At 41.2% G+C, this 1,001,541-nt stretch overlaps 6 protein-coding genes and 2 non-coding genes across 13 annotated transcripts; 3 read left to right on the top strand and 5 right to left on the bottom strand.

The window, feature by feature from the left end:
* Positions 1-154,854: 154,854 nt before the first annotated feature.
* On the bottom strand, positions 154,855-236,658 carry LOC124607474 (proliferation marker protein Ki-67-like). Its single transcript, XM_047139831.1, has 10 exons — positions 236,583-236,658; positions 220,543-220,730; positions 213,365-213,557; positions 205,162-205,223; positions 204,168-204,281; positions 201,761-202,261; positions 200,700-201,678; positions 199,707-199,876; positions 166,127-170,772; positions 154,855-159,018 (listed from the first exon to the last, which is right to left on the bottom strand). The coding sequence occupies exons 2-10, from the start codon at positions 220,714-220,716 to the stop codon at positions 158,943-158,945; spliced, it is 6,915 nt and encodes a 2,304-aa protein (XP_046995787.1). The 5' UTR covers positions 220,717-220,730; positions 236,583-236,658; the 3' UTR covers positions 154,855-158,942.
* A 575-nt stretch (positions 236,659-237,233) lies between these two features.
* Positions 237,234-263,954, top strand: LOC124606638. 3 transcript variants are annotated; one of them, XM_047138633.1, is made up of 4 exons: positions 237,234-237,372; positions 237,477-237,624; positions 237,772-237,838; positions 260,571-263,954. In XM_047138633.1, the coding sequence occupies exons 2-4, from the start codon at positions 237,479-237,481 to the stop codon at positions 262,314-262,316; spliced, it is 1,959 nt and encodes a 652-aa protein (XP_046994589.1). In that variant the 5' UTR covers positions 237,234-237,372; positions 237,477-237,478; the 3' UTR covers positions 262,317-263,954. The 3 variants fall into 3 exon arrangements, with proteins under 3 accessions (XP_046994589.1, XP_046994592.1, XP_046994590.1); XM_047138636.1 differs by lacking the exon at positions 237,477-237,624 and having other exon boundaries at positions 237,323-237,372; XM_047138634.1 differs by lacking the exon at positions 237,477-237,624 and having other exon boundaries at positions 237,339-237,443.
* Positions 263,955-274,207: 10,253 nt separating this feature from the next.
* LOC124606772 (hexosaminidase D-like) lies at positions 274,208-456,486 on the bottom strand. Of its 2 annotated transcripts, XM_047138827.1 has the most exons (8): positions 455,599-456,486; positions 455,314-455,522; positions 399,059-399,133; positions 398,264-398,517; positions 382,126-382,314; positions 378,272-378,504; positions 362,770-363,013; positions 274,208-274,469 (listed from the first exon to the last, which is right to left on the bottom strand). In XM_047138827.1, exons 1-8 carry the CDS (start codon positions 456,286-456,288, stop codon positions 274,453-274,455), a joined length of 1,911 nt encoding a protein of 636 aa, XP_046994783.1. In that variant the 5' UTR covers positions 456,289-456,486; the 3' UTR covers positions 274,208-274,452. The 2 variants fall into 2 exon arrangements, with proteins under 2 accessions (XP_046994783.1, XP_046994784.1); XM_047138828.1 differs by lacking the exon at positions 399,059-399,133.
* Trnat-ugu lies at positions 293,632-293,706 on the bottom strand. The gene has a single exon. It is a non-coding gene; the product is annotated as a tRNA-Thr (tRNA).
* A 208-nt stretch (positions 456,487-456,694) lies between the features above and the next one.
* LOC124606688 (N-acetyl-D-glucosamine kinase) lies at positions 456,695-647,164 on the top strand. 3 transcript variants are annotated; one of them, XM_047138707.1, is made up of 8 exons: positions 456,695-456,876; positions 581,778-581,862; positions 587,416-587,514; positions 590,908-591,049; positions 615,964-616,074; positions 623,744-623,867; positions 643,450-643,624; positions 646,500-647,164. In XM_047138707.1, the coding sequence occupies exons 1-8, from the start codon at positions 456,848-456,850 to the stop codon at positions 646,803-646,805; spliced, it is 1,071 nt and encodes a 356-aa protein (XP_046994663.1). In that variant the 5' UTR covers positions 456,695-456,847; the 3' UTR covers positions 646,806-647,164. The 3 variants fall into 3 exon arrangements, with proteins under 3 accessions (XP_046994663.1, XP_046994665.1, XP_046994664.1); XM_047138709.1 differs by lacking the exon at positions 456,695-456,876 and adding an exon at positions 580,588-580,606; XM_047138708.1 differs by lacking the exon at positions 456,695-456,876 and adding an exon at positions 580,733-580,861.
* On the bottom strand, positions 520,234-520,306 carry Trnar-ucg. Its single transcript has one exon. It is a non-coding gene; the product is annotated as a tRNA-Arg (tRNA).
* A 120,735-nt stretch (positions 647,165-767,899) lies between the features above and the next one.
* On the bottom strand, positions 767,900-819,127 carry LOC124607090 (probable RNA helicase armi). The gene is made up of 7 exons (XM_047139280.1): positions 818,435-819,127; positions 817,164-818,348; positions 793,001-793,511; positions 791,833-792,158; positions 784,762-785,042; positions 772,356-772,598; positions 767,900-769,817 (listed from the first exon to the last, which is right to left on the bottom strand). Exons 1-7 carry the CDS (start codon positions 819,045-819,047, stop codon positions 769,455-769,457), a joined length of 3,522 nt encoding a protein of 1,173 aa, XP_046995236.1. The 5' UTR covers positions 819,048-819,127; the 3' UTR covers positions 767,900-769,454.
* A 311-nt stretch (positions 819,128-819,438) lies between these two features.
* On the top strand, positions 819,439-853,344 carry LOC124605854 (tetratricopeptide repeat protein 1-like). The gene is made up of 5 exons (XM_047137788.1): positions 819,439-819,959; positions 826,819-826,992; positions 841,786-841,971; positions 852,938-852,992; positions 853,076-853,344. The coding sequence occupies exons 1-5, from the start codon at positions 819,612-819,614 to the stop codon at positions 853,198-853,200; spliced, it is 888 nt and encodes a 295-aa protein (XP_046993744.1). The 5' UTR covers positions 819,439-819,611; the 3' UTR covers positions 853,201-853,344.
* The last annotated feature ends 148,197 nt before the right edge of the window (positions 853,345-1,001,541 follow it).

The following is a 1,001,541-nucleotide window of genomic DNA, read 5'->3' as shown; positions in this document are numbered from 1 at the left end:
ATCCTCATTACTCGCGGCATTTCGCAGATTCCCGTGAGAGTTCGAGCCTGGTCTTCATCCACAATGAACAGATTATTGGCCTTACTCGCCATAATTATATATGTCTGAAAGAACAGCATCGCAAACACATTATTTTGGTGAGAACGCCAAATTGATTACGCCGCGCGGGGTAGCCGAGTGGTCAAAGGCGCCTTGTCACAGTTCGTGCGGCTCCACCCGTCGGAGGTTCGAGTCCTCCCTCGGGCATGGGTGTGTGTGTATCGTCCTTAGCGTAAGTTAGTTTAAATTAGATTAAGTAATGTGTAAGTCTAGGGACCGATGACCTCAGCAGTTTGGTCCCATAGGAACTTACCACAAATTTCCAAATTTTCCAAATTGATTACTTCAGTGCAGATGCACACTACGCTCGAAGTGTTATGGGAATCGGTGAAATGCCGCCAGAACAGGGATAATGGGCAAGGGGCAGTACATCAGAAATGTGTGGATAAGTTGTGAATTTGGGTCTGAAGGGAGACGAGCTAGCCAATGGCCTTGTCGCAGTGGTAATGCCGGTCACCGGTTCTTGTTAGATCACCGAAGTTAAGCGCTGTCGATCTTCGTTAGTTAGTTAGTTACTTTCGTGTTCCAGGGATCGATTTACACGATAAATCGTCATAATGTGGAACGAGTCGTTTTACATTCATATTGCAAATTAATTTGTACATCTATTTGTACTCTAAACATCACCACATATTTTGCTCCCCCCCGAAATGAAAACAAGATATACAGATTGAGTTATCAATTCCTACCCAGCGCATATTACAAACACAGAAATTCTTCTACTGAATAGAAGGAGTAGTCAAGGAGAAACTTTTTCGATTTATTTTCAACTTTTACCTTGTTGTCTGTTAGACATTTTATATCACTCGTTAAATGGTCAAAAATTTTTGTTGCAGCGTTGAGTACCCCTTTCTGTGCTAAACACAACCTTAATGTTGAGTAATGAATGTCATTATTTCTTCTAGCGTTGTAATTATGTACCTCATTGTTCCTTCTGAATTGACAGTGACCTAGTAGTTGACTGGGTCACTGTCTGGGTACGCCGAGCGCTCTTGGCAAGCGGGATGCACTCAGCCCTTGTGAGGCAAATTGAAGAGCTACTTGATGGAAAAGTAGCGGCTCTGCACACGAAAACTGACAACGGGCGTGAGAGAAACGGTGGTCAGTTGGTACCGTTTAGCCTTTCGATGCCTGTTCGGACAGTTAGTTAGGGAGGCAGAGAAGAGGTAGTACGTGCAGTTACAATGGCCAGCGTGTCCACATGATGCAGCGGTCAGTGCATCTGCCTAGTAAGCAGAAGCCCCGGGATCTAATCCCGGTCTAGCACAAATTTTCAACTTTCTCCATTGATTTAAATCTATGCGCACTAGCAGCTAATGTCATTAATTCCTTTGAGCCTTGGTTCACAATGACTGCAGGATCAAAAAGTGTGTGTGTTCTTTCGGAAATGTCCGAAATAACAGACACTACATATATAATTCTATTTAATTCTCCGCCCTTTTCATAAACTAAATATCGATTGTTGAGTACTCGATATAAACCTAACTGGTTGCTTCAGGTAGATGGTCTAAATTTTCGTGAAATTAAAGTTGATTCTAATGTAACACCAGGGAAAAAACGCTCCTATCGGAGCACAAAAGAAGGGAATATGCTCCTGCTAAAAGATTCCAACTGAAAAGTGAGGTACCAACTGCCTCATTCTACCTTCCTCAGCGCCTTTAAAACTTTTCCCAAAAATTTTGGGACATGAACATATTCGCTCTCTTTTTAACCTGTAATTCACCCCTCACTCCCACAAGCTTTCCTAACTATAACGAGTTCATTGCTGTACGTCGCTCGTAGACACCCACTCGTTATCATTCAGTCCAGCGCATTCTCATTACCACTTGGTGTCTTCTAACTGTCATTGCCTCCTGTCTCACAGCCACAGTCTCCTTCGTTCTGTCCTACTACTAGTGTATCCTCTCACTGTCATCTCACTGTCACTGTCTCCCTCTTCCTCTCTGTTACTGCTACTATCTCAATCACTCCTTCCCACTGCTGCTTCTCTTTGCACTGTCATTTACCCTCTCTTTCTCGTCGTTATTGTCATAGACTCTATGTCTCATTATGACTGCCTCTCACCCACTTCCACTTTCTCCTTCTCTTTATTCCTATCCCACTAGCACTGTCTCCCTCACACTTTTTCTAGCACTGTTCTGCCACTGTCTACTATGTTCCACTCGCACACTGCCATTCTCTCCTTCGCTCTTTCTACACCACGACCACTGCCTACTATCTTCAGTATTTATTACTTTTGTATCTCATTCGCACTGCAACTTTCCCCTTCTCTCTCAGCATAAAAAAGCGCGAATATGTTCGCGTCGCGTGCCAAAATTTTTGTGCAAATTTTTATAGATAGTGTGGAAGAAGGTAGAATGAGGCAGCTGATATCCCACTGTCCAGTCAGAGTCTCTTAACAGGAGCGTGTTCGCATTTACTGTGCTCCAGTAGGAGCCAATAACCTGTGGTGTAGGGGTATCGTCTCTGACTAGTAATCGGACTGTGGTTCGAACACCGCCCGTATTAAATCTTGAATAAAAATCAGCAACAATGGCGGCCGAAGACTTCCGGCATAAGGAGTCACCCTCGTTCTGCCAACAGCCTTGTCAAAGAGGTCGGAGGAGCGGATTAAGGTTCAGGGCACTCTCTTGTCCTTAGGATGGGAAAATGCCCCTAAAACGTGGAAAAATCAGCAATGATCAACGGCTTGAGGATGCAGATGGCAGTGGAAACCACTGCATTGAAGACACATGATGTGTATCCTCAGGACATGTGGCCTGTAGCTTGAAAAGGTGCCAGATGATATCGCCACTGGCAAAAGATTCCCGATTAGTCCCCCAGTCGGATCTCCGAGAGTTGACTGACAAAGGGAAGGTGACCAAGCGAGAAAGACAGAATAACCAACGAAGCGATAACATTCTACGAGTCGGTGCATGAGATGTCAGAAGTTTGAACGTATTAGGAAAGCTAGAAAATCTGAAAAGGGACATACTAAGGCTCGTTCTAGATATAGCGGGGGTCACTGAAGTGAAATGGAACGAAGACAGAAATTTCTAATCAGATGCGTGTGGAGTAATATCAACAAGAGCAGAAAAGAGTAGCGGGGAGTAGGATTCGTTGTGTATAGGACGGTACGGAAGAGCATGAGTTACTGTGAACAGTTCAGTGATAGGGTTGTTCTGATCAGAATCGAAAGCAAACCAACACCGACAGCGATAACTCAGATATACGAGCGAACGTCGCAAGCAGAAGATGAAATGGTAGAGAAAGTATAAGACGAGGACACTGAACGGATAATTTAGTACACCAAAGGAGATGAAACTCTAATAGCCAGGCGAGATTCGAATGCGGTTGTAGAAGAACAAGAAAACTTTATAGGATAATATAGGCTTGATGGTAAGAATGAGATAGGAGAGAGATTATTTGTGTTTTGCAATAAATTTGGGCTAGTAAAAGCGAATACTCTGTTTAAGAATCACAAGAGGAGGAAGTACACTTGGGAGAGACGGGAAGATTTCAGTTAGGTTAAATCGTGATCAGGAAGAGACTGGATAGGATTGTAAGGCACATTCAGGAACAGATATAGACTCAGATCACAATTTAGTAATGGTGAAGAGCAGACTGAAGTTAAGAGACTAGTCAGTGCGCAACGAAGCGGGATACGGGAATACTAAGAAATGGAGACCCTTGAGGATTTATGAGGCTGTAGGTACTGCGATAATGAATAGCTCAATAGACAGTTCAGTTGAAGAGGAATGGACATCTCTAAAGGGGCATTCGAAGAAGTTGTAGAGAGAAAGATAGGTGCAAGGAAGATAACTGCGAAGAAGCCATGGATAATAAAAGAAATACGACAGCTGATCGACGAAAGAAGGAAGTACAAAAATGTTCAAGGAAATTCAGGAATATAGAAATACAAGACACTTAGGAATGAAATAAATAGGAAGTGCAGGGAAACTAGGGCGAAATGCTGCACGAGAAATGTGAAGAAACTGAAAAAGAAGTGATTGTCGGAATAACTGACTCAGCAAATAGAAAATTCAAAACAAGCTTCGGGGAACGTTAAGAGTGCAAAGAGTATTCCACGGTTAAATTCATAGGAGCGAGCGGATAGGCGGAAATTGTACGTAGAACGCCTATATGAGGGTGAATACTAGACTGGTGATTCGACAGAAGAAGAAACAGGAGTCGACAGCTAAGGGATGAGGGATCCAGTATTAAAATCTGAATTTAAAAGAGCTTTGTAAGACTTGAGATCAAATAAAGCAGAAGGGACAGGTAACATTCAACTGGAATTCCTATAATCATTGGATAAGTGTCAAGGAAACGACTTTTCACGTTGATGTGTAGAATGCATGAGACAAGCGATGTACCATCAGATTTCCAGAAAAAAAAGATCATCAACACAATTCAGAAGATTGCAAGACTGACATGAGCGCGAACTATCGCTGAACCAGCTTAACATCTCATGCATCCAAGCTGCTGATAAGAATAACACACGAAAGGGTGGAAAAAAAATTGAGGATGTGTTAGATGACGGTCAGTTTGGCTTTAGAAAAGGTAAAGGCCACAGACAGGCCGTTTTGACGTTGCGGCTGATAATTAAAGCAAGACTGAATAAAAATCAAGACACATACATAGGATTTGTCTACGTGGAAAAAGTATTCGACAGTAAAATGGTGCAAGGTGTTCGAAAGTCTGAGAAAAATAGGGGTAAGCTATTGGGAAAGACGGATTATGTACAATACTTAGGAGAATTAAGTGGTAAAAATGAGATTGGAAGACCAGCAAGAAGTGCCCAGATTAAAAAGGGCGTACGACACGGATGTAGTACTTCGTCCACACTGTTCAGTCTATACGTCGAAGGAGTAATGACAGAAATAAAAGAAAGATTCAAGAGTGGGATTAAAATCCAAGCTGAAAAGAATATCAGTGATAAGATTCGCTGTTAACATAGCTGTCCTTGGTGAAAGTGAAGAAGAATTATAGGATCTGTTGAATTAAATGAACAGTCTAATGTGTCCTGCATATGGATTGAGAATAAAGCGAAGAAAAACGAAATTTATGAGGCCCGCCGCTGTGGTCGAGCGGTTCTAGGCGCTTCAGTCTGGAACTGCGCGACTGCTACAGTCGCAGGTTCGAATCCTGCCTCGGGCATGGATGTGTGCGATGTCCTTAGGTTAGTTAGGTTTAAATAGTTCTAAGTCTAGGAGACTGATGACCTCAGATGTTAAGTCCCATAGTGCTCAGAGCCATTTGAACCATTTGAGAATAATGAGAAGTAGCGGAAATTAGAACAGCGAGAAACTTAACATCAAAACTAGTGATCAAGAAGTAGATGCAGTTAAAGAATTCTGTTACAAGGCAGCAAAATAACCTACGACAGACGGAGCAAGGAGGCAATTGAAAGCAGTCTAGCGCTGGCAAAGAGACCATTCCTGGCCAAGAGATGTCTACTAGTATCAAACATAGTCCTTAATCTGAGGAAGAAATTTATGAGAATGTACGTTTGGAGCACAGCGTTGTCTGGTAGTGAAATATGGACTATGGGAAAACCGGAACAGAAGAGAATCGAAGCAATTGAGATGTGGTGCTACAGACGAATGCTGAATGCTGGACTGATAACGCAAGGAATGAGGAGGTTCTGCGCAGAATCGGAACGGAAAGCAGTGTTTGGAATACACTGACAAGGAAAAGTGACAAGACGATGAGCGAATGACTTGCATGATACTAGAGGGAGCTGTAGAGGGTAAAACCTGTAGAGGCAGACAGAGATTAGAAGACTGGAATACATTCAGCAAATAATTAAGGATGTGGCTTGCAAGTGTTTCTCTGAGATGCATCAAACCAGTGAGAAGATTGATGACTAAAATGCAAGAAGCATTTTTCCTCTTGTTCCCTTCTTTCCACTGCTAGAGCAGGCCATGTCATACACATGAAAAGAACTTTATGTGTCATTAAAATTTTGATAGTTTGCTTAAATGAAATTGAAATAACGTGCCACAAGGGTGCAGCAGCGACTGGACGCTCGCTGCAGATAAGGATTTTTTCTGCCCGCCCGTTCATACAATGCACGGCCGAACTGGCCGGTACACCAGAGACGGGCCGTGACCGCCAAGCAGCGCGCACGCTTCTGCAACTGTGTTTCTCAATGTAGTCTACAAATACAGTCCACTTTTACCAGTCATGAACGTACTTTAATTTCAATTGCCCTTCCTTTGCAACGAGTGATATGCATTCTTTTGGACTGTGGAAGGAACAAGGCAGCACAGAACTTACCGCGCGTTTTGCGGCTGCCTACAATCACACAACTAATTTAGCACTCAGACCAGATTTTACGTGCAAAAATGTTTGGGATGTACTTCAACACTACAACATGGAGTTCCCACAATCCCCTGATGTAATGGAGACACTTTACGCTATGTTTTTCCGTTCTGCGTCACTTCATACAGTCTGCCTTCGGCAATGCTACAGTGCGGACACGTGCCTGAGTTCCGCCGGGGGCAACGCTTCCCTTGTGTTTGTGTTTATATCGGCCGTTACACGCGCGACGGCTGTACTAGCAAGCCACATGGCGAACGTGGAACGGTTTTTAAGAGACGAGGTAAAGATTCCAGCATCGGACACCGGAGTCATACATTTTTCCATCGTCAGCAGCACAGTGTACGTGAAGATTTTAAACAACGGCACGTGCGAGAAGATCGTCAGGGAGGCAAGTCAAGGACTTCGCTTCTGCCACGTGGATGGCAGCGTATGCACTGTGACCGTCGATCACGCGGGTTTGGGCGTCCGAACAATTACTTTCAGAGCAGCCTTTTGAATTGCCTGTAGTTGCTGTGATAGCCGGCCTGAGTGGCCGAACGGTTCTAGGCGCTACAGTCTGGAACCGCGTGACCGCTACGGTCGCAGGTTCGAATCCTGCCTCGGGCATGGATGTGTGTGATGTCCTTAGGTTAGTTAGGTTTAAGTAGTTCTAAGTTCTAGGGGACTGATGACCTCAGCAGTTAAGTCCCATAGTTATCAGAGCCATTAGAAGCTGTGATAACTACCCTCCGCCCCTGCGGCACGGTTCTCGACCACGTAGCCGACAAATCGACGCACTGCAGGACATGCCCGTCTTGAAGGTGTGCAACAAGTGCGTGTCGTTCTCCGTAGCCATCTGCCGTTCTACCTCCGCATCGGGGGCTGCAGTCACTGCCATGTACGACGGCACGTGCTCGGGATGCGGAAAGGAAGGACATCTTCGCTCGGAATGTATATAGCAAAGGATCGCACAATTACCCTCCACGGACGTGACGCCCCCATCCAGCCCGACTACTCTGCCGGTGACGCATGCAGCGTCTCTTACCGCCTCCAGGATTTCACGAAGCCTGCCGCTTAGCCACACCAGACCGCAACAACCGACACAAAGTGACGGTTTGGACGACACGAAGAGACCAATAGACAGGGGGTCGGCCACAGCAGCCTCTGCTACGACCGGCTTTGCTACCGTGTCAGCACTTGACTTTCTTGTAGTACTGACTGAAGTTTTCGAACGGGGATGGCGAGACTCGTTGCCGTCGTTTGACGCAGAAGGGTATGTTCGCAAGCAACTTTCGCCATGGCGGTGCAGGTGGAGGCGTAGGTCGATACCAGGAAGCAGTGAAAATATCACGCACGAGGATTATGACGTCACACGTGCGGACGACGCTCATCTCCCGATGTCAGCTAACAGTGACAATGACGGACAACCATATACAACGATTACTCCAGCACCTTTCCCCTCTGTGGATACACACGGGTGGAGACAATTTTCTCCCCACCAGCATCGTACAATCACCCCCTCTCAGGGGAAGACCGTATGGACACCGAACACTCTGGTAAGGGGAGACGATGAAAAAAGACGTGTCGGCTAACCCACTGGTTTCGACGTACTCTGTTAGCCCCTGAGGTCGTGCGGTGCAGGGTGACATCACCCATTGACTAAACCCACTTCCTCTCTCAAATATGGTGGATCAAGTTTTAGCGTCCTGTCGCGTCCCAAACGTGGGTTCACCTGGGATTGAGCGACTCAGTTCATAAGAAAAGGCTTAGCTGGTTGGCCGTGATGAGAGGGAGACTTTTGACCTATCTAAGATGTTACAATCTCTGGTGTGAATGGTAAAAGGCTGCGAGGTAATTGAAGTTGTTCTCCAAAATCGTTTAACAATCTGAGATTTATTCAGAAATAAAGCAAGTAAATCCTAACTGCTCTGGCTGAGATGCTTCCACTAAGCGGCCAAGTCTGATAGAAAGACGGTGAATGACAAATACCGTTCCGTCTCGTCTAGCAAATGCGACCCACACGACTAAACTCAATAGTCCGACGGCTACAGCCTATATGCCCGTCAGCTCCTGTTGCTACCTCTGCAACGCACTTTGGCTCTCCTGGTTGCCTGCCTGCAGCACCTCGTGTCGGACTATCCTCAATTTCTCACCAGCGCTCTCCTGCCGATCTCCCTACGATCCTCTGGAACGCCCTGCTCCTGAGTATGGTTCACATTTCCCCTTCAACCCCCCAGCTATTGCCATGACGTAATGTCGAGGGCTACTTGCTTCCGTATTGGCTGTAAATGTTCACTATTCTTCAGTGGTTCTTCAGAGGCTGGGTGGATGGGTAGAGGCACCTCTCTTAATATGGTCACAAATTGCGTCCTAAGCCCTGCATTGCTTCTCATGACGTAGTGCTGTCTCCACTAAAGGCCCCCTCTCTCTCTACCTCTCGTCTCACGCTCTCTCTCTCTCTCTCTAACCAGAAGTGCTGTTTTCTTATTAGCTTTAATTCCAATCCTTATCAAGCACTCCACTGTCAGAAGAACACACAGCCGTCTTTGTGTGTTTATACCTTATAGCTTTTAGTTTGTCATCCAACGCAGCTGCCAATTAGCCTGGGGTCGGCCAGCCTGCTTTCCGGTCCGTGGCCGCTCTCGCCACGCCTAAAGACTTTACTGTCGCCTCTTTTGTTATTAACAGTTGCCTGTTTTGTTACTGATAGTGTATTTCAGACTTGGCTTTACTCATGGATATAACAGACCCCACGACAAGTGTACAGAGAGGTCACAGTCAACACCGCTATGATTCGAAGTATGGTGAAGATTCAGTTACTTCAAGACATGATTCGTGCGTCGGATGTCGACATTTCCCTTTTACAAGAGGTGCATATTGTGACGATTCTACATATCTACAGACACGACTTGTGCATGTCCATTGGGCATCAGGCCGGGTGTGGGGTGGCGATCTACGTCCGAGAGGGACTCCTGGTCATAGACGTAACCATACTCCTACACACACAGGGGACGGCCCTTAAAATTTTCAGAAGGCCAATCGTCAACCTATATGCTCTTTTGGGTATGTCCAGCCGACGACAACGTTCTGTTTTTTACTCCGTGGACTTCGGCCCCCTATTCAATGGTAGTTTCGATTACAGTGTAGTTTGATGCAACTTTAACTGTGTATTGCATCCGAAAGACCAACATACCAGCTACTCATTGTTCCCAGCCCAAAGTACAATGGTAGAAGAACACCGCCTTATTGACGCATGAGAGAGGGCCGCTGTGACGCCCCAGACACACACATGTCTTATAAGCTATTTTGCAAACAAGATAGATCGCCTCTTCATCTGCGACAGCCTCCAGTCCAAAGAGCTTGCTGCGGAAAAATGGCCACTCGCCTTTTGCGATGATTGTGCGCTCATCAGCTCCCTCCTGCTTCCACTGCAGTCAGTCTGGCACAGCCATGGGACATGGAAGCTTGACACCTACCTCCTCCACAATCCAATTTGTCGACATAGCGCCGCAGCAGCGTGGACTTCCTGTGACCACCGCCTTCCCAGGTACCCCTTTACACTGACGTGGTGGCTCAACTGCTCCAAATAAGTGATCACTAGATAGTTGGTCGAATGCGGGAAAGAACCGACTGCGTAGTACTGTGACACAATGAACTATTACCACACCTTGCTACAGGAAGTCCACAAACAAAATCGACCACACGAAATGCACAGGGAACGACAATGCATTAAGACCAAGCTCCTTTTGTTGACACGCTATCACCCTGAGGAAACACGGTCTATTCTCCATACCATGTCCGTCTATCTTCGTCGTCTTCAATACTTTACCTCTGCCCTCCTCAAGAAAGAAGGTAGTCGTGTCAGTACATAGGCGACTATTGTCTTCTCCTATGATGATCGCTATCGACAATTTTACGACGACATGACCGCAGACAATGCTACATCCGAGGATGTTGTCGAACACGTCACACATACTCTCGATGGTAAGGAGCATCACAGTGGACATCACTATGGCTGAAGTGGCAGACGCTATTGACAAAGGCGCGATGAATAAATCGCGAGGCGTCGAGAGGCCCGCCGCTGGCGGGATATAGACACCGTGTTCGCCTCAGAGGGTCGAACCAGTGACCCGCCATGGACTGGAACACTGCTGCCCCATCTGCTGCTGTGTGTAGACGGTGGTGTTACACGTGCCGCCGTCCAGGAGAGATGCCACACTTGAATCCCCTTCGTTAGCAAACCGGCGCCTATTTATACCTGGCTGTACTCCCCTATTTGCTAACGCGCCGCTCCGAATAACGTACTCGTAACACCTAGGTTGCGCCAGTGGGTCCCTTTTGTCTGAAAGCTGCGCCATGCAAACTGCTGCATTTACTCTTTTCAGCGGTTCGAAGGCCCTGTGGCCTCCATTCTACTTTGCAACCGCTGGTCAGTGTAACTTACTGTCAACAGGCCTGTGCCTGGCGGTAACTTGTGCGCTCAGAAATATTTCACTGAATCTAACTTTCCTATCTTAAACGGTGGTGCCGCTACAAAAGTAAGAAATGACATGGAACAACTCAACATCACACGGGAAACAATACAAACAAAACACTCCTTAGGACATCACACAACACCCTTCCTCTTGATGACTGGGTGTTGTGTGATGTCCTTAGGTTAGTTAGGTTTAAGTAGTTCTAAGTTCTATGGGACTGATGACCATAGATGTTAAGTCCCATAGTGCTCAGAGCCATTTGAACCATTTGAACTCCTTAGGAACCTTATCAGAAGAAACAAACTTCAAGAGACCCCCCCCCCCCCCACAACAAACGAACACAATGGACCGAACAGACACAACAAGAACACAGCCAGAGGAAGAAGGAACACTGGGCGAATTGGAAAAAAGAGAAGCCGAAGAGGACACAGGACCTAAAGCGGACCGAAGAACGGAAGCAGAAACACAGCACACGAATGAGGTAAGTGTGGGCAGCATGTAAAGAGAAAACAACAGGGAAATGGACATGAAGTGTAGTGTACATGTGCTCTTCACGTTCATAGCACAAATTATATATATATATATATATATATATATATATATATATATATATATATATATATGTGTGTGTGTGTGTGTGTGTGTGTGTGTGTGTGTGTGTGTGTGTGTGTGTGTGTATGTATATAAGAACCTGGATCTTGGAATATGTCGTAAAATTTTCAACCATTTGCTGTGTATAGCGGTCTTGGAATCCGCAGCTCGGTTTTGGTACCGAATAACCAAGTTTTGGGTGTATTTCTCTATAACGAAGAATTATTTTTGAAAACGAGGTGATGTCACTTCTAAATAAAATTTGCGCAATTTGCTGCTGTTAGGTATCCTGATATCTGCTGCTGAGGGCGAAAAAATTATGAGAAACGCTTTTTTCAGTTTTTGTTAGGAACAGCTGATGAACTAAATGATGCCTTCTTACGTCCCTTGAGACACACAGTAGATAACATCTAACGCAAATATAACCATTCGATTTCCTCTGTTTGCCTAAGCTGAAGGAAATGTGTAATACTCAAACTTTTAGCCTTTACTGTAGGACAGTTACAGTAAGACGATCCTTCTGTTGGGTATACAAGTGGTCCCTAGCCCAAGGGCTATACAGAACACTTTCTTTCTTTCACCAATAGAGCCCCAGAAAAGTCCCGTTCGTATGTGCGGCGTTTTGGGATACATTTCTAGCGCTTGCTGTCCCATGCATACCCATAATAGACACTTTCGGCTGACAAATGAAATTCCTTGAAATTGTTCGTCTCTTTTCATACCGATCTTTCTACTTGTATTTAATGTATTAGTTTCTTCGTGTGATTTAAGTTTTCGACAGTTTCTATGAAAAGCACTCTGAAGTAAGTAAAGTCTCACAGTCGACATACAAGATAAAAATATTTCTATACAAGTAATTCGTTTAATCCGAATGCCCATATATATATTTATATTAATTAGTGAAAACATTGATATAAATACATAAACAACTTTCGTAGTAATATTCAAATACTACCTTTTGAGTACATATTAATCACAATCCCTTTAATTCTGATTTTGACATTTTGTAGTGATTTTCCGTTTTTGCACGATTATAGCCCTTCTATATCCTTGTGGACTAGTTCAATCAATGTATTATAAATCTAACTTGCATACAAACAAAACAGACAATCAATGAATTTTTATGATTTTTATCCACCTAATCTTACCAAAAACTGGCCTAATGTGTCACGGTGAATGGTACAAATGATAATTTTATCCATAAGGCGCATCATAAAGTCGTACTGCATTTTAGGATTGGAGATGCCAATGGTCAGTTTCTGCCACCTAAATAAAAAGGTTTTTTTTTCTCTCTCTCTCCTTAACGCTCATTGGCACCTTTCCTTTGCGCAGTATGAGACGTGTGTTTTAAGTCTATCTGGTAAGTGTAGGTGACTCTAATGGGGGGGGGGGGAGGGTGGAGCTTGGTGTCCGTTTATGTCGGACGACGATGAGAGGTGGAAGAGGCTTAAACCCGGTGCCGACACATAGCCTACTCCTCTCGACAAGCATCGTGGAGGCTAACTTCCCCATCAACAGTGTCACATGCCCTTACTTCACGTGACATTGCTGAAAGGTTTGGAACACTGTCCAGGACAGTGGCACAAAGTATCGTGACCAGGAACTTCAAGATACCATCTTCCTCCACTTCGCTGTGAAGGCAAAGCGAAAACAGCCAAAAGAGCATGGTGGTGTACCTAGGCGATTATCCACGCCCTATTTTGCTTCACATCGGTGATCTGACGAGAGCCGGTGTATGTAGTAGGTAAAGCCATTAGCGTACACTACATAATTCTGGAGAAGTGTTTGGCGTATGCCATAGGAAGGGACGTTATAATAAGAGAAGGAACCTCAGTTGAAAGTGGGTAACTGTAAACAGTTTAAGATGATTAGATTCTATTAAATAGTATGCTGGCAACACTGACTACACCTTATTGAAACAGAACAATACGCCTCTGTTTTGAGCTTAATGATACTAAGCAAATACTATGGAAAGTTATTGTTTGTTTCTCAACGCTCAAACTCATCTCAAACATTGTGTGAAAGCATAGACCTCCATCCTTGGACAAATTAACAACCACAAGAGAAATATAAATATATAAACAGGAGTTGTGAATTTGTATTGTATATGGAGATATCAACACAATGGGAATTAATTTAGTATAGGCGTTGGACTATAACGTACAACCAGGAATTTTAATACCTGTGAAAAAAATGATATCAAAGAAATCAATGAAAGCATTTCATTAATGCAGTCATTGCAATATTTTTCATCTATACTGACAGTTGAAAATTTGCAGCACTCCATAGGAGGAATTTTGGTTTTAATATTATCAGGCATCTGAAATTCATTACTGGATAAAAAAAACCTCCAGACTTCTCCACGCATTGTGGTCATCAGCTGTACATATCGAGGTTGCCCCCAAGTGATTTCTAATGTCATGTTACACCCTTCCTTAAAATTATCGTCTCAGCCGTTTCTTACCTCATGAAATCCAGTAAAGCGCTTTCTTGGTCTCCTAGCCATCCATTAACCTGACCTACCCACCTCAGTTTTTGTTCCACTACAACCATAATTATGTCTTTTATTACAAATCTCATGTACGATCCATTGTTGTTTTCCCGTCTCCCAAATAATTCCCACCACACACCTGTCCATTGCTCACAGAGAGACTTAAAGTCTTGTGTGGTTTCCGCATTAAAAATCTGCATCTCACTGGCTAGCAACCCACCCAAGCTTCACATGGATAGCGCCATATACACTCCTGGAAATGGAAAAAAGAACACATTGACACCGGTGTGTCAGACCCACCATACTTGCTCCGGACACTGCGAGAGGGCTGTACAAGCAATGATCACACGCACGGCACAGCGGACACACCAGGAACCGCGGTGTTGGCCGTCGAATGGCGCTAGCTGCGCAGCATTTGTGCACCGCCGCCGTCAGTGTCAGCCAGTTTGCCGTGGCATACGGAGCTCCATCGCAGTCTTTAACACTGGTAGCATGCCGCGACAGCGTAGACGTGAACCGTATGTGCAGTTGACGGACTTTGAGCGAGGGCGTATAGTGGGCATGCGGGAGGCCGGGTGGACGTACCGCCGAATTGCTCAACACGTGGGGCGTGAGGTCTCCACAGTACATCGATGTTGTCGCCAGTGGTCGGCGGAAGGTGCACGTGCCCGTCGACCTGGGACCGGACCGCAGCGACGCACGGATGCACGCCAAGACCGTAGGATCCTACGCAGTGCCGTAGGGGACCGCACCGCCACTTCCCAGCAAATTAGGGACACTGTTGCTCCTGGGGTATCGGCGAGGACCATTCGCAACCGTCTCCATGAAGCTGGGCTACGGTCCCGCACACCGTTAGGCCGTCTTCCGCTCACGCCCCAACATCGTGCAGCCCGCCTCCAGTGGTGTCGCGACAGGCGTGAATGGAGGGACGAATGGAGACGTGTCGTCTTCAGCGATGAGAGTCGCTTCTGCCTTGGTGCCAATGATGGTCGTATGCGTGTTTGGCGCCGTGCAGGTGAGCGCCACAATCAGGACTGCATACGACCGAGGCACACAGGGCCAACACCCGGCATCATGGTGTGGGGAGCGATCTCCTACACTGGCCGTACACCACTGGTGATCGTCGAGGGGACACTGAATAGTGCACGGTACATCCAAACCGTCATCGAACCCATCGTTCTACCATTCCTAGACCGGCAAGGGAACTTGCTGTTCCAACAGGACAATGCACGTCCGCATGTATCCCGCGCCACCCAACGTGCTCTAGAAGGTGTAAGTCAATTACCCTGGCCAGCAAGATCTCCGGATCTGTCCCCCATTGAGCATGTTTGGGACTGGATGAAGCGTCGTCTCACGCGGTCTGCACGTCCAGCACGAACGCTGGTCCAACTGAGGCGCCAGGTGGAAATGGCATGGCAAGCTGTTCCACAGGACTACATCCAGCATCTCTACGATCGTCTCCATGGGAGAATAGCAGCCTGCATTGCTGCGAAAGGTGGATATACACTGTACTAGTGCCGACATTGTGCATGCTCTGTTGCCTGTGTCTATGTGCCTGTGGTTCTGTCAGTGTGATCATGTGATGTATCTGACCCCAGGAATGTGTCAATAAAGTTTCCCCTTCCTGGGACAATGAATTCACGGTGTTCTTATTTCAATTTCCAGGAGTGTATTTGCAGCCCGATGACTATTCTGTTCTAGTGGTAATTTTGTTTACAGTTTGTAATGATTTAAACTCAGAGAAAAATATAAGGTAACTGAGAATCATGACTTTCGTATAACTTAAACTATTTAAGCAGCACACACCAAGAAAGTTCTCTGGGGGCAAGAATGTTGTTCCCTATTTAATTACCACTTGGAGTGACACCTCTTGGCAATGATGTGAGCTGTGAGCTACCGTGAGGCCTAGTCCGCCTGACTGCAGCGTCAGTTTGGTGTGAGCTGGTACCACTTTCCAGATACCTGACCACAGCAACAGCACAGCACAGTCCATTCAATCCGAACGGTGATCTCGTGAGCTATGGCTACTTGGCAGCCCAGTGCCAGTCCAGGGAAAACGAATTTTCTGTGCGACCTTCTCCTGTATTAATTGTCAGTTGTGGTGAAATCAGCTCAGCCATTTATTAAAAACATGACCCGTTTCAGGCTTTACAACTAGGCCATCTTCAGGGAAAGCACCATCCAGCTGAGGATGATGATACATGAAACATCCGTACTGACCCCAGCTGCAAAACTGCTATGGCATTTTGTGGCGATGATGGGAGTTGCGAGCTACCATGCCACTCGATCTGCCGACTGTAGTACCAGTTCAGGGCAAGCTGCAACCACTTACCAGCTGCCTTACCAGGGTAATATAAACAGCAGCAAAAATTGGTATAACGGGAGCAGCATTCGTTATAAACAGGAAACTAAGGCAGAAAGTAAGGCATTGTGAACGTTCAGTGACAGGGTTCTCAGCAGACTGGACAGCAAACCAACACCAAGAACGATAGTTTAGGTACACGTGCCGACGTCGCAAGCAGAAGATGAAGAGGTACAGAATGTATATGAGGATTTGAGCGGATAATTCAGTATGAAAGGGAGATGAAAATCTGATAATCTTGTGGGACTGGAATGCGGTTGCGGGGGAAGGAGAAGAAGAAAGGGTTACTGGAGAATGTGATCTTGATACTAGGGAGAGGAGAAAGACTAATTGAATCCTGCAATGAAATTCAGATGGTAATAGCAAATTCTCTCTTCAAGAATCATAATAGTAGGAGGTATACTTGGAAAAGACTCGTGAAGATTCCAGCTGGATTAAATCATGATCAGACAGAGGTTTCGAAATCAGATATTGGATTGTAAGGCGTACGCAGGAGCAGATACAGAATCTCATCATAATTTAGTAATGAAGTTTAAGAGAATCGTACGGAAGAATCAGTGGATATTGAAGTATTGTGGAATGATGATACGCGTTTGAATTTCGCTAATGTTGAGGATCATGCTATAACGAACATCACAGTAGGCAGTTCAGTTGAAGAATAGTGGACATCTCTAAAAATGGCAATCACAGATGTTGGACAGTCAGACCTAGATTCAAGGAAGGTAACTTCGAAGAAACCTTGAGTGAAAGATGAAATACTTCAATTGATCGACGAAAGGAGAAAGTACAAAAATATTCAGGGAAAGACAGCAATCAAGATAGATAAATCACTCAGGGATGAAATAAATAGGAAGTGTAGAGCAGCCAAGACGAAATGGCTGAAGGGAAAATGCTAAGAAATCTAAAAAGAAATTGTTGTTGGAAGGACTGAATCAGCAAATAAAAAAGGCAAAACAATCTTCGTTGAAATGAAAAGCAAGGGAGGTAATATTAAGATTGTCTTGGGAACTCCAGTGTTAAATGCAGGAAATGAGTGGATAGGTGGCAAGAGTACACTGAAAACCTACATGAAGGGGAGGACTTGTCTAACGACTACTTGATAGAAAAAAGCTGGAGTCCATAAGGAAGACAACGGTATCCAGCATAAGAGTCAGAATTTAAAAAAGCTTCAGAAGATTTGAGGTCAAATGAAACAGAATGGATAGATAATATTCCATCGGAATTCGTAAAATCATTGGAAGAAATGATAACCAAACAAATATTCATGTTGACGTGTATAATCTATAAGACTGGTGACGTACCTTCAGACTTTCAGAAAAATATCGTTCACACAATTCCCAAGATAGCAAGGGCAGCGCGAAACTGTCGTACGATAAGTTTAACATCTCAAGCATCCAAGCTGCTGACAAGAGTGATATAGAGAAGAATGGAAAAGAAAGTTGAGGATCTGTTCGCTGACGATCAGTTTGGCATTAGGAAAGGTAAAGGTACCCGAGATCAGTTCTGACACTGCACTTGATAATGGAATCCAACCGAAGAATAGTTAAGATACGCTCATGGGATTTGTCGATCTAGAAAAAGCGTTCGACAAGGTGAAATGGTGCAAGATGTTCGAAACTCTGAGAAAAATTAAGATAGATGGATAGAGGAGTGATCTATAATGTGTACAAGAACCAAAAGGGAACAATAAGATTGGAAGATCAAGAACGAGGTGTCCGATTACAAAAGGTTGTAAGAAGAGAGCAGTCTTTCGCCCCTACTGTTCGAAGAAGCAATGACAGAAATAAAAGAAAGGTTCAAGACTGGGACTGGAACTCACAGTGAAAGGTATCAACGGTAAGATGTTTTGATGACATTGCTATCCTGGGGGAAAGCGAAGAAGAACTACGGGATCTTTTGTACGGAATGAACAGTCTAATGAATACAGAATATAGATTGAAAGTTAACCGGTAAAGAGAAAATAATAAATAGCACAAATGATAATAGCGAGAACCTTAACATCAAAATTAGTGGTCACGATGTAGATGAAGTTAAGAAATTCTGCTACCTTGGAATCAAAATAAACCATGACGCACGAAACGAGGAAGACATAAAAAGCAGACCAGCAAAGGCAAGAAGTCTACAAGTATCACACGTTGGCCTTAATTTGAGGAAGAAATTTTTCTGAGAATGTATGTTTAGAGCACAGCGTTGATGGTAGTGAATCACGGACAGTGGAAAAAACGGAACAAAAGAGAATCAATGCATTTGAGATGTGATGCTACAGAAGATTGTTGAAAATTAGGTGAACTGATAAGATAAGGAATCGGCGACTAAGGGGTGTATGGAAAACACTGACAAGGTGAAGGGACAGAATGACATGACATGGCAGCTAGCACTAAATGTGGAAAAATGTAAGTTGATGTGGGTAAGTAGGAAGAACAAACCTGTAATGTTCGGATACAGAATTAGTAACGTCCTGCGTGACGCTGACAAGTCGCTTAAATATCTGGGCGTAACGTTGCAAAGCGATATGAGAGGGAAAGAGCGTGTGAGAAATGTGGGCCGGCCGTTGTGACCGAGCTGTTCTAGGCGCTTCAGTCCGGAACCGCGCTGCTACTGCGGTCGCAGGTTCGAATTCTGCCTCGGGCATGGATGTGTATGATGTCCTTAGGTTAGTTAACTTTAAGTTTCTAAGTCTAGGGGACTGATGATCTCAGATGTTAAGTCCCATAGTACTCAGAGCCATGTGAACCATTTGAGAATTGTGGTAGAGAAGGCGAATGGTCGACTTCGGTTTATTGAGAGAACTTGAGGAAAGAGTGGTTCATCTGTAAAGCAGACCGCAAATAGGACGCTGATGCGACATATTCTTAAGTACTACTCGAGTGTTTGGGATTCGTACCAGGGTCGAATTGAAGGAAGATATCGAAGCAATTCAAAGATGGGCTATTAGATCTGTTACCGGTAGATTTGAACAACACGTGAGTGTTACGGAGATGCTTCGGGAACTCAAATGGGAATTCCTGGAAGGAAGGCGACGTTCTTTTCGAGAAACACTCTTAAGAAAATTTAGAGATCCGGCATTTGAGGCTGACTCCCGAACGATTCAACTGCCGCCAACATACATTATGCGTAAGGACTATGAAGATATGAGAAATTAGAGGTCATACGGAGGTATATAGACAGTCGTTTTTCCTTCGCTCTTTTTGCGAGTGGAACAGGAAAGGAAATGATTAATAGTGGTACAGGGTACCCTACGCCATGCACCGTATGTTGGCTTGGGGAGTATCTATGTAGATGTGATAAGACGTCACAGAAAAACCTCCATAGTACTAGAGGGGACTGTCGAGGGTAAAAGCTGTAGAGAAAGACACAGACTGAAATACATCCAGCAAATAACTGAGGACGCAGGATGCAGCTGATACTATGAAATGAAGTGGTTGAAGCGGAGCTTTAGAAGATTCGAAACATGATGGATTTGTTACTTTGCTGACATCCAAGGCCTAGTCCATATTCGAAGTCACTGAGCTCTCCCGATCGACCCATTCTGCTATTACAACTTCTGCAGTAACAGTACCATACCATCCCGCTTCCCATTTTATTGGCGGGTCCGCTTCACGTGATATATAGTAACTGACTCAGCATTACATAGGATGGGCAAATACTTTTGATTAGATGGTATATTTGGATGCGGCAACTGTTGCCCGCAGATACCGAAGCCCCGTGCACTGCTCGCGAGCGAGTCGGCTGCAGCACGGCAGGTTAGTACAAGTCGTCCTTGACGATCTCTCGGGGAAACAGACGGAGTCTGTCCAGTGGAGCCCCAGCTGTGCCGCATAAAACGCATCGGTAGCCTGCGCGCAGCTACACAGCTTTTCTTTTGTAGATCGAACACTTATATTGTAACACAGTAACCACTTAGCAATTAAAATGCGATACAGCCTTTAATGGAGAAACATGGGTGAAAAATATCACTTCACTGTCTAGGAGATCTCTTCTGGAAGTTTACGTTCAGTCCTCTAAAGCAAATCAAATTCTTATTTCCTCTCCTTTCGACAATGATTACAGCATAGACAACTTTTGGTACTGATGACACAGTCAACTGCGACTATGATTACTCTGTATTCTTTGTTTTCAGCTATTACGGAAAGTATCTACTTGGATTTTACGAGTATCGTTCGCATGACTGACGAAATATTTTCTTGACCGCCGACAACATGCCGGCGGTTATTCAAAAGAAATTTTCGGAATATGTTGATATAAGGAACTCGGTTTGTTACAGTGCAGTTACAATTTGGTTGATTTCTCACCTGCCTTTGTCTCTGCTTCTATATTGCATTAAAAATATCCGCACAACAGTGCAGATGTCGGTGGTGCGTGCTGTGTATTTTGTTTGAAAACGAACTTGTTCCATTCAACCCTGAAACTTGCTAATCATATCTTCATTGCTTGCTCTTTTCCGACTTCTACGATCCTATTCATCATCAAACGTAATTCTTCGTCTTATTCAGCCAGAACTGCCTGATCATTTGCAGACTTATCTTTATCCTTTCTCCTCTTGCTACGATTATACCTCTTGCTTGTTCTAATGCTGTATCTGTTAGTTTCTCAGAATAAATATTGAATAGCGTTGATAATAAACAACACCTTTGTGTAAAATCTCTTCCAATACCCGTTTCATCTTCTTCCTCATCGTTATGTTTAGTATAACTTGTTGTATTATGTAAAGTCCCTTCATGGGTCTTCTGCCCTTTCTGTCTACGCCAACATATCTCAAGGTCTTAAGAAGAGTGCTCCAGTCAATTCTTTCAAACGCCTGTTCTTATTCAGCAAAACAGATGTACACGTCCCATTTAACTTCTCAAATTCTGTGTCTTTTCATCCTCAAATATCCAATAGCACCTCGTATTCCTTTACGTTTCCTGGATTCGAACTGGTACTCCCCAACGTTTTCCTCAAATTTTATTTTTTTTATCTTCTGATTAATAGGCCACACACAGCCTTTGTAATGGAGCACATGAAATCAATTGCCCTGTAAAATACAGCATTTCTTAGAGGATAGAGGAGCGAGAGTAAACGCAAGGGACACCGAGGGGCTACTCCGCATGCCACACACATGAAAAGTTGAAGACGTGTCCATAAAGGCAGTGAAACGACCAGCCTCAAGAATTTTACGATTGTGCATTCGTATCATGCAGACAAACACGATTACAGTACAATTAGTCCATTGTGACATTTTCAGAGGACTACCCGTACAAAACTGCAGTAGCGTAGTAGGTCGGCACATCCACTATCAGTTTTGGACTAGCCGAAACAGAAGTACAGAAAAAACAGGTAAGATCAAATTTCATTTCCCTTATGCGTACTACCAAAGAAATGCAGTGACATCGCGTTACATTTAGAAGAGAGTTCTGTGTTTAGCGATTAGTAGTAGGTCGACTGCATATATTAAGAGAAAAAGATCGTAGGTACAGGCACATGAACTGCAGGAATCTGTAGTGTAGCTGCTTCGGTCTCTATGACCATGCTGATGAGTGCACGCTAATACCTTTGGCAATACAGTGTAGCCTGTGCCCGTTTCTGCAGCGCAGATTCCGATTTGCTTATCAGCTTAACAGTGGAAGGAGTATTTAGAAAGTCTATACAAAGGAGATTTACTTGAGGGAGTACTACAGGAATGGAAGAGGGCATAGATGAAGATGAGAGGGGAGATATGATACCGCAAGAAGAATTTGACCACTGCAACACATAAGTCGAAACAAGGCCCCGAGAGTAGACTACATTTTCGTTAGAACTACTTAATAGCCTTGGGAGAGCCAGTCCTGACAAAACTCTACCATCTGGTGAGCAAGAAGTATGAAAAAGGCGAAATACCCTCTGATATCAAAAACAATATTATAATTCCAAAGAAATCAGATGCTGACAGATGCTAATATTACCGAACTATTAGTTTAATAAGTAATACTAACAAGTATTCGTTACAGAAGAATGGAAAAACTGGTAGAAGCCGACCTCGAGGGAAATCAGTTTGGATTCAAAAGAAATGTAGGAACGTGCGAGGCAATACTGACCCTACGACTTCTCATAGAAGATAGATTAAGGAAAGGCAAACCCACTTTTATAGCATTGGTAGACTTAGACAAAACTTTTGACAATGATGACTGGAATATTCTCTTTCAAATTCCAAAGGTGGCGGGGGTGAAATACGGGGAGTGTAAGGCTATTTACAAGTTGTACAGAAAACAGACGCCAGATATAAGAATCGAGGGGCATGAAAGAGAAACAGTGCTTGAGAAGGGAGTGGGACAGGGTTGTAGCCTATCCCTGACATTATTTAATTTTACATTGAGCAAGCAGCAAAGGAAACATAATAAAAATTCGGTGTACGAATTACAATGCAGGGAGAAGATATAAAAATTTTGAGGTTTGCCGATGACATTGTAGTTCTCTCAGACACAGTAAAGGACTTGGAAGAGCAGTTGAACGGAATTGATAGCGTCCTGAAAGGAGGATATATGGTGTACATCAACAGAACCAAAATAAGGATAATGGAATGCAGTAGAATTAAATCAGGTGATGATGAGGGAATAAGATTAGGAAACGAGACTCTTAAAATGGTAGATGAGTTTTGCAATTTGGGCAGAAAATAATTCATGATGGCCGAAGTAAAGAGGTTATAAAATGTAGACTGACAACGGCAAGAAAAGCGTTTCTGAAGAAGAGAAACTTGATAACATCGAGTATACATTTAAGTATCAGGAAGAAATTTCTGAAATTATTTGTATGGAATGGAGCCATGTATGGAAGTGAAACGTGGGCGATAAACAGTTTAGACAAGAAGAGAATTGGAGGATTGGAAATGTGGTATTACAGAAGAATGCTGGGTGGGTACATCACGTAACTAATGAGAAAGCACTGAACAGAACTGGGGAGCAAAGAAATGTGTCGCACAACCTGAGTAGAAGAAGGGATCGGTTGGTAGGAGATATTCCGAGATATCAAGGGATCATCAACTTAATACTAAAGGGAAGTGGGGGGGGGGGGGGGGGGTAAAAGTCGTAGAGGGAGACGGGGGATTTATACAGTAAGCAGGTTCAGAAGGATATAGGTCGTAGAAGTTACTCGGAGATGAAAAGGCTTGCACAGGATATAATAACTTGGAGATCTGCATCAAACCAGTCTTCGGACTGAAGACGACAACAACAACAAGAAGTAGCTGTTCGCTGCCCAAAAGCTGCAAGGAATCTGTAGTCAGCCCCTAAACAACGATTAGATTGTCTCAAGCCGAACATCAAGTGGTATTTCTACAGTAGTTTGCGCACTTTTGCATATACAAACATAATTTGCACACAACTGTCGTACATCAAGTGGCCTCACTTTTCAGGTGAAAAAAAATTTCCTCTGATTAGACAGTGAACCTGCCTCTTTCAGCGACGAGTAAGAGCGGCTGCCGCCATCGATTCAGACAGTGAATACTCCGTATTTATAGTCTTTTTATGGTTTCAGAAGAGTGATACGACATCACTATATTTATTGTTCTGGTGTGCAAAACAAGTATAATCTGCTATACGAAACTAAACGACATTACGTTGTGTATAAGTTAACCAAATAAATAAACAGATTAGTAGAAACGAAGCTAATAAACACTTTAGATCGAATAAGACGAGGCAAGATGTGACTTATCCACTGGTGCGCAACCTAGAAATAAGTTTCCATTTATCAATCAGTACTGATGAGCCATACACAATGATTGTGAACAGCATTACTGAAATGAATATAACCTATTTCGCTAAACATTTTTTTTTTCATTCTTGAAAATCATTAGGTGCTGAACACAGAAACTAGCTCATTTAGTTACAGGAGCAAATAAACAAGATCTGCACTTCGTACCACAGGAGGCTCACCGCGCTCAGAGTCTCAGACTCGATACGACTACGAAAATCGATATAGTCCCTAACGGTCGAAAGTCTACACGGATACTACATAGGGAAGTCACGGAGAGGTACCACCCCGGTGAACGTAACATCTCCTTTCACTGTGAACAGCCGTTCGTCGCTACTCGTACCAGACGGTTGGCCGACAGCGGTTACCTCAGCAGCCTTTCGCCATAGCGCAGTTTGCTGTTATTTTTAGCTGACGTCTTTATCTCACGCTTCGATATCCACCATTGTCGCTGCCCTTGTCTCCAACGAGCGGGAAGCCCACTTGTAATGTAGTGTGTCGTAGCAAGCCTAGATTTACTTGTGGCGGAGGTCGTGCGGATACTGCAACACATAAAAAATATTAAATCGCTTTATTAAAATTTGAAAAATCTGGAATACTGAACTTGTAAGCAATCCATATCAATAGAATTGTCACCATCTATTGCTACAGCTAACGTACCTGTATCTCCAACGACTAGAACCTCTTTCCAAACCCAACATTACCAGATTATTTATATTATATCCTCAGATTCCACAATTAAAGGATTTCAACACGATTCAGCAAACAGATATCGATATGTACTGACATCCACCGCTTCGATGCCACGCATGATTTGGTTGCATCCTAACAGCGCCTCGAGCAGTTAGCTACTAGTGGAATATTGACGACATAATCGTATGAAAGACTTCTTTATACCATCAATAGCTGATACTAAATAACACTTTATTCTGCTGAGGTTAGCTTCGACACAGTGTCATTATCTAGCAGACGTTAGTTCTCGATGGTATAAACCACGTGCCCATGATTACATTCTACTTTAACTGCGAATATAGCACTGCGGAGTGAAGCGTACTTATGTCGCACCAGAAGCAAGTATTATTTAATAGCATTTTTGATATCATAAGAAATGTTTCACACAACAAATCGAAGCAGCAGAGCTTAATTTAAAGAAGATTTTATGAAATTAGAATTCTGCCGGAAACTGCTTTGATGCTGAGTCTGGCTCCTCGCCCATAAGATGTATATTCATAAGGATTTCATTAATACCTTGAAAGTAAAACAAATGTTACGGGCTTAATTTTTTGTTTGTTTGCAGGTGAATTTCTCCAATCCATGAGCATACTGAAATCCCCGCCCTCCAGTTCTGCCAGAGAAACAAAATTGGGCGGCCGATGTGGCCGAGCGGTTCTAGGCGCTTCAGTCCGAAACCGCGCTACTGCTATAGTCGCAGGTTCGAATCCTGCCTCGGGCATGGATGTGTGTGATGTCCTTGGTTAGTTAGGTTTAAGTAGTTCTAAGTTCTAGGAGACTGATGACCTCAGATGAAGTCCCATAGTGCACAGAGCCATTTGAACCATTTTGAACAAAAGTGATGAGATACCTCCAAATATCGTGTCGGATCGCCTTTTACCCAGCGTACTGCAGCAACTGGAAATGGTGTGGGCTCAACAAGTCGTTGGAAGTCCCCTGCAGAAATATTGACCCGTGCTGCCTCTATAGCAGTCCATAATTGCGAAAGTGTTGCCGGTGCAGCATTTTGAGCGCGAACTACCCTCTCAGTTATATACCATAAATGTTCGATTGGATTCATGTCAGACGCTCTGCATGGCCAAATCATTCGCTCGAATTGTCCAGAATGTTCTTCAAACGAAACACTAACAATTGTGGCCGGTGACATGGCATATTGTCATCCATAAAAATTTTATCGTTGTTTGGGAACATGAAATTCATGAATGGCTGCAAATGGCCTCCAACTAGACGAACATAATGATTTCCAGTGAATGATCATTACAGTTGATTCAGAGGTCCCCGTCCATTCCATGTAAATACAGGCCACACCATTATGGAGCCAACACCAGCCTGCACAGTGCCTTGTTGACAACTTTATACAATACCACTTGATACGAGGTGCATTCAAGTTCTAAAGCCTCCGATTTTTTTTCTAATTAACTACTCACCCGAAATCGATGAAACTGGCGTTCTTCTCGACGTAATTGCCCTGCACACGTACACTTTTTCACAACGCTGACGCCATGATTCCATGGCAGCGGCGAAGGCTTCTTTAGGAGTCTGTTTCGACCACTGGAAAATCACTGAGGCAATAGCTGCACGGCTGGTGAACGTGCGGCCACGGAGAGTGTCTTTCATTGTTGGAAAAAGCCAAAAGTCACTAGGAGCCAGGTCAGGTGAGTAGGGAGCATGACGAATCACTTCAAAGTTGTTATCACGAAGAAACTGTTGCGTAACGTTAGCTCGATGTGCGGGTGCGTTGTCTTGGTGAAACAGCACACGCGCAGCCCTTCCCGGACGTTTTTGTTGCAGTGCAGGAAGGAATTTGTTCTTCAAAACATTTTCGTAGGATGTACCTGTTACCGTAGTGCCCTTTGGAATGCAATAGGTAAGGATTACGCCCTCGCTGTCCCAGAACATGGACACCATCATTTTTTCAGCACTGGTGGCTACCCGAAATTTTTTTGGTGGCGGCGAATCTGTGTGCCTCCTGACTGGCACTTTGTTTCTGGACTGAAAAATGGCATCCACGTCTCATCCATTGTCACAACCGACGAAAAGAAAGTCCCATTCATGCTGTCGTTGCGGGTCAACATTGCTTGGCAACATGCCACACGGGCAGCCATGTGGTCGTCCGTCAGCATTCGTGGCACCCACCTGGATGACACTTTTCGCATTTTCTGGTCGTCATGCAGGATTGTGTCCACAGAACGCACAGAAATGCCAACTCTGGAGGCGATCTGTTCAACAGTCATTCAGCAGTCCCCCAAAACAATTCTCTCCACTTTCTCGATCATGTTGTCAGAGCAGCTTGTGCGAGCCCGAGGTTATTTCGGTTTGTTGTCACACGATGTTCTGCCTTCATTAAACTGTCGCACCCACGAACGCACTTTCGACACATCCGTAGCTCCATCATCACATGTGTCCTTCAACTGTCGATAAATTTCAATTGGTTTCACACCACGCAAATTCAGAAAAAGAATGATTGCACGCTGTTCAAGTAAGGAAAACGTCGCCATTTTAAGTATTTAAAACAGTTCTCATTCTCGCCGCTGGCGGTAAAATTCCATCTGCCGTATGGTGCTGCCATCTCTGGGACGTATTGACAATGAACGCGGCCTCATTTTAAAACAATGCGCATGTTTCTATCTCTTTCCAGTCCAGAGAAAAAAAATCGGATGCCTCAGAACTTGAATGCACCTTGTACAATACAGAGTGATAGTCACATCCCACAGTTCAACTGAGTATAAACATTGATACACACTACTGACTAACAGTTCTATCAGGCCGCAGCCGAATATGGCTAAGACGATGCTGTCGTCGTGGGCGAGACTGGGGTGAGTGGCACTGCTCTGTGAAGTAAGTGAACTTCTGGCAGTGGCAGAGTATGGAAGCTCTTGAGGGTATGTCTACAAAGATGTTTGGCATTCGTTGCTGCATCTGGCAGCAACTGTCTTTAGCTTTTGATACCATTGGGAGGCACCAGCTGTACCCAGGGACCACACTCTTCGAATGATACCACAGATTAGGTGGAATATCGTGCGGTAATTGGTTTCCTGCAAGAATCCATGCTGAGTTGGTGGACGTGTACGACACGAAGGCACCAACATATGATTAAGTGGTTAGGTGACGACGACCCTTTCAGTGTGATCAAACAAGTCTGAATGACGAATAACAAATGGCAGACCATCTCTCTCGAAAACCGACATATTGCAATTGAAGTGACTGTGGAAAAAGTGAAAATTAGTTGTAGATCCGTTTCCGACATCTTTCAGGGCATTCCGAATATGAGAAAGGTCGCCACCCGCAAAATGAGACTGCTCACACTCATTCAAAAAGCACTCCGAACCGAGGACGTGAAGGAAATGTTGGAGGTCTACCAGGCTAGTATAGATAAATTTTAGCCGCCTGTTCACTACGGATTTATTAAAAAGTCCACCAGACAAAGGAACAAAGCAAGCAATAAAAGTATGTGGATTCACTGCAACCGAAAGAGGGGAAGACCCAACCATTTTCGGGTAAGATGGTGGTGATTGTTTTTTTGGAGCTTCCATAGTGTGGTGATAAAAGATTATGCTCGTAAGAGACAAATCATTATAGGAGCATAATACCGAAATTTTCTGGAGAGGTTAAAGGAGACTGTTTATACCAGACATGAACAGCCATTGGTGACCCTCGGGCGTGAATCACGTATGAGTACTTATTTAAGTTACCGGGCCACCTCGTACGTAACGCGACAGCAGCACTCCTAGCGCATAAAGTCAAAACTATAGTGCCCACGATAACGTTAATGGGGTAATGCACCGATGTAAATGATAACCCTTTCCCTACACTCCACATGTTTCGGTAGTACACTTATATTCATCAAGTTTTCAGATATTTATATTTATTTCCGCATAGTGAGCATTGTGTCTTTCCTTACCACGTTTTACAATAGCTGTCTTAAAAACTTCCTTTGCAAAATTCCGTAACACCGTTAGTAAAAAAACAATGTTCACTACACGTAAATAAATGTAAACATCTGATGGTGGAATGCCAGGAATCTTGAAATGTCACTTTGGTAAAATAAACACCTACGAAAGCAACTGGTTGCAGATATTTCATAAATCCATGGGTATTATAAAAATGTATGAACGTGTGCGTACGTGCTTGTGTGTCTGTGTGTGTGTGTGTGTGTGTGTGTGTGTGTGTGTGTGCGTGTGTGTGTTTTCCACATCTCCTTCTCCCACTAGATAGATTTCAACCAAACTTAGTAAACACATACCTTACTGTCTGGCAAAAATCGCTGTGGGAATAAGACAAAGATGCATGAAAAATTGCCACATCGTGCATGACGTTTAAATTTATTATTTCTTCGCAGACAGTATAGATATGAGGTTATAAACACTGACATACGTAAAAAATGCACTATCATGCATGACGTTTTAATACATATATTCCTCACTACTACCTACAGTCGAGTCAATTTAAGAAAATCAGTGATACGTGGCAGTGATTTTGACAAGTTTTAACTACGAAGCGCAAACAGCTGCAGTCGAAAAAAGTAGCGATCTATATGCCATGAAGAGCCTTTGCGATGGAGACGTTTACAAAACCGCTTTATAAGCTCATGAAATAGATGCAACCAAGTGTACAGAAACTGTTCGGGATAGTGTACTTCTTACAACTGTACATTATGGGTATTTCTTTGTTCGAATGGTTCATAATTTGAAAGGTGAGTACATGAAACTGAATTTTTTTTTATATTACACTACGAACGCATTTCGTTTTTTGTTTTCATTTCAAATTTGTGAGTATTTGTGTACGTTCTGCATCTCCTACCATACCTCTGTACCGATTTGAACCAAACTTGGTACACATATCCCTTACTGTCTGGCAACACGTGCTGCTGGGGTAAGAACCACCTGTCTACCATAGTTCAGGAGACATGACGTCATAAACAATGAATTGCATAAGAAACTGCCACATTGTGTATGAGGTTTAGATTTATTAGTTATTTGCTGCCAACTCTATTCGTAACACACTTTGAAGACAGTATTCGCATATGACGCTGAATGTACGTGCACAAATATAGCATTTACTATACATAGTTCAATAGATATGACGTCGTAAACACTGAGATGCGCCGAAAAATGCCTCTTCATACATGAAGTTTTAATACGCACATCAAAAAATGTTTTGCATCACCACAGTTCCCAGAACTCCTGAAGATAGATATTGACTGTCGATATTGTATCACATATACAGTCTCTTTGACTGGTCAGAGATGTCACTAAACCCGCCCAAAGATGTAAACAACCACGCATGAGCAGCGCCTATTAGACGAAGGGGATCCGATAGTCGATCAGTTCCCGTCATTCCACCAGGAAGGAGGTACACGGCTCGTGTTGTCTGTAGTTCAAGCATGCCTATATGGTCAATACTGCGGTTCGATCACGTCCGCATTGTTACTTTGTGCCAGGAAGGGCTCTCAACAAGGGAAGTGTCCAGGCATCTCGAGGTGAACCAAACTGACGTTGTTCGGACATGGAGTAGATACAGAGAGACAGGAACTGCCGATGACTTGCCTCGCTCAGGCTACTACTGCAGTGGATGACCGCTACCTACGGATTATGGCTCGGAGGAACCCTGACAGCAGCGCCACCATGTTGAATAATGCTTTTCGTGCAGCCAAAAGACGTCGTGTTACGACTCAAACTGTGCGCAATAGGTTGCATGTTGCGCTACGTCACGTCCGATGTCCATGGCGAGGTCCATCTTTGCAACCACGACACCATACAGCGCGGTACAGATGGGCCCAACAACATGCGGAATGGACCGCTCAGGATTGGTATTACGTTCTCTTAACTGATGAGTGTCGCATATTCCTTAAACCAGACTGTCAGAGACGTGTTTGGAGGTAACGCGGTCAGACTGAACGCCTTGGACACACTGTCCAGCGAGTGCAGCAAGGTGAAGGTTTCCTGCTGTTTTGGGGTGGCATTATGTGGAGCCGACGTACGCCGCTGGTGGTCATGGAAGGCGCAGTAACGGCTGTACGATACGTAGTAGCAGTAGTAGTAGTAGCTTTATTCATCCGTAGATCTCTTTTTACAAGGATATAGGACATCTCAAAGTATTTGCAAGTTTAGACGAATTTAAAATCAGACTTCTAGTTAAAGATAATCATTAGATTTTCTCCTGGTATAGAATACTCTTTTTACAAATAACTTACTAAATAATGTAATGGCACACTATTCACTCATATCTCACTATCAATCACTGTACACACTATACACACATTGTTTCGTAACACTTCTCTGGGCCATTTTCTGTACCGCAACTTCCCCTTTGCTATAGTGAAAAACTGAGTCAGTATCCCTCTATAGTGAGTGTGATGTTGAACTCAGAAAGAGGAAGAGGTGTTAGTATTGTGCTATGCGTAACTTGGGGGAAAGTATTTATAGAAAAGGAAAAAAACGTAGTGTGAAGGTGTTATGTGGAATGTTGGGTGTTTTATAACCATTATTAATATTTATTTTTATAATATTTTTTTTTACCAAACCCTACTCTGTTTTATCTAAGTAATCATTCATTGTATAATATATATAGCATAACAGGTACTTTTTTGCTGCCTTTTAAAATGAGTGTAATTTTGTTATTTCTTTAATCTCATTTGGTAATTTATTGTACAGTTTTATTCCTTGGTAGAAAAAAACTGTTTTGAGTTTTATGTTTATTTTTTCTTGGTAAATGTAAATTGAGTCTAGATCTTGTTCCATTGTCATGGACAGAGCTGTTTGTGCAAAAATTACCAATATTATTTTTGATGTATACAGCTGACTGGTAATTGTATTCGCATGAAGCAGTTAAAATCACCAGTGTTTTGAACAGATCTTTACAATGATCTCAACTACTATTTTTGGTTATTATTCTTATGACTCTTTTCTGGAGTTTGAAAATTGTGTTCATATTTCGTGCATTTGTTCCCCAAAAAAGAATGCCATAGCTGAGAACAGAGTGTACATATGAATAGTATGTAACCAAAAGACAGTGCATGTTAACACACTGGTAACATACTGTTCGCAGGTACCTTTGTGCGTTCACACCACTTTAACTGAGAATCAATATCCATTCCTAGAAATTTTGCATTTGTTACACAGTCTATAGAGGTGCCATCTGTATTTAATTTAACATTGTCATTTTCCATCTTCAAACTGAAATTCATGGCATTAGTTTTCTTTATGTTCAGTGTCACTTTATTGCTTATTGACCAGTCGTAAACTTCTTTGACAGTTTCATTTGCCTTCTCTGCAAGGAGTTCTCTTGTTTTCTTAGTGACTTTAATATTGCTGTCATCGGCAAAGAGAATTTTTTCACCATGAGTAACACTACTCGGAAAGTCATTGATGTATATCAGGAATAGCATTGGCCCTAATATGCTACGTTGTGGAACCCCATATTAATGTATTTTGGTTCTGATAAGTGTTTTACTAAATGTTTAGATCTATTTGAAGTATGTGTTATGTCTACTCTTTGTACCCTATCTGTTAGGTATAATCGAAACCAGTCATTAGCTACCCCCCTTATTCCTAATGCTTCTAATTTATTTAACAGAATCTTGCGGTCGACTGTATCAAAGGCCTTAGAAAGACCCAAAAATATACCTGTGACACACTCATCTTTGTCAAGATAATCAAGTACAATTTTTGTGAATTCTACTATGGCTGATTCTGTATTTTTGTCACTTCGGAAGCCAAACTGTGATTCGCTTATAAGATTGTACTTATTCAGGTGCTTCATTAATCTTTCGTAATTGCTTCTATTATTTTTGTGGATGGTGACAGCAGGGAAATGGACCGGTAATTTCCAAGTCTTCTGTATTACCTTTCTTAAGCAAAGATACTACACTTGTCTGTTTTAAGTGCTCTGGAAATATCCCTGATGTGAAGAATTCATTTATTATATTTGTTAGGGGGCCTTGTATGATTCTCTACGCATTGTTTCAGTACACTCGTTGATGCTTCATCTAAGCCAACTGACTTTTTGTTTTTTAGGTTTTGAACAGTTATATTGACTTCATTCTCTGTGGTTGGAAGTAGCATCATTGTATTTAGTGCAACATTATTTACCGATGTTATATTTGTTTTGGTGAATGTTTGCTGTAACTTCTCTGCAGTACATGGAAAATATCCGTTTAGATAGTTTGCTAAGTGTTGTGGATCATTTATTACCTTATCCCCCTCCCTTACCAGTAGGTTATTCTGCATTTGTTTCCCTCTCCCCGTTTCCTTTTTTATAACATCCCAGACTGCTCTGCTTTAATTCTCTGCGTTATATATTATTTTGTCATTAAATGACTTTTTTGCAGCAGTCAGCAACTTCCTATAGATCTTCTTGTATCTATGATAGAAATTTAAGGATTCTGGATCATTGCAACTCTTTTTTATGTAACTGAGGTGTTTAAGTGTTTGGGAGGACTTCTTAATACCTGCTGTTATCCATCTGCTTTTGCGAGATGTTGATACAGACTTGCATACTTTTGGAAATGCCTTTTCAAAGTTCAATTTAAATAATATGGAGAGTTTAGAGAATTTCATATTCACATTGGTTTCCTTATACACTTCATCCCAGCTTTGTTTTGCTAGTTTTTCCGAAAAATGTTATATTTTGATTTCTGATAGATGTCGTTCGAAGGCTTGTAGTTTAGGGAATGATTCGATACCTGATTTTACTGTTGTTATTTGACAGAGATGGTCTGATAGTCCGAGATCTTTTACAGCTACATCACATTTACCCCTGTCCATATTTGTGGCCACATGGTCAATTACTGATGCACTCATTGTAGCAATCGTTGTTGCACTATTGACCAATAGGGACATGCCAAAACTTTGAAGGATATTTATGACGGTGCTGCTGGATTCATTTATGATATTAGTGTTGATGCTAATGTCGCCACGCAGAATTATGTTGACCTTTGTATTTTAGACTATATCTAGTACTTGTATTAATTTACTGAAAAAAGTGTCCACATTACCACTGGAAGATCTATACACACACAAAATGATTAATCTCTTAGTGATATCAAGCCCTGTTAATTCAATAGCTGATATTTCAAAGTGTTTGTCTTCACTTACTGTAGTGAGGTCTTGTCTTGATTTGAACTATGTTCCTCTTCTGATATAAATGCATGATCCTCCGCCCCTTGAAGTAGTTCTGCAGTAAGAGTTTCTCCTCTCATACAATGATAATGTTGGATTTCTATCTCTCACCGACAGCCGACAGTGGTGTGCTCAGTAACACAAACTACTGTATAGTTCAAAGATTGGAGCTAAACTTCTAATAGTTGTATTTTATTTCTTATTAATTGCATGTTTTTATGGAGGATTGTTAAGTCTATGAAATGCACAATGGTTTGATTTTCTTTGTGGCATCTGATATGTGTGATATTTGAAGTGTTAAAATCTGTCTTGTGAGTGATTGTTTCAGTATTTTTTAAACTGCTGGAGATTCTCTTTAGGCACGGGAATCTGTTATCTGGATTTATCCTAAAAAACACCTACTTTTCCTACTGATGACAACGGGTATTTGATCATGTGTGCCCCGAGATCCGTCCCCTATACTTTCATGAATCAGCTGTACCAATCTTCCCTTCCCAATCTTGTTTAGGTGTAGGCCATGCCTGGTGAAACCCCATCTGTTGATAGTCCCGACAGGCACCAGAGAAACACGAGCAAATGCCATCCTCTGACCGATAGTGCAACCATATCGGCAGCGTTTTGGCGAGGCAGTAATTCGCGCCCCCATTGTGCACATTTTGTGAATGACTTATTTCAGGATAACGACATCGCTCGACTAGAGTGGCCACCATGTTCTCCAGACATGAACCCTATCGAATATGCCTAGGATAGGTTGAAAAGGGCTGTTTATGGACGACGTGACCCACCAACCACTCTAAGGGGTCTACTCCGAATCGCCGTTGAGGAGTGGGACAATCTGGACCAACAGTGCCTTGATGAACTTGTGGATAGTATGCCACGACGAATACAGGCATGCATCAACGCAAGAGGACCGGTATGTACAGCAATCTGGACCACCATCTCTGAAGACCTGGCTGTATGGTGGTACAGCATGCAATGTGTGGTGTTCATGAGCAATAAAATAGGCGGAAATGATGTTTATGTTGATATGTATTCCTATTTTCTGTACAGGTTCCGGAACTCTCTGAACCATTCGATGCACAACTTTTTTTGATGTGTGTACATTTATTCTTCACTACTAACACACGCGTACCGTCGAGTCAGCTTAACGGAATCCCGACACGTTGCACGCTTTGGACAGCTTTCAACTGCGAAGCAAAGACGGCTGTAGACGAATACAGTCGCCATCTACAGAATTACGAAGAGGCGTTGCCACAGAGGCGTTTACAAAATAGCGTTGTAGACACGCGAAGCAGCGCCGCCCAGTGTACAGAAACAGTCCGGGATACCACACTACAAACACAGTTCATTTTTTTTTTTCGTATCTAATAGAGAATTGGTAAAATGAGTACCCGGTATGATGCCGGGTTTTCAGCTAGTTTATTATAAACTGCCTCGATTTTTCAGTGTTTTTGCAGGTAATTTGCAGTGTTCTAACACGTCGCTCTCTCTACTACAAATTTCTTTCACGTGCCAGATTGAAATCAATGTCGGGAGCATTCAGGTCCGCGGACCGCCGATTGCCCGCACATGGTTTAGACGAAGCGTCTCAGAAAGTTTTCCAAGGGGTATTGTTTCCTCAACAACGCCCCATCTCATTCTGCACCGAAGAGTCACACACGCTGCGTCTTTGCACTATAAAATTTTGCCTAAACTCCCCGTTTTCTCCTGACAAATGCACCCTATGACTTCTTCCTGTTTTCGCGGATGAAGAAACCACTGTGCGGCAGAATTTTCCAGAATTATGACGAAGTGACATTCGAGGTGGAACATTTCCTCAACAGCTAAAATTAGATTTCTACAATCAGGGTTCCCGAGAAAAGATCCCTTGTGGAAAAATATATGTCGCATTGAAGAGCGGATATGAAGATAAGGACTAACACCAGGCTTCAAAACTTCATCGTCACAGCTTGGTATTTTTGGGTTGACAGTTACAACAGTCGTATTGGCCTATTCCAACTCTTTGAATGTTTGTGAATTTGATTCCCTGCCCAGGACGCGCACATGGATTTTTCAAGAGATGTGATATTCTGTATAACCCTCCCTTGCCTTGCCGCAGTAGTAACACCGGTTCCCGTCAGATCACCGAAGTTAAGCGCTGTCTGGCTGGGCTAGCACTTGGATGGGTGACCATCCGATCTGCCGAGAGCTGTTGGCAAGCGGGCTGCACTCAGCCCTTGTGAGGCAAACTGAGAAGATACTTGATTGAGAGTAGCGGCTCCGCTCTCAGAAACTGACATACGGCCGGGAGACTGGTGTGCTGACCACATGCCCCTCCGTATCCGCATCCAGTGACGCCTGTGAGCTGAGGATGACACAGCGACCGGTCTGTACCGTTGGGCCTTCGTGGCACGTTCGGAAGGAGTTTAACTGCCTATAAATATCTCAGCAACTAGTGAAAACGGGAATTTATAGGAGACTCTGCTGGATCGCGTGAAAAACACATAGTAAATAGAAAACAAATGCTGTGAATCATCTAATACAAACATTTAAGTAAAAACAAACGTAGATTTAATTACAGATGAGATCGATATCTTCCTCCTTTTGGAAGACAACTTTCTAGCAAGTCGTTTATGTGGATGGTTTACATAACCTTTGTTTAATCGACACTGAACTGTAGATAGAATGCTGCACTGATTCGTTGAATTTCAGTTAAAGCGACAGTAATTCAATGTATATTCCGAGGCAAGGTCAAGTTGAGTCAGAAGTATCAATGTGACACTTCACAGATACAACATTCCATGAATGATAGACAACACACATCCAAGCTGGCTAGCTGGATATAACGTGAAATTCCATCTATGCCAAGCATTAATCATTAAATAAATGGATTAGATTCATTTCGTAATCTCCTCTGCACCCAGCCCCAGTCTCCGCGCCACGTTCTCTCGTCGTCACGCTCATCCAACAAGCAGTCTGAAGCGGACGTACTATTTCGGCGCTGTCTGTCCGTCAGAACCAGAAAAAAGGATGACGGAAGTGCGTCATGTATGATTTCACGACTCCAGGAGGCGAGTCGCCTACGCCGAGCTTGAATCAGCGGAAAATGATGTTCCGGCGAGCTCTACGTGTCGCGAGCATTTTCCCATAGATGAATTATAATGTCTCATCTCGAAATTTATTTCAAGATCCTAGAGATCTTTGTCACCGTTTTTCGCTCTTTCCATATTCCTTCTGTTGCCTGTACGGCCTTCCCCCCTTTCTCTCTCTCTCTCTCTCTCTCTCTCTCTCTCTCACACACACACACACACATACACACACACATACACACCCGCACACACACTCAGAGAGATAAATTCTATCCTTCCTTTTTTACTTATCCATTTTCCGTCCCCCCCGGGAATGCTCCCGTTGAATTAAATTTATTTTAAGACAAATGTCTAGAAAGTAAATCCGATACTGCCAGCGAAGCGAACAGAGCTGCCCATAGAAACGTGGAAGAATACGCCTATGCAGGCAAAGAGTAATCGTATGCTTGTGCAATTTCACGCACTCTCAGCGCGGTAGGAGAGTAGTAGGGGCTTTAGGACAGCGCTGTTCAAATGTTGGGTATAGGACATGCCAGCAGGTCTGCTAGTAAATACTCTTTTCAGTGGACAACCACAACTGTTGCTAAAGTTTTTCATGATGAATAAATCCACTCCAGTTGTACTTGACAAATCCTTTACTTAGGTAAAATCATACACACGACCTGGGTTTCAAAATGTAAATTCTATCTTCAGGCGGACGTACGCAATGAAACGTCTGAAGATGGAATTTTAATCCTGAAATCCGGTTCGTGTGCACGATTTTACCTACATAAGGGATTTGTCAAGTATAGCTGGAGCGGATTTGATAATCATGAAAAATTACTAGTAAATGTCGAGGTTTGCTATACAACTAAACCTAAAAGTAGCCAATTTATCGAAGGTGGCTCCAACGTGCAGAACAAGACTTTTAGTACTACTATCCCGGCCTACACATACAAATTTGCTTTTACATACCTTAAGTGCGAAAGTCTCACAGGAAAACAAATAAAAAATACCAAATAAAGAAAAGAACTAAATTCCTTTCGTTTTCTACTGTGGACTGCAAATATTTTACTAAGTACTCAAGTCGGAAGCTCATAACCAGTGTTCATGAATGTCCTCCAGGTGCCTCTGTAAATATACAATGGTTCTATCGTGGATAGTAACACCCTTTTACAAACTCACAGACGGTGTCAAATGGTTTTGCAGACACTCACGACACGCTAATGAAGCATCTATGAATGAGGAATATCCGCTCCTACAGCTAGCTGTTTTAGGTGGCCCCTCATATTACATTCCAAAGACTCATAATCGTTGGGGTATGCAGGCCTCGGACTGAACTACCCCTACTAATCCATCTGTTACGGTATATATCATCCAGCGTAAGTCGAACAATGAGACTGAAATGTACTGGAGAGTCATTGAGTATAAACGTCTTGGTTCCTCATATGCTCAAGCGAATTTCGAAGAGTATTCTGAATGTAGTCGTTATAGACAGCACCCGTCAGACATGCTGATTTAGGTCAAAGGGGAGCGAGAGTGATGACGTGCGGAAACGCATACCAAGCAGTCACCTACTGTTCGAGGCGACACATTTCATTACTGCTCGTGGCTAGTCTCAATTGTACCCACGCACAAATATTGGACTTCGGATTTCGCTATTGTAATTTATGCAACAGATCATCCGCAAAAGCTCTCTCGTGATCAGTGATGAGTGAATGATGCAAAACCGAGCGAGGTGGTACAGTGGTTAGACACTGGACTCGCATTCGGGAGGACGACGGTTCAATCCCGTGTCCGGCCATCCTGATTTAGGTTTTCCGTGATTTCCCTAAATCGCTCCAGGCAAATGCCGGGATGGTTCCTTTGAAAGGGCACGGCCGACTTCCTTCCCCATCCTTCCCTAAATCGATGACACCGATGACCTCGCTGTCAGGTCTCCTTCCACAAAACGACCCAACCCAATGATGCAAATACACTCCTGGAAATTGAAATAAGAACACCGTGAATTCATTGTCCCAGGAAGGGGAAACTTTATTGACACATTCCTGGGGTCAGATACATCACATGATCACACTGACAGAACCACAGGCACATAGACACAGGCAACAGAGCATGCACAATGTCGGCACTAGTACAGTGTATATCCACCTTTCGCAGCAATACAGGCTGCTATTCTCCCATGGAGACGATCGTAGAGATGCTGGATGTAGTCCTGTGGAACGGCTTGCCATGCCATTTCCACCTGGCGCCTCAGTTGGACCAGCGTTCATGCTGGACGTGCAGACCGCGTGAGACGACGCTTCATCCAGTCCCAAACATGCTCAATGGGGGACAGATCCGGAGATCTTGCTGGCCAGGGTACTTGACTTACACCTTCTAGAGCACGTTGGGTGGCACGGGATACATGCGGACGTGCATTGTACTGTTGGAACAGCAAGTTCCCTTGCCGGTCTAGGAATGGTAGAACGATGGGTTCGATGACGGTTTGGATGTACCGTGCACTATTCAGTGTCCCCTCGACGATCACCAGTGGTGTACGGCCAGTGTAGGAGATCGCACCCTACACCATGATGCCGGGTGTTGGCCCTGTGTGCCTCGGTGGTATGCAGTCCTGATTGTGGCGTTCACCTTCACGGCGCCAAACACGCATACGACCATCATTGGCACCAAGGCAGAAGCGACTCTCATCGCTGAAGACGACACGTCTCCATTCGTCCCTCCATTCACACCTGTCGCGACACCACTGGAGGCGGGCTGCACGATGTTGGGGCGTGAGCGGAAGACGGCCTAACGGTGTGCGGGACCGTAGCCCAGCTTCATGGAGACGGTTGCGAATGGTCCTCGCCGATACCCTAGGAGCAACAGTGTCCCTAATTTGCTGGGAAGTGGCGGTGCGGTCCCCTACGGCACTGCGTAGGATCCTACGGTCTTGGCGTGCATCCGTGCGTCGCTGCGGTCCGGTCCCAGGTCGACGGGCACGTGCACCTTCCGCCGACCACTGGCGACAACATCGATGTACTGTGGAGACCTCACGCCCCACGTGTTGAGCAATTCGGCGGTACGTCCACCCGGCCTCCCGCATGCCCACTATACGCCCTCGCTCAAAGTCCGTCAACTGCACATACGGTTCACGTCTACGCTGTCGCGGCATGCTACCAGTGTTAAAGACTGCGATGGAGCTCCGTATGCCACGGCAAACTGGCTGACACTGACGGCGGCGGTGCACAAATGCTGCGCAGCTAGCGCCATTCGACGGCCAACACCGCGGTTCCTGGTGTGTCCGCTGTGCCGTGCGTGTGATCATTGCTTGTACAGCCCTCTCGCAGTGTCCGGAGCAAGTATGGTGGGTCTGACACACCGGTGTCAATGTGTTCTTTTTCCCATTTCCAGGAGTGTACATTCAAGATGAACTGAGTACATTAACTGCTGCTACGGCGACTTGTAGTGTGATGATAAATTATTCTTCTTCGACAGCTTCCAGCATGGATTCTTCCTGGTCAGACGCACGGGCGAACCTAGGACTACCGCGATCCACCATTTGTGATGCTACGGACCCTGTCTCAGCAATTAGACGATAAAGTCAAAAAGTTTGGCATTGCCAGATGGGAGACCCCAAGGGTTCAGATGCCAAACCAGGAAAGTTGTCTTTCTTCGCGTACGGTGGAACCTTTTCTTCGTGATGTGTGTCTGTCGTCTCTGAAGCAAATCTGTCCATTGCAGGTGGCCGTGATGAGTGCGTGTAGATTTTAGCATCATGTTTGTGTTGTTGATGGCGATAACAGAGAGAGATAGAGAAAGAGAGAAAGAATAGATGAAACTTGGTGCAGGCACATAGCCCACTCGTCCGAAAACCCACAAGGTGACGGGTTCTTATCCGAAGCACAGGCCCTCACTCCACGAGACATTGCGGAGAGGATCGGAACTTCACACGGTGCACTATCGCAGAGCCTGCCAGTCAGGAACTGCAGTCCACCAACACGCCTCCCCTCGCCGGGCAAACACCGGTGATTTATTTTTTCTTCACCAGCAGAATCGAACAACACGGGTCGAACGCCAGCATACAAGCATGCATTAGTAACTCCGGCTACGTATTTGACTAACGCAATGATACATCGTAAAAAAGGCTGAATGGCTCAGCTGCCATCTGTCTCCAAACGCATTTTGACATAGCTATGTATCGTCGGGTGCATTACCTTTCGCGTATCTCCATACAGAATTCAAATCTGCCAGTTCACGAAATGAATATCCTGTTTCGATTAACAGAGGTTATCACGTAACTCTGACTACGCATGTGAAACGCTGAAGACTAACCTCAAATGCACATAATTATCAAAGAAAAACCTGCCTCCAAAACAAAATACAAATATCGAAGATACAACGAATTCGTCAGCAGTATGAGTTAACGCCGATCATTTCACTGTGCTATCTAAAAAAATGAATTTAGCCATAAATAAAATCAAATGTGATAGTTTACGAAATTAAGTATCGGATTTCAACTCGAAACACATTCAACGTAAGCTTTCGTCTGCAATTCAGAAACGAAGGATTTTCGAATGAATTTTTAAGTGAATATTTCTTCTTGTTTTGGCGTGAGGAATCTGTTCCTAACTTTTACAAAAATTGTTTTTGATGTTTCCTGTACATTCCGCAAGCCCTCTCTGCAGTGGATGAAGGAGGTTATTTCGTACTGGAATTAGTCAGTCTGTTCTTCTGACGATTGAAAGAGAGTACTAGTAGAAACTAATTTATGTGTCCCTCCATACGCACCCTAGTAAAATTTTGAAATTTGTGGTAAGTTCCTATGGGACCAAACTGCTGAGGTCATCGCTCCCTAGGCTTAAACACTACTTAATCTAACTTAAACTAGCTTACGCTAAGAACACCCATCCATGAGGGAGGACTTGAACCTTCGACGGGGCCAGCCGCGTGAACCGTGGCAAGGCGCCCAAGACCACGCAGCTACCCCGCGCGGCTGCACCTTAGTCTCTCATATACATTTCTAATACGAAGTGTAGAATGGACCTAACTAATCGCCCGACACCCTGATTGTACTGCTAGTTTTTTAAACTTTCGCTAAAAGAGTGTCGTCTTTCTTCCGAAGCACCGAGCGAGGTGGTGGCGTGGTTAGACACTGGACTCGCTTTCGGAAGGACGACAGTTCAAAGTCGCGTCTAGCCATCTAAATTTAGATTTTCTGTGATTTCCCTAAACCGCTCCAAACAAACGACGGGAAAATTCCTTTGAAAGGGCACGACTGACTTGCGTTACCATCCTTGACAAAATCCGATCTTGTACTCCGTCTCTAATAACCTCAATGTCGGCGGTACGTTAAACCCAGTCTTTCTTCTTCCCTCCTTCTTCCAAAGATTTTCATGTAAGATTCTTGACCATAAGATTCTTGCAGCGTTTGAATCAGCCAGTAAAAACTACAGCTCCCTTGTGGATGCACTAAAAATTTCAAGAATTCTTCCAAGCAAATGAAGTCATCCATGGACCTCGATACCAAGCATTTAATAAATTCTTCTCACTTGTAGTGAGTGCGGATAATGGACATCACACACCCCTGTGTCTCCTTGATTTACGTGCAAGGTACGTCGTAGTTCTCACCCACCGTAGCCAGGCCAGCGGGAAATTGCGAAAATTCTAACTCTGGATGCTCGGATGAGGATTTTAACTGCCATCCTCCCGAACTCCTAGTCAAGTGTCTTTAGTCTCATTACGTAGTAGCTATATGCCCGTGCTTCGCAACGGAGGTTAAGGGACGGTTCTTGCATGCCGTCGCCTTTTAGCTTGCCGTATCTCAATCGGTAAAAACGAAACCATTATAGAATCAATAAATTAGTTTTTCCTAGTCAAGAAGTCAGAAATAAATAAAACCTATAGAAAGAAGCAAAGCAATTTTGTTAAATTTTTAATATACAGAACGAAATCAGTTTATCCATTTATCCGAGTCAAGGAAGTTCAATCATAATTTGTATTCATGCAGAAACGATAGTGGCGCATAACTCTTGTCACTGACGTAAACTTCCGAAAACCGTTCTCTCACCGACGTAAAAATACTAATAGAGACATCTATTGTTTCTTTGATATATTAGTTAGTTTATTAGTTACATATTCCATTGATCAATCTCACGGTAACCGCTATGATGTGGAACGTGTCAACTGTATGCGTAACGCAGGTATGAATCAAGGTCCATTTTTTAAGCTTAAAATATTTTTATTACCTACCCCATTCCCTTAAATGGCACAAAATGCATATATTATATCTATAGATTTATTTATTCCTAGTCAAGAATTCATCTATGACGTAGAAGGAGTTGTCAAGGAGATATGATATCAGTTTATTTTTGAAACTATTACTGCTGTGTGTCAGACATTTTATTTTATCTGGTAATTTATCGAAAAGTTTTACAGCAGCATATTTTACCCCTTTCTGTGCCAAACATAGGTTAAGTAGACGATAGCGTAAATCTTTCTTTCTTCTGGTTTTATAATCATGTCTGTCACTGTTGTCTTTAAACTGGTTCATGTTGTTGGGAACAAATTTCATTACTGAGTAAATGTACTGTGGGGCTGTTGTAAGAATTCCTTACCTTTTAAACAGATGTCTACAAGATGTGCGACTATGAGCCACTTTCTTTTGAGAAGTGAATACTTTTTGCCAAAGTGTTGAGTTACCCCTAAATATTATTCCGTATGACATCAGAGAGTGAAAGTATGCGAAGTATGTTAGCTTACTAATTTCTGTATCCTCAAAATTGGCAGTTATTCTGATTGCAAAAGTTGCTGAACCTAGTAGCTTTAGGAGATCCAAAATATGAATTTCCCAGTTAAGATTCTCATCTATATGTACGCTCAGAAACTTAGTATGCTCTACAATGGCTACCGATTTCTGTTGATGTGTTATATTTATTGAAGGAACTGTGCTCCTTGCAGTAGAAAAGTGGATGTACTGTGCTTTTTCAAAGTTCAGAGCAAGTCCATTCGCAGAAAACCAATCAATAACCTTCCCAAAGACATTATTTGTATCATTTTCTATTGGAGTTTCTTTTACTGGATTAATAATGATGCTTTTATCATCATCAAACAGAGTCAGTTTAGCTTCTTGTTTCAGATAAGAAGTAAGGCCATTCACATATATCAAGAAAAGAAGGGGACCCATGATCAATACCTGTGGAACACCTAATGTAATTTCACCCCAGTTAGATGAAGTGGTAAACTTCTGTAAATAACTTAAACCATATAAAGAAACTTTTTGCTTCCTGTTCTATAGATATGACAAAAACCACTCATAAGCTGTTCCATTTATACCATAGAATCGTAATTTCTGTAACGTAATGTCATGGCTCACACTATCAAATGCTTTGGATCAGACACAGAAAATTCCTATTGGCGACATTTTACTATTTAAGGGCTGTATTACGTGGGCAGTGAAATTGTATATTGCTGTCTCAGTGAAACAGCATTTTTGAAATCCGAACTGTGACTTACAAAGTGTCCCATTACTGTTGAGATGGCTAACCGCTCTTGAGTACATTAGTTTCTCAACAATTGCTGTGAGCAAGGATACGGGCCGGTAATTATTAATCCCCTTTTTTTGTAGAGAGGCTTGACAATGGCATATTTTAACCTGTCTGGGAAAATACCTTGAGTCAGTGATGCATTACGTATGTGACTCAGAACATCAGCTATAACTGCTCCACATTGTTTCAATATCTTTTTAGAGATGTCATCTACTCCAGCAGAACATTTATTTTTCAAAGATTTAATGATTTTCCTTATTTCACAAGAGGTTGTTAGGTGAAAATTAATCTGACTAAGATTCCTCAAAACAGACTCTTCCAAGTACTGCTTGACTTTTCTTTTGAACTATTCTCACTAATTCTTTTCATCTAGATTTAAGAAATAATTGTTAAATACATTAGCTACTTGTGTGCTGTTGGTTAAGATGGTCTCATTCTCTTTAATAGTAATACTACCTACCCCAATAATTACTTTTCCTGTCTCCCTTCTAACAACATTCCATATTGATTTGATTTCATCGCCTGAGCTGTTGACTTCATCTTTGACATATATATTTCTTGATTTTTTTTACAACTTTTCCCAGTATGTTACAATAATTTTTATAGAGTAAAATGACTTTTGGGTCTTTACTAATTCTTGCTGTCTCATGCAGTTTACTTTTTCTTACTGAAGACACTTTAATACCTGTAGTAATCCAAGTTTTCTTTGAAAACTGTTTGGTGTTACATTTACTGATTTTTTTTGGGCAACGGTGTTCAAAAAGAAATATAAATTTGTCAAGAAATATGTTGCATTTATCATTAGCATTTGGCCCATTATATACACCTCCCCAATTAACATTTCTTAAACTTTGTCTGAAGTGCTCTACAGATATGAGATTGAGCAACTGTACACATTTACTTAACGGTTTCTGAATTTTACACCCTGCTAGGTTTTGTACGTTAATCAATTGCACTTCATGGTCTGATAACCCATTTATCACAGGGGAAGCATGTGTTAGTTTTACATCCTCTTGCTGTACAAATACATTATCTATGACATTGCTATTGTCTTGAGTTGCATGTGAAGGGACATTGATCACGGGTCCTAAGTTATATGTCATTAATAACACTTCCAGTTCACTTTTCCTATCAGAATTGCTTAGAAAGATTACATTGAAATAATCACAGATTAATAACCTCCTCTTTTTGTCTGACAGACAGCATAATAGAGAGTCAAACTTTTTTTATGAATAGCTGACAATCTCCTAATGGAGACCTGTACACTGTTGCTAATATCAATACTACATTATCTAACTATAGTTTACACGTGCAAACTGCAAAGTGCTGATCGATACAAAGTTTGCTTACATCTACAGTTTTTTTTTTATTTATACCCTTGTTTTGTGTAAATGGCAACTCCTCCTCTGTCCATGCTAGATCTGCAAGTGTAAGATGCTAAATTATGTTAATTTATACTGACACTTCCTATCTCCCATTTGTATATGTTCAGACAGACAAAGTATATCAATCTCATTCTTATTTTTGAGATAATCTAAACACACTAATAGCTCATCTACTTAATTTTTTATTCCCGTCACATTTTGATGAAGTAAGTTGATACCACCCTTAACTTTATCCCCTATTTACTGCACATGAAGCTTCTTTCCTTCTATTTTACTTGATAGCTGTCTGTCTGTACTTTGGCTTTAACCTAAAAAACCGGTCTCCATGGTTCCATTAACCACAAGGACCATCCCTTGTGTGAATGTGCTCCGAGCTATGGCTATTGATAAACTACTGATATAGAAGGTGTGATTCAGAAGTTTAAAGACTGGTTCATTTCTGTGTAGGGGAGCCCGCGCGGTCCGGTTCCGGAGGGTGGGGTAAGTAGTGGGGGGTCTCAGGGAACGAACTGACGCTGCGGCAGTTGCCTCTGGAACCCTGAAGAGTGCACATCGCTTGCGGTGTGAGTGCGTGTCGTTGACCTCGGTCGAAAATGGAGCAGCGTTATGCGATTAAGTTTTGTGTGTGAACAAAACCGCCATGGAGACTCTTGGTATGATTCAAGAGGCCTTTACGAAGAAGCTATGTCCCTTGCAAGGGTTTTCATGTGGCACAAACGTTTCAAAGATGGCCGCGGGAATGTTGAAGACGATGACCGCTCTGGGAGGCCATCATCAAGCCGAGCGGATCAAAATGTGGAGAGATTGCGGGAACTTTTAAACAGTGACCGTCGTCTTAGTACTAGATTAATTGCCAATGAACTGGGACTCAGTCAGAGTATGGCATGGAGGATTGTGATGGAGAATTTGATGACGCAAAAAGTGTGTGCCAAACTGGTGCCAAAAGTTTTGTCGGTGGATCAGAAGAAACGGCGCATGACTTTTTGCCAGGAAATTCTCCGACGGTTGAATGTTGATCCGAACCTTCTGGAGAAAGTGGTTAATGGTGATGAGACCTAGGTCTACAAATACGATCCTGATTCGAAGCGTCAAAGCTCAGAATGGCACACTGCTTCCTCGCCGAAGCCCAAGAAAGTTCGCGTGAGCAAGTCGTGTGTGAAGTGCATGCTGATTGTTTTTTTTTATGCTAAAGGAGTGATTCACAAAGAGTTTGTTGCTCGTGGACAGACTGTCACAGGTGACTTTTACGCTGGAGTACTCTGCCACTTGAGGGATCGAGCTCGCCGTGTACGCCCGGCGATCAAGGGCGCCTGGATTCTCCACCACGACAACGCGCCCGCTCACACGTCGCCCGCGCGCCGCCGCCGAAGTTTTGCTAAAGTTCAACGTGACAACACTGCCGCAGCCACCCTACAGCCCCGATTTGGCTCCAAGTGACTTTTTCCTTTTCCCCCAAATCAAGACGGGCCTAAAAGGGAAGGAATAGTGCACCAGTGGCATTAAAAAATAATTTTTAACGCAACTAGTGTGCTATTTCTTCACATCGGTATTCTTCAGAAGCAGCTTCTGAAAATGATGAACCACGATACAAATGACAAGATTGGTCTTTGTTGTGGGTTGAGACGCGTGAGGGGAAATGTTGACGTAATCGGCGCTCGGCGCTGCAACAGAAACTGTAACTTTAGCTTCGTCGTTCGATTCAGCACTACAACTATGAGGTCACTGACGTTGTCGGAAATGACAAAATGGGGAAGTCGACTTGAATCCGATATCTGACAATACCAAGCGACTGACCCATCGGACACCTTTTATTGTGCCACTTACGCGCAGTTACCATTACTAGCAAAGTGGATATCGCCAAGCGTGAACGTGCATCGTTTTCCTTTCAATTCTGGCTCTACGGAGGATAGGCACGCTACTAGCCTTTTGATGTAAAGAATATCTAATAAATAATCAGTACTTAAATATACAGCTCTAAAACTGGCAGTATACTTATAACCTGCAGCCGATGTTTTTATAGGCAGGCACGTCGATAACTTTCCCGTCGATATATAGATATAGTGATACTTTTTTCAATATGTCGAGGGCTTTTAATGATTTTTTAAAATATCGATGTATAGGATTCTCTATATTTTTAAAAATATCAACAGTCGTACTTCAAGCTTATCAGGCCGGTTATGTGATTCGTCAGACTGTCACTTTACTGGTCGAGCACATGGCTGAAAATTGCCACATCCGACTCCAACTACTCAGTTTCGCAGTGGAATAATGAGCCTTCACATCCTGCACCGAAGCTTTCGAGTCTTAACACATTCGAGGCTCGCCTCAGACACACTGAATGCAGTAGCTGTACTGCTGTTTTTAGCACTTTTTCGAAAATCATTGCCTCGTAACTATGAATTCAATAAATGTGTGTAATGCTTCATCTGAAATGGTGAAGCTTGGTTTATTTAATGGCAAAAATCTAATAATGAAATATTAAACTTAGCAGACATGCCAACTGAATCAAGTCTTTATTCGGAAGAAAAATTTGTACACATCGTTCTTAAACATAATATGCCTGAGTGTGGTATGCTGTGAACCTATCAGGCATACAAAGAGCACGTTTAGAACGATTCAGGCACACAAAGAGCTACATCACAATACGGAGACTACTGAGATGTTTCCTTTCCTCACGTTCTTCCCTTCTGTCTCTTATTAGCATAAGAACACGCTTTGTAGACATGTGTTGGCTGTTGTTTATTAATATGTTTTTTTATTAACGGAAATATTTTACAAATGTTCATTCAGGCGTCACAATATTTCAAACTTATTTTCTATTATTTATTACTCACCTGAACATTCAGCCACACAGAAATTTAGATCAATATCAAACTAATGAACTTCACCTCCTGAATTGGGAACTCGGATTTCTTCTGCCAATGTATTGAAGACATCGCTATCATCGAAATTCCCAATGCCAAGGCTATGCAGAACGCGAGCACTGGCCGAACAAAAATGTAGGTAGCAGACGAAATTCATTGCCCCTGCAGAGTGCGGCCTAGAATTTTCATAGAAGTTATGTTATGTGGGCTACATGTCATAGGAGAAATCTCTCACTAGGAACACATACTTGATGGGAGACACTATTTTCTAGGCATCTTTACGTGCTCAGTGTGCGCTCAGAACTGAAAAGAGCGACGTAACGCGATCGATGAGCATACTACAGACTGCCCAACACATCCGTTGAAAGCTCCATCGGATTTTCACTCTGTTTCCATTCTCCGCCCGATTGGACCTTACTTTCCAAACAGCCCTCGTTTTCATGTACGGGGTGTTTCAAAGTCTTTGCCACAAACGTCGAGGAGTGACAGATCACGTCATAGGCAATGACTTTTGTCAGAGACAAAGTGTGTCCTGAGACTTCCTAGTGACGTTAAGCGTCCTTTAGTATTCGCCGGCCCTGGGACGGTGAGATTTCACCGAACTAGGAAGGTCTTCTAACCAGGTGTGCAACCTACTACCTACCCCAGTAATTTGATTGAGCGATTTTCAGCGAAAAACCGGAAGACTGAGCGTATCTAAGCGGAGAAAGATATTTCAGAAGCGAATCGGGCACTTCATTTTGTTCGATCTACCGCCTTTCGCTTGAAACAGGCTACTGGATGACAGGCAACACCCATTTCATACGAACACTGCAGACCGCCTACGCCTCGCCGTCTGTCAGGGGCATAACGATCCATGAAGGTAGTATCGCCAGGAAGCATCAGCGCAGGTTTTGTCTCGAATGAAAGTTATTCCCTATGATGTGAGCTGACACTCTGAAACATCCCATTTTTTCTCGAGGAAATAAATACTGAATTTCTGAAGTGCTTGGACAGCACCTTTCCCTTTCTTTCCATTTTCAGCAATGTGGAGACTTCACCACACAACTTTTATCAAGTACAGCCACTAACAATTTTGGTTTGCTCATTAATAAACTCTGGTATCATTGCTAGTTCTTTAATTCTGTTACTGTTTTTTACTTTCAACGGTCTCTCAAGACCTCACTTCCACAATTCACTTGTCAAACAGAACAGCAGGCGGCACTCACGACACACACGGTTTTTGGCCGACGTCTAAACAAGAATGACTACTCGTGACAGGTGAGGTTTCATACAGGAATAATACGTCACTTGCCTGGAGTAGTCGATTGAGGCAAGAAAGTAGCTAGTGAAAAGGGCTCTCCGTTGATGTAGGCATGGCTCAGTAGCTAAGGCAACGATAATGCGCAAATCACCTATGTTGTCCCAGGACGAACAGTCCTTGGATTAAGTAATTCGTTATTTGGACTTACTTTCCATATGTCTTTTATTGTACCTAGTTTGTTACGTTGTATTTTCAAGTTAACGTTTTTTTTCTTCTCATACTTTATACTGCCTCGCAACTTTACCGCTAGATATTAGACGGAGTTCACTGCGCCCATTGGCGTTACCCCAGTGCGATATTCAAATGCTACTGAACTGTTTTTCTTTTAACGAAGCGTATTACCTTGTGTTTGGTCACATCTAGGATTAATTGCGATTCATTGTACCAAGGGAATAAACCATATTGATTTTCGTATATTTAGTAACAACTTCAACAAAAATTTTGACTTCGTTGAGCACGCTTTGCCGGTTTTCGGTGAGCTATAAATAGTACCCAAAGAAACAGGTATTGTTGTATAAAGTTAACATAAGTAACTATTTTGTATCCTACGATTGTTGTTAATAGAATGATGCAGTACAATTCGTTTGATTTGATCTCACACTGCAATATGAGTATAAAACAGCGCTTATCGACACTGTTTGGTTTCAATTTATACAGCTTTCCAGTTATTTTATGGAAAGTTCTTTCTGAACATTCTCGTGTGCTAAATACAGCACTTTTTTCTTCGACAGGCATTAAATGCCAATAAATAGCGCACACAACAACAAAAAGGAGAATAACATAGTTGCTTCTGTATTTCGGGAGATGCTAAACTTGCACTTATTAACTAAGTAGTGAAATATTTAGCCTTTTGAACATAATCACTAGCATATAAATTTATTTCGTTATCTTGAATCGTTTCGAAAGAATGGGTTTCTCCACTGTTCATGCGACACCGCTTCCTGTGGGCGTATCCGACGTTATCTCTGCTTCTGATGGGCTTTCACCGTCCTCTACAACGTACTACATTCCACCACGTGAACATTCTTCGGAACAATCACTTCTTAAACCAATATTGGCCAATATCTCATGTAATCACATTACAGCGTGCCACAACGTGAAAGTCTCCTAAAAAATTTAGAGACTCAGGATGTGCCGCGCTAGGAATGCTCGTAACGTTGGAGACGCCCAGCAAGCGCTGAACATGACCAATAGGCCAGTATTTTCAGACTCCTATGTCGAGCATGTCGTGTTTCTTGCGGCTGCGTCAAGTCAGCCGTCGAAAACTTGTTCAAATAAGTCGCGCCAGACCTGGGAATATGAAAACCGCCTTTTCATAAAGTCATCCTCTCAAGTGCATCGACATCTTACATCGCGGAACATAACAGCGGTAGAGAGTACGGCATGTCGGTGTTTCAGGAGTGATTTTACATACGTTAAAAGATCACAGAACAGAGAGTTCTGAAGTACAAAAACCATAGAAACACATCCCTTAGACTCAACAGTTTCTGAGATACAGCTATTTGTAACTCATGATTTTCAATGAATGAAAAGTGTGACGGGACGGTGGTAGGAGAAACAGAAAGGTTTGTACCCATCGCTGTCCAGGGCGTCTCCAGACACGTCATCGGCCTGGAATCTCATTGACTGGAAGAGAATTGTCTCCATTGATGAGTACCGCCTCGAATTGAGCCCCGACGACCAGTGAAGACGTGTCTGGAAACACCTCACTATCGCCTGCCATATGACCCGACAAACAGGAGAGATGGTCTGGCGTGTCATTTCTTTTCATAGCAGGACCGCTTTGGTTGTCATCCGCGGAAACCTTACAGGTCAGCAGTATGTCGACGATATTCTACGCCCCCTCATGGTAGGCCCTTCATGGTAGGCAATCCTGAGTTTACGTTTCAGCAAGATAGTGTCAGTCCTCACACGCCGAAGATTTCTATTGCTTGTCTTCCTGCTCGGCAAACCGCACCTTGGCCAGCAAGGTCATCGTATTTCTCCCAAATTGAGAATGTTTGGAGCATTATGGATAGGGCCCTTCAACCACCTCGGGATTTTGACCATCTAACGAGTCAATTGGACACAATTTGGCGCGGTATCCCACAGGAGGACATCCAACAACTCTTTCAATCAATGTCAATCCAAATAACTGCTTGCATAAGGGCCAGAGGTGGACTAACGGTTTACTGACTTGCTCAGTTTTTGAGATCTTTCTCTTGAATAAATCATCCAATCTTTCTGCAACTGTAATCGTTTGTTTGTCTGTTCATGCACAACACATCTACCGATCTCCGTCCCATTCGGATCAGTCCTTTGTGGTGCGGTTTTTTCTTGGTCTTAGAATGTATTTTGCCGTACTCATCCACACATTAAATAAGAGTGCCATCTAAACTGGAGTTTTGAAACATAATACGTGGCCGTGGCACGTTTCTGAGCGAAGAAGCCGCCAGTTTTACCTCCCAAACGAGCAACGCGAGCAGTGAGTGAACCTGTTTCCAAAGTTCTTGACTTCAACAATGCTACGCAGCAACTAACTTACAAAAACATCATAGACGTAGTATGCAGAATTAACAATCGAAAAAATTTGTCGCTGAAGAGAAATCATTAACACCTGTCCAGCGCTGTAAGCGGCGCGTTGTCGGCTAGGTGCAGTGCGTGCAGCTGTGGCATACAGGTGAGGGTCATGAACGCAGTGGTGGCAATGACAGCTGTTCGCATGCGGCCTGGTGGCAGTGGTGGGGGTGAGGATGGCAGTGAAGCATCCTTCTGCTCCACCCGCTGTCCCAGGAGGCCCCAGTTTATATGAAAATCTGAACGAAAGACTAGCCCGCTACCCACTGCGTCACATCAACAGTGCAACTAATTGCTCTATAAACGTATACCGTCATTGTCGCGACAATTGACGCTAATGTCTCTATGGATGTGCATTGTAAGTGAACGACAGCGGGTTTCGGCAAAAAAAAGTAATGAAGAAACGTGCCACGAAGTGGACGCTCGACGAAGTTGTGTACTTAATGAGTTCGTACGAGGGAAGACCAACATTATGGAACGTGCAGATACTATGTCGCATATTTAAAAAATGCAACTCCTGAAAGGCAACAGAACAGCAGCCAGAACGAATACGTTTTCTAGAAAGTACTCAGAGTTCAAAGGAGACGCCACAGGAAGAGTATTGGTTTGGGCTCTGACCAGAAATGTTAGACTCAAGAGGTATCACATGAGCTCATGTGTCGAGACGCGAGGCATGGCAGTGCGTTGACGGTGGCCAAATATGGTCGGTCACGAGGCCTCCCTGGTCTGTACCCTGAAGCGCCAACGTGGAAGGGGCGGCGCGGAAGGGGCGGATGCGGAGTACCCTATGGCAGAATTCAGTGCGTACACTGATCCAGGAGGGACGTCTGCGTAGGATAGACCCTGGGACATGGACATGTATTCGCTCTTGCTCTGTTCGCGCTAATACTTAGCTGCGTACCTCCCACCATGGGATTTTACAATCAGGGTAGTGTACGTTCATTCAAATCATTATACAATTCTTGCTCAGATGAGCAATTAAAGATTGCAGTTATTCAAGTCTTGACTTGTTCGATTATTTCCTGATCGAACTCCACAACACTTTTAAACTTCCAGTTAGCCATCTCCATGTTAGCTGACCGGACAGAATTTCTCCAGTCTCCAACGTCAATGAGCATCTAGACCGCTAGCTGGACGTGACAACTGGACTACAGGAGCTGAGACAGAAACCAAAGTTTGTTGGGTGAAACAGCTACAGTTCGTAACACCTAATTTTCCAGAATATCCACAATTCAAGGAATCAGGCAAAGTAGTTTTATACGTAGATTGATTAACATAGAGAGATAAGTGAAGCTCTGTTTGAAATCAGTCATTTTGGAACTCGGAAAATTGCCATTTAACTTCAAGTAATACAACTGTATCTATAATTTTATACGACGTTCTATTTATTGATTATATTGTCCAAATGGTTCAAATGGCTCTGAGCACTATGGGACTTAACATCTGAGGTCATCAGTCCCCTAGAACTTAGAAATACTTAAACCTAACTAACCTAAGGACATCACACACATCCAAGCCCGAGGCAGGATTCGAACATGCGACCGTAGCGGTCGCGTGGTTCCAGACTGAAGCGCCTAGAACCGCTCGGCCACACCGGCCGGCGATTATATCGTTATACTGAGTGTTGAAGAACAGAACTTCAGGAATTCACGAGTTGTTCCTTAAGTCAATACAAGTAAAAATGTTGAAATAAATGTATGTCCGCAAATACTTCTTTTATCAGATATCCTCCCTATTTGGCTTTTGAACGTCTATGGGTATCTTGATGGAATTGGTGTACTGTTATTTTAATTGTTACTTCACCAAACACTAAAGAGTACGAATATACCTCAGCTGATGCTAAAGATATTCTTGATCTCCATCGCAGTCATTCTCGTAAAACTTCCTTCACAAGCTCTGCAATAAGATTCTTGTGTGCTCCGAAATTAACCCGCCGCCAGACACATTCTCTTATCCAACACGAACAAGGTCGTTTACGTATTTTCTTTGTCACTAAAAGTATTAAAAGGGCAGATGCAGCGCGATGCTCTTTCAGCTCAACCTCTTCTTTCACACACGGAACTACGACAGAAAAATCTCGGAAAGTGATCTATCATCTCTCACAGAGAGTCTCACGCTGCTGTGTGAAAACGCTCTCGCAAGACTCTCAGACATAGAAAGTACTCGAAGCGAACTATCACGCAATAACTATCAGCGAAAATTCGGCCCTAGCGTTAACAATTTAGCGTTTGTCTGTGACCAAAAAACTCTCATTTGTATCCCATGCCTAAGGTTAAATGGATTTGAATCAGCCTCAAGATGGTGACTCTGAGGACAACGCACAGAATAACTGAGGTTAGCAAGTGTAATTAGATTTGTTAAACATTTATCATTTAATGTCATGTTTAATAGTGTGCAAGGATTAGCCATTTGTAAATAATAAGGTTGACTAGTAAACCTGTGGCTTTTCAAGGCCTACACATTAAAGAATTTCAGTTTACGTCATGTACTGTGGCGATAGCGTATTTAATACACATATGCGATGTTCGCCGTACATACTCGTCGCTCATCACTGATCGAGTAGAGAAGGAGATTGTTAAGAAAATCAAGGTTCCAAAGTATTTTTCGATAATTGTTGGTTCTACGCTGGACTTACGGCCACGTGGAGCAATTATCTCTCGGGATTTGGTATGTGTCTCATGAGAATGAAGAGCTCTTCTCCGTAGAACGATATCTTTAATTTATGTCAAACACCTACTCCTATACTACGCAAGCCACTGTACGGCGTGTGGTCACAACGCTTCGGACCTAGCAGCGCATGTGGTTAAAGGACAGCAAATTCTTCAAACCCACACTGAAGACCGCAGAGGACAGTCGTACATCAATACATCGAAAATGTCGGGAAATTACGCGGAACTGCAAGCTATAATTAAGAGAATTAAGTCATTGACTGAATGGATATCGTGTTCCAGGCATGTCCTGAACCTTGACACCAAGAATGCTGCAAATGGTCACTTAACATGCTTGTTTGTGATTTCTATTCTTTTAACAAGGTAAAGAACGAAGAAATTACCGTTCTCAAGAGTAGTCAACAACGACATAGTCATCCCGTCACCATTACGGGCAGCAACAAAATCAGCTCTTACTGCGTTCTCAGAGGACGTTTGCCAATAGCCAACACCAAGACATGAAGCAGTCAGTTTCTCTAATTAACAAGCTAGAGCAGCTGGAAACAGGGGTTATGACTGCTTTTTGCACAGAAATGCTTGAAAGTTTTAAGTCTGTTTCAAAACTCGCCCAGTCTACAATTCTCTAGCTACTGTGACGGGAGCTTGGCCTTCACTTGTATTTTTCCTGCAGTTTTTCAGAAAAAGCGAAAACACTTGAATATATACATTAATTATTCAATTCCAATGCGACATTAATATTTACCTTCATTCTGTAAAAAACAAAGGACAGAGTATGAACATCTTTGAATATATTTTCCCCCACTTCTTTTGACTGATACGACGTCTATGAGAAAGGTGGCATTGAGTTGATTGGCCATGATGAATACCACCATGACGTTACAAGGCGAAACATGCAAATGGCATATTTTCATTACTCTTGGCAAGAAAATAAAACTACCGTCCGACAAGGTAATTAATGGAGGCTAATTTTCCAACTGAATAATTGATAATACAACTAATAATGCGGAGAAACTAATGGAAGCATTCTTTTCAGTTAACAAAAAGTGTGGTTTCCAGTCTAAGCTTACAAAGCTTGATGTAGATGAAACTGGACAACATGTAAGATTTCCTACTCTTACCACGTACCCTCCTCAACTCACAAAAATTATTGTAAATCAAGTGGTCATGATGAACAGGCACTGAAATGAAAGACTGCTCTTTTCAGACTTACTTTATTACAAATCCAACACGTGTATTCCCAGAATTAACATACAAATCAAATAACAAAAAAATAAATACGAAACAAAATACAGGGTGAGAGATGATATTGATGTCTCGCAAAACTATGAAAGGGGAACTGGATTAAGCTAACACGACGCCTCCCTCAAGGTAATAGCAGCAACGCCTTCTGACCATATGTAGGGTACTGACCGAGATTGTGAATCGCTAGCTGAAGGTCAATACGACGTAAGTTGGTTGAAATACGGGGCTGCAGGTGAGATGAACTCGCTGCAGTGAAGACTAAGTTCTCCGACAAAGCTTGCTGATAGGTCCGGGCTGCCGATATGCTCACTACTGAACTGCCCAACGGGTGATGTGTAGACCGGCCGTAGGTGCGCAGTTCCAAAGGCCTCGGCCGGCGTATCCCGGCGCCGAGATGTGCAGAGAATCACGGCTAGCGCGCCGAAAAAAACCAAGACAGTCCTCTGTGGCAGCTCCCCGCCGATTTTCCGAGCGTACAACGTAGCTCGGCCGAATTTTCAGACTGACCTCTACGGTGTTCATCCACCGAATGCCACAAAAATCTCTTCTCTCTTCCATCCTCGACACCAAATCCATTTGGATTCGGCAAATATTGTCCCCTCTAGTGCTCAAGCTGCTCGTGCAAATGGCGTACCTCTAACACCACGCCAAAACTCAAATCTAGACATAGTATTGCAGTATTCCTCTAATGATAAAGTTTGTCGCCAAAATCTACGCTTTCCCTCGCTTAGGACTTGGCGACAGAGAAACGCGCATACATTCCATGATTGCAGTGGACAACGCGCTCCTTCTCAGAGAAAGTAATAAAGCATGGCATCCGTCTGTCAGTACCACGCCCGAGGCTGACAATATGCCTGCAGAATACAGGCCACTGGCCATTGTCCTGCTGAAGACTGGGCTGCTCTCGTGGGCCGACTTTATGGCGAGATGCCACCGCCTGCGCTCACAAGCAAAGTGGTCATGCTATTGTATGAGACTGGATGCTCCCCTGGAGGAGCCTGCGGCTGTTTCTTTGACCTCTGCCGCCCTGGCCACGTCTCCCTGCCGTCCTTGCCGACACAGAAAAATATCTAGTGCCACAACTTTTATTGCTAGTGGCAAATAAACTCTGTTATTGCCTGTCATACCTACAATTACTAGTCTTGATGGTTCACTACGTAGCTGAGATGGCTGCTATGCCATTGCAGGGGCTACATAATTAACAAGGGTGAAATACGGCGTGCTCAGAGGGTCGCTACCTTTCGCTACCTCTCACTGGCAGAAATATTTTTCACTTAGGAAGCGTCACACTCAGATTACAGTATTGTGACACAGAAAAGGGAGAAAATTAAATTTCATAACACGCAGAGAGTGCTTTGTCAATCATCTGATTCTACTAATAGCTAAATATCATACAACCCAGTTACATAAGCAAGGAGATCAATCCACCCATCACTTTCACACTTATCCCCTTAACACACGGGCTGTAGGCCACGTAGGAATCTGCAATGAATTAATTCATGGACCTTCTGCCCACAGTACGTATTTTTAACAGACTTCTTTGTTGACATCAAAATTATCCTGGGAACACAAAGGCTTCGTGCAAGGCAACACTCACTCACTTATTGAGGTCAGTGTTATAATCATTCCAGTACAATAGGACATATTACGTTTACAAAAGTGCTGAACCGTTTTGACAGTGATCTCCCTGAAGAATCCAAATCAGTACAAAATTTGTCCTTGACTGAAGGTCCTTTCATACCAGATACTTTATACAGAGGCACTATCGTAACTTCATTCACCTCACATTCACACACATATAAATATCTTACAATAAACTAACGAAGAATAGGTTGACAAACAGTGCAAAGAATAGTGAATATTACACGTGGACATCATCTGTCACTGTGTCATATCTGAGAAGGAAAGCCGGCCGGTGAGGCCGAGCGGTTCTAGGCGGTACAGTCTGGAACCACGCGACCACTACGGTCGCAGGTTCGAATCCTGCCTCAGGCATGGATGTATGTGATGTCCTTAGGTTGGTTAGGTTTAAGTAGTTCCAAGTTCTACGGGACTGATGACCTCAGAAGTTAAGTCCCATAGTGCTCAGAGCCATTTGAACCGTCTTTTTTTTTTTTTTTTTTTTTTTTTTTTTTTTTTTTTTTTTTTTTGAGAAGGAAACCATAGACGCGACAGGTAAACAACAAGATTTACATATGAGACACCATGGTTACATCCTAATTAATACAGACTATTCGAAAAATTGACACTCGTCGATCGCTGTCACATCAGTGTCCTAGGCATACAACTAAATGTTACAGGCACACTAGATTTTCGTCACTCATTCACATGATACACGACACTTTTTTCGTATTTCACTTACATCCAGCTGTCTTAGAAAGCTGCGCCTGGGTGTGGTGTATAAAGCAGAGTGCAGATCTCACGGGCAGAGGCAGGATTATCTGCGGTTGTACCACTAAGTGTGATTCATTCGTAAGGGGATTCCGGATATCCTTCCTTCAGACGTGGGAGTTAGCTCGACTTGACCGTGTGGCTCTCGGTGCAGGTGGAATGGCACATGACGTCAGTAAGCAGTGAGGCCGACGATTTGAGAGGTAGCACGGAAGGCTCAACATAAGCTCTTTGGCAGTGGTACGACAGAGGGTCTGTTATTTCACTATGACGTCACTGGTCTTGACTGGGAGATTGGCATGTCAACAGCCAGATGACAGTGAGAAGGAATGTCTCTTGCAGGAGCAGATAGCCAGTAGGTGGCTGGAATAGTTCTTGAGGTGTCAGGATACTACATACAATTTGATGGATGTATTGATAGTGGTGATTACAGATGGGTAGTTCGCGAACGAACGGGTGCAAAGGAACGGTTCACCAAGATGAACGAAAGGACCGAGGAACGAATTCCAAGGAACGATCGGTTCATAGTTCACTTCGGTCGCGGCGGTCTGCTTATAGTTCCCGGGAACGAGGAACGATCGGTTCATAGTTCACTTCGGTCGCGGCGGTCTACTTATAGTTCCCGGGAACGAGGAACGATCGGTTCATAGTTCACTAGTTCACTTCGGTCGCGGCGGTCACTTCGGCAATTCTCGTTCCAGCCTCGGTCGCGTGCTCGTCTCAGTCTCGGTCTCCCTCGGCCGCACTCGTCATTCTTCGCATGACCACCTGTCTCAGTTCCACTGCCGACTGCTTCTAGTTAGTTCAGTATCCAGTTGTTCGTTTAGTTCACTGCGCTTGCCCATTTTACATGTCTTCCAAACTGTTCTTGCACTTGGTTCTGGCTATTCAGCATCCACGTCCGGTAATCAAAAAGTATTTTATAGTTACGTAAATTACATAAAAATTACGTTGTGTGTAATAGGTACGTCTTTTCAGGCAACAAAAGGGCATATCAGCTCACTTCATTATATCGATGAACAGCAGAAGACATACAAGGCAAGTTTCTTTTTTTTTTTTTGTTATTCATATATTTTTTGGTTTCATCGACTTGATTTAGCAACTAACTTTCAATAATTTGCTTAATTTTTAGTGTAAGAAAATTCATACAAAACGATTTTCGTGTATCTTTCATATACAAAACATCACATTTAGATTTAGGAAGGCTCTAATTATTTTTAATCTTGATTGTTTCCAATTTGCATTACCTGCTAGTTTGGTTTCTTTGAAAAAAAAAAAAGTGGGTTGTGGGTCATTTTGGCTCAGTAGGAAAAGCGGTGCCTCTCCATTTGAAAAGATATAGATTGCCATAAAATCGTATTTACTTACTATCTCAAAAACATTTGTTCAGAAGGAGCTTTCAAACCAAAAACTTTATTACTGGGAACTTAATTATTATTATTATTGCTGCATTAACTTTAATAATGCAACATAAAAACCTAATTTTTACTAAGCGTGTGACGCAAGTATGATGAGAAAACCACATTTTATTTTATGCTTCCATAAAGTCTCTACTTCGCCTACGAACTCAGAGACAACGTGAAGTATACATGGTATAGGGTGTAAACGATTATTGTTTACAACGTAGCATAGCTATGTAGTGGAAGTCGAAACGATGAATTTTATACAAGACACTTGTGGTCTATTAAGTTGGGATCAGCCACCAACACGGCCGGAGTGGTCGTGGGGTTCTAGGCGCTTCAGTCTGGAACCGCGAGACCGCTACAGTCGCAGGTTCGAATCCTGCCTCGGGCATGGATGTGTGTGATGTCATTAGGTTGGTTAGGTTTAAGTAGTTCTAAGTTCTAGGGGACTGATGACCTCAGAAGTTAAGTCCCATAGTGCTCAGAGCCATTTTTTTCAGCCACCAACAGGTTTACAAGACTACATGAGCTATAGCCCATGCGCGACACGTGAGATTTTCATGTTCTCTTCTCCAGCTCTCTACACATCGTCATCGATTGTTTTGCAATTGTTGCTTGCATTAATATGTTATTTCTTCACTGCCTAATTATTACATGGTTGTCTGTTTGTTGTATCTGCTCGTAACGGGCAACATATCGTCCGTGATTGGCGAGCAGTCTGTACTCGGGACTGGTTTTCCTTGCACCACCCTATATTATTTCCCTGCGATCAGCCACACAACGCTACAGTTGGCTAAACGAAAGGTTCTGCAGAATCACATAAATTACTTCTAAAAGTGTGTAAGAATTCTGTAATGGATAAAAACTCTATAATCTAGGGGGGAGGCAAGTACCCCCTCTTGGTGCCCTCCATCCTTCAGTCACCTGCACTAGTAGTTTTCAGTTTTTCATAAGAACCATATACCAAACACAAATCAACGGTGAACGAGTAAAAATGAACGGTTCCCAAAAGAGAACGTTCAGCAGTGAACTAGATCCCAAGGATGAACGAGTTTGCCCGTCTCTAGTGGTGATCAAAAAGAATATCATTACGGCTGACAGTAAGGTGTTATTTCTCCCCAGGGAGAAAATTGTGTAACACATCTGTGTAACAATCACAGACCTACGTTCCTAGTGTAATGATGTAATGCCATGTCTCTCTTCATCTCAGTCTAACCGCTGTTTCTACAGCGTGCCTTTAGTGGAGAAACTGTCTACATTAGAGCCCTGCCTTGTTGTTGCTCCCCGTTCGCTCTCGTGGTGAAAGGGGTTGACGCGTGTCTCGCCAACCTCACACGTGCCAGTCCATCTCCCACCGTCTTAGCTGTAGATAAAGATCTGCCGGTGAGCCGGTTCGGCACGTGGCTGCAGACGTCCCTCAGTACCGCGGCCAGGTAGTACGGCGGCTGTCCGCCCTTTACGAGGGCCGCTTGATGCAGAGGCCTTTGCGTGCCACCGCACCCGCGCCCTGTGGTATGCGAGCCTCTCTGTGCTCTCCTGGAAACCGGTCGCGTGTTGACTTCTCGTATCACCAATCCCCTGGGCGTCGCCTGGACACATCGTGTGTGTGCAGCATGAGGGATCAGTCTCTTACAACTTGTATCCATAACATAGATGATCACATGTCGAATACTGACAAATAAATTCCTTAAGGGAGAATCAAATACATACTTCCATGATTTAAATTATTCCTAGTTATACACTATAGTATTAAACTGGTGCACAAGTGAAAGATTTACGTCACACAAATAATAATACTACAAGTAAACTGTGACGTGGAAGTAACTGTGTGTGGTGTTAGAGCCCATTAATCGTTTAGTTCTAACTATGCTATCTATTAGCCCAAAATGACTCAGAATGATCCTAGTCTTACATGTCAACAGCCTACCCATCACCACTGAAACATTGTGCCTTCACCATGAATAAAAAATGTAGCTCCTCTGACGATTAAGCATGACAACTTAGCCTAATATGCACAAAATCAACAAAACGTAATACAGTACTGGCCATTAAAATTGCTACACCTCGAAGATGACGTGCTACAGACGCGAAATTTAACCGACAGGAAGAAGATGCTGTGATATGCAAATGATTAGCTTTTCAGAGCATTCACACAAGGTTGGCGCCGGTGGCGAGACCTACAACGTGCTGACATGACGAAAGTTTCCAACCGATTTCTCATACACAAACAGCAGTTGGCGTTGTTGCGATGCCTCGTGTAAGGAGGAGAAATGCGTACCATCACGTTTCCGACTTTGATAAAGGTCGGATTGTAGCCTATCGCGATTGCGGTTTATCGTATCGCGACACTGCTGCTCGCGTTGGTCGAGACCCAATGTCTTTTAGCAGAATATGGAATCGGTGTGTTCAGGAGGGTAATACGGAACGCCGTGCTGGATTCCAACGGCCTCGTATCACTAACAGTCGAGATGACAGGCATCTTATCCGCATGGTTGTAACGGATCGTGCAGCCACGTCTCGATCCCTGAGTCAACAGATGGGGCCGTTTGCAAGACAACAACCATCTGCACGAACAGTTCGATGACGTTTGCAGCAGTATGGACTATCAGCTCGGAGACCATGGCTGCGGTTACCCTTGACGCTGCATCACAGACAGGAGCGCCTGCGATGGTGTACTCAGTGACGAACCTGGGTGCACGAATGGCAAAACGTCATTTTTTCGGATGAATCCAGTTTCTGTTTACAGCATCATGATGGTCGCATTCGTGTTTGGCTACATCGCAGTGAACGCACATTGGAAGCGTGTATTCGTCATCGCCATACTGGCGTATCACCCGGCGTGATGGTATAGGGTGCCATTGGTTACACGTCTCCGTCACCTCTTGTTCGCATTGACGGCACTTTGAACAATGGCCGCTACATCTGAGATGTGTTACGACCCGTGGCTCTACCCTTCATTCGATCCCTGAGAACCCCTACTTTTCAGCAGGATAATGCACGACCGCATGATGCAGGTCCTGTACGGGCCTTTCTGGATACAGAAAATGTTGGACTGCTGCCCTGGCCAGCACATTCTCCAGATCTCTCACCAATTGAAAACGTATGGTCAATGGTGGCCGAGCAACTGGCTACTCTTGATGAACTGTGGTATCGTGTTGAAGCTGCATGGGCAGCTGTACCTGTACACGCCATCCAAGCTCTGTTTGACTCAATGCCCAGGTGTATCAAGGCCGTTATTATGGCCAGAGGTGGTTGTTCTGGGTACTGATTTCTCAGGATCTATGCACTCAAATTGCGTGAAAATGTAATCATATGTCAGTTCTAGTATAATATATTTGTCCAATGAATACCCGTTTATCATCTGCATTTCTTCTTGGTGTAGCAATTTTAATGGCCAGCAGTGTACTAGCTGGGATCCCAATTACACAGGTTTCTCCTCTGTTCGCCAACTCATCGTTATGTTCCTTGGGGATGCCTGGATGATTGGCTTAGTCCTTCTGCGAACAAGATAGGGCACAAAAAAAAATTGTAGACACACACGTCATGCTGTCTCGAAGGCTCTGGTCTACATTCTGTTCCTACCTCTTATCTTTCAGTGCATAGTTACCGACTAAAGCGGATGTATGTTGTGCGTTGAGTTGACTGTACTGAAATTACCTCACTGAAGTGTCCATTTGTCTATAAGTTGACGCCGCGCGGGATTAGCCGAGCGGTCTCAGGCGCTGCTGTCATGGACTGTGCGGCTGGTCCCGACGGAGGTTCCAGTCCTCCCTCGGGCACGGGTGTGTGTGTTTGTCCTTAGGATAATTTAGGTTAAGTAGTGTGTAAGCTTAGGGATTGATGACCTTAGCAGTTAAGCCCCATAATATTTCACACACATATGAACATTCTATAAGTTGACGATTTCCTCATCATAGCTTCCTCCCTTTTTTCTCTAAAACTCACAAAGCTACTTCAACAAAATGCTTCACATTTCTAATTCAATAAGATATAATACACTGATCCGACATTACATGCATTACGGCTTTCATTTGTGCACTACATTAATGCTGCTCCTTCCATGGGAAGCAAACTGCCGTATTCCTCCTCTTGGTCGGCCTATTTCTTCACCCTTCGTTTCGTGGAATCAGAACTAATGGCGCCCTTCACTCAGTGTGTGACAAACGACGTGTATAGCGAGAGAGAGAGAGCGACAGAGCAATTGCCTTGTACACATACTGCGAAGTGTTGGACCTAAACAGTTTGGAATACGGAACGTGGAACAGAGCAACAAATTCCCTCATGTAACACGCAATGTGAGTAGAATGTAACGGTCCAGCTCACTTTCCTGAGTCATCTTTCCAGAAAAGTAACAACAATGACGTCTGATTCTGATTTCTGTGACATGACTGCTTCTGTTCTCTATGCACAATGGACAACCTAGTAAGCCCCAGTTCATAACTACTGTGCTGAATTTAATACACTGGACAAATACGCAATTTATTAATGGCATCTTTACACACGCTCATCCATAATGCTCTAAGAAGAAACCTCAAAAACAAATTTTATGATCCCATACAAGTTTGTTGAACAATAACCTACACTACAACGTACCTTAAAACTACTCAGTCTACCATAACAGCAAAAAATACTATCTAATACCTTCACTCTCTCTCTATGAAATGTTTTATGGGGCTGACATGTTGGACGCCGATTGACTTCCTAGATTTTAATGTTTCAAGTTCAACAGCATTGTTGGTTGGTTGGTTGATTTGGCGGAGGGGACCAAACAGCGAGATCATCGATCCCGTCGGATTAGGGCAGAATGGGGAAGGAAGTCAGTCGTGCCCTTTCAAAGGAACCATCCTTGAATTTGCCTGAAGCGATTTAGGTAAATCACGAAAAACCTAAATTAGGATGGCCGGACGCGGGTTTGAACCGTCGTCCTCCCGAATGCGAGTCCAGTGTGCTAACCGCAGCGTCACCTCGATCGGTACCAGCATTGTGGTGGGCAATTCTTTTGACGCGTACTGGTCCACCGTAGACAGTAAAGGATTTGAGACGCAGATGATTCTGTTTGTAGGAGAGACGAAACATTTTAAGCAAAACTTTTTGTCCAATGAAAAATTCTCATTCTGGAGTTTTCCTGTCAGAGCGTTCTTTCCTTGTTATTCCTGCCATCTTTATCTTGCACAATGCATCCACTACTATCTTTTTGTGCTGCTCTCGGGTGCTTGGAGGGAAGTCAACGATTTCTCGTATCAGGCCCTTAGGCTGACGATTTTTGAGTACAGTAACAAGGGGCATTCATAATATCTTAATAATCTTTCAGGAAGGAATCCCATATCGTGTGCTGTTTTTCGCAAAAAAGTGCTGTTCATTTTTTCTCTGGGACTAATAGTTTGCGCGAAGAGGGCGAGAGAACATTAAAAATCTCGCGCGACGTTCGTGCGCTGTAGCTTAGATAGTTTTTGTAGACCAATATGAGGCTGTTTCCCGACATGACAGACAAGTGTCCTGTATCAAATTGTTCGTCTCAACTTCCTCTACACTACTGTCGAGCTTTGTAAGCAATGGTAGTGTCCGAATACTATTGATAATAAATAACAACGTAAATTCAATGTGTTTTATTGGGAAACCATTCGGAACAGGACATATGTCCACATGACATTTTTCATTCATGATCACTAATACTATCACCCCTAAAAGCTACCTTTCCTTCTGATTCGACCTGTATTTGCTAGAATCACTTTGCCTACTTACCTTAGCGATCATTTCTGATTTACGTAACCACAGCTGTACTTTACAGACACCGTAACATTTTAATGGACATGATAAATCACCGCTTCATTTGTAAGGTTTTTATTTTATAAAGTCAAGACCGGTTCCAAAAGGAACAAAAAACTAGCCTTACAACTGAAGAATGCTCTGCGCTCGCTTGTGGTGGTCGCCTCCGCTATACCCAGTCTCGTGGCTCTCAGGGTCGCAGCACGCGACTAATTGCATCTGAAGATGGGCATTTGTTAGCCCGAAATTGGTCGTGAATAGAAAAAAAGAATGCCTTACATCTGAAGCGGTGATCTTCATGTCAAGTACGATACTCAGTTGCGAATGTTATCCCAACAGGTTTGTTTGTCACCAAAATATTGGTTCAGTACCCGATAGTACATCTACTGTTACCTGTCAAATACGTTTATAGCATTTGTAGACTGAGAGAAAGCTTTTGAGAAGGTTTGCTGGAATTCTCTGTTTGAATTCCGAAGGTAGCAGGGTTAAACTACAGATAGTGAAAGGTTATTTACATTTTGTACAGAAACCAAAGCCCGCATCTCGTGGTCGTGTGGTAGCGTTCTCGCTTCCCATGCCCGGGTTCCCGGGTTCGATTCCCGGAGGGGTTAGGGATTTTCTCTGCCTCGTGATGGCTGGGTGTCGTGTGCTGTCCTTAGGTTAGTTAGGTTTAAGTAGTTCTGAGTTCTAGGGGACTTATGACCGCAGCAGTTGAGTCCCATAGTGCTCAGAGCCATTTGAACCATTTGAACAAAACCAAACAGCAGTTATACGAGTCGAAGGGAATGAAAGGAAATCAGTGGTCTAGAAGGGATTGGGATAAGTTAGTAGCCTACCCCAGATGTTATTCGATCTGCACATTATACAGGCAGTAAAGGAAACGAAGGGTAAATTTGGAAATCGAAGTGAAGTTCATGGAGAGAAAGCAAAAATTTTGAAATTTCGCGATGACATTGTGTTTTTTCAGACATAGCAAAGAACTTAAAAGCAGATGAACGGAATGACAGAGTCTTGGAAGGAGGATATAAGATGAATATGAGTAAAATTCAACCAAGGGGAATGTAATTTAGTCAAATTAAATTAGGTAATGCTGAGGGAGTTAGAAATGAAACGAGACACTAAAAGTAGTAGATGGATTTTGCTATTTGGGCAGTAAAATAACCGGTGATGGCCGAAGTAGAGAGGATATAAAATGTAGACTGGCACAGGCAAGAAAAGCGTTTCTGAAAAAGGAAAATCCGTTAACATCGAAAACAGATTTTAGTGTTAGGAAGTATTTTCTGTAACTAATGAGAAAGTACTGAGCAGAACTGGAGAGCCAAGAAATTTGTGGCCCATCTTGACTAAAAGAAGGGATCAGATGGTAGGACACACTCTGGGACATCAAGGGATCACCAGTTTAGTATTCGAGGGAAGTTTTGGGGGTAAAAATTGAGGAGAGATACCAAGAGATGAATACAGTAAGCAGATTCAGATGATGTAGGTTGCTCTAGTTATTCTGAGATGAAGAGGCTTGCACCGGATAAAGTGGCATGAAGAACTGCATCAAACCAGTCTTCGGACCACTCCACAACAGCAACAACATCGAAAAAATTGAGAAGATATTCTGATACCACAGAATTATCCTCCTCATCCCATAACTGTATAAAAGATTCAATTGCTATTAATACGAGGGCACTACTTTTTATTTGTGTTAATACAAGTACAGAAATACGGCAGTTTAGGGAAGTGCAAAAGGGTACTGAGACAATAGCACAGAAAACGCATTTTGTCAAAAAATGTTACTCAGAACATTTGACATTTCCCCTCGTCATTTGAAAGTGAGCACGTGCGCGTCTGTTCCAGGCCAGTTCAGCTCTGCTTGCAGCAGCTGATAACGAAAGCAGAGAAGCATTTGCACCGACCAAAATAGCCGCTGAAGATTGAGTTCCAGTTGCATCGCACAGAGCTGCTGTCCTACGTCCTGATCAACTACGAACTGTTCAAGCTTGGAGTATTGCAAACTCGAGTATACTCATTTTAATTACTTTGTAGAGAATGTAATTAGATAGCAATTCCCTGATGAATATTTCCGACAAGTTTGATGATCTATGGGCAATTATGATGCAACAAATTTAGCTATGAGAAGCGGATTGATAATACACTGAAGGAAATACAAAGTATTACATTACTAAGGCTCACAAATTTATACTTTGCAAATTTTTAAAATCACCTTAGGCGATTCTAAGATGTTTCTGTATGCTAAGTTCAGAAACGTCTAGAGTTTCTCTCTGTCACGTAAATCTTTTCACAAAGAAATGCTAAAGATTCAGAAAATCCATACTTATCACTTGTACTTAAAAACTTAAAAAAAATTCTGAATTAAAGTGCACCAAACATTATAATCAAGTTTTATGTTCTACAGTACTAATACAAACCTTCGTGGCTCTTCTTTTGCCCCTCAATACTCCATTTCGAAATTTTTCTTTCGTTTATTGCGTGATGCGCTGCGCATTGTCCAACGAAAGTCAACTGTCATGCTGACATCTCGTCGACCATGATGCCTACTTACCGTTTGTTTAATTTGTTGCTGGGACCTTTCTCTCTGATTCTCACTCACTCATATAGATTTTCTGAAGAATAGCTGGCATGGGAGTCAGAGAGAGAAGTGCAGCTTCAAGCTCACAGACGCACACTTTGAAGTTATACAGTACGTTTTTTACACTATTCCTTTAATCAATGCCTTTTTAGCTGCAGAGAAACATATGAACTTCAGTCAAAGGTATCCAAGTTAATCTTTTGATGTGTTTAATTTTATCTTCAGATGTTTCGTCTCTCATTAGTTTCCGACTGTCGGCGCCGACGAAAAGTCTCGGAAACGTATTTGTTACATACTTGTAGATATCACCATCTTTTGGTAGACATTAATAAATTGTTTCATCATTCCAAGTGTTACGTGAAGTGGAAACAGTAATATTTCATTTGGAAGCCATCAGATAATCAGGTAGTACGTTTCTCCCTCCAAAATTAGGCGTACTACTTGGCCATATTTTCTGCTCTTCATTAGCACGACTGTCCCATAGGGAAGTATCTGTATTACAGACCATGAAACAAAACAACTTTATCGAGTGGTGTACCAAAAATTTCGATATCAAAGTGAACCTAAGATGTTGCTACAAATTAATACAGCTATCACTGATGTGAATTACAATGTTGTTGTTGTTGTGGTCTTCAGTCCTGAGACTGGTTTGATGCAGCTCTCCATGCTGCTCTATCCTGTGCAAGCTCCTTCATCTCCCAGTACCTACTACAACCAACTTCCTTCTGAGTCTGCTTAGTGTATTCATCTCTTGGTCTCCCTCTGCGACTTTTACACTTCACGCTGCCCTCCAATACTAAATTGGTGATCCCTTGATGCCTCCGAATATGTCCTACCAAACGATCCCTTCTTCTAATCAAGTTGTGCCACAAATTTCTCTTCTCCCCAATTCTATTCAATACCTCTTCATTATTTATGTGTTCTACCCATCGAATCTTCAGCATTCTCCTGTAGCACCACATTTCGAAAGCTTCTATTCTCTTCTTTTCCAAACTATTTATCGTCCATGTTTCACTTCCATACATGGCTACACTCAATACAAATACTTTCAGAAACGACTTCCTGACACATAAATCTATACTCGATGTTAACAAATTTCTCTTCTTCAGAAATGCTTTCCTTGCCATTGCCAGTCTACATTTTATATCCTCTCTACTTCGACCATCATCAGTTATTTTGCTCCCCAAATAGTAAAACTCCTTTACTACTTTAAGTGTCTCATTTCCTAATCTAATTTCCTCAGCATCACCCGACTTAATTCCACTACATTCCATTATCCTCGTTTTGCTTTTGTTGATGTTCATCTTATATCCTTCTTTCAAGACACTGAATTACAATATACCTTTGTAAATAAGAGAGTCACGATTTGCGTTCTATCTTTTGTCACTTCTCTTACGGTTCTCTCTCTCTTGCAGCAGCTTAGCATGTAAGCATGCTTATAATTACACCTAAGAGTCTTGGTAATGATAATCGTAATTACTACGTTTGACTATGTCTCATTTGACGTCACTGTTGTTACTTTTTGTCACTAATGATATGAAAAAGTTTGTCTGTTTCAGTATAATTGACGCTGGAAGGAGATCAGTTTGGTGACGTGTCGATTTGTGCGCCGACCACGCGCCATTACGTGCAGGTTTGTACACCACAGAAAAGTCGAACGTTTGCAGTCTAAATTCATCATATGAAGTCCCATTCATGTAAGTCAACGCAATACAAATTATCAGTTGCGTTGTATTTAAAACGACCATGCTCCGCCGTCACCAAACTTATCTGCGCGCCATTATCAGTCGGGGCCTGACAAACAGAGAAGCAGGTAATCTAATTAATTTTATCAAACCATTCAGAGTGGAAGTTGTAATACATTGTAGCTACTCTGTTCAACAATGCTTTTCATATTTAATTCCTACGGTGGACATTATGACGCATTCCAGCTTCCAGACGTTTAGGTTTCGGAAAGATGCTACATCAGCAATTTTCTAAATTCTTAAAAATTCAAAAAACTTTTTAGCTACTCTCTCTTTTTTCATCGCGAGAGTTACAGCAGGTAACCCTGCAAAACATCACAGTGCAATACTGACGTTATTATGATGATTAAATAGCTGCATTTTGCATACGTGGCAGATATTCTCAGTCTTTGTCGAAGCTGCACGTGTTTGAACGTTTCATGTACGTTGCCTGATATCATCACCCAGAAACACACCAGAGAAAAACCTTTAGATTTAGGAGTACACACTTGCATTCATTCCAACACGGAAGCAAGCTGCCTCTAAACGTAATCTTGTCATATATGACACAGGCGCTGTAATCATGAAGGCTGCTAGCTGAAGCTGGCATTAGAGGTATACGTCTTAATCGTGGTCTTCTGGGATATTCAGTCGAGTCGTTGCTTCTATTTTGTGCTCAATATTTTGAGGACCGACCCGGTCGTCTTCTTCAGATGCTGCTAGTTTCGCTCTTATGTGTACACAAAACCAGAAGTTCACCATTAATCATTCACGCCGAGCAAATCTAAGAGCTCACAATATATGCCTTCCCATCGCATTCTAGACAGGCTCTAGGATGTAACAAACCAGGGACAGTGCTGCCTAGTCAAGGATCCGTATGTTCTTCAAGGAATCTGTCGTGTGAACAGTAATGTTGGGTCTTGCATTATCCACGTACAGAACAAGACCAATCGCTGAGCGCGCATCTCGTGGTCGTGCGGTAGCGTTCTCGCTTCCCACGCCTGGGTTCCCGGGTTCGATTCCCGGCGGGGTCAGGGATTTTCTCTGCCTCGTGATGGCTGAGTGTTGCGTGATGTCCTTAGGTTAGTTAGGTTTAAGTAGTTCTAAGTTCTAGGGGACTGATGACCATAGATGTTAAGTCCCATAGTGCTCAGAGCCATTTTTGAACCAATCGCTGAACACCACACCCAGTGCTCCATGGTTCTGTATCACGCAAGTCACTGTAGTCTATGGTATTGTGTCAGAGGTAAACGGCGCGTGGCACCTCGACATCTCAACCCAGCTTCCGGTAAAGTGTTCCCGACAGTTCGTGATGCCACCCTGCCTGAAATCTCTCACGGATTTCAACTGTTGGCCTTAGTCTGTTCACCATAACCAGTCGAACAATCTCCAATTGTCCCGTGATCGTGGTGATGCTTTACTGAAATTATATGTGCCTGCTCTTCTTGTCATTCTGTTGTCCTGAGTCCATCTCGTCGCCATCCGTTCTGTATTCAGCGCCCTGCAGCTCATTGTCTGTTCGATCTGTCGATATAATATTCCTATCTCCCTCATGCCAAAGATACGACATTTCTCGAAGTTCGAGATAGTGATAAGCTGCAAGTGCACGTCCTTTGCGAATACGTGTTGCGATCTCCACCTGAAAAGCTCCAGTAATGTCAGACGAATCCAATAATCGTCACGTATTAACAGTTTCGACTACAGGAATGTTTTTTTTTCTGCGCTCAGAATAAACTTGCAAAAGGATTAAATTTTAATCAACATATTCCACATGATTGAGAATACTTGAGGATCACCTTTTTAGCGTTCGATTAAGGTGTTGGTAACGTAATGTAACTATACACAAAACTAAAGTTTAACGTGCGCATTAGCACTGTCGGCAAAGTTTATACTCTCTTAGAATAAACCGTGAGATTCTAGTACCAACTGCAGTGGGACTTTGGTCAAAATGTGTCAGCTGCATTCTGCAACTCATTGACTGTTGGTAATCTGGATTGGACGAACCTTCTCAGTCGTTTATCCGAGGGGAAAAGGACACAGGTCATAAGCTGTATTCTAAATGCTGACGATGAGGTAGTTCACGTCCTGGAAATAGGATTTCGGGCCCCTCCCAGCACCATCTGGTATATAAATAAGACTGCCGACTCTGTTCGAAGCGAATATAATGAACAACATAGCTGCACATGCTCACTGCATAACAGACAAGGAATTAAACAATTATATATCGAAACATATTGTGGTAAATTTGTACATGGTTTCCGAAAAACAAAACATTCGGGGCGGTAATAACTTGTGGTGCGATGTGTATAGGAGTGCCCGTAAAAAAAGTCATATCGTGTCTCTGGTTTGTTTCAAGTAGATGTGTATGTTGTTTGAAGTCGGCGAAAGTTTTGGTACAGTAGTACCTATCCGAGACATAACAAAGAAATAATTAGTGAATTTAAGGACAGACACACGACATTGTTGAAGAGAGTGACAGTCATTAATTTAAAAACTGGTTTCCCGAAATTAGCTGCCCGTGAAGTTATGCGAAAGAAATTGTGACTACACGCATTCAGAATTTTAAAAAATACTAACTCAAAGAATCTTATTGTTCTAAACATATAGCATTTGCAAATGTTTGGATCTGGAAGAGTAATAGGGGCGAAACTTTCATAATTAATCTGATTTTCACAGATTCTGCTTTTTGCGGCGACAGAATTGTAAATCAGCACATCTACCATTTTTGCCCTTTGGATCAATCAAATGAGGCTGCTGAATTTATCCGTAAATTTCCTGAAATTAAGTGACAAAATATTTTAGAACCCATTTAATTTGTTGGAATATCGCTACATGTAGTTTATACAGGGTGTTTCAAAAATGACCGTTATATTTGAAACGGCAATAAAAACTAAACGAGCAGCGATAGAAATACACCGTTTGTTGCAATATGCTTGGGACAACAGTACATTTTCAGGCGGACAAACTTTCGAAATTACAGTAGCTACAATTTTCAACAACAGATGGTGCTGCAAGTGATGTGAAAGATATAGAAGACAACGCAGTCTGTGGGTGCGCCATTCTGTACGTCGTCTTTCTGCTGTAAGCGTGTGCTGTTCACAACGTGCAAGTGTGCTGTAGACAACATGGTTTATTCCTTAGAAGAGAGGATTTTTCTGGTGTTGGAATTCCACCGCCTAGAACACAGTGTTGTTGCAACAAGACGAAGTTTTCAACGGAGGTTTAATGTAACCAAAGGACCGAAAAGCGATACAATAAAGGATCTGTTTGAAAAATTTCAACGGACTGGGAACGTGACAGATGAACGTGCTGGAAAGGTAGGGCGACCGCGTACGGCAACCACAGAGGGCAACGCGCAGCTAGTGCAGCAGGTGATCCAACAGCGGCCTCGGGTTTCTGTTCGCCGTGTTGCAGCTGCGGTCCAAATGACGCCAACGTCCACGTATCGTCTCATGCGCCAGAGTTTACACCTCTATCCATACAAAATTCAAACGCGGCAACTCCTCAGCGCCGCTACCATTGCTGCACGAGAGACATTCGCTAACGATTGGTGCACAGGATTGATGACGGCGGTATGCATGTGGGCAGCATTTGGTTTACTGACGAAGCTTATTTTTACCTGGATGGCTTCATCAATAAACAGAACTGGCGCATATGGAGAACCGAAAAGCCCCATGTTGCAGTCCCATCGTCCCTGCATCCTCAAAAAGTACTGGTCTGGGCCGCCATTTCTTCCAAAGGAATCATTGGCCCATTTTTCAGATCCGAAACGATTACTGCATCACGCTATCTGGACATTCTTCGTTAATTTGTGGCGGTACAAACTGCCTTAGACGACACTGCGGACACCTCGTGGTTTATGCAAGATGGTGCCCGGCCACATAGCACGGCCGACGTCTTTAATTTCCTGAATGAATATTTCGATGATCGTGTGATTGCTTTGGGCTATCCGAAACATACAGGAGGCGGCGTGGATTGGCCTCCCTATTCGCCAGACATGAACCCCTGTGACTTCTATCTGTGGGGACACTTGAAAGACCAGGTGTACCGCCAGAATCCAGAAACAATTGAACAGCTGAAGCAGTACATCTCATCTGCATGTGAAGCCATTCCGCCAGACACGTTGTCAAAGGTTTCGGGTAATTTCATTCAGAGACTACGCCATATTATTGCTACGCATGGTGGATATGTGGAAAATATCGTACTATAGAGTTTCCCAGACCGCAGCGCCATCTGTTGTTGAAAATTGTAACTACTGTAATTTCGAAAGTTTGTCTGCCTGAAAATGTACTGTTGTCCCAAGCATATTGCAACAAACGGTGTATTTCTATCGCTGCTCGTTTAGTTTTTATTGCCGTTTCAAATATACCGGTCATTTTTGAAACACCCTGTATGTAGACAAGCTGTTCTTGTTCCTTTACCCACAATCGAAATAGGATGTTTTTTGCAACAGAACGGCGCACCATTGTATTTCACTTCTGAAGTGCAAAAAGCGTTTAAAAACTGCATAGAATTGTCAAATTCAGGTTCCACGCTTTTGATTTTTTGCTGGCAGTATTTGTAGGACATTATTTACGTCATGAATCAGGTGGAAGATCTTGTTTCGGTCGTGTCCGACATGATAATAGCTAAATGCAACGGAATGCCGCTATTACATGAGTCGTACTGCAAATGAGACCTGCATAACAGTTTACTAACGAAAGTACAAGACCTTATATTCCTCTGCCACTGTATGTACAAATTAAACAGAATCCTTATGTACATTAACAAGTCACTATCACGCCAAATCACGGTTTTTTTTTTCATTTTTCCGGAAGCGGCTGTAGGAGACCACAGGGTTAACTGTGTTAACAGTACTGAAAGCGGCCTCCCTTGGGATTTAAATTCGTACATATGGGACACTGCTTTGTTACTGCGCAAAACGTTAACCAGTTCTTGGTTTTTTTTACATCAAATAAACAACGTGTGTCTGCACTCCTTCGGCTGTCGCTTCTGAAGAGAAAATGAAGCTATCATGGAAATAGTTTGGCTTTCTTTTCATATTCACAACCGTCCATGGATACCGACCTTTGAATATCTGAAGAATATTATTAACGCTATCAATGCACAAGATAGAGGGCATTTGTGCACGTGAACTGTGGGAACTAATCACAACGGAGGGTCAGCTGCGTCGCTTGGTATCATTTGGGGTCATTTTGGCCGTTGTCGTCGCTAAGGGACAAAATTCAAAGATCTGCATACGGTCCGCACAGCTTCATGAAATGAGGGAATATAACACTATTGTGACTATCCCTTCGCCTGTAGGGAATATTAAGCGACCCTACTGCTGCCGTATGGGAGACGTACAATACGTGCTAGCTTCTAAACTCCTTCCTTGCTTCCTTTCGCTTTCATAATCATGTACAATAACACAACACTTAACCTGAAAGCAACTCATCACCCGTCAACCGACGTTGCTACGCAGTCGGTACACTACTCCGAAGAGAGACTGTCAGTACATCCTGCACAAAAATAGGTTAACAGCTTTGTGTTTCGACTTAATGACAAAGCGTACACATGTAGGGTAAATTCTCTTATAACCGGGTAGCTACTGAAAAGCTATGTATCAATGACAATTTTCACTGTTGGGACTTAAAATTTATGTCAGTGAAAGATAAACAAGGCTTGAACAACATGCATGAACTATGAGGACTAAATTTTGATGGTTTAAATAATATTTAATATAACTTAGCCCTGTGCAAAACACGGTTATATCCCATATCTTATGGTAAAAGCAGATTCTCTGTGGGGCTCACTTCTCACAATTTTAATGCTTCATTCGCTCATCTGATTTTATTGTTGACGAGTATGTTTCTTTGCAAAGAAGGCAAGACGTTTCATTCTCATCTTTAGAAGAGCTTCTTGCCTCACACGTCTTCGGCTCTTCTGACTTTGTTATAAACTAGACCCGAAGGCCTTCAACAATTTTTTAACTTACCGGGAAGACGCATCTGTTGCACTGAGTTCATTTTTGTATGGAGACACCATGCTCACGGCCCATTTTCCTCTTCACCTGTTTGATGACGGTGTCTCATAATGAGGAACTAGCTTTACACTCTCCGGTAACACAGTGAATGAAGACAGCGTTTGCACATCAGTCAATGGACCAGGATGTGGTGAAGACGCAGTAACTGACTCTGTTGTGTTCTGGGAATCTGGCATTATTCTTTCTGTTGTATCTAACAGTGTAAATTCCTCTTGGCTAAATGCATTTGAATGGAGCAGGAAAATATCCGTCTGTTTAAACCCATATAGGTCGTTTTACATTGTCGCCGTTGTAGTACATTCATGTCCGAACAAGAGAGCTATTTGGTACTGGGTTGCCACTTTTCCCGGACCAGAGGATGTTAACCAATGTCTGAATTTTCTGAGCATATGGAGCGCTTAATGGTCCCGTCTCAAATGAAAATATACCTACTCAATAAGACATAATTAATCACGTTATTAGTGAGAAAAATAATCAAAAAATTGGCTCAAAATAATAGTAAATTCTACATGTAATTATTAAATTGTATTTATTAAAACGTGTTCACACAAGTAGCGTAAGGTTAAAAGCGTGTACTTCTTATGTCACACATGTAAGTTATACGTAAAGAAGTTATAAGGAAATATCTGGTAGTTCTTGTTTTACCCGGTTTTATCCCCGCTGTACGTTATCTGCAAAATTCCTTCTGCGTAAGAAAGAAGGTGAAGAATCGATGGCATGGCAAGTGTTCATAAAGACTGTTAAAAGTATTATTTATTGTATTACTAGTTTGAACTTGTAATACTGCGATGTGAGTTCCTTATTGAACACAAAATGTCGCAAAGTAAGATACACAACCACAAAAATCTAACACATTATCTTGCTCAACAACAAAGCGTTTAGCCGGCCGCTGTAGCCGAGCGGTTCTAGGCGCTTCAGTCCAGAACCGCGCTGCTGCTACGGTTGCAGGTTCGAATCCTGCCCCCGGCACTGATGTGTGTGATGTCCTTAGGTTAGTTAGGTTTAGGTAGTTCTAAGTTAGGGGACTGATGACAGATGTTAAGTCTCATAGTGCTTAGAGCCATTTGAACCACTTGAACAAAGCGTTTGACACTACCAAGCCTCGTTGCTCTCTCCTGTAGGAGAGTACTCGTAAGAAAAATACTAGGATCTCAAGAAACCTATTCAAAAAAACAAAGTGATGATGTTTGGTTTGTGGGGCGCTTCTTCTTCTTCTGTGTCCGGATGCACCAATTATATCTTCCCTTCCCAGTAATTAGCAACGTAGATTGCTTTTTTAATTGACTTTCAAAATATCATCTTTAGTGCATGTTATAGACATATCTGGGCAGATCAGTAGGTGGTCCAAGTCCTGTATTGCTCCACATTCACACCTATCGCTATCACTGTAACCCCATTTAAATAGGTTTGATTTGCACCCAGTTACTCCAGTGCGCAGCCGGTTTAATGACCTCCAAGTTGTAAAAGGTAGTTGAAATCCAGCAGATCCCTCCTCAAGTAGTTCCATTGTGGAGTGTGGCACCATTTCTTCCCAGAGAGATAGCCGCCTTGCGACGGGCTTGGTGGCGAGCTCTTCAGTAGTTTCCATGAAACTCCTGCGGGATTTCAGCCGGACACGTTGTTTTCGGTGCATGTACATCGGGTGTCGAGGATCATTCTTTTGTTTTGATCTTTCGATCTCGGCGGCTACCTGTCTGCGGATAGTGGGTGGTGCTATGCCTATGATGGGGTAAATGATGCCTGTGGGAGTTGGTCTGAGGCATCCTGTGGCAATACGTACATTTTCGTTTACGGCGACGTCAACTTGCTTAGCGTGGGCAGAGTTCCTCCAAACTGGCGCCGCATATTCCGCAGCTGAGATACTCAGCACCAGACCTGTGGTGCGCAAAACATGTGGTTGAGCTCCCCACGATGAACCTGTTAGCTTCCGCAGTATGTTGTTCCTGGCACAGACCTTTTTTTTTAGTGTTGTGAAAGTGCTGCTTAAAAGTAAGTGCTCTGTCCAATGTTACTCCCAGGTATTTTGGGCTGTTTGTATGTTTCAGCTCTTCCCCTTGCCACATGACTCGGAATTTCCGTTTGGCTTGTTTGCTCCTAAGATGGAAGGCGGATACTTGAGATTTACTGGGGTTTGGTTTGAGATTATTGCCGTCGTAATAGGTAGCAAGTTCTGTTAAGGCTCCTGTGAGATTCTCCTCCACTTGTTCGAAGGTTTTATCCTGTGTGGCCACTGCTGCATCATCAGCATATATGAACATTCGTGTCTGGTGGCTGATGGGAAGATCATTGGTATAGATGTTAAATAATATTGGAGCCAAGACACTGCCCTGTGCAAGTCCATTTTTCTATGTCCTCCATCGGCTGTTTTTAGATTGTAAGGTTACATAGTAGCGTCTGTTCTGTAGCATACATTGCACGAACATAGAAAGGGTGTAGTCCTTAGTGACATTATGCACTTTCTGGGTAAGCAACTTATGGTTAACTGTGTCATATGCAGCACTGAGATCCAGGAATGCGACCCCACTTACTTCTCCCCTCTGATAGCCGTCTTCGATGTACTGTGTGAGATTAACGATTTGGCCACAGCATGATTTTCCTGGTCGGAATCCAGTTTGTTCGTTAATGAGGGCTTTGTCCACATAATCAGCTATGCGTTTGAGGATCATTCGCTCCAGCACTTTAAATAAATGACAAAGCAGTGAGACGGGCCGGAAATTTTTAGCTTCAGCTGGGTCTTTCCCTGGTTTTAGTAACGCAATAACCCGAGCTTTCCTCCACAGTTTAGGAATTTGCATTGTTGTAATACAGTTATTCATTAGCTCTAGGATCCATGCTTGTACTCCCGGTCTAAAATGTTTAATTTGCTCTGATCTCAGATCGTCGAGGCCAGCGGCCTTATTGTTTTTCAAATCTCTCATGGCATCTTGTAGCTCCTGAATGGAGCTAGGAAGCTAATCTCCTCGTTCAATTTTCTTTTAATTTTGCCATTCCTGATCTTCCTTTTAGTTTTTCCGTTCATGAGTAGTTGGTGAGCTATTCGATCAGGTGTAACTTCACTGTAATTTGATTGTGGTTCTGTTGGGTCGTTGTTGAGACTTTTGAGCAGTTTCCATGCCTTCCTACTGCTGTGCTTCGTGTCCGTCTCTTGTAGGAGGTTGCACCACTTTTCCTTTCTCGCTTCAGAGATACCAGACATTAGTACCTCACCTGCCTGGATCGTTTCCTCTGAGAAGGGGTCCTTATTGTACAGTTCTTCATACTTTTTCAGAGCTTCCTTGCTGCTACCATTGAGTCCAGCGATATACTGGGTGCGGCACCCTTTAGGTATGCGCCAACGAGAGATTTTCTTGACAAGGTCTATAAAAGTTTCATATGTTTGTATCTCTGGTTTAATTTCCAGGATCTTCTTATCAAGGTCCTCTGTGAAAAGTTCCCAATGAGCTTTTTTGAAATTGAAGCGTCTCTTGAAGGGCATTACATCTGATTTGATTACTGCAGTAATGCAGCAAGTTATTGCTCTGTGTTGCGATCTTGGAATTGGGTCCTCGATTTGCTTTACAGTTTGCAGGGATACCTTTTCGGAGACAAAGATGTTATCTGGATTATATCCTCGTTTCCATCTTCCGCTGTTAAATGATGCAGGTAACTTTGGGTCATGTATCAATTTCAGTTTAGTCTGGTCTGCCCAGGTCTCCAGCATTTCGCCATCGTCGTTTGTCTCTTTATAACCCCATGCGAGACCGTGACAGTTAAAATCTCCTAGTACAACTTTCATGTTTTTTGAATGGAAATTTCCAGGCTCCGTAAATTTGAACCTCGCACCGGGTGGTTTGTACACGGATGTTACAGTACATGAATGTAGCTCAATAGTTAAAATTTCTATATTTTCTTCGCAGGTCAGAGCACAGGAGCGTACGTCTAGGTTCGGTTTCACAAATATAGCACTTCCGTACCTTTCATGTGGCCTCTCAAGAGCTAATTTCATGCCCTGTATTTTTTGTCTATGGCTAGTTGGTGCTCTGTGTGTTTCTTGTAACACTAAAACATCACAGTTGTTTCGTTTGCACATGTCAGATAATAAAATTTCTTTATTTACAGATAAGCCTTCAATATTGCAGGAAGTTGTCACTAGTGATGGTCTTGATAAAGGCCTTTTTTGAGTCTCTTCGGTGAGTTTGTGGGGCGCTGAACTGCGCTGTCATCAGCGACCGTGCAAAATCCCAGTTTTTTCACACTCCAATTTTTTACGCATCCAATCAAGCCACTGTCACGAATGATGAAATGGTGAAAACAACAGAAACACCCAGTCCCAGAGTAGAGAAAATCCCCAACGCGGCCGGCAATCGAACCCGGGACCCCGTGATCCAGAGGCAGCAACGTTAGCCACTAGACCACGAGCTACCGACCAACAAAACGAAAGTGAGCAACACAGTAGACATTAAGAAGACACGAAAGCACAAAATCCATTTCTGTAATAGGAGTTAGCTCGGCCAGGAAAGGTTAACTTCCATGTTAGCAGACGCCAACAGCGTTTCTGCGCATATGCAGCATACTTGGAAACTTACAACTCCACGCTCGGTTCAATCTATAGATCAGTGACGTCACAGACATACTTGCGACTTGGATGGATTCTGATTTAGACGCAGGCACGAATGGCTCAGATGATGTTGACCAGAACCTCGCTCGTGAAAAACAGGCTTATGGTACGTTTATGCTGCAATCGCGCTGCTGATACAACGATGTTTGCTGGTCGCCGGCCTGCATCTACTTGGATCGCTAGCTGAGTGAATTACACGCATCGGTGAGAAGTGAGAATGATATTCTCTTCATCATGTTACGACATTATAAGACTCGGTACAACATTACTACCGGATTTTTTTTTAAGGAGCCATTGGTACGCCTATTCACTCAGAGGTAACATTTTGTCAGTTTACATCCACATCTACTTCACGAAATACTTCTCACATATGTCGAATTTAGTACCAGTATTTAACCAAAAAACTGTCCATTATGAAGCGACTGTGATGATTTGCATGTCTCGAGAGACAGATAGCTTTGCATTCAAAAACAGCTAAAGGAAATGCCTTGCAAACGTGTCAGGATGGTTTGAGCGTGTATTGACTCGTTGTAGGTAGCTACGACCATCCAGGATCTTCGGCAGGGAAGGAGGTACATAGAGCCAAGTGGACGGTCGCCAGAATGAGAAAACGGTAGCCAATTTATTCGTTTGACTCTCTGCAGCAGTCGAAACGTCGTCTTGCTGTGGTAATGCCCAGCAGTCCAGGCTACCCCTTGATAGAGGTGAATGCTTAGTTTGTCATGCGGTCTCAGGAGGTGACTAGCTCACCGAATGGCAAGCTGAGCAGGTGGCAGCAGTGACGAAGTGAAGTCATCATATTACCGATTGTAAGGCTGCGTCAGCCCAGGCCGGCAGCAGGCATGCACTGACCACAGCCCCCATAGTATGTTGGTCCCACTAGTTGGTGCACATGCATGGCCAGCTAACAGCCTGGGGTCGGCCTCGTGCAGGGAACACATCAGCACAGAGGCGAACGGAGGACTCCAGCACGGGATACAAAGTCAGCATCCCACAGACGCAAATCTACAGTAACAGCATGTGCACACACAGGGCAGGCGGCAGCTCAGCCACAATTAAGGTGCAGGTGTGAACCGTGGACCCCCACGTAGGAGCCCTGAAATCGACTGAAGTCAGCTAACATTTGGCTCCCTGCTGGAAGACTTCAGTTGAGCACCCAGGAGCATGAAGACTAGCCCCGACGGCTAGTGGAGCTGGTGTCTAGTAGCAGGCCTGATGACTCATATCAGATCGATGACTGTTATCGTGTACCTCTTAGTGCTCTGTCCAGCTGATGACAGACACTGCATAGCCTGGGTGGGCGATACTAATAGTCGCTTGACACCATCCAGGAGTGTGAGAACATCGTTTCTGATCATGCAGGTCCTACAAGCGATGCACTGCCAGGTTTGGTTGTGGTGTAATCCAGGTCACCACTGCGAGACTCTGGCTGCTGTACTACGCTGTGTCAACAATGTTCCAGCCTCACAGCAGCAGTAGGGGCTGGATGTGTGGTAACTAATTTCACTCTATGCCTAGGGTGGGGACTTCTGGTATGTCTGTGCGGGTCTTCCATAACTTCTTGCGTCAGAACAAAGTGGCAGCATTCTATTTGATTGGCCATGGGCTATAGCCACAAAGCTGGAGGGTAGTGGCAGAACATGCCTGTCCTCTTTTGAAGACGTGGTCCACAGGAACGCAGTCTGATAGTACTTTTGAATTACTTAACAATACATCTCACATTTTTACATTTCTGTACACTCTATTCAGCTTTTATCTTACACTTCCCTGCCTGAATTACAATGGTCACTGTCTGGTATGCTTAATCAGTAATTACCTGCTAAGGCTGAGCCACCTGGTTGGTACTTGGTGTACAAGGAGTTGAGGAAGATGGGCAGTTTTCCATCATGAACAGCTATTGGCTGCAAGAATGAGAGTCATAATAAAAATTGTACCCGAAGTTGAAATGCCTATCGCCATTACTTTGTGGTGATATTCAGCACAGTATTGTTGCACATGCTGAAGCATTTGCTCCGCACTAATATGTCCTTCTGTGCTGCTATTAACTCGTCCTGAGTTACGGACTTTGTATGGTACTGTTTAGGTAGGGTACGTTTTGGGCAGGTAGGATACCAAAGTCTTGTTAGACCAGCATAGTAGACAATGTGTTATGTTTAAAATTGCAGCTAATGTTATGGTAGCTGGAAGATGAAAAGCTAGCCCAAAAATGTCACAAGTTGTGCTGTTTATCAGTGTGATGCTCCATCTCAGCTCCAACCAATCCATACCCTTAGGCCATTCCTCCCTCCTCCCCCTGCCCCCTCCACCCTGCCCCCTCCCCCTCCCCCTAATTATCCAAGGACCTTGCGATCGACGGGGTGACTTGCGCTCATCAACGATACAGATAGCTGTACCATAGGTACAACCACAACAGCAGAGGGGTATCTGTTGAGAGGCCAGACAAAGGTGATTCCTGAAGAGGGTCATCAGAATCTTCAATAGTTGCAGGGGCAACATGTTGGATGGCTGACTGATCGGCACTGAAACATCAACCAAAATGACCTTGCTGCCCTGGTACTGCGAACGGCTGAAAGCAAGCAGAAACTAAAGCCGTAATTTTTCCCGAGAACATGCACCTCTATTGTATGGTTAAACGATGATGGCATCCTCTTCGGTAAAATATTCCGAAAGTAAAATAGTTCCCTTTCGGATCTCTGGGCAGACAACTAAGGAGGATGTCGTCATCAGGAGAAACAAAACTGGCATTCTACGAACTGGAGCGTGGAATGTTAGATACCTTAATCGGGCAGGTACGTTAAAAAATTTAAAAAGGAAATGGATAGGTTGGAGTTAGATATGGTGGGTATTAGTGAAGCTGGGTGGCAGGAGGAACAGGACCTCTGGTCAGGCGAATACAGGGTTATAAATACATCTACATCTACATTTATACTCCGCAAGCCACCCAACGGTGTGTGGCGGAGGGCACTTTACGTGCCACTGTCATTACCTCCCTTTCCTGTTCCAGTCGCGTATGGTTCGCGGGTAGAACGACTGTCTGAAAGCCTCCGTGCGCTCTCGAATCTCTCTAATTTTACATTCGTGATCTCCTCGGGAGGTATAAGTAGGGCGAAGCAATGTATTCGATACCTCATCCAGGAACGCACCCTCTCGAAACCTGGTGAGCAAGCTACACCGCGATGCAGAACGTCTCTCTTGCAGAGTCTGCCACTTGAGTTTGCTAAACATCTCCGTAACGCTATCACGGTTACCAAATAACCCTGTGACGAAACGCGCCGCTCTTCTTTGGATCTTCTCTATCTCCTCCGTCAACCCGATCTGGTACGGATCCCACACTGATGAGCAATACTCAAGCATAGGTCGAACGAGTGTTTTGAAAGCCACCTCCTTTGTTGATGGACTACATTTTCTGAGGACCCTCCCAATGAATCTCAACCTGGTACCCACCTTACCAACAATTAATTTTATATGATCATTCCACTTCAAATCGTTCCGCACGCATACTGCCAGATATTTTACGGAAGTAACTGCTACTAGTGTTTGTTCCGCTATCATATAATCATACAATAAAGGATCCTTCTTTCTATGTATTCGCAATACATTACATTTGTCTATGTTAAGGGTCAGTTGCCACTCCCTGCACCAAGTGCCTATCCGCTGCAGATCTTCCTGCATTTCGCTACAATTTTCTAATGCTGCAACTTCCCTGTATACTACAGCATCATCCACGAAAAGCCGCATGGAACTTCTGACACTATCTACTAGGTCATTTATATATATTGTGAAAAGCAATGGTCCCATAACACTCCCCTGTAGCACGCCAGAGGTTACTTTAACGTCTGTAGACGTCTCTCCATTTATAACAACATGCTAAAAGCTCTTCAATCCAGCCACACAGCTGGTCTGATGTTCCGTAGGCTCTTACTTTGTTTATCAGGCGACAGTGCGGAACTGTATCGAACGCCTTCCGGAAGTCAAGGAAAATAGCATCTACCTGGGAACCTGTATCTAATATTTTCTGGGTCTCATGAACAAATAAAGCGAGTTGGGTCTCACACGATCGCTGTTTCCGGAATCCATGTTGATTCCTACAGAGTAGATTCTGGGTTTCCAAAAACGACATGATACGCGAGCAAAAAACATGTTCTAAAATTCTACAACAGATCGACGTCAGAGATATATGTCTATAGTTTTGCGCATCTGCTCGACGACCCTTCTTGAAGACTGGGACTACCTGTGCTCTTTTCCAATCATTTGGAACCTTCCGTTCCTCTAGAGACTTGCGGTACACGGCTGTTAGAAGGGGGGCAAGTTCTTCACGTACTCTGTGTAGAATCGAATTGGTATCCCGTCAGGTCCAGTGGACTTTCCTCTGTTGAGTGATTCCAGTTGCTTTTCTATTCCTTGGACACTTATTTCGATGTCAGCCATTTTTTCGTTTGTGCGAGGATTTAGAGAAGGAACTGCAGTGCGGTCTTCCTCTGTGAAACAGCTTTGGAAAAAGGTGTTTAGTATTTCAGCTTTACGCGTGTCATCCTCTCTTTCAATGCCATCATCATCCCGGAGTGTCTGGATATGCTGTTTCGAGCCACTTACTGATTTAACGTAAGACCAGAACTTACTAGGATTTTCTGTCAAGTCGGTAAATAGAATTTTACTTTCGAATTCACTGAACGCTTCACGCATAGCCCTCCTTACGCTAACTTTGACATCGTTTAGCTTCTGTTTGTCTGAGAGGTTTTGGCTGCGTTTAAACTTGGAGTGAAGCTCTCTTTGCTTTCGCAGTAGTTTCCTAACTTCCTTGTTGAACCACGGGGGGGTTTTCCCGTCCCTCACAGTTTTACTCGGCACGTACCTGTCTAAAACGCATTTTACGATTGCCTTGAACTTTTTCCATAAACGCTCAACATTGCCAGTGTCAGAACAGAAATTTTCGTTTTGATCTGCTAGGTAGTCTGAAATCTGCCTTCTATTACTCTTGTTAAACAGATAAACCTTCCTCCCTTTTTTTATATTCCTATTAACTTCCATATTCAGGGATGCTGCAACGGCCTTATGATCACTGATTCCATGTTCTGCACTTACAGAGTCGAAAAGTTCGGGTCTGTTTGTTATCAGTAGGTCCAAGATGTTATCTCCACGAGTCGGTTCTCTGTTTAATTGCTCGAGGTAATTTTCGGATAGTGCACTCAGTATAATGTCACTCGATGCTCTGTCCCTACCACCCGTCCTAAACATCTGAGTGTCCCAGTCTATATCAAGTGAGATAAGGGTAATGCCGGAGTGGGTTTAATAATAGTATTTAAATAGGAACGCGGGTAAGCTAATATGAACAGCATAGTGAACACATTATCAAAACCAAAATAGACACGCCTACCGCATTAGTAGAAGTTTAAATGCCAACTAGCTCCGCAGGTGATGATGAGATTGAAGAAGTGTGTGCTGAGGTAAAAGAAATTATTCAGATAGTTAAAGGAGACGAAAATTTGATTATGATGGGAGACTGGAGGTCGATAGTACGAAAAGGAAGGGAAGGAAAAACAGAAGGTGAATATAATAAATATCGACGTGGTACAGAAAGAAGTACGTTATTCAAAAATAAAACTATTCAGTAAAATTCCAGCTCGCATCAAATCAGTCATTAGGAACCAGACTAAATTTAAAAAAAGAGCAATACTTTATCTTCTGTATAGCTCTTTCTATTCTTTACGGGAATATTTTGACACTGTGTAATACTCTGTGAACTGTGTTTAATTTCAGTTCTCCTAGGTAGCACTGGGACAGCACTTATGGACACTTTCTATATGAATTCAAGTACAAGCCTTTAAATTCGTTTTGTGAGGTTATGTTTGCTTCAATTCTTTAAGCTATCGTCTGAGCCCTTATACTTCAACAGTCATGTATCTGTTTATACTTGATTTAGATTGTAAGCCTTATGACAATTTACATATGATTAATACTGAAATAATCCGAGACGTTCTACGCCCTAGGGATCCACTAGCGTCAAGGACATATGGAACTCGAATATACACACAACGAAAAAGTTTTGCATCACCTCGGTCCTGAGAGTTCCGGAACCTGTACAGAAAATTGGAATAGAGATCAACATAAACATCAATTCTGCACTTTTTATTGCTCATGAAACCCACACATTGCATGTTGTACCACCAAACAGCGACACCCTCAGAGGTTATGGTCCAGATTGCTGTACACACCGGTACCTCTAATACCCAGTAGCACGTCCTCTTGCATTGATACATGCCGGTATTTGTCGTGGCATACTATCCACAAGTTCATCAAGGCACTGTTGGTCCAGGTTATCCCTCTCCCCAACGGCGATTCGGCGTAGATCCCTCAGATTGGTTGGTGGATCACGTTGTCCATAAACAGCCCTTTTCAAACTATCCCAGGCATGTTCGATAGGGTTCATGTCTGCCACTCTAGTCGAGCGATGTTGACATACTGAAGTAAGTCATTCACAAAATGTGAAATGTGCACGATAGGGGAGGGAGGGGGGCGAATTCTCGTCTATGAAGGCGAACGCTTCGCCAGTTTGCTGCCGATATGGTTGCACTGTCGAGCGGAAGATGGCGTTCACGTACCGTACAGCCGTTACGGCGCCTTCCATGACCACCAGCGGCGTACGTCGGCCCAACATAATGCCACCTCAAAACAGCAGGGAACCTTCATCTTGCTGCACCCGCTGGACGGTGTGCCTAAGGTGTTCAGCCTGACCGGGTTGTCTCCAAAATCGTTTCCGACGATTGTCTGGTTGAAGGCATTTGCGACACTCATCGGTGAAGACGTGATGCCACTCCTGAGCGATCCATTTAGCAATTCAGCATGTTGAATGGCCCATCTGTACCACGCTGCATGATGTCGTGCTTGCAAAACGATGGACCTCGCCATGGACGTCGGGAGTGAAGTTGCGCATCATGCAGCTTATTGCGCACAGTTTAAGTCGTAACACGACGTCCTGTGGCTGCACGAAAAGCATTATTCAACATGGTCTCGTTGCTGTTAGGGTTCCTCCGAGCCATAATCCGTAGGCAGCGGTTATCCACTGTAGTAGTAGCCCTTGTGAGGCTTGAGGGTAGTATGTCATCGACTGTTCTTTTGTCTCAGTATCTCCTCCACGTCCGAACAACATCACTTTGGTTCACTCCGAGACGCCTGGACACTTCCCTTGTTAAGAGCCCTTCCTGGCACAGAGTAATGCGGACGCGATCGAACCGCGGTATTCACCGTCTAGGCATGGTAGAATTACAGACAACACGAGCCGTGTACCTCCTTTCTGGTGGAATGACTGGAACTGATCGCCTGTCGGACCCCCTCCTTCTAATAGGAGCTGCTGAAGCATGGTTGTTTACGTTTTTGGCCGGGTTTAGTGACATCTCTGAACAGTCAAAGGGACTGTGTCTGTGATACAATATCCACAGTCAACGTCTGTCTTCATAAGTTCTGGGAACTGGGGTGATGCGAAACTTTTTTTGATGTGTGTAAGTAAGTAATACAAGAGGCGTACTGTTAGGTTTGTTACCAGTCGGTTCGATTACTACGAGAACTTTGCGAAACACCCCTTGAACTTAAATAGAAATTCTTGGCAGACGATCCTTTAGAAGACGTTTAGAGGATCAGCATTTGCGACAGAGTACTGTACTGATTCCAATTCGATGTCTCGTATGTATATACAGTTCACTCGCCAAACACTATAGAATCAAGTGATATAAGGCCTACACTCCTCTGCGATATACCAACGACGCTGTGTAACGACACTTGTAATTCCTCTATGCCACTGTCTGAGCATCCAAGACTGCAAAAAGTTATGTTTTTATGTTGCGATTTCATGTCTTTTATTTACGTTACTGTTAATTCAGTGTTCCTTTCGTGACGGGTTCCTTCGACAACTAGTAATAAGCCTCAAAATGATCTGATAGTATAACACAGCGTCGATGGACACAGTAGTACTCTCTTTGCTGATATTCCAGTGACTGCTGTGAAGGTTTGTAAAACAGCATACTTCTCGATATCCATAAATATCAAGCTGAAATATTTACTAAAAGTCCGAAAGGAGTAGATTTTTTTTTATAATGCACCCACTAATATATGGTCTCACTTTACAGAAGACACTGTGTTTATCAGTTGGACATCGGTTCCCCACATAGCCCAGTGATGGACGCTTTCGGTAAGGATCTCCTCAACGAGGAAGCTCCACTGACGCATGCAACCCGCTGAGTCAATAGCGTGACCTCACACTCAGGTTATGCAGCGTCATAGTCCAGTAGCTACACTCGAGTTTCGTAATATATGTGAGGGGATGTGACTCATGAGAAGCATCACCTCCACAGGAACTCGGATCATCAGCAACAGTTCATTTATTGCAGTTAATGTCGCAGCTAGTTAGTGATCGAACTGAAGAGATGCTACGGTGCGTGTCCCAGGCGGAAGATGATGATTTAAATTGGTACTGTTCTCCAGCTCTAATTTCAAAGAGTTCACTGACAGGTGTGAATAATACTGAACCATCAATTTGTTGTTGGGTCTCGTGGACTAAAGTAAGTGACTGGACACCGAGAGATCGTGGATTTGAATCCCTGTCGAATTACGGAAATTCTCCGTCCGTCTTTAATTTGATCTTCACCTCTTAACGATATAAAGAATCGCCAGGAACGACACGTGCTTCGGATTCCATGTTAAATTGTAGATCCCCTTTCCCCGGATAGACAAGTGGGGGTAGATTAGCCACACGCAAGTTGCCGCAGTGACGGCCAATTCAAAGACTTGCACCAGACTGATAAGCTACACGCAGCCCACAGCGAGGGAAGGTGTAGCCTCTCGCCAACGAAAGCGCAGAATGAGGCCGCAGCTCCAGTTCTGCGAAAGCTATTCAGCTCCTCCCCGGAGGACGCTTCCCGTACTTCTTGAGGTTAACTGGCTGGCTTTTGGTGACATGCAAGAACTTTAGACCACTCCAGTAGCGCACCTTCCCAGCAAGAAATACGCTAAACTTCCTCCCTAGCAGACGTACACAGTACTCTCAATGAAATAACCACGAAGTAGGGGCCAGAAAAACAATATCACATGTGTGTGTGTGTGTGTGTGTGTGTGTGTGTGTGTGTGTGTGTGTGTGTGTGTGTGTGTGTATGTGTGTGTTGGAATTGCCAAAGTACGTCGGAATGCACAATGGGCACGAATGAATGCAGGTGATCAGACACGATACTTAAGTACGTGTCGTCTATCAGAGTCGTATCTAGACGTATCAGGTGTCCCATATCACTCCAACTGCACACGCCCCACACCACTACAGAGCCTCCACCAGTTTGAACAGTCCCCTGCTGACATGCTGGGTTCATGGATTCATGAGGTTGTCTCCATACCCGTACACGTGCATCCGTTCTATATAATTTGAAACGAGATTCGTCCGACCAGGCAACACGTTTCCAGTCATCAACTTTCCAATGTCGGTGTTGATGGGCCCAGACGAGGCGTAAAGCTATGTGACGTGCAGGGTACAAGAGTGGATCTTCAGCTCCGAAAGCCCATATTGATAATGTTTCGTTGAATGGTACTGGAAAATCCCCAATTCATCGCTACCTCGGAGATACTGTGCCCCATCACTCTTGCGCCGACTATAACATCACGTTAAAACTCACTTAAGTCTTTATAACCTGCCGTTGTAGCAGCAGTAATCGATCTAACAACTGCGCCAGACATTTCTTGTCTTACGGGTTTGGAAAATCCACCGGAAAAAACGGAAATTTGGATGGTATCTTTGTATGAAAATGTCAATGAAAGACAGTCGGTTTGACAGTTCTGCTCTCATGTTTGCGTCAAAAAGGTTACTTTCAGTTTGATAGTTCTGCTATTGCAGTTTTTCATAACACCAACAAATTCATCATTGAATATTGATATTTTGCGAAAAAGAATACAATTGGAAGCGAAATGATCGTATCTTCGGTGTGTTGCAAAGACTGAATTGATCTTGGTTCGTATTGATTTTGTGTGCTGCCAACATTCAGTTGGTTTCTATTCGTGATTTACTTCTTTGGTAAAAATGTCACCAGTGAAGCACCGAAATATTGGTCGGTATACTCGCAACGTAGGCCAACTACATGATCGTAGACAAACTGGATAAGAATTATACAATAAACACATTCTGTTAAAAGGGCTTCGAGAAAAAACATGTCAAGCTGTGTTGTGAAAATGTATTGTTATGTGTTCCATTTCGCACTCTTTTTTTAATAGAAAATGGGAAAGTTGTGTTTATGGCCAACTTTATAATCCTACCTGTTCGAAGATTAAAACCATGCGAAATACTGTCATTAAAGCTATTATCCTCACAAATCCAGCTGTTGGAAATGTCTCTTTCGTACCCATTGCACTAGTGATTCCAACCGATTTACCCATTCAATAATACTTCCATTCCCTGTCAAGGTTCCGTTTGCAATAACAATAAATAAGAGCAGGGAGAGGGGGTAGGGGGACGAGATGGACAGAGAGAGTGTGGGATAAGGGATGTACAGGAAGCGGAAAGTAGGTGATGAAGAGAGAGTGTGGTTCAAATGGTTCAAATGGCTCTGAGCACTATGGGACTCAACTGCTGAGGTCATTAGTCCCCTAGAACTTAGAACTATTTAAACCTAACTAACCTAAGGACATCACAAACATCCATGCCCGAGGCAGGATTCGAACCCGCGACCGTAGCGGTCTTGCGGTTCCAGACTGCAGCGCCTTTAACCGCACGGCCACTTCGGCCGGCAGAGAGTGTGGGATAAGAAGGAGGGAGCGTGGAGGAGGAGAGGGTGAGAGAGAGGGGAAAGGAGATTAGCACGTACACTGATCAGCCAAAACGTTATGACCACCGACCTACCATCGATATAAGTCCGTTCAGACGATAGCAGCGTCACTTGGCGAGAAATGACTCCTAGTCAGACATACGCATAATGCATGTCTATCAGTGAGCAGGCCATCCGTGGCGAAACGAAGGTGAAACCACGTCCAAGCGTCGTGAGGTTGGGCGGCCACCATACAGATGTTTCCCAACTGAGGTGAATTTTTGAGCAAGATAATACGCTATGTCATAATGCCAGGAGTGTGATGAAGTGGTTCGGTTCGAGGATCACAGTGTGCTGCCCCCCCCTCCCCCTCCCCCCCCAAAAAAATCACCAAATCTGAACCAGATCGAACACATCTGGGATGCGACAACTTGGCGTCAGAACTCATCGTCCCTCTTCCTGGAATTTACGGAAATTAGGCGACCTGCGTGTGTAGATGTGGTACCAGCTCCCTCCAGCGACCTACCAAGGCCTCACTGCTTCCATGCCACGACGTGTCACCGCTGTTATCCATGCCGAAGACGGATATACCGGCTATTAGGTAGGTGGTCGTAATGATCTGGCTGATCAGTGCACATCAAATCCCCATACATATTTAGCAATTGCAAAGCACTGCCGGGATCGCTAGTTATTAATGAATATTATTATTTGTGCTACAGAGCACACAGTCTAGCATAACTTTAAAAAAGTGGAAATGCCTGGGACGTCTGCCTTGTGAATTGAATACGCACACACATTATCGTCTATGGCTGCTACAGGGGGCTGAGAGCCTGCCATGCCTGGCAGTCACTCTGGGAGACCGCCTGCGCAGTGGGGTGGCTCTTCCATGGAGGTTGTGGCCCTATATAAAGGATCTCCATAATCAAAGCTCCGGTTTCAAAACGCTGTAGAAAGAGAACCACTGCTCAGAATGATGTCATATTTTAAACAGCATATTATGGACGCACAGGGAAACTTCATGGAACAAAAAACAAACGAAAATTTGACCAATATATGTCGCTGTAAGAGTCTTAACATAAATGGGTTCGGCTACAAAGAACAGATGACTCCCAAAACAATGGCTGTCGTTTGAGATCGGCAGTACACCATCTGTACTGTTCAATGTGCACGGCTACAGAGGTTGGGCAATCAACAGTTGTGGCGCTGTTAATTAAGTAAGCCCATCCACCACGGCAAGGTCCAACCACATCAGATGGGAAAAGAAGGTTTTTAACTGCCCTGAGACCAAAAACTGCACAAAAAGCAAAATGACATCGGTTTCTAATTGTTCTTGGGTTAAAAACCGCACAAAAAGCAAAATGACTGATTTCTAATTGTCGTGAGACTGCCGCAAGGCATGTTCAGTATGTTTTTGTACGCCCATCCTTGGGATTAACAGCCTGCGGGACTTTGGCCATTCGCTTACGTAATAAAATGGGAACACCTACAGCCATCGTTCTGATATTAGTTTATTATATTGCAACCAGTTTTAGTGCCTCAGAACACCACTCCAGGCCTTAACTTACGCTGAGATGGTGAACTCCAGTCATTCATATGATCCTATCAGCAGTCTAAGCGATGTTGTCTCTGCAACCATCAACCACTACTACTCAACTACTACTACTTGATAGTTGTTAGTTGCAGACACATCACTTTTACTGAAACTTCCTGACAGGTTAAAATTATTTGCCGGGCCGAGACTCGAACTTGAGACCTTTGCCTTTCGTGGTCAAGTGCTCTACCATCTGAGCTACCCAAGCACGACTCACGATCAGTCCTTACAGCTTCAATTCCGCCAGTACCTCGTCTCCTACCTTCCAAACGAAGCTCTATTGCGAACCTTGCAGAACTAGCACTCCTGGAAGAAAGGATACTGCAGAGACAAGGCTTTGCCACAGCCTGGGAGATGTTTCCAGAATGAAATTTTCACTCTGCAGCGGAGTGTGCGCTGATGTGAAACTTCCTGGCAGTTTAAAACTGTGTTCCGGATCGAGACTCGAACCGGATCCCGAGTACGAGTCTCGGTCTGGCACACAGTTTTAATCTGCCAGGAAGTTTCGTACTAGCGAACATTCCGTCGTAGAGTTAAACTTTCATTCTGGATCACTTTTACTGTATTCTACAGAAGCAAGTTCATAGAGCATGCCACTGATGGGTTTGTGTATATGACTGGAGTTCACCCTCTCCGCGTCACTTAAGGCCTGAAGATGGTGCATTGAGTCACCGAAACTGGTTGCAGTATAATAAAATAAAATCAGAAAAAGAGCTGTAGGTGCTTCATTTTATTGTATGTTCAATATGCTGTCCACCGTTTTCTGCCACAAGTTGAAACTGAGAAACAACATGTTCCACAACAGATCGGTGTGTTTCAGGAGTCACGTGCAGAATGTGTTGTGCAGTGCCTGACCTCAATCCAACTATATTCATAAGTGGAGCACTGAACACATCTTTCAAGTAACCCACAGCCAGAAGTCACACGAATTAAGATCAAGTGGTCTGAACAGCTAGGCTGTAGAAAAATGATGGCTGATAATTCTAGCATGTCCGAAATGCATCTGCAGCAGCCACTTCACTGGGTGTGTAATTTGCGGAGGTGCGCCATCGTGCATAAAAATAATCCTACTCACACATCCACGCTATTTTAAAGTGGGAATGACGTTGGTGCGCGAAAGACTCTCATAGCGTTTACCAGTGACGATACAGGTAACAGGACCCATAGGGCTCGTCTCCTCGAAAACATACAGCCCTATGCTGTCAACCTGTACAACACAGTCACCTTTGCAGAAAGAAGTGATACTAGTTGTTGTGCGTGCGGATTTTCCATTGTCCATCATTTTCTGCAGTTCTGTGTATTACATGTCCTTGGAAATGAGCATCGTCTATCCACAGAATGTTTCATCGCCATTCATTGTCCACTTCTATGACAGGAAGAAATTCCAGAGTGAATGTTTGTCTTGCTGGCAGGTCAGCAGGAAAGAAAACCTTTGTATGGATTACAATGCAGGATGTGTCGTGAGATTTTATGCACTGCGCTCGCCAGCACGCCCAGCGTTCGTGCAGTTCCCCATGCACTGCGTGTTTGCAAACCATCATTCGACCCCTCGTGCTAAGCTTAGGCCACATCCTCGACAGACGTCCTCCCTCTACCACATTCCACTTGAAAAGATCCTGTCTTTACGAATTTTGTAATCGTTCACTCCAGACCCTTAGCAGACATCAGAGTGATGCCTTTTTTCGTACCGTTCAGTGTCTGGCACTTTTTCAGGGCTATTTGTCCACAATCACTCTTCTTGTAAAAGAAACTCACCAGCAGCGTGGAATCCTACATAGAGATAGTCATGTTGGGTATCTTGGGTGCAAACTGAGGAACAACCGAGTGCTGCATGTGGGGGTGCGCATATTCTGACTTCTGACGCTTACAGCGCCATCTATTGGTAAAATTTTCGTTAAATTTTTTGTTCCACGATGTTTCCCTCTGCGTCAATAATATGCTGTTCAAATTTGATGTCATTTTGGGCAGTGGTTCTCTTTTTACAGCGCTTTGTAACATAGTGGAATCATATATATATATATATATATATATATATATATATATATATATATATATATATATATATGGAGCCCATAATTAAAGGTCCAATATATATATATATATATACAGGGTGTTTCAAAAATGACCGGTATATTTGAAACGGCAATAAAAACTAAACGAGCAGCGATAGAAATACACCGTTTGTTGCAATATGCTTGGGACAACAGTACATTTTCAGGCAGACAAACTTTCGAAATTACAGTAGTTACAATTTTCAACAACAGATGGCGCTGCGGTCTGGGAAACTCTATAGTACGATATTTTCCACATATCCACCATGCGAAGCAATGATATGACGTAGTCTCTGAATGAAATTACCCGAAACCTTTGACAACGTGTCTGGCGGAATGGCTTCACATGCAGATGAGATGTACTGCTTCAGCTGTTCAATTGTTTCTGGATTCTGGCGGTACACCTGGTCTTTCAAGTGTCCCCACAGAAAGAAGTCACAGGGGTTCATGTCTGGCGAATAGGGAGGCCAATCCACGCCGCCTCCTGTATGTTTCGGATAGCCCAAAGCAATCACACGATCATCGAAATATTCATTCAGGAAATTAAAGACGTCGGCCGTGCGATGTGGCCGGGCACCATCTTGCATAAACCACGAGGTGTTCGCAGTGCCGTCTAAGGCAGTTTGTACCGCCACAAATTCACGAGGAATGTCCAGATAGCGTGATGCAGTAATCGTTTCGGATTTGAAAAATGGGCCAATGATTCCTTTGGAAGAAATGGCGGCCCAGACCAGTACTTTTTGAGGATGCAGGGATGATGGGACTGCAACATGGGGCTTTTCGGTTCCCCATATGCGCCAGTTCTGTTTATTGACGAAGCCGTCCAGGTAAAAATAAGCTTCGTCAGTAAACCAAATGCTGCCCACATGCATACCGCCGTCATCAATCCTGTGCACTATATCGTTAGCGAATGTCTCTCGTGCAGCAATGGTAGCGGCGCTGAGGGGTTGCCGCGTTTGAATTTTGTATGGATAGAGGTGTAAACTCTGGCGCATGAGACGATACGTGGACGTTGGCGTCATTTGGACCGCAGCTGCAACACAGCGAACAGAAACCCGAGGCCGCTGTTGGATCACCTGCTGCACTAGCTGCACGTTGTCCTCTGTGGTTGCCGTACGAGGTCGCCCTACCTTTCCAGCACGTTCATCCGTCACGTTCCCAGTCCGTTGAAATTTTTCAAACAGATCCTTTATTGTATCGCTTTTCGGTCCTTTGGTTACATTAAACCTCCCTTGAAAACTTCGTCTTGTTGCAACAACACTGTGTTCTAGGCGGTGGAATTCCAACACCAGAAAAATCCTCTGTTCTAAGGAATAAACCATGTTGTCTACAGCACACTTGCACGTTGTGAACAGCACACGCTTACAGCAGAAAGACGACATACAGAATGGCGCACCCACAGACTGCGTTGTCTTCTATATCTTTCACATCACTTGCAGCGCCATCTGTTGTTGAAAATTGTAACTACTGTAATTTCGAAAGTTTGTCCGCCTGAAAATGTACTGTTGTCCCAAGCATATTGCAACAAACGGTGTATTTCTATCGCTGCTCGTTTAGTTTTTATTGCCGTTTCAAATATACCGGTCATTTTTGAAACACCCTGTATATATATATATATATATATATATATATATATATATATATATGAGCAATTGAACGGAATGGACAGTGTCTTGAAAGGAGGGTATAAGATGAACATCAACAAAAGCAAAACGAGGATAATGGAATGTAGTCGAATTAAGTCGGGTGATGCTGAGGAAATTAGATTAGGAAATGAGACGCTTAAAGTAGTAAAGGAGTTTTGCTATTTGGGGAGCAAAATAACTGATGATGATCGAAGTAGAGAGGATATAAAATGTAGACTGGCAATGGCAAGGAAAGCGTTTCTGAAGAAGAGAAATTTGTTAACATCGAGTATTGATTTAAGTGTCAGGAAGTCGTTTCTCAAAGTATTTGTATGGAGTGTAGCCATGTATGGAAGTGAAACATGGACGATAAATAGTTAAGACAAAAAGAGGATAGAAGCCTTTGAAATGTGGTGCTACAGAAGAATGCTGAAAATTAGATGGGCAGATCGCATAACTAATGAGAAGTTATTGAATAGAATCAAGGAGAAGAGGAATTTGTGGCACAACTTGATTAGAAGAAGGGATCGATTGGTAGGACATGTTCTGAGGCATCAAGAGGTCACCAATTTAGTACTGGAGGGCAACGTGGAGGGTAAAAATCGTAGAGGGAGACCAAGAGATGAATACACTAAGTAGATTCAGAAGGAGGTAGGTTGCAGTAGGTACTGGGAGATGAAGAAGCTTGCACAGGATAGAGTAGCATGGAGAGCTGCATCAAACCAGTCTCAGGACTGAAGACCACAACAGAGAGAGAGAAACACGCCTACTTGTCCCAAGTTAGAATGAGGGAAATAGCCCCCTTATCTGCTTAAAAATACCCCCACCCATGCCTCTACACAAGCTGGAGCTCCGTGCGCTATTATTACTTATTTAATCAATCATGTGGAGATGTTTCATTGTTTATTTAAACAATTATGCTGTGTCCTCGCCCACCACAGTGCTAGTGCAGTTCAAGATGATGGATCTAGGCCACCTGTGTGAGTGTGATGGAGATGTTTTCATGAACAATTATGCTGTGGCGTTTTTAATATTTGTTCAAACAATTATGTTCATTCCCTCTGTCTTATTCTCAGAGCACAAGCAGTAGAATGTCTGCAGTGGCTGGCTACACAGGTGACACCAACGCTGAGCTGGGTTCTTGAATGATTTCATAATATGCTAAAAGTTGTATGAACTGTGGACATTTTTGTAAATTGGTACAACAGCTCAAAAACTGTTGTACCTAAGTGACTGATGAGCAGCGTCCTAGGCGACCAGTTGAAGTGTCAACTCCTTCACCTGAAACCCGCATCGTCGGCATTATTATTGAATACAGACGTGTTGTAGGTGAAGATATGGCAAAAATATTTACAATCAGCGTTGTCAAAGTTCGTTACGTTATCAGTAACAACCTCAAGTACAGAAAACAAGTGCAACGACACAAAGAACCAAGACCCAAAGTGTGCTCAGGCTTGAAATAACGCTATGAAACGGAAGGTAGCAGTTTAGATTTTAACTTCTGATGAAGCTTGAGTTCACTGCTTTGAACCAGAGTCCAGGGAGAATGATCAGAAAAGGAAACATTTTATCAACATCAGAAGGGAGACAAAGCGAATCCTAAAGAGCAGAGAAAAGAATATATCTATCCAGTTTGCTACAACAAGTTGAGGCAAAGAGCCAAAACAAAAACTCAAAGCAATTCTTCCAATAGATAAAAAATCGGAAACGTAGATTTCAGAACCCATCTTTTTTCATCAGAGATAAGAATGGCAACATGATAAATGACAAGGAAAGAATTGTATAAAGAGAATACTTCTCAGATTTGTTGAATCCCCAGACCAAGATGAGATATTACCTGCAAACACTACGGAGGAAAGGAAAAATGAAGAAGAATGGGAAATTAGTGAAGAAAACGTGACGATCGCAATCAAAGGACTCAGAAGCAACAAAGCCCCTGGGAAGGACAGAATAACATCAAAATTAATCAAGGAGAGAGGTGAGAGCTTAGATTTAGAGATATGTAAACTGATCCAGTTGATATGGGAGAAGCAGACACTGCCAGAAGAATGGAAATTGGCTATATGCCCAATATACAAGAAGGGAAGCAAAATGGAATGCAGTAACTACAGAGGGATCAGATTGTTGAATGTAACGCATAAGGTGCTGCCCATCATTATCCTCAGAAAATTGCAACCATTCACAGAGAACAGCATACAGGAGTACTGTAGTGGGACGAAATTGAAGCGTCAACCATCCACCAGTGTCAGCCCAGTTTGCAGATGAATATAAGTTTAATTTAGTTTTGTTTATGTATTTTTGTAATATTTGTAATGGTTGTGAAGTGTCTAAAGTTTTGTATTTTTTTTATGTTTCATGTACGGAGAGGGCGGCGCAACGAACGGAGACAGCATCTTCGTTACCGGGACCGGAGAGAAAATTGCTGGCCACTATACGTCGCGGGTCGACAGCCAAAGAGCGACAGAAGATTCTGAAACCGATTTGTTGCGTCGTGCTTCTAATTTGTAATATTTGTACAACAATGACGTCGTAGAGAGTTTAATTTTATTGATACTGTTAGTTTTGTCTTGTCAGGGCTCAGGTTCACGCCTGTAGGCAGGAAGATAATAAACTAGTGGATGCTATTAAAGTTGAAATACGTGTTCCGAGGATTTATTTATGAAGAATTATGTGAATGAATTAATAATATATTTGACAAGATTATTGAATTTTGACAGCGTTCATCGCGACTTTGAATCTCAAAAGTTTATTCAATGTGGTTCTAATATCGATTAAATCAGATAACGTGTATCAATATAATTTCTTAGGAGAAACAAACGACATCTAAAATTGAAAAAGTTTACGAAAACCAATTGGCCCGAGTGACGTAATTCTGTGCATACGACTCAAATGATGTTTTACAGTTTCGTTCAAGAACCATTCTGAGACAATTCAAAAAGAATATAAATAATTTTGAAGTGGGTTGTAACTGACGTAAGTGACGAAGTCTGCTCATGGTCATATGTCAAAAGAAAGTCATTTAAACACTACACCGTGGCGACCTTGGAAACAGGACTTGTGTGCGACTAAGGCACACAGGTACGAAACCATTAAAACATCAAGAGTTCTTCGGAAGTCAACGCGAGTCTTCGTGGAGCCTTCACCAGCCAGCGGCGACTTCACGGGTGTGGGCATCTGACGGAGCGCAGCCAAGCAGTACGGTCACGCAGTTATTCCACGAGAAGGCGCATCTGTTGGGCAGCAGCTGAACGCTGCAAACCCCGACACCCTTTTTCTCCCTAAACTAACAGGCCCAGTACGTCAGCTGCGGGGCGTTCCTCCGGCTGGTATTAGAGGTGTTGCTGAGGGCTTCGCCTGTCTACGGTGGGGCCGGGCGTGGTCGCAGCCAGTGACGTCTCCGGTGTTCGACTCAGCGTCCTGCCGGTTGCGGAAGTGGGGTCGCAGCATCTCAGCGGCTGCATCGACGGCTGTTACTTCTGCAGCCCATAGCAGCACACTGATCACCGAGAACTACAAACTACAGTATTAGTGTCCGGTGAGTCTGTTTCAAGTTGGAAGTGGAGTGTTGTACATAGGGAGTGTGCTTTTACAGGATTGTTGATTACAAGTCTGCGTGTGTAGCTAGTTAATATCCTACAATAATGTCGGGAAGTGAAATGTCAGACGAAGAGCAGTCTATGTCCGATAGGAGCATGAGATCCCTTTTTAGGGCGATCGCTAAATTAAGACAATCTAACGGGGATTTTCTAGCTGAATTAAAACAGTCTAACGAAGAATCTACTGCTAGATTAAAAGACGAACTTAAAGGGGAGCTAGCAAAATCGACAGACAGGTTACAGGAACATCTTAATGAAACCAGTCGAGAATTAAGTGATAAAATAGAGGCTTCTAAAGTTGAAATGCAGGAAAAACTGGTAGGACTTAGTAATAAGATTGCAGATAATTGTAAAAGGTTAGAAGAACATATCCAGGAATCGCGTGAGGAAAAAGCTCGCATGCGAAATGATATTATTGACTTAACCGAGAGACTAGATAATGTCAATATCTTAGTTGTAAATGAAATACAGAAAAATAACGATAAGTTACGAGATGAATTTTCTACGCAAACAGAAACTGTTCGTAGAGAATTATTAGAATCTATTAAAGAGGTCTCTACCAAACCTGTAGAGATTTCTTCAATAGATAATGTAGAATTAGAGACATTAACTCATCAAGTAGAAAAGATCATACTGAAATAGAAAACACGAAATTTTTAATTAATGAAATATGCAGTAACCTTGAGACCTCCAAAGATAATAACATTGACGAAGGTACAGAGCGTTCACATCGTGAACACAGTGAAGAATCGATATTAGCTAACCGTGTATCCAATACAGAAATGAGAATACAGGAAATTACTAAACGGTTATCGGAATTAGATAATAATGAAAACATTTCAAGTAGCAGAAGTAATAACGTAATCAGAGACAACAGTCGCATCGTGTTTGCTAGCTCGGACGACAACAACACAAATAAAGAAATCATGGCAAGCAAATCCGACGCAACTCCGTCTTTGCAATCTAAACAAAATCCAACTATGTCTCTCGCAGAATGTTTGGATGATATAACGACAAATTCAAATGTAGCAAGTCGATTTCCTGTGTTCAAACTAGGAGGCGAACTTCATTCACCCTATAATCTTTATAAAAGCTTTTGAAACTTAGTTATCTCGTAAATGGAGTAATGAAAAACGGATTCAATTTGTAATAGGACATTTAGAAGCAGAAGCTGCGGAATGGGCAGTAGCGCATAGAACTGAATTTAGGGACTGCAATGATTTCGTTAAGCAGTTTAAACAAAATTATTGGTCAAGAGGAAAACAACAACACTTAACTTTAGAGTTGTTAGACCCTCCTCCATATTCTAAACGGTGGGGAGGTTATAGGAATTATTTCGAATGGCATTTAAACCGTGCTAAATTAATTGAAGAACCAATGATTGAAAGTCATCCAATACGAGTCCTAATTAGTGGATTACCGTATTATGTAAAGGAAAGAAAAATGTTATTCTACGAACTGTCCATCCGAACGAGAAAAGGAGATCGTGTATTAGTACGATCTCATCCTAAAAGTTCGAAGATCAATAAGGAATGTAGAAAATTCTTCTTTATCTTTGAAGGTCCATATGTTGTAGATAAGATTGTATATCCCAAAGCGTTACTTCTTACGGAACCTTCATCAGGTGTAATTAAAGAATTATGTAGTGTCGATCAAATGAAACCCTTCATTCCTAAATAAGTTAACATTTAGTATATGTTACATACGGAAGAGCGTTCATAGTTTATTCATGTGAAGTTTTCGTGATAGTTATGTGTTATGAAATAACAGAAAGCTTAAACAAGTGTTCTACAATGATCTACTGGTACTTCAAAAAGAAAAAGATAACCAAAAGGGGATTTACATGGAAGAAATTTTGTTATTAGGTCAGAAGGAATTTTGTATATTTTATATTTACTCGGATAGTAGGAACCAAAGGGGATGGTTAATAATTTTAGGGACCATGGGCGTCCAGAGCTATATGGCTCACGAGAACGTAGCAGAGTGCCTTTAATAGAGATTTGTAATAGTGTTAATCTAGAACACACCAAACGGGGCTCTCTCGCTTGTTTCTCCTAAATAAATTGCCATTACCCAACAGGGTGTCCGAAGGTAAGGAAAGCCGTGCCGAGATTCTAAAGAAAGTTTTGCTTGATTTCTTCTTGACCTCAGGCATAAATAAAGCATTAGGGAAAAGAATGGCGTAAAGTAAATAGTACTATTAGTTATTGTGAGAAACTTATTAGTGATATACATTTTTGGAAAGAATAACTCTAGTAAATGAATAAAACTGAAACTAACCTATCACAATTTGAACGCTCTGTCCTAATGTAACAACGTTAAAGAACGTACTAAATTAGTATTTACTAGCAACTATTAAATGAAAAGGAGTAATCTCCATATGAATTACCATAATAGCACAATTAAGAGTAAATGACAAATAGTCACAACAATATCGTAGTAAAAGGATTAAATCTATCTAAGAGCAAGGACTCTAGAGTACGTAAAATCTGAGGAAAATGTATTAACAGTTAAATATTGTATATAGAAAAAGTTTTATTTTCGGTTAAAACCTGACAAACTGAGCTTGTGGGTGGGGTATGTAGTGGGACGAAATTGAAACGTCAACCATCCACCAGTGTCAGCCCAGTTTGCAGATGAATATAAGTTTAATTTAGTTTTGTTTATGTATTTTTGTAATATTTGTAATGGTTGTGAAGTGTCTAAAGTTTTGTATTTTTTTTATGTTTCATGTACGGAGAGGGCGGCGCAACGAACGGAGACAGCATCTTCGTTGCCGGGACCGGAGAGAAAATTGCTGGCCACTATACGTCGCGGGTCGACAGCCAAAGAGCGACAGAAGATTCTGAAACCGATTTGTTGCGTCGTGCTTCTAAAAATTGAAAATGAATAATTTGTAATGTTTGTACAACAATGACGTCGTAGAGAGTTTAATTTTATTGATACTGTTAGTTTTGTCTTGTCAGGGCTCAGGTTCACGTCTGTAGGCAGGAAGATAATAAACTAGTGGATGCTATTAAAGTTGAAATACGTGTTCCGAGGATTTATTTATGAAGAATTATATGAATGAATTAATAATATATTTGACAAGATTATTGAATTTTGACAGCGTTCATCGCGACTTTGAATCTCAAAAGTTTATTCAATGTGGTTCTAATATCGATTAAATCAGATAACGTGTATCAATATAATTTCTGAGGAGAAACAAACGACATCTAAAATTGAAAAAGTTTACGAAAACCAATTGGCCCGAGTGACGTAATTCTGTGCATACGACTCAAATGATGTTTTACAGTTTCGTTCAAGAACCATTCTGAGACAATTCAAAAAGAATATAAATAATTTTGAAGTGGGTTGTAACTGACGTAGGTGACGAAGTCTGCACATGGTCATATGTCAAAAGAAAATCATTTAAACAAATCTATACGTCGTTACACTACAGTACCAAGCTGGCTTTCGACCAAACCGATCGACAATAGATCACATTTTCACACTAAGACAATTGTTTGAAAACATTGTAAATATGATAAAGATATCTACAGCCTGTTCGTCGATTTTCAATGTGCATAAGACAGCATACATAGGAATAACCTATACAATGCAATGCGTGACTTCAGAATCGCTGAGAAGCTAGGAAGAATGGCGCAAGCTTGTATGGAAGGGTCAAAGGCAGCAATGCGTTTCCAAGGAGCCACATCAGAAACATTTGAGGTTGAGACAGGCCTCAGACAAGGGGATGCTCTCTCATGTGTTCTGTTCAATGTCATCTTAGAGAATGTAATAAATGAGCGTAGGCAACAGGAGTTGGCTGGAATAGAGATGGACGGTAACTTCAATTGTCTCGCACATGCAGATGACATAGTACTACCAAGTGAATCAAAGCATGAGTTGAAAGAAGTGGCCTCCAACCGATTAGTAAGTTCTCTGACGATATTGCAGTGCCTGTGTTGACGGCATATGGAAGTGAAAGTGGACAATTATGCACAGAAGGTAGGGCTCAAAGTGAATCGAGAAAAAACAGAGTTCATGCAATTAGGAAGAAGACAAGAGCAGGGAGAATTTTTTGAGATAGATGGCAAGAGGCTCAAGAGAATACACCAGTTCAGATACTTGGGATCTTGGTTTACCACGGACAACGATATAAAAATGGATATCAAGGAAAGAATAGCAGTGGAAATGAAATGCATGCATTTCCTCAGAGAGACGCTCGGCTCCAAATCGATCTCAGTGAACACTAAGATGAAAATCTACAACACAATGATATGCCCAGCAATAATGTACGGTTCAGAAACATGGAGCATGACTAAGCGAGAAAGGGAAAAGCTATTAATATTTGAAAGAAGAGTAATGAGGAAGATATGGGGACCAGTTTTAGATAAAGGAGAATAGAGGAGAAGGAAAAACGAGGAAATCTACCTTCTGAAGCGACAACCCACTATCCTACAGAAGATAAAGAGCAAAAGAATACAATTGGTGGGCCATGTAGCCCGTGTGCATATGGAAGACAGGCGAAGATGGCATTAGCGGGGAAACCAAACACCAAACGCCGTATTGGGCGACCAAGGCAGCGCTGGATGGACGACCCGGCGAAAGACCTAGCAGCCTCGGGAACTGAAGACACCTGGCTCAAAACAGGAAGGAATGGAGGCAGTTTGTGGAAGCAGCGCGTGGTCTGCAGGGCCTGTGATCGCGGAATATCTATCTGTCGAAAAGATAAAGCTTAGAATAGAAGTACACCCAAGCGCCTGTTCGAAAGAAATTCAGAACGCAAGAAACAGCGGGAAAAGTCATGTTCATCAACTTTTAGGCTGCCCTAGGTGTCGTCTTCCGTGATTATTTGGAAGATGAGCGTACAATCAACTGTGTCTACTACTCAGACATAAAAAAAAGGTAACAATCTGAGAAAAACACGTGGATCTTAAAGAAAAGGTATGATACTGCTGCACGACAATGCTCGCCCTGACACCGCCCAACCAACCCAAGAAATCACTGAAAAAATGGGTTGGGAGATACTGCCTCATCTTCCCTACAATCCAGATTTGGTTCCCTCGGAATGTCATTTGTTTGGTCCACTCAAGGAAGTAATACGTGGAAAAAAGTTCAGCGCCGATGAGGAGGTCAACATCAACTATACTCATATACTATTATGTGACAGCACTAGATTAAGTTTATGAGAATAACAGTGCAAAAAATATAGCTTGCAGACATTTTTGTTTAACAAAATTTTGGACACCTCCATATTTTCCTGTCCTTACTGAGGCTCCATACATGTTTGGTTCCTATTTAGTCAGTGACTCGCCAAACATCAAGGCATTGTATACAATTTCTGACACAAACTGAGCAGTTTTGTCGCTAGAAATATTGTGAAAACCAATAAATCTTTTTATGGGGCCGTCTTTGGTACAAAAGCTGAGGATGATACTTTTTTATGACCTACAAGAAACACCTAGGGCCTCATCTGTTTGTACTCCAACAAACTCACATGACTGTAACTTTTCTTTAATTCTATCATTAATGACATCGGTGACTGATTCAGTTAATTTGTTTTCAATTGTGCTTACTGTTCCTATGAACCCGGAAGTGCTCTGCAAGTGATCTCGAATAAACTGTTCCTGTGTAGACAAAAGTTCCAATAATTCGAGGTAATTCCATTTGTTGCTGTAACTTTCATCTTCAAAGTGTCGTCTGAATGCAAGCTCTTGCTTGCCCAAGAAACAAACAACGTCAAGAAGTCTTTTGATTACTGATCTGTTTTAATTAACACTCACATTATGTTTTAGGGCTAGAAGTATCGCTCCTTCAGAAGCGGAATGTTCAGTTCGTTCTTGATCCAGGAACTGAAAACTCTCTAGATTCTGAAGGCCCCTTCTTGAATTCTGGTGTTCCTCGGCTTTTCTGTCAGAATTTTTTGTCACACAAGAGGCTGACGAGCTGTTTCTTTCAATCCCAGACCCACCAAACAAAATACATGCGTAACAATACAATTTAGGCATGTTTGTTACAGAGCAACCTGTTGCAGTATCGACCGCACTTTAAAGCGCGCGCGCCGTTAGTCACGCCACCGAGTTTCCTACAGCCGCCACCGCAACACGACGGCGCTGCTACGAACGCTTAAGCTGCTGCCAATGATATACAAGCATCCCCTCTCCGGAGCTCCAGCGGCGGCTCTGCTCAAGTTCAAACATCTATACATTGTGCCCGTTTCGTGTGTTTGCCATTTCATAACACATACAGACTTTCATAGCCGTCAGGGATCGTTATCTACGGAATAATCATTGTGCCGAAGACTGGCTGAATTATAAACCTTAGTATGTGTATATATTTCAACATTCAAATCTACTGTTAGCATCTGACGCTGCCATTAGAGCAAACGAAGTTATGTATTACTTTTATTATTTGATATTAGATGTAGAATAAATTAATATTTCAATTCTTTGTCCATGAACCGCATCTTTTCCTCACTCCCGTATCCACTAGAGAGCCGCAAAATGTGCGAACGATGGTACAACACCTGTGCGCCAAGGATACTTTTTATACCAAGAAAATTGAAATTTTCTCTTTTGTTTCCCCATCAGCTAGAGCAGTGTCTAAGCGTGTTGTGAATTCCGTATCTTTATAAGCGTACTTTGTTTCGTAAGTCCAGTTTAAAAATAGTTTGTCATCTAATTCGTGAAATAGACACAAGAGTTCCCTCTGTACAAGTCATAATATAAGGCCAGTTGTGAATTCCTTATCTTCTGTAAGCTACTTTGTTTCGTAAGTCCAGTTCAAAAAAATAGTTTGTCATCTAATTCGTGAAATAAAGACAACAGTTCCCTCTGCACAAGTCATAACATGAGCAGTTCATCACATACAATCAAGAATTATAGTACTAAAACATGTTTTGTTAAACCACAGCTCGCAAAATGATACACAGTCTGACAGTCGAGGCAAGCCTCAATGCTACGCTTCAACGACACACGTGGCTGCTTGCCACCCTACAGCAACCACATGGAAACATGAGGCTATTTCTAGAAGCCTCCAGTGAATCGTTAAACTGGATAGCATGCAAAGCGCAGGGAATTCTCTACTCATAGGTGGATCTAATTAAACTTTAGTAATAAACAATACAAACTTACACTGTTATTAATACATTGCTGTATTCTAACTTGCGAGGTGCCGGGGCTAACAGTGTATTTAACACTAAATTCTTCTAGAATCTTCATATGGAAATGATGCTCTAAGCCCCCCCTTTTCTAACTCCGACTTTTGCTGCTGAACATGGATTAAGAAGAAACGCAAACTGACTGCAATCGACCCTGCAAGTGGAGTAGAAAACAGTTTGGCACCTGCAATAATTTAATTTGATAGAAATTAATTAGATAAAGGAAAGTTTCATTAATGTAGTGAGAAATGAAAGGGTTGCTCTACCGATTAACAGAATGAAAGTTCTGTCCAAAATAACAATTTGATTTATTATGACTAAACTCAAAATAGTAAACAAAACACATGAAACATTTACAATTCATCAAAACTGGATACTCAAATAAATGCTGTGAAGGTGAGGTTGTCCATAAACTAGATTGCGACATTTATGACCAAGTGGTATGTGGAGCCAATTCATTGAAACTCAAATCTTAAGAGAAACACCCAGCCAACCCAACATTAACATCCAAGACAGAACCACGTAAGAAAAGACGGGAACAGGCGCGCTCTGCTGAGCTCTGATTATCATAGAGCAAATTCCCTAAACTGCCGGTGCTGCGGACATACATTACCAAGCTGTCTTCTTAACTGCAAGGACACGATCTGGAGTACTGGAAGCGATGGCTGGTTGCTTCGACGTCCCGTCATGGTGATGATAATGTCGCAAGTATAGCCCGAAACAAATTGTCCTGGTCTGGTTGTTCCAGATTAACGACTTCCTATCAATACAAACGCACCTCTGAGGGAGATGAAGAAGGCTTGCCACACCATCACTGACGATACAGTGATTGATTTTAACAAGCGAAGTCACACAGTAACTCTGATACAGTAAACTTAAGCCAAAACTGCTCAAGACAGACAACATAGGCCGCTTGTACGCAGAACGCTCAATTGCCAACTGTACTCAGAAAGTTATGTTGAAGTCGAAACTTCAGCAACTTCGTCAAACAGTTACAATTAAGTGAAAGTATATTAGACAGGTAATGGAAGGCAGACTGTCCAGAGCAGTGAGAGCCCAGTCTTGTAACCTACCCCGAAGGAAAGGCGAGAGCCGACTCCTTCAGGCCCCTGTGGGCGTGTCGCTCCCACTCTTATGACAACGTTGGCATCTGGAAAGCATCCACTCGACTCCCTCACACCCATCGGCTTAATCCTTTCGAGCTCAGCAGAACCTGCCTGTCACCGGACCACCCGGGTGGCGAGAGATGCTGCGTGGCAAGTCCACGTGTGAAGGAACAGCAACTTTTCACTGCATTCAATTAGAGAGTAAAATCGAATTACTCAGAGTAAGATAGAAATATGAGAGGGGGCTCATGCCACCTCTCAAGCTCTAAGTATCCTTCAACTTTTTGGATAGACTAAAACTTGAAATTTTTCTATTAGCAGTCATTAAAGTTTGCGAAGCTTTGTCTATCAACTATTTGTCATATTTGCATATTTGTCCATATTACCTCTGCTTTTTAGTTCACCAAATCCTAGCATACATGCTGTCTCTTAATTATCGTGACATGGACTTCCATTGGATAGTTGTTGCATATCCTGTAAACAGTACATGCAAAAAATTTTGATAAAACCACTTCATTGTATTACGAAAAGTTAATAAAAAGTCCAGAAGTATGTGCCTTATATCTCAGATTAGCACCTCTCATAATAAAATTAAAACAATTTGGAATATTGGTGAAAGGGAAATATGGCAACGAAGAGCACAGGAAGACTGTATTTCTATCACACTCAATGAAAAGTTTCTTAACAAAAAGTCAGAAGTAGAAAATATTTTAATAATCATTTTTAACTGTTGTAGAGAAAATAGAATCCAGCTATTCATTAGAAAAAGCAAGGCAGTATATGGAAAAGGTAATACCTAAACAATTTAATAAAACTGAAATTCGACCCATCTCTCCTACTGAAATTAGGAAAATAATAAATTCACTCAAAGATAAATGCTCACATGGAATTGATGGCATTTCCAATAGAATACTAAAAGCTTGTTCCCAAGAGACAAATAGGATTCTCGGCCACATATATAGTAGCGCATCGAAACACAGCATTTTTCTGGATAGATTGAAATATGCTATTGTTAAATCATTGTATGAAAAGGGGTTAGGTTTGATGCTAACAACTACCGCCCAACCTCACTTCTGACAGCTGTATCCAAAATTCTTGAAAAAAGTAATGTATTGAAGAGTAGCTTCACATACTTGTAAAAATGAAGTACTAACAAAATGTCAGTTTAGTTTTCAGAAAGATTTTTCAACAAAAAATGCTATATATTCTTTCACTGATCAAATAATCATCCATTGGTTAAAGTGATGTGAAAGGGTTGTATGCAGTAAAATTGCCGGTGGCGGATTATGCAAGGTGTATATTATTTTTGGACAGGGTGAGGCGGTTATAAACGATGTGAAACTGGGAAAGCTAGTAGCAGAACCGCTGAAATTGTATAAGAAACCCGTTGAAATTCTCTCACACCCCGAAAACAGGAAATACCACCAGGTTAATGTGGTGGCCTCTCACAATTTCCTGACGGTGCTCAAACGAAATTCCAGGAAAGCACGGTTTTAGAAGAGAATCATAAAAAAATTATACCCATTATAAAAACGATTATATTACTGGGAATCAAAACATTCCATTAAGATGCCACAGAGGTGACAGTGATTTAAAATCGGAAAGTTCTCCCGAAGAAGGCAATTCAGAGTTTCTCTGAGGTTCCGAGTAGATGGTGGAGATGAGATACTACTCAACCACGTGAAGACATACGCTAAAAAGCTTCCTACGTGAGCAAATCGACGCAAAATGAATTACAGTAATTGAGAGCTGTGGGCAATTAATGACAAATTAGAAGCGAAAATTAAAATACGTAAATATTTTTCTATTATAGATGATGAGATTACAGATGTTTCTATTACTGAGCAACTATCCATTTGTATTCGCTGTTTCGATGTGGATACGAATGAAATCAAAGATGATTTCCTCAAGTTCGTCAACACTGCGGATCTTAGCGCTGAAAACATGGTTCGCAATACACTGGAGATTTGGAACACTGAACCTAGACATTTCACTGTGCCGGGGACAAGCATACTATGGAGGAACCAGTATGAGAGGTAAAATAAAAAGTGACCAGATGTGCATATCCAATATTCAGGGTGTAGCGTTTTATACTCATTGTGCTAGTCACTGACTTGACTTAGCCATCAATACCGCCTGTACTGTACCTGCCATAATGCTGTGGGAGTTAGTCTAGCCGTGGCATTCTTTGTCCGTGAGCCAGCGGGGAGATTGCCTATCTTCATAGAAAAAATTCAGATTCGTTTGCCCACGGAAGAACGAATTACACTAAAAAAATGTGTGAGACAAGATGGAGGGAAAGACATGACGCGATTTTGACATCTTTAGACGTCTTCCCATGCCTCTCTCCAATTTTGGAAAAAAATGACTGAAAAAGGAGACAAACGTGCTAGACCTGCATTTTCGCTGCTCCAAAGCAATAAACTCGTCGGAATTCATAGGGCGCTTTGTCACAGTCGCTGACGTTTTTGAAATACCTCTTCCTTTATCTCGATCGTTATCGTTCATTGAAATTGATATACTTTCGACAATGAAACTTGCCAACACAACCACAAAAAGTTCCCAAAAACAACGCAAAATTAGCGCAGGTAATTTTCAATGAAACTCAAAGCCTAGCGAATGAGACTGGCACCGAAATCACAGTCCGCGTGTTGGCAAATTGTCAACCGACAGACCCATTTTCCAAACACAGTCTGTAGAAGAGTGTTGCCGTCTATCAGTGTTCATGCCTTTCCTCGATCATTTATTAAATGAAAGATTCCCTACAACTCAGCTACAAAGAAGCGGACACCTACAAAAATGCTGTCGGAGAACTTAAGTGATAAATAATTTTCCTGATCATGCTGTTGTAATAGTGGGTAGCATCAACTTGCCAGGAGTAGATTGGGGGTGTCATGCTGTCAGAACTGGTGAAATAGGCAGGGATACCTGTGACATTGTTCTGGATGTCTTGTCCGAAAATTATCTTGAGCAGATAGAGAACCAACTCGTGAGGGTAACGTCTTAGACCTCCTGGCAACAAACAGACCAGAGCTTACCGAATCAGTTAACGTAGAGGAAGGTATCAGTGATCATAAGGCTGTGACAGCATCTATGACGATGGGTCCTACAGGAAATGTTAAGAAAGGTAGGAAGATATATTTGCTCAGCAAGGGTGACAGGATAAAAATTTCAGAATATCTCAGCAGTCAGCATCAAATATTCGGTGAAGAGGGCGAAGACGTGAAGAACAAATGGAAAAAATTCAAATTCATCGTTCAATATTCCCTAGACAAGTATGTTCCGAGTAAGGTTTTAAGAGATGGGAAAGATCCTCCACGGTTTAATAGCCGTGTTAGAAAAGCGCTACGTAAACAAAGAGCACTTCATCTCAGATTCAAGAGAAGTTAAAACCTAGCTGACAAAGAAAAGCTGAACGAAACGAAAATGAGCGTAAGGAGAGCAATGAGAGATGCGTTCAATGATTTGGAAAGTAAGACGTTGTCAACCGACCTGAGTAAAGACATTTTGGTCGTATGTAAAATCAGTAAGTGGGTCAAAATCATCTATTCATTCACTCAGTGACTATTCTGGCACCGAAAAGGAAGATAACAGAGAGAAGGCCGAAAAACTAAAATCGGTCTTGCGAAAAACTGAAATCGGTCTTGCGGAATATTGTAACACAGTTCCTCCTTTAGATCGTCGTACGAATGTCAGATATTGAGATAACCGATGGCGAAATAGAAAAACAGCCACAATCGCTTAGTAGTGGATAGCCGTCAGGGCCGGATGAGATACCTACAAGACTCTACAAAGATTATGCGAAAAAACTTGCTCCCCTTGTAGCAGTAATTTATCGTAGATCATTTGAGCAATGAAGGGCACCTAGTGACTGGAAGAAAGCGCAGGTCATTCCGTTTTTAAGAGGGGCCGCAGGGCAGATTCACATAATTATCGACGTATATCGTTGACGTCAATTTGTTGTAGAATTGTGGAACATGTTTTATGCTCAAGAATTATGACGTTCTTGGAGAATGAAAATCTCCTTTATAAAAATCAAGATGGATTCCGCAAACAGATTTCCTTCGAAACTCAGCTCGCTCTGTTCCTTCATGAAATCCCCAGCTCCATAAACAATGGCGCTCACGCTGATGCCGTGTTCCATGACTTCGGGAAGGCATTTCATACCGTCCCGCACTGCCGTTTAGTGAAAAAATGCGAGCTTATCGAGTATCGGAGCAGATTGGATTCAAGACTTCCTTGCAGACGAAACGCAACACGTTGCTCTTAACGGAATAAAATCAATAGATGTATAGATAATTTCTGGAGTACCCCAAGGAAGTGTGAAAGGACCGTTACTGTTTATGATATATATGAATGATCTAGTAGAAATCGTCGTATGCTCTCTAAGGCTGTTCGCAGATGATTGCGGTTGTCTGTAACAAAGTAGCAACGCCAGAAGATAGTAACGATTTGCAGAATGGCCTCCAGAGAAATGATGAATGGTGCAGGCCAGACAGTTGGTTCAAATGGCTCTGAGCACTATGAGACTTAACATCTGCGGTCATCAGTCCCCTAGAACTTAGAACTACTTAAACCTAACTAACCTAAGGACATCACACACATCCATGCCCGAGGCAGGATTCGAACCTGCGACCGTAGCAGTCGCGCGGTTCCGGACTGAAGCGCCTAGAACCGCATGGCCACACCGGCCGGCCCAGACAGTTGACCCTGAAAGTAAATAAATGTAACTATTGTGCATACATAGCGAAAGAAATCCACTACTGTTTAGCCCGTACACTATTGATGACAAAATGTTCAAATGTGTGTGAAATCTTATGGGACTTAACTGCTAAGGTCATCAGTCCCTAAGCTTACACACTACTTAACCTAATTTATCCTAAGGACAAACACACACACCCACGTCCGAGGGAGGACTCGAACCTCCGCCGGGACCAGCCGCACAGTCCATGACTGCAGCGCTTTAGAGCGCTCGCATTGATGACAAACCGCCGTAAACAGTATCTGCCGTAAAATATCTATGAGTAACTATCCAGAGCGACCTTAAGTGGAATGACCACGTAAAACAGATAGTGGAAAAGATACCAGCCTCAGATTCATAGGAAGAATCTTAAGGAACTGTAACTCATTCACGAAGAAAGTGGCTTATATGGTGCTTGTTCGACCGAATCTTGAGTATTGTTCATCTACTGGGATCCTTACCAGACAGGACTGATAGAAGAGATAGAGAAGATCCAACGACGAGCGGCACGTTTCGTCACGGGATCGTTTAGTCGGCACAACAGCGTTACGGAAGTACTCAACAAATTCCGTTGGCAGACGTTACGAGAGAGGCGTCGTGCATCACAGAGAGATTTGCTATTGAAATTTCGCGAGAGTACTTTCCGGGATGAGTCGGACAACGTATCACTCCCCCCCCCCCCCCTCCCACACACACACATCTCTAGCGTAACGACCATGAGGAGAAAATTCGAGAAATTAGAGCCAATACAGAGGCTTACCGACATTCTTCCCACTCGCTGTTCCCAACAGGGTTGGAGGGCTCAGTTGGTGGTACAAAAAGTACGTCCGCTACACTCCATTAGGCGGCTTGCGGAATATGATATAGATAAAGATGTAGAGCATGCTTTACAAAGTGCTGAAGCATACAAAGACGATCTCCATTGTTTTGTAGCTTTGAAAAGAAGAGCTACAAATTTGTCAGCAGGCGAACGAAAATATCCCAGCGTCTCCAGTAGAGGCCTATAGAAAAGCAACGGTGCAACCAGATACTAATGTCTTGTGTCAGCTGATGTGCACATTTCCTGTAACAGTCACCACTGCCGTGAGATCTTTCTCAGCCTTACGCAAGGACTTAATCAATGGCAGGGGCGGGGGGGGGGGGGGGGGATATCTGGACCCCCTATCACCCAAATGAAATTACACACGACCTAGCTGCCCTGTAGTGAAATTGAAAGATGTTTGGATTTTGTCATACGATGAAAACGGGATACGCGCTATCGATAGTTAACAAGTGCATCGATCAGCTCAGTTCTTACTTGCAGTTGAATTAAATGTAAAATGTGCTGGCGTTTATTGTTTTTACGCTGTGTGGTGTTGTGACACTTTCTAATTGTCTATAAGTTCTGATTCGTACACCAGCGTTACAGTAACTGAAAAATTTGGACATACTACTACAAACATCAAAAAAAGTTTTGCATCACCACGGTACCCAGAACTCCTGAAGATAGACGTTGACTGTCGATATTGTATCACAGACACAGTCCCTTTGACTGTTCAGAGATGTCACTAAACCCACCCAGCCGCGCGGGATTAGACGAGCGGTCTCAGGCGCTGCAGTCATGGACTATGCGGCTGGTTCCGAGGGAGTTTCGAGTCCTCCCTTGGGCATGGGTGTGTGTGTGTTTGTCCTTAGGATAATTTAGGTTAAGTAGTGTGTAAGCTTAGGGACGGATGACCTTAGCAGTTAAGTCCCATAAGATTTCACACACATTTGAACGTTTTGAAACCCGCCCAGAGATGTAAACAACCATGCATGAGCAGCGCCTATTAGACGGATGGGGTCCGACAGCCGATCAGTTCCAGTCATTCCACTAGGAAGAAGGTACACGGCTCGTGTTTGTAGTTCAACCATGCCTAGACGGTCAGTACCGCGGTTCGATCCCGTCCGCCTTGTTACTTTGTGCCACGAAGAGCTCTCAACAAGGGAAGTGTCCAGGCGTCTCGGAGTGAACCAAAGCGATGTTGTTCGGATATGGAGGAAATACAGAGAGACCGGAACTGTCGCTCACATGCCTCGCTCAAGCCGCCCAAGGGCTACTGCTGCAGTAGATGACCGCTACCTACGGATTATGGCTCGGAGAACCCTGACAGCAACGCCATCATGTTGAATAATGCTTTTCGTGCAGCCACAGAACGTCGTGTTACGGCTCAAACTGTGCGCAATAGACTGCATGATGCGCAACTTCACTCCCAGCATCGATGGCGAGGTCCATCGTTTTGCAACCACGGCACCATGCAGCGCAGTACAGTTGGGCCCAACAACATGCCGAATGGACCGCTCAGGATTGTCATCACGTTCTCTTCGCCGATATGCCTTCAACCAGACAATCGTCGGAGACGTGTTTGGAGGCAACCTGGTCAGGATGAACGCCTTAGACACACTGTCCAGCGAGCGCAGCAAGGTAGAGGTTCCCTGCTGTTTTGGGGTGGCACTATGGGGGGCCGACGTATGCCGCTGGTGGTCATGGAATGCGTCGTAACGGCTGTACGATAGGTGAATACCATCCTCCGACCGACAATGCAACCCTATCGGCAGCATATTGGCGAGGCATTCGTCTTCATGGACGAAAATTCGCGTCCCCATCGTGCACATCTTGTGAATGACTTCCTTCAGGATAATGACATCGCTCGACTAGAGTGGCCAGCATGTTCTCCAGACATGAATCCTATCGAACATGTCTGGGAGAAATTGAAAAGGGCTGTTTATGGACGACACGACCCACCAATCACTGTGAGGGATCTACGCTGAATCGCCGTCAGTAGTGGGATAATCTGAAAAAACAGTGCCTTGATGAACTTGTGGATAGTATGCCACGAGGAATACCGGCATGTATCAATGCAATAGGACGTGCTACTGGGTATTAGAGGTACCGGTGTGTACAGCAATCTGGACCACCACCTCTGAAGGTCTCGCTGTATGGTGGTACAACATGCAATGTGTGGGTTTCATGAGCAATAAAAAAGGCGGAAATGATGTTTATGTTGATGTCTATTCCAATTTTCTGTATAGGTTCCGGAACTCCAGGAACCGAAGCGATGCAAAACTTTTTTCGACGTGTGTGGAACAGCACTGCAGTCTTCATTTGGTGACTGGCAGAACCTTCGGGTTGTAATATTTTAGTATTTCACAAGGCAGCGGAGCGCTAAACATCATTAGGAATAACATTAAATTAAAATCAATGTGTCAAAATCGATCTGGATTCGTCTGTGCCGTCCAAAAATCGCGTCGATCAACAAATTATCGCGCGACGGCGATGATTGCACTTCTTTAAAAAAAATTTGCTCAAAATACTATCATTAATGCCCCAAAAGGCAAAGTATAGCACGGGTGAGTAACATTTAATTACGAAAAACCATTTACGATCCGGAATGATGGGGAGGGGTTTGTACGGAATGAAAGGGGTGTATGATGGCAGCACATTGTGTATTTCGTTCGTTACTGAAAGATTTTTTCAGCAGGCTGCTTGAATTCGTCAGAGCCGACTGTGACCTGTATCTGCTCGCCCCCCCCCCCCCCCCCCCCCGACACACACACACGCCCTTACGATCAAAACCTAATTACCTACTTGTAATACTATGATAACCAAGCCTGGAATTCTATGCACTATTAAATCGTAAAATATGCATGTGTCAAAATCATAAATATGGCTGCGAATCAGCAGCTGTATAAATCTGAACAGGTTGGTAAAAAAATCATCCAACCAGTTGTAAACCAAAGGTTTATTGAGCCCTTGACCTAGGTTTCGATGTGTCTAAAAATGTCTTCTTCCGAAGGAGTGGGCCTTGTTACATCACATGGTGATAAATTATATTAGCTGAAGCCGAGCGTCTCTTGCCTTATACGAGGGTAAGTCAATTATTATCCGCAAACTAGCTATAAAATTTGACTGTAATCAAATAGGAAACTTACAAGAACATCATTTTTTGACGTAGTCTCCTTGCGTTTCAACGTACTTGGCCCATCGTTGTACAAGCTTTCTGAAGCCTTCATGAAAGAAGGTTCTCGGTTGAGCTGCGAGCCAGGAATGCACCGCTTTTTCACTGTTTCGTCCGAGGCAAATCGACGGCCCCTTAAAAAATGCCTGTTTGAGTGGACCAAACAAGTGATAGAAAAGGGCAAGATCGGGACTATATGCAGGATGATCCAGTACTTCAAATTTGAGTTTCTGGAGCGTTTCAGCAGTGTGGACAACAGTATGCGGACGGACATTTTCGTGCAACAACACAACACCTTTTGGCAGCTATCCTCGGCGTTTGCTTCAAATTGCAGGCTTTAGTCTGGCAGTAAGCATCTCACTGTAACGTACACTGTTTATTGTTGTGCCCCTTTCCCCATAATGTTCCAGTACTGGACCCTGTGCGTCCCAAAAAACCGAAAGCATCAGTTTTCCTGCGAATAAAGGGTCTTGAACTTATTCTTACACAGAGAATTTGGATGTTTTCATTCCATACTCTGCCGTTCACTCTCCGGTTCGTAATGATGGATCCCTATTTCATCACCAGTGATGATCCTGTCTTAGTCCCCTTCGTTACCATAGCGATCCAAATGTTTTTTGCAGATGTTCAAGCGCGTTTGTTTATGCAACTGTGTGAGTTGTTTTGGGACCCATATTGCACAAACTTAATGAAACCCAAGTCTGTTGTGGATGATTTCGTAGGCAGAACGGTGATTAATTTGCAGACGATGTGCCACTTCGTCAATAGTTAATCGTCTGCCTAAGAGAATCATTTCACGTGAACGCTCAATGGTTTCTTCAAACGGTCGTCCGGCTCCTTCATCGTGCGTAACACTTGTGTGACCATTTCGGAATTTGTCAATCCAATCGTAGACACTCCGCTGTTGCTAAACACTATTCCCGTACTGCACCGAAAGTCTTCGATGAATTTCGGCCCCCTGATACGCCTTCCGACCGCAAACAAACGTGGCACTGCACGTTGCTCTTCTTCGGTGCAAATAGACAGCGGAGCAGCCGTAATTAATAGCACGGTAGCAATAACGAAATTAACCTAGCAGCTTGAAAATTGCAAAGATATAACAACAAATAAACAAAGCATGCGTCATCAACGTAAAACGACAGTACTGCCAAAATAAACAAAAAGATAACTAAATTGCGGATAATAATAGATTTACCCTCGTAAAAAATTGATATAAATACGAGAAACATCACGCGCCATGGCTTAAGACAGCAGCCAGATCACATTCAGCGTACGTCATAATAAATGCACAAACATATTCGCCAACTGGTGAAGTCTCTTGTCAACGCAAAGTTGACTCCTGTTCGACCCAGCAAGCGTAGCACGCAGCGGCAGCGACGCCCACGCCTCGCGCTGGCTCAGGCCAAACTCCCACTCCTTATTTCTGAAAGCTGCAATCTTAAGTAAAGTCTGAAAATGCTTAAATATTTGACATGGAGGCTGTTTTTTTTTACAATCGTATTGACCAACTAGGATCACGTTAACAACTTCAGTTCCTCTTCTTCCTTTGTTGTTGTTTCCTATTTTTCCAGTATTCCCTCATTTTCTCCCCATGAAGTCTCTTCCTTTCTTCTGTCCATATTGTTCCCGATTTTTTATTTCTTCTGCTTTGAAAGCCCTCCAAATTTAGTATTTTGTTTTTAAAACGGTTTCTCTCTGCTATTTCTGATTCTTTGATGTTGTTTCTTTCAAGATCTTTTCTTACTTCTGTAATCCATGCTATTGTCGATTTCTTCTTCCAGAAATATAGGAGTATTTGTTTTGTTAGTCTATTTCCATCCATTCGGTAGATATGTCCAAAAAAGGTTAATCTTCGTTTGGCCATTACTTCAGATATTTTCTCTATATTTTTGTAGATCTCCACATTAGTTCTTATTTTCCAACCATCTGCAGTTTTCATTGCACCCATTATTTTTCTAATAATCCTTCTTTCCAGTACCTCTAGTTTGTCCATCTTACAGTTCATCGTTAGGCATTCAGATCCATATAAACATTCTGGTCGTACCATTGTGGTGTACTGTTTTAGTTTTGTTTTTCTAGATACACATTTCTTGTTGTAAATATTTTTGGTCAAACCATATGCTCTTTCCATTTTGTTAATTCTTACATCTATTGCAGATTTTTCTAGTTCATTCTGTTGTATAGTTTCTCCAAGATATTTAAATTTATTTACTCGCTCTATTTTACCTATTTTTGTTTCTATGTATTTTGGTGCATTTTTTATATTTGTCATAAATTTTGTTTTTTCAGCTGAAATTTTATTATTATTATTATTATTATTACGTAGACAACCACAGATGTAATGCTTAATACATAAAAGTTTCTCATTTCTCACAGTACAGTTCTGTATACAATATTGTAAGTAACAATCGTCAACTTCCCGCTACATCCAGAGAACAAGTACTCTGTCCAGTCTCAGAGTTTATTACGCGAGGTTCTATTCACAGACATTACAGCACATTGTTTATTCTTTGCCTAGATAACTAAAATTCTTTTCCAGTTATTCTCACATAAACAGCGTTTATCTCATTTTCATCGTAACACCAATTAAAAACAATAATCATATGTCACACACAAAGTTCTTCACTGTAATCCGTTCAACATACTACGTTATTAGATATGTCAACCCATGCAGGAACGCTCAATATAATTAGGCAATTCGTTCATGTTTGAACTTCTATAAACTCAGCGAACGAAGCAAGAATTCTGGTTGATAACAACTAACATCACCAGACGTTAATCTGAAGTTTGCTGAAACGTTTATGGAATGTTGACGAACGTTCATCGAAAATGTTTTAGGATTAAATCTGAGTAAGCTCTCCGTTAGAAGATGGAATAGTTTTTCGATGCGACATACGTGTATGCAGTTACATAGAGCTTTGAGATTGAAAAATTCCAGAAGAGACACTGGGTTTGGGTAATCGAGCCAAATTTACAAAGAACTTGGTCGTACGAGCCCACTTAACAGTATGGCGTTGCACCCCTCTGACCTGGATATACGCACTGCTTCGGTTCGGAAGTATGTCATAAAGTCATTGTATCTTCTCACGTGGCAAGCTGTCCCACACCTGTTATAACTGCTGCTTGATATCCTGAGTACTGGAGCATGCAAGCTGGTCACACACGCGTGCTTTCGGAGACAGATGTTGGGATATTGCTGGCCACAGGAGTACCTCAACATTATGAAGACAGTTCATACAGACATGTGTCACATGTGTACAAGCATTGTCCTGTTGAAAAGTGGCACCACAATGCTGTCGCTTGAGAGGATGCAGGATGTTTATGATATGCTATTGTACCATCAGAGTTCCCTTAATCGGAACCAGTCGTGACAAGAAATAATACCTGATGTCTCCCCTCATCATGATACCAGGAATAACACCACTGTGCCTCTGACCAGGTCACTGCCATACCTGTGCTACAAGGCAGCTTATTCCCAAACTGTCATGCAACACACTTCATAATAATGTTACATCCACATCCCCATGGTCAATGTACTCGATCCGTTTACACTGCATCATAAATGCAAACAGTATTCAGCACTACCAGTGACTGCCCAGCTAATTACTTCTTCTCATCCCTTTCTCTTATTACGATAAGACATCTGTCATTTTCTACTGCCTTGAAAGCGTTATAAAAGTTTACTTGAAAGGACCAGGAGGGGCTATAAACGTGTTCAGAGCACAGAACTATATTTTAGAGCGGGTAGTCAATGCAGAATTCACTTCGGCTCATCTCCGCACACCGGGAGGCCGAAGGGCCGGTCTTTGCATCACAAAACTCCATTGTACGACGCCTAGAGAAATCCTTCTGGAAAGATAATCCGTGTAACCAGGTGCAGACGCCAGCACTGGAGGAGCGTAGGATCTGCCATTATTCTGCAGTCTTGACACGAACGAATGTTAGTTTAAAATCCATGCGACAAGCTCACTGACTGGCTTATAGTTACTATTTCTGTAGGACGCACACTTTCCTGTGTGAGCCTGTGTGCACGCCGTTCAATAAGCCAAGGTTAGAAACCTGGCAAGTAGTGAGAGACATTTTCTGCCTTTCTCCCCACAGCAGTACATGATTGGGATTGGTTTATCACAAAAAATCTGCGAGAATAGGAGTTTATCTTATTTATAAAATTATTGTTGTTCGGAACGCGCAATCTCTGCTGCTTGGCTGACAAGGTTCTCATACTGGCAAAAACAACCGAGTTCGAGAAAGTTAAGAAAGACGATCACAGGGAGAGCTCTGCTGTTGGGAGATGGAAAAGTAAAGACTTCTTGCCAGACAACGGATGAGACGAAATTTGCTGTCATATAGTAGAAGAAAGTCTCTATATTAGTACTGAGTACAGAAGGCGAACTGGACTTCCGTTACTGCCAGGATTTTACACCGTATAAGCATTTCTACATCTACATCTACATTTATACTCCGCAAGCCACCCAACGGTGTGTGGCGGAGGGCACTTTACGTGCTACTGTCATTACCTCCCTTTCCTGTTCCAGTCGCGTATGGTTCGCGGGAAGAACGACTGTCTGAAAGCCTCCGTGCGCACTCTAATCTCTCTAATTTTACATTCATGATCTCCTCGGGAGGTACAAGTAGGGGGAAGCAATATATTCGATACCTCATCCAGAAACGCACCCTCTCGAAACCTGGCGAGCAAGCTACACCGCGATGCAGAGCGCCTCTCTTGCAGAGTCTGCCACTTGAGTTTATTAAACATCTCCGTAACGCTATCACGGTTACCAAATAACCCTGTGACGAAACGCGCCGCTCTTCTTTGGATCTTCTCTATCTCCTCCGTCAGACTGATCTGGTACGGATCCCACACTGATGAGCAATACTCAAGCATAGGTCGAACGAGAGTTTTGTAAGCCACCTCCTTTGTTGATGGACTACATTTTCTAAGCACTCTCCCAATGAATCTCAACCTGGTAGCCGCCTTACCAACAATTAATTTTATATGACCATTCCACTTCAAATCGTTCCGCACGCATACTCCGTACAAGACTGGTAAAAATGAACTGCCGATGCAATCACCGACTCGAGGAAGACGCGACGGTAGATAACTTTCATCAGGAGCTAACTGCACAGTTTTAACGTTGCAGCCAGTTAGTTGCTTCCATTGTGTACTTTTGCGATTCTACCGGTGTCCTTACTTGTTTTTCCATGTTCTTTCCATAAACCACTAATCTTTGTTACAGTCATTGGCCAGATCCGTGTCTTAGTTTCACGATTATGTTTTTATTGTGTTCATCCACCTGTCCCATGGTTACATTTCACAACCACATTCCGTTATACATTTACTAAATGTTCACATGCTTATCTTAGCGGGTAATTCATACTTTAATGCTTTATGGTACTAACATATAAACCAAATTGTTACAGTGAACACTTCTGTCTGTTGTAGATGGATGTGCCCTTCGTTGACAAAAAACGTGAGTGGTGTGGTAGCTGTATTTTCATACTTCACTTGGCCTTCCCTATTACTTCTCCTTTAGTAAGCTGTTTCAGTTGCATGACATAGTATTTTTTTTTTTTTTTAATTTTCATGATATTATGAAGAGCTTCCCTTCTCAGTAGGTCACCAGGGACCGATCTTACAGCATCTTAGCAGTATGCTAAGCAGCCCAACTGGCACCCCGCACAGGAATTTGGCCTCTACTGCCCAGAATCAATTTTCGAAATCCTGCAGTTTCCAGATTTATGTAGTCAAATTTTTCATTGATCGAATTTTAACCGGAAAGGTAGAGATGGACAACTTAATAATAAAAGAACGACATTAATTTAAACTACTGGTAAGTTGCTTGCATTTAATTTATTTGTGTTTCTTTACGGGTATGGTTGGTGCGTAAAAGGCCATCGTCGTCCTGATTTTGATCGTTGCAATTTTGGGGGAAAATATTTTATGTGCTTGTGTTTTGTTAGGATTTTATTGTGTATCGTGGCTTGTTGTTTTGGAATTTGCTCATTAGGGGGAAGCGTTGGAATTTTTCTGTCAGTATTTGCTTATACCAAGGTTAACCCATCCTCGTGTATAAAGTTGAGAGAAAATAACTACCATTGACAGGGAAGAGTCGAGTCAATCTGCATCTGTTAACGGCGAACTCAACATGGACATCGAACAAGGCAGTTTGCACAGTTCTGAGATGAAAGAAAGTCGTGGAAGTAACTTGGACTAGTCCTTAACTACAGACAGCAAATCAAACAACATGCAGAATAACATGGAACAATCCGAAACTGAGTTGCTATGTGAAGAGAATGTGACATTCTCACAGGCAGTGGAAGATTCCGTAGCCGCTGGTGATGAGAATGAGACACCATTTTATCTGTGGCCTTCCGTACTTTAGATGGCATTATAAAATAAGCATCTGTATTAAAACACATTTCTCATGCTCTTTGAGATTTGCTATCCATTAGAACATTCTAAACAGGGTACTAGCAGTAATGGGCAGCCCGGGTGGATGACTAGTGGGATAAGGATATCATGTAGAACAAAGCGGGAATTATATCAAAATGTTATAAGGAGTCACAATCAAGCTACAGTATCCCATTACAAACAGTATTGTAAGGTGCTTAAAAACGTTATCAGGAAGGCAAAGAGTATGTGGTATGCAAATAGAATAGCTAATTCACAGGATAAAATTAAAACCATACGGTCAGTTGTAAAGGAAGTGGCTGGTCAGCAGCACAAGTTCGACGATATAAAGTCAATTCGCAGTAAAAATATTTCTGTTACTGATAAATCAGATATACGTACAGCATTTAACAATCATTTTCTGAGCATTGCTGGTGAATTAAATAAAAATTTAGATTCTACAGGAAATCATATAACTTTCTTGGCAAATGCCTTTCCGAGATTGATGTCTGAAATACTCCTCTGTGATACAGACAAGAGGGAGATTGAGTCAAAAATTGAATCACTGAAGACTAAGGACTCTCATGGTTAAGATGGAGTGTCTAGCAGAATATTAAAGTACTGTGCTGCACATTTTAGCCCTGTATTTAGCCATATTTGTAATTTTTCCTTTAGGAGTGGTCAGTTTCCTGAACGATTAAAGTATTCAGTAGTAAAGCCGCTTCATAAAAAGGGAGAAAGGGATAATGTAGATAATTTTAGACCTATTTCTTTCCCATTAGTGTTTGCAAAAGTTATTGAAAGGATAATTGGTCATTTTATATCACACGATTTGCCATCAAATGTACAGTTCGGCTTTAGAAGTCCTCTAACAACTGAAAATGCTATATTCTCTTTTCTCTGTGAGTTACTGGATGGGTTAAACAAAAGGTTTCGAACGCTTGGCATATTTTTTGATTTAACTAAGGCTTCTGATTGTGCTGATCACAAAATATTGCTCCAAAGTTGGACCATTACGGAATACGGGCAGTAACTCACAATTGGTTCACCTCTTACTTTAGCAACAGGCAGCAAAAGGTCATTATTCACAATGTTGATAACAGCTGTGATGTGGGGTCTGAGTGGGGTACTGTCAAGTGGGGGGTGCCCCAGGGATCAGTGTTGGGGCCACTCCTGTTCCTTGTTTATATAATGATATGCCCTCTAGTATTATGGGTAATTCTAAAATATTTCTGTTTGCTTGGTAGTAAAGGATGTTGTGTGCAACATTAGCTCGGTTTCAAATAATGCAGTACATGACCTCAGTTCATAGCTTGTAGAAAATAAACTAACGCTAAATCACAGTAAGACTCAGTTTTTACAGTTTCTAACACACAATTCAACAAAACCTTACGTTTTAATTTCACAGAATGGGCATATGATTAGTGAAACTGAACAGTTCAAATTTCTAGGTGTTCAGATAGATGGTACGCTGTCGTGGAGAGCACACGTTCAGGATCTTGTTCAAAGACTTACTACTGCCATTTTTACTATTCGAACGGTATCAGAAGCGAGTGATCGTTCGACACAAAAATTAGTCTACTATGCTTATTTTCATTCGCTATTGTCGTATGTTATATATATATATTGGGGTAACTCTTCTCATTCTAAAAGCATATTTTTGGCTCAGAAACGGGCGGTTCGGGCAGTGAGTGGTGTTAGTCCACGAACCTCTTGTCGACCTCTGTTCACGAGTCTGGGTATTTTGACATTGGCCTCTCAGAACGTATATTCCTTAATATTAGTTTATTCCCAAGAATAAGCAGCTTTCACTCGGTTAATACTCGGCAGAAATCAAACCTGCATTTGGATCGGACTTGCTTAACTCTTGTGCAAAAAGATGTGCAGTACACTGCTGCATTCATTTTCAATAAGCTGCCACTCGAATTTAAAAATCTTAGCAGTAATCCATGCGCTTTCATACCTAAACTGAAGAGTTTCCTGATGGGTCACTCCTTCTATTCTGTCGAGGAGTTCCTTGAAAAATAAAGCTGACTTTTATTGTATTGCTGATAGCGTTTACTTAAACTTATGGCTGACTTTTTTAAGGTTGATGAACATTTATTTTTAACTGTTATTGCGTTTATATTGTAATTTCATGTACTGACACGTTCCATGACATTGGAGATTTGCTCCTCAATTTGGTCCTACGGATCTTGACGAGTAAATAAATAAGAATGAACTGTGTCATAATCAGTCCACAAAGCACCAAAGAAGAGAAAACAGAAAGATGGATGAGTGACACAAAAAGGCAGAAGATCATAACAGAATTCCTGATGAGCGTTAAAAGAAGACGAAAATTTCAAAAAATTAAACGAGAAAATTGATGTGTGGTTCAATAAGACTGAAAACAATTCAAAAAAATTGGTGATCAGTTTAAGAGGCTACCACAGCAGTCAACAGTTCATTTACATGGGTGTGATGAACAGTTGGGCAAATTAGTTAGAAATATCAGGGAAGAAGTTAAGAAATCTGAAGAGAAGACGAGGGCCAAAGATAAATTAGGGACAGCAACTCAAGCAGTGCAGGGTGCAACCGATGAATTACGAAATTAAATTTATGTCATTAAAGAATGGAAAGACGAAGTCGTGGACGACATATCTCAAGTTAAGAAACAGGTACAGAAACTGATATTACATAATGATGCAAGTTCGGATAGCGTAAACTTAAAAGATCAAGAGGAAATGAAAGCGTTGTTTCAATTTAAAGGCATAAATGCCGACTTGAACCATTGCAATTAGGAAGCACTAGTGAAATTGTTTAGAGACAAACAACATAGTACCGGGTCAGCAAACAGCGCCCAGATCAGATATACATTAATGAGTGAAGAAGATATGTGAAAGGAAGAGGAGGAATTGCCTGAATTAACAGACAGACTTTGCCGTATACGCGGCAGTCCCGTCGCACCACCTGTGAATGAACAATCACCTGTGTCAGTAGGAATGAATTATCAGGACATTGAGGAGGACAAATAAAGAAACATTTTATTTCTGTTCAGAAGTACACACTGTTAGTAAGTACACACTGTTAGTAGTGTAGTAAGAAGAGGACGAGTGCAGTGTGTGTCACTGATAATGTCGTCAATGAGATCATCAATGACGTCATTGATGAGTATAGAATTTCTCCATCCCCACCAACTCCTACATCTGACAAAAATCAATTGTCCTAGGTATAAAATGATAGGAAATTCTAATTTTGGCGGAAAATTAAAAAAAAAGCCCAGTTATGCTAGTATGTTTCCTATAGAAGCAGGGCTGTTGTTTTAATTATAAACTGGCAAGAAAGGCACGATGGTGCATTGTGATGCTGGCTAACTTGGAATACTGGGACAGGCTGACCTGGAATACAAATTGGCGATGAATCATGGCGACTGGGGCATACTGAAGCAGTTCTGTGACGTTACAATCCAGCTCTGACCCGTCAGGCTTTTTTTAACAGTGTAGAATTCCAGCATACTGGCCCAGACTTGAGATACTGGCTCAGTTCTACTATAAGGTACTATTCACTCAGATGGGTATGATCACTGCTTCTCCTAACTCAAGTTTGGGTCTCTCCACTTGTATCTTTATTGAAACAAACACTGGTGAGGGAAGGGACAGGGCTCTCCACCCCCATGCACTGATGCTGCCCCCATCTGTGCCACTCTCATGCCGCTGCCCCCAAGTGTCCACGCCAACCCACCACCCACGCTGGTCTGTAACATGCGGGTAACACAGCAGCCGCCCTGTTTGAGCCACGGCCATAGCCAGGTACCAACCCTGACTTGTTCCCCTAAGTTACACTCCAAACTGTACGCTGTGTAGTATGCACACTTGCCAGGGAGAACTCCCTATTCCTTGACTGCAAAGTTCATTGTCACCAGACCAGTCGAGAAGTCAGCCACCGATCGCTCCACGGTACCTGCAGCTAAGAGCTAAGTTGCCCTCTAGTTGTGCCACAGTGCGGCAGTCTCAGCTCCATTGATAGAGACACCACATGCATGCTACCAATTCGGTAACCTATGAAGCAACGAAGTAAAGTAGTTTCGATTCCCGACACTAGTATGCTGTTGTGACAACACTGCAGCTACAGCCTATGTGACTAGAATTAAAACGATGAGAAACAAGAAGAATGCGGGTACCACACTTGTACCTTAAATGACAGGGAGTCAAAAGTAAAAGTTTACTTACCCCAAATTTAAAGTGATGGGAGAGCTGCTGGCTGTCAAACTATAAAGCACTTATCCTAACTTTAAAATTGAATAGCCTACCCTTTCAGCCTGTATGATCTTCAAACAGTCACAATTATTGTATTTAGCTGGTGGGAAAGGAATAGGAGAGGTATTCACTTGCATCAACACCGCTGCCCTCCTAACACATCATACCAAACGTCAGACAAGTCGTGGATTCAGACTCGCATCAACTGTGCTGCATCTGACTGTGCAGTATCTTGCCATGCCAGGCCAGGTCATCGGGTCACATGCTGCACTGGAGACATCCTCTCAGATTGACAGATCATGTGTAACTCAGCACCAGTATTGCTCGGAGCACACAGCATGATGTCACATAGCCCCCAAATTGACCAGGGCCTGCTTTCATGTGCAAAAGGTACAAATGAACCAGTCAGCACCAGGCCTGTTGTCCACTGTACGCTGTATATTAATGGTCAGCTTCAAATACGAAATACACAGTGTAACTGTGTGAGGTCTGCGGCAGTGGACTCCATCTCTTGGTGAATAGGGATGTGATGCAGAGCTGGCGAGGTGGCAATGGCAGCAGAGTGCAGAGACCATGTAGTCTATTCGAGCTATGGAATGTCAGAACCATTCCATCGCATTCCTCTAACACAACAGGATGTAGTCCTGTTCTAAAATTAGACCAGCAGATTGCATGGTCTTGTATGTATCCAGCGACTAGTACGATTCTGGAGCAGCATGACCCACTTTATGCAGTGAGGATCACAACTCACGCCTTTCACCCAATACAGGCTGTGTGCACCGCCACAACTGGTGTGCTGCATTATAGGAGGAAGTCCATGTCCAGCGCCTGAAATATACTGTACGCAGTCTGCGTGCTTTCTGACATATTCATACTACAAGATTTTACACTTCAGAAAAGTCTAATTTTAGAACAGGACTACATCCTGTTGTGTTAGAGGAATGCGATGGAATGGTTCTGACATTCCATAGCTCGAATAGACTACATGGTCTCTGCACTCTGCTGCCATTGCCACCTCGCCAGCTCTGCATCACATCCCTATTCACCAAGAGATGGAGTCCACTGCCGCAGACCTCACACAGTTACACTGTGTATTTCGTATTTGAAGCTGACCATTAAACACTCCAGCAGATTGCATGGTCTTGTATGTATCCAGCCACTAGTACGATTCTGGAGCAGCATGACCCACTTTATGCAGTGAGGATCACAACTCACGCCTTTCACCCAATACGGGCTGTGTGCATCGCCACAACTGGTGTGCTGCATTATAGGAGGAAGTCCATGTCCAGCGCCTGAAATATACTGAAGAGCCAAAGAAACTGGTACACCTGCCAAATATTGTGTGTTCTGCAAGCATGCAGAAGTGCCGCATCATGACGTGGCATGGTCTCAACAAATGTCTGAAGTAGTGCTGGAGGGAATAGACACCTTGATTGCTGCAGGGCTGTCCATAAATCTGTAAGAGTACGAGGGGGTAGAGATCTCTTCTGAACAGCACGTTGCAAGACATCCCAGATATGCTTAATAATGTTCATGTCTGGGGAGTTTGGTGGCCAGCAGAAGTGTTTAAACTCAGAAGAGTGTTCCTGGAGCCACTCTGTAGCCAATTCTGGATCTGTGGGGTGTCGCATTGTCTGTCGGAATGCATGCTTATGTATGTGTCACTTGTCACTGTCATGTCTAGACGTATTAGGGACCTCATATCACTCCAAGCACACACGCTGCACACCATTACAGAGCCTTCACCAGCTTCAACAGTCCCCTGCTGACATGCAGGGTTCATGGATTCATGAGGCTGTCTCCAAATTCGTACATGTACATCCGCTCAATACAATTTGAAATGAGACTCGTCTGACCAGGCAACATGTTTTCAGTCACAAGCAGTCCAGTGTCACCACTGACATATCCAGATGAGGCGTCAAGTTTTGTGTTGTGCAGTCATCAAAGGTACACGAGTGGGCCATTAGCTCCAAAAGCCCATATCAATGTTGTTTCATTGAATGGTTCGCAGGTTGACTGACACTTGTTGATGGCCCAGCATTGAAATCTGCAGTAATTTGGGGAAAGGTTGCACTTCTGTCACCTTGAACGATTCTCTTCAGTCGTCGTTAGTCCCGTTCTTGCACGATCTTTTTCCAGCCGCAGCGATGTCGGAGATCTGATGTTTTACCGGATTCCTGATATTCACGGTACACTCGTGAATTGGTCGTACGGGAAACTCTCCGCTTCATCGCTACCTTGGAGGTGTTGTGTCCCATCTGTTGAGCGCCGACTATAACTCCACGTTCAAACACACTTAAATCTTGATAACCTGCCATTGCTGCAGCAGTAACTGATCTAACAACTGCGACAGACACTTGTTGTCTTACATAGGTGTTGCCGACCGCAGCGCCATATTCTGTTTGTATACATATCTCTGTATTTGAATACATTTACCTATACCAGTTCCTTTGGAGCGTCAGTGTACTTCAACTACCAAGTTTCTCCTGTACAGAGCTCTAAACATTATGCTTGCAGACTTTGAGGATGAAACTAGTACTTTGTACATCACTTACAACATTTGTTTTGTCTGACACAAATCATTAATAGGTTTCTGAAGGGGTACATCATTCCAATACCACTAGTAAATGTCTGTGATGGCGTTACAGTTACAGCCCTGTGTAACCTAAATTAAAATGCCAGGGAAATGTGAGAGTGCGAGTGTTGCACATTTGCTTCAAACTACGAATTTCGTTCCATAAGTAATGCCCCTCTCCTTCTAAAAAAAAAAGTCATTAAAATATACAGACAAAAGTCCGTGTTGATGCTTCTCATTTGATGTTTGTTCTGTGCGCCGGTGAAGGTTCGAACCATTCTGGCAGATGGCAGAGCCAAAGTACAGCCTCAAAATGGCGTCAACATACGATTCGTTAAAAGCAGCGTGCTATTATTGAATTCCTGTGTGCAGAAAAAGAAACTGTGGTGTACATCCATAAACGTTTGTGTGCAGTGTTTGGCGATGCTGCAGTCGACAGAGTACAATTGGGCAATGGGTAAAGAAAGTTATAGGCTCAAGACGTCCTGTCACACGCTGAATCGTGCGAATGCCATTGTTCGTGTCGACTAGCGCATCACAACTCAACAATTGGCTCTACAGTTGGCGGTCAGCAATGGAAGTGCGTCTGCAAAGATCGAGACTCTCGAATATTCAAAGAGGTGCTCACGATGGGTTCCATGAACGCTCACAGCGGACCACAAGATTTATAGAAAGGCCATTTCATCTGAATGTTTGGAGTGTTTTGAGGCCGACGGAGAGGCATTTCTGTCACAGATCGCTATGGGGACGACAGTTGGTTGCACCACTTCGAGCCCGAAACAAAAAGGCAGTCCATGGAGTGGCATCATCCTCATTCACCACAAAAGAAGAAATTCGAGACAACTCCCTCTGCCAGAAAAGTCATCGCCAGATTGGGCTGGACATCATTCAGTATTTCAGTATCCAGTTTATTTACCATTGACCACTTACAGCGGAATAGGTCTGAACATGAAATATACAATTAACAATAGCTTTACAGTAAAGTTTTTACAATCCAGTTCCACTTATTTTGGGAATATTCTTATATACTAATGACAATGATTATTTCAAAATATTCTGTTATCTTATAAAATGGGTGTTTGAGTAACCAGTCATAAATCTTACATTTGAAAATATTACTGATCAGTCACCGAGCAGATGCTGGAAGTTTATTGAAGAGTTTTAAACTCATTATTTTGTGCGAGTTTGCAGTCTTTGAGAGTCTGTACGTTGGTATGCCGAAGTCCAGTTTGCCTCTGGTGTTGTGGGGCTGTATGATCTCCCTGGTCTCGAACTCATCTAAGTTGTTTTTGACATAAAGCAATGCAGTGTAGATGTATAGATTCACAACAGTTAATATTGTGTGCTTGATGAAGTGGGGGCGGCAGTGTCCCTTGGGCTTAACTTTGCTCATTATTATGATTACATTTTTTTGAATTTTCATAATTTCACTAACAAAGCAAGAATGTCCCCATAACAATATGCTGTAGGAAATGTGTGATTGAAACAGGCCAAAATATACCACCTTTAGATACTCATCAGTGACTACATCTGTCAGTCTCCAGATGAGATAACACAGTCTTGCTATTCTCTTGCAGATATGGCTAATATGTACATCCCAGTTTAATTTTGAATCAATGTGGAATCCTAACAATTTTACTAATTTGCTTTCAACAGCTGTGGCTAAACCCAGAATTAGTTATTGGGTTTTATCAGGATTACATACGAGTTCATTAGAAGAAAACCAATTCATTACTAGTTCTAGTTTTTCCTGTGTTGCCTGATGCAGTTCTGTTGTGTCATGGTGTGTAGTGAACAGTGTTGTGTCATCTGCATAACACACAATTGAATTTGCTCCTAGATGGTACGGTAAGTCATTAATTGCAATGATGAACAGAAAAGGACCTAGGACTGAGCCCTGAGGCACTCCAGTCCGAACTTCCTTCATCGAGGAGCATCTATTTTTATTTGATACAAACTGTCTCCTGTTACTTAAGTATGATTCGATTACATCGAGAGATGGTTTGTGTATGCCATAAAATTCCAGTTTTGCAAGTAGGGCGTTAAATGGTACGCAGTTGAAGGCTTTGCTAAGATCACAAAGTACAGCTAATACCAGATCCTTATTTTCGAATGCAGTTAACACCTGGTTAACAACTTCAGTGAGAGCAGTAGTGGTATTTTTACCATGTTGCCTCTTCCACCCTACAGTCCAGACCTGGCACCCTCAGACTTCCATCTCTTTGGCCTGCTTAAAGATTCTCTACAGGGAACACACTTTCAAGATGAAGGCAGTGTCAGTCATGCAGTGAAAACATAGCTATGCCTAGAGGACAAGAGCTTTTATCAGCAGGGAATACTTTCTCTTCCACAACAATGGGCATGGCCATAGAACGTGATGGAGACTACATAGAAAAATAGGACATGGACAAGATATGTTGATGTATACTGTCACCAAATTCTGACTCTTAACAATAAATATGTTCTGAGAAAAAAATGTGGGGCATACTTATTGAACGACCCTCATATATTGAGGGAAAGGTGGGAAGTTAAATATAATGTTCAGCCCTCAGCAGCGAAATTTGAAACACCAGAGTCTAAATCTGATCACACCAGCGTCTTCTATACTATTCACTTTAGTACACAATAGTGCTCCACCTCATGTCAGCTAGGAAGGGATCGGAACAATTTTTTGAGCGTGTGTGCAGGCGTTCTTTTTGTGAGACGTTATTGAAAACGATAAGATATTAAATTGTTACAATCGACAGCTACCCACAAGTAATGATGTCTCACATTTGCCACGATTATAAACTGACCAATAACATCAACGCAGGAAGCAAGAACACAGCTTGTCCAGCAAACAACCAAACCAAATCATCCAACTTTGTCTTTAAATCAATGAAAATTTTCCCGAAAGAAGTGAATTCCACATCATACCACTACACTTTTGTCTGGACTATACATAAATATTATGACCCTAAAAGGATGTCTATGATTTAATTCGATACCTGTTTGTCGTGCACTTTAAAATTGATCGTAATAGTGTCTTCCTTTACAGACCATGTCATTAGCGATGTTGGTGTGCATGTGTTTGTTGTAGGACGAACTAGGTCAGGATCAGAATCCAGCACAAGTAACGGTAATATGCAGCTCTCAAAAGCGGATATTGTTACTGGATTACAGCGTGTAAGAACCATCCAAGGGCGGTAAAAATATACATCGAAAACGAGAATACCATGCAATGACTGATTCATATCTCACTGAAGGATCTCAATAAAGTATCGTTACTCCATGGTTTGGTAGGTTTTACACAAATTATAATGACATCAAACGTTTCCACTGGATCTACGACGTCAGAATCGAAGAGGGCAATGCAGGAACACTGACCTGGAATACTAGCCCTATGATGCTAGAATCCAAGACTCGGAGTACTGGGACAGGCTCTGTGACGTCAGAATACAAGATGGTGATCGAACATGGCGACCGGAGCCGTACTGGCGCTGTCGTATGACATCAGATCCAAGGCTTCGAATACTGGCACTGGTTCTATGCCATCACAATCCAGCTCGTCGGGCTCTTTATAACACTGTAGAATTCCAGCGTACTAGCCCCTCAGAGGTGTATTGTGGCTGCATATTGCTTCTCCTAACTCTTCAGTTTGCATATCTCGATTTTACATCTTAAACACTGGGGAAAAGGCCCTCTACCCCTTGCCAGTTCGCTTCACCCACCCCAAGTTCGCTTGTGCTATTCTCCGTAAACCCTCCATACCCCCTCCAACATTAAGTTTAAACAGTTTACCCTTCCACACTATGGTATCGGCCACTATCTGGTAGGTTGCACTTTCAGATACACTGCCAGTTACACCACCGTGTTTCCTACAGTCGTCACTATGGAATGAGAACACTGCCAAGAATGACTACACAACTACCATTGAGAGACTGTCATCTCTTCTCCAGAGCTCTAGTAGCAGGTGTACTTAAGTTCAAACATTCATGAACTAAGCCCTATTTTGTGTGTTCGCCAATTGTATAACATGTACAGGATTTCATGTGGGTCACGGGTTGATGTCTACTGAATAAAATTCTATTGAAAAGTGAAAGGTTTATAAATCTCTCGTATCTGTATATGTTTCTACATTCAGATCTACTGTTAGCAACAGACATTGCCACTTCAGCAACAAAGTTATGTATTATTTTTACTATTTGATATTATATATAGAAGAAATAAATATCTGTATTCTCTGTTCATGAACTTCATCTGTTCCTCGCACCTGTACCCACTAAGAACCACACAGCATGCTCAGAAAGACGTAACAGACCGGTGACGAGGATTAGGTAGTGGGAAAGGAGCTGTGGACATCAGAGCTGAAGAATTTTCTTTTTCTTTCTATTGAATTATTTTTTGTGTGTGCATATATTAAGTTAAAACACATAATCTGAAATATTTCAAGTTGCTATATTTAAGGAATCATGGAAAGCCAGGGAAAGCAACATTTAAGTGCTGGGCAGCGTATACCATCTCTTGTAAGGTTTTCGAGTCAACAAAGAACTGCTATCAGCAGTTTCTTGCCTCATACAGGCGCAAGCAGCCCCGCAGCAAAAGGCACCAAGAGATGAAGAAGGAATTCAGCTGCCGCCTCCGCCCCCCCCCCCCCCTCCTAGTTTGTTAAGACGAAGGAAATACGGAAAAAATACGTACTACAGCTGCGTCAACATTTTGACGCCTACAAAATCACAGGAGACTCACGTCACGCATTTTTTTTCATGTGTAGGAGCGAGTGTGCACCTACCACCTCCTAGTGAAATCCTTTCCTCTCAATGAGCTCCAAACCTAGCCCTACGTGGTCATAAATGCAAGACTGCACGAATTTTTTGAGAGTCAAATACACGTTGCTGCTGCACGAACTAATTTTGTGTTGTTGTAGAGACTAGTCCTACAAAGAAGGCGCTGCGGCATTGCAAGGTGAGACTTGACACTGTAAATTCAATTCGGTATTTGGCGCAACTTATCAGAATGAAATGCTTCGCAATGGTCCCGGCGGAGGTTCGAGTCCTCCCTCGGGCATGGGTGTGTGTGTGCGTGTGCGTGCGCGTGTGTGTGTGTGTGTGTGTGTGTGTGTGTCCTTAGGATAATTTAGGTTAAGTAGTGTGTAAGCTTAGGGACTGATGACCTTAGCAGTTAAGTCCCATAAGATTTCACACACATTTGAGCATTTTTTAGCTTCGCAATGGTATCGTTCAGAAACTATCAGATCAGGGATTGAGGGCCGAAATCCTAAAGCATCGCAACCCTAGCCTCAATAAACTGCTTAAAGTTATCAATGAACGCGAAATTCGAGATTTAGCTGAGCAAGATTTCTGTCTACCAGTTATAACTTCACTTGAGGCAAACAATCTGTGCCCCAGCCCCATCCACACCCCTGGCCCCAGCACTCGCTAGTCAGCACCGTGTAAACAAGGCGAGGCACATTATACAGGGCGTTTCAAAAAGAAAGAGCAGATTTCAAACATTTATTTCTCAAAAACTACAAATGATAGAAACACAATTCCAACGGTCCTTCACTCAATATGAGTACCAAATGTTACACAACAAATATCAAAACTGTACCTCAATATGAGCACCATTTGTTACACGACAAATATCAAACCGGTATCTCATTTCTTGCCACACACGACGCAACTGGTCTTTAGTTACCGAATTCACGGCCGCAACAATTCGATGTCGTACCTCTTGAAGAGTAGCGGGCATAGGTGGGACATAAACACAGTCCTTTATGTACCCCCACAAATAAAAATCGCAGGGAGTAAGGTCTGGTGACCTGGGAGGCCACAGACGATGACATTGATCTTGTGCTCCTGCTCTTCCAATCCACCGTCCTGGAATGGTGTTATTTAGGTACCGTCGTACAGGTTCAGAGAAGTGTGGTGGGGCGCCATCTTGCATGAAGATGAAGTGATTTGAATCTTCCTGAAGTTGAGGAAATAGCCAGTTTTCTAACATGTCCAGGTAAATGGTTCCTGTGATAGTTTTCTCCATGAAAAATAAAGGTCCATAAACTTTGTTTACCGAAATTGCACAAAAGACGTTAACCTTTGGTGAGTCTCTTTCATGTTGAATAACGTCCCTCGGAGTTTCACTCGCCCAAATTCGTACGTTATGCCGATTAACTTTACCAGAAATGTGAAACGTTGATTCATCTGAAAAAATTAATCGTTCGGCAAAATTGTCCTCTTCCATGTCCTGTAGAATTGCAGTTGAAAATTCGAACCTTTTGTTGTGGTCGTCAGGACGCAATGCTTGCAATAACTGCAGTTTGTACGGCTTCATGTGCAGACGCTTACTCAGAACGCGCCATACCGTTGTTTTAGACATGTTTAGTTCGTGACTTGCCCGTGTCGTGGATTTTCTAGGGCTCCTTTCGTAAGCTGCACGGACACGCTCGACATTTTCATCCGATGTGCGTGGACGACCCGTGCTTTTTCGCTTGCAGATGCAACCATCTTCTACGAATCTGTGATGCCACTCATAAATTTGCTTATGACGAGGCGGCTGTTTGTTGAATTGACGGCGGAATGCACGTTGCACACCAACAATGGACTCTAACTTTGCAAATTGCAGCACACAAAATGATCGTTCCTGTGGTGTCGTCGCCATTTTCCTACAAACAAGCGCCAGCGCCACTGCGGATTTGCATGGAACTTCTGCGCGGACCATTGAAAAACTTTGAACCTTTCTCTGACAAGAAACGTTTGAATTGTGTTTCTATCATTTGTAGTTTTTGAGAAATAAATGTTTGAAATCTGCTCTTTCTTTTTGAAACGCCCTGTATTATACAGTGCTTGCCGCGCCGTCGCACGGCTAATTACACTGCCCTAACTCCGCACAAAGGGAAGTGACGAGTGGAATGCTATGTCACCCATGGTCGGAAGAACTGTTTCTTCATTCAAGCTGAATACAAACCTTCTCATGACTTGAGACATACAAAACCAGTCTGCCTACAAAGAACTAGATAGCGCTTTTCTGTTTCATGCGGGAATAATGCAAAGCAGGAACGGATGGAAATCAATGTTATTTCATGTTCAGATTCTGAGCCACCTACCGCTCATAAACATGCCAAGCAAAGATGCAGAAGACGTGCGTACGTTTAATGCGAATACTACACACTTCAAAAAGACTCTCCCAATCTCGAAATTCACGAAAGCACTTTAGTGCGCAGGTGGAAACAGAGAACAATTTTTCACAACACGGAATGGACAGTTCTATTCAGACAATACACCTCAAACTGTGGATTACGCTGCAAATTTGTAATCAGTTAGCGCCTTTTAACTGGATACCGGAGCTTCTATCACGTTGCTTAACCCAGATACATATGAAAAAATTTGATAACCATATTTGCAGATATCATATCTGCATCTCACTGCCTGTAACTGCAGCACTATTTCAGTGCTTCGAACACGCCGCTTACGTGCAAAACACAACAACACAACTAAAGAAGTCCCTTTCATCCGCACACGCACGAGCCCAAATATTTTTGGCATGGGTGTATTTGATACGTTTGGATTAGACATACAGGACAACGTACATGCCATTGACACAAAAGAGTCCCATGCTGCAATTCAACAACTCTGACAAGTATCAGCAATTGTTCAATGGTACTCTAGGATGTGCAAAAGATTTTCACGTTCACATTACGCTGAAAGCTAATTTGCAACCCAAACTTTGCCACACATGCCCTATGCCACATGCGTTATGCAACGACCTGGCAAATGAAATTACCCTTAGTCATTATGCGTAAGCCGAACGGGAAGATTTGTCTTTGTGCGGATTTCAAATGCTTTGTAAATTCAATTGCAGTCATTGATTCCTACCCACTCCCATGTATAGAGGAAATTCTGAATCACCTAGCGGGAGGACAGTTCTTCGCAAAAATTGATCTTGCAGAAGCCTATCTTGAACTACCATTGGACAAAGAGACAAAGAAAAATTTTGTTGTGAATACTCACGTCAGCTTGTGTGAATATCAGCACCTACCTTTCCGTGCCTGTGTTGTTTCAAAAATTTCTCGAACAAGTAAAGTGCAAGGTGCCTTCCTGTCTTAATTATCTTGGTGACATAATCGTCACCAGACAAACATCTTAAAAATTGGGATGTCTCTTTCAAGTTTTAACTGAGTTGGGCTTCAAATGTAACTTGCAGAAATGTTCTTTTTCAATACAAAAATTGAACACTAGGACATATCATCGACGCCAGTGGTGCTCGTCCTTCAACAAAACGTTTTCAAACAATTTGGCAATTGCCTACTCCTAAGAATTTCCATGAACTGCAACCTGCTCGTGAAAAATTGACTTACTACATAAAGTTCATTCCTAATGCGGTCCAAATTGCTGTGCCTCTAAGCTGCCTCTGCTAAACACCTTATGCTTGCAGTCAATGCCTCATCTGATGGCATCGGGGTGGTTTTACCTCACAAAATTGGCAAAACATAATGCCCTATCCCATTTGCCTCCAAAACTTTGAACAGTGGCCAGATTAATAACAGTCAGTGTGGCAGAAAATTTTTCCTGGTCACAGAGCAGCCTTTGACTGCACTATTTCATCCGTCGAAACAAGTTCCTGACTACATGGCACAAAAGCTTCAACATTGGTCACTATTATTGTCAAATTACCAACATGAAATTCTGTATCACCCGACAGCACAACAAGCAAATACCGACACATTGTCTCATTTACCTGTCAGCACAGATTCAGCATTCGACGCTTCTTGTTTACATAGACCAAGTAAGGTGACGCAGTGGTTGGCACACTAGACCCGCATTCGGGAGGACAACGGGTCAATCCCAAGTCTGGCCATCCTGATTCAGGTTCTCCGTGATTTCCCTAAATCGCTCCAGGCAAATGCCAGAATGGTTTATTTGAAAGGGCACGACTGTCTTCCTTCCCCATCCTTCCCTAATCCGATGAGACTGATGACCTCGCTGTCTAGTCTACTCCCCCAAACAACCCAACACAACTCTTGTTTACATATTGATTCTTCTGATTCAATAGCACTGGGTTCTTTTCCTATTGATTCATGGCAGATCACACAAGCCATGGAACATGACCAATCATTGTCATTGCCAAAATGTTACATTTGGAAAAGTTGGCCTCTCCCTGAGACAAGTATTCCCAATCCTTGGCGTGAAGATACTTTGTGCACTACAACAGTTTATCTCTCCTGAATGATGTAATTTTACTTCATGCTGCTAACATTCGAACAGACAAGAAAGTTAATCTCTGCCTCATTGCAACAGCAGATGTCAAGTCCACCATGTATATGTTACTGGGGAACAGTTCGCACTAAGCAGCTGGCACACCAACATTGTACATGACTTGGTTTAGATAAGCAAGTAGAATATGTGATGGTACAATGTCATGCTTATGCAGACAATCAGACCACTCCGCACCAATAATCTTTTCCTGGCCACATTCTAATACTAAATGGCAATGCTTCTATATTAACTTTGCTGGCACTTTTGACAAATATATTGGTTGATTATCATCGATGTCTACAGCAAATACCCTTTTGTTATCTCAGTGCATTCCATGAATGCCACTAGCATTATCAAAGCACTCGATTCCGTGTTTTCTTTCAAGGGCTTGCCACAAATAGTTGTTTCTGACAATTGACCTCCTTTTTCTTCCAAGGAATTTGCACAATTTTGCAAACTCAGTGAAATACGGCATGTCAGAACATCACCATTCTCACGACAGTCTAACAATAAGGCCAAACGTTTCTTTCCAATGTTCAAGACGCAAATGTCAAAACTTCGAGCTTAACATTCACGTGAAGATCCCTTTCTGAGTTCGTATCATACTTTTCCTGCTCCTGACATTTCGCTGGTAGAACATTTGCATGGGATACCATCAGACTTTGCTGCATTTGCTTCATCCGTAGTACTCTACCCCAGCTTCAGACTTCACCATGAAGTTTCAACTGAACATCAGAGTTCAATATCGAGTGCACAACAAGCCACATTTATGGGAATCCAGCGTTGTTCTCAGATCAGAGGCAGAGCGCAGTATACTATTGGCCACAGAGCTGGCACGCATCAGCACCACCAAAATCAGTTATGGTTCTGTGAATTCAGTGATCTTGCCATAAACCAAACTGTTTAAAATTTCTTCACTGCATGGCATCCAGCCGCCATGTTGCGGTCATATTCATCCACCGCAGTGCCTCCTCCTGTAGCTGCCTCACCCATAGAATTCTCCACCTGCCCATCTGCGACACAGCTGCTGCCAATGCTGCAAGCCATCTCTTCCATGGGCATCAATGTTGTTCTGGCGTAACCACAAGCGTCGGAACGCCGAAGACGGATGGAAGACCACAGAAGACGGCCAATGGTGCGCGAAATTGGACTGTGCCGCGTCGGGAGCGACATCTGAAAGAAGTAAACATAAGCGCCGCTCCTGCCAGCCTTGGGGCTCCGATCGCCTCAGTGTACAGACATTAGTGGAACATTTTTGCAGAGCGTGCTACAGAACAACTAGTTGCGATCCTTATCAGTTACTTGCCCCGACTTTGCCAATAGCGAGGACTATTACTGTTTGCATGTTACTTGTGACATCTATGTATCTCCAAAGTTAAGTATTGTTAATTGCTTTACAGAAATAAAAATACTAATGTTTTTTTGTTTGAATTGTTGTATAGCATTCCGGGGACGCTGGATTCCTTAGTCACTCTATTAGTCACAAGTGGGCAAGACCCCACAACTGCTGACGAGGTGTTAGAAACAATCCCTGTGCCTGACGGCCACCGACATTTTTGTGGTATTGTGCCAGCGCCTTAATTCTATCTCGTCTTCAATTTGCGGCGTGAGGGGGAGCGCGGGCTCGCTTTGCTTTAATGGGAGACTTTGGCAGTCTTGCACTGATATTTTTGTAAATCCATATCTTTGCCATTTTTTGTTCAATCTCATTGAAATTTTGCACACTTATGTATAGAGATCTAATATGATTTTTTTAATCAGAATTTTTAATAACAATCTAACGCAGTGAGATAATTTTGAATTTTTTATTTCATTATTATTTTAAGGTACACTTTTTCATAATTTCGAGGCAAATTAGGCAAATTTTTTTAATGGTAAAATAATCTACACTAATAGGTGTACAATTAAGTGCAGTAACTTTTAGGTAAATTAATGTATTATTTTCTGTGATATTTTGGATTCGAACATTTTTACAAGCACATTTTTCAATATATTATCAACCACAAAACTGTGTATAATATCTCGATTAAAATTTTGTCCCACTTAAATATTGCTTCAAAGTGAAAGAATAGGTGTGCCAAATTTCATTGCAATCCTTCCAGTAGTTTCTAATATATGTGTTTCTGAAATCAGAAACCTTAAGTTGCAGAAAAATCATTTTAAAGTTTGGATGAAATGTAAAAAACATACCTTAGCTAAAACTGCCCATATCAATATTCCATTTCTTCCTCATCATCCTCTACATCTCTTTTAGCTTCTCTGCTCCTTTGCCTAGCACATTTTTGTATGTTCTGGGTGAAGACTCTGCCTTCACGATTCTTTGCTTATCGATGATCTGCAGTATCTGCTCAGTGAAGACTCCAGGTGTAAAGCCCAACTTACTGAGGATGTGAAGTCTTGCCACATTCCCATCATTAAACACTGCTGCAGCTTCCAAAGAAGAAATCTTCACCACCAAATTGGAAACAAACACAGTCTTTGGACATCTTTTCCAAATAAGGGCATTGAAACTTTCATTTGGGTTCTGTGTTTTCCCATGCAGTCATTTTTCTAGCAGTTCTGGTGAAGCCAGTGCTCTAAAAGTTGGTTTAATGGCCATTGAAACCTCATAAGGAAGGTTATTTTTATGGGTATAAGGTTCTCCACTTTCTTTACTTTTCAAAAATTTGCACCATTCCTTAGAACAGAAGCCATGTTGAGGTGTAGTGTCTGTCGACAAGTAATAAAATCAAATAGCCCATACTGCTTTCCTCATACTGTCCAAGCTTGTGAGGTTACTTCTAATTGCAGCACCATAATAGACTTGCAGGCTGTCAATTCTCTTCTTTGTTAATTTGTTTTTACCTCCCAGTTGCTTCCCATCCTCTAGTAGCTTGCCTTTATTGCCTGCAACAAGTCTTTGGGGTCGTCCACCCATCCTCTTCTGAATATGGCCTAAGCACTCCAGTTTCTCAATAGTGCAATCTTTTCCGTAGGGCTGACTTCAACTACACTTTTGAATGGAAAATGAATTTCATACCTGCAGAACAATATTCAGACATCACCTCTAATTCTTTTCCATTGTCAACACTAATGATTGTTGAAACTCCATGCAGTGAAATATGCCCCCTCTTCATCCAGGAACTGTCAAAGGAAACTGCTATATCATTGGTATTAGTTGCTTCACAATTTTCTTGAATTGCCCCCAGACTGCCATTTTCATGCTCTCTTCACTTCCGCAAATGCACTGAGGAGAGCAGTATTCATTGCAGAAAATTTTAGAGGAGGACCAGGCATGTTCATAATACCACATAAAAGGTTTCCACCATCTCTTCCAATCCCTATACATCTTAGTCCATAAGGAAATCTCATATTGGCTTCATAGATTCTATTACTGACCTTTGATGTCTTGAATGATCTGTCAGCATCACAGTTTCTACACAAAATGTGCAATGTGCAAACTAAATCTTCTCTCTTTCCATCATCAACCAAATCCACATTTCCTCCACAGACAGAGCACTTGCAGGGTTTTCTAAGTGCTTCTTCCACCAATTCCAGATCCACAATTCTGAAACCTGTGTTTCTGTCATGATTTGATCATGATCTGTCACAAGTTTTATTTTAGATGCAATTGGAGACAAGCTAATGTTTGCACCTGCAGGCCTGACCCTAACCTCAATGTCAGTTTTTCGCTTTATATTGGGAATATGGGACTTACTATATTTTTTAAATACTTAACCAGGTCTAGACATTGTAAAAAGGGATCAACAGATTCTACCTTGCACAAAGAATGGCACAATAAATCAAGCATCACTTGAATTCCACTGAACAGCACAAAACTTGTTTACAACACTCCACAGCCTTCTATACCACACTGATTGAACCAGAAAATGGCTCCACAGCCTTCTTTACAACACTGGTGTTACGTATACAAAAAAAATTACAGCCTTCTAAAGCTATATTTTATAGGTTCACAGGTCAAATTCCGCAATAAAATTTTTTCTCCATTTGCTACATTGAAAAGCGAGCTTGGCGCATTACACTGCTTAGGGTTTTAATTTTTTTTATGCCATTTGTAGTTCGAATTTCAAGGAAAAAATTTGGGATAATAATCTCAATTATACACTCCTGGAAATGGAAAAAAGAACACATTGACACCGGTGCGTCAGACCCACCATACTTGCTCCGGACACTGCGAGAGGGCTGTACAAGCAATGATCACACGCACGGCACAGCGGACACACCAGGAACCGCGGTGTTGGCCGTCGAATGGCGCTAGCTGCGCAGCATTTGTGCACCGCCGCCATCAGTGTCAGCCAGTTTGCCGTGGCATACGGAGCTCCATCGCAGTCTCTAACACTGGTAGCATGCCGCGACAGCGTGGACGTGAACCATATGTGCAGTTGACGGACTTTGAGCGAGGGCGTATAGTGGGCATGCGGGAGGCCGGGTGGACTTACCGCCGAATTGCTCAACACGTGGGGCGTGAGGTCTCCACAGTACATCGATGTTGTCGCCAGTGGTCGGCGGAAGGTGCAAGTGCCCGTCGACCTGGGACCGGACCGCAGCGATGCACGGATGCACGCCAAGGCCGTAGGATCCTACGCAGTGCCGTAGGGGACCGCACCGCCACTTCCCAGCCAATTAGGGACACTGTTGCTCCTGGGGTATCGGCGAGGACCATTCCCAACCGTCTCCATGAAGCTGGGCTACGGTCCCGCACACCGTTAGGCCGTCTTCCGCTCACGCCCCAACATCGTGCAGCCCGCCTCCAGTGGTGTCGCGACAGGCGTGAATGGAGGGACGAATGGAGACGTGTCGTCTTCAGCGATGAGAGTCGCTTCTGCCTTGGTGCCAATGATGGTCGTATGCGTGTTTGGCGCCACAATCAGGACTGCATACGACCGAGGCACACAGGGCCAACACCCGGCATCATGGTGTGGGGAGCGATCTCCTACACTGGCCGTACACCACTGGTGATCGTCGAGGGGACACTGAATAGTGCACGGTACATCCAAACCGTCATCGAACCCATCGTTCTACCATTCCTAGACCGGCAAGGGAACTTGCTGTTCCAACAGGACAATGCACGTCCGCATGTATCCCGTGCCACCCAACGTGCTCTAGAAGGTGTAAGTCAACTACCCTGGCCAGCAAGATCTCCGGATCTGTCCCCCATTGAGCATGTTTGGGACTGGATGAAGCGTCGTCTCACGCGGTCTGCACGTCCAGCACGAACGCTGGTCCAACTGAGGCGCCAGGTGGAAATGGCATGGCAAGCCGTTCCACAGGACTACATCCAGCATCTCTACGATCGTCTCCATGGGAGAATAGCAGCCTGCATTGCTGCGAAAGGTGGATATACACTGTACTAGTGCCGACATTGTGCATGCTCTGTTGCCTGTGTCTATGGTTCTGTCAGTGTGATCATGTGATGTATCTGACCCCAGGAATGTGTCAATAAAGTTTCCCCTTCCTGGGACAATGATTTCACGGTGTTCTTATTTCAATTTCCAGGAGTGTATGTACTATCAAATAAGCAAATAAAAATAATTTGTAAATTTTTCATTATTTCTGCCACTGTCTCTCCTTAACAGTATCTTGTCATTTTTGCTAATCATTGTTTACAGGTGGATGTTACAGGCAATTTCCTTGCATTCGTCATTATTTTTGTCTATTTGTTGCACTTGTCTCTTCCAACATGGCCACCAATCCTGTCCCGCCCCTGCTCAGGCGCCGCAGCTGCAAGCATTGGATGCCACACAGCTAATGCAGATGTTTCAGTTTCAGACACAGCAGACTTCTACCCTGCTCAACACAGTGCAGCAGCTACTCGCTAACACAGTGCACACTACAGAACAAGCACCACCTACTACGTCCGCTATACCACCTTTTTGACAATTTTGTTAACAATAAGAAGAATGGTTCGAGTGGTTACAACAGTTTGAGGCACATTTACTCGCCCACAATGTTGCAGGTACTGTCAAACTTCCCTATCTATTATCCACGGTAGGAAGTTGCAGTGTTCAGATTAATTCAAAAACTATTTCCTAATGCCACTCCAAGTGAACTTGGAGTCAACAAACACAGTATCAACAGATATAATTGAGCTCATTCTTAATTTACTTGACAGGCAACAAAAAACTTGTGGGATTTTTATGGACCTATCTAAGGCATTTGATTGTGTGAACCACTCAAATTTAATGATGAAATTATATCAGTATGGAATTAGAGGAAAATGCTATGACATACTTAAATCATACATTACAAATAGGGAACAATGCACAGAAATCAGCCATACTAGTGGGGGAAATATAACAAACTACAGATCAGAATTGCAAACAGTTAAACACGGTGTGCCGTAAGGGTCATTTCTTGGACCAATACTATTTATACTCTATGTAAATGACTTCCCTAGCTATATAAATCAGAAACTTATAATGTATGCTGATGACACAACAATCATTTGCACAGCTGACACAAAGGAGGAGCTTGACAAGGAAGCAAATAAATATGTAACACAAAACAACCTGTTTATGAATCAGTCTAAAACAATGAATGTAGTATTTCAGACCAAGCATAGTGAAAATTGTAATATAAAGACTATTAAAGAAGTAACCAGCACAAACTTTCTAGGAACTATAATAGACAAACATTTGGCATGGGGGGAGCACATAGATGTACTGTGTAAAAAGATAAACAAACAGATCATAATGCATAAAACAGCTAGGACTGTGTGTGGATGATAAAGTCCTCAGATCAATGTATTAGGTACTTGTCTTCCCACATTTGTCTTATTCAGTTGATATATGGGGAAGTGCACAAGCTGGCTACTTAAAAGGAATATTCACAATTCACAAAAAGGCAGTGAGATGCATTGCAAAAATACCACCAAGACAGACCTGTAGGCAAGCTTTTGTACACTATAATATTATAACAGTATATTCACTGTACATATACCAAAGCATAATGGCGGTAAGGTCAAGCAATAAACACCTCCTAAATAAAGATGTACACAAACACGGTACAAGAGGAAATGAAAATTACTACATGATAAACAGAAATCTAAAACTGTCTATGACTGCCCCTGAAGAAGCAGGCAAAAGATTTTTTAATGAACTCCCCAAAATCATGAAAAAAGAAACAGACCTAAAATGTTTTAAAAATCATTTGAAACTATATCTCACAGAGAAATGTATCTCACAGAGAAATGTATCTCACAGAGAAATGTATATACAGTTTGAGTGAATACTAAGATGGTGTTTAAACATGTTATATCATTATTGAAATGTACCTTTAAAATTGTCATTTCTGTATGTTGTTTGGATTTGTGTGTGTATATATAATGTGAAACATGTAGTACCTTTGTATGCTTATAGACTATTTCTGTTTAATTATTTGTTTCATTTATATACAATGAAATCAAGTCTGATGTTAATAGCCTATTGTATGACACACCCAATACTTTCAGCTGGAGTCCATGGGCAAAGAATGAACAAATAAATAAGTACAGTCACTAACAAACTATTATGACCAACAAGTGAATGTGGTAGCAGCTAGGTAGCAATTTTTTTTGAATTGCAAAAAACGGTCACAACAAACGTATAGCGAGTGGGTAACAGATTTGCAGAAGACAAGGAAATGCACATTCAAATGTGCTTGTTCTTTATCTTCAGATATTATGTTGCGTGATGTGTAGCGTACAATGTGCCTGATATCGAAATCAGAGAAAAAATTTTGAAACAGTCCGATCCATCATTTCAGAAGGTAGTGCAAATACTAGATCAGTACGATGCCTTGTCGGCTCATACATTTGATCAGCCACCTGTTTGCCAGGTTGAGTCCCTTAGTTGCGATCGCTCCACTCCGCAACGGCGGCTTGCGCTAGCCAAGCTGAGTGAACAGCTTTCCACGCCGCCTATGCAGTTCGCTAAACAGGTGAACAGAATTAAGTCTTGCCCTCGCTGTTATACATGGCACAAACGCCAATACCGCTCCTCCCGACAAGCTCAATGTTATGCTTGTGGCAGGAAAGGACATCTGGAATCCGTGTGTTTGTAGCGGAAATGAGAATTCGGCCCACTCACAAAAATCTAATCACAAGGCCCATGTCATTAATGCAGTATATTCCAAGTCTGCAACCAGAAAGCGTGCAGTTTCGTCAGTCAAACAAGCTTTTTGTTCATTTAGTTATTTGTGGGAAAAGCGTGAAACTTCAGAACAACAAGGGTGCCTCTGCCATATTGCTAAATCGTCACAAATATGAACTGTTAGGCTTTCTGCGTCTGTCTAAACCTAGCACACAACTAACAGCTTATAATGGACACGACTGTTCCCATTTCGTTACGGGACAAAGTCGCTGTTGAAAAGAATTGCAAGATCACAGAGTTATTGCACCTATCAGCTAGTCAATGGGCTAATCAAACCTTCATGTCGCATTTGCCTCTGTGTTGACTTTAAGTCTACAGTCAACTCCCAAACTGCCTTGATACTTATCAATTGCCACGCTCAGTAGATCTCATGGCCAAATTATGCGCTGGATGCTACTTTTCAAAAATTGACGCATAGCTTCAAATACTGCTTGATGAAGAATCTCAAAAAGTGTATGAAGTAAATACTCATTTGGGTTTGTTCAAATGTTTGCGTTTGCCTTTTGGCAGTGCTTCCGCACACGCCATATTCCAGCGGTATTTAGAACAGCTGACTGCAAAAGCCAAACTGTTCAAACTATTTGGACGATATTGTAGTAGCAGGTCGTACACCTGACGAATATATTGCAGATTTACGTACTTTGTTTCGTGTGTTATCTGATGCAGGACTAAAGTGTGGACTGGACAAAGTGTGATTTTTTAAACCTGAATTGCAGTACTTCGGCCATATCATAACAGCAAGGCTTACATCCTCTTCAGACGCATTTGTTAGCCATACGGGACTCGGAAGTTCCTCGCAATATCACAGAATTGGTCAGTTTTCGGGAAAATTAACTATTACATTCGGTTCATACCGAATGCTGCACAAATCGCAGCTCCATTGCATCGCAAAAATGTCCCCTTTGTTTGGACAGACGAGTGCCAAGTAGCTTCTCAAAAACTTAAAGATGCAGTGCACAGTGTTCGATGCTTAGTTCTCTTGGATCCTGTCAAACCACTTGTATTGCAAGTTGACACTTCCTCTTACGGAATCGGTGCAATACTTTTGTACAGAATTGGTGATAAAGACAGACCTATTGCTTTCGCATCAAAAGAGTTGACCAAAGCTCAGTGTAACTAGTCACAAATTGAAAAAGACAATTTGGCTATTGTGTATAGTGTCACTAAATTTCACCACTATTTGTATAGCAGAAAATTCTACTCAGTAAGGGATCACAAGCCTTTGCATTCTTCGTTTCATCCGACGAAACTAGTTCCTGTACGAGCTGCCCAAAAATTGAAAAGATGGGCTTTGTTGTTCTCAATACCAGTACGAGATTGTGTATCGTCTGACACCTCAACATGGTAATGCGGGCGCACGCACTTTCATGTCTTCCGATTGGCCCTGACACAGACTTCGCACTTCTGCTGCATCTGGTGTGGTGTAACGAGAGGCTATCATTCCTTTTCCAGACCTCAAGTGGTAGGTATACTTAAATTCATTCATGCACTAAGCCCCATTTTGTGTTTGCCAGTTGTATAGCCCATACAGAATTTCCTAGGGGCCAGGGCTTGAAGTCTTCTGAATAGAAATTGTATTGAAAAGTGACAGGTTTATAAATCTCTCATATCTGTACATGTTTCTACATTCAATTCTACTGTTCGCAACAGACACTGCCATTTCAGCAACTAAGTCACGTATTATTTTTACCATTTGATATATGTAGTATAAATATCTGAATTCTCTGTTCATGAGATTCACCTGTTCTTCACTCCCCTACCCACTAAAGAACGACACAGTGTGCAAAGGAAGACATAACACAAAGCAGCTACCGTAAGTTCTAGTTTGCTGGCTGTCAGACTACAGAGCACTCATCCTAATTTTAAAACTGAATAGCCCATTGATGCTATCTGTTTGGTTGTCAAACACCCATCAGTGTCATATGTAGTTGGAGAATATGAAAAGGAGACGTTTTCACTTGCATCTTTATTTAAACACCAGTATATCCATACCATTCCGAACATCAGCGGCATCACAGTGCCATCCCACATCACATATGCCACACCTCACTGCACATGTGTTGGATGCTGATAGTTTTATACATCTTTACACGAAGATGTTAGACACTGACTACACTAAAAGGAGGCATGACCCCGAGGACCACTGGTCAGTATGTCTTAGGATAGAATGGGGCAGAAATGTTTAACAAAACAAAAACTGTGCCAAGATCGCCACACAGCACGCCCTCTATTTAACACCAACCAGAAGTCAGGAATGCTATCCCAACAAATACTTGACAACATAATCAATGAGTAGTTCAATGTATGTCCACAATGCTGACTCTCACCACATTGCAGAGTACGAGTCACACAGATTTACCACGCTTGAACCTTTAAAGTTACTTGACAGAAGTATACATGAAAGTAGTATCTGTTCCCTAATGAACAGTTACTGTTGATGACCATGCAGCTTTCGTTACAATGAAATAATTAAATGGACACCCTAGCTGCAAAGAGGCGTTGATATACTTCGTTGGGGACATGTTGAAAATGTGTGCCCAACTGGGAGTCGGAGCCGGGTTCTCCTGCTTACATGGCAGACGCTCTATCCATCTGAGCCACCGAGGGCACAGACGATAGTGCTCCTGCAGGGACTTATTCCTTGCATGCTCCCCGTGAGACCCACATTCCCAACATGTCCACACCATTACATTCGTAGTGCGCCTAACATGCGCACTATACTCTGTGCCCTCGGTGGCTCAGATGGATAGAGCATCTGCCATGTAAGCAGGAGATCCCGGTCGGGGCACACATTTTCAACATGTCCCCAACGAAGTATATCAACACCTCTTTGCAGCTAGGGTGTCCATTTAATTATCATTTCACGACAAGTATATATTCATCCTCCCATTGTTCCCTATGCAAGTGGAATTGCAAAAGACACTGACTAGCAGTAATATTAGATATTCTTCACAATGTGTTGTATGCAGGCGCACCACACGTCAAGAATATACTAGAGCAAGGCAGAATCAGTCTTCAACACTATACTTAACATACACCAGAAACTGCACATCACACCTCTCATTTTGATGAATTGTGAAGGTGTTTGTACAGGAAAAAGTGCTATAACAGGTCCACAGCAGTGGCAAACTGCTCCCCCAGATTCTAGTTGCACAGTGTGGTCTTCTTGTAACCCCACAGACTGAACAGAGAACAGTGTTACACAGTCTACATCACACAAAAGCATTTGGCATAGGTTTGGCTCTCAAAGATTGAAAAAATACCTAACAGCACCATGAAGCTACAAAGAGCAGCTTAGTAAAATATTCCATTAGTCTTGGAACTTAATAAATTAATCTATAAACCACAACCACCTAGGCTGAAGTCAAATCGCAACATAGCCACAGCAATAGATAGCAGTCCAAGCTGGGAGGAATATAATGTCAATGTTGTGACACTATTTCCAGCAATAGACCTCTTACCAATGCCGTAAGCACCTGACCTACTTACATGTTTGGTGTTCAATGCCAATGATAATGTGTAGAGGTAATTGCAGTCATGGGAAAATTCTAAGGAAATGCAGAAATTCAAAGAATAATAATGGCTACAAAATGACTCAAGGAATCAGATGGCGCGCGCGCGCGCGCACACACACACACACACACACACACACACACACACACACACACACACACAGTCTCAGGCAATTGAGGCCACACTGCAAGTAGTAGCATCGGTGAACGATGGGAGTGGCAACTGGGCGCGTGTGAGGAGGAGGCTGGGATGGGGAGGGATAGTAGGGTAGGTGTGGCAGACAGTGACATGTTGTTGGGAAGCACAAAGATGAGGTGGAAGGAGGGTAGGGCAGTTATGTGCAGACAGAAGGAGCAGAGGTGGGGAGAGGGTGTTAGCAGAAAAAGAGAGAAATAAAAACACTGTGTGTGATGGAGGAATGAGGGCTGTTTAGTGCTGGAATGGGAACAGGAAGGGATTCGATGTGTGACGACAATGACTAACAAAAGGTGGGGGTGGGAGGGAAATGAAGGATGTCATGTTTGGCTGTGCGCTAAGCAACAAGGTGGTCCACTTGTTTCTTGGCCAGTGTTTTGGCGGTCATTCATGTGTACAGATAGCTTGCTGGTTGTCATGCCCACATAGAATGCAGCACAGCAGTTGCAGCTTAGCTTGTAGATCATGACTGGTTTCACAGGTAGCCTTCATTGATGGGATAGGTGATGTTTAAAGACTGGACTGGAGTAGGTAGCAGTGGGAGGATGTACAGATCTTGAATCTAGCTCTATTACAGGGGTAAGAGCCTGGAGGTACGGGGTTGGGAGCAAGTGTTGTGTAGGGATGGACAAGTATATATTGCAGGTTTGGTTGACTGCGGAGTACCACTGTGGGAGGGGAGGGAAGGATAGTGGGCAGGACATTTTTCATTTCATTTCAGGGCAATATGAGAGGTAGTTGAAACCCTGCCGGAGAATGTAATTCAGCTGCTCCAGTCCTGGGTGGTACCGAGTTATGAGGGGAATGCTCCTTTGTGGCCAGGCAGTACAACTTCATGAGGTGGTGGGAGACTGGAAAGATTACGCACAGATTTGTTTTTGTACAAGGTTGGAACAATAATTACAGTTTGTGAAGGCTTCAGCAAGATCCTCAGTCTATTTTGAGGGGGACTGCTCATCACTGCAGATGACGACCATAGAGCGCTAGGCTGTGTGGAAGGGACTTCTTGGTATGGAATGGGGGGCAGCTATGAAAGTTGAGGTAGTATTGGTGGTTAGTAGTTTCGATATGGACGGAGGTAATGGTGTAGCAATCCTCGAGATGAAAGTCAACATCTAGGAAGGTGGCTTGTTGGGTTGAACAGAACCGCGCGAAGCAAATGGAGAAGTAGTTGAAGTTCTGGTGGAATGTGGATAGGGTGTACGCACCCTCCATCCAAATTGAAATTATGTCATCAATGAACCCGAATCAGGTGACGAGTTTAGGATTCTGGGTATTTATGAAGGATTCTTTCAGATGTCCTATGAAAAGGTTGGCATAAGATGGTGCCATGCAGGTGCCCGCAGCTGTGCTGTGGATTTGTTTGTAGGTAATGCCTTCAAAGGAGAAGTAATTAAGGGTGAGGATATAGTTGGTCATCGTGACTAGGAATGAGGTAGTTGGTTTAAAATCTGTCAGGGGTTTGGAAAGGTAGTGTTTAACAGTAGTAAGGCCATGGACATTAGGGATGTTAATGTTGGTCTACAACAGCAGAGATTCTCTCAGTGGGGGCACTGTAACCAGCCACAATGGGACATCCTGGGTGGTTGGGTTTATTGATTTTAGGAAGCATGTAGAAGGTGAGGAGTCGTAGGGGTGAGTAGAGAGATGGACACCAGGGAGAGGTTTTGGGAAGTGCCTATGGATCTGAGGAGTAACTGGAGATCCTGCTGGAATCGGGTCAAGGTTTGTAGGTGGATGTATCTGAGAACTGACAGAGTCCTGCCAGATAACCCTTGTGGTTTAAAACAACAGTGGTGGAGCCTTTATCTGCAGGTAGTATTATAAGATCAGGATCAGTTTTAAGATGGACTGCAGTTTCTTCTGCAGATGTAAGGTTAGGTTGCATGTTTAGGGATTTGGGGAATGATGGTGAGGCAAGGTTCGAGATCAAGGAAGATTAACATGGGGTGATTTCGGGGCAATGGGGGTTGATCACATTTGGATGGAGGAATGAACTGAGTTAGGCAGGGCTCCACATTTGTCTTTGGTTGAGTCTGATTTGTAGGGTTGGTGACAAAAAAAGTGTATCCACTGTAGAGACTGGGAGGTCTTAAACAAGTCCTGCATGATTGAATCTGGAAATGGGGCAAAAAGTGAGGCCTTTGGAAAGGACTGATATTTATGTGGGGCTAAGGCTTCTGGGAGTAAGGTTCATGACTGTGTTTCAGGTCTGTTTAGATTCTAGATTGTGTGGTGGCAAGAGGAGTTTTGGAGGGTGGGATAAATGTAGTTGGCCTGCAAGAAATGGTTTGTTGGCTAAGAAGGGATGTGGGGGAGGTTTGGAGGTGGTTGTAGAGGGGGCAGACAGCAGTACTAGGGAATAGGAAGCAGGGTGGAGAACTTTTTGAGGTGGTGGTGTGCATGTTACTCTAGTTCCTGGAAGGCAAGAGTTTCAATGTGTGTTACGGGTTACAGGAATTTGGGATTGCACAGCAGAAGAATTTTTTGGCTGGAGAGAAGGTACTGCAAGGAGGTTTGGGCTTGGTTGATACAGTACTGCAGGACTGTTGATGAGGGCTAAGGATTGGCACAATCTGAACAGGTGGAGGTCATTACAGAAGGAGGGATGGCAGCTAGAGATAGGTAATTTGGTAGTAAGGCCATTGTGGGGGATTACACCAACCAAGCAACAACGCAGGAACAGTATGCGGGACTGGGTTCTGGCTAGGGATGTCAGTATTATGTAAGTACAGCACACACACACATTAAGATTTTGTTAGAATGTGATTTCAGCTCTTAAAAATTTTTAAGACTACATAGTATTTTCTAAGGAAGCATTTGATACAATACTAGTAACATGCTATCAATGTAACCCCGCAAAATGTACATTTATACAGCTACTGCAATATCACTGTCTATAGACCAACTGCAGAATGATCAAATGTGTTGACCAATGAATTCTTGATTTGGTAATATGCTTATCTGCTCTGCCAGTTATTGAACAAATGGAACATGTTGCAATTAATGACTGATTAAACAGGGTGTCATGAAATCGTTAACACACATCTTAACAAGACAAATTTTAATGAATAAAATAACTATTAAAATTTTTTATTTACACAATTTGTCAGCATCTTCAGATTGCACTACACGTTACTAGTACACACACCAATCAAAAATATGAAGGGGTCAAAGAGACTGTCTTAAGCCACAATTTTTTCAAAATTGAGTTTTTCCATGCAATGACATTTTTAAAAATACCCATATTTTCTCAAAAAAGCTTAGTCTTTTTGCAACAGATGGCAGGAAATGGCAGTGAAGTTTTGTACTTTACCATCTGGTGGTATTTTTAGAAGACAGACTTATCACAGCAAAATGGCAGCTAGCTCAGGAGCATCTGAACCTTGTTCACATATTTAACGAATAGTTGCCAATGAGAGTAGTGGAAACTAATGTGGTCATTTTGATACTGACAGTGATGAATCCTGGCATCCATTGAGCTACAGTTCCAGCTCATAACATTTCTGTATGTACTAGTATTTACTGGTAATCATTGTTGTTCTAATGTTGTTCACACATTTGAATGCGTTTTTTGTGGTAGTGGGAAAATTTTATGGGCATACTTCAAAGACTACTTAATGCTGTAATAATATAGTTTTAATAACACAAATATTTTTCATGAATGCCATTTTAGCAGTATTTTGTGTGCCTTACAACTATCTCAACGAAGTTCTGAGACTATTTTGTTCTTTTTACAGCATGGAATAAGTACTGTGAACGAAGAATCATGTCACAAACCTAAATATTCAGGAAAAGCTAAACACTGAAGTATTTGTTTTGAAAGGGGGGGGGGGGGGGGGGCAGTCAAATCTCAAATTGGTCAGTGGTGTGGGTTTTCAAAATAAGACTGTCCATGGAACCTCTTTCGGAAGTTCGTGTACCTGCTGGACCAAGTGCTACATAAAACTACATGGGAAAGAAGAAAATATTTTTTTATTCTGTTTGGATACAGAAAATTTTAACGCCCAGAATACTTACCTGACAAGTTGCATAAGTATGGTATCAAATGTGAAAGTTTGTTTTATACAGATAAATTGACTAGTATTTTATGAGTAATTTTATTTCATTCTATTTTATCTTTCTTTCATAGCTATTCCAAAAAGGATTACCCACAAAGTGTAATCTACAGTTCTTAAATTTTTAAATAACATTAAGATATATGGAATGAAAGGCATGATTTGCAAGGAAGCTTTCTCAAGGGTTCTTGGGTTACAGAACAGGCAAGAAGATTGAAGAATGTAATGTGTAAATTACGATGGGTTTTACAGTTAAACACTACATGTTCCCACATCCAAACAGTTGATCTAGCATTTGACAAGATTATAGTATGGAGAGATTGCAGTATCCACAACTGTGGATCAGAAAGGGATATGTATTTCTATGGAGTGAGAAAGATAAAGGGGTTCAGATGAAGTTCAGAGCTGCTGGATAAAATATTTGAAGTTAACTAATCCTCTAACAAAACATTTCCACATAATCAGGTAACAGCAAGGAGTAGAGAAAGAATTTGGGCTTTTGTGCTTCGGAAGTCTCTCTCGTTGTTACCAAAAGATTTAAATCTGCCCACCATTACTGTCCTGTGGCAGGGCACACTAGACTCTTTTGCAATTGTGATTGTGTCTGCAATGAAGTTGTGGTAGTAAAATACAATAAAAAATTTCATTCTGACCAAAGTGCCAAATCTAAGACGTCTGGGTGTTGGATAATCTTAAGGCAATCTCTAAACACACCTTACTCACATTCGTAGATCTCATTCATTTCAGTGAAGCTATTCAACCAAAGTGTGGAGCACTGCTATTCTGACAAAGGAGCCCTTGCATCAGTGGATATCCGTATTATGAGGAAAAGAAATGAAGGCTTGCTGAACCATACCCATTTCAGCTGGCAGTAAAATATAGAGAGCCACTTCTGATTATGCAGGAAAAAAATTATGGTGTACTATCTCTCATGGCGTACATATCTGCAGCAAACTAACACTTCTTTCAGTCATCTATTGGAAATAATGTGAACAATTATGAGTTAGAGGAACTCTCTTGATGTAGCTAAGTCACTAAAATAATTTATTAATCCGAAGGACCTTTGCACATATATAAATATGTAAAAATTATATACACTGGTCACTGTTTTTAGTGTAGTTCAAAATAATTCCTTACAAATTCATATTTTGCATTCTACATTCTTTTCTGGGAGATAAAGTAATAAGCCACTACTGACTATATCTTAAGTAAAATGATTCAATATAATTACAATGCATTGAGTCGAGTATTTTACTACACACCTTACTAATAAACTATTATGTACAAAACCAAGAAGATTTCTATTTTGTACTGAACATTTATAGCTGTCCAGGGAACATGGACTGTTGCTGTATATCAAAACTAGTTACATGTGGCTTAAGACTATCTCTCCGATCCCTTCACGTATGTAACTGTGCAAGCAACCAAGTTATTGTGTTTCAAATTTTCTCAAAATTCCTTGCACCTATTTCCACATAAACACAATATGTCTGCACTTTACTTTAAGATGATAGTGAAACTAATGTCTCACTGTGGCAATAAATACCTACAATATTTACACCCTTTTGGATTTTTAAATTTAACAATGCTATATGTAAACTTACAACTACTTTTAAACTCTTGGAAGTAGTGCATCATTAATTCATTAACACTGATTTATGCCGGAGATACAAAACCAATACATTACAATGTTGTTATATAAAAAGACATTGCACCATACAAGACTGTGTGATACACCCAACATTAAACTTAATTACATACTTCAATGAAGTACAGTTTTAAATTGTGTGGTGTGTAAGGACCTTCTCACCCATCCACATTTCTAAAAACACTGCATGTAATATGAAAATGGTATGCAATACTCTGTTCAATCTTCAATTAATACGTTCCCTTTATAAGTGATGATCTGCTGATAAAAGAAATCTAATATCTCTGGTTGACTAAAGAGTTCACATTTCCCAAGAATGGCAAAACCTCTTACAAGATGCCAAATTTGGCTAAAATATTTGTTATGTATAATAATGAACCAGTGAAGATAGATGAAACAAAAACATGGGAATAGGAGCTGGACACACAGCATAGCATATGCCAACTGTAATAGTTAAAATATCTGCCAGTGAAAGTAGCAAAGTTCACACACAATTCTAAACAGAAAAATTTGGAAACATGGAGGAAATATAAATTAATAACAATTAGTTTACACGTGATTACAGTCATTACAAAATGTGAATAAACCAAAGTGGAAAGACAATTAAGTCTTTTATACAATGCTCTACATTATAGAAGAAATTGTGAATAAAACTGAAATACTACTTTTGAATTCTACAATGGTGTGCTTGTAGGACAGGTGACAATAGCAGAACAGTCAGTTTAAATTAGATCTCCAAGACAGCGCCTATTAACAATTAGAGAATATGGTTAAGAAGAAGAAACAGCTACAGTATTTTTAAAAATAAGTGAAAATGGAAGTTCTTATTTCACTTTAAAATATTACAATTCTCTAAATCATCTATGGTTCTTATATATTAAAGTAATATTAAAAAACTTATTACAATTGAACTACTATGCAATATTTAGTTTGGAAAAGGCTATACTCCATGACAAAATATTAGCTGTATTGGTGGGTATCTTCTCTCTAGCTTGCATTCAAAATATATGTTTTGGGTGAGATCTTTAACACTTAAAATTATATTCAAATCCAATAACTTTTCAAATAAAATTTAAAGTCAGCTGAAGTACGCTCGAGGTATTTAGCCTCGACTAATACTTAAAATGGATGACTATTGAGGGTTAATAACACACGACAGTCATTACAAGAGTACAATAATCCATGGGAAGTAAAAATAATACCCCAATGGTCTAGCTCTTATTATTAAAACAAAAATTCCACAATACTAGCTACAACCTACTAATGTATGTACAGTTTGTTATATAACTACATCTGTTACACAGAAATAAACCTATTGTCGTATTTAAAATATAATCTGAATTGACAATTTAAAAAAAAAAAAAAAAAAAAACCACCATAGAGGTTAGGTCACTCATGTATATTTGTACTGGAACAGAAGGCCAAGGAAGGTCACGTGCGACGATTTCTACGTTGTCTTGTTGCTCTAGGTGAGACAACTCTGGGTTCTGAAGAGACATCCAATAATCTGCAACACAACATGCATACATGTTAGTGATGTGAAATTTCTTTTAAAAATACGAATTTTAACATCCACACATACAAAAAATAACTAATGTTGTCACTGTAATAAATCAAATATCTTAAGACAGAAAACACCACGCACTCAGCAATTACTGCCAAATGATTTATCAGATGTTCTTAAATTATTAATCAATCAATTAATTACATAAGTCGCAATATGTCTGACAGCATGAAACCTGTATCATTGAATTTAGGCACATACCTACTGTCTACTGCTGAGATAGATCAATGTAGTTAATTAATTAATATCCTTCAACTGAAACTTGCAATAAAATAATGATGAATTTCAAAATTAATAATTTAGTCATTAATTTGATACCAATTACCTTATGCATTTATTTCACACCAACTATCAAAACTAATAACTAAGATCCTTAAATACCATTTACAGTGGAACCTCGCATAGCAAGCACGTCATTCCGGACTCTCACTCTTAGAGCAAAATACTCGTTAAGTGAAACAATTTATCCCATATAAATTAATGTACAATACAATAATGCATTCCATGCAAAAAAGCCCTAAACGTTCTCTCTTATTGATGCCATTTATTCAAAGAAAATTATACATACAGTATTATGTACTTTATTATTCATGATACGTAAGTAACTCTTACTAGGGAGCTACCTATATATACTTGTTTCTACCAATGCTTCAACACTTGACAAAAAATGCAACACAGCAGTATAGTCATATGAATTTGTTGCGCGTATCACCACTATTTTATTGGGATGATGATTTTCAATGAACGAAGCAACAGAGACCCATGCTTTCAGCATTTTTACTATTGAGCCAGAAGATTCCTGTTTGCTGTTACTGTCTCCTCCTCAGAACTCCTCTCCACAACATCATGCTGTGAGACATACTGCAACTCCATAAGTTCTTCTGTGGTCATTTCTTGGCTGAGATGATCTACAAGCTCATCAATACTGTTATCTCTCAGACCCGTGCTCTTGGCCAAAGACACATAATCTCCTACAGGCTCCACAAGTGCTGACTCAAATGCCTCAGAGTCACATTCGACAACTCACTCCGGCCAAAGCATCTTCCATGCAGAAGTGAGAGTTCTCTTTCTAACCCTTTCCCTTGCCTTTGCAAACATTTTAATGCAGACAAAGACATTTAAGTGATATTTACAAAACTCTCCAAGAGTCAACTCAAAGCATTGCTCGAGAATAAATGAGTGGTGTTTGGAGGCAGAAATTGTGTCTTGATAAATTTATTTTGTCTACAGATTTATTTGCGACTGCTTCCGCCGTTTTTGCTGTAGATGGCATTAGTGGAAAGTAGTGGTACGAGTCATAGGTCGTGTCATACAGTAAGTTTAGGCATTTGAGAACATAATGCAAACAAAATATTAGTTGAATTTTGATTGCATCTTAAAGTTATTCTCGACTGAATATGTCAACTTACAAGCCCAATTCTAGTCATCTGCGGGAGGCTTTAATTTTCTGCTTTGGTATGAAGAAATCTGTGGCTGAGGCTCCTAAGAAGCTGGGTAAGACCTATGATGAGACACCTGTTAGTGACAGAACTTTGCAGAAAATGGTTTCCATTCTTGAAGAACGGCGATTTTGACATTTAAGATCGGCATGGTTGTGAAAGAGAGGAAGCTTTCGATGCTTTGCAACTGACGGGAACAATCACAGGAGATTGTTATCAAAAGCAATTGATGTGTTTGAGCCGAGCACTGAAAGACAAACTACCACAATACAGTGATAAGACATGAAAAGATGGTTTTCCAGCATGATAGTGCATAGCCCCATATCGAAAATCCCATCAAAACATACTTGGAAATAGGAAGTTCTACCCCACCTGCTGTATTCTCCAAATATTCCTCCCCCTGACCGCCACCTTTCTCAATCTATGACACGACCTAGCTGACTAGCACTTACAATCATATGAACAAGTGCAAAATTGGATCAATTCATGCCACCCGCCCCCTCAAAAGATCCCTAGTTTATACACTGCGGGATTAGTATGTTGTCCTTAAGCTGGGAGAAAGCACTGGCCAGCAATTGCAAATACTTTGAATCTTAAATTTTTTGTTGCTTTGCTGTACCTCACAATGCTGTGGATACCAGTTTTTCTGAACTTCTTGAACCACCCACAGCTTCCCTTAAACACTTCTTCGGCTGCTGTTGATTCTGGTGTCTTTGTAACAAGGTCGGCAAAACTTGTTCTCACCTTCTCCCAAATGATGTTCTCGTTAATAGTGTCACCTTGAAATTGCTCTTATTTATCCATACAAGGAGCAACCTTTCGACATCATCCAGAATATAAAACCACTGTTTAGATACTCTTGTCACTCCCTTTGAAGCCTCTACGTCCTTATCTTGTCCTTGTTCTTGGGTATAGTGTTAATAGTTTATGTAGACCGATTGCACATGTGTGCTCAATCAGCAACACTCACACTGCATTTGCATTTTTCAATGATCTTATGTTTCACTTCTAAGGTAATTTTCATTCTCTTATGGTCATCATCTTGTGGCTTTCTCTTCAAGGACATTTCTATGAAGGTTATTAGAATTTTCCCTGTACTAGAAAGGATTTTCTAAGAGGAAGTTTAGAAATATTGCCGTATATTAAGGGCTGTAACTGTGTGAACATCTCATATTTCAAAATTATGATACCATATTTCCATCAATGTGGAGTTACTAGAATAAATTCCAACATTCTAACTTCAGAAGTGTAGAAGTTTAAGCTGTGCCAATAACTGGATTTTGCAAAGCCTGTAACTCTTAATAATTGGCACCAGGTGCCAGCAACTGGCATTTTGCACTGATTAGCTTTCACAGTGAAGTTCATTTTAATCTTGATAAGAATGGGAAATAAATGTATCTGTTTAAACAGCAACTTCAAATGATAACTGTAACCAGTAAATGGCACAGTGCCAACAACTAGAAAATTGTGTGCCAATAACTGGAAAATTATTAATCAATAATGGGCAATGATTTTAACATTTTTCTGCATCTTTTTCTTCATTACATAAGTAAACTGAATGAAATAAGGGTCCTAGGTGAAAAGATTCGTACAGCGAAGAAAGCATTCAGAAAGCACTCCAAGATGAAAAGTAAGACATCTCAGTCAAAGAGTCAAAGCAGTGTCCAGAATGTATGGGATTCCCAGATCAAGAGTAATAAATATACCAAAACATCCCATGGGTAGTGCCTATCCTGAGCACAGAGGAGGAATTTTTTTTTATTTATTTTTTTCATTAAGCAAGTTTTGTTCCTTCTCCTGAGGGGAGAAGGCGGGCTGTTTTAAGGCTTATCTCAGTGCCCTTCATCAGCCAGAGGTTTACATCTTTATTTCATTTATTGTACATAACATTTTTTTTAAGAATATAATAATTCCAATCCCAAAGAAAGCAGGTGTTGACAGATGTGAAAATTACCGAACAATCAGTTTAATAAGCCACAGCTGCAAAGTACTAACACGAATTCTTTACAGACGAATGGAAAAACTAGTAGAAGCCGACCTCGGGGAAGATCAGTTTGGATTCCGTAGAAATACTGGAACACGTGAGGCAATACTGACCTTACGACTTATCTTAGAAGAAAGATTAAGGAAAGGCAAATCTACGTTTCTAGCATTTGTAGACTTAGAGAAAGCTTTTGACAATGTTGACTGGAATACTCTCTTTCAAATTCTAAAGGTGGCAGGGGTAAAATACAGGGAGCGAAAGGCTATTTACAACTTGTACAGAAACCAGATGGCAGTTATAAGAGTTGAGGGACATGAAAGGGAAGCAGTGGTTGGGAAGGGAGTGAGACAGGGTTGTAGCCTCTCCCCGATGTTATTCAGTCTCTATATTGAGCAAGCAGTAAAGGAAACAAAAGAAAAATTTAGAGTAGGTATTAAAATCCATGGAGAAGAAATAAAAACTTTGAGGTTCGCCGATGACATTGTAATTCTGTCAGAGACAGCAAAGGACTTGGAAGAGCAGTTGAACGGAATGGATAGTGTCTTGAAGGGAAGATATAAGATGAACATCAACAAAAGCAAAACGAGGATAATGGAATGTAGTCGAGTTAAGTCGGGTGATGCTGAGGGTATTAGATTAGGAAATGAGACACTTAAAATAGTAAAGGAGTTGTGCTATTTGGGGAGCAAAATAACTGATGATGGACGAAGTAGAGAGGATATAAAATGTAGACTGGCAATGGCAAGGAAAGTGTTTCTGAAGAAGAGAAATTTGTTAACATCGAGTATTGATTTAAGCGTCAGGAAGTTACTTCTGAAAGTATTCGTATGGAGTGTAGCCATGTATGGAAGTGAAACATGGACGGTAAATAGTTTGGACAAGAAGAGAATAGAAGCTTTTCAAATGTGGTGCTACAGAAGAATGCTGAAGATTAGATGGGTAGATCACATAACTAATGAGGAAGTATTGAATAGGATTGGGGAGAAGAGAAGTTTGTGGCACAACTTGACCAGAAGAAGGGATCAGTTGGTAGGACATGTTCTGAGGCATCAAGGGATCACCAATTTAGTATTGGAAGGCAGCGTGGAGGGTAAAAATCATAGGGGGAGACCAAGAGATGAATACACTAAGCAGATTCAGAAGGATGTAGGTTGCGGTAGGTACTGGGAGATGAAGAAGCTTGCACAGGATGTAGTAGCACGGAGAGCTGCATCAAACCGGTCTCAGGACTGAAGACCACAACAACAACAACAACAACAACAACAACAACATATTTTTGGATACATGCTATACATAATATTGTTGTTTTTGTTCATTAACAGATAAATAAGTGATTGATAACATTATATATTAAAATAATTGAAATATAAGTAAAAACAGGTAAGGGATGTATCATTGAGTAATGGTTTACAGCCAATACAGATAAAGCGTGGAATATACCAAGGAGACTCATTAAGACCTTTCTGGTTCTGCCTTGCTCTGAATCCACTATCCAACATGCTAAATAATACAAATTATGGATACAATATTACTGGAACATACCCACACAAAATCACACATTTGCTATACATGGATGATCTAAAACTACTGGCAGCAACAAATCAACAACTCAACCAATTACTACAGATAACAGAAGTATTCAGCAATGATATAAATATGGCTTTTGGAACAGACAAATGTAAGAAAAATAGCATAGTCAAGAGAAAACACACTAAACAAGAAGATTACATATTGGATAACCACAGCGACTGCATAGAAGCGATGGAAAAAACAGATGCCTATAAATATCTAGGATACAGACAAAAAATAGGAATAGATAATACAAATATTAAAGAAGAACTGAAAGAAAAATATAGACAAAGACTAACAAAAATATTGAAAACAGAATTGACAGCAAGAAACAAGACAAAAGCTATAAATACTTATGCTATACCAATACTGACCTACTCATTTGGAGTAGTGAAATGGAGTAACACAGACCTAGAAGCACTCAATACACTTACACGATCACAACGCCACGAATATAGAATACATCACGTACATTCAGCAACTGAAAGATTCACATTAAGCAGAAAGGAAGGAGGAAGGGGATTTATCGACATAAAAAACCTACATTATGGACAGGTAGACAATTTAAGAAAATTCTTTATAGAACGAGCAGAAACTAGCAAAATACACAAAGCAATCACTCATATAAATACATCGGCTACACCACTGCAATTTCATAACCACTTCTACAACCCTTTAGATCACATAACATCAACAGATACGAAGAAAGTAAATTGGAAAAAGAAAACACTACATGGCAAGCACCCGTATCATCTAACACAGCCACACATCGATCAAGACACATCCACCACATGGCTAAGAAAAGGCAATATATACAGTAAGACGGAAGGATTCATGATTGCAATACAGGATCAAACAATAAACACCAGATATTACAGCAAGCATATTATTAAAGATCCCAATACCACAACAGATAAATGCAGACTTTGTAAACAACAAATAGAAACAGTAGATCACATCACAAGCGGATGTACAATACTAGCAAATACAGAATACCCCAGAAGACATTACAATGTAGCAAAAATAATACATCAACAGCTTGCTTTACAACATAAACTTATAAAACAACACGTTCCCACATACAAGTATGCACCACAAAATGTACTGGAGAATGATGAATACAAATTATACTGGAACAGAACCATTATAACAGATAAAACAACACCACATAACAAGCCTGACATCATACTCACCAATAAAAAGAAGAAATTAACACAACTAAACGAAATATCCATACCCAATACAACAAATATACAAAAGAAAACAGGAGAAAAAATTGAAAAATACATCCAACTGGCTGAGGAAGTCGAGGACATGTGGCATCAGGATAAAGTTGACATTATACCAATTATACTATTAACTACAGGAGTCATACCATACAATATCCACCAGTACATCAATGCAATACAGCTACATCCAAACTTGTATATACAACTACAGAAATCCGTAATTATTGATACATGTTAAATTACCCCAAAGTTCCTAAATACAATATAACATATACCGTACAGTTAAAAGGAAGTCACGCTTGATCAAGGTCCGCGTCACTTTCCATTTTTGACCAGACATAACGTCTGAGAAAAGAAAGAAATAATAATAAAGATCGATATAAATTGGGGGAGACAATGACTGGTATAATGTGGATGCTAACTACTGGCAAATTGTGACATTAACTGGTAAAATTTTACATATTTTTAAGTAATTTATTTCATATGGAAAAAATTATAAAACTTTTGTAGTTGTCGTACAATGTTACTTTAGATGCTAGAATGATGTGTGTTAGAATTATACTTCAAGCAAGGTAAGTGTTGAGGATATATAATTTATCCTGCAAATATCATCTTAAAGTGCCAATAAATGTGTGGTTTACCCTAGTTTCTCTAACTTATGACCGCGTTTTCAATTTAACGAGGTGGTGCCACATGACAAATTGTTTAATTCTGAAGACAGTAAGGATATATAACGCTTCATTATTTAAAAAAAGAACACAATTCCACCACAGAGGTAATAATGAAATGGGGGCTACAAATTATATTACCTGCTACTGCCATGCACTCACCTATCAGATTGTGTGTTTTTCTTCTTTCTCGGAGATCTTTCACCAGTCTCCTGAACATGCTTCCTTTTACTCCGTGTACTTCTCTGCTCTGCTTCATCTGTACTTTGCCCATTTCCAAGTTCATTTTTATTTGTCTCTTTCTTGTGCTGCCTCACCCCACGTCTCCTGCTTGAAGTTCTCTCTTCACTAGCTTCATCTGGTTGATCAACAATTTTGGATGCATCACAGACTGTAGCCTGCCTTGTTTTGTGAGTAAGACCATGTAACCGCTTTTCAATGCTGTCGTCTGTGGATTCTGTTTCTGTCTGTGTACTGTTTAGCTCAATCAACTCTGAACGAGAAGATGGCTTCCCTTCTTCCATGTCACCACGAATTCTGACCCTCCGCGACCTCTTAGGTGGAGGACTGTCAATAATAGCTGTATCTTTGCTAGAACCTATTTGTATACTTACAGCTGAAAAACCATTCTCTAGATTTACTGCACGTTTTCTACCTGCTCTTGTACTTTTTACACTGTTCCTCTCTTCAGTTTCACTTTTATCTGATGAAGGTACAGTGGTTGCAGCAAGCCGAGTAACATTTTCTTTTTTTCCACGTAATGTTCTCTTTGAGGAAGCCACGACAGGTACCTCACATGTGCTGTTGTCAGCAAGACCTGTGTCTAACGTGTGAGCAACAGATGTTGCAATGTTTTTATCAAGATTCCTATTTATTTCTGTTCTCTCTCTCATTTCCGCAGTGGAAGAAACTGTTACGGTTCCAGCTTTCCTACCTCTCCTTGGTTTCAGTGGGCTGATAGTATTAGAATCAATGAATACACTGTCACTTACTTTACTTTGTTCCGATTCTGCTATAGCTGTTGTGCCATCTGTTTTATAATCACGGGGGCTTGGAGTTTTGAAAGGTAATTTCAACTCCTCACTCACAGTAGCAGTATGAAATTTTCTTCCCTTTCGGGTTCTGGACTGGCCAGAAATAGTTGAGGGGCTGTATTCCACACTATCTGCATTCACTAATTTTCTCTGGTGACGCTTACCCACTGGTTTGTCACACTCATCTGACAATAACTGGTCGCCAGCTTTTAAACCACCTTTTTTTTCAGATTCCTCATTAACTACCTGCTTTTTAGCTCTACGTGTCCTTGATGAAGGACTGTTACTTGGTGAAGATGCATGTAATACATCTGCAAAAATTACTCTTTTCTGTTGAGGCTTGGGTGACAAAGTATCACTCTCTCTTGATTCTGCACTGTTATTACCACTCAGTGAAGTTACAGCTTTCTTCCTCTGCTGCTTGGAAACATCTCCTCTGTTACCACCACGTATTTTTAGTGAAGCAGTTTCACCGTCATTAACAGACTGCATTTCTTGTTGATTTTGTGTCAATTTGTGGGTTTCTACTTCAGGTTTAAGTTTGCTGCTATGAGACACTGACTTCAGATCTTCATCCTGCTCTTTACTTTTTTCAATATATTTTTTACCCCTTCGAGTTTTAAGTGGAGAAACAGCGACAGTTGAAACAAGCTGACTTGTTTTAATTAAAACATCCTCTTCATGCTTCTGCAACACATCACGAAATTGCTCTAATTCCTCCCCAACTTTTTTATTATTCATGATTTGTTTTCTGCCCCTGCGAGTTCTAGGTGAAGAGGCAGTGTCTAATGAAGCAAGCTTGGTGGGATGAACAAACAAGTCGTTTTGTTCACATACTTCTACAGAAATGTCAGTTTCCACAACAGATTGAGATTTCACCTCTTCACTTGACTTTGAAACTGTAACAGTAACCTTCTTTCCCCTGTGGGTCCTAGGTAGTGATGTACTCTCAGCCGAAGCCTGAAGATTACTATTAATCATTTCCTTAGCGACAGCTTGTTTTCTAGTCCTGCGTGTCTGAGGTACATTCGTAACATTAGGTGATGTGTGCCCAGCACTAGACATAATAAGTAAGTCTCTCTGCTCCAAGTTGTTTGCTGTTTCAGATTTCTGCTGCTTTTCATCTGAGACCATAGTATCTCCACCAGTAACTTGCACTTTACCCCTGCGAGTTCGAGGTGGGTTAGTATTTTTATGGGACTCAGGTTCAACTAACCTTTTCACATCTCCTGCATAAGTGAGATCATTCTGCACAGATTTCTGTTGCCTAGGCGATTGAAGTAATCTTTTCACACCTTCCATACCAGTTAGATCATTTTGCGAAGATTTCTGTTGCCTAGGAGACTGAAGTAACCTTTTCACACCTCTCACATCGGTGAGATCATTCTGTGGGGATTTCTGTTGCCTAGGAGACTGGAGTAGCCTTTTCACACCTCTCACATCGGTGAGATCATTCTGTGGGGATTTCTGTTGCCTAGGAGACTGGAGTAGCCTTTTCACACCTCTCACATCGGTGAGATCATTCTGTGGGGATTTCTGTTGCCTAGGAGACTGGAGTAGCCTTTTCACACCTCTCACATCAGTGAGATCATTCTGTGGAGATTTCTGTTGCCTAGGAGACTGGAGTAACCTTTTCACACCTCTCACATCAGCGAGATCATTTCTTGGAGATTTCTGTTGCCTCGGAGACTGAAGCAATTTTTTCACACCTCTCACATCAGTGAGATCATTCTGTGGAGATTTCTGTTGCCTCGGAGACTGAAGCAATTTTTTCACACCTCTCACATCAGTGAGATCATTCTGTGGAGATTTCTGTTGCCTCGGAGACTGAAGCAATTTTTTCACACCTCTCACATCAGTGAGATCATTCTGTGGAGATTTCTGTCGCCTCGGAGACTGAAGCAATTTTTTCACACCTCTCACATCAGTGAGATCATTCTGTGGTGATTTCTGTTGCCTTGGAGACTGAAGTAATTTTTTCACACCTCTTACATCAGTTAGATCATTTCGTGGTGATTTCTGTTGCCTTGGAGACTGAAGTAATTTTTTCACACCTCTTACATCAGTTAGATCATTTTTGGGAGACATTTGTTTTTTTGAAGATCTGAAAAGCTTTTTCACCCCCCTCACATCTGTAAGATCATTCTGTGGTGATTTCTGACGATGTAATGGAGACCGGAGTAGTCTTTTCACACCTCTTACATCAGTAAGGTCATTTCGTGGTGATTTCTGTGTTCTTGGAGTTTTCAACACCTGTTTTACACCTCTAACATCTGTCAAATCATTCTTTGGCAGTTTCTGCTGCTTTGGAGTTTTTAAAAGCTGTTTTACACCTCTCACATCAGTAAGATCATTTGCAGGAGATCCTTGTTTCTTTGTAGTGTCAAATAGTCTTGTGACACCTGTAACATCTCTTAAATCATTAATTGTAGACTTTCTTTGTCTAACAGAGGGAGACTGCTGTTTAACATATCCTTTGCTGAGCAAAGCATCAGGTAAAGATTTCTTAGATGATCTTAAATCTTTCTTGGCATCTTCAATATCATTTGAGTCAACAATCACTGGCTGCTGAGATATTCTATGAACCCTTCCACTATTTCTGTCAAGCTTTGGCGATGATGCTACTGCTACACCCGGAAGCTGCTCAAGTTTGTTTACAAGAAAGCCACCTGCATCTTTAGAAATAAATGACTCTTCTTGTGTGTTAACTGATACTTTTCTTTTTTTGGACGGTGAGGCCACATCATGCTGATTATACACCTCTTCAGAACTTCTTTTACCTTGTGATTTCCTTGTGGAGTAACGATTTACAGGAAATGACACTGATCTTCGATCACTTTTCCTGCTTGATGACATGGCCAAGGGCTCCGAACCTGTCCAATTGCAGGCATCAGTTGCACTGGTTGCTGCGTTCGTATCATGGTAATGCCATTTACTAGTGTCGATAACTTTATCTGCTACAAGATCTTTGAATATTTTTTGTGCAGAAATGTTTACATTACGTTTAGCTGAATCGCTGTTTATTTGTTTTTTTGAACTGGTGGTATTTAAGGGTGAAACTAGTTTTTCAACTGATATACAGGGAGTAGTGACAGCGTCAAAATCAAACGTACTGCTTGCCTGTGACACAATGCTTGTATTTAATGCTTCCGGACTCTGGTTGGTTACTGACACACACTTTGAAGATTTTCCCATCCTAACCTTCATCTTGGGAGTGCTTGGTGACTGTGAAGGTGTTCTACCTTTCTGCCTTTCTGAAACTCTGACAGGAGTACTTGATACAACAGAACTATTACGAACTCTTTCCAAATTAGTTATTGCAGAAGAATTATCATCAATTTCCATTAGTTCTGTGCGTGTTTCTACTGAAGATGATTTTTTTAATATACTAGTCTTTCGGTTAGGAAGTGTCTCCAACAAATTCGAATCGTTTGGCGAAAGCATGCCACAATTCTCTTCTGTGATATTAGGAATTTTCATAGATTTACGTGTACTTATTCGTCTTGAAGCTGCAAATGCCACCACTTGTGGTGCTGGTGAGAAGCTGACACTTTTCCTGGTGTTCATTTCACGAGATGACTCTTTGACTGAAACTGAAGTTTCAACATCTTTTGTGTCTTCAAACTTAGGAGCTGTGGCTGTAATTTTCTGAGATTCACTTTCTTCCTTAATTTTTTGAATTGTTCTTTTCAAGGCCATACTTTGTTTGCCATGGATTATTATTGTCTCCGGTGAATCAACATGCCCAGTGGAATTTATTCCTTTCACAGAAGCCTGAAACACAAAATGGGAAATATTAAGCAAAACAGGACCTTTTTCAAAGCACCATAGAATTTATTCCAACTGTATCAGAGGGAAGAAAATAAAATTCAACTGCAAGAAACATGACAAATGAAAACAATTAACACTCACAAAAACTATAATGAATGCTATATACATTTTCAGGCAACAAATATCAACCAAAGTGAGCACAGAGCCTAGACTGGACAGAATAATAAACAATTCCGTTCCAAACCGGAAATGAGAGCTATCAAAATCATTAGACAGCTCTAGCTCCAAATGGAGACAAGTGGATGGAAATTGGCAGTGTCCTTTATGAAGTATATAACTTTGCACTTGTCTTAGATTTATGGAAACCACATATAAAAAAAAAAAAAAATAGAATGCCTAACAGGGATTTGGTTTCCACTCCTACCAAACAAATTCAATGCTCTATGATCTGGGAGCAAAATCTTTGGTAATGACAGATTAATAATGTTGTTTCATTGCCTAGCGAGGGACTTCGTTTGAGCACATAGCACTAGTCACTTTGCCGCATTGTTAAACAAACAGGCATGTATGCCTGCAACGTATCAGTAAGTGTCTTAAGTGTAACTGGAGCTGTCATCACCTGTGTAACGATGAACTGTAGTTAATTTCTTATTTATTGTTTATTCACTTGTTTCATTTTAAACCATGTCCAGTGCGACACGTGGTGCAAGCCCAACACACACAGAAATGGAGAACAGAACGCATTCTACACAGTCAGGCTTATAAATTCATGTACTCCGTAAGAGACTACTTTGAAAAAGAAAAGAAAAGAAAAGAAAAGAGAAGAGACCTTATTTCCTGTTACTTACATCAAAATGACTGCAACAGCTTTGAAAGAAATAAAAAATACTGTTGTAATGATAGAGAAAGAACAGCACAATATAGATTTTTATGAGAGTGCCTTATTCCTCTGTTTTTTTTCCTGGTGTTTACAGTCTTCTTGTGCAAGTGATGGCTTCAACAATTTCCAGATACACACAATTTGTCACCTTATATAGATCTATCACACAAGAAGATCAGACAATGGAAAGTCCAGGATGTTATAATGTTATTATACGGGAAGGGACGACCATACATTGTCTACATTGCTATTTTCATTGCATTTAGTGCTCAAAGACATAGGCTTTAGCTATTCAGTTTTTAATAGAACTGAAATATTAATGCAGAGGCCACATGATTTTGCATGTCAGTGCAGGTTCCTGTACAGAATCGTGTGTGACATTTGAAAGTATAGTGTGACTATCTAGATTGATGCCAGCCATTCATTACATACAGACCCTGTAGTGATGAAAGGCCTGAGGGGCGACAGCAGTGTCTATTCAAAAAAGGGCGGGAAAGATACTGTTTTACGTGCAGATACATCCCATTTTTGTGCAAAACTGCTTGTTAACATTTCATTCAAAAAGGACAGGTGACTATCGTGAAGATATGAACAGTGTAGTTTTACAGACTATGTGTTTCAAAACTTAGCTTGTGACAAATCTGATTTAGCTTGTGACAAATCTGATAACATCAGTGATTGTCCCCCCCCATGAACCATGGACCTTGCCCTTGCCGTTGGTGGGGAGGCTTGCGTGCCTCAGCGATACAGATAGCCGTACCGTAGGTGCAACCACAACGGAGGGGTATCTGTTGAGAGGCCAGACAAACGTGTGGTTCCTGAAGAGGGGCAGCAGCCTTTTCAGTAGTTGCAAGGGCAACAGTCTGGATGATTGACTGATCTGGCCTTGTAACAATAACCAAAACGGCCTTGCTGTGCTGGTACTGCGAACGGCTGAAAGCAAGGGGAAACTACAGCCGTAATTTTTCCCGAGGGCATGCAGCTTTACTGTATGATTACATGATGATGGCGTCCTCTCGGGTAAAATAGTCCCCCATTCGGATCTCCGGAGGGGGGGGGGGGGGGGGGGGGGGGGGGGGGGACTACTACTCAGGAGGATGTCGTTATCAGGAGAAAGAAAACTGGCGTTCTACGGATCGGAGCGTGGAATGTCAGATCCCTTAATCGGGCAGGTAGGTTAGAAAATTTAAAAAGGGAAATGGATAGGTTGAAGTTAGATATAGTGGGAATTAGCGAAGTTCGGTGGCAGGAGGAACAAGACTTCTGGTCAGGTGACTACAGGGTTATAAACACAAAATCAAATAGGGGTAATGCAGGAGTAGGTATAATAATGAATAGGAAAATAGGAATGCGGGTAAGCTACTACAAACAGCATAGTGAACGCATTATTGTGGCCAAGATAGATACAAAGCCCACACCTACTACAGTAGTACAAGTTTATATGCCAACTAGCTCTGCAGATGACGAAGAAATTGAAGAAATGCATGATGAAATAAAAGAAATCATTCAAATTGTGAAGGGAGACGAAAATTTAATAGTCATGGGTGACTGGAATTCGAGTGTAGGAAAAGGGAGAGAAGGAAACATAGTAGGTGAATATGGATTGGGGGACAGAAATGTAAGAGGAAGCCGCCTGGTAGAATTTTGCACAGAGCACAACATAATCATAACTAAAACTTGGTTTAAGAATCATGAAAGAAGGTTGTATACATGGAAGAACCCTGGAGATACTAAAAGGTATCAGATAGATTATATAATGGTAAGACAGAGATTTAGGAACCAGGTTTTAAATTGTAAGACATTTCCAGGGGCAGATGTGGACTCTGACCACAATCTATTGGTTACGACCTGTAGATTAAAACTGAAGAAACTGCAAAAAGGTGGGAATTTAAGGAGATGGGACCTGGATAAACTAAAAGAACCAGAGGTTGTACAGAGATTCAGGGAGAGCATAAGGGAGCAATTGACAGGAATGGGGGAAATAAATACAGTAGAAGAAGAATGGGTAGCTTTGAGGGATGAAGTAGTGAAGGCAGCAGAGGATCAAGTAGGTAAAAAGACGAGGGCTAGTAGAAATCCTTGGGTAACAGAAGAAATATTGAATTTAATTGATGAAAGGAGAAAATATAAAAATGCAGTAAGTGAAACAGGCAAAAAGGAATACAAACGTCTCAAAAATGAGATCGACAGGAAGTGCAAAATGGCTAAGCAGGGATGGCTAGAGGACAAATGTAAGGATGTAGAGGCCTATCTCACTAGGGGTAAGATAGATACCGCCTACAGGAAAATTAAAGAGACCTTTGGAGATAAGAGAACGACTTGTATGAATATCAAGAGCTCAGATGGAAACCCAGTTCTAAGCAAAGAAGAGAAAGCAGAAAGGTGGAAGGAGTATATAGAGGGTCTATACAAGGGCGATGTACTTGAGGACAATATTATGGAAATGGAAGAGGATGTAGATGAAGATGAAATGGGAGATACGATACTGCGTGAAGAGTTTGACAGAGCACTGAAAGACCTGAGTCGAAACAAGGCCCCCGGAGTAGACAATATTCCATTGGAACTACTGACAGCCATGGGAGAGCCAGTCCTGACAAAACTCTACCACATGGTGAGCAAGATGTATGAAACAGGTGAAATACCCTCAGACTTCAAGAAGAATATAATAATTCCAATCCCAAAGAAAGCAGGTGTTGACAGATGTGAAAATTACCGAACTATCAGCTTAATAAGTCACAGCTGCAAAATACTAACACGAATTCTTTACAGACGAATGGAAAAACTAGTAGAAGCCAACCTCGGGGAAGATCAGTTTGGATTCCGTAGAAACACTGGAACACGTGAGGCAATGCTCACCTTACGACTTATCTTAGAAGAAAGATTAAGGAAAGGCAAACCTACGTTTCTAGTATTTGTAGACTTAGAGAAAGCTTTTGACAATGTTGACTGGAATACTCTCTTTCAAATTCTAAAGGTGGCAGGGGTAAAATACAGGGAGCGAAAGGCTATTTACAATTTGTACAGAAACCAGATGGCAGTTATAAGAGTCGAGGGACATGAAAGGGAAGCAGTGGTTGGGAAGGGAGTAAGACAGGGTTGTAGCCTCTCCCCGATGTTGTTCAATCGGTATATTGAGCAAGCAGTAAAGGGAACAAAAGAAAAATTCGGATTAGGTATTGAAATTCATGGAGAAGAAATAAAAACTTTGAGGTTCGCCGATGACATTGTAATTCTGTCAGAGACAGCAAAGGACTTGCAAGAGCAGTTGAATGGAATGCACAGTGTCTTGAAAGGAGGATATAAGATGAACATCAACAAAAGCAAAACAAGGATAATGGAATGTAGTCTAATTAAGTCCAGTGATGCTGAGGGAATTAGATTAGGAAATGAGGCACTTAAAGTAGTAAAGGAGTTTTGCTATTTGGGGAGCAAAATAACTGATGATGGTCGAAGTAGAGAGGATATAAAATGTAGGCTGGCAATGGCAAGGAAAGTGTTTCTGAAGAAGAGAAATTTGTTAACATCCAGTATTGATTTAAGTGTCAGGAAGTCATTTCTGAAAGTATTTGTATTGAGTGTAGCCATGTATGGAAGTGAAACATGGACGATAAATAGTTTGGACAAGAAGAGAATAGAAGCTTTCGAAATGTGGTGCTACAGAAGAATGCTGAAGATTAGATGGGTAGATCACATAACTAATGAGGAAGTATTGAATAGGATTGGGGAGAAGAGAAGTTTGTGGCACAACTTGACCAGAAGAAGGGATCGGTTGGTAGGACATGTTCTGAGGCATCAAGGGATCACCAATTTAGTATTGGAGGGCAGCGTGGAGGGTAAAAATCGTAGAGGGAGACCAAGAGATAAATACACTAAGCAGATTCAGAAGGATGTAGGTTGCAGTAGGTACTGGGAGATGAAAAAGCTTGCACAGGATAGAGTAGCATGGAGAGCTGCATCAAGCCAGTCTCAGGACTCAAGACCACAACAACAACAACAACAACAACAACAACAGTGATTGTCATGGACAATGCCCAATATCATTCCACTGTTCTCATTACAAAACCAACTTTGGCAACAAGATGATGATATTCCGTGGTTGAAAACATGAGACGAGGATCTCTGAAGATTTGAATAGGGCTCAATTTTGAGGCACAAAAGGAACTAGGAGTTATTCAAAATAAATGTATTGCCACAAATATAAAAAATTTCCCCCTTTCTAAAGGCTCCGTACATGATCAAACATTCTGTCAAACTTAAGTAAGTTTCCCAAATGTTTGACTGTACACAGTGCTGTTTGATGTGTTTGTCAAGCATAGATCATGTTTGATGTGTTTACAAGAAATTCTGATTGATGGAGACTTTGACCAGATGGCAGATGATGTTTGTGTTGATGGTATGCCACGTACGTTTGGTGAAAAATTTTTTTTCTTATAAGTTATCTCATTGTCCTGTGAGTTCGCATAACTATGGAAACTACAATCAAGGATAAAAATTACGCCCTCGTTAAACACTGGATGAATGTAGTCTGGGTAATTTGCACATTGTTTTAAGCAGAAGCTGGTTTTTCATATACGGGTCATTCCGTGTCAATTCAACCAATTTGAGAAAAAGTTCCAGCTGATAGTCTCAGATTTGGCTGACATTTAGCACACCAATGCTACCGAGTGTGGAACACTCATGTACAATATTTTAACTTCCCTTGCCAATTAGTTCCAGAATTATGGAATGTGAAAGAAGGTGGTGTGAGCCGGAAATTGCAACCCGCATCTGACTATCTTCAGACCCAACTTCAGGTCTAACTTTGGAACTATTCTGCACAGTCCAGTGAAATTTTTACAACCCAGTAACATCCATTTAGAGAACACACACTATGAATCAAAACACAAACAACATATTTCTGAGGGAAAATAAATTCCACAATGTGATTAAAAATGAAATATGTTAAAAAGGTACATATTGTAGGTGCCCTCTATGCCAAATATAATTCACTCAGAAAGGGTATAAATTTTTTTGTGGTAAGCTTAATGTGGCCTGAATACACACAGATCTAATCATGCCCATATCACTCACAAAAACTGAGTTACATGCACACGAAAATACAAAAATTTGAAAAATTACCTGAAAAACATGGAGTTTCTAAGTGTGGTAGCACAAAAGGGACAAGTGATATCCAAGCCAAATTTCAAACACTGCATAAGTAGACCATAATGATACATAAATTTCAGAATGTTATTGCAAGGCATTTGTGTACAGTAGAAGTTGACAGATGTATTCGGTTATGTTTCTTTTAACATGATTTAGCAAGTAATAGTGATGATGCAGACTGCTCGTTTCAGATAAAGCTGCAGCAATTGTTGGGAACCATTAGGTAACAAAGTTAAACAATGGTAGTTTTCAGGGACAGAATGAGTCATTGTTAGGCAGGATCAACAAAGGGAACAAGCAACAATTACAAGTTACTCATGTTTTTAAGATTCTAGTTCAGACTGTTATAACTTTTAAATATCTTACTTGGTATTACTTTTTATAGGCAATATTTTCAAGCAATTTTTTTTAAAATTTGGAATGTAGCAATAATTTTCTCTATCTTACAACTGCCTTATTTCTGGTATTAAAATGGATGTTTTCTACAAATTTTCCACCAGAAATTTAAATACGGAATTTCACTGTTAATGCTGTTTTGGTAAATTTGGAACAAATGTTATAAAGATAATATTAAAATCTTCTCAACTCACTTAAAATGATATAATAATACAATAAATAGCTGAGCTGTTGCCTGAATGCCAGTTAATGTGCCTTGAGCTATTTCAGAATCAAAAGTACAAGCTAAATTATTATTCCCAGTAAACTATAGCCGATGGGCAGACCTAAAAACAGATTCGAACTGAGCCCTCTAATTACAGTCAAGATCACACTGCATTTCCCAGAAATACAATATCTATGTTTAGTTGGCTGTCCAGGATTATCTGAAGTCAATAAAGGCTGTTATCTCTAGCAAGCCCTCAATCCAAATCTCCAGTTCATTTGAATCATATTTATATTTATTTTTCTTTCTTTTAGGTACAGTACTTGATGCTCCACATGTAAGAGCAGCAAAATATATTTTACGAGGATTGTTAAATTTGAATTCCGTAAACTGCCATACACTGACCCTGACAAGGTTTCGATTAACATGTTTACATGGACCAGTACAGTGCTGTATTGCCAGTGTCTGCCTCAAATGTTAAGCGACAAAATAGAAAGAAGGTGGTACGTCTATGTGCAAAAAGTCAGAAGCACTGCAAGCATGCATAAAGCAAAATTGTTCAAAAATGCCGCTAATGAATTTGGTGTTTAAGAGATAAGATTACCCTCTTTTTCTAAGAGGCTCCTTGTGTTAATATTACTTTTAACATTCTTATTCTGACCAAGCAAAGTTACCAATAGTTTTTCTGATCTAAAGTATATCTAATCTACATTTATGACCTATATTACCTGCTTACATTCTGAGAATACAAGAAGAAATAAACAAATACAACTGTTTAAATTAATTTTTATCTTCATTTCCCGCGTGATATCGCTGTTTTTATATTTATCTAGCATAACAGTTTCACCTGATCATTAGAGAGGTGAGAAAAGAGAAGATTTTCATGTGACGATATTCCTTCTCTTGCTTCCAAACGTGTCATCCGTTCGCTGCTGTCACTGGCTGCATATAACCAGCAGGTGACTCACCACCTTACGTTTCTATCATATTCACAGCGAGTGTTGCAACACTGTTACACAAAAATGTTTAAGTACACCACTGGCCCGTATCCACACAATACATTCTCTCAGACACATAATACAGTTTAGTATTTGACCAATTTTTATGTCAATTCAAGTTTACAAGTGGTAAATCTTCATAAGAAGTCAAGGTAGGCAGTACAAATTCCCACTGTTGGCAGTACACCTAACTCTGCTGCTCACTCCTCCCACTCCCAACTTTGTCCCAGTTCTCAGCCAAGCTGATGTCACTGTTTCACCTGCAATCTTCCCGAATTCTTCAAAATAAATCTGCACGTGCACTTAATTCCCAAAGCTTCATTTGTTTCTGAAAGAGAATCCTTGTAGTAACTTATTAACCTCTTAATTAGACAATTTTTTCAAAATTATTTCCAAAGAATAATATTTTTTAATTAATGAGAAACATCTTTTAATGAATTAGATTACATATCGGCATATGAAGACAGTTTTTTAAAGCTCAAAATAATGAGTTAAAAATTTCTTAGAATCACCGATGGCAAAAACCTAAGTTTCTCTAATGCACTGGACTTTGACTACAATATCCTGAAGCTTTAAGTCACTTTTCAGTTTGTGTGTAGCTGTGAAATCTAACCACGTGTTTCAGAACAGTTTCCTGTGAACATAAATCTTGGAGAAGGTGGCCCAGTGCAGCACAGTGGATATATTTATTTCTTACTACTGGCGAGACACTTGTTGCTCCACCGACAAACTGTTGTCATTTTCAGTTCATAATGAAATATCATATTCTTCATTCCCTGAACTGCTAAATTCAATGTCTAACTCAGAATCACTATAATAATCCTTTTTTGAAAGCATTGCTAAACAATATAGGTGAGAGTCAAAGCTCATGTTTTGTCATTGAGTGTCCAAAGCTGCTCACAGTAAAAACAATATCTAGTGGCAACCACCTCAACGAAAACACTACAACCAGGCTACAAATGTAATACCAGATGCTCTCTAATGGCCATCATATAATTATCAGTGGTGAAACAGATGGAACCGCAGTTTTATTTTTTAAAAAGCCTGTTCTTCAGTTGCTCAAGAATACTCAGGACATTCTGTCAAAATAATAAAAATGAGAAAAAGATCCTGATAGGGTCACCAATGCAAAACTGGTCAGTTGCTGAGATTCCAGACAAAGTGTAGTCCCCCAGGCGACTCCCTCCTTGAAAGTATGTGGGTTGCAACAACACAGGGCCTTGGTTATGGCCAGCATTACTTGAACTTACTTGTGACAGCTGCTCCTGCTTTTCTTTCCTATTCGCTTCCTTTGGTCCAGTCTACAGCCTTCCTCCCGTAATGGCACACCACACATTAACCCGCCAAGGGCCACTTGTCGCAGCCAACGTGGATTTTCCATTGCCCCATAGTGCATATTATGCCGCTTCATCGCTAAATACAACACATGCAAAAAATCTGTCATCGTCCCATAATTTCTCTTGTGCCCAGTGGCAGAACTGTACATGATGTTCAAAGTAGTCACCACGCAATTCCTGGTGCATAGAAATATGGTACAGGTGCAATCGATGTTGATGTAGCATTCTCAACACCAACGTTTTTGAGATTCCTGATTCTCGCACAATTTGTCTGCTACTGACGTGCGGACTAGCCACGACAGAAGCTAAAACACCTACTTTGGGCAACACCATTTATTGCAGGTCGTGGTTGACGTTCATATGCGACTGAACACTTCCCGTTTCCTTAAATAGCTTAACTATCCAGCGAATGGTCCAGACATTTGGATGTCTTCGTCCAGGATACCGAGCAACATACATAGCACACGCCCGTTGGGCATTTTGATCACAATAGCCATACATCAACAAGATATCGACCTTTTCCGCAATTGGTAAACGGTACATTTTAACACAGGTAATGTATCACGAAGCAAATACCGTCTGCACTGGTGCCATCTCTCACAAAGCGAAAAAATGGTCCAACTAAAACATTCATATTCCTTCACGTAATACACGAATATGTAATAAAAAAATGGGAGTTTCGATAAAAAAAAAAAAGAGGCTGATATCCATTTGACCTATGGCAATGTCATCTAGTGAGCCAACCATAGTGCCCTTCAAGCTAGACAAGTTTCGTTCTTTGTAGTTTTTTCATTTGACACTTATTTCGTGAGATATTTGGCCCGGTCACGATCAACAGACCACCCTTTATATATGAAGCAGGCAAAAAAGGAATACAAACGCCTCAAAAATGAGATCGACAGAAAGTGCAAAAGGGCTAAACAGGGATGGCTAGATGAAAAATTTAAGGATTTAGAGGTGCATTTCACTAGGGGTAAAGATAGATACTGCCTACAGGAAAATTAAGAGACACCTTTGGAGAAAGGAGAACCAATTGCATGAATATCAAGAGCTCAAATGGAAAACCAGTTTTAAGCAAAGAATATAAAGCAGAAAGGTGGAAGGAGTATACAGAGTGTCTATACAAGGGTGGTGTACTTGAGGGCAATATTATGGAAATGGAAGAGAATGTAGATGAAGATGAAATAAGAGATATGATACTGCGTGAAGAGTTTGACATAGCTCTGAGATTTAAGTCTAAACAAGGCCCCAGGAGTAGACAACATGACATAGCTCTGAGACTTAAGTCTAAACAAGGCCCCAGGAGTAGACAACATTCCATTAGAACTACTGACAGCCTTGGGAGAGCCAAGCCTAACAAAACTCTACAATCTAGTGAGCAAGATGTATCAGACAGGTGAAATACCCTCAGACTTCAAGAAGAATATAATAATTCTAATGCCAAAGGAAGTAGGTGTTGACAGATGTGAAAATTACCAAACTGTCAGTTTAATAAGTCACGGCTGCAAAATACTAACACCAATTCTTTACAGACGAATGGAAAAACTGGTAGAGGCCTGTAATGGATCTGGGAGATGTGTTATTTTCTACCAGATTTGTCGATACCAAATCTAATGAGGGAGGTTGTAAATGTTTTCTTATATTTTTGTCAGAATATTTTTGTGAATTGTAATTTGCCTTATTTAATGCTAATTTGCTTATATGTTCGAGAGTGACAGAATATTGATTAATATTAGTAGATGTGACAAATAATAAAGAGACTGGTTACAAGTGGAAGCTTGTGTTTTGTGTGAAATGTCTTTGACACTGAAGTTGTCTTTGATTGTAGTCAGTCGGCAGTGAACACTTAAGTGTGTGACGGTGGAACAATGTACAGGTCCCTGTTATAATAATTTGCAAGTGACCAGCAAAAATGAGTTATTCTACTACTTTTTTATATAAACATCAAGAAGGAAGCACATTGGGGGAAATGGTATTTGAAGCACCAAAAATGAGGCAAACGCATTGAACCAGGACATTTCCGCAGCCAACGAAACAGCATTATGGAATCATACTTTCACTAGACGACTAAAGCCAACACAAGAAAGTCAAATATCATCTTATAAACATCCACGGAAAAGTGAGTACTATCACGAAATATGCTAAATTCGAGTATATAAAAATAGTGAGCATATTTCAAGCCGACCTCAGGGAAGATCAGTTTGGATTCCGTATAAATGTTGGAACACGTGAGACAATACTGATTCTACGACTTATCTTAGAAAATAGATTAAGGAAAGACAAACCTACGTTTCTAGCACTTGTAGAATTAGAGAAAGCTTTTGACAATGTTGACTGGAATACTCTCTTTCAAATCCTAAAGGTGGCAGGAGTAAAATACAAGGAGCGAAAGGCTATTTACAATTTGTACAGAAACCAGATCGCAGTTATAAGAGTCGAGGGGCATAAAAGGGAAGCAGTGGTTGGGAAAGGAGTGAGACAGGGTTGTAGCCTCTCCCCGATGTTATTCAACCGCTTTATTGAACAAGCAGTAAAGGAAACAAAAGAAAGATGTGGAATTGGAATTAAAATCCTTGGAGAAACAAAAACTTTGAGGTTCGCCGATGACATTGTAATTCTGTCAGAGACAGCAAATGACTTGGAAGAGCAGTTGAACGGAATGGACAGTGTCTTCAAAGGAGGGTATAAGATTGTCAACAGAAGCAAAACAAGGATAATGGAATGTAGTTGAATTAAATCGGTGATGCTGCGGCAATTAGATTAGGAAATGAAACGCTTAAAAGTAGTAAAAGAGTTTTGTTATTTGGGGAGCAAAATAACTGATGATGGTTGAAACAGAAGATATAAAATGTAGACTGGCAATGGCAAGGAAAGTGTTTCTGAAGAAGAGAAATAGATTTAAGTGTCAGGAAGTTGTTTCTGAAAGTATTTGTATGGAATGTAGCCATGTATGGAAGTGAAACATGGACGATAAATAGTTTAGATAAGAAGAGAATAGAAGCTTTCGAAATGTGGTGCTACAGAAGAATGCTTAAGATTAGATGGGTACATCACATAACTAATGAGGATGTATTGAACAGAATTGGAGAGAAGATCTAACTTTGCTATCGAGGTTGTTACGTGAAAACACCAAAACAAAACAAATGGTTTTATCTTCTACAGGACAATTCAGAATATGGCATTTGCAGATAACACAGCCATGCTTGGGAGATATTGTGTATGATGAGAGGTACATAGTTTCAGAACACGAAGCAGCTGCACTCAACTTGGTTATAAGCAAAGAAAAAACTAAATATATGATCAACACGAAAAACAAAAAGTGGAGAGGCATTTACCTATATGAAGTGTCCGAAAGAGTGAATCAGTTTGTGTCCCTCAACCCACAGAAAAACCAACAAAAGGAGATATGAAACTCCAAGTTGTAACGTCAACGATGTAAGGAAAGGATAGATTGCTGCTTATCATAAAGATGATTTGTAAGCAAGCACACCTCACCCACACATGACCACCAACTCTGGCATCTTAGACCAGAAAGCATTCCGATCTGCACTGCCGGAGATGGCGGTCATGTGTGCATGAGGTGTACTTGCTTGTGTGAATGAGTGGTGTGCATTTTTCTCTTTCCAAAAGGCATTGACCAAAAGCTAATGTGTACACCTCTTATTGTGCCTGTCAGCAACTTAACATTTCACCTTTACAGGAAGTAATAATCTATCATTTCCTTACAATTTCAGCTCCAGTGTCTGTGACCATGTCATCATGACTGAAAATTAGTGTGACAAGAGCTTTAGAAGGATACTTAAAAGTGAGATAAGCCCCGTCAGCTTAAAAACTGTGGCTGGCCACAGAAGGATACAGTAAGATGGGTAGTCAGTCAGTACAAGTAAAATAGAGTGAGTAAAGTGGGCCAGGAAATCAGCTTCTAAATTTAGATAAAAGCACAACTTTGCGGATGGAGAAAGCAAGTCGGGGTCACTAGGAGTTCAAGCTTCAGCAAGATTTACTCCGCCACAACCACTGCTGAAACCAAATGTGGAGGTGCATTACACTGTTATAAAATGAACTTTCCCTCAGGAAACATAGGACTTCAGTAGCTGCTAACCCATTGTCCTCAAATATCTGAGGTAATGAGGTAGTCGGTTGGATTGTTATCTCAGATCAGCGAACAGGGGATACTCAGAAAGAATATGGGCAATTGTAAGATGATTACCATAGCTGTATTGAGGGGAGTCATTGACACAAAATTAAGTCTGGTATGGCCAACACACAGTCAGCATCATATGATGGCATATTTTGGAAAGGCCTCAAGAAGTAAGCCCTTCCTTGGTGGTGACAATCTTTTTTAGCTTGTCGAAGGTCGGTTGCCCGCAATTCCATATTACATGTTTCAAAATGTGACGCTGCACTTGTAATCTTAAGTAGCCAGTAACCAGTATTAAGATTGTCTCCTGTGGTTGATTCTTTAGCTTACTTATCAGATAATTCATTTTTCAGAATACCCAGGTGGCTCTCTGTCTAAATGAGTGTTACTGTTGTACCAGAGCTGGGAAGGTCAACTAACAGATGGCTGTTAGAAACTGATTTTTTGGGGGTAACACTGACATATCCCTTGTCATCTGCACATGGTATCACCACAAACAATCAAGTCTCTTGATGAGAGTGCACGAGGGCCTTTAACATGGCAACCAACACTGCACTACATACATTCCATACACTCAGCCAAGAATACTTCTCACACTCCCTCTTGTGTTCAACTGCAAGGCAACCCTGTCATTGACTTTTGCTACACCTGTGTAGATTCATCTCTAATATGCGTAGTTATAGAGAACTGAATGGAACAGTTGTCTGCGAATGGTAAAATTGGCACTTTCCTTAGTACCACAAAAAGAGGCCCACAGTTACATAAAACAGGGGATGCTGCAAGGGAACTCTTAACACACATGAATGGGGCAGTTGGAAGTCCTTGCACTAAGCTTACAATCATACTCCAGCTGGTCTACCTAGTTTTGGACAATTTGTAAACAGTTTGAACTGATGACTTAACAGTGTCAACACAGATGAGTAACAAACTGCCTATTGGCTTCTGTCTCGGGTTCTTCGGCCGACGTTCATCTAATGATTTTTCTGACATTTCGCCAGCACGAGTGGCTGGCATTGTCAAAGCTTCACCCTCCATTGCCGGTGGTGAACTGGAGGCGAGCTTGCGGCCACAGACTATATGTACCTGGCGCGCCAACGTCCGAGGGCTTCTCCGCGGTCATTTCCGGTGCGGTTCTCCTCTTGCTACCTGCGACGGTCGTTCGCTGCAGTACGGGCAGCCAGGATCCGTTTACCTTAAGGCTTTCCTCTTTCTTGATGAAACTGTTCGCGTGTTTTTGGATTTCTACAGCTTCTCTGAACAAGCGCGTGTGATAGTGCTTTTCTACAGCCAGAATTTCCGTGTCGGCGAATTTTATTACGTGGTCAGTCTCATTCAGTGCGTGCTCTGCCACGGCCGATTTCTCCACCTGCCCCAACCTGCAATGTCGCTTATGCTCTTTGATCCTGGTGTTAATTGATCGTCCAGTCATTCCGACAAACTTTTCCGCATGTGCATGGTATACGGTATATTCCCGACATTTCAAGTGGGTCTCTTTTCTCCTTCGCCGATCTAAAACACTCTTTGATCTTCCTTGTCAGTTTGAAAATCGTCTTTACGCCGTGTTTGCGCAATATACGGCCGATTCTGTCCGTCACTCTGGGAATGTATGGCAGAAAGGCCGTACCCGACATTTCTTTTTCTGGTTCCTTACTTCGCCGAGTGTTTGGGTCTGTTACACTTCTAATGTAATTTGTGGAGTACCCATTGCTCCGCAGAACAGTTTCCAGGTGTTGCATTTCTCGTTTGAGGTGTTGAGGCTCACTTATTCGTCCTGCTCTCGTTACAAGCGTACTAATCATGCCTCTTTTCTGGCTCGGGTGGTGGTTTGACAGATTGTGCAGGTATCAGTCCATGTATGTCGGTTTCCGATACACACTGTGTCCCAGGTTTTCGACGTCCCTTGTGACCAGCACATCTAGAAATGGCAGTTTCTTGTCCTTTTCTACTTCCATGGTAAATGTTATGTTGGCATGGAGGCTGTTCAAGTGTCTCAGGAATTCACCGAGCTGTTCTTAACCATGGCTCCACACCTTATGTGTGCAAGTCGCCGAGTCCAGTGCCTGTGCTTCGAATTGTTCCATGTAGAAGTTGGCCACCACTGGACTGAGAGGACTACCCATGTCGACACCTTCCAGCTGTTCGTAGAAATCGCCATTCCACATGAAATAGCTCATGGTGAGACATGCATGGAAGAGCTTTTTGATGTCTTGCGGGAACATGGAACCGATGTGCTCCAGAGCGTCACTGAGTGGCACTTTCGTAAATAACGAAACAACATCAAAACTGACCAGGATGTCGTTTGGCTCAAGTTTCAGTTTCTTCAGCTTCTCAATGAAATGTCCTGAGTCCTTAATGTATGTGTCGGTCTTCCCCACGTGTGGCTGGGGCAGAGGCCAAGTGTTTCGCCAGTTTATACGTTGGTGAGCCAGAAGCGCTAACGATCGGTCTCAGTGGAACGTTGTTCTTATGGATCTTGGGTAATCCATACAGCCGAGGCAGTACGGCTTCTGTGTTGCGCAGGTTTCTCTGTATGTCCGCCAGCAGAGAAGACGCCTTGATTAATCGATTCGTATTCCAAGTGATACGCTGCGTCGGATCTGCGATTTGTTTTCGGTACGTCGTCGGATCTAATAGGTCTTGGATTTTTTGCTCATAATCTTCGGTCTTCATTACGACAGTCGCATTCCCCTTATCGGCAGGCAGTACCAATATACTCTTGTCGGCGTTGAGATTCTTAATGGCTTGTACCTCTTCTTTCTTCAGGTTGCAAACTGGTGGTTTTGCTCGGCGCAGTATCCTGGCTGTTTCAGTGCGTATTTCCTCTGCCCTTTCACAAGGAAGGGTCCCAATGGCTGCTTCGGTGGTGGCAATGATGTCCTCCATAGGAATAGTTCTCGGGATGATAGCGAAATCCCCTCCTTTCTGAAGAACAGACACTTCCTCTTCGGTCAATTGTCGTTCAGTGAGGTTGACCACTGTGTGTGTGACATGTCGGGAACCGCCTTGTCGGTCTGCTTCCGGCATCTTTCAAACTTTATCTTTTGCCGCTCGGTGCAGCGCTCGAGTTCGTTCTGCATGCTCCTGTGAGTGATGCTGTCGATCTTGTCCCAGTCGTCTCGATGCTTTCAGCTACTTAGTTGATAGAAAATGTCCAGAAGTTCCTGATCCGTTCTTGCCATGTCTCTCCGTGTTGTATGTATTCGCTCACGAAGAAAAGCTCGTTCCATTCTGTCGTAGATACGATGTGCTTAGGCGGTGGTGAATATGCGCTTGCATCTCAAGAACTTCGGTGTAGCACATTCATCTCGGCACCGTGACAGGAAGGCGAGAGAGGACATCAGTCGCGCTTTCTTCTTCCGTCGTTGGTCAAGGCGTCGGTACTATCTGCAAATCTCCTCCCCATAGAGGCGTAATACAAAACTGATAAGGCTTTCGTGGCCACTTGTTGACAAACTGCCTATTGGCTTCTGTCTCGGGTTCTTCAGCCGACGTTCATCTAATGATTTTTCTGACGTGATGAGTAAGCATTTGACAGACTGGTCACAGATTGTAAGAGTTTTTGACATCTGATCCTCAGTAGTGGGATGCAAGTTTCCACAAACAGATTGTCTTTAGTGTTCATACAGAAAGCTACAGGTGCCAACCGCATATCACTGTAGTGGACAGCAGAAAACAAAGTACTAATAGTGCTGTAAGCAACATATCCAGTCCAGATGGTATAAAAATCTAAACTTTGTAGACTCACAGAGGAACCATGCTGGCTGTGCACCAGGAGATACTGCTGAGAAATCTGAGGGTATTAACTTTTCTCATGCAATTTACCTTGAGTTGGCATCCACAGAGTAACCACATTATCTTACTGTCAAATAAGAGGCCTAGGAATTTGAAAGTTTCAACAACTTCAAGTAACTGGTTACCAATTTATATTTCTGGGTGGGAGTGCATAGTTCTGAGTCTACACAAATGCACACCCTGCGTTTTCATGGGAAAAAACTAATACTGATGTTTCAAGGTCTGCTGATGTACTTTTGGTATGGGCCAATGATGTTTAGTTTTAACACATGCAAAGATGATCAACATGTGATGATTGTGTGACTGCAGTCACGATACTATTGATTCTGATGGCGAAGAGGGTTACACTCAAAACTGATCCCTGGTTGGTTGGTTGGTGGGATTGAATGGACCAGACTGCTATGGTCATCGGTCCCTTTTTACAAAACTTCAAACACCCACACAGAATAAAAACGAACAATGGAGATAACAGACGATACAGGACAAGACAGACTCAGACAGAGACCAGACAAAAGGAATTAAAATATCATAGTGTGTGACACTGGTTGGCCGATCATAGAGCCAAAAAAGGAAAAGCCAACCACCTAGAAACACTAAAAAAAAAGTCTAAAATCATAGGCCACAGGCCAGAATAAAAGACACACTCAGATTAAGTGATAAAAGCCCCCTGCACAAATAAAACGCAAAACTAAGCCTGCCATGGCAGTGCCATCTGTTAAAAGGGCAGGGAGCGTATCAGGCAGTGCAAACGTCTGCCTAAGCACAGCTAAAAGGGGACAGGCCAACAAAACGTGGTCCACCGTCAAAGCAGATCCGCAGAGAGACATAGAGGTGGGTCCTCACGGTGCAATAAGTGGCTGTGCGTCATCCGGGTGTGCCCAATGTGCAGCTGCAGAAGACAACGGACTCCTTGTGAAAAACCCACAAGGAGGAGCGCCACGCACCAGTAGCCTCCTTGATGGCCCGAAGTTAGTTTGGGGAAGGTAGGGTGCGCTATTCTTCACCCCAGGTGTGAAGTACATTCTGCCGCAAAACTGCCCTGAGGTCACTCTCCAAAAGCCCAATCGATAAGGCTGGTGCACCTATAGCTTGTTTGGCCAGCAAGCATGTCAACACACTCATTGCCTGGGATGCCGACATGACCAGGGGCCCACAAAAAGACCACAGAGCGGCCGCAACAGGCAGGAGTATGGAGGAACTCCTGAATAGCCATCACCAGACAAGGGCGAGGGAAACACTGGTAGATAGCTCGTAAACTGCTCAGGGAGTCGCTATAACGAAGGAATCACCTGAGCAGGAACAGATATACTCTAGGGCACGAGAGGTGGCGACCAGCTCAGCAGTGAAAACGCTGCAGCCAGGCGGCAATGAGTGTTGTTCGTAATGGTCCCCTAGAGTGAGAGCATAACCGACATGACCAGCAACCATCGAACCGTCAGTGTACACAACGCCAGAGCCCTGATACGTGGCAAGGATGGAAAGAAAGTGGCGACCGAAGACCTCAGGAGGGACAGAGTCCTTTGGAGCCCTGTGCCAATTCGAGCCGAAGGCCTGGGCAGGGCACACACCAGGGGGGTGTACGCAGAGGGTCCCAGAAAAGAGGTGGAAGAGGGAAAACCCCAAGCCTGGGGAGAAGCTCTGACGCGAACTGCAATCTTACAACACGACCGGGGCCGGCATTCTGGGAGATGGACGACAGACTGAGGGAACAGGAGATGATAATTGGGATGCCCAGGAAAGCTACAAACGTGTGTAGCGTAAGTGGCCTGTAAACAATGGCGCCGTAACCGCAGTGGAGGGACACCTGCCTCCACAAGTATGCTGCTCACAGGGCAGGTCCGGAAAGCTCCAGTGGCAAGTTGGATCCCGCTGTGAAGTATTGGGTCCAGCACCCACAATGCAGAATGGGATGCTGAACCATAAGCCAGGCTCCCAAAATCCAGACGGGACTGAATCAACACCTCGTAGAGCCATAAGAGGGTAGACCGGTCAGCACCCCAACTGATGTGGCTCAAGCAATGCGGAGCATTAAGATGCCGCCAACACATCTATTTAAGCTGCTGAATATGAGGGAGCCAAGTCAACCAGGCATCAAAAACCACACCCAAAAACCGATGTGTCTCCACCACAGAAGGAGGTTCGCCGTCAAGAAAGCCGTGGCTCAAGGTGAACAGTGCATCGCCGGCAGAAATGCATAACGCAGGACTTGGCAGCAGAAAACTGGAAGCCATGCGCTACAACCCAAGACTGTGCCTTGCGGATAGCGCCCTGCAGCTGATATTCAGCAGCTGCAATGCCAATGGAGCTATAGTACAGGCAGAAGTCGTCAGCATACATGGAAGCTGAGACAGATGTTCCCACCGCTGCAGCGAGCCCATTAATTGCAATTAAAAACAGGCAGACACTTAAGGCGGGAGGAGGGGGGGGGGGGGGGGGGCGGGAAGGCAGGCTTGCACGCGGAAGGTACGACGTGACAGAGAATTTTCTGTATGAAAATCAGCAGCGGACCCCGAAGACCCCAACCACGAAGCATAGAGAGGATGTGATGTCGCCGTGTCATATTGTCATATCGTATGCCTTCCGCATGTCAAAAAGGACGACGACGAGGTGCCGACGGCAGGCAAAGGCCATACGGATGGCAGACTCCAGGCTCACCAGATTATCGGCGGCAGAGTGGCCCCTTACGGAGCCACAGGGCAAGTGGCTAGGGCACTTTGGAATTCCCACTCACTGAACGGAACATCTTAGGACTCAGCGTGGCGCGTGTGAAATGAAAGGCTCCAACGTTCCAACCGCTCTTTAATGGATTACCCATGGGGTAATTCAAGAGGCGGAACTCTGAGCAAAATGTTCTAAACGGTTGGCAATTGCGTCGGGGTCAGTACAAACTGCTCCATTCATTGAAAGCGCAGGGACACTGACGGGTGTCCGATAGCCATAGTCGCCTAATCTTGTCCCAAACCTGCGATGGAGAGGTATGGAGGCCAATGGTGGAGATTTAGCATTCCCAACATTCCTGCCTGTGTTGGCGAATGATGCGGCGGGCCCGCACACAAATCCGTTTAAAGGCGATGAGGTGTGCTAATTAAGGATGTCGCTTGTGACGCTGGAGCGCCCGCCAGCGATCTTTAATCACCTCGGCAATCTCAGGCGACCACCAAGGCACAGTCCTCCGCCGAGGGGACCCAGAAGAACAGGGAATGGCAGATTCTGCGGCAGTAACGATGCCGGTGGTGACCGAGTGAACCACTACACAAAGGGCGTCATGGAAAAGAGGCTGAATAGTGGCAATGGAGGAGAATAAGTCCCAGTTAGCCCTGTTCATAGGCTATCTGCAAGGGCGCCCAGAAGAGTGATGCTGTGGCAGTGACAGAAAGATCGAAAAGTGGTCACTACCACCCAAGCCGTCATGCACACTCCATTGGACAGACGGTACGAGGCTAGGGCTGCAGATCGAAAGGTCGATGGCTGAGTACGTGCCACACGCCACACTGAAATGTGTGAAGGCACCATCATTTAAAAGGGAAAGGTCAAGCTGTGCCAATACGAGGTGCATTCAAGTTCTAAGGCCTCTGATTTTTTTTCTCTGGACTGGAAAGACATAGAAACATGCTCACTGCTTTAAAATGAGGCCGCGTTCATTGTCAATACGTTCCCGAGATGGCAGCATCGTACGGCAGATGGAATTTTACCGTCAGCGGCGAGAATGAGAACTGTTTTAAATACTTAAAATGGCGACGTTTTCCTTACTTGAACAGCGTGCAATCATTCGTTTTCTGAATTTGCGTGGTGTGAAACCAATTGAAATACATCGACAGTTGAAGGAGACATGTGGTGATTGAGTTATGGATGTGTCGAAAGTGCGTTCGTGGGTGCGACAGTTTAATGAAAACAGAACATCGTTTGACAACAAACCGAAACAACCTCTGGCTCGCACAAGCCGGTCTGACGACATGATCAAGAAAGTGGAGAGAATTGTCTTGGGGGATCGCCGAATGACTGTTGAACAGATCGCCTCCAGAGTTGGCATTTCTGTGGGTTCTGTGCATACAATCCTGCATGAAGACCTGAAAATGCGAAAAGTGTCATCCAGGTGAGTGCCACGAATGCTGACGGATGACCACATGGCAGCCCGTGTGGCATGTTGCCAAGCAATGTTGACGCACAACGACAGCATGAATGGGACTTTCTTTTCGTCGGTTGTGACAATGGACGAGACGTGGATGCCATTTCTCAATCCAGAAACAAAGCGCCAGTCAGCTCAATGGAAGCACACAGATTCACCGCCACAAAAAAATTTCGGGTAACCACCAGTGCTGAAAAAATGATGGTGTCCATGTTCTGGGACAGCGAGGGCGTAATCCTTATCCATTGCGTTCCAAAGGGCACTACGGTAACAGGTGCATCCTACGAAAATGTTTTGAAGAAGAAATTACTTCCTGCACTGCAACAAAAACGTCCGGGAAGGGCTGCGCGTGTGCTGTTTCACCAAGACAACGCACCCGCACATCGAGCTAACATTACGCAACAGTTTCTTCGTGATAACAACTTTGAAGTGATTCCTCATGCTTCCTACTCACCTGACCTGGCTACTAGTGACTTTTGGCTTTTTCCAACAATGAAAGACACTCTCCGTGGCCGCACATTCACCAGCCGTGCTGCTATTGCCTCAGCGATTTTCCAGTGATCAAAACAGACTCCTAAAGAAGCCTTCACCGCTGCCATGGAATCATGGCGTCAGCATTGTGAAAAATGTGTACGTCTGCAGGGCGATTACGTCGAGAAGTAACGCCAGTTTCATCGATTTCGGGTGAGTAGTTAATTAGAAAAAAAAAAAAAAAAAAAAAAAAAAAAAAAAAATCGGAGGCCTTAGAACTTGAATGCACCTCGTACATGCTCAACGATACTGCCTCGGCCTGTTGCCATTGTTCCACCCCACATTGGGTTATGGGCGTTGAAGTTGCCCAGTAACAGAAAAGGTTGCGGCAATTGGGCTATCAGCGAAGTCAGGACATGCTGCGGGACATCACCATCCAGTGGAAGATACAGACTGCACACAGTAACAGCCTGTGGTGTCCACACCCAAACAGCGACAGCCTCTAAAGGTGTTTGTAGAGGGACAGACTCGCTGTGAAGGGAGTGAATGATGTAGATGCAGACACCACCATATACCCTTTATTAAGCTGCCCGGTTCCTATAATAACCCTGATAGCCACGGAGGGCGGGGGTTCACATTGCCGGAAACAGTTTTTTGAGGAGCAATGCAGAGGAAAGGGTGAAGGCTGAGAAGTTGTCGGAGCTCAGCAAGATGGTGGAAGAAACCGCTGCAGTTCCACTGGAGGATGACATTGTCCATGGCTGAAAAAGGCGTGAAGGGACTGGGGAGGCATATTACACGGCTGGGTCACTTGTTGCCACCGACTGAGTACCCACCCGAATGGCATCCATTGCGTCCGAGGGCCCGGCGAGATCGAGGTCCTCAGTGGACGCAAGAATCTCCACCTCATCCTCAGACGCAGAGCTTGTAGGTAGCGGTGGAGTACGTGCCACCGCAGGTGTCATGGTCTTGGGGGTCTTCCATTTCACTTTCTCGTGCTGTTCCTTTGGTTGCCCTTGCTGGTAGGGCTTTTTTGAGTCAGTCTCCCGGACCAAAGAGGATCATGAAGCTCGACGACCAGCGACCTGTGGCTTCTTCAGCCACTGGTGGGTGTGTGCTGTGCTGCTGGTAGGAACCTGGGAAGGGAGGGACCCAAGGGATCCCTTCCGAGCGAGAGAAGCTGAATAAGACTGACGCTTCTCCGGCTTAGAAGTGGGGACCGGTGTCCCCGTTGGGTGAGGGGGTGCTGCTCCCGAGGTAGTTGGTGCAGGAGCGACAGAGAGAAATGGCCCCCACCGTCATGGAGGCAGGTGTGGTTCTCTGGCTCTGACAGCTGATGGTATGAGGTGCAGCTATGGAAACTGTAGCAGGAGTGACAGTGACAGCGTAAGATGACGTCATGCGTACTGGATGAAGTCTTTCAAATTTCCGCTTAGCCTCAGTGTAGGTCAGTTGATCCAGGGTCCTGTATTCCATTATTTTCTGTTCCTTCTGTAGAATCTTACAGTCGAATGAGCAAGGGGGGATAGTGCTCTCCGCAGTTGACACAGATGGGAGGTGGGGCACATGGAGTATTAGGATGGGATGGACAACCACAATCGCGACATATGAGGCTGCAAGCACAGTGGGAAGACATATGGCCAAACTTCCACCACTTGAAGCACCGCATCAGGGGAGGGATATATGACTTGACATCACAACGGTAGACCATCACCTTGACCTTCTCAGGTAATGTGTCACCCTCAAAGGCCAAGATGAAGGCACGTAGTAACTTGATGAGCTCTCAGACCCCGGTGGACGCGCCGGACGAAATGGACACCTCATCGCTCTAAGTTGGCGCGCAGCTCGTCATCGGACTGTAAAAGAAGATCTCTGTGGAAAATAATGCCCTGGACCATATTTAAGCTTTTATGGCGGGTGATAGTAACAGAAACATCCCCCAGCTTCGTACAAGCGAGCAAGGCTCATGACTGGGCAGAGGATGCTGTTTTTATCAAGACTGACCCTGACCGCATTTTGGACAAGCCCTCCACCTCCCCAAACTTGTCCTCTAAATTGCCCACAAAGAACTGATGCTTCACGGACACAAAGGATTCCCTGTCAGCTTTGGTACAGATGAGATACTGGGGTGAATACCTTTCTCTGTCATTCATAGCCTTTTGTTCCTCCCATGGTGTGGCCAGGGAGGGGAACGATTTGGGGTCATACACGTTATCTTTAAAGTGAGCCCTCAAATGGTTAGAGACTGCTGGTGGCTGGTCACCAGCAAGAGATGATTTGCCCCACTTCATTGCATGTCATCCACCCTGATGCCACCTACTCTGACCAAGGGCCCTCCCCACGGGTGCCACCCAGCCATAGCAAGGGCTACCTGGCAGGATGGCCATTGCTGGGAGTCCCGATGCCCCAGGGAGATGGGCATCTACTCCTTGGAATACGTGGGGAGTTAACGGCGCCGGCACCAGTAGAGCGATCCGTGTTGTCAGGGGGCTACAACCAACAAGGTGCATGGCGGAAAGATGGAGGTCAAACCTGAGAGGCCGAAACGTTTGAGACTCCTTTTAGTCGCCTCTTACGACAGGCAGGAATATGGCAGGCCTATTCTTACCCCCTTGATCCCTGAGGGACTGCAGTTTCCTGTACATATTGACTGCACAGGGCTGAATCTATCTGCACCCAAAACAGTTGGAGGGATAGGAAATTCTGGGTAAAAATGGATAAGCGGAGTTGGACGCCACACTTGTACAGAGCAGATGAATGTGTGAGTGTCAAGTGGTATCGTATGCCTTCTTAAAAAAAAAAAGAAAGAAAAACAACAATTTGGTGCTGGTGATGCTCGAAAGTTTGCACACTGCTGATTCCGGAATGCCCTAAACCCATTTTGAAATTGGGGCAAATGCCCTCTGGCTTCCCAGCACGAAACTCAGTTGTTGGCTGATTATTCCTCCAAATAATTTACACAGCCCATTTGTCATAGGTTTCACTGTCAAATAGTCTAAATTTAAGGGTCTCTTCCTGGTTTCAGTATAGGAATAACTTCGTTCTTCCTCCATTGTACAATGTGTTAAGTTTAATAGTGGACTGAGTGTTCACCTGAGCTGTTTCCATTTTCTGCACAATATTTCAAAGTCTGACCAGGCTGTCTTCTTCATGTACTGCAAGTTTTGCTAGTATCTGTACTCACTATCTGACATTGACCAGACTGTGAGCTATTGTTGGTCTCATGTGGCTACTTATAGCCAGATTACATTTCCAATGTTCAATGCGCCCTCTGATGCTCTCATTTTACGGAGTACGCACTGAAACATCATAAAACGCTAAGTCCTTCACCATTTTCCATGGATGTGATGGTTGGTGACATTTTAATAAATTGAGTGAAAGACCTGAAGTGTTATTTAAATCTAATCCTTGACCACTGTTTATCAGATTTTCCAATGTCTTTATTTTGATAGCGACAGTGGATGTGAAGACGACAGTGCAAGTCAGGAATCTCAAACTACTATATATACTGCTGAAGGACCAACAATAGCTCAGAGTCTGATTCCAGGCAACAAGTAAACATAAGAGCAAAACATGCAGTTTATGAAGAAGATGGCTGGGTTGGTTGGGAAATATTGTGCAGAAAATGGAAACGACAGTTCCGCTGAACAACCAGAAGGTCACTATTAATCAATCTCACAGAGAAAACATTAGAGAGAACAACGTGTTACACTGTCATTACTAAGGCAGTTAAGCATTTGATTAAGGATTCTGAGAGGTGTATATGTCTATACCTGGCAAACCACTGTGAGGTGCATGGCAGAAGATATGTCCTATTGTACCAGTTATTAGTTTCTTCTCATTCCATTCATGTATAGAGCACAGAAAGACCACAGACCGAATGAATGCCTCTATGCGTACAGTAATTATTCTAATCTTATCTTTATGATCTCCATGCTAGCGACACATAGGGGTTGCAGCAATTCCTAGAGTAATCATTTAAACCCAGTTCTTTAACTTTGTTAATAGACTGTCTCAGGACAGATTACATTGTCAAGAGTCTTCCAGTTCAGTTCCTTCAGGCTTTCTTGACACTATCCCACAGATTAAACAAACCTGTGACCATTTATGCTGCCTTTCTCTGGTTATGTTCAATATCCCCTGTCAGGCCTATCTGGTACAGGTCCCACACACTTGAGCAATATTTGAGAACCAGTCACACGGGCGATTTGTAAGTTATCTCCTTTGTAAATTGATTGCTCCTCCTCAGTATTCTACCATTAAACCGAAGTCTACCACCTGCTTTCCCTATGACTGAACCTATGTGGTCATTCCATTTCATATGCCTACAAAGTGTTACAGCCAGGTATTTTGTGTGTTAGCAATGAACTTGTTGGCAAACAAGGCAGTTTAAAGTCTGAGCAGATTTAAAATACAGGAGGTTGTTCTCAAGGGCTGCCCTCATGCGTTGTCCTTCCACACGTCCCACAAGTAGCCTTATTAATGGAGTGGGAGGAAGAGTGTCTACCTCTGGGATCTAAAGTATCTTATTACAGGAGGAAAATATGGCCCAACATCACTGCTATGAAATACATCATTAACTTTTGCAGGTAAAATATTTCCACTGAAGACTAGGGCAAAAGCTCGTATCTCCCCATTATCCTTCGTTCCTCTCTGAATGTGACAAAAGAAATGGATTCTACTCCACTCTAGGTAATCAAGATTATTTGTTTTTAGTGTCACATCCTGATGGCAGATGACATCTTTAATCCTATTGAGCTTGTTACGAGGAGAGATGGTAATTAGTACATCCCTGATTTTGTCACAGACCTGAAGTACCTGTGATCAGTTAGCATTCAATGTTTTGATAAACAAAGATCCATTCCTCGACTTCTGTATTGTATTAACTTCTCTGAACCAATCCTCCATATTTCCAACGAAAACAGTTGCTGCACTGTTGCAAAAGGTTCTCCAACAGTTCTTCAGCATACAAAGAACTGGGGTGAACTATCCACCTCTGTATCTCCTTGTCTGACTCGTCTCATGGTGTGACGAACAATTGCAGCACCACATGGTTGTAAGCCTTTGCATTAAAGTCTTGCTTTCTATCAACTGACACAGCTGTGTCGGCATGGCCACTGATATGAGTGACTTTGATCAATTTCACTGCCTATCACCTGCCCCAATGCCCCTTACTCCAATTGGATACTCCCCCTCCGTGTGCGCCACACGGGCACTGCAAAGGCAAAAGCAAGGCTAAGGCTACCTGGCATTTTAGTTGTTGCCCGGAGTCCCAGATTGGACAGGCACCTACTCCCTAGCATACATGGCGATGTTACAGCTCTGCCATCAGCTAACTGGTGCAAAGGATCACAGTGTGCAATGGGTAGATTAAGCATCATGTAAGATACTGTTCCTCAAATGGCCCATACTTCTGTAAAATCTATGAAAGTTAAAGATAAACCCTGAAGGAGACTACAAGTAATTATGCCAAAAGATTCAAAGAAAGACTGAAATGAGCAAAAACTGATGGGTGTTCTAACAATGGTCCTGTCAAACATAAAAGCTTCACTAGGTAAGAAGACACCTAGGAATAACCACGGGTCTACACTAGCCCCTGACACTGAAGGGGGTTTACCGTATTTACTCGAATCTAAGCCGCACTCGAATCAAAGCCGCACCTGAAAAATGAGACTCGAAATCAAGGGGAAAAAAAAGTCCTGAATCTAAGCCACACCTGAAATTTGAGACTCGAAATTCAAGGGGAGAGAAAAGTTTTAGGCCGCACCTTCAAATCGAAACAAAGTTGGTCCATTGTAATACGAGACACAATTTAGATTGAATGAAAGACGATACAGCTACAATAGTTTGGTTCGAGTCGTAAGCTTAGCAGTTCAGCTTTACCAGGTAGCCATTGCTATGCGTCAGGCGCTCTGTCCGTATTTATACGGGTACCCTTCCTTTTTCACGTGCTTCGTCTGGTTTGAATCGATTGCTTATTTTGCTTTGATCTGGTAAGTGCCGTTCTCTTTGTTATAGGTGTTTACGTCACTCTAAGCTGAAAATGCATTACTGTACTGCGTCATGCATTGTTTGTCGCATTCTGATAGTGCGTGTTTACGGCCTGTCGCCGCCTGCGGCATGGCTTGCTTTTGTGCGCGCTACCGCCGCTTACGATTAAAAAAAGAGAGGAATTGTCTCATTAGCGAAACAATGGCAAATGACTGCTACTTGTTACTTACACTGCTGCTTTCTTTGATAATGATCAACAAGAACTAAATAATAGACTGCGTATTATAGAACATGTTCTGAACGAGAGTTAGGCGAAAATTTTTCTCCGATTGAAAATCTTTGCGGCCGCTTCTTTAGTAAATCAAATTCTGCCAGAAATTAGTCATTTTAGATTTAAAAATCTAGTCAGTTGCCGTGCTTCATTTCTGACTATCACTATTAGGCGTAAAAATAATACGAATATAAACAGGACACTATACGTATTTTCTACCGCGTTTGCTGTTGTCTCACTCTCGTTTCGTAGTATATTAGGCAGACAGGATTTAAATGAGATAGCAACAACAGGAAAAATACATGGCAAAATGTTTATATTCGTATTATTCTTATGGTGAAGAGAATACTGCATGTGATTCACATTTCATCAGGTTCCTATTAGCAACAGTCTTGCCAGTCGGATTTTCGTAGTACATTGAAATTCTGCTACTTTCGAAGATGAACAATACGTAATTTGTATTTACTTCGTTGGATAATGTATGAAAATGCAGTGGTCGAAACTCGGGGCGGAGAAAAAAAAAGCTCGTCTTCCACCTTTTTTTATTTATTTATTTATTTATTTACTGACGCAGAGGTTTTGGCGCCAGTATTTATCTCGTTGCCTACACAACATGCCTGTGTAGCGCTACATACATTCGACGGCAGAAGTTAGTTGTGGCGGCACCTACCAACATTTTTCAGAACTTCCGCTTGCTTTGCACTCGATTCTAAGCCGCAGGCGGTTTTTTGGATTACAAAAACCGGAAAAAAAGTGCGGCTTGGATTCGAGTAAATACAGTATATGTGGCTCAGAAGCGTGGACAATAATACAAATTAGAAATGCCTTGGACACATGGAAACACAAAGTAGTGTGGAAGATATACGGAGCTGTACGTGATAACAGTGCTTTGTGAATTGGGACTAATGCAGAACTGCATGAACGGGGTGTGTTATATATGCCATCACCCTGTTTACCGAAAAGTGCACTTCCCCCAGAGAGTGAGTAGAGTAGGTACTACCTAGCTTTTGCGGTAGCTGCCCTGCAACGGGCAAGCAATGCCATTCATGTTACTAACAAGGGGTTGGATGACAGGTTTGTTCAGCATATGCGACACCAATATTTTTTTGAAATCTATGATTTAACAATCAAAACTAATTCATGACAAACTGTATACGCAGTCCATATTTTTTTGCTCCACTCACCTTTCTTGGAGTATGAACCTTGGGTTTCTTGGGCACCTTTCTACGTCGACTTATTGGCACTGATGGTAGCTTGGCAACAATGTTCTTCTTCACTGGAGTTTTCTTCACAACTTCTGAAAAGAGCATTCGAGGCTTATGACACTGAAGCAAAGCTGCCATTTTCTTCTTATCTGCAACAATGTACAAGTTCAATGTAGTTCCTAGAGTACATATACAATGTCATAATGGACTGCTGGTTATTTAACGTAACACTCACTCAAAATTATCAAACATCTGATGGAATGTACATTTAGACACAGTCTCAATGACAATGTCTACAGCTTATTTCTCATTGGGTCTAATGTTAATGACAATCATTCCAGCTCTCCGAGTTTATTTCACTAATGCAAAGTAGTATAACTCATTTAATTCTTTGGTAATGCCACTTGTGCAGCTAAAATATTGGATGTCAAATCTCACCATATAGCGGAGATGCTGAGTTGCAGACCAGCATCTCCGCTATAGTGTCAGTAGAGACTTTCCTTGACATAATTGTTGGATGTCAAATCTGTGATACTTGCTAGTGCCCTAGAATTGCAATTTTGATCTGAGAGTCAAGAAAAATTTGATGGACATATAACCATATAACTATTACTAGAACATGTAAGCCCTGAAAACTACACTTAATAACACTACTAGAAACTTCACATACTATTTGGATATCTGGTATTATTAACTGCCATTACCAGTGACAAGGAAACCTAAAATCTATTTTTTTTAATCATATTTCAAATTGACAGGCAAGCTTTCAAACTAAAATGTATTCTATTACAACTATTCACAATCAGTGTTTCTACCCAAATACTGAACTGAGGAGGTAATTTACAGCAATAAGTTGCCATCATACAAAATTCATAAGTTGCAACTGCACACACTTAAGTCGGCATATACAATCCTTACTACTGTAACAAAAAATTTTCAGAAAATTAATAAAAAACAACATACTATACACACCTGGAGTTTTAGGTGATTTAGCTTTTAGCTTATTAGCAGCAATCTCCGAGAGGTCTACATCAGTCAATCTTCGCTTGGCTGCTTTTGCTGACATTGCCCGAAGGGATTTAAGCTTGCGAGGTGTCTTTGACTGTGATATGGGCGTGGAAGAAAGTTTACTTTTCTTAGGCACAATCATTGAAGCTCTTGCTGACCTAGTGTTTATTTTGTCAGTATTTGCTGAAGGAGTAGAGTTTCTACGGCTACGAGAAAACAATTCCTGACTTTCACGAATGTGCGCAAGCAGCAGTCCAGCTGATTTTCTTTTGGGTCTCTCAGCCACAGCAGATGCAGACGATTTCTGCAATTCTTTTAGCTGTGCCACTTCTCCATTGGAGGGCATCTGATCTGACGAGAATAAATCTGGAGACTGTACTATGGTTGCTGAATTATCTGCAGCAGGAACTTTTTGGCTATACCTTTGTGATCTTTTGCCCAACGATTGTACCTGTGAGAAATCTGGAGTCTCCCCTCCAATAAACATCCCACCTGGTGTAGCATTTGCATATTTAACGCTTGAGGACTCTCCTAAGGTGTCCTTCCTATAGGACTTTCTTGGTGAAGAAACTGCAACTGTTTCCTCTGCAGTAGGAGCCTTTTCTAGAGATGGCACACTGTGAGAGAGTCTTCCAATTTGCACTGATTTTCGCGAGCGAGGGGTGACACTGTAAGATATGCTTGACTTCTTTACACGTGATGTTTTTGACACTGGTGTTTCAACTGAATCGGAAACACTATCACGCATATCCGAGTTAAACGTGTGAGGTGTTTCACAAGCTATTGGTTCTGCACCACCAGATTTTCGCGGATTTGGTGTTACTTTCAGCAGCGATTTTTTAACTGAACTTTTAATACTAGTACGGCGGGAGACATTTACTGAGTGCGGCGTCTTGCTATCCAGTACTGCAGGCTGATAAGAATCCTGGGCACCAATTTTAACCTGAAAACAACAACATATATTAGAAGTATCTGCAGCAGGAACTTTTTGCTGTTTGTGACATTTTACAATGCAATGGCTGTACCTGTGAGACACCTGGAGTCTCCCCTCCAAATAACTTCCCATCTGGTGTAGCATTTGCAGATTTAACACTTGACGAAACTCCTAAGGGGTCCTTCCTGTAGGACCTTCTTGGTGAAGAAACTGCAACTGTTTCCTCTGCATTAGGAGTCTTTTTTAAAGATGGCACACTGTGAGAGAGTCTTCCCATTTGCACTGATTTTCGCGAGCGAGGGGTGACACTGTAAGATATACTTGATCTCTTTACACGTGATGTTTTTGACACTGGTGTTTCCACCAAATCAGAAACACTGCCACTCATAACAGATGTAACAGTGTGAGGTGTTTCAAAAGGAATTGGTTGTACAGTAGAGGCACCACCAGATTTTCTTACATGTGGTGTTACTTTTAGCAGTGATTTTTTCACTGAACTTGTAACACTGGTACGGCGGGTGACATTTACTAAGCGCGGAGTCTTGTCATCTGATACTGCAGACTGATCAGAATCCTGGGGACCAAATTTAACCTGAAAATAACAACAGATATTAGAACAATTTTAACAAATTTACAAACTGGATGACATCCTGACTTGGTTTTGAAACATATGAGTGATGTACCTTATTCCCAACAGTAGTGGGCCTTAGCTGATGGCTCTAAGCACTATGGGACTTAACATCTGAGGTCATCAGTCCCCTAGACTCAGAAACTACTTAAACATATCTAACCTAAGGACATCACACACATCCATGCCCGAGGCAGGATTCGAACCTGCGACCGTAGCAGCAGCGCGGTTCCGGACTAAAGCGCCTAGAACCGCTCGGCCACAACGGCTGGCGTGGGCCTTACCCTCTACTTTATTTCACATCATTTCTTAGCTCAAGATAGAAATCTGGGATATAAATTTGTGCGTGCACTCTGCTATTAGAAGAATATCTGCAATACATAGGTTGAAAGTAAATGATGCAAGTACAGATTCCTGTGGAATTCAATTCTTCAGTTCTTCCTCATCCAGGATAACTTTTGAACTACTTATGACACAGGATATTATTTAGGAGCTGACAGAGTTGAAGAGTCTCTCATTCATAGATGGAACCACAAACAAGGGTGGTAGAGTTTAGACTCTCGCTGTGCGCCTGGCATCACGCACTGTCCTACAACCAATAAGTGTTCAGTAGTGTTCTTAGCACACTGCTGTGAAAGTCATAGTGTGAGAAACATGATCATAGCGAAGTATTTAGTGAATTTTTATTCAATTTGTTACGAGTGTTAATGGCTGCCGGTGGTAAGCAAGAGACATAATCTGCAGAAAACTCTCTTCAACTGCGAAGCCCCTTTATGTACATAACCGAACTGGCGCTTTGAAATGGCAACACTGCAAATGGTTCAAATGGCTCTAAGCACTATGGGATTTAACATCTGAGGTCATCAGTCCCCTAGACTTAGAAACTACTTGAACATATCTAACCTAAGGACATCACACACATCCATGCCCAAGGCAGGATTCGAACCTTCGACTGAAGCGCCTACAACAGCTCGGCCAGAATGGCATAAACACTGCAAACCCCATCCATACTTTGACCTGCATGCAGACCATTGCCATTTGTGAATCTGACTGTAGTAATTTTAGGAGACCCTCTTTCCACAGAATACTGGAAGCTGCAGCAGAAACACGAGCACTATGTACGTTCTCAAATCTCTTTAGTACTGTGTTGATGGCAATGTGATAGGGGATTTTACTACTGTGGCAGAGGTGCACGAGTAAAGATCGTTCACCATACTATGATTGAGCACTCAACAATTTAATAATAGCTATGACAGACTTCAATAAAATACCAGAATGCACAATACATTAGCAGAACTAATTCGAAACCTAGCAATAACTACATTATATATATATTCCTCCATTGCTGAATCACATCGTGCTGCACAAATAAGAGAAAAATTGTAAAGACATGACGACATTTCCCTGACCCAACATCAGACACATTCAGACTGAAACCATTAATACTCATATCAGGCACAATGCAGTCCACAAAACTACTTTCCCCGTTAAACAATATACAACTTCAACAACGGAATGTCACAATATTCTGTGAAGGATGGTCACTACTCACCATATAATGGAGATGCTGCGTTGCAGATAGGCACAACAAAAAGACTGTCAGAAAGCGAGGTTTTGGCCACTACGGCCTTCACTGGAAATAGACAAAACACACGCACAAAACCAGTCTCTGACCGCTGAGGCCAGGTTGTGAGCGGGCTGGTTATGAAGGCCTTGTTGGTTGAAAACTCACCTTCTGTCTTTTTCTTGTGCCTATCTGTGACTCAGCATCTCTGAAACATGGTGAATAGTAGCTATACTTTTCATAAGATTGTTAAAATACAACTTAACAGTTACAACAATTAATACACATAAATAGTTCAAAAAATACCAAGGAAGTACTCCGCCTTCCTTCCACCGTCTTAGCAGGATGCCGGGTGCGACTTGACAAGCTGTTCCCTACTGACCTACGTAGTACCCACGTCCTAAGAGACTGTGATGTTTCCTATAAATTAAGAAGCACATAGTTACTACTAAAAAACAAAAAATATGCTGTCTCATTAAACTTAACAGTGATAAGTAATTAACACAGAATCCATTTATTACAAAAACAACAAAGCATAAAGAAATGCTGCACATGTAAAGAAGCATGGGCACAATAAATGGAACCACAATTTTTATACAGTAAAACTTCATCAAGGCAGAACGCGTATAATTTGGAAATCTGCCCAAACTGTAAAAGTATACACCTTTACATGCCAATTGTTTTTGTATAAAGCAAAATATGTCTAATGCGGCAACGGAATGCAAATTTTGAGACTTAATTAATAACTTATAGTATAATGGGGAAAAGAGCTTATACTGTAGTATAATATACACTAGCACACACGCACATATCCATCAACACATACAGACACAAGCAGATATATATATATACAGCAACTCTAAGATGTTGCTTAAAACACTGATTAATTTATTATAACATTGTACTATTACAAAGACAGTTTGTATTAACTGAGAATGACAAAGGACTGAAGCATTGGAATTAAATTTTGGCACTTTCCACTAGCATACATATGCAACATTTTCTTCATAAAATACAAAAAACAAAGCATTGCCTTACAGACTAAAACAACCTAACAAAAAAATGGTTCAAATGGCTCTGAGCACTATGGGACTCAACTGCTGAGGTCATTAGTCCCCTAGAACTTAGAACTAGTTAAACCTAACTAACCTAAGGACATCACAAACATCCATGCCCGAGGCAGGATTCGAACCTGCGACCGTAGTGGTCTTGCGGTTCCAGACTGCAGCGCCTTTAACCGCACGGCCACTTCGGCCGGCAACAACCTAACAACCTAAGCTCATTTTCAATGTGAACTTACCTGTCTTTCTCTGATCTGTGGTGATACAACAGCCACCAGTCGCTTTGAAGATCCCATATCATCTGTGAATAAAACGAGAACAAGCATTACATTATGAAACTAAGTTCATAATTGAGGGAGTGAGTTTTTATGTCAAATAATAACAAATAATAATTTTGGATTATTTAAAAAAATACATGTAGTGTCAAAGTCTAAAGTAATAAGTATAGTACGAGTCTTAGCCAGGGTGGGGGGGACTATTTTTTTCAATCACTGAGAATTTTTGCTGAGCTTTCATCATGATGTTGAATTTTACTTAGGACAAAACTACATATATACTGCTTAGTCACATTCAACTAATTCCTTTCTGACAATCTATTTTGTTACAAAATCCATCTGACTTCAAAAAACACATCATAAACAACCATGCATCCATCACTCCTATATTACATAGTTGGTATCACCCAATCACAATATTATTGCACTTAAGTTTCCTGTGGCCATTACCGGAATTACGCGGTCACATTACTGTAAGTATACCGGAATTACGCGGTCACATTACTGTAAGCATGTACAGTGGTGACAAACATATCACATTGTGAATGATTTCGAGACCGCTATGCTTGCAGTACCAAGGGGTTCAACGTGTCCTCATTAAATAGCACAATAAGCCAACTCAACACAGTCAACTAACAAACTATCGGGAACCGAATGTCCATTCAATAGTATAAGAGAACACTTTTACCTAAGTACCATATTTTCCACATGAAGAGTAGGTTTCCTCCAAATTCATTATTCAAAAAATACAAGGTTGTTTTATACTTTTACACTAAACTATTGCTGCTGATATAATACTAATGTTCTCAGTTCGGAACACAAATATTTGTGGTAACCAAGATTATAAATCTCACTGCTGCTCATATATGTTCAAATTCAACAAATCTTGTCCCCTCTCATTGGTTAGGTAAAACTAGCATCCCCGGTGATGACTTAAAACAGCGATACCATAGAGAAAGTGTAGATAAAAATTAATGTAAACCAATTCCATCTGTTTATTTTATTTCTCCTTGTATTGTTGAAATTTAAGCAGTCAAAGGCCCCAAGTTCAGAACAGATATAATGTTAACTTTATAGGCAGATTTCTTCATCTCAATTGCCTTCATTTTGATAATTTCTCCAGTAATTGGGAAGTCTTCGCTGTGTTTCCCTTGCATGTACTGAACAATCTGCTGCCTTTTCTACTTTGATCCCTCTGAAGTTTGGTATGTAGAACTGCTGTTCTTTAATTTATCCTCCTCCAGACGTTACCTACAAACATTCACTTTTGAGACAGCAATTTTTTTTTCTTCCCTGCTGTGGCCTTTGTTTCATGTATCACCGCTCACTTAAAATTAGTGCAGTATTGGCCGTGTGAACTAGATGGGAACTGCAAACTCAGACTATGTTTTTCAACTGTCATGAGCAATTTGCATCTATTATTTATAGCTACAACTTACAGTTCTTACAGCACAGACAATAAAAGCACACTAAATGACAATATGGTGTCCTCTTAGCCACCTACAGCATAATTGGCAGAAATCTTACAACAGTACTGTAGGGTCGTGGTAGCTTTAAGGGCCCCAAATGTGAGTAATGGAAACTGCAACATATCGGAAACAAACTACTACATATTTTTGACAAGCAGGAGTATGTAGTCACTGCTCACAAGCTGTGCTATTACGTTCCTGCCTAATAACAATTTGTGACAGCATAGCTTTGCTTTTTAGAAGACTGCACGCATATAAATCTGAGACATTAACTTAATTTCTGTGGCCATGAATATGCACGTTTCATTTTAATGAAATGAATCATCTGTGGTCTACAATGAAAGATTTTTACAATCTGGATTGCTTTATACATTAAAAACTGTTTGTTACAAAAGCTGCTGATTTCACTTATGGAATTTTATGTCAGATTTTCACTCACACCAGAAAATGCCATTTGCTTACACTTTTTGAGACACTCCTTTGTTTTTGCACTGTTGATTCCAGCCTACAACCACACTGCTTTGTGGTACTGCACTGTGTTGTGTTTCACATAAAAAGGTATAGTTCTACAAAACAGTGTAGGACTAGGCCAGAATCAACACTGCCAAACAAAGTAATAGCTTGAAAACATGCAAAGCACACTGCATTTCCTGATGTGAGCAAAAATTGGACATAAAATAAACGTCTTTTGTAACCAACTGTTTTCATCATCATGTTGAATTTTACTTGGGACAAAACTACATATATACTGCTTAGTCACATTCAACATCTTCCTTTCTGACAATCCATTTTGTTACAAAAATCCATCTGACTTCAAACACCACATCATGAACAGCCATCACCCCTATTACATAGTTGGTATCACCCGATCACAATATTATTGCACTTAAGTTTCCTGTGGCCATTACTGAAATTACGCGGCGACACTTCACACATTGTAAGTACAGTAGAATGTTTATTATCCAGCCTTTAACTAACCGACTCTTCAGACAATCTGCCCATGTGTCCAACCATCTGTCTGTGCTCCATGCCGAACAGTGCCAGCAGTATCAATTGATTTTACTCATCAAAGCAGGTGTCCTGAGTCATGCTCCTCCCACATGCTCAGCTGACAGACCGCTGTACTGTTAGGCTGTTCTCTTTACTCTACTCTAATCTGCAGTTTTATCTGTATACTTTTTATGTTTATTATTGTATTCCTCTTCATTTTAAAGTTGGAGTGCAGTTTTATACAGTTTACTGACTTGTGATTAAGAAGTATGAGGAATACCGGAAGACTAAAAATGGCTACAAATCTGAAAATGAAATGTTGTGTTCAAAGGTGAGGTACTTACTAAATTAGGAAGAGGTGGTGGTGGTTAGTGTTAAGGTCCCATCGACATTAAGGTCATTAGAGACAACGCAAGAGTGGAATGTGTCAAAGGTTGGGAAGGAGATTGGCCATGCTCTTTCAAAGGAACCATTTCGACATTTGCTTGTGGTAATTTAGGGAAATTATGTATAACTTAAGTCTGAATGACCGGACGTGGGTTTGAAATGTCATCCTCCAGAAAAGTCCAGTGTGTTAACCACTGCACCACCATGCTCTTCCCACTAAATTAGCTTCTGAAATGGATGCTGGAGTGATAACCATAAAAGACTGGAAAAAGAACGAAGAGATCTTTAATTTTTTTTAATTAACTGTAGATGTGAAAATGCTTGAAGAACTAGAAAAGCATTGGGGTGGGGGTGCGGGCGAATCTTGAGCTCTTGGATGACACTGAGTGGGCTTGGTTTTGTTGGGAAATATGTAAAGGAACCCCACTTTCAGGTCCTCTAAACAATAAATAAATAAAATTTTCAATTGAATTGAAAACTGGGAGGTGATGAAGGATGTTCCAAACAAGTGAAGATTGGCTTCACTGGTGGTAAAACTGTCACGGCATTAGGCAAGTTGCTATTTCAGGTGAAAAACTTTCTGCCGATGACGATGCAGGTAGAGCGTTTGTTGAACATTTTGAAAAAATATCTTCAGAAGATAAACTGGTATCTGATCAATCACACAACAGTAACTGAACTATAAAATTCTCCCTCTAAAGTCTCTTGCCTCAAAGAATCAAACAGTCAAAGGCACAGAACTAGCAAAGGAAAGGCCGACCATTGCAACATGCAGCAACACACGTGGTAACCAACAATTGCCCTTGCTTGTAATTGGCGAATCTAAGAAACCAAGACTGTTCAAAAACATAAATACGTCAGCACTTCTTGTTGATTACAAAGCTCTGAGAAGTGCTTGGATGAATGATTTGTTTACAGAATGACTGACCGAGGCATTTTTCTGACACAGCCAGAGATCAAGTCTGAAACCTAAATTCCTAAACACGCTTCGCTGACACAAATGTTGGTACTAACATGAATTGTATTTTTATTAACAATGAAACATGATTTAAAACTTTAAAAGTCATGCTGAGAAGAGAGAAAACATTAAATTCTAATTTTATCTTTACAAGTATCTACAACAACCAACACAATCAAGTTCCTTGAACTGTTAAAACATGAACACTAAACTGCATTCCACGAAAAAGTGGACATACTACATTTAAGTTATCATTGAAGCTAAATCTGAATAATCATCTGTGACCCACATGAAGAAGTCAATATAAAATAAATAACGTCAACTTTGGAGAGGTATTACGTTCGACACAGAAATACAGTGAAAGGTATGTTATGAGGCGTGTTATATAATTTCTTTGAAGTGACTCAGTGATAATATGCCAGACTACAAATCCATAGGTATGAGATTCAATTCTTGGTCAATCTTAAGGGGACCACACCCTGCCTATCTAACCCATGTTAATTTAGGCAAGTATTTGACCCATTTCTGGGGGGGGGGGGGGGGGAGAACTATTTGATGCAGGACCTTAATATTTTTACTGTATGTTACATCATGATAATAGAATAAACTGTACTAAAATCTATTTTATCCATTTTATAGTTTTTAAGAAATACTTTTTTTTAATTTATTAACAAAAAATATTAAGTTTTTCTGCAGACAATATTTTTTGTGAACTTCCTAATGGGGAATATTAATGAATGTAGCACCAGAGGTGGCTTCTTATGTTATGCACAGTCACTGAAAATTTCATTCATTTATCTATGATAGTTTCTGATATAATGGGGCATATGTACTGAAAATTTTAGTTTGCAGGAAATTGACTTCAAACAAAAAACTTTTGAAATTTGTACAGTTAATTAAAACTGTCCTGCTGCATATGATGGCCCACCTTTGGCCTCTAGCAGGTTTTCGAGCTCCTTTTTCACCTTCCTGGATGTTTGTCTTGCTTTCATGGCCATATTAGATGCAGACCTGTCTGCATCGGCTATCCTCCATTTATCACAATGTTGTAGCCCAGTGATCATATTTTCACCAGGATTAATTCTCAGCTTTTTCAGTACCAAACACTTTCTAATATTACCACAATTGAATGTAATAACAGCATCATGAACTCTTAGTTTCATTGTATGCGTGCCTACAAATACGGTTTTAGGAAGGTGGTTCCAAATTGTGCTGTTGAAACATTCATTTGGGTTCTGTGTCTGCCCATGCAGACATTTCCTTAGAAGGTCAGGATGAGCCAAGTCTCTGAAACTAGGTTTAATTGCTGTAATAACAGCAGCAGGAAGAGAACGCTGGTGAGAATAAGATTCTCAAGTTGCCTGAGCCCTATGGTATTTGCACCATGAATTTTCTCCTAATGGACACAATCCATGACATGGCTTATCATCAGTAGAGGACTTACGGAAGAATATGGCCCAAACAGCTCTCTGCATCGCCTCCAGATTTTCTTTATTTTTCCTAATTGCCTGTCCATAGTATACCTGCAAGTTTTCTATTTCAGTTTTAGTTAACTGACCCTGTCTGGTCAACAATTTTCTATCTCCTAATTTTTTTCCTCTCATATCAACAGTTTTCTCAGCCTTGTTCCCAAACGTTTTGGAACATGGCCTACACATTCTATTTTGCTAATAATGGCATCTCCATGTGGCTTAGAGTTCACCACATTGTTGTATGCCTTACTGTCACCATCGCCCAAATATTTGGTGTACCGTATGCCTCTTGTTTCTATGGAGCAATGAAATATTTGTTGTACTCCCTGAACTTCTATACCACCACTTGCTCCTCTAAAATTATCCACAGTTGCAGACTTTACAACGTTTGCAATATTTAGACATTATCTCCACATCTAACACTTTACCTGTGTCTACACTCGTGGCAGTCACTATTCCATTCAGAGAAGTATGTCCTCTTTTCTGCCAACTTCCATCAAGTGCTACTGCACTATCCAAACATCCATCATTTTCTTCCACTGCTTCCCCAGCAGCCAGTTTCATGCTTTCCTCACCTACCTCACATACAGTTTTCTCTAATACTGCAGTCAGTTTTTCAAATTTATTTTGTGGCTGATGTAAGTTCATCATCATTGAACAAAATGTTCTCCCTGCAGCCATGCCCTTGCCAATGGACTGTAAGACTAATCTAGAATTGATTTCATAAGGGCCACTTGCATATGGTTTTGAAGAACTCATAAAAGTAATCACAGCTGAGCATTTACCGCAAATTAAATCCAAAGCAATTTCTAGGCCTTTTCTCTCACTGGCACACTCACAAATTTTCACACACTGTGGCTCACCACACTGTCTACATTGTACAAATTTAGAAATTACATCTGATAATATTCTCAAATTTATAATAATGTTACTGCACCCCTTGTCCCTAACAGTAAATTCATTTAAACTCCCTTGAAATGGTGATAGCTTCTTTGATCATGCACTTGTTGAATCACAATTAGAAACATCATTGCCAGATGACACAACCTCTTGTACAGAAAGCTTTCTAAACTTGTTTCCTCTAAATCGTCGTTTCTTGAAAATGCCTTTATGTTTCGTCATCTTCAATAAACACATCAAAACACATGTAAACAAGCATTGCAAACGCAACTAACAATTACTCGCAATCACACTTTAACAAACCTAACCACGTGTTGTTTACAAACAGCAGAAACAAAAGAATACTGACCGTTGCATTACAACAATAGCCAACACACTCTGAAGTTACGTGCAATATAGGGAATATAAAGATCTAAAATATATGCAGAAAAGTGGGCATAGCACAAACACATGTGGCAGGAAAATGATCTTTAAATGCGCTAATAAACATTTTTTAGCAAAATCCTGTTCAGAGCACTTAAATAAAACCTTTATCTATCGAAATATGATGAAAACCAAAAATCGATTTTTTTTTTTACCTGAATCACAGTGTGGCCCCCTCAATATTTTGATCTGTGAATCATCACTGCCTTTCACCTCTGGCAATTTTTGGTGATATGAAAAAACGCCTAGTTACAACGTAGTTCAGATTCTGGCTAAACTGAAGGTCCTTTATACCTGGCTCGGTCAGTCAGTTCACAAGTTGGAGGAAGGCCAATGCATACCACCTCCAACAGGACTGTGCCTGACAAAGCACTGGTGTTCAAAACAATCTTCAGATTGATGACAATTTTGCTCAGGTATGTTAAAGTGTGGTTCAATGTTTGTGCCCATGCTGAAACTTTCATGTGTTTGATACAAAAGTGAAGCAAAAATCATTTGATACAAAAGTGGAGCAAAAAGCAATAACTAAACCATAAAGATTACTGAAACAAATGTCCTATTCGTTACCTGCTGCAATTAACATCAAAAAATTAACTACAGAAATTTCTGCATGGCTGTGATGACGAACCTGGAGATACTAACTGCACAGTTTTGATTTCTACAATATGAAGTACAAGGTTAAGTATACCGCATTCTTATTTTTTAGGTGAAAAGGCGTCAGTAGTACTGAACTCTTGCCAGGCATGACAGCACATGCCAATTCTACCACTAACAATTTAAGGGAAAGTAAAATTTTATTTGAAATTCAATTAGCATCATTTAACACATACACCTTAGCTTTACAGCTCTCAACACCCATTCAAAATAAAGCAACAGGAGGAAATGCCGGTGATCAAAAAGATGGAAATTTTTAACAGACAAAGCGAAAGTAAAAAATTAATAGACTGTGACAGAAACAGATAATACGTAGATAAAAGATGGAAATTTTTAACAGACAAAGCGAAAGTAAAAAATTAATAGACTGTGACAGAAACAGATAATACGTAGATAAAAGCAGCAAATATAGGACAGTGACACGGGAAGGGAACTAAATGGGATGAATTATGCCTTACTCAGGCTCTAAGTTGGGATATTCAAATGTTCCACTACACTGCCAATCATTTGAGCTGGAGTGCCATGTACCAATTATGATGGTCTTTCCTCAATTCAAAGAAGAGAACACCTTATCTAATGAAGTCTTTGCAATTACTACTTGCGGCTTCTTCTATTCTTAAACTTTTTCAAAACTGCGTACTCAGGAAAGACAAGGTCATGATATCACATCTCTGTGTGTATTTTGAATGGGGTTATAACTTAGCAACATTTGGTATTTCACAATTTGAAAACGAAACTGGGCTCTAATTTGGCAGAAAGCTTTAACTTCACGCAGCCAGGTGTTGGATTATACTTCAAAAGCACCAGTTCCACAAACAATATGTCACAGACAAAATACCTACCACTTACATTCACAACAATTTTTGTAGGGCACTATGACAAATTCAATGCAAAGACTTAACAGAAAGGATTACCTGTCACATTACGTGGCAGCAGTGCCACAGTTGGCTTCATAACAGAAGAAATTTGTGGTAGTTCTTCATATTCCCAACGGAACAAACGGTCAGATACACTGATAGTGTCTCCGTGGTGCAGTATTGCAACTTCAGTAACATCAGTACCATTTAGTTTAGTTGGCATTTGTTTACATAAGTTCTTTAGTGAGCACTGTAAGGAAGAATATTAAGCAATGATCACAACTGAATTTTTCTACTTTAAAATTACAGGATTTCATTCTACAATAACATGTTATTGGGAAAAAAATACATACAACATATAAAAATGGGATAATTATTCACTAGCAGATTTAAAGTGCAAGAGATCTAAAAAAGATCAAAACATGATATGAACACACAACTGGTTCTACAAACATGCAAAATAGAAGCCTCGCAACACTCCACGATACGGATTACCTGAGGATGAAAAACATGTTATTCTACAAGAAATTTCTATTATCAAAAAATAACATTATTTACAACCATGAATAAAAAATCTGCAACAGAATAAAAATAGATGGTAGTAAGTGTCTGATGTAGGTATGTGAAGCAATCTTACTCTTGTGAAAATGAACAGCGTAATACTAAGTCAAACTTCAGCAAAATTAAAGCAATGAGGCAAAGGAACAATACTGAGAAATGAACAGGAAAAAACACAAAACACATTAAGACAATGAAAATTCTCTTTCTATATTCTGTAATTTCAGTTACATGAAGCAGAAAAATTTGACAAAAAATAAGAATAATGGAATTTGCATCCACCTAAATTGTTCTCTACGGGATGCTACCTGTTTATTATGGCAGATATGTCTTGCAAGAAGGTGGGACAAATACCTCAACAGCACAGCTAGCAAGTTATATGGGTGTTTTCAAGTTAACCAATGCAGTGGGTTCACCCAAGATAACACTGACTGTGGAAGGCTACGAACTTTTACAGGTTAACAAAACTGTGTTCAAAAACTCATAGTAACTCATAGTAACTAAAGTCTTTACAAATTATCTAAATATCTTCTGATTTACTACAGCCACTACTATGACTTTCAAAATGAAAATTATGCAATAGGCTGAGTGATGGCTTACAGTGAAAGAACTACACCAATTTATGAAAGGTTTAATTACACTACTGTCCTTTGAGTGGGAAACTGAAATTGAAGGCTAAATACTTTTACACAAATTGATTACCTATCGCACACACACGCACACACACACACACACACACACACACACACAAAACGAGCAGAAAGAATGAAGACAATTACACACTGAAGTACCAAAGAAACTGGTATAAGCATACATATTCTAATACAGAGATATGTAAGCAGGCATAATACAGCACTGCTGCTGGCAACACCTACATAAGACAACAAGTGTCTGGTGTAGTTGTTAGATCAATTACTGCTGCTACAATGGCAATCAAGATTTAAGTTAATTTGAATGTAATTTTATATCAGGTGCATGAGCGATGAAGTGGAGATTTTCCCGTACGACCATTTCACAAGTGTACTGTGAAAATCAGGAATCCGCTATAACATCAAATCTCCGACATCACTGCGGCTGGAAAAAGACCCTGCAGGAATGGGACCATTGACGACTGAAGAGAATCGTTCAACGTGACAGTACATCTCATCTGTACCTGTCAACACCGCATTGATCTGCTGATGACTGGAAACACACTGCCTCGTCACACCAGTCTAATTTCAAAATGTATTGAGCAGATGGAAGTGTAGAGGTATGGAGACAACCTCATGAATCCATGGACCCTGCATGTCAACTGAGGACTGTTCAAGCTGGTGGAGGCTCTGTAATGGTGTGGGGCATGTGCAGTTGGAGTGATATGGGACCCCTAGTATGTCTAGATACGACTGACAGGTAACACATACGTAAGCATCCTGTCTGATCACCTGCATCCATTCGTGTCCATTGTGTATTCAGATGGACTTGAGCAATTCCAGCAGGACAATGCAACACCCTGTGTGTCCTGAATTGCTACAGAGTGGCTCCAGGAACACTCTTCTGAGTTTGAACACTTCCGCTGGCCACCAAACTCCCCAGACATAAACATTATTGAGCATATCTGCGATGCCTTGCAACATGCTGTTGGGAAGAGATCTCCATCCCCTCGTACTCTTATGGAATTATGGACAGCCCTACAGGATTCAAGTTGTCAATTCCCTCTAGCACTACTTCAGACATTAGTCTAGTCCATGCCACATCGTGTTGAGTTCTGCGCACTCACAGGGGTCCTACACGGTATTAGGTAAATGTACCAGTTTCTTTGGCTCTTCAGTGTATATTTTAATGAACAAGTAGTGAAAAATTAGAATATATTATGCATTGTCAGGACGAAGTTTAGGGAGACACTGCCAGAAGAATAATGTAAAACAATCCATGGTACAATTTATTATTTCAAAAACTGAGGCCTACTGACCCAAACCCTCTCACAAGGCTTACTTCTGAGCAGTCTCAATCCGTGTGTTAAAGTGTGTTGAAATTGTTGGGCCATCAGGAGTTGACTCTCTTTGCCAGTATTCATTAATATAAGTATATAAAAGAAACTTGCTTTTGTGCTGCTGCTACTGGCTGGGTATCACCCACTTCTTGTAATAACCTGAGCCATATCGCACAGATGGACTAACAGAAAATATTTTCCAGCATTTATACTGCCTGCTTGCCCCTACATATGAACTTCACTGACTTGCAGTTTAAGAAATGCTACATATATTGTGGATAATTATAGGGAGGGGGGGGGGGGGGAGGGAGGGGGACTTTTGCCCCCTTACATGGTAAAGTCTACAGACTGACCTTTCAGTTAAAGTGATGACCCGAAGAAGCTTCCCTGTTAATTGTCTAAGATATGTATCAATCATTCCACGTGAAATTAAGTAATAAAATAATAAATGTGAACCTTTACGATTTAAAATTTTGTAGTTCGTAGTCATCTTATGCTACCTATCAAAACAAGACAAAATCCAAAATTGAAGATTTTTTGACATTTCGTTTTTAGTTATTAATTTTTAATGTTTGCGAAGTTCACTGATTTTTCCAACATTCCAAAATTTTAAATGGCCATATCTCAAAAAGTGGTTTAAAACGGGGGGAAAGGGACCAAACTGCGAGGTCATCGGTCCCTTGTTCCCAGTAGAACAATTACACAAGGGAAAGAAGACAACAAAGAAGACATTTGGCACAATAAACAGGAGAAATGAAGAACCAGAAGAACGACAGAAGGACAACAAACACTACAGTAGACAAAACAGGACAAGAAAACCACACAGAGGCACAAGAAACAGGGAGAGGACATTAAAAACAAGAAAGAAGATTACCATGGGTGGCTGACCATGAGAATAAAAAAAGAGAAGACAGCCACTCTGCAACACATTAAAACCTCCACCCTAAAAGCCCTAGGGCAGAGGACACTGAGGGACAAAGGACTTGCACTAAAATGGTAAAAGCCACCCTCACCAATAAAACGTAAAACTAAAGCTGCTGTTGAGGCATTGTTGCCCAACACCAAAGGTAGGGTGCTGGGAAAGTTAAAAGTCCAACGCAGAGCAGGTAAAAGTGGGAAGTCCAGCAAGAGGTGGACGACTGTCATTTGGGAGCCACAGAGACACTGAGGTGGGTCCTTGAGACTGTGGAGGTAACCATGTGTGAGCCCCGTACGGACAATGCAGAGTTGACAAAGTACAACTGATTCCTTACGAGAAGACCGCAGGGAAGACTTCCAGACATTTGAAGTCTCCTTAACGACATGCAGTTTGTTGTGCATACAGTTATGCCACTCCGCCTCCCAAAGCCGAAAAACCCTGCGGCATAAGACAGATCGCAGGTATGTTTCAGAGATGGAAATCTCCAGGAGTGGTTTCCGCATAGCCTGTTTGGCCAGCCTGTCAGCAAGTTCATTGCCTGGGACTCCGACGTGTCCTGGGGTCCAGACAAACACCACTAAACAACTGGACCGTTCCAGGGCAGAGATGCACTCCTGGATGTTCGCTACCAAAGGATGGTGAGGGTAGCACTGGTCGATACTTGTAAGCTGCTCAGAGAGTCAGAACAGAGAAGAAACGACTCCCCCAGAACAGGAACAGATATATTAAAGTGCACGAGATACGGCCACAAGGTCTGCAGTGAATACACTGCAGCCAGCAGGCAAGGAATGCTGTTCAATATGGCCTCTGCAGACATAGGCAAAGTCAACATTACCGTCAGCCATTGAGCCGTCGATGTAAACAACTTCAGAGCCCCGGAACAGGCCAAGAATCGAGAGGAAGTGACAGCGGAGAGCGGTGGCATTAACGGAGTCCTTAGGGTGATACAAAAGATCCAGACGAAGCTTTGGAAGTGGTGTACGTAAATGGACCTCAAGTAGAGGGGCAAGGGTAAGGACGACAGTTCTGAGAGAAGGGATAGCACGCAAACCGCGATCATGAGCCCCAACCTGCACCACCGATGCAGGAGATGAAATGCCATGGGTGGGAAAAGGAGACATTAATTCGTATTCTTAGGAGAACTATGAATGTGTGCAACATAACTGGCGAACAGCTGTGCACGTCAGAACTATGGGAGGCACCAACTTGGACACAAAGTATGAAGCGAGAGAAAGCTTTGGATATAAATCGAGAGCACACCCCAGAGACCCCATTCATACAATGTGGCAAGGATATGATGTCACCAGGTCATGTTGTATGCTTTACGTAAGTCAAAAAAGACAGCAACCAGATGTTGGCGTCTGGAAAAAGACTTTTCAGATGGCAGACTCGAGGGACACAAGACCATCAGTGGTAGAGCGACCCTGGCGGAAGCTGCCCTGACATGGAGCCAGTAGGCCACATAACTACAGGACCCAAACCAACCACCGACACACCATACGTTCCACCAGCTTATAAAGAACGTTGGTGAGGCTGATGGGCAGATACCCAACCAAATCAACTGCATTTTTACCGGGTTTTAACACCAGAGTGATGGCAGTCTCCTGCCATTGCGATGCAAAGACGCCATCACGTAAGATCCAGTTGAAGATGACAAGGAGATATAGTTTGGAGTCAGACGAGGGATGTTTAATCATCTGACTGTGGAGCCGATTTGGCCGAGGAGCTGAGTCGGGGTAATGTTCAATGGCACTGAGGAGATCCCTTTCTGTAAATGGAGCATTATAGGGTTCTCTGTGACGTTTGTAGTGAACGAGAGGAATTTCCTTTTCAGCCACTGTTGGCCTCACAATGGAACATTAAATAAACAATGTTATTAGGAATGTAACAGTTCTATTGGGCAAAAAAGTTAGCTGCAGCTAAGGTGGACTCCTCAAAAATTTACTGTAAACTGCTGGTAACTTATGTGACTGTTTAAGGATTTGTAACTTGTCAACAATCAACTAACAGACAAAATCAAATTATCTCATCACACCCATAAACATTAACAAGAGGATCTTGGGAATCTCCCAAATAGAACATGTGCTATAAGCTTTTGCTACAAACAGCCACCTTAGATACTTCACAGCATACTGACATTCCCTTCAGTAGCACAACGTGTACTGTAACACCCCAAGAAACCCAAATAAGAATGTCATGATAATTTAAAGTAGGGAACAGTGTTATCCTAACAGGCACGACAACTTTGACAATAATATAACACCTTAAAGTTCGGTGAACACCAATTTCAATAATTACTGAGAATGTCATGATATAAAGGTAGAAAGAAAGAAAGGTAATTTTTAATTACCTATCAAACATCTCAGTAATAACTGAAAATCAGTCCGACAAAAGTTAAGTCCAACATAATATGTCGATCAGAGATAACATTTATTGTGAAAGGGATTTGTAAACGCATTGAAAAGGAAATTCAATGTGTCTACAATGCTTGATTATGGAAAAGTTAGTCGCTTGCTAGCTATCAAGTCGTGAGAGAGCACCGTTCGTTATAGTACTACAAACAGAACGCTACGAGGTTGTTTCTATTCAAAAAAAAGTACTATTGCGCGACAGAGATGTTCGGACTTTGTTCTCAGTTATTCTGACTTGATAACTTGAACTGAAGCGATATTCTGATAAGTGCACAACGAGTAAATGACCCTTAATTACTGGAGATAATACTGTTGGACTCAACCTTCATCAAAGTGAACAGTGACAACAGAGAATTGACATAGTATCTAAGACTGCAATACCTGAGTAGCCTGAAGTAGGAATCATTAATACGACCACACGAAGATAATACAAATACGCCAATTGTAAAAGTTGTCGTAATTGTCATGATCACCGAACTTTAATGAATCTTAATTGATCTGATCCAGCGGTGTGCGAGAGGTGTGATGATTAAACTAAATGCTACGAAGGAACAATAAAAATTGTTCGTCAATAATGGAAATCTCAAATGTTGGTTCCATCATTAATTGAACTGTGTGATAGTTGATCAAAATTAATTAACTGTGAACATTTTAATTGAAAGAGTGACTTGATGAACACTGAGCATTGAAAGGAGCGTTTTGCCAAAATAATATTACGACGCATGAAAGCGAGATAGCGTTATAGATTATCTCTTGAATTCAGTCGTGCCGTAGTGAACGATTCTACCTAGCAACGTAACAACAACAACTGATACTGAACCACAAATGAATTTTTCCTCACTTCAGTGGTATGAAACAACACCGATGATGAATGATTCACTCAATACTGCAATAACTAACTAACCGGGCATAAGAAATCATAAAACCATAAGACAATTGAAATCAGGAATTCACATCATTGAGAAGACTGTGCGGTCTCGCAAACAGACTTTCATGCATTATGTGAGGAACAATTTTCTTTAGAGATTTTCAGGTGCTGTTCCACATTATCCGACGGGGACAACCATCACTGTGCGTCGTGTCTCCATTCCACCGACCGAGCTGTGGCAGTAGGAGCTCAACATCAACAGTGACATCAAAAAGGGGAACAGGGATGTCACAGTACTTTACTGGTCACTAACTAAGCATTTTCCTTCCATTCTTGTAACAACACACTGTAGTGTCATTAATACAAATGTTAATAGTTCAACGTCCCAAATTAAAAATGATTTTTTAAAATTATTTTGTTTCATTACATGCTGCAGGACCAAATGAATGTGGGCATTTCTGAAACATAAGATTTATGAAATAATTTTAACAAGTATGTGATACTACTTACCTTTCCCCCTTCCTGGCACTGAATTAAACAATGCTCTACAGCAACATCAGCTAAATGAATTCTAATTTCACAATGAAGTCCACTACCAATTAGGCAATCTTCAGTAACTGGGAAACGTGATCCTTCCTTCCCTGATCTTTTGATTACGTTCACATATCCAATAGTTGCAGCCATTGTTTATATAACACCTGTTAAAAATGAAGACAAATCACTATTTGCAGCATACATAACTATACAATACTTCATATCATATTGAATATCAACAATGAAGGAAGACAGATTACTACATACGGTCAATGGGACACGTCAACTTGCAGACAGGCACGATTAATACACACACGCATATAGATTTCACACACTCTACTGCCAACTCCAACATCTCAGGCTGGAATGCTACAACTCATGGGACGCAAACAGCAATTTGGAGGGGATGGGGAAGGGGCAGGGATAGTAGTGTATGGGTGGGGAGAGAGACGAACACTGTCTGGTGGAGTGTTTAGGGACTAGATAGCTAACAGGCCCAGTGTCAGGAAGTTGTGTGGCACAGAGGTGGGGGAAATAAGGAACAGAACAGCAGAGAAGTGCAGAAAGACAGGCAGATGCGTTAGCAGAGGGCTGCAAATAAACAGGGTGGGAGATGATAATGGAGAGGAGATGACACCGCAGAGGGGGTGGGGACAGTTTGGAGTCAGACGAGAGATGTTTAATCATCTGACTGTGGAGCCGATCCGGCCCAGGAGCTGAGTCGGGGCAATGTGCAAGGGCGCTCAGGAGATCCCATTTTATAAATGGGGCATTATAGGGTTCACTGTGACATGTAGTTAACGAGAGAAATTTGCAGAGAGTTATTTCCTGAATGTCTGTATCCTGACAGCCACAGCTTTGAGAGGAGTTTGAAGGGGCACAGGTTCACAACATACCGAGTTCAGGATATAAATAACTCTGCCCGACACTATTATATTCGCCACGGTTCTTGTAATTGCCGTAGCTCAGCCAGGTGGTGGAAAAAGACACCACTATTCCACTGGGGGATGATGTGATCGTGAGACCGGGAAGGCATGAAACACTCAACGAGGTAGTCTATGCCTCAGGGTCATCTGCTGCCACCGACATCTTCTCGACAAGCTATAACCATTGTGTCTGAGGGTCTGGTGAGATCTAGGTCCTCAGCTAACACAAATCTCATCCTCCGAGCTTGTAGGTAGTGGTGGTGTGGGTGCCACCGCAATTCCCGTGGTTTTGGGGGTCTTCTTTCTGGATTTCTCTCGCCGATTCTTGGGTTTCTCTGGCTGGGAGGGTTTCACTGATTCAGTCTCTGGGACTGAGGATGATTGTGAAGCCCTATGACCAACTTCTTTTGGGCACTTCAAGCCACTGGCAGGTGTCATCTTCCCCACTAGCAGAAACCTGGGAAGGGAGTGACCCAAGGGACCCCTTCTTATCGAGAGGAGGCGAAGAAGACTTATGCATCACTGGCTGAGAAGTGGTGTCTTTGTTTCCCCTATGGTTGGGGGGACAGTGCTCCCAAGGTAGGTGGTGCGGGAGCAACAGTGAGGGATATGCTCCCCCACCATCTAGGGGCAGGTGTAGTCTTCCGGCTCTGAGAGCCAACTGGAACTCTCAGAACTAATGGAGCTACAAATGTTCTTGTCGCAGTGGCATAAGAGGTCATAGCCACAGGATGTAGGTCCTCAAATTTCCTCTTGGCCTCAGTGTAGGTCAGTCGGTCCAGGGTCTTTTCTTCCACGATTTTCCTTTCTTGCTGTAAAATCCTGCAGTCTGGTGAGCAAGGGGAATGATGCTCTCCACAGTTGACACAAATGGAAGGCAGGGTACATTGAGTATTGTGATGGGATGAACGTCCACAATCTCAATATGTGATGCTGGAAGTACAGTGGAAAGACATTACAGGAACTTCAGCACTTAAGGCAGAGGATGCTGTTTTTATCAAGACTGACCCTGATTGCATTTTGGACAAGCCCTCCACCTCCCCAAACTTGTCCAAATATTGAGACAAAGGAGTCCCCATCAGCTCTCGTACATACAAGGTACCGGAGTGAATAATGTCCGCTGCCATCCTTAATCTGGGGTTCTTCCCATGGTGTGGCCAGGGAGGGGGACGATTTAGGATCATATTACCTTGCACTGTACTGAGACTTTGAACGCTTAGAAATTGCTGGCGTTTGATCATCAGCAAGCGACGACGTTATACACTTCATCGCGCATCATCCGCCCTGATGCCACCCAGCCGCAGCGAAGGCCATTGCTGGGAGACTCGATGCAGCTGGGCGACAGCCACCTACTCCTTGGCATATGTGGGAGTTAACGGCACAGGCAAAGCAGAGAAATCCCTTGTGCCAGGGGGCTACAACCAAGAGGGTACATAGTGGCTCCACCACAACAGACTGGCTACTGTGCTCGTCAGCACAGAAAACGACACTGCATAGTGGGTGGAGGAAAACACACCCAGGAAGGTGTCCTCGCTCAAGAGATGGAGGATGAGAGGGACTGCAATGCTATGACGAGAAAGTGGGCTAAAGATCTCAATGCACGTGGACACTATGCACCATGTAAGGGACCCTTCCCCAATTGGCTCACTCTTTGGGAAAATTTTGAAAAATGGAGGTCAAACCCTACAGGGGACCATCACATAAAGGCCGAAAGGTGTGGGACTCCTTTTAGTCGCCTCTTACGACAGGCAGGCATACCTCGGGCCTATTCTAACCCCCGCACATGCAGGGGGGGGACCACACAAGTTGAGAGACAATTACAGGAGCGGAGAATCTATTTTAAGGATAATTCCCATCGGTGCAGTTCAAAAAAGCTGGTGGTGGAGGGAAGGATCAAGATGGCTCAGGTAGTGAAGCAGCCATCCAAATGAAGTGTGTTACGTTTTGCTGCATGTTGTGCCATAGGGTGACGCACAGCTTCGCGGTGGCCTTTCATCCCGGCGGACAACTGGTTGGTGGCTACATGAATATAAAAAGCTGTGCAATGATTGCAGCAGAGCTGGCAAATCATATAGCTGCTTTCACAAGTGTCCCAGGCTCTGATGGGATATGATAAACCTATGACAAGACTGGAATAGGACGTGCTGGCTGGGTGAATGGGGCAGGTTTTTCATCTGGGTCTTCCACAAGACATGATTCTTGTCGCAAGGGGTTGGGATTGTGAGTGGCATAGGGATGGACTGAGATGTTGGAGTCGTGTGAGTGATGGAACACCACTTTAGGAGGGATGGGATGTATCTCTGGTAGGATGTCCCTCATTTCAGTTCATAATGACAGGTAATCAAAGCTCTGGCAAAGGATGTGCTTCAATTGTCCCTGTCCGGTATGGTTCTGAGTGACTCAGGGGACACTCCTTTGTGGCTGATTTTTGGGGGTGGTGGGAGGATAGGAATTGTGAGGGGACATGGTACAGGAGATCTGTTTGCAGACTAGTTCAGGGGGATAGTGCCTATCAGTGAATGCCTTGGTTTAGAGACTCAGAATACTGAGCCAGGGAGTTTTTGTCACTGCAGATATGCCGTTCCTGCGTAGCCAGGCTATAAGGGAGGAATATTTTGGTGTGAAAGGCATGGACAGTTGTCAAAATGCAGGTACTGTTGGTGGTTTTAACATGGACAGAGGTGCAGACGGAACCATCAATGAGAAGCAAGTGGCATGCAGGGTTGAGGATGTCCACATGAAGCAAGTGGGAGAGGTGTTGAGGTTGTGAAGCAACAAAGATAGGGTGTCTTGGCACTGGTCGAAATTATGAAGATATCAATGAACCCGAATCAAGCTAGGTGTTTGGTGTTTCGCAAGGCTGGGAATGTCTCTTCTAAATAAAAAGATTGGCATAGGAGGGTGCCATGTGGGTGCCCACATCTGTGCCATGGATTTGTTTATGTATATTCTCTTCAAATGAGAAGTAGTTGTGGGTTAGGATAAAGTCGGTAAAGTACAGGGTGCGCCAAAAAAATGTATACACGCTTTGAACTGTCACAGACAATTTACTTCTCGTTCTACAAAGTTAAATATCTGTGAGAAAGTAATGTTATGTTTCTTCAACAGGTGGCAGCAGTGGCAAGGAAGTAACTGCAATGTGGCGGACTTGCGTTTGAGCTTTGAAGCACGGAAGCAGATAATTAAGGGGTACTGGAAGTTTGAGAAAGTAGCTGCGGTTCGAAGACAGTGGATAACTGAGTATGGTACAGAACCACCTTCAAGGTTAACAATTACACGTTTACGAGACAAATTCAAAATTCATGGAACATTGTGTGATGTGCATAAAGGTTGATCAGTGTGACCTCGTACAGCTACAAGTGCGGTCTTGGAGCTGTTTCAGCGTTTGCCTCAAAAATCTTCAAGGCAAGCGGTACATGAGAGTAATGTAAGTGCTAGTAGTGTGCTACGCATTCTGAAGAAAGGCAAGTTTCATGTGTACATTCCAAGGCTGGTGCAACAGCTTAGTGACAACGATCCAGATCGAAGGTTAGAATTTTATGAATGGGTTCAGGAGATGGTGAGATGTGAACCAGGATTTATGGGTAGCATAATTTGGTCGGATGAAGCCCAATTCAAACTCAATGGAACTGTCAATAGGCACAGTTGTGTGTTCTGGCCTGAAGATAATCCTCACATTACAGTTGAAAAGGCTGTGAATTTGCCTGGTGTAAATGTGTGGTGTGGTTTGTCTGCAAGGGGACTCATTGGGCCTTTCTGCTTTGAAGGTACTGTTACTGGAGAAACGTACCTAACAATGCTTGCTGACTCCATATTCCCTGTCATTCGTGCATTAACGGTAATGATGAGTTTTATTTCCAACAAGATGGCACCCCGCCACACTATCATAGGTACGTACGAGCATACCTGGATCAGAATGTGCCAGGCCAGTGGATAGGACACAGGGGACCAATCTAGTTTCCTGCACGCTCTCCAGATCTCACACCGCTAAATTTCTTCTTATGGGGCACAGTAAAAGATGAGGTGTACAAACGTAAACCACGTAACCTGGACACACTTTGGAATGAGATTTAGGTGGTGTGTGCAGAAATCTCATTGGACACTTTGGTATGATGTACAGAATCAGTGGTGACTCGTACTCGGAAATTTAGTGATTCTGAAGGCCACCAGTTTGAACATTAATCACATTTGCAAAGTCCATTTATTTTTCCAATTGGACTTTAAGCTTTCCATTTCCAGAAATTTAACATTGTAGAATGGTAAATGAATTTTCTATGACGCTTCAAAGTGTGTATACATTTTTTTGACACACCCTGTATACGAGGGATGAGGTAGTGGATTTGGAGTCTGAAGAACATTGAGAAAGATCGTGTTCAATAGTGGCAAGACCATGGGCATGAAGTCTCTTGTTGTTGAAGAAGGTGGGGCCAGCAGGATCAAGGAGGTAAAGGGCTTGGGATGGTGGGGAGTTGGTGACAGAAGTTGGCAGTGTCTTTGACGGACAACTGGTTGGAAGTATTGGTCAATCGAGTGCCGAAATTCTTTCAGTGAGGGCACACTAACGACCCACAATAGGGCGTCTAGGATTGTTTGGTTTGTGGATTTTGGGGAGCATGTAGAGAGGGCGTGTGGGGTGTCAGAGGTTAGGAGGGAAATGGATTCAGGGAAGATGTTCCGGGAAGGGCTTAAGGCTTTAAGCAGGGACTGGAACTTGTGTTGAACTTCTGAGATGGGCTCACTCTGGCCAAGTTTATAGGTGGAGGAGTCAGATAATTGGTGGAGGCCTTCTGCCATGTAGTCACTACAGTTCATAACAGTGGTGGAACCTATGTCTGCAGGTAAGATGATTAGGTTACGATTTGTTTCGAGGTTGTGTATGGCTATTCTTTTTTCGACTGAAAGGTTGGTGTTCTAAGGAATGGACCTGGGGAAGGATGGTGAGGGTAAGTTCGAAGATATTTGATGGTGTAATAGGGCACTTTGTCAAATGTCATCCAATATTTGATCGAATCTAGGGCCTCACTAGATTTGATCAAAGAAGTCGCTTGTCTTCTGTTCAGTGCAATGTGTCATGTTACCACATGGAGCGCTAGCATCGCTGCAGCGTTCTGTCGTCTGTAATGTTTTTATAAACATTGCCGGTAAATACAACTGGTGAGTGCCGACAACAACAAAATTAATAGAGATGTATGAAGCTGATGAGGCGCTTTACAACGTGAGGCACGCTGAATACAAAAATAGATTAAGAAGATTGGAGACCTGACCTGACCTGACCCGACCCGACCCAACGCGACCCTCTCCTGTAGCAAGGAATCTGAGTGTTACAGTGAGCCTGTTTTCTGCAGATGTAGCAGTTCTTAAGTGAATATTGTGCTTTGTGATATGAGGATACACTTCATTGAGCACATACAGAAATGTATGCTCATCCATTCTTAAGTAACTGATGCACGACTTGACATCCTCCACTATAAGCTCACGTAACAAGTTTTGTTGAATGCTTTTATCACGTCGTCGTAAAACCCACAGCTTCACCCAGGTATGTTTCCTTCCCCCCCCCCCCCCCACTTCTCTTCCGCATGTGCACACAGTGCAACTGTGGTACATGCAACTGCTGCAGTTAATAACAAGTAGTTGTTGTCAGCCCATTTTGAACTTTGACGAAAAATATGACAGTGTAATTCCCCTTCGAAGGCTACGTCAAAGATCTTTGTCAAATATATTTGATCACATCTTTGACAAAGAAATTTGATAGTGTAATACCGGCATAAGGTATTTCTAAATGTGACTAACAGATGGCTAGGTAGCGGGAGGATAACAGTTGAATGGTGGCATGAACCGAAAGAGGCAGGGTTCAATGTTGGAATTACGAATGGTTTTGGTTGGAGCAATTGGCGGCAAAGTGCTTCCCCTGCAGGGACTGGGAGAAGGAGAATAGCTCTTTGACACCACCACCACCTTGGACAGTTTCCAGCCTCTGGCCGGGTCTGTATGGAACATATGCCTCTCCATCTTCACCTTGGTCCAGTCTTCTTTCTTCTGGACACATTCCTCTACTCCTTTCAGCCACCGGTCTCTCGGTCTTCCTCTTGGTCTCTTTCCTTCCAGTTTCATCTCGTGTATGCTCCTAATCCTCTTCTCCTCCATTCTCTTATAACGTGTCCATACTATCTCAGCACTGATTTCTCTATCTCCTCCTGCAATGGTTCCACTTTCATTAACTTTCTGATCCTATCATTTCTTAACCTGTCCATCTTTGTCACTCCTATACTGTTTCTCAAGAATTTCATCTCACTAGCTTGTACTCTGATTTTTCTCTCTTCCTTTCATAACCCACGTTTCTGATACGTAGGTCACGATAGGGACATAGTATGACTGGTATACAACCTTTTTACTGATGTGGGGTACATCCTTGCTCGATATCGGGCTCCTGACACTTCCGAAATGCTTCTGCTTTTCTCCCCCACTCATTTATTTCTCTGTCTTTTTTCCACCTTCCTGCATCAGGCTTCTTAGGTACTTTAAACTCTCCATTCTCCTCAATCGTTCCGTACCAATTGTTGTTCACATTGTTCCTCTCTCCTTCTTTCTTGTGATAATTATCTCACTCTTACTTATACTAAATTTCATCCCATATTCTTGTACTGTTCATTCCCATATGTCCAACTGCTCTTGTACTTCCCTCCTCCTCATTCCCCCAAACCATCAGATCATCTGCAAACACCATAGCTTTCATATTCCTTTCACCAATTAACTGTGCTACTGTATTCATTATATCATTCATCAATACAATGAAGAGTAATGGTGAAAGTAGACTTCCCTGCCTCAAGCTATTCTTCTATTCAATCCCAGCTGATCTCTCTCCCCTCACTATAACACAGCTCACACTTCCATGGCACATTTTCCTTATCCTCCAAATCTGTTTTGCTACTGCTCTGTTCTTCAGGGCTTTCCACACTTTGATTCTATGTAAACTATCATAAACTTTTTCAGTGTCCAGGAAGCTAGGTAGTAGATCTATTCCATATTCTCAGTGCTGTTCCTGCAATTGTCTTACAGCAAAAATTAGATCCACTGTGGACCTTCCTGTTCTGAAGCAATGTTGCTCTTCTCTCATTCCTCCTCCCAATTTTGCTCGAATTCGTGCTTCCAAAACTTTCTCAAAAATCTTTGCACAATGACTCATGAATGTTATCCCCCGATAGTTCTTGCACTCTTTTCTATTGCCCTTCTTAAAAGATGGGGACATATCCCCACCTCTCCTGCTGCTCTAACCATCTCTACATTTAGCTCATCCAGACCTGGTGACTTCCTTCCCTTCACCTTCCCCAATGCCTCATCCACTTCTCCCCGTGTAAGGTATTTTTCTATTTGCTGTTCCTCCTCTTTTTTTCTCCTCAGCTTGTTCCTCCTCATCCATGTCTCCATTCATGTTCAGGAGTTCTTCAAAATACTCCTTCCACATATCCTCGAGTTCCTCCTCATTCTCTATATCTTGTCCACTTTTGTTCATCATTCGAGCATAATCTGTTATACCATTCTTCCTCTTGCTTTTAATCATCTCATGTAACACCTTTTTCAAACCTTCACTATCCACTCTTTGACATGGCCAGCATGGTTAAATTTCAGTGCAGGGCTGAAGGTGAGGCCTTTGGATAGGACTATAACTTCTATGGAGCCAAGGGTTTTGGTTTGGTCAACAACAATGTTATGGGAATGTTTTGGCTATGGATTTGGTAGAGGGAGTTCTGGGGGATGTGGCAAGTTGAGAAGGTCAGCTAGGCAGGGTGTAGCTGCTATGAGGGGTGGACAAGGAAGAACACTGTGGCTGCAATAGGGGTTGGACAGTGGTGCCCCAAGGTGGCAGTAGGATGTCAGCAGATGGGATAATTTATGAATATGGTGTCTAGAAAGCTCCTCCAGGTGCTAGAGAGCAAGGGATTCAATTTCAGAGATGTGATGCACAGGGTAGAGATTGCAAGCTAGTAGTATCTTGTGCAAGGAGAAGTGCTTCTGGGATGTCTGTGTCATGGAGATGTGCTTTTGCAGTATCAGGTGTACAAACAAATCTGTGGCACAGCCATGGGCATCCGCATGGCACTCTTATACCAAACTTTTTATGGGCCATCTAAAAAACAGACCTTCTCAGCCTCCCGAAACACCAAACCCCTAATCTGATTCAGGTTCATTGATATCTCGATAATCTAGACCCACAGCCAAGATTCCCTACTTTGTTCCTTCATAACCTCAACACCTTCTCTCCGATACACTTCATGTGGCCCTCCTCAACCCAGCATGCCACTGTCCTAGATGTTGACCTCCTCCTCTCTCCTGGCTCCATCTGTACCTCTGTCTACATTAAACGTACCAACCACCAACAGTACCTCCATTTTGACAACTGTCATACATCTCACATCAAAAAATACCTCCTATACAGCTTGGCCACCTGGAGATGGCATACTTGTAGTGCCAAAAAAACTCCCTTGCTCACTATGCTGAGGGTGTCACCATGGCCTTCACAGACAGGCACTACCCCAGACCTAGCCTGCAAACAGATCTCCTGTACCATTTCCCCCTCACACCCCTAGTCCTCCAACCACCTCAAGAACCAGCCACAAAAGAATGTCCCCTTCACCATCCAGTACCATCCCGGACTGGAACAACAGAACCACATCCTTCACCACAGCTTTTATTACCTATCATCATGCCCCGAAATGGTCATCCTACCAGAGATACTTCCCATCTCTCCTATTTTAAGTGTTCCATCATGCACCCAACGTCCACAACTTCCTAGTCCATCCCTATGCCACTCTCAATCCCAACCCCTTGCCACAAGGATCATAGCCTTGTGGAAGACGCAGGTGCGAAACCTGCCCAATCCACCCACAAAGCACTTCCTACTCCAGTTCTATCACAGATTTATCTTACACATCAGGGGCTGGGTCACCTTCGAAAGCAGCCATGTCATTTACCAGCTATGATGCAATCATTGTGCAGCTTTTTGTATTGGTAGGACTACCAGTCAGCTGTCCACCAAGACCAACGGCCACTGCCAAATGTGGCCAAGAACAAAGTAGAGCACCCTGTGGTGCAACATACAGCTCAGCTGCTTCAATACCTGAATCATCTCTATCCTTCCCTCCACCACCAGCTTTTCTGAAATCTGCATCCTCCACTCCTGTAATTATCCTGGCCTCAACCTACAGTAACATACTGTCCCACATCCTCCACCCAACAGTTTCTACCCTCTCTGTTCTGGTAACATACTGTCCCCACATCCTCCATCCAACAGTTTCCACCCGTCTCTGTCCTATCATCTCTTCACCATTCTCATTCCCCACCCTGTTTATTTGCAGCCATCTGCCAACACATCCGCCCACCTCTCCCTGCTCCTCTCTTTTCTAGTTCCTGTTTTCCCCACCTTTCTGCCCCAAAACTTTCTGACACTGGGCCTGTTGGCTGTCTAGTCCCTGCACATTCCACGGACAGCATTTGTCTCTCTTGCCATCCACACTACTATCTTCCCCATCCCCTCCAGATTGCTGCTTGCATCCCACACGATGTTGCATTCCAGCCTGAGATTCTGGAGTTGGCAGTCATGTGTGCATAAGGTGTGCTTGTTTTTGTGTGTGTGTGTGGGGGGGGGGGGGGGGGGGCGGCACGTGCCGAATGTCTTAATCGTGCCTGTCTGCAACTTTATGGTAAGTAGCAATCTATCCTTTCCAACATTGTAGATATCCCTACCTGCAGTTTCCACTGTTTGATAAAATAGCATCTGGGCCATTCCATGCCAAGTAGTCCAATTTCAAAAAAGGTCCCACATGACTACAATGGATATCCCCAAATTGTGTGTGAATGTTTGCACATTTTACTTTTGTCAATTTAACACTAACAGAGAGGTAGTAATTTGTTTGACCACATAGTGTAGCTCTCAATAGTGCATCCCTGAGTTTTTGGCAACTTAGAGGCATAACATCTCCAGTAATATTTTCTCGAAAGAACCAAAACAGATCATCTTTTATAACATTATGCACTCTCTTAAGTAAAATAAGAAAAACCTATTTCCTAAGCAATTTGCATATGGGTAATTTGATGTGAAGTTAGCCGACGAAATAGACATTCGAAATAAAGGTGAAGTTTAACTTTTTATCTCAGGAAGTATTTGCAAGATAAACCTGAAACTTTGCTCATAATAACTTACCAATACAAGGTCTTCAAATATAAAATTTTGTTCTCCCACTGCTTTCAAATAGTTTATGAACTAGAGGGCAAAAATGAAGATTTTTCTAAAAATGCCAAAAATGGCTATTTTCAGCCCAGTTACAGTCCTCTGCTAGCTCCTTTAAACCATTTTCATTAGAAAGACAATGTTCTAAACCACCTATAAAAATTGTATTTCGTTTTGCAATGCAAGCATTTTACAACTGTTTAGCAGACACTGTGAAAGATAATATAAAAAGTCCTAACGACAAGGAAATTAACTATAGCCATAAAAACTGCAAAGAATCTCTACAATATCCAGCTTTACAATTTCTTTTAATGAAAGGGGACACGAAATAAAATAAAAATAATAGTTTTCTCTTTTTTGGCTCTAATAATTTGAGCTAATCACATTTTAAAATGTAATTTTTTTTTAGTTCTGTCTTATCAAAATTTCAGCATTCTACAGCAAATTAAAGACACAAGTAAAAAATTCAAGTAGTTTGATGCACACTTAAGTTTAGGATCCTAAAAGAGACCTCTTCTAACTTTGACCTCCGACTTACACAAATGTGTCATCAGCTTGCGATCCTGGTTAAAGAAAACCTTATGTTTGGTAACATGTAGTAAAGAAATTCACCCATGCTACTGTTGCACAGCTATTGGACATGGCCCCTATGGCGCTGGGGATGCTGTTTTTCTCACTTTCGAAAGGACCTGTCAGTGGTTAAACCACCACAGACCATACCAACACATTTATACAATTATTCACACGTACAAAAATGTTCTACATTAACCGCAAACTATGCCAACATAATGTACAATATACCTTAAAGCAGAATTCAACAATATAGCTAACACTAGCATTGTAAAATAAAAAATACATAAATAACTTTCTATAACATGAATCCATTTCAAAAAAATGTCAGGAAGATTCCTGTGAGCTTCTCCAAAATTTAAACAATGTGGCAGTGCTGTAAAACCTGTACGCTATTTATATGACGTGTGCTGCAGCTGATATGCAACAATTTTACTACCATGATCTCCACCGCTTTGGTAATGAAAGATAACTGTGAAGTTTACAACCAGTTTGATTCTGTTATAGTAGAGAAACAGAATAGAATATCACATTTAGTTGTGACAAAAGACACATCTTTTTTGAATTTGTAAGTTATCCTGGCTGTCTCATTTGCTAGCCATCAAGGCTTTTGATTGTATTCCCAATAGTAGAGCATAACAAAAGATGTCAGATTTGAGTACCAGCGGAATTTGTGCCCATTTTCAATGCACCTCCATTGTCCCATTCTTTTTGACGACCTTATATGCTCACACTGCAAAACCAGTAATGAATTAATGATCATAAAAAAATATGGTCAGAATCCAAGGTCATGCATGAACCTCTACACTACATGGCACAGAACCACTCACAGTCTTTCTTTATTTGCATGAAGATTTGCTTTACACATCATTCCTGCTGCCCCCATTTATTGTTTGCAGTCTTTTCTGCTAGCCTTTGTGGAACACCATCCTTCAGGAGAATTATTTCCATTTTGAGGCAAAGTCACAGTGTGTGTCGCAATATACATAACTGCTACATGGCATGAATTTGTGTGTGAAAAATTAATGAAACAGCATTACATGCCTAGACAACAGAAGACTGCTGAAAACCACAGCAAAATGTATTAAAGTATAAATACCAAAATTGCAGGAAATTGCTCTGTAGGAGATACAGTGTCACACCCCAATAAGCTACATTAACAATTTCAATAATAAAAAAAACACCCGTTATAGTCACCCATTTCCATGATTCATAGCTAAGCTCTTCAAATTAAGTTGGACGGGGAAAAGCCCTAAAGAGATTTGGTTTTATGAAAAATTATAAAACTTGTCTGCCCACTGTTTTTCAATGATGGCTCCAAAACAGATGACAAATCATAGGCATTAATATTTAATATTGCCTTCCAAAACAGCTTCACAGAGTATTCAATCATAACCACTTCCCTTACAAGGTAATCAGCTTAAGCTGTACAATACATGAAAGAATACAAACTCTTTTGGATTGTGTAAGTGATATGTTAAAGAAATGACATCTAACAATAGAAACTGAAACAACTGAAAGTAATTCTTAACAGCCATATACTGAACTTAGAGCAGCATCCTACATACTTCACTAAGTCAGGGAGAGGGGAATAACTATAAAAATAAAAAGGGGTGAAGGCTCTCCATCAGAGGCGGTGAGGAAGGGAGGGTGACAAATTCTTACTAATTTCAAGTAATCAAAAGAATGTAAACAACAAGCAATAACTTAATGGCCCAAACTCTTCCAACTAAGGACTAGGGAGGTGGTGGTACAGCCACATTATAAAGACATTTTACACAAACACGCCCATTACCTAAACACAATGACCAAAATAAAAAAACATTTCATGTCTTCATTACTTTGAATCTACAGATAATCAGGGCCTTATTTCTTCTGCACATATGTTTTTCACATGATTCTTATTAAGTGGCCAAACAATAAGCAAACATTCACAAAGAAAATTTTGTGGAAGGACACAAAATTTATAAAATGTCAAAATTCTGTAACTTCAAAAGGCACAATTATATAGCTGTTTTAACAAAAATCACTGTCATTGTACCGATAAGCACACATAAAAGCTCTACCTGACACTTCTGTCCACCAGCCTATAGTTAACAGCAATTTCCAAATTTGTAACCATCCTCATTTCAAAATGAAATGCATTAAAATCAACATACAACATGAAATTTGCACATAATTCAATTTCTTTACTGTAGAACTTTAACACACCTACCCACATAACTAAAAAAACATTGATATACCGCACAATGCTCCCTATGACCATGTATCAGACCTGCATAAAATCACGGATCTCTGGTGTACACTCTCAGCCCTGCAAGTGTGAGGCAGGGCTTCTTCCCCCGCCTCTACTCTTCGTTAAGCATTTCTAAGTTCAAATAATACCACGTAAGGGACGAAAATAATGTCAACTCAGACAAAAAATTTTCAATTCACACTACTGTCATCCACAATGTGAAACTGCCCTGCATCCAGAAGAAACCTTGTGGATTTGACCAGCATCAGGCAATCTAGACCACCTGGAACCACATTCGCATGGGCCACGGAAGGCATGTAGACACTCCATAAGTATGGCAAATCTTCACCATCATGTGACCACGTTTTATCACTTTATTCCGAAAGGACAGGAAACTATAGTTGAACCGGCAGAAGTTGATCCTGTCAGCTGCAGTGGGCTGCCAGGCACAGCAGCTTCACAGTTCTAGCTTGACCAATAACGTAACGCGGTTTTGTGAACACCTCTATGACAACACCTCAGTGTGGTCACAGCTCTGTACACAACTACCATTTTCGCCTACAGCTGTTAGCACTTCACACTTTAAAGCTGCCAACAGCACTGTGAACTGTCAGATCTTCGTACGCCATCCCAACTACAGTGTTTTACATCCCACCGGCATCGAGATCATTAGAGACATAGCACAAGCTCTGAATGTTTTCGGCAGTGCCCTTTCAAAGGAATCTTACCAGCATTAGCCTGATGTGACTTATGATAAACACAGTAAACCTATATCTGGATGGCTGGATGCAGATTTGAACTATCATCCTTCCAAATGAGGGTCCTGTGTGCTAACCAAGCTGCATCACTTTGCTCCACATTTTTCAACAGAAATTGGGTTTCTTTATCAACAAGATTAGTACAAAGTAAAATTGGTTATGTTCTTGATAAACTGGAATAAGCAACAGGTCATATAGTACCACACTGAACCCACTTATCAGCAGGCCAAACAGTTCCATGGCATAATATTTATTTACCTACTTTCATTCATCCAAGGCTCATCACACAATGATATTGGAATTTTAATACAAAGAAAGCAATAGCTCAAAATGCATGTATGCTTACGACTATAGAATATGTGTCCAAATCTGGCCTCCATGAAGCAACTATCCCAGATACTACCCCTCATATTAATTTCACACTGTTGTAAACAGCAGATGTGATGCCTCTATGACATCACACAACCCAATAACTCAAACTTTTCCATGCAGGCCTAATTTCATTTCAGTATATTACTTCTTATACCACAAACTTTCCACCAAATAATTATGCGGCCATCCTTTTCCTTATTTGACTGAAGCTCCATGTCAAAAACTTCAGTTAGATATCATTATCTGCTGCAAACTTCAAATAAAACAAAGAACTGACCCAACATTTAATGCGCATAATTGAGAGAGCTGCACACGGAAATCTAATACAATATTTATTAATCACTGTATAACAAAAGTGGAAGTTGGTTAGGGCTAAAATCGATATTAATCTTCTAAGGTGCTGGATTATGTGTTACTGGGAGAACAACGAATACGGATTTCTTGTACAAAAGTTTCTGGTGCATAATACTGTTATCCTTTTAATGAAATAAATGTAGCTTAAACAGGCAAATGAAGTACTTTCTCTCCTTCCCTTTATTTATAAATTAACAGTGGATAATAAATAACATCTTTACTCCAACTTTTAAGCTGGAGTTTTACATTCGAACTCTAGTTTTAACTTAAACTTTTTAAGTTCATGTTTAGTATTTCAAAATTCAGTGCCTTAAGTCCAGCACATCACAAATTCCGAATCTCTTCACAAAAAAAGTCGACTGTATTACGAAAATATTCGTTATGAACTAAATCTAACCTAGCTAAAAATGAGTATTTATTTTCAGATATACTGTAAGCCAAAGCAGACAGTTCTGTATTAAACTGTGCATCGCGCATATTGTCATTAGGGTCCCACAGACCTCCGCAATGTATATATTTATACATACAGATCATTTTCACACACGTCAAAAGAAACAGTTATAAATTACACTTACTTGACAACCGCACAACGTGGTAATTATGGAACTCACATCTCCTTATCCACAAACTAACACAACGATCATAACGACCTAGACAACTTCGAACAAAGTGTACGTTACATTTGAAAACTTAAGCATCTATGTGACTGCGACACAAGAAATAGTACGCAAATACAACTGTGTAATAAAGTTTATATTCTTGCACACTGAAGAGTGAAGTTCATAACTTTGTCTGCAACATGATAAGACTTAAGTTAAGAAAGCTTTTATCCCATAATTAGCAACATTTATGATTACTACAGGACGCGTAGTGTTTTCAAACAACATTTCATTTTGAATACGAGACTTGTGATTGGTTAGATCTTTTCATAACTTTGCGCGGCAACGTAAAGGATATACAGAATACCAACATCCACATTTCTTCGTACTTGAACTAAAAATGTTACAATTAATTTTGTTTCCGAACTTTTGATTTCATCGACAGAATTTCGTCTTATTATTTCGTATTTCTCTGTATATACACAAAATAAACTGAATTCAAACAAAAAATACCAGAAAACAATATGAAAATTGAAATAATGGAAGAGTAATTTTGCTACAAATAAACGAATGTGTCAATATTTATACCCTTATTGAAATTAAAATATGCATTTTAATTGTATTACGGTAAAATATTGACAAAATAGAGCATTCTTCACTGTAAATAAGTATTATTCTACCTCTTCAGGTATATTTTTCATGCATATATTGGTTGTGTGATTGTGAAGTAGACGCCATTCCTGTATCGGAGGAGTAACCGGTTGAAGTATGATTTGTTGATGTAGAATTTGTGATAAATAGTTGATATTTTTTCTATCATCACAAACCAAGGATATGGTAGTTTTCCATTTCATATTTTTGTTGTTTCAGTAATGGGGAAATCGCCGATGGCATATCACGGACATGAGAGAAGCAGGCACCATAACTATTCTCGGAACAGTCAGTCTCGAAATCGGAGACCAGAAAATCAAGGATTCGCGCCAGCGAACTACATTTATACACCAGATCGTTTCCTAAGGTATTAGCGTGCATAGCGAAGACTTCAATCACTACCTATAGCGAAAGTTATGCCTGCTCTCTCATATCCAGTTTCGTGTAAATGTTGTGTGCTTTACTAGATATTTTATTATTGTTTTCAATATGAAGTGTTTACGTTCATTTACAGACAGCTGCCATCGTATCGCAGGGGTAGTCAACAGAGAGGCCCAGGAACAAGCCAGCAATATTTGACGGTAATCTTAGTTGTGACATTTGTATTTTCTGTTAAAAATAAATTTATCTCGAAGCTCATTTTGAATTGCATATAGAAAGAACATGTTGAGTCAGCGTTTATTTTTGATGTACATGAGTAATAATGTGCAGCGTTCTGTTTTCCCTTTTACGTAAACAACTCGGTAAAATTATGCCTCTTAGCACAAAACAAATTGGCAGGCATGAATAATTATTTGTGTTGCACTGCTGTATCATCCCATTGTCTTTACCCACAGGGGTTAGGAAATATATATTCTGATTATTTTGTTTGTTTTTTAGTAAATACTATGAAAAGACAGACAACTGTGATGGAAGTGCCTTTCCTCGAACACTTGTAGTGTATGAGATAAGAATGTTGAATTGAAAGTCTGTTTTATTCTGCTGCATTTGCCAAACAAACTATCAGATACCACCTAATTCAATGAACCAGTTTGTTTGCCCATTTTCCTCACAATCAGTTTCACTCTCCGCTGAAAGTCTTTGTAGGCCTACTACCTATGAACTGTGTTCACTTGGTAATATCATCCACAAGTGGGTTTCAGCATATTGGTGCTATCATCACTGTCTTTTTATTTCATTGAAATTACTGATCAGTAGTTGCTTACATTTTGTAGAACCTTGATTAACTGGCAAAATAGGTTGCCTTAGTTTGTTTTGTGTTCTTGTCAACAGTTATGGTTACAGTTATATAAAATCTTGGTTGTAATGACAGTCTGATCTGTAGCATGGCTGAGGTGAAGGCTAGGTTGAAAGTTGACACTTTGGCTGTGAAGTGACAAAGCCAACAGATGTGAAAGTAGGCAATTTGGTTGTGGTAACAAACTGACCAGTAGTGAAGACTAATTTTTACATTCACTCAGTATGGAATAATGAAACTTTTATCACAGTTCTGACAAGACTTTGAATTACTGTATGAAGGCACTACAAAAGCAAACCTGCTAGTAATTTTCGGTGAAATAAGGATCACCTATTTGTGGCATAGATGAGTTGAAAGATGTTTGCATAAGGCAACTAACATATTAGTTTCTGGGTAATATCCTGTAACTAGTAACCAATGCTGTGTTTGTTGGGCTGCTATTGACAAAGCCTCTAAAATATGTTTGGAAGAAAATAATAGGTTCATTCGAGTCAAAGTGTCACAACCGTATTTAAACTGTCTCTACTGTGCATGTGCAGCTTTGTAATAGTTTCAACTGTCAGAACTATGTGGGTTTACTCGAACTCATATTTAGCATAATTCATTGTCTGATTGCCTGTGGTGTTAGTTGATACCTCTACTATCTTTGCATTTCACAAAAGTTTCTGGATTAAATAATCATTAAGTGTACTGGGTACGTCCCCGCTTCCCCCCCTCCCCCTTTTTTCTGTGCTTGTCAAGTGAAAATATTTACTGAAGTATTTTGTGTGTTGTGCCTCTCTTTCGCTGTATTGTGTTGTCTTTTTTAGGTTAAGGTACCGTACTATGCCTACTACATTCTGCAGAAAAAAAAACCACAGACTGAAATTTCAGAAACAATATGAGTGATGTTTTGCGTGTGTCTTATTTTTTGCATAATGTAGAAGGCAAAGTATCTTATAGCCACAAATAGATGGCTACAGTGCAAGACAGACAGCAGAACACAGAAGCATGAATGCAAATATTTGATCATGATGATTAGAACTTCTCGTAATATGTCAAGCGAATCATGGAAAAAATAAGTGCTGCAGTGTCATTATTGTATTTAAAGAATGAATGACAGTTGCAGGCTTTCCTTAAACATAGATTATGATGAATGAAATTGAGTCAAATTTTTCTGCTTCCCACTTTGGGTCGGCACTTCTTGGAGAACCGGTGATATAAAATGTTGACTGAAGACATTCATAATCATTTCTGACATCACTTTCCTCATCGGCATCCTGTTTTCTTTTATATATTTTGATTACATGCATATTTGATGGAAAAAAAATTGGTCAATTTGTCTCATTGATTTTGATAGCATAAATTTTGTTGCTGATTGACAATACAGTACAGATGATTAGTACCAATGTTAATAAACAACAAGGCAGTAAATGCCCAAACATTACATCTTGAAGAAAAATTATTGTTGGTTTAGTTGGTAGGGAGTGGCCACAATGAGTCCGCTGGTTAAGAATATGATACGCAGCTTAATTTCACTACTATATGTGTAACAGTGTAAGATGTTTATTTATGCTATGCCGCCTCACCTGTAAAGTGGGTCAACTTATTGTGCCCATGACATTTGTAGCAATGAATATTGTATGTGACTCCCAGTTATTGGTGCGTGTGCTTAGATCTCTGTATGGAAGAGACAAATTTATTCATTTTGAAAGTTAAGTTAAAGGACAGTGAGATCCAACCCAACAATTACATTTGTTATTGTCACTGTTGCATTTCGAAATCTTTTCTGTCATCTTATTTTCTCTTTCTGTTTTTGCAAGTAGTTTCACTTTGTATTCACCTTCTCCTTTTTACCGTAATCTACCATACAATTTTATCCCGCCCATATATACTCAATAATACATAACCCACTTCCAAACCACAACAAAAAAAAAAAAAATTATTTATTTAATTTTTTTTCCGCTTTCAACACAACTGCTGCTATAAAATCCACCGTTTCCAGTTCACAAACAGTTCCTTTCACCTATTTAACAGCCATTTCGGCTAGTTCTAATAACTTTCGGTTTATTTCCATTTCCGTTTTTACCACATCACTTATCATTTTTAGCCGCTTCCCACAGGTTTTAACGTCATTATTGCTTTGTCAGACAATTGTTAGCCTCATTTTCATAATCTGCCATCACAAAACCACTCCTTTTAATACATTTACACACAGTTTTTTCGAAATTTTCCCGAATTTCTCCACCCTTTAACGTATTTTGGCGGCAACACAACCAACTAACCTTTGTGCACATCGTTGTCTACCAACCCAAGTTCACCACAGAATCAACATAGCCCAGCTTTTACCAACACTTTTCACCTTTTTTCACACCAGATCTCCAGTTGCTTTCTAGTTCACCTTTATCTCTCCACATATATTTTCATTTTCACTTCAGCCTCATGTTACACTTTCCACCTTCTAATACCATGTCACCCTCACAACACCCCCACAACGACCCCATTAAGTTTTATTTACATTCCTTACGCAAACATGCCTTCGCCGTAGCCAGATTACACTCCCATATTTTATTTTCTCAGGCTTGTCTGACACTTGGCATTACCCCCAAAGGCCTCACACTTGAAGTTCCCATCTCTGGCTGAAACCTTTCTTTCCATCAGTCCCTATACCAGTTCCAAACTGAACAAGCCATTGCCCTCACCCACCTAATCCTTCACCTAAACATCAACTCAGCCAATGAACACACCCGTCAACTCCTATCCTTAATAAAAGTCCTCAATCTTTCCTCTCCCACATCCACACCGGCTATTCAGAGCATCCTCCTACAGGCCAACCGCAAATTAGAGCAGTATGCCACCCTTCACCTCAAAAAACTATCCAATCTCCTGGTTTCCCACCTCCGGAAAGGCAACTCACTCACCCTTCACAACCTTTCCAGCAAACCTCAACCACCTCTCATTGCACACAAACCCAGTCTCTCCCACCTACTCAGTCTCCCACTTCCAGCTCCACTCCCCCCAAAGCCTCAAAATTCCAATCAACACAATCTGGAACCACAACACCCTAATTCAGTAGTTAACCTTTCCTCCAAACATCTCCAAATCCGAAACCTCTGTCCTATCCAAAGGCCTCACCTTCAGCCCCACTCCCAGATTCAACCAAACAGCCCTCGTCAAAGATTTACTGTCCTACACTTGTAGTCTCTGCTGGCAATATCACTTTGCCACAAAGAAAAATGATCCTAATCCTACTCCTAATGATCCAACTCCCCAAGACACTATCCAAATTGAACCCTGCCTGGAACAGTTCCGTCCTCCGTCACAGTGAGACCCACCTCCTCTTCCTCAAAATCACCCTGTCCAAACCTTCCAGGAATTTCTGACTTCCAGCCTTGCCTCTCAGTCATTCTTAAAAAACCTTAATCCTACTCCCAACATCACCATTGCTGAAGCCCAGGTTATCCGTGATCTGAAGGCTGACTGATTCATCGTCATTCTTCCGGCAGACAAGGGTTCCACGACCGTGGTACTTGATCGTCGGGAGTATGTGGCTGAGGGACTGCGTCAGCTTTCAGACAACACTACATACAAAGTTTGCCAAGGTAAACCCCATTCCTGATGTTCAGGCAGAGCTTCAAGGAATCATCAGAACCTTAGGCCTCCTACAAAACCTTTCACCTGACTCCATCAACTTCCTGACCCCACCGACACCCCGCACCCCTACCTTCTACCTTCCTAAAATTCACAAACCCAATCATCCCGGCCGCCCCATTGTAGCTGGTTACCAAACCCCCACAGAACGTATCTCTGCCTACGTAGATCAACACCTTCAACCTATTACATGCAGTCTCCCATCCTTCATCAAAGACACCAACCACTTTCTCGAACGCCTGGAATCCTTACCCAATCTGTTACCCCCAGAAACCATCCTTGTAACCATTGATACCACTTCCTTATACACAAATATTCCGCACGTCCAGGGCCTCGCTGGGATGGAGCACTTCCTTTCACGCCGATCACCTGCCACCCTACCTAAAACCTCTATCCTCATTACCTTAGCCAGCTTCATCCTGACCCACAACTTCTTCACTTTTGAAGGCCAGACATACCAAGAATGAAAGGGAACAGCCATGGGTACCAGGATGGCCCCCTCGTACGCCAACCTATTCATGGGTCGCTTAGAGGAAGCCTTCTTGGTTACCCAGGCCTGCCAACCCAAAGTTTGGTACAGATTTATTGATGACATCTTCATGATCTGGACTCACAGTGAAGAAGAACTCCAGAATTTCCTCTCCAACCTCAACTCTTTTGGTTCCATAAGATTCACCTGGTCCTACTCCAAATCCCATGCCACTTTCCTTGACGTTGACCTCCACCTGTCCAATGGCCAGCTTCACACGTCCGTCCACATCAAACCCACCATCAAACAATAGTACCTCCATTATGACAGCTGCCACCCATTCCACATCAAACGGTCCCTTCCCTACAGCCTAAGTCTTCGTGGCAAACGAATCTGCTCCAGTCCGGAATCCCTGAACCATTACATCAACAACCTGAAAACAGATTTTTCATCCAGCAAATAACCAGAGCCACTTCCTCATCTCCTCAAACCCAGAACCTCCCTCAGAAGAACCCCAAAAGTGCCCCACTTGTGACAGGATACTTTCCGGGACTGGATCAGACTCTGAATGTGGCTCTCCAGCAGGGATACGACTTCCTCAAATCCTGCCCTGAAATGAGATCCATCCTTCATGAAATCCTCCCCACTCCACCAAGTGTGTCTTTCCACCGTCCACCTAACCTTCATAACCTCTTAGTTCATCCCTATGAAATCCCCAAACCACCTCCCCTACCCTCTGGCTCCTACCCTTGTAACCGTCCCCGGTGTAAAACCTGTCCCATGCACCCTCCCACCACCACCTACTCCAGTCCTGTAACCCGGAAGGTGTACACGATCAAAGGCAGAGCCACGTGTGAAAACACCCATGTGATTTACCAACTGACCTGCCTACACTGTGAAGCTTTCTATGTGGGAATGACCAGCAACAAACTGTCCATTCGCATGAATGGACACAGGCAGACAGTGTTTGTTGGTAATGAGGATCACCCTGTGGCTAAACATGCGTTGGTGCACGGCCAGCACATCTTGGCACAGTGTTACACCATCCGCGTTATCTGGATACTTCCCACTAACACCAACCTGTCAGAACTCCGGATATGGGAACTTGCCCTTCAGTATATCCTCTCTTCTCGTTATCCGCCAGGCCTCAATCTCCGCTAATTTCAATTTGCCGCCGCTCATTCTTCACCTGTCTTTCAACAACTTCTTTGCCTCTGTACTTCCACCTCAACTGACATCTCTGCCCAAACTCTTTGCCTTTACATATGTCCGCTTGTGTCTGTGTATGTGCGGATGGATATGTGTGTGAGCGCGCGCGCGAGTGTATACCTGTCCTTTTTTCCCCCTAAGGTAAGTCTTTCCGCTCCCGGGATTGGAATGACTCCTTACCCTCTCCCTTAAAACCCACTCCTTTCGTCTTTCCCTCTCCTTCCCTCTTTCCTGATGAGGCAACAGTTTGTTGCGAAAGCTTGAATTTTGTGTGTTTGTTTGTGTGTCTATCGACCTGCCAGCGCTTTTTTTATATATATATATAATCTGTGTGTGTGTGTGTGTGTGTGTGTGTGTGTGTGTGTGTGTGTGTGTGTGTGTGTGTGTCATTAAGCAATTGTACAGTGTATTAAAAGGAACAGGACATCAGAGACTACTCCAGCAGCATCGGAATTTCATAAACCATACTAAAATGCTTCATTCCGCTCTGATTGCACATTTCTATGTCCAGATGCGCTCTGAAGTACCTGATATTCAGCTGTTCTATGAGATTTTTGTGATACCAATTTTCTTGGAGGTCCAGTACTGTATTCTCATGTTTGGTTCTTTATTATGATATAATGTCATTTGTCCCAGAAAATGGAAAATTTGCACTTGAAATTGAACGAAGCTGAAAGTAGCCAATAGTGCGGAATGAAACACTTTGTTTCAAATAAACTAACTGCCTCAGTGCAAAAATTAATAGAAGCAAATTTCTCTACAAATCTGACAGAAATAGCTTCGTTAAGACATTAATGGTTGATTGCTAATAACGTGGAAATAATATGTTGTTGTGGTCTTCAGTCCTGAGACTGGTTTGATGCAGCTCTCCATGCTACTCTATCCTGTGCAAGCTTCTTCATCTCCCAGTACTTACTGCAACCTACATCCTTCTGAATCTGCTTAGTGTATTCATCTCTTGGTCTCCCTCTTCGATTTTTACCCTCCACGCTGCCCTCCAATGCTAAATTTGTGATCCCTTGATGCCTCAAAACATGTCCTACCAACCGATCCCTTCTTCTAGTCAAGTTGTGCCACAAACTTCTCCTCTCCCCAATCCTATTCAATACCTCCTCATTAGTTACGTGATCTACCCACCTTATCTTCAGCATTCTTCTGTAGCACCACATTTCGAAAGCTTCTATTCTCTTCTTGTCCAAACTGGTTATCATCCATGTTTCACTTCCATACATGGCTACACTCCATACAAATACTTTCAGAAACGACTTCCTGACACTTAAATCTATACTTGATGTTAACAAATTTCTCTTCTTCAGAAACGATTTCCTTGCCATTGCCAGCCTACATTTTATATCCTCTCTACTTCGACCATCATCAGTTATTTTACTCCCTAAATAGCAAAACTCCTTTACTACTTTAAGTGTCTCATTTCCTAATCTAATCCCCTCAGCATCACCCGATTTAATTTGACTACATTCCATTATCCTCGTTTTGCTTTTGTTGATGTTCATCTTATATCCTCCTTTCAAGACACTGTCCATTCCGTTCAACTGCTCTTCCAAGTCCTTTGCTGTCTCTGACAGAATTACAATGTCATCGGCAAACCTCAAAGTTTTTCCTTCTTCTCCATGAATTTTAATACCTACTCCGAATTTTTCTTTTGTTTCCTTTACTGCTTGCTCAATATACAGATTGAGTAACATCGGGGAGAGGCTACAACCCTGTCTCACTCCTTTCCCAACAACTGCTTCCCTTTCATGCCCCTCAACTCTTATAACTGCCATCTGGTTTCTGCACAAATTGTAAATAGCCTTTCGCTCCCTGTATTTTACCCCTGCCACCTTCAGAATTTGAAAGAGAGTGTTCCAGTTAACGTTGTCAAAAGCTTTCTCTAAGTCTACAAATGCTAGAAACGTAGGTTTGCCTTTTCTTAATCTTTCTTCTAAGATGAGTCGTAAGGTTAGTATTGCCTCACGTGTTCCAATATTTCTACGGAATCCAAACTGATCTTCCCCGAGGTCCGCTTCTACCAGTTTTTCCATTCGTCTTTACAAAATTCGCTTTAGTATTTTGCAGCCGTGACTTATTAAACTGATAGTTCGGTAACTTTCACATCTGTCAACACCTGCTTTCTTTGGGATTGGAATTATTATATTCTTCTTGAAGTCTGAGGGTATTTCGCCTGTCTCATACATCTTGCTCACCAGATGGTAGTGTTTTGTCAGGACTGGCTCTCCCAAGGCTGTCAGTAGTTCTAATGGAATGTTGTCTACTTCCGGGGCCTTGTTTCGACTTAGGTCTTTCAGTGCTCTGTCAAACTCTTCACACAGTATCATACCTCCCATTTCATCTTCATCTACCGCCTTTTCTATTTCCGTAATATTGTCCTCAAGAACATCCGCCTTTTCTATTTCCGTAATATTGTCCTCAAGAACATCGCCCCTGTATAGACCCTCTATATACTCCCTCCACCTTTCTGCTTTCCCTTCTTTGCTTAGAATTGGGTTTCCATCTGAGCTCTTGATATTCATGCAAGTGGTTCTCTTTTCTCCAAAGGTCTCTTTAATTTTCCTGTAGGCGTATGTATCTTACCCCTAGGGAGATAAGCCTCTACATCCTTACATTTATCCTCTAGCCATCCCTGCTTAGCCATTTTGCACTTCCTGTCAATCTCATTTTTGAGACATTTGTATTCCTTTTTTACTGCTTCACTTACTGCATTTTTGTATTTTCACAATGAAAAATTGTGCATCTTCATTATTGGGGATCTTTACTTAATGAAATATATTTGAAAGAATAGAACAGACTTCTATTCAAAAAATGAATAAATAAATCTGCCACGAGGGGCTCTGTGCACTAACTGGGTGAAGGCTATAGGTGAGAAAACAATCATTAATGGACAGCTCTGGGGCATTTGCTGTAGCCCAGTTGTGTTGGCCTTGTTCTGAGCAGCATGAGGTTCTTGGCCCAAATGGAATTTGCTAATTTACTAAAAAAAATACCCTGAGGATCTGTTGGACCTCCAGTGAGTTCTCACGTTCAATGTCTTAGACATATCCTTGGGGCTTGTTCATCAGACAATTTTCCTTTGAACCTTTCCTATATTAGGATAGATTAGATGTACTTTTCATTCTGATTGACATGTAGTTAGAAAGAATACACAATAAATATTTGCAGAGAAAAGCAGATACGCTAATTTATGTTCTACAGATCCCGAGTCAGATGGTCCTTGTGGATGTGGAATGGGTCTAAGAGTCTTATATATATTTCCATTTAAAAGGTTATTTATCACACAACATGTAAAAATTTAGCTACTAAAGTTTTTATTTATTTATTTATTTTTAACATCAATATTGTTCTCTTCGGCAATTATACACCAGACTTGGTAGCAGGGCTGAAATCCTTCAGCTGGTAAGATCTTTAACATGTAGGCCACATTCTTTTGAATTTTCTCAAGAGTCTCAAAATAATGTCCTTTTAAAACCTTGTCCAATGTTGGGAAAAGAAAAGTGTCTCAAGGACTCTGATCAGGTGAATAGGGGGGCTGTGGAACAAGTGGAACGCGTTTTGAGGTCAAAAATTCCATGATGGAAGTGGGGCATTGTCATGATGGAGCACTCACTTATCTGCAATGTCCGAACTCACTTGATTTGCCCTTTTCCATAGCCTTTCAAGGACATATTTGTAAAACACTTAGTTGACAGTTTGTCATGAAGGAACAAATTCTTTAAGCACAATATCCACACCATCAAAAATCCAGATCAGCATTGTTTGGATCTGTGATTTGCTCATTTCGAACTTCAATGTTGTCTTGGGCTTGCAAAAAGATTATTTGTGCCAGCGAAAAACTTATGTTCTTGGTAAGGAATGTTCCCCATCCCAATGGGCCTGTTTCAGTTTTTCAAAGGTGACATCCACAGATTCCCCAAGTTTAACACAAAATGTCATTGCCTAACGTTGCTCTAAATTCTGCCATTCCATTTTCGTAAAATACAGCAGAAAAACAGTTTCACTGATGATGCCCTCAAAAATCACGTGATTGCTGTATGGAGCTGAACCTTGACTGAGCACCTGGACAGGAAGAACACACCGGCCAACATAAGTAGAACAACTTAATTCACCATACATTATAGTGAGTGAAGCAAAGAATATTGGTGTGAGTTATTCGCTACATAAACGTTGTGGGGATGATTAGAGAACCAGAGGAGATAAAAATTTCTGTGCTGGCATCATCAATTCAATTGCTGTGATAACTGGCAATGAGGAAGACATTAGTATGTCAATGCATGGTTGCTTAGAAGGAGGGGTAGGATTGAACCAAATTTGGAGAGAAACCAATAGGGTGCCCATTCTGAAGATTCTATAAATCACCATGTTTAACCAGAAGATACAGATTTTGGATAAATAGTTCCAATAACACAAACAGTATACCATTAAAGAATTATAGCAAAAAGACATTGTGAATTTTATATCAAAATGGTTAATGGGAATGCTTTCATTGTGTAATAACATAGTTTTCAATAATATCATCAGTGCGGCAACAAGAAGGATGTTCATTGTGGAAAATTTAACTTTTTATTAAAAGATGTTTTTCTGTACTAACAGCAAAAATAATTGGTTAGTTGTGTATGTACCATATTAATAATTTTTATTTAATCTTAAGTTATTGGATCAAAGCATGTGTTAAGTCCAACACTCTTTATTTAAATTTGAAGAACACAGTTGCAGATTTGTTTCACTTTTTCATGTTTCTAGAAATAAGCTTTAAACACAGCAACATACACTTAGGTGGGAAAAGTCGTAGGCTAGTGATATGCACATATGCAGATGGTGTTAGTGTTGCATTCACAGGGTATAAAAGTACAGTACATTGGCAGAGCTGTAATTTGCAGGACAGATGACTGCAGCAGTTTGGTCCCTTAGGAATTCACACATTTGTAATTTGTACCAAGTGATTCATATGATAAGGTGTTCAACATGATTATCACTGCACAATGGGAACTAACAGACTTTGAACACAGAATGGTAATTTCAGCTAGGTGTGTGAAACATTTCATTTCAGAAATAGTGAGAAAATTCAACATTCCGAGATCCACAGTGTTAAGAGTATGCTGAGAATACCAAATTTCAGGCAGGCAGTGGCCAGTGGCCTTCACTTAATGACCAAGGCAGCAGCACTTGCGTAGAGTTGCCAGTGCTAACAGACAAGCAACAGTGCATGCAATAACCATGGAAATCAATGTGGGGCGTACGATGAATGTATCCATTAGGACAGTGCAGTGAAATTTGGCATTAATGGGCTATGGCAGCAGGTGACAGTATAGTGTATGTTGCTGTGTTTAAAGCTCATTTCTAGAAACATGAATAAGTGAAAGAAATCTGCAGCTGTGTTCTTCAAATTTAAATAAAGAGTGTTGGACTTAACACATGCTTTGATCCAATAACTTAAGATTAAATAAAAATGATTAATATGGTACATACACAACTAACTAATTATTTTTTGCTGTTATTATAGAAAAACATTATCTTTTAATACAAAGTTAAATTTTCCACAATGAACATCCTTCTTGTTGCCAATTGACTTTAATAGTATGTCTTTGCTAACAGCAAGACATCACCTGCAGCACCTCTCTTGGGCTCATGACCTTATTGGTTGGACCTTCGATGACTGGAAAAGTGTGGCCTGGTCAGATGGGTCCCAATTTCAGTTGGTAAGAGCTGATGGTAGGTTTAGAGTGTGGCATAGACCCCACAAAACCAAGTTTTCAACAAGGCACTGTGCAAGCTAGTTGTGGCTCCATACTGCTTAATGTTGTCAGTGATGTAATTTCACAACTTCCCTGGGCCAGGAAACCAAACTTCATTGTAAGAGCTGCATCACATAGCTCCGATGTTGGATTGTTGCCAACACAGAAATTGTAAAGTTGCTGTTGCTTTCTGAAGTAGTGCCAGTAATTTGTGTATTATATATGTTTGTATGGTCTGATGTTGTATGTAAGTTGTTGAAACTTAGAATGTAGCAAAGGTGTATTAAAGATACATTTAACTTGCTGTGGTAGTTAATTTCATCATGTATTTGTAAGCTACTGTGTAGGGTAGGTACAAGTTCAGTAGTGGTTATTGAAGAAAGATACCCCACTTAATTTCAGAAAACTGCATCAACTAGTTTGTACATACCCAAATCAAGCACTATCACTTCCCACCATCTCAGCATTACCAACATCTAATTCTTCACGCTCTCTAGACAATCCAAAGTGCTGCTCAGTCAGTACCACAAAGGAAGTCATCTTCAGTCCCATCACGACTATTGGAAATTCCAGTTTCTTCTTCTTTCTTTCTTCCCCCCTCCCCCTCTCCGCATGACTAGTTCTTCCGATATTGACCGCCAAGCAGCAAACTTCAGTGGTATACACACTGCAAATAGTCTCCTACCACGAGTTGTTTTGTTCAGCATGTGCAGCGTGGTTATAATTATTAAAGTGCAGCTACTTACACACGTCCAGTATGGGCTGGAATTAATGTGAAACCAGTTTCCACTTGGGTGGTGGGGGGGAGGGAGAGTTGTATTTTTTGCCACGGGTGTAAATGTGGTGCTGTGAATGGAAGAAAGTCAAACAAGTGAGAAAGGCATAGTGTTGATTTCATTATTAAATGCTTCTTACACAGTTTGTTCAAAATCAGTGCCGGAGATGTCAATGAGATGCATCTGTAAAATGATGTGATCAAAAGTTTCTCATAACAGTTCCAGTGGAATAGGAGCAACATGTTTCCTTCAGATCAGGTGGAGATTGAAAGTGTCCCTGGTAAACACATTCTTTTAGATATCCCCACAGCCAAAAGACGCATGGATTGAGATCAGGTGATCTTGAAGGCCCTGCATCTGGGAAACCTCTGGAGGCAACACATTTGTGAAAGGTTGCATGAACACTTTTGCAGTCAGCCACTTTGAACGCAATGTTCTATTTAAATTGCCATATATCAAGCTGCATTCAGTTTAAAAATATAAAAAATAACACCCAGTCTGTCATAATTCTATACTTCAAACAATGGAAAATCCAGGATTATGAAAAGAATAGATTGCTACTCACCATGTAGCAGAGTTGCTGATAGGCACAACAGAAAGACTGTTAAACAAGTAAGCTTTCAGCCAGAAAGGACTTTATCAGAATTACACACACACTATTTGTCTGTCTATTATTGACGAAAGCTATAATTGTGGGATTCTTTTTGTTGTGCCTATGTGCAACTTAATATTGTTTCAGTATAATTAACATAACACTACACTCAATTTAAAGAAAGCTCAATAATATACATAAATCTATACAAATTTCTTCTGTGAACAAGAAAAATGAAATTTTTAATATTATTTACAGATATAGTAATTATAATAATTGTGCATTATTTTCTGCCCGATGTATACCATTCTGTATCGCCCGAAAGTGAAATATTCAATTTAGAGATCCCACTTTTGGCATATGCTGTGCTTCAGGCACATTGTGAAATGGATGTGGTAGCAGCTGTAGTATGTCTGGTGTGACCATTTCACACTGTTGTCACTTTCAATCAATGTACCAGCAAGAACATCATTGTCGCTTTCTGAACTGCTGCTACTTTCACTAAAATATTATCATTAACATTTTCCAATAACTCAAGAATTTTTTTGTCGGGACACATTTTTATATAAAAAAATTTGGAAACTGCGAACATTAAAAAATAGCACAGAAATAGTATTAAATAACAAAATGTAAAAAACTATTACGAAGCACAGCACAGTGTCAGCGAATGAACAACACAGTAGCAGAGTTATCAGTCATCGGTATTTCACTGCAGCAACAGTCAAAAGTCTATAACTATTTACGTATGCATAATTCGAAGTGTTAAGCATCAATATTGAGCATGCTAACTACATCTAGAGGCAAATTTTATAAGCTGAGTGATAGTAAACATTGTACCAATGAATCAGCACTGTAACAGTAGGAGCTAATTAGTTACCTTGACGTTCAGTGTGTTAAACACATCTTTCACTGTGCGAGCAATGTGAGGTGATGCCCCACCATGCATGAAAACCGAATTTTCCAAACAGTTGCACCTTTCCAAAGCAGGAATTACATGCTGGACAAGGAGGTCTTGATAACATATAGACTTCACAGTGCACCTAAGAGGCCCTCTGGGTTAATTGTCTTCAAAGAAGAAGGTGTTCATTAATTCACACCCTATAATCACGTACAACGAATGCAATGGCTCTTCATCCACAACAGTGTGTATTCACTGAACCCTGCGGTGTATCTTGCTCACATGTCACCAACTTAGGTCCGTGGGTGAAACTGAAAAGCAAATTCAGAGTGCTGCTGCAGATCATAAGGTTTCAGTTACTGCACCATCTGGATCTTGTATGGGTACCAGCGTAAAGTAAGCCATAAAACTTTCTGTACTTATGCAATGGACAATTCTGATGACATTGCACAAGCACTGTTCGAGAGATGTGCTGCTTGGTCAGTTTCAGCAACAGCAATAGCAACCTCATCAATAACTACACCTTCCTCATCCAGGTGCTACACCAAGTTCGTGTGTTTTTGAATTTCATTATCATCTTTAAACCATTTAATGACATAGGGACTCTACTTAGATCTTTCAGTAGGCTCTACTCACTCAGTACAGCACTATAACAACTATTTTTCACAGAAAACTGTTTCACTAACAGCACAGAGTCTCTCTTCTCAATACGTATACCATTCTTTCACATTATGGCTTGTGAAATGACACTGTGGATGCCACATCTGGTGGCCACAAGTGAAACAAACGTTGTTCCCCCTCCCCCCTCTTCCCCATAAATTGGTTCTACGTTAGCATATCTACCATATTTCACTGCCATGTGATAATTATAGCTGACACTGGACCTCTGTGAGTAGCTGCACATTAATCATAACCATCCAGTAGTTTCTGTGGAATTCAAACTAGGTGTGAATGGTTGATTGATAACGCTTCCAGTGGGTACAACATACTTTTGTACTGGCAGGAATAATCACTAAGTCACTATTTCCTTCCTTCACTTTTTGTTTCTATTGATTGCCAGCTTGTCCACCATCCTTCGTTGGCTATGCCTTTGCCACTCTTGGCTGACCCATGGACACATCCTCCGACATGAGGACCCATGTGATGTCCGCCTGACAGTGGCCCACATCCTACTAGACTGCCCAAATTTGGCTGCTTTGCAGCAATATCTTAACCTGCAAGGCAAGCTACCTCTGGTGCTAGCGGACTACGCCAACGTGACTTGCCAGGTTTTACATTTCACCCTCGAGTGTGGTTTCTACTCACCTCTGTGAGGTTGGACACTTTGGCCACATTGACTGCCTGAGAGATGGGAGAGGCACCAGGGGACCCATGGCAGGCCTTGCTCAGCAGTCTGGTGGGGCCACTACCCATCCCACCTTTTTATTCTCTTCTTCTTTTATGTTTGTCATTTGTAATGTTGTATCTTTCCTAAAATTTTATCGTCTCTGCTGCTCGTTTTCTTGGGGTAACGAACGGTGAGGTGATGCTGGTGGGACGCATCTCCCATGTACCCTGCTGCAGGGGACCTCCAACTGCATTGTGGACAGGGACACTCACCCATCTTTCCCCCCTCTCACTCCCCTCCTATTTTTCCTTGATTTTATTGCTGTCTAATTGTATCTTGCATATAATCATTCTTCCCAGGAATTGCCTTTTGTATCCTCCTTCCGAGGATGAAGAGATTGATCACCTCACACTTTGGTTAGTTGTTGGAATTAAAGGTACCAACCACAAAAACTAACAGAAGCATTGATTTTAAATGAAGAAGAGACCCTGACCACTTACTTTACATTGTTGAAATCCAGTCTAGGACCAGTTCCTGGTATCCACCCACCATTACTGTAATTTTTATTTATGCATACGTGAATACCAGCTGGGAAGCTTTCTCCCTTGGCGACGGTTTTCTGATTAAAAACCGCTAACGGTTGCAATTTTTGTTCCGTTCAAAATAGGATCACCTAATGCTGATGAGGTATCAAACTGTTTTCATAAGCTTGAGACAGTTAATGTGCCATTGTAGTTCTGCAACATGCAGAAAAAAAAATTTCATAGCTTAAATTGCCGAACCCACCCATGTATAACTTCAAATTCCATTGGCAAAATGCTGCTTTATGTACTATTTTGCAACCTTCAGTTTGAGTCGTATCAGTTGTAACAGCATATTCACATTTCTTTTTTTGAACTACAAAATCAAGCAAGTCTCTTCCCAGGTCAGGATATTTGCACTTTTCCCATCAAATTGAACACTTGACTTTTTGAAAAGAGTTTCTCTTCAGTTGCACACACCACAAATAATTATTATCCGCAAACCCACCGTCCCTACACCCTCTACCGAACAGTTTCCCTCGTCCTCTGACCTGTCACCCCGTCCCAATTCACAGTTCTCCATCACTCGGGTGCTCTCTTAGCTCATCAAAGGATTTCTTCTGAAAGTTGGCATAGTTGCCATTCTCTTTTATGTGTGCCTGTCAACAACTCGACACTTCTGCTGTTTGGTGAACTGTGTCCTTTACCCAGTTTATATAAAGCATGTTATCTATTTACCCACAAGAGACACTGCACCTCACCAGCTCTGATATCTGTGTGCCACATTTCAAGCCAGTGCACCTGCCACCCCTCCCTCCTGCATTCCCAATCCTCACACTTGATACCTTCCTCCTCCTGCTTCCTGCCTCTTACCCCATCTACCCACACCATCAGACACAACCCCCATCCTATTCCACCTACCAGAACTGCAATCCCAGCATTCTCTCTCCATCCAGTACAGTGTAGGTGCATGTGGGGAGGGGGAGGGGTGCACTCGTGTACTCTCTTAGCTCATCAAAGGATTTCTTCTGGAAGTTGGCATAATTGCCACTCTCTTTTGTGTGCTGTCAACAACTCAACACTTCTGCTGTTTGGTGAACCACCTCCTTTACTCAGTTTAAATAAAGCATGTTATCCATTTATCCACAAGGGACACTAATTAATTAATAATAAATGAAGCTAACAGTTACCTCTAACTATAACTAGTGTGTTTTTGGTTTTGGGCAGATCATAGAAGTGCATTGAAGTTATTACTGATTTTGTTCTCATTTGAGACAAATGAAATGTAGTAGTTTATCAAACAGTGTTTATTGTATGTGTATTTGTGTTCTTGCTATAGTGTTACAACATTCTTTTTCCTCCTTGTCAAGTTGATTTTGTTATTCAGATAACAGGCAATCACCTGAAAGTTTATCACTCTCTTGCAATATATGGTTAGCTTTAAGAAATGGTCGTCATTTGGAATTCTGCATCTTGGTTGGTTAACACCAGCAGTACTCTTCTGAATCCAATCTATATAAATAAAAAAACAATTGCTGCATGTATGAAAGATCATCACTTGAGAATGGCTTGACAGATTTGGCTTTTTGTGTGTGTTCTTAAATGTCAGGACAAAGTTTTAATGAAAGACAATTTTTGGAAAATCCACCAGAAGAGTCTGAAATTTCGATGGTATTTTAGTATGAAAATCTCAGTGAAAGAAATGTGATGTTCTGTTGAACAGTTCTGCTGTCACATGTTTTCATAACAACAAAATTCTGCATTGACTTGATATTGTGTGAACAAGAATACCATTGAAAGTAATATTGCAATGTGTTATTGGTGGTGATCATATCTTTGGTATGTGGCAAAGATTGAATTGAGATCAGTTCATGATAATTTGGTGTTGTGCAAACATTTAATTGATTTCAGTTCCTGGTTTGTTTCTTTGGAAAAAATGCCACCAGTGGTGCATCAAAATATCAAGTGCCGTATGTGAATGATCGAATCAGTGAGACTGATGAAGAGTGTAGACAGCATTTGGGGGCAAACCGAATAGGAATTTCTCAAACACAGTCCATTATGACGTATACAATAGAGTTTGTTAGAGCTGACGCACAAAATAATTTGGAACATTGTTGCACAGTAATCTGAGCCTATTTGGAGATCCAGTGATTCTGCTGGCCCAAGGTTTTCGCCAAACACTGTCAATCATTCCAAGATCAACAGCTGTTGATGAAATAAACACTTGCTTGAAGTGATTGACTTTGTAGATATATGTAAAAACTCTTCAAGGTAACAACAAATACGCAAGTCGCATAAGTGTTTTCCAAGCAGTTATTAGACATTGGCTGTGGAAAAATTCCGGTCGATGTTTCCATTGGCCACATTTTGTTTCCACAACACTAAAAGAAGAATGTTCCTGAATATTGCTACAAAATCCCTGTTTGGTTGAGTGAATGAGCCATTTTGGCAGCAAAAAATAAGGACATAGACTATTTGATCGTAAAAATTCAGAGCTAAATTGGTGGCCATTGCATTCATTTAATTCAATCCATCCCAGATGAAATCATCAGTTACCCTATTGAATTTGCCAGGAATGCCACCACACACAATAATTTGCAGCTTATGGTCAGCTTAGTAATAATAGCGTTATGCAGTCTGAACCAACTGCAATTATACAATGGAATAAGACTCTCTGTTAAGCGGAGGAGGAGGATATTGGTGTTTAACGTCCCGTCGACAACGAGGTCATTAGAGACGGAGCACAAGCTCGGATTAGGGAAGGATGGGGAAGGAAGTCGGCCATGCCCTTTCAAAGGAACCATCCCGGCATTTGCCTGGAGTGATCTAGGGAAATTACGGAAAACCTAAATCAGGATGGCCAGATGCAGGATTGAACCATCGTCCTCCCGAATATGAGTCCAGTGTGCTAACCACTGCGCCACCTCGCTCGGTGTCCTCTGTTAAGAAGCTGATTAACTAACGTGATAAAAAGCAAACGATAATCATATAAAGTTCAAAGGCAAGGGTCTTCTAATTCCATGAATATTGACTTGCCTTGTTTTCGCAATTACGATTAATAAATCACAAGGCCAGTAGTTGGAAGTGCGTTATTATTAGTTTTCTTTCTAGACAGAAAGACAAAAAATATCACCTAGTGTTGCGATGAATGCATTAAGAACATCAAAAAATTATTGTCAAAACAATGAAATCCTATTTATTTCATTTCAGTGAATTCATGATCATACTGAAAGTGTTCTCTTTCAATTCTACAAATTCAATGAAGGATTCCATTGGATGAATTCCTTCTTGAGTGACTGACTGACTGGAAGCAATGCACAGCCGAAACCATTGGGGATATAGAAATGCTAGTGAGAAACACTTCCTATTCTTGTCCCGAGCGAGTGCAGCTCTACTATATGGTTAAAATATTCCGGAGGTAAAATAGTCCCCATTCGGATCCCTGAGGAGAGGAGAGGGGAGGGGGTGCTACTCCGGAGGACGGTGTTATCAGGAGAAACAAAAGTGGTGGTCTACAATTTGGAGTGTGGTCAGATCCCTTAATCAGACAAATAGGTTAGAAAATTTAAAAATTGGAGTTGATAGATTAAAGTTAGTTAGAGTGGGAATTAGTGAAGTTCAGTGGCAGGAGGAACAGGACTTCTGGTCAGGTGAACACAGGGTTATAAATACAAAATCGAGTAGGTTTAATAATGAAAAAATAATAAAAAATAAAATAAAGTAGGAACACAGATAAGCTACTATGAACAGTTTAGTGAACACATTATTGTAGTCAAGATTGACACAAAGCCCACATCCACCACAGTAGTACAAGGTTGAATACATGAAAGAGACACGGAGACACCAGAAGGCTTCAGATTAAATAATGGTAAGACAGAGATTTCAGAACCAGATGGGGAGATGTGGACTCTGACAACAGTTTATTGGTTATGATTTGCAGATTGAAACTGAAGAAACTGCAAAAAGGTAGGAATTTAAGGAGATGGGACCTGGATAAAAAGAAAAGAACCAGAGGTTGTACAGTTTTAGAGGGAGCATTATGGAACGATTGACGGGAACAGGAGAAACGAATACAGTAGAAGTAGTGTGGGTAGCTTTGTTGACAGATGAAATAGTGAAGGCAGCAGAGGATCAGTTAGGTAAAAAGACGAGGGCTGGTAGGAATCCTTGGCTAACACAAAAGAAACTGAATTTAATGGATGAAAGGAGAAAATAAAAAAAAATGCAGTAAATGAAGCAGGTGAAAGGGAATACAAACGTCTAAAAAATGAGATCGACAGGAAGTGCAAAATGGCTAAGCCGGAATGGCCAGAGGACAAATGTAAGGATGGAGAAGCATAAGTCACTAGGGCACTAGGGGTAAGGTAGGTGCTGCCTGCAAGAAAATTAGAGAGACCTTTGGAGAAAAGGGACCCACCTTTATCAATAGCAAGAGCTTGGATGGAAAATCGGTCCCGAGCAAACAAGGGAAAGCAGTAAGGTGGAAACACTACTTAAATGGTCTATACAAGGGAGATGTACTTCAGGGTAACATTATCAAAATGGAAGGGAATGAAGACAGAGACAAGATGGGAGATATGATGCTGCCTGAAGAATCTGACAAAATACTGAAAGACTTAAGTCAAAACAAGGCCCCAGGAGTAGACAACCTTTCCTTAGAGCTACTGCTTGCCTTGGGAGAGCCAGCCATGACAAAAGTCTTCCATCTGGTGAGCAAGGGTATGAGACAGGCAAAATACCCTCAGACTTCAAGAAGAATATAATAATTTCAGTTCCGAAGAAAGCAGATGCTGGCAGTATGAAAATTACCGAACTATCAGTTAAATAAATCACGGTTGCAAAATACTAACACAGATTCTTTATGTACAAATGGTGAAACTGGTAGAAGCTGATCATGGAGACGAACATTTGGATTCCATAGGAATGTAGGAACACATGAGGCAGTATTGACCCTACAATTTATCTTAGAAGATAGGCTAAGGAAAGTCAAACCTACATTTATAGCAGTTGTCGACTTGGAAAGGCTTTTGAATTTACAATTTGTACAGAAACCGAATGACAGTTTTAAGTCAGGGGATGTTATTCAGTCTGTATATTGAGGAAGCAGTAAGGGAAATTGAAGAAAACTGTGGAGTAGGAATTAAAATTCAGAGAGAAGAAATAAAACCCCTGAGGTTTGCTAGTGACATTGTAATTCTGTCAGATGGCAAAGAACTTAGAAGAGCAGTTGAAAGGAATGGACAGTGTCTTAAAAAGAGAATACAAGATGAACATCAAAAGCAAAACAAAGGTTATGGAATGTAGTCGAATTAAATCAGGTGATGCTGAGGGAATTCGATTAGGAAACGAGACACTTAAAGTAGTAGATGAGTTTTGCTATTTTGGAATCAAAATAACTGATGATGGTTGAAGTAGGGAGGATATGAAACGTGGACTGGCAATGTTAAAGAAAGCATTTAGGAAGAAGAGAAATTTGTTGACATCGAGTATAGATTTTAGGGTAGGAAGTGCTTTCTGACAGTATTTGTATGGAGTGTAGCTGTGTGTGGAAGTGAAACATGGATGATAAACAGGACAAGAAGAGAATAGAAGCTTTTGAAATGTGGCGCTACAGCACAATGCTCAAGATTAGATGGGCAGATCACATAACTAATGAGGAGTACTGAATAGAATTGGGGTAAGAAGAAACTGACTAGAAGAAGGGATCAGTTGGTAGGACTAATTCTGAGGCATCATGGGATCACCAGTTTAGTACTGCAGGGAAGCGTGGGGGTAAAAACCGTTGATGGAGGCAGTAGTTGCTCAAAGATGAAGAGACTTGTGCAGGATAGAGTAGTGCGGGGAGCTGCATCAACCCAGTCTTTGGACCAAAGACAACAACAGTCATTTTTAATACAGAACAGGAAAGCTGTGTTTATGGCTAGCTTTATAAACCTAACTGTTAGTAGATTACGACTGTATGAAAAACTATCAATAAAGCTACTATCCTAACAGATGTAGCAGCTGGAAAGGTCGTTTTCATACCCCACGTGCTAATTATTTCAAGCGCACGCATTCATTTTGAGCTTCTATTCCCATTCAAGGTTTCAATTGTAATAACAGTACATAAGGTCAGGGGGGAGGAATGGATATAAAGAAAAGGAAGGAGATTATGGAAAGAGTGAGAGGGCACAAGAGATGTACAGAGATTGGGAGGAAGACGATAGACAGAGATGAGGGCAGGAGATAGATAGATAGATAGATTTTTTTTGGGGGGGGGGGGGGGAGGGGGGATGGAGATTAGGACATTTATCAATTTCCCATACGTATTTAGCAATTGTGAAGCATTGCTGTGTTCGTTAGTTTATTCCAAATTTATGTAGGAATTCGTGATCTTAACCATTGTAACAATAACCAGAGCTCTGTGTGAATCACCTTTAAGAAACATTGCGCTAGCTAGTTACGTAAATAGAGTAGCAGCGGCAACTGATTTCTGTAAACTGTACATAATGGACATTAGTTACAGTGAAATTAAATATTTTTAGCATACACTAATATTTCGATTCACTTGAACATGTACAACAAATAAACATTACTTTCCTACAGTCATATCTCAAAGTTGTTTGAATACATTATGACTCTTTTGTTTGTGGTGACAAGTAACATTGCCATGTTCTATTATACACGATGGCCTGCACACACAAAACTTACAACATTATGTTAAAATACTTGTTCTGTTTATTTGCATGTTGGAATTCTGACCATATGTTTTTTGCACAGCGACTTGCTTATAAATTAAGATTAGACTTCAACTTCTGCTTTTGGTTTATCTGTACATGTTAGCTGTATTATTGATATTTGACACTAAGGTATACTCTTTTTCATGTTTATACAATTTTATATTTCTTTTTGTTTCTGTACATAGGGTAGGTCATTCCACAACCGACCTTACTCGACAGCCCGTGTTCGCTCTCCATTGATACAGAAAAGACTACCACCACAGAGAAAACGCACAAGAAGAGACATGCACCCACCAGGGGACTCTGAAGCAGCTACAAAAAGCCGTGAACAATCAACAGATGCCATTAAAAATGAAAATGAGCCCAGCTCTGAAGGTCAGCATACGGAGGAAGATCATTCTTCAAATGCAGTTCAGGCCTCAGTTCCACAAACAAGGTCGAGCACCAAAGCCCAACAGAATAAATCTGATGAAAACATAGGTTCAAATAAAGGTGAAGCTGAGGATGGGAAGGGAATGAGTCAGTCCTCAACTCCACAAACACGATCTTCTGCCAAAGTCAGAAGTAAGTCAGAAGAGATGATAGTCCCAGACAAGAGTGAAAATGAGGATGGTGATAATAAAATAATCCGTACTACCAGAGGAAATAGTAAAGTAAGAAATGATGATAAAAGCAGTAGTACAGAAGCAGCCCATCTCACTGAAGAAAGAGTTACTGGCCATAACACCCGATCAGCTACAAAATTGAAGCCTGATGTTAGTGATGAACCTGAACAGCAAGAAGAAGGAGGTAACATATCAAAGACAAGAAAGGTGAAGAAAGATACAAAAACTACAGTGCCAGACACGGAAGGTGACACAGAAAGCGTGAATCGGCAGGAAACTGAGGTTCTTTCTTCGGTTGATACTGTAAAGAAAACACATACCCAGGATCATTTGGAAGATTCTTGCCAGGTAAGTGAGGATTTGACCTCAGATGCTGCTCTAGAAACAGATCAACAGGAAAAAGAAACTGTGAAGTCTGAAGAGTTAGTGACAAGAAATGATAAAGAGGCCTCAACAGTATTGCAAAATGTGAAGCATATTGTAGGCAATAAATCACCCAGATTAATATTGTCACAAATTGATAAGCATCTAGAACCAAGCCCTGAAAAAGGAACAAATACATTTGCAGCATCCAGTGACATTGGTGAAATTAAGGATTCTCCAAGGCGTAGTTCAAGACGAGGTACAAGCAGAGTGAAAATTGATAAGGAAGAGATCCAGCTGCCGTGCAGAACACCACACAGAGATCATTCAAGAACACCAATTCATATTCAGCAACCAGCAGAGCAAAGGGAGACAGGTGACAGCTTTGCAGCTTCAATAAGGTCAATTTCATGCCGTCGATCGATTCGGGACTCTCCCTATGTTTCGAAAATAAATGATTCTTTCCAGAAACAGAGAATTACTAAGCAGCAGGTAACAGTTAAGAAAACTACTAAAGAATATTTATCAGATAGTAAACTTGATGTATCTACTGAGAAAAGTATTGATGTGACCACCGAATCAGATGAATCATATGTCTCAAGAGATAAAATAGGAAAAAGGAAGGCCTCTACTTTAGAAACTGCAGAAAAAGACCAAGATCATAAAAAGAAATGTACTGTAAAATCTGAGCAAAGCTCCTCAGTTATTTCTGCTGTTTCATCTCCATTGCAGTTGTTAACTCAAAAGCCAGAACCTGTGAGTAGCAGTACACCACTGAAGGTGGTGGAATGTTGTGAAACTGTGCATATGGAGCTCTCAGAAGAGAGTATCACTGATGAGAGTGTGGCATATGAAAAAGCACAAGATAATATTTCTGAGCAATCTCTGTCGTTCGAGAAGGGGGCACCTGTCCCAGAACCCGTTTGTGAGCCTGTGTCTCGTAAGTGGTGTTCTATTATGTGAATCGTGGTGTAAAAGTTATCAAGCAAGTGTAGGGAACTTTGATTGCCCTTGATTTCTATGTGATGCCCCTTGGCCTGTAGGGTTCAAACATAAGTTGAAAAGACTGTAGTGCATGACGGAAAACAATTTCTATGTAGACTGTAGTCATCCTTATTGTAAGAATGAAACAAATGGCCAAAGCTTGTAATGTTGAGTAGTTTTTGTAGGAAGAAAACTCCAAGTATATAAGACTAATATTGTAGAAAACCTTTACAACTTTTTATTGTCTTTATCTGTATTCATGTTTTTAAAAGAAAGACATTGGCAAATGTAAAAATCTTTTGTACATGGCTCTTTTTGGAGAATTCAACAAAAGCAGTATTATTGGTACAAGTTATTGGTTTTCATAGTGGTCTTCCAATACTTGTAATAAGAGGCAGATTGCACTATGTCAGTACGAATTTTTGTAAATTGTTAGGTGTGTCTCACATTTTAAGCAATTTAATGCTGACAAAAAATAGTACAACTATCCAGGGAACAATATCTTCCTTTCTTCTTCTTCTTCTTCTTCTTCTTCTAGTATTAGTACTTCAAAGGCTTGTTGATGGAAATGTGCAGTTCTTGTTCCAGGACTCGTTTCTCTTAGGCAACGGGTATATCTAATCACTACTCCCAAGTTACATTTAATCAGTGGTTGTTTCCTAAGTGAATTTTCTAGTGCAAAGCTTTGGTTTTGACAGAATTGTGTGGTATACTGGATTTTTTTTTTTTAAATTGATATGCATGTGTTGCTTGTCACTGGTGGTATTTCAACAACGGTCATCATTTAAAGTGTTTCGTACTTAAAAGTTGCGCCTTGTTTGTAATTGCTAACAGTCGCTGAAACACTTCAAGAATAAATTTGCTATGATGCTGTCGTAGAACACTCCAACTCTAATTGGATCAGTTGTATCTGTTGCTGCCTTATATCCTTGTACACTATGGTCAGTGTGTTCACAAAGTCATTTGGTTTAGTAGTATGCTAATTTAGTATCACTTTTTAAATATTCTTTGCTTTCAATACGCTGTCAATTCTAAATACATCTAGTTTTCATGTCTAGATTTTGTTGTTTTCATAAAGAACTTGATGTTGGTAAATTCATGCGTACACAGATATGTGACTATTTAGTTGATAGAACATAATTCTGCAGTGATTTCTTTAACTTAAGTTTTTGTGTCCAGTAATATAACCATGACTCGGCTGTCTCTCAACCATTCATTAGGAGAGGCATTGGCCCCCTTGCACTCTCAAATTATGTGACATGATGATGCTGTTCCATTTATTGAAATACTCTGTATGCTCATTCCAGACATAGTGTGTTCATGGTAAATATCAGACAGTACAAAATTTCATCAAGTGGTGTTCATTCTTAATGTATATCTATTGCTTTTGTGTGTTTATATATGAACACATGATCATTGTCATATGTTGATTTTAAGATATGATATTGAATTTTATTATCTGTTGAAGTTATTTTTGACTGCCTTTAAAATCTGTAATTCATAAAGTGTTTAATTTTCATTGTTTGATTTTTAATATCTGAGATTATGATGTATTAGAAATAGAGTCCAGTAATTATGTTTATAAAGTTGTAAAATAAACTTATTTTGCAGAGGTAATGCTAATTTTCCTTGTAATTCTCTCTCACCCACTCTTGCCAGAGCTAAGCATTAGCTGGGGGGGGATGTTGATCTAAATTGAAGAGGATTGACCTTGAGGCATCCAGGAGCTATTACACTCCTTAAGCTGAAGAAAACCTGATGGATACATGTCAGTGAGGCAATACACTGATACGTTCTGCGTGGAAGACAGTTATCATTTTCAGGAGATAACAACAATTTGTATAGAAGTTTGGGAAATGAAAGTGCATTTCTAATAAAGCATGCTTCATGATACTTTCAGGAATGTAAACCTGATTCAGCAGCACCTTGACTCTTTTGGAATGAGCCAATAGACTGTCATAAATGAAGGGGTGGCCACAGCAAATAGCATACAAGTTATTTTTTAACATCAGGAAGTATTTTATTTATTTGTGTACATCTGTATTATCTGCTTCAAAATAGTTCCCATTAGAAATTATACACTTGCGTCAGTACATTTTGCATTCCCCAAAACACTACTGGAACTCAATCTTGGGGATAACTTTTAGCTCTTGGCAATGTATTTTTATTTCGTATATGCTGGGGGGGGGGGGGGGGGGCAACCCTTTAAGGTTTCCTTTATTTTTCGAAATTGAAGGAGGTCACATGGAGGCCAGGGGATTATTACATTATTGTTTTTGGCCGAAACTTTGCAAACAAGTTACAGAATGTCAGTAATTAATTGTTTTGCCACAAATGTCTTTGTCTGCACAACTGTTCTGGATGATAATGCAGAACAGTATCAAAAGTTCTGAATTTTGGTTGGCATTAATTGACAGAATGGAAGGATCATTATTTCCATCAAGCCACTGACTGTAGGCCAGTTTTGGAGTTCTTAATACCTTGGCCCATCATGTATCTCCAAATTCTTGGGTCATAGGAAGCTAGAAGGTGAGTCACATATCGAGCCATTGAACTGTTTAGCCATGTGCGCTAACATGCACAAAATGTATGTTTCATGTGACATATTTCGGTGCAGCAAAAGGAACTGTGAAATTATTAACAATGTTTGGGCATAATCAGTCATTGTGTGAATGATTAGTTCATCAATGAACAAAAATAATTTATTAGTTTCAAGTAGTTAATGTATCAGTAACATTCTGTAAATTAATACTTAGTTAAATTATGTACTGTGAACACTTCAATAATTTTCTAAACAAGGTACTTTCATGTATCCTTCAAGTTCAACACTAATATGCCATTGCAGGTTCTCAATATGCATTCCATTTCTTTTAGTTTTGCTTTAATAAAATCTCCCGGCATTTTATTTTTTTCTGAAACTTACTGTCCTACATTATCTGTTCCATCTTGAACTTAAGTTACGAACAGTTTCAGTAAAGAATACCTCTTGTACATATACCAAGTGTGTCCTTCATGTAGTACTGACAGAAACTGTTTGATAGTGGTGTCGTTGTAATCAAGATCTGTTATATCATTTTCTGAATATATTTTAAAATCAAAGCCTTGGCCTGATGCTGGCACACACAGTTTATAAAATTTTATCCTTAATCCTGCCTCCTTGAGGGACAAAATTGTTTATAAGATATGTGCCCATTAAATTTCATTAATTATTCATTGATCACGACGTTCTCTTCCATTATATACACTATTACAATAAAAAAAATTCAAGGTGTGAAGGAACAGGACTGTAGAGATCTACGAAAGGCTGTAGATTTTGTGAAAATCACCCAGAACTGTGGGTCAGGGGAGACTTACTGCCCGGTATGTCTATGCCTTTTCCTAGACCTCTCCCGTCCTTTTCCTTCACCCTTCTGCCTGAAGGAGGAGCCACTGGCTCTGAAAGCTTGCCAATCACAACAGTCTTTTATGAGTGTGTTCTGCCACCGCTTGGCGAGTAGATTCTTTATCTATCCAATTAAATAACAGATGTGACTATGTATTTTTCGACCATGTCAGTCATATTGTTGTTTGTAAAATATAAAAATCTAATAATTGCACAGAGATTTGCAGGGCATAGTTTTCCTGAATATCGGTATTTCTGTGGTGCCTCTTTTAGACCAGTAAATTTGAATTTTTGTTTGTGCTACCTATTGTTATGCATAATGCAAAGTATTTTAAGTTCATTACAACTGACAGGGTCCATGTCCCATCAGTTTCTTTCTTCTATTTTCATTGTTAGTTGTGCTTACTGATTTGTTACTGCAACAACGTAATCCCAAAACACATTGTTGAAAATTACATAAAAAAGTTAACACTCTTGTGCTTCCACCTAAATCATTAAAAAGATGCTCTTATATGAGGCATCCACATGTACTCCCAGATGTTTGGGTGAAGAGACCGAACAGCGAGGTCATCGGTCTCGTTGGATTAGGGAAGGAAGTCGGCCGTGCTCTTGCAGAGGAACTATCCCGGCATTTGCCTGGAGCGATTTAGGGAAATCACGGAAAACCTAAATCAGGATGGCCGGACGCGGGATTGAACCGTCGTCCTCCTGCATTTTTGGTTTGTTATTTATAATGTCTTTGTCGCTGATTAATCTTCTTAGTTGTTTTCACACACGGCTCTCACTCATGGTTGTAGGCAAAGGACTTGACTATTATATGAAACAATCATTGTAATATTATTATTATTATTTATTTTTTTATAGAAACTATTTACTTTTTTTGTTGTTGTGTGCATGCATGCTGTTCCTCACAAAAACCACCAGCTTCTACAGTCCACTAATCTGTAGCGTTTCAACTCACTTCTTTCTTCAGTGTTCGCTCCAGTCAGGCTGCATTATAAGAAGAATTTAGCACTAGGCAACTATATAAGCAACTATTTCTCCCCCTCCAGAAATAGCCTTTACAACTTTACAACACATGCTATGTAGTGCAACCATAAACAACCTTTAAATATGGCTGAGATCACCAACACAAGCTGGGAACATCTACTTCCTGCATTTCTTTGTATAGCATGCGAGTGGGGGGGGGGACTAATGTGGAAGATTCTTTTGGATAAAATATGGTGCAACTTATGAAATCCTCAGAAAAAGAACCCTACAGTGACCAGTGTTATAAAGTCTCTGAAGTCTGTTCACAAAACAATTAGCCTTTAAAAAAGAAGTTGCAGGTTACAGATGCTAAGTCCCTGACTTTATCAAAGTTCTTCATCCTCTATTCACACATTGTTTTCTCTTCATTGTGCTGACCATGAGAGCTTCCCTCAGACTACCATTCAGTGCCCATGTTGAAATGTAGCTTTTTTTCAGTGCTGGTTTTTAATTTTGGACCTAGTAAGACATTGAGCAAGTTCTGCGGAGTACTATGGCTGAGAAAGGACACACATAAAGCTTTTGGCACAAAATTCAGTGTACAGCCACACTGTTATGGTGAGGAACAACAATTTGTCTTGCTATAACAGTGTCTGCCTTGGTGAATTGTCGTGTGCATCCTTTTCTTAAAGCTCACATCAGGGCCAAACTGCATGCGGGCAGCATGATGTGCCGACCAGCACCAGCAGGCTTTGTCTGTCTTAGTTTTGCTCTGTACTTCTCGGAGGTACTTGGTACAGCGCAACACTTCATTTAGCATTGCATTGTGGTACGTTTCAGTTAAGCAGAATCGTGCTGTCAGTGTTGTTTACCTCTTTCTTTTTAAGTATAAAACTAGTTTTCCAATTGCTGTTTGCACAAAAAGAAGCACTCTAGTGATCTGTTATCACAGACCTTTATGAATGGAAATGATAGAAAAGAAGGATAAGATCTCATGTGACATACAAATTTGTTATGGAATGACATTTCAATACCATGCACAGAAAAAATTTAAATATGTAGTTGACAATGAAAGAGCAAAAGATTACAACAATCAACAGACAGGATTCATTGTTCCGTAATAAGGAAGATCTTTGTGCTAAATTTTGAGGCATACAGCTAGTGATGAAATTGTTGGTACAAATAGCAAGTTTTCAGAAGTCACATTCATTATTCCACTGTCAGTTGCAACAGTTTTTGATGGAACTGAATGGAGAGTATGGAGACTATATATTACTGTGAAGTATGTTGATAAGTCAAGAGGCGTGACTGGAACAATTTTTTGATTTAAAACCTGATAGTGATTTTATGAAGGAAATAGGAGAGCAGGAATGAAAAGTGGAACTTCGGGAATCAATTACAGAATTCACGTTTTCAGTGGGCTTGACTGTACACAGTAAGACATTGCAAGGTGAGGAAAATAACTTATTTCTGATTAAGGGGGATTCATTTAAAAAGAAAATGACACTCAAAGTGGCAAATTCAGACAAAACACTTCAGTTCCACAATGGCCACTGGCTTTGAAGAATTCATTGTGGCCTGGAAAGAATTACAAGGATAGTTTTCTAAACATTTTTTGGACACTGCCAATCTTGCATCTGATTTCAAGGCCTTTTCAGTTGAGATGGAATCAATTGAGCTGCAATGGAAATAGTTTCCACATCTCCATAATGATGATTGAAATATTAACATGTATGTGAAAAGCTTTTCTTTATTATGAAACTAAAAATAAGTCATGGTTACATGAAAATGAGTGTGAAAACTTGGAAAATTGTCTGCTTCTGTCAGTACGACAACAATTTGTACCAGATAAAAATTATGTCTTCGACTCGCCGAACATAATTAAAAAATAATGAAAATTTGTTTTGTTTGTGGTATTTGTTGTTGAGAAATATGAAATCAAGATTTATGCTCTGTGACTGCATTGTCATTTAATGCAGCTCTTTCACACTTTTCTCCTCTTCGAGCTCAAACAGCACGTCATGGCTGTGTGGGAAACGTGCCAAATGCTTTACTGTACTTGGCTTACATAATGGCAGTTGGCCCTTTGATCATGAGATACAAATACAAAATGCACAATTCTATAAACATGTTAAACAGCTGGCTATTACTTTGGCACTGGATCAAGATTCCTAATTTCCGAGTGTGAGCAAAAGATGGTTTATCAGTAAGTGCCCCCACATATAATACACGCAATTTGCAATTATGTGGACTGCTAGTTTTCCAAATAGGTCTCTCACATATTGTCTAGAAATCATGATTATAATTTAACATACCCTTTTTTTATTTATTTTTCATTACAGCCATCTATGGGGGATGTTTCGCCTGTACTCCTTCATCCAATGGCTCATTCTAGCACATTCTTCTGCCGAGAATACTCTGTTCTTCCTCGTTTTCTCCTCGAAGAAATCCTTCACCTCCGCGCAACCTTTTTCCTAAAGATCTGCCTGTTCACAATTTCTTCTGCTGTGATTCTGCATTTTTCTAGATCCCATTGCACTACTTTCACCCATGGAACTTGTGTCTTCCTGTTCTCCTGGAAGAGAAGAATCTTGTTGGTGAGCCTCTCTGATTCCATTCTTTTAATGTGTCTTCTTTTCTTCATTTTAGTGGTGATATTTTCAAATCGTTGATGAAGTTCTTGATTTGATCTTAGGCGGAACATAAATTCGTTAGATATTTTTCTGGGCCCAAGAATCTTTCTAAGGACTTTCCTTTCTTTCTTTTCCAAGTCTGAAAGTCCCTTCCTGGCTTTTTGTCTCCAATGCATATAAACATTCGTGTTTGACAACTGTGCTGTAGTGTTGGAATTTGGCCTAGTATGAGAGTGATTTACATTTGTATGTGTTCTGATTCAGTCTGAATGCTATTTCCATTTTTCTTGCCCATTCTTAAATTGCTGCCTTTTCATTGTTGTTTGGAGTCAAAATATCTCCTAGGTACTTGAACTTCTGAAATCTTTTGATGTCGCCATACTTGGTCCTCATCGTCCAGACTGGATCAGTGGCATTTATGTTCATATATTGTGTCTTCTCAAAAGATATTTTCAATTCTGCTTTCACTGCTGTTTCCTTGAGGACTTCAATTTATTTAGTTGAAATTTGCAGATTCTTTGCAAAAAGCACTATATCATCTGCAAGTACGAGGCATTCAAATGTAAGCCCAGACTGTTTGCGGCCTAGCCTGATTCCATTTGGAAAGTTGAACTAACTCGTTCTCCTAAAAATGTAATTTGTGATTGGTTATTTGTTAGTGGTTTGCTGAATAAGCCTTGTTGTCTTATCATCTGTTCCAAATTCTTTCAGCACGTCTATTAACGTGTGTCTATCTACAGAGTCGTACGTCTTTTTGGCATCTGTTCCAAATTCTTTCAGCACGTCTATTAACGTGTGTGTATCTACAGAGTCGTACGTCTTTTTAAAGTCCACAAATGTCATGATCACTTTCTTATCAGCTGCTAGTGTCTTTGTTTTGATTAAGGTTTTGATGGTAAAGATCTGCTCCATACATGATCTTCCTGTCCTAAAGCCAGCTCTTGATATTCACATAGTTGTTGATCTATGTGTTGTTCTATTCTATGTTTGAGAGCAATGGCAAGGATCTTGTATGCTACTAGTAGAAGTGATATTCCTCTGTAATTATTGACATTGGATTTGTCTCCTTTCTTGTGCAATGGGTGGATGAGAGCATTTCTCCAGTCTTCTGGGATCTCTCCCATGAGCCAGATTTTTTGAAAAAGTCTTTCAAGTAATTCCAGGAAATTGTCTCCTGTGTACTTCAAAAGTTCTGCAACAATTGGATCTTTGCCAGACACTTTGTTGTTTTTCAAGCCCCCTGATGACCCCTCATACTTCCTTTTTATCTGGTGGGTTGTAATCAGGAAGTTTGTTTTGTGATTTCTGGAAGGTTAATTTTTCTGGCGGGGGTCACAGTTGAGCAGCTCTTTGAAGTATCTAGCCAAGAGTTCACAATTATGTTTGTTGTTCATAATCAGTTTGTCCTGATCATTTTTTAAACAGATGTTGGGTGGTGAGTAACCCCTAAGTTTTGATTTAAATGCCAGATAGAAGCTTCTGGTGGTGTTCTTCTGGAAATTCTCTTCTAGCTCCTTTAATTGATCTCTTTCAAACCTTTGTTTGGTGTTCCTAAATATTTTTGCTGTCGTCCTACTTTGGGTTTTAAATTCTTTGAAGTTCTGTGAGATAGAATTCCACTTGTTCCAAGCTTCAGAACGTTTCCATTAGGCATCTTCACATTCATCATCCCTCCATGGATGTTTCTTTTTCTTAGCAAGGAAAATTGTTTGTTTCGCTGCTTCCTGAATCTTTTGAGCCATTTTGTCCCACTCTGAGTTTAACGTGGCAAGTTCATGCTGATACCTCATAACTATTTTTTCACTGGTTTTCAGTTCTTCAATTCTGTATTCTGAGGGTTTTCCTTCTCTGATTGCCAGGTATTGGTTTCACTTTGACCCTTGTCAGATAATGGTCGGAATCAAAATTCTTTCCGCACTTTGACATTCATTATTTCCTTCAGGCTGGTGGTCGCTACGTGATCAATCTGAAATTCTACTAACAATCGGATTGGGTAATCTTTTGTACTCATAGACTTTTATCAGAAACTGGCCTTTAAAGTTAAAAGTATAAAACATGATGTTTTCCACTTATGACTGTCGTGTTATTTGACATCCATAAGTGGAAACAACCATGTTTAATGACTGCATGAAGGCTGTAGACCCAACCCGCATTAACTTAGAAGCTAAAAGCTAGCATAGAACCTTTTTTTTTTATGAAGGCATAGTTGTAATAATAGAACATTGTTTTAAATTTTTAGTACCACCTGCAGATGAGGATATTAACCTAACAATGGTTTTAACAATAAATAGTTCTTAAAAAGTGGCTGGTCATTGGAATGGTTTTCCAGGAACCAAATGCTTCACTGTGCAGACTGGATCAATAAACTACTATACCTGTCATGGACGGATTCTCAATGCTGACATCTTAAAAGGCTCCATCTTGGTCCCTAGCAGTTGCTTTACACCTTACTGTTTGGGGGAAATACTAAGACTAAAGTTGCCTCTGAGATGCCAATTACCTCTGCAATATGAGTGATCAAGTGATAGGATTCCCACAGGTTGACAATGTTGGCCTTAGGTATCTCTAAAGAAACATTTAAAAATGTAAGGCTCTGCTCTTAATTCCTTCCATCTTAACATGGTATGTTTCCACAACTAATATCTCTCTCAAAGTCCTGACTCATGGTCGTCCAGCCCAAACCGCTAAGGATAAAAATTTAAGATTTGGAGAGGTGGTTGATCTTACACTGAAGAATGTTTAAGAAGGGAGTGTTCAGAATTCCACTTTTAAGAGGGGTGAAATAGGGGATGATAGGTTTCTTGAAAATATGTCACTATTAAGATTGTTTTGAAGCTAAAACTACAAAGACTGGTATTTGCCTTCTCAGTCTGCAATTAAAAAAACATGCATTTCAACATTTTTGGAAATTCAATCACTAAGGGGGTAAAATAATGGCTGAACGTTTGTTTTTTAATAAATCTTCACTGAAGAACAACTAAAGCATTGTTAGAGGTACACTATTTGATCAAAAGTATCCAGACATGTGGCTGAAAATGACTACAAGTTCAAGGCGCCCTCCATTGGTAATACTGGAATTCAATATACCGATGACAGCTTCCACTCTCGCAGGCATACATTCAGTCAGGTGTTGGAAGGTTTCTTGGGGAATGGCAGCCCATTCTTCACGGAGTGCTATGCTGAGGAGAGGTATCGATGTCGCTCAGTGAGGCCTGGCACCAAGTCGGCATTCCAAAACATCCCAAAGGTGTTCTATAGGATTCAGGTCAGGACTGTGCAGGCCACTCCATTACAGGGATGTTGACACGTAACCACTCCACCACAGGCCGTGCATTATGAACAGGTGCTCGATCATGTTGTAAGATGCAGTTGCCATCCCTGAATTCCTCTTCAACAGTGGGAAACCAGAAGGCACTTAAAACATCAATGCAGGCCTCTGCTGTGATAATGCCATGCAAAACAAGGGGTGCAAGCCCCCTCCATGAAAAACACAACCACACCACTGCCTCCAAATTTTACTGTTGGCACAACACACGCTGGCAGATGTTGTTCACAGGGCATTTTCACCATACCCACAACCTGCCATTGGATTGTCACATTTTGTACCACGATTCATCACTCCACACAACATTTTTCCACTGTTCAATCATCCAATGTTTATGCTCCTTACACCACGCGAGGTGTCGTTTGGCATTTACCGACATGATGTGTTGCTTATGAGCAGCCGCTTGACCATGAAATCCAAGTTCCCTCACCTCCCGCCTAACTGTCAAAACTTGCAGTGGATCCTGATTGCACTTTGGAATTCCTGTGTATTGGTCTGGGTAGATGTCTGCCTATTACACATTACGACCCTCTTCAACTGTCGGTGGTCTCTGTCAGTCAACAGATGAGGACAGCCTGTACGCTTTTGTGCCGTACGTGTCCTTTCACCTTTCCACTCCGCTATCACATCAGAAACAGTGGACCTAGGGATGTTTTGGAGTGTGGAAGTCTTGCGTACAGATGTATGACACAAGTGACACCCTATCACCTGATCATGTTCGAAGTCTGTGAGTTCCTGGGGTGCCCCATTTTGCTCTCTCAAGATGTCTAATGACTACTGAGGTTGCTGATATGGAGTACTTGGCAGTAGGTGGCAGCACAATGCGCCTAATACGAAAAACATGTTTTGGGGATGTCTGGATACTTTTGATCACATAGTGTACATCTATGAAAATTGTTATTTATTTCTGTTAGAAATAAAAAAAAAGAAGTGTTTCAATGTTTTTGGAAATTCAGCACACTATGGAAGTGAAATGGGGGGATGAGAAGGTTTATGAAATTATTATGGAAGCATTTTCAAAGCTAAATCTATGAAAATTTGTTTATGCCTTATCTGTTAGGAATTAAAAAAAATATTTGTTTCACTATTTTTGGAAATTCTATCCCTAAGGGTATGAAAATTTTAGTAAAATATTTTGTTATACTTAAAAAATATTAAGCTAAATCTATGAAAATTGGTATTTCATTTCTCAGGTAGATATAAAGATTTGTATGTTAGGGGATGAAAATTTCTGTCGCCGTAAGAACTCAAGGCATGGTTAACAAAAACCTTGGACTCCTGCTACCAGAACCACTTTTTGGTCAGAAGTACTTTCGGAAAATACCACCCTAATTTGGCCTTAGTGTGAAAAGTTTAGATACTGCAATTTATGAACAACATAAAATTTCCATTAAGGAGAAACAAGAGAAATCTGTACACACAGTACATTCTATGCAAGCGAAGCAGCGAGCGCCAAGCTAGTATGTAATATTTGAGGAAATCTCTCACTCTAAGTAGCCAGCATGTCGAGCTATCATCTAGGCTCCAATAAATTTGTTAACAATAAGAACCAGATTATTGGTTATTTTTTTAATTTTCCTTCCAAGGAGTTCCTTTATTCTTTCCAATTACTGAAGTGTAAACCAAAGATGTTAACAACAACTCTTGCGGAAAATTTGCGTAATACATTGTCGAATGTCAATACATTTTCAGGCTCTGGTATCTTATGAAGCTATACTTATCTTACAGTACACTGTCACCTTTGTACAATAAATCAGTCTTCAAAATATCATCACTTTACCATGCTGGTAAACTGTATCACCTACATCACAAATAGTTGCTTCCTGCAAATAAAATTAAAAGAAAATTACATTTGTCATCTAGAAATTAAGAAAGAAAAAATTAGTTTCTAAATGGTAAACTACCATGAAAGTTCTATTATGTTCCACTGTTATAGAGTTTGGCAGTTTATTTGTGTCCAGCACTAGACTGGTTGCCACAAACTTTTCAATTCCACTAACAGTCATGACAAGATTGTGCATCAAAGACTATACTTGTAATGTGTTTCCACAAGCACAAAGTACTGCCTTTCCTTGACAGCACTCATTTGTAATTTGTATTACTTTTGATGTTTTGCAAAAATAAGCACATAAACTTGTATAAAATAAAATTCCACATAGCAAAAAGACATCACCCAATGAACAACAACATAGCATTTTACACTTCCCTGTGCAGAGATGGTTGACACACACACAAATTTCAAGCTTTCACAACCCAAGGTTGCTTCATCAGGAAAGAGGGAAGGAGAGGGAAAGACGAAAGGATGTGGGTTTTAAGGGAGAGGGTAAGGAGACATTCCAATCTCGGGAGCGGAAAGACTTACCTTAGGGGGAAGAAAGGGACAGGTGTATACACACACACACACACACACACACACACACACACACACACACACACACACACGGGCAGACATATGTAAATACAAAGAGGTTGGGCAGAGATGTCAGTCGAGGTGGAAGTACAGAGGCAAAGATGTTGTTGAATGACAGGTGAGATACGAGGGGCGGCAACTTGAAATTAGCGCTAATTTCAAGTTGCCGCCCCTCGTACCTCGAGTGTATACCTGTCCTTTTTTCCCACCTAAGGTAAGTCTTTCTGCTCCCGGTATTGGAATGACTCCTTACCCTCTCCCTTAAAACCCACATCCTTTCGTCTTTCCCTCTCCCCTCTTTCCTGATGAAGCAACCTTGGGTTGCGGAAGCTTGAAATTTGTGTGTGTGTTTTGTTTATTGTCTCTATCAACATACCAACGCTTTCGTTTGGTAAGTTACAGCATTTGTGTGTGTGTACTGCCACCTTAAAATGTAGTATTTTTATCGGTGATATGCTTCTACAAATTTGGATGCAAAAGATTTTTCATACACATCAAACATTTTTTCAACAGTGTCAGTTATTTTTGTTTTCTCCATCCCTGTATATGTAACCTCTTGGATAATCATTTGTATTACATAGCAACCACAAAAATTCCTAGTGCACATATTTTTGAGTAGGTCATCTTCATCATGTACAGTGAAGTTCTGCATCTCATTAAGATGGTTATGTCAAAATATTGTACTTAAAAATGATCAACCCCATAGATTCTATCATGGAAGCATAAATTACCAATAGAAGTAAAGGCTTAGGACAAAATAAAATAAACACCTGTCATACCCCTTTCTACCTTATGGTGTTTAAGCAGGTCAAGCAGTGGTGAAGAATGTACCTACATCAGTCCGTAACTAACACTGATAAAACTTTATTACGACTGAGCTTTTGGATTCTATGGGAGGCAGGGTTGTTGGGAACCACCTTAATGAAAACTACCACCATTAGTTTGTGTTGAGAGGAGCACCATGTCAACTGTAACAAAAGCCTAGATTGGAGAAATCATAATCAACCCCATAGATTCCATTGTCTGTCAAGCATAAGTGTCCAGAAGGGCTTTGATGCAGAATATCATGTGAGGAAAAGTGAAGCTGAGTCGCACGCAGTGCTTTTTAAATCCATGGTGATTTACGGACAAAACCTCTTCTGTCTCAAGGAATTTTATTATATTGGAACTGAGAATATGCTCATGAATTTTGCAGCAAACCAAACCAGCAGGCTGGTCTACAATTTTCCCATTACAACTTACATCCTTCACTTTTTGTAAGGGTGGAGTACAGCTGGGAGTTGGATTATGTGTACCCCACGACTGCTACAATAGTTGTGAAGTCCTATAAAAACTCTGAAAAGTGACTGTCAGCTGGTAAAGTTACAATAGGCCCAGCAAGCCAGCAGTGGATAATCTCTTTGCTTTCAATAATCAAGCAAGCCTCAGACCAAATCAAATACAAAAGAAAAACTAAATGCTTGAATACTGTTCACTCGCTAATAAGCATTTTCCATCTCTCTTTTTGTTAGGTCTTTCAGACACAGTTGCAGAATTAGAAGCATATTTATATTTGGCTTTTTTCATGTACAGTATTGTGTTTTAAATAATTTTTTGTCCTCTTTCCTGTACAGTTAATAATGGTTAGTAACTTTCTTGTGTGGCAAGTTATGAAACAGGTTATGGCAGGTTACATGTTTTGCATTCGTAACTTGCTTCTTATTACACTTTGTATCAAACTAATTGTGCACCTATGCATTAGCACATGTTTCTTACAAAAACATCTGATGTATGGTTCCCAATAAATAGTACAAGAGTCTCATAACTTTAGCTTCTTTATAAGCTGCTTTTTTTCACGTAAGTTCCAACAAGTTCTGTTACCATAGTTAAATGGAACTCAACTATTTCACTTTGTTATGCTCGGTGATGAGTATGAGAAATTAAAATGCACAGGTTCAGAATGTGAAAAGAAAATTTTCTGTATCATCCTAAAATCCTACACACAGATCTGATACAGCTCAGCTGTATGTCATTAATTTTCTTTAAACGGTCTTTCTGCCAGTTCCTTCTATCTCAAGCTTATCTCAGGAGCTGCAGGCTGGCATCACCCACACTTCTCATGTCCCATGGCTTTGCTGTCGAAAGCACATCAGTTTATTTCACCCGTTACAACAGATAGTACTGCATGCAATGGTTCCACAGTTTTGAAGCCAGGGAAATTGCGTTTTTGTAAGTGTAAATTCATTCAGTGTGTAGGGCAATAGTTGCTCACTGAACATCCATCTACATAGCTCATTAACACATCAGCATCCATGGGTGACCAATCAGGAGGGTAGCTAGTTGTATATCTAGAACTTTCTGCTTCTGTAGTTCACTTCTTCAGTTAGTCTTGCTAGGATGAGTGTGGATGCAAGAGAAGCTGGCTGCAGTTCACGAACAGCTGAATGTCCTTTTGGCTGTGGTCGGTCACCTCCAGGTTGCTGCCTTTGGGTGCAGCAGTAGCAGAGAATGAGAGACATCGCATGTGACACCTCAGTTGTCACGTGTTTTGCCCACAGGCTCTGCTTCCAAGGCACCTCCTAATGCACCCGATGCAATGGATCCACCTCACAGCAGGGTGAATGGTGGGTGGAAAATGTTATGCTCATTATGGAGCCCTTTATGCATATAGCGTAGAGGGCTGGGAATAAAGCCAATGTGCACTCCCGGGGGGCCTTGCCTGTGGCTATCAAGTGTGCAGGGTGCAGTCGCCTGCATGTTGTGGCTCCTGTTGGCACCAACGATGCCTGTCGCATGGGTTCTCTGGCGATCCTCCGTTTGTACAGGTGGCTGGCGGAGCTGGGGAAGACCTAGCCTCATGCGCAGGGTGCAAGCAGACCTCGCAATTTGCAGCGTTGTTCCCAGGGTTGATCGGGGTCCTTTGGTTAGAAGCTGAGTGGAGGGTCTCAGCCAAAGCCTTTGTCAACTTTGTGATGGTCTTGGTTGCAGATTTCTAGACCTGCACTATTGTATGGGATTTGTAGGACTCCTCTTGATAGGTCAGGGGTGCACTGCACAAAGGAAGCAGCTACCCAGGTAGCAGAGTACTTGTGGAGTGAACATGACTTTTTTTTTTTAGACTAGGCACTAGTTTGAAGTGCTCTGATGAACACTCATCAATTGATATGCAGCAAGGGAAGTCAAACTGCATTCAGAAGAAAGGCACTTCGACTGTCACAATTTTATCAGTGAACTGTCGAAATATTCATAATAAAGTTCCAGGAAAGTTCTTGGTCTCAAATTATTCTTGGGACAGAGAGCTGGCTAAAACCCGAAGTGAAAAGCTCTAAGGTATTTAGCAAGTCATGGAACGTATATCGGAAAGACAGATTATAGGCCATAGAAGAAGGAATGTTCATAGCAGTTGACAGAAATATTGTCTCTATTAAGGCCAAAATTGAGTGTGACAGTGAAGTCATCTGGTTGCATATAACAGGGGAAGGTGAAATCAAGCTAATTCTTGTATGCTGTGACAGTTGTAGAGTCATTCAAAGAAAGTCTACGGTCAACAGCGCGTATATGGATTCACTACAGGGGCATTCAGACAGACAGGCGAAATACTTTTGGACACGTTATGAAAATTGTCTTGAGCAGCTGGCTCAGCAGCCCATATGCAATGAAAATATCTTTGACTTTGTTGTTACAAACAGGTCAGACCTTATTGTCAGTGTCAGTATAGAAATGGAGATTAACGATCATGATGCCATAGCAACTATGATTAAAAAAGTTAATAAGTCAGTCAAGAAGGCTAGGAGAGGAGCAGTTATTAGCGTCTCACTTAGGGTACTCGCATCACTTAGTTCCAGTAAGATGGATGTATAGGAATTATAGGCAAAGTTTAAGCAGATTGTAAATCGTGGTCTGGAGAGCTATGTGCTAGTAAGTGGATAAAGGATGGAAAAGACCCACCATGGTTTAATAACGATATCTGGCAGATGCTGAGGAGGCAGATGCTGTTTCAATCTCAGTTCAAAAGAGAATCACAAACGACGACAAGCGAAGGTTACTAGAGAAATGATAACAAGCAAAGGTTAGTAGAGATTTGTTTGTCTGTGAAAAGATCAGTGCGTGAAACATACGACGACAACCACCGTCACTCCATAGCAAAAGATCTGGCAGAGGAAACCCACAAAAATTCTGGTCTTAAGTAAAATCGCTAAGCAGGTCTAAGGCTTCCATTTATTCCCTTATTGACCAGTCTGGTGTGGCAGTTGAAGATAGAAAAACTAAAGCTGAAGTTTTAAATTTCGTGTTCAAGAAATCGCTCACACAGGAGAATCTTACAAACATACTGCCATCGGACAGACTCCCTTATGGACGACATAGTAATAAGCATACCTGGCATAGAGAAACAAGAGAAAGATTTAAAAGCAAAGCTTGCTTGCATTTAACGTGAATCTCTTGCCCAGGACAAAGTCCCAAGCAACTGGAAAAAAGCGCAGTTAACTCCAGTACAGAAAATATCCCTAACTTCTGTTTGCTGGCAGAATCCTTGAACATATTCCCAGTTTGAATTACATAAACTTTCTTGAGACTGAGATGCTTATATCCATATATCAGCACAGTTTCAGAAAGCATCGCTCAGGCGAAACTCAGTTTGCCCTTTTCTCACATGATATATTGAGAACTGTGGATGAAGGGCAACAGGCAAATTCCATATTTCTAGATTTCCAGACAGCATTTGACATGGTGCCCCATTGCTGGCTGTTAACAGAGGTACGATCATATGGAATAAGTTCACAGATATGTGAGTGGCTCAATGTGTTCTCAAATAATAGAACCCACTATGTTGTCCTCGATAGCCAGTGTTCATCAGAGACAAGGATATCATCAGGAGTGCCCCAGGAAGAATGACGGGACCGCTGTTGTTCTCTGTATACATAAATGATTTGGCAGACATGGTGGGCAGCAATATGCAGTTGTTTGCTGATGATGCTGTGGTGTACAGTAAGCTGTCGAAGTTGAGTGACAGTAGGAAGATACAAGACGACTTGGAAAAAATTTCCAGTTGGTGTGATGAATGACAGCTAGCCCTAAATTTGGAAAAATGAAAGTTCAGAATAAGCAGGAAGATCAAACGAGTACTGTTCGAATACAGCATTACTAGTGTCCTGCTTGACACAGTCAAGTCATGTAAATATCTGGGCATAACGTTGCAAAGCAATACGAGATGGAATGAGCATGTGAGACCTGTGTTAGGGAAGACGAATGGTCAGCTTCGGTTTATTGGGAGAATTTTACGAAACAGTGGTTCATCTGTAAAGGAGACCACATATAGGATGCTGGTGTGACCTAGAGTACTGCTCAAGTGTTTGGGATCCCTACCAGGTTGGATTGAAAGAAGACATCAAAGCAATTCAAAGGTGGGCTGCTAGTTTTGCTACGGGCAGGTTCGAACAACACATAAGTGTTAATGGAGATGCTTTGAGAATCTCTGTAGGGAAGGTGAGATTCTTTTTGAGAAACACTATTGAGAAAATTTAGGGAAGCAGCATTTGAAGCTGACTGACGAACATTGCTACTTCTGCCAACACAAACTGTGCATAAGGACAATGAGAATACAAGAAATTAGGGATCACGTGGAGGCATGTGGACAGCTGTTTTTTGCCTCACTGTGAGTATAACAGGAAAGGAAATGACGATTAGTGTTACAGGGTACCCTCCCCACACACCTTACGGTGGCTTGCGGAGTAACTGCATAGGTATTTTCGTAGAAAACTGGAATGTTCAAAAATACAACTCAAAACCAATTATTTCTAACTTTCTGCTTGAACTGCAGGAAGACAAATGCCAATGATGCAATCAAGTTGGTCGAATCCTAAGTATAGCCATTTCATGATCAAGAAGTGACACTTTTCAATTTGTCTTCACACACGCACACGTTGTGGTGGCACTGCAATTTGACTGGGGAGATAGGCTGTGTCAGCTGAGACAAGCAACGGGGTTGTGTGGGTGGGGGATGTGGCAGAGAGCAGGAGGGAGGGTTAGGCAGCAGGGGCACAAGATAGGAATGTTGTGGTGAGCTCATTCTGTCTGCTGTAAGAGTGGAGTTGTGTGCCATACATATTTTTACGGATTAGTCAGTTGAGAGGGGGAGAGAGAACAGAGGAATTTCCACACACCATTTTACATTGGCATGACCTTCAAAGAGCTGGCCACCCATATGAATGGCCACTGCTAAACTGTGGGCAAGAGCGAAGTTGACCACACCAGCAGGGCACACTGCTGAGCACAACATGCTCAGTTTCAATGCCGCTTCACAAATTGTGCCATCAGGTTTCTCCCAACATCAGCGTTTCTGAATCGGATGGGAAATGTACTAGCAATACATCCTTCTATCTCATAATTCTCCTGCCCTCAATCTCCACTAGCACTGCTCCACACTCACCTCTACCGTTGCCCCATAACCATAATTTCACTCATCCTGCATTCACACCCTCCTTCCCGCAATATTGCTCTTCCTCTGTTCCATCTCCCCCTCCCAATCCATTCCTTCATGAAGCGTGCTCCGCACAATTTGTCCTGCTTAGAGCCAGGACAATCTCACCTGTATCACATTCCTATCCCATGTGCCTGTTGCCTGTCCCTCCTATCTGTCGCTCACCTTTCCCCTAACCAGCCCTCCTATTTCCAGAATGCTCTCTTGCCTCTCCCACTCCACCCAACATTACCTCCCACTCTGGTTGAGATCCAGTGCTGAAACAATGTAGAAGCATGAACAAAGATTCCTCCAAAAATTAGCAACAATTTGAGTCTTGTTTATGTGCCCATCAACAACTCAGCACCTTAACTGTTAATCGAGCTGTTATGTTTTCTTCTTAAATTATTTATACACCATTAACTAAACCTGATTTAGGACAAATAGAGATTTTTTTCCCTTTGCAAACATGATGACTTGTTATTTTCTCAGCAAAAGTTAAATGTGTTAAATCCGCAGACACACGAAGAGAACAAAATTCTAGAATAGACAGAAATAAAAAGAAGTCAAAAACATCAACCAGAGACCTGAAAGACAAACGTTCACAAATATTCCAACTAAACATCTAGAACTTAAGATCTGCTGGCTGAAGGGAACATAAATATGGTTGTTTGTGTAAGACTTTAGTAACACACACTTAAACGTGCCCACAGAGGTATTATCAAAAAACTGTCAACATCAGGCTTTGACATCATGCCCATTAACATGCTGCATGTAAGTAGTCGAAGAGATACATTACTGTGTTGCTTGAGGTTTTCCTGATGGACTAGTTGTAGAAATACTTGTTGGAAGTCGTCACGAAGTTCCCACAATATTTCATCAGAATAACTGACCAACATCTTGAGAAGTAGCGACTCTGGTCTCGTAAACTAACAAAACGTCTAGGAGAGCGGTGCGCAGACCACATGCCCCTCCATATCCGCATCCAGTATGCCTGTGTACTGAGGATGACATGGTGGCCTGTCGGTACTGTTGGGACTTCATGACCTGTTCAGGCGGAGTTATTTTTAATTGACCAACATCTGTTGTGATGAACACCATGCTGAAACCACCTGTTTATGACAGTCTGAGTAGGAAATACGTAGGCATAAAGGCACTAAATACAGCGGCCAAATAGTGAAGATTTCCTGCCTGGTAGTGAAGAGGGCAGCTCCGCTACCTGTCTGACAATTAACCAGAAGCTTTAGTTCACATTCATACTGTGCACTGCTGTTACCACTCCAGCACCCTCTGTCGGGAGCCGTATGCTGATATATGCGTCTGTACTGGCGAGTGACCATCTTCACTGCTGTCCGTATAGCTATGTTGCCACCAAGGTTTCATCCCTCATATGACCAATAGTTCCCCCTCTGTGCTCACTGTCTTTAATGTTGCCAGCACTGGGATCCTGTACTATGCGAAGTTGGAAATCCTGTGTGTGTTCACCAGATTTGCCAAGCTGCGTATTTCCACAACTTCCTCAATTATTATGTCTTGGTATGAAAACTTCAGTGAGAGAGTTTTGGTAATTTTGTAGTCATAGTTTATCAGAAAAGCTGTCTGAATCTGACATTCCTCATGCTCTGTTAACCAACATACTAAGCGTGACACTTCATTGCAAAGGATGGTGACAGCTTTTGGCCTGTAATTGTAAGTCTGTGAGTGTAGGTTTATGGAACACAGTGTGACCCAAGATGCCATAATCTTTTCTTCACACCAACATGTCCTTGAACTGTAGTTTGCCATTTTTTCTCCATCTCCACTGTAAATGAGAGGCTTTAGATGATGTAGGGATGCATCCAGCAATGAAATGCTGTGGGGCCAGATTACAAAGGTGTCAACCACATATCACCAAATAAATGTATGTTTTAAATCTGCCGAATGGAGAGAATTTTTTCCTCGAAATCTCCCATGAAACGATAGTCACAGCAGGTGACAAGGGACTATGCACTGCGAAGGCCATCAGTCCATTAAAAGTATTGATCATTGAATAAAAACAGGTTGAGATGAGCACAAGCTTGAATACATCACCAAGTTCCCCATCCAGCCTCTCGCCAATGAGCTACAGCTACTCCTACATTGGTGCCTGAGAGAAAAGTGAGACCACATTAAAACTTGTGAGTATATCTGATGGCACAGGATATAAGTAATTGTGCCATCAAAAGAAGGGGTTCGAGTTGAGTTGGGCAAGTGGTGCTCACATTTCTCTGCCAAAGGGCTCAGATGCGCTGCCAGACGTTTTCTCAAGTTGTGTGTTGGTGTCCCAAAATCACTAGTAATTAGTTGAAGTGGCATACTATCCTTATTAATCTTAGGCAATTTGTACAGTCTGGGAGAAATGGGTGCCTGTTTATGAAGTCTCTTGGTGCCAACATCAGAGATTGTGCTGTTTCTGTGGAGCTCTAAAGTTCTTCACCATATATGGCCTGTAGGCTCCTTACTTAGTGTGTGATAATGCAGAGTGGTCCAGAAGCTGGCTCATCTAGCATAAGTAGAGAATGACAGTTGTGTTACCTTTATCCACCAATAGGCCCACAATGTCAGCTGAGAACTTATACTTGGACCATCAGATATACGAGGGTTGAATGAAAAGTAATGCCTCCACCTTCATTAATTGGGTTTGGATGGGAATATTGTAATAAACGCATAAATAATCCTTAGAATGTGATCTTTAGTTACCAATATTCACTTTTCCACATAATCACCAGCCAATTGGATACAGAATCTCCTTTGGGGTGACACCTTCTGCTGTCAAGAATTCAGTGACTGCACATTGCTTTAATCACCTTGACCAACCATCTGCGCAGGGTTCCATACTTTACACTGTAACAGCACAACTGTCCAATGCTAAGGCTTCCCACCAACTGGAGCTGTAGAGAAGAGGCTACGGAACAAGCCAGTAGTTGCCGCATACCAATGCTGCCAATTGTTGCAAAGTTACGAAGGTGGAGGCATTACTTTTCAGTCAACCGTCGTACTTGAGAGTTTCAACACGGTCTAATTTTTCATTTTTGTGCCACTGCCACTGGAAAGGAAACTTGTTGATTTGTTACAAGTGCATGCTTACCTCAACCTATTATTTATTCAGTGACTAATACTTTGAACAGACTGTTGTTGCAATGGTTACTCCCTTGTCATCCATTTTTATGGAATATTTCAAGGAGAGAGTACTCCAGTGTTAAAATGTGGGTGCTTTTGGTGATATATGGGTAACATATATTCAGTCAGACTCCATGGCACTGCATTGTTCGATATTTCTACAACAACTAAATTCTCTTCATTTTAATATCAAGTTTACAATGGAGATAGAGAAAAATCATGAACTACTGTTCCTGGACACGTTGGTCGGAGAAAGTATGATGTCACCACATGCCACACGGTTTTCCATAAACCTACACACACAGACATACTTACAGGCCTCCACCTATCATCATCCTTCACCATGAAGTGACATGCTTAGAATGTTGGTCCACACAGCAAGAGGCATATTGGATACAGACAACTTAAAGAGTATTCCTACTGGGAGTTTCACTACACCTTACACACTGACACATGCTAAATAATGTGAAGAATTGGAGGAAAGTGAAGAACAAAGATGAATTGTCGTCTTGTGATATGTCAGTGGAGTAAAAAAAAATGGCTCTGAGCACTATGGGACTTAACATCTGAGGTCATCAGTCCCCTAGAACTTAGAACTACTTAAACCTAACTAACCTAAGGAAGACACACACATCCATGCCCTAGGCAGGATTCGCACCTGCGACCGTAGCTGTCACTCGGTTCCAGACTGAAGCGCCTAGAACTGCTCGGCCACTCTGGCCGGCTCAGTGGTGTATCTTTGAAATAGGAAGATTACTGAAGAAATATTAAGTTAAATGCACCATCTGTCCGCCATTCCGTTCTTCTAGGCTCAATGAAAAAATCTTGGTTTAAGGAGGCCTGCTCTCTTTAAGATTCCTCGTAGCTGCAGGAAATCATACAGTGGACAAATGTTTCACACCATAGAAGACAGGTGTATTGAACATCAACAACAATCTCATCTGGACCAGCCAGAGAACTCTGCAGAGACTGCACATTATCTCAATATGGGGCACAATATGGACTACAGAAATACCATAACTCTCTCGGTGATGTCTTTTTAGTAGGACAACATATTTAGACAAGTGGTGGAATGCGCTGCTCAACAGATCTCCTGAACAGACACAGGATCCCAACTTAGCACAGCATGGAATCCAATGCTAGCAATGTTATTAAAAGTCACAGGGAATGATTGGTAATACAAGGGATGAAGCTTAGTTGAGGACATAGTTATTTGTGACAATGGCAAGGATGATCACATACCAGCTTAGATGTGCATGTCAGCATGTGGCTCATGACAAAGGGTGCTGGAATGGCCAACAGTAGTGCACAGTATGAACGATAGCAATTGCACTGAAGCTCTTTGTTCATTGTCCAACAGGTGGCATAGCTGTCCTTCCCACTACCGATCAAGAAATCTTCATTATAAGCCACCAAATATTGTGCCTTCATACCTGCATGTTTTCTACTTCAACTGACATAAATACTAGGCTTCATTCATTGTTCAGCAGTGCGCTCATCACACCTGAAGATGTCCATCAACTGCGCCGATGAAATATTGTGGGTATTTCACAACATCCAACATCGTATCTGTGAACCATTTCTACAAGATCTGTAACTGTTTAATTGTGCTTTTTGTGACGAAATAATGGAAACAGTAACAACTGTAAATTTGCAGTAATCGTTCAGACTTAACTTGACTGAAATGACAACATTAAAAAGATGTAGAAAAAGCAGATGCCAGGATGAGATTCATTGGAAGAATGTAATTTATCTACAAAAGAATTGGCTAATAAAATACTCATTTGACTATCGTTCACTGGTGTAGAACCTTCACAGCATTTAAAACATAAAACTGAACACCTTACAGTAATATTTCATTTAGTTAACCGATTTTTGGCTTAAAAGACAATCACCATTGTGATTAAAGCTACAATACTGGCAAGCAACATTGAGAAAGATATTATGCGCAGAGATGGTGGTGGTTAGTGTTTAACGTCCCGTCGACAACGAGGTCATTAGAGACAGAGCGCAAGCTCGGGTTAGGGAAGGATTGGGAAGGAAATCGGCCGTGCCCTTTCAAAGGAACCATCTCGGCATTCGCCTGAAACGATTTAGGGAAATCACGGAAAACCTAAATCAGGATGGCCGGAGACGGGATTGAACCGTCGTCCTCCCGAATGCGAGTCCAGTGTGTATGCGCAGAGAGGTGCAAAAAAGTAACTTAAAAGTAAATGTAAAGAGAACAAACCAAAACAACATTAGAACTAAACATAAAAAAGAGCATATGGGTGTGCACTATCATGAGGAAGAGGAGGAGGAGGAGGACTACATTCAACTGAAGAGATGATGTTCATGTGGTAATCAACCTAATAATTATATAACAATTTATATTAAATTAACAATCTCAGTAAAATAAATACAACACATAAGTTTAAGAGAGTAGCTTAAAAAGGTGACGCAGAAACAGAGGAAAAGATATCATTGACAATTGTAACAGTAAATACATAAAAATAAGCTGTACATCAGTAAGTATCAAGAGTGCACTTACTACAGGTTCGGAATACATGTAATAAAACTACAGTTCAAGTTGTTTTGTCACCTAAAATACATCGAGAAGGAGAAATATGGGCCGCAAATTATTCCAATTTCCTGAGGAGATATGGATGGAATGAGTAGTTCAGTGAAAGCCATTGGAGACCACAACGTGTTAAAAATATTATGAAACTTCATATATTCCCACTGGGTATAGTGCAAAAGGTCAACCAAAATATTGTCCATAGTTGTGTAACACAGAGAAAAGTCTTCAATTAAGGAGATGCAGTCTTAGACGAAGGATGGATTAAACATCTCAATACTTTGTCAGGTGTGGTCCTGCGGATGTGGTATGCTGTTGCCCTTCTTCTGATCTCTGAACGGACTTGCCCACCAATTGATAGGTGGACATACAGCTTAACGTGGGCTCTGGGCCATGGTGCAACTCAGCATTTTTCACATTAACAAACATTGCAAAATAAGTGACAAGTAACAGATAAAAATCAAAGGACTGGCCAGGGATCAAACCATGACCATTGGATCTTTATACCAATGAGCCACCAGGATCCACTCTGTCACATTAAGTTACATAAATTTTTCAGTAAAGGCGAAACATTTCGGTGGCAATAAAGGGCTTTGAAATTGTGCCCTTCTTTTGTAAACGATGAGAACGGCAAATATGAATTAAAATATGGACAATTCAAAACAGTAAACTCGCATTACTTGTGCATGTTCAACAATTGCTTCCACTTCCCCAAATGCATCTTTAATCTGTTCTGCACAAAATAGCAGTTTCAGAGTAATAAAAGTATCTTTCTTAGCCCTAATACAAACCAAATACAAATACTTCCTCTGTAAGTCTTTTAATTAGCTTTCTTGCTTGCATTAGGATTTATTTTTCCACGCTGCAATTGTCCTGGCTTTTGGGTGAGATTCCTGGCATCTCCCAGCGTCCTGCACGATATGTTTCATGGTGAATCATCAGCCATGGTGTCACACACTCCAACTGGGGGATCTCTTTATGGGCATTACCACACTACAACTGCTACCTTGGCTTGACATGGTAGCCAGTTCCATACTACAGTGGCCCAAATGTGACAGAGACACTGCTTGCGATAAACAAACTGTGCAGTTGCTGCATGGTCAGGGGCTACCACCATGCGAGGACATGAACTCCTCCTCCTTCCACCCCCCCCCCCCCCCCCAACCCCCACCCCTCAGCACCCAGTTGGCTGACTACAAATTGATTTTTTGGGCAATTATGGAAACAATGCTCAAGATGGAACTGTATTTCTATAGGGAAGTAAACCATGTCAGGCATTATTCACTGCATTGTCTAAAACGAAGAGGGGGACCTCATTTACAATTTATGCCAGGGGTAAATATGGGGATAGCCAAAATCAGAGTTCTTTGGGACAGCCAGGTCATCACTGATGTGAGAAGTCCTCGAGTCTGAGACAAAGGATAATAAAAGAAGAGTACTACAGAATGGAGCAGCGGAAGTGCTCCAATGGTTTGGGGCTCCTGCATTTACCACTTGCATGCACACAAAAAAGTTGTGGGACCACTGGGTGTATGACGACTTCATTTTGAATGCATCAGTGGCCTTGGGCAAAGTAACAATTTGTTTAGTTCCTGTGTTTTCAAAGTCACATACCAAACTTTAATCCGCAATTAAGGTGCACTTAATTCCTTTCTATTTTCAGTTGTTGTCTGTTACGGTATTCTCCGCATATCATATACATTTTAGGTACCGGAAGGTTATAATCAAAGTGCAGCTATTCACAGAGGTCCAGTGTGGGCTGTAATTATTGTACAGCAGCAAAAGTTGGTAGATACGCTAATGCATTAATGCGGAACCAATGTGTGCTGGAAAAAATTAGTTCAAACTTTGGCCACCAGGTGCAAATCTGGCACTGTAGGTCATATTAGATTAGATATACTTTTTGTTCCAATTGATCCACAGTGAGGAGATCCTCTGGGATGTGGAACATGTCAAAAAACAAGAACACAAAATAAATATCTAGAAAATAAAAACAGATATGCTAATGTACCTTCCACAGATCCCAAATGAAATTCCCTAGTGGATGTGGAGTAACCATAAAAAAAGATAAAATCTTAAGCATATTACATAAAAAGTATATAAAACTTGTCACCAAATATCAAATGTTCTATATACTTAGGCACATATGATAATTCTTAGGCTATTATAGCCACACAACACCAAATAAAAAAATAAAATACAAACTATTTTTCAGTACTTATTTACAATGATCCCCCCAATGAACCATGGACCTTGCCATTGGTGGGGAGGCTTGCGTGCCTCAACGACACAGATAGCCGTACCGTAGGTGCAACCACAACGGAGGGGTATCTGTTGAGAGGTTGGTTCCTGAAGAGGGGCAGCGGCCTTTTCAGTAGTTGCAGGGGCAACAGCCTGGATGATTGACTGATCTGGTCCTGTAACACTAACCAAAACAGCCTTGCATGTCCTCATATTTTAGGTAAATACTGGTAGGAGAATGCTGAAGATTAGATGGGTAGATCATGTAACTAATGAGGAGGTACTGAACAGAATTGGGGAGAAGAGGAATTTGTGGCACAACTTGACCAGAAGAAGGGATTGGTTGGTAGGATATGTTCTAAGGCACCAAGGGTTCACCAATTTAGTATTGGAGGGCAGTGGGGAGGGTAAAAATAGTATAGGGGGGCAAAGAGATTAATATATTAAACAGATTCAGAAGGACATAGGTTGCAGTAGGTACTTGAAGATGAAAAGGCTTGAGGATAGAGCAGCATGGAGAGCTGCATCAAACCAGTCTCTGGACTGAAGACCACAACAACATACTGGTAGGAAACCTTTTACACATTCTGAACAGCATATAGTGTGTTTCTTCAAGGTTTAGAGACAGAGAATTGGCTAGGAACCATTTACGTATGTCCATGAAATTGAGTTACCATTTATTGCAATGTTTGTGTCATCTGTGAACAAAACAAACTTGGCATCTGATGATGTTGCTGATGAAAGGTCACTGATATATTCAAGAAAAAGTGAGGGGCCCTAAGACGGAACCTTGGGAGACACACCATGTTATTGGTTCCCAGTTGGATAATGCCTGATAGCTTAATACACATCTATCTCCTACTGACACCCTTTCTTTTCTGCCAGAGATCTAGGATTTGAACCATTTTGCAATGTTTCCTATTACACCATAATATTCGAATTTACTTAAAAGTATATTGTGATGTACACAGTCAAATGCTTTTGACAGATCACAAAATATACCAGTAACCTGTAATTTCATGTCTAATGGATTAAGCACATTCTCACTGTATGTGCAGATAAGGCTTATCAATATCGCAACCTTTTAGAAATCCAAATTGTGACTTGGATAATGTTTCATTTGTGGTCAGATATTTAACAAGACGACTGTTTATTATCTTTTCTAAAATTTTTGAGAATGTGGACAAAAGTGAATTTGCACACAAGTTTGATGGTATTTCTTCATCTCCTTTCTTGCACAAAGACTCAACTTCAGCATATTTCAACTACCCAGGAAATGCATCACTGATAAAAAACTGTTTACACAAATGACTTAAAAATTAACTGTGTTGATATATTATCATAGCCACTAGAATTTTATATTTTAACGATACTGTGGTGGACATAACTTTACTGGTGTTTTGAGAGTCATACTCATGTTATTGCAATTATTTGTAGTAATTGGTCTGAGATATTCCATGGCAGAGTCAGCTGAACCTGTCAAAGCAACACTGTACACATCTGTTACCCATGTATCATTTACTCTTAATGCTATGTGCTCTGATTCCACCAGTCTCTTTGTTCACTGTATCCCACATTGTCTTTATTTTGTTATCTGATGTGACTATCTTTTTCTGATAATGCATTTGCTTTGATATCTGTATTACTATCTACAATATTTTGCAGTATGTTTTGTAATGGTCTATTGCATTTACATCAGAGCTGTTTTAGACAGATATAGTTTCCTTTGCGTCTTACAGGATACCTTTATTCCCCGACTAATCCATGGCTTTTTTTATAGACTCTGGTCTAATCTGGGTTAGTTTTGATTGAAAACAGTTTTCAAGTAAGTTAAGGACATCATTAATAAAAGTGTTGTATTTCTCACTCATAGTATGAGCATTGTACACATTACTCTAATTCATGTCTTTGAGTAGTTTCCTAAAACAATCAATTTTTTGCTTGCTGACTACCCTATTTAACTCAGATTTAGTAGATTTTATATCCTGATCAGTATTAACATTTAGCAAAAGGAACTGCATATCATGGTCCGAGAGGCTACTAATTATTGATTTTATAATATAATTTTGTTCATTAAACATTTCCATAAACTTATTATCAATGGCCAATCTTTGAGCCCGTAGCTATTCTAGTTGAAAAGTTAACAGTATGAATTAAGTTGAGTGACAATGCTACTGACTGCAATAAGTTCTTAATGGAAGAGTTTTCCAGGAAATCTACAATAAAATCACTAGCAACCATTAATTCTTTCTTTTTTGGTGTTAAGTCGGCCAACAGAGCATCAAAGTGATTTATGCACATATTAAAACTACATACTGGTATTCTGTACACACTTAATATTATGAGTGATTTATTATGAAATTCTGTTGTACATGCTTCTGTATGCTGCTCAAGGCAAAATTTATGACTGTCTATTTTATTAAATTTATGGCAATTCCTTATGAATGTGGTAACTCCTCTATCCTCCATTTTGGTCATACAAATCCTGCAGCACTTAATACATCTATACCAATCCAATGGTCACATGATGTTCAGACGAGCAGATTATGCCAATTGTGTTGGATGACTCTAAGACTGTTTTTATGACAGAATGTGATCCACACTGTCATTTGACAAGCCATAACGTGAGTGGACAATATGGCTATCAAGAAGAGAGACTATGTGATGTTGGTGAAACTGTTCTCTGTGAATGGCAACAATTACGGTGCTGCATTGAGAGAGTACTGTTGACTGAAAGTCTGAGTAAAGGCCTGATGACATTAAATGGTTTATGGGCGATGATAAAGACATTCAAAAACATGGCTGAGCTTGGTGTGGCACCTGGAAGAGGAAGGTGTCCTATCAAGACTGAGATTGTGCAGCAAATAAAACTTCACGATCCACAGCAACATTCTGAATTTGCTCTTAGGTTTATGGCTGAGCAATATTCTCTGGAGTGAGGCACAATTTACACTACAGGATGCAGTGAATACACAGAACAGCTGCATTTGGGGTACTGTTAAACTGTGTGTTGTGCACAAAGAGCCACTGCATTCGCCATACGTGACTCTGTAATGTACATTCACAAGCACCTTTATTTTTGGCCCGTTCTTCTCTGAAGAGAATACACGTGGAGTCAGGTGTACTGTGACGTCTGCACATTATCAAGACCTTCTTGTACAGCATGTGATTCCTGCTTTGAAATAATGGAACTGCATGGAAGCCACTGTTTTCATGCAAGTTGGGCAACACCTTATGTCACTCACTAAGAGAAAGATCTGCTTAATGCAACCTTCCATGAACGTGTTATCTCCGCAGGTTTTCCAGATACATGGCCTGCAAGATCACCTGTCTCAATCCATGTGACTTTCGGCTCTGGGGATATGCAAAAGGATGCATTTACCAGGGACATGTTCAGTCTCTACCTGATCTGAAGACCAGTATACAGAAACATGTTGCTCAGTTTCCACTGGTACCACTGCATTAATTTTAAGCATCTCGTCGACATCGCCAGTGCTGCCCACATTGGGCAAACTGTATAAGTGGCAGTTAATAATAATATCAACATTACGCCTTTCTCACTTGTTTGACCTTTTCTGCCCGCATCTGTTCTTAATCCATCAGATAAGGAAACATTTCTGTATGTTTTTCTTGGATTTGCAGTGCCAGATTTGCATCTGGTGGCCAAAATTGACTAATTTTTTTTCCTCAGCATAAATCAGTTCTGCATTAACATATTAGAATATCTACCACTTTTCACTGCCGTACGAAAATTACAACCCACACTGGACCTCTGTGAGTATGTATATTGGTATAAAGTTGCAACATGGCATTAACAAGGTGAAACAACTGTTGCAAACTTTTCATATAAATAACTGTCATTAAACCTCTACAAACTATTTTTACTTTCTCAAGCTAAATTTAATGCAGTAAGACTTAGTATAATTAACACAATGCCACTATTTTCAAAAAAAAACATATTTCAGATTCAACGTTTTGTTGACACAGGACCAGCAATCTTTTACCAGCATTCTTTCTTAATTTATCATGAAGTGATTATCAACAAACCCTTCACAGTTGCAGCACATATGTTTAGCAACTACTTTTGAACCAACTGGTTCAGTCTCAACTATGACCTACATTAAGACCAAAATTAGAATTATATTAATACCTTCAGCTGCTAACAGGCATTGTTATATATCAATGGGGACAGGTGAAAATGTGTGCCCCGACCGGGACTCGAACCCGGGATCTCCTGCTTACATGGCAGACGCTCTATCCATCTGAGCCACCGAGGGCATAGAGGATAGCGTGACTGCAGGGACTATCTCACGCACGCCTCCTGTGAGACCCATATTCTCATCTTGTGTGTACACACACTACATTCGTAGTGTCCCACTTGTTGCCAGACTATATACTTATATGGATATGGTGTCTGTTCTTTCTGACATGTGCGAAAGAACAGACACCATACCCATATAAGGATATAGTTCTGGCAACACTGGCCATGACATCCTTCTTCTGTGCGGATGCACACACATTCCCCAAACTCTTATGGGATTTGGTAAGAATGTCTTCCACAAGTAATGAGTGTGTTGAGGTTCAGTTAAATTACTAGAAAGAGAAGCAGAAAGGTTACTAAAAAAAAACTGGCCCTGACCACATAAGGTCATGCATCAATAGATAATAATGCAATAGTGCAGTTCAGTTCAAGTAAAGAATACATAGAAGCTGAGGCAGAGTTAGGATGCAATAGCTGAATTGTACACTTAAAAAAAATGTTGTCAAGATTTAGAGCTCAGTAAAGCACTGATGGGAATTTAATGAAACATGGTTTTTCCGTCTATGTTGGGGGCTGCCTGAAGGGCAAATGACATGTAAAATGATCCTAACAGTATTCTAGAACCATACAAAGGTAACATAAGAACATCAAATACACTGACAGAAAATGAAATCACAACACCAAAAAAGGGTTGTGCAATATACATGAAAGTTGGTAGGCATATTTCTACATCTGAAAAGTTATGTCTGTTCCAATTTTGCACCAGTTGCATAAGAGTGGCACTAGTAGCACAACTACGAGGATACAAATCAGGTTTCCTTAAAATACATTCTGTAATAGTCATGAGCGTTAGTTACCTTTGAGACTGGACATGGCGAGTTGATGTTAATCAAGAATGCCTTTAAGGCAACAAAGACACCATTATCAACACCTCACTGAGTTTGAATGAGGTTGTGTAATAGGGCTATGAGAAACTGGACGTTCCTTTCTGTCATACTGCAGATAGACTTGGCAGGAACATAGTCACTGTACATGATTGCTGGCAGCAGTGGTCACAAGAATGTGTCACAAGAAGACCAGACTCCAGACGGCCAGGTGACACTACCGAGAAGGAAGACCATCACGTTCAGTGTATGGCTCTGTCACATCCTACTAAATCTGCAGCAGGAGCAGCAATCAGCAGCAGCTGGCATCATTGTGACAACAAACTGTTACTAATTTGTTACTTCAAGGATAGCTCCAAGCCAGACGACCTGTAGCATGCATTCCACCAACTCCAAACCTCAGCTATTTGTGACTTCAGTGGTGTCAAGTGAGAGCTCACTCGAGACCAGACTGGTGGTCTGTTGTGTTTCCTGATGAAAGCTGGTTCTGCCTCAGTGCCAGTGATGGCTGGGTGTCGGTTAGAAGGAGAATAGTTGAATGCCTGCAACCAATATTTTCTGTATGTGAGACGCACTGGACCTCCACTTGGAGTTATCGTCTGAGGTGGGATATTGTATGACAGCAGGAGCACTCTCGTGGTTATCCCGTACACCATGACTGCAAATCTGTACGCCAGTCCAGTGATCTGGCCTATTGTGCTGCCATTCACGGTTTCCAGACAGTGTTTTTCAACAGGATAATGATTGTCCACATACCACTGTTGAATTAGTGAAGTTCGGTGGCAGGAGGAACAAGACTTCTGGTCAGGTGAATACAGGGTTATAAATACAAAATCAAATAGGGGTAATGCAGGATTAGGTTTAATAATGAATAAAGAAATAGGAGTGCGGGTAAGCTACTACCAACAGCATAGTGAATGCATTATTGTGGCCAAGATAGACACGAAGCCCATGCCTACTACAGTAGTACAAGTTTATATGCCAACTAGCTCTGCAGATGATGAAGAAATTGATGAAATGTATGATGAGATAAAAGAAATTATTCAGGTAGTGAAGGGAGACGAAAATTTAATAGTCTTGGGTGACTGGAATTTGAGAGTAGGAAAAGGGAGAGAAGGAAATATAGTGGGTGAATATGGATTGGGGGAGAGAAATGAAAGAGGAAGCCGTCTGGTAGAATTTTGCACAGAGCATAACTTAATCATAGCTAACACTTGGTTCAAGAACCATAAAAGAAGGTTGTATACATGGAAGAAGCCTGGAGATACTAGAAGGTATCAGATAGATTATACAATGGTAAGACAGAGATTTAGGAACCAGCTTTTAAATTGTAAGACATTTCCAGGGGCAGATGTGGACACTGACCACAATCTATTGGTTATGAACTGTAGATTAAAACTGAAGAAACTGCAAAAAGGTGGCAATTTAAGAAGATGGGACCTGGATAAACTGACTAAACCAGAGGTTGTACAGAGTTTCAGGGAGAGCATAAGGGAACAATTGAAAGGAATGAGGGAAAGAAAAACAGTAGAAGAAGAATGAGTAGCTTTGAGGGATGAAGTAGTGAAGGCAGCAGAGGATCAAGTAGGTAAAAAGACGAGGGCTAGTAGAAATCCTTTGGTGACAGAAGATATATTGAATTTAATTGATGAAAGGAGAAAATATAAAAATGTAGTAAGTGAAGCAGGCAAAAAGGAATACAGACATCTCAAAAATGAGATCGACAAGAAGTGCAAAATGGCTAAGCAGGGATGGCTAGAGGACAAATGTAAGGATGTAGAGGCTTATCTCACTAGGGGTAAGATAGATACTGCCCACAGGAAAATTAGAGAGACCTTTGGAGAAAAGAGAGCCACTTGTATGAATATCAAGAGCTCAGATGGAAACCCAGTTCTAAGCAAAGAAGGGAAAGCAGAAAGGTGGAAGGAGTATATAGAGGGTCTGTACAAGGGCAATGCACTTGAGGACAATATTATGGAAATGGAAGAGGATGTAGATGAAGATGAAATGGGAGATACGATACTGCATGAAGAGTTTGACAGAGCACTGAAAGACCTGAGTCGAAACAAGGCCCCAGGAGTAGACAACATTCCATTGAAACTACTGACGGCCTTGGGAGAGCCAGTCCTGACAAAACTCTACCATCTGGTGAGCAAGATGTATGAGACAGGTGAAATACTCTCAGACTTCAAGAAAAATATAATAATTCCAATCCCAAAGAAAGCAGGTGCTGACAGATGTGAAAATTACCGAACTATCAGTTTAATAAGTCACAGCTGCAAAATACTAACGCAAATTCTTTACAGACAAATGGAAAAATTGGTAGAAGCCGACCTCCAGGAGGATCAGTTTGGATTCCGCAGAAATGTTGGGAACACGTGAGGCAATACTGACCCTATGACTTATCTTAGAAAATAGATTAAGGAAAGGCAAACCTACATTTCTAGCATTTGTAGACTTAGAGAAAGCTTTTGACAATGCTGACTGGCATACTCTATTTCACATTCTAAAGGTGGCAGGGGTAAAATATAGCGAGCAAAAGGCTATTTACAATTTGTACAGAAACCAGATGGCAGTTATAAGAGTCGAGGGGCATGAAAGGGAAGCAGCGGTTGGCAAGGGAGTGAGACAGGGTTGTAGCTTGTCCCCGATGTTATTCAATCTGTATATTGAGCAAGCAGTAAAGGAAACGAAAGAAAAATTCAGAGTACGTATTAAAGTCCATGGAGAAGAAATAAAAATGTTGAGGTTCGCCGATGACATTGTAATTCTGTCAGAGACAGCAAAGGACTTGGAAGAGCTGTTGAATGGAATGGACAGTGTCTTGAGAGGAGGGTATAAGATGAACATCAACAAAAGCAAAACGAGGATAATGGAATGTAGTCAAATTAAGTCGGGTGATGCTGAGGGAATTAGATTAGGAAATGAGACACTTAAAGTAGTAAAGGAGTTTTGCTATTTGGGGAGCAAAATAACTGATGATGGTCGACGTAGAGAGGATATAAAATGTAGACTGGCAATGGCAAGGAAGGCGTTTCTGAAGAAGAGAAATTTGTTAACATCGAGTAGAGATGTAAGTGTCAGGAAGTCGTTTCTGAAAGTATTTGTATGGAAGTGAAACATGGACGATAAATAGTTTAGACAAGAAGAGAATAGAAGCTTTCGAAATGTGGTGCTACAGAAGAATGCTGAAGATTAGATGGGTAGATCACGTAACTAATGAAGAGGTATTGAATAGAACTGGGAAGAAGAGGAGTTTGTGGCACAATTTGACAAGAAGAAGGGATCGACTGGTAGGACATGTTCTGAGGCATCAAGGGATCACAAATTTAGCATTGGAGGGCAGCGTGGAGGGTAAAAATCGTAGAGGGAGACCAAGAGATGAATACACTAAGCAGATTCAGAAGGATGTAGGTTGCAGTAAGTACTGGGAGATGAAGAAGCTTGCACAGGATAGAGTAGCATGGAGAGCTGCATCAAACCAGTCTCAGGACTGAAGACAACAACAACAACAACAACATACCACTGTTATAACCCCACATGCTCTACAGAATACTGACATGTTGCCTTGGCCACTTTACCACCAGATCCATCTCCAATTGAGCACATATGGGACACCATTGACAATAGCTCCAGTGTTGCCCATGAACAGCATTAACTATATTGACTGACCAAGTTGCACAGGCATGGAACTCCATCCCACGAACTGACGTCCGGCACCTGTACAACACAATGCGAGACATTTGCATGCTCGCATTTGACATTCTGGTGGTTATACCAGTTATCAATGCACCATCATTTCAAATTTGCAATGGCTTATCTTGTGCTTACATTAACCTGTGATCTTGCACAGTTAATCACTTAAATATGTTACCTAGGCAAATGTGTTCCTGAAATTTCATTACTCTAAATTAATTATTTTTTAGTGTTGTGATTTTTTTTCTGTCAGTGTAGATATTCTTTCACTGTAAAGAAATATTGGCTTAGTAAGCAAATACGAAAATGTTTGTTGTTAGTCTCTAGAGCTGAACAAATTTCAAAACATGCTTTGTAAAGGCTTAAAGGTCTGACTCTGGTTGGGTTGCGCCTTTTCTTAAATCCCATTACATAAGTCGCACATTCTTAAGGGCAGATAACTGAGTGTCTATGATGCTCTCTGCTAAGCCACATGAAATAATTCCTGGTGTATGATAATGTTCAGACAATTTCCCCACATAAAAGATTACAATGAGCTGTCCAAGAGGGTCACTTCTGGGAATGACAAACCAGAAAAACACAAGACACAGTTCCAGCATCCACAAAAAATAATAATATGAATATGTTGTGACATAAGAAAACCTATTCAGTCCAGGACTCTAACACTGATTTCCTGCTTTCCAGAAGCAGTCATCTTAACCATCAGTCTATCTGAGCATGCCTAAAGACCTATTCTCACTTTCACTGCCAGTGTTGTTGTCACTTACGTTTTCTGAACACGAACGGCAGAGATTTCCCGTGAGGAATGAGGGTATAGCAACATTACATGGGAAGAAGGTGGGAAAAGGGGGAAAGGGGTTTAGTTGGTGGAGGAGTATGGCTTACCCTGCCGCAAGAGTATATATCAATTGAACTAGATTCACTGAAATGAAATAAATGGATGACGGCAATGATATCAATAAAATGACACAATACCAGCAAAAACAGCCCTGAAATACTTGCACCGCAATAAATATTTTGCAGAAATTCTAATTCAACTGGCACATACCACTTGCAGCAATGTAAGCCACAGTACTCTACCAACTCCATGCCACCTCCACAGTGGTGCTACTCCTACATGTCTCATGGGGAAAACTTTTGACAGTAGTGTCCATAAATTGTACGTGTAAATGTCAACGTCAATAACTATCATAGCAGAACTCTAAGAAATAAAAATAGTCACATGTAAAAACTGTCAGTGACAACCAAAGTTAGTGTCCCGACATTCATGGATGACACAGTTCAGATGTTCCTTTACAAAGAAAAATACTACTGCTGATTAACTCTCTCACTACTGTTAAGATGAGTGATCAGTATTAGCAGCACTGAAAACAGCTTAAATCACAAAAATTAAAAAGATGGCTCAAGGGCCCGATACAGTCCCTGTCAAATTCTACAGTATATAGAATTTGCAGCTGAGTCAGCTCTCATTCTAGCCATAATAACCCACAGATTCAAAATTGGTAGCAATAATTCAACCCAATGGAGTACCAAACCAAAAAGAAACCTGTACTGGTTTGGTCGTCATTCAGGGTAAAAGGACGATGCTGATTTCAGAGGAACCTGAACAGCCATCAACAAGTTGGCTAAAACCAGAAGCAACATAAATATACTAGGTCAGAGAACCGCAAAGCCACGAAATTCTACTAATCAACAGAACATCAGAAATGTTGCTGCCACGAGTGCACGTACCATCTCTGGAAGCGAGAATATCCATAACTGAGGACAGCAGAATTACAGGTAGTTGTCAGAGGAAATTTATCATAAGAACAATGCATTCAGTGAAATGGAACTCAAAGAAATTTCAAAAACTTGTGGAACAGAAGTAAAACAACCTGCAACATCTCCCATCACTGAACAACATGAACATGACAAACCTGGGAATAATGCAGGATGAAGAAGAACAAGAAGTCACTAAAATATGCCTGTGCTACACTGAGTCAAAAACAACAAATATAAAATTATGGCCCATGTTATGTAATGCAGAAAGGAGCTGGCTACCAATTTTATAAACTGTCTGCAGGAAAAAATGGGTTCCACAGATGAAAGACATCAATGCTACACTTGCAACTGTCCAAATAATGGCAGTTGAAGAAATGAACCAGCTTGCTACAGTACAGCCGTAACAGTAACAAAAGACGTGGGTTACTGCATTCAAAACCTGCCAGGAAAGCGACTGTGAAAGCAAAGAAGATAGTTTGACTAACTGAAAATCAGAAGCTTGAGATCTGATGCAAACAACTTGAAAAACCTGAAGAGCATAAACTGAATAACCAGAAGAGCAAAGAGTATCACATAAAATATATTGCCTATTTACAGGACAAATCAAAGCACCAAATAACTACAACAGCCGGGAAAACTGAAAGATATGATGCCAGGACCATTCACTGCAGACAACATCAAACTTTCCAATCCCATCAGAGGTATTTTGACCAGAGACTGAATCAGCTACCAGATACAGACATTGAGAAACCAGAGAAATAAGCAACAACCCAGTTCAGGGAAGCCCTCTGGGTTACTGAAAAAGACAACAACTAAACTCATGTGCAGATACAGGTCTTTGAGAAGAAACTTTCCAACAACAGAATGCAACAACTGGAGATAAAACCTGAAATGGAGAAAAACAAGAAGAAGAATACAATCATGAACTGGGCATCTCTTGTCACCAATCAACTGCACAGCCTCTGGCTCAAATACCTTATCAGTCAGCTTGTGAGAATGGCCAAACTGTATAACAAAATGCTAAGACAGGAAACATCAGTGACTGGTTAACAACTGGAATAAGTATTTAATAAAGCAGAACACAGTTAAAGGGGCAATATTGGGAACTTGCAGGTCAATATCATGTTTGCTGACAGACATCATAGCTGACAGAATTCAGGGCTTTCGGGAAGAATTCCGCATTATACCAGTAAAACATGTAGGTAACAATTGAAGAAGCAGGAGCACAAAAGACCTGATCAACAAAATGATTGCAGGAAACTGCAAAAGCCAGAAAACAAATATAGATATGACCTGGACTGACTACAAAAGAGCCTTTGACTCACTGACACACAGCTGGATCATAAAGTGCATGGAGACCATCAGAATCAGTAGAAACATCAGGAAATTTGCTGAAAATGTGATAGTGCGATGGAAAACAGAACAGTTTATCAGAAAAGAAAGTCACAGACAGTTCAACATTAATAGAGGTTTTTTTCAGGAGGGACTCTACAGAAAATCTGAAACCAAAATCCAGTCTCTGATAAATACAGTGCAAATCTTCAGCTGTAATATCAGCACGGAATTGAGGTTTGAGAGGTGTGCCACACTGGCACTAACGAAGGGCAAGATGTAAGAAAGTGAAGGTATCGAAATACCAAATGGACAAATCATCAAGTGTCACCATTTTGTATCTGAGCATTACAGTGTTGGACATCATGAAGCATTTGCATGTAAAAAGTGTGGTCAGCAAACAGTACACTTAAATCGCCAGAAAAAATTTTAAAAGCTCGCTGAATGGCTAAAATAGCATCAAGGCAATCAATACCTGGGCAGCACTGGTCATCAGGACACAAGTAGAGCTGGAAAATCTGGACAGTAAAACAAGAAAACCTATAACAATTTCACCATACATTCAGGGCCAGAATACTATACTAAGCAAGGCAGATGGTGGAATAAGAGGTGGAATCCAAAATTTTCGTGACTGGTGCTGCCATCTGGAAAGTAGGAGTAGTAGATCTTTGCACCGCTAGGTGGCGAGAGCTGCATATCTGATAAGTCAGTGTGCAGAGTGGCATTCAGCTGGGAGGACGTGTTGCATGTCCATAGTGATTTCTGTAATAGTCTGTGTTTGATGTGTGGTGATTTTACGGTGGATCCACAAACAGAACAGTGCGTGTGTATCAAATTCTGTGCGAAGCTCGGGAAAAGTGCTACGGAGACCCTTTCAATGATACAACAAGTGTTTTGGGGGCAGAGCATGAGCTGCACGTGTGTGTTTGAGTGGAAGCGCTCAGGCTTTCCAAGACCCAAAAAAAGTGAGACAGGTGAGGAGCAAAGTGAAGAGCATGATCGTCGTTTTCTTTGATACCAAGGGAATTGTGCACAAAGAATTTGTCCCACCCAACCAAACAGTGAATTCGTCATACAACTGGGATGTCTTGCAATGGCTCCGTGAAAACGTGCAGTGACGATGGCCCGAACTTTGGCGTCAAGGGAACTGGCTGCTGCATCATGACAACGCACCCTGTCGCACGTCCTTGCTCACCAGGACCTTTTTGGCAAAAAAACATGGCAGTTGTACACCACCCACCATACTCGCCAGATTTGGCATCTTGCGACTTCGCGCTGAAACTCAAGTTGAAAGGCCGCCGGTTTGACACTCTAGAGAGGATTCAAGAAGCATCGCTGGCAGTGACACCCTCAAAGAACAGGACTTCCAGAAAACGTTTGACCAGTGGCAGAAGCACTGGGACCAGAGAGTGTGTGTGTGTGTGTGTGTGTGTGTGTGTGTGTGTGTGTGTGCACGCACGTGCGCGCGTGCGTGCAGATGGGAACTACTTCAAGGCTGATGGTGACCATCAGTCCAAAGGTAAGGTTGTCAACAGGTGGTAGGACCAGTCCCGAAAATTTTGGATAGCACCTCGTAAGAAAAAAATGCATTGGCAGACTACATAGAAGACAGCCAATAATCAATTGTGATTGACGTCAAAACATAAGACTTCTTGAAGTACAGCACATCAAAAATCAATACTGGAAAACTGTACATCAATCCTGGAGACTCGACCTGTGCAATAAAGCAATGGATGGGCAGTTTGTGGATAAGACTGAAGGTAAAATACACAGGAGAGTCTACATTCACGCATGCAACACCTCTATAGGAAGAAGATGCTCTGCAGCTTCAAACAACTGCAGAGCTAATGCACCAGTAAAGCAAAACTTCTGAGCACAATATCTTTCCCATGACAGTGTTGAGATGAGAACACCCTACCACAGTTTCCAGAACTATGACACCCAGTGAAATCAATGAAGACTGACTGGATTTTATAACCAGCAAGTATGACTGTGGTGAGGGAGGACATTCAATTTTCATGGAATGAACTGGACAAGAATGTGCTTATTCTGCTCACATGCCACATGCAAATTGTAAAGGCATTAGCAGCATACACTTGGGAGTGGGTGAAGTGCAGCTCCTATGCAGACAGCAAGGTGCAGGAATTATTCACTGCCACGAAACAGCAGGGCAAATTTGAGAGATTGTTGGGAACTCATATGACTAACATAAGAGCTATTGTAAAATTAAAAGAGAAAGTAATGAATTCATCTACAACTTCAGATCTCATGAAAGGGCTGAATTTTGTGCCTGTCCTGAGGACCATACCGAAGTGGGACATAATTGGTGGTGTGGACAAAGCAATTCAAGGCTGCCAAAGAAAGAAGCAGAGGAGAAACCTGCAAGGTTATCAACAAGTCCGAATTTATGAAAGTAAACTTCTCTGCAGTGGAATGGGGGGGGGGGGGGGTGGCCCTCCCTGATCAGTGAGAGATGACATAAAAAAGGAATGCAATGGTGCTGATGTGCACCAATGACTATCATTATCAAACTGGCTCACAGCTACAGGACCCAGCCTAGAGGCAACTCTAGAATGATCCTATTTTGACAGTTACCAGGAAAACAGTTGCTCTGCTAAAGAGCTCAGATCTACCAGAGGCAATGAAGAAGTGGCTCTAGCCCAGAGTGCCAGCAACACCACTCCTTCATGGACTACCGAATATCCATAAAGGTAGGTGTACCTCTGCAGCTAATGCTAGGCACCATTAATTCAAAAAATTATCTGGCAATGCTTCTAAAATCCTTTGTTGTAACACTGTAGTCATCACGTTAAGAACTCTTCAAATTTCCTGAAAGTATTGAAGGACATTCAACTATAAAGAGATGACGTGCTCTTGAATTTTGACGTTACGTCTCTATTCATGAAAGTATCTCTCCAAGACTCCTTGGCACGTCTCGACACTTCAAGCCCAAATAGTTAAGTTTTATAAACATACGCTGAAATATCCTGTCTCAAGTGCAACACGGAGTTTTATGAACAGAAGGATTAAGTGGCCATGGGATACCCACTGGGGATTGCAAATTTCTACTTGGGACACTTTTAAGGGGTAGCCCTTCAAACCACTCATTACAACCCCAAGCACTTGTTCCACAATACAGATGATACTTTTGTGATATGGAGCATGGCAGACAGTTCTTGGACGAGTTTCTGGACCCCACTTTAATAGAATCCATCAAAACACTGCTTTCACTATGGAAATAGAGCAGAATGGTTGTATCCCTTTCTTGAGCACACTTATAGGGGCGGAGGTAGATGACACACTAGGCTGTTCATTGTACAGGAGGAAGACTCGGAAAGACCTGTACCTGCAGGCAATTATCTGCCACCATCCAACGCAACTGCTGACTGTGCTGACCACCTTAGTACATGGGCTGTGCATCATCTGTAATATAGAAAGCCTCCCAGGCAAACTATACAACCTGAAGGAAGTGTCCCACAAAACTGGGCACAGTGGAGCACAGATTAGTAAGGCATTCAAGAAGAAAAAAGATACAGTAAAGCATGCCACCTGGGCAGTACCCAGACAGCTGTAGCCAGGTGGAGGGGATCATATTGCTAGTATCAACATTACATTATCTGCACTATCTCATTATTTCGCCAGAAGATGATGAATATAAACACTGCAATACTTTAATATTTCCACCTGGCTGGAAACCTTAGAGCTTTCCATCAACAGTATTTGCTTGCAGATCTATATTCACACAGCAGTCAAACTAGATAAAGAAAAGACATGATCTTGGCTGGCCAATGAAACCCTAAAAAAGGAAACAATGACTGATTTTTTTATGCACATACACACACCATCAGAACTAATATTGTGCACTGCTAAGACAAAACATTTTGACCAGTGCATACTGTGGCATTGGATGCTGCTTGGTGGTGTTCTTAGTGCATGACATGGTAGCAAAATTATGTATGTGTAGCAGACACGGACTGAGGATCACTGCAGCAAAGATAAGGGCTGTAAATGATGAAATTTGTTGAGATAATCAAATCTGACAAATGTCAGATTATTATTATGCATAGCCTGTGAATGAGAATCTGGAAACAGTGAAGCTGGTCGTATGGTCATGTGCTACTGTCGTGAAAAATCTGAAACTACCATTAGGCGCTAAATGGTTGGACGTCCATGACTCTTCACAGAATATGGGTTTCGGAGGCTTGTATGATCTGTAAAGTAGGATAGATGGTTATCTGTGGCATCACTGCCAAAAGAACACAATGCTGGTGCATGCACAAGTGTTTCAGAACACACAGTTCATGGTACACTGTTGAACACGGAGCTCCGCAGCAGGCCATCCCTACGTCTTCGCATGTTGGCCTAATGACATCATCAGTTATGATTGCAGTGGGCACAGGACCATTGGATTCGACCATTGATCAATGGAAATGCATTGGATCTTTGGGTGAATCACATTTTTGCTACACTAGATCGACAGTTCTCTCCACAAATGCCGACATCAAGGAGAATGGCGGCTCAAAACGTGCAGCACACCACAGGTGCAGCTTGTTGGGGGCAGTATTACGCAATGTGAGACATTCTCCTGTGCTTGCATGGGACATGTGGTAGTAATCGAAGGCAGGTTGACAGTAGCAAATCAATCTGCATTCCTTCATGCTTGATGTCTTCCTCGACAGCAATGTCATCTTTCAGTAGTATGACTGTCCGTGTCTCAGAGCCGCAACCATGCTGCTGTGAGGAGCATTACAGTGAACTCATGTTGATGTCCCGGATGTCCTATGGAACCCGTCAGAGTTGATATCTGGCATCATCACTGTGTACGCAAACCTGCAGCCCATTATTTACGCAAATTACATGACCTGTGCATAGACTTCTAATGCCACATACCTCCACAAACCTACCAGCAACCTGCCAGATCCCTGATACGCAGAGTCAGTGATGTATTTCATTTCAGAGATAGACAATAAGGTATCAAGCAGGTGGTCGTAATGTTTTGGCTCATTATCATAAGGCCCATAATACAGACATCAGCAGAAGACCTGAAGGGTAGACTCCAGAAAAAGATCAAGGAAACCACATTTTGAGGTGGTAAAAAGATTGCTCAGACTGATTAGAAGCAGAGGCACAATGCTGTGTCACGAATGATCCACTAGAACTAATATAAAAATTACCATCTCCCAGTGGCAACAAGCTAGAGGGGGCACAAGGCAGAAGAAGGTGTCAAAAATGAAAATACCAAACTACTCCATTACTTCTGACTTCAGATAGATCAAATGTTGCAATACAATATTTCGGACATCATTGCCGTAGAGAAAAAAAGGGTAGATCTTTAACACTGCCACCTCAAGTGATAGCAGATTCGATGTGAAACAAGTGGAAAAACTTGCTAGGTACAAGGACTTGAAAACAGAGTTACAGCAACTCTGGAGTAAACCAGTGAAAGTAGTCCCAGTAGTACTTGACATACTTTGAGAGTGCCAACAGATCTTCATGAGTACTTGTAAACCACTGGCATTGATATAATATCCATCTGTCAACTACTGAGATCTGTACAAATTATTTGCCAATAAATCACACAGAATGATGCCCTCTATCTTAACCATAAACAACAATCACATGAATCCCAAATCATACTTTTCCCACAACATCTTGAATGCCAGGGATCAAGGCAATCAGACATATGCTATATTTCTTGATTTGCAAAAAGCATATACCACCAACATTTATTAACAAAGGTATGAACAATGGGATATCAAACAAAATGCTTGACTGACAGAGAGTTTCCTGGTAGGTCATACACAGCTTATTATCTTATACAGACAGTCATCTACAGATGTAGAAGTAATTTCAGGCATGCCCCAGGAATTACTACTGGAACCTTTACTGTTCATGATATATATTAATGATACAGAAAACAACTGTAACCTCAGACAATGTATACAGAGGAATCTGAGCAGTCATTTTTCCAGCACTCCACACATGACTGAAATGAGAAGAAATCTTAATATGTGGTACAGTGCTAAAACCCTCTACCATGCACTTCACAGTGGTTTGCAGAGCATATATATAGATATCACTAACTAAAGAAAAACTTAATGGACAACTATCTGTCTCAGGAAGTGATCAACACATTACCTATGACCTATGTTTGTGTGATTCACATATGGTTAAAAATTACAACACAATCAGTTTGTAAAAGTAAATGAAGAGCATGATCCTAGTACATCCTAGAAGTAGTCCTGCCATAATGTGTGTATCAGCAGCAGCACAAAAGGTAGCATACAACCTTGTCAAATGCAAGCAAAGCCTACAAACTCAAAGTTGTCAATCACCAATTGCCTGTACATGTAAGGAGGTAAAAAATTTTACTTGTTTTACTTTACATGTGACTAGGGCCCTATCAACCAACTATTCAATGAGCCTCTTCCATTTATTTCTGTTGAGTACACTATTTATCCATTTGGTGTCAATCTTCATCCTCGCTGTGTCTCCTGGATGTTATGTCACCATCTAGTTCTGGATCCTCCTCTTCCTCTCGTTCTACCTATCGTCTAGCAGAATGTTATTCTAGGAGTCTACTCTTCATCATTCTTACTATATGGCCACCCCATTTCAACATTTACTTTTTTAGCATTTAAATGAACTTAAATGCTGCTGTTCACAACATACTCTCCACACACATTTTGGCACTTATCACAGCAGCAAACATGCTTTGAAATTCCACCAGAGGATTCTACTGACTGAGACTTCGACAAATTAGACACACCCTCACAATTCCACATTGTCATCAAAGCACTGATTTGTGACCCACGTCTACATTCTTAAGTTTTCCAAAGTCTGACAATACCTCACATAGTTTATTGCTGTGCCATGCTCAAGAAAATCAACAAGAAGCACACCTTTCTGTGGCCAATTCATAAGTCACAATGCTTAGTTGTCTAGTTCGCTCCTCAATGTAAACATTAGTTTGGCCACTTTTAAACCTAATGTACCATTGACACACTCCACCTTCACCTTCAGTGATTATATTGTTTCTGTACACTTCACACAATTGCTGATATCAGCTTATGTCTTTTACCCACAAAAACCTTATTACTGACCGCACTTCACAACTCACAGGACTTTCAATTGGTGCATACATCTGAAAATTTTGTTATGAAATAACAGAAAATGACATGAACTTCACACCGGCGTGGCTATATACAGACTGAATGGACAATTACTCAGACAACAATATAGTCATGCTAGCCCTGCCCATTGTTGCTTCAGGTGAAAACATAATCCAGTTTCTGGATAGCCCTTGTATTTTTGTGGAAACCACATTGGTATTCCCCAATTAGTTCTTTAGTTATGGGAATCAGCCTGTTAATGGGCAAATTGATAAGATTTTATAACAACATCCAGTAAAGCAATTCCTCTGTAGTTATCATACACATGGGAATCATTCTTCTTAAATAGGGGATATATAATTTTGGTTTTCCATTCTGTCTTCCAAGTTGTTTCTATATAGACTGTAGTTCTAATTCCTGTTGTGCTCCTCCATTTTTAATAACTCAGCTCGTATCTGGTCTTTATCATAACCGTTATTATTCTTAAAGTTCTTTATGGCTTAGTGTATTTTATTTACTGATGGGGTGGTGACTTGTAAGAGTATGTCAACTGTATCAGGTTCTTCAGATTACAGCAACTGAGTAGATGTGAAAATTATGTCTTCCATCTTTTCTATATATCACTCTTTGTGGTCCACATAATCTCGTGCTGATCCTTTATCAACTATTCCCTTCCAGTGAATTTATGAAAGAACTGTTTTTCCTATTTTAATACATCTGTCTTTCCCTGTGGTGCTTGAAATCATTCTCTGCTTCTCTTATTATATTGTCATCTCTGATTATGTTGTAGTGGTATTCTCTTTTCTCTTGTCTTAGGGTATGTTGTACTTCAAGGCAGATGTTACAGTATCCTTCCTTCAGGGTAATATTATTTCTTTCTTGAGTCCATAGTTTCCTCGCATTTCTTCTCTCCGGCATTTTTTCTTGGTATGTTATATTAAATTTAATTTTGTTAGGTCATTTTCTTTTTCCAATAACTTTTCAAGTTACTTCTTGAATTCTGTTCTTCAGGAAATGAAATTCATGAGGCAAAAAGTTTCAATCAATCATCTTAAGTAACTACTTGGTACAGTATGCAAAAAGTTTCAGACAATCATCTTAGGTAACTACACAGTATAACTTCTTAAACAACACATATTTTTGAATGTTTGGATGTTTCTCATTGATTGAGCCATCTCAGCTGCACATTTCTTAATTAGATCACATGTTTCAATCATTCAGGATCTTCACCAGATCTAAGTAGATGCTTCAGCAACACATCTTGTCTACTCAGAACGACATATCAGAGTACTCTGGGAGCAGGGAAGGAGTGGAGCAGGGAAGGGGAAAGACAGACAGATGCAATGGCTGAGGGTGGCACATAGTGCGGGTGAGGGGATATGAATAGGGAGGAAGTGATAAGACAGAGAGGGGCAGAAAAATTGATGGGTAGAGGGTGTGGGGACAATATGTTATCATAGGTTAAGGACATGATAGTTTCAGGAGTGGAGAATGTGTTGTAAGGATGACTCCTATCTGCGCCAAAGCTCGTGGTGGAGGGGAGGAACCATATGACCCACACATTGAGATCAAGCATGTTATGTTCAGTTGCATGTTGTGCCATAGGGTGATTCATGTTGCTTTTGGCCATAGTTGGGCAGTGGCCATTCATCCTGGTAGACAGCTGGTTGGTAGTCATACAATATAAAAAGCAGTACAATGATTGCACCAGAGCTGGCAGTTTTGACAGATGGCCCGGGCTCTGAGTTGGATAAGCTTGTGACAGAAATGGAGTACAAAGTGCTGGTGGGTAGACTGGGCAGGTCATGCACTTTTGTCTTCCACAGGCATATGATCCCTGTAGCAAGGAGTTGGGATTAGGAGTGGCATAGCGATGGTATAGTGAATGCTGGGTGGGCAATAGAACACACTTCAAAAGGGATGGAAAGTATCTTGGGTAGGATGTAATCAAAGCCCTGACGAAGCGTGAGGTTCAGTTGTTCCAGTCCATAGTGGTATTGGGTGATGAAGGGGGCACTCCTTTGTAGCTAACCGAGCTAGGTGATGCAGTGGTTAGCACGCTGGACTCTCATTCAGGAGGACAACAGTTCAAAACCGTGTCCGGCCATCCAGATTTAGGTTTTCCATCATTTCCCTAAATCACTCCAGGCAAATGCCAGATTGGTTCCTATGCTTATTTCCTTCCCCATCCTTGACACCATCTGAGCTTATTCTCCATGTCTAATGGCCTCCACATCAATGGGACATTAAAGACATTAAACCCAATCTTCCTCCCTTCCTTCGTAGCTCCTTCCTTCATAGTGGGTTCTGGGATAGGGGGGTGGGGGGCGCGGAATGGGAGATCTGTTCGTGGATTAGGTCTGGGGGATAATGCATGTCTGTGAAGGCCCTGGTGAGACCTTCAGCATACTGGGCAAGAGAGCTCTTGCCACTCCAGATACGTCACATCTTGGTGGCCAGGCTGTATGGGAGGGATTTTTTGGCACGGAAGGGATGGCAGCTGTCAAAATGCAAGTACTGTTGGTGGGTTTAATGTGGACAGAGAGGGGGAGGAGTCATCAGAGAGGAGACAGTCAACATCCAGGAATGTTGCACACTGGGTTGAGGAGGACCAGGTAAAGCAGATGGGCGAGATGGCATTGAAAGTGCAATGAAAGAAGGATAGGGTATCTTGGCCATGAGTACAGATAATGGGCATAATTTCGATGAACCTGAACCAGACCAGGGGTTTGAGCTTTGACAGTCTACAAAGATTTCCTCTAAATGGTCCATAAACAGTTTGGCATAGGAGGGTGCCATGCAGGTGCCCATGACTCTGCCATGGATTTGTTTGTATATCTTACTTTCAAACATTAGTACTGGTAAGATGACCAATCAGGCCTCAACCAGGATGAAAAGCCGCCGCCAGCACCACACTGTGGCCAAGAGCTTGGTTGACCAGTTGACCACCCTGTGGCACAACATGCACATGAACATAACAGACTTTATTTCAACAGCTGCTTTACATTCTGGGCCATCCAGATCCTCCCCTCCACCACCAGCTTTTCTGCACTGCACAAGTGTAGTTGTCCTTACAGCACATTCTCCACTCCAAAAATTATTTGGCCTCATCTACAGTAACCTACTGTCCTCACACCGTCCACCCAACAGTTTCCACACCCGCTCTCCAATCACTCCTCCCTATTCATGTCCTCTCATCGTCCTTGAGTGCCACCCTCTGCCAACACATCTGCCCATCTTTCCCCTTCCCTGCTTCTCTCCTTTTCTGTTCCCCGTTCTCCCTGCCTCCAACACTTGCACCAAAGCTTCCCAACTGCTGCACCTGACAGTCTTATCATGCCTCCATCTAGTCCCTGCACACTATCAGGCAACCCTCTTACCCCCCTCCCCCTCCCATTCCCTCCTATCCCCCTCCCTTCCCCGCCTCACTTCAGTTGCAACTCAACATCACAGTTGCATTCTGGTCTGAGCTGTCGGAGATGCTGGTCATGTGAACTTGAGGTGTGCTTGCCTTTGTGAATGTTTGTCTGTTTTCTTTCCTTTTCTTTTCTCAAGAAGGCTTTGGCGAAAAGCTAAATGTGTAATAGTCTTTCCAATGTGCCCACCTGCAGCTCAATGTGTCATCTTTATGGTGAGCAACAATCTATTTGTTTCCTAATATTGTTGATATTACAACCTGGAGTTTCCATTGTTTAAATACAGTTGATGAATATCTCAAGATGAATATGTCAGCTATGCTGAATGTTTAAGTCATGTTTGTGACTGAGCTAATGCAAGTTTTGTACTAAACACCAACACTTCTGATATTGCAATAATTCTAAGAGGAACAAATCATGTTGCTTGTAACAACAGCCATCATCAAATAAACAATTGGAGTAAACTTTGTACATGGTATCAAAGAAAGTGGTTTGGTTGACTTTCTGTTAGACATGACATTCCAAATTAGTCAAATCTATAAACTGTGTCCAAAATGCATCTGTGTTACAGCCATGGAGAGAAAATTATGCACAACCATGGAGAGAAAATTATGCACTGAGTGGGTTTCACTTGCACAACATTGGCAGAACACACACACACACACACACACACACACACACACACACACACACACACACCTTATTCCATTGACAGTGATGCTTTTGATAAATCACAATCTCCAACAAAGGAAAATTTGCTAATGATCATGGATATGAAGAAAATGATCATGGCATGCACAGCATAGCTCATATTAGTGGCAAAGATAATGGGAACAAATCTGCAGTAAAAAGAATGATACAAGAATATTTCTAAGTCAGAAAATCTGAAGGCAAAATCAATAATCTTAAAACTATTCACACTACAGATGATGGACATTTCACACTACAGAGTATGGTCATAGGCAGAACCAAAATAATTGTAATAATAATCACTGAAATGGGAAACTGAGAAATTTGAAAGGCAGGCTAAACAATATGATGGAGTGACACCAACCCCTGTCCAGCATTCTAAATGTAGATTCAAATTAATTCAGAAAAACTGAAAAAGACTTCGCAATAAGAGAGGTAATCATAAAGTTTAATTATCAATTTGAAAAATATCAAGTTGTGGCCATGAAACTTTGTGAAAGTGTTAATTCTCCTCTACAAATTCACCCATGAATGGGACATATTTTTTCACACAAATAAAGGACTTGACTGAAACCTTGGTTGTAGAGGTCTACATTTTGACTGCTCAGAAAACATTACAGCACAAAAATTATCACATGTCATTCTAGAAATACCTGCTATAAAACAATTTCTTCACCCACTGAAAGAGAAAGAAATCACTGGGTCCCATGTCACGAGAATATGGGGCAAGTCAAAATTCAATTGCCTAAAAAAGTAGCATGTGTAACAGTGTCCTCTGCAGCACAATCTGGGGAATTTTCATGGAGCGGAAACACCCTCTCTGACAAGTTCTCGAGTGCTTTGTCTTTACTGCCTCCTATAACCCTAACAGGAGATTTCAGTAGAATGCTCATGTGATGGCTTGCATAATCTGCTAACAACACACCAGTCCTGAAATGCCTGACATCACCTTGTCCAATGATGGCTGAGTCTTTCCATTTTTTTAGCAGTGGTCAAATCCACATATTTCCACTGCTTGCTTTGCTATTTTATCTTAGAGTCACAGTGATATATCCAGTACTCACCAATGGTGATAAGGGTGATACAGAAGTCACCTCAATCAGCCTGACACAGCTGAAATGTTTCTGCTGCTGCCTCACTTCAGTGGGCTGTTTGAATGGGAGCAATCGGTCGCAGAACATCGAGGGTAACAACATTGTCATGTCCAAAATATCATCCAAAATGTTGAAAACTGATCCATGACTGATATTCACTTTTTCCACTATTGCTTTGATTATAATATACCAGCCTTTGAGCACTAGATCCTTCACTTCTCTAGCAATTCCCAGTTCTTCATAGACGGATGGCCTTCAAGCTTGTTCTTTATCATTCAGACTTGTTTGGTCGCAATTGCAACCACCTGTGCCGCTTGAACACTGTGTCTTATAAAGAAGCACTGTTATCATACACTTCTACTTTCACCAATGAGCATGGATTGTCACAGCATTGTTTCCATTCAAATAGAGAAAATTAATTATTGCAAATATTCCACTTTGTAAATTGCTGTGCTATTTTATTTTGGCTCCTCCAGTGGCCACAGTCTGTGGTGCAAGGGTTTTAATACCAAGACCATAGATAAGATACTAGCAAAAAACAAAACAAAAAATCCTCTATAACTTTATTTTTTGAGTTAATAATTAAAACTTTATGAGTATGCTTTGTAAGCATAATCATCGGTATGCAAACTTCAGGGACTGACAACCCTAATATTTCAGTTAGAAGTGTTACAAACCTATACACAAACATACCAGTATAGTAAACAAAAGAAATCGTAACAAACTTCTAAGATACAGAAAAACCTCCATCACAGGAACCTTATGAAATCCATGATATCCTAAAACTATCTCTAAACCAAAATTATTTTGCATTCAGCCATAAAATTTACACACAAGCTCATGGAGAGGCAATGAGAAACAGCATTGCCAGCACAACAGCAGACTTATGTATCAACACACTGGAAGAAAATTGGCCATTACTTAAGAAAATTATGTATTAACAGAGAGACACTTTAGTACCAATAGATGTAAACAATGAAGACATCCAAACAGTTCATCCAGAACTAAATAAATTGTATCCAGAAATTAAACGCACAATTGAAAGAGAAACAAACAGATTCATAAACTTTCTCTGACTTAAAATCAGCAAAATTAACAACCATCAAATATTTGAAATCTACAGATTAATAAACATAATTAATGCAAGTTCTTATCACCTAAAATTGCAAAAATATGCCTAATTCAACTCAATGATCAATAGAATAATTTAAGTTACCACTCTAACACTTAGCAATACAAATTGAATGTACAATATTCCAATCTATAGCCCAACAAAATAACCTCAACCTGAATATAGTGCACAAACTGTATGAAAAACACATGAACCTAAAAACCACACCATACACAGAGACATAAAATTAACAAAACAAAACCCAACAAAAAGCAACATACATACCAATGATATACTCGGGATAAACATCAAATAAAATAAACCGAATAGTTACAAAAGAACCATAAAACTAGCATTCAGAACCAACAACATTCTTAAGATGAAAATTTGATCTGGAAAAATCAGAAGTTCTGATTTTGCCTAGAAAGGCATACACAAAATCACGTGTGATGACAGTGCTAAATTCTATACAAGTCAAGCAGGACAAAATATCAGCACTACATTTACTGCACACACAAGTAACTGCAACAGCAATCAATAAAGCTTTTACCTGAATCTAAAAAGCCTAAACTACAAAGGAGAATATATCAAAAATGCTGCTCTCATAAGAATTTCACAGAAAAAAATGGTAGACAAATAGAAATTATGTTACTTACAACACCCTAGCAACAGACAGACGACAGTTTACTCACTGATGAAATAAGGACGTCTCTCTGTAACATCTGCAGGTTTACTTGAGGAAAGCACTAAGAAAGAAGCTCTACTACTAATTTAACTAATTGCAGCTTGCCTGGAATAATTCATTATAAAGTGTCATATTGTGATGCGTTCTATGCTGGGGGCCTGGTCAAAAAGAAAAGACTACTACTACTACTACTACTAATACTAATACTACTAAGCTAAGAGCTCTTCTCTCTGAAATGTATTCACAACATTCCACAACTATGCCCAACTGCGCTCACTGAGATCAGTGAACTGATTGCATTGAACAGACCCTACTTCTGTATTCCAGATTTTCTGAAAATCACATCATACAGAGCTATTACCAGTTAGGGTCCTACAGCCCGCAACACAACACTGTCCATGAGGCGAATGGCTGATTACGAAGTGCCAAAAACACAGGAAGGACCCCCTCCCCCAAGAAATATCAAGAGTCTACTGTTATTATATCAATGCAATTTTTTCATTAATAAATGGTGTTTCATCTTGAACTTTTTCACAACCATCAGGTCCCAAAGGATATATACAGGAGCAGAGGATATTTAAAAAGTGAACACATAGTATGGAGAAAATGAAAGAGAGAAAGAGGATGAAAATGATATAGCATAACTTAAAAAAAATAAGTACATGAAAACAAATATTGTTGGATTGTAAGAGAATACTATTTAAAAGGATTAAATTCAGGCAGATAATAAAAATTCAAGTACAAAGTATGAATTTCATAAACACTGCTGTTGGTGTAGACAATCCTGATGAGTCATGTGGTATAAAAAGTGGACCTTCATGATCACTGCCTTGGTAAAATAATAATAAATAAGAAAGGAATCTGGAAGCTAACTATTGGCATAAGCAACATGAGTTTTATGAGGAGTTGGAGCAGCTACTGATGTAATTAGGACTGACTTCACTGAAAATTGATGTGACAGGAATTCAACAAACAAAATAAACAGGGGAGTAAAATATATCTATTGGGAATACACCTATGAATAATCATTTCTTATTTTATGGTGGGAACAGCACTATTTATTTTATGGTGGGAACAGCACTGCAAAGCATAAATTTGGAACAGATTTCATCATCCACAACAAACTACAGTTTGCAGTAAAAACCTGATACTGTCACTGAAATGATAAGCTACAACAAAATTATGAACAAATTCATGAAAACATACATTATAAAAATACAAGAACCAACTGCAGAAAAAGACTTCAACATTACATTTGATACAGTTTCCAACTCACATCCAAAAAATTGTGTCACAAACCTACTGGGTGGTTTAAAGCAAAAATTTGTAAAGAACAATACAGCAGACCTACCCACTAGCAACTACAATTTACATTCAATAACAATGACTGACACTAAAGCTATTAATTTTTTCATTTTCAAAAACTTTGATAATTGAAAGTACATGTTTCTCACATAAAAATATATGCAGAAAGACTTGGATATGTCGAGATGGAAACGTAGTAAATCAAACAGTCCCTGTATTAATTGAAAAAGTCAGAGCAGATTTATAAAAGGCATCAGAAGTATGAGTTGTGCTGATTGTGATTCTGATCATCATCTGATAATGATTCAATTAAAACACAAATATGAATACTTATGTGAGCAATGACTAATGTGAAAGCCATATACAACCATGCTACTGTAACTTGAAAGAAGTAGAAATTACTAAAAATTTACAGAAAAGTTGACACATTCCAGGAGATAACAGGAGCAGCATGACATAAATGAGTATCTGATCACATGTGAACTATAAACAACATGACTATACCAAATACAGTACAAAAATGGAAATCTCTGGATCGAGTAATATGTAATATAAGGAAATGGCCCATATCAGATTGATGTATGTAGCACAGTAACACATAACAGAGAACAGCATTCACACTAGCTTTCAAGCACAAGCTATTGCTCGAAAGCTAGTGTGAACACTGTTTTCTGTTAGGTATTACTGTGCTCTTTGCACTGATCACTGTAGGTGAGTGGTTGCCTTTCCCTTTTTTATGTCATCACAAAATGTTGTATGATAGAAACAAGAAATTCCTGTTGCGATAAGACTTCAAAGATAGGAAAGAAACCAGCAGATAACGTAAAATACACACATCAAAGAAAGCTTTGCATCACCTCGGTTCCGAGAGTTCCAGAACCTGTACAGAAAATTGGAATAGAGCTCAACATAAATATCATTTCCGCCCTTTTTATTGCTCATGAAAACCACACATTGCATGTTGTACCATAATACAGCAAGACCTTCAGAGATGGTGGTCGAGATTACTATACACACCAGTACCTCTAATACCCAGTAGCACATTCTCTTGAATTGATGCATGCCTGTATTCATTGTGGCATACTATCCACAAGTTCATCAAGGCACTGTTGGTCAAAAATTGTCCCACTCCTCAAAGGCGATTCGGCATAGAATTCCTCAGAGTGGTTGATGGGTCACATCGTCCATAAACAGCCCTTTTCAATCTATCCCAGGCATGTTCGATAGGGTTCATATCTGGAGAACATGCTGGCCACTCTAGTTGAGCAATGTCATTATCCTGAAGGAAGTCATTCACAAGATGTGCACTATGGGGGTGCAAATTGTCATCCATGAAGACAAATGCCTCGCCAATATGCTGCTGATATGGTTGCACTATCGGTCGGAGGACGGCATTCACGTATCGTACAGTCGTTGACGGCTCCTTCCATGACCACCAGCGGCATATGTCGGCCACACATAATGCCACCCCAAAACAGCAGGGAACCTCCACCTTGCTGCACTTGCTGAAGTGTGCCTAAGGCGTTCAGTCTGACCAGGCTGCCTTCAAACATGTCTCTGACGATACTCATCAGTGAAGAGAACATGATGCCAATCCTAAGTGGTCCATTTGGCATGGTGTAGGGGCCCCTCTGTACTGTGCTGCATGGTGTCGTGGTTGGAAAGATGGACCTCGCCATGGATGTCGGGAGTGAAGTTGCGCACCATGCAGGCTATTGCACACCGTTTGAGCCATAACATGACGTCCTGTGGCTGCACGAAAAGCAGTATTCAATATAGTGGTGTTGCTGTCAGTGTTCCTCCAAGCCATAATCCATAGGTAGCAGTCATCCATTGCAGTAGTAGGCCTTGGGTGGCCTGAGCAAGGCATGTCATTGACAGTTCCTGTCTCTCTGTAACTCCTCCACATCCGAACAACATCGCTTTGGTTCACTCCGAGATGCCAAGACACTTACCTTGTTGAGAGCCCTTCCTGGCATGTGGTAACAATGTGGACGCGATTGAACCATGATACTGGGAGACTAGGCATGGTTGAACTACAAGCCATGTACCTCCTTCTTGGTAGAATGACTGGAACTGGTCGGCTGTCGGACCCCCTCCATCTAATAGGTGCTGCTCAAGCATAGTTGTTTACATCTTTGGGCGGGTTTAGTGACATCTCTGAACAGTCAAAGAGACTGTGCCAGTGACACAATATCCACAGTCAACATCTATCTGCAGAAGTTCTGGGAACCGGGGTGATGCAAAACATTTTTTGGTGTGTGTATGAAATTAAAATTGAAATGTAAATAAAAATTATTATGTCTTGTCTAATGCTTTAAAGAGCAAAAACGTCTCTAGGTAAAACAAAATATGCATCTCTGTCTCACTTATACAACTAGTTCTTAGATGCTGAGAAGAAAGTTGAGGAAGCTTTCACAATATTTGTGAGGAAAATATTACATTACATTTTTGGAGAAACAGGTATGTCAAATAAAATAAATAAAATAAAAAAAATAGAACTATTAGACCTATTTGAGGAATCTGACATTGTACCATAAATAAAAACTAAAAGAATTAAATCACAGTTTGTGATCACAGGGACATGGATCGGTTAAAATTGTGGTAGAAGAATCCTGAGAAAGAAGACCACCACCAGACCATCTGAGAATAAAAGTTTCAAATAATATCAAAAAGGGGCTGATTAATTTCAAAACAACTATCTAGAACAAGTGCTGCGAAAACCAAAAAGTCTATTCATTCCAACAGGGAGCTTTGTTGTTGTCAATAACTATTTTGACACCTTACATTATTAACACATTCTTATTTCTGTAAAGTTTATGACTACTTTGGTACATCGGAGGATCCTCAAGGAGAAACAAAGGAAAGAAAAGGAAGAAGAAATTTAATCTTGATCATAGACACAATGTGTAGAGCAGCTGGCCTATTTTGAGTATTTCACCTGGAGGAGTCAAGCGAAAGAGATGTTATTTTACAGAGTGAAATCATCATGCACATACTCCTATTTCCAGCTAAGCAAAATATTTACATTTAAATTAATCACATCTAAATTGAGATGGAAAATAATTGAGTTGGATTAATAATATTACAATGTACAAAACTTTTCAATCATTTTAAGTTCTCTGGTAGACAACATATTAGCAATGTCTGCATAAAAACTGCATGTCACAAATAACCTAGTAGATTCAGCCACTGGTAAGTATATAAGGATGGCTTGCTTCAGTTTCTTTTAGTCTCTCATTTCGTTCAGTCTGTTCCTATGGAGACGCTACAGCCCTGTCACAGTCATTTTGAAATTACAGAACAAGACAGTACCATTAGTGGAGCTGATTTCATGGAACAATGCCACCCTCTCTCTGTCAACATGAAAATACTTACACAATTACAAACCTCTACATTTACGTCGCACTGTTTTATGTTGAGCAACTTTCATCAGTCTGGCAACACAGATAATATACACTACAGGCCATTAAAATTGCTACACCAAGAAGAAATGCAGATGATAAACGGGTATTCATTGGTTAAATATATTATACTAGAACTGACATGTGATTACATTTTCACGCAATTTGGGTGCATAGATCCTGAGAAATCAGTACCCTGAGAAATCAGTACCCAGAACAACCACCTCTGGCTGTAATAACAGCCTTGATACGCCTGGGCATTGAGTCAAACAGAGCTTGGATGGCGTGTACAGGTACAGCTGCCCAGCTTCAACAGGATACCACAGTTCATCAAGAGTAGTGACTGGCGTATTGTGATGAGCCAGTTGCTCGGCCACCATCAACCAGACGTTTTCAATTGGTCAGAGATCTGAAGAATGTGCTGGCCAGGGCAGCAGTCCAACATTTTCTGTATCCAGAAAGACCCGTACAGGACCTGCAACATGCGGTCGTGCATTATCCTGCTGAAATGTAGGGTTTCACAGGGATCGAATGAAGGGTAGAGCCACGGGTCGTAACACATCTGAAATGTAATGTCCACTGTTCAAAGTGCCATCAAAGCGAACAAGATGTGACCGAGACGTGTAACCAATGGCACCCCATACCATCATGCCAGGTGATACGCCAGTATGGTGAAGACGAATACACGCTTCCAATGTGCGTTCACTGCGATGTCGCCAAATATGGATGTGACCATCATGATGCAGTAAACAGAACCTGGATTCATCCGAAAAAATGACGTTTTGCCATTCATTCACCCAGGTTTGTCGTTGAGTACACCATCGCAGGCGCTCCTGTCTGTGATGCAGCATCAAGGGTAACCGCAGCCATGGTCTCCAAGCTGATAGTCCATCCTGCTGCAAACGTCGTCGAACTGTTCGTGCAGATAGTTGTTGTCCTGCAAACGTCCCCATCTGTTGACTCAGGGATCCAGACGTGGCTGTACGATCCGTTCAGCCATGCGGATAAGATGCCTGTCATCTCGACTGCTAGTGATACTAGGTGTTGGGATCCAGCAAGGCATTCCGTATTACCCTCCTGAACCCACCTATTCCACATTCTGCTAACAGTCATTGGATCTCAACCAATGCAAGCAGCAATGTCACGATACGATAAACCACAATTGCTGTAGGCTGCAATCCGACCTTTATCAAAGTCAGAAACGTGATGGTACGCATTTCTCCTCCTTACACGAGGCATCACAACAACGTTTCACCAGGCAACGCCGGTCAACTGCTGTTTGTGTATGAGAAATCGGTTGGAAACTTTCCTCATGTCAGCACGTTGCAGGTGTCGCCACCAGCGCCAACCTTGTGTGAATGCTCTGAAAAGCTAATCATTTGCATATCACAGCATCTTCTTTCTGTCGGTTAAATTTCGCATATGTAGTATGTCATCTTCATGGTGTAGCAATTTTGATGGCCAGTAGTGTACATCACCGCAATACCAGATGTAAGGCAAGCCTAGACATCCTGAGACATATACTATTGAAGACAGGTAATTTCCACAAAATAATGATTTAAACTCCCACATTCTACTTGGTCCAAATCCTTTAGTAACTTTAAAGTTAAGGTTTATTGCTGGCTGCTGAAACATTCATTCAAGGAAATGAGAAAATTCTATGATATGAGCAATACTGACATTAGTTTTATAACAACAGAGACAATCAATTATTGACAAAATTATTTAATTGGATGGATAAAAAAATCTACTCACCAAGCAGTGGCAGAACGCACACATAAAATACGGTTGTAATTGGCAAGCTTTCAGAGCCAGTGGCTCCTTCTTAAGGCAGAAGGGTTGAAGGGGAAGGAAGAGGGGTGAAGAAAAGGACTGGAAGAGGTCTAGAAAAAGGGGTAGATTTTGGGAAAGTCACCCAGAACCTCAGGTCAGGGGAGACTTACCATACGGGATGAGAAGGAAATCTACCCCTTTTCCTAAATCTCTCCAGTCCTTTTCCTTCACCCTCTTCCTTCCCCTTCAACCCTTCTGCCTGAAGAAGGAGCCACTGGCTCCGAAAGCTTGCCAAATACAACTGTCTTATGTGTGTGTTCTCCCGCTGCTTGGTGAGTAGATTTTTTTACCTGACATTAGTTTTAAGAATATTTGTGTAAAAGTAGTGTTATTTTTTGTAAGAATCTTACAACAAAAGAAATAATGAAGCCTATTTCATTGCATGTGGTCAACAGCAAATAAAGAATTTAGTATTTTATCCATCCTCAGCGACTGTGGTTGTACATAATTAAAAATCAGCAACCAGTTGCATAAAAGAAATTTCATTTCATTTCCGGCTTCAGACACTTAGTGCCCTTCTTCAGAAGGTTATACATATCGCAAATGATGTGATACGTATAACATTCTGAGGAAGGGCACTAAGTGCCCAAAACCGGTAAAGAAATTAAGTTTCTTTTAAGCAACTGGTTGCTGAGTATTTCATTATAAATAGAGAACTGAATACCTGAACTAGTTTCTCTCTTCAAAATCCACAACTAATCAATTATTGACAGGTGGCTTAGTGTCAGACTACAAATCCAAAGGGTCAGAGCATAATTCTCAATTGGTCCTATAAATGTTTCTGTCACCTACTACTTCTTTCACCTCTGACAATGTCTGTATATGTGAAAAATGCTAAGGAGGATCACAGTTCGAGTTCATGTTGAATTGCTGCAGCATGAACCACCAATCAACATTAGCTTAAGAAATACAAACACTAATGTGATTATAAAATGAATCAGGTCACTAAAAATAGTAACGCACATGATAGTGTTTCTAGTAGTGTTAAAATCTTATTCCAACTGAATAGGATTAACCTTAAGCCTTGAGGCCTATTTCCAGGCAGACTTAAATATGCTGTAAGAACACACATCTCTAAAAGCAGCAGATACACAAACCGACTCCAAAAAGACTTGTTTCACTTTTTCCAATTTTTCCAACAGTTATCTATTATAAAAGACTGACTCATTTTTCTGGACAGAATTTGTTAACTATTTCCAGTTTGGCTTTTGTAAGCAATTTGTTACAGAAAAAACAAACAAGACGTCACAAATATAGTCCTGGCAAAGCTAAACAAGGAAAATTCTCCTGTTAGTGTATTCTGTGATCTTGCACAGGCCTTTGATTGTATAGACCACGTAATTCTACTAAGTTACGGCTTACCGACATTCATCTTGCACTGAAGGTAATGCAGATGGTGCCATCATCAGACTATGTTGCAGGAATTGAACTGACCTCAGACAATGAGTAAATAACAAGTGGGATGCCACAAAAATTGGTACTGGATCTGCTCTCATTCTTAATCTGTACTAATGATTTTCAAGTAAATTTAAATTATTATTCAAAAACTGTAATGTTTGCTGAAGACATTAGCAGACTAATTAAGAGTCAAAACTCAACCTTACTAGAAACAGCTCAGAAGATAACTGAACAGGTCCACAGCAAACAGTTCAAGTCCTAATCTTCCAAAGTCTCACATTATGCAATAGCAGATTAGCAAAAAATACTGGAACTAGATGCAGACATTTAATGGTATACACAACACTGAACAGTGTTTGGAATTCCTTGCAGTTCAGCTGGAGAACAAAACTGAATCGACATATGGAGAGATTAATCAAGATTCTCAGTTCAGCATACTTCGCTCTTAAAAGTGCCTTTCACAGTGTGGATTTAAATTCAATGGTGTGGCTTAGCCTGCATATTTTCAAGCCCTGTTGTCTTAAGGAATTATCTTCTGGCACAATGCAATGAAAGTAAATAAAGTATTTATTTGCCAGAAGTGAGCAGTACAAATACTCTGTGAAGAATATAACTGCACACCTTGCAGAGATCTTGCTAAGGTTCATGGGATTCGTATGCTCACTTCACATTGTACATTTACTCTTTAAGGTTTTTGTTCAGTTCAACTAAACTGTGATATGCACAACCACAATATAACATACAAAAATAATACTGATGTAGACCTCACCTCTTTGTCTACAGTTCAGAATGTAGTTATGAACTCTGATACAAAGGTATCCAACAAGCTCCCATGTAACAAAGCAAAACAATGGGAATTCTTACCACTCAACAAAAAACTAAAACCCTATCTCAATAGAAACAACTACTACACATTTTTTATCTAGATTCACAGATTTAAAATTCTGATTATCTACAAGGCAGATAACGGTGTTCATTGTAAAACTGTATGAATAATAATAGTGTAATGTAAACAGATCTATGTTGTGGCATACGCAGGAAACTATTTCTCTGCAAGTAGTAATGTAATCAAATAAACCTTAAGCTACCAACAGAGGTCATTAATATTTTTGCCAAAGTAGCATTCCATCTATTTACTAAGTTACTTTCAACGGTCACAAGCACAAACAGTATTAGCAGTACAGTTATTTTATTGTTAATACAGTGTACAAATTAAGTTTGTTCTAGCTACGAGTCTTTTGTTAATTTATACTTCAACTGGTTCCACATCCATAAAGGATCTCTTCTGCTTGAGGGTACATATGAAAACCAACAAATGAAGGAATGGTGACAGGTCATTAGTCATCTTCCATGAAATACCTTTGGCTTACTTTTAAAATAAAATTTGCTATTTTGTTCAAGTTTGTTTATAGACCTGTAACAGAGTTTTTAACTTTCATGTTGACAAAGCTTGTATCTGAATTTCTTCCTTGCTCTGTTGCTCTGTAGTAAAACATATGACCTGGGCAGTTTGCTTTTTCCCCTCTCAGTCTTTGTGGGATTACACCTAAATTTCCTAATATCCAATTTACAATTATTTAACTCCTCCCCTACCTCTACTACACTATCTTCAGATCTCAAAGTTCTATGATTTATTGTCTGTAAGTAACGTGTAGTTGAAGCAATCTGGTTTTTAAGATCCATGTTACTGTCTACTAGGAGACCTTAAAGAGACATGATTCAGAAACATAAAAATGGATAATGTAAATAATGAGTTCCAGAAGGAACGTCACTTGAGATATGTAAAGCCATCTGAGGTATCACGAAAAGGCAGATATGGGGAGACTTAAGTGTTTCAATAAAAACTGAAGATTCGTTATACAAATGTAACTTGTAAAATTATTTACAGAATTATAGGATATGGATTCCACCTTTTGCAAACCCACTATTTTTCCTTTTTACCTAAACATGATTCAGCACTCTGTGCCATCATCAGTGGGTTTCTGTAAAAAAACTGTAAAAAATGAAAGCATTTTAGGTTATAACTGATAGCTTGCCTGGATGCCAACAGGAAGTTTGACAGATTGTGAATGGTGATGCTCATGGTTTTCAGTTTTCTGAATAATGTAAAATCATGGGTGTTGTTTGTTTTTCGAATGGTGAGGTCGAGGAAATTTAGAATGTTGTCTATCTCTGTTTATAATGTGAAGTGAATTTTTGGATATAAGTTGTGTATTCCGTTAAGTAACTGTTCTATATATGTGTGTGTACGGTTCATCAATCAAATATATTATGTCATCAACGTAATGGTACTAGTATACGACTGTATTTTTTTGGTCTTGTTATGCGTGTGAAGATCGTATTCTCTAGGTTGTTCATTAGTATGTTAGCTATGAGGCCACTAATTGGTGATCCCGGTGGCACAAAACCTAGGAAGCTTCAAATTTATGCTCCACAAACTGAACAGAACACCCGTAAACAAACAGAATTACACACAGGAGATAAACACAATTAAACAGATAGCAGAGGAAAATGGTTACAAGCCCCATATGATAGAGAAATTAAAACAGCATATTTTTAAACAGAAAAGGAACGAAAGCACAACACACACACAAAACCTTACACTATACAGATCAATACAACATACAAACAATTACCACATGCAAGACGCAACAGTACAACAACACACACACAAAACAAAATGGCACATAATCACTTACAATACCAGAATTGTCCACGGAATATGCAACATATTGAAGAAACAGGGACTTCGTTGTTTACCAACCCAAGTTCACCACAGGATCAACATAGCTCAGCTTTAACCACCACTTTTTCGCCTTTTTTCACACCAGATCTCCAGTTGCTTTCTAGTTCACCTTTATCTCTCCACATATATTTTTATTTTCATTTTTATTTCAGCCTCATGTTACACTTTCCACCGTCTAATACCATGTCACCCTCACAACATCCCCACAACGACCCCATTAAGTTTTATTTACATTCCCTCTGCAAACATGCCTTCGCCCTAGCCAGATTACGCTCCCATATTTTATTTTCTCAGGCTTGTCTGACATTTGGCATTACCCCCAAAGGCCTCACACTTAAAGTTCCCATCTCTGGCTATAACCCTTCATTCCACCAGTCCCTATACCAGTTCCAAACTGAACAATCCATTGCCCTCACCCACCTAATCCTTCACCTACACATCACCTCAGCCAATGAACACACCCGTCAGCTCCTATCCTTAATAAAAGTCCTCAATCTTTCCTCTCCCACATCCACACCGGCTGTTCAGAGCATCCTCCTACAGGCCAACCGCAAATTAGAACAGCATTCCACCCTCCACCTCAAAAAACTATCCAATCTCCTGGTTTCCCACCTCCGGAAAGGCAACTCACTCACCCTTCACAACCTTTCCAGCAAACCTCAACCTCCTCTCATTGAACACAGACCCAGTCTCTCCTGTCTACTCAATCTCCCACTTCCAGCTCCACTCCCCCCAAAGCCTCAAAATTCCAATCAACACAATCTGGAACCACAACACCCTAATTCAGTAGTTAACCTTTCCTCCAAACCTCTCTACCAAATCGAAACCTCTGTCCTATCCAAAGGCCTCACCTTCAGCCCCACTCCCAGATTCAACCAAACAGCCCTCGTCAAAGATTTACTGTCCTACACTCGTAGTCTCTGCTGAAAATATCACTTTGCAACGAAGAAAAATGATCCTAATCCTACTCCTAATGATCCAACTCCCCAAGGCACTATCCAAATTGAACCCTGCCTGGAACAGTTCCGTCCTCCGTCACAGTGGGACCCACCTCCTCTTCCTCAAAATCACCCTCTCCAAACCTTCCAGGAAATTCTCACTTCCAGCCTTGCCTCTCAATCCTTCTTAAAAAACCTTAATCCTATCCCAACATCACCACTGCTGAAGCCCAGGCTATCCGTGATCTGAAGGCTGACCGATCCATCGTCATTCTTCCGGCGGATAACGGTTCCACGACCGTGGTACTTGATCGTCGGGAGTATGAGGCTGAGGGACTGCGTCAGCTTTCAGACAACACTACATACAAAGTTTGCCAAGGTAATCCCATTCCTTATGTCCAGGCAGAGCTTCAAGGAATCCTCACAACCTTAGGCCCCCTACAAAACCTTTCACCTGACTCCATCAACCTCCTGACCCCACCGACACCCCGCACCCCTACCTTCTACCTTCTTCCTAAAATTCACAAACCCAATCATCCCGGCTGCCCCATTGTAGCTGGTTACCAAGCCCCCACAGAACGTATCTCTGCCTACGTAGATCAACACCTTCAACTCATTACATGCAGTCTCCCATCCTTCATCAAAGACATCAACCACTTTCTTGAACGCCTGGAATCCTTACCCAATCTGTTACCCCCAGAAACCATCCTTGTAACCATTGATGCCACTTCCTTATGAACAATTATTCCACACGTCCAGGGCCTCGCTGCGATGGAGCACTTCCTTTCACGCCGATCACCTGCCACCATACCTAAAACCTCTTTCCTCATTACCTTAGCCAGCTTCACCCTGACCCACAACTACTTCACTTTCGAAGGCCAGACATACCAGCAATTAAAGGGAACAGCCGTGGGTACCAGGATGGCCCCCTCTTACGCCAACCTATTTATGGGTCGCTTAGAGGAAGCCTTCTTGGTTACCCAGGCCCGCCAACCCAAAGTTTGGTACAGATTTATTGATGACATCTTCATGATCTGGACTCACAGTGAAGAAGAACTCCAGAATTTCCTCTCCAACCTCAACTCCTTTGGTTCCATCAGATTCACCTGGTCCTACTCCAAATCCCATGCCACTTTCCTTGACGTTGACCTCCATCTGTCCAATGGCCAGCTTCACATGTCCGTCCACATCAAACCCACGAACAAGCAACAGTACCTCCATTATGGCAGTCGCCACCCATTCCATATCAAACGGTCCCTTCCCTACAGCCTAGGTCTTCATGGCAAACGAATCTGCTCCAGTCCGGAATCCCAACAACCTGAAAACAGCTTTCACATCCCGCAACAACCCTCCCGACCTGGTACAGAAGCAAATAACCAGAGCCACTTCCTCATCCCCTCAAACCCAGAACCTCCCACAGAAGAACCCCAAAAGTGCCCCACTTGTGACAGGATACTTTCCGGGACTGGATCAGTCTCTGAATGTGGCTCTCCAGCAGGGATACAACTTCCTCAAATCCTGCCCTGAAATGAGATCCATCCTTCATGAAATCCTCCCCACTCCACCAAAAGTGTCTTTCCGCTGCCCACCTAACCTTCGTAACCTCTTAGTTCATCCCTATGAAATCCCCAAACCACCTTCCCTACCCTCTGGCTCCTACCCTTGTAACCGCCCCCGGTGTAAAACCTGTCCCATGCACCCTCCCACCACCACCTACTCCAGTCCTGTAACCCAGAAGGTGTACACGATCAAAGGCAGAGCCGCGTGTGAAAGCACCCATGTGATTTACCAACTGACCTGCCTAAACTGTGAAGCTTTCTATGAGGGAATGATCAGCAACAAACTGTCCATTCGCATGAATGGACACAGGCAGACAGTGTTTGTTGGTAATGAGGATCACCCAGTGGCTAAACATACCTTGGTGCACGGCCAGCACATCTTGGCACAGTGTTACACCGTCCGGGTTATCTGGATACTCCCCATTAACACCAACCTGTCAGAACTCCGGAGATGGGAACTTGCCCTTCAGTATATCCCCTCTTCTCGTTACCCGCCAGGCCTCAACCTCTGCTAATTTCAAGTAGCCGCCGCTCATACCTCACCTGTCATTCAACAACCTCTTTGCCTTTGTTCTTCCAACTCAACTGACATCTCTGCCCAAACTCTTTGCCTCTACAAATGTGTGCTGTTTGTGTGTCGATCAACCTGCCAGCACTTTGGTTTGGTAAGTCACATCATATATATTAGAGGGATGTAGCGAAGAAGAGAAGATGGACTTCGAAAATGTGTTAGAAAACTATATAGAGAGTGCTAATATAGTGATGGGAGATTTTAATGCTCAGGTAGGCAAAGACAGAAAGGGATTTGAGCAAGTATTGGGATGTTTTGGATGTTGTTGTTGTTGTTGTGGTCTTCAGTTCTGAGACTGGTTGGATGCAGCTCTCCATGCTAATCTATCCTGTGCAAGCTCCTTCATCTCCCAGTACCTACTGCAACCTACATCCTTCTGTATCTGCTTAGTGTATTCATCTCTTGGTCTCCCTCTATGATTTTCACCTTCCACACTGCCCTCCAATGCTAAATTTGTGATCCCTTGATGCTTCAGGACATGTCCTACCAACCGATCCCTTCTTCTAGTCAAGTTGTGCCACAAACTTCTCTTCTCCCCAATCCTATTCAATACCTCCTCATTAGTTACGTGGTCTACCCACCTAATCTTCAACATTCTTCTGTAGCACCACATTTCGAAAGCTTCTATTTTCTTCTTGTCCAAACTATTTATTGTCCATGTTTCACTTCCATACATGGCTACACTCCATACAAATACTTTCAGGAACGACTTCCTAACACTTGAATCTATACTCTATGTTAACAAATTTCTCTTCTTCAGAAATGCTTTCCTTGCCATTGCCAGTCTACATTTTATATCCTCTCTACTTTGACCATCATCAGTTATTTTGCTCCCCAAATAGCAAAACTCCTTTACTAATTTAAGTGTCTCATTTCCTAATCTAATTCCCTCAGCAACACCTGACTTAATTCGACTACATTCCATTATCCTCATTTTGCTTTTGTTGATGTTCATCTTATCCCCTCCTTTCAAGACACTGTCCATTCCATTCATCTGGTCTTCCAAGTCCTTTGCTGTCTCTGACAGAATTACAGTGTCATCAGCGAACCTCAAAGTTTTTATTTCTTCTCCCTGGATTTTAAAACCTACTCCAAATTTTTCTTTTGTTTCCTTTACTGCTTGCTCAATATACAGATTGAATAACATCAGGGAGAGGCTACAACCCTGTCTCACTCCCTTCCCAACCACTGCTTCCCTTTCATGCCCCTCGACTCTTGTAACTTCCATCTGGTTTCTGTACAAATTGTAAATAGCCTTTCACTCCCTGTATTTTACCCCTGCCAGCTTTAGAATTTGAAAGAGAGTATTTCAGTCAACATTTTCAAAAGCTTTCTCTAAGTCTAAGTTTTGGATATGGAGGCAGAAATGAAGAAGGGGAAAGACTCCTGGATTTGTGCCAGAGGAATGGAATGAAAATAGCAAACAGCTGGTTTATGAAGAGAAAAAGTCATGTTATCACCAGATACAGTTGGGATGGAAGAACCAAGAGTGTAATTGATTATATTCTAGTAGATAGGGCATGGGGAGAGAAAGTAACATATGTGAAGGTAATTCCAAGTGTGAGAGCAGATGGAGATCATAGATTACTGGTTGGACAATGGAAAATGAATCAGAGTGTGAAAAATAGAAAACAGAAGAAAGTGATGAGGATACGGGATTGGAAACTGAAGGAGAGTGAATGTGCTGAGAAGTACAGAGAATTAATCACACAAAAATTTTCAGAAGAAGTTTTCTGTGAGGTAGAAAAAGAATGGAGTTTATTCAAAGACACTTTAGTCGAAGCAGCAGAAAAAGTATGTGGCAGAACATCTGGAAAGGAAAAAACAAGACAGACAAGTTGATGGGATGATACCGCAATCCAAGCAGTTAGAAGAAAAAAATGGAGCATGGAGGAAGTGGTGGAAAACTAAAAATGACGAAGACCATAAAAGATATATAGAGGAAAAGAAGAAGTGCAAAGAAATGGTGGGAACAGCAAAGAAATGGTGGGAACAGCAAAGAAAAAGGCATGGGAAGAGTTTACAAAAAAACTTGAAGAAGATGTGAAGAGCAATAAGAAAATGTTCTATAAAATTATGAAAAATAAAAGGAGGACTTCTGAAGTATCAATAAAGATGGAAACAGAGGACGGTAACATTATTGAAGATCCAGGGAATATAAAAGATCTCTAAAAGAACATTTTAAGAAGCTGTTAAACGCTGAGGAGCAGATACATGAGGAAACAACAAATAATGGAGAAATTGAGATAAGTTGGGAAGCAGAATTAGGACAAATTACATGGGAAGAAATGGAAAAAGCTGTGAAGAAGATGAATTGGGGGAGGGGGGGGGGGGGGGAAGCTCCAGGACCTGATGAAGTATCAGTGGACATGATAAGAGCAGCAGGTCCAGTAGGAATGCAGTGGCTGTATAGAGTACTATCAAGCGTGTGGAGAAATAGTACAATACCTGATGACTGGAGAACAGGAGACATTGTTCCCATCTTCAAGAAAGGCAATAAAAGACTTTGTAAAAACTACAGAGGGATAACCCATATGAGTCATACAGCCAAGATTTTTGAAAGAATTTTACTAAATCAAATAAGTGAAAAGACAGAAAAGGAGCTGAGTGAAGAAAAGCATGGGTTTAGGAAAGGAAGAAGCACGATCGACCTGATATTTTCTATCCGTCAATTGATGGAAAAAAGTTGGGAGTATAACATAAGGGTGATAATGGTTTTTATAGACATAGAAAAGGCATATGACTCAGTTGACAGGGAAAGACTCCGGGAAGAAATGTAGTAGATAGATATAGAAGATGGATAGATTAATGTTATAAAGACAATGTACAGAGGACACAATTGTAGAATTAGAACACCATTGGGGAACTCTGAATACTTCGAAATAAGACAAGGACTTAAGCAAGGAAATATTCTATCTCCTGAACTTTTTAATGTTGTGATGGAGGGAATGAATAGGGCAGTTAAAGATATAGTAAAAGGAAAAGACAAAAAGATGATTTTTGCAGATGATATGGCAATATGGGGTGATAAAGAGGTAGATGTACAGTTACGGCTTGATGTGTGGAAGGAAATAATGAAAAGGTATGGATTAAAAATAAATAAAGATAAGAGTGAAGTAATGGTATTTGGAAGAGAGAAAGGAATCAACGGAAATATTAGCTTGAATGGAGAACCCCTCAAAGTGGTAGAAAGTTTCATTATTTAAGGAATGAAATATCTAGGGATGGACGAATAACAAAAAATTAGTAGGAGGTTACAGAAGGGAGGCAATTTCTACCAAACAATAAAATACCTGATTTGGAATAAAGAAGTTCCAGAAAGAGCAAAACTCCTTATGTATAAGAATTATTACATCCCTATTGTCGCCTATGGTGGAGAAACATGGACAATGACAGAAAGGGACTGGAGCAGACTGCAAGCAGGGGAAATGAAATTTCTCAGAGCAGACAAGGGAAAAACAAGAATGGACAGAGTAAGGAATGTAGAGGTTAGATAGGACCTCAAACAAGAAAGTATGAGAGAAGAAATTGAAAGAAAGAGATTAAGATGGAATGGGCATGTTAAGAGGATGCGTGGGCAGAGACTCACCAAAATTATAGAAGAACTAAAGATGGATGAGAAAAGACCTAGAGGGCGCCCAAGAACACGGTGGAAAATGGGAGTGAGAATATCTGTAGAAAGGAGAGGTGTGACCTGTCAGCAAGTGGAGGAAGAAAAGTGGTGGGAGGACCGAGCCAAATGGAGAGGACTCATCAGCACCCAGACCTAGCAGTAGCTGGAGTGGGATTCGGATATAGACAGAATAGAGGGAAACATTCCACGTGAGAAAAAAATATATCTAAAAACACAGATGATGTAATTTACCGAACGAAAGCGTTGGTATGTTGATAGAGACACTAACAAACACAAACACACACACAAAATTCAAGCCTTCGCAACCCATGGTTGCTTCATCAGGAAAGAGGGAAGGAGAGGGAAAGACAAAAGGATGTGGGTTTTAAGGGAGAGGGTAAGGAGTCATTCCAATCCCGGGATTGGAATGACTCCTTACCCTCTCCCTTAAAACCCACATCCTTTTGTCTTTCCCTCTCCTTCCCTCTTTCCTGATGAAGCAACCATGGGTTGCGAAGGCTTGAATTTTGTGTGTGTGTTTGTGTTTGTTAGTGTCTCTATCAACATACCAACGCTTTCGTTTGGTAAGTTACATCATCTTTGTTTATATATATAAAACAAAGATACTGTAACTTACCAAACGAGAAAGAGCTGGTATGTTGATAGACACAATAAAAAAAAAAAAAAAAAAAAAAAACACACACACACACACACACAAACTCACAAATTTCAAGCTTTCGCAACCCAAGGTTGCTTCGCCAGGCAAAGCTTGAAATTTGTGTGTGTGTTTGTGTGTTTTTTATTGTGTCTGTCAATATACCAGTGCTTTAAATAAAAAACTCATCTCTCAATAGTTATGTGGAAGAGGAAGAAATAGTGATCTTGTTTGCCATCCAAGGTCAATTTACAATGATCAGTTACTGTTCTCAGTCTCGACTACTTGAACGAGGTCATAAAAATAAGTGGGGAGCATACAGGTATTTAAGAAAGAAAAAAACTGCCAGTTTATGGACACTAAAACAAAAGTAATTGAAATGAGAAAATTGGGATAGTGTCTGGAGGTGTAGAGATGAGCGCCAAGGAAGCAGGCCCCTCAGATCTATTTACTGCAGTGAGAGATACACCCTCTATGCCAACCAATATTCTCATTAGAGAAAGGTGTCCAATGACTGACAGCAGTACTGTGTCCAATCATTTCAGATGTCTTTCTTATTGGCAGGAAAACTTCCTTCTGTTATGACTTTAAAAAAAGTGGGAGGGGGGAGAGGAGATGAGAGATTTGTAGGAATTAAAAGGGTTAAGTGCTTTAAAGGCTACAAGTATTTGTTGGGTGTACTGATCATCATAGAACTCATTCAGTAACTGTTTCATCATATCCAAGGTACACTGTGTCAATATAGGGATTAATGTCAGGCTGATAACACAAATGTATATATGGGTCCTCTCACTTGTAGGCCAAAATCATGAGTGAGTCTAGTGTTGCTGATTCATAGTGTGTCTAGTACAATGCATTCCTCACGAGAAGGTTAGATGGAAGCCCACTATGCAGTTAGATGAAAGCCCACTACGCAGTAATGATTTGTTTAATCAACAACAATTTGTCAATTTCATATCCCAAACTTTCATTATTAGATGCCTTTGTTGGGATTACAAGTCAGTAACAGGTAGTCCACGACCTACTACATCGCTACTTTTTGGTCAGTTAATCCCTCCTGAAGAGGGGCAGCAGCCTTTTCAGTAGTTGCAGGGGCAACAGTCTGGATGATTGACTGATCTGGCCTTGTAACAGTAACCAAAACGTCCTTGCTGTGCTGGTACTGCGAGAGGCTGAAAGCAAGGGAAACTACAGCCGTAATTTTTCCCAAGGGCATGCAGCTTTACTGTATGGTTAAATGATGATGGCGTACTCTTGGGTAAAATATTCCGGAGGTAAAATAGTCCCCCATTCGGATCTCCGGCCGGGGACTACTCAAGAGGACGTCGTTATCAGGTGAAAGAAAACTGGCATTCTAAGGACTGGAGCTTAGATTGTCAGATCCCTTAATCAGGCAGGTAGGTTAGAAAATTTAAAAAGATGTATGGATAGGTTAAAGTTGGATATAGTGGGAATTAGTGAAGTTCAGTGGTAGGAGGAACAAGACTTCTTGTCAGGTGAATATAGGGTTATAAATAGAAACTCAAATTGGTGTAATGCAGGAGTAGGTTTAATAATGAATAAAAAAATAGGAGTGTGGGTAAGCTACCACAAACAGCATAGTGAACGTATTATTGTGGCCAAGATAGACACGCAGCCCATGCCTACTACAGTAGTACAAGTTTATATGCAGACTAGCTCTGCAGATGACGAAGAAATTGAAGAAATGTATGATGAAATAAAAGAAATTATTCAGGTAGTGAAGGGAGACGAAAATTTAATAGTCATGGGTGACTGGAATTCGACAGTAGGGAAAGGAAGAGAAGGAAACGTAGTAGGTGAATATGGATTGGGAGTAAGAAATGAAAGAGGAAGCCGCCTGGTAGAATTTTGCACAGAGCACAACTTAATCATGGCTAAAAGAAGGTTGTATACATGGAAGAATTCTGGAGATACAGACAAGTATCAGATAGATTATATAATGGTAAGACAGAGATTTAGGAACCAGCTTTTAAATTGTAAGACATTTCCAGGGGCAGATGTGGACACTGACCACAATCTATTGGTTATGAACTGTAGATTAAAACTGAAGAAACTGCAAAAAGGTGGGAATTTAAGGAGATGGGACCTGGATAAACTGACTAAATCAGAGGTTGTACGGAGTTTCATTGAGAGCATTAGGGAACGACTGACAAGAACAGGGGAAAGAAATACAGTAGAAGAAGAATGGGTAGCTTTGAGGGATGAAGTAGTAAAGACAGCAGAGGATCAAGTAGGTAAAAAGACGAGGGCTAGTAGAAATCCTTGGGTGACAAAAGATATATTGAATTTAATTGATGAAAGGAGAAAATATAAAAAATGTAGTAAATGAAGCAGGCAAAAAGGAATACAGACGTCTCAAAACTGAGATCGACAAGAAGTGCAAAATGGCTAAGCAGGGATGGCTAGAGGACAAATGTAAGGATGTAGAGGCTTATCTCACTAGGGGTAAGATAGATACTGCCTACAGGAAAACTAAAGAGACCTTTGGAGAAAAGAGAACCACTTGTATGAATATCAAGAGCTCAGATGGAAACCCAGTTCTACGCAAAGAAGGGAAAGCAGAAAGGTGGAAGGAGTTTATAGAGGGTCTATACAAGGGCGATGTACTTGGGGACATTATTGTGGAGATGGAAGAGTATGTAGATGAAGATGAAATGGGAGATATGATACTGCGTGAAGAGTTTGACAGAGCACTGAAAGACCCGAGTCGAAACAAGGCCCCTGGAGTAGACAACATTCCATTAGAACTACTGACAGCCTTGGGAGAGCCAGACCTGACAAAACTCTACCATCTGGTGAGCAAGATGTATGAGACAGGTGAAATACCCTCAGATTTCAAGAAAAATATAATAATTCCAATCCCAAAGAAAGCAGGTGTTGACAGATGTGAAAATTACTGAACTATCAGTTTAATAAGTCACGGCTGCAAAATACTAATACGAATTCTTTACAGACGAATTGAAAAACCATTAGACGCCGACCTCGGGGAAGATCAGTTTGGATTCTGTAGAAGTATTGGAAAACGTGAGGCAATACGGACCCTACAACTTATCTTAGAAAATACATTAAGGAAAGGTAAACCTACGTTTCTAGCATTTGCAGACTTAGAGAAAGCTTTTGACAATGTTGACTGGAATACTCTCGTTCAAATTCTGGAGGTGGCAGGGGTAAAATACAGGGAGCGAAAGGCTATTTACAATTTGTACAGAAACCAGATGGCAGTTATATGAGTCGAGGGACATGAAAGGGAAGCAGTGGTTGGGAAAGGAGTGAGACAGGGTTGTAGCCTCTCCCTGATGTTATTCAATCTGTATATTGAGCAAGCAGTGAAGGAAACAAAAGAAAAATTTGGAGTAGGTATTAAAATCCATGGAGAAGAAATAAAAACTTTGAGGTTCGCCGATGACATTGTAATTCTGTCAGAGACAGCAAAGGACTTGGAAAAGCAGTTGAATGGAATGGATAGTGTCTTGAAAGGAGAATATAAGATGAACATCAACAAAAGCAAAAAGAGGATAATGAAATGTAGTCGAATTAAGTCAGGTGATGCTGTGGGAATTAGATTAGGAAATGAGACACTTAAAGTAGTAAAGGGGTTTTGCTATTGTGGGGAGCAACATAACTGATGATGGTCGAAGTAGAGAAGATATAAAATGTAGACTTGCAATGGCAAGGAAAGCGTTTCTGAAGATGAGAAATTTGTTAACATCGAGTATAGATTTAAGTGTCAGGAAGTAGCTTCTGAAAGTATTTGTATAGAGTGTATCCATGTATGGAAGTGAAACATGGACGATAAATAGTTTAGACAAGAAGAGAATAGAAGCTTTAGAAATGTGGTGCTACAGAAGAATGCGGAAGATTAGATGGGTAGATCACATAACTATTGAGGAGGTATTGAATAGGATTGGGGAGAAGAGTAGTTTGTGGCACAACTTGACTAGAAGAAGCATCGAGGGATCACCAATTTAGTATTGGAGAGCAGTGTGGAGGGTAAAAATCATAGAGGGAGACCAAGAGTTGAATACACCAAGCAGATTCAGAAGGATGTCGGTTGCAGTAGGTACTGGGAGATGAAGAAGCTTGCACAGGATAGAGTAGCATAGAAAGCTGCATCAAACCAGTCTCAGGATTGAAGACCACAACAACAACAGCCCACAAGCTCATTTCCTGGTGACTTTGAAGTACAGATGAGCATGATAGTAGAGTTTAGATAGATCTTGAATGTTAGAAATCAATATGTGGCACTGGTTAATAATGCGCAGAGATCTCACTGAGCTGTACTGCAATTGAAAGTTCTCAGTTTATTGGGTTCTAACATATTGGAAGGCTTGTGCAACAGCTGTTAACTCTGCAGTGGACATTCAAAAAGCACTTCATAGATACATATATCTTTGCCACTGGTAAACACAAAGGCATAACCAGTTCTGTCAGAAGCTCTAGAACCACCTATCTTGATGGTTTCTGAGTTAAGATATTTGTGTAGGACTGAGAGAAATAGTCATATGTAGACAGTATGGTACGGGTTCTTTGGCAGATGAAACTGATCATGATATTTCTTTGGGTAATCTGTATACCAATAAGAACTCCAAAGGGGTCTGTGTATGCAATCACAGGGGAAACTGCACGTCATTCGTACGTCAGTTCGTCTGTAGCAATGGGACACTTAATTAAGTCTGTACTGCTAATTACAGAAGATATCCGGGTATCAATAACAGTTATGCATGGTTCACAATGAGCTGCTGCCATTTGACTCGTGGTGGAATGCTTGCCTTTGCCAGAAGGCCTTCACAAAGGACTCCAATTGTTAGCATCACACTACTGTGGCAAACAGGATGTAGTAGCCATAAATACAAACATCTCTGGGGTCAGCATGCTATGCACATCCTTAGTCAGAACATGATAATGCTAACAATTTATAGAATGAAACAGAACTGTATAACTGGTTCCCCAGGAAGTGCTACCGAGGAATTTCATAACATTATGTTTTCCTATACATTTTACCTTCAGTTGGTGGATGTATGGTAGCTGTATCAACTTACTGCCGAATATGAGACATAAGAAAAGAATTACTCAGTTCCAATTACAATGATATGATTCAGGATGCAGATGTTAGTCCCCAGTAAATGAAGTGAACTACATTCATTTTTGCAAAGGAGAATTGGATATCATTATTGTGACTACTTAATGACTCCGCGGGACTGCTGTTTGACAGCACTGATTGGTGTGGAGCAGAAATGCAACTGAATGTCCTGTACATAAAGCAATAGAGCATTCAAGAGACCCATGGCAGACACAAAGCCATTGATCGTGATAGCAAATGGTTGGCACTTTTTCCAGGGAACTCTGGTCTCCTGTATGTTGTGGTTACTGAGGGAAGTCCTGAATCAAACAGAAACAGTGGGAGACATAATAAGACCTGAATAAATTTTGATAGACAACCCTCGAATCACCACTCATGGAGTGTAAAAAGGGAGGAGTGGTGTCAGCTAATATTGTACATATTCTGTAAATCAAATAATATGCAATTAAATGTTGATGGTGCATCAAACTGATCTGAGCTGTAGGTCCTAATTATACAAAGTGGTCAGTGGTGGACCAGGAAACATGTCCCTTGTAGTTGAAACACCAGAGAACTCACCAGTTCACCATCTATTCACACAGTTTAGGTCGTGCATTTATCAGACAGATTTGTCTCTAGCTGTCCTGAGTACATGGTGCCTTTCCAAGTTTAAAAGTGGGGATGCCGATAATCTCCTTCTACAAGGAGGGTAATTCCTCTTCTTTCTACAAGATTGAAGATCTCCAGGATGCACCATACACTGTCATTGTTAACATATATGATCATCTGACTACATATTTTGTCATGTCCTGGAGACAGGTCTGGGTACAGTACCAGAGCACTGCACAGTTCCCATTCAATGAATAGATGTTATGTGGTTCCTGGTATTGCATTTGGCCAATGGACTGACTATTCCACAGTGCTTTTCCTGGGACTGGCATGTGGAACACTAATTTCTAGATACGGATTTTCAATGAACTAGAACATAAAGCATTCAACTATGACGGAAAGATTGTTGATAATATGCCATAGGTGAGAATAGAAAAGACTGTTGTAGAGAGCTACTGGCCATAAATGAGGCAAGGTTAGGCCCATATTTGTGGGGCTGAATTGTAATAATTTTAGGCACAATCTCTGTGGAACTACAGTGATTGCTATATCTTGACTGTGAAAAATGGTCTCAATCACATTTACTTGGTAGCAACGTTGTTAGTTATTTCATTCAGTAGACCACAATTAGACAACCTCGAAAAATAAAATGGATCATGTGACATACAGCAACAATGTAACAATGGCATAGCACAATAAAAAAGTAAAAAGGGAACTTGAATGTGTCTTACATTAAAGGCAACAGTTACATCAGCTTCAAGATATTATCGAATGGTATCAGTTACACACAGAATAATGGTCTACTAAGAAAACAGCATTTTATGAAGACTAAGCCACATTCCTCTTTGCCTCGCATGGAATGTAATGTAATTTAGTAATAATAATAATAATAATAATAATAATAATAACAACAAAAGATCAGAAATGCTTTACGCTAAAAGTTAAAGCAAAATGATAAAGTATTACTGGTGTGACATCAAGGAAACTTGTGAAAGTGTCTCATATGTTGCTTACATGACATGTTCAGCCGCAAACATTGTTTATTGTTCATCATGTTGACACCAGACAATAATATAATATCCTTATAACAATACTGACCTACAACAAACAGGCACCAAAATCCAGAGAGATGAAACATGCAAAATTAAACAAGCTCAGCAGTTTAAATATCTCAGTGAAACCATTTAGGAAAGTGGAATCAAAAGAAATGCAATTGAAATTAGATGCTAAAAAAGTGGAAACTGCATACCAACACACTCAAAATTTCGACAACAAGAAATATATTTCCAAGCACACATAACTACGACATCACAAAGCAGTAATTAAACCAGAATCCCTTTATGGATCAGAAACACTAATTCTGAACTAGAAAAAGACACTGAAAACACTTGGAAAATGGTATTTAAAATTTTAAGAAAAATTTCAGACCTAAAACTTGTAGACAAATAATGCTGGCTCAAAGGAAATCTAACAGTACACAAATATCTGCAGTGACATTAGAAAACGCAGGCTAATATTCTATGGAGGCATTAAAAGAATGACCTCATTTACATATACATCTACATGACTACTTTGCAATCACAAGTAAGTGCTTGGCAGACAGTTCATCAAACAACTTCAAGCTATTTCTCTCCATTCTACTCTCTAACAGCAAGCAGGAGAAACAAACACTTACATCTTTCTCTGTCAGCTCTTATTTCTATTATTTTATTGCAATGATCATTTCTCCCTGTGTATGGGGGAACCAACAAAATATTTTCGTATTCGGTGGGAAAAGCTGGGGATTGAAATTTTGTGAAAAGATCTCACCATAACAAAAAACGCAATTGCTTTCATAATTGCCGCCCCAGCTTGTGTATCATATCTGTGATACTGTCTCCCCTATTTTGTGATACTACAAAGTAAGCTGACCTTTTTTTGAACTTTTTTGATGCCTTCCACCAATCCTATCTGATGTGGATCCCACATCGCACAGCAACACTCCAAAAGACGATACACAGACTCACAAAACAAACATTTGCATTCTTTGACAACAGAGTAAAGCCAAAACGAAAACAATGAAGACAATTAAATGGACTGGCAAGCTAAAGCTTATCTGAGATTGGCAGGAATTATGTCACTGCTGTCCAAAATTCTCAAATCTCCAGGTCCAAAATTCACGCATATCTAGATCCAAAATTCATAGATGGAAAGCTGACCAACATGAAAACGGAAGACTGGAACAACATAATATGAAGAGAGAGAGAGAGAGAGAGAGAGAGAGAGAGAGAGAGAGAGAGAGAGAGAGAGAGAGAGAGAGCTCGCAGGATGAGGATGAAAGAAATCTAGGCACAAAGGAAGGCAAATGCCCATTTCTAAGAACTTTGCATAATCCTAATGGGCTCATTCCCAAACAATGATAATACTAATAATAATAATAATAATAATGACAAACTAGTTAACTGAACAAACTGACTTCAGGAATTAACACTTTGATGATTTGCTTGAAGATAAATATATTCAGGTTTTTGCAATTATGGATCACTCGTTTACTTCTTCATCCCCCCCGCCCCTTTGTTTCAATAACTCTGACTATCATAAGTTTTAGTTTTGTACATAGACCATACTTACACTTAATGTAAATTTTTGAGATCACACTGAGAGTCAGAATCTGGAGTAAATTAATACACACTTCATGAAAACAGTGGTGGCACATTGGTCATGGTGCAAGTTTTTTCTGCCATCCATAGGCTTGAGGATCACCTGTCAGTGGTGATATCAATACAGAACTTCCATCTGGAGTGTATCCAATACAATTATATCAGACATGTGAACACTGATCAATTAATTCATTGGTCATGATGCTTATCAAAATCACAGTTGTCCCTACAGAAATTGTAGTGTTCACTCAAGACATCTCCACTCAACTACCATTGATGTACAGTGCCATGGAGATCATGACATTGTACCTTGCCAGCACCAAGAAAGCAAAGATATCTAGCTGACACCACAACGGACAATGACACCATGATGACCACAATATTTATAGATATCTGCACCTCAGTTCAGGTTTAGAATGGCGCACAACAACTAATATGGACATGAATCTTCCTGGAAGATTAAAACTATATGCCGGGCCAGGACTTGAAACTGGGACCATTGCCTTTTGCAGACAACTACTCTACCAATCGAGGTACCTGAATGCAACTCATGACCTGCCATCACAGCTTTACTCCCACTGGCACCTCATCATCTACCTTCCAAACTTCACAGAATTTCTCCCGCGTAACTTGTGAGACTTGCACTCCTGTGGACTGAGACTCCACAGCACTTTTCCAGGGCAACATGTGGGATGCTAATTACTGGATGTGGACTTTGAAAACCTACAACGTAAAATTTTCAGCTATGACAGAAGGGTTGGTAATAATCTCCCCCATGAAGATTCACATGACTACTGTAGATAGCTATTGGCCACAAATGAGGCAAAGTTAAACCTATATTTGCACAGACATTGGAAGTTTAATATCAGCACACATCCCGCTTCAGAGTGAAAATTCATTCTATTAACAATGCTCTCAGGCTCTGGTTAAGCCATGTCTCTGTAATATTCTTTCTTCCTTGAGGGCTAGTCCCACATGTCACACACGAGAATTTCTATGGAGTTTCGAAAGTAGGAGATGCGGTACTGGTGGAAGTAAAGCTATGAGGGCAGGTTACAAGTCATGCTTGGGTAGCTCAGTTGATAGAGCACTTGTCCATTAAAATCAAAGCTCCTGTAATAATCTTTATTACATCTTTGTAACTGTGAATTATTGGTTATCGTAGGACAACTCACCCATAAACCAATGCAGTATATGCTTTAACGAAAGCATGAAAGCCACCTGATGATGAATTGTATAAATTCAAAACTGGTAATGGTATTTTTTCAATAAAGTAACCTAAGACCAATTTGTGGCTGGTTGCTGTACACCATCAACAATTTATTTATAGTACCAGCTGACAATAAATTCATACACTCAATTGATGAATTCTCGAATTTGAGCCACCTGAAAACAATAAAGGGGATGCACAGCAAAAGAAATAAACTAAAGAAAAAACTAAACTCTACCTGAACAGGCCATGAAGGCCCAACAGTACCGACTGGCCGCCATGACATCATCAGCCCACAGGTGTCAATGGATGCTAATATGGAGGGGCATGTGATCAGTAGACTGCTCTCCCAGCCATATGGCAGTTTACAAGACCGGAGCCACTACTTCTCCATCAAGGAGCTCCTCAGTTTGCCTCACAAGGGCTGAGGGCACCCCGCTTGCCAACAGCGCTCGGCGGACTGGATGGTCACCCATCGAAATGCTAGCACAGCCTGACAGTGCTTAACTTCGATGATCTGAGGAGAACCAGTGTTACTGCTACGGTAAGGCCATTGGTAAAAGAAAAATAGATGAGTAAAAATGGAGTGCTTTTGGTTAACTAAATATAGTTTTCACAGCTAAGCTTCTCTTGTGTCTGAAACAAAATTTTATGATCAATGTGTATTACTGGTTTGAGATATAGTAGTGGAGCATCAACTTTCACTGCAAAAAGTATTCAAAAACTGAGGGCTGCTCAATGAGCAATTGAGATCTTTGTGATGATGTGTTTACTAAGAAGACAGGAAACCATATAAATGGAATGGCAGCAAACTGAAGTGGAAGACATAATTATGATTGTAAAAAAAAAAAAAAAATGGATGTTAGACAGATTGAGGAACTACTTTGCTGGATTCAAAGAGATGAGAAAAGCCTAACAAGATAGCATAATGGAAGACTGGTACAAGAGAAAGTTGAATTTTGGAAAATGTGGAGATGACATAAGAAAATAAACAGCAGCAACACTGATGTGTATAGCTGAAGGCATGTTCGGCAAATGCCTTTACCTAGCAAAATGGCTGGTGGATCCACCCTCACAGCATGATAAGTGGCAAGATGGAATGTGTTTACATAACTTGAGGTGGAGGGCAAAGTGGTGGCTGGGCATCTGGCCTCACCTATTCGCCCTTCGAGTGAACAGATGGCTATGTCTTCAGCAGGGTACGTGTACGCACAAGCGAGAAGAGGCTTGTTAGTTACTGGGAGTTTCAACATTAGGTGCATTATGGAGCCACTTAGGAAGATAGCGTACAGACCTGGAAAAAAAGGCAATGTGCACCCAGTATGTCTGCCAGGAGGACCTCATCTGAGGTGTTGAGGCACCCTTGCATGTGGCTATCAAGTGGGCAGGGTGTAGTCGTCTGCAAGTTGTGGCTCACATTGGCACCAACGATGCCTGTCATGTGGGTTCTAAGGCTGTCCTCAGTTCACGGAGACAACTGCTGAAGGCATGGATTCTGGAAGGTCAGAATCTATGGATTCTGGAAGGCTTCTGGCCTCACATGCAGGGTGCAATCAGAGCTTGCAATTTTCAGCATTATTCCCAGAGTTGATTGAGGTTTTTAGGTTTGGAGCTGAGTGGAGCGTCTCAACCAATGGCTTCATCAACTCAATGACTGCCTCTGCTGCAGATTTCTAGACCTGCGGATTCAGGACAGATTTCTAGACCTGCGGATTCAGGTGGGGAATTGTGGAACTCCCCTTGATAGGTCACGGATGCAATAACCAAAAGAAGTTGCTACTCTGGTAACAGAATACCTGTGGAGTGCACATGGTGTTCTTTAGGCTAGGCAGCAGTTTGAGGTATTCCGACGAACACTCACCAGTCGAAACACAGATGTCATATTTATTGCCCTCCAGGAAAGTTCTCTGAGAATATGGAAGAAATCTTGTGAATGTATTTGTGGACATTAAAAAAAGCATATGACAATGTTTCTAGAAACAAGATAGAGGAATATTTGGAAGACCTTTTAGGTGCCAAAGTACCTAACTGATAAAGTCAAGATGCTATACCAAAAGTGTTACACTGTGTCCAGACAGGCAATAGATGATCAGAATGGTTTAAAACTCTCCTGTTTGTAATAGTAATGGACAAGATCATAAAATCTATCAAGAAAATAGACAGCAAAGCAAATGTCCTGGTTTTTGCTGATGATTTGATAGTATAGGGAGAGAGACAAGATGAAGCACAGAAACTTAATGAGTGGAACAAGACATTAAAAAATTTTGGACTAAAAATAAGTAAAACAAAGACAGTAGAAATGACCATCAACAGGTAAGGAACAACCTCAAATATATTTATAGAAGGAGTCAAAGTAGAATCTGTTTCACATTTCAAGTACCTAGGAAGCATGATCCTGAAAGACAACACCATTAAGCATAAAATACTCAGCAGGGCACAGAAAGCATCCAATTTTTACAGTCAAATCAGAAATCTTCTGTTGGATGATAAAATGCCATGAAAAGCAAAAGTGATGATGTACCACACATATTTCATACCAATCCTTATATATGGTTTAGAAACAAGTACCCTACTAAACAAAGACCTCAGCAGAATTCAGGTAAGAGAAATGAGATTCATTAGAACTATGAACCAAACAACTAGAAAGCACAAAATCAGGAATGAGGTGAGTAGAAAAGTAGTTGGTATTGAGGTTCCTGTTACCAGTGTCATAAAGAAACATGGGCTTCAGTTCAATGGGCACATAATGAAATGAACAGCAAAAGACCTGACAAAAGGTACTTCAACCTGAATCTCGTAGGAAGAAGACCACGAGGAAGACAAAGAAAAACTGGATAGAGACTGTAAGATCAGATGTGGAAGAGAAAAGACACTAATGGGGAGCTGTCCTGAAACAGAAGGTGTATGAAGTCAGAAGGAGATGGCAAGCCCTTGCGCACCACATCCGGGAAACTTGAGCTACAAAACAATGATAATGATGATGATGATGAGGAGGAGGAGGAGGAGGAGGAAAGTTCTCACTCTCAAATTATTCTTGGGACTAAGAGCTGGCTAAAACTCAAAGTACACGGCTCTGAGATATTTAGCGATTCATGGAAAGTTTATCAGAAGGGCAGATAAGACACCATAGGAGGGGAAGTGTTCACTGCAGTTGACTAAAATATTGTCTCTATTGAGGTTGAAATTGAGGGGGAGAGTGAAGTTATTTGGTCACATATAATAGGTCTAGGCAAAACCAAGTTAACTGCTGGATTTTTTAGTGGCTACTCGATTCTGCTACGACAGTTCTAGAGTCATTCAAAGAAAGTCAGTGGTCAGTACTGTGATTTTAACCTCCTAGTACAGACTCTGACATCTATGGAGTCTTTACAGGGTGTGCAGACAGACAGTCCTGTGAAGTACTTTTGAACACATTGTCCAAAAACTGTCTTGAGCAGCTAGTTCGGCAGCCTACATGCAATGTAAATATCTTACACCTCATAGCTACAAACATGCCGGACCTCATCAATGGCTACAGTATAGAGTCAGGAATCAGTAATCATGAAGTCATCACAGCAACTATTGATATAGAAGTTAAAAAATTCAGATGAGAAGACTAAGAGAGTGTTTATGCTAGAAATAGCATATATGTTGTTGTTAGCATCTCACTTAGACAAAATTTAGTTCCGGTAGGATGGAATAGAGGAATTAGTAGCAAAGTTTAAACAGATTGTAAACTGGGCTCTGGACAAGAATGTGCTTACTAAGTGGATTAAAAATGGAAAAGACCCACCCTAGTTTAGAAATGAAATTGTGAAAATGCTGAGAAACCAACAGGTTGTACTCTCAGTTCAAAAGAAAATGCACAAACGAGGACAGGCAAAAGTTAGAATAAATTCATGCGTCTGAAAAACATGGACAGACCAAGTGTAGAACAACCACCACTGTCATACCACTTCAGCAAAAGATCAGGCCAAGAACCCACCAAAATTCTGCTCCCATGTAAAATTGCTAAGCAGGTGTAAGGCTTTTGTCTAGTTGCTCACTGACCAGTTTGGTGTGACAGTTGAAGATAGCAAAACAAAAGCCAAAGTTTTAAATTCTGTGTTTAAGAAATCATTCAAACAGAATAATTGTATATACATACCACTGCTTGACCACTGCATAAGAGCACTGTCTGGATTACACAGTAATAAGCATCCCTAACATAGAGAAATAACTGAAAGAACAGTAAACAATTAAGTCAGCAGGCCCAGTTGGAATCCCAATTCAGTTTTACAAAGAGTTCTTTATAGCACTGGCTCCTTATTGAGCTTATATTTATCATGAATCTCTTGCTCAGGGTGAAGTCCCTAGCAGCTGTAAAAAAACTGCAGTCAACACCTGTGTATAAGAAAGGTAAAAGAAGGGGCCCACTAAATTACAGTCCAGTATCCTTAACACCGGTCTGCTGCTGAATTCTAAAACATACTCCGAGTTCGAATATAATAAATTTTCTAAAGCCTGAAAAACTTAGGCCCACAAATCAGCATAATTTTAAAAAGTATCACTCGTGTGAAATCCAGCTTGCCCTTTTCTCACGATATACCGCAAACTATGTATGAAGGGCAACAGGCAGATTCAATATTTCCAGATTTCCAAAAAGTGTTTGACATGGTATGTCACTGCAGATTGTTAAAGTTACAAGCATAAGAAATCTGAATGGCTCAAACACTTCTTAAATAACAGCCTCGACAGCATTTGACAGAGTTCGTCGGAGATTAGGGTACCATCAGGAGCACCTCAGGGAAGGACCACTGTTATAAATGATCTGGCGAATAGGGTGAGCAGAATCACAGTTGTTCACTGATGAAGTTATGGTCTTTGGGAGAGTGTCGAAGATGAGTGACTGTAGGATGATCCAAGACGACTTACACAAAATTTCCATTTGGTGTGCCGAATGGCAACTGGGCTCTCAATATAGAAACATGTAAGTTCATGCAGTTGAATACGAAAAACAAACCCATAGTGTTCAGATACAGCATTAGTACCATTCCGCGTGACACAGTCGCATCCTTTAAATATCTGGGCATAACATTACAAAGCAATATGAAATGGAACAAGCATGTGAGGATTATGGTAGGGAAGGTGAAAGGTTGTCTTATTGCAAAAAAATTTTAGGAATGTGAAGTTCATCTGTAAATGCGGCAGCATACTGGACACTAGTACAACCTATTTTTGAGTACTGCTGGAGTGTTTGGGATCCACACCAGGTCATATCAAAGGAAGACATCTAACCAATTGGTCGGTTGGTTGGTTTGGGGAAGGAGACCAGACAGCGTGGTCATCGGTCTCATCGGATTAGGGAAGGATTGGGAAGGAAGTCGGCCGTGCCCTTTCAGAGGAACCATCCCGGCATTTACCTGGAGCGATTTAGGGAAATCACGGAAAACCTAAATCAGGATGGCCGGATGCAGGATTGAACTATCGTCCTCCCGAATGCGAGTCCAGTGTCTAACCACTGCGCCACCCCACTCGGTATCTAACCAATTCAGAGGCAGGCTGCTAGATTTGTTACCAGTAGGTTTGAACAGCATGCAAGTGTTATGGAGATGCTTTGGAAACTCAAATGGGAATTCCTGGAGGGAAAGCGATATTCTTTTTGAGGAACGCTATTGAGAAAATTTAGGGGACCTTCATTTGAAACTGACTGCAGAACAATCTTACTTCCACCAACATATATTTCGCTTAAGGACCACAAAGATAAGATACGAGAAATTAGGGCTCATAAGGAGGCATGAAGACAGTCTTTTCCCCTTGCTCTATCTACAAGTGGAACAGCAAAGGAAATGACTAGTAGAGGTACACCCCACAATGACTTGCAGAGTATGTATGTAGATATAGAAATAGGACTGGATGTAACGTGGAGCCCTGTGGCCAGTCCTGAGATATTATTTTCCAGTCAGAATAATAATTTAACCTATTTAATGTAATGCTAACTCTCTTCTATCTGTTTGGTATGGCATCCTCATATAAGGACACACTAACAAGGGAACCTCCCCATCGCACCCTCCTCAGATTTAGTTATAAGTTGGCACAGTGGATAGGCCTTGAAAAACCGAACACAGATCAATCGAGAAAACAGGAAGAAGTTGTGTGGAACTATGAAAAAAAATAAGAAAAATATACAATCTGAGTAGTCCATGAGCAAGATAGGCAACATCAAGGATGGTGTGAGCTCAAGAGTGCCGTGCTCCCGTGGTTAGCGTGAGCAGCTGTGGAACAAGAGGTCATTGGTTCAAGTCTTTCCTTGAGTGAAAAGTTTAATTTTTTATTTGCAGACAATTATTATCTGTCCGTCCGTCCACCCGATGCGAGGTAACTGCGCCGTAGTATGGGGACACTACACCTAAACAAACATTTAAACACATGATGTCAGTCGACTACAGCACACGGAAGAGAGAGGAATCGGTTGACCTATGACCTTGCGATCAAATGTTTATGGTTCCCATTGGAGAGGCAGTCCTTTTGTCTACTAATCGCACGGTTTTGCGGTGCGGTCGCAAAACACAGACACTAAACTTATTACAGTGAACAGAGACGTCAATGAACGAACGGAGAAATCATAACTTTGCAAAAATAAAGTTAAATTTTCACTCAAGGGAAGACTTGAATCAAGAACCTCTCGTTCCGCAGCTGCTCATGGTAACCACAGGACCACGGCGCTTCTGAGCTCACACCCTCCTTGATGTTGCCTGTCTTTTGCATGGCCTACTCAGTTTGTATATTTTGCTTATTTTTTTTCATAGTTCCACACAACTTCTTCCTGTTTTCTCAGTTGATCTGTGTTCAGTTTTTCAAGGCCTATCCACTGTGCCAACTTATAACTAAATCTGAAGGGGGTGCGATGGGGAGGTTCCCTTGTAAGTAAATACTTAGTATAAAATTCAGTAAATTTTATCATTTGTGATTGTTGTCATCATATTCTCACAAGCAGACAGTTTATTTGAGAACAGTGTCGGCATATCCTGTCAATCTGTAGTAGCACAAAAAAAAAAAAAAAAAAAAAAAAAAAAAAAAAAAAAAAAAACTGAATGTGCACAATCACATGGTCATTTCTCAGTAATCTTTATAATTCCCATCATGCAGTTAATATCTTCTGAGTTTAGGTAAAAAAGTTTATTTGTGCATAGAAAGGAGCATTCTTGAAGGTAAAAACTAAAAGTGTCTTTCAGAATGAAAGGTAAGTGACTCATTTATAACTTTATACTTGTCTCCAAATGAAGATATTGTGATGGAAGGGTTGTAATAGCATAGAAATTTAGGACATTATTTCGCTGTCTTTTTAGTCATCTTACAGTGATTTCACAATACTCTGAGTCCAAGATAGATGAAGGCCACTTACAGAAGAAGTTATAGAACTACTTAATTCATCTGAAATTGATAATCTATCCGATGATCCTGGCGACAATTTTAAAGAAGAGGAAAATGATGGAGGTATTGTTAGACATTTTATATCATATGGTACATTGTACACTGAGTGGCTTAGATGCAAAACCTGCTAAATGCATGATAAGGGACACTGAGATAATGATGAAACACTAGCCCCATCCAAACAACAATGCACTGGCAGCAAGAATGTTATTGTTGCGTACGAATTTGTTACAGCGCAGCCAACCTATTTAAAGCTGAATAAGAAAAATACCCATTCTAATTGTAACACACTGAACGGTAGCTTTGAATGTCCAGATAAGTTAGTTGATGTCTGTACATGTGCTTTGCATCCACACATGGCAGGGTGACAGACACGCATACTGGGCATTTGGCGCGCTTTGCACCCGAAGACAACATGCATTCAACTGCTTTTGAAACCGAACACAATTTTCGACAGCCATTTTCAATGGTTTATAGCCCGTTTTGCAACCTGAAACATATTCCATTATGTAGGACTGAAAAAATCTATACAGCCGTGTGCCCACCTGAAAATCGACATAAAATGAATTTAGCGGTTTTTTCATCTGGGCTACTCAGATGTAAGTTTTTTTATGAGTTTTTATTTTTGTAATAGTATTTTTTATTATAGGTTCTGGAGACCCCCTTATCATCGAGACGCAAAACCATGATGACAATGAAAAAGACCATCCTGAAATAGATACTGTGCCTGAAACTGATGTGATGGACAGTGTTGATCAGGAGTGGCATCAATTTTGGACAATCAACACCTAAAAGAGATATACGGTGGAGGAAAAAAAGGACTCACTTATATATCTCCTTTTATCGAATGGTACAAATGTTACTCTGAGCCAGTGGATAACTCTGAAAGTCTCTACGAATTTTTAAAAAAATATTTCACTGATGTTCTTATGCAGAAATGTGCGGAATGCACAAATTTTTATGCAGTTTACAAAAGTGTATGTACTTTTGCTCCTATGACAGAAAAAGAAATACTTTAACTTGTAGGGATTCACATACTGATGAGAAATTTGAAATACAACAGGATTACGTATTTGCCAAATAGAGACCCTATGTCAGTTAAACGTTTCCTAAAATTGAGACAGTACTTCCACTGTGTTGACATAACCAGTGATTTTGCTAAAAATGGTTATTTTGGAAAGTCAGACCAACATATAATTCCATAAGAGAATGGTTGCTGAGTTTACCAACATTAGAACATCTTAGTGTCAATGAGCAAATGCTGCCTTTCAAGGGATCATTCTATGTAAAACAGTATACGAAGGGCAAACCAAAACTATGTGGAATAAAAATATTTGCACTTAGTGGAACAAGCGGTCAAATGTTTATTTTATAATATATCAAGGCTTGACGACAGAACTTGATCCAGCAATGTTAAAAATTTTTGGTCTTGGTGCATCAGTAGTGGTGAAATTAGCAGAAAGAATCAATTAAACAAATGTGATTCTCATTTTCGATAATTATCCCCCAAATTACAGTCTCCTGCAATACTTGAGAAATAATACAATGTATGCAATATGTACAGTGCACCAAAATCGCTTCAAGAACACACTATTTTCGAGTGACAAAGACATGAAGAAATGTGGTAGAGGCTCTCCTGAGAAACTGATACGTGAAGATGGAGAAGTTACAGAACAAAAGGGTATGAACAATAAGCCAGTGGTAACGGTGTCGAATTTTGTGGGAATTGGAATTGTGTGTAAAAGATGGATTTTCTGATCACAATTTATCGCACATTCATCACATCGTGAAAGTGGGCACTTCGCATGTTTGCTCATGCAGTTGATACTGCATGTGTAAATGCACGGATTGAGTACAAAAAAAATGCATCAGAATTAGATTTTCCTAAATATAAGACTCTCGATTTGCTTCACTTTTGGACAAGTGTGGCCAAAGTACTGAGAAAAATAGATAAGCCAGCTGCTAGGAAAAGGGGGGGGGGGGTCACACTGGTGAGAGTCCAATGCCATCTCCAACTGCTTCAAAATGAGCCAATGCGGAAGTTCATCTAGAAGCTGATGTTCATTTGGACAATGGTTGGGCATCTTTCGGTGATCAGTGACAAAAAATTATTTGACAGGTGCGAGAAACTGGGTTGCAAAGACAAAACCAAATTTTGAATGGTGGGCTCCATATGGTTCCCAAGTTGTGCAGCAACCGTAAACCATAAAATTACCAAATGTTATTGTGTAAAATGTAACATTCACTTATGTCTGGATAGGAAAAAAATGTTTCTTTGATTATCATTCTTCACAAATGAAAAACAACAGTTTATCTATATAATCATTAGGTAAGCTTTGTGTAATTTATGTATTAGGGAAATAAAATCAAATAAAATACTTTGATTTTTCAACTTTTACTGCATCCACTTGAACACAATGTCCTCATTTGGGGACACTGTTGTATCCCCTCTTGGGGGAGGGGGGGGGGGGGGGGGGGGGGAGGCACCTCACAATATTTTATACATCTGAAAATTCATAATTTAATTCGAACAACTCGATAGCAAAGCCGTGTTTTTTTTTTAAGGGTTAGGCCTTTGCAGGGCACTGTCTGTAATGCTTTACTTCTCAAGTTTGTAAATGAGCATGGTGGTTTACAATCAAATGCCATTATGATGTCACAGAAGATTCCTGACCCCTTACTGCTCATTTCTAATTATGTGCTTATTTTTTCAACAAAACTGATTACTGAATCTGTGGTATTTTTCCACTGCTGAAAACCAGTCTGAACATTTAGGATAGTGGAATATTTTGCAATGAAGTTTTAGATTTGGGTAACAGCAACATTTTCAGATATGACTGGAAAAATTGAGATAGAACAACAATTTCCCTTGACCTCTCCTGATCCCTTTTTGAAAAGTGCTTTAACTTTGGCATATTTCAGTACCTCTAGAGAGGAGCTTTCTTCAAAACATTCATTTATTAGATGAGCTAGTGGGTTTGCAAGCACATTATATACAGCTTTCATAACTTTAGTGGGAATTCCATCCCAATCTGCAGAAGTTTTTATTTTGAATTCTGCAACTGCATTTTCTACATTCTTCATGGAAACTTTTAAAAATTCTGGAAGGTATTCAGAGCTTTCATCAAGGCCAAAGCGTTTTAATCATTTCTCATCAATGAAATCTGTATTTCTATTACATTTTAGTTCTCCGTGCAGTCGCCTTTCCCTTATACAGCAAAGTTTCTGTCCTGGATGATTCACTTTAATTTATTTTTCACTTTATTGCCCGAGGTTCTAGATGGAAATTTTTAATTTAAGAAAACTAGAAATTGATTTAAAAAATTTTCAGGTTTTATTACGATGATCAGAAGTTCATCCTCTCTCTTTTGGCTTATTATTAAACATAAAAAGATTTCTTTTCCAAAGTTTCTTATATGAAGCTTTGTACCTGAAATGCTCCTCTCTGCCTGTGGCAGTTCATTGAACAATGCACAATGATATGAGACACCTAAATCTACACAAAACTTACCCACGTCTTGATAGACCGGTACATGATTAGTAAAAACTTTATTGATAAAGGTTCCTGACTGGCCATTTTCTCCGGCAATTCAAAGAAATTGCCACGAAGAAAAGTAATCCTAATCCTACTCCTAATGATCCAACTCCCCAAGACACTATCCACATTGAAACCTGCCTGGAACAGTTCCATCCTCCATCACAGGAGGACCCACCTCCTCTTCCTCAAAATCACCCTCTCCAAACCTTCCAGGAATTTCTCCCTTCCAGCCTTGCCTCTCCATCTTTCTTGAAAAACCTTAATCCTACTCTCAACATCACCACAGCTGAAGCCCAGGCTATCCATGATCTGAAAGCTAACCTATCCATCGTCATTCTTCTGGCTGACAAGGGTTCCACGACCGTGGTACTTGATCGTCGGGAGTATGTGGCTGAGGGACTGTGTCAGCTTTCAGAAAACACTACATACAAAGTTTGCCAAGGTAATACCATTCCTTATGTCCAGGCAGAGCTTCAAGGAAACCTCAGAACCTTAGGCCCCCTGCAAAACCTTTCACTTGACTCCATCAACCTCCTGACCCCACCAACCTCCTGACCCCACAGCTCTACCTTCTACCTACTTCCTAAAATTCACAAACCCAAACATCCCATCCGCCCCATTGTAGCTGGTTACCAAGCCCCCACAGAACATCTCTCTGCCTACATAGATCAACATCTTCAACCCATTACATGCAGTCTTCCATCCTTCATCGAAGACACCAACCACTTTCTTGAACGCCTGGAATCCTTACCCAATCTGTTACCCCCGGAAACCACCCTTGTAACTATTGATGCCAATTTCCTATACACAAATATCCCACACGTCCAGGGCACCGCTGCGATGGAGCACTTCCTTTCACGCCAATCACCTGCTACCCTACCTAAAACATCTTTCCTCATTACCTTAGCCAGCTTCATCCTAACTCACAACTTCTTCACTTTTGAAAGCCAGACATACCAACAATTAAAAGTAACAGCCATGGATACCAGGATGGCCCCCTCGTACGCCAACCTATTTATAGGTCGCTTAGAGGAAGCCTTCTTGGTTACCCAGGCCTGCCAACCCAAAGTTTGGTACAGATTTATTGATGACATCTTCATGATCTGGATTCACAGTGAAGAAGAACTCCAGAATTTCCTCTCCAACCTCAACTCCTTTGGTTCTATCAGATTCACCTGGTCTACTCCAAATCCTATGCCACTTTCCTCAACATTGACCTCCATCCATCTGTCCAATGGCCAGCTTCACACATCTGTCCACATAAAAACCCACCAACAAGCAACAGTACCTCCATTATGACAGCTGCCACCCATTCCATATCAAAAGGTCCCTTCCCTACACCTTAGGTCTTCGTGGCAAACGAATCTGCTCCAGTCCTGAATCCCTGAACCATTACACCAACAACCTGAAAACAGCTTTCGCATCCCGCAACTACCCTAACGACCTGGCACAGAAACAAATAACCAGAGCCACTTCCCACAGAAGATCCCCAAAAGTGCTCCACTTGTAACAGGATACTTTGCGGGACTGGGTCAGACTGAATGTGGCTCTCCAGCAGGGATATGACTTCCTCAAATCCTGCCCACAAATGAGATCCATCCTTCATGAAATCCTCCCCACTCCACCAAGAGTGTCTTTCTGCTGTCCACCTAACCTTCGTAACCTCTTGGTTCATCCCTATGAAATCCCCAAACCACCTTCCCTACCCTCTGGCTCCTACCGTTGTAACTGCCCCCAGTGTAAAACCTGTCCCATGCACACTCCCACCACCACCTTGTCCAATCCTGTAACCCAGAAGGTGTACACAATCAAAGGCAGAGCCACATGTGAAAGCACCCACGTGATTTACCAACTGACCTGCCTACACTGTGAAGCCTTCTATGTGGGAATGACCAGCAACAAACTGTCCATTCGCATGAATGGACACAGGCAGACAGTGTTTGTTGGTAATGAGGATCACCCTGTGGCTAAACATGCCTTGGTGCATGGCCGGCACATCTTGGCACAGTGTTACACCGTCTGGGTTATCTGGATACTTCCCACTGATACCAACCTATCAGAACTCCGGAGATGGGAACTTGCCCTTCAATATATCCTCTCTTCCTGTTACCCACAAGGCCTCAACCTCCGCTAATTTCAAGTTGCCGCCCCTTGTACATCACTTGTCACTCAACAACATCTTTGCCTCTGTACTTCCGCCTCGACCGACATCTCTGCCCAAACTCTTTGCCTTTACATATGTCTGCTTGTGTCTGTATATGTGCGGATGGATGTGTGTGTGTGTGTGTGTGTGTGTGTGTGTGTGTGTGTGTGTGTGTATATATATATATATCTAAAAAGAAAGATGATGAAACTTACCAAACAAAAGCGCTGGCAGGTCGATAGACACACAAACAGTCGATAGACACACAAACAAACACAAACATACACACAAAATTCTAGCTTTCGCAACCAATGGTTGCCTCGTCAGGAAAGAGGGAAGGAGAAGGAAAGACAAAAGGATATGGGTTTTAAGGGAGAGGGTAAGGAGTCATTCCAATCCCGGGAGCGGAAAGACTTACCTTAGGGGGAAAAAAGGACAGGTATACACTGGCACACACACACATATCCATCCACACATACACAGACACAAGCAGACATGTGTGTGTGTGCGAGTGTATACCTGTCCTTTTTTCCCCCTAAGGTAAGTCTTTCCGCTCCCGGGATTGGAATGACTCCTTACCCTCTCCCTTAAAACCCATATCCTTTTGTCTTTCCTTCTCCTTCCCTCTTTCCTGACGAGGCAACCATTGGTTGCGAAAGCTAGAATTTTGTGTGTATGTTTGTGTTTGTTTGTGTGTCTATCGACTGTTTGTGTGTCTATCGACCTGCCAGCGCTTTTGTTTGGTAAGTTTCATCATCTTTCTTTTTAGATATATTTTTCCCACGTGGAATGTTTCCCTCTATTTTTTTTATATATATATATATATATATATATATATATATATATATATATATATATATACCTGTCCTTTTTTCTCCCTAAGGTAAGTCTTTCCCCTCCCGGGATTGGAATGACTCCTTACCCTCTCCCTTAAAACCCACATCCTTTCGCCTTTCCCTCTCCTTCCCTCTTTCCTGCTGAAGCAACTGTCGGTTGCGAATGCTTGAAATTTGTATGTGTGTGTTTTTATTGTGTCCATCTACCAGCGCTTTCTCATTTGGTAAGTCACAGCATATCTAAAAACAAATATTCTGTAACTTACCAAACGAAAGCGTTGGTACGTTGATAGAAACAATAACAAACACAAACACACACACAAATTTCGAGCTTTTGCAACCCAAGGTCGCTTCATCAGGAATCTTGAAACATACATGGGTAGGCTGATAAATTATATACATATACATATACTTGTAGGAAACGAATAAAATGACCTTCACAAATGCTCCGTGTGGAAAATAACTTCCCCCTCCATATGCATGTGCAGTTTGAATGCATTATTTACATTCATTGTATCTGGAGTAACCGAAGTATGATAAACAGTGTTCTATTATAGAATTTTTAAATGCTGAAAAAGTTACTCTAGTGAGATTGATCATTGTTTAAAGGTTGTTAAATGGTGAGGATGCTTAGGCCAACTGTAAAGCAACGGATAATAAAATTTCGTAGTTGCGAACCTGGAAAAGCCACAATTATTGATGAAACATGCAATGGATGTTCGATCACTTCCACAGATGGTAACCATCACAAACTTGTTGATGATGTTATTCAAAATGAGTGGCAAATCGCTCAAAAGCATGTCACAAACTATACTGGAACATCCAAGGAACATGTCAGTTTCATTACTGAACAATAATGCTCATCCACACACCTCATGTGCAACTGGAGAGCCTCTGCAAGACCTGAAGTCTGACCAATTCCACCAACCCTCCTCACTTCCCCAATCTTGCACCTTTCAATTTTTATTTTTTTCCCTATACTCAAGAGAGACCTTAAGGGTAATCATTACACCCTGGGTGGCAAGGTGAAGGTAGCTTCCAAGTCCTAGATTCAAGAGAAGTCTGAAGAATTTTTCGGTGATGGAATGAAAAAAAATTGTTACATGTTCGGAGAAGTCTTTTAGATTTGTATCACAATGAAGAAGTATAAATGAGTCTCCACATGACTTGTTCTTCTGCAAAAGCTTCTTCCTAACTTGCATTTTCTGATTATGTTCAAAATTTTAATTGTGTACTCAGTGAACCAGTGCTCATTGAACAAATAACTCCAACACATTCTGACAATGGAAAATCCAGGATGGAATGTAACAATATTATGAAAAGGAAAGTTGCCACTCACCATATAGCGGAAATACTGAGTTGCAGATAGACACAACAAGAAGACAAATAAAGCTTTCGCCCAGTATGGCCTTCATCAAAAATAGACCCCACACACACACACACACACACACACACACACGTGCAAAAGTAACACACACGACTGCAGTATCAAGCAACTGTAGGCACACTGTGAGCAGCAGTACCAGTGCACGATGGGAGTGGCGACTGGGTGGAAGTCAGGAGGGGATGGAGGTTAGGAGGAGGCTGGGGTAGGGGGGGGGGGGGGGGGGGGGAGTTGATAGGGTAAGGGTGGCGGACAGTTAAGTGCTACAGGTTAGACGGAGGGTACGGGAGAGATTAGGGGGGGGGGGGGGGGGGGGGAGCGAAAAAGGAGAGAAGTAAAACAAATGGGTGTGCAATTGTGGAATGAAGGCTGCGTAGTGCTGGAATGGGTATTGGGAAGGGGCTATATGGGTGAGGCCAATGACTAATGAAGGTCGAGGCCAGGAGGGTTAGGGAATGTAGGATGTGTTGCAGGAAAAGTTCACACCTACACAATTCAGAAAAGCTAGTGTTGGCGGGAAGGATCCATATAGCACAGGCTGTGAAGCATTCATTGAAATGAGGGACATTGTGTTTGGCAGTGTGTTCAGCAACAGGGTGGTCCACTTGATTCTTGGCCGCAGTTTGTAGGTGGCCATTCAAGCAGACAGACAGCCTGATGGTTGTCATGTCCACATAGAATGCAGCACAGTGGTTGCAGCTTAGCTTGTAGATCACATGACTGGTTTAACAGGTAGCCCTGCCTTTGATGGGATAGGTGATGTATGACTGGACTGGAGTAGGTGGTGGTGGAAGGATTTATGAGACAGGTCTTGCATCTAGGTCTATTACAGGGATATGAGCCATGAGGTAAGGGGTTGGCCACAGGGGTTGTGTAAGGATGGATGAGTATATTGTGAAGGTTCAGTGGACGGCGGAATACCACTGTGGGAGGGATGGGAAGGATAGAAGGCAGGACATTTCTCATTTCAGGGCACGACGAGAGATAGACAAAACCCTGGCAGAGAATGTAATTCAGCTGCTCCAGTCCTGGGTGGTACTGAGTTATGAGGGGAATGCTCTTCTGTGGCCAGACAGTGGGAGACTGGAAAGAGAAGACATGTGAGATTTGTTTCCGTACAAGGTTGGGAAGATAATTAGTCCGTGAAGGCTTCAGTGAGACCCTCGGTATATTTTGAGAGGGACTGCTCATCACCACAGATGCAATGCCCACAAGTGGCTAGGCTGTATGGAAGGGACTCAGTTGTTGAAGTGGAGGTATTGCTGGTAGTTAATGGGTCTGATATGAATGGAGGTACTGACGAAGCCATTTTTGAGGTGGTCAACATCTAGGTTGGCAGCTTGTAGGGTTAGGCTGGCAGCTTGTTGGGTTCAGTAGGAACAGGTGAAGCAAATAGGGGAGAATTTGTTGAGGTTCTGGAGGAATGTGGATAGGGTGTGCTCACCCTCGATCCAGATTGCAAAGATGTCATCAACGAATCTTAACCAGGTGAGGGGTTTAGGATTCTGGGTGTTTAGGAAGGATTGCTCTAGATGGCCCACGAATAGGTTGGCATAGGATGGTGCCATGTGGGTGCCCATAGCTGTACCCCAGATTTGTCTGTAGGTAATGCCTTCAAAGGAGAAGTAATTGTGGGCGAGGACAAAGGCCTTACTGGTCGAAAGCTTTATTTGTGACAGTCTTTTTGTTGTGCCTGTCTGCAACTCAGCTTCTCCACTGTATGGCGAGTGGCAACTTTCCGTTTCATAATATTGACACATTTTGACAGAATATTTCCAATCCATCTATTTTAGAGCTTTTCTTACTTGAAGTATCAGTACTTAAGCCATTTATATTCCAGTGCATAATATATCCTGTTTGACTCTTATCTATAGTCTCTAGCACGTTCCTTTCCAAATAATGGTTTGGCTTTGTCTTTCTTATTGCTGCATGTTTTATCGCCCCATCAGTAGTAACCAGTTTCACTTATTTTTTATAATGTGGCAAGGATCTGAGAGCATTTTCCTAAATTTTTTAGGCCTATCGTATCATGATGTAAATCACCTTTAGGAAGACACTTTGCACCTAGAAATTCTGTTGGGATCAATGTATAGACTCCTAATTTATTGCTTTGTTCTTTAATATTGCCTTTACTTCTATGCACACAGCTGTCACACTCTGACCTCCACACACAATGCCATTGATTATCACTCCAAGTCAAGTAGGTGCTTCTGACCATATGAATTAGATTCTGTGTGTGGTTAAGATTTTCTATAATGGAATATGTTCCCATATGGATAGAAACACCTGTGGGATTCCTGTTACAGCTGTCTGTTGCACTTTCTCTCAAATTTAATATGTAATTGTTGGGTCCTGATTCTTGGTTCAATATCTATTTTGCTGTTTGGTATGACGACATTTTTTTAAACAAGGAGCAACCTATTTTGAAGAATTCACTTTCAGCCTTGAGATGCTTGTTTTTGTCTTTGGTCCACTCACATTTCTTTAGCTCTTTCACAACTTCAGTTTTTCTCTCTCTTCTCTAATGGCAAAACTGAGTTGTTTCACGAGCGATGATTTATATCACTCCATGTATTTGCGGATTTGCATTTGACTACCACCAGAAATTTTTCACAAGCAAGATAGTTTTCACCTTTAAATGCAATTATATCAAAACATGTGAATAATGGAATTAAGAACCAAACATTTTTAATAATATTGGAGATTGATTCAAACATTCAAAATGCAATAAAGGCAGCAGCATATGAAACAGGAAAAGTTGGCATAAAGTTATCAAACAAAAGCACAAGGCACATGTGATGTACCAAACAAACCTTACCCCCAAGCAACTATGACAAGTACAAAAGAATAAGAATTTAATAAAAAAAAGGGGGATGTTAGGATTTCCCATCAACAACATTGTGATTGCTCCATTAACAACATGTGCCACTCCCATAATTTTTTTACAATTTCGCTTATTATACAGACTTACCTAACAGTTATTTGATGTTTATACTTGATACATTATTATGAAAAGGGAAGTTATCTTGTATAGACACCTTTTATTAACCTGACACGTTCCACATAATTACAAATTGTCATATTCATGATCTATGGGACAAGTACTAATCTAATCTAATCATATAGCAGAGATGCTGAGTTGCAGATAGGCACAACAAAAAGACTGTCATTAATAAAGCTTTTGTCCAGTAAGGTCTTCGTCAAAAGCAGACGCTGGACACACACACACACACACACACACACACACACACACACACACACGAGAGTTGCATTTGCATGCGTACGTGTGTGTGTGTGTGTGTGTGTGTGTGTGTGTGTATTTTTGATGATGGCCTTACTAGCCAAAAGCTTTATTTGTGACAGTCTTTTTGTTGTGTCTATCTGCGACTCAGCATTTCCACTGTATGGTGAGTGGCAATTTTCTTTTTCATAATATTGTTACATTCCATCCTGGATTTTCCATTGTTTGATTTATACTTGAACATGGAAGACTACGTTTGATGGGTAAAATAAATGACACCTAGGTGAAAATATTATACATAAAAAACTACACTGCCAAATCAAATCATATCCACATTGTTCATTATGAGGTGGTATTTATCTTACCTAAATTAGATAGGAAGAAGTTTCAAAAATATCTTCAACTGGTAGACAATAGCAGAGAAATGCCATAAAGAAATAGAGAACCTCCTTAGAAAACATCAAGAACTGTCTTGCAGTTCATAAACTAAACATTTTGTTTGGACCCCCTACATAGTCATCACGCAGAGATCACGATCCAATATATCAGGGTTTTTCTGTTTAACAAGTACTTACTTAACAAATGGGGAACTAATTTTCCACAGTTAAAAAGAGGTATTATGCAAATAAATAAGCAAACCGATTCTTACTTTCCTTTCCTTCATATCACTATTAATTTGTAGCAAATATTTTGTTATTTATCTAAACCCTTATTCTTTCAACAAGCAGTTCAACTACCACAGTGGCATTTTAAGAGTACATATTGCAAGACAGGTTCATATATGTTACGCAAAAATGTTCACAATGAACATTTCCATTCAGCAGTTGAATGTACGTGGTGATAGTGAAACTTCCTGACAGACTACACATTAGTGTCTATTCTGCTTGAAACATGGAAAAATGCATAGTCCTGCTGGCTGACAAACAATTAAAACTGCCTGGAATTTTCAAGAGTACATTAATTTTGCTAAGAGAAACTCTTGTTAAGAATATTTATTTGGCAGTACTGTGAATCAAAACACCTGCCCTCTGCCAATTTAAATAGAGCTTACTATAGTAAAATTACCCTCTCCCTCAGAATTTTTTAATAACACCATAACATATTTGAGATATTTGCTAATTTATATACTACGAGCTGATATTACTCATCCATAGTCCTCATGTTTTATCTTTGTAAGGCATTTATATATTTTAGCATGTACTTACTTTGTGAGAGTGATGAAGAATGGCGAACGTCAAGTGGACGACGTGGCCAGTGAGACATATCCAGTAGGCGTTCACGGGCTGAAGACATTGCCACCAGTCTTTGCTGCAAAGGGTTAATGTATGTATCCAGCCACTCAGAAACAGTATGTTCATCATAAATCTCAGAAAGTGCTTTTTGAGCATCACGAGATATATATTTTAATTCTGCCAACATTCGGTCCACCTCTGCTGTTGCATGTTCCACCTGTAGAATAATAATACATCAGATTTTGTTGTTTACAGATGAGTGTGCATGATTTAATCGTCATCAAATGTTTGAGACAGACATTATCAGTGACTGCTGTACATATTTTTAAAATGATAATGGAAAATACTAGATGGTGCTGTACAAAATCAGACAATGGAAAATCCAGGATGGAATGTAACAATATAATGAAAAGGATAGCTGCTACTCGCTATATAGCATCACAGAAAGGCACAACAAAAAGACTGTTGGAAAGTTAGCTTTCGGCCAAAACGGCCTTTGTCAAAAATAGATAAAACACACAAACGCACACGCAAACATAACTCATGCACAGACGACCACAGTCTCTGGCAGCTTGAGCTGCCAGAGAATGTGGTCATGTGTGTGTGTGTGTGTGTGTGTGTGTGTGTGTGTGTGTGTGTGTGATGTATATTTTTCACAAAGGTCCTGTTGGCCAAAAGATAACTTTCTGACAGTCTTTTTGTTGTGCCTTTCTGCGACTCAGCATCTCCGCCATATGGTGAGTAGGGACTATTCTTTTCATTAGATGGTGTTGTACATATTTTTAAAATGGTAATGGAAAATACTAATGGAAGACATTAATAGAATGAGCATAACGAAAACATTGAGAAGGGATAGGTGTGCGAGAGCACCCTTCGATGCATATGTGTGCGAATGCCCCCCCCCCCCCCCCCCTTTCACGCCCCCAAAAATTTCTCTCCCTAAGATGCAATGCTTAAATGTTTAACTTCTTGTTTATCTCTAGGTTTAGACTCATATGGAGACAGTTTAAAGTATTCAGATTCTGAAAATAAGTTATAAAAACCTCGTACTCCTACATACCACTTAATTTTAAGTCTGGAGATCTGTACAAAATTGCAGCAACTGATTCAGAGAACAAGGTTAAATTAAATAAAAATTAGTCAGTCCAAACTCGCATCAGTTAAGACAAATTTAGCATTATTATTACTATTATTCACGTAAGAAAAACCTACATAACTAAATGCAGAATGCACAAAGATGACAATTTCATTTACTATGGCAACAAATAAGTTTAAATCTATATTTATTTCCCCTCCAATCTAAAACAAACTAGTGCAGAATTTTAATTCAAGAACTACATCTACATACATACTTCACAAGACTCCATATGGCGTATGGTGTAAGTTATCTTGCACCACTGCTACTTCCTTTACTGTTCCACTTGCAAAAAGAGTGAGGGCAAAACAACTGTGCACACACTTCCATATGAGACCCAATTTCTCTTATCTTCATGTACTTATGGAAAATGTACACTGTCAGCAGTTGAATCTTTCTGCAGTCGGCTTCAACTTCTGATCCTCTAAACTTTCTCTAAAGTGTTCCATGAAAAGAACTTCTTCTTCTTCTTCTTCTTCTTCTTCTTCTTCCCATTGATTCCCACTTGAATTCAGGGAGCATTATGTAATACATACATGTTGGTCAAACCTAATGGCCTAAAATAACAAATTTAGCAGCCCACTTCTGAACTGTTTTGATGCTTTCCTTTAATCTGACCTGATGAAAAAACCAAACACTACAGCAGTATGCAATAATCTATCACACTAGTGTTCTATATGGAATCTCCTTTACAAATGAACCACACTTTTCTTACATTCTTCCAATAAACCACAGTTGACCATTAGCCTTCCCTACCACAACACTCACATGATTGTTCCATTTCAGAATGATTGGAATGGCTGCACACTCCGGAATACAATTCCGCGGAAGATTGGAATGCACATGAAAAATGCCTTCAGCAACATTTTCAAGTTTTGAAGTCGCCAATCCTAAAGTGTTTTACGACTTTGTTTCTGTCATGGATTTCTCCTTGTGTTTATCACTTTTTGTGTCAGCTAGCTCCTCTTCAGGAACCTGCCAGTCTCTCTTTTGATTAAATGTGTCAGTTGCTTTCTAATCATCATAGAAAATGTACTCATGTTTTGGCTGCTCGCAGGAGGTTCTATCATTTTCAAAAGCAGCCACAATGTCATACAGAACTTGGGCAGCAGAACTTCATGGGCTTAGTCATCATTGCCAGTTTGTTACTGAGGCCAACCAGATCTCATATGCTGAATCAATGGTTCATAATGCTATTAATACGCCTGGCCCCTGATAGTAAAGCTTGTGAGCAGTGCTTTACAATGTGAAAATCCCTCTCTCTCAGAAGTGAACATTCTCAGTCTTTTGAAGTATGTAGGGCAGCAGAAAATCAGATAGAAGCTTCATGAGAAGAGGTAACTGTCATTGCTTCCTTTCCTCCTCAGCTGCCATCAGTTGGCTCAAGAAGGGGAGAGGCGGAGGGAGGGGAAGCAAGGTTGTGGTCATGCAACTGCAGACTCCATGCCACATGGGGCTAAGCAGCAAAAGCAATCAGTGTCAAAACAGCAGCCAGTGCACCTCTCCCATCGTACCCTTAGTTTTTTGTTCAAAATGTGTGAGCTACTTGCCCAAAGCAATGGGTGATATGCAACCATTATAAAAAAGAGACATATTGCATCTGTGTGCAAGTCTCAATCTCCTTCATCAGACATAAGAATGGATGTGAACAGTGTTTCCTGTTGTAAGACTATACAGTGAGCACACATAATAAGACAGTGTGCGCCTCCATGGCTGCACTCATGAGGCCACCGCACATAGTCACAGATGAATACAGGGTTATAAATACAAAATCAAATAGTGGTAATGCAGAAGTAGGTTTAATAATAAATAAAAAAAATAGGAGCGAGGGTAAGCTAGTATGAACAGTATAGTGAATGCATTATTGTAGCCAAGACAGACACGAAGCCCACGCCTACCATAGTAGTACAAGTTTATATGCCAACTTGCTCTGCAAATGATGAAGAGATTGGAGGAATGTATGACGAGATAAAAGAAATTATTCAGATAGTGAAGGGAGACGAAAATTTAATAGTCATGGTAGACTGGAATTCGATAGTAGGAAAAGGAAGAGAAGGAAATGTAGAAGGTGAATGTGGAATGGGGGTAAGGAATGAAAGAGGAAGCTGCCTGGTAGAATTTTGCACAGAGCATAACTTAATCATAGGCAATACTTGGTTCAAGAATCATGAAAGAAGGTTGTATACATGGAAAAGGTCTGGAGACACTGGAAGCTTTCAGATAGATTATATAATGGTAAGACAGAGATTTAGGAACCAGGTTTCAAATTGTAAGACATTTCCAGGGGCAGATGTGCACTCTGATCACAACTAATTGGTTATGAACTGTTGATTAAAACTGAAGAAACTACAAAAAGGTGGGAATTTAAGTAGATGGGAACTGGATAAACTAAAAGAACCAGAGGCTGTAGAGAGTTTCAGAGAGAGCATTAGGGAACGACTGACAAGAATGGGAGAAAGAAGTACAGTAGAAGAAGAATGGGTAACTTTGAGAGACGAAACACTGAAGGCAGCAGAGGATCAAGTAGGTAAAAAGATGAGGGTTGGTAGAAATCCTTGAGTAACAGAAGAGATATAGAATTTAACAGATGAAAGGAGAAAAATATAAGAACGCAGTAAATGAAGCAGGCGAAAAGGAATACAAACGTCTCAAAAATGAGATTGACAGGAAGTGCAAAATGGCTAAGCAGGGATGGCTACAGGACAAATGTGAGGATGTAGATGCATATATCACTAGGGGTAAGATAGATACTGCCTCCAGGAAAATTAAAGAGACCTTTGGAGAAAAGAGAACCACTTGCATGAATATCAAGAGCTCAGATGGAAAACCAGTTCTAAGCAACAAATGGAAAGCAGAAAGATGGAAGGAGTATACAGAGGGTCTATACAAGGGTCATGTACTTGAGGGCAATATTATGGAAATGGAAGAGGACACAGATGAAGATGAAATGGGAGATATAGTACTGTGTGAAGAGTTTGACAGAGCACTGAAAGACCTAAGTCGAAACAAGGCCCCGGGAGTAGACAACATTCCATTAGAACTACTGATAGCCTTGGGAGAGCCAGCTATGACCAAAATCTACCATCTGGTGAGCAAGATGTATGAGACAGGTGAAATACTCTCAGACTTCAAGAAAAATATAATAATTCCAATCCCAAAGAAAGCAGGTGTTGACAGATGTGAAAATTATCAAAGCATCAGTTTAATAAGTCACGGCTGCAAAATACTAACATCAATTCTTTACAGACAAATGGAAAAACTGGTAGAAATGGACCTCGGGGAAGATCAATTTGGATTCTGTAGAAATGTTGGAACACGTGAGGTAATACTGACCCTACGACTTATCTTAGAAAATAGATTAAGGAAACGCAAACCTACGTTTCTAGCATTTGTAGAATTAGAGAAAGCTTTCGACACTGTTGACTGGAATACTCTCTTTCAAATTCTGGAGGTGGCAGGGGTAAAATACAGGGAGCGAAAGGCTATTTACAATTTGTACAGAAACAAGATAGCAGTTGTAGGAGTTGAGGGGCATGAAAGGGAAACAGTGGTTGGGAAGGGAGTAAGACAGGGTTGTAGCCCATCTCTGATGTTATTCAATCTATATATTGAGAAAGCAGTAAACGAAACAAAAGAAAAATTTGGAGTAAGTATTAAAATCCATGGAGAAGAAATAAAAACTTTGAGGTTTGCCAATGACATTGTAATTCTATCAGAGACAGCAAAGGACCTGGAAGAGCAGTTGAATGGAATGGACAATGACTTGAAAGAAGGATGTAAGATTAAATTAACAAAGCAAAATGAGGATAATGGAATGTAGTCGAATTAAGTCAGGTAATGCTGAAGGAATTAGGTTAGAAAATCAGACACTTAAAGTAGTAGATGAGTTTTACAATTTTGGAATCAAAATAACTGACGATGGTCGAAGTAGAGAGGATATAAAATGTATACTGGCAATGGCAAGGAAAGCATTTCTGAGGAAGAGAAATTTGGTAACATTGGGTATAGTTTTAAGTGTCATTGAGTATAGATTTTCTGAAAGTATTTGTATGGAGTGTAGCCATGTATGGAAGTGAAACATGGACAATAAATAGTTTAGACAAGAAGAGAATAGAAGGTTTCGAAATGTGGTGCTACAGAAGAATGCTGAAGATTAGATGGGTAGATCACATAACTACTGATGAGGTATTGAATAGAATTGGGGAGAAGAGGAGTTTGTGGCACAACTTGACTAGAAGAAGGAACTTGACTAGAAGAAGGGATCGGTTGGTAGGACATGTTCTGAGGCATCAAAGAACCACCCATTTAGAACTGGAGGGCTGTGTGGAGGGTGAAAATTGCAGAGGGAGACCAAGAGATGAATACACTAAGCAGATTCAAAAGGATGTAGGTTGCAGTAGGTAGTGGGAGATGATGAAGCTTGCACAGGATATAGTAGCAAGGAGAGCTGCATCAAACCAGTCTCTGGACTGAAGACCGCAACAACAGGTTCCTCAACAGACGAACACTTGTGGAACCTTCCACTTTGTTCACAGTGCTGCAGGCTGCCAGGTTGAAATGTAACTTAGATAATATACAGTTGAAAAAACTGTGATTTGTCCATCTTGTTTCTGAAGTCTCGCATGCTGCCATCACACCTTTACACCAGTATGTCGATGCCATTACGGCTTTGCTGCATCATACCAATGAAAAACATAGCAGGCATTTCTCAGCAAGAATGCATGCATACTACTGTAAATTTCGTCCTGAAGCAGCAGCAGGCAGCAGCTCAGTCACTTCATGCTCTCTTATGTAAAGATGTTCCTTTTCACTGGTCACCCATCTGCAAGTGTGCTTTTATTGTATTAAAGTCAAAATTACATCCAGTACTGTGCTTTGTTACTTTCAGACTGGGCTAATGGCCTGTTTTAGCCACTGACTCCTCCCAGTATGGCCTTGGGGCCATTCTCGCGCACAAACATGCAGATGGTTCTGAATGCCCTATTGTGTATGCTTCCATAACTCTGAATCAGGCCTAATAGTGCTACTTACAGATATAAAAAGAATCCCTTGCTCTTGTGTACACAATCAAAACATTTCACATTTTTATAGTTCTAAATTTCATTTAATCACTGATCACAAACCTCTAGTTTCCCTTGAAATGTTACATGTCGTTTAGGCAAACAACATTTCACATTCCTTGTGTAGTACACGGACAGATGATAATGACAGAATAATATTAAGTAGGGAGTAAGTCACCGAACATATACTGAGCATGGGTGTTTGTTTTTATATGCGTAGACACTAAACGGGAGGTGTAGAATATGAGAGAACGACAAGGTGTGACGAGAAGTAAATGAGTTCACCTACTGTGGGTAGGCCTTCTATGTTTTGGTGCCTTGACCATCAAGGAGCAATAACACTCTCCAATAATGAAACCAAAAGACAAGATTGTTTTGCGACAAATAAAATATATTGTAATCTTCGATTTCAAGTTGCACCTTTGAGGTATATGTCTTATGAAAAGTTGTATTCTACTCTAATTCATGAGTTACTCTAATGATATGTACACCCACTCAAGGAAATATATGTTTGTAAACATAATAGATGAACTTTTTCATGACATGAGTAGAAGTTATCTTCTTTTGCTATAATAACAGCTGCAAAATGTGAAGAAGTCAAGCCTTTCCTCAGCTACACACAGGATTTCAAAGGCACTGACTAGCAGCACCTCTACTTCAAGAGAATCAACTAGCATGATTGGCTTAAAAAAGTAAATATGTCAGATATTACGTTGGGTGACACCACATTTAGTGTTCCGACTCAGCTTCACCTACAAGGTGCAAGCCAGGAGCTCCATAAAGCCCTAAATCAACAAGAACAACAGTTCATTTGGTGACCATGACACAAGGTACAAGAGAATTTGATTACACAGGCACAAAAAAAAAGAGACAGAACTTTTAATAAGACTGTTGTATCAAATTTTAAAATAAACAATTTGGTATTAGTATGTGATTTTCATTATAGCTCAAATTTAAAGAAGGAAATATGCAAATTTTTTCAGCATTGTAGTAGACCTTCTAAATATCTATCATTTTGATTTGCAGCTCCTTGTATTGGCCGTGTTTGCAGTTAAAATTGTTGGATGTGAGGTCCGCCAGTTATGCAGACCTTCTAAAGTACAGAATGTACCACATACAAAAGCAGTATATCCAAGAGAACCTGACACAGGGAAAGATAAAGGATGGTATATATATATTATTAGAAAATTTAAGGCCCCAAAAACGTTCACACCGTTTAGTCCGAGTTATATTGTTTCTATATTTGTAGCTTAGTTTTCTCGAGGACAGTTTCTATCTTCTTTGACTATTCTATTATTTTTTTATTAATATTATACCTTCTACTACCACTTCTTCCAGAAATAGAGCTATTGGCAAAAAAATACAACCCCAATCACCTGCACACATAGCATATAGTGTTTATTCAATGATAATTGCATCAGTACATTTACGAAGATAGCCATGAGCTTAGTTAATAAACTTAATTATAAATTAACATTTCAAGGAATATTTTGAAGGTGTCCAATGTACATTTAGTATACAAAAAGCAAAGAATGAGAACAATTTTAGCCCTATGATCATACGATAGTAATAGAAAGTGGAGGAAATTATAGCAGTATGACACTAGCAGAGAAATGCTTTAACCCACAATATCTCTGCATAAGCTCTGAATACAGTCACCTAAATTTTCTGGAATTCAGAATAAGAAGTTACCGTGGAACTTTGATTTTATGTTCTCTAACTTTACATTGTTTTTTTCCGATTCTGTGTCATAAATTGATACCCCATGTAAAACACCTGTAAGGTCAATGCTAAAAATTGACCGATTTTACATTTCCTCCTGGAAAGTTGTACCTCCATTCTACGTTCTTACTCGACATCTCACTTGACTTTGTCCTGTTTTCTTCCTATTGACATTTGATGTGACTGAACAAGTTATAAGTGGCACAAAAGACAGACAGTTCACACTGTGGGTGGTGGCGAAGTTAAGGGAATATTTTAGGCCATTGCAGAGGAAATGCTGATGTAATCCACGATTAGCGTTGCCAACAAAATTTGCAACATTTAGCATCATCGCACAATTATGATACAACTACTGCTAAGTTGTAGCAGCAATGGAAAAACAGGGCAATCAAGACAAAGTGTTCTGGACTGAGCGAATACGTGATGAACAGGCCCAGCCACCACTTTTTCTTAGGCTACTTATAACTCTGTCTCGCCTTTTGCATGTATTTCCGATGTACTGTATTCAGAAACAATATTAGTTGTCACCCTTTTAAATTCAAACACACTGTCTTGAAGAATATGCTCAGTCAGAATCAAAGAAACACCCTTTCCCAGCTAGTGAGCTCTTATTGGCTGGAGTCTTGTTATGTCACTCAACAGCCAGCACAGCCACCACACCACAAACATTCAAAATTCCTAAAGTGGTGGAGTATAAAGCATAATAGGCACAGAAGCTATAAGTCAAAGTTGGTGTGAGAATTTTATTCTTCTCCTCCTAGGTAACAATTTTACGAACACTCATAATGTCAACCAACATAACCAAATTGCAAATCTGTAAACAAACAAGAAAGAAATCTCAAAATTTTATGTCATATAATACACCTATTAAGGAAAAAAGTGGGTTTTGCCACCAGTAATACTGTAGGGTACATAATTGAAAAGACAGTCACTTTTGTCAATGATGTACAAGTTAACTGAGCCACTTCTCAACATACTACTGTCAGAAATTGTACCTTCAATCATGCAGTTTTGAGAGTTCTTCCATTTTATGTTCACCACAAAAATATAAAAAATTTAGAGCCTACATGTTGAAATAGATTGAAAACTGTGAAATATGGTGAAACCTGCTAGATATATTGAAGGGCAAATATATCCTCTCTTCCCATTACCCACCAGGCCTCAACCTCCACTAATTTCTAGTTGCCGCCACTCATACCTCACCTGTCATTCAACAACATCTTTGCCTCTGTACTTCTGCCTCGACTGACATCTCTGCCCAAACTCTTTGCCTTTACATATGCCTGCTTGTGTCTGTATATGTGCGGATGGATATGTGTGTGTGTGTGTGTGTGTGTGTGTGTGTGTGTGTGTGTGTGCGCGCGCGCGCGCGCGCGCGCGCGCGCGCGCGCGCGCGCGCGCGCGCGCGCGCATGAGTGTATACCTGTCCTTTTTCCCCCCTAAGGTAAGTCTTTCCACTCCAGAGATTGGAATGACTCCTTACCCTCTCCCTTAAAACCCACATCCTTTCGTCTTTCCCTCTCCTTCCCTCTTTCCTGATGAAGCAACCGTGGGTTGCGAAAGCTTGAATTTTGAGTCTACATAATAGAATTTACAACTTACAACAGTAGGATTGCATTGGCGGGTATTTCATGTATGATGACAACAATAGACTAACAGTTTTTTTTTATTTTTTAAGGTTTAAGTAAATGACATGTTAGTCACACCACACATTGCAGGGGAGAAGAGTCCATAGGGGTTGGAAGACAATACAAACTGATGGCATGTTAACATGCATAGCCAAATAAGACACAAAAGCTTAAGAGGTAGCAAGAGCACGAGAAGGGCTCATAACTAGTATTAAACAAGGAGTAAGTCCATGAGGAATAAATTTTAATAACAGGAGTGAAGTGCTAACGTTATGCTGGTGTACTCACAAGAAACAGCTGGAATAGAATCTCCTATATTGTCTAAATCTAGTAATTATAAGAAAGTAAAGGATAAGCTATAAGTATCAGTAAGCAGAAGCAAGATACATAAGCATGAAAAGTATGTGTACGTAGCGATAACCGATCAGAAGAGAGGAGTTAAGATATTTAGATAGAGAGCAACCAGGTAATGTCAGCAGAAAGCCACTATGAGAGAAACTTCTCATTTAGAGTAAGAAAAGATAGAAAAAGGGATCTAGTCACTATGTTAACTGATGAAGTTGAGGTGGGGCATACCCAAATAGCGGATGAGGTGTAGGAGAGGAAAAGGGTAGGGGATCCTTTGGAGGAATGGCCTATATCTTGGTCAGGTGAATCCATGGGAGGAATCACCTGCACCATTTAACGTAGGTGGGAGAGAGGTAAGGTTAGACCGACCGATCGATCGAAGTGATGGTCTATAACTTGATCAGGTGAATCCACTGAGGGAATGACCTGTACCATGTACTTCTTTAGGGAAATAATGGTACACACACATCTATAATGGTGCAGAGGTTTTACACAGTGACTGCTCTTAGAAGGAGTGTAAGTACAGTGAATACAGAAGTATGAATCTGTATAATGACTGGTGGTCATGATATAAAAGTTTGCTCCAAACTAGTTCTATAATCGAATAGACTTACCTGATAGAAAAGACAAAATGGTTGGAACAGTAATGTTCCATGCCTGTTGACTAGAGCCTGTGTTGAGATTTGACTCTAGGGACCAAACAGTAGGTATATACCCAAGAAGCGACTCCTCAGGTAATAAAATATGAGAAAGAGTAGAAGGTAACTAGCTATGTACATATAGAAGATGTAAACAAGAAACACTCAAGTATACTGGCTTGAAGGCAATGCATTGTTAAATAAAAAAAAATAAAAATCATAAGTAAGTTTAAGAAGTTTATTAAAGTTGGATCATAATACATGTATACATTAATGTGATATCTCGCTATATATAGAGACTGGTCATTGGAGGACAATTTCTTGCATCAAGCAAAGTAAATAAGGTGGAGATACGCAAGTAGCTCAACACTGTTTAGCCCAATTTACATGAAATGAAATAACAAAACCAAAAAAAATTATCATTAAAAATTAAGTTTTATTTCCGTTTAAAGAAGGGAAACATATCAAGTGTTATTAAGTAATTAGCTGGTTATAGTTGTACGTTAATGAGAAATCATTTTTTTGAGACTGTGAGAGGTCCCAATACCTTTCCTTTAAGTGGGGGTATGTGAAGTGTTATCTGCCATTTATGTAAACAACATTTCACACTCCGTATGTAGTACAAGGAAAGATGATTGTAAGAGAATAATATCAAGTAGAAACTAAGTTGCAGAACATGTACTGGGCATGGGTGTTTGTTTGCATGTGTGCAGGGATTAAACGGAATGTGCGGCATACGAGAAAATGGCAAGGTGTGACAACAAGTAAACAGCTTCACCTTCTGCAGGTGGAGCCTTTTTCGTTTTGATGTCGCAGCTTCATGGTGGCTTGACCATCAAGGAGCAACCACTCTCTCCAAGAATGAAAACAAAAGACAAGATGGGTGTGTGACAAATCTTTGATGTCGTGTTCAGCCTTCGAGGCATATGTTGTATGAAAAGTTGTGTACTACCCCAATTCACGAGTCACTCTATGATTTACACACCCATTCAAGAAAATATATGTTTGTAAAAGTAGTGGACGTGCTTGTGCTTTTTTGTGATATGAGTAGAAGTTATCTTATTTTGCCTGAATAACAGCTGCAGAATATAAAGAAGTCGAGCCTTTCTTTGGCTACCCATAGGACTTCAGAAGCACTGATTAGCAGGACCTTTACTTCAAAAGAATGAACTATGGAGACCCGATTAAAAAAAGGGTAAATACATCAGATATCGTGTTGGGTGACAGATCTCATCAAGTGTTCCGACTCAGCATCAACTGCAAGGAGCGAGCCAGCAGCTACATAAAACTTAAAACATGGAGGGAAACACTTCACTTCACCCTTTTCCGTCCTTCAGCATCTTTACTGGAAAAAGCAGCCCATCGCTTGCAATACTAGGCTCTGTTTTTGTCACGCTATAGGTGTGAGATTCATTTCCAACCAACAGCACATCATGCTAATGCGGATGCTCTTCCTCGATTACCAAATGGCCCTGATCCAGCATTTGATCAGAATTAACTCTTGTGTTACCATTTAGACATCGAAGCCCAAAACACTGTGGACTGTTTTTCCCTTACCAGTTCCTGGATTTCAGCAGCTGTCATGGCTGATCCTATCTTACGTCAGATTGTTCAATTTCTTCAACACGGCTGGCCAGATAAACAACTGTGTTGAGAATTGGTCCCTTGTGTAGTTATGCTCTCCGTCACTTCTTATCAGTACTTGATGGGGTGTTAGTGATGACTACTGAAGAGTCGGTACTCAAGGTTGTGATCCCATCTGCATTGTGGCAGATGTCATGCACCTTATCTAACCAAACCATTGTGGCGTTTTTTGTACAAAATTGCTGGCCCGCAACCACGTGTTTTGGCTGGGTATTGACAATCTAATCACATGTGTTGTGTCACCCTGTCATAGTGCATCACCCACCAAGCAGCACCACAGGCCACTCTTTCCCCATGGCCTGCCCTCCAGTGCCCCTGGGAATGTATTCAAGCTCATTTTGTGGTTCTCTTCCTTAACTCCTTCTTGTAAGTAGTTGATACTTTCTCAAAATTTCCTTATGTGCTTCACCACCCATCCTCACCCATATTCGCTTGTGAGAGGCAACAACCCACAGTTTGTGTCTCCAGATTTTGAAGATTTTTGTAAAAAAGAGTGGCATCTGGCATGTTATGACCCCTCCCTTTCATCTTCAGTCCCACAGTGAGGTAGACCAGTTGAAAAAAATATATCATTCAATCTTTTCCAGAGGAAGTCCTCAATAGCTTCTTGAGTTCATGTACACTCACTCAAGTCAGGAACGGTAGCCCAGCAGAGCTGCTTCACGGCTACTACTACTACTACTACTACTACTATTACTACTACTAGTTCTACTATTGGAGTTGGGTTGTTTGGGGGGAAGAGACCAAACAGCGAGGTCATCGTCTCATCGGATTAGGGAAGGACGGGGAAGGGAGTCGGCCATGCCCTTTCAGTGGAACCATCCTGGCATTTACCTTGAGTGATTTAGGGAAATCACGGAAAACCTAAATCAGAATGGCCGGACGCAGGATTGAACCGCCGTAGTCCTGAATGCGAGTCCAGTGTGCTAACCACTGCGCCACCTCACTCGGTTTCACGGCCACAAGCCCCATACACTGCTCCATCTGCTCAGGCCAATGCCTGGCCACCTGCTGACACCCACCTCACAGCAGTTCTGTCCAGGCTCTGCTCTATGGGACTGAGGATTTGGCCGGCACCCTAAGTGGATACCAGCGGTTGTCCATCACTGCCGATGACAAGGCCTCTGTGATATGCACACCTCCGATGGCTGGATATCACAACTTTATGACCAGCTCTGCCCATGTGTGACCAACCACAAACCAGAGAACCCTCCGCCCTCACAATTGCTTCCAACATTTTAGACCACATTATCCTGTGATGGCACAAAATCTGCTCTGACAGTCATCCTCTTCCGATAAAGACATGAACATCTTCACAATAAACACTTTTCTCCATGGGGGAAGAAGTTGTGTAACCCTGTAGAGTAAGTGCACTTAATCAAACAGCAAACACCTCAATGACTGGCCTAAAGAGGTTGCACACAGACAGCACACCAAACACTGCACCTTGTGCAAAACAGCCGTATACAAGTTGGCGCTGGGCCCTCAGCCAGACTAATGTTTATGTGACAATTTTGTGCTCAACTATTAGACTGTGCTTCAATGTATTCTTTGGTTAACCCTGTGGTTGTTCTGATTCCTACTTAATGCAGTGTCTTAGTGTTACTCAAATGATGATATTCTTGTGAAACCGACATGTAAGAAATCAAATCAATCATCAATGAAGTCAGCTTATCACTTACAAAAGAACTGAATGAGCCAGCTATTCCTTGCTAACAATCTCGCCAGAGCCTTTACTGACAGAAAAGATTATGTCCGGCTAGTTCAGAAACAAATTCACTGTGCCATTTCTTCCATAACACCAAAACCCTGTCACCACAGCAAAACAGATTTCAACCAGTATTTCCTCTTTCACTGTGGCTGAAACAACACCATTCTATGTCCTAAGGGAAATAACATACTACCAAAAATCCTGCCCTCACCCCTTACAATGGCATTTCTTCATACAACCTGGTTTTGTCTTTCTTGCTTCAATTTCAGCATGCCGCAAGTACGTGGATGACCCTGGTTCACGACTTACATAGTTAACATACGACTGAAAGTTACCCAGCAGCAGATTTTCATATCACTGTCTCTATTTTGGTTATTGTTTTGTTTATTACTTCACTGTTAACACTTTTTTAATTTCATAAGGCTTTCACTTCTTGCTTCCCTTGAATCTAATCTAAGCCACACACATTCAAAGATATTCAGGTGATGTAAAAGTTTTTTGAGCATTTAGCTGTGAATCAACAGGAATTGCCACTGCTAATCAATCAGTAAAACTCACCTCCCAATTACTGAACACGATGCACACCACAATACCAACAACTTCCGCAGCAACTTCAATCCCTGTGCCATTTGAATCTACCATTCCAGCTCAAGTGCCACTGAAATTTGAAGGTGGAAAATGTCACTCCAAAATATCTTCAAAAATGGTTCAAATGGCTCTGAGCACTATGTGACTTAACATCTGAGGTCATCAGTCCCATAGAACTTAGAACTACTTAAACCTAACTAACCTAAAGACATCATACACATCCATGACCGAGGCAGGATTCGAACCTGCGACCGTAGCAGTTGCGTGGTTCCAGACTGTAGCGCCTAGAACCGCTCGGCCACCCCGGCCGGCAGCACATCTTCCATCCATCCCTGACCTAAACTTGATACAGTTTCCTTATCACACATTAGCTAATCACCTTCACACTTCCTTGCTATCATGCATTCATTTCTTGTTTTATTCTGACACTCCCCCCCCTCCCACTCTCTCTCTCTCTCTCTCTCTCTCTCTCTCTCTCTCTCTCTCTCACCCCCCACCCCCCCCCCCCCCCACCTCCACCCACCCACCCACTTACAGTTTACCCACACAGTTGTGTAATTATTTCCAAAGAGTTAACCTACAGTTTGCAACTACTGTGAGTCATTTCCCGCCTCCCAGCCCTCTGCCCCTCCCCGTTGCCTCCATGATTTCTTTTCCCATCACATCCATCAGCCTGGAGACAGTCCAAACAGTCAGTATTGCCAAGGTGAGATGAGGTGAAGTAGGTAGGTACGTAGGTGTAGGTGTAGGTGTAGGTGTAGGTGTAGGTGTGTGTGTGTGTGTGTGTGTGTGTGTGTGTGTGTGTGTGCTGTTGTTGATGAAAAGTAAGCAATGTGGAAACAATTTCCTATAATGAAAGAAAATCTTCTGGCACAAAACAAAGGCAATAAAAGCATAATGTATATCATGCAATGCAACTATCCCACTAGACAATGCACTATGGTGGAAAATTCTCCACTTATAAAGCTAAAAAGAGTCTACATACAGTGCGAGTACTTTACATGTGAGGGGCTTGAAAATCCTTTCTGAATGTTGTACGGTGATAACCATCCCACAGCTGTTGGATCTGAGGCAACTCTTTCCAGATTTTGTTTTAAAGCAAATACACGTTCTGCAACATCCAGAACACCAGATCCAGTGAAACTGCAACGTGACTTGCCAGTACCAGGTTGCATAGGCAGTGGGGGCTCACAATGCAAAGTCTCCATTGCATGCCATGACGGACTTGTCATATCTGAAAGGAAACTGACAATGAAAGATCTGATAATTACACAAGACACTTTTGAGTTAGATGTAACAATACTTCTTAATCTCAAAATAAATCATGCTAATCCGCACTGTCCCAGAAACATTGTTATCCACTTTATGTAATGAAGCCTTATTTCTACAATAACTCCCCAACATAATTTACACACTCGAACACTACTAATTGCTGAAAATGCTACCTCAATAAAGAAAGCCCCATCTAAAATCACTCTCTAAGCTGATCAATTGGTTTGTCTGACAACAAATTACTACTTCTTTAAATTTCAAGTTTTTCCATGAAGTATATTTTAAAGAGCTTGTACATTAACCTTATATAGAAACAGCATAGGTAAAGAAGGAGATAGAAAGTTTCCGAGATATTGCTACAGCTTAGAAATACAGCTTTGGCAGCAGTCATGTGAGTTTAGAGGTGTTCAATGTTCCCAAAAGGTCAAGAATTTCTTTGTGTTTTCCTCCAATTCATGATTTGGGAACAAGCACCCAATTTGAACACACTTGAGATCACTATAGCTCAGAAGAAAGTTCAGTGAAAGAGTGAAGATAACAATAAGGAGCTTGTACAAAATAAACAGTGAAAAAAAGCCTTTTCCTGACTTCTGCACACTAAACTCATCCCTCCACACAAATGTTCTCTGGGATCTGAATCTGAAAACAGTAATTTGCTCAGTCATTGTAGTCTTAGTAGTTAGATACTGAGAGATGAAAGACTGTTGCAGGTCTAAGTGCTGTGGGCTAAATCAGGATTGAGACTGTGTCACAGGGACCTAAAAATCAGGAAAAAAAGGTTGTTTATGCAAGGTCAATTGAATCTTTCATTTTCTATGAATCTTTTATTAGGTACATAATAAAATTTAATAATGTATTATTTATGTTTAAATTCACTTAAGAAAGACTGCATGAAATTCAGTCACTGTTTACTTTCCAACCACCAAATCTCTCTGAATACTTAGTATCGTATTATGGACAAGTTCTACAATGATCAATAGAGCAAATACAAAATAAAAATGAAAAAAAGTCTTCAAGACATGAAAAAATATTTTGGATTCCGTAAAATACATATAATTTTACTACATTACTCCCATGAGCTGTTGAATACGAAACTGTTAGTGATCATAATTTGCAACTTGACCTATGTAACATAATCGCTTCTCAAGGACATGATTTATCATCTCACTCTTCGAACTTCTTCCCTTCAAGCATCAGCCTACAAAAAAGATGTATTTTCCACATGTAATTCCTGGCTGTTACTTGTATTCTACATCCGGACATCCTTTGTGGAAGCTGATGTCACCTTCAGTTGTCTATTTTTGCTCTACTTTGAAGTAAATCCACTTTAAGTCTCTCCCTTCCAATACCCACATCATCATCATCATCATCCTCGTTGTCGTCGTCGTCATCGCCGTCGTCGTCGTCGTCATCATCATCTCTAACATTATATATCTCAAGCATTCCCTTGAAAATTTCCATTAGCCTGTCTAGTTTTAAGTAAGTTTATTGGAATAAGAGAGAACTGTGAAGGTGGTTTGATGAACCTTCTGCGACGCACTTAAACATGATTTCCGTCCAAATGTCTGTGTGTGTGTGCTCCTTTTTCTGATTTCTGAGCTTCAAATGATTCTAAATTTGTCTGTGTTTTATCCAGATATGTATTATTCCTTTATGAAGTATAATTTCACACAAATTTCAAATATTTTATTTGCATTATAATTTCACCTTTAGTAAGCAGTTTTACTTCATATTTTCCTTTAAATGTTGTTGTTTTTGTCTAGCTGACAGAATTTTTAAAACAATATGCACATCTACTCTTAATCAAGATAAAGTTATCTTAATTATTCTGCATAAAGGTGTGGTAGCATGTCTGCTTACACCCCAACCACAGCCACAGAATTTGTATTTGGCACTACCAGTGAGAGATCGAAACAAGAATGCCGGCCTCACTTGCTGCCAGCACTGCTGCCGCCCTAATGGGTCGGGCTGCATATCACCACTGCATCCCTGCTCTTTCTTGCATCTTTCATGGTCATGAAGACCCAACTTGCTGATTAGGACTGTTCTACGATTTTGCTATAATGAACTTTGCCTATTACCAATCTCGACCTGGACTGTTCTTCCTCTGCTTAATGTCCCGTGTATGTGTAATCCTGGTGATAAGTCACTGCAACTACATTTTCCTGTGTAATCTGTTGGTGTAAGAAAAAAAACTGTACATACCACAAAAGGAATACTCGCAGAGACAGAGTATGATATGTACTGATTCGTTTCCTTGTTATATTCTTCAGATGAATTCCATATTTAAAAGTTCTTTGTAGGATATTGATTATTTTTTCTTTAGTACAGTCCTGTTCCCTTTAACCAACTACTTTCAGGACTTTTCTTTAGTTGAGAATTTACTATCCCCTCAGAATTTCAAGTTCATTTTTCAACATTCCTTATTTTGTCAATCTACCACTTCTCAACATTTTTTTTTTTTTTTTTTTTTTTCTTTTATCACCTTTTTCCACCAATGCCTTAATGCTACTCGGTGGTTATGTTTTGTACAGATCCATGCATATGCTTTGCAGTCCATTATACGGTCACAATCTGTACCACCATGATTCAGTCCTTTTCAAATATAGCATTTTCTGTTCCGCTCTGTGAAGAGTGTCAGCTGTAACTTGAGGCACCTTTCACCAAAATTTCAGAGCTTGCTCTCCTATGTCACTTCCTTCTCATAGTCTACATTCTTTGTAATTCTTCCTTTTTCTTCCTCCAGAAATAAAGCATTTCCGTCACCCAAAATTACTGACCTTTCTCAAAACATTCAATAGCCAAGATTGCATAAATATTTCTTTATTTAAAACAACTGGTTTCAACAGACTTTGCTGTCATCTTCAGGTCCTAAAAGCTCTTTTTGTTATGGAACGTGTTCATTTTACACTGGATCTCATGCCAAGTTGCCACATGGATAAAAATCAGTACGTGACAACTTAGTGTGATGTCTAATGTAAAATGAACACATTTCATAACAAAAAGATTTTTTAAGCCCTGAAGATGAGAGCAAAGTCTATCGGAACCAGTTGTTTCAAACAAAAATATTTATGCACTCTTGGCTTTTGAATGTTTTTAGCAAGTAAAACAGATCACTCCTTTGGTCTTCTCAAAATGAGAAAATTCAATCATAATGACGTTTCATATTCTTCCATCTGTTTTATTAGCCATTAGTTCTGCTTATACTTTCTCCATGTGGTTGATCTTGTGAGTTGCACATATGCAAATTATTTTTTTCCCAGCTCTGAACACAATAAGTTCATTACTGCACAACACACAGTGAGTTAGTTTATACACCTATTCAAGTTTGCTAACACACGCCTCTTGCACTACAGCCACAGGACCAGAAGTCTCTTTCTTCTTTGATTTTACTTTTCTGATCATAAAGAACTTCACCTAATCCATGCCTCTTTGAGGATTTTCTAACTTCTATCAGACAAACATCTAACATTCCAAACTCTTATGAACAGAACAGTACTTTAACACATTTTACTCCAGAAAACCATTATTTGGCAATCCCCACTTAGAGACTGAGGTGGAACTACTTTTGTTAGTTACTTACCTTTGTCATTTGATGTAACGTATGTCAAACAGGTTGCTAGTGATGGGAGTCCAGCAGGCAATAGTTCACACAACACAGAAAAATGATCATATCGTTGCCATCCCGTTATCATCAAGCCACGAAATTTGAGTTGTGAAGAATATGTTGTAAATATATCAATCCAGGCACGATGGTTATCCAAATGGTAACCTGACAGAAAGAAAGGTCATCTTAAAGGGATATATAAAGTAAAATAGTTCTTTGATATAATGCAATATACACTTGGAACTCTATTTGAAATAACATTTCACAAACTCTTATTGATTGAAGTTTAATGTATTTTAATGATAAGAAGAACAAACACAGCAGAGCACAGGAAATCAGTATCAACAACCCTCCTCCATATCTCATTCAAGAACGATGCAATGGAAAATGACTGCGTGAACACTTCTGTTTGTGTTCCTAACTCTTCACTTACCCCTCTGCCCTGCACCAAGTATGTAAAGTAGGATCAGACATTAATGTTTTCAGAAATTATAGATCCAAAACAATGGTCTGAATGAGTCTGAACTGAGAGGATGTGTGGAAGGATGTACCAGATATAGCTGATTAACACAGCAGAGAGACAGTGAACATGTAAGGCCACTCTTGCATACCTGGGAAGGTCAGAGGAGTATAATGCTCAGAGAAGACAACTGTGAAGTCACTCATGACAGTGCCACTAAAGCAGAGTTATTAAACATGGTTTTCCGAAACTCCTTCACCAAAGAAGATGAAGTAAATATTCCTGAATTCCAATCATGAACAACTGCCAAGATGAGAAACATAGAAGTAGATATCCTCGGTGTAACAAAGCAGCTTAAATCACTTAATAAAGGCAAGGCCTCCGGTCCAGATTGTGTACTAGTCAGGTTCCTCTCAGAGTATACTGATAAAATAGCTCCATATTTAGCAATTATATACAACCACTCGCTCACAGAAAGATACGTACCTAAAGACTGGAAAATTGCTCAAGTCACACCAATACCCAAAAAGGGAAGTAGGAGTAATCCGCTGAATTACAGGCCTATATCACTAATGTCGATTTGCAGTAGGGTTTTAGAACATATACTGTATTCGAACATTATGAAGTACCTCGAAGAAAACGATTTATTGACATATAGTCAGCAAGGATTCCGAAAATATCGTTCTTGTGAAGCACAACCAGCTCTTTATACTCATGAAGTAATAAGTGCTATCGACAGGAGATGTCAAATTGATTCCATGTTTTTAGATTTCCAGAAGGCTTTCGACACCGTTCCTCACAAGCGTCTTCTAACCAAACTACGTGCCTACGGACTATTGCCTCAGTTGTGCGACTGGATTCATGATTTCCTGTCAGAAAGGTCACAGTTCATAGTAATAGACGGAAAGTCACCGAGGAAAACGGAAGTAATATCTGGCGTCCCCCAAGGAAGTGTTATAGGCCCTCTATTGTTCCTGATCTATATTAACGACGTAGGTGACAATCTGAGTAGCCGTCTTAGATTGTTTGCAGATGATACTGTCATTTAGCATCTTAGAAGTCACCATATGATCAAAACGACTTGCAACATGATTTAGATAAGACATCTGTATAGTGTGGAAAGTGGCAATTGACCCTGAACAAAGAAAAGTGCGAAGCTATTCACATGAGTACTAAAAGAAATCAGCTAAATTTTGATTACGCGATAAGTCACACAAATCTGAGGGCTGTAAATTCAACTAAATACTTAGGGATTACAATTACAAATAACCTAAATTGGAACGATCACATAGATAATATTGTGGGTAGAGCAAAACAAAGACTGTGATTCATTGGCAGAACACTTAGAAGGTGCAATAGGTCTACCGAAGAGACTGCTTACACTACGCTTGTCCGCCCTATTCTGGAGTACTGCTGTGCAGTGTGGGATCCACATCAGGTGGGACTGACGGATGACATCGAAAAAGTACAAAGAAGAGCAGCTCGTTTTGTATTATCACGAAATAGGGGAGATAGTGTCACAGACATGATACGTGAATTGGAGTGACAATAATTAAAACAAAGGCTTTTTCATTGCGACGGGATATTCTCATGAAATTTCAATCATCAGTTTTCTCCTCCAATTGTGAAAACATTCTGTTGGCACCCACCTACATAGGGAGAAATGATCATCATGATAAAATAAGAGAAATCAGGGCTCGCACCAAAAAATTTAAGTGCTCGTTTTTCCCGCGTGCCGTTCGAGAGTGGAACGGTAGAGAGACAGCATAAAGGTGGTTCATTGAACCCTCTGCCACGCACTTTATCGTGAATAGCAGAGTAATCACGTAGATGTAGATGTAGAAGACACAAGAAAAGAAGTTCAAACATGAAAGCCAGTGCTGATGTCCCTCATGGTGTCAAAGAGTTCTATATTGGGGAAGTATGTGAGGGAGATTGAATGGGTCAGGATGATCAACCACTGAGAAAAGTGGATTGTCCAACCACGACTTTTGGCTTGTACAGGAAATGCCACTAGGACAGTGATGCATATGTAAAATCAGTGGATAGAACAAGAAGTCATACAAAATAATGAAACATTACTGGACCTTGCAATCTGACCACTTCATGAGATCTACATCTACATCAACACTTCGCAAGCCACTGTAAGGTGCGTGGCGGAGGGTACCCTGTACCTCTACTTGTCATTTCCTCTCCTGTTCCACTCGCATATAGAGCAAGGGAAAAACAACTGTCTGTACACCTCCATACGAGCCCTAATTCTCGTACCTTATCTTCGTAGCCCTTACGCACAATGTATGACAGCAGGAGCAGAATCGTTCAACGGTCAGCTTCAAATGCCAGTTCTCTAAATTTTCTCAATAGCGTTTCCCAAAAAGAACGCAGCCTTCCCTCCACAGATTTTCATTTGAGTTCCCAAAGCATCTCCATAATACCTGTGTGTTGTTCAAATCTACCAGTCCTCCTCTGAACTGCTTCGATGTCTTCCTTCAATCCGACCTGGTATGGATTCCAAACTCTCAAGAAGTACTCAAGAATAGATCGCATCGGCATCCTATATACAGTCTCCTTTACTGGTGAACCACTCTTTCCTAAAATTCTCCCAATAAACCGAAGTCTACCACATGCCTTCCCTACCACAGTTTTCACACGCTCGACACTACACCCAGATATTTCAATGACTTGACTGTGTGAAGCTGTACAACAGTAATACTGTATCCAAACATTACAGGTTTGTTCTTCCTAATCATCTGCATTATTTTATATTTTTCCATATTTAGGGCTAGCTGCCATTCATCCAAATTTGGTCTAAGTTGTCTTGTATCTTCCTACAGCCACAACTTCAACACCTTACCGTACAACACGGTATCATCACCAAACAACTGCAGACTGCTGCCCACCCTGTCCACCAAATCATTTATGTATACAGAGAACAACAGTGATCCCATCATAGTTCTCTGGGGCACTCCTGACAGTACCCTTGTCTCTGATAAACACTCGCCATCGAGAACAACATACTGGGTTCTATTATTTAAGAAGTCTTCCTGCCACTCACATATCTGTGAACTTATTCCATATACTCATATCTTCTCGTTAACAGTCTGCAATGGGGCACCATGTCAATTGCTTTCTGGAAATCTAAAAATATGGAATCTGCCTGTTGTCTACATCCATAGCTCTCAGTATATAATGTGAGACAAGAGCAAGCTGAGTTTCAATGAGTGATGCTTTCTAAAACCACGCTGATTGATGGGCATAAGCTGCTCTGCGTGAAGAAAATTTATTGTATTCGAACTGAGAATGTATTCAATGATTCTGCAGCAAACAGAAGTTAGGGATATCGGTCTGTAATTCTGTAGGTCTGTTCTTTTACCTTTCGTATATACTGGAATCACCTGCACTTTTTTCCAGTCACTTGGGACTTTGTCCTGGGCTAGAGATTCTTGATAAATGCAACCTAGTAAGGGATCAATGCCATAGAGTACTCTCTGTAAAACCGAACTGGGATTCCATCCAGACCTGGTGATTTATTTGTTTTCAGATCTTTACGTTGCTTCTCTATGACAGGTACGCTTATTTCTATGTCATCCATACAGGAGTCTTCCTGACGGTCAAATGACATTATGTTTGTTCAGTTCTCCTGCATGAATGATTTCTTGAACGTGAAATTTAAAACTGTGACTTCCGTTTTGCTGTCTTCAGTGTCACACCAGACTGTTCAACAAGGGACGGAATGGAAGCCTCAGACCCGCTTAGCGATTTTACTCACAATGAGAATTTTCGCGGGTTCTGTGCCACATTTTTTTGTAAGGTGTGATGGTGGTAGTTGTAGTATGCTTCACGTATAGCTCTTTTCACAGACCCAAGAATCTCTAGTAACCTTTGCTTGTCATCATTTGTGAATCCATTTTGAACCCAAAGTGCAACAGCCTCTGCTTGCTCAGCATCTTACGAATTTCGCTATTAAACCATGGTGGGTCTTTTCCATCCTTTGTCCACTTACCAGGCACATAACTCTCCAGACCATGATTTACAATCTGCTTAAACTTTGCCCATAATTCCTCCACATCCATATTACTGGTACTAAATGATGCCAATTCATTGTATAAGTAATATGTTAATAACTGCTTATCTGCTCTATCTAGCAGAAACACACTCCTAACCTTCTTGATGGATGTTTTAATTTTCGTAGTCATAATTGCTATAATGACATCATGATCATTAATCCTTGTTTCTAAACTAACACTGTCAATAAGGTCCGGCCTATTTGTAGCTACAATTTCAGAAAACATGTTCAAAAGTATTTCGCATGACTGTCTGTACACCCCCCCCCCCCCCCCCTGTTCCTAATCTTTAATTCGCTTTCCAAATTTCCCCTTGGTTTCCTTCACAGCTTGCTCATTGTATAGACTGAATAACATCAAGGATAAGTTACAACCCTGTCTCACTCTCTTTGAACAACTGATTCTCTTTCATGTCCGTCAACACTTATAATTGCAGTCTGGTTTCTGTACAAGCTGCATGTAACTTTTCCCTCCCTTTATTTAACCATGCTTCCTTCAGAATTTCAATACGTGTAGTCCAGTCAACACTGATAAAGCTTTCTCTAAATCTGTAAATCCTGTACACCTTAGGTATGCCTTTCTTAGACCTACCTTCTAAAGTAAGTCATAGGGTCATTATTGCTTTGTGTGCTTCTACACTTCCTCAGAACCCAGACTGACCATCCTTGAAGTCGGCTTCTGTCAGTTTTTCCATTCTTCTGTAAATAATTGATGTCAATATTCTGTTACAATGACTTATTAAACTGATGATTCAGTAATTTTCATGCCTGTCAGGACCCGTTTGCTTTGTAATTGGTATTATTACATTTTTCTTGAAATGTGAGGGCATATCCTCTATCCCATATATATCTTGTAAACCAGGTGGAATAATTTAGTCACCGTTGGCTGTCTCAAGGGTGTCAATACTTCTGAGGGAATGTCACGTACTCCAGATGCATTTTTCAACTTAGGTCTTTCAGCACTCTGTCATATTATTCTCACAGTAACATAGCACAAACTCCATTTTCATGTAATTTCTCTTTTCTTTCTATAATACTGTCTTCATGATCATTGCCCTCATATAGCTCTTCTTTGCTTAGTACTGACTCCCTATCTGAGCACTTTATATTCATATAGGTTCTTCTCATTTCGCCAAAGAGCTTGTAGCTTCTCAGTCTGTCTCCGCGAGCGCGAGTGTACAGTGGCTTATAAACATTCCATGTGACTAGTATTTGTCATTATAGTTACTCTTTAACGTTGGCGGTATAGACAATTCCATGCCTCTCTTGACAGTTAACTGTTCAGCCTTCCACGCTTGTAAGCTATCCTTTATAGACATGTTTTCTGTGGAAATATATGTTCAATTCTACCAGATACCACATATTTGGTGACCCCCAAGGGTAACACAACAACATGACCATATCGTCATCAGCATTCTGCACCACACTGTGACATGAACATTCATTACTTCTGTGTCAGCCACACTCATTCTCGCACGAAAATGGACAATCCGCCAGTCATCACAGGGCCAGCTATGAGCGGCACAATAATTGGGTTACAATCAAATCCCCACCATTCTGGCAACATAACCCAGTGTCGAGATTTGCACAGCCTGAAAGCCAGTTCATCCCTGCACAGATATCAACAGACGAAACAAAGTATGGCCATGTAGTCGCAGCACTAACAGACGACTTAAGCCGCAGAGGTACAAGATATCCTTGCTGCATCATCTAATGCTGAATGGCATGCGTCAATTAAGAATGCGCTAGTGACGCACCTATCACAATCTGAAGCAAAGTGACTAGAAAAGCTATTACAGAATGAAGAGTTCGGCGATTGAACACTGACACAACTTTTGCATACATTGGCAAGCAATACAGTGAGCAACGATGTGCTGCACAGTATTTGGTTGATTACCCTCTGACACTCAAAAAATTCTGACAGTGTTCACAGGTGATTTAAATGCACTAGCGCAAACAGCAGACAGGATCGTCGAGACGTATCCCACAACAACGTGTCAGCACAGACACCATGGCAAGAGGATACATCTGCAATGATACTAGCACCACTCCCGTTGCAATTTTAGAGGAGCTTACCACAAAAGTAGCCGCATGACGAACGAGACACGCATGTCATCAACGGCACCGCCGGTCATCAAGAAGTTGTAACCACTCGCCATCGGCACAAAATTTGTGTTGGTACCACAAGATATTCAGCAACCACGCATGAAAGTATACACCACCATGTAAGTGGAAACATGAAGTGGAAAACGTAGCAGCAACAACTACTCACACTGGTAATGCATGTCGACTTTTTTTTGCCACAGACCGCAACATGAAAGTACAATACCTAATGGACACAGGGGCAGAAGTATCCGTGTACCCAGTAACTCCTGTACTGCAGCTGTGACAATTCTTGTCTGTTTGCCAGTAACAACCCTAAGATTAAAACATACGGTCAGATCACACTGTAGCTTAACCTTGTCCTACCCCATACATTTGAGTGGCACTTCACAGTAGTGGATATGTCACAGTCTATCACAGGAGCTGATTTTTTATACTTTTATGATCTAATACCTGACCTCCGACGCAAGCAGCTGTTCGATTTCACTACACACCTGCATACTCCACGGAAGGTGTGTTGCATCACTCCCATGATGGTATGTACGGTAGCAGTAGATACACGGTACACATGATTCCTAAAAGAATTTCCCAAAATCATACAACAGTCGCCTACCCTCCCACTGGTTAAACACACAACGGTACAGCACATTATGACTATGTCAGGCCTGCCCCATCTCACTCCAAGCCTTGACATTTGTTGCCAAAGAAGTTGCATGTGGTGGAGCAGGAATTCCACAACATACTGTCAATGAGCATTTGCAGAGTTTCAAGTAGCAGTTGGGCAGCCCCAACCCATGTGGTATCAAAGAAGACCATTCCAGATCGGTACCCGGTGCCAAATATAGAAGACTTCTCTGCCAACGTTCATGGTAAGACTATATTTTCTTCTATTGATCTAGTCCGGGCATATCATCAGACCCCGTTGCCATAGAAGATAACCCCAAGACAGCAGTGACAACACCTTTTGGTCAATTCAAGTTCACTAAGATGCCTTTTGGTCTGTGAAACACACCATAGATGTTTCATTGTTTCATGGATGAGATTACTAGGGACTTATATTTCTGTTATGTTTACGTAGATGATATTCTGGTGATGTCTGCATTGGAAGAAAAACATTTACACCATCTGGCTGAGATATTTACTCATTTACGCATAAAAGGCTTAGTAACTTATCCTTCAAAGTGTACTTTTTGAACAAGAGAAGTGCAGTTTCTGGGTTACAAGGTAGACGTGCATAGTATTCTACCACTGAAAAATAAAGTGGAAGCCACAAACAAGTACCCTCACCCCATTACAATCAGAGAGCTATGGCGGTTTTTAGGAGTCATAAATTTTTTAGACAAAGATTTGTATACAATTACACATCGTTAACAGCACTCCTGAATGAATTTCTTAATGGCACACCAAAGCCAAATGACAGGTTTCATTGAACAAACAAAGCAGATGATGCTTTTCAGGCCGTAAAAACAACAATTGCAGAGGCTACATAATTAGCACACTCCACGGCACAGGCTCCACTTGCACTTATGATTGATGCCTTGTATACAGCTGTTGGCACTGTACTGCAACAACAGGTTGAACATTGTTGGCAGCCCATAGCATTCTTCAGACACAAGTTGCCACCTTCGCAGCAATGTTGGGCAACCTATGACCACAAACTGTATGCAGCTTATGCCACACTCAAGAAATTCAGGCATTTACTAGTGGGCCGACAGTTCACTATTTATACAGATGACTTGCTGCTAACATATGCCTTTGCTGTAAAACCAGAGATAGCATCACTGGGGCAAGTATGCCATTTAGATTACATTAGCCAATTCACCACCTGTATTGTTTATATACAAAGGATGCTGAACATACTAGTGGATGCGCTATCATGTGTAGAGGCGGTGAACGCGACAGCAGACACACGCTCAAATGTTGAAGCTGTAACAGCTACCACTGATGTTGGTACTCTCGCACAGACCCAACAATGTGATAATGAGTTACAAGATTTGTTAAAACAACTGGGACGACTGAAGTTACAATGTATCACAATGCCTGAAGCAAATGTTGAATTGTATTGTGACCTGTCTGGAGTGAAAGCACGTCCATTTGCGATGCAACACTTTCGAGCACAAGTAATTGCATCAGTACACAATCTGGCACATATAGGAGTACACGGCACTATTAGATTGGTCAAACAAAGTTTTGTCTGGCCTGGAATGCAGCAGACCACAAAACATTTGTCAAACAACGCATTATGTGTTAGAGGAACAAGAGCACACAGTATGTCAGAGCACCGCTAGGTGCACTTCTGCTGCTGAATCAACGTTTCGAACATGTGCACACTGATATTGTCGGGCACTGATGACCACACAGTTGAGCGCCCCGTAAACCAATCACCACCACCACCACCACCACCACCACATTGATATCATAGGCCCACTCGCAGTCTCAGAAAGCTATAATTATTGTCTTACAGTTGTGGACTGATTTACCAGGTAGCCTGAAGCACTCCCCATGAAGGATAACACAACAGAAACTGTGGCACAGACATTTTTTTGCGGTTATCTCACCCGATTTGGCGTACCACTATGGATTACCATATACCAGGGACAACAATTCGAAGTCTACCTTCTCAGAGTATTAGTTACATTATTAGGCATGAAGCGTATAGACATCACAGCCTATCATCCTGCATCAAATGGTATAGCTGAACACCTGCATCGACAACTGAAAGCAGCTCTGCAATGTCACACATTGCAGAATTGGATGGAAGTACAATCTATGGTGCTCCTCGGACTACGGGCATCTTCAAAAGTGATCTAAAAGCTACAACAGCAGCTAGTGTGCGGGCAAACACTACGTCTGCCAGGAGAATTTTTACACAGACAGTCGTATCAGACTTTGCTGCAAGACTACGAAAGCACATATGCCAGCTTAGACCAATAGCACCCATAAGTCAGGCTGGGAGACATTTGTTTGTGTTCACAAATCTTGAGAACTGCACATACATTTTCTAATGCCATGATGTGATTAGCAGAGGCAGCCACACATTCCAGATTAGAATAAATGGTAGGCCTACCACTGTCGAACTATACCGACTCAAGTCCGCATTTTTTTATGCATTGGACACAGCAGAGACTACAGGAGGCGAGTGAGAAGATAAGAATGTAGCACCAGAAAACGTCCCTGTACCCACAGCCACCATGAGACATTACAGATGCCAGGCACCTCAGAGAAGAAAACAATGCCAAAGATTGGTACCTCACATCCTGCTGGACCCACTGGCTCCAATAACACAATGCCAGGTTTCAAGAAAACAGTGGTAACATGTGTAGGGTGATGAGTGAAGTTTAATCTGTGATATCATTAACACTGGGGAGGGGGGGAGTCACGTAGCATCTCATTCTCACCCCGCAAATGCGTGTATACAGTGGTGTATTAACATTTCATGTGACTAGTATTTGTCATTATAGTTACTCTTTGATGATAGTGATTCAGACAATTCCATGCCTCTCTTTACAGTTAACTGTCAGCCTTCCACGCTTGTAAGCTATCCTGTATAGACGCGTTTTATGTGGAAATAAATGTTCAATTCTACCAGATACCACACACTCTTCAGTTTTCCTGTAGGGAATATGTATCTTTCCCCTCATTAGGCATGCTTCTAAAGCCTTGACTTTGTGCTCTAGCTATTCCTACTTATCCACTGTACAGTTTCTCTCAATGTTATGTTTTAGACATTTGTAGTCCCTTTTTCTTGCTTCATTTGCTGCATTTTTATATTTTCTACTTTGGTGAATTAAATTCAATAACTCATGTGTTACTGAAGGATTTCTATTGGGCCTAATGTTTTTGGCTATCTGATCCTCTGCTGCCTTCACTACTTCATTTCCCAAAGTTATGCAGTCATCTCCTATTGTATTTCTTTTCTCCATTTCCATCAATCATTGCCTAATGCTCTTTATGAAACTCTCAACAACCTTTGGTACTTACATTTAGTCAAGGCCCCATATTCTTCATTTTCTATCTTTCCGCAATTTCTTCAGTTTTAATCTGCAGTTCATAAACAATAAATTATGATCCGAATCCACATCTACCACTGGAAATTTTTTGCAGTTTAAAATCTGAATTGGTAATCTCTGTCTAACTACTACATCACAGAAGAATGCTTTGGCGCATACGCTGACAGCCCGAGCTCACCGGATTAGTGATGCCAACCACACACAACAGAAACTGAACAAGCCCACAACAACATTCCGTACAAATCGATACAACAGAGATATACAATGAACTATGGGTCAGCGAAGACAAAACAGACCTTATGTGAGAGGTGTCAGTAACCGTACAGGCAAGGTTCTGCATCATATAGCAGTCAGATCTGTATTTCAGAGAGGCTAAAAGATCCGAGATTTGTTGAAGCCCACCACGGATCCCGTGAATGCTCTCCACACCACAGGTGTCTATGAACTTCAGAGTGAATGCAGCAAAGTCTATGTTGGTGAAATAGGGAGGCCCATTAGCAATTGCATTTTGGAGCATGAACGTTACGTACAACTGGAGCAGAACAAGAAGTCAGCTGTATCAGAACACCATCACAAATGGCGCCATCCTATCTATTTTCAAGCACCTCACATGCTTGCTGGCACCCATGGATGCAGCAAAAGAAAATAGGAGAGGCAATTGAAATAATTAAACACCCTAACAACTTGAACAGGGAGGATGGCTACAAGTTACCTGCGGCCAGGCTGCCACTGACTACAGCCCAGTGGGACAAGTCTGTTTACCAGCCAGCAGCACCACTCGACCCAGGTTTAGCAGTATAGAAGCAGTTGCGGGAGAACTGCAGTGCAGCCTTAAAGCCTCACTGCAGGAAAACACTACCCCCTGGACACAAGCTGCCAATTTGCTATTGCCTTCCAATCACCAATGAGAACTTGCCTACCAGTCTCTTACCAGGGTGGCACAGGTAACAGACAGCTAATACATCACCTTCTGCCAATCACCTACTACAGCTACCTTCTAATCGGATACCAGGATAGCACAGGCTATAGCATACCATACAGCCACCCCTCCATAACAATCTCTTCAAACTGCCCAATGATATCACAGATATGTGCTGCCAGTAACCACCAAACAGCAGCAAATGACAGTATATATCTGTTTCAGAAGAAGGCCTCCTGGTTGAAAGCTTACGTGTTTAGTAGTCTTTTTGTTGTGCCTGTCTGCAACTCAGCATTTCTGCGATATGATGAGTATCAATCTATCCTTTTCATTATATTGTCATCATTACATCCTGGCTTTTCCATTGTTTAAGTATATAAAGGAAGACATTCACCAGTATACAGTAGTGAACTGCCCTGAAGAGGACTGCAGCAAGTTGGTTGAAATGTTGGCAAATTAGTTGTATTGTAATTTACAGTGACACGGCCCAATACCCAAAATTATATAACCTATTTGTAAACTTCCAGTGCCTTCTGGTCTCCTCCATGTACACATACTCTTCTTTATGATTCTTATACCAAGTGTTAGCAATAATTAAATAATCTCTCTGTTAAATTCTTCCATATAATGATCAGAAACTCACACCAAACAATTTATTTTTGTTCTCCTCAATAAACCAGTAGCATTTGGCCCTTATTATCTGGAAAGCTTTGAAATTATCTGCACTTGGTCAATAGCTGAATCTGTGAGGAGCTGTGTATTTCACTACCTCTTTATTGCAGAGAGTGACATTCCTCCAAGGGGGTCTTTGAAGATAACCTACAGACACTGGAACTGATTTACCAGGAGCTTGGTGGATCAGTGAAATAACATTATCCATCCATTCATGGATACTGTTGTGTACTGCACTGCCACAACTAGTCTGATGGCAGTACCTTCTGCAGGGTGCATGTCCACCAGTTGGAGTCTTTGCAAAATTACAGACACCACCACCTTGTCAACTACACCTGCCAAATTTCATCAGTCTCTTGACAACAGGAAGTAAGAAACATTTAAAAGCAAGCCCAGCTGAAGACAACCTTATTTGGTTTAGTCTAGAATATTAAAATCTCTTGCTTATTCTGACTGACTAGTAACAAATAAAACTTGCAGTGTGTCTGGTCAATTCTTTGATTTATTCTTGCAAATTTTGCATAACATTTGTTCACAATGAACCCATGGCCTACTTCTATTCTGTTCCAATACTGCAGGAATGCTGTGTCAAGTGCTTCATTTGTACTGTTCTTGCATTGTTTTTAACTGTTAAATAAACACTGCAGTTGTGACTGAACTGAACAGCCAGTTAGCTGTAAAGTGTCTAATTACCCTTTAAAATCATGAATTAGCTTCCTTTTGATCACTACTTTATCTGCTTGCCGAATCCAGGTTGCTAAACAAATAACCACTAATGTCACCATTACTAAATTTTTCTCAGCTGTTTCTTTCTGTGGTTGAACTGATTTTCTTGAGTCATGATTCAAGTCTCAAAAACGCATGGCATAATACCAGATCACAAAGGTAACTTGCAACAAAATTTCATTTTACTCAGCAGCAAGCCAATGAGTGTAGTGAATTGAAACGATGAGCCCTCTGTATATATAAAAAGTTGGTCATGTCAAGAAAATCCATTTGACTACTGTGTAACAGCTACAAATTTTAATATTTTATGATATGGAAGATTACATTTATGATCATGTATCCCCATGGAGGTAAGATATCATGGGAAGTTTGAAGCATGGGAGAGTCCAAGACAAGGGAGCTTAACTCATATGTTCTCTCTCTTTTATTACATACAACAGAGAGGTTGGAGGTACCCGAAAATAAAGCAGTTGTTTTGCTCAACCATGTCACAGCAGTTTTTCAACTAGACAGAGCAGACACTATTGGAACATTGCATCCAGCAGACCTGTTGAGATATGGCAAGCACAAACTGTAATCTCATGTCTCTTCATACAACTATCAGTACTGCAGCACTGGCAATGTCTTTGCTAACCACATACAACAGTGTCTTCACACTACTCTGAAGTCAGTCAAGTATAGTACTCCAGGCTGGCCACCAGTGAACATTTTGTTCATTATGGGATCTCTGTTACTCACACCAAGACCAACATACATGCATAGCAGCACCACTAACAGTCACGCACACTACGTGGCTAACAGCATTTTTTCCACACTGTTATAAGAGTCACACATGCACAGATCCCAAAGAGAAGACATGAGGAATCTTGGAAGACTATCACTGACACCTGCACCACAATCATGTTACAAGATGTGACTAGCCAGTGAACCAATGACCAAAGTCAGTTAGTCGAGACTTTGGTTGATGCCTGCACCACAATAATCAGTAACTAGAAGGGACTAGTCAGTGAACCAAGGACAGAATTCAGTTTGCCAAATAACTGTACATACAACAAAGGGAGTCAAGCATTTGCCTTTGCCAGCTCAGCTATGTGTAAAAGTTGCAAATAAAAATGTTTGAATTTTACCCAAGCAAATGTATGTCTTTGTGTTCCTACCTCGTATCCAACCCCTATGACTGCAGACACAACAGTAACAAATTTGGTATTGCTAACAGCTATAAAATTGACAGACTATGGAACAGTACTAAGGGGAAGCCTGTATCAATAACATCAAACACACATAAGAAGTAGTCTTAAAAGCTGCAGCCTAAGCAAACAATCTGGTCGGTGTAAAATTCTCATATTGTCATCCGATGATTTGAAACTGGTTCTCACCAAGTATGGAAATGGTGAATTATCTACTAAATCTATGAAAACCCTTTGAGAAAATTATAGCCAATAGAGAAGCAGCCATTTGTATCATATGCACAGCAAAAGCTTAAGAAATCCATACACAGAGAGAGTAAAAGAGTGAGCACATCAAAGCCATTTGCTAAGTATAATAACTAAGGTTGAGGGAAAAGTTATAAAATGCATGAAAGCATATGGAATCTTCATTTTCTGGTCACTTGTGAAGAAAATTTAGTTCTGAATATATCCAGCTACCACAGCAAGATTACCAACCTAATGGATCCACAAATTTGTGAGGAGTTCGGAAAGGACCTTTCTTTGAACTGCTACACAATTGATAAATAACTCCACAACTGAACTGAGCACTAAGAGAGGGAACTCTTTTTCATTTAAACTGCCACTGAGACAACACAAGTTGCCTAAAATACTTGTTAACACCAACAGGAACTTCAATCTGTTCGCCCAGCTACTCAACCATGATCTCACATTAACCAATCAGACTCTTTGTATAAAGAATTCAGCACATTTCCAACATAAACTAAATATTGCAGTCGGGCAGCCTGAGCATATATTAGAAAGCTTTTGTGCTGTTTTGTCACTTACCATGGTTCCATTTAATTAGGTACTGAAACAATGGAACCTAATTTCCCCTGTGAATACTAAGAGTCTTTTAAATATTGCCTCATGTCCACAGATATCAGATGGTATTATCTGTTTAATGAATATATGGTTTGGGTTGAAATGTGGCCCGTTAAGCTATATGGTGGCAAATGTCTACATGGTCAGTTGTGAACTATCACTAGAACACAAATATCCCATTATATGTAGCCAAGTGTGATCACTGATCGATATCAGTTTCAAATTAAACTTTTCTCCACTATTCCACTTTTGTGAGTAGACTCTCTTAGCTGCATCAAGCTGGAGCACCCAATCAGCCTGATGTAAAAGTTCTGTATAAACACTCAATCAGCGACGTATTCAAAATAGATAGATCCTAAGATGTAAATATTGTAACTACTATAGAACTACTAATTGGATTTTGAAGAATGAAACCCCAAAAAAATTATTTTTCTAAGAACTATGATACTAGCAGCAGAAATTACTAATTTCTATTTGAACAAGCAAAGTTGATACCAGTATCTCAGTAATTAATATAGCTGTGAAAAGAGACTGTAATTTAGTGAGGAACTTTTCTCATTTAATTAGGGGTTAAAACACATTTATGAGATTTTAAATATGTATTTGAACTAAATGACACAAATATATAAATGACATAAACATATAAATGAAATTGGATGTCAATATGATTAAGCACAAACTTTGAGGTGCACTTATAGTACGGGAAACAGTGGGACAGATTGTGTCACTAAAAATTTCAGTAATGCACAAAGACATTACTCAACAATGCGAAATTTTATCTCCCTGTCATTTGCAAATCAGAGAAGGGAGATCACTTCTCAAGCCCTACCTGCACGTCTCACACATTTCTATAAGTCAGATTCTCTTTTCATCTCACTAGGATTGATATAATACAATGGTAAATAAATTCATTATCAAGACAAGGATGCTGTAACAAATGCTATGTAAACAACAGGAGCTTTAGACAAAACTAGATTCACACTGGGCGAATTATGACTCAGCTTTCCTAGACGGTATAATAAGAAACTCGAAGAAATGGTTTGATATCCAGTCTTATATAAGAGGTAAAAATCACACTGTACAAAACCAACCACATATTTCCCTTAAAAAAAATCATAACAGAAAACTTACTAATGTCTGTGAGCAGTTTATCAGGACCAGTAGCTCCTTTGAAGGCACTTGCTATCCACACAGCAGGGAATATTGCACTGTATTTGTCCCACAACTCTGGTGGTAAAGCGGCATTTATATCTGGTGTATATTTCCAAATGACAGGCTCTAACCACCGACCAACACCTGCCCTTCTAAGATCTTCCTCTCTTAGAGAGCGAAATTCATCATCCCACGTCAAAGGAGTCACGCTTGGATACCGAGTCTTCACATATCTAGAAGAAAAACCAATTATATTTACCTCTTACTCCTACCATTTAGGGAAACACATACACACACAAAGCTAAAGTAATAGAAGATTTTAGAAAGAAAATAAAGCACTAGAATATTACAGGAATGAAAGTTACCCTCTCTGTCATCAAGCCAGGATTTTAAGCCTATCTGCACTTTGCAAGTGTCAGTGTAAGTAATGGCTCTGAGCACTATGGGACTTAACATCTGAGGTCATCAGTCCCCTCAGTGTAAGTAATATTATCGAGAGAAGTGTCCCATTTCAATTAACAACAGAACATAACTTCGCTCTTAAAAATACATAGATATGGCTAAATTACTACACTGATAGAAAAATCACACTCACACACACACACACACACACACACACACACACACACACACACACGGGGAAGTGGGAGGGGCAGCCATTTGCGAGGGAAGGAGGAGGAGATTTAATTTTTCTGGAAGGGGGAAGGGTGTGAAAGGAAGATTGTGTCACTGGGAAACATGTAGATGCACATAGCGAAGGTGACAGGCACTTACTTACGAAGGTAAGGGGATACAGTAGTAGAAGTAGTAGTAGTAGTTGTGGTTGTTGTTTCATGCGTCTGTGGATCCCTGTAGCAAAAATACTACACATGTTATGGTGTTACACTTTAAGAACAAACAAATAAAATATAATTCATATATAAGAATTTACATGTTTATAGGTCAAATTTGGAAAAAGTGAGAGAGGGTCAAGTGGAATGTTGGATAAAAGTCTTACGCCTGAAGTAATTTAGGAAAAGCATGGAAAACGTAAATCAGGATGGCCTCACAGAAACTGGGAGCCTCCATCCTTCTGAATACAAGGCCAGAACAGTTAAAACAGGGCAGTTTCACTGTGTTCACACATTACTGTTTTGTAAAGAAGTTATTTAATAAAGCAAAAAAAAAAAAAAAAATAGTGCTAAAATGTCTCTTCATTTCTCACTACAGATCACTGTACAAAGTACACACGCATTGTATCATGATATAACACTTCAAACCCCATCAGCTGATATCAAGGTCACAGCAACTTTATTTGATTTTCATTTTGTGCACCGCATTTCCCATTTACTAGCCTGAAAATTAACTCGGTGTCCCTCCAGAATAGTGAGCTGTTGAGCTCAGAAAGATAAGATGTTAGCATTATACATTGCAGATCTCAGGAGTAAAGTTTGCCAAAAACTGAAGAAAAAAACATTATAATGCAAAAGTGTTGTGTCAAACAACACAGATGTTTTAATATTATTGTTTATTTGTGTTAAATATTTTACCAGTATCAGACAGTTGGGAGAAATATTCAGAAAATAAAAACTGGCCTAGGTGGAGAATCCAGAATAGCAGAATATAATAAATAAAAATTAGGACTAAATATATTCTAGGATGGAAATAATACACAAATATTAGGAAAAGCAACAACACACCTACAGTTGATTGATATGTGGGTTACACACACTAACTAATTCTTAACTGAGATACCAGTCTTTTTCCATGTCAGGTTATATTATGCAGCACACAGTGATGAAAGAAAGTAAGCCATCAAAGGTTAAAATAAGTAGAAAGTTAAATGACTGCCTTGGAGCATTGCCTTTCCCAGTGTCCTCATGACACCAAGCCCACTGCTTTCTTCTTAATCCTTTTGGCCAGTCACTAATATCAATATACAAGGGTGTACTGAAAAGTAATGTTCTGAATGTTTTATTCTGTTCTCAATATCAACTGAGGTATTACATGTCACGCATATTACCCGGTCGACTTTCCTGCGTCACTGGTGCAAATAGCAACCCTTGCTGCTAGAGGGCTCCAAGTTGCAGCATGTAACATGGCAGTGTGTAACTTCGTCGGTGCATGAGAAAACGGAAAGCACAAATTCAAAGATTTTGCCCACACATGGAGCACCCTCTCCTTCAGCAGGACAATGCCAGACCACACGAGTGCTGTGACATCTGCAACAATCTAATGCCTTGCATTCACTGTCACTGCTCTTCCTCCACACAGTTCTGACTTGGCCCCATCTGATTTTCATTCATTTAAAAAACTTGGAGAACATCACAAAGGACTTCACTTCAATAGTGATAAAGTGGTGCAAGCACACGTGAGGTTGCGATTCCATCAACAAACTCACACAATCTATGGCTATTCTATCAACAAACTGGTATCTCATTGGGAGAAGTGTTTGTTGTGACGGTGACTACACTGATAGATAAAGATGTAAACATGAAGACCAAAGATGAAGAATGTTAATAAAGTTTGTTTCATCTAAAAAGCTGTAACAGTTTTCACACAAGAAATTCAGAGGCATTACTTTGAAGGATGCCCTCATATTTAGTGATAAGTTGTAAAAGCAGTCATAAAAGAAGTGTCAGAGACTGAAACCCTACTAGAAAGACGTGGGGCTTGTACAGTACCCAGTGCCTCAAGTTAGCTAAAGCTAGATATTGACAGTACTGAGATCTTTTTGAGTCACATTTAAGCATTCACTGAAAAGAAAAACAGGCCTTGTAGGATGGGATATGGTGTATCTGTAGTGACAGACAAGAATCTTTAACCACTTGGTATAGGAGGTGGTGGTGGTAGTTAGTGTTTAACGTCCCGTCGACAATGAGGTCATTAGAGACGGAGCGCAGGCTCGCGTTAGGGAAGGATTGGGAAGGAAATCGGCCGTGCCCTTTCAAAGGAACCATCCCGGCATTTGCCTGAAACGATTTAGGGAAATCACGGAAAACCTAAATCAGGATGGCCGGAGACGGGATTGAACCGTCGTCCTCCCGAATGCGAGTCCAGTTTGCTAACCACTGCGCCACCTCGCTCAGTGGTCTTGGTACAGGAACTGAGTATATGTGGGCACAACAGTTTGGGCACAAATAACAATTATGAATGGCATAAAAGTTTTAGTTGGGTGCTACTATTGGCCACCAGACTCAGCTGCAGAAGTAACTAATAACATTCCCTAGTATGTATGCTTCCAAGTCATCTATAAATGTTGGAGATCTTAATTACCCACAACTGATTAGGAAAATAACAATTTTAGAAGTGGTTGATAAGACAGAACTTCCTGTGAGACAGTTGTAGAGGCTTTCTCTAGAAAAACTGGTTTAGCCTCCTATACATGATGGAAATACAGAAGACCTAGCACCAACAAACAGACCCATCCTCTTATAGAAAGCTCTCAGACTGGAATCAATCATCACTTTGTAGTTATAGAAACAACTGGTGTCAAGGTACAAAAATATAGAAAAGGAAACGAAAAAGTCAATATGTTCATTAAAATGATGAGGAGAAGATTGTCTCTTTTCTCAGGCAGGGTGTGAAAAAGTTTGATTCCGGCACTGAACACACAGGAACTGTGGTTCAAGTTCAGACAAATAATTGACGAAGTTATAGAAAAGAATGTACATAGCAGAATAACTGAAGATGGCAGAGATACCCTTTGGTATACAGATAACATCAGAAAGCTTCTTAAGAAATATTTCCACCTGCACAATAGATACAAAGCATAAACTATTAGATATGCAACCCTTGATAGCAGAAGGCACTTTATGAAGTCTTCAATAACTACTGCAGCAAACATGTCACCACCAACTACCTCAAACTTCCACAAAATTTTGGTCATATGTTAAGGCTGTCAGTGGCACAGAACAAAAGCAGAAATGTTAAACTAGTGGGGTTGCTGGTAGGGGGAAAGAGATGGAGGGGGCGGTGGGGGGGGGGGGGGGGGGAGTTAATGGACTAAACAGCAAGTACATCAGTTCCTCATTCAAGGAGGGAGGTTACTGAATACCAGGTGAGTACAAAAAGGGCTTCAAAGAGTGCAGGTTGAACGTAGGACAAAGATAGGCCTAGGAACCATAGGTATTATATTAGTGAATTGCTAGCTGTGCTGGGAAAGCACCAGGCCTCTAAGCACTAATATAAAGAATGCAGGCTTTCTCGGCGAATCTCGTTGATAAAATCTTCTTGAGTTGACAGCCGAGTCAATATGTTGTTTTCCAGCAACGTTTCAGCAAGTTTCTTACTTGCCTTCTTCAGGCGAAGTGTCGGGTTCGTGTCTCGTCCAGATCTTTATAGCCACTGGACCATGGGCCTCTCTGCATCCTCGGTGCCGGTCAGGCCAATCAGGCACGAGCGGAATTGGTGCAGAGCCGCGAGCGTCGGGTCCTGGCGTCTCGTCTCGGTGCAGCCTGTTTATTCCATCTGCCGCCACCGACCTGCCTCCATCGGTGCGCTCTCGTCTCATTCTTAATAAATGTTGTGTTCCATGTGCTGCTGAGTTGGAAGCCGCTCTCCTGATTGACCAGGTTATCACTGACCCATATCTCCACTGCCTATTTAATAATACAGTCCCAGAAACCTTTCGCTCTACACAGTCTCTTGGTTCCTTCAAATTGAAACGTGTGTTCTTCACTGGGCTGTGCTCCGCTACACATAGACCTGTACCTCAACACCAATAGCTGCCATCACCCAGCACAACAGAAAGCCATGCTCACTACTCTTGTCCGCAGAGCTCGTGACATATGCAACAAGGACAGTTTATCTACTGAGATTCAGCACCTGAAGAAAACCTTCCAGAAGAATGGATACACCGAAGCGCACATTAGATGTGCTCTTAAGATGGACAAGAAAAAGAAGAAGAAGAAGAAGAAGGAGGAGGAAGACCTTCAGGAAGAAGAAAACAACAAAGGTCTGGCGTTGCTTCCGTATGCAGGGTCGTCCATGGCCAAGATTGCCGGGATACTGGAGAAGAACAAGATAAAAACCATCTTTCATCCTCCAGCAAAAATCAGAACTATGCTGGGCTCAATGAAGGACAACTTGGGTCTAAGAACACCGGATGTCTACAGTATTTCCTGTGAATGTGGGAAACAATATATTGGACAGACACAGCGTTGCATAACACAACGCATCTCTGAACATCTGAGAAGTGTCGGCCTCGGACAAAATGAAAAATCCGGGTAGCGGAGCACAACCTCAGTGAAGAACACACGTTTCCATATGAAGAAACCAAGAGACTGTGTAGAGCGAAAGGTTTCCAGGACTCTATTATTCAAGAGGCAGTGGAGATACGGGGTCTGTGATAACCTGGTCAATCGGGATAGTGGCTTCCAACTCAGCAGCACGTGGAACAAAACATTATCAAGAATGAGATGAGAGCGCACCGATAGAGGCGGGTCAGTGGCGGCGGATGGAATAAACAGGCCGCACTGAGAAAAGGCACCAGGACCCCACTCCCACAGCCCCCCCCCCCCCCACTATGCGTCGCCATGCCAATTACGCTCGTGCCTGATTGGCCCGACCAGTGCCGAGGATGCAGAGAAGCCCGTGGTCCAGCAGCTATAAAGATCCAGACGAGACATGACCCTAACACTTCGCCTGAAGATGGCAAGTAAGAAACTTGCTAAAATGTTGCTGGAAAACAACACGACTCAGCTGTCAACCCGAGAAGATTTTATCATCACTAATATAAAGCACTGCAACTCAAATCATTACCGGTACTGAAAGCTGGCTGAAGCTGGAGGAAAGTTCAGTAACAATTTTTACAAAGGACCTAACAGTTTTCAGAAAAGATAGATTAAATACAATTGGTGGTGATGTGTTTGTTGCTCTTAAAAATAGTTCGTCTCGTAGAAAAATTTTAGCAGACAGTTCCTGGAAGATAGTATGGGTAGCAGTCATATTTGACAATCACAATCAATTAATAATTGGTTCCAACATTTGAAAAAGGAAACCACCTCCTAATATTCTGCAAAATTGTATTTGTTTGGTCATGAACCAGATTTCGGCTTCTTTGACTACCATACGTGACAACTGAATGTCACAAATACAGAGAAATATGATGCGTGACATACGTATTATTAGTACAGAAGATACAAAAAGTGGCAAGAGTGTTTAAATCATAGGAGAACATTAAAAAATGTCACACAGAAATACTTAGGGGGGGGGGGGGTGGGGTTGGGGTTGGGGATGGGATGAAGTTTTTATGTGGAGATACATTTAACAACTGATTAGAAATTAGACGAATTTACAGTTTGAACCTAGAGGGTGTATACGCGGACAAGGAGAAAAAATTCCTGGATTTTTCCCGGATCTCCCAGTTAAAAATAAATTTCTCCCGGGTGAAAATACGCTATTGCCATGTTAAGTGACAGTATACTTTCCCTCGGAACTGTAAAACTTATCCTTTGATAGGATATGATTTTATACAGAAACGTAGAATTTCCCAGCACTTAAGAAAACGATACTCAGGGGGAAAAAAGATATTTCATATGCACGCAACATGTACGCTGCATATTTTCGTATTACTAAAGTATAAATTCGAATTCCATCAACAGGAAAAGTTAATGGTTTAAATTAACATACATAGTGTTGCTACAAGAAAAGCAAAGCAAATCTTTCACATATATTTGTCTCTAAGATTAATAAGCTACAAGAAAAGCTAAGCTTTCACTTATAATGTTTATCTGTTTAGCACATGTTACACTTTAATATACATCACACAAATACGCCAGGAAAATTTTTAATACCGACATAAATCTCTGATCTTCTGGGGTCGAAATTCTTCTAAATAGCTCATCATCAAAGATTTGATTTTTAAAAGAGACCAAACACACTGTGATTTAAGAAATCCATTGTACATTCTCGCAGAGAGTTCATCTTGCATAAAAGGAAATTTACTTTGAAAATAATGCTTTCCTAACAACAATTCGCAATATTTTCCCATGACCTGTTAGAAATAGATTCATTTCAGCATTTGTCTGAGAGCGCCAGATAAAAGACGTCATCGCGCTTGCGTAGCTATGGTGATGTAGGAAGCCCATATGATCGTACGTGTAAAACATTAAAAGAGCTTACATTATGTCATAAAAGAAACAAGACATCAGAGGATACTCCAAGTGTGTCAGAATTTCGTTAACCATACTAAAATGCATAGTTCGCCTTACAGTGCAAATTGGTACATCCAGATTCTCAATGACGTAAGCCTCGATCAGATATGAAGCTTTTCAGTGTGGTTTTCGGGACGTAAATTTTCTTGGAGTACCAGTACTGTATTACTGTATTGGTTCTTTACTATGGCATAATGCCATAAGTGCTAGAAGATGAAAATGTGCACCTGAAATGCAGCGAACAGTTGAAACTAGCCAATAGTGTGGAATAAATTGACTGCCTCAGCAGGAAAGCTTAATAAAAGACAAATTTATTTATCAAACCAAAAAAAATAACTTCATTGTTGTGCAAGGCGATTAATGCTTGACTGTCAGAAAGGTGGAAATAAAATAAAATCTGAAACTAGTAACATAGTTTACTCTTCCAAAATTATGTGAATGTATTTTAATTCACTTGATAGCTCCCAGCCACAGAAATCCGTCTTGTTTTCATTTGACGTGAGAGCAGTAAATGAAAAGGAAACAGAAAAATCACTGAGTGTGAAAACGGATTACGTGGAGACTACCCCCCCCCCCCCCCCCCCAAACTATAACTCAGACTGCTCCGCGCATCAGAACATCAAAAACTAAGAAAAAATACTTTTCAAAAATAAAAGTATGCAGTGAGGTGCCACACATCTTCAAACAACATTGTTATACCGCACGTCACTATATTTCGCTCTGTGGAACTCAAACGTGTATAATTTGTAATGGATGACATGAAACCATTTCCAGATAGCGGAAATTAACATGTCCTGTAGCGCCTCTCCTGCTATCAGTCTGCCAGTTTGACATCCTGCCCACCCCCCACATTTTTTTTGTAAAAAAAAAACCCTCACAATTAATACTGGATAGGATTATTTGTAACCAGGAGAACAAGAACTCTGCAGAAAACTATTAGCTAATAACTTGCTCTTCTGTGTGACATAAAATTAAATATAGGACACCTAAAAGCAGTAGGGACAAGAGACAGGCAAGACATTAGACATTTCTCCAATCCCTAGGTCCTAGTGATTTTTCTCTCTAATCTTGCTACAGCTTTACATGGAGTGCTTTCCTTTCTGCGAAAGGACTATTACCTCATCAAAAATTGTCAAACGTTTTGCTACATGAAAAATGGAAATGGGGTTGTCTAATACTGAAAAAGGTGTTAATAAAAATAGTACCCAAGACTGGCGTGGTTTCTCGATCTGATTACGTCTATTTTGTCACTGTGTACTGGAGAAAAGAAAATAGGCCTTTCTAATATTTCAGCAATTGAAACACACACCAAATAAGCGAGACTGTTTTGGCAATAATGATTATTTTTATAATACATCAGAATATAATTCACGAAGTATCAATACGAAATACCTATTTGGCCTACTACAAGCAAAAAGCTTTACGTTAGGAAATAGTTTTCATTCATATGCTCCAGTTTCTCATGCACGAGATTGAAAAGTAGTAGAACGAAATTTTTGTATATTTTGGAATAGTCATGTTCTTCCATAATTTGTGTGATGTCCCCGTTTCTTCTCCTTCCTCGTTCTAACAAACAGCCTTGTCATCACTAATTCTGTAACTATTCCTACCTCTGTCAAAACTCATTCTCCGGTTAATTTCACTAACCCTGCTACAATCACCAGTTTAGTTATCCAGCGATTATTCTCCGGTTAGGCGCTATTACGTGTCCGTACAATGCGTTTTCCGCGCTACTCTCAGAATGGAACTTAAGCGGCTGCTAGCCGGGGTCAACCAGAGTGACCGAGCAGTTCTAGGCGCTACAGTCTGGAACTGCGCGACCACTACGGTCGCAGGTTCGAATCCTGCCTCGGGCATGGATGTGTGGGATGTTCTTAGGTTAGTTAGGTTTAAGTAGTTCTAAGTTCTACGGGACTGATGACCACAGCAGTTAAGTCCCATAGAGCTCAGAGCCATTTTTTTGCTAGCCGGTAACTACAACTGGCCCTGTCTCATGTAACGATCTGGTCAAAAGATTTCTGTCAAAATTTCACTTTCTTGGATACACCGAGAAGATAATATGTAATCTTTCTTACCTGTTAGTCGTTTATTTCCACTCTGGTAGTCTGAATCTATGGATTTCAGTAGCAATTATAACAAGGCTGAACATTCGCAAACCTAATCAACCACATAAACAAGCAGCACTTGGCATTCACCGGTTCGGCTTTATTCCGCTCAGCTCATATAGCCCCGTCCCGTTTTGTCTGCAGGAAAGTTTATTTCTAGATGTGACGAGGATTCCCTTGGCAGAGACATCATGTACACTATGCACGCATTCAAAAATCAACTTATAATTCATTCAGAATTCAACTTAGAATGTGTTCAAAAACCAGCAGGGGAGCGTTTCAAAATCATATCAATAATCGATAGAACGATGCGCGCTGGATGCTTTATGAAACACGTTCCCCCCCTCCCTCAAGAATATGAATTTGCCCCTCCCCCCAAAATTGCTGCCCGGTTCAGATACCCCGGTTTGCCCTCACTCCCCACTATATCCCGGCCTGTTGCACACGCGTGAATCTGGCAGCTTGGGCACGCCAGTAAAATTTTTCCGGGTATCATGTAGCTGGTTGCTGCTACTGCTGCTTACACAACCAACAGCCACATTTCTGTAGCCAGAAGCGGGAGAAGGTACTACTCATATGCGACTCAACTGCGCGTGTGCATGAGCCCGCTTGTAACTGCTTAAATGAATCTAATGTAAACTGTTGAGACGTCACGCTCATCGGAGGCAATTTGTTGTTATGAAGCATTGCATAGTCTTCTGAAAGCCTTTGACACATTTTGCTGTTGGCAGACGCTTGTAAAAGAGCTATGTTATTTTACATGACACATTTTCTTTGCAATTTCCTTTGTTAGAGTAACGGTTCTTACACTGAAAATTACAAAAATTTAACTGAAAACTAAAACAACGAAAAATTCCCAGATTTTTCCCGGTTTTCTCCCGGATGAAAAAAATCCCGGTTTTTTCCCGGGTCGTATACACCCTGACCTAACATTTCTAATGAAAACTTAATTTAACAAAAGGAAAAAGAAAACTGAGTATGATCATTTAATATTAACCATTCTGTGTAATGTGTTTGTTGATTTCCAGTAGGGTCATTTTTTGCTTTTTTTTAACAGAATGTAAAACTTAACACGTCACTACATATGAACGGTTTTCTGTTAAAAGATGATCGGATATAATACCGTTACATGATATGATGGTGTTTTTTATTTGTTCACTGACTTATCTTATGTGCAAATACAAAATAAATCCTGTAGAATTAACTGACACAATTGAAGCTACTCACATGTATGTAAAACAGGTTTACTTCCAATTTCAAAACAAGTATTAAAGTCAGTCTGATGGCCTAGGTATGTGATAACCTTTTAGTTCTGTATTATCTGAAATGTTCATGAACAATTTCGAGCAAATTTTCTTACAGAAAGAGCCAATTAACTGCAAAATTAAGTACTGGTTCAGATATGTGGATGTGGTGTGTTTGCGGACCAATGGCAGTAGACAATTAGATACATGAATACTACATTTAAACTTGCAACATAAGAAAAATCAGTTTACAATGGAACCGGCAGGCTGTCCTCTACAGATACAGTAATCCCTGCAACTACACAGCTACAAACACGCAGCTTTCCATTTGATGCTGCATTACCTCAAATCTTTTTATATTATCAGAATCAGCCCTTCAAACAGAACTACAAACCACCAACCATGTCACTGACAGCACTGGCTATAATTCTGCCCTGTCTGATAATATACTACGAAAAAATGTCTGCTCGCAAAAATACATGTTCAAAGCCAGTGGTAGGTACAAAACATGGTCAGAAATTGTACTGTTGCTTTCTCTGAAAATTGTTTTGAGCAATTAGTGCAGGAGCTCACGGAAGTGAAAATTGTTTACAAAACCTGCTTGACCTCTTACCAACAAATAATCCCAAATAAATGAGGAGTATGACAAGCGATACAGGGATTAGTGACCACAATATTGTTGTTGCGAGACAATACTGTAACACCCAATCCAACGAAAAATAAGCTCAAAATAAATGTATTTCAAAACCACATAATCATTTGCTTGATGCCTTCCTAAGAGACAGTCTCCATTTCCTCCAAACTAACTAGGAAAATGTAGACCAGATGTGGCTTTAATTCAGAGAAAGAGTATCAATAGCAATTGAGAAGTTTATGCCAAATAAATTAATAAGAAACGGAACTGATCCTCCACAATATACAAAACATGTTGGGACAATTGCAAAAGCAATGAAAAAAGCATGCCAAATTCAAAAGAATGCAAAACCTCTACATTAGGTGAAGTTTTACAGAAATTTGAAATTTAGCATGGATTTCAATGCAAGATGCTTTTCATAGTTTCCACAATGAAACTCTGTCTTGAAATCTGGCAGAAAATCTAAAGATATTCTGGTTGTACATAAAGTACACCAGCGACAAGACAAATGGTACCTTCACTGCACACTAATGGTAATGATGACAGTGCCACTAAACAGGATTCATTAAATATGGTTTTCCAACATTCCTTCATCAAAGAAGGTAAAGTAAATATTCCAAAATTAAAAAAAGAATTGAAGGAAACATGTTTAACTCAGAAGCAGATATCCTTGGTGTAGCAAAGCAACTCAAATCACTTAATAAAGACACATAGTTGATGTAATAGTTCTGTGTTGAACAATCATATACTTGTACAAACAGTTGCTCATCGAAAGATCCATACCTAAAGACTGGAAAGTTACACAGGTCACATCAGTGCTCAAGAACGTAAATAGGAGTAATCTGCTAAATTACAGGCCCATATCACATATCATACAGCAAATGCCAGGCAACATAATTTGAAACAGAAATTTATTTCTCTGTTGAAGAGGTTCAGCGTTACTGGAGACCTTCAAGGCCTTGACAATGACCAACTGGAAATAGGAAAGAAGCTACATGGTGTTTATTTTAAACTGTGTCAATTTTTAAACAATGTCAATATCTACAAATCTCAGCATCTAGCAGTTGCACAGGAAAGGTAATGAATTAGTTTTGGAATATGATTGAGTGTAAAATTGATTAAAATATGAAAATATAAGCTTTTGACTATTTGTAATATACAAAATGAGTCCTGTAATAGAAAGGAATGTTTCACCATGCAGAACTGAAATAAAAGGGTTAGAGCAACTCTGTGTCAAGGCAATATAGTGTAGAAGTGTATGTGCTGTTAACATAAATGGATAATATCATTGTTCTCATGCATGAAATGGCAGTAAATGTGGATTGGACACCATAAGGATATTATTTTCAGCATGCGAATGAACCATGGACCTTGGCGTTGGCGGGGAGGCTTGCGTGCCTCAGCGATACAGATAGCCGTACTGTAGGTGCAACCACAACGGAGGGGTATCTGTTGAGAGACCAGACAAACGTGTGGTTCCTGAAAAGGGGCAGCAGCCTTTTCAGTAGTTGCAGGGGCAACAGTCTGAATAATTGACTGATCTGGCCTTGCTGTGCTGGTACTGCGAACGGCTGAAAGTAAGAGGAAACTACAGCCGTAATTTTTCCCGAGGGCATGCAGCTTTACTGTGTGGTTAAATAATGATGGCATCCTCTTGGGTAAAATATTACAGAGGTAAAATAGCCCCCATTCGGATCTCTGGGTGGGGACTACTCAAGAGAACGTTGTTATCAGGAGAAAGAAAACTAGCATTCTACGGATCGGAGCGTGGAATGTCAGATCCCTTAATCGGGCAGGTAGGTTAGCAAATTTAAAAAGGGAAATGGATAAGTTAAAGTTAGATATAGTGGGAATTAGTGAAGTTCAGTGGTAGGAGGAACAAAACTTCTTGTCAGGTAAATACAGGGTTACAAATACAAAATCAAATTGGGGTAATGCTGGAGTAAGTTTATTAATGAATAAAAAAATAGGAGCGTGAGTAAGCTACTACAAACAGCATAATGAACACATTATTGTGGCCAAGATAGACATGAAGCCCATGTCTATCACAGTAGTACAAGTTTATATGCAGACTAGCTCTGCAGATGACGAAGAGATTGATGAAACGTATGATAAGATAAATGAAATTATTCAGATGGTGAAGGGAGACAAAAATTTAATAGTCACGGGTGACTGGAATTCGATAGTAGGAAAAGGAAGAGAAGGAAATGTAGTAGGTGAATACGGAACGGGGGTAAGAAATGAAAGAGGAAGCCGCCTGGTAGAATTTTGCACAAAGCATAACTTAATCATAGCTAACACTTGGTTCAAGAATCATAAAAGAAGGTTGTGTACATGGAAGAGGTCTGGAGACACTGGAGGTTTTCAGACAGATTATATAATGGTAAGACAGAGATTTAGGAACCAGGTTTTAGATTGTAAGACATTTCCAGTGGCAGATGTGGACTCTGAACAAAATCTATTGGTTATGAACTGTAGATTAAAACAGAAGAAACTGCAAAAAGGTGGGAATTTAAGGAGATGGGAACTGGATAAACTGATAGAACCAAAGGTTGTAGAGAGTTTCAGGGAGAGCATTAGGGAACAACTGACAAGAACGGGGGAAAGAAATACAGGAGAAGAAGAAAATGGGTAGCTTTGAGGGATGAAGTAGTAAAGACAGCAGAGGATCAAGTAGGTAAAAACACGAGGGTTGGCAGACATCCTTGAGGAACAGAAGAGATAATTAATTTAATTGATGAAAGGTGAAAATATAAAAATGCAGTAAATGAGGCAGGCAAAAAGGAATACACAAGTCTCAAAAATGAGATAAACAGTTAGTGCAAAATGGCTAAGCAGGGATGGCTAGAGGACAAATGTAAGGATGTAGAGGCTTATCTCACTAGGGGTAAGATAGATACTGCCTACAGGAAAATTAAAGACACCTTTGGAAAAAAGAGAACCACTTGCATGAATATCAAGAGCTCAGATGGAAAACTAGTTCTAAGCAAAGAAGGGAAAGCAGAAAGGTGGAAGGAGAATATAGAGGGTCTATACAAGGGTGATGTACTTGAGGATAATATTATGGAAACAGAAGAGGATGTAGATGAAGATGAAATGAGAGATATGATACTGCGTGAAGAGTTTGACAGAGCACTGAAAGACCTAAGTCGAAACAAGGCCCTTGGAGTAGATAACATTCCATTAGAACTACTGACAGCCTTGGGAGAGCCAGCTCTGACAAAAGCCTACCATCTGGTGGGCAAGAGGTATGAGACAGGTGAAATACCCTCAGACTTCAAGAAGAATATAATAGTTCCAATCCCAAAGAAAGCAGGTGTTGACACATGTGAAAATTACCAAACTATCAGTTTAATAAGTCACGGCTGCAAAATACTAATGCGAATTCTTTACAGTCAAAGGGAAAAACTGACCTTGGGGAAGATCAATATGGATTCTGTAGAAATATTGGAACGCATGAGGCAATACTGACCCTACGACTTATCTTCAGTTACGGAAAGACAAACCTACGTTTCTAGCATTTGTAGACTTAAAGAAATCTTTTGATAATGTTGACTGGAATACTCTCTTCCAAATTCTGAAGGTGGCAGGGGTAAAATACAGGGAGCAAAAGGCTATTTACAATTTGTATAGAAACCAGATGGCACTTATAAGAGTCGAGGGGCATGAAAGGGAAGCAGTCGTTGGGAAGGGAGTGAGACAGGGTTGTAGCCCATCCCCGATGTTATTCATTCTGTATATTGAGCAAGCAGTAAAGGAAACAAAAGAAAAATTTGGAGTAGGTATTAAAATCCATGGAGAAGATATAAAAACTTTTAGGTTCGCCAATGACACTGTAATTCTGTCAGAGACAGCAAAGGACTTGGAAGACCAGCTGAACAGAATGGACAGTGTCTTGAAAGGAGGATATGAGATGAACATCAACAAAAGCAAAATGAGGATAATGGAATGTAGTCAAATAAAGTTGCGTGATGCTGCGGGAATTAAATTAGGAAATGAGACACTTAAAGAAGTAGATGAGTTTTGCAATTTGGGAAGCAAAATAACTGATGATGGACGAAGTAGAGAGGATATAAAACGTAGACTGACAATGGCAAGGAAAGCGTTTCTAAAGTAGAGAAATTTGTTAACATCAAGTATAGATTAAGTGTCAGGAAATGTTTCCTAAAAGTATTTGTATGGAGTGTAGCCCTGTATGAAACTGAAACATGGACGATAAATAGTTTGGACAAGAAGAGAATAGAAGCTTTAGAAATGTGGTACTACAGAAGAATGCTGAAGATTAGATGGGTAGATCACATAACTAATGAGGAGGTATTGAATAGAATTGGGGAGAAGAGAAATTTGTGGCACAACTTGACTAGAAGAAGGGATCAGTTGATAGGACATGTTCTGAGGCAGCAAGGGATCACCAATTTAGTATTGGAGGGCAACGTGGAGGTTAAAAATTGTAGAGGGAGACCAAGAGATGAATACACTAAGCAAATTCAGAAGAATGTAGGTTGCAGTAGGTACTGGGAGGAGATGAAGCTTGCACAGGATAGAGTAGCACGGGGAGCTGCTTCAAACCAGTCTCTGGACTGAAGACCATAACAACAACAACATCACTGATGTTGATTTGCAGTAAGATTTTGGAACACATGCTCTGTTCAAACATTATGAATTACTTTAAGAATATGATCTATTGACTTGTTGTCAGCACGATTTCGGAAAATGTTGTTCTTGTGCAGCACAACTACCTCTTTATTCTCATGAAGCAACAAGTGCCATTAACAGGGGATCTCAAACTGATTCTGTATTTCTAGATTTCCAGAAGGCTTTTGGTACTATTCCTCACAAGCAAATTCTAATCAAATTGTGTACTTATGGAGTCTTATCTCAGATGGGCAACTGGAGCTGTGGTTTCCTGACGGAATTGTCACAGAGAGCTATCAACTAAAGGAGTAATATCCAGCATTCTCCATGGATTTGTTATAGGCCCTGCGCTGTTCCTGATCTATATAAATGATTAAGGAGACATCCAACATTTTTTGTACATGAAGCACATCATTTACTGTCGTGTAAAGTCATCAGAAGATCAAACCAAATTGAAAAATGATTTAGACAAAGTAATAAAAAGTGTGAGGTCATCCATATAAGTACTAAAAGTAATATGCTAAGTTTTGGTTACACAATAAATCATACAAATCTAAAGGTCATAAATTCAACTAAATTTTAGGGATTACAATTATGAATAACTTAACTTGGAGTGATCATATAGGTAATGTTGTGGGGAAAATGAGTCAAAAACTCCATTTTATATGTTAGAGCTCTCAGAAGAAGCAACAAATTCAGTAATGAGATGGTCTACACAATACACTTGTCTGTCCTCTGCTAAGATATTGCTGTGAGTTATGGGATCCTTACCAGATAGGACTGACTGAGGACAGTAGAAAAGTTCTGAGAAGGGCAGCTCATATTGTATTATTGCAGAATAGGGAAGACAGTGCCACGGATACAATATGCGAGTTGGGTTGGCACTCATTAAAATAAAGATGTTTTCATTACGGCGAGACCGTTCCACAAAATTTCAATCTCCAACTTTTCACCCAAATGCAAAAATGTTTTGTTGGCACCCACCTACATATTGAGAAATGATCATCATAATAAAATAAGAGAAATTAGATCGTGCACGAAAAGATTTAAGTGTTTGTTTTTCCATCATGCTGTTCGAGAGCAGAATGATGGAGAATACTTGAAGGTTATTTAATGAACCTCCAGCCTGGCACTTCAGTACAAGTTGTAGAGTAGTGTAAATGTAGCCGCAGATAGTCCATCAGGAGTTAGCGACATCAGTCAGAAACTTGACTGAATTTTGGCAGTATGGTAAAATGGAGGCACTGAAAGCAACATTGATGTCAGAGATGAAAAGTAATTTAAAGGTAGGTAAAAGTACGTGGGATGGACCGATCTGCAGGTCAGGAAGTAGGTGAGGGCTCCCCAAGGACTCATTTGCAGTGAGAGGTATCTCCGCCACATCTGACACCTCTCGTGGGGTACAATGCCTCTCTTCTAATGTCTGCTACTGGAGTTTGTTGAGCATCCTGTAACACCCTGACACCAACTAAACAAACCAGTGATGAAATGTGTCACTTCCTGTTGGATCTTCTCTACCTTTTCTATCAGTCCTACTTGGTAAGCGTGCCACATTGATGAACAATAACCCAGAATCAGTTGAACGACCACCGTATGAGCCACTTCCTTCATGGATGAGTTGCATTTCCTTAGAAGAATTCAGAAGTCCATGATTAGCATAGAGAATGAGAAGGAGAGGGCATTCCACCAGTATGTGAGGTAAGGTCTGTATGAATCCAAAACCACTATGTGGGGATGGCTATTACACAAGATAAAACTATGGGTTATCTGGTGCGACTTATGCAGAGGCATCGTAGAACAATGGATTCCTTCTGGGAGGAGTGGAAGGGGAAGCTCATGCAGCCATAGTCTCCTCGGCAGTGTGGAGTTTATTACAGAGAGCAGTAGCCCTCCAGATGTTGTTCCATCTCCAAGAGACTACATGCCTTAACTGCAAATGCAATTCTGTACCTGGAATCATCAAAGTGAATTTTGCACACATAACTGCTTTGGGCACAATTAAAGTCAGAAGAAGATTGTGAGTAGTAGATATCACAGGGTGACAAAGTATTATCAATCAACAGCCTGGAGAATGCTCATTGAGTCACTACACATTAAAATTTGGTTGAGAGAGGTCTGTTAAGTATAATATAGGGCTCTGTTAATGGCCATCAGCTCCACCATAAATACACTACATGTTCCTCGCAGCAAATGTTGTTCCTGACAGACATGAAATGTAAAAGTGTATCCCATCCTATCCATGGTTTTAGTACTATCAGACTAAATGCCAACAGCATACTGAGACTACTGAAGAACTAAAAGGGTTGTGGGAGCTACTGACACTTTTGGTCCATGGAATATATCTGTCGTAATTTGTCGTATGGGCACTAACCAAGGAAGAGTGGGCGGCAGAGCATCTCTCAGCAAATTCCAAATGGGGAGGTCTAGTGTAAGGTGGTCAATGCCTCTTGTATGAAAAAAGAATTCAATAAGTGATTTTGTATGGTAGTTGCATAAGTGAGTAAGAGTTGGTATCGACAGAACTAAACATGTAAGATTACTCCTTCAGCAAGGACACTGCCTATAGAACTAGTCTGGAAGGCACCAATACTGGGTCCAATACATTCAAAGCCAAAGGTGCCACTGACCCAAAAACCTAGTAACAATAGTCCAGTCAGGAAAAGACCAAGGAGTAGCGTGATCTACACTACAAGAGATTTGGGCAATGAGACAGAGAGCATTAAGCTCTCACATTCAGTTAGTCTTAAGTTGACAAATAAGGGGCAACCATGTAAGCTTTTTATCAAACAGGAGTAAAAAAAAAAAATCGGGACTATGCAACAATATCCAAGCACTAGGTAACCAAGTAGAGTTCTGGGTCAAGGTGAACCATAGGGGGGAGGGGTTCGTTGCAAACCCAAACAGGAAAAAGGGAAGGAAAGTTGTCAGATTAAAAATGGTCATCTCAACATACGTCAATGCACTGCCCAGAGGTAAATAAACATTACAAATGGGGATCACTGGGGTCATTCGCACTTACACTGCTATTGCTTCCAGTGTGGTACAGAGAGGTACCCACTCACTGACAACGTCTCTGTGAACCCACGCACATGCACCACGCACACAAACGCGCGCACGCACGCACACCACCACCACCACCACCACCACCACCACCACCACCACCACCACGTGCTCTCAAGGGGCAGTATGAATCCGATCAAAGGCATGGTATTCTTGAAGGGCTGGAGAATGGTCACCAGGAAAATGCGTTTCTTGGAGGCGGCAGATTGCAGAACAGGAGAGCATTAACAGTTGTAATTCTGCAGGTGAAAGTAATATCCACTGCAGTTCCATTGAATGATCACATTAAGAGCATCCTGGTTAGATATGAAGGGCCAAAGGGACTGTCAAACATCAGGATCACTGCCCGTCACTTGTGGGGCTGGAACAACATCTAGGAACAGAGTTTCTGAATCCAATAGCTCAATGGCTTGGGGGAATCAGGAGTCTCTGAAGTCATCAGATTTCTTCTTTTTCTCTCGAACTGCTTTAGAGGATCGGAACTCTTACAAGGGCTTATTTGCTGTACAGGCAGGAACTGAAGAGACATAGGAAGCCCTGTGATTCATAGTCTGTGGTGCATCCAGCTATTGGCTGAAGTTGGGGGTCACTGGTCTGCAGATTTCCACAGAGAAAGTTCTCTAAAGGGAGCCCTGCCACCAGCAAGATGCCATAGGAGGATGACACTTCTCCAGCTGAGTGCATGGATTCAATGTTGCAAAAGATAATGCTACAGGAACTACAAGACGGGAGTTTGTATGTCCCCCATGGGACAATTTACTTGTGACTATCCCAAGTCAAGGGGATGCAGAAAATAAGTGCTGGCAATGACCAGGCCATGGGAGTGGCAAAACATGATTCAATTGGATGTGATAAAAGCAGTAGTACTTTTTCAGGCTTCAAAATAAGAGAGGCAATCGAAGACCTTAAGTTCCTCGATTTTATATTCATTAATAGAGTAGCACACTTTGGGGGCAGAAGAGGATGATTGTCCGCAACTGACATAGAATGGTGGTTGCTCAGATGGTGACTTTTCATGAAATGGCCGAACGCAGTATCCACAACTTTAATTGTTTGTGCAGTAGGAAGACATATGCCCAAAGGGATGACATTTATAGCACCACATCTTGGACTGGAAAATACAGCTCCAAATCACTTCCTCACAAAAGTGAGAACGAAGACTGACTAAGATTTCAAACTTGTTGTCTGATGGGTCACAATGTACATGACATACAAACCTCTTACTTCTCCAAGTTTTCACATCGAAAAATTAAAACTTTTACCACATTCAGACTTTGATGGTGTGTTATGGTAACAGGTGTGTCATGAGTTGTGCTTTTTTTGTGGATTCACAGTTTTAATTCAGAAAGAACCATTTTGTAATTTAATGGAGGAAGAGATTACTCAAGACCTATTTTGGATACTGTTGTGTCGAGGCCTTGCACCTACTCAACCAGCAACCAATGACACAGATGTGTTATGTGGGCATGAACCTTGCAGTGGACAGCTCTTCTGATGACAGATATGGGATTTGCACACTACGTCTGGCTACCAGGCAGTAACCCAGGCACAGCTAGAGGCCACTGGCTCCATGGGCCTTTTCTCCTCCATGGGCCTTATCATCGAAAATAACATCTGCCATATTCTGGTGCTCGGGGTGCATGTAGGCCAGCGCTTGGACTACACTGAAGCAGTTCATTCTGATTAATTTTCCTGGGCCATATGCTGATTGCAAAAGCATTCCCACAATCAGGATTTCCCTCTAAGTCATCACTACGATAATGGTGATGGCACCATCCACATCGACCTTTGCTTCCAGAAGCTGCCATTAACGGACCCACACCATTTGTGGCCTCTACACTATAGAGACATGGCCTTCGACCCCATGACCAGCAACTGGACTTTGTTTTTGGATTGTCAATATGCTGGACTATAATTTTTGCATGTCCCTTTCTGACTTTGTGGCATGCTTAGTGTATGGACATTGGCCTTTGTAGCTTTCAATTTACTGTGGCATTTTCAGGCCTTCTGCCTTCAGATATTATTATCATTCTTTCAGTATTCAAGAAGTGACTTGTTCTCAGTTGTTGTGTTCCAAACTAGCTCCCATTGGAGAAGACCGTTTAACAGTGATACGATAAACTTCACATTCATTTTACACCTTGGTATTTTTCCTGTGCCACCTTTGGGGGACTTACTAGTTCGCAACGAGGTATTATTTTGCAAGTCATTGTCTCATGTCTGTGCTCTGACCCAGGTAGACAATGTTTTGGCACATATTCTTCCACTTGCAAGTATGCTTATTGTCACATTGCTTCAAGCGTGATGGAACCAGTGGATGTTTCTGCCCAGGTGGTGCTACTGCTCCAGCAGATGCAACACACCCACGAGTTCCTGACCGAGCGGTTGGTAACCATCTCCATGTCTCTTCTGGAGCTCTCCAGGGTTGACTCCAGGATCAAGAGCTTCCAGATGGTGTCCCCATTGTTCCAGCAGTTCGACAAGAACATCGAGCCGTGGGTGAACTACACTGTGTGCATGAGACACTTCTTAGCCCATGGCATCACAAGTGATATGCACTAGTGCATCTTCTTTCTGATATATGCGGACCCAGATGTTTACTGCCATCTGCAACAACTTAACCAGAAGTGGAAGCCCAAAAGTTGAAATCCAGCTTGGTAGATTACTGTTGACTGTGAAGTGCATGTGGCAGCTGTGTGGCAGAAGTTTTTTTTTTTTAAATTCCAGGAACCTAAAGGGCAGTTTTACCACAAATGGATCATCCACCTCCAGGATTGATATCACATCTGCTGTTTACAGTGTATTAACCCTCAGTGCATTTTGTGTCTTCCTCGATCTGGGACATGATTCTTGTACATGCTCCCAATGAAGGACTGTACATGGATCTCCTTAAATTGAAGGACCCTTCTTTTAGAAACATGTTTCCCCATTACCAGAGTTTTTGAACAGTCCCTAAGATCATCAGCCACCCTGTGGGACTTATCACAAGTGTTTGCCACCCCATCAACATGTCGCATTCAGCTCCAGGTCATTCCCATACAACCAGGTTGGATTCACACAGTGCAGGCAAAGACTCAGTGGCCAGACAGTTCCCTTCCTGAAGTCAGTGTTTTATTAGTCACCAGAGACACCAGTCTCACTATGGGTGCGCCAAGTGGACCTCTTGTGGAAAATGCAGAAGTGTGAAAAGCAGCTATCAAAATGAATGCCAATGGTGTACGTATGGACCCCTCAGGTGCTGGGGTGAACAACAGGGTGGATCTGTTGCTGGACATTCCTACATTCAATCCGTCCTTCCCCACTCAGAGTTACCTCTACTGCTCCCAGCAGCTATCAATAATGTGCCTATCGAGCTGAAGACATGGGGTCCACCATGACCGTTATACATTGGCAGTCTTACTATTTTGTTTGATCCCCTCCCCACCAAACCTTTTGAAACTCTGCTGTGCAGCTACAGCAATGTCATCATTAAACACAATGGCCAATTTACAGTGCAAGTTACAGTACCATTCAACCACCCTCACAGCCAGAATTTTGGTTGTTGACACTCCCAGGCCATCAGTCTTGGTCCTGGATCTGTTGAACACTCTTGGCTTACAGAGACACACAACTCCGCATCCTCCCCCCCCCTTCCCCCCCTCCACCAAACATCATATCACTGGGCGCCATCCCCTACCTAAAAGACCTCTTTTCCAACTTTAGCTCAGTGTTCACACAACCCTCCACAAGTTTCAAAGATTTCAAGGCACATGTGGCTCTTCTCCCATCAGCAACACTGAAGTTTTTCAAAGCCAGAAATGTTCCCTGTGCACTGAGAGAACTTTGGCTGGAGTTTCTGCAGTTGAAGAATGAGGGTATTCTCACTCCCATTCCCAACAGCCAATGGACCACCCCAACATCATCATAGAAAAACCAAATGGCACACTGCTCATCCGTGGGGAGTTCAAGGCAACCATTAATGCCCAAACTGTCACAGACACTTCTCCTATTCCCAAGATAGAGGACACAATGACCCGCCCCGCAGGCGGCAAAGTGTTTGCCAGACTGACCTCTGTGGTACATATCTTCGCCTTCTGTTGGCCAAGGATTCCAAATGCTTCTTGGTGATCAATGCTCCTTTTGGACTGTTTCAGTATAACAGTCTTCTGTTTGGCATTTGCTCTGGCAATTTTCCAGCACTAGCACAAGTACCTCACCCACAGCATGCCAGCCACACCAAACTATTTAGACAACATTCTCATAGGAGGCAGGAACACACAGGACTTGACTAACAAGCTGCATGCACTGTTCATGGTCCTCCAACAGGCCAACCTCAAATTTAATAAAGACAAGTGCTATTCACCAAGTAAAATATTTGGTTCACATCTTTAGTGCATCAGCCATCTGCCCTACCCAACAGTATACTGAGGCAGTACAAAAACTTTCAGCCCCCATCAACACCAGCCAGCTGAAATCAGTGTTGGGTTAGCTCAATTATTATCATAAATTTACTCTGCATGCAGCATCCATTGCAGAATGATTACACCACCTCCTGCACAAAAATGTTCACTGGATGCCAGCATGTGATAAAGCCTTCTAAGTCTTTAAACAGACCCTCCTCTGCCCCACTTAAAACACAGTGTACAACCACATCAAGTTCTTAATTTTGGCAGCTGATGCATTGGACTATGGGTTGGGGGCAGTCCTTTCACGTGTGATTGATGGGGAGGAGCAACGAATTGCATTTGTGTCTAAGACATTCTGCTGCACAGCACACCTACAGTCTGATACCCCACACCTACAGTCTGATACAAAAAGAAGCCCTAGAAAATACATTTGGTCCAAAAAAAGTTTTCGACTATGTCTAAGATTGCCATTTCATACTTTTCACAGACCAAAAGCCCTTACTCCACCCCTTCAAAGCGTCAGCAAATATATCGAACAAAAGAGTGTCGCCTTCAGTGATGGGCTCTGACTTTCAGTACCATTCAAAAATCTGAAATGCTAATGCTGACCACCTCTCGCCTCTGCATTTGACACAGATCCCTAAGTCTTCTTCCACCTAAACATTGCCGCCGAGGTAGCCTTGGCCAGCCTTACAACGTATGCCAAACTCGTCATACGCCACACCCTCGAGGACCCAGTGCTCCAAGAGGTACTCCACTTGGTACAACACAGTTGAAAGCAGCTGCAACATCCAGAGCTCCAGGCCTACTGGTGCTGCTGGATCAGACACTCCACCCTCAACGATGTGCTTCTGCTCCAGGATGACAACAGCCAGCCATGATCCCAGCAGTCCTCCTGCAATGCATCTTTTACCTCTTGCACATCGGGCACTAGCCTGTTGTGCCCATCAAGTTCCTGTCCTGCCAACATGACCACTGACACAGCACGGATGCAGTGATCACCCACATGGTTACTTCTTGCCCCACCTGCCAAAGCAAGCAGGCCACCTCATCTACATTGTTTTTCCTTGGCCAAATACTTCTGCCCACTGGTCGCAGCTACATCTGGATTTCATGGATCCCTTCCTGGCGTACTCCTGACTAATCGTCACACAAGCTGGCAGTGACTTCTCTCACTTGTCTACCACATGAACAGAGCATTCAAACACTGCCTGGCATTTTCTCAACTGAAGGGCTCTCAAAAATTATCATCACTGATAACAGCCCTCAATTTGCCTCCATGGAATTCTCTGCTCTCTGTGGTACAGTGCTGATACATATTGCATCCTTCCACCCTGGTTCTAAGGGTCAAGCCAAATGCCTTTAAATCCCAGCTGTTCAAGCTCTACTATCATCACCCTTTCAATGAGGCCCTTACACTCTCTCTGGCTTCCTATCATTCCACTCCCCAGGACAGGTCAACACAGTAGAAAAACTCCTGGGTGACCACACTCGCTGCAGTTATCTATCTTCCAACTCACCAGCATCTACCCCTTCTCTCAGCAGTCCAGCACCACTATTTATCTCTCCAATCTCTTGTCTTCACCAGAGACCACCAGCATTGGTTCCCTGGGATCGTTTCCTATGTTCTGGTCTGGACTAGGTCTAAGGTGACACTTCAAGATGGCACAGTACGCTCTAAGCACATTTATCAATTGTAGCCTTGCCGTGTTCCTCTACTTAGGTCATCTTTTGTTCCAGAAGGGGGACGGGGAGGGGGGAGGTGTCCCTCCATGAAGCCCGGTCTGGACAATGCTGGCCCATATACCTCCAGCCTGCAGCCAGCTCCCTCGTGAGGGGGCCCTCAGCTACTCCAAACAACGAAGCAGCACCAATGCCAATGAGGGTGGACCTCAGCCCCCAAGCCATGTTGGCTGCCAGTGGGGATGCAACCCCTTCCAAGGATGTCAATATGTGCTACCACCTCTCCTTCCCTTCAGGGGTATGCTATGTCAAGGCCTTGCACCTATTCAGCCAGCAACCAACAACACAGATGAGTTATGCTTGCATGGACTTCACAGGTGACAAATCTTCAGATGACAAACAAGAAGTGCCTGCCCTCCACCTGACCACCAGGTGGCAGCCCAAGTGCCGCCAGGGGTCACTTGTCCTGCAGACCTTCTCTCCTCCACAGGCCACGACTGAAAGTAGTACTTGTACTACCTTGGCACCCAGGCTAAACTCTAGCAGTTCACTCCAGGTGAGTTTCCAGAGCTGAGCTGATTGTGAAAGCATATCCACAATCAGGATCTCACTATGGAGCTGCAGCTATGACACTGATGCCATCCATCCTCTCATGACTAATTTTTGCATGTCCCTTCCAGACTTTGGTCATGGCATGCTTAGTGTATGGGCAATGGACTTTGGAACTTGCATTTTACTGTGACATTTTCAGGCATTCAGGCTTTAAGTCCTATTATTGTTCTCCCAGTATTCAAAAAGTGACTTGTTTTCAATTATTATGTTCCAAACTAACTCCCGTCAGAGAAGAGTGTTACAATAAACTTCACATTAGTTTTATACCTTGTTATTTTTCTTGTGCTGCCTTCAGTGGACATATTAGATATTGTCTAGAAACGACATTGGCTTAGTAAATACAAAGGACCCTCCATCTGTTCAGGTGCAAACCAAAAACTGATGGAAGTTAGATTCTGCAGTTCATTTGATTTTGCTTGCCTCCAAGGGTGTGGCCAAGGAAGGAATGTTTCTGGGGTAATAATGACACACAGTGAAGCATTCAACCGTGCTTGAAGATACTGTCGGACTCTCACAATCACCAACTGTTAAGTTTGGTCTTTCTACTGCACAAAATATATGTCATATGTCACCTGCTCCAAATTAGGGCCCTCTCCAAGTGTGCCACTCAGAGCAATGACCATCTGTCTCTGTGGTCATTACCCAGAGTTTTGATGTCCCCAAAGGAACAGGCACCTAATCCTTGGGATGCATAGGGAGGTGACAGCTCAGATATCAATAGTGTGTTCCCTGCATAGTCATAAGGTTATCACCATATGACTCCCCACATGGACTGCCTACCATTCTGAGTATTGGGTGATCTTCCCTGGGAGGACCGCACTTCTGTGAAAACCTTTGCAAAAATGTATGACAAATCTGGATGTGGTGTTGACGAAAATAATTCATGCAGGATAAACAAAGTGAGAATAGCCATGATCAGTGTCCAGCAAACAAGATAGCTTACAAACAGGAAACTATCCTAAAGACCAAGTCTGAGAAAGGATATAAACAGAGGATATGGGTGCAGCACTGGAAAGGAAAAGGTACTGTAGCGGTTTGGGGCATCTTGCTCACCAAACATGTAGTCTTAAAAGTTATAAGCCCCATAGGGTTTTAATAAAGTTCTCAGCTTTGATGATATCTTCATTTTCTGTTCCCCATTGCAGTTCTTTGGAATCTACACTAGAGTACAAAACTTAAGGGCAAAAGTAATTTTCACGTGATGTGTCACTCCCTAGTGACATAGCTTAATGAAACTTGGTCCATACATATACAGAACTGCTACAGTACAGTATAGTAGGTAATGGAAAAAAAATGGAATGAGACAATCAGAAACAACACTTATATTCAACAACAATGACACTATAGTCTCCATGATACACTATGGGCCCTGAACATTACAAAAGGTGGGAGACAGTTCTTTGTAGGGTTCGTGATCACCATGGGTGGCAATACTTGTTCTGCAGATCCTTCCATGCTGGACACAAAGTTGGTAAAGAGTTCTTGTGCTAGGGCATTCCATTCCTCCAGTAGCGTGGTTGACAAGTGCTGGATAGTCATTGGTGCTCGTGGGCGTGCTGCAATACATTTCTCCAATGCACAACTCATGTGCCCGATGGGATTTAAGACAAGAGAACACGCAGGCCATTTCATGTGCCCAATATCCTCTCATTCCAGAAGTTCCCCCAACTGCATTGTTCAACACAGTTGCACACTGTCAGCTGTAAAAATGAAGCCAGAACTGGACGCACTCCGAAAAAGATGCACATGGGGAAGGAGTACAGCGGTCCAGTACTGCTGACTGCTGAGAGTACTGTATTCAAAGATTTGGAGGTCATTATACCCATACAGCATTATGCCTCCCTACACCATAACAAGTGGAGCAGCAAAATTATCATTAATTTTTGAGAACATGTCTTGTGGCTAAAAAAAAAACTTTAAAAATTGATAAAAACCAGTCCACAACAAAATATTTATTTGCAACTGTACCTTTTCTTGCAGTCAAGACTGTTTTTAATCCATTTAAAAAATGATTTTAGTCAACAATGGGCGTATTATGCGCTCTTACCTCTCGCCAAATGAAGGTATGTCCAGCATTTCTGAACATGATTCATTTAATGCTCCAGGTATTATGGTCTGAGGAGTTATAATGTTGAATGGGTGTACTGACCTCCAAATCTTCATGACCACATGGAAATGTGCAGGTGAAGATCTCTTGGAATGAGAGGATATTCAGCAAATGGACTTGCCTGCTCATTCCCTCGCCTTAAATCCCATTGAATATTTATGGGGTGCATTGAGGAGATGTACTGCAGCACACCCACATGTACCAACGACCATCCAGCAGTTTTCAACCATGCTAGTGGATGAATTGAGATGCACAACCACAGTAACTCCTTATCAACATTGTGGCCAGCATGGGAGCTTGCTGCAGAGCAAGCATTGCCATCCATGATGATCATACACCCTATTAAGAACTGTGTACCACCTTTTGTGTAATTATTGCCTTTGTAAAGAAGTGTCATTTCTGTTTGTCTCATTGCATATTTCTTTCATTTTCCTTCCATGCTATACTGTGGCAGTCCTTTCTATGTATGATCCATGTTCCATCAAGCTATTTTACTTGGTAATGATACATCACGTAAAAGTCACTTTTGTCATTAAGTTTTGCACACCAGTGCATATACGTATCCTGGCAGGTGACAAGTCCCCTACAGTAATTTAACACTGTGCAGCAGCCTACTGTTGACATGTTCTCCAAGTAATTTAGCTATCAAATGCTTGCCTACTTCAATATATTTCATTGTCTCGACCAGGAGTGTACATATTTACATTGTCCTGCATGTTCTTCTACAGCTTTATTTATGTAGAAAGGTGACATCATCTCAAATGAACCTACCACATGTTTAATAACAAAAGCATTGTCCACGGCAGGACATGGTCAGTTACAATAAGTGTTTGCACTTATAATTACAAACATCTCAGGTGGACTAACCACACTACAAATCTTCGTTGTCTGGGTACTAATAGTGCTCAATCAACCACCTGAACTGTTGTGAATATTTGAATCAGATATAGGTTTCATGCACATCTCACGAGCAACTACAGAAATGAGAATCCACCCAGATAGAATCCTGCTGACTTGGATACACTTTACACAACTGAGGTGTGGCTAGTTTCCCAAAAGTTGCCCATTAATGTATGTTCTACCTCAACAGCCACCCATCTTGTCAACATACAGCCCACCTTGAGAGTGCAGTGTTTGTGCTGTGGTGTTTACGGAAACCGGATTGAAATTTGTCATATAGGCTGAATTCATGCAGGTGTTCAGTGATTTGATCATGAACAATATATTCCAGTGCTTTGGAAACAGCAGGCAGTATGCTAATTTCTTGGTAGTCACTAGGCAGTTGCGGGTTTTCGAACTTAGGGATGGGTCTAATTATGCTTCTTTTCCATGCAGTGGGGTATATTCCATTCGCGAGGGAAAAATTAAATATGTCAGTTAAGACAGGTACTAAGATATCGGCAACATTCTTAATCATGGTTGTACTGATACTTTCATTGCCTATCGCATCAGAAGAGATTCTCATTATTGCTTTTCTTGCTGTATATATTGTTGTGTGTTTTAGATGGAAGTTATCCAGTTAGGGGATTCTTGTGGATGGTAATTATCAGCCGTATGGGTATTCAGAGGTGCAGACAAGAAATCATTTAATTCGTTAGCTGAGACATGAAAAGCAGTTTCCGATTTTCACTTTCCGACCCCCAAGCTACGGAGATTCTTCCATAGAGTCATGGATGTCAGATCGCTGCATACAAGGGAGAGAGCGTCCCTGATTTTAGCACTGCGAATGCATTGTTTCACTCTGTTCTGTAGCTTTCTACACTCCTGGAAATTGAAATAAGAACACCGTGAATTCATTGTCCCAGGAAGGGGAAACTTTATTGACACATTACTGGGGTCAGATACATCACATGATCACACTGACAGAACCACAGGCACATAGACACAGGCAACAGAGCATGCACAATGTCGGCACTAGTACAGTGTATATCCACCTTTCGCAGCAATGCAGGCTGCTATTCTCCCATGGAGACGATCGTAGAGATGCTGGGTGTAGTCCTGTGGAACGACTTGCCATGCCATTTCCACCTGGCGCCTCAGTTGGACCAGCGTTCGTGCTGGACGTGCAGACCGCGTGAGACGACGCTTCATCCAGTCCCAAACATGCTCAATGGGGGACAGATCCGGAGATCTTGCTGGCCAGGGTAGTTGACTTACACCTTCTAGAGCACGTTGGGTGGCACGGGATACATGCGGACGTGCATTGTCCTGTTGGAACAGCAAGTTCCCTTGCCGGTCTAGGAATGGTAGAACGATGGGTTCGATGACGGTTTGGATGTACCGTGCACTATTCAGTGTCCCCTCGACGATCACCAGTGGTGTACGGCCAGTGTAGGAGATCGCTCCCCACACCATGATGCCGGGTGTTGGCCCTGTGTGCCTCGGTCGTATGCAGTCCTGATTGTGGCGCTCACCTGCACAGCGCCAAACACGCATACCACCATCATTGGCACCAAGGCAGAAGCGACTCTCATCGCTGAAGACGACACGTCTCCATTCGTCCCTCCATTCACGCCTGTCGTGACACCACTGGAGGCGGGCTGCACGATGTTGGGGCATGAGCGGAAGACGGCCTAACGGTGTGCGGGACCGTAGCCCAGCTTCATGGAGACGGTTGCGAATGGTCCTCGCCGATACCCCAGGAGCAACAGTGTCCCTAATTTGCTGGGAAGTGGCGGTGCGGTCCCCTATGGCACTGCGTAGGATCCTACGGTCTTGGCGTGCATCCGTGCGTCGCTGCGGTCCGGTCCCAGGTCGACGGGCACGTGCACCTTCCGCTGACCACTGGCGACAACATCGATGTACTGTGGAGACCTCACGCCCCACGTGTTGAGCAATTCGGCGGTACGTCCACCCGGCCTCCCGCATGCCCACTATACGCCCTCGCTCAAAGTCCGTCAACTGCACATACGGTTCACATCCACGCTGTCGCGGCATGCTACCAGTGTTAAAGACTGCGATGGAGCTCCGTATGCCACGGCAAACTGGCTGACACTGACGGCGGCGGTGCACAAATCCTGCGCAGCTAGCGCCATTCGACGGCCAACACCGCAGTTCCTGGTGTGTCCGCTGTGCCGTGCGTGTGAGTCAATGTGTTCTTTTTTCCATTTCCAGGAGTGTATATTCTTCAAAATGCTCGGGTTTCGGATCTGCCTTGAAACGCCTGTGGGCAGCATCCCTATTATTCATCATTTGACGTAAATCAACTGTCAGCCATGGAGTAGGAGATTTTCTTACATGGGTCGTGCGTACAGGTGAATTTTTGTCATAGAGGGCAGTGAGTTTACTACCAAGTTCATTAATTTTGCCATTGATTGTAGGTTCTCTGATTATTTGATGCCATGAGATTTCTGAGCAATCAGCTGTTAGGGCATCAAGATCAATACATTTTATGTTCCTACAGGTTATGTAACGCGATTTGATATTTGGGGGCTGCAGAGAGTAGGCCAGGAATATTACAGCATGTGCTAAGAGGCCTGGGCCGAGGTTTGACCAACAGCTCTTACTTTGTCAGTCTGTTTCGTTGCGATTAGGTCTATAAGAGTATGACTGTGCGCCGTATGGTGTGTAGGTTGTAATGGAAGAATGCTCATGCTATTGTAACTAAACAATCTTCTTAGGTTTATTGCGGAGGGACTGTCTCTTAGCAGGTCTATGTTCAAGTCACCCATTACAATGACATGTTCGTATTGACAATGAAGTGAACGTAATTCCGATTGAAAGGAATTCGTTGAGCTTATTTTTGGCAGCTTGTACATGATGCCAGTCAAGAACTTCCAACTTTGTATATTTATTTCAGTGAACATGAATTCAGCCTCTTTTTCTACAGCAGGGTTTGACATACATAAGACTTCCACTTTGAGATCTGTTCGTATATACGCGCCGACCCCGCCACCTCACTTTTTTGATCTGTCTGCCCTAAGAAATGTGTATCCTGGTAGATGAATAGATGCAGAGGATATGTGTGGTTTTAATCACGTTTCAGATAAGAGGATTATGTGGTAGTTTAGTTGGTTGAAGAGGAGTCTAAGTTCTTCGTAATGTGCAGAGAGAGACTGGATGTTTCACTGCGCTACTAAAAGCTCTGACGCATTCTGCTGAGCAGCCTGGAGTAAAGATTTTGTGCACCCTGTTTGTGACTCCGTGAGTGCAGAAAGAAAGGTGATCACAAGAGATTTCCTGAGGTTGCAGGGGTATAGAAAATGGAGTAGTGGTATTCAGTGCAAGGAGAATATGACCAAAACAGTGACTGTTGTGTGTCACTGTGTATCTTCTGTCGTACGAGATGAAATGTAATTAGTGTATTTGAAACAGCCTAGGGAGGAAATAAGGAAAAGGGGAGTGATTTAAAAGGCCGATGCTGCCAGCAGAGAGAAGAAAGCTATCATAGGAAGCTAGAATTAAATTGAAATTTACTTAAGTGATACCGATTGTGATTTTTGTTATGAACAATTGAAACTGAAGAGAGGGGTGATTAATGAACTAAAGGAAAGACTAATAATTGCAATGGTGCTATCACAGAATGGAAGAGAATAAACTAAGCAAATAAAAATAGACTGGGACCAGGCAATATCAATCTGGAGTGTCTGAAATATGGTGGTGACAAAATTGTGAAACTGATAACACAGCTCTTCAACAAAATGATACATGGAGATTCAATACCCAACAAAATGAAGCTAGGTTACATTAATACAATATTTAAGAAAGGGGATCGCAAAATTTGTTCAAACTATCGAGGAATTTGTGTTACAAACACATTAATGAGAATTTTTGCGAAAGTAATTAAAAACAAACTGGAAAAAAATTTTAGAACCCAAGAAGAACAATGTGGATTCACGGCTGGGAGATCATGTGTAGACCATATTTTCACATTACGACAGATTTTGGAGAAACATAGGGAAAAATCAAAAAGTATAGGATTAATTTTCATAGATCTAGAAAAAGTGTATGATACTGTTCCAAGAAAATTACTTTGGAGAGCACTACATGTGGCAAACATAAACCCTTCCTTGATTAAAATAATACAACAGATGTATAAAGATAACATTTACCAAGTGAAAGTTGGTAATAAACTTTCACAGAAATTTAGAACAAGCAAAGGCCTTTTACAGGGCTGTCCCATGTCACCATCATTATTTAAAATCTATATAGATATAATAGAACATGGTCTCGTAAATGTAATAGTATGGGATTAGAAATAAGAGATGGAGTTTACCTACATCATTTACTATTTACTGATGATCAAGTAGTCGTAGCACAAGATGGGGAGGATGCTAACTATATGTGCAATCAACTAGCAGTAGCATACAAAACTTGGGGTTTGAAGATTAATTACCAAAAAACAGAATACTTGACTAATGATTCAGATGAGCTATACATTGAAGGAAAGAAAATCAAAAAGATAAACACTTTCTGTTATTTGGGATCCATTTTAGAAATCGAGGGAAAATCAGACTCAGAAATCAATAAAAGAATTAGTAGCGGATGGAGGGTCATTGGGATGCTTAACTCAGTCTTATGGAGCAGGAATGTAATGAGCAGAACTAAAAAATTAATATACAAATCCATATTAGAGAGTGTGGTTCTGTATGAAATGGAGACCTGGACAATTAACAAGAAGCACATTAAAAAATTACAAGCTCTAGAGATGGACTTTTGGAGATCGGCAAGAATCTCCAGGAAAGAAAAGATAAGGAACACCGAAGTAATAAGGAGAATGGAAATAAAAGAAAGAATATATATGACGTAATGGATAGGAAGAAATTACAGTGGTACGGGCATGTACGACGAATGGAGGAAGCCAGAATACCAAAATTGATACTGGAGTGGGAACCGGAGGGGAGAAGAAGAAGAGGACGACCTATGACCACCTGGCTCCAAAATGTACAGCACACAATGAGGAGAATGGGCGCAGAGGAAGAGGACACGCAAGATCGAAACACCTGGAGAAATATTTTGAGAGTATAGTTTAAGAACGTTTATTGTTTGTATTGTCATTTCCAGGTAAATTATTATGTTGGAGATAAGCCTCTGTAATGAGGAAAAGCTCAAAATAATAAAAAAATAAAAATAGTATTAGCAGTAACTAAAATTAAGTAAACGTTAGAGCTATAGGTACAAATAATAATACAAAGTTAATACAATTACAAAAACAGTTAGTTGAAGGTAAAATATGTGGATAATTAAAAAGTTAATACAATTACAAGACAGTATATCTGAGTATAGGGGATGTTACAATTTGCAAAGTTATAACCCAGAGCCTGTGAATGAGTATCTCAAAATTGGTGAAGTTCTTTGAATGTTCACAGGCTACTTTCATGAGCATATACGGAAGGGTAAGAGGGAAGTGAAACTACCACTAGGCACTAAATGGTTGGACATCCTTGGCTCTTCACAGAACAGGTTGTTTGGAGGCTTGTCTGTTCTGTAAAGTACGATAGATGGTGATCTGTGGCCCCTCTGTCAAACCAGCACAGTGCTGGTGCAAGCACAAATCTTTTGGAGCACATTGTTCATCAAAGCTGTTGAACATGGATCTCAGCGACACGCCACCCCTAAGTGTTCACATGCTGACCCAATGACATCATCAATTATAATTGCAGTGGGCACAGGACCATTGGGATTTGACTGTCGATCAATGAAAACATTTCGGATCTTCGGGTAAATCACATTTTTGCTACATTAGGTTGATGGTTGCCTCACAAATGCAGTCATTGAGGCAAACAGTGGCTTGAAACGTGCAGCACGCCATGGATGCAGGCTGGTGGGAGCAATATTATGCTATGGGAGACACTCTCCTGCACTTGCATGTGGCCTGTGGTGGTAATCTAAGACACGCTAACAGCTGCGAACCACGTGCATCCCTTCATATTGAAGTCTTCCCTGATGGTAATGTCATCATTCAGCAGTATAATTGTGTGTGTCTCAGTGCCAGACTTGTGCTACAGTGGTTTGAGGAGCATTATAATGAACTCACATTACTGTCGCTATCGGGTGCCATCACCGTGTAACCAAGTCAGTGGCTCATTATTTACACAAATTACATGACCTGTGTGTAGACATCTAATGCCACATATCTCCACAAACCAACCAACAAACTGTGAGAGTCCTGATATGCACAATCAGTGACTTATTTCATTCCAAAGATGGACAAATAAGCTATTAAGCAAGAGGTCATAATGTTTTGGCTCATCAGTGTATGTAATGAAGCAACTGTAAGTAAAATCCAAAATTTTAAGTTTTCACTAGAAAGTAGAAGTTTACAGGTACCCTATCAATTATCTACATTGGTTATTAATCAGTTCATCTCTTGAAGTAAAAGTGTCTCCTGTTCAAGTATTTGAATCACACTGGAACGAGAGGCACAATTAATTATAATACATTTTTCCAAATGTTCCGTCACCACGCACAGTCTTCCATTTGAAATATGTTTTTACTGATAGAGAGAGATCACTCAACTTTGGAAGAAGTCAACGGTGCATATTTATACAGAGGGATTGCGCTAGGAATAATAATCTCAGGGGTTGTTCTACAATTTTGCCGTTGAATAAGTGAGACAAAATCATAAGATTTGAGTATCCTAGTACTTATTCAGTACAGATTTCTGTTTACTGGAAACTACATACCCATTTCAGCTGGTACAACACTGACCTTCCAAACTGCATCCATTCCCATAGCCTCTTGGAGAGGCATACTTGAAATCTCCAAATTCCTTATACTCTCAGGAAGCCAGCTGGAGTTAGTTATGATGTATGAAACTGAACTGAGCACTTTAGAACTGTTGAATGCTGGACAAGGATTCACTCAAAGACCCTATAGGATCAGAAGAGACGTTCTCCATCACTAAATTCACAACTTCAGAAAATAACAGCTTCAATCCCTATTACCCAACTTGTTATTACTGGTTCCAGAGGCAGAGGTACGTCAGGTAGCTGCTGCTTGCAGCATTTTACATGATAAGGATATTTCAAGAAAAACTTTTTTGTTGCTGATATTGGTGTATTTACTTCTGGGAATTTATGTCTAATTATCTCTGCCAGTTGTTGCAATGCATGAGCTGTACATGTAACATGCACTAAGTTTGGATAAAATACATTAAGTGCTTTCCCTCTTTTCAACATGTGTGGAGCTGCATCTATGTACATCAACAGGACCCTCTCTTCTTTTATGTCATCTGGCCATAGTATCTTAAGTCTATCATTAATCAATCTAGCAACTGTTTAACTATTTGCTGCCCTCAAAGGTTTATTATAAACTATACAAAGTTCAGACCCAGACTAGCCCACACTTAGATCAGCAATGAAATGGCTTACAGTATCCATTGTCTCATCAGCAGAAAATCCATATAGGTGATATGCCAATGTTATCCCTGATTTTTTCCTATCCTGATATGTCAATGTAGCAACATTCCAGGTAATTCTTCCTGAGAGAGGACTCATCAGGAAAGTTGCAGCTGTATTATTTCTGTATGAAATGATTAAATTTAGATATCTGAAGTTTGTTCCCAAGTATTAGTCAATCACAATATCATTGCACCTGAGAGTGAGGGTGCTTCGGTTGGCTTATCATAAGTTTGTATTGTGATACTTCACAAGTACATGTCGAATCACTTGATGCTATATGCACAACTGTCCAGAAAGCATTCAGTGGGTTGCATTTTCTGCAGTCATCGTATGTTACCAATAATTGCCATGGGAGACAAAGTGCAATAATCTTGTGATAGGGTGGTACGTTCTCTGCAACCAATGCAAAACACATTTCTTTGTAAAACTCACAATTAGATGATGTAGGCTGTTCCTGCAATGTGTATGTAGAACCTGTTTCTTTGAAGAAAATTCATTGTTTATTCCTAATACACAGATACTTTGTAAATGTTGTTCAATTTGAGATTTCACATACATCATATACATTTATCACAAGTTCGGTCGAGAACTATTTTACCATCAGGGGTTAAAGCACAGTTAAAAGAAACCGATGATGACAACCAGTGACGACAACAAGATGCAACTGGTTCCATGGTTAACTTAAATGTAACTGACTGTTACACATTGTGAAGCATTTGAGAGCTGTTGTCTGCTCTGAGTGTTACAGGATTGACAACAGTATGAGAAACTTAATACTACAACAATTTTTTTGCTTTCTTGCTATGTAACGAAAATGTATAATAATTCAGCAATAACATTAAAATATGTAAAATTATGAAGCACAGAGTGTGAAATACGTATTATACCTCAACATATGTAATCTAAAACTTCTAAATAAGGGTCCTTTCAGTGTAATTCATTGACACTTTAGTTTTCCTTGAAATTGCATATAAAGGAACAGAATATGTGATTATGTAAAATCCAGAGTATAGTAATCACATGTCATCCTCTTGTAGTAACCTGTTTATGGACCACAAATACAAATCCATTCCGATCTACTAAACACCAGAAGTCTCTTGTTTAGTTCAGGCTCATTGAAGACTTGTTCATGATAAGAACCTACGGCAAGAATAATTCTGTTCTTCCTCATTAGTTACTCCGGTGTACACTTCACATGTACTTTACTACATAATAAAGTGCCTTCCTGGCCTTCCATCTCTCATATGAATGCATTACAACTAGCACCAAATGGCAGTACACTTCTGTGGGAAGCAGGATTTATCCAAAAGTGCAGGTAACCTTGGATAAGCCTTTACAGACAGGCAATTTATTGCCCATCTAGTCCAGAAAGGGCTCCCACCCAGTTTTTTTCCTATACCAAAAAAACTAATTTGACATAACTGCACCAGCCATTGAATAAATATCACCCAAGTGTACATCTTAACCACATTCTTCACCAGGGCTTCAACAACAAGCCCTGGGACGAGGGACATCCTTTCTAAAACCCTGGCCTCATCCCCCAAAGCCATCAGCCACACAGTTTATGTAATAACTGGGCCATCATTGTCAAGCATTCAGCCAACTGACACCTGAACAAGGCCTGTCCCATACAACCTTCAACCATCTCCAACTGCAGTCAAATCATGTATTTCCTTTCAAAACAATGAAAGGCTGCAGATGAAAGCAGCCAACTACCTAACCGTTTACTTGCAGGGCTGGCCACCAGCAAACTGTTGCTTACTGCGAACTCCACCACGTAGTTGCCGAACATACTGTGAAACACAGCATCAGTGTATTCAACAGCTGCCTCAACACCTGACACACTTGTATCCTACAGCAGCAGCACCTCTGATTGTCACTGGTAGGAACCGTCCTTCCAACAGAGCACTTTTTCTCACAATGCTCCTGTCCTAAAGTACTCCTGCTCCCATCCTTGGCTGCCCCTTTTCCTCTCTTAGTCTTCTCCCTTTCCTGTTCTGTCATTTCCCCACTTATCTTACAGTGCTCCAACCTTGTATTTGTAAGTGTAAGTGTAAGAGAGAGAGAGAGAGAGAGAGAGAGAGAGAGAGAGAGAGAGAGTGTGTGTGTGTGTGTGTGTGTGTGTGTGTGTGTGTGTGTGTGTGTGTGTGTGTTTTTAATATCACATTGTATGCTTCACGGTCGGGAACTTCAACACTTATTACTGTGTCCTGAAGTCAGAAATATACATTCCACCCTTTCTGAAGTGGTAGGAGTCACCCACCAGCCTATGCAACATCCTAATTTATTCCAGTGTCCTTCCTGCTCATATGGTGGAAGATTCAGTTGCGAGAGCTGTTCCATGCATGTGTGCTCCATCTTGCATTCCAACACTATCAGTATTTTCTACCTCGTCAAAGGAAGGCTAACTTGTGGAAGCAGTTTCATTGTATACCACCTTTTTTGTAACCACTATGCATTTTCCACATGGATATTACTGTCAACAAACAATCTTTTATAAATCCTCATTGCCAGTTTTGTAAAGACCTCGTAGCTACTGCTGCGGAGGCAAAGTTGCCACTGTTGTTATGGTAGGCTGAGTTTGATAGTACGTGAAATGGCTTCAGGTGCAGTACACCGCTACACTATTTCTCCCTGTCATTATTACACAGCTATGCCCCAGGTTCAGGTAACAGGATAGGAGCATGAAGGTTCTACAACACTCCAACAAATTAGTAAGTCACACAAATGAGTTAAAAGGTTTATTTATCTTTGTAACTTGTTGAGTAATAAAGTCAGTAACATTGCTTGTAATATACCACGAAAAAAAAAGGCCCTCAATGGCTAAGCGCAAATAATCATAGGTAAACTTCACAGTACATAGGAAATGCAATTTGCAATGTCTGTTCACTTCTAAGAGTTCATTAAAAGACGTCCCCTGTCTAAGGGGATGATGATCTGTAACCAGGTTCATGAGAGTTGCTCTTCTATCCCCCAAGTAGGCTTCTGTCTGCTGTCGTCCGGTCATTGGCGGATTGTACTTGGCCAGCAATTGGCCGAGATGAAGTCAATATCTTCATCCTCAGCACTGCCTGTGGCACTGGTGGAACTCGTGTAAGTGGCAAGTCTCTATGGCACTGGCACCAGCTCGCATCTTTGTGCCTGAGATGCTTTTGTCCTGGCTGTGTCTTGTTTGGACAACACAGCACAATCCTTGTAAGTGCCAAATTGTGGCTAAAGCTAAGTAGACACTCAGTTGCATAGTATGTTGCACAATATAATATGACAGCCTTCAACAGCTACTTCACAACCCACACAATCTGGATTCTCCTTCGCAACATCTCTTCTAAATTCTGTGAGAACTCACCCCACAGCATATTCTTTGCTCCTACAACCCCTTTCCCACCATGTCTCCTAATTCCCTTCCATCTGCTGCTACCTCCACACTCTTTACCACATCTTTCTAATCAACTGCTTTCACACTAGCCTTAAACTACCCCTCTTTAACTCTCCATTCCATCCTCACTTTCCCATTGTATCCTTCCCTACCCATTCATATTTTTCGTGTACCCCAGGTTCTCCATCTTCCTCCTGTACTTCCTCCCTCCCCTCAATGTTTCTTCTCGTGTGGTCCTGTCCTGAACTCAGCACAAGTGCTCACCTTTCCCAGTACACAACTTTATGCATTACATCATTTCCTAGCCCCTTTCCCACCATACATCTACTGCAATTTCAGGAGGCTATAGAGAGTGTGTGAGTGAGTGAGTGTGTGTGTGTGTGGGGGGGGGGGGGGGGGGGGAGTGGTGGTGGTGGTGGTGGTGGTGGTGGTGATTATTTATCTTTGTATACACTCCTAGGACAAAAGAATTAGGCATACCAGAGTGCACGCACAGATGAATCATTAAGCTTTCACAGACAGTGCAAAAATTGAGACGAATACTCAACCACACATGCACTGCCTCTACATGAGCATGAGGCAGCAACAATCAGTGAGACATTCATTTTTCAAGCAACCACTGTATGTAAACATGTGTAAATGTAAGAACATGACAGCATGGCAAAATGTGGCAATCGTTTTTGGCCATGTCCATTGCTAGATGGTGTATGAAGTTGCTGGATTTCTTTGTGGTTTGCACCAGACTGTTAAATGTGTCTACAAGCAGTGGTGTAAGACATGTGGCCATGAAACACATCGTCAGAACTGTGGTCAGAAAAAGATCCTGACTCAGATAGACAACAGACGCATTCCACACCTTATGAATCAAAATCACTTCCAAACACAACAGGAACTGTTGCAGGTAGTGAATAAAGGTCCATCTAAACCAGTTTTGGAGAGAACACTGCGAAACAAAATGCGTGCAATGGACATTCGGAGTTGGGTACCTCACACCATCACACAAAGCTGCACGTCTTTGTTGGTCTAAACAATAAAGCATTGGGACAGTAGCCCATCAGAGATAAGAACAGCAACATTCATTGTGCTAGAAGAGTGTGTGACTGGTTTTCTCAACACTCCCCCACCCTATTAGATCTTGACTTTCCTGCAAAATCACCAGATTTGAAACACAGAAAATCTGCAGGAGATGTTGGAACAGCAGGTAAAACGCTGGCATAAGCACCCCTGCAATTTGATTGAATTATGTGATCATATCCTCAGCGAGTGGTTTAGCCTGGATGCAACATACATGCACAATCTTATGGACTCGGTTCCTAACTGAATCCTGTGGTTATCAAGTCCAGGAGCAGAATTACTCAGTATTAAATGATGCTTGGAATGATTTCTCTAGGGATGAATTTTTCGTCCAGAGCTTCATATTACCAAATTAATGATTCCTTGAAGCCTCAGGATGTGTCCTGCCAACTTGTCCCTTCTTTTAGTCAAGTTGTGCCTTAAATTTCTTTTCTCCACAAATTGATTCTGTACCTGCTCATCAGCTATCCAATCCACCCACCAAATCTCCACATTCTTCTGTAGCACCAAATTTTAAAAGCTTCTATTCTCTGCTTGTTTGAACTACTTATCATCCACATTTCACTTCCATAAAAGGATAAACTCCAGATAAATACTTTCAGGAAAGACTTCCTAACTCTTAAAATGGAGTCTCTCTTTTCCAGAAATGCTTGTCTTGCTATTGCATTTTACACCCACCCCACTGTAATCACTGTCATTTATTTTGTGATCCAAACAACTCATCTAGTACTTTTCGTGACTCATTCCTTAATCTTAGACATTCTTCCCAAGTCTTTTACCATCTCTGACAGAATTACAATGTCATCAGCAAAAATCAGTTTTTACTTCTTTTCCTTGAACTGTAATTCTCTTTCTCAATTTTTTCTTGTCTTGCTCAGTGCTCAGATTGAAAAACATTGAGGATAGGCTACAAACCTGTTTCCCTCCATTTTCTACTACTGCTTCCCTTTCATGTCCTCCAACCATTATGACTGCAGTCTGATTTCTGTACAAGTTCTAAATGTCCTTCTCCTCCTTGTATTTTATTCCTAGTATCTTCAGAATCTCAACACTGTCAAAAATTTTCCAGTTCTACAAATGTTATACATGAAGTGACAAAAATCACAAAATACCTCTTAATATCATGTCAGATCCCCTTTTACCCAGCATAGTGCAGCATCTCAACTTGGCATGAACTCAACAAGTCGTTTGTAGTCCCGTTTAGCAATATTGAGCCATGTTGCCTCTTAGCCATACATAATTGTGAAAGCATTGCCAGTGCAGGATTTTGTGCATGAATTGACCTCTCAATTATGTCCCATAAATGTTCAATGGGATTCATGTTGGGTGATCTGGGTGGCCAAATCATTTGCTCCAACTGTCCAGATGTTTCTTCAAACCAATCATGAACAATTGTGGCCTGGTGACAGGGCGCACTGGCATCCATAAAAATTCCATTATTGTTTGGAACATGAAACCCAGGAATGGCTGCAAATGGTCTCCAAGTAGCTGAACATAACCATTTCCAGTCAATGACCAGTTCAGCTGGGTCAGTGGACCCAGTCCATTCCATGTAAACACAGCCCACGCCATTATGGAGCCACCACCAGCTTGCACACTGTCTTGTTGATAACTTGGATCCTTGGCTTCATGGGATCTGCGCCACACACTAAACCTACACCACCAGCTTTTACTAACTGAAATCAGGTCTCATCTGACAAGGCCACGCATTTCCAGTCATCTAGGATCCAACTGAAATGGTCGCAAGCCCAGAGAGGCACTGCAGGCAATGGAGGCAATAAGAGTGCTGTTAGCAAAGGCATTCCCATTAGTTGTCTGCTGCCATAGTCCAATAATACCTAAATTTCACTGTTCTGTCCTAACAGATAGGTTTGCAGTATGTCCCGTATTGATTTCAGCTGTTATTTCTTGCAGTGTTTGTTGTATGTTAGGATTGACAGCTGTATGCAAACTCTCAGTTATTAAGTAAAGGCTGTGAGCTACTTCATTGTCTGTGGTGAAAGGGAATGCCTGAAATTTTGTATTCTTGGCACTCTCTTTACACGGTGTATATTGGAGTACTGAATTCCCTAACAACTTCCAAAATGGATTGTCCTATGCATCTAGCTCCAACTACCATTCCGTATTTGAAGTCCATTAATTCCAGTCGTGCGGCCATAATCACATCAGTACCTTTTCACATGAGTCACCTGAGAACAAATAGCACCTCTGCCAATGCACTGCCCTTTTATAACTAGGGTACATGATACTACCGCCATCTGTGTATGTGCATATCGTTATCCCATGACTTGCCAACTCCGTGTAAGCATATGTTTGTAATGAACTGATGAACCTGCAGTTTAGTCCCTTTCACCCCAAATCAACCAACCATATGTTTGTCTTTCTTCGAACTACCTTGCACAATAAGTCATAGGGTCAATATTGCTTTGTGTGGTACTACATTTCTCGAGAGCCCAGAGTGATCTTCCCAGAAGTCAGCTTCTACCAGTTTTTACATTCTTCCGTAAATAATTCATGTCAGAATTTTGCAGCCATTACTTATGAAACCGCTGATTCGGTAATATTCACACCTTTCATCACATGAACTCTTTAGAATTAGAATTATTACATTCTTCTTTAAGTCTGTGGGTATTTCACGTCTCTCATATCTTGCATACCAGGAGGAATAGTTTTGTTGTGGATGGCTCTCCCAAGGGGTTTAGTAACTCTGAAGGAATGTCACCAACTCAAATTCTTCTCACAGTTACAGTCATAATCAAGCAAACAAGAGCTGCACTGCTATGGTCAGCATACTAAACACCCAATAAAGATAAGGATCTGGCTAGATTTGAAGATTTAGCTAAGGTGACAATTACAGCTTGGAAGAGAAAGCTAAATGACAAATCAGAGACTCTGTTAGTAAATGCAGCAAGTAAAAGCAAGTGTGATTTTCATGAAAACAAAGTTGACTGGTGACTCTTGCACAGCCAGCTGTCAAATCAGTTGTACTGGGAGGGACACACCCTAGCTTCTGACATCCAAGAACGACCAACTGTGGTCAACTGATTTCCTCCATTGTTTTAAGAGTTTTCTAGCTTTTCAGTTGTGAAACATTCAGCTATGTTCTGTACCCATTTGGCTTTGACAGTGCTACAGGGACGAATGAGAGCAGTGGCAGTTTTTTCAACAGGTGAACATCAGGTATGTCAAATATCTCAGTATTGAAACTCTGGAGATCAAACTTACATGTAGTGGTTCAAGAAAATGTCACAAGTGCAAAGGTTAAAATTAAATGACTTTGTCAATGTGATCATTATAAAATAAGTTGTATACATTTTGCAAGACACACTAAATGAAACATATGCCAATTAGCTGCACTCAATGTAGGTTCCTTTCTACTTGAAATTAAAGCCCTTATAAGACAGTCAATGTGTGAACCAGGCAACTTCCACTGTCATACTGCAGCAAAAGATCTTGCTGAGAACTCGAGGAAATTCTGCTCCTATGTAAAATCAATAAGTGAATCAAAGAATTCCATCAAATCACTCATCAAGCAGTCTGGGGTGGCAGTAGAAGACAGCAAGAGGAAAGCTTAAGTTTTAAATTCCACATTTTTAAGAAATCACTAACACAGGAGGATCATACAGACATATCATTGTTCGACCATCGAACAGACTCTCATATGGCAGCCATGGAAATAAGCATCCTTGGATTTGAGAAGCAACTGAAAGAGTTGAAAACAAAATAAGTTGTCAGGTTCAGATGGAATCCCAATTTGGTTTATAAAGAGTGCTCTTCAGCATTGCCCCTTACTTAGCTTGCATTTATTGTGAATCTCTCTCCCAGAGTAAAGTCCCAAGTGACTGGAATACAACGGGTAAAAAAACAGACCCACAAAATCACAGACCAATTTCGTTAATGTCAGTTTTCTGCAGAGTTCTGGAGTATATTCTAAGTTCAAATATATTAAAGTTCTTTGAGAAAGAAAATCTTCTGTCCAAAAATCAGCATGGATTTAAAAACATTGCTTGCATGAAACTCAGCTTTCTCTATTCTCACATGACATCCTGCGAACCATGGATGAGGGACAACAGGTGGATTCCATATTCCTAGATTTCCTGAATGTAATTTGACACCTTGCCCCATTGCAGACTGTTGATGAATGTCACAGCATATGGAATGGGTTTCCAGATACATGAGTGGCTCTAAGACTTTTAGAGACAGAACCCAGTAATTTGTCCTCAGAGATAAGGGTGTCATCAGGAGTGCCCCTGGGAAGTGTGATAGGACCACTTGTTCTGTATATTATCGTTTGCTAGTTCTCACAGGAAGACATCAAACCAACCAGTTACACATGTCATCCTGGAATAGCATACAACGTCTGTAGATTTCATTTGTTTGCTAATATCTTCTGGACACTATCTTCACCTATAAATTTACCTTATAGAGCTGGTCCTGCCTTCCAATCCCAGCTAAAAATCTACTTTACTGTACTTGTCCCCAAAGATTTCTTGAATTAGCTGGAAAAAGAGCTTACACCTCTCCTCAAACAAAATAAAGCATTCATAATCAGAGTTCCATCATTTCAATCATATATCATCAAATTAACCATTAACACAATAAACTTTACAATGAGCCGCAGGCTCAATAGATAAAGTCCATTAATTTATGTATTACATGACATTCATTGCTAATGCAGGTCTCTGGTATTTCTTGGTGGTCCACCATAACACCTTCCATCAGCAGCTGCATGAGATAAGACATTCACCACAGCATGCGACAACTTTCGTTCACCGCTCTCACCCAGGGGCGGGAGATGCAACTTCCATTCACCGCTCATGCCCAGGGGCGGGAGACGCAACTCTTGCGCATATTCTTGGCTCTACATAAATAGAAGCCTAGCAACAGTGTTATGCTCCACTCTAATTCAATTTACTTAAAATAATAGTTTTTCTCTCCACACTCATGTCAATATCTTCCATTTCTCGAAAAGCCTAAAAGGGTACCATGCCATTTCCTAACGAAATGTCATGTTACACTGCAATATATATAAACAATCTGACAGGTAAGGTGAGCAGCAATCTGCAACTGGTGGCTAACGATGCTGGTAGTGTATGAGAAAGTGTTTTCATTAAGTGACTGCAGGAGGATACAAGATGATTTGGAATTTCTGTTTGATGTGATGAATAATAGCTTGCTCTAAATGTCAAACTATTTATGTTAATACAGATGAGTAGGAAAAACATTCCAGTAGTTCAAATAGAGTATTAATGGTGTGCTGCTTGACATAGTCATGTTAATTAAATATCTAGGCATAACGTTGCAAACTGATATGAAATGGAAGAAGCTTATGAGGTCAGTAGCAGATAAGGTGAATGGTCCACTTCTGTTAACTGGTAGAATTCTGGGAAAGTGTAGCTCATTTATAAAGGAAATTGCATACAGAACACTAGTATTATCCACCCTTGAGTACGTTGAGTGTTTGGGATCACCACCAGCTTGGATTCAGAGGCATGCTGTTACATTTATTACCTGTAGGTTTGATCAACATGCGAGTATTACGCAGATGCTTTGTGAACTTAAATGGGAATCTCTGTATGGAAGAAGACATTCTTTTTGCGAAATACTATTGAGAAAATTTAGAGAACTGTTCTTTGTGAGAATGACTAGAAAAGGTATACGGTATCCTCCACCATCCACTATCTGGTGGCTTGCAGAGTATGTATGTACATGCATCTAGAATCATTCAACTCTAATTTAGTCCCTGGGCTTCAACACATTTTGAACAGGGAAATGACTTGCCATATACAGATAGGTGTGCAAATGATGAATCAAATGTGAATACCAGATATACCTATTTAATTGGATAGATAAAAAAATCTACTCACCAAGCGGCGGCAGAACACACATATAAAAGACAGTTGTGATTGGCAAGCTTTCTGAGCCAGTGGCTCCTTCTTCAGGCAGAAGGATTGAAGGGGAAGGCAGAAGGGTGAAGGGAAAGGACTGGAGAGGTCTAGGAAAAGGGGTAGATTTTGGGAAAGTCCCCCAGAACCGCAGGTCAGGGGAGACTTTCTGTACAGGATGAGAAGGAAAGACTGATTGTTGGGGACTGTATCTGACAAGATTTGAAAACCTGAGAGCTTAAAGATGGAAGACAGGGTAATAAGCAAGACAGAGATTGCTACTAAAACAATGTGCACGAGTTAATAACAGGGAGAAGCTAAGTGCCTTGTACGTAACAGAGGCGGGAGGGGGCAGTTAAAAATAGACAGGAAAGACAGTGAAAGATGTAGAAAACTAAAATGGAGTGAAGCAAAGAGTATTTACAATGAAGAAAAGCTGAAACGGGAGAAATTAACGTAAATTAATGCCAGGTGGGTGGTGAGAACCAAGGACATCTTGTAGTGCTAGTTCGCACCTGCAGAGTTCTTGTTGTAGTGGTAGTTCCCCCTGCAGGGTTCTGAGAAACTGTTGTCTGGGGGAAGAATCCAGATGGTGCATGTGGTGAAACAATTGCTGAGGTGACGAATGCCATGATGTGGAACATGCTCTGCAACAGGGTATTGCGAGCTGCCCGTATATGCCCTCTGCCTATGACCATTCATCCTAATTGATAATTTGGTGGTAGTCATGCCGATGAAGTCTGAACAGTGTTTACATAATACCTGGTATATGACAAGAGTCGTTTTGCAGGTGTCTCTCCCTTTGATAGTATATGTTTTGCCAGTTACAGGGCTATTATAGGTGGTGGTAGGAGGGTGCGTAGGACAAATCTTGCAGCAGGGATGGTCACAGGGGTAGGAGCCATAAGGTAGGGAGATGGGTGCAGAAGGTGATAGGGTCTGACAAGAATATTGCAGAGATTGGGAGGCAACAGAAAGCTATTGTAGGTGTGGTGGGCAAAATTTCAGACAGAATGGATCTCATTTCAGGGCACGATTTTAGGAAGTCATGGCTCTGTCGAAGTAGCTGATTAGCATGTTGCAAACCAGGATAATACTGAGTCACCAATGGTGTGCTCCAAACCTGTTTTGTGGAGAGATCAGCAGTACCAGGATTGGATGTGATGGCCCAGGAAATCTGCTTTTTAACTAGGCTGGTGGGGTAATTATGTGCATTGAGGGCTGAGGTGAGAATAGTGGTGAATTGGTGTGAAGAGTCTGCACCTGAACAAGTATGTTTGCCTCAGATGCCAAGGCTGTATGGGAAGGAACGTTTGACATGGAAAGGATGGCAACTGTCAAAGTGTAAGTACTGTTGTTTATTGGTAGGTTTAATGTGGTCAGAAGAGTGTAGCTGACCTTCGGTGAGGAAGAAATCAACATCAAGAAAGTGGCAGGGGATTCAGATAAGACCATGTAAAATATAATTGGGAGAAGGTATTTAGAGATTCCAGAAATTTTAGCAGGTCAGTCTCACCATGAGTCCAGATGGTAAAGAAGTTGTCAATGTATCTAAACCCAACCGGGGGCTGAAGACTTATGGATCCCATAAAAATCCTTTCCAAGTGACCCATGAAAAGATTGGCATAGGAAGGAGCCATCCTGGTTCCCATAGCCGTGCCCCTGATCTGTTTGTATGTCTGCCCCTCAAAGGAGCAGTATTTATTGGTAAGTATAAAGTTGATTGAGGTGAGTAGAAAAGATGTCATACGTCTTGGAATCAGATGGGAGGTGACTGGGGAAATGTTCAGCAGCAGACAGACCAAGTATGTGGGGGATGTTGGAACAGAGGGCAATGGCATCAATGGTGACAAGCAAGGTGTGTGGAGGGAGTGGGACAAGGTCGAATTTCAGGCCATCTAGGAAATGGTTGGTATTTTTAATGTAGGAGGGGAGTTTTTGTACTATGGGCTGCAGGTGTTGATAAACTAAGGCAGATATACAGGGGGTGTCAAAAAAATGTACACACACTTTGAACTGTCATAGACAATTTATTTCCCGTTCTATTATGGCAGATGTAAGTTTGAGCTTTGAAGCATGGAAGCAGATAATTAAGTGGTACTGGAAGTTTGAGAATGTAGCTGCGGTTTGAAGACAGAGGAGAAGTGAGTATGGTACAGAACCACCTTCAAGTTTAACAATTACACGTTTATGAGACAAATTCAAAATTTATGGAACTGTGTGTGATGTGCATAAAGGTCGATCAGTGCATACAGGTCATACAGCTACAAGTGATGATTCCACAACTGCGGTCTTGGAACTGTTTCAGCGTTCGCCTCAAAAATCTTCAAGGTAAGTGGCACGTGAGAGTAATGTAAGTGCTAGTAGTGTGCTACACATTCTGAAGAAAGGCAAGTTTTGTGTGTACATTCCAAGGCTGGTGCAACAGCTGAGTGACGACAATCCAGATCGAAGGTTAGAATTTTGTGAATGGGTTCAGGAGATGGTGAGACGTGAACCGGGATTTATGGGTATCATAATTTGGTCGGATGAAGCCCAATTCAAACTCAATGGAACTGTCAATAGGCACAATTGTGTGTACTGGGCTAAAGATAATCCTCACATTACAGTTGAAAAGGCTGTGAATTTGCCTGGTGTAAATGTGTGGTGTGGTTTGGTTTGTCTGCAAGGGGACAAGGGGACTCATTGGGCTTTTCTGCTTTGAAGGTACTGTTACTGTTACTGCTTGCTGATTCTATATTCCCTGCCATTCATGCATTATACGGTAATGATGAGTTTTATTTCCAACACGATGGCACCCCACCACACTATCATAGGGACGTACGAGCATACCTGGATCACAATGTGCCAGGCAAATGGATAGGACACAGGGGACCAATGGAGTTTCCTGCACATTCTCCAGACCTCACGCTGTTGGATTTCTTCTTATGGGGCACAGTAAAAGATGAAGTGTACAAACATAAACCACGTAACCTGGACACACTTTGGAATGAGATTCAGGCGGTGTGCGCAGAAATCTCATTGGACACTTTGGTACAATGTACGGAATCAGTGGTGACTCATACTCAGAAATGTATTGATGCAGAAGGCCACCAGTTTGAACATTAATCACATTTGCAAAGTACATTTATTTTTCCAATTGGACTTTTAAGCTTTCCATTTCCAGAAATTTAACATTGTAGAACAGGAAATAAATTTTCTATGACGCTTCAAAGTGTGTATACAATTCTTTGACACACCCTGTAGATTAAGGAAACGCATACCTACGTTTCTAGCATTTGTAAACTAAGAGAAAGCTTTTGACAATGTTGACTGGAATACTCTCTTTCAAATTCTGAAGGTGGCAGGGTAAAATACAGGGAGCGAAAGGCTATTTACAATTTGTATAGAAACCAGATGGCAGTTATAAGAGTCGAGGGGCATGAAAGGGAAGCAGTGGTTGGGAAGGGAGTGAGACAGGGTTGTAGCCTCTCCCTGATGTTATTCAATCTGTATATTGCACAACGAAAAAGCTTTCAAAGTAGACATTCCGTTTGAAAAGCTACAAATCAAACAAGAACCAGAATTCTGGCCAGAAAACATAAAAGTACGTCGATTTCATTTCCCAAGACGATGAATGAAAGAGGGAGCAGAGCTCAACTAAACTAAGAAGAAAACCAGAAGAGCAAGAAATAAAAGCAGTCTTGTGGAATACAGAGGGAGTAAAAAGTGCTCTTAACCTAGCACCAACAGACATTCTGCAAAACTCGGATCTTGCAATTCTAACAGAAACCTTCCTGATACACAGCTAGCAACATAAAGATTTCTATAATTATCACCTAATGGCAAAGAAGGGAGAAAGAGGACGACCCATGGGAGGAATATCTATCCTACTGAAACCCTGGATGACACCCACCAAAAAAATCATAAAACAAGAAAATAGTATGCTAGTAGAAGCAGCAAACATAAATATAATTGCAGCCTATTTTAAACTGCTCACAAATGCTGCAGAAATAATTGACAAAATAGTCACACTCATCAAACAATGCGACAGCAAACTCACCATTATTGCAGGCGATCTCAACTTCAGTATACACACAGAAAACTATAAAACAAAACTAGTCATTGAAACCCTAGAAGAAGATGGTTTCACCCTACTTAACGATAGACAGATACCTACATACATATGCCACAATGGGAAAAGCACCATTGATATCGCATTAACAAGAGGATAAATAGAAGGAAGTATTCAACCAATATGGCATGACTCCTATACGAAAGCATATTCAAATGAAGATAAAAATAAATATCGTCACGTCACCGCCAGCAAGAAAGACCCAACAAATCACACAAAGAAAAACTGATATAGAAAAATTAACAAACCAGCAACAACAATTGACACAAATAGAAACTTTCATAGAGGAAGGAGACCTTGAAAAAGCAACAGACCAAATAGAAGACCACCTAAAAAATTCAGTGACACAAACAATCCCCAAAACAAGCATGGCAAAAAGATGGTTCGATGCTGAATGCTACTGCAAAAGGAACACTGTTCTAAGAACGCTCCACAAACTAAGATACCAGCATGATGAGGAAACATACAAACTGGACGCAGAAGAGAGGAGAACCTACAAAAAAACTAATAGACGAGAAAAAAAAAATAATACATAGAAAGAGAGGCAAAAAGAGAAGCGGATGAAGCAGAGAAAGACCCATACGTAGCAGCAAGACCAAGAAAAATGGCTCATACACCAAATATAGACCTGAAGGAATGGGAAGACCACTTCAGTAAGATACTGAACAAACGAGGAATCAAAACACCCCCAAAGAAAGAGAAACAACATCAAACTACGGAAAAAGTCAATATATGGGAATCCCTAATGAAGAAGACATGGAAGAAGTAATAAAAGCACTGAAGAACAAGAAAGCAGCAGGACCTGATAATATATATAATGAACATATAAAAGATGCAAAAGAGGCCCTCCAACACATATGGACCAAACTATTTAACAAATGCCTGGAACTTGGAAGAATTCCGACACAATGGAGACACTCGACAATAAGAGTTCTCTACAAAGGTAGAGGAGACCCAAACAAGTACAGAGGCATAGCCCTGGAAAATACTCAATTCAAGATGTTTTCAAAGATAATAACACAAAAAATCCAAGCCTCTCTGGACAGTCATCTCCCAGAATGACAAATGGGTTTCAGATCTGGAAGATCAACACTTACGGCAGTCCGGCTTCTTCTAAACAACATCGACGAAGCACTACAAAAGAAACAAATGTTCTATACAGTATTCATAGACTTTACCAAAGCCTTTGACCTATTGGAAAGAGATCTCATAGTCCGAAAACTGGAAAACACAATGGGAGAATATAGCGTATGGGCAAGAATAATCAAGTCAATCCTCGAATACAACTTAATCACAATATCAGACAACCTCTCTTTTTTTAACCCCATTCTGCAATCGAATGGAATCTTACAGGGTGACCCAATGAGCCCTTTGCTGTACATTCTTGCCACTGAAGAAGTACTCCGAACTGGAGAAAATGAAGAAGATGTGTATGTACATGCATACGCTGACGACATAGCCATAGGTTCAACAGATATACAGAAGCTGCAGAGAATCATTGAAAAAATAGACAGATGGTGCAGTGAACACAAACTACACATAAACATAACAAAGACAGAAATGGTAATTTTCAGAAAAGGAGGCAAAACACCCAAGAATGCGGAAATCAGCATCAGAGGACAAAAAATAAAAATCTCATCAGACTTTAAATACCTACGAGTGAACTTGCAACCAACTGCCAAATGCTTCACAAAACATAGAACAGAACGTGCAGCCCAAGCAATATTAGCAGTACAGGACATCAAATACATCCGCCTACTCAGCCTAGAAACAGCCATGAAATTATTCAACACAAAAATGTTGCCAATCCTGGCCTATGGGATGGAAGTCATATGGGACTACCTGACAGAAAAAAAATCTAGAAACACTAGAAAAGGTAAAATCGACCTATCTAAAAAGAGCATTAGGTCTCTCAAAGACAACAAGATCTAGACTAGTGTACCTGCTAGCGAGAGAGACATTCCTAATTGAAGTCATCAGACTTCGATATATGATGCCACATACCAGGGCTTCCAGAAAGCAACTGAAGATCATGGAGGACAAACAAGAAAAAATATGGCCGGAGTTCTATCGCACCGAAGCAATGACAAACCGCTCATGGACAGCACCAAACTTCGAACAGCGACATGTCGTAAGTAGACTTTCTATTCACGGCTTTCATCATCTAATCTGCAAAAACAAAACTTATCATGACCCAATCACAACATGTGTATGTGAACTGTGTAACGAAGCCTGTGAAGGATATCACATAGAACTGTGCAGTAAAAGAGTGAAATCTATAAATGAATATGCAAAAATGTAAAATGTTAAGCAAAGTAACTGTATACGGCTATTTGGCTGCAATTTTACTAAATAAATATATTGAGCAAGCAGTAAAGGAAACGAAAGAAAAATTTGGAGTAGGAATTAAAATCGATGGAGAAGAAATAAAAACTTTGAGGTTTGCCAATGACATTGTAATTCTGTCAGAGACAGCAAAGGACCTGGAAGAGCAGCTGAATGGAATGGACAGTGTCTTGAAAGGAGGATATAAGATGAACATCAACAAAAGCAAAACGAGGATAATGGAATGTAGTCGAATTAAATCGGGTGATGCTGAGGGAATTAGATTAGGAAATGAGACGCTTAAAGTAGTAAAGGAGTTTTGCTATTTGGGGAGTAAAATAACTGATGATGGTCGAAGTAGAGAGGATATAAAATGTAGACTGACAATGGCAAGGAAAGCGTTTCTAAAGTAGAGAAATTTGTTAACATCAAGTATAGATTAAGTGTCAGGAAATGTTTCCTAAAAGTATTTGTATGGAGTGTAGCCATGTATGAAACTGAAACATGGACGATAAATAGTTTGGACAAGAAGAGAATAGAAGCTTTAGAAATGTGGTACTACAGAAGAATGCTGAAGATTAGATGGGTAGATCACATAACTAATGAGGAGGTATTGAATAGAATTGCAGAGAAGAGAAATTTGTGGCACAACTTGACCAGAAGAAGGGATCAGTTGGTACGGCATATTCTGAGGCATCAAGGGATCACCAATTTAGTATTGGAGGGCAGCGTGGAGGATAAAAATTGTAGAGGGAGACCAAGAGAAGAATACACTAAACAGATTCAGAAGGATGTAGGTTGCAGTAGGTACTGGGAGATGAAGAAGCTTGCACAGGATAGAGTAGCATGGAGAGCTGCATCAAACCAGTCTCTGGACTGAAGACAACAACAACAACAACAACAACAACAACAAAAGTTAAGTGTCCAGTCCCTAGCAAATGAGACAGGAACAGAAAATCAAAAGCTGATATGCTTAACTCCATTTTCGAATGTTCCTTTACAAAGCAAACACCCAGGAGCATTGGCCCAATTTAACCCTCATACCATTGAAAAGATTAATGAAACAATTATTAGTGCCAGTGATGTTGAAAAATAGCCAAAATCGTTTAAACTGAGCAAACATCTAGGCTCCAATAGAACGATATCAGATTCTATACTGAATTTGTGGAGTTAGCCCCTCTTCTCACTATAATTTATCTTAGATCCCTCTAACAAAAAACCACGCCCAATTCTTGGAAAAGGGCACAGGTCACACCTGTCTACAAGAAGGGTAGTGGAAGTGATCCACAAAACTACCGTCCAACATCCCTGACATCGATTTGTTGCAGAATCTTACAACATATTCTGGGCTCAAACACAATGAAGAATCGAACAGAATGACCTTCTCAATGCCAACCAGCACGGATTTCAAAAACATTCATCATGTGAAACCCAACTTGCATTTCCTTCACATGACATTCTGAAAGCTTTGGATGAAGGCAACCAGGTAGATGCAGTATTTCTTGATTTCCGAAAAGCATTTGACTCAGTATTGCACGTAAGCTTATTGTCAAAAGCACGATAACATGGGGCATCAAGTGAAATTTGTGACTGGATTGAGGATGTTTTGGAAGGGAGGACACAGTATGTTATCTTGAATGGAGAGTCATCGTCAGATGTAGAATTAACTTCGGGTGTACCTCAGAGAAGTGTGTTGGAACCCTTGTCATTCATGTTGTATATTTATGACCTTGCAGACAGTATTAATAGTAACTCAGACTTCTGCAGATGCTGCAATTATTTGTAATGAAATACTACCTGAAAGAAGCTGCATAAATAGCCAGTCAGATCTTGGTAAGATTTCAAAGTGGTGCGGAGATTGGCAACTTGCTTTAAATTTTGCACTTCACAAAACGAAAAAATTTAGTATCCGACGACTGCAACATCAGTGAGTCACTATTGGAATAGGCTCATACAAATACCTCGGTGTAAGACTGTAGGAATATGAAATGGAATGATCACATAGGTGCAGTCATAGGTAAAGCAGGTGGTAGACTTCGGTTTACTGGTAGAATACTGGGGAAGTTCAATCAATCTACAGAGGAGATTGCTTACAAAATCACTCATGTGACCAGTTCTAGAATATAGCTGAAGTGTGTGGGACCCTTAAACAGTAGGAATAACAGGGGATATTGAATGTACACAGAGAAGGGCAGCATGAGTGGTCACAAGTTTGTTTAATACATGGGAGAGTGTCACAGAGATACTGAAGGAACTGAACTGGAAGACTCTTGAAGATAGACATAAACTACATCAAGAAAGTCTATTAACAAAGTTTCAAGAACCACTTTTAAACGATTACTCTAGAAAAACACTACAACCCACTACATATTGCTCGCATAGGGATTATGAGGATAAGATTAGAATAATTACTGCATGCACAGAGGCATTCAAACAGTCATTCTTCCGTGCGCCTTATGTGAATGGAACAGGAAGAAAGCCTAATAACTGGTAAAATGGGACACACCCTTTGCTATGCACCTAATGGTGGCTTGCAGAGTATAGACGTAGATCTATAGCATAGCCCAAGATCTAGATTAGATTGAAATGTGATACAACGAAAAACCAGCCAAAGTTTTAAATTTCACTTTTTTTAATTCCATTACTTCATAATACATATACATTTTTGACATGGTTTTTGCACTTTCAGAAATACCATTTTCACTATTTGTTAGGATGATTTGAAAATGGGTGCTGGTCCAAAACTAGTCATCAAGAGAATAAAAAAAATTGCAACTTTTGCTGGTTTTTCAATGTAATGGTTAACAGAAGTTGGTGATCAACAATTATTCCAGCATGTTGGAAGTTTGTGGAATGTGATAGTTTGGTTGTGAGTTGGCAAGCCGAAGAATTTGATGTACTGCTCTGTAATGCAGCCAAAGGTCTAGTTCAACAAGTAATTCGAATTATTCCACATCCCTCAAATCTTTCCTTCATGACTGGATTATAGAACACACTATGTGGTGGTTCGAGAAAAAGAAGGAAAAAAAAAAAAACTAACATTGTCACTCTGTAAAGTGTAGAAAGGTGAGAAGTATTAGCATAATTGAAGATGTGAGGGTGGGTCATGACTCATTTAAAATAATATCAACCACGAAAAGAAAGGTTCCAGGGTTGAATGTCAGTTCAGCATACAGGTTTAATCTGCCACTAAGTTTCAGAGATAGAATACTCCCAGCATTCTCAGATTTCTACAAATGACTGGATAGTTCAAGGCACGAATAAAAAACAAACAGCTAATAATGAAAATTATGGCATTCCAGAAGTAAATTCATGGTATGATGAAAAAATGAGCCTAGACGTGACAAGACAATATAAATTATCAATGAAAGTTGGAGGGAAAGTAATAGAAAAGTAACTTCTTAAATCATTTACAGAAAGTCTGCAGGGGAAAATTTTACCTGTTTTACTTTAGAAGAAACAAATGAACAGGAGCAGCTATTAACCTATCAGCCTCCCAAACATAATGCACACAATATTCACTAATATTAAAAAGGGCCCACACAACAGTTTGTAGCGGGAGAGAGGGTGGGTCCATAAAAAGTTTCAGTTCCAACCACGTTAAAAAAAATACCTTGGTAATACCAACTTGTTAATCATATTCTTGAAGGAAAAACACCTGACTACACTATATTTTTTCCTCTCCCTGAGACCTACAGTTGTGTGGGGAGGGGGGGGAGGCTCTTGACCCCTGGGTATGGGCACGCTATTACTAATAATATCCCTTCCAACCATTTTACAATGGTTTTACACAGATATTAGACAGCCAGAAAGACTTCTTTGGTTTATAAAGTTTCCAACATTAAAAGATACTATTTCTGATACACTGGATTGTGAAATTCAAATTTATTGACCCAAATTCACTCACAGTACTGCTAGTTGTGTGTTAAACAAATTAAAACAACAGGGCTGAGAGCTGGGTAGACTGTTATTTTCAGTTAAATAAGTCATTGGGATATGGATGCCTCTGGTCTGCTCTCTCTTGATTTGTACATGCATGATGTGATTTGTACATGCATGATGTCACACATACTATATAATCACTTCGCACGTCAAAGGTAACATCCCATATTGGTAGTACACACCCCGGTCATCTAATTTCTTCTCTTTGAATGAGTCAATAGCATAAACGTAAATTTCAAGTACAATGGTTTTCAATGAAGATTCAAAGAGGCAGAGAATAAAACTAAAAATCAATATTCAGTAAATAGTGCCCTTTCACATAATGATTAGTCAAATTACTACATAGTAGAACTAGTCAACATATACTTACTTTGCTAGGCGAATGACATGATTCAAGAACAGCTCTGACTTTGTTGGAACGTGCTGCATCATACTGGTGCTGCAGCTGTTACATTCTCCAAGATAGTAGACTTCATCACAACCAATATGAAGATACTCTGCATCAGGGTGCAGCGCTAAGATTTCATCAATCATCGATGTCAGCAAGGGAAATGTATCATTGTGACAAGAACAGATTACCTAAAATTACACACGACTTTTTTTAGCTTATGTTTAAAATACATGTACAAATAACCCACGAGTTATTATGATGTACCTGTGGATATCTCTGAACTTCCCGTAAATATGAAAATTTCTCAAGTTTTAGGATGAATTCCATATGTCCAAAAGTTTGAATTAATGGTATTACTTTCAGTTCGTTTTCTTTTGCTATCTCTAATATCTTCTGCACATCTGATTTTGTATATGCATTGTATGCTGCGACGTCTTTCAACAGATGCCCACTGTATGGAAACATGTCTTCATACTCTATCAGAAGACCAGTCGCTCCCAAATCACGTAAGATTTTAAATAATTCACTAAAATAGGTAACTTTTGGCGGTGCACCTTTTAAATCTAAATGAATATAACGGTATCCAGGGAAAAGCTTTTTGTTTGACTTACGTACATTTCTTGAATCACTTTTCTCAGAGAGATAATCATCAGCTCCTGGAGCCATCATTCTCCTTCCAATCTTATCTTCATCAATCATATTTTTGTGAATACCATTAAAATGATACAGGTCGTTAGCCCTGCGTCTAACGTCCTCTACCTTCTGTACCAAAGCCGAAGCATCATTTTGCTGTATGGGTTCATTTATATAATGTAAGCTGTATCCTTCGTCATCTTTCAGTCTCTGAGAATCATGCAGAGTGTCCGCCAATGATATTTTATATAAAATCAGTAAGGTAACTAACATAAGCAACGTTGCGACCATAAGTTGAGTCTTACCCTTTAGTCTAAGCATTTCCACGGTCAACTACCTCAACCTCCCACTCGCCTGTAAGAACACTCGCCCTCTCATTTAGTAATTCGGTGACTTAACATAGCAAAAAAAAACATTTACACACGGATAATAACAGTCCCAAAAGAATTATGACATGTTTTCTTTAGGATCTACTGCCAAACAACCACTTAGCTTACAACTGTTATCAGCAGACGAAAATGGCGCATTTCATCTGTCAACTGTTCTGTGAATTTCGGTCCACCTTTCAGTGAGTGAAACATAAAATGTTCACTCACCTTAAAGATTCAGAAAAATTGTGTAAAGAATGAATTTGCTAATAAATTTTAATAAACTCTTCGGCCGTTCTACAACTATATGCAAACTGCTTCATCAAGTTCATGCAGGTTCTACGCTATGGTTGATGTGGTAACCCTGTATATTATCACATTGGATATAAGTAACAGCTGTTTACGTCAACAATAACGTTTACTGTAGCTCGTGTGGCAACGATAGTATCTAGCGGGCTGAACGAAGAGCGCGGATGACAGACTGCTAGTTTGGACCTATGAAATAAGACGAAATGGATGTGATACTTGGAGGAATAGAAGGGTAAGTGATGAAACTTCCACATCCACACTTTCCGTTTCAATACTGCCGCAAAAAAAATAGAATTTGCTGCACCCCATGTGCTTCACTTTACTCTTTCTGGTAAATTTTAGACCGCTGTACCTTGCATTTGTATTATATGCATCGTGTCTTAAGTTTCCTGTACCTTTTATGTAGTCAATCACAGCAGCCGTCATTCAATATGTTCGTGGTTACATGCGAGGAAGGATTTGAAACCACGGCATCTGTTCAGAAAGGCGTTCGCAAATCGGTCGTTAAATGATAAATTTGGTTGTTGACTCTACTGCTCAATGTTTGAATAGTATCCTCCTACAGTTGTGCATATTTTTCCATATTGTTATGTAGCCTACTTAAGGATATATGTAACACTGGGAGATATAAGTTGACATTATGATGCGAGCTTTTCTAGCAGTTATTATGTATGCAGTATGCTTGTGTGTGCAACTTACTCGTAATATTTATTCTGTCTAAGTCAAGCAGAAATACTTGGGTGTTTTGGCTGGCTATGGCAAAAGAATGTAATTACTCTACACTAGCCTGTCGCAGTGTAATGTTCCACGATTAAGAGGCGTGGGGAATAAAGTTATTTGATACGCGAGAACTTTCGTAATCGATCTTGTCGTTACAGTCCTTTCCTGGCTGATTTTTTTGTGTTAGATATTGCCTTCTTAGCCATATGAGAAGTAGTAAGTAATAATGGACGCCATTCATCATAGTCTTGCAGCATTTCGATAGTACTAATATTAATTAAACACTGCATACTTACTACTTATCATTCTGAAATTGTCAAAAATCGAACCATATGAATTTAAGACCACTGTCAAACAGCGCTCACGACTTCGTCGCTTATGACACTTGGAGGCAGACAACTTCAACTGCAGAGCATTTTGCTTGTGCAGAGCATTTTGGCCGTTGACTGATGGTAGGTAGATAGTTCACAGAAAGCAGTATTACACGTAAAACGATATAAAGAACCCCATTAAATGTGCAGCATTTCGCACAACCATCGACTCCAGGAGACTTAGCAGATGTAAACAATTGTGGATATCGTATGCGAACGAAGTAATGTTCGCTAAACCCCAGCTTTTCGAAACACCGATCTCCTCTGATGAAAAAAAGCAATTTATCAGCCCGCCTTAGCTGCTTCTTACGATAGCCCTTAAATATAACGACTGATTGAGCTGTTGCAGGCGCACTGCTGTTGTCTCCTGACAACTTGTGATCTATGAATGAATTTAAAAGATTTAATCATACAATCGTTTAGTTTTTAACATCTGGACAGATGAGCTGTCTCGAAAATGCATTGAACATAATGATTATGTTCGTAACTGTTGCTCAGCAGCTGCGGTGTGCGTTCTTTTCACAAAATAAAATCCAGTCGTCAGCTGCGCGTATAATTTTACATCCAACTTCAGCAGATTAATCTGTCATTTTAATAGGATGAGCATTATCTTGTGTATAACCAGAAGTCCGTTACGTTTATTGTAGGTCCTAGACGCGTCAGTTTTGTAGCACTTTATTTTCATGCTGACTTTATGTGATAATATGGTACTAAATGTTTTCAGATTATTCTTTAATGGCAGTTCTAATAATGACCCTAGCCAAATAACGAGTGAACGCACTATGCCAGTAAGAACCACCTTAAGGACTGTGCTTTTTTTCTGTATTACTTTCTCTTATTCGGCAATATTTGTTTCTATCATTCAGAGGAAAGCAACGAAAACAAACATGTGTAACAAGACAGGAATTGTCGCGACTGAGAAGAAACACTTATAGGTCAATGGCATTACTGAATGTCCATTCTGTTCGCAACTTATTGCATAAATTCGATGCGCTTAAAGCGCTGCAAAGTCGCAGTACCTTAATCTTTACCATTTTGTTGATAATGAAGATACTTTGTTGATTTTTGGAAGTGGACAAGGAGCAGGTAAGAGTCGGATCAATACTATAATAATAATAATAATAATAATAATAATAATAATAATAATAATAGTATGAGGACCGATGTGTCTTAAAAAAAGTTTGTTGCGATCTACATATACGTACATCCTCTGTAAGCTACCAAACGTTGCTTGCCGGAGGGTATTATGTATCACTGCTAATCATTCCCGTCCTTGTCTCACCTGCTATTGCTGCGAGAGAAAAACTGCTGTCCGTGTACGTCCATACCAGCTCTGATTTTTTTTTTATCTTGTACCCGCAGTCATTGCGCGAGATGTATGTCGGTGGCGGTATAATCGTCCTGCAGTCTGTCGTAAATGTCAGTTTTCTGAACTTTCTCAATAGTGTTTCGCGAATAGAAAGTCCTCTTTATTCCACGGATTCCCTTTTATTTTGACGGAACATTTCCGTAGTACTGACGTGTTGATCGAAGCTACCGGTAACAAATCCAGCAGCACGCCTCTGAATTGCCACGGTGTCTTCCTTTAATCCAACCTGGCGGGGATCCCAAACATTCGAGCAGTACTTACTTCAGGAATGTATCGCACGAGTGTTCTATACTCGGTCTTCTTTATACAATATCCGGTCACATTAATGTCACCATCTTGCAGAACCGTTGCTAGACGTTCAGGAAGAGAGTCAGTTAGATTCTGGACGATACCATCAGAGATGTGGACCCATGCCGATTACAGTGCCGTGGCCAGCTGCGCTAGTTGTCTCGGTTGAGGATCCATGACGCGTAAAGCCCGGTCGAGGAAGTTCCACATATTCTGGATTGGATTTAAATCCGGGGAGTCTGGTGCCCACTATGTATGGAAATAGTCCTATAGAATAATTAAATAGTATTATAACAAAAAGTAGATGAAGATGAATGTTGGGAGTACGATAAAATCACCCTGGCGCTCCTCGAACCACGCACGTATGCTGCGAAATGACACTTTGCATTGTCCTGCTGGAAGATGCCATCGTGCCGAGGAAAAACAAACTGCATGTGGGATTGAACTTGGTCCCCAAGGAAATATGCATACTCGTATTGGTCCATTGTGCCTTCAAGAATGACGAAATTACACAGGGAATGCCACGAAAAAATTGCTCAGACCATAACTTTCCTACATGATTGCAGGGTGTTTGGTTTCATACGCTTCACGCCGTACACGCCAACGGCCATTTGCTCGTTGGAGCATAAAACGTGAGTCATCTGAAAAAGTCACCTGCCGCCCAGTTGCGGTACTATCGTGCAAGTTCCAACCTTCATCGCCAATGACGGCGGTCAGCATGGGTAGATGAACCAGCCTTCTGCTGCAAAGGCCCATACGCAGCAGCCTTCGCCGTACGGTTGTCGAGGAGATCCTGTTGGTAGGCCCGTGGTTCATTTGGGATGTCAGTTGCTCAACAGTTGCACGTCCATCCGCCCGTGCACATCTCCAATAGCCGTCATTCACGCCTGTCATCAATAGCCCTCGGTGCATCACACTTGTCTCGGCGCCGAGTTTGGATAGCACCATTTTGCCATGCACGGTGTACTTTAACCACGGTGGCACGTGAACGGTTTACAAACTTAGCCGTTTCGGAAATGCTTCCACCCTTGGCGCAAAAGCCAATGATTATCCCCTTTTGGACGTCAGATAAATCGCTGCTCTGCAGCATTACAACGACTGCACTGCCCTCCTCCCTCCCCTTCCCCCTCCCTCGCTCCCTCATGCTTTATATACCTTCCACTGCTAGTGCTGCCACCTGCCTTCTGTGAGCAGTTATTGCACGTTTAATCGGACATTGGCGATAGTCACATTAATGTTACTAGACTGTGTAGGTGAGCTATACTTCCCTAGAATTCTCCGAATAAAATGCCTTTGCTGCAACCGACCGTACGCGCCTGCTCCATATCTACATCTACATTCATACTCCGCAAGCCACCGAACGATGTGTGGCGGAGGGCATTTTACGTGCCGCTGTCATTGCCTCCCTTTCCTGTTCCAGTCGCGTATGGTTCGCGGGAAGAACGACTGCCGGAAAGCCTCCGTGCGCGCTCGAATCTCTCTAATTTTATATTCGTGATCTCCTCGGGAGGTATAAATAGGGGAAGCAATATATTCGATACCTCATCCAGAAACGCGCCCTCTCGAAACCTGGACAGCTAGCTACACAGCGATGCAGAGCGCCTCTCTTGCAGAGTCTGCCACTTGAGTTTGCTAAACATCTCCGTAACGCTATCACGCTTACCAAATAACCCTGTGACGAAACGCGCCGCTCTTCTTTGGATCTTTCTATCTCCCCTGTCAACCCGACCTGGTACGGATCCCACACTGATGAGCAATACTCAAGTATAGGTCGAACGAGTGTTTTGTAAGCCACCTCCTTTGTTGATGGACTACATTTTCTAAGGACTCTCCCAATGAACCTCAACCTGGCACCCGCCTTACCAACAATTAATTTTATATGATCATTCCACTTCAAATCGTTCCGTACGCATACTCCCAGATATTTTACAGAAGTAACTGCTACCAGTGTTTGTTCCGCTATCATATAATCATACAATAAAGGATCCTTCTTTCTATGTATTCGCAATACATTACATTTGTCTATGTTAAGGGACAGTTGCCACTCCCTGCACCAAGTGCCTATCTGCTGCAGATCTTCCTGCATTTCACTGCAATTTTCTAATGCTGCAACTTCTCTGTATACTACAGTATCATCCGCGAAAAGCCGCATGGAACGTTCGACGCGCTCCCATAACACTCCCCTGTGGCACGCTTTGCTACGTTACGCCTAGATATGTAATAGACGTCATTGTGTCAAGCAGCGTACCACTCATACTGTGAGTATTCGATAGCTATATTTTCTACAAAAAGTTGCGACTTGTTTGTTAGAACGAAACTTGCAGTATGTATGAAATGACATAGGACGTGCGAAACCAATTCGCGCTTTTCTCGTATGATATCCTGGAAGCCATGGATCAAGACAATCAGATAAAGGCGGTATTTCCTCATTTCCAAAATGAATGTGACTCAGTACAACACCAAAAATTACAAACGAAAGTACAGTCACGTCGGACGTCAAACAAAATTTGTGTTGGATTGAAGATATCTCGTTAAAGAGGACACAACATGGTTTCTTGGATGGAGAGATGGAGAGACAGCGACAGATGTAGTAGTAGTTTCAGATGTGACCCAGGGAAGTATGTTGGGACGCTTGATGTTTATGTTGTGTGTTAATGGACTGGCAAACAACATTATTAGTAACCTCAGACGTCTTGCAGATAATACAGTACCTCAAATTCAGTAATGTCGGAAGAAAGCTGCACAAACGTTCAGTCATATCTTCATAAAATTTCAAAGTTGTGCAAAGACTGGAAACTTGCTTAAAATGAACAGAAATGTAAAGCTGTCCAAGTCACAAAACCGGAAACTGTACATCATATATGTGTACACATTCAATGTGTCACCATTGAAAACAGTCTATTAATACAAATACTTGGATATTGTTGGGATATGAAGTGGAATAATCACATAAGATCTGTCTTAGATAAAGTAAGTGGTTGACATTACGTTACATTAGTTGTATTCCATGGGTCCCATCAGAGAGTGGCCTCGTATATGTGGAAATAAGTTGAAGGTGTACCTTTAATTTAATGCATTGTAGTGGAACGCCATTACACTTCTGCATTACAGTGCTAATTGTTACTAAATTATACTAAACATTAAATTTAGGGTTTCCGATAAAGATAGTCTTCAATAGAGTAGGAGTTGCCAACAAACGTTCATTAATTTAGTCTTATACACCACTACATTTTGTACATGACTTAATATTCTCTGGTAGGCTGTTGGATACATAATGTGAACCCATGTATCAGACTCCTTTCTCTAGTTTCAATTACTTGGTTAGATGCGTATTTCATAGATCGTTTGAATGATTCTTTCATCAAAATGATTTGGAATGAGTCAGTTTACAAGATATGTAAACTTGATTAGTGTTAACATTAATTAACACATCATTATTTTTTTTCTACTCACGCAACTACACTTAAAAACTAGTTTAATTTTTGTTTACGGGTTATCAGTTTTTAAATAGAAACTCGTCCACGTACAACCTGTCAGCAAATGATGAAAGATTTTTGCTGCTGCATACTGAACTGAGCCACTGACGGCTTTGATAATGGGCAATGAAGGTCAATTTTCCCTCTAGGTTTGTAGGTATGGATCTCACTGTTCTCCTAAAAAATTGTAATGGATTATTTATGACGAAATTCATTACTGAATCTATGTATTGTGATGGCGCTGTTAAAATGTCTAGCTGCCTGTAGATGTAACGTCCATGGGTGAACACCACATATTATTCTTACTGCTTGCTTTTGCCCAAATAATAATTCTTTCCGAGTGGTGAGCTATCCCAGAAAATTTTTCTGTAAGACATTATTGAGTGCAAATATGCAAAATGTGTCAGAAGGTTCATCGTTTGTTTCCAAGATTAGCAATTACACAAAGAGAAAAGTAGCAGAACTTAACTGTTTGAGAAGTTTAGTAGTATGCTTCTTGCAATTCAAGTTGACAGAAGTATGTACACCCAAAAATTTGGAGCATTCTACTCTATTTGTTGTTCAGGACTGAATATAGTGAGTTTTTTGAAAGTTTAGGGGTAGTCCATTTTCTACGGAAGACATCATTTACAATATCTTCTGTTGGTTTCTTTCTAAAGGGATTTATTACAACACTCATATCGTCTGCAAAAGGTACCAATTACCAATTCTCCTTGTTGAATGTTAAGTGGAAGGTCACTCACATATATGAAAAATAGGAGTGGACCCAAAATTGAACCCTCTGGACTCCCTTTGTGATTTCTCTGCATTCACTAAACTTTTCTGCCTTCCAATTGTGTTTGACTCATTCAGCACAAGTTTTCGTATTCTGTTTATCAAGTATGATTCAGACAAGCTGTGTATAAATTCAATAAAACTTCTTTTCTGAGAGAGTAATGTGATCTGTGCAATTAAATGCCTCGCAGAGATCACAAAAAATTCCTACTGTCGATACTTTGTTATTTAAAGCTTGTACTGTTTCACGAATAAGAGGCATATAAATGAAATTTTGTCGGTTGGGGCAGTTGCCTGGAAGAGAGAGAAAATCAGGACATTCTCCCCTTGAAAGTTAAGGGGGGGGAGGGGGGGCCATCAGAAGCTATTTGACACTGGATTGATACTTAAAAACTCAAAAAAGTGCAGTATTTTAGACAAAAAAGTTTTAAATTTAGTGATACATGTAGTATTCATAGCATTTTCTAAATAGGTTCATTTATATAACAGTTATCATGAAACTACAAACTCTATAAGTCTTTGTCCACACACAGCTGCTAACCAAATACTTTTAAAATTGTAGTTTTAATTTGTTGACAGTTACTTTTTCGCCGGTTTAAATATAATCTGTTAAGTATTTAATAGACATTTAAATATTTTTCAATTTTTTTTACTTTCAGTACAATTTACAACGATACTTATTTTGAAACAAACATAGTAAGAATAAAAATTCAGTGTCCACATCAATTGTATTAGCAATTATAGACTAATAGCTTCAAAAAAGGACAATGATATAATGAGAATGATATTCCACAATCACAGTAACTTGGAAGCTTAGTTAATGTGCATAAAACAGCAGTTTTTAATGTAATATTGTATTTGTTTCACACAACTAATGGTTAAAATGTGACATAGAAGACCTTTTTACAAAAAATTATCATTTATATTGTTCATTTTAGGTATCTTCTCTCACAGTGTGTGATTGAGCACACTTCATGCCTATTATCATCTGATATGCACTTTTTTCAGTTTTTAAATTGTAAAGGCAATCTAAGTATGTGAATGCTAGCTACTCGATCTTTTGGCATCACAGAAGAACAACTGGCTTTATACATTGAAGCACCAAAGAAACTGTACGTATTCAAATACACAGACGTGTGTAACCAGGCAGGATAGGACGCTGCGGTCGGCAACACATATATGACAAAACAAGCGTCTGGCGCAGTTCTTAGATCGGTTATTGCTGCTGCAATGACAGGTTAACAAGATTTAAGTGATTTTGAACGTGGTGTTGTAGTCGGCGATCGAGCGATGGGACACAGCACCTCCTAGGTAGCGATGAAGTGGGGATTTTCCCGTACGACCATTTCACGAGTACACCATGAATATCAGCAGTCCCGTAAAACATCAAATCTCCGACATCGCTGCGGACGGAAAAAGATCCAACAAGAACGGGGCCAACAACGACTGAAGAGAATCGTTCAACGTAACAGAACCGCAGCCCTTCCGTAAATTGCTGCAGATTTCGGTGCTGGGTCATCAACAAATGCCAGTGTGCGAACCATTCAACGAAACATCATCGAAATGGGCTTTCGGAGCCGAAGGCGCATGTGTGTACCCTTGATGACTACACGACACAAAGCATTACGCCTCGCGTGGGCCCGTCAAAACTGACATTGGACTGTTATAACTGGAAACATGTTGCTCGGTCGGACGAGTCTCATTTCAAATTGTATCGAGCGAGTGGAAGTGTACAGATATGGGGACAACCTCATGAATCCATGGACCCTGCATGTCAGCAGGGGCTGTTCAAGCTGGTCGAGGCTCTGTAATGGTGTGATTTCGACAAAATGTGGTTCATTCAAGACGGAGCTCGACCCCATCGGAGCAGGAGTGTGTTTGATGTCCTGGAGGAGCACTTCGGGGACCCCATTCTGGCTCTAGTGTACCCAGAGGCCACTGGCATGGGCCTCGATTGGCCGCCATATTCTCGGAATCTGAGTACATGCGACTCCTTTTTTCTGGGGCTACAAGGTGTACAGAAGTAACCCCAAAACCATTGCTGAGCGGAAAACAGCCATTCAGAAGGCCATCGACTGCATCGATGCTCCGGCACTTCAGCGTATCGTGCAGAATTTCGCTATTCGTCTGCGCCACATCATCGCCAATGATGGCAGGCATGTCGAACATGTCATAACATAGATCCGAATATCCGTAGTGTCGTTTACATGTTAAATAAATTGTGTGCACGCCGTAGTTTGTAACTAATTTACTTTTTTTCATATAGCTCAATAATCATCACCCTGAAAATAGGAATTATAGGGTCGACTAAGGAAAAAAATATTAGTAAGTCAGTGAGTTTACTTGGAACGATCATATAGACAATGCTGTGAGGAAAACAAACCAAAAACTGCATTTTACTGGCAGAACACTTAAAAGACGTAATCGGTCTAGTAACAAGACTGTTTACACTATGCTTGTCGTCTGCTATGGTATTGCTGTGCGGTGTAGAGTAATTACTAGGCAAGCTTGACGGAGGACATCGAAAAAGTACAAAGAAGGGCAGCTCGTAATTATTATTGCGAAATACTGGAAAGACTGTCTCGGACATGATACACTAATTGGGGTGGCAATCATTAAAACAAAGGTGTTCTTCTTTGCAGCGAGATCTTTTCAGGAAATTTCAATCAAAAACTTTCTCCTCTAGATGCGAAAATATGTTATTGACGCCGACCTACGTAGGGAGAAATGATCATCGTAATAAAATAAGAGAAATCAGAGCTCGTATGGAAATAATTACACGTACATTTTTTTTTCCAATGCGCTGTTGGAAAGTGGATTGGTAGAGAAATATTCTGAAGGTGGTTCGATGGATCTTCTGCCAAGCACTTAAGTGTGATTTACTGGGTAATCATATAAATGTACGTCATTCCTTACCTTTAGGAAAGAAGATTTCTATTTTGCGAGGCATTAAAAGTTACATAGGATGAGTCCCGACATGTTACCCTATGAATTGGAGTTGTCAGACGAGTACCTATTTGCTAGCTCCCTCTTCACAAACAGATTGTGCTTGAGCTACACCAACTATTAAAATTGCCTAGCTATGCAATTTTGTGTAATACAAGCGTTGTTAGTAGTATATTGTATTATTTCGCAAGGAACAACGATGTGAGGCTGCAAAAACAGAAGTGCGCCACTTTTCCCCCTTTATTTTAAGTTTTTCGGGCGGTACTGTGCTCATACCAATCCAGAAGTTGTATACCGTCAGATGCTAATATTGTTATTAAATTGTGAGAAAGGGAGGAGATTTTGAGAGTTTTAGAAGGAGCATTAGACAATAATTGACTTAAACAGGGAAAAGGAATACAGCAGAAGACTGATGGGTAGCTTCGAAAGACGGAATTGTGAAGGCATCAAAAGATCGAATAGGCAAACAGACATGGCACTATTGAAACATTTGGATAGCACACGCGATAATGAATTTAACAGACGAAAGGGGAAAATATAGAAATACAAAAAATGGAGCAGGCAATGGGGAATATACACCGAGGCGACAAATGTTATTGTGTGCCTTCTAATATCGTGTCGGACCTCCTTTTGCCCGCTTTAGTGTAGGAGCTTGACGTGGCATGAACTCAAGTCCTTCGAAGTCCCCTACGGAAATATTGAGCCATGCTGCCTCCATAGCCGTCTATAACTGCGAAAGTGTTGCTGGTGCAGGATTTTGTGCACGAACTGACCTCTCGATTATGCACCATAAATATTCAATGAAATTCAAGTCGAGCGATCTGAGTGGCCAAATCATTCGTTCGAATTCTCCAGCACGTTCTTCAAACCAGTCGCAAGCGACTGTGGACCGTCATCCATAACAATTCCATCGTTGTTTGGGAAGATTAAGTCCATGAATGACTGAAAATGGTCTTTAAACATCCGAACATAACCATTCTCAGTCAATGATCGATTCAGTTGGACCAGAGGACCAAATCCATTCCATGTTACCACAGCCGACCCCATTATGGAGCCACCACCAACTTGCACAGTGCCTTTTTTACAACTTGGGCCCATTGGTTTGTGGGATGCGCATCGCACTCGAACCCTACCATCAGTTTTTACCAACCGGTAACGGGACTCGTCTGACCAGGCCATGCTTTTCCAGTCGTCTACGGTCCAGCCGTATGATCACGAGCCCAGGACAAGCGCTGCAGGCGATGTCGTGTTCTTAGCAAAGGCACTCGCGTCTGTCTTCTGGTGCCATAGCCCATTAACGCCAACAGATACGTCCGTCGGACGTCCCACACTGATTTCTGCGGTTATTTAACGCAGTTTTGCTTGTCTCTTAGCACTGGAAACTCTACGACCAAACGCCGCTGCTCTCGGTCATTAAGTGAAGGCCATCGGCCAATGCGTTGTCTGTGGTAACAGGTAATGCCTGAAATTTGGTATTCTCGGCACACTCCTGATACTGTAGATCTCGGAATGTTGAATCCCCTGGCGATTACCGAAATGGAATGTCCCATGCGTCCAGCTCCCACTACCATTCCACGTTCAAAGTGTGCAAATTCCGCCGTGCAGCCATATCTTTTCAAACGGATCACCTGAGTAAAAATGACAGCTCAGCTAATGCACTGCCCTTTAATACCTCGTTTTCGCGATGATACCGCCATCTGTATATGTGCATATGGCTATCCAATGACTTTTGTCACCTCAGTGTAAGGAAACAACACGCCCTTGCTCTTCCTCTGAAGCCTCCATTTCTGTGTTTTCAATACTACAGTGCAGTGGATGGCGGGCGCTCTATCGTCGCGTAGGTGTGTGCCCATGTCCCTCTAGCGACCGTTATAGGTACCACACATTTTTCCACAGGCAATGGCACTGCGGTCGCTTTAGCGCCTTTCATTTTACAACCTTCGTTTCGTTTTGGATGGACTGATACAACTTGTACAGAATACCCAGGCAACAGTTATAAGAAGTTTTTCTTCAGGCGATTGTCAGCAGCGGATATGTTATAGGAAACTCATGGCACTTGGCTGCATTAGAACAATTTATTAATTTCCTACCGATTTCGGTCAACGCACGTCATCTGACACCTGGATCAGCGTTAAAAAACAGAAATGATTACAAAACCTCAGTGTACGAAACGTCATAAAGACACGAAAATACAAAACGTAACTTACGAAAATTAGCCAGTTTAAGTTACATGTCGATCATGTTGCACCATAATATCGCATTAGCTGTCAGGGTCATGAACAGTAGTACAATAGAACAGTAATTTTCCATCAGCATCATGCAGACACATTAGGAAGCTGGACATATGTATTCTGGACATAGCATGAGCAGCCAAAGTACTTGTAGCCCCAAAGACAACACTACAAAGATGTGCACTCGATGTAAATCATCACACACAAAGATAATTTTAAGTTAAAAAAAAAGAAACATAATTACAACTATTACAGTGCAGCCATAAGCACAAAATCACAAGCATCATTCATCGGGTTTTTGTACAATTAATGTATATGCACGTCACAATGTAGTATCTGTTTAATAGGCATTACATGACGATAATGTAATCTGTGACAAAAAAACTTTAAACGATAATTAGGGGAACGGCGGGCCAGTGGGTAGTTTGGGCCAGTTGGTATTTCCGATATTCACTACTAGGTAGCAGCACGATACACAGTGTAATCTTTGCCGCCAGCGCCATTTCGACATGTGCTGATAGTTTGTTTGATTCCCAGCGTCGAATCATCTATGAGTGATTATTGTTTGTTTGTACTCCTACAAGTTGTTGCCTCGAATATTTTTTAACATCACGCTGCATCATTACGGGTAAGAATATACTTACGAAACTAGAGCTGTTATTGAGTTTACTCTATTAATATAAGACCGTGACAATGGCATTTCGTTCACTCTAACAATGTTTTGCTTACTACCATGTGTTCATAGCTGTGTGAGTCGGGTAGTATGGGCCATGCTGCATTTGGGTGATATGGGCCACGGAACCCATTTCCTTTTTTTTAGGATACTATGCTAACATTTAATGAAAAAACGCTCAGCTTGCTTCCCAGGCAGAATGTACAATCACTTCTGAAGGGACCACCACTTCCTCCAATGCACTACACACAAGTGAAAATTCTGGTTCTGCAAGTGTTTTAAAAGAGGTGTCGCCTTTGCCCTCCTGCAGCGGAAAGAGGTTGACATGTCGGAAAAGAAAGGCAGAGAGAAGCGAAATATTGACATCAACTCCAATAAAAAATATGCTGACAGACAAGAAAAATTCAGAAGAGTAAAAGGAAAAAGCACAACAGAAGAGCGGGCCTGAGTGGCGTACGGTTCTAGGCGCTACAGTCTGGAGCCGAGCGACCGCTACGGTCGCAGGTTCGAATCCTGCCTCGGGCATGGATGTGTGTGATGTCCTTAGGTTAGTTAGGTTTAATTAGTTCTAAGTTCTAGGCGACTGATGACCTCAGAATTTAAGTCGCATAGTGCTCAGAGCCATTTGAACCACAACAGAAGAAGAGACAAATGAAATTTTCAAAACAAGAACAAACGATGATCAATAATAAGAAGAAAAATGAACAGATTAAAATTTTTCGTAATGACAGTCCTACACCAAGCATTTCTCAAGATGATGTAGATGTAAAATGTATTGTGTGTGGTGAATGCTGAGTAAAACTGGATTCAGTGCAACAAGTATGAAGGGTGGGCACATGAGCTCTGTGCGAATAATATGTGTATAGTATTCAACAATAAAACTTTTATTCAAAGCAATGTTTTTAATTTATGTACATAATCATATTGGTGTGGCCCATGCTACCCGACAAATTTTAAAATGCCCAAAATGCAAGATTAATTCGAAATACACTTTGTGTTACGTTCCCTTCATATATTGCTAAAGATATTTTTATCACGTAGAGGAAATAAGCTGAAAATATGTTTTTTTCGCTCGTAACTGAGTTAAGCTAAAAATATATTTTGTAATTTACATGTTTCCTTAAATGGCCCATAATACCCGCCGTTCCCCTAAAAGGAAACTGCCGAATTCCGGGTACAATGCATAATTCAGTATATAACATGTCCCAACAGACAGGGACTCGGGAACAAATTATTGTTATTAAGGTTTCCAGTATACTACTGAGAAACTACGTCATCATGGATATAAGAAAAACTAGATAGTTTGAGATTTTGCGTACTGTCCAATCTCTTTCTAAATTAGTAGAGTTTTTTTGTAAGTAATCAGCGAGACAGTTTTCCTATGTTGTTATTCAAATCTCTTTGTTGCCGCGCGGGATAGGCCGAGCGGTCTACGGCGCTGCAGTCATGGACTGTGCGGCTAGTCCCGGCGGAGGTTCGAGTCCTCCCTCGGGCATGGGTGTGTGTGTGTTTGTCCTTAGGATAGTTTAGGTTAATTAGTGTGTAAGCTTAGGGACTGATGACCTTAGCAGTTAAGTCCCATAAGATTTCAACACATTTGATTTGATTTGATTTCTCTTTGTTATTCTGACCAGGTCTTTAACGAGTTATAGAAGAGAGACTGCATTTACATTTATAATATTTGAGTGAAAGTGAAACTGGGAGAGATCGAGACTAATTTTAACTGTATTTTATGTCATCTTTCGTTTTAAACAGAGATTAGACGTTGCCCCTAGGGAAATAAATGTCTTTCATCCCTGTTGCTTTGAACATACCGAGTAAAGAAATGCGCTGTTCAAACCATCCTGCTGGACATGAGTGTTTTACTCTTCTGCGTTGTCGCACGAGAAATGTATTTATTGCTTATTGTATTTTTGCTCTTGCTACGAACATCAACAGTTGATTGATTTGTTAACGAATTATTTCTACAGTTGAAACTTCCTGGCAGATCAAAACTGTGTGCGGAACTGGGACTCGAATCTGGCGTTCCACGGCCAAGTGCTCTACCAACTAAGCTCACAACCAGCTCTCACAGGAGTTTGTAGTTATGCCAGTTTCATTTCTGCTAACCCTTCCGTACTTTTGTCTTTCTTCAGTTTGAAACTTCAGTTCCCTCTCAAGCTTTATTCTGTGCTCATTAGACTCTTGATTCCATTCAGCAGGTCCTATGATCCTTTACCACTTCCGCTGAGACCGAGCGAGGTGGCGCAGTGGTTAGACACTGGACTCGCATTCGGGAGGACGACGGTTCAATCCCGCGTCCGGCCATCCTGATTTAGGTTTTCCGTGATTTCCCTAAATCATTCCAGGCAAATGGCGGGATGGTTCCTCTGAAAGGGCACGGCCGACTTCCTTCCCTAATCCGATGAGACCGATGACCACGCTGTCTGGTCTCCTTCCCCAAACAACCAACCAACCAACTTCCGCTGAGGATAGTAAAGTCATCAGCGAATCTTATCACTGATATCCTTTCACAAAAGATTTTGATGCCACTCCTGATTATTTTCGTCGTTGCCTGTTCGATGTATAGATCGAACAGTAGGGGCGAAAAGCTGCAACCCTGTCTTACATACTGTTTAATCCTAGCACTTCGTTCATGATCTTCCATTCTTTTGTATGGTTATTAGCTATTTAACATGTTTTTATTTTACCCGTCTTACCGTTATCTTACACTTATTTTTCTGAAAACTTCGAACATGTTCCACAATTTTACTTTGTCGAACGCTTTTTCAAGACGACAAATCCGTTTTAATCTGTATGCTCGTATTAATAAAATTCATCGTATGTTCCACATCTCCACCAAAACCACTGAATAGATTTCAACTAAACTTGTCACAAATATCACTTTTCTATATAACACCCCTGTGGCAGAGAGTGGGGGTGAAAAAGGGTCACGCAAAAGCGTAGGTCAGGAACACCTGCAATAATGGCATGCATACACGGGCGAAGCCGCGGGTAAAAAGACTGGTTTTTCTTAACCCCCGTACTTCAAGTATCAAACACAACGTCTGAACTACCTCTCTGATACCTTTACATGTCTCAGAAGTCTGCAACTCTTAAATAATTATAGGTGTATTAAAAATAATGCCCCGGATACACTCCAGAAAAACGATGGAATATTCGATCCTCCGGGAAAACTTCAAGAAACACTAGCAATGTTGCTTACTGGATAATACAGAGTAATCTAAAAGTTAACTCAGGCAAGTATTAGTGAAAAGTGTTTCGACGATAACCTCAGTAATGTATTATATAGGCTTCTGAAAATCACCATATCCTTTGCAATAGTTTTGACAACTGTTACAAGGCAGTTAATCTTTTTCAAAATTAAACTCAATCAAGTGATTCTTAAATTAGTAACAGTTTCATCAGAAGTAATCATGAATATTATTTAAAATTATTAAAGTAATTCTTAAATTAGCAACAGTTTCATCAAAAGTAACCATGAATATCATGTAAGTGTCACTTTACTAGATTACTGACTATACCTTGCTCGTCTGCAGCAACTCAAGGCTGTAGCAAGGTCACGAAAGTTTAACAGACACGTATTGCCACTCGAGAGGTAAGAGTTAAAAATGCGGGAAAGTGCGCATAGGACTAATGCACCGACGATTCTGTAGAACCCTACTTATATGGGGATATGAAATGGAATGATCACAAAGGTTCAGTCGTGGTTAAAGCAGGTGGTAGACCTCGGTTTATTGGTAGATTACTGGGGAAGTGCAATCAGTGTACAAAAGAGATTGGTTACATATCACTCATGCGACCCATCCTAGAATATTGCTGAAGTGTGTGGGACCCGTACCATATAGGACTAACGGGAGATATTGAACGTAGACAGAGAAGGACAGCACGAATGGTCACAGGTTTGTTTAATCCGTGGGAGTGTGTCATAAAGATATTGAACGAACTGAAATGGAAGACTGTTGAAGACAGACGTAAACTGTCCCGAGAAAGTCTTTTAACAAAGTTTCAAGAACTAGCTTTAATTGATTGTTCTAGGGATATGCTACAACCCCATACGTATCGCACACACAGGGATCGAGAGGATAAGATTCTGATGCACAGTGGCATTCAATCTTTCTTCCCACGCTTCGTACGTGAATAGAAGAGGAAAACACCCTAATAACTGGTACAATGGGACGTATCCTCTTCCATGCACATCACGTTGCTTTGCAGAGTATAGATGTAGATGTATATAGATAGTTCATCCATACCGGGAATCGAGAATTTCGACGATTTTTGACTGCTATCGATTCGATACTGGCAGGATATCAAAATATGACATAAATTTCAGAATCTTTTGATCGCATTGACGTAGAAGCTTAAATTTTTTGCACTGCTAGAGGCCGTCAATTTTAGTTGGTGACATAAATTTCACCTTTATACGTCCAGTCGAATCACACGACAAAAAAACACTACTCGTATAATGTAATGACAAACTAAAAATATGCGGATTTATTCTTTTACTTGTGTTATATAACCTCGATTCTTGCCAAATATCATGATTCTTGGTGAAAGTGATGAACCCTATGGGTTTTGATGCATGATTTTGCGAGTATCAAAATATGTGACATAAATGGCCATATCTTTTGAGGGGATTGACTTTGAACCTTAGCGTTTCGACACCGCCAAGGGGCCATATGTCACTAAATTTCAGCTTGAGACATCCACCAGTTCCTGAGAAAAAGGAGACCTAACAGACGAACGGACAGATAGATAACTTTTTTTCGTTTGCTTGTGCCGTTTTTCCCGCGTATACGGAGGGCCGGCATGGTTAATCGAATGTGGCAATGTTAGTTGAAGGGGTGGCCGGATGCCCTTCCTGCCGCCACCCCGTACCTCCCGGGAAGGAATAGGTGTACCCCAACCGTCTGTGACTAGTGTAACCCATGGAATAGTGCGAAAGTGTTCAGATGTCTGTGAGCCGTGTAACTGAGGCAGGACGTGGGGACCAGCCCGATATTCACCTAGGGGGATGTGGAAAACCGATCCGAAGCCGGCGCGCCTACCCGAGTCCAGGAAGCAGCGGGTTAGCGCGCTCGGCTAACCTGGCGGGTGACGGACAGTCAGATAACAAATGACAAAAAATATATTTTCGTGTATTATAAACACAAATTAGCAAATATCGGATGTTTTGCTTCACTTTTACTGTTACACAGTGCTTCATGCCTAATTTCACGATTCTATGACAACGGGAAGTATCGTATAGTTTTTGGTGAGTGAGTTTGCGAGTATCAAAATATGACATAAATGGACGTGTCTTTTGATTGAATTGAAGTAGAAACTTAATATTTGTTACTGCGCCAACATAGTTACAAGGGTCGTTCAGTTAGTAATGGTACACTTTTTTTTTTTTTTTTGGAAACTGGTTATTTTTATTCAGAATTCTAATACATCATATTATTCCCCACTCTTTTGGCTACAAAAACTCCAATTTAGAACATTATCTCCGTTCAATGTGGCGGCCTTACGCCATCTTGCTGGGAGTGCCTGTATGCCCGCATTGTAATACTCTACTGGTCGACGTCGGAGCCAACGTCTTGCTGCATCAATAACCTCCCCATCAGCCACGTACTGACCGCCCCGGTAGCTGAGTGGTCAGCGCGACAGAATGTCATTCCTAAGGGGCCGCCGGCACGGTAGCTCAGCGTGTTCGGTCAGAGGGTTAGCTGCCCTCTGTAACAAAAAAAACTGAGTCAACGGCTCAACACTGAACTTGAACGGGTGTCCTGCGACATCCGCACCGAGCAAATACAACGAACAAAATCGAACAAAAAAAGTGAGAGAAAAAGGGCCCGGGTTCGATTCCCGGCTGGGCCGGACATTTTCTCCGCTCAGGGACTGGGTGTTGTGTTGTCCTAATCATCATCATTTCATCCTCATCGACGCACAAGTCGCCAAAGTGGCGTCAAATCGAAAGACTTGCACCCGACAAACGGTCTACCCGACGGCAGGCCCTAGTCACACGAAATCCACGTACTGCTTCTCGCGGAGAGCATCCTTAATTCGGCCAAACAGATGGAAATCAGAAGATGGGAGATCCGGTCTGTAAGGTGGATGAGGAAGAACAGTCCAGTGAAGTTCTGTGATCTGCTCTTGGGTGGGCAGACTTTTGTGAGACCTTGCTTTGTCACGGAGAAGGGGAAGTTAGTTCGCATCTTTGTAGCGACGAACACGCTGAAGTCACTTCGTCAGTTTCCTGAGGACAGCACAATAAACTTTATAAAGTTGATAGTTGCACTATCAGAAGACCGTGGCTATGACTTAACCGGCTGCGGGTGCAGATTTGAACTTCTTCTTCGGAAGAGCGGTGGTGTGGCGCCACTCCATAGATTGCCTTTTTGTTTCCGGCTCGAAGTGATGAACCCTGTTTCATCGCCTGTGACGATGTGCGACAAAAAATTGTCGGGACAAAAAATTGTCACCATCACGCGCAAGGAATTCCGCAGAGGTCTTCTGCTAGGCGGCGAGGAACCCAACGGGCACATATCTTTGAGTACCCCAACTGGTGGACGATTGTGTCAGCACTACCAACAGAGCTTCCAGTTGAGCAGTGAGGTGTTTGATTCTGATCCTTCGATCACCTCAAATGAGAGTGTCCACACGTTATAACATTGCAGGAGTCTGAGCTCTGTACGGCCGACCGGCACGCGGGAGGGCAGACGAGTTTGCGCAACCTTGCTGCGATAATGACAGATCTTCGCTCAACGACTCATCGTGCTTTTGTTCACTGCCAGGTCTCTGTAGATATATTGAAGTGCCTCTGAATATCAATAATGCTCTGGTTTTCCGCCAAAAGAAAATCAGTGACTGCTCTCCGCTTTGATCGCACCATCGTTACAGACGCCATTTTGAAGACTACGCATAGTGCCTATAACGAGAATATTTCATTATATCACACAACAAATGCCACATTTTTTCAACCGAAGATGGCCGAGAAAAAATTTTCACCCCCCTGTGTAATTAGGTGCTTCACGGGAGACTCTGTTTAGTTTGATAGACTTTTAACCAGACGATAATTTTGCCCGTGATAGCATTCACAGAATTCGCGAATGTCTCGAGTGTTGCGTAAGAATGACATTCTTACGTTATAATCCATTGCAAGACATGAGCGATAAGAAAGGAGTGTGGGAATCGTAAGACGAAAGCCCGAAAGACTGTCTACGACGACTCAGAAGCCCGTATCTGGAGTACTTGTGACATGCCTGCTAAGTGGCAGATAAGACGCAGTCAAGTGCCTGTGGTGCGTTCGAAAGACGCGGTTAAGGTACGGCGTTGGCAGGAATACGTTCCTTTCGACCACCAAAATTTGATCAGTCTACCACAAAACTCGTCAAACTATTTTTCCGGCCGTACAAAAACAACCTTAGAGATCGTTGGCTCTAAATAGCTTTCTTTCCAACACTAAGCAAATGACAAATGGTCTCGTTTGAATAAATATTGTGTAGGTTTTTTAATTATTCCGTACATTTCAGCCTTTGCGTTTTATCGAGCGAGACGTTCGAATGTTAAGACGCTGGGCTCGCATTCTCAAATCTCCATTCGGCCATCCGGATTTATGTTCTCCGAGGTTTCCTTTTGGAGCGAATGGCGGGATGGTTCCTGTGAAAACGAGTCTGTCGATTACATTCTCCATTATTACCAAATCCGAGCTGTTGCTCCGTTTCTAACAATCATGTCTCTCCCTCTCTCTCTTCGCGTTTTCCACAGGAACATTTTTATTCGTTACAGAATTCTCATACACTCCTAAAAGTGTTTTTCCATGATTCCGCTAAACCTCTCGTTTAGTCAATTTTAGCATTACGTGTCTGATCACAGATAATACTTGGCTTTATCACCTATAAAATTTAATTCTTGCGGTCTGACACGTCCTGAAACTGACCGACTCAGTTGTATAAAAAATAGCAATTTTAGAGTCTTGTCTCCCTTCCCACTTACCTGGACAAATTTCTGCAGACGTCAATGAAACACAGTATGGAAAAAAAATTAAGATTACCCAAAGCAAACAACAATATGCCCTGCCGGAATTCCTGTTACATTTTACATTTAATATTTATTGGGAATGATCCCATGCGAACAGTCCCGCATGGCTTGGAAAGAACACAAGCTACCCCTGTCTACTAAAGGGGTAAAAAAACGAATTCATTCAATTTCAGTATCTCCAAATTCCATCTGTCGCAACGTCGTGAGGCAATTCTTAAGCTCTTCCATTATGACGTTCCTGGAGGAAAACAGTTCAAGAGAAAACATTGGTGTGAAACACAGACAACTTTATTCACACAGAGTATATTGTAGATTGTAGATGACACAAATGAACCGTTATATTCCGTCCACATTCTCAACTAGTAACCAGTATCTTTTATACATCTTTCACTCACTACTCCATTCAGTTGGACGAGATGCAGTGGAACAAATTTTGATCATTTCAGTCAAGTATCCTGCTTGGCAAGGAGTGGAACAGAGATCAGAAATATTTTGGAGGGTATTTCCAGTTACAGCTTTCGCCGAATGACCGTACGTCATACGAAGTACATTAAAAATATACGATTAGTACAAAAAAATTGAGTGGAAGAATCTAGTGCGTCAGCGAGAACGAAGGTAATATCGGGCGTGCCCCAAGGAAGCGCAATATGAAATGCCATGCCATGAAGCAAGTCGTAACCAGAGGTTTCAGCGAGCCCAAAGAGATCAGACGTATACATTCTGGCGGATTCGGATAAATTTGGGCATCGTCGTTGATAAGTGAAGCGAGGGAACGCCATATGAAACTTCCTGGCGGATTAAAACCCGTCCTCACAACTTGACTGCGGATCGTGAGTTGTGCTTGCGTAACAAACTCGGTGGAGCATTTGCCCGCGAAAGGCACAGGTCCCGAGTTCGAGTAACGGTCCTGCACGGGTTTTAATCTGCCAGAAAGTCTCATATCAGCGCACACTCTGCTGGAGAGTGGAAATTTCATTTTGGAGTGACATATTGTTTCATTGACTTGACTATCTAATTTGTTGCGAATTGTCATTACTTTCACCTGTTGTATATGAGTGTACTATTGAAAATAATTTGTTTATTGCAAGACAAATTACAAAAAATGTCATCGACAAAATGAAGAACGCCCGTTGATCAATATATTTTCATTTACACGGTGGCATAAATAAGACTGCCGTTTGATTTGTTGTGCCAAGTTCGAATTTCTTGTGGAAGAGAAGGAAAAAAAAACAAAAAACAAAGAGGTAAGCACCAAAGCCTTAGCTAGTCATCTATTCTTCTGTTTTAAATTGTTTTATTAGACTATCCAACAAGGTGCTTGTCCGCAGATATGATGATGACTAATATCGTTAAGGCGGCCCCTATTTGTTGAATGCTCATAACAATTAAAAATGTTTGGGATGTGCGGAGGTTTTTGTGAATACAGAAAATACCTTACGTACGTTAAACCTAATAAAATATTTTGTGTCCAGCAGGAACACTAACTATGAAAAATCCATGTAAAGTCCAAGCGTGTAATACACTGAAGAGCCAAAGAAACTGGTACACTTGCCTAATATCGTATAGGGCCCCCGCGAGCACGCATAAGTGCCCCAACGCGACGTGGCATGGGCTCTACTAATGCGTGAAGTAGTGCTGGAGGCAATTGACACCATGAATCCAGCAGGGCTGTACATAAATCCATAAGAGTACGAGGGGGTGGAGATGTCTTCTGAACAGCACATTGCAAGGCATCCCAGATATGCTCAATAATGTTCTATCTGGGGAGTTACTGGAGCCATTCTGTAGCAATTCTGGACATGCATTGTCCTGCTGGAATTGCTCAAGTCTGTCGGAATGTACAATGGACATGAATGGATGCAGGTGATGAGACAGGATGCTTACATACGTGTCACCTGCCAGAGTCGCATCTAGACGTATCAAGGGTCCCATGTCACTTCACCTGCACACACCCCACACCATTACAGAGCCTCCACCAGCATGAACTGTCCCCTGCTGACATGCAGGGTCTCTGCATTCATGAGGTTATGTCCATACCCGTACACGTCCATCCGCTAGATACAATTTTAAACGTACATCGTCCTACCAGGCAACATGTTTCCAGTCATCAACTGTCCACTGTCGGTGTTGATGGGCACAGGTGAGGCGTAAAACTTTTTGTCGTGCAATCATCAAGGGCACACGAATGGGCTGTCGGCTCCAAAAGCCCAATGGATGATGTTTCGTTGAATGGTTCCCACGCTCTGCCGCGTTCTTGCAGGATCTTTTTCCGGTCGCAGCGATGTCGGAGATTTGATGTTTTACCGGATTCCTGATATTCACGGAACACTCGTGAAATGGTCGTACGAGGGAAATCGCCTCTTCATCTCTACCTCGGAGATGCTGTGTCGCATCGCTCGTGTGCCGACTATAATACCACGTTCAAATCCTCATAGCCGGCCGGAGTGGCCGTGCGGTTCTAGGCGCTACAAGCTTGAGCCGAGCGACCGCTACAGTCGCAGGTTCGAATCCTGCCTCGGGCATGGATGTGTGTGATGTCCTTAGGTTAGTTAGGTTTAATTAGTTCTAAGTTCTAGGCGACTGATGACCTCAGAAGTTAAGTCGCATAGTGCTCAGAGCCATTTGAACCAAACACACATAAATCTTGATAACCTGCCATTGTAGCAGCAGTAACCGTTCTAACAACTACGCCAGACACTTGTTTTATACTGTATAGGCGTTGCCGACCGCAGCGTAGTATTCTGCCTTTTTACATATCTCTGTATTTGAATACGCATGCCTATACCAGTTTCTTTGGCGCTCAGTGTAAAACTACAGGCGCTGCAGTGCCTACACCGAGTTTTGCCTTCCCCAGTACAAGTTCGTCTTCAGCATCGACAGAAAAGCAATTGGCTGTGTCAGAGCAGTTTGAAAGGAAATTTCTTTGAGGTATAAACGACGCAAAAACAAAAAAAGTCATTATTTAATAGCAGGAATGATTGCACTAGACAACGAGCCATTATCCGTTGTCACAGCTCATTTGATGTCTGCTGAATTCCATTCCAGTTGGAACATTTGAGTTCTTGCTATGAGATCTTTTTCTAGGTTCTCACAGTGAAGAAAATATATCAAGGAAGCTTAATACTATATCAGATCGCTGGGAAGCAACATACATACTCATTCACGACAGTGGCGCCAACATGCTGAAAAGTATTAGAGTGGCCATGATTCTGCTGGATGTTTCATTCGCCCTTAACGCACTTCAGTTATGCCAGCATAGCTCATGGAAAAACCGTTGGCGACTCAAAAGCAGCCGACTTTACCGGAGCGTCAGTTGGTGCACGATATCAACACGAGGTGTAATTCCACCTTTTATATGGTAGAGCACCTGTTAGGGAAAAAAAAAAAAAAAAACGGGCTATGTCGTTGTATGTGGGTGATCGCGATACGCTTACTAATCTGACGTCCCATCAGTAGTATTTGATGCAGCACTGCGTGAAGCTATTGAAGCCCTTTCAAGAAAAAAAAAGTTCTGGTCTCTCCTGCATATCCGAAGTAATGCCACATGTTGCGGCATTAAATAAATATATAGATACGGATGAGAGAGCACAAAGAACCTATGACCACACATGAGTCCCGTTAAAAGCTAAATGAGAAAATCGTTTCAAGAACTTTAATGAAGGTCCAAATTACTTAATGACATCCTTTCTAGACTCGAGATTCAAGACTATTTGGGAATTGCTGACGCAGAAAGAGCTCGATGGAAGACATTATTCGAATTTTGCGAAGGATCTTCCTTGCAGTAGCAGTTCATCTCCCGTGCCTGCCACAAGAGTGGTAGAGGAGGCGCGAGACTGAATCAGCTGTGACACGTTAAGCTCACGACACGTTTTGGGTTTTCTTTAACGGGATAACAAATGAAAATAATACTGTTCAGTGTGACGGTCAAAAAATGACTGGACTGGAAGCGAGTATGAATATTGTTTGAAGATAGTTAGAATGGATCGCAATCGGGATCCTTATGTTTGGTGGTTCGTTAATGTGACACAGTACGCAAAGTTTGCCAGAATTTACCTTTCAGCGCGATTGAGGTTTATGGTATCGCTACATTGCTGCTCGCGTTGGCCGAGATCCAATGACTGTTAGCACAATATGGAATCGGTGGGTTCAGGAGGGTAATACGGAACGCCGTGCTGGATCCCAACGGCCTCGTATCACTAGCAGTCGAGATGACAGGCATCTTATCCGAATGGCTGTAACGGATCGTACAGCCACGTCTCGACCCCTGAGTCAACAGATGGGGACGTTTATAAGACAACAACCATCTGCACGGACAGTTCGGCGACGTTTGCAGCAGCGTGGATTATCAGCTCGGAGACCATGGCTGCGGTTACCCTTGACGCTGCATCACAGACAGGAGCGCCTGCGATGGTGTACTCAACGACGCATCTGGGGGCACGAAAGGCAAAACGTCATTTTTTCGGATGAATCCAGGTTCTGTTTACAGAATCATGATGGTCGCATCCGTGTTTGGCGTCATCGCGGTGAACGCACATTGGAAGCGTGTATTCGTCATCGGCATACTGGCGTATCACCCGGCGTGATGGTGTGGGGTGCCATTGGTTACACGTCTCGGTCACCTCTTGTTCGCATTGACGGCAATTTGAACAGTGGACGTTACATTTCAGATGTGTTACGACCCGTGGCTCTACCCTTCATGTGATCCCTGCGAAACCCAATATTTCAGCAGGATAATGCACGATCACATGTTACAGGTCCTGTACGGGCCTTTCTGGATACTGAAAATGTTCGACTGCTGCCCTGGCCAGCACATTCTCCAGATCTCTCACCAATTGAAACGTCTGGTCAATGGTGGCCGAACAACTGGCTCGTCACAATACGCCAGTCACTACTCTTGATGAACTGTGGTATCGTGCTGAAGCTGCATGGGCAGCTATACCTGTACATGCCATCCAAGCTCTGCTTGACTCAATGCCCAGTCGTATCAAGGCCGTTATTACGGCTAGAGGTGGTTGTTCTGGGCACTGATTTCTCAGGATCCATGCACCCAAATTGCGTGAAGATGTAATCGCATGTCATTTCTAGTATAATATATGTGTCCAATGAATACCCGTTTATCATCTGCATTTCATCTTGGTGTAGCAATTTTAATGGCCAGTAATATATATACAGGGTGAGCACAAAGTCTTGCTCCAATTATAAAAATTTATAACAGAATAACCGTTTGACGGAACAAGTTACATTTGATGCCGTTGCGTAGGTTAGTGTTACTAGTTTGCTTTTTTTTTTCTTGGGCCTCTTACGTTAGTAAACCTCAACGTGTGCTTCCTTGATCGCTCGGAGAACGTCGAGACAGTATTCCGGTTCCCGGCAGGTGTTTCGTAACATGACTTCTGTCACAGTACCCACAACAGCTTGTATCCTAGCCTTCAGTTCGTCGACGTCAGCAACTGGTGTGACGAAGACTCTGTCCTTGATATAGCTCCAGAAAAAAAAGCCAAGGGGCTTAATGTCTGAAGAGGGGAGTAATGTCCGGATCGGTGGATTGGAAGGAACAGTCCAATACCATGGCCACCCCGCTCTCCAGACATTACGCACCTTGCAGTTCAAGCTGCACAGTAGTTACTGCGACGACGTCACTTGTACGCCACGAATAAAATCAGACTCAGAACATAGCCAATCGACGATCATTTCTAGTTAGTTGCCTCTAGTAATGGGAGAAGATGATACGAGGCAAACTAAAACTGTTTAGAGAGTTACACAATCTTACTATCTCTTCTTTTTATATGAATCAAGATCGTCAAAGTGATACGTGATGAAAGAATTAGCAATAAGCAATGGTTCTACGGAACAACAGATTAATTATGCCAGTAAGGAGCGGCAACATCACACGTTTGTTCGACAGTACACAAAATCTTCAAGGGAGTGTGATATCAGGACAATATTGGAACCATCAATGATTCATGCTAAAAGTAGGGTCAAGTTTCTCCGAAACAGATTTCTCTGTTCTAAGGTTTAGCAAAAGGCAGTTTACATCTACTCCGCGGGTCATTGTACATCGTTTTGTGCAGGGTATTTTCCGTACTATGCCATTCACGTACCACTCGAGGTAATTAATGGGTGCCTGTATGCCTGTCTAAGCGTCGTAACCTGATTTATCTTAATCTCATAATCGCCAAAAAAGATATAAGATGACGGCAGCAGAAACGTCACAAAGTCTTCCTCGAACACGAGCTCTCTAAATTTATCCATCAGGCTTTAGCGAGAACAACGCCACCTTTCTTCTGCACAGTCCTAACGAAGCTCCCTGAGAATCTCTGTTACCTTTTTAATGTACAGTGTGTAAAAGATAACTGTTTACAACGTACCACAATGGTGTATGTGAAGTCGAGACGAACAAGTTAGTATAGAACACTTGTGCTCATTCAAACTGGGAAACAGCCTCAAATTTGCCTACAAAAAGCCGTCTAAACTAAAGCACACTCGCGTCGCGCTAGATTTAGGCTAAACTCGTCCTTGAATATAAAAAAACCCTTGACAATACACTTACAAAACGTAGAACTGGCGTTTAGGTTGCCTTTGAAGGCCAATTTTACATTCGAAATGATAATTAAATCTAAATAATTAGGTGGACTGATAAGGTAAGGAATGAGGAGGTTCTACGCAGAATCGGAGAGGAAAGGAATATGTGGAAAACACTGATAAGGAGAAGGGACAGGATGATAGGACATCTGCTAAGACATGAGGGAATGACTTCCATGGTACTAGAGGGAGCTGTAGAGGGCAAAAACTGTAGAGGAAGACAGAGATTGGAATACGTCAAGCAAATAATTGAGGAATTCGTGTCGTGGCGGGCCGCATCAAACCAGTCAGTAGACTGATGACAAAAAAAAAAAAAAAAAAAAATTAAATCAAGGCCCTACGTTGTCGACAGGCGTTGATATACATCAACGTGGACAGTTGAAAATGTGTGTCCTGACCGGGACTCGAACCCGGGATCTCCTGCTTACATGGCAGACGCTCTATCCATCTTTTTTTTGCATTTTGTTCGTTGTTGATCGATGTGTTTGGTCGTTGCGGACGTCACATGACATCCGGTCAAGTTGGTTTTGTTGATCCTTCCACTCAGTTTTTTATTACATAGGCCAACCAGCTCTCTGACCGAACACGCTTAGTTACCGTGCCGGCATCCATTTGAGCCACCGAGGGCACAGAGGATAGTGCGACTGCAGGGACTAGGGTCTTATCCCTTGCACGTTTCCCGTGAGACTCACATTTCCAACTTAATGACCACACACTACATTCTTAGTGCCCCTGCCCATTACACTCATTACTCGCGGCAGACAATCTTACCGAGTCCCGTAAGAGTTCGAACAATACGTGAGCATCCGCACAGAAGGTCAGTGGCCGGTTAGCCTTAACTATATGAAGATGGTATCTGTGCTTTCAGACATGTCCGAAAGAACAGATACCATCTTCATATTCATAGAATTTTACGTTCTTTCCCTGCTTCATTGAAAGCAAGTATGTTACATCAAATTGTTTGTCTCGACTTCCATACACCACTTTGGTACGTTGTTATCGTTTACAGCAAGCATGGCCACCTTTGGTGAGATCCCACGCCAGCAAATTATCCCCCAAAACGCGCATTGTTTGAGAGTATATTCATTTCATGTTCACCTCTCTTCACATGTTTACATTTTGTTTTGGCGTCGTGAAAATTGGTTCTTTACTTACGACGTTTTACAATAGCTCTCTTAAAAATTTATACTGCAAAATTCTGGAACTTCGTTAGTGAGGAAACAGTTTTCACCACACTTAAATATATATAAGCATCAGAAGATGGGATGCCAGACATATTGAAATGTGATCATGGAAAAATAAACGCCTATAAAAGCAATTGGTTGCAGCTAATTCATTAATTCCCTTCCATTTCTCGCTCTCTCTCGCACGAATTTCTTATTCTGGTCAAATTGAAATCAATCGCGGGCCTGTCGCCAGTTGCCCAGCTGTGCTTTACGTACAGTACACCATGAGTGCCCAAGCTTTTCCGAACACTTTGCCAACACTTCTCTCTCTCTCTCTATTTTTTTTTTAACGCTCTGTTAATTTTGAAGGTTAGTGAAATTTTAAAAATGAGAAAAAAACTTGTTTTATTCAATGACTACTTTAGTTTTAAATTATAATTAATAACAGTAATCATAATAAAATTTAAAAAAAATTTGTAACATCAAAATGTCGGAAAAAACGCCATGTTAATAGCTTTTCGAGGAGCACTTATTCACCTCCCGCGGATCACAGTTTGGGAAACCGTGCTGTAGACCATGCAGATGTGCTACAGTCCTAACAAAGCATCTCTGAATTAGTTCAGCGTGCACTGTGCCATGTCTACTATCCACAGCTGAGAAGAAAGCGCAGGACAGGAATGCAGCAGGGAGTTGGCGTTCATTGGGTTCTCTAGATCAGAATAGTATTGCCGTAATTTAAACATTTTCATTAATGAAATTATGTCTACATTGAGATTATGACTGACTTGATGTAGTTCCAGATTAATGTCTTAAGAGTTAAGCACTATCACGAAACCGTGAAAATGAAAAGAGAAACGGTGAATAATCACCGAACGCCACCGTAAATACGACTGCTTACTTACGAACCCGACGTGTTCGCTCTATATAGGAAGGCAGTACTCCGTGCTGTGAATAGCGGAGTAACCGAAAGGTAAACACAAACAGTGCATCCATTGTGAGCGGAGTATTGTCTCTTGGTGCAGAAGCCACGAAGACGCCATTTGGACTCTGTTTGAATACTCAGCCGCCAGGAAGCAGGATAGACACAGACCGATGTCTCAGTATCCTCGTGTAATCTCCTCCCTCCTTCCACCTATTGTCCACATTAAACAATGTCCAGTGCAAGTAATTAATAACCAAAGTCTTTTATGATGATTCGAGAGACTGAAGAGAATCGTTCAACGTGACGGAAGTGCAACCCTTCCGCAAACCACTGCAGATTTCAATGCTGGGTCATCAACAAGTGTCAGCGTGCGAACTATTCAACGAAATATCATAGATATGGGCTTTTGGAGCCGAAACTCACTCGTGTACCCTTGATGACCGTACGACACAAAGTTTTACGCCTCGCCTGGGCCCGTCAACACCGACATTGGACTGTTGATGACTGGAAACATGTTGCCTGGTCAGACGAGTCTTGTATCAAATTGTATCGAGCGGATGGTCGTGTACGGGTATGGAGACAATCTCATGAATCCATGGAACGCGCATGTCAGCAGGGGACTGTTCAAGCTGGTGGAGGCTCTGTAATGGTGTGGGGCGCGTGCAATTGGAGTGATATGGGACCCCTGATACGTCTAGGTACACTATGTGATCAAAAGTATCCTGACCCCCCAAAAACATACGTTTTTAAAATTAGGTGCATTGTCCTGCCACTTACTACCAGGTACTCCATATCAGCGACCTCAGTAGCCACTAGACGTTGTGAGACAGCAGATTGGGGCGCTCCGCGGAATTCACGGACTTCAAACTTGGTCATGTGATTGGGTGTCACTTGTGTCATACGTCTGTACGCGAGATTTTCACCCTGCTAAACATCCCTAGGTTCACTGTTTCCGATGTGATAGTGAGGTGGAACCATGAAGGGACACATACAGCACAAAAGCGTACAGGCCGACCTCGTCTGTTGACTGACAGAGACCGCCGACAGTTGAAGAGGGTCGTAATGTGTACTAGGCAGACACCTATCCAAACACACGAATTACAGAATGCATCAGGATCCACTGCAAATGCTATGACAGTTAGGCGGCATGTGAGAAAACTTGGATTTCATGGTCGAGCGGCTACTCATAAGCCACACTTCAGACCGGTAAATGCCAAACCGTAAACATTGGACGATTGAACAATGGAAAAACGTTGTGTGGAGTGACGAATCACAGTACACAATATGGCGATCGGATGGCAGGGTGTGGGTATGGCGAATGCCCGGTGAACGTCAACTGCCAGCGTGTGTAGTGCCAACGGTAACATTCGGAGGCGCTGGTGTTATGGTATGGTCGTGTTTTTCATGGAGGGGGCCTGCACCCCTTGTTGTTTTGCGTGGCACTATCACAGTACAGGCTTACACTGAAGTTTTAAGCACCTTCTTACTTCTCACTGTGGAAGAACAATTCAGGGATGACGATTGCATCTTTCGACAAGATCGAGCACCTGTTCACAGTGCTTGGCCTCTGGCGGAGTGGTTACACGACAATAACATCTCTGTAATGGACTGGCTTGCACAGAGTCCTGACCTGAATTTTATAGAACACTTCCGGGATGTTTTGGGACGCCGACTTCGTGCGGGCCTCACCGACTGACATCGATACCTCTCCTCAGGGCAGCACTCCGTGGAGAATGGGCTCCCATTCCCCAAGAAACCTTCCAGCACCTTATTGAACGTATGCCTGCGACAGTGGAAACTGTCATCAGGGCTGCGGGTGGGTCAACACCGTACTGAATTCCAGCATTGCCGATGGAGGGCGTCAAGAACTTGTAAGTCATTTTCAGCCAGGTGTACGGATACTTTTGATCACATAGTGTACGAATCTGGCAAGTGACATGTACGTGAGCATCCTGTCTGATCACTTGCATCCATTCATGTCGATTGTACATTCCGACGGACTTGGGCAATTCCATCAGGACAATGCGACACCCCATACATCCAGAATTGCTACAGAGTGAGTTTAAACACTTCTGCTGGCCACCAAACTCTCCAGACATGAACATTATTGAGCATATCTGGGATGCCTTGCAACTTTCTGTTCAGAAGAGGTCTCCACCCGCTCGTACTCTTACGGATTTATGGAACGCTGCGGGGTTCATGGCGTTAATTGCCTACAGCACTACTTTAGATATTATTCGAGTCCATGCCACGTCGTTTTGCGGCACTTCTGCGTGCTCGCGGGTGCACTACACTATATTAGGCAGGTGTTTCTTTGGCTCTTCGCTGTATGTTGTTCATTTACGATATGTACAAAGTTTTGGTTTTACACTGGATTTAGAAGTAATGTAGATATATACATTTGTTTACATGCCTCACATACAGTAATCTAGAAGCGAAAAATTCTGAAATTGAAATCTGCCGTATCCAAATATATCGTTTCTACACAATGACGTTCACTCGTATAGAGACATTACCGTCACCACTCATACCCACAGCCATAGCAGTCTGTTTAGGGAAATAATTTAACGAGATAAAATCTCAAGATAGTCGGGAAGGGCCACCAAGGACATGCATCCTAGTGTAAAGTTTGCTCAGGTGCACATTATCTCGGAAGATAAAGCACAAAGTGCGTATTCGCTTCTCATGCTTTTAAGAGCTTTGTCCTTCCTGAGTCACAGATGACATTACGTCTTTGATGTTTTATTACGCTCATTAGGTCCACGTTTTCTGTAAAAGAACTTGGAACTTCGTGAATATAATATGAAAACGTCGTACGAGGCTTATTGTCGGACATTTTTCTGTGAGCTAGACGTGTTGTTGTTGTAGTTGTTGTTTTTTTTTTTTTCATCCCGAAGACTGGTTTGATGCTGATCCGTCTTGTTCAAGTCTTTTGATATGTGCTCAAGTGCTGCAACCAACATTAATTTCAAGTTTTTTACGGTCATCGACCTTTGACCTCCACCGACAATTTTTTTTTCCCCGAGTCGGCGACAGCACTTTACCTATTATGTATACCGCTACGCTCCCTTCGTCCAGGCTGCATAACTACGAACTAGGAATTTCTGCTACATTTACAGATTTTTCTACGTTTACATTTATATCTACATCTATATCTGCTTCTACACTCCTGGAAATGGAAAAAAGAACACATTGACACCGGTGTGTCAGACCCACCATACTTGCGAGAGGGCTGTACAAGCAATGATCACACGCACGGCACAGCGGACACACCAGGAACCGCGGTGTTGGCCGTCGAATGGCGCTAGCTGCGCAGCATTTGTGCACCGCCGCCGTCAGTGTCAGCCAGTTTGCCGTGGCATACGGAGCTCCATCGCAGTCTTTAACACTGGTAGCATGCCGCGACAGCGTGGACGTGAACCGTATGTGCAGTTGACGGACTTTGAGCGAGGGCGTATAGTGGGCATGCGGGAGGCCGGGTGGACGTACCGCCGAATTGCTCAACACGTGGGGCGTGAGGTCTCCACAGTACATCGATGTTGTCGCCAGTGGTCGGCGGAAGGTGCACGTGCCCATCGACCTGGGACCGGACAGCAGCGACGCACGGATGCACGCCAAGACCGTAGGATCCTACGCAGTGCCGTAGGGGACCGCACCGCCACTTCCCAGCAAATTAGGGACACTGTTGCTCCTGGGGTATCGGCGAGGACCATTCGCAACCGTCTCCATGAAGCTGGGCTACGGTCCCGCACACCGTTAGGCCGTCTTCCGCTCACGCCCCAACATCGTGCAGCCCGCCTCCAGTGGTGTCGCGACAGGCGTGAATGGAGGGACGAATGGAGACGTGTCGTCTTCAGCGATGAGAGTCGCTTCTGCCTTGGTGCCAATGATGGTCGTATGCGTGTTTGGCGCCGTGCAGGTGAGCGCCACAATCAGGACTGCATACGACCGAGGCACACAGGGCCAACACCCGGCATCATGGTGTGGGGAGCGATCTCCTACACTGGCCGTACACCACTGGTGATCGTCGAGGGGACATTGAATAGTGCACGGTACATCCAAACCGTCATCGAACCCATCGTTCTACCATTCCTAGACCGGCAAGGGAACTTGCTGTTCCAACAGGACAATGCACGTCCGCATGTATCCCGTGCCACCCAACGTGCTCTAGAAGGTGTAAGTCAACTACCCTGGCCAGCAAGATCTCCGGATCTGTCCCCCATTGAGCATGTTTGGGACTGGATGAAGCGTCGTCTCACGCGGTCTGCACATCCAGCACGAACGCTGGTCCAACTGAGGCGCCAGGTGGAAATGGCATGGCAAGCCGCTCCACAGGACTACATCCAGCATCTCTACGATCGTCTCCATGGGAGAATAGCAGCCTGCATTGCTGCGAAAGGTGGATATACACTGTACTAGTGCCGACATTGTGCATGCTCTGTTGCCTGTGTCTATGTGCCTGTGGTTCTGTCAGTGTGATCATGTGATGTATCTGACCCCAGGAATGTGTCAATAAAGTTTCGCCTTCCTGGGACAATGAATTCACGGTGTTCTTATTTCAATTTCCAGGAGTGTATATCCCACAAGCCACCTTACAGTGTGTGGTGGAGCGTACTTCGAGTACCACCGTCATTTCCACTCCAATCGCGTACACTCCGCTAATTGAACACTATTGATGAACCCTTGGTATGATTTCGAATTTGTCTAATTTTACTTTCATGAGATTTTCATGACTCATAAAGAAGAGGAATCAGTACTTTGGTTGACCTCTAGGAACGTACGCTCTCGGAAGAATTTTGGGCTGTAAACTTCTCCGCGATGCACAACGCCTCTCTTGTAACGTTTGCCACTGTACTTAGATGAGCGTCTCCGAGACACTTTCGTTGTTACTAAACAAAGTCGCGACGAAACTAGTTGCTTATCTTTGGATCTTCTCTATTCCCTCTATCAACCCTACCTGGTAAGGAGCCCAGAATATGCAGCAATACTCAAATTTCGCTCTAACGAGGATTTTGTAAGCTACCTTCTTCGTGGGTGGTCTAAACTTTAAATCTTCGTACGCACTTGTTGTAAATTTAGGAAAAGTTAAAATTAAAATGTACAGTAAGTGCATATGGTTTGCTAACAACTGAATATTCCTTGCATTTTATGCGTTTTTGAGAGGCTGTGTGTGTGTGTGTGTGTGTGTGTGTGTGTGTGTGTGTGTGTGTGTGTGTGAGAGAGAGAGAGAGAGAGAGAGAGAGAGAGAGAGAGAGAGAGAGAGAGAGAGAGAGAGAGAGAGACACTCCAGAAACCATTTTTTATTAATTTTATCCCCAGAGAAGGCAATAGAAATTATTATAAAAAATGTTTAGCGGTAACAATTTAGGTGGAACAAGAGAAATAATCACTTCAAGCAGCAACGCAATCCACGCGCCCACATTGCATTACATGCGTGAATGCGAACCAGGCTCTGCCCCAAAAGTTCCAAGAATAATGTTTTAAGAGAGCGTCGAAGCCTCCCCCCTCCAACGACCCTGGTGGTGTCCATTTACGCATCACTTTATCCTCAGAAACAAAAAGAAGTCCGGTGGTACGAAGTCAAGGCTGTACGGTCACCTTCGCGGCATTCCAGCAGCTCGCAACACTTCAGCACACGAATTTTCTTCTGTTCATCGGTCAGGACGTCTGAGATCATTTTTGCGTAACATTCCTCATCTCGATTTCGGCATTTTGCAATCCTCGGTTATCATTTTTACGCGCTGGCGTCGATTCTCGTTCAAAACCTTTCGCGCTTCCTTCACATTTTCTTCCCTTTGAGACAAGACAGACGCCCAAAAACGCACACTGCCTTCGATATTTTCTCGCCCCCGCCTCCGGAAGATCTTGTGCCACTCGTAAATTCATGGCTGGGATATGACTTGATCCACACAAAGGCCTCCTGGATCCTACCCACCGCCACGATTTATTTAGTTGAACGTAAAATTTGATTGTGTATCGCTGCTCGATTAACCGAATCTCAACGTGTCACTAAAGCGCCCCATCCGTAAAATACGAGCCTCCACGGAGGCGACTGGCTAAGTCGTATTCGCAGCGTCCCAGCCGAAAATGGCATCGCTAAATCCAGTAAGCGTCATCTGAGAGCACTTCGCAACTATCATGGATGATGGACGCGTCAGTCGTTTCTTGCATGAAACGCTCAGTTAATCTCAATAGCATTATGTTCCAGGGACCGTGTTGGCAGCCTATTCTCTGATTATTCTTTTATTCCCAATCGTGGCTATCAACGTAAGTCCATGTGGACCGCTGGTATCGTGAAGAATTATTTCTTCTCTTCATGAAGCGATGCTGCTAGATATTGAACCACGCAGAAGGACCGTGTCAGAAATTCCCGTCCCGCTATCCAAATACATATATTCTGTATTTTTAATAAATAATGCCAGGATACAACTTTCAACAAAACCCGACCGATTCCTTCCCGCATTCATGTGCAATCCGAAAACGTTTTCACCCTTCCTATGACATCTCAACTGACGAGGAAACAGAAGATTAGGGTTTATCGTTTAACGCGCCGACTTCAACGCGAGACGCACATTGAGCTTTAACTACCAGTATCTTTCTTCTCGGTTTCTTTTCTTAGTTATTTTACAAACAGACGTACCTTTTCATACAATGTAGGCTTTCATAGCCAGTGTTGTCTTCAGTTAAAACTTCCGGGCTGAGAGGCCGTGGTCTATGTATAAAATTTCCTCCTAACGTTTCGTCTGCATCTGCGGGAGACGAAACATTAGGTGGAAATTTTATACATCGACCACGGCCTTTCAGCCCGGAAGTTTTAACTAAAGACGTACCTTTTGTTCCACTGTAATTATTATTACTGATGTCTGGGTAATAACCTCAAAAGAGACCTTACGTTGGTCCAACCCATTCGCATTTTGATGTTGAGATTTTTTTTAGTTGTACTGGATAAAAATTAATGGGTTCCTACTCCTCTCAGATCGCCGTATGTCACGAGCCACTGTCTATTTGTGAAGAAAATTAACTGCTACGACTACAGAATATTAGAAAAAAATAAAAAAGGCCTCTTGTGCGTGCAGTGCTGGATATTTTGTATACACACTATAGGACATCTATAGAGGTAGTCATAAAGACATTCCATTTGTACTCGAGCAGTGTTCAGATCCCTCATACAGTGATCCTGAACTATATTCCCCACAGTCCCTCTAAAATGTCTAAATCATTGTAGGCGAATGCCAGTGTGATATCTGTTTATTTTTCAACAACGCCACGGTCTATTTACTCATTCCTACCTGTTGAGATGAGCGACTGGACAATCTCTAAAGACCTCTAAGGCATACTGAACCCGAAACTTTTATCACCCCGTCGTTTGATTTGTTTTGTTACTGGTCTGCAGTGTCTTTTTTTGTTTTGTTTTTTGTTTTCCTTGTCTAGTGGACGCTCTCAAGATTTACGTGCCAATGCACATTCATTCGCTACAAGTAGGAGCTGTACTTTTTGGACATCTCGCAATAGCTCCAAGCTAGTTGAGGAGTTGCATTCTACAAGCAGGACGAGTTTCAGGACTCTGTTCTGAAAGCTTTAAGTCGATAAGTGGATTGGCAATATTATCCGAAGCGACAGATTCCTTCTAGAGTGCAAAGTGGTATCGAACCATGATGGTAGAGACAACTGAGGAGAGTCAGATTAGTGTTTAACGCCTTTCGAAAATGAGGTGATTAGAGGCGAAGCATAAGCTCGGATTAGGGAAGGATGGGGAAGGAAATCGGCCGTGCCCTTTCAAGGGAACCATACCGGCATTTGCCTGAAGCGATTTAGGGAGATCAAGGAAATAAACCCGGACGCGGGTTTGAACCGTCGTCTTTCCGAATGCGAGTCCAGTTTGCTAACTACGGCGCCGCTTAGCTCGGTAGGGATTAGAAATCATGGTGTTGTTGATGATGATGTTGATGATGATGATGATGATGATGATGACGACGACGAGTTCAGCACTATGTGTACGTTGATATGGCGACCAGGTTGTTTATACCGCAGTTACCGTAGATGTGGTTATCACTACTGGCATTGGGCGAACGTGATGCCCACACATAAAATCATCTTGCCCAAGAGAACTTGTACAAGTGGCTGCTGCCTCTTCATAAGTATCTAGCTGTTATCTGAATTGATCGCCAGGTGCTGCCTCGCAGCTCCATTAATGTTGTTTTCAGACGACGATGTAGGAGCCGCGGGCTCTTGTAGAAGAACGTTGTCTTACGCATTCGACGTGGCTGCACGACCCATCATCCGTGCCGTGCACAACGGTACAAGGACAGACAGTGAACTCCAGCGCAGAAGCCGCGATTCATTGAGGTGCCGTTTCCAGCCGTTAAGTGGGACGCGTTGGCCCACAGCTACGATTAGAGAAGCCTCGTGGCACTGGTGCACCTGCAAAATGACAACCGCCAGCAAATTACTGTGTATAGAGCGACATTTCACGTAGCAATGCGATGCGACATTGTTTCTTCGGGCATTTTGTGCTCGCCACCCCAATAGCTTCTGCCGAGTGTGGAGTTCTAAATTTCCGTTTATGCTGCACACCGTGCAAACGCAGAAACAGGGGATGTTACGGCCTGTGCTGACATCGAAAACTAACGTATTCTAGCCGAGCTCACTCCTATCATAGAAATGGATTTTGTGCTTTCGCATCTTCTTAATTTCTGTTGTATTGTTTGCTTTCTTTTCGTGACAAGTTAAAAAGGATGAACGAGGTTCTGGAATTTTTCCTACTAGTGTTCTCCTACGAGAGACACTAAATATATGGAACCAAGAAAGTATTTACGCTTTACGGCGAAAAAGCCTAAAATGTGCATACTCGCTATCCAGTCACATTAATTTGACCACCTATCAGAAGCCTGAATAACCAACTTTTGAAGCGCGGTCAGCTGCGAGACGTGCAGGAAAAGAGCTCAAAAATGGTTCAAATGGTTCTGAGCGCTATGGGACTTAACATCTGAGATCATCAGTCCTCTAGAACTTAGAATTACTTAAACCTAACTGACCTAAGGACATCACACACATCCATGGCCGAGGCAGGATTCGAATCTGCGACCGTAACCGTCGCGCAGTTCCAGACTGAAGCGCCTAGAACCGCTCGACCACATCGGCCGGCAAGAGAGCTAGTGAGGATCTGGATGGTACCGACAGGGATTTGGAGCCATGTCGACTCCAGTGCCGTGGCCAGATGCCCTAGGTTCCGTGGCTGATTATCCATGGCACGAACGGCCCGATCGAGATGATCCCACAGATTCTCGATTGGGTTTGGTGGCCAGGGAAGTAGGGTAAACACATTCTGGTACTCTATCGAACCACGCACGTACACTGCGAACTGTGTCACACATTGCATTGTTCTGCTGGTGGAGTCAATCGTGCCGAGAAAAAAACGAACTGTATGGATAGAAGCATGCTTATGTTGATGAATTGTGCCTTCCAGAATGATGATATCACCCAGGGAATCCATGAAAATATTCCCCAACACTCCCTAGGCCGTCACGCTCCATTCTCTTGCCTGGAATCTTCCAACTATTGTTGCAGCGTGTTTGCTATCCGGCGTTTCACCCCATACACGCCGACGGACGTGTGTAATATGGAAACGCCACCTGTCGCCACTCTGCGGAAGCTCAGTTGCGGAACTGGTGTGCAAATTCCACCTTTCTTCACCGATGGACAGCAGTCAGCATGGGTGCATGAAGCAGGCGCCTTTCTGCGGAGGCCAAGACACAGCAACGTTCTCTGAACAGTCGTTGAGGAGACACTGTTGGTAGCCCCTTAGTTCATCTGAGCGGTCAGTTACTCAACAGTGTCATGTATGGGCCGTGGTACACAACAATTGCCACTGCGCCAGTTTTGGATAGAGCCATTTTCCAATGCACGGTACACTTCAACCATGGCGGCACGCAAACGGTTTACAAACTTTGCCTTTTCAGAAATGCTTCCACATTTGGCCCGAAAGCCAATGATCGTGTTGTTTTGCACGTCAGATAAATTGCTCGTTTCACTCATTACGACGACGACTACACTGTTTTTCGTGACCCTTTGACACGCTTTATATACCATCCACTGCTAGTGCTGCCACCTGTCGTCTGTGAGTTGTAATTTCACGTTGACGACGAACATAGGCGGTGGTCACATTAACGTGACTGCACCACATATAAGAATGTAAATAAATGAACATGCATTGATAAAAATGATTTTAACAGTGAAAGTTTCAGAAATGTTTGACGAGGAAAAATAATTTCCGATGTTATTTGGCACTTAGCAAGAAAACAAGATATGAAGGATAAAGCAAAAAGGCGATATTTACTGTATTCTAGAGGTTATCTGATGTGTTTAGAAGTACACATTTCCTGGAGCAAATAGATGTAGTGTTCAGAGATATTTGGATTACAGTTTTTCCATTCTTTCAGTTCTCAAGAGAATTTATCACACGACCTTTGACAAAAACAGCCAGCTTGAATTCTGCTTTGATCATTAATAAAATCTATTGTCATTGGTTGTTCCTACATTTTGTTACTATACTGTTACTATATTTTTCGTAAAAAGGATAGTCCGTCTTAATGTCTCTGTCTTTTGATGCCAAACTGCTCACAACGCACGCAATTTTGGCGTTGCCGTGTAGACGGAAACGACCTTTCGTGGCAGACGAGAATTAGTACAAGAATAAAACGCCAGGGGCGCTGTAGTAGACTCACTTGTCTCGAGTAGTCAGTGAAGATAAGAAAAGTCGGTCGTGTAAAAGGGGGCTTCACAAGGGTCGCCGTTCCAATGCGTCGCGCGGGTCTCATTCAGCGCCGCACAGTCGTAGCGGGAAGTCGATTACCGCTACCGCTCCGAGATGTCACGGAAGTGTCCAGGTGAGACAGAAGGGTGAGTTGGATCTCATACAGAAGAACGGTGAGGCGGATCGATATTCGGCGGAACTTGCAACTCCGTCGGCCCCATCGGTCCACCCACGGAAATAGACATTGTCAACGAACATGGACTTGAGCGAGGACTTCATAGATGCCAGCGATACTGAAAGGACCCCTGACGTGCCGCAACGTCCACGATACACTGCGGGAGAGCTGAAGCTCTACTAGACGAAGGCTAATGAGCAGCGCAGCCGATCGAGAATTGTGACGCAACCGGCGAGCCCACAGAAGAACTGGGTGATCACCGTCTCCACCATAGGAGGTAAAAAGGGGGCCGTGAGCAACGCCGGCAATGTTGGCCGTGCAAGGAGGCCTTTGGTGTCAAATCGCAAAGGCGCAAGAACCTTAGGCACAAGCTGTGGCAGCCACTGAGGATGCGGGCAGACAACGGACGACCGTTGGCTAAACGTGCGGTCCGCCCTGCAAATGGAAATGGAAATGAGCGTACGTCATTGTGGGCCGGGAGTCCCCCATTCGGGGAAGTTCGGCCGCCGAGGGCAAGTACTTATCACATTTGACGCCATATTCGGCGACTTGCGCGTCAGAGATGGGGATGAAAGGACGATGAGGACAACACAACACCCAGTCCCTGAGCAGAGAAAATCTCCTGCCTCAGCCGGGAATCGATCCCGGGCCCCTTGGCGTGACATTCCTCCGCGCCGACCACTCAGCTAACGGGGGCGGTCTCCGCCCTGCAAAAATTGCTCCTACAACTACCAGCGATACCGCCAACCGATACCAGCCGCTGGCAGAGACGCAGAGGACTGCTGCGCCGCCATCAGCAGCCCAGCACAGAAGAGACCAGCGCAGGCCGCCCGTGCGCCGCCAAGCTGCCAAATCGCCGGCTACCTCAAGTCGTGGTCGAGGTGAAAGACGGCTACATGTCCTAAAGAACAGGCGCCACGTATCTATTTACGTATCAGTGAGGTACGATTACCAAAGTTCCATACTTTCTGTGAGGATGCACACCAAACCTGATCACTTGTGGAAGTCCGAAATGGTGAGTGAGGGGTTCATGGGTAAGTGACGGTACGCTAATAGTATGTAACAGGCTAGGAATTTGGGTCAGGTAGGAAACATGCTCGTATGGCCGATACAGTGAAAGCGACTGCTCGTGTTAAGTGGGAGATCGTGTCCCAGTCTGGCACAAATTTTGACTCGTTACCGTTGATTCATTTCAGTACCCAAATGCAGCGAACCTAACTGAAAACTTTCGAAAACGAAGGATTTCGCAAGCAACTTTACCAGTGGACGACTGCTGTCTACACAGTCAAGTCGTCGGGGGAAGATCTGGTGCGAGTACAACTCGCCAATAGCGAAATCCTCAGAAATGTGACGAATGAGGCTGCAGGACACTTGCTGACGTTCTACAGTCACACCACAGCCCCCCAGAAGCCGTTTCTGGCTGCGTTCAAAAGTGCCCCAAGATGCGCAGATCCCAAACATATCAAGGAAGCCTCGGATTCGGAGCCCGCTCTGTGACGTGCATTGACTATCCCAGGACGTACAAGTAGTTGCCCCTCTCCTAGTTGTCGCCCCAGACAAGGCAGAGAACAGGTAGCTGTTCCAGGTGACAAGAGCCACAAGAAGCGTTCGCCTCAGAGCTTCCCCTGACAGAGGTGGGGCACGTGGTGCACCACTCCTACTTCCATGATGCATGCGTGAAATGTACTCGCGGACGCGCCAGCTCCTAGTGCTCACTACTGAATTTGCGTCCTCCAACATGCAAGACCACGTTGCGAGGTACCGCGGCTGCGAGGCATTTATGCCGCGGAAGCTCGTATGCTTGGCAAGTCGCAGAAGGAGGATACGGTCAGTCGCTCCGCGCAGCGTCCGTGCCCAGGCGCACAGTCTGCAGAGCAACCAGCCAACAGCAACTCACCGACGCAGGCCAGGGAAGTGGAGACGACCGCCCCCTCCACAGGAGGCAGCGGAGGTCACCTTGTGCGGCGCGCCCGAAAAGCGCGGCAGAACGCCCACGCTGGAAGAGCAACGAGCTGGAGCAGCGCGGACTGGACACCCCACTCTCCCCCGCACCCAGGGGGAAAATTCACTGTCCAGTAGCACATTTACTTTGTTTATTTATTTATTCCATTAGCAATACTGAGTAACCCACTGCCTTGAAACGTAAGGTGGGTCGGATGCTTCTAAATCTATTAGCAAACACTTCTCATTATCACAATCTTATTGGTGTACAGTTGTTAATGCTTTTTTAAAAATAATATCAAGAACATAATATATAAAAATTCTCTAATATTTTAGCGAATTGAATGCTTAAGAATTGTTAAAGTGGTTCTATATAATTTGCTTCCGCCTAGTTGATGAGAATATAATTTGTACAGTGCAAATGTCAAAGAAAAATTTAAAAAAATGCAATACAATGAGTGTGGCGCAAATAAGTTCAGTTTGTAGTGGGTAGAGATATACTATACTTGGATGCGTAATATAGTCTAAGTAGCTTGTTGGTTGATAATATGCCGCGCGGAATTAGCGGAGCGGTAGCCGGCACGGTACCTCAGCGTGTTCGGTCAGACGGTTTAGCTATCCTCTGTAATAAAAAAACTGAGTGAACGGATCAACGAACAACCAGAACAAGCGTCATAGAACGTCCGCCACGAACAAAGTCAACGTACAATGTAGAACAAAATGAGATTAAAAAAGGAAAAAAAAGCGGTCTAAGGCGCTGCAGTCATGGACTGTGCGGCTGGTCCCGGCGGAGGTTCGAGTCCTCCCTCGGGGATGTGTGTGTGTGTTTGTCCTCAGGATAATTTAGGTTAAGTAGTGTGTAACCTTAGGGACCGATGACCTTAGTAGTTAAGTCCCATAAGATTTGGTTCAAATGGCTCTGAGCACTATGGGACTTAACATCTATGGTCATCAGTCCCCTAGAACTTAGAACTACTTAAACCTAACTAACCTAAGGACATCACACAACACCCAGTCATCACGAGGCAGAAAAAATCCCTGACCCCGCCGGGAATCGAACCCGGGAACCCGGGCGTGGGACCCATAAGATTTCACACACATTTGAGCATTTTGGTTGATAATATCCTGTTTCTACCTACTTCAGATGAGAAGGTCTCGATAGAACGTCGACCTGTTCTTATCTGAAATGGTTTGCACTTATGTACGTTTATTGTGTTTTTGTCTATTCGTGTATTACCGGGAGTATTGCAAATCAGGACACTACATGATATTCAGCAGTTGTTTGTTTGTCTTATTGGTGGTAGTTGTGGTGTACTCTATGTGATGCCTTAGATACATAGAGCAGGTGTTTTACAGATTAAATAGTGATTGAGCATTTGATACATGGAATACATGAATTTTAGCTTTACGTGAACAATAGATTTATGGTTGTAAATTTGTTAGTAGAAAAGAACGTAGTTTATTGCTACTTGAATGCATTATTCCTTAGATAACTTAATACATTACATTTTTAGTTTTATACATGCTTTATACAGAAAATACATTTGATACATAAAAGTCATTGATTGTAGCTTTAAATAGAGGATATACTTCTGCATACACATAATAAGTCGAATTACTGCTTGTGTGGTATCGTTCTTTGTTGTATGATTGTTACTGCCTGTTGTGTCGTTTATGACTGTGTCATGGCGTGTAGTGTCATGTGTTGTTGGTTTGGATCCCTTACACGTTGATCCCTTCTGAGTCATATTCACTTTGTTTATTCATTCCTCGGTTTCGGAATCTGTGGTCGTGGTTATGTCCTCCCATGTGGTTTGTTGTGTTGTTTGTGCTTGTCTACGCCTCCCTGAATATGGGTTTTGGCGCTTGTATTCTTCCTGCAGTGGCTTCGATACAGTATCGGCTCCGCTATTTATTCTGTTCCAATCATCGGGATTACGTATTATTCCGGCGATGCCACTGTCGTTCTGTATAGGTCTCACTTGTGCTAGCGTGTTGCTTAGCAGTGTGACATGTTGTGGTGCCCCAGTTTCTCTGTAAATGCATATTTCATGGTTAGTTCGTCCCATGTGGTTCAAGTGTACCGGGTACGGCCCGTGGCCCGTCAGGAAATGGACCATCCCCGGCTTAGGTCGACATGTTTAAGTTGTAATCTTCCGCATACGTCAGGAAAGAACGAGTGTACTCGGCGACCCTTGTCGAGTGCGTACCACTCGCTCTGCCATGTTTCAATTCGCTATTGCTTCATTTGTGTTTCGTTTATAATGTTGGTTCCTGTAATTTCGGTGACTTTATGGAGCTTGTCCCGCTTAAGCCAGTAAACTGCAACTCTATAACATATTGTTATGTCTATAGGGCAGGTTAAAGGCTCCGCTCATTCTGAGGAGTACTCGACGTTGACCTCATCTTGCAATTGTCTCGTTAGTCTGCATGTTCAGTCTGTGGGCCCAAGTAAAGTGGCGCAGCATGCGATGGATTCAAGTATCGCAATGTGGTAGGTCCTTATCTTAATAGGTAATTTGTTCTGAGTTGTGTTGAGTCTTGCTAGTTCGTGCATAATTTTGGAGGCTTTGTCAATCGTCAATTTGATATGATAGTTAAAAGTCTGTTTTTCGTCAAGGTGCAGTCTTAGATAACGTGTGGCTTGCTTCCTCTGCATGTATTGTCTAATTTTAGAATTGGATTCCTCTGTAGTGTCGCTCTGAGCAGTAAATATGCCGTTTTGTAGGGAGATATTTTTAATTTATTTTCTTTGCATCAACTGTTAATTTTCTGAAGCAGTTGCGTGCCTTTTGTCACTGGTGCTGCTCTCGAGTTGGCTGACACCACTACGAGCAGGTCATCTGCGTAAGCCACCACACGTCTTATCCTGCCGTCACGGTCCAGGGTCTTCAGCAAGGGATCGATTGCGATATCGCAAGATATTGGTCCGCAGATCGAGCCCTGTGGACATCCCTTTGTTGTTTTCTTGACAACCTTGCGTGTACCAGCCCTTCACTCCGCACTAGTCGAGGGGACTACTGGAGAGGGAAGCTGATAGCCTCATTTCCCTTAACCTGGCGAAGGACGGCCGTCACAGATTGTCAAAAGCCCCATCTGTGTCGATTATTATGATGGCCACGTATTTGTCTATGATGTTATTTGTAACTGTCAGTGCTTCGTTGGTGTCGTCTTCTATTGATCTACCATCCTTGAAGCCGAACTGATGGGGCGTTAGGGAGAGGAGGCGTCTGTGCGATTGTAAGCGGTCACGCAGGAGCCTTTCCTGTACCTTGGCAAGAGTTCAAAATGGTTCAAATGGCTCTGAGCACTATGGCACTTAACTTCTGAGGTCATCAGTCCCCTAGAACTTAGAACTACTTAAACCTAACTAACCTAAGGTCATCACACACATCAATGCACGAGGCAGGATTCGAACCTGCGACCGTAGCAGTCGCGCGGTTCCGGACTGAAGCGCCTGGAACGGTTCGGCCACACTGGCCGGCGTGGCAAGAGTGTTCTCCATCCTCTGGTCATTGTGGCGTCAGCTTGTTTCAGTGTTGACAGAAATGTCGGTGTCTTAACTCATTCAGTTTCTGTCCTGAATGTTTGTCCCCAGATGTTCTCTATCTGGATTTTGGCGAAATTGTTCTCATTAGTTGTTCTTGGTATTTCTATTTAGCATTACGACACAGGGCGAGTCTTATCTGTCTTTCAGGAGCAGTCTTTGCTTGTTGGCAGTACTTTCTTTTGTCCCATAAATCCTTCCTTAATCTTGCCAATTCTGTCGACCATGGTCGTTTCTCTCCCCACCCAGTTTTTACCCGTGGTATGGATGCTTCCTGTGCTCTTTTTAGGACCTCTGTCAGTGCATGCGTTTTGTAATCTACACTGCCTTCAGCAGTGTACGGTGATGACGCTTCAACAATTTCTCGGACTTTTTGGCAGTGGGATCTTCCTGTGAATAAATGCTTCTGTTCATGGTCCATGTTATGTGTATTGACATATCTATCTGTGGTTATGGCGATTGCATAGTGGTCGCTGTGTGTGGCTCTGTCTAATACCCTGCATGTGTTGACTAGTGGAAGAGGTTTTGAGTTCCTAGAGAAAGGTCTATGTTACTAATTTACGTGAGTAACGGTATTCAGTTTGGGGTCCTTGGCTGTGTCTGGTTGCTATTATTGACTAAACTATTTCTTCCGCGGGTCGGGGTGAAACTATTTGCGGGCCAGTTCCGCCATCTTCTCATCCAAGGTGTACAGGGATGTATGACCAAGCTTGTGTTCTCTTGTTGGTTGTCGTTAAGGTAGTTCACCAGTAAACTGTTAGTTGCCAATCGCTTTATTATTCTGATTAAGCTATAATTGTAGCAGGAACACCAGCTGAGTTGGTAAACAATAATGGAATGTTTTGGTGCAAAAATTTAACCTAGTGTTTGCGTTATGAGGTTTAATGGGCCCCTGGTGCCCACCCCCCCCTCCTCCCCCCCGCTCACTCTCCCGATTGCGTTTCCAAACTCCAATCCGCTATGCTATAACGGGAATGTCATTTCCAAAAATAGCTGTGTAGTGAACTTGGAAGTGAGACAGCCCCGTTGTTGAGTGATGCGATCAAGGACTTCATCGTCTCTAATGACCTCGTCACCGACACGGTGTTAATTCCTAATCTCGCTCCTTTATCATTAGTAAGTCTTGACCGCTGAGACTAATGTTAACATTTCCAGAGCTTTCATTGTCGGCTTTGTGGTGTCTTGACAATTTAACGTGGTTGATATTTACGTGTGATACAACAAGCAGCGAGCACAAAAGGGATGAAAACTAAGTCGTGTATAGAAATTTCTGAATCTGGGCCGGCCGCGGTGGTCTAGCGGTTCTAGGCGCTCAGTCCGGAACCGCGCGACTGCTACGGTCGCAGGTTCGAATCCTGCCTCGGGCATGGGTGTGTGATGTCCTTAGGTTAGTTAGGTTTAAGTAGTTCTAAGTTCTAGGGGACTGATGACCACAGATGTTAAGTCCCATAGTGCTCAGAGCCATTTCTAACTCTGAATTGCAGTGTTCATTTTCTGTTGTTCTGCTTGATATTGCGAGGCCAAACATTTTTTTTCCCTTGTTTTGTTGTTTCTTTTACCTTTAAAATTTAAACGGTCGTTTATTGAAAACGTAATAACGCTGTAAATTTTGAATGTTAAACACTTGTGAGGATGTTTGGATTTGAAGAGCCAGAAATTATTTTTTAGCAAAAAGAATTCACTTCCTTTGCTGTCGCTGCAGCAGTTCATCGATTTCATGGAACAACGGTGCAAGGTTGGTTCCATAGGCGTGACAGAGCGACCGGAAACTGATAAACGTAATCACTCACATGATGTGGAAGTAGTCTAGAATGGGCTACAGCTTCCGGCAAGATTTCGTCATGACTTTTGTCGAAGCTTACTGAAGTTTGGTGAGGTTGGAAGTTGCTCAGTTTTCTCACGTTTCAGCACTAAATGTAAATAACACAGACTGTTATACTAGACGTGTCAGCTTGCTGCACTTTTACAATACCAAAGTAACTGAAACGTTAGCACCAGGAGAAGTGGCACATTCATTAGGGGGGAGGGGGGGGGGCAGGAAATATGCGGTGTTAGAAAACATTACCAATTTTCATTCGTTGGGATATTCTTTATCTGCCCTCCCAGAAAAGAAACCACTAGGGCAGCATGTCGTTTTGATACAAAATTTATTGATTTTTTTGTTGTTTTATGCATTATGAGCTCATGGAAGTTTCGAGAAGCGGGAACCAGCCAAGGAAAACTGCAAAATTGCATTCAGACATCACATGAAATGTTGGGTGGTTGAAAACTTATGTCCTAGTAGTTCCTAGTGAAAACACCTCCTTAAAACAACTGATTATTTACTTTTTGCCAGTTTCTTCATGTATTCTTTGCTTTCTATGATAATAAAAGTTAAATTTATGAAAAATTTTAAAATTATATTCCGCAGTGAAACCGTCTCATTAATACAAATGAGTGTTTACTTTTGTCAATTTCTTCTTGGTTCAAATAGTTCAAATGGCTCTGAGCACTATGGGACTTAACATCTAAGGTCATCAGTTCCCTTGAACTTAGAACTACTTAAACCTAACTAACCTAAGGACATCACACACATCCATGCCCGAGGCAGGATTCGAACCTGCGAGCGCAGCGGTCGCGCGGTTCCAGACTGAAGCGCCTAGAACCGCTCGGTCACAATGGCCGGCAATTTCTTCTTGTTTTTGTTGCTTTACATGATAACAATGGTTAATTTTGTAAAAAAAAAATTAATATTATATATTTTTTCATTTTGTTGGGACTCAAAGGGTTAAGGAGTTTCGTTTCTACCCGCAAGAGTTATGGTTAACCTGTAACGACGCTACTGCGATGCGCTGCTGTCGCACGTGTGTTTACTTTTTGGAAGTTTGTTTCTCTGTTGCTGAAATCGGTGTGTTTGTGTATACTGTTTGTGCTACAGATCTAGGTGTCGTGTACCTCCATTTCAGCAGAATATTCTTTTATGTACACTCCTGGAAATTGAAATAAGAACACCGTGAATTCATTGTCCCAGGAAGGGGAAACTTTATTGACACATTCCTGGGGTCAGATACATCACATGATCACACTGACAGAACCACAGGCACATAGACACAGGCAACAGAGCATGCACAATGTCGGCACTAGTACAGTGTATATCCACCTTTCGCAGCAATGCAGGCTGCTATTCTCCCATGGAGACGATCGTAGAGATGCTGGATGTAGTCCTGTGGAACGGCTTGCCATGCCATTTCCACCTGGCGCCTCAGTTGGACCAGCGTTCGTGCTGGACGTGCAGACCGCGTGAGACGATGCTTCATCCAGTCCCAAACATGCTCAATGGGGGACAGATCCGGAGATCTTGCTGGCCAGGGTAGTTGACTTACACCTTCTAGAGCACGTTGGGTGGCACGGGATACATGCGGACGTGCATTGTCCTGTTGGAACAGCAAGTTCCCTTGCCGGTCTAGGAATGGTAGACCGATGGGTTCGATGACGGTTTGGATGTACCGTGCACTACTCAGTGTCCCCTCGACGATCACCAGTGGTGTACGACCAGTGTAGGAGATCGCTCCCCACACCATGATGCCGGGTGTTGGCCCTGTGTGCCTCGGTCGTATGCAGTCCTGATTGTGGCGCTCACCTGCACGGCGCCAAACACGCATACCACCATCATTGGCACCAAGGCAGAAGCGACTCTCATCGCTGAAGACGACACGTCTCCATTCGTCCCTCCATTCACGCCTGTCGCGACGCCACTGGAGGCGGGCTGCACGATGTTGGGGCGTGAGCGGAAGACGGCCTAACGGTGTGCGGGACAGTAGCCCAGCTTCATGGAGACGGTTGCGAATGGTCCTCGCCGATACCCCAGGAGCAACAGTGTCCCTAATTTGCTGGGAAGTGGCGGTGCGGTCCCCTACGGCACTGCGTAGGATCCTACGGTCTTGGCGTGCATCCGTGCGTCGCTGCGGTCCGGTCCCAGGTCGACGGGCACGTGCACCTTCCGCCGACCACTGGTGACAACATCGATGTACTGTGGAGACCTCACACCCCACGTGTTGAGCAATTCGGCGGTACGTCCACCCGGCCTCCCGCATGCCCACTATACGCCCTCGCTCAAAGTCCGTCAACTGCACATACGGTTCACGTGCACGCTGTCGCGGCATGCTACCAGTGTTAAAGACTGCGATGGAGCTCCGTATGCCACGGCAAACTGGCTGACACTGACGGCGGCGTTGCACAAATGCTGCGCAGCTAGCGCCATTCGACGGCCAACACCGCGGTTCCTGGTGTGTCCGCTGTGCCGTGCGTGTGATCATTGCTTGTACAGCCCTCTCGCAGTGTCCGTAGCAAGTATGGTGGGTCTGACACACCGGTGTCAATGTGTTCTTTTTTCCATTTCCAGGAGTGTATGTAGGTATTAGCAGTCATGTTGATTTTTTGGAAGTGTGTTTTCCTATACCAACAAAGTCCTACACTTCCAACAGTTGACTCTTCCTCGGGCGTTAGCAATTTCTTCCAGACCTTTGTGGAAGTAGGAAGGTTACCCATTTTGAAAGCTGCTGCCTTGTCTTTTTACCACTAGAAATATATTCCAACAAGCAGCCTCTGTTACTGATATTTAAAAACGGGTTTGAGATGTCGCCAAGCCTGAGCTGCTGAAATGGTGTTTATGGGGGCAGACACAAATTCCAACGAGTGATTCAAGAGTTTGATTTGAAATAGTCTGACCAAAACGGTGTTTGTTGGTTTGCAGACATTAAGAGTGGGAGCTCTGAACTGTGGAAATCTTGCCAAATGAGAGCACCTGAAATAGTGAGCCGGCTGGTGTGGCCGTGCGGTTCTAGGCGCTTCAGTCTGGAACCGCGTGACCGCTACGGTCGCAGGTTCGAATCCTGCCTCGGGCATGGATGTGTGTGATGTCCTTAGGTTAGTTAGGTTTAATTAGTTCTAAGTTCTAGGCGACTGATGACCTCAGAAGTTAAGTCGCATAGTGCTCAGAGCCAATTGAAATAGTGATTATCCCTGTCGGGAATAAGGTATTGGGCATTCGCCTTTGTGTCAACTGCATCGTGCAGGGTGCTGGAAGATATGTGACACTCGTGAAAAAAATGCGAGACACATGGATAGATTTGTAACTATGAAAAAAAAATAGCTGGAGCACTCGCTAGTGGCAATAGAAGACAAAGCATATACAACAGTAAGTTTTTAACCAACTAAAACCGTTAAAAAGCAGCTCTTTTGAGGAATTTCTTGGATACAATATTATGTAGTAGAAATGTCCGGTTTTTCTCCAGATGTATTCGGTCAAGATAATGTAGTGAAATCTTGTAGACATATAAATAACAATTTCAACTATGGAACCTGAAAAAATTTGAAATTTTATATTCACTTCTTATAAAAAAAGGTGTGGGTTCCTGTAGTCATGTCCTTGTTCATGAACCACGGGCAATGAGTATGAGTATGAGTGGCTAAGTAAGTGGTCCCGACAGTCGGGATACCAGTTACTTTGGAATAAGGCTGGGCATCTCGGACATATTCTGAGTCGTGGTCACCTTTGTGCTCATACGGCAAAGACTACCAAATCCACCGGTTAGTCCCTCAACCGTTAGGGATAAAACCCAATGGGACTTGGGGCAAGTAAGGCTAGCAACCTGCTTCCCTAGTACTTTAAATATGATGCTGGCAACAATCAGAGCAAAATGCCTCGGACCTTTGGAGGTGACGGAGTCCCACCTCTAACTGACAAACCAGGGACTCCTAAGATACGACTTGGCAAACAAATGGTAATGAGATGGGGAGCTATTAATTTCAATGGGGGCTACTCTGGGAAGAAGGTAGAGCTGGCAGAGGCTGCAAGTAAGATGGGGCTGGACGTTTTAGCTGTTAGTGACATTCGGGTAAGGGGTGAGAAAGAAGAGGAAGTGGGAGAATACAAGGTCTACCTGTCAGGAGTCAAAGCAGGAATAGCACAATGGGGTGTAGGGCTTTACATCAGGAAAGAAATGGAACCCAGCGTAGTTGCAATAAGATATGTAAACGAACGACTGATGTGGATAGATTTGACAGTGTCTAGCAAGAAAATTAGGATTGTGTCAGTATATTCGCATTGTGAAGGGACAGATCAAGATAAGATGGATAGTTTTTATGAGGCACTCAGTGATGTAGTTGTAGAGTAAAGGACAAGGACAGTGTTCTGCTCATGGGTGATTTTAATGCAAGGATTGGAAATCGAACAGAAGGGTATGAAAAGGTTATGGGTAAATTTGGAGAGGATATGGAGGCCAACAGGAACGGGAAACAACTCTTGGATTTCTGTGCCAGTATGGGCTTAGTAATCACAAACTCCTTTTTTAAACATAAGAACATTCACCGGTATACTTGGGAAGGCAAGGGAACCAGATCTGTCATTGACTATATAATAACAGATCAGGAATTCAGGAAGGCTGTGAGGGACACACGTGTATTCAGGGGATTCTTTGATGACACTGATCATTATTTAATCTGCAGTGAAATTGGGATTGTGAGGCCGAAAGTGCAGGAGGTCAGGTCCATATGTAGGAGGATAAGAGTGGAGAAACTTCGGGATAAGGAAATCAGGCACAAGTACATAACAGTGATCTCAGAAAGGTACCAGTTAGTTGAATGTAGTCAATTACAGTCATTGGAAAAGGAATGGACAATGTACAGGGACACAGTACTAGAAGTGGCTACAGAATGTCTTGGAACAGTAGTGTGTAAAGGTAGGATGAAACAAACAGCTTGGTGGAATGACACAGCCAAGGCAGCCTGTAAAAGGAAAAAGATGGCGTATCAAAAATGGCTACATACTAGAACTAAGGTAGACAGAGAAAGTTATGTTGAAGAAAGAAACAAAGCCAAACAGATAATTGCAGCATCCAAGAAGAAATCTTGGGAAGACTTTGGAAACAGGTTGGAGACTTTGGGTCAAGCTGCTGAAAAACCATGCTGCAGTGTAATTAGCAGTCTTCGAAAGGGAGGTAAGAAGGAAATGACAAGTATTTTGGACAGGTCAGGAAAACTGCTGGTGAATCCTGTGGATTCCTTGGGCAGATGGAGGGAATATTTTGAAGAGTTGCTCAATGTAGGTGAAAATACGATCAGTAATGTTTCAGATTTCGAGGTACAATGGGATAGGAATGATGATGGAAATAGGATCACATTTGAGGAAGTGGAGATAATGGTCAATAAAGCAGCTGGGGTGGATGAAATTAAGTCGGAACTCATCAAATACAGTGGAATGTCAGGTCTTAAATGGCTACACAGGATAATTGAATTGGCCTGGGAGTCGGGACAGGTTCCATCAGACTGGATAAAAGCAGTAATCACACCAATCTTTAAACATGGAAACAGAAAAGATTGTAACAACTACAGAGGTATCTCTATAATCAGCGTTGTGGGTAAAATCTTCTCAGGTATTGTTGAAAGGAAAGTGCGAGTATTAGTTGAGGACAAATTGGATGAAAATCAGTGTGGGTTTACGCCTCTTAGAAGTTGTCAGGACCAGATCTTAAGCTTACGGCAAATAATGGGGAAGTGTTATGAGTGGAACAGGGAATTGTATCTATGCTTTATAGATCTAGAAAAATCATATGACCGGGTTCCTAGAAGGAAGTTACTGTCTGTTATACGAGATTATGGAATAGGAGGCAAACTTTTGCAAGCAATTAAAGGTCTTTACATAGATAGTCAGGCAGCAGTTAGAGTTGACGGTAAATTGAGTTCATGGTTCAGAGTAGTTTCAGGGGTAAGACAAGGCTGCAACCTGTCTCCTCTGTTGTTCATATTATTTATGGATCATATGTTGAAAACAATAGACTGGCTGGGTGAGATTAAGATATGTGAACACAAAATAAGCAGTCTTGCATATGCGGACGACTTAGTTGTGATGGCAGATTCGATTGAAAGTTTGCAAAGTAATATTTCAGAGCTAGATCAGAAATGTAAGGACTATGGTATGAAGATTAGCATCTCCAAAATGAAAGTAATGTCAGTGGGAAAGAAATATAAACGGATTGAGTGCCAAATAGGAGGAACAAAGTTAGAACAGGTGGACGGTTTCAAGTACTTGGGATGCATATTCTCACAGGATGGCAACATAGTGAAAGAACTGGAAGCGAGGTGTAGCAAAACTAATGCAGTGTGCGCTCAGCTACGATTTACTCTCTTCTGCAAGAAGGAAGTCAGTACCAAGACTAAGTTATCTGTGCACCGTTCAATCTTTCGACCAACTTTGTTGTATGGGAGCGAAAGCTGGGTGGATCCAGGTTATCATATCAGTAAGGTTGAGGTTACGGATATGAAAGTTGCTAGGATGATTGCAGGTACTAGTAGATGGGAACAATGGCAGGAGGGTGTCCACAATGAGGAAATCAAAGAAAAACTGGGAATGAACTCTATAGATGTAGCAGTCAGGGCGAACAGGCTTAGATGGTGGGGTCATGTTACACGCATGGGAGAAGCAAGGTTACCCAAGAGACTCATGGGTTCAGCAGTAGAGGGTAGGGAAGTCGGGGCAGAGCAAGGAGAAGGTACCTGGATTCGGTTAAGAATGATATTGAAGTAATAGGCTTAACATCAGAAGAGACACCAATGTTAGCACTGAACAGGGGATCATGGAGGAATTTTATAAGGGGGACTATGCTCCAGACTGAACGCTGAAAGGCATAATCAGTCTTAAATGATGATGATGATGATGATAAATAAAACTATAAATGAGCAAAAAATGTCAACTTTTGGACCTTTTGTTCTCTACTTATTTTTCGAAAATATGCAGTTAGAACAACGCATTTGGGCTCCATAATCTGAAATACCTACTTAAAGCCTGGTAGGCATTTCATTAGCGCACAGTAGATTGGCTTTTCACAAATGGCAAACATTGATTGTAAAATAAACTGATGAGCCAAAACATGATGACCAGCTGCTAAACAGTGTGGTGGTCTACCTGCAGAACGCACTACAGCAGCGATTCCGCGTGCCTTGGGTTCGACAAGTACTTGGTTAGTTTCCGGAAATATGAGTACGCACAGGTCACGCAGTTTCCATAAATTACAGCCGTTTGTTTGTGGGCGCGGAGCTGGCGCACGTTAGTGTTCAACCGGGTTCAGGTCAGCCGAATGAACCGTTGCGCACAAAATCAAGCGGCCCGCCAGACGCACTTCAAACGCCTTCGTTTGCTTTCCTAAGACCAAACAAGTGCGCGATACAAAAATTGGGCATGGGTCGGTAGTATGGATTGAACCCGAGCTAAAGGCTGAGCAGTCTCTTCTGCGTTCATCATACCTTCACATAGTGAGCAACTGATCCTAATTGCATCTGGCGAGCAACTTGAACTATCTTGCGCAATGGCCTGAGTAGCTAATTTCATTACTAACTCGGAAACGCCGCAGCATCGAATTTTTTCTTAATAATTGTTCCTCAACACAACCTACGCTGCAACACCCCTACAAGTTTTTCCGATTGTGCCGCGCGGGGTAGCCGCGTGGTCTCAGGCGCCTTACCACGGTTCTCGCGGCTTCCCACGTCAAAGGTTCGAGTCCTCCGTCGGGCATGGGTGTGTGCGTTGTCCTTAGCGTAAGTTAGTTTAAGTTAGATTAAGTAGTTTGTATGCCTAGGGACCGATGATCTCAGCAGTTTGGTCCCATGGGAACTTACCACAAATTAAAAATTACCAATTTTCAAACTGTTTCTTGCAAAATGTATATAGATGTACTAACAGATGTATTGTGCTCGAGAATTTGCGCAGCTGTATAGAAACCATACGAAATAGGACTAACTAGGGATATTGATCGTATAAGGCCATGAATGGCCACAGAAAACCGTCACTGAGACATTGAAAAGCCTGAACTGACAGAAGATAGAAACCAACTATACCATGAAAGCTTGCTTACAAAGGTACGAGAAACAGCGCTCAGACAGAGATATAGAAATATACTATAGCACCTACATTTCGCCACCTTGACGATCCTGAAGACCACATTAGTGTAATGGCAGCACGCACGAAAGCATTTTAACAACCAAACTTTCCGTGGCTCATACACACATGGAACGGCAAGAAACTCTAGTATGTTGTGCAATGAGAAGAACCCTGCGCTATGCACTTCATAGTGGTTTGCTGAGTATATTTGTAGGTGTAGATAGATGTAGACTGTTCAGACAGTGCAAAATGCTGAGCTTAACATCTCACACTTGTGTGTGTGTGTGTGTGTGTGTGTGTGTGTGTGTGTGTGTGTGTGTGTGTTTGTAGAACTACATTAAGAAAGGATATGTATATAGTGTGTACGGTCATCGGGATTGAGAAATGAAAGAAATTGTAACGCAAGCTTTTTTGCAGTATTTAACACGTGCTTTGCAAGAATGTATAATCAAAACAGTACTGTATGCTAGAGATAAACTGAGATTTCGCTGTTTTAAACATAATAGCCTTGTGATGTTAAACAGAATAGCCTTCTCATGGAATATCAGTCTCCACCGGACCATACTGATTTACATTTTCATGGTTTCCGTATAGTACTACAGGCTAATGCTAGGATGGTTCCAACTAATAAACCCACGACCGACTACTCGCCACATTCTTGTCAGATTAGAACATAAAAATGTAGATCTCTCTATGCATGAACAATGTACTTTTATTCTTAAGCTGTAACAGCTCGTCTTGTTCAATATGAAAGTGATCAACGGATGAATAAAACAACTATTGCTGCTATTACTATTACGAAAACGATCTCGGTGAAGTAGTTTACTACCGAACAATACGCCTACCTGCATATACCGCGTACATACACATACAGTAGGAACCATTGATTTTCATCAGGTAAGATGTATAGCACCATACTTCACACACTCCAGAGAAGTGAAAATAATATAATCACAAAACTTACGACTAGTCAGAAAATAGCGATAACAGCTGTAAATTGGCACATTACTATACTTATTTTATTTTACTTTCTGTGTCTAGGCAAGTACATCTAAACACTTTTCCTCCAAAACTCCACAATTCTTCCGCTGCCCAAACAAACTCCGCTGTGTGCACATGAGCATTCACACTGGTCGTCTTCAGAGTAGCCCTACTTAACCATGTTTACTTTGTATTTTGCGACTCCTCTTTTCATTCTATTCAGTGCTCTCCATGCAGTGTACTGTAGTTGCTGTCCTTGTGTGATTTCCTCTTTGGGGTGCAGTTTTGTATTTTGCAGAGGAGTCGAACTCTATTTCACAGACGTACGTTTACGACTTCGACTACGGAGTTGCGTTGTTATCTGATATGAAATAATGTTTTCCTTTGACTGATATCTGTGAACCAGGAATTATGATGACATTTTGACTCTTCTTGGCTCACAGTAACGTGAATAACGTGACGAATGTGTGCATGTCATCTTCTCTGACGTGATGAGGGTACAAGAAGCTTAGGAGCAGAAACGGACTACACGGAAGTGGATCATAGATAAAAGTGCGGTGAACTTGCGTATTAAATCGCATTTGCGTGCTCTCCGTGACCTCATTATCACTACAGATAGAGACAATCTACACAGAAACGAGTTCAAGAAACGTTACTCATAAATGAACAGCAATTTTTGTCACAATAAAAGTTCGACACCTGCCTTTTTCGTTTAATTTGTTGACATTTAGTGCACAAAGAGCTTACAGTTATTCATATGTATACAGCTATAACAGTCCAGCGGCTAAAAAACAATTTATTAATTGTTAATTAAGGGACCAGTCTAATTATGAGTAGCATTTTAATATATTTCCTGATCGATACCATTCAAAAAATGGTTCAAATGGCTCTGAGCACTATAGGACTCAACATCTTAGGTCATCAGTCCCCTAGAACTTAGAACTACTTAAACCTAACTAACCTAAGGACATCACACACATCCATGCTCGAGGCAGGATTCGAACCTGCGACCGTAGCGGCCGCGCGGTTCCAGACTGTAGCGCCTAGAACCGCATGACCACACCGGCCGGCGATCGATACCATTAAACTGAAAGTCGTCGTCCTAGAGCTTAAAACACACACACACATACACACACACACACACACACACACACACACACACACACACACACACACACACACACACACACACACACCACTTTTCGCCATCTCGCATTAGTTCTAACATCAAGTAACCCTTGCGAAAGTGTTATAGAGATTTATAATTACGGGAAGTTACCAGACGATATGAAAATTGATTCAGGCAAAATTATACTGGTCACAACTGACAAACTACGTGTACATACGTACAAACTGCAAACCGTGACTATGGTAACAACCCAATCTTACGCCAGTAACCACTTAGAGATTATTATCGGGACTTATTCCTACAAAATTGTGTCTGAGGAAGGAGAAGAGCACTTGCTACAATTAGCAAATTTGCTGATCGGTAAATCTCAGATGTTATGCGAAAGTGATTTAATGAGTTTGTTAAAGTGTCCAGTATACTATTTATAACAATTTGCGGAAGAATCGTATTTCATTAAGCTCCAAAACATTTCTCGGAAGTACCTGCCACGCTGTGCTTCTTCTACCAACCGGCTTACGCTAAAGAAAATGCCAGTTGGTTATGATACTGCATTCAGAATAAATGTGATTATGTTTAGGAGTTCACTTCCGTCTACAACGAGGTCATTACAAAAGGGCTAACGAATTTATAGACTAACAAGCGTGGAATAGGATATCAGACGGGATCTTTCAAAGACACCTTCCCGGCAGTCACATAGATTGCTGCATGTGGCTAACCCTAATATATAGGACAGTGACATCTTTCATGAAAGACAGAAAAAAGAAAAGAAACCAACTCACTGGCTTACGTTTACTGACTCCAGTGCTGCAAATGAGAAGCTGACCCGTTAGCTCAAGGAAAGAACGCGTGCCGCACTGACTTCAGCTATTAGCAGGTACACACAGGATCGCGTATTTCAGTCTCGCCTTGACCAGTGGACGTGGATTTTAATGTACTTGGTCTTCGTCTATATGATCTTTTGTTTTGTCTTCAGGCGGCGGCTGTACCCAATGCCGGTCTCGTCAGTACAGAGGTACACCGTTATGTTAGCATATCCTGCAGTGGAAACTATTTTTGAAGTGACGCCCTTTCCTTGAGAAATCCGGCAGACAAACAGTTTCAAGGCGAGAGGAGAAGCGACAAACAACCCCGAATGGCTTTTTCTCAAGGTAACGGTGTCCATAAAGAGTGATACTAGAGCAGAAGCAGGCGCTATGAAGACTAATCGCAGTAGCAGTAGTAGAAACAATTGGATCGATAGTTGGCTAACGGATAGGAGGTTCAGTAGTAGTTTTGTAGCGACACTTCTTATTTGTATGGTTTTACTACGTAGGAAGTTGTTATAATTACTACACATAATTAATATTAAACACGAAAACACTTGCTTAATGTTATGTGTTTGGTTACGAACTGATTTTGGGATTCTTGGGCTATCGTCAGGCGACGACTGAATTGCGGGAATAATTACATTTAACGAAAACTGAAAAATACAAAAAGATACGTGGATATCGTTACATCTAATAACGGATGAAAAATAATGTTACATGTAACGATATCTACGTAAACAAACTTTATTCTTCATTTTTAGTGAAATGTAACTATTTCTGCGTGACATAAAAAAGTAATACTTTCCTTTGTAAACAATATACATGCCATCTTTTTTCGTGTCATCAGTATAAGTAATATCAAGCCACCTTAAGGGCAGTCACTGCGCTGCAGGTCAAGCCACTGTCCCATTGAAACCTTGGTTCCGCAAAACCAACAACAGAAGAAGCATCTCCACGAGGCTAAACCATGGGTATTTTCCAAACCATTTGCACAGCCTTGATCATCGTGATGCTCGCCATTGTCAGAGCGGAAATGAAGCAGTTGCTGATGTTACCCGCCTCCTATTTTCTTGCCCCGTTATAAAGGATTCAGCAAGAAGAACTAATGAAGACTTGTTCCAGAAAAATGTAACACTCCCTCTATCCAGCAGTACTATCTTGGGATCAGTAGTAGTTTTCATCTAAGATCTAGTGATAAAATACCAAACAAAACTAATTTATATTTATAGTGCATGTTCATAGTAATAAAAGACAGGTATACTTTCACCGGAAAAAATGTAAAATCAGTGAATGAAAAACTGTGATTGCTTTGTTTATGATTTGTTTGCAATAATTAATCTACACAATCGTTGTTATTATATGATCTGTTCAGTATCTTAATTAATCCTGACATTCTCCATGCGTATTTATTGTAAATGCGTAAATGGAATATGACTGTATTGCGGAAAGGCCGAAACCCCTGTCAAATGATGGTCTCTGTGATTTGATTCATTTAGGAAATCGGCTTAAAGACCATGAACAATCATTTAGCCATAAAAATGGATAGAATGTGAGATACGTTTGAAACAAAAAAGTAATATTGATCAAACTGACCTTGAACTACTGTAAAAAGAGAAGCAACATTGACGTCAGGTTCTTAATTGAATTACACTCATCATCTGGTACCTAGCTCAATATAATGTAGCCTTAAGGGGAACCAGCGACAAGATCGACCATTATCTTAAAAACATTCAAAATGAACTCAAATTTTCTTGCCATCAAAATAAAAAACAACATTGCTAATGTTGTAAAAGAAAGTAAATATTTTTCTGTTATACTTAATTGTACTCCTGATACAAGCCACAGGGAACAGATGAATTTGATTGTTAGGTTTTTAAATTTATCAGAACAACACTTCCTCGACTTTCTGAACGTCACCTCGACAACAAGAGAAAGTTTGACTGAAACCCTTTTATCGAAACTGGATCAAGTAGGACTCTATATTCATGATTGCAGAGGCCAAAGTTACGATGATGGCGCAAATATGATAGGTTATCGAAGTGATGTTCAAGCCAAAACCATGCAATCCAAGAGAATTTTATATGCCATGTGCCAGTCATAGTCTTAATCTTGTGTTAGCAGATGCGGCAAAAGGTACAGCAAAAGCACATTTTTGATGTAATTCAAAGAATATACGTTGTTTTCAGTGCATCCACTGGGAGATAGGAAATCGTATTAACAGTGAAGAAACCTGCAGACGACGGGAAAGTAGGGTGAAGAGTGTCAAAGCTATAAGGTACGAGGGAAGAGAAGTCAGAGATGCCCTTGAGCAGCAGCAATGTTGAACTGAAAACAAAGAGCTAAGCACACTCGCTTCCTGTGAACGAATAAGAAAGCCGAGTTTATTGTGTTGTCATATGGTATGACTTTCTCTTTGCTATTAACGCAACAAGTAAGGCACTTCAAGGAGAAAACATGGACGTGGCAGTAGCAACTAAATCCCTCGAAAGTTCTAGTGAAGTTTATTGAGAATTTCCGTGAAGACTGTTTTGTTAATGCGCAGGTAACAGCTAAAGAGATAGCTGAAAGTTTGTAGGTTGAACCAAAATCTGGAGAAAAGAGAATTGGCAAGAAGACGAAGCAACTGGATTATGAATGAATGTGACGACGTGGTCTGCAGAGATCAACCTACAGAGGAGAAGTACAAAGTCGATTTTTTCTACCCTGTCGTTGACACAGTGTTAAAGAGTTTGAAAGAAAGGTTCGGCCAAGTGGCTAAGTATTCCGGAATATTCGGCTTTTTGTTTTCTCCAGAAAGCTTAAAATACAGACAGGACGAAGAACTGAAAATGCTATGTAAAAACCTTGAGAAAGAGCTATGTGTAAACATAAATGGTGAATGTTCGAAAGACATTGTTGCCTCAGACATTTTGACAGAAATTAAAGTGTTCAGAGAAATGGTGCCCGAGGATGTGAAAACTCCTATGTTAATACTGAAATACTCCAATGACGCTGGAAGCCAATTTCCCGACCGAGACAGTGACTGTCGCCTCAGCTGAAGGGAGCTTACCACGTTCAAAGCTAATGAAGAACCATTTCAGAAGCAGCATCTCGTAAGAACGCCAGTCTTCTCTTGCCATGCTGTAAATAGAGCACGACGTGGTTTCAGAACTGAATTCTGAAGATATTATTGATGAATTTGCTTGTCAAAAAGCAAGGAGATAATGTTTTGTGTAAAGTGTGTAAAGCAGAAAACCTTTAGTGCTTATAACCTGCAACTCATGTAATTTCTTGTAAATATAGAGCACAGTCAAGTGATGAAAACATTTAAGTATATATCCTGAACAACACTTGTGAACCTTGTTCGATTTTGAATATCATTGAATTGGGAGGATTCCCATAGCTTAGTTAGTTTTTATTATTAACATTTTAGTGTTTACCGTTTTCCTGTCACAACAGTAGGTCTGCTGTAGTAAGTCTTTTGATATATTGGTAGTATATCAATGTCGAAACATAGAATTCTTTTGAACATGACGAAGGTGTATAACCTGTTGTGGCAGGGAGGGGGGGGGGGGGGGGGGGGGTGATGCAGGAGAGCCCCGCGCCTGCTAAGGGCGACCCTCGCGGAGGGGGGCTGGAAGGGGGAAGACTGTCCCAGTTTCAGATGTGTGATCGGTTACTGAACCTCTAATTCGGATATTGATGTAGTAGAACACGAGAATGCCTTACCAGACTTTGTCGGTATCTTTTACGACTTTGTTGAATGCCTTTGACGCCATCAGCTATATGATGTAGTTGCTTCCTTATTATATCTACAGCGACTGAAAATATTTGTTTCAAAACTAGGGTTTGCATGCATTTATAAGCTTTTAAAACAATTTTATTTGGAAATATATTTTCCCTGTCATCTGAATCATCGGTGAACTAAATAACCTGGTTAGTAACAGTTTGCTCAAAAACAGCTTCTCGTAAATCTAGGGTGTTCGATAACGTAACGGAGGAAGTGGACATCATGTTCCCTTACGTCCGTGAGACATTCTTTAAGTCTGCACAGACATCGGGAGGACAGACAGGCGATTGACTTACGGTAACAGGTTTAAATTGTTACAAAGTATTTTTGATATCATTTGAACAAAATTTTATGCAGATATTACAATTTGTTCCTTAACAGACACTCTGTGTTTTAGTTAATAAATCAGTAACATTAACTTATTCCCTCTCATTTTCTATTCCAATAGGTACTGTATTTCGTCTTCTTTTACTACTCAAGACCGAAGCCCACAGATATATCCCAAAACTGAATGTCTCGTGTAATTTTCAGATATTCAATAACAGATGATAGAGCATATACAAATAAGTCTAGCACTTTACTAATGTGTTGACCGAGTGCACACAAAGAAGTGTAGCACGTTACAAACGTGATGACTCACACTAGAGAATTATAAAAATATTGAACTATGGGAATCGACGGACACTCGCAGGATGGGTTTTATATCTTGAAAACTTGCTATAAAATGACAGCACGCAAAGTATAGCATATCGCGATGTTAAGGGTGACTACATCTCGCGTATGCTCCATCCGTGCGTGCAACACGAAGAGGTATCATACAAAGTATAACTGCAGGTCTTAAGTCATTTTACGATATGTTTATTGATCAGCAATGCTCAAAATTCATCTTGACACAGCTATTAAAAATTTGTGTTTATCTTATGAGTTTGGTGAATATTTTCTTTATCACAAAACGTAGCCAGCATGTAACTATTTCTTCATGGTGAAAAATTTAGTGGCACTATGCCTACAACATCAGGAAGAAATTAAAATTTTCGACCGTGACAGGACTCGAACCTGCAATCTTCGGATCCGAAGTCCGACGCCTTATCCATTAGGCCACACGGTCGTACAGCGTATTGTCTCCTTATATTCTGTTATCCCTGTATTAACGGTAGGACATGTTAATGAAGTTTTTAATGGAATATTTATTTCTTTTTCTGTTCTCTTTGGTTAGAAGAAAGTAAATCTGCAACGTATTGAACTAGATTGCTCGAGAAATACTCCATTCCGCTACACGGCGGAAGTCACCACTGTTTTGAGATGAAGGATCTGTGTACAATCGCTGTTTTGACGTTCCGCTAGAAAGAAGTAGCTTCATTATATGCTGTAAAAAAAACACATTTTACACGGCATTAGTTGCAAGCGCTTGGCTTCAGAAATTGCTTATATTCTTCATTTCCTTCGGCATCAAAACTTGCGTTTTGAATACTTCTAGTAAGATTTGAGTGGTTTATTGAGTTGTCTTTAAATCCATGCTTGAACAGTTCGTAGCAGTTACTAATTTCTAAGCAGGTACAGAAAAATAGAACTTATGTGGTGAAAGTCCTGTTTCTACGAGGGAACAAGCTACAGATCTTGTTGTCGTGACACTTAATAATACTCAAATTCAGATTTAGACAATGATAAAACTAATGAACTCTTCTGCCAGATCAGCATTAGTTATCAGGTAGCATCTGGAAACTTAAATATCTCCCCCAAAGCTGCAGCAACGTCTACTTAACAAGCGAGTTTCGCCAAACTGTTTGTAGCATGTAGTGGCAAAATATTCTCCTTAATAGTGAAAACATAGTAACTTTCGTACGTAATATTTTAGGCTAACCATACGCCCGGGATTAAGCCCGGACTGTCGTGGTTATAGTGCTGTCTGGCATTGCAAGAAGGTCTGTGGTTTGAGAATTTTATGATTGATGAGTTTTTTTATGATTTTTAAACCTATAATTCGATATCGCATTTTCAAACATTTTCTTACGGCTGTGTCTTTCTCAGCCGAACTTAGAGCAAGCACTGAGGTCTCTGGGAGGTATAGATACCGGTTTCGCCGTAACTTGTCACTTAGGCCGGTATTACACTATCAAATTACTTTGTCAAAGATTTGATCAAAGATGTGATCCAATATTCCATCCAATATATTTGACAAAGATCTTTGACGTAGCGCTACAAGGGGTATTACACTGTCATCAAATTTTTCGTCAAAGTTCAAGATGGCTGACAACAACTTGTTATTAACCGCAGCAGTTCTACGTACTCCAATTGCATTGTGTGCACATGCGGAAAAGAAGGGGGGGGGGGGGGGAAATGGAACCATACATACGAGGTTGACAGTCTTAAAAGTCCTGTGATTACAACTTGATAATAAATTCAGTTGGGAGGAGCACACCACAGAACTGCAGAAACGCCTCAACAAATCTGTATTTGCAATTCGAGTGTTAGAAGACATAGGCAACATAAAAATGAAAAAGCTTGCGTACTTTCATTCCATAATGTCATATGGGATAATATTTTGGGGTAAATCTTGAAGTCAAACAAAAGTTTTCAAGGTCCAAAAGCGTGTAATACGTATTATTTGTGGAGTAAATTCACGGACCTCCTGCAGAAACCTCTTCAAAGAACTGGGTGTACTAACTACTGCCTCTCAGTATATTTACTTCTTAATAAAATTTGTCGTAAATAATATATCTCTTTTTCCAACAAACAACTCAGTTCATACATACAATACCAAGAACAAAAATGATCTGCACAAGGACTTAAAAGCACTTACTTTAGTTCAAAAAGGGGTCCACTACTCGGGAACAGTCATCTTCAATAATTTGCCAGGAAACATAAAAAATTTAGTTAGAAATAAAGATCAGTTTAAAAGGAGCCTGAAAGACTTACTACTGGCCAACTCCTTCTACTCCATTGGCGAAATTTTTAATAGAAATAAATGATGTATTGTATTTATTCATACTATTAGTATTTTTATTTCAGCTTAAAAAAAATCGACATGTTCCACATCCACGAGGATCTCCTCAGCACGGATCTATGGAACAAAAAACTAATCTAATCTGGGTGAAGCCGTGGGTTTTACGACGACACGATAAAAGCATTCAACAAAACTTGTTACGTGAGCTTACAGTGGAAGACGTCAAGTCGTACATCAATTACTTAAGAATGGATGAGCATACATTTCTGTATGTGTTCAATGAAGTGTATCCTCATATCACAAAGCACAATTTTCACTTAATAACTGCTACATCTTCAGAAGACAGGCTCACTATAACACTCCGATTCCTTGCTACAGGAGAGGGTTATGTTAGGTTAGGTTAGGTCAGGTTAGGTCTCCAATCTTCTTAATCTATTTTTGTATTCAGGGTGCCTCACGTTGTAAAGCACCTCATTAGCTTCAGACATCTCTATTAATTCTGTAGATGTCGGCACACACCAATTGTATTTACCGGCAATGGTTATAAAAACACTACAGACGACAGAACGCTGCAGCGATGCTAGCGCTCCGCGTGGTAACATATCGCATTGCAGTGAACAGAAGACAAGCGATTTCTTTGATCAAATATACGGCCTCGGCCTAGATTTGATCAAATATTGGACGACATTTGTCAAAGATCCCTATTACACTATCAAAAATCTTTGACAAAGATATTGGACAAAGAAATTTGATAGTGTAATACCGGCCTTAACGATGTCCGCACACGCAGCGACTGAAAAGCAACGCAACGGGTCGGCGATGTCTGGTTGCAGACTGGCTTGGAACGCAGTTTCGCACACGGCACAACTCTGGTATAAGAAATTGCAGCTGTCGTTTGCGAGTATGGAGGAGAAGTAGTACTGTTTGTTGAACCTGAGGATCTTTTGATTACACAGGACATGTCGAGAACAAATTCGAGCACACTGGAAGATGTGGTCCTCTATTATTATTACTTACGAATGGAAAAAAAAGAAGGAAATTCTAGGTCCATCCATACATTCACAGAAACATAAACTGCAGGCGGTTTGTAGTAGCAAAGGAGCTGCAAAAACAGATTTGAAATTCATTGCTTTTTATAGAATTAGTAAATATTGCTACAATGATCTCGTATAACTCATTTCTCCCGCCATAACACAGCGAAATACGGAAATGAGGGAATGGGTCAATGTAGAAGAACAGATATTAATCACTTTGAGGAAAGAGTTCTGATTTATTTTATATACAAATAATATTTCATTGAAAGTACGTAATGATTACTGTGTTTCCTAAGTCATTTTCTTAACTAACTTTTAAGCTGCGCCGTCAGTAGAATCTTCCTTTGATTGTTGACCAACTACTTGGCGAACTACCGCAGAACTGACTGGCAGCACTATTGTCTTGGTTACTGTTCTCTGTATCTTCGCCTGATTCAGTAGACATTGACGGATTGGGATCCCAAAGACTGCGTAACAGCAATTGGGACAACAGTGGTGGAGTAGTTGCCTGGTTCATGATTTCGTCGATTAGCTGTAATACTCTACGCCTGAATATTTTTATTTGTTGCTCATTCATTTCATCCAGCTCAGCTCAGACAACAGGCTAAGAAGAAATAGTTTCGTATATTCTCTCCTCCGGTTGTTGGGATCAGACTGCTGCGAGTCAATTTCGGCCTTCTTGGCTTTAATAAACTCGATGAAACACTTGCCAATTTCATCAGCTCTAGAACGTCGTTTTATACGCTTTTTTGCTTGTAGACGAGAATCAGATGCCATACGGCAATTTCTGTCAACTTGATAGTGTTTATATTGGCTGCCCTCATTCATTTCATTAGTCGCGGTGTTTGGTAAGGGTGGTAACTGTGCTTCTGCGGGAGGTGTTGGTGTTGACGAGCATGATGGCGATGAATAATGGATATGCTGAGAAGAGATTTCTTTACTGTTTGCGGCATAAAGTACATTTTCTTCGACATGGGGATATCTGGTAAATTTCCAGTGGCAGCAGAGGTTAAGGATTTCACAAATGTTAATACAAACTGCATTGCTCGCATCAAATAATAAGGCCCCTTTGCCTTTGCCCCACTGCCATTTGGGAAGGTTTGAGGTTCCAAACAAAGACCGTAAATTCCTTCATTTCTCTTTGTATCCAGGCACTGAAACAAAAAAGGCCTACCTCTTCAGACCCAAATAGGTAATAAAATGTAGAGAATTGCGAAATAAATTAATAAACTAAAGTTATATATAGTGTTTTACTTACAGGTACTTGGCTACTGGCTGCACATTTGTTGTCACTTTCATTGTACTTTGCACGAGAAGAGACCACCGTTGGATGCGTAGTAGCGGAAAGCACAAAAATATTTTGGGATGTTCTCAAAAAAATGTATATGCTAGTTCGAAAAAGAGAGGAATTTAAGAAGACTGCCGAACGTTTTTGTCATTTATAGAATCTTCCGAACTGTAGTGAAGCACAGGATGGCAAGCATATCCGAAGAGAAACATTGGCGAACAGCAGTTCAACTCGCTTCAGTTACAAATCATACCACTCTGTCGTGCTAATGGGCTGCTGCGACACTGATAGATTATTTACTTAAATCGAGATCGGTTATGCTGGAAGAAACAGCGACGGTGGAATATTTCGCGCATCAGCAATCGCACTGGATAACACATGCAGGCCTTGGTATTCCATCCCCATCGAGATAAATGTGCGATGAGAATAACTCATTTCTCTATTATTTTGTAGCAGATGAAGCGTTCCCCTTATCACGCTACTTAATGACACCATTCTCTAAAAAGTGTCTCGATAATGTGAAAATAATTTTCAATTACCGCTAAAGCAGAGGAAGGAAAACGACTGAATGTGCATTTGGAATGGCTTCAGAGTAGTTCCAAATTTTAAATGGCCCAATACGTTGCAATAATCCTGACAGAGTGTATGATGTTATCAAAACCGTTTGTGTCCTCCACAATTACCTACGCAAACTTGAAGGTGTGAAATGTGCACCAACACACTTGCAAGAAAATCATGAACCCACTAATGATGCTGCAATATTTCAAGCAAATCATAACGTTTCAATTTGTGCTAATTACTAATTATATTAAACAAATTTCTTACTTCATTTCTACATCGCCGTCTCCGACTACACAGACTAGGTCCCAGCTAGATATGACAACCCTGTGCTAAAGAGGCTACATTTTCGTACCACACTGCTTCACATGAACTCGGTTTCAATACATCTGCCTGAACATCTAAACTGCGTTAAGTTATATGACCCAAAATTTTTATCTGACAGAATCAAAATCGAAGCAATTATTGTTATATCTAGTGGAAAATACTACTGGATATGTTCAAAAATGGTTCAAATGGCTCTGAGCACTATGGGACTTCACTTCTAAGGTCATCAGTCCCCTAGAACTTAGAACTACTTAAACCTAACTAACCTAAGAACATCACACACATCCTTGCCCGAGGCAGGATTCGAACCTGCGACCGTAGCGGTCGCGCGGTTCCAGACTGTAGCGCCTAGAACCGCTCGGCCACCTCGGCCGGCAACTGGATAAGTAATTTCAAAAATGTTCCCCGAGTTGGGCAAAAAAATATGGTCAAGCCACATTCATATTACTATCTAGCGTAGTTTTCACTGTACGAGGCGATCTCTTCGCCCTTCGACATTACTCATCAACTCGTTTTTCCGTATTGTTTTTGGAGTCGACTTAAATTTATCCACTGCAAGTTTACAAGAAGTCTGTTTACATAAAAAAAGTCGCCGAGACGGATGAGGCATTACTACGACTAGAAGGAGCATAGGCATCCAAAGAAATTTACCCAAGAGGGGGCAGGTTTCTAAAATTGCCATTGTCGCCATGGATAATATGGTGAGATCGAAGACATGTCGAGTTCCAAATATCAAAGAAGTTACAGGTGTACACTCAGTATTTTTTTGAAGTTAGAATATTTTGATACACTATAGGTAAGCTCATTTTGTGCCATCTTTTTTTGTGTTAATGATCCTAAATTGCATCTATACACAGGGTGTCCTAGAAGTGTTGCGACAAATTTCGAAGGCTTGTAGAGAATATTTTGAGGAACAAATTGTGGGTAGGAACCCGTATCCGGAAAAGTCACCCAACGACGCTACAGAGCATCCAAGTTGCAGGTGCCGGCGCCTGTCCCGAGGTCACCCCTTCGGCAGCAAAAGTGACTTTGAACGCTGAAGGACTGTAAGGGGAAGGTCTAACAATGTTGTTTGTTATTCAGTGGTCGCGATTGATTGCCAAGATCGTCGGTGGAGAAGGAGGAGATAGCAGCTGCGTGCATACCGAAAAACAATGGAGATTTTAAGGGGTTCCAGGAGAAAAATAAACTGCGGATAGAAATACTTGTCCGAAACCGTCATCCACCGAGGCAACAGAGCATCGCATTTTATATTTACAATAAACGACGTATTTTTTAAAGATGTCTAATGCGGTTCCCAGCCTTTGGATGTGTTTTCTAGTAATGATTACCTCCTTGCAGCTGTTCAGATGTTTATTTTGCTTTTCGGCACCGTGGCCTCCACAGGCTGCTATCACCACATCGGCCTGTTAGCAGTATGGCGGATGTACGCACATCATACAAGGTCTTAAGTTTCACTTGCATCGGTTATATACAGCTGGTGTCTACCAAATCCTACAATATGTCCTATGGGGCTACGGCCTGGCTCATTTAGCAGTAATGCTTTGTACTTTTTTGAAAATTATGTTTTGGGCGTACTCAGTACTATTTTATTATGACGACCTACCTATGTGGTTTCACTCTTAACGTGAATAATCTCCCGAATGCTAGCACTCTGTAAATGTCGATAAACTGTACATTATGTAAACATAACCATCGTGAGTATTTCTCATTGCTTTTTGTTGAATACCTACACTATCTAAGATTCTTTATTTCTACAATTTCATAAAATTTCGCACACTGATTAGTATTCCTGGCAGATATACCTGAAGATGCATCTGTGATGTGAAACCGGTAGTTGCGAATAAAGCACCCCCATCCATTACGCGGCGTTTGGAAACATCTCATCATTCTTGACTTTATTGTTACAGTTTTTATGATAATTAAAAGGTTATTGAGTGTTTGTTTTTATTCTTCAATACACCCTTTACAACCTCCCGAAGTTTGTCGCAACGATTCTGAATCACCCTGTATATGGTTAAACTCAGCATATCCAACGAGTCAGGAAATAAAGCTAGAAAATAGTCGCAAAAGTTATCTTTATTCTTATATGGTACCAATAACATCTGATCGACAATGGACAATGAAAATTGAAAATCTATATTTAAAAAACTCAGAACTGAGAGTCTTGTTCGATGTCAGCAAATCTAACCGATAAAAAATACCTGTTGATCAATGTAGAGATTCAGAAAATAGTGAAAACGTCGTTCAACTATTTGCTTGCAAAGTGTAAGTCATGTAAATTTATTTATTGCAGTATGTTCATGCTTTCTGTTTTTTTTTTTTTTTTTTTTTTTTTTTTTTTTTTTTTTTTTTTTTTTTTTTTTTTTTTTTTTTTTTTTACTGTCGACTGATATAATTAAAGCTTGAGCAAGTGTGTTTCGGACGCTAAGTTTTTGAGCTGTTTCTACTAGGCCAGGGTCCCCAACCTATGCAGCGACATGTTCCGCGCAACGTGAATAAGTGCTTCGCGAAAAACTGTTAATTACATTTTATTTCAACGTTTTGACGATACTAATTATTTTAAAAAACTTTGTTATGACTTCTGTGTTATTAATTATGGTTTAAAATTGAAGTAATCATTGAATAAAAAAAATTTTCTAATTTTTTAAAAATTTTCGTAACCTTCAAAATAAACTAAGTGTTCTACGAAAGTTCCAGGATTATCAATGTTTTCCGTTAGAGGAAAAGTTTCGGAACCTCCAAAAATTATATTTAAATTGTCCTGTAAAATTGACATAACAGCCGTAGACTGTACCAAGACTCTCCATGTCTCCCTAATTTAACATTTTATTGTGTGGCCATGACAACTGGATTGCCATATTCGCAACATTACGAGTATGACTGCATGTTGCACACTGTAGAGGTCGATAAGGTGCCTAGGGCAAATATGTTTTTGACCTTGACATTTCACGCTTTTTTTCTCTTTTATAACACAGAAAATGGATTTTATCTTTCGATTATTGGATGTGGTTCATCAGATGAAGCAGAGAAGAGCAGACCTACATAATTAGTTGACCATTTTTTTCGGGGCACACTTCTGCGCCGTATAAGACAGAATTTAGCCTTTGCAACCCGTCATTTGTATAGTTCATCTACGGATAAAAGGTAAAACACTTAGGAGATTAAGATGTGCTACATGAGGAGTGGTTGTCCTTGCGGGTTTTGGGGATGGATGTCGGACAGGTGAGCTGCAGCCATCATTCTGTGCCGTTCTTGAAGTATGAGAGAGTTGAGTGTCGTGTCAATTCACACCGGACTGTGCGTTGGATGTCTGACCAGTTCTTATCTACAATTCGATAAGGGCTTGAAACATGTACGTTTGAAATATGATTGAAGCTACATAACTGACCGTAGTCTGCATCACAACTGTTTGGGGATGGCATGTGAACGTGTATTTTACATTGTCGATTTGCCCTTCACTGGACTTTGATGACTGCGAGAATGTAAATTTAATTTAGCTGCGAGAATGTAAACTGCCAATAACTTTTATCGAAACCAAAACTGCCTGAGTTTACGTAACACAAAAACTCAATCGGATACAACACTATTGACTTGATCAGTTTGAAAATAATGGTCCCTGTGGTTAAAGAATGTTATTCCTGAAACAATAAAATTTACCTTTATCTGCGCAATGGTAACGCTCTGCGCACTGCTCTCTGTTAGTACTTTAAATTGTGTAGTTAGCAAAATCAAATGGCTCCGAGCACTATGGGACTTAACATCTGAGGTCATCAGTCCCCTAGAACTTAGAACTACTTAAACCTAACTAACCTAAGGAAATCACACACATCCATGCCCGAGGCAGGATTCGAATCTGCGACCGTAGCAGCAGCGCGGCTCCGGACTGAACCGGCTGGCTATAGGCCTAGTTAGCAAAGAGCTATTGTGCAAGGCTGTTGCTTAGCATACATGTTTATTAAATCGAATATGACTGTGACAATAACTCCTTGAGAAAAATAGTTAACCAAAAATAACATGGACCTGGGAACTGGTATTGAATTGGGGTAAGTAACAGTATGGCACTAACTTTAAAACTGGTGTTTTGACTCTGTGAAAAGTAATAATACTCACAATGAACACACTCAATAAACTGATTATACATTAACAATTAGCTTTACAAAATCATTGGATGTGAGTGCTGTACATTGTCTCAATCATCACTTACGAAGCCGGCCGAAGTGGCCGTGCGGTTAAAGGCGCTGCAGTCTGGAACCGCAAGACCGCTACGGTCGCAGGTTCGAATCCTGCCTCGGGCATGGATGTTTGTGATGTCCTTAGGTTAGTTAGGTTTAACTAGTTCTAAGTTCTAGGGGACTAATGACCTCAGCAGTCAAGTCCCATAGTGCTCAGAGCCATTTGAACCAATCACTTACGAATATGCGCATCGCATGAGTAAAAAAAACCACTTTCTTTGTCTTAATTATTTCCAACTGCTGTTGAGATTTCTTTTACAGTTAGCAAAATCATAGAATCTTGCAAGTTAAAAGATCAGGGCAGCGCCGAAACACCCCTGCATCAAGGAAACTGCACCAATATTGGTGAACAACGACTCAATCATATGAACCGGTGAGGCGACTATAAAATCTCCAGTATTTCCCTTCGCGCTTGGTATTGGTAAATCTGTTACTTTGTAGAATCATAGACGATCATACTTAGAAATGTGTCAGTATTCTGAAATGAATAATAAGATTGTACCCAAACCCCCTGCCCCCTTGCTTCCCAACTTGCTGACGTCTATGGACGAGAGATCGTGGAAGAAGTTAAAGGGCAGTGCTGGTAGATCAACTCGTAGGAAGGGGCCAACTATCGGGACCAGATCTTCGACACTTACTTCAAGCGTGTTTCTGAATTACGGCAGGTATTTTTTAGTGTACCATTACTAGTGGCTGATTGAGAATCTAACGTCACATATTTAAGATTTCCAGTCGTGAATGGAAGAGGAAGTGGGGCAGATTATAGCGGTTTCAGAAGTACCCTTGTGCCACGCGCCTTAAGGTGACTTGTGAACTGTATATGTCAATGCCACCGTGGAATTCAGCAATTGCGGAAGTCCAAGATACCACGGGGAAGCTGAGCAAGTGTCGGATTAAGATTTAGTAGGCATGAAAGATAGCGCAAGAATGCAGTTCCCATTGAGCAAGCAGTACAGGTAGTTGTGAAGGAAACTCAGGAGATATTTCGAAAGGAAATTATGGTCAGGGAGAGTAAATAAAACCTTTAAGGTCTGTCATGGACACTGTAATTCTGACACAGGCGGTAAAGGACAGCCAAGATTAGTTGTAAGGAATGGATATTTTCTTGAAAAGTTGCTATAAGATGGACGTCAACAGCAGTAAAACAAGGAATGTAGTCGAATTACATGAGGTGATGCTGACAAGATAAGATTGGGAACGGGGACACTGAAAGTATAGGTGAATTTTATTACATAGGCAGCAAAATAAGGGGGCGTGCTCAAAAGTTTTTTAAATAAAGCTTTATAAATAAAAGAAACATTACTAACGTTCTTCGGCTTTGTTCTTCATGTCTTCATGTTTATTCCTCAACACCACCACCCTGGCGATGAACAATTACTCATAACGAGAGACCACTTTGTTGCTACCACCACTGTAGAAAGTTTGACTTTGACGGAGGAACCTCACCTTTGCTGACACCGCTTCATCACTATCAAAGTGAAGTCTTCGAAAGTGTTCTGTAAGTTTCGGAAACAGAGGAATGTCGGAAGGGAGCAAGTCCGAACTGTACGGAGGATGATCAGTAACCGTGATTCCAAGGCGTCCGTCGGATTATTGCAGATTTCGCAGCGCTCGTGTGTGGTCTGGCATTCTCATGCGGAAGTAGAAGGTGCTCCATATCTGGACGAACTCTTCGATTTCGAATCTCGATTATATCACTCTATTTCTCACGTACAGACAAAGATACGGTACACACCGCCATGGTACATTTTACAATTCGGAGCCGTATAACGGCAGAGGACTGCAAGTATGTAGACGTGAAGAATAAAGATGTAGAATGTTAATAACGTTTGTTGTACTTAAGAAGCTTTAAGAGTTTTCACATTAAAAATTCGGAGGCTTGCTTTTCAACAAGCCCTCGTAACTTTCGATAACCAAAGCGGAGAGGATATGAAGTGCAGAGTAGCAATAGAAACAGCAGTGTTTATGAAAAATATAAATATAATATGGCATAAAATAAATTGAAGTGTTCGGAAGTCTTTTTCTGAAGGTACCGTATTTGTCTTTCACGTAGTCTTGTACAGAAAATGAAAGGTGGACGATATACAGTTGATGCATGGAGGGAGTAGAACTTTTTGAAATGTAGTTCTACAGAAGAATGCTGAAAATTGGATTGGTAGATCGGATAGCAAATGAAGGGCTGCTAAACCGAATTTAGGAGGAAAAAAAAAAAGAAATTTATGGCACAGCTTGAAAAAAAAAAAGAAACGAAACCGAGCACATGGTGAGGTAGAAAGGAATCGTCAATTTGGTAATGGAGGGAAGTGTGGAGGGTGAATGTGTTAAGGGGAGACGAAGGTTTAGTTACAGTAAGCATGCTGAAATGGATGTAAGTCGCAGTAATTGTGCAGAGATGAAGAGGTTTGCACGGGATAGACTACCGTGCGTAGCTGAATCAAACCAGTCTTCAGACTGAAGACCACAACGGTAATTCCGCAGAGTTGCGCGCTTTTTGTTTGCTAGCCAGTAGATTATATATAGTGGCTCGCCACGTGAGGTGCAACGCGACACTTCGCAGAACCGAAAGGAAAAGTGCAGCGCCGTTAAACCGGTTGGGCGGCCACAAACAGAGAGCGATAAGGCAAGCTGAGTGCGGACACGTTGTTTCACCTTGGGCAAGCTGAGTGCCGCGGAGCTGCGCGGCTGGTTCTGCGCACGCGCGCGCCCGCTTCATTGAGTGAGAGCGTGGAATGCGGCTCTAGCTGACCTGCCTGGTTACCCGGCCACCACTCGACATACGGAGTGCGCGCTTCCGGCCGTGGAGCTTTTAGCAAACAGCGGCTTCACTGTGGGTCTAGGTCGCTGTCTGATGCTCCACCATCACACAGCCTGTTCTATGGGGTCTAAAGCTGCAGCAGTCCGATCCAGAAACTTTTTTTTCTGGTTCTGTCAGGAGACAGTATCAAACTAAAACCAAACCGAACCGAGGATTCGCGTTTTGTTGTTTCGTTTACTATCTAGACAGTGAAAACTTACGACTCTCATCATAATTTCTGGAGGCCGTCGATGCGACTAACTGTGATTGGTGTAGTCATCATCCGGAATACTCATGTGATGTAACACTACACGCTAAGTTACGTTGTGCAATCCCATTACAACTGCAGCCAACATTTAAAAAGAAACGAGCCGGAGACTGTAAAATAAAAATTGCCGAAGGGATCGTAATTCCACTGGCTGCGGAAGAAGGTGTGGTATCTATACCTCGCCGCTGGAGGAACATGGGCGCACACCCAAATACGAAATAGCAAACACGTGCACGCGTCGCAGTCCACTGCACCGTCATGTTGAAAACGGTGAAATGGAGTCAAAGGGATGTAGTACGCTTTCTGGCACGGAAAGTGTGTGAGAAACGGAGATTCATCAAAGAACGGCACAAGTGTACGAATAGCACCTTATGTCCGTTGCAAAAGTCAAGGAGCGGCACAAGCAATTCAAGGAACGACGGATGTCGTTGGCCGATATCGCAAGATCTTGAACGCCACATCGCATTACCGGTGCCATTGTCCAACAGGTAGACACTGCACTGTGATGGAAAAACATTTTCGTAGTCGCTAACGTATGCGCTCATAGTTCACGATTACCACTGCTTGCGCTGTCTTGCGAGCAGGGGATCATAGCAGCGGCCAGCAGCTCTTGCACTGTATGTAGGAAAGAGGATTTTAGTAGCGAACGACGCTTCACAAAACATAGCGTGAACAATGTTTAAAAAACGTGTCGACCATTAATTCATAATCTGAAAATACTGAGTTTAGGAACTTCTAGCATCTGTATAGTTTTCACCCTTCCTCCACAGCCCTTTTTCTGAAAACACCGCCTTTCAACGAGCGCTGTCAGCTCATCCACTAGTTTCAGTTATCAATTCGAAACAATAAAGTTACCTTTTTTTTACCGATACGTGTCTGCAAGCCTCATAAATAGAGGGTAATTAAAAAGGAAAGATTTCAATTGTTTGTTGTAGGCAAACTATAAAAGATAGAAACACATTGCGCATGTCACTGGATAGAGGAAGGTTCAAAGTTCTGACACAGTTGCGCTGTTGTTTCTTTGTAGCAACGTGGCGACTACATCACAAGAGAAGTGATCTTGCGTCTTGGAATGCGCGAACTCAATGCATTGCTCAAGATCATGTGCGCTTCTCCATCGGTTCAGCAAGAAACCATCTTTGCACAAGCAGATTTATGACTGGCATAAAAAATTCTTGGTAGTTGGTTGCAGATGCAAAGGAAAGAGCACTGTTCGGTCACGCAGGTCTGATGAAAATGTCGAGCGTACCCGAGATGTGTTAACGCGGGGGCCTCGGAAGTCCACAAGACAGGCAGGCAAGGTACTTAAACTTCGTCAGACAACAGTGCGGCGTGTTCTGAAACGACGCCTGCATATAACCATTGCAAGTTGCGGTTACGGCAGCAATTGCGTCCCGGCGACCATAACAGAAAGTACGAATTTTACATTTCGATTCACCAGGATATAGCAGAGGACACTTTATGAACAACTCATGTTTTCGGACGAATCGACACCTTGAGGTGTGGTGTTATCTTAACACCACCACCCCACAACGGTGGAGTGGAAGAGGTGGACAACAAGAATTTGTTTCTCGTTTTTGGCCTCTCTGGTCGCCACATATCAGACATTGCGATTTTTTCTGTGGGGGTATATAGAAGACAGTGTCTGTCCCACCTATGGCTGCTACTCTTCAAGATATAAGAAATCGAATTGTTGTAGCTGTAAATTCAATAAACAGGGGCCTGCGGATTCATGTGTGGAATGAAATGTACTTCAAATGGTTCAAATGGCTCTGAGCACTATGGGACTTAACATCTGAGGTCATCAGTCCCCTACTTCTTAGAACTACTTAAACCTAACTAACCTAAGGACATCACACACATCCATGCCCAAGGCAGGATTCGAACCAGCGACCGTAGCAGCAGCGCGGTTCCGAACTGAAGCGCCTAGAACCGCTCGGCCATAGCGGCCGGCAAATGTACTATGTACTTCGTTTCGATGTATCTCGAGCAACACATGGTGCTCACGTTGAGTGTATCCTCGCGCCATAGCACCGTAGCACGCCGCTACAGCGGCCAAAACAATATGACGCAGCATGTTTGCGAGGTGGAGCATCATGCAGTTATTCGTTTTCTGCAACTGAAAGGGGGTCAACGCTGCAACCGTCTATGCTGAGTTGGTGCAAGACTACGGCAACAAAGTAAAATGGCGTAGTAGTTTTGTGGCGCAGGCCTTCCAATGTGGTCAAACAAGACTGGATGACCATAAACGAAGTGGCAGGGCATGTCAGTGTGAAGAACTAGTAATCGAAAGAAAAATGTAGACCCTGATGCTCTAAGACATGCGCATCTCAATCAAGACGATGGTAGAAAAAATTAATACAGGTCATGGATCAATTTTCATCGTCTTACACGATATTTTGAACAGGGTTACGGTCATCGCAGCAAGAGATACGTTGCAAGGCTGTCAGGTCAATCCAGGTGATGTCCTTACCCACCTAATCGTCATGGACGTGTGCTGGCTGTGTCACTGTGGCCCGAGGCAAAGGAGCAAAGAACGCAGCAGATAGGTATGGACTCACCACCGCCGAAAAAGGCGAACATCCAACAACCATAGGGTATAGTGATGCTAACAAGGGAACCTCCTCATCGCACCCCCCTCAGATTTAGTTATAACTTGGCACAGTGGATAGGCCTTGAAAAACTGAACACAGATCAATCGAGAAAACAGGAAGAAGTTGTGTGGAACTATGAAAAAAATAAGCAAAATATACAAACTGAGTAGTCCATGCGCAAGATACGCAACATCAAGGACGGCGTAGGATCAGGAGCGCCGTGGTCCCGTGGTTAGCGTGAGCAACTGCGGAACGAGCGGTCCTTGGTTCAAGTCTTCCTTCGAGTGAAAAGTGTACTTTCTTTATTTTCGCACAGTTATGATCTGTCCGTTCGTTCATTGACGTCTCTGTTCACTGTAATAAGTTTAGTGTCTGTGTTTTGCGACCGCACCGCAAAACCGTGCGATTAGTAGACGAAAGGACGTGCCTCTCCAATGGGAACCGAAAACATTTGATCGCAAGGTCATAGGTCAACCGATTCCCCCACAGGAAAACACGTCTGATATATTCTATACGACACTGGTGACGGCATGTGCGTCACATGACAGGAATATGTTGTCGACCCACGTAACTTGTACACTTGGCGAATGGGACAAAAAGATTCTTCTACCTTGCTCGATTTAGGTTTTCTTGTGGATGTGATAATCACTCTCAAAAAAGTGATGACAGACAGATAATAATTGTCTGAAAATAAAGAATTAAACTTTTCGCTCGCTGGAAGACTTGAACCAAGGACCTCTCATTCCGCAGCTTCTCACGCTAACCACGGGACCACCGTGCTCCTGTACTTACACGCTCCTTGATGGAGACTATCTTCAACATGGACTACTCAGTTTGTATATTTTGCTTATTTTTTTCATAGTTCCACACAACTTCTTCCTGTTTTCTCGATTGATCTGTGTTCAGTTTTTCAAGGCCTATCCACTGTGCCATCTTATAACTAAATCTGAGGGGGGTGCGATGGGGAGGTTCCCTTGTAAGTGTTCTCTGGAACTGCCACACTTTAAAAGGTCTAATAACCCAGTCCGTGGTTCATGGTCCACAGTCCCATTTTCAGGACGCTTATTTAACAACTTCTGGGAGAGGGGGGGGGGGCGGACAGATTTGATTTTTCAATACTCCATATAATTGCGGACCGAATTTAAAATGCTATCATAATCTACTCAGTAAGAGGTATAATCATATGTTAAGGTTCTACACAGTAAGATAGGTATTGCAGTAAGAAAGTTTGTGCATGTCGCGAGGCAGTGTAACTTAACTGCGTGCAAATTACCCAGATTACATCACACAGTATTTGACAGTGAGCGACTTTCAACAAACTTTAGATGTAATTTCAAACCTTTTCTAAATTTTATCTCGCTTATATGCTTGACATTAGATACACTCTAAGAAAGAAAGAAAGAAAGAAACTGCACTGTACGAAGGAAGTAGCAGAATGGGACGGAAACAGGTAAATGTGATGTACATGTAAAGTAGAACAGATGATTAAAATTTCTGAAAAATTGTATGATTTGTTCAAGAGAAAGACCTTTAGAAATGGAGCAAGTCAATAACACGCTGGTCCCACTCTGACCCGTATACAAGCAGTTATTCAGCTCGGCACTGATTGATAGGTTCGTTGGGTGTCCTCCTAAGGGATGTTGTGCCAAATTCTGTCCAATTGGCGCTTTAGTACCTCAAAATGTCGCACTGATTGTAGGACCCTACCCATAATGCACCAAACGTTATCGATTGTGGAGAGATCCGGCGACCTAGCTATCCAAGATAAAGTTTGGCAAGCACGAAGACAAGCAGCAGAAACTTTCGCCGTGTGCGGTCGGGCATTACAGCTATGGAAAGAAATGACACCCCAGTTCATCACTCCTTCACCCCCAGTATTACGGGCGACAGTCTGGTTGGTACTCCACTGCTGTCCGGGGTGATTGTCGTTGCTCAGTTCAAAGCGGGCATCATCACTGAAGATAATTCTACTCCAGTCAATACGATTCCAGGCCAAAGACATATCTGGAGTCCGTATACGCTCCGGACAGCGGCGGGATACCAGCCTGACTGTCGGCTGCCATACAGCCCGACAGCCAGGAATGATGATCTGGAGTGTCATTTCTTTTCATAGCAGGACCCCTATAGTTGTCACCCGCAGCACTGTTACGGCACACTGGTACATCGACGATATCCTAACGCTCCGTTTTGTTGCCCTTGCTGGCCCGCACACGTCCGACCATCCTCAGGTTTTCTTTTCCCTAAATCGCTTCAGGCACATGCCGGGATGGTTCCTTTGAAAGGGCACGGCCGACTTCTTTCCCCATCCTTCCCTAATCAGATGGGACCGATGACGTCGCTTTTTGGTCCCCTCCCCCAAATCAACCTACCAGCCACACACGTCGAGTGTTTCCACACACGTCGAGTGTTTCTTCTGCTTGTCTTCGTGTTTGACAAAACCTACCTTGGTCAGCCAGGTCGCCGGGTCTCTCCCTAATTGAGAACGTTTGGTGCATTGTGGGCAGGAACCTCAAACCTTCCCTGGACTCTGATGATCAAACGTGCCGACTGGACAGAATTTGGCACGATATCCCTCAGGAGGACATTCAAACTTTATCAATCAATGCCAAACCGAATAAGTGCCTGCATAAGGGCCAGACATGGACCAACACGTTATTGACTTGCTCAGATTGTGAAGCTTTCCTCCTGGACTAAATCACCCAATTTTTCTGAAATTGTAATCATTTGTTTGGCAGTATGTGTACATAATATCAACCGATTTCCGTCAAATTCTGATGATTTCTTCGTGGTGTGACTTTCTTTTTCCTTAGAATTTATTTAACACATTAACTCACTCGTAAAGTAACCAGACGTTTGAAGCCATTGTATACACAAGAGCCTGTTTCTTTAAAAAATCGGGACTTTAGTGGTGTGTCACTAACAATTATGCTCGTAAGGGCCAAACCAGAACAAGAGTATACTAGCCGGCCGAAGTGGCCGTGCGGTTAAAGGCGCTGCAGTCTGTAACCGCAAGACCGCTACGGTCGCAGGTTCGAATCCTGCCTCGGGCATGAATGTTTGTGATGTCCTTAGGTTAGTTAGGTTTAACTAGTTCTAAGTTCTAGGGGACTAATGACCTCAGCAGTTGAGTCCCATAGTGCTCAGAGCCATTTGAACCAAGAGTATACTACCGAAATCTCCTGGCGAGGTTGTAGATGGGTGTCAGGACGACAAAGTGGAGATAGGCTGCGACGTTACGGTTTGGACCCACTATTGCGGTGCTACAGTACTGTGATAACGAGTTTCAGTGTGTTCCTGCACTGCTTATGAAAATATACCAGCAAAAAAAAAAAAAAAATAATTTCGTTTTACATGGTTATAATTACGATTTTATGACTAGCCCTTGTACTAGCGAAGGTTGAGTAATTCTAACCTTTTACAGAAGCCTGCCCAGAATTGTTTTCCGTCAGGCATGCCGTATTTATTTCAGGACAGCCACTTGGCTTCACGAGTCCGATGTAGAAACAGCCAAGATTCACTTTCTGTTTAATTCATGATTGGTCATCTCAGCCCGTTTTCAAATCATCCACACAGACAAATCAGCATTTTCCGACGTAGCATAGAAACCATGTCATATACAAAAAAAGAAACACCGTCCGAAAAGGCCTTTAGAAGGCCCTCATCTTCCGCCCGTAGACGATACCGGATGCGAATACGAAGGGGCATGTGGTCACCACACCGCTCTCCCGGCCGTTGTCAGTTTTCGTGACCGGTACCGCTACTTCTCAGTCAAAAAGTTCCATAATTGGTCTGACAAGGGCTGAGTGGACCCCGCTTGCCAACAGCACTCGGCAGAACCGGACGGTGGCCCATCCAAGTGATAGCCAAGCCCGACATTAGCTCACTTGTAAAATAACCAGAAGTTTGATGCCACTGTACACAAGAGAGTTTCTTTCTTTAAAAACTCGGGGATTTACTGGTGTGTTGCTAACAAATTACGATCAGACGGTGAACGATGTTACCACTTGGCAAGGGCGCTGGCCAAGATTACTCATATAGGTATAACAAAAACAATTTTAACCGGGAGCAGTGACAGAACAAAAATATAACTGTTACTGTTCATGGTTAAACTTGATTTTGTTATACCTATATGTGTAATCTTGACGTGGTTTATACTATATTTCGGAAAATACTGTTTTATCTGTCTGAATGATGTGAAAATAGATTCAGGTAGCCCTAAACTAGTTTTCACTTAAATAAAAATCTATTTTTCTATATCGTTAGTGGACGATTTGGCTGGTTAATTTCGATAACGAACGAGACTGTAGTCTGCTAAATAATCGCGTGACATCCTTTTTTTTTAAAAAAACGCCAAAACACAGTTAAAGTCGGCATACAGGCTTTTAAGGTGTACTGTACTGTTATCACTGATCATGTACCACTTGGTTCCACTCTGGAATGAAGTCTTACACTAAATATGATATGACAAGTCGTCCAATGTATTACTACAGTTTGAAATTAACTGTGTCACAGCCAAAGATGTAATTACAAACACAATCATGACGCAGAAAGCTACAGCTTCATACAAAATCCTGAGAAGTTCAAATGCCACAAACTGACATACAGTGTCACAGAGTATGTAAAATTCATCACTATTCTGAGTATCTCACACGTTTCTCGGAGCTAGTTTAAACAACAATAGTTCTTGTCGGCCAACAATATCTGAACATTTATCACGGTCAGAGGTCACTGCTTATTGTATTAGGTTGGTGCCTAAGTTCGTCGCGTTTTTCCGTAAGTTTAATAAACACAATAGATACACATAACAGAGATTATAGTCAACAGTAATATATTCTCCTTCACTATTTACAATAGTCTGCCAACGCTGAAGTAACTCTCCGATTCCGCAACTGTAGAAATCACGTTATTTTGAGGCAAACAACTCGTCGAGCCAAGTTTGGAGTGCATTCTCAACCGGAAAGGAAGTTCCTTGAAGCTGTGCGATAGAGAGCGGAAAAGATGAAAATCTGAGGGCGCAAGATCAGGTGAATAAGGTGGAAGCGTAATGACTTCCAAACCCAGTTTGTCAGTTTAGCAGAATGTGTGTGTGGGGGGGGGGGGGGGGGGGGCGGCAGGGGCGGGGGAGAGGGGAGGGCGTTACGGGGAGTAGCAACATTTCACGCAGCCTTCATAAATGTCAGCAGTGTAGGTTACACCTCGGGGAAGGAATTCGTATTACACCACACCATTACTGTTCAAGTAAATGCATAACATTATCTTTTATGGACGCGTAAAGGGGTTTGCTCGGGGATTGCCTGCTTTGCTTGGACTCGTTCATTTCAAGTCAACTGTAGCGATACAGAATAGGAATGGTCGATGCTGTTCACAAACTAACTGACGATGAGCAAGCATACATGCACATTTGGACACACGCTGGTTTTGTGAATTTGGCTTAGAGCACGCAGTACTCATACACCCGATTTCTGAACCTTCCCCATTGCAAATGTCGCACGATGGTGGAATGGTCTCATTTGCCAGTTATCGAGTAACTGATGTGGAACATTGTGGATTAATGCATTTAAACGATCTTCATCAAACCCCGAAGATTTCTTGAATGTGGGGAGCCACTAATGTTAAAACGATCCTCCTTAAAACAAGAAATCCATTTTCTTGCCGTGCTCTGACCAATGGCATTATCCCCACACACGGCGCAAAATTTCCGGCTGCCTCAGTTGCTCAAATGGCTCTGAGCACTATGGGACTCAACTTCTGAGGTCATTAGTCCCCTAGAACTTAGAACTACTTAAACCTAACTAACCTAAGGACATCACACACATCCATGCCCGAGGCAGGATTCGAACCTGCGACCATAGCAGTCGCGCGGTTCCGGACTGAGCGCCTAGAACCGCTAGACCACCACGGCCGGCTGCCTCAGTTGCTGTCACCCATCTGCTGTACTCAGACGGAATAATATGTCGGAAATGTTCCGCTGTCTACACTTGGCACTGCAAAATGACAACATGTAAACTCAAATAGCAACTGTGAACTACAAATAAAAAACGACAATCGATAAATAAACGTACAGCAAGCGGAATACCAAAATGCAAAACAAAACCGCTACAAAATTATGCACTAACCTAATAGAATAAACGCGTAAGTGTGCGCAGCTAGAAACAGTTTTTGCCAGTAATGCTAAGCATCGTGATAACTCCCTTGTACGGAACTACTTGTAAATGATACTTAGTAACTCTTATTAGACGTACAGAAACTGTGAAGAACTTTTCGTTGCAGATAGTTTAATTTTGGATATGCAAGTTGGAAACAATGCTCAGAATGTTATACTAGCTTCATGTCATCAACACTCACCCTTCATTCCGTTGCAACTTTGTACTGACAGTAGCGTACCTGAAATCAGCCCGTGATGAAGGTGCTACGCTATGCGACAATGCCTTTCGAATTTGTATTCTCTTGATAGATTCCGCCAAGAAAATTTAAATAAATAATGGAATTTAAACAAAGTTACATCTTACTTTACAATAAATGAGTCTGCTACTGAATAACAGTTACTTAATCGTCCAGTTTCTGTTGTTGTCCTAAGTGACAAACAGCATTAGTGTGACATGCAAGTAAGGTCCTTCGACATTCGTCCATCTTGGCGCTATCCCAGACACTGTTGTCAACATAACCCTTCGGTCGTCCTCTGTGAGATTACGGAAGGCTTTCGATTCCGCCACAGGGCACAGCGGTCGTTAGTGCGTTGACCCCAAAGCATGTTGAAAGCGGCGAGCTAGTGTAGGAGCTCTGTGAATTTTCCGACAGAAGCATAATTCAGTGTGTTACTATTCAGTACACTGGGCACCGGCGTCCACAAGAGGTGATCACCTACCACCCCCATCCCACAGAATCTGGAGCACAGAGTTTCTATTCATTACAGAATCATTGCACACTTCTAGAAGTGAGTGACACTCATCAATTCTCTGCGCTATAATAGTTTTTTGTGTCTTCTATAAAATTTTGTTCTTATGGCATGACAGGTTTTGAAACTGGCTAACGCATTTATATAAAAAAATGGCAATTTTGGAATATTTTGCCCCCCCCCCCCCCCCTCCACGGATAAATTTCTGCGCAAACCCATGATACTAGGTGATCACCAACAACTTGCACCCTTTTATTTGTTGATGAACAGTTCAAGATATCGAAACGCGGCTTTCGTAAAATGATACCTGGCAGAAATGCACGTAGTTTTGTTCTACGGGTAATACCCTTAGCTCTTCTATCGCGCAAGATACTGAAGCAAGGACGTTTTCTTTAATGGAAAATTTTAACAGCATTCGGAGTTGTTGAAAACTTGAGGACTGTGATATAAGACTTCGTAATGTTGGCGTTGAAACTTTTCGTAAAGATATCCGAGAAATGTGCTAACATTGAAAGACAAGGCGGCCGAAATTGATTGTTGCGATCTAAAAACCTTCAGGTACGGCTCTCACGCTAAATTCTGCTGTTTTGTCGAGCCTTTCGTCTGTTTACTTGTTTCCACGGAAACTGTTCAGCTAAACACAAGGACGTACACACGTTTGAAATATAGTGATATAAGCCGCTTCTGGTAAGCTATAAGTTAGTATAATGGGCAGTCATATGAAAACGAGAAAGATAGAAAAATGTAAGTAAACTGTTTTTTATTGCAAAAGAAATCGCCACAGGCCTAACTGTTAATACATTTATACCCGAAAATGTATTCGCAGTTGCGACTATGGACAACCATAAGGTATATAATGGAATGACGACAGCGAAAAGCTGTTCCAGACCGGAACTCGAATCTGTATTTCCCACTCATCGCGAGCGGTCGCAGTATCATTAGGCTATTCGAGCATGATTGCCGTGTATAATGAATTTACGAGTACGGGTTGTAGACACATGGTTGATGACATATGAGAGTTTGGATCAGGCCTTGAGTCGTGCTCGGATAGCCTATTAGTTAAGGGGATCGCTCACGATAAGCTCGATGTCCGGGTTCAAGTCCCGGTCCGGCAAAGATTATCATTTTCATAATTCCTTTATATAGCTGCTGGGTGTCCATATTTGGAACTGCGAATACGTTTTCGTGTAGTTTGTAACGGCTGTAGTCGCTCAGTGCCTGTTCCTTCGAACATGCATGCATGTCCGAAAGAACAATGCATAATAATTCGGAATAACACAGGCATTGCAGTGTAGTCTTTAATACATTCATTCCGAGACTGTCAGTGCCTTCATGGAAAATATTTGTGATTGTACTCAGGCGTCACCTTTTCATCCAAAGCAAATCGATGGCCACAAATGTCTTTCTTTTGGGCTCCAAAAATATGTAAGTCGCATGGGGAGAGATCAGGAACGTAAAGAGGATATGTAAGGGTTTCCCAGGAAACTTCACGATATAGCCATAAAACTGACACGCCAGCTCCGGGAAAGTTATGATGACCCTTCTCTTTGACTGCCCAAGGGCCCGCTGCTCATTGTCTTTCTGGAACACGGCGCTACAACGGTGCGTGGACTCTGCAAGAATTGAAGTGCGCCATCATCATCTCCAAACGCCCATGAATGTTGACGGACGGTATTATACTGTTGCACGATAATACCCGACCACATGTTACCGTGGTTGTTTCGACAGCTTTGCAGAAGTTTCGCTGGGAATCCCTAACACATCATCCATACAGTCTCGATGTCTCTCCATAGTATTTCGATATTTTTGGCGTCCTGAAGGAAGACGTTAATGGCCGTCGATTTGCCTGGGACGATGAGGTGCACGCTTCGGTAGAATCGTGGTTCCGTAGGCAGCAGCATACATTTTTCCTTGAGCGGATTAACCGTCTTATCTTTCAGTTTTAATAGCTATGACGGTTACTAAAATTAGAAGGAAGGTCAGCATTGGCCGTAATTATAATGATTTATTAACAGCAATTATGCTATTAATAAATCATCAAAATCCTTCTAATTTTATTGATTATATGGTCGTTGTGCACACAGCATTCTATGGAGTCGCCAATCAATATGACCATTACGTTTGAAATAATAATTTTTTCCATCTGTCTCTTTTCCATTTGACTGCATTTTTAAATTCCATTTACATCAATCGTAGCTGACCTTGTATCTATAATATATAAAGATGGCTAAGAGGAAATAAACGGGAATGCGGTCTTCCTCGGTAAACTTCGTTGACGAAATCTTCCTGGGTTATGACGAGACTCGGCTGATAACCCGAGAAGATTTCACGAGAGAGGAAATACGTTTTATCTTAGTAGCGTAGGCCTATCTGCCTGCGGCATATAACGACAGAGCCTGTCATAAGAGGCCCACTTGCCTTGCCTCCAACTTTAGCAAGTATCTCTGATATTTTTCCGAACCGTATCACGCCACCGCGCTATGTCACTGTGCTGTACCCCTCTTTATTAGAGTTTCAGAACGCCGTTAAAAGAAGTATATCGCTCAATTTAAGAAATTTAAGAAATCGTATGTGCTTCAATAGCTCGGTTGATATAATAGTTGCGAGTATTACTCGTGTTGCACTGGTGGCCCCACCTCCCGTGACATGACGCGACCTATTCCGCACTGCATAGGGTATCCGGATATTTTTGATCCCTTACCGTATGTCCGTAATCTGTATTTCTCAAGAAACAACTGCCATCCGCATCGATGTTGTCAAAGAAAACTCACGATCTGGAGCTCCATCCCACAGAAATGCGCATGTTACGATGGCCGGGAGGAGTAACAGTAAAAGGCAAAGTATGCAATTAATTAATAAAAGGTAGTTTAAACTCGTCCCCATAGCAACAGAATTGCGTGTCTCTTTCCCTAGTATAATTTGCCGAAAACCTCGTTTCGATATCTTTAACCGTTAATAAAAGAAGAGTTGCAGCTCTTATGTGACTCACCCCTTGTATTCATTTACTTGAAAACAAAAGTATCAACAAGAGCGGGGGCAGCCTTTCGAATGACATAGTACGTCTGATGCGGCACACATGACGAGTGGAGTTGCTTATGTGCGCTTGGATGCAAGCATAACCGCGCCGTAGCTGGTCCAGTCGAATAAAACTTCTCTTACCAAACTCGTCTTCTGTCAAAGTTTCATCTGTGGAATATGTACCGGTTCCTCTCTCACTCCCCTTCTCTCTCGCCGCTCCCCACTCCCACTCTTCCTCTTTCAAAGAACTGAAAGTATCAAAGGAAAGCAGATTTCTGAGACCTTAAACGATCACCTTTACCTGTCTATAATTTGAAACTAGAGAATTTTTCCGTCGGTGCTGAAGAGATGGGCACTGTGCTTGGCGTAATGTACACACGATTTCATTTTGGTATTTTAAGAAAAGAAAAAGTTATCTTGAGGCACACGAAGCAGCCCAAAGCACAGCATATTTCCACATGCACTAGCACTTAAAACGTTTTGCCTGCGCTCATTGTTCTTATTCTTCAAAAAGGCAGTGGTGGTGGTGGTTAGTGTTTAACGTCCCGTCGACAACGAGGTCATTAGAGACGGAGCGCAAGCTCGGGTTAGGGAAGGATTGGGAAGGAAATCGGCCGTGCCCTTTCAAAGGAACCATCCCGGCATTTGCCTGAAACGATCTAGGGAAATCCCGGAAAACCTAAATCAGGATGGCCGGAGACGGGATTGAACAGTCGTCCTCCCGAATGCGAGTCCAGTGTGCTAACCACTGCGCCACCTCGCTCGGTAAAAGGCAGTGCAGTTCATTTGATATCGTCTCTTGAACACTACACACTCACTTACTTCCTAGGTACTGTGTAATTTTTACAGTGTCCGAAACGTTTAGGATCAAATTATACCGGGTATTTAAAAAATCTTCCGTATTTTGAGAGGTATTAACATGGACTGGTACAAGAATAAAATGTCCAATAAACGTGGGCTATAAAATGCGTACCTTATGAGCTATGTGCACCTGTTCGTCTTCATTGCTGTGAAATACTGTACGTGTCGTCTACTGCAAGATCTTTGCTATTACGAACGACCTACAGAATGCAATAAAGAAATAAGGACACATTATTATTGCCACTGATACAGCATGTAATAAACATCTGTCGGTGTCGTTACTGTAAACACTAATCACGGTTCCGGGTGAGTTCAGCGCGTACATAAGTTCCAATAAAACCAGTTTGTGTTTTGGTAAGTTTGTGACATGCTTTTACATTGTTGTTTCAGCTTTGCACTTACCAGCATAATGGAAGGCCATTTTCCACACGGGATGTAGCAGACATAACTTCTGTTATGGTCTGGCAAATGAAAGCAAGCAGGTAGCAATGGAAGCTCTTTTGCTGTTTCACTGTAAGAGAATGTTTTCTCGTTTGTTTACTGCATTCTGTAGGTATTCGTAAATGCAAAGAGTTTGAAGCGAAAGATATGTATTACACAGTAGCGAAGACGAACAACTGCTCATAGCTCTTAAGGTATGCATTTTAGAGCCAATTTTTATTGGACATTTTTTTTCTTGGTTTGGTCCATACTACCACCTCTGAAAATATGGAATGTTTCTTTAACACAGTGTAGAAGCAGAAGAGGAGCCTTCACTGAAAAGTGAGATAAGGAATCAGCGATCGGAAAGATATATTTCGGGTAGTACGGGGTCTTACGTGAACAATCGTGTAGCATGTCTTTCCAAATTGTCAGATTTGTGCATTAACATTAGTAACACTACTTTGGAAAACAATATCCACTCGCCTGTTACGTGCGACGGTGAATTTTTTATATGAAGGGATTATGGAAAATAGAAGGCTGTCATTAATATTCGACCAGCCACTGTTTTCAATAATTTTCGGTATTAACTGACAACGTATCAAAGGTACACGGAAAAGCTCCGGACCAGTAGAGATACAGCTGTTAGAAAAAATGCAGTTTACCAGTTTTTAGAAATAATTCATTTGTTAGCGTCTAAAAGAACCACTGTAAAATACTAATTAACAGTTTTTTGGAGATAATTAATTAGGTCGCGTCTATAAGATCTTAAATATTTTGGCACGTAAAAGCATAACAAAAGTTCCCTTGTACAAACGCCCATTGGGTGTGGTATGATACGGCCTGTTACTCCCGGTTTACTTCTCTGTTTTTGTTCCGTCCTGCTGCATGGTCTACAAGATCCCAATGAGACGCAAGGGGACAAACACAACGTTCGAACAGCGACTAATAGTCACCTTTCACCATGCAAAAATATCGCAGTCACAGAGACGTTCCTAGTTTGCTGCATATACCCACCAGTAAGGTCGGGGTACTATAAGACAATGCGAAGAGAAGAATCACATATATCATAGTATCTGCCATTCAAAGCTAAACGAAAGACAAAGGAGATTAAACATAAGAAATATTATGCATAATCCTCCACTAAGCGCACCCAAAATTACGATTCCAGCTGCTGCAAGAATGTGGTACGCAAATATGTGAAGCAGCTGTCGAAAGGATTGTCAGGAGATGGATATAACCGAAGGGGGCAAAGATAATAAATGAACGGAAGCAGAAGTCTACAGTTAGCAAGGAAGCACGCTGACGAAGGGTCAGAGTGGTACAACGATAGTAGGAATCTGTCTACATTCTGACGAATTTTTTTGAACAGGAGTACATAAAATTGCTGTTTCGGTGTACATTCAAATTTTTCCAAGATAATTATGTGAAGCACACACCATTCCTTGTAAAAGAATGGCTTCTTTATAAGTGTCCTAAAGTTGTTCTTTAACCCCAAAAGAATTTCTGAAACGAATTCGTTAGAAGCGTTAAGAGGACTACAGATCTAATCGAAAGAAGATCTGTAAAAGTAGTTGAAGGAAAGACTGGAAGTAATTCGGTAGAGTAAATAGCAAAAATCGCTGGTAACATACAAGGGCGGTTATAAATCAGTAGAGTACTGAGGTCCATTAGTATTTCTGTGTTCAAAAGCAATTATCTGTGACCGAATATAAAAAACGATATCGTGTTAAGCTATGAAATATTATTAAAGAAAATTATTGCCTTTTATTATGTTACTTAAAAAATTCTATACCATAGTTGCAGTGGTGTCTGGTGAGTATACATTCTGGGTGTTCACAAAATTTTAGATTCATATAAATTTGAGTGTGTGCTGTATAACAGTTATGGTTATCAACAAATTTATATAACTACAGGCACTCCCCCCGTCGGAGGTTCGAGTCCTCCCTCGGGCATGGGTGTGTGTGTTGTCCTTAGCGTAAGTTAGTTTAAGTTATATTAAGTAGTGCATAACCTTAGGGACCGATGACCTCAGCAGTTTGGTGCCATAAGACCTTATCACAAATTACCAATTACAGGGACTGCCAATAATAATAACAGTAATAATAATAATAATATCCATAACTTAGCCGACAAAAGAAAGAATTGGTTTTGTGGAATTTCGTTGTTTTGTACATAACTAAGAACATGTTAGGGCAATAACGAAATAATGTGTAAGTTTTCGCAACTCTTCATTTCGCATTTTTGTGTAAGTGGGAGTTTTCGTGCTTTTTCTTTTTTCTGGGTAAACGTACAAAATCCCTAACAAATGTGTTAGTTCACAGTTTTACTTCCGGGCTAAAAATCAGATATTCTTACGCTGCATCCACACAAGAGCATGTGCTAACTGCACACTTCCTTGTTATATGGTCGCTTGTAGTCATGCTTATTTGATTCACTCTCTCAGTCAAAGGATCAGTTCTCGGAGGCCCTAGTTCCTTTGCGGCTAACTTTTCCTGGTAATATATTTTTCTGTTCCCAGAATGAGATTTCCACTGTGCAGCGGAGTGTGCGCTAATATGAAACTTCCTGGCAGATTAAAGCTGTGTGTAGGACCGAGACTCGAACTCGAGATCTTTGCCTTTAGCGGGCAAGTGCTCTACCGACTGAACTACTCAAGCTTGACTTACGACCCGTCCTCAAAGCTCTACTTTTTCTGTTATCATTGAAAATAGATTCGACATAGTTCATGTTTACACTGCACACGAAAGCCACTCTCGCACAGTAAACACTCCAAACACAAAGTGCCGTTTGTGGAAATGCTTAAACTCAAGGAGTAATGTGTATCAATATGTCCACTTCAATGGAATAGAAATAAGGCACTGAGAACCATAAGGGGCCCAAATCACAGCGCCGTCGATCCCGCATTTAAGTGAATATCGGTGAAACCAGTGACACAGCTTTTTGTGAATGCTCATACACACAATGTGGATCTACGGTACAGATAAAAGATCAACAGATTTTAGAAGCATAAATAAATGATACAGTCTCACAATCGACGGTGATTTCCTTTGGGCCGTATGATTCTCGACGTCTCAGATGGATTACTGTATGATAAAATTCGTAAGTTAATATACTGTAAGTCATTCAGAAATCCACAAAATAGGTTTACTGTCAGTACAACTTTAACATATACTGACGTCCGATCTAATTTTACTATATAGTGTGTGAATTAGCGTATCTGAGGAGTGTGCTATCATCTAGGATTTGTGCAGAGCGAATGGGGATAAAAGTTTGCTGGAGTGTGCTACCACCTGGTGGCACTGGCATAAATGTCTAGTTGAGTGGCACATCGTGACTCTTGCACGTTGTTCATCAAATCCGTATGTATGTGGCCCGTCAAGTTGCGCACGCGCAAAAGCTCCTTAAAACGTGCACAACTGGGGGTGTGCTCACGACACTGATGACAAGTTTCACGGAGTCTAAAGGAGCTGTAGCGGGGTAGATTTAAGTGCCGTATCTTTCAGATTGCAGCGTCCGTGTTACGTTAGCTTTCTTTGTTATTTAGTAGTTGATTATGCAACGGAATGAAGATACTATTTGTAAACTTTTGCCTAAAGTATGATGATGTCGCACTCCCCGAAATCTTGGTTGTGGTGACAAATCGATGTGTAGAATAACCCGAGATCTAGGTTACTTCTAATCGCTAAATGACGCAGACTTGGTTGGTTGCTTGATTCGGGTGCTGGGGACCAAACAGCGAGATCATCGGTCCCATCGGATTATGGAAGCATGAGGAAGCAAGTAGGCCGTGGCCCTTCAAAGGAACCATTCCATGCCGGAAGTGATTTAGGCAACTCATGGAAATCTTGTATCACGATGGCAGGACGAGGGTTTGAACTGTCGTCCTCCCGAATGCGAGTCCGGTGTGCTAACCACTGCACCACCTCGCTCGATGACGCAGCCTTCCTCAGTATGGAAACCACGAGCGATACCTGCGTGAAAAGCCAACACACTTAGCAAAATACATGGAAAAGTAAAGATGGAGGGCCACTAACCAGCTGTGGATAGTTAATGTCTGATGATGACATTAAATTTTAAATGAAATGCAATAATTTCGGTATCAGTCAGTACAGATAATCTCAAATCGCGCTTATTTCCGGGTGTATTGTTTCCAAACAGAGAAGCTTTCCAGTCAGGAGAAACTTACACTTTGTCTTTATGACACTACCAATCTGGAATCCGCTATACACCACGAAGCCTATTAAACGAAAAGAAAACTGATACGGTTTTTGTGAAATGTATTCCTTATCTGACCTACAGATGCTGTCCGGGCACAGTTTTCGCCCATTCAATGCGCCCACGTAGCCAACAGGTCTTCAGACTGGAAGTATAGTTTCTATTTTTGGATTAGTTTCGAAAGCGGCTGCTTCACAAGACGGTAAACTTGGCAGTACGTAACGTTAGCGCTCAGCCTGCGGCGTAGCTCGTGCCAGCCCACTTTCACAGCTTCGCTCAACGGTCAATTGGCGGCGGAAGTGGAATGGAGTGGATTTGGGAGGGGGGAGGGGGGGGGGGCACATTCTCGACGCGTCACACACTACGGTTACTACTCGGGTTTCCCTGCTGGTCCTACAGCGGTGTCAGATTACCCGCTCGCTCGTTCCACGTATGCGCAGCGTCCCGCGACAAACTCCCTGCGTTTACATGCGACACAACTTGCGGGACGCGAAAATCGACTTTCGGAAACCGTTTCACATGTTAAGGCTGGAAGCGATTCTACATCTATTTCTACATCTACCTACCTAAATACTCTGCGCACCACTGCGAGGTGCTTGGCAGAGGGTATGTCCCTTTGTATCGTTTATTAAGGGTTTTTCCCGTTCCATTCACGTATGGGGCGAGGGAAAATGATTGTGTTAGTTGTAATAAATCTAATCTTATCCTCATTGATGCCTATGGGAGCGATATGTAGGGGATTGTACTAGATTCCTAGAATCATCATTTAAAGCCAGTTCTTGAAACTCTGTTAGTAAACTTTCTCGGAATAGTCTGCGCTGATCCCGGCGGAGGTTCGAGTCCTCCCTTGGGCATGGCTGTGTGTGTTTGTCCTTAGGATAATTTAGGTTAAGTAGTGTGTAAGCTTAGGGACTGATGACAGCAGTTAAGTCCCATAAGATTTCACACACATTTGAACATTTTGAATAGTCTGCGTCTACCTTCAAGGAGTCTGACAGTTCACTTCTTTCAACGTCTCAAGTGACACACTCCCGCGGGTAAAACTAACATGTGACCACTCTTGCTGCCCTTCCTTGTACATGTTCAGTATCCCCTGCCAGTCCTATTCCGTACAAGTGCCACGCACTTGAGCAATATTCTAAAATGGGCCATCGAGTGAGTTGTAAGTAATCTCCTTTGCAGACTGATTACATTTGCCTAGTATTCTACCAACAAACGGAAGTCTGCTACCTGCTTTATCCACAATTGAGCCTATGTGATCGTTCCACTTCGTGTCCCAACTAAGCGTTGTTCGCAGTGGCAGCTGTGCGGTAAGCGTGGCGGATTGCTAAGTGAAGGGTCCCGGATTTGATTACCGGCCGGGTTCGTATCGTCACGATTGACACTCCACTGTAGAGATGGCTGTATGGACACGTCCCGAAAGGGAGAAAGTATTTGTATGAGTTTACAGATTTCAACTGTGACTTATGATAGACCTGTCAAATATGACGTCTGGAAAGCAATTGTTCCGGTTTCTGATTTAGACAGCACAACGACTGTTTCTCTTCGATTAAATATTAGAGGTAGACGTTTCATGCTCAGTCTAATATTTATACTTCTTCTTCACTGCACGAAACATCACTTCATCTAGATTAGCTGTAAATTTTTAAAAACAAAACGTAACCTGACGAACCGAGCGCGTTTCAGAAACGGTTTTGTATTACATGGGAGCGAAAATCGGTTTTGGAAGTGGAAACCCAGCAGCAAATATCGCATTTCCATAATCGATACAGGAGTGATTAGTGACCAACCAGGAGCAGTATTGGGAAATTGCTTTGTGAAATTCAGGTTTAGAAGCCTCATATAAACACAGTGAACGTCGAACAACCAGCGCTGTGTCGAGAGGTGGCGAGATAGGCCCTCTGCCAAGGGAACAGACACAAACGGGTCGCAAAAACTGACCGAAATAAAGACACGAAGACGATTTAAGAATTAACTGGGAGAGGTACGTGAATTCTTCTACCCCTAAGTATTCCTGCCTCCTGCTTAGGAGAAGAAGCATTTCCCTCGGTTCGCTGTTTCCACACCGTCATTTCGTTCAATACGGAAACGACGACCACCCAACAGACGTCTGTTGCTGACACAGTTAGTGTGGCAATGCAACTGCGTACTTGGTTCAAACAGTTGCTGCGTGCACTACGTCTGCTTCTTTCAAGAGGCTAAGATTTGTACCTGGTGTCGGAGATTCCTCTTGTCTGTAGTCCTCTTCATCTAGGCTGGTCAACGGCGCTCACTTGGAAGCGGGACTCCTCACTGAAGACAACACTACTACAGTCAATCAGATTCCAGGCCGAAGGCGTGTCTGGAGACGCCCCGGACAGCGGTGGGATATCAACCTGTCACCCGCCATACAGCTCGACTTGCCGTTTCTTTTCATAGCAGGACCCATCTGGGTGTCATCCACGGTACCCTTACAGCATAGCGGTACGTCGGCAATATTCTACGCCCCGTTCTTCAAGACAAGTCATCCTGGGCTTACATTTCTGCCAGATAATGTCCACCCGAGCACGGCGAGAGTCTCTATTGCTTGTCTTCGTGCTTGCGAAACCTTAACCTTGGCCAGCAGGGTCTCCGGATCTCTCCCCAATAGAGAACGTTTGGAGCATTATGGGCAGGGCCCTCCAACCAGCTCGGGATTTTGATAAACTAACGTGTCAGTTGGACAGAATTTGTCGCGATATCTCCCAGGAGGACATCCAACACCTCTGTTAATCAATAACAAGCAGTATAACTGCTTGCATAAAGCCCAGAGGTGGACCAACGAGTTAGTAGCTTGATCAATTTGGGAAGCTCCTTCTCTTGAACAAATAATCCTTTTTTTATTGTAAACATTTGCTTGCACAAGTAAATCACATCTATATTTTCAAAATATATTACTTTCTCTCTCTCATTCAATTGTACCCAGTGATGTTTTATTCAATTTTACATTGACAAGACATTAAAATTTATTCATATTTTTCACACTGAGTACCAATATGACACCAAAGCGAATTTGTTTTTGTTTCTTGAATGTAACATTTATGAAAAGAGAATTATGGCTGTTACACTGAATAGCTCCAATGTATGTTTCTGTGTTACTTCATTAAAATTCTGTGAATATGCCACGTGGAAACTACTAGCGGTCTTTATGACCTGGCTCAGACATTCGTATGTGAGGAAACGCCATACAGTGATCTTTATAAATATTTTCTTACTGTGGAAGCTGATGTGTTTCTTTAGCAGAAGGTTCTTCTTATTTTGGAAGGCGCTCTTCGCCATTGCTATTCGTTTGATTTCATTCAGACGTCTGCTGTTTTATTCCACATTCTAACGGAGATAGCGAAATTCGGTCAGTTGCCACCCACACCCTAGCTCATATTCATCAATGGAGTTTTGCTGTTACTTGTGTCTCGAATGTCGGAAAAAGGGTGCCGAAGCATGTATGCTAACCGACCGAAGGCTTCATATTTTTCTCGATTTCTACTGACTAAGGACGGGCTAGATTGACCGAGCTAGAGGTCATCAAAATGTGTGATAGAATAATAAATGAGAAACAGATCTCAAACATATCACCCTCTTTCCTGTCCTAAAGCGCCATAAATGAAAGCTTTACATCTTATATGCAGCTGATTTCGGAGCCAAATACAGCGGAGCTTGTAACCGAAATAGCTGATTTCAAGCTTCAGGTGAAAGAATTGACAATGAGCACTGAGGAAACTTCCCGTCTATATATTTTGAATGTTTTTTAAAGTATTGGTTAAGAGATACTTATCCAGACGTCGTAATAACTTCGGTGATAATTATGATAATGCCAGTTGCTGCACACAGTTTCAGCAAATTAAAGATGATAAAAAAACTACTTAATGTCGAGTATATGTGAAAACAGGAATGTCAAATTTAGCTATCTAGTCGGTAGAATACGGTAGAGCGGCTAAACTGGACTTCAGTGACAATAATGCTGCTTCGCTCAAAGCAAGGAAATGCAGCGTAAAATTATATAAAAAAAACAATTCCTGTAAGAGGATAATTCCTCAACTTTTAATTATAGGTTTTTCACTTCTGATTATTTTTTCCAATTTATATGCTATTAATAATTTATGAGGAGCAAATAAAATCTGCTCTTTATTATACATTATTCTAAATGCATAGCTGCCGTAGACAATAACATACAGAGTTTGTTTTTCTTTCCATTTCTTAGAAAATTGATGCAGTTTTAATTTCTTTCTACAATGATTCATTTAATTTGTTGTGCGCACTATTTTACATCAACATTTTTCATTTACGTAATATTTTTCAATAATGCTTCATTTTCTTTTAACCTGCTTAGAACAAAATTTGCTAAGCCTGCATAGAAAAAAATTATTGCAGACAGGTAGTTTTAAGGGGGGGGGGGGGGGGGCATACAACAGCCAGCTTTGGCAGCTGTGCTGAGGATGTAACATACCTTTGGCACGGTTCTACGAAGAACATTTCTATTCACATACCTCTAGCCTTCTTTCACAGGAGGCGTAACTCTTCTTGCGAGACATCTAACAATGTGCGAAACCCAACAAATTATGCACCTGAAGTTGAAACAACTCTCGGGAAAACTGTCCGCCTCGATAGCTGAATGGTCAGCAAAGGGCCGGGTTCGACTCCCGGGTGGGTCGGTGATTTTCTCCGCTCAGGGACAGGGTGTTGTGTTGTCTTCATCATCATTTCATCCTCATCCCACGCGCAGGTCTCCCAATGTGGCGTCGAATGTAATAAGACATGCACCAAGGAGACCGGACCTGCCCCGTAAGGGGCCTCCCGGCCAATGACACCAAACGCTCATTTCCATTTTTTTCTGGAAAACTGTTAGTAAATCTGCAGATAATAATACTGTACTCTTCATTATATTTACAATTACTGTCCACCAGCTTATGACCACTCTCAACATGCGTCTGTTCTTCATTCGTGAAGGGCGCCGCACACGAGCGACCAATCGTAGCAAGCGAGACGCAGACATGGTGGCACGAGGCTGTGAAAGTTGTAACTTAGAAGCCAAACGATGCTGATAGCTCGCTTTTCCTCCGAGCTGGAACTTAAGCGCCACGCGAACAGGACGGCGTTTTGCGTCGGCAGGGACGCAAAAGTTATTCGTGTTTCCCCACAAAATGAAACTACAAACACTTGAATTATTCAGTCCCCGCGTGTTGTCTGGGAAGTACATTGTGTGAACGCCGTTTCCTTGTAGTTACTAATAAGTTTTTTTTGTTTGTAATGAATTCAATGAAAAATAAACGTTTTGCACGTCTGTAACATACAACGTCAGCTACATACAACCACAACACAATTTTCAGAGATTCCAGTGAGTTTTATATAACAAATGAAGTGTGGAATCTTATGCAAAACATTATCTTGTTCTGTATTATTTGTTGCATTGGAACTGCTCATCAGTAATGTCATTTAGTGAAAAACCGAGCGACTGAGTGGCAATGCCATTTGTTAGAGTAAGTGCTCTGAGAGGTTCGTAGGCGCGTCAGTGGTGGGCCTGGAGAACTTTGCTGCGAGAACGAATAATTTTCATTGCAGTTCGTAGTTGTTGAATCAAAACCATATCGACGCTGTTCGCTTAGTACTTCCAGCTCTCTGGCGTTTCGGAAAACTCCAGTCTTGGTCTGCGTAATGGGATCTGGCCTATCTTTTTTCACGGTCGTAGCCATAGTTTTGAAGAACATATCTATTTCATCCTCTTGGTCTGGTAGTTTCGACAGCTCTTCCAGACAGGTTTCTACGTAGAATCTGTCTTCTTTGTTCTCATTTAAATATTTGAGAAGCGCATCACTTTCCTTCCTCTTCTTGGTCGGAGGATGTCCGCATATGCTGAAAAAGGTGTTTTCAGTGTCCGTTGAGATTCAGGGGAAAGTAGTTTACACTCAATTGCGTCTGGACAATTGTCATCAACGTATCTGCAGAGGCCATTATTGAGTCCCACCAGCACCTTATTGCAATACTGAATATTTTCAGTGAACGGTTTAACATTTGGGAAAGTGTATATTTCATCTTGCATGCAGTCTAGTAATCTCAGCCTGTCTCAGTAGCTAGTTCTCTCCTTTTTTCAGCAGATCCTGCTATACATATTTCTTCTTCTCTCTGTGTTTTATAGTGATCAAGAGTACTCTTCCACCTCTCTTCGCACTCATGCTGTAGAACGTAGCGTGTAACGCATTAGACTCTTCCAAAACCAGTTAGCCAGGAACGCCTGATGTAAAGCGTTGGCGGACTACACATTGCGCTCTGCCGGAAAGCGCCTTCACTATTTCGTCACTGTTGAGTGGACGACATAGTACGCCGGATGATTACGTATTACGCGGTGCAAAATTCCTGCTCATAGGAAAACCCGGCTTATATCTCGACAAATCGCTGAAATACGGCGTGATCGAAGCAAGTGGACGTACAACGGAATCGCGACCTTTACTTTTTCTTACCGCTGGCTGCTTGTCCGACATTCCGTATGTTGTGCGCCGTTACACTTTCGCGTCAAAGTTAAGGTATCTAGAAAAGTGGTGCTTGCTGGTAAGATTAGGAGACATATGAAACCTTTAATATGTCCAATGTTCTGGAAAGAGTTTTTGTAGATCAGAACAAATAGACCGTTAATAAATATGTGTCCTAAAATTAGAACACACCTAGATGTGAGTAATTCATAAGAGAGGCTCAAAGTGATTTTTATTTGCCGTAAGGCGCTAAACGAACTTTTGCAACATTCTCAACGTTTTAACGTGAACATATTTAGTAAGTACTGGGAGATGAAGAAGCTTGCACAGGATAGAGTAATATGGAGAGCTGCATCAAACCAGTCTCAGGACTGAAGACCACAACAACAATATTCAAAAATGCCACGAAGATTGAGCAACTTTCAGGCACGTTTCATCAGTACTGAATACCTTCAGCTCCATAGGTCAATCAAAAGCGTATTTAAAAGACTAGACTACATCATGGGAAACTAAAAAAAAAACAACGTAAAGTCAAAAAGTGTGTCACAATTGGTATGCAGAAGAACATGTGGCACGGAGTAGACGCCTCCAAATTACAGGAGAGAACATCTGCAGCACTAACTCCGCTCAGAGGGACGTAACATATGGAATGTTTCCGGATCTTCACACTACGGCATGCATAAGAATTTTAGGTACCAAATCAGCACAGTGTGACTCCAATCAGCTGCAATTCTTAGCCGCTGCCAACACATCGAAGGTCTGAAAGAGAAGAGTTTAATGATAAATTTGTTAAAAACATCCTAGAAATAATATTGTTGGTGTTACAAGTCAGCATAGCCATGGAGACAGAACCACCATCGCAGTGCAGTATTATAAAAGACCTATTCGTGGACTCACTTGTCGCATCCAGCAATACTAATTACGAGATTCATTAACAGTATTACACTGTCGAATGCTCGTTCACTAAAGTCGAACAAAGGCAGTCTACTTAGAACTGCTAGGATGTAAAATTTATCCGTGTGTATCATTTAAGAAAAGTGGATTCACCCAGGCGAACGTATCACATTTTTCAGCATGTAGTGTGATGAGGAAAGACCGGAGGAGGGACAGATGCCCCTAGTAGTCTGGTCCCTTCAATCCCACAAACCAACCAACCAAAGACAGGAGGGATGGCTATGGAGACAGCGTGATCTTTATAATGGTATGGAACGTTAAAGCATTGCGATGGATGCCTGTAGGGTTATTCTGTATACTAGTGATGGCCATGTGAATGCGTTATCGATTTATACGACTCCTAAGAAGTTCATAAAAAGAGAACAAATAAGAAAAATAGTTTGTGATGTCGATCATCCAAAAATAATAATCGGGGACATGAAAGCCCATTATACCACTTGGAATTAAACTATGAAGACGGAGTTGGAAGGGAAACTGCAGATGAAATGGATGGATTAGTAGCACTAAACGACGGAACACCAACGGGAATTACCAGACCTGACCAACGAAGCAGCGCTGTAGACGCCAGTTTCGCATCGGCTAATTTTGTGCTACAAGTTACCTCCGAAGTACGAGGGAAGATCGGAAAGTAACGCTCGATAATGTTATTACGAAAAAGTTTAATAGCTAACAAAACAAAAAAAATCGGAAATGAATTTACATCTTTGACCTACTTTTCCGCATATTCACCAAAGTTCTCCCATCGTGGTACCAGTTTCAGTATGCCCTGTTCGTAGAAGTCAGTTTGGTTGGAATGTAGCCATCTGGGGACTGCTGATTTTACGTCCGCGTCTGTCGCAAAGCATTGGCCAGCCACGAATTTCTTCATGGGACCAAACAGATGAAGGTACGACGGTGCAAGATGCGGACTGTATGGTGGATGCTGGAGCACCTCCCATCCAAATTTGACGATTTTCTCAAGAACAGGAGCAGCAACGAGGGGGCAAGCATTGTCATGAAGTAGGCTGACACCGTCAGCACTTAATGTTGCGGCCTTTGTCACGAAGGACACGATGCAACTTCACCAAAGTTTGAATGATGTAAGCTGCAGCATTCACAGTGGTCCCGTGTTCAGCGAAGTATACCATTAACACACTATGCATATCCCAGAACACTGTCATAAGCACTTTCGTAGCAGATGAGTCACTCTGAATTTTTTTCGTACTGGGGAACCAGCATGTTTCCACACCATAGAGGCCTGCTAGGTTTCGGATGTGTAGTGGCACGCCTACGACTCATCACTAGTGACGAGTCTCTTCAGGAAGTGATGCCCTTCTGTGGCGTAACGCGGCCCATGTGGTTGACTGTCAGGTTCTTAGGCAGCCAGCGAGCACTGACTTTACGAAATTTCAACGTGTCATGAACAATATCGTTACAATGCACCACAGGAAATACTGCACTGCTGCGGTAAGGCTCGCAGCTGCTCACGCCGCTCGTTCAAAACTGTGCTGCCTCAGTGGCTGACACTTCGCAGGGTTGCAGCTGTCGTCGTTCACACGGAGCGTGGCGAATCACTAAGGTTCACACGGCCCTCTTGGAACAATGCACACCACCTGGAAACATTGCTACAGTCAGTACAGTCCTCCCCATAAACTCCACGCATGTCCCTGTGAATTTCAGTAGGTTTATGCCTTTTGGCCCACAAATATCGAACTACACTTCGTTGCTCTTCACAAGCTGACAATAACATGTGCTCCATGTTTGTTTAGTAGTCTAAGCTTACATCGCTATAGCTGCAAATGAAAACAAAATACTCTCTGTAGCGCAAACGTCAAACTATATCGTCGTGAAATTTCAACATTCCAGCTGCGATCAGGGGAGAAAAAAAAATTATTGTGCGTTACTTTCCGATCCTCCCTCTTATGGGAAGAACCACTAGGCTCTGACCACCTATCGAGGCTGATAAAATGTCAGAATACTCCCAGTACAGAAATAAGATCCTTCTGTAAAAATTGACTTCGCCACCCTAGTAGTACACACAAGGGTGAGTCAAATGAAAACCTTAAATATTTTTTTAAATATTATTTATTGTGCAGAAGTGGTACAAAGCTGTATCACTTTTCAACATAATCGCCCCCGCGTTCAACTAAAGTCCTCCAGCGCTTACAAAGTGAATAAACTCCTTTAGAAAAAAATTCTTTTGGTAGTTGCGCAACCACTCGTGCACCGAGTGGCGTATCTCTTCATCAGAACGGAACTTCTTTCCTGCCATTGCGTCTGTGAGTGGTCCAAACGTATGGAAATCACTTGGGGGCAAGGTCTGGTGAGTATGATGGATGAGGGACACACTCAAAAGTTGAAGTGGAAGTGAACCCAAGTTTCGTCCCCAGTAACTATTCTTGCAAGGTAGCCATCACCTTCTCGTTCAAAGAGCCGAAGAAGTTCTTCACAAACATCAATACGTCGTTCTCTCATTTCAGGAGTCAGCTGCCGTGGCACCCATCTTGCAGCCACTTTGTGAAACTGGAGCACATCATGCACAATGTGGTGCTCTGACCCATGACTAATCTGTAAACTTGCTGCAATGTCATTCAGTGCCACTCGGCGGTTTTCCTTCACTATGGCTTCAACTGCTGCAGTATTCTGTGGAATCACAACTCGTTGTGCCTGACCTGGACGAGAAGCATCTTCCACTGAAGTCACACTATTTGCGAACTTCCTACTCCATTCGTAGACTTGCTGATGTGGCAAACTTGCATCACCGTACTGAACCTTCATTCGTCGATGAATTTCAATAGGTTTCACACCTTCACTACGCAAAACCGAATAAAAGAACGCTGTTCTTCCCTGGTGCAAGGCGCAAGTGGGTCGGCCATCTTTATACTGATACTGCGACAGTATGTGTGCATCTGCACTATGCTGACATCTATAGGCAATTCTGCATGCTGTTTGTAGCACGCTTACCAACTTACAGGATAACGAAGCGAAATTTCGATTTGTTATTACAAATTTAAGGTTTTCATTTGACTCACCCTCGTAATATTGAAAGGGCAGCCGAAACCTCCGTCCAAGAAAACACGCCCTTCTATACCTTTCCTAGGCCCCTTCCGGTCCGGTGAGACGAAGAAAGTGAAACGGCAGCCGAGAAGAAGAGAGGAGCATTCAAAACTAATAAGCGTCAATCCGTGAAGGGAATATCCTTGATTTAAACTGGATCAGCCAAGGACGAAGGGTGTGTACAAAAATAAGAAGAGGGAATTCTGTACGTAGTAGCCTTTCTACAGAATCCGCCTGAATATCTTTTGTAATAAAATCAAGAGAATAAGACCAATTAATACAGTAACGGGAAACGTACAATCAACGACCAAAGAAGATTTAGAAAGCATTGTAAGCAACCATACCCTAGACGCAGCAGAACATGACAAAGCCGAGCGCAAGGTACACAGTCAGATGCATTATCTGATAAATGGATAGAGCTATAGCCCACAAGAGGACTATGGCGCCGGGACCGGGAATCATTCATTCGCCAATAATCCACTACATGCTAGAGAAGGAACGAATTAATCCAAGGTGCACTGAATGAGAAAATTTTCACTGACAATTTAGCGGCATAACCTTCCTCAAAACAGAATTATACAAATGAAAGACAGAGGGAGAAGTGAACTCGCAGCGGGCAAGACTAATAGTGTGGGCTAATTCAAGCTCCCTGAAGTAGCGTCCTTACTGTATGAACTTTCAACGGGTTTTGAGGGTACGCAAAAGAAGCTCAAGAAGAAACAGTCATTATTTTATAAAATTCACGCTCAGGATTGCTGCTATTAAATACTGAGATGTCAACACCACCAAAAATTATTTAGTATACCATACGACTATTTGGGTGACGGTGCACAGCGGAATAAAGGGATATGAAGAAGCAGATACTCTGGCCAAGGTAGCTGCGTACATGATTTAGTGCAATACAGTAAAGTGACAACTGGCGATCTCCTACACACCATATGGACTAGAACCGGGGCCGAAGGTACGAAAACCATCATCTCTCGTCCTTGCTACCAAAATTGCAGATACAGCAGAAATTTTGTGGTGATAATGGTGTGGTTTCGATTTAACCATGGGAGATTCCAGCAACATCGCTACCTTCTCAAAATGAACGAAGCTTCTTCATGTGAATGCAGCAGTGAGGAAGATATTAACTACATTTTCTTCAGCTGCGACAGAAGATATCGAGAAACTAAGTAATGCAGTGTCTAATGCCATCCGACTACGCATTACCGAGAAATATTCAAACTCTCCTAGCGACAGAAGACGTAAAAGTAAATAGACTTTTAGAAAATGTTATAGCAGGAGGACAAATAAGAATATTGGAAAAGTGACTTCCTACTTTTTTCAGTATAATATACTCGTAGTAAATGAATGAGTATAATTTGTGCTCTCAAATCTTCTTTCATATTAATCAATCTATTTTAATTTTATTAGGTCACTGATTTAATTTCAGGTTAAATGATTGTGACAGTTGTTGTTTTTAACGGTTACATGTTGTTGCACATATAAATGTTGAAAAATCATTCTGAAGCTGGCTCTACGGGTGATGTTAAAAAGTTATTAATAAATTTTTAAAAAGTCTTACAAAATGTTTGAAATGTAAGAAATGTTTATGCTGGTGTGGTACACCACAAGTTTGTTCATAAGGCACGTGACTTTTGTTCGGCTGTTCAACAACGATTCTGTCACATGAAGAACTAATTATACTTTCTGATCCTAATAAAACGGAGGCTCATTAACATAGAACAAGATCAGTAATTATTCCAAGATCGAACTTTACGATACGTTTTATATTTGAGGAGGATGGGGTGCAATCCCTGTTACCCCATTTTGATTTAGATTTACCGTAGTTTCCTCAAATAAAGTGAAGTGAAAGCTAGAATGGTTGCTTAAAGAATACAGGCTCGTCAGTTTTACTCAGTGTTACATTGGGCAACGAGGAGTGAGGACTATTAAATGGAATTTGCTGTGCATATCTGATCGATAGCTTGTGAAAAGCAGACATGCAGAGAACAGTTTTAGTCAACAGTGAAACAGCCTTTTCTGGAGTCTCTTCCGACTCAAGAAACAGTAGACGAAGCATGAACTAAAAGGGGCGCTATTGCAGGAATGGCAGATTGTTGCTAATGTTTGGAGTTAATTTCATAGTCGATGGTTAGCAAATTCAGCTCAAAACCCGTTCATCAGCGCCTGTCAACAGAAATGGAGGATGTGCTAGACGTCTGACTTTTCTCAAAATTGCTGTTTAGTTAACGACCTCGGCTGGAAACTATAAGGACAGTAAAGCTATTCCGTAAGTGATCTGTGTATTTTGTTGGCTGTGTGAGTAGGGGTACCATTACCCCAGACTGAAGTCGCACTTCCCGCCACTTTAGCACAACAAACCGTGCCAAAAACGACTAGATCACGTGTCCTGCGCTGTTATTAGCTGACAGCAGCAAATCGAGCAGCCGCCATCTTGTTTACAGCTTTTCCAAAGCTAATATGCCGTATTTGGTTGTTTTCGTATTTATAATTGTGTATTACGAAAATTCCATTTCCAGTGACACAACGCCTTTAAGATCTCTGCGAAACGCGTATTTGTGGTACAGTTTGTTGTGCTAAAGTGGCGGGAAGCGTGACATCAGTCTATAAAACCTTTAATGTTGGTAACATGGCAAACTATAAACCCAAACGCCTGATTTCAATCCTCATTTTGCATTGGATTTTTTTCTGCCTTCTGCCACTTCTTTCGCCTCTGGCAAAGATTTTTTAATCTGAAAAAAGGCAAACTGCACTGTGATTTCGAGTCAACGTTAATCAGCAAGTCGCCCCCTCCCCGCCCCCTCCCATAACTGGCCTGGACAAGTCAGCTCAAAAGCCACGAGAGTCGCCTCCCGTAGCTTCATGCCACTGTGGTGTTCGTAACAACCTCCTACTGGTTACAGCTTAAGCTCTTCACTATCTGTCTCAAACTACTGTTTTAAAATATCACCAGCTCTCGAATTTCATTCACTTAGTGTTAACGGAGTTTGCGTGGAGTTGTTTCCATTAGCTTCAACGTAGCAAACGGGGATTTTGTTCGTTGGGCAGTCACATGGAATCGCAGGAGCGATGCTGCTGCAAGTTTCAGGTAGGCTGGAAACTCATAAAGGACAACTCTTTATGGTGGTAGCGGGGAAGGAAAGGAGGGTACCGGGAAGAAAGGCGGATCCGTCACCATCCCACAGCTACAATTCGTGTCAGTGACATATCACTCGTTTCACCTGACTGTCAAAGTGAAAGTCACGTACAGCAGGGGAAACGACAACGCATCATCACAGATGAACCCAACTAACTAAACATCAGAAGAAGGCCACTGTAACTATGGCCAAAACATTGGTTTCTTTAGCGCCTTTTCTTTTACAGTGTGATACCGTATCACACCCAGAAATATTTCATGTTAGCTCGCTAACCCTTATTCCGCGATCGAGCACTGATCACCAGACCCGTTCGTCCTCTTTAAACGGTGTCATTGGATGCGGCATGGAGCAGCATCTTGTCAGCCCATCATTTTCCTAGTAGTTGTCAGCTGACCTCTGAAACCGCTACTTCTCAATAGGCCTCACAAGGTTGAATGAATATCGTCTCAGCCCTCCCACCAAGGAAAAAGCACTGCCTCACGAAAAGGTGAAGAAACCACAACGGGAGGAGGAAACGAAATAAATCTTCACGGGCTGCGAGGGTATGTGACGTTATTTCAGCGAGTACAAATCGACTCAAATTTACAAAGGAGCTGGCAGTATGAGACCATTTATCATTATGAGGTCGCATCCCATCTGGCCTAGACGCATGCACTGATTTGGTTGGGAAGGGGTCATCAGGCCGTTGTATCCTCTTCTGAGGCAAGCTTCCCCTTCCCCTCCCTTACACCATTGTAACTGGTCCTTGATATCCTGGATATCGTCGCTGAGATGGAGCTAACGTCCGAGCTGGTCCCACACATCTTCTGTTGAAGACTGATCTGGGGATCTTGTTGGCAACGGCAGTACATCAATATAACGCAGATATTTCAAAGATGCACATGCCAATCATGGACGAGAACTGCCCTGTTGAAAAATAGTACCACTATAGCGTCACATGGAAGGTAACACATCAGGACACAGGATGTCCGTGACGTACCATTGTGACGTCAGAGTTTCCTCCATCACTACCAGCCGTGAGCTAAAACTATGCCTGATAGCTCCCCACACGATGACGCTAGGAGTGACACCGCTGTGCCTCTCCTAAACATTGGACCTATTACCAGGTCGTCGCCATACTCGCTGACGATGGTCATCCGTGGTAGTGCAGAAACGCAGTTCAATGCCGAACACAACGCGATGCCATTCTCAGCCGTCCATGCTTCCCAGTCATGGCACCACTCCAAATGCAGTCGTTTATGTTATGGTGCTTATGGCAGCCTACGTATGAGAGGGTAAGTCCCTAGTTCGGCTGCTGCTAGTCCCGGACCAATGGTTGGGATGACACAGATTGTTGCAGGGAGCCCACTATTTCTTCACCGAAGGCAGGTGCAGATGGAGAAGAGGTTATAATGTACTCGGCGAACAATACAGTTGTGGTGGTCAAAATGGTTTAAATGGCTCTGAGCACTATGGGACTCAACTGCTGAGGTCATTAGTCCCCTAGAACTTAGAACTAGTTAAACCTAACTAACCTAAGGACATTACAAACATCCATGCCCGAGGCAGGATTCGAACCTGTGGTGGTCAGACGTGGTTGGCCGGAACCGTGACAAGTATGCCTGCCCTCATGTTTCCATGCAGCACAACATTGTGCTACTGTCACATCCGAATGCCCCACAAATCTGGGTATTCCACGACTCGACTAACCAGCTAAATAAAGAGCCCCACAAGGTTAGTCTCTGATAAGGCTACCTCATACGAGTGCACAGCATCATCGTGTCCATAACAGTGATTACTTAACATCTATCGCTGTTAACGGTTGTATACCATACCACAGCTGGTAACAACACTACGTGAGAACAACAATGATGCGCTCTTATGGCCGTTATGTCACAGAGAACTGAAACTCCAATCATTTATGTGCCTGCCAATGGTGTGTACAAGTACGAAGTTACACTGTCATCAGACCACATTTTGTGGATGCTTCTCTGTCTTGTCAGGTTGTGTATATGATAGTACTGGTAATCAGATACGGTTCCTTCGCACGGTAGACAGACACAACCGGTTTGGGACGTAATGACCCACCGACTCATGGCAGAGAGATTTTAACTACATTATTTACCACGTCGCAAAAATTTTCGATGTTTTCAGTCTGCATTAAAGACGTTTAATCATGAACAGGTCTGCAGCGTCGAGATCGGTCAGTGTTTTTCATTAAGTGCCTCATTCTCTCAGATGTCTAGCGTCAGCAAGCTCTGCAGTTAATGGAAATAGTGCTGATTATCTACTTATGTCCAGATACTCAATACTCGAATAATGTAGTTTTAGGATGATTGTTTACTAGTCGTTTGGTGGCCGAGCGGTTCTAGGCGCTACAGTCTAGAGCCGCGCGACTGCTACGGTCGCAGGTTCGAATCCTGCCTCGGGCATGGATGTGTGTGATGTCCTTAGGTTAGTTAGGTTTAAGTAGTTCTAAGTTCTAGGGGACTGATGACCTCAGATGTTTAGTCCCATAGTGCTCAGAGCCATTTCAACCATTCTATTAGTCGTATCGTTCATACTCCATTTAATAAAACAGGACTTAATAATGAACCCTTCTTGTTATCCGGCTTGACACGTTCTTAAATCGTCGAGAAAAACAAATTCTGAGAGATTTGATAGCCGAAAGTGCTGTTACGACCCGAGCGGGAGTTGTGTTGTTATCAGGAGGTTGAGCGAAAGCGGGGATAAGTGATCCTGGGAAGCGCTAATCAAGCATTATTCAATTAACAGTAATTAATTGGCGGAGTTTAACAATCACTCAGTCTTCTTGCCGGCGCTGCCTAGTAGCTGCCCCGCTGAGTTCCCATTGCTCGAAAAGTGCGAGTTCGCACATCAGTGCCCGGCGAGGAACTTGGGAGCACAGGTCCTGGCGTTGACTGGTCAGTGCGGCGGCCGTGCGTTTCCGCAGCCCAGCGCGGCAGTGCGCTTCTGTCGGAGCGTCAGCGCTGTAGACGAGTGTAGCTGCTCTTAGGCTCTTTCCCAGAATACTGCAGAACACTGCAGTCGGTTGTCGAGATGGCATAAAGATGGAAGACTCCACAACAACGCAAAAGACAGCCCGAGTGTCGGTCACAGCATGAGGCCGGTTAGGCAGCACTTGTACTGCCCCAGTAGCGGCAACACAGGCGCCCAGCGTCCAAGCTCAACAACTGACCGGGTCTTCATCCACGGAACACCGAACCGTCCGCCATTCTCAGTCAGTCACCACTATGACAGGCGGGACTGAGGCTTGTGGACCAGAAGACCACTCCACTCCAGTCGGCTGTGGCCTTGTAGCAGTGGACTCCAAGTTGGCGGCAGTTTGTGGACACTTGCTGAATTCACCCGCGCATCCTGCAATTTAGCAGATATGGTCTTCCATCGGTATCCGTGATACAGATGGAATGGCCTCAGTCTGAGAATGAACTTGAGGAGGGAGGAGGTTTTAGAGCAGTCGATGATGTGATGCCCCCCACTCTGGTGACCGAATGTGATCTCGTTTTCTGAGCCTGTCAGCGCTCTAGATTGTTCTAATGTTTAACTTCAGGGTTTTAGGTGGTTCCTTCATGCGAAGTTTGCATCTTGAAAGGCGTTCTTATGACATCTCGTGGTGAAGTTACACATCAGCCTCGTTACAGCAGAACATTCTGTCTGCCCTGCACTGTTGTCAAAGTGCTGAAGCAGTTGTTCTTGGCTTCCCTCTCGAATAGTTGGATGAAACGAGTTCCCATGTTGAAATTCCGTTACGACACGGCTGCGTAGCCGCCAGATCCCCCCCCCCCCCTCACCTCATCCTCACCGCTTACCCGCTTAGCGACTTCTCACCCGGTTTCTAACAAAATTTTATTCTTGCACTTTCTGTTCCACTGCGCAATAGTACAAACCTCGCTGTAGTCTTTAACAGTTCTCTTCGATATGAAGGTTGGTTTGAAAAATGGTGTGTTTTACAGCTTATAGCCATACATGGAGGTGTTACACCCCTGTATTCCTCCAACTTTTGAACCACCTTACGCAACCGTTTAGAGGGAGCCCTTCCGTTTGTCGTGTACAGTAGACAACGACTTTTCCACATCTATGAATCACTTCTAGACGCGAAAGAAGCGATACGTGGAAAAAAAAGAAACAATCCTAATGATGAGTCCTATACTTCATTACAGAGCGTAGGGGAGCAACGCGGGAGACCCGCGCCGCCTTACTAGGCAAGGTCCTAGTGGAGGTGGTTTGCCATTGCCTTCCTCCGACCGTAATGGGGATGAATGATGATGATGAGGACGACACAACAACACCCAGTCATCTGGAGGCAGGAAAAATCCCTGACCCCGCCGGGAATCGAACCCGGGACCCCGTGCTCGGGAAGCGAGAACGCTACCGCGAGACCACGAGCTGTGGACAACAATCGTAATAGGACCGGGTGTACAATAGACCTAGAAGCGATTTATAAATCTAAAAAGAGCGAGACACATTGTTATGGAGGATTGGTAGGTAATGCCGTTGTTTATCTACAGTAAATTACTCAATCGTACAGAAAGAACAAATAAGTAGTTGCAGTATTATTTGTCTGTTGTTACACTTTTGTCGAATGCTTCTACAGCTAATTACGAAGTAAGTGTTAAATACACTCCTGGAAATGGAAAAAAGAACACATTGACACCGGTGTGTCAGACCCACCATACTTGCTCTGGACACTGCGAGAGGGCTGTACAATCAATGATCACACGCACGGCACAGCGGACACACCAGGAACCGCGGTGTTGGCCGTCGAATGGCGCTAGCTGCGCAGCATTTGTGCACCGCCGCCGTCAGTGTCAGCCAGTTTGCCGTGGCATACGGAGCTCCATTGCAGTCTTTAACACTGGTAGCATGCCGCGACAGCGTGGACGTGAACCGTATGTGCAGTTGACGGACTTTGAGCGAGGGCGTATAGTGGGCATGCGGGAGGCCGGGTGGACGTACCGCCGAATTGCTCAACACGTGGGGCGTGAGGTCTCCACAGTACATCGATGTTGTCGCCAGTGGTCGGCGGAAGGTGCACGTGCCCGTCGACCTGGGACCGGACCGCAGCGACGCACGGATGCACGCCAAGACCGTAGTATCCTACGCAGTGCCGTAGGGGACCGCACCGCCACTTCCCAGCAAATTAGGGACACTGTTGCTCCTGGGGTATCGGCGAGGACCATTCGCAACCGTCTCCATGAAGCTGGGCTACGGTCCCGCACACCGTTAGGCCGTCTTCCGCTCACGCCCCAACATCGTGCAGTCCGCCTCCAGTGGTGTCGCGACAGGCGTGAATGGAGGGACGAATGGAGACGTGTCGTCTTCAGCGATGAGAGTCGCTTCTGCCTTGGTGCCAATGATGGTCGTATGCGTGTTTGGCGCCGTGCAGGTGAGCGCCACAATCAGGACTGCATACGACCGAGGTACACTGGGCCAACACCCGGCATCATGGTGTGGGGAGCGATCTCCTACACTGGCCGTACACCACTGGTGATCGTCGAGGGGACACTGAATAGTGCACGGTACATCCAAACCGTCATCGAACCCATCGTTCTACCATTCCTAGACCGGCAAGGGAACTTGCTGTTCCAACAGGACAACGCACGTCCGCATGTATCCCGTGCCACCCAACGTGCTCTAGAAGGTGTAAGTCAACTACCCTGGCCAGCAAGATCTCCGGATCTGTCCCCCATTGAGCATGTTTGGGACTGGATGAAGCGTCGTCACACGCGGTCTGCACGTCCAGCACGAACGCTGGTCCAACTGAGGCGCCAGGTGGAAATGGCATGGCAAGCCGTTCCACAGGACTACATCCAGCATCTCTACGATCGTCAACATGTGAGAATAGCAGCCTGCATTGCTGCGAAAGGTGGATATACACTGTACTAGTGCCGACATTGTGCATGCTCTGTTGCCTGTGTCTATGTGCCTGTGGTTCTGTCAGTGTGATCATGTGATGTATCTGACCCCAGGAATGTGTCAATAAAGTTTCCCCTTCTTGGGACAATGAATTCACGGTGTTCTTATTTCAATTTCCAGGAGTGTATATAATCAAACTACTCCCCTGAATACTAGTCCACTGATGACTCCTTTCATCTGTCGTTCCTGGTGTATTCGTGTTCGTATGGTGTCGTTGTATCAGTTGTTTGCATATCCACAGATCACGAAGTTTCGCAGGAAATTCCGTGTATTACACAGTATTACCCTTACACGGTACAATATATTTCGTAATATATTGAGCGAGTGTCAATATTTTCAAAGCTCTTCTGTCACCTTCAATATGTTGCACAAACCGTCAATACTGCTCTCAGTCAGTCAATATGACTGCATAGTATACATTGAGCGCATGGAGCCCCTTTAGCACTGCAACATTAGGCAGGGGCGAATGGTAATACAGGGATATCTGAATGGGTTAAACGGTAAAGCTTGGACGAAAACTTAACCGAAATGTTTTGAAACACTGCATTTTTACGTGGACACTTGAAGTGGCAGTTTTAGGAGGCGCGGGCTTGAAGTGTGAGTGTGCCGCAAAAGACTGATTGTCTGTTTCACTATACATTGTTACGTACTGATAATTTCGTGCGAGAGTACATCAACACACGATTATAACACGAGCTTCGCTAACAAAGTAAAGTAAATAATCCCCCTCGAGAATGCCGTGGCTCAATTTCATAATATTGCACAGGAGACCATAGAGCAGCATATTTAAATAAAACCCCTGAGGCAATTTATAATATGAAAATGTGATTTCTAAGGTAGAATTATCTCGAATGTGTTCTTCAAATGTTCGAATGGACTTTAGTTTGTCAGTGATCTATTATTTCCTCTGCTTTCAAAATACTGCACAATAATATGCACATAATCCTGAACAGTCTTATTTCCAATTAAAAACTGCTGCCGATTAGTTTTCCCCCGAAAAATGGAATAGACAGTGCCACTGTGGGGCCCGTATCATGGTCTACGTGGATTAATCCGGGGTTACGACAAACTGCCTCTAGTTTGTATTAACTATGCCTCCTGCTCACGGATGACACTTGATAGTTTGAGAGAGAAGAGAGTTAGAATGACTGTTTTTAACGCAATGTAATCAAGATCTTTACCAATATGCGCAAAAGCAAGTGCACTATCAAGTTACTCGCCGAAGATCTAATTTTCTGAACTGCATTAAACATTGGCTACGAAGGTAGGTGTAGAGCACACTTGATTTAACGCTCCTCACTGACGTTTATCTACATTTTGCGATAAATGAACACACGCACAACACGTCCTGCCACTTATTGAGATTACAGTATCGTAGAAGGGTGATTTTTCCACCGTGTACAAACTCTAGGGACTGATCGATGAGAGGATACGGAACAAAAAAGATCTAAGGAACTTATTCTAGAAATGCATGTTTTCCATGCCGGAAAAAATGTATTCAATCATACATTGTTACAGAGACTGCGATCTTATATACGCTGCACGATCCAGCCACAGTTACAGTATGTGTTTGAAATGGTTTCCATGTGCCTCAACGCGTGCTTGTATGCGCCGTGGGATGTCCTGCATCACACATTCACGCCGGCCATGCTGCATCCGAGCACTGTCAAAGACAGCATGAATACGCTGCTCCTGTTTCTCCACATCAGAAATTGGCTCTGCATAGATGATACTTGTGAGATGCCCCATAGCCAGAAATTGCACGGGCTGAGATCCGGTGAACGAGCAGGCCATGCAACTGGATCCTCCCGTCCTATTCATCGACCAGGGGAGACACGATTGAAATGCGTCCGGACGTTAACGCCGAAGTGGGGTGGAGCACCATCTTGTATCAGCCGCATAACCCTTCGAATAATCAGTGGCACTTCTTCCAGCAGCGGAGGCAAAGTCACCAGCAAGGAACGCGGATAGTTCCGGCCTGTTAGGCGACATGGAAGGAAGACTGGTCCCAAAATACGGTCGCCATTTATCCCGGCCGACACATTCTGGCTGCACCGATGCTGATGATTCGCTGTCAACATACCATGGGGGTTCTTCATACTATTCCACAGTTGACTGTTACAAAAGTTGAAGATACCACCCCACGTAAAGGTGACCCAATCTGTGAGTAGGATGGATGACACAAATACCGGAATCGTAGTTGCCTTGTGAAGAAACCAGTGACAAAACTGCTCCCGGTGTGGAAAGTCTGTCGCTAGTAAGCCCTGCATGCCCTGTACTGGAAGGCTAACTGCCTGGTACTGACACGGCGGTTGCCTTCCACAGTGTTAATCACATTTTCCTCCAAGTCTGGTGTCCGAACATTTCGGGTACGTCCTTCATGATTTCTGCTTCCTGAAACGACCCTGTGTCAGACAAACGTTGAAACACTTGATTCAACACTGCTGCACTCCGCCCGTTGCCGTTTGCCTTTCCGTAACTAAACATCATGTCGGCAAACCCTCGAATCGAATGCGGAACCACTGTGTACAACGCTTTATCACATCCAGGGGGAAACCAAGCATACTGTAACAGTGGCTGCAAAGTACGGCGCATATTAGACTTGTCTCAGTAACGAAGTATAATTGAATAAATTATCTCTAGCATGGAAACCACGCATTTCCGGACATAAATTCATTAGACCTTTTTTTTGTTACGTATCTCTCATCGATCAATCCCTAGCGTTTGTACACAATGGAAAAAATCGCACTGTATGACTCAAGCCAAGCAAGAGCTCCCGTGCGATAGATAGTTTGTGTGTGTGTGTGTGTGTGTGTGTGTGTGTGTGTGTGTGTGTGTGTGAGTGTGAGAGAGAGAGGGGGGGGGGTACTACACATCACATATTTTGGAACACGAATGGCGACTTGTAAGTAGGTATAAAAAAGTTGCCGTTCCGACCCTGTTAAAAACCAACGTAATACCAACTTTTAAACAATTTTATTGAAAGAAAAACTTTTAACTACACAAATATTTTTTTTCCTTTCCTTAAGAGCTAAGGGAGCGAGGGTGCCCCGCTCCCCCGTTGCCCGCGAGTGTGGGCACCCTTGAAGCCAAGAGATTTGGTGTACATGACCTTGCGTTTTCGTTGTCGAATTGTACTTGCAGTGTGCGTCGCTGATCCGGATTCTCTGTCATGTCTCGTTTAAGTGCAGTAATTTAATTGCAGATTAGATTAGATTAATTATTCATTCCATAGACCCACAAAAGAGGGGATCCTTCTGGGTGTGGAACATGTCAGACAAACACATTACAGAAATGTAATTAGAAAAACTTGAGTTTCATTAATTTTAATGATCCTCAGTCAATAAACAGTAAAATTATGGACATGAATTAAATTTAAACTTGTAATATTTACAGGTTTAATACTTACATCTGCTTTCATTAAATCAATCATTCACACAGCAACTAGTTACTTGGCTATTACAACCAAGTATTGTCAAAAATTAAAGTAAATTATTCATTTCAATGATCCTCAATTAAGAACAGTCAAATTATGTACAAGATTTAAAATTAAACTTCCGCTATTTAAAGACTTAAGACTTACATCTGCTTTCCATACATCCATCATTCACTTGGCTGTTACAACCAAGTATTGTCAAAAATTAAAGTATAATTAATTTTCATTAAAGTGGTCTACTGCACTTGTTGAGAAATTCATGGATGGAATAGGAGTTGGCCACCAAAAATTCTTTTAAATTATGTTTAAATTGTGCCTTGTCTGAAACTAAACTCTTAATGGTTGCTGGTAACTTATTGAAAATATGTGTTGCTGAATGCTGGACTACTTTCTGGGCAAGAGTAAGTGATTTTAAATATCAATGTATATTATTCTTATTCCTAGTATTGATACTGTGTACTAAGCAGTTAGTTGCAGAGTGGCACGATGTCGCACAGGGTTGACCAAACTGCTTGTTTCACCATGCAGTTACACCAAATTGTTCATTGCGATAAATGTGTGTGTGTGTGTGTGTGTGTGTGTGTGTGTGTGTGTGTGTGTGTGTGTGTGCGCGCGTTGAGGGGGGGGTCACGAATGTAAATGCAGGTAGATATCTTTTCTGTCTTATTTAATTTCTACATGCAGTGAACGATCTCAACACGTGTTCCTGAACTACTACAACACAATACTTATACCTCAATTGTTGGGGAGGAACTTCATGTGCCGATCTATTGCCAAATGTTGTCGGCCTTTGTGGCAATTTCTTCTTTGTCCATCGCCTTTCGGGAATGGTCATTAGATGAAACCGAAACTTCCTTCTTAAATGCATGAGGCATGCAATTATGCTTTCCTTATCCACTTCTGTAGACTATTTAATTTTGAAATGTTGGATTTACATGTCAGGACTCATCACCTGACCAAAATGACTAGTTCTCCTTCTCCTGTTGATATTATTTACAATTTCTTCACGTTTCTGACTCTCCCGAGTATTTCGTAGTTTGTAACATAGTCCGAAAATGTCTGAATGTTTGTATGTAGCTCTGTATCTCAAGGGCGTGGAAGTGTTTCATTGGACTCGGTTATTCTTCATGCTTCTTCCCAGTACAAGATATGGCGTTAAAACACCCATAATTTAACTGTCGTTCGAATTAGCGTCGAGCAGAACTGAGAGTTGCCCGCCTTTGCAGGCGCTGACTTGTACAGTGTGTCTGGGAATTGATTACAGATTATTACAGCCAGCGAGCCAGGGCCGTATTTACACGCAGTTTATCAAGAGTGCAGCGTAAATAATAACCCTTAAATTCTTCGTTAAAGGTTGTTCATTCTAATACACCTCTAAAATGCAATATTTGCTGTTAGTTATCTCAAAATTTCCGCAATTAAAGCCAAACCACAGTTTCAGTCCAAGGGTCTATAGCTCCCTAAATACGGAGCAGAATTTCGCAGCACACTCCACAGTTCTACGTCATACAATAAAATATCGTTAAGCACTATTGTCCGATACACGAACGATGGCGGTTCGCGCAGGTCGAGAAATGGACGGGGATTGTATTGTTGCCATTTCCCAGCGACAGTTACGGTGTACGCATACATTTGCTTTGCGCTTGATGTAAGCTTGTATCCTGCAAATAACGCCTCACTTCAGAATGAAATTTTCACTCTGCAGGGGGAGGGGGGGGGGGGGGGGGGTGCGCGCTAATAAGAAATTTCCTGGCAGATTAAAACTGTGTGCCGGACCGAGACTGGAACTCGGGACCTTTCGCGGGCAAGTGCTCTACCATCTAAGCTACCCCAAGCACGACTCACGACCCGTCCTCACGGCTTCAATTCCGCCAGTACCTCTTCTCCTACCTTCCAAACTTCACAGAAGCTCACCTTTGCGTTTTCTTACCTTCATCAATGATCTTCGACTTTGTACAGACACCGATTGTAAATTTACTCTTTTTGCTGATGATACCACTATTCTGCTTGAAACTCCAACCAACAATGACCTAGAAAATAAAGATAATGCTGTACTCGTTGACATCGTACACTGGTTTAAGTGCAATGGACTAACTCCAAATATTGAAAAAACTCAGTTTATGCAATTTCATACATCTCAGCAGGAAAATGAAGTATGCCACTTAAACTGTGGTAATATACTATGCTGTGAATCATCCAGGCTCTTGGGCATTCTAATTTGTGCCAAGTTGAACTGGTCTGTGCATATCCTAGACGTACATAGAAGGGGCCGTGTGGCAACTTATACTCTGCATGTAATCACCCCCATTGGTGACCTGGACATTGTCAAAGCTGCCTACTTTGGTTATTTTCATTCTGTTACGTCATATGGCACAATATTTTGTGGTAACCAGCCCTTAACACAAAAAAGGGTATTTACTGCACAGAACAGAGCTGTGAGAATCATGAGCGGTGTTCATCCAAGGTATTCTTGCAGAAATCTGTTCCGAAAGTTACAAATATTAACAGTCACCTCTCAATACATTTTCTTTGATGATTTTTGTTTCTAATAACCAGTCTCTTTTAAAACTAATAGTGAATGTCATGATCATGATACTACGTCAAAAAATGATTTACATAGGGATTTGAAACATTTAAGTATTGTGCAAAAAGGTGATAATTATTCTGCCACAAAAATTTTCAAATTTTTCTTCAGATATTAAAGATCACATTAATGTTATCTACTTTTAAACGTAAATTAAGAGAATACCTAATGGGAAATTCCTTCTATTCTCTTGATGAGTACCTGCCAATAAAGGTAAATTGTATTGCCATTGGTATTTATATTCATAAAACTTTGTTTTAATGTGCTTTGCTATAACTTCATTGTTTAATTTGGAAAATGTACTATATTTTCCTTTTCAGTAACTGTTTTGTGTTACCTGAGCTATACTTTTGGTTTGTATTTTACTGTCAAGCTTACTCATCATTTTATGGTGCATTTTTGTCATTTTATATACATGTTTTATATCTGTGTTATGTAATCATGACTCATTCCACATCCTTGTGGTTATCACAATACGGATTAATGGAATTTGTAATAAATAAATAAACTATGACAACACTGAACATTTACAGTCTTCAGACACGAGAAAGCCTTCGCCGTGTAGGCCAAAGATAAATGCACTTAGGCGTGTGCTACCCCTAAGAGTATTATCGAACTCACGTATCTCTCCCAGTTATTTCGTAAACCATTTTTTTTTTTTTTTCCGGGTCGGACTGTGCCTATACCTGCGCCATTGGCATGAGCCTATCACATCATCCCTCATTATGGCCGGGGAAACATGGAATTTGGGCTACATGTATGGTGTAAAGGGTATAATTGCAGGTATTTCTAGTGATGACTGAGAACAGTGCACTGAACCACATTTCGTCAGTATGTACTTCATTTGCAGACTAATAATCATAGCTAAACGAATGATACGTTTTTAGGTTGGTCACTACTTTCAAGGACGCGTGGCATAAACAAGCTATTAATATTTATTTTGTCGGGGCAGCTGGTCAGATTCTAAAGTGTGGGTGCGTGGACACAAAATGCATTTTCTGTACTGACAGGCATAGTCCACTTTGTAATGCAGTTTCGATCATGCAGAAAACATAAGGTAGTAAATCATGTGATGTGTTTGTGGGACGACTGTCAGAAGCAGAGAAAAACAAGTAAGGGTACATTACATGTCCTATGCCGCCAATGTTAGATTATCGAATTTTGTGACCCATTATCTTGGAAACTTTTTAAGACACCAACTTACAATTTTCCATAGTAACTGAATACACCATTCTAGATACGGTGAACTAGGATTATTGCTAAAATTGTATTATGGGGCATGTTATCTTTCTTTTTCAAACACTCAATTTTTTGACAGAATTTTGTAAATAAATGAACATAAAAACAAAACAACCCAGGATACGTTAATTATTCTAGTTCCATATGTGTTGAATCTCACACTTGACACGCTGTGAAAATTTCATGCCTCTACCATCAGTACTGTTTTAGAAAACAGGTCATTTATTGCCAAAAATGTAGTTCAGAGGCATTGAGGTCTAAAACTTTTTTTTATTACAAATTCTTACACAGGCTTAACATTTTTGCGCCTTTCGTACACTAGAATTGCCGTGGCTCATAGTCTGTCTTCGTCAGTGTCACAATAGCCCAGTGCTTGCCTCCTCCTTTTCTTTCTTGCTTGTTTTGTCATTTGCTGAGCAGCTAACTCACGTACACGAATCTCATCCAGTTCCCGCAGTCCTTTAGCTGTGTTCTGTCCACATCTTACCCCTAACTTCTCCACATCTTGTCTTTCATAGTTCCCGCCAGTAAAAGTTATTACAGCATCAGACACTGCTAACTTTAGAGTCATAAGGCCAACAAATACATTTTTAGGCACCACACAACATTATTGAAGGACTCATTCACATTCTGGGTCTTCCCATGTAAACACTTCTTTAGTAGCTCAGGATTTTCCAAATCTCTGGAAATAGGTTTGATTGCCTCCATTACTGCCAAAGGAAAAAAAAATGTTTATGTGTAAATTCATGCCCGATGCCAGAAAATTCAGTTTGCCTATATTTACAGCAAGTGTTTGGTGCAGGTGGACACAAAGCATGACATAGCTTTTCATCAGTTGATATTTGATGAACACAGTTCTTTTCAACTTCTCTAAATTGTCACAGTTATCTCTAATAGCCTTCCCATAATATCCCTATAATTCATCAATTACTTTGTCTGTCAGTCTTCCAGCACATTTTATTAACCACCACAAAGACAGCAAGAGATAGTTTCAGAAAGAACTTGTGCAAGGATTTGCAGATCAGTAATAACGTTGCCCACAATATCATTACTTTTACCACTGCCGAGTTATATTCAGGGAAAAGAAGCAAATAGGCTACTGTTGGAAAGGTCGGGCCTACGTCGTACAAAGGTCAGGCTACCATTACTACAAAATGTCTCACATACATTCTAAAGCAAAATATGCATTTTACGTGGTCTAAGCATTTGAAATCAATCCTTTAATCACTTGTATAGTATTGCACAATGCAGGAACATGTTTAAAAAATGAAATCATTTTTTACCCTGACGGCCTAAACTGCAATTATTGACCACACACAGAATGACACATGATTTCAAAGTGAGATGTGGAAACTACAGTGAGACAAATCCACAGGCAATTTAATGGAGGTATGCCACTGTGCACTTCTGTTTCTTTGACATTTCAATAATTGTTCATTTTTATGATATCCAAAAGGTACAATAGCATCCCTTGCTTATTTCCTTATTGCACACGTTTATAGGCTAACGGAGCACACGTATGTCAAGCGTCTTGTAAACGGTAACATTAAAAATGTCGTGCATACGAGTTGAAAGCTGAAAATGTGACGAACAAGAAACAGCACCAGTAAGCGTACAAGCATTGGTTTCGGAATTCCAGCTTCATTTGCTATCGATACAAATATAGTAGATGTGGAATTAAACGGATAACGAAAGCGTGTTTTTCACATAACTTCTTGGTTGTTCGAAATACGTGCATCAAAAAAAAAAAAAAAAAAAAAGAAGGTACATTAACGAGGCCAAATGTATCGTATTACTAGAGCAAATACGCATGTAGCAACAGAAAAACGTTAGAAATTGCCTTCTTGACACGATATTATTCCTGTAAGCACTGTAATTTTTAGTATTTAAAACAGTTGTTGCTTGCACACGCCAGAAATGATGAGCAAGAAACAAACGTAGTCTGCTAAAGTTTAGTGCTACTTAAAACGGCGGCAGGCTCCGCCCACTCTGGCTTCAACACAAAGTACAGTGGAAGTCTATAAGTCTATAGTTGACACTATATATATCGATCGCCCTTCTTTTTTTTTTTTTTTACCTCGATAGTTATCACGTCCTGCAGGTTGAGAATCGATGGCGTACATCATTTGTCGCCAGTGTGTGTGTGTGTGTGTGTGTGTGTGTCAAAAAATTGTTTGGCGAGCTGTGTTCACCCAAGGAGAAAGCAGGAGATGGTTCAACATGCATACACAACACTAAAACAGAATGGGCCACTGCAAACAGGATACAGACTATACGATAAGCTACCTAATAACTTTAAAACAATAAAAGACACTTCACAATTTAAAAAAACTGTTCATAAATATTTATTGCTAGTGTTATAGTATAGATGCATATCTTGAAACATAAAAATTTATTCCCCAATATTAAAAAAAGAATGAATGAATCGTTAAGCAAAAGTTTTATGTAAAAAAATACTGGTTGAATTACTTGTGTTAAATATGTGTTTTCAATGGTAATAATATTAAGCCTTAATCAATGTAAATATTCATGTATGATTTAAAAATTTGTATTGTAAATCACAGTAATTTGTCCAATATCATGTTGTAATCCTTGTACAACAAATAATTAAAAAGACCAATAAAACTGAAATGAAATGAATTGAAATTAAACAACGTTAGTCAACAATATGGAGCCGCTAAATCGCATTAATAACAGAACACTGCAGACCAGAATGGAACAGAATTACAGTGGACCAGTATATACAAATAGAAGTCTTGAGCCGAAATGTTTATCGGAAAAAAATTATTTCCTACGGTAGAATTACAACAAACATTCGAAAATAAATACCGGTGAAATTTTATGTGGGTGTTGTGTTACCTCAAATATTTTGAAACGATTTTGAATGCATAATCATTAACAGCATTATTATGTTAATTTAGAAACTGGTAAGGGCTTATCGCACGCCTCCTTCCCCTTTCTCCCAAATCCCTTGTCACCCGAATTACAGAACTGTTCAACTGTGGGGCCCCTGACAGCGGAGAGTCTGCCTGTGTGTGTGGCAGGTGGATATAATACTGGTGACTTTTTGTGCTCCTTGAATTGTTTGCACACACATTTATCCGCAAATATGAACATTGTAATAGTTGCCTTTCTTTGGGTTAGAACTACGATTGATGTTTTGATTAGTAAGTTAAATTTGCCACTTCAGTTTAAGTTATCAAATATATCCTCGTACCTATTCGACGGAATAGTCGCTGGTCAACAAGAATTGTGAATCATACTGCCCCCATGGAAACGAGAAGGCCAGGTATCCGTGTTTTTCCCTTCTGGACTAATAAGTTTTATCGGTGAGGAAGGGTTTCCGCAGCAGGGAAAAGGTGCACGTGTTGTTTTTCAACGTTATCAGATAATTCTTTATGTTCTACGGTGATGTTTGTTGGGTAGGTTGTAACACGCACCTTAATACCGTTTCATCCCACTGCATTTACTAGCAACACAGAATTCAGGCTGTAAAATGTTAACTCTAACGGCTGGAAATTCCACAATTAATAAAATGTTCCGGGCTGTCCAGTGAGAATTATTGTCGAATAATTTAAAACGATAATGGTAGTATACTGCTCCCAGTTATCCAATATCCATAGTTGCGCAGGCTATCTCTAATTAGGTAGGAGAGCACCAACAGCATGTCATTCACAGGGAATGAAGCAGTTATTATTGAAATGGGCATAATTCTATGCCTGTACACAACTAAAGCATTAAAGGTACGCTAATGCTTAGTATTTCAGTTTTCTGAAATGATGAAGCTGTTCGGAAAGGTTTTGGGCAGTTTTGTCAGCGAATCACTTTTCCTTCAGTGAGAAATTCGGAAAATACTGTGTACCAGGAAGAGACACGTTGTGCAAGGTATGTCCTTTTCGCATTGTTGTGCCACAGGAAGAAAAACATACTCATGGGATGGCATACTTCATGTCCACGTAACAGTATGACTTACAGTATTTCTGTGAATTTCATATGATAGGATGCTATACCTCTTATTTGTTGATTGGACAGTTTTGACAATGTAATGATTATTACCGATAATACAAGTACTCTGCTGGTAGCTTAGTCTCCTATATATCTTCTTAAGGCACAGTGTCTATTTCAGCATCCGTTTGAAGGCTCATTCGTCATATACACACAACCAAGAGTTGCAGCTAGCATTATGGATGGCCTACAGGGTTGTTTGATCATTTCTGTGTTGATAAATTATCTGTTACAATGGCGGGTCTCTCTCTCTCTCTCTCTCTCTCTCTCTCTCTCAGAACTTTTATAGACTGAGAAAAGTTACACAGCTGTTCATTTTATGTTATTTTTCAGGGGAGCTACACATTCAAAGATAGTGCTATATAATGGCCAAGGTGAAAAACTGGCAGAATGCGGTGGGCCAGGGGTCAACCACTGGGTGAGTGTATGAGTTGTTTTATACAAACCTAAAATTTCTTCTCCTGCATTTAATAAATTGAAAGGAGAAAGAACATTCTGATTCTCAAGATAGTCGTTTTTCTTTCCTTGGTCCTGTATCGCTACATACTTTCTCTAGTTGTGCTTATCCGTCATCACACAAAAAGAAAATGCTCATGTTTTCAAATGTCTCCTTTTCATACGTCCTGTATGATAATTTTTGTCGTATGACTGGAGTAGTGTTGTTCATCATTCAACACTTTTTATTGTTAATTACAGTTATGTTGTAACAACTTCAGCCTTCATCTTTATAAAAAAGAAGTGGACATAAGATGAAAGCTCAGCTAAGACATTTTCTACTAACAAGGGAACCTCCCCATCGCACCCCCCTCAGATTTAGTTATAAGTTGGCACAGTGGATAGGCCTTGAAAAACTGAACACAGATCAATTGAGAAAACAGGAAGAAGTTGTGTGGAACAGTGAAAAAATAAGCAAAATATACAAACTAAGTAGTTCATGGAAAGATATGCAATATCAAGGACACTGGGAACGCAGGAGCGCCATGGTCTCGTGGTGACGTGAGCAGCTGCGGAACGAAAGATCCTTGGTTCAAATCTTCCATCGGGAAAAAGTTTAATTTTTTATTTTCAGTTTATGTGACAAACTCTTATGTTTTTATCACTTTTTTGGGAGTGATTATCACATCCACAAGAAAACCTAAATCGGGCAAGGTAGAAGAATCTTTTTACCCATTCGCCAAGTGTACAAGTTAGGTGGGTCGACAACATATTCCTGTCATGTGACGCACATGCCGTGACCAGTGTCGTATAGAATATATCAGATGCGTTTTCCTGTGGAGGAATCGGTTGACCTATGACCTTGCGATCAAATGTTTTCGGTGCCCATTGGAGAGGCACGTCCTTTCGTCTACTAATCGCACGGTTTTGCGATGCGGTCGCAAAACACAGACACTAAACTTATTACAGTGAACAGAGACGTCAATGAACGAACGGACAGATAATAACTATGCAAAAATAAAGAAAGTAAAATTTTCACTCGAGGGAAGACTTGAACCAAGGACCTGTCGTTCTGCAGCTGCTCACGCTAACCACGGGACCAGGGCGCTCCTGAGCTACCGTTCTCCATGATGTTGCCTATCTTACACATGGACTACTCAGTTTGTATATTTTGCTTATTTTTTCACAGTTCCACACAACTTCTTCCTGTTTTGTCAATTGATCTGTGTTCAGTTTATCAAGGCCTATCCACTGTGCCAACTTATAACTAAATCTGAGGGGGGGTGCGATGGGGAGGTTCCCTTGTTAGTAAACTCACTTGCACAATGAAATGGATTTTTCCCTAGTATATATCTGTGTTCTTAAAGATGTTAATTTTATTTATTGTGTTGATACTGTTTGGAAGTCAGCTGATTAGGTACATCCCCATATATGTTACACTTCTCTCATAGCAACTTGTCCTGTGTTGGATTGCTCTCAGTTCCCAACAGTTTCTCATTCCATGTTGATGCAGCTCTTCATTATTCTTAAAATATCTAATGTTTTCCTTAGTGTGTGTCAGTATTTTATGTATATAAGTATTTGTTACTGTTAAAATGTCTAGGCGTTTAAATTTTGGTCTGGTGCTTTTTTGTTGTTTCGCATTTGTCATAATGTGTATAGCACTTTTAAGTATGATGAGTACCGTCTTCATATGTAGTGAGCTTCACCATAGTTCTGTTCGAAATAACAATATTGATTCAAAGTGTGCAAAGTAAAATATTTTGAGAATTCTGCAATACTTACAGTTATTGGCTGACTTCTGTAGTGCATAGCAGCTGAAATTTAATTTACTGTTTATGCTATTGGTGTGCTCTGTGCATGTTTATTTATTATCAACATGGGGACACGCAAATTTAGACATGGTACTTGTTCAAGTTTGTATCCCTCGATTTTTAATACTAACTTAATATCTTGTGGTCAATTGTTTTAAGGCTCATAATGTTTGTCGTTTTGTAACTTATTATCAGTTTATTATTTCTAAACCAGTTTTCTAGTTTGCATAATACACTTTCTGCTTCGTACGTAACTTTGTCTAGATGAATTCCCATACTGAAATGTTTTTATCATCCACAAATAGTATTCATTTTTATTAAGTTTCCTCCAGTAGGTCATTATTATATATATCAAGAACAGCAGTGGCCTAAGACACTGTGGCATGTCTTTCTGGATCATCCCCATGTCTGAGTGGTATTTATTTCTCTCCTCATCTGTTATTTTTACTTTTTGGTATCTGTTCTCTAAGTAGGGTTTTATAAGATTGAATGAATTGCCTCTCACCCCACAGAATTTTAATTTTTCAAGGAGAATGTTGTGATTAACTAGGTCAAAAGCTTTTGATAGATCACAGAATAGTCCAATTATTGATTTCTCCCTGTTTGTAGTACATAGTCAAAAAGTTCTTGTGTTGCTGAGGTAGTGGATATATATGTTTTTGGAACTCATATTTACTTCTGGCTGTGATATTCTGTGATGGGGAAAAGCTTATTAATCTGTTTTACAGAATGTGTTCAAAGATTTTAGGTATTACTGGTGTAATACTAACAGGTCTGCAGTTTTCAGGTTCTGTAGTGTCATTTTTTTTGTACAGTGATAGCCCTAACAATGTTTAAACTATCTGGATAGTCTACCTGTGATTGCTTCATGAATCATCCTGGTCAAGTATTTAATAATGAATTTGGATGAGAATTCAATAATCTTATTTGAGATATTGTGGATGTCATGGGTCTTTGTGTTTTTCAAATTGTTTATGATATTGTTATTTCATCTTCCCTCATCAGATATAGGTATCTAAAATTTCATAGTGGATGTCTTTATTTCATTAAATTATTCATAGCACTTGTTGTTGGAGTTTACATATCCTTTATCAGATTTTTACACACATTTATGTAGTAGCCATTAAATGCTTGGGCTGTAGTTTCTGGGTTTCACTGTAGCGAATTTTCCCATCTGATTTCTTTGGGATTATTATTTTTATATGTTGCCTTTCCTGTTTCTGAATTGATGGTCATCCACTCTGTTTTTGCCTTGTTGTCTGTGTTTATTATGTCCTATTTAATGTCCATTTTCTTTACATATTTTATTACTTTAGTCCAGCTTCTTTTATATTCCTTATAATACCATTTTAAATGCCAGTGGTTAGTTGGAGATGATCTCTCTGCTTGCAGTTGTCTGGTAAAGAAAGTATTTGAGCTGATCGCCCAATTTCCATCTGAAGAAAGAGAACAAGAAGTGTTCTATCACTCCACAGTTCCATAATACACTTTAAATTAGTAATTACCAGAAATTTCTGTGTGGAACATAAACAACGGAAGGACTATTTCTGATTGATTGTCATTACACCTAATAGAAATGAAGAATTCTGAAGTGATGCTGGAGTGGCTAGGGGAAGTAGTAGATTATTAGTTGAGTCACAGATAAGGGAAACATTAGTCAGAAGTATTGAAACATTGCTCTGGGGGTCATAAATTTGACAGATCAGTGAAGGATACAGATTTCAGAGCATGTATTAACAGAGTTGATTTTTCTTCATTATATTGCTAAAATTAGAGCTGCTTTTGATGGCAGGAAGGAAAGAAACGGTAAAGGTAGTTTGTGAGTGTGGTGAACTGAGATCAGATACAAAATAGGCTCAGAAAATTCATTATTTACACTAAAGACATAACAACTCTCCTGTCTTCCTACAATTTCAGTGCAAGTATCTACAAGAAAAACATCACTAAAATGGAACAAAAAGCAAATACAGATTGCAAAAAATCTAAGTTACTGAATTCCAAATCAGGCTGTCATAGATACTCATTAAAATGCTAGCTTATGGAACAAGAGTTTCCTTTTGTGTGGCAAAATAAATGAGGTGGTTGGAAGAAGTATGACTAATCAAGGATAACATAAAAGCTGTACTCAGCTCTACGTCAAGGGAGATGTAGCAGGACAGTATGAAATGATAACCAACACTGGTATGGTTGTAATATGTGAAATTTGAAGCCATGCGCAATTAAAAATGTCAGGTGGATAAATTTGCAAGTCAGAGATAAGTTTAACGTAGAATGTCAACAATGTAGGAAATGACAGATTGCTACTTACCGTAAAGAACACATGTCAGGTTGCAGACAGGCACAATTAAAGCACACTTGCATAAGCTTTCGGCCACAGCCTTCCTCAGTAAAACACACACACGCAACCAAGACACCTCACACACACGTGACCTCCAACTCCAGCATCTTGGGCCAGAATGCAACATCATGTGGGAGGCAAGCAGCAAGTTGGAGGGGGTGGGGAAGGGTAAGGGATAGTAGTGTACAGGTGGAGAGAGAGAGAGAGAGAGAGAGAGAGAGAGAGAGAGAGAGACAAACACTGTCTGGTGGAGTGTGCAGGGACTAGACTGCCAACAGGCACAGTATCAGAAGGTTGTGGGGCAGGGAGGTGGGGGAAAAAGGAGCAAAAAAAGAGAGAAGTGAGGAAAGACAGGTGTGTGCATTGGCATAGGGCTGCAAATAACAGGGTGGGAGATGAGAATGGGGAGGAGATGATAGGACAGGGGGGTTGTGGAAATTGTTGGGTGGAGGATGTGGGGACAGTATGTTACCATAGTTTGAGGCCGGGATAATTATGGGAGGGGAGAATGTGTTGTAAGGATAACTCCCATCTGCAACAGTTCAGAAAAGCTGGTGGTGAAGGGAAGGATCCAGATGGCTCAGATAGTGAAGCAGCCATTGAAATCAAGTGTGTTATGTTCAGCTGCATGTTGTGTCTTGGTGGTCTGATTTGCTCTTGGCCACAGTTTGGCATTGGCCATTTATCTTGGTGGACAGCTGGTTGATAGTCATACAAAAAAAAAAAAAAAATCTGCGTAGTGATTGCAGCAGAGCTGGTAAATGACATGGCGGCTTTCACATGTGATTCAGCAATGGATCTGCCTCTGGGATACGATCCTTGTGGCAAGGGGTTGGGATTGGCATAGGGATGGACTAGTATGTTGTGAAGGTTGGGTGGATGACAGAACACCACTTTAGGAGGGGTAGGAAGTATCTTGGGTAGGATGCCCCTAATTTCAGGCCACAATGATAGGTAATAAAAGGCCTGATGAAGGATGTGGTTCAGTCGTTCCAGTCCGGGGTGGTACTACATGATGAAGGGGACACTCCTTTGTGGCTGGTTCTTGGGGTTGGTGGGAGGATTGGGGGTGTGAGGGGAAATGGTGTGGGAGATCTGTTTTCAGACTAGGTCTAGTGGATAGTGCATGTTTGTAAAGGCCCTGGTGACACCCTCAGCATACTGAGCAAGGAAATTATTGTCACTGCAGACATGCCTTAATTGTGCCTGTCTGCAGCTTGACTTCTCTTCTTGAGTAGCAGTCTGTTTTTTACTGCATTGTTGATATTCCTGCCTGGAAATCCTGTTGGTTTGTTTAACATAGAATGTTTGTGATTACATAAAGAAAGAAATTGTTATTAATTCATGGGCAAATGTCAAATAACACTTGAATGTCTTGTTTCAGCTATTTGGAATGGCAGAGTGTGAGAAGCGTATCAATGGAATGGTAGAAGAAGCAAAGGCAGCTGCAAAACTTCCTATTGATAAACCTTTGGCATCACTGGTAAGATAATATTATCATCTCAATGAAGCTTTACTGAAGGAAAAAGAAAGAACTACTGTGTACCATCTTGTAAGATTTAGAAACTGAAGTCATATTATCGAAGATGCAAAACCTGAATCTTAGAAGTAGCTGTATAGAAACAGAGAACTGGAAGTATGTGTTTCTTATTTGAATCTAAAATATTGCCAGTAATCACCTGATAGTATAAGCAACCAATGAATTAATAAATATGGCAGTAGTTGTTAACATTCTCATTGAGGTATGTTTAATTTAATTAGTTATAACTTTTGCATGTAGCAATCTGGCTGGAGCAATATGTAAAATAAAGGCAACCACTCGCCTATAGTGGATTTATGTGTGGAGAACAGTAACACTTAATAGAAAATGTCATTCACACTCATTTTTGAGTACGATCTGTTTCCCTAACAATAGCACACACACACACACACACACACACACACACACACACACACACACACACACACACACACACACACATCCTGTCTTGCTGAGGCCAAGGGAGTCTGTGTTTGTGTGGGTGTGGGTGTGTGTTTGAATGTTTCTACTATAGCTAGAAAAAGAGTTAGTGCTTTAAAGTTAGTGTGAATGCCTTTTCTTGTTAAGTGGTACTGTGCTCCATGCATTGATCCACTATAGGTGAGTAGTTGCCTTTCCCTTAGTTTACGTTTTGCAAATGTAACATGTATGTTAACGTGGTATGTCACTGCAGTAAATATTAGAAGTCCTGTGACACAGAATTCAGTGAGTGAATACTGACAGTTACATATTAGTAAAACCTGTAACTTTCCATGGGACAGCTTTGCTTCAAGTTTTCGAAGTATGTGGCATCTTGTTGAGCCACATCTGCTCATTAATCTGTGGATTAACAATGAGCTGTCTGAATATCTGTGGAGGAATGGCAACCCGTTCTTCTTGAAGAACTGATACCAGAGTGAAGTGAAGTTGGACACTGAGGTCTGGAGTGAAGTCGGCATTCTAGGCTGTCCCAAAGGTGTTCTGTAGGGTCTACTTTGTGGTCCTGAGCAGGCCAGTCCATGTCCACAAACCATTGCCTCACAGATGCTGTTTTATAATAGTGTGCACTGTCATGCTGATACAGATGATCATCTTTTCTGAAGTGTTCCTTTGTAGTACACAGTACACAATGCTGAAAAGGCATTCATATTCATCTGCATTTAGCATTTTCTTAAGCACAATAAAGGGACCACACACTAACCACAAAAAACACTGCCATACAGTAAAACTGTCTCCTCTGTACTTTACTATTAGCACTATGCTTAATGGCAGGTACATTCTCCAGGAATTCTCCAAACCCTTCCATTGGATTGTCACAGGGTATAGAATGATTCATCAGTCAAAAATCACTCATTTTCAGTCATGCACTGTTCAGTGGCATTGCACTTTACACCATCTTAAGTGTCTCAACAGAAATTTGTGGCTTATGAGAGGCTTCTCAGCATCATTCTCCTTGTAAAATGTAAACTTTCACTGCTAGAGTTGTCACAATTAATAAAATATTCTGGGCTGTTATGCCATGGTCTAAGGGATTTTGCTTCAAAACCTGACATTTCGTTGCCATCTGTGGAGGACATTATCAAGAGGAATCCTAGCTTTGTTGAATGTTAGATTCACGTCCTGGCTTGCTAATGTCTACAGCAAAATTCCACTTGTGCGAGCTTCCGTGCAGTGGCATGGCATCACATGTTTGAATACATGAGCACAACTGGCTGTTGTCTACTGTCGTCATCCGCTTTTACTGTGATCCCTTAGTGGAAGACAGGTACACATCTTCTTCAGCACCGGAATCCAAATTTAATTCAATTTCACGCCCTCCTCCTTCCTAATAAAATTCCTGGGGTGTTTCACAATCTCTATAGCATCTCTGTATAGCCGTTCGTGGTATCCATTTGTGGCTGCCAGTATTTGAGTCCGGTCAAAATGAATGTGATGGTCTCCTGGCTGTAAAGCATGTTGCGTAACAGCTGATCTGTCAAACTCCCCTCTTCTGCAATTGCCCTTGTGCTTGATACAGAATTAAAACATCTCTCCACTGCATTGCTCAAAAATGGTTATTCATTCGCTGAAGTGAAAACAGCATTAAGACCACCAGTTAGAAATCATAGTGATGCTCAAGCCCCAGCAAAATCGAAAGTTTTCCTGCCATTCATTAAGGACGTGACTGACCGCATAGGAAAAATCTTGAGAAAGCGGAACATCGCAGTAATTTACACATCCCCACGGAAGATATAAGATCATCTAAAATTGGCCAAGGATGCTCACCAACTGCTGAAAAAAGCTGGAATGTATAGGATTCTGTGTAGTTGTGGGTATAGGATTCTGTGTAGTTGTGGGGAGGTGTATGTAGGTACCCAAAAAGAACTGTCAAAAAATGAGTCGAAGAGCGAAAGGGCCGTTGCAGAAGAGGGGAGACTGACAGATCAGCTGTTGTGAAACATGCTTTACAGCCAGGAGACCATCACATTCATTTTGACCAGACTCAAGTACTGGCAGCCACAAGCAGATACTACAAATGGCTATACAGAGAGGCCATAGAGATTGGTCAGTAGTGACTACGGTGTGAATCGGATGTTCAATAAAACTGTGATCCCCCCTTGAAAATGTCCTCCGCAGATGGGACGAAATGTCAGGTTTTGAAGTGAAATCCCTTAGACCACAGCATAATAGCCTGGAATATTTTATTAACTGTGTCATTGTTCTCCTTTCACACAGGTACTGTGCTTGTTGGACTGATGTTAGCACATTGGAGCTTGTGAGTGATTCCTTCTTCTGATTTTATGTGATTGTTTACAACTACCCTCCTCAGTGGTCACTGTCAATACATAAGGTCTGCTTGGTCTTGATTTATCTGTGGTTGTTCCTTCACATTTCCACTTGACAGTCACACCACCAACATCACCTTGGGCAGATTTATAATATTTGAAGCGTTCCTGATGGTTCTGTAACGTGACATCCACGTTTGAAGTCATCAACTTCTCCTAACCGGCCCATTCTGCTGTTACTGCTTCTCTGTTGGCAACACAATATTCCCTGCCTTCTTTTTTACTAACAGGTCCTCTTCTTCTTATCTAAGTGACCAGTTATTAAGGTTATAAATTTTAGGTGTTAGATAGTATATGTTTATCACTGCACTTGTTTACACAAAATAAGACAGTATTGACATTGCCTTTTGAGCACTTGCTCTTTCTTTAGCAAATGTGCACACATTCACACACACACAAACATGCAGACATCCAAACTTACACACCCACAGCTGCGGCAGTAGTATTATTTAATGTAATAAACACTGAGAATACAGGATATATTTATTCACAATATCTCTGGAGTTACACTAACAGCATTAATGTTTCATAGGGAATGAGCCTCAGTGGTTGTGAACAAGAGGAGACCAATAAACAGCTGGAAGATGAGCTCCATGAACTATATCCAAATCTCAGCAGCCACTATGTTGTCTGCAGTGACACTGTTGGCTCAATTGCAGCAGCTCATCGCCATGGTAAAAAATAAAGGAATCAAAATTAAATCTTCAGTCCTACGTTTTTTAGCTATAAAATGAGTAGAGAGAAAGAAAAACAGAATTAGCTGTAAGAACTGGTACATATGAACCTGTATGTCCATTGTTTTTGACTGAGAAATACTACACCTTTAGATTAAGTTTATCTTTCTTATTCATATTGTACAAAAAAATTTATTTCCAGCAAAACACTTGGTAAAATGTTTCATTACCACACTGTAATGGGATTTATGACAAATAAAATTATTACACAGCTTCTGTAAACAATCAACATGAATTTTAGAAATAGAGGGAGGATTGAAATTAAATTTAGCACTGTAGCTTTGACACCCCAGCCTGTCAAGACAGCAGTGGAATTTTATTTTTTACCTGTTGTGAATAGATATGTTATATAATCCTTCTGGCAGTACTTGCAATCATTCACATTGGACTCCTGTGTGAAGTCAGTTCAGAGTTTTCCTTGTGGGAATAGGCAAGTAACAATGCAGTAGTTCTTACTTAAGTAGTATGATATGTCATTGATTCTTGAATCTCCATTTCTGAAGTATTGTGGCTCCTTGATTTTCTTACTGACTTGTAGTTCATACTAAGGAACTGTGGCATGGATGGAATATTGATCTAGCTGGTCATGGTCATGAGAAGTGTGCTTTGCATCTGTCAGTTGTGTGTTTCTTTCTGTCATCATAGAATTTATATATTATGATTGCTGGTCTAAGGCCAGCAAGAAATAAGAAGGTGTAGTGTTTGTCTTGATACATACAGTAATGATATATACCACATGGCTGAGTGCTACATCAACTTGCTTTTTATGGGATGATACCATACAGTAACAGCATAGGCAGCTGTAAAGTGCCAAGCCTGATGTACTGAGGGTATCGTCAGTTAATTCTTGTGTGTTCATCTTGCTTCTCATCTTAAGTCAATGTTTCATGAATGTCAGAAACCTGTCCAAGGTTTCTCAAAGTTATTTAGAGCAAAAATTGTGTTCTAGGTCCTCATCATGCCACAATATATATTCAGCAGTTCATATGCTTCACTATTTCACATTTTTCGAAAGAGGAATGTAAAAAAGGATCTTTGATAGGTTAACCTCCAAGAAGTTCTTCATGGTATTTGACAGTTTACCTGGCGTAGATATCATGTTCTGTTCCGCATCCTTGAAATTCCTATCTTGTCCATCTGTGGCAGCATTGTCGTAAAATAAAATAAGGAGCCTTGCCAGTCCATTAATATGGTAGTCATCAGGATATACATTATATAAGAGTATTCTGTGGGCGCTGATGACCTCGCTGTTTAGCGCCCGTAAACCTCAAACACACACACACAAGAGTATTCTGAGTACACTTGCTTTGAGAGTATACCTTCAATATTCAGCACCTATTTTTCTTTCCTTTCATCTCATTTTCTTTGACTTTTTCCATATTTGTTCTCCCCCATTTTCTCTCCACAGAAGACTATCTTAAACCTTACAATTCTGAAGAAAGTCTACAGAGACCAATGTAAGATAAAAATCCTTTTGTCAATTGATGAAGTTTTTACATTTGTTGGTTGTGATTCACTGTATCATAGATTGCAGACACTGCTTCTGTTGATCTGTCTGCCATCTCCAACCACAGAGTACTGATTTAAATTTGGTGGATGTAGGATGAGCTTTTTATTCATAGTTACAGAGCTCATAAGAATCATCTGTTCCACTTCTATCATCGTGGTAATATGCCATGCGAGGGACCCAGATTCAATTACCAGCCAGATTGGAGATTTTCTCCAGTCGAGGACTGGGTGTTGTGTTGTCTTCATCATCATTTCATCTGCATCGACATGCAAGTCGCTGAAGTGGCATAACTAAAATGACGTGCACCTGGTGGCTGAGCTCTGTGCAGATAGGTTTCCTGGCCTAGCCATATGCATTATCATTATCATATGTGTTCAATAAATACAAATATCTCAAGTTCTTGAGCTACATAAATGATTTTTCCTGGGAGACTGAAGATCTTTTCAAAAACCATAATGCTTGCTGATGACAAAGGGCCCAAACGTGGCCATATCAGACACAGCCAGGACAATAATGGAACATGTTTACAACTGGTTAACAGCAAACAGCATAAACCTTAATCTTAAAGAGACTCGTAGTATACAACTCCAAACAGACAAAATTGACATGCAGATACTGGAAGTTGAGATCATTTGGCCCACATTGGATGAGTCTCCATGTCTGAGGTCCCAAGGCATCCAGATGGTTATTAAACTAAGGAGCACCAGCACCCAGATAAGTTAACCAGACAGCTCAATTGTGCCTGCTTTGCACTTAAAAATATCCATTGTTGTGTTAGCCTGCAGATGGGGTTATCAGCATGTATTCACTCAGTACAGTCCTATGGCATAATCAATTGGAGCAGTTCAACTAATGTCATAAAAGTATTTATTGTAAGAGATATTGTATACAGCTGATTATGGAATATCTTGCAGGAACCTAGGGAGACTGACACTTATGCATGGACAGATGAACCCACTGGATAGCTGCATGTGTTAACGTGCCACTTCCCGGATTCAGATTAATGATGAGAGCCAGTGAGCCGGCCAGCCTGCTTATTATTTGTAGGTGTTTTCCCACCCAACTAGTTGAACACCAGGCTGGTATGCATGTCCCACTTCAGTTACACATTTCACAAATATTTTCTAAATGTTCATTTCACATGGGATAACAGTAGACACAGACAGGTGGGGTACACAAATTCCATAATTCCATCCTTGGAGGGGAAGGGGGGGGGGGAGGCAGGAAGGATATCTGTTCACCCTCTATCACTAAGATTACTGTATGAACAAATTAACATGCTGACCCTGTGAATATACAGAATAAAGTCTAAGAAAAATAATAAAAAAATGTATGTGAACAGATGAGTCACAGCATGATGACAACCTGCTTAATAGCATGTTGAACCACATTTGGAATGTAACACAGCAGCAATTCTGCATGACATGAATTCAACAAGTCCTTGGTTGATTTCCTGACATATGCAGTGCTAGATATTTCTGCACAGGTGACACAGTTCCCATAAATTACTGGTCAGTGGTTTGTGGGTGTAGAGCTGATGGCCTCTTGCAATCATGAATCTGGTGGCCAAGATATCAGTGTGAGTTCACTATCATGCTCATCAACCATTGTAGCATGATTATGGCATTATGTCATGGACATTTATCCTGCTGAAAGATGCCTTAGCTGTTAGAGAAGACATAGAAGGCAAAGGGATGCAGGTAGCCCACAACAGTGTCCACGTAATCCACCGTTGTTGTGCTGGTTCAGTTACTACTACAGGTCAATTGAAAGCCAAGGCGAATGTCCCTCACAGCATGCTACTACCACTCACAGCCCTGTCTTGTGGTGATGTGCATGTTTTGAGCATGTGGATATGACACTCAACCTGGTGTAACAAAAATTTTATATGACGTGAAATGTTTCCTTTGGTCCGCACTCCAATCTCAGTGATCCAATGCCACTGCAGATATATTGACTATGTTTTTGGGCCATTGTGCTCTAAAACAATTGTATCTGCACCAGCATTATCCTCTGTCATCAGATCCCCCACAGGTTGCCACTTACCCTGCTTTACAGAATGAGAAAGCCTCTGACTTAAAAGTTCTGTGATGAGGTGCAGATGTCCATCACCTTCTTGCCTACTTGTAGTTTCACAGTCCTTCACCAACATTCCATAGATGCTTACAACAATAGCAGGTGAACAGCTGACAGCTTCTTCTATTGCGAGATGCTTGTTCCCACGCCCTGAGTCATACTATTTGCTCTTTATCGAGGTTGATCATTTCAGTGTATTTCCCCATTTGTGGTCTTCAACATTACTTGAATGATGCCCAATTCCTCTCTGCTATGTACCATAAATGAAATGTATGTGACAACTGGAGACCTCAGTTCATTCTTAGTGTCCATGGTGAATAGTTTTGTGTCTTATTTGTGTATTTATTTGTTCAATAAAGTACAGTCTACCATACTGTCTCATAACTCATTTATATTGTACCCACACCATACTTGACTCCCATAGTGGTGATCCCGAAAATTTATGACAGCCATTGGATGGGTAGATCAGATAACTAATGAGGAGGTACTGAATAGGATTGGGGAGAAGAGGAGTTTGTGGCACAACTTGACCAGAAGAAGGGATCGGTTGGTAGGACATGTTCTGAGGCATCAAGGGATCACCAATTTAGTATTGGAGGGCAGCGTGGAGGGTAAAAATCGTAGGGGGAGACCAAGAGATGAATACACTAAGCAGATTCAGAAGGATGTAGGTTGCAGTAGGTACTGGGAGATGAAGAAGCTTGCACAGGATAGAGTAGCATGGAGAGCTGCATCAAACCAGTCTCAGGACTGAAGACCACAACAACAACAATGTATGAGGTAATTTTCATGCCGACACAGCTATTACACAAGGACAGTGCAACCCTCGTGTAACCATTGTGTGCAGAAATTGCACATCACGCCTATAGTTTCCATTCTGGACAGTGTGTGGTTCTCGCCCGACTCTCCGACCATGTGTAGCGATCAATTCTGCTAGTGATGTGCTGCAATGGTGTACTTTGACTTTTGAAAATAATGCCAAACAGTTGAAAGCAATAAACAGTCTGCCTTGGGACCTTTTAGAGTATGGATACCACACCATGGTTATCTTAGCAGCAGGATTGCAAATTTCCATCCAGCGCCAATACCGGTTATGTGGGATCCAGCAGACCCAATGGAGCACACCCACTGAGCATAGTTGCTAGTGGCTCAGTTCCTCAAGTTCCCTCTGCTATCACAATGTAAGAGGGATGGCGGCAGTGGCTCAGTACACTTGCATTTGGAGCCACTTTGCTACAACACTTTGTTTGTGCTTCTTTCTTGTGACTCGATAGCTGGACTTATTTCGTGTTGCATCATATGTAATGAGTCTTTGTATGTTTGGAGAAATACAAGTTAAGTAAATCTTCTGTTTGTTGTGTTAACTTGTTCATTAATTATTTCTGCGCCTGTCCAGCTTTCCTACGATGACAGTTGCCACACCACTCTGTAGCCCACCTTTCCTTACCGCTGTGTACAGTTTTTAACACAAAATTTTGACCCTGCAAAAATACTTTGCAGCTGCTGAACTGTAATAGTCTGACAGCCTGTATTCGCTTTCATTTACCGTGGACATTGTGTCTTCCATATCACGCATGAATTTGTCCATCCCGTCTTTGCTTCCGTCAGCTGTCTGGATTTCGAACATTGGCACCACACCATGTACAGATGTGGAACATAGTGAGTTTCACCTCGACCCACCTCAAGCCTGGTCGACGATTGTCAACAAACCATTTGTAATGACTGGAATCACAAATGAACGATTACATCGACAACTTTCCACCAAACACTGACAATTCACTCATATCATTGACAACAACACCGATAGCCATGTGCCACAGAATCAGCCTAGCTTGCTTCCTTCCCATCAGCTGCTGAGCTTGACAGACCATGCCTAATTACTTCCGACTCTGACGTCACTGTGCCAAGCCAGAGCAATGACCTTCATGGACATCAACAAACCCCCACTTCTTGCCATCCACGTCGTGCCTGCGCAGGACACTGCAGAGTATGCTGTGCACACACCTGTTCAGCACACTGCCATCTTCAACAATTTCATCTGTTCCGAAGACTTCTAGTCACCTTAATGTTCTGTACAGCAGCAGATCTTCACTCACTCTACCGACAATGACTGCTACCAGATTTCGCATACCAATTACACACATAAACATGATCTTCTCATTGACTTGTACTCTAATGAGTGTTCCACAGAGCTTTCGACTCTGCTGGTCCCACTTCTGAGAGCTGTGTTTCCAACCACACTGCCTGCCTCTTCACCTCAGATGAAACACCTTTTGGCAAACATCAGTTCCAACATCCATCTTCTACTACTTGGTGGCACATCGACAAACACGAAACCTACGGCACTGCAACTACCTGCTGACAGCTCGTTGATTACAGTACATGGATCCATGACCTGGACCCGACAATGGTCACTGTCTCCCCACCTCACATGGACTTTCTCTGTTAAGGACATCATTAAACCAGACCAAGCGATGGATCTTTTATGCCAGTTCTACCTCACGGGCTGCTGCATCCCAGGTCCTTTCACCCTGGCGCCTCCAGCTCTAGTTGGTACATCAGCTATTGAAGACAAAAAACAGGGAGACAAACACATATCCATTGACACACTCATTGAGTGTGCCTTCCTCAGATGACAAGCTCTCGGCAGTTTACAACACTACTCTGACTGCCTTTTGCTGACACACTTTGTACAGAGAACATGTTGCTTCTGAAATACAGGGTGATTCAAAAAGAATACCACAACTTTAAAAATGTGTATTTAATGAAAGAAACATAATATAACCTTCTGTTATACATCATTACAAAGAGTATTTAAAAAGGTTTTTTTCACTCAAAAACAAGTTCAGAGATGTTCAATATGGCCCCCTCCAGACACACGAGCAATATCAACCCGATACTCCAACTCGTTCCACACTCTCTGTAGCATATCAGGCGTAACAGTTTGGATAGCTGCTGTTATTTCTCGTTTCAAATCATCAATGGTGGCTGGGAGAGGTGGCCGAAACACCATATCCTTAACATACTCCCATAAGAAAAAATCGCAGGGGGTAAGATCAGGGCTTCTTGGAGGCCAGTGATGAAGTGCTCTGTCACGGGCTGCCTGGCGGCCGATCCATCGCCTCGGGTAGTTGACGTTCAGGTAGTTACGGACAGATAAGTGCCAATGTGGTGGCGCTCCATCCTGCTGAAATATGAATTGTTGTGCTTCTTGTTCGAGCTGAGGGAACAGCCAATTCTCTAACATCTCCAGATACTGTAGTCCAGTTACAGTAGCACCTTCGAAGAAAAAGGGACCAAAAACTTTATTGGCTGAAATGGCACAGAAAACGTTCACCTTAGGCGAGTCACTTTCATACTGAGTTGTTTCCCGCGGATTCTCAGTGCCCCATATACAGACATTGTGACGGTTGACTTTCCTGTTAGTGTGGAAAGTTGCTTCATCACTAAACACAATCTTTGAAACGAAAGACTCATCTGTTTCCATTTGAGCAAGGATAAAATCACAGAAATCGATTCTTTTAATCATATCAGCTGCAGACAGTGCTTGAACCAATTTCAGACGATAAGGTTTCATAACTAACCTTTTTCGTAGGACTCTCCATACAGTTGATTGTGGAATTTGCAGCTCTCTGCTAGCTCTGCGAGTCGATTTTCCTGGGCTGCGAACAAATGCTTGCTGGATGCGTGCTACATTTTCATCACTCGTTCTCGGCCGTCCAGAACTTTTCCCTTTGCACAAACACCCATTCTCTGTAAACTGTTTATACCAACGTTTAATACACCACCTATCAGGAGGTTTAACACCATACTTCGTTCGAAATGCACGCTGAACAACTGTCGTCGATTCACTTCTGTCGTACTCAATAACACAAAAAGCTTTCTGTTGAGCGGTCGCCATCTTAGCATCAACTGACGCTGACGCCTAGTCAACAGTGCCTCAAGCGAACAAATGTACAACTAAATGAAACTTTATAGCTCCCTTAATTCGCCGACAGATAGTGTTTAGCTCTGCCTTTTGTCGTTGCAGAGTTTTAAATTCCTAAAGTTGTGGTATTCTTTTTGAATCACCCTGTATAATAACAACATTTCCTCTGGTCCCTGCCATGGTGCATGAGCAGCTCATAGCCTTGACACACAGCCGTCATGATGACAAGAGTGGGAGTGCACGGTAGGCCCTGGTCCCACTAACCAGTCGCACCCATCCGAAGTCTGATGCCCATTCATCGTTCCTCCCAGCATCCATGCTGTCACTGACCCTGCACACATGGAGAAGGACACATGACAGTACACCGCACCCGGCTTGCCACCCAACTAGCCTCTCACTGGCATCATCCAGCATGTGCCTCCAGCTGTACAACTCGCTGTTACCACGTCTCTTCTGTGTGACTCCCCACTACACAGCTCAGCTCGCTCTCTGCCAATCTTCACATAACAACACTGACCTCACCACATATGTTCACCTGGTTCCACGTTCAACTATTACACACCTACAATAGTTTGATAAAATGCTTTAGGATGCCATATTCAGGACACATTGGTGGAACTGAACACAACACTACACCTTTTTGACTACATTCAATTGCGCAATTCACCTTCAACTGTCACCAACAACTTTGGTGCCTCTTCACTATAGGAATTCATCACAACGTTGGGATGCTGCAATTGAAACACCACCCACACCGTCTTCAGCAATCATCTGAAACACATTGGTATCCTGCGTTCCTGCCTGCCAACAGCCCCTGCTCTGCCTCAGATGACCTCTGTGGAGACCTTGTCCATCGAAGTTAGTTCCAGCAAATACATTAGCCACTCACATCAGCTGCACTTCCCCGTCAACAAATGCCACCAATTTGATCAAATCAAAGTCTCTCTGGCATGTGACATCAGTAGTCACCAACTCCCCCCCCCCCCCCCCCCCCCCCCCATCTATTCCTCGTACCACTGGTATCGTGTAGAGACACCGGACACTTCCTGTGTCCGCTACAACAATACCATCTGTTCAGCGCTCATGCCATGCTCATTGCAACTTTGAGAAATGGTCCAGTCATGTCTCACAAAAGTACCAGCCCTGACACAATTGGTACATGCATCTGTGCAGCATCACTTCGAGAAGAGGCCCAGTTTTGTCTCGCAAAAATGCCAGCAAGGTATATATATCTGTACCCATCATGTCAACAATCGCAGACCCCACTCTCATTTTACCTTCCATGCTCTGCACACTGAGCACACATTACTGATGTACTATAAGTGGAATATCTGTGACTTGGTAAGAGACTTCAGTTGATTCTTAGCATCGACATGTATGTCCATATTTGTGTCCTGTGCGTGCATTTGTCCAGTAAAGTGTAAGTCTAATGTACCATTTTGTACCTCATTTCTATTGTATCCAAACCATACATGATTTCCACAAAAACATTGTCCACATTTGCTATGTGTGCCTATGTAGAGTTCACAATGTAGTTTTATATTGTGGTATAAAAATTTATAACAGCTTACTGGCAGACATCAGGCAGGGAATTGAAAATCCCCAGATATTAAAAATCAAGGTAGTTAATTAGTTTCACATTCCATGGATCATTTGCAAGTCATTCTACATACACATCTCAAATTAACTTTTAATTATACCTGCTTACTGAGCATTTATAAAGGCATTTTCCAGACGTGAATTAGTAATTCCTATCCACCATATTGTACACATTACAGTAGTAGAAATTCTTCTATGGAAGAGGGAATAGATGTAGTTGTCAAGGAGAATGAATCATGCTACATACACATTGCAAATTTTTAAATGTTGCTAGATGTTGAACATTTATAAATGTGTGTTTTTTCCAGATGTGAGTTAATAATTCCTACCCGTAACATTTTACACATTACAGTAGCAGTAATTCTTCTGTGGAATAAAAGGAGTTGTCAAGAAGAAACTTCTTCAGTTTCTTTTCAAATTTTATTTTACTGTCTGTCAGACAAGTTATATCACTGGGCAAGCTATCAAAAATTTTAGTTGTAGCATTGTGCACACCTTTTTGTGCTAAAGACAACCTAAATTCGGAGTAATGAATGTCATTTTTCCTTCTGGTATTTTAATTATATACTTCACTGTTCCTTTTGAACTGCAGTGGATTATTTATAACAAACCTCATGAGGGAATAAATGCACTGTGATTCAGTAGTCAGAATGTGCAACTCTTTAAACAGATGCCTACAAGATAATCATAGGTCTGCACAACACGTTATTCTTACAGCACTTTTTGAGCAATGAAGATTTTCTTTCTTGAAGATGAGTTACCCAGAACATTAATGAGTGAAAATATGCAAAATCAGCCTACTGACTGGTCTCTCCTCAAGATTTGCAATGATTCTATGTGCAAATGTGGCAGAACTAATTTAATTTTGAAGTTTCTACCTGATTTATTATTTTCTAACCATGTGTTACCCTTATCACTGATGTAGTACTCCTACATGTGCAGAACTGAATATGTTGTGTCTTTTGAAAATTGAAGGTAATAACATTTGTGGAAAAACAGTCAGTGGTACTTTTATAAACATTGTTTACTATTTCTCCTGTTTCTGCTTGGATTAATTATGATACTAGTGTCGTTTGCAAAAAGAACTAATTCTGCTTCTTGTATATTAAGTGAAAGATCAATATGAGGAACCATGGAAGACCTAAAGTGGAGCTTTGGGTACCCAATACATGATTCCTTCCCATTAGTTTAATGTCTCTGGTCTCTAATGGTTGAGTTACTACGTTCAAGTTTCTGCATTCTTTTTGTCAGATATGATATTATCCATTGGTTGGGTTTACCGTAAATTCCAAAAAAACTTAATTTATGTTGGAGAATGTTGTGATTCACACAGTCAAATGCCTTAGATAGGTTACAGAAAATACCAACTGACACTATTTTATTATTTAATGCTTGTAAAATTTGGAGAGTTTACATGCAAATGGCATTCTCAGTAGAAAAACATTCCTGAAATCCAAACTGTGATTTGCTGAAAATATTATTGTTTCTTGGGTGGAATGCTATTCTAGAATACCTTCAAAAAATTTGTAAAATGTGAAACAGGTTGGTAGTTAATGACATCTCTCTCTTACCACCTTTCTTATGGACGGGTTTGACAGTGGCATTTCAGTCTCCCTGGAAAAATGCTTTGAGTTAGTGATGCACTGCATATTTCAGATAAGAGAGGGCTTATTATATGGGAACAAATCTTTAGTATTCCATTGGAAACACCATCAAAACCAGAAGAGTTTTTATTTTTGAGAGAATATTTAATTTTCTTAATTTTGGATGGAGAAGTTGGTGATTCATTCATATGATTGAATTCTGTGGAGTTACTTTTTAAGCATACTGCTGTAATTTTTCTCTTGAACTGTTTGTCCCAATAATTTCTACTACATTTAAAAAATGGTTGTTAAATATACTTGCTGTCTGTGGCTCGTCATTATCCCATTAGCCACTCCTTCTAATTGTAATATCTAAACTCAGGACTTTAAATTCCACATATCCCTTATGATACTAAATTTGGAAATAATATGATTATATATTTGTTCCTATACCCAGCTGACACTGTTAGTCGTTTATACTGGTGGTCTTGTATGTACAATACATTCTACAACCTGTTATCTGTAAACAATGAAACTTTTCCTATTTTCCTGTTTTTGGTTCATTTTAGTCTGACAATCACTATATGCCACGTCATTTAGCATATTACTTACATTTTTTTATGTCCTTGCTTATCTGTTGCATGATCTATTAGAGCACTTATTTCTTTTGCTGTTGTTGTCATTTATTATTGTTGCACAAACACATTTAATATAATTTATTGCAAAGCACAAGGCTTCAGATGCTGTTTCACTTGTTGTTATAGGTATGTGGTGTTTGTTGGCCTGTTGATTTTTGGTTCAAGCTGTTACTAGTTTTAAGAATTTTTAGATAACTTCTTATGTTCTGTGTTATTAGGTGATCATGAAAAATTGTGGGGGAGCTATTACTTTTTATTGGTCTGAGATGTTTTGTGTATCTGGTTCTAAAATTCCTACATGTCTGGCCCACATATACAAATTGACAACAATTACAAATTGCTTAATAGATACCAGATTTGGTACATTTATCAGTGTTGGTGGTTTGCCTTCAAAATCTATTCTGTATTGTGTTGTTAGTTTGATATGCTGTGTTGAGACTTTGCTCTTTTTTGTGTGTTGCCCACCTTGAGTGTAACTTTCTTGTTGTATTTCTTTACCTGCCGTTTGTTGCTTAGTATTTGCTCAATGGTTGTGTGTCACATTGTCTTCGTCTGTGTGAATGTTTCCTGATCATGTGTTGTCTGTTTCTGTATTTTGCAAGAGCTAGATATAAGAGTGGTTGAAAGTGCTAAGTTTCTAGGGATCACCATGGACAGTTGTTTAGGATGGAAAGATCATATTTCCAGTATAAGCAATAAACTTAGCAGTGCTATTTTTGCTCTGAGACAAATTAAGCCACTAATAACCGAAGATGATGTGCGCATGGTGTATTTTTCATACTTCAGTGCTATAATGAGCTATGGTATAGAAACCTGGGGCCACTCGACTGAGGCAATTGTTGTTGTTGTTGTTGTGGTCTTCAGTCCTGAGACTGGTTTGATGCAGCTCTCCATGCTACTCTATCCTGTGCAAGCTTTTTCATCTCCCAGTACCTACTGCAACCTACATCCTTCTGAATCTGCTTAGTGTATTCATCTCTTGGTCTCCCTCTACGATTTTTACCCTCCACGCTGCCCTCCAATACTAAATTGGTGATCCCTTGATGCCTTAGCACATGTCCTACCAACCGATCCCTTCGTCTGGTCAAGTTGTGCCACAAACTTCTCTTCTCCCCAATCCTATTCAATACTTCCTCATTAGTTACGTGATCTACCCATCTAATCTTCAGCATTCTTCTGTAGCACCACATTTCGAAAGCTTCTATTCTCTTCTTGTCCAGACTATTTATCGTCCATGTTTCACTTCCATACATGGCTACACTCCATACAAATTCTTTCAGAAATGACTTCCTGACACTTAAATCTATACTCGATGTTAACAAATTTCTCTTCTTCAGAAACGCTTTCCTTGCCATTGCCAGTCTACATTTTATATCCTCTCTACTTTGACCATCATCAGTTATTTTGCTTCCCAAATAGCAAAACTCCTTTACTACTTTAAGTTTCTCATTTCCTAATCTAATTCCCTCAGCGTCACCCGACTTAATTAGTCTACATTCCATTATCCTTGTTTTGCTTTTGTTGATGTTCATCTTATACCCTCCTTTCAAGACACTGTCCATTCCATTCAACTGCTCTTCCAAGTCCTTTGCTGTCTCTGACAGAATTACAATGTCATCGGCGAACCTCAATGTTTTTTCTTCTCCATGAATTTTAATACCTACTCCGAATTTTTCTTTTGTTTCCTTTACTGCTTGCTCAATGTACAGATTGAACAACATCGGGGAGAGGCTACAACCCTGTCTTACTCCCTTCCGAACCACTGCTTCCCTTTCATGTCCCTCAACTCTTTTAACTGCCATTTGGTTTCTGTACAAATTGTAAATAGCCTTTCGCTCCCTGTATTTTACCCCTGCCACCTTTAGAATTTGAAAGAGAGTATTCCAGTCAACATTGTCAAAAGCTTTCTCTAAGTCTACAAATGCAAGAAACGTAGGTTTGCCTTTCCTTAATCTTTCTTCTAAGATAAGTCGTAAGGTCAGTATTGCCTCACGTGTTCCAGTGTTTCTACGGAATCCAAACTGATCTTCTCTGAGGTCGGCTTCTACTAGTTTTTCCATTCGTCTGTAAAGAATTCGTGTTAGTATTTTACAGCTGTGACTTATTAAACTGATAGTTCGCTGAGGCAATTAAAATATTCAAATTACAAAAGAGAACACTTACAATAATAGGAAACAAAAGAACAAGAGATAGTTGCAAGCCTCGTTTAAAAAAAATATAAGATTCTAATCTTCTACATCTTGTATATATATAAAATTCTGCTCCTTGCTTGGGATCATAAAAATAAACTCAACAAAAATGAAGATGTACACCACCACCACACCAGAAACGCCACGAAATTAAGAATTCTGCAGCATGACACAACTCAATATGAGAGAAACAGTGGTTACTTGGCAGTAAAGTTGTACAACTCTTTACCACCACTCATTACTAATGCCAAATTGAAGGATAAGTTTAAACAGTCAATCAAACAACTGCTATTAGAAACCCCTTTATATTCAATCAGAGAATTTATTTCAAACAAAAATAATTGAAGCAAACAGGCATAGTACACTAAAAGAAAAACGTTCACAGGTATAGAGAAAAAGAAAAAGTAAAATGTGTTAACTTCGTAACAGCATTATTGTATCTAAAGATTTTGTTTTTCTACAGTATTATTGCTGTTAATTTTTTTTTTATAAATATAAACAAAACGGGATCTAGAAATTGTATGTGCTATGTGACTGTATATATAAAATGATGGACCCATAGCACAGAATTATTGCAATTAAATGTTCTGTAATTTGGGTACATAGAACATATATGCCTCATAAAATTTTATAACTATGATGTTAATTTTCAGAAATGGTGTGGCTAAAATGTATTAGTTATCTTAGTAAAACTATAGTTAGAATCAGTAAAAGTTAATGTATTTAATTGGAAAACTGACAAAGCAAATATGTATTTGGACTTACTCCATAGATGTACATCATAAGCTGCTAAATAAATAAATAAATTTCATCTATTGTCAGTGCATCATGTCCATTCTTGTGTACAGGATGTCGTAGTGTTTGTTAATAGGTGTTCTGTTCAGTGTGTGTAGTAGATATTTGAAATTGGCTTGTTTGTGTGTTATAGGGTGATTATATTGATTGATGTGGATAATTGTGCTGGTGGTTGCGGGCTTCCTGAATATCGAGTAGTCATGTTTACTGTTTCTTGTGCATGGTGAAGTCTCAGAAATTAATTCTTTCATCCATTTGTGTCTTGATGGTGAACCTTACTTGTGGATGGATAGTGTTTAAGCTACTATGAGGTTCTTTTATATGAGTGTGTAGTTCATCTGTTAGGCAGATTACATCTGCATAATGGCACCAGTATTTTATTTTGTGAAACTTCCTGGCAGATTAAAACTGTGTGCCTGACCGAGACTCGAACTCGGGACCTTTGCCTTTCGCGGGCAAGTGCTCTACCATCTGAGCTACCGAAGCACGACTCACGCCCGGTCCCCACAGCTTTACTTCTGCCAGTAAAGCTGTGAGGACCAGGCGTGAGTCGTGCTTCGGTAGCTCAGATGGTAGAGCACTTGCCCGCGAAAGGCAAAGGTCCCGAGTTCGAGTCTCGGACGGGCACATAGTTTTAATCTGCCAGGGAGTTTCATATCAGCGCACACTCCGCTGCAGAGTGAAAATTTCATTCTGGATTTTATTTTGTACTGCTTTGGTTTTAAAATTTTGTCAAAGATTTGGTTTTCTGTGTGATTCGTGAATATCTCAGCAAAGAGGCGAGGGATTGTGGATCTCATAGGTAGTCGTTGTTGTTGAGAGTAAAACTTGTTGCTGAAGAAAATAGTTTTGTTTTCTGATGAGCATGATTGTGACTGATATCCCTTATATGTTTGTTGCCAGTGTTGCAGATGTTGTCCCATAATGTTGACAGTCTTCTGTTGGAATGTGTATATACATGGAAATTATTTCAGATGAGATTAATGTGTTTGGTATGTTCCATTTCTTATTTTATCTGTTAGTTCACTTGAGTTCTTTAGGCTTCTGTTTTCTGTGTATTTATATATTGTGTGTAGCAAACGTGTGTAATTGTTTGACTAAACAGTTGGTTGCTGCTTCGGTGAAGTTGAACATAGATCTTTTTAGGATGTCCGGTTTGTGAACTTTAGGTAATGATTTCAGAGTTGGGCTTTGTAATTTTTATGTATCATTCTTTGAGTGTGTGTCTGTGTGAAGATTGTTTCAATGTTTTTCAGAGTTTTCTGCACATTTCCTTGGTATCTGTTTTTTGGATCACTTGTTAGTTCTGTAATGTTGTTACTATGGATGAATTGTAATGTCTTGTCAAAGCATTCTGTCTCTTTCTTGATTCCAACTGTGTTGCCCTTTCAGCCTGCTTTAGCTTTTCACTAGTCGTCTGTTGGTCTTTTCTTTGGTTGTGTTTGTGTTTTACAAGGGACAATCAGAAATGACTTAAAATTGTGTTTCTTTATAAATACCGCTCAAACTATGGGCCATCTCCTAGGACATTGAACTGATTCTAGCCGGCCGAAGTGGCCGTGCAGTTAAAGGCGCTGCAGTCTGGAACCGCAAGACCGCTACGGTCGCAGGTTCGAATCCTGCCTCGGGCATGGATGTTTGTGATGTCCTTAGGTTAGTTAGGTTTAACTAGTTCTAAGTTCTAGGGGACTAATGACCTCAACAGTTGAGTCCCATAGTGCTCAGAGCCATTTGAACCATTTTGAACTGATTCTAGTGTACAATACAGATGCTAGATGGCAGTTGTGAATACCATGTGTAGTGAAAGGATAGTATTTGTTGGCTATTAAGTAGAGAAAGCTATTGACAAGATAGACTACCATAGACAGCATAGTTTTTGTGGAAAGAAAGAGTCAAAACAGCAGCTATTTATACACTTTTAATTGTGGTTTGTGGTCAGGAAGCTCGTGCACGAAAGACTGTTTACAGTTGGATCACTGGGTTCAATAGTGGAAGGAATTTGTATGAAAGAAAGTGAGTACTGATCATCCATCTACATTGCAGTCTCTGGAGAACATTGAGGTTCTGTCAATGGCAGTGTGCACTGTGATGCCCTTACATGACTTGGAGATAGGATTCAGCAAAGATCACAAGGAAAGTGGCCAAAAGAAGCTATCCTCCAGCATGACAATGCATGGCCCTACACCAGCAATGCCGTTGATTTCACTTTTATGCCACACCCATAATATTCACCAAATCTCACTCCCTATTACTATACTTCATTTGATAATATGAAGGACTAGCTGTAAAGTAAGAGGTTTGGCAACCATGAAGAATTAGATGCTGCTGCTGTCCATGAATGGGTGCCTGTTACCCTGAAACAGTGGTTCTACAACACAATAGTGAAGTTGCCAGGAAGGTGGCAGTGGCGTATTGACATAGGTAGTGAATATATTGAAAGATCTCATGTATGTTGACCCATGTTCATTAATAAAGAAGGTATAAGAACCTTCTTCGTCTTCTTCTTCTTCTTCTTCTTCTTGCGTTACGGCCTCTGTAGGACATGGGTTGCCCCTTTGTGGACTGCATTTTGCTCTTCTTCTCCCAGAACCTCTTCATTCTTTCTCTTCTTCTCTCACGCTCTTCTTCCGGGATCTTCAGTGTCCATTTCTCCTGTCAGCTCCACTGGTGACACTCTAATCTTTTCCTGTATTCTTCTCTGTCATTTATCTCCGGCATATTGGTTGGTGTATATTTGTTCCTCCAATTTTCCTTTCCTTCGACCTTGATCCCCAATTCCAAACAGTCCTTCCAAAGTTCAACAACCCAGTTGGTTCCTGTTTTCCCCCTTGTCCTCCCTGTTGTTTCCCACACTCTCTCCATCATTCTATCCATACTCATCGTAACTACGTGTCCAGCAAACTTTACCATTTTGAGTCTGATTTCCCCGGATATTGTTCTCATGTTCCGGTACAATTCTTCCCTAGGTCTTTGCATCCACCTCTCTCCACCTCTTTTGGGACCTAGTATTTTTCTCAGTATTTTTCTCTCTTCTTTTTCTAGTTGTTCTGCCTCATTTCTTCCTAGTGTCATCGTCTCAGCAGCATATAATACTGCATTCCTCACCATTGCCTTGTAGTGGCTTATTTTTGCCTCTGTGGATATATTCTTTTTATTGTATATCTCTCTCATCATGCAGAAGGCTGACCTCATCTTCTTTATCCGCTCTGTTATTCCCTCCTTGCTCCTGTTCCTTCCTCGTATAAAATCAACCAGGTATTTAAATTTGTCCACCATTTGCACAGTGCCTTCCGGTGTTTCCCAGTCTGCTGTGGTATTTAATGTCTTTGTCTTGTTATAGGCGATCCTCAGTCCCACCTTTCTGGCTACCTTACTTAAGTTGTCGAGTTGGGTCTTTGCGTCTTCTTCTATCTCGCTTACTATTGCTATGTCATCTGTAAAGGCTAGGCAGTTCATTTGAGCCCTGTTGTCCTTTTTGCCTACCACATGGGTCTTTGGTATCCCCATTTCCTCGTTTATTGCTCTCCACTGCCTGATCACTTCGTCCAGTACTATGTTGAACAACAATGGTGACAATCCATCTCCCTGTTTAACACCAGTCTTGATCTAAAATTCTTCTGACAGTGCTCCTCTGAATCTCACCCCTGCTTTTGTGTCTGTCAGAATTTCTTTTATGAGTTCTTGTGAAGTTCCATCAAGTCCTCTGTTCTTCAGGATCCTAACGAGAGTCTGTCTGTTGATGGAGTCATATGCCTTTGTGAAGTCCACTAAGGTTATTACTGTCTTTTTGATTTTTAAGGCCCTATGTTCTGTCAGTTGCTTCAGGATAAATATATATTTTATACAACCTCTTCTCTTCCTGAATCCCACTTGGCAGTCGCCAACTGTACTTTCAACCTGTTCTTCTACTCTCTTGAGCAATAGTTTTGACAGCACCTTGTATCCGACCTCTAGTAGTGATATTCCTCTGTAGTTGTTTGCATCTCTCTTGTCCCCCTTCTTATGTATTGGTACTACAATTGCATTCTTCCACCATTCTGGCAACTTCTTTGTTCTCCAGATCTGGTGAATTATGTTGGTCATGTTGTCTATTGCTTTGTCGCCTCCCCACTTTATCATCTCATCTGCTATACAATCTTCTTGAGTTACCTTATTATTCTTTAGATTACTTATGGCATGTGTGACTTCATCCCTGGTTGGAAGGCGTGGCTCTCTCTCTTCTGTGTCAGTCCCCAGCTCCTGCTCTTCTTCAGGTGGTTCACAGTTCAGCAGGTTGTGAAAGGTATAAGAACCTATTACATTAAATCGTTCTTGAACGCTCCTTGTATTTTGTGGTTGTTTTGCTGTCTCTGATTATGTGTTTTTACTTCTTTGGCATCTACTTTTCTGGTCAGATCTGCATTGAATTCAAGTGTGTTCAGTCTTTCCTGTTGCTTTATGATGTGTTCGGTTTCTCTTATGAACTCTTCTATTATTTTGTGGGATGCCACAGTGTTTGTTTTATGTTTAGGACCCTTTTCAAGTGGACTGCTTTCTTGTTCAGATAAATGGGTGTCTGTCTGATTAACCACATGAACGAAAAATAGAAAACGTCTTGTTGTTTGCAGATGATAGGCTGTAAAATGTATGGTAGATATAAAGCTTCCAGCATACACAACTAATAGCATCTTGTATGGGAACAAATAAATAATCATATTATTTCCGCATTTAGTATCCTAGACCAAAATCTTTAAGTGTACTGTAAGCAAAAACATATGCCTGTACTCCATGATGTGTGTACTGTTTGCACCATATTTACCCGATTATAATACTAGGTCTTTTCCCAAATTCGTCACTCAAAAAATACAAGGTCGTATTATATTTGCAGATTAAATTACTGCTGCTGAGGTCAACGTTTTTACGTTGTTTATATAATGGAAGGAAACATTCCACGTGGGAAAAATTATATATAAAAACAAAGATGAGGTGACTTACCGAACAAAAGCGCTGGCAGGTCGATAGACACACAAACAAACACAAACATACACACAAAATTCAAGCTTTCGCAACAAACTGTTGCCTCATCAGGAAAGAGGGAAAGAGAGGGGAAGACGAAAGGAAGTGGGTTTTAAAGGAGAGGGTAAGGAGTCATTCCAATCCCGGGAGCGGAAAGACTTACCTTAGGGGGAAAAAAGGACAGGTATACACTCGCACACACGCACATATCCATCCACACATACAGACACATATATGTCTGCTTGTGTCTGTATGTGTGGATGGATATGTGCGTGTGTGCGAGTGTATACCTGTCCTTTTTTCCCCCTAAGGTAAGTCTTTCCGCTCCCGGGATTGGAATGACTCCTTACCCTCTCCTTTAAAACCCACTTCCTTTCGTCTTCCCCTCTCTTTCCCTCTTTCCTGATGAGGCAACAGTTTGTTGCGAAAGCTTGAATTTTGTGTGTATGTTTGTGTTTGTTTGTGTGTCTATCGACCTGCCAGCGCTTTTTACGTTGTTTCATAGAGTGAACAGAAGTCGCCATACATCTACAGATGAAGCTTTGGCTATTGACATTATGCAGAGATTTATTTTGAAAAATTTGGAAGGGCAAGGGTCAGCAAATGCTATTTGCGCTCAAACAGGGTCAAGATTTCTAGATACGACTAAGTGCTCTGTACAGAATAGATGTTACTCGAACAGTCACGTGACATTTGACTCACATGGTGCTAGTGCAAGGGATGTGCGTGAGAAACTGAACTAGCTACTACAACAGTCTATTGCTCTGCTTAAAATTGGGCAATATTGTGAAACACAGGAAGAAATAGCACTAAACTCTTATCATCTTATAAAATCTTATTTTATCTGAACAGGTTTTCAACAAAAGTTCTCATACTGAGAGACTGTATTGATTTACCAAATTGATGTGCAAGTGATAAATTTGGTCGCTGTTTACATATTAGAATATCAGGTAAAAATGTTACCAGCTTTACTGAGTTTTTACTAGATGATGTGGTGACATTAAGATGAAACAAGAAAGAAAATAAGTCCAGAATGAAATGTTTACAAATTGAATAAATCATATTAAATTGACTCATTGTTGTTGCGAGAATAAATTACAGTGGCAAGACCCATCATGGACATCACTAGATTGCAAGATGAGCAAAAGTACAAATTTTGACTGAACCATGTTTGCAATCATTTATTTATGTATTAGTTTATTTTGAAAAATTAAGATACACATTTATTGATGCAAATGAATGAGCAAGTTGTGTTTGACACTTGATTAATATATGCAAATAAAGAGCCAATATCACTAGAAAGTTTGAGCAACATGCGTGTATGAAGAGCACCAAACATCAGTTCTATCTATTCCAGCATGGCTGCGACACTCAGGCTATTGTGATCCTTCCACCCAGTATCAGTTTTCCTGAACTCTAGAGGTGGGAATTTACTCTCCAACATATTCTCACAACCTGACATACTCCTATATTTCATGCCCCTGTTTCATTATTTCTTGTTATTTATGTATGTTTTTTATTTATTATTTCTTCTTTAATTATTTTCTTTATTGCTTTTTCATCTTTATTCTTCTCCTTGTCCCTCCTCCCTCTCTCTTTAATTGGTTTTTCACCCCTCTCATTTTCTGACTAGTTGTTAATTGTGCTATTAATTTCCTTCCTCTTCCCCTAATTTACCTTTACCTCTCAGTCTGTCCTCATCATTTATGGACTGAAGCTGACACAGTCACTCTTTGACTTCCTCTTTCGATGTCTCCATCATTATCTTTGTCTCCCCTTGTCCTCACAACAGATGGGATCAGTCTCATCCATGGGTCTAAGTCAGGGCATCACAACATAAGTGCTCGCGGAGCAAGCTGTGAGCAGCAAGGCGCGAGCACGGAGCAGCGTGAGCACGCTACCCCCACTACCGGACCAGAGCGGAGAGTGGGGAGAGTCACGTGAGGCACACAACAGCTGCCGCCAGTCAATGTAAATCCGCGGCCACCTGCAGAGATATCACTCACGGATTATTACTGCGACAAATGAAACAAATAAAGGAGAATGTACACGTGCCACACAATTTTATTAGCTTAGTGTATGCCTCTACATTCGTATTAATTTGTGAACTGTTACACAATGAAAGGTGTCACTGAAGTGTGGTATTCTCGGTTATCTTGTACTTTCTGCCCTTTACAATTGCGTCTATGTTCGGAGTAATTGTTCTTGCATTGTAGGCGCAGCATGCAGTTTAAATTTCGATCAGACAACACCTTTCTCAGGCGCGTCTTGTTACATTTCATTGCAGAGAACAGTTGTTCACAAACATTGATATTATTGATATTATTGTAGCCGCCAGTTTGTGCAAACGAGGAAATCTATCCTGAGGGAAATGTCTGTAGAATTCCAAAATGTTTTTCTTGTTCTGAAAGTTGTCTCTGTATTCTCTGTCACACTGCAGGTCAATAATTTCTAGTTGCAGCTCAGGACGAATCTCTTCAATATTCGCTGAATATGGAGAGGAGAACAGATAAAAATCACTGTCTAGTGCTGTCAGATCTTGAAAGTGTTGATCAAATTCTTCCTTAAGGGCAACTAAACTACGTGAATAACGTTCACAGTCTTTGTGAACGTCTTGCATGGATGATAATTTAGGAAAATGGGCTATATTTCCTGTTTCCAGCTGACTCACCCAAAGTGTCAATTTCATTTTAAAAGCTCGTATTCGATCTATGAAATGAGTAATTAGCAGATCTTTACCTTGTAGGGAAATGTTTAAAGCATTCAGATGGCTAGTTAAATCTGCTAAGAAAGTGAGATCACATTTCCATGAAGGCTCTTTCAATTCAGGAACACATGTTATTTATTTCCATGAACATATTATCTCATCTAATAGGCAAAAAAATCGATTTAATAATTCGCTACGACTAAGCCAGCGGACCTCGCTGTAATAAGGCAGGCTTTCTACATCCTCAAGAAAGCATTTAAATTGCCTTATATAATTGGTTGTACGAACAACAACACTCATCACATTTTTTAGAGTGATACTCTTTGCACATAAGTTTTCCTGGTGGATCACACAGTGAATGCCCCTTATGTCATTCGGCATGGTCAATTTTTGCATTTTCTCCTTCATAAGCACAACGAAACCTGATTTTTTTCCCCTGTCATCGCTGGTGCACCGTCTGTAGACACTGAAACTAAAGAATTCCACGACAGTCCTATATTTTCAACACTTTCTTCAACACTACTTAAAATATCACCTCTGGTTGTAGTGTTCCTCATGGCTATTACATTGAGGAGCTCCTCCCTCACCTGAAGATCTCTATTAACACCTCTAATAAATATGCCAAGCTGCGCTGTTCCAGTGATATCAGTACTTTCGTCCAGAGCTAGAGAATACGCCATAAAATCTTTACAGATATTTGCAAGCTGGCTCTGGATGTCGTCTGCCATGTCCTGTATGCGACGCATAATGGTCGTGTTAGATAATGGCACAAACCGAAACTGTTCAACGTGAGATGGACACAAATGTTCCGCTTTAACTACCATTCATTCTTTTATTAAATCGCCATCAGTGAAGGGGCGCAGGGATTTTGCTAAAAGCAAAGCAATTTTGTAACTCACTCTGAGAGCTGCCTCATTTGATTTTTCTTCATCGTCCAGATCTTCTTTGGATAGCTTCCTTTTAAGTTTAATAACTTCCTGTGCACGATCTGGTCCATCACATTATCCACTTCCGTAGTCTTTCGCGTGGTACGACATATAATGTCGCTGCAATTTAAATTTCCTGAAAGAATTCAGCGTTTTGTGTCATACTAAACATTTTGCAACACCTTCTTTTTCTGTAAACAGATACAATTCCTCCCAATGGGGGTTGAACTTCGAAAGCATGGTTGGGGTTACACAACAGCGACTTGACATGATTCTTAACCAGCAAAGCGAGTGTTAGAGCTGATCGTAGTACTTTAAACGTTACACAGTCGGTGCAAATTCAATAGGTACGCTGCGGCCCTATTCAAACGTGCGCGCTCATTTCCCCTCCCTCCCCTCCCTCCCTCCCTACTCCTCCCCCTTGCATCTTCTCACGAGCACGTGCCAGAGCAGACGCGAGTACTCGCGCCCAAAACCTGCCAGTTGTTAAGCCCTGGTCTAAGTGACCTACCTTCCTTTTTAGTATTTGCCACTCTATCCCTCTTTCCTCCGTGGGGATGGAATTAATAGTTTTAAAAGTTTTGTATGTGTGTGTTGTCAGCAGTACTAAAACTTTGGCTCCTAAAGACAAATATTGGCCAGCAATTCTTTGTATCAACTTTATAGACTTCCTAAGTGAATTTTCCTTTTGATATGTTTAGATATTTAATGCCATTGTGCTTAATGTAAATTTACAACATCCTACAAAGTCATCTTTCGCTTTCTATGCTGATGAGATTTTTTTCACAACAGCTGATATTTGCTCGTTTTATGGTTAGTAGCATGCTAAGAATAAAGTTTAAAATCTTGTTACTGATAATGAAAGCTGTGTCGATATACGTGTAGTTTCAATTTTTTTTACTGAGATTTATCTGAATTTAACTACATTTATTATTTGCTGAGAAATAACACATAATCTTTATTGGAGATTTACTATTGTAATTTCTCATGTTTTCTCACCGTGGTGTGGGTTTGGACCCAACAAAATTTTTGATTCCATTTTTTGCATGATGTATCAATAACTGGCCCAGTGTTCTTACTTAAGTGCTGTGATTTTGTATTATTATGTGAACTCTTTGACTGGTCTTGAACCAGTGTGCTTTGAGTCCAGGCAGTGAAATGTCATTCATAAAAATGAAATTGACAATGAAGCTGAGCACCTTAAGGCACACCATTTATGTGTATTATTACTAAACATGTATTAAAAAAACCACTACATAAATCATTTTTGTTATCACATGTGCTTTATAGTTTAATCTTAATTTATTTAACCAAACTGAATCTAATCTAATCTAATCTCACCGGAACTGACAGTGATTATAAATAAACCTTCATTCAGCATGAATTATATCTTCTAATTTCTCTTAAAGAGCCTTCAAAATGTGTTATAACTTTTGAGTTTTTAAAATTATATGTTAATTTGTATGTATTGCTTGCCATTTCTGACAGCATCCTCATTCTGAATATGTTTCTCAATGAAAGAAAGAAAAATTCACAAATGACAGAAATTTTGACTTTTATTCCCATTGTATGTCTTTATTCTGTCAGACTCCACAATATTCTTCACTGCTATGTAAATTGGTATAGTTAAATATTTTGGACTCTTATCTTGAAACCAGTTTCAAACCTTTGGTCAGACCATTTTGTTACAGCCATCCATACATTTCCCATTACACTTTCAAAATGCTGTGAAAGTCGTCAACATAACACCATGATTGAGTCTCCGACTAATGTTTGTGATACATACGTGTTAAATGAATGTACCATCAGCTGGATTTCAAATATTATCAGTAAAAGGAAAATACTTTCTTGTGCTAATGCTTTTCTGTTTATGTTTGCATCAAAAAGTTTCTTTTCATTGTGGTACAGGTGGGATGGTACTGATAGCTGGAACTGGCTCCAATGCTCTTCTCTTGAATCCAGATGGGACTCAGAGCAGATGTGGTGGCTGGGGCAACATGCTGGGTGATGAAGGAAGCGGTGAGGCTTCAGCATCTTTACATATTTTTAGCCATATAGGGTTAATGCTAACAAAAATTCTTATCCTAATGTTGATTACTCAAAGTAAAATTAATATAAATATGCTACTTAATCTCTGTGTATTGTAAGTGAAATGTAATGTCTCTGTCTGTCTCTCTCTCTCTCTCTCTCTCTCTCTCTCTCTCTCTCTGTGTGTGTGTGTGTGTGTGTGTGTGTGTGTGTGTGTGTGTGTGTGTGTGTGTAATGTGCACCTTCCAAACAACATTGAAGACTAAGAAAACAAAATTTCCTCTCTGTTTACTGTTATTAGGGCCTAAAAAATTTTCAGATATCACCCATTTAACAGAAATTTCAAGAGAAGTTCAAATGGAAGATTATCTTGGATTTCAAAATCTGCATGTTTATGCATTCTCTGCAGTAGTGGATATTATGTATTGTTAGTATCTGTCACTAAGTAGGATCATCTACTTTCCAGCTGCCAGAGCAGGGTTAATAGAGAACAAAATTTGTTTTATTTATATTTAATATATACTATTTTAATTTAACCTGTAACAATTCTAAAATTCTTTCATATGAGTAAGAAGAGATAAATGCACAGTTAAAAAAATTTGCTTTAATCCTTGGGTTAGACTACACCCAGTGCACAGGGTATAGCAACAGGATTAAGCAGCGTAGTATTAGTATATTAATATGGCTTGCAGTTTAAGTTTCTAAGAGTTGTTTCATGTAGGTTCTTCTTCTTGGGCTCTTTTCACACTAAGTAATTAATCAATGAAATGAATGAATGAGTAAAAGCTATTCCTTTTTATTAATGTTTCTTACTACATTTAGAAGAAATATTCTAAAAGTATACTGAGTGAGGTAAAGCAGAGGCTAAATCATTGTACTCATTTATACTAGCTAAAAGTAGATTTAAGTTTTGTTATAATGCTCACTGAGGGCCAACAACATCTATTGAACACAAGTAACATCTGTCACAGTAATGTAAAATTGTCAGTTAGTCCACAAACAAAACAGTAATGGTTCTTGGGGGGAATAGTTGATCTGAGCCATCATAGAAATAAATATGGGAGACTTCCAGATTAGTTAATAAAGTCCAAGCACTACTTGGTCAACAAAAGCATGTTTCATAGTCAAAGCTCCATATAGGCTAGCAGTTGTGGAAACTGTAAGTTCATAATTCATAGCACTATACATACTGTAAATAGCCAAGGTGTTCAGAATCCTCAGTTAGAGGCAAGTCACATGGCTGCAATTGAGAAAGATTGCCACAGGGTGGCCATATACTTGCTCTCTAAGGGAGCTCGTGTGACCAGCCTGCAATATTTGCTGTGTTCTCGCAACAGGTGTCCTCACCAGAAATGCATCGATATGTCTGTATCATTAATTTGCACATGTGGTGGGATTAGTAAAGGCTTTTTTCTGGTTTTCTTAAATGTATGTGGTGATGTACCAGTGCCTTAGTGCTGGCAATTGTGCCCCCCCTCTCCCCCCTGTGAAAGGTGGAGCAAGTGGAGGATTTGTGTGTAGAACGGGTGGAATGATGATGCACCACTCTATTTTTTTTCCCTGGACAGTATGAGACACCATCTTGCATGTTTAGATAGTGTAGAAGACAGAAATAGAAGTGCTGTACCAGGTTTGCTCCTTCTGTTAACTGCTCTACCTGTCCTTGTGAACCAAATACAACAGCCTGTGAAGTAGTGTGTCTCACCTCATGGATTGGCCTACTTCACTAGCCATGATATGCAATTCATCTGGCCCTATTCTCATGTTGTCATCGAGCAAAAAACTTTGTGCTTCTTGTGTGTCAAATTGTTTATCTGATCTCCCAAGCTAGGCAAGACAGTGCATTTGCATTAGCTTGTTGGGAGGTGTGCCTATAATAATCTCATATTTTTAATGGCTAAGGAACAGGGGCCGTTGCTGTTGTGTTTGTGCCATTTCCTCTGGGAGCTTTGAGTGTGGGCCGGACAGGGTAATCAGTGGACTGTGATTGGTGATTAGCTGTAACTGTTTCATGCAATAAATTAAATCTAGTGCCTCATTTTTAGTTTGCAAGTAGTTTTAATTGTGCAGTGTGGTATTCTTTGTAATGCTATTAAAGAAATGTGAACTGATTTGTTTCAGCACAGAGGAGTTGAGATTCGAATCATTGTTTATAATCTCAACACAGTGTTTCCAAGCACTGAATGGTTTGCTTTGCAACCTAAGATATATATTCCTGTTGAATGGAAAAAGAACAATGAACATACGTAAAGTCCACAAATGTTAGGAGCTGTAGGTGAAGCTACTACTAAGAATGTTAGTGATCTATATATGTTTTTGGACATAGCTTGCACCATAATTTGAATGCTTAGATTGTTTGCTGCGTAACATCACTCGCCACTATGATGATAAAGACACTGCCACATCCATGTCCACTTGGAACCTTACTTTGTCATTATTGATGTCCAACATTATTAATAACTGCTGGGAGTTTACACACCTGTTGGTGAGCACTGGCCAGATGCTGAGGAGTGGAAAATTGTGGGAAGTGAAATAAAAGGGTCACTATCCTCAGTTCACAATTGACCTGTCATGCTGTTTCTTCCCATGATCACCTTTACCATACTGGACTCGCATTCGGGAGGATGACGGTTCAATCCAGCGTCCGGCCATCTTGATTTAGGTTTTCTGTGATTTCCCTAAATCGCTCCAGGCAAATGCTGGGATGGTTCCTTTGAAAGGGCACGGCCGACATCCTTCCCCATCCTTCCTTAATCTGATGAGATTGATGACCTCGCTGTCTGGTCTCCACCCCCAAACAACCCAACCCAACCTTTACCATATTTGAACTTGATGTTTGCATGATGCTGTGGAACTGCTGTGGACTGTCGCTACTTCTGACCATGTTAATTCATCTCCATTTGCAGAGGATCAAGGGCTGTAGGAGAGCTCAGATCTATGCCAGCTATTTACAAAATGATGTAAACAGTGTACTGTTAACTTCTGTACTTTATGTTCATTTTTTCTCTATATACAACTTCAGGGACACTTTTGGTTGGGCAAACAGACAATTTCAGTGAACATCTTGCTTTGACATTAGCTAACAGTTGAGAATGCTAATAACTATTCATCATTTGTTTTCTCTGTAGACATTCGTGTGCTCCTCTTTTTGCTCCTTGTCTTCCAAGGCACTGCTGTAGCAGTGGAGCATTTTATTTGCCAGCATGCCTTGCTGATATCTGGTGTTGACATTATTTACAGTAAAACAAGGGAATGCACAGTGGAACGTTCTCAGCTTAATAATTACCTAAATATGTTTTCTGCTCTCATTAATATCTTTTGTTGGCCTAAGAGGAGAATTGTGGAGCATGTTACTCCAAAGAATCTCATGTTATACTACGTATGTTCTAACATTGCCACCGAAGAATCCATCCAAACAGCGACCAGATGTCCTCTCTTGTTGCAAGCATTGCACATTGCCTGCAGTATTTGTGGTTACACTCATCGTAACAGTTCAGACATGACTTGCGTGACACATCACTGATTTGTTTGCAATCAAAAGGATCTGTTGACTGTGTTATGGATGAGTAGCACTTAACTGAAGCCGCATCCATTGAATGGCATAAACAGTGTGCTATGTGATCTCTATTTTGAGCACATACCAACACACCACTGTCATGGAAAGCCCACATTCAGAATCTTGTTCAAAGACTTAAAGCTGCCGTTTTTACTGTTCAAACGCTATCTGAAGTAAATGATAATTTGTCATGAAAAGTGGTCTACTTTGCGTCTTTTGATTCACTTGTGACACATGGTATTATATTTTGGGGTAACACTTCCCATTCTCAAAAGATCTCTTTGGCTCAGAAACAAGTGGATTCAGGCAATACGTGGTGTTCAGTTCGCAAACCTTTTGTCAACCCCGTTCATTAGTCTGGGTAACCTGAGATTGGCCTCTCAATATATATATTGGTTTCTTGTTAACAATATCAGTGTATTCCCAAGAATTAGCAGCTTTCATTCAGTTACTAACGAACAGAAAACCAATCTGGATTTGGATCACTTTTATTTGACTCTTGTGCAGAAAGGTATGCAGTGTACTGCTGCATCCATTTTCAATAAGCTACCACAAGAATTTAAAAATATTAGCAGTAATCCGCACACTTTCAAATCAAAATATAGAGTTTCCTCTTGAGTCTCTCCTTCTATTCTGTCAAGGAGTTCCTTGAAAAAATAAGGTGATTCCTGTGTTATATTGTTGATTGACTGTGCTTATATAAACTTATGGCTTGTCTTTTTATTGGGTTCACAAACATTTTATTTTATCTGTTATTACTTTTATGTTGTAATTTTATGTACTGACACATTCCATGACCTTGGAGATTTGTTCCTCAATTTACATACTGTCCACAGGAAAGTTGAAGAGGCCTTTGGAGAAAAGAGAAGCAAATGTATGAATATCAAGAAATCAGATGAAAACCAGTATTGTGCAGTGAAGGGAAAGCAGAAAAGTGAAAGGAATATATACAGGAGCTATACAAGGGAAATGAACTTGAAGGCAGTTTTATAGAAAGGGAAGAGGGAGTAGGTGAATGTGAGATGGGAGATAAAATACTGCGAAAGGAATTTGACAGAGCCCTAATAGACCTAACCCAAAACAAGTATCCTGGAGTAGACAACATTCCCTGAGAACTGATGCCCTTGGAAGAGCCACCCATGACTAAACTATTCCACCTGGTTTGCAGTATATGAGACGGGGGAAATACCCTCACTTCAAGAAAATGTAATAATTCCAGTTTCAAAGAAAGCAAATACTCTCAGGTGTGAATATTACCAAACTATCAGCTTAATAAGTCATTGCAAAATAATCATGCAGATTATGTACAGAAGAATGGCGAAACATTCAGAAAGTTTTAGAAACCTACCTTGGAGAAGACGTGTTTGGGTTCCAGAGAAATCTTGGGACACGTGAGGCAATACTGACCCTGTGACTTACCTTAGATAGAGGTTGAGGAAAGGCAAACCTACATTTATAGCATTTGTAGTTTTGGAGAAAGCTTTGGAAAGTTCTGACTTGAATACACTCTTCAAATTTCTGAAGGTAGCAGAGGTAAAACACAGGGAGCAAAAGTTTATTCACAACTTGCACAGAAATCAGACGGCAGTCATAGGAGTCAAAGAACGTGAAAGGGAAGCATGGTTTAGAAGGGCGTGAGACAGGGTCGTAGCCTATTCCAGTGTTATTCAATCTATCCATTGAGCAGGATGTGAAGGAAAGCAAGCAGAAATTTGGGAAAGGGACTACAGTTCAGGGAGAAGAAATAAATACTTTGACAGACTTACAATGTCATTGGCAAACTGCAAACTCAGCAAAGGAGATGGAAAAGTAGTTGAAGGAAATTGACAGTGTCCTGAAAGGAGAATATAAGAACAACATTTAAAAAAGCCAAAAAAGGGTAATGGAATGTGGTTGAATTAAATCAAGTGATGCTGAGGGAATTAGATTAGGAAATGAAATACTTAAAGTGGTAAGGAGTTGTGTTATTCAAGCAGTAGAATAACTTACGATGGCTGAAGTAGACCAGATATAAAATGTTGAATGGCAATGGCAAGAAAAGTGTTTTTGAAGAAGAGAAATTTGTTAATACCAAATACAAAGCTAAGTGTTAGGATAACTTTTCTGAAGGCATTTGTGTGTAGTGTAGCCTTATATGAAAGTGTAATGTTGACATAAAGCAGTTCAGACAAAAAGAGAATAGAAGATTTTGAAATGTGGTGCTACTGAAGAATGCTTAAGATTAGATGAGAAGATTGAATATGGAATTGGGAAGAACAGAAATTCGTGACACAACTTTAGTCAAAAAAGGGACCAGTTAATAGGATACATGCAGAGATATCAGGGAATTGTCAGTTTTGTATGGAGGGACACAAAGAGACGAGTACAGTAAGCAGCTTCAAATGGATGTGGGTTGCAGTAGTTATTTGGAAATGAAGAGGTTTGCACAGAATAGAGAAGCATGGAGAGCTGTATCATACCAGTCTTTGGACTGGAGACCACAACAATAACAAACATTGAAGGGTTTTTGATTCTAGCTATGTCTCTTCTAACTACTTCACAGTATGTCATTGCTTTATTGTTCTGCAACAGTATGTTTACATTGGAGGATGAACTATCATTTTTTTAATTTGATTTTCTGTCAGGCCCACTTCAGTTGTTTTAGTTTTGGCAGCCAATATTACTGGAATGTGTAGTGAATGTTATTTGTTCATTAATTTCCCTTTCCTTGCCATAAAACGGAAGTGTTATTGTGGAGAGATTTCAGTCAGAACTTCTCAGAATACATCAAGAATGGCAAGGCAGTCTTAATCTGTTCATGCATATCTTGTTTGCTTGTTGCTTTGTTGATTTAATGTCAGTGAAATTTTCTGCCTCTGAAAGTGATCAATTACTGAAAATATTCCACAGTGTAGATAGAGGACACCAACTTACTGAGTGGACAGAAGGCATCTCTGGTTCCAAAAGTTTGAAATTTCACATTTCAAACAATGGAAAATCCAGGATGGAATGTAACACTATTATGAAAAGGAAAATTGCTGCTCACCATACAGTGGGGATGCTGAGTCGCAGATAGGCATAACAAAAAGACTGTCACAAATAAGCTTTCAGCCAGCAAGGCCTTTATATATTTAAAAAAACACACACACACAAACAAAGATGCTGTAACTTACCAAACGAGAAAGCGCTGGTATGTTGATAGAGACAATAAAAAACACACAAACACACACACAAATTTCAAGCTTTCGCAACCCACGGTTGCTTCATCAGGAAAGAGTGAAGGAGAGGGAAACATGAAAGGATGTGGGTTTTAAGGGAGAGGGTAAGGAGTCATTCCAATCCTGGGAACGGAAAGACTTACCTTAGGGGGAAAAAAGGACAGGTACACACTCGCGCGCACGCACGCATATATCCATCCGCACATATACAGACACAGGCAGACATATGTAAATGCAAAGAGGTTGGGCAGAGATGTCAGTCGAGGCGGAAGTACAGAGGGAAAGATGTTGTTAAATGACAGGTGAGGTACGAGTGGCAGCAAACGCAACTCCTTCATACGATTGCAGTCTCTGGGAACTGAAACCACACATTTGTTTGTTGCCATCAGTTGCCATGTGGTAATTGTTGTCTGTGACAAACAGTAGTAGGAAAATAGACATGGAATGAATACCTATTATGTAGGAGGCAGAGGCTAGATTTTAACAGCCAAACACTTAGATTACAGAAGTTATCATTATGTCTGCACATCACAGAGCATGGGACGCTGTTTCCATTTCTGTCTTTAAATCTACCATTCCTTACATTTTCTTCTTGGTTTATCACATGAATATTTTTCCTGTATTTTATTGTGAGAACTTTATTTTATTACCCACTATAGTTGTAAGGGCACTTGCATGCATTACTGTTTGTTAATTTTACTTATTTTACATGCTTTAGTAAGGTTTCTAGTAAGTTAACACCCCTAAAACCACTACAAAACTAACATTTGTAATCTGTAAGGTAGACTTACTTAAGCTGTTACAATGAACTGGAGTCACTAATGAATTTGGCAAAACTGTATCAAAACATCATGCTCTAATGCCCAATAAAGTTTTGCTATAGAATTTTGTCATTGGTGTTTTGCAGCGTTCTGGGTGTCCCACAAAGCTGTGAAAATCTACTTTGATGATGAAGATAATCTTGCTAAGGCACCATATGATACCTCAATAGTTTGGCAGACTATAAAGGACCATTTCCAAGTCAGTAACAGGTAAGGAGCATCCTGATACTGTATAAGAATAGCTTTCAACTTCCTTTGATACTTTTTCTCTTCTCTTATGGTAGAAAAATATATATAATGGCAAGAGGCTGAGTATTGTCTCTTTACTGGGCATAGGTTGCTTCAGCTGTGTATTCTGCAATTATTTGCCAAGTGATGTTGCATATTTACACTGAGGTAACAAAAGGAACAGTGACAAAAAAAATGAGCGTTGTAGTTGTGAAATTGCGCTATATTTTTTGATGATATCCAGATTTTAATTGACAGTAATAATGATTACAAAGAAATTGACTATCTGTATTAAAAACATAATCAAGCAGATTTTCTGTTCATTGTTCCTACTTCTGATTTCAGTCATTATAAGTTATTACGATATTTATGCTGAAACACGTTTCCACTACTGGAAACAGACCAGAATTAACCTGAATTTGGAAAAAAATGATGTACACTGTCAAAGCACTTGAAGGTGGGCCCTCAGCACTTGAAATGCATCATGTAGGAAGTCAGCATTGTGACTGAAGGTCATTGTTATTTACTTCACGAATACTGAATCAAATTGTTTGTTTTTTGAAACTAACAATGTCCGTTCTAGCCTCAAAAGTTTATTCAAACTTTGACTGTTGTTGTTTGGTCTTCAGTGCAAAGATTGGCTTGATGCAGCTCTCTAAGGTAGTCTATGCCTCTTCATTTGTGAATGACTACTGCTATCTACATCTGTTTGAACTTGCTTGCTGTATTCAACCCCTGATTTTCCTCTATAATTTTTACCACCCACACTTCCCTCCATTACCAAACTGATGGTTCATTGACGCCTTAAGATGTGTCTTCTCAGCTGATCCCTTCTTTTACTCAAGTTGTGTCATAAATTTATTTTTTCCCATATTTGATTTAGTACCACTTAATTAATTACTTGATCTACCCATTTCGTCTAAAGAATTTTTTATAGTAGTGCATTTCAAAAGCTTCTATTTGATAATTGTGTGAATTGCTTATTGTTAATGTTTCATTTCTGTACAAGGCTACACTCAAGAAAAATGCCCTTGGAAAAGGCTCCCTCGATTTGATGTTAACAAATTCCCCTTTTTCAGAAACATTTTTCTTATAACAGTCAGTCTGGTTTACATATGCTCTTTACTTCAACCATTTTGCTAACCAAGTAGCAAAACTGGTCTGGTCTACTGCTCTTAGTTTCTATTTCCTGGTCTAATTCCCTCAGCATTGCCTGATTTAGTTTGGCTACATTCTGTTGCCCTTGTGTTACTTTTGTTAATGTTCATCTTGTAACATTTTTAAGACCCTATCCATTCAATTCAATTGCTCTTCCAAGTTCTTTGCTCTCTCTGTGAGAATTATGTCATACGCAAACCTCAGAGTGTTTATTTCTTCTGCCTGAACTTCAATCCCCTTCAAAAATTTCTTCTTTGTTTCCTTTAATACTGAAGAACACGAGGAATAGGTTACAACCCTGTCTCACTCCCTTCTCAACCATGGCTTCCCTTTATGTCCTTTGACTCTTACAGCAACAGTCTCTTATTCCATACAAGTTGTAAATACTTGTAGCTTCCCTACATTTTATCCCTGCTACCTTCAGAATTCCAGTCAGCATTGTGAAAAGTTTTCTCTAAATTTACAAAGCTGTAAACATAAGTTTGCCTTTCATTAAACAACTGGCAATAAAGTTTGACTTTAAGAGGTTACACGTGTTCCATCCTTTCTATACCATTGTATACCCCCCCCCTCTCTCTCTCTCTCTCTCTCTCTCTCTCTCTCTCTCTCTCTCTCTCTTTCAGTGTTTCAGCATCTACAATTTTTTTTGACTTGAGAGTGCAACTTTCTTTGATTTCAGTAGTTGCATAGTTATGGATTATTCCTAAAAAGAGAGAGGTCTTCTCACACATAAAGCTTCTCTTAAGTGTTAACTAGATATTTTTCATGCACCAGCCTGGCTGAATATTACAACCACCAGTACCTAGCCTTTCAGAAACTGGAGGCCCCAACATGACCAGCCAGCATAAGCACCACAGAAAAGGCAAAAACATCCATACCCGGCTATGACAATACCTTGTGTCCAGACTTGCCATGTGACTGCTGCCTTTCTGGCTGCAAAACCCCACACTATGGTTTGCGAAAGTCGAGGCAAGCTTTCATTTTGCTGGAATATCAACAGATTCCACGGAGAGTGCCTTAGTGGTCAGCCAACTGGACCACTATTTCATGCAGAGGTCGTGGACATGATAACGGGACCACATGCAACTACCTCCTATGAAAAACTCGAGGCAGAACTGATTCACAGAATCTCTCAGCACAGGAAGAGTGCATATCCCATGTTTTGACACAGGAAGACATAAACGATCGGAAACCATTTCAGCACCCGTGGCATTTGAGGAGCGAAAGTTGATACTGGCACTGTAACAGACAACCTGCTGTGTACCTTGCGGAGTAGCCGCCTAGCACTGCAAGTCAAGGCTATTATAGTGTCACAGACAGAGATGCCTTTAGGCGCAGTTGCAGACCTGACTGACAAATTACAAATTTCATGACACCGACTGATATCAGTACAATAACAGTGCCATTTAACAATGTATTAGCATCAGTGGTTACACGTGTGAGCTATGAGTCTCTTGCAGCCAAGTTTGATATGTTAACAAAAAAAAATCAGTGAACTGTTGTCTTGTCATGACTCTAGCAGTGGCAGGTGTTTCTGCCGCAAGAGGTCATGTTGCTCTTCTTCAACAAACTCTTTGGCACCTGGTGTAGAACAGCAGTCCACTTCTTGGTATCACAGAAAATTTGGGGATCAGGCGGGGAAGTGCACCTCACCTTGCACTTCGACATTTGGCATAGGTGCATCCAATTGCTAAGCTTAGTCACAGTGCCTGTTCATCGGTGACTGAAAGTTGGGTCAGAAATTCTTAGTGGATACCAGATCAGATTTTTGAATATTTCCATGTACCTTGTTGCATGCCTGTTGACCACTGAGTTTGTTCTGCTTATGTGCGGCAAACAGTTCTTAAATATCAATATAAGATATGCAGCATTTTGAATTAGATGTGGGACTGCATTGTGCCTTCACATGGGGCTTAAAAATTGCTTAAACCACAGAACTGATAAATGGAGCTGACTTCTTGGAATACTACCACCAGCTGTCAGACATGGCAAGTGCAAGACTTGTCGACAGCATCACTGGCGTGACAGCTATGGGTTTCCGGAGCAGGACACTGAGCTTGTCCAAGTGGCAAGTAGTGAGCACACAAATCTACTGTGATAGCTTCCAGCCTTGATGTGACCTCTTGGAGATCGTAAAGAGGTATGTTGTAGCACTGTTCACCATATTAAGACTACCCATGGCTCATATATCTCGTGTAGACCTAGATGATTAGCTTCCAACTGCCTGGCCATTTTGAAGGTAGAATTTGAGTCCATGCTCAAGGAAGGCATCATTCATCCATCATGTAGCCCATGGTCATCTTATCTCCATGTTGTGCCTAAGAAGTGCTGCTCATGGTGCCCATTAGCAACTGTCAAGCACTTAACGCTCAGATAGTGCCTGACCACTATCCGGTACCTGTGTTGTGCGACTGCAGTTACACTTTATGTGGCAGAACTGTGTTCAGAATGTTTAATTAGACGGACCCCTTAATACAAATTCTGGTGGACAAAGAGAACATGCCTAAAACAGCCACCATCACTCCATTTGGTTTATTTGAGAATATTTTTATGACATTCGTCCTATGTAATTCTACAGTCACGACTTAGTACTGCAGGGTCTGTTGTTCTGTTTTGCCTATGTGGACAACAGCCTTGCCTTTTAAGCCACTGGGGAACAGTGCCAACAAAACCTAATCAAAGTCTTTAAATGCTTAGAACAGCATGGAGTGGTTTTGAATAATGCTAAATGTATGTTTGGTGACTTCCAAATTAATTTTCTAGGCCTCTTCAGGCTCAAACCATTTCCAGAAAAAGTAGAAGTCATTCTGAAAATTGCACTGTTAAGGAATAATGCCACATCTTGGACATGGTGAATTTTTACCGTCGCCATTTGCTGCTTTCAGCCATATTACAGGAACTGCTAGCTGGTAATTGCAGCAGTTGCTGGTACAAAAACTAAAGGAAGTTCTCTGATTCAGTGGACAGACATGATGAGCTCTGCCTTCAATGCAGCAAAGCAGAGCATAGTGAATGTCACACTCCTGGCACACCCTCAAATGGATGCATCCCTTGTGTTAGTGGTAAATGTGAGCCAGACTGCTTTCGGTGCAGTCTTGCAACAATTACACAATGACACATGGCAGCCTCTTGCTCTCTAGTTGCATAAGCTGTCACCATCACAGCAAAAATGGAGCATGTATGATGAAAAACCTCTCACTATCTATGAGGCAATCAAGTACTTTTATCCACAGTTAGAAGCCAGAAAGTTCACCAACTTCACAGAACACAAGCCACCCCACAATGCCTTTTGATAAAACAGCAACAAGTCTCAGCACAACAGTGAAACCATTTGGAATTTATTGCCCAGTTCAGTACCAATATCAAGCATATTTTGGGCACTGACAATGTGGTAGCTGATTGTCTTCCAATGTGTTAAGCGCTATTGATTTCGCAGAACTCTCCAAGGCCCAACATACAAACCATGAGCTCCAGAATCTCCTCAATGATGGATCATCAACATTAGAGTTGCAACTAGTTGGTGTTCCTGGTGTGGGTGTTAAGTTAAACTGCGAAATCTCAAATGGAAAGCTTCATCCCTTTTTACCATTTATTTCCCGCAAAAGCGCCTTCAACAGGTTGCATAATTTGTGCTACACTGGCATCAGACCATCATTTCGCCTGGTCTTGAAATAGTGTGTTTGGCCTGGAATGCAAAAAGACCGTTGCAAATGGACTCGTGGTTGTGTCCAGTGTCAGTACAGCAAGGTATCCTGCCACATAGAGGTACCAGTGGGAGACTCCCCTGCCTCAACTTCATGATTTGCCCACATACTCATCAACATTGTTGGCTCACTACCTTGATTGATCACTTCACTCACTGTCCGGAAGCAGTTTCAGTTGACAACATTTCAACAGAAATTCTAGCTTCTGCCATTGTGTCAAGTTGGATATCTCATTTTGCTTGCCCACTACACATCACAACAGACAGCAGCTGCCAATTTTAATCTGATATATTCATCCAACTTATCAAATTCTGTGGCACTCTGTTTCACCATCCACAATTTTCAATTCCTTTGATTTCAGTAGTTACATAGTTACAGATTATTCCTAAAAAAGAGACTGTTCCACTCGCATGTTAAGCTTCTCTTTGGTGCTTCACCTAACTAGATATTTTTCTTTTGTGTTGTGTTGAATAAAGATATTTGTAAACAGCGTGTGCCAGGTAGATTTTGTGTACCAGCCTAATTGACTATTAAGACATACAAAAGTAAGTTGTTGGGACGGTCTGTACCTAGCCTTTCCAAAAATTTTCTCACTTAATTTCTGTGATACATTTTGCTTTCTTATCTTCACCTTACTTCTCGCTGTGTCCTCCTATTACTCTGGATTGAAACTGGCACAATGCTAACCAGTGAACTATCTCTGACTTCCCACAGTCTCTGAAACCTCCCCCTCCACTGTTTCTGCTTGTCCATGCAACTGGTGGATTCTTCATAAACTAGTCTGTGATCTGCTGCTCCTTTGTAGCCTTCCCCAATTTATTCATCAATCCTCCCTGAGAAATGTACTACTTTTACCTTTGTCTGTTGGCAGCACTTAGAATTTGACCTCCGTCAGGTAAGAATCAACCACCTATTCTGTCTCCGTGTAATTTTATAGCTTTCTCAAATTAACTTTGCTTTGTATGTGCATATTCTATGTATCTCTCTGTGTAACTACTTGGCTGTATTTTACTACAAAGTCATGGCTAGTTCCTGTTTATATCCTTGGATGAGTCTGCCTCAAATGGAATTGGGAAATAAAACTCTATCAGAAATTGTGGAGTGGATAGTTGGGACAGCACTTGTGTAAGATTAGAGTTGAAATTGTATGTTTTTTGTTGTGGTCTTCAGTCCAGAGACTGGTTAGATGCAGCTCTCCATGCTAATCTATCCTGTGCAAGCTTCTTCATCTCCCAGTACCTACTGCAACGTACATCCTTCTGAATCTGTTTAGTGTATTCATCTCTTGGTCTCCCTCTACGATTTTTACCCTCCACGCTGCCCTCCAATACTAAATTGGTGATCCCTTGATGCCTCAGAACATGTTCTACCAACCGGTCCCTTCTTCTAGTCAAGTTGTGCCACAAAATTCTCTTCTCCCCAATTCTATTCAGTACCTCCTCATTAGTTATGTGATCTAACCATCTAATCTTCAGCATTCTTCTGTAGCACCACATTTCGAAAACTTCTATTCTCTTTTTGTCTAAACTATTTATCGTCCATGTTTCACTTCCATACATGGCTACACTCCATACAAATACTTTCAGAAACGAGTTCCTGACACTTAAATCTATACTCGATGTTAACAAATTTCTCTTCTTCAGAAACGCTTTCCTTGCCATTGCCAGTCTACATTTTATATCCTCTCTACTTCGACCATCATCAGTTATTTTGCTCCCCAAATATCAAAACTCATTTACTACTTTAAGCATCTCATTTCCTAATCTAATTCCCTCAGCATCACCCAATTTAATTCGACTACATTCCATTATCCTCATTTTGCTTTTGTTGATGTTCATCTTATATCCTCGTTTGAAGACAGTGTCCATTCCGTTCAGCTGCTCTTCCAGATCCTTTGCTGTCTCTGACAGAATTATAATGTCATCGGCAATCTCCAAAGTTTTTATTTCTTCTCCATGGATTTTGATTCTACTCCAAATTTTTCTTTGGTTTCCTTTACTGCTTGCTCAATATACAGATTGAATAAGATCGGAGATAGGCTACAACCCTGTCTCACTCCCTTCCCAACCACTGCTTCCCTTTCATGCCCCTCGATTCTTATTACTGCCATCTGGTTTCTGTGCAAATTGTAAATAGCCTTTCGCTCCCTGTATTTTACTCCTGCCACGTTTAGGATTTGAAAGAGAGTATTCCAGTCAACATTGTCAAAAGCTTTCTCTAAGTCTACAAATGCTAGAAACGTAGGTTTGTCTTTCCTTAATCTATTTTCTAAGATAAGTCGTAGGGTCAGTATTGCCTCATGTGATCCAACATTTCTACAGAATCCAAACTGATCTTCCCCGAGGTTGGCTTCTACCAGTTTTTCCATTCGTCTGTAAAGAATTCGTGTTAGTATTTTGCAGCCGTGGCTTATTAAACTGATCGATCGGTAATTTTCACATATGTCAACACCTGCTTTCTTTGGGATTGGAATTATTATATTCTTCTTGAAATCTGAGGGTATTTCACCTGTCTGATACATCTTGCTCACTAGATTGTAGAGTTTTGTTAGGCTTGGCTCTCCCAAGGCTGTCAGTAGTTCTAATGGAATGTTGTCTACTCCTGGGGCCTTGTTTCGACTTAGGTCTTTCAGTGCTCTGTCAAACTCTTCACGCAGTATCATATCTCCTATTTCATCTTCATCTACATTCTCTTCCATTTCCATAATATTGTCCTCAAGTACATCGCCCTTGTATAGACTCTCTATACAGGGTGTTACAAAAAGGTACGGCCAACTATCAGGAAACATTCCTCACACACAAATAAAGAAAATACATTATGTGGACATGTGTCCGGAAATGCTTAATTTCCATGTTAGAGCTCATTTTAGGTTCGTCAGTATGTATTGTACTTCCTCGATTCACCGCCAGTTGGCCCAGTTGAAGGAAGGTAATATTGACTTCGGTGCTTGTGTTGACATGCGACTCATTGCTCTACAGTACTAGCATCGAGCACATCAGTACGTAGCATCAACAGGTTAGTGTTCATCACGAACGTGGTTTTGCAGTCAGTGCAATGTTTACAAATGCGGAGTTGGCAGATGCCCATTTGATGTATGGATTAGCACAGGGCAATAGCCGTGGCGCGGTACGTTTGTATTGAGACAGATTTCCAGAACGAAGGTGTCCCGACAGGAAGACGTTCGAAGCAATTGATCGGTGTCTTAGGGAGCACAGAACATTCCAGCCTATGACTCGTGACTGGGGAAGACCTAGAATGACGAGGACACCTGCAGTGGACGAGGCAATTCTTTGTACAGTTGACAATAACCCTAATGTTAGCGTCAGAGAAGTTGCTGCTGTACAAGGTAATGTTGACCACGTCACTGTATGGAGAGTGCTACGGGAGAACCAGTTGTTTCCGTACCATGTACAGCATGTGCAGGCACTATCAGCAGCTGATTGGCCTCCACGGGTACACTAATTACAGTGCAAATGTTCTCTTTACGGATGAGGCTTCATTCCAACGTGATCAAATTGTAAATTTTCACAATCAACATGTGTGGGCTGACGAGAATCCGCACGCAATTGTGCAATCACGTCATCAACACAGATTTTCTGTGAACGTTTGGGCAGGCATTGTTGGTGATGTCTTGATTGGGCCCCATGTTCTTCCACCTACGCTCAATGGAACACGTTATCATGATTTCATACGGGATACTCTCCCTGTGCTGCTAGAACATGTGTCTTTACAAGTACGACACAACGTGTGGTTCATGCACGATGGAGCTCCTTCACATTTCAGTCGAAGTGTTCGTACGCTTCTCAACAACAGATTCGGTGACCGATGGATTGGTAGAGGCGGACCAGTTCCATGGCCTCCACGCTCTCCTGACCTCAACCCTCTTGACTTTCATTTATGGGGGCATTTGAAAGCTCTTGTCTACGTAACCCCAGTACCAAATGTAGAGACTCTTCATGCTCGTATTGTGGATGGCTGTGATACAATACGCCATTCTCCAGGGCTGCATCAGCGCATCAGGGATTCCATGCGACGGAGGGTGGATGCATGTATCCTCGCTAACGGGGGACATTTTGAACATTTCTTGTAACAAAGTGTTTGAAGTCATGCTGGTACGTTCTGTTGCTGCGTGTTTCCATTCCATGATTAATGTGATTTGAAGAGAAGTAATGAAATGAGCTCTAACATGGAAAGTAAGCGGTTTCCTGAAAGTTTCGCCGTACCTTTTTGTAACACCCTGTATCCTCCTTCCACCTTTCTGCTTTCCCTTCTTTGTTTAGAACTTGGTTTCCATCTGAGCTCTTGATATTCATGCAAATGGTTCTTTTTTCTCCAAAGGTCTCTTTAATTTTCCTGTAGACAGTATCTACCTTACCCCTAGTGATATGCTCCTCTATGTCCTTACATTTGTCCTCTAGCCATTTCTATTAGCCCCTGTCTTTTCACCTACTTGATCCTCTGCTATTTCATTTCTCGAAGCAACCCATTCTTCTTCTACTGTATTTCTTTCCCCCATTCTTGTCAATCATTCCCTAATGCTCTCCCTGAAGCTCTCTACAACCTCTGGTTCTTTCAGTTTATCCAGGTCCCATCTCCTCAAATTCCCACCTTTTTGCAGTTTCTTCAGTTTTAATCCACACATCATAACCAGTAGATTGTGGTCAGAGTCCACATCTGCCCCTGGAAATGTCTCACAAATTAAAAACTGGTTCCTGAATCTCTATCTTACCATTATATAATCTATCTGAGACCTTCCAGTATCTCCAGGCTTCTTCTATGTATACAATCTTCTTTTATGATTCTTGAACCAAGTGTTAGCTTTGATTAAGCTATACTTTGTGCAAAATTCTACCAGGCAGCTTCCTCTTTAATTCCTTACCCCCATTCCATATTCACCTACTATGTTTCCTTCTCTTCCTTTTCCTACTATCGAGTTCCAGTGACCCATGACTATTAAATTTTTATCTCCCTTCACCATCTGAATAATTTCTTTTATCTCGTCATACATTTCATCAATCTCTTCGTCATCTGCGGAGCTAGTTGGCATACAAACTTGAACTACTATGGTAGGCCACAATAATATGTTCACTATGCTGTTTGTTGTAGCTTACCTCCATTCCTATTTTCCTATTCATTATTAAACCTACTCCTGCATTACCCCTATTTGATTTTGTATTTATAACCCCGTATTCACCTGATCAGAAGTCTTGCTCTTCCTGCCGCCGAACTTCACTAATTCCCACTATATCTAACTTTATCCTATCCATGTCCCTTTTTAAATTTTCTAACCTACCTGCCCAATTAAGGGATCTGACATTCCATGCTCCGATCCATAGAATGCCCATTTTCTTTCTCCTGATAACGACGTCCTCTTGAGTAGTCCCCCCCCTCCCAGAGATCCGGATGGGGGACTGTTTTACCTCCGAAATATTTTACCCAATAGGACGCCTTCATCATTTAACCATACAGTAAAACTGCATGTCCTTGGGAAAAATTACTGCTGTAGTTTCCCTGTACTTTCAGCCGTTCGCAGTACCAGCACAGCAAGGCCAGATCAGTCAATTATCCAGACTGTTTCCCCTGCAACTACTGAAAAGGCTGCTGCCCCTTTTCAGGAACCACATGTTTGTCTGGCCTCTCAACAGATACCCCTCCGTTGTGGTTGCATCCATGGTACGGCTATCTGTATCGCTGAGGCGCGCAAGCCTCCCCACCACGCTGAGGCGCGCAAGCCTCCACACCAATGGCAAGGTCCATGGTTCATGGGGAAATTGTATAAATATCTGAAAATTTATGTAGATTGTCTTTATGTTGAATTTTAGGTCATTATGGTAATGTAAATGTAACTAACACCACTGTGTATACTTAGTCAGCTGTTGACTCATTCACAGGTCATTTTTACAATGAAGTTTATTGTATCACTTTATTACAATGAAAAAGCTAGTTCAAAGTTAGCTAATTCTTACTCACAGTTGTGTAACTACTTAAAAACTTAGCTTTGCAAGTGTCTGTTATTGTTTTTTTTTTTGTACAAATATACTTTCTAAAAAGTTAACTGATAATGTCAAAGCTAATAATACTCTACTGATACAAATCTCATCGTTTCCCTGCCTGCTCACATAACTTACGAGGCACTCTTGCATATGCCCTGCCCCCTTCCCTAGACTCCCACCCCCCTCCCCCCCCCCTCCCTCCCTCACACACTCACACTTTTTGCTAATTTTGGGATCATAACAATCTTGCTACCCCATTTGTCTGCCTGGGAAACTAAGACAGTGCCACAGCGTAATGAATGAGATGTGTAAGGACCTGAAAATGTAGCATCAATTTTTGACAAAATTTGCAGCTTTCTTGGCAAAATTCACATCTAAATTTTTTTGTTTATAAATAATTAGGAGTACAAATTTAAAAGGTTATCACACTACATGCCTGAAGCCAAAGCCCTAGTGCTTTGAATGGACTGAAAGTAAAGGCACTGATTTGGGAACTTTTTGACTGGGATGTTTGCTTTTGCAAAAACGTCAGCAGGCTTTCTGTGAAATGATCTTTACTTGTTTTCTTCTTTTCACTCTATTTATGTTTTCAACAAGTAATAGTTTCTGTTGAGAAGCACACCTTTTTCATGCCTCTGATTTACGGTGCTTCTCAACATTAATTTTCTTTTCCTTCTCAATTTGATAATTACAAAATCTTCAGAGCATTGATTTCGTCCTTTCATGTGTATTCATAGCCGTGTGGCCCATACGTACAACGCTACTGATAGAAATGACACACAATAGGTCTATAGTGCATAGTGCAGAAACTATAAACCGGCAGTTGGCAGTGAAGATAAACAAATTAGAATTTTGACCACCAAAGGACAGAGAAGCGGTACAGGGAAACAAGCTCTCTCACAGGGCAACCAGCCTACACCTGCATTCTGTGTTTATGTGAAAGCAGAATTTGACACATGCCCGTAGGGATCACCTATCACTTCTGGTGTTTTGATTATCGTAAGAGAATTCCATGATGTATCAGCAATAGTTCCTTCACTCATTTCAAAATAAGAAAAGAAAACAATGAGCAACAGACAGCATTCAGTAGCACTACCAAGCAATTACTTTCTGATGTTGGCAGTGGTAGTTTAGGCCTGACCTCTGCTAGTACCTGATGCAACCTCAGCTCAAAACACTTGGTAACTGAAGCTGCCGTGCTGAAATGTCTGCACTGTGGGCTTTCAAAAATAAATTAATGGTGGCCCTCGACTACGTACCCACAGACTCAGAGTTGAAATATTAGAAGTTTTTTGGCTGGTTTCGTTGTCTAGGGTCTGGGATACGTAGTTGCCACATTACAAGCCAAATACTGCTGAGTCTACAGTTTACAATATGAATATACACATGAATCGAATGGTCAAAAGTTCCTATGACTCGGCAATTGCGAATTTTGAATGTAACCTAGAAATTTATAAGTGAAAGACTGCAATTAAATAAAATCTGCAGGTACTATTTATAACGACTTTAAATGATGAGTACGATAGCAGAAGTACCTTTAAGAATGCTATTTATTACTGCAAAACACTTATTGGTGTCAATGGTCCAGCAATTAAATAAAATATTAGTTGAATAACAGGGAAGCAATAGATTCCTACTTCACGTAATTAGTTATGAACAACAACATAGCTCACAAGAAATTCACTTCTAAATGCATACTATGTCTTCACTGCAGAAGCCACGGAAATCTCGCAAGTGCACCAGCCGGCACTACGTAATATTTCTATCTCCAGACATGCGTAAACTGTTCCACACTGTCCAAGTATTTCCTGTAACCATCCTGTTCTGTCCTACTTGTGTCTTTTTTGGTAACGATGTTCCTCCCCCAGTAAATATCAGCCAATTTCTTCATTAATAGTATATATGGGATATAAACAAAGACATAGACAAATAAATATATTTATAAGCATACTGCTGCCATTTTTTCGTGTAACTGTGGAGTACTTATGGCCTGATGCGATCAGTAGTAATCGGCCACTTTGACCTTCAATAACTCGTGTACTATTCAAGTTACATGCATGTAATTCGTACCAATTTAGATTTACACTAATAGCTTTCTAAAGACATGTCGATCGACAAAATCGGATGGAACGTTTAGATTTTGGAAATTTGTATAATTTACAGTCAGATGCTAAACTTTAAACTAATAAAGATTTTGAAAATCTGATTACACCATCAGAATTGTCGTGCAAAGAATGGTAATGTACATGTTTCTTTTTAAGGTATCATGATTCCTCTGGCTATTATTAATTTCTACATGAACTGTTAAATGTCTGCCATTATGGTTTCACAAAGTCCGCCATCTTTGGTACTCCCTGCATACAAATCTCCTTCATCGACACAAAGCACAGTCCTCGATGCAGCGTCAACATGAAATTCCCAGCCACGCAGTCAGCCTGGACCTCACGCTGGGGCTACCCCTCTTGTTCCGGCTAATGTTCGGCACCACGTGGTTACTGACGAGCCCTGGCTTGCCAGAGTGGGCTGTGCGGCCATGCCAACTCCAAATTTAGAATATTTTCAGGGCGCCACAACTCGCCCGTTACCTCACAGCACTGTACCAACTTTTGAACTTTAGCTAGCTGACAAACATACTTGTTTCTTTGACCCAAGATACTGGGTCTCATGGTTGAGTCCTGTGTTGTGTTACATGACGTGTGACCTTTGAACCATGAGGGCAGACTATCAAGTGGATTGATACACCATTGCATTTGTGTGCTTTTTATTTTGCATACATATTCTTACGTGCATTATCTTTAGTAATTGGACTTCACTAGAAGCTTTTCAATATCACTAACCAAAAACTGAGGTATTACCCATAACAAAACTCTGTGTGTCTGTCTGTCTGTGTGTGTGTGTGTGTGTGTGTGTGTGTGTGTGTTGGAAATGTGCAAATACAGATAAGTAGGAAGCACAATCGTATTATGTTCACATAGAGCATTAGTGGTCTACTACTTGAAACAGTCACGTTGATAAAATATCTAGTGTTGCAAAGTGATTCGGAAATGGAATGACAATGTTAAATTGTTTGTAGAGAAGGTGAATAGTGACTTTGGTTCATTGGGAGAATTGTAGGAAAGTAAAATCTATAAAGACCTTGTGCAGAACACAAGTGTGATCCATTCTTGAGTAGTAGTTCACTGTCAGGAATCCCTACCTGGTCAGATTAAGGGAGACAGTGAGACAGTGAAGCAGTGTAGAGGCAAGCTGATAGCTTTGTTACCAGTTACAATCAACTTATGTATATTAACGATGTGCTATGTGAAACTCAAATGTGAAATTCTGGAACGAAGATGATGATCTTCTAGTGGAACACTATCGAGAAAGTTTAGAGAACAAGTATTTGTGACAGACTGCAGAGCAATCCTAATGCCACCAACATCCATCTTATGTAAGGACCCAAAATACAAGACAAGAAAAATCAACACTTCTACAGAAGAATATAAACAGTTGTTTTTCTCTCACTCCATTTGTGAGTGGAAGAAGAAAGGAAATGGCTGGCAGTGGTATGAGTACCCTCCACCGTGCATTGTGTGGTGGCTTTCGGATTGTGTGCCCCTGTTAACCATGGGAATGTATACTGACTACCTTGGCTTATTATGAACATCTACCACGTTTAAAGTGCAGTTTGCCCGAATCCATTTTAGTTGGAACTGAATTTATTTTAAATTTGGACAAATACCACTGTAGCCACAACCTCATAAATTGAAACATATTCAGGAAAAACAACCATATATTTGTGACAACCAACATTCTAAATTTAATTGCTACTTGCTTGATTCATAGCAGTATAAGGTTTATTGGTCCCCACATAACCACAGCCTGATAATTTGTGACATATTCAGAAAAAACTGTCAATTATTTTTGTGACAACAGTGAAGAAGAAAATGGTTTCAAATTGGGGGCTAGAAATTCATTGCGTCTTTTGTCACCTCTCACTGGTAATGTTAAACTATCAGCCATTGGCTATGCGAAACTGATGTCAGTCAGCCTTTGAAGCAGTAGAGAAACACTGCCATGACTGGCGCTGGCCCTGGTCTAGCCTGGATCCAAAAATAGTGATACACCAGATGACTGGCCTAGATAGTAAGCAAACAAGAAAGTGGAGGTAAAAGTTAATGTAAACCATTTCTTTTTTTAATTTTATTTCTCTTTGTATCACAATCAATAAATGGCATAAGTTTAGAATGAATATAATGTTCTCTCAAAGCACCCCCCCCCCCTTTCTCTGAAATAAAAAAATTAAAAAAGTTGTCATCTTTTGTTCAGGTTTGTCTCATTCTTGGGTAAAAACAGTAATATGTAACTGCAGGGCACTAACTGTTACACAGTGATGACAAAAATCTAAATAAATAACATCCTTATGGCATTATCTTTTTCAGTATGTTTCTGTTCACTCCTTCTCATGAAAGTATATTTATCCCTAAAAAGCTGTGTTTGTTGCATATTTACTGGAGTTATCATATGTGTATAAAAAATAAATGATATTAGTCCCTTTCAAACTAAAATTCATCAGATTGTTTTCTTTATGGCCAAAAATTAATTACATATAGACCAATTATAAACATTCTTAAGATTTTCAGCTGTTTTCTTTAATTGTAGTTTTGCTGTTTTTTCTGTGACTACACTGCTGTTGTCTCGAGAAATGTGAATTTTTCCCCACATCTAACTGATGAATATCAACAAAAGTCATACCAAATTATTAAGGTCTTTTGCCACTTTCACATAATGTACGTCTGGATAAAAACAAACATGTTTTACTACTACTGTGATATGTTCAGCTTTTGTTGAATTATTTCTTCTGAAAATATATGATAAGTCTTTTGAATTTGGAATATATGGACACTAGATCTTTGCTAATTTTTACGTTATGTTTTTGTCTATTATATGTTACCTTAAGATTACAGTTTGCTTTTCAGTGCCTGTCTATACATTTCGAGAACATATCTTGAAGAAAAGTAGCATGGTATCTGCAAGCACAGGGATTGGACAGAAACATGGAAACACCACAAGAAATGTACTCTTGAACATGAATACAGATTCTAGCAAAGCCTGTAGGTGGTGCTGTATATTTGACCACGAACGGCACCTGTGCAATGTCCTCAACACATTTCAAATGTGTCATGATCAGAACAGTCTTCTGTGTAGTAGTGAGTGCATTATGTCGGAGCTAATGAATTTTAACATTGGAAAATTGTTGGTATTCATATGGTAAGTGCTTCCATAACTAAGGTAGCTGAAGTGTTCGGTGTTTAAAGAGGCACTGCATCAAAATTTATATCACATACAGTGAAAGCACAAAAACATCATCCACTAAATAAAAATGTAGACAAAAGTACAGGTTGAGTGATCATGGCAGACAGTCTTTGAAGAGGATTGTTACGAAGAATATGATGATGACAGCTGCAAAAGTCACTGCAGAACTCAGTGTCACCTTCTCAGAGCCTGTCAGCACCAAAACAACCAGAAGGGAGCTCTGTAAGCTGGGAGAGCTGGAATTCCCAAACCACTTGTCAGAGGTACAGATGCCTGTAACAGGAAAACATGGTGCTGAAACCATAGAACTGGGACTAGGGAGCAATAAATGAAAGTAATTTGGCCAGATAGTCTTGTTTCACACGATTTCCAACTTCTGGCTGAGTTTACATCTGAAGAATGAAACATGGCAGAGGTTCAGTGATGATTTGGGCAGCCATGTTGTTGTATTCAGTGGGCTTCATGGTTATCCTACAAGCCTGCATTACTGTCATGGATTATGTAACCATTTTAGCTGATCAGGTCCGTCCCATGGAACAGTGTTGATTCCCCAATCTGCTGTTATAGTGGACACGCTCTTCCTCTTACCATAATCATTGCCTGCACCAGGCGAGATGCGTGAGTTTTGTGCTCCCATACAGATACGTGATTTAGACTGTAATAAAAATCAGTTTAATTCAGGAAACTAGTTTAATACATGTATTAGTGTGTTTTTCAAACTTACTATTAAAAGTTTCACTTCTCTTTGTGTATTATTCCAGAAAATGCGAAAGGAACATAAAGTAGAGTTACAATAGTATTCTTGCATATATTGTAGCGCAGTAAAACTTATAGAATCTCATTTAATTGTTCTGTTCCATTCCAGCAAGTTAAGAAAAGTGTATCCCTTTGTTGCTTAACTCTTATTTTGCGAAACACACCGTAAATTTTAAGTTCCAGTATCTGGAAAATTTGCAAGTATGGTAGTAGCTTTGCTTACATACAGTTGCAACTAGGCGTAATTTTTGTAAACGTGTTTTTTTTGTAATCTTAACTTATTGTCACTAAAGTAAGTTTGTTTACATACAACTGAAACTAGACCGAATCTTTTGTAGATGTGTTTCTTGTTTTTCAGTAATTTAATTTGACTTATTCTCGCTAAAGTAAGATTTTTAACGTAAGTGAAAAGTGCCTGACGTGCCGTAGAATTGTTAGCTGTGGGGTTTGGTGTGATGGCTGCAGTAGTTTTTTCCATTGGGATGACTGTAGCGATGTGGGAAATGGGGAAGTGGATCAGACTCATTAGTGGTTCTGTAGGATATGCAGTAGAGATAGAAAAATAGTGGAACAGGAGGGAAAAATTGCTGCCCTTCAGGCACAGTTAGAGGTGGATAGGGAAGATCTGAACAGTTTAAGGAGGGAGAAGGGTAAAGAGAGGTGGGAAGTGGTAACAGGAAGAACAGACCTAGAATTTTGTCAGACAGCTTTGTGGTGAATGTGAAGAATAAGTTTGACCTGTTGCTTCAGTTAGAAACTAATGAGCCTCAGACAGAGGTAGGTGTAGAGAGGGCACAACAAACTTTCAGTAGAAAATTGAATAAGAATGTAGGGAAGTCAGCAAAGAGAAAGAAAGTTTTGTTGCTAGGTAGTTTACATGCCTTCAGCAGTAGGCAATCAGACATCATCTGACTGGGAAGAAATTACATGTGGTATTCCCCAAGGTTCCATACTAGGTCCACTACTTTTTCTTGTGTATATTAATCACCTGTCATCTGTTACATTACCAGATGCCAAGTTTGTCATATTTGCAGATGATGCAAACATTGCAATAAATAGTAAATCAAATTAAATTTAGAAAGGGCAGCTAATCAAATTTTTACTGACACTAATAAGTGGTTCATAGTCAATTCACTGACATTAAACTTTGAAAAGACCCACTATATGCAGTTCAGAACTCCCAAGAGATTTCCTTATAGTGTGTGTATAAAATATGACGACATGGAAATAGGAGAAGTTGAGAGTGTTAAATTATTGGTATTACAACTTAATAAATTCAGTTGGGAGTGCCATACTAACGAACTGCTAAAGCACCTGAACAAGTCTGTGTTTGCAATGCGAATGATGTGAGACATAGGAGATATAAATATTAAAAAACTGGCATATTTTGCTTATTTTCACTCCATTATGTCATATGGTATCATATTTTGGGTAACTCCACAAACCAAGAAAAATTTTTAGAGTACAGAAGCATATAATAAGAGTAATGTGTAGTGTAAATCCAAGAATATCATTTCGGAACCTATTCAAAGAATTGGGCATACTAACCACAGCTTCTCAGTGTATTTATTCCTTAATGAAGTTTGTTGTAAATAATACATCTCTTTTTTCCAACTAACTGCTTAGTACACAGTATCAATACTAGGAATAAGAACAATATACATAAAGATTTAAAATCACTTACTCTTGCCCAGAAAGGAGTCCCGTATTCAGCAACGCATATTTTCAATAAGTTACCAGCAACCATTAGGAGTTTAGTTTCAGACAAGGCACAATTTAAACATAATTTAAAAGAATTTTTGGTGACCAACTCCTTCTGTTTCATCCATGAATTTCACAAGTAGTGCAGTAGACGATTTTAATGAAAATTTATTATACTTTAATAACAATACTTGGTTGTAACAGCCAAGTAACTACCTCCTGTGTGAATAATGGATGTATGGAAAGCAGATGTAAGTCTTAAGTCTGTAAATAGTGGAAGTTTAATTTTAAATCTTGTACATAATTTGACTGTTCTTAACTGAGGATCACTAAAATGAATAATTTACTTTAATTTTTGACAATACTTGGTCGTAATAGCCAGGTAACTAGCTATTGTGTGAATGATGGATTTAATGTAAGCAGATGTAAGTATTAAACCTGTAAATATTAGAAGTTTAATTTTAATTCATGTACATAATTTTACTGTTTATTGACTGAGGATCATTAAAATTAATGAAACTCAAGTTTTTCTAATTACATTTTTGTATACACACACATACACACGGAGCTGGCTAGACTCCAGTGGCACCGTGTAGGGGCGCGTGTTGCCACCACAAAAGCCAAGACCATTGTCAACAAATGCCAAAACTTTATGGAAATGAATCACTTGATAAAAAAGCTGATGTAGAATAATTGAGGGAGGTTTGGTCCATAAATAAGATGTTATCTACAGTTGGCTCATGTTACATGATAGATACTGAATATTTTTTATATTTGTTATTTATTGCACTTAATGAAAAGTTTTTATTTCTGTAGTTTTCACAGGTGTGTGTAGGGAGGGTGAGAGGGGGGGGGGACAGAGAGAGAGAGAGAGAGAGAGAGAGAGAGAGAGGGGGGGGGGGGGGCGCTTGGAAATATATATCACTGATGCTCTCCTTTTTATTTAATTTTTTAAAGATTTGATCTGCTGGAACACTGCTACTCCAAGTTTCATAAACCAAAGTTTGCGGCGCTGTGCAAGAAATTGGCAGAAGAAGCTAAAGCAGGGGATCCATTGTGTCTTTGGCTGTTTGAACAGACAGGTCGTGCTCTTGCCACTATGGTACGAGCACTTGTGCCTGCAGCTCATAAGGTACTCAAGCTAAAATTAATTTTTTGTTTAATTCAGAGATATGTAGCAAATTGATTGTTGGTGTAGAGGACATTTATAGATCTCTTTTTTCAGCATTAGTCCATAAATATTTGAGCCTGTAGTATTTAGTTTCTTATAAGTTACAGTCTGTTACAGATTCACTCCAAAGCAAAGTGCTGTAGTGGCACTGTGTTGTCTAAACTGTGGTGGGACAACATAGAAACCTAGTAAAATACAAGGCATAGTCACTTGAGACCACTTAGTGTGCCACCAACAGTCCATGTGAACAGAAGACTTGGCTGTAATGGTTTTGACGCCACGTCATGTGATACTGAAACACAACTGAAGTGCAGTTAACACATTTGGATGATATCACACAAGACCAGATCATTGGTAGATTAAAGACCAGCAAGAAGTGGGCTGGGAGTTTAATGTTGCTTTTAGTGTCACTACACAGCTGTGGAGACTATTAATATTGCAGCAGAAAACATTCAACAGCAGTATCGGCTAGGTCGACCTACTGTAATCTGACACCTTGGTTGTTATGTTAACTTAAGAGTCCATGCTAATTTATCCTGTGGAAGCCTCTTCATCTCTGAATCCCTATTGCAGTCTACATTGATTTTTAACTCACTCACAGTATTCACCCCTTGGTCTCCCTTTACAACTTTTAGTGACCACAATTCCCTTCATTACTAATCTGGAGATTCCTTTATGGATTACGAGAACAGTTTTCCAGAAGTGCATTTTATTTTATTTTATTTTTTATATTTATTTATTTTTTTCCCCCTATAGCCAGTTCGCATTTTATATGCTCTTTACTTTGATCATGATTAGTTATTTTACTTCCCAAGTGGCAAAATTAATCTATTACTCTTAGTATCTCATTTTCTAAGTCTTATTCGCTTGATATTGCCTGATTTAGTTCGGTTATAGACCATTATCCTTGTTTTACTTTCCTTGAGGTTCATCTTACAATCTCTTTCAAGAAACTATCTATTCCTTTCAACTGCTTTTTGAAGTCCTTTGCTCTCCATTGCAAAATTACATTTTTATTGAATAACCCCAAAGCATTTATTTCTTCTTCCTTCACTTAAATTCCTCTTCCCAAATTTCTCCTTGCTTTCCTCTACTGTTTGCTCAACGTATAAATTGAATAGCATCAGGGACAGGCTACAGACCTGTCTCACTTCCTTCTCAACTTCTGCTTCCCTTTTTATCCTTCAACTCTTACAGCAACAGTGCAGTCTGTTTTTCTGTACAAGTTACAAATAAACTTTGGTTCTTTGTATTTTATCCCTGCTACCTTCAGAATTTCAAAGAGCATAGGAACCTCAGCTGATCTTCCCTGTTATCAACTTCTACTATATTTTCCATTCTTCTGTAAATAATATGCAACAGCATTTTGCAAATAAGACATATTAAACTAACAATTCAGTAAAATCCAGGATGGAATATAACAACATAATGAAAAGGATAGTTGCTATTCACCATATAGCAGACATGCTGAGTTGCAGAAAGGTACAGCAAATAGACTGTCGGAAAGTTAGCTTCCAGCCAACAAGGTCTTTGAGAAAAATAGATCTCTCCCTCACTCACACACACACACACACACACACACACACACACACACACACACACACACACTGATGCAATGTGCACACATGTGGCCACAGTCTCTGGCAGTCTGATTCGAGCTGCCAGAGACTGTGGTCATGTGTGTGTGTGTGTGTGTGTGTGTGTGTGTGTGTGTGTGTGTGATCTATTTTTGACAAAGGCCTTGTTGGCCAAAAGTCAACTTTCCAACAGTCTTTTTGCTGTGCCTTTCAGTGACTTGGCATCTCTGCTATATTGTGAGTAGCAACTATCCTTTTCATTATCCTGATAATTCAGTAATATTCATACTTATCGGCATCTGTCTTAGATAGAATTACTGCATTCTTCTTGAAGTCTGTGGGTATTCCACCTGTCCCACATAATTTGTGGACTAGGAGAATAGTTTTGTCAAACTGGCTACTCCAAGGATCTCAGAAATTGTGAGGGAATGTTGTCTGATCTGAGGGTCTTGTATCGAGTTAGGTTTTCCAGAACTCTGTAAAATTTTTCTTGCAGTATCATGCCTCTCATCTCATCTCATCTACTTCCTCTTTCCTTTCTATAATATTGCCTTAAAGTATAGTAGTGCAGTTCTTGTCTGGGCAGCATCATGTTAGGAAAATGTATGCAAGTGCATTGTTCCCTTCGGGTTATTGTTGTGGCTACAGTGTACGGGAGTGACCTTCTGCAACAGTATGCAAACACTTTTAATTATGTGTATAGAGCTCGGTTCCAAATGATGAGTGATAATGCTCCACAACACAGATCTGCCCTGGTGGACGGCTACCTAAAACATATATCTAGAAAGACCCATTAATTCCCATATCTTAAATCCAAATCAATATATGTGGAACACTTTGACCTGAAGGACACTTTGACCTGAAGGAATATATCTCTAACACAACCAGCATGGACAACTGCTGACCTCCTGTGGGCTTGTGTCCAGCAGTGAGAGATATTATTGTAAATGTTGTTGGACAATGTGTCCGTATGGAGAACTGCTGTGTATCCTGCACTGCCATGGGAGGGTCTCGCACCCCGTATTGATAGTCTCTATTCCACTGGCAGCTGTTGCCACACAAGATGCATGGTCAGTTTTCCTGTATGTCTTGTATCTGTAACACTGTTAATATAACGTTGCCAGGGAACACTTTAGTGCACTCATTATCATTGTGTATGTTATTTCCTAGATGCTTTAAGTTAGGGGGAATGATTATAGAATTTTACAAGTGTACTTACACATAAGAAATAATGGAACCATATGTTTGTTTGTTTGTAGGATCTGTTCTTAGCAGGCAGTGGTTTGCCTGTTGTCTGTGTTGGATCTGTGTGGCTCAGCTGGGACCTGTTGAAGAATGGATTTGTATCGCGTCTGCAAGAACCTCCACAAAATGAGTGTGACCAGCCAGTGTGTGAGCTCTCTCTGCTTAAACTTACCACAAGTATGGCGGTTGGAGCCACATACCTGGCAGCTGATGCTATTGGCATTGACATGCCTAGAGATTATCGTCAGAACTACACAGTTTTTTATCATTACAAACCTCAGCAACGATGTGAATGTGCAGGTTCCTGTAATAAATTATGAGGTGTTGTAGATACTTATTTTAGAAATTTTATTGCAAGTGTACAACATTGTAAGCATCTGGCCAGAATTGTCATGAGAATTTCTTTGCAAAAGTTACCTGTGTTTCATGTACTACAATCATGTGATGCTACAGAGCATCACTTTTCACACTTCTGTGATTCTCACTAGTGCTTGTATTTTATTCTATGCAGATGCTTCTATTTTTATCTCCTCCCTCCTTGTTTAGATGAACTTCGTGTCACTGTATTTTCAGCTATGGAGGACTGTTCCATATTCCACACAAAAGATGAAACTGGGTATTATGTGAGATAATCCACAACAAAATTTCTTTAAGGAATGATAAAATAACGTTTAAAATTGCTTTTAATAAAGATTGATGTTTTTCTATACTGTGGTCTCAAATTCAGATAGATCTTGCTGCAGACAGCCATGTGCAGATATGGTGATTTTCCACTAGCTGATTATTCCTAAAATGTTGTCTGTCAATTATTGGATATACCCATCATCCTTAAAATGATTACTTACTTTTTCTAGCCCACCCGGTTAGCCGAGCGGTCTAACACACGGCTTTCCAGAGTGGTAAGGAGCGCCTGGTCCCCGGCATGAATCCGCCTGGCGGACTTGTGTCGAGGTCCGGTGAGCCAGCCAGTCTGTGGATGGTTTTTAGGCGGTTTTCCATCTGCGTCGGCAAATGCGGGCTGGTTCCCCTTATTCCACCTCAGCTACACTATGTCAGCGATTGCTGCGCAAACAAGTTCTCCACGTACGCATACACCACCATTACTCTACCACGCAAACATAGGGGTTACACTCATCTGGTGTGAGACGTTCCCTGGGGGGGGGGGGGGGGGGGTGTCCACTGGGGGCGAACCACACAATAACCCTGGGTTCAGATTGAGGCGGCGGAGGGGTGAAGTGGAGTGCGGTAGTCGTTATGGACCACTGCAGCTGCGGCAGGGACGGAACCTGTCAGTCGTTTTTTGGTCCCTGGTTACCATACAATATAATACAACACAATAGTTTTTGTACCTAGAGTGACTTAACATCATTGTTGATTACTGCACATCATTTATATTTGCAAGTTGTATGGACATCTTCTTCTTAGATTATTCTGTGTACAACATTTTATTTACACTGTTGCATCGTGGAATCTGAGGATAGTACTCAAGTCATTTTCCTCAGTGTTACCACTGACTCCTCCCACCGCCTCTACTTACTATTACTACTATTCTAAATGCCCAATGCTATGTGTCGTGCTTAACAAATCCAGTGACAAAAAGTATGTGAGCATTCTTGGTGAGACAAGAGTACATGAATTTTCTCTGTTGGTTGTATTGGAATGATGGTGGGTATGTTATTGCACACTGCTCGGAGTGGCCCCTCACAAGTTTACAAGGATGTTCTAAATAGAACACTGGCATTCCAAGATCTAAATCTTACTTTTCAGTACCTCAAAGTGTCTTCCTTTATTAACCCCAAAGTGTAGTACCACTAATCACAGTAACAGTAGGGATGTGAGGGTTCAGGAGGAGTCTTGACAAGTGTTTCCTATCATTTTGCAGCTCAAAGAAAGAATATGAAAAAATTCATTTCTGTATTCTTATTGAGCTTCGTGTCACATTTATGTGGGGAATAAAACCACCAACCAAATATGCTTATAACTCATGACATTTCTAAAACGTAAAGTGGATGAATAAAGGCTGTACTTTTTTGTATGGGTCTAGACTCAGGGAACAAGTCATGGCACTCACCATTGTTAACTAGTGTTTAATTTTTATTACAACTGGTTGAATATTTACCAACTCATTAATGTATAACTTACTGAAACATGCTAGCTGATTTCATTCAGCAATGAAGAAACTTTGAGAATGTATGTCCCACTTTATTTCTGTCAGATGTGAGGCCATTCTTTCTTACAACTCTTGTTACAACTGTTTCCACAGTGTTTGTTCACTTTTCTATTGTACAGCTCTTTAGATAAGAGTCAGCAGAAGTTGGAAGTCTTCAGATGAATAATGTACATGCTTTCCAGTTTGTGAACCTTTGCAGTAACAACCTTAAGAGTTGACTGCTGTTTCATAGTATTGTATTTGAATATTCTGTGGTTTCAATTTAGATGGATAATTTAAGCCTTTGTTACCCTTAGGCACGTTTAATACAATGCATAATTGCTTTGAATGAAGAACAGAACCCAGATAGCATTTCTTAGATTAAGTTGTCAGTATTGCATGCTCCTCTCTTCCCCATGACAATAAGATGGTGATATGGAGTTAATCCTCCCCTCCATCTTATGTGGGCAGGGTTAAAGAAAATGTGAGCAAATGGTACATTTGCATATTAAAGCCAACTACAACATATTATGATTCTACACTGCACTAAATTTGATGTTATGAGAGCCTTGCATGAGTTAAGCTTTGCTGACTGCCTTAAAAGTCAGTTTTTTTTAAATATGGAATTTATTGTGCTCCTTAGATTGCACAATATTTTTGTCTGCTGGTTCTTATGCTCTCTACAGAGTTATAGTTTTTTTAAACTGTAAGCACACGCAAAAACCTGTATTTTTTAACTGTATTGCTTTAAAAAATACTCACAAAAATTGTCAGAAATGCAAAAAATAGACCTCTTTGCAGTACCAAAAGATATTGTCATATTTGCTTTCCAAGAAAGCTTTTAGGGAATTGACAATAGAATAGAAATGTAAATTTTAACATTATATCCATTATACAATAGTCACTTGTGAATTAAATTCTATATGTAAGTGTGTCTGTATTATTATTAATGCCTGAGAAGAGAGAGGCATGGTTTTGTGTGTAGTGGTTCATGACAATGACTTTTGCTGTGAATTTACTTAACTATGTGAGGATGTTGGTGTACATGTGTATTTAAAAAAAATGAAATGTACAGGACTTGTACAAGTTACATTCAGACTGCAGCAGTGAGGAGAAAATGTAAATGCATAAATGTGAGAGAAAATGTAAATGCATAAAAAATAACAATTTTTATGATTGTGAGATATCAGCTATATCTTGTGACTTTAGCATTACAGGGCAGTGTCATTGCCTGATTGCCTGCCAAAAACTCCAGCTTACTTTTGTCAGAGAATATTAATTCACACATCTCAAAGAACAAGATCTATCAGATTGTGTTACAAAATAGATACCCAGAAGATCTGTGCCCTTAGTGGTGACCAACACTGATAGCATTCATAAAAGAAATGAACAGGTGCAGTGAAAACATATTTCATATGTTACAGGTAGAGAAAATTTTCATGGTAACTTTTAACTTGATGAAGAAGAAATAGGACGTGTAACTGTATACCTGATGTGATTGAAAGCTATTAAGGAGAACAAGCATGGGTACTTCTGGCGAAGTGCAATAAAAGGATCCACTCTAAAATGAAATGCTTTGTAAATAATTTACTGGTATTGTTCCTTTATTTCTCTGAATATCTCTTGTACATAGATTTTGTACCATGTATTGCTCATGTATGTTTGGAGAACCTATTAAATATGAGTGCTTTATGTTGGAAGTACAACCAACTTACATTAAACATTCGCCAAATGAATGTGTGATATGAGATTCATTTGACTGGTGTATAGTAATTCCAGTAAAGTACAAATTATTTGTGCCGAGGAAAGCAAATAGCTCTGCTGGTCTACTGTAATTCAAGAACAAAAATAAATAATTTTTTAAAATTAAACTATTCTGCATTTATTAAACTTGCTATTAAAATGGAGCCTCAAGAATCTACGAGGGTATAGTCTGAAACAATTTCACACAGTATTATTAATGCTGTGCATTTTTACAATAGAAACAATAAGAATTTCTAAAGTGTAAGATTAATGAAATTTCCTGATACAAAAGTGACAACTTCAGTAATTAGAAGAGGTTACAGACGTCATATCATACAAATAATTTACCAATTACTTTTGTGAGACACACAAAATTGTTGATTGTGGCTGACTGAACAGAGAATTTGTTTCGAGCACATTGTCTGTTATGCTCCACACATTATCAAAGGAGAAAATTTTTGATCAACATTCATGCAGTCTAGTTTATAGAACACCACACATGGGATAGTACGGAATCCTGTCTCTAGAATCTAGTTTACAAGCAAGACCTCTGCAAATTCATAAATGATTTTTTTAAATTATCGCACTGGGATGGTACAATAGCATCAAATATATTTTTTTTCTAACTCTTTTAACTGTACAGTAAGGTGTGAAGGAAAGGAGAAAATTTTTCTTTTCCTGTCAGAGAGATGGCACTGATATCGATGCCTTTGGTAATTTTTTCCTGTAGTGCTATAACAGTATAAATTCAGTCAACATTGGTGAAGCTTTGCAAGGGTTCTGATTTGTCATTTTTGACAATTAACACTAGAATGCCTGGCGGACATCGCTTCGCCATTTTTTTATTTTGAGAGGCAAATTACTTTGGTGTTTAAAATAGTCTGTCCCTGTGATTTTATGTTTTTTTTTATTTCTTTACAGCAGGTTTAATTTGTCTTAACTGCTTTGCTTTGTAACTCTAAATTTTTAAGTTAATTACACATTTAGCATTGTATCCTAATGGTGGTCAATTGACTGTTTCTTACAGAAAAGCATTTTATCTAAGTTTATTTGGCACTTCAGTTACGTGATGAATTTCTTACAATGTTGCACAGTTTTTGTCCATCTGCTTGCTGCCACTAACAGTTCAACTGGTAACTGTAGTGGATTGCTATCACAGTCATGGCCTTTCTTAAGCTGAACATAAAGTATAGGCTGCTAACACTTAAGTTAGATATGTTGTGAATGGTTTTCCCTATTTCGGAAAAGTTGAAATAAGATTGCAGATACTAGCCTGGGAGAATATATTACCCTACTCATATAACCTTACTTATGAAAGGAGAGACATGTTACTTCAGACAGCTTCTTCACTTCTGCCAAAAAAGCTGAAAATGTGGGATATGAGCATTGTTGGCATTTTGAACAGGAGTAGAAGGGAGGTGCCACTTACTGGGATAAAAGGACAATATATATTCTATTTAAGTGTTATTTACAAGGTTGATGACATTACTCGTACATCTTACCAAGGGAAGACTAAGAAAAATGTGCTTGTTCTTAGTTCTATACAGTACAATGTAACAATCAATGAGGCTGGAGAAAAAGAAACTCCAGAGACAGTTAGTTTTTATAACACCAAATTCACTGTAGATATGGCAGATCAAATGTCACGCAAATATTGCATAACAGCCATGACGAGGTGCTGGCCTGTATGTGTTCTATAACATTATAGATCTGTCTATGATCGATGCCCATACCTTGTATAACTCATTCTGACACCTCCTGATAGTCTTTTCTAATGAAAGCTGTTGCAGAATTAGTGGTGCTAATCAGGAATTCTTGTCCTTGGCAATTCCAGACTCATACATTTTGACTGCTGACAGAGAAGTAGTAAAAGTCAAAGGAAAAACTTCCCATATTGGATTGTGCAAGGACACCAAAACTAGAGAGAACTGTTTTACTTTTTAAAAAATTAGAATGCGGTTCATGTCTAAACCAAAGAATATGCAAAAATTGTGGTTCTGTGAATATAGTTTCCCATATAGATATATCTGGTAAAAAAAATACTTATTTGTTATGGGATGAAACTATAATTAATGAATCGCTAAGCAATTATATAACATCATTTGCCACCTATTGTTATGTGATGTTAAACACAATTACTCAAAATGTAAGCAATTTTATGTACCTCTAATACACTGTCACATTTTTTGTGTGGTGTAACATAAAAATAAAATTTAGCAGGTTCAAATAAAAATGTTCCCACATAATTTATTCAGTTAATTTAGCTGTTTCATGTATTTCAATTGATATCTGTTGTGTCATTATATATAGGCCTTTACTTTTTGATTATACAATAACAATTACATATTGTATTCTCCAACTTAGTGCATTTATAGTGCAGATTACACCATAATACATATTTATTTTGCAGTGTATTGACTTCTTTTTCACAATATGCGACTATTTACCTTGTGTTTGAATTTACATATGTATGTTTATATATAGTTTTTTAACTGAATGATGGTTACTTTTTGTTTTTTCATCTCTCTTGCTTTTCTCACATTTTTGGGTTTTCTTTGTTGTAATTATTAAATTAATTTAAGGAATAAGATGGATTTTTCTCCAGTATTTCTGTAACTGTGTGCTTAAAGATACTGATGTTCTTTATGTGACTGATACTGTTTGGAAGGAATTTGAATAGTATGTTACACTTCTCTCACAGTGACTTGTCCTTTGTTGGGTTACTCTCCGTTTCTAACTGTTTCTTGTTTCAAATTTATGAACCTCTTCATTTTTCTTAAAATTACTAATGTCTTTCATAGTGTGTAATAGCAGTTTAAATTTTGATCTGCAGCTTGTTCATTGTTTCACGCTAAGCATTATGCATGTGGTATAATCCTTTTCTGTATGAGTACTTTCTTCACATTTACTGAACTTCCGTTGAGTGGTCTAAGGCGCTGCAGTCATGGACTGTGCGGCTGATCCCGGCGGACGTTAGAGTCCTCCCTCGGGCATGGGTGTGTGTGTTTGTCCTTAGGATAATTTAGGTTAAATAGTGTGTAAGCTTAGGGACTGATGACCTTAGCAGTTTAAGTCCCATAAGATTTTACACACATTTGAACATTTTTGAACTGAACTTCCCCATAGTTTTATTCCAAATGACATAACTGATTTAAAGTGTGCAAAGTAAAACATTTTGAGGACTCAAATACTTACATTTTTGGCTAACTTCCGTAATGCATAGCAGCCAAAATTTAATTTACTGTTTATACTATTGATCTGCTCTGTCCATCTCAGTTTATCATCAAGATGGAGACCCAGAAATTTTACACAGTCTACTTGTCCAAGTTTGTATTCCTTCATTTTTAATAGTAACTCATTGTCATTTGGTTAACTTCTTTTAAAGCTCATCAGTTTATTTATTTATTATCAAATTACTTATTCTAAACTAGTTTTTTAGTCTGCATAATACACTTCCAACTCCATCTGTAATATCTTCTAGATCCATTTCCTTAATTAAATTGTTTGTGTCATCTGCAAATACTATTGATTTCTGCTGAATGTCATTGGTAGGTTGTTAATAAATGGGGACCCATAATTCCAGTTTGTAAATGCTGTCGAAAGAGAACCACAGCTCACAATGACATCAAATTCAAACAGCATATTATTGACATGGGGCTACATCATAGAACAAAAAAAAAATTAACAAAATTTAACCAATAGGTGGTGTTCAGGATTAAACTAAATATTTATCCTGTGCTTTGCGGGATTTTGGAGATAAACTCTGCAAATAAATGCTAGTCAGATACTTGAATGAAAAATAGTTTTGAGGTTCACTATGTTTTTATTGATGATACTTCATAATAATGTGTCATTAAAGACATGTCAAAATAGTGATCTGTGTAGGTGAGCAGGAACAACATTCTATTGTGCATTCTCACATCAATACTAAAACAAGACTTTTGAAGAAGATGCATATCGTACCAGCTTTTTCTTTTCAAGCCTATCCTAAAAAGGCTTGTTTGATCACTTTCATTATCTTTAGTTGTGCTTAGGCTACTACAATTATTATTTATTATGTATTACCAATTCACTTTATGTTTCATACTTTAGTAGTTTTTGTTTTAATGCTGAAATATTTTCGAAAATGAGTTTTTTCATTAAGATATAGGCCTAATTTCTTGCCCTCATATTCTCAACAGGATCAGATTGTCTGTTTGTCAGTGTTTGTACAGCAGAGATAATGTATACTTTTCCATGTATCTCTTTCATGCACAGGGATACGAGACAAATTTTAAAGCTTATTGCAAAAGAATTTTATTTGTTGAATTATTTTACAAAAAATTGTGAAATGTTGTAGACATTATGAAGTTTTTTAAAACAATGGACTCAATGTTGCACGCAATGTCAAGGTTGTAGAATCTGTTGCCACAACTTTGCTCTGGTGGATAACTTCTTGTCTGTTTCATGGAAATTCTCAACTTGCATTTGGATATTTGTGGGTTTCCTTCCCCACTTGGAAGGCTTCTGTTTTCTAGTTACCATGGTAAATAGATTCACTAGGTGGCCTAAGGCTGTGCCAGTGCTGGATATTTCAACAGTTTCTGTCACTTCAGCCTTGATCTCCACTTGGTTCTCCAGCATTGGCTTTCCTCAAATTATTACCAGGGACAGTGCTATGCACTTTCGAGGAGCTCTTGGGACTACACAGGTGCAAAAAAAAAAAAAAAAAAAAAACTACAAGCTACCATCCCACCAGCAACGGGACGGAAGATGCACACTATCATCCCACCAGCAATGGGAAGGAAGATGAACCGCAACCCGAAAACAGCTTAAGCCTGCCATGTGGAATCCTTGAAGACAGCACAGCTTCTAGCACTCAGCACAGTAATTAAAGAAGACTTAGGGTGTTCTTCAGACCAGTTAGTCTATGGAGAGTAACTAAGATAATGGGCGAATTTTTCTCACCCTCTCCCCCTTCCAATCTGTCAGTCAGGAAATATGCAATATTTTTACACACCCTGCAAACTCATATGCAACTCCTCAAACCTATCAGTCCATCGAAACAAGGAGACGAACCAATTTTCTTCCAGAAAGAGTAGTTCAACGCAATTTTGTATGGATACGAGACGATGATGGTAGACTTCCTCTGGCCTCTCCGTGTATTGTTGTTGTGGTCTTCAATCCGAAGACTGGTTCAATGCAGGTTTCCATGCCACTCTATCCTGTGCAAGCCTCTTCATCTCCGAGTAACTACTGCAACCTACATCCTTTTGAACCAGCTAACTGTATTCATCTCTTGCTCTCCCTCTACGATATTTACTCCCCATGCTTCTCACCAGTACTAAATTGGATCCTTCGATGTCTCAGATTGTGTCCTACCAATGAATCCCTTCTTCAAATTAGCTTGTGCCACAAATTTCCTTTCTCTCCATTTCTGTTCAGTACCTCTTCATTAGTTACGTGATCTACCCATCTGATCTTCAGCATTCTTCTGTAGCACCACATTTCAAAAGCCTCTAGTCTCTTCTTATCTAAACTGTTTATCGTCCATGTTTCACTTCCATACATGGATACATTCCATACAAATATTTTCCAAAAAGACTTCCTAACAAATTTCTCATTTTCAGAAATGCTTTTCTGGACGTTGCCAGTCTACATTTTATATCTTTTCTACTTTGACCATCATCAGTTATTTTGCTGCCCAAATAGCAAAACTCACCTACTACTTTATGTGTCTCATTTTCTAATGTAATTCTCTCAGCAACATATGATTTAATTTGACTACATTCCGTCACCCTCGTTTTGCTTTTATTGATGTTCATCTTACCTCCATATACGGGGCTCTTTAAGATTGTTGACAGGGGTGACAAAACATTTATATTTGGAAAAAAATGGCAAACAAGACAGGGTGTCATTTGACTGACTTAAAGCCAGCATACTCCAAAACAAGTCCGGAGGAACCATTCAGTAAAAGAGCCCAATTGTTATATTCCCCATGACATTTTAGACGAGGACAGAAACATTTATCTCCCTTAACAAACTGAAAAGCCAATTTTGTTTACATGGTCTGGCAGACAAGTACTTCATCAACACCCATGGTCCAAGGGCCCTGGCATTTTTCAATTTCAAACCAGTTGATGGAAGTGACAGACCATGTGAGTTATTATTATTCTTGTGTCAGAAACATAAATAAAACACAGTTTGTAGTATTGTTGACAGATCAACATAATTTATATAATATTTGACCAAAATTTGGCCACTTCCAGTGCATTTTCTGTTACCTGGTAAAGGTCATCTTCTGTGTAGGTGGCTAGACACAGTCAACACTAAAGCATATGTTGAACAGTTTGTTCTTTCCCACAGTCACACTGCGTTTTGTTTTCTTCAATGTCTCCCCATTTTTCCAGGTTAAATTGTGATTGCCCACTCCTGACCTCACGCTACTCAAGTAATTCCAAACTGGCCAGTTCTTATCATGACCAGGGGGTAAAGATTCTGAAAAGCTTTTCCAACCAGGTAGGTGGGATATCTCAGCCCTCCATAGTTGCAGCCTGGCTTCCTCATCAGTGGTAGTTAGTTTCATGGGTTTTCTGAGGAATCTTTTCTCTTTGAAGAGGAGGTGGTGCAATTCCTGCAAGATGATAGAGCCGTTTCTCTGGAGTTGACTTAAAACAACTCAGCCTGTTACAATTCTGCATGTATCATTTAGGGCAATACCCACCTGTTTGGTGTGTGTTGACTTATACCGAACAGGACAGCCATACTCTGCAGTGTAGTAGCATATTGCCATCGCAGAAGTTCGGATGGTTTCAGCTTGACTGCCCCTCTGTGATCCGGCCAATTTTCTAACAAGGGAACCTCCCCATCGCACCCCCCCTCAGATTTAGTTATAAGTTGGCACAGTGGATAGGCCTTGAAAAACTGAACACAGATCGATCGAGAAAACAGGAAGAAGGTGTTTGGAACTATGAAAAAATAAGCAAAATATACAAACTGGGTCATCCATGTGTAATATAGGCAATATTAAGGGCAGTGTGAGATCAGGAGCGCTGTGGTCCCGTGGTTAGTGTGAACAGCTGCGGAACGAGAGGTCTTTAGTTCAAATCCTCCCTCGACCGAAAATTTTAACTTTTTATTTTCAGTTTATGTGACAAACTCTTATGTTTTCATCACTTTTTTTGGAGTGATTATTACATCCACAAGAAAACCTAAATCGGGCAAGGTAGAAGAATCTTTTTACCCATTCGCCAAGTGTACTAGTTAGGTGGGTCGACAACATATTCCTGTCATGTGACGCACATGCTGTCACCAGTGTCGTATAGAATATATCAGACGTGTTTCCCTGTGGAGGAATCGGTTGACCTATGATCTTGCGATCAAATGTTTTCGGTTCCCATTGGAGAGGCACGCCCTTTCGTCAACTAATCGCACGGTTTTGCGGTGCGGTCGCAAAACACAGACACTAAACTTATTACAGTGAACAGAGACGTCAATGAACGAACGGACAGATCATAACTTTGCGAAAATAAAGAAAGCAAAATTTTCAGTCGAGGGCAGATTTGAACTAAAGACCTCTCGGTCCGCAGCTGTTCACGCTAACCATGGGACCACGGCACTCCTCGCCTCATATTGCCCTTAATATTGCCTATCTTACACATGGACGACCCAGTTTGTATATTTTGCTTATTTTTTCATAGTTCCACACAATTTCTTCCTGTTTTCTCGATTGATCTGTGTTCAGTTTTTCAAGGCCTATCCACTGTGCCAACTTATAACTAAATCTGAGGGGGGTGCGATGGGGATGTTCCCTTGTAAGTAGGTTGCTCCTGGTGGAGACTTTTTATTTGAAATTCATGCAGTGGTTTTTGAATGTTTGAGATCTGTCAAGTGCTATTCCTGAGTATTTTGGAGTGTCATAGTGTCCCAATTTAACCCCTGACATTTCTATCTTTAACTTGCGGGTGGTTTCCCTATTTCTCAGATGGGAAGCACACACTTGTTCCTTTGATGGCTTTGGTTTAAGCTGCTTTATTCTGCAGTATTTTGACAGCTAAGCATTATCTCAGTCAACCATGTTGCAAAACGAGGGCAATGGAATGTAGTCAAATTAAATCACGTGTTGCTGAGGGAATTAGATTAGAAAGCACTTGCTACACTGCTATATATGTGAATTGCTGAGCTAAAGCTCTCCTAAAAAGGGGCAGGGGCTGATGTGTCAGAAATAAATCATGGACAGTCGTTATGGAATGAGTGCAAGCAGCGATTTGAGAGTTAGCTGTGATAGAAAATGAGATTTATTTTTGTATCTGATGATATGACTTATGTTCTTTGGTGACTACTACTGTGTTAATATTCTATTGTGCGAGATGTAGCAATTTCCTGTGTGTAGTGAGGAAAACCAATAAAATATTGACTACTATAATAATTCTGTACAATAGTCGGAAGTAGAGTTCTCCTAAAACTCCGTAAGTCAGTTACTGTGATTTGAATGCTTTCGTTATTGTTATTGCTTACCTGAGGCAAGCATAGCCTTAAATGTTTTTTTGTTTACTGGTTCATGAATCAATGGCAATTAAATGACAAAGGTTACATATTTACATAAAGTAAGTAATGTTATGATGCGCTCATTCATTTGAATCTATGGATGCGGAAAAGTTGGAATTAAAAGTAACATTGGTTACCAACAAAATAGGTGCACAAAGTTCAATAAAATATTTCACATGCACTGAGGTGTTACTGTGGATCATATCAGATAGTCGATGTGTCAGATCTACATACTAAATAAATATAATAACTGTTGACGATTGATATTAGTGATGAATCGGGTGCTTTCTATATGAGAATGCAGCATTGCTGCACAATATACAAGGGTATTCATTATATTGTAGGGGGATATCAAATCAATAGTTGCTGGAAAGCATTTCAGTGAGGTGTAAGGTAAGCTAAGCTATATAACAGAGATAAAAGGATTTAAACCATCAGGAGAATCTGCTACCTCTGCAGATTAGGCACAGTGATGACTGCCAGGTTCTGAGTTAACTGCTTAATTATTTTGCATTTACCTTTCCATGGAGAAATGTTATTCTCTTTAACTATTATGTTGTCTATAATTTACATCCCTCTCTTTAATGTCCTGTCTTACAGAGTAAAAGTACACGCAAAAGAAAGGTTGCATGTGTGGGGAAGGTGTGGTCATATAAGGTATTAAATATGTAGTGTAACTCATTCCTGACCACGGTTCTCAGTGACTTTCCTGAAATCTATCCCTTTTCCAGTCCATTTAAGCTTCTTTTATGTGTGTTTTCAGCTGTGCTTCATGAGTAGATTTTTTTAACTATCCAATTAAATTATTTTGTCATTAAGTAAAGAGGTATTTATAATCCAATATATACGTTTCATAGTGGTAAAATGCTGTGGGTGACCACTAGCTTACGGACTGATGATTCGAAGACTGATTAATACTGATGACTGACATGTAGTTATCCAATATATGGTTATTAATAGAGGTGTCTTAGAGTCAATTTTTGGGGCCCGTACAAGTGAAACTATGAAAAGTTCATTCTGTAGGGTACATCGACCACTCTCCATCCTCTGGCATCATGGTTAACTACTCAACATGAAGAGAACCTTCGGTTGGGGGCTGGTATGAGATTCTGTTCTTGGGGAACTATCTTCTTTATTTTTTTCAGTTCTAGAACACTAATTCCTATATTTTCCTTTTCAGTCTTTAACAGGAATACCAGTTGCTCTTCTTTACCCATGCCACATTGTGGTAAATACAACTTGTTTGTTTTCCAAGTAAAGCCGAGAGATGATTCAGGGTGACACATATTAGGCATTTGATGTTTGCTTTGTGGGGCACTCAACTGCTCAGTCACCAGCGTCTGTACAAAGTCTCAATTTTTACACAGTCCAATTTTTCACGCAATCCAATCGAGCCACTGTCACAAATGGTGATGATGATGATGAAATGACAACAAAAACACCCAGTCCCCAGGCAAAGAAAATCCCTAACCTGCAAATTAGGCGTATCAACATAGGCAGCGAGTTGTTTTGATGCACAAACATACGTGAATATAATAGTGTAAATGGTGAATATAATAGTGTAAATAGTAACAACAACTGGACAAGGGGAGAAAACAACAGGTAGCACAAATTGTTGAAAGCTGATGTTCTAGCAAGTACATAGCAATGCGAAGACATGACACATGAAATATTTGGCTGCTGCAACAATAGATGGCATTAGCATTATCTACAAGAGTGAACTTATCAGCTGTCTTAGCAAGTGAGGTGACAAATCACTCTAAAAACTCACATCACGTATGGGAAGTGTGTGCTAGTGTATAAAAGATGTAAGGAGATGTAAGAAAAATATGGTAATACTGTAATTTCTCACATTTTTTGGAACAGCAAAAGATCTAAAGTATAATTAAGTAAAGGTTTTGTTCCTGATTATTATTAAAAGAAATTAAAAAGGAAATTTATAATGAACTAAGAAATGTTCTTACTGGGATTTAGCAAGTTAGGATTTCATACATGTACATGGTATTTGTCCTGATAACTGAAAAAGAAAACACAGCAAATCAAAGAAAACAAACACTTGATTTCTACCGAATTTTTGAAAGTAAGTGCTTTGTAACTGTGTTAATAATATTAAATGCAACAAAATATCATAATCCAATAACAGCACATAGGTTCCGATTGAACAAATCCTCACTGATAAGAACATAAAAGAAAATGGCTAGGATGAAATATGTTAATAATGTATGCCATATGGTGTTGTGAAGTGCATAAATAAATGTTCATAACAGTTGGGTAAAGTCAGTAGGGTATGGAGAAACTTTGCCAGGAATATTTATAAGAACAGGTATTAAGCTGTGCACACAATTTCAAAGATTTGAGATGGAGTGGACCCAATTTTATGTAGGTGCTAGAGAGTATAGAGTAGGCAGATCTGTGGAAAGGGGAAGTGTACAGTATCTGTTTGAAGAAAGAGGTGAAATGCAGCTACAACAGGGATAGTAATTTACAATGTGACGATGACTTGGCTACTCAAGGATTCTTTAAATTTCATTTCCATATCTCCTGGCTTATCACAAACCTGAGATCATGTAAAGAGAGAGAGAGAGAGAGAGAGAGAGAGAGAGAGAGAGAGAGAGAGAGAGAGTCGGCATGTAACTCTTTATTGTAAAAAAAAGCTTGCCCTCTTTCTCAAGCTCAATAAATTTGAAAACCTGCTAATGTTATGTACAAGGATTTTAAGACAGCAGAAAGCTTGTTGAGCCTGATAAATTAGGGTAAGTACTCACACAGTTTTTTATAACAATGCAATGGGCATAAGAGCAAAATAATGAGCTGTTAGTAAAAATATAATAGAAGTCATCAACCAGACTGAAATACATGAATCAGCTTCATATTGAAATAAATGTTTGCAATTATGGTAAACATGTTATGTTATGAAATAGAGAATATTAAAAGGATGTGATGCTTTTGCTTTATCGATTGATATAAATAATAAATATTTCTACCAAAATGTAACTTTTTTTTAAGTGAAAAATAAAATGTAATCTAATCTCAAGAGACATTAATTTTTGTAAAGATAATATTGCATCAGACCTAGTAGACAATGATGAAAGAATGTAATCAACTGTCTAAGTTGAGTTTCATGACTTCTTTTGTCTAAGTGGGGGAATCTGTAGTGTAACATGAGACTTTCTGGAATAACATGTTCCACTATTATCTTCTTTGGCCAATGAAAGATGTTCTTGGGAGTTGAAAATGTATTTTAGTAGCTTTTAAGTAGTGGACTGCATACTGTATGTGGATTAGGCACAGACATGAAGAGAGAAACTGAGCACAATGCATTAACATGATGTGATGATGAGCAAGGGGTTTTACTTGCAACAGAAAAGTTGTTTACACCTTGCCATTGCAACTTGGGGATGCTGTAGACTCCAAAGAAGAACAAGTCTGGTCAACAATGGTTTCACACTGGAACAAAAGAAGCTTCTTAAAATATTCTTGGACTTAATTATTGACTCACCATCTATATCTCAGATGGAGACAAAGTTCGGCAGTCAAAATTAGTGGCACTGCTTCACAGAACCACAGCATCAAGAAAACACAAGACGACTATCAAGATTGAATAATGTAACTTTTACTATGAACAGCATCAGGATGACAGGTCCATACATGAAGTTGTTCCAAGCAGTTTGACCTCAAGAATCAAAAATGGTTCAAATGGCTCTGAGCACTATGGGACTTAACATCTATGGTCATCAGTCCCCTAGAACTTAGAACTACTTAAACCTAACTAACCTAAGGACAGCACACAACACCCAGTCATCACGAGGCAGAGAAAATCCCTGACCCCGTCGGGAATTGAACCCGGGCGCGGGAAGCGAGAACGCTACCGCATGACCACGAGCTGCGGACCCTCAAGAATCCTCTATTAAAACACTTCAGTGACTATCATGAAGATCAGGCACTAAGGTCCTGTATCCCTGTAACTTGCCCGCGGTTTTATGCTCATGAGAATGTTCATGCCAAGAAACGTTTTTATCTTACCTCATGTTGTGGGTTTGTAAGGCTTCCCATTTTTCTGGTACCCCCATTCAGTGACAAAGTTAGTCTGCATAACTATCCACTGAATTACAGCATCAAATATCAACAATTTGAACAAATTATAGTGAGTGGGATCCTGTAAGTCTCTCACATGCGCAGCAGGACCAGTTACTGAGGAAGAAGGGCATGGCATGTCATTTGTGTGAGTTACATTTTCATCACCTTCATTGCGAGTTGGTACTTGTTCTGGATCAGCAGTAGAACTGGATGCAGTTTCATCAGAACAGAAAGATGAGATACCCAATGTCTGAGTGTGTATTTTCTCTGGGGAATAACGTTCATCTACAGAAATGGTTATTCCTGAATGAAGTGCACAGTAATCTGGGTCATCACCACTAAAATCTGCATCTTCATCTCACGAATTCTGAGCTGAAGGTATTTCAGCATGAAGCGTTGCCATTATCTCTTCATCTTTCAGTACTTCCCTACAGCACTACATTATAAACTGAAATGGAAGATACTGTCTCTAATTAAAAATGTGAAGTTCATGTATCCTATGATGCAATTTTCCTGCACAAAAAACGTAAACACTACTCAATGTTCCATACATTATCTAGCATATTGGACAATTGTTGATGCTTGGTGGTACATGTTATGAACTCTGAATTATTCATGAACTAGTCACTGCCTGTAGAATGTAGAACTGTGAATTCCACAGTGATTCTGAATGTTTCCAAGTCATTATTTTTATCTGTAATATAGAGCTAAATCAACATCATATCACATGAAGATGGAAACAGTTATGCACTCGGATGCAGAGGGCAAAGACCAGCAACACTGTGGGAAACAGTGGTCACCACACATTGATGAGTCAGGACGTTTTTTTGTACCAATCGTGCACTTAAGCAAGGGGGAATCATGATACACATGTTGTACCACCTACCCTTAATGAGTTAAAGGATATCATATTGTTGTTTGCTCTGATTCTGCAGAAGCATATTTCCTAACTTCAAATTTTCTAAAACTACATCAGAGCAGTTATATGAAGATGTGCTTGCTGCACACTCTACAACATTCATTGTTCTATTTGCCTCCATCTTGGTAACTTTATCTTCATACAATGTAACACATAATACACCAATCACAATATATAGCTAATTTTACACAATTTGTACACTTGTCTTCTCTATTTCTCAATTTACTTATGGAGCTAGGCAATTTATTACCATGAAGCTAAATTGTGTGCCAAACTGAGATTTGAACTCAGGACTTTTATCTTCCACAGGTAAGTGCTCTACCAACTGAGCTCCCCAAGCATGACTCATTACTGGGAAGTTTCTTGTCAGCGCATACTCCGCTGCAGAAGGAAAATTTCATTCTGAAAACATCCCCCAAGCTGTGGCTAAGCCATGTTTTTGCAGTATCCTTTCTTCCAGGAGTGCTAGTCTTGCAAGTTTCACAGATTTTCTCTGAAGTTTGGAAGGTGGAAGACGGGGTACTAGCAGAAGTAAAGCTGTGAGGATGGGCTGCCGTGAGTTGTGCTTAGGGACCTCAGTCAGTAGAGCACTTGCCTGCCAAGGCAAAGGTCCCGAGTTCGAGTCTCGGTCTGGCACACAGTGTTAATCTGCCAGAAAGTTTCACATCAGCACAGGCTCCGTTGCAGAGTAAAAATTTCATTCTGAACTTATCATCGAGAATTGATGGTGTGAAAGTTATTGCACAATTTTCTTGAAACCTCACAAATCTTATCAAGTAATGACACTTAAAATCTACTACCACTACTTATGGAATTTTGTGTATATCCAGCTCCCTCAACTGAGGCATGACAGAATCAGGTAATGTATGCAGGAATTCATCTGATGACAATTTTTCCACAAACCCCATGAACAAAATTTGTACTTTCAATGTTACACATTCTCCCAATGTTCTCAAAATTTATACATAGTTACCCTTCATAACTTATTACATAAAACGTTACATTTTCCTTTACAATAGAAAATTTGTGCACAATAGAACACAAATTTATAATTGATTAAATCTGAGCAGGCACTGAGTGCATATAACATCACAGGACTACCACTATCTATTGCATTCAATGTAGCCTACAGATATAAATTTATATAAAATTTTCTTGAGCTTCCAGCCATGACCAGATGACATTTTGCTGAAGATGGGAACAATAGCCCAGAACTGGTTATAGCATTGAAATTCAGAGTTTTTAAAAGTATTTGTGAGTACTTGCATTTTGCACCAACAATCCTTAACAGCTGTGGAGTTCATGAGATGCTGCATGGATTAAATAACTTTATGATGTTTGTTCTTGGTGTTGCACTAATACCATGTTTCTTAATGAATGAAAACTGAAAAATAATTACAAAGGCTCAGTGTATAGCTTTTAAAATTATGATCTGCGACATTCAATCAATGAATCTTATTATGGTAGTGGTACTTCAAAGTTTTAGAAATGCGAGTAATCTTTATATTACTCCAGTAGGTAATATCATAGGGAATGACTACACAAGTCTACACTGCACAACTTTTAACCAAATCCATAATTTACTTAAAATTAAAGCTACTTCTTTCACTTTGCAAGAGATTCCTTCTGCTTTGTGCCAGGAAGGGTAAATCAGAGAATAATCAGACCAAGTATGTAAAAGTGGTTACATCGTGAAATCAATAAATTTTCTCACTCTCCTGTAGTAAACAGAGTAATACTGTATATATCGAGGTACAAATATATTGAAATAAGACCTGCTGCTACTTTATACACATTTATACAAGTGTGGAGTCTGCATGGGAGTTTTGTGTAGGAGGGAGGAGTGGGGGGATGGAAGCTAACAGCTGAGAGGGAGAGGCAGTGGAATAAGAATGTGATATAAGTGAGCCCTCCTGGTGCAGTTAGAAGAAGCAGTGGGTTACACTCAAAGTGGAGAAATGGGGTGGAAAGGGGAGAGGGACAGAAAAGAGTAAGAGGGAAACCATTGAGAGAACAGTGTATATGTAGATCAATGGAGAGAAGAGTGTATATGTAGATCAATGTAGTGAAGAGTGTGTATGTAGATCAATGGAGTGAAGTGAGAGGTTTGGGGACAAAGCTGGAGAGTGTGGAGTAGTTACTGGTAGAGATTGAAGCTAGGAGGGCATTTACTATGAGGACACCTGCCATTCGTTCATTGATGTCAGTTGCAGATCCACCATCATGTATAATATGCTGCTATTCTTCAAAGGTGCGGACAGTGAACTTATTCTTTAGAATACCACAAGCCACACAATTCACTGGCACTATCCTCCTCAAGTGCCCCCACTCCATATGTTAACCACTTCCTACCTCTGTGCAACAAGTTCGGTTGATTAACTTCTTGCTTAACTATTTGATATGAGTTTGATGTGTATTATTAATTGATGTGAATCTTAAATTTACCTACATTATGACTGAGGTGGTTGAGGAATGCAAATTTTCACACAGTTTCTGTTCCAGGCACTTTCTGTGCAAAAATTGACGCTCAGCAGAATCCTGCCAGTTCCTGGTGTCCATGTAAATAGTAATGAGTGTTTGGTCTCATTATACGGAAAACAAACCACTGACACATTTTAGTAAGGATGGGTATTAGCATACAGTATTGTGCCATACCTGAACTAATTACATTCAACAATTAAGTACTATTATCCATTGTTTTGTTACTTTGGCCATGCTCCCACTACTTTTGTATCCAAACTATTACTAAAAATTTTATGCTCACAGTCATTTGCAGTTTGTTTACTATTATTTGTCATGAGTACTGTTATTTACAATCTGTTATTGACACTGTTGTATGCACAGATGGCAAATGAGTATGAATTATGTCATTTTCATTACAGTCACTTAAATACTTCATATGGAAAGAATATTAAGCCTAGCACTGCATTTAAGAAGTGTCTCTTTCATTTTTGCAATTTTCACACAAAAAAGCAGAAAGCCATACAACTATGTGCTATACTACCTGTGTGGAAGTTGGTATTGCGAGATTAGTGATACAAACAAGTGACCTCTCTGATGCGCATTTTTATTTTCGCTGTTCTCTTGCAAGTTCTATGCTTTTGCGTTATCTTGCTTTACCAAACATTCCTGTGTTCTTATGCTGGAAAACAAATGTTAATTCCTTATATTACAGTAAAGGGTGTCCATAATTAAAGTTTCAGTTTCAAAATGCTGTAGAAAGAGAACCACTGCTCAGGCTATTCCACACTTTCGTCGACAAGCTTGACAAATTCCGCAACAACATACAGATTTTTGAGCCTGCTCTCTTGGCAATTCTGGACATAAAGCCTATGGTGTGCGACAAAAGTGTCACTAATTCTGCAAAGTCTCCACACTACAGTACAGTGTACATTTTTGTCGAAGCAGAAAGTGATGTTAAACTGAACATAAAAACTCTGTTGGTCCTGATAAATTCTACCATGTCACAACCATATGCAACATTGAACTCTACAACAGAGCTCTGAATGCAGTAACTCAACCAGTTCCATATGATAGTTCAGTGAATTTTCTCACTAAGACTGAGTGTGTGGTCATGTCAGACTCAGGAATTTTACTAGTCTGGTGACCTTATCCATCCTGTGCAGTTCGAAACAATGAACTATTCGTCCACCAGATCCAGCAGTTCATCCACACTGTGCTCTGGCATTTATACCAACCCAACCACAAACTTGGTTCGTGGCAGAGGAAAACACTCTGTCAACAACAAATAACCAACAACCACTACAAATTTACTTTGATGTTTAGTAATTTGGACCACTAAACCACAGCATTAGTTTTGGACATTATTGTGCACCCACCACCAGGTCAAGCTTACAACAAACTAAAGGATGTGTTGTTTCCTTGCTGTACGAAATCCACTGGGCTCATGATCAGACAAGTAATATATCAAGAGAAGCACAATGACAAGAGTTCTGGTGATATCTATGTGATTTAGTAGACCTCTCCACAACATATTTGCGTATTTGACAGCAAAAATAACTGGCACAAGTACAAACAGTGTTGGCACTATATGGCAATAAATCACCCAACAAATTGCTGCAGGTCACCAACAGGATCTACATAATGCTTGAGTCGTCCACAACAATCACCTTGACAACACTGGTGCACTAGCCACTTGAACAATGCCTAATGAGCTCACCTGCGCCAAGCCCCGAGAAAATACAAAGTTTATGAAGCATAATGGCAATGCTGGCAACACAAATACAAGTGAAACAGCAGCAACAGGTGTCAACAGTCAAACCCAAGACCAGTGCAACCTGGCACCAACATCATGAGAACTATGATGGCAGTGGAACAATAACCATGGTTTTTGCCAATACCACAAATGTTTTTGGCAACACTCTGCAAAGTGTACTTAACCCTATAGTCATTCAAATAGCCAGTGTGTCCATGGTGCAGTGCAGTCATAGACACTGACTCTGAGTTCAGCATACTGCCTGTGCTAAGCACCAGACAACAAACAGGATGTTCAGACACGGGTGAAAGCAGTTAACAACTCCACGATCAACACTTACAGCCATAAAGTGTTCGCTTTTGACATCGGTCTATCCAGTCCTTTCACTTGGTCATTTCTAATGACTGATGTCTCCGAACCTATTTAGGCACTACTTCCCCACATACTTTGTGCTAGCAGTTGACCTGCAGGGAAAGTGCTTAGTAAACACAACTGACAACAGTGAAGTATCAGGGGCGAGGGGCCGCTGCATTTATAATGCACTACAGGGAACAGACATGGCTTATGCCCTTGAGGAACACATCACAGCTCCTTCAGGGTTTTCATGCACACATACCCAGGAACGTAACTTTTCTGCGTGCATTATTGAAAATCAAAGACAACTGGTGATTGACTGCCATGATTTATTAAGGAAGAAGACATTTAAAGAGAAAAACAGGGCCTGAAAGCAAATCTATCTGCCATGAGTAAGTAGTTGCTGATGACAAAGGTTGAGATAGCAATTTTTGAGACCCAGAAATGCTCATGTAGAGAGGGCTTCTGAGAACCACACAGTTAAACCATCAATTGATTTACAGATACAGACATCCTGCAACAGTGTGGTGTACAATACAGTGCATCACATCAGCATCTCCCATGGACAGCCCACCTCACTCCATGCATATGGAAATGCATCGGATAACACCTAATGGATCAACCAACCCCACCTCACAGCCTGCAGATATACCTGTGCTGCAGCTGACAGTTTTGGCATGAAGACATTCCCGGTACTCAGCACTATGGATGGGGGACAGCAGCGGCTGTGATCGATTTTATGCTCCTGTATCATGAGATTAGTGAAATTTACATGTGACCAATCTGAATTCATTTTTATCTTTGCCATTTTCTTGTAAGTTCCATGATTTTTCATTATTACCAAATGTTCTGTATTCTTACATTGGAGAACAAATGTTAATTCTGTATGTTAAAATATACATACAATTATTTATGTGGATTCCCTGTCAAACTGAATGGTTGACATTTCAGTTACACCATTGACTAGAAATATCTGGGCAAGACACTGAACCTGTGTTTCCGTGCAGAACAAACACCCTTCCCTAGTTCTTCCAAACACAAGTTTAACGTGAAACAACTGCATCACAGTGCTTGCTGTCCGTGAATTAACTCTACAGCAAGTGGCTCCTTATGTAATGAGAGTAGGCAACAATGATGATTTCTTTCTCTCTACTTGCTGACAGATAAATGTGTGGCTCTGACAAATGCTTACCTCTGTTATTACAAATGCAACAATTTTTAGTCTTTATAGCAATGTGCTGCCAGTGTCATGTATTGAGTGGATGCAAAGTGCATATTCTCTACCTGAGGCACCAGCAAAAGTGACAAAAAGCAGATTACAGAGTACCTGACGGCCCAACACAAAAGATTTGTCTCAAGTACAGATAGTGTTGAGGATCAGTGGACAAAGTTCAAAACCATCGTACAATATGCGTTAGATGAGTATGTGCCAAGCAAGATCGTAAGAGATGGAAAAGAGCCACCGTGGTACAACAACCGAGTTAGAAAACTGCTGCGGAAGCAAAGGGAACTTCACAGCAAACATAAACATAGCCAAAGCCTTGCAGACAAACAACAACTACGCGAAGCGAAATGTAGTGTGAGGAAGGCTATGCGAGAGGCGTTCAATGAATTCGAAAGTAAAGTTCTATGTACTGACTTGGCAGAAAATCCTAAGAAATTTTGGTCTTATGTCAAAGCGATAGGTGGAACAAAACAAAATGTCCAGACACTCTGTGACCAAAATGGTACTGAAACAGAGGATGACAGACTAAAGGCCGAAATACTAAATGTCTTTTTCCAAAGCTGTTTCACAGAGGAAGACTGCACTGTAGTTCCTTCTCTAGATTGTCGTACAGATGACAAAATGGTAGATATCGAGACGACAGAGGGATAGAGATACAATTAAAATCGCTCTAAAGAGGAAAGGCCGCTGGACCTGATGGGATACCAGTTCGATTTTACACAGAGTACGCGAAGGAACTTGCCCCCGTTCTTGCAGCGGTGTACCGTAGGTCTCTAGAAGAGCGTAGCGTTCCAAAGGATTGGAAAAGGGCACAGGTCATCCCCGTTTTCAAGAAGGGACGTCGAACAGATGTGCAGAACTTTAGACCTATATCTCTAACGTCAATCATTTGTAGAATTTTGGAACACGTGTTACGTTCGAATATAATGACTTTTCTGGAGACTAGAAATCTACTCTGTACGAATCAGCATGGGTTTAGAAAAAGACGGTCGTGTGAAACCCAGCTCGCGCTATTCGTCCACGAGACTCAGAGGGCCATAGACACGGGTTCACAGGTAGACACCATGTTTCTTGACTTCCGCAAGGCGTTTGATACAGTTCCCCACAGTCGTTTAATGAACAAAGTAAGAGCATATGGACTATCAGACCAATTGTGTGATTGGATTGAAGAGTTCCTAGATAACAGAACGCAGCATGTCATTCTCAATGGAGAGAAGTCTTCCGAAGTAAGAGTGATTTCAGGTGTGCTGCAGGGGAGTGTCATAGGACCATTGCTATTCACAATATACATAAATGACCTTGTGGACGACATTGGAAGTTCACTGAGGCTTTTTGCAGATGATGCTGTGGTGTATCAAGAGGTTGTAACAATGGAAAATTGTACTGAAATGCAGGAGGATCTGCAGCGAATTGACGCATGGTGCAGGGATTGGCAATTCAATCTCAATGTAGACAAGTGTAACGTGCTGCGAATACATAGAAAGATAGATCCCTTATCATTTAGCTACAAAATAGCAGGTCAGCAACTGGAAGCAGTTAATTCCATAAATTATCTGGGAGTACGCATTAGGAGTGATTTAAAATGGAATGATCATATAAAGTTGACCGTTGGTAAAGCAGATGCCAGACTGAGATTCATTGGAAGAATCCTAAGGAAATGCAATCCGATAACAAAGGAAGTAGGTTACAGTACGCTTGTTTGCCCACTGCTTGAATACTGCTCAGCAGTGTGGGATCCGTACCAGATAGGGTTGATAGAAGAGATAGAGAAGATCCAACGGAGAGCAGCGTGCTTCGTTACAGGATCATTTAGTAATCGCGAAAGTGTTAAGGAGATGATAGATAAACTCCAGTGGAAGTCTCTGCAGGAGAGATGCTCAGTAGCTTGTTACAGGCTTTTGTTAAAGTTTCGAGAACATACCTTCACCGAAGAGTCAAGCAATATATTGCTCCCTCCTACATATATCTTGCGAAGAGACCATGAGGATAAAATCAGAGAGATTAGAGCCCACACAGAAGCATACCGACAATCCTTCTTTCCACGAACAATACAAGACTGGAATAGAAGAGAGAACCGATAGAGGTACTCAGGGTACCCTCCGCCACACACCGTCAGGTGGCTTGCGGAGTATGGATGTAGATGTAGATGTAGATAAAACAAGCATTAAACTTTTTAAGCATATACTATATTTTTTTATTTCATCACTTCAAAATTCTCATCAATTTTAATGAGCCTAGCTAGCACTTCCAAAGTTTGCAAACACTATATGTCAGGCATAAGAAAAACTGATGTTTTCTATATGGTAGATACTAACGCTTCAGGTGGCCTGTACCTGTGCTTGAAAACACTGCTCAATGGATCCTGCAGTCAGACAGTTCTGCATCTCATTGTGAAGTCACAACAGACTAAAAAATTCTGTTTTCCAGTGCTACAGAACTCAATATGTTTTTTAAAATAATCTATGTGTCATAAACAGCACTAACAACTAATTTATAGTTCATACATCTTTCATTTGAATTACTTCTGTTACTAAAACTGTTTGGTGCAGTCCATTTCAACAGCATACTGCCATCATCAGGAGCCCACATGTTACTAATGCATTCTTAAGTGTGGTACACACTGCATGGAAGTACAACAGTTTTGCTGGCTGCATCTTTTAGATTCTGTGTAAAGTATTGCTATCTCTGACAAAAAGGAGTATCAAGTATCTATATGATCTAAACTAACTTATACAAAAATTTTCTAATCAAAGGCAGCAGTGCAACCTTGAACTAGCTTGCACACCCAGCAAAAATATCATGCTTCAAGGAAATGTGTACTGCCAAGAATAATGAATTAATAGCACATGGACACCAGCAACTGGCAGAGTGTTGCTGAGAAATCATTTTTTGTACAAAACATGACTGGGGCAGAAAGTGTTTGAAATTTTAAGTCACATTCCTCAACCACCTCCATTGTAATGTAGGTAAATTTAAGATTCACAGCATTTAATAATAAATATCACACTCACATGAAATAGTTACATGAGAAGTTAATAAATCACTCTTATTGCACAATGGTATAAATTGGTGAATGTGTAGAGTGTGGGCACTTGAGTAACATAGTGCCAGTGACCTGTGCAGCTTGTGGTATTCTAAAGAATAAGTTCACTGTCTGCACCTTTGAAGAATAGCAGCATATTATACATGATAGTGGACCTACAACTGCTTAACATGACAGCAATGAATGAATGGCAGATGCCCTCATACGTAAATGCCCTCCTGGCTTCAGTCTCTATCAGTAACTACCTCACACTCTCCAGCTTTGTCCCCAAAGCTTCCACTTCGCTCCATTAATCTACATATAGGTTTTTCTTTCTGTGGTCTCCCTCTTAGTCTTTTTCTATATCTCTCCACTTTCCAACCCATTTCTCCACTTCAAGTGTAATCCACTACTTCTTCTGATTGCACCAGGACAGGCTCACTGATATCACATTCTTATTCAACCCCCTCTCAGTTGTTAGCCTACCTCCCTTCCACCCCTCCCTGCTCCACACAACCCCACAGCAGCAGCAGCAGCACAATACAGCCAGCAAGGACAATGAAGCCATATTAGAGGAGATGGAATTCATTTCAGCTTATTCAATCCCATTATTTGGAGATGATGGTAATTACAGTCTAACACCAACTGATGCTGACTACGATGGCAAACTACCTATTTTTGCACACTAGTCGTTCTGTTTACAGTACTCTTGTCAGATCATCTTATTTGAAGATAATAACATGGCAATGGAAAAACACTACACTGTCCCAGCTGACTACATTGCATTGGCACTGCAGTTAACATGAGGGATGAGGGGTTGTATTACATGGAGGGAGGCAGGGGAGGGAGGAGGTGGTAAGTGGGACAGAAGGATGGAGAAGATTGGCTAACCACGAGGAGGTAAAGACAACAGGTGCTTGTTCTGACCTCAGGCAGTGGAGTTGTGCATAGCTCACAACAATGATGTGGACAAGTGGGTTGGGAAAGACAGATAGAACAGAGGAGTAGGGAGACTAAAGGGAAGAGAGAGTGCGAGCAGCACGAGTGACGCTAGGGTCACATGGCAACAAGCTGACACATTCCGGCACAGGGGGATACAATGCTAGCCATCCTAATTTATACGGCACACATAGTCTGTGACACAGAAAACCTCCTAGCCAAACTAAAGCACCTGAAGCAAGTTCTACCACATAGTGATACAGTGAAGCTCAGATTAGAAGGGAATTCAAGGAAATAAAAGATGAATCAAACCAGAAAGAAGAGGATGGAGACAACAAACTCACTCTTCTTTCCTACATGGGGTCACTCTCAGCAAAGATTGATAGGCTGCTTGGAAAATATATGCCAAGGATATAAACATCAAAAGTTCAATGTGTCTATCACTAAATTGGACAAACTCAGCACTCTAACCTGAAATTCTGGAAGGAACACATTAGACATGTACTTCTGGCACACACAGAGAAATCAGCAATAGCAGAGCACAGCCTAAATGAAGAATATATGCCTGATTTTGTGAACATCAAGGATACTGTGTTGAGCCTACAACTATGGGGAAAGCATAGTAAACAAATCTATAGAAGTAAAGAGCCACAAGAATCTTGTCAACAGGGATGAAGGGTACAATCAAGTTCAATGTGGAATCTTTCGTCACTAAAGCCAAAAGAATCTTGTCAACAGGGATGAAGGGTATCAACTAAGTTCGATGTGAAATCTTTCATTATCAGCTGAACCCTGAGTGTGCACCAGCAGTGGGCAGCATGTGAGATGGATCAAGAGTACATGCACAAAGATTTGAATGCAGCCTCCACTCCCAAGCCCACTGCCCAGCACCCGATCTGGCCCCATTGCATCCATCAGCCACATAAGACCCAGACACCCACATCTAGGTGGAGGGGGTGGCTCCTGTTGCATATAAATATAGTATATGGACATCTAAAGTATCTCAACACTTAACGGAAGATGATGAGTATTACGCTCACTGAAATGGCACCATATTCCAATACTACAGACCGTCTGGAAATCTGGGAGCTTTTCATCAATAGTATGCATCAGGAGAATGTACATTCACAAATTAATGGATGTTTCTGTATTCCATTAAATAAATCAACAGTTTTAACCCAATTCCAGTGTGTGTAATTTGATGTATTGACAGCTGAGGAAGAGGGTGGTTTTCTTTGTGTATATATATATATCTAGATCATCTATATCTGTAAGCTTGTAAAGAGCATGTGAACATTGGTTATTGTATTTTGTGGAATTATTTAGTGCTAACGTCTGCCAGCGTTGATGACAAGGTGATTAGAGACAGAACACAAGCTTGCATTGGAGGCGGATGGAAATAGAAACTGGTCATGTCCTTTTCAAAGGGACTATCCCAGCATCTGCCTCAAGCAATTTAAGGTAAGACAAAGACCTATATCTGGACGGCTGAACAGGTATCTGAACTGTCGTCCCACTGATTGTAAGTCCATTGTCTTGCTGCTGTGCCATCTCATTCGATTTCTGGCTGAGATCTGATTCTAGCAACATCATGTATAGAGTTAATACCTTCATTTGCACATTATGTAAAAAAGCAATATTGCAAACAAAAGTAAATATTATAAATATGACATATTCATTTTTTTGACTGGGTAACAGATGTCTGTGAGTTATAACGACTGATACATATCTATGAAACTCACATTCCATAACTTTGTGGTACAAAGTGCTGTTGCAATGTTACCACATACAGAAGATATTTTTCCTTAGACATCATCTTGTTTCCTTTAGACATCAGACCAAGATGGTATGGTCTCACAAATACCATCTAAGGGCTTGGCAATATTGAAATTATAGAGAGAAACTGCCTCAGGAGGCAATAAATGAATCAAATCAGATAATGTTGTGACATGTGGAACATCAATGATGTACTTTTATGTAATGTTCATTATAAATACATAATGAATATGTACAGACTGAAATTATTTGTGTAATTTCATCATTATTTTGTTTTCTTTGCATATGGAATTTGCAGAAATACTTTGTGGCTTAAACTGAACGAAAGAACATTGGTGAACTATGCACATTTTCAGAAGAAGAAGCAATGTTTGTTGATCAGATAATTACATCACCTTTGCTTTAACAGCAACAGCTTTTCAAGTATGATTCATCAAAGAAGCCTACATAGACTATCATGACAAGAAAGAAATGCTGATTGTAACAAAGCATGGTAGAACCATCCACTTGTTCTTGTATTACTCCTGATGAATATATATACACTTTTATTTGATCTCTTTCGTAGAGGGCACATATGGGACAGTTAAACAAATTTAAGTAACTTTCTATTCACAACGTATTTCATCAGGAGTCACTGTTCAAGATATAGTTTCTCTAATAGTTTAGCTGAAAGTAATTTGCATAAACAAATTTTTGTAATTTAAGATGCTTCATGAACATGTGGAAATGGAATTTGTAGTGAGCTAATAGGTGGCTCTGACTTAAGTGTTATAACTCAGTTTAAAGCTCACACCCGCTTCTTTTTAATAAACATCTTATTTTTTTTTTTCAAAAACTTTCTATTCCAAAAAGTATTGAAATCAAAGTTTTTGTGTTCCAGAACTTTTGATTCTTAACTGATGTTTACTTCTAAAATTTGGTACATAATTTTGTAGCCCTGATTTTTCTCATCTATTTTTCTCATCTCTAAATTGTCTAGTTTTGTTAAGAAAGCTTGTTAGTTTGTCAATTATTCAACTCAGAAAATTTTATGGATAAAGAAACAGAAAATCTAGGAATAAAAGCCATCATGGAAGTAAATAATGCTGTTCAAAGATTTACTGAATTAAATCTGCATAATAATAAAACACATTGTCTAAGTTTCAATTTACATAAACTATAACAGTGAAGATAAAACATTTGCATAGATGAGTGCATTGCAGGAACTCCAAATGCACAAAATTTCTTGGAATAGTAATTGATGAAACTGTCGAATGGATAAACACATATAATATATAAATGGGAAACTCGAGTTAAAGACATATGTGTTGCACAAATTCAACTAACTAAAAGATACACATTATGCTAATGATATACTATGCAGCAATCCATTTGACATTTCGTTAAGAGTATCAAATTATAAAAAAAAAAAGCCTACCTTAAGTTGGGAGAATCATGTAGGCCAGCATTTAAACCTCTTAAGATATTAAAACTACCCAAGTACATACCTATACAAACTCCTATGTTAGACAAAATTCAAATATGCTCCTGATACACAAGATAACAAGACACAACACAACCAAGACACAAGGAAATGGAACCTCTTCCATGAGACCATACACAACACTATGAGATACAACTCAAAGCCATCATATGCAGTACCACAACCCCAGAAAAAATGTCTTCAAAGTTGGGAGAGATAAACAATAAAAATATTTTTAAAAAATCTCAAAAATTTTTGATAGAAAACTGTTACTACAGTAGAAATTATCTTATGTGCACTGAAGTTTAAGGCAATTGCAATGCAATTACTATATAAAAAGAAATGCAAATTATATGTACAAGCACACATATTACAAACAATGTAAATAAAATTGTAATTTAACGTGAAGTAGGCCTAGAATATTAATGTAAAAATCATAATTTGTTAAATCTTTAGTACACAAGGTATATTTATCAATGCATGTAATACAATTTTGCCCGATCTATGCAATGTATTCTGCCTACAGATGAAATAAATATATAAATGTCCACTAATTTTATTAGCTTTTCTGTTATAAAGTAAAATATAACAAGGAATTTTGAGTTTTATTCACACACATTTCTACAAATAATTGTATTGTATAATCCTTCACTCAGTCGGTTAAGTAATCAACTGGTTAACATCTTATGGTTTCTCCCAGCTAAAAATGTATTCTCGGTCAGCTAAATGATTCCAGCCAAATGTACTACTATGTTGTGATTCATTCTGCAATTAATCATCAATTTGCAAACTGCATATCAATTGTTTGTGTGGACAGCTACTAGATGCATTGATTATATTAACAATTTTTTCCGTAAATACATTGCCACCTCAGGAAATGAAAAATGCAGATACTAGCTTGTGATTCATGGACTATATAAATCCATAAATAGAAGATGATCATCATAATATTTTTGTATATCGATAAATGTGAAAAAGACATCAAGTTAACCTCTACAGTGTATTCATTTAACAATCAGGTCACTAAACCAAATAATTCAGGAAGATAATATCAACAAGACTAACTGTCGAGTGAAATAAAAACAGCTCAGTAACCTTACACGTTTTCCAACAATTTTCCAGGAAGAGAGTGGGTTCAGTCATTCATTAATCATCGCAACGAAGTTTTGTGTTAACATTCAGCAAAAAAACGTTATTTATGGTAACATATTAAGGTGCCAATGCATACATGAAGGATGAAGTAATGGCATGACCATGCCATCTGTGATAGTGTGGCTGAATTAATATTTTTAAGGAGTGGGACCTTGCCCAATACAGAACATCTGAGAAGATATGCCAGAGCCGCCTGTGCTTTATCTAGAGCAACCAACACTTTTTTCTGGCAGTACACAATGGTACACGATACTGGTATTAAGGGCAGAAAGTGTTCGATCCATTTACAGCGTATGTTAAAAATAACGCAGCAGATGGCACTGTCTTCGTAAATGAAATTCCTTTAAAGATGGCACAACATTTTTTGTTTCATTTGCTGGTATTAGAAATAGGAAGTTGTGCCAACTAACTTGCTATTGGATTTGGACACTACAATTTGATCTCAGTAATTAACTTTCCAACATGGGTGGACAAAGACACTAGGACACTAATAGATAATGTTTTCTTACTTGAAGCTCTAAGCAAGAAAATAAGTGTTTGCCCAGTAACAAATATGTGATTTATTCATCTCATTACGTACAAATTTCAAATAATTTGATTTGATGTACAGGAGACATGCCAAGGTTTACAAAAAGAAACTTTTTTTTCTTTTTTAAGAGAAATACAAAAGTTTACATTATACTTTAAATTTCTAAGTTACAGCTACACAAGTACATAAAATAATACATGTAATACAATGCATGTGTTCAGACTGTAAAGCTGTCCTCAATGAACTCTTCGACAGGATAATAACACTTTTCCACCAGAAGAGTAAAGAGCAATCTTTTATGTGAACACTAAGCTCCATCTTAAATATGTTACTGCCTTTTATTTTATTGAAAATTTTTAACCCCATATACTCTGGTGTTTGGGCATAAACTTTTAAACGATGTGTCGGAAGTTTGAAATTATCTCTGCGGCGAGTGCTGCAGTTGTGGTCAAAATGGAAAGTGTCTAGTGTATGTTGATTTTTATATAAGAACACCAACACCTCGTATATGTAAAGTGAGGGGATATATACTATTTTTAAATTTTTTAACAGAGATCAATAGGATTCCCATTTTTTTTTTTTTTTTTTTTTTTGTCTAATTAATTTCTTTTGTAATACTAGGAGCCTAGTGACATTTGCTGAATTTCCCCAGAACATTATGCCATAACAAATAACTACTCAAAGTAGCAGTGATAAACTATCTTTCTGGTACCATGTTTGCGGCACCAGACAAAATAAACATTGCAAATGCCAAGCTGTTCAGTTTATTTGCTAAGTATCTATGTGTACCTTCCAATTTAAATTTTTATCAAGATTTAGGCCTAAGAGCTTCACATGGTTTGCTTCTGTGATATCCTGAACATTGCAAGTTATCTTTATTTCAGTCCTTTCTACTGATTTAGCTTCAAATTGCATCATTTTGGTTTTAGTTACATTCAGTTTTAGTCCGTTTTGCTGGAACCAAGATTCGAGTTTTTCTTAAGTAATTTTGGCTTTTTCTGGAATACTTTCAGATACCTCATTTTCAATTACAACTGATGTATCATCAGCAAATAAGACTGAATGAATATCAATAGCAAGTGGTAGGTCATAGGTCATTTACGTAAAAAAGAAACAGAAAGGATCCCAATATCGAACCTTGTGGGGACTCCTTGGGGAACTGTTTTCCAGTCTGAAGAATAATTGGTTCCATTTGAAGTTAAAATTACTCTTTGTTTCCTATCTGACGGGTAAGAGCTAAACCATTTTAAAGCAGTGTCCCCGATTCCATACATCTGTAGTTTGTGGAGAAGTAATGCATGGTTCACTGAATCGAAAGCTTTAGTTAGATCACAGAATATTCCTGTGACCTTTTACTCTTATCTAATGTGGACCATATTTTTTGGATAAACTCATTTATAGCATTCACAGTGCTTTTACCCTGTTGTAATACAAACCGGTTCTTAAAAATTATATCATTTACAGTAAGAAATTTATTAATTTGCTTTGCTGTAATATTTTCAAACACTTTAGAGAAGACTGGCAAAAGACAGATAGGGCAGTAATTCCCCATTATCTTCTGTCGATCCTTTTTTGAATACTCTCTTATAATGATGCACAGATATTTATGATAAATAACATAGTACCTTAAAGTATAGATACTACTCAATGGAAATCAGTTAGAATAATTAATGACTCCACGATAAATATTTCTAAGAACAGTGTACAAGATATGATCTGGGATGAAATTTATAATGAACCAAATACTAAAATAAAATTTAGTCTTATCCATGATAAATTCTTATTATTTGAAACTAGCTTTCCCTATAAGTTAATAAGAAAGGACATTAAACAGCCATGTAATAAACCATGGATCACTAGAAGGATTAAAGTATACTGTGAAAGGAAAATGTATCTGTTGGCAATTAATAGTAGATATCCTGCAGCAGCTGCACATTAAAAAAACTCCTCAGAATTACTAAGAAAGATTATCAGAAAATCAAGGAACATCCACATAATGGTAGAGATAAGTAATTCCAACAACAAACTTAAAGCTATATCGAATGTAGTGAAATGAGCTTACGTAACAGGATAACATCACTATTGAACTGAATGGAAGGAATATAAATAATGAGTCACAAGTAGCAAACATATTTAATAATCATTTCTTAAAAACAGAAGAAAGTATCAGAACAAACAATTCAAGGGAAAAATCACAGCAGTATGCTGAAAAAGTATCACTCTTCAAATACAATCATATGACTGTCCCACCAACTTCCTCCTTCTCAAATTAAGAAAATTATATATTATCTCAAAAATAAAAACTCATCTGGTTTTAATGGTGTTTCCAATAGAGTACTACAGATTTGTTCCCATACAATAAGCCTGGTCTTATATGAAATACATAAAGTATTATTAACAGAAGGCATTTTTCCAGAGAGACTGAAATATGCCATTGTTAAACCCCTCTTTAAGAAAGTGATAAGTGAGATATCATAACTGCTGACCTGCTTCATTGCTGATGATAAGTGAGATATCGTAACTGCTGACCTGCTTCATTGCTGACATCATTTTCCAAAATCTTTGAGAAGGTGGTGTATTCTAGAATAGTATCTCCCCTTAGCAACAATAATGTCTTCTTCAAATCACAGTTTGGGTTTCAGGAGAGTGTCTCTACTGAGAATGCCATTTACATTTTCATTCACCAAATTTTACAAGCATTAAATAATAAAATAGCACCAGTTGGTATTTTCTGCAATCTATCTACACATTTGACTGTGTGAATCACTGTATTCTCCTAGATAAATTGAGGTTTTATGGGACTGATGGTATAGCCAACCAATGGATAACATCATATCTAACCAAAAGACTGCAGAAAGTTGTACTTTATAATTCAATCAAAACAAACCAGGGACAAAATTCTGACCGGGGTGAAATCAAGTATAGGGCTCCCCAAGCCTCAATCTTAAGTCCACTACTGTCCCTTATATATGTAAAAAAACCTTCTGTCTGATATAAAACAAGCAGAGTTAGCTCTTTTTGCAGAATGATACTCATATTGTAATCAATTGAAGCACACAAACAGAGATAGAAGAAATGGTACACAATGTTCTTAAAAGTATCATTGACTGGTTTTTTGTGAATGGTTCTGCGCATCTACGTGCACTGCACCAATGATAAGTGTAACACATGGTGAAAAAATAACAAATAGGGTGGGAATTCCAAAATTCTTGTGTGTCTTTACTGATGAGAAATTAAACTGGAAAAAGTACATTTCGGAACCCCTAAAACAACTTAGTTCAGACACATTTGCATCCTGAATAATTTTGAATCTTGGCGAGAGACAAATTGGTACGATGACATATCCCGCATATTTTCACTCAATAATGTAATATGGAATAATGTTCCAGGGTGGAAATGAAGCCTTCACTGCTCAAAAATGTTTTATAAGAATAAATATGTGGCACTCATCCACGATCAGCTTGTAGATATCTGTTTAAGGAGTTAGGCATTCTGACTACTGCTTCACAGTATATTTATTCCCTTGTGAAGTTTGTTGTAAATAATCCATTGCAATTCAGAAGGAGCAACAATGTACATAACGACAATACCAGAAAGAAAAATGGCATTCATTACTCTGCATTAAGGTTGTCTTTAGCACAAGAAAGAGTGCACAATGCTGTATCAAAAATTTTTGATAACTTACCCAGTGATATAAAATGTCTGACAGGTAGGAAAGTAAAATTTGGAAAAAAAACTAAAGTAGTTTCTCATTAACAACTCTTTCTACTCCACAGAATAATTTCTATTGTAATGTGCAAAAGTTGGTGGGTAGGAGTTACTAACTCACTTCTGTAAATTAAAATAAACACAAACTCATAATTGTTCAGCACATGCCATGTTTAGAGATCATTCTTCAGAATGAGTAAAATAAGTAGTTCCCTTCTGCAGTCTAGGAAAAAAACGAAGGCTGAAGAACGAGAAATAGTTGAAACTACACTTGGTCAAGACAAGAAAGATTCTAATTATGATCAGCCCGAATGTTGGACACAGTTGCTGAAAGCTGACTTTTGTGACAGAAATGAGCAGCTGTATGTCAAGAATAAAATGTTGGCCTGTAAATTTTGCCGTGATGTTGAAAGTCGGGCCGTTGGTAAGCGGAGGGGAATGAAATTTCAGTGGAGTAGACAAATGGTTAAATCAGTCATTTTGGAGAGTCCTGGGAACAACGATTAGTGTCACTGAGAAAAAAGATATACCATTACGCAACAGAGTGTTTGACACAAAACATGCCAAAAAATAATATCTGAAGGAAAAAAATAAAACCTTGGAGAAAGTTTTCTTAAGTACTTTGTCTCATAATGAAGAAGTAACAGAAAACATTTTTGAATCACTTATTAAGTTGCAAAGATAAAACAAAAATTTAATAAGTTTGAAGGCAAAATAAATTTACGAGAACTTGATAGTGGTGGCATGGGATATATTCTTCATTTTACAAATGTATGCATTAACTTTGTGAGCCACTTGCAAATGAACTGAGAAAAACTTTGATACACAATTTAGTGCAGTTCCAGAACAAAGTGTCATTGCTTACTGAGGATTCAACAACTATGAATAACAGATTCACACAAACTGTTATTATTTGTGTAGTTCTTCCTGAATTTTCAGCTCCAGTGAGTCTTCTAGAATTAATAGAATTATCAGATGCAACTGCAAAAGGAATTCTAAAGTCTTTAATTAGTCATCTTCAGAATTTAGGACTCTCTGACAATTACTGAAAGGAGTTATACTGTAGGAAATACTGCAACTAGCCACAAGTTTTTTTTAAATGATTTTATTGCATTGTTATCAGTTTCACACCTGAGTCCACCGCCATATGATAGTGTCTACTTCTTTGCAAACTTCACATTTGTATCCTAAAATATAACAAAATTTTTGTATGGGCACACATATAAAACTTGTAAAGAAGTTAACACTACCACATGCAGTGGGCTCCGGCCTGAAAATAGTAACAGTACACTAAAATCATTTAAAGAAAAAACCTTGCAGCTGGTTGCAATATTTCCTACAGTGTAATTTATGGAAACAGTTGCTGTGTTCTCTAACCAAAATGGATAAAATAATGGATTTAAAGGAGTATTTATTGCCTGTAACTTGAGATGGTGCGGCTGCATTATTTGGTATGTGTACTGGTGTAAAGAAGATAGTGCTATAGAAGTTTCATAGTATTATTTTCTGGCACTGTGCTCACAATCACCTTGAATTGTCTGTTAGTGACATGGTGAACCGTGTGGCAGGAGCCAACTGCTTCAGGAATCTTATGGATTGTGTAACTCACCATGCTTCACCTAAGAATTTCAGGAAATGCCTGGTTTCTGCAATGATTCTAGAGCTTTAGCTCCTTAAAATTGCCTGAATTTTAAGCACTTGCTGGGTTGCATCTAACTTTCAAACCATTTCTGCTGCATGGCAAGAGTTTGAAAGTCTTGTCCATCACTTTTAGAAGGCACAAGAAGACAGTAAAAGAAGCAAAACAGATCATTGTCTCTTTAAGCATCTTTTGAGAAAAGTAAAGTCATGTGAGTTTGTTCGCAATTTTGGCCTTGTGTGTGATGCTCTACGAGAACTTAGTGAACTAAGTCTACGTCTACAAGAGAGAAATGTTATCTTGTATAAAGCATACAGGAGGATAAAGAATACAGCACAGATTTTCGAAGAAAGAATTGAAAATCTTTGTCCACACTACAGTATCTTACTAATTTACAAGAAACCTGGGTAATGAAGTTGCGCCCTCACTGCAAGTGATACATATTGAAGACCTGACTGTCGAGGCGGAAAGTTTTGGTATTGTTTTGTGTGATTACCAGGGAATGTGGTATATGTTGTTAATAGTCATGAGTGAATCTGTTCCAATATCCAGTTCAGATACTCTAAAATGGCAGAAGTTAATGCCTCGATTATGTAGCAAAGAGAAATGCTAAGAGTTGTGTTGGGAATGTAACTTGTTACCAAATCAGGATCGGAGGAATTGTGTAGACTGTCATGGTGGAACATGTGTAAGACTGTACAAGAAGATTGCTGATGTAGACTTTCCTTTCAAGCTTTACCATAAAAAATTCAAGAAAAGGACTTCGATAAGAAAGAAACACTTGGTTTGATAGCGCAAAGTACACCATTGAAAAGAATACAATTATCGTTTTGTGCCGGGTAAAAGATTACACATTACAAGGGTCTGTGTCAAAAAGTGAAACCCCAGTGAATACCATGAACGACTGTCATGGGTTCCACCATGAGGCCTGCTATGTTATTGTGATTAATGAAAATTTCCCTATCAGTGGTTATAACAAAATGGTAGAAGTTGATTAGCTGCACACTGCCACTCATAAGTATGGCAGAGACATCTCATTGAGAATGAAGTAGAACATATTTGGGATTTTGGCAGCACTGAAAGGGAATCGAGAAACTGTTTCATACTTCGAGTGCACTCTAGAGGTGAGCCCATAATGAAGCATTTCATTTTATCAGGTAGGAAAGTGATAACACATTGCTGGAAATTATATCAAAATTTGAAACAAGAGGGTATCAATTACGAATTTGTCAACCACTCAGTAGAGTTTGTATCTTCTGACGATCCGTCAGTGCACACCCAGAGTGCAGAATGGTTGTGGAAATCACTGAAATAATCAATTAATAAGAGAGAGGACCAACCGGGGCACAGAGATGAACTATGTATCTTCCAATTCTTCCACTTCCAAAATTTACGCACCCACTCCATATTTCTGAGAGACATTTCACAAGTGTATGAAGGGCACAGAAAAAAAGTAATGCTCCTGGCTGCCTATACTACAATTGACATCATCTGCTCCGAGAAGTGACATAAATGTAACTACTATTACAATGTTCAGTAATTTCCAAGAAGCCTTGAGTATTGAAGTCACACTCTCAATGCGAGCAATACATAATGAACGTCTGGAAAGGGAATGTGGTATAACATTTTTAACAGTCATCTTTTTAAATTAAATCATGGGAGGAGGTAGGTGGGGCAATGTCTGTTAATATATCGAACATGTGACTCTATTATTAATAAACGTTGATCCAGCTACTTTCTCTCATTGTTTAATTAAAAAACACTGTTCCACTTACTCCATGTTTCGGAAAAATCGGGCATTCATTCAATATATATCGCTCGCAGTGATGGCGCAACTTCAGTACCCATGGCTTCTTGGAAATTACCAGTATCTCTCTTCAAAGCAACGAGGCCATTACGTTACAAGCATTGAACGCCACAAAAATGAAGGACACAGTCCTACAATTAGTTCATTTGGTTTTTATAAAAGTCTGAAAGAAGCTTTTTGGTCCATGTCTACTTGAAGGAGATGACGTTGATTAGCTCGAATACAGCAAAATTTTAGATTCCAATTACGTGCCAGAAAATCCTGGGAAGTGTGATATTTGGTGAAGCCAAAATTAGGAAACCACCTAGCAAATTTTGCTTAAATGAAAAAGAAACAGCTTTTGGTTTCCACAAATATCTTCAACAACATAAATTCCCAAATATACTACTTTCTCTGAATCACCCTTTGGGTGCAATTGCAATATTTTCTAGTGAATGTGAGAGGTGTTTTTCTAAAATCAATCTTATACTTACTTCACCTATATCATCTATGCTTCTATGGACAACTACTGCACTGCTGTAATTACTCAGTTCACCTAGCAAGATATAGGTTCATGGTTGCCCCAAGATCATCATTCTGCAATTGAGAGCAAAAGCAAGAAATAGTCTCCAAAGGGTATGTTAAAATTGTGAAAGTTGCTGAAATAACATCGTCTTTTTGAGTACTAGTGCCTTTTCTTTCTTTCTTTAAAAAAAAAAAAAAAAAAGGGCTGAGAACAACTACATAGCTAAGTGATACCAGTGTTCACCACACGGAACCAACAGCAATATTAATTCATCAGCATCCACAGATGATCTTTATATAACTATACACAAAAGTAACAGTTTCATTTTGAGGAACTAACTATAAATTTGATTGCACAAATGTTAATTGTAATTCAGTCTGGTAAACTGTTTTTGGATTGAGAGAGAAAGCTGTTTAAACAATCTCGGGTTATATAAATGGATAGGGAAAAATGCCCAGTGCACAATATTACTAATGAATGTTGGTATCATGAATAAATATGAAAGGGCATATGGAGTCCATGACATGTGAACAGTCTAGAAAGATGCAGTTCCACAATAAAATTACATGTAATGTGGATTGCACAGTTATCATGAGTGTTCAATAAATGGCTAAACAGGATTTTGAAGTCATTGTTCTGATAGGAAGCAAATGGGCAGAATTTGGTAAAAGAAGGATTTGAGAAACTAAAGCAGTCAATATAATCACTGTCCATGGAATAATCGATTAAAGATGATTAAATTTCTTCAGGGAGCTGTATCATGTTATTCTATAAAATCGCGTTATTCTATAAAATATTATAAGATCTATAAATTATAAAACCAGCATTTCGATTGTACTACAATGGCATCCCTCAGGGTAAGGCTGGTTTCACAGGAAGAACGGTGCCACTATTTATTGCAAACTATAGGTGTCAATATGTCATTTCTGGAACTTTATTGGCCCTAGAATATAAAAGACTAATCATGATGAGAGGGAGAGGGTACAAAGGGGGCTACTTGTAGATTATCTGGGTTGTCGATGATTTACACCTTCCTGCAAATTAGCACTTGGTTTCTGATGAGCATGTTTTCTTTCTGATGTGTGTGGAAATACGCCAACAGTTCCTATATGGCTGTTCCTTTAGTCTGTTGCGTCTGCTTCTTTGTGTGACCAGATAATGAATGTCATCTACATACTGTATCCAACAACAGGGGCATAACAGTGCAGAAGTTATGGTCATTTGCTCAAAGTTTCCATGAAGAAGTCCAGGGTGAGTGGGGAGAGCCCACTGTCACTTCATCTAATTGCTAATTTCCTTCCGTACTTAAAAAAACCTGCATACTAATATACAGTTCACTCACAAAACCGAAAATAATGGTATGACACAACTTTTGGACTTCTCTGGTAATCCACCGAGGGCAGTATGTCAACAGCTGGACATGAAGTAGTTGTATGATGATAACAGAAACCAACAGCTGGATTGTAATCCAACGTCTTTTGTTCTAAATGTGCTAACAGTTTCAACGCTAAAAAGTGTCATCTTCATGCCCCTGTATGTGGAAACATACACAGCATGACAGCAAAGTATGAGGGTACTGAAAACAAAAATCAGTTTGTGATGTATTTATTTATTTATTTATTTACTGATTTATTTAACCTGGCAAGATTAGGGCCATCAGGCCCTCTCTTACATCTAACCAGGCAGTCTACTTATTTTACATTCATATGTTTTAATAGGCATGTTCAACTACATCCAGTGCAAAAAGTGAAATAAACAATTACAAAGGCACACCAGGAAAAATACATACATATAGAGTTTATATTCGTAGATCATAAGTACTGTTATAATTAGACATTATTGAAGAGACAGATTTTAGATAGGAGTGCTAGCAGCAGGGCGTATGAGGGAGGCTGATGGTGAAAGGAGGAGAAGAAGAGAGACATGATGAAACATAATTAAGGAAATATAAAGGAAAAGAAGATTGCATGGTTAATAGGGACAGATGAAGAGGAAGGCATCTCAGGAGCAAGATAGGAGACACTAGCTTTGCTATTTGACAGAGGAGAGGATTGGCCTTGTACATTAATTTTGTGGAGAACGTTATGAGGATGATAGTAGGAAAATTCTTCAACTTCTTTTTAAAAGCAGCAGGGGATTGAATTTTGCGCAAGGTAAGGGGCAGTTTGTTCCAGAAGCGGACAGCGGCAACTGAGAAGGAGTTTGCAAAAGTTTTTGTTTTGTGAGTGGGCACAGTTAGGATACCAAATAAGAGTGACCTCGTGTTTCGATTATGATGGCATGACAAATGTTTAATCTCTCAAGTAAGGTACTGGGGTGCTTGCACGACGAGGAGGCGGTGAAGTAGACATAAGTGTGGTAGCCACGCAATTTGTCCGGCCACAGCCACCCTAGCTGGGAGTATGAGGCACTAACATGATCATATCGGTGAATGTTGCAGGTGTAGTGCACACAGGCATTCATGGTTAGTTCTAGCCGTCTTTTGTTTTCACTACTCACGCCTTGTTGAATTACATCACAATAGTGGAGGTTCGGTAGAACGAGTGCTTGCACTAGCTGGCATTTCAAGTCCTGTGGAAATATGTTCCGAAACTTTTTGAGAGCATAAAGACAAGCAGATGTCTTCCGTCACACTGCAACTGTATTCTCCGCCCCATTGAGATGCTCATCCAAAGTTACACCCAAGTTCTTAACTGTTTTCTGATATGGTATTGGAGTACCGTCAAGCAGAATAGGAGGCAGCTGTTTGTGGAAATCTGAACTTATTAATTTATAATGGGCTATTAAGATTACTTGCGTCTTTTTTGTATTTAGTTTAAGCCCCAGGTTTTTCGCCCATGTCACTACTGAAGACAGATCATCATTCATCTGAGCGATTGCAGTGTTTATATTTTCAGGTCTGACACTTAAGTAGAGCTGGAAGTCGCCGGCATAGAAATAATATTTACAGGACGACAGAACCGACAATATATTGTTGACATATGAAGAAAACAAAAGTGGTCCTAAGACTGATCCTTGTGGCACTCCTGAGGAAACATGTTTCCAGGAAGATTTTTCATTTACGCAGACACCATATCGCTGTCTGTCTTTTAAGTAGCTTTCAAACAATTTCATTGCACTATCTGAGAAATTAAGCTGTTACATTTTTCTGAGCAATATGTCAAAGTTAACAGTGTCAAAAGCTTGGCTGTTAGAGCGTCAAGGTCAATATGTTTCATGTTCCTACAAGTTATGTAATGCGATTTGATCCTTGGCGGCTGCACAGAGTAGGCTAGAAATATTACATCATGTGCGAGAGGCCAGGGGCCGATGTTTGACCAACATCTCTTACTTTGTCAGTCTGTTTCATTGCGATTACGTCTATAAGAGTATGACTGTGCGCCGTATGGAGTGTAGGTTGTAATGGAAGAATGTTCATGCTATTGCAACTAAACAATCTTCTTAGGTTTATTGTGGAGGGAGTGTCTCTTAGCAGGTCTATGTTCAAGTCACCCATTGTGACATGTGACAGTGACATGTTCATATTGACACTGAAGTGAATGTAATTCCGACTGAAACGAACTCACTGAGTTTATTTTTGGCGGCTTGTACATGACGCCAGTCAAGAACTTCGGACTTTGTATGTTTATTTCAATGACCTTGAATTCAGGCTCTTTTTCTTCAGCAGGGTTTGACATACATAAGACTTTCGCTTTGAGATCTGTTCGTATATATGCGCTGACCCTGCCACCTCGCTTATTTGATCTGTGTGCCCTAAGAAATGTGTATCCTGGGAGGTGAATAGATACAGAGGACATGTGTGGTTTTCCCACATTTTGGATAAGAGGATTACGTGGTAGTTTAGTTGGTTGCAGAGGAGGCTAACTTCTTCGTAATGTGCAGGTAAAGACTGGACGTTGCAGTGAGCTGCTAAAAGCTCTGACGTGTTACGCTGAGCAGCCTGGAGCAGTGTGGCAGACTGGTTTGTGCCTTGTTAGGCACTACCTGCCGCAAGGGGCACTGGCTGCTGCTTTCACCAAGTGACATAACACAGGGGTGTCTGAGAATTTGCGTGACCTGTTTGTGACTCCGCGAGTGCCGAAAGAAAGGCGACCGCAAGAGATTTCCTGAGGTTTCAGGAATAAAGAAAATGGATTAGTGGTATTCGGTGCAAGGAGAACATGACCAAAATAGTGACGGCTGTGTGTCACTGTGTATCCTCTGTTGTTAGAGGTGAAATGTAATAAGTGTATTTGAAACAACTTAGGGTGGAAATAAGGGAAAGAGAAGTGATTTAAGAGGCCGATGCTGCCAGCAGAGAGAAGTAAGATTAATAACTAATAGATTATCATAGGAAGCTAGAATTAAATTGAAATTTACTAAAGTGCTACTGGTAGTGATTATCGTAGGAAGCTACAATTAGATTGAAATTTGCTAAAGTGATACTGATATTGATTTTTGTTATGAATAATTTAATCCGAAGAGATGGGTGATTAATGAACTAAAGGAGAGACTAATAACTGCAATGGCACAACTACAGAATTGAAGAGAATAAACTGAAAAAATTAAAAAAGTATTAGCAGTAACTAAAATTAAGTAAATGTTAGAGCTACAGGTACCAAAAATAGTAAAAAGTTAATGCAGTTACAAAAACAATTAGTTGAAGGTACAAATATGGGTATAATTAAAAAAGTTAATACAGTTACAAGACAGTATATCTGAGCATAGGGCTGTTACAATTTGCAAATGGTGTTAAGTTTGCACTTTTGGCTCGAGTAGCTTCACTTAATACTATTCAGTTCTGTCATGTTTGTGACTGTCTTCTTTCCAGCTGCTGTCTTAATGATTACTCTGCCATCCTGAGTCCACACATTCTGGAGACCGGAATGGGATATGGCACTGTTTAAAATCTTTAGCCGTTCGTGTGTCAGATCTTCCCTTATTGTAAGCCCTGCCCTTGCTAACCTCTTCTTCTGGGTAAAGATCGCTGCCCTTTTTCGGTATGAGACAAATTTAATTATTATTGGACGAGGTTTGGTAGCACCTGGTAGTTTTCATCCCACCCAATGGCTCCTGTCAATGTCTACCTCAGTCACTTCAACGCCTAATTTTTCACGCGCAACCTGTGTAAGCAGGTTGTCTGTGTCTTCTTCCTTATTTTCTACTACTCCAAACAGTCAAAGACTATTTCACCTTTGGTACTGTTCTAGCTCGTCTGTTGCGGTAGATAGTTTTACTTCCTACTCTCGTGCCTTTTTCTAGTATTCAGACACAGACTTTTTTAGTGCTGTAATTTTGGCAGTATTGGCCTCAGCAGTTTCACGCATTTTAGCCAATACTGTTGCCGTTACTGTATCTGATATAGTGCCTGCTATCAGATCGAGATTGTCTTTACCGCGAAGTGCAGCGTTTACCTCAGAGTGGAACAGCTCCGCTATCCTGGGAGCCGCGGCCACACCTTCCGCCAAGAGCAGGCCCGCCGCTCCCTGCTGCTCCCCCGCTGCTGTTGACTCTCCTGTTTACCATTTTCTCGTAGATATTGGCGGAGCACAGTAAAAAAATAGCACTACTGCACAGAACACTGTTGTTTACGCAATTTCCACTGGTACTAGACAACACCACCTGCGAGAGCACCTTCGAATTCAACTAAATTTCACAAGCCGAACTTAACATGTGTTACAATGCAGCCGCCATCTTACTTAATAAATCCCCATTTCAGTCCACAACTGTGATTTTTTGTTGTCAGTTCACTCATACTTTGCTATCATGTTATGTGTGTTTCCCCATACAGGGGCTTGAAGATGATGTTTTTTGGTATCAAAACTGGTAGCATGTTTTGAATAAATGACGTTAAATTACAATACAGCTGTTGCTATCAATTAGCATGATTCAAATATGTGTGGACTTGGAAGTGTACAGAACCATCAGTGGTAGACTGGGACACAGGCATACTGGAAGCCAACAGACACTAACTGGTGTCAACACACAGAGCCACCATCACTTATCTCAGAGGTATTCTGTTCTGCATACACTGACTGCCCATACCTGTCAGATAAGTAACACTAACAATATAAAAGAAGAATTGAGAGGGCTATACCACATCTTTCACACCAACGGGTCTCACAACAACACTGTAAGAAAGGCAACCGAGGCCAAGTGGAATGAAACAAGAGAAGATGGAAAGGATGAGATATTTCTGCTAGTGCATTTACCATATGCGAAGGGCTTCAGCGAATGGTGTAACTATTCGCTCATATCGGTGGATAATAACAGACAGTTTTCAAGTCATCCCTTTTCTAACAAAACATTTTTAAAGGTATTTGAATAAACTTCAATAAAAAGTATTTAACAGGAAATGGATCATAATTAAGAGTAGAGGTACTGTAAGAAATTAAAGCTTAATGTCATAGCTTGTTTTATGATATATAAGACGAAAATATTCATTGAAAGCTGTGTGTGTATTCAGATCTGTTCTGTCAAAACCTTGTCCGTTAGCGCTAATTGCTTCAATGTGATCTGTAAATATGAATTAGAAGTTGAAACAATATATCAGTATTATTAAAGCTGTGTTTTACCTGATTTGTCCAAAAAGAGAATTTGCCATATGGTCAGTATTGATTCCAAAGATCAGAATTTTCTTCCCCAACTCTGATAAATCAGTTAAAGAAATAGAAAGACTTATTTTTGGAGATAGCTAGAGAGACTTAAATTATTAACAGATAAAGAATATGGATAGTGAAAAGCATTGAGGTGATAATACTTGATATTTACTTTCTGAAATTTTAACATAGCGAGCATTACACTAACAGTACTCAATTGAAGCCGTGAGATGCAAAACAGCACAAGTCCAATTTTTGGCAATATATGAGGTATTGATATCACTGCATTTGTCTTACACAGGGCTATCTTCTGAGAGTCAGAACAGCTCAAATAGATGATTCTCTACACAATTACAGAGTCCCTTATAGTCATAACATCATAAGTCCAGTAACATGTGTTGTTCTGTATGTCATTCATGAAACATCTAATGAAGCAAATGAGATTCAAAACAACACAAGCTCGTAGATCACCTTATTCCCACCTGGAATCATGACTGAGGCAACAGTCATTTTATTTATGCACAGTGAGTCCGAGTAATTAACGTTTGATTCCTCTGTAAATGTAGTGTTTATTTACAGTTTTCCTGAACTTTAATACCACCAATAATAGTAAAATGGGTGACAACAGAGATAATGATATCCCAGTTCCAAAACAAAAGTCAAATCCCTCAAAATGGAATCATAATGTGCAAAAAACCAGTCTCATATCTGCCAAGTTGTATGTACACGATGACGGAACTGTTACATCTGGGGAGGAGTACTGGTGAAAACTCAAGTAAGTATCAAGAGTAGTAAAATTTTTATATGATTTGACAAAAAACATTTTCTAATTCTACAGTTAATAAATAGCCTGATGTTATGAGCATAAAATAAATATAGGTGGCTTAAACTTATGCTAATGTTAAGTTTTATTAACACACTTAGGTAAATGATAGTGTCGCAGAAGAAGCTGAGTAGAACCGTGGTGTAGTGGTTATGATACTAAACTGTTGCACGGAGGGTCGTGAGTTCAAAACTCACCTGGACTGTAGAGTTTTAATTTCTATATTCGGTTTGAGTACATTCTAAAAGTATCCACAAATGTCAAGAATCATTGTACCGGAATGTTCTGTAGCTGTATATATACTGTATGTGTTCTGGCCAGAGGCAGTTCGCTCCGCGCTCCTGTATGTGCAACTGCTGAATAAACCTTCGTTAAGTGAATTTAGTGTTAGTCGTTCAGCTATTTACACCTTCTTCTACATGACATTAATCTGGTGGAGGCGCTGGGTATTGGAACTTGTGATAGCGCACATTATCGATGACAAGTGGCTCCCATCAGGCCATGACAGAGTCGCCGTTTACATGGCGAGAAACCCGAGCCATATTCAACAGATCGCAATCTACCAGAAACAGAAGAAGAAGAGGACGTTACGATGACAACTACTGTGTGCCACCACATGAGACATCCTTTCGGGTTCTCTGGTGATGATGGCCAAGATCCAAACAAGTGGCTGAAGGTATATGAGTCTACAGCCAAATTTAATGAATGGGATGACACCACGCGTTTGGATAACGTATTTTTGTACTTGGAGGGCACTGCCAAGCAATGGTATGAGAACAATGAGGAGAAGTTCACAAGCTGGTAAGTATTCCACGCGGAACTGCACAAGTACATCAGCAACACACAACAACAGAAGTGCAAGACTGAAGATAAATTAAAGTGCAGGGCACAGCGTCCAGGAGAAACTACAGCATCCAACATTCAGGACATCTTGGAGCTGTGTAAAATAGTGGACCCTAGAATAAAGGAGGAAGATAAGATTGCACATCTCATGAAGGGTGCTGCTGAGGACATGTATCAAGCCCTACTCCTGAAGGTGATTTCGACAGCAGACGACTTCATAAAATGGTCCCAGTATATCGAGACAATGCATCAAAAAAGAATTACACGCAAGAAGTTTGAATGGCTTCCAAACATCGTATCGATGTCTGTGATGGAGGAAGCAACTGATTTCACAAGTGTTCTTTGTCAGATAGTGAGAGAGGAAGTTCAGAATGCACTTGGATTGCACGGCGAGCAAAAAACCGAGACGCTTCAAGAGGTCATAAGTGAAGAAATGGAACAGACATTGAACGCAATCTCTTGTCCTTCATTTCCCTTTAAAACGGTGAAAAAGTCGAGACCTAGGCAGAGTTACGTTCTTACAATGCCGCATGAGGAACCTGGAAGACTGACATCTGGAGGACCCAGGATAACCAACCAGTATGTTTCCACTGCGGACGACCGGGACATGAGGTGCGCTATTGTCGAGAAAGGCAGCGGATATTTGATGACGCCCGTGCCAGAAAGAAGACAGCAGACCAATCTTAGCTGATGCCAACTTTGGGACGATGATGATGAACAAGAAGATGTGGGTGCAGGACGACGTAGGTCACCATCGCTGCAAGCTAGCCATTGGTGAGGACGTTCCCCAACATGCCAGTCTCCATCGCCGTTTAGAAGCTCCAGCCGATCACCCAGCTGCTGCAACCTGGAAAACTAAAGGGTGCGACCTTCCTTGGAGATGTGGCCACCGAAGAGAAAAATCCTACGCCATTGATCACTACAAATATGATGGGAAACTACGTCGATATCCTCATGGATGGCCAACCAGCCCAAGGTCTTGTGGACTCTGGAGCATCATATTCAGTCATTTCGGAGAAGTAATGTTGCCAGTTGCAGAAAACTGTATTTGTTGACAACAAAGCATCTCTGCTGAATGTGGCTAATGGGAAATATTTAAAACCTACAGGACGATGTACCATTCGGGTGGGTATAAGTGGCCATACACAGCCCTTACAATTCATCGTCTTATAAGAATGTACTCATAGCACCATTCTTGAATGAGACTTTATGAAAGCTTCTCAGGCAATTAAAGATTGTCGTTGCTCGAAGATTATGCTCGACAAGATGAGATACTGTGGACAGAAAGATGCGCATCCGAGCATGTGGAAACTATGTGTGCTGGATGAAGTGATAATTCCTGCAGTCAGTACTAGAAAGGTAACTGTCATGTGTCATGCCATGCATCAATCCATGGATCGTGTAGTGGAATGTAAGAGAAGCATACCACTGGAGAATAACTTGATCATCCCAGCCTCTGTTGTCTCATTTAAGAGCGGATTCAGTGAATTGTGGATAGTTAACTGTCACCAAGAACTGCAGATGCTTCCAAGACGCATTTGGATAGCAAACACTGAGCTGTTAATTGCAGAACAGCTAAGCGTCATAGAAACCTTCCATGCCGAGTCTGTGGGTGAACTTAGCGCTACCACTACGATCTTCTAGCTCGACTATCACCAAATCTCAATAAGGAACAACAGAAGAAGTTGCTTGCAATTCTAGAGTTCTCTGAATGCTTCAATCCACAGGTGAAGAGCAAATTAGATAAATTGACGGTGAAGCGCCGGATTAGCGCTGAAGACCATCAACCAATAAGCCAGAGAGCATACCATGTGTCAGCAATGGAACATCGAATAATTTGCAACGAGGTAGAGAAAATGATGAAGAACGACATCATTCAGCCTTCACAGAGCCCATGGTCATCACCAGTGGCCCTCGTCAGGAAGAAGAATGGCAGTTGGCGCTTTTGTGTTGATTCTAGGAAGCTTAAGAAGATAACTAAAAAGGACGTTTACCCTCTTCCACGAATTCACAATACATTAGATTGTCTGAAGGGGGCTAAGTTTTTCTCAACCATGGACATGTACTCAGGATACTGGCAAATCGAAGTAGATAGGCTGATTGTGAGAAAACTGCATTCATCACCCCTGAGGGCCTGTCTGAGTTTAAGGTAATGCAGTTTGGTTTGTGTAATGCACCAGCAACTTTTGAATGGATGATGGATAATCTGTGTCACCTGAAGTGGACGATATGTTTTTGTTATTTAGATGACATTATAGTGTTCTCAGAGACATTTGATGAACATATAAAAAGACTCAGGGCCATTCTTAAGTGTTTCCAACAAGGCGGACTGAAACTTAATCCAAGAAAGTGTCTCTTTGGAGCAAAAGAAATCAAAATACTTGGACACCTTGTGTCAAACGAAGGTGTGCGGCCAGACCCAGAAAAGGTGAGTGGTATAACGGAATTTCCTATTCCTAAAAGTATTAGAGATGTGAGAAGCTTCCTCAGATTATATTCTTATTACCATTTTATCAAACACTTTTGTATTGTAGGTGCCCTGGTGGTCTCAGTCACCTACGGTGGACTGGAAGCGGAGCGGTGACCTCTCCAGTTGTCAGGATGCTATGAAATGACTGTGGACACGTCAGAAATGCCAAAGAAACATTGTTAATTCATGACACCTTTATTCCTGCCGAGTACAATGTGGCCCGCATAACACAGGCTGGCTGAGCTTGGTGATATCAACGACCTTCCCCGAGTCCTCGCTGACTCGGAGCGATGACACCAGCTCCGGGCCGCACCAGTCTTGCTAGTGCAGCGCCGCGTGCTGTGACATAGCGGTGTAATGCCCTTACTTCGGCCGCGTGTGGCTGGTGGCGCCCGGCTGGGCGGCGGACAGCAGGATTGCTAAGCAATTCTCTCTCGCCTGTTGTGTGTAACCAGGCCACTGCCCCTGCTTAACGACACATTCTGACACATGTGCAATCCTCTTACCTCTTGGCTAACCTACTGCCTCTGGCTCTCAGCATAGGCAACGAAACTCTGACAATATTCCACGTTCCCAACTCTTTACTAGTCTGAGACACTACAGTATCAAAGCCAGGCCACTCCAAGAGTTGTTAAAAGCTGAAGTTAAATTTATCTGGTGTGGTGCTCAACAAGATTCTTTTGATGTGCTGCGAAAAGCTCTGACGACTGACCATGTACTTGGTCTGTATGATGAGAGAACACCTACAGAACTACACACATATGCCAGTGGGTATGGGATTAGTGCTGTTCTGGTGCAAATTTCGAATGGAAAAGAGAAGGTTATAGCCTATGCTTCTAAGACACTTACAGAAGCCAAGAGAAACTACTCAATTACAGAAAGAGAATGTCTTGCTGTGATCGGGGCCATGTGAAAATATAGACAGTATCTCTATGGAACGCCACTCACAGTTGTTACAGACCATCATTCTCTTTGTTGGCTGACAGGTCTTAAGGATCCAACACGATGACTCGCCAGGTGGGCACTACATCTTCAAGAGTATGACATTACCATAGTGTACAAAAGTGGAAGAAAACACCAAGATGCTGACTGTCTCTCAAGAAACCCTGTGCAAGACCATCAAGACTTTGATGAATATAGTGACTGTCTCGCTGCACTCCAGGATCTCTCTGCTGAGCAGAAGAAGGACGCCAAGATATCTCAAATTATGCTTGCCTTAAATTGATCAGAGGATGTGAAAGGACAATTTAAGGTAGTTAACGGATTCCTTTGCAAGAAAAACTTTGATCTGTTTGGAAAGAGGTGGCTACCAGTGATTCCTAAACACATGCGCTTAGATGTTCTACAGAAATTCCATGACACACCTGAGGCAGGACACTTAGGATTTATTAAGACATACGATAGAATCCGCAAGAGATTTTTCTGGCCAGGTTTATTTAGGAGTGTCCATCACTATGTGTTGCACTGTCAAGAGTGCCAGAGGAGAAAGTCAGTTCTTCAGAAACCAGCTGGCTGACTCATACCAATTCCACCAGCCGAAACACCTTTCCAGCGTGTTGAGATTAACCTCCTCGGGCGATTTCCAATGTCTGCTAGTGGCAATAGATGGATTATTGTTTGCACTGATTATCTGACATGCTATGCCATTACAAAAGCTGTGAAAACAGCCAAAGCATCCGAGGTAGCCAAATTCATTGTGGAAGACATTGTATTAAAACATGGTGCCCCAGGGTTGTTAATTACAGATCGAGGGAAAGTTTGTCAATCGAATCTTGTGGCAGAGATAAAATGTCGGTGCAAATTTACTCATCACATGATGACAGCCTACCATCCGCAAACTAACGAGCTTACTGAATGCCTTATTAAGACTTGGTCGACATGCTATCAATGTTCGTCAATGTTGAGCAGAGCAACTGGGATGAGGTGCTACCTTTCATGATGTTTGCCTACAACATGGCCAAACAAGGCACCACAGAATTTACGCCATTTTTTCTGGTGCATGGGTGTGAGGCGACTACAATGATGGACACTGTGTTTCCGTTACATCCTGATGGCGTGGACGACGACTACATCGGCCAGGTGTTAACCAGCGCTGAGGAAGCACGCTGCAGGTTCAAGAAAATGATTGCTGAAGGTATGACGCGAACCACTGCCCTGTTGTCTACCAGTCTGGTGACCTCGTCTGGATCTTCACTCCTGTTCAGAAGGTTGGTCTCTCCGAGAAGCTCCTCAGATGCTACTTTGGACCTTATAAGGTTGTAAGACAGTTGTCTGATGTTACTTATGAAGTTGAAGATTTCGCCTCGACACAAGATGATGAAAGATCAGAGTTACGGTCCACGTCTTTCAAATGAAGCCCTACAAGGATCCTGCAACCCAGAGTAAATTTGAAGCTCCAGCGACAGGCAATACGCGGAAAGGTGACAAGCAGCGTAGCGGCAAAATAAGTTCCAAAAAGATCATCACCAGGGCGAGCATCAGTCATCGCGAGTCGGAGTACGCAGGACCGATGACTCATTCCCAGACCAGGAGGATGTAACACCGAGACACTGTCACAAAGGAAGCTGAGTAGAACCGTGGTGTAGTGGTTATGATAACTGTTGCACGGAGGGTCGTGAGTTCAAGACTCACCTGGACTGTAGAATTTTAATTTCTATATTCAGTTCGAGTACATTCTAGAAGAACCCACTGAAGTCAAGAATCATTGTACTGGAATGTTCTGTAGCTATATATATACTGTATGCGTTCTGGCTGGAGGCAGTTCACTCTGCACTCTTGTATGAGTAAGTGCTGAATAAACCTTCATTAAGTGAAGTTAGTGCTCGTCATTCACCACAGAGTAGGGTTATCCTATTTTCAAAGAGTCACTAGAAAACAATGACTAATATACATACCTTTAATAATAATAATAATAATAATAATACATTTTTCTATTGTTTTCTAGATGAAGGCGTAAATGCATGGATGACACATCTCATGCTGCCAAGGAGCTATTACTTACACACATTAACAACATGGATTTGAGGAATACACAGGATACATGTTTAGCTGGTTCAATATCACTTTATCCACCAGCTAGATGCAGACAATGACTACATGATGCTATGAAGAATCATTCCTCTGCTTTCCATTATCATTTAAGTCATGTATTCATAAAATAAGTAATAAAATATCATAATATATTTTGACCCTTTACTATGCATGGGATTTCTAATTCAAGACTACGATGGGTCACTTCATTGGTAGCTGAAGGTGTATCATCTCCCAAAGATCGACAAGGAGTACACAAGAAAAATGCTGCAAGCCAAAAAATGCAAAAGAAAATATGAAGGCCCATATAAAATCATTTCCATGCTGAGAAGCTCATAATGGAAAATCAGGGAAAAAGACATGATATTTAAACCCAGAACCCAGTGTAATAACAACATGGAAACTATATTTACAAACACGTGAACCAGAAGTATATCTGTCTCTACAAAATCTTGAAAGTGATATTATGCCAGACATCAACCATGAATATTACCTTCGCTTCTAACGTGATAACTTCAACTATCCCTTTGGACGTCTGCGAACTGACATTTGTTCATAATATGAAACACTGGAACTAGACATCCAATGTGAAAATATTGCAGCACTCAGAGACAATCCGAAAAGAACTTCATAAAACTGGAGCTAAAAGATTCTACAATGATATGAAAGAATGTACACTATTAGTGAAGGAGGGAGAAACAGAGCATCATACATTAGAGTGTATTGCATTTGATTTTCTGCAAAATGTTCCATATCCGGCAAATCCCATGACAGAGAAGATCTATGCCAGACAGCTCTGGTTATATGCTTTGATGATAAAACTTTTATTTATTCCTATGCTGAGCTGATTGGTAAAAAGATGTCTAATGAAACTGTGTCTTTATTGGACAACCTTCTTACAAATTACGTTAGTGAAACAACAAAATGGTTGCATATATTCAAAGATGCCTGTACCTCACAGAATCAGAACACCACCATTGTTAAATAATTAACAACGAAAATAATCAATTATTGACAGTTTAATATAATTGGATAGATAAAAAAATCACTGGAGAAGCTTAGGAAAAGGGGTACAGTTCAGAAAAGTCACCTAGAACCCGGGTCAGGGGAGACTTACTGGACGGGATGAGAAGGAAAGTCTGGTTGTAGGGTGCTGCCTTTTTTTGGAAACCTGAGAGCTTAAAGGTAGAAGACAGGGTAATATGCAAGACAGAGATTACTACTAAAACATCGTGCATATGTTACTAAGAGTGTACATCGTACATAACAGAGGTGGACGGGGGAACTGCAAAAAACAGACAGGTCAGAAAATGAAAGATGTAGAAAACTAAAATGGAGTGAAGAAAGGAGTAACCACTGTGAAGAAATGCTGAGATGAAAGGAATTAATGTAAATTAATACCAGGTGGGTGACGAGAACCAAGGACATGTTGTAGTGCTAGTTTCCACTTGTGGAGTTTTGAGAAACTGTTGCTTAGGGGAAGAATCCAGATGGTGTGTGTGGTGAAAGAGGCACTGAGGTAGCAACTGTCATGTTGTAGAGCATGCTCTGCAACAGGATATTGCCACACGAACCATGGCAAGGCACCTCAGACCACATGGCTACCCAACTTGGCATTTTGGGTGGAGTAAGAAGTTCTATGGATTGAGGTGTAAGTCCTTGTGAGGGGCCTGAGGTTCTTAGGATGGACTGTAGGTCACTCTGAATCGCAGGGCTGTGATCTTGATGGCAGATGCTGTATGTAGAAGTGTCAGGCAGCTGGCGTAGACCTTCACTAACATACTCCTGTCAGACAAGTACCACAGAGGTATATCTTTTGTCTGCCGGGACAATAATGATTGAGTCATAAGCTTTTAGGGAACATAGAGCCTGGAGTTTTGCAGAGGACAGGTTAGGGTCATGCTGTAGGGACCTGAGGATGGGTTGTGAAACAATGCTGGATGTGAGGAATTCTTGGTAGGCTTGTATGGGATGATTTTGAGATAGTGGTGGCAGATCAAGTTTGGATCGTCGTCAGAACTGTTCAAAGCTGGGTTCAATGTCAGGTTTGCTGTTGGAAAGGTTTTGGGATTGGATTGCAAAGTGATATTTCCAGTTGACATTACATGTGAAGGAAAGTCATTCACCAAAGCAGCATGATTAAATGTAGTTTTAGTGTTGAAAGTGAGACCCTCGAATAATACAGATAATTCATAACGGGAGAGTGCTTTAGATGAGAGGTTGAGAACACTACAGTTGTGGCTGGTTCCTGTGATTATGAGGTTTTATTGGTCTGTCAGGCAGTGGTGAAGGCTGTAGGATGTTCAGGAAGTTGGCCAAGCTCAGTTTGTATGAGAGGAGTGGTGGTTGATGTGTGGCTGCTTGGGGAGCTACAGAGGGACAGGAAGGGAAACACTGCTGTTCAGGAAGTTTAGGAAAAGGTGGGATAGCTTTTTGAGGTGAAGTCTGGCATGTTGTTGCAGCCTGAAGTTGGCTTGGTGGATGATACTATCCAAGGGAATGTGAGCAGCAGATAACTGCAGGATTTTGTAAAAGGAGAGAAGTCTGGTGGACTGGAAACTGGCAGATGAGGCATGTAGGACACAGATTAGTTGGGTAAGTGCAAGAGATTGCTGTATTTGAAATGGTAATAGAGCCTGTTGTAGACTAGGACTGCATCGAGAAACAGGGACTTTCAATGTCAGGCCTTTGGGAACAAGAAGGTTTCAAGAAAGAGAATGTGGGACCTTAATTTTGATAGTGCAAAAGCAAGTTTTCAAAAAGAATGGATGTAATGTGTGATGGAATTCATCATAACAAGAGATGACAGTTTGGAGTGTTAGAAATGGTGCGAGTGGTAAAAACGAGAGGCAGAGGGTGGAAAAACAAAGACAAACTGAAGAAAAGAAAGGAAAAAAATTCAGAAAAATTCACACAGAAACTGTAAGAACAGACAATGGTTAACAAGAGGCAATGAGTGGGTGAGAAATTCCTCGCCAGAAGAATGGTCTATATGATACGAAAAAATGATTGGAAAAGAAAAAAAAATTGACAGGGAAAGTCGTGAAATGAGAGAGAATTTTAAAAATGGGCAAACAGAAAGAGAAAGTCACAGGAGAAAATGTAAAGTACTTTGCTTGACAAATAAAGTAATGTAGGAGACATCAGTAAAAGCAGACTGGAGCGGTTTGGCAAAAAACAAATGCACAAAAACGTGAAAGAATCGCATATAAACAAGGTAATAGGAGTGTGGGAAAGAAAATAGCTATCAAATTTGCAAATAAATCAGTTAAAGAAGATTGGGAGAAGACCCAATCAATCAGTCTTTCCTTCTTATCCCGTCTGGTAAGTCTCTGGGTGACTTTTGCAAACTGTACCCTTTTCCCTAAAACTTTCCCGTCCTTTTCCTTCACACCTGCAACTCTTTTGCTGGAAGATGGAACCACTGGTTCTGAAAGCTTGCACAAGTTAAAACGTTTTGTGTGTGTGTTCTCCTGCCACCGCTTGACGAGTAGATTTCTTTTATCTACCCAATTACATTGTTATATTAAAAACAAAGATTCCATGACTTACCAAACGGGAAAGCGCTGGTAGATAGGCACAATAAAAAAACACACAAACACACACACAAAATTTCGAGCTTTCGCAACCCACAGTTGCTTTGTCAGGAAAGAGGGAAGGAGAGGGGAAGACGAAAAGATGTGGGTTTTAAGGGAGAGGGTAAGGAGTCATTCCAATCCCGGGAGCGGAAAGACTTACCTTAGGGGGAAAAAAGGACAGGTATACACTCGCACACACACACATATCCATCCACACATATACAGACACAAGCAGACATATTTAAAGGCAAAGAGTTTGGGCAGAGATGTCAGTCGAGGCGGAAGTGAAGAGGCAAAGATGTTGTTGAATGACAGGCGAGGTATGAGTGGCGGCAACTTGAAATTAGCGGAGATTGAGGCCTGGTGGATAACGGGAACAGAGGATATATTGAAGGGCAAGTTCCCATCTCCGGAGTTCGGATAGGTTGGTGTTAGTGGGAAGTATCCAGATAACCAGGCCGGTGTAACACTGTGCCAAGATGTGCTGGCCGTGGACCAAGGCATGTTTAACCACAGAGTGATCCTCATTACCAACAAACACCGTCTGCTTGTGTCCATTCATGCGAATGGACAGTTTGTTGCTGGTCATTCCCACATAGAAAGCGTCACAGTGTAGGCAGGTCAGTTGGTAAACCACGTGGGTGCTTTCACACATGGCTCTGCCTTTGATCGTGTACACCTTCCTGGTTACAGGACTGGAGTAGGTGGTGGTGGGAGGGTGCATGGGACAGGTTTTAGACCGGGGGCGGTTACAAGGGTAGGAGCCAGAGGGTAGGGAAGGTGGTTTGGGGATTTCATAGGGATGAACCAAGAGGTTATGAAGGTTAGGTGGACGGCGGAAAGACACTCTTGGTGGAGTGGGGAGGACTTCATGAAGGATGGATCTCATTTCGGGGCAGGATTTGAGGAAGTCGTATCCCTGCTGGAGAGTCACATTCAGAGTCTGATCCAGTCCCGGGAAGTATCCTGTCACAAGTGGGGCACTTTTGGGGTTCTTCTGTGAGAGGTTTTGGGTTTGAGGGGATGAGGAAGTGGATCTGGTTATTTGCTTCTGTACCAGGTCGGGAGGGTAGTTGCGGGATGCGAAAGCTGTTTTCAGGTTGTTGGTGTAACGGTTCAGGGATTCAGGACTGGAGCAGATTCTTTTGCCACGAAGGCCTAGGCTGTAGGGAAGGGACCGTTTGATATGGAATGGGTGGCAGCTGTCATAATGGAGGTACTGTTGCTTGTTGGTGGGTTTCATGTGGACGGACGTGTGAAGCTGGCCATTGGACAGGTGGAGGTCAATGTCAAGGAAAGTGGCATGGGATTTGGAGTAGGACCAGGTGAATCTGATGGAACCATAGGAGTTGAGGTTGGAGAGGAAATTCTGGAGTTCTTCTTCACTGTGAGTCCAGATCATGAAGATGTCATCAATAAATCTGTACCAAACATTGGGTTGGCAGACTTAGGTAACCAAGAAGGCTTCCTCTAAGCGACCCATAAATAGGTTGGCATACGAGGGGGCCATCCTGGTACCCATGGCTGTTCCCTTTAATTGTTGGTATGTCTGGCCTTCAAAAGTGACGAAGTTGTGAGTCAGGATGAAGCTGGCTAAGGTGATGAGGAAAGAGGTTTTAGGTAGGGTGGCAGGTGATCGGCGTGAAAGGAAGTGCTCCATTGCAGCGAGGCCCTGGACGTGCGGGATATTTGTGTATAGGGAAGTGGCATCAATGGTTACAAGGATGGTTTCCGGGGGTAACAGACTGGGTAAGGATTCCAGGTGTTCGAGAAAGTGGTTGGTGTCTTTGATGAAGGATGGGAGACTGCATGCAATGGGTTGAAGGTGTTGATCTACGTAGGCAGAGATACGTTCTCTGGGGGCTTGGTAACCAGCTACAATGGGGCGGCCGGGATGTTTGGGTTTGTGAATTTTAGGAAGTAGGTAGAAGGTAGGAGTGAGAGGTGTCGGTGGGATCAGGAGGTTGATGGAGTCAGGTGAAAGGTTTTGTAGGGGGCCTAAGGTTCTGAGGATTCCTTGAAGCTCTGCCTGGACATCAGGAATGGGATTACCTTGGCAAACTTTGTATGTAGTGTTGTCTGAAAGCTGACGCAGTCCCTCAGCCACATACTCCCGACGATCAAGTACCACGGTCGTGGAACCCTTGTTAGCCGGAAGAATGATGATGGATCGGTCAGCTTTCAGATCACGGATAGCCTGGACTTTGGCTGTGGTGATGTTGGGAGTAGGATTAAGAATCTTTCTTGAAAAACCTTAATCCTACTCCCAATTTGGGAGTTTGCTTTTAGAAATCTACCGCATTACTGGCATTCACACTGTAATGTAATTACAGTGTTCTGATAGACTGTGTCTCTGAAGTAAGGTGATCATATCACTGATCTACTGCTACCACGCTGAACTAAGTGTATGAAATGTATTCAATGTTGAGAATACGGACAGCCATCAGCTCTTAATGGAATGATGACAATTAAAATTTGTGCTGGACCACGACTTGAACCTGGATTTCCTGATTATTGCGAGTGATTGCCTTACCGTTTGGCTACTCAAGCACAACTCTAGGCCCGATCCAAACTTCCCTAAGTCATCAACCATGTGTGTACAATGTGTAATCACACATTCATTACATATATTCCCATACAGGAAAGACATTTTAGTTGAAAATTGCTGGCCCGATGTCAATGGACAAATACAATACAACACAATGGTACTTTGGACATGAATGCACATCCAAAGGAACGGGCACTGTGGCGACTACAGCTATTATGAAATACGTGAAATGTATTCATAGTTGCGAATATGGGCAACCACCAGCTGTATAATGGAATGATGACAATGAAAGTAAAATTTGTGCCCTGTACAGGAATATACATAATGATTACACAAGTATAGGTTGTAGACACATGGCTGACGACATGTGGAAGTTTGGGTCTGGCCATGAGTCATTCTTTGGTAGCCAAATGGTAAGGCTACCACTTGTGATAAGCGGGAAATCTGTCCTTACATATACAGCTGATGGTTGTCCATATTCGCAACTGTGAATAAATTTCACATATTTCATAATAGCTGTAGTCGTCGCAGTATCAGTTCCTTCGGACATGCATGCATTGTCGAAGGAACATTGCACCATAATTCAGAATAACGCAGCCACTGCAATATTGTATGAACTAAGTGTGTTACCATTATTGCTGTAATTATTCCTCTTTGGCTCACATTGTTTTCACTCAGGTTTTTCTGTAGCATGGATGGTCACTCAAAAGACATGTGCAAGCCTTGCTGATAACTATATCCTCAGATCTTTAAAAAAATTAATTTTTAAAATTTTTGTAAACAATTTATTGCAGTAAAATAGCCATTATAGTTATACATTAGATTACAATCATTTGAGAGTGAATTACAAGGATGTATTGAGTGTCTGCATAATTCTTTGTAGATTACATTCAGTGCAGGTATTATAACAGATTATCATTTGAACCATTTATTGCATAGTCTCTAATTGATCTGGTCCTCTTGTTGCATATTTCTATATGGTATCTCTCACAAGACTGTCCACATAGTGTACACTTGCAAAGGTTTGACAGTTCGTGGTATGTTGTATTTGCACAAATTTCATGGTGGAATCCGTGTACTGCGAGTCTTGTAAGAACGTGTCTCATCTCAAAATTTGCTGCTGTCCAAGTGCGGTCGGTCATGGCCCCGGATCCATAGAATTCCGTTGGTACTTCCTCTCTTTTCTTGAGTAGTGATCTTAGTAGGTTCTCCGATGCTGATGTGTTGGGAAGTAAGAACATTGTCCTTAGATCCTCGATGAGGAAAGATTGGGTGAGAAGGTAGACTAATCTTGATCTTGTGGTTTTTGCTACCCCTAATGCTCTTTTGATATAGGTTGCTTTTACTCTTTCCAATGTTTCTAAGTTCTTTTCGTTTAGGTGTATCCATATGATTTCTATCCCATAAGCCAGTATCAGTATTATTTTTGATTTGAAGAGTGCCATAGCTGTGTCTAGATTTAGTGTTCTGATGGAACTTATTTAGTTTATCGCTCTGATGGCCTGTGTCGCTTTCTCTGTTGTGTGTTTAGTGAAGCACTTTGCGGACGGCTGGAGTGGTATCCCTAGATATTTGTAATCTTTTGTGATAGATATTTGCTTTCCTTGTAGTGCAATTCTTGTCGTTTTTGGGATTTGCCCGCCTGGTCTGAATACCATCATTTCCGTTTTGTCGGTGTTGATCACAAACTTGTGTTTTCTGCACCATTTTTCCACGTCTTCTATAGTCTCTTGTAGTTTCTTTAAGTTTTTTTAGCCTATCACAATGTCGTCCGCGTAGGCATATGCTTCGACATCTTCGTCATGAGTGATTTCCATAATGTCCTTTGCTGCCAGAATGAACTGGAGTGGGCTTAGTGGGTCTCCTTGGAGTACTCCGTTTGTTTGCCTTATTGGTTCAGACAGGTCGAGGTTGTCCAAGATCCTTATCTCATTCCATTCATTTATGGAGTTTATAATCCTTGTCCAGACGCTGTCTCTTCCCAGGGTTTCATCGAGCATCCTTTTTACTGATGATCGGTCGAGGAGGTCGAAGGCCTTTGTGAAGTCTATGAATACAGCATAATAATTTTGCTTCTTATCGATGGTTTCCCATATTTTTTTTAAAAGCAGCTCCACTGCTGTGATAGTGGATCTTTTTTCCCTGAACTCGAATTGAGATTCTGGGAGGTACTCTTCCAAAGTGTGTCTTATTCTTCCTGTGATTAGTTTTGTGAATACCTTAAAAGGGTTGTTTTCCAAGGCTATTCCTCTGTATTTGTTTGTGTCCTTTGGGTCGCCCTTCCCTTTGTACATTACCCTTACTATTGATTTTCTCCACTGGCCTGGGATTTTTGCTGTTTCAATGCATTTGTTATAAAGTTTTGTCCAGGTTGGTGCTAGCAGATGGGCTGTGTCTTTAAGGTATTCGTTGTAAAGCATGTCCGGTCCCGCTGCTTTCTTCCTTTTTGTTGATTCAATGATGTTTCGGACCTCATTCGGAGTGAGTGGGGACCAGACTGCCATCTCTTGCGGTGTGAGCTCTTGACTTGCTACCTGTGCTCCTTCTCTACCATCTTTGTTGAGAATGTCTTTGAAATGTCTCATCCATTCTTCCATGCTTATATATTGTGACTGTGCCTGCTTTTGGGGGTGGATTGCAATGAATGGGTCTCTCCTGGCTTCTTCAGCTAGTCTTCTTCCCTGTGTGCCATTCTCTTCTCCCTTGTTAGTGTTTTGTAGGATCTTCTTTTCTCAGCATATGTTTGCAGTAGTGAGTGATTATCTGTGTCCGTTTTTAGTCGGTGTAAAGCTTGGAGTACTTCTTTTCTTTGCTGAAAACACTCGATCGAACCATGGTTTAGCTCTTCTCACTTTCCTGGGGGTAGTTGCTTGCTTTAAGAGTTTCTCCAGTTCAAGTGCTGCCTCCTCTACTTTTGAGTTGTCGATTAAGGACTCAATTTGTTCTATCTGGTCATGGTATTCTACCACTTTCCATGGATCCAGTCTCCTTGTGAGCAGTCTCTTCTCTTGGTTCTCTCTTGCCTTCCAATCATTTTGTATGACTATGTTCATCGGGATGTGTTTTCTTATAGGCGTGTGGTTTGCATTCCAAAGTGGGCTTTATTTATGTCCCCTTTTATATTTCCTCTTATTAGGGCGATATCAATAGCACTTTTGCCATTATGGCAGAAGTATGTAGGGACGTTTGTGTCGTTTAGCAGGATGAGGCCTTCTTCTTGTAGTGATTCAATTACTAATTTTGTTTTGTGATTCTGTACATCCAACTGACAGTTTAAATCCCCTGCGATAAGTAAAGGGATGTCTTTCTTGATCCGTCTTATTTGTTGGCCCAGTTCATCGATTATGTCTATGGCCGATTCGCTTGGCTGGAAGTAGGTTGCTAATATTGTGATGTGTTTACTTCTATTAGAATGGAGTGATTTCGTTTTGTTGTCGCTATAATTGGTGTTATCCACGGTTTCAGTAGGACTGTTATTCCCCCTTGGGGTCGCCCCCTTTCTCCTTGCTTTGCCAGCATATTTATGCTATAGAATTTAGGGTGTTGCCAATGATCTGTGAGAAACGTTTCTGTGAATATTGCTACGTCATAACCTTCGAGAAAGTCTGTTGGAGCTATGCATGCTGCGTTTTTCAATCCTTCTACATTCCATAACATTATCTTCATGTTTTTTCTCCCTTCATTTTCTCCTGGTTTTGTCGTCTCCGGGTGCATCTGGTTTTGACACTCTAGTACTGGTGTGCTTCCCAGATTGTCTGCTATGTTGTGGCATTGCTGGTCTTGGGCCCGTGAAAATCCAGAGTTTCCTTCGATGGCAGCCTCTTGTAGGTTGGTCGGTTTCCGGCTTCATTATATAGGAAGTTCTGATCCCTGATAGGTTTCTTTTTTCTTTCTCCCCTCCCATATCTTATCTGTCGGGTCTCTGATGACCTTACTTCTTTTCCTGTTGTTTGCGTTATCTGTTCCTCTTTTGGGGGTGTGGGTAGTGGGTCCTCTTCTGTTGCTGATGATGTTGCTTCTTTTTCCTCTATCGGGCATGGTGAGGTTTGTGGGTCTGCTTCTGTTGGTGATGCGGTTGTTTCTTTTTCTTTTATATGGCACAGTGGAGACTTTCCTGCCTCTTCCTTCATTGGTAGTATTATGGGTGTGGATGTGTTTGCCCTTGTAGTTTGTCAAATTTTTCCAAAATTTCTTTGCACAGAATAGTTTTTCTGCGGTTGTTTCTGTGTAAACCATGCCTTGTGAAATGCTATCTTTGTGAGCTTGTTGCATTTATGAAAGTCACATTTGGGAAGCTGCTACATATCTTCCTAAATATCCTATTTGTTCCGGTAATTTCTTTATTTACGCAGGACTCGACCATCAAGTCATGTCTTTGAGGAATGCTTAGCACATATACTTCAGAATGAGTAGCTTTCCCTAGAGTTTCCCTCAGTACTCTTCTTGCATTGATACTTTCGTTTCTATAAATGTCGTTTCCTCCACCTATAATGACACATTTCGCACCTTTTGCTACGGATGTTTCCCAGGATTTCAACACTTCACTTAATGGCGCGCCTGGCTTGGTGATTCCGCTTACTTTTTAAATTTTTTTATTCTCGTTTTTGCTATATTCCTATTGAGAACATTGCTGTTACTTTGGGCATAACCACAGCTTACCCTGCTATTTAAATGGCATGATAGAATCCCAGATTACGCAACTGATTTTGTGTAAGCCCTGCTGATAATTATATTTCCGCACTTTATGGTATTCCACTTTGGATGAAACCACAGCTTACACCGCTTCTTTCACGACATTGTAGAAGCCCAGAGGTAATTTTTGCTTTTGCTTTTTTAGGATTTGTAAATTAAAAAAATTAAATATTTTAATGGCACTGAAAATGTGTCTGTGGTTTATGTAAACTGTTAAATCCTGTGAGAAGTAATTTATTGTAAGTCATTTTGCACTAACTATACCAAATATACAGTCCGCTTTTACACAACCACACTGTGTAATTAACACAATTAGAATAATTTTTGGAGCCTGCCTTAATTAATTATTGTCAATAATTTTGTAAGCACATGGTTAGATTAATTTCATCCACTTCTAGCTAGCACATTGTATGTATTCATATAAATTATTTTAAGAAAGAATATACATGCTACATTAGCGATACCTGTTGATAAAACTGCCAATGTCTATCCTTCACTAGACATCATTTGCCAGTCTAGTGGCGCCCTGCCTGTAATGATGTGCCCTGTTGTGAGTGACATGAGACAGACGTTGTGGTGAGTAACTGTGTATGTAGTTGTTTTCATTTTGACATGATGATACATCAGTCTTATAGTCTGTTATGTACATGCCAACTGATGAGAAAGAGCACTTTTACTGCTATTTTAAGAAATATGCAACAACTTGTCCGCCAGGTATGTAGTATGTCTGTCTTCTTTTTTTAATATACTGTACCTGATACTGTATATTACAACTGTACAAATGGCTCACAGATCTGAAGATGGTAACATTGATAATTGAAACCAGTTACTGATCCCAGCAAAGAAGTTTATCTCCTCTAATGTTCCCTAAGTATCTTGGCAGGAAGCAAAGGCAGCTAAAGTAAGTGTTTAACGTTCTGTCAACAACAAGGTCATTAGAGACAGAATGCAAGCTCAGATTATTGAAGGATGAGGATGGAAATGGCCCTGCCCTTTAATGGAGCCATCTGGCATAACCAACTTGGAGAAATCATAGGAAACATAAATCTGTTTGGTTGTACATAGATATGAACTGTCATTCTCCCAAATGCGGGTCCAGTGAGCTAACAACTACTTCACCACACTCAGGCAACCCTAGGACACGTATATTCTGTTGCAGAATACTGCTCCTCTGTACACTGAACACAACCACGTAATGAATGGAGATGCCAAACTATACAATATGATACATATAATCAGTACACTGCTACAATGGTTACCTGTGCTGAGCCACACTGTTGTGTCTCCACTCTGGTTAAAGAACTTCTTGGTCGGTCAATTGAAGAAAATTCAATATGAACCAGAACTGCCAGCGCGTAAGCAACATCTCTCATATATCACTGAGAAGTTTGATGCCCAGGAAACCACCACTACCCTTATTGCACCAAATATTAGGTGCAGACTTCAATACCAATGTGCCATGCTGGACAGACTGAAGCACCACGTTTCACTACCCCACTTTAGACTCCACACAAAGGCCTACTGGACTTGAACTTTCCTGCCGACCATGGAAAGCTCTTAACAGAATCTGAACATCACATGGAGTCTGCCAATGCTTTCTGTTCAAAAGGGGTAAAACATCAAGTTCTCAGTGTGGCTATGGTGCTCTGCACCAGACAATGGACCAATCTCTGTAACCCATCGTCAATGCAAGTGTGCCAAGGCTGGAATAAACGTGCAACAACGCATCGGTTACATGTTATTTATGCTGAGGAGAGGTTTCATGCACTTAAAGTAGGAGCCTCAGTACCAAATAAACGTCGACTTAGACCTTGTAGATTACAACGGCAAAGCAAATTCAGTACCCATCATGACTGTGAGGTTGCCAAGGCTAGAATAAACGTGCAAAAATGCATCGGTTATAAGTTATTTATACTGAGGAGAGGTTTCATGCACTTAAAGTAGTAGCCTCAGTATCAAATAAACATCGATTTAGACCCAGTAGTACACAATGGTGAAGCTGCATGGTGTAGACATTAATATTGAAGGATTATTCTTGCTGTCCATATTTCTTAGCCACTGTCAATTTTTCTAGTGTAAATTCACTCATTCATTTTTTATACTTTTTATTATTTTTTTATTGTTCATTTTAATGTGGTTTATATTGATGATTTTGATGTTTATTCAGTTGTTCATCATACTGTTTACATTATTGTTCCTTTTTGTTGGCTATCTGTACAGCTTATTTTACTGCTAATTTTATGGCCCATTGCACTGCACGTTATGCTGGTCATTTGACTGTATAGTTTACATATATTTTGTAACTAACAGACATAACACTTGATGCACTTGTTTTCTCAGCCACCCAGCTGGATTAATTTAAATGCCCAATGTACCACATATGTGAAGTGCTTATGACAAACAAACAAACAAATAAATAAATAACTGAAAAGGAAATGTGAGATATGCCAAAAAATGAACATTCAAGGACAAAATACAACAGTAAGAAAACCAACAACAGGAAAACAGGCTTGCACCATGAAGTCCATGACTGGACAATAATCTCGATTTGACAGTGCAAAGTCCAACAGAGGCAATACAAAGATTAAGGTAATCATCAATACTCGTTGTGACATATTTTGTAGCAACCGAATGAAAACTGGCATGTTCAATGCACAGATTTCATTCTGTCAAGTTGGTGTTAAGTTCAGGAGTTCTGCACAGTGAGAGTAATGGCTACTCACTCTCAGAAGAGGGTAAGACACTGGCTGCTTTCATATGTGTGTGGTGACATTGACTCCTAGTATTGACGCTCACCAACATATTGACCGCAGCAACTATGGACATGGGTTATCAGGAGCATAAAGCTCACAATCTTTGATTGTCAGTTCCCACTTGCCTCACAAACAGTGGGCACCACGATAATGTTTCTTGTATGTTCCGTTTATGTTCACAGCAATGAAGTGTGAAATACTTTGCTAAGGTATCTGTACATTATTCTGCTCAACCCCGGCTACCTGTTATTCCCACACTGGTGACCCCAAACCATAGTACATTTGCCACATATATAACGGACATGCAAACCGCCATCAGGACAATGGAAACCAGTGACCAACAGAGAATTATTGGATCTCGACAATATTCTTCACGGACTACACAGTGCAATGAGTGATTTGGGACATGTAAAACAACAAAATGTGAGCGAAAGTGACTTCTTCCACTCTCCCACGTGTGCACTCGAAAACCACCTTCTTCCACTCTCCCACATGTGCACTTAAAATCCTCCTTATTCCACTCTCCCATGTGTGCACTTGAAACCATCATCCCCAAGTGCCACACATTGCCACTACGACAACAGATCAAATCAACCCACCTTCCATTGAAAATCTTCTGTACCCAACACGTGTAAACCACCATTCTATTCCGCGGGATGCCAGTGATCACATGCGAGACTTGTTCAGGTCCCTCTCTCCCTCTCCATCCCGACCGAAACTTGTGCTACAATGTTGAGCTCTCAGCAATGAATCCATTCCTACATAGCGGGGTACTTGGCCAGCCGAGTCATATCAGAACACTTCTGGTCGCTCTACCATGCTGCAACAGGGTTCTGCACGCCACTACCCTTGGATCTAATCAAATAGTCAACTATGGGTACCTTTCCTAGAACACCTAACCAGTGCTGCTTACACCTCCTAACCTGCCTCCATCGTTAGCAGATCAGTCTCATACCAGGTTCACTATTGCTGAATCAGTGTTCACCACACACAACACATTTAATGATGCATCGGAGTACTGAACTTTATTGTGTCATTTAGGTGAACACAGCAACACAATTAGTGACATCATAATGTCTCCATGTAGATTTAACACAAGTTCAGGCCAGGCAAGATGGCGTTGCTCCCGAGACTAGCCAAGACCTGCAAATAACAAGTAGTTGAAGCCATGCGTGTGGAACAATGAAATGGATGACCAGCTTTGCTGTTGTGGCATATTTTACAGACCACAGTGTGCCCCTCATTAATGCCTGAAATTTCACTGTGGGGCAAATTGTCACATGAAATCCAAGCTGTGCTAATATGCAATGAAGGAATCTCATTGGACTATTAATTACAGTTTGCAGATCACATGTAAGTTTTACAAAATGGCCACCCATGCTAGCCAGCACCCACTGGCACTACATGTTGCAGACAGTTTTTTGCGCACTGTGCTAGTAGATGGCTTCCAAATGACACCGACCTCTTCCAGAGGTACTTAATGCACCAAGTACACGGTAGCTGCAACCATCTTGCCCTCTCCAGGACACCACTAACTGACAGTGTCGATCTCACCCGACATTCTGAGACATGTCACGCATGGAGCAGCGGCGGCCATCTTACCTCCCAGCCCAGCAGGCCAAGACCCCCTGCTACTGGACCTTCCCAATGATGCCCAATGCTACCTCATCCTGTTACTATCCCCAGCTGGACACACCATACCCCCCACAGCTGATGACAGCAGCCAATGCGATGCCACCCACTCCACAAGATATGGCCAACAAACAACAGACCATGCAGTAGTGCTGGTTTCACACCCACTAACTTACCACCGCACATGTGTATTCCCAGCCCTGCCAATACCAAAATATCTCCTGTGACCTTCACTAGGCATCAGAGGCCATGGCTTCAAAAAGGTTTGCCACATGTAATACCCAGTTAACATCCACTCATTGGCAACAACTTCAGCTCTACATGCAACATCATCACACCAAACAATACTCTTTGGTGGACTCAGGGTTGGAAATCAATACATCTCAAATACCACCCCACCCCCTCACATTCCCTATTCAAACCCACATTAAAAGCAACAAACAGATCCATCATTGCCACTTATGGAACTGTCATAAACCTCGGCAGCAGCCAACACTTCACATGGACATTTCTTCCCACTAATGTCAATTAACCATTGATTGGGCTTGATTTCCTATGGCAATTACATCTCTACCTGGATTTACAGGAAGGAGTACTGTTCTGCAGACCAAGAAATGTTACCATCAAAGGTACCATCAGACGACCACCGGTCCCATCTACACCACAACATGAGGACACCTACCTTTCAGTGGTACATGGGCTTCAACTTCTACGATCCTTCACTGAGAATCAATTGACAGCAACCAACCAACCACCAGTACATCCACACAAGGAAAGAATGCCTCACACTACAGGAGGAAAACTCATTCCTTCAGAGGCTACTGCATGAGCATCAAAATCAGTTAGTGGAAGCAGAATTACAACTTAGGGTCTTCAGACCTCACCTACCACCACTGTGAAACAACTACCACCTCAGGACACAAATCAATGGACGTATGGCCCATGGTGGAGGACCTCCATACTAGAGTGCAGCAATTCTCCACCAGTCCTAGTGATGACAACGAACACTATCATCTTGACAAATCACTGACCCAGATGCAGCTCATCCTGGACTCCACGGACACTGCTGCCACTGCAACGAAACAGTGAATACCATCCAACGTCACATCAATCTGCTTGAGTCTCCATGAATGCTACCTCTCACCAACAGCAAGCAACCACCTTCGACAAATACTATGAATGAACAGGTTAAAACCAGTGAAACAAGTGACAGTGCAGTCAAATGTTTGTAGTTCAAGTGACTACGACAGACATGTCCACCCACTCCCTACTGCCCGTATGTCCCCCAGCCTCCTCCCTGCTATGGCATTACTAATGGGATGGAGCACAGAATTGTAACAATAGAGGGACTGCCCATCTCCTCCCTACACACCGTCTCTCCCCCAAGACATGGCAAATGTAGACAAGTTGCTTAACTTGGGCGTCATCCAATCCTCAAACAGTCCTTGGGCTTTGTCTGTACATATGGCCTGCAAAAAGGATAGCATTTTTTGAATGTGCAGGGACTATAGAAACCTCAATACTCAGACAATTCTCAATTGATACTGTACCTGTTACCTAACATCCACAACTTTGCACATGCATTATCGGGTGCAACAATTTTCAGCATCATTGACTGCTGAAACGCACATATGCTAATACCAAAAGTGACTGAAGACATTCCTAAAACTCCCATTATCAACCCCTTTGGGTTATTTGAGTACCTGTTCATGTCATTCGGACTAAATAATATGGCTTGAACACAATAGCAATTCATACATTCCATCCACACAAATTCCCATCCCTTGCATGGACGACATTTTGATATGTTTACCTATGCCCCAAGACCATGAAGGCCACATATGACAGGTTTTTCGTACCCTAGAATAGCTAGATGTAGTCATCAACAATGAAAAATGCCACTTGTGTCAGCATAGCCTAACATTCTTAGGTTATTCTGTTTCATCAGCAGGGATCAGGCCAACAGAAGAAAGGAAGGAACTAATACAAGTCACTTCCAGGACCACTACCAACAAAGAGCTATGCAGATTTCTAAGAATGGCTAATTTCTAATGGTGCAACATTCTGCAAGCAGTTGAAATCCAAGCACCAATAACCAATGCCCTTTCCAGAACCAACCTGTTCTGTGGTTGGAATAAACGTCACATGCTTTCTAGGCAATCAAACAGTCAGTACAGAGGGCTGTGACCCTGGCCCATCTTTCACCAATGGCCCACCTGTAAATTACTGCTGACATTAATGACACCACAATCAGCGCTGTCCTACAGCCAACAGCTAACAGCAAACACCAACTCTTGCAACTCTTCTCACACAAATTGAAGATATTGCAAAAGTTGTGGTTTGCACACAACTGCGAACTATGTGCCCTCTACGAGTCAGTAATGCATTTCAGAGAGAACACTGAGGGACACCCTCTCACATTTTTCACTGATCACCACTCTTTGGTACAACCCATTTGCTGGAGGAAAAACATGGTGGTGGACTACATGTTCCCTATTCACACCATCAGTATCCTAATCAACTACGAGGACCTAGTGAACACATAAGTACATGACAAACAGTTACATGAACTCTTAGATAACCCCAACAATGGCCTGCAACACGAATAAATAAGCCACCATGACACTCACATCAAAGTTTGGTGCAACACATTGCAGGGAAGACCATGTCCACAGATGACTATCTCACTAAGGAAATCAATTTTTGACAGCCTTCATAACCTGTCACACCCCACAGTTTGCCCAACTATGGGGCTCACCACAAAACATTTTGTTTGGCCGGGGATTAAAGAAGAGTGCAGGAAATGGGTGAGGGTTGTGTTCCATGATGCACAGCAAGACTTGACAACACTCATCCCCTCCACAAATCACTTTTACAGTTCCTAAGGGATGCTTCCAATACGTATACTTGATCTTAGTCAGCCTCTCCCAAGTCCAGAGGTTACAAATACGTGTTATTGGCTTCAACCACACAACCCGCAGGATAGAAGTGACCCCTTTATGATAAACAGCTGATTCAACGGCAAGGACTTTGGAGTTCCCACTTTTGTTGTCCCATCCAGCTGAATTGACCAAGACCAGCAATTTCAATCTGCCCTCTTCGCTGAACAGTACAGTGGTGTGCATCTGTTCTATACAACGGCTTACCACCTACACAGCAACAAAGATATCACTGGATTTTGAAGGCCTTCTTAATGTGCCATGATCTGCAATGGACAGGCACTTTACCCTGGGTTCTTCAAGGCACTTGGGCAGCATTTAAGGATAACCGCAAGTCATCACTTGTGTGTGTGTGTGTGTGGGGGGGGGGGGGGGGGGTGTTGTATGGCAAATGTCTTACCCTCCCAGCAGACTTTCTCTTGCTGCTGTCACAACTTTCAACTGCAAAGCTACCTCCATTAGTAGAGAACGTTTGATGCAACATTGACAATATCCTCATACCCCTGCCACATTCCCACAGGTTATGACCAATCTTTCTCCACAAAGAGCTAAGCGAGTGCTCTCAAGTAACGTTAAGCGATGACACAGTCTGCACTGCACTCCAGCAACTGTACACCGGCCCATACAAAGTACTCCAATGGGGGTAGCAAACATTCTCAATACTCAGAAGGACAAATCCACAACTGTATCTGTCCACTGGCTTAAACTGGACTGGGTGCTAACAGTAGAGGAGGACATTCACCTCTGCAACCCTCCTAGCTCAACCTCCCCTCACCCCCAACCATTCCAACATGGATCTTCACCCCAATTCAAAAGCTTCAACCCAGGACTGGAGATGCTTCTACACATAACTGATGGCAACACTCCCCATTCCCACTATGGCAGAACCTGGTTCTGGACCTTAATATGTATTTCTCAGAAACTGTAAGAGCTGGAAGATCCAGTGACACTAAGTGCCCAACAGATGTGCAAGAAAATGTAGTAACAATATCTACGTCAGATAAGGGAGGTCTTGTGGATGGATCAGAACACCTTGACTACTATGAATATACTTAACTGTACGCAAGCAGGGGAACAGAGAAATAATGCTAGTACATGGTGGTAACAAAAGAGGCACACACAAGAACAAAGAAGTAATGATCAGAAGGGAAATGGGAATCAACCACAATGATTCGAAAATAGAGGAGAACGGGCAGAACCCAGAGTGAGAAGGTATGTAAAAGGGCACACACAAGGGAAGCAGAAGGAGATGAAGGAAATCATGACGAAAGGGATGTGATGCATGGATGAGGTTAAAATAGCTTTAATGGAAGAGACAGAGTTAACCATTCATGAAGTAGTACATTCTGTGTCAAGTGTTGGATAGGCAATCAGGAATGCACCGTAATCCTGAATTCTGGGAGAGAGCTATAAGCAATGACAGGAAATGCACTTGCAATGTTAAGAGGCTGAGAAGCTGTAGCCAAAGTCGCTGTTGAGAGAAATTATATTAGTGAACACTGTTCTTTCCAAATGTAGGCACATAAGAATGTAGGTGTTGATTGAATTTGCTGTCAATAGGCAGCTATTAAAACTGAATATGACTGCAGAATCTAGTTTAGGCATACCCGTCATTCTAGGGACAGGTTGATTAGCAAGAAACAAGGCATAAATCGATGCAGTCCAAGTAACCTTATCAGAGTCATTGAGCAGAACAAATTAATTCACTTCAGTTGCTGGGCAGAACGAAATGAAGTGACTGAGCATCATGTATCGATACTCAAATCCAATGAGCCAACAAGTAATTGAAACTAACGGTAGTAAGCTTGGCCGACACTCTTGAAAGTAAAATGGAAGAGACCACTTGAGTGTTGACAGATAAAGAGTACTTTGGAGTGGTTGTGAATGAGAGGCCATCCGATCAATTTACCACGAGTGTTGCAATCTAGCCAGCTGGCATATGAAATGTTTCACTCTCATACAAGACGATTCTTAATACTTTATTCACCCATGTAGAGGTAGACAAAATTCTTGTTGACTGAGAATACAGCATTGTCAAGTTTTACTTTATGGTAGAATTATCCCTACACAGAACTGACAAGACAATTAGCCTGTTAATAAGAACTATTTATTATCAAGAAAGGTAAAAAGGTTGTCTAAGAGTAATTGAGATGTTGCTGAGGAACGCAGTGCCCTCGGTGGCTGGCATGAAAATATTTTGACAGTACAATGTGAATAAGCACTCGCAGCACCACACAACGGTGCACTGCACTGAGTAGAGGTGACCTTGGCCACTACAAGTGCATCTAAGACAACTCTCAGCTTGCCACGAAAGGTCTCCTCACAGAGTGTGGGAGACATACAGGTCATGAGCGCAATTTTGAGGTGAAATGCTCTCTTCCATGCAAACTAATTCCATTCTATTTGCAAAACATGAGGTATTAGACAATGAGATACAGTCCATTGTTCTGGAAGATATCACACATTCTTGCAGTCAGTATAACAATCCAATAATACTACTGCTGAAACAAGATGATTCCATGCATCTCACGCCAGATGCAAAGAAGTTGATAAGAATGTAGTTGAGGTGGGCAACAGACCAGAAATAATGGAGCAAGCAGCACAACATTTTAATGAGGAACGAGTGTTAATCGGCACTGCCCTCATACATAGTTATTGACAGGTGAGACTTCCACCCAAGTGCAGGAAATAGACTATATTGCTCCATGGAAGATGAACATATCAGTTTGAACATATCAGTTTAAATGTCTTCCATTTGGCTTAAATGTGCTGAAACTTCGAGAATATCAGTGATCATTATAAAAAGAGCTGCACCCAGAAGGACAAGGTGGATTGTGATCACTGTTGGCAGACAAGTAGATGGTACTGCCCTACACTTTTAAAGTTGAGGGATCAACGTTTACAGTGCTACATGGCAACACAATAAGTGTTAGTAGGGCATTGAGCCTCCATAGTTACAAATACAAGCATCCAGATGTTGCACCATGGAGTTATACAGGTCTCAGATGTCTTCCTGTGATACTCCATCCCATGCCACTTGCACCTGAGCGCACAGTATCCGCACATTGTTGGGGAGGCGGAGGCCTGATGACATGCTCCATGGAATCCCACTCATTCTCAATCAGAGAGAGATCGGGCAATGAGGCTGGCTAGCCATGGCAGAGTATCCATAGTATACTCAGGAGGTGGGAGCAGTATAAAGACAAAAGGTATGAGGACAAACATTGTCCTGTTGAAATAGGGTTTGGGGATTACCATTAATGAAGGGCAGAGCCATCAGTCCCAGGACCTTCTCCACATACTGAGCTGCAGTTATGGAAACCATTAAGAACACTAATGATGAATGGGCACTATAGGGTATTGCTTCCCACACCATCATGCCAGGCAAGCAGAATGTGTTATGGGAGATCACAAACCACTCTTCTTGGCGCTCACCACTGTGCCTTGGGACAGGGACCGGTGGTCGTCACTTCCATGGCAGAAAAAGGATTTGTTGCTAACAATGACCTGCAGCCAGTCTGCAGGGGCCCATGTCCATTGCTGCTGATACCAGGCGAGTCAGATACAACGTTGTGGAGGGCATGAGGGCAGGCATCATAGCGGTCAGGATGCGGCAGAACCCTGTGTCCTGCAACTGCCTGCAAATGCATTAGCACTCATGGAATGTTGTGCAGAATGCAGGACAGCTTGCTGAATGACCCCCATCATTGCCCTTGGATTTGTTCACACATGGCTGTCAGTATGCCAGTCCTCCATCCTTGTGGTGCATGCTGGATATCCAATTCCCATAGGTCATGCATGTGTGCCTTCCTATAACCACTGCTGCCAATAATGGGCAATTGTGGTGTCCATATGACCATGGTGGCTCGTAATATATTGGTAGGATCACCTAGCCTCTCACATCCCCATGATGCAGCCCCTCCTGAATTCGTCTAGCTGAGCACCTTGCAGTCTAACAAGTCGCCTGGACATAATGAACATTCTGATGATGTTCTCTCTGGTGATTCTGCCTGCCTTCATACTGTCTGGTCTGACCGTTTAGGCTCTCTTACATCAACCAATGGGCACAATGTCATGGCCCCATCCACACTCCCCAAGTGTGCAGCTGACCATGCAAAAGCAATCATTGGCATAGCTTATGGTGTGCAAAATGCTCATCCAATTTGCAGAGGATCGGTCGGGTCCTTCTAGCTGCAGCTCTTTTTATGACAATCAGTGTATGTGTTTTGACACAATAATAGGATGCAGAAGGGTTGGTAAAGTTCTCTTTTAATACTTTTCAAGATTTTTATAGAAATTTGAATTTTGTACTAAGAGAGAGAGAAAAACTTAATAGTTAGATATACACCAGAGCACAGAAAGTACAGCACTACGATATTCAACATAAGACATAATAAAGATATACCAAATTACAATAGATTTGACTGATTTTACAAGGGTACAGGGATAACATAAGGAACAGTTCAGAGGGTAGAGTCCACTCAATATTCTATTCAAAAAATAGTAACAATTATAATTAATACAATATGAAAATAAAATTAAAGTTAAATGTTTTTTAAGTATAGATTTACAACAGGAAAAATTACAGATGCAATACAATCTCTATTGGAGAAGTTATTAATAATAATTTAGTGTGCACAAAGGAAGCTTTTTATTAACACAGAAAATGGCCCTGATGTTTCAGTAGTGATCTTTCCATTTCATGGTCCTCTCCAGACACAACTGAGACTATATAAGCAACCGCAGAGCTACCTTGTGGTGCACTCACTCAAAGTATTTTGCCAACAGTGTATGTCTCCATCAAACAGGGCAGTGCTCAACTGCACTACAAATAGTGTTGGGATGCTGTCCACAATTGGGAATGTGAACTGAACTGCAATACTTGAAATGCATGTTGTTTTTGGTCTAATATGGTCGGTCCACTAATGATAGTATTCTAAATTCACTTGGTAAGTGGAGTATTCAAATTTACCATTTTTTGGCAAGAAATGAACAGTACTTTGAATTCTTAGAACAATTTGTTTCAGAACAGTAATTAACAATAAATGGAATTCTGAGGAGATTTAAGCTCTGAACCGTGCCAATTGCTGTTTAGAGTAGTAAAAACTCAAATGCTTTTTAAAAGATCCAGTATGTGTGAAACAATATATTTTCTGAGTATACTTTATTATTGAAGATAGTGAACTTTTAATATTTTGCTGTTATTACCTTACTCATTTCCACAGTAATGAGTATGACTATTTTTCAGTTTTGGTGAGATTAAATGCGGACAGGTGAAATGTAGATTACAAGTATCAAGTTTCAGTCTATTTTCTGGATGGTCATCAGAGTAATTTACAAGACCTTGTGGCTTAAAGACCATGAAAATTCTGCCACCCCACATATGGTGCATCAGATCAGCCGAGAAAAACAGTGAAAGTAGTCTGTGAAAATAGTGAAGTCAGTAGCCATAGAAAAGGTAAACGGAATGGAAAGAGGTGATATTAAGTGATGCAGAAAGTGAGAAAAGTTCATATTTTTTTGTGACTGTGGCGACTGTCCAGTGGATGTCACCTTCAATGACTTTGGACATTACAAGCAGAAAGATGATGATGCTATGACATGGCTGACATTGGTGCTGAGTGCAGAAGTAACTGATGTGTCATAGCAGTGATGAGTGGTCTCCAAATGGCCACACGAGGTCAAGAACTCCAGTCCCATAACCCCTTCCATCCATAAGTTAAGCCAAGAGTAACTATATTAGTTATTAGCTGCCTCTAATCAATTAGAAAAAACAGAGTCTACGGAAAATGGCAATGTCAAAATCTATACCAGGCCAAAAACCAATAATGTACGGAAATGGATCAGGAGCAACTGTGCTTTCACAACGAACGGAAAAATAATATTCTGTCAACTATGTGAAAAAGAGGTAAGTTTAATTTTGTTTTTTTTCTTTTTCGATAATTTTTCCAAGAAATTAAAACAATTATTAAGTTCATTTGTAAATTTGCATGCATGTTTTCTATGTATGAATGGGGAAAAAACCTTTGGGAATTACATTCAGTGTTCTTGCAAATTAAAAATGTTGTGAGGGGATTGAAGTTCCAATTTTTAGAAACTTATTTGTAGCCTTAATTCACTTTTTTGAGTGACCATCTCACAGATACACACTGTTCACTTACATTTTTGTACAATTGTACATATTTATTGACTTCTCCAACGCTTTAGGTCAGGGTTGAGAAGAAATTTCAACTGGATCAGTATAAAAAGACACGTCAGCACCAGAACAATGTAGCCAAGACACAGTTAAAAACTTTACAGCAACCACTGATCTCCTCATTTTCGAAGTATACGGACGACAAAAATGAGTTCAATGACGATCTTTGCGAGGCTCTAATAAAAGCAAACATCCCCTTGAATAAATTGGAGAATGAAGGATTAGGGACCTTTTTGGAAAAAAATACACAGGAAAAGATATTCCTCACAAGTCAACGCTCAGAAAGAACTATGTAGACACATTGCACGAAAAGGTAAGGTTTTTCGGTCATTTTTATGAACGTAGGTATGTGAAAGTCAATGGATATAATTTGGTACATACATGGGCCGAACATTGTTACTTGAACGTAAAAAAAACTAAACTTAAAGTGAGTGAAGTTTTTCAAGAAAGCAAAAGACAAATGAAGAAAGGACTTGAGAAGGAGACAGCCTGTCTTGAAGCGTTCACTGCAAAAAGGAAAGTAAATTTATTTTTAAGGAATATAATTTTTTGTGCGAGTTAAATGACTACTATTTTGATCACTGTATACATAAGAAAATTGTCAAAATGTAGGTAGGTGTTAAAACAGATATAGTTTGTTTTCGTGTGTATGTCTACTATGTAGTGTCCACATGTTTATGTGTATTTTTTAATTTAGTTTCTCTATTACAGACATTGGAGAATATTAGGAAAGACATTGGCGATTCTCCAGTCTGGCTATCCATTGACGAAACCACTGATTCTTGTAGTCGGTATATGGTGCACGTCATAGTTGGAAAACTCTCTGCTGACTAGGCTGGACGAGAACACCTCACACTGTGCAAAGAAGTGGAACGAACGCCACACGCCACGATTGCACGCACAGCGCAGGAAGCATTGTGTAAGTTTCACCAATACTGAATAGTTTAAAATAAATTATAGGTAATATAAGAGTGCAGTTTTTCACATCATATCCCGAACAAATAATTAGTTTTTCACATCATGTCCCGAGACAATAAAAAAAAAAAAAAAATTGTAAAATTTGTAAAATCCTTTCATTTTCTTTCAGGCGTGCTATGGAGAAGTGAAGATAAAAAACTTGGGGAGAACAAGGTTTCGGCCATTTTGACGGATAGTAGTGTCAAAGTTAGCCTAATGAGGGCTATGCGTGAAGCGTTCAGTGAATTCGAAAGTAAAATTCTATGTACCGACTTGACAGAAAATCCTAGGAAGTTCTGGTCTTACGTTAAATCAGTAAGTGGCTCGAAACACCATATCCAGACACTCCGGGATGATGATGGCATTGAAACAGAGGATGACACGTGTAAAGCTGAAATACTAAACACCTTTTTCCAAAGCTGTTTCACAGACGAAGACCGCACTGCAGTTCCTTCTCTAAATCCTTGCACAAACGAAAAAATGGCTGACATCGAAATAAGTGTCCAAGGAATAGAAAAGCAACTGGAATCACTCAACAGAGGAAAGTCCACTGGACCTGACGGGATACCAATTCGATTCTACACAGAGTACGTGAAAGAACTTGCCCCCTTCTAACAGCCGTGTACCACAAGTCTCTAGAGGAGCAGAAGATTCCAAATGATTGGAAAAGAGCACAGGTAGTCCCAGTCATCAAGAAGGGTCATCGAGCAGATGCGCAAAACTATAGACCTATATCTCTGACATCGATCTGTTGTAGAATTTTAGAACATGTTTTTTGCTCGAGTATCATGTTGTTTTTGGAAACCCAGAATCTACTCTGTAGGAATCAACATGGATTCCAGAAACAGCGATCATGTGAGACCCAACTCACTTTATTTGTTCATGAGACCCAGAAAATATTAGATACAGGCTCCCAGGTAGATGCTATTTTCCTTGACTTCCGGAAGGCGTTCGATACAGTTCCGCACTGTCGCCTGATAAACAAAGTAAGAGCCTGCGGAATATCAGACCAGTTGTGTGGCTGGATTGAAGAATTTTTAGCAAGCAGAACACAGCAAGTTTTTATCAATGGAGAGACGTCTACAGACGTTAACGTAACCTCTGGCGTGCCACAGGGGAGTGTTATGGGACCATTACTTTTCTCAATATATATAAATGACCTAGTAGATAGTGTCGGAAGTTCCATGCAGCTTTTCGCGGGTGATGCTGTAGTATACAGAGAAGTTGCAGCATTAGAAAATTGTAGCGAAATGCAGGAAGATCTGCAGCGGATAGGCACTTGGTGCAGGGAGTGGCAACTGACCCTTAACATAGACAAATGTAATGTATTGCGAATACATAGAAAGAAGGATCCTTTACTGTATGATTACATGATAGCGGAACAAACACTGGTAGCAGTTACTTCTGTAAAATATCTGGGAGTATGCGTGCAGAACGATTTGAAGTGGAATGATCATATAAAATTAATTGTTGGTAAGGCAGGTATCAGGTTGAGATTCATTGGGAGAGTCCTTAGAAAATGTAGTCCATCAACAAAGGAGGTGGCTTACAAAACACTCATTCGACCTATACTTGAGTATTGCTCATCAGTGTGGGATCCGTACCAGATCGGGTTGACGGAAGAGACAGAGAAGATCCAAAGAAGAGCGGCGCGTTTCATCACAGGGTTTATTTGGTAACCGTGATAGCGTTACGGAGATGTTTAGCAAACTCAAGTGGCAGACTCTGCAAGAGAGGCGCTCTGCATCGCGGTGTAGCTTGCTTGCCAGGTTTCGAGAGGGTGCGTTTCTGGATGAGGTATCGAATATATTGCTTCCCCCTACTTATACCTCCCGAGGAGATCACGAATGTAAAATTAGAGAGATTTGAGCGTGTATGGAGGCTTTCAGACAGTCGTTCTTCCTGCGAACCATACGCGACTGGAACAGAAAAGGGAGGTAATGACAGTGGCACGTAAAGTGCCCTCTGCCACACACCGTTGGGTGGCTTGCGGAGTATAAATATAGATGTAGATGTAGATATATGCTGAAGGCCGCAGAGTGCCTCCGGGTGTTTTATCCTAAAATTATTCACCTCATGTGTCTGGCTCATGGGTTCCACCGAGTTGCTGAAGAGGTCAGAGCCGCATTGCCAGAGGTCAACAGCCTTATATCTTCAGCAAAGAAGGTTTTCATCAAGGCACCAAGTTGAGTGAAAGCTTTCAAGACTGCTCACCCAAACCGTCCAGTCTTGATGAGGTGGGGATTGTGGATTTCAAGCTGCAAACTGTTATGCAGACAACCACAGAAAAGTTGAAGAGGTATGGATGCGGATGTAGTTCAGGATAAATTGAATAAGCAAAGAAAACGAACGCAACATAGAACTCCAATATTAAGCTTATTTCTCTGTACAGTAGTTTCCAGCCTGAAATCGACATTCACTAGATTCCTACTGTTTTGTTCCAAATCCTAAAGGACTTTGTTGTTGTTGTTGTTGTTGTGGTCTTCAGTCCTGAGACTGGTTTGATGCAGCTCTCCACGCCACTCTATCCCGCGCAAGCCTCTTCATCTCCCAGTACCTACTGCAACCTACATCCTTCTGAATCTGCTTAGTGTATTCATCTCTTGGTCTCCCTCTACGATTTTTACCCTCCACGCTGCCCTCCAATACTAATTTGGTGATCCCTCGATGTCTCAGAACATGTCCTACCAACCGATTCCTTCTTCTAGTCAAGTTGTGCCACAAGCTCCTCTTCTCCCCAATTCTATTCAATACCTCCTCATTAGTTATGTGATCTACCCATCTAATCTTCAGCATTCTTCTGTAGCACCACATTTCTAAAGCTTCTATTCTCTTCTTGTCTAAACTATTTATCGTCCACGTTTCACTTCCGTACATGGCTACACTCCATACAAATACTTTCAGAAATGACTTCCTGACACTTAAATCTACACTCGATGTTAACAAATTTTTCTTCTTCAGAAACGCTTTCCTTGCCATTGCCAGTCTACATTTTATATCCTCTCTACTTCGACCATCAGCAGTGATTTTGCTCCCCAAATAGCAAACCTCCTTTACTACTTTAAGTGTCTCATTTCCTAATCGAATTCCCTCAGCATCACCCGACTTAATTAGACTACATTCCATTATCCTAGTTTTGCTTTTGTTGATGTTCATCTTATACCCTCCTTTAAAAAAGACACTGTCCACTCCGTTCAACTGCTCTTCCAAGTCCTTTGCTGTCTCTGACAGAATTACAATGCCATCGGCGAACCTCAAAGTTTTTATTTCTTCTCCATGGATTTTAATTCCTCCTCTGAACTTTTCTTTTGTTTCCTTTATTGCTTGCTCAATATACAGATTGAACAACATCGGGGATAGGCTACAACCCTGTCTCACTCCCTTCCCAACCACTGCTTCCCTTTCATACCCCTCGACTCTTATAACTGCCATCTGCTTTCTGTACAAATTGTAAATAGCCTTTCGCTCCCTGTATTTTACCCCTGCCACCTTCAGAATTTGAAAGAGAGTATTCCAATCAACATTGTCAAAAGCTTTCTCTAAGTCTACAAATGCTAGAAACGTAGGTTTGCCTTTCCTTAATCTTTCTTATAAGGTAAGTCGTAGTGTCAGTATAGCCTCACGTGTTCCAACATTTCTACGGAATCCAAACTGATTTTCCCCGAGGTCGGCTTCTATCGGTTTTTCCATTTGTCTGTAAAGAATTTGTGTTAGTATTTTGCAGCTGTGACTTATTAAACTGATAGTTCGGTAATTTTCACATCTGTCAACACCTGCTTTCTTAGGGATTGGAATTATTATATTCTTCTTGAAGTCTGAGGGTATTTCGCCTGTCTCATACATCTTGCTCACCAGATTGTAGAGTTTTGTCAGGAGTGGCTCTCCCAAGGCTGTCAGTAGTTGTAATGGAATGTTGTCTACTCCGGGGGCCTTGTTTCGACTCAGGTCTTTCAGTGCTCTGTCAAACTCTTCACACAGTATCATATCTCCCATTTCATCTTCATCTACATCCTCTTCCATTTCCATAATATTGTCCTCAAGTAAATCGCCCTTGTATAGACCCTCTATATACTCCTTCCACCTTTCTACTTTCCCTTCTTTGCTTGGAACTGGGTTTCCATCTGAGATCTTGATATTCATACAAGCCGTTCTCTTTTCTCCAAAGGTCTCTTTAATTTTCCTGTAGGCAGTATCTATCTTACCCCTAGTGAGATAAGCCTCTACATCCTTACATTTGTCCTCTAGCCATCCCTGCTTAGCCATTTTGCACTTCCTGTCGATCTCATTTTTGAGACGTTTGTATTCCTTTTTGCCTGCTTCATTTACTGCATTTTTATATTTTCTCCTTTCATCAATTAAATTCAACATTTCTTCTGTTACCCAAGGGTTTCTACTAGCCCTTGTTCTTTTACCTATTTGATCCTCTGCTGCCTTCACTATTTTATCCCTCAAAGTTACCCATTCTTCTTCTAATGTATTCGTTTCCCCCATTCCTGTCAGTTGTTCCCCTATGCTCTCCCTGAAACTCTGTACAGCCTCTGGTTCTTTCAGTTTATCCAGGTCCCATCTCCTTAAATTGCCACCTTTTTGCAGTTTCTTCAGTTTTAATCTACAGTTCATAAGCAATACATTGTGGTCAGAGTCCACATCTGCCCCTGGAAATGTCTTACACTTTAAAACCTGGTTCCTAAATCTCTGTCTTACCATTATATAATCTCTCTGATACCTTTTAGTATCTCCACGGTTCTTCCATGTATACAACCTTCTATCATGATTCTTAAGCCAAGTGTTAGCTATGATTAAGTTATGCTCTGCGCAAAATTCTACCAGACGGCTTCCTCTTTCATTTCCTAGCCCCAATCCATATTCACCTACTATGTTTTCTTCTCTCCCTTTTCCTACGCTTGAATTCCACTAACCCATGACTACTAAATTTCCGCCTCCCTTCACTATTTGAATAATTTCTTTTATCTCCTCATACATTTCATCATTTTCTTCGTCATCTGCAGAGCTAGTTGGCATATAAACTTGTACTACTGTAGTAGTCATGGGCTGCGTGTCTATCTTGGCCACAATAATGCGTTCACTATGCTGTTTGTAGTAGCTTACCTGTACTCCTATTTTTTTTATTCATTATTAAATCTACTCCTGCATTACCCCTATTTGATTTTGTATTTATAACCCTGTATTCACCTGACCAAAAGTCTTGTTCCTCCTGCCACCGAACTTCACTAATTCCCACTATATCTAACTTTAACCTATCCATTTCCCTTTTTAACTTTTCTAACCTACCTGCCTGATTAAGAGATCTGACATTCCACGCTCCGATCCGTAGAATGCCAGTTTTCTTTCTCCTGATAACAATGTCCTCCTGAGTAGCCCCCCCCCCCGGAATATTTTAGCCAAGAGGACGCCATCATCATTTAATCATACAGTACAGCTGCATGCCCTCGGGAAAAATTATGGCTGTAGTTTCCTCTTACTTTCAGCCGTTCGCAGTACCAGAACAGCAAGGCTATTTTGGTTAGTGTTACAAGGCCAGATCAGTCAATCACCCAGACTGTTGCCCCTGCAACTACTGAAAAGGTTGCTGCCCCTCTTCAGGAACAACACATTTGTCTGGCCTCTCAACAGATACCCCTCCGTTGTGGTTGCACCTACGGTACAGCTATCTGTATCGATGAGGCACGCAAGCCTCCCCACCAACGCCAAGGTCCGTGGTTCATGGGGGGCTTTAAAGATAGCGAAAATTTAGCCGTACCAAAAGCCAAGGACACCCTGAATAATTCCAGTGTGTTACACAGCCTATCTTTCATCCGAGCGCACTTGGTGGCCTTCCAGACCTAATTGAGAAACTTGAGACTCGTAACATGGAAGTTACGAAGGCAGTGGCTTTCATTGAAGGACTCAGGACACAGAGCAAGAGTTGGTCAGGTCCAATCAGTGAGAGACTTAGGAGAAAATTGGATGCAGTTCTTCACAGAAATCCTGGTTGGTCTACGATTGGAAGGTTGCTCAGTTACTGGAAGAAGAGAAATGCTCCGAGAATTTAGATGATTTCATATCGTCCTATGTCGCTGCTCTTAAATTTTTACCTGTAGTGTCATGTGATGTTGAATGATCATTTTCAAGAATGAAAATGTTATTATCTGACCACAGCAAAAATTTTCATGTAGAGAATATGGAAAAAAAATGTTGGTAGTTCAAACTAACTCTAATTTTTAGAATTTACCAAACTTATCATGTAAGTACCTATATTATACTTCATTTTATTCATTGAATTATAGCCATTATTGAAAATATTTGATGGTTATTCATTAATTTTCCCAAGTACGATGCATATTTTAAAGAATTTATCTAAGAGAAATGCATAATTAAAGATTTTTAGCTGCATATTTAAAGGCATATACTGGCAATAAGAGCTTATTTTAACTGCATATTTCTAGGAGTTTTGGGGCATATTTCGTGGGTTTTAAGTGCATATCGATATGAACACTAGTTATAACATTACTGGCTGTGAGAAGAGCCAGGCAGCTATAGCTTCTTCTTAGTGTTCCTTTTTTCTGTAAATAGATGGTTGGGTTGGGTTGTTTTTGGGGAAGGAGACCAGACAGCAAGGTCATCGGTTTCACCGGATTAGGGAAGGAAGTCAGCCGTGCCCTTTCAAAGGAACCATCCTGGCATTTGTCTGGAGCGATTGAGGGAAATCACGGAAAACCTAAATCAGGATAGCCGGATGCGGGATTGAACCGTTGACCTCCCGAATGCGAGTCCAGTGTCTAACCACTGCGCCACCTCGCTCGGTAAATAGATGGTATGAGACGTTATATACCATTGGAATGTTGTGAAATCAATCTATTTAGTGGTCTAAAATACACTAAATTTCTTTTGATAGTTTGCAAGAAGCAATTGTTTTCAGGGTTTTCATCAACTATGAAGTAGCAAGCAATGTCACACTATAAAAAGTATCTCTCTGAAGAGGAAATTAAAAGTCTATTGAATAAAAGTAACGGTGATGTTTCTGAAAGTGATATTTCTAATAGTTCTGGTAATGAAGATAGTGACTTAAATGGTACTAGTCGTGACAGTGAGGCAAATGAAACAGGTAGTGACAGTGATGTTGCAGCAACAAGTGCGAGTGTTGCTAAAAAACAGAAGACAGAAAAATGGAAATGGGGAATAAATCAAGATCAAGGTTCCAAAATTTCATTTTCTGGTTCTAGTGGCATCAATCCTAGGGTTCAAAGACAATACTCTCAAGAACTAACCCCCTTAGATATGTACAGAAAAAATGGTTCATGTGTCTTTCTGGGTGGACATAGCAGTAGAAACACTGGGTGGATGTTGCAATAGAAACAAATAGACACGCAACAGGTTGTTATAAAAATGTCCTATTTGAAAATCATCCTTGATTTCCTACTACATCTGATGAAATGCTTTGGCATTTTTGCTTCATATATTCTTAGGGCACAGACAAAGAAGCCAACAATACAGTCAATCTGTTCTATAAAAAAATCAGTTCATACTATTTTCCTTTCTTTTCTGATGTCATGCTAGGTAGAATATTCTTACATGCTTCTAGGCTGTTTCATTTTGTAAGTAATGGAAATGCTGATCCTGAAAACTGTCTGAAGAAGTTACAATCTGTTACTGACCATCTCAAATAATATTTCCAAAGTATTTCTTAACCTGAAGAAGATATTGCAACTGATGAAAGCCTCATGAAATTCAGAGGTATACTCCACTGCATTCAATTCAATTGCCAAGAAAGGACATTTTTTGGAATAAAGTTCTTACAAATTTGTGAGTCAAATAGTGTCTACTGTTCAGGATTTAATATCAACCGAAGACAGAAACCTGAGCCAAGCAATAAAGAAATCCTGGTTAGTGAAGCTGTTGTTACAGACCTCATGCAACCATATTTGGACAATTTTCATACAGTATATGTTGACAACTGGTACGCTTCCCTGTCACTGTTCGTAAGGCTCACTGAAAGGAGCACAAATGCCATAGGGACAGGCAAAATATGCCAGACCAACTCCAAAAATCTAACGTAAAAAAAAGGAGAGACTCTTGTGTTAGTGGCGACCCTTTCCATTGCCTCCATTTATGGCAGCAGACGACAGACTGCGTAGACTGCAAACCAGCACTCCCAAAAACTCTTCACTGGTTACTTCCATTGAAGGGAGAATTTAGATGGCCACATTTTCTGGATGCGAGGCACAGTGAATCATCGCTCAAGCAGTCTCCTGTTCTGCTCCTATAAGGCAACAGCCCTGGCTGCAGTATCGGCAATTTGTCCACGCAATGGCACATCCAGTGAAGCACATTGCATGCCACGAGTACCAGGCCGATTTATGAGGGGCCTTTTTTTTTTTTTTTTTTTTTTTTTTTTTTCCCCCCGACCTCTGATAGGCTATAAATAAAAGACAAGTTCATAGAAAACAATTATTTTAGTACCAAAAGTTTTGTACATTCATGATTACTTTTCAACATAATCACTGAAAAGATTGAGACATTTATTGTACCTGAGGACAAGCTTTGCAATACCCTCTTCAAAAAATGTTGTCACCAATGATTGCAAATAAGCATTGACGTTGTTTTGAAGATCTTTGTTGGTTGAAAGTGCTGCCCTCCTAGCCACGTCTTCAGTTCAGGGAAAAGGTGAAAGTCGCTGGGTGCCAGGTCAGGATTGTATAGCGGATGATCAAAAAGGTCCCATTGAAACTGATGAAGGAGCCGTTTGGTTATGCCAGCAGTGTGTGGACGGGCGTTGTCATGGATCGACACAATTCCTTAAGACAAACGCAAATTTGGTCACTCAAAACAAATGAAGAGGAATGCTGACTGAAGACATGGCTAGGAGGGCAGCACTTTCAAACCAACAAAGATCTTCAAAACAATGTCAATGCACATTAGCAATCATTGACAGCAACATTTTTTGAAGAGGGTATTGCAAAGCTTGTCCACAGGTATGATAAATGTCTCAATCTTTTCAGTGATTATGCTGAAAGTAACCATAAGTGTACAAAACTTTTGGTAATAAAATAATTGTTTTCTATTGTCTTATTTACAGCCTATCAGGGGCTGGAAAAAAAGAAAACCAGCCCTTGTATTACAATTCTATCCCCGGCCATTTTGGCACCCCCTTCGCACCAAGCACGCCATTGAAGCGGGTTTTCCTGCATCAACAGATGACACCAAACAAAGGCTGTAAGCCATCTGTGGTCCACCCAGTGCAGAGTCTCCACCCCGAGTGGAAGCGCTCCTTGATTAAGAGGTATTAGCTTTTAGGTTAATACGTTAGAAGTAACCTGCACGGCTCTTCCAGCATGCCGTCATTTATTGTCATTTTTCTTAACTAATACACTGCTTAGGCATGTATGCTCCTTAGGAGTATAGAAGTAAACATAAATTGTTCCCTCACTAGTGACCACCCGTAAAACCAAAGCACTGAGTCTTACCGAAACACACTGGTTTTTCTTTTTTATCCTGATTAGAAGAACCCACGTGGTTGCAAAATCAGTTCCTGTTAGGTTGGCCGGACGCATCCTGCTCACACTCCCACCCGTCCGTTGCCTTCTCCATCCTCCCACACCCCTCCACACACGACAATCCTCCACATGCACCACTGCCCCTCTCCTACACCCCTCCATTCGCACTCACCGCCATTCCCCTTCCACATCCTTCCCCATGCCCCTCCATGTACGCTGTCCCACCACACACGCCACTATGACCCTCCAACAGCCCAAGACATCGCGGTGTAGCTTGCTCGCCAGGTTTCGAGAGGGTGCGTTTCTGGATGAGGTATCGAGTATATTGCTTCCCCCTACTTATACCTCCCGAGGAGATCAAGAATGTAAAATTAGAGAGATCAGAGCGCGCACGGAGGCTTTCAGACAGTCGTTCTTCCCGCGAACCATACGCGACTGGAACAGGAAAGGGAGGTAATGACAGTGGCACGTAAAGTGCCCTCCGCCACACACCGTTAGGTGGCTTGCGGAGTATAAATGTAGATGTAGATGTAGACATGTGCCTTGACAAGCTACAATGTTACCGTGCGATGAGCTGACCACCCCTTCCCGCAACAACACATGGTGGAGAGTATATTTCATGGTTCACACTGTGTGTCTCCCACCTGTCTTCTGCGCAACATTGCCTGCCAGCACCATCCCACTTACCGTGACACGCTGCCTGCATGGTTAAGTTGCAACACCTCTGCCACATATTCCCACCCCTATATTGGTCATGCCCGACAAGCTCTCTAGCCAGCAGCTCCCTGTTACCCCTCTCACCCCAGCACAAGGCAGTTTTTGCAGGTTGCTCTATCAAGCGCAACACAATGAAATTCGGGGTGGTTGTTGGCCACCTCATCAACACAACTGCTGCCATCCAAGTCCAGGATGTTACTTTACGCCCACCCCCCTCCGACAACTACAGTAAACAAAAAAGAACCCATCATATCCAGCTTTGTGCCCTTGGAGCTGCAATGGTCACATAATTTGTTATCATGAGAGCAATATGACGTCATGTGCCTGTCCCTGTTGCTGCATCACATCAGAGCACTCGCTGAATACCTGTTCCTAAACTGCTGGTTCATGTGCCTTCCTGCCCCCCATATGGGCTGCCCTGGCCTCACATGCCCATTTATCATTAGGTGATCAATGGTTTTGGCCAATAAACTGCTCAAAATCCTGAACTCCTTCCCCACTGTGGCTGCAGCATGGAACGCTGGCTACTACTCTACGCCTCCGGCCGACTATTCTCCTGCCCCACCCCAAATCACGATGTCAACCGCACCATCTGCTGCAAACGACCCTTCGCCCAGCATGCTGGCCCTCAACCACTACCAGATTCTGCAATGCTTGAGTTCCAAGATGGCAGCACTTGTAACCAGTGTCACCAGCCTAAACCTTGTGCACCCATCGCCAGGCCCCTGACTACCCTCAAACACACGATGCCGGCATAGGCATAAACAACCACCCCTCCAGGCACAATTATAACCCCCCCCCCCCCCCCCCAAACAACAATAACCACCGCGAACTAGGCACAGCTTGCTGATACCACCAGTGGTTTGGCAAGAATGCAACCAACTGCAGACCTCTGTGCTCTCTCTTTCTCTCTCTATTCGTTTAGTCGGTTCCGACTCTTCGTGACCCCATGACGCCACTTTTTCCTGTCTTGCACTTTCTCCCGTAGACCTTTCTGGTTGGAACACATTGCTTCTGTGATGCCATCGATCCATCTCATCCTCTGACGTCCTCTTCTTCTAGTTCCTTCAATCTTCCCCAGCATTAATGTTTTTCCAGCGAGGCATGCCTTCGCATTGTGTGTCCAAAGTAGGTCAGCTTTTGTTTTAAGATTAGACCTTCCAGGGAGAAACCTGGTTTAATTTGCTCCAATATTGATCTGTTGGTTCTCTTTGCAGTCCATGGAACTCTAAGAAGTTTCCTCCAACACCACAATTCGAAGGAGTCAATTCTTCGCCGTTCAGCCTTTCTAATGGTCCAGGTCTCACATCCATACATCACAACTGGAAAGACCATAGCCCTCACAATACGGATCTTTGTTGCTAGTGTTATATCTCTGGACCTTATAACCTTGTCAAGGTTTGACATCGCCTGTCTACCGAGCAACAGGCGTCTCCGGATTTCATGGCTGCAGTCACCGTCAGCAGAGATCTGGGAACCGAGATAACTGAATGTGGTCACTACCTCCATGGTTTCTCCTGCTATATCCCACGAATTGGTAGGTGTAGTTGCCATAATTTTCGTTTTCTTCACATTCAGCACAAGACCAGCCTTTTCACTTTCGTCTTTCACCTTTCAGTACGAGTGTTCTCAAATCTTCTTCACTTTCTGCCAATAGGATCGTATCATCCGCGTACCTGAGGTTGTTTACATTTATTCCAGCTATTTTAATTCCTGTTTCTCCTTCATCTAGCCTCGCATTCCTCATGACATGTTCTGCATACAGATTGAATAAGTATGGTGACAGTATCCAGCCTTGCCGGACCCCTTTCTGAATCTTTATCCATTTCGTTGTACCATACATAGTTCTCAATGTGGCTTCTTGGTCAAGGTATAAACTCCGTATCAGATGAATGAGGTGATCTGGTACACCCATGTTTTTCAGTACGTTCCATAATTTGTTGTGATCGACGCAGTCAAAGGCTTTGGCGTAGTCAATAAAGCAGAGGTACACATCTTTCTGGAATTCTCTCACTTTTTCCATAATCCACCGAATGTTAGCAATTTGATTTCTAGTTCCCCTTCCTTTCCTAAATCCAGCTTGTTCTTCTTGCAGCTCTCGATCTAGATATTGGCGAAGTCTATTTTGTAAGATTTTCAACATAACTTTGCTAGCATGTGAAATAAGTGCGATTGTTTGGTAATCTGAGAATTCTTTAGAACTTTTCTTCTTTGGAATGGGGATGAATACTGATCTTTTCCAGTCTTCTGGCCACTGCTGCGTGATCCATATTTTTTGACATATTGAGTGCAGCACTTTCACTGCATCCTTTCCAGTTACTTTAAACAATTCTGCTGGTATTTCATCATGTCCACTAGTTTTGTTATCAGCCATATTTTCAAGGGCCCACTGGATTTCACTCTCCAAAATATCTGGCTCTAGTTCTAAATTAACATTAACATCAGCAGTAGGAGACCTGTCATGATGCAGTTCTTTCTTGTATAGGTCTTCTACATATTCTGCCCATCTTTCCTTAACATCCTCTGCTTCACTCAGATATTTCCCGTTTCTATCTTTTATCATTCCAATTTTTGCCTGGAATTTTCCTTTAATTTCTCTAATTTTCTTATAAAGATCTCTTGTCTTCCCCATTACGTTACTATCTTCAACTTCCTTGCACTGTTCATTAAAGAATATATTTTTATCTCTTCTAGCTAATTTCTGAAAATCTTTATTTAATTCAAACATAGCTGATCTATCACCCTTGATTTTTGCTTTCCTTCGTTCTTCTGCAACTTGCAGTGCCTCAACTGATAGCCATCTAGCCTTCTTACTGTTCCTTTTCTTGGGAATGTGTTTCTCTGCGGCCTCCTTGACAGTATTAGCTACTTCTGTCCACATCTCTTGCGAGCTTTTGTCCTCCAGCTGTAATACATTAAATCTGTTTTGTACCTCTGCAGCATAGTCGGAGGGTATAGAGTTAAGGTCGTATCTGCAAGTTGGGATACTTTTTGGTACATTCTGAAGTTTCAGCCGAAATTTTGCAATCAGGAGCTCATGATCTGATCTGCAGTCAGCCCCAGGTCTTGTTGTAGCTGACTGAACCGCGCTCCTCCACCTCTGATTACAAAGTATGTAATCAATTTGGTTCCGGTGTTGGCCATCTGCCGAAGTCCAGGTATATAGGCGTCGTTTTGGTAGTTGAAACAGTGTATTAGTAATTATTAATGAATTTTCTTGGCAGAATTCTAGGAGTCTCTGTCCAGCTTCATTTGTTGTACCAAGACCATATTTCCCTGTTATACCTCTGTGCTACTCATCTCAAAACTTGGCAGCCACTGGTAGCAAGTGCACCCAGTTGCTGTACCACTTCACAGCACCTATTAATACGGGGTTTTTTATGACACTAGTCCCCCTGCACACCACCTCGTTGACACCGGCTCTGACTCATTCATATTCCTCTGCAAAATATTCTAAATCCCGGCCCCCCCTTTTCTCCTCCTAAACATTTCTGCCAACAACTCAGCCATCCTTACTTACAGGGTGTAAACCCACTTGTCTGACCTACGCTTCCAGCACGAACTCTCGTGGACCTTCATGGTAGCAGATGTTATCGGCCCCATTCTGCGCGCTGACTTCCTTACTCATTACAGCCTACTGGTCAAAGTAGTGAAGCACCATTCAGTTGATGGTACCTCCGGTAGGACTGTCTGCCCTGCCACATTCTTTGCCATGAAACAGGTGGCACTATCAAGCCCATACGCTCAGCTCCTTGCAGAAATCCCCCTCCTCATACAGCCACCCAGTGACCCTCAGAATGTTCAGCATTACATTGCCACTACCCCCAGTTTTCCACCATGTCCACCCCCTCACAAGTGCAAAATTGCACAAAAGGAGTTTGAAGAGCTGTTCGCTGCCAGTGTACTTCGCCCTTCCAAAAGCCCTTGGGCTTCAGCTCTTCACCTTGACCCCTAGAAGGACAGTTCCTGGCTTCCTTCTGGTGATTACCATATACTCAACACCCACACCATCCCTAACTGCTATCTGGTCCAATTCCTCGGTACCTACAATGACGCTAGTATCTTCAGTAAGATAGATTGCACTAAAGTCTACACACAAATCCCAGAGGACATTTAGAAAACAGCCATAATCACACCTTTTGGCCTGTTCAAGAGAGCATTCATAACAATCTGCCTCTGCAATGCCGCACAAACATGGCATCTACTTCAGAGGCCCTACTGAGCATCACCAACAACTACATGAAATTTTTTCCCACCTACAGGAAGCTGGAGTGATCCTCAACATCAGTACCGTACCCAATATGATGCAGGCCAACGCTGTCCCCTATGCTGATCCTGACATGCCATCAGCCGAAGCCACCCAAGATGCCGTGTCTGACACACCACCAGCCGATACTGCCTCTGGTCCGCCACCAACCAACTATATGAGTGACACACCCCATAGTGCCTGGGACCCAGATATCGCCACCACACTACCCTTTTCGCAGCCTCCAGACGATGTAAGGAGAACCCTGCCCCCACAGGCACCCACCACTCCCAACAGTGTCATCACCACCGCTGCTAGCATCTGCACCATTGGAGCAGCGACGCTACTTCACAAGTTCCCAACACTACACGCAGGAGCTGCCCATGCCTCTCACCGGAAACCACTGCACGAGCACAGCAGCAACAACTTGTGTATGCCACTCAGCAAGCATTGCCAGTCAGCATCAAACACCACTCTGTGCGGTAGACACTGGTGTTTTTCTCTTGAAAGGGGGGAACTGTGTGGCGACTCCTTGCATCGCCTCCATCTGTAGCAGCAGACGTAGACTGGAAACCAACGCCCCAATACCCTCGGTGATCACATCTACCGGAGGGAGGCAACCGCGCTTTCCAGACGTGAGGCATGCTGAACCATCACTCGAGGTCACTCGTTCCACTCCAATGACGCAACACCCCCCACCATGGCTTCAGCAGCTTGCCCGTGCAATGCCATGTGGTGCATGTCGATGTCTGTTGCATTTTGCTGGGATATGCAAGAAGTGCAGAATTCTTATCCTACTCTCAGTGTCAGTCGTCTGTCCCAGTTCATTTACCGAGAGGAGTGCTACTGAATTTTTCCACGCCACCTTCCCAAGCTGCGTTTCCTCAAAGTGGTTCTATTGACTATGCATGTACTAAGCCTGATGCCAGACACCTAGTTTATCCTCCTGGCATCAGCAATTGCAATACTGTGAGCAGTGTAGTGCAAATAGTGCAGTGCATGCCAGGAGTACTGGGCGGATTTATTACCATTCTATCCCGGTCTGTTTAGGTACCCTTCTGCCACCAAGCACGCCATTGAAGCTGGTCTTCCCGTGCTGCCAGACGACACCAAATGAAGGCTGTAAGCCTTTCATGGTCCACCCAGTCCAGAGTCTCCACCCTGAGCGAGGGTCCTTGTCGCTTAAGAGGTATTAGCATGTTAAATTTAACTGTAGTCTTTAGCTTTTAGGTTAATATGTTAGAACTAGTCCTCTTGGGTTTTTCAGCAAACCCTGTCATTTGTTATCATTTTCCTTCACTAGCACACCACTTAGGCATGTATGCCCCTTACAAGTATAGAAAGGAACATAAAACATTCCTTCATGTTATTTTCACACAAGTTCATGACTCTGAAGTAGATGGATAAAAAAGAAGTAAATATTCTATCCATTATCCATACAGATATCAATATGAAAGTAACAGGATAAACTGAAATGAAAATCAAAACCGCAGTCCAGAATCATGAGCAATTATACAATATAATAATTCAATAAAAAGAGTTGACGGATAGGACCAGTGGTTATCATTTTTCCCTCTCCTGAAAAGCTATGCCAAAGGATATAAGAATATTTGCTTCTACCTGAGGCCATTGGGATTTTCAATTAATATGCCCTAATGCACAAAGTGACAGGAAAATAATCTTGTTTCAATCAGTTTAGAATTCACCTGGCAGTGGACATTATAGAGCAGATCACACCACCAGACTATCCCAGTTGTGGTGGCCTCAATCTGGAATTTCCCATTAGAGTGCTAGAAGCAAATTGGGAACATTTTGTTATGTTCCCCTACCCCCAAATCCTATCAAATCATGTAGTGTGAAAAGCAAGGAAGAGGAAAAGTGACACATGGTTTGAGTGTGAGAAATGTCTTGTGGCACTGCACATGCCTGAATGTTTTCAGTTATACCACAGCAACAAAAACTTCGAAAATAATATTATCTTCAGTCCTCATCACCTCAATAAATAGTACAGTAAGATTTATAAAGAATTCCCAAAAAAAAGTTACATAATTCGGAGAAAAGGGGCAAAACATCCCGATTTTCATAAATTTAAATGATAAATACAGGGTCAACTATGAGGAAAAATATGTTAATAAGTTTCGCATGTATACCTACAACGAAAAATTCCACTTAATCATTTCTTGCATCTCTGCTAAGAAACAACAAGGATATTCCAATAGCATACTGTGATATGGGAATGGAATCAATTAGTTGTCTAAATAGGGGGGTGGGGCATAGAAATTGAGCTGTGTGGAACTCGAGGTCACCAGGAGATGTGACTTAGATGGGAAAACTTAATGGTTTCTTGGGCAATTTAAGTAAACATACACCATAGCCAGGAAACCAATCTACATACTGTAAATGAAGACTACTTTGCACACTGTAACACTATCAACCTTTTGAGATTTGAGAGACTTTGCATTAATGAAGCAAAGAATGAGATATGTACACTGTGTAGTGTATACGAGTGTCTGCAGAAGACAATATTCTTTGACTATGTGAAGTTAAATGTGTATATGTAATTAACAAATGTTTGCAATGTTATGTAAGTAACAATAACTATCTTTTATTTAACTATGTATAATTGTTTGTAAAGTGAAGTCAACAACAGCTCAGGGCTAAAGCTAAATATAGGTGAAAACCAGTAGGGATCTACCAATGTTCTGGAAGGTCAGAAAAGGTGGATGTTTTTTGCTGCTAACGGAAGCAGGTAGGAGAGGGGAGAAGCGGAGCGGGTCAGACAGGCGCAAGACACTGTGGAGGCAGGTGATGAAAGCTGATGCGCGCTGTACTCCACACTACTGTTTAAACAAAGGTAAAAATTTAACTGCTTAATAGACGTGAGTGAAGGGAAAGTGCTAAGGTACATGTTTGCAACACTTTAGAGGAGATATAAAATGATGTCTGCAACGAGTGTTCGTTCCTGGATGGGAAAGGTCTAAGGCATCCATTACTTAGACCGACGCAGATCGCCAGGAGAGCCAAACTCATAATTGCACTGGTATAAGTCACATAATTTGATGCCATGAAGACAAGTAATATTCTCTGTTGCTGCAAAACGGTGCATGCCTTCAAAGCACCTAAATCTCCAGCAACTGTGCTAAAGACGACAATAATGAAATTAACCGTCCATAGTTCTGTATACGAGCTGTGTTGACAAGTTTTTGTATGTTTTATTAAATAATCATTTAATTGTTTTTTAAATGCAAAATGACTCATTTAACCTAAAATGTTCCAAGTAGGGATCCTTTTCTATACTCAAGAGAAAGAAACCGAGAATCCATTGGTGTGAAAGATTATTGCGCAACTGAGTGTTTTCTTTCAAAGTAAATTTAAAAGTGCAGCAATTAAAGTAAATGTGGAGAATTGTAGACTGCATTGAAAGTACGTAAAGTAAATAACAATTCTGCCTAGTGTGTCAACTTGGTTATTGGGACCTTCTGTCCAAGAAATCACGTAAAGTAACTATTTCAATAAAACTGAGAAAAACCAAGTATAAAACCTTTTGCAAACATTTCGATACTTACAGAAGCATCATAAAATATTTGTTGTGTATAATACATGTTTTTAGAGGCAGTGTTGCTGATCTTACCTTCAGAAACATAAGTAGGTATTATTGTCATTCTGGTGATGTTTTCATCGTCCAAAACTTTCTAAGTGTGTGTGACTTATTCTGAAAGCAGTCATTATTCAGCAATCCACGTGCATTAGCCTGTACCTTCAGTGATATAGAAATTATTAAAAGAGAAAAAGTTTTAATGAGAACCAAAATATAGTAAAGACCAAATTTGGTGAATTTGTTGAATAATATCAACTGATTTGTCATTTTGGTTGGCGACCGTGTTTTTCAGTATTATTATCACTTGCAAGAAGTAGTTGATGGAATAGAAAAGCTGCAACCAAGATTATATGATAACTTCACATTTGACTGAGCTTTATCCATTACGCGGTATCTGAGGTCACTAGTGGTTGTTAAGGAGATAGTTGTGTTTAAGTGCTTCAGTTACTAAAGCTAGAATAACATCTGAAGTACTAAACATAGTTGTAAGAGTAGAAATTGTGACATTGTAAGCAGCCTTGAGAAGGTGACAGAACAGCACTTACATCACCATACTACCGTTATAACACCATTAATATATTGAGTTGTTTCCATTTCTGTGGATCTGGATTTCAATCCGGACACGACTAGGACTATTAATGTGTGGCTTACAATGGGTTTTGCATCCATTATGGAATTTATCACCTTGAAACTTCCTGAGTAAAGTCACACACCACCATTTCCCAGTTTGTATCATCTGTGAAGATGTTCCACACCAGTTTCAAATTTACTTCGCGACATGCGGAGTGGGAATAGGCAATAGTGCATGTTTTGTAAGGAACAATTCATGTTTGCATCCATGGGGATACGAAAGACACAATAAGGTAGTTCCTACACATGTCCTTCTACCATGGAAAAATTTATGGTGCTACAGAAGCAGTAGCTTCAACAAATGCATCAGCAACAACTCTGGATCAGTTGCAGAAACAATAGTGGCAGCTTGAGTTACTGTCACAGTTGCAGCAGCAGAGGCTGTTGGTGACTGTCCCAGCCCCCCCCCCCCCCTCCCTGGCTTTGACAGGATGCTAGAACAGTGGGAAGCATATTTGAATTGTTTTCTGTTGTACTGTAAAGCAGACAATGTTGTCAAGCCAACTTGTCAACAAGTGTTACTGCTCTCTCCCGTAAAACTCACTGGGATCAGAAGTCTCCAGATAGGCCTTCATGACAGTCATTCCTGGCCACACAGGTCCTCACATGGTTAGAATTCTCAGAACTCATTAACAAGCAGTGATAAAGCACCTCTGTCTGTTAATAAAAACTATAGACAAGCAGAGCACATACCAGTGCCATGTGATTCAATTCCCAAACAAGACCTGTACAGGTTTTTCCAGGTTTCCATAAGTGTTTCATTAATCATTCTCATCCCCAGTGTCCCATCTGGAACAAGAAACATGATCACTGTGGCAAAATCAGACAAACTATGGAGCAGGCTCAGCCCCAGTCACTGCCTGCCATGACCAGCTCACACTTAACTCCCCCGACCACTGCAGTGTAAACATCTCAATTAGTTGTTTACATAGCTCAGTGTGTTCACAGAAAGACATAATCAGAACCTCTTATAGTTTACCATTAATAAGACTCCTGTCCAATTTAATTATAATACAGATGCCACACTTGTTAATAGATGCACTCAAATACGAAAAGCTGTTGCCCTTCCCATCAAATCTACTGCAGGTCTGTTGTTAACAGTGAACAAATTATCCCACTCTTTAGAATTTGCTATTTGGATGCAATGTACAAGAAAGATCTTATACCACTCTCCACCTTGGTTGTTGCTTCTGCCTGAGCACATAACATTTTTAGCTTAAATGCTTTTAAGCTTTCAATTTTCAGACTGATGATATAGTCGATAATGTTTTACAAGGCATTCCCTTTGACACTCTAGAGGAATTCTGTGACGAATTTTCTTCTCTCTTTAACACCAAGTTGGGTTGTGCAACTGACTATCCTGCACATATCACACAATGACACCTAAAATCTACTCCACTCAGCCTATTCTGTCATTCTCCACAAACCTCTCAAACAAGACCTTGCTTGTCTCGAGTAACAACATATTCTCACACTGTTCTCATCCAACCAATGGGATATGTCTCTAGACACTATAAAGGAGCCTAATGGCAAACTTCGCCTCTGCAGTGATTTCAAATCCACTATCAAATGGCTCTGAGCACTATGCGACTTAACTTCTGAAGTCATCAGTCAAATCCACTATCAATGCTCAATTTGTGGTGAATCTATATTCAATATCTCACCCAGTAGACCTTGTGACCAAACTCACAGTTGTAACCCAAAATCAATCTGGCCGATACACATCTCCAGTTTCCACCTGATTCCTCCTCATTTACACTCATTAACACACCATTTGTTGCTATCGTCTGCCTTTTAGCATTCCTAGCATCATGGTGATTTTCAGCACTATCTAAAAGAACTTACCTGAGACTTAGTTGTAGCAATTATAAGAGTTGTTCAACAAACAATGACCCACAATTTTTTTCTCAGAAAATTTATTCTTAACAGTTGGATATGGTGACAGTATCAATTACTATCTCTTTCACATGTACTATTTTTCTACAAAATCTCTTGAAATGATTCATGGTCTTATGCCAGTGTTGTGTGTATTCTCTATTGGTAAAAGCTCCTGTGCATGTAGTCATGTTTTCAATGCATGAATTACACTCTCAACATCTTCATTGTGTGTACCATGTAGAGAACCTTCAAGCAGCCCAAACAGGGACAACTGAGGGCAGCAGTGGCTGTGACAGGATGTCCCAAACATGGCCTGTTCTGGAGCTCAGTTTCTGCACTTCCTGATGTTGTAACTCTCTTTACCCACCAACCAAAAGTACTCCTATCAACTATATCATTACCATAAACTGTGCACAAATGCTTATGGATGTTCACCAGTTTCCTTTCAATATAGTCAATTTGTGTTAAGAAGGGGCACTAGCAAGAATGTTGTGGGATCATGGGATAGTTTTGATTTCTCCCATTCTGTTTGGTTTTTGGGGTGCTGAATCTGAATCTGAGGTGTGCCAACAAAATCTCATGATGCAAATTCAGGAAGGGGGGGAGTCATTTTCGGTGCTTTTTAGCTTATGACTCAGAACCTATTAACTTTTCTTAAATAACCTCTCTGGTCTAAATTAAACAACATGAAATTTCCTACAGATTTCACTATTTTTTTTTTTCTTCTCCCACGTACAGTTGGGGCCCAAATGCTGTTTGAAAAGTTGACCTATTTCGGATGTCTCTGCAAAAACCGACTTTGTCCACTCCAACACAGAAATTTATTATTAAAGGCTGTAATTTAGTGAATTCCTCCTAGTTTTAAGTTGAATACAACAGACTGGTTTCATCTGTTTTACCTGTGCCAGCATTGAAAAAAAAAAAAGAACCAAAACAGCTGGAGAGTTTGTGTTGCACTGGGTCAAATGACATCATGGCCAGGCATATGCAGAAATTTGCAGCAGTTATGTACCATATATAAAATGCTCTTATCATTTTCGATGGGTATCATGATGGAGCTTGTGGATGCTTTATCTGTGTAATGGAAAACAGATGGTGCAAAAATTGATTCACAGAAAGCTGTGGAAGGTATATCACAACTATCACAACAGCTCTCATGTTGGCTCCCTCAAATGAATATGTAACAGTGCTGGTGGGGGGATATTATACACCTTCTAGTGATTTTGATTGGCCTGTGGAGTCCTTATATAAACAATGTCTCCCTTTTGAGAGCAGGACCAGGAAAGGTGTCTCAAACCTTCTACAATCCTCGGCAACTGGTAGTGTTTGTAATTCGCGTGTGTATGAAAGTTATAGTTCAGTAGTAAAAAACAACAAATATGTGCCTTGTAGTGATATTACTGTGAAGCTAAACGAACGAATAATCAGTCTGCAGAAAACTGTGGAAGTCCTGCATAAAGAAATCGTATACCTGAAGAAAGAAAATCAGCAGCTGCGACTCACTCAGAGAGCATGTGGGACTTCAGAAGCAGTAAATAACGAATCGCAGATATCGAAGGTAACCTGTACTGTAAAGGAACCTCCGCTCTGCGAAACGGTTCGCCATAATAATAGCTTAGCAGCAGTAAATAAACCACCGAGAAGGGTAAGGTTCGCCGATGTAAACAAATATTCGCAGCTCTGCCCGGTAGAAGACACTGTAAAAACCTGTAGAGTGAACGTAAGTAAGTTTTGTGAACGAAGTGATGAACAAGAACCATTCGCAGCAAAACGGCATAATGCCAAAAACAGCATAAGTAGCTGCAGTGTGAATGTTAGCAAGTTTCATGAACAAAGTAGCGAACAGCAAACACATGCAGTGAAACATAATAGTGCTAATAAATATCAGAAACAAATTCAAACAGGAGTGAAACAGTGTGATAGTCAAAGTTCAGTACGTAAAAACTGTAAAATTACCTTATTGAGTGATAGCCAAGGTCGTTATGTTTCAAGTTACCTTAATGAAAACGTAAATCTCGAGTATCTGGGGTATGTGTATCCTTCAGCAGAAGCCAAGGATGTCTTGCAAAACACTAACAAAAAGGCTTCTGAAGCTGATGTCGTCGTAATTATGACTGGAACAAATGACATAGCGAAAAACAACACCGCGAACTTAATAAAAGGTTTAAGAAGCACATTACCAAGTATCACATTGAAAAACGTGTTTGTTGTCGATGTTCCATTTAGATATGATCTTACAAAACGATCCTGCGTAAATTGCAAGGTATTGGAAGTAAACAAACGGCTATATCACCTGTGTTCGAAATTCAAAAATACCACAATCATTAAAGCTAGCGAGTTTGACAGGGAGTGCTATACACGACAAGGATTCCACCTCAACAACCAAGGAAGAAGATTAATCTCGAAACTAATTACCAAAACTGTGACTAAAGAAATGGCCAGCTTTGTAGTAATACCGCTGGACCAGGGAAACCTGTAAAGCCTGCTGGCCTGTCTGGCAAAACGTTAACAGATATGCTCCAGCAGGATCAAAATAATCTTCAAACCATTCACTCTGGGCCCAGGAAACTAGATGATCTCAAGGTAAACAGACTCAGGCACAGATCAGACAATTTTAATGTCCTTCACTGGAATGTATAGTGTTTATCTAATAAGTTGGAAGTAGTGGAAGATGTCATAGAGACTTATCACTTAGATGCAGTCTGTCTCGTAGAACACTGGTTAAAGCATGATGAAATAGATCTATACTGCCCTGAGGGCTACACCCTAGCTGACAAAGATTGTAGAACTAATAAAAATCATGGTGAGTGTGTTATATTTCTAAAAAAAGGGATTAAATATGAACCAATAGCAAAAGTTAAAGCATTATCTCTAGAAATGTTATGTGTAATTGCAGCTGTTAGGTTAACAGATTTAAATTTAATAGTTGTAGCTTTATACTCAACTAACACTGGAGGCAATTCAACAGATTATTTTGTTAACAAGTTAGTGTCTTTATGTGTGACAGTCTGTAAGTATAAGTGTAGGATACTAATTTGTGGAGATTTAAATTTGAATTTTCAGTTATCCACTATCTATAACTCATATGTAAATAATTTATTAAATTCTTTTGGTCTTTATATTACAACCACTGAAATAACAAGGCCACATTATAAAGATATTGACAATATAGTTGTATCAAATGAGTTAGTGCATCTCAAGTCAGAGGAAATTAAGACCTGGGTATCTGACCACTGGCCACTACTTCTTAGAACAGATATAAAAAGAAATTGTAACACTGACTCAGTGCACATGGAAGGAAAGAAAGTATGTGTGGTCAATTATGATAATCTAAATATGTTTAAGTCTCATACTGATAAAGGCAATTGGTTGCAGCTTCATCGAGAACATGCAATAGATAGAAAGGTGGAAGAACTCATATCTACTCTTTCTGTATATGCTAAGATGTCCTTTCCTATTAAGTTACTAAATAATAAAAAGGCACTTAGAGTAAATAAGGTCAAGGATGAAAAGGTGTTCAAGATCAAGAGGGAGAGTGATCAATATTATGACTGGTATAGAAGTACAGGTTCTCAATTATTTAAAGACATGCTCACAGTGAAAAAGAAAAGATTAAGACAGGCCTTAAAGGAAGCTAGGTGTAAAAAAATGAAGATATAATACTAACATCTGAAAATAAGACAAGTGCAATGTGGAATATCATTAACAGTCAGTGCAACAGGAAAATGACTTCACAGGCTGAAAGCAGTAATCTGAATGCTGCACAGTTAAATGCATTCTTCACTGAGAAGGTGCAAGAAATAATAAAGGTGATTGGCACTTCCAATATAGCCACTGACCATAAATACACTGCTGGCCACCGTAAATGCAACACCAAGAAAGACAAGAGGTAGCACAACAAAATTTATTTTGTAGATAACATGTTGACCAAGTATCAAATGATTACGATTACAGACGTCTGTGACATGTGGTTCCTGCCAGAATCAGTAGCCAGAGTAGCCGCCATTGTTGGAGATCACCGCTGCCACACGTCTCGGCATTGAGTCAAAGAGACATTGGATGTGTTCCTGGGGTACAGCAGCCCGAGCAGCTTCCACACGTTGCCAAAGATCATCTGGTGTGGCAGCTGGGGATGTAATCTGGGTCACTTGTTGAGCAACCATGGACCACATGTTTTCTATCGGCGAAAAGTCCAGAGAGCGAGCCGGCCAGGGAAGCACTTCAATCTGGTTATTGACGAAGAACCTTTGGACAATGCGTGCCACGTGTGGTCGTGCATTATCCTGTTGAAATATGGCTGTGGCCGAGCCCTGAAGGTAAGGAAGGACAACTGGCTCCAGCACCTCGGATATGTAGCGCCGGCTATTTAAAGTACCGGCAATGCGTACTAGAGGCGTGCGAGAGTAATATCCAATACTGCCCCATACCATAATACCCGGTGCAAGACCAGTGTGGCGGTGCATAATGCAGCTGTCCAGCATCCTCTCTCCACGGTGTCTCCACACTCGAATCCGACCATCGTGGTGCTGCAGACAGAAGCGTGCCTCATCAGTAAAGACGTCATTCCATTCTGCCGTCACATCCGTCTGTCATCACACCATTGGCGACGGAGACGTCTGTGGTTCTGCGTCAATGGTAGACGAAGCAATGGACGTCTTGCGGACAGACCACTCTGCTGTAAACGGCGTCGAATCGTACGCGCAGACACTGGATGATGCGTTATAGACGCAATGTGCTGTGCTATGGTTCGGGATTTCACTGAGCGATCCGTCACTGTCATGCGCACAATTTGCCTATCAGCACGTGCAGTGGTGTACCGAGGTGAATGCGATTGACCACGTCGGTCCGTTGTACCCTCTTGCATCCAACAGTCACATATCCGCATTACAGTTGTTTGATTTCGTCCAACACGACTAGCGATTTCTCTGTATGATAATCCACAATCTCGGTAAGCCACTATCCTTCCTCTGTCGAATTCAGATACTTCATGAAACGATGTTCGCTGTTGTCTACGAGGCATAACTGATCATCTTGTGAAACAACCACAAGGTAAACACACGTGCCGAAGGTACACTCGTCGAAATCGCCAAGCCTTAAATGGCGCTATGAGGTGGCGCCACAGGCGCGCGTGATGTGCGTCTGCGCTGAAATTCTAATCAGTTGCATATCTCATCGCTGCAAACCCATGGTGTAAATTTCACTTGATTCGGATGCTTCCTTCAGGGTGTTGCATTTACGGTGGCCAGCAGTGTACTACCTGAGAAACACCACAAACCTGAAAGTACATTTAGCTTTAAACTGGTCAAGGTACAGGATGTTACTAATATACTGAGGAAAATGAAGAACAGTTTTAGTAATGACATTTATGGTTTAAGTTCAGCCATGTTAAAGTGTGATTCAGTCCAACTGCCAGAATTGATAACACATGTAGTAAATACATGTATTTTGGAGGCTCAGTTCCCAAAGGCACTAAAGTTTGTTAAAGTCACCCCAATACACAAAAAAGGCAGCCTCTCAAGTTGTGATAATTTTAGGCCTGTTTCAATTGTGCCAATCTTGTCTAAAGTGATAGAAGCTATATTAAATAATCAAATAGTAAAATACTTTGAAGAAAACAAAATCTTCACTGATAGTCAATTTGGCTTCAGATCAGGGTTAGGAACTGTTAAATCTGTCTTATCACTTATAACACAGTGTGTGAAGCAACTAGAAAGCAAGCTAGTGGTTCAGAATAAACTCTTTGATTTATCAAAAGCTTTCGACACTGTGTCTCATGAAATCTTATTGAACAAACTGCAATTCTATGGCTTTACAGGAAGTGCTCTGGAATTGATAAAATCTTATCTAAGTAACAGAGTGCAGAAGGTGGTTTTTAATGGTGCAGAATCAGATTACTTACCTGTGGGCATGGATGTCCCACAAGGTTCTGTACTTGGCCCAATTCTATTTATTATTTATATAAATGACTTACCATGTAACATAGTTGGGCCGTCAACTAGGACTTACTTATTTGCAGATAATCTTGCAGTCTGTATAACTGCAGAAACAGCACAGAAGGTGAAATATGAAGCAGACCAGTGCACTGTCAAAGTTGAAAATTGGTGTAAAGCTAATTCCCTTTGTGTCAACTGAAAAAAAATACAAGATCTGTATGTATCGTGGAATAATAACACTGAACTTGAGCAGAGCTCAAATGCTGTTAATTTCCTTGGAATCTCAATTGATTCAAAATTATCCTGGGGTAGCCATATAGAAAAAGTGGGAAGCAGCATTAGCAAAGGAATATTTGCTCTAAGGAAGCAGCGTCTTTGTCTAAACGTGCCAGTACTTAAAGTGGTTTATTTTGCTTTAATACACAGCCACATTTCCTATGGTACAATACTGTGGGGACATCAAAGCAAGGCAGCTAATGTCTTCAAACTACTAAAGAAGGCAATAAGACTGATATGTAGCTTGGCACCCAGAGCTCACTGTAGGCCAAGCTTTAAAAAATTACAGATTATGACCTTGCCGTCAATATTTATACTACAGTGTGTAATGCATATTAAGGAAACTATCCAAGTTATCAACAGTATGACATGCGACATACTTATAACACAAGAAACAAGCAAGACCTAGTTTCTCTCCGATGTAATTATAAAAACACAAAAGTGCTTCTTATACAAGTCCATAAAATTTTTTAATGCCATACCCCAACATATCAGGGATCTTCCAATTCAACAATTCAAAAAAAAAGTAAAAGTATTTCTTCTTGAGCTCAGCATTTATGAAACTGATGAATTTTTAAGAGAGGCAAAGAATATGGTATGACTACACTTTGTGATCAGTTTTTATATGCTTCTATATATGAGTAAGTCTGTAATTGGCTAAATTTACTATGAAATATCAATTTGTACCAGAAGTTTCTCTGTTTTGTTTTTGTGTGAAGGTACCATAATCGTCTAGTCTAAAAGCTAAATGGCGGCAGGTACAGGTGTACCTGACTTTAACGCTCAAATGAATTATAGTAATGCAGTCAAAAAAGAAGGGTGTGTAAAGTATAAAAGCGAATTCTTGAAATTTAGTGAACGCATTTCAAGTTTACATTTCGTTATTGATGGTCTAAGAAGAGAAAACCACAGCCTGAAGCTTGAAAATGTACAACTAAGAACGAAGGTAAACGTGCTTTTACTCCAACAAGATAAAATGGATAAATCGACGGCATGGAGGAAAGTCAACAACAAACGCAGATCACCGGGCACTAATACTTCACAAACAGTAAGTGACACAAACTTGGTGGATGTAAATAAATTTGCTCCTAGTAACAGTGTATCAGTGACTGGCGCAGAATCAAAACTAAGATCGTATGTTAAAGTCCCTAAAAGTGAAAGTTATCACAAGGAAGTTTCATTTGATAAGCCAAAGCCTATATCTTCACCAAATGAACGTTCGAGTTCTGACAACTACAAACTTTCTGCTCCAAATAAATCTATCAAACGTGTACACATTTTTGCGGACAGTCATGGTAGAGGCTTAGCAGATATCATAAAAAGCAATCTTAGCAACGCTGAAGTGTGTGGAATAGTGAAACCTAGTGCAAAAATCGAGGAAGTATTATCGGGTTGCGATCCTGAGAATGTTAAAAATGACTATGTGATAATAATCGGTGGTGCAAACAATGTAGCCTGTAATGAAGGCCACGATGTGATACAAAAGCTGGAAAAGAATTTCTCAGTGCTAAATCGCTCCAAGTTATTTGTTGTAAACATCCCGAAAAGACATGACTTGGAACCACAGTCATGTGTCAATGAAGCTATCTCGCAAACAAACTATAAATTGACAAAGACTTGCAATCGCTTTAATAACAGTTGTGTTGTAGATGTAAGCAGTTTTAGACGAGAGTTGTTTACAAAACATGGTATGCACCTAAACTGGGCAGGAAAGAGAGCACTAGGTATTCTCCTAAAAGCAGCAATGACAGAACAACTCAACTCTATGAGATGCACTTGGTATAAACAAACTACAATAAACAAATGGATTAAAAAAAAAAAAAAAAAAACAGGACAAGAGTGCATTCGTTAACTCGACAGTTAAGAATAATTTTTTAGGCAAAACTCTGTAACAGCCTCTGTAACGGATCAACTTGCAATCTTCCACCAAAATATTAGAGGCCTGTTTAATAAGCTAAACGAACTCTCAGTCAATGTGCATAGATCATGCCCATGTACTATGCTTCACTGAGCATCACGCCTGCTCAGGGATGGAAAGACTGGTAATACCTGACTACAACCTGACGTCTTCATACTGCAGAAACCAACGAAAAGGTGGTGGTGTTGCAATTTTTGTTAAGAACAGTATCAATTGCAAAGAAATGTATGTTCAAAATTTTTGTTTAGAGCAACATTTTGAATCATGTGCCATCGAAATTTCTGTAAGTAATTCCACCCTATTAATTGTGGCAATTTATAGAGCACCTTCAGGAAATCTTGACCTCTTTTTGAAGCAGCTCGATTTGCTTTTATTGCACTTATTCAACTATAAAAGAGATGTTGTACTACTTTGAGATTTCAACATCAACTTTCTTACACATAGTAGTGGGAAGACAGACCTAGAAAATCTGATGTACACCTACAACCTTCTGCCAGTGGTCAATTTTCCCACCAGAGTAACTTCATATTCAAGCACACTAATTGACAACATTTTTGTAGACCAAGAGAAATTGGGCAGTATCAGCGTTAGTAAAACAATAAATGGTCTTTCTGACCATGATGGTCAAAGACTTACCATCAAAAATATAAATGTTTGTCAGAATAAAACTGAGCCAACATGGAAGGTATTCAGGCCCATAAATGTACTAACAATCAAAACATTCAAATCATGCCTCCATAATGTAAATTGGAGTCACATATATTCCGAAACAGATGTAAATTCCAAGTATAATCTGTTTAGTAAAGAAATTGCATCAATATTTGAAACCTCCTTCCCAAAAAAAGTTTATAGGAATTTACCAAAAGAAAACACAATAAAAACCATGTATAACACATGGGATTAAGACTTCTTGCAAGCAAAAAAGAATTTTGTACATAACAGCAAAAGAATCAGGAAACCCCAGTCAAATAAATCATTATAAAAAGTATTGTAAAACTTTGAGTAAGGTAACCAAACTTTCAAAAAGCATATATTTTAGATCCAAAATCAACCAATCCAGTAATAAAATTAAAGCAATCTGGGACATAATAAGGAGTGAGACTGGTAAGAACAGTGCCAGTAAACTAGTAGACATTGCACTAAACATTGATGACAATACTGTAAGCAACCAAGAGACTTTGCAAGTGCATTCAATGACTACTTCTTAAGTGCTGCAGAGCAAATAGGTTGCAATGGATCCTTAGAAAGTGCCTTGGATCTATTGAAGCACAGTTTTCCCATTCCAGTGAGCGAGATAAGGACATCCCCCATAACCAGATATGAGATTAAAAAAGCCATTGCCTCATTAAAATGTAAGGGATCATCTGGTGTAGATAATATCTCCAGTAAGCTGCTAAAAACCTGCTCTGACCAATTAAGCAAAGTATTAGCCCATATACAGGGTTATTACAAATGATTGAAGTGATTTCACAGCTCTACAATAACGTTATTATTTGAGATATTTTCACAATGCTTCGCACACACATACAAAAACTCAAAAAGTTTTTTTAGGCATTCACAAATGTTCGATATGTGCCCCTTTAGTGATTCGGCAGACATCAAGCCGATAATCAAGTTCCTCCCACACTCGGCGCAGCTCGTCCCCATCAATGAGTTCGAAAGCATCGTTGATGCGAACTCGTAGTTCTGGCACGTTTCTTGGTAGAGGAGATTTAAACACTGAATCTTTCACATAACCCCACAGTAAGAAATCGCATGGGGTTAAGTCGGAAGAGCGTGGAGGCCATGACATGAATTGCTGATCATGATCTCCACCACGACCGATCCATCGGTTTTCCAATCGCCTGTTTAAGAAATGCCGAACTTCATGATGGAAGTGCGGTGGAGCACCATCCTGTTGAGAAATGAAGTCGGCGCAATCGGTCTCCAGTTGTGGCATGAGCCAATTTTCCAGCATGTCCAGATACACGTGTCCTGTAACGTTTTTTCGCAGAAGAAAAAGGGGCCGTAAACTTTAAACCGTGAGATTGCACAAAAGATGTTAACTTTTGGTGAATTGCGAATTTGCTGCACGAATGCGTGAGGATTCTCTATCGCCCAGATTCGCACATTGTGTCTGTTCACTTCACCATTAAGAAAAAATGTTGCTTCATCACTGAAAACAAGTTTCACACTGAACGCATCCTCTTCCATGAGCTGTTGCAACCGCGCCGAAAATTCAAAGCGTTTGACTTTGTCATCGGGTGTCAGGGCTTGTAGGAATTGTAAACGGTAAGGCTTCTGCTTTAGCCTCTTCCGTAAGATTTTCCAAACCGTCGGCTGTGGTACGTTTAGCTCCCTGCTTGCTTTATTCGTCGACTTCCGTGGGCTACGCGTGAAACTTGCCCGCACGCGTTCAATCGTTTCTTCGCTCACTGCAAGCTGACCCGTTGATTTCCCCTTACAGTGGCAGCCAGGAGTTTTAAACTGCGCATACCATCGCCGAATGGAGTTAGCAGTTGGTGGATCTTTGTTGAACTTCGTCCTGAAGTGTCGTTGCACTGTTATGACTGACTGATGTGAGTGCATTTCAAGCACGACATACGCTTTCTCGGCTCCTGTCGCCATTTTGTCTCACTGCGCTCTCGAGCGCTCTGGCGGCAGAAACCTGAAGTGCGGCTTCAGCCGAACAAAACTTTATGAGTTTTTCTACGTATCTGTAGTGTGTCATGAGCATATGTCAATGAATGGAGCTACAGTGAATTTATGAAATCGCTTCAATCATTTGTAATAGCCCTGTATTTAATGCCTCTATGTACCAGGTGTTTTCCCAGAGGGCATGAAACTTGCTATAGTGAAGCCTCTCCACAAAAAGGGAGACACAACGCAAGTCTCAAACTATCGTCCAATCTCCCTCCTGTCCACTTTCGCTAAAGTCCTTGAGAAACTACTGCATTCCAGAATTGTAAGGCACCTAGAAAACTTTGGAATCATAAGTGATAGACAGTTCGGTTTCCGGAAAAGTATGTCCACAACCGAGGCCATATTTTCTTTCACAAATGACATACTGGAATTCCTAAATAGTAAAATGAAGGCAGTTGGAATATTTTGTGATCTGTCCAAAGCCTTCGACTGTGTGGACCACAAAATACTCCTCAACAAAGCACGCCACTATGGGATCACTGGGAAGCTGGCTAAAATCCTACCTCCAAAACAGGAAGCAGAAGGTAATTCTCATTGGGAGCAATAAAGAGGGAGAGGTAGTAGAGTCAGACTGGAGCACTGTACTCCATGGAGTACCCCAGGGATCCGTCCTTGGTCCGTTGCTGTTTCTGATATACGTAAATGACCTACCTTTTCCATGCAATACATGCAAGTTCACCATGTTTGCTGACAACACCAGAATTTTGATTAGTAACAAACAGCTCACTGATATAGAGGTTGATGCCAACAAATTACTTACAGTACTATTAACCTGGTTCCAAGTGAACTCGCTCACAGTAAACCTGAGCAAAACAAATTATATCCATTTCAGCCTTGACCACAAACTCCCCCAGGAGATTACTGTTTTAAATAACAATAATCAGATAGAAAGGGTACACTGCACCAAATTCCTAGGCCTCTACACAGACAGTAGGCTGAACTGGGACCACAATGTCCTCGAGACTGTAAAAAGACTGTCCTCAGCAATTTTTGCCATTATAAATGTCACGAAGTCCACATACTTTGCATACTTCCACTCCATTATGTGTTATGGCATCATCTTCTGGGGCAATTCACCCTCATCTAAAAAAATCTTGCTCATGCAGAAAAAAGTAGTCCGTATAATGTGCAGAGAACCCCCGAGAACCTCCTGCCGTGCGCTCTTTAAAAAACTTGGAATACTTTCCACAACCTGCCAGTATATTTTTTCCCTAATGAGTTCCATTATCACAATACAAGAAAGACGGCTGACCACCACTTTGAACTAAAAAGTTTAACTCGGGTACAGAAAGGAGTGCATTACTCCTGTGTCAAAATATTTAACTTATTACCGAGCTATATAAAAAGTCTACGTAGTAACAGTGCATCATTCAAAAACAATCTAAAGACATATTTAATCGAGAAAACGTTTTACTCACTTGATGAATACTTCAACAGAGAAAAGTAGTCTTTGTATGTATTTATATTTACTGTTGTTTGTTTATGTTCTTTTTGTTCCTATTTGTAACCATATACTTACTGTGACAAATAGGCTTTTACAATGTGATAAACTTTGCATAATGTATTATTCCTACGACTTTATTTTAGTTCATTATTATTTTTGCAAGTCTTATATAATTTATGTCCAGTTCTGCTCTTGTAAACTAATTGTTACCATGGTCTGTGAACATATATAACTCAAGTCGTTCTACATCCTAGCGTCATACGCATAACAGGATCTATGGAATTTGTAGATAAATAAAATAAAATAAAATAAATAAATAAATAAATTGTGTAATATTTATATTCTGTAATATTTTTCTTACTTTTGTAATTATTTGTGTAACATTTATACTATGTAATATTGACTTTTGTAATGCCTCAGATGATCTCTGAGGTCTCTACAACAATAAAAATCAATCAATCAATTTTGCCATTGACAAAACCCTGTAAGACCATACATTGTTCCTGCATGCATCAAGTAGTTCTGACACCATTCCTGCTCTGTTTAATCAGGAGAAACTGAGATTTCTCAAAGTCATTGATGCTTTCAAAGAACCTCATGCACACAATGACGAGATTGTCAAAGCAGTAAATGTATTTCTCGTAGCTCTGTATGGGGAAAGACATGAGACTAGCCTGAAAAATTTGAAATGCAGGCAATATGGATCTTCACTGTACAAAAGTAAAACCAATATTGCCCCCTACCACCTCTCATCAAAGCTGCTGCACAACAACATTCACTAAAAGTTTACTTTCACATGCAGTAGCGATTTCTCGAGTCAAACCACACTTGATGATCAACAAAGAGACTTGAATGAGTGGGGGTGGAAAAAGAGTGGTCTTGAGCCAGTGCCAGGCAGTCTATACTGGACTCGATACTCTGGCAGATTTCCCACAAATGTAAAAAAGGCTGCCAACACAATTGTGGATGCAGCAAGGCAGGCCTTCATTGCTTCACAACCTGCACATTGTGCGAAAGGCTATTCACGAATGTTGAACCCCAGAAGACAGCACTGACATAGACAAACAAGAAAGTGAAGAAATAGATCGAGAACAGATTTAAGAAAGACTCTTACATAATGTGGAAGTTAAGTCAGATCTCACAATCTATTTCATAAGCATTCACCTTTCCTCGCGATACAATCACAGGTTGTTTCGCACCACCTCTTTCATTTTCTGGATGAAGACCAGATGCTGATCGTAGAACAACTCCGCCAGCACCTGCTGCCTTCAATCTGTCATGACCCTCCAATTGGCAAAGCCGCACACAATTTTTGCTCATATAACAATGTAACATATAAACATATGTAATATAATATGAAAGATGTAATAATTTTTCACAATTTTTCATGTGAATTTCAACTTTTTTGTGATTAAATCTGCACAATTTTGTGCATAATTAAAGATCTGAACATTATGTAATTTTTGAAAGAAAGAAAATGACACTTACCTTTACATATATGATCCAAATTATGTATGTGTAGAGAACTCGGAAGAATGGAGAGACAGTGAAATTGAGTTTTGGAGTGGACAAAGAGGGTTTTTGTGGAGACAGGTGAAATAAGCCAGTTTTCAACTAGCACTTGAGTCCCAATGGTTTGTGGGAGAATAAAACCTAAATAGTGAAATATGAAGGAAATTTTATGTACTTTCATTTAGAGTAGTGAGGTTATTCATGTTAAGTTTATAGTTTCCAGGTTATAAGCAAAAATCTGGCAAAAAATAAGGTTTTAAAATCTTTTGTTTTGCATTTTTTCACAGATGTGCCATGAAATTTTGTGGGCAAATGTCATTTTCAGAACCCCAAAAAACATATAGAATGGAAAGAATCAAAACTACCGCACAACTTCCCTGGTGAAAACACAGTTTGACTGTAGTATTTTCCAATGCAAAGAATTAAATTATAGCATACTGACTGTAATGAGTGTCATGCATAGATGCCATATTGATGCCTCACTACAGTTCTGGCATTTAGTGAAATTGTTCAAAACTTTGCACACGTGCAGAAGAAACATTAGATTTGAAACAGCTAAGAGGACATTTTCCTATGTTTATGAACAACTGTAAAAAGAAATTAATGACTGCAAAAAATTTGGGGGGGACTATTTATTGCACGACCTTCGAACTTGGATGATATAATTGCGATGTGCTGTACGGAAACTCAACACCTTCACAATCTGCACCTGCTTTACTACCACACTCCAGCAAAATGGTCTACAGTACAATTTCGATAAATGTGAATACTTCAAAGCTGAAGCTGAACACCAAGATTACACCCTTAGCAGTACAAGCTTAGAACTGATGCAAAATAATGTAGAAGTCATTACTAATTTACTTGCACCAACAGGCTTAAGGGAACTATCTGTTTTCTTAGAGAAAGTAAATTACTACTCTAAATTCATACTCCAAACATCAAAGATTACTAAACCTCAGAATAATTTGTGAAAAAAGGCACACGGAATGTTTGAATAGCACCTGTCAGGCGGCATTTGAATTGCCCCTTAAACAGGTTCACTGCTTAGGTAGTTTTGATCCTGTGAAACTTCTCTCTTAGGCACTGACACAATACCAAATGGCATCAAGGTGTTCTGTCCCAGAAAAATCCTGACAGATCCAAGCAATCCATTGCTTATGCCCTTAAAAATCTGCCCCTGCACCAGTCAACTGTAGTCAAATTGAGAAAGCAACTCTTGCCAGTATTTCCGGTGCTTAAAAATTTCACACATTCTTATAGGGTACCAAATTTCATGTAGTAACTTGTCATATACCAGTCCTAAATCAATAACTTAAACACTGAGCTGTCTTTTTAAAGTGAATAGCACTGTGACATTCATTACTGTCCACCACCTCAACAAGCAAACACTGATGCACTCTCTTGCCTCTACAAGGGGTGTGATTCCTCATTCGATTCTCTGGAGCCTATGTCCTATCAAATCAAGGACACCATCTGTGAAACTATTCAGGGTTTTTCAGTCAAGGGAGGAGCTGTTGTCACAACAACCAGCGATAACCCCCTACTTGATCAAGTATGTTATTTTATTACTCATGGCTGGCCCGCACACATACTTCCCAGACCTACACAAGTCATTCTCTCAAGTGCCAGTTACAGGTCACCAATGATGTCAGTCATTGCATACCTCTTGTTTAATAAAGAATGCAAGGTAGTTGTGGTTCAATCACTCTACTGTTTCATCCTGCAGATGCTCCATGTAGATCACAGGGTCACCACTTGCATGAAGGTGACAGCACACAGTCATGTCTAGTGGCTGGGACTAGACAGATGTGTATGCACAGCCCGCACTTGTGCAGCCTATTCCGCCCACCATGCCACTCTACCACTGTGCTATGCAGCCTGGGCCACCAGCTCTGTGGAACCTCATTCACATGGACTTTGCATGACCTTCTGTTGGAAATATGTGACTGAGTAATGCTCACTCAAAATTCCATTATATGGCACATATGCACTCTTCTACTTGCATCACCATCTCAGTCCTCAAAGTAATTTTTTCATTTAAGGTCCTTGGAGTCTCATGTCAGACAATGACGCATCATTTGCCTCTGCTAATTTCTCTCCTGTTGCCACTGTACCAGCTTTGGTTTGGTTGGATGGGGGAAGGGGACCAAACAGCAAGGTCATCAGTCCCATTGGATGAGGGAAAGATGGGAAAGCAAGTCAGCCATGCACTTTCAATGGAAGCATCCCGATATATCCCTGAAGCAATTTACAGAAATCATGGAAAACCTAAATCAGGATGGCTGGACACATGTTTGAACTGTCATACTCCCAAATGCGATTCCAGTGTGCTAATCACCGTGCCAACTCATTCAGTCACTGTACCTGCATTGGCCACATATTCGCACATCTGTTCCACCAGGTCTTTAACGGCAAAGCAGACTGCTTGATTCGTACGCTCAAACAACAACTTAAAAAACCAATGACTAAGTCCGCAACAAGAAGGACTTCCTGGTGGGATTCCTCTCTTTGTATTACACCACTCCAATTCACGAGTGTGCGAGATACTCCACACCCACTGACAATATACCTTGGTAGATCTTTGTACCGAGATGCATTCATCACCACATCCACCTTGCCCAAGCTACTCTGTGGACTTTCCAGTGTGGGCTGTGAGATAATGCCTGTTTGTTGAGCTGCCAATACGAGTTGGCCTGGGTGGAGGAAGGGCAGACATGAAAGCAGAATGTTACTTCAATTTCCTGGAGTACTGGGGCAAAGGAGTGACAGTTAGCAAGGTAAAGAGTGTTTGCATGTTAAAGATGGTTGACCTTGCATTATGATAAGTAATGACCACCCTGAAACACTACAAAATTACATAATAAATTGTAAAAATTTCATAAAAAATCTGAGTACACAATGGTGATCATGACAATGAGGAGCTTGCAGTGGTGCTTTAATAATGATTATATTGTAAAAATCATGAAAATTATGCCAGCACGAAATATGAACAATATTAGTTAAACCTTTGAAAATTAATAACCCATAAAAAATTAGAACAGCAGTTACAGTCAAGGTGTCAGATGATAGCTGAAGATGCATCTACCATAACTGCATGTCACATCACTATTATACAGCTTGAATTATATCATGTTTTAATTATTGCAAATTATTCAAATGTGTCAGAAAGACAACTCTTCCATATGTACACTCATGATGAATGAGATATATTATGCAAAAAAACCATACCTTATTTTCCAGCGCACTATGTAGATTTATTGGTTAATTAATTAAATATTCACTTGGTCATTAATAAAGACATATGTCACTTCAGGATGATCCCAGTTGAACAGGCAGGCTTTCGGCCTGGAAGAAGTTGTACTGAGCAGGTGTTGTCACTCACTACTTACATTGAGGCGGGATTCCAGAGAAAATTGAAAACATTAGTGGTCTTTAATGACCTCTCAGCAGCTTACGACACTGTGTGGAGAGAAGGAATCATGTACAAAATTCTCCGAGTAATTCCTTGCAAATCTATAGCACGCTTAATAGACAGCATGCTCAATGATAGGGTGTTCCAAATAAGTATGGGCACCGACTACAGCTCCATCAAAAAACTAGAGAATGGCTTACCGCAAGGATCAGTGCTCGCACCACTGCTGTTTAGCCTCTATATTTCAGACCTGCCTCAAACACAATCAAGAAAGTTCGGGTAAGCTGACGATTGGACCCTCGCTACAAGATGTAGCACAATTGAAGCATCTGAGGACATCCTAACAAAAGACCTGGAAGATAATGGGAGAATATTTCTGTAGGTGGACTACAACCAAATGCTTCCAAAACAGAAGTTAGTTGCTTCCATCTCAACAACAAACTCGCTGGAAAGAAACTCAACATTCGATTTGAAAACACCATTCTCAGGCACAATAAAACTCTGAAGTACTTGGGCATGACGCTGGACAGAACACCATCTTTTAAAGAGCACCTAACAAAGACTGCCAAAAAATTAAAGACAAGAAACAACATTATTCAAAAGCTCTGTGGTACTACCTGGGGAGCAACGGCCTCCACTCTCCGCACCTCTGCTTTAGCAATTGTATTCTCGGCTGCCAAATACTGTGCTCCAATTTCGCTAAACAGCCCACATGTAAGAAAAGGTGGATGTCCAGTTGCATAACACTGTAAGGATGATTTCTGGAGTACTTAAACCCACTCCGACGCAATGGCTCCCAATATTAAGGCACATCCTGCCACCACACCTGCGACATACTGATGCCCTTGTACATGAATACAAAAACATCGTGGGATATCGAAGCCCGCCAATCCACCAAGACACTGAGGCTGCAAACACTAATAGGCTTCGATCTAGGAACCCACCGACAAGAACAGCAAGGACCTGTGTACAAGAAGGTTTCAGTATCACAAACGCATGGTCTGAAAAATGGAACACACGGCAAAGTCATAACATGCCTTGCATCACACAAAAGCTACCTGGTTTTGGCCTACCACGCAAAATGTGGTCCACTCTAAATAGGATTTGAACTCGTCACGGCAGACGTGCTTACTCCCTGTATAAATGGGGTAAAATACCATCCCCTCAGTGTGACTGTGGAGAAAATCAGACCATCAGCCACATTGTTGAAGAGTGTCCCAGAAGAGCCTATAATGGGAACCCCAACAACTTCCTGCTCACAACTCCAGAGATGATAGATTATATTAATAGACTTGATATTTGTTTGTAGTCCTTAAACTTTGTTATATTAGTGACGTTTGTTTGCAATTATTAACATTTGTTATATTAGTGATTTGTCTGTGTCTTTCTTATGTGTCTGTATCGCCATACGATAAATAAATAAATAGATAATATTAACAAAGAGATAGAGGGGCTGGCCAGTACTTACCTCAGCTCAGTACAGCCGATAGATACACAAAAAACAGAACCGAAAATTTACGTTCCTAGCTTTCGGAACAAATGTTCCTTCATCAGGGAGGAGAGGGGAAAGAAAGGGAAGGAGGGAAAGTAGATTCAGTTACTCACAACCCAGGTTATGAAGCAACAGGGAAAGGAAAACAGGGAGGGTGGCAAGGATGGAGGCATGGTTGTCAGAGGGAAGCCAAAGATATTCTACTGTAAGTACTGTGCCAGCTTCAAACCAAAGAGGATGCATACAGAAGTAAAGAGGTATATAGTATAAAGATAAAAACAACTATGTAGGATGAAAAGATGCGTGAATGGCTAAAGAGGAAAGGGAAAGAGGAGAAGACTGAAGAGTAAATGGGAGTGAGGTTGTTTAACGTAGGTTCAGTCCAGGGGGATGGCGGGATGAAAGGATGTGTTGGAGTGCAAGTTCCCATCTCCGCAGTTCAGAGGGACTGGTGTTGGGTGGGAGAAGCCAAATGGCACATACAGTGTAGCAGGTTCCTAGGTTCCTAGAATTATGGTGGAGGGCATGCTCCACTACTGGGTATTGGACATCTCCTAGGCGGACAGTTCGTCTGTGTCCGTTCATGCGCTCAGCCAGTTTAGTTGTTGTCATACCGATGTAAAAGGCTGTGCAGTGCAGATATGTCAGTTGATAAATGACATGTGTAGTTTCACATGTGGCCTTGCCTTGAGTTGTGTATGTTTTACCAGTAGCGGGGCTGGAGTAGGTGGTTGTGGGGGGATGCACGGGGCAGGTTTTGCAGCGGGGTCGGTTACAGGGGTAGGAACTGCTGGGTAGAGAAGGTAGTCTGGGAATATTGTAGGGTTTAACAAGGATGTTACGGAGGTTAGGGGGGCAACGAAAGGCAACTCTGGGTGGTGTGGGGAGAATTTTGTCAAGGGATGATCTCATTTCAGGGGTTGACTTGAGAAAGTCATATCCCTGGCGGAGTAATTTGTTGATGTTTTCGAGGCCAGGATAATATTGGGTGACAAGGGGGATGCTTCTGTGTGGTCTGGGGGTAGGAACATTGTTGTTGGACGGGGAGGAATGTATTGCTCGGAAGATCTGTTTGTGGACAAGGTCTGCAGGATAGTTGCGGGAGAGGAAAGCACTGGTCAGGTTATTGGTGTAATTGTTGAGGGATTCGTCACTGGAGCAGATACGTTTGCCACGAATACCTAGGCTGTAGGGAAGGGAGCGTTTGATGTGGAATGGATGGCAGCTATCAAAGTGAAGGTACTGTTGTTTGTTTGTGGGTTTGATATGGACAGAGGTGTGGATGTGAGCTTCAACAAGATGAAGGTCAACATCCAGGAAGGTGGCTTGGGTTTTGGAGAAGGACCAAGTGAATTTCAGATTCGAAAAGGAGTTGAGGTTATGGAGGAAATTAAGGAGTGTTTCTTCACCATGAGCCCAGACCACAAAGATATCATCTATAAACCTATACCAGGCCAGGGGAAGCAGCTGTTGGGTCTTCAGGAAAGCCTCCTCCATGCGGCCCATGAAGAGGTTGGCATAGGACGGAGCCATCCTGGTCCCCATGGCCGTTCCCCTGATTTGTTTGTAGGTCTGGCCTTCAAAAGTGAAGTAATTATGGGTGAGGATGAAGTTGGTAAGTGTGATAAGGAATGAGGTTTTTGGAAGATCTTCGGGTGGGCGTTGGGAGAGGTAGTGCTCAAGGGCAGAGAGACCATGGGTATGTGGGATGTTTGTGTACAGGGATGTAGCATCTATAGTGACAAGAAAGGTCTCAGGTGGGAGAGGAGCGGGAATGGATTTGAGGCGTTCTAGGAAGGGTTTGTGTCTTTGATGTAGGATGGGAGTCTGCTGGTGATAGGTTGGAGGTGTTGGTCTACCAGAGCTGAGACACGTTCTGTTGGGGCTTTGAAGCCTGCTACAATGGGACGGACAGGATGGTTCTCTTTGTGGATTTTGGGTAATAGGTAGAAGGTAGGGGTATGTGGCTCAGGTGGAGTGAGTAAGTCTATGGAAGCCGTTGTGAGGCCTTGTGAGGGACCTTGGATTTTTAGGATTTTCTGCAGCTCAGTCTGGATGGAGGGAATGGGATCCTGGGTAACAGCTTTGTAGGTTGAGGTGTCGGAGAGTTGGCGCAGTCCTTCTGCCACATACTCCACACGGTCAAGTACGACAGTTGTGGAGCCTTTATCCGCCGGGAGGATGACAACAGAGCGGTCTATTTTCAGCTCCTTAATGGCACGGGATTCAGCTGGGGTGATGTTGGGGGTTGTCGGGATGTTCTTCAAGAAGGACTGGGAGGCAACACTGGATGTGAGGAATTCATGAAATGTCTGCAAGGGATGGTTTTGGGGGAGGGGAGGAGGATCCCTTTGAGAAGGCAGATTGAACTGTTCTAGATAGGGTTCAACACTGGGTCTAGTATTTGGGGGCTGTGTTTGCGTAGTGAAGTGATATTTCCAGTTGAATGAGAGGAGATCTTTAACCAGGGCAGTGTGGTTGAATTTAGGCGTGGGGCTAAAGGTTAAGCCTTTTGATAGAACAGATATCTCTGGAGGAGAGAGGGATCTGGATGAGAGGTTTAGAACTGAATTGGGACTGATGATATGTGGCATTTGACTGTGGTTATAGTTGAGATTTAGTCTGTGTGGGGTATGTGCTGGGATGGGGAGATTGAGTAGGGTGGCTAGGCTAGGTTTGTTGGCTATGAGGGGGGTTTGTTGAAGGTTCTGTTGTGGCTTGTGTATGTGAGGGATAGGGAGAGTGACCCCACTTCTTAGGTGTTGCACTAGCACTGTGGATAGTTTTTTCAGGTGGTGTGTGGCATAGAACTCTTGCAGCAGGCTTCTAGGATGATGTTCCTGAGTGTGTTCTCCAAACAAGGGTTTGAGAGGTGGAGGACTTTGAAGAGAGATAGGAGCTGTTGGGAGTGGTGGTTACATGAAGTAGTGTAGAGATTCAGGACAAGTTGGGTAAGGGCTAAGGACTGAAGGTTCTGGAAGTCCAGGAGAGACTGGTGGAAGGAGGAATTGCACCCAGAGATGGGAACTTTTAAGGTAAGTCCTTTAGGGGTAATTCCAAAGGTTAAGCAGGACCGGAGGAAAAGTATGTGGGATTGCAGTTTGGCTACGGTGAATGCATGTTTCCGGAATGAGTGTAAATAATGTGGTATAGGATTAGGGTACATAGTGGGTAACTGGTGGGTAGGGAAATTAAATAACTAAAGTTAAAATAATAATTACTATTTACTACTTTACTTACTACTTTACTTACTCTATTTACTAAATTACTCGACATGGGCAGATTACAAACTGTTTCACTTACTATATACTGTGCTTCAGTTTGTAAATAAATCAGAGCATTCAAGTCAGTGTTGAATACTTCAGCAATACTGACACTGTCTAACAAATGCGAGATTTTCTGCAGTGGTATGGAAATGAGATTAAGGAAAAGATTGGAAAAGGAAATATTTTGTCTAGGGTATTCTACGCACCATACTGAAACGTGAACCATAGATAGAAAGGCAGGAAGAGGCTTGATGCTTTTGAAATACGCATACAGTGGATAATAGAAAAAATAAAATGGGTGAAACTGTGATAAATGAATAAGTTCTGAAGAAAGTGGTAGAATACATACAATTACAGGATGTAGCTGAATGTAGAAAATGAAACTGGATATGGTATGTACTGAGAAAATGTGAAGGAATTTTAAAATCATTTTAGAAGGATATGAGGAAGGGAAGATACAGAAAGGACTGAAATCCTGATGATCTACTCAATGGAAGTAAATATACCAACATGATGAAGCAAGCAATCAGTCGCAAAAACTGAGTACAGCACGAAGCTGCTCACAGGGCAGAAAACTGATGATGATAACAATGATTGATTCTACACCAGAATTGAATGAACATATTAAGAATGTGGAAGGTAACAGTTGCTGGGCACTAATGACTATGAGTGTCATACTTTGGATTCTTTTATCCATATATTTCTTAGTATAGGTATGATGAAAGAGTCTTAGACAAATTAGAAGCTGAAAGATTTATATATTTTGAAATTTGCTTGCTTAGAATATCTACCTATTCATTTGTTTATCGAGATGTAAATAATTACTTCTTAGTTCAGGCTATTTGTGTGAGAGGCAATCTAAGTAAATGGAAATTCTTGAAAGCATCACCTATTATACATGTGTTGATGAAGGCAGGAATAAATAAACTGTTAATGCTAACAGATGGCTGCTTACTCCATTATTGACTATAACTTGATTCACATTCATGAAGAAGGTTCTCATTTATAATCAGTTCTAAGAGACATGGTGAACATATGCATGAATGAATGACTGCAAATTATACACTTTCTTTGCTAGTATAAATGCTTATAACTCTGCTGATATCCTATATACAATACAGCAAATCATTATTTTATGTAATATTCTTCAAACATACTGACAAAGTTCAAATTGTTTATGAATTGTAAATTAAAATTAATGTTGCCAACTTACATGCCATGCTTGAGAATATATGAAACTACTAACAAAAATAATCAAATCACAGACAAAGCATGAGAAGCTGCATCTTATAGTTACAAAGTATATAAGGAACTGAAGTAAATAATGAAAATTTGAGGAACTTGGACAGATACAGATCAGTAATTGATAAGTCATCACTGTAATTATATTAAAATGACAGTTAAATCTTTCCAGTCTGGCAACTGGCTTCAAAGTATAAAAATTACAAAAAAAAGCTTTAAATTATCTCTCTGTTAATGCTAACAAAAAATGGTTCATCACTGTTTCTCAGTACATGGGTCTGACACGCATTTTCCACATATGGCAGCACAGTGCCACTTCAAGTCATATACTTATCCTGTATTTACATATTTGTTAGAAATCAAGAACAATCCTGCACACTGGTTGTACAGTACTGGCCAAACATTTCATATGGGAGAACAAAGCTTTTGAACTCAATAACAACTATGTGTTGTCTAACTGATTATCACACATGTTCTGAATACTCACTGGCAAATCACATCCAATATAACAGTTTCTGCTGATACAGAATGATACCAGAATTCGCCAGAATGGATCACGTGCTAAGAGAACTGGATTTCCTACAACTACCAGCAAAGCTCGTGCCCTTGTAATAGCCACATTTAATCTCTGTGGTGATGAAACAAACCCCAGTGCACGCCTAATGTCGTCTTCAATATGATATGCATTACTTCGAACTGCTGAGAGAATAGTCACCATGCGTTCTTGACCTTGAAACTCTTCTACTGAGCCAATTTTAGGAATAGATGTTTCCAACTGTTTAAGAACATCCCTGAGTCGTTTAACCTGAAACAAAAGATGAATTTTTTACATTAGTATTAAGTTCTGTTACATAACCACTGAAGTTTTTGTGACCACTTCTTGGCATACTGCCTCAAGCAACAGTTCTGGGTTCATTGGCTGATGGTTTTTTCATTAATAATCTTATGTTTTGCCAGAAGAAGTGGCTAGCATTCTCAAAGTATTATTCTCCATTACCCATGGAGGACTGAACTTGAGCTCATGGGTGGAAGTTGTATGTACTAATGACAAAATTGTTGGAGGGCCTTCTTGTGGCCATTGTTGGCATGTCTTCTTACCATATGCCATAATTCTCTGTAAGATAGAAATTTAACCTTTTATCAGCCTGAAAGTTTCCTCTTTCTTGTTGAAGTTGTTACTGTGCTTTTAGATTGCAATTACTTCTAAGAATAGGATAAGGTCATTAGTTTTCACAGACAGAACTTGAGTTTCAGGAAACTTTATACACACATCAAAAAAAGTTTTGCATCACTGTGGTTCCGAGAGTTCTGGAACCTGTACAGAAAATTGGAATAAAGATCAAGATAAACATCATTTATGCCCCTTTTATTGCTCATGAAAATCACACATTGCATGTTGTGCCACCATACAGCAAGACCTTCAGAGGTGGTGGTCCAGATTGTTGTACACACTGGTACCTCTAATACGCAGTAGCATGTCCTCTTAAATTGATGCATGCCCATATTTGTCAAGGCATACTATCCACAAGTTCATCAAGGCACTGTTGGTGCAGATTGTCCCACTCCTCAACGGCGATTCCCTCAGAGCAGCTGGTGGCTCATGTCATCCATAAACAGCCCTTTTCAATCTATCCCAGGCACGTTCGATAGGGTTCATGTCTGGAGAACATGCTGGCCACTCTAGCCGAGCGATGCCATTCACAAGATGTGCACGATGGGGATGCGGTTTGTCGTCCATGAAGACAATTGCTTCACCGATATGCTGCCAAAACGGTGTGCATTATCGGTCAGAGGATGGCATTCATGTATTGTACAGCCATTATGGTGCCTTCCATGACCACCAGCGGCGCACGTTGGCCCCACATAATGCCACCCCAAAACAGTAAGGAACCTCCACCTTGCTGCACTTGCTGGACAGAGTGTCTAAGGTGTTCAGCCTGACCGGGTTGCCTGCAAACATGTCTGCGATGACAGTCTGGTTGAAGGCATATGCGACACTCATCGGTGATGATGAACATGATGGCAATCCTCAGTCGTCCATTCGGCATCTTTTTGGGCCCATCTGTGTTGCGCTGCATGGTGTCATGGTTGCAAAGATGGACCTCACCATGGACATCGGGAGTGAAGTTGCGCATCATGCAGCCTATTGCACACAGTTTGAGTCATAACAAGACGTCCTGTGGCTGCACGAAAAGCATTATTCAACTTGGTGGCATTGCTGTCAGGGTTCCTCCAAGCCATAATTCATAGGTAGCGCTCATCCACTGCAGTAGTAGCCCTTGGGCGGCCTGAGCGAGGCATGTCATCTACAGTTGCTGTCTCTCTGTATCTCCTCCATGTCCAAACAACATTGCTTCGGCTCACTCTGAGACGTCTGGACACTTCCCTTGTTGAGCAGCCTTTCCTGGTGCAAAGTAACAATGCGGATGTGATCGAATCACGGTATTGACCATCTAGGCATGGTTGAACTACAGACAACACGAACCGTGTACCTCCTTCCTGGTGGAATGACGGGAACTGATCGGCTGTCGGACCCCCTCCGTCTAATAGGTGCTGCTCATGCATGGTTGTTTACATCTTTGGGTGGGTTTAGTGACATCTCTGAACAATCAAAGGGACTGTGTCTGTGATACAATAACACAGTCAACGTCTATATTCAGGAGTTCAGGGAACCGGGGCAATGAAAAACTTTTTTTGGTATGTGTGCAATGTTCTGTATCACTCAACGGGTGCCCGGGCTTGGACTGTCAGCTTGCAATTTTGCTTGTGTTCTGTTATCCCGATGTTAATGGGTTTTTCCTATTACTGTGATATACACTTTGTTGCAAGTGGGTGTTATTTAGTAATCTTCTGATTTTCTAATTGGGTTTCATTTGTTTTTGGGCATTTGGGGCACTCACTGCTTTTCTTAGTCAGTCTAAACAATTTTCAAAGTATATGTCCAATTCTGTTAATTATGCAGGGGATGTATGGCACTAAGACAGTGGTTGGAATATCTTCTTTAAAGGTATCATTTCATCAGTTGAGGGGGTTTGTTACATTTTTATGTGGTCCATAGAATATCCATAACTTCACACTCATGTCTGAGTAATGGCGCCACAAATATTCTTCTTGCACATGTTACAAGGGTGACAAAGCCAAAAACTGGTGAAAACACCAGCCCCTCATACTCATTGAATGCCAGATTATGAATCAAACAGCAATTGGCTGATGGAACCAAAAAAGACATGTCCAAGGCTATACATCAATGAATTGTGTGTTTCAGTTCATGAGACAACAGATAAAAACTATACAATGTAGCTCTACATCAAAGAAAAAATTACCTAAATAGTAACAGTAGTACCTGTCTTTGATATGGTGTGATGACTCCAATTTGATCAGTGGTCAGACCCAATTTGTAAAGTTTTTGGATGTAGGAAGTTACAATGACAATTTCCTCTGGGTTATACCATGATGGACATTCAGCATCCTGATAGTTCGTGCCAATAACACCATGAAATACAACTGCAGGTGGTGATGAACGTGATGGCAGTATAGACTCAACTGATGCCAGAAGTTTTGCCTCATTGCTTTCTTTTTCAGATATCTGTTTTATAAACAAAAAGCATTCCATGCAATCATTCAACTACAACTTTTGAAAAATATCAATTACACACAGCTTGGTTAAAAGCAACAGTCATACCCTAATTTCATTTAATGTTCTACACAAAACCCAACAATCAATTTTCATACTATGAAACGCAACACGTGTATGTATGTGTTTGCTCTGTAAGTAGTTCAGATGTTTATCTTAGTGACAGCACAGTACACCAAAGAAAAAATAGATGGCACTGTTAGTTTTGTAGTACACCCAAGAATCAATTGCAGAGCCTTATCTTTCCAGTCTCCCATCACCTCCCAAAGTTCCACCATCCGGCCACAGAGGAAGATTCCCCTCGTAACTCAATACCACCCAGGACTGGAGCAACTGAATTACATTCTTTATATAATAGAGGGAAACACCCCACGCGGGAAAAATTATATATAAAAACAAAGATGAGGTGACTTACCGAACGAAAGCGCTGGCAGGTCGATAGACACACAAACAAACACAAACATACACACAAAATTCAAGCTTTCGCAACAAACTGTTGCCTCATCAGGAAAGAGGGAAGGAGAGGGGAAGACGAAAGGAAGTGGGTTTTAAGGGAGAGGGTAAGGAGTCATTCCAATCCCGGGAGCGGAAAGACTTACCTTAGGGGGAAAAAAGGACAGGTATACACTCGCACACACGCACATATCCATCCACACATACAGACACAAGCAGACATATTTAAAGACAAAGAGTTTGGGCAGAGATGTCAGTCGAGGCAGAAGTGTAGAGGCAAAGAAGTTGTTGAAAGACAGGTGAGGTATGAGTGGCGGCAACTTGAAATTAGCGGAGATTGAGGCCTGGCGGATGACGAGAAGAGAGGATATACTGAAGGGCAAGTTCCCATCTCCGGAGTTCGGATAGGTTGGTGTTGGTGGGAAGTATCCAGATAACCCGGATGGTGTAACACTGTGCCAAGATGTGCTGGCTGTGCACCAAGGCATGTTTAGCCACAGGGTGATCCTCATTACCAACAAACACTGTCTGCCTGTGTCCATTCACCGTCCGGGTTATCTGGATACTTCCCACCAACACCAACCTATCCGAGCTCCGGAGATGGGAACTTGCCCTTCAGTATATCCTCTCTTCTCGTCATCCGCCAGGCCTCAATCTCCGCTAATTTCAAGTTGCCGCCACTCATACCTCACCTGTCTTTCAACAACTTCTTTGCCTCTACACTTCTGCCTCGACTGACATCTCTGCCCAAACTCTTTGTCTTTAAATATGTCTGCTTGTGTCTGTATGTGTGGATGGATATGTGCGTGTGTGCGAGTGTATACCTGTCCTTTTTTCCCCCTAAGGTAAGTCTTTCCGCTCCCGGGATTGGAATGACTCCTTACCCTCTCCCTTAAAACCCACTTCCTTTCGTCTTCCCCTCTCCTTCCCTCTTTCCTGATGAGGCAACAGTTTGTTGCAAAAGCTTGAATTTTGTGTGTATGTTTGTGTTTGTTTGTGTGTCTATCGACCTGCCAGCGCTTTCGTTCGGTAAGTCACCTCATCTTTGAATTACATTCTCTGAATTACAACTGAATAACAGGGCTTCGACTACCTCTTGTCATGCCCTGAGATGAGAAATGTCCTGTTCACTATACTTCCCACCCCTCCCACAGTGATATTCTGTTGTCCACTGAACCTACACAATATACTCGTCCATCTCTATGCAGCCCCTGCTCCCAACCCTTTACCTCATGACTCATACCCCTGTAACATACCTCGGTGCAATACCTGTCCCACATTTCCTCCCACCACAAACTACTCCAGTTCATTCAAAAACACCACCTATCCCATCAAAGGCAGGGCTGTATGTGAAGCCAGTCATGTGATCCACAAGCAAAGCTGCAACCACTGTGTTACATTCTATGTGGGCATCACAACCAACTGTCTGTCTGCATGAAAGGCCACCAACAAACTGTGGCATAGAAACAAGTGGACCACCCTGTTCCTGAGGACACCGACAAACATGACATCCTTCATTTCAATGACTGCTTCAGAGCCTGTGGCATATGGATCCTTCCCATGAACACCAGCTTTTCTGAATGGTGCAGGTGGGAACTTTCCCTGGAGCATAATGTTCCCGTAACCCTCATGGCCCCAACCTTCATTAGTCATTGTTCTCTCTCATCTATCACCATTCCCTGTTCCCATTCCTGCACTACACTGCTCTCATTCCACCATCACACTCAGTATTTTTACTTATCTCCTTTCCTGTCTCCCCGCCCCCCCCCCCCCCCTCTCTCTCCCCACCTCTCCCCTGTCCCCATCTAACCTCCCGACTGCACACAGCTGCCCTATCCTCTCTCCACCTCGTCCCTGCGCGCTCCCCAGCAGCATGTCACTGTCCGTACCCGTGCCTGACTATCCCTCCTCCTCCCCACCTCCTTCTTACCGCCACCCAGTCACCACTCCCATCATTCACTGGTGCTGTTTGCAGAGTGGCATCAGTTGCCAGAGACTGCAATCATGTGCATGAGTTGCATTTGTGTGAGTGAGTGTGAGCGTGTGTATCTGTTGTCTCTTCTTGGTGAAGGCCATACTGGCCGAAAGCTTTATTAGTGACAGTATTTTTGTTGTGCCTATCTGCAACTCAGTATCTTTGCTATATGGTGAGATGCAACATTCCTTTCCATTATATTGTTACATTCCATCCCGGATTTTCCATTGCTTGTTTTATCATGTAAATTTTGAAAGGACTCAGTTCATGTTTACGTCCACCTTTGCAAGTACACATATTGCAAATAGTTATTATTCCCTTTTTATGCTTATTTACACAAAATGTGCAGCTGTGCTCTAAGACAGTGTGAATGCAGAGATGTAAATATTTGCAACAAGTACATCAGGATTGGTGCATTGAGGTATGTAATGCGCTTTTACTACAAGATAATAAATGCGACATTAAATAGTTTTTTCATAACAACCAACGAAATAGGTTTTCACTGTAACCAGATGAAGACTTCTACAGCATTCAAAATTAATTACTCAAGCATTTTTTCAAAAAAGGGGAAAAACAGTTCTTCAATCTTAGTCAATACCACACTATCACAGGGTGCCAAAACTAAACACATCAAACAAGAAGCATGTAGAGTAGTCTGACTTACATAAAGTGCTTAATTTTCAACAGTTAGGCAGCATCAATCAGAAAATGAAGGTCAAACTTCAAACATGCATCACTGTTGAAGGAAATTTTTTCTATGCCTCCCATCTTTTTCTAGAGATTCTTAAGATTCTTTGTCATACAGTTCTTCACTAATTATGCAAAAACACACACACACACAGTTTCAAAAGTCAAATAAAAATTTTCTTAGCGGCAGTACACAAACTGCACATAAATTTGCATCTCACATATACAGTCCAGGGAACTCTTCTTCTCTCTAAAGCAAAAGAGAGTTTATAAAAAAATACTGAAGTACAAAGAAATCATTCCAATATAAAAGCCCTTGATCTGTGATGTGTTATCAATGTGATACCTTAAAATCTGATAAAGGTGTGAAATTTCAATTGTGTCCTTATAGTTATTTGAATATATACTTAACACACTGGATATATGAATGTAAGGGGTGAAGAAAAAAATGCTGCATTTGGAGGTCAACAAGTGATTTCTCATTCAGATTCAAGACAAGAGTTTATCTAGCAAAATCAGATCAATTGCATTTTGGAAACATCAGCACGAAAAAGATGAGCTGGCAGCACTGCCACATCGCGTAGTACATTGGAATGTACAGAGGAATGCATATCAACTCACACTACTGTACCAGCATTTGTGGCTCACTGTGTACACTGCTGGGACATCAAACCATCTTCCACCATGGAGCTATGGTTTGAATCATCATCAGATTCCTTTTTCATTTTTCAGACATGCGTTCCCTAGTTATCGTCATTTACAAACAGGACATCATTTGGCCACATGACAATAGCCTGTCACATGACACTGGACTCCATTAATCTACATGTCTGTTTTACTAACCATGCTTTGCCCAAATATAAATGGTACTCTCAAGCCCATGTAGGGCGGCTCCAGATGGAGCACACAAGCGATGAACACGTCAATATGCTTTTGGTGCTGGGTGCATCTGACAACCAAGCTGCTGCAGCTGCTCATGCATATGATGCTAAGTATCCTCAAAGGTGCCATCCTGATAAGAATGTTTTCCATAGCAATGTCTTTGGGAAACTGGTAATCTTCATCCACAAGCAATGGAAAAAGGTCATCCTAGGACTGCATGTGGTCCACAAATAGAGGGTGTGATTCTTGAAATCATTCACCAATCACTTCCACAAAGTACCTGTGATATCGCAAGGAAGTTCCAGATATCTGAAAGACTGGTTGTTGAGGTGCTGCATGATGAAGAACTGCATCCCTGTCATCACCTGTTACCTCAGCACCAGTGGCCACGAGATCACTTTAGACATTACAGTTTTGTGAATGGCTTTTGCACTAAGTGGAAGATTATGAACATTTTATGAATAATGCGATATGGACTGATGAATCTAGCTTAACTCATGAAGGTATTTTCAGTCTCCACAACAGTCAATATTTGTTGGAACACAACCCATGCCACCTGTGAATGTGGCTTTCAGGCATACTTCAGCTAAAACCTGTGAGCTGGAGCTGTGTGAGTGCTTTTGGGCCCTTACCTATTGTCAGACAAGTAGAATGTGCCCTGTAATGTACATTTCTTTGCAATAGTTTGCTTGACACATTAGAAAATGTTCCACTTTGTGTTCATCAACAGCTATGGCTTTAGCATGACGGTGTACCACCGCACTTTGGAATAAATGTGTGTAACTATTTAAATGAAGTGTTTCTAGGGAAATGGATTGATTGGTCAAGTAGGCCCAATGTTTAGGCCTTCACATTCCCCAGACCTTAGTTCACTAGATTTTTATTTGTTGGAACTCTTAAAGGAACAAGTTTATTGTACTCCATTCATGGCTGTATATGACTTAATAGCTCACATGCATGCCACTTCAGCAATGTGGAGGCAGATATGTTGCTTAGGGTCCAGCAAAGTATGATTTAGTGAGTGGTGAAGTGTTTGCAAAAGCACAATGGTCACTTTGAACATCTTCTCTGAAGTGAATGTTGCTTGTGCCAGTATGTATAGGCTCTGTTAAGATAAGCCTGGACATCAAACATACCGAATGGAATTACTGCACGTAGCACAATGTGCAGTCTAGCTTAGCCTAGCTATTGTGTTTCTTGTGCCTGATTAGATACAGATGATGTCACTGTATCCATGACTGTTTCCTACTGGATTTGTGTCAAGGACAAAACCAAGCAGTCATTTATTATACTGCACTGTCGAAGTGTAAATTGGATACAATTTGATGCTTTAATTTGGGGGAGGGGGGGGGGGGGGGAGTTTGGCACAAACATTGGTGAACAAAGGCATTGCCTCATCTCACCTAGCTAATGGGACAGCTACAGCACAGCATAGAGTTCATGCTTCTTGTTCATGGACATGTTATCCACAGTTACAGTACTGTGTGTGTGAAATCTTATGGGACTTAACTGCTAAGGTCATCAGTCCCTAAGCTTACACACTACTTAATCTACTGTATTTACTCGAATCTAAGCTGCACTTGAATCTAAGCCGCACCTGAAAAATGAGACTCGAAATCAAGGAAAAAAAATTTCCTTAATCTAAGCCGCACTTGAAATTTGAGACTCGAAATTCAAGGGGAGATAAAAGTTTTAGGCCGCACCTCCAAATCGAAACAAAGTTGGTCCATTGTAATATGAGACAAAATTTAGGTCGAATGAATGACGATACAGCTACAGTAGTTTGGTTCGAGTAGTAAGCTTAGCAGTTAAGCTTTACCAGGTAGCCAATGCTACGCGTCAGGCGCTCCGTACGTATTTATACGGGTACCCTTCCTTTTTCATGTGCTTCATCTGGTTTGAATTGATTGTTTATTTTTCTTTGATCTGATAAGTGCCGTTCTCTTTGTTATAGGTGTTCACATCACTCTAAGCTGAAAATGCATTACTGTGCTGTGTCATGCATTGTTTGTCGCATTCTGATAGTGTGTGTTTATGGCCTGTCGCTGCTCGCGGGATGGCTTGCTTTTGTGCGCGCTACCGCCGCTTACAATTAAAATAAAAAAGAGAGGAATCGCCTCATTAGCGAAACAATGACAAGAGACTGCTACTTGTTGTTATTTACACTGATGCTTTCTTTGATAATGATCAACAAGAACCAAATAATAGACTGTGTATGATAGAAGATGTTCTGAACGAGAGTTTAGCGAAAATTTTTCTCCATTTGAAAATCTTTGCAGGCGCCTCTTTAGTACATTACATTCTGCACAGAAATTAGAGTCATCTTAGAGTTAAAAATCTAGTCAATTGCCGTGCTTCATTTCTGACTGTATCACTATTGGGCATAAGAATAATTCGAATATAAACATGACTCACTCTAGTTTTGTAGTTTATTAGGCAGACAGGATTTAAATGAGATAGCAGCAATCACGAAACAATACATGGCAAAATGGTTATATTCATATTATTCTTATGGTGAAGAGAATGCTGCATGTGATTCACAGTTCATAAAAGTTCCTGTTAGCAACCATCTCTTCTCACAGATAGGAAAAAATTCAGAACGTAGAGTTGGCCATATTGACAAACATCCCAAACAGTCTTGCCAGTTGGATTTTCGTAGTACATTGTAATGCTGCTACATTCGAAGATGAACAATACGGAATTTGTATTTACTTCGTTGGATAATGATGAAAATGCAGTGGTTGAAACTTGAGGCAGAGAAAAAAGCTTGTCTTTAACTTTTTTTTTAAATTCATTTACTGACGCAGAGGTTTTGGCGCCAGTATTTATCTTTGTGCCTACAAAGCATGCCTGTGTAGCGTTACATATATTCGACGGCAGAAGTTAGTTGTGGCGGCACCTACCAACATTTTTCAGAACTTCCGCTTGATTTGCACTCGACACTAAGCCGCAAGCAGTTTTTTGGATTACAAAAACCGGAAAAAAAGTGTGGCTTAGATTCAAGTAAATACGGTAAATTATCCTACGGACAAACACACACAGACCCATGCCCGAGGGAGGACTTGAACCTCCGCCGGGACTAGCCGAGTTACAGTATTACTTGAGCCTTCTTTTGTAAATCACATCTCTATTAAACCTATTGCCAGGACTAGGTTTTGTTTAAATGCACTTTTGTCTTGAATTAGGATGAGGAATCACATGCCGACCACCAAATGTAACATTTTTTCTTCACTCTGTATACATGAACAACTCTCTTCTTCTGTTATGCAATAGGACAAACGTCTCCTGCTGAACAAGCAGAACTAGCACATCTAGTAAACAGACTATGATCAAAAAATGTCCAAAATAAAATGACAATCCAATACAGATGTAAAAGTCTTTGCTTACCAGGTGGCTACACACATACAAATGAGTAAAAAACAAAATCACTGGTTTTCAAAACCACATGTTCTGTTTACAGAAAGAAACGGCAAAGGAATGGAAGAAAGGGAATACACAAGAATTGTTTTTGTATACTTCCATGTATTACGCAAGGCAAAAACTTCAGAGTTGAGAGATTCTAAACTGATTTTCCAATGTGTTTTTATACTACGGTAAATGAAATACAGGAGTCAAGAATAGCTATTGCAATGCTACTGCATACAGGATTATTTGCTAGCTAATATTGTGAACAATTGGAAACAAGTCTGATCTTCTTTTTTAGTTTCCATGGATCTCAGGAGTCCCACTAAAAATGCAAAGATATAGAAAAATCTTGTAATTTATCGTCTACTTCTTCCATATCATGGCGGCAGCACCAATGTCACCACATGGCCATTGCCCCAAAGAAATGTATATATGTACAAAATTTCCTCTTCTCCAAATCTTTACGATACTTTTTCCAGCTGACTCTCCACCCCCCAACCATAGATGATGAAGGAAAAAATGTATATTGTTTACTACATTCTTGCTGTTCATGCAGTAGAACTGCCACATCAGTCATGAAGTTTTAATTTATTGCTTCTTTACAACTGGAGTTGCCATCAGGGTGAATACTTTGGCTGTGATGCTTCAATGTCAGGTCAACGTAACACCACACAGAAATTGCTAAAGTAGACTCGGAGGGTACACGCTGCCTCATGCCCACAGTAGTTACTGAAACAATATTAAGCATCATATATTTGCTGTCCACACAAATACAACAGCTGAGATATCAATGTTCAGGCAGCTAGCATTGGCATGTGCGCAGGCAGTAGGCGCCCACTCCTTAATGTGCTGATCAGATGTGCCTCGCAGTCACGGTGGCAGTACCAATGTCACCACATGGCCATTGCTCCAAAGAAGTTAGCATGCGCTGTGTCATCTGCACTGTCAAGGTGCTAACAGTTTCCAGGAGATGATGACCAAGCCACCCACGACCCTGTCATAGACTGTGAACAGGAGAGGCAGCCATGGCAATAGAGTCTGTCATCAGGAGCAGCCACACTGGCTCTCCCATTGTGATGACGGAAGAACAGCTGCATCTCTCTGGATGGGAACCAGAGAGGCTCAGTATGGAAGACGGCAGCAGCCATAGTCGAACCCTCCATACAGACCACAGGTCAAAGGCATCTTAGTTCTTCCCATCTGTATCAGCATGGATGACGGCAATGTGACTGGCAGTGTCAGAGTCCCCAGAGTGGGACATGCTGTTCCACAGAAGCACATTGACAGCTACACGACTAGACAGCAGGCCAGCATAGGTGTTACGGCCAGGCTGGTTGGTTGCAAACTGAGCCTACCTCCACTGGCACTAACGATGGCCTACATTCATCATGCTACTGTAGGGTGGCAATGACATCCACTGGTCTGCTTTCCTTGCTTGGTCAGAATTTCATAACTTTACCTTTCAGACAATCTTTCTGCTGTGTCAGTACACTGACTACTTACTCTTACATCTAACTTACGCTTTCTCGTTCCACTTTGCACGGTCACCATTGTGACAGAATCTCTCTGTCAACACACTGTTATTCTGGTGCTTTGCTGGCTTGGGCACCCAGCTCAATTAATGTGTAGCAATCGCTTCTGTGTTCACTGCAATATCAGTGGTTCTTCTTCGCTGGAATTTCACCAGGCTATTAACTTGTTCTGTCCTGCCTCTTGCAACATCAGAAATGTTTCTAAAGTTTATCTGGCTGCACAAGGTATACTATCGTGTGGCACTTCACTACTAAGTCTGTATGCAACACTTTTTGCAGACAGTATCCACATACACTACTAAATGTTTCTGCACCAGACAATGATGCAGCTATTCTTGGAAATATACCAATAACTACTTAGTTAGAGTTCATGTGATATACCTTGGTCTGAGCTGGGAAGAGGACAAACTGACAGTATGCACAACCTGACTTCCCCCATTATAAAATGCTGTCACTGCATCTACTGCGCTTGCAAACTGCAATCCTATTCTGTATAGGACAGAGATAACAACGAAAATAGTCTATGTGCATTAGCCAACAATCTACATGCAACTAAGGTGGCCACTTCTTTATATCACAGAGATGGACTTGCTGAACACACAGAGAGCATATACATTTTCTGAGCATAGCCATCTTACTTTGTTCACACTCTAGTACTCCATTTGATGTTACTCATGATTAACTAGAGATTCCGTACAAAACAGGATTTAAATAGACCATGATGGTTGAAAGATAATATCGACTCTTTGCATACTGTATTTGTCTAAATGTAAGTCAAGTTTTTTCAGCAAAATTCAGCCATGAAAAATTACATAATGGTTAATCCTCATGATCTTATGCACATGATAATATTTTTGTGTCACAGAATATTCGCTGTAGCACTCATTCCTAAGTTAGAAACAGAGCAATAGTATCACTAGTGTTCAGAATTAATCAATGTGTATGAGATAACAATGTAACCATCTTCAATTATTGACATTTCATTTAGGCAATCACTGTTATCATTTTCACAGTTCCATTATTTTACATGACAGAACAAGCAAAAGTTTTCTCCAACTAAAGGAAAATTATGTGTGCACCAATGATCTGGAACATCGAGAGAAAATCATCAACAAATTTCGCAAACTCGGTGCAGTTATGATGCAAAGTTCGAGCTCAGAATTCCTGTTTTGCAAAGAATACATTTAACTGAGAAGCTGGCAAAAAGTATGGTTTGGATGAATGTAATGATTGGTGTTGAACATATTGCAGAAAAAGCAACACACCACAGTTTCAGCAAGGAAAACCTACAGATGGGAAAAAGCTAGGAAATATCCTAAACTTGAAGCTAGGCCTTAACCATACCATGGGCAGAGTGCTATGGTAGTAATGGTTGGAGCTGCATGGTTATCCATTTCACATACACAGAGAATGGCAGAGGATTTTACCAAGAATCTCAGCTACTTTCAAATGCAGGCAGTCCAAATATGGCAGTGACACTCTTACCCTCATATATCAGATGAGCAACAAACATTTTTTTGGAAAAAACCAAGCAACATGAAAGAGCACTATAAAGGAGTGAGAAGTATACAATTAAGAACACTGGGAACGAAAAAATCAAAGCATTACTTCTACATCTATAGCTACATTTAAGTGCCTGGCAGAGGGTTCATCGAACCACCTTCACAATTCTCTATTATTCCAATCTCGTATAGCGCGCGGAAAGTATGAACACCTATATCTTTCCGTACGAGCTCTGATTTCCCTCATTTTATCGTGGTGATCGTTCCGCCCTATGTAGGTCGGTGTCAGCAAAATATTTTCGCATTCGGAGGAGAAAGTTGGTGATTGGAATTTCGTGAGAAGATTCCATCGCAATGAAAAATGCCTTTCTTTTAATGATTTCCAGTCCAAATCCTGTATCATTTCTGTGACACACTCTCCCATATTTCGCGATAATACAAAATGTCCCACCTTTCTTTGAACTTTTTCGACATACTCCATCAGTCCTACCTAGTAAGGATTCCACACCGTGCAGCAGTATTCTAAAACATGATGTTAGTAGTTACTGCAGAGGTATGAAAGCTCCCCTCTCCCTCTTCTCGTTATTCTGAAGAGTAAATATTTGCCCAAGGAATATTTCCCAAATGGAGGTTGTGACTTGTTGCCTACAAAAAGGCTGCAAGTACAACTACAAAACTGCAGGTGCCTGATGTCATCGTGAAGAAGCCATTTAAACACCATCTCTTAAAAGACTACTCTGACTGACTTTATATGGGGACCATGCACTCACTCCATCTGTCAATATTAAAAACTCATCAGTCAGAGTTATATGTGAGTGGATTATCATTATCTCTCCATAGTACACAATATCACAAGATTGTATCACAAAAGCATTCAAGTAGTGTAAGAGTGACCATATTGTGTACAGATATTGTAAAAGGGTAATTTGACACTATTTTTCTTCAATGAGACCCCCCCCCCCCCCTCCTCGACACACACACAATAAACTGTGTGGCTTATATTCAGGCAAATATGGTATTATCAAATAATAAATATGTGTATTCTTCACAAATTTAGTTCAACTTAACGTAACAGCAAAAATATAAATTTACATTGACAGAAACTTTTTATCTGTATACTGACATTTCTGTGAGAATTTGATTGTCATAAAGCGTGTATTATCTGATGAATGAAATATTTTGTTCTTTTTGAGCAAAGTAGTTGTTTTGTCTATTTGATTTATTAGCACTGTGAAAGACACGTTTTGGTGCAACTTTTATAGGGTTTTTCATCAAGTGTGTGTGTTATAGTAATTATCTCTTATAAACATTTTGTTATTGCCAGGTACTGCGCCTCCTGTTTTTCTAACGACATGGCATTAGTTTTCATTTATTATAGCCAATTTTATATTGTACTGTAAACAACACACCAAATACTACACTGAAAAAATGTCAAGCAACATAGTTGTTATAGCAATTTTTGGGAGTATAAACCTCTGAACTACCTCTTTAAAGGATTTTTTTTTTTTTTTTTTTGGTATCACCCATGCATTACAATTATCATATTTCATTTATTCCTCTAATATATTTCAGAATTAAAGGTACTTTGAGATTAAACATACCAGTATTAATAACTCAATGAGTTAAGTAATAGATATGAATAACATCTAGCCAATTTAATTAAAGAAGCCATTACTTACCTGAGCAATTAACTCACTGTTGTAGAACATTTTGTTAGGCACTTCAAGAATCTCAGGCAGTGAACGATAATTGTACAGTAACTTTGTTACAAGTCGGGGGTTATAACCTGTGCCAGGAAACCCAGCTGTGTCTCGCAAATAGGGGGGGCAGTGTAGGAGACGAGACAAATATGACTCGCCAAGCCCATATTCCTTGGCTGCAGCTGATGATACTATAGGGCCCAGTTGTTGCGGGTCACCTGCCAGAACCACCTGACCCAACTTCTTATCAAGGCATCCCGCTGCAGACAAAACGAAATCACAATTGTAATATTCAGACTAACAGAAGAAATATTTCAGTTCTGCTCTTTATGAATGCATCATATACTGGTGTATTGTGAAATCTGATGAATGTAAAATGAAAAACAGAAATTTTAGGGAACTCTGACTATTAATTTGGTAAATCATGCAGAAGATTTAGGAAATCTATTTACGGAGTACAAACAGGCAAACTTCTGATACAAAGTTTAAGACAATACTTATCACTCAATTATCATTTTATTTTATTTTTGTTTGGCTACAGAGAGGCAGTCATGTCATTCATACAACACAAACATTGCCTCTCTACCCAATGGCTCTAAGTACTCTGGCCTATACAGTACTAGTATGATCTTTTTAGGATTTGAATATACAGGATATAAATTCCTTGAGTAACTATAGCTAAATGAATCAGGTGGAGAATAATGGGGATCAAAATATCTGACAGAGGTAAATAACAAGGTAATTATGTTCAAAATGAAGTGAAAATTATTGTATTTTCCTTTGTTAAGAAACGTGAATTGTTTACTTTAGTGTCTTATTTCAATTAAACTGACATGTGACAAGAAAGACATTCATGGATATGCGGCCAATGTGTATGATACAAGAATAGCTAGAATTTTAGAATGCTGGAATAAAATAGTGCCATATCTGCAAATGTCCCTAATGCTCTGACAACCCTCCAAGAACCACCCCTCACACCCAATACCAACCTGGACTGGAACAAACTTAACCATACCCTTCAAAATGGCTTCAACTACTTATCACCATGACCAAAAATGAGGAACATCACTCACCCCTCCCAAAATGGTATTCCAACCCCACTCAATCTAGAAAATATCCTTACAGCACATCTCAACCCCTGCCACATGGGTCATACCTCTGAGGAAGACCTAGTTGCAAGCCAATACACCCCCCCCCCCCCTCCCCCTTTCTCCCAAACATCCTATTCCAGAGGCAGGACCACTTGTGAAAGCAGTCATATCATATATCAGTTTTGCTACGACTTTTGCACAGCATTTTATGTGAGCAAGTCCATTAATCGGGTGTCCACCTGACTGAATGACTACTGACAGACTATGGCCAAGAGCACAGTTCACCACCCAATGGTGCAACAAGCTGCAGAGCAGTCCACACTTGATTTTACCGGCTCATTCAAAACCCGGGGCATCTGGATCCTTCTCCTCAACATCAGCTTCTCTGAGTTACACAGCTGGGAGCTGCCCTTGCTACACATCTTTCGATCCTATACTCCTCCTGGCACTTATTTGCGCTAGTCCCTACAACACACCCACTTCCACCCCTGCCCCATGATCCTAACTCATCTCATCCTGCACTCACAACTTCCTCTGCAGAATATTCCTGTTTCTCTGTTCTGTCTCCTCCTCTAACCCTTTCACACCCTCTGGCTACATCTTTTATTGTATTTATCCCCAACACAAGCTTCCCCCCCCCCCCCCCCTCAAATGGAAACCTCAGGTACACATCTGTGAATGTTCCACTGTTTTATCGTGTGCAAGTGCTGTCAATTGTTGGGCATTACTATGAAAATATCAGCAAGTCACTCTAGCAGTGCACAACAGCTTATGACCACCTGAATGCATGGATGTTGTTGGTTCACTATATTCCACTGTATAACTGAATACTGTTGTTGTTATTTTGCATGGCAATTATTAAAAGGTCATTTTACTATTTATTACAATAGACACTATTTCATAAACAGTTATTTTAGCCCAAGTGTGCAAACTATGTTTTGAAAACAGATACACATTTTTGTATAAATCTTGCATTTAAAATAATTTTGAATCACCTAAGAGCATAACTGCATAAACAATTTTCCTTCCTCCAGAATAAATTCAGGTCTGAAATAGTTAATATACTCCTCTATATTGTATGCTGCACACAACTGCTTCTGCCTGTGGTCAGAATGAGCTCACTGGTGGCACATTCCCATCCAGTGTCTTGCTGCCTCTCCCTCTCAGCCATCAACTAGCCTTCCTGTATCCCCTCCCCCCCTTCACCGCCTTTCACCCACCACCCACTCCATCAGACATAAACCCTCATGCCAGTTGTGCTGCAGTACCAGCACAATGTAATCAGCCAGGATAATGTAGCCACGCAGTCGTGAGAGGACACTAAAGCTCCGGAGAAGGATCTATCCAAAAGCAGTAAGATTCTCTGTCTTGTTTGTTTGCCTATAAGTGACTCAATGCCGTAACTACTCAGTTAGTTGTTACCTTTACTCCTTCCATTATTTTCACTCCTCAAGGGGCTTTCCATTACCATACAAATAAATAGTTTCAAATTATATGACATTATGGTCATAATGACAATCTTTTTGTTCATCGACAGCAAGCACATCAAAGATCAGTGTTTATATAATCTGATTCGTGAAAATGAAGTGACTATTGAAACAGTATACATCAAAACTGAATCCACAACATAAACAGTCATCCAGAAATGTGTTTATTACCAATCACACCAAGAAAGCTTTGAAGTTTACAGGTTGTTGTTGTCGTTGTCGTCAGTCCTGAGACTGGTTTGATGCAGCTCTCCATGCTACTTTATCCTGTGCAAGCTTCTTCATCTCCCAGTACTTACAGCAACCTACGTCCTTCTGAATCTGCTTAGTGTATTCTTCTCTTCGTCTCCCTCTACGATTTTTACTCTCCACGCTGCCCTCCAATGCTAAATTTGTGATCCCTTCATGCCTCAGAACATGTCCTACCAACCCGTCCCCTCTTCTTGTCAAGTTGTGTCACAAACTCCTCCCCAATTCTATTCAGTACCTACTCATTACTTACATGATCTACCCATCTAGTCTTCAGCATTCTTCTGTAGCACCACATTTCGAAAGCTTCTATTCTCTTCTTGTCAAAACTATTTATCGTCCATGTTTCACTTCCATACACTCCACACAAATACTTTCAGAAACGGCTTCCTGACACTTAAATCAATACTCGATGTTAACAAATTTGTCTCCTTCAGAAACGCTTTCCTTACCATTGCCAGTCTACATTTTATATCCTCTCTACTTCGACCATCATCAGTTATTTTGCTCCCCAAATAGCAAAACTCCTTTACTACTTTAAGTGTCTCATTTCCTAATCTAATTCCCTCAGCATCACCCGACTTAATTCGACTACATTCCATTATCCTAGTTTTGCTTTTGTTGATGTTCATCTTATATCCTCCTTTCAAGACACTGTCCATTCCGTTCAACTGCTCTTCCAAGTCCTTTGCTGTCTCTGACAGAATTACAATGTCATCGGCGAACCTCAACGTTTTTATTTCTTCTCCATGGACTTTAATACCTACTCCGAATTTTTCTTTCGTTTTCTTTGCTGCTTGCTCAATATACAGATTGAATAACATCGGGGAGAGGCTACAACCCTGTCTCACTCCCTTCCCAACCACTGCTTCCCTTTCATACCCCTCGACTCTTATAACTGCAATCTGGTGTCTGTACAAATTGTAAATAGTCTTTCGCTCGGTGTATTTTACCCCTGCCACCTTTAAATTTGAAAGAGAGTATTCCAGTCAACATTGTCAAAAGCTTTCTCTAAGTCTACAAATGCTAGAAATGTAGGTTTGCCTTTCCTTAATCTATTTTCTAAGATGAGTCGTAGGGTCAGTATTGCCTCACGCGTTCCAACATTTCTGCGGAATCCAAACTGATCTTCACCGAGGTTGGCTTCTACCAGTTTTTCCATTCGTCTGTAAAGAATTCGCGTTAGTATTTTGCAGCTGTGACTTATTAAACTGATAGTTCGGTAATTTTCACATCTGTCAACACCTGCTTCCTTTGCGATTGGAATTATTATATTCTTCTTGAAGTCTGAGGGTATTTCGCCTGTCTCATACATCTTGCTCACCAGATTGTAGAGTTTTGTCAGGACTGGCTCTCCCAAGGCTGTCAGTAGTTCCAATGGAATGTTGTCTACTCCCGGGGCCTTGTTTCGACTCAGGTCTTTCAGTGCTCTGTCAAGCTCTTCACTCAGTATCGTATCTCCCATTTCTTCTTCATCTACATCCTCCTCCATTTCCATAATATTGTCCTCAAGTACACCGCCCTTGTATAGACCCTCTATATACTCCTTCCACCTTTCTACTTTCCCTTCTTTGCTTAGAACTGGGTTTCCATCTGAGATCTTGATATTCATACAAGTGGCTCTCTTTTCTCCAAAGGTCTCTTTAATTTTCCTGTAGGCAGTATCTATCTTACCCCTAGTGAGATAAGCCTCTACATCCTTACGTTTGTCCTCTAGCCATCCCTGCTTAGCCATTTTGCACTTCCTGTCGATCTCATTTTTGAGACGTTTGTATTGCCTTTTGCCTGCTTCATTTACTGTGTTTTTATATTTTCTCCTTTCATCAATTAAATTCAATATTTCTTCTGTTACCCAAGGATTTCTACTAGCCCTCGTCTTTTTACCTACTTGATCCTCTGCTGCCTTCACTACTTCATCCCTCAGAGCTACCCATTCTTCTTCTACTGTATTTCTTTCCCCCATTCCTGTCAATTGTTCCCTTATGCTCTCCCTGAAACTCTGTACAACCTCTGGTTTAGTCAGTTTATCCAGGTCCCATCTCCTTAAATTCCCACCTTTTTGCAGTTTCTTCAGTTTTAATCTACAGTTCATAACCAATAAATTGTGGTCAGAGTCCACATCTGCCCCTGGAAATGTCTTACAATTTAAAAGCTGGTTCCTAAATCTCTGTCTTACCATTATATAATCTATCTGATACCTTCTAGTATCTCCAGGGTTCTTCCATGTATACAAACTTCTTTTATGATTCTTGAACCAAGTGTTAGCTATGATTAAGTTATGCTCTGTGCAAAATTCTACCAGACGGCTTCCTCTTTCATTTCTCTCCCCCAATCCATATTCACCAACTATATTTCCTTCTCTCCCTTTTCCTACTCTCGTATTCCAGTCACCCATGACTATTAAATTTTCGTCTCCCTTCACTACCTGAATTATTTCTTTTATCTCATCATACATTTCATCAATTTCTTCATCATCTGCAGAGCTAGTTGGCATATAAACATGTACTACTGTAGTATGCATGGGCTTCGTGTCTATCTTGGCGACAATAATGCGTTCACTATGCTGTTGGTAGTAGCTTACCCGCGCTCCTATTTTTTTATTCATTATTAAACCTACTCCTGCATTACCCCTATTTGATTTTGTATTTATAACCCTGTATTCACCTGACCAAAAGTCTTGTTCCTCCTGCCACCGAACTTCACTAATTCCCACTATATCTAACTTTAACCTATCCATTTCCCTTTTTAAATTGTCTAGCCTACTTGCCCGATCAAGGGATCTGACATTCCACGCTCCGATCCGTAGAGTGCCAGTTTTCTTTCTCTTGATAACGACGTCCTCTTGAGTAGTCCCCGCCCGGAGATCCGAATGGGGGACTATTTTTACCTCCGAAATATTTTACCCAAGAGGACGCCAACATCATTTAACCATACAGTAAAGCTGCATGCCCTCAGGAAAAATTACGGCTGTAGTTTCCCCTTGCTTTCAGCCGTTTGCAGTACCAGCACAGCAAGGCCGTTTTGGTTAGTGGTGAAAGGCCAGATCAGTCAATCATCCAGACTGTTAACCCTGCAACTACTGAAAAGGCTGCTGCCCCTCTTCGGGAACCACACGTTTGTCTGGCCTCTCAACAGATAAACCTCCGTTGTGGTTGCACCTATGGTACGGCCATCTGTATCGCTGAGGCACGCAAGCCTCCCCACCAACGGCAAGGTCTATGGTTCATGGGGGTAGGGTTTACAGGTTAGTTTAATTATTTGAAATGTTACATAGTTTGTTAACTGTAGGTTAAAAGAATTAAAAGAAAAAATCTCTTGTTCTGACAACTTGTTTGCTTAAAAAGATATATCATACAGTCTGTCTCAAACCTTTTGAACAGTGCATGATGCCTAGTCAAAGATTGAATGTTACTCATCAGGAGAGTTGGTAAACATTCATTTAATGTGAGTTGTGGCAGGATGTAGTGCCCGTAAACCAGCATAAATGCATAGAGAATGCTTTCCTCAAAGTCATCATCCTAACTGGAAGACGTTTATCTCTGCAGATACCAACTTATGAGAGACGGGGTGTTCACACTACAAGGAGCCGACAAATGGTCCGACCAAACACATGTCCAAACACAAGCCTTTGAGGAGATGGTGTTGGATCCTGTCTCCTGGTACAATAGACACCAGGAATCTTTGAGCGAGTGTGACAGAACTTCATGTGCCACTGCCATGCATGCGTTGACACTGGTGGTGATCACTTTGAACAATTATTATAAGCTACATTGTTGTTATTCGGTTTATGCTGTGTATGTGTACAACATGATAAATATGCCCAAAAGGTTAGAGACACCCTGTATATGCTTATTTGAAATCTCCATGTCAATTATCAAACTTGTTCACTGGAATCTACAGCACACAAATATTTCTACAAACATTAGTTGAGCTCATTGCTTAGAAGTGTCATACTTCACATCTCTTCTACACAAGTGCATAAAAAGTAAGACTATGCCCAAAAAATAATACTGAGAACACAAAACTTTTAGACAACTTGACAATGCCTAATAAAAGCTCCTGTATTTATGGGCAATGCACACTAACAAACTACAGAATGAATAAAGTGTATTGCACACAGGAGATTTCAAAGCACAAAATTACCAAATACCCCACCCACAACTTTCAAAGTAAGTAAAAGGGATAAACATAGTGATATAAATAACTAAGTTAACCATACCCACCAACAGGAATAAGCAGTTCTGGTTCAAGTGCTTGTCCAGCCTCATCCACCAGTACATGTGTGAAATGGCCACGAGGTAATCCTGCAATGAACAACTGGCCAAGTGCAACACAAGTACCTACAGTAATCCGATGTCTTCCCATCAGATGTGATTGTTCTACTTCAGCACAGAGACAGTAAGGAATGAGATCCTCAGGCATTCCACCTTCCTCCAGGTACCGATAACCCACAAGTCTTACCATATCGCCAGGTTGGAGCAAACCTGACTCCAGTAATCGCTGAGCCACAAGATTAGCAGAACTATTTGATGGCGTAGCAACAACCAATCTGAAAGTAAGCAGTGCATCAGAAATAGGTCAAAATCAAAATACCTGCCACAGATTTTCAGCTGTGAACACCAACATAAAAGGCAGTGGACCATACATGGAATTCAAAACATGAAAGAAGGATGTTACAGGAGAACGAAATAGGTATCATTTGCATATTTACTGGAAGTTTTGAAGCAGTCACTATCATGTACACAGTTCCTATACCAAGTTCAAAAAACTTTGGGTTTTCTGTGAGTACATCCAAAGCAGCTAAATATCATAATACACATTATATGGCAAAATTACAGTCCCATTGAAGCCATGCTTCATTGGGGTAACCGATCTAACACCAGAAGTAATGTATTATATCACCTGAAGAGCACTGGAACATTGGCAGTTCAATCTGCACAACAGAATTACATTATTTGCTACTACACCATAATGAATTCAGCTTTATGCACTGAGATAAATTTATAACATAAAATATGGAAATTTTATGTTTAATGGAAGTTGAACATACAGATGAATAGTTGTGTAATATGAACGGCACACTAATTTTGAAATAAATCATTTCTTTACTCAGAAGATATCAATAAATGTTGATAGGCACCTGAATCTTTAATGTTAAGAAATTAGAGGAAAGATGGACAAGGGGGTGCAGTTTCCTTTTGTCTCTCTCAGTTCAAACATAGATTTGGTATCACTAACAAGGATGCTGAAAATTAAGAGGACTTATAAGAAATTAGGTTATTTGCAGAACTGAGTAAATCAGTTGAAATTTTGTACATGATAGAAATATATAATGAACAGAATCCTTGTTGAGAGAAAATATATCACTTAAACTAACTAAGCAATACTCACCTGCTATCAGGTATCAGATGAAATATTTGAAGAATAACTTCTACCAGTGTGACTGTTTTGCCTGTTCCTGGTGGACCAAATATTACATATGGAAGGGGACGGGCTTCTCCTTTTAAAATACATTTTATTGCTTTCTTTTGATAAATATTTAGATTTCTATTAAACCACTGAATTTTACGCCTTGCAAAATCAATTTTATCCTTTGTACTAGAAGTGCTGGAAGTTCTCTTCTGGTGCTGCCCTTCATCATCATCATCATCATCATCATCATCATCATCATCAATATGAAGCTGTGGTGATTTTAGAGTAACTGTTGTTGGGAAGAGCATGTCAGAACCAAGGTTTTTAACTGCAAGATCAACTGCAGCATGACATCTCATGTATCCACTACGACTTATTCGAAACGTTACATCATATTCTTCTCCATTATATGCGAGGTGAAAATTTTTATTGAACTTCAACCAAACTTCTCTCTGGTAAACTTCATGAACAAATCCTTCATATTCCATTCCTAAAAAGGATTAAGAAAACAAAAGAAAATAGAAAAATCAAGTTTGGACCATTCAGCACAAAGCAAATAAAACTTAGCAATTTTTAAATTAGCTAGCACGAGAGGTAGCAGCAGCTACATACCAAATGGTGACGGGTTTCATATCTTTTAAATCGAAGTTCCTCCAATGAAAGAAATAAAGAAAATGAAGAAGGGAAAACTATATGAATGCTTTAATGGCAAGAGAGGGTAGTCACCACAAATGCCATGTCAGGTATGACATAGCACGAAAAAGGAAAATAAAGATATACAATGAAGCACATGAGGTCTGCAACCATTAACAGGAGGAACATTGCTGGAGCGGGTAGTAGCTCATGAACTACAGGATGTTACTAATCACTGATGGCTGTGATATGTTCTAATTTCCATTAAGTTCTACCTCATTTGCACCTCACAACACTGACGGGCAAGCTCTTCCTTCTCTCCAACAATCTTTTCCAGTTAGTATCATTTTTTCTTTGATAGGTGACCTTCCCTTCTTATTTAGCAGTCATTTTTTGTGATCAATTTAGAAGTAAAGGTAACAACTCGTTAGATAGTAGAGGTATTAAAATGCCAGCAGGCTCACAAAAAGATTGAAAACTTTGCTAGCTGTTGGGCAAATCCTCTTTTGGGCAACAATACACAGATAAATGTGCGCCGACCCCCACCCCCCTACCCACACACATACAGCTACATTGTGATGGCTGAATAAACACCACTGGGACTGTTTATTTAGCCAGCACAATAGACTGGTGTGTGTGTGTGTGTGTGTGTGTGTGTGTGTGTGTGTGTGAGAGAGAGAGAGAGAGAGAGAGAGAGAGAGAGAGAGAGAGAGAGAGAAGGATTTGACCTAAAACTAGGAAAGTTTTCAGTCTTGTTTGTGTGCCTGTCGACAACTCAATGCCTCTATTATTCCGTGAGCTGTTAACTTTACTCCTAAATTAATCACATTCTGCAAGAACTTTCAATACCATATTTGTAAACACTTTTGTTGTTCAGTGAAATATTTTACTGATCTCTTCAATGGAGTAAGATTATTTAATTTTTGTTTCTCTTTCCATTATTTCTCAAGGTTCTCTGCAAATCTGGGATTCGAGTGACCTGACTGATCTCATCCCTCTTTTCCACTTTCATTTTTCCTAATACCTTTCCCAGAAAATTTGGAAGCTAGGAGAAATGGTATTTTATTTATTAATGCACTTCTAATGGCTGTACTACGATTTTTGTCTCATGAAGAAGTTGTGGTCAGCCCATCTCTATCTTCACAAATGAAACAGCACTCGATGAGCCAAAAGGAAAGATAAATGGTAAATGTTAGGGGCAGGCAAACACAAATGTTGAACAGAACAAAATTTTTCACTTTGCATTGGAGTGTGCGCTGATATGAGACTTTCTGGCAGAGTGAAACTGTGTATCAGACTAAGACTCAAACTCGGCACCTTTGCCTTTTGTGGGTGAGTGCTCCACTGACTAAACTACTGAAGTATGAATCACGACCAGTAGGGAGAGCACTAGCCCGCTAAAGGTAAAGGTCCAGAGTTCGAGCCTTGGTCTGGTACAAAGTTTTAACCCACCAGGAATTTCTATATCAGCAAACACTCCACTGTAGAGTGAAAATTTCATTCTGGAAACACCCCCCAGGGTGTGGCTAAGCTATGTATCTGCAATATCCTTTCTTCCAGGAGTGTAAGTCTCGTTAATTTAACAGGAGAACTTCTGTGAAGTTTAGAAGGTAGTAGATGAGGTACTGGCAGAAGTAAAGCTGTGAAGACGAGTTGTGAGTTGTCCTTTGGTAGCTCAGTTGATAGAACACTTGCCCGTGTATGGCATAGGTCCCGAGTTTGTGTCTTAGTCCAACAAATCGTTTCAATCTGCCAAGAAGTTTCACACATGTTGAAATTGCAATGGGCAAAGTATGTGGCAGAGAATCAGGACAAAAGAGAACAAAACAACACATAAAATAGGAAATACAGAATCAAACAAATGAAGAGAGGGGATGAAAGTATTCAGCATAAATATATTTCATTTATTTATGTCCATTCAGACTCACAAGCAAAAGATGGCGGGACACTTAAAGTTGGAAAGTCCTATCATTTACTTCTAGTACTGAAGAGTTTACTGTCATTGCAACATGAAGCTACCAACAGTACCTTACATCTAGAGTATCTCTATTAAACAGACAAAAATATCACTAATCACCTGTCAATGATCACAGAGTGGCACACACTAACATAACAGCTTACAAAATTGTACTTGCCACAAATGGATGTTTTTGTTCAGTTCAGCATATTCTATTTTCATTTACTTAAGGGGACTTGTATGTGAACAACTGTCAAAAAACGGATTTTTTAAAATTTTTGTCTTAAAAAATTCTCTGCAGTTTTATGAACAAGAAAAAGTTTACTTCCAGGGAAATGAACCACAGAAAGTACCAAAAGTAAAGGAATTTAAAAGTGGCTGCACGCACCATGACGTCCCCAAGGCATATAATCAACTCTGTTAAAAATAAAGTTTTGCTCTCATTTGTTTCATTTTTATGACTTTTTAGTCCCTTAAGCTGGCTAACCTGCAAAAGCTTTACAGTTGCTTATCTTTTATTTATACAGAGAGTTTAGTCATTGTTTTGGCACTAATATTTTGTTTACAGCGAAGTAATTGTGTGTGTGAGTTTCTTATAGTGTGCGTAAGTTTCTTATTCCACTTGAAAGCAAAGAGAAGGATTAAGAAGTTTGGGGTTAAATAATGTACATTTTATGGAAATTGAGTCACCACATGGATTAATTCTGCTAATACTGGAATACAATACAGCTTCAACTACTCCAAGTGCTTCGAAGCTAAAACTGAGATATTTGGGCATTGAGCTTGACAGTATTAATGCTGATAATAAGAGGCACCAACTATTGATACAGGTTGTGTTATTCATGAACGCTCTGCTCTATCTGAACTAATAAATAAAGCTTTGCAGTATAAGGCATGTGGCAATAGTGGTGTGAAGGTAGTTGAGGAGATACATGCTAGAAGAGGTTGCACAACGACATTAAGAATTGTTTGTAATTTTTGTGATTTAAACAAATGTGGTTATACTTGTGGTGTAACTAAACAGAGTGTGTATACCACAAACATTAAACTTGCTTATACTATGCAGTGTATAGGCAAAGGTTACAGAAATGCACAAATTTTCTGTGCTCTAATGGACTTATCTCCCCCTACAAGGTCTGACAGGTACAATAAAATTATTCTACAGACTGAAAAGGAACTAAAAAATGTTGTAATTTAATCTCAAAGATACAAGAAGAAAATTTGTTCGACTGTCATACCAGAGGAATACTCTAAAAAAACTTTTTTATCATTGAGAGACAAAGGACTAATTTCGAGATTCTTTTATTACTTCGAGTATTAACTACCTTTTTGTTCTGATGTGCTGGCGTAAAGACGTACTGTATAGTTTTATGTCTATGTGTGTGTTAAATGAAGGTGTTAAATGATGAAAAACGTGTTTTATAATTTCTGTCAAGATCAAGCCTAAATCCCATACCAATGGAGTACAAATGATTCTGTTAATTCGAGAAGGCGAATTTTAGATGGAGGTGACGATCTTTACGATGGCACTGCTCAACAATAGAGGTACGTGATTGTGCTCACTACTTTCCTTTGGTGGCCGCTAAGATTAATTTTGATGTGTTTTTGCCGAGACATTCAGAAACTGCAATCTTCCTTTTCGTATAAAAATAGGAGTCCGATTGAAAAAGAAATATTCTTAAATTTAAATAATTGCAATTCTTTTACCCAGGCCACAGGGAATGATAGAAAGAACGTGCCTCTACCCTGATTGTACGTTCGCAATCTCTGAGTGTGTTACGAAGTAATTATTTTACACAAAAAAATTTAAGATAGATCTTTCTCATCAGATCGCAACCACTCGTACGCGAATGTACGTACCCTCTGAATGTGTCTAGTCAGTCGTGCGCATTGTTCTAAAGCTTTTCTGTTAATATTCTGTGGATTGCATCTCCGCAATTAATTTTTGTTTATGCCGCAAATCGCACTTCACGCGAAGTATTTATTACGCAAGTTTCAGGCTCCATTTAATGTCAAAAAATTCCGAAGTACGGCTGACTAAGCAAACCGCTACAATAATTTCATATCTCTACAACTACAATAACAAAAAGAACAATAACAATAACAGAGAGGGTATGTTACAAGACTTTGAATCCGGTAGCAAATGATTATATGAAAAATGCTGTTCAGGAAAGTGTAGACATGAATGACAGCAATATGTGTATGTCTGCAGCCCTGGATGCATCCTGGCAATAAAGATGCCCTAGTTCCCTAAAAGGTGTAGTGACAGCTACCTTCTTGGATAATGGCAAAGTCACTGATGCGGAATGTATTACCAAGTACCATCATGGTTGTACTAGTGGAAAGCAAAATCATAAATATTGATCAATTCTAGTGGTCATAGTGGAGGGACAGAATCTGAAGGTGAAGTGAAGATATTTCACAGGTCAGTGGAGAAATAAGGTGTGATGTATACATCTTACCTAAGAGATGGAGATTCGAAAGGGTACCAAAAAGTTTGTCAATCCAAACCTTATGGAAACACAAAAATTTAAAAAATGGGATGTGTTGGACGTGTCCAGAAAAGGTTAGGTACAAGACTGAGGAAATTGAAGAGGAATTTGAAAGGAAAGAAATTAGCTGATGATAAGTGCATTAGTGAGGGATGGGGATGGTGGTATGGGTGCATAATGGCAAGGTCTTTAGTGCCTACACAAAAACAGATTGAGACGAGAGTCAGTAAAATATCCAGTACAGAAAGATAAAACACTAAGCAAAACACATGTAACACAGGATGGAAAACTATATGTGGACTCACACCGAAGCAGGGGATGAAGTATGGTGTCAGTAGTAAAACTTGAATGATACAGGAAGAAAGTGGTAGAAGGAGCTAAAGTGCACTAGTGGACGTGATCAGCTTACAGATGAAGAAATAGCCAGGTTTCAGTATTGTCATGGCTGAGCCATAAGACAAAGTAAAAATGACCTTGAGGGAATGAAAAAGGCCGAATGGGTTACCATCTCTCATAAATCCTCCACAGATGACAACCCATATCATGCACTCTGTCCACCTGGCAGAGATTCATGGTGTGGCTACCAGAGGGCTGCTACTCAAGGTGAGACCTACAACCATAAACATTCTTTGCCATTTGCTGTAATGGATGTTGTAAAATCTATATATATAGGGATCTTAGTGACACAAGATTATTAGAGAAACATTAACACAGTAGAACTCAAAACCCAAATGAAAGTTTCATCAATTGTATTTGGGAACGGATACTATAAACTGTTCTACTAGGACTAAATACTTCAAAAATAGGTGTGCTAGATGCTGTTCTATGTTTCAATGATGGTGCAGTATCAAGGATTAAGGGGAGATTGTACCTTATATACTTACAATGTTAAATTTGTCAATTTTAGGTACATTTATCTCGTGAATGGTTCATGAGAATGATATAAAATTTTAATGCCTGGTGGAGGAAGAATTTCTCTCCATTGACCTATTTTTGTAGATAAGTCACTTGCAAATTTCTACAATATTAAACTGAACTTCTTTTAAAAATGAATCATTGATGTTCAGCCCAGTTTCTGTAAATTGTGTAAGTTTCACTGTTCTAAGATGAACATAGTTTGTTACTGATCTTAGAACTTCCCTGTGCCATATCCTGGGTCATCTGCATTTTCTTCATCCTACCTGGCTCTCTTAGCATTCCTTGAGTGCATTCTTGCCTTCCTAGCTATCATAATCTACTTTCTTCACACGGGCAGCATCCAATTCGGAGAGTGCCATCATCATATTTTCCCCAGGCTATATGCCTAACTTTTGAAGCAGCCTAACTCTCCCCACATTGCCATCATTAAATGAAAGAACTGCATCATAAACTCTGAAATTCAACGTATCTTTACCTACAAATACTGTTTTAGGGATTCTTGACCATATGACACTGTTAAATGATTCATTTGGATTCTGGAAGGACAAGGAACAAGCAAAAGTAGTGTACAAACAGGGCAGCCAACTGTGAGCACAAAATATTTTCACAAATCAGGTAATTACGTTTTTGAAGTTCAAGAAGCTGACAGAAGGCAAAAGGTGGGCATGGCAACATGTGCTGCCCTTAAAGTAAAAGAATATTTAAAGCCTTTAATGGCTAAAATGCCCTTAGAAAACATATTTCTCTAGTAAAATACACTCCAAGGAATGTTTATGAGAAAAAAATTAATATTTTGCCCCCTACGAAGGAATTACTCCCCTTAACGTTACGGAACTGATGGGAGTGCCTGGTGGGCTAAATGTGCATAGAACTCTAGTATCCATTGACCAAAGAAGACTCTTCGAAGCAGTAAAATCAGTGTTGGAAGCCACCAAAGAGGCAAGAATAAGAAGGACAAGTGTGAAAAAGAGAAGGGATGAAGAACAACACAGGAAACAAGATGAATATGGACCTGGGATGCATTAGTGCCATGTAAGTTTAATAGAAAAAGCAAGTTTTGACTTTAACTTGAATTTCCTGAAAGTTAAATTATTTCATGTTCTGATACACTTTGACTAAAAACTATTAAAGATAGAGAAATGGAATTTTGTATATTGTCTTAAAACATGGTTAACTAATAAGCAGACTGGTCTTGTGACTTAACTTTGAAAATAAAATGCTTTTTTGAAGAAAAACCATGAATTCATTTCCAAAATTTTTGATAAACATAATTAAAATTTTTTTGCACCACAATTAATGACAACACCATCTTTTCAATAGTCTGCTTTAAAGATAATAGTGTAAAGAACTTACAGGAAAAAATATACCTTCAACTTTCTTTGTATGTTGAGTAATGTGTACCTATGATGTACATAAATAACCCACTTCCAAACCACAACCAAAAAAATATTTTTTTTTTTTTTGCCGCTCTCAGCACTACCGCTGCTATAATATCCACCGTTTCTAGTTCACAAACAGCTCCTTTCACCTTTTAAACAACCATTTCGGCCAGTTCTAATAACTTTCGCTTTATTTCCATTTCCGTTTTTCCCACATCACTGATCATTTTTAGCCGCTTGCCACAGGTTTTAACGCCATTATTTCTTCGTCAGACAATTGTTAGCCTCATTTTCATAATCTGCCACCACAATACCACTCCTTTTAATATACTACAAGCAGTTTTTTCGAAATTTTCCCGAATTTCTCCGTCCTTTAACGGGTTTTGGCGGCAACACAATCACCTAACCTTTATGCACATCGTTGTCTACCAACCCAAGTCCAACATATCCCAGCTGTAACCAACACCTTTTCGCCTTTTTTCATTCCAGATCTCTAGTTTCTTTCCGGTTCACCTTTATCTCTCCCCATATATTTTTATTTTCATTTTCATTTCACCTCATGTTACACTTTCCAACTTCTAATACCATGTCACCCTCACAACACCCCCACAATGACCCCATTAAGTTTTATTTACATTCCCTCCGCAAACATGCCTTCGCCCTAGCCAGATTACGCTCGCATATTTTATTTTCTCAGGCTTGTCTGACATTTGGCATTACCCCCAAAGGCCTCACACTCAAAGTTCCCATCTCTGGCTGCAACCCTTCCTTCCATCAGTCCCTATACCAGTTCCAAACTGAACAATCCATTGCCCTCACCCACCTAATCCTTCACCTACACATCAACTCAGCCAATGAACACACCCGTCAACTCCTATCCTTAATAAAAGTCCTTAATCTTTCCTCTCCCACATCCACACCGGCTGTTCAGAGCATCCTCCTACAGGCCAACCGTAAATTAGAACAGCATGCCACCCTCCACCTCAAAAAACTATCCAATCTCCTGGTTTCCCACCTCCGGAAAGGCAACTCACTCACCCTTCACAACCTTTCCAGCAAACCTCAACCTCCTCTCATTGCACACAAACCCAGTCTCTCCCATCTACTCAATCTCCCACATCCAGCTCCACTCCCTCCAAAACCTCAAAATTCCGATCAACACAATCTGGAACCACAACACCCTAATTCAGTAGTTAACCTTTCCTCCAAACCTCTCTCCCAATCCGAAACCTCTGTCCTATCCAAAGGCCTCACCTTCAGCCCCACTCCCAGATTCAACCAAACAGCCCTCGTCAAAGATTTACTGTCCTACACTCGTACTCTCTGCTGGAAGTATCACTTTGCCACGAAGAAAAATGATCCTAATCCTACTCCTAATGATCCGACTCCTCAAGACACCATACAAATTGAACCCTGCCTGGAACAGTTCCGTCCTTCGTCACAGCGGGACCCACCTCCTCTTCCTCAAAATCACCCTCTCCAAACCTTCCAGGAATTTCTGACTTCCAGCCTTGCATCTCAATCCTTCTTAAAAAACCTTAATCCTACACCCAACATCACCACTGCTGAAGCCCAGGCTATCCGTGATCTGAAGGCTGACCGATCCATCGTCATTCTTCCGGCGGACAAGGGTTCCACGACCGTGGTACTTGATCGTCGGGAGTATGTGGCTGAGGGACTGCGTCAGCTTTCAGACAACACCACATACAAAGTTTGCCAAGGTAACCCCATTCCCGATGTCCAGGCGGAGCTTCAAGGAATCCTCAGAACCTTAGGCCCCCTGCAAAACCTTTCACCTGACTCCATCAACCTCCTGACCCCACCGACACCCCGCACCCCTACCTTCTACCTTCTTCCTAAAATCCACAAACCCAATCATCCCTGCCGCCCCATTGTAGCTGGTTACCAAGCCCCCACAGAACGTATCTCTGCCTACGTAGATCAACACCTTCAACCCATTACATGCAGTCTCCCATCCTTCATCAAGGACACCAACCACTTCCTTGAACGCCTGGAATCCTTACCCAATCTGTTACCCCCGGAAACCATCCTCGTAACCATTGATGCCACGTCCTTATACACAAATATTCCGCACGTCCAGGGCCTCGCTGCGATGGAGCATTTCCTTTCACGCCGATCACCTGCCAACCTACCTAAAACCTCTTTCCTCATCACCTTAGCCAGCTTCATCCTGACCCACAACTTCTTCACTTTTGAGGGCCAGACATACCAACAATTAAAGGGAACAGCCATGGGCACCAGGATGGCCCCCTCGTACGCCAACCTATTAATGGGTCGCTTAGAGGAAGCCTTCTTGGTTACCCAAGTCTGCCAACCCAAAGTTTGGTACAGATTTATTGATGACATCTTCATGATCTGGACTCACAGTGAAGAAGAACTCCAGAATTTCCTCTCCAACCTCAACTCCTTTGGTTCCATCAGTTTCACCTGGTCCTACTCCAAATCCCATGCCACTTTCCTTGACGTTGACCTCCACCTGTCCAATGGCCAACTTCACACGTCCGTCCACATCAGACCCACCAACAAGCAACAGTACCTCCATTATGACAGCTGCCACCCATTCCACATCAAACGGTCCCTTCCCTACAGCCTAGGTCTTCGTGGCAAACGAATCTGCTCCAGTCCGGAATCCCTGAATCATTACACCAACAACCTGAAAACAGCTTTCGCATCCCGCAACTACCCTCCCGACCTGGTACAGAAGCAAATGACCAGAGCCACTTCCTCGTCCCCTCAAACCCAGAATCCCCCACAGAAGAACCACAAAAGTGCCCCACTTGTGATAGGATACTTTCCGGGACTGGACCAGACTCTGAATGTGGCTCTCCAGCAGGGATACGACTTCCTCAAATCCTGCCCTGAAATGAGATCCATCCTTCATGAAATCCTCCCCACTCCACCAAGAGTGTCTTTCCGCCGTCCACCTAACCTTCGTAACCTCTTAGTTCATCCCTATGAAATCCCCAAACCACCTTCCCTACCCTCTGGCTCCTATCCTTGTAACCGCCCCCGATGCAAAACCTGTCCCATGCACCCTCCCACCACCACCTACTCCAGTCCTGTAACCCGGAAGGTGTACACGATCAGAGGCAGAGCCACGTGTGAAAGCACCCATGTGATTTACCAACTGACCTGCCTACACTGTGATGCATTCTATGTGGGAATGACCAGCAACAAACTGTCCATTCGCATGAATGGACACAGGCAGACAGTGTTTGTTGGTAATGAGGATCACCCTGTGGCTGAACATGCCTTGGTGCACAGCCAGCACATCTTGGCACAGTGTTACACCGTCCGGGTTATCTGGATACTTCCCACCAACACCAACCTATCCGAACTCCGGAGATGGGAACTTGCCCTTCAGTATATCCTCTCTTCTCGTCATCCGCCAGGCCTCAATCTCCGCTAATTTCAAGTTGCCGCCACTCAGACCTCACCTGTCTTTCAACAACTTCTTTGCCTCTACACTTCTGCCTCGACTGACATCTCTGCCCAAACTCTTTGTCTTTAAATATGTCTGCTTGTGTCTGTATGTGTGGATGGATATGTGCGTGTGTGCGAGTGTATACCTGTCCTTTTTTCCCCCTAAGGTAAGTCTTTCCGCTCCCGGGATTGGAATGACTCCTTACCCTCTCCCTTAAAACCCACTTCCTTTCGTCTTCCCCTCTCCTTCCCTCTTTCCTGATGAGGCAACAGTTTGTTGCGAAAGCTTGAATTTTGTGTGTATGTTTGTGTTTGTTTGTGTGTCTATCGACCTGCCAGCGCTTTTGTTCGGTAAGTCACCTCATCTTTTTTTTTTTTATATATAATTCTTCAGGTCAGTTTGAGTTATGACAATTGTAACTCATTCGAATAAACTTTATAGTATAAAATACCTATTAGTCAACCACAAGATTATTGCACCTGGGAATGAGGACACATAGAACAGCTTATCAAGACTTTCTATATATTTCACAAGGGCACATTGAACTGCTTCATAGTAAAAGAACAACAGGCTTAAAATCATCCACAATGTGCTGTGTTTTCCTAAGCCATCACTGTATTAGTTTACTGTAATGTCACTGTATGTTTCTGCTAACGGCCATGGGAGAATAAATGCAATAATACTGTGGTTGGGTAGTATTTATGCAAATAGAATTCAAACCTGTTTACTTCATGCAAACATCTTAATTTTCTCAAATCACTCTGTATAAATAATGGGGTAATTACTGCTGATAGGGAATTCCCGACAAGATCTTGTTTCGGGCATCACTGTTAGGCTTTGTAAAATTAAGTGTATTCTTATGCTCATTATTATTATTATTATTGTTATCATTTGCTTATTATTTTTCACACTTCAACTGTTTGTCACCACATCTGGACCTGTTTCAGTGATGCTGTGTAACTGACAGAGAGACCCAATAAGATAAACAAAAGTAAAATGCATGAGGGAGTAGCAAACCACCTCATTAATTTCTTGATGTGTAAGAGCCAAACACTGTTGTCTATTTGCATAGACCCTATCATGTTATCTGACAGACTGAATTGAAAGTTTACCTTTACACAGTATATGATATCTCATTTGGCTCTCTCACTGATTTTAACAGAAACACGATTGTCTGTCAAAACAGAAACTACCATAACAGAAACTTACCATATATCTCTCACAGACCCAAAAGAAACCGGTTACAAGTAAATGCTGTTTGTGGCACCACATTTAGTGTCCACACCCTCATGGATGACATAGGAAATAAAACTGAGAGTAGCGAAGCAAACACATAAATGCTTAACTCTGCTTTAAAGTATTCTTTCACAAAGGAAAATCCAGTACTGTCCCTGTTTAGTTCTTACACTATTGCAAAATAAGAGATGTTGATAAAAGTGTCAGCAGCAGTGAGAAACAGCTAAAATCGCTAATGTTGAACATTGTCCCAGGGTCCAATGGACTCCCGATCATGTTCTACGGAGGATCTGGGACTGAGTTAGTTCTTTTAATCATAATATATCATACATCCCTCAAACAACAAGCTGTGCCCAATAGCTGGAGGAAAGAACACATCATTTCTGACTATAAGAAGCATTATCCGAAGTGATCAACAAACTCAAACATAATGAGGTATCTCAGTCAGTATAACCCCCTCAATGTCAACTATCATGGATTCTGAGAATTTCTTCAGTCATGCGAAAGCCAACCTGACCTTTCCGCGCACGACATCCTGAACACCATGGATCAAAGTTACTGGGTAGTTGCAATATTTCTTAACATTAGAACAACATTTGAAACCATATAAACTAAAGTATGATCATATGAGGTATAAAACAAAATTTTTGACTTGATTGAGGATTTCTTGATATGGAGGATGGAACATGTTATCTCGGTTTGAGTTTCATTGATAGATGTAGAAGAACTTCAGGCACCTCCCAGATTTTTGTGGCAGGACTGTTGCTGTTCATGTTGCACATTAATAACCTAGTAGACAGTATTAACCTTCCATTGGTCCCACCTATATCTGTACAAGTGGTAGTGTATTGAACAAAGCACAACACATTGTTTGTTTCAATTATTGGTGTTACTTTAGGTTAACTGTGTTATATAATCTTGTAACCCTACAGTGTGAGTGCATATGATCAAACAGAGCACAATACACGTGCCTCCACAAATGGCCTAGAGAGGTCACCTCGCAACCTGGACAGACGGTGCAGCAAGCGCTGTGACATGTCCATAACAGCCTCTGCCTCACAGCTGCAGCAAATCCTGTCTTACATCAGGTTGCACAATTTGTCCACCATAGCTGGCTGGGTAAACCACCGGGCTGAGCATTGGATTCCTTGCATAACTATTATGCTCTCTGCCACCATCTCTCAGTTCTTGACAGTGTGTTACTATTGGCTACTGAAGATTCAGCATCCAGGGTTGTGATCCCATGTGCGTTATGATGGGGTGTCATGCGCCTACTTCACATGGACCGTTGGCATGTTTCACAAACAAAATTGCTGGCCCACCACCACATATTTTGGCCGGGTATTGACGATGAGATCTTGCGCATTGTGACAGTATGCTACCCATCATGTGCCATCAAGGGTCTCTCTTTTACCGTGGCCTGCACCCCCAGCACCCCTGGGAGAGTATTCATGCCGGTTTTGTAGATCCGTTCCTTAACTCCTTTTGGCTTGTAGTAGTCGATGTTTTTTAAAATTTGCTTCTGTGGTTAGATGCCTGTCCACGTCCATGGCAGATATGGCCCTCTCGGAAATTATTTCCTTAGGATTCACCATATAACAGGGATGCTGAATCGCAGATAGGCACAATGAAAAGGCTGTCACAAATAAAGCTTCCAGCCAGTAAGACTTTTGCCAAAAATAAACGACACACACACATACATACATCACACATACACACACACACACACACACACACACACACACACACACACACACACACGTGCAGTGTGGGAATGGGGACAAGGGAAGGAGCTGGATGGGTGCAGACAATGACTAACGAAGGCTGAGGCCAGGAGGGTTACGGGAACATAGGACATAATGCAGGGAATATATTGCAGGCAATATATCCTACGTTCTCATAACCCTCCTGGCCTCTACCTTCATTAGCCATTGTCCTCACCCATCCAGCCCCTTCCCTGTTCCCATTCCAGCACTACACAGCCCTCATTCCACCATTGTACCCAATCTTTTTACTTCTTTTCCGCTCCCCCCCCCCCCTCCCCCCACCTCTCCCCTGCCCTCTGTCGACTGCTAATAGCTGCCCTACCCTCTCTCCACCTCGGCCTGAGCACTCCCCAGCAACACTTCACTCTCCGCCACCCCTACCCTACTATCCCTCCCCCTCCCTGCCCCAACTTCCTCCTTACCCCCACCCAGTCGCCACTCCCATCATGCAGTGGTGCTACTGCTCGCAGTGTGGCTTCAGCTGCCTGAGTGTGTGTGAGTTTTGTTTCTGTGTGTGTGTGTGTGTGTGTGTGTGTGTGTGTGTGTCATCTATTTTTGACAAAAGCCTTACTGGGCAAAAGCTTTAATTGTGACAGCCTTTTTGTTGTGCCTATCTGCGACTCAGCATCTCCGCTATATGGTGAGTAGCAACTTACCTTTTCATAATATTGTTATATTCCATCCTCGATTTTCCACTATTTGATTTCCTTAGGATTGTCTTATATGCTTGTTACAGACAATGGCCCACAGTTTGTGCCTCAAGATTTTGAAGATTTTTGTTCAAAGAATGGCATCCGGCATGTTACAGCTTCTCCATTTCGACCTCAGTCCAACAGGGAGGTGGAGCAACTGGTCCGTATGCTAAAAACCCAGATAATATTGCTCAATCTTCTTCCAAGGAAGCCCTTGATAGATTCTAGAGTTCATATATGTTCACTCCAATCGGCAACCATAGCCTGATGGAGCTGTTTCACAGTCACCAGCCCCATACACTGCTTCATCAGCTGTGGCCAACCGCCAGAGCTGTGGTACTCATAGAAAATATCATAAAATCATGAATTAAAAACATATGCTGGGTTGAAATCTCTCCTGTACTACACTAAATCTAAAATTACTCTGGGTCTCTGCAGTAATCACGGTGGCAGGTGATTAAAAGCCTCAATTTGGGATTGAACTTGCTCCACAAGTGATTCCAGCACACACTGCATACTGATCCCATACGGCATTCATTATTCCTCATGGATGGTAGGCAAAAAGGCATTCAAGAGGTCGACAACCAACAGTACAGTATGCAGGTGAAGTCTGAGCTGTGAGGAACTTACATGCCTGATGCACCATGAGGAGCTGCTGCCACATGGTGAGTGATGGCTCCCCAGCCTCAGCACAGGGACTGTTTATGGTGTTGGTCCTATAAGCACTCATGGCCAGCATAGTTCTATCATGGTGGATAACATCAATGGCCCTCAGGTAAAAAGGCCTCACTGAGTTATACACTGTGCATTCATAGTCTAGCCACAAATGCGTGGAAGCCCTATAAAACTGTAGTGGATATGCCCTGACTGATCCTTAGTATGGTTCATGCCACCTCTGGCTCCAGCACTGTCTGCACTCTGGCTGGTGCCATCACTGGGTGGAGTATTCAGTGCTGGGCTGCCTCCATCTCCACAGACTCTGTTATCACCGCCATCTTCTAAGGTGTCACCATCAGCGAGTGACTGCCCAGATGTGGACATGGATACAGCACCATCTTCACCAGTGCTCCCTTATGGTCTCTCGCAGAGTGGGCACTGTACCTGTCCTTGCCTGCACCACTCCAGACCACATTCCCTTGTGACAGCAAGACAGTTGCTCCAGCAGTCATCACCTGCCAATGAAGAGATGGATATCTCCACAGTGAACACTTTTCCACAAAGGGGAAGGAGTGTTGTAACCCTATAGTGTGAGCATGCATAATCAAACAATGCAATTCAAGTGGCTCCATAACCAGCACAGAGAGGCTGCCTCACAACATGGACAGATGGCACAGCAAGTGCTGTGTCATGTGCGCAACAGCCCAATATAAACCCAGAATGCCAGTACCTCGGCCTCATTTATGTTTACTTGCTTACACAATGCTCACCTAATACTATATTTCGATGTGTTATATAGTTATGATACTTTGTACGGTTCTATACTTCATTCAGCATTATTGTGATCTCTTCCTGTGGAAGCAGAATAAAACATAGTTGGTGTTACCTCTGATTTGTGTCTATACAATGTTACAACAAATAACATATTGTAACCATTTTAAGTTCAAAGTATAGTGCTTTTCATATGTAATTATGTTATACTTTTTTATTATATTTATTCACATAAAAAATTTAAAACAAGAAATATTTATTGTTCTTTGTATTACAACTGAATTTTTATTACAATCATAAATCATCACTATTGGCATTTATTGCAAACAATTTTTATTTAAAAGCGAGTTTTGCATACAAAATGACCAAACATACTGCATGCCATTGTTGTGGAGCTGTTTTACTACCTGTCATAGACGTTGCGTAACTGATGCATCTCTTTTTCTTGAAGACTCAATGAAACTGAAGTTGAGGATGGTGGGTACTGGAGATGTAGAAATGCTTCCAGGTCTATTGGGAGACAGGTAATTTTTCTTCTGGGAGATCAACAATGTAGGAAAAGATAGACTGCTACTTACTGTAAAGATGACATGGTAAGTTGCAGACAAGCACAATTAAAGACATGTTCCTTCATTAATTCAAGGGAACACATACTCACGAAATTTCTGCATAAAATGGGTCTTTCATTTCCTTTTAGAATTACATATATCACCTGTGTATTCCCTCCAGCTATATTTGTAATGGTGAAAAATGTTGATAAGGGCCACCTTCTTGTTGTTTTGGCTCCAATATATGAATCGCCACTCCATCTTTGGCCCTATTATAGTCCAGAATCACAATAAAGGATGGCAGCCAAAAACAGTTGCAGGATATAATTTTTTTATTAAAATTCTTGACCAAGGTTTCGGTACATATAAATATACCTTCATCAGAAGTACATTTCTAAAATTACATCATGCACTGGAGAATAATGAAACAATTATGCCAAAAGGCGTCGTCAGTAATTAAAATATCATCTCCATTTGTACAACATGTGTAATGGGTACAGGATCAAAGCGAACAGTTTATCCTGCAACTGTTTTTGGCTGCCATCCTTTATTGTGAAGAATTTTAACAGTTGCTGCTGCAGCCATGTTTAAAATCTTGAGATAGTCCAGAATATTATCTGCTTTTCCACTTTCATGTCTATATCTCAACTATCATGCTTTCTTGACACCAAATAACTGGTTTATTTATTGTGGTTACATAAATACACAAGTGTTTGGCCTTTCTGATAACCAAATGCTGAAGAACCTCATCTTTTTAGGCAAAAATTCTAGAGAAAGATGACTTTTTTTTCATTGTTCCTGGAAGCGTATACTTTTTTATACAAGACATTTGACCATGGACAAAGAGTTAATGAAGAACAAAGTGACGGAAAATAATCAGAAAGGGAGTGGTCGCACACTCTATTCTGTACAACAGCCAGGCATACTCTGACTAAATTGTTTATGGGCATGACTGTACCACAACATAAGGATGAGGGGGGGGACAAGTGGCAAGACAAATATTGACGCAAGGAAGAGCTGGTGCCTATTTTGAGAAGCTGACCAGAAGTGATGGTCAGTTAACAGTGCAATCAGTGGGACAACTGGAGGAGGAGGGGGGGGGGGGAGGATAATAGTGACATCACACTTTTTGCAGATGATATATTTGGGACCCATAATAAGCAGGAGTAACTGGAGATACTGAATGTATACAAATAAGGATTGCATGAATTTTGACGGGTTTGTCTGATACTTAGAATGGTGTCACAGAAATGCTCAAACAACGAAAAGTGAAGATAGGTGCTAGCTATCCCGTGAACGCATACTAACAAAGTTTCAAGAACCAGGAATCTACTAATATACTACAATCACCTTGTTTATCATTTCTGGAGGGAATGCAAAGACAAGATTAGACTACTTACAGTGTGCACAGAGGCACTGAAATAATAGTTCTTCCTGTGTTCCATATAAGTGAGGAACATGTGACATTCTGGGAATTACCCTCTGTCATGCACTTCACAGTGGTTTGTGGAGTGTAAAATTAGTTAGTTTAATGTTCCATGGTTTATCTTGCATGATAAGTCATAATGATGTCGAATAAGTCATTTTCCATTCCATTGCAAATTAATCTGTGAATCTGGCTAGGTGCTGAACATTAATACGTCTTTTTTTCTTCTTCTTTTTCAATACATGTCATTTTTCTTTCTGGTATTGTAATTATGTACAGTATTGTTCCTTTTGAACTGTAGTGGATTATTTATCACAAATTTCATGAGGGAATAAATATACTGTAAAGCAGTAGTCAGGACGCCCAACTCTTTAAAAGATGTTGTTGTTGTTGGTTGTTTTGGGGGAGGAGTCCAGACAGTGAGGTCATCAGTCTCATCGGATTAGGGAAGGACGGGGAAGGAAGTCGGCCGTGCCCTTTGAAAGGAATCATCCCAGCATTTGTCTGGATCGATTTAGGGAAATCACGGGAAACCTAAATCAGGACGGCCGGACGCAGGATTGAACCGTCGTCCTCCTGAATGCGAGTCCAGTTTAAAAGATGTCTTCTAGGTGAAAGGGTGAGCACTACATTATTGTTACAGCACGCTTTTGAGCAATGAAGACTTTGTTTCTTAAAGATGAGTTACCCCAGAACATAATTCCATACGACATTATTGAATGAAAATACGAAAAGTATGTCATCTTACTGATTTATCTGTTCTCCAAACTTGCAATGAGTCTAATGCACATATGGTTGAACTAAGCTGTTTTAGGAGTGCCAATGTGATATTTCCAATTTCATTTCTCATCAAAATGGATGTCTAAGCAATTCGAAGTTATCACTCTATTTATTATTTCCTCACTAAGTGTTGTATTTACCATTGGTGTAGTGCCCCCAGATGTACAGAACTGAATACATTGTCCCTTTTTAAAATTGAGGTTGAGACCATTCACAGAAAATCAAAGAATGATACTTTAAAGAACATTGTTTACCATTTCTTCTGCTTCTGTATGTATGCTTGGACTGATTACAATACTAGTTTCATCTGCAAAAAGAACTTATTTTGCCTGTTATATATTAGACAGAAGATTATTTACCTACATGAGCAACAATAGTGTACGTAAGAGTAAGCCCTATGGAATCTCAAATGTGATTTCTTCCCAGTCAGAATTACATCGCTGATCTATATTGGATGAATTACTAAGCACAACTTTCTGCATTCTTTTGGTTAAATATTACATTATCAATTGGTTGACTATGCCATCAATTCCATAAAACTTCAATTTATCTAAGAGAATACTGTGTAGGTTGTAGAAAGTACCAACAGGTGTTATTTTATTATTTAATGCTTGTAAATTTTGATGAGTGAACATGTAAATGACATTAACTGTAGAGCAACTCTTCTGAAACCCCAACTGTGATTTTCCAAGGATACCATTGTTGCTAAGGTGAGGTAATATTCTAGAAAACACCACCTTCTCAAAAATTTTGGAAAATGATGTCAGAATTGTAACAGACATCTTGCCTATACCTTTCTTAAGGAGGGGTTTAACACTGGCATATTTCAGTCTCTCTGGAAAAATTCCTTGAGTTAATAATTCTTTACACATTTTGGATAAGACCTGGGTTGTTATGTGGGAACAAATCTTTAGTACTCTATTGGAAACACCATCTAAATCATACGAGCTTTTATTTCCGGGAATGAATAATTTTCTTAGTTTCAGAAGGAGAAGTTGATGATGCACTCATATCACTGAATATTATAAGAGTTACTTTTTCAATATACTACTGTGTTTTTTCGCTTGAACTGCCTGTCCCTATACTTTCTACTGTATTTAAAAAAATGATTATTAAATATATTTGCTTCGTGTTACTCCTCATTTATAGCCCTTCAACTCAGTTCAATAGTGATGTTACTTTGTTCTGTGGCTGGTTGTTCTGTCTCTTATTTCACTACAGTCCATATAACCTTAATTCTTTTGTTGGAATTATGTTTTTTCTGGCATTATGTGTGTTTCTTGACTTTTTATTAACCTTTCTTAGTAATTTTGAGTAGTTTTCATAGTTTGCAACTATTGCAGGATTCTTAACTTGTTCTTGCAAACAGATAAAATTCCCTTTTCCTTTCACAAGATACGTTAAGCTCTCTAGTGAGTCATGCTTTTTTATGTAGTTGTTTGGTTCTACTGTCTTCATCCACTTGTGTTGGAAAGTTAAAAGTTAATTACTGAGATCGAATTGTATGATCTAAATAAGGTTTCCAGATAATTTTTGCTATCAGAATCCTTCAGAAAATCTACACTGAAGTCACCACAGATTAGTAAGTGCTTGCTGCTGACAGCACAGAAAGGAATCCAGATCCCTCATAAACAGTGCAAAATTCTCCAGTGGGGACCTGTATACTGTTACAATAAAAGTATTCATTCACAAGTACACTCTTCTATGTGCTGATCACTACAAAATATACTCGCCTCAATGTTTCTGAACTTGTGTTCTGTTTTAAAATATGTAACAACTCCTTCTTTTCTCTATTAGTTTTGCATGTGTAAAGTGATATAATGTAATCTTTTATATGCTGGAAATAAGAAGCTGAATATGAATAAAATAATGCAAGCTGAGGAAGAAATGCACTCTGAAGAAGGAGTGGGTAGCATACAGATAGATGAATCTGACAAGAAATTAGACTAACTGAAGTACAATAAATCAAAAGGGGTTGATGAAATAACTACGGGACTTCTGAATGGAATGGCAGAAGAAATACATTATCAAATGTATAAACAGGAATGTGTTGTTTATACACTCAGCCAGTTACATGCATACTTCATAAATGTATTAGAGTTCCCATTAAAAGACAGTTTCTACCAACATATGCAGTCAATACTGAACAATGATCTTATATTTGAAAACATCATAACAAAAATTCTGCCTACAGTGATACTTTCAAGAGTGGAGGATAAAGTAGGAGCTATCCATAAAGAAGATCAGATCCATTTCAGAAGAAATAGAGAACAACAGAAGCAGTGATAGCACTTAGGTATTTCTTAAAAAAGAGAATGAATAAGGATTTGCATATATTGAAAGCTTCTGGCACTGAGGCATGGGAATACCGTTTTCAAGATACTAAGAGAAATTGTATGAAGGAGATATGATTGCAGTGAGATTTTTATATAGCAAGAACAGTATGTCAGAACAAGGAGAGGCACGTGAATGGGTGCTCCTCAATATTATTCAACATTCACATCCAAAAATCACAAGAGGAAATCAGATTGCTACAAAATGTTAAGATTTTAAGATGCCATACCAATATTGATAGAAAATAAGGGACAATCAAACGATAAGCTGCTCAAGAAAGAGTCTACAATGAAAAATAGAACATACAAAATACAAGTTTTATGGGTTAATTGTTGTCTTTCGTAACTGTAATAAAAGGCTTATTAAGACCAGATGCATTTCACTTTATTCTAAAGCTTCTTTAGTGATCAAGGTGTTCTTTTCTTTCCCCTCTTCATCTTCTATATGTATGTGTTGAGTTTTTGCACACAGCACTTTAACCACAATTAATATAATCACATTTTTATGTTCTCAACACATAAATGTGAATATATTACATGCAGTGAAAGTGCTGTGTTCAAAACTCTCTTACTATAATGTGAAACATGTCTGGTATTAACGCAAGAATAAAAAAAGAATCTACTGAAGATATTTGTGAAGTGTGTGTTGTTTGATGGGAGCAAAACAAGGACAGCGGAAGCACGGAAGAGGCAAAGGATTGAAGCAAATGAAATTTAGTACATTGTCACATCCAAAATATATACTGGGTGCAGAGACGAAATGGAATAAAACCAGATTTGTAGACAACAATATGGAGGCATGATGAAAATAATACTAGATGGTACAAAGGAAGGAGAGAACAGCAGACAAAGACTTGGGCAGATATTCACTGAGATACTGGAAACGGATAAAAGATGTAACAGTAACTTCAACATGAAGAGAGAGGCTACAGTCAAAGCAATGTAAAGTGGCTTCTGTAAACCAACTGACAAAGAACACTGTGTTGAACAAATTTAATTTTGAATACAGATTACTACTGCAAAAAGGTTCTTTGGTTGAATCTTACATGACTTAAAACATTCACCAATATGTCACATGACACATAATAGCTTCCTGGATGAAAACAAAAATTGTGCAAGGAATCAGTTCAGTTCTGAGTAAACTATGAAGAAAGCAAACATGCTACCAGTTCCACTGAAGCACTGGAATTTTTATATTCATTAGTTTACAAACAACGTGTCATGTAAAATTTGGAAGTATGAGAACAATACATCTAAAACCTGTGTAATGGAAATAAGAGGCTGAATGCAGCCTGAAGAAAAAGTTACCGACAGTTGACAGTTGCTGTTAATAAGGGTTTTTTTCTGTTTTTTCATTCCAATCGTAGCAATAATCCAACCAGAGCACCAAAACTGAAACACTGATGGAAATTAAGTTAAGAAAGAATTAACCATGGCACAATGAAATTAAAATGCAGCAGAAAGGTTGGCATCAGTGTGATGGAACAAGCCTATATAGAAAAGACAAGAATGAAAAGTAATGCCAAAAATAAATACAAAAGCTTATCACATTGATAAAGTTTGCTTGCTGTGACAACACTATCTCCAAAAACAAGTAATATCATAAGCAGCATTCACCAATATTTCAGTGTTATTCATATTTATGATAGTGCTACATTTTTCGATAGCATTGTTATTTCTCATTATAGAAACATTAACATATTGTTCTTAAAAATCAAGCCATTTTGATGTTATTCTAAAACAACAATCATATTTTTTGCATGAGTGCAAGAATTAAAATATTGCTAATTTCAACTGATCCTACCAAAGTTAAAATCTGATACTGATCGGTTCAACCGATCTGTAAAGTATATGGGGCTTTAGTGTATATTTTACAGTATGCTTAGGTCATTAATCAATGTATCTGTGACTAACTTCCTTAACCCCATCCAAAACGTAAACTGAACTAATACTAATAAAGAAAGAGGATATGCTAAATAAAAAAAATTTCTCACTTCCATACTACTAACAAGAGTATTACTTTTATTCTGGGTGTAACTGAAATGAATAGTTAGCTAATGCCTCATGTCAGAGCATTAATGTAATTCATCAACGATACATCAGTATCGCACTTTCGATAAGAATTTGTTAGTGGGCAACACACACATTTTACACTCTTAGGAAAAAAAATGGCACTAAATTGAAGTCGACTACATACACTCATCTTCCGAAGGAAAAACGTGAATGGCATTGACTGTTGAAGATATCCAAATAAACGTTAGAACTCACATTTTTATTTGAACAGAATATACTCAAACAGATTAAAATGTGACCAACAGTCCTAGCTCTACAGTTGACATCTCGAAATAGGAATTGACTATTTACAACAATTTATTTATTTATTTTTTATTTTTATGATCTATTAGGTCATCACACAAATGAATCCTGTAACATATTATTCATAAAAACTTCGAAGTTTGCCGATGACATTGTAATACTGTGAGAGACAGCAAAGGACTTCGGAGAGCAGTTGAATGGAATGGACAATGTGTTGAAAGTAGGATATATGAAGAACATAAACAGAAGCAAACCAAGGATAATACAATGTAGTCGAATTACATCAGGTGATGCTGATTATTAGATTAGGAAACAATACATTAAAAGTAGTGGGCCTATATGAGTTTTTTCTATTCGGACAGCAAAATAGCTGATGATGTAGAGAATATAAAACAGAGACTGGCAATGGAAAGGAAAGTTTTTCTGAAGAAGAGAAATCTGTTAACATAGAACATAGATCTAAGATTCTGAAGTGTAGCCATGTATCAAAGTGAAACATGAACAAAAATAGTAATGGAGGGAAATTTGTGGGGTTAAAGTTGTAGAGGGAGGCCAATTGATGAATACAATAAGCAGATTCAGAAGGAATGTAGCTTGCAGTCATTATTTTGAGGTGAAGAGCCATGCACAGGACGGAGTAGCATGGAGAGGAACAGCAAACCAGTCTTCACACTGAAGATCACCACCACCACCATCACTGCCACAACAATAACAGTTTACAATTAACTAGGCCTTACTAACAGTATGATTATTTAACACAAAGAAGAATGTAGGCACTTACTGTATTACTCACCTTTGTTTGAACTTAGCCCAGCAATAGCTTTGTCACCAACAAGAAGGGATGGTCTTTTCTCAGCTAAACCAGGAACTTCTAGTGCTAGGAATTCTGCACCTGGGCCAGTAATCCTGAAGGTCACATTTTTTAGGTCATACTGCCTCATCTTAATTGTTTCTGAAATTTCTTCCAGGTGCAACAGTGTGTGGAAAAAATCACTGTAATTTATAAAACTGAGAATGTCAGATAAATATGGAACAACACTTGTTAAACTTTCACTTCGTTCAATGCCACTTTTTCTTTGACTTTCAACTGTATAAACAAACTGCCAAAGATATTTTGGCACTACGTATTGACCTATTCGAACAGGCACAAAAGGAGGTGCCTTCTTAGGCTTCACACCTGTAATAAGCAATCTGCCACTTACATCATTCTCTCGTTTGATTGCATCTAATGTATCAAATTTCATTTTACCAGACTGTGAATTTCTAAAATTATTACTCTGTGAATCATCTCTCACCCTCACTTCCACTGCAATCTCTATTTTGAAGCCCTTAAAAACAAATCTGAATTTCTCTGTGTGGCAACCTGCATATCTTCCATGGCAAATAAAATAATAGGAAAAACTTTTTCCAGGGTGCAACACTATTAGCTTATCAATACTCGGAGACTTCAAACGAAGCTGTGACCATGACATTTGACTTAAAAATTGACAAAATTTCACTACCTGTTTTGTTTGTCCAGTGTTCAGCAAAGTAACTGAGATTTCTTTTTCTTCGCCTATCTTCAGTTCGCCAGATTGTAGAACAGCAGGAGTAACAGTGACACCATTTACAGAGATTGATTCCAAAACAGGTTTCTTCTGTTCTGCTTTACTTTTGTTGTAGTTGTGTTGTCCTGTGTTGCTTGTATGCAATGGGACAACGCTAAGAGCACGCCACAATACCGACTGCTTTGTACTTTCAATCGCCTCAACTATAACTTCGTCACGTAACTCAGGTACGTAGCCTGGTTCACAGACTTCCTTGCTGAAATATATCGACTTGTCCACGAGACCATCACCTGTACTTTCGTAATTTGTTATGCGTCCGGTGACAATACGTGATCGCAACGCTCGTACGGAAAATAAATGTAAAATTTCTCCTTCCAAATTTGCTATACTACCATCCAATTCAACAAGAGCATCAATTAGTATCCAGTCTCCTGAAATCAGACACGAAGAAAACGCGTTTAAAAAAATACACAAACTAACATTGGATGTAATGGAATATCCTTTGTAATACACAAACCTTCAACTGGTATGAAGTCACAAGAGACGTCATCCAAACTAAATTTGAGTTTATCTGATATAATGACATTTCTGCCATCTCTGCTCATTACTTGTCCAACAATACTCCTCGACAGGGTCTCTCGCTTTTCAATTAATGGCTCAGAATTTTCCCAGTTTTCTTCTTGTATGGAGTAAATTTTCTTAACTCTCCATTCGTCCGACGGCCTTAAACGGAAGGCAAGATATTCCAATTTGTTTCCGACCTTTATATTGCGGTATGCAGGATCTTTTAAATCACAATACACCTCATCATCAATCAGGGCATAATCCGAATGTACATGAGTTACTACTCCCACTCTGTAACAGCAACAACTGTCTTTGGAAAGGTCTTGTACAACACTACCCTCAATTTCTGAAGGAGCACACGATTCATTACTGGCTGCATTCTGCTCTAATGAAGACAGAAGATCAACAACACTAAAATCTTTTTCTGAAGTTTCTAATTCCGAATCTGTGGAACCTAGTAAGTACCTAGATAATTTTGCAACAATTGAAATCATGTCTACGTAAAAGCTAGCCTCACATTCCAAAATATAAGAATAACTCTGAATGCCAGATTTTAATGCTACCATCCGTAAATTATATCACTCATAATTTGTTTACACAACATACTGCCTTCGAATCACTGTACAATACACGCGCGTTTCAGAGATGTTGGCGACAAATGTAAACACAAATATGGAACACTTGTTGCCGAAGCAGTTAACACTATGAGCAGAGATGTAAAACATTTTATTTATTTATTCGTCCGTATGACTCTGTAACAAATTTACATTGTATTACGAATAATTGTAGCGTAAATAGCTATACGTGACCATTACTTCTGGCAAAATGGTGCCTCGTCCATAGTCAAATAATTAAAAAAAATAGTAATAACATAGTAGCAGCACAGTCTAATAGTGAGAATCTTTGTTGACATGAATAGTTTGACGTGAAAACCTAGTGGCTTGGCGAAGTGAGTGATCTTTTGTGTTGAAGAGCTTTGGGTCTGTTAAATCATGATTGTTGTGGTAAATGCTGTTGAAAGGTAGAGGAAAACGTTTGCAGCGCGCATAGGAGTTTGATGGCATATCTGCTACAGAAGTAGTTTCCGTGCCAGTAAATTGAAGAGAACTTTTGATAATACTGTTAGCAGAATGTCAAAGGCACCGTGTGAGGTTTCAAGTAATGTGCCAAGTAACGAGGAAATTATAGCGGAATTAACTAAAGATCTGGAACAGTGCGCAGTTAAAACGAATTCTGTGAACGGTGACACGCCTTCTACAGTAGAGCATGGTAGTGTTGACTCTATATTGACTACACCAGTAAATTGTGATGGCGCAATTATCAGCAGTGTTTCGGACGAGAAAGCGAAAGAAGGCAAGGTAACAGATGATGCTTATAGGTCGGACGATGATGAATCAATCCTGCACGACGACTATGATACAGTTGATGAAGAGGCTCTTAAAATCGCAGAAGCTACTTATTCGGACGACGAGAAGAAGGTTGTTACATTTTTACAGAATAAAATCTTATTCACATTTTAGATTAAGGTTAGGCCTAAGTTCCTGCAAGTACGTGTTGGTACAGTTATTCATTAGAGGGTGCGTGTTATACAACTTTGTGCCTTTACGAAGCATTTGATATCGTCAGGCAAAACACGCTGTGACGTGTCATGTTCTGTGCTATGTAAGTATCCTCAAAAATGAGAACGGCACCCCATCAGAAGTCACATTTGCATTTATGGTTTACTTAGTATACTTGATGTGAATGTACTATAAAGCAGAAATCTTCCAGTCACCAGTTACAAATCTGTTAGCATGTCGACATAATTTTTATAATTCTTGATGTTCATAGTGTAATCTCTGTCACAGTTTGTTTTTTACCAGCTCTAATAAATAACAGCTAATAGATTCACTGAAGCCCTCGAAACAGCTTTGATAACTTCGAGCAATATTATCGAATTATTAGCCTATTTGATGTTAATTAATATGGGACTCTTTACATGAAAAAAAATTATTTACATTAACAAAACGATTTACTGCGCCTGTGGTGATGTGCTGTTGTCAGACAGTACTGTTTCTCACCATAGTGTTCTATAAGATTAGATAGCCGGACGCTTACAGGAGAAATTAAGAATGTAATTTCTCTTTTTATTTATACCGAATGCTAGGGTGCTTCCAACGTGTCAGCTGCAGAAGAGGCACTTCTATCGTTATACTGAGTATCCCATTGACAAATTTAATTAAGATGCTAGATGCATATTAAGAACAATTTTGATACCCCTATTAGCAAATGTCTCTAAATTTTATGTAAGCAACACTGCATTAATGATGACTCTCACAAAAATGTTCTTCTGTGTGTAGTACATTTCACAACATATATAGTTTCTGGATCAACTGTTAAAAATTTTGGTAACATAGCATTTGACGCTACGTGTATATTAATTTTCAGAAGAGGCATTTGTTGTGTAATTGGTGCTCTAGGTTTGGTTGAAGTGTGAAACAGTTATGGAAAAGAAGTTTAGTTGTTGAGTAGTTCTCATTGTCTAGCTACGCAGAAATTTCAGGAATTTGAGAACGTGTTTCCATTTTCGTCTTCACATTAGTGCTTCGCTCCAGCTCTGGATTGTTATTGCTGCATCTACCTTTCAGGATGCTTTTGTTGTCTTTGTTGTTTCTTGCCGGTTGAACTCCCTAACTTCAGCTAATTCTTTCTTATTACCTTCCATAATACCTATAATTACAAAAAAGGTTGGAAATTAAGGAGATAGGACCTGGATAAACTGATAGAACCAGATGTTGTTGGAATTTTTAGATGGAGCATTAGGGAATGATAAACAGAACAAATGAAATGAGTACACTATAAGACAAATGGGTAGCTTTGAGAGATGAAATAGTGAAGTCAGTAGAGGATAAAATAGGTAAAAAGACAAGACCTAGTAGAAATCCTTGTGTAATGTAAGAGATTTTGAATTTAATTATTGGAAGGATAAAATATAAAAATTCAGTAAGTGAAGCTGGCGATGAGTAATACAAACGTCTAAACAGTGAGATTTGCAGGAAATGCAAAATGCTTAAGCAGGAATGGCTAGAGGACAAATGTAAGGATTTAGAAGCATGTATCACTAGGGAAAAGATAGATACAGCCTACAGGAAAATTAAAGAGGTCTTTGGAGAAAAGAGAACAACTTATATGAATATCAAGAGCTGAGATGGAAAATTAGTCCTAAGCAAAGAAAGGAAAGCTGAAAGATGGAAGGAGTATATAGAGTCTTTACAGTGGAGATGTACTGGAGGGCAATGTTATTGAAATGGAAGAGGACGTAGCTGAAGATGAGATGGGAGAGGAATTTGACAGAGCACTGAAAGACCCAAGTTGAAACAAGGCCCTGGGAGTAGATGGCATTCCGTTAGAATTACTGATAGCTAGCCATGACAAAACTCTTCCATTTGGTGAGAAAGATGTATGAAGCAGGCAAAATCCCTCAGACTTAAAAAATAATATAACAATTCCAATTCTAAAGAAAGCAGGTGCTGACAGATGTGAATATTACTGAACTATTAGTTTAGTATAGTTGCAAAAAAACTAACATGAATTCTTAACAGAAGAATGGAAAAACTGGTAGAAGCTGACCTCGGGGGAGGTCAGTTTTGGTTCTGGAGAAATGTAGAAACACGTAAGACAGTACTGACGGGATGACTTCTCATATAAGATAGGTTAAAGGAAGGCAAACCTATGTTTATAGCATTCGTAGACTTCGAGAAAGCTTTTGACAATTTTGAGTGAAATACTCTTTGAAATTCTGAATGTAGCAGGGATAAAATTCAGGGAGCAAAAGGCTATTTACAACTTGTACAGAAACCAGGTAGCAGTAATAAGGGTTGAGGGCATGAAAGGGAAGCAGTGGAGAAGGGAGTGAGACAGGGCTGTAGCCTATACCTGATGTTATTCAATCTGTGCATTGAGCAAGCAGTAAAAGAAACAACAGAAAATTTTGTAGTAGGAATTGAAGTCCAGGGAGAAGATATAAAAAGTTTGAGGTTTGATGATGACATTGTAATTCTCTGTAAGACTGCAAAGGAGTTGGAAGAACAGTTGAAGAGAATGGTCGGGTCTTGAAATGAGGATATGAAATGAACATCAACAAAAGCAAAACAAGGATAATGGAATGTAGTGGAATTAAATCAGGTAATGATGATGGAATTGGATCAGGAAATGAGGCACTGTAGTAGGAGAGTTTTACTATCTGGACAGCAAAATAGATAGGATATAAAATCTACAATGGCAGTGGCAAGGAAAGCATTTCTGAAGAAGAGAAATTTGTTAACATTGAATATAGATTTAAGTGTCAGGAAGTCGTTTCTGAAGGTATTTGTATGGACGGTAGCCGTGCATGGACGTAAAACATTTGACGATAAACAGTTCAGACAAGAAGAGAATATAAGCTTTTGAAATGTTGTGCTACAGATGAATGCTGAACGTTAGGTGGATAGATCACATAACTAATGAGGAAATTTGTGGCACAACATGACTAGAAGAAGTGATTGGTTGGTAGGACATAATCTAAGACATCAAGGGATCACCAGTTTAGTACTGGAGGGAAGTGTGGGGGTAAGAGTTGTAGAGGGAGATGTAGAGATGAATACAGTAAGCAGATTCAGAAGGATGTAGGCTGCAGTAGTTACTTAGAGATGGAGAGATTTACATGGGATAGAGTAGCATGGAGAGCTGCATCAAATCAGTCTTTAGACTGAAGATCACAACAACAGTACCCACTATACCCTTATTGCCCAGTTATTGAATAAGAGCTTAGAAGTTAATTTGTTCTCTTTGACAACATCCGTGAAACTAGTTTGTTTTTCAGTGCTCAATCTGCTTTTCAGTTGCACTGGACATCTCATTGACTATTCATAGAGAATGAGGCATCGGTTTTTACTGTTTATACATTCAGGAGTGATTCTATATTGGTTATGTCATCCAGTATCTATTATTTGATCTTCAGAGAATGGGTAACTTATTCTTGTCTCTGCTCAGGGTATAACTGGTGTGGTCAGACGTAAGATTCCAGAAAAGTATGTCACAGCTGGTGGTGGGAGTTCATGACCAGGGTAGCAGAGATGTCTTGTCGTCAAGTCTTCGTGTAGCCTGTCCATTCTGTCTGCTGTTTCTTCTGCTTTGAATAAAGCTGTCTTGATGGATTTGTGCTGTTGCCAGATACCATGTACATATTAGTTGAAAACAATTGTCCCAGTTGACAAGATTGTCATATATTTATATCTCCATTGTGTCTTTGAAGACAGTTCCAGAGCCTAATGGTGTGGCGCAGCCCCTTCATCTGTTCAAAACCAAATATATGTCCTCTGTTGATGCTGTGCTCTGCTACCATGAAGTTGTTTGTTTGGCTGAGGCAGACTCCCCTGACATGCTATATGCAGCACTATGAGTTGCAGTGCTACTTATCAAACTCGCACCTGATACTATAAGTGTCAGGTGTTCATAGTCCTAGTTGATCTTTTACTGAGGCAAGTAGGCCTATGTCCTTGATTTTGTCTGTTGGGTGGAAAATGTTTTTATGTGGTGTTTCTCCATGATCCTGTTAATCTTTGGTGTGGGTGGCTCTGCACACAGAACGAGCATCAGGTGTGTGGTTTCTTCTTCCGGTCTTTTCTTTTTTCCTCTTGTTATGCCAGAATGCACACCTTATTTTGGTCACCATTTACCCATTCTTTTATAAAGGTTCCTGCAGATACTGTAACTTGACAGGCAGACTCTTCTTGTTGAAAATGTTCTTTTGATCCTTATACTGAGGTGTGAGCTCAGAATTTTCTTGCGCTGTTTGGTGCCAACTATTAGCACTATGGTGCAAGTCCATGTGTGTCTTCTTCCTGTAGAAAGATTGCCCCAACATGCCGTCGTGGTTCTTCTTCATCATAATGACCAGTAACAGTAGGCATACATTTTCTTCCGCCTCCATGGTGAACCTGTGATGTTCTCTTTCTTCACAGGATTTCACACCACATTGAAAGTAAAGGGTTGTTAGTGCATGTCGGACCAGATTAACTGTGCCCTTATCAAAGTGACCCTTGAACAGTACCATGGAGTGTCTCAGTGGCACCTGTCTGAAGACGGACGTGATGTTGAAGCTGACTATGAGGTTCAGGTGCAGTTGCAGGTGCAGGTGAATCTTCAGGAGCAGCTTTACAATTTCTGTCAAATTCTTGACTTGTTGTGGGTAATGATCTGTGAGAGGTATCACCAGCTGCACCACATGTTGGTGAATTTATTGCATTCACTATAGGACGTAGTGGGACTCTCTCACTGCGTATTTTCAGGAGATCGTGAAGCCATGGTGGTGCCTGTGTTCTGGAGTAAAGCAGTCTGACACTATCCTTCTCTTAAGCTGAGCTGTTTAGGTGTGGTGTGGTCTTCTGCATCATAGGTGGTGTAGAATCCTTATCCACTTCTTTGTTTTCCAGATGCTGTAGTAATTGTCTGTATTCATCCAGTAATCATCTGACCTTAATAACACCGTCATGACGCTTTTGTCTGCTGTAGGTCAAGGGGAATATTCAGTTTAAGTTGTCAGCTTTGGCCAGTGACGTAATCTTAATGGCTGCTGCCACATCACTTTTGGTTTGTATATTCACAGTCTTATTAGTTGGTGAAGCCAATGAATATGAAAGCAATAAATAAATAAAATGGTTGTGGTGACTGACTGGTGTGTAGCTTAACACAACATATAGATTAGTTTGGGAAATGACAGTTTGGTTGTGAGTAGGTGAAGCCAACGAATGTGATACTAAAAAACCCTGGTTATGGTGATGGATTGATCTGTGCTGATGCCGTTTAGAAAAATTGCCAAAAACATAAAAGTTATAGTTGGCATATTGTTTATGGCATTTGTCACATGTTTCCCATGACACTGGTCAAAAGCTTGTGACTCGTATCAAATGTGGCACTATATCTCTCTGTTGCTGGTACCACTACATTATCACCCTCACCGAGATGTTGGTATTGGCATCTTGGCTCTTTCAATGGTCCTGCAGGTCTTCCTTCTCACTTTTTCCATGACATCACTAATGGTTTGCTCGATGCTGCTAATGATCTCATGTTTATGTAATGCTCTTGGTACTGGTGCAAAATTCAAAGCTTTCAGCAGTATGGTTGTTTTCGTCCAGTAGAACTGTTGATGATCCCTTAATTGGTAGTGAAAATCAATGAAACTTGTTGCACAGTGTTGCGGTAGATCTCTGTGTAGAAGCCACTGGTTGCAAAGATGTTTCCATTGACTCGCTTCTAAATGCAGGCGAAGATACTGGATGCAATAAGCAGGTGGCAGCTTGATGCATCATTTATAACTTTTAAATTATTTGAATAATTTTTATTTTGGTATCATAATTGTCCCTCTCCTCTTTGGATTCTAAAATTTAGTTATTTCCAACCATGTGATGACTGTCATTATGCCATGCATGTTAGACTGCTTAATGGCTGCCAGGACCAACTATGGATATTAGTTATTTCCGAGCTATGGTAGTGAGAATTGGGTACAGTGCCACCTTGGTTGAATTAGAGTACAGCAGAATTTTCCATTGCGAGTTTGCATATGACAATGTTATGTTGAATTCATGCTGCAGTGGAAGACAGAGCAAAATAAGATGTTGGCACACATTATTCTAATCTCAATTAGCTCAAAGAAGCCAACAAATTTTAGTGTCGCCATTGAAGGGATTATATGCTTTGACTCAAAAAGTTGCTGTTGAGAGGTTTGTGGTTTAATCCAAGGCATTTGGATATAACCTGTAATGATATGCTGCAATGTTTAAGAGACTCAACCTGCTTAGCTCCAATTGATGAACCATCAGAGTACAGTCTTTTTCAACATTGAGGTGCTATAGAGAAACATTCAGGCGTATTATCTGCAATTGTAATAATCCATCCTGACGTCATATGTCATGGATGAACAATGCTCACATGTTGAAAAAGCATGTGGGAATTCCTTAGCCACGTTGAGTAACTCAGAAGATAGTGATTGGATTTGCAGGGAGCTATGTGTTGTGATATTGCTATGCAGTCACTGAATGTGATTATGATGTGCGGGCTTTATATTCCTGTCCAAGTATATTGATTAATCTTTTCTGTGGTTTTCCCTAATTTCCTTTGAAGATGCCAGAGCAGAGTTTTACTTTCACATCCTTGTAGTGTGTGTTTTCCCCTCATATTTTCATACAACTGTGCAACTTTACTTTTACATGCAATTATATTGTTTGTAGTGTATTTTTGATTTGAAATGGTCCAAGGAAAATAAATAAATAAATAAATGTGCCCTTAGAACCAAAGATAAGTGTGGTATTTTTTTTCCAGGAAAAGAAAGATGAAGCAGAGAAAATAAAATTATCTGCAAATGATTTGTTTAAAGAAGGCAAACACAAGGAAGCTGCTTTAAAATACACTCTCGCCTTACGGACTTGTCCACTAAAGTATGAGCACGACAGAGCCATCTTATACTCCAATCGAGCAGCAGCAAAAATTAAAATGGTTTGTTGAAAATAAGATTTGTTTTGCTTGTGATTTATGTGTTTTACCATCTGCAAAATGTGAATTTAAGCATTTAGGCATAGCCTCTGTTGCATGAGACTTATTACCTACAAGTTAATATATCCTTGTAATTCACCATATACCATAGCAGTAAAGAAGACCACTCACCATGAAGCAGAAGTGTTGAGTTGCTGATAGGTGAACACACACACACACACACACACACACACACACACACACACACACACACACACACACACACACCTGCCTTACATGGTGCCATGAGTTGCTGATAGGTGAACACACACACACACACACACCTGCCCTTACATGGTGCCAGCTGGACTAACAGTGCAAATGCTTTGGTTCTCAGTAGGTGGATTGGTATGGTGAGGGTAGTGTCGTGTGGGATGGGTAGAGAGAGAGAGAGAGAGAGAGAGAGAGAGAGAGAGAGAGAGAGAGAGAGGGAGGCAAGAGACAGGGAGAGGGAATGGATGTGGGTGGCTAGCAGCTCGGAGGTAGGCAGTCGGTTTGCTGGCTACGAATGTGAAGAGGAGAGGTGGCAGGTATATGAACTAGCCATGTAATGCACAATTGTAGGGGCCGGCGGGGAACAACACATGCTGAAGGCAGTGTGGAGACATGAATTGGCAAGGAGTGACAGTACGGAGTAATGGGAGACTGTTGGATGGAGGGTGCAAGGATAGTGTGTTACCTTAGATTGAGGTCAGGATGATTACAGGAGTGGAGGATGTGTTGTAAGAAAACATCCTATCTGCACAGTTCAGAGACCAGATGATGCAGGGAAGGATCCAGATGGCCTGGGTTGTGAAGCAGCAATTGAAATTCAGCATGTTGGCTCGACTGCGTGTTGTGCCACCAGGCGGTAACTTTGTTGTTGGCAACAGTTTGACAGCTGCCCTTTCATTCTGGCGGACAGCTGGTTAATTGTCATACTGACATAAAAGGCTGTGCAGTGTTTGTAGCAGAGTTGGTATATGACTAGGCTGCCCTCATGGGTGGCCTGGCTACTTATGACTAGAATAAGCTTATGACAGGACTGGATGGATGGTCTTCCACAGGGATTTTATCCTTGTGGCAAAGAACTGGGAGTGCAAATGCCTTAGGGATGGACTGGGATGTTGTTTAGGTTGAGTGGGTGTCAGAACACCACCTTAAGGAAGGGTGGGAATGATCTTCCGTGGGATGTTCCTCATTTCAGAGCAGGGTGAGTGATAATCTGACGAAGAATATGGTTCAGTTGTTCCAGTACGTGTTGATACTGGGTGATGAGAGGGGCCTCCTTTGTAGATGTTCTTTTTTCTCATTTTTTGGGTGGGGTTGGGGTTATGTGAGTATACAGCCTGGGAAAATAATTTGTAAACTAGGTGTAGGGGCTATTGTCTGCCTGTGAAGACCTTCATGAGGCCTTCAGCATATTGGCCAAGGAAGTTCTTGTCACTGCAGATATGTCGTCCGTGAGTGGTAAGGTGGAAGGGATCTTTTTCATTTGGGGAGGATGGTATCTGTTACAATGCAGGTGTTGTTGCTGTTTAGTAGGTTTAATATGGGTGGAGATATCAGAGACATGGGGGTCACTGTCCAGGAAGGTGGTATGTTGCGTAGAGGAGGACCAGGTGAAGTGAATGGGAGAGAGGAGGTTGAATTTGTGAAGGAATGTGCATGGTTATCTTGGCCCTGAGTCCAGAACATGAAGATAACAATGAACTTGAACCAGACTAGGGGTTGGGAGGTTTCCTCCAGATGGCCCATACGATGATGTCATGGAGATGCCCATGGCTGTGGTGTGGATTTGTTTGTATACCTTTCCTTCAAAGGAAAAGTAGTTGTGGGTCAGGATGTGATTGGTAAAGTGTACATGGAATGAAGTGGTGGGACTGATGTCTGAAGGACAGTGGGAGAAGTACTGTCCAGTAGCGGCAAGGCCATGGGCATGAGGGGTGTTGTATAGGGAGGTGGCATCAGCAGTGATGAGTAGGGATCCAGGAGGTAAAGGTTGGGGGGTGGTTGAAATTCAGTGAAGGAAGTGGTTAGTATATTTGCTGTGGGAGGCCAGGGTTTTTTGCAGTTGGTTGGAGGTGTTTGTCAACAAGAGTAGAAATTGCAAATAGTCTTCAAGGGTTTGCCATGGGATGACATTGTGCAAATTTCACAATATTTCCTTGGAGCAATTGTCCAACATCTTCAAGTGGTTGAACCTTGCTGCTTTGTTGGTGGCTAGGTGTGACTGGCAGTATCCGCAAGTCGAAACCCCTGTATATAGAAAATGCGTACAAAGAATGCCCAAGTGCGGAAATCACGCATGCGCAATGATTTGCAGATAGATGGCGCCATACTCAAATGCCCTTTGCTGAAAATTCTGGAGCAGCCCTCCTGTGCATGCGCTATGTTCACTGACAGTGCGGACAGACGTTACTCACTAAAAAACCATACTAGACCATTGTTATGACAGATCTGTTATTGAAAAATCTTGTGATTTTCTTATCATTTAATAGCACCCAATGCAGGGTTCCAGGTGTTCTCAGTGGAGATCCTATATCCCTTTTGATTAGATTATCAGTTGTACAGATATATATTGCCTCCTTAATGACGCAATCCTTGAAAGATGATGCTGGGGATGAAACCTCCGTCTTTTCATAAATAATGCGATCTCCTATATTCAGACAGTATTCTGTGATTGCCGACTTCTCCAATTGGTGTAGGTATGTATGAAGTTGATGTTTATCACAGCGGGTCTTGTACTATGTGACATGTCTGGCCTATATATGCCACTCAACATTGACATGTTTGAGTACGGCGCCATCTATCTGCCAGTCACTGTGCATATGCGTTTTTTGCGCATGTGTTCTATATACAGGTGCGTTGACATGTGGATACTGTCAGTAGTACCTAGCCACGAGCAAGGTTCAACCACTTGAAGGTGTCGGACAGTTGCTCTGAGAAAATATTGTGAAATTTGCACATCATCATCTGGCAGCAAACCCATGAAGACTGTTTACAACATATCCTCTGGGAAAGCTTGAAGAGTCACATCTGGTACTCTTATGGAGAGGAGATGCCAAAGAACATATGCGAGTTCAACAAGTTACACCTCAAGAGAGGTAGATTGTTAAGCACCCTTGCATTTTATCTGAGATGCTGCGACAAGCGAATCATTCCCATGTTTGTTGAATTTAAACTTTGTTGAAAATCACTAATATTCTCATTCCACAGGTCTCAGCCAGTTGACAGAAAGTTTAAGCACAATGTTTGAGGAAGATTAAATTGTGGGAGGGACTGACGGTAGTTTAGGATGGTATTAGCCGTATGATTTTGCTTGTAACTTGGGCAAAATTGCTCCTGAGATTCTCACTGCTGATGTTTGCTTTGTGCAGCACTCCGATCCTGGTCTCAGACACACATTTAATCTGCCATAAAGTTTCAAATCAGGGCACACTGAAGACTGAAAATTCATTCTGGAGATATGTGGTTGAATTGTTGGCCAGTACGTATCTACAGGAGATGAAATGTCAGTGCTGCTGATAGACACACAGAAAAGTACACACACTATTCCAACTTTCAGAACTCCTGGAGGAGCGGAGAGCTGTAGAGTGGGGAAAGATTGAAAAGGAAAAGGAAGTTACTCCAATACCAGGATAAGAGGGAGCTACCTATTGTCAGGTCAAGGGGACATCTTTTGAATATTTTTTCAGGTGTTGAATATTCATCCAGAAAACATAAATGCATTTTCACAGTAATGATATTTATGGAACCAGAGAGAAACTTCTTTTTCTCTGCTTCTACTTGATCAATGCTTAAAACGATCTAGTCATGCAACAATGCTTTCTTTACATTTTTTACTTCAGCATTTTGCTCTAAGTGTTTCAGGAACCCATTATACTTTATGTGGAAGGCATTGTAAACCCAATCAAAAGTAAATTCTATTCCATACCACACACAGATCTGAATCTTACGCGAACATATCACAAAATTGTATTTGTATGTCTGATTCTCACTTGGAAAGTCCTAGGCTCTCAACACACAGGATGAAGTGAAAATTTTTTCAGTTATTCTGTAGCAAATGCCCATGCCCCAGCTGCGCAAGCAGAGGAAGAAGAAAGCGACCTGTTCTATGAACTGGAAAGAACATATGCCCTGTGTACAACCTTAAAATAGTTGTTGGTGATCTAAATACTCAAATGGGCAGGGAACAGATTTTTAAACCAATGATTGGAACCCACAGTAAACAAATCACAAGTAGTGGTAATGGAACAGTGCTCATATTATTGTTGGTTCTTCACTGTTCCCATACAAAGATATACACAAAGTAACATGAAAGTCATGAAATTGGAACATTGTTAAGCAGACTGATCATGTGTTGACTGATGCAAGGTGCAAGTAGGACCTTTTGGACTTGGGGAGCCGCAGAGGCCCAAATGTAGATTCAGACCACTTTTTACTATGGGCCTGAGTGAGGGCTGGAATTTTCAATATGTGTAAAGGAAACAAAACCAACAAACAGGAACACAACGTAATAGCTCTAGAATCATCTACAATTAGAAAGTAGCACCAGGAATAAAATCACAGATCCCTGGGTTGGTACCCACACCTGCTGATAATGCTATGATAATGGAGGACACAGAACCAACAATTTTGGCAGCCAGCAAACTGGATATGATGGCTGTTGACAGGGGGTGCCCACACTATATGTATGAGGGTTGCCCAAAAAGTAATGCACCAGAATTTTTTTCTCAGTCAAAAACAATGCTACAAATGCGAAACGTTACATATGTAAGTCTCCTGATTGAGCGTGCCAAGTTTCCATCACTTCTGACAGATAGGGTAGCTGCAGGACAGTTTCAAAATGGTGTCTGTAGGTGATGTATGTTACAAGCAACATACCATTATTGAATTTTTCACTGCAGAGAAAGAACTGTGGGAATATTCACAAATCCTTGTGTAAATTCTGTGGATAGAAGTACAGTTAGTCGCTGGGCATGGAGGGTGAGGTCATCAGAAGGTGGTTTGGCGGAGCTCCAATATTTGTGGTTTGACGGAGCTCCAAGATTTGCAGCAGTCGGGGAGATCATCCTCAGTTGTCACACTTGACTTGTTGCAGTCAGCTGATGTCATTCTCAAGGACAGATTAAAGGATTCTGTTCGTTAAAGACATTTTGAGAATGATGAGGAGGTGATTCACACAGTGAAGGACTGTCTTTGCCACCAGGATAAGAATTGGTACTGACAGGGCACACACACACTTGTTTCGTGCTGGAGGAAGGCCATAGAATGGGATGCAGATTACGTGGAAAAATGGGGTGTGTAGATAAAACACCATTCTTTCATGTGTGTAATTCTCATTATGTTCAATAAAGAATTGTTGAAGGAAAAAATGCGGTGCATTACTTTCTGGACAAGCATCATACAAGAAAGAGCCTAGTCAGTTGTATGTTTAGTAGCCCAGCAGCATTTATGTTTGCATGTTTAGGGGATCTCTTTTTCTTTGATCTCTTGATTATGTATGTGGTTGACGTTCTGGCTTGTTCTGGCCTGTTCTTTGTGGTTGTTATAATTCCCGCAGTTGATGAATTGGTGCAGCTAGGATAGAAAACTTGGAAGGACTGAAGAGTGTGACAACGCTGAGGATAAATGGAAAATAATAAAGACTGTAACAATGATGTCAGGAAATGAAACACTGGGAACTGAAGCAAGGTGCATAAGACGTCCATGGCTTGATACTGAGTGTGAGATAGCAACAGGGGCAAAGAATGTAGCATATAGAACAACACTACAGTCAAATTGTATAAGAGCACAAATGGAAGTTGAGGTGGGGTTGGAGGAGGAGGGGGGGGGGGGGGGGACTATGAAAGCAGACATTAAAGAACTAGTGTGAAATGTATTTGCATTTGCAAATATGGACAACCATCAACTGTATAATGGGGTAACAACAATGCAAATTTGTTGCGAGCCGATTTCCCACTTATCGCAAGTGGTCACCTTTAACCGTTTTGCTATTCGAGCATGCTCCACGGCCAGATCCAAAATTCCATATATCATCAACCATGTGGCTACAACCTGCACTCTTGCATCCATTATGGATATTCCTGTACAGATTATTTTAATTGAAAGCCACTTGCCCAATGTTGGCGGATAAATATGGTATTGCAGTGCTTGTAATGTTCAGAAATACAATGCTCTCCCCTGTACAGGAATGTACGAGTGCAGCTTGTAGACACATGGCTGATGACATGTAGAGGTTTGAATCTGGCCGTGGAGCATGCTTGAATAGCCTAATGCTAAAGGGACCACTTGCAATAAGTGGGAAATCTGGGTTTGAATCGTGGTTCCAATACAAATTTTCATTGTCATTATTCCATTATACACCTGATGGTTGTCAATATTAACAATTGTGAATAGATTTCACGAATTTCATAGTGCTGCTGTTGTGTATGTTTCTTCGGATGCATCATACTTCTGAACAGCACAGCTACAGCAATATTGTATCAAAGAACTGCAGTTTCAGAATAACGAGAATGATTTGAAAAAATTTTATAGGAAGGTAAATGCTGCCTGCAAATCCTTTAATGGAAAAACTAGCTTGGTAAAGGATGAAACAGGTAAAATCATAAGTGAAGGGAGAGAGAGGGGTGAGAGATGGTGCTGACATTTTGATAAACCATGGAATGATACCAAGAGATCTCGTGAAGTACAAGGATTAAATGAAATGTAATTGGATGGATAAAAATCTATTCAACAAGCAGCAGCAGCAGGAGAAAACATACATAATGCTATTGAAATGTGCAAGCTTTCGGAGTAAGTGTGTTGTTTCACAGGGTTAGCCACCTGTGAAATGACACGTAGTGTACCACCTGTTGTGTAAACATTGTTTGGTCTTTTACATTGGCATGACCACCACCAATTTATCAGTATAAATAGGCATAGGTAGAGGGTGTATACTAGAAACACACAATATCCTGTTGCTGAACATGCTCAACAACATGACAGTCATGACCCTCGTGCCTGTTTCACTATATGTGCCATCTGGATTTTTCCATCAGACACCAGTTTCTCAGAACTCCACGAGTGGGAACTGGCCTTACACCATGTCCCACCTAGCCTTAATTTCCATTAATTTCTACACTTTCAGCATTTTTTTCTCAGTAACTATTCCTTTCTTCACTCCCTTTTCATTTTCTATATATTTTTTTTCTGACCTGGCTATTTTTCCCTGCCCTCCACCTCTACCACATACTTAGCTTCCTGTTTATTAACTCTTGCACGGTGTTTTGTCACTAATCTCTCTCTTGCATGTTACCCTATCTTCCACCTTTAAGCTCACAGGTTTTCAAAGCTTGTCCTGTGCAGTCCCCAACAATCAGTCTTCCCTTCTCATCATGTCCGGTGAGTCTCTCCTGACCCAGGCTTCCAGGTGACTTTTACAGTGCTCTCCATTTTCTAACCCTCACCAGCATTTTCCTTCACTGCTATTCCTTCCCTCTCAACCCTTCTGCCAGGAGGAGGAGCCACCGGCTCCAAAAGCTTGGAAATTTCAATATTTTTATTTGTGTTTTCTTGTGCTGCCTCTTGCTGAGTAGATTTTTTAACCACCCAGTTACATTATATTTTCAAAAATTGATTGTTTTCATTTCAAATGAGTTGGACAAAATTACTTGCCTACCAGATCTAGAAGAGACGAGAATTGCTTTGAAGAAATTGATGAACAATAGGTTACCAGGGACACACAATATTCTGGCAGAATTTTTCAGGCAAGGTGACCTTAGATTAGAACAAGTTCTCCTAAAACTGGTCATTTCAGTATGGAATGAGGAGAAAATCCCCAGTAGTGGAGAGAAGGAAATATGTGCTCTGCATACTAGAAAGAAGATAGTTTGGAATGTGACAACTATCAAGGAAGTATGCTGCTAAACTTGGGATATCAAGTATTCTCCAACATACTGTTCGACCACTTCCTCCCAATTGATGAGAGAGACTGGCTCATATCAATGTGAATTTCACCAGCGCAATCAATACTAGATCAGGTAGACATCCTAAGACAAATTTTAGAAAAGCGAATTGAATTCTGGATTGGCATGCATCACCTTTGCATCAGCTACAAGTCAGCACATGGTAGCCTAAACAGATAGCAACTGCACTATGCTTTGACCAAACTTGTAACTACTGGAAAATCATTAAGGATTGTGAGAATGACAATGTATGCGGTACATAAGCAAATCTACTGTTCAGGGAAATGATATTTTGTAAATCAATACAACTACTTAGTTTATGCCGACAACGTAGATATAGTCACAAGAACTATAAAGGGAATGAAGGAGACATTCAGCATTTGGGAAGGCCGGTGAGAATATAAGACTGAATATCAACAAGAAGAAAGTGCCACCCCCAATAACATTGGGCGATTATACTTTTGAGAGAATTGAGCAGTTTCAGTATCTGGGAAAACAGTTAGGCACTTCAGCGACACCTCTTATGAAATTAAACAGAGATTAATACCAGCCAACAAAGCCTATTTCACATTAAAAAACTATTTTTCTCAAGACTCTTAACTCATAGTATCAAGTTAACAATTAATGAAACTCTTATGAGAACAGTGTTTACATATGCTTCAGAAACTTCATCATTATAATTAAAAGATGTTGGAATGCTAGATGCCTTTGACAGAAGGTATTTCGAATAAGTGTTGGTCCAATCTGTGAAAGAGGAAAATGGAGGAGGTACAGTCATGAGCTGTACAGTATATGTAAAGATCCTCCTCCTAGAAGAATAGTGAAATCAGCCAAATGGAGATAGGGTGAGCACGTGGCACGGATAAGTAATATGGAAGTAAAGAAAAGAATAGTAGATGGAAATCTAGGGGTGTCAGAGAGGACAGCGTCAACCAAGGACCAGATGGAATCGGGGAGGACCAGCAGAAAATGGAGTGTACAAGGAAAACTAGATTGTTGAACAGTGATATCAGACAAAGAATTGTTGAAGAGGCTGTAGAACCATAGAAGAGTAATTTCAAGAGCCTGTGCCCCATTGTGTGGTAGGTATTGTAGTTCCAATCAAAACTAAACTTTGTCCTATATCATACAAAAGTTTGAATCTCACACGGACATATTGCAAGACTGTGTTTGGATGTCTGATACTCTCTTCCAAAGTTCTTGTACTGGCTATCATGTATACCTGACACAGAGAATCTACATTGTCACAATAGTACAATGAGTACCTTTGCCTACAATTACATACCAATCAATCTACCTCATTGTCTTTGACTTCATCCTGGATGTACAAATACATAGAATATTATTCTGTGATGCAGCTGAGTTAATTACATTCATCCTTGCTATGCTGGGACATTTGTTAACAAAGTGCCACTTATAAAACCACAGTCTTCGAAACGAACCTGCATATCTGTTTATTCAATAAATTTCAGTCACACTAAAAAAACATTGGCCAAGTGCGAATAGGACATGTGCACTAAAGGCCCGTCCACACGCAACGATCTGTCTGCGCAAATGTCTGCGCACATCACATCTGCGCAGACAGATCGTTGCGTGTGAACAGAAGATTTGCACCAACCTGAGGTGTGTGCAAACCTGGAAGTTGGAGTTGGAGGTTTGAGCAAAACCTCTCAAATCTGTCGGTTCAAACCACATCTGCGCAGACAAGTTGGAGCGTGTGGACAGGAGATCGTCGCAAATCTGGCGCGAAACAGCTGTTTGCTCAGTCTAGTGTTTGTATTTGTGTGCACAGGGCATTAAAATGGCTGATACTCGTCAGTGTTCTCGAGAGTTTGTAAGTGAATTCATTGAAATATACAGAAACCACCCATGTTTGTGGAAGATTAAAAGTAAAGAATATAGTGACCGAGACAAAAAGACAGCAGCATACAATGCTCTAATTGAAAAATTGCGGGCAGTTGGCGCCTCGGCAAACAGAGAAACGGTAATAAAAAAATAATTTCGTTGCGAACTGGCGAAATTATTTGCGGATGGATGTCGAAACTTATAATTATCTCTTAAAGCATGTAACCCCTCATATTATGAGAAAAATACTTGTATTAGAAGGGAAATTTCTCCTCATGAACGCCTGGCAGTAACATTAAGATTCCTAGCAACAGGAAGGAGCTACAATGATTTGGAATTTTCATCTGCAATATCGAAACAAGCATTGAGTGAAATAATACCCAACACATGTGAAGCTATTTACGCTTTCCTGAAAGATGAGTTCATGAAGGCAAGTCAAGTAAATTAGTCTGTCAGCGAACTGTTTACCGAAAAGAGTTATCCAAAGTTCAGAAATCTAGAAGATCTGGTGTAGGAGTAGATCAAGTATACCAGCCAACGTTATGGTATTTTGATCTACTTGGCTTTCTTAGTGATCAAGAAACGCCAAGACCAAGCAGGAGTACAATTGAAGATGAAATTGGAGTGCCAATGTGCGAGGAAATGGAACACGAGGTTATGTAAAACAAAACAGGTTCGCCCTGCAACTCTCGCAGTAAATTTACGTGACAAAACTGCTTTCGCTTTAGCAGCCACTGTCTGCACCATTTTGACCGCTTTCTCTGTTTCCTGCGGTTGGTCTGAATGTTTTTTGCAACACAAGTTGTGAACACAGACCACAACAGAACTTCCTCCATTTCTATTTTTCAAAATAACTGAATTAAATTTTGACGTTTTCGGGGAGCGTAGTCGCTTGCCACTGATATTTCTTTTCTACACCGACAGATGGCGGGCGAGTAGTAGATTGGGGTTTGTGTCGTGTGAACACACCACATTTGCAGCGATCTTTTGCATGTACAGACATCTGCGCCGATGTCTGCGCAGACAGATCGTTGCGTGTGGACCGGGCTTAAGGGTTCCATACAAATTTTTAAGTTCATTCATCCTGTGAATTGAGAATCTCTAAGCATTTTGCCTGTTATCGATATAGATACTGGCAGGATATTGGTCCCAGAAATTCAAAGATCCTATCAAAATCTTTACAGTAGTTCCTCACCCCAGCCCGGATGTACAAAAAGAAGTGAACAGGGTACTTCAGTTCATACATGCAGAGAGAGGTGGTTTAATAAAAAAAAAATATTTTCACACTAAAACATGATTACAACTTACATTTTGTGTTTGCATCCAGTAATGTTTTTCTATTATGCTTTTGACAGATGATAAATGAAATGTATGTTCAAATGGCAAAAAGAGATATTTTATTGATGTAAGTACAGGTTAACAAGTTTCAGATTTTTTGCTTTAGTTGTACTGTGGAACTTTGCTTCTTGGAGAATTTCCTGATTCTAGGACAATGGGAAGTACCCTATAGGTTTTGATGAGTGAATTTGCGAGTATCAAAATATGTGACATAAATGACCAAATCTTTTGATTGTATTGACTTAGAAGCTTAAATTTTTTACACAGCCAAGGGACTATAGACATTAGTATCTGACATAAAAATGAAGTTGATACAACAACATATTCCAGAGAAAAAGGGGTCTTAAAAGATGGACGGACAGATGGATAAAAAAATTACAATTTTTTTTCTGTTTGTTATAAATACAAGTTAACAATTTTATATTTTCTCCTTTACTTGTACTTTTGCTTCTTGCAAAATTTCATGATTATGGGTCAATAGGAAACACACTAGAGGTTTTGAGGAGTGAGTTTTCGAGTATGAAAGTACATGACATTAATGGCCGTATCTTTTGCGTGCAGTGATTCAGACACTTATAATTACTGTGTCGCCAACGGACAATAGGCCTTAGTATGTGATATAAATTTGAACTTGATACACCAAACTGTTCCAGAGACAAAGGGTCTTAACAGACGGATGGACAGAAAGACAGATGGGTTAAAAAAGACCAAAGAAATATTTTTTGTGTGTGATATAGTCACAAATTAGCAATTTTCAGATTTTTTTCTTTACGTGTACTGTGAAACCTTGCTTTGTGCCAAATTTCACGATTCCAAGTCAACAGGAAGGACAATATAGATTTTGATGTGTGGTATTTCAAGTGTCGAAGTATGCGATATAACTGGCGGTATGGTTTGACATCTTTGACTTAGAAGCTTACAATGTTTGTGCCACCAAGAGACGATAGACCTTGGTATGTGACATAAATTGGAACTTGATATGCCACTAGGAAAAAGGGTCTTAGATAGAATCTGTTGGCAGATTTTTACATATTTTTCAAATTTGTGTATATGGTTACTGCAAATGTCAGCCATGTTCAAAGTTGTACACTTCTTACCCGCCCATGTATCCAAGGCTGTCTCGAAGTACAAAGACATCAGAAAGAAGATCCTAAACACAGGTAATTACCATACCTTCAAATGAAGTCACCCTTAGAGGTGACGAAACCTGGTCAAGGTACATAGAAAAACTATGCAACCGGTTGGCAGATTTTTACATATCTTTCAGAAGTCTTAGATAGAGACAGACAGACAGATGGATAAAAATGAAAAAAAAAAAATATTTTTGTGTGTTATATAGTTACAAATTAACAATTTTTTTATTTTTTTCCTGCATTTGTACTGTGAAATGTTGCTTCTTACCAAATTTTGAGGTTCTAGGTCAACGGGAACCAGTCTATAGGTTTTGATTAGCGAGTTTTTGAGTATCAAAGTATGTGACATAAATGGCCATATCTTTTTTATTGCATTGACTTAGAAGCTTAAAATTTTTATACCCGCAAGGGACCATAGACTTTAATGTGTAACATAAACTTGAGCTTGATACATCTACCTGTTCATGAGAAAAAGAGTTCTTAACAGTCGGACAGACAGATAGATGGACAACAAAGTGATCATGTAAGGCTTCCATTTTTACAGAATATGTGAAACCATTACATGTAAAGTTTGAGCTGTAAAATCTGACTTCTTCTCAGTTTTTTTGTGATGGGATCTGCTGCAGAGTTTTTTTTTCAAAGGCATACATCCCATTTTCTTTTCTGAAAGGCAAGTTTTAACTGTCTCAAGACTTGACATTATGCTTCAGCTTTAATTGTTCTAATAGGAGCCATAAAATCCATCAGAAGAATTTTGTGTGTCAGAAAACAAGAGCAGAGTTTTTTGTTACAGAATTCAAATTTTGTGTTCTTTGAAGCATTTGTGTAGTGCTATTACACTGCATTGTATAGAGTCATGGATGCAATGAAACACTGTATGAAGGCCAGTATCTTTGAAATCAGCAGTTATTCTCTTTTTTCGTGCTCATTGTGTGTGGAAGAAACCTCCAGATTTGTATTTGAGAGTGTGCAAATGTGTTATTCCCAGTTACATCTGTTTATCGTGAATTAATCCTGTCCTCCTCATATTTATATTAGATAAGGATATTATGCTGTGTCGTGGTTCCCCATGTTAAGTTTGACTAAGAATCATAAGGTTTTGGAGCACACTCTTTATTTGTTCCAGGATTTTTTGTGGCATTTAACAGAACTTTTGCCTGAATGTGGAGAATATCAAGAAGTCCAATCATTCAGTTTTTTTGGTGTAGGAAGTGTGACCAAACCATTATCAATAGTACCAAGTGCTAACTGTATCATGGTTGAACTCTGTTATGGTTGTTGGTTGTAATATTTGCATATGCTGTATCAAATTTATTGTAATCTTCACTAGAGTGTGAACAAATATGAGTTGTATACAAAATCTTTCCAGTAGTTTCAGTAACAGATCAAATTGCATATTAGCCCACAAAACCAGCAATAGTAATTCCAGATTGAAATTAGTATAACTCCAAGTATGACTACTTCATTGTGCATGCATTTTACATTTTTGTTTTTCCTCCTCCCACTGGACAATCACTTGTTGAAGCAGGATTCACCATGTACTCTATGGGATTCTGGATTATGTTGTACATTGCTAGACTTGCTGTTGTGCTTTTATTTTCAAGTACAAAATAGCTTTTCATGGGTACTAGGTCATATGGCTACAATACATAATACTAGTTGCTTTCTTGCCAAGTACAGTGATGGTATACACTTTAAACTTTATGAAGACTTCAAGCTTGTCACATCATTTCCACCACCCAATACTTTAGCTAACTGGAACTTAAGTCATGCTGGTCTCATAATTTGTAAATATAGTGACAGTTCTCTGAATGTTAAGTATAAACTAAATGTATATAGTTATGAGTATTTTGCATTGCTGTTGTTGGGATATTTATGTTTAATTTCTATTTGGCAATTTATTTTCCATTACTTCAAGAATAAGAATAGGATAGGTTTTCAGTGGTCATGCTAGCAGAGAGAGAGAGAGAGAGAGAGAGAGAGAGAGAGAGAGAGATTCTGTACAAGTGTGTGTGTGTGTGTGTGTGTGTGTGTGTGTGTGTGACACAGTCTTGAGTGAACAGACCTGATAGATGTTAATTGATATGGGTTTTAAGTAATTGCATGTAACGTGTGTCTACATTCTGGAAATGCTTAGTGAATGATGGACATCGGTAATTTTGTTTATGAAAATACGCAAATATTAAGGGGACAATTTAGAGACTGAGCTAGTCAAGTTACTGTTGGCAGAACGTATTCTTAGGTGTTTGTGATTGTCCAAATTCATAAAACTTTATGATATACTTGAAAGAACTTATGATATTACGTATGTTGGATTGAAGCAATTATTTTTCTTGATGATTGAGGCATTTGTCACTGGCGATATCTAGGATAGAAATTACATTTTTCTGTAATTCGTCACTGCACTTGCATTATATTTTAATAATGCTATCTATTACCTCTGCAGTTTTGACTAATGATTTTGTTGTAAAAAGTTGTATCATTATTTTAATAAGTTTTTCGTTATTCTACAGGACTTGAAGAAAGAAGCTGTTGAAGATTGCAGTAAAGCCATTGAACTAAATCCAACATATGTGAAAGCACTCTTGCGTAGGGCACAGGCACAGGAGTCACTAGAGAAACTTGATGAAGCCTTTGAGGATTACAAAAAAATACTTGAGATTGAGCCAAGCCACAAAGAAGCAATGGCAGCTGTTCAGGTGATTAAACTTTTCAATGCATATAACATTTTTCACTAGTATTAATGGCTTAGAAATAATGAGACTGTCATATAACAACAAAAAAATCACTTCTCTTTGCCCTCACAAACCCTGTACTCTGTTCTAGGCTTCTCTCTAAAGAAAATGTTTGGCAGAACCCCTGTGCCCCAGCCACAATTATTGACAGCTCAGCTGTAGACACAGATGTGAAACCACTAAAATCCAATAACATTTATGAAGTTCGAACTTACTGATGGAAGATAGGACCAATAACTTTGGTATTCATTATTTTTATATCTGTCACAGTTGAGATAACAGTTATTTCTTTCTGGTTACTAATTTCGAACCACGGCATCAGTTTTCAAACCATAGCCTTAGATGTAGATGTAATTGTACAGTCCACCAATTTGTATATGCGAGTAACCAATTTTTCATTACTTGTCACTGGTAATCATTACATGAATTAAAAATGTTAAATTATATGAATGTGTGGTGTCTGTTCTTCTTATGTGTCTGAAAGAACACACGCCGCACATTCATATAACTGATTTGCCATTGTGGGCAATGTGTCCACAATATCCAGGGTGGATGCACATTTCGTTCAACCTCCTGTTGCAGTCTAAATTAGTGAGCTTGGAGGTCATGGATGGGGACTATGGATAGATGGTACTAGGTGGGAATGTGGGTCAGCCAGGGAGCATGGCAAGGTAGTCCACACATTTATGATAAACACTGTGTCTGGATGGCACATTGGTTAATGCAACTGCCTAGTAAGCAGAAGAGCCCAAGTTCGAATCCCAGTCCGGCACACATTTTCACTCACTGCTGCTGATTCCACATAAAGTCCCAATGCCACTTATTCCATATAAAGCCCCAATGCAAGTGGTATCAATAGTTCCTTCCCTTTCATTTCCTTTCTACATCACGTTACATACTATAATGTGTATCACAGCTGCAGATTTTGCATGGTGTCTGTTCTTTCAGACATGTCCAAGTACTGCGGATAGGTGGCGCTGGGTGGGAATGTGGGTCAGCCAGTGAGTGTGCCGAGATAGTTCGCGCATTTGCGACAGAAACACTGTGTCCAGATGGCAAAGTGGTTAACGCTACTGTGTAGTAAGCGGGATATCCTGTGTTCGAGTCTGGATCCGGCACACATTTTCACTCACTGCCGCTGATTCTGCAAAAAGTCCTGACACAGTTGTATCAATAGTTTCTTCCCTTCCCTTCCCTTCCCTTCCCTTCCCCGTTCCCTCTTTGCCCTTCCCCCTTCAAGTTACAAAATTGTAAGCTTCATATGAGTATACAGTGTGATTTCTTTCCAATGTAATGGGTTTGCTGTGTTTGATTGGCAAGGAATTGCAATGTATACTCACATGAAGTTTAAAATTTTGTTTTCATATAGTGATTACTAGTGATGAATAATGAACATTTGGTTACTCACATGTACAATGATGGACTGTAAGATTACACTTACATCTAGTGCTATGGTTTGAAAATGGACTTGATGGACCAAAACTAGTCACCACAGAGAAATGACTATTATCATATGTGTGATGGATATTGGAAGAAAATAAAAATATCCTATACATTGGTGTATTGGTCCATTTATCCTGCAAAAAATTAACCACAGCTAGAGAAAACTGAAAAAGATATTGCTATTTTTTCTTCAAAATATTCCATACTCACCTTAAAAAAGTGCAAAATTAGTTGTTTCGATCTCAGTGTTATGTGGTTCTTTTTCTAGCCCACATAATCTTAGTTTGCATTACTCGTCCATACACAAGAAATTTCTCAAGTGTCACACATTTATGTATTTCCTGTGACCATAAAGTAATCCTGTCTCCTTAAAGCTTGACAGACCTTACATGTAATGATTTTGTCAGTGTCATTAAAAAGGCAAAAACTTTTCCGTGCATTTTCTCAATATGTCCAAGCATTCTGTTGGAGCTTGTCACTATCAAATAAACTTGTCATCTGGAAAGAATTAATAGAGATATGCATCTCATCATTAATGTTTGATCAACAGTTATTGACTTTGTTATGGCTATAAAAACCAGTCATAACTTGTAAACAGCTGTATGAATTTTTGTTTAGAATTTGTGAATGTTATTTTTAACCCTTTGAAAGTGGCGGACATGCTTGCTACTTGACTGCTGCATCATCATCAGTAATCCAGATAGCTGCTTGACAAGTGCCTTGCACTGCAGCTTACCTGCACCTGAATTACCCAGAATGACCTATGTTGCTCCATGCAGAATATTTTCTTTGAGTTTGGCCATTACCGATACAACATAGATACAATGAATGTGCAAGTTATTCAGACAGTTAAGTTTCTGACTCTGAAACTTCACTGCATATAAATAAGTGAAAGACTCAGAGAATTATTTTAATTGTTTCCTTGACTTAAATTATGTCTTTTGATACTATTTTAGTAGTTTATGATGAAAGCAACACTCACCTTTGGCCAGTGTTTCTTACCATCTGCTCCTCTCCATGTATTCCTCACTGTTTTAACTGAAGGAATAGTAAAACAAATCACAATTTACTTGAGGATATTTTTGTTGGTGAAAAAATCATAGTACATTAATTGTAAAGGGAAGGGATGTACTGACCATCTGTTGTATTGCTCTGATGTCAGCATTTACTGTGAACCACAATATAAACTTTTTCACTCCAGTTTATTGAATGCATTTCATGTGAGCTTTTTGTCATTTTATGTATAATTTATTCTTTAAATTATAACAGAGGGCTTAATCAAAGGATATATTTTCCAGCTGCAATAAGTACACTGTGCAAATAGTGTTAGTAAAGCACAAATATTGCTGCCCTGGGTAGTAGCTAATCAAAATGCTATTTTAATTTTGATTTACTTTTTGTGAACTTTAAATAGTTGACCATCTACGAAGACTTTCTTTTGAGCAGTGATGCTTAATGTTTATGTTTTTTTTATATCCAATCTGAAATAAACACTTCAGAATCCAAAATGTCAAACAGTTCCTGTTCGTCAGTGCTAATTTAACTTCTCTCCCCATTAAATTGAAGTTAAATTATTATGACTGAATTATATTTTGTTACTTGAGTGGAAACTTTTGGGCAAGAGAAGTCGCTCCTCCATTATTTTAACACAGATATATCCCACACTTCCTGCTATGCATTTAATTCCTGATTGAATTCTCAAGTGTATAAAACAAAATTATTAGACAGTTACAGTTCATAATCATACTATGTCTGCCTCTCGATGTCGAGGTTAGCACCTGGAATAAAATTTCTTTAGCTCTGCAGAATGCCAGCAATCCTTGACTCTGAAAATTCATAACATAGTCAGAGGCACAATCGTATGCCATGGGGAAGCCGTCTTGGGTGCTATGATGTATTCACTCTGCAGCATGGGAATCAGTGTCAAAGTTGTGTATTAATTTCAATAAAAGTCCAAAAATTAATCTCTCAAAATAGAGCGTAAATGAATGTATTGCAGGCTGTACTGATTTTCTAGGATACAAAGTTCCCTACTAGTTACGACCTATCAAATAATGTTCTTCTGAGCCACGGACAAGGGAGAAGTTAAAATACCCAAAGAATAAAATGTGTCTTTTCCATTAATGAAATTATATTTTTCCATAAATGATTTTCAAAGCTACATTTCGGGCTACATTATCCTCGTGTATGAGATGAAATGTTATCATAATTAATTAAATTTCATTCCATATTCGGAATGGCAGCTTACAACAATGCCGCTAATTACAGTTCCACTCTCCACAATTCTAATCAGAAGTCAGCCTGTCCATTGTGCAAGTAATGTTCCACATTATATCCACAAAGTTTTTATATCATGAGTCAGAGATAATCTGTCTTTCACAGTTGTAATGAGTCTTTGACCCGTATAGATGACTTACACAGTTACGCAAAAACATTTGCTCTTAAAAAAAGACAGAGAAAATGGTGATACTACACGAGCACAGAAACTCCTCCATAAACAACTTTCAAGGGAGATGTCTAAGTACTAGAAAAAAACTCACTAGGTAACCTTCAAAATAAAATAAAAAAATCAATGTCTCTGAGCCCTTTTCATTGGTGCCCAAGTAATAGTTACACATTGGAAGTAGTCAGATAAGTACAATTGTGCTTCATTGACAAAATGTGTGCTGGGTTTCATTTGTGTACTTCGTAACAGATATTACTGCATCATAAACGCATGAAGTCTATGTGTTTTTCAGCCCAGAAATTCATCTGAAGAGAAGCTTCAAAGGCAGTTACTCAAACGTGTTCAAATTCTTTTCACTTCTTCTGTATGTACTATTCATTCTTTTTTATCTGGGCTTTGGATTGGAAATGGCAAAGTGACGGTTCTTTTTTGAGTTCGTGCATGGTGCACATGGGGCCCCGAGCTATTGCATCTCATTCTTCATTCCCTAGCTGTGTTTCCTTCTCCCTAACCCCTCCTTCCCTATCCCCACTCCTTCCCCTCTCTTGGAGTTCTGATTTATGTCGACCTGGCTATTCCCCTGGTTTCCTGTATGGGTTGCAATTTTGTTCCTTTTGCCTGTTCTTTTGTGATTTTGGTGTTAAGGTCACCACTTGAGGTTTGACCTCCACTTCAGAATTTCCTGTTTTTAGTGTGAGCCATATGGGGAAGTACTCCCTCCGTAGTATCTAAGGTGTGGATCCCTCACCCACCCACCTTCCTTCCCCTCTCCCTTCCCCACTGTAGCCCCCTTCCACCATGGTAGGTCACCAGCACGTGTAGCCACTCTGTGTGATGGGGCTGTTATGTACCCATATGGCTGAGCCCCCTGACAACACAGGGATCACACTACTGATACCTGAGCTGTTCCCTCCCAGTGTATGACACTGGACTCACATTCAGGAGGATGACGGTTCAATCCCCCATCCTGCCATCCTGATTTAGGTTTTCTGTGATTTCCCTAAGTTGCTCCAGGCAAATGCCAGGATGGTTGCTTTGAAAGGGCGCCACAGACTTCTTCCCCGTCCTTCCCTAGTCCGATGAGACTGATGACCTTGCTGTCTGGTCTCCTTCCCCAAGCAACCCAACCCTCCCCTTTTATGCCAAGGATTGGTTGCTTATCGTCTTGGAGCATCGGAACTCCCGGCAATGACCATTGTGCCAGAGGACCCTTGCTGAGGCTGGGTGGCGTCCAAGGGGAGAGCCCCTGGTTAGAGTGGGTGGTATCAGGGCAGATACTTGGTGCATGAAGCATTTCAAGCTGCAAAAATTTGGCCTCTCTCAAATGGCTGTCTCTTCAAATGGTGAAGGATCCTTGATTGCTGCTTCGTATGATCCGGCACCCTTCCCTTCCCTGGCTACAGCATGGGAGGAGGGCCAAGCTCGCCATCTTGGGCTGAAAGCCTTTCCCTGTTACCTCGCATGTACTAGGATGGATGGATACACATCACCACTACAAAGCCATTGTTATTCATGGAAAATATCGAGGACAAGCTTAGTGGAGTGGAGTCTATGTGTAAGATGCCTCGGGCTCCCTGTTGATCAAAGCTGCTTCTGCCACTCAATCCACAGCTATTTGTGCCTGTAATCATCTTGGCAATGTCCCGGTGTCTTGTCACTCCTGACCTATCCCTGAATATGGTCCAGGGAGTAATTTTTCATAGGGACCTCATCCTGCAAACTGATGAGGAACTTGGGCTAATCTGGCGTTCATTTTGTTCTATGTGTGCAGAAGGGTTGCAAAGACAACTGCACTGATACTGGTGCCTTCATTCTGGCATTCGAGGTGATACCCTCCCAGAGAAGGCCAAGGTTATGTGCTACAGATGTGAGGTGAAGCCGTACACCCCTCCACCTATGCTGTGCTTTCGGTGCTTCTGTTTTAGGCGCATGCCTTTCCGCTGTACGGCGGACCCTTTGTGTGGTGACTGTTGCCACTCACTCCATGAGGTAAGCCCCTGTGTTCTGCCGCCTGTGCGTGTGTGTGTCAATTCTGCTGACTGCCAATCCCCTCGCTTGCCGAATTGCCCGGCTTACAAGAGAGAAAAGAAGATCCAAGAATACAAGTCCCTGCATTGCCTGTCTTAAGCTGAGGCTCGCCAGAAGTATGAGAGACTCCATCCAGTGTCACTATCTTCAAATTTTGCCTCTGTTACTTCCTTTGCTCCTCCTCCTCCCTTGTCCTTACCCCAGCCCCATCCCACTCTCCCCTCCCCCTCCCCTGCAGTTCCCGCAACCTCCCATCAGGGAGCTGCTCCCCATTTCCGGCCGAAGAAGCACCCCCTTTCTTCAACATCTGCCGGTGATGGGGCTCCCTCCCAGGATCCCTCTCCCCAGCGTATCTCAGGCCAAAAGACTGTTACTACCACTCGGCCATGAGGTGCACCATCTGTGTGCCCCAAGGTTGCTTGCTCTCTTTTGGTTCCTGTACTCATCCTGTGCCCTGCCCTCCTCCACCTCAGAAAGAGAAGAAGAAGAAACATAAATCCCAAGACAAGGCACCCCCGTGGCCCCGGAGGTGCCATCTCCCCCCTCGCAACCTGAGTCTGACATGTTATTTGTGGATGTCACCCCATACCTGTAGGTGACAACTACGACCAAGTGACCTGACCTCCTCGGCTTCTTCACGTCTGCCTTGGATCCAGGATCATCCAATGGAATTGCAGTGGATACTATCGTCACCTACAGGAAATGCAATGTCTTGTCTCCTCTTATTCTGCATTCTGTCTCGTTCTTCAAAAAACATATTTCCATGATGATGACCACTCTCCAACTTTTCGTGGTTATTGGGCATTCTGTCAGAACTGTGCTGGTCCTGGGGTGGCATATGGTGGGGTCTGCACTTTGGTTTGCTCCTATGTCATTAGTGACTGGATCCCCCTATGTATCACCTTGGAAGCGTCTCTGGAAATCACCATTTGCAATGTCTACCTCCCTCCAGGTTGGCCACTTGTTTATGTTGCACTGTCTACCTTAATCCAGCAACTCCGACCCCCATTTCTCCTCCTTGGGGACTGCAATGCCCACCATCCACTGTGGGCGAGTGTCACTGCAGCGGGTAGGGGTATCCTAATTGATCAACTTATCACGGACCTCGATTTGTGTTTCCTCAATGATGGTTCCCCTATCGACTTTAGTGCCGTTCATGGCACCTTTTCTGCTATCAATCTCACGATCTCCTTCTCTGCTCTCATGGCTTCCCTACATTGGTCATCACATGATGACCTTCGTAACAGTGACCACTTTCCAGTTATTTTATCGTTCCCCCTGCTGCTGCCAGGCAGACAGGCCCACACATTGGGCATTCTGCAGGGCCAGTTGGCCTTTATATATGTCTGCTGTCCACTTAAGCACTGCCTTCTCAAATTCCATTGATGTAGCTGTGCAAAGCTTCTCTGCCTTTCTTCCTTATGCTGCTGGCGCTGCTGTCCCCCTATCTTCAGGTCCCCCTCATCGCCCACCAGTATCGTGGTGCACCAAGGATGTCACAGTCGCTGTCCATGACCACCAACAGGCACTGCAGCAATTGAAGCGATAACCTTCACAGCCCAACCTCCTCACTTTTAAGCGTCTCCGTGCTAAGGCTCCTTACCTTATTAAGCTAAGTAAAAAGGAATGCTGGGTGCTTTGTTTCTTTTGCAGTCACCATTCACCAATTCCCTGACCATCTTCGCCAATGAGGGATGTCTCCCTCCTAACACCTGCCCATGGGTGGGATTGCCGGTTGGCATGCTCCTCACTTCCCTCTCTCAGAATCTCCATCTCCACTCACTGGACTGTACCCCATGTCTTTCCTCCCTTACCTCCCTCGTTGGATGGTGCCTAAACCACAGATTAGGACTGATCTATTTCAGGGTCCTAAGGTCTGTCACTCCTATAGTTTTCTAGCGTCTTGTCTGTGCCATCCTTGCAGAGTTTCAGGGTGCCACCATCTTTTACACTGATGGTTCTAAGACCATCGATAAGGTGGGATATGCTTTCATGCCTTCTACTGGCTTCGAACACCATTTACTGCCAGGATCATGTAGTGTGTTCACAGCAGAGCTAGCCATTCACGTGGCCCTCCTTTTTGTTTCTCAGGCCTCCCTCCACAGTGTTTTAATTTGTTCAGTCTCCATGAGCAGCTGCAGGCTATTGATCAATGCCACTCTTGTCACCCTTTGGTCTCTGCTATCCATGACCTTCTCTTTGCCATTGAGCATGCCACCTGTTCATTGTCTTTCTCTGGGTCCTAAGTCAAGTTGGCATCCCAGGGAATGAATTGGCCAACCATTTGGCTAGAGAAGCAGATACATACCCCCATTTCCTTTCATGATTCCAGCTGCGGATATGGGGATCTATGTCAAATCTCACTTTGCCTAACAGTGGGATGCCATCTGGAGTGCTACTGCTCATAATAATAAACAACACACAATCAAGGAGTCCACTGCAGTTTGGGGCACTTCTCTCTGCCCCTCTCGGAAGGAGTCCACTGTTTTATTCTGTTTACGCATTGGCCACACCCATCTCACTCATTGTTTCCTGCTACGTAATACCCACCCCCACAATGTGGTTGTGGTGTCGGACTGACAATATCTCACATATTGGTGGCATGTCCACTTCTTTCGACCCTTCATGCTAAGTATAGTCGTCCTGCTTCCTTAAGTTTAATATTAGCAGACGATCCACGGATAGTTGACCTGGTCCTCAGTTTCCTCCGTGAAAGTGGGTTTTATTTCCAGATATAAGGCGCTCCTTTAGTCTTGGAGCGGGGGAGGGTAGTTGTGGTTGGGACTCCTTTTGCAGCCTTCACAGTCTGAGACCCCATCGTCACCCCCCTTTTTTCCCCCAGTTTTTAGATTTAGTCTCACCTTTTATGCTTTTACTGTGTTTGTTTAATGTTCATTCTTTTATAATTCGACTCCTCTACCTGAATCCATCCACTTTTAGGAGACCCTCTTTCTTATATAACCCACTTTGGAATCGCATGACTGATGACCTCACCGTTTGGTCCGATACTCTCTCAATTAATCAATCAACTACCTGACAACAGAGTTTACATACTTGTACAAAACTCTCCACAAGAATGAAACTTCGAAACCCAAATCATTTGTGCTTTCTAGACAAATAAAAGGTGAAATAGGACAATGAAAAGTACATGGGTTTGGCATTCCTAACCTTAAGCAAAAGTGCTTACTGCCCAGGTAGATAAATTCAAGGATCATTCAGATTTGAATTGCTTTTTTGGTGACAGGTAATGTTACAAAAGCAATATTTTTCTTTTTATACTTTTTGTCCTTCAACACATTTATTTACCAGAATGGCAGCTTCCTCATAAAAATATGAGTACTTCAGCAACCTACTACACATTTACTGTCGACTTCTTTACCATTACTGAAGTTTTGCCCACCTGAGCCTCCTACATGAGCGAAAAAGAACGTTTGAGATATGATCAGTGAATTGCTGTGATTTTTTAGCTGGTTAAAGCTGCTGTGTGCAGCTGAAGATTGTTATTCAATAATATTGGCAGTATAGTTTCTTGCAGTAGGTAGGTTTCGTATTAACCAACTACCTGCAATATTATTCTGCATCCATCAGCCTTCCATCACAATGAAAATCAATGTGCAACACACATTTTGTATCCTGAATGACAGTCGCTAGAAGTTGTGTGTCTAACGGATTTGTTCTGGCTTTGACTGCAATATCCCCCACACCTTTTCCCAATATCCCCCACACCCTTTCCCCTTTTAAATTTGTCTTATTTTTTTCTGGTGTGTAGTGAAAACCTGAATCTTGTCACTTGAAAGTCACTTCCTCTCACTGAGGACACATGGGACCCACCTTATTGATATCTTGTGATATCAAAGATCTTTTTCTGATAATAGTATGAACACTCTCACATTCAGTGAGATGTTGACATCAGCTGAGCATTGGTAAGTTTCTATATTGTTATGGTCAGTGACAATGTTTTCATTAGTCATACCCAACCATGAAGGACAATAGTGAGCTTTATCTTCAACATGGTCATGACAGTGGAAACATCACTGACCCATTCAAACACTTCGGTCTTTCCAAATAGAGCAGCTGCAAACTTTGTTTCGTCTTGTTAAAGTCTCAGTGTATTTGTCATCTTCTTTAACGTGGAAATGAATAATATTGTGTTGCGCAACAAGGGGGAGATGGTTGTAAGTGCTGCACTCAACTGATGGACAGCTGTTACGGAATGACAAGGGAAGAGTTGGCTTGGAATGATGTGAGTGCCCCAGCCAACAACTACTAGCAATCCATGGTGCTTCTGGCTCTTTCACCATGCACAGTGTTGAAGTTTGGCTTAAATTCGTTTGAATTGTGGACAGTGTGGTGTGTACAGAACTGGGTATGAATGTGGACCCCAGTATATAGGCCCAACATAGCATTGTAATTTCATCGTCAAGATATTACCTTCTTTTGAATGCTCAGATGTTACCAGTAATTAGTTCTGAGCCTCTTGTGATCGAAAAGAAGCAGTGGGAGTAAGTGTAAAAGTGATTTGCTGAAGCAGAACATAAGTTTCCATCTAAATTAAACTCCCTGCCACATTACACCGCCACCACCACCACCACCACCACCACATTGGGCAGTGTGTGACTGGTCCATCTGGTGTTCTGTTGGGAAAGCAGAGGTGTAATCCAGAATCTATAAATAACAGCTTCCACTTCACCAGAACAGGAGTAGAATATTTATTGAAACATTGTATTGGGGTGAATTTATCTTTTTGCTGATAATCAAGAAAATTTTGCCATATCGTTGATATGAAAACTTTACTTTAAAAGTTATTTCTTAACATAACTAATTCACCAAAACTGATATTACCTGTGGTCTCATTTTCAGTCATAGCTAAAAACATCTGGCCAGAGTCTCTTGTGAACATAATTCCCAATCATATTTGTTGAAGCTATTGCATTGATAGATCAGTTTTCAGTTCACAGAGTTTGAAGTACCTTTTTTGACATCCACACTGTATAATAATGTTCTGTGTTGCAGAGATTACCATATGAGATAGAACAGAGAAATGAAAAATTGAAAACGGAGATGCTATGTAAGTAAAGCAAAATTAATTCCTATTGTCCGAGAGAGCAAAAGTAACAGAACAAGCTAACGGAAGTATTGTCACTGTTTCAGCAAAACTGAAGGATTTGGGTAACATGATACTTCGACCATTCAACCTTTCAACTGAAAATTTTGAACTCAAGAAAGATCCAAACTCTGGTGGCTATTCAGTTAATTTTAAGCAGAATCCAAGATGAAAAATTGTGATAATGAATGTAATTTATTGGCACATGGACTGTTGTACAATTTTAACAGTCCTTTCTTGTGACTGCATCTTTCTGTGATATATTATATGATATTACAATATGCACCAAAATAAATAAAATCTAATCATGATGCTAGTCAGTGTAAGCTAATTTTGAAGGTACAAGGCAGTACCATTATTGCTTGTGAGACCATTTTATTAAGTTTATTGTTTTTAAGACTCACATAGTATTAGCTAAATAGTAGGGCTGTTGGTGTAATAAGAATCCTAATTGTAAGTGTGAAAAGTTAGTGTTTTCCTTCAGCACTTCAAATTAGTTGCAAATATGTACTTATTGTGGATTTGGCAAATAACAGACAAATATGAATTCATTGAAGTATTAATGTAGATAAGTTATTAAAACAGATGAAACTATGTTAGTTTGTTAAATGTTGTGGAAACCAGTGATTAACATGGTGTGAGCACATATTATACTGCCATAGTTTTTCATCAGTTCATGAATTGTTTTCAAGGCAGAACTGTTATATATAAATAGCAATTCTTGTGATATCATATCATTATATGATTTTGGGTAGAAGGTGCTGAAGAGTATTACGCATAGAGCTATAACTTCCAATAAATATTCATGACTACCACTGTGCAGTGATAACAAACTAAAGCTGAATTTTATTGATTCAGACAAAGTTATGCATTTCCAAGTGTCAAAAGGTGATTGACAGTGAGTGATGTTGGTAGCATTAATTTACATTTCTTTGAAGACATCTTCTGAAATGATTAAGGTTTCCAGCAATAGGGAGGGGAAAACTAAGAAATACAAGAAGAAAGTATGCTACTATCCTCATATATCTTTTTACTTCAGATGAATTTCAAATCATTTCTGTGTCTTCAGTTGAATTGAATTAATGATTACAGACTGTAATATAAGTTTTGTTTTTTGCCCGATTTTAATGGACACAGGTTACTTTTGAAAAACTGCGCACAGTTGCATTTTCCAGTTTTCACCTTGTGGAGATACAAAACTGGTTACCCAAAATTGAGCATGAAACTTAGCAACACGTAGATACATACGCTTTAAATAAATCTGCTTGATGGTTGTTCAAATCACACATAATGTACCATTAAGATGGGTTTTTATGTTTTCAATTGATGTTCAGTATAATTACTTCAATCTCAAATATATAAAGTAAATGCTCATGTAATGTACACTTTTCAAAACAGTTTGGGAATTGGAGATGATGTTGTTTGTTGTTGTGGTCTTCAGTCCTGAGACTGGTTTGATGCAGCTCTCCATGCTACTCTATCCTGTGCAAGCTTCTTCATCTCCCAGTACCTACTGCAACCTACATCCTTCTGAATCTGCTTAGTGTATTCATCTCTTAGTCTCCCTCTACGATTTTTACCCTCCACGCTGCCCTCCAATGCTAAATTTGTGATCCCTTGATGCCTCAAAACATGTCCTACCAACCGATCCCTTCTTCTAGTCAAGTTGTGCCACAAACTTCTCTTCTCCCCAATCCTATTCAATACCTCCTCATTAGTTACGTGATCTACCCACCTTATCTTCAGCATTCTTCTGTAGCACCACATTTCGAAAGCTTCTATTTTCTTCTTGTCCAAACTAGTTATCGTCCATGTTTCACTTCCATACATGGCTACACTCCATACAAATACTTTCAGAAACGACTTCCTGACACTTAAATCTATACTCGATGTTAACAAATTTCTCTTCTTGAGAAACGCTTTCCTTGCCATTGCCAGTCTACATTTTATATCCTCTCTACTTTGACCATCATCGGTTATTTTACTCCCTAAATAGCAAAACTCCTTTACTACTTTAAGTGTCTCATTTCCTAATCTAATTCCCTCTGCATCACCCGACTTAATTTGACTACATTCCATTATCCTCGTTTTGCTTTTGTTGATGTTCATCTTATATCCTCCTTTCAAGACACTGTCCATTTCGTTCAACTGCTCTTCCAAGTCCTTTGCTGTCTCTGACAGATTACAATGTCATCAGCGAACCTCAAATTTTTTACTTCTTCTCCATGAATTTTAATACCTACTCCGAATTTTTCTTTTGTTTCCTTTACTGCTTGCTCAGATTGAATAACATCGGGGAGAGGCTACAACCTTGTCTCACTCCTTTCGCAACCACTGCTTCCCTTTCATGCCCCTCGACTCTTATAACTGCCATCTGGTTTCTGTACAATGTAAATAGCCTTTCGCTCCCTGTATTTTACCCCTGCCACCTTCAGAATTTGAAAGAGAGTATTCCAGTTAACATTGTCAAAAGCTTTCTCTAAGTCTACAAATACTAGAAATGTGGGTTTGCCTTTTCTTAATCTTTCTTCTAAGATAAGTCGTAAGGTCAGTATTGCCTCACGTGTTCCAACATTTCTACGGAATCCAAACTGATCTTCCCCAAGGTAGGCTTCTACCAGTTTTTCCATTCGTCTGTAAAGAATTCGCGTTAGTATTTTGCAGCTGTGACTTATTAAACTGATAGTTCGGTAATTTTCACATCTATCAACACCTGCTTTCTTTGGGATTGGAATTATTATATTCTTCTTGAACTCTGAGGGTATTTTGCCTGTCTCATACATCGTGCTCACCAGATAGTAGAGTTTTGTCATGACTGGCTCTCCCGAGGCCATCAGTAGTTCTAATGGAATGTTGTCTACTCCCGGGGCCTTGTTTCGACTCAGGTCTTTCAGTACTCTGTCAAACTCTTCACACAGTATCTTATCTCCCATTTCGTCTTCATCTACATCCTCTTCCATTTCCATAATATTGTCCTCAAGTACATTGCCCTTGTATAAACCCTCTATATACTCCTTCCACCTTTCTGCCTTCCCTTCTTTGCTTAGAACTGGGTTGCCATCTGAGCTCTTGATATTCATACAAGTGGTTCTCTTCTCTCCAAAGGTCTCTTTAATTTTCCTGTAGGCAGTATCTATCTTACCCCTAATGAGATAAGCCTCTACATCCTTACATTTGTCCTCTAGCCATCCCTGCTTAGCCATTTTGCACTTCCTGTCGATATCATTTTTGAGACGTTTGTATTCCTTTTTGCCTGCTTCATTTACTGCATTTTTATATTTTCTTCTTTCATCAGTTAAATTCAATATTTCTTCTGTTACCCAAGGATTTCTATTAGCCCTTGTCTTTTTACCTACTTGATCCTCTGCTGCCTTCACTACTTCATCCCTCAGAGCTACCCATTCTTCTTCTACTGTATTTCCTTCCCCCATTCCTGTCAATTGTTCCCTTATGCTCTCCCTGAAACTCTCTACAACATCTGGTTCTTTCAGTTTATCCAGGTCCCATCTCCTTAAATTCCCCCCTTTTTGCAGTTTCTTCAGTTTCAATCTGCAGTTCATAACCATGTCTTACAATTTAAAACCTGGTTCCTAAATCTCTGTCTTACCATTATATAATCTATCTGATACCTTTTAGTATCTCCAGGATTCTTCCAGGTATACAACCTTCTTTTATGATTCTTGAACCAAGTGTTATGAGATGATATCCTGTCATATCCTGAGCTGACTGTTATGGCTGGAGTAGCTGAGAGTGTATGCAACAACACTATGAAAAGGGTAGATTGCTACTCATCGTAAAGATGACGCGTTGAAAAGACTATTACGCATTTGATCATCCGGCCCAAGTATTCTTTTGAAAAGAAGGCGCGCACACACACACACACACACACACACACACACACACACACAAAAAAGTAAGCAAGCAAGCAGACATCACACGCACGTGACTGCTAGCTCTGGACTCTGAAAAAGTCTGGCTGGAGCAGCTGTAGGTAATGGTCATGTGTGTATGAGGTGTGCTTGCCTGCTTGTGTGTGTGTGTGTGTGTGCGTGTGTGTGTGCGTGCGTGTGTGTGTGTGTGTGTGTGTGTGTGTGTACTGAGTGCATTTCTCAAAAACTGGCACCCTAAGAGTTGTCTATTTTCAATCCTTATTTTTCAGTATTACACAAATAACAGTGATGTAATATCTGAATATAATCTGTCAAATTTTGATGGGATAAATGTTAGTAAATGGTATAGATGTCCGAAAGTAAAATTTCATGAGTGGCATTCCCAAGCACCTGGAAGACCCCATCGGTGTTTGGTCACCTGGTGCAAGTAGTTTTTCAGCTTCGGTATTTCTTCTACTTCAGTGACTTGGGCATAGATAAAGTTGAGAAAAACTGATTAGTACAGCACACACCCAGTCTCCAACTGAAGAAAATTTTGAATCTGGGAACCTGCGATTCAGTAAATAGTAAATGGTGATGCAAAATTTACTGACTGGTTTTGCACAAATGGGCAAATGTAAAGCTCATTCATTATTGTACAGTAAAAAAGATGAGATGTTAGAAAAGTAATCAACCATTTTTTGTTTTGTTTTTGCTGACAGCTGGTGGATCTGAATCTAACACACTTGCATGAGCCAACCTTGAACCTTCGTGTGCATGTGTGAATTTTTTCCTGCCTGTGGATAACATCAGTTGTTGGCAAGCAGCAGTTGAGTGAGATTGTGTGTAACGTTCATGTCAGTTTTTCATTGCAAAGGAAATGACAGAATGACTGGAGCAGCTCTACTGAATCAAAGTTTGCCAGAAACTGGGTGACAGCCAAATGGCAGCCATTCTGAAGATTTAGACAGCTTCCAGTGACATTGCTGTGAGCATCACACAGATTAAGGAGTGGTACATCTAGTTTAAAGAAGGCTGCACATCGGTGGAGAGTGAGCCACACTCCAGTTGGCCATCAACGTGCTGAAAAGGCCAGGCCATTGCCGAAGTGAATACTGTGTTGGTGTGGGCTGGTCGTGTGACTATTAGAGAAGTTGCAGAAGAGGTGGGCATCAGAACATTTTTGGCACATTCCATCGTGACCAAAGATTTGGCCGTGAAAAGAGTGTCAGTAAAATTCATGCCAAAGCTCCTCACAGCAGAGCAAAAGGAACTTTGTGTTGAAGCCTCACAGAACACACTGGACTCCACAAATAGTGACCCTGACTTCATGAATGCCATTATCACTGGTGACGAATCCTAGGTGTATGGGTATGATCTGGAAACCAAATCCCTGTTGTCGTAGTGGAAGCATTCCTTGTTACCAAGACCAAAGAATACCCGCCAAGTGCGCAGCAACATCAAAGTGATGCTGACTGCTTTCTTTGACTCCTGCAGTGTGGTACACCACAAGTAGACACCATAGAGGCATAGAGTCAAACAATCACCAAAGAGTGCCGCAGCAGTGTCCTCCATTGCCTATATGATGCTGTGTGGCACGGCGAGATGGACTTGTGGTCAACAGGAAAATGGTGCCTCCATCACGACAATGCTTCAGCACATACCTTGCGCTTGATTCACACTTTTTTGGTGAAAAACAAGATTCCTGAGCATCAACAGTCTCCTTATGCTCATGATGTGGCTCTCTGCAACTTCTGGCTGTTCCCGAAACTCAAGAGGCCATTGAAACGAGTGTGATTTCAGATGAGAGGACATTATGGCAGCAGTGACAGCTGAGCTAAACTCACTTCCCAAATAGGCTTTTTCGGCATGCTTCCCACAATGGTGGCACATGTGGGAGAAGTGTGTGTACTTTGCTAAAATGTTTAGGTACAGCTACTTCTGCCATAAAAATAACTGCCAGCTTTTGGAATACAGGAGTCAGCAAGTCAACATATTTTGCATGTTTTCATTCACAGATGTATTATTCTTGGGTAAGTCTTCATTTTGGTGAGAAATATTCATAAGAAAAAAGAAAGTGATTAAAATTGTGTGGGTCCCCACACTAACATCTTACAGGCATCTCTTCACGCAGCTGGCTATATAACCACAGTCTTGTGGAACATTTATTCGCTTATGAAATTTGTAAATGATTTGTCAGAGTTTGAGAGTAACAGAGGTATTCACAATTACAACACTTGAAGGATAAATGAGCTGCATCACTCTTTAATGAATGTAAATTTGGCATAGATAGGGAAAGGGGTGAAAGATGCAGCTATAAAACTGTTTGACAATCCACCCTGTGAGGTAAAATGCCTGACAGATAGCAGAAGTGTTTTGAAATGTAGATTAAAGATGTTTCTCCTTAAGAGAAACTAACTGAATTCTTGAATAGAAATAACTAGTTATTTTCATAGACTGAACATGTAAAAGGCCAGAATGCAGATATATAAACATTTTTCCATATGTATGTTCTGTTGACACATTCCACATAATAACAGTTACTGGCCGGTGTGGCCGACTGGTTCTAGGCGCTTCAACCGCGCGACCGCTACGGTCGCAGGTTCGAATCCTGCCTCGAGCATGGATGTGTGTAATGTCCTTAGGTTAGTTAGGTTTAAGTAGTTCTAAGTTCTAGAGGACTGATGACCTTAGATGTTAAGTCCCGTAGTGCTCAGAGCCATTTGAACCAATAACAGTTACTATGAATCTGGTCTGTGAAACAACTAACGAACTAAGAAGGCATTTTGCAACTTTAACTAGCATTACATAATAAAATAAAACACCTGCAGCCATCATTTTGAAGCTATTTTATTATACTGCAACCAGTTTTGGTGACTCAGTATACCATCTTCAGGCTTTAACTAATGCTGGGAGGGTGAACTCCAATCATTTACATGATCCCATCCGTAGCCAACATCTATGAACTGGCTTCTGTAAAATACTGTAACAGTGATTTTGTGTCTGCAACTATGAACTACCAACTGACTGGTAGTTGGTCATTGATGGTTGTATACACAACATCACTGTTACAGTATTCCACTGAAGCCAGTTCATAGATGTTGGCCGCTGATGGGATCGTGTAAATGATTGGAGTTCACTCCACCCCACCCCACCCCACCCCTGCATTAGTTAAGGTCTGAAGGTAACATTGGAAACAGGATGTAGAATATTGTCTCCAAACTTGTTTTTGTAAATTGACTAAATTTTTGTAAATTGTTCCTTTGAAAACATCATGGCAAATTTCCTCCCCCATCCCAACTCTTCCCAAAGCTTGTGCTCAACTTCTAAAGAACATTTAATATTAATGTTCCTTCATTCTCCATGAATAAATGAAATTATCTTGGAGAATTCAGTCTTTATTCATATAGATTACATTTAATAATGAACAGTGTAATTCAGCAATAACCTGATAATATTAGTCAGAGTTCATGGAGTAAATGAAAAATTATTTTGACTCAATACTAAGCATAGTTGATCATTGTAATGCCAATAGATTTTGTCCAAAAATATGCTGAAACATCTATTATTTCACTCTGTGTGCCAGTACACGAGTACATGCTGAAAAGTAATGTCTAGCAATTTTTCTATGTGAAAATTCTTAATGTTTTTAAATAACACATATGTTAATAACACCCTACATCTTTATTCCTAATGTCTACTTATTTATTTCTCAACATAGTCACCCTTGTGACAAACATGTCTCTCCTAATGAGAAACAATGTTGTTGATACCGTCGCTCTAGAACGCTTGACTTCATTGACAATGCCACAACCTTCCTTCCGCTTGCACTGTTCATCACAACCAAAGTGAAGTCCTCAGAGGTGTTCTTTAAGCTTTAGGAACATTAAAATCAGATGGGGCCATGTTGGGACTGACCCCAAGGTATTGGATTGTTGCAGATGTAGCAGCATTCTTGTGTGGTGTATCACTCTCGTGCTGAAGGAGAGAGTGCGTCACATAAGGAAGAGCTCTTCCAATTTGAAATTAGATTACAGCACACGGTTTCTCATATCTTGATATAGTTACATTAATGGACTGCAATGCTATAAGCTACAATTTGGAGCCCTCTATGACAGAGGGCTCAAAATTCATAGACATGAAGAATAAAGATTTAGAATGTTAATAATCTGTGTTTTAAATAACACTTTAAGAGCTTTCATGTAAAATATTCAGAGGCATTACTTTTCAGCATGCCCTCGATTAAATAGCACTAAACTCAAGCAAGCTCTTTCTTGGCATACTGTGTTTTGTTGTCTCAAAAGCTGTTTAGGTGGTACTGGGAACATGTTCTTGGGTGTCATTTAGGTCTTACATTTCTCACGACAAATGAATGTTTCATTTCTGCACACACTGTGGTGCAGAGTGCAAGATTCTTTCTGAAAATAATATCCTAGGCTGTGATTAAGCTGTTTCTCTGGTATATCCTTTCATCCAGGAGTGCAGATGAAGGTTATAAGGTAAGACAGGTATTGGGAGAAGTAAGGCTCTGAGGGCAGGTCATGAGTTGTGCTTGGCTTGTTCAGTTAGTAATAGCGTTGCTTGCGAATGGCAAGAATCTGAGTTGGAGTCCTGCCCTGGCATACAGTTTTGTTCTACCTGGAAGCTTCATGCCTGTGAAAGTTTTTTACAGAGACCACAAAAATTAAAGCCACTACCCACATCAACAAGTCCATATGGAAGCAAATAGTGCGTCAACTGCAACTTCATGATGAAGTACACAGGCTCATTTCATAGTCTGTGATAGCACTTAAACCGACATGTGATTGTAGGACCGTGTGCACATTGACTATAGCCACCTTGTTCCCATATTTGAATATGCTTTTAAACCACTGTATTGTACAGTGTATCATAGAAATCATTTGCCAGCCGGAGTGGCCGTGTGGTTCTGGGCGCTACAGTCTGGAGCCGAGCGACCGCTACGGTTGCAGGTTCGAATCCTGCCTCGGGCATGGATGTGTGTGGTGTCCATAGGTTAGTTAGGTTTAATTATTTCTAAGTTCTAGGTGACTGATGACCTCAGAAGTTTAAAGTTGCATAGTGCTCAGAGCCATTTGAACCATTTGAGAAATCCTTTGCGACAATATCAGTGACATTCAATTTTATTCTCATGGGAAAGGTTTATATAAGATGGAACATGTTCAAGAATGTGTTCCTGCAAGAGCCCAGTGAGAGCTAGTCCCAGCCTAAGTCTCTATCACCACTACTGTTCCAGTTAATTGCACCTCTCTCTTCCAAAGAAGAATCAGCCACACTTTGACAGCATATGTTACCACCACAGTGGTGCCTATGCAGGATAGAAGACTGTAGTGTGCACCAATATGACAAGAGTCTGAGCAATACTGTCACAGGCTAGGAATATTGTATAACAATATCTTGAATCTGAGTACTTGACTCATTGAATGAAGATCTGTTTCGCAAAATAGAAAACCTCTGAAGCAGGCAGCTAGAATTTTCTAACAAACTCACTTCGTCTGGCAAGTCAGTCATCCTGTATAGCTTGTGTTTTGTGAAGGAAGTCTAACTTGCAGAAGTTGTGCAGCTCATGGTCACAACATCCCTCCCTCCCCCTCTCCTCCCCATTCCAAAGGGAGAGATGCGGTGCATCTTTTCCTGCTGCTACTGCTGTAGGCAGATTAGATCCATCTTCATGCTGACCTCCACACTGTCACTGCTTGACTTACTCCGCATAGACACTGATGCAGTGGGATGTCAGCATTGGTTCACCACTGCGATTCCTGTCCCCCCCTCCCCTGCCAGATTGATCTCATGTCCCCATCTGAAACTAAAAAGTTTTTCATCTTCTGGATTGGATTATCCAGTTGGTGGTCAGATCTGCTTACAGAAGAGATGCCATCATCTTACTATGTACATCACCTTCCCCAGTTTACAAATCATAGTCCCCAGGTACCATACTTTCTTTCTGCAATAGACTTTATATATAATTTCATTACAAATGTTGAAAATACTTTTTCTACTTCCAGACTCACTGGCAGCAGTTACAGCATACCTGTGGGGTACTGTTAGAGAGAGAGCTCTCATCTTCCATCCATGAACCAGCTTGGCCAGGGACATGTCCTTTTGAGGAGTGCTACTGTATGAAATTGCAAACATTGTCTGAGTGTTCTCTCTCATGGTCAAGTTTCCGCATCTGTGTTTTGAAAGTCCTGTCAGAATGTTCTGCAACTCTGTTGGATTCAGGGTGGAACTTAGTGCTGTGGAGATGCTGTATCCTTTTAGCCATATAGATCTTTTCAGATTTTCTGGGAACAATCTGTATGTCATTGTCAGTTACAATGGCAAATATCTGCTTCAGTATTTTATTTGCAGTGCACCTGTGTCTCATCCTTCCAGTGTCTGGGAAAGCCGTGAAGGCAACTACTAGTATGAGCTGATTTTCTCTAAGAATCGTCCAGTCCAAGTAAATTCCACTCCCAAGTTCATGACAGCTAGGGCCATGGAAAATATGACTCAGATGGAGCAGCATAATATTTCCTGCAGAAAATACATCTAGCAAACATTTTTTTTCTGTGACCTACTCAAGATCTTTTCTGTAGAAGTGTTGTCTTGCTGTTTTCTTGGTAGAGACAGTTTCCCAATGGCATCAACAAGAGTTTTAACACTTCTGGATGTAATGCTTCTGGAATGCCAACACGCACTTTCCTTTCACTGAGTGTAGGATGATTACTCCTTTAAATTGAGGTAATGCGTGTTGATCCAGAAGTTCACTACAGTTCAAGGAGCATTAGTTGCGTCTTAGATAAAAATACTTCACTTTTGATAGAACTTGCAATTCCATTCTTCGCCTTTTTGGAGCATTTTGTGCAGCAGCTAGGCAATTGTGGCTGCTGCTGAAAAGAATTTTTTATAATTTCTAGTTTGACCCAACACATACTGCAACTGTTGTGCATTGGTGGGTACTAGAAGCTCTGTGATGGCTTGCAAGTGTTTGGTGGTAGGACATATATCTTCTCCTGACAGTATATATCTGAGATACTCTATTTCTTTCTGAAAGAAAGAACAATTTTTTACTTATTATTGCAGTCTTTCTCTTTCAGTAGTGTATTAAACAATTTCTCTAAGTTGTCTAAGTCTTCTTCATTGCACTCCCTGAGACTACTGTACCATCTACAAATTTACTTTCCCCATAATCATTGTGATTAAATGCTCTAAGGGTCTTCGATATAATGCTAGGGCAAAATTTATCCCATAAGTAATCTTTCACATTTATAGAGACTAAATGGTGTGTTAATTGCCATCACTTTCTGGCTTTCTTCATCGAGTGGCAGTTAAAGGAGTGTCCATTAAATCAGTGTGTTAATAGTATCTGCCTCCATCTAATTTTACATTATACCTTCAACTCTCAGGATTGGCTCTGTTTCAATTATGGACTGAACCTTCATGTTTGATTTGAATTTAATGCACAGCCATAGCTTCCCCATTCAGTTTTTTCACTATCACTAAGTGTGTGGCCCATTGACTGTTCATGGTAGGTTTAAGTATGCTATTTCCTTCCGTTCTAATTCACTAAGCGAGGTGGTGCAGTGGTTAGTACACTTGACTCGCATTCAGGAGGATGACAGTTCAAACCCACGTCTGGTCATCCTGATTTAGGTTTTCTGTAATTTCCCAAAATTGCTTATAGGTAAATGCCAGGATGGTTCCCGTGAAAGGACATGTCTGACTTCCTTCCTCATCCTTCCCTACTCCGATGGGGTTGATGACCTTGCTGTTTTTCCCTCCTCCGAATCAACCAACCATCTCTGTAATTCCTGTATGACCTCATGCAATGTGTAAGGGATGGATCTAGCCATGAAAAAAATTTTGGTATTGCATTAGGCTTCAAGGTTATATGCACCTGGTTATCTGTGATACTTTCTGGGGTTCCTCATAAAATTCCTTCACACTTTTACAGACCTCCAATTCCTCTTTCTCATTTGTTACATGTATTTGATTTGCTGAATCCTGGACTGTAAATAGATTGAGTCCCATGATGTTGACAGCTGTTGGCGACAGTGTCACGAACAGTGATATGTGCTTATACCAAACATTTACTGTGCCGTGTCCTTTTTTCTTTAAACTGGTTGATCACTGTAACCTGTTAGTGTATACTTAACTAAGATGATCCAATAAATTCATGAGTTGCAGTATTGGTTATAGTTTTGGATGAACCCATAACTACTTGAATTGCACACACTTCCAATCATATTCTATGTTACTACGTTGTTTCTGTAGACATACTTCTTTCTGTCTTGTGCCTCGACATTAAAGTCGGTGTAAACATTTGATGTCTTTGTTATAATATGCTTTCCTGTTGTGTGTAATGAAACACTTGGCAAATTATTTTACTTTTTTTTATTATCATGATTCGCATTTCTAACTAACATTGTATTCCCTCCTCTTGTACAGATCTTTTTGTACTCGTGAGTACTTGTCTCCCCTTAAAAATTTCTGGTGCTGTGAAATTCTGTATTGAAAACTTTATTTTCCCCATTGCTTAGTCTTCTATCCGCCTGTTTTATATACTCAAATACCTGAATTCCCCAAAACGTTCTTCGAGTGTTGAGTTATTTAACCTAATTTGGCCGTTCTTCCAAATAGCGTCAGGAGCGTGTACCATTAGCTTGTTCCCTACTGCTGTATCAGCATATGAAAGGTTACTCTCCGGGTTCTCACATTTAAATGTACAGTCTCCGGTTAGACCCTGGAGCATAGCGGCCCACTACTTAAAAAAGTGTGACAGGATTTCTGACATGCTTTGTAAAATGTTATCAACAATACCATGAAATGTCAAAACTTCAAAGCTCCATGTTAGAATATCAACAGTATTAGGAAAGGATAGGTTGCAACTCACCATAAAGATAACTGTTGAATTGCAGATGGGCACATCGAAAAGAATGTCACATGTTATGGTTTTCGACTACAGCCGTCTTCAGCAAAGAAAACACACACACACACACACACACACACACACACACACACACACAAGCAAGCACACCTCACGCGCACATGACTGCTATTACCGGTGGGTCCAACCACCGAAAGCTGTAATGAGTAACATTTTTTTCGTTGTGCTTGTGTGCAACTCAACAGGTCATCTTTACAGTATATTATGGAATATGATATTTCTACCTGGAATTTCCAATGTTTGATTTTAGTTTTGAAGTATTCAGATAATTTTTCTTTAATTTCCGTAGAGTCTAATGCGATCGGATTCTTGTCCAAAAACAACTGTTGATATAGGTTATAAATTTCATTTCCACCACAGATAGCAAAAAGGCTCTTCGCATTATATTGCCTGTTCATGTGACATCAAATGCTGCAACATCTGGGCGGTGTAATTGGTCCGTTTGTACTGTTGGTCGAACGTGTGGATTGCCGCCGGCATTCTCCTGACTTCCCCTTGCCCATGTTCTTGTTTGCCTGCTGTGATCAGCAGTCTTCTCTTCAGGTTCCTAATAGATTGTTTGCATCGTAGTACCAATTTGTTGGGCCATCTGAGAATATAATCAATACAGATTATTACTCTCTAACTTTTCTTCCGGGGAAAAAATTGGTTAGACAGTGCACTTCATTAGCAGGTTGGACACAAAATTGAAAAATAAGTATAATGTATTGAAATGTTCAAATATGCTAAATTTTCTTTATATTATGAGGTTCTAAAACAGTGAGTCCTTGATACTGTTGCAGGCTGTTTGAATTGCACTGTGTCTGTATACAACACCAAGATATAACTGTTGTAACTACACTTTGTCGTCAATGTGTACGAGTATGTCGAGAACAGACACAGAGGTGCCAGTGACATCAGTGTAAAGAGGGGTGCTACACACAACCAGACATCAGGTACGCGTACCTGTAAGGGGCAGTCAAATGAAAATGAGACATGTGGAAAAAAAAGTAAGTAAACTGTTCATCATTTCAAAAGTAATTGCCATATGTTTTAATACACCTATCCCACTGTGAGACAAAATAGTCCGTGCTATAATGTACAAGTGTTTGTGGTTGCCTGTGGAACCATGATTCAGGCAGTTGGCTTTTGATATCTTCAGAACCCTAACTTTTGACATTTACAGACACCTGAGATTGTTTGTGCTGTAATTAAAACACATGGTGGGTATTTATGACGACTATCCTGAGTTAAGTATTGTGTGGTTACTCTGATCACTTAATATGAATGGCAGACGGGCTATTCCCATAGATTACATCAAATTTGCCATCCATCTTCCCTCCACTGATATCCATTTTCAAAGACATCGATGTCAATAGACGAAAGGGATGACCCCATGTATTGCCAAGGTCGTTTTGACTATGGTGCAGAAGTTTCGCTGGGAAGCCCTTCATATTCTCCATGTAGTCCCAATCTCTCCCCATCTTTTTAGAGCCGTGAAGAAAGATATTCATGGCCATCTGTTTGCTTTGTGTGGCGAAATAAATAAAAAACATTTTATATTTTAAATTCCACGTCATTGTTGATTTAATCAGAGTTCTCACCTTAGACGTAGAATTAGTCCTTCTGCCACAATATTAATTCATTAGTCGCCATCGATGTTCTTCTCTTTGTTGACCGTGTGTACCATCATGAGTCGGCATCGGTTCACTTCACGAAGACGGTGGAAACCAAGGAATACTATGCTACGTCGCTATAAATAATTTTCGTAACACTTCGATACTTTTCACTATTTTTTATTCACAACACAATAAGACTTGCTGTGCTCATCGCACAAACCACAATTACCAACCACATGGCTGCCTTTCTGCACAGTCCAAAATCACGTCCATCCTCCACAAGGCAACAATCGAAAGTGTCCCTTAGCTCCTTGGAGTATCAAACAAAAGAGAATCCAATGTGAACTTTACAAAGATTATAATATACATGCCTCTCAATTTATCTTTGGCGCAGCTTTTAAGATATCGTATGTCTCTGCATAGGAATGTGTCATTACAACTGCCCCCCTACTGTATACTGTCACTAGAAAATTTTATTTAATTGACAGGATACAGTAGTCGACCTTGCAATTGATAGGTTTGGGGGTCTTTTATTTACACACTTCATTTTTATTGTCTCATTTTCATGGCACTGTGAATTCTTTGGTATTTCTGTGTGTGTGTCAGTTTTTTGGTATACTTATGCTAATATTTACAAACCTTAATCCTAATATACAAAGTTCTGGTTAATACTGAGAAAATGACATCATGTAGTAAAGTTTGTACAATAAAATATACACTGAATACAACGTTACATACAAATGTTTCCTTCCTCAACAGAGGTGAAAATTAAGTCCTTGTATTGCTTTCTGTATTTATTCTGGGGCGACGAGCTTTGTTCGCTAGCCCGTGTTGAATATGGGCGGGTGATACGCGCGCCTGGTTGTTTGGTCGTCCGTTAGCGGGCGACGTTGGTTGAATGCGCGCGCCAGTGCACTGAATATACACCGACGTGCGGGTACCGTCAAGACTTCCGAACCTCAGTATGCGTGTGCTTTTTGTAGTTCCTTCCAGTACTTAGACTGGATACAACGAGGTACATTGGAATATGTGCCCCGAAGAACACACCACACTATGTGCGAGGCGGAGGACGATCCCGTCGATGCAGCTCCTGGTAAGAAGCGTACCATGTCAAACTTGTTTGGCATTGTCCTTTCCTACTGTGACGCCATGGGTCGTTTGACAATACAAGCTTCAATTTTCGCTGTCACTTGTTTAGGGTCGCTGACATTTGCAACGTAGCACTACTTTGCACAATTTTAATTTCTACACACACACCACTTTAACCGCGAGTATTGCGATCGAAACTTCCTTTTCACTACACTTTTTTTTCTTCGCATTAACCCCTTTTACCTATTGTACTGAGATTCATTCCCCTCAATACTTCTGGTCAATGCACATAATTTGTAAGTCACGGGACTTGGCATGAAATACAAAATACATCACATACAATGGAATAACATATAATACATACAATACATTGTTTACATTAACTACAGGAAAAAACTATCGACTAAAATTGAAAAAATTTTTGACCACTCATAGTGGCTTCTTCGTCTTGGATTTTACTGACACACACACTCGCCTTTTCCCATTAATCTGTTAGAAGGAACAAGTCCTTTGTTTTCCTTCTTGAACTCGAGTATAAGTTAAGGTTTACCTCCGTTACGTATTCTTCATACGCAACGACATGCATCAGCATGCAGAGAATACACCTGTAGCCGCTCCACTGAAGCTTGGGAAGGGAATTTTCTACCTTCTACTTAGGGTAGTGGCAACGACTACGTGTATGCTACGGTTTTTCGCGTATAAAATCTGAAAATGCACGAAATAATCATTTATATGCAGCATAACCCTAATATGTACAGTGTTTTGTGCTTAAGCACGTTCTGGTGTGCTTGTAAATCATTAACCCTAATAAAACTTCCTACCTTAACATGGACATATAAACATAAAATTTTGAAGTTCAGGGTGTAACTACTATTACTATGTACAGAGTTTCATAATAGCGGCACGCCCTTGTTTGCGTGTATCATCTTCAATTAAAGTGCGCTTATAGGCGTCTTGTGTTATCATGGGAGAAAAAAATACAGACATTTTAATGCATCGGTTGTCATGAAAATCTATGTACACGAACAATCAGACTTTCATAGCTTCAGTGCAGCATGAAATTCTTTACGACGCTTTTGTTCATAATTCATTTTATAGGCGATTCCTTTGCTTACAGGTCGTCGATCACACTACTTACCTGTTTCTCGTATAGCGGCGAGATCATTTTCATTCTTTGTGACTGTCAATTGTAATATGTGTGAAACATATAATTTTGACATGATTTTTTCCTTTCATGTTTCAAGTGGGTAAAGTAATTCATACCTTCCTTTTGCATACATGAGTGAAGCATCGCTAATATTGCACTTTGTGTCAGGTTTTTCACCTTTTCTCGTACACTCGTAGAGTCTTACAGTTTTAATTAAGTTGTTTCCTGACGTTAGGTATACCTGTTTATACGAGGTTGTCTTACAGTTTAATTTTCCTTATACACTTCTACGTTGTTTAAGTTCCATACATGTACAGGGCTTCTTTCGCCTTTCACACATTCATACATACGTTTATACACAAAAAAAAAATATCTACCACTATAATATACACTTTGCTGGTGGGACCCTTTTTCGGTACCCTGCACCATTCCTTCAATATTCCAAAATAATTCAGGGTGTGCTGAGCATCGTCCCTTATACTAATAATACTTACAACTAAATATTTCTTCTTACATACATAACTGCCTTACAGTCCATTAATGTGCAACATTCCCTATTTTCGTCCTTTACACTTTAGCTTTCGTACATGTACCCTCGTGTATAGCTTATATATTCTACAAAGTTGTTTGCTGAGTGCTTCAGGTGTTTCCTAACGTTAATGTGTGTCTCTCTCTCTAAACCCTAGGTATTTGTTTTGAGAGCGATTCAGTTCATTACTCACGCTGCATAGGTCTGTTTATTATTACCCTATTTTAAAGCTTGTGTCACTCTTTTCCTTAGTCACAAAAATTCCCGCGTTTACCTTGTTGTTCATTCTGAAAATCGCTATCTACTGTGTAATGTAAATGTATGCGTTATCTCTTTGATTTCCTCTTTGCTGCTTTTTCCCTATATGTAAATGTGTGCTGTTCTCGTGTACATAGCCTTTCTTCCGGTTATATATCTGCATTATTTATTTATTTTTTTTTTTCTATTTTCTTTCTCCTTCCGTACAAGCTAAGATTTTACTCAGTATAATATAATAATATAATACCGTCCATGATCAGTATGTACTTGTATCTTCACTTTTATTACGTAATACCAGCTTATAATTAAATTTTCTAAGTTACTATTTACAAGACTTGTGTACCCTTTCCTTTCTTGTTTTTGAATGACTTTCGTCTCTGTGTCTCATAGTAAGAGTGGTCTCAAAACTTTTAAACGTTCCGCGCATGCGCGCTTACGTACCACGACTGGACTGTAGGCGCGGGGAAAACTCTGCATTGTTGGTGAACATTATTCGTGATAGCCACCATCGTGTAATAGTCACGTGACACCTGGACTCGACCGCGCATGCGCCTTTGCGCTTTGTATACGCTCAGCTGATCGGACATGGAAGGGGGGAAGATTTCTCCCCGGCTCGCTGCCTACAGCGCGGCCAATGACCTCGTCTTGACATGCAGCTATCGCGTGCTCATGAGCTGAGCATTGGATTGCAACTTCGACGCGTGGTTTCTTGCTCGTCTCAAGCGAACAAACTCTGACCGTCGCGCTAATTTGTCTTTGTTCCCCTCTCTTAAATAACTGAGTTAGACTACAAAAGTACTGTATGGTTTATTTTTATAGTGTTAAGACTCACAGTAACACATGTTTCATTAGGTTTGGTTAAATATGCGCTTTTAAGCTGGCATATGCCCCCAGTTGTTCGCAAGTTTCTTAGGTTAATGACAGCAATTTTACTATGTGATCCAAGGTTGTACAATTTCAATTTTACTAAAATAACATATAACCTTTAATGAAAAAATTCCTTGATGTCCTTGTGGGGGTATAACCCTTTCACCTTGCCCGTTCGTGTGTTACCTAACAGAACATCCTGGGTGAGGTTTGTCTATTATAATGAAAGGGCCATCATACAACAACTGCCACTTTTTGTTTAATGCCTTAATTTTAGAGGATTTTGGGTGGGTATGTAATAGTACTTCCTGTCCAATGTTAAATTCTGTAACCTTTTTTATCTTTTTGTTGTCATTACAGCCTGCACGATGTCACTTACCTTGTCCGGTGCTTTCATCTCTTCTTCACATAGATCATCTTCTACGGTCGCATCCTGATCATATCTTAAAAATAATTGTCTAAGATGTAGTGTGTGCTTGCTTGTGCCCCCTGTTGTCAAATCGGTCGGCCGGTGGGGGCTCATTACGACCGATTGTTGTTTACCGGGGGAGACAACGGCGTTGCTTCAGTACTGTCCGTTACATCTACAAAGTGTACTGAGTGGTTATTCTGTCGCCAATTAGTTTCCGGACCGCTGCGTGCAACATTTTCTTGCGACCGGCCGTCGCTATTCCTCCTTGGTCTGTCATTCCTATTACTGTAACTATTGTAATTTTCATTTGTGTGCCGCCTTTCATCACGCGGGCCTGACCAATCATTCACGTGATTTCTATCATTTCCATACCGGCGTGGACCGTAATCTGTACTATACCTTCGGTCTTCACGTCTCTGTGGCGCCGAATTCCTCCGATTTCCGTAATTCAAGGTTCCATTATTTGGCCTTGTCGCATACGGATGCCAACTGTGTGGGTTTTGTCCACTGTCATTAAAATGATATCCGTTACCATTGTTTTGATTGGTTCCGGAATATTCATTCCGATTACTTGTGCTCGGCTCTTCTTCGTATATTAGATCAATTGAGTCAAGCACGGAAAGAAAGTATTCAAGGTCGTTCTCCGGTATGGTTACCAATTTTTCGCGTAAGTTCGCGGGTAGTTTGTTTTTCAGAATTTTGAGAACATCTACGTGCGGTATTGGATTGTTCCAATAGCGCGTCTTATTCAAGTACTTTTCGAAATACTTTCTCAACCCGCCGTTTTTGAGGTTGAACGGTTGTGGGTTGAATACTTCACGGCGCAGTCTTTCTTGGACCCCAGCAGACCAATATTTCTCCAAGAAAGCCCGTTCAAATTGTTCGTAGGTGACGCACTGTTCAGCCATGTCTGTGGCCCACAAAAGTGCGTCGCCTTGTGTGAAGCCTACTACATATCTAATCTTCTGTGCCTCAGTCCAGTTTCTTGGTAAGACATTTTTAAATGCTCTTACAAATACGACTGGATGAGTTTTTCTGGATTCTGTGGAGAAAACTGGAAACTGTCTATGTTTCAACAGGCTCTCATCGACTAGAATCGTCGAGATGCAAGGCGACACGCCTACTGCCTGTTGCAGCACCGCGTTTGGCGAATAGCCATTGTTTGCCTGCGCCGGTGCGTGCACGTACGCCGGACTGGGCGCGTGATGTTCTGCGTTATTGACATCGTAATCTGGCACGGACGAGTAAGTGTCGCGCTGTCTGTTGCTTGACGTAGGCAAGTCATTTGAAACATTCATTCTACCAGCAATTTCCTTGCGTATTCTGTCCTCGGCTACTTTGATTTCATTACCTAATTTTTCAAAAAGTTTTGTTTCCCGGTCAGTTATTGATTCATTTACATTACCGTTTTCTAAAGTTTCATTTATTTTGATAATGTCCGCGTTGATACGTCGAGTCTCCTGTTTCAGAAAACCGACTTCTTCGTTAACTTTATTAACTTGGTCAGGTATTTCTTCACATGCGGACTGTACTCTTGTTAAATTTAATTGAATAGCCTGTACGTTTTCATGTATTTCTTTTTGTACGGTTTGTGTTTGATTGTGTGTTTCTACTATTTCTGACAGTTCCTGTTCCTGTTTGTTTGTAAGATCTGACAATTTCTTTTCTAAGTCATTTGCCAATACATTGTATACACTATTGACGGTTTTGATGACTTTGTCTTCGATCTTTTGATCGATTTCATTGGTGAGTTTATTTAAGCGTTGATCGAAATGTCTGTGTATGTTTTCAAATTGCGTGTTTACACTTGAAAACTGCTGTTGGAACCCAATTTCCATGTTTGACAATTTTGTGTTTGTCATTATTTCTAGATTCGCCAGTTTCTCGCTCACATTTGACATCAGACTATATAATGCCTCAAGCGTAACTGACGAAGCTTGTGTGTTTGTATTTATGCCATTATTTGTTGCCATTGTTTCTCTGCCACGGTCTGATTGAATCGAAACCGGGCTAGGTTCACTGACTTCACGCGAAATATTTTCATCTGATCTGGTAATCGATGCTTCATCGACTGTGCACAAGGTTTCATTTGCAAGTGGTTCGTTATTGTTAATCCCTGTGGAGTGCAATTGAATTGTATTTACTTCTACATTATGTTGTGCTGAAAAACTAATTGCGTCATCATTTACGTCACTATTGTCAGAATCGGTGACGTGTCCATGAACATTTGTTAAATTAAAGTTCTCCGATTCCATTGTGAAGATATTATTTTTATCTGTACTTTACTGTTAATCTAAATCTTTAAATTCTCTCGCAGTTGAATTAATAAAAATATCTCGCGATTGTTATTTGTTGCGCGTCGGAAATTTACAAGATGGCGCACTACGTCTTCTAATTCTGCGATTGTTGAACATAAAAAAGTAATTATCAAAGTGCCACAAACACTACCAGGATTTTAATATGGACAGGAAAAGGTTCTGCTTTAAGTGGAGCTAAGCCAAGGTGCAGCCACTGCATGCGTTTGCGCTTTCCTACCTTAATTACGGCTGAGCTGCGTCACTCACGATTACGTTAGGTTTGTAAATCCTTGTCCTTGTTCCTTCTGGTTATTGTGCCATCCGTTTATACAGTTAATATTGTTTCACTTTATTCGTCATTTTCCATGTGCGTCATGTAACAGAGAAACAGTAATTAGTACAAGTACATTTGTAGCACAACAATGAAGTACTTACTCTTTGTTCCACCAGCACTGTCCTGTCACGGTCGCCAGTGTGGCGAAATAAATAAAAAACATTTTATATTTTAAATTCCACGTCATTGTTGATTTAATCAGAGTTCTCACCTTAGACGTAGAATTAGTCCTTCTGCCACAATATTAATTCATTAGTCGCCATCGATGTTCTTCTCTTTGTTGACCGTGTGTACCATCATGAGTCGGCATCGGTTCACTTCACGAAGACGGTGGAAACCAAGGAATACTATGCTACGTCGCTATAAATAATTTTCGTAACACTTCGATACTTTTCACTATTTTTTATTCACAACACAATAAGACTTGCTGTGCTCATCGCACAAACCACAATTACCAACCACATGGCTGCCTTTCTGCACAGTCCAAAATCACGTCCATCCTCCACAAGGCAACAATCGAAAGTGTCCCTTAGCTCCTTGGAGTATCAAACAAAAGAGAATCCAATGTGAACTTTACAAAGATTATAATATACATGCCTCTCAATTTATCTTTGGCGCAGCTTTTAAGATATCGTATGTCTCTGCATAGGAATGTGTCATTACATTTGGACAAAGACATGCATGCCTGAGTACAATCATGGGTCCATAAGCAACTGCAAACGTTGTGCCATGTTGGGTTTGACTCTTTGTATCACAGTGGGATAAATGTATTGACAGTTATGGCAATTATGTCTATCTCATTTTCATTCGACTGTCCCTAATATAAGCACAACTACATAAATGATTACAATTCTATATCCAAAAACACACACTTATTCAGTGGCATACAATTACTCAAGTCCAAGAAATTCTTACACAATATCCCTAGCATGTGACACACCTACTCCAAGGTGAAGTCCAGTCTGTGCACACTATGGTCTTCTATTCACATTCTTTATTGGTCATTCAGCATTATTACATGCAATAGACTTCGTCAGTTCACTTAACCTATTAATTTTACAAAATAAATTTTTACATATTTAAGTTGATATTGAGCATTTCTAAAAATTCTTCTAATGAATAGAATGGATTAGTTAACAAGAAGTTATGTACATTTTCTTTAAATAATTTGTCAGGCTTGACTGACGCATTTTTAGACAATTTGTTATATATTTTAATTGCCATATACTTATGACTATTGTTAGTTTTAGTTTTGTGGCAACAACAGAGAAGTACAGGTTCTTGTATAGTAGTCATGCCTTTGATTTGTTACACTTAAATTAGGTAGTTCAGCAAGTATGTTGTTAACACTGTCAATAATATATAAATTAATAACCATTAAAATTATATATTTAATGATCAATGGTTTACAATGTGTTCTATTATCTACCTTAGCGATTACTCTGATTGCTTCCTTCTGGATCACCATAATTTCATTTATTTTTCTGCTGTTTCCCCAGAGTATTGACCCATACCTTAAAACAGATTGAAAGAAGGCAAAGTACGCTGTCCTTGCATACTCAAATGTCACACAACACATCAGTCTCTTCAACAAATACACTCCTGGAAATGGAAAAAAGAACACATTGACACCGGTGTGTCAGACCCACCATACTTGCTCCGGACACTGCGAGAGGGCTGTACAAGCAATGATCACACGCACGGCACAGCGGACACACCAGGAACAGCGGTGTTGGCCGTCGAATGGCGCTAGCTGCGCAGCATTTGTGCATCGCCGCCGTCAGTGTCAGCCAGTTTGCCGTGGCATACGGAGCTCCATCGCAGTCTTTAACACTGGTAGCACGCCGCGACAGCGTGGATGTGAACCGTATGTGCAGTTGACGGACTTTGAGCGAGGGCGTATAGTGGGCATGCGGGAGGCCGGGTGGACGTACCGCCGAATTGCTCAACACGTGGGGCGTGAGGTCTCCACAGTACATCGATGTTGTCGCCAGTGGTCGGCGGAAGGTGCACGTGCCCGTCGACCTGGGACCGGACCGCAGCGACGCACGGATGCACGCCAAGACCGTAGGATCCTACTCAGTGCCGTAGGGGACCGCACCGCCACTTCCCAGCAAATTAGGGACACTGTTGCTCCTGGGGTATCGGCGAGGACCATTCGCAACCGTCTCCATGAAGCTGGGCTACGGTCCCGCACACCGTTAGGCCGTCTTCCGCTCACGCCCCAACATCGTGCAGCCCGCCTCCAGTGGTGTTGCGACAGGCGTGAATGGAGGGACGAATGGAGACGTGTCGTCTTCAGCGATGAGAGTCGCTTCTGCCTTGGAGCCAATGATGGTCGTATGCGTGTTTGGCGCCGTGCAGGTGAGTGCCACAATCAGGACTGCATACGACCGAGGCACACAGGGCCAACACCCGGCATCATGGTGTGGGGAGCGATCTCCTACACTGGCCGTACACCGCTGGTGATCGTCGAGGGGACACTGAATAGTGCACGGTACATCCAAACCGTCATCGAACCCATCGTTCTACCATTCTTAGACCGGCAAGGGAACTTGCTGTTCCAACAGGACAATGCACGTCTGCATGTATCACGTGCCACCCAACGTGCTCTAGAAGGTGTAAGTCAACTACCCTGGCCAGCAAGATCTCCGGATCTGTCCCCCATTGAGCATGTTTGGGACTGGATGAAGCGTCGTCTCACGCGGTCTGCACATCCAGCACGAACGCTGGTCCAACTGAGGCGCCAGGTGGAAATGGCATGGCAAGCCGTTCCACAGGACTACATCCAGCATCTCTACGATCGTCTCCATGGGAGAATAGCAGCCTGCATTGCTGCGAAAGGTGGACATACACTGTACTAGTGCCGACATTGTGCATGCTCTGTTGCCTGTGTCTATGTGCCTGTGGTTCTGTCAGTGTGATCATGTGATGTATCTGACCCCAGGAATGTGTCAATAAAGTTTCCGCTTCCTGGGACAATGAATTCACGGTGTTCTTATTTCAATTTCCAGGAGTATATATATATATATATATATATATATATATATTTCTTCGTGTTTGTAACACATTCTGAGACTTCATTAATCGTCAAAGTTAAGCATTTTTCTGGTATATTTGTTGTTATTTACACATAAGACCACACTTTCTCATTAATGAGTATCTTCGATTTCGTGACTTACATATATTTAAGAAGTGAAACATGAAATTGCTGTGCATGAAACAACTGACAGTGACATTTATACTTTTTCTTGTCACAAATAATTCACCATTTTTTACGAATACGTAGGGAGTGTATGGTCAGACAGGAATCTAAGAGTACAACAAATTAAAGAAACTAGCAGCAATCGTCTTTATAATTTAGGTTGTCACAAGTATTTATTTTCGATCGAATCTTAAACAACAGTAGACGGAGATGAAAGATTGCTGCCACAATATTTTTAGACTATACCACCATATATGAAACATTTTGATTCATCAGATGCATGTTATAAACTACAACGAACTTCTATAGCGGCACTAGCCACACGTTCTCAGAAAGCCGTTTCTTGGCCGTCCACGGTGGCCGAGAACACAGTCAATATTCTGTCGTTACCATGCATTCATGGAAGCACGTGGCCAGCGAAATTTGAACAGTATTATGTACACTAGTCAGACTTTTCGGTATTATGAAGAACAGCGTGCCTGTGTCGGCTGCTAGCCGCTTCGGGCTCGTGGCGCTGCAGGGCGCATGCGCGGATCTGGGGCAGATTGCTTTTGATTGGTTGGCGCGAGGAGAACTGTCGACACCTTTTCAGTTCGCTAGGACCATTCGACATCGCTTCCAAAATGCTTACAGAATAATTTTGGGGCTCATTCGAAAACAAGATTGTTCTGTGCACTCGCTTACCGAACTGATCGGCAAAATGGCGGAAAGATGCAGAATAGGACCCATCAAGAGAAGACTGTCCTGTGTACCTTGCATTGTTTGTGGGAAGTTTAGCTTGCAAAAGTTGCGTCTCATGGTCACAAACAACGATTCCTCCAGAAAACAAACCATTAGTACCGTTTGATACAGATGGCGATGTGCAAGACACCGGACTTGTATTTGGAAGGATGATACTTTCAATCCTTGTCCAGCATCTCCAAATCAATTAAGGCTAATGCTATGGTGGTTCCTCTGAAAAGGACATGGCCAATTTCCTTCCCTGACTTTCCCAGGTCTGTGCTTGTGCTCTGTATCTAATGAACTCATCATCGAGATGACGTCCGCAGCTCGTGGTCTTTTGGCTAGCGTTGCTACCTGTGGATTATGGGGTCCCAGGTTCAATTCCCAGCCGGGTTGGGGATTTTTCCGGCTCAGGGGCTGGGTGTTTGTGTTGTCCTCATCATTTCGTGACCATTCATGAAAGTGGCGAGATTGGGCTAAGTAAAGATGGGGAATCTGTTCGGGTGCTGATAACCACACAGATGATTGCCCCACAAACCAAACATCATCGCTAGGATGTTGAACTCTGATCTTCCTTCCCTTTCATCTATTGACAGCAATGTCTTTAAGGGTGGATGTCAATTGGGCGAGGATGAATGATAAATTGGCTGTGATCTCTAGAAAGAACCATTCTGACTTTATTCTTAAGTGACTTAGGGCAACCACACAATACTTAGCTGAGGATACTCTTCATAAATATCCAACCTGTGTCTTAAACACTGTACAACCCTCAGTTCTTTGTAAACTTCAGAAAGATTTAGGGCTGTGCAGACATCGAAAGTGACTGTGTAACTGAAAATGACATTAGAGTTCAGAAATAAGTGAATGAATGTCTAGAACACAGCTAAGTAGCATATCCGTTTCTGAAAGTGGGAAGTAGGCGTACATAGTCATAGAAGTATTTGCTTGTCTATAGATAGATGTACGTACATTTGATGGAATTTGTTAGGTAGCTGTTATTATATGAGAAAAATAGGCATTTAGAACTGCTCACACGCAGCATGCGTGTGCCAAACACAGTAGAGTATAGAGGTGTTAAACGGCTATTTTATGATATTAGTCATTGAAGTTAAAGTTATTCGTGGATATCAGCTGTTTCATATCTACATCGACATGAGTGCTCTGCAATTCACTTGAAAGTGCCTTTGTTTTAATGAATGCCATCCCAGTTCGCCTATCATATCCATGACACTCTCTCCCCTATTGTACGAATCCTGGAAAGTGCTGTCCCGAAATCTCAATAGCAAATCTCTGTGTGATGCACAGCGCCTCTCTTGTAACGTCTGCCAGTGGCATTAGTTTAGCATCTCCATAACACTTTCTCACTAGCTAAACGATCCTGTGATGAAACGCGCCATTCTTTGTTGGATATTCTCTATCAGTCCTACCTGATAGGGATCGCAGATAGATGAACAATACTCAAGAATCGGGCGAAGAAGCGCCTTAAAAGCCACTTGTTTCGTGGATGAGTTACATTTCCTTAAGATTCTTCCAATGAATCTGAGTCTGGTATGTGCTTTTCCCTCTATCTGTTTTATGTGGTCATTCCACTCAAGTTCGCTCTGGCCTAGATATTTCGCAGCAGACACTGTCTCCAGCTGTTTGTCATCAATAGTGTAGCTGTTTGCGAAATCCATGTTGATTTTTGTAGAGGAGATCTTCATTATCCGAAAACGTCATAATTCTTGAGCATAGAACATTTCTAACATGCAATGGAAAAGAAGTGTTGTTCCTAGCTCCTAGCACAAAAAATAATTATAAAAATGCTTCGTTATTTTATGATTTCTCAAAATGGCTTCAAGCAACATCGTAATTTATAACAAAGACATTACGTTTTTCATATCTTACCACCATACACGTAGTAAGTACACATACCTCTACACAGTATCCTCTAGTGTTGAATAACTATTGCATTTAATTAATACTGCAACTGTTAATAACTGTCAGGAATGTGTAAAACCTCTGCATTAACCTCCTCCATGGCAGAGTAAAACTGTGTACCGGACTAGAATTCGAACCTGGGACCTTTGCGCCAGGGTGTTTAAAATCGGCGACACTCATTCGCAGATCGGCGACACTCATTCGCAGAGTGAAAATTCTTCCTGGAATTCCTTGGTGTTGTCAGACTATCATCTCTGGCGCCGTGTCTATAGCGGGGTGAACGAAATAGACGGCGCGCGTCATACCACGGTATGCTAAAGGTCTTATGAGCTCCAACGACTTTCTCCGGCGTCGAGCCAGCTACTTTATCAGACCAGTTTCATTATTCGTAACTGCACCATTAAATACAAGCAAATCATTAGCATATTGATTTCTCGTGAGCTCTGGACAGGGCCAAGTGTTCACGATGTATGTCAGGCAAGACAACTTGAGTGACGTCTCAAGTTCGTTGTGGTGCCCGTATTTATAATGCTTCTTGGTCTACAGCTTATGAAGTGCTCTTATTAAGAAAGTGAAACTCATATTATCGAGGGGCAAAATTATTTCGCAGAGTTGATGACAGAACAATGCACAGAAGTTTTGGAACAGCTTACAGCACAGTGCCTTTGTACTTATAAACTGTAAAAATCGATAACTGAAGGGATCAGAGGAAGAATCAGCTAACCCTCAGTTTAGTGAGGATTAGACTGTTCATGTTATCTGTTGCATTTTCGAATGTACTGCATGCTGGTAACAAGTAGTTTCATATGTAAGGCTTGAATGCAAAATCTACTCTGGAAGATGTTCTCTTTTATTGTGTTTGTGTTCTTGTCTCAAAATACACTCATGCTCACAAATTAAGGGTAATGCTGATACATGGTGAAACAACGCTCTGGCGGGTGGTTTACGGGTTTAAATCACCTCGGGGTATGACCAGGCGGTGCATTTGACCTGCGGTCGTCGCACGGTGGCTCCGGCAGCAGTCCACACATGCAGAGGTGTGTTGGTGCATGTCAGAGTACGGTGCAGCGAGTAAGTGTGCAAACGTTTTCAGACGTGCTAATGGTGACTGTGTGTTGAAAATGGCTTAAAGAACACATACTGATGACGTTGTGAGGGGTAGAATATTAGGGCGACTGGAGGCTGACCAAACACAGCATATCATAGCACGGGCCCTAGGTAAGCCACAAAGTGTGATCTCAAGATTATGGCAACGATTCCAGCAGACAGGAAACGTGTCCAGGCGCTACAGTATGGGACGTCCACAGTGTACAACACCACAAGAAGATCGATATCTCACCATCAGTGCCCGCAGACGGCCACGGAGTACTGCAGGAAGCCTTGCTCGGGACCTTACTGCAGCCACTGGAACTGTTGTCTCTAGACACACAGTCTACAGACTACTGAACAGACATGGTTTATTCGCCCGGAGACCTGCAAAGTGCATTCCACTGACCCTGGTCACAGGAGAGCCCGGCAAGCCTGGTGTCAAGTACACAGTACATGGTCATTGGAACAGTAGCCCGAGGTTATGTTCACGGACAAGTTCAGGTATAGTCTGAACAGTGACACTCGCTGGGTTTTCATCTGACTTGAACCAAGAACCAGATACCAACCCCTTAACGTCCTTGAAAGGGACCTGTGTGGAGGGCGTGCTTTGATGGTGTGGGGTGGGATTATGATTGGTGTACATACACCCCTACATGTCTTTGACAGAGGAACTGTAATAGGTCAGGTGTATCGGGAGGTCATTTTGCACCAGTATGTCCGCCTTTTCAGGGGTGCAGTGGGTCCCACCTTCCTCCTGATGGATGATAACGCAAGGCCCCACCAAGCTGCCATCATCGAGGAGTACCTGGAAACAGAAGATACCAGGTGAACGGAGTGGCCTGCCTGTTCTCCAGACCTAAGCGCCATCGAGTACGTCTGGGATGCTCTCGGTCGACGTATCGCTGCACGTCTTCAAACCCCTATGACACTTCAGGAGCTCCGACAGGCACTGGTGCAAGAATGGGAGGCTATACCCCAGCAGCTGCTCGACCACCTGATCCAGAGTATGCCAACCCGTTGTGCGGCCTGTGTACGTGTGCATGGTGATCATATCCCATATTGATGTCGGAGTACATGTGCAGGAAACAGTGGCGTTTTGTAGCACATGCGTTTCGGGACGGTTTTCTTAACTTATCACCAATACCGTGGACGTACAGATCTGTGTCGTGTGTGTTCCCTATGTGCCTAAGCTATTATGGCCAGTTTTGTGTAATGCCACGTTGTGTGGCACCACATTCTGTAATTATCCTTAATTTATGAGCATGAGTGTACACTCCTGTGGGGTAACACTTTCTTCTGCCGACCCCTTCAGTTATGTGGATGATGGAACTCATTATGCAAGACTTTGCAGTAAGTCAACAGATGAAAAAAAAATCTGTTCCTAAGATCTGAGATTTGGGGGGAGGGAGGTGCAATGTTAGTTTTACAGTGAATGTTGATGACAACAATAGTTTCGGGATTTCACGATAAATTACCAGTGTTCGCTTGCTGCTAGTCAATATTTATTGCTTGTTCTGGCTTTCTTCAAATAGATACTGACTTAAAACCTCTCTCTGTCTGGTGTGGCAATATGCAAATTTAGTTTGTGAAGATCTTTTTTCTAGGAATGGAAACAGGAGAGAACGGCAACTGCACTCTCCTGCCCCTCACTGGGCATGCTCTTGAGATCGATATTCCGGAATTTATTCACTTCAGCAGTCTCCACTTTGACGAAAGGAACTAAAGAATCTCTAAACTTTGGTTATTTCCGTGGAATCACAAATCATCAACTGGATTAATCAATATTTTTCTCTCGATAGTTTTAAGATCAGACTTAACTATGAGCTATAGGTTCTAGCACGGTATTGTTGTCTCCATGTCAAGAAAAGTTGTTCCTACTCAGGTAAGTGTAAGAAAATATCTTTTACCTCTGGAGAAAGAACCGGTTCATACATGGGCATGTTAATACTGAAAGTTCACTATTATACATATGTGGCAGATACTGAAAGCTCGATGTTGCACTTCAGTAAACGAATGCCATGCTATGTTAGGTTATATAATATGGGTCACTGGTTATTACAATAACTGAAAGCATTTAGTGACTGGTTATTTACTGCTGTTAATTCATTCGTTACTTCCTGTATGGGACAGTCTGCAGGGGCTGTCATTACAAACAGACTTGTCTGAGATACTGGGTTGGATGCAGTAGTTTCTGTGGGTGTACACCGTTCTAGTTGGTCCGCAACAACTAAAGTAGCTGGCCTGGTATCACACCTGTTCATGCCGAATTAGCTTGGGGTACTCATAAGTGCACAAGAGAAAGTATTAATCGCACCGCTTTATCTGCTACTTCCTTTTCTTGGAGTCCTGTTAGGCCAGGTGCTTACCAGAATACCACGACCTTTCCTGACTGCTGTAGCTGGTAAACAGCGTCATGATATTACATCACTGTTTTCCGAAGCGCCATTCTTGTATGAAATCTTCTTGGTACACAGACTGCATCAAATAAGAGTTAAAACTCGAGTTGTGGAAGATAATCACCATATTCTTCGTCAGGAGATGTCTGTCTGGTGGGAGCAAACGCTTCCTCCTTTGTAATAGCGTTCAAATTTGTCACCGGCCGAGTGACGTTGCTTGGAGTTCCAACTTAAATTGCCGGCCGGAGTGGCCGAGCGGTTAAAGGCGCTACAGTCTGGAACCGCACGACCGCTACGGTCGCAGGTTCGAATCCTGCCTCGGGAATGGATGTGTGTGATGTCCTTAGGTTAGTTAGGTTTAATTAGTTCTAAGTTCTAGGGGACTTATGACCACAGCAGTTGAGTCCCATAGTGCTCAGAGCCATTTGAACCAACCAACTTATATTGCCAGAGTGACGTCACCTGCTGGTGGATTTGCATGTCCAAATGCGGGAAATTGGCAATGATAATGATGTTTGCTCAACTGCGCTGTCATCAGCGCCTGTATGAAGTCCCAATTTTTACACAGTCCAATCTAGCCACTGTCGCGAATGATGATGATGAAATGATGAGGACAACACAAACACCCAGTTCCTACGCAGAGAAAATCCGCAACCTGGCCTTTAATCAAACCCGTGCCCCATGATCCAGAGGCAGCCACGCTAACCACTAGATCACGAGTTGCGGACGAAATTGGCAATGAGGCAGTATTTCCCCCTTCCCTCACTGAGCTATGATTGAGGGGTGGAAAGGGAATGGAGATCAAGCTGTTTTGACTGGATGTGGCAGGGTGGTGTCTATAAAGTACCAAGTGAATGGGGCGAAAATTATGGAGGGCAGACAATCTGCACCGTACATTAGCGCTGCACTGAACATAGACAGCACATCAAGTTCAGAAAACTCTAAAAAAATAACAATAGCAGATCACTGCCGTATGGAAGGGCACAAAATCAACTTTGAGGATACGAAGATCTTTTCCTGTCCATCGAATAACTGGGATTCTGCAATAAAAGAAGCAAGAGAGTTTCGATTGTGCGCAACAAAATTTAATAGGGACAGAGATTATAATCTCTGTGGTGTCTGGGGATGAGCACTTCTTCAAATAAAGAGGACCATAAAATGGTAATTCTTAAGGGTAAGGGAAGGGTGGCTAACGGCCTTGCCACAGTGTAACACCGGTTCCTGTCAGATTACCGAAGTTAAGCGCTGTCGGGTTGGGCTAGCACTTGGATGGGTGACCACCCGGTCTGCCGAGCGCTATTGGCAAGCGGGGAGCACTCAGCCCTTGAGAGGCAAACTGAGGAGCTATTTGATTGAGAAGTAGCGTCTCCGGTCTCGGAAACTCACATACGGTTGGGAGAGCGGTGTGCTGACCACATGCCCCCCCATATATGCATCCAGTGACGCATGTGGGCTGAGGATGATACGGCGGCCGGTCGGTGCGGTTGGGCCTTCATGGCTTGTTGGGGAGGAGTTTAGTTTAGTTTTAGGGGAAGGATGGGTACAGTGACAAGTTAAGGGAAAACGTTGTTTTTGATAGGTGAAAACTGATAGGAACAAATAAAAATTAGGTATCAGTTAGCTTAATTATTTATGTTTCTGTGCAAATTTTCACTATTACTGTGTTTCATTTACTTTTTCGGAAAAAAACTGTTTTTAACTCATTCTGCTAAATGGCTACTTTACCCTGTTGGGTAATGTAAAATAGCCACTGGGTAGCCACCATGACTGATTTAAAAAAAAAAAATTAATTGCATTTTGAGAAGTGTTTATTTTATCCATTTTGATTGGAGAACACCGCAGTTGTTTTCGTAAATAACACTGTAGAGATACTGCAACCAATCACAAGTTTTCTTGAAAGATTTTCTTATACAAAATCCGACCTCTGTCCTACAGTATGCAGAGGAGGACTTTTCAGGAAGACAGAAATGTAGAACTAGCAAGAAGTCAACACCATCATCTGATGGTGGGTTCAGGTCCGTAACTAGTACTGGTAGAACAAAATCACTTCAAGAAAACTTGTGGCTGGATGTAGTAATTCCTATAGTGTGTATTTTCGCAAATAATAGGAATATTATCATTGTATACAAATGTTTAACAATTTACAATTTGTTTTAAAATTATGTCCTGAGTTAAATTACACAATTTATCAAAAGTTGCATTTCAACATTGTTTCACAATATATCTTTGGCTATTGGCTTTTTCAGTTTATTTGGAGAGATCACAGATGAACTCATTGTCTTCTTCCTCTCACCTGGCACAAGCCTCGTGTGCCCTATTCAGACAGTCTGAACACCTGGGCCAGCCTTCATTTTCTCTGGACCTTGAAAATGAGTCCCTACAGTACAGGCAATCAGTGTCACAATTGAAGTCTTGAAACAAAGCTCGTTTTACCACTTTCGATTTCGTTTTTCCTTGAACTTCTGTCTTCTTTATTTACTTCTTATTTTTATTTTTCTCTTCCCTTTTTAATTGTATTTGAATTTTCTCCAGTCTTTCTTCCTTTTCTGCCTTTGCTGTTACGAGAAGAGCTTTGTAAGGGGTTGTAGCTAAACCTGCTGTTGAACCTTTCCGCTTATTTTGGCATTTGTTAATGTTTAATGTTGGGATTGGAGCAATATCATGAGGGCTTACTGCAAATGAGGTTGGCTTCCTGGGCATGGAGAATGACCTTACAGTAGATGTACTGGGCTTTATAGGCGGATTAACTGCAGATGAGGTGCTAAGATTTGATGAGTCTCCAGAGATGAGAACTAAGCCAGTGTTGGGGTCTCCAGAACCTATTGTGAATTCTGCAATGCGATCCCTAGAAAGTGCAGCATTGGGCTGAGGGTCTGCAGGTGCGTGATCAATCTCAGCAGAACGAGTTCATTCTAATCCTAGAACCTGTTAGTCTTGACTGTCTTCAGTTGGTGGGCATGCAGCAGAGGCAGATGGATTGGGAACTTCTGAGGCTGTAGCTGCGGCAAAATCCACTTCAGTAAACACGTTCCTGTTGATTGATTCTACGCCACACCTCCAAAATCCATGTACAACAGCAGAAGTAGCTGCACTTAAAAAAGCCTGAAGGAGGCGAGACACTTCCTATTAAGTTAGTTTACCAGGGTTATTATGCAATAATCTCCGGATAGCCTGAAGGGTGTTGAAAGGCCCCACAAAAGGAACGTCCAGTAGCTGCAGCTTGTGGCTGGGTCGTCCATGTGTAATATAGGCAATATTAAGGTCGGTATAAGACGAGGAACGCCGTGGTCCCGTGGTTAGTGTGAACAGCTGCAGAACGAGAGGTCTTCAGTTCAAATTTTCCCTCGACCGAAAATTTTAAATTTTTATTTTCAGTTTATTTGAAAAACTCTTATGTTTTTATCACTTTTTTGGAGTGATTATTACATCCACAAGAAAACCTAAATCGGGCAAGGTAGAAGAATCTTTTCACCCATTCGCCAAGTGTACTAGTTAGGTGGGTCGACAACATATTCCTGTCATGTGACGCAGATGCTGTCACCAGTGTCGTATACAAAATATCAGACGTGTTTTCCTGTGGAGGAATCGGTTGACCTATGACCTTGCGATCAAATGTTTTCGGTTCCCATTGGAGAGGCACGTCCTTTTGTCAACTAATCACACGGTTTTGCGGTGCGGTCGCAAAACACAGACACTAAACTTATTACAGTGAACAGAGACGTCAATGAACGAACGGACAGATCATAACTTTGCGAAAATAAAGAAAGCAAAATTTTCAGTCGAGGGCAGATTTGATCCAAGGATCTCTCGTTCCGCAGCTGTTCACGTTAACCACGGGACCACGGCGTTCCTCGCGTCACATCGCCCTTAATATTGCCTATCTTACGCATGGACGACCCAGTTTGTGTATTCTGCTTATTTTTTCATAGTTCCACACAACTTCTTCCTGTTTTCTCGATTGATCTGTGTTCAGTTTTTCAAGGCCTATCCACTGTGTCAACTTATAACTAAATCTGAAATCTGAGGGGGGTGCGATGGGGATGTTCCCTTGTGAGAAACGTCAGATTGTGGCTTTAACGAACATATACAATGGCTGGAGATATTAAAATCACCTCTCTCTTCTATCGGATATTAAGTGGGTGAAGTCTATAATTGAATGGAGTTGTTTTGTATTTTCTTATATAAAATCTGAGAAATAATTTAATTGCCTGTAAAACTGTAAAGCAATGGGAAGTGCGCTAACATTTCGAATAAATGACTGCAAGCACGATTTTGTAGCTATCAAGAAATACTTATTTCTGAAGTTCAACGCGTTGTAATGTCGTTTCATGTGATTTGCCTTTTCCATCATTTCGACTGCAAACTGACTGTTTCACCATTTAACAAACTATTTTTCTGGGACTATGAACAGAATTTTGTTTGATGTGACCTAAATTTGTGCTGATGGAGACTCAAATGGGTCTGAAAAGTACTGACGCAACAATTAGGTTTGCTAAAGAGAGAAATACATTTATCATTAAGAAGTAACAGTGGAAGCACATAGCATGTGCATGGTAATAACTATGTAAGAATTTTGATTTTTTGAAGTCGCACCAGTGATGATATAAAATTCTGTTACAGTTACGGCAAAAAGTGTGCCTGTTGGATGTTTCTTGTCAGAACAGAACATCTCCACGGTTTCCTAAACTTAAATGTTCGTTACCGAGTTTTTTGGAGAGGAAATTGTTCCTCTCTCAAGGCTGGCAATACATTGACACCTTTGCAGACCTATCTTTCAAAAATACGCACATCATTTTGTTAATTCATTTGATTATTTCACATTCGCATGTGCTTTACGGATTGTTAGTATTTGGCTTCGGTTTGATCGTTATTAATGGAAGGTCACTGATTTCGGATATAGGTTTATTGGTCACCGATATCCTGGCAACCGTATTGTTTATTTTAATCGCTTTAATTGTGTAATGCAGTGCTTAGTTCGCATCACAAACGAAGTCCGATTATGCGCGGTTAACATTGTGAAGGTACAAAATACCCAGCATTACAACTGTTGATGAAAGGCATTCGTTTATTTGTTTACAGCTCCCGCTTCTTCAGCGGCCCTATTTACCAGTCTCTCCCAAACTGTTTCAGTATAGTTTGAGTATAATCAACCACAATATTATGGCTCCTGGGGGTGGGAACGCTTCGGTCGGCTGACGGGGAGTCAGCGCGTAATCGGGGTTGCGGAGGGAAGGAACGCCGGTACAATCACAGTCGTGTAATGTAAATTGCTCTAACCTTTGTGATTAGAGTTATTAAGTGGTGGTGGTGGTGGTTAGTGTTGAACGTCCCGTCAACAACGAGGTCATTAGAGACGGAGCTCATGCTCGGGTTAGGGAAGGATTGGGAAGGAAATCGGCCGTGCCCTTTCAAAGGAACCATCCCGGCATTTGCCTGAAGCGATTTAGGGAAATCACGGAAAACCTAAATCAGGATGGCTGGAGACGGGATTGAACCGTCGTCCTCCCGAAAGTTATTAAGTGGATGGTCCATCTGACAAGGGGTAATCGCCAAATGCATCATCTGCTTTATCTGTTTCACTGGAATCCGTTCCAATGTCACCCGCCGTGTAACTTTCCATGTAATTGACATGGTCATGTGTTTTATATTCATCTCCGCTCTCCAGGCCAACACTGCTAATTGTAGTCTCCATTGAGTCTTCCATTACCCCATCTCTACGCCAATATTCCTTTTACATATTCGCAGGATTTAAACCAGTCGTGTTGGATAATCTTAGGCAAAGATTCTTTGGCTATTTGTTTTAGGGTAACTGAATGAATCGAAAAAGCTTTTTTTCTATAATGCTTTGTTTTACTGTATCTCACATTAGCTCTATAGCGTTCAGATCACAGTGGTAAGGTGGGAGTCTGAGAACAATATATTCCTTATGCTTTAAAACACATTTGCTTTAAAAACAGGCCTTAGATTCTTATAATACACTAGTTGTAAAAGTTCATTCCTTGTTAAGCTCAGTTCAAAACTGATTTTGTTCTGAGTGAGCATTGAATTATATCCATTTTTGAGTTTGCAGTAGTTTGGGCTTTATTTGTCCGAACTGTATGATACGAGGCGTTATCAAGAACAACGTTAATTCTAACAGGGATGTTAGGAATCAGTTTCTCTTCTAACCATTTGTCATAGCTATCTGCATTCATATCCTTATGATATTGTGTGATTTAAATTTTGAATCACAAATGAACTCAGTACACAGCAAAAGCTCTTTGGCCTGCACTGCTGTTAGTCATTACACCCGGAGCTTCACCAGGCTGGTATAACTACTATACACCAGCTTTGATCAGTGAACACTACTGGTTTATTTGGCTCTTCTCATTATTTCTGATTTGTCTCAAGTATGCCACGCACTTTACAAAAATGTCGGAGCTTTTCCTTAGGATGGTACTCAAAGTTTTACATTTTTGAAACGAATTCCAACTCTTTCCAAATGTATCCCTCCTCCCCCACCCTCAGGAAATGTATCTCAGATTTTGAAAATGTAAGCAGCTTCCCATCGTTGAAATTTCCTTCTTCTGCTCGTAATCCTCCAAACATTTTCTTCAAATAAGTGCTTTGTCGAAGTCGTCTAGGAAAAGTACTTTTCTAAAAAGTCCTTCTTTTTCAGGAGTTTTAATATTTTCCCCGGTTTCTTCAGTTTCTTTAAAGTCTTGAAAAATGTATTTTACTGTTCGTTCTAACTTCACTACCATTTTTTCTTCCCGCAAGATTGCTTTCTGTAGGAATATCATTACCCGATTCTGTTTTTTTTTTTTTTTTTTTTTTTTTAATTCCTGGAAAAATTGTACATCTTTGCATATAAGCTAATTTTCACCTGAATGTGTGCGACACCTTCCTCTGTTTTCCATTCCTAGGCTGTTCCTGATTATGGATAACACCACACTCCACTTCTGACGATATTTCACAAAGACACGCTGAACCACTTGATAGTATATTCACCGCTGTACTTGTTTACTGTAATGTTCAGGTGTTCCCGATAACGGCCATGGGAGGCCAAGTGCAGTAATATCGTGGGTAGGTAGGAACACTACATGCATGTGGTCACGCCGCAGATCACGTGACCACAATCGTATTGAACATACAGTATCTGGAATGCCGTCAGGATAGACCTGCGCGCTTTTGGAACAAAAGAAATAGCGTCGTAAGGTTTGACGCCCCGTCGACGACGAGTTCATTAGGAACGGAGGACAAGCTCAGAATGGGGAAGGCAATAAGCCGTTCAGAAGAATCAGTCCCATAAATTTGCCACAAGTGGTTTACGGAAACGTAACTGTGGATGGTCGGACAAGAATCTGAATCTCAGCTGTGATATTGCGGCTTTATCCTGTCAATGACGGTACAATCAATTCAGTCTCGCGAGAACGTATTTTTTTTTAAAAAAAAGAGCCGTACCGCAAGTGTCAGAATGCGCTATCGAGTGGTTGAAGACTACTCAACTCGTGGTTCACCAGTTTTACCAATTGCAGCCACTTTTTAAGATGTGACTGCGCATTACCAAAAAGTTAAAATAAAATGAAAACTGAAATTGCAGATAAAGTGCGTTGTTAAACGAAATGAATAATTAAGAAAACCTCTATTTTGTCGCTCCTACAAAATATGAGCAGTTAATGTCCGTGGGGGGTATAATGAAACTGAACGAATTTTAATTACATTGCTAGCCATTAAAGTTGAGGGCCATTCCGTGCGTCTTCTTTTAAGGGAAGTTTCATATTTCTTTTCTAGAGAATAGCAGACCTGCGTCAGGCAAATACAGTGATATTCCTCTTTTATTGATCTGACAAGAAAATACGGATTGCGAGAACAGTGAATATGAGGAATAGTTGCGTTTGTTGTTGCGATCGTTTGAATGGGGCACCGGCTGGAAGTTTGTGTCAGTCTCCATTGAAACTGTCGCACCCGATTAAAGCGATGCCTGAAGTTTACGCCACACATTCTACGAGTCCATTCATGTTAACGAGATTAGTTAATGTATCGGTGTGGGACAACTATTTGCCAGCGTCATTTGCGACCTGGCATTCGATCGTTTTATTAGCCCTTGGTCACTATTCGCGCAGATAAAAAGAGGATTCTAATACATTTAACGAGTCAAAAGTTATCGGAAGCGAAAAAGTCAGGCGCCTCATCATGTATACAGAATGAGACAATTCAGGGTCGTACTGACGGCGTGGCGGGATAGGCCCCCGCCAAGGGCGCAAATACAAAGGGGGCGAAGAAAAATAAGAGTTAACCAGGAGAAGTGTATTCTAACTATCGCGCTGCCTTTCCGCTCGAACTGAGAGTGTATGCTATTGCCACAGTGTCATACCAATGACATGCGCGTATGTGATGGCAGTTGAGACTGAGTGTGAAACGGATGTGACGTCATAAGCAGAACCGCGTTGTGTGCAGTCTATTAACAGAGAGATCAACGTGTCCTGCCCAGTTGAGGCTCGGCAAAAGTCGGTCGACTTCGGCCTGCTCGTGTTTTGTGTCGGTCGCTGCCAACCTCAGCGATCCAACACGGAACCTTGCGTTGTTGCCATTGCGAAGTGATTGTTGTCATGTGTTCTTTTTATTGCCTAAATGTAAGTTTTATTACTGGCTCTTTTCAATTTCTAATTGTCTATGATACGGAAGTAGGAAAAAAAAGCACCGTCACTCAACATGAAACTGTTAACTCCGACTGGAGCCTTGCTTGGGCATAAATTAATACCGGTATGTAAATGCGACTGCACCTAGTAACACTGGGTGACGGGAGTGTGGCTTGTTCTTCCTAACTCCGCACCCCCTCAGAATTTTTCTTCTTTTTTTATGAACAAGCTGTACTTACTCTCCATGCAACAAGGCACAGTGTTTCGTTGATTATCGTAAGCCATCGTATATTTTACGTTTTAGAACTCATTCCTTTGTGGAAGTAGTGTGTTCAAAATAGATGAGACTGTGACAAATCCCACGAAAAGAAGATTAGATATTCAATTCAGCACACACTGGAATAGAAGACTGCAAGTGCATCGTCCAGTTTGGGAAAAATAATTTCCAGAATTGCGGCCAGTTCCAGGAAATGCACTTAAAGCAAAATGTACCTTATGAGTTGGAAAAGCTGGAGAGGGATTTTCGATTTCACACGGCGGCGTAACCGATGTTAGGCATCACTTAAACAGTGTCAACCACAAGCGCAGATGCTTAACACCAATACAAACCACACTGATGAAAATTCTCTAAAAGGTGGATTCTGTTGAAGCAGACAATATATGTAGTAGGTGCATACTAATTTCAACATTTCTAATTTTCAGGGTAATAGTAGACCTGTTTAAGCAGTTATAAAAAGACGCTATTAATAATGCTTCTTCCTTCGTTTTCAGATAACAGCATCTGAGCTTACATTCGCATTTCATAAGTTAAATATCATCTTCTCTATGCCAGCACTGAGCGCATTGTAAAAATATCTTTTCAGTTATGCACGGATTAGGCAATTGCAAATAAAAGCACTTGTGGAAAATCAAAATGTAGAGAATTAATTACTGTTGTTTTGGGACCAAATAGCGTCAATAATTTAACTTAAAAGTTGAATGATAACAAGTTTTTTGGTGTGGGGTTTGACGATTCTAACAAAGGTAATCAAAACTGTTATCCTATTTATGTAAGGTACTTCGATGTGCAAGCAGGCGTGTCCCACAGAATTCTAGATTTCTATGAGGACTGGTGAATCTGCAACTTCTGACCAGGTCCTGAAAAGGACTCCAAAACACGAGCTGAATTTGGCCCAGGTTTCAAGTTTTACTGAAGACAATAACAATGCAAACTATGAGAAGAAAAACTCTGTTTATGTTCACTTGAAAAAGGAAAATCGTGGTATTGTGAAATCAAACTGCTGTGCGCACATAGTTCATAATTGTTCTAAATCTGGTATGAACGCTATGGCAAAAGATACTGAAATGTTAGTAGTTAGGACAGTCAGTTGAAAGATTTCTTTCAATTTGTTGATATAGAATACAATGCTTTATTGAAACATGTACTGACAAGGTGGTTAAGACTAAAGCCTGCTATAGAAAGATTATTGAAAAATATTTCTGCAGTTATATCATACTTTTATAGTGTAGGTGGTTGCCTCAGCATCATTATAAACAACTTTATAGGTGCGTCTGGTTCAGGGAAAAATTTATTTTAGCGGAATTATATATAGAATTGTCCTTGCACTTAACTGACGTTTTTTCGAAGGGTGTACTCAACTTACAGAAAAATGAAATGACAATTTGTGAAGTATACTGTGTGATGAAGAAAATAAAAATGGAGTTAGAACATAGGATAAATGATTTGGTTTTTGTTTATAAGGTTCAACAGTTGCTAGATAAATTGGAGGACCTGGAAGAATGCTGATGTATATATGAAGTCTGTCTGAAACATTTAAATAGATGTTTTGATTTTGATGAGAGTAACATTTTGTCCTTTGGTGGTCTGCATATCACTTGAAAACAAACCTGAGTTTCAAAATATTTTGAAATTAGGCAAATCACTTTTTACTGTTGATTTCCTTGGTGTGTATAATATATATTCAGAAGTTGCTATGGTTTCTGATTTGTCTTGGGGGGAAGGGAATGAGCATGTGAAAGCAAAGTTATCTACTTTGACATACCACAAAGATGCATCTACATTATAGAAATGATTGGCACATCAAAATTGTGCAGTGTTTTAGTTTTAGTTACATTTCCTTTCAATGCATTCACAGAGAAAGTTTCCAGCATTATGAACATTAAATGAAGGGATGAACAAAACAGATGTTCAGTTGATCTAATAAAAAATAAATTGTACACTTATTTCAATTATGATGAAAGTTGCAGTAATTTTTATAAGACAGTATTGTCTAATGAAAAAAACTTGAGAATTGCACGCTGAACTGAAAAGTACTCCTCTTCATTCTGTTGAGTGTATTATGAAGAAAATGTGCAGTACAGCATGAGCGTACCAGGCGCAGTTCACACGATCGACTGCGTCACTGGTTTGTTCGTATCCATCTGGAATTTCCCCAACGCAGTTTTCTAAAGCTTCTTTCTGCACGACTCTGGTGGCCCGCTACTTGCCCTCCTGGATGAGTCACCTGGCCCATTTGTTGTCTCTCGCCGCGGGTCGCTTTTAAGAGCTTTCCGTTGTACTCCGTCCCTGATGCGCCTCGGACGAAACGTTTCTTCCAGCAGCTTGTTTCACCTCTTGCTCATTGACATCCAGGACATAGATTCAGTGTGTTAAATACCGTCAGTTGAGTGTCATCCCTTTGCATTGCATACTGTACATTTTTATAGGAACTTTGTCAGATGACATATTCACCTTCCTGTTACGATGTATAAGAACTCTCATTAAGGTGCGTAATTGACCATCATTTAATCTGCCACCTTACAAAGTCTCTAAAATATTGGCCTTCTTTTCTGAAAACAACATACCTTAGCTTAAACAAGCTCCAACAAAATTCAGAAAACATTAATAAACGCTATTCCTGTTCACAGAATAACAAGCAAGAACATGTATTATAATGAATCCTACTGCCCTAAGACTGAGAGCTCAACCCAAAATCCATAAACTTCATGCTCCAGTGAGTCTGTTGTTGGTTCTAGAAACGCACCTTCCTTTAAAAGCTCTCAGTTCCTGAATGAAATTCTAAAGCAGAAATATACTTCTGCTACATCATACTCAGTTAAGAACACAAGTGGGTTAACAACTAAAATTGAAGATATAGAAATTCCAGCAGCTGCTAGGTTTACTTCTTTTGATGTAGCTAACCTGTTTACAAATGTAGCAATCAAAGAAATAATAGAGATAATCTTTAAAAACTTAGTTAAACATAAAACATTATCAGTTTCAGAAGTATCAAGGTCACTGACATGTTGCGACTAGTATTGTAACATAATTCCCTGTATCTTAGAACCACCAACCTCGAACAAAAACGTAAGTTCAACATACACAGAAAGTATACATACACACATATAACAATAGAAAATTCATCATACTGTCCCACTGCACAGAAGCATGCCGCCTTCAGGTCCATGCTACACAGTGCATGCTCATTTGATTTAGAACACCGTCTTAGGAAAGAACTGGGCACAATAAAAAGTATTACCATAAACAATGGCTACACAAACAGAACAACTGATAATCTGGACACACAAATACACAAAAATAAGGCAACGCAATACCACACTAAGAAAGAAGGAAAATATTTGCCAGCTTCCCTTACCTAGGCGCCACATCACAAAAATTTGCTAAACTTTTCAAGAATACCAATGTAACAACTGTATTCTCCACTAATAATAAGTTAGGACACTTACTGGTCCATAATATGAAACCAAAAACTCATCATCAGTGAAGTGTATAAGGAATTGTGCCCCATTTGTCCTGCCTCTTATGCGGGGAGAAAAGGTAGAAATTTTAAAATCCATTTCCAAGACCAAATAAATGTTTTCAGACTCAACCGCTTTGAAAAATCAGTTATTGCACAGCATATGCTAGAAACCAAATATGTTGTCAACAATATGGAAAACAATTTGATAGTGCTACACAATGAAGACCATGGGAAGACCCTAAATATAATAGAAGAACTGAAAATATACCTCCACAAAATCAAAAAGCATGATTCTACCTGTGAACGAGTATCTCGAAAACGGCGAAGCTGGTCGAATGTTCAAGTACTACTGTCTTGAGTATTCACGAAAGGAGGTAGGACAGTGGAACTACCACTAGGCACTAAACGGTTGGACGTCCAGGATATTCACAGAATTTAGGGTTTGGAGGCTTGTCTGCTCTGTAAAGTAGGATAGATGGTGATTTGTGGCATATTTGATGAAATAGCTCAATACTGCATTCTCCACTAATAATAAGTTAGGACGCTTACTGGTCCATTTGTATGACCAACTCATTGGCTCTAACTGTCCAGAATGTTCTTCAAAACAACCGTGAACAGCTGAGGCCCGCTGACATGGCGTACTTTCATCCAAAAAAATTCAATTGTCGTTTGGGAACATGAAGTGCATCAATGGCTGCAAATGATCTTCAGGTGGCCGAACATAACCATTTCCAGTCAATTACCGGTTCAGTTGGACCAGAGGACTCAGTCCATTGTATGTAAACACAGCTCAGACCGTTTGTGGCCATCACCAGCGTGCAAAATGGCTCTGAGCACTATGAGACTGAACTTCTAAGGTCATCAGTCCCCTAGAACTTAGAACTACTTAAACCTAACTAACCTAAGGACATCACACACATCCATGCCCGAGGCAGGATTCGAACCTGCGACCGTAGCGGTCGCGCGGTTCCAGACTGTAGCGCCTTTAACCGCTCGGCCACCCCGGCCGGCTACCAGCGTGCACAATGCTTTGTTGACAACCTGGGTTCATGGCTTCATTCGGTCTGAACCATACTAGAACACTACCATCAGCTCCGACCAGCTGAAATCGGGACTCATCTGACCAGGCCTCGGGTTTCCTGTCGTCTAGGATCCAATCGTTATGATCACGAGCGCAGGAGAGGCGATGCAGGCGATGTCATACTGTCAGCAAAGGCACTACGCGTTGGTCGTCTGCTGTCATGGCCCATTAACGCCAAATCTCGCCTCACTGTCTTAACGGATACTATCGTCGTACGTCCCACATTGATGTCTGCAGTTGCCTGTTAGCACCGACAACTCTACGTAAAGCCGCTGCTCTAGGTCGTTAAGTGAAGGCCTTCGTTGTCCGTAGAAGAGGTAATGCATGAAATTAGGTATTCTACATCTACATCTACATCTACATCCATACTCCGCAAGCAACCTGACGGTATGTGGCGGAGGGTACCTTGAGTACCTCTATCGGTTCTCCCTTCTATTCCAGTCTCGTATTGTTCGTGGAAAGAAAGATAGTCGGTGTGCCTCTGTGTGGGCTCTAATCTCTCTGATTTTATCCTCATGGTCTCTTCGCGAGATATACGTAGGAGGGAGCAATATACTGCTTGACTCCTCGGTGAAGGTATGTTCTCGAAAATTCAACAAAAGCCCGTACCGAGCTACTGAGCGTCTCTCCTGCAGAGTCTTCCACTGGAGTTTATCTATATCTCCGTAACGCTTCCGCGATTACTATATGATCCTGTAACGAAGCGCGCTGCTCTCCGTTAGATCTTCTCTATCTCTTCTATCAACCCTATCTGGTGTGGATCCCACACCGGTGAGCAGTATTCAAGCAGTGGGTGAACAAGTGTACTGTAACCTACTTCCTTTGTTTTCTGATTGCGTTTCCTTAGGATTCTTCCAATGAATCTCAGTCTGGCATCTGCTTTACCGACGAATAATTTTATATGGTCATTCCAATTAAAATCACTCCTAATGCCTACTCCCAGTTAATTTATGGAATTAATTGTTTCCAGTTGCTGACCTGCTATATTGTAGCTAAATAATGAAGGATCTTTCTTCCTATGTATTCGCAGCACATTACACTTGTCTACATTGAGATTCAATTGCCATTCCCTGCACCATGCGTCAATTCGTTGCAGATCCTCCTGCATTTCAGTACAATTTTCCATTGTTACAACCTCTCGATATACTACAGCACCATCCGCAAGAAGCCTCGGTGAACTTCCGATGTTATCCACAAGGTCATTTATGTATATTGTGAATTGCAACGGTCCTACGACACTGCCCTGCGGCACACCTGAAATCACTCTTACTTCGGAAGACTTCTCTCCATTGAGAAGTTCTGTCATCTAGAAACTCTTCAATCCAATCACACAATTGGTCTGATAGTCCATATGCTCTTACTTTGTTCGTTAAACGACTGTGGAGAACTGTATCGAACGCCTTGCGGAAGTCAAGAAACACGGCATCTACCTGTGAACCCGTGTCTATGGCCCTCCGAGTCTCGTGGACGAATAGCGCGAGCTGTGTTTCACACGATCGTCTTTTTCGAAACTCACACTGATTCCTACAGAGTAGATTTCTAGTCTCCAGAAAAGTCATTACACCCGACCATAAAACGTGTTCCAAAATTCTACAACTGATCGACGTTAGAGATATAGGTCTATAGTTCTGCACATCTGTTCGACGTCCCTTCTTGAAAACGGAGATGACCTGTGCTCTTTTCCAATCTTTTGGAGCGCTACGCTCTTCTAGAGACCTACGGTACACCGCTGCAAGAAGGGGGGAAAATTCCTTCGCGTACTCTGTGTAAAATCGAACTGGTGTCCCATCAGGTCCAGCGGCCTTTCCTTTCTGGGGAACACTGTTGATACTGTGTGTCACGGAATATTGAATTCCCTTACGATTTCCAAAATGGAATGTCCCAAGCGTCTAGCTCCAACTAGCATTCCGCGTTCCAAGTCTGTTAATTCCCGTCGTGGGGGAATAAACGCATCGAAAAGCTTTTCACATGAATCATCTATGTATTATAGCTCAACCAATGTGCTGCACTTTTATACCTTGTATACGTGATACTACCGCCATCTGTATATGTGCATATCGATATCCCATCACCTTAGTATACATCAACTTCTTAGAACTCAGATCTCAGTCAGTATGTGATAAACTTCATCTTTGATCACATCAGGTTAAACTAGTTCTGTGAAGCGTATTTAAGCAACTGTAAAGAAATGTGCGGCTTCAGTGACGTGTGCGCGATGATAGCACGAATAATTCAGCGTATGCTGGCCTCTAAAGGTTAAAAATGTTGTTCCTTTTTTATTTGGTAAGTTTTCGCTGTTTTGTTCCCACAGTTTCTCACATATTTACGCACTTGACTCACGAAACACGAAACCTAACATCTGACTTTCTCATAAAAGGGAAATGCGTTTCGCATCACTCAAGAGCAAATGTAAATTATGTATTGTCCGCCCTGATAGCTGCATGGTCAGCGTGATGGACTGCCGTCGTCAGGGGCCCGGGTTCGATTCCCGGCTGGTTTGAGGATTTTCTCCGCTCAGGGACTGGGTATTGTGTTGCTTTCATCATCATTTCATCCCCATCCGGCGCGCAGGTCGCCCAATGTGGAGTCGAATGTAATAAGACCTGCGCCAAGGCGGCTGGACCCGCCTCGTAAGGGGCCTCCCGGCCAATGACGCCAAACGCTCATTTCCTTTCCAATTATGTATTATACGATCCGCAACTGAAGATGGACCCATGGAGTCCGAAATGTATCATCTAATTTAATAATACCCGAAAAAATGTGGCAAAAGTTTATTGAAACTTCCTGAGCTAGAGTTCTTCGAAGTAACTGAAAGAATAATAAGTGAAATGAAAACAGATCTCACATTTCCTCTGATGTTAATTTCCTGTCAGAAAACACGTTAAACTGACGCTCTGTATTTTATCTTGAAAAATATGGAGCTGATTTTAATGCTAAATGTAGCAGAGACATTAATACAGCCGAGCTAGTTCGCGAAATAGCTGCATTGAAGTTTCAAATGAGAGAGGTAAAGAAGAAGTTCACACGGCTTCCCATTTGGATATTTTGAAGGTTTCTCAAATTATTCGTGAAGAAATGTTTATCCAGACATCAAAATGGCTTTGAAGATATTTATGACAAAGCTAGTGATTGCAGCGTCTTGTGAATGGAGTTCCAGAAAAATAAAGAAAAAAAAAACATTTAAAGTAGAGTACCGCCGCAAGCTGTCTGCCAAATTTAGTTATCTTGTCGTTGGATACAGCACATCTGCTAAACTTGACTTCAGTGACATAATCAACGAATTTGCTTCACTCAAAGCAAGGAAATGCAAAGTAAAATTATAATAAAAACACAGTTCCTGGAAAAGGTTAGTTTCACAGCTCTTTTTCTTTTACTTAAAAATAGTAATTAATGGTTCTGAGCACTATGGGACTTAACTGCTGAGGTCATCAGTCCCCTAGAACTTAGAACCAGTTAAACCCAACTAACCTAAGGGCATTACACACGTCCATGCCCAAGGCAGGACTTGAACCTGCCACGGTAGCAGCAGCTCGGTTCCGGACTGAAGCACCTAGAACCGCTCGGCCACAGCGACCGGCTCTCTTCATTCCAGTTCAGTTCCTTTCAATTATATCGTTTTGAGTAATGATTCATTTTTATTAAATCTACGAAAAATTATAAATTTCGATAAATCTATGTACAAAAAATTGCAAACAGTTTTAGGCAGGTGGAATGGCGCAGCTTTGGCTGTCAGGGGCGCAGGATCACCTCGGTTCGGCCCTGAAGCCATTAGACAAGCCATGTCAAATCCGTATATTCAGAGAGAGTGAATACATCGAAATGTGATTTTTCGCTAACTTATGGCCAAGGCTGTTTCGAGAACATTTTTCCACAAAAGCGACTTATCATTTGGTGCCCCCTACCCCCAACACCGTCTTTCGCTGGTAAACTTTCACCCATGCCAGCTTTCGCTACTACTAGTAATATTCACGGTATACAAAGCTTGCACTTCGGCGTCCCTGTCGCTCATATGCGGTCACGGCCAGTCAGACTTCCATGGATTTTGCCTGTCGCCCCGTGCGAAAATTGAAACACTGCCTCCCCCCCCCCCCCGCCCCCCCCCCGCCCCCCCCCCCCCCGATCCCTAACCCCACCCTCCTTGCGTTTCCTGACAGTCAATCGTTTTCGCAATGTAATTCATCCATAACCTCTTATTTTCACACACTGACTCATACATCTTCTTGGCGTGAATACCTCCGCAAGACGAGAACCGGGTATGGCGCACCAGACAGTGGAACAGACCGAAACGTTTGCAATGCGTACTTTACTGAGAAGGCGCACATGGGGAAGGAGTACAGTGTCACAGTAATGTTAACTGGCGAGTGTCTGTGTTCAAAAATTTGGAGGCCACTACACTCCTCTCGCAATAGGAGGGCATATCCCAGTATTGTCGAACAAGATCGAACTTGGTGTCCCAGGTGTGGGGAGGCAAAACGTTGCATGGGCGTAGTGACCTACAAATCTTTGAACACGTTAGATTCACTGGTCGACATTATTATGTCACTGTACTGCTTCCCAATTTGCGTTTTTTTCAGGAGTACATTTAGCTCTAACTTCATTTTTATGGCTGACAGTGTGCGACCGCATCGAACTGCTTAGGTGGAGGAGCTCTTGGAATGGGTTGATTTGGGGGAGGGGACCAACCAGCGAGGTCATCGGAATAGGGAAGATGGGGAAGGAAGTCGGCCGTGGCTTTTCAAAGGAACCATCCCGGCATTTGCCTGAAGCAAATGTGTGTGCCGCCAGGCGCTGTTTTATGGTATAAGGCACCCTGCGATAGTAGTATTTTCTCACAAAATTTACTCTAAGTTGTTTCTGAAGCACAGTAGGCATGATACGAGTCTGTTGAACTTAACAAGAATCATTATTTCATCATCCAATGTTTTGCATCATTATTTGCAGTATGATAGTGGATGTGCAACTAATCCACAGGCTGTAGTGTTACAAAGGAAAACGGTTGGTATGACTTATTCATGCGCTCAGTAAGCGATGTGGGCTAGCTGTATGCTGTGCTGGCAAGAAACCGCGCTCACCACCCATGTAACTTTACAAAGTGGTCTGTCTGAACTCCCAGCACTTGGCACTGTACAGGGTGAATCACCTAAAATTTGCACTGCAAATATTGTGGAAATTGAAAGTGCTTTAGATGTGTGGTTTTCACAGAATGGACTAGTAATCAGGGGCTTGTATTGTTAGCCAATAAGCAAGTGGTAATAATGCTTAGAAAGTATTTTTTGTGCAAACATGCACTTTTTTAAATAGAACAATGCCTGTTGACATTAACAGACTAAAAGTAGGATAAATTAGAGCATCACTGATGTTTATTGCCGGATTCTAGTGCAGGTCGTTTACGAGATATAGTATTTTGAAAAGTTTCCACTGCGCCAATTGTTTTGCCATTCAACCTGCGTAGTTGCTAGGTATCATGTTATGTTTGCTTACAGTGTGCCTGTGTGTTCCTTGAATGCTTTGCGACTTGCTAGTCAGTTAGTATGTGACAGTCCATGCAATAGGTCGTGAGTGGACGATGGGATTTACCAATCCAGAAAAAGCTGACGTGCTCATGATGTATGGAGAGTGTAGGAAGTAGACGTCAAGCGCACAGTTTCGCAGTCTCCTAACAAACCATCTTTCATCTATGCCAGAAGAAGTACCTCTACAAACTAAGAAGAACCTATGGTACCAACATGATGGCTGTCCAACCCACAGTGCATGTCTTCACGAACTGTTTCCATATCGCTGGACCGGACATAGAGCACTTGCAGCTTATCCACTCCATTCTCCAGATTTGACTCCTATTGACGTATTTATGTGGTGAAAGCTGAAAGACGCTGTCTATAAGGTCACATCAACTACACCCAATGATATGCACGACGTATTACTGCAGCCTGCTCGGAAATCTCTGCCGAAATGCTATCACATGTGCAGCAGTCGTTCCATACCAGACTGGAAGTATTGCCGCTGCCGGTAGTCATTTTGAACACAACCTGTGATGGTCAATTGATCGTTACTGATAAGAATCTACACAACTAGTATATGCACTTGTATTGTTCTTTTGTGTGTGCTACCACAGGTATCGAACAAGTGTCAGTGTGGTAACTTTTCAAAATACAATAGCTCGCAAACGATTCACACTAGAATCCTACAACAAACACCACTGACATTCCAATCTCTCATACTTTTAGTCTGTTAATGTCAATAAGCAGTGTTCGATTAAAAAAGTATATGCTTGCACAAAAAATACACTTTCTAAGAGTTGTTAGAATTGATTGGCTAACAGTGCGAGCCCCTGACTACCAACCCCTTCTGTGTAAACCGCACATTAGTAACACTTCCCATTTCTGCAGTATTTGCAGTGCAAGTTTTAGCTGATTCACCATGCACGGCTCCTTTCACAGCAGAAGCAGGGTGGCGCAACAGTCCGTCACCGGCAGTTTTGCGGGGCGGTCACTCGCCAGAGCTCCGCTAGCGAGGCACGTGTCATGTATTCAGTTTACTTCGGCCGCTGCTATCAAGTTAAGTACTGTCTTGCTTATATCTCAACAATGCGCACTGCTGTCGCACTACAACTTTGTGTTTCACCTTTTGTTTAGACTTCGCCCACGCCAAGGTGCTTGACATCGAACGGCTTCTTCGTGACGACGTTAAATACCACCATAGGATATCTTTGACATCCATCTGTCCAGAGTTAGTAGTACCCTGTACATCAAGATGATTAACGATGTAGCATACGACAGGGTACTACAGGAGGCCAAACGTGGACTATGTTTCTGTCATTCCGACAGGAACGTAGGGCCCGTTGCCATATCGTACGAACGATATGGATATTCGAACTGCCGTTCGAACTACCAATGGACGCCGTCATTGCAGCGCTCCGACACTACAGTAACGTCGTGGAACATGTTGCTGAACGATGGGTACAATTCCGAACCTATCCCATCTTAAATAGTGACAGGCAGGTTCGTATTGACCTACAGAGTCATGTGCCCTCCTATCTTCATATCAGAGACTGCCCTGTCATCATAATGTGTGACGGTAAGCCCTACACAAGATTCGGTTGCGGAAAGGAGGGCCATTTGCGGTCACTCTGCGTCCAACGATGGGCCTCATGGCTCCTGTTGTCAGAAGCATTTGTGCCACCCACGTTGAACGCCCTATCAGTAACTTACATGACAGCTCCCGCCAAGCCTTTCGCTTCAGCCAGCACGTTGCATGGTCCCTCTGGTTGGTAAGTCCCGCCATCCCACCACCCTTTGGACTGTGCGGTTGCCTCACCAGATGACGTGGTCGCCACTCAGGCTCCTGCGTCGGACGCCAATGGAGACGAGTGCTTCTTCACAACACTCGCTCAACTCCTTTACAGTACCGATTGAGGCCTTCGAACCAGGCTGACGCTCCTTCTCGCAGTTGTCCGACTCTGAGGAACACATGTGCAAACAGCGCTCACAATGTTGGCGCAAACGTCGCCGCCACTCGCTCACAGGTTCTCAAGACATTGTTACCCAAGCCTATGGAGACGCCGCCCAAATAGCTTACAGTCCCATGCAGATGTCGATGGACGGCACTAGCGATGACCAACACATTTCGCTGGGTGGCAAGCAGGGAAGGCCACCAAAAACATTATATCGACTGGTGTGCAGGTTGAGATGTAGACAGACCCTCGACATGGGGTATAGGGTGACGCTGTGGAGGATGAAATGCCTCCTCTGTGGGACTTTCTGCCCCCTCCCCCAATGAGGTTGTCCTTTAACATATGAATCAACACACTACAGTCAGAGTTAGGAGCCATCCCTGTGATCCCCATCCCACAGTGATGGTAGACATGCGTCCACCACTGCAAGCACAGATGAACCTTTTCACCAAATTGAAAACAACATGATCAGCATTGCACCAAAGCTGCAGCTCCTCCATGATGTGCTTCACGCCTCTGGCGTCGATACTGTCCTTTTTCAAGATGTTAGTGCTGTCACACTACACCAGTTTAAGGCTATGACTCATACACGTCTGTATGTGATCACTCAGGCTACAGATCGGCCTTTTACATGGACATGACACTCTCTCCGTCTAGCTAGGGCATGGCTGTAATCATCTTTCACATGCCTGTCATCAATATCTAAATGATGCCTTGCTCTACAAGATGTCGCCAGTTCTCCACACCTTCCATAGGTAATGTGACCTCCTGTTGGTCGAACAGTTTCATCTTATTGGCATTTGAGAGAAGATTCATAGTGACGTCCCTAGTTATACCCATTATACAGCGCATTCTGTGGGCAGACTCGGCCGGTTTTATAGCTCTGTCCACCTAGGAAACGAAATCTCCAAAGCAGAGGAATGGCCTTGTGTGTTTTCGAACCATTGTGACACACACACTCTACCACCTCGGTCAGATTGATGCAGCAAAGGATTCTGGAAGCTTAACACTTCCCTACATGGAGACCTGCACTGCCAATATATTACCACTGTAGGGCATCCTGTGAAAGGATCTCCTATGGTACATGTCCATATTGCACTGGTGACTCAAGTGTGTGAAACTTGCAGTCATGCAATGTGGCACTTAAGTAGTGGCATGGCATTGGGACAACATAAACTCTCACTACACTGTCCTTCGTGGGCTTAATGTGCTCCTCCTGTCTCCTGATGTCCAAAAGGAACGACAACATACTAAAGCCTGTGTTCTCACTCTCCAACGCGATAAATTGTATGGCATCGTGGTGCTTTCGCGAAAACAGAACCTTTTACAAAAGAAATCGGTGCCCAAATCGTCTCTCTCTCTGGATGCAGATACTTAGGGAACTCTTTACTCCATCCTTCCTGATGGCACCCGAATTTGTCACTTGCGTTCTTACACTGGTGTCTAAGCCATTGGGAGGGACAAATGTTTCCACACACTGGCCCCCTTGCATTAATGAATACAGATAATAAAATCAATTCACGCTTCGTAATGGTTGCAAAAACAAGGTCTTAATTAGGGTCCTTCCACCGGTATGGACTACATGTGTTTGTGGGGCTATCCTTCAAATGACTTTGGGGAAATACTGCGACCTCATCACAGTAGCTGTGATCTGTTGGCTCCACAGGGTACTGATCTCCATTGTTTTACAAGCGCCATCGATCATGTTCGACACACATTTCTCCCCATGGTCACGACATGTATGGGATTCCCACCACTCTTTGTAGACACCATTCGAAGCTCACTGCTTCCCCCTGTCTCCACAGATCAGGTCAAAGGGAGACCTGTTCGACTGAGCCCTATACGCTGCTCTGTGTATCAGGAATGCTCCCTGTCCACGCTACTGTACGCCATTGCACTAAAAACCGTCATTCTCAGTCTTACAATTCATCTATAGGGTCTAACTTTGCGTGCTCTTGCCTATCGCTGCAGGGCCTATGCAGATGACCACTTACTTCTCGGCCACTCCACACCAGAACTCAGTAACACCGTCCACTGGATTCAGCAATGCGGACATATTTTGGATAGCGTCCTTAACATTTGAAATCGATGATGATGCATATTGGGCGTGTACTGCAGTTTTAGGCGCTGGACCTGCTTCCTGTTGGTACCACCCTTCATTACTTAGGGATCGACTTTATGGGCTCCACACACCACACTATGGTATTGGCTTATTGCTGACTTTTACAGTCCATATGGCACCATGCTCACTGCCGTGTCCATTGTAGCTTGAACCAACTACAATGTGTTGCTCCTTGGTCACTAACTTCAATCAGCTTTTGGATGCTTCGTATCAGCAGGAGCTCTTTTGAAGGTCTATTACAACACTCCAACATTGTCCCCTGTAAATGGTGGCCTCGGACTCATGAACGTGCACATGTGATGCACTGTGCTCTTTGTGCATACTATGGCTCTTTGTGCATACTATCCTGTGGCCCTGGCGGGAGTCATCCCCATCTTTAACTCACTGTCTTTTGGATATACTTCGATCAGTTACTCTCCAACCAATGATGGATATAGCACGTATCTCCCCACTGTTTTACCATATCGTAATTTATTTCGTCGAATTCAGCTATATTTGGAACTATCTCCCGGTCATCCACCCTTCCCATGCAAAGGACTATTCCCTTTGTTCACATCATTCACTCAAATACCCCTCTCGTCCCCACAACCCCATGGAGGTTCAGCACCCAAACGTTAACTGACGGATGGTTTGAGGGTGCATCCACGTATGAACTTGTCTGCACTCTGGTATGTCGTTGTCAACGGTAAGCTCCCGAAGGATCGTCGACTTCATCATGAAGGACTGGCTGCTTCGCCACTTTACTCTGATGCCAACTTGACGACACAGATGAGCATCGTCGTACACGACCCTGAAACGGGACGTTTGGCTACTCATCCAGCACATTGTGGGCTGTTATCTCTATGCCCTGTCAGTGACATTTACTTTGGAGTTCCTGGTGTTACCTCAGACTTCACACTACCTTCTTGCTAAACGACACACTCATCTGGTTTCGAGGAAGGGCTATGAAATTCCTTTTTCACAATGGTCCATATGCGATTCTTGACTTTTGGAATCAGGTTGTGATCGTACACAGTACGCTCACCCAGTCGACCCATTACCGTCGAACTTTCGCAAAATATCTCCATAGCTTCTTTCCTAACCTTCCCCCCCCCCCCCCCCCCCCCTCTACAGATGGGGTGTGACCCATCTCCCCACTTGTTGCCGCATCCATGATCATCTTCCATGGTATAGTGCACCGACACGTACGGGCCAACGAAAGACTATAATGCGAAAAAAGCTGTTGTTTCATGGTTATTGGGATCTCATATTCGTCATTCCTACTATATTTAAGGATTGACGCTCGAACAATTGCGCCGGCCGGAGTGGCCGTGCGGTTCTAGGCGCTACAGTCTGGAACCGCGTGACCGCTACGGTCGCAGGTTCGAATCCTGCCTGGGGCATGGGTGTGTGTGATGTCCTTAGGTTAGTTAGGTTTAAGTAGTTCTAAGTTCTAGGGGACTGATGCCCACAACAGTTAAGTCCCATAGTGCTCAGAGCCATTTGAACCATTTCGAACAATTGCCCGTTTTAGTTATCATAATTTCCTTAGGGGTTGGGGGGGGGGGGGGAGGTTCAGGTGTAGTTAGGCTGGCAAGGCATGAAGAGGGATCAGTTTATTTTGGTTTGGTAGAGACACAAGTGGCTGTGTTCCATGGGATTAGTCCGGCTTTTTATTTCTTTTTGCTAGATACCCTTAACACGCTAATCAAATGAAAAAAGAAGAAACGGAAGCACACTAGGTCATAACCGAAAGGTTTGTGGATCAAAACCACGATCTGATAAACAGATTTTAACTTTGTGATGAACTGTTTAATTAATAAATTTGCACTGTCAGTTTCAAGTTTTCACTCATCAAAATCTATGAAACTGGTAGCGTGTCATTTGCCATAGTCCCGAATATTTCGATACAGTAGTATGATTGTTGATATTTGTTTATAAACAAATGCACAAAAGAAGAATGAAGTTTTCAAAACGACAGGAAAGGGCCACAAGGATAATAATCATAAAACTAAAAATCTGGGCTCATTGTAAAGATCACTTCAGAACATTGTTGATTTTGCTTCCCACTTATGAATACAACCGTCGATCAGGTTTTTATTTTATTTTATTTATTTATTTATTTATTTATTTTTGAGTCGTCAGTCTTCTGACTGGTTTGATGCGACCTACCACGAATTCCACGAATTCCTCTCCTGTGCCAATCTCCCAATATCTTGATCTCAGGGTAGCACTTGCAAGCTACGTCATCAGTTATTTACTAGATGTGTTCCATTCTCTGTCTTTCTCTACAGTTTTTACCTTCTACAGCTCCCTCAAGTACTATGGAAGTTACGTCGCCACGTTTTAACAGATGTCCTGTCATCCTGTCCCTTCTTCCTATCAGTGCTTTCCACATACTCCTTTCCTCTCCGATTCTTCGCAGAACCTCCTCATTCCTTACCTTCCCAGTCTACCAAATTTTCAACATTCATCTGTAGCACCACATCTCAAATCCTTCAATTCTCTTCTGTTCCGGTTTTTCCACAGTTTATGTTTCACTAGCATACAATGCTGTGCTCCAAACGTACATCCTGAGAAATTTCTTCCTCAGATTAAGACCCACGTTTTATACTTGTAGATTTCTCTTGGCCAGGAATGCCCTTTTTGTCAGTGCTGATCTGCTTTTGATGTCCTCTTTGCTCCGTCCGTCATTGGTTATTTTGCTGGCTAGGAAGCAGAATTCCTTAACTTCGTCCACATTGTGACCATCAATCCTGATGTTCTCGCTGTTATCATTTCTGTCCCTTCTCATTAATTTAATCTTTCTTCGATTTACTCTCAATCCATATTCTGTACTCATTAGACTGTTCATTTCATTCAGCAGATCACGTAATTCTTCTTCAATTTCACTGAGGATAACAGCGTCATCAGCGAATCTATCATTGATGTCCTTCGACCGTGAATTTTAATGCCACTCCTGAACCTTTCTTTTATTTCCATCAATGCTTCATCGATGTATAGATTGAACAGTAGGGGCGAAAGACTACATCCCTGTCTTACATCCTTTTTAATGCGAGCACTGCGTTTTTTAAAAATAGGAACCCCCATTTTTTATTACCTATTCGTGTAGTACGTAAAGAAATAAGAATGTTTTAGTTGGACCACTTTTTTCGCTTTGTGATAGATGGCGCTGTAATATTCACAAACATATGGCTCACAATTTTAGACGAACAGTTGGTAACAGGTAGGTTTTTTAAATTAAAATACAGAACGTAGGTACGTTCGAACATTTTATTTCGGTTGTTCCAATGTGATATATGTACCTTTGTAAACTCATCATTTCTGAGAACGCATGCTGTTACAGCGTGATTACCTGTAAATACCACATTAATGCAATAAATGCTCAAAATGATGTCCGTCAACATCAGTGCATTTGGCAATACGTGTAACAATATTCCTCTCAACAGCGAGTAGTTCGCCTTCCGTAATGTTCGCACATGCATTGACAATGCGCTGACGCATGTTGTCAGACGTTGTCGGTGGATCACGATAGCAAATATCCTTCAACTTTCCCCATAGAAAGAAGTCCGTGGACGTCAGATCCGGTGAACGTGCAGGCCGTGGTATGGTGCTTCGACGACAAATCCACTTGTCATGAAATATGCTATTCAATACCGCTTCAACCGCACGCGAGCTATGTGCCGGACATCCATCATGTTGGCAGTACATCGCCATTCTGTCATGCAGTGAAACACCTTGTAGTAACATCGGTAGAACATTACGTAGGAAATCAGCATACATTGCACCATTTAGATTGCCATCGACAAAATGAGGGCCAATTATCCTTCCTCCCACAATGCCGCACCATACATTAACCCGCCAAGGTCGCTGATGTTCCACTTGTCGCAGCCATCGTAGATTTTCTGTTGCCCAATAGTGCATATTATGCCGGTTTACGTTACCGCTGTTGGTGAATGACGCTTCGTCGCTAAATAGAACGCGTGCAAAACATCTGTAATCGTCCCGTAATTTCTCTTGTGCCCAGTGGCAGAACTGTACACGACGTTCAAAGTGGTTGCCATGCAATTCCTGGTGCATAGAAATATGGTACGGGTGCAATCGATGTTGATGTGGCATTCTGAATACCAACGTTTTTGAGATTCCCGATTCTCGCGCAATTTGTCTGCTACTGATGTGCGGATTAGCCGCGACAGCAGCTAAAACACCTACTTGGGCATCATCATTTGTTGCAGGTCGTGGTTGACGTTTGTGGCTGAACAGTTCTGTTTCCTTAAATAACGTAACTATCCGGTGAACGGTCCGAACGCTTGGATGATGTCGTCCAGGATACCGAGCAGCATACATAGCACCCTCCCGTTGGGCATTTTGATCACAATAGCCATACATCAACACGATATCGACCTTTTACGCAATTGATAAACGGTCCATTTTAACACGGGTAATGTATCACGAAGCAAATACCGTCCGCACTGGTGGAATGTTACGTGATACCACGTACTTATACGTTTGTGACTATTACAGCGCCATCTATCACAAAGCGAATAAAGTGGTTCAACTAAAACATTCATATTTTTTTACATACTACACGAATATGAAATAAAAAATGGGGTTTCCTATTAAAAAAACAGTTGATATCCGTTTGACCTATCGCAGCGCCATCTAGCGGGCCAACCATAGCGCCATCTGGTTTCCCCCTTCAAGCTAGACGAGTTTCGTTCTATGCAGTGTCTGCACCGAACAAATTCAACGAACAATGTAGAACAAAATGAGGCAGACAATAAAAAAAGATGGATAGAGCTCCTGCCATGTAAGCAGGAGATCTCTGGTTCGAGTCCCGGTCGGGGCACACATTTTCAACTGTCCCCGTTGACTTACATAAACGCCTATATGTAGGTAGCTAGGGGTATTCATTTCATTGTAATTTCAGTTGAATGTTGTTTGTGAGAGGACCGCATTAGCCTCGTGTAAGAAGGGGAAAAAGCGTCTATCAGCACGTGTATGAATTCGACAGTAACATGATCGTGGATGTATATGATACTGCGATATATCGTTCAGCAATACCTGCTGAGTATATTCTGTAACAGTCTAACGTTAAATTTGCAAAAAATATTACCTTGAAACACAAAAAATGAGCGTATAGGAAATAAAAATTTAAACAGTTTTTTTTACCGGAACTCGAACCAATATGGCGGACATGGCCAAAAAAATCCGCACAGTTGCAAAAAATGCCTTCCATCGAATTCGAGATGATTGAAAAACCCGTTAATAATATGGTCTTCTATAACTTGTCGACATTCACCTTCCCGTACTCGTTACTTACTGTAAGTACAGACTGCTGTAAGCTGAGAAAGTCCTTGTCCCAAAAATTAAAAAAATATTGGTTATTTTTCTAGGTATATCGATTTTTTGATAAAGGGCGCTCTCGATAATTAGTCTTCTCAGCGGATTACCCATTAGTAAGGGTTTTGGGCTTATTTTCTTTTCAAAGCGTTGTCTTATCATGCTACTATGTAATTTTTACGATTTTATAAATTTTAAGGATCAAAAACTGACTTCGAAGACTTGCTCCATCGCCCACACCAGGTGACCCACACCGTGCTTACACGTCTCACTTCATTACTCAGTTACTAATACTAAAAATCAGTGACACATGTCCTACTATTTTTTTCTTGAAAATATAAGCATTCATTAACCTCCATCAAGCGCATCACTGTAAAATATTAATCTCGCCCACTAGATTTTTTTTTAAAAGGTATCCCAGCTGCAGAAGGTAGTAACTTTTTTTAAAAATTCGTGAAATAATCCTTTCTTTGTTTAAAAATTACTATCATAAAATAAAATTGAAGTAGTTAGGTAAAAACACTCCCAACAAAATGGCAAGTTTTTCTACTTTTATAAGTCATTTTTTATCCTTACAATTACTAAAATCGTAAAAATTAATTAATAGCATGGTAGCACAACCCTTTGCGAAGAAAATAAGCCTAAGACCGTTACTGTAGGGCCATCCACTGAGAAGACTTTGTCAATTAAAGAGAGCGCCTTTTTTTTCAAAAAATTGATGTATCTCGAAAAATAATTAATATTTTTAATTTTTCAAACAACTACTTTTTTGACTTACCGTGAGAGATACAGTAAATAGTAAGTATGGAACGTGAAAGTTAATGAGATGTAGAGAATCTGATCTGAACGCTTTTTTCGTTATATATCGAAACATAAGAAAGCAGTCGATACTTATAAAAAAAATCAGATTACACTGGTCTACGAAATCAACTTTGTAAAATTTTCGAGTAAGAAAATAGGTTATTCTTATGTATTTCGACGTGCTGAACACGAGTCGGGCATTGGTTTTTGCACAGTAGCCACAGTTTTTGTGTGAATTGTGCATTTGTATTCGGTTTTTGTGTTGCTTAAACAATAAGATTTCGTCTGTAAATGCTAATTTATCAACATAAATAGCATAAAATGCTAATGAAATATGTTTTCATACATACCTGAATTATTTTTGGACATTTGCTGCGCCTCATATGTGTGGCAGTACTATCCTGCGGTAGTGAAGCCCAGCAGTAAGCCATCATGCTTGTTGCATATGGCCCCTGATAGCGTTGGTCCAATGGTCTGATGAAATCTTTCCCCATGATCACCGAAGACTTGTCCAAAAGCACCACCAGGTAAAGAATCCAAATGTGAGTGAAGACTGTGCAGTTTTAATGACATGTTACAAGTGCAATTACATTAATACTGTAGTAGTTCGTTGACTAACACATCACTATTGTCCGGTCTCTTGTTTCCAAATAAATCAGAATACAGTTTTCTGAAAGAACTCCAGCAGTCAAGTTCAAGAGGGCTCAAAGCTGTGACAAAATCAGGATCATGAATAAGCTGTCTAATTTTAGAGCCAAGAAAGACACCTCCTTTCAATTTGTCCTCACTCGACGCAGGGAGTTTCTGACCTAACTACATAAAACTAAGTCCACCTTTGTCCATTGTAACAACGAACCACTTTATAAGTCGAAGTTTTATGCGAAGTGTGGTAACAAAATGTCTTTCAAATTCACCACTGGAACGTATGCTATGTTCTTCCAACCAGGTTCCATTTGTATAAGGCCCGCTGCTGTGGCCGAGCGGTTCTAAACGTTTCAGTCCGGAACCGCGCTGTTGCTGCCATGCCTCGGGCATGGATGTGTGTAATTTCCTTAGGTTAGTTAGGTTTAAGCAGTTCTAAGTCTAGGGGACTGATAACCTCAGATGTTATGTCCCATAGTGCTTGGATACATTTGAACCATTTTCCATTTGTATATGGACAGGCCAAATCCTTCTGTCGTAATGACTCTTCCCATCACGGCTATCCCCTTCGCAAAGAAGACAGCAATGCTTTCCATGCCCAGACTGTAGTCCTGTAAGTATCCCAATTATTTTGAAGTCAGTACAGATTTCTCACTTTTGTCTGTTATATTGAATTTCATTCAACAAAAGTTCCATGTTGCTGTTCAGGAAAGTGTTCAAATGTGTGTGAAATCTTATGGGACTTAACTGCTAAAGTCACCAGTCCCTAAACTTACGCACTACTTAACCTAAATTATCCTAAGGAGAAACACACACACTCACGCCCGAGGGAGGACTCGAACCTCCGGTGGGACCAGTCGCACAGTCCATCACTGCAGCGCCTTAGACCGCTCGGCTAATCCCGCGCGCCACATATTGCTGTGTGTTTCCTTCAAAATAGTGGCATAAGCTATGGGAACAGGAGGATATACATTGATATTCTGAAGGAGTAGCTCTTTGAGGCTAGTTTTGGAGCCATCAACAAATAGTCGCCATTCTGTTGATATACGTTTCACTCTCATAGCATTAAACGGACCATTCACGTCATTGCAGTAACAGAGTGAGTCTTCCGTGTCAAAGAACGGTGCGAAGGCAGCTTGACGATGGTGGAAATAAACAAAACCAAGCATCTTTTTCTAGTAAATTGCACATTTTTTAGACTCGAACCCAAAAGATTCAGCCCCCTAACAATGTCGTTCGAATCATTTTGTGTCAGGAGATGTGGCGTAATTTCTTCGTAATCGAAATCAGAGCTTGCGTTCTCCGCGTCTGTACTAGATTAGACGTAGGTTTCAACTTCCCATGACCATGTGTCTGGAGGAACGGGGGCAGATAAAGGAGAACTGTGCAACACTGGTCGACTTGATGGAGGGATGCTTGATCGCCTTTCTATTCTTGCCCTTCAGCTCTGCTATTTTAACCATGCAGAAGTAGCAGCCATCTGCGTGATTGGTCGGTTCCCTCCATATCGTCGGGATGGCAAAAGCCATTGCAACATTTAGTCCTTTATCCTCTCAACCATTAAGACGAGACGAAAAGTTCACACAGACAATATGTGGTGCCAGTTTTCGGTCCTGATCACCTAACTTGCACCCGAAATTAATATCATACACTCCTGGAAATTGAAATAAGAACACCATGAATTCATTGTCCCAGGAAGGGGAAACTTTATTGACACATTCCTGGGGTCAGATACATCACATGATCACACTGACAGAACCACAGGCACATAGACACAGGCAACAGAGCATGCACAATGTCGGCACTAGTACAGTGTATATCCACCTTTCGCAGCAATGCAGGCTGCTATTCTCCCATGGAGACGATCGTAGAGATGCTGGATGTAGTCCTGTGGAACGGCTTGCCATACCATTTCCACCTGGCGCCTCAGTTGGACCAGCGTTCGTGCTGGACATGCAGACCGCGTGAGACGACGCTTCATCCAGTCCCAAACATGCTCAATGGGGGACAGATCCGGAGATCTTGCTGGCCAGGGTAGTTGACTTACACCTTCTAGAGCACGTTGGGTGGCACGGGATACATGCGGACGTGCATTGTCCTGTTGGAACAGCAAGTTCCCTTGCCGGTCTAGGAATGGTAGAACGATGGGTTCGATGACGGTTTGGATGTACCGTGCACTATTCAGTGTCCCCTCGACGATCACCAGTGGTGTACGGCCAGTGTAGGAGATCGCTCCCCACACCATGATGCCGGGTGTTGGCCCTGTGTGCCTCGGTCGTATGCAGTCCTGATTGTGGCGCTCACCTGCACGGCGCCAAACACGCATACGACCATCATTGGCACCAAGGCAGAAGCGACTCTCATCGCTGAAGACGACACGTCTCCATTCGTCCCTCCATTCACGCCTGTCGCGACACCACTGGAGGCGGGCTGCACGATGTTGGGGCGTGAGCGGAAGACGGCCTAACGGTGTGCGAGACCGTAGCCCAGCTTCATGGAGACGGTTGCGAATGGTCCTCGCCGATACCCCAGGAGCAACAGTGTCCCTAATTTGCTGGGAAGTGGCGGTGCGGTCCCCTACGGCACTGCGTAGGATCCTACGGTCTTGGCGTGCATCCGTGCGTCGCTGCGGTCCGGTCCCAGGTCGACGGGCACGTGCACCTTCCACCGACCACTGGCGACAACATCGATGTACTGTGGAGACCTCACGCCCCACGTGTTGAGCAATTCGGCGGTACGTCCACCCGGCCTCCCGCATGCCCACTATACGCCCTCGCTCAAAGTCCGTCAACTGCACATACGGTTCACGTCCACGCTGTCGCGGCATGCTACCAGTGTTAAAGACTGCGATGGAGCTCCGTATGCCACGGCAAACTGGCTGACACTGACGGCGGCGGTGCACAAATGCTGCGCAGCTAGCGCCATTCGACGGCCAACACCGCGGTTCCTGGTGTGTCCGCTGTGCCGTGCGTGTGATCATTGCTTGTACAGCCCTCTCGCAGTGTCCGAAGCAAGTATGGTGGGTCTGACACACCGGTGTCAATGTGTTCTTTTTTCCATTTCCAGGAGTGTATAATTTCCTCACTACGGGTGTCAGATGTCGTCGGTATGATTTAATACCGTACTTCCCACAGATGTAGCAAATGTAATTTGGGTGATTTAAACATACCCGTGACGTTGTACAAACACTAACACAAATGCACCAATACAACAAAACGAAATACTCAGCACAAGGTATATTTAGATCGCACTACTCACACTAGCGAATGCACAGCCAAACAAAGGATGCATTTCCTCACGACTGAGAAGAACGTGGTGTTCAGGAGCAACAGGCAGTGAGTCACAAGCACTGTCGTCATATTGTAAAAGATTAATTCTAAGAAAACTTTCCGATAGTCGCGTCAAGGGGGTGGCCTTAATAGGTTGAATTCCTTAAGGAATCTACCTATGCTTTTTATAACCAATCTTATGTAATAAAGTATTTTTAAAAGTTAGTGCTTGGGGCGTCAAAATAGATAAGAAACACTCATTTCCACTCTTGAAAATTTTTCATTGTTGACCAGTTTTAGTAGGACTATCTGTCTTGCTGCATATAACGACGGCGGAGTTGGCATGAGAGCTCTGTTTGATGGGGTTTACTCCACTATAGTCGACTCTGGGCGCTTTACTTTCCAATTTTAGTGGTGTTCTCCGATTCTTTTTGGAAAAATGTTTCAACCTCAGTATTAACAAACGCTATATCACTGTAATTGTCTTTCCAAGAGCTACTGACTGCTCTAATGAAAAATTTATCATAACATTAAAAAACAATCATTGTTTGAAAACCTCTTACTTGAATGGTTTATTGCAGAGCTCCATAGACTGAACATTTTTGGTGGCAGTTGAATTCAACAAGGTGGACCTCCTGCCCACAATGCTCTCCGTGTTCGAGTGTTCTTGGATGAAGTATTACCCCAGAGGTGGATAGGGAGGGAATCAGTGCATCTGCCAGCTCCGATCGAATGGCCTCCGAGCAGTCCAGATCTGACGTCATGCGACAATTCCTTGTGAGGAATAGTTAAGCGGCATGACACGAAATAACGACACCAGACAATTGACGAACTGAAGCAATCTATCAGCGAGGCATTCAAGGAAATCATACTGCCTATGCTTGGAAAATGTCGCACAGGACCTGGCGCCGCATCATTTTCTGTTGCGACAATGTTGCTGCCCGTACTGATGTTCTGGATCACTAAACAAACTGGAGCGTAAAGTATCAATTTTTGTCACAACCACATCTGTTACCACATGTTAGAAATAAATAAATAAATAAAGATCATGACCAAAAAAGAGGGGAGTGACAGGACTTTCGGACCATAATGTATATTGCGTGCCTAATATCTAGTTTGTGCACTTGCACTGAAATGCTAATCATTTGCAAATCTAAACATGTAGGACACTTGCGTCACTTTGACGGTTTTTGCATGCCGCTTACATGGTACTGCAATAGCCAGCAGTGTAAACGTACAGGTGTCTACATACTTACTGTTTACATACTTAGTTTTTGTGGAACGTGTGTGGGACAAGTAATCGACAGTGGCCTTCAACTTGGGACCATCCCATCATTTAAAAAACTGAAACTGAATCCCTCAATTAGGCCCGCTAACATCACGCGATTGTCGACGGACAGCCGTGTGACCTTTAGTTATTCTTCGTCGCATGCTGTATGGAGCGGCAAGGGGTCAACACACCCCACTCCCACCCGTTGTTGGCTTTGCAGACTTTGGGGTCTCCACTACTCGGTCAATTTGCTCCTCAATTGGCATCACGAGGCTGAGTGCACCCTGGTCCAGTCCTCCCACCAAGGAGAAATCTCTGGCAGTAACAGGAATCGAGCCCGGGTCCCTCACGTGAGAATCTGCCGCGTTGACTCGGATACACCGGTGGACATCCCAGCATTTACTTGACGTAATTTAGAGAAACTAAGGGAGACCTACATCAAAAAGGCCTAATGGGAATTGGTACTCTATCCTTCTGAATACAAGGCCAATCTGTTAGCTACAGCGCAACTTCTTCGATTTATCCCTGATTTCAGTGTGGTTTTGTTTATACATTCTTGCAAAGAATTCATTGCATAATATAAATAAGATGGCGCTACGCTGTTTATTCACATCTCAACACTAATCAGACTTTAGAGTGCTTTTTTAAAAACGCAAGTCATCAGCAGCCATCCATAATGAGCTGAAGAAAAGGATAACATGCTAATATTAATCATTGCAGAGCTTTGGTGTAAGTTTTTCCAGAAAAAACCTATTATTGTTCTGGTAAAGTACGTTGTCAAATGTTAAATATTTTTTGCCATTTACGTTACGTTTTGTTTTACCAAAACAGTGCTCTTTGTTTTCTGGGTACTCCGTCACCGTGTGGAATGTGTTGTTTTACGTATAGTTCTAACTAAGATTTTTAATAAGTTTGTAAGTAATTACTTTGATTTCTTTGGACAGTTGTTGAACTCATTTATTCTCTGATATATGTTCAGTGTGGATGCTATTCGATGGTCACTGATAGGTCTGATGGTGCATTAACTATCAACATTTTTTTATGTAGATAGCCGAATGATAAATGTACTCACACGGGGAATCAAAGCCCTGTTGTTTAGAACATATCTCTATACTACGCCCTATTACTATTTTTGATTATAGGTGCTCTAAATTTAGAGCAGAATTTAATGCTAAATGCTTCTAATCGGTTTCAACATGAAAGTCTGTCTCAAAATCTGACAACAAAATCCGAAGATAGTCTAGTAGTATGTAATGTATAGCAGCGGAAAGACTCAGTAGCTCCATGATAGCAAAGATGATGTTACCGATGACAGCGTCACTAAAGCGAAGTTAATAAACACTGATTCCTCAAATTACTTTAGCAAAGAAGATGCAGTAAATATTCCAAAGCTCGAATCAAGAACAGCTGACAACGTAAGGTAATTGGTAAACAGATACTCTTCGTGTTTCGGGGTAGTTAGTAAAAGCAAGTCTTCCGGTCAGAATTTACAATATATCACTTACGTAACTTTTAGAGTATGGTATGTAGTAGCTCCATTTTTGCAAACTTATAGAACCATCTGCTTGACGAAAGATCCGTACTTAAAGGTTCGAAAGTGGCAGATGCCACACCAACACCCAAGAGAGGAAATAGAAGTAATCTGCTGAATTTATAGACCCACATCGTTCTCATCGATTTGTAGCAGAATTTTTGGACGTATATAGTGTTTGAAGAATACTAAAAACCTTGAAGAAAATGATCTGTCGGCGCATAACCAGCATGGATTTAAAAAATCCCGATATATGCGAGTAAGTGTTGCACACCGAGGGTTCTATTAATTTTACTGATGTATGTACATGCATTTTGTGCATCTCTTTATAAATAAATCTTAATATTCATATTTCTGTATCCAAAGAGTCGAACTTATGACAAAGCAGCTGCGTCCAGCGGTTAAACAGTTATTCATAAAGAAAAGCTAATGCCGAAACTCACTATCCCAGCGTACGCGCCATCACAAAAGTTATCTCGTGGAGGTATTGAGATGCGAGCCACTTGTGGCCCAGCAAACCGCGCAACATCGGAAGAAATAAAAAAGAAAAGAAAAACACATTTTGAGACGATGGGAGAAGCTGACAGAATGCATGTCGCTCACAACTCACTCGTTTACTTAAGGAAAAAAATTTTATGCGACCGAGTAACGAATTACAAAGTATGCCAGAAAAGGGAGTAAACAGTTTCAGTACTGTTTGCGACATGCCTAGCACGGAAAAGATCATAATTGTCTTGGTGTGAATGGAGAGCCAGAAATCTACTGCAATATGTCTCTGTAAATTACGCTCTGTGACTTATTGTTCTCTGTGTATTTGTAGAGATTTCTGACTCTCGATACACGCGGGCAGTCAACGAAGATCTGTCCGTGTGAATAACATGATGTGCCCAGATGAATACCTGACTATTATTTATAGTGCTCGAGAAGGCCACTTTCAAAGGGAACTACAACGTTTGACCTGGAAAGGCAAGTTTGTTGGGATAATAGGAACTCGTGGTATCATTATCGCCTCTTCTTTGGCCCCGCTGGTGGTGATGGTGTCCTCAGCTCCGTGGTGAGTGACCTGGCGCCATTGCACTTGGTGCATCCAGGTGGTGTGAAATATTTTCAAGCATATACCGTACGTTACATTGTTATGGAATTTAGTAGTGATTTTATCCTACAGCAATATTTCTGCTGTCCAAGATTTATGTACGCGCTTATTTCATTTGTCAAAAAAGGTAAAAACTTATCTCCACGCCAAACGCAATGCATTCATTTGATAGTTAACTGTCATGGATAGCTTTTTAGTCAAGTTGCCCATCCCACGGTAACAGTGATTTTTTTCGGAGTAAAAGGTAGCGTATGTGTTAATTCAGGCTATGTGCACTCTCCATTCCAAAGTTCATCCAAATCCGCCGAGCTGCTTCAGCGTGAAGAAATAACAAACATACAAACTCGACGAATAAAGAAAATGAGCAATTTCTGGGTCGGTGTAGAGCAAATTTTATAACATTTGCACATGCAACAAAGTCATCTGCCTTCACAGGTGTGCCTGTTACCAGTGGATACGCTCGCATATCATAATCATACCCAGCCTCACCAAAAGCCTACCACTTTCTACATGTAAAGGTACGACTTCTCTGTCGTACAGCATTTAAATGGCATTGCCGTGAGACTTCAAGCGCCTCAGAAGCTGTAAGATACGCCTGACGCTCAGCAGCTAAGTGCAACGGGCTTGTATGGAAGTGTGGGTCAGATAGTTTGAGGACAGTATCTGCACTGTATTCATTACATTGAATCGTATTATGCAGGACATATTAAACAACAAAACCATTTCCGCAAACACGATACAGTTCAAAAAGACATAGAGCAAATAACTTTTTCTAAGAATAATTATTGTTCCACATTTCGTGTATATTCTTCAAATCAATAATACAAATACTGATTACACGCTTTTAAAAGTAGCGTGCGTGTTAATTCAGGGTATAAGCTAATTCCGTTTCAGATTTCTTCCAAATTCGTCCTCGGCTTCAGCCTGAAAGAGTAACAAATATACAAACTTTCGCATTTGTAGTACACGTGGGTTATGGGATGACCTGCTACTAGTTTTGTACCTGTTGATGGGCGTAAGTTTGAATGTAGCAGTACACCGTTAATTAAACTATTAATCACAAAATGAAAGTGTTAATTTTAAAATGTGTATAGCAGAGCATGGATTGGATCCGCAAACCTTTCGCTTATGAACTCAATGCGCTTCCATTGCGACACTCTGCTTTTGCTTGTTAAGGAGCTGTACATCTCCAGGTGAAATAGTTCGGTTGCCTCCCCTACGCCCCCCCCTCCCCCCAGCCGCCCCAACGTTCCCCCATCTCCTAGCCAGCATCTTTTGTAAAGCTACGAGGCTCGAGAGAGCGCGGTTTCGTACCTAGGCGACATAAAGCCGACAGACCCTGCTTAAACTGCATGTCAGAAGACGCCAATTTAACCGTTTCTATCGGAGCGTATACTGTAAACTGTACCCAATGAAATTTGAGACCAGAAAGATCGAGGAAGGGCCCACTTGTATCCCAGTCCCAATTCCGCGACCTGCTTGGCAGATAGAAGAACCGAGGTCCCTTACATGGTGCATTGATGAAGAGGACTAGTTATCAGAATGAAATTTTCACTCTGCAGCAGAGTGTGCGATGACATGAAACTTCCTGGTGGGTTAAAACTATGTGCTGGACCGAGACTCGAACTCGGGACCTTTGCCTTTTGCGGACAAGTGCTTACCATCTGAACTACCCAAGCACCGCTTTACATTTGCCAGTACCTCATCTGCCACCTTCAAAACTTCACAGAAGCTCTCTGTGAACCTTGCAGAACTAGCACTCCTGGAAAAAAGGATTTATCGGAGACATGACTTAACCACAGCCTGGAGATGTTTCCAGAATGAAATTTTCGCTCTGCAGCGGAGTGTGCGCTGATATGAAACTTCCTGGAAGATTAAAACTGTATGCCTGACTGGCACACAGTTTTAATCTGCCAGGAAGTTTCAGGACTAGTGATGTTTGAACAAGAATTATAATGCCTAAGTTTTAACACACTGAATTTTCTAATTTTTTGTCAGACGTAATAATAAATTTTTTCATTCATGACCAAATGCTCAGAAAATACAAAGAAAAACGTTAAAAACGAATAAAAAACACGGATTTTAGAAATCGTTTCTCTTTTAATCGACAAAGCATACTTTAAAATAAAAAATGCTTTTTAGCCGTGGATCACCATTTGGTACATGTAAAGTACACAAGAAGTGCTGTCATACAAACTAAAAGGCGATTATGCATGTATGTATGTGATACGAGTTATATGTAGCCCCTACTCCCACTTTTAGTGCTACTTCTACGCGTCGTCTATTTGAGACTAAAATATAAAAGCAATTTTTTTATTATAATAATTCTACATCTAAATCCATATTGTGCAACTACTGTGAAGGTACTTCCAATTGTATATCAGTTATTAGGGATTCTTCCCGTTCCATTCGCGTATGGAGCGCAGGAAGATTAGTTACTCAAACGCCTCGGTGGGGGCTGTAATTAGTCTCAACTTGTGGGACCGATACTTAGTGGGTTTTAGTATATTGGTTCAAATGGCTCTGAGCACTAAGCGACTTAACTTCTGAGGTCGTCAGTCGCCTAGAACTTAGAACTAATTAAACCTAACTAACCTAAGGACATCACACACATCCATGCCCGAGGCAGGATTCGAACCTCCGACCGTAGCGGTCACGCGGTTTCAGACTGAAGCGCCTAGAACCGCACGGCCACGCCGGCCGGCTTTTAGTATATTCTTAGATTCATCATTTAAAGCTGATTCTTGAAAATTACTAAGTAGACTTTCTCGGGGTAGTTTACCTTAATCTTAAAGTGTCTGACCGTCAAGTTTCTTCATCATCTCCGCGACACTCTCCCAAGGTTCAAACAAACCTGTGACCATTCGAGCTGTCGTTCCCTGTATACATTCCATATCCCCTGTTAGTCCTATTTGGTACGGGTCACACACCCTTGAGCAATATTCTGTATCCTCTGTTAGTCCCATCTGGTACTGGTCCCACACACTTCAACAGAATTCTAGGATGGGCCACTCCAGTGTTTCATGCGCAAACTCCTTCGTAAATTCACTGCATTCGCCTGCTATTCTATCAATGAATATGTCTGCCAACTGCTTGTAATATGCCTCCAAATCTGAACTACTGGTTAAGCTAAAATTGTTAAAATTCGTTGTGTCAGCGCATTTCGCCCGCGGAAGGGATGCGTTACTGCGAGAAATAGAGTTGCTCCGTGGCGCGCGATCGACAACAGCAAAAAGTTTGCGATCGGGAAAAAGGACTCGCTATAGAAAAGTGTTGCTGCACGAATCTATGGAACTCAGATGCACGTAACTGTCAATTGATGAGCACCATCTTGTAAACAGTAAAGTAGTACAGGGTTATATAAAGAAAGAGAGAGAGGTCTGAGATTATATCGTTGTAAAAATCTGCGAGAATATTTGGAAATTTTATAAAAGGTAATTCAGTCGACTTTAGTTATTTCCTGAAGTGAATTTTGAGGAAGAACACTGTGCTAAGTTTCTTTAGGAACTTCGGACGTTTGGTTGATGATGTTTGCTGGTGCATATGCAAGCACGGTCAAAGGAATTTAGAAATGTTTCCTGTTATTAATAGAAATCTGCGAACCGCTTCTGAGGCGCTTTGCCACGGTTCGCGCGGCTCCCCCAGTTGGATGGCTCTGAGCACTATGGGACTTAACATCTGTGGTCATCAGTCCCCTAGAACTTAGAACTACTTAAATCTAACTAACCTAAGGTCATCACACACATCCATGCCCGAGGCAGGATTCGAACCTGCGACCGTAGCAGTCCCGCGGTTCCGGACTGCGCGCCTAGAACCACTAGACCACCGCGGCCGGCCCCCAATTGGAGGTTCGAGTCCTCCCTCGGGCATGGGTGTGTGTGTTGTCCTTAGCGTAAGTTAGTTGAAGTTAGGTTAAGTAGTGTATAGGCTTAGGGACCGATGACCTCAGCAATTTGGTCTCATAAGATCTTACCACAAATTTCCAAATTTGCGAACCGCTACGCATCATATAACCAAACGTGGACTGAGTCGTACAGAATTAGTGCCCGAGGCTTCTATACAAGTTCCTACTTGCCTCTGCTCTACGGTATCAACGAGTTTTAACCAATACAGATTTAATAGTCTTTCTAGGTTGAAATCTTATCACCGGACATTTTATGACGAAGACTGAATGATATATGCTTATGTTCTGTAAGACTATAGTTAGTGCGCTAGTAATTGAGACTTTCAAGCATTACCAAGAGAGTTTTTGCTTATTCATGACACAAACTTTCTCAGCCTGCCATAGAGCAGTTAGACACAGATTCAGACATTGGTGCATCTCTATTAGCTTCAAGTTATAATTACTTCGAGTTTTATTGTTTTATTTTCATGATTAATTGCGCCTTCAGTACAATATATCGGCACATACATACAGCAATATACACAAACATAATGAGTTCGTACACTCATAACTTTTTCTGTCCGCCCGGTGACGATGACTATCCTTGAGAAGACACTACTTCTGTTTCATTGTTGTAAATATTTCCATTACTCACAGCGTGTAGAACGCAACTTCCTTACACTTGCGAAACGATATAGAAGCGAAGACTGTCGGCGAAGGCACTGACAGTGACAACGCATCCGCTGCTAGTGAACGTCTGGTGTAAAACAGCACTGGGAGAGACTCTGGTCGGAAAACCCACGGTGCAAAACTGCTTGGCTGGAAGTCGCACTGCACTTGTGGCACCTTCAAAAGATTCGGAAACACCACGGTCGGAAAACTACGAAGCCGGTTTAGCTGAACATGCAGTATCACTTTGCAAATTACGATGAGTAATAGTCGTCTGAGATAGTACCGAATCTTGTTGAGTTTAAGGGACTCGTAAATGCTGCTTGTACTTCAGATACCATTTAGAGAGAAAGTAGTGATAAAATTACACTATAATCACAGTAAGATTCGTATAATTAAAAAACATGTCGCAGCAGTTAAAAGTTTCTTGGCAGGTAAACCTGCTTGTCACTTCTTGTTATGTTGGCTGGTGGCTTTAAGGCGCTCGATGGTGCTTTCATTTGTTGTTTCACTCAAGGTCTTTTGCAAATAAACGGTCGCGAGCAATTCGCCGAAGCGTCTGGATATAGAGAGAGTAAATATATTGAGGTGCAGGGCCACGTAGCGAATTTTCTGTCGCCCACAAGTAATTTTTAATGTTTATAGATACAAATTATAACACCGACTTATTCCTTCATGGACCGATTCTTTTTTCTCTGCAGCGTGCCCAAGAAACTTCGAAGAGGACTTCAACGACGTAGCATGTATAGAACTTGATCAAATAGTGACAGAATAACAGAGACGAAAAGCACTGTCTCGTCCGCTGAACTGGTGCCACAAATGGCTGCCCTACTGTACCAGACGTACGCAGAGAACTAACTCAAATACGCTTCGGGCGTTTGCCTTTGCGCTTGAAGCTCATCCAGCTCCGCTCTGCTGTTACAGCGATCAGACAGTTTGCTCGTGCAGCTTTTCACACTTACAGTCAGAGCAGCCGTGCGACTGTATATCCTGCTCGTGCCGGACCCTCACGAACTGTTTTTACAAACATTGCAAATCAGCTGCGACACATTTTCCACATGTCACTACGAGGTAGCTTGAATGAACTACATGGACCAGCCAATCGAGTATTCTGGGAATAGTGCATTCCAACGAGTTTTATCTTTTGCACGTTTTGCTCTATCAGCAGCTTCATGGCAGTTACTTTCACCATTTGCTACAGTTCCCTGAATGGTATGTACGAAAACTACGAGGTGAAAAGAAAGAGAGGGAAGTGAATATACAACGACCACGGCCTCTTATTGTGTAGTGCGGGCTTTTCAACAATCGCAGCATTGGTCCCTGTTTTATTGATGGGACTCTAAATAGCCACAAGTGTCTACAAATATGCTATCACTTTTATTGGAATACATTCCACTATACGTAAAGCAGTGTGTGTAGCGCCGACTTGTCGGATGTCCTGCCCATTCAGCACAGATATATGAAGACCTTCGTAATAAAAATTTAGGAGATCGTTGAAGCCGTCGTTTGAAAAACGCAAAATGGCCTGTACGTTCACAAGACCTGATCCATGGCAAGATGATTACAGTGAGTGAGAGTTCTAGAGAACACGGCGGCCAGGCTAACAGTCGAGCCCTTTCTGTATCGAGGTAAGGCGGGGTAGCACTGGCAAGAAGCGTTCTTGCATTGTTGAAAGATGACTTCAAGGATACTTCGAAGATAGAGCACAGCCACCGGCCTCAATGTGTCAAACGTATCAGATGCTGCCCAAATTACCTGCTATGAAAATCGAAGATGTGCACTCAGTGGTGCCCTATACAATTCCAAAGGAAGCGGTTGCTGACAGGTGTGAATATTACCGAACTATTAGTTTAATAAGTCATAGTTGCAAAATACTAACATCAATTCCTTACAGAAGAATGGAAAAACTGGCAGAAGCCGACTTCGGAGAAGATCACTATGGATTCCGGAGAAATGCAGGAACACGCGAGACAATACTGATCCTCCGACTTATCTTAGAAGAGAGTGTAAGGGAAGGCAAATCTACGTTTATAGCATATGTAAACTTATAGAAAGCTTTGGACACCATTGACAGGAATAAGCTTTTTTAAAATTCTGAAGGTAGCAGCGGTGAAAAATAGGGAGCGAAAGGCTGTTTACAACTTGTACAGAAACCAAACAGCAGTTATAAGAAACTTTGAGGTTTGACTATGAGGCTGTAATTCTGTCAGCTACAAGAAAAGACTTGTAAGAAGAACTGAACGAGAGGTGCAGCGTCTTGAAAGGAGGATGTAAGATGCACATCAACAAAGGAAAACAGGGATAGTGGACTGTAGTCGAACTAACTCAGGTGATTCTGAGGAGATTAGATTAGGAAGTAATAGATGAATTTTGGTATTTGGGCAGCAAAATACACTGCTGGCCACCGTAAATGCAACACCCTGAAGGAAGCATCCGAATCAAGTGACATTTACACCATGAGTTTGCAGCGATTAGATATGCAACTGATTAGAATTTCAGCGCAGACGCACACCACGCGCGCCTGTGGCGCCACCTCATAGCGCCATTTAAGGCTTGGCGATTTCGACGAGTGTACGTTCGGCACGTGTGTTTACCTTGTGGTTGTTTCACAAGGCGATCAGTTATGCCTCGTAGACAACAGCGAACATCTTTTGATCAAGTATCCGAGTTCGACAGAGGAAGGATAGTGGCTCACCGAGATTGTGGATTAGCATACAGAGAAATAGCTAGTCGTGTTGGACGAAACCAAACAACTGTAACGCGGATATGTGACCGTTGGATGCAGGAGGGTACAACGGACCGACGTGGTCGATCGCATTCACCTCGGTGCACCACTGCACGTGCTGATAGGCAAATTGTGCGCATGGCAGTGACGGATCGCTCAGTGACATCCCGAACCATAGCACAGCACATTGCGTCTGTAACGCATCATCCAGTGTCTGCGCGTACCATTCGACGCCGTTTACAGCAGAGTGGTCTGTCCGCAAGGCGTCCATTGCTTCGTCTACCACTGACGAAGAACCACAGACGTCTCCGTCGCCAATGGTGTGATGACAGACGGATGTGGACGGCAGAATGGAATGACGTTGTCTTTACTGACGAGGCACGCTTCTGTCTGCAGCACCACGATGGTCGGATTCGAGTGTGGAGACACCGTGGAGAGAGGATGCTGGACAGCTGCATTATGCACCGCCACACTGGTCTTGCACCCGGTATTATGGTATGGGGCGGTATTGGATATTACTCTCCCACCCCTCTAGTACGCATTGCCGGTACTTTAAATAGTCGGCGCTACATATCCGAGGTGCTGGAGCCAGTTGTCCTTCCTTACCTTCAGGGCTCGGCCACAGCCATATTTCAACAGGATAATGCGCGACCACACGTGGCACGCATTGTCCAAAGGTTCTTCGTCAATAACCAGATTGAATTGCTTCCCTGGCCGGCTCGCTCTCCGGATCTTTCGCCGATAGAAAACATGTGGTCCATGGTTGCTCAACGAGTGACCCAGATTACATCCCCAGCTGCCACACCAGATGATCTTTGGCAACGTGTGGAAGCTGCTTGGGCTGCTGTACCCCAGGAACACATCCAACGTCTCTTTGACTCAATGCCGAGACGTGTGGCAGCGGTGATCTCCAACAATGGCAGCTACTTTGGCTACTGATTCTGGCAGGAACCACATGTCACAGACGTCTGTAAACGTAATCATTTGATACTTGGTCAACATGTTATCTACAAAATAAATTTTGTTGTGCTACCTCTTGTCTTTCTTGGTGTTGCATTTACGGTGGCCAGCAGTGTAGTCGATGATGGCCGAAGTAGAGAGGATATAAAATGTAGACAGGCAATGACAAGAACAGCGTTTCTGAAGAAAAGAAATTTGTTAATATGGAATATAGATTTAAGTGTTAGGAAGACTTTTCTGAAGGTATTTGTCTGGAGTGTAGCCATGTACGGAAGCGAAACATGGACGTTAAGCAGTTTAGACAAGAAGAGAGTAGAAGCTTTCGAAATGTGGTGCTACAGAATAATGCTGGAGACTAGATGGGTAGATACGGAATAGATTAGGGGAGAAAAGAAATTTGTAGCACAATTTGACTCAGAGGAGGGATCGGTTGAAAGAACACATTCTGAGACATCACGGGATCTACAGTTTATCATTGGAGGGAAATGTGGAGGTGTGGGGCAGGAGGGGGTAAAATCATAGAGGAGACCAAGAGATGAATACAGTAACAGCTTCAGAAGGATGTAACTGCACTAGTTGTCTCCGCGCATGGGTACTATCATCACTATGCTGTACCAGAACCGGGACTTTTCTGAAACGACGACGTCGTGTCACTCCTAATCCCAGTGTTGTCATCTTCAACTTTTGTAGTCCTGTCTTCCTCAGTTGCGTGAAATATTACGGTATATTGATAATTTTTACTTATGGACCGTCTGACAGCAACTGAATAAAACACAATTTTAGTGCCATATGCGTTTCGCCTTTATTTTCTACAAGGCATCATCAGTGGCAGGTTGCGTGGACAATTTCTTACATATTACGCTCCTGTGTCAAAAATGACACAGAAGCGTAATATGTAAGAAATTGTCCACTGATGATGCCTTGTAGAAAATAAAGGCGAAACGTGTAAGGCACTAAAATTGTGTTTTATTCAGTTGCTGTCAGACGGTCCATAAGTAAAAATTATCAATATACCAGTATTGTCGTTTGGAGTTCCTCCCTCTGCTGCCACGTTAACTCGCAACAATGGTCGCTGTGTTGACAGGCCGGAGTGCCCCAGTGCCCGTGTGAATATTTGACTTGCTGCAGACAAACCGATCTCCTGTCTCAAGGTACGTGCGTGGTTGTACGATACTGCATGACCGAGCAAACGTAAGTCTGTTATCTCGTGGCTAGTCGCGGGGCCGTCGAGTTACTGCTTAGCCTTTAGTATGGCCCTCCTGAACCCATCGATATCACACTCGCACGACAGTTGTGAGATCCCATCGAGAGTGAGTTACAGTCATGGGGAACTATACAGTGCAGTCACAGTAGGTTAACGAGTCTACTGCTGTTGGATTCCGACACTTGCTAATAGTCGTTTCTTCTCCTTGCACTATGCATAGCGTGATCTTTTTACAGATAAACACTGGAATGGGATTTCTGAACGAGAAACGCGCTGCATAATCTTTACTTATATACGGAATGCAGATGAAGAAACTGCTAGCTATTTTGTGCGGTTTTGCTGAAAAGCCGATCATTAGCCTATCAAAGCATATAAGATACTTAGTTATACTTTTGGAGATGCTAGAGCATGAATTTTTGAACGTTTCGATATAGAAACCTGTGGCCGGAAATGTGAACAAAAATCGACACATTACCTGTACGAGAAGTTGCCAGGTGATGTTTTTAATGATCATTTGGACTGTAATTCTTGGAGATGATCTTATTGAACCACACATCTTACTATATCAGGTGAATGGTGCATAGTACTAAGCCGTGCTGAAAAGTAATACTTCCGACTTTTTATGTGAAGACTCTAAAAGCTTTTAAAAAAAAAGCAAATGTTATTAATATTCTACATCTTTATTCTTCATATCTACATATTTATTTCTCATTATAGTTTATTCTGGCGACGAACACATTTCTCCCAACGAGAGACAAGTGTGATGATACCGTCATTGTAGAACTACTTTGTTGACGGAATAATATCACCTCTGCTTCAACAGCTCCATCGCAATCGAAGTGAAGTCCTCGAAGGCGTTCTTTAAATTTCGAAAACGGAAAATAATCCTATGCGGCCAAGTCGGGGTGTATGAGGATGATCGATGACAGCGAATCCGCGACGTCGGAATGTTGCAGGTGTCGCAGCGCTCGTGTGTGGTCCGGTATTGTCATGCTGAAGCAGAAGGTGCTCAACGTCTGGACGAACTCTTCGAATTCGAAACTCGATTACAGCACACTGTTTCTCACGCACCGACATAGTTATGTTACACACACCGCCAGATTGCACGCTACGATTGGATGCCCATTAGCGGCAGAAGCTTGTAAATATGTAGACATAAAAAATAAAGATGAAGAATGTTAATAACGTTTGTTTCATTTTAAAAGCTTTAAGAGTTTTTGCATTAAAAATTCGGTGGCTTACTTTTCAGCACTGCCTCTTGTTCAAACTTTTTTAACAATGCCTTGCCTGAGCTTCTAGAGGATGTTCCCTTGCAACTGCGCACTAGTTTGTCGTTTCAGAACGATGCTGCTCCAGCGCTTATTGACCAAGGACATAGACAACTTCAGGCAGAGACTAATTGGAAGGGGATTTCCAGCTCCTTGCGCTCCGCCGACCTCACTCTCACCCCGACGTTTTCCTCTGCGGTTATGTTAAGTCCTTTAAGTGTTCAGCACGAGCAAGAAGAGTACCTGAGCTTATTGACAGCATCTTTGCAGCGTTTGATGCCATCAGAGGGCAACGCAGGATGTTACAGAGAATCAGAAAAAATGTGGTTCGTCATCGGACATTTACTCTACAGGAGCGAAGCCACAGATCTGGTTTACAGTATTTGATTGTGTTCACTTCTAACAGACATTTTCCAAACTACAGCACTAGTCTTTCATGTAGCCTAGCAAATGAGTAGAAAATGCAATTCTCTAAAATCTTCATTTTATAATTCCTGATGTAAGTTTCTTACATGAAAAAATTTCAAAATTTCATCCTCTACAATCTCCCAAATTTTTAAAACGTTATTCTGTTACACTATGTGTACATGAGCTTACACGCTTACAGGTCGTTCTGGACAAGAGTTGGACGGGAGTTGGCGGTTGCCTTCTACTAGGGATAGTCCACAGAGTTTACTTGAAGTAATTTAGGGAAACTAAGGGAAACCTATAACAGAATGGCTAAATGGGAATTGATACTCTATGCTTCTGAATAAAAGGTCAGTCTCCTAACAAAAGCGCAGTTTCATCGGTTTATTCCTGGCGCAAAATGCTGTCTTCTTTACACAACGGAGAGCCAAAAAAAAAAAAAAAATGTACAACTGCTTAACATCGTGTAGGGACCCCGCGAGCACACAAAAGTGCCGCAACAAATGGCTCTGAGCACTATGGGATTTAACTTCTGAGGTCATCAGTTCCCTAGAACTTAGAACTACTTAAACCTAACTAACCTAAGGACATCACACACATCCATGCCCGAGGCAGGACGCAAACCTGCGACCGTAGCGGTCGCGCGGTTCCACACTGTAGCGCCTAGAACCGCTCGGCCACTCCGGCCGGCAGTGCCGCAACAGGACGTGGCATGGACTCGATCAATGTCTGAAGTAGTGCTGGAGGAAATTGACACAATGAATCTCACATGGCTGTCCATAAATCTGTAAGAGTAAGAGGCGGTGGAGATCTCTTCTGAACAACACGTTGCAAGGCATCCCAGATATGCTCAATAATGTTCATGTCTAGGGAGTTTGGTGGCCAGTGGAAATGTTTAAACTCAGAAGAGCGTTACTGGAGCCTCTCTCTCAATTCTGGAGGTGTGGGGTATAGCGTTGTCCTGTTGGAATTGCCCAAGTCCGTCTGAATGCACAATGGACATGAATAGACGCAGGTGATCAGACAAGATGCTTACGTACATGTCACCTGTCAGAGCTTCTATACCTCTAACTACACACGCCCCACACCATTACAGAGCCTTCACCAGATTGAACAATCCCCAGCCGACATGCAGGGTCCATGGGTTCATGAGGTTGTCTCCATGCCCGTACACGTCCATCCGGTCGATGCAATTTGAAAGGAGATCCGATCTACCAGGCACCTGTCAGAGTCGTATCTAGACATATCGAGAATCCCATATCACTCCAATTGCACACGGCCCGCACCATTACAGAGCCTCCACCAGCTTGAACAGTCACCTGCTGACATGCAGGGTCCATGGTTCAAATGGCTCTGAGCACTATGGGACTTAACTTCTGAGGTCATCAGTCCCCTAGAACTTAGAAACTTCAACCTAACTAACCTAAGGACATCACACACACCCATGCCCCAGGCAGGATTCGAACCTGCGACCGTAGCGGTCGCGCGGTTCCAGACTGTAGCGCCTAGAACCGCTCGGCCACCCCGGCCGGCCAGGGTGCATGGATTCATGAGGTTGTCTCCATGCCCGTACACGTCGATCCGGTCGATACAATTTGAAACGAGATTCGACCTACCAGGCAACATGTTTCTTGTCATCAACAATCCAATGTCTGCGTTGGCGGGCCCAGGCGAGGCGTAAAGCTTTATGTCGTGCAGTCATTAAGGGTACACGAGTGGGCCTTCGGCTCTGAAAGCCCATATCAATGATGTTTCGTTGAATGGTTCGCACGCTGACACTTGTTAATCGCCCAGCATTGAAACCTGGAGCAATTTGCGGAAGAGTTGCACTTCCGTTACGTTGAACGAGTTTCTTCAGTCGTTGTTGGTCCCGTTCTTACCGGATCTTATTCCGACTGCAGCGATGTCGGAGATTTGATGCTTTACCGGATTCCTGATATTGACGGTACACTCGCGAAATGGTCTTACGGGTAAATCCCCACTGATACGTGATTTCTTAATCGTAGAACACTTACACATCACATCTTAAATACCATAAAAGAGGAAGCGGGATAGAATCATGGGTGGTAGTCACAATTTATAATTAAGACAGTTTATTGACATTACCCCTCTAAAACAAAAATGACGATTACAAATTGTGGACGAGCGACTACATAAAACTTTGCAAATACAATCAGGAACCCAGCGTACTCAGTACTCAAACAATTCCAAATTAAGAAAAGGGGGTTACTGACAAACTTGAGAACTTCGAACTCCCATATAGGACTTCCCTCAAAATAGATATAATAAAACAATTACAGGTAATGGGTGACTTAATAACACATGAACACTAGTGCCAAACTAAAATGCCATTACATAACATGATACAACCACTTAATTTAAAAAACTACAACAGAGACACTGATCTTAAAAAAATAGATGTTTACGTGCTCAGACATGTTAATAAAAAATTACTAGAAAAAGCTGCACAAGGAACTCAGCAGATGCTATGCGGTTTAAGGTTTAGCCAGTTGCTAGTCTCTAATATTTAAGAAAACAAGTTCATGTACAAACAGGTTACATACAATACATACATCTACCAGCTTAACCCGCCTTTACGGAACGAAGATAATTTCCAAACTTTGGAAGGGGATACGTGAACAACTCCGGTAGTGGTCAGGTTGTTAAACACTGCCAGGCTTAGACCGCGGATGACATTTCACTCCCCGCCTAGGAACTGGCACAATTAAAAGTTTCTGCCCGAATCACAAAGACATTCCAATAACTCTGAAACATAGAAACACTGGGCAGAACCTTATACTCACTTACACATGGACAACTGTATTAACAGAGTGCAGGATTTAAAAACAGCAACATAAAATCATTTGATTGGAAGAGAGACAAAGCACTAGTAGAACTTCTAAGAAAATTTTCAGATAACTGCCGCCATTTAATTAGGCCAAGAAAGTCTCACCATAATAATGAAGTTTAAAATCTCTGAGTGCTTCGGTGAACAAAAAATTACGACGACTTACTGCATATCAGGTACACAATACGAGGGAGCGGGTTCTACAACTTCATCGCTTCCCTTCAAAATTTGTTGCCAACGAAGTCACAGAACTTATATCTCCAAGCTGCCCATGTCGGCAAAACGCCCAGCCAATTTAACACCACAACGTGTAACGGTCACCACGCTCATTCGGCAGCCGTTGACACTCGTCTCCCTCGCGAATGTCACCGGGTCTCGAGGGTTACCCGTCGAAGGCTAACGACCAACTCGCTTCGCCTGCGAAGGCGCAAGATAAGACACGCGAAAAGATAGCTTACCTCATCCACAGTCGATCTCAACCATACCTGAACAAAATAAGACTGGCGCGAGCTCGCCACGGCTCACCCACTTCATCGCTACCTCGGAAATGCCGTGACCCATCGCTCGTGCGCCGATTATAACACCACGTTGAAACTCACTTAAATCTTGATAACCTGCCATTATGGAAGCAGTAACCGATCTAACAACTGCTGCAGACACTTGTTGTCTTATATAGGCGTTGCCGACCGCTGCACCGTATTGTGCCTGTTTACATATCTCTGTATGTGAATACGCATGCCTATACCAGTTTCTTCGGTGCTTCGGTGTATTAGGTTTGTGCATAAGTTCGTAGCGTTTTTCCGAAAGTTTAATAAACACAACAGATACATATTACAGAGACTTTGGTCATCAATAATATATTCTCCTTCAGTACTCAAACAGTAACAGTGAACCACAAATAAAAAATAGCAGTTGGTAAATAAATCCATAGCAACTGAAATACCGACATGAAAAACAAAAACGCTACGGACGTGTGCACTCACATAATACATTCTTACAATGAATGCATTTCATAATGCAAATAAGCTGCTGACACTGTTTTTTCACAACTCAACGCTAATCAGGGTGCATATTACGCATACCGTCGGCTGATATCTGGACCATCGCAGTGATTTTTGGTTACTGCATTGTGTACTGAAATTTTCCACACTTGTCTGAAAAACTGGGACAGCATTCCTCCACATTGGGTGAGATGTTGACCTCAGAAAGACTATAACATTTGGTCCATTGTACAGTTTTAGTGTAAGGCTTCGTCGTAAAAATTGCCATTAGACTACGAAAGTGTGTTGTTGTAAAATGATAGGTGTTTTGTTACCTTTTACTTGTGTTACATTTACGAGACCCCTGTTCCATATTATATAAGGACTCCTACATTGTATAGAATGTATAATTTTTAACGACGTTTTTACATAGATCTTCTAGTAATGTGTTTAATTTCCTTAGGAAATTTATTGTAGAGTTTTATTCCCTGGTAAAATATTCTAATATGATATTTTTGTTTATTCTTTCTTAACAAATGGAAGTTCTGGCTAGATATTATTCTAGGATCGTGGATAGAGCTGACTGTGCACTAATTAGCAAGTTTTCTTACGTGCGTAATTGGCCGGTAAAATTAGTGTACTCACAAGCAGTCAAACTCTCTAATGTTTTGAACAGATGTTTATAGTGAGACGGATTACTGTTTTTGGTTATTATTGTTATGGCTCTTTTCTTTATCCATATTTCTTGTCTCTCTCCATCTCCACACCACCAACAAATAATCCTGTTGATAAGAACTGCGTGCATGTACGAGTGGTATGTAACTAAAAGACACTGATCGTTACGCAGTGATCACAGGATTGTAAGAGCATAAACGTACTTCTACGTGGATTTTACTCAAATTTGTTTGAGCGGCGTTTACTACGTATCATTTTTTATGTAAATGTTTGCATTAGCGTATGTATGGGATGAAACCTGAAATCCATCGCTCTGGATTGAGAGACGCAGCGGCGACAGAGACATGGAACGAATCTGTGATTCGAACTAAGCACTTTTAGTCTGATGTTACTAGACAAAGCAAGCTGTCGTGGAAGCATGTTGTTCACGTGACTAGGTACTACCATACTGTAGTTTAACGTGCTGCCCGTTGTTAGCTCGTAGTGTATCATGGAACGTGATACGAAAAATATATTCGTTGACAGGAGTGAAGACTTATTATTTATTTCATTACAGTTACTGACAACGAGAGGAAAACAAAATAGTGCTGCCGGAGAAGGTAAAATGTTAGCAATCGGTCCGAACACGACAGTATCTTCCCAACAGCCGCGCACGAAAATGCGACTTTTTAGGGGATTATATCTCGGGTTTTGTTTATCACAGAGATAAGGAGTCAAATGTTTTGGATAACACTTGGTCTAGCGACCATTTGTATATCTATCGGAAGATTTCCTGCAGTCTAGGGTCAAGATATAAACGTTATACACTTTCTCCAGCCCAGGCAAACAGAGCAACTCGGTTTATTCTTTTGCATTAGATATAGTACAGGGTGGGCCTTAGGCAGCTTATAAAAACACCATTTTTTGTTCATGAGCGGTTCCTGAGAAAACCCCGAAAAATCATGATTTTTGGGTACTAAAAGTGCCAATTGTGTGTATGGCCACTTCGATAATTTCTGTTCATGACAAATCGTCGAAATTTTTACCATATGTTCTCGAAATGGTGTTATAGGGGAACTCGAATTTTTTTTTCTATATCACTGTCCGTTACTGAGATCCAGAGGTTCAAAGTTATCGTACTCATTCACATAAAATGTACACATAATATCCGGTCTGAGGCGTAAATATGGTTTTAACTGACGTAATTAACACGTGGCAAGGGTCTTAGGATCGTCACAAGCGTTCTGACGTCACCAAAGTATGTTTTAGCCACCATTTCTTCACCAAAAAATCTTTATTAGAGGCTGCCTTGACCTGGAAATTATTCGGTGGTGCCACCTGCCGGTGTAAACCCGTTACAAAAAATTATATAGTCATATGAAATTCTATGTAGGTGAAACTCAAATACAGCATTTTTTGTATACTGTAGGAGTAGCCTAAAAATGTGCATTTCTATATAAAGTAGTCTAAACTGATCTTGCGATGCATGAGAGACGATTTTCTTTTAACCTTACATTCTGTGTACTTATTTATTATTTACATGTGTCAAAGCATGTATATATGCCGCTGTAAATAAACTGGCAAAATTTCACTGACGTACAGGCAGCAAACTCTGCTGTAATAGAGAAAAGTAGGGAACCAGCTGAAATATGCTTCTGTTGGAGCACAAGGAAGATGTATATGTCTCTTTACAAGTCTCTGACAGGAAAATGGGGAATCAGCGGCTTCAGTCCCTATTCCGCCCTCCTCAACAAAACTTTTGTCATGCTAGTATATTCGCGCTTTTTAATGCTGAAAGAATGTTGCAGACAGAAAGTGGCAATTGAAGAGAGATAGGAGACGGTGCTAGTGTGGAAGAAAGAGAGAGGAGACAGTGCTGGCGCGAGAGACAAAGTGGCAGTAAAAGAGAAAGAGAAATGGGTGGAGATAGTAGCAGTGGGAACAAAAGAGAGAGGAGACAATGGGAATAATAAAGAGAAGTGACTGGAGACCATCCATAGGCTGGGGCGGGGTGGAGGTATTTCTTGGCCCCCCAGACTCTTCAACTTTCTAATATGAAGAAATGTACCCAGTTTCCCCCATCCCCTACACCAACTTATTGAAGTTAACCAATCTATGGGTCGGAATCCTGGGCAAACAATACCCAAGGACTTGTGTGGACAGGGGACAACGGTGGTTGAAGAGAAAGACAGCAGACTGTAAGTGAGAATGAAAGAGACAGTGGCAATTGGAGAGTAAAAGAATGGAACAGAGACAATTGCGGTGGGACAGAGAGACAGTAAAAGTGGCAGAGAAGGACACAGTTGTAAGAGAGAAAGGGACGAAAACACTGACAGTGGGAGAGACTGACAGGAGAAAATGCCAATGGGTGTAGACAGTGGGGGATAAGAAACAAAAAGTTAACAGTCAACTATTGGCAGCTGCTTTTGTTGACATTTTAGATAGACTTTCACATGAGTGTGACGTCGGTCATTTGTGCTCTTTGGTAAATATACGTTGATGAGCTAGAAAATTATGACCTCTTACTTAATAGCATGTTACAAATTTGACAACTCATTGGTAGGTTTCAGGAGTTACGATTATGTAATACGAGATATCTACGCACATGTGACACAGGTCCCGTAATTGCCGGCCGGTGGCTTATGGACGCAGTACTGGCGCCCGGTACAGTCCTAGATGTGTTCCATAGGGTTCAGATTAGCGGAATTTGGCGGCCTAGACATCAATGTAAGTTAACTGTCAAGCTCCCCAAACCACTGCAGCACGATTTTGGCTTGTGACACGGATAGTTATACTTCTGTAAGATCCTGTGTCTCTCAACGGTTACTGGTAGTGTATCGAGAGGCGGCCCTGCCTGGGAGTGAACGGCGCTGGCTTCGGTGCGTTGGTGCTGCGGATGGTAGAAGGTGATTGTGGTGTCAGAGATCGGAAGGCTAAGCACGCACGATCCGTCACGGAGCTAATTATTAATTTGTACTCAATGCTGCTGCGTTACCAATTTTATTTTACACTTAAATGTGGGTAACTGCTCTATTTTATAGGACTGGTGGGCTTCTAAAAATTGTTATTCACATGTTAAATTAAGACTTCGTTTCAACTGAATTAAAATTGGTGATATTTTCAAGTGTTTTTCAAAGCATAAGGCTACGGGAATAGATTTTCTGTAAATATTTTTGTTATTTTATAAATGGAATGAATAATTATATACTGTCCAGTCATACCAACGTGACCACTGGCTATCTTATACGTCACTATATAATAACTACTCACAGACGGTAGGTGGCAGCACTAGCAGTGGATGGTATATAAAGCGTGCGGAGGGTATGTGGAAAACAGTGCAGTCGTTTTCGTAATGCGGAAACGGAGATATTTATGACGTCCGAAAGAGAGTGATCACTGGCTTTCGGGCCAAGAGTGGAAACAGTTCCAAAATGTCTAGCTCTGTAAATTGCTCGCGAGCTGCTGTGGTTAAAATGTACCGCTATCCAAAGCTACCACCGAGTCAACTGTAGTGACAGGCTTGAACGACGGCTTTGGAGATGTGTACGGGCGAATAGATGTACAACTGTTTAACCCAGATGAACCGTGAGGCTCCCTACAGTGTCTCCTCAACGACCGTTCAGCCAACGTTCCTACGTAGGGCCTCCATAGCAGGGACCTGTTCACGCACCCATGTTGACTGCTGATCATTGGCGGCAAAGGCTGAATTTGCACGCCAATACCGCAACTGAAAGCCCACGGATAGGCGACAGGTGGCCTTTCCACATGAATCCCGTTTTATGCTTCATAGGACCGAAGGCAATTGAAGTTTATAAAATATATGTTTTTATGTAAATCTAGAAGACACAATGGATCAGCATAAGTATGTGTTTATCCTTGGGGACCATGTCCACCCCTACAATCAGTTTCTCTTTCCTCAGCTCTGTGGCATCTACCAGCAGGACAGTGCGATGTGTCATACAGCTCGCAGTGTATGTGCATGGTCTGAAGAGATGTGCATGGTCTGAAGAGCTCCAGGATGACTTTACCGTACTCCCCTGGTCGCCAAACCTCAGAATCTGTGGGACCACTTCGATCGTGCTGTTCGTGCCATAGATTCTCAACCGAGAAACCTAGCGCAGCTGGCCATGGCATTAGAGTTGACATGACTCTACATCCCCGTCGGTACCTCTCAGAACATCTTCCTGCACGTCTCGCGGCAGTCTGTGAGGCAAAAGATGTTTATTCCGGATTTTGACAGTTCGCCATATTAATGCGACTGGACTATGTATGTTTTAGTGTTGTGTATAGTAATAAATGAACATAAAAAATATGTTTTCATATGTAAATCATAAAAATAAATTAACATCTACATTAAATTATTGTAAACGAGGACTGGATTAGCCCATCATCCTGACTTCACTATTAGCAAGAGGCGCCAACGTAATGCTTACACTCTGGCAGTCGATGGGCTAAGGCCATCTCTGACTGTATCAGAATACATCAGCGAAACGGTGGTACAAATGGGGTACCCTGCATAAGTTTTACAATGTTAAAATAAGAAATACCCAAGGAGCAGTTCAATACCACTGTCATGTATTGTGTGTCTGTAGCTGATGTCACTAATGCACGCTAATGTGGTAAGCAGTTCGAATCGTCGTGATGTAAGAAATTTTCGTCGACAGTAAGTGACTGACTATGGGAGAACATATGGTGGCTTCTAATATCTGATCATCAGGTTCAGTGCCAAAGTATTGGGTTAAATCGTATCCCCTCCACACTGTTTCGCATCGTATCGACATGTGACACTTGTGGTTGGAGGGTGTGGGTGTGCTCTGGTGAGGGACTGTGAGTCAGAATGAATCAAAAGCCGATCGACGATTATGGAATCGATTTATTACTTATCAGCAATTTATTTTACAATGTCAAATTCACAGCTGGCAGAGCAGGAAGAGGGCCTCAAGTCACGAATCCCAGCAGTAAAGTGTTGTATTGAAGACATCCGTGGCTGCTACCTGTGGACCAAGCACTGTGGCCGGCTGGGGTGGCCGAGCGGTTCTAGGCGCTACAGTCTGGAACCGCGCGACCGCTACGGTTAGTTAGGTTTAAGTAGTTCTAAGTTCTAGGGGACTGATGACCTCAGAAGTTAAGTCCCATAGCGCTCAGAGCCATTTGAACCAAGCACTGTGTGACATTGTGTGGTAAACAATTCCGGCCGGTAGCTGAGATACGTCAGGAGCTGATGTAGCAGACTGGCTCGGCTGGCCAAAGCAGGATAGCTGGCAGGCTGCTCCAGCCGTGGCAGGTGATAGGGGTTCAGACATCCGGGGAGCGAACCATAGTTTCGATGCTGGTTGGCAGCGACTGGCGCTGGCCAGAATCCTAGTGGCTCGGTGACTAGAAAGGCCTTACTTCGACCCTCGTCCCACCCAGCAGTATTTGCACACCCCTGTCATTGCCGCTTCAGTCTATATAGGTAGAATCATATCTGTGTGAGGCCAGTAAAGACTCTAAAATTCTGTCATTTCATTTGTATAAGTACCTGATCATGGGATTCACACTGGATCCCCCATTTACCTTCGATGCTTAGGTGCTATTCCAGAACATAGAGAATCTCGGCAATTCTGTTCGTGTGTAAGGGGGAATTTGAAGTAGAATGAGGCGGCAGTGAGAATTTGGCCCGACGAGGGAGGCATGCCAGGATCATCCGTACAGTTTTCAGAACTGCTGTGCCAGGGTGGCTTAGTAGCTAACGCACCTGGCTCGTAAGCAGGATATCTGGGTTCGATTCCCGGCTTTGATACAAATTTTCACTTATCATTTCAGTCTACGTACACAAAATCATGTCTGTATGAGACCAGTAAAGTATCTGAAATTGTGTCATTTCATTTCTATGACATCAATGACGCAGCTTTTCCATCGTGTCAGTAACTTCAGATTCTTGCTGTAATGGTGTCGTAACTTCTTTCAGAAGCTGCGGGCGACGACTTCTGCAATGTCGTCATATTGAATAATTACGCAAGAACATCTTAACTATTGAGACGTCTTGCGTCAACCGTACTATGACGTCTTTTTGCTGAAACGATCACAAAATTCTGCTGTTTCGGTAGATTGAACCGCACGTGGTATAACAGTTAGTTTACTTTCCAGGAATAAGAGGATCGAGTTGTTCTGAGACCCATACCTCTGTTTGGCGATATGGCCGGAATTCCTTCTCTTTACAACCCACTTTGCCACCCTCTGCAGTTTTAGATCGGGAACTCCCCTCCATTACAAAATTAACTGCAAGTATTACTTGATACATCGGGATGGTTCCCACCAATATATCCATTCTTTTAGTGAAGCTGTGCCCCATAAGCTCTTTTCTTCTTGACTGGATGCAATACCTTGTAATTTTTCATTCGACGTATCCACCAAAAACAAAAAATGGCTCTGAGCACTATTGGGCTCAACATCTGAGGTCATCAGTCCCCTAGAACTTAGAACTACTTAAAGCTAACTAACCTAAGGACGTCACACACATCCACGCCCGAGGCAGGATTCGAACCTGCGACCGTAGCGGTCGCGCGGTGCCAGACTGAAGCGCCTAGAACCGCTCGTCCACTGCGGCCGGCCATATCCACCCAATCTTCAACAGTCTTCTACAGCGTCACATTCCAAAAGCTATTTCCTTCTTGTCTGTATTGCTTAGCGACTATGTTTCACTTCCACGTAAGGCTACATTCGACACAAACACGTTCACAAAAGACATCCTAACACTAAATTTATATTCTATGTAAACATATTTTTTTTTCTTTTTCACGAAAGCTAATCTTGCAGTTTCAGTCTGCTTCCAACATCGTCAATTAATACGTATCAAACGGAAACAATTGCTCGGATAAACATCGGGAAGCACACCATAAATCCTTTAAAGGAAATTGTTTTCCCGGGTAGGCTGTTCTTTTATTTTGTAATAAACTCTCTGTTTGGTTATTTTAGAAATTAGCTGATTTTCGTCCCCTCTTTACCGTTATTATTAAGCACCAATACCGTAAAAACTCTTATGCTTATCACGTCATATATTCCACATACAAATGTGTGGTAAAATCAACGTATGATAGCATTCCATTTTACACACAGAAATGCTGTGATCAGCGATCCCTATACTACCTGGATATCGAACTCCAGCTGTCTGAACCTGGCGACCAAAGATGCCCCTATTTCATTTCTTGTCTAATTACAACATGGCTGCCACGAAATTTTACGAGAGCGCAAACTGAAAATACTTTTCGATTCTCCTCCCACATCAGCCTATTCATCGCAAGTTGATGTAAAGTTTAAAGGTAGAAATAAGTAAAGAATTCTTTATCATGTACACCCTGTTACAAATTATTTTGTCTAATTTCAGTATGGCGGACAATGCAGATGACAAGAATGCGCAGGCACGGTGGAGTTCCTTGCTCTGAGATCAGAGATCTACATTCAGGTAGTGTAGAGATGAGTGACTGTGATACTTGTGCCCCCACACGCTGTGGTTGTGCGTGTCTCTTAATTAAAGACGCTGTCAAATCTTTGATTTCCACGATGAAGTGTGGTGTGTAACGTACTACAAGCCTGACAGTTTTTATTGTGATGTAGCTTGATGGTGCCAAGGAGGACAAATAAGCTAACTGCTAAGTAATGAAATAGAACGTTTATTTCAGTATACGAGGGGACTTCACAAAATAAGTTACATACTATTACGGCAGGCCTAGTAACTTTCATTGGATCTTGCGCTACACTTCAAAACGACACAAATACATGGAAGTATTTTTATTACAGTCACCATGTCTTTGTAAGCTGCATCAATCCAGTCTCAGGACTGAAGACCACAACAACAACATGTCTTTGTAAACAACGGTAGGAACGTTCTTTCAGTTGTTCAATGCTTTCACGATTGAATTCCGCTCCTTGATCACGGGGCCATTCGGGAACAGCTATGTGAACTTCCCCATCGCTGGAAAGCCTCTTTCTCCCAGATATTCGTCCTCAATTGTCTGGGTATTGTCCTCTGTTGTCGATGTCAATGGCCTTCCTTCCTGATCGGCATCACTAACGTCTGTGCAACTATGGTCAAATTGTTAACACCGTTCCACTACGCTTGGAAGCGATTTTGAATGTCTATATTCAGCCAGAAATTCGCAGTGAATCTGTGTACAGTGTAGATAATTTGCCAACAGAAATCGAACTGTCCCGTTAACGTCAACTTTGGAGTATGTTTACAACTGCCGCTCGATTTCATTCGCACACCTGATATCGGTGCCACATCAAAACTGTGCCTGTAGGAAACCTGGAACATGTACTCTCTTGTAACAATGCGCCATTCTTCTTGCGCACTCTAACAGTGGGATGACATGTGTAACTCACTTTCTGAAGTCTTTTTGTAACAGCACCTAGCAAACCAATTTCCTTTAAGAAATTTACATCGGATACAGATATGTACATAAAAAAGACACTATAAACTCATCACATCAGGAAACCTAGTCGGAGCTGTACCGTCGTAAGCGTACTGTATCTGCCAGAGTCAAGTTCTCTGGAATACGGACATTCGTAGACTAGTGGAGTGTTGACACTATAAAGTACTCAATGAATTTAACTCCATCTTCTGGCTGGAGTGTGGGACTAAAGCTGGTAAATATCCAATAAAACAATACAAATCGCCGTTATTTAGGTTTTATTTTTATTTCTAGGCTACCAGTTTCGATGATACATTTCGTCATCTTCAGGCCTGCTTCAATCGAGTAACCTTCGTGTTACAAGATACAGTAGAACTTTAAACCGGTTTCGTAACGATTTTACGGGCATGGGTGCTCCTTGGACAACTGTCAGTTGCTGACATGTGACCAAGGAGCAAGCATGCCCGTAAAATCGCTACGAGATCGGCTAAAAGTGCTGCTGTATCTTGTAACACGAAGGTTACTCGATTGAAGCAGGCATGAAGATGACGTAATGTATCGTAGAAACTGGTAGCCTAAAAATAAAAATAAAACCTAAATAACGGCGATTAGTATTGTTTTATTGGATATAAAGTACTGGTTTGGAGCATTCGTACATTTTCATACGACTGCAGTGAGTTGCTGGAGTCCTGTGGAGTCAGTCAGAATTTCGAGGACCCGCGTTACGTGGAATATTAAGAAAACTAAGAACATGAAGTTGATGTAGAGGATAGGTAAGCAGGGGGGACATGGTGAGATGTAGAATATTAAATAGTAATACAGAGGAAAAATCATAATAAGGGGTTATTAAGGAAGTAGCGTGTGCGTTTTAAATGGCGCAAGTGATTTAAGTTAATGAACGCGTGTGATTTCTAAGAAACAGTAGTGCTCTTGTTACACTTCAACTTCGTCACCAGTGGATGTGTCTTCTGAGACTTTTGTACGTTGACAGCAGCTTCCGAGGTGATGCTGATATGTCTCTGCTAACCGGGCCGCTACGCCCAACAAACAGTATCAGGCACGCATGTACATAAATATTACAACTACTGAAATACTCATTTTACTAAGATTTGAAGCTCCTCTTGATGTTCTCTCGTGTTTGCGATTTAAAAATTGGGTTGTTTTGAAAATCGCCCTTATGCAAACACAATTAGTTTATTTTTATTTTTTTTACATTTACCCAGACATGTTTCGCCACCTATGTGTCATCTTCTGTAGATCAAATCTTTATTTCTGTAAAGTACAATATCAAATTCATAATAATTTAACTGTCGTAGGCCTAAGAATTACAGTATATACAATTTGCTTTGTTTTGTTTAGACGCTCCCCTTAAAATTACATCGCTAAATAAACTGCATTATTATTCACCTGTTTTTGTGCTCTTTTTCGTCGTTTTTTGAGGGCATGTCATCTGCAAACTAGCCATGAAGAAAATTATTGCGTATTTGTGAAGAACTGTTTCGTGAGTGGAGGTTGTGTGCGTTTCTGTACTTACATTATCCGTCCTGTTTCGTGTCTCTGGTTGGTGTCTCGATCAACTGCTGTTCAGTGCACTGCTTTCACACAGTTTTTCACCAAATTTTCACTCACTAGTTCATCCCGTGTGGAAGCAGTGCACTGAACGGTAATTGATCGAGACACCAACCAGAGACACGAAACAGGGCGGATAATGTAAGTACAGAAACGCGCACAACCTCCACTCACGAAACAGTTTTTCACAAATACGCAATACTTTTCTTCATGGCTAGTTTGCAGATGACATGCTGGCCAAAAAAAAAAAACCGATGAAAAAGACCACAAAAAACCGGTGTATAATAATGCAGTTCATTTAGCGATGTAATTTTAAGGTGAGCGTCTAAACAAAACAAAGCAAATTGTATATGTTGTAATTCTTAGGCCTACAACAGTTACCTACAGAAATAAAAATTTGACCCACAGGAGATGACACGTAGGTGTCGAAACATGTCTGGGTAGATATAAGAAAATAAACTAATTGTGTTTGCATAAGGCGGATTTTTAAAAGAACCCAACTACTGAAATAACTATAAATGTCTTTGTACAAAACATTTATATATTCAATAACACAGATACTCAACTGTCATGTGATCTTTGTACAAATAGTCCTCACCTACGTCAATGTTCCGTGCAAAAACTATCAGTGAATACGACTGTCTCAGCCGGCCGGGGTGGCCGAGCGGTTCTAGGCGCTACAGTCTGGAACCGCGCGACCGCTACGGTTGCAGGTTCGAATCCTGCCTCGGGCATGGATGCGTGTGATGTCGTTAGGTTTGTTAGGTTTAAGTAGTTCTAAGTTCTAGGGGACTGATGACCTCAGAAAATAAGTCCCATAGTGCTCAGAGCCATTTGAACCATTTGAACGACTGTCTCATTCTCGGAGCAGACAATGCTCCGCGGCGATGTCTTGTGTTGTCGCAGGACGGCTGTTTTCTTATTAGACTCGTTGCTGGATTGCGTGACGGCCCCTTCGGCGAACAGGTCGCTTGTTAGGTGAATTGCGATCTAACTAGTTCTGCAACTGCAGGTTATGTTCTTTTTTCTTCCCATTTTGAAAAGCTTTGGTGGGCCGCTGAGAAAGATTTTACTCTGCCCGGCCAGTGGTTCACGGTATACGTCATTTTCTTTACTTTGACATTCTTTCTTATCCTAACATATTTCTTGCTGATTTCTAACTAAAATTAACAATAGTTTTGTCTGTTCTTACCATATTGCTTTACAAAATCCCTTACTCTCTGTTTCTACAATATCGATTTCCAAAATTATCTTTACATTTAGCGCATACCTGTTGGTTTGACATTAACAGTAGTTTGTGTATTATGATGTTTAGTTTGCTAATGTTTCATCTGCTGTTTTGTTTTTGTTTGGTTTAGTGTCAGTTACAATTCTCTTTTCTAAGATTCGATCAAAAAGTTTCCGTTTGAAGGCGTCGCTGCAGCGCATATACGATATAGCGTGACAACGATGCGGGTATATAAGCAGCGACATGTAAGCAAGCTGTTATTGCATTCGTGTCTTTCTGACGTGTATGCAGGAAATGCGGAAAGGTCAACTATGCCGATGTTTTTACCAAATGCGTCCAAACAGAGCCAAAGTGCTGTTATTCTTTTCTTGGTTGCCGAAGGACAAACCCCGATAGACATCCATCGGAGAATGAAGAATGTATATGGAGCTGCATGTCTGTCGAAAACTACCATTGGAGAATGGTGTGCCAAGTACCGTGCTGATCCCGATTCGTCACAAGACGCCGGTCGATGTGGGAGGCCAGTCTCGTTTCAACTCAAGAGGACGACACTCGAGCACCCGCCCTATTGTCCTGATCTCTCCCCATGCGATTATCACTCCATCGGTCCCTTAAAAAAGGCCTTGAAAGGTCGAAGATTCTTGCCGGAAGAGGATGTGCAGCAGGCAGTTACGGACTTCTTCATAACCTGAACACGGTGTTTTACCAAACGAGTATCTTCAACCGGATGCGCCGGTGGGGTTATAGATCAAATGCTCGCGGCGATTTTGCCTAGTTGCGAACCGCTTCTGGACTGTACGGTCTGCGAACGGACACTTTCTAATCACCCTTTACTTTTGTTTGATACTAATTTTATCGGCTTTGTCTTTCTGTATTTTACATCTCTTTCCATGTATCTTCATCCCCATTACGGTCGGAGGAAGGCAATGGCAACCACCTCCGCTAGGACCTTGCCTAGTACGGCGGTGCGGTTCTCCTGCATCGTCCCTCACGCTCCTCGGTGTATGAGGCCTCATCATCATCACCATATATATTTTTATCGTGAGGTTATGATGGTGTTTTTCCTGAACTATTCTGAAATGCCTTCTTCAGAGGTTAAACTCAGTAATTGTAGAGGTGTAGGAGTTAAGTTGGGTCGTTGCTAGTATCTCATATTTTTCATCTTTTTGTTCGCGTCCATCTACACTGAAGCGCCAGAGAAACTGGTATAGGCATGAGTATTCAATACAGAGATATGTAAACAGACAGAATACGGCGCTGCGGTCGGAAACGCCTATTTAAGACAAAAAATGGTGCAATTGTTAGATCAGTTACTACTCCTACAATGGCAGGTTATCAAGATTTAAACGAGTTTCAACATAGTGTTATAGTTGGTGCACGAGCCATGGGCCACAGCATTTCCGAGGAAGCGGTGAAATGGGGATTTTCCGGTACGAACATTTCACGAATGTACCGTGAATATAAGGAATCCGATGAAACATCAAATCTCCGACATCGCTGCAGCCGGAAAAAGATCCTGCAAGAACGAGACCAACGACGATTGAAGAAAATCGTTCAGCGTGACAGAAGTGCAAACCTTCAGAAAATTGCTGCAGATTTCAATGATGGGCCACCACCTACTGTCAGCGTGCGAACCATTCACAGAAAATTCATCGATATAGGCTTTCGGAGCAGAAGGCCCACACGTTCATCCTTGATGACTGCACGACACAAAGCTTTATGCCTCGCCTGGGCCCGTCAACACCGACATTGGATTGTTGATGACTGGAAACATGTTGCCTGGTCGGACGAGTCTCGTTTCAAATTGTATCGAGCGGATGGACGTTTACGGGTCTGGAGACATCCTCATGAATCCACGAACCCTGCATGCCAGCAGGGGACTGTTCAAGCTGGTGGAGGCTCTGTAATGGTGTGGGGCGTGTGCAGTTGGAGTGATATGGGATCCCTGATACGTCTAGATATGACTCTGACAGGTGACACGTACTTAATCATCCTGTCTGATCACCTGTATCCATTCATGTCCGTTGTGCGTTCCGACGGACTTGGGCAATTTCAGCAGGTCAATGCGACACCCCACACGTCCAGAATTGCTACAGAGTGGCTTCAGGAACACTCTTCTGAGTTTAAGCACTTCCGCTGGCCACCAGACTCTCCAGAAATGTACATTATTGAGCATATCTGGGATGCGTTTCAACGTGCTGCTCAGAAGAGATCTCCACCCCCTCGTACTCTTAAGGATTTATGGACAGCCCTGCAGGATTCATGGTGTCATTTCCCTCCAGCACTACCTCAGACATTATTCGAGTCCATACCATGTTGTGATGTTGCATATCTGCGTGCTCGCGGAGGCCCTAAACGATGTTAACAGGTGTACCAGTTTCTTTTTCTCTTCAGTGTATTAAGCCTGCGTGCTCAGTTACTGTGTTCTGTCGTAGGATCCATAGGGAGCGTGTCTTACACCCTCGTTGGTGCAGTGATATAAACTGCGCGCTATTTGTTACACGTGATTGCTGAGGGGCAATATAGTTCCCTCTATGCTGGCGACCTTTGTAGTAGCCCGCTCTATTTGCTAGCGAACTCGCTCCGCCTGGTGTTTAGGCTGCCTGCGCTACGAGTGTTGCTAGAGGGAAGGCTAGCTTGCAGTGGAGTCGCAACCACGAGAATAGCTGTCTCAACGGTCCTGTACGATGTTGTACCTAAATTTTCAGGGCAGCCAAATCTTGCACACTAAACAAAACAGATCCCACACATCCTCCTACAATGTGAGATAGCTTCTGTAACCAATCGGCCACTGATTTGACGACTATGACTTTTACAGGTAAGCGGACACTGAATATGGCCCAGGAGACATCGTCGGTGCCCAGCCCAGTAGTACTTTACGTCGATTCTGATTGATACTCTTATGACGAACCTAAGTTGTGACACAGACAATCTTTTAGTCCACACGTATCAGCATTACACGATAACTAGTCACTAACCAATCTTACGCTTGCCCGATCTGTCGCAGATACAAGAAACTCCGCTACTGGTTTAACTGCACGTCCAGACTGTTGCCGAAGTATTTTTTCCTTTGGCGCTTACCTTGGCACTTTTTCACTCTTCCCTTAAATCCACTACTCTTCAGCACCTTTCGTCCATTTCTATCTCCTCGATGGGCATGTGTTAGTGGGTTAATCATACCAACACGCACGGGCAACATCACGGCCCCATATCCCGTGAACTCCTCGATTTGCGTCTAACAATGCGGAGGTGACAGTAGATCTGCTGAGATGGTCTCCACATCGGCATGGGCGTGAAGGGGCTCCATCCTTGAAAAAACCGGAGAATGTTCGCGATTGGCGCTAACCAACGTGAAAATAATATTTCAACAATAGTGGCGAGTGCGAGTGCAAACTGGATATGTTAGGGTTGAAACGCTTGTCTAACGAACAGTGGCTATATTTGCATATTTTTTTCGTCTCAGTTATTGAATAAAATCTATAAGTACACTGTTTTCTGTAGCATATGAGCTGTGTTAAAATCTAAACAGGAGTGTGGGATGGCGACTAGGCACGCGGTCATCACGCGTAAACTTTCGGTGATCACCTGTACGTGAGTTCTGCCCACCAACTAAATTTATTCCGATTTCCTTCATCAAAATTTTCGATCGGTATGTCCGTTGAAATGTAAGTTACGATTCGGGGCGAAGCTTACACCATGTCTGAGCTCCGATGCACGCTGCAAACCTATCGTGCTCTCGTTGCATTTTTGAGTGGATAGAAAATTGTTTACGTAGATTGAGATACTGTAAAACGTGAAGCTGACGTATATCTTATTTTTAGTTGTATGATCTGTTTCAGTTAGAGACGACACTCCAGTACAAATTCTTGTTAACAAATGCATGAAGTGTCAGATGTGTAATTGGTACTCCAAGCATCTACCTTCGGATTACAAAATATTATTTATAAATGTTATATTTTGACGTTTAAAATGTTTTCCAACACATAGCAGGGGTGGTACAGCAACCAGTAATATATGATGTGGAAACAGCCAGTCAGTCTTGGTTACAGGGATGTATTTATTAATTATTTACCAATAACACGTTTCGCTTAATTTAGGTATCTTCTAATTGGCTGAATATTAGATGGTGATAAGTACATGGGATACCGAACATACAGAACGTCCCAGCAAACAATTACTCTCGTCAAATATTTGGAAACATTGCGCTGTGTCCTTGGTGAGGCATGCAAAGTAGTCCAATGAATGCAAAACAGGATCAGGCTTACATAGATCTGCCATCATGCAAATATGTCGGACTCTTCAACAACGTGTTTGCACGATGGCAGATATATGTAAGCCTGATCCTGTTTCGCATTCATTGGACGACTTCGCATGCCTCATCAAGGACACCGACCGATGTTTTCAAATATTTGACGAGGACAGTTATTTTCTGGGACGGTCTGTACGTTCGGTATCCCATTTACCTAAAACTATCTAATATTCAGCCAATCCGAAGATGCCTAAACCAAGCGGAACGCGTCAGTGGTAAATAAATAATAAATACAGTCTTGTAACCAAGACTGGCTGTTTGTTTCTTGATTTTGAAATTTGTTTTATGATTTTTGTGTAACACTTACTATTTGCAAAATTTTGTACTGGAAGATGGACTCTGACCGAAACCGATCGTACAATTAAAAATAGATCATACAGCAGCTCCACATGTTTTTATATGTCACTTCTACGAGTTTTCAAATCTGTGCAATACAATCAACAAAAATTATCTTATAATTGTTTACATTATTGCGAATTCTGATCTGTGATTGACTATTAAGTGCAAAGTTATGCTTCAACCATCACTGTATTGAAGGTTCGAACTGATTTCTCCGAACAGAATAGTTTACTGTGCTGATTTACAAACAACGCAGATAGTTGGGGATACAGTTTCATGTATTTTCTGACACCAATGTAACGAAACAAAAATACACAAATGCTTATAATGGGGTTATGTTGGTTAAAGCGTTAAATGCGAGCGAGCAGAGTTAGTACGTGAATATGGTAACATAACTGAACAAGAAAAAGTTTCCAGGAAAGTACTGGCTTCGAATAATGCCAAGAGGATATTTAATGCAGCTAACTGAAAGGTTTATGAAACTAATCTTGAAAACCGAAAGAGAATTTCAACGATTCGACAGTAACTTCATTAACGGTAACCCAAAAGTTTTTGTAACATTAAAGGGCATTATAAATGCGAAATATCCAGAAAGACTTTGCTAAAATGTTAATACAGTTGAAGGTTTTGTTGTGTGCACCGAAAACGTGATTTATAATGTGTATATAAATTTAACCAATATGCAAAATTTAAAAAAAAATTAAAATTTAGCTTTAAATAGTTTATTGCAGGTTTCTCTGTATCACAGGTCTATGTGGTCTAACCCTAAAAAGATGACGTGTTGATATCCTTTGCAGTCTTTATACCAAAAAAATAAGATGATTAATTTCAGAAATCAAACAACCTTTTCGATATTTCTTAAATAACATTTTCTGCAGAGAAAACCTTCGGAATCAAGACAGTTTTATTTTTTTCAACTAATAAGTAAGTTTATAATAATGTGTGTCTTGCTGGAAACAGTCTTTTCCCACACATTCACGGTACTTGCTTTTTGCATCGTTAACAATGACCAAATAAGCCCTGCTTCTGTATGAGTATCGTAATGGGTCTTTCAGTCTATTCGAATTTATCCGTAGTAAGTTACACTACGTCCAGAGTCAACCACGAACCAGTACACTTTTTTACGGCAAATAATATCTCGGGCGATTAGGTGGAGGATGAAGTCCTATTTTAGGTGTAATGCATCTATTTACAAGGGATGGTCAAAAGTTTCCGTTTGGGGACATTGCTGTAGCATATATAAAACTTAGCTAACTAGATGCTGGTATATAAGCACCGACATGTAGGCAAGGGATTAGTGTGGCATTCGTGTCTTCCCGACATACGTGCGGTAAAAGCGGAAACGTGAACTATGGCGACGTTTTTACCGAATGCGTCCAAACAGGACCAAAGTGCGATTTTCTTATTATTTCTTTTTTATTTTCATTTTATTTTATTATTTATTTTCTTTTGCTACCGATAGAAATCCATCGGAGAACGAAGAATGTGTATGTCGAAAACTACCGTTGTAGATTGATGCGCCAAGTTCCGTGCTGGTGCGTCTCCATATCGCAAATGTTGCAACGCAGAAGTTACGACAACTGAAGTGCGAGACACTCGAGCACCCTGCCTATAGTCCTCTTCCCAAGCGATTATCGCGCCGCCAGTTGCTGTGGCCGAGCGGTTCTAGGCGCTTCAGTCTGGAACCGCGCTGCTGCTACGGTCGCAGGTTCGAATCCTGCCTCGGGCATGGATGTGTGTGATGTCCTTAGGTTAGTTAGGTTTAAGTAGTTCTAATATGTTAAGCCCAAGTGCTTAGAGCCATTTGAACTATTTTTTGACTATCGCGCCTTCGGTTCCTTTAAAAAGTCCTTGAAGGTCGATGATTCCTGTCGGATGAGAATGTGCAACAGACAGTTACGGACTTCTTCGAGTAGCAGGACACGGTGTTTTACCAAACGGACAACTTCAACCTAGTGCTCCCGTGGGATGATTGGTTCAGTGCTCACGGCGAATTTGCTTGAGTGGCATGCCGATTCTGGACTGTACGTTCTTCGAATGGAAACTTTTGGATCGCCTCTTGCATCAATATCTGCCATTTCGACATTCGTGCAAGGAATTGAAAGGTAGAAGCGTATTACGACCCTCCGTGGTGAAACAGTTTCGGAAGACCGAATTCAATACTTCAACCTTATCTTAGTCATCTTCCGTTTTGGTGTCAACATGGTCCTGAGCGAATGAATAGGACCTAATACCGAGCCCTGGAGCCACGTCTAAATGTTTCAAATGGCTCTGAGCACTATGGGACTTAACTTCTGAGGTCATCAATCCTCTAGAACTTAGAACTACTTAAACCAAATTAACCTAAGAACATCACACACATCCATGCCCGAGGCAGGATTCGAACCTGCGACCGTAGCGGTACCGCGGTTCCAGACTGTAGCGCCTAGACCCGTTCGGCCACACCGGCTGGCTGGAGCCACGTCTGATAGTCCCTGTCTCCACTGCAACTTTGTGGTTTCCGATATGATATAGCGTCGCCATATGTCTGTTACGAAAGGGTGTGTAGAAGCTTGACTTGTGACGGAACGGGTCACAAAGTTACACTGTTCCTTCCCAGGTGACGCATCAGCGTCGACTGAATGAATGTTGTACAAGGTGAGCAGCTGTCCTTCGCACCGACCCCCCCCCCCCCCCTCCCGAGTAGGAGGTGGGAAGAAAGAAAGCGACGCCTCCTCTCCCTTCCTCCCCCCCTCGCCCCCCCCCCCCCCCCCCCGTGCCCCTCTTGGCATGCGCGCAGAACGTCGCGAGCAAGTATCGAACGCCCGCGACGACGTCCGCAAATGAGATGTTACGGCGGCGAGCGTGGCGCGTGGGCGTCGAATCAATACCAGGCCGAGCCGCAACACGCCGCCACAGCCCACCACCTGGCCACCGCACCGCCCACTGGCTAGGCTGCCCTACTGCGTCCACCCTAGCCGTCGCCCTGGTGACGCTTGCAACACGCTATGTTTGTGGCCGTTGCAGCGACATGTAACTCACACGTCAATATCAGCTACACCGCTTCACGTTCCCGTTGCCCACTGGCGACCAAAAACATGTTGGACACGAAGTTCTGATGATGGCGGTGGTGGTGGTAGTGGTGGCAATGGTGATATTAAATTAGATTGAATTTTTCCGGTTGCATGATCGTGGCCCGTGAAACATTTTCGATCCTGTTTCGTCGAGAGCTGAGTTGGGTCATCTTCAGGGGTGCTCCTGGATCCATTGGAACCTGTCGTTGACGGATTCAGAGACACCTCTGAAGATGTCCAACACCACTCTGGACGAAACGTTAAGAACGAAAAAGTGTCATGGACCACAACCATACAACACGAAAGGTTCACCAGCAATTAAAACAGCCAGTTGTTTGGCAACTGCATAACTAAATCATTTACCTACAGCTATACTCCGCTAGCCAGCTGACGGTGTGTGCTGCAGGGTACTCCTGGTACCACTATCTGATCCCCAATTTCCTGTTCTATCGCGACTGATGCGTGCGAAGAATGATTGTCGGTAAACCTTCCTATTAGCTCCAATTTCTTGCATTTTTCGTCTGGGTCATTTCGTAAGATGGATGTGGAAGGAAATAATACATTGGCCGACTTTCCTCGGAAAGTGTTCTCTCGAAATTGCAATAGTAACCCTCTCCGTGATGCACAAACCTCTCTTGTAGCGTCTTCCACACGAATTTCCACATCTCCGCAACGCTCTCGTGCAGACTTAATTGTCCAGTGACGAAACGGTCCTCTCTGTTATCAGTCCTCCCCGGTAAGGGTCCCAAACTGATGAACAATATTCAAGAATCGGTCGAATAAGCGCCACGTCTTTCGTGGACGAACGCCGACCGCGGTGGCCGAGCAGTTCTTGGCGCTTCAGTTCGGAACCGCGCGACTGCTACGGTCGCAGGTTCGATTCCTGCCATTGGCATGGATGCGTGTGATGTCCTTAGGTTAGTTAGGTTTAAGTTCTAGGGGACTGATGACCTCAGATGTTAAGTCCCATAGTGCTCAGAGCCATTTGAACCATTTCTTTTTTTTTTTTTTTCGTGGACGACTTACTTTTCCCTAAGGTTCTTCTTACGAATCTGTCTGGTAGCTGCTTTTCGCACTATTTATTTTATGTGGTCATTCCACTTAAGGTCGCTCCAGATAGTTACTCCTAGATATTTTACGGTAGCTACTGTTTCTGTCAGTTTGCTACCAAGAGTGTAACTGCAGAGTAGTGGATTTATTCTCCTAAATATGAGCATTAGGTTACATTCTTTCTACGTTCAGTTTCATCTTCCATCAATCTTCTCTGGGTCATTTTACAAATCGATACTGTCTTCTGGCGCTGCCACTTTCTTACAGACAAGCGCATCATCTGCAAACAGTTTTATGGAGCTTCCGACGTTTTCTGCTAATAATTTATATACATTGTGGACATTAACGGTCCTACCACCTTTCCCTGAAGCACGCCAGAAATTAGTTTTAAAACTGTCCATTTTATTTCGTTAAAAGCGACGTGTTGAATTCCATCTCCAAGGAAGTCTTAAATTCAGTCAAAAATCTGGTCCGATACTTGGTAAGCCCGTATTTTTATCCAGTAGCCGACAGTGTGGAGTGGCGTCAAACACCTTCTTGAAGTCAGGTAACACGGCATCAACTTGGGTGACGAAGTCTACAGCGCTGTGCGTCTCGTGGAGAAATAGAGTGAAATGAGTCACTCAAGGATCTCTGTTTGCGGAATAGAAGTTGATTTTTATAGAGATTTTCGTTCACCAGAAACATAACAATACTTGAGCATAAAACATGTTCCATAATAATACAGCAGATTGACGTCAGCAATATAGGCATATAATTATGTCCATCTGTTCCACAACCATCCTGATGACCTACGCTTTTGTTCAGTCGCTAGAGACCTACGATAAGGTGCTGCTCGGCTCCTAGAAGAGTAGCATCTATCTTCGCATAATCTCTGTAGAATGTTATGGATATCTCATCTAGTCCAAATCCTTGTCTTATACCCTTTTTAATCCGAGCACTTCGTACTTGGTCTTCCACTCTTTCTTCTTGGTTCTTGTACATATTTTATATCACCCATCTTTCCCTATAGCTCACCCCTAGTTTTCTCAGAATTTCGAACATCTTGCACCATGTTACATTGTCAAAAGGTTTTTCCAGGTCGACAAACCTATCCAACGCGTCTTGATTTTTCTGCGGTTTAGCTACCATTATCAGCGGCAACGTCAGAATTGCCTCTGTGGTACGTTTATCTTTCCTAAAGCCAAATTGACCATCAACTAACAGATCGTCAATTTTCTTTTCCGATCTTCCGTATATTATTATTGTCAGAAACTTGGATGCATGAGCTGTTAAGTTGATTATGCGGTAATTCTTGCACTAATCGGCTCTTGCAATCTTCGGAACTGTGTGGACGATATTTTTCTGGAAGTCTTATGGTATATCCCTAGCCCCATTGAAACATTTACGTTTGAAATATGATTGAAATTACGTAACTGACAGCAGTCTGAAATACAGCTGTCAGAATGCGAATGGCCTGTGAACGTGTACTTTACCTCGTCGCTTATGCGCTTTGCCCTGTACTGAGCTTTTCTGACTGCGAGACTGTAAATTTAATTTAGCTGCGAGAATGTAAACTGCCAATAACTTTTAACGAAACCAAAACTGCGTGAGTTTACGTAACACAAAAACTGAATCTGATGCAACGCTGTTGATTTGCAATTGGCCCCGGTAATAAAACAAAACTTGATCAATTTCAAATAATGGTCCCTGTGCTTAATGAATGTTATCCTTGAAATAATAAAATTTCTCACCTTTATCTGCGCAATGGCAACGCTCTTCGCACTGTTCTCTGTTAGTATTTTAAATTGTAAAGTTAGCAAACAGCTATTGTGAACGGCTGTTGCTTAGTATACATTTTAATTAAATCGAATATGACTGAGACAATAACTTATTGATAAAAATAGGTAATCAAAAATGACATGGATCTGCGAACTGGTATTGACTTGGGGTAAGTAACAATATGGCACTAACTTTAAAACTTGTTTTTTAACTTTTTGAAAATTAATAATGCTCACAATTAACACACTCAATAAAATGATAATACATTATCAATTAGCTCTAGAAAATCATTGGATGTGAATGCTATACATTGTCTCAATCACCACTTGTGAATACGCGCATTGCGTTAGTACAAAACAATTATCTTTACCTTAATTATTTCCAACTCCTGTTGAGATTCATTTTACAATTAGCAAACAACATACTATCTTGCAAATAAAAATTATTACTTCCAATAGCGAGTAAGTACATATCCAGCACTCATCAGATACAACACGTCTTTACACCTGAGAGTCCATACATCATTCTAACTAGTCTAACACCTTATCCATAATACCTTGAATCAGCGATCACTGTTGAGCAACGACACTACTTCACAATCGATACTGCATTTGACCATCTCTGGTTCAATAATATTTTCTTACAAAACTTGAATTAATTTACCCTGTGTATATACCTTTCACCATATCTTCTGCACACCAACATGAATAGTCGTTTGGTTGCCACTTCCCCCAATGATTTTTCGAAATTCCGATGGAATGTTATCTATCGCTTCTGCCTCATTTGATGTTAAGTCTTCCAAAGCTCGTGTCAGCTATTATTTTAATAATGGATCCCCTATTGCTTCCCTATAGGTCCCTGTCTCTTCTTCTGTCACGTCACCGGACATATCCTCCCAATCATAGAGGCCTTCAATGTACTCCTTCCATTTGTTCGCTCTCTCCTCTGAATTTAACAGTGGAATTCCCTCTGTACTGTTAACGTTACCGCCCTTGCTTTTAATTTCTCCGAAAGTTGTTTTGACTTTTCTATATACTGACTCAGTCCTTTCGACGATCATTTCTTTTTCTATTTCTTCACATTTTTTATGCAGCTATTTGGTCTTAGCTCCCCTGCACTTCCTATTTATTTCATTTCTAAGTGACTTGTTTTTCCGTATTCCCGAATATCCTTGAACATTTTTGTACTTCCTTCTTTCATCGATCATCTGAAGTATTTCTTTTGTTATCCATGGTTTCTTCGCAGTTACTTTTCTAGTATCTATGCTTATTTTTCCACCTTCTGTGATTGCCCTTTTTAAAGAAGTTCATTCCTCTTCACGGAACGGCCTACTGATTTATTCACTATCGCAGTATCTATAGCCTCGGAGAACGTCAGGCGTATCACTTCATTCCTTAGTGCTTCCGTATCCCTTTTCTTTGCATAGTGATTCTTCCTGTCTAGTACTGAACTACCCGTTCAGTATCCTCATATATTCCCTCTCTCTCTTCGTCGCCTGCTAGTAACGTCGGCATGTAAACCTGAACTGTTGTCGGTGTTGGTTTGCTGTCGCTTCTGATGAGAACAACGCTGTTACTGAACTTTTCACGGTAGCTCACACTGTGACCTACCGTCTTGTTCATAAAGAATCCTACTCCAGTTATAGAATTTTTTCTTCAATTGATGTTATCCTGTACTTATCTGACTGGAGAGCCTTGTCTTCTTTCCATTTCACTTCACTGACCCCCCATTATATCTAGACTGAGCCTTTGCATTTCGTATGATGATTGAAAGGAGGGACCGTGAAATAGTCTCAGAGGACCGAATTCAGTATTTCGGCTTTCTCTCTGACATTTTCCGTTTCGGTGCCGGTATGGTCACTAAGGGATTGAATAGATGGTTTCGATCCACTTACTGATTTTACGTGAGACCAAAACTTTTTAGGGTTTTTATTCAGGTCGGTTGACAAACTTTTACTTCCAAAATAATTGAAAGCTTCTCTCATTCCTCTCCTTAGTATCATTTTCGCTTCGTTCTGCTTTTGTTTGTCGGCTAAGTTTTGACTGTAATGATGATCTCTTTGTTCACGTAGCACGGATATTAAACCACGATGGGCATTTCCTATTCCTTAAAATCTTATTCAGAGCCTACTTGTTTAAGGTTTATTGAACACTACTTCTGAATTTTATCCATCTGTGCCCCCTATCTCCGTCCCCGCACTGAATGCTTGTTGTTGAATATTGAGGTATCTTGCAGTTTGTATTGTGTCAGTCTTGCTAAGCAAAATTACTTTCCCGCCTATCTTCACAGTACTTACAACACCAGCAGTTATTGATGCCACCACAGCATAATGATTATTGATGCCGCCCTCTACGTTAACTGATTCAACTAATTCAGGCCTATTTGTTGCTAGGAAGTCTAATTATTTACTTCACGAGTTCGTTCCCTAACTACGAGTATCTCCTGGAAATATTTTGGATAACAGGTCTATAATAATGCCACATGGATCCTTGTCTTTGGTATCAGTTTTGTTTGAATGGCTCTGTCATTCTACAGCTGGCAAGTTACAACAGCATGAACAGGAAACTTATTCACGAAATTCTACAAGTTCTTTCTGAAGCCCTCTGCCACTGGAGTTCCTGACGCAGGCGGCTATAAAAGCATCCGACTGCCGAGTTTGAACCACATTTGATGCTCAACTTCACCCACGTCACTTTACATTCGGAATCCGTAACAATCTTGCTAGATATTATTGATTTCCTTACGGTAATAAATACGCCGCCACAATTGGCGTCTAACATACACTTACGATAAATATTCCAATCTGTGTTTAGGATTTCGATGCTGTTCAGTTTCGGATTCAACCAACTTTCCGTAGCTAACAACAATATCTGCGCATTATTACCCTTAATAAGCGACACTATGTTTGTTTGCATGGCCATCTTCTGCAGCAACAAGTCAATTATTATTTTTCATCTCCCTTCAGTGCACTGAAACTTAAGGAAAACTACTACGTTCATAAAACCATGAAAGTAAAGAAACAGCTAATGAATGATGAGATCAACTCGGCAAATCACACACTTTTTAGACAATCTCAGACGGGGAGTGGAGGGTGAGGTGGGTGGACGGGAGTGCTTTACTACGTGGTGTAGCCTTAACAGGTGGCACTATAGGCCCTGACTGGCTTTCAATCAATTGTAGAGATCGTGAACACTGTCCTGGGGTACGTTGTCGCGCCTGCTCGACTTGTCCATGAAGTTCCGTAATAGTTGTTGGTTGTCGAGTCGCACGAGTCACTTCTCGTCCCATCATATCCCATACATGCTCGATTGGAGACTTGGAGACATGTCCGGAGATCGTGCTGGCCAGGGAAGTTGCTGCACGTCTCGTCGAGTACGTTTAGTTTCACGGGCAGTATGTGGGTGAGCACTATGCTGTTGGAACAACACACCTCCTTCGTGTTGCAAGAACGGCAACAACATTCTGTCTAACAACATTCTGCACGTACCGAGCACTGGTTAGAAAAAGAAACGCGGAAGGTGAACGAGAGTTATAACTTTTGTACACCAGACCATAAGGTCTGGGGTGGGACAATTGTGTTTCGGACGAATGCACTCTACGAGACAGCGGGCAATCTGCTTTCATCAATGAAGACCACGGGGTGCTGTTCCATCTTCCGAGTGATCCTCTGACGGCAGCAGCCAAGCCGTGCACGTTGACGCTGTGACGTGGGTGGAAGACAGGTTGTAGCTGTGCGTGCCTGTAATCCCACTGCTAATAATCAATTAGCAGCAGGTCGTGTTGACACGTCTGGCCTCACAAGTCCGTTATCTGTCTGTGACGGCTGTACGCCCTGCCACAGCTGCCCATACAATACGTTGATCCTGGCGGGCGTCTGTGCTGCGTAGATGTCCAGATCCTGGTCTATGGGCGTGAGAACGTTCATGTGACCACTGATACCACAATAGTTGCACAACAGACGCAGCAAGTCTAACTTCTATGGGAATTCTCCGAAAGGACCACCTCGCCTCTAGAAGGCCACAATTTGACCCCTTTCAAACTTGCTCAGTTGACTGTAGGAAGCACGTGTGTGTCTCCGTGCCATAGTTACCTGCTTGCTTCAAACGTTTGCTCCACACTGAGCCTTCAGACTGTGAGCATTCTCTGCTGAAGTGCAGCCACACACGGTGCTCAGTTAGCTATGCCGCCACTCTGCCTTTTGACGGACGACGCTGGAACCATTATCAGCACATAACTATCCCCCGGGTGGCATGTGCAGTCATGGGATCAAAATCGTTGTCGCCTGTGTACTAATTTTTTTTCCAACACTTTACTATCACCAAATCAGAATTAGACCAATTAGACATTAACAAGTCCCTGATGCAAGGAACGATATCAGTTAATTTTGAATTTAATTTGTTTCGTGATTTTATTATGGGGAACGAGAGGCACCAAACAAAGAGTAATGATTCTCGTGGAATTTGGTGAGAAAGGCGCTTCACAAAGCACAACGCTTGACTGTAATGTCTGCCATTGAGTTTCGTTGAGCATTTCTGTGACACTCTCATGGTGAGTAAATAAACTCCTCACAAACAGTGCAGCACAAGTTTGAATGTTTTTTTCTACCTTACGCTAATCCAACTTGCAAGAGTCCCAGAGCAACAAACAATACAGCAGACTTAGTCGAACGTGGGTTTTGTAAGAGACGTCTTTCATGCGTAATTAACAGTACCACAGGATTCTCGCAATGAATGTCTACTATCTGCTTCCCCTAAGCTGACGTTTACGTGATCGCCACATTAAATTACGCCAAGCAGAAACTCTTAGATACATAAAGTTTGTGCTGAATCTAGTTACTAAATGTCGCACACGCATTACATTACATCAATTGAAGCTTAGTTGCTAATCTTTGCATCAAGTGCTGAATATTTGCATGGTCCTCTGCATTTTGTAACAAATTATACACCTTTCTGTACACAATTGCGTCGTCTGTGAATAGCCCATAGAACTTAATTGTAACCCCTGTTTAGACTGCATATGACGTTGGATTCCTTCTACACGTTGGTCAAAGGGCATGAAGATGACGCCGTGAAATGGCGAAACCGGTCGCATAAATAGATTACATTCAAAATATAGGCGGTTCAGGGTGTTTTTAATTTTACGTGTTAAAATCACTAACTTCTCTGGCAAGGGATTTTCGGGAACCGAAAATAGTTAAGGAAGTGCAGTCATTCGTCGGAATTTGCAATTTCTATCGAAAGTTCATGAAGGGTTTTGCAGATTTAGCACAGCCGATGACGCGATTGTTACGAAAGGGTGTGAAATTTGAGTGAAAAGAAGACTGTCAGAAAGCATTTGACAAACTGAAAGAAGTGTTAACATCAAGTCCGGTTCTTGTGTTTCCAGATTTTGAAAAGAAGTTTAAACTAGCATGAAATGTATCGAATCAACCAATAGGGTATGTTCTTAGTCAGGAAATTGATGGGAAAGAACATCCTGTAGCCTATGCGTCCAGGCAGTTGAATGCAGCAGAGAGGAATTACTCAACAACAAAGAGGGAGATGCTTAGCGTAATCTATGGAATCACATATTTTAAATGTTATTTATATGGGAGAAGATTTCGGGTAGTGACAGATCATGCCGCGTTGAAGTGGTTAGTGGTTGTTGGGCTTGAAGGATCCGTCCACTAGACCCGCTAGATGGGCTGTGAAGCTTAGTGGATTTGACTACTAGGTGGTGCACAATCCTGGGAAGAAGCAGGGTAATGTGGATGCACTAAGTAGGAAGATGGCAAAAGTAGAAGTCATAGGTTATGACCTAGCAGTATGGCAAGAACTACAGGATGCGGCCAACGATTGTAAATTGTATTGGACACAGCTACAATTTAATACGTACGACGATCTTCTGTGCAGCGAAACGAGGTTAGGGCCAAGGGTAGTAGTGCCATCGAAGTTGAGGGATGAGGTTTTAAAGGAAGCACATGATCACGTGTTATCTGGTCATGGAGGGTGTAGAGCGACGAATAGGAGAGTGGCGGAGAGGTATTGGTGGAGAGGTAAGAAAGTAGATGTGGATCAGTATGTCAAGAATTGTATAGCATGTGCGCAGAGAGCAGATTTGAGTCGGAAACAGATACATCTACAACAATTACTGGAAGCGACATGTCCAGTTTCTTTGTTGGGGATTGATGTCTTAGGACCTTTTAGGCGAACACCATCGGGGAACATGTTTCAATCAACGACACAGGATCACAGGGAGCGTCTCTTGCGACTTAAAGTATAGTTCGTGGAATATTGTCATCCTCCTACACTACAGGCGACGCAGCTTTACACTGGTCTGTGGAATGGATCCATACATATATATTTTATAGGGAGGTCACATGTGCTCGATGCTGGCACGCAGACGGTAATTGTTTGCGGTAAAAATATTATCGAATTCTCTATTGGATGAAGTCAATTGAGTTTTTTTTTCTCTGTTGGATGGTACAGAATAACGATGATAGCATCTTGGGGTGATAGATGTGAATGGGGCCTGAGGGATGTGGATCTGCTTCGGACTGCAGTACCCGAATGTAGTTTGGGAACACACGACAATACAGTAGCAAAATCCTCGTCCTTCTAACAGTGGCCGTACTGTGTTTTATACTACCTCGTGTTGCGGGAGCAAGCTTCATTTGGTGCTCACCTTACACATCGTACACTGTTGGCAGAGCTATGACAACATGTACCCATTACCACCGAATGGTCAAAACACGGTCCTGTCACACCAACTCAGGTCACTCTGTTTCTACACTGGTTGCAGAAGGTGGTCGATACAACTCTCTCTGACTTCTCCTAAATTCTGACTTAAATTGGAACGATCATATGCGCAAAGCTGCAGAAATGGCAGCAGTTTTAAAAGGCATAGGGACTATCTAAAATTTTACTGTAGCTGACAGGTTCGAAAAGGGTAACTCGTTTCAAAGTATGAGAGTGGCAGAAATATGATTCATTAGTGGCAGAAATCATTAAAAGACTTCTCCATACGATCCAATCTCGGTATGCAGTTAAATGGAAAGACTTGATTCCAAATCACAGACAGCGTTTCTACCGTAAAAAGTAGCACTATCAATCTGAAAAGCTCGTATACATTTCTTATGACCTCAACCAGCACACCATCTGCTGTTAGTGATCATTGTCAATCAACCATAGCCTATAACTCAGTGGATATATCGCAGAACCTCTGACATGGCATCGAGGCAGAACACATTACAAATACTGGAGGAATATCTAGCGGCGGCATAAGGGAGCAGGAAGTACCAGCTTCATACCGCGTTCGTTAGCCGAATGATTTTCTAAATTTGGTGATTTTATTATGACCTTACGCCGTCGGAGACGTGTAAACGCACTTTCGGTCTGTTAATATACACTCCAGCAAGCACCGTCTGTTTTCAGTGTCGTGGTATTTGTCTGGAAAAAACCACTTCATTCGTAGGTAATGCAATACCTCGATTTATAAAGACACTATAGCTTATAACATGGGTACTTGTGAGCGCCTGTAGAACCAAGACCGCTTGTGACAGTAACATGGTCGTTGCGATCGGTTTTTTTTAAGATCAGTCGGATTGTACGATGATTACGCCTCTCGTTCTAGGAGAAAGTGGTACCATTCGCAGGAAAAATTTATGAGACATGTCCACCCATCGCTGATTTTCGCTCAATATTGTTTTGTATCGCCAGCAATCGGTTATTGGCGAAGTATTATAGTTTGTAGTATAGGATGCGTGACAGGTTCACCTTGAACATCAGGCTTATAAAGTATGTGTGTGTGTTCCGACATGTTGGTGCTCACCTTACTATGTCCACTCATAAGGAAGGTATCGATTTGATGTGGAATACTGTGACAACAAAGGGAAAAGTATGTCAAGTCATAAGAATGGTGCAGATATTTCTATTTTCAGAGCCACAGCTGTCAGCATGGGGTTTTTGTGATACTTCGCTCACTGTCGAATGTCATGCAATATTTAATTGTATAAGTATAGCGATCAAATATGTATGTGGCCGCTTTCCTCGGATGATTCTGTCTGGGGGTGTGTGGCGTGTGGGGGGCAGTGGCTTGTGGCGGGAATGATTCACGTTACCGGCTAATGGAGGAGCTGTCCAAATGGAAAGGCCCGTAGGGAGGCAGGAATGCAGTTGACCTAACCGTGTCGCCATCTAGAGGGATGAATGGCGAACTAATACTCAGTATGTGTTGGGCAGCCTTCACGATTGCGTGCGTTCTTGGTGGAAATTCGAGGAAGTTCAATATGGATGTGTGTTTGCGCTGGACCATTATTCCCTCCCATGTAAATCGTCCGGTTGACTGCTTCTGAACATACATGTTTGCTTGTTCTCTGGAAATGAAAAACACCTTAGTTGACTTTGTAAATTATAATGATGATTTGGAATATGTTATATCACCGATATCGTTATTCGTGAGTGGAAATATCGGTTTCCTCTATTTTTTTGAGTTTTCACGTGATGTTCATTGCAGTCGAGATAATGACAATGACACCTTTTTCTTTAGGAGGTCCACGAAAAGTCTCTTAATGTAATTTGAGTTCCACCCGGAACAAATAGTGTGATTCAGCCTGTGATAAATAAATTTTTCGACGGTGTAAAGCACGTCTCAGAAAACTGTCGGACATTATAATTTCCGTTAGCTCTTTGTCATTTCAGGTTTATCAGGGGAGCAGTATTGTTAAACTTGAGTCATTTGTGCATTGTCAATGTGCACCACCGCATTTTACGAATTTGATGAAATACACCTGATACGCAGCACACCGTGCGGAACAACGGTCTCGACCTTTTCTTACTACACTTTTTTGGACAAGAGGCCTGTTGGTACGTACTCTGTGTCTGTCATAAAAAATATTAGTTCTTCATCAGTGTATAGCGTCCCTACACCAATATGTAATAATAATATTTTTTGCAAATGAAGTGAGAAGGAGAAAAAGAATGAGAAATACTCGTGTGACTATGAAATGGATAAATATAGTGTTTTATGCTAGCGGTGCAAATATAATACTTGAGTGTATTTTCGTTCCTTCGTTACAACTGCAAGAAAATGCGTGTTTCCCTCACCAGACGCGTTTCGATTTATTGAGTTAAAGCATCATCAGTGATCTGTAATTAAAGACATTTACTGGTTGATTTTTTTGATCGAAAAACAGTTCGTTAAAAATTGATTGGTTTTTACTTACGGTGATTTCTGCTTGGTTTTTCACCTACATCAGGAAATGCTGTCTGCTAGCACGTCAATGGCGTCTTTCTTCGTTAGACACTGATACTTGAAGTCTAATTTTTCGCTGCTCTGCAGAACTACACATTTCTTACTTTTTACACAGCACACTTTTTTGTGCGCCACTGTTTGCTGTTTATTTTTTACTTCTAACTGCGTAGTGTGTTTTGTAGTGTTGTCAACATAATATTGCCACTAGTTGATCTTTGACCTATATTTTTTTAGTTAATTATATGTGTATTATTCTGTTTAATTATGTTGCTGTGTATTTATACGCTGTGTAAGAGTAAGTCTGTAAGTATCCGTATCTAATGAAGAAAGACACTAAAGACGTGATAGCAGACGACGTTCCCTAATGTATGCGAGAAACTAAGCAGAAATCACCGTAAGTAAAAACAAAGAAACTGTTGAGGAACTGTTTTCCAGTCTTAAAAACAGAACAAACTGTAAATATTTTAATTACAGACTCCTAATGATGCTTTACCTCCATAAAGCCAAACGCGTCTAGTGAGAAAAAAACGCATTTTCTTGTGGTTGTAACGGCGGAACGAAAACACTCTCAGGAATTGTAAAGCAACAACGGACAATAGGGCCACACAAATGAACAAATTAAACAAAAATAATAGTTAAAAACACAAAGAGAGTAATTCCAGTTTTCAGAATTATGGCACTCTCTACAGCGGAGAGAAAACAGCATAGCTGGAGCGCTGCAGTCCGCCGCCATTACGCGGCACATTTAAAATCCACATTATTGTTTTACAGGCATGTCGCAATCAGCACAGATTAATAATTTTTCTTCTAGCAAAGTCGGAGACCTGTACCCGGCAGTTTACTGACGAATTTGCCAGTCATTATAAGGTATTGTGTGGAATTAGGCCCTGGGCTAACGGAAGACGATTTTCATTACTGAAAGTGAACATTATATTTGTCCAAGCACGTTGAAAAGCAAAGTAACAGTCGAAAGGGAATTGATTTTCACGAATAATCATCAGGGTGCACTTGGTTGTGTTTTAATGTGTTCGTAAGATATCGATAGTATGTGGCTTACAATTTGTATAGTGTTGCTAGATTGTTTTTACTGTTCTTTCAATTTTAGCAATATTATTCCACATAAAGACAGTTTCACTGAAATAATAATTTCAGTATTTAATTAACATAATAATAAAAAAACTGAAATATTAACACATTTTCAAAGAATATACAAAACATAATTTAATCAGAGTTTGGGCAAATTAAAAGCGCCAACAGTGTCGTGTATATGTTTCCAATTTGTATTTCGGAAATACGTTTTGGTGTCCTCAGTTTCTTTATCATATTTACTCTTGTGATATAAATACAATTATTTATACGGTCGCTATGCAATGTACATGTGTCTGCAAAAATGTTCTCAGCCGAAATGCTGATCAAAAAAGAAGCTGTTGTTTCAGTCTCAGTTGCAGTTAACGTTTGCAACTGTAACTGTAATGCCGGCTGGTGTGGCCGAGCGGTTCTAGGCGCTTCAGTCTGGAACCACGTGACCGCTACAGTCGCAGGTCCGAATCCTGCCTCGGGCATGGATGTGTGTGATGTCCTTAGGTTAGTTAGGTTTAAGTAGTTCTAAGTTCTAGGGGACCGATGACCTCAGATGTTAAGTCCCATAGTGCTCAGAGCCATTTGAACCATTGTAACTGGAATAATAAGTATTTATCAAATTTTTTTAACATTTGTGGAATTTCAGATAGTATGTGATCCATTATAAAGAAGTGCTGATGGTTCCCACAACTCTTGGTGCTTCTGCTACACACATCAACAAAAGTTTTATGTCACCCTTTATTTCGATACTCATGACACAGAAAACAAAAACTGGCTCTGAGGCATGCGTATATATTCATTTGAATTTTGTCCAGATAACCAAACAAAACAAAAAGTGTAACGACAAAGTCGACTGTTTCCCGGTCAATAGGTGGTGAACGTCTCCTTGTTCAGATGCAGCTTGAATCCGTCTTGACTTATCTTCTACGACATTATCAAGCCAGCCCTGATACAAATTGACTGACACTTGAACGGCGATTCTACTTAAGTTGTGCGGAGTACGTGCTCGTTTCAATAGATCCTAAACATATTTGATTGGGTTCATGTCCCCGTAACATGCAGACCACTGCATTCTGGTGATTCTAACATGCTGAGAACAGCACGCTGACCATAGGAGTTAACATTCATCAAGATGAAATTGTCACCAATATGTTAGTGACACGGTTCCATTATTGTTTGCACAATCTTGTCTACGTACTGTAGAACAGTGACATTGCCCTAAGCACCCGCGAGAGCTCTACGGTGGCCCAATGTAATGCCACCCAAGAATATATATCACACTTGTGGGGCATAAATTTGGGGGCGTTCTGTATTACTGAGTTGTCTCCAGATACGTTGTCTACAAATATCAGGTTGCAAACAGATCAAAGTTTCGTCCATTAACAACACCTGACGCCAATAACGGGGCGTCCGTTCTGCACGGTTTCTTGCCCACTGTAATATAATCTATGGTGTTTTGTTGTACAACGTGGGTTTCACTATGGTCGTCGGGATTGGGGATTCGCATCACATAATCGTCTCCTAACAGTTTGATGCGGTACATGAAGTCCTGTAGCCACTTAGAACATCGATTATGGTCTGTAGCACTCAGCCCACGGTTCCTTTGACTCAAAAGTCGTGGATATCGGTCATATTGTCCACCTGTCGAACGTGGGCGGCCTGTGCGGTGTACGTCCTCAACACTACCTGTCAGTTGGATCCTATTCAATGTCCGCACCACATTACTTTGACCACGGTGTACACATCGAGAAACTTCTCTGGTTGACAACCCTGCTGCGTGTAACGTACTGATGCTGACCCGATGTCTTGTTATTCGCAACATAATGGATGTTTCAATACCGTTCCATAAACGTCTCGAATGCGTCCATACTCGTGTTTTATTTTCAATTGAAATGCTGCAATCAATCGAGTGGTGCGGCGTTCTAACCTTACATAGCACTCATGGCAACTGTGAGTATGTTTGTAGCAAATGTCACAGGTGTCATTCCTCTCGGTGCAGGAACAATCTCGATAGCAACACACCTGCACGACATATCGGGGTGAAGCAAAACTTTTTTGACGTGTGTATTTGTGAGTGCAGGAATATAATTAAATTATTTATTGATTTATTTGTTTATTTATTTATTTCATTAACAGTGCAGAGTAAACCACCACCTTGAAATGTAAGGTGGGTCGCATGCTACTAAATCTAATAACAAAGACTTCCTATTGTTACAGTCTTATTGGTAGAAGATGCTAATGCTATTTTGAGTAATATAAAGAACATTATATATAAAAGTTTCTCTAAGGTTGCAGAGCATTTAATGCTTTACGATTGTTAAAGTGGTTCCTGCTTAGTCGAGGAGAATGTGATTTATAGTTCATATAATGAAAGCGTTAAAAAATAAAAATGTAGTACAATAAGTGTGGTAAAAATATGTTGCATTATGTAGAAGGAAGTGATATGCTACATTTAGATGTCTAACATAGGTAAGTAGCTTGTTGTTTGATGATAACCTATTTGTACCTAAAAAATGGCTCTGAGCACTATGGGACTCAACTGCTGAGGTCATTAGTCCCCTAGAACTTAGAACTACTTAAACCTAACTAACCTAAGGACATCACAAACATCCATGCCCGAGGCAGGATTCGAACCTGCGACCGTAGCGGTCTCGCGGTTCCAGACTGCAGCGCCTTTAACCGCACGGCCACTTCGGCCGGCCTATTTGTACCTATTTCAGGTGAGAAGGTCCCGGTAGAACCTCGAGCTGAGCTCATCTGAAATAGTATGTTCTTATGTTTTGTTTGCGTGTATTGATATATTACTTGGAGTGTTCCATATCAGGTCACTACATGACATTCAGTAGCTTTTAGTTTGTCTAATTCTTGATAGTTGTGGTACATTCTGTTTGATACCTTAGATACCCACACGCCTGGTGTCATGTAGATTATATGCTGATTGAGTATTTAATACATGGAATACATGAATTTTAGCTTTACATGAACAATACACTTATGGGTTTAAACACATTAGCAGAAAAAGAATGAAGTTCATTGCTATTTGAGTGCAGTAGTCTGTAAATAACTTAACAGATTACATTTTTAGTTTTATACATGTTTTATACATAAAATACATCTGATATATAAAATATACTGATTGTAGCTTTAAATGAAGAAGAGAATATACTTCTGCCTTCAATAATAAGACGAATAATACATTACTGCTTATGTACAGTACACTAAAATAACATACAATGTGTCGTTGGGGAGGAGGAGCCTCGGAATACAAGTTCTTCGAGCCTTCTTCTCCCAAGCGACGTTACCTTATTACAGTATTAGTACGTGGTGTCGCTGCTTGTGTCGAAACTTATTTGATTTGTAATTGTTAATGCCTGTTGCGTTGGTTGTGGCTATATTATGGCGTGCAGTGTCGTGTGTTGTTGGTTGGGGTCCCTTACGTGTGGATCCCTTTTAAATCACATTCACTTAGTGTGTTGATTCCTTCCTCGGTTTAGGAGTCTGTGGTCTTACTTGTGTCCTCCCGTGTGTTTTTTTATGTTGAGTCTCACACGTGTTAGCGTGTTGCGTTGTGGTGTGACATGTTCTGGTGTTCCAGTTTCTCCGCAAATGGATATTTCGTTGCTAGCTAGTCCCATGCAGTGTAAGTGTACCGGGTACGGCCTACGGCTGGTCAAGAAATGGACCATCCCTCAGCTCAGATCGACATGTTTTAGTTGTAATCTTTCGCTTACGTCAGAGAAGAAATAATGTACTCGGCGAACCTTGTCGGATACCTCCCACGCTCTCTGGCATATTTGAATCCTCCAATGTTTCATTTGTGCTTTGTTTATAATGTTGCTTCCTGTAATCTCGGTGACTTTATCGAGCCTCCCCCTGTTGAGCCATTAAAGTGCAGCTCTATAACGTATTGTTAAGTCTATGAGACAAGTCCCCAACACAACGCAGAGCGCCTCTAGTGATGTGGTGTCAAAGGCTCCGCTTATTCTCAGGAGAACACTACGTTGACCTCGTCTTGCACTTGTCTTGTTAGTCTGTTCAGTCCGTGAGATCAAGCACTTGTGGCACGAAGCGTGCGATGGATTCAAATATCGCAATGTGGTAGGTCCTTATAGTCTTAATAGGTAATTTGTGCTGCGTTGAGTCTTTGTAGTTTGTGCGTAATTTTGGAGGCTTTGTCAAATGTCAGTTTGATATGTTCGTCGAAAGCCTGTTTTTCGTCGATATACAGTCCTAGATAGCGTGTGGCCTGCTTCCTCTGTATACTGGTATCGTCTAATTTTAGAATTGGGTTCCTCTGTAGTGTCCCTCTGAGCAATAAATATACAGTTTGTTAGGTGCCACTTTTAAATTATTTTCTATGCACCAACTGTTCATTTTCTGAACCAGTCGCGTGCCTTTTGTTTGTAGTGCTGCTCTAGAATTGGCTGACAACACTATGAGCAGGTCATCTGTATACGCCACAACACCTCTTACCCTGTCGTCACCGTCCAGAGTGTTGAGCAACGGCTCGTTTGCGATATCCCAAAATATTAGTCCCTAGATCGAGCCCTGTGGACATCCCTTTCTTATTCTCTTCACAACCTTGCATGGCCAGCTCTGCCTCTGCAGTAGTCGAGGAAGCTATTGTAGGGGGAAGCTAATAGCCGCATATCCATTAATCTGGCGAAGAGGAACAGGAACCACAGGTTGTTAAAAGCCCTGGCTATGTCGATTAGTATGGCGGCCACGTATTTGTCGGTGATGTTATTTGTTGCTGTCAGTGCTTCGTTGACAGCGTTTTGTATTGATCTGCCTTTTCTCAAATCGAATAGATGGGTTGTTAGGCCGAAAAGGCGTCTGTGCGATTGTAGGCGATCACACAGGAGCCTTTCCTGCATCTTGGGTTGGGTTGATTTGGGGGAAGAGACCAAACTGCGAGGTCATCGGTCTCATCGCATTAGGGAAGGAAGTCGGCCGTGCCCTTTCAAAGGAACCATCCCAGTATTTGCCTGAAGCGATTTAGGGAAATCACGGAAAACCTAAATCAGGATGGCCAGACGCGGGATTGAACCGTCGTCCTCCCGAATGCGAGTCCTGCATCTTGGCGAGAGTGTTTAAGAGGCAGATCGGTCGGTTCGTTTTGGGGTCTGTTGGCTCTTTGTCTTCTGATTTCCTGATTATTTCTACATTAGCAGTTTTCCAAAGGTTTTGAATTCTGTCAGTTACTGGTGCCTCGTTCAACGTGTTCGTAAGAAAAGGTGTGATTTGTGTTACTGTTTGTTTTAATGTTTTTGAAAGTATTTTGTCTGGCTGGATGCTTTACTGTTTTTAAGCCTGCTGATTGACATTGCCACCTCTTCTTGTGAGAACGGTACAGTTGCACTGTCATTGACGTATGATTGGTTCATCTTGTCTCTTAAGTCAGTGTGGTGTCGCTCGTCTTGTGAGGGGTCGTCATGTGGGAGGAGTCTGTTCAGGAGATATTTTTCTGTGCTTCTCCATCCTTTGGTCACTGTGCCGTCAGGTTGTTTTAGTGCCAACAGAACTGTCGGTGTTTTAACTCATTCTCATTCTATCTTGAATGGTCATCCCCAGGTGTCATTTTCTAATTAGATTTTGGTTGTCTGTTGTTTTAGTATTTCTGTTTAGCGTCACGATACAGGTCGAGTCTTATCTGTCTCTCAGGAGCTGTTTTTGCTTTTTGGTAGTACTTTGTTTTGTCCCGTGAATACTTCCTTAATCTAGATGGTTCTGTCGACCACGGTTGTTTCTGTCCCCACCCAGTTTTCGCCCATGGTATAGCTGCTTCCTGTGCTCTTTGTAGGAACTCTGTCAGAACACACGTTTCGTAATTTATATTGCCTTGAACAGTGTATTGTAACCACGTCTCAACAATGTCTTGAAATTTTTGAGAGTTGGCCCTTCCTATGAGTAGATGAGTAGATGCTGCTATTCATGGTCCGTGTTAGATGTACTGACAAGTCTGTCTGTGGTTATGATGATGGCGCTGTCTGTGGCTCTATCTACTACCCACCATATGTTGACTAGTGGAAGAGATTTTGCGCTCCCTAGAGAGAGATCTATGTTACTTACGCCACCGGCGTCTCCGCGGTAAGTAGGTGGCTGCCCCTCCCTAATCGGTATGAAGAGGTTGCATTCATTTACCACGTCAAGCACTTGTTGTCCTCTGTCATCAGTTCTATCTGAGTTCCCCAAGGGGGATTTTGCGTTGATGTTGCTTAGAATGAGCAGCATTTTTCTTTCTGAGTGTGGTGCAGTGTCCTTTACTTTGTCCAAGAAAGGTTCTATGTCATACGAGTATCAAGCGTACATAGACGACATGAGCCATACACCCCGTCCGTCTGTTATTTCTGCTATGTCCATGTATTCAGAGCAAAAGTGGTGATCTGTGTTAATATGAGGATTTCCTTAAGTGCTATTATCGCGGCTTTCGCACTTGGTCGTTCTGCTATTGCGATGTAATGTCAGGGCAGCCCTGGAACCTTCTCGCCTCTCAGATAGGGTTACTGAACTCAAGCGGTGTCTGCTTTTGTTTCATCCACGAGAATACCTAGTTCCATGCTTACTAGGGTACTGCCCTGGCAGTTTAGTTGTATCACGTTCAAAATCGGATTTCTAGTGAAGCAAAAGCACTTGGTTACCATTTTCTTAACATTCAGAAACACATGTTCATGTGCTCTCAAGAAGTCCTTGTATATATATATATATATATATATATATATATATTCCCTAAGTTTAGACCCTCACCCCTTCGCACACATACTTCCCCTAGAAGCTTACATACTTTTTGGGTTTCTTTGGGAGATTTCCAACCCTTCAGTTGAGAAGCAGTTTTTATCTCGGTTTTCGTGCTTAGTTCGTATTACATAGCGAAGAGCTGTTTGAAATACACTGAAGAGGCAAAGAAACTGGTACACCTGGCCCCCCGCGAACACACAGAAGTGCCACGACACGACGTGGCATGGGCTCCATTAATGTCTGAAGTAGTGCTCGAGGGAACTGACACCATGAACCCTGCAGGGCTGTCCATAAATGCGTAAGAATAGCAGCGGGTGGAGTTCTCTTCTGAGCAGCATGTTGCAATGCATCCCAGATGCGCTCAATAATGTTTATGTCTGGGAAGTCTGGTGGCCAGCGGAAGTGTTTAAACCCAGAAGAGAATTTCTGGAGCCACTCTGTAGTAATTCTGGACGTGTGGGGTGTTGCATTGTCCTGCTGGAATTGCCCAAATCCGTCGGACTGCACAACGGACGTGAATGGACGCAGGTGATCAAACAGGATGCTTTCGTAAGAGTCACCTGTCTGAGTCGTATCCAGTCGTATCATGGGTCCCACATATCTTCACACCATTACAGAGCCGCTACCAGCTTGGATGCAGGGTCCATGGATTCATGAGGTTGTCTCCATACCCCTACACGTCCATCCGCTCTATGTAACTTGAAACGAGACTCATCCGACCAGACAACATGTTTCTATTCATTAACAGTCCAATGTCGGTGTTGACGGTCCCAGGCGAGGCGTAAAGCTTTGTGTCATGTAGTCATCAAGGGTACACGAATGAGCCTTCGGTTCCGAAAGCCCACATCGATGATGTTTCGTTGAATAGTTCGCACGCTGACACTAGTTGATGGCCCAGCATTCAAATCTGCGGCAATCTGCGGAAGGGTTGCACTTCTGTCGCGTTGAACGATTCTCTTCAGTTGTCGTTCTTGCAGGATCTTTTTACGGTCGCAGCGATGTCGGAGATTTGCTGTTTTACCCGATTCCTGATATTCACAGTACACTCGCGAAATGGCCGTACGGGAAAATCCCCACTTCATCGCTACCTCGAAGATTCTGTGCCCCATCGCTCGTGCGCTGACTATAACACCACATTCAAACTCACTTAAATCTTGATAACGTGCTGTTATAGCTGCAGTAACTGATCCAATAACTACACCAGACACCTGTCTTACATGGGCCTTGCCGACAGCAGCACCGTATTCTGCCTGTTTACATATCTCTGTATTTGTATACGCATGCCTATACCAGTTTCTTTGGCGCTACAGTGTATATCCTTGTTTTCGAGTCGGCTAGGCCGGAGGTTAGCTTGTAAGTTTTCATAGTTTACGTGACTAACAGTATTCCGCTTGTGGTCGTCGGTTGTGGCTGGTTGGTGTACTTGACTGTTCGTTTATTACTCCGATGATGAGAGATTTTGTAGTATAGCGTGCTTTCCCTGCTTTATGGTTTCTGGCAGTGTGGAGTTTGATGTGTTTACACTAAGCGTTTCCGTTGATAACGACTTGTTGTTTCTGATCTCCACTGGAGACTCGTCCATGAAAGCACAATGTGTGTTTTTGTCTAACTACATTACTACTTTGTTTTTCGTGGTGACTCCGTGTACTGCCCCCGTGGACAAAATGAACTCGAGTAATATAGAGTCTACATTTGGTTGTATCATATTCTACTTGTTGTGCGGGTAGTGTGCAATTCTCTTTGTTTGTATTTGTCTGTGGTGTTGCATTTCTTGTGAACGTTTTCATCCTTAGGATATTAAGAGCTGTCGTTACTTTTCTCTGCAATATATCGTAGTATTTCGTCTTCCAGTTCGTGAAAACGTAAAAGGAGACCAGCCTGGAAGACTATCCAATCAAACACGTGATGTCCTAGATACCAGGCTACTTCATACTCAATTGCACCCTGCATGCGCATGTCGTCTGTATAGTCGGTAGACTGTCACAGAACTGAAGCATTTCATTAGTATTAATATCTGCATTTGGGGGTTGTAATAAGCTCATGCGTTGCTGCCGAGCAACGGCTCGCCGCCAGCCTCTCATCCTAGTCGACGGCGATTTGTATCTTTGCCTGTTTGCGATATAAGTTACGTCTGTTCCCGTGTGTTCTAAGGGGAGGGGGTTTCTGACAGTTATGGTAGCACTCTTTATTAATTGATGTTGTCGAGTATATCGTACTCGGTGCACTCTATTTATCTTTCGTAGAGCTGTTTGTAAGTATGACAGACTGAGTCCTCTGCCTTATCATATGTTCTGTTTCTGTGTTTGCATGGTACACAATGTACAGGATTCTCCTCCCTGCATTCTCACTTTTGGTGTCCCGGTTTTGCACACCTTCCACATACTGGGTCCTTGTCGCAACGCTTCGATGGGTGACCGAAGCCCCAACAGTTAAAACATTTTCGTGCGGAAAAAAATGGTTGATATACAAGGATTCAAACTGGATAAAAACTCTTTCTTTCTGAAGCAGCTGTAATCGTACTCTTGAAGATACCTCTGTCCTTTCACCCTTTGGTTCTGTTTTTAAATTTTGTGTTAACCTCGTTATCCAACCCGTCTTTAGTAATGTTTTTAGTCAGGTTTATTTCGTACAGCTCATCTACGAATTGCTGGTCAGTTAAATATGTTGAGACATGGTGCACTGCCAGAAGGGGTCTAAACTTCTTGGGTTCATCACACCAAATGTCCCTAATAATTAAACTGTCCGCTTATCTGTTCCTACACTCCAGCTTCCGAGCGCACAAGGAGTAACTCAAATCGACTCATCTACATCTACATCTACATGGATACTCTGCAAATCACATTTAAGTGCCTGGCAGAGGGTTCGCTGTTATTCCAATCTTATATAGCGCGCGGAAAGAACGAACACCTATATCTTTCCATACGAGCTCTGATTTACATTATTTTATCATGGTGATCGTTTCTCCCTATTTAGATCGGTGTTAACAAAATATTTTCGCATTCGGAGGATAAAGTTGGTGATTGCAATTTCGCGAGAAGATTTCGCCGCAACGAAAAACTCCTTTGTTTTAATGATGTCCACCCCAAATCCTGTATCATTTCAGTGCCACTCTCTGCCTTATTTCGCTATTTCGCGATAATACAAAACGTGCTGCCCTTCTTTTAACTTTTTCGATGCACTCCGTCAATCCTATCTGGTAAGGATCCCACACCGCGCAGCAGTATTCTAAAAGAGGACGGGCAAGAGTAGTGTAGGCAGTCTCCTTAGTAGATCTGTTATATTTTCTAAGTGTCCTGCCAATGAAACGCAGTCTTTGTTTAGCCTTCCTCACAATATTTTCTGTGTGTTCCTTCTAATTTAACTTGTTCGTAATTGTAATTCCTAAGGTATTTAGTTGAATTTATGGCCTTCAGATTTGACTGATTTATCGTGTAACCTAAATTTAACGGATTCCTTTTAGCACACATGTGGATGACCTCACATTTTTCGTTATTTAGGGTCAACTGCCAATTTTCGCACCATTCAGATATCTTTTCTAAATCGTTTTGCAATTTGTTTTGATCTTCTGTAGTCGAAAACGACAGCGTCATCTGCAAACAACCTAAGACGGCTGGTGAGATAGTCTCCCAAATCGTTTATACAGATAAGGAACAGCAAAGGGCCTATAACGCTACTTTGGGGAACACCAGAGATCACTTTTGTTTTACTCGATGACTTTCCGTCAATTACTATGAATTGTAAACTCTCTAACAGAAAATCGCAAATCCAGTCACATAACTGAGACGATATTCCACAAGCACGTGATTTCACTACAAGCTGCTTGTGTGCTACAGTGTCAAAAGCCTTCCTGAAATCCAGAAATACGGAATCAGTCTGAAATCCCTTGTCAATAACACTCAGCACTTCAAGCGAGTGTTTCACAAGAGCGATGTTTTCTAAATTCATGTTAACTATGTGCCAATAAACCGTCTTCTTCGAGGTAAGTCATAATGTTCGAACACAGTATATGTTCCAAAATCCTGCTGCATATCGACGTTAATGATATGGGCTTGTAATTTAATGGATTACTCCTACTACCTTTCTTGAATATTGGTGTGACCTGTGCAACTTTCCAGTCTTTGGGTGCGAATCTTTCGTCGAGCGACCGGTTGTATATGATTGTTAAGTATGGAACTATTACATCAGCGGAACGTAATTGGTATACTGTCTGGACCAGAAGACTTGCTTTTATTAAGTGATTTAAGTTGCTTCAGTACTCCGAGGACATTTACTTCAACGTTACTCATGTCAGCAGCTGTTCTCGATTCGAATTCTGGAATATTTACTTCGTCTTCTTTTGTGAAGGCATTTCGGAATGCTGTGTTTAGTATGCTTTGGCAGCACTGTATTCAATAGTATCTCCATTGCTATCGCGCAGAGAAGGCACTGAATGTGTCTTGCCACTAGCGAATCTTTTAGGATTTTCTGCCAGGTTTCGAGACAAGGTTTGGTTGTGGAAACTATTATAAGCATCTCGCATTGAAGTCCGCGCTTCAGTAAAAGATCACCAATCTTGAGGATTTTGCGTCTGGCATGTTCCCACTCGACTCGTCCAAAGTCTTTCATGAGAATGTCAAAGGCTCTTCCTTGATATGCCTCTCGGAGTGTTTCAGAGTTAACACTATATTAAGCCTCTGACATTCAGTGCATCGGAATATCTTTTTTACATTTACTTAATAGTGCAGGTAATGTTCACACGGTTTACATAAACTTCGCAGTATTTATACAACATGTGATATCGGTAATAAACACAAGAACATATAAAATATAACATGCAACCAAATGAAAATGAGACGGATGGAAAAAAGTAAACCGTTTATTATTTCAAAATTAATCTTCATAAGTGTTAATACATTCATTCCAATGTGAGACAAGACGGTCAATGCCTTCTTGGAAAAATGGTGGCGATTCCCTAAGAAACAATGACTGCGAGCACCTCTTCGTGCTTCGTCCAAAACAAATCGGGGGCCACTAATTTATTTCTTCAAGGCTCCATAAATACGGAAATCACACAGGGATAGATCAGAACTCTACGGAGGATGTGTAAGGGCCTCCTAGCGAAACTTCTGCAGCCTAGTCGAAACAACAGGTACGCCAGCTCCGGGAAAGTCACGGCATTTTTCTTTGATAGCAAGAGCCCGCGGCTCATTGACTTTCTAGAGCACGCCGCCACGATTAACGCATAGCGGTACGTGGACACTTCGCAACAATTGAACTGCACCATCAAGTCCAGACTCCCAGAAACGTTGACGGGCGAAATCAATTCGTTGCAGGTTAATGCCAGGTTGCATTCTGCCAAGGTTGTTTCGACTCTGCTGCCGAAGTTCCGCTGGGAATCCCTTATACATCCACCATACAGTTCCGATCTGTCCCCATGGGGTTTCCATGTTTTCGGTTCCCTTAATATTCGCGGCCGTCTATTTGCTCCTAACGAAGGGTTGCATGTCTCGGTACAATCATGGGCTTGTAGGCAACTCCAAACATTTTCTTCGAAGGAGGCATTGACAGTCTTGTGTCACAGTGGGCTAAATGTATTAACGAATATGGCGATTACTTTTGAAATAATGAACAGTTTACTTACCTTTTTTCGACCTGTCTCGTTTTCATTTGACTGCCCCTTATAAAAAGAAAGAAAACTAGTTGAATAGTAATAAATTTGTTGCAGCATCACATAGGCAATGATGGTTTACGGTCTGTACCAACAACAGTCTTTTTGCATTTGGCGGCTGTATGCTGGCACCAGCGGTGGCAGCTGGCAGGTATCTTTTCGCATCGTATGGGGAGTACTTTTGCATCGTTAGTACTGGAGGATTTGAAGAGGCTCATGAACGCCTAATACATGTAATACACAGGAGTACAGAGTGTTGTTCGAGATCTAGGCAGCTGCTCAGGAATGGGCAACGCGAGGCGATGCTTGACATACAGTACTCCCGTCAACGACGACAGATGGGGAGCTCATGACTATTTACATCTGCATCTACGAGGTGTGTGAGAAAGGTAATGAGACTGACAATACTGCGAGCGATCTGGCTACGCTGTGTTGTTCTACTTGTGTAAATCGATGTGTTCATCCCTTCCAGATGCTCAGTCCGATTTTTACCTCCGTACAGCCATCACATGATATTGGAGAGCGCCATCAGCGAAGTTGTGTTATTGTTGCGTGTTATGAAAATGAAACAGCGGAATTTAGAGCAACATAATCCATCAGGTTTTGTGTGTAACTAGGGGAAACCGCGACCTGACTTTGGAAAGTTGAAACAGACCTACGGGAAACATTACTTACAAGGAGCCCAAGTTTTTCTGTTGACAAATCATTTTTGCGACGAAAATGTCTAGCGTGTCCGTTCTCTCGTAAGATCATACCAACGTTTAAAATAAGGATGATGGACGATCTGTTTATCTTAAACACCTTCAACAATTTAAAAAAAAAGAGTGAAGCGCAATTTGACTGTGTATTACTATATTTATCTTCTGTACTCTCTAGATTTCGGCTTTTATGCTATTCACAAGTACAATGCTAAAAGAGTGACAGTTACATTTTAAAGATGTGTGTTAGTCTTGTTTACTTCTTTGGACTGCGTTAGTAGTTATGGCATAATAATGATTTAACAACTTTTTGCACTGTACTTGATAATGGCATAAAAACCGAAATCTGAATAGTACAGAAGATAAATGTTGTAATACACAGTATAATCTCCCTCCTCCTTCCTAGATCCATCTATTTTCCACATTAGTCTTTTATGAAGATTTGAGAGGAGCAAGACTTTTTAGTTTACTTAGCTGTTTTTGTAGAGTTGGCTCCAGTTCTTTTCTAGGGGTCAAATGCTTGAAGCTGAAAATGTCACATTTTAGGTCCTCATTGTTGGACTGATCTACGTAAATTTGAAGATTTTTGTTGCAGAGTTTTTGTTGTTACTTTAATATATTTTGTCACGTTTTAGTGTATCACACAGTCTTTTGATTTGTCATCTTAACAAAGCCAAAAGTACATTGTTCACACAAATACCCAAAAATACGTCCGATCACATCAGAGGAATGCTTACGACTCCCTCACTCAGCGGGAATAACAATATTCCAAAGGGTTTACAATTTTGCTTGACAAATGAGTTTCTATTAGTTTCTGTTACATTATTACTTTCGATTATTATTTTATAAATTAATTCAGAAATAAACGTAGTAACCCGTACAGTATTGCGTAATTAATAACAGAAGTTTTAAGTGCGCGAGTAGTTCGTAATTTCAAATATTTCTAAGAAAAAATAATTTCAACTGGACGTTCGGAATAGTACTTCTCTATTATAACATTAAAAATAGTGGTTCCTTTTCTTAAATTTTAGCTTGAAATATAGCAAACTGTGAATAAAATTATATGGAAGTTTTCAGAAAAGCAACTGAGATAATATTGACCTGTCCAAAATTCGAAAAATTATACTGGTATCGACAACTACTGTTAAGGAAAAGTAATGTTAGTGGAAGATGTCCCGCTACAAGACTCAAATGGCGGTTTTCTCTTTTAAAAAGTATTGGAAGACTGTGGTTCAACACCATCAAAGCTTTCACCATACATCAAATTTTGACCGAAGTTTTGTGCATGTGAAAGGTTTGTGCCGAAATGGTTTCTAAAAACCTCACAACTGAGCACAAGAACAATGGAAGAAACGTGTGCATTGATCTTCTTGAGAGGACTGCCAATGACCACGAATGGTTCATCCGTGCGATCACAGGTGATGACTCCTGGATTTTTAGTACGATCCTGAGACAAAGTGGCAAAGCGAATAGTAGCACACTGAGACATCTCGACTAGAAAAAGCTCGAATGAGCTAATCAAATATCAAACAATGCTGATTTGCTCTCTTGACATTAGGGTTATCGTGCGTAAATGATTTTTTTCCTCGAGGACAAATTGCCAACTAAATCTTTAACAAAGATTTTCTTGAAAGCCTCAGGAAAAGAGTAAGTGGAGTGAGGCCGGACATTGCAGACAAGTGGATGCTGCATCATGACAACGCCCCGTGTCACACGGCCACTTCCATCACGGAATTTTTGACCTCAGAAGATATTCATTCCTGTTGTTCCACATCGCCCCCCCCCCCCCCCCCCACCTATTCACCTGATCTGATATTTGTAACTTTTGTCTTTTCCTGGAACTGAAATATGTCGTAAAAGGACGTCATGTTTGGACTCTGGAGAACATTCAAAAGAATATGACCGACATGTTAAGGTCCTAACAGCTGAAGCCTTTCAGCACTGCTATCAAGACTGGGAACAACGGCTCCACCGGTGTATAGCTCCCGAAGGGAACTGCTTTGAAGGGGACAATATTTTTATTTGAAAAAAATAAAAACTTTGGTAGGTAAAAAACCAGTCTCATTACTTTCCTCACATAATTCGTATTCTGCCAATAAAAATGTAAATCTACAAACCGTAGTAGCAGAGAAAACAAAATTTATGTATTGTAAGATAAGGACATGTTCTGCGGCATCGAGGGATCACAGATTTAGCATTGGAGGGCAGCGTGGAGGGTAAAAATCGTAGAGGGAGACCAAGAGATGAATACACTAAGCAGATTCAGAAGGATGCAGGTTGCAGTAAGTACTGGGAGATAAGAAGCTTGCACAGGATAGAGTAGCATGGAGAACTGCATCAAACAAGTCTCAGGACTGAAGACCACAACAACAACAAGATAAAAAAGGAAGTTTTGGAATTATTGAGATGTCAACATAAAAAATAAATATGGAAAGAATAATACGAGAAATTTAGTAAATTTGCTGAGATGTATTCTAGTTAATTATAATGAAATTTATAATAATGTAATAGTTTCAGTTCATCGTTTAAAATGCACATAATGTTGGTGGAAGAGGCTACAGGAACACAGTTTGGGTTGGATATATACTATCAGAACAAGTATCGGATAACTGTTAGCGGACATTATTTGGGGTGTATTCGCCCGTCGCCTTTACAACGGCCATTTGAACTCTGGTGGGGAGCCTTTCAATAAGGTGACTGAATGTCTGCAGAGGAATGGCACCAAGTCTTCCTCAGGAGCTGAAACCAGGGAATGTAGTGATACTGGACGCTGTGGCCTGGAGCGAAGCCGACCTTCTATCTCGTCCCAAATGTGTTCCATGAGGTTCAGGTCGACGTTGTCGGCAGGCAAGTCCATTGCAGGTATGTAATGGTCCACAAACCATTGCCTAATATATGCTGCTTTATGATAAAATCCATTGTCATTCTGATAAAAACAATCATCGTCTCTGAAGTGTTGGTCTAATCTGCGCAGTACACAACTGTGAAACGTGTTCACATCCTCCACCATTTAGCGTCTTCTTAAGTACAATAAGGGGACCACATCCTAACCGCGTAACACACCCTTACACCGTAACACTAACTCCGTACTTCATTGTTGTCACTGCACGTCTGCACATGATGGTAGGTAACGTTCTCCAGGTATTCGCCAAACCCAAACCCTTCCTCAGGATTGCCACAGAGAATAGCGTGATTCATCATTCCAAATCACTAGTTTCCATTTATCCACTATCCAACGGTGTCCCTCTTTACACGACCTGTTTGGGAGCAAGGGAAAGTATTTTATGGACTTATGCGTGAGCCAACACGCTGTAACCGAGATAACCATTCCTGAGGACAAAGAACAAGAGAGAAAGTAGCGTTACTTAATGACAGTGATTCGAGAGGCTAATGAACCTACAATGTAGTTAACCAATTCACACCGGACAAGAGTAGAGCGAGAGAAAAATGGATGTTAGTTACAATTTTTGAAGCAGGACAACGAACATACTGAAAGATCGTTCCGCCTACGCGCTCCAAGTCACGCACCCCAAGACAAAGAGGACTGGGGTCCTCTGCTACAATTTTGCACCTTGTTATTGTCCTGTGCATTCCAGGGGTTCAGCCCTCCGTACTTGAGCTCAGAGAGGGCAGAAAATTTGCGTTAGCCCAGCCAAGCTAACAGAGGGAATTTTATGCAGAACAGGGAGAATTCGTGAAACAGAGCCTGTTGATTATAAAGGGAAAGTTAGGATTAAATAAAACACATGTCCGCCCCCCCCCTACCCCCCCCCCCCCCAGATCACTTTCTATAGGGATTGGTCCGAGTACAATATGATGGCATATAAAAGTGATAAACTACCATACCTAGTTGATAGGATGCACTCTAATGAAAGCTGTACTCATATAAACGTTCGTCTTCCCATGTTATAACCTAACTGCAAAATTTCGCCGCTTGTTATTTTGAGTGATATCACGATCGACAGTTCCCTCGTTTTACATTCGTCAGTTGATCTTTCACGTTCTAAAACGCCGTCTCAGAGTGGGAGAGAGAGAGAGAGAGAGAGAGAGAGAGAGAGAGAGAGAAGACGAAACGAAATGTCAGGAAATATTCTGGAAGAACATATTGCAACTTGCATTGTTTCTTTCGAAAAAGTTGAGCTTTCTCGTGATTGCAACAAGCAGTAGACAACTCTCGTTGAAGGATGACTGTCCTGCCGGCCGAAGTGGCCGTGCGGTTAAAGGCGCTGCAGTCTGGAACCGCAACACCGCTACGGTCGCAGGATCGAATCCTGCCTCGGGCATGGATGTTTGTGATGTCCTTAGGTTAGTTAGGTTTAACTAGTTCTAAGTTCTAGGGGACTAATGACCTCAGCAGTTGAGTCCTATGGTGCTCAGAGCCATTTTTGATGACTGTCCTGGATATAAAATGGTTAGCTCTTTGTTTACCATTGGTCACTATGCGAAACCTCCGTTTTTTTGTCGATTACGTAGTCTACCAGTGTACTGTTAGCGCAACCATAACGTTTATTGGTTGCCACCGACCTCTAGTGGCCATTCTATAGTTCAGAGAACATCAGTGTTTGTTGTTGACAAGTATTGACGCATCTTTAAGATTACTTTTCGTCTGCCGCAAGTGATTACAGTGAACCAACTTCCGTACGAAACAAGATAATCACGTGTCATTTCAGTCTATAACCACTGAGGCGCGCATCAAGTCCTGTTCTCAACCGTGGAATCATCATGGAATCTCCGAGCTGCTGGCCTGACAACTGACATGCTATATCAACTACCGAGCAAATTACCAAGTGATTACTAGTAACCTTCGACAGTGACAGTGAAAGTGAAAAAGTGGTACCGCACCATGCGTCATTTTGTTTATGCGGCTACAACCAATTCTAACATTATCTCGAGCGAAATTAGTGCAGAAGATAGAATGAGGTGGATGGAGTTTAGATTTGCTGGCATTGCACGGTTTGTGGGAACACTGCATTCGCCAACGATAGCAGCAAATAAAACACTCTGCATCATCTGTTAGAAACCAAACGTTCCACACGTTAAATGGGTAAATGAAACATACCTGCAAAGGGAACATGAAGTTGTGAAATGTGAAGCACAATGAGTACCAACGGTGCTGAACTCTGTGTGATTAACAGTAAGAACCGTTTTGCGGAGTGCCACAAAAAGTGAACAATCCTTGGTTTCCCAGTGGTTTAGCTCTGAAACCACATAAAATAAAAATAATGTTAAAATTTGTTTCCTGAATCTACTGATACTTATGTTACTTGGACCCGTATTTGATTGCAATTATCTTCAGAAAATAAAAAATTCTAACAAAGGTTTTACTGCTCGTAAACAAAGAATTAATAAGAAATGGTTTCCTTCCAAGTATTATGATGCAAGAAAGCCACCAGCCGATAACCTACTCCCCACGGAATATATTTAAATACTAGAATACATGATTAAAAATTACTCCAAAAGACATGCGAATACGATACTGTGTGGGGCGAAGGAACAACTAGAGCGATAGACTTCGCAAGTAGCCTGCGTCTGCTAACGAATATTTTTTACAAATTACAAACAAAATTAAATAACAAAAATGATTAGACAAGCACTCATTTTGAAATCAACCTACCGACACCAAATAACCCAGAATTAGTTTTTTTTCTGCAACTCTGAGTGTATGCTGAATTGAAACTTCATATCATAAAACAGAAAAAAAGTTGAATAATTTTATTAACTTTGGAACTGTTGTTGCTACCGATGCAGGTGCCGCAGAGGTTGCCAGAAGCGTCATCAACAAGGCCAGACACTCGTTTTGAAGTTTTGAACAGTATGAACATCAACGACGCTCAACATTATCACGAAACTACGCGTACTGTTCCTTAATATTAAGTCGATTTTTCTTTTTTGTGGTGCTATGCCGGGATCGATGTAGCTGTACTTCTGAAAACTATGTAGAAACAACAGAATTTTTGCAATCTATTATGAATATAAAGGTTACAAATCATTCTCTGAGACGAACTGAGGATTAACGAGGATACAGACAGAGATTGAAATTCGTCATAGAAAGTGGATCTGCACGCTGTACTTTGGTAAAATGAAAATTATTGCCAGAGTAAAAGTTTGTGTTAAACAGAATCTTGAGACTGAATTTTTGTCTGTTGAAAATTAGGACAGAATTGCGGACGGTTTGCAGGTATTGTTGACGCTGTAAGGAGGCAAAGTACAAATGGTTTGTAAGTAGGCTGTTTAGGTTTTTATGTTGGTAACGTCACCTAGCGCTCTGTATGGAAATCACTGTCTGTGCTGTGTGCAGTCTATGGCTGGGTGGCATTGTTGGAATATTCGCCATTGTAGTGTTGGGCAGTTGGATGTGAACAGCGCGTAGCGTTGCGCAGTTGGAGGTGAGCCGCCAGCAGTGGTGGATGTGGGGAGAGAAATGGCAGAATTTTGAGACCGGACGATCTGGACGTGTGTCCATCAGAAAGAGTAAATTTGTAATATTGGATATCATGAACTGATATACATATGACGACTTTGGAACATTACTAAGGTAAATACATTGTTTTTTCTCTATCAAAATCTTTCATTTGCTGACTATGCCTATCAGTAGTTAGTGCCTTCAGTAGTTAGAATCTTTTATTTAGCTGGCAGTATTGGCGCTCTCTGTATTGCAGTAGTTCGAGTGACGAAGATTTTTGTGAGGTAAGTGATTCATGAAAGATATAGGTTATTGTTAGTCAGGGCCATTCTCTTGTATTGATTTTTGAAAGTCAAATTGCGTTGTACTAAAAATATTGTGTGTCAGTTTAGTGTTGGTCAGAATAATTGAAGAGAGTAATGTCTGAGTACGTTCAGTTTTGCTCAGCTATTTGAAAATCAAATAACGTAAGAGGTTTTCCAGCACAGTAATTCATAAATTTTTCTAAGGGGACGTTTCAGGTTCAAATGGCTCTGAGCACTATGGGACTTAACTTCTGAGGTCATCAGTCCCCTAGAACTTAGAACTACTTAAACCTAACTAACCTAAGGACATAACATACATCCATGACCGAGGCAGGATTCGAACCTGCGTACGTAGCGATCGCGCGGTTCCAGACTATAGCGCCTAGAACCGATCGGCCACTCCGGCCTGGCGTCAAAGTACAATAATTCTTTCTAGTCTATAATGACATTTTGCCTCCAATGTGTAAGCGATAAGGGTTTGAATCGCCAGTGATGGAGTGCATAAAAATGCTTGCAAGAAATTGTAATCGGACTTTGTAAATCATGAAAAGTTAATGAAGAGAGGTTCTCTGACTGATCATGCAAATTTGCATAGAGGCGACTATAATGGCGGCCGATCAATCGCATCACCGTATCAAGACTTCCACACTGTCTCGTCTCATGCTAAAGCTGAAACAGGTGGGATCCAGAGTATGCCAACCCGTTGTGCGGCCTGTGTAGGTGTGCATGGTGATCGTATCCCATATTGATGTCGGGGTACATGCGCAGGAAACAGTGGCATTTTGTGACACATGTGTTTCGGGACGGTTTTCTCAACTTATCACCAATACCGTGTACTTACAGATCTGTGTCGTGTGTGTTCCCTATGTGCCTACGCTATTAGCGCCAGTTTTGTGTAGTGCCACGTTATGTGGCACCACATTCTGCAATTAACCTTAATTTATGAGCGTGAGTGTAGTTCGTTCACAGGTGGCAACTTGCACCAAACACTCGCCCCTGTCTATGTTCAAATATTTACTTTCATGAAAATGTCACGGCAGACACACACCGGCAAAATGGTTTCCCGTAGTTCACACTGCAGTTCCCACAGAGTACTTTCACTCTGTAGCTTGTCATAGTTTTTTACGTGGCACAATAACAGTTTGGATTCGGATCTCGGCAAGAAACATGTTTACTTATTCTGCGCGTTCTACTTGGAAATATTAATAGTTCTCTTTTGCATTTCTGTGTCTATCCTTGTCCTTTACAACAGTGTTTAACTTTTATCTCATTACATCACATAAAGCCGAGTAAATAGCAGTTAGGCCGATCTGTTTTTCTGAACACTCATTACAATACCGGCGCTACACTATTTACTAGCGCCACAATATTTCAGATTCAGGAATAAGACTATATTACATAGGAAATATCTGCACACCACAGACCCAGACAAACTGAAAACACATGAGCTAAGTCAAAGCAAAGAAAAACTCACCAACATGGTGCAAAATTGGACAGTGTATATACATTGATCAGCCAGAAAATTATGACCACCGACCTACTATCGATATAAACCCGTCCAGGCGATAAAAGCGTCACTTGGCGAGGAATGACTGTGTCAGACAAACGCACGGTGCATTTAGGATCAGTGAGGTTGCTGTCCGTGTGTAAACGGGGAAGGTATGCGATCTACCTGAGTTTGATCGAGGGCAGACTGTGACAGCACGGAGGGTCTGCACGAGCATTTTGGGAGCTGCATGACTTATCGGCTGTTCGAGGAGTGTTGTGGTGAGTGTCTTCAAGAGGTGGCGAAACCAAGGTGAAACCACGTCCAGGCGTCGTGGGTTGGGCGGCTATCCTTCATTACAGATGTCGGACGTCGTAGGTTGGGCAGACTGGTAAAAATAGGACAGGTGGCAAACTGTGGCGGAACTAACATCAGACTTACATACTGTGCAGAGTACAAGTGTGTCTGAACACACAGTGCACTGAACACTCCTAACGACGGGTCTCCACAGCCAACGACTCATGCATGTGCCAATGTTATCACCACGACATCGGCAACTACTGGCCGTTGAAGCAGTAGCAGTGCGTTACATGGTCTGACGAATGCCGATACCTTCTTCGTCATGCCGATGGGAGGTCGCGAATCCGTCGTCTTCCAGAGGAACAGCTCCTTGACACTTGTACTTCGGGACGGAGACAAGATGGCGGCGGCTACATTACGCTCTGGAAAACATTCAAGTGGGCATCCATGGGACCAGTGGAGCTCGTGCAAGGCACCATGAAGACCAAGAAGTATCGTACAATGGTTGCAGGTCAATTACATCACTCCATGACAATAGTATTTCCCGGTGGCAGAGACATTTTTCAACAAGATAATGCGACATGCCACGAGGCCAGGAGTGTGATGGGATGGATCGAGGAACACAGTGGCGAGTTCCAGTTGATGTGCTGGCCCCCCCAACTCTCCAGGTCTGAACCCGACTGAATAATCTGGGATGTAACTGAATGTGGCGTCAGAGCTCATCGTCCCACTCCACGGAATTTAAAGGAATGAGGTGATTTGCTTGTGCAGATGTGTTCCCAACTCCCTCCAGCGACCTGCCAAAGTCTCATTGCTTCCGTACCATGACACGTCGCCGCTGTCATCCGTTCCATAGGTGGACACAACTGCTATTTGGTAGGTAGCCATAATGTTCTGGCTGATCAGTGTACAATTAACTTCACTAAGACGTTCGTCCACAAGGTACTACAAGTTTCGTACTCTATATGAGGCTATCAGAATAATGCCTCAAACAGGCTGTGAAGTTTCTTGCATTAATTCCCTTAAGAGCAAAAAATACAAATTTAAAATACTAGTAAAATGTAAAATGTTTACGAAAAAAATATCGCTTCGGCGATCGCCGTAAAAGTTCATTGCCATATGTATTCATGGGCGTATAGCAGTTTAGTTAGCTTTAAGCCGCTTAGGAAAACTTATAAACTAGCATGTACAATTAAATTCATATTACTCTTCAACATAAAGTTATAATAATTACTAAAGTCAGTATAGTTCGTTGGTTGGTTAATTTGGGGGAGGGGATCAAACAGCGAGGTCATCGGTCCCATTGGATTAGGCAAGGATGAGGAAGGATGTCAGCCGTGCCCTTCCAAAGGAACCATCCCGGCATTTGCCTGAAGCGATTTAGGGAAATTACGGAAAATCTAAATCAGGATGGCTGACCGCGGGATTTGAACCATCGTCCTCCAAAATGCAAGTCCAGTGTGCTAACCACTGCGCCACCTCGCTCGGTCCAGCATAGTTCGTGCCTCTTACTTCTACAGAGAGCACAGAAGTCAGCTATTATTCAGATAAATTGTTTGTTCAAAGTGTCGACATTGGTTATACACTAGTATTATGGAAACAATAAATCTTTTTCAAATATAAATCTTGTTTCTGCTCACTGTTAGTTTCCGGATAACGCAAACAAACAGTTGAGATGAGATTGCTGTCTCAGAACATAAGTGCATGTCTGTACATGCTAAACAAAATATTTGAAATACAGAATGGTTGTTGTAAACATCAGGTTAGCCTTTAGTTGGTTCAAATGGCTCTGAGCACTAAGGGACTTAACATCTGAGGTCATCAGTCCCCTAGAACTTAAACCTAACTAACCTAAGGAAATCACACACAGCCATGCCCGAGCCAGGATTCGAACCTGTGAACGTAGCGGTCGCGCGGTTCCAGACTGAAGCGCCTAGAACCGCTCGGCCACAACGGCCGGCTAGCCTTCAGTCTTTCATACAGGTAGTACTTCAATTGAGTAGACTCAGTATACCAACATTAATGATTTTTCATGGAATGTAGTTACATATACAAAAACTTGAATCTGTCATAACATTTCATAGTCCATCAGTAGAAAACGTATATTTTATGATGATTCTCAGGTTGAAAACTTGGTGGCTAACTATGTAAATATCTCTTAGGGAATATAAACCTTTAATATCCTCTTATCTTGGAAGAGCTAAAAGAATACTGCCAAGGTTAGGTATGCTAATGATTTTATATGGACCAGTGTAAAGCAACTGGCATTGTCTACAGTGTTTGTACAGATCACAAGATTTCGGATGAGGTCTTACCAAAACTGTTTCTCCAAGAGTGTGTGTTTGAACTCGTTCTAATTTTTTATCGTGTTTTCTTCCGAATTCTGGCATGTTCCGTCAGTGCGATCAGTGTGTATCTCACCCTTTCTTGCTGAGCAATTTCTTCATTTCTCTAGATGTGGCAAGAGATTTATCCAATCATATGCTTCTTTGTTGTTTGTTCTTGCTCAGTAATTCAGCAGGTGTGTAAGGTATGCTGTAAATTGGCAAGTTATTTACTATTTGCTCGAAAGGTTCTATGAGCTCGACCCCGCGTGTGGGTTGTATATTTGCATATGTTCTTATAGATCGGTTAAATTCCCTAAAAATAATTTATGGGTGAAAACGGAATATTAAAATATGCTTAATGTCGTTGTCTTATTATTGTCTTTTCTACCTGTAAAATTCGATGCATTGTCCATATGGAATGTAACAGGATTGCCAACCGTGGCTATGTACTGTTTGTGAATCCTTATTACAGCAGGTACTGCTGTTGATTTCAAGGCATATAGTTTAACATGTTTAAAGAAAAAGATCATAGAGAGGTAGTAAATATATGACGCCCCCTGGTGTAGCCGGTGCTGGCGTAACTGTATCGACAGATTCTAAATGCATTGGTTGTGTCGATAGTATTGGCTGCAGTTCAGTGCTATAGCAGTTCTTTGCTTAGCCTTCTGGCACTCCAGAATTTTTTTTTTAAAGTGTTCAGTGTACCTGCGCATATTTGCATAACAGCAGTATAAATTCTGTTCCCTCAAGCATTTAGTAGCACTGTACTGACCCCAAATATAGTGAATATGCCAAACCGAATCCCAGTTATTAAATTGACATTGCGTCGGTAGGAAAGTACTTTATTGTGAATCTTGTAATGTTGCTGAATTATCGCAGACGGATTATCTGACAGAAGCGTTCGTACCTTATGCCACTAGGATCTGAATCCCGCAATGTTGCCATGTTATTACGTGTGACTAAACAGTACTGTGTGTAACGGGTGTCTTTCATCAAAAGTATTCTGTAGTCTGTGATTTGTTCAATGAGATCCGAAATTTCTGGCGCTCGTTGTGGCAGACGTGATAAAGTGTCAGCGATGAAATTATCCTTACTTTGCACATGCACTTTTTCAAAGTCATATTATTGAAGAAATGATGTTCGTATAGCAATTCTAGGATGCAGTAACTTCCTTGTTAATAAAAAACTAAGTGCATGGTGATAGCAGTACGCATTCATATATTTAACATTAATTGTAATAATTAAATTTCTTAAAAGCCCAAATGGCAGCTAGAGCTTCAGTCTCGAAAGCTGAATATCCACGTTCTCATTCAGACAAAATCCTACTTGCAAAACTGATCATGTCACTCTCAGCTTTACTATTTCTTTTGACCAAAACCAAACTATGCTCCTCTTTAGTAATCCTACGAGTGACAGGCTATTCAGCAATTGATTGGACACAAAACGCCGAAAGAAAGAACATTAGCCAATAAATGCTTTCAACTGTCGTTTAGTGACTACAGGAAGATTCTTGATTGCACTTATTTTGTTGGGAGCAGGTACTATTCCTATTGGAGAAACAATACGACCTAGAAACTTAATTTTCTCTCTACCAAACTTCGACTATTATAGTTTAGCTGAGACTTCACTCAATGATATTTTGCACAAAATCCCATCTAGTACATCGAAGAATTCTTTCCATGTGGCTATAGCAATTAAGATGTCATCAACATATAACGTTACCTTGACTACCAAATCACATTCGAACACAGTGTCTACCGCTGTAATAAATACACAGGAGCTCACGTTTAGACCGAAAAGCACAAAATTGACAGCTCCTGCCAGCCTGAACAAAAACTATGTATTTCCTAGAGTATACTGGTAACGGGGTCTGAAAGATCTCAGATCGAAGCTAGATAAATAGTGTAAGGTGTGAAACGTTTGTAATTGCTCTTCTAAATTCTCAGGCTGTGTGCATACTGGTATTATAATTTTATTAACTGCAAGAGTGTCTATGACCAGAAGTATGTCTCCATTACGTTTCATTCCAGGTAACATACTGAGAGGGTGAAGGCTCGATAACATTCCACGATAATATCCTCTTTCATCTCGCGATCTACAGCGACCATGGGATTGGGTATGACTTCCTACAGAAAGTGTCATGTGGCGCCAAGTCCATGTGATATATGTGTTTATCACTATAAGTTTTTCATCGAATACGTGTGAATGTGTCGTTAGTAATTCTTTTAGTTTTTGTCGTTGCTGCTCATCAGAATGTGGTGATTTAAGTACATAATCAACCATACTGGTGTTGTCTGTATAATTCGTACTGCAACAAGTCGATGTGTTGTCAATAGGTGCACTCACAGTCCATGTTCAGTCTCGATGCACACGTAACACTTACCTGAGAGAAGTTTATCGATGCGTCTTTGTCAGACTCAGTACCTATCGCACAATCAATTACAAGATTCTTTACAATTAGGAACGGGCATAAAGTCATTCTATTATCTATTAAAACTTTTGAGTTTACCATTTGATAGGCTGCGACGTTGCACCAAAAACTACTGTTATCCGACAGTTCGGTACCGGATGTATTGGTAATATGTTTGCTTCCTTAGTTTTGTTAAATAAATTTTGTGACATGACATTCACATAGGCGTCAGTATATAGTATAATCGTGGCAAGGATTGTTCCTACAGTAGCATTTATAGGCGCTTGCCTCATCACTTGCATTTCATTCGAATCTGTTTGCTGATCATTGCATAATTCTTCTCTAATATTGCCTTTATTATAGCGCAACATGTTGACGTGGCTACCAACACTGACCCCACCCTGCGATACGATCGAGATTGGAGGGCTTATGAGATCGAATTTAGTTTGTTTAACTTTCAACGCGGGCGGCGGTTCATTCGTTACTTCAATGAGATTCACGGAATAACCCTGATTTGGCTGTCCGCTGTCAAGCAGGCCGGGTGGTATCTGATTATGCTGTGAGTACTATTTTGCTTTGTGTGCCTGCCCGTGACCGTTATTATTGTTCCTGTAATTTCGTCCATCGTCATTTCCCTGATAATCAGGATGATACCGGTTGTTATTACAGTATCTCCTATTATTATTCCTGTTCATATTCGGCGGTGGTTTCCGTGCTGCTATGCGTTCGGCTGGCTGAGCGGCGGCGCACTGTTTCCGCTGTTATTCTTACTGATCTTCACATCTTCGTGTATAAGGTCAGTTGAATCTAGAGCCGACATAAAGCGTTCTGGGTCATCTTCCTGCACATGTATTAACTTTTTACCGATATCTAATGGCAACTTTGCCTTAAAACTTCTCACCATGCCTTTGTGCGAGACTGGCTCATCCTAGTCACGTGTTTTATTTAAATACCTTTCGAAGTAACGGCGGAGGCTGCCTTGCTTGGAATTGAATTGTTATGGATTAAAAACCTGTTTTCTAAGTTTCTCCCGATGATCATGAGACCTATATTTTGACAAAAAGGTCGTTCGAATTGTTCGTAAGTTTGACAGCACTCATCCGTTTGCGTCGCCCATAGGGTTCCGTCTCCTTGTATATGTCCTTTCGTAGAGCGTATCTTTTGCTGCTCCGAGAAGAATGTCGGTAACATACCTTTGAAGGGTTTAGTGAATACAGTTGTGTGTGGAGTACAAAGCTGGAACGGTCTATGTCTGATATGCTCTCTTCAAGAAAGGCCCTGTGCAACGTAGAGGTTGCTAGTATTTCGTACGGCACACAGCTCGGTAATAGACCATTAAAAGTCACAGCCTCACCTTACGGCGTAGGAAGAAACAGTGGGATTAGCACTTTCATCACATAGTGCGTTTGCAGTCGTTGCTGCACCTCGAACTGAACCTGTGACTGCAGTTACTTCCTGTTGCATTTGCGTAGTCATCTGGCCACGCCATTCTGGTAAATAATTATTTAAAGTTCGTTTGATTTGTCCAAGCTCCGCTTTAACAGATACATCAGAACAGTCACAGTTCGATACGGTAGCAGTGACTGTTTCATGCACAACTCGTCCGAGTTCAAATTTAGTTTATCATTTATCTCCATATCTTTCTCTGTCAGCCGTTGCGAAAAGTCGTCAACAATGACTTTGCACTAATCTTTAAACTGTTTTTCCACTTTCACTCCATGCTCATTGACTTTATTGGCTCTGAGCACTATGGGACTCAACATCTGAGGTCATCAGTCCCCTAGAACTTAAAACTACTTAAACCTAACTAACCAAAGGACATTACACACAACCATGCCCGAGGCAGGATTCGAACCTGCGACCGTAGCAGTCACGCAGTTCCGGACTGAAGTGCCTAGAACCGCGCCGGCCGCGGTGGTCTAGCGGTTCTAGGCGCTGCAGTTCGGAACCGCGGACTGCTACGGTCGCAGGTTCGAATCCTGCCTCGGGCATGGATGTGTGTGATGTCTTTAGGTTAGTTAGGTTTCAGTAGTTCTACGTTCTAGGGGAATGATGACCTAAGATGTTAAGTCCCATAATGCTCAGAGCCATTTGAACCATTTTGAACCTAGAACCGCACAGCCACCGCGGCCTCATTGACTTTATTCTCTAATTGTTTTACAGTACCTCGCATTTATTTTTATTCTTTAACCAAACCTGATATGCCTCCCGGAATATCACGATAAGCTGTTTTCAATTGTGATGCGTCGGTGGCTACACTATTGTATTGAAGAGACAAGTTATTAAAATTAGCAGTTAAAGCTGGATTGTTTTTTCTGTCCTGTTTGAAAAATATTACAATCTTTACGTAACTCTTGTTGTTCAGTTGACAATTCATTAAGTTTTTTTCAGCAGTTTGCAACTCTAATATACGGAAAGCATTGTCCATTTGAACATTCGCTTCACGCGAAACATCATTTTTCAAAATCTGCATTCGGTGTTGTTTGTCGGTGTGAATATCATCTTTACACAGAAGATTTTCAGGTAAAATACGTACTTGCGTTTCAGAGCTCGATTCTAATTCGGGCTCGGAAACACGACAATTTTCTGCATTCATAGTGTAAAATTCTCTTTGTTCAACGTTCATTTTAACATTAATGTTATCACGTGAAGCCATTTTGTTCACTTCTCTTATTTTCAGCATAATAAATATATTTAATAAAATAACTTTGAAAATTTTTGTAAAAGGTCAAGATTTGAAAAGGTATCTACAGCATTAAGCTGAGAATAAATAGTGGCTAGCTTAAGCAATTTATATTAGAACATACAGTATGACGTGGACATTCGCCACCATACGTAAGTAAAGCAAAGGGTAGCCATCTTGTGACACATAGATCATCAATGATTTACACACATAATTAAATTCAATGAAAGCAAATTTACATTTATCAAACAATAGTGGATGAGTGCCTCGGTGGTATCAATTGTGTGTACTGGAGCATAAATCTTGCTATGCCTAATGTCTGAAATAGCGATGATGTCGCATCGTCTCCAAAAACGGGTTCCTCATTTAAGGTTGCTATATACACCTGCGTTCCATTTTTAATAGGAAAATAGTTTTTTCCTTCAAATTCGAAATAACAATGCTTGTGTCCTACATCGATGAGCTGAGATTCCATGCTACATAAAAGGAAACAATGGACAATTTCTCATACCCTGTCATGGTCACCATTTAGAATAATCCTTCTCTGGTTTATAAAAACATTCCTTTTATTCTTTCAGAGAGAAGTATTGTTAGAACGACGAGATTTTGTGATAAAGAAAATGTAATGAACGGCGTAGCTGCTTTTCGCGGACGGTAATTAATAGGGTGATGCTTGGACATGTATAATTAATAAAGGTTTGAATCGCCATTGCTGGTGTACATGAAAATGCATGCAAAAATCGAAATTGAACTTCGTAAATCATGAAAAGGTAACGAAGAGAGGGTCTTTGATTGATCATGTAAATTTTCGTATAGGTAACTATAATGATGGCCAATCAATTGCATCACCAAATCAAAATTTCCATGTTGTCTCATCTCATGCTAAAGCTGAAATAGTTAAGAAGTGGGTTAGGACAAGCTAGTTACAAACATTTTAGTAAACATGAGTTTTTCATTTCAACGTATATATTTTCATAAAATGTACAAGCATGAAAAAATACCGCTCATCCTAATTATAGCATGTATCTACCACACGACACAAGAAGAGAGAGGGTGTGTGAAGGCGATAAGATCCCTCGCTGAAGAAACCAGTATAATTTGTTTCAGAGATTACGTTTGTTTTACAATGTTGCGTCACTGCCCCTGAGGAATGCTCGATTTCATAACTGATTTAAAAAGGAATATCACAAGAGGGTGACTCAGCTAGCAGATGGTTACATGTGGAACATAACATCCTGGATCAAGAGCCAGTCCGATGAACAGCTTTAATCTGTAGGAAAGTTTCGTTGCCACCTACACTATGATGCAGAATGGAAGTTTCTTTTAGAAAAAAACATGCAAGACTAGTTTCGGAAAGAAATATTTGATTTGCTAGGTGTGAACTCAGGCATCTGTAAACAGCAATAGGAAGAATAGAGAAGGAGATGGAAACCTCGCAAGGGTCCACGAGGCCATGGCATAGCGGTGTTTATCGATTCTCTGTGTCTGTTAAGGATATTTGCTGGATTGCATGTATTACCTGTCTAGAATAAGATTGTTAACGCAGTTTGGTATAAAAGCTTTTTGAAGAGATTTTGCTCTTTACGAACAAATAAAGTATATCCCTTACGTTGATCCACATTACTATGAATTTTTGTGGTCTACAACTGATCTACGAAATGTTACATCCAAATAGTCAAGAAAGATTGACAACGCGGAAATGATTTCTTTGGATAGTTTTTCTCCAAACAATAGTTTAGTACGATCGATTTGTCAGAAAGGTTTCTTTTTCAGGTCGCCATTTGTTGCAAATACGGTACACAATCCTTTTTAGCTAGCTAGTACTAATGGTGTGCTTCCGGCTGTTTAGCTGAGCTATTTCTTCCATTTTATGTACAATATTTCGAGAATCGGCCCAGCGTCTTCTTCAGGTGCCGCGAGTACTGTTGCGTACACTCGCTGCCTGAACTCTGAGAACATTGTTGCTCTCGCGTCGCTATTTATAGCTGAATTGAACATCCACTGTGTCCTCTGCTGCTCTTTTGTTTTGTCAGTGGATGTGATGGTCGGCGAAACCTTGATAAACTGGATGCCGGACCCCAAACTTTATTTCAACTGAACCCTCCGTCACCGTTCTTTAGTTTTTATATCTTTGTTTCGATAGAGTTCTTAATTATGTTGTCCTGGAAACTTGTCTTTTGCACCACGATACTGGTCTTATCGCATTTCATTTGATCATTATATTCGAGGCAGTGCTCTGCGAAAGCTGATATGCTTGGATGCTTCAGTTGGGTATCTGGTTGCCATTCCATGAATATCTCCTCGGGTGGCCTAATAGTGTTCCCCGCGTAAGACACGCCTCGTTCGCTGAACGTAGCGAAAAGTTGGGAGATCGCATAACTTGTATTACATTTTTTCCTGATGTTTAGCGTGTAACGTAACTGGCACACCGAACGGAAGTATGGTACTTCAAACAAAAGTGCAGAGTATTAACTTTTTAACGCTAAACCTGTCCTATGACTGACCAACGATAATTTTCGCTCACTACTCACTACAAGCCCCGTTATATAAAAGAGCCTCCTCACTAAAAAACGAAACAAATTTTTTAAGCTCGTACCATCAGCGCAGAGTTATAAAAGGTAGCCCAGCTAGTCAAATTTTCATTTCCTCTCCTTTTATTTCTCCATTTTCTTTTTGATATGTTATGAGTGGAATAACACGTAAACACACCGTTAATAAATTTTCCCGTTCCCTTGAAGTTTCCGTCAATTTTTCTCCTTTTTTCTAGACTGTCAATCGGTAACCAAATGAAAGAATAAAATTATACAGTACATCACACAATAGCGGAAATAATACTGCTATTACGAGCAAAGGACTCGGATGCTAACTGGACTTAGAACATAACAACGCTGACTTTTATCTCAATGAACGAGAAAAAGAATATATGTCTTTTTTTGCTGCACTTGTTTTTAGGTTTTCTTGTGGTCTGTTTTTATCTTTAGCTCTGGTTCGTAATTGAACGAACGTATTATCCTTGTAAGTTGCGTTAAATAATAAACTATGTTTGAGGACAATGTGTTGTGTTGTGGCACATAATTTTATTTCTATTATTACGTTTCAATAGTTAATTTTAAGGAACAACTGGTGAGTTTTTGGTTAGCAGAATTAGCCGACTTGGTCGCGATCTGTTTAGACGCCATAGCGGTCATCTCATTATATAACGGTTATTCACATTTTTTATATAGGACCTGCATATTTTTACTTGACGAAGTCCGCTGTCCAAGTGCCAACAGAAACTGGCGCACTTATAAATTTAAATTTGCCGGTCATAGAGTTTTTCAACCAAACTTCTTAATTCAAGAGAAAATAATTCGTGCTCGTTGCCCTGACTAACAGGGTGATTTCAAATGGTTCAAATGGCTCTGAGCACTATGGGACTTAACTTCTAAGGTCATCAGCCCCCTAGAACTTAGAACTACTTAAACCTAACTAACCTAAGGACATCACACCACACTCATGCCCGAGGCAGGATTCGAACCTGCGACCGTAGCGGTAACAGGGTGAGAGAAAGTTATTTTATCCTAAGGCAACTCTTATGAATAATTTCGAAGTAATTCTCTCTCCCCCTGTGACGCGTATCATATGTGACCTGAAATCGCGATTCGTTAATCAGTGAATCTGACTTCGGACGTTATTTGATAGAATATATTTTCCGGTAATTTTTTTCTCTGCTCAGTTCGCATATAATGAGCGTTACAATACACAGACACAGATACAGTGAAATGTGACAGTATGTCCCACTTCCTTAGTGGCTGTGTGCACTTTGTGGTATTACTTACTGTCAATGAGTTTTCACTTCCATATTTTTTTTCTTTATTCTTAGGAAAGTTTTCAGCTAGCCTCAGGTAAGAAAGAATGCCACTGTGTACATTTATATTTATCTAATTTTTCCTGATGCAGCCCAGTGCTTTTTCCTTTTCCCAGCGGTGTGCGTGTGTGTGTGTGTGTGTGTGTGTGTGTGTGTGTGTGTGTGTGTGTGTGTGTGTCCGCGCGTGCGTGGGAGGACACGAATGTTTGAAAAAACTCGTTCCCTTGTAGACAGATAGCATCCTGTTGTTCTTGGGGCGCAGTAGCCACATAACTGTTTCACTTTCTTTGAGAGGAACCAGAGACACAGCAGAAGCGGGAAGTGCATGCTGTAGGCTAGTGTGGAACGCAGGTATTGATAACAGGTTCGACTTCCTGTCCCCTCTCCGCAACCACACACTGCTGTTGTGCTTGGTGAGTAATGGAGACCCTGGCT

Source organism: Schistocerca americana, chromosome 3 (genome assembly GCF_021461395.2).
Source record: "Schistocerca americana isolate TAMUIC-IGC-003095 chromosome 3, iqSchAmer2.1, whole genome shotgun sequence".
Lineage (NCBI taxonomy): Eukaryota > Metazoa > Arthropoda > Insecta > Orthoptera > Acrididae > Schistocerca > Schistocerca americana.
This window is presented reverse-complemented; position numbering and strand designations above follow the sequence as displayed.

Excerpts from the sequence above, each read along its gene's own strand:
- LOC124607474 (XM_047139831.1), bottom strand. The coding sequence starts at position 220,716 with ATGGCTGCAACTATTGGATATGTGAACGTAATCAAAAGATCAGGGAAG. Across the intron at positions 204,282-205,161 it reads CACAGATCAGAGAAAGACAG|GAAACATCACAGTCTCTTAG; the intron begins GTAAGTTCACAT and ends CTTAATTTATAG. Across the intron at positions 202,262-204,167 it reads GAAGGCGGAGTACTTCCTTG|GTTAAATTTGGTCCCCAGGA; the intron begins GTATTTTTTGAA and ends TGTTATTTTCAG.
- LOC124606772 (XM_047138827.1), bottom strand. The coding sequence starts at position 456,288 with ATGCTTAGACTAAAGGGTAAGACTCAACTTATGGTCGCAACGTTGCTT. Across the intron at positions 399,134-455,313 it reads CATGTCATTCGCCTAGCAAA|GGATCCACAGACGCATGAAA; the intron begins GTAAGTATATGT and ends TTTTTGCTACAG. Across the intron at positions 363,014-378,271 it reads GATTTTCAAGCCCCTCACAT|GTGGAACATGCAACAGCAGA; the intron begins GTAAAGTACTCG and ends ATTATTCTACAG.
- LOC124606638 (XM_047138633.1), top strand. The coding sequence starts at position 237,479 with ATGGGGAAATCGCCGATGGCATATCACGGACATGAGAGAAGCAGGCAC. Across the intron at positions 237,625-237,771 it reads ACACCAGATCGTTTCCTAAG|ACAGCTGCCATCGTATCGCA; the intron begins GTATTAGCGTGC and ends GTTCATTTACAG. Across the intron at positions 237,839-260,570 it reads CAAGCCAGCAATATTTGACG|GGTAGGTCATTCCACAACCG; the intron begins GTAATCTTAGTT and ends TTCTGTACATAG.
- LOC124606688 (XM_047138707.1), top strand. The coding sequence starts at position 456,848 with ATGGATGTGATACTTGGAGGAATAGAAGG. Across the intron at positions 591,050-615,963 it reads TGCAGCAGCTCATCGCCATG|GTGGGATGGTACTGATAGCT; the intron begins GTAAAAAATAAA and ends ATTGTGGTACAG. Across the intron at positions 616,075-623,743 it reads GCTGGGTGATGAAGGAAGCG|CGTTCTGGGTGTCCCACAAA; the intron begins GTGAGGCTTCAG and ends GGTGTTTTGCAG.
- LOC124607090 (XM_047139280.1), bottom strand. The coding sequence starts at position 819,047 with ATGGTAGCATTAAAATCTGGCATTCAGAGTTATTCTTATATTTTGGAA. Across the intron at positions 785,043-791,832 it reads AGAACTGCTTATTCCTGTTG|CGGGATGCCTTGATAAGAAG; the intron begins GTGGGTATGGTT and ends TTTTGTCTGCAG. Across the intron at positions 772,599-784,761 it reads ACAGTGAGTTAATTGCTCAG|ATATCTGAAAAAGAAAGCAA; the intron begins GTAAGTAATGGC and ends TTTATAAAACAG.
- LOC124605854 (XM_047137788.1), top strand. The coding sequence starts at position 819,612 with ATGTCAAAGGCACCGTGTGAGGTTTCAAGTAATGTGCCAAGTAACGAG. Across the intron at positions 826,993-841,785 it reads CAGCAGCAAAAATTAAAATG|GACTTGAAGAAAGAAGCTGT; the intron begins GTTTGTTGAAAA and ends GTTATTCTACAG. Across the intron at positions 852,993-853,075 it reads ATTGAAAACGGAGATGCTAT|CAAAACTGAAGGATTTGGGT; the intron begins GTAAGTAAAGCA and ends TCACTGTTTCAG.